Source organism: Tamandua tetradactyla, chromosome 4, assembly GCF_023851605.1.
Source record: "Tamandua tetradactyla isolate mTamTet1 chromosome 4, mTamTet1.pri, whole genome shotgun sequence".
Classification (NCBI taxonomy): Eukaryota; Metazoa; Chordata; class Mammalia; order Pilosa; family Myrmecophagidae; genus Tamandua; species Tamandua tetradactyla.
This window is the reverse complement of record NC_135330.1, coordinates 6,534,809-7,688,241: the sequence shown is the minus strand read 5'-3', so window position 1 is coordinate 7,688,241 and position 1,153,433 is coordinate 6,534,809. Positions and strand designations below refer to the sequence as shown.

Here is a 1,153,433-nt window from a genome sequence, read left to right as displayed (position 1 = left end):
GTTCTGCTAAATTCTGGGGTCTCTGGGTAAGAACACCTCCTGCAGTTCAGACCGAAATACAGCAGACTGAGGGAAAAAAGAAATACTGCAAACATCCGGGAGAGGCCCATTTGTACCTCTGTCAAAAAAGACAAGGTGTTGTCATTGTCCATGGATGCAGATGAGAAGGACAGAGCGAGCCCAGTGCAGCCATCCGTTTCGGTCACGTCTCTTGACTTACACATAGGAAATGGAGGTCCAAGACAAATGATTTGCCCCAAATCTCAGAGAGTAGTAGAAACTGGAGTGGAAGCCTGTCCCGCCAACCCTGAGAAAGGCCTTCTGTGCTGGCGTGGAAAGCTCAGGCCTCCCCCCGCCTCTCGCACTTTTCCTAGATTCATCCTCAAAGAACCGTCAGTTCTTGGTTTTGCAACATCAGAGAACAAGAAAAGGCCTCTCCTTGTCCTCCCCTACCTCCCAACACACACACACAGACCACATTATCAATCTCTCACTGAAGACAGAAATATGCATATCGTGACTGCTTAGATCAATTCATCATGAATTTTATATTCCACAGATGTTGATCACTTTCTAAGTGATTTGCCTTCAGCTTAAAGAATTTCGAGTTAACACTTGCAAATCTACAAGAACCCCCACTGGTTAGGAAACCTTAAATCAGATTATTACAAGGATGTAAATTTGTATCCCACATTGCGGTGGATTATGCTAACGGTGGTTAAGGTTATTATTGTTCTTTATTTCAGCCTGCACTGCAGAGAGCACATGACCAGTAGCCAAAATTAGTTAAATCTTTTTTTTGTAGCACAAATTTGAAACTTACACTTTATTTTTTTTCCAAAGGCAAGTCTCTCTCAAAATGCAAACCTGTTCCCTGGAAAACCAAAGGTGGTAAAGAGACATGCAACCTGTGAGTGATTTCCTCCACTTAAGTGAAACCTCATTCCAAATCCGTTCTGCCGTTTACTTTCAAACACCGGGGTATCACTTTAAAAGCAATCAAGTGTTTCTCAAGAAAGAATCAAGACCGCAGTGGCCGCCACACGCCAGTCACGAGGGAAATGTCAGGCCTTCCGTAGCACCTGCAGGCTCTGAGTCAGTTGTCCTTTCCCTGAACACGCTCTTCACCTCCCACCTCTCGGAATGAGAAGGTGGATACATAGCTCAGTCTGAACTTTAGAATTTAGGAATCCCCAAAAATTTATTCTTAGGATTCCCTAGAGAATTTTTCTAAGAATGGCAATGCAATGTTCACTTAAATAACAACTTTGGGAACAATTCCTAGGACCTATTTGGTTTGGGTTCAGATGAGAAAATGAACATCTGGCACTGTCAGAACATCAACAAGGGGAGTGGATGGCCTCCATTTTCTCTTTGGGAATATAGTGAGAGAAAACCATAGAGGACATCTGTTAATTTTCTTCATGGCATCCATTCTCCAGCCAACAGTACACCAATACTTTTCTGGTGAACTCACCCTTCCCTCATTTCTACTATGCATTTGGTTAGGAATAACCCCACTTCTAGACCCACGGTGAGCCCTGGTGGGCGTGGGCACGTGGCCCGAATCAACCAATGGGAACACATGAATCCCAGAGCTCAGCACTTGAGCAAGAGCTACCAGAAAGGACCCTCCTTCCTGGGAAGGTGTGGTGCAGGGACTTGGTCAGGAGCTGTTGCAGCCTTTTTGTCTCACAGAGGGGTGGGGGTGGGGTTACAGTGAGTCATGATGAATATGGATGAATCCAGAACCTCAGGCAGCAGAGGGGAGAGGAGAGAAATGGGGACCTTGTAACATCCTTGGAGCCACTGATCTTCTAATTACCTGAGTCAGAAACTTCGATTTATCATTGAAGCCATTTGGAGGGGAATTATCTGTTATGTCCAACAGAAACTGTCTCAGTGGTGGAGAACCAGCCCTCTCTATACATGTTGAGTTTCCCAAAGGAGGAAGCAAAAGGAGAATTCAAGAGAAATGCCCATTCAGTGGTTCTGACTTTTTAAAAGTTTAAAATACAAAAATAAGAAAATTGGGAATGTCAAAATTGACTCTAGAGTGTACTTGACAACCAACTTAGAAGAATGATGGAGAAAGAATCACAGAATGAGAGTCTATTAAATAAACCAGCTTGGTTTTTATGAAAAGAAGAGACTAAAGCAGGAAATGAGCTATCAGTCATGAGGGAATGACCACTAAAATAAAAGCAACTCAAGGTCCTGGTATTATTTGGAAGAAAAGTAAATGTTGATTAACTTAAGAATTTGAAACTTGAAATTACAGAGTGATCAATAATAGAATTGAAATAATGTCTATAGTTTCAAACTAATAAAGCTTTTTAAATGGGCAAAAAATATTTAATCAAAATAAGGTAAGTCATGATTAAAAAAACACATAAAATTTTAAACAAATTGAAAGGACAAAACAAAATGTTATAAATATTTGCATAATCATGATGAAAGTAAATGAACTAAATGTTCCGGGCAAAAAAAAAAAAAAAGAGAAGTATTGTCAGATCAAATGTTTTAAATTATCTAAATAAATCCTATTTATAAGAGACATGCCTAAAATGTGAGAATAAAGAAACAGTGAAATTAAAAACTTGTAAAGAATATACCAAGCATAGTCTGACCAAAAGAAAGGACTTGTTCCCAAATTTGTACCGAAGTAAATATCAGAGAAAAAAAGACTTTAATGTAAAAAGCACTGAGACCATCGAGAAAACAGAACAATTCTACATTTATATACATTCAATTATATGGCTTCAAAATATAGAAAGCAGAAATTTATGAAACATAGACAAATCCACAGTCATAGTAGGAAGTTGTAATACATTCTCTCAGTGAATTGTAGATCAAGACTCTAAAGGGTATGGAAAATTTGAATGACAGAATTAACAATCACAAAATCTATAATATGTACTTTTTTTCTACTACATGGAACATAGGTAAAAATTGGCCAATTAATAGCCATAAAGCAAGTCTCAACAAATTTTAAAGGAATGTTACCAAACATCATTCTCTCAGAAATCCTAAAAATCAGTCTAACAAACATACTTATAAATAATTCATGGATCAAAGAAAAAATCATAATGGAAAATTTTAAATTTATAAAAAAGAACCCTACATGCAGGGTTAATGAAAACCCCACATTTCAAAATGAGTTGAATGTAGCTAACACCACGCAGCTATTGATAGACATAAATGCTTATATTAAAAAAGAAGTAAGGCTGCAAATTAGTGAGCCAAACAGCCATTTTAAGAAAATAGAAAGAATAACAAAATAATCACACCAACACACACACACACACACACACACACACACACACACACACACACACACAATGGACAATTAGAAATAAGGGCAGAATTTAAATAGAAAATAAGCACTCACTCCTTTTTAAGCCAAAAATTCATCCTTTGAAAACACTAATAAAACTGATTACTCCCAGCAGGATTTAACAAATAGAGTGAGTGAGCACGTGCACAAGAGAGAAAACAGGAAACAATATTAGGAATTACAGTGCAAACAATGAAATGATAGGGAGAGGATAGTTGGAAATAAATGAAAAAGATAGATTCCTAGAAAGAGATTACTTAACCAAAACTGACTTGAGAAGAAATCAAAATCAGAATTTAAAAATATATGAAAACTTTTTAAAAAACTGAATAGTCATAAAATCATTTAAAACAAATAAATGAACCTGATAAGGACAGTATAGAAAAGGGAAAATATAGACCAATGTTCCTCTTGACTGTGAATGCAAAAAACCAAACAAACAAAAACCTTAACATACTATTATCAAACCAAATCTAAAAATAGATAGAAAAAGTACATCATAATTAAATAAGGTTTATCACAAAGAATACAAGGTTCGTTTAATTTAGAAAAACAAATGACAGCCGACATTATATGGCAAAGGTTACTGGATGGCATTCCAATTATTGTAATGTAAGATTCCATCTTGGTTTCCAGGCTACTGTGACGAATGCCACACAATGGGTGTGGCACTGAGCACCAGGACTTCATCGTCTCTCAGCTCCTGGGGCAGTGGAGTACTGGCAGGCTGGCACCCCTTGGGTTCCTTGGTTTTTCCATCACTTGGCGAAGTCCTCTCCTTCCCTTCTGGGTTCCAATGGCTTCCAACCTCCAGCTCCTACCCATGGCTTTCTCTCTCTATTTCAAAATTTCTTCTGCTTGTAAGGGATGCCAATAATCTGGTTAAGATCCACCCTCATTCAATCAGGCCATACCCAAAGTAAAGACATCTTCAGCAGGTTATTGAATAGCAGGTTTGCACCCACGGGAAGGTAGATGAAGACCAAAGCATGTCTAAATTAGGGGTACATGAGCCACCAAGACTCCGTGTTAGCAGGCTGGAGAGATTTCCCAGCTGGACTTGGAGGAAGGAAACAGCCATGCTGTGCTTGGGCATGGGGCCACACGGCAAGGGGCTGCAGGTAGCATCTGGGAGCTGAGGACAGCAGAAATGCAGGAAGGTGCCGAGGTCCTCAGTCACGGGGCTGCAAGGAAATGCATTCTGCCAACCACTTTTGAGCTTGGAAAGAGGTTCCTCTCTAGGAAGCCTCCAGATGAGAAGGTAGCCTGGCCAACACAAGGCTACCTTGTAAGGTGGCAGCACAGAGACCCAGCTAAGATGTGCCCAGGCTCCTGACCCACAGAAGTGTGCGAGATAATAGATAGGCATTGTTAAATACATATTTAAATTCGTGGTAATTTCTTAAGCAGTCATAGGAAATTAATTCAAAAGGGAACTCCCTTAACCTGATAAATGATATCTACAAAATTATATCTGCCAATGGCATGGCTTGTGTTCACACACTCAGTGGTGAAATCAAGACGCCTGCTGTTATCACCTCTCTGCTGGAGAGCCTAGCCAGGCAATACAGCTAGAAAAATAAAGGTGAAAGGATTAGAAAAGAAGAAATATTTGTCGTTATTTGCAGCTGATATGATTGTCTAATTGTCTACCCAAATGTACCTAAAGGTAAGTTATTAGAATTAACAGAAGAGTTAGCACAGTTGCTAGATATAAATTCAATATAGAAAAATGAGTTATATTTCTATATCCTACTAATAAGCTAGAAAATGATTTTATATTAAAAAAATATGATAGCATCCCAAAATATTAATACCTAGGAATAAACTTAAAAAGTTGTCTTGGAGCTTTACAGAGAAAATTGTGAAATGTTATAGAGGGACAGTAAAGAAAATTTAATAAATGGACAAACAACCATGTTCAGGATTGTAAAGATGTTTATTCTCTCTAAATTAATATACAAAGTTAATGCAATGCTAATCAAAACCCCAACAGGTTTTTGGGGTTTTTTTTGGTATGCTGTACAATGGGGTCATGTTTCTTTCTTTCTTTTTTTTTTTTTTCCATGTGAGTATCCTGTTATTGCAGCACCTTTTTTTGAATTTTTTTTTTTGTTTGCTTGTTTGGGGGGAAGTGCATGAACTGGGAATCAAACCCAGGTCTCCCACATGGCAGGTGAGAACTCTACCACTGAGCTACACTTGCACCCCCTCCAAGAGGGTTTTTTGTGGAACATGACAGGCTGCCTATAACATTTATACAAAAACATAAGAGGCCTTGACATTTTTGAAGAAGAAGAGAAAGGTAAAAGGACTCTCCTTCTTGCACATATCAAGACTGCTTATCTCACAAAGCTCTGGGTCTTTGTGCAGGGAGAGGTATAGAACAAATTAAACTATGGAACAAAATAGAGAGCTGACAGACATAAATTTCTAGAAGGCTGATTTATTATAGAGCTGACCTTGAAAATTAGCTGGAAAAAAATGGGCTATTCAATAAATGGTCTTGGAACAATGGTTATCTAAATTCATACGCAAAAGCTAATTGTGGCTGGATTAAAAAAAGCTAAATGTAAATGAAAATTGTGAGGCTTTCATGAGACAGTGGAAAAGATTTCTCAAACACGGCTCCAAAAGCTTAAGCTGTAGGAGGAGTAATTGACAAATAGGACTATATTAAGACTTAGTCCATTAAAAAAAATGAACAGGGAGAAGATAAGCTACAAATTGGGAGATGTTTGCAACACATATAATTTACAAAGTCAAGCAACCCAGTGAAAAAAAAAAAAAGAAAAAAGAAAGGAACAGGAATTTCACAGAAAAGGAATCACAGATGGTCCATAAACACATGAAAAGATGGTCAACTTCATCAGCAATCAAGAAAATGCAAAATAAAACACAAAATACCATTTTACCACTAGAGTGATTTAAAAAAATGAAAGTCAGGAAATCCCAGGCATTATGAGCATGTGGAACTCTCACCCGTTGCTAGTAAGAGAATACAATTGGTACAACCACTTTGGAAGATGACTTTGCATTATTTGTAAGGTTGTATATATGCATGCCCAATGACCCAGTAAGGTTTGTAAAAGCAAAAAAAAAAAGCAGAAAACCTAGAATCAACCCAAAATCAAGAGTAGAGTGGGTAAATAAAATTATGGATCGTTACCCAACAGAATACTATGCAGCAAGGAAAACGAAATTAATAAACTGTAGCTGTGCTCATCCGCATGCGTGGGACTCAGGCGCTGTGATGTTGAGGGAAGAAGCAAGCCAAGGTAAAATAGCTACTATGTTTCCAGTTATATGATGCTCAAAAACAGGCACATCAAAATAATATATTGCATAAGGACACACGCATTGTTGTGGCTCCCTCTAGGGGAGGGAGAGGGGTGTGGTTAGGAAGCGATACCGAGAGAATTCTAGACTCCTGGCGCTGTTCCAGGCCTCCAGCTGGGTGGAGACTACGCAGGGTCTACTATTCTTCTCTACACTGGACAAAGTAATATTTGTACACTCTTTGGTATGTATGCCACATTTTATAATTTTAAAAGTTTTTAATAAAGCAGCACCCCCAAAATGCAAGGTTCTCTCTCTGGTCCAGTGCAGCTGGTTAGCATAAAAAAAAAAAAAAAGAAACAATAGAAACATCAAAATAAGTAGGAGAAATATCCTGGTAGCCAGGAAAGCTGGATGAAGCCGAAGACACGGCATTGGAGAACTTCGATTCTGTCTCAGACTTTAGAAAATAGAGACACCCATAAAAGCATCCAAAAACCTTCAGTTAGGAGCAGAGCTTTCACCTCCAGAGAACTTCGAACTGAAAACTGAGGCAAAGGAACGAAGAAGAAAACACCTCACACGTTTCCATCAGGGGAAAGGAGCCTACTAATGTTTAATCAAGAACAACCAGCTGGAATAGATGCAAATGTTCCAAGAAATGATCATGATGACGAGTATGCAACTATGTGACGATATTGTGAATTACTGATTATATATGTAGAATGGAACGATCAAAATAGGAATGTTTGTTTGGTATTTAAAAAAATAAAATTAAAAAATTAACAACAAAAAAGAACAACCAGATGCCCAAAACCTGTATTTAGAGTCAGCTAGAACTGGGGTTTTATCCCAACTGAGGTGTTTACTAGCCGAGTTGAGCTGCTCTGAAAAAGTCCCATGCACTCTGTGCTGCGGTCTCCCACCTATGATATGGGAATTCCCATATTACAATCAAAGGGTTGCTGTGGAGACTAAATGAGAGAACCTTTGTGAAATCATTTCCCACAGGCACGTGGTTAGCTGAGTCTTGTACCGCTTGTGTGGAGGTGCTGATTTCCAAACCTTTGTGCTTTCCGTGGAGGGAGCTGAATTACCCCACCATGGCTTCTTCTCATCTAGTGATCAAGCTTTCTCATCACTGCCGTGCCTTGAGTCACCCGATTCTATCAGCATAAAACAAAGAGGGCTGGAAATCCCACGGCAAGTCCCCAGGACTGTCTCCGAGGACACCCCCAGCACCTGCAGCGCGGTCATTACAAAGAGATTTTACAGCCTCAAAAGCACAATCTTGACAACCCTCGGAACCATCAAGAAGCCCTTAGAACTGACAGATATTTCCTCGCAATCTGATGTTGCAGAGATCTGCATTTCTTTAAAAAGATCATTCAGAAGGGAAGCCCAGAACACTCAGGAAAACCGGGGGCCCCTGGGGGACTCAGAGCCCCTCGGCCCCCGGCCTGTCCCCCTGCGGGCCTCTCGCCCTCATCCTGGGAGCTGCTCTGGTCCCTGGCGGGCCGCCCCGCCCGGCTGCTCAGGGCTCTGCTGAGGCTGTAGCTGGGGCTGCTCCGCGGCAGACCCCTGCCAGGTCCAGTGATTGGACTGCCCCAGCTGGGGCTCCCCATCCTGCACCGTGAAAATACTTTTTCTTCCTCCTTTTTCTCCTCAAATGAGGTAGGTTGGTGAAATAATAGCCATTTCACAGTGCATTCAATTTTCAACAATCTACTCTCTCCTCTCACCAAAAGCATTACGAGGCTTCTGGCTAAATCAATTATAAATTGTGATTCCCCTTTCCCTGGTTATGCTCGTTTTCCTTCAGCATGACAAAGTTCTTGGAATCAAACAGATGAGCTTTTAAACAAAGACCCTCTGGAGCTCAAATTATGTTCTCCCTATCAGAAAATCCTTCTGGGGCTCTCACTTGTCCGTAGCATAAAACGCGAATTCCTTCCTGTCACCTCTAACCCTGTCAGTGGGCCCCAACCCACCTGCCTGGCCTCCTCCTCTCTCCCTCGCTACCTGCTTCCCTCCTGTCCGCACCTCTCCCTGCCTCTCCAGGTACCCTGTCTGGTACACACACTCACACACACTCACACACACACACACACACACACAACTGGGTTTCACATACTTGCACTGCCTCTGTCTTTCCACATGCCCGCCCCCCCCCCGAAGCCTGGATTGCTCTTATACGTTTTTTGCTTAGAAAATGACCTCATCCTTCAAGCCTCACTTCTCTGAGGTTCTCCCCATTTTCCTCACTCTGATGAGAACAGCTACCATTTATGTAAAAGCCCATTGACTCACCTCCAGAGCTTTCTCAAAATGCATATTCCTGGGCCTCAGCCCAGACCTACTGCGTCAGGCTTCCCGAGGGTGGGAAGGAAGCAGCAGCTTCACGTGTTCCAAGGCTCAGGGAGCACCACAAAACTGCAGGGGCAGGGGCAGCCGCCGAGCACGTGGGCTCCGGAGCCAAACACGCTGAGTGGCAAACCCTGCCCTGCTGCTTAACTGGACGTCTGATCCTGGGCACATCACTCAGCTTTTCGGTGCGTCTATAAAATAGGAATGGCAGTGAGAAGAGTATATACCCCATCAGGGTGGTTGTGAGTTTTTAATGAATTCATCCTTGCAAAGTGCCTGGCACAGTTTAAGTGCTCAATAAATGTCATCTATGATTGTGTCTCCAGAGCACACACTTCAAATAATCTTCACAATACCCTGTTGTGTTTTCCAGTGAGGCATCTGAGACTCAGGAAGACTAAGTAAAGCAGGACGCGCCTCCCGGCCTGAGAATCTGCTCCTTCCTGCACACCTCACGGCCCTTTCCATTTGTGGTGGTGGAGCTCCTTGGGTGGATCCATTGGCATTGGGTGCCACGGTCCTTGTAGAAGGGGCGTGTGTTGGGGCATCTTTGAATCCCCAACACCTCGCATCTAATTGGCATCTAGTAGGCCCTCAATAAATGTGGGCCGAAATATGAGTTAATAAAGAAGAGAAGGAAGGAAGAGAGAGAGAGCAAGAGGGAGGTCAATAAAGCAACGTGATACAAGTGTCCTTCAACCATTCTTGAAACCTTGAGTACCATACGTCAACCTTTAGAGAAGTCATCACAGCATTATCTCCTTCACAGCCCATTTGGAGTCCTGTGGAGTGTGAAAGGAAATTATTATCCCCATTTTAAAGGTAAGATAATAGAAGCAAGCATGGTCGTAGCTAATGAATTCCCTAATTTCTCTTCTTTCTTTATTTTATATATTCTATTTCACCTGTGTTTCAATCTGGCAAACCACTTCTAAATAATCTATGAAAATAACTAGTATATAAATCAATTAACAGTTCGTTATTGATATTGTTTTCACCCAAATGACCTCCTTGAGAGTAGAGGTGAAAGACTGTGATTCCTATTTGCTGATGCTTCCTAATTAATAAAAAGGCAAACATTTGTAATGTATCCAGCAGACACCCATGGGGTCTGTCTTTGGGAAGGCTTGAAGAATATGTTTTTAAAGGAGGGGGTGGCCCAGGAGTATGGACCTTCCATTTCTGGCAACGTGGGACAGAAATCCTAGAATGAGCTGAGACTCAGTGTTCTAGTTTGCTAGCTGCTGGAATGCAACACACCAGAGACGGATTGGCTTTTAATAAAAGGGGATTTATTTTGTTGGTTCTTCAGAGGAAAGGCAGCTAACTTTCCACTGAGGTTCTTTCTTACGTGGAAGGCACAAGATGGTCTCTGCTGGTCTTCTCTCCAGGCCCCTGGGTTCCAACAACTTTCCCCGGGGTGACTTCTTTCTGCATCTCTAAAGGCCTGGGCTGAGCTGCTAGTGCTGAGATGAGGAATGCCAAGCTGCTTAGCTGTGCTACGTTGCGATCTCCCATTTAAGCACCAGCCAATTAAGTCAAACGTCACTCATTCCAGCAGACACGACTCCTAGCTGACTGCAGATGTAATTGGCAACAGATGAGGTTCACGTACTGTTGGCTTATGTCCACAGCAACAAGATTAGGTATGCTCACCTGGCCAAGTTGACAACTGAATCTAACTAACACACTCAGCATCAAGGGATTGAGAAAAACCCTAGAATGAGCTAAGATTCAGCATCAAGGAAAATTGAGAAAACCTTCTCCACCAAAGGGGGAAGAGTGAAATGAGACAAAGTGTCAATGGCTGAGAGATTCCAAACAGAGTCAAGAGGTTATCCCGGAGGTTATTCTTATGCATTAAGTAGGTATCACCTTGTTACTCAAGATGTAATGGAGAGGCTGTAGGAAACTGCCTGAAAATGTAGAGCTGTGTTCCAGTAGCCATGTTTCTTGAAGATGAATGTATAATGATACAGCTTTCACAATGTGACTGTGTGATTGTGAAAACCTTGTGTCTGATGCTTCTTTTATCTACCTTATCAACAGATGAGTAAAACATATGGAATAAAAATAAATAACAGGGGGAACAAATGTGAAAATAAATTTAGTTTGAAATGCTAGTGATCAATGAAAGGGAGGGGTTAGGGGTATGGTATGTATATTTTTTGTTTTTCTCTGTTTTCGTTTTATTTCTTTTTCTGTTGTCTTTTTATTTTTCTGAATTGATGCAAATGTTCTAAGAAATGAGCATGATGATGAATATGCAACTATGTAATGATATTGTGAATTACTGATTATATATGTAGAATGGAATGATCAAAATAGGAAAAAAAAAATAAAGGAGGGGGTGGCCCATGTGTCAAATGGAGGAGGCACGTGGATGAGCTTTGGGAACTTCACTCACCCAGGGCGGCCTGGAGGGTCACTGGCCAAGTTTGCAGCACCAGCAGCAACTGAGCTCAATGAAAAGAAGCATTCTCAGGCAGGCGAAAGCCACTGCAGCTCCCGCAGGCTGGGAGAGCAACAGTGACTCACCTCCACCTGGACCTGGAAACAGAGCCCCAGAGGCCTGCCCTGACCCCAGCCCAGCAAGGCGGCTATGCTGCTGCAGGGGACCGCCCTAGAGCTCAGGTGCCAGTGAAGGACCAGAAGCCAAGGCTGTCCTTCCTGGCAGAGGGGGAAAAGCTGTGGTTCCATCCTCTATGCGACCAAGAACCTTTGAAGTAGTTTCTTCCCAAGGATTCCCTACCTTGAATGAATTCTTCTACTAAACTGTTTTTATTCAGAAATCATTCATTTCTCCCCCTCCTGTTTTTCTTTTTAAAATAAGGACCAGATTCCCAGCCAGCCTGAGCTAAGCAGCATTAATCTGATGAATCCATACAGTTTCAGGCAAAAATAGAGACCCAGCTCCTACTTCCCTTTCAAGACTTAGCCCCTCTAGGAAGCAGCTCCCGGTTTCTTTCTTGCAGTAGTCTTCCTCTCCCAAATCCCTCCCCAAACACCTCATTGATCACGTGCCCCTCCCCTGTGCCCAGGAGTCCCCGTGCTTCTCTGTCACAGACCTTATCACACTGAACTGTAATTATCTGTCTTTACCACCGCTTCCATTTGCAAGGGTCTTGACAGTTGAAGCTGGGATCGCTTCTATTGTCTCTAGGCAAATGCCCAGCTCACATTAAAGTGTTCAAATGTTGCTTGAATTGTTTCATTAATACAATGTGGCATTTTTGGAATCCCAAGAGGCTTGCCCCAGGTATGAACTCGATTAGGCTTTTAAAATATGGAAAGTAGCCCCAGGATTCTTCATTGCTACCTTCATGGGCTTTTGAGGATCTGGGGACCACTGAAGGTGGCTGCATTGGGCAGAAATGCAATAGCAGGCTTTGCAAACTCCAGCTCTGATTCTGATGGGAAGACTCAGAAAATTTAGCGCAGTTTCATAATCCAGTCTGAGCGTGGAAGTCCCTCTCTCTCCTCGTCAGCCCCCCAGGCATGCGCAATGAGCTTAATTCATTTATGTTTATTGGAATTACTGTTCTATTAAGACATCTTTTTTTCCTATTTTCTATTTATCAAACTTTTTTTCTTGTTTCTTTTTTCCTTCTTACTTCCATTTCATTGGAAAGATGGATTTTTTCTTTTGTTGCCTTGAAAGTTATACATTCTATTTTTATTCTTAAGACCTATACTAATGCCTATTTCCCCTTGATTATGCTAATATAATGTCTGAAATTTATCAATATCCGCATCTTCCCTCCAAATAAGTATCATTAGGGGTTTGGGAAGAAGTTGGACTTTTTTCTTTTTACTCTTTGATCTTTGCTTATTTAGGCAATAAACTTTACTAAGTTATTTATTCACTATCACTTCCCAAAAATCTGATCACATCTTCCTGTTTTTATTTTTTCTTTTTGTCATTTACTTCTTCTAATAGTGCTTTCAAAGAAAATATGTGATTGGTGTAAACTTTCTGAAGTCAGGTGTGGTTAAGAATATTTTTATTTCACCCTTGAATCCATATGATATTTTTAGCTCAATATAGAATTTTAATTTCAAGGTTTTTTCCTTGAAATACTTTGAAAATATTACTATACTATCTTTTCACAAATAGTGTTTGATCTGATTCCCTTCCTTTGTGGTTATCAACTCTTTCCTTCTAGAAGTTGTTAAAATTTTCTCTGTCTTTGATATTCTTAAAATTCATTATAATGTTCCCAGATCTGTGGTTTTGTTTGTTTGTTTACCTATCTTGTAAGTCACCATTGATTTCATTCTGGAAAAGGCTCTGTAGTTATTTTTCCAAGATTTTCTCCCTTAATTTTTTTCTCTACTTCTAAGACTTCTGTTAGAAGGATAATACTTCTATCCTCCATGCTTCTTAACTTTTATATTTCCTTCTCTTTTTGTCTTCTTGTCGCTTCCAGGAGAGTTCCTAGACTGAGTTTCCAGCTTATACATTCTTTCTGTAGTTATATGCAGCTAGTCAACCTGTCTACTAAGTTCTTTATTTTAAGCATTATTTCTGTTTTGTCTGGTACAAGCTTTTCGGTTTACAGTTTTTCTTTTATAGCATTTTGTTCCTCACAAGTCTCTATTTTTCCCTGTGAGCTCACATTCCCTGGGAAGTGTAATGTGTATTGGGGGCGGGGTGGGGGGGGCTAAACCCAAGTGCTGACCTTGCCCCTGTGGGTGAGCTGGGGTGGCACAGGCGGGGACGGGGGGTGGGTGACACATCTTGAGGTCTGACCTCTAGCGTACAGTTTGGCTCCACACTCTCTGTTCCCCTTTTCCACCATGTGGGAACGACTCAGGGAAGCCTGCTGTCCCCCAGGCAGAAACATTTCTCTTTTCCAAATGCTTGGGTATAATCCCCTTTGAGGAAAGTTTGGAAGTTCCAATCAAATAAGTCCCGACAACCTATTTTCTCTGTAGAGACAGCTGACCCCGGCAGCAGGGATGGAAATGGGCAGCGTGGCTGGGATGCTGTCTAAGGGTAAAGGATCCCAGTCTTCCCACCTCGGCCCCTCCACGAATTACTAATAAGGGCTCTTTGGATGCATGTTATATAGCCCAGCATGAGCAAGCCTGTTCGTTTTGAACCAGCCAGGTGTGAACTGAATGCAAAGGAGAAACAGGAGCCAAGCAGAAGCCTGGCCAAAGGGAGTACACCATTTTGTTCGGCCTTACTGGAAGCTGCAGCTTTAGCAGAGGTCATCTCTCCTTTCTGTCCTCTTCCTCTGTGCCCCACTTGCTCTCCACAAATATTTAGAATAAAGTCCATCCGTGCCTCTGAAAGATCAGGTTTAATTTTTTTATATATAAAATTTGGGAGGGAGGGTATTAGAAGAAAGCGGTGCCCTAGTAATAAACATAGAACAGACTCTCAATACATCTTAGCCTGACACATCAAGGCTCAATGACTGCTGATTTGTTGTATAGAGAAAGCCCATCAACTTTGATTTCCTGATTTATTTCAATACACAAATGCATGAATTTTATAATTACTTACTTCGGCCATATTTTCACATCACTTTCCAGTTTCAAAGTTGGCGTTGGTGATTGAAATACCAATAACATCAATATTTAGCTTCCAAAGATATTTTAATTTTAAATGACTACTGCAAAGGAGTGCATCCCCTCGGACGCAAGTGTGTCCGTTTATTCCAGTTTGGCAATTTGCTTTGTTACTTTCATACCAGAGGATTTGCAAAGCTCAATTATTATTGCTAAGTCGTACAAAATTAAAAGCATTACACTGGCATTGGCATTGTTTCATAATTTTTTGGAGCTGTGTGGTTCCGGGAAACCTCAAAAGTACAGAGCCATTCCTTTTTTCTTATGGAACCATGCCGCAGCTAGAGCAATGATTTGGAGTCACACCAAACAAGGCTCAGATTCCAAACCTTCATTTACATTGGGCAGATTATTTATGCTTCCCCAACCTCAGTTTTCTAGTCTGCGAGCAGAGACATCAATACCTATGTCAAAGGGCTGCTGAGTATTAAATGTAATTGATTGAATCAGCGTTTCTTAAATGTGGACCCCAAACCAGTAGCATCGGCATTAAAATGCTAATTCCCAGGCCCCATCCCAAATTTACTGACTCAGAAGCTCTGGGAGTGAGGCCCAAAAAATCTGCTGTGACAAGCCCTCCGGGTGCTTCTGATGCCCACTGACGTTTGAGATGGCCTGGTTCAACGCACAGGGCATACGGCAAGGGCTCCGCATTTCCTTCTCCCTCCCTCCTCCTTCATTAATAACAACAATTCTTTGCATCTAACGATTGGTGTGGGAAAGGAGCTAGTATTGCAGCCAACTTGTTCAGTTTTGGTTAGCCCAACTCACTCTGCCGGGGCTGGGCGAGAGAGAGGGCCCCGTGGAGAGGGCAAGGGCTGCGGCTGCTGTGCGCGCCCAGGGCGCCAGGGGCGGCCGTGGGCAGGCTTCTTCCTCGGATCCTCCTGGGTTTTGAACCCCCGCCCTGCAGAACCGTGAGAGAATACCCGGCCGTCGCTTTAAGCAGCCACGTTTGTGATGATTGGTTACGGCAGCCCTGGGAAATGAATACCGACGTTCCCGAGGGCGGCCCTAAAGGCATCCCTGGAAGAGCCGGCCTTCCCCGAGCCCACTGCAGGGGGAGCAGGCAGGCAACTCTCATTTCATGGAGGGCTCCCCCAGCAGGAAGAGAACCTGAAGCGCTTTACTTATTTCCGTTAAAAATCAGGTGCTTTCAGATTTCCAAAAGAGCCCGGGCCCTGGTGGGCCTAGAGCCGTAACTCAATGCTGCCACCCTGTGGGCGGAAAGGAGCCACCGCCGCCCGGGCCCTCAAGCAGCGCGCCCTGAGCGGGTCTGAAGCGCCCGGCCATGAAGCTGGGTCCCGGCCACCTCCGGGGGGCAGACGCGCGGCCCCCGCCCGGGGCAGCTCCCTGCAGACCAGAGGAGAAGGGCCTGTAAGCAGGGAAGCACGGCCCAGTGCCGCGGCAGCCCCCAGGCGAGAGATGCCCGCTCCCCAGTGCCTGAAAAGGCAATTTAATTACACAGTCTGTTCCCTAAGGGCATCAGAGCATCTGCAGAATTAGTAATACATTTTCTCAGGTCAACAAATAAATGAATTTGTTCATGAGAAACTGGAAATTAAGTCGCTTGAAAAAAAAATGCTATTCATAAGACACAGTTTCTAATGATGGTCTCAGAAGGGAGAAAACGTGGAACAGATTCGTTTCTCTTGATACAACAACCGCTCTGCGAGAGCGCCCAGTGTGACAAGCCGTGCTCACTTATGCGCACGGTTTTAAATTCTGAGAGAATATTTCCTTTAAGCAAATACAATTAACTTAAATTCTACACATCCCTTAATTCAGCCTTCCAGAGAAGTAAAAAAATATTTACCCATCTACCCAAACAATATGCCAGCTCACCTGGGGCGCGTGGCGGGGTGCAGCCCCCCGGGAGAGATGGCGATAGAGATGGGAGAGTGGTTACATATAAGAGAAATAATCTAATAAGTAAACTGATAAGGATACGGGGAGCTGGGGTTCTCACTGGGAGTTATAAATATGGAAAGGGAGGAAGCAAGAATGGATCCTGTGGTTTTAGATTGGAATTTTATTTTAAAATAAATATAGAGGTGGATGAGAAATAACTTTATTTATATCTCTGTCTGTGACTTTATTTATGTCTCTGTCTGTGACTATATATGCATACATATATGTCCTAGCTCTGTCCACTGAGAAGGCCCGGGACCAGCGACACCCTAAGAGCAAGGAACCCACCTCACAGCTAGATGTTGGTTTTTAAAATATCATTCTTCAATAAAAGGAACCAAGGCTCCTTGAAAAATGGCTGAGCTATCAGAGCTGGGAGAAGGAACATACAAGATGAGCCTTGAATATCTTATTTCAAAAAATAAAGAATTGCTTAAAAGAATAAATAGGCATGTCAAGATGATATGATACATCCAGAGAAAGACACCTTGGCTCAAGAAAGGCTGATCTGGGAAGGCACGTGGCTGGCATCTGCTGGTCCTTGTTTCTGGTTCCGCTGCTTCCAGCTTCTGATGCCAGTGGTTCCCTCTCTAGGCGTCTCTGGGCCTTCACTTAGCTGCTCCAGGACAAAACTCTGAGTTTCAGCTCTTAGCTTAGCATCTGCCAGGACCAGAGATTTCTACTCCTTCAGGTTCTGGCTATTTCTGTGGGTCCTTCCTTAGTACCCGGGTTATTTCTGTGTCGCTCTCCAAACATCTACATCAGCTCTTAACTTTCTCCAAAATGTTTCCACTTTTAAAGGATTCGGTAAACTAATTAAGACCCACCCTGAATGGGCAGAGTTACATCTCCATCTAATCAAAAGGCCACACCTACCATGGGGCACACACATCTCCACAAAGAATCTAAATCAAAAGATTCTGCTATGCAATGTTGAATCAGGATTGAAAGAAATGGCTGTCCCCAGAGGTTGGATAAGGAATAAAACGTAGTTTCAAACGGCCCATTCCACTGTCTGGACCCAAGAAAAGATACGTTCCTTCTGTGTACAAAATACATTATCTCCATTACAATCTCATATAGCCTTAAACCATTTCAGTAACAATACAAATCAAAACCAGCACAAAATCTCATCACAGTCAGTTACAGGCATGGTCTGTCCTAAGGCAAAAAATTCTATTCTGGCTCTGGGCCTGTGAAACTAAGAACAGGTTATCTGCTGCCAACAGACAAAGGAGGGACAGTCGTAGGGTACATGTTTGCATTTCCATAGGGAGGAAATGGAAGGAACACAGAGGTCACCGGGCCCAAGCGGTTCCAAAAACCTGCAGGGCAAAGGCCATTGGATTTCAAAATCCGAGAGTCATTTATCCTTGGGCCTTTAGAAAGCCGCTGTCTCATCCTTTCCAAGGGCCTATGCAGCAGCCCTGTCCTCTCCTAAAGCTGGGGTGACTTGCAACACTGGGGTTCGCTGGCTGAAGAAGCAGTGAAAAGTCTCGCTTCTTCTTTAAAGGTCTCCAGCTGATTGGAATATCTCATTTGCGGGAGGCATGCGCTTAGTTGGGCCGAGATGCGATCAGCCACAGCTGCAGTCAACTGACTGATGATTTACTACACTTGCCTTCTAGTTTCTCACCCAGCTATGAAATCTCCTTGCAGTAACGGTCAGGCCAGTGCCTGCCAACCAGACAACTGGGCACCATCACCTGGCCAAGTTGCCACCAGAACCTAACCATCACAGCATTTTAAATTGTAAAGGTAAAAACGTCTGTGTCAAGGCATTGACCTCCAAATAAGATTGTGCACATAAATTGTTTTTGTGGAAAGTAATTAAGAATCTGTATTGAAATTTATTTTTGCTGCTGTTGTTTTAAATTATATGAATTGCTAGCTACACAATGCATTTCTACAATTACAAATAATGAATAAATGCATACTCCTATGTGGGGGGATATAGGATTATGTCTCTGCAACTGCTTTGCAGTAAAAAAAAAAAAACGTGCACAGCAAAAACAAACAAACAAACAAACAGCTCGACAGTACCCACAACAGTCAAGTCTAGAGCACTTAGGGTGTTGAAGTAATAATGAAGTAGTAGATTCGAACCCACTGAACCAAACAGGCAAGCTAAACAAATAGCGGTTAAATACACAAATAAAATAGAAAGTGTGGTGGAGAATACAGAGTCACATGGCTTAAAATGCCACCCCACATAAACTGCAAAGGGAAAAAGAATAACTTTATCCTGAAAAGGCCCAGCAGAGATCCCCTAAATCAGCTAATCAATGTGAACCCTATCCATAGTGGGAGAAATCAGAACCTTGTTTCACCTGATCAGATGGAATGGGAACGTCTCACTTCTGTGATGCTCCTGCCGAAGACAAATCACCTGGCTCTAATCATGAGGAAACATCAGACAGGCTCAAAGTGAAGGCCACCGTGCGGGGTAACCTGTAATCCTCAGAAGCATCAAGGCCAGGTGAGTCCAGGAGAGCCCAAGGAGCTTTCCAGACTGAAGGAGAGAAAAGAGAACAACTAAGTGAGTATGTGATTCTGAACCCAATTCTTTTGCCATGAAGATCATTATTGCAACAATCAGCAAAACTTGAACAGGAGTCTGAGGATTAGATGGCAGTGACACATCCGTGTTAATTTCCTGATTTTCATGGCTGTGCTGCGGAAACAAGGAAAATGTCCTTGTTTGTAGGAATTACGCACTAAGTATTCGGGGGTGATGGAACATCAGGTTGACAACTTACTCTCCAGTGGTTTGGCGTGGGGGCAAATTTCTTTGTACTATACTTGCAACTTTTCTATAAATTTGTGATTATTTTAATTAAAATTAAAATTAAACCTATTAAAAAGGGACAACAGTTCTGGAGTCACATTCCATGGGTTAGAATCCAGGGTCTTCCCCTTAGTAGTTATGTGATGTTTAACAAGTTACTTACCTCCTCTGTGCCTGAATTTTCATCTATCTCACAGGGTTGTGTGAGGATTAAATGAGAACAATAAATGTTATATGTTACTAGGATAACATAATTTATAATAGTAGGGATTATTTATCATCCAAACTGGGACTTTTTTTTTGTATTACATCAATTGTTTATTTGTTGTTATGGAAATTTTACTATTACAGACATTAACTACTGCTAAAGTGCATTAGTATGTAACATACATATTGTTTTTTTGTTTTTGAAATAGTTTTATTCACACACCACACACTCCATCCTAAGTGTGCAATCAATGGCTTCTGGTCTGATCACATAGTTATACATTCACCACCACAATCTATATGAGAACATTCCCATTTCTTAAAAAAAAAAATCCCATACCTCTCCCTTATATTCCTCTGTTATTGATGTATGTAGTTTTGGTGGAGTGCCTTTGTTATAATTCATGCAAGAATATTATAGTGTTACTGTTAACATTAGTTTGCATTAATCGTAGTTTTCCAGTATGCCACATGTGCTGGTTTGAAACCATGCACCCCAGGAAAGCCTTGTTCTAATCCCCATTCAGTAGGAGGAACCCTTTGTTTAGATTGTTTCAGCAAAGATATAATCCACTCAATTGGGGGTGTGGCCTCTTGTTTAAATGCAGATGTAATCCCGCCCATTTCATGTGGGTGTTGATGATGTTACTGGAGTCCTTTAAAAGAGGAAACTTTTTTCTTTTTTTTGCATGGGCAGGCATCAGGAATCGAACCCAGGTCTCTGGCATGGCAGTCGAGAACTCTGCCATTGAGCCACAGTGGCCTGCTCCAAAGAAGGAAATATTTTGGAGGAAGCTCAAACGCTGGGAGAACAGTTGCTTGAGAATGACAGAGACACACGTTTGGAGATGCTTGGAGACAGAGAGAGCAGACACCTAGACACAGGTGTTTGGAGATGCAGAGTCCAGCAGATGTCACCATTTGCCTGCCCATGAGATGTTTAGCAAGCCAGGCTCCAGAGCTGTGTCCCAGAGGAGCTAAGTGAACGCCCCCAGATGCTTAGAGAGGAAACCACTGGCATCAGAAGCTGGAAGCAACGGAACTGGGAACAAGGAACAGCACACACCAGCCACCTGACGACATCAGCCTTCTTGAGTCAAAGTATTATTTTCTGGATACCTTAATTTGGACATTTTTATGCCCTTAGCTGTTAACTTGTAAGGTAATAAATTCTCTTTTTAAAAGCCATTCCATTTCTGGTATATTGCATTCTGGCAGCATTTAGCAAATCCAAATACCACCCCATTATTAATATCTTGTAACAGTGACAGACATTTGTTCTAGTTCATGTAAAATCTTTCCTATATTTGTACAATTAACACTGTCACTGTCCACTCTAGGTTTCACTAAGTTAGACAGTTCCAGTTTTCATCCTCTAGCTCTCCTTCTGGTGACAGACATACCCCTTGCCTTCCTCTTTCACCTATACTCACACTCATCTTTGCTCATTATACTTACAATATTATGCTAGCAGCACACAATATTGTGCTATCCATTTCCAAACCTTTACAATCAACTTTATTAAGCCTTCTGTACTTCTTAAGCATCAATTGCCCAATCTCTACTCTCTTTCTATCTCCTGATAAACTATGCTCTCGAATTTGCTCATTATAATTGCTCATATTCATGAGACCATACAGTAACTGTCCCTGTTTTCTGGCTTATTTTGTGCAGTGTAACGTCCTCAAGGTCCATCCACGTTGCTGCATGCATCGTGACTTCATTCTGTCTTACAGTTGCATAATATTCCAGTGTATGTATATACCACGATTTGTTTATCCAGTCATCTATTGATGGACATTTGGGCTGTTTCCATCTATTGGCAATCATGAATAATGCCACTATAAACATCGGTAAGAAAATGTCTATTCACGTCACCGCTTTCAGATCTTCTGAGTGTATACCTAGTAACGGGATTGCAAGCTCATATGGCAATGCTATCCTTAGCATCCTGAGGAACCGCCAAACTGCCTTCCAGAGTGGCTGCACCAGTCTACATTCCTACAACCTGTACCTATTTCTCCAGGTCCTCTCCAGCACTTGTAGCTTTCTGGTTGTTGTTTTTTTTTTTTTCATAATGGCTATTCTAGAAGGTGTGAATGGTATCTCATTGCGGTTTTGATTTGCATTTCCCTAGTGGCTAGTGAAGTTGAGCACATTTTCATATGCTTTTAAGCCATTTATATATCCTCTTTGGAAAACTGTCCGTGTCTTGTCCCATTTTTAAATAGTGTATGTCTTTTTCTTGTTGAGTTATAGGATTTCTTTATATATTCTGGATATTAAACCCTTATCAGATATGTGGTTTCCAAATATTTTCTCCCATTGAGTAGGCTGTTTTTTACTTTTTTGCCAAAGTCTTTTGATGCACCAAAGTATTTGATTTTGAGGAAATCCCATTCATCTATTTCTTCTTTTGTTTCTTGCACTTTGGGTGTAAGGTCTAGGAAACTACCTCCAACCATAAGGTCTTTAAGATATTTCCCTATATTTTCTTCTGAGTTTCATGCTCTTAGTTCCAACGTTTAGGTCTTGATCATTTTGAGTTAATTTTTGTAAAAGGTGTGAGATAGGGGTCCTCTTTCATTCTTTCAGATATGGATATCCAGTTTTCCCAGCACCATTTGTTGAAGATGATATTCTGTCAAAGTGGGACGTTTTTGAGAATAAAACTGGCGCCAACTGCTCAATCCCCCAAAATATCAGCAAATGATGTGTTTCTCAGGCAAAGCTAAGTTTATTGTTTATTCCAGCAGAGGAGACCACTACCTTGGCAGTCCCAGTTGCTTTCAGGAGGAGATCATGGGCAGGATGTTTCTAAGGTTTGGGGGATCTGCTTAAGTTGGATCTGTTAATGCAGGAACTGGAGATGCTGATTGGGGTTAAGCAAAGTTATGGCATAATAATCAAGGACTGGTGGACATAGGGAGGGAAGAATTTGAGGGGTAACCAGCTGTTTAATAAACCAGTTGCGTGATCCGCTGCTCTGAAAAGGGAGCTGTTTGTCTGATGAGAGCTAGCAGAATAGTCTGTGTTCAGATACATAGGTTTTCTAGAAGTTCCTGAAACAACAATGCCATTTGAACTTCTTTCCCTGGGCATGTGTGTAACTGAGAAAGAAGGATTTAATGGATGATTTTCATGACTAAATCGTTATATAGATATTCCTATATGCTTTCTGGTATATTGGAATAGACAGAAGGAAATACCTGAAATCTCTAAATTGTAACCCAGCTGCCTTGATCTCTGATAATGATCGTACAACTCTTCTCTTCTGCCCCTATGATTATAAAAACCTTGTGACTAATCTTCATTTGTACCCAGTTATTCAGTTTTCAATTTTAGAGTCTTGTAATCACTAAAGACAGCATTTAATGTTTATTAATGAAGGTCTTGGTCAGCCCGGAACTAGCTCACCCCAAGTCCAAAGTTATTTTGATAACTGAGACAGGATCTAACCAAAATAGGCCCACCCGACATGCGCAGTAGCTCAGACTTTAACCTACAGGTCACCCATACCTCATGCCGCCATTTTCTTATATCTGTTCTCTAAGCATGTCATTAATCTAAGTACGCTCAATAATTAGATCACCTCCTGTTTTAGTCTGAAAGCTGCCAAAATGCAATATATCAGAAACAGAATGGCTTTTAAAAAGGGGAATTATTAAGTTGCAAGTTTACAGTTCTAAGGCCGTGAAAATGCCCAAATTAAGACCCCAAGAAAAGGTTACCTTCACTCCAGAAAGACTGATGAAGTACGGGGTTTCTCTCAATGGCTTCCCTGGGGCTCTGTTAGTTCTGGTTCCATCTTAAAGGGGTCCAGTAAACAACTCCACCTTGAATGGGTAGAGACACATGTGCATGGAACCCATTTAATCAACAGCTACCACCCACAATTAGGTGGGTCCCATCTCCATGGAAACAATCAGAAAGATCTGACCCAGCAATATTGAATGAGGATTAAAGGATTAATGAGGATTTTCTGGGGTTCACAATAGCTTCAAATCTGCACACCTCTAATCACATCAACCAGGGCCACTATGCTCATTATTTTAAACCCTGCTCATCTTTTTCATGAATAAAACTATCTGAATTACTGCAGTTCGGGGAGACAGATTTTGGGCCACTAGGCCATCTACTCTCCTACTACGTGCCTGGTCATAAGCTCTTTCTCTCTGAAACCATGGTGTCTCAGCAATTGGTTATTGAACATATCGGGCAAAAGAATCCACGGCCTTTGTCCAGTAATATGAGTTTCCTGGAATCCAAGACGTGTTGAGACAGTCTGTATTCTTAACCCTATTAAGAACAGCTAACTGAGCCTCCGCAGATCACGGAAGGCTTCCCAGAGGAAGCTAGAGCAAATTGAGTTTGAATAATTAACAGGCCTTTATCCAGTGACAAAGGGAAGGGGAAGGGGATGGTGTGTAGAGAAGTGCTACCAGCAGAAGCCAGGGCTTCCTGGAGAACTGTAGGCACCTCAGTCTGGGGAGAGGTTGAGTGGGACGAAGGGGGGGTGGTGGTGCAGAAGAGGCCCTTGTAGCAGAGAAATTGAGAATTTAAGGGATGATTTTAATTACTGAATCATTATATAAATATTCCTTTTTACTTTCTGGTATATTGGAGTAGACAGAGGGGAATACCTGAAGTCCCTCAACTGTAATTCAGCTGCCCTGCTATTTGAAATGATTGTAAAAGCCCTTATCTTGTGTCTTTGTGATTGTGAAAGCTGTTATTCCCTTTATCCGGCCATTTTCTTGTAGGGCAAAGGTCCGAGTGCTAATGAAGAATTTGAAGTTAACCATGAACTAGTTCCAGCCCTTACATCTGTAAATCGTATAGGCTGGACTCGACTATTGAGAAGTAACTGTCTCCCTGCCTTTTCTGCTTACTCCCTTAGTATTGAAATGATGTCTGCCTCCTCTCCTTCATCCAGTTGAAATGATAATTATAATCTGACTCCTTTTCTGCTTAGAACTTGCTACTTGAAACTATGAGTTCATCTCCCCTTTAACTCAGGGAGATGGATTTGGGGCCCACTAGGCCATCTGCTCTCCCGCTACGGCCCTAGTAATAAACTTTTTCTCTCTTTGAAACTGCAGTGTCTCAGGAATGGGTCATTAAGCACATGGGGCAAAGGAATCCACCTCCTTTGTCTGGTAACCTGAGATGCCTGCTATGGAGTTCGGGCTCTATTTCAAGTCCCAGGGTGTGATAGACAGGGATGCTGTGCCTGGATGAGCATATTAGAAAGTTAAACAGTTACTCTGTAGAAAGATGGATCGGAAAGGATCAACAGCTAAGAGGCTGTTTTATTAACTCAGGAGAGAAATAAGGAGAACTTGAAAACAACTAGAATCAATGAGAATGAAGAGAAGAGGCCAGAGGGAAAAGAAGAAAGCGGAACCAATACAACTTAGTGTTTTGACTGGAAGTAGGGGCCAAGAAGAGGGAGAAGGGAGTTTTATTAGAATTGCAATGGACATGCTTTATCCTTCCGGTTTGCTTTTTTTTAGTTTTCTGTTTGTAGGTTTGTTTTGATTGTCTTTCAATAAAGTTTTACAATTTTCTTCACAGAGGGTTTACATTTCTTTATTTCCATATACAACTAATATTGTTTCACTATTATAAATGGTAACATAAAGCCTAGATTCTTTTCCCCAAGCTGATCAGCTGAAAGGCAGCTATTAACAAAATGACCTGCTTTATCAGTGGGCCAAATGCCCAGCCATGTTGGGGCTCCAGCATTTAAAAAAAGAACTATCTCATCCAAGGTGGCAGCCAAGTGGCCAGAAAGCAAATTGAGTGGATTCCTTGGCTCCTTTCCTCAAAGACAGCAGCCACTGGCAGATGCAAAAGCTGTAATCAACTGCAGGGAAGCCCTGATTACAATCTCCAAAGAGCTGTGAGAAAAAATGCAAACTCCCAGGAAAAAGAGCAGACCTCTGAAGGATTTCTCTCTGGGAAGTAGAGTGCTATTTGTTGCAGTATTTGTAGCTTAGCAGTAGCAGGCAAAAAGAAAGGTCTTTGACCCCAAAGTGTTAAATGCATAAGGGAAACACATTACCCTTGGAAATCTAAATCTGCAAATTTTTACATCTCACTAAATGGGGTTTAAAAAAAATTATTTACAAGAAGCTGCTCTACTTAATTTGCCTAAAAGTGATTGAATCGTGCTACAAATGGCATTTTGGTAATTAGGTGTATACATTTTAAAGAATGAAGGAATTTTTTCAGAAACAGTCCTTTGTTGCTTCAAAAGTACTATCCTATCTATTATTTCATTTGGTCCTCATAACAACCCTGTGAAGTAAGCAAGAGGGATATTATTATCCTAGCTTTATAAATGAGGAAACTGAGGCTCGGGCAACTTGTCCGAGGAGGGTCACGGAGCTGACACTAGGAGAGCTGGGACTCACAGCCTGAGCTTAAGCCACGCAGTCCCATTAGCTTTGCCTGTCGTATAGAAACCTATCTTCCAGCTGTATGAGGTGTCTTGCCAGTTTGAAAATAGGGTACAAATATTTCCTGGGGTGGGGGACCAGAATACCCCATAGCATTCGCTGAGCAGGATCCCTGGGCTGACCTCCCCACAGCCATGAACGATGCCCAGTTGGGGTTGATTCTCCATAAGTTTATGGAGCTGTGAACAGGCCAAACTTCCATGCAGAGGATCCTTTATATCTGTCATGGAGTGACAGTTATATAAAGTATGTTTTAATTTTATTAGATGTGTCGTTAGACAAAATAGTAGGTTCTTCCCTGTCATAATTACATTACTTCCAGTAAAATATAGATTAAATGGTTCTTCCTGGAATAAAATACACTGGAGAATATTTGGTGCCAGAAACCCTAAATTAGCTTAACTCTTTTTCCAAAAATTCTGAAAAGTCTCTAAGAAGAGCTACGCTTTTAAACCCTTGGGACGTTAAAAGAAATTAAGTGCCAAGAACACAATAACAAGTGAATTTAATCTACAGCCTAAGTACAAGAGAGTGATGAGGGAACAATTTGAATGATGCAATGGAACCATTTGGATTAAGTCAATTCAATTTGAATCTTTATTAGGCAATGGTTTTCATTATTTCTCCTGGTTTTGGGTGTTATTTTTCTTCAGAAGTGTTTTTTATTTCACACATAAAAGGCTGTTTTGCTTACAGATCAGTCTTCTTTATTAATTTCGTACCCCTGTTAGTTTAAAAAATGGTTCTAAATGTGTGCTTAGGGTCTGCACTTCATCTGCTTTTTAAAAAAAATGTGAAGGGGATTCGTCTGATCAGTTGGTTGCCTGGTTCGTCATTAGAGGTGGCTTCTAGCTTTGAGGACAAAAGACTAGTTCTGGAAACTTAAATACATGTTCATTAAGAGACCTCAAGTTAAAGTAGAAAACACAATTGCCTCAACCTCTTAATGTTTCTCATAATTTTTTGTTGAATTTTAAGGTACTTTTTAGAAACTATTGTTTCAAGTAAAATATTTATCTGAAGTCCAGCTTCCTGTCCACTTTCCTTTCAGTTTTGTTTTGTTTCAAATGAAGTTCAGTACGACACTTGGATGCAAAATGACAGAAACTTGAGCAGCAAAAGGAAATTTGCTGACTCTCAGAATTGAGAAGGGACCCCTCTGGGTGGGTTCCAGCATGGATCAGTGACGTCCTCGGGGCCCTCTCTGCAATCTCCGTCTTTCCACTTTATTCATCCCTCCCGGACTCCTTTCTGCAGACAGCCCCTTTCCACATGTTGGCCAAGTTGGCCTCTGGAAAGCCGAAACCAAAGAGAAGAGTGGTGGAGGGCGCTAATCGGCCAGACCTTGCCATGTGCTCACCCCCAGAATGGGGGGGGGGGGTCAGTCCAGCCTCACTACTTGGAGTGGATATAAGAAGAGGGACTGAAGAGGCATAGGACGGACCAAAGCAGACATTCAACTCCATACTTCTAATACTTCTCTCGGGATGTTAGGAGTAGAGGCAAATTATTTTTCTTTATACATTTCAAGTATTCAATAAGACCATCTATTATTTTCATAAACAGAAAAAAAAGCAGTTAATGTATTTTACGTTTCAAAAAGTGTCACCAATCTATATATAAAAATTAATTGTTAAGAGAAATTAGGTGAAATAAAGGACAACATCCATAGTATGATCCCATCAAAGAGGGAATATACGCACAAATGTGCACATTTCTGAAGAATGCATATGAAATGGTTAACAAGGTCTACCTCTGGGAGAGTGGGCAGGAAGCTGTTAAATGACTACTATTTTTAAAAAATGAGAAATAAGTGTTGGAGCGGATATGGAGAAACAGGAACATTCTTTCATTGTCAATGGTAATATTAAATCGTGCAGCTGCTGGGGAAAACGGTTTGGCAGTTGTTCAGAAATTAAATATAGAATCACAGTATGGCCCAGCACTCCCAGTTCTAGGTATATACCCAAAAAAATTGAGCAGAGACTTGAACACAAATTTGCACACCAAAGTTCACAGCAGCATTATTTGCAATTGCCAAAAGATGGAAGCAACACAAATGTTCAACAGTTGAATGGATAAGCAAAATGTGGAATGTGTACAATAGAAGATTATATAGCTGTGAAAATGAATGATGTTCTGATACATGCTTTACAATATGGCTAAACCTCAAAGACATAGTGTTGTGTGAAATAAGCTAGACACAAAAGGACAAATCATATATTATCTTACTGATAGGAAATAATTCGAATAAACAAATTCATAGGGTCAGAAACTAGATAGAATACAGGTTACCAGGGACCAGGGAAGGGGTAGGGAAAAGGGAACTAAGGCTTAATTGGGACGGAATTTCTGTTTGGGATGATGGAAAAGTTTTGGCAATGAATGATGGTGATGGTAGCACAATATTTTGAATGTATTTATACTACTGAATTAAATACTACTGGTTAAAAGGGAAATTTTAGGTTTTATATATATATGTTAGTAATATAAACATTTTTAAAAGAAAGGAAGGAAGAGAGAGAGAGCAAGCAAGCAGAGCAGTAAAAGGGAGGAAGATGAAAATAAGGATGAATCCCACTTCTCTCTCCATTACAGGTGGACAATGACTGACAACTTCAATTCTCTCTCCATGTGGCCGTAGAAAGAACAAAACGTGGTCTTCTTATTGCAGTAGTTATAGTAAACCTATCAAAAGCTGATATGGGTAATTAGGCCACAGACTGATTTTTTCCTCCTCAAATTGAAAGCTTATGAGGAGGGTACCCAGAGAAGAAGGACATGTAAGTAAATAAGGAAAGCCTGAATTCACTGCCTGAAAGCAATGTCGGTGCTCTTTTGTTAACAGAGTTCTCCAGAGGGAGCAAAAAGAAAGCTGATACTCAGGAAAGTATTAGAAGAAAGAAGATTTTCCTGTAAACTGAAGTTTAAGTTTTGACTGTATCTCAAAATATCCAAATAAAAGAAAACTTAATTATGGAAAGCATAGAAATTTGTAAATAATCTTTTTAGGAAATAAATGGTTTTAAGGTGAGCAAATGAGTCATAAGAGAAAGTAAAAACTAGGTTTTGCAAGTACACTTTCTACACATTTCTAGACTGTTACAGGCAACTATAAAATGAGCAAATTAAAACATTCTTTTGAAATGAGAAAATGAAAGATAAAATTGATAAACGTAAGATTGGGGACAATATTTTTAAAGTAAGACACAAAAAGCATAAACTATAGAAGAAAAGGTTGATAAATTTTACCAGTTTAAAATTGGGTATTTTTAAACATCTAAAGACATCACACAGAAAGTGAAAAGAAAAGCAACAAACTAGAAAATACTTGCAATACACATTAGCTGACAAAATATTAGCATGCAGAATAGATAAAGAACTCCTAGAACTAATAAAAACTATATAAACAGCTCAATGGAATATGGAGAAAAGACACAAATAATCATTTCACAAAATAGGAAATATGGATAGAAAAATAAATAAAAAGATGCTCAATTTCATTAGTAATTAGAAAGAGAAATGAAAGTTAAATCACAGTAAGATACTACTTTATATTCACCAGAACAGGAGACTTGTATGACAGTGACACGTGTTGGGCAGGTTATGGAACAAATGGAACGTATGAGAGCAAGTATTAGTATAACTGCTTTGGAAAGTGTTATCTGCTAAGTGTGAAGAGGAGAGTACTTTATAACAGCATTTTGATTCCTAAGTATATACCCTAGAGAATTTCTTGCACACATGCACCAAAAGGACAACTTCTAGAGCAGCATTATTTTTAATAGCAAATGCAAATGTAGCATATTCACACAATTGAATACTATACAGCAGTAAAAAAGAATGAACTATAGTTTTATGACTCATCATGAATATTTGTATAAACATAATATGAAGGGAAACAAGCAAGTCATTAAAGAATATACACAGTGCTCATCCAATTTCATAAAATTCTGTAATATGCAAAACTAAACAATGCAACTAAACACGTAAACTAAGCAATTTATCTATGTATTACATAGATATGTGTAAAACAATAAAGAAAAACAGGGAATTTTTTTAAAGGATAGGAAAAATCATGACAGTGGTTATCTTAGAGAGGGAAATACAATCAGGAAAGAAGATACTGGAGGCTACATTTGATAAATTAGGTGAAAGTCACATAGTTCTTCATTTTATTATAATTATTCATATTTTCATATGAAATATTGAATTTTACGATAAGTTCTTTTAAAAGAACAGATGAGAAATGAGCACTTGGAAAAGGTTTGTGTTGACAAATCTCTTCTAGAGATTTGACCCTGAAAGGGACAGGAGAAATGGGAAAATACAAATTAGCAAATGTGATACAGGGTGTTTCAGTTTGCTAAAGCAGCTGAAATGCAATATACCAGAATTAGATCGACTTCTTCAAAGGGAGATTTATTAGGTTGGAAATTTATAGTTCTAAGGCCATAAATGTCCACAAAGGCATCAAAAAACGATGTCTTCAGTGAAGAAAGGCCGACTGCATCCAGGTTTCTCTGTCTCATGGGAAGGTACATGGTGACGTCTGCTGGCCCTTCTCTCCTGGGTTGGTTTCAGAATGGCTCTGTCAGCTCCTGTGGGTCCTTCTGGCTTCTCCTGGGGGCATTTCTTTCCCTGCGCTCTCTCCAAAATGTCTCTCCCTTAAAGGACTCCAGGAAGTGGATTAAGACCCATTTTGAATGGGTGAGGTCACATCTCCATGGAAACAGCCTAATCAAAACTTCCCACCCAACAACAGATCTGCTGCCACAGGACTAGATGAAAAGAACACAGCTTTTCTGAGGCCCAAAGCAGTTTCAGGCCAGCACACCTAAATACATAAATAGTCACTAAAGAAGCTAAAATGGTAGTCAAAGATGTACCCCAGCTGTTTCACAAGTAAATTCCACCAAACTTTCAAGGAACAAATAGTTCCATGTTATAAAATTACTGAAGAGCCTAGAAAAAAGATGGAAAATCCCCCAAGTTATAATGCTGCCCTAAATAACCATGAAACTAAAACAAGACAAGTTTACCTTGATAAAAATAAAACTTATTATAACCTCATTTATGAACATAATGAAAATATCCTAAATAAAAACATAGCAAATTCTATACAAAAGAATATAAATCCTGACCATATAGGGTTTACCCCAGAAATGTAAGTATGGTTCAACAATAAGAATTGCTTTAAAGTAATTCAATTTATGAACTAATCAAAGCAGCAAAAAAATATCATTTGATCAAATTCAACATCTATTTCTGATATTTTGAAAATTATTTTTTAATTTTAAAAATAATTTTTAAAATTCCTTAATAAGCTAGGAAAAGAAGGAAACGTCCTCATATCAGTAAAGTGTGCTACTAGAAACCTACTGCAACCATCATAATTAATGATCAAGCATTAGAAGTATTCCTGGTTAAATCAGGACATCCTCGTTTTGCTCCTAATTCACTGGCCACTACTTCTCAGTCTTTCTTGTCACAAACTCAAAACGTCCTGGAGTCTACATCTACCTCATCGTGTCCAAACGAAAAGCTGTGTTTTCATCATTCACGTCTCTGTTTATCTCATACCCTACATACAAACCATCAGCACATCATCTTGTCCACGGAAACATGCCTGGGCGAGACACTTGGACTACAACCCTGTCCTGTGGATTATTCCAGCTGCGTCCGTCCTCACTCAGCCTGCAGGCAGATAAGCCTCAGGCATGCAAGGACATCTAGTCAAGATCAGCAGCATCTTCAGCCAACCCCAAAGTGACTGCAGGCACAAGATCAAGCCCAGCCCAGATCAGCTGAACACCACGTGCTTGTAAGCTAAGTAGACGCTCACTGTTGCATGCCAACAGGTTTTCAGGTGATTTGTTAGACAGTATGCTGGTTTGAAACTGTTGTGTACCTCAGAAAAACCATGTTCTTTAACCCTCATTCAATATTGTTCAGAGGGTTCTATTTGATTAAGTTGTTTCCATGGAGATGTGACCCACCCAGTTGTAGGTGGGACCTTGTGATTAGGTGGTTTCCAAAGAAATGTGTCTCTACCCATTCAAGGTGAGTTGCTTACTGGAATCCTTTAAGAGAGAACCATTTTGGAAAAAGCTTCAGAGCCAATAGAGAGACCCAGACATTTGGAGATGCTGAAAGTAAATGCCCCTAGGGAAGCTGTTTGAAATCAGAAGCCAAAGGACCAGCAGATGCCAGCTGCATGCCTTCCCAGGTGACAGAGGTGTGCTGTAATCATTGGCCTTTCTTCAGTCAAGGTATCTTTCTCTGGATGCCTTAGTTTGAACATTATTACAGCCTTAGAACTGTAAACTTGCAGCTTAATAAATTCCTTTTATAAAAGCCAACCTATTTCTGGGATATTGCATTCTACCAGCTTTAACAAACCAAAATAAGCAGCAATACTGTGACAAAAATTAAGTGAAACAACTGAGTGGAAAATCAACAAAAATAAAGTAGGCTTGAAAAATACCATAAACCAAGCAGACCTAACATCTATAGAACACTCCATCCAACAACATCAAAATCCCTATCCTTCTCAAGCCCATATGGAACATTCTGCAGAAGAGACCATATGCTAGGCCAGAAAACAAACCTCAGTAAATGTGAAAGGAGTGAAATCATACCATATACATTCTCTGACCACAATGGATTTAAATTAGAAATTAACAACAGAAGAAAATTGGGGAAAGTTGTAATCAAGAAATCAGGATTTAAAGGGATGATTTTGATTACTGAAACATTATATAGATATTCCTTAACGCTTTCTGGTATATTGGAGTAGACAGAGGAACATTCCTGGAATTTCTAAGCTGTCATCCAGCTTCAGAGATCTCTGATAATGATTGCACAGCCCTTATCTTCTGCCCCAGTGATTGTAAAAACCTTGTGACTAACCATTACCCAGTTATCCAGTTTTTCAACCTTAGAGTCTTGTAATCGCTAAAGACAGCCCCTAATGTTTATTAATGAAGGGTCTTGGGTAAGCCCAAAACTAACCCAGCTCAAATCTAAAGTTATCTTGATGACCAAGACTGGTTCTAACCAGCGACTGACATGCTCAATAGCTTAGACTTTTTTTTTTTTAATTTTTATTAATAAAATAAATCAACATACAACATGAACATTCTTAACGTATGAACATTCCATACGTGGTGTGCAATCAGGGGCGCACAATATCATCACATAGTTGTATATTCATCACCATGATCATTTCTTGGAACATTTATATCACTCCAGAAAAAGAAATAAAAAGGAAAAACTCATACATACCATACCCCTTACCCCTCCCTCTCATTGGACCTCTAGTATTTTCCTCTACCCAATTTATTTTAATATTTGTTCCCCATTACTTATTTTTTAATCCATATTTTTTACTCATCTGTCCATACTGTAGATAAAAAGCAGGAGCTTAGACTGTAACCTACAAGTCCCCTATACCTCTCGCCATTGTCTTACACACATTCCACGACTAAGCATGAAATCAATCTGTGCATGCTCAATAATTTGAACACCGCTAATTACATTATCTGGAGTCACTGTGCTCATATATCATAAAACTGTCCATCTTTTTCTCTAATGAAACTATCAGAATTACAGGACTCAGGGAGTCAGATTTTGGGCCACTCGGCTGTCTGCTCTCCTACTATGCATCTAGTAACAAATTCTTTCTCTCTTTGAAACCCTATTGTCTCAGGAATTTGTCACTGAGTGCATGGAGCAAAAGAATCCAAGGCCTTTGTCTAGTAGCAAATTCACAAATAGGTGGAAATAAAACAACACATTCATAAACCACCAGTGGGTCAAAGAAGAAACCACAGAGGAAATAAAAATATTGAGACAAATGAAAACAGAACCACAACATCCCAAAACTTATGGGATGCAATAAAAGCAGTGCATAGAGGAAAATGTACAGTTGTAAACATATTTCCTGGAAAGAGCTCAAATAAATTACCTAAACTTTCACCTTAAGAAATTAGAAAAAAAAAAAAAGGAGCAAAAATAAACCCAAAGCAGAAGAAAGGAAACAATAAAGCCTAGAGCAGACATGAATGCTACAGGGAATAGAAAAAAGATTAAAGCAACGAAACCAAAAATCGGTTCTCTGAGCAGATTAAAAAAAAAAAATTGGCAAAACCAGCTTGACCAGAAAAAGAGAGAGAGAAACAGAGACAGAAAGAGAGAGAAAATAAAATTAGGGATGAGAAAGGGGACATTACCAACCTTACAGAAATTTAAAGGATTATAAGGGAATACTATGAACAACCGTGTGTCAGTAATTTAGATGACTTAGCTAAAATGAACAAAATTCTGGAAAGCCATAATTACTGAAACTGACTCAGGAAGAACTAGAAGAGGCTGTGCAACACGGCAGCTTAGTGAGATGTGGAATTTAGCTCAACCCCAGTGCAGCTAGTAAATAGCCAGGAAGTGAATGGAACAATTGTTGAGGGGCTCCGGTGACCGGACACACGTCCTACCCCAGTCTGAAGGGGTGGGACCACTGAGATCCCACACAGAGCTCCGATTAGATGGCACCGCCAGCATTCCCAGGCTTCAGCACTGCCCCAGGCAAGGGCGGAATTCAGGCTTGTCTGCGAGACAAAGTAACTAGTCAGATAAAAGGAGTTAATTCCCTAAAGGCTGTACCTCCTCCAAGAGAAAGGGGGGGCTCAGCTCAAGTGGTGACCCTCCTGCAGGGAATTCAGAACCCCAGAGGCTGGAAAATGGAAGCAGCCTATGCACACTTTTTTTTTTTTTAATTATTATTTTAAATTGAGAAACTTCACACACACACACACACACACAGTCCCTACATGGTATACAATCGATGCTAAACCCACCTTCAACCTCAGCCTCTGTCATAAGTACACACACCACTGGCAGGTAGAGGCTGCTAAGAATTAAAGGCATTACATCCATTTAAACTGGAGGGAAGCTGTGGGCTGACAAGTGCCACCTGCTGGGAAGGACAGAAAAAGCACAGAGTCTAGAGGTTTCACGGGAAAGTCTGACAGTCTGCTGGATCTCACCGTCAGGGAAAACTGATGCTGGTGAACCTCACCTCCTGAGACTTGGGCCAGTCCAGTCTGGGAAAATCTGACGGGGATCAGTCATATCTGAGGAGACCCTCTGATGGTTAGATTCTGGTGTCAATTTGGTCAAGTGATTATGTCCAGTTGTCTGGTCAGGCCAGGACAGGCCTCACCACTGCTGCAAGGACATCTGATGGCTGGTTGACAAACCAGAATGCTGGTGTATTAAACCATCAGTCAGTTGATTGAATCTGTGGCTGACCACATTGACGATCAACTAAGTTGTGTCCCCCACAACAGGGTAATCCATGTAGCTGAAGCCTTTTAAGGAAGAACAGTGGCTTCTTCACTGCTTCTTCAACCAGCGAGCCTCTCTCCTGTGGAGTTTGTCCAGACCCTTCATTGGAGCCGCCAGCTTCACAGCCTGCCCTGTGGATTTCGGACTCTTCCATTCTCATGGTTGCATGAGACCCCTCTATAGATCTCATATTTACAGCTCTCTCCTGTTGGTTCTGTTTCTCTAGAGAACTCTGACTAACACAGTTTGGTCCCAGGAGTGGTTCTTGAGAAACAGAATCTTAAAAATGGGTTGTAGGATGCATGGGTGGTTCAGTGGTAGAATGCTCACCTTCCATGCAGGAGACCCAGGTTCGATTCCCAGACCATGCACCAAAAATAAAATAAATTAAAAATGGGTTGGCCGGGCCATGGTGGCTCAGCAGGCAGAGTTCTCACCTGCCATGCCAGAGACCCGGTTCGATTGCCGGTGCCTGCCCATGCAAAAAAAAAAGGGCTGTTACAGTTGGTTTTCTACTCTCACTAGACTCAGAGACACTATGACTCTTTCCAATAATCCAGATGGCATTCACAGTCCATGTGGTGAGTTGGCAAAAGAGATACTCAAAATATCACCATTAGACTCTGCTAATTGTATGGTTACATGAGGCAAGGCTCTGGGTGAGAATGTTTTTGACACCTTTGTGGAATTAAGAGGTATAATGATGTTGGCTGGTTGTTGTTAGATACGCTGGATACAGCGATGAGGGAAAGGGATGATGAAGGCTTCAAATTTGCACTGTAGGTGCCATGCGAATGATGTAAAAGTTTCCACGTGTGCCCTGAAAGAAAACCTTATTTCCTGTGGTCGCAGACTTGAGATCTCTGAAAACCAGACACAGAGCCTCTCTTGCGAGTAGCAGATTACAATGTAAACTAAAATCTCAACCTTGCAGGGTGTCTGCTGTTAAGTAAGGGCTTTAACTGGAAGAGAATGGGATCCCGAAAAGTGGAATGGTGATATCAGTGGCTTGATAATGGCGGCGACGGGGAAGTGGGATCCCCGGAATCTGCTGAGTTCTGCTAGATGGACCTGTAACGGACTCCCCTGAGGAAAGAGCTTCCTGACCTCCAGCCTGCCTTGAGGAAACAGCTTCCCAGCCTCTAGTCTCCTCAGAGGAATCTGCCATCCAACCTCCACCTAATGAGATTAACTCTTCACTGTCTGCTAACCCTGTGTGCCAGTTTGAAATTATTAGGCACCCCAGAAAAGTCATGTCCTTTAATCCTCATTCAATATTGTTGGATGGGATTTTTTCTGATTGTTTCCTTGGAGATGTGACTCACCCAACAGTGAGTGGTAAGTTTTGATTAGAAGGTTTCCACCCATTAAAAACAGGACTGCTTACTGGAGCCCTTTAAGAGGGAACCATTTTGGAAAAACTTTAGAGTCAACAGAGCCCGCAGAGCCAGAGACCTTTGGAGCAGAAGGAAAATGTCCCCAGGGAAGCCTTACAAAGCGAGGAGAGAAAGTTAGCAGACATTGCTATGTGCCTTTCCAGCTGAGAGAAAAACCCAGAACATCATCGGCCTTCTTGAGCCAAGAGATCTTTTTCTGGATGCCTTGATTTGGACATTTTCATGGCCTTAGATCTATAAACTTACAACTTAATAAATTCCCCTTTTTAAAAGCCATTCTGTTTCTGGTATATAGCATTCCAGCAACTTTTACTACTGAAATACCCTGTAACCACCTCCCCTGGGGAAACAGCCCTCAGTCCTCTGTCTGGAGCAACTAATCCTGTTTCATCAGATAAAACTGCAATGAAGTTCCCTGAGGAAGTTGGCTTGAAATTCTTCTAATTCTTCTAATTCTTTTCATGACCCACCCCCACCACTTCTCTTTCTTCAAGACCTATAACTAGACTACAATCCCAACAGGCCCCAAAAGGCGAGGTTCAAAGTGTCACCCATGAGGAGGTACACTATACTCCAAAAGAGCTGCATGAGTTTTCCAATCTATATAGACAGAAATCAGGGGAATATGTGTAGGAATGGATATTAAGGGTGTGGGATAATGGTGGAAGGAATTTAAAGTTGGATCAAGCTGAATTTCCTGATATGGGCCCACTAAGCAGAGATTTTGCATTCAATGTTGTATCTCAAGGGGTTAGAAAAAGTATGAACAGTTTGTTTGGGTGGTTGGCTGAAACGTGGATCAAAAGGTGGCTGACATTACCTGAAGTCGAAATGCCTGAACTGCCCTGGGATAATGTAGATGAGGGGATCCAGAAGCTTAGAGAGATGGGAATGTTAGAGTGGATTTATCATGGAAGATCTGCTCACACACCCCAAGAATGTCCAGATGACACATCTTTAACCAGAACCTTGAAATATAAATTCCTGAGACTAGCTCCATAATCCCTGAAGAGCTAGTAGTTGCCCTTCCCTATAGATCAGATATCACTGTGGGAACTGCTGTCACATCGTGTTTATCCTTAAACACAACAGGGATGATCAGATCCTGAGTTGGCAGAAGCCACGTGGCAGCAGTTCATCACCACAGACAAGGTTACCGTGGCCACCACAATGGACAGCAGAACTCAAAGCTGCAGTCAAAACAATCGGACTCACAGAGACTTGTGGCATTGGCTAGTAGATCACTAGGTACCTAGAAGTAAAATAGATGCGCAGCCTACTAAATTGTTGTTTGAGTGGTATAAGTAGAAGAATTCTAGGTCAAGTGAACAGAAGTTTAACTTTAATGATAAAAACAGAGTCACAGCCCCTCATTCTACACTCTACCAGACTTGATGCAGTTTACAGACCCAGAGCCCTTCAAATGAGGGGAGGGACAGGTACATTTGTGGAAGGACCCTGTAACACTCCCCAAAATTTACACTGTTAACCTTCCTCCCAGCCTTCCCCAAGGAGACTACAACATTTTACTGGGTGACTGTGCATTGGGGAAAAGAGAAGGATCAGATACTTCATGGATTATTAGACACCAGCTCAGAAGTGACACTAATTTCAGGAGACCCAAAACGTCAATGTGTCCACCAGTCAGAGTAGGGGCTTATGAAGGTCAGGTGATCAATGCTAATAAACTAGATAATGTAGATGAAATGGACAACTTCTTAGAAAGGCATGACCAGCCAACATGGACTCGAGAAGAAACAGATGACCTCAACAAACCAATCACAAGTAAAGAGATTGAATCAGTCATCAAGAAGCTCCCCAAAAAGAGAAGTCCAGGACCAGATGGCTTCACATGTGAAATCTACCAGCATTCAAGAAAGAATTCATACCAATCCTGCTCAAACTCTTCAAAAAAAATTGAAGAGGAGGGAAAGCTCCCTAACTCATTCTATACTATAATAACTCATACTAAAGCAGGACAAAGGTACTTCAAGAACAGAAAATTACAGACCAATCTCTTTAATGAATATAGATGCAAAAATACTCAACAAAATACTTGCAAATCAAATCAAGCAGCACAATAAAAGTATTACATACCAAGACCAAGTGGGATTTATTCCAGGTATGCAAAACTGGTTCAACACAAGGAAATCAATTAATATAATACACCACATCAATAAATCAAAGTGGGAAAAACACATGATCATCTCCATTGATGCAGGAAAGACATTTGACAAAATTCAACATCCTTACACAACAGAGGATAGGAATAGAACATGATAAAGGAAATACATGAAAAATCCAGAGCTAACATCATCCTTAATGGGGAAATCTTGAAAACTATTCCTCTAAGATCGGGAACAGGACAAGGATGCCCACTGTCACTACTGTTATTCAACATTGTGCTGGAAGTTCTTGTCAGAGCAATTAGACAAGAAAAAGTAATAAAAGACATCCAACAGTGAGAAGGAAAATCCTCACTGTTTGCAGATGGCATGTTACTATATGTCAAAAATCCCCCAAAAATCTACAGCAGAGCTACTAGAGCTAATAAATGAGTACAACTAAGTGGCAGGGTACAAGATTAACACCCAAAAATCAACAGTATTTCTATACGCTAGTAATGAGCAATCTGAGGAGAAATTAAGAAAAAAATCCCATTTACAATAACAACCAAAAGAATCAAATATTTAGAAATAAATTTAACTAAGGGACACAAAAGAACTACACACAGAAAACTGTAAGAAATTGCTAAAAGAAATCATGGAAGACCTAAGTAAATGGAAGGGCACACTGTGTTAAGGATTGGAAGACTAAATATAGTTAAGATGCCACTTTTACCCAAAGTGATTTATAGATTCAAAGCAATACCAATTAAAATCCCAACAACTTACTTTGTAGAAATAGAAAAACGAATAACCAAATTTACTGTTGGTTATTGAGTAGCTAAAAGTATCTTGAGAAAGAAAAATGAAGTGGGAGGTCTCACACTACCTAGCTTTAAAGCATAATATGAAGGTACAGTGGTCAAAACAGCATGGTACTGGCATAAAGATAGATACACTGACCGATGGAATTGAACTGAGTGTTCAAAAGTAGACCCTCTCATCTATGGACAGTTGATCTTTGATAAGGCCGTCAAGCCAACCCACCTGGGACAGAGCAGCCTCTTCAATAAATGGTGTTCTGAGAATGGGATATCTATATGTAAAAGAACAAAGAGGATCCATATCTCACACCCTATACAAAAATTAACTCAAAATGGATTAAAAATCTAAACAATAGAGCTAAGACAATGAAACTTTTAGAAGAAAATGTAGGAAAAAAATCTTATAAGTTTTGTAATAGGAGAAGTTTCCTAGACCTTATACCCAAAGCATGAGCATTAAAAAAAGAAATGGATAAATGAGATCTCCTCAAAATTAAAAAGTTTTGTGTATAAAAGAACTTTGTCAAGAAAGTAAAACGGCAGCCTACCAATGGAAGATAATATTTAGAAACCACATATCAGATAAAGGTTTAGTATCCAGAACAACAAAAAGACAAATAACCAACTTAAAAATGGGCAAAAGACACAGACACTTCTCAGAATAAGAAATATAAACGGCTAAAAGGCACATAAAAGATGCTCAACTTCCCTGTCTATTAGGGAAACGCAAATCAAAACCACAATGAGGTATCATCTCACACCCACCAGAATGGCCGTTATGAAAGGAAAAAACAGAAAATGACAAGTGCTGGAGAGGATGGGGAGAAAGAGGAACACATATCCACTGTTTGTGAGAATGTAAAATGGCTATGGAAGACAGTTCGGTGGTTCCCTCAGGAAGTTAAACAGAGAATTGTCATGATCCAGCAATCCCATTGCTAAGTATATATTCAGAGGACCTGAGGGCAAGGACACAAATGGACACTTGCACACCAATGTTTATAGTGGCATTATTCAAGATTGCCAAGAGATGGAAATAGCCCAAATGTCCATCAATGGAAGAGTAGCTAAACAATCTGTGGTGTATACATACAATGGAATATTAGGCAGCTGTAAGACAGAATCAAGTTATGAAGCATGTAACAATATAAATGGTCCTTGAGGACATTATGCCAAGTGAAATTAGCCAGAAACTAAAAGACAAATACTGTATGGTCTCACTAATATGTACTAACATTAATGGGTGAACTTTAAGAGTTAAAGTTAAGAACACAGGTTATCAGGAGATAGAAAGAGAGTAGCGATTGGGCAATTGGTACTGAAGGAGTACAGAATGTACAGCCGGACTGACCGTAAAGATCCAGAATTGGATAGCACAATACTATCTGATGGTAGCACAATATTGTAAGTACACTGAGTGAAGCTGAGTGATAGAGGGAGAAGGGCTGGGGGCATGTATGACACCAGAAGGAAAGTTAGAGTATGAAGATTGAGACGGTATAATTTAGGAATGCCTAGAATGGACAATGATGGTGATTAAATGTACAAATATAAGAATGTTTTTGCATGAGGGAGAATAAATTAATGTCAACATTGCAAGTACTGAAAATGAGATGGTATACAGGAAAAAATGCAATCAATGCAAACTGGGGTCAATAGTTAACAGTAACATTTTCGTATGCTTCCATTGAATGTAACAAATGCAATGTGCCAGAACTACAATGTCCATTAGTAGAGGATATGGGGGAGGGGTATAGGGTCCTTCATGGAAGAAAATGAAATGTCCTCATATACACTGTGGTGGTGAATGCATGATTATGTCATTATACTGGGAACCATGGATTATTTACTTAGGATGGATTTATTTAGTGTGTGATTAATACTGTTTTAAAAATAAACAGAAAGATAGGGCGGTGCATGGTGGCTCAGTGGCAGAATTCTCGCCTGCCATGCTGAGACCCGGGTTCGATTCCTGAAGCCTGTCCATAACAAGAAAAACAATAATAATAATAATAAACAGAAAGATACACATGCTGGAGAAAATGTGGAGAGAGAGACGTACATAGTCACTGTAGGTAGGGAAGCTGAGTGGTACAGCGCCTCTGGAGGGCAGTGGGGTGGCTCCACGAGAGGCTCGGGGTGGGGTTGCCACCTGATCCTGCAACCCCGCAGCGAGGTATGTACTTGGAAATGCTGAGAGCAAGCACAGGAAGGGACATTTGCACATTGTGTTTCTGGTGTCAGTGTTCTCGGTTTGCAATGGATGGAGGTAGCCTAAGGGTACATCAACGGAGGAACGGAGGGGGAACTGTGGGGTATGCATACCACAGACTACTGAGCCACTGCAAGAAGGAATGAAGTTGTGAGGCATGTAACTAGGTGCATGAACCTTGAGGACAGTATGTGGAGTTAAATGTCTGAAACAGACAAATAGTTTCATGCCTCACTCATATTGACAAACTATAATACATGAACTCAGACAGTTGAGGGGGAGAGTATGGGTTATCAGATTGGCACCTACTGTAAAGGTTCCAAATTGTAAACTCTTACAGCAGTCACATTGATTCTAGAGTTGTAACTATTACTTCTAAATTCTGATATGCTGAGCGATTTGTGTATAACCTGGTCATTCTCTGGAACTTCAGGTATTCACGTGACACCTGAAACTCACAGGTAGAGCTCTCAGGCTGTGAAAGTCAGCATCACCCATAGAGCAACTGCTAAAACAGGTTGAACAAGAGAACTGGATAGGATGAAGGTAAATCAGAATACAGGGTAAAGGATGATATAGTCATATTTTGAAACTCCAACTTCTGTGTGAGACCAAAGGAAGAGATGTTAATTTGGTGCAAAATTTATATTTGTGGTACCACATTATCTAATTTAACAAGAACACATGGAATTTTGAATAGGGTAGGAAATCTTGTTGATTTGTACAGATTAATGTGATGCTGCAATATATCCCAGAGTAGTTTGAGCAGAGAATAAAAAGTATTTGCAAATTCCCCTTGGAGGACTGGGAGGAAGGAGGAAATATTCAACTTCCCCACCTGGAGAATTCCTGATATTTTCACGAGCATTGGGGACAATGAATTTAATAGGCCAGGCTGTCGATCTTGGGGTTCACCCCTATGAAACTTACTCCTACAAAGGAGAAGTTAAGCCTACTGATAATTATGCCTAAGAATCACCCCCAGAGAACCTCTTTTGTTGCTTAGATGTGGCCTCTCTTTCTAAGCCAACTTAGTAGGTGAACTCACTGCCCTTCCCACTATGTGGGACATGACTCCCAGGGATATAAATCTCCCTGGCAACGTGGGACATGACTCCCAGGGATGAGCTGGGATCCAGCATCACAGAGTTGAGAAAGCCTCCTTGACCAAAAGGGGGAAGAGAGAAATGGGACAAAATAAAGTTTCAGTGGCTGAGAGATTTCAAACAGAGTCAAGAGGTTATCCTGGAGGTTATTCTTATCCATTATATAGACATCCCTTTTTAGTTTGTGGTGTATTGGAGTGGGTAGAGGGAAGTAACTAAAACTGTAGAGCTGTGTTCCAGTAGCCTTGATTCTTGAAGACCATTATATAACTATACAGCTTTTACAATGTGACCATGTGATTTTGTAAACCTTGTGACTGATGCTCCCTTTATACAGGGTATGGACAGATGAGTAAAAACATAAAGACAAAAAAAAAAAATCAAAAATAGGAGGGGGGCGGTACAATGGTGGCTCAGCGGCAGAAACCTTGCCTGCCATACTAGAGACCCAGGTTTGATTCCTGGAACTTGCACAAGCCAAAAAAAAGAGAAAAGTATTTTTTAAAAAATAGAGGAATAATGGGTAAAAAAAAAAAATTGGATAGATTGAAATATTAGTGGTCAGTGAGAGGGAGGGATAAGTGTTATGAATTTTTTCTTTTTATTTATTTTTCTGGAGTGATACACATGTCCTAAAAATGATCATGATATTGAATACACAGCTGTATGATGATATTTTGAGCCACCGATTGTATAATTTGGATGGACTGTATTATACATGAAGATATCTCAATAAAAAAATATATTTTTAAAGTTAATGCCACTTCAAAAAAAGAGAGAAAGAAATAGAATACCTGAGTAGACCTATGAAATGTAAGGCGATTGGATTAGTAATCTGAAAACTTTGCACACACACCAAAAAAGCCCCAATGACTTCACAGGTGAAATCTACCAAACATTTATGTAAAGTTTAATATAATCCTTCAAGGAGAGAGGGAATGCTTTCCAATTCATTCTATGAGGCCAGTATTATTCTGAAACCAAAATCAGACAAAAATATCACAAAAAAATAAAACTTTAGATGACTGTTCCTTGTTAATATAAATGCAAAACTCCTCAACAAAATAATAGCAAACTGATTCCAGCAACAAATAAAAAGGATTATATGTCAATACCACATGAAATTTATCCCAGGAATGCAAAGTTGTTTAATATTTAAAATCAACTAATGTACCATACCATATCAGAGGAACAAAGAACAAAAAACACATGATCATCTCAATAGATGAAAAAAAGAAAGCATTCAGCAAAATCCTACTCTTTCATGATAGCACTCAACTTGGAATAGGAGGGAATCTCCTTGACCTCATAAGGGCATCTATGTAAAGCCTACAACTAACATCACCCTCAATGGGATACTGAATGCTTTCCTTCTAAAATCAGGAACAAGACAAGGATGTCTGCTCTCACCACTTCAATTTAATATTATACTGGAGGTTCCAGCCAGGGCAATTAGGCAAGAAAAAGAAATAAACGGCATTCAGTTTGGAATGGAATAAGTAAAATTATCTTTATCCACTGGTGAAATTATATTGTATATAGAAAATCCTAAGGAATCCATTAAAAACTTTTAGAATAATGAACAAGTTCAGCAAGCTTGCAGTTTATAAGATCAATATTCAAAAATTAACTGTATTTCTATACACTGGGAATGAACAATCCAAAAATGAAATGAAAAAAATTCCATTTACAGTATCATCGAAAGTAATAAAATACAAAGGAATAAATTTAACAAAAGAAGTGTAAGACTTGTACACTAAAAACCACAAAACATTGGTGAAATAAATTAAACAAGATCTAAAGATACATATTGTCCATGAATTAGAAGACTTAGTGTTAAAATGATAGGTCATCCCAAAATAATCTATAGATTTGATGCAGTTCCTAAATAAATCCCACCTAGGTTTGTTTGTAGAAAGTAATGAACTGATCCTAAAATTCATATGGAAATTCAGGAAACCCAAAATATCCAGAGCAATCTTGAAAAAAAAAAAACTGGGAGGCCCCATATTTCCTAATTTCAAAACTTACTACAAAGCTATAGTGATCAAGAGAGTGTGGTACCGGCATAAGGATAGATATTTAGCGCAATGGAATAAACTGAGAATCCAGAAGTAAAATTCCTACATTTATGGCCAATTAATTTTTGTCAAAGGTGCCAAACAATTCAATGAGAGTAAGAATAACCATTTCAATGAACAGTGCTGGGAAAGTAGAAATCCACATTAAACAGACTGAAGTTGGATCCCTACCTTACACCATACACAAAAACTAACCCCAAAATAGATCTGTGGTGGTTTGGAGTTATGTACTCCAGAAAAACATGTTTTCAATCTTAACCCATTCCTGCAGGTGTGAACTCATTGTAAACAGGACCTTTTGATGAGGTTACTTCAGTTAAGGTCGCCACAGAATTAGGTTGGGTCTTAATCCTACTGGAGGCCCTACTGAGAAGGTTCTACTGGAAGTCAGTAGGATCCAGAAGAGCGTGGAGAAGGCGCCACTCTGTGCATTGTCATGTGACAGAAAAGCTCAGAAACCCCAAGGATCATTGGCAGCCTGTACCCCAGAATACCACAGTCTTCAGGGAGAAAACATCGCCTTGCTGACACCTCAATTTTTTACTTCTAGCCTCAGAACCACAAACCAATAAATTTCCATTATTTAAGCCAACCCATTTTTTCATTGTTTTAATTGATATATACTATATATTCATAATACCATGTAATCATCCTAACCATCAATGGTTCACAATAAGCCCACCCAATTTATGGATTTGTTTTAGGAGATAAAACTATGAAACTCTAGAGAAAGCCCAGGCCAAAAGGCCTTTTGTTAGGCAATGATTTTTTAGAAATGACATGACATATACAAGCAATAAAATTAAAAACTGATAAATTAGACTTCATCAAAATCTAAAACTTTTGAGCTTCAAGAACACCAATAAGAAAGTGAAAAGACAACCTATAAATTGGGAGAAAATATTTGCAATCATGTATCTGATAAAGGACTTATATCCAGAATATCGAGGAATTCTTACAACTCAAAAAGACAAATAGCCCATTTTTTCAAATGGACAAAAGATTTGAATAGACATTTCTCCAAAGAAGACAATAGTCAATGAACACATAAAGAGTTGCTTGGCATCATTAGTCATTAGAGAAATGCGCAGCAGAACCACAACGAGATACCACTTTACACCCACCAGGACTGCTCTCATCAGAAAGATAGACAATAACAAGTATTGGTGAGGATGTGGAAAAATTGGATCACATGTACATTGCTGGTGGAAATGTAAAATGGTTCGGTCACTTTGTAAAACAGTTTGGCAGTTCCTCAAAATGTTCTCACAAGGAAGCTGGGTAATTCAAGCAGCTATTCTTTTTTTTAATTAATAAAACCAATCAACACACAATATGAACATTCTTTTTTTCATCATATAGTTGTATATTCATCGTCATGATCATTTCTTAGAACATTTGCATCAATTCAGAAAAAGAGATAAAAAGAAAACAGAAAAAAATTCATACATACCATACCCCTTATCCCTTCTTTTCATTGATCACTAGCATTTCAACCTACTAAATTTATTTTAACATTTGTTCCCCCTGTTATTTATTTTTAATCCATATGTTTTACTCATCTGTCCATAAGGTAGATAAAAGAAGCATCAGACACAAGATTTTCACAATCACACAGTCACATTGCGAAAGCTGTATCATTATACAATCATCTTCAAGAAACATGGCTACTGGAACACAGCTCTACATTTTCAGGCAGTTCCCTCCAGCCTCTCTGTTACATCTTCACTAACAAGGTGATATCTATTTAATGCCTAAGAATAACCTCCAGGATAACCTCTCAACTCTGTTTGGAATCTCTCAGCCATTGACACTTTATTTTGTCTCATTTCTCTCGTCCCCCTTTTAGTTGAGAAGGTTTTCTCAATCCCTTGAGGAATCCCTGAGTCTCAGCTCGTTCTGGGATTTCTGTCCCGTTACCAGGAAGGTCCACACCCCTGGGAGTCACGTCCTCAAGCAGCTATTCTCTACATGGGACCAGAACACGAGAATGTCAACAGGAAGGCACAGCCCCTTCTCTTCTCCTCAGCGCCCAATGGGGTACAAGTACATTTTTCTCAGTGGTTACTCTGATACCCATTTCGATGTAAGTCGGACTGTCACCATCTAGAAAGGAGGGGAGTGGAAGGATTGCTGCTTCTGTACGAAACCGCCAGGATTCACACAAATATAATCTGTCCTTCTCCCAACCCCTAGTTAACATAAATTAGTATTTGACATGTTTGACGTTCTCTGACCTGGTTCCCCACACTAGAGATTCCTGGTCTGTAACTTGAATTGTTTACTTCACGTGTTCTTAGGTACTAGAATTAAGCTTGTCTGTTTATCTCCCTCCACCCCCACATCCAGTCCTTCATCCTTTGAAGAAAAAGAAATAGATTGGATGGGCATGTAGCATAAAGAGCCTCAGTCTTGGGTATCTGTCTAACATCAGCTCTGTCAGGCAGCTGCAGGCTGGGACTCACACATCCCATGGGAGAGCTTATTGTTACATTAAAATCCATGTCCAAAGGAGACAGCAGGAACAGGCTGCCATCTGGAAAGATGATGACTTTATCTGTGCCATATTTGCTTTTCCATCCGTTTCTGTTTTTGTTTTTTTTACCCCCTCTTTGGGAGATCCGAGTTTTAACGGCATGTAGGATACGGCAGCCAAGGTTACCAACTGGTTTTTATTTTTTTCTGTGTCTACCCTCATAGTCCTTCTTGGAGATAGGTTTAGAAAGTCCTTATACTATTCTAGTTCATCCCCAAAGAACTGCATGTTTGCAAATGTTTAACGAATTCTTACATCTTTATGATATATTAAAAACTGGAGACCAAACTAATTCCAAAATGCCACATACAACTTTCAGCTTCCATAAGATTAAAATCTGATGATAACTTCTGAAGTTTATCGAGAGGGACTTGAATTCAGTTCTTACCTCTGTCAGGAGGGATATGGTTCCTTTCTTGCATACTGCTTACGTTCAAGGATCGGTTCCATCAAATAATCTCTGAATTCTTTTATTAGCAAAATTATCTTTGCCTCTGTTTTCAAATGGGAGTGGTATGAGCAAAACCCAATCTAACATCCTTTACATCATGCTTCACTTCTGGTTTGGTTTCTTAATGAGGAAAGAAAGAAGTGAGAAACTTATTTTGGTGGGGAGAGGGCATGGAGATGATTGCTCCTACATATCTTACTCATAAAGCCATTCTTGTGGGACAGCAAGACCCTGGGATGTTAAAACGACCTTCATGTGTGTTGCGGCAGCATTTCACCTATACAATTTCTAAATACTGTGCCTTGAAGGTCTTTTACTTAATACAGTTAAATCTTCTAACTCATTCGGCCTCTCCCGTTCATTCCTGGTTTTGACTGGTTTGGAGGGGCGTTCTCAAGTAACATAAGTTTATCTCTCCCCATCCCCAGCCTTACGAAACAGATTTGGTAGTCTAAGCACCTGAGATTTAGATGGAATCACAAACTGAGTGACGCTGCCGCACTTTAGCTTGATACCCTCAAGTCTTTTTTTCACCCTCTTTTTTTTAATTGATAAAATCAAACAACATACAAACACGAACATTCTTAAGATAAGAACATTCCATACTTGGTGTGCAATCAATGGTTCACAATATCTACACATAGTTGTATATTCATCTCTATGATCATTTCTCAGAACATTTGCATCAGTCCAGAAAAAGAAACAAAAAGAAAAACAAGAAACTTATACATACCATACCCCTTACCCCTCCCTCATATTGACCACTAGTACTTCCCTGTACACAGTTTATTTTAACATTTGTTCTCCCTATTATTTACTTATTTTTAATCCATATTTTTTGCTCATCTGTCCATACCGTAGATAAAAGGAGATTCAGAACAAGGTTTTCACAATCACGCAGTCACATTGCAAAAACTGTACCATTACACAATCATCTTCAAGAAACAAGGTTGCTGGGACACAGCTCTGCCCCTCAAGACTTTTTGAAAGTGTGTTTTGGAAGTGGAGGGTGAGCTCTGCATATTCCCTCCTCAGTGAGGCCCCAGCCTGCTCTAGCAAAGTGGATTCCAGCTGCTCAGGAAGAGACATTAACCTTTGAGATCAAACCAGGAGTTCAAATTTGTAGTTAAGTCTCTCTCCAACCCATAAGGTATTTGATTTTTCTGAAAAACTGTGGTTTCTGAATAATTCCATCTCTTCATCAACTCGGATTCACTCTGATCCCAAGCTTTTGAATGCTGAATATTAATATTTACCATTATGTTGTAAGCAAAGGGCTTTTTCTACAGCCTAGTCCATCTCATTTCTGGTGCTACCTGAGTTAGACAGGAGAATTGTATCTCATGGTGACTAGGAAACTAGACCACCGATCATAGAAGCAGATAGCTTCAACCCTGCTCTGCTTGGCCTAGATAAAAGAAATGACTTTGAAACTCTTACTGTTTTCCAATTTCCTTTCTTATATACTATATCTGTGTTAAACATAGAGTCACCATATTCTGGCTGGAAAGGATTATGCACCCTAGAAAAGCCCTGTTTTAATCCTGATCCAATCTTGTGGGAGCAACGGTTTCTTTTAATTCCTATTCAACAATGTAGATTGGAATCTTTTGATTAAATTGTCTCCATGGAGATGTGATGTGCCCAATTGAAGGTATTAACTATTTGATTAGATGGAGATGTGACTCCACCCACTCCAGGTGGGTCTTGATTAGTTTACTGGAATCCTAAAATGAGGAAACATTTTGGAGAGAGCCATGAGAGACACGGCAGAGACACTAGAACCATGAGAACGCACGCAGCCAGAGACTGTTGGAGATGAAGAAGGAAAACACCCCTGGGGGAGCGTCATGAAACAAGAAGCCTGGAGAGAAAGCCAGCAGACGTTGCCATGTTCACCATGTGCCTTTCCAGTTGAGAGAAACCCTGAACTTCACTGGCCTTTATTGAGTGAAGGTAACCTCTTGTTGGTGCCTTAATTTGGACATTTCTATATACTTGCTTTAATTAGGACATTTGCAGCCTTAGAATTGTAAACTTGCAACTTAATAAATTCCCCCTTTTAAAAGCCATTCCGTTGCTGGTATATCACATTCCAGCACTTAGCAAACTAGAACACCATGTGACCAACAATTCTACTCCTTGGAAAGTTATGATCATACAGAAACGTGTACACAGCAGCATTATTCATAACAGTCAAAAAGGGGAAACAGCCCCAAGGCCCACCAACTGAAGAATGGATAAATAAAATGTGCTATATCCATACACGGACATATTATTCAGTAATACAAAGGAGTTAAATATGAAATGCTGATATATAAACAACATGGATGAACCTCAAAAGCATTATGTTATGTCCAAGAAACCATCACAAAAGACCACATCTTGTATGACTTCATTTATATGAAATACCCAGAAAAGGCAAATCTACAGAGACAGAAAGTACATTAGTGGTTGCTTAGGGCTTGGGAAATGGGGAGTGACTGCCAATGAGCATGGGGTTTCTTTAGGGGATGAGGAAAATGTTCTGATATTAGATTGTGGTAAATATACTTAATATATACTAAATATATATATATATATATACTTAATATATACTAAATATACCTATATATGAATGTTGTAGTATATAAATTGTATCTTAATAAAGCCATTAAGAAAATATATACACTTTATTTCCCTTCTCCCAATTCATTTTTTTCCTGTTATACTCCCTGGCACTTTATGTTCATTTATTTTTTTCTCTCTGTCCTCACCCCACATCAAAATGTGACCTTTCACCAGGGAAGGGACTTTGCAAATTTGTTCACAGCTCTATCTTCAGCAGGTAAAACTATGCCTGACACGTGGTAGGAGCTCAATAAATTCTGCAGAAGGAAGAAAGGTAGGAAAGAAGGAAGGAAGAGAGGCAAAAATATCAGTATCGTAAACTGTAGACTATAGTTAATAGTATAGTCATGATAATACTGTTTCATTAATTGTAGCAAAAGTACCAGACTAATGCAAAGTGTTAGTAATAAGGAAAACTGTGTGTGAGGGGAAATACATGGGAAGGCTGTACTTTCAGCACACTTATTCTATAAACCTACAACTTCTCTATTAATAAAGAAGAGAATATCACATTAAATTGTACTGATGATCTCAGACAATGCCACAGAGAGAGCAGAGGTGGGGGAGGGAGAGATTAGAAGACAGAAAATGATCACTCCTTCTAGACAATATTGTCTAGAAAGAAAAACCAAGGAAATCAATTGAAAAGTGACTATGACTAATAAAAGAGTTGAATAAGTTAGCTGAGTAAGAGACCAATGTTCAAGAATCAATAAAAGCAACAGTACAACAGGAATGGTTTCTATTCAAAATGGCAATTTTATAAAATATAGCATTCATATTAGGCAAACTAACAAAAAATATGCATGAACTATATGAAGAAAATAATAAATACCACTAAAGGATATAAAAGAAGGTATGACTAAATAGAATGGTGCACCATAATAATAACTGCTAACATTTATTGAATCCTTTACCATGTGCTTATCTTGCTAAGTGCCTTATGAGGATATTTTAATTTTTTTGAGGGAGGTACTATCATCATCACCTCCAGTTTTATAGATTAGGAAATAGGCTTAGAGAGACTAATAAAGCTACTGAGATGAGTAAAAAAATAAGGATAAAAATAAATAAATAATGGGGGGATAAAGGGTAAAAAAGTGGGTAGATTGAAATAATAGTGGGCAATGAGAGCGAGAGGTAAAGGGTATGGCATGAATGAGTTTTTTCTGTTTATTTATTTTTCTGGAGTGATGCCAATGTTCTAAAAAATGATAGTGGTGACAAATACACAACTATGTGATGACATTGTGAGCCATCAATTATATACCATGTGTGGACTGTATGGGTGTGAGGATTTCTCAACACAAATACAAAAAAGAAAAGAAAACTCCTGAAGTTCCTGAATTCATCAGATGAGGGATTTGCACAAAGCTGTCTGATTTCACAGCCTGCATGTTTAACCGAGGCCCTGCGTTTCTAAATGGCAAGACACAAAACGGTAGATTCGTGGATCCCACCCCCAAGTTAATATGCAAAATCAATGCAAACCAATTAATATCACAGGAGTATTTGTTCTAGATTTGACGAGCTGATTCTAAAATTCATATTAAGGTGTACAGGTGGTTCAATGGTAGAATGCTCACCTGCCCTGCGGGAAACCTAGGGTTTGATTCCTGGTCCATGCATCCCCCCGCAAAAAAAAAAAAAATCTTTTTTTCTATTAATTAAAAACTCCGAGAGTACCAGGAACTTTACAAAAGACACTTGCAGGAGGGTCAGGGGAATTCAACTGACCAGATATTGAAAAATATTATAAATCTGTAGCAATTAAAACAGTGTGGATCGGCGCCAAGATGGCAACTTGGTACGGTGCGCGCGTCTTAGTTCCTCCTCCAGAACAACTACTAAATAACCAGAAACAGTACAGAACAGCTCCCGGAGCCACGACAGAGACCGGACACACAGCGCACCCCAGTCTGGACTGGCTGGACCGACTGCGAGACTCCACTGCGGTGAGACCCCCAAGCAGCGCGCGCTTCCCCGGGCCATGGCGGCTGGTGGCCGGCGCCCCTCCCTCCCTCCTTCCCGGGCCGGCTGAGAGTCTCAGAGAGGCAAGTTCCCCAAGCTGCGGCAGCCGGGACCCCTCCCTTGCGGGCAGCTTCCTGGAGGGAAAGGAAAGAGTCTCCAACAGTAGCAGGGACTGAGTCCAACCAAACACCAATAGTGGCATTAATAAACAAATTCTGACTACTAAAAATAGGCCCCCAGCTCAGGCGAAACTGATCAAGGTGGAAGTCGCCTATTGGGCTAACTGAAAAAGAGGAAAGGGGGCGAAATAGAGCCTTCTACAGCTGTTTCTACGGAGGCTTGGTGCCTCTGGACTCAGTGCCGGGATTACACAGGTTGCAACTGCCCCAAACGCAGAAACAGGCTGCTTTCAGGGCTCTCTACCACCTGAACCTTCCCCACGGGAGGGGTGAAACGCATCAGGTGGAATACCTCTCTCAAGGAATTCAGATCCCAGGACTTTGCAATTCGAAGCCATTAAAACCAGCCTACAACCTTTCCTCTGTCTCCACCACGCACACAGCAGGGAGAGCCTTCCAAAGTTAAAGGAGCCACAACATCTTTTGCTAGTGGGACCCACAGACAGACAAGCGCCATATACTGGGCAGGATAAGAAAAACAGAGCCCAGAGACTTCACAGGAAAGTCTTTCAACCTGCTGGGTCTCACACTCAGGGAAATCTGATTAAATATCCAGACGCCAGCAAAAAATAACAAATCACACCAGGAAAATTGAAGATATGGCCCAGTCAAAGGAGCAAACCAATAGTTCAAATGAGACACAGGAGCTGAGACAACTAATTCTGAATATACGAATAGAAATGGAAAACCTCTTCAAAGACCAAATCAATAAATTGAGGGAGGACATGAAGAAGGCAAGGGATGAACAAAAAGAAGAAATGGAAAGTCTGAAAAAACAAGTCACAGAACTTACGGGAATGAAAGATACAGTAGAAGAGATGAAAAAAACAATGGAAACCTACAATGGTGTATTTCAAGAGACAGAGGTTAGAATTAGTGAACTGGAGGATGGAACATCTGAAATCCAAAAAGAAACAGAAACTATAGGGAAAAGAATGGAAAATTTTGAGCAGGGGCTCAGGGAATTGAATCATAATATGAAGCGCACAAATATACGTGTTGTGGGTGTCCCAGAAGGAGAAGAGAAGGGAAAAGGAGGAGAAAAACTAATGGAGGAAATTATCACTGAAAATTTCCCAACTCTTATGAAAGACCTAAAATTACAGATCCAAGAAGTTCAGCGTACCCCAAAGAGAATAGATCCAAATAGGCGTTCTCCAAGACACTTACTAGTTAGAATGTCAGAGGTCAAAGAGAAAGAGAGGATCTTGAAAGCAGCAAGAGAAAAACAATCCATCACATACAAGGGAAACCCAATAAGACTATGTGTAGATTTCTCAGCAGAAACCATGGAGGCAAGAAGACAGTGGGATGATATATTTAAATTACTAAAAGAGAAAAACTGCCAACCAAGAATTCTATATCCAGCAAAATTGTCCTTCAAAAATGAGGGAGAAATTAAAACATTTTCAGACAAAAAGTCACTGAGAGAATTTGTGACCAAGAGACCAGCTCTGCAAGAAATACTAAAGGGAGCACTAGAGTCAGATACGAAAAGACAGAAGAGAGAGGTGTGGAGAAGAGTGTAGAAAGAAGGAAAATTAGATATGATATATATAATACAAAGGCAAAATGGTAGAGGAAAGTATTACCCAAACAGTAATAACACTAAATGTTAATGGACTGAATTCCCCAATCAAAAGACATAGACTGGCAGAATGGATTAAAAAACAGGATCCTTCTATATGCTGTCTACAGGAAACACATCTTAGACCCAAAGATAAACATAGGTTGAAAGTGAAAGGTTGGGAAAAGATATTTCATGCAAACAACAACCAGAAAAGAGCAGGAGTAGCTATACTAATATCCAACAAATTAGACTTCAAATGTAAAACAGTTAAAAGAGACAAAGAAGGATACTATCTACTAATAAAAGGAACAATTAAACAAGAAGATATAACAATCATAAATATTTACACACCGAATCAGAATGCCCCAAAATACGTGAGGAATACACTGCAAATACTGAAAAGGGAAATAGACACATCTACCATAATAGCTGGAGACTTCAATTCACCACTCTCATCAATGGACAGAACATCTAGACAGAGGATCAATAAAGAAACAGAGAAGTTGAATATTACAATAAATGAGCTAGACTTAACAGACATTTATAGGACATTACATCCCACAACAGCAGGATACACCTTTTTCTCAAGTGCTCATGGATCATTCTCAAAGATAGACCATATGCTGGGTCACAAAGCGAGTCTCAACAAATTTAAAAAGATTGAAATCATACACAACACTTTCTCGGATCATAAAGGAATGAAGTTGGAAATCAATAATAGGCAGAGCGCCAGAAAATTCACAAATACGTGGAGGCTCAACAACACACTCTTAAACAACCAGTGGGTCAAGGAAGAAATTACAAGAGAAATTAGTAAATATCTCAAGGCGAATGAAAATGAAAACACAACATATCAAAACCTATGGGATGCAGCAAAGGCAGTGCTAAGAGGGAAATTTATTGCCCTAAATGCCTATATCAGAAAAGAAGAAAGGGCAAAAATTCGGGAATTAACTGTCCACTTGGAAGAACTGGAGAGAGAACAGCAAACAAACCCCAAAGCAAGCAAAAGGAAAGAAATAACAAAGATTAGAGCAGAAATAAATGAAATTGAGAACATGAAAACAATAGAGAAAATCAATAAGACCAGAAGTTGGTTCTATGAGAAAATCAACAAGATTGATGGGCCCTTAGCAAGATTGACAAAAAGAAGAAGAGAGAGGATGAAAATAAATAAGATCAGAAATGGAAGAGGAGACATAACCACTGACCTCACAGAAATAAAGGAGGTAATAACAGGATACTATGAACAACTTTATGCTAATAAATACAATGTAGATGAAATGGACAGGTTCCTAGAAAGGCATGAACAACCAACTTTGACTCAAGAAGAAATAGACGACCTCAACAAACCAATCACAAGTAAAGAAATTGAATCAGTCATTCAAAAGCTTCCCAAAAAGAAAAGTCCAGGAGCAGACAGCTTCACATGTGAATTCTACCAAACGTTCCAGAAAGAATTAGTACCAACCCTGCTCAAACTCTTCAAAAAAATTGAAGTGGAGGGAAAGCTACCTAATTCACTCTATGAAGCCAACATCACCCTCATACCAAAACCAGGCAAAGATATTACAAAAAAAGAAAACTACAGACCAATCTCTCTAATGAATACAGATGCAAAAATCCTCAATAAAATTCTAGCAAATCTAATCCAGCAACACATTAAAAGAATTATACATCATGACCAAGTAGGATTCATCCCAGGTATGCAAGGATGGTTCAACATAAGAAAATCAATTAATGTAATACACCATATCAACAAATCAAAGCAGAAAAATCACATGATCATCTCCATTGATGCAGAGAAGGCATTTGACAAGATTCAACATCCTTTCCTGTTGAAAACACTTCAAAGGATAGGAATACAAGGGAACCTCCTTAAAATGATAGAGGGAATATATGAAAAACCCACAGCTAATATCATCCTCAATGGGGAAAAATCGAAAACTTTCCCCCTAAGATCAGGAACAAGACAAGGATGTCCACTATCACCACTGTTATTCAACATCGTGTTGGAGGTTCTAGTCAGAGCAATTAGACAAGAAAAAGAAATACAAGGCATCAAAATTGGAAAGGAAGAAGTAAAACTATCACTGTTTGCAGATGATTTGATACTATACGTTGAAAACCCTGAAAAATCCACAGCAAAACTACTAGAGCTAATAAATGAGTACAGCAAAGTAGCAGGTTACAAGATCAACATTCAAAAATCTGTAGTGTTTTTATACACTAGCAACGAACAAGCTGAGGGGGAAATCAAGAAATGAATTCCATTTACAATTGCAACTAAAAGAATAAAATACTTAGGAATAAATTTAACTAAAGAGACAAAAGACCTATACAAAGAAAACTACAAAAAACTGTTAAAAGAAATCACAGAAGACCTAAATAGATGGAAGGGCATACCGTGTTCATGGATTGGAAGACTAAATATAGTTAAGATGTCAATTCTACCTAAATTGATTTACAGATTCAACGTGATACCAATCAAAATCCCAACAACTTATTTTTTAGAACTAGAAAAACCAATAAGCAAATTTATCTGGAAGGGCAGGTAGCCCCGAATTGCTAAAAACATCTTGAGGAAAAAAAAACGAAGCTGGAGGTCTCACGCTGCCTGACTTTAAGGCATATTATGAAGCCACAGTGGTCAAAACAGCATGGTATTGGCATAAAGATAGATAAATCGACCAATGGAATCGAATAGAGTGCTCAGATATAGACCCTCTCATCTATGGACATTTGATCTTTGATAAGGCAGTCAAGCCAACTCACCTGGGACACAACAGTCTCTTCAATAAATGGTGCCTAGAGAACTGGCTATCCATTTGCAAAAGAATGAAAGATGACCCATATCTCACACCCTATACAAAAGTTAACTCAAAATGGATCAAAGATCTAAACATTAGGGCTAAGACCATAAAATAGTTAGAGGAAAACATAGGGAGATATCTTATAGAATCTTACAATTGGAGGCTGTTTTATGGACCTTAAACCTAAAGCAAGAGCACTGAAGAAAGAAATAAATAAATGGGAGCTCCTCAAAATTAAACACTTTTGTGCATCAAAGGACTTCGTCAAGAAAGTAGAAAGACAGCCTACACAATGGGAGACAATATTTGGAAACGACATGTCAGATAAAGGTCTAGTATCCAGAATTTATAAAGAGATTGTTCAACTCAACAACAAAAAGACAGCCAACACAATTACAAAATGGGAAAAAGACTTGAACAGACACCTACCAGAAGAGGAAATATCGATGGCCAAAAGGCACATGAAGAGATGCTCAATGTCCCTGGCCATTAGAGAAATGCAAATCAAAACCACAATGAGATATCATCTCACACCCACCAGAATGGCCATTATCAACAAAACAGAAAATGACAAGTGCTGGAGAGGATGTGGAGAAAGAGGCACACTGTTGATGGGAATGTCAAATGGTGCAACCACTGTGGAAGGCAGTTTGGCAGTTCCTCAAAAAGCTGAATATAGAATTGCCATACGACCCAGCAATACCATTGCTAGGTATCTATTCAGAGAACTTAAGGGCAAAGACACAAACGGACATTTGCACACCAATGTTTATAGCAGCATTATTTACAATTGCAAAGAGATGGAAACAGCCAAAATGTCCATCAACAGACGAGTGGCTAAACAAACTGTGGTATATACATACGATGGAATATTATGCAGCTTTAAGACAGAATAAACTTATGAAGCATGTAATAACATGGATGGACCTAGAGAACATTATGCTGAGTGAGACTAGCCAAAAACTAAAGGACAAATACTGTATGGTCCCACTGATGTGAACCGACATTAGAGAATAATCTTGGAATATGTCATTGGTAACAGAGACCATCAGGAGATAGAAATAGGGTAAGAGAATGGGTAATTGGAGCTGAAGGGATACAGACTGTGCAACAGGACTGGATACAAAAACTCAGAAATGGACAGCACAATAATACCTAATTGTAATGTAGTTATGTTAAAACACTGAATAAAGCTGCATCTGAAGTATAGTTTTTTTTGTTTTTTTTATTTTTTATTTTATTTTTTATTATTTTTATTTTTTTCTCTGTATTATCATTTTATTTCTTTTTCTGTTGTCTTTCTATTTCTTTTTCTGAATCGATGCAAATGTACTAAGAAATGATGAATATGCATCTATGTGACGATATTAAGAATTACTGATTGTATATGTAGAATGGAATGATTTCTAAATGTTGTGTTAGTTAATTTTTTTAATTAATAATTAAAAAAGAGATTTAGTTTTGCATTCTAAAGTGAACTCCCTTTAATCAATCTCCTATATTTTAATTCAGAAAATTCCCATATAAGTCAGGATAATATATCTTGAGATCCTTCCATCTCTTTGATTCTGGAACATTTTTCCAGTACATTTTTAAGTTATTCACTGTTAATATGTAGGAAAACTAATTTTTTTATATATTCATTCTGTATTCAGGCATTTTAATTCATAAGTTATAATGGTTTTGCAGTTGCCTCTCCGGAATTGTCTAGGTTGATGATTTGCAAGCGACAAGAGTTTTCTAAACCTTTGCAATATTTTTTTTTTATTAATTAAAAAAAGAATTAACAAAACAATTAGAAATCATTCCAATCTACATGTACAATCAGTAATTCTTAATAACATCACATAGTTGCATATTCATCATTTCTTAGTACATTTGCATCGATTTAGAAAAAGAAATAAAAAGACAACAGAATAAGAATTAAAACAATAATAGAAAGAAAAAAAACAAAAAAAACAAAAACAAAAAACCTATACCTCACATGCAGCTTCATTCAGTGTTTTAACATAATTGCATTACAATTGGGTAGTATTGTGCTGTCCATTTCTGAGTTTTTATATCCAGTCCCGTTGTACAGTCTGTATCCCTTCATCTCCAATTATCCCTTCTTTTTTTTTTTTTTAATTAACGGAAAAAAAGAAATTAACCCAACATTTAGAGATCATACCATTCTACACATGCAATCATTAATTCTTAACATCATCACATAGATGCATGATCATCATTTCTTAGTACATTTGCATTGGTTTAGAAGAACTAGCAACATAACCGAAAAAGATATAGAATGTTAATATAGAGAAAAAAATAAAAGTAATAATAGTAAAATCAAAACAAAACAACACAAAACAAAACAAAAACCTATAGCTCAGATGCAGCTTCATTCAGTGTTTTAACATGATTACTTTACAATTAGGTATTATTGTGCTGTCCATTTTTGAGTTTTTGTATCTAGTCCTGTTGCACAGTCTGTATCCCTTCAGCTTCAATTACCCATTGTCTTACCCTGTTTCTAACTCCTGCTGAACTCTGTTACCAATGACATATTTCAAGTTTATTCTCGAATGTCCGTTCACATCAGTGGGACCATACAGTATTTGTCCTTTAGTTTTTGGCTGGATTCACTCAGCATAATATTCTCTAGGTCCATCCATGTTATTACATGGTTCATAAGTTTATCTTGTCTTAAAGCTGCATAATATTCCATCGTATGTATATACCACAGTTTGTTTAGCCACTCTTCTGTTGATGGAGATTTTGGCTGTTTCCATCTCTTTGCAATTGTAAATAATGCTGCTATAAACATTGGTGTGCAAATGTCCGTTTGTGTCTTTGCCCTTAAGTCCTTTGAGTAGATACCTAGCAAAGGTATTGCTGGGTCGTATGGCAATTCTATATTCAGCTTTTTGAGGAACCGCCAAACTGCCTTCCACAGTGGTTGCACCCTTTGACATTCCCACCAACAGTGGATAAGTGTGCCTCTTTCTCCGCATCCTCTCCAGCACTTGTCATTTTCTGTTTTGTTGATAATGGCCATTCTGGTGGGTGTGAGATGATATCTCATTGTGGTTTTGATTTGCATTTCTCTAATGGCCAGGGACATTGAGCATCTCTTCATGTGCCTCTTGGCCATCCGTATTTCCTCTTCTGAGAGGTGTCTGTTCAAGTCTTTTTCCCATTTTGTAATTGGGTTGGTTGTCTTTTTGTTGTTGAGATGAACAATCTCTTTATAAATTCTGGATACTAGACCTTTATCTGATATATCATTTCCAAATATTGTCTCCCATTGTGAAGGCTGTCTTTCTACTTTCTTGATGAAGTTCTTTGATGCACAAAAGTGTTTAATTTTGAGGAGTTCCCATTTATTTATTTCCTTCTTCAGTGCTCTTGCTTTAGGTTTAAGGTCCATAAAACCGCCTCCAGTTGTAAGATCCATAAGATATCTCCCAACATTTTCCTCTAACTGTTTTATGGTCTTAGACCTAATGTTTAGATCTTTGATCCATTTTGAGTTAACTTTTGTATAGGGTGTGAGAGATGGGTCTTCTTTCATTCTTTTGCATATGGATATCCAGTTCTCTAGGCACCATTTATTGAAGAGACTGCTCTGTCCCAGGTGAGTTGGCTTGACTGCCTTATCAAAGATCAAATGTCCATAGATGAGAGGGTCTATATCTGAGCACTCTATTCGATTCCATTGGTCGATATATCTATCTTTATGCCAATACCATGCTGTTTTGACCACTGTGGCTTCATAATATGCCTTAAAGTCAGGCAGCGCGAGACCTCCAGCTTCGTTTTTTTTCCTCAAGATGTTTTTAGCAATTCGGGGCACCCTGCCCTTCCAGATAAATTTGCTTATTGGTTTTTCTATTTCTGAAAAATAAGTTGTTGGGATTTTGATTGGTATTGCATTGAATCTGTAAATCAATTTAGGTAGGATTGACATCTTAACTATATTTAGTCTTCCAATCCATGAACACGGTATGCCCTTCCATCTATTTAGGTCTTCTGTGATTTCTTTTAGCAGTTTTTTGTAGTTTTCTTTATATAGGTTTTTTGTCTCTTTAGTTAAATTTATTCCTAGGTATTTTATTCTTTTAGTTGCAATTGTAAATGGGATTCGTTTCTTGATTTCCCCCTCAGCTTGTTCATTACTAGTGTATAGAAATGCTACAGATTTTTGAATGTTGATCTTGTAACCTGCTACTTTGCTGTACTCATTTATTAGCTCTAGTAGTTTTGTTGTGGATTTTTCTGGGTTTTCGACGTATAGTATCATATCGTCTGCAAACAGTGATAGTTTTACTTCTTCCTTTCCAATTTTGATGCCTTGTATTTCTTTTTCTTGTCTAATTGCTCTGGCTAGAACCTCCAACACAATGTTGAATAATAGTGGTGATAGTGGACATCCTTGTCTTGTTCCTGATCTTAGGGGGAAAGTTTTCGATTTTTCCCCATTGAGGATGATATTAGCTGTGGGTTTTTCATATATTCCCTCTATCATTTTAAGGAAGTTCCCTTGTATTCCTATCTTTTGAAGTGTTTTCAACAGGAAAGGATGTTGAATCTTGTCAAATGCCTTCTCTGCATCAATGGAGATGATCATGTGATTTTTCTGCTTTGATTTGTTGATATGGTGTATTACATTAATTGATTTTCTTATGTTGAACCATCCTTGCATACCTGGGATGAATCCTACTTGGTCATGATGTATAATTCTTTTAATGTGCTGTTGGATACGATTTGCTAGAATTTTATTGAGGATTTTTGCATCTGTATTCATTAGAGAGATTGGTCTGTCGTTTTCTTTTTTTGTAATATCTTTGCCTGGTTTTGGTATGAGGGTGATGTTGGCTTCATAGAATGAATTAGGTAGTTTTCCCTCCACTTCGATTTTTTTGAAGAGTTTGAAGAGAATTGGTACTAATTCTTTCTGGAACGTTTGGTAGAATTCACATGTGAAGCCATCTGGTCCTGGACTTTTCTTTTTAGGAAGCTTTTGAATGACTAATTCAATTTCTTTACTTGTGATTGGTTTGTTGAGGTCATCTATGTCTTCTTGAGTCAAAGTTGGTTGTTCATGTCTTTCCAGGAACCCGTCCATTTCCTCTAAATTGTTGTATTTATTAGCGTAAAGTTGTTCATAGTATCCTGTTATTACCTCCTTTATTTCTGTGAGGTCAGTAGTTATGTCTCCTCTTCCATTTCTGATCTTATTTATTTGCATCCTCTCTCTTCTTCTTTTTGTCAATCTTGCTAAGGGTCCATCAATCTTATTGATTTTCTCATAGAACCAACTTCTGGCCTTATTGATTTTCTCTATTGTTTTCATGTTTTCAATTTCATTTATTTGTGCTCTAATCTTTGTTATTTCTTTCCTTTTGCTTGCTTTGGGGTTAGCTTGCTGTTCTTTCTCCAGTTCTTCCAAATGGATAGTTAATTCCTGAATTTTTGCCTTTTCTTCTTTTCTGATATAGGCATTTAGAGCAATAAATTTCCCTCTTAGCACTGCCTTTGCTGCGTCCCATAAGTTTTGATATGTTGTGTTTTCATTTTCATTCGCCTCGAGGTATTTGCTAATTTCTCTTGCAATTTCTTCTTTGACCCAGTCGTTGTTTAGGAGTGTGTTGTTGAGCCTCCACGTATTTGTGAATTTTCTGGCACTCTGCCTATTATTGATTTCCAACATCATTCCTTTATGGTCCGAGAAAGTGTTGTGTAAGATTTCAATCTTTTTAAATTTGTTGAGACTTGCTTTGTGACCCAGCATATGGTCTATCTTTGACAATGATCCATGAGCACTTGAGAAAAAGGTGTATCCTGCTGTTGTGGGATGTAATGTCCTATAAATGTCTATTAAGTCTAGTTCATTTATAGTAATATTCAGATTCTCTATTTCTTTGTTGATCCTCTGTCTAGATGTTCTGTCCCTTGATGAGAGTGGTGAGTTGAAGTCTCCAACTATTATGGTATATGAGTCTATTTCCCTTTTCAGTGTTTGCAGTATATTCCTCACGTATTTTGGGGCATTCTGATTCGGTGCGTAAATATTTATGATTGTTATGTCTTCTTGTTTAATTGTTCCTTTTATTAGTATATAGTGTCCTTCTTTGTCTCTTTTAACTGTTTTACATTTGAAGTCTAATTTGTTGGATATTAGTATAGCCACTCCTGCTCTTTTCTGGTTGTTATTTGCATGAAATATCTTTTCCCAACCTTTCACTTTCAACGTATGTTTATCTTTGGGTCTAAGATGTGTTTCCTGTAGACAGCATATCGAAGGATCCTGTTTTTTAATCCATTCTGCCAATCTATGTCTTTTGATTGGGGAATTCAGTCCATTGACATTTAGTGTTATTACTGTTTGGATAATATTTTCCTCTAACATTTTGCCTTTTGTATTATATATATCATATCTGATTTTCCTTCTTTCTACACTCTTTTCCATATCTCTCTCTTCTGTCTTTTTGTATCTGACTCTAGTGCTCCCTTTAGTATTTCTTGCAGAGCTGGTCTCTTGGTCACAAATTCTCTCAGTGACTTTTTGTCTGAGAATGTTTTAATTTCTCCCTCATTTTTGAAGGATAATTTTGCTGGATATAGGAGTCTTGGTTGGCAGTTTTTCTCTTTTAGTATTTTAAATATATCATCCCACTGTCTTCTAGCTCCCATGGTTTCTGCTGAGAAATCTACACAAAGTCTTATTGGGTTTCCCTTGTATGTAATGGATTGTTTTTCTCTTGCTGCTTTCAAGATCTTCTCTTTCTCTTTGACCTCTGACATTCTAACTAGTAAGTGTCTTGGAGAATGCCTATTTGGGTCTAATCTCTTTGGGGTGTGCTGCACTTCTTGGATCTGTAATTTTAGGTCTTTCATAAGAGTTGGGAAATTTTCAGTGATAATTTCTTCCATTAGTTTTTCTCCTCCTTTTCCCTTCTCTTCTCCTTCTGGGACACCCACAACACGTATATTTGTGCGGTTCATATTGTCCTTGAGTTCCCTGATACCCTGTTCAAATTTTTCCATTCTTTTCCCTATAGTTTCTGTTTCTTTTTGGAATTCAGATGTTCCATCCTCCAAATCACTAATTCTATCTTCTGTCTCTTTAAATCTATCATTGTAGCTATCCATTATTTTTTCTATGTTTGCTACTTTGTCCTTCACTTCCATAAGTTCTGCGATTTGTTTTTTCAGTTTTTCTATTTCTTCTTTATGTTCAGCCCATGTCCTCTTCATGTCCTCCCTCAATTTATCGATTTCATTTTTGAAGAGGTTTTCCATTTCTGTTCGTATATTCAGCATTAGTTGTCTCAGCTCTTGTGTCTCATTTGAGCTATTGGTTTGTTCCTTTGACTGAGCCATATTCTCAATCTTTTGAGCGTGGACAGTTATCTTCTGCTGCTGGCGTCTGGGCATTTATTCAGATTTCTCTTGGTGTTGGACCCAGCAAGGTTGTAATATTTTTCTGTGAAATCTCTGGGTTCTGTTTTTCTTATCCTGCCCAGTAGGTGGCGCTCGTGGCACCCGTTTGTCTGCGGGTCCCACCAGTAAAAGGTGCTGTGGGACCTTAAACTTTGGAAAACTCTCGCCGTCCTGGGGGTTCGCTAGCCGAAGCGGCTTGAGCCGGCCCGGGGTCCGAATGCAGGGAGGGTTGCTGGTCGCCGCAGCCAGGGAAAGAGCCCGTCCGAATTTCCTAGTCGGCCCTGGGCAACAAGCGTGGCGGGAGGGCGCCAGCGGCAGCGGCCCGCCCGAGAGAGTGCACGTTCCCCGGGAGTCACGGGTTTGGAAGGGGCCTCCCCCACCCGTCACCGTTCTCCGCGGCCTGGGGGTTTCCGATCCAATTCTCTCAGTTGGTCCGGGGGCTGCGCGTGGTGTGGGCGCCAGCCGTCTTTGTTTCAGGGGACCGCCTCTCCAATTCTCCCAGCCGGCCCGGGAAGGGGGAAGGGAGTAACTCCGGCCGCTTGCCACCCCACCCGGTAAGGCCCGCGCGCCTCGGCGATCTCACCCGAGCTGCTTCTCTCAGCCAGCCAGCCGTTCCAGGATGGGGTACGCTGTCTTTTTTATCTCTGTTGTGGCTTTGGGCGCTTTCTGTATCGTTTCTACTCCCCTAGTAGGTGTCCTGGAGAAGAAACTAAGATCCGCGCGTCTTACTAAGCCGCCATCTTCCAGGAAGTCCCTTTGCAATATTTTTAATTAATTTATTTTTCTTGTCTTATTGCATAGGACTACCTTCTGTATAGTGTTCATTAGCAGCAGTGTTAGCAGGCATCTTTTTCTTGCCGTTAACTTTAATGAATGCATCTGTTTCAGTAGGATGCTCTCTGTAGGTTTCTTGTTCCTATCTTACCAAGCCTCTTCAACTCCTCAATTACTAAGAGTTTTTCATCAGTATGGTTGTTGAATTCTATCAAATACACCTTTTTAGAAACCACTGAGATGATTTATTCATCTTCCTCTTTAAGTCCATAATGTGGTGAATTAAATTACTAATTATTTCTTATTTTAGCACACCCTCGCATTCCTAGTATGAGTCCCAGTTCTTCAACATGTATTACTCTTTTAAAACAACAACACTTGGTACATTCTAAGATGTGAAATAAGACTAGTATGACTGGAGTGCAGTGATAAAGGGGGATATTGTTAGAGGATGACATTAGAAAGGTAGGCAGAGGCAGACATTGTAGGCTCTGTTGAGAAATATTTGTCTTTATTCTAAGAGCAATATAAAGTCATTGATGGGATTTCCTCAAAGGGTTGGGAAGATGATTTGATCTGATTTAATTTTTAAATATAGCTCTGATAAATGTGTGAAAATGGATTGGGGAAAATGGTGGAAGTGAGACCAGTTAGGAGACTGTTGCAGTCCAACCTAGAGTGATGGCAGTGAAGACAGAGTGAGAAAACTCTGGATGTGTTTTGTTGATAGAATTGAGCAGACCAGCTGATGCAATGAATGTGAGAGAAAGAGAGAAATCAAGGATAACTTAGTGGAACTCACCTATAAAACCATCTAGGCCTAATGCCTTTGGCAGGGGAGGGAATCAATCTTATATTAAAACTTCTTGATTCTGTGATTTATATATGTCTATATATAAAGGAATTCATTATCTTTCTCCAAACTAAAGTAGAATAAATTTAGAGAAATTTATAATAAAGCATTCATTGAGCTCCTGGAAAACAAGAACAAAAACAGTGTGGTATTGGAATAAGTAGGACAAAAGTCAGTGGAACAGAATGGAGTTCATAAAGGGAACCATCTGCACAAGTACATTTAGTTTATGACAGTTATGTCATGATTGTGACAATTCTGATCAGTGAGGTAAGACAGGAAAGGATGACTCTAACAGACTGTGATGGGAACAACACAAGAAAAACAAAAGAAAACAGATTGACAGATTTGACCACATTATAATTTAAAACATTTAAAAAAAAAAATGACCCCACAGACAATGTTATACAAAAAGAGATAGGCTGTGGGAAAATATTTACGTGTGAGAAGGAACCTGATATGCACTGCAGAAGCCCCCAAAACTCAGCAATTGATGGCACCAGATACCTCAATAAGGGGTACAAAGATAGAAAGTCAGTTTAAGAAACAGCTAAATCCCACGGCAACTCATAAGGCACAGTTGTGTGGCTGCCCCTCTAAGACGACACAGATCTAGTCTCTGGAGAAAGGGTATATAGTCCAAGGGTAGGGATTACTGTTCTGAAAACAGAAGGATTAAGGGAAAGCTTATTTACTGAACATTAACATCCTCAGGCCTCTTCCCTGCTTAATTCCCAGAAAGCTATAAACTAGGCTTATTTGGCAGGAAACTGGATGATTTTTCATTGGAGAATCTGAACAGTTTAAGAGAAAAGGCCCAAAGATGCCAACATCAGGTATTCTCCAACAATGACCCTGCCAATCACCCCACAGCTGAAGTTCTCAATCTCAGCAGCACATTAGCTCACCAGGGACCAGTTTCTCTAACCAGGCCAATTAAAATACATTTCTCTGGGAGCAGGAGTCAGGCAGCTGTATTTCTTACCACTCTTTAATAGGAGCTATAAAAAAAGATACTATCTATAAAGATAGGATCTTTCCTGATGTTATTCATGTCTCCTCTCTTTTATTCTTGATCAGTCTTACCAGGGCTTTTTTCCGTTTTAACAGTCTTTCCAAAGAACCAACTTGTGCCTCTATTGAATCTCTCAATCATACACTTGTTCTGTTTCATTAGTGTTGGAAAGAAAGCCATACCTGAAAGAGAACAGATGCTCACCCTACTGTGGAGGAGAAAAGAATTTATTAATGACCTTGTAGGAACAGCTACACAACCAAAATGTGATCGCTGGTACCCCAAACAGGAGGCAGCAGTACTTATACCCTAACCCTAACATACAAATCCCTCTCCTGTTTCCTCATTGGCTGGGGTACTCCAGAGATTACAGCCTATCTAAGAGGCCCAACTTACAATTTTTTCCCATATAAGGAGATGTGCTGGTGCCCAAGCTTACATAGGCGGCCCCCCTCCCCTCGCCGCCCCCCGCCCCCCCCCAGCTTGGGAACCAGGCTGGGCTGGTTTTGCAGCCTTTGTTTAGTAAGTTTCATTTCCCCCCACTTCACACCGTTTTGTGTAAAAACTAAACTTAATTTTATTTTTACAATTAGTTATCGCTCCTATCTTTATTATACTCTTCCTCTTTGTGTTCATTTATTGTTCTTTTTCTAACTTCTTGAGATACTTGCAAGCAAATTTTCAGCCTTTTTTTCTATGTTATTTTTCTATGTATTCTATATTCTAATTGATAGGTTATAAATTTTAAGGTTACGTGTTTCCTCTAAACCCAGCTTTTACTGCCTCCTACAAGTTCATATATTTTTTATATTATTCAGCTCTAATTTCTTATTTCTATTGTGACTTCTTTAATCTATCAAGTATTTAGAAGTATAATGCTTAATTTCCAAGCATCTGGGGATATTCTTATCTTTTTTATCAATTTCTAGATTAATTCCATTCTAACTAGAGAATATACTGTTTAATTTCAGTCTTTTGAAGTTTGCTGAAAGTTGCTTTATGGCTTACTACATACTCAGTTTCGGTAAATGTTGCATGTGCTCACTTGAAAAGAATCTATATTCTGCAATTTTTGTGGCAGTGTTTTGTATGTAGCATTTAGAATTTGTTTGTTGCATTGTTCAAAGATTTTATATCCCTACTGAATTTTTGTCTTCATATTCTTCTTGTTAATAAGAGAGGTATGTTGAAATCTCCTACTATAATTGAGAATTTATCTATTTCTCCTTTTAGTCACGTATTTTTTCTTTTTCTTTTTCTCTCTCTCGCTTTATATTCTGATGCTTTGCTATTTGGTACATAGATTTTATATTATCATATCTTCTTAGTCAACTAACCCTATTATTATGAAATAGCCCTTTTTATTTGCTTCTTATCTCACAGTCTTCTTTTTTTTATTATTAATTAACGGAAAAAAAAGAAATTAACACAACATTTAGAAATCATACCATTCTACATATGCAATCAGTAATTCTTAACATCATCACATAGATGCATGATCATCGTTTCTTAGTACATTTGCATCGGTTTAGAGGAACTAGCAACACAACAGCAAAAGATACAGAATGTTAATATAGAGAAAAGAAATGTGTCTTTGCCCTTAAGTCCTTTGAGTAGATACCTAGCAATGGTATTACTGGGTCATATGGCAACTATAATAATAGTTAAAAAAACAAAACAAAACCCTATAGCTCAGATGCAGCTTCATTCAGTGTTTTAACATGATTACTTTACACTTAGGTATTATTGTGCTGTCCATTTTTGCATTTTTGTATCTAATCCTGTTGCACAGTCTGTATCCATTCAGGTCCAATTACCCATTATCTTACCCTGTTTCTAACTCCTGCTGGACTCTGTTACCAATGACATATTCCAAGTTTATTCTCGAATGTCCGTTCATATCAGTGGGACCATACAGTATTTATCCTTTAGTTTTTGGCTAGTCTCACTCAGCATAATGTTCTCTAGGTCCATCCATGTTATTACATGCTTCATAAGTTTATCTTGTCTTAAAGTTGCATAATATTCCATCGTATGTATATACCACAGTTTGTTTAGCCATTCTTCTGTTGATGGACATTTTGGCTGTTTCCATCTCTTTGCAATTGTAAATAACGCTGCTATAAACATTGGTGTGCAAATGTCCGTTTGTGTCTTTGCCCTTAAGTCCTCTGAGTAGATACCTAGCAATGGTATTACTGGGTCATATGGCAATTCTATATTCAGCTTTTTGAGGAACCGCCAAACTGCCTTCCACAGTGGTTGCACCATTTGACATTCCCACCAACAGTGGATAAGTGTGCCTCTTTCTCCGCATCCTCTCCAGCACTTGTCATTTTCTGTTTTGTTGATAATGGCCATTCTGGTGGGTGTGAGATGATATCTCATTGTAGTTTTGATTTGCATTTCTCTAATGGCCAGGGACATTGAGCATCTCTTCATGTGCCTCTTGGCCATTCGTATTTCCTCTTCTGGTAGGTGTCTGTTCAAGTCTTTTTCCCATTTTGTAATTGGGTTGGCTGTCTTTTTGTTGTTGAGTTGAACAATCTCTTTATAAATTCTGGATACTAGACCTTTATCTGATATGTCATTTCCAAATATTATCTCCCATTGTGTAGGCTGTCTTTCTACTTTCTTGATGAAGTTCTTGATGCACAAAAGTGTTTAATTTTGAGGAGCTCCCATTTATTTATTTCTTTCTTCAGTGCTCTTGCTTTAGGTTTAAGGTCCATAAAACAGCCTCCAATTTTAAGATTCATAAGATATCTCCCTACATTTTCCTCTAACTGTTTTATGGTCTTAGACCTAATGTTTAGATCTTTGATCCATTTTGAGTTAACTTTTGTATAAGGTGTGAGATACAGGTCTTCTTTCATCTTTTGCATATGGATATCCAGTTCTCTAGGCACCATTTATTGAAGAGACTGTTGTGTCCCAGGTGAGTTGGCTTGACTGCCTTATCAAAGATCAAATGTCCATAGATGAGAGGGTTTATTTCTGAGCACTCTATTTGATTCCATTGGTCGATTTATCTATCTTTATGCCAATACCATGCTGTTTTGACCACTGTGGCTTCATAATATGCCTTAAAGTCACGCAGCGCAAGACCTCCAGCTTCGTTTTTTTTCCTCAAGATGTTTTTAGCAATTCGGGGCAACCTGCCCTTCCAGATAAATTTGCTTATTGGTTTTTCTAGTTCTGAAAAATAAGTTGTTGGGATTTTGATTGGTATTGCATTGAATCTGTAGATCAGTTTAGGTAGGATTGACATCTTAATTATATTTAGTCTTCCAATCCATGAACACGGTATGCCCTTCCATCTATTTAGGTCTTCTGTGATTTCTTTTAGCAGTTTTTTGTAGTTTTCTTTATATAGGTTTTTTGTCTCTTTAGTTAAATTTATTCCTAGGTATTTTATTCTTTTAGTTGCGATTGTAAATGGGATTCGTTTCTTGATTTCCCCCTCAGCTTGTTCATTACTAGTGTATAGAAATGCTACAGATTTTTGAATGTTGATCTTGTAACCTGCTACTTTGCTGTACTCATTTATTAGCTCTAGTAGTTTTGTTGTGGATTTTTCCGGGTTTTTGATGTATAGTATCATATCGTCTGCAAACAGTGATAGTTTTACTTCTTCCTTTCCAATTTTGATGCCTTGTATTTCTTTTTCTTGTCTAATTGCTTTGGCTAGAACCTCCAACACAATGTTGAATAATAATGGTGATAGTGGACATCCTTGTCTTGTTCCTGATCTTAGGGGGAAAGTTTTCAATTTTTCCCCATTGAGGATGATATTAGCTGTGGGTTTTTCATATATTCCCTCTATCATTTTAAGGAGGTTCCCTTGTATTCCTATCCTTTGAAGTGTTTTCAACAGGAAAGGATGTTGAATCTTGTCAAATGCCTTCTCTGCATCAATTGAGATGATCATGTGATTTTTCTGCTTTGATTTGTTGATATGGTGTATTACATTAATTGATTTTCTTATGTTGAACCATCCTTGCATACCTGGGATGAATCCTACTTGGTCATGATGTATAATTCTTTTAATGTGTTGTTGGATACGATTTGCTAGAATTTTATTGAGGATTTTTGCATCTATATTCATTAGAGAGATTGGTCTGTCGTTTTCTTTTTTTGTAATATCTTTGCCTGATTTTGGTATGAGGGTGATGTTGGCTTCATAGAGTGAATTAGGTAGTTTTCCCTCCACTTCAATTTTTTTGAAGAGTTTGAGGAGAGTTGGTACTAATTCTTTCTGGAATGTTTGATAGAATTCACATGTGAAGCCGTCTGGTCCTGGACTTTTCTTTTTAGGGAGCTTTTGAATGACTAATTCAATCTCTTTACTTGTGATTGGTTTGTTGAGGTCATCTATTTCTTCTTGAGTCAAAGTTGGTTGTTCATGTCTTTCCAGGAACCCGTCCATTTCATCTAAGTTGTTGTATTTATTAGCGTAAAGTTGTTCATAGTAACCTGTTATTACCTCCTTTATTTCTGTGAGGTCAGTAGTTAAGTCTCCTCTTCCATTTCTGATCTTATTTATTTGCATCTTCTCTCTTCTTCTTTTTGTCAATCTTGCTAAGGGCCCATCAATCTTATTGATTTTCTCATAGAACCAACTTCTGGTCTTATTGATTTTCTCTATTGTTTTCATGTTTTCAATTTCATTTATTTCTGCTCTAATCTTTGTTATTTCTTTCCTTTTGCTTGCTTTGGGATTAGTGTGCTGTTCTTTCTCCAGTTCTTCCAAGTGGACAGTTAATTCCTGCATTTTTGCCTTTTCTTATTTTCTGATATAGGCATTTAGGGCAATAAATTTCCCTCTTAGCACTGCCTTTGCTGTGTCCCATAAGTTTTGATATGTTGTGTTTTCATTTTCATTCGCCTTGAGGTATTTACTAATTTCTCTTGCAATTTCTTCTTTGACCCACTGGTTGTTTAAGAGTGTGTTGTTGAGCCTCCACGTATTTGTGAATTTTCTGGCGCTCTGCCTATTATTGATTTCCAACTTCATTCCTTTATGATCCGAGAAAGTGTTGTGTATGATTTCAATCTTTTTAAATTTGTTAAGACTTGCTTTGTGACCCAGCATATGGTCTATCTTTGAGAATGATCCATGAGCACTTGAGAAAAAGGTGTATCCTGCTGTTGTGGGATTTAATGTCCTATAAATGTCTGTTAAGTCTAGCTCCTTTATAGTAATATTCAGATTCTCTATTTCTTTATTGATCCTCTGTCTAGATGTTCTGTCCATTGATGAGAGTGGTGAATTGAAGTCTCCAGCTATTATGGTAGATGTGTCTATTTCCCTTTTCAGTATTTGCAGTGTATTCCTCACGTATTTTGGGGCATTCTGGTTCGGTGCGTAAATATTTATGATTGTTATATCTTCTTGTTTAATTGTTCCTTTTATTAGTATATAGTGTCCTTCTTTGTCTCTTTTAACTGTTTTACATTTGAAGTCTAATTTGTTGGATATTAGTATAGCCACTCCTGCTCTTTTCTGGTTGTTATTTGCATGAAATATCTTTTCCCAACCTTTCACTTTCAACCTATGTTTATCTTTGGGTCTAAGATGTGTTTCCTGTAGACAGCATATAGAAGGATCCTGTTTTTTAATCCATTCTGCCAGTCTGTGTCTTTTGATTGGGGAATTCAGTCCATTAACATTTAGTGTTATTACTGTTTGGATAATATTTTCCTCTACCATTTTGCCTTTTGTATTATATATATCATATCTGACTTTCCTTCTTTCTACACTCTTCTCCATACCTCTCTGTTCTGTCTTTTCGTATCTGACTCTAGTGCTCCCTTTAGTATTTCTTGCAGAGCTGGTCTCTTGGTCACAAATTCTCTCAGTGACTTTTTGTCTGAGAATGTTTTAATTTCTCCCTCATTTTTGAAGGACAATTTTGCTGGATATAGAATTCTTGGTTGGCAGTTTTTCTCTTTTAGTAATTTAAATATATCATCCCACTGTCTTCTAGCTTCCGTGGTTTCTGTTGAGAAATCTACACATAGTCTTATTGGGTTTCCCTTGTATGTGATGGATTGTTTTTCTCTTGCTGCTTTCAAGATCCTCTCTTTCTCTTTGACCTCTGACATTCTAACTAGTAAGTGTCTTGGAGAATGCCTATTTGGGTCTAATCTCTTTGGGGTGTGCTGCAGTTCTTGGATCTGTAATTTTAGGTCTTTCATAAGAGTTGGGAAATTTTAAGTGATAATTTCTTCCATTAGTTTTTCTCCTCCTTTTCCCTTCTCTTCTCCTTCTGGGACACCCACAACACGTATATTTGTGCGGTTCATATTGTCCTTGAGTTCCCTGATACCCTGTTCAAATTTTTCCATTCTTTTCCTGATAGTTTCTGTTTCTTTTTGGAATTCAGATGTTCCATACTCCAAATCACTAATTCTATCTTCTGTCTCTTTAAATCTATCATTGTAGGTATCCGTTGTTTTTTCCATCTTTTCTACTTTATCCTTCACTTCCATAAGCTCTGTGATTTGTTTTTTCAGTTTTTCTATTTCTTCTTTTTGTTCAGCCCATGTCTTCTTCATGTCCTCCCTCAATTTATCAATTTCGTTTTTGAAGAGGTTTTCCATTTCTGTTCATCACAGTCTTCTTTATGTGACATTAGTATTGCTATATATGCTTTATTTTGTTTTATATTTGTTATAAATATAAGTGTTCATCCTTTTACTTTCCACCTGTGTCCTTATATTTAAAGTGTGTCTTTTATAATGAGCATTTAGTTGTGGTTTTTGTTTGTTTTTTCATCCAGTCTGACAATCTTCATCTTAATTCAACTATTTAGACCATTTATATTTAATGTCATTACTGAAATGTTTGGGTTTAAACTCTACTAACTTGTTTTCTATTTGACCAACCTATTCTGTTTCTCTTTCTTGCCTTTTTTTTTTTTCCTTTGGATTAAATTTATCATTCCATTTTCATCTCTATTAGGTTTATTATTCTTTCAATGATTACTGTACAGACCACAAATGTGTTCCCAATTTCTTTCTTTATATTTTTATTGTAAAAACTTAACATACAAACATACAAACATTCTTGACATACAAATTCTTCCATATATGGTGTGCAATCAGCGGCTCACAATATCTTCACATAGATGTGTATTAATCACCATGATAATTTTTTTGAACATTTGCATCACTCCAGAAAAAGAAAGGAAAAGAAAAGCAACTCATACATGCCATACCCCTTACCCCTCCCTCTTGTTGACCACTAGTATTTCAATCTACTCAATTTATTTTAACCTTTGCTCCCCCTATTATTTATTTATTTTTTATCCATATATTTTACCCATCTGTCCATACCCTGGATAAAAGGAGCATCAGACACAAGGTTTTCACAATCACACAGTCACACTGTAAAAGCTGTATCATTATACAATCATCTTCAAGAAACATGGCTACTGGAACACAGCTCTAAAGTTTCAGATACTTCCCTCTAGCCACTCCAATACACTATAAACTAAAAAGGGTTTATAGTGCATAAGAATAACCTCCAGGATAACCTCTGAACTCTGTTTGAAATCTCTCAGCCACTGAAACTTTATTTTGTCTTATTTCTCTCTTCCCCCTTTTGGTCAAGAAGGTTTTCTAATCCTTTGATGCTGGGACCTGGCTTATCCTGGTATTTCTGTCCCATGTTGCCAGGGAGGTTTACATCCCCGGGAGTCAAGGGCGGCAGTTCACTTGCTCTGTTGTCTTAGAAAGAGAGGGCACATCTGAGCAACAAAAGAAGTTCTCTGCAGGTGACTCTTAGGCCTAATTTTAAGTAGGCTTAGCTTCTTCTTTGCAGGAATAAGTTTCATAGGGGTGAACCCCAAGATTGAGATCTTGGCTTACTGATTTGGTTGTCCCTACTGCTTGCAAGAATATCAGAAATTCTGCAAATGGGGAAGTTGGATATTTCCCCCATTCCCCCAAGGGGACTTTGCAAATGCTTTTTTATTCACTGTCCAAATTACTCTGGGACTTATTGGGGCAATTAACCTGGGCAAACCAATAAAATCTCATGCCCTATTCAAGATTCCATATACTTATGGTGTTCAATTAAACTGACCATACAAGTTAAATTAGGAGATGTACTACCCAGAATATAAATTTGTACCAAATAAGCATTTCTCCCTTTAGTCTCACACAGAAGTTGAAGTTTTACATTTATCATTTTTGGACAATGCAAGGATCTTTGAACTTCATATCCGTTGGCCAAACCCCTCTTCCTTTTGTGCTATTATCATCATTTATATGTAAATTCTTTCTGTATTTTAAACCCCACAAGATATTAATGTTGGAATTTTACCGTTCTTATTGGTCTTCATTCCTTCCTGAATCACTGTCTTCCACCTGAAATTATTTTGCTTCACTTCAGCCCCACCAAAATCAGATCCTTTTGGCCTCACCTGTCCCCAAAATCTTTCGTTCCAGCTTTAGCCACCACTGTCAGGACCATCTCTGTGCAGATTCCAATCCATTTCATACAGGCACACAAAGACAGGCCTCACTCCATACCAAGACCTTGTGTGTCTTTCCTCTTTCCTGGAACTACCCTGTTGAGGTTGGGTCATCAGACACTAGGAGACACACATGCATTGGGGTAGGGGCAAAGGAACGTTAACCCTCAGAACCAAAGAAAGATAAGGGCCAGTAGAGAAACTCTTTCCTCTTCTTTCCCTGAGGCAGTTTGGTGAATAATTGACAATATCTTTAAAATATTCCTCTTGGCAACCTTTTCTGAAACCTACTTTACATGGCTTCTTGGAGGACAGTCCCATAAGATTGAGCTATCCTAGATGTACTTAGTGGCAGCTGGTTGACATACACATGCCAACATGTTCTTCCTTCCTTAGTAGATAAGCCAAACAAACATTGTCCATGCAGAATAAAATGACAATGCCTACTTTGTGGAGAAGGAAGGAAGGGAGGGGGAGGGAGGGAGGGAGGGATGGGAGGAAAGAAGGAAGGAAGGAAGTAAAGAAAGAAAAGAAAGTGGTTTAGCTATGTTAGTATCAGACAAAATAGGGTTTAAAACAAAGAGCATTACAGGAATAGAAAGGGATGACTAATGATAGAAGATTTACTTTACAAAAAGAAGATAACATGGTTCTGAACATATGAGCTTCTAATAAAATATGCTAAAATACATAAAGCATAAATTGATAAAAACTACAGGGAGAAATCTGACAGATCCACCACCATTGTAGATGATTTTTCAACATGTCTTTTTCTGTGACTGGTGATTCAAACAGATTAAAAAAAAAAATCAGCCACAGCTTCTCTAACTAAAAAAAAATCAGCAAAGACATAGGATCTTTGACCAACACAGTTAACAAACTTGCACTAAGACAGTAATAGATATAAATGGAAATTTTCATCAACAATGAGAGAATACAAATTCTTCTCAAACATATGGAACATTTACAAGACCAGATTATGACTCAGGCTATAAAGTAAATACCAAAAAACTTTTCAAAGAAAAACCATGTTCTCTTATCACAATATAATTATGTTACCAGCTAACTTTAAAATCTCCATATATTTGGAAACTAATGATCATTTCTTTTAAATTACTACAAGTGAAAGAGGAAATAATAAAAATTAAAATATATTTTAGAACTAATGAATAATTTCATTTTTATATGTAATAATGAAAACAGTATATATCAAAGCTGTGGAATATATAAAGCAGCACTTCAAGGGAAAGTTATTGCCTTAAATGCTTTTTTTTTTTTTTTCCATGGGCAGGCACTGGGAATCGAACCCAGGTCCTCGGGCATGGCAGGCAAGCACTCTTACCTGCTGAGCCACTGTGGCCCGCCCCTTAAATGCTTTTTATGGAAGAGAAAAAAGGACTGAAAACTAAGGACACAACTTAAGAAATAGAAAGTAAGCAATGTATAAACTCAAAGGAAGTGGAAGGAAGGAAATGAAAATAGAGCAGAAATAAAAACAGAAAATGAAATAGAAAGCAAAGATACAATAGATAGAATCAACAAGACCAAAATTTATTTCTTTGAAAAGACTATCAAAATAAAAAAACCTCTGCAATGACTTATATAAGAAAAAAAGAAAGCATAAATAAATATCAGTCAGTTTTCAGTGTAAAATGCTTTTGTAACTGATAAGATCCCAAATCTCAGTGACTTACAAGAATCCAGTTTTATTTATTGCTTACTGTATATGTTGACTGCAGGTCCACAGTGACTCTGCTGGGCTCCACTCCACATGTCTTCTTCATTCTGGGATCCCCATCAAGGACTTGCTTTCTCAAGGAAGAGACAAAATAGCAAAAGAGCTTTTGATCTCTTAAAGTTTTTGTTCATCTGTGATGCCATTTTGACCAATTCCATCGTCAATGGGTTGAGACATATCCTCCACTTCTCAAGAGACACTGCAACTCACATGGCAATAGTTTTGAATATCTAGTCCTCTTATAAGAAGGGGGGCAAACATTTAATAATATATGGTAATATAATCTATCATACAAAATATAAATGAAAACAAGGGGAATAACTATAAGTACAGCAGAGATTCAGAAGAAAATTGAATACTATATGAACTTTATGCTAACAAACAAAAACTTTGAGTGAATGGAAAAATTCCTAGAAACATATAACTTTGTAAACTGACTTAAGGATAAATTAAATGCCTGAAGTCCCCAAACTTTTTTTTAAAAAATCAAAGCCAAATTTTAAAATCTTCCCACAAAGAAAATATCTAGCCTAGACAATTTTCTAAGTGAATTCTACTGAAATGGAAAGGGAAGATCATTCCAATCTTATATAAATTATTCAGAGTGTGCTGGTTTAAATCTGTTGTACATCCCAGAGTAGCCTATGTTCTTTTAATCCAACCTGTGGGGCAGACCTATTGTAGGGTGGGAACTTTTGATTAGGTTGTTTCCATGGAAACAACCCATTCAAGGTGGGTCTTAATCCTCTTACTGGAGTCCTCTAAGAGAGCTCACAGAAAGATCGAGCTTAGACAGAAACCCCAGAAGATGCCAAGCAAGGACCCACAGAAACTGAAAGAGCCAGAAACTGGAGAGACCCAAGGGAAGCTAAGAGATGAAATGCAGAGTTTGCCCCAGAGAAGCTAAGAGAGGACCCATGGACATTTAGAGAGATAGGAATGCCCCAGAGATGCTAAGAGACAAAACATAGGACACAGAGAGAAAGCCACTGGAATCAGAACCTGAAAGAAAAGGAACTTGGAGCAAGGACCAGTAGATGTTAGACACGTGCATTCCCAGCTGACAGAGGTGTCCCAGATACCAGCTGCCTTTCTTCAGAGTCCAGGTGTCATCCTTTTGATGCCTTAATTGGGACATTTTCATAACCATAGAACTGTAAATCTGTACAGTTTATTACAGTTTAATAAATCCCCTTTGAAAAAGCCAACCCATTTCTGATATATTGCATTCCAGGCAGCTTTAGCAAACCAAAACACAGTCTACAAAAAAGAGGGAATCCCCCTTAAATAATTCTATGAGCCTTGAAAACCAAACAGATGAGGACAGAATGAAAAAGGAAATCACAGGCCCATGTTGTTCATAAATACAAATGCAAAATTCTTACAGAAAATATAAGCTGAGCGCCAGAACTACAACCAGGACTCAGAGGCCGCCATTAACCGCCAGATCAACCTGGAGGTCTACACCTCTTAAGTCTCCCTGTCGATGTCTTACTACTTTGACCGTGATGATGTGGCTTTGAAGGACTTTTCCAAATATTTTCTTCACCAATCTCATGAGGAAAGGGAACATGCTGAGAAACTTATGAAGCTGTAGAACCAATGAGGTGGCTGCTTCTTCCTTCAGGATATCAAGAAACCAGAACAAGACAACTGGGAGAGTGGGCTGAATGCAATGAAGTGTGCATTACATTTGGAAAAAAAGGGTGAATCAGTCACTACTGGAACTGCACAAACCGGCCACTGACAAAAATGACCCCCATTTGTGTGACTTCATTGAGACACATTACCTGAATGAGCAGGTGAAATCCATCAAAGAGTTGGGTGACTACGTAACCAACTTGCACAAGATGGGGGCCCCAGATTCTGGCTTGGCAGAGTATCTCTTTGACAAGCACACCCTGGGAAACAGTGATGATGAGAGTTAAGCCTTATGCTGTCTTCCCCAGAGTCACGGGGTGTCTTCTGTGGTCACCACAGCAGTGCATGCATGTTGGGTTTACCTTTGCCTTTTCTATAAGTTGTATCAACACCCACCAAGTTGTTTCATTTGTACCATTCCTTCAAATAAAGTAATTTGGTACCCCCCCAAAATATATATATAAGCTGAGTACAACAGCATATAAAATCTATAATACTTTATGATCATGTTTTTTATCCTAGAAATGTAAGGATAGTTTAATATTAGAAAAATCTATAAATATTATCATGATGGTAAATGAAAAGAGGAAAATTATATGATCATCCTAATAGAAGTAAAAAAGAAGTCTGATTGAATTCACTATCCATTTAAAATTTAAAAATTGATTGAACTAGAAATAAAGGTACCTTATTTAATCTGATAAAGAGGATTTACAGTCTACAAAAATATCATTCTATATTTAGCCACAAAAATTACAATAAATTTCCTTTTGAAAAATCAGGATCACATCAAGAATGTCCACATCTACTTGCACTGTACTGGAGGTCCTAGCCTATGTAATATTTCAAGAAAAATAAAAGGTATGAAGTACCGGATGGGAGAAAATAAAACTGGCATTTTCCTTCAGATAGTGATATTTTACATATAAAATACAAACAAATCAATAGACAAATTAGTAGAAAGAAAAGAGTTTTAGCGAGGTGGCTGGATATAACATTAATATACAAAAGTCAGATTCATTTCTATACCAGCAACGAATAATTTAAAAGTGAAAATTTTAAAGACATCATTTACAATAGCAACAAAAGCTACAAAGTACCTAGGAGTAAACCTAACAAGAGATGTGCAAGATTTGGGCACAGAAAATAATAAATCTTTACAGAATGGCATTAATGAAGACCTTTACAAAGAGAGCTTTCATTTGTTCATGGATTGGAAGGTTCAGAATCATAAAGATATCAATTCTTTCCAAATTGATCTATATATACAATGTAATGGCAATTAAAAATCCCAACAGGTTTTTTGTGTGTGTGTGTGCAACTTGAGAAGCATGTTCTAAAATGTGTACTGAAAAACAAAGGGCCAAGACCATGCAATACATTAATGTAGAAGAAAATTAAGAAGAGATTTTCCCTACTAAATACCAAGAATTTTTTACAAAGCTATGATAATTAGTGTGGTGTTAGCACCATGTACTTATATTGCCCGATGTAACAGAATAGACAGCCCAAAATTGACCCAAACATAAATGGAATGTTGATATATGACAAAGTTGGCATGGTGATTTGGTTGGGAAGAGAGGGCTAGTCAATAAATGAAGCTAGCGATAAGAAAGGTCATTTGTATTGGAAAAGTAAAATTGGACCCCTACCTCATTGCTGTACACAAAAATAAATTCCAGGAAAAAAATGTCAGAAGCAAAACTAAATATTTTCAGAAGAAAGAGTAGGAAATATTTATGAGCGTACAGGGAAAAAAGGAAAAATTTGGTATTTGTAAATTCAAACATCTTTTCAAAATAGTAAAAGGACAAGCTACAAACGGGAGAAGAAATTTGCAACACATATAACTGACAAATAATTAGTGTCTAGAATATATAAAGAATTCCAACAAATCACTAAGAAAAAGACAACTTATTAAAACCATAGGCAAAAAGATAGAAACTGACATTTCATGGAAAAGGAGCTATGGATGGTAAAATGTAAAATAAATTTACAAAAGAGATGCTTAACTTCAGGGATAAACCAATGTGCCAGTTTGAAAGGATTATGTACCCCAGAACAGCCATGTTTTAATCCTGATACATCTCGTGGAGGCAGCCATTTCTTTTCATCCCTATTCTGTACTGTAAATTGGAAATTCAATTAGGTTATCTCCAAGGAGATGTGACATACCAATTATAGGTATTAACCTTTGATTAGAGGGAAATGCGACTCCACCCATTCCAAGTGGGTCTTAATTAGTTTACTGAAATCCTTTAAGAGAGGATACATTTTGGAAAATGCGGCAGAGCCACTAGAACTGTGAGAACCACGAGAGCCCAGACAGACAAAGACCTTTGGGGGTGAAGGAAAATGCCCCACTGGGGGGCTTCATGAAACAAGACCCCTGGAAAGAAAGCTAGCAGACTTTCCCATGTTCGCCCTGTGCCTTTCCAGTTGAGAAACCCTTAACAGCATTGGTCTTCTTGAACCAAGGAATCTTTCCCTGATGCCTTAGATCGGTCATTTTTATAGCCTTGCTTTAATTTGGACATTTTCATGGACTTAGAACTGTAAACAAGCAACTTAACAAGTTCCCCTTTTTAAAAGCTGCTCTATTTCTGGTATATCGCATTCCAGCAGCTAGCAAACTAGAACAGCCATAAGGCCTTGAAGCCCCATTTCATTGGAAAAAAATCAGGAAGTATGAGGTGTTAGAGACAATGTGGGTGTTGGTAAGAATTTAAACTGCCACAATCACATTGGATAAAAAATTTGACATTATATAAAGCTGAACACTAGCATACTCAAGACCCATTAGTTTCATTCCTAGGTAAATATACCCAAGAGGAATTTTTGTACAAGGGCACCAGAAGGTAATGTTTGTAGTAGCATTTTTTTCATTGGGGATAGAAAAAAACTGGAAATTGTATATATATTCAATAGCTGGAGAACGGGTAAATAAATTGTGGTACACTCACATAATGGGTTACTATGTTGCAGTGAAAATGAATTAAATGCAACTTCCTTCAACTAGTAACATGTTCATGAAAATAAAACTCCCAAAACACTGGATGAAAGTTCAAAACCAAGCAAAAATCTAAAACAGAAATAAAAATGCATTTAGTAATTATGTAAGCGTGAAAAAATTAAAGAAATGTAATGATAAACGCAAATTCAGGACGTGGCGGTTACTTCTGAAGGGGAGGCCCCTTGCAAGTAGATGAATGTCATTTGTAACACTGTAGTTCTTCGGTACGTGGAGAGCTAAAGGAGGTGTTTACTCTAATACTAAAAACAATTAAATTTTAAAAGGCCACCCAAAGATCACTGATTATAGTATATTATTTAATTCTGTGTCCTTGAGGTTCATTTTTTAAAAAGAGGTCTGTGTCTACATCTCGTCTCAGGCCCAAACATGTTATTTATAACTGAAAAGGCCTTTAATCAAAGCCATCAGTCAAAGCACAGCATCCCCAAACCCCAGTACCTACTCCCCACCGTGCCCACAACAACGCCGCTCACGAATCGGTAAGAGCCACGAAAGCCAGAGCAACAAAAACGCAGCCCAGGAAGCCAACAAAAGAGGAAGAGTCACGTGGCGCCCCCACGCCCGGCGCGCCAGTGATGTCATCAACCCGCGACCGGGCCATTGATTCCTGACTGAAGGTGGAGAGGGCTACGTGGTGGGGGAGGGCGGGGGGAGGGCTCTGGCGGCAGTGGCAGCCTCTGGTGTCGGGGTGGGTCCCGAGGACTTGCAAGACCCGGTAAGACGCTTTCTGCTTGTCCGCCATCATCTTCCGCGGCCGGAACGCTGCCTCTCCGGCCCCGGGCTCTCATGGAAGGGGAAGCGCCGGGGCGCCCCGGCAGGGTAAAGGCGGCCGCCGACCCGGGCAGGGATGCGAGTGTTGGAGAACAGAGGCTGGGCTGGGCAGCCTCCCGAGGAAGCGGGCGCCCAGGGCCCGGGTGCTTGTATGCGTGTGTGTGCGCCCGTGAGTGTGTGTGTGCGCGCGTGTAGGCGGCAGAAGCTGCGCGCGGATGCTCCGACGCTCGTGCCAGCCGGAAGCCAGCAGCTGGGTACCAAAGGTCCCGTTTCCCTCCAACTCCCCGGCCTCAGAGAGTGACTGAGAGCGTGCGCCTGCGACTCGTCCTGGTACCCTCTTTAATATGCGCCTTCTCCCCCTCAGTGCTCGGAGGGCCGGGCCAGCGCCTCATCTCCGGGATAAAACCCGCCGCCCTGCCCTGGCCTGGTCCCCAGGGGAGGTGTGGGCGACCGCGGCAGAGCCCACTGCCCTGTCGCCCCGCCGCGCTCAGCGTCTGTCTAGCCCTGGTGTCGAAGGCCTAGTTGCGTCACCTCCCGTTCCTCTGTTTGGCGTGATTCTTGGGCCCTACTAGAGGCTAAGCCTGCCCCACGTGCTCTGTGTTGATGTTCGAGTTTGAAAAACTTGCCATGCAAAAAAGAATACCAGTCATTGAATTTAAAATGCTGTTGGAGAGAGTTTAGCATGCTTAGCTGAGGGAGCAGAGTATTAGGAGGGAGGAGACTAGCACATCGAGGCCAGCACAGTTGCTAGCGAGGGAGGCAGGACTGCTGGAGCAGAGAGCTGAGGAACATCAAATTGTGGGGAAAGCCTGAGGATGCCGTCCTTCTCTCCCAAGGGGACTTGTTTCGTTTTTGTTTAAGATCCTGAAATATCTTTTTGATTATTTTCATTTGCTTAAACAGTCGGGTGCTTGATCTATAGAACGCTGGAAAACAGAGTGGAAAGGGGGCATGGATTTTAGAGTCAAGCCTGCCACTTACCACTTATTCAATGTGTGACATTGAATGCGTTATTTAACCACTCCACTCCTCGGTCTTATCTCCAAAATGAGGGTAATTATATCTACCTTGCAGGGTTATTGTCAGAATTTGAAGTATCTAGCTATTATTAGTAAGGGCCTAGTACCCAGGTACCTTAATTTGCTGGCTTGTTGAAGGTTTGCCATTGGTATAACTGCTTGAGAAGCTATACTTTTTGCTCTTTGAGATGTTTTCCATTATGCCAGATATGGTAAATCAGACTTTGGGGTAAAAAAAACCTTACAGCCATAATTGCTCTACTGTAGACTTCCTAGAATTTTAGAACTGAAAAGAGGTTAAGGTGTCACTTTATTCTAATTATAGTTTATCTTTATTAAGGACTTGTGTGCCTGCTATTGTGCCAGGTACTTTATGTACACTGACTCCAGGAATTCAGTGCAATGACTACGTATTAAGCCCCATTTTACAGACATAGAAGGCAAGGCTTGCCCAAGGTCCTGACACTGGTTAATAGCAGAGCTGGAACTTGAACCCAGGCCTTCAGACCATGTGGTTGATCTTGTTGTTTTTTAGCCACTTGTGTCCTAGCAGTGTGAATCTGTTGGGGAGGAAGGGGATGTGCAGAGCTTAGAGCACCAGCATTTGGTACAAGAATAACATCTCAAATTGCCCAGTGATAACAATATCTTTTATTTTAAATTTTACCCAGCATTGTTCAGATGTGAACTGAGATTTGGTCTTTTCACCCAGAGTAAAAAGGAAAGGCTCATGGGCACATAGTATGTATTTGGTAAATACTTGTGGAAAGAAGGAAAAATCTTAAGGCATTATTATTTCTGCCAGAAGGAGGCCTGTGCTTTAAAAAGGCTTCCTTAAGTTAGCTATTTTTATGCTGTAACAGTGTACTATGAACATCTTTCTGTTTCATGGATTTGGAGAGTTGAGCTGTGTTTCAGACCAAGTCAGGTGTTCTTTGTGACCAACTGATGAGAGATTTCCTATATGTGAACAGAATCTGAACTTTGGGGCTTCTATAGTAATCTCTTAGAGTAATTTATTTTCCCATAACATCTGATACACTTGGACCATAATGGGTCCAGCTGCTTGAGTTTAAGTTTTCTGGAGCGTACCCGGTGATGGTTTGACATCAGGGATAAAAGAGTTCAAAATGTTAACTTTCTCTAAAAATTAAATATTTGGGAAAGATAATGTGAATGATGTACGTTAATATGGGAATAGTAACTGGTTTTAAACAAGTAATGATCTTGGGTTCTCTGTTTGGAGATGACTTAGGTCTATGTAGTGATCATTAGGGACCTGCATGTTTATGTAACCCTGCTGTGTGGACTGTGCCTTACACATACCCACTGAGTCACTCCACCCAGAGAGCTCTAGTTGCTGCTTCTCTAATCTCCCGAATGCTTTGAAGCCACCTGTCAGTCTTAATGGAAGAGTCACTCTGATAGCCATTCTCCCTTTCCGCATATTCCACCCCTCTTACCCCCTAACCCCCAACACACAGTGAAACTCTCCCCCCCCCCCAAAAAAAGGAGTATATTAATCAATTGCAAATGACAGAAACCCAATGTAAACTAATTTAAGCAACAAAAGATCTTTTATTTTTTTTACCTTTCAGCCTTTAAGAAGTCCAAAGGCATGCTTCAGGTATGGCTGGACCCTGGGGCTCAAATGATGTCATGGCTCTGCCTTTTTCTGCTTCTTTGTGTTTATTGGCTTCATTCTCTCTTGCTTTCTCTACATAAGGTGGAAAAGCTGAGTCCTGGCGGCTCCAAGCCTGCGACCATATAACCCTTTTCTAGCATTGTAAGTTAGTGACTGCGGACAGGGGATAGGGATAGTGATTGGACAGGCTTGTGTCACAGGCCCACTCCTAGAATGAAGAAATAAACTGCCCCTTCATAACTACTTGGGATGGGGATGTGCAGAGGCACTAGGCAAGCAAAAACAGCAAATTACTACTGCAGGTATCTCCATGTACTTGCAGAAGACTGCTCATATCCCACTTTTATGGGGCCCTTCCAGAACCTTCTGAGTGGAATGAATTCACCTGGTTTGTTTTCCCATGACACATTGTTATTCTGTTATAGCACCTTTCGTGTGCTTTCTAACCCTTCCACACCTTTGCATCTGCTTTTTTGGGCTGCCCTTCCCCGCTACTTCATCTGGCAGACTTATATATATACCCTTTTGGATTCAGTTTTTGCTTCTCCTCCTAGAAACTGCCCTAATGGGTTAGGCACCCCATCTCTCCATTCTCATAAACACCTGACCACCATTCTAGTGTAGATTTTCTCTTCCATAATTGTCTGTTTACTGGTTGGTTCTCCACTAGACAGAGAGCCCTTGAGAACAGAGATGGGTGTTCTTTTCTTTATATTCCCCACCTCCCACTCTTAGTTAGCTTTATTTTTCTTTATAGCATTTACAGTATACACTGACAGTGTATATTTATTTATTGCCTGTCTCTCCTCACTAGAGTGTCAACTTGATGGGAACGAGGACAGGATTTTTTACTTACAGCTTTATCTCTAGGGCCTAGAACAGTGCCTGGCACATAGTAGGTGCTTAATTAATGTTTATTAAATGAATGAATTAAAATCTGCCCACAGGGAGAAAATGCTGGCATCATGCTAATGAAGATTCCAATCTCCATGATCGATACGGTTCTCACTGTAAATGCCTGTAGACTCCAGCACTGCAGGTCCATCCCAGGAAGTCTCAACCTCTCTCCCCATGTGTCCCTAAACCCACAGAAGCTGAGGGTCAGGCCTCAAGGGATAGCTACCTGGGAAATGTCACCCTGTGAGATGTTTCACTCCCTCCAGCCTTCTCTGAACTTTGTATTTGAAGGCTTTTCCCCCTATAGTTTGAATCTTTTTCTGTAGGGTATTTATTTTTAAAACGTTTACTTAAACACTTACAATGTTGTCAGGCACTACTCTAAGCACTTTATAGATAACAATTCATTCTTTGACTGGAGTTTTGGGATCAAGAGTTGTGAACTTAAGAACTTTTTTTTTCTTTTAAGATTCCAAAAAACTCAGGAAAGGCTTTTAAAAAAAGCAACTTTTAAAAAATTATAAAACTAAGAAATTAGATTGTTTTTCACCCAGGTCCCCCTTCCAGAGGTGGAGTTACCAATAATAGCTTAGTGTGTTGTGTGTCTCTCCTTCTTGACCTCTTCTTAAGTTTTTACAATCATAGCTTTGTAGATATATTATGTCTTATTGTTTTGTTGCTGTTTTCTTGGTGTTCACCAAATGCAGCCATGCCGTACATACTGGTCTGCACTTTACCTTTTCCATGACCGCCCTACCCACCACTGCAGCCTGGGGCAAATCTGCCCGCGCCAGGACAAGGCCACCCTGCCCTGGGATGTGAGCACAGCTGTTCAGGGAACTGGCAGCCCAGAGTGCCTTCTCATTGTCCTTCACGAATCCGGCTGCTCAAGCTTCTTTCTGGAGCCCTGTCCAGGCAGGGCCCAACCCCACGTCCTCACATCCAGCAGAGCACATCTATCTTCTAGCAGTTATTTGTTGTGCCTTCCCTTCAGGGCATCCTTCCCATGCCTCCCCCAAGCCCCACAAAAAAAAGAGGGGAAAGTACCCCTCTCTTTCTTCTTTTAACTAACAAGTTTTGTTGCAAATAGAGCTTTTGAGGTAAGAGGACTCTTGTTTAACTCTGCACTTAACCTGGAAATATTTCCTGGCTCCATTTCCAGTCCAGGCAGTTACACTGTAATAGGCCTTAGACCCTTTTGTGCTTTAGAAATTTGCTTTCTAAAAAGTGAATACAAGTTTACCCTGCTGGCAGCAAGGCCTGAATGCTCGCTGTGATTCTGCCTCATCTACCCTTTCCTGAACTGGGTATCATAACGAAGGAAACATCTTAGCAAAATTGAAAAATGCTGTTTTTTTTAATTTACATTTTTATTATTGTTAAATTTGAATCCTTTTTCTATATGCTTTTATTTCCAGTAAAATTTTTTCATTTTTCTATAGACACTTTTTGTCCTTTTTTATTTCTTCTGCTTATAAGCTCAAAAATATTTTTTCCTCATTCTGTGTTCTACTTCTTTATGTTTCGCCTTTTCACATCAATAACAATCACATATGACTTTTAAAAGCTCTTATTCAGTCAATTTTATTTCAGATTCTGACAGCATATTTGGTGAAAATTTGTAATATTTTTAATAAAATCAGTTTTAATTAGATAAAAACCTGTTTTGTTTAAAAGCTGTTTATGTGAGTGCACTTATATATTTTTCCTTTTTTATAACTTTTCAAAATATCAAAGCTTGCTCCACACAACTAAGATTCGAATAGATGTATAATTATCATAATTGGAATGTTTCCATAGCATTTCCATAAATTACAGAATTAAACAATGTTTATCGGTGGCTGTCATCTGGTTTAAAGAGGTGCTCTGTTTTGCAAACAGCTTCTTGGTGTGTATCCAAAATATGAATTCAGCTTTTTCCAGTATCACTACCCCACTTTTTCCTTTCCATAAAACACTTTCCTTTCCATAAAACATTACAAAGTGTTTTATAATTATATACAGCTAATGGCACAGATATTAAGTGTACCATTCAGTGAGTTTTGACAGATAAATCTACCCATTTAATCACCACCCAAATCAAGAGCTAAAACCTCTCTTTCACTGCAGAAAGTTCCCTCATGCCCCTTTCTAGTCACTGCAACCCCTAGAGACCATTACTATTCTGGTACACTAGTTTTGTCTGTTGCTGAATTCCATATAAATTGGATTATATGGTATGTAGTCTTTTTTTTTTTTTTTTTTTTTTTAACATGGGCAGGCACCGGAAATCGAACCCGGGTCGTCTGGCATGGCATGGTATGTAGTCTTGTGTGTGGCTTCTTTCTTCTTCCAATGACATTCAACCATGTGTCAGTATTCCATTATTTGAATAAACAAGTTGTTTATTTATTCCTCAGTTGAACATTTGGGTTGTTTCAGTTTGGGGCTATTAAGAATAAAGCTGCTATGAAAATTCTTGTACAAGTCTTTTTTGTGGCCATTTGTGTTTACTTTTCTTGGCTAAATTCCCAGGAAGGTTATTGCAGAATTATAGGGAGGTTAGTTTGCTTAACCTTGAAAGAAACTACCAGTTTTCCAAAGTGGCTGTACCATTTTACATTTCTACCAATAGCATATAAGATGCTCCACATCATCACCAACATTGGGTATTGTGAGTCTTTTTATTTGAACCGTTATGATAACTGTGAAGTGGTTGTCTTATTGTGGTTTTATCACATATTTCAATTATTTATTTACATAGCTGTTTTTATTTCTAGGCTGTAAGCTTCCTAAAGGCAAGATTCATGCAATATATAGTTCTGTTTTTGTTCTTATTAACTTTTTTTCTTAATTTCAGGATGAAACTTGTAAGTTCTAGGAGACTATTAAAAAGTGAATAAAATCACTCATGACCCTATCTCTCAGGTATCATTGTTAACATTTTGGTATCTTTCTTGCCGATGCCATGTTCTGTTAGGCCACAGGTAGAGCAGTTCCAGGGTTGGTTAATTCAGCAGCTCAAGCAGTGTTTTCACAGCCCCAGCAGCCCTCTCCTTTGCCATCTGAGTGTTGGCCTCTCCTTGCATACTGGCTCCCTCACGGTCTCAAGCTGGCTGCTGCAGTTCTGGGCATCACATATAGATGGCACTGTCTAGAGACAGAGAAAAAGGGAAGTTTTTTTTTCTCTTACATCAGTTGTTCACAGCAAGGAACCCTTTTCACAGAAGGCCCCGACTGACTTCTTTTTTGTGTATTGTTGACTGGAAAAGCATCACATGTATAACTGGCAAGATGAATAGAGTTATCAAGACTGATTATATTAGATTAGTCGCAATCCTCCCTCTGGGTCTGGGAAAGGGAGTCTGGTGTTCTCAGAAAAAGACGGACAGAATCAGGGATCTCTCCGGAAGGAAGGCGAAGTTAAGTAGGTATAAGTGGCCAGCACTGTTTGCCATGCAGGCCAGTTGTTTTTCAAGTTGTACTTGTGCTGTTCTTTCCACTTATAAACATCTCCCATGGCATTTACTCTTCATACATATCACTTTTATATATCATATAACTTATCACTGTATCAGAATTTACACGATCATGTCCCCAATTTGGGATACTAAACTTTTTCAAGTTGTTTGCTGTTAAAAGCAATGCCATAGTGAACTCCAATTTTTGTGCTAGACTTCAAATTATTTTCCTCAAGGTGGATTATGTATTGTTAAGTAAATTTATTAATTATTAATAAATATATAATGTACTAGTTTTCTAAAGCTGCTGGAATGCAATATACCAGAAATGGAACTGATTTTATAAAGAGAATTTATTACATTACAAGTTTACAGTTCTAAAGGCCATGAAAATGTCCAAATTAAGGCACCAACAAGAGATTACTTTCAATCAAGAAAGCTGATGCCATCCAGAGCACCTCTGTCAGCTGGGAAGGCACGTGGCTGGCATCTTCTGGTCCTCGCTCCTGGCTCTGTTGCTTCCAGCTTCTCATGCTAATGGTTTCCTCTCTAAACCTTTGTTGGCCTTCACTTAGCTCCTCTGGGACACAACTCTGGGTTCTGGCTTGCTTAGCATCTCATGAGAAGGCTCATGGCATTGACTGCTTGGCTCTGCTCGTGTTTAGGCGTCTTTTCTCTCTGTCGGCACTCTAAGCATCTGCAGACATCCATGTCTCTGTCAGCTCTGAAGCAGCTGTTCTTCAAGTGCCTGTATTTCAGGTTTCTCAAAATGTTTCCCTTTAAAGGACTCTAGTAAACTAATCAAGACCCACTTTGAATGGGTAGAATCGCATCTCCATCTAATCAAAAGGCCACACCTGCATTTGGCCATGCCACATCTGCATGGAAGTAATGAATCCAAATGCCAAACACACAATTGGGAGTACCACATCTCTTTGGAAATAATCTAAAAAATCACCCTAAACAATAGGTCTGGCTCCAGAAGATTGGATCAGGATTAAAACACGTTTTTTCTGTGGTGCATAGTAGTTTCAAACTGGCACATATAATAATAGGGTTATATTGTTAATAATAATGATTGTTGCTTAGTAAGTGAGGTTATGGACATACTGAAGGCTTTTGACACACATTGCCCAATTACTTTTAAAAATGCATTCATCAGTTTAATCTTGCCACCAGGATAGGTGTTTGTTTTTCCTCCTTTCTTCATATTTCTTTTTCTCCTTCCTCTTCTTTTTGTTTTTTTCTTTCATTCAATCATTAATGTATATTCATCTGACAAATGTTTGTTAAGCGCCTTCTGTATCCAAAGCGCTGAGCTGTTCATGGGGGTACAAGATTAGTAATGCTCAGAAGAGGCAGAGTATAATTAATCAAATGATCACACAAATAAATGTAACTACAAATGGTGATAAGAATTATACAGAAACTTCCTAGGATTATGGTACTTTGAATTTCATATTCTCTACCCTCTAGCATAGGGACAGAAAGAGAAGACTTAGCCTTTTCAAGGCTGCAAGAGAACTATGTGGTCATTGGACAACCATGGTGGTGCCCTTGTGAATTGTATGGTGATGTTAGGCTGGGGCAGGAGTTGGGAATGGACTTGCAGACCTTATTATGGACCTTTATCCAAAGAGCAACGGGTGACACTGAAGGGTTTGAAGAAGGGTGTGGTGCTAACCCGATCACATTTGAGAACATTCTGAAGGGGACCAGGGTGATTAAATTGTGAGGGTGGCCGTGAAGCTTTTCAACCAGCACTGAGTAATCTTGTTCTGTCTAATTGCTAATTTTATGAATGGATATGTAAATCATATTGTCAGTAGTGTGGTTGAATATTTTCCCAAATATCTGACAGGCTTCTGTACCTTCTTTTCTGTAAATTGCCAGTTTATCTGCTGTGGTTTCAGTGGAGGCAGCATAATGTGATAGTTAAGAGTACTCACTCAAGCCAGTGCTCCTGGGTCTGAATCATTGGGCAACTTGTATGGCTTTGATCTGCCTCAGTTTCCTTTTCTGTAACATTGATACAATAATAGTGTACCTGTGCCAGTTTGAGAGGCTTTATGTACCTAGAATAGCCATGCCCTAGTCCTAATCCAAATTTGTGGAGGCAGCCATTTCTTTTAATCTCTACTCAGTACTGTAGGTTGGAAACTTGATTAAGTTATGTCCACATAGATGTGGCTCACCCAATTGTGGATATTAAGTTTTCGTTAGAGGGCGATGTGTTGTCACCCATTCCAGGTGGATCTTGATTAGTTTACTGGAATCCTTTAAAAGAGGAAGCATGGAGAGAGCAATCCATGAATGCCATCAGAACTACCAGAGCCCATGTGGTCAGAAACCTTTGGAGATGGAGAAGGAAATGCCCCTGGGGGAGCTTCATGAAAGAAGCTGGCGACAAAGCTGGCAGATACCGCCATGTTTGCCATGTGCCTTTCCAGTTGAGAGAGAAACCCTGAACTTCATCAGCCTTTCTTAAGTGAAGGTAACCGCTTGTTGGTGCCATAATTTGGACATTTTTATAGACTTGCTTTAATTGGGCCATAGGCTGTAAACTTGCAACTTAATAAATTCCCCCGTTTTTAAAAGCTGTTCCATTTCTGGTATATTACATTCCGGCAGCCAGCAAACTAAAACAGTACCCCTCTCATAGAATGGTTTTGAGGCTTAAAAGATAAGCCAGACAATGCTGTCTGGTATGAGCAGTGCACATCCGTGTGCTAGCTTATGCAAGCGTGTGAACTTTATACAGACACACACATTTATTTTAACTTTGTCCCACTTATGCACTGCGATTGTGAGTCCCCATTTGTGGTTTACTTTTTTATTGATTTATGGTTTTTAAAAAACATTCTACTATGAAAATTTTCAAGCATGATATCACTTTTTTGAAGTAAAAAATTTTTTCTCCGGTGAACATGCTTCAGTCTTTTGTGATGGCTTCCATTTCTGTGAAATAGCTCATCAGGTCATACATACTGATTTTGTTTTTTAGTTTAAAAAAAATTTTATTCATCCTCTAATCCATTTGAAATTTATTTAGGTTTATTAATATAAGACAAGCTCCAAAAAGTTTTGTTTTTTTCTACATAGTCTGCCAATTGGCCCAGTTCCATGCTTCTTCCCCTTTCTGCTGTTTTTGGCTCCTTATCGTGCATTGAATTCTTACACACACTGCAGTCTCTTTAGGGGAATGTGGTTCTGTTCTCTTAGTCTGTAGGTCAGTTCTTATACCAGTACTACCCCAATATAATTAGTGTAGCTGTCTTCTTTAAAAAAAAAAAAAATTTAGCTGTTCTTGCTCATTGTTCTTGCACTAGAAATTTAGAGTAATCATTGTGTCAGATACTCACTCCTTACTGCCCCCAACCTCATTAGAATTTGCAGTAAGCCTTTATTTAATTTGACGTTAGTTGACATTCATGAACTTTAGGCATCATATTTGGAAATTGGTATGTCCTTCTCTTTAAGACAGATATGCCTCAGGAGGGTTTTGTAATTTACTTCATGTAAGCTCTTCACATTTTTAAAGATTATTTTTATATGTCTCTGTTTTTTAAAATACTTTTTGTTGCTACTAAGTATTTTCCCCCTTTGTATAGGAAAGTTATTGTGTTTTGTATATTTCTCTTATATCCAGCCACATTCCTCAGCTGGTATTCATTTTGAGAGTTTTTCAGTTGATCTTCCTTAGACCAACTGGAGTTATGATCTTGTCATCTGCATATAATGTTTTTTTTCCTTTTTAATAGTTTTATTTCTTATTTAATAGCTTTGTACATAGCATATGCTAGAATTTCCAAAACAATGTTGAAAAATGTGTTTATTTGATTCCAAGACCATTGCACATAACGATAGGCTATTGATCTAATAATAGCTTTTTGGGGTGTACTATATTAAATATACATTTATACTAGAATTCACATTTCAATATCAGACATATTAGGATGTGGAAAATGATGCATCTCAGATTAAGGAAATAAGATAACAGTGATAATGTTGGCCCTCCGTATTCTATTTCTAACTTAAATGGAAATGCCTAACTGCCACTGTTAAATATTATATTGACTGCAATCTTTGTTTTATTAAATTAGTATCTTTTTCCTAAATTTTCTAGACAAGGAGATTATTTCAAGTAAGCAGCGTCTGTTTAGAAGAGGTATTATATTGGTTTAATTGGTTTGGAGGTGAAGGGTGACTAAAACGGTCAGTTTTCCATCCCATATGCACAACCCTACCTCTGCCCACAATTCCTGCCTTCCTTGGATTTCCTTTGTTAAAGAGAAAATATATGCTCTGGCACCAGAGACTGAGTGCTGAGTGAAAGTGTTACTGCCCAGCAGAGAACCCATGCAGCACGAGGGGTTAGACTCTGGAGGCCTAAGTCTCAGGAGAGGAAAATGAAGTGGATATTTAAAACCCTGCACACAGTCTCTGTCCCAAAATAGAGAATCGAATCTCTGGTACCACTGATGGACAGGTGTTACCTGGGTGAGCATTGTCTAAGCACCAAACAAGACACTTGCAGGTTTGTCCAATTTGTGGTCTCTTCCTATGAATGTGGGTCAGGATTCTACTTATTTCGATAGTCATTCTAGTGGAAGTCAAGTCCACAGCAAGGCCGCCATGTTGGGATTCATCACTTAGGTGTTTGACATTTTGTGTGCTCCAAATTGGGCACTACAGCCCTCTCCTGAGACTCCTGCTATTCACTGGAGAGAAGGGATGATGAGGGCAGTGGGCCAAGTCAAGAAGCCATGGGCCAGGATTGAGGTATATCAATGGAAAGCACAGTCTTTAGAGCAGTGGCCCCTGCCTTTTGTTTAGGGTATACATACCTGTCTGGGACTTTGAAAGCTATGGACTGTGGCTCAGGGGAAATGCATGTGTTCAGTTTTCCAATAAATATCTTTGAGCACCTCCTGTGTTCTGTGCGAGGTGCTGTGCCAGCATACACCAAGGGCAAAACAAGAGTATAGCCCCTGGCCTCCTGGAATTTATGGTAAGGGGAACAGATAAAACCCAAAGAACTGCACAAGTAAATATAAAATCACAAGTGTGAAAATGCTCCAGAGGAGAAGTAGATGGTGCTTGAAAGCATAGGACTTGGTGGAGGGGGGGGGAGGGGCAGCAGCATTGGAGGTTGCTTTCTGAGGAAGTATTAACTGACCAGAGATCTGAAGCATGAGTAATAAATAATTTAGGTGAAAAGGGAGAGGAACAGCAAGTAACCAGAGAGAGCCTGGCAATCTGGGGGAAGGAGAGGAAAGCCCAGGGAGACTCCCAGTGAATGGAGATGGGATGGGGGTGGGGAGCAGGAACGGTCTCTGAGCCATTAGGTTAAAGATTTTTCCCTTTATCTTAAGAGCATTGTGAAGCTTTCCAAGTATTTGTTTGTTTGGTTATAATATAAATACTGATGTGCATAAAAGAATTCTTGCAGCATATATTTAAGCCATTGAAACACAAAATGAAACAAATAATGAATGTAACACCCTGCCCAAACCAGAACCTTATCTGCATTGCTGAAGCCACCTTTGTCCCCTTGAAACCAGTGCCCTGCTGGCAGTGGTGCCAGCTGAGCCGCGATCCAGGTTCCAGGTTCAGTTAGTCAGTCTCGAAACTAAAAGAATTTAGAGATGAAAGTAGTAAAGTTTATTAAAGAGAAGGAGAGAGAGTACACGTTAGAGAGGTTAACGCCCAAGGGAGGGACACGCACTGAGTGAAGGGGGTTAGCTTGTTTATAGGAAAGTTTTGTTGGTAGCAGGTTTCCATAGTAACCTTTGAATACTAGGTGTCCTCTTTGTTCTAGGAGGAGATAACTAGCTGAATTCAGTTCGTGGTTTGCCCTCATATACCTAATATTTGTCTTTGGGCAAATGGTTAGCAATTTTTTATGACCCTATGCTTCCTGTCATTAAGAGTTTGCTTTGGGCCCAGGATTTTACAAACTTTTATGTTTTGGGGAGCTTTCAGTGGTTTGGGGAGGTGTAGGGTCTTTAGGAAATTTTTGTCCCAGAAAGTTGACAGCTCTGTTTAGAAACTAGGGGCTTGTGGTTGTCTGTTAACTCTTTCAGAGCTGAGTAGGAAAGTAGGGACTTACAGTTGTCCTATTTTTATCCTGCTTCTTCCCTCCTGGATCCCATTTCCCTGTCTCTCTTCCCTCCCCCAACTGCTAGTTTGTAATTTTCTTGCATTCCATGACATATCAGATTTTGGTTTCCAAAGAACACTCAGGCTGTGTTGAGAAGACTGGATAAGGAGGCACTGAGAAAACCTGCAGGGAAACCAGTTAGGAGGCTATCATACAGAAACAATCACACAGAACCAATCACATCAAAAGGTTGCTACATTTTGTTTTATTACCTTAGAAATCTATTTCCTTCACATAGGATTTATTTTCATCATTTAAAAAACATAAATTAATAGCACCTTCCTGTGGAACAAAAATAAAGTCAAATAAAGCAAAAAAGCTCTCATTCTACTTGGCTTAATATGAAGTCTCTACTGTCTGGTTTAACTAAGTGAAAGTTGTGGCTGTGCACAGGCATCTATCCCAGATGGTTTCTTCCGGTCTTTTCCCTTTGATAACTACCCACGTAGAAATCCCTAGCTCACAGAGAGCGGTCTGTGGCAGCCTTGAACTTGGAGCTCCCTGGTTTGCACTTCTGGTCAAGGATCGGACTGTGTCGAGGAGTGCTGGGTCTAGGAGAGATTCATGTTGCACTGTTTTCCGTTGTCCTGGATTTAGTGAGGTCACCTCTGGCAAATTCTATATCATGTTTATTATGTCAAGAAGTTTTTGACAAGAACTGTTTAGAGTATCCATAGGCTTCCCGGGAGGCTGGTCATAAAGAGTGGTTGGCTGCATTTTGGCTCAGGTTCCACTTTGTATTAGAGAAACAGAAGCTCATCTTCGAAACAGTTTACTCGAGAGTTTATGCATGACTTGGCTTGTTGTAAGGTGTTTTTTACTCTGTAACTGTGGAAGTCTTGATTTCAAGGCCCTGTAGTCATCATTTATGGATGTTGTTGAAAAAAATGTAAGGTCTTTTGTCAAGTTGTAGGAAGAGAAGGAAATTTCTATGAACTTTTTAATACTGCAGGAAATTCTTTAAAAGACAAGTGTTAGGAATGTCAAAGCCTTATTAATCCCTTTGGAAAGAAAACAGTAGTCATCTGGAAATGGCTGTCTCAATTCCCAGAAAATCAGTCCTCTAAAAGCCAGTTTTCACAGAAACCCTCATCTCACCTTGTCTGCCACCTCAGTCCCTACCTCAGTTTCCAGCTCTTCAGCAGCAAGGAGACAGGCAAAGTACATTTAAAAAAAATAATATTATGATGACAGAATAAAATCTGCTCAATTGAGACTATAGGGCTTAAAGAAAAAAGTAAATTCAGCATATTGTTTTATTAGAAAATTCAAGTTGGCCATTTGGTACGTGGGTTTTCTGCAAGTTGGCTATTGGGGAGATTGCCTTGCTTCCTCTGGAAACACTGCAGGACTTGGGGGCAGAGGCTGCCTTCAAGCCTGCCTAGTAACACAAGTCTGCCCTGATGGCCTCTGCTTCCTAGGAGCCATGGAGATGGAGATGTTGTTTTAGCAGGAAGCTGGGACCTAGCCCAGCCACTCACAGGCAGGGTCCTGGAGAAGAAGAGCCAAGAGTGGGTGGGAGGTACCCCCTTTTAACTCTGACTCAGCCAAATCGTAATATTAGCCAGTAGCTGAATCTTTCTGGGCTGGTTAGCACCAAACCAGAAGTTGGTCAGCTGCTAGGTACAAGACAGTCTAGCATAGAAGATGAATTTAAGAATGTCAGAATTTAATGCATAAAATCACAAGTTGTATAGATCACCTTGTAGGGTTGTTATGAGATTAAGTATATATTAACTGGTTAAATATACATGTAAAATATTTAGCACGGGTTTAGTAGCCACTATTAGTATTGTTTTGACATTATTACTATTTTCTTTTTATTATTTGACAATGCCTCCTAACACAATGATGGCACATAGAGATACTTAACAAATGTTTCATTTACTGAATAACTATTATTGGGTCCAGGTGCTTAGTCACATTTGGAGACTTCTGTTTTTTCAGCAGTTACCTGAGACATCCCCTACTTCAAACACCAGTTTTAAGGGTGTGTGAAAAGGGGGCAGACAGTGGAATCGCAGTTGTGCGCACATCAAGCCCTCCGTCCCCAGTCGCTAACTCCGTGGCATCGGGCTCTAAGAGCGGTGTTAGGCATGTGCAGGTTCCTTCCTCCATCTGCTTTTCATCATCGTGCCCCCTTTCGGGCACCCACGCTTTGGCATCCTGGCTGCCTGGCATTGGCTGTCTTGACCGTGGCTGGCTGCTCCTCTGGACGACAGCTGGACTCACCCGCACTCCCGCCTTGGCCTTGACCACCACCCTCCCCGACGCTGGCATAAAAGCCACTTGTTCTGAAATTATTTTGAGGCAAGAAGTTTTGAAGGATGGTTTTCACAGGCAATGATGGTTTCAGAAAATTTTAATATAGAAGTACCTAACTATTTGTTTAAAGAGTCTGAAGTTCTCATATATGCTGGACAAGAGTCACAATGGATTCATTGTTTCCAAGCTTTTTTGCCCGTGTACTACCGCTATCATCAGCCATATAGTAAAGATGGAGAAACCTTTATGTAGTCAGCCGTCAAGATTTATTAATGTACTGTGGCCAAGGCCATTTCATACTGCTGACTCATGTCTGATAATGGAGAACTGGAAGACAAGCCTCCAGCCCCTCCTGTGTGGATGAGCAGTACCATTTTTAGCACTAGAGGTAAAGACTCTTTGTCAACTAATCACAGTTTGAGATCTTTGCCCTCTGTTCCAGAGGGGAAAAAAAGGCCCAGGAATAAAATCATCTCTATATTCTCAAGCACAGAAAAACAGAGTAAAAAGAAAGAAAAGGAATGGCCGGAAATCTCCCCTCCATCTGATTTTGAGCACACCATGCACGTTGGCTTTGATGCTGTTATTGGAGAATTCATTGGCTCTGCCAGAACAGTGAGCTTGATTATTACAGACCTCCAGTATCACCAAACTAGAGCAAACGAAGAATAGTCAGGCTGTGCTGGATGTCTTAAAGTTCTATGATGCCAACACATTGAAGCAGAAGGAATCTCTCTCTGGAACACCAGCATTGAATGCAGAGAGTTAGAGACATCAACAGGAGTACAGGGGAAGAAGATGATGATGATGCAACTACGCAAAGATACTGTGATTACTGATTATATATGTAGAATGGAATGATCAAAGTAGGAATGTTTGCGTTTGCTAGGTGTTTTTTGGTATTTAAAAGAATAAAATTAAAAAAGAAAAGAAGATGATAATGAAGAGGCCACTCCCCTTGTTATTGCTGTGCGGCCGGGTCACACAAAATCAGTTCACACACGGTGTGTAATTGACCCTGTCTCAGCACCAGGTGGTGACTGGTGTTGATAGTGGTGCCAAGTCTTCAGACAAACAGAAAGAGAAGACCAAGATGACAGATGAAGAGATTATGGAGAAGTTAAAAACTATCGTCAGCATAGATAGGTGACCCCAAGAAAAAATATACAAGAATGAAAAAATTGGTCAAGGGGCTTGTGGTACAATTTTTACTGCTACTGATGTGACATTGGGACAGGAGGTTGCTATCAAACAGATAAATTTACAGGAACAGCCAAAGAAGGAATTGATTATTAATGAGATTTTAGTGATGAAAGAGTAAAGAATCCCGGCATAGTTAACTTCTTGGACAGTTACCTGATGGGAGATGGATTGTTTGTAGTAATGGAGTACCTTGCTGGCAGGTCATTTACTTATGTTGTAAATAACACCTGTATGGATGAAGCACAGATTGCTGCTATATGTTTCATTTTTGATTAGTTATGGTGATCGGTGGTTAAAAGGAGGTGAAAAAAAGTTAAGTTTTCTGCAAAGGTTAAAACAACAACAACAATTCTAATCATTAATATCAATAAAATGCACATCAACCAACAGAGCACGCAGCCAGGTGGCCATCTCACTACCCTGTCTAAAAAATGGCTATCAAAGCAAGTGGGGTTATAGGGAAGACCCTCAGAATTTAAAAAATTATATTGGTATGGCAGCAGCTGTTTCAATGGAATAAAAAACTCATTGATAAAGAATTGAAGAGGAACAACAACCCAAATAGGAGGTTAATAAATTTGTGGCTAACAACTCTGAATTGCTTATTGTGCATTTTCTAGGAGTTAGGACATGAAGATGAGTTTATTTATGTGGATAATGTAGTCTAGAACTTAAAAATAACTCAGTAGTTTTATGATTTTCTTTGATAATGTTACATATTGTTTAAGCAGCACATATTCACAGAGAGTACATTTCTGTTGCTGTTTTTTCATCGTATGAGCACACACTGAGGGAGTCTGCAGACATCTGCTTTACAGTAGACAGATGCTTCAATTGGATGCGGCCCCGTATGTTTAGTAAGGCCTGGTTATAGAAATTTTAAACTAAAAAAAGCTTGTAAATGTGCATTGCTACACAAAGTAAGTTTTAACAGATTTCAACACAAAACAAATTAATAATCTTGAAGCCAGTCTAGTGGTTACTTATATTTAAAATGCAAGATAGCGGGGATTAGAAACTAAAACCAACTCAGTAACTCTGATGATAACATGTCCTTCCCCATAATTGTGGAAGTCCAGCCCTTCTTGAAGGCACATAGAGAGTTGGAGCTTTGCAGTGTTTTGCGGAAGCCAGACCTCTGAGGATACTGAGTCAGAGAGGCCACAGTAAACTCCAGTTTGTGAACGTCTAATTTTAGGTGGAAACTTCTGATAATTGAGAAAGTTACTGGTAAGTAGCCCTTGCTTATATAGACCAGGAAGAATCGCTTTTGGGGTTTGTGTTTGGTATAACTTCATAGCCCATCAGAAGACACTCTCAAACCCCTGGGGAGGTGAGTCAATCTGTGTGGGAAGAGAACCCTTGCATTAGAAGAGGGCCACCTGTACTATCCATGAGTGCCTTTGTACACAGCGAAACATGCGAGGGTTCTTACCAGTGAATTAACAGTGGAAGATGAGGGGTGATTTGTATTTTCTTGGCTTTGCTTATTTATATTTTCTGAATTTTTCTGTAACACACCTTATTACTTTTGGTTAACTTCCTACACTTGTCAAGTCCCTGCAGTAGAGATTTACGTCACCACCTCACACTGTGGGATTAAAACAATTACTGAAAGGGATGAGATGAAATGTTTATGAATTAGACCATCTGTAGTTACTTGAGCTGCCAAGATTAAATGACAATAGTGGTTGTTCTTGTTTCAAGGCATAAACTGACCCTCTGTTTAGGAAAGAAATTACCCCATTTTGCTTCATCATCACATCCTGCATTTGATTAAAAAGGATCGAAGAAGCAGCAGTGCAGCTTGCCCTGCACAGTGGCTGTGATTAAAACTTTTCTGGAGCATTCCTGAAGCAGGATTAAAGGGTTTGGGATTGTTTAGCCTGAAGGCAAGAAAACAAAGGTAAAAAACATAACTCATTTTGTTTAAATGGAGGCTAGACCATGGGGAGATGGACTGGACTTGTATTTATGTGTTTATTCATGTAGTTAAAGAATTATTGGGAAGCAAACAAACATGTAGCCACCACCCAAGTCAAGAACGAGAACATGGCCAGCACCCCCAGCATGTTCCTTCCCAGTCAGAGCCTTCCTTTCTCCCTGGCAGTAACCACTCTCCTGTCTTTTATACTGTGCGTAATATAAATTTGGTCTTGCCTGGTTTTGGACTTTATTTAAGTGGAACATTGCATTTAAATTATGGGTACTTGTATGTACAATTATGAATACAAGTATGTGTATGATTTATTTCATTCGATATCATGTTTATATAATTACTGACCTTGTATGTGATTATAGTTCTTTCAGTTTTATTGCTATATAATATTTTATCTCGGAGGAATGTGCCGCCATTAGCAGTGGAATTGCAGAATTGTCAGGTGTATATAGTCACACCTTTCCTAGATAATGGCAGACTGGTTTCCGAGGTGGTCTCTGTAAAGGTACCGTTCTGCCAGTGGTGAGCAGAAGCTGCTCCTCCACACCCCTGCTCCCACCTGCTCTGGTCCCTTGGTTCTGTTGCCATTCTGGTGAGTGGGCATTGGTACCTCATTGTGGCTTTAATGTGCGTTTTCCTGAGGTAGTGAGGTGGCGTGCCTTTTCCTATGTTTATTGATATTTTTAATTTCCTATTGTGAAGTTCCTGTTCGGCTGTTTGCCCTTTTTTCCCTTATTGCATTGTCAGTAATTCATTCTGAAGGTCACTCTGCAGGGGGATATGAGGATGTATAAAATATGTTCCCGTCATTGATAAGGAGACTTTTCAGTGCTACAGGCAGGAAACAAGTATTACTTAACGTTGTATTGACTGTTGAGACATATAGCTTCCCCTCCAGACTACTGTGAGCCGGACGCTGGGCCTCTTAGTCACATCATAGTCTCAGTGCTTAAAATGGCGCTCGGCACCATTTAGGTGCTGTTCTAATTTGTGAGCTGACGCAATGCGATATACCAGAAATGGAATGGCTTTTAATAAGGGGAATTTATTAAGTTGCTAGTTTACAGTTCTAAAGCCTTGAAAATGTCCAAATTAAAGAAATGTCCAATCTAAAGCATCCAGAAAAAGATACCTTGGTTCAAGAAGGCTGATGACAGCCGGGGTTTCTCTCTCAACTGGAAAGGCACATGGACATCTGCTAGCTTTCTCTACAGGCTTCTTGTTTCATGACACTCCCCCATGAGCATTTTCCTTCTTCATCTCCAAAGGCCTCTGGCTGTATGGGCTCTAAAGCTTTTTTTCCATAATGTTTCCCTCTTAAAGGGCTCTAGTAATCAAAAGTTACCATCCACAGTTGGGTGCATCACATCTCCACGGAAACAATCAAAAAGACTCCAGCCAAGATGGATATACCAGTGGTCAATGAGAGGGAGGGGTAAGGGGTATGTATGTATGAGTTTTTTCCTTTTTCTTTTATTTCTTTTCTGGAGTGATGCAGATATTCTAAGAAATGATCATGATGGTGAATATACAACTATGTGATGATATTGTGAGCCATTGAGTAACACAATGTTTGTGTTTGTATGTTGGTTTGTCAATAAAAATATTAAAAAAAAAAAAAAAGACCCCACCCAGCAGTATTGAATGAAGATTAAAGGACATGGCTTTTCTGGTGTTCACAGCAGAGTCAAACCAGCATAGGGGTATAGGAAAGTTTTGCTAAATGAGGCAAAAATGGCTCCAATCATGGAATGTGTAGGTGCTCTGGTGGGGCTAAGTGCTGAGTAATGAAGAAACACAAAATAAGGAACCACTAATTGCACGTGCTCCCCCATTCCCCATTCTCACTGGAGTGAGGGAAGGCTTCCCTAGGAGGCAAAATGTGAAGCAGTTTTTGAAGAATGAATAGTAGTTCATTCTTCATGAGAGGGCAGTGGAGAGAGGGCTTTAGCTGAAGATGAGGCTGTGATGGTTGCCTTGTAAATCTCATAAGTGGGAATAAAACTGAGGTTTTGAAAGCCTAAATTAAACACAGAAAAAAATTTCTCACAGGTGACAAAGAAGGCTGTAGAGCACTGGCATTGATCTATAAAATCTTTTCCTAAATACTCTGAACAAAATAGTTTTATATAAGCCTGATGATTAAACTATATATATATATATATATACTTTTATCTCTAGATAGGAAAATTGAACTCATTGACACGGAATTTGAGGTAATTTAAACCCCAATTCTTTTTGCACATAATGGTGTAACTTGGGTGAGTGTAGGAGAGTGATGAAGAATGGGTTTTCCACAGCCAAACCTGGGTTTAGCAGCAGTGTGGCCTCAGTCAAGCCTCAGTTTCCACTTCTGTAGTCTGCCTCCTTGGGCTGTTGTGACTGTACAACAAAATAATGCATGGAAAGCACTTAAATTTGCTTGGATGGATGAAGGGGGTGGGGGCAGGGGATGGTTTTATGACATATACCCTGCATTGTGCACTCTTTCTATCACTATCTTGCTACTTTTTGCTGGCTGGCATCCGTTTAGGAATATTAATAGTCTACAGTGAGGACTTCTAGTCATTTGAAGAGAACTGACCCGCTCCCTCCCTTCTCCGCGTCCCACCCCTTTTTGCCCTAGAGACGGGTCCCCTCCTGGAAGCCGGGACGCGGCGGGGCGGGGCGTCTTGGTGTGGCTGCGTGCTGAGGGCTCGCCGCTCTGCCCCGGGTACTCCGAGGGACCGTGTGAGGGGACTGCTAAGCGTGGTACATTTATAGCTCTGTCCCCTTCCTCGGTTCTCACGAAGCCGAGGGATTAGATTTGAGATCGGCGCGAAGCTCTGCTAGAGTCGCCTAAACCCCTCCTCTTGGCCAAACTTTCCTAAGGGGAAGTCTTGCCGAGGAAACGAAAGTGAAACTGAGCGGGAGCCATTTTCAGCCCAGCTCGCGGCGCGGGGCCGGGCGGGGGCCGAGCGGGGCCGAGGAGGGGCTTCCCGCGGGCGCCCCCGTGTCGCCGAGCCGAGTGTGGCCGGGCGGGGCGCGGAGGCCGGCGGCGCCATGAACCCGCGGCAGGTAAAGGCGCCGGGCCGGGCGCTCGGTCCCGAGCCGGGGCTCGTCCCCCAGCCTCTCCGTGTGTCTGTCGTTTGTGTGCGTGTGTGTGTGTGTGTGTGTGTGTGTGTGTGTGTGTGTGTTTGTGTGTGTGCGCGCGCGCGGCTGTGTCGTTTCCTTGCCAAGTAAAACTGCTGTCCTAGGACTTGGTTCGGCGGCGCGGAGCCCGAGGAGGAGGAGGCCCAGCCCCGCAGGGCCGGTGCGCCCTGGGCCGCCTCCTTTACTCTCCAGGCCTCTCCCCGCCCTTCCCCTCCTGCGCGTGGAGCACGTTTAAAATAGCTCTCCCTAACCTGAGAAGGAGTTTAGGGTGGCTCTGTTCATCATCACTAAAAACCCGAACAACCCAGATATTCCAGGTGAAATATTTTCCACCAGATATTTAGGTGAAAAATGAACTGCGTTACGTCCACAAATAGCGACCTGATCGCTGTGAACGCGTAGTCAAGTGACACGTGTGGCAACCTGGGGACTCTCATACAGCTTCCGCTAAGCAAAAAGAACATATTCCAAAGGCCTCCTACTGCGGGATTCCATTTTCAGGACGCTGTGGTAGTAACAAGGCTGTCGAGACAGGAAACAGATCAGGGCTGCCAGGGGCTGCGTGTGACTGCAGTGTGGCGTGAGAAAACTTTTTGAGAAAATGGACATGTATGTCTTGATTGTGGTTCTGGTTATAAGGCTACGTATACTTATGAAAACTGATACAATTATACACTAAAAGGGTAAATTTTACCACATGTTAATTAAACCTCACTTTTTAAAAAACTATTTTTTTAAAAGACCTTCTTTAAAAGGAGTAGGGCCACCTGGCTAAACTAAAGGAAAATAATTTCTTCACTTGTACCAATATATTACCTTTTGGAGCCCATGTGGTAATGTGGGGCTCATCTCTTCACCCTAAGTATATGGACCAGATTAAAGTGAAGTTTTGCTGGCAATGAATGTTAAATGATTTGTTACACAGTTTGCATAGCACATAGACATGAAATGGGAGAGTGGAGAATTTGAGAGATTTAGGAATTGTCACCACTGTCTCTCCATTTTCTTGTTCTTACCCCCATTCACTGTGTATCCAATTGGCTTTTCTCAAGTGGTGGTTTGATTTAATTTGGTTTCGTTTGGCTTTTAGAGGTGCTTTGGGGGGAGGGATGCAAAAAGAAAAAAATTAATAATCCGCTTCTCTAAAATGGCTGTTAACAAACTTATATAGCCTTCCCCTCCTCCTTTTCTGTTTATTTTATACAAAGACATACACACATGTATATATTCATGGTTTTTTTCTTTCCCCTTTCTTTATTAAAAAAGGGATTAATAGCAAAATGTTACCTTGCCACATGCTTTTTTTGTTTGTTTGTTTAACATTATATATCATTCATAAGTTTCTTCCAGGTGAATGCAAATAGATCTGACACATTTAAAAATATATATATAAGTACTCTTCCATAACACAAATGTATCTTAATTGATTGAACTTCTCCTTTAGGTGGACAGTCAAGAAATTTCAGGTTTTGACCAACTAGTAGCAGTATAAATCTAGAAAGCATTTAATTAAAAACTGACTTGAGCTGCTTTGAAACAAATTTCTTTTTTCCAAGATCACTCAGAGAGCTAATTAGCAAATTCCTAAAATCCTGCTAGTTTAGCTCCAGGACCAGGGCACATACTCTCTGTGCATGCATATGCATCTGCCCCCAGCAGGGTGGGTCAGAACAGCCCGGCGCACAGCAGGAGGAGTGAAGAAAGATGTGATTGCTTGTGCAAGGTGACTTGTTGGTGCAAGCATTAATTCACCAGATGGCACTTCCAGAGCAGTTTTGTGCCAGGTGCTCTCTTAGCACCTTCTAGAAGGCAGAGGCTACTGAAGCGTAGTCCTTGGCCCCAGGGAGCTGATCTCCACGTGACTACAGTTCCCTGGCTATACTCTGTGTATTGGGAGTGGAGAGTTGAATGCAGTTTCTAGTACACCTGCTACAGTTGATCACCTTTCAGATACACTGCCATCTCTGTGTGCCATTATTTAAAAGAAATAATCCAATAGCTGTAGTAAAAGGTAAAGTAAGTTAAGTGTAACAGGTACTGAGAGGGAAGAGTTCAAGGAGAGGAAACTCCCATGGGCTGGGGGAGGTAAGAGCCAAAAGTCTCCTGAAGAATGTGGTGCTTAAAGAGATCTCAAAGGAAAGGGTCAGGGTTGTGGTAGGTGAATGTGGAGGGAAAAGCAGGGGTATTGGATTAGAATGTGGAGACATGGAAAGATTAGAGGCTCTTGCAGTAGCCCAAGCAAGAGGAAATAAGGAATTGAAACTGGAAAAAGATACATTTAAGAGACTATACAGAGGTGGTAGACCTGGCAGAATTTGGCAACTACCTGGTTAAATGTGGGAGACAAGGGAAAAAGTCAGGCAAGCAGCAAAGATGACTCAGGTTTGTAGCCTTACTAATTAGGAGAGTGATCCCATTATCAGTAGTAGGAATGACAGAAGGAGCTGGGTTTGAAGAGAATGGTTGCTTTAGTTCAGAATATGGTTTGAGGTGCTGGCAGATTGTCCAGGCAGATGGAAATTTAGATCTTGAGCTTGGGCATAATGTCATGCCTGGAGAAAGTATTGAATGCTCTTGCTTAAGAGAGCCAGTTTAGGTTGGGAGAGTGGATGAAACCACCCGAGGGGACAAAATGTAAATGAAGAAGAGTTCCCTAGACAAAATCTCGGGGACTGATTATATGTGAGGGACAGAGGCAGACAGAATGAGAGAGAAGGTTAAGAGGAGAGAACTTTGGTACTTTGTCCCCAAACCCTGGGGGAGAATTTTCAAAGAAGGCTCAATCCACAGCGAGCTAATGCACATTTGTTCAACTGAGTTGATCACCATACGGCAGTGAAGACCCACCTGAGGGTCAAGAAGAGGAAATTTTATAAACTCTGTTAGCATGAGTCAGGTTCTTCTCCAGCACCGTGTAGATGCGTTAGAGCAGGAAAGGGGGACAGTGGGCCCTGGGTGGGGAAAGGAACCAGTCGTGACATCATGTTGGGTAAGGAGGGGTATGGTGGCAGACGGGAAGAATCCGGAGTGGCTCTTCATCACCACAGTGGGATCACATACAGAGAAGCTTCCACAGAGTAGGAAGTAGAAGTGGTAGGAACATAGGAAGTTGCTATTGGAAAACAGCAGGGGACAGCCACCTATGACCCATGGGCCAAATTCAGCTTTTCACCTGTTTTTATGAATAGTTTTAGGTTAAATAAATTGTAAATAAAGATTTACATATTGTCTGTTTCTGCTTTGGCGCTACAATGGCAGAATTATCTTGCATTTTACAGAAAAAAAAAAAGTTGCCAACCCCTGGAAAAGTTTCAGGATTTGAGGTTTGTGTTTTGGCCTACGTTAGAGGAACAGTAGATTGAAAGAGCAACTGAGCAAGCCAAGCACATGACTGAAAGATGGAGATGAGAGTCATAGGGATAGAGGCTAAGGAACCCCCTAGCCAGGGTACCATGAGAGTGATTTGCAAGAATGTTAGAGCCCAATGATTGTGGCAGCAGGTATGGGAAAGTAGAAGGCTAAGGAATGATGCTGAAGTTTTTGAAGAAAGGGGACAGCTGTCTGCAGCTCCCTCTAGCCTTGAGGAGAACCAGAAGAGAGGGCCACAAGCTAAGCCGCAGGAAGAGGTGGGGGACTTTGCCGCACTGAGCCTGATTTAAGAAGGTGGGTGGCGATCTTGTCCATTCTCTAGTCCCCTAATCACTTGGAATTATCAGGTTATTGTTCTGCTTTTTGTTTTGTTTCACTTTTTTAAACAAGAGTAACATTTATTTGTTTCTTTTTCTCATTTTAAAAAAGTAATTTCTGACATGTAGAAAGGTTCATTCTCACCTCCCTAAAATTTTGTCCTTGGGAAAAGAATAAGAAGTTGCTGGAGAGGCTGTACTGATATATCAGAACCTGTGTGTTTACTGTACACTGTTTGGAGGAGTGACTTTCATATGGGTACCTGTTTTTTAATCCACTTCTTCCCTGCCTTGTCCTGCCTCCTGCTCCCCTCTCAGTTTCCTCTTTGGCTGCCTCCAGCTGGGTTAGAAACCCACCTCCCCCTTGCCTTCCAGCCCCTTGGGGATCAGGTGCAGCTCCTCTAGGTGGTCAGAAGAGACAGGCACACATAGGCTCACTACTGAAATCCTAATGCATTTTCTTTTCCATCTTGTTCTGCAGGGGTGTTCCCTCAATAAATACCCTGTCTATCTGATTCAAAAGTATGAGGACAGCAAACTTGCATACCAGCCACAGGTGCCACTATCTTATCCTGATGGTTTCCAGCTCCAGCAAATAGAATTCCTCAAAGGACGGCTCCCAGAAGTGCCCCTGATTGGAAAGCAGACAACATCCCTGCCACCATTCAACCCTAGACTCTGGCCAAGGTTTCTAGAACCACCTGCCAGAGGCAGGCATCCGGAAGTCTGGAGTGCACCCAAGGGCACGCCTCTCCGAAGTCAGAGGCCCCCAGTACAGTTCCAGCGTCCTTCACCACAAGGCAGAATTCTGCCATGGAGAGGTGTTGATAGGCTTTCCTCACATTTCCAGGAACTGAGTATCAGTCAGAATCTGGAGCAAAGGATCTTAGAGTTCTTGGAAGAGCTTGGAGAAGGGAAGGCTGTCACAGTATATGATCTGGCTAGGAAACTCGGGGCCCCAAAGAAGGAAGTCAATCGAATTTTATACTCTCTGTTAAAGAAAAGTAAGCTGCATCGGGAGGAAGGAACACCCCCTTTGTGGAGAATTGCATTCTCTGTCCAGGCGTGCAGCCAGCAAAGCAAAGTAGGGAGACCAGATCATCTATGTTTGGAGGAAGTTCCAAACTTAGACGCGAGTTTGAAAACTGAAGACAAAAAACCTGCATCTGCCTTGGAAGATCCTCCTGGTCCTTGCGACATGGCTGAGATCAAGGAGAAGATCTGTGACTACCTGTTTAATGTGTTTAATTCCTCTGCCCTGAATTTGGCTAAAAATATTGGTCTCTCCAAGGCCCGAGATGTAAATTCTGTGCTGATTGACTTGGAAAGACAGGGGGATGTCTACAGGCAAGGGGCAACCCCCCCCATATGGTATTTGACTGACAAGAAGAGAGAGAGGATGCAAATGAAGAAAAATCCAAACAATGTGCCTGAAACCATTCCAGCTCCCCAAAACATAGAGCTCCCCACCTGTAATTTACCGATGTCAGGTGCCTCAGACACTGTGACAGTCACAGAAAAAGCAGAGAATGGACAGGAAACTGTCATAAAGTTAGAAGTTAAAGAGACCACACCAGAACCAGTAAAATTGAAACCACCTGTTCATGACAATGGCCCCTCAAAAACAGGGTATGTTGACTTTGAAAATGGCCAGTGGGCCACAGATGACATCCCAGATGACTTGAATAGTATCCACGCAGCACCAGGTGAGTTTCGCGCCATCATGGAGATGCCCTCGTTCTACAGTCATGGCTTGCCACGGTGTTCACCCTACAAGAAACTGACAGCGTGCCAGCTGAAGAACCCCATCAGCGGGCTGTTAGAGTATGCTCAGTTCGCTAGTCAGACCTGTGAGTTCAACCTGATAGAGCAGAGTGGACCACCCCATGAACCTCGGTAAGAGACCACCCAGGAATTGTACCTAGGGTTGGGGTCAGACTCTTGCTCCTCACACAGTCTTAGCTGACTCATGAGCCCCTGTCTTTCCCCTCTTCCTTTCTGCCTTTTGGCTATATCACCCTTGATTGGCCCTTTCTCCAGATGTGGAGCAGAGAATGTAGACCTCAGACCAGCCAGAATCCTGGCTAAGCAAGAAGAAGGTTGATTCTTTTAGCTAAAATGAAGCATCTTTAGAAATTAGTAGTTTTCATGCATCAGTGTCATGCTGCTTTGAAAGGCCAGAGCTAATGAAGGCTTGCTTCTCTTCCCACCTCCTTCTGTGTGCCACCCTCCCCCCACCCATGCTAAGTTCCCAAGAGAGGTACAAGAACAGGTGGATTTAGGAGGGCTGCCTACAGAGGAGGAGCATGGATTGTACTGCCAAGCTGCAGCAGGTCCATAGTACCCCCCTAAGCTTAGCTCCGGTAGGGCACAAATGGTATAGAGTGTGCATGGCTGCCTCACTGTTGAAGGTGGTGGTTCTAATTTTACACACCTCCTCTGCACAGATGGGTGGGCTAGCACATGCTGCTGCTCCTGAGCTAGGAAATCAGAGATTACCTCACTCAGACAGCTGGCCAGGGCCTGCCCTGTGGGGTCCTGCCGGCCAGTAGACAGATTGAGGAAGACAAGTAGGCCCAGAAGGGAGGGGCAGAAGGGCCTAGCAGGGAGCTGAAGCCACTGACACTGAATGGCTGCAAGCAGCAACTGAAGAGAGAGCCAGCAAGGAAAGGAGAGAATTTCATCAAGTTTTTAATAAACTAGTTTTACTAACAAAGCTATGGTTGCTTTGTTTCCAAAAAGAAAAAGTTCACCTAGGTTTTAATAAACTAGGCTGGTTTCTCTATGTGAGGATTCCTAGCTGTGGCCCTTATTCCTTTTCTTGACTCTCTTGATACCAGGATGGCATTTGCAGGGTTTCTCTGTCCAAAAGCTGGCAGGGCTAGTACTGACTTGTTTCTGTTTAGGGTAGAGAGACTGGACAGATGATGTTCTCTTTCTTTTCCCTCCCCAGAAGTGGGGGAAAGCAGTGGGACTGGTGGCTGGCCTTTCCTTGGGCTCCAGCTGTAAGAAACATTGATGCCATGTTCAAATACTTCAAATGAGAAATTTGACCTATTTTTCAAAAGAAGATCCCAAAGTGATCAGAGCTGAACAAATCTGAAAGCTTGAGCAGAAGATCCATAGGCAAAGTCAAGGGGCCTAGAACAAGTGCTTTTTGGTTTTCTTAATAACAAGGGAAAATTCCTTTCATCTCAGGCTTGGGAAACTAGAGTTATAGTGTGTTTCAACACAAACCATAAGAGTGATGTATCTCTTTGGGGGACAAAGACAGGCCCCTAATAAGTGCCAGGTATGTGATCTCTGTGAGACTGGGCCAGGAGAAGCTTTTGCTTTCTTTTAGGAACCTTCCTTGATAGTGCCCAGTCTATCACATTTGCTTAAGGTAAAAGCCATTTGGTTGCTAATAAGACTGTAATGGTGATTTTAGGTCTTTTTTCTTTGTACAGACCTTCTTAATTCAAGAGATAGTGGGTTTCTCCCAATTTACTTGATATCACCTGTGGCTGTGTTTGCTCTAATGAGCTGTGGTTGCTTTGTTTCCAAAAAGAAAAAGCAGGTTGAGCGTCCAGAGGGATAGGAGCAGGAGCCTTGGACCACCGTTCTCCTCCACAAGTCAGAAGCCCTTTAGTTTAGCAGAGAAGTCCAAGCTGAAGATTTCTTGGGAGTAAGAGAGAAGGGATGGCATGGACTATTGTTCACACATCTAATCACTTTCCATCAAGATTTAAATTCCAGGTGGTCATCAGTGGCCGAGAGTTCCCCCCAGCTGAAGCTGGCAGCAAGAAAGTGGCCAAGCAGGACGCAGCTATGAAAGCGATGACGATTCTGCTTGAGGAAGCTAAAGCCAAGGACAGTGGAAGATCAGAAGAGTCATACTACTATTCCACAGAGAAGGAGTCAGAGAAGGTGAGCATTCTGCCTTTGAGAGGATGGATAGTGGTTCGCTTTCACTGTCAGAGAACTATCAGGATTTTAACTGACCCTCTTTGAAGCAGTCCTGGCTTAAACAGCCGATACCATTATTTGGGGTCAACGTCTTGCATGCCCCTCTGTTCCTCCTCACCAGCCTGCCCTTCCTCCGCTCAGACCTGTGCCCCACTCACTTACCTCCACTGGCTGGAATCACAGAACTTCCTAGTTGAAAGAGACCTTAAGACTGTCAAGTCCAGTCTCCTCTCTTGGCAGATAAGAAATAAGACCAGAAACTTTAAATTACTTACCTTTCCTGCAATGCCTCGAAAATACCCAGGAGCCCCTCTTCCTTTGGAAAACCAGTCCCTAATATTTAGTAAGCTGAAAGAAATTCTCCCTCTCTGGATCCCTTCTGCTATGATGGATTAGCTGTTGTTTTCTTAGTGTTTGTTTTTTTTTCTTGTCTCTCATTTTCTCCAGACTGCAGAGTCCCAGCCAACCACCCCTTCAGCAACGCCCTTTTTTTCAAGAAAGAACTCTGTCTCTACGTTGCTTGAATGTGTACACAAATTGGGAAGCTCCTGTGAATTCCGCCTCCTGTCCAGGGAAGGCCCTGCCCATGACCCCAAGTATGTCTCTTATAGCATGTTCCCTGATGCAGATGTCTCGAAAAAGAAACAGACACTTTCCTCACTGCCTCTTCGGAAATGGCAGATTATTTCACTGAGCAATTACACTTGTTTTTAATATGGGAAAAGAGGGCATGGTTGTTACTTCAAGGTTGAGAATTGAAATGACAAAGGAGAGACCAAGCAATAAAAAGTCCATGGCTTGGAGCTTACTGTTGTTGGGTCAAAAAGGTACAAGATCAAGGTATCTGCTCTGAGGCTATGCAGACTTGCACATTTAAGAGAAGAGTTCCTGAAGGGACATGAAGCTAGGTTGATGTTTAAATATTGAAGGGGTTAGCCAAACCACAAGAGAATGGGACAGGAGGTGGATGGGGGCCCTGGCTAGTCAAGGCAGATGTGACACAAAGGTCACATCTTTCAAGGAGATTACAAGCATTAAAGGATGACAAGCTGATAAACACTAGGTTAATCTCTTATCCAAACCATTAAAAAAACAAAACATTTTAAACTTTTCTGATTTAAAAATAAACTCTTTTAATCTTTTTATTGCCCTTCACTTCCTGTCAGGTTCCAATACTGTGTGGCAATGGGAGCCCATACTTTCCCCACTGCGAGTGCCCCCAGCAAGAAAGTAGCAAAGCAGATGGCTGCAGAGGAGGCCATGAAGGCCCTCCACGGGGAGGTGACCAACCCAACACCTTCGGATGACCAGGTGGGGCCATTTTCCTGGTCAAAAGAGACAGGTCATTTTTAGTAACCAAGTGATTTAGGATTGCCTGTGAGTCCCAACGCTTGTCCCCTCAGTGTTGTCTTAAACATTTATGGTTCCTCTTTGTTTGGCTAATTCTCCTTTAGCCTGGAGGTACAAACACAGAATTGTTGGATAACTTGGATCCTGTGGAGCCCAACAAGGTCAGGAGGATTGGCGAGCTCGTCAAGTACCTGAACACCAACCCAGTGGGCGGCCTCTTAGAGTACGCGCGCTCCCACGGCTTTGCCGCTGAATTCAAGTTGGTTGACCAGTCCGGACCTCCTCACGAGCCCAAGTGAGTGTCCCAGTCCTGGAGGTGGCCCGTAACCAGGGCGGGAAGGAAGGTGCATTCGCTGGGAATGATAGGAGGGGCAGGTGAGGGAAGGGTTAGCTCAGCCCCTTGACTCCTGTCCCTCTTCCAGTGTGTGTGATCCCTTAAACCTTTTTTAACTAATTTTAATTTTCATGTATATGGAAACTCATCCAAATTGATTGAAAAAGTATACAATGCAAATTCTCATTTCTACTTCCAGACTTCAAATTTCCCTTCCCAGATCCATGCACTATAATGAGTTTCTTGAGTCCTTCTAGAAGTTTCTATGCATATACTAGTATATTTTCCTCTTTTTGTTTTTTAAACAAATATAAGTGTATATCATATCTTCTATTTTATTCATTTACTCCTTAACATACCAGATTATCTTAGAGATGGTTACAAACCACCAAGAGCTATAAAAGACCTTTTCTAAAATGGACACCCATGTACCAATTTTAAGAAATAGAATGTTAAGTTTATTTGAAGCCCCCTGCTTCACATAATTTATTTACCCAACTTCCAGTGACATTTAGGATATCTCTGGTCTTGATATTAGAAAAACTCCTGCAATGAATTTCCTTGTACCATATGTCTTTGCTTACATGTGCAAAATTGTCTGTGGTATAATTTTCAGGAGCAGAATTTCTGGGTTACGTACATTTTAACAAATTTTTAATTTTCCTATATAGGTAATAGAAGAACAGTTCAAAAATTTAAAAAAATATGAGAAGCTCACTTTCAATCTCCTTTCACTTAGCTTTCCCTCCCTCCCTCCCCACCCCCCCCACAAACATGTATAACTTTAATTGTTTATTATATATCCCTCCAGAGTGTGTTTACATAAATATGAGCAAATGTATTTCCCCTTTTTTTACATAGAAGGTACACAATTGTTTTAGTTTGCAAGCTGCCAGAATGTGTTATACCAGAAATGGAATGGCTTTTAAAAGGGGAATTTATTGTTCTAAGAAATGATCATGGTGATGAATATACAACTATGTGATAATATTGTGAGTCACTGATTATATACCAGAATGGAATGTTCATATGTTAAGAATGTTCGTGTTTGTATGTTGTTATGTTTTGTCAATAAAAAAATATATATATAAAAAGGCAAGGTTATTAAGTTGCAAGTTTACAGTTCTAAGGCCGTGAAAATGTCCAAATTAAAGCAAGGCTATGAAAATGTCCAATCTAAGGCATCCAGGGAAAGATACCTTGGTTCAAGAAGGCCGATGACGTTCAGGGTTTCTCTCTCAGCTGGAAAGGTACATGGCAAGATCTGCTAACTTTCTCTTCAATGGCTTCCCTGGGGCTCTGTTGGTTCTGGTGGCTCTCAGCTTTTTCCAGAATGTTTCCCTCTTAAAGGGCTCAGTAAGCAACCCCACTTTGAATGGGGGCACATATATCTCCATGAAAATTATCTAATCAAAAATTACCACTCACATTTGGGTGGGTCACATCTCCATGGAAACAATCAGAAAGCTCCCACCCAGCAATATTGAGTGAGGATTAAAGAACTTGGCTTTTCTGGGCTGCACAACAGATTCAAACCAGCACAATAATATATGTGTTGATCTATAGCTGACTTTTTCAACTTAAACAGTATGGAGAGCTTTCTGTATCATTTTATTTTCTTTTTGTACAGCTGCAAGCATAGTGCTCCAGTGTATTTGGGTTTATCATGATTTATTTAACCAGCCCCCTGTTGATGAACACTTAGATTCTTTCCAGACTTTTGCTATTATAAGTAATGCTGTCATGAATAACATGTTATGTACATTTAAAACTGTGGTGGATATTGCCAAATTTTCCTGCAGTAGGATTGTACCAGTTTCTGCTTCCACCAACAGTATATAGAAATGGCACTTCTCCTATACCCTGGCCAATATGGTATCATCAAAATGTTTATCTCTGCCATTCTAAAATGTGAAGGATGGTATCTCAGTGCAGGGCAAAGGTGATACGTCATTAAGATGCTTATTATTTTCCATATTAATAAATTAAAGAGGGCGGGCCATGGTGGCTCAGCAGGCAGGAATGCTTGCCTGCCATGCCAGAGGACCCAGGTTCGATTCCCGGTGCCTGCCCATGGAAAAAAAAAAATAGATTAAAGAAAAACTACATGGCTTTCTCCAGAAATTCCAAAAAGATATTTAGTAAAATTCAACATCCATTCAGATTAAAAGAACAAGCTGTTAATAAAAAAGAACTTTTTCAGAATGGCCATTATCAACAAAACAGAAAATGACAAGTGCTGGAGAGGATGCGGTGAAAGAGGCACACTTATCCACTGTTGGTGGGAATGTCAAATGGTGCAACCACTGTGGAAGGCAGTTTGGCGGTTCCTCAAAAAGCTGAATATAGAATTGCCATATGACCCAGCAATACCATTGCTGGGAATCTACTCAAAGGAATTAAGGGCAAAAACTCAAACGGACATTTGCACACCAGTGTTTATAGCAGCGTTATTTACAATTGCAAAGAGATGGAAACAGCAAAAATGTCCATCAACAGACGAGTGGCTAAACAAACTGTGGTATATACATACGATGGAATATTATGCAGCTTTAAGACAGAATAAACTTATGAAGCATGTAATAACATGGATGGACCTAGAGAACATTATGCTGAGTGAGTCTAGCTAAAAACTAAAAGACAAATACTGTATGGTCCCAATGATGTGAATCGACACTCGAGAATAAACTTGGAATATGTCATTGGTAACAGAGTTCAGCAGGAGTTAGAAACAGGGTAAGATAATGGGTAATTGGAGCTGATGGGATACAGACTGTGCAATAGGACTAGATACAAAAACTCAAAAATGGACAGCACAATAATACCTAATTGTAAAGTAATCATGTTAAAACACTGAATGAAGCTGCATCCGAGCTATAGGTTTTTGTTTTGTTTTGTTTTGTTCTTACTATTATTACTTTTATTTTTTTTCCCTATATTAACATTCTATATCTTTTTCGGTTATATTGCTAGTTCTTCTAAACCGATGCAAATGTACTAAGAAACGATGATCATGCATCTATGTGATGATGTTAAGAATTACTGATTGCATATGTAGAATGGTATGATTTCTTAAAAAAAAAAAAAAAAAATGGACAGCACAATACTACCTAATTGTAATGTAATTATGTTAAAACACTGAATGAAGCTGCATCTGAGCTATAGTTGTTTTTTTTTCTTATATATTTTTGTATTTTTTATTTTTATTTTTATTTTTTCTCTATATTATCATTTTATTTCTTTTTCTGTTGTCTTGCTATTTCTTTTTCTAAATCGGTGCATATGTACTAAGAAATGATGATCATACATCTATGTGATGATATTAAGAACTACTGATTGCATATGTAGAATGGAATGATTTTTAAATGTTGTGTTAGTTAATTTTTTTTAATTAATAAAAAAAAAAAAAAAAAAAGAACTTTTTGCATACCTCCTTAGCATGAAAATGATACATGCCTGAGGCTTAATGATGAGGGCCAAGAGGAAGATGAGGATGCCAGTGTCAGCTTTGCTTGATATTATTCTGGAATTACTAGCTGATGCAGTCAGCCAAGAGAAAGAAATAAGTATAAAAGTTTATAGTATTTGCAGATGATATGATTGTGTACCTGACATATTCATGAGAAAATTGAAGAAATGTTAGAGACGAAAACAAATTTAGGAAAGTTGTCGGGGGGGATGTTTGCAAAATATAGAAGAATCAGGAGCTTTTCTGTATATAACAGTAAACAATTAAATATTGTTAATTAAAGAAAATAACCTATTTATAACAACAGCTAAGAAGATAAAGTACTTAGGCACAGCCCCAATAGAAAGCATGTGGGGTTTATATCAACTAAAATACTACCAAAGGATATAAAGGAAGACTTGATTAAATGGGGAAAAAATATTCTCTTGTTAGATGTAAAAATGTGTTTTAAAGATAGCAGCTGTCCCTAGATCAATCTGTACATTTAATGTGATCCCAGTAAAAAATCAGTAGAATTTACTGTGCAAGTAGAAAGCGTGATTCTGAAGTTCCTATGAAAAATAAACATTCAGAAATAGTTAGGAAAATTCTGAAAAAATAATACAGAATAAGGCATATTGGCCCTAGTAGATGTTAAAGTGGTGTTGTACTGACATACAGATAGAAAGCTAGATGATACTGTATGCCCACCTCCCTCCCTACATCTAAATTCCAGCAGACCCAGAATTTAAATGTAAAGTGAACAAAATCATAAAATCACTAGATAAAAGTCAGGGTTTTTTTTAGAATCTTGGAGTGGCAAAAACCTTTCCTATCAAGACACAAAACAAAGCTATAAAGTGAAAAGATGGGAAATTTGACTCTAAAAAAATTTGTGGGGCAGTACAATGGTAGCTCAGTGGCAGAAGTCTCACCTGCCATGCTGGAGACCCGGGTTCGATTCCTGGAGACTGCCCTTGCAAAAAAATAATATAATTAATTAATTAATTTAAAATTTTGTGTGTAGTAAAATGACTACTTGAGGGGAAAATAAACCTCTGTAATACAGGACAATCCAAGGACTAACTTAATATGTAAGGGGTTCTTCTCAATTTTAACAGATAGGAACTGTGCTTTCACAGAAAAAAGCATAATGACTTGTTAACAAATGAAAAGGTGCTCAACATCACTTTGCAAATTAGATTTACATTTTGACACTGTTCTTGCAGCACTGGTGATATAATTACCATCTAGCATAGTTAAGGGTAAAGAACAATGCTTTTAGCCTACCAGTGCCCCATCCGGGGATTCACACATACACAGACACGTACAGAGTTCATGATATGGGTACAGAGATTGCCACTGCAGCACTGTTTATGAAAGCAAAAGAGTTAAATTGGTCTAAAACTCCATCATTTGCAGACTGGTTAAGTGTGGTACTCCATATAAGGAATACCATGTAGCCGTAAAAAAAAAAAAGGTAAATCTGTATGAAATGATCTCTCAGGTATACTGCTGAGCAAACAAAGCAAGGTGTAAAGTGGGGGAGAGATGTAAACATAGTTCGCTTGTATATGTACAACATATTTTCCCAGAGGATAAAAGAAATTGTTGACAGTATTTGCTTCTGGGGGAGTGGGGGGGTTACTTTTCGTTGTATATCGTTAATTATTTGAATATTTACTTGTGTGTATCAACCTTTTCCATTTAAAAAAATTCATTAGGGAAAAAAGCTTATAAACTGTGGTATCTTATTTTAAATTTGTCTATTTCCAATAATAAGTCATGTTAATCATCTTTTCATGTTTATATGTTATTTGTATTTCCTTTTCTGTGAATTTTCTGTTCTTGTCCTTACCTGTTTTTCTTTTGGGTTACTACTCTTTATTGATAGGTCAGAACTTTTAACATATTTTAAAAATTAGCCCTTTGACCAGTATGACCTAATTTAAAGCACTCAAGACTAGAGGAAACCAGAAAAGGTCTTCTCATCCCCTCCCTCATGGCAGATGCCTTTAGAATGTTCTGGGCCAGTGGGAATTGCCCATTCTATAAAGCCCTCTAGTTAAGAAGAGGCACACTCTCCCTCTAGCTGCTTTTATACTGGTTCATATCGATTGTATGTTTAGCCCATTTTTTTTCCTCTTCTGTAAAATCTTCTGTAAAGTCCCTTCTTGGACTAAGAATTTAAGGTCTTACTGTGAACTAGATTGAAGATATGGAAGGGTCTAAGACATGATTCCTGCCCTGAGTATACAGCAGACACATAATCATAGTACAGTGTTGCAGTGTGCCATAGTGGAGATAAATGGAGCACGGAGAATGCTGTGACCAGTGTCTTCTGGGAAGCCGAGGAAGGTCTCATAGAAGAGAGGAAATATACTAATTTAGTAGTTACCGTTCTTGTCCATCTAATACACTGGCAAATGTTATCTCCTTTTTTGTGTGAATTATGCTGGGTCCTCTTTTTTCTCCTCTCTCTACTCTTCTTGGGGAAATTAACTGAATTCATGACTTTTAATGTCATCTAATTGTTGGGAACCATCAAATTCCTATCTCTAGCCTGGAGTTTTCCACCTTGTAGGCTGTGTTAATGCTTTTACCATAAAAGCAATAGGAAGGCACTGGAGGGTTTTAAATAAGGGAGTGTCACTTGTCTGTCCTCCTCTACTCTTGCCCCCTTCCCTGCAGTCCTCAATTTTTTTAATTAAATCCTCTATCTTATCTGAGAGAACCATTTCAGACTTTTGCCACTTTCTTTTCAAATTTCCACCAAACCCCCTCTTCATCACTCTAAACTGGTGACCTTATTTTACACTTAATTGAGAAAGTAGTAATAATCATATGAGAAATACCTTCTCTTATTACCAAATCCACATTCCTCCCTGCATGTGTACCAGTAAGTTTGAGGGAAACATCCTTCCTCTCACCCCTGTGCCCTCAGTCCCAACCTCTGTTCTACTCTAAGATTTTACTTCTGGAGCTCTCACCCCTCTCCTTTGGCATCTGTGGCTGCTCTTTGTTAGTTGGTTCCCATGGGCCTCTGAACATACCCAGACCCGTCTTTTAAAAACCATCCCTTGACTCACATCTCCCTCTAGGTATTACCTCATTTCTCCCCTCTCCAAAGGCTTGTTTCACTTTCTGAACTCTTCCTGTTGGGCTTTTGTTCCCAGCATTTCACTAAAAAGGCTCTTGCCAAGGTTAGTCATAACCTCCTTTTGGCATATTTCTATCTTCATCTTACTCTACCTTTCAGTATCACTTGACACAGTTGAACAGTCACTCATTCTTAACACTTTTCTTCCCTTGGCTTCTGCAATCCCATATTCTTCTGATTTTCCTCAGCCTTGCTCCTCAGTCTCCTTTGTCAGCAGAAGGAGTTTCTCCTCCAGACCTCTAAATGTTGACAGGTATCCTCTAGCCACACACTCTTCCTTAATAACCTCATCCAGTCCCATGACTTTAAATATCTGCAGTCTACATGTATCTTCCAAATGTCCATTTCCAGCCCTCTGCAAAGCCCCAGATTCCTATAGCCAACTGTCAACTCAACATCTTTACTTGATTGTTTAATAGGCATCTTAAATCTAACATGCTCAAAATAGAACTCTTACATTTATCTTTCCAAATTAGCTCCTCCCAGCCTTCTCCATCCCAGGAGGAGCACCATCTACCTAATTGCTCCAGCCAGACCTAGCAGTCACTATGACTCCTCCCTTCCCCCTTCCTTACTTCCAGCTTTTCTGCTATTCCTTTAGAATCTGTATAACAAATTCAACCACTTCTACCATCTCTACTACCAAAACCACAGTTTTCTAACTGGTTGTCTCATGTCGGCACTTGCCCTCCTGTGTTCAGTCCATTCTCCAAACAGCAGCTACAGTTACTGTTTTAAAACCTAAATTAGGTATTACTTTGCTTTGTTACAGACCTTCCAATAGGTTACCATTGTGATTAGAATGAAATTCAAACTCCTTCCTGTGAACTACAAGATCTATCCAGCTTAGCCCCTACCCTCTTTCCAACCTCCTTTCATATCGCTCTCCCTCTCATTCACTGAACTCCAGTCCACTGGCCTGCGTGAAGCTGGTAGCATGGGCAAAGGAGTGAAGGCGTTCAGCTGCTCAGGATAACTAAGGAATAGTGAGAAGCATGGTGCAGTTGCCCATAAAGAGGCATCATTTCTTCTACTGCCAGAGCTGATGAATCTTGATACTGAAGTTCTCTTATACGCACTTGGATTGTCCAAAGCTGGATTCCCCAACCCACAGCTTAGTATCTGATTGAAAGCTAGGATTCTTGAAACCTTATCTGCTAGATTTCCAAGCTGTTTTTCTCCGTGCTCTTCTCTGTGTTGTGGAAATCTCTAGCCAGGAAGGGAGGGGTCCAAGCCAGTGGCACTGCCCATGTCTCTGCTCCACGTGTGCACTTTCCGTCAGCTGAGACACATACCCAAGGAGGCACTCGCCTGCCCCCGTGTCCTTCACAAAGTTCCCAGGAATTGAAACACATCATCTTATTAAAGCTTGGTTCTTTGGTCTAAGGCAGACCTTGACATTGTGACCTCTCCAAGTTAAGTCCTCTTGAGATAATTAGGAAGTGAATGAGGAAGTGGAACCAGCTACTTAAAAAATCAGACAGAGCACTGTCACTCCAAAAGGGAAGAAAAGTAGTTCCTTCTCATTTCTGCTTCAGTTATGACGAAAATCCACATTTTTTTGTTAGTATTTCCTTCAGCCCTCTAATACTTGTTACTATTCCTTTGTAATAAAGGCAGGCCTAGAGATTTTGCAGGCAATCTTACCTAATTAGAATTTAATAGCATGATTTTATCATACTCTCTTTTACAGTTATCTTCAATTTATTACAGATAATACTGATCATCCATTTACAGTAATGATAGAAAGTTTCCTTTTTAAATGTGTTTATATTTAAAAAGAGTCAATTCAAAGAAAAATAGTAAGCAAATACTACTACAAGTGACATCTGGACCTAGCAAAACTCATGTTGTGATGCACAAATAACCAGAGTCTGGGAAATGCCTCATCAGTAACAGAACTGTTGAGAGGGGATGGATCCTTATCTCTGCAAGGCTGCCCATGAGCCCTTTCCTGAAAGCTGTCCAGTTCTGCTGCTTGTCTTTATCCCCTGTTTCTCATCCCAAAGGTTTGTTTATCAAGCCAAAGTTGGTGGCCGCTGGTTCCCAGCCGTCTGTGCACACAGCAAGAAGCAAGGCAAGCAGGAAGCAGCAGATGCAGCTCTCCGGGTCTTGATTGGGGAGAACGAGAAGGCAGAGCGCATGGGTTTTACAGAGGTAACCCCAGTGACAGGGGCCACTCTCAGAAGAACTATGCTCCTCCTCTCAAGGTCCCCAGAAGCACAGCCAAAGACAGTTAAGACGTCTACTTTCGGTGCTATCTTTTTTTGGGTTCCTGCTAACTCCTCTCTGGGTGGAGTTGGTGCTTAACTTGATATTGTGAATTATTCCTAGGCTTTAATATTGGCCTTAGCAGAGCAAATAACTAGAACATTAGTGTGAGAGGGGAAAAGATAACTCACAAGTCAAGTAAAGTTTTTCCCTCTACCCACCCTGAAATAAGGTGGGTACAGACTTGACTCACGGCCCTGACATGACCTCCTGTTCCTGCAGCTTCCTCTCACTGGCAGCACCTTCCACGACCAGATCGCCATGCTGAGCCACCGGTGCTTCAATGCTCTCACTAACAGCTTTCAGCCCTCCTTGCTGGGCCGCAAGATCCTGGCTGCCATCATCATGAAGAAAGACCCTGAAGACCTGGGCGTTGTGGTCAGCCTGGGGACAGGTATGTGAGGCTCTGAAACATGTTCCCACAGCCGTCCTGGTACCTAGAAGCAGGTGCTTCTCATTCCCTCCTGGAGTCTTGTGTGAGCGAGTCTAAGATGGGGAGAATCTTATCATTCACTTTAGCTAGTTAATTAAAAGTAGGGAATTTGGAAGAGAATATAAGAGTCAAGGATCTGAGAAATTGAACCTTCGCCTTCAGTATTTAAGTACAAACAGCCCTTGCCCTATTTGTCATCATTTTTGTTTGGAAATGTTACATTTTCTTCAAACCCCTTTCCAGGGAATCGCTGTGTTAAAGGAGATTCTCTGAGCCTAAAGGGAGAAACTGTCAATGACTGCCACGCAGAAATCATTTCCCGGAGAGGCTTCATCAGGTGAGGGGGCACCTGAGTGATCCTCCGTGCTGGCCACCCAGCTTAGCCCCCCCACCCCCGCTTGCCAGGGCCCTGCAGCTCAGACACGTGCCTGAGACCTCCTCAGAGCACACACGTCCTCCACCCACCAGTGTCAGCCTTTGCTTTTAACTTGTCCATTTGAACTTGTCTTATGGAATCAATCCCCTCTGTGATCCAGTCTGCACATGCCCTACTCAGCCTGTTTAAGTGCTCTCCCCTTTTCTGCAAACCTTACTTCATACCCTTTTTTAAAAAACATAGAATGACCCCTGGGTCTTCAGGGCCTTCTTGGAGATGAGGAGGCAGGTCTCCATCTCCATTTGAGGACCTATGAACAGCCCAACTGCCCCACCAGCTTTCTCTTCCAGCTCACCTTTTCTTTAACTTATGAAATAAGAAACTCGAGGTGAAGCAATAGCCTCCTTAGTCCTTGAATCAGTGTGTCCTGCCCTGGAATCCCTGTGGCCACCATAGTGAGGAGCCTGTGGCAGAAGTGAAACTGACTTGAAAGGCTGGCTTTTCTCTACAAAAAGCTGAGGTCTTCCATAGACAATTTTCTACCATGGTAGAAAATTTCTCTTTCGACCTAAGGAACTGTGAAAGCTCTGCACCATTCATCCTTACTTGGGGCTCAGATGGCAGTCACAATATAGAAGAAACTACTACTCCCCGAATGGAACCTGTCTTAACTGAGCTTTGTCTTTGTAGGTTTCTCTACAGCGAATTAATGAAGTACAACCCTCAGACTGCAAAGGATAGTATATTTGAGCCTGCTAAGGGAGGAGAAAAGCTCCAAATAAAAAAGACTGTGTCATTCCACCTCTACATCAGGTCTGTGCAGTCTCCCAGGGTTGGGTATGTGAATGTGCTCCTGCCCGGTGAATCAGGCTGTATCTGCTGGGCCACACTCGGCTCTGTTTTTGAGTACCTGCAGTAGAATGACTTTGACACACGCTTCTGCCCTCCTCTAGTACCCCCAGGTGGTTTTCAGAGAAAGTCCCTTCTGTCTCATCTTACTGTTTTGGAGCCCTAGGAAATTGGCAGAAAGTGTCTGCCCAGGTGAGTTTTAACAGTGCCCCTGTTGTGCAGCACGGCCCCGTGCGGAGATGGTGCCCTCTTTGACAAGTCCTGTAGCGACCGTGCCATGGAGAGCACAGATCCCCGCCACTATCCTGTCTTTGAGAATCCCAAACAAGGCAAGCTCCGCACCAAGGTGGAGAACGGTGAGTGACACACGTCTCCCCTCCTTCCCACAAAAATGCTCTGCGAGACCCCTGGCTGATCAGAGGGACAAGGGTACACCTGCCAGTTTTCTGCCATTAGTTGCTGGAGTGTGGGGAGGTCTGCAGGCAGATTAGGGTCCGTCTTGAATTTGTTAGTTTGAGAGACCTGGGAGATGTCCCGATCATATAGGATGTAGAGATACCCATCTGGAGCTCCGTGGAGAGAGCCTGGCTGGAAGTAAAGCCTGGCCAGTCAGTCCTCCTCTGAATCCTCCCAGAGATTTACAGCCGTGGGAATGGAGGGGATCACCTGCAGGAGGATGGAGGAAATGAAAGTCATGCAGAACCCAGCCCTGAGAAGCTGGAAGATAAGGACACTAAGGTCCTAGTTTCCTGTCTGTCTGTCTGTCTGCTAATTTTCCAGCTTGTCCACTAGCTCCTTCTCCTCACAGTCTACTACGACCTCCTGACTGTCCCCTCATGTTCACTTGTTCCCTTCAGACGATTCTTCAAGTCATCAGAGTGATTCTCAAACATAAACCAGACCATGTCACTCCCCTGCTCAAAACCTAGTGGCAGAGACAACAGACCCCGCAATTTATTCTTGGGTTTTTTACCCAAGAGAAAAAAAACATCTGTCCACACAAAAACTTACACACAGATGTTCAGAGTAGCATTATTTATAATAGCCAAAAAGTGGAAGCAACCCAAATGTCCCTCAACTGATGAATGGAAAAGTCCCAACATGGTACATCCATGCAATGGAATATTGTTCAGCTGTTTAAAAAAACAGAGAAAGAAGAACTGATATATGTCACAACAGGGGTGAACATCATGGAAATGTTATGCTAAATGCAAGAAACCAGTCACAAAAGACCATAAACTGTATTCCATTTATACGAAATGTCTAAAATCGGCATATTATCCACAGAGATAGAAAGTAGATTAATGGTTGCCTGAGACTGGGCTGGAGGGAAAATGGGAAATGAGTTATGGAGGTGATAAAATGTTCTAAAATCTATTGTAATGGTGGTAGCACAACTCTGTGAATATAGTAAAAACTACTGAATTGTATGGTAGGTGAATCATATCTCAAGAAAGTTGTGAAAAACAAAACAATAAGCCCTGTGAGTGGCTTCTCCCTGCACTTCACATAAAAGTAAAGCCCGCCGCCATCTCCCAGCTGCTAGCCTCGTCCCGGCCCCTCTCCCTGTCATTCACATCTGTTCCAGTCACCCTGGGCCTTTGTCAGGTCTTGGGATAACCAGACCGCTTGCTGCCTCAGGGCCTTTGCTTAAACACTCTTATTCCAGCTGCTCCTTCTCCTTCATGCCTCAGCATCCCTGACTGCTCTCTTCCAGGAGGCTCCCCTGCTCTCCTCCCTCACATCTCCCTCAGAGCCTTCAGAGCACTATTGCAGTCTAGAATTCTGATGCACATATTGGTGCTTACCTGTTCCGTGTCCGTTCTGTTCCCTTTCTACCCCCTTACTCCCATGGTCAGCCCATGAGGACAAGGATCTTACTTGTTTTGGCCCCCATTGTCTCCCAGCACCAGGCGTGGTAGATGCTCTAAAATACATAAAGAGTGAAGGAGCGTGTAGCCTCCGGCCCACGTCTTGGGAGTGTAAACAACCCTCCAAGGAGCGGGTTGGTTCGGCAGCCCCGTGGGTCTGACCCAGGTCTCTAACACAGGGGAAGGCACCATCCCGGTGGAGTCCAGTGACATTGTGCCCACGTGGGACGGAATTCGGCTCGGTGAGAGACTCCGAACCATGTCCTGTAGTGACAAAATCCTCCGCTGGAATGTGCTTGGCCTGCAAGGGGCACTGTTGACCCACTTCCTGCAGCCTGTGTATCTCAAATCTGTCACACTGGGTAAGGGACCTGCCTTGGGAACTGGAACCAGTCTGTCCTTTTAGTGCCCAGATCCCAGCAAAATGTATGCTTTGTTGCCAGGCCTTAACACTCTGTGCTTGAACTGGTAGTGAGTAATTGATTCTGAGGGTCCAATCTGCTGCAGTAGGATGATCTGTTTAGGCACAAGCCTAAGTAAAGGCTGGCCTGGCAAGACTTTGCAAGATGAGTTAAAGAAACACAGCAGTTTTTAAGATTGCAGTGTCTTAGTTCTTTAACTCCACAGTCTTTGACCCTACCTGGAACCTAATATATGTGCGTAAATATTTGATGATCTCATCTATATCCTGGGAAGCCATAATCAGAAGGTGCTTCTAACCAGGGAGCTGTTTCTCTGTCCTGACAACTCTATTTTGTACCTTCAAACTCCCTATACACCTCTGATTCTTAATAGTACTTGGTGCAAATACAGGTACATACTTTTTTTTTGTACCCAGGTTACCTTTTCAGCCAAGGGCATCTGACCCGTGCTATTTGCTGTCGTGTGACAAGAGATGGGAGTGCATTTGAGGATGGACTACGACATCCCTTCATTGTAAACCACCCCAAGGTGCTATAACCCCATTCATTTTTCCCTTGACCTTTTTCTCCTCTTCAAGCAGTCCAGTAAGCAGAGCAGAAATGCATACTGTGGTCAAGGGGAGCCTTAGCTGGTGTCCCAAGAACGTATCCTTTCCTCCTTGTAGATGCCAAGAATCCAGAATTAACTTGAGTAGAGACGGGGTTAGTATGGCCAGATTCCACTTAGTCTTAACCATACTGGATCCTAAATAAGAGGGAGAGCTTGTGACTCTGCATTCCCTTTGGAGTCTTGTTCCTGAAAGGTTTTCATCTTTCTGCCCCTGCCCCTGGGACTCCTAGGTTGGCCGAGTCAGTGTATATGATTCCAAAAGGCAATCCGGGAAGACAAAGGAGACAAGCGTCAACTGGTGCTTGGCTGACGGTTACGACCTGGAGATCCTGGATGGCACCAGAGGCACAGTGGACGGGTAAGGGCTGGGAGGGCGCCGTGGAAGCACAGCCTTCCTGCCTGCCCCGACCCCAGGGCTGTGTCACACGTTTGCAGTCTCTGGAACTTAAGAGCTCCCTAGCCTGCCCAGGTGAATAATGATCACTTTTATTTCCCCAGGCCCCAAAATGAATTGTCACGAGTCTCCAAAAAGAACATTTTTCTTCTATTTAAGAAGCTCTGCTCCTTCCATTACCGCAAGGACCTACTTAGACTCTCCTATGGTGAGGCCAAGAAAGCTGCCCATGACTACGAGACAGCCAAGAACTACTTCAAAAAGAGCCTGAAGGACATGGGCTATGGGAATTGGATAAGCAAACCCCAGGAGGAAAAGAACTTTTTTTCCTGTTCAGTGTAGACTGGCCCAGTGACTGACTGATCAGCTGGATTCGCAGGTGAAAGAGACAGGCTGAAGCATTCCTCATCACGCTGGTCAAAACTGTTTTATCTTTTCCCTCCTTTTTTAAAAAATGGAACCAGGCTTGCTGATCCTGAGAATTTTGGGTTCCCATTTATCTTGCTTTCCTTGGGATTGCTAGGCTGGGCCTGGCCAGGCCCCTTCTGTTTTCCCAGGTTAAGAGGCGGAGACCTAAGGGAAAGAAAAAGTATTTTTTCCACTCAGTGCATAAAGTCACTGGGCACCTGCAACCCATTTCTTCTTAAATTTTGTTTTGTTCTATTTTTTTTCCGTTTCCTTTAATTGTATGTCTGCTGCCCTGCCTTCTTGTGGTCTTGACTAGGTTCCAGTCAGCTCTGTGCGAATCATGTGGGGCTGGCAGTTTCATGTGTGGATTGTACAGGCTTCTTCTACAGCCTCCTCCCTTCTCAAACTCCCTCTGTGATCATTAAGTTTTTCTTCCCCCCCCCCAAGAGGGAAAAGAAGTAAATTTAAAGTATTTGGTGAAACATCTATAAGGGCAGGAGTTTAAAACTGCAGTCATTTAATTTCTGGTGCCAATGGAGGTGTGTGATCACAGTCTGCTTGGCAATCTTTGGATCTTGCACTTTAGCCATCTTGGGAGGGGCCAAGAGATAGGGAAATCTGCTGCTCGGGAAGTATGTCCCTTCCTTAGGCAGCAGGAACTCTAGAACTAGCCAGCTGGGCTAAAGGAGTGGCCCCAACCAATAGCCGAAGTGTTCCCTTGAAGAGAGGACACCAGCCACTTCGCAGGTAGTGCATTGCCAGGCTCCCAGCTGGGCCTCCTCCTAAAGCATTCCTAGGAGTTTCCTTACCAGTGGGGGAGTGGGGCCTCAGCCAGCTTGGAGGAAGAAACCCAGACAGATCCTAGAGGGCAAATTATCTCTGCTCAGATAATCAGGTCTTGACAAGATTAGGGGGAAAAAATCATGTTGGGTCAGATCACTGTTCCACCTGGCATATTTCCCGTAACAGTGACATCAAGGGAAGTTGACTTAAGGTTTGGAAATGAGGAATTTTTAAAAGATACCACAGATGTTGATTCTCAGCTGCTACAGATAACCTGTATTAGCACAGATTTAAAATTCAGACAGGTTTTTACTTTCTTCAAGTGCTTTTATTTTGCAAGATGGAGCTGGAGTTGGTTCGTGGGCAGAGCACAGACCTGAGGGTCCTTTCCCCTGCCTGTGAGGGTTGACAGACAACAGGACGGTGGTTGGTGGTGAGAGGGCAGGTGATCTGTACCTTCTGGGAGGGAAACCCTTTGTCTGCATCTGAGTCTTATGGTCTGAGCCCCTGGCCTCTCTGGGGTCTGGCTCTTGGGAACTACTGAAGCTCTGCTGCCCCCAGGACCCTGCTGTGCCTCTTTGCTTCTTCTGTGAACATGCAGAGCCATTTGCCCTCAGATGATTTTCCATCCCACCCTCCACCCCCTCCATAGACTGCTCACTAGTTCAACCCCCTGCCTGCCCTTGTCTTCAACAGTCGATATGTCTCCATGCACACTTTTATTCTTTGTAGCTATTGTATCCTCTGTATTTGTGACCAAAATAAGAAAACCCAAGTTTTTAAACTATACTAAGGCTGTCTTTGCAGAACACCAAACTGCCCCAGGGAGGGTAGGGAAGCAGTGCTTATCTTCTGGGGTGAAAAGGGGCTGCCTCTTGGTTGTCTGCATCTGTTGAGAACATATTTCAGCCTTGCTCCCCACCCCTGTCTGGGGCAGAGACCTCGTGGTTCCCAACCCCCAGAAGGAAGCGTATCCCCCTCGGTTCTGCAGCCTCGAGGGTCATCAACTCCTGCGTGAGGACGTCAGATTCCTCTGGTCTGTCTCTCGTACTGCAGTCTCCTGCAGAGCTCTGCCTCGTCCTGAACTGGGAGCACAGCGACTCTCAGTTCAGAGTCCTGCCCACCCCCACAGTCTTACCCAGCGAACTTCTACTGTCCTTCCTGCTGAGGGAGGAGAGCAAGGCATCCCTTGCTCCATGTGTCCACTGGAAATGGCCTGTTGGGCCCTGAACCACTGCATCCCCCACACATAGCCACGCAGGACAAGAAGGCAGAGCTCCCTCCCAGAGTATCTTCTTCACTTTCTTTGGTCAAATCTTTGTTTTTGATAAGCAGGATATTCACCCCTTTTTTAAAAATGATTTTTGTAGTTGATTTGTCTGAACTGGGCTATAGTGTATTCTTTTAATAATCATGTGTAAAAATGGTTGCTGTTTGAAGCTATTTCCTTTGCTCACATTTAAGGGACTTTGTTGATTTTAGGGGTCTTGGTAGTGACTCCGAGAGCAGCGTGGGGAAGAGCCAAGTGTAGACCTGGGTACCACAGTGACTGCTTCATTTTTATAATTCTGCTTTTGTGTGTCCCGCAATGTCACTAACAATATACATTCCTCATAAATAAAGAAGAATTTGAATTAAAGTCTTGGTCTCTAGGGGGAGTGGTGGAAATGGGGACAAAGGAACCCATGTGACGGGAGTTCCAAGCCCAGCACCAGCAGCACCCACTTGAGCCTGGGGAGAGGGTCAGTGCTCTGCCTGCCCGAAGGAGCCATTTCTAGGGGCCTCCCTGGGCAGCTGAGCTCGTGTCCGAGGCGGCGTGGGCCACACCAGGCAGCCCTGCATCGCTTCTCCAGCCCCATGAGAGCCCACCATTAGCTGTCTTGTCCCCAGGGACTTAATAGGCAAGATTTCAAGATGCCAGACTAGGAAAACATCCTCTGAGATCACACAATATTACACAGATCTCGAGGGGTGCTTTTCCACCCCACCCCCTTCTAAAATTCTGCCAACAGTGCTGTGCATATTTGGAATTAAGTTGCCACCCAGACCAGGACTGATTTGCCTACAGTCTTGAGACAGGTCATTGGCTTTGTACATAGATGGCATCAGAATGTTCCTCCATCCTACATTTCTCTCAAGGAGAATGCATCACTTTCCACATTGTAATTTCCTCCAGGAGTCCCACAAGAGTCATCCTCGACCTTTTAAATATGATATGCCAGAGGACACAATACCCAATGGTGAGGCTGCCCTCCTCATCTGGGATGCTTTCATCACACAGATGGAGCTGAGGCAGCGGGACTGGTGACATGTTTGGGCGCCCGTCAAGTAAGGATCAGAACTGGAACACAGTGCTGGGTGAACTGAATTTGTATTTTTTAAAGACAGTGAAGGATAATGTATGAGCCTGCTGTGAGGTCCCAGGAATCGCAAGCACCTCTGTCCTCTGTTCTTAGGCAGCTCCTTGTTCTGCCGGGAAGGGACTGTAGTACTCAGGTCTTTTAGAAAGAGGCCAGTTCTTTTATACGTGAGGCAAATGTCCAGACTTCTTCTCTGAAGGGGAAGAGGACTGTCCTTCCCTCCAGCCCATCTCCAGAGTGGACTCAGAAACAAGACTGCCTGCGCGAGCATGAGGAGCGCTTTCTTCAGCTTATCGTTTCAGATACACTTCACCATTTCATCCAAGGGGAGCACAATCTATAACCATTTTCCAGGATTTGGACCCAGATCAAACCAGTGACATGGTGGCATGGCCTCTGGGTGGACTACAGCCTTGACTTGCCAGAGGACAGGGGCCGCGAGAGAAGACCCAGCCACCCCTGCGTCCAGGAGGCTGGTCCTGGCCTCTGCTAGTCCCCTGCCCAGTCCCCAGCAGTCCTTCTTCATAAAGGGTCCTTTTGCCCCGGGCATTACAGGGCTTTGTCCACTACAGGCCTAGCCATCTGGCCTATTCTTTCCCATCTATGAGTATATTTGTAAGACAACAGATAATAATTCAAAAGCAGGCTGCTGAATCACTCATTTTCTTTAGAATGTTCTTAACCTCTCCAGCGCTTTCTCTTTGCCCCACGTTTGTCAACCCTGGTCAGGGAGGGTTCCCATCCCCAACCCAAACACAACAGTGACAAGACATCTTTGGAAATAATCTTTTGTCCAAGATTCTTGAGCTCCTAATATCTGTCCTGGGATGGGCCAAACCAGTACCAATACTCCAGGAGTACAGACAAGGGAGGCCTAGGGCAGTGTGGGAGAAATGGTGTCCCAACGACCCTGGGCCTACAGTCCCTTAGGAATTGGCCTTGGACTTGCTGGGTGAATAGTAAAAGGTGGTCATCTATTCTCCGTCTGGCCAGCACCAACCGGGCAGTGAAGGATACTATGATAACCTGCCCAACTGTCTAGACACGGGGCAAACAAAGCGAGTCCACTCTGGCTTTGGGAGTAAATTCAAGGAAGACCGCAAATCCCCTCACTTTCCTCCCAAGGAGTGTACTTCCCTTCCCCAAGGCAAGAGAAGGATTCTGGGGTCAGCCTCGGGTTCCAGGCCCAGCACTACTCACCTAGCGAAAACGAGGTGGACTCCCTCTCTAGATGCTTTTTGAGTGGGATAGAGTGCATTAAAGGTGCAGGCATGGAGCAGACACTTACTTAGCAAACAGGAGCTAAAACACTGTTTGGGAGGGGGTACAAAACATGGGTCGGTGCCCTCAAATCCAGGGAGCATTCCCTATCTCCTTAGAAGGACACGCTCTTATCCTCCCTCTGCAGAAAATTTCTGGGGGCTGCCCGTGTCTTGTTGGCATTTACATGTTCACTAACTTGGCACTATCTGCTCCAGTACCAGATCTCACTCTGCCAGGACACTGCCTCCCTTCCACTGCAATGTCACCTATGAGAAGCAGACAGCCACTTGGCACCAGCCCATGCACACGTGCATCTTTTCAGACAAAACTGGCTATTGGGTTACCTGTGGTCTTGCCATCCTCCCTGCCCACCTTGCCTGGCTTTCAATCCTGTTTCTCTCTCTTCAGACCGGTAGCCTCAGAACCTTGCCCAACACTGAGCTGGGTACTGACTGCTCTCCAGAGGCAGCCCCACCACAAAGGGGCCAAGGAGCTTCCCTGACAGCCCCCAGGGAAGGACATGAGACCCAAGAGGGAGAAAAGCTACTTCCCTAAAGCTTTCAAGTGCCCTTGAGGTTCAAGCTCTGTACTGACATGTGGTCATGCCTTGCCCACGGTAAGGGAACCCTCCTTCAACCACCCCTGTCCTCCCTTCCTCCCCTATTGTGATGGTCCCTAAAGGGCTGCACCCAGATGGAGGGAACGGCATTGCCCCAGGGACCCCTGGATACCTGTGCAGTGGACACTGCCCAGTCAACCGCTCTATGTTCACAACCCCTCTTCCTAGCTGCGATCCTTAGCTGGCTCTATGACCCTAGCCAGTTCCTTATACAAGACAGACAATGAACAATCCTTGTGTCAAAGGGGCCATGGAAAGGAGTTGGAGTAGCTGCTTTCTAACATGCCCTCTGGCACTGTTTGGTGACTCACTTGGGCCACAACCACTTGCAGGAACCCTAACAGCAAGTACAGCCCCAGCAGCAGTGGCCAGGGCCTCCCAGCAGCCCAGGCCCTGGAGAGGAGCCTGGGAGGGCCAGGAAAGAGGACCTCAGGCCGGCCTGCCCAGCCCCAGAGTGTTGCTGTTCCAGGCTCTACGAGTTTGTGGTGGGATCGGGCATAATACAGGCAACGCTCAACTCCTTGCGCTACAGGAAGGGGGGTTCCGTGGCGCAGAGACACACACTCCCCTGGAAGAGTTTTCCGGGAGCCCGTTCTGGCAGGTGGGGAAACGTCCATCTCCCGCAGCCAGCGGCTCAAGGTCCCAGTGATGTTCTCCCACAGCCTGGGGTCCCTAAGTGCACACCTGTCTCAGGGCAGCGTGAGGGGGCCCCCAGATGGGGAGTTGGGGCAGGGGCAAGGCAGGGGCAGGGGCTCAACCAAGAGGTGGAATGAAACTTTGCTGAGAATGCTCCGGAGAGAGGCCACCTTTTGGAACCGCCTGAGCACTCCTGTGATGTCTCTCTCCAGCTGCTCCCCCAGCTCCCAGCCCTGTTTGAAGGGACTTACTTTGCTCAAGGAGGAGCTGGGGAGATGGGTGGGTCTGAGAGTGAGGCTGGCATGACAGGTGACCCCATCGCCACCAGCTCTGATTGCCTCTCAGGCTCAACATCCAGGAAACATGCATTCCATGGCAGGTTCAGCACTCAGCTTGTTTTCAAATATCACTGTGTCCTCGCAGCAACCCCACGGGGAGGCACCACTACCCCTTGTTTGATAGCCAGAGGCTGAGGGCCAGCAAAGCAAAGGGACTCAGTAAGCGGCAGAGTAGAACAAGACGCAGACTCAGTGGTTCCTGGCCTCTGCTCCTTGCCTACGAGTCTCCTTCCGCCATCGGCAGCGCCCCCCGCCTCCCCGGGGCCCGGATGACAGGAGTCCCAGCTGGCTCCAGAGAAGAGAACGGCCCGTGTCAGGCCAGGCCCCTCGGGCGCACTTGCCAAGTGACCCTCTGTGACCTGCCATCTGCTCCCTGGCGCGGAGCACAGGCTGGGACCACAGGCTGGGACCACAAACCAGAGCCAGTCAAGGTAGTGGGGGGGGCATGTCCGGAGGTCCCTTAAGAGGTCTGTTTCCTGGAGTAACAGGCTGGGGGCCTCAAGGTGACCCCAGGAGCAGCATCAGGGTGCAGCCTCCAGGATGAGGCGCTGAAGCCTGTGCTTTCGGGGGCGTGGCTCGCAGCTGCCCACTTGTCCCCCTGAAGTTCTACATCAAACCTGCTCAGGCTTGAGGGGGAGGAGTCAGGTAAGGGGACCACTGCAGGAAGGATGGAAGCAGAACCAAGGGTGAAAGCAGGAGCAATGCTGACATGAGAGCCGCGCCCCACAGCGGCCATCTCCGGCCTGACCCAGCTCTGGGGCAGGCAAAACGCTGGGTGTGCTTAAAGCTAAACTGCTTAGTTTACTTCCTTCAAACAGCCAGTGAATGCAAAGTGGAGGGAAAAACAGGGTGCGTGCAGATAGCTTTCAGGTAGGTCCAGGAGAAAGGGTCAGAGACCCAGCCCTGCTTGTCCCCACTCTGGGCCTGTGTCCTCATCTGTGACATGGCTTGTACGGGAAGCCGTGACTGCAGCAGGTTCCTCCAGCCCCCAAAGCTGGTGAACTTGCCGTTCCCACACAGCTCAGGGGTGCACTCAGGCTCCAAGCAAATCATCAAAAGCCCCAGCATTTGGAGACCGTATCCTCCACCCCCCCGAGATCGCGGGAGGAGGGGAGGAGAGGGAAATCTGGGAGCTGCTGAGAACTCTCCACCAGCTCAAGGGGAGCTGGAGTTTGCCTCCTGACCTCTCAGAAGCAAGGGGCTTTGGGACTGAGACTCTTCCCTGAGAGTCTGTGCTCAGCTCTAGGGTCAGTCCTCTGGGCAGGAGCCTCTGCCCACCGAGAGGTGCACCTGACCCCGCTGCCGCCCACTCACGTAGGAACAGATTCCGGGTCACCTCTCCTCTTGCTCTTCCTCCTGCGCGACATGAGGCCAGGCCAGCCCAGCACAGTCAGAGCCCCGGTCTCACCCCAGGCCAACGCTGCCTCCTCCCTTACTCCCTTTCTCCCATGACTCAGAGGCAGCAGATGATTTTGCCCCCTTCTTGGCCCTTTCCCCATCACACTCTCCTCAGGGTGGAAGGCTCTGACCTCTCTGTTGGCCACTTCTCAGCCTGCATCCTCCACCATCATCGCTCTTGCCTGGGTTGGTAAAAAAAAGAGAGAGAAGAAGGGCGGCCAAGACGTGCCGCAGCTGGTCTGGCCTCCAGGTGGAGCCGGCAGTGTGTGTGGGGGGGGTGCAGGGGGGGGGCTCCAGGTGAAGCAAAAGGATGGATGTGTGGGAGCACTGCCCCATCTCCTGGTGGCTCCCTAAGACTCCCCCCCACCCAGTGTACAACAGAGGGTAAGGGGTGAAGGAGCACGGAGCCGGGAGGGGCCTCACTTGGAGCTGGGAGCCGGGTGGTCGGGCTGGAGGAAGGTGGCAGTGGCGTAGTTCTGGAAGAGGGGCTGCAGGAACATGCCGACGGTGCCAAAGACACAGACGAAGACAAAGATCCAGAGGAACAGGCGGTCAATCACCATGGCAACATACTTCCAGTCCTCACTCACCTGGATGGAAGAGATGGAGGAAGCCCAGGTATCAGTCATGTGATACAGGACAGGAGTGGACTGGGTAGAAGCAAGTTCCACCACACGCACACCCCACTCCTCTCCCTCAGCGACCCCAGAGTGACCTGTCTAAAGCACGGTTCTGATTGTGCCCGCATAAAAGCCTTCAATGGCTCGACAACGTTCAGGGCCTATGTAAATTCCCACGTTGGGACTCAAGACTCACACATGACAAATACAAGCCGATCTCCTATTCTCTCCCTCCCTATAACTCAGACTTACCAAACCCCAATGTGTCCTCTCAAGTCTGCACCTTTGGGTTTTCTTTGTGTCTAGAATTCCTGTCTTCTTTTTCACTATCTGGTGAACTCTTATGCATCCTTCAAAACCCAAATCAAGTGTTGTTCCCTCAATACAGCTTCCCTGCCCCTACCCACCCACCAGTCAGAATGTATCCCTGGTTTCAGAATGTCTCCTCTGGTTTCCCTAAGCACTCTGTACACATCTCCATCACATTTTTACTGCACTATAGTGTCATTTCAATTTGTGTGTCTGTCTCCACACTAAGCTACGACCTCTGAAATACAGGGCCCTTGTCGAATTCATCTTCGTAATCAGGCATCTGAAATAGCGTGTCCAGCAAAAAGGTGTCAAATGAGTGAATGAAAAGCTGTCCCTACAGGCCTCACACTTTATATGACTGTACGGAAAGCCCCATCCAATAGCTCCACCCTGGGCATGGGGGCCCCAGAGGGCAAGGCCTGCACCCCAGCTGTAACACATGAGACGGAAAGATGACACCCTCTATGAGGCTGAGAGCTAGCCACAGGGCTGCATGACGGGCTGGCCTGTCCTCAGAAGCCCCCCACTCCCTGGATCTGGGTCCTTGAACACATGGTAGCCTGGGACCTGGTCAGTTTGGGAGATGAGGAAGAGCTAATTGTCTGCTTCATTTAATAAGAAGCTGAATAATCACTCACGTCTCAGTTTTGCCTACTATGTACCTGGCACCATGCCACACACTGAGAACACAGCTGAGAGCAGAACAAACACATCTGGAGGTTTACAGTCGACTGAGGGAGATGGATACAAAAATAAGGATGAAATAATTACACACTGGTAGGTACTTACAAAGAAACAAAGGGCTGAGACTGGGAAATGGAGGGGAATATATCATTTAGAGTGTGATCTGGGAAGGCCTCTTTGAGAAAGTGATATTTAAGCAAAGATCTGATGAGTGAGAAGGAGCCAGCTATGTCAGGAATAAATGGAAGAAGGAAAAAGATCAGACAAACCCAAATTGAGAGACATTCAATCAGCCTGTACCAAGGGTACTTCAAAAAAGTTTAGTCATAAAAGAAAAGCTGAAAAACTATTCCAGATTAAAGGAAACTCAAGAGACATTACAACCAAATGCATTTTTTTTTTTTTTTTTTTTTAAGAGGGAGGAAGGGAAGGAAAGACAGAGAAAGAAGGAAGGATGGAAGGAAGGAAGTGAGGAAGAAAGGGAAACATTTTTAAACATTTTCTTGTTTTATTATATTTTGTTTGTTTGTTTGTTTTTTACATGGGCTGGGGCCGGGAATCGAACCGGGGTCCTCCGGCACGGCAGGCAAGCACTCTTGCCCGCTGAGCCACTGCGGCCCGCCCCCAAATGCATTTTGAGATCTTGGAAGGAGTGGAATGTTATGAAGGACAGTACTGAGAAAATGGGGAAAATGTGAGTACAGACCATGTATTAGATAAATGTCATGTATTAATGCTAACCTTCCTGAAATAATCACAGAAACAATATTATGCAAGAGGATATTCCTGTTCTTAGGAGATATATGCTAAAGTATTTTTGGATAAACGGTCATAATGTCTGCAACTTACTCTCAAACGACAGCACAAACAAAATTAGGAATAATAATTGTTAAAAAAGTAATAAAAGGACAGTCCCAGGAAAAGGACCCATATGTGCAAAGGCCCTGTGGCAAGAAAGAGCATGGCATGCTAAGGATAGTCAAACAGATAAGTCAGTGACCCGTGCAAGGGGGTGATGGGACAAGGTGAGGTCATCAAGAATGATGATGCCAAGTTTTTAGTCTAGGCTCCTGGATGGACAGTGATGCCAGTTACTAAAAGATGGGCCAACTGGGGGAGGAGCAAGTCGGTGGTGGGGATGCAGCGCGAGCGCTCTATTTGGACATGTGAGGCCGAGACGCCGTGAAGCATGCAAGTAGGTCACTGCATCCTCAGCGCCTCGCTCAGTAAATGCACAGTGAGTGGACCGCTGCAGGGGAGGCGGAGCAGCGACTCGTCTGAGCCCCTGCATTCTCGCACCCCCTACCTGACCTCAGCCGGCTCTGGGGTTCCCGCCCCCATCTCCTCCAGCCTCCTGCCCACCTCTTGCTCTTTCAGGATCATAATCGGCTGGCTGGCCCAAGTCCCTCCTTATCTCCTGTCCTCCCGGGGGCCAGAAGCGCGGGGTTCTGAGATCCCCCGCCCTTCCTTGTTCCCCAATTGGAAGGTCAGGGTCTCGGTGGAAACCTGCCCGGTCACCACGGCAACAGCCTCGCCTCGCCCGGAACCAGCTAGGTACCCGGAGACTGACGTGGGGCGGAGCCCACCGCAGACCCGAAATGGGAGGCCGTCACCCCGGGACACCCCTCCGGCCTCCCCGCCCAAGGCTCGGGCAGTGCCCGCCCAGGGAGCCGCTGCAGAAACAGCCGGGTTTGCACAACGCCGGGGGTGGGGTGGGGGTCCAAGGAGCTCTCCTCCGCCCGCCCCACTTTCATAAATATTTCATGAGGCCGCCCCCAGGACCCAGAAAAGCAGAAAAGGAATACTGATTTGGTTCTGTCTTCTAGGCGGAGAGCGGGCTCGCGGGACCTCTTAGACACGCCCCCCGGCCCCGCCCCCTTTACTGCCCTCAGCTGTGCTCCAGGCGCGGCCCACAAGGAACCTGTTTCGTTTTGTGCTAAGAGCCACGGACTAAGAATCCAAAGATTCGGGAGTGCAGCAGGCGGGGGGCGGGTCTCGCGGCTACCACCACAGGCCAACTGCATCCCCCAGGGCTTCCTCCCGGGCCCGGCCGCCCTCCCGACACGAAGCGAGCCCCAGGAGGCGTTTCGCCCCAGATCCGAGTCCTCGGGAAGCCGCAAGGTCGTCCCGCTGCCTCCCGCTTCAGGCGGGGCCGTCTCCGGGCAGCCAGCCGGGGCTCCTAAGGCCCGGAATCAGCAGCAGGCCTGACTCGCACCCCCGGACCCCGCGACCCCACCAGCCCTGCGTGCGTAGGGCCCGGGGCTGCCTTCCAGGGGCGGGGCGGGGCCCCGGCAGACCCCGCCCCCTGCAGGCCCCGCCCCCTGCGGGCCCCGCCCGCCGCACTCACGCTCAGGTCGTCGTCCTCGCCGCGCATGTGGTCCGCGATGAAGCGCACGCCGTCCACCGCTTCCTGGAGGCCGCAGGCGCACGGAGCCCCGGCGCGGCGCGGGCCGGCCCCCAGCGCTGGCGCCGCCCCGAAGGCCCCGGCCACGCCCTGGACGGACGCGCGGTTGACGAAGCACGTGCAGGAGTCGGCCCCGGGAGGCTCGCGGAGGCCCCGGGCGCCCTCCCGCTCCCGCTCCCGCTGGCGCCTGCGTAGACGGAGGCGCTGGCGCGCACAGCGGTGCCGCGGCTGCTGCATGAAGAGCAGCGCCGGCAGCTTCTCCAGGAAGACGACCTTGACCCAGGGCGCCATGGTGTGCGTGGTGGGCGAGCGGTGGTGCACGTTGAGCACGCACACGCTGGTGACGATGGAGAAGGTGACGAGCACCATGGTGAACATGAGGTACTTGCCGACGAGCGGCACATCCAGGGAGGTGGGCGGCACGATCTTGGAGATGAGCAGCAGGAAGACGGTGAGCGCCAGCAGCACGGAGATGCACAGCGTCATCTTCTCACCGCAGTCGGACGGCAGGTAGAAGACCAGGATGGCCAGTGAGGTGATGAGCACGCAGGGGATGATGAGGTTGATGGTGTAGAAGAGCGGCTTGCGGCGGATGATGAAGTCGTAGGTGATGTCCACGTAGGTGGAGTCGTCGGGGTTCTCGTTGCGTCGGCCCGGCAGAGCCACGATGTCCCACTCGCCGCTGGGTGTGAAGTCGTCCAGGCTGGCTGCTTCGCTCTTGAGCACCAGGTCGATCTCGGTGCGGTCGTAGGTCCACGACCGGAACTTCATGGTGCAGTTCTGCTGGTCAAACGGGAAGTGCTTCACCTCGATCTTGCAAGCGCTCTTGTAGATGGCCGGTGGCAGCCAGAAAATGCTGCCGTCGTAGGAGACCACGGCGTTGGAGTAGAAGGACACCTCGTACATGCCATCGGCACTGCCACGAGGCGGGCACAGTCAGCCAGGGCCCCGGCTTGAGCGTCCCTCCATGCCCACCCACCAACCTAGCCCTGAGTGGAAGGAAAGAAATGCCAGAGGTGGATAGGGGAGAACCCAGACCTGAGGGAGTCAGTGCTCATCCAGGAGCATAGAAAGGTGGAACAGGAATTGAACAAGAGGGAGGGGAGCAGGTCGGTGGGGAGCAGGTCGGTGGGCAGCAGAGGTGTCCTGGCCAGGGGGGTGGGTGGAGGGAGGGGAGGTGTCAGCATCCTGAATGCTGGTTACTCTTCTTGAGGCTAGAGAGGTTGGGCAAGCTGGGGAGGCTGGGGGGAGGAGCCCTAAGCAATGGAGGGGAGGGGCAGGTGGGAGGAAATGGAGAGAGGTGGGTTTGGTTTTTTGGGTTTTTTAAATCTTGGAAGTAAGAGCGATTATTGTAGGAGAAGGGCTGGAACTTGGAGGAGAAACTGGGGTCTCAAGGTTCTTTGACCCTGCCCAGGCTTCCAGGAAACCCTATTCTTGAATCAGTTTAGCCAATGAAGGCTGTCAATCTTTCTGCCGCACTCTAGCTCCAATACTGGGGGTCCTAACTGCCTGCGAGGGGCCCGGCCACGGCCCACGTCACCTTGGTTGTCCACACAGTACCTCACCGGGCTGGGTGTCTAGGCCCATCTGGGTAGTGACTATTCGTGTTTTTACCAAAAAAAAGTTCCTTCTCTTTTCCACCAAGAGCTAATTTCTCTTCCTCCCTCAAGGCCTCTTTTCTCTCGGAACCCTCCCAGGGTCTTCACCCATTTCCCCCTTGCCTGTGAGTCACCTACTTGTTGTACAGGACCACATCCGGGAGCCAGATGTGCTTGGAAGGGAGCCGAACTTTCTTCATGTTGTCGAACTCCTCGGGCTTCCAGGTGAGGCGGTAGTCCTCCCACTCCTGGGGAAGGGGGAGCGGGGGAGCCCTCACCTCTGCCCTGCGAGAGGCTGGAGCTCAAGGATAGGAACAGGATCAAGGAGGGTCTCAAAAGCTAGCTCCTCCCCACAGCGACTCCTCTGCCCAGCACGTGTGGCTTGCAAGATACTTTCGCATTTAATTTGCCCATAGACGCCAAGGCATTAATTAGAATCTACATTTTACAAATAAGAAAATGAGTCTTGGAGAGTTTAGCACGTTCAGAGTCGTAGAACTGGCAAGTGGCAGGGCTAAGATTCAAAGTCAGTTATTCAGGACTCCAAAATCTCTACTTTTCTGCCTCTCCTTAGGTCCTTAGGAGAGTGAAAGAGGGAAAAGCACATGCAAAAAAAAAAAAAAAAAGGAGGGAAGACAAGGGCGGGGCTGTGGGTGGGAGGACACCGACCTGGGTCAGCCAGACGTTGGTGGTCATGACCTGTTCCCGCTCGTGCTGCAAGGAACAGAAGTTGTTGAGAAGGTCCTGCTGGCCTGCAGGCCCCTCCCGGCACCCATACACCACCCCCCCCCAAGGCCTCCCCAAGCCTTGGTGCCTCCAGGGGAATCTGCCCAAACATGCAGGCATTCCGGCTGAGCTGACTTCAGTAGCCGGGCAGAGTTTGGGACCCCCACTCACCACACTGATGAGCTGGGCTAGGGACACCATGAGCTGTACTGTCACCAGCTCAGAGCCATTGGTGGCTGGGCGGATGAGCTTGTTGTAGCGGGAAGGGTCCAGGAGGTGCTCCACCAGCCGCTCCTCTGTGTCCGTACTAGAGACTCCTGGGCAGGGATGGGGCAGGAAGTAAATCAGTATGCAAGGAGGTAACTTCACAATCCAGGCCCAACTAGGAAACTAGCTTCCCACTGCTTCATCCCAAAGGATGCTGCGAAATACATAGGTTACCCATGGAGCCCCCAGACCAAGACCCTGGTAAAGAAGACCCTCTGAGATCATTCACCAGGGAGCCCAGACAGAGTCCCACACAGATGCCTCCAGACTAAGAAGCCACTCTGCAAGGATTGGTGGAGACCTGCTTGTCCCCCAAGAGAAGATTTCTCCTTTTGTGGCTTTCCCCAACCAATACCCATGACTCAGTAAGTGTTTTGTAGGGTAGAAAAAGGGGGAAACCGTTATTTGTACCACACCGCACACCCTTACTCCTCAGCACCCATCTGTGTGTGCAGGGAACACTGCCTCCACGTGTGACCGGGGCTTTGACCATCTCTGCCCACCTCCCACACCCTACCAATTGGAATAGAATATTTGGGTTCAGTGTCAAAGACACTGGGTCCTGAGCTCAGTGTCAGGACCTTTAGCTAGTCCCAAATCCCAGTGCCCATGAGCTAGCACAGGGGTGTGGAAACCCACTCAGTCATGCATTCCCTTTGTACCTGCCCTTCTGTGCATCCTCTTCTGCAACTCTGCACCCTCTCACACACCCACCCACTCTGGCCCTCAGACCGTCCATGTCTCCTGCCCCACCTTACAGGAGAGTAAAGAAGTCAGTTCTTTGCCCTTTCCGTCTTGCCCCTGTGGCTGACCAGACTTGGGAGTGGAATGTGGGGCGCATGAAAGGATGGGGAAACGGGACTGCTGAGTCAGGTAGATTTCTTGAGATAATGTTTCACAAGAAACCAAATGGCATCTCAGCTGCCGTCAAGAGTCTGCCCTCCTGCCACTCCAGAAAGCCTGGGAGTTACCGTTCTCCTTCCTTCTGTGCCCACAGCCTTCCCCCTCCGCACAACCACTGTCCCGTTCGCAGCACTTCCTTGCATCACTTACTCCTTCGGATATCTCCTCCAAGTTCAGTCTCCCTCCAGTCCCCAGGGTCCCTCCCCTTCACCTTCCCTTTCACCTGGCCAGGGTGAAACAGAGCACGGCGAACCTTGGGCCAGTGGCCGAGATAGGGGAGCCTGGCCGGTGCCGTCCTTACCCGGGCACAGCCGGAGGAGGCCAAAGCTGAAGAGCAGCGCCATGGGGCCGAAGCTCCAGGCCATGCCACGGGCATAGCTCGCGGCCTCGCCAAGACCGGCTCGAGCGCGCCGCGGGCTGGAGGGCCGAGGGCGGGCCGCTGTCCGTGGTGCTGACGCCGGCCCCGCGCGCTCGGCGCCCGCAAGAGCTGCGCCCGGAAGGTGCTCGCGGCTTCCAGGGCGGGTCCGCCTCCGCCACGACGGTTCCGGGGGCTCGAGAAGCGGGCAGGACGGAGGAAGCAGCTTCTCGCTTACCCCGGTCCGAGCTGGCGGGGGGCTTTCCGGCTCCTGTGCCAGAGCCTACGATTGGGACAGGGAGTGGGAGGAGTCTCCGCCCCGGAGACGGAAGTGCCCGAGACCAGAGAGAAGGGGAGGGGGGCGTCTCTGGGTGGGATGTCTGGAGGGGTCCTGCCGGTTTAGGGAGTGCATGCTGGAGAAGGGCGAATGCACGGGACAGGAGGAGTTCTGGGGTCCCGGAGTTGAGACGGGACCTGGAGGCGTATGGAAAGCAGGCCAGGCTGGAAACGACAGCGGCTCGAGGGCCAGCATGAGGGGGCGGGAGTCGGGAGGGGCTTCTGGGGTTCCCTTGCTCCTTTTTTCTCTCTTCAAATTCAAATAATTCTGCTCCCCAGGATGACTAAGGATACAGCAAGGAAAATGAACAAGGTGCCCTTGGAGAAAGAGATAGGGGACGTGCGTTTACTATTTTAAGAAAGCAAACAGCTTTGGGGACAGGGAAGCTTTTCCTCACCTGTCCCCTTCTCTCTCTGCCTGCATAAACTCCCTTAAAGGACAGGCTTCCTGCCCCCCCTCCTCCAGGGGCCTAAGGGCTGGATTTGCCTGAATAGAAGGTAGTGGTGAAGACCTTAAAGAATGAGAGGATGTGACCCTTACCAACTAGCCTTTCCAACCCTCCTCCCTTCCACTCCTATCCTTGGTTCCTTCATGCCTAGGGGATCAGGGAGTCATTTCACAGAGGCCTGCCTGAGAATGAAGCTCACACAGAGAGGAGCACAACTGAGAAGTGGTGACGCTTGGATCTTGAAAGCCCCAAACTTTTAGCTACTGAGTCAATAAAGCACACACGCACCCATTTTTTTTTTCTTAAGCACGTAGGATTTGTTTGTTTGTTTTTGGTCACTTTCAACCAAAAGCTTCCTAACTAAATCACCTTTGTCTAGCAGGGCGCTACCTTGTTCCATCCCTATCTCTTCAATGCCATCTGGAACACTCTACCCCCAGCTCTACACTCCAGCTACTGGCAATGTTTTTAAGTTCCTTGAACTTCTTATCTCCCCAACTCTACAAACTTCAGGCCTTTTAAACATTTAGTTCCCTTTGGCAATTTTATCACCTCATTTACCCCAACCACCTTCTACTTAACATAGCATTTGGCACCAGTCATTTCCTCAAAGGAGCTATATTTGACTCAGCACTGTTTCCAGTGTATTCCCTCATCATACCGTATGTCTTATGTCTTTCTCCCTGCTAGAACCATCAGTCCATGAGGGCAGGGATCAGGTCTGTTTGGTCACTATCGCCAGCACTGAGCAAGGTCTCTGGCTCATAGTAGCCCTCAGTATGTGCATGTCCAGTGAATAAATGAGTCCATCTGAGACAGCTCAGGCAGCTGTCCATCCTGCTAGGCCACACCCAGCACAGCGCCTGGCATATCATAGGATCTCAACAGATAAGGAAAAGGGCCAGTTAAGAATGGCATCTTTTAATGTGCAGGAGGAAATGCCTCTCTAAAATCTCAGCTAAAAGCAATTTATTTAACATGCACACGGTTCCTGGAGTTGAGAGGAAGAAGGGAGACAACTTCCAGAAAAGGACTGGAAAAGAAGTAAGAGGACTACAAGCCCCATAATGCACACGGTAAACATGAAATAATCCTTTTTTTTTTTTTGAGAATTAAATAATTGTTTCTTTAAGGAATAAAAGAAAGGGGTGGAGAATAAAAGCCTTAAAAAAAGGGAAGGAATGTGTGTATTCACTTCACCTGGAGAAAAGGTGAAGGGTAGGAAAAAGACCCACCTTCAACGACTCACATCAACATTTGTTGGCTATCTGTTTGCCAGGAGCTGTATAAGTGTTAAGGACGCGGTGACCGGAAACACCCAGTCCCAGCCAATAAGGAGACCACAGCGAAGACAGCCTCCAAAAACTTATCACACAATGTGGTGGCCAACGTAGTAGAAATATAAACAAGGTACTACGGGAGCTCAGAGCAGAGAGAAGTTAATAGTTACTGAGGGGATAAAAATTCAGCCTGGAAAGATGAGAAACCAATAAAGGCAAGGGTGACTTAAAGGCATTGCAAAATCCTAAAGGGACAAATAGTGTTGCATGTGGATTGTGCTTAGTACTTTCTTCTTTCAGTGGAAGCAGGGTGATTGAAGAAGGCTCTGGAAGTCTTGGGTTATGAAAATCTCTTTCTGGAATGGTTGCTTGTCTCTGGGATGAGGAGTGGGCTGGGGTCATGTGCTTGTTTAAAGACCTAGGCTGCTCCCAGCATGCTCCCTCCAGGCCAGGCCAGCCAGCATGTTCCACAGCCTGTACCTGAAGTTTAATTCTCCAGTTCCGGTCTGTCCAGATGTGAGTCTCTGAACACACCCACTCCCAGTGGCTGAGGAGACCCGCGACCTCCTCCTCATCCCTCCCCTACCCCTACACTCCTGCCGCTCCTGCCTTGCGTCCAGGGAGAAGGGAAGCCCCGGAATCAGGGCCGGTCCCGAACCAGGCAGGGTGATGTATAAGGAAGGATCGGCCCTGAGTCAAATAGTATCTGGGCAAAGTTTTGGTGGGACCCTCCTGTAGCCTCTGGTGGTAAGGAACATTTTCTCTTGAAAAGTATTGAAATCAATGTTATTTTCCTCGATTTAAGATGTTTTACATTTAATACATGTTGTTGAAGACTGATTGGAAAGCACAAATTAGTAAAACAAAGTAAATACAAAAAGGATTCACAGACCCACCTCCTAGAAAAAAACATTTAGCTCTTAAATATACATATATAATTTCCAAATTAATCTTTCTATATGTACTTAGATAGAACATACATACAGAAAAGTATATAAATTATAAGTATACAGCTAGATAAATTTTCACATGAACAAATTAACATAACCACCACCAACATAAAAAAAATAGAACATTATGAAGATTCTAATATCCTTTTCCGATCATTATTCCCTGCTTTGCAAAAGTAGCTACTGGGGTGTAAGGGCAGTTCAGTGGTGGAATTCTCACCTGCCATGCAGGAGACCCGGGTTTGATTCCCAGTCCATGCACTTCCCAAACAAGCCAAACAAACAGCAAAAAACAAAAATTCAACAAGTAGTACTGCGACAACAGGGTATTCATGGAAAAATAATGAAAGATGACCCCGCCATGCAGTATACAAAAAGAAAGAAAAAAAAGTAGCTACTATGATGCTTTCTAACATCATAGCTTGACTTTGCTTGCTTTAAACTTTAAAGAGATGCAAACGTAATTTTTGGGGTCTTTTTTTCAGCATTATGTTAGTGAGAATCATGGATGTGGTAGTCCATTTATTTTTGTTGCTGTATACTAGTATATGAATATACCACTGCTTATCCATTCCGCTGTCGATGCGTGCCTGTTTTGCTTCCTATTTTGAACTGTTAAAAATAAAACTGCTCCAAGCATTCTTATTCATGTTTTTGATGCACAAATATATGCATTCCTATTGGGTGTATACCTAAATCACATACATTTTTATTTTTATATAAGGAGCACACTATAAAATAGCTATATAACTTTCCCATATCATTTAATGTCTGTCAAGCATCTCTTCATACTAATAAGTATCTTTGATAACTATTTTTAATAGCTGTAAAACATTCCATTAAAGGTATCTTTGCATATATTTTCAATAATTTCCAAGTGAAATTGCTGGGTCAACGGTTTTTAAGTGTTTTGATTATTTTATTATGTTTTGGTAAGTTGACATCCAGAAGGGGCCCAGGCTATAGCAGTGAAGGGCAAACCTCCGCATTTCTTGCCTGTTCTGAGCCCCTTGCTCGGCTCCTTCCCCTCTTCTCAATCATTCATCCTTTGTCTTAGGTCTTTATTCCAACCTCTTTCTGCTTCAGGGGCCAGTTCTTTCAGAATGGCCCCCTATCTCCACCCAAGCAAGTCCGCTTCATCTTCCAGGTTCTTTTCTGAGAGTTAATCTTGGCTAATGTCACCACTCATGGCCCTCACCCTTCCTGGTCCCTATTGTGTTTGCCACTTTGCACAGCACTTGCTCAAGTTTGACTCTAATTCATTCACTGTGCATGGGCTCCTTGAGGGCAGGAATAATAAACAGCAGAAAAATGATTAAATGAAAAGCAGCTGTCACGCACGGAGTCCCTCCTCTGCCGGGGAGAGTGTCCTGTGGCCTGTTCCCACAGGGCCTGTATCTGATTTCTCTCTGCCTTCCCTGTGTCCAGGACAGATCCCAGTACAGATCCGGCAAAGAGTGAGCCCCCAGGACATGTTTGTTGAGTCACCGGCAGGGCCTGTGCCTCTGAGCAAGTCAAGGGGAAGCCTGCCCACCCCTACCCGCACGGGCCCACCTGCTCATTGGTAACACCCAACTTTTGGGGGAGAAAAAAAATCACTACAATCTACTTTCCACAGAGCAGCCAGAGTGAGCTTTTTTCTTTTTTTTGGATTTTTTAAAAAATATTTTCATTATGAACAATGAACCGACATACCAACATCCTTGACATGCATTCTTGTTATCTGAACATTCTTTTTTTTTTGCTTTTTTAAAAAACATTTTTTTATTGTGAGATACAACATACGTACAAAAAAGCAGTATGTTTTTAAAATATATTTTAACAAGTAGTTATAGAGCAGATTTTGAAGTTTGGTGTGGGTTATAGTTCCACAATTTCAGGTTTTTCCTTCTACCTGTTCCAAGACACTGGAGACTAAAAAGAAATGCCAATATACTGATTCAGTGGTGATATTCATTTGTTAAATCCTAACTTCTTTGTTATAACTCCTCCTTCTCCTAGTCTCTAGGGATGTTTGGGCTATGCTTATCTCAACTTTTCATGCCGAAAAGGAGTGTCCACAGTATGGGATGAGGGACAGACCTGGTTGATTTTCTTAGACAGATTGGCACCTCTGGGTTTCAGGACTTACTTGGCCTACAAACCATCTGAAAGTTTTAGGTTTCTGAAAAGTAAACTTAGTGCATGAAACTTCTGTTGAATCTCAGAGCCCTGGGTGGTTTTTTTTGTTTTTTTTTTCTTTCATTTTTTTAAAAATTTATTTTATTTATTAAACATACCTATATACAAACATACATTTTTACCATATGATCATTCCATTCTACATATATCATCAGTAATTCACAGTATCATCACATGGTTGTATATTCATCATCATGATCATTTCTTAGAATATTTGCATCAATTCAGAAAAAGAAACAAAAAGAAAAGAGAAAAAATTCATACATACCATACCCCTTACCCCTCCCTTTCATTGATCACTAGCATTTCAACCTACTAAATTTATTTTAATATTTGTTCCTCCCATTATTGTTCCTATTATTTATTGTTTTTAATCCACATGTTTTACTTATCTGTCCATAAGGTAGATAAAAGAAGCATCAGACACAAGGTTTTCACAATCACACAGTCACATTGCGAAAGCTATATCATTATACAATCATCTTCAAGAAACGTGGCTACTGCCACACAGTGCTACATTTTCAGGCAGTTCCCTCCAGCCTCTCCATTACATCTTAACTAAAAAGGTGATATCTATTTAATGCGTAAGAATAACCTCCAGGATAACCTCTCGGCTCTGTTTGGAATCTCTCAGCCATTGACACTTTATTTTGTCTCATTTCTCTTTTCACCCTTTCAGTCGAGAAGGTTTTGTCAATCCCTTGATGTTGAGTCCCAGCTCATTCTAGGATTTCTGTCCCCTGTTGCCAGGAAGGCCCACACCCCTGGAAGTCATGTCCCACGTAGAGAGGGGGAGGGTGGTGGGTTTGCTTGTCCTGTTGGCTGAGAGAGAGGCCACATCTGAGCAGCAAAAGAGTTTCTCTTGGGGGTGACTCTTAGGCCTATCTTAGGATAACTAACCCTGTCCTTTGCAGGGTCACCTTTCATATGAACAACCCCCAAGGTTGGGGGCTCAGCCTATCGTTTTGGTTGTCCCCACTGCCTGTGAGAATATCAAGAATTCTCCACTTGGGGGAGTTGAAGTTTCCCCCTTTCTCACCATTCCCCTAGGGGACTTTGCAAATACTTTTTTGTTCACTGTTCAAATCACAGAGTGAGCTTTTAATAATTTAAATCATATCACGCCACTCCCTGCTTAAAATCCCCCCATGGTATCTATGCCGGTTTGAAAGGATTTATGTACCCTAAAAAAGCCATGTTTTAATCCTAATCAATCTTGTGGAAGCAACTGTTTCTTTTAAACCTTACTCAGTATTGTATGTTGGAAACTTGATAGATTATCTCCACGGAAATGTGACTCACCCAATCGTGGGTATAAACTTTTGAGAAGAGGGAGAAGTGATTCTATCCATTCTAGGTGGTTCTTGATTACTTTACTGGAATCCTTTAAAAGAGGAAGCATTTTGGGAAAGGCTGGAGATTCTGAGAGAGATAGAGCCTGCACAGCCAGAGACTTTTGGAGAAGAAAGAAAACACCCCCAGGGGAGCTTCATGAAACAGGAAACTCAAAAAAGAAAGCTATGTTCGCTATGTGCCTTTCCAGGTGAGAAAAATCCTGAACTTCATCGGCCTTCTTGAACCAAGATACCTTTCCCTGGATGCCTTAGATCGGACATCTCTATAGCCTTGCTTTAGTTGGGACACTTTCTGGCCTTAAAACTGTGGATTTGCGACTTAATAAATTCCCCCTTTTAAAAGCCATTCTGTTTCTGGTATATTGCATTCCAGCAGCTTAGCAAACTAGAACACTGTTCCACTGCACTTTGAATAAAACCCAGACAACTTACTGTGGCCTCCATAACCCAGCCTCTGTTTTCTTCACTGACCTTGTCTCCTACTCCTTTTTCTTCTTCTCTCAGTAAACTCAAGTCATTCTGATTCTCTAGCTGTTTTTTCACATGGGCAGGCACCGGCCATCAAACCTGGGTCTCTGGCATGGCAGGCGAGAACTCTGCCTGCTGAGCCACCATGGCCTGCCCTCTCAAGCTGTTTTTAAATAACATTTATCGAGCTCTTGCTATGTGTACCATTCTAGGTACATTACACGTGTTACCTCGCTTAATTCTCCCAACATCGCTATGTGGTAGGTACTATACGATCTCCATTTTACAGATGCAGGAACTGAGGCACAGACAGGCTAAGTACCTTGCCCAAGGTCAACCATTAGTAATAGGCAAAGCCAGGCTTTAAAGCTCATGCTCTTAACGGGTATACCATTAGCTTCCTACTTCTAGAACATACCGCCCTTGTTCTTAGTCAGTCTTTGAGGTTGCTGCTCCCTCTGCCTGAAGTGCTCTTTTCAGTCCCTCCCAGTCTGCCTTTTCTTCTTCTTCAGGTCTCAGCTCAAACACTACCTCCCTAGGGAAACCTTCCCTGACTACTGAACTGAAAGTAACCTCCATTCCGTCTCCATCACATGGCCAGACTTGAATTCCCTGCATCTGCTGATCGGATATTAAACTAAATAACCAGTCTGATATTCTTCTGGCTACTTATTGGTCTGACTCCTTCCACTAAAATGGAAGTGCTACAAGAGCACTCTCTGTCTTGTCTACTGCTGAATAAGTAGACCAGTTTCTGGCACATAGCAAAGCCCCATGAATGTTTACTAAATGGTGAATACTTCCTGATTTGTAGTAGTAACAGTAATCACTGCATAGCTGTAGTAGTCAGCATTTGCTGAACAATGTTGTGTGCCCGCTACTGTATTGTTCACCTTACAAATATCATTTCATCCAAACTGGCACAATGACCACCAAGCAAGGCAGGGTTTTATACTGAGTTTAAAGATAAGCAAACCGGTTTGCGGAAATTAAACAACTTGCCTAAGGACCCAACTAGCAAAGCAGAATTGTTCAACTCCAAAACCTGTTTTGCCTAACTCTCCAGCCCATGCTTTTTCCACTCAGCCATGCTATCCCATTCAGAGACTAACTCAAAGTGCAGCAGACTTTCCAATCAATACCCACAGCCCTGCCTTCTCTGTGGAACTCAGAACCCACAGCCCAATGGATGTCTCCAGAATGTCCCCCATCACTAGCTCCTCCACGACACCCCACCTTTCCCACAAAATTCACCTCTCCTTTGAGAAGTCTCAATCTCTGTTACTGCTACAATGACTCCTTGCCCAGACTTTCAGACTCAAAACTCAAGAGATCTTTTGAGCTTCACTGATCTTAAAGTAAAAACCAAACTCCCAAACATGACTTTGAATACCTGTGAAAATCCAGCTCCTGCCTACTTTACCTGCACCATTCTCCCTCCCTCCCTCTGGACACAGGCCTTCTTTCTATTCCTCTGAATTGCCACGGTCCTACCCCAAACCTTCGCACATGCTGTCCCTCGTGCCTGGGAGAGTGTCCGGCCTATCTTTCTCCTTAAGGTAGTTCTATTCATCCTTCAAAACTGAGTATATCACTTGTTCAGGGATGCCTTCCAAGATCCCTGTCTTGTTCTCCCCTGACCCATTTACCATGACTGCAGTTAAGTGAGCGGATGTATAACAATTCTGGAAATGGCTTTCTTCCAGACTAGACGCATGAAAAAGGTGGGAACTGGGTCTGTCTCATAAATGGGCATTCCTGGGGCCTCTCACACAGTAGGGGCTCAGTAAATATCTGTTCATTTCCTCCCACATCTAGTCAATCAATTAACTTTGTAGACTTTACCTTTATTACATTTGTTTTCCCTACTAGAATGCAAGCTCCATGAGGACATGGATTTTTGTTTTATTATTTGCAGCTTCCCTATTATCCAAGTGTTCATTCCAGGAATATACCCATCATTTCTTTTGTTTGTAAGATCCCTGCCCTCCTTATCTCAGCAGCACAGCAGGTAAGACTCCACCCTAGACTTCCTGCTGCCAGAAAACCCACCCTGCCAGAGAGCTGAGATGCCGAACAAAGCAGCAGAGAGGAAGAGAAAGACTTCATTGCAGTGACCATGGCTTTGGGTTTCCTAACGATGGGATTTGGAGAGTCTGTGTAACATTGTGGGCCTGTCTCATCATGTCATTTTCTAATTAAAACACTTTCTAAAATACAGATTTCAGAATCTTCCGCCTGGCTGTGTTTTGTGGGTTTCCTTGGTTAGAGCTTGAGTCAAGTGATATGTGAAAACCTCCAGAAGGAAAGCAGGGGCGAGGGGTGGTGGTGGGGGGCATGGACTTTGGAGACCGGAGAGGGTTTGGTTCTCAAGAACTGTGCTTATTAGCTGTACAGCTTTGAGCAGTAACTCCTTTCCTCCACTTGTATAGGGGGCAGAAATGCTTACCTTGTTATGTTGTTGGGAGGTTAGAAATATGTAAGATACCCTGACTCAGGAAGTGCTTAATAAGTGGGAAATTTTACCACAGCCTTTTAAACAGTTACCAGCATGGACAAGCAGACACACAGATGACATGAAGCTAACTGTTCAGGCTCCTCAAATGATCAACGGCCGCAGGAGGACTTGGCCACCTATCAACGGTCTTTAAATACCCAACGCCCACCTGCCTAGAAAAGGCCTCTAAGAACGCCATTGAATAAATGAACACCCAGCACCGAAAACCCACCGTGCAGTCAGCTTGCCATAAAGACCGACTCGTGGCAGTACGTGGAGAGAGGAAGGTGGCGACGTGGCCGCTGGCTCAAGCGCTTGAGTTGGCCCTGCAGAATTCACCAAGCCCTACCACAAGTAACACCTGTCCTTGGAGAGGGAAGCCAGCCCCGGTTTTTTGAGGCACATCACCTTTTCCTTTGTGCTACCGCCATCTAGCGAGGGCTCCGCGGCAATGCCGCCTACCCCGGCACCTGCCTGGCCCACCGCGACAAGGTACTCGCCGTTTAGGCAAGGGAAGGGGAACGAGCTCCCCTCCTCCTGTCTTACTGCCGAGCTTGTGGTTTCGACTTGGGTGACACCCCTATAACTCCGTAGAAGCAGCCCATGCCGTCCCTCCACCAATCCCGTGGGGTCTGAAAAACGCGAAGGGTCGGCTATCGACTAGTCCTCCTTATATAATTGACCAGTGAGCTACTGCGGCGCCTCACGGTCTCCCTGCACCGAATCCTTACGAGTAGACAAAGCAGGCTTTATCCTCATCGGAGCCACTGCACCGAAGAGGAAACGGAGGTTCAGAGGGAAAGCGGCTAGCCCAAGGTCGCACGGCGAACTAGCAGCAGGGCCGGAGGAGAACCCCTCGTTCCTTCCCCGACCACAGGCCCCTCAAGCAGTGTGGAGACGCAGCAGGCCCACCCCCCTCGGGGTGCGTGCGGAGGCTCGGGTCCCTCCGGGCCTTCCACCCAGAACTAGGGTGGGCGACGCAGGACAAAGGTGGTGCAGCGACGACTGCAGTTCTCCTTTCTTCTCAGCCGACCGAGTGCCCCGCACGCTCGCGGAAAGGAGGGAGGGGGAAGAGGGGCCCAGAGCAGGAAACAGGATCCCGCGCGGGTAGCCCTTGGGAACACGCGGGGTCGGGTCACGTGACAGGGGAGCGCCGGCGAAGGGCCGTGGCGCGCATGCCCGCACGACGTACGTAAACACGCACGGAAGCACGGAAAAGAGGCGAGCCTGAAGCCCCGGGTCACATGTAGAGGGTTACAGGCGAGAACAAGGGGGCGGGAAAGACTGAGAGATCACGTGAAAGAGGCCTTAGTAGCGCCGTCACGTGACAGGGGTCGGAGGCGGGGCGCCGAGGGGGGAGGAGGAGGAGGAGGGGCGCGCGGCTTCCGGCGGCTGGAGGGGGGGCCGGCGAGCGGAGGGGGGCGGGCGGCCCTGTCCCGGAGGTGGCGGCGGCGCCATCTTGGCGAAGGGGGGATCAGGAAGTGCGGACCGCGGCGGCGGCGGCGGATCCCGGAGCGGAGGCCGGAGGCGCCCGGCCCGCCGGCCCCGGAGCGGAGCGGAGCGGAGGATGCAGCAGCCGCAGCCGCAGGGGCAGCAGCAGCCGGGGCCGGGGCAGCAGCTGGGGGGCCAGGGGGCGGCACCGGGGTCCGGGGGCGGCCCAGGTGGGGGCCCGGGGCCGGGGCCCTGCCTGAGACGGGAGCTGAAGCTGCTGGAGTCCATCTTCCACCGTGGCCACGAGCGCTTCCGCATTGCCAGCGCCTGCCTGGACGAGCTGAGCTGCGAGTTCCTGCTGGCTGGGGCCGGAGGGGCCGGGGCGGGAGCCGCGCCCGGACCGCATCTACCCCCGCGAGGGTCGGTGCCTGGTGATCCCGTCCGCATCCACTGCAACATCACGGTGAGGACCCCCCCTCTCATTTGCTCCTCTGGGGCCCCTTGTCAGGGACTTAGGATCACCCCATACAGTTTTTAATGTTTAAGGACCTGTGAGGCCGAAGCCCCTCTCAGGGCTCCCTTCCTTCTGTCTAGGTCACACTTGTTTCTGCCGCTTGGGGTTCTACGGTGCACCCAGAATCTCTCCGTTGACCCATGGTAGCGAGAGACACTCCGACATATGGCTACTTGATCACCCCTTTCCACGAATCCACCCACTTCCCAGGGTTCATGATTTTGGCTCCTTTTGGCTACTTCTCCACTACTTTGCTTAGCCACCAAGGAATGCCCTTTCTCCCCACTCTCATCTCAGGGATCCAGGTTTCTGCACTGACCCAGCTGGAAGGACCTGGCCTGGAACTCTACGTTTCAGTGATGCCCTCCTCCCCCTTTCAATAGTTCCTTTGACTTAGTATGTTGCCACCTGTGGGATCCCTGCCCAGGCATCCCTCATACAGCCCTTTGGTCTCTGAATCTTACCAAGTGATAGTTTGTAGTTTGAGTTTGCTCCCCTTATTTCCCTCCTCTAGATTCCTTTTTTTCTGGTGTAACCTCTATCTCTCCGCCTCCTGTCCCTGCTGGTATTGGATCTGCCACTCCCCTCCCTGTTCCCTGTGGACATCTTCAATTGCCCTGGGTTGTTGCTTTTCCTGATAAATAATGGTGATGTGCCAGGGTTACTCCATTTCCTTTGAGCATTAACAGTTCCATTTCTCCCCAGCGAGCATTATTCATCCAGAGTATGTTAGACTAGACACCTTACATTTTTCTAGCCTAATCTATCCCCAAACACTGTATGAGAGGGTTGCGTCTCATAATCTGAGAATATTTGGTACTGCACGTTGTAGCTTTTACATTGGTGGTGTTACCTGCTGGGGGGGTGGTCTCCCTGCTGGAAGCTGTAGCTGGGGAGCCAGGGGACAGTACTTTATCCAAGCAGGCAAACTGCTAATGGAAATAGTCTGGGGAAAGACAGACTTGTGAATTCTGTGGTACTTGTGGGTTCGAATTCAAGTTACATGGTTGTTTTCTTTCCTTTTCCTCAGTCAAATCTGGACATGCCAGGTCAAGGTTTGGTGAGGCAAGCCTCAGCTTGGGTTGGATGATGCCCCACCAAAATTCCTGTGTCCCATTTCTTCTCTCCTAGTTCCCCTTCTCTCCCCACCCCCCAGTAAAAAATTAGATTGAGGGAAGAGGAGCGACTTAGGCAAAGACTTGAGCATCTCTGATAATTTTTTCCTCCAGCACTGAGGATTAGAGCCATGGCAGGGCTAAGATTCCCCAATATAAGTAAGTGGTTTCCTTGGCATGTGTGGAAACTCCCAGAATTAAAGGCTTCCAATTCCTTAAGGCAGTAGGGTTGTCCCCGTCTAACTGCCCTTCCAGTTGCCAGAGGCCATCCTCTCTTTGTCCCTGGCAGGCAGTTACTTAAGGGATCCTTAGTTGGACTCCTGTGACCCCTACAGAGGAGACTTTGGCTTGAACCAGCCCTCTTGGTTTGGACGGTGAGGGGAGTCTGGTCGGGCTGCATTTGGCACTGTGGCTCAGGAATTCTGGGAATGCCAGCAGCGTAGGCTCCTTTCTCCCCGTCTACCATGTGGAGCCCTCCAGCCCACGCTTGGACTGAGAGGGTGGCAGGTTCCCAAGGGAGAGGTGGGGGGAATTGGTGGAGGGGGGTGGTGGTGGTGAGAGTCCTCCTTGCACCTTCTCACTCTTAGAGTATCCTTACAATCCAGTTCTCATCCATCCCCAGCTGGAATTAAGTGAGCTGTAGTCTTTGTGCTTTTATTACATCAGTCTGATTGTGATGTGCGATACCTTTCTCAGCTTGTGGAGTTTGTAGAGCAGAAGGGAAGGAGGATTCTATCCTTAAGTTTGGAGCTTGTGTGGGCAATACAGTGGACCAGGAGTCCTGTCTCACTGTTAAAGTGTTGGCTGTGCTGCCTTCCCTGGTTTTTACTCACGGAGAGAAAGAAGAGGTTCTAGATTTCTTGGAAAGGGTTCTCGTGGGGACTGTTGTTGGGAAGCCACTTGTTAGATATTGACCTGCTGAACTGGATTTTTATGTGTGTGGTGGGAGGGGGGGTAGGGATGCAAAGGCACTAGAAGTCTAGGGAGGGAGGGAGGGAGGCCAGGCAAAATCTGGCTTTTCCCAGAGTCTCCCATTTTGACTGCTCTTCCTGCTCCTCTCCCCTCAGGAGTCATACCCTGCTGTGCCCCCCATCTGGTCGGTGGAATCTGATGACCCTAACTTGGCTGCTGTCTTGGAGAGGCTGGTGGACATAAAGAAAGGGAATACTCTGGTGAGGGGACCAGGGTATTGGGTGGGTGGGCATTTATTCCTATGAGGCCCATGGCATGAAGACATCCTGCGAAACGGAGATATATCTGGGAAGTGGATAGTGCAATTGGCTGGTCCTTTGGGGGCGGACTCCTTGGAGAAGTTGCTTACGGAAGCCAGAAGGCGATCCCTGCACCAGCCCCAGGATTAGTCCTCCAGTAGACTCATTCCCACAGCCACATGGTCTATAGGTTTGGAGAACTAGGACTAGGTTGGCATCTGAGCTCATAGCTAAGTCATGCACCTGTCCAGACTGGGGTGGGGAAGGAGTATTTGATATCATTGCGGCCCCTACCCCCAGCTATTGCAGCATCTGAAGAGGATCATCTCCGACCTGTGTAAACTCTATAACCTCCCTCAGCATCCAGATGTGGAGATGCTGGATCAGCCCTTGCCAGCAGAGCAGGTGAGCAGCTGAGTCTTGGAGTTTTGTTATACAGAGTTGCCACATAGATGGCAGTCAGTAAATTCCTGTTAATTGAGATGACTCTGTAGTGGTTCCTCCCCACCCCCACCCATTCCGAGCACATACACAAATACTTATTCTCATCACCTTTCTTCTCTAGGTAGCAGTCTAGCTCAATGGGGCACAAGTAGTTTCATCTCTCTGGCTAAAACTCAACCTCTTGGGCAGAATGCCTCTTTTCAAGAATGGGGAGAGTGTCTTAGCAGTAGCAGTTGGTGGCCAACGGGAGGGGGGGAACCCAAGCCCCTTCTTTAGAACAGAGGGTGCAATATAGGTCTGGAGAAGACTGAATAAAGGAGAGGTTCTTGGGAAAATTAAACTGGGATTTGTGAGGTGGTTGATAGAAACGGTCATTTCCCTTTTTTATTCCTTGGCATGTGGTTGGAGGGCAGTGATGGGCTGGAGTGAGGTCCTTCCCTGGCCTGGGGCTTCCACTCTGACCTGACTGCTAGGGAAGCCGGCAGCATTGTGGGCAGGCACACAGCTTCTAGACCTGGGGCCTGGGGGGCAGGCCAGAAGCTGCTTCGAGTCTCTGGAGCACTGATCTCCATCTCTCCCCTCCCCCCACAGTGCACGCAGGAAGATGTGTCTTCAGAAGATGAAGATGAGGAGATGCCAGAGGTAGGCCTGCCACCTGAGGCGGCAGTAACGTTGGCATTGGCCGGGAGCTCTCCCAGTCAGCAGCACTGATCACCCAGTATACACAGAGCTCTAGACTAGAACTGGGGAGAGAAAAATACCAAAGGTATAAAGACAAATTTACCGATCTGAAAGAACAGTCATGGTGGTAGAGGGGAGAGGGTATCCATATCCCACCTCTAAGGACGGTTAAATACAAAGTATCAGCAAATGCAAATCTGTTCAAACCAAATTATTAATTTCAGGCAGCTTTGGAGTCAGGCACACCTGAGTTTGCATCCTAGATCTCCTAGATAGGTTAATGGGGGAATTGTAGCTAAGCTCACTAAGCTGTGGTTTATCTATAAAATGGAATTATAGTATCTATGCATGTGGTTGTCTTGAAGATGAAATGGGGCATGACATATAAAATGCTTTATCTGGTACATAAGTGCTAATTAATTTACCTGATACATTTTCTAAAAACATAAATGTTTTTGCTGAATTTAACATAATGCTAAAGAATCTGAGCATCAGAGCCAGGCAGAACTTGATTCAAGTCTCAACTCTGCTAAGAGCTGTGTGGATCTCTGCTTCCATGTCTATAAAATGGGGATGGTGATAATGGAGTTTGTAAGAACTTAATGATCTAGTCTGGGTAGCACCTAGTACAGTACCTGACACATGCTAAACATTCAGTAGACGTCGCTGCTAACATAATACGTGGGAGATTGTATTGTCACATCCTGCCAGAGTGAGATTACATTGGGTTAATGTCCCAGGTTCTGCAACTTTGTTGGGGTCTTAAGTCCGACCCAAAAGTGGGTGATACATGAAACTCCCTCCTCTTAGGGCAGTGGACAACTCCTTTCCTCCAGCATCTAACTGTGAGGGGCTGAACCCTAGACATGGGCTTTTCCTCTCCTGTTCCCACCCCCACGGGTACAGTGAGCTGCGGACTCGTGTCAGAGCAGGGTGCTAGAGGACCATCCCTCAGTGCTTGGCCTCTACCATTTCCCTTTCCAACCTCCTTTCTAATAACCATCTTGGCAGTGCATGTCCCTACAAACCTGACTCAGACTCTGTACTTACAAGGAGGGGGAAAGGTGTATGAGCCTGTTTTCTCTTTGACCTGGACCCTGAACACCTCTGGGTACAACAGTTAGCTGGTGAAACATGAGTTTCAAGTTACAGTGTCAAACCAGAGTTACTCTGCCAGGAATTGGAGAAGGGTTTCTGCTGCCAGTGAAGAGTTTTAGGGACACTTGGCGCAGGGTCAGTCTAAGGAACAAGAGGACTAATCCTTGCCTACTTGCTTGGGGTTCTTTTTACTGTAGCTCTTCTGCTTGAGAACTGCATTAAGAAAAGAAATTTGCCTATCCTTTTAGATTACGGAGGGAGTAGTCCCGGGAATAGTTCCAGAAATGGAAAAGGTGTGCTCATCAGGCTGCCAGATGAGACTAAGGTGATGGCCCCTCTCACAACCTGTGTTTGTTTTCTTTCTTCTGTTCTGTACCTCTCCCAGGACACGGAAGACCTAGATCACTATGAAATGAAAGAAGAAGAACCAGCTGAGGGCAAGAAGTCGGAAGATGATGGCATTGGAAAAGAAAACTTGGCCATACTAGAGAAAATTAAAAAGAACCAGAGGCAAGATTACTTAAATGTACGTGCCTTGCAAGGAGAGGCTGGGTGAAGGGGTTGGTAGATGCTGGGTGGGAGGTAGTAAGCCATTGTCTAAGCAGAATGGAGAGCAGACTCCTTTTTTGGGGTGGGTTGTGGGTGTGCTTAATCCCTCCCTAATGCCTGGGCAAGCTGCCAGGCTGCCCCTCAGGTGTTGTATGTGTGTCCCCAGGCTGCATGACCGTGGCGTGTTTCTGTGGTCCCTTTCTTGTAGGGTGCGGTGTCTGGCTCGGTGCAGGCCACTGACCGGCTGATGAAGGAGCTCAGGGATATATACCGATCACAGAGTTTCAAAGGTGGTGAGTTCACCTTGGAGAGGGACCTGAACAGAATTTTCTCACAAAGAAGGATATAATGGTGACTAGGGGTCCCAGTCCATGCTCTGAGATAAGTGGATGCTTATGAAGATTTCAGGCTAAGAGCAGAACTCCTCAGGCCAGTGGCTTGGATAGGTGGTGTCCCCATCTGGAGTGAACCTGGAGCCTTTGATCTTTCTCTCTCGGCCTGGGAGAGGAATCTGTGTCAGGGACCACTCACCACCGGGACCACTCCAGTAACACTTCTCTCCTTCCCTCCTTCCAGGAAACTATGCAGTCGAACTCGTGAATGACAGTCTGTATGATTGGAATGTCAAACTCCTCAAGTGAGTGGGGTCTCTGGGATTGAAAAGGAAGTTGAGGAGTGGTGTGAGTGGCGCTGCTATGGTGGGAGTCTCCAGGGCGGTCCCTTTCAGCTTGTTGGTTTCAGGGTCTCAGGAGTGGGCGTGGGCAGTTTGTCCATCTGTTACTACCCCGGGGCAGTGGGGGCCACCGTGAGGCTCCCAGGCTGGGACTGGGAATCAGCCCACTCATTGCTCCGTAGAGTTGACCAGGACAGCGCTTTGCACAATGATCTCCAGATCCTCAAAGAGAAAGAAGGAGCTGACTTCATCCTACTTAACTTTTCCTTTAAAGTACGTGTTTCCTTTCCAGTCCCTCCCTCTTCGGCCTAGCCTTACCTCTCTGCCTTCTAGTCCTTGGGAGGACATTGCCCTCCCCTCCCTGACTGTTGTCTCTGTCTCTCTCTCAGGATAACTTTCCCTTTGACCCACCATTTGTCAGGGTTGTGTCTCCAGTCCTCTCCGGAGGGTGAGTGGTTGGGAAAGGGAAAGGGCACCTCCAGTTGCAGAGGGTGAGAAAGGGACTTGGAGCTTTGTCAGGTACAGATGACTAACCCTTCTTCTGCAGGTATGTTCTGGGTGGAGGCGCCATCTGCATGGAACTTCTCACCAAACAGGTGAGCTTGTCTCACTCTGGGCCGGGCTGGCCTGGGTGGAGCTAGGCTGGGCTTTACCACACCCTTTCAGGTGGGGTGGTGGGTATAATGTAGGCTTTTCATTCTCCCAGGCAACACCTGTACCTACTGATCTGGGTGAAAAGGTGATGGCTGAACTGAGAGTCCTGTGCAAGGGTCCTTCTCTAGATGTAGTTGCTTGCTAGGAGAACAAGCTAAAGGTTTCTCTTGAAACTCTCTGACTTGTTTGCCTTGTCCCTCCCTATACCCAGGGCTGGAGCAGTGCCTACTCAATAGAGTCTGTGATCATGCAGATCAGTGCCACACTGGTGAAGGGAAAAGCACGAGTGCAGTTTGGAGCCAACAAAGTGAGGAGCTTGTACCTGGGGCCGGTGGAGCTGCCTGGAGCCACATAGAATCTGGGCTACTAGCAGGCCAAGGCTACCTTCTTTGAGGGCTGTTGAATAAGGCCCTGGGCAGATGGTCAGGGATGCCCACACTGGGGACAGAGGCAGAGCCGTGGCCTGAAGGGCAGCCTAAAATTTGGGAGGGTGCAGATCTGGAAAGGGAAGGCTGTGGGATTGCGCCCCAGAGAGACCTCCCAGGTGGTACGTATTGAGCGTGTCGGAGCACAGTGTTGGGAGCTGGGACTCCTGGGCGGAAGGTGAGGGGCGTGAAGGTCACCGCTGGCCATGGCTTGATTTGGTGGCTTCCTTTCCCCAGTCTCAATACAGTCTGACAAGAGCACAGCAGTCCTACAAGTCCTTGGTGCAGATCCACGAAAAAAACGGTGAGGCTGGAGCCAGGACTCGGGGGATTCGGACACTTGCCAGGCCAGAGTTTTTTTTCACTTAAAGCCATATAGCAAGAACCTCTGTTTTTGGTTTCTGAGCCTTACCACCCATTATCAAATCATACCACTTGCCCCCATTCTCTAAAGAAGGGCTGGGGGTGGCTAACATCTGCAGCCTCTTCCAGAAAAGCACCAGTGACCATATTACATGTGGGCTTGGTGCTGCCTCTACTCCCTGCCACCCTCTGAAAATGCCCGCCTGACTCCTCAGTCACCTCAGGTTGGGCTCCTCATTCTTTCTCCCCTCATGACCGCCAGGTGGGCGTTAGCTTCCCATACAACACACCATCTCTCCTCGCACCGAGCAGCCCTTTAAGCTAGGATCTCTTGCCACAGGAGGCATCTTTGGTGATGTAAGGATCAGGGTGGGCTTCAGCCCCCACCTCACGGACCGTGTTTTGTTCTGTTGTTTGCAGGCTGGTACACACCCCCAAAGGAAGATGGCTAACCCCGGAGTGTCTTCCCGTTCCTCCTTCCCCAGGCACCACTGGACCAATTACCTTTGAATGCTGTATTTGGATCTCACGCTGCCTCTGTGGTTCCCTCCCTCATTTTTCCTGGACGTGATAGCTCTGCCTATTGCAGGACAATGATGGCTATTCTAAACGCTAAGGAAAAAACAAACAAACACAGAACTGTTTCAAGTACTCAAGACTGACTTACAGACCAACCAACCACCTTGCTGGAACCCTTGCTAGCAGGCATTCTTATAAAAGAAACTTTCGAGCCTCCTTATATTGCTGGAAACTCAGCTGTGCTCCAGACTAGAGCCTCCTTACCTATGCTATGGATTTTTAATTTATTTTCTCTTATTTCATGTACACTGCTTTTTTTGGTTACAGTGTATGATGGATGTGTATGGAAAAAAAATGTATCTTTGGGAAAACAATTACAGTTTGTTAATTTGAAGATGTTGGTCTTGACTCATCTTTATTTTTATTCCCACATTCTACCCCACCCCCATTCCCTGAGCTACTTGGGAGGTGGGGGAGGGTTGCCAAGTCCACTGTGGCTTTGGTAGAGATGTCAGAGGCTGCACTTTGCTGCTAAAGCAAGAGAACACGAGCTGAAGCACACGCCTCCTTCACTCCTTGGTTTAGTTTTCTCCTGAAGGCCTCTGGACCAACCAGCACGTGTCCCCCTTGGAACATAGAGCCTGACCTGTTAAAGTACCGTGCAGTAGGCTGAGACACCGAGCTTAATTCTTAGATCTACTTTTCTCTTCTGGCCACTGAGATGTTTTCAAAAATGAGACTTGGAAAGCTATTTCCTAGAATTGCTTTGGAATGAACTGACTGGGACAGGGCACAGTGTCGTACATTGGTTTTACCTGGTTCTCAGCAACGTGCTGTGCAGCTGCAACTCTGATACTTGCTGGTTCCCCTCCCTCCGGAAGCTGGCTTCTAACTAGCCCTGAATGGTGACTGCTGGTAACTCCTTTGCCCGCCTTGCCCCTTCCTGCTTCATTTGCCCTTGTAAAAGAGAATGCAGGCAGAGCTGGCAAGTAAGTTATTTTTGGCTTGGAGAATTGTGGATTCTTTCTAGCGACTCCCATAAGGTGGGTCCTAGTGAGAAGAGCTTACAGGGGAAGTTGTTCTGTACACCTGTGTCTTTACCGCAGACTCTGGGAGCTGCGGGGAGGGGAGAGTGGGGAGTCTGTGTGCTGAGATGGACGAGTTGGTGCTGTGTTGTACGTACCTGCTGTTGTAAAAGAACAGGCATGACTTCTCCATATAGCAGGTGCTGTCTGCTTCTCTGTCCATAAGCTCGTTGGCTGAGGTAGCCTCTCAGGACAGTCCATGTCTAGAGACTGAGTAATGAATGGAAGGACAGAGGCCAAGGATGGTCAAGTGAATGTCCTGGTCTGAAAAAATCAGCACTTGGGACCACTGCCTGGAAGCCAGTAGGATGCAGGAGGAACTCTGTCATGCTTTGCGACAATTGTAACACTGGTCATTTTCCCCCTTTTGAGGGACGGGAGCCTCTTGCTGCCTGAGAGTTGACCAGTCCCACTCAATGCTGCTCTGACCCCACCCATGCCCACTGATTAGGGGTGCTAATAATGCCAAGGCTGGGACAAAGAGGGGACTTGGGGGAGAGGATTCATCCCAGGGAGGTGAGATCTGGTTTTCAAGGCCTCTCTGAACTTATCACCAGCCCTGGCTGGAATGTAGACTGTGTTTTAGTAATGTGTACTGTGAGCCGTCTGCTGTATAATGTATTTTGTAATGTATTTTTCTCATCTACCAAAGGATGAACAAATAAAGTTATTTAAATAGTTTGGCTCTAATAAAATTATTTAAAGAAATCACTGGGTTTATTTCCACTTGACATAAAGGGAAATGCTAGCTCCTTTGAGTTGTCTAACACCAATTCAAGAGAACCCTCTATTTTTCTTATTAAACCTAAGTATTACTCCCTTATATGACCTTACATTTAGGGTTCTAGTAAAGTTGCAAAACAAAAAATGAATCAAGGCCATATTCTGAGCTGATTTTCTTGTCTCCACTAAGAGGGCGAGGAGAAACGGAATAAATTCAGGTGTCAGCCCACACCTCAGGGCTGCATGGCCCAGAGCCCAGCGACAGGAGCAGTGTGAGACCCGAGCCCACAGCAGCTTCTCAACCTCGCTGCAGCAGTTCTTAGAGAGCAGGAGTGCAGGGGGTGTCCAGAAGAAGTACCAATCACCCCAAACTCATGGAACATGACAACATTTACTTGCCAAGGTGATGGCTCCCTGGCTGAACGCTCTCTTCCTGATCCTACATCGAGTGGCCTGAAGACCAGGCAGTGAGCCCCGCCATCAGATCTCAGGGCAGCTCATACCATGCCCGGACTACAAAGGGGACGCGCAGAAAAGAAGGCACAGGCTGCCTCAGGCTTTCAACCTAATGGAAGCTTCCCGTGCTTGGTTCAAACACTGGTGTTGAGCTGGGGATGTGAAGACACATGGCGAACCGAGACCTCACTGTCCTTTCTGAGAGGTGAGCTGGGGACTGAGGCCCAAGGGAATCCCATCAGTCCTGGGCACCAGTCTGGCCGTTTTTATCCCAGAAGTCTCAAGAGCAGAGAGGGTACGAGAGGACACGGTGGGGAGAATTTGGACATTTTGAATTTGTATCAGGTTGTCCATCATATCCTGAGAGGGAAAATATGAACTTGGAGGCAGTGACGCCTGCAGGTCCCTGGGCTCTCCGGGGGGGCGGGTTTCACAGTGGTCACTGCCCAGGCAGGGTGAGCTCGCCTTTTCCTGGCGTGCCCTTAGACAGGGCGGACTAAGGCCGTTGGGGGTTGGGTGGACTAGCTGGGGGCAATCCTTCCCACCAAGACTTTCTCTTCCAGTTGCACATCCTGGAGTTTGAAGAATTTAAATAACAGGGCCGCAATTGGCAGGTTCCCTCTCCTGCCTGCCTCCAAGAGAAAGTCTTGGCGGGAAGGACTGCGCCCGGCCAGTCTACCCAACCCCCAACGGCCTCAGTCCGCCCTGTCTAAGGGCACGCCAGGAAAAGGCGAGCTCACCCCGCCTGGGCAGTAACCACTGCAAGAACCCCCGGAGAGCCCAGGGACCTGCAGGGCCACTGCCTCCAAGTTCACATTTTCCCTCTCAGGATGCAATGGATAACCTGATACAAACTCAAAATGTCTAGAAAACAAAACAACACAACAAGGCCACGGTGGGCCCTGGATGGGCAGGAGGAAGGAGCAAGGGAAGGAAGTGAGAGGCCAGGGCGGCAAGAGGTGCTCTGGCTGCCGGATCAGTGGGTGGGTGCCCGTGACCCCGCACGTGCTGACACCCCGCTGCGGGGCAAAATGAGAGGCAGGTGGTGAGAAGGGGGGGTGGGGGACAAGGTGAGAGCATGAAAAACAAAGTGGCATTGCAACTGTTGTCAAATAATTAAAGAGATCTGGGATCTCCTATTCTCTCATGGGAAATTCTGCTGGGGACAGAAAACCGTGTTCACTCAACTCTGCTCTGCTAGTGCCGGCTGGAGGGATAGCACTGGAGAAGCAGAGAGGTTTTCACCATGGTGAGCAAACATACGGGCTCAAACAAGGGAAGGCAGGGAACTGGTTAAAATGCCGCCTTTTTTCCAGGAAGGGTTCCTTGTTCAGTTTGGACCACCCTGCCGCTGCCCCCAGATGCTCGGACGGTGTGAAACTGGCTCAGATCAAGAGGCAGAGCTGGCTCAGTCAGTAGCTGTGCTGCTACCTTGTGACGAAACCTGAGGACGTCCCCGTCGCCTCTCTGAGCCCTCCTCTCCCTGTCCACAGAGGAGGGAGAGGACGCACCTGCGTGGCTTTCCTCTCGAGCGGTCGCAAGGGCCCGGGAGAGGTGAGCACGCTCCCGATGTGAGCTGAGTGCGGGGTGACACTTCTGCCCCCCTCACAGGCGGGGGCTCCCCTTTTCTGAGCCTGCCCCCAACCCCAGGCCAGGTGGCTCAGCCTGCCCGAGGCACGCAGCCCTTGGCTGGACAGGAGGGCCACCCTTCACTGCGATGGCTGCTGGGGACCTCTGGGTGGCGCTCCCTGACCACTGGGGAAAAAGGGTCCGCTGGTCTCCCGGGAGCCAAGTCCAAGCACTTGCAGGGGGGGCACTTTTCTACTTGACTTCCCATGTGGATGTGCGTGTTTCCGTCTCGTTGGCTTCACTTCCATCTCTCCTCCTGGTGCCCTAGAGCACCCTTTCATCTTTTCACATGTCACCTAGCCCAAGTCTTCCCAGCCGGGGCCACAGGGAGCCTTCCAGGTCACAGCCAAGGGGGCTGAGGCCACATGTAAAGTAGCAGCACATCAGGAGACGCCCTGAGCCCTGGGCGCTAACCTCCATCGCTGTTTTTCAAATTTTTCTTCTCTAGAAAAATCCTTTTCTGATAAAATCTTATACAAAACGCAATGTACACAAAACAGATGGCAGGGGAGCAGGACGGGAGGCCTGCCCCTCCCCACCCCATCCAGATCATTCCACTTTGGAGGGCACCCAAGGTCCTCTCGGGTCCTGGGCTCAGAGAGAGGAAGCTTTGCCAGGGGCAGATGCTGCAAACAGGGGTCAGAGCGAAAGAGGAGAGGCTGAAGGGAACGCCGAGGGCCTTGGCTCCCACCGTGCCATCCCTGCGGAAGTCCCAGAGGCAGGGATTCGCCCGTCTCCCGAATCCAGCAAGGAGGGCACAGGTGCCTCACCTTTCCCCAGCGCGAAGGGCCGAGTCAGGGGTGGGATGGCCCAAAAGGGGCCGTTGCCCAGGCTGCCCAGGGACTGCATGGGGACAGTGGCTGTGCTGGTGTGAAAGGATTATGTGCCCCAGAAAAGCCAGGTTTTAATCCTGATCTACTTGCGGACACGGCCGTTTCTTTTCATCCCCATTTAGGACCACAGTTTGGAAACTTGATTAGATTAGCTTAACCGCCCATTCCAGGTGGTCTTGATTAGTCTACTGGAATTCTTTAAAAGAGGAGGCCATTTGGAGAGAAAGAGAGAGAGCATGTGCCATGAGAACCACGAGAGCCCACACAGCCAGAGACCTTTGGAGATGAAGAAGGAAAACACCCCTGGGGGAGCTTCATGAAACAAGAAGCCTGGAGAGAAAGCCGGCAGATGTCACCATGTTCGCCATGTGCCTTTCCAGCTGAAAGAGAAACCCTGACCTTCATCGGCCTCTCTTGAGTGAAGGTAACCTCTTGCTGGTGCCTTAATTTGGACATTTTAATAGATTGCCTTAATTGGGATATTTTCATGGCCTTAGAACTATAAACTTGCAACCTAATAAATCCCCCTTTTTAAAAGCCATCTGTCTCTGGTATATCGCATTCTGGCAGCTAGCCAACTAGAACAGTGGCCACCAGCCAAAATTGATGAACCTTTCCACAGCTCAGCTGCCCATGTGGTTGGGCACCCAGCACCTGGCCGCAGTAGGGAGAAGGGAGGAAGAGGAGGTGTCTGCCCACCACCTCTCCATCCAGGAGGGCTGGAAGGCTGAAGCTCAGGAAGAAGCAGGAGTTCCTCTGCTTTCCCCCTTCCTTGGCCGGGAGACGAGTGGCAGAGGTGATCTTGAGACAGGAAGCGGCAGGAAAGAAACCAGGCGGCCAGTGGGAAAGGTGAGGAAAGGCAGGGGCGGCTCTGCTCGCGGGTCTCCCCCGTGCCGCCCCCGCCCGGCTCACACCTTCCCAGGCCCTCCGCGGTCGCCCAAGTGGCTCCGGACAGGGGCTGGTCTCCTGGACCCTGGCTAGGGTGCGCCCAGCAGCTGCGCGTGCGGGGGCAGGTCCTGCAGATGTGCCGGGAGCCCCACTGCATGTGCCGCCTGTCTGCCCCCCTGGGAACCAAAGCTGCAAAAGGCGGCTGAGGCCACGGCCGTCCTGGAGCGCCACCCTGACGGGCTGCCATCTCAGGGAAGGCTCCTGGCGAGGGCCAGGGGGGCGCCAGCGCATCCTCGCGGGGTGCACGGGGTCGAAGAACAGGGTCTGCGGGACCTCCCGCCCTCAGCAGCCCCACTCCCCGCGGCCGCGGGGGACACTGGGCAGCCAGCTCAGGGCCTGGAAGCACCGTCTCAGCAGCAGCTCAGAAAGGAGCCTCTGGGAACAGCAGGGAGACGAGCAGGGGCCCTGCGAGCACACCCAGCCCCGCCCTGCCCCGCCGGAGGCTCATGCCCACCCCCTCGAGGAGGGGGGACAAGACACGCAACCGAGGACCTTAAGGGAGCATGAGGAGGGGAGGAGGGGGCGCGGGGGTTGGAGCAACAGAGGGAAACCAAGGTCCACCAGGAAACTCGGAGAGGCCTGGGCAAAAAGCCCTCCCTGGGTTGCCTGTGAGCAGCTAAACTGATGGGTGAGCCACTAAATGGTACAAATGTGGACAGTCTAAACCCACAGTAAGTTTCTAATTTCAAAGTAACTCCCCCCCTGTATTAAGCACGTTGGGAATTTCGTTCCTGCCACTCTCCGCTGACTTGATTACCTGCCTAAGGAACACGTGGTTACTAGGCAAACCTGCTGCCTTAAAAGCAAAGCAAAAACCACTTGTCCTACAACAGTTCAAGGCAGGCAGACTGTTCGGGCACCCCTGGCAGTAAGAAAGATGTCCACTGTTCAAACGAAGTGGATGGCGCGGTGAGCACGATACGTCACAGCCCCCAGGCTCGGGAAGAGTCAGGCGCCACTGGACATAGGTAGAAACAGATTTCGTAAGTCATAGCCAGGTCACTGAGCGGGGTCTGATGCAAGAGTTTCTGAAACTTGCACAGGCGCTCCCCCCACCCCCACCCCAATCCCACCCCTGCCCCATCCCCTGGGGGCCTGAGCCATGTTTGTGCACAATTTGCCCCGGCGATCTTTCTGTACTTTGCTGAGCTCATTTCCACGGGCACCGCGGAGAAGGCTGGCGTCCACCTCTCCGTCCGACAGGAATCAACAGAAGCCGCAAGAATGAGCTGTGTCTAAGCTAAAAAGCAGAAAATTAAGTCCGAGAGGCACCAGAGCTACCCCTCGAGGGTCCGCTCTCCTCTCCCTGAAACCCTGGCCCTGTCTTTAGCGGTAGGGAGAAATGGGCCAAGAGGTTACATCCTTCCAGGGCCAACCTCGGTGTGTGTGTGTGTGTGGGGGCGCTGCAGGATCATATTCTCTAGTCAAGAAACCATGGTAGAGGAATAACAAGAAATGCCTTCTACCGTAAGTGGTCCACGCGGGAGAAAGTGAGAAGGGCGGCTGGGGGGAGTGGTAAACCTGAGTGGGGCTGGGAGAAGCAGATTAGGAGCTGCGAAGATGTGCTTGGCAGCACGTGGCAGCTCAAGATCTCACCGGGGTTTTGGCAAATCCTTCACCAGAAACCTTTTCCAAAGCCTAGGGAGAAGGAAAGAAGGTATCGCTCAGGCAGGGCAGTAATTTTTTTTATAGATTTGTATGTTGAGTCATTCTAAGTAGATTTTGAGGCAGGCCACAGAGCATCAGCAGCCCTGCTCGGACACAGACTCTAGCTAACGTCTGAGACACCCACCCTGGGAGCCTGAGCCAACCCACAGAAAAGGGGTTCCGGGACAGGGAGGGCAGGAACAGGTGCCCAGGGTGGGCTGCCACAGCACAGGCAGAGGGCGGTCAGAGCCTGGCACTTCTCTGCTGGCACTTCTTGGAGGGAGGAAGAGGAGAAGGGGTAGAGATGGTTACACAAGAGGCAGGACTGGGTAGAAAGAACACATGGGCTTTGGAGACAAAGGTTTGGGTTCCTCACCCTTCACCATAACCTCTTGGCCCCCTCCACCCACACTGGTTTCCTTCTCCCCCTCCACTGCTTTCACCTGGGAAATCCCCAGCCCTCATTAAACCCATGTACTTGCCCAGCCCGCCTGCCTCTCTGCATCCCAGCCCCTGATGCTGCAGGAGAACACATGCAAGGCCACTGCTCAAACGGTCACGCAGCACTGTGATCACACCGCATTCCCCTTGTCTTTCCTACTTGCCAAACCAACTGTGCCCCACCGTTTCCTCCCCCCAGGCCAACTGCACCCCCAACCCAACCCCACTGGGGAACCTGCCTCCTCCTCCTCCTCCTGGGGAACTGGGAGCCAGCAGACGCAACACCCCTCATCTTCTTACCACCCCAAGTACCAAAGCACCCCTCCCCAGCCCTCTCTGCCATGCCTGGCTACTACGGCTGAAGCCCCGGTCCCAGCCCATCCGGCCCTCTCACAGGCACCTCTCCTGCAGCCCTGCCCCCTCCCCTCCACCGCTATCTCCCTCCAGGGTGGACCTTTCCCAACAGCAAACAACCATGTTGGTTCTGCATGTTTGAAGAAGCCCTGACCTGACCCCACATCCCCCGCGGGCTACGACCCCTTCTCTGCTCCCTGCGTTCACCTGATGTCCAGAGTCCCCTTTCCATCCGACCTTCCTCCAATCAGCCCCTCGCAGGGTCAGCACTGACCTTCACACTGCCAAGTCCAAGCGCCACGTTTCTGTTCTGATTTTCCACCCAGGTGACCCATTCCCTCCTTCCAGAAACACTTCTTCTCTCGGCCCCCGACATCCCAGCCTTTGGGTTTTCCCTCTCCTTCACTGGCTGGTTCTTCTCAGCTCAACCACTAAGTACTGGCACACCGCAGGGAAGGGAAGAGGCCCTCAAACTCAGCCTGTCCACCACAGGCCCTCCCTGTCCAGGACACACTCTGAGACCTGTCCTGCAGCTGCCTGCTGAAGTGTGCTTTGAGAATTATTGCTTTTCTTCTTTCTTTCCTTTGTGCATGTGTGTGTGTGTATATGTTGTATTTTACAACTAAAAAATGGTTAAGAAAAAAACGACATAACTAGTGGTCAATGAGAGGGAGGGGTAAGGGGTATGGCATGTATGAGTTTTTTCTTTTTCTTTTTTATTTCCTTTTTGAACATTTCATGCAAATGTTCTAAGAAATGATCATGGTGATAAATATACAACTATGGGATGATATTGCGAACCACCAATTGTATACCAAATACGGAATGTTCATAAGTTAAGAATGTGTTTGTAGGTCGTTTTGTCAATAAAAATATTTTAAAAAACTATAGGCAGTTATAGTAACATTAGATAAAACAAATTTCAGAAATCAAAAAATTGAAAATATTTAGTAACATAGTCCACTACTATAGCAAAGTTGATATTTGTAGGAACTTTTTATTTGATATTTTGAGAATGCACACAGTTTTAATAATCAAATGGTATTTAAGATACTGTTTAATATTTAGAATTTTAGTAACTCTGATATATGTATTTATAGATTTTTTTCCTTCCTTGCTTTAATTTTTTTTTCTTCTTTTCTTTGCATGGGCAGGTACCAGGAATCTAACCCGGGTCTCCGGCATGGCAGGCAAGAATTCTGCCTGCTGAGCTACCAAGGCCCACCTTTAATTTTAAATTGGTTTATGAAACATATTGTACAAACAGGCTTTACGATGCTTACTTAGATTTTTTTAAATATGCCTATGGATAAGCTAACTGAGATATCCATTTTAGGTGGTTAAGATTTCCATATGTTAATTGTAAAAATATTTGTATCTTCATATTTTCCTGAAATAAGGAAAAGATTTAGTAATATAGCTCATTACTATAGCAATGCAGATATTTGTAAGAACTTTCTACTTGATATTTTGAGAACATTTACAGTTTTGACAGCTGATTAAATGGTATCTAAGTCAGTGTTTAAAACATAGAATTTAAGAACTTTGCTATCTGAATATGTAGATTTTTTCCTTGTTGCCTTAATTTTAAATTGGTTTATGAAACTTGTGCAAACATAGGCTTTATGATGATTATATGGATACTTTATTTAAATATGCCTTTGGTTAAGCTAACTAAGATAGCCATTGTTGGTGGTTCTAAGTGTATTGTTTGTTTTCTTTTTTGTTGTTTTTTTCAATGTTATTTTTTATTGATAAAATCAAAGAACACACAGACATGAACATTCTTAGCATATGAACATTCCATACTTGGTGTGCAATCAGTGGCTCTCAGTATCATCACACAGCTGTATATTTATCATCATAATCATTTCTCAGAACATTTACATCACTCCAAAAAAGAAATAGAAAGATAAAAGAAGAAATACATACCGTACCCCTTACCCCTCCCTCTCATTGACCACTAGTATTTCCCTCTACCCAATTTAACGTATTCCCCTATTATTTATTTTTAATTCATATTTTTTACTCATCTATCCATACTGTAGATAAAAGGAGCATTAGAACAAGGTTTTCATACTTACACATTCACATTGCGAAAGCTCTATCATTATACAGTCATCTTAAAGAAACAAGGCTACTGGAACACAGCTCTACAGTTTCAGGCACTTCCCTCCAGCCTCTCTAATACACCTTAAACTAAAAAGGAGATATCCATATAATGTGTAAGAGTAACCTCCAGGAAAACCTCTCAACTCTATTTGAAATTTCTCAGCCATGGACACTTTGACTCGTTATTTCTTCCCCCTTTCAGTCAAGAAGGTTTTCTCAATCCCTTGATGCTGAGTCCCTGCTCATTCTAGGATTTCTGTCCCATGTAGCCAGGAAGGTTTATACCCCTGGGAGTCATGTCCCACGTAGAGGGGGACCCGGGTGGTGAGTTTGCTTGTTGTGTTGGCTGGAGAGAGAGGCCACATCTGAGAAACAAAAGAGGCTCTCCTGGGGGTGACTCTTAGGCCTACTTTTAAGTAGGCTTAGCCTATCCTTTGTGGGGATAAAAACAAAACAAAACACCAGCCCCTCCCTAAGATGCTCTTCGCCCCAGCTGCTCTTCCCTATCTTAGTAAACCATTTCTTCACGTACCTGGTGGTTCAAGCCAAGCTCACCTCTCTCCCTAACTCCAACTTACCAATAAATCAAAGCATCTCTGCCTTCAAAATACACCCCAACTCAACTACTCTTCTCCATGTCTACCACCCAAACACCAGCCATCGCCTTCTCTTACCAGGAATATACCAACAGCCTCCCTCCCAGCAGGGCTTCCTGCTGCCATGCTTACCCCTACAATCCAACCCCCACCCAGCACACATGATCTTTCATAGACAAAAATCAAATTAGAAGAGGCTCCAATCAAGATGGCGGAGTGACTTCTGTTGCGCAGATGTGGCCTCTCTCTCTCAGCTGACCCGGCAAACTCACCGCCCTCCCCCCTCTATGTGGGACATGACTCCCAGGGGTGTAAACCTTCTTGGCAATGTGGGACAGAAATCCTGGGATGAGCTGGGACTCGACATCAAGGGACTGAGAAAACCTTCTCGACTGAAAGGGGGAAGAAAGAAATGACAAAATAAAATGTCAGTGGCTGAGAGATTTCAGAGTCGAGAGGTTACCCTGGAGGTTATTCTTATGCATTATACAGATATCCCCTTTTTGGTTTATGGTGTGTTGCAGTGGCTGGAGGGAGGTACTTGAGACTGTAGAGCTGTGTTCCAGTAGCCATGTTTCTTGATGATGATTGTATAATGATATAGCTTTCACAATGTGACTGTGTGATTGTGAAAGCCTTGTGTCTGATGCTTCTTTTATCTACAGTATGGAGAGATGAGTAAAAAATATGGATAAGAAATAAACAAATAATAGGGGAAGAAAGGTTAAAATAAATTGAGTAGATTTTAATAACAGGTCAATGAGAGGGAGGAGTAAGGAGTATGGCATGTGTGAGTTTTTTCTTTTTTATTTCTTTTGCTAGAGTGATGCAAAATGTTCAAAAAAAAATGATCATGGTAATGAATACACAACCATGTGATGCTACTGTGAGCCACTGACTGTACACCGTGTATGGAATGTTTGTATGTCAAGAATGTTTGTTTGTATGTTTGTTTGCTGTGTACAATAAAAAAAAATGGTGGAGTGAGGCACTTCAGGGCTCTGTTTCCCCACAGAGGCTTTGAATAACCAGCAAAAAGTGGCAGAAACATCCTTCTCAAAGCCCCAGAAAAGATTCCAAGACTGTAGTAGCAAGGTGAGCACTGAACCAAGAAAAGGCTACTAAAAAGCTCTAGGATCTCAGGTGCCTTGGCTGGCCCCTCCCCTCAAGCCTCCCCAGCTAAGTGCAGAATGTGCCCAGGCTCTCGGGGTGGGTCCCTGGTCCCCATTCCAGACGGAGCCAGCGTAACCCTCGTCACATACTGGGTGCATGTCTGGTTCAGCCTGCCTGGTGGCGGGTGGCCTGAGGACCTGCCTCCGGAACCTGCCCTGCCTGGAAGGCAGCTCCCCAAGCTCTCCTACAGAACACTGTGCGAGGGCAGCCAAGTCATGCTGCCTGCAGCCAGGGACTGCTGGCTGTGGGACACAGAGTGTCATGGCCTGGACTGTGAGGAGACTGCTTCCCAGGGAGGAGGCAACTGTCGTATCTGTGGGTACGCATGCCCAGTAAGGTTCAGGGTAGCCCCTATGCTTTGCCTTTGAGCTATTCTCTAAACTCATCATATGGATAAACACTGAAGAAGAGCACTTCTCCACTCCTCCCCATTTAAAAAAAATTTTTTTAGCTCCTGGCACTCAAGGAAAGCTCTGTTATAACACTGGGTGGATACAAAGTTAAGGAATAAACAATTCAGAGTCTAAATTCCAGCAGTAACACAATAAAATATAAAAATGTCCTGGTTTCAACAAAAGATTATAAAACATACAAAGAAACAGGAAGCTATGATTCAAGCAAAGGAGAAGATTAGCGCATTAAAAACCAGGGACACACCAAAGACTTAAAAGTGCTCCTAAATAGACTTAAACAGCTAAAGGAAAACATGGACAAAGAACTAAAGGAAATAAGGAAAACAACAGATGAACACAAAGAAAATAGCAATGGAAATTATGAAAAAGAACTAAACAGAGCTGAATACCAGAGTAACAGAAATTAAAAATTCCCTAAAAGGCTCAACAGCAGATTGGAGCTGGTGGTGAACTTGAAGACAACTGGAATCATCTGATCTGAGGAACAGAAGGAAGAAAGCATGAAAGAAAGTGAACAGAACCTGTGGTAACTGTGAGACTCCCCACTGAGTGCACCGATATACACATTATGTGGGTCCCAGAAAGAGGAGGAAGAAAGAATGGAGCAGAGAGAATACTCAGAGAAATATTGGCTAGGCTAACAGCTTCCCAAATTCAAAGAAAGACAATAACATACGCATCCAAGATGCTCAACAAACTCCAAATAAAATAAACCCAAATAGATCCACGCTACGGCATATTATAATCAAACTGTAAAAGAGAGAATTCTGAAAGCCACAAGAGAGAAGCACATGTCACATGCAAGCAAGCTTTCTCAATAAGACTAAGTGCCAAGTTTTCATTGGAAAGCATGGAGGCAAGAAGGTAGTGACATATTTAAAGAGCTTAAAGCAAAAAACTGCTAAGCAAGAATTCTATATCTGGCAACATTGCCATTCAAAATTAAGGGAGAAACTCTGCAAGGAAAGTCATTACCCTCCCCCCTATGTGGGACCCGACCTCCAGGGGTGAAAGTCTCTGACAACATGGGGTGTGACCCCAGGATGAGTCTGACCCTGGCACCATGGGGTAGACAAGGCCTTCTTGACCCCAAGTGGGGAGAGCTGTGTAATAAGGCATCAGTGCTGAGAGAGATCAAACAGAGTCGAGAGGCTAGTCTGGAGTCTACTCTTACTCAAGCTTCAGTTAGTACTGATTGCCATGGTTTGCTGAACCCCAATCAACGTCACTCCTGTTGACTCTTAAAAACACTTGGGGCTCTGAGATTCTATAAAAGTTTTATGCACTAGGTCAAAATAAATCCTGAAACTCAGAGGGATGAGCTTCTGCAAGATTATCAGTTAATTTCACCCCCCTATCCTTTAGTGTGGACACCCCTTCTCAACATGAAAAAGTCAGAACGGGCATTGCTCCAAGATCCCTATAGACTGGGAGAAGGATCAAAGAAGGAGGAGGTATAACAGAGAAAATGGGATTTAGCAAACGAGCACAGCTGCTGAATCACTTAACGGGCCTTCTAGCCTCCAGTGTTTGGGAGCAGTTAGAAGGAAAAATCTGACATGACAAACTCTAGGATCTCTTCTGCAACTACTTGTTGAAGAGTGCTTTGAAAATTATTACTGTTTTCTTTCTTTGCTTTGTATATATGTTATATTTTACATTAAAAAAAAGCTTGACAAATAAGGGATGGCTCCTCCGGCCAGACTGGGCATGTCCCCTCCTGCAGGGGCCCCAGGAGGCCCTGCTCCACAGCCCGGCGCCCTGTCGCCTGCATGGACACAGGGCCTTCAGGCAGAAATGCCTCATCCTCCTGACACATGTGGGATGTTTCAGGAGTCAGTGACCTTCGCCCTGGAGGAATGGGTCCTGTGGAATTCTTCCCACACGAATCTCTACAGAGATGTGATGCTGTAATCTTCAGGAATTTCCTCAGTAGAGGATGGGACTCAACTTAAAGCCAATGGATCAGTTGCTCAAGGGAATATTATTGGGAAAAACATGTCCAAGGAACAGATAATAGCAAAGTTCACAAGAAAAGATTCCTAGGTATGCATTTTAGGGAAAAAATGGAAAGATCATAACTATAAAAATCAGCACAAAGGAAGGGGGAAAGGCACGGCGGGGCTGCGGGGGAGGGATCACCTGGCCAGGTGCAGGAATAGCTGGCCATGGGGCAACATGTTGTGGTCTAGACTGGCCGGCGCTGGGAGTCAGCTGATCCCCCAGGCGCTGGGGCGGCTTCCCAGGCCAGGAGCAGACCCCCTGTCCAGCACGTCCACCTCAAGTTGCTTCAGCCAGGAGGTGTGGGGCTGAGGGAGGGGGAGCCTGGTGGAGGGGGGAGCCTGAGGAAGGGGGAACTGCACAGTCGCCCCTTGCTGGGGTGAAGGAGTAAGTGCAGACAAACTTAACTCCCTATCTTCCTACATCTGTATTTTCATTTTTTTCTTAATATTATTATTTTCTTTCCCCCCTTTTTAAAATATACTCTTTCCATACATTTTTATTAGGAGGATAATTGTTCTTTTCATATTTTTTATTTTTAAAGATATTTTATATTTCTAGTCTCCATTTTCTATTTTTTTTTCACATATTAGTTTTTATTATTCCTTTTCATTTATTTTTATGGTTACTATTATTCTTTTTCTCTTAAATCTTTTCTCCCTTTGTGGGCACCCGCTTGACTTCACTCCCAGCATATTGTGGGGTGTCTCCTTTAGATTCTGGGGCCTACTACTGTTGAAGTATATTTTGTTGTTCTTGTTTTTGTGTTTCATATTTTTATTACATTACCATTTTATTTTATTATCTTTTGTTGTTGATGTTCTTTTTTGTGTGCATGGGCTGGGAGTCAAGCCTGGGTCTCTCGTGTGGTGGGCAGCCATTCTGCACTGGAGGACCCAGGCACCCCAGCCCAGCTTCTAAAAGACCCTTAAGTTGAACTGTATCCCCTCCATAGAACCAGACCTTGATTTGGTGGAGAACAACCAGCAAAGTGCAAAAGAAAACATTCATCAAAACCAAGTAAATACAAACTTTAGAAGAGTGAAGGAAACCAACTTGCAAAATAATTATACCAAGACAATTAAATGCCCCAAACACAACAGAAAATCACACAGCACATGAAGATCCAAGCAGAAATGGCCCAACCAAATGACCAAACCAGTATTCCAGAGGGGACACAGAATATGCAACAATTACTCAAGAATATTAATAAAGAAATAAAGACTATCAGGTAATAAAGGTATAATAAAGGTATACCAGGTATAATCCTGGTATAATAAATAAAGATTTATACCAGGAATGCAAGGGGAAGACACTAGAAGAATTCGGGAGGTTAAATAGAAAAATGGCAGCTCTCACAGAAATGAAAGATACAGTAGACCAAATTAAAAATATAGAGGAGACACATGATAGCAGATTCAAGGAGGCAGAATGAATAAGTGAGTGAGATGATAGAACAACTGAATTAGAGTGCACAAAAGAACAAATAGCAAGAAAGATGGAAAAAATACAACTAGATCTTAGGGAAATGATGGACAAGTGGCACCAAATATAAGAATCACTGGTGTCCCAGAAGGAGAAGGGAAGAGTAAAAGGTTGGGAAAGTTAGTTGGAGATATAATCAGAGAAAACTTTCCAATCCTTATAAAAGACATGAGTATGAACAGGCCCAGCAAACTCCACATAGAATAAATCTGAACAGGCCTACTCAAAGACACATACTAACAGACTGTCAGGTGTGAAGAGAAAGAGAAAAGACCAATCTCCCTAATGAACATATATGTGAAAATTCTTAACAAAATACTAGCAAATCATACCCAGTGTCACACTGAAAGAATTATTCATCATGACCAAGTGGGATTTATACCAGGAATGCAAGGGTGGTTCAACATAAGAAAATCGATCAACATAATACAGCACATTAACAAGTCTAAAGGGAAAAAAATCACATGATCATCTCGATTAATGCTGAAAAAGCCTTTGACAAAATCCAGCATCCTTTCCTGGCAAAACACTTCAAAAGTTAGGAATCAAAGAAAATTTTCTCAATAACATAAAGAGCACATATGAAAAACCCATCATCAGCATCAAACTTAATGGTGAGAAATTGAAAGCATTCCCCTTGAGATCTGGAACAAGACAAGAATGCCCATTGTCACCACTATTATTCAACATTGTATTAGAAGTACAGGAGAAAGGCGTAGAACACATCCAAATAGGAAAGGAAGAAGTAAAATGTTCATTATTTGCAGACAACATGATCCTATACTTAGATACTATACTTAAACCCTGGGAAATCTACTGCAAAACCACTTGAGCTGATAAACAAATTTAGCAAAGTGGCAGGATAAAAGATTAATGTACAAAAATCAGTAATGTTTCTATACACAAACAATGACCTATCTGAGGTGACAACTAAGGAAAAAATTCCATACAGAATAGTGACCAGAAAAATCAGGTATCTAGGAATAAGCCTAAGCAGGGATGTCAAGGATTTATACACAGAAAATTACCAAAAAAAAAAAAAAAAATGCTAAAATAAATTTAAAATGACCTAAAAGGTTGGAAAAATATTCCATGCTCATGGATAAGAAGGCTGAAAATCGTTAAGATGTCAATTCTATACCAGTGATCATTGAAAGGGAGGGGTAAGAGGTATGGTATGTATGAATTTTTTTTGTTTGTTTTCTTTTTATTTCTTTTTCTAAATTGATGCAAATGTTCTAAGAAATGATCATGATGATGAATATACAACTATGTAATGATATTGTGTGTTACTGACTATATATGTAGAATGGAATGATGTTATGGTAAGAATGTTTGTGTCTGTATGTTGGTATGTTTAATAAATAAAATAATAAAAGATAATAATAAAAATTTAAAAAGATGTCAATTCTACCCAAACTGATCTACAGAGTCAATGCAATACCAACAAAAATCCCAACAACCTATTTTGAAGACTCGAAAAAGCTGATTATGAAATTTATATGGAAGGGAAAGAGACTCCAAATAGCTAAAGATAACCTAAAAAAGAAGAGCAAAGTAGAAGGACTATCAATTCCTGACTCTAAAGCTTACTATGAAGCTACAGTGGTCAAAACAGCATGGTACTGGCACAAAAACAGAAGGACTGACCAGTGGAATAGAATAAAGAGTTCAGAGATTGACCACCAAATTTATGGACATTTGATCTTCAACATGGCTCCCAAATCCACTGAATTGGAACAGAACAGTCTTTTCAATAAATGGGCAGGAGAACTGGATTTCAACAGCCAAAAGAATGAAAGAGGACTCCTACCCTTATACTCTATACAAAAATTAATTCAAAATGGATTAAAGACCTAAATGTAGGAGCCAGTACCATAAACCTTGGTTTATGTAGGGAAACATCTTCAACATCTAGTAACAGGAGGTATCTTCTTAAAACTTAACACCTAAAGCACAAGCTGCAAAAGAAAAAATAGACAAATGGGAACTCTTTAAGATCAAGAGCTTCTGTGCCTCAAAGAGCTTTGTAAAAAAGTGAAGAGGCAGCCAACTCAATGGGAGAAAATAATTGGAAACCACATATCAGATAAAGGTTTGATATCCTGTGTATATAAAGAAATTGTATAGCTCAAAAACAAAAGAACAAATAACCCAATTATAAAACGGGCAGAGGAAATGAATAGGCACTTTTCTGAAGAGCAAATACAGATGGCTAAGAAGCACAGGAGGAGCTGCTCATCTTTACTGGCTATGAGGGAAATGAAAATTAAGATGACAATGAGATATCACTTCACACCTATAAGAATAGCTGCTATTAAACAAACAAGAAACTATGCATGTTGGAAAGAATGTGGAGAAATTACAACACTTATTCACTTTTGATGGGAATATAAAATGGTTCAGCTACTGTGGAAGTCAGTTTGGTGATTCCTCCAAAAAACTAAATATTGAGTTGCCCTATGACCTGGCAATACCAATTCTCCATATATACCCAGAAGAGCTGAGGGCAGGGACATGAACAGACATTTGCACACTGATGTTCACTATTCACAACTGCCAAGAGACGGAAACAATCCAGGTGCCCATCAACAGAAGAGTGGATACACGAAGTGTGGTGTATACACACAATGGAATATTATGCAGTATTTAGACAAAATGGTGTCCCCAAAATATGACAATGTGGTCGAGCCTTGGGGACATAATGCTGAGTGAAATAAGTCAGACACAAAAGGACAGATACTGTATGATTCTGTTATTATGACTCTGCTAAAGCCTCTGGTGTTTTGGAGCAGCTAGAGGGAAAAACCTGTTCTGAGGGAATGGTAGCCCTTGATAAACTCTAGGACCTGTTCTGTAGCTGCTTGTTGAAGTGTGCTTGGAAAATCATTGCTTTTTTTCTTTCTTTTCTTTGTATATATATATTTACAACAAAAAAATGGTAAAAGAAAAAAAAAGAAGCACTATAGGCAGATATAGTAATATCAGATAAAATTAATTCCTTAAATCAAAAATTTGAAAATGTTTAGTAACACAGCTCACTACTACAGCAAAGTTGATATTTGTAATAACTTTTTACTAGATATTTCGAGAACGCAGTTTTGATAATTAAATGGTATTTAATATATTTAATATTTAGAATCTAAGAAACTCTGATATCTGTATCTATTGATTTTTTCCTTCCTTGCTTTAACTTTAAATTGGTTTATGAAACATACTGTACAAACAGGCTTTACATTGATTACTTAGATATTTTATTTAGATATGCCTATGGATAAGCTAACTAAGATATCCATTTTAGGTGGTTAAGATTTTCATACATTAATTGAAAAAATATTTGCATCTCCATCTTCACCTGAAATCAGGAAAGTGTTTAGTAACATAGGTAATTATTATAGCAATGTAGATACATGTAATAACTTTCTACTTGATATTTTGAGAATATTCACAGTTTTAACAGCTGATTAAATGGTATTTAATTTAGTGTGTAATATTTAGAATTTAAGAACTTTGCTATCTGAATTTGTAGATTTTTTTTCCCTTGCTGCCTTAATTTTAAATTGGTTTCTGACACTTACCAGGCAAACAGATGTTTTCCAATGATTATATGGATACTTTATTTAAATATGTCTATGGTTAAGCTAACCGTGATATCCATTTTTGGTGGGTTTAGGTGTATTTTTGTTTTCTTAAATAAAAATATTTACAAAAAACAAAACAAGGGGAGACATCTGAGCAGAAATTATATGGTGCAGAGACAACTTGAAAGCAATAAAAGGAATCAATGCAAAGAAACCTCAAGTCAGATTCCAAACCCTAACCTGTACACGAAAACTCCTACAACACATCCATGTTAATGCAGTGAGTGTGGAAAAGTCTTCATGCATCATGCATTTCTTAAACAACACCTCAGGTCTCATCCTAGACACCAGCCACACAAATACCAGGAATGTGGGCAGGCCTGCAGATCTCCCTTCTACTGAGAACTCTTGTAAGAACTCAATGTAAAGAAATCCTATGTCTATAAATGTTGTGGAAAAATCTTTACTCATTTCTATTGGTTCACTCGACATATAACGCCTCTCACTGCATATAAAACCTACAAATGCAAGAGTGTACTTATCCTTCATCCTTAGGAAGACACATGAGAGCACACACTGGAGAGAAACTATGAATGTAAACAATGTGCTAAAGCCTTTATTTGTCCCACTTCCTTTTGAAAACATGAAAGGATTCACACTGGAGAGAAACCATATGAATGCAAACAATGTGGGAAAGCTTTCAGTTACTCCCATCCCTCTCAATGACATGAAACAACCCACACTGGAGGAAACCATATGCATGTAAATGTTGTGGGGAATTATTCAATTAGCTTGAATCCTTTCAAAGATATGGAGAGTACACCCTGGAGAGAAACCCCATAAATGTAAAAAATGTGGGAAAACCTTCAGTTGTCCCAGTTCATTATAAAGACATGAAAGACAGAATTTACACTGGCGAGAAATCCTACAAATGCAAGTATTGTGGGAAAACCTTTAGTTGGCCTGAATCTTTTCAAGGACATGTGAGATACACCTTACGAATGTAAACAGTGTGGTAAAGCTTTCAGTTGCCCCACTTCCATTCAAAGACATGTAAGGACTCACACTGGAGAGAAACCCTATGAATGCAACCAATGTGGGAAAACCTTCACGTGGCCTTCATCTTTACAAAAGCATATGAGGATTCACATTTGACAAAAACTCTGTAAATATTAAAATATAAAAGGAAAGTCTTTAATTCTTATTCTTATAAGAATAAGAGGTGACAAATATTTTTTAAATGATCTTTTACCAATACCACAAATGTTTTAATGAGTAGAGTTTTTTTTTATACAACTTATGTAATCAAACAATTTAATCTGTTGGAGCCCTTGGTAATTTAAAGTGTATTTTTAATATGCAAAGTATATTTAACTTTTCTTTTTTTTGCATGGCCAGGGACCAGGAATCGAACCTGGGTCTTGGGCATGGCAGGCAAGAACTCTGCCTGCTGAGCCACCATGGCCTGCCTAGTTTTTAAAATCACTTTTAATTGCCTTATAAATAAGGGGCCATTGGAAAATTACATTTGGTACTTATTGAGATTTTCTTATTGGCCTTGTGTGGAAGGTACTAGATATCATTTATGAATTATATATATTCTATCCTTTCTTACTGAGAAAAACTGCATTTGTTTCCCTTTCTCTCTGTCTGTCTCTCTCTCTCCTTTTTTTTTTTTTTGCTAGAAGAGCCTTATTCTACTTTCCATGCTATAAGTAAACAGCCTGAAATTGTAAGTATGAAAAATTTATCACAGTCACAAGTGAACTGTTCTTTTCATCTTTTTCCCTTTTGCCTTTGTCCTTGCTTCTGGCTGGGATTCAATATATTAGTAAGACTTGTGATACGACAATAAAATCTAGAGTTAGATATGGAAAAAAAAAAGGGGAGAGACTAAGACATTCACAGATAAACAAAAGCTGAAGGAGTTCATCTCTAGACCAGCTCTACAAGAAATGCTAAAGAGAATTCTGCAGGTTGAAAGAAAAGGACAATAGACAAGAGATTGAAGTTGCATGAAAAAATAAAGATCTCTGCTCTGAGTAATGACATGGGTAAATATAAATGCCAGTGCTATTGTAGCTTTGGCTCTAACTCCACTTTTTACTTCCTACAGGCTTTAAAAGGCAAATGTATAAAATGTAATGAGAAATCAGTGGTTTTGGACTCCTAATATATAAACACATAATTTGTAATTCTCTTCATCACACCACTTTAATTCTCTGTCTGGTACTTATCTGGTGTTTTCTTATTTATTTACTTGCTTGTTGGTTTCCTGTTTGTCTCTTCCCATGGAAAAGTAAGAATCCTGAGAACCAGAATGACCATTATCTCCATAATGGAGGTAATCGTAGGGTCTAGGACAATGCCTGGTATATACTAGGCTCTCAGTAAATAAATGCTGAATGACTGAATGAAGAAATGACCTGGGGCAAACTCTTAACTCTTTAAGCCTGGGCTTCCTCTTCAATAATGTGACTCACGTCTCTCCTGATATGAGGATTTAATTGGGTTGATAATGTCTACTCAGGACATGGCTTGCAGCAGGTGCTTAATAAATGGCAGAGCAATTAAAAACGGGTTCTGAAGTCAAAGTGTCTGGGTTCCCATCCTGGCCCCAGAACTCATTGGCTGCTTAACTGTAGGCAAGTTACCTGGCGGCCTTCTTTGCTCTGTAGGATGGAAAGTAACCATCTACCTGCTGTAATTGAATGAGTTAGTACAACCAGGCAATTAGAACAGAGCTTGCCCAGGTGAACCCTCCTTGTCAATCGACGAGGACCCAAATAAAATTGCTCGGCTAAACCACACCCCTCCTGTTCATGTACAACAAAGCAAATACAGTACTACAAACTGTCTTCCTGTAGCCAAGCCTGTAAGGTGGCTTTTTATTTAGAATCTCCAAAGACAGTTCTAAATACAAACCCCGAGAACCAATTATCAGCAACAGCTTCAAACTAAAAATAATTATTAATAGAGAAACACTTTAAACCTGTTTTGGTCTTATTTTTATTCCCTAATGATTTAACGGATAAATATAACAAGCCCGCCTTGACAGTTTGGGAAATTAAATTTCAGAGGAAAATCTACATAATTACTGTTCAACTGTCACAGCAGAAACGTCACCCAAAAACAAGCCCCAAATTTCAGGATGTAGTGAACTGGAGGCTACGGAGACCAGGGCAGCGGCTCAACAGATGCCAATCTGGCCAGTTTTAATTATGTCCTACTGTTGCTCAAAAATAAAACAGTAACCCCTTATCCAGATTAATCAACAGCTGTTAAATGATCCTTTTACTGTGTTCTGGCCTTTTCTACCAGCTGGCCAAATATTCCAAAGGTGTGCTTTCCTCAGAATTAGGCTGGTGAGGCTCAACCGTGGGAGAAAAGAAACAGGGACAGGAAAGGAGGTGGCCAGAGAGCGGGGCCAGTCCTCTCTGCATTCCTGGGAGACGGGCTCCCACCTGCACAGCGCAGGGCTGTGGGCCTCCGAGCAGCTCTGCAGCTGTGGCCCCCGCACGGCCGCACCCTCCCCACATCACCCAGCTGCCTCCGCTGGTCTCCCTTAAGGCTCCTGATCTCCACTCAGGATCACCTCAAGGGCACATCCTGGTGGAAATTTAGCGTTTACAGCTTTAGCCCTCACCTGCTTCTCTCTCATAATTTAATCACCCAAGCAGCACATCCTGGATTTCTGTGCACCAGACACAGAGCTGTATGACAAAGACGAAAGCCTCAGACCTGCTTTCGGTTCTCGGGGAACCAACAATTAATCACGTGTATGACCCGGACACTGCCGGCACAAAGCTTCCCTTCTCGTGGAGGCCAAGAAAATAAATAAATGTGCAAAGAGGTATAATATCAGGTGGCAATAAACACAATAAAGAAACACAAGGCAAGAAGTGGGGATGCCGAGGGAACGCGAAGCAGGAAAAGCCTTGCTGAGGAGGGGATAGCTGAACAGTGACCCAAATGAAGCTGGAAAGCAGACACCACAGACAAAAGGAAGAGGCGTTGCAGGCTGAGGAGCAGCAGGTGTGGAGACCCGAAGGGGAAAATGTGCTTGGCGTGTCTGGGGACCAGCCCTGGAGCTGGGGTGACAAGGGTCTGTGACCCTAAGAACTCAGCCTGACACACTGTCATCTGTACCACGGTGGGGTCCACCTCAGCCAGGCCTTCCTACTTCCACCCTGCCCCCCCAGAGGCTATCCAAGAGGACCCCTGTAAAATTTAAGTGAAAGTGAATGTCTAAACAATTGTGGTATAACCCTACAATAAAAATAGAGATGCTATAAAATGTGGTAATGCATGCAGTGGAATATTAGTCAGCCATGGAAAGGAACTCTGTTCTGATTCCTAATATAAACACCGAACCTTAAAGATCTCAGGTTGAGTGAAATAAGTCATACACAAAAGAGCAGGTACTGGAATGATCTCACTAATATAAGATACCCAGAATACGCAAATACGTAAAGACAGAAAGCAGACTGCAGGTCACCAGAGGCTGTGGGGTTGGGTGGGGAAGGAGCTGGGGGCTGATGCTTACTGGGTGCAGGGTCTGTTTGGAACGATGAAAAAGTTTTGGTAATAGACGGTGGTGATGGTGGCACAACATTGTGAATGCATGGCACGTATGAAAGTGGTTGAAAAGGGAAATTTTTGTGTGGTATATATGTTATTACAAGAGAGAAAAATACAACGAGTTGCTAACAGTGCAGACATGTGGATCAATCTATTGAGTGAAAGAAACCAGACACAAACGAGCACACGCTGCATGATTCTATTTACATAAACCTCTAGAAAAGACCAATTTCATCTAAAGTGATAAAAACAGATGATGGCCTGGAAAGAGGTACCTGAAATCCTCTTGGAGTGACTGAAATGTCCCATATCTGGACTGTGACAGTTGTTACATGGCTGCCTGTATTTATCAAAATTTATCACATTTTATACTTAAGATGGGTACATTTTATGTAAATTACACTTCATTAAATATGCTTAACGCGTCAATAGATTTTTTAAGTAGTAAACTGGTTAAATCTAGTTGTCACCTCCTATTCAAACCTTCCAGCGTTTTCGTTACTTCCTGGCTATGTAAACACTGTTCACTGCTGAATCAAGTTATGTACTATAAGTATTTTTATTCTTATACAACCTTTTCTCCAGTAATTAACTGCTTCTTTCTATTTAATTTATTTTTTTATTCTTCGAAGAGGTTCTCCCCTCTTCCTTTTAGTGAAAAAGACGGGCCTCTTGGAAATGAAAGAGTACCACATAATAGCACCTTCACCTGTGCAATCCAGAAATTTTATTTCCTCCAAATGAACAGGGAACAAGAGCCCAGTATTGCACAATTAGATACTACATTGAGGAAATAATAAATAATTGAGAAATGACGATCTTTGGTGTTTTAGTTTCCTAGGCTGCTCAGGCAAATATCATGAAATGGGTTGGCTTAAACAATGGGAATTTATTAGCTTATGATTCTGAGGATAAAAACAAGTCCAAATCAAGGCAACATTTTCTTCTGGAAGCCGGGCATTCTGTGGCTGGCTGCCAGCAATCCTTGGCTCCTCTGCCACAGGGCAGTGTCTCCAGTTCCCTCCCTTTTCTTCTGGGTTCCACTGATGTCCTGCCTCTTACTTCTTGTGGCTTTCTCTCCCTGTCTGAATTTCATGCCACCAGATATGACATCTGAGTTTCTCTAAACTGAGAAACCCTATAATGATGATCTCTTATATCTATGTAGCATGTGATGCTTTTTATAGTGTTTTCACAGCTCTGAGTTAGGAGAAGACATCAGCAGAACACACAGAGGAACAAAGGCTCAGAATTTATGCCCTGCCCTAATCTCCTAGCCAGTGAATGACAGGGCTGGACCTAGAATCTGGGTTCCAGTGAGCCAGTCGGTCTCAGGGCTTTCCAAAGCAGGACAACCCGGCTGTAAGCAACAGAAGGCCCTTCAGCTGGGGCTGTCGCCTGAGGTCAATGTGCAATGGCAGGTCTCCTTAAAGGCCTCAAGGAAAGATGGCATTACTTCATGCACGGTGACGTGCCTCCCCAGTCCTTACACAGGCAGGTGGAGCCGTCCCCACCAACCCACAGGGCACAGTGTGCTCAAACCACAGCAGATTCGTAAGGCCATCTGAGCCAGGCCGCGCCGTGCCTCCTGCAGCCAACTCCGACTGCGCGGATCTCTTCCAAGCAGACCCCGGCGTAGGGCGGTGGCCCCGGAGCTTGCCCAGGCGCCGCGGGTCCAGCCCCGGCTGGCAGAGCAACTGTCCTGGGCCACGGACGGTGGTCAGGTCCCCGCGGCCGATGGAGAGGACCTCGGTGCCCAGTGCCCGCGCCGAGTCCTCGGGCGCCAGGCCCCTCACACCCCGCCCCGCAGGGTGAGCGCGCACCGCCCGAGTCGCGCGGGGCCCCCGTGCCTGGCTCCCCGCGCTCCCGCAGCCCCACAGTTCTGCACAGGGCGCCCGGCCCCGTTGCACTCGTTGCACTGCTGGCTGCGTCGTCACACCAGTTGTCTTGACTGCTCCTTTTCTCCCACTCCATTTACTCGAATTTCCTTGAGTCTTTTGGCTGAACTTTCCCTTTCCCTCCAACGGCTCTTTAAAACACTTCTCCACAGAATTTTCCACTTTCCTCTCTGCAGATGTCACGCCCGGAGTTAGACACCACCCTCTGAGTCCCAGGCCAGTTGCTCTCTGGTGGGCAGCACTCGGGGTATTCTAGGACTTTACTGTGTCATCATCTCAGAAGTCTCTAAACCCTCTCCTGGGTTTGCAACCCCTGCTCCCAAGATTCACTTTTTTTGGTTTATTGCCTCATTTTGTTGGCACACATCTCCCTGTAACTTTCTAAAAGTGGCACATGGGGCATAAATTTTTTGAGAGCCTTCATTTTCTGATGTCTTTATTCAACCCTCATTCCTAGCTGTGACACTGGACAGTATTTTCCTTTAAAATTCAACGACGTCACTTGATTCCGCCTTCAAAGTGGACTCTCTCAGAAGCATAGCCCCAATATTTTAAAAAATTTCTATTGTGTTCCCTGGTGTAGGAATATCACTATAAGATCCCTCAGACATCAAAAGAATCACAAGGGAATGATATGAACAACTCTGCATATATAAATACAAGCGTAAATGTCAAAATAGCTTTACCAAATCCTCAAATACAAACTATCACAGCACCAATTCCTTAACTACACAAAACAACCACGTACTCTCCCAATATGAAAAAGACAATTTGAATAGCCCCATAACTATTTTTTAAAAACTGAATCCATAATTAAAAACCTCCCTCCAAATGACTCACCAGGTGCAGAAGGTTTCACTGTAGATTTCTACCAAATATTTAAGAATAATCAACACCAATTAGTTACAATCTCTTCCAGTAGATAGAAGAGGAGGGAACAGTTCCCACTATTTTAGGAATCCGGTATTGCCCTGATATCAAAAGCTGACAAAGACAAAAAGGAAAAGGAAAAGGAAAGACCAAAAGATCAAAGGAAGAGATGTTTATTTGGTACAAAATTTATATTTTCTGTAACACAGTATCTAATTTAACTTAGATATGGTCAGTTTATTTGAACACCATAATTACTTGGAACCTTGAATAGGGAGTGAGATCTTATAGGTTTTTACAGGTTACTGTGATGCTCTGATACACCTGAGACTAATCTGGGCAGAAAATTAAAAAAATATTTGCAAAGTCCCGTTGAAGGACTGGGGGAAAAAGTGGAAATATTAAACTACCTCACTCGGGGAAGACCTGGATATTCTCATAAGCATTGGGGACTGCTAAACTGATGGGCTAGGCCCACAATCTTTGGGGCTTGCCCTTATGAAATTTATTCCTGCAAAGGAGAAGCTTAGACTACTTATACATATGCCTAACAGTCACCCCCAGATAGACTCTTTTGTTGCTCACATGTGGCTTCTCTCTCTCTAAGCCAGCTCAGCAGATGAACTCACTGCCCTCCCCCCCTATGTGGAACATGACTCTCAGGGGTGTAAATCTCCCTGGCATCGTGGGACATGATTCCTGGAGATGAGCCTAGCCCTGGCATCATGGGATTGGGAAAGAATTCTTGACCAAAAGGGGGAAAAGAAATAAAGTTTTAATGGCTGAGAGATTTCAAATAGAGTTGAGAGGTCATTCTGGAGGTTATTCTCATGCAGTATATAGATACCCCTTTTCAGTTTTTGTTGTGTTGGAGTAACTAGTAGGAAATACCCGAAACCACTGAACTGTAATCCAGTGGCCCTGATGCTTGAAGATAACTGAATAACTACAGAGCTTTTATGGTGTGTCCATGTGGCTGTGAAAACCTTGTGACTGACACTCTCTTTATCCAGTGTTTGGACAGATGAGTAAGAAAAAAATAAACAAACAATAAGGGGGGATGGAGGAGATGGGACGTTTTGGGTGTTCTATTTTACTTTTATTTTTATTCTTTTATTTTTGAGTAATGAAAATGTTCAAAAACAATGGTGATGAATGCACAACTATATGATGAGACTGTGAACCACTGACTGTACACTTTGGATGACTATATGGTATGTGAACATACCTCAATAAAATTGCATTTAAAAACCTAAATTTACTAAAAATGAATACGTGGACATAGAAATTAAAAATAACAGTACCATTTACAATTGCTGAAATCAAATTGAATACTTAGGTATAAATCTAACAAAACATGTATAAGACTTATATGCTGAAAGCAATATAACCCTAATGAAAGAAATCTAAGAATATCTAAATAAACGGAGAGACATGCTGCATTGATGGATTGGGAGACTTAATATATATAATAATGATGTCAATTCTCCCCAGACTGATATACTGGTTTTGCATAATTCCTATGAAAATCCCAGCATAATTTTTGTAGGTATGGACAGCAATATTCTAAAATTTACATGGAAAGGCAAAAGAACTAGAAAAGCCAAACAATTCTGAAGATGAAAAATGAAGTGGAAGGAATCAGTCTACCCAGTTTCAAAACTTATTGAAACTACAGTAATCAAGGCTCTGTGGTATTGGTGCCCGGCTAAACACACAGATCAATGAAACACAAAAGAAAACCTAGAAATAGATTCCAACTGTTTTTTGACAAAGGTGCAGCTGTAATTCAATGGAGGAAAGATAGACTTTTCAACAAATGGTTCTGGAGTAACTGAAGCAAAAAGGGAAAACGCCCTCGCATCTCTTTATCAGTCTTAAAAAAGGTCTCACACTTTATATAAAAATTAACTCAAAACAGATCACGAACTTCAATGTAAAGCTATAAAGCTTTTAGAAAAAAAAATACGAGAACTCTTTGAGATTTACGGCTAAAGCAAAGAGTTCATAGATTTAACACCAAAAGCATAATCCATAAATGGAAAAACTGATAGAATGAACTTCATCAAAATTAAAAATTTTTGATCTGCAAAAGATCCTGGTTAAGAGGATTCAAGGAAGAGCTCCAGTGTAAGAGGTAAGAACTCAACAAAGGACCAGTATTTAGATTATATAAAGAACTCTCAAAACTCAACGACAAAAAAACCAGTCCAATTAGAAAACGGGCATGAGAAATGAGAGGTTTTTACCCAAAAGGATCCTTGATAGCAAAGAAGCACTCGAAAAGTTGTTCAACATCATCAGCATCAAAGAAATGCAAATTCAAAGCGCGGCGGGGCGTTCCGGGAAGATGGGGGTGGGGTGGGGGGGTGGTGAGCCCCGCTCCACGGAACAAGAGCGCGGACCCCAAACCGCCCGGCTACTGCTCCGGCCGGTGAGTGGTGGAGGAGGGTCGTCGTCAATTCCCAAGGAGGTTCTGGATGAAAGAGGTGGGGGCGTGGGGACGGGCAGATGCCTGGGGGAGGGACGGTCACTCGGCTTCAGCCTGCCCCAGCATAGCTGCGGAGCCCTCCCCAGGTGGCCACGCAGCGGGCAGCGGCCGTGGGGAGCCCAGAGGCACGCCCAGCTGCCCGCCGTGCCACCTGTGCCTGCCCGACGCTGGATCGGTCGCCTCGCCAGGCGCCAGAACAGCCGGGAGTCCGGGCGGGCAGTGTGGACAGCTGATTTCGCCGGGCGCCGGGCGCTGTGACCAGCTGCCCCGTCCTGCGCGAGGAGCAGCCCCCCGGCCACCTATGCCCGTCTCACCCAGCCGGCCCCGCGGCCAGGGACAGGCGGGCGCGAGGGGAGGTGACGGCTCGCGGGCGCCCGCTGCTGGGAAGAAGTGGTGAGTATAGTCCGGAAAATTCCCGAGCTGCCTAGTTTCCTTTGTTCATTTATTTATTTTTATTTTCTTTCACTTTTGTGGGCACGGGTCTGAGTTCATTCCCAAAATATCTTGGGGGGGGGGTGTCTCCTAGCTTCTGGGCCTACTATTGCTGAGGTTTGGTTCTGTGGTTTTTTTCTTTTAAGTGCAAGGGCCAGGAATCAAGTCGGGTCTCCCACCACGGTGGTTGGTAGGCATTCTACCACTGAACTACCCGGGCACACACCAGCTTAGCTTTTAAGACACTCAAGCACATGAGACCCAGGCCTTGGTTTGGTGGGGAATTGCTGACAAATCAAGTGCAAACGGGGACCATCAAAACAAACTCAAGAAAACACGAAACTTTAGATGAATGAAGGAAATGAATTTGCAAAATGACTTTATTATGATAATCAAATGCCCCAAACACAACAGAAAATCACAAAGCATGCAAACAGCCAGGCAGAAATGGCCCAGCCAAATGACAAATCAAAACACCAGAGGGAACAGCAATATGGAACGAGTCAAGGATATTTATAAAGAAATAAAGGATATCAAGAAGACATTAGAAGAGTGTAAAGAATAATTCAAGAGATTAAATGGAAAAACAGAAGATCTCACAGAGATGAAAGATACTACAGAGCAAATTAGAAATATACTAGAGACACATGATGGCAGATTCAAAGAAGCAGAAAGAAGGAATAACTGAGCTAGAAGGCAGAATACCTGAACTAGAGTACACAAAAGAACAAATACCAAGAAAGATGGAAAAAATGGAACTGAATCTCAGGGAAATGATGGACAACAGAAGGCACATAAAAAATAAGAATCATTGGTGTCTCAAAAGGAGAAGAGTAGAGTGAAGGGCTGGGAAGTTTGGTTGAAGATATAATAGGAGAAAACTTCCTAAGCCTTGTAAAAAAACAAAAGTATGCAAATCAAAGAGGACCAACGAACCCCAAATAGAATAAATCCAAATAGGCCTACTTGAAGACACATATTAATCAGACTGTCAACTGTTGAAGAGAAGCATAAAGTCCTGAAAGCAGCATGAGAAAAGCAATCTACTACATACAAGGGAAACCATATAAGACAGAGTTAAGACTATCAACAGGCACCACGGAAGCAAGAAGACAGTGGAATGATATATTTAAGATCCTGAGCAAGAAAAGTTTCCAGCCAAGAATCCTTTATCCAGCCAAGTTGTCCTTCTAAATTGAGGGAGATATTAAAATCTTCAAAGACAAACAAAGACTGACAGAACTAGCCAACAAGACACCTGCCTTATAGGAAATACTAAAGGGAGACCTGTCAGCTGAAAAAAAAAAAGACAGGACAAGGAGAGTAAGGATAATTCAAAGGATAAAAAGTGAGAGAGGGAAAATGATATATAGATCCGGCAAATAAAAACTAAAGAAGATGGTAGATTCAAGAACTGCTTTTACAGTAATAACTTTCAATGTTAACACACTAAACTCACCAATTAAAAGATGCAGATTGGCAGAACGGATTAAAAAATATAATTTGTCTATATGCTGTTTACAAGAGACATATCTTGGACCAAAGGACACAAATAGATTGAAAGTGAAAGGATGGAAAAATATTTTCTATGCAAGCTGTAAGCAAAAGAAATTAAGAGTAGGTATACTAGTATTAGATAAAATAGACTTTAAATAAGACATGAGACAAAGAAGGGCTACATATTAATAAAAGAGACAATTCATCAACACGAAATAACAATCATAAATATTTATGATCCCAATCAAGGAGCTCCAAAGTACATGAGGAAAACATTGGCAAAACTGAAGGGAGCTATAGCCATTTCAACAATAATGGTGGGAGACTTCCATACACCGCTCTCCTCTATAGACAGAACCAGACAGAGGATCAACAAGGAGATAGAGAACTTAAACCACGTGATAAAAGAATTAGACCTAAGAGACATATGTAGATCATTACACTCCAAAATACCAGGTTATACATTCTTCTCTAGTGCTCATGGAACATTCTACAGGATAGATCATACTCTGGGACACAAAACAGGTCTTTATAAATGTAATAAGATTGAAATTATCTGAAGCACTTTCTCTGACCACAACAGAATGAAACTAGAAATTGATAATCACCAAAAAAAAAAAGAAAAAGAAAAGCAAACAAACTCAGAGCCCCAGAGCTTTCACAAATATATGGAGATTAAATAGCATACTCTTAAATAATCAGTGGGTCAAAGAAAAATTGCTGGAGAAACTGGTGAATATCTGAAAACAAATGATAATGAGAATACAACATATCAGAATTTACGGGATGTGGCAAAGGCAGTGCGGAAAGATGAATTTATTGCCCTAAATGCTGATATTAAAAAACAAGAATGGGACAGTGCGACAGTGGCTCAGTGGCAGAGTTCTCACCTGCTATGCCAGAGACCCGGTTTGATTCCTGGTGCCTGTCCATGCAAAAAAACAAACAAACAAAAATAAGAATGAGCAAAAATCAAGGACTTAACAGCTCAGCCGGAGAAATTAGAGAAAGGACAGCATAGAAGCCCAAAGCAAACAGAAAAATAATAATAAAGATTAAAGCAGAAATAAGCGAATTGGAAAACAACAACAGAAAGAATCAGCAAAACCAAAAGTTGGCCCTTTGACAAAATTCAATAAAATTGGTGGACTCCTAGCCAGGTTGACAAAGAAAAAAAGAGAGAGGATGCTGTGTCAGTTTGAATCTGTGGTGGACCCCAGAAAAGCCATGTCCTTTAATCCTCATACAATACTGCTGGTTGGGAGCTTTTTTATTGTTTCCATGGACACATGACCCACCCAATTCTGGGTGGTAACTTCTGATTAGATGATTTCCGTGGAGATGTGTCTCCACTCATTCAAGGTGGGGTTGCTTACGGGAGCCCTTTTGAAAAGGGAACCATTTTGGAAAAAGCTTGAGAGCCCACATAGCCAGAGACCTCTGGAGATGAAGAAGGAAAATGCCCCCCCCACCCCTCAAGAGCTTAATGAAACAAGAATTCTGGAGAGAAAGCTAGCAGATATCGCCATGTTTGCCATGTGTTTTTCCAGTTGGGAGAAAAATCCTAAACATCATCGGCCTTCATGAACCAGTGTATCTTTCCCTGGATGTCTTAGATTGGACATTTCTATAGCCTTGCTTTAATTTGGACATTTTCACGGCTTTAGAACATGTAAACTTACAACTAAATAAATTCCCCTTTTAAAAAGCTGTTCTGTTTCTGGTATATCACATTCCAGCAGCTTGCAAATTAGAACAGATGCAAATAAAATCAGAAACAAGAGAAAAGTCGTTACCATGGATCCTGAAGAAATTTTCAAAATCAAAACAGAACACTATGAAGAACTATATGCCAACAAACTAGACAACTCAGATTAAATTAACAAATTCCAAAAAGCACACAAGCTACCAACACTGACTCAGGAAGAAACAGAAAACCAATTATAAGTAAAGAGATTTAATTGGTCATCAAAAATCTTCCTACAGTACCAATCAAAATTCCAACAACCTACTTAGAAGATTTCGAAAAGCTAACTACCAAATTCATCTGAAAGGGAAAGAGACCCCAAATAGCTAAAAGCATTCTTAAAAAGAACAAAGTGGGATGATTAACACTCCCTGATTTTAAAACCTATTACAAAACCACAATGGTCAAAAGAGCATGGTACTGGCACAAAGACAGAAGCATTGACCAATGGAATTGAATTGAGAGTGCAGAAATAGACCACTGAATCTATGTCAACTGATTTTTGACAAGACGCCCAAATCTGCTGAACTGGAACAAAATAGTCTTTTCAATAATTGGGCATGGAAGAACTCTATATCGATATCCAAGAAAATGAAAGAGGACCCCTATCTTAAACCCTATGCAAAAATTAACTCAAAGTGTATCAAACACCAAAATATAAGAACTAGCACCATAAAGCTTCTCGAAGAAAATGTAGGAAAACATCTTCAAAACCTAGTAATAGGAAGTAGCTTCCTAAATGCTACACCCAAAGCAAAAGCAACAACAACAAATATAGATAAATGAGAACTCCTTAAAATCAAATGCTTCTGTACCTCAAAAGACTTTCTCAAAAAGATGAAGAGGCAGCCAACTCAATGGGAGAAAATATTTGGAAATCATATATCAGACAAAGGTTTGATTTCCTGTGTATACAAAGAAATCATACAACTTAACAACAAAAGAACAAACAATCCAATTATAAGATGGGCTAAAGATATGAATAGGCATTTTTCTGAAGAGCAAATACAGATGGCTCAAAAGCACATGAAGAAATGCTCATTTTCACTGGCTATAAGGGAAATACAGATCAAGACTACAATGAGATACCACCTCACACCTATAAGAAAGGGTGCTATTAAACAAACAGGAAACTATAAATGTTGGAGAGGCTGTGGAGAAACTGGGACACTTATGCATTGTTGGTGGGAATGTATACAGGTGTAGCCACTATGGAACACTGTTTGGTGGTTCCTTAGGAAACTAAATATCAAGTTGCCCAATGACCCAGCAATAGCACTACTTGGTACATACCCAGAAGAGCTGAAAGCAATGACACAAACAGACATTTGCACACCGATATTCATAGCAGCATTATTCACAATTGCCAGAAGATGGAAACCAACCAGATGCCCATCAACAGACAAGTGGATCAACAAAATATGGTATAGACATAGGATGGACTATTATGCAGCAGTAGGACAAAATGACGTCCTGAAGCACATGACAAGATGGATGAGCCTTGAGGACGTAATGCCGAGTAAAATTAGCCAGACATAAAAGGACAGATACTGTATGATTCCACTTTTATGACCAGCATAAAGGTATAATCAGAGGCGTATAATACTGAATACAGGGAACTTAGAGATACATAGAAGCTAGAGATGGGTGAATCATTAGCTAATGAGGTTGAACTCCAATATAAGGGAATAGATAGGAGTGAAGGTGATTCTCTAGTGGGTCTAGAAGTAATATTACCATATTGAAGATAAACAAGATTGAAAGGGGTTGTATAGACCTACGTGTCCCACTGACTCACACTAGAAATATGAATGAGTTCTTGTAAGAATTACTTCAAAGATAAGATTTTTGTATAAAGAGTGTTTAAGTCCAAAGTACAGGGGGGAAACTGCTATTGCATAAGCCATGTTCAAAAGGAAACCATCAGCACTACCGCAGCAACAGCAGAGGTAAATAATGAGGTGAAGGACAAGAGTTAAGAGGAGGTTTAGATTTCCTATTTGGCAATAACAGCAGAGGTAAATAATGGGGTGAGGGGGAAGAGTTAAGAGGAGGTTTAGATTTCCTATTTGGCGAGGGTATGTTTAGTGGTTTTTTTATCTCTTGGGAACAATGAAATTATCTAAAATTGAGAATGTAGATGGACTGTAGACTTTGGGCCCTCTGCATGGTGCCCAATGAATGCAGGTGGCTGAAGGACGCACTGATGGAGAAGTAGATTGGCGAACGCTGGTGTATACTTATGAACGAAGGTTGTGCTGCTACAAAAAGGAACAAAGTCGTGAGGCATGCAACGATGTGAATGAACATGTGGGACATTTGGTGAGACAAAATAAGCCAGAAACAAAAGAACAACAATGATCACCTTTAGAAAATGCTTATAAGAAAACAGAGGCCTAGATTGTAAGCTTTTAGAGCAATCCTGAGTGGTGATGATTATTTCCGGATTTTGAGAGGTTGTTTTATACATATAAACTGATATTTAGAGACAAGAATGAAGCCAAACAGGTTGGAGTTAAAGTAATTCAGAACACAGGGGTAAGGAAGACAGTGTCTATGTTTTAGAACCACACATACTCTTCGAGACCAATGGAAGAAAGGTTTATTTCATCTGGAACTGAAATTCTCTGTAGTGTATAATCTAATTGAAACTATCTGTGTAGCTCATTTGAACAACTGAAACACAGGAAGCACAGAATAAGAAAGAGGTCCTTTAATCCTGTATAGATTATTGTAACGCCTGGAAACATCCTAGAGTATATTAAGAAGATAATCAAAAAATATTGGCAAAGTCCCCTGAGGGAGGGGAGAAAGAATATGGAACTATTAAACCTTACCATCAGGGAACCCCCTTATCCTGCGTCAAACTTTAGGGACACCCAAGTCAGTAGGCCATGCCTTCAATCACGAGGCTTACTCTTGTAAAGCTTATGTAGGTAGCAGAGAAACTTAAACTACCTATAGGCATGCCTAAGAGTTACTTCTGGAGGACCTCTGTTGTTGCTCAGATGTGGCCTCAGTCTCTCTTATCCCAACTCTGCAAATGAAATCATTGCCCCCTCTCCTCCCCGCTATGTGGGACATGACATCCAGGGGCAAAAGTCTCCCTGGCAGCATGGGAGAGGACTCCCAGGGATGAATCCAGACCTGGCACCGTGGGATCAACAATCACATCCAGACCAAATGGAAAAGAAATGTAATTAATAAAGTATCCGTGGCAGAGAGAGTTCAAATAGACTCGGGAGGCTACTCTGGAGGCGGCTCTTACGCAAGCTCCAGCTAGGCCTTGCTACCTATCATAACCTGCCAACCCTCAACCAGGACCACCTAAGGCAGTTTATAAAATTCCACAAGGGTTCCAGGACTAGAATAACTTGCCAGAAACCTACAACCTCCAGATAGGTCCCTGGTACAGATAAGTCCTGAAACCTAGCCCAGCCTCTCCAGAACATCAGATAGTTCCGTCTCCCTACCCCATATTAGTGACAGCCCTTCCGATATAAAAAATTTAGAATTGCCATGCCCAAACAACCCCAAAGAGAGGTATGGAAAGATCAAAGGGGATGGTGGAGTTATACATAGAAGATAGGACTTAACAAATGAATATGAATGCTGAATCATTAAACTGATATCTCTTTTAGTCTCCAGGATTTTAGAGCAGCTAGAAGTAAAAACCTAAAATTGTGAAATTGTAACCTATGCCAAAGTCTGAAATATGTTCTACAACTAATTGTGATGCTGTGCTTTGAAATTCATAGCTTTTTTTTTGTATATATGTTATTGTTCACAAAAAAGAAGGAAAAAAGTTGATTGTGATGATAAAAAGTATTTAAGCCCTCTAGCTTCCTATATCCTGGAGCAGCTGGAAGGAGAAATCTGGGAGGATCATATGGTAACCATGTCAAACTCTGGGATCTGTCCTGTAACCACTTGTTGAAGAATGCTCTGAAAACTATTGCTTTTTTATTTCTTTGCTTTGTATATATGCTATACTATACAATTTAAAAAGTTAAAGGCAACATGGGACAGAAATCCTAGAATGAGCTGGAACTCAGCATCAAGGGATTGAGAAAACCTTCTTGACCAAAAGGGGGAAGAGTGAAATGAGACAAAATAAAGTGTCAATGGCTGAGAGATTCCAAACAGAGTTGAGAGGTTATCCTGGAGGTTATTCTTACATATTAAATAGATATCACCTTGTTAGTCGAGATGTAATGGAGAGGCTGGAGGGAACTGCCTGAAAATGTGGAGCTGTGTTCCGGTGGCCATGTTTCTTGAAGACAGTTGTATGATGATATGGCTGTCGCAGTGTGACTGTGATTGTGACAGCCTTGTGTCTGATGTTCCTTTTATCTACCTTATCAACGGACAAGTAAAACATATGGATTAAAAATAAATTAATAATAGGGGGAACAAATGTTAAAATAAATTTAGTAGATTGAAATGTTGGCGATAGGCGAAGGGGAGGGGTAAGGAGTATGGTATGTATGAATTTTTTTCTGTTCTCTTTTTATTGCTTTTTCTGAATTGATGCAGATGTTCTAAGAAATGATCATGATGATGAATATACAACTATGTGATGATAGTGTGACTTATTGATTATATAACAAGAATGGAATGATCATATGATAAGAATGCTTGTGTTTGTACATGGTTATGTATCATAAATAAAAAAATTAATTAATTAAAAAAAGAAAGGGAGGGGTAAAGGGTATGGTATGTATGAATTTTTTTCTGTTGTCTTTTTATTTCTTTTTCTGAATTGATGCCAATGTTCTAAGAAATGATCACGATGATGAATATGCAACTATGTGTGATATTGTGAATTACTGACTATATATGTAGAATGGAATGATCATATGTTAAGAATGTTTGTGTTTCTTTGTTGTGATTTTTTTTAATTTATAAATTAATAAAAAAAAATTTTTCTACAAACTCAGAGTTAAGAGATCTGAAGCTATGAACGTCAGCATTACCCCAGACAGCAACTGTTTAAAAAGTTGAAAAGTGATCAGACTTCAACTAGAGATACAATGAAGCTGATCTGGATAGGACCAAGATATTTTAGAATACAGGGTAAATGATAATATGGTCCATATTTCAAAACTTCAACTTGTATGTGAGACTAAAGGAAGAGATGTTTATTTGGTGTAAAATTTATATTTTTGGTAGCACACTATCTAATTTAACTTGTATGATCAGTTTATTCAAACATCACAATTACATGGAAACTTGAATAGGGCAAAGAGATCTTGTTGGTTTGTACAGGTTAGTGTGATACACCAATACATCCCACAGCAATATGGGCAGAGAATAAAAAAAGTATTTTCAAAGTCATCTTGGGGGACTGGGGAGAAAGGAGGAAATACTAAACTTCCCCATCTGGGGAATTCCTGACATTCTCACAAGCAGTGGGGACAACCAATTCAATAGGCTGAGCCCCTGATCTTGGGCTCACCCAGGTGAAACTTCTTCCTGCAAAGAAGCAGCTAAGCCTACTGCTAATTATGCCTAAGAGTCACCCCCAGAGAACCTCTTTTGTTGTTCAGATGTGGCCTCTCTCTCTAAGCCAATTCAGCAGGTGAACTTACTGTCTTCTCCATTATGTGGGACATGACTCCCAGGAGTATAAATCTCCCTGGCAACATGGGACATGACTCCTGGAGATGAGCTGGAATCTGGTATCGTGAGATCGAGAAAGCTTTCTTGACCAAAAAGGGGAAGAAAGAAATGAGACAAAAATAAAATTTTAGTGACTGAGAGATTTCAAACAGAGCTAAGAGGTTATCCTGGAGTTTACACTTACGCATTACATAGATATCCCTGTTTAGTTTATGGTGTATTGAGTGGATAGAAAGAAGTAACTGAAACTATTGAGCTGTGTTCCAGTAGTCTTGATTCTTGAAGGTGACTGTATAATCATATAGACTTTAAAATGCGATTGTGTGATTGTAAAAATCTTGTGGCTGATGCTTCCTTTATCCAGGGTGTGCTGGTTTGAAAGGATTATGTGCCTAGAAAAGCCATTTTTTAATCCTGATCCATTTTGTGGAGGCAGTCGTTTCTTTTAATCCCTATTCAGTACTTTAGTTTGGGAACTTGATTAGGTTATCTCCACGGGAGATGTGATTCACCCAATTGTGTGTATTATTAACCTTTGATTAGAGGGAGATGCCACTCTACCCATTCCAGGTGGGTCATGATTTGTTTACTGGAATCCTTTAAAAGAGGAAGAGTTTTATTTTGGAAAAAGTTTTCAGAGCCACAAAGCCGCAGAGCCCGGACAGCCAGAGACCTTTGGAGATGAAGAAGGAAAACACCCTCAGGGGAGCTTCATGAAACAAGCCTGGAGAGAAAGCTAGCAGATGTCACTATGTTTGCCATGTGCCTTTCCAGTTGAGAGAGAAACCCTGAACTTCACTGGCCTTTTTGAGTGAAGGTAACCTCTTGTTAGTGCCTTATTTTGGACATTTTTATACATTTGCTTTAATTGGGACATTTTCACAGCCCTAGAACGTAAACTTGCAACTTAATAAATTTACCCTTTTAAAAGCCATTCTGTTTCTGGTATATCATATTTCAATAGCTTGCAAACTAGGACAGATTCTGGTACCGGAGAAGTGGGACGCTGCTCTGATTTGCAAATACCAAACATGTTGGAGTGGCTTCTTAAATGGATAAGGGGAAGATTCTGGAAAAGTTGTGAGGAGCTTGACAGAGAAGGCCTAGAATATTTTGAGGGGACTGTTGGTAGAAATGTGGACTCTAAAGATACCTCTGATGAGGCTCTAGACAGAAATGAGGTGTGGGTTATGAAAAGTGGAAGGAAGGTGATCCTTGTTTTAAAATGGCAAATAATCTGGTAAAATTAGTGGCTTTGATTGGAGGGCAGATTTTTAAAGCCATGAACATGGATATTTAGCAGAAGAGATCTCCAAATGAAATGTGGAAAACACAGCCTGGTTTCTGCTCGCAGCTTAGAGCGAAATGTAAAGGGAAAGAGATAAGCTGAGAACTGAACTCTTGGGTACAAAGAAACCAGAAATTCATGTTCTGGAAAATTCTGGGCTTAGAGGAAGGGAGATCCCAGAGATAGTGCCCCACACAAGGATTTAGTCAAATGTGGAACCATCAGCCATTTCAGAGAAAGCCAGGATTGGAAATGGAGTTATCCAGGAAGGATTGATGGAAATTCCTTCTGCCTGAGAGGCATGAGCTGAGCCTACTGCATAGAAAACCAACGAGAGTGTTGCAGGATCTGTATAAACAGAACCACTGCCAGCCTGGCCTGAGAGGGACACAAAAGGGATGCACTGGAGGAAAAATAACTTCAGAGGCAGAAGTATGGAAGCTAAAGTCTGAAGTCCAGAAACCACGGCCCAATGAAGCATCAGTGGCTGAGAGATTCACTCAAACAGAGTCAAGAGGTTATCCTGGAGGTTATTCTTATGCATTATATAGATATCCCTTTTTTAGTTTAAGGAGTATTAGAGTGGTTAAAGGGAAGTACCTGAAAATGCAGAGCTGTGTTCCAGTAGCCATTTTCTTGAAGATAATTGTATAATGATATAGCTTTCACAATGTGACTGTGTGATTGTGAAAACCTTGTGTCTAAATCTCCTTTTTTCCATGGTATGGACAGATGAGTAAAAAATATGGATAAAAAATAAATAACAGGGCTTAAAATAAACTGAGTAGATTGAAATACCAGTGGTCAATGAGAGGGAGGGATAAGGGGTTAACATGTATGAGTTTTTTCTTTTGCTGGAGTGATGCAAATGTTCAAAACAATGATCATGGTGATGATGAGGGGTTGAGCATGTGCCCTAGAGAGAGGGACACAAAAGGGACACATTGGAGGAAAATTAACTTCAGAGGCAGAAGTATGGAAGCTAAAGTCTCAAGTCAAGAAACCATGGGCCAATAACATGTAAGAGAGTCTGGGTGCAGCCCCAGTGCTTGGAGAGGGTGGAGCCGAGCAAAAGGTGGTCTTCGCAATGTCCCCCAAGGTTGCGTTCAGAGAGAGGTGGGCTGTTGCGTAGGCCCTTGGAAAGGGTGGAACTGCCACTTTCTAAAGCCCTGAAGATAAATTACTCTCAGACTTTGAAATCTAATGGAATTTTCCCTGCAGGTTTTCGAAAGTGCTTGGGCCCAGTGACCCTTGTGTTCCTTCCAATTTCTCCCTATGGAAATAGAGGTATTTATCCTATGACTGTTCCTCCTTTGTATGTTGGCAGCAAATAACTTGTTCTGAGTTTTACAGGTCCAGGGTCAGAGGAGAATTTTGCCTTAGAACAGACCATACCTGTAAGTGACTTTGATGAAGTTTTGTACTATTGCTGACTTTGTATTGCATTTAGTATTGTTACTGAAATCATTTAAGGCTTTCTGATATTGTAATGGAATGACTGCATTTTGTATATGGGAAAAACATGTCTTTTTTAGGGTCCAGAGGATGGAATGTGCCTGCTTGAAAGGATTGTGTACCCGAGAAAAGCCATCTTTTAATCCTGATGCATCTTGCAGAGACAGTCATTTCTTTTAATCCCTATTCAGCACTGTAGGTTGGAAACTTGATTAAATTATCTCCATGGAAATGTGACTTGCCCAATTGTGGGTATTAACCTTTGATTAGAGGGAAATGTAACTCTACCCATTCCAGGTGGGTCTTGATTAGTTTACTAGAATCCTTTATAAGAGGAAGCATGTTTTTAGAAAAAGTTTTCAGAGCCAGGAAAGCTGCAGAGCCCACGTGGCCAGAGACCTTTGGCAATGAAGCAGGAAAATGCCCCCGGGAGAGCTTCATGAAACAAGAAGCTTGGAGAGAACTCTAGGAGACGTTGACATGTTTACCATGTGCCTTTCTAGTTGAGAGAGAAACCCTGAACGGCCTTCTTGAACCAAAGTATATTTCCCTGGATGACTTAGATTGGACATTTCTTATCTTTGCTTTAATTTGGACATTTTCACGGCTTTAGAACTATAAACTTGCAACTTAATAAATTTCCCCTTTTAAAAGCTGTTCTGTTTCTGGTATATCATATTCCAGTGGCCAGCAAACTAGAACACAGGGTATGGACAGATGAGTAAAAAGATAAGGACAAAAATAAATAAATAAATAAATGATGGGGGTAAAGGATAAAAGAAATTGGGTAAATTGGAGCACTAGCGTTAATGAGAGGGAAGGGTAAAGGGTATGGGATGTATGGTTTTTTTTTTTTCTGGAGTGATGCAGATGTTCTACAAATGATCATGGTGATGAATACACAACTATGTGGTAAGATTGTGGGCTACTGATTGTATACTTTGGATGAACTGTAGGTGCAAAAGATAGGTCAATAAAGTGTGTGTGTGTATATATATATATATATATATATATATATATATATATATATATATATATATATATATAATATTCCTACAAAGAATACCCCAGGACCAGACAGCTTCACCAAGGAATTTTATCAAACATTTCAAAAAAGAACTAACACCAATCCTGCTCAAACTCTTCCAAAAAAATGTGAGGAAAAGGAATGCTACCTAACTCATCTTATGAAGCTAACATCACTCTAAAAACAAAACCAGTAAAGATGCTACAAGAAAGGAAATGACATACAAATCTCCCTAATGAACAAATTAGGAAAATTCTCAACAAAATATTAGCAAATTGAATCCAACACATATTAAAAGAACTATACATCACGACCACCAAGGTTTAGACCTACAAAATTAATGGATGTAATTCAGCACGTTAACAAATTGAAAGGGAAAAAATCATATGATGATATTGATTGATGCTGATAAAGCATTTAACAAAATTCAGCCTCATTTACTGGTAAAAACACTTCGAAAGGTAGAATCGAAGGTAACTTCCTCAATATCACAAAGGGCATTTACGAAAAACCCATAGCCAGCATGATACTTACTGGTGAGATTGAAAGCGTTCCCCCTAAGATCAGGAACGAGACAAGGATGCCCACTGGCACCACTACTGTGAAACACTGAACTTGAAGTCCAAACTAGAGTGATCAGGCAGGAGAGAGAAATAAAAGGCATCCAAATAGGAAAGGAGGAAGGAAAACATTCATTATTTGCAGACAACATGACCCTATTCTTGGAAAACCCTGAGAAATCTACAACAAAGCTACCTGAGCTAATGAAATTCAGCAAAGTGGTAGGTTGCAAGATTAATGTACAAAAATCAGTAATGTTCCATGCATTAAGGTAATTTTCCAAAACCAACAACCTCCAAATGTGTCCCTGGACCAGGTAAGTCCTGAAATGCAGAAGGGCCAGCCTCTCCAGAACAATAACTAGTTCCATCCCCCTATCCCATATTATCAACAGCCCCTTCCAACATGATGAAGTTAGAATGGGCATAGACCAAATACCCCTAAAGATGAGAGAAAGATCACGGGTGTTGGTGGAGTTATACAGAGAAGGTTGGGTTTAATAAATGAGTATGATGGCTGAAAGTACTGATAGTACTTTTAGCCTCTAGTATTTTAGAGCAAGTAGAAATAAAGACCTAAAATTGTGGAACTGTAACCCATATCAAACTGTGAAATCTGTTCTACAACTAATTGTTGTGATGTACTTTGACATTTCTTGCATTTATGTATAAATGTTATTTAAAGAGAAGGAGGAGTATAACAGAGAAGATAGGATTTAAAAAATGAGTATGACTGCTGAATCATTATATTGATATTTCTGTTGGTCTCCAGTGTCTTGGAGCAGAAAGCAAAAAAAACAAAAAATAGTGGAACTGTAATTCATATCAAACTTTAAAATCTGTTTTATAACTACTTGTTAAAATGTACTTAGAAATGTATTGCTTTTTTGTATATGTGTTATATTTTACAATGAAAAAATCAATAATGTTTCTATACACAGGTAATGACCTAACTGAAGAGATAATTAAGGACAAAATTCCATTCAAACTAGCAACGAAAAGAATAAAATATCTAGGAATAAGCTTAACCAGGGATGTCAAGGACCTGTACATAGAAAACTAAGCAACACTGCTAAAAGGAATCAAAGAAAACCTAAAAAGGTGGAAAGACATTCAGTGCTCATGGATAGGAAGGTTGAATGTCGTTAAGATGTCAGTTCTACCCAAAATGATCTTCATTCAATGCATTACTGATCAAAATTCCATCAACCTACTTTGAAGACTTGGAAAGGGTAGTTATCAAATTTATCTGGAAGGGAAAGAGACCTCAAATAGCTCTAGATGTCCTATAAAAGAAGAGCAAAGTGGGAGGACTGACACTTCCTGACTTTAAAGCTTTTTATGAAGCCACAGGGGTCAAAAGAGCATGGTACTGATACAGACAGAAACACTGACCAACAGCATCAAATTGAGAGTGCAAAGACAGACCACCAAATCTATGATCAATTGATCTTCTACAAGGTCCCCAAATCCACTGAACTGTGTCAGAAATACTCTTTTCAATAAATAGGCATGGGAGAGCTGGATATCAATAGCCAAAAGAATGAAAAAGGATCCCTAACTTATACCCTATACAAAAATTAATTCAAAATGGATTAAAGACCTAAATGTAAGAACCAGTACCATAAAACTACTAGAAGAAAATATAGGGAAGTGTCTTCAAGATGTAGGAATAGCTGGGAGCTTCTTAAACTTTACACCCAAAGCACAAGCAATGGAAGAAAAAATTGATAAATGGGAACTCCTTAAAATCAAAAGCTTCTGTGCCTGAAAGGACTTTGTCAAAAAGGTGAAGAGGCAGCCAACTCAGTGGGAGAAACTATTTGGAAACCACATATCGGAAAAGGTTTGAAACACAATTATTAAATGGGCAAAGGATATGAATACACACTTTTGTGAAGAGCAAATACAGGTGACTAAAGAGTACATAAAGAGAAGCTCATCTTCATTAGCTACAAAGGAAATACAAATCAAGACGACAACAAGATATCACCTCACAGCTATAAAAATAGCTGCTATTAAAAAAACAGGAAACTATAAATGTTGGGAAACATGTAGAGAAACTGGAACCCACTCACTGCCATTGTTATGTCCAGACTTGGGACTGGACTGGGCAATGAGGATGACGTTCCAGGGACTCTGGGGAGCAGAAGTGAGTTGACTTGATCGCTACATAACATATGTCTATGGTTTGGGTTTTCTTTAACACCACTCTCCACAAAACTTATTGCCTTGAAAATAAGAGAGAGTCGATATGAGTAGAACTGTTTTTACCCCAAGTCAGAAAACAGAGCAGAGACATAACCAAAAATAAATCCAGGTCTCCGGACTTCTAAAACAGGGTCATACTAACAAAGGAGGCCAGCTGCCGAACCAAAGGGTTAAATACAGAATGGGGGTTTCCCAAGTGTCCCTTTGCCAAGTCACAGTGGGTGTGGATTTGGGAGGTGGTGGCCTGGCCAGCAACATCATGCTTCAGCAAAATGGACAGAGAAGAAAGGAAGTACTTTCCAAAGAAAACAAAGGGAGAACAATCATCACACACTGCAGCCATTCTGGATTTTGTGGATGTGGAGAGGGTTGAAGTTCATTAGAAGGCAGAGAATTTCCTCCTACAATGACAGAGTTTAAAAGAGAGAGAGACCCAGAGACAACTTATAAGCAGTTCTCAAAGTTTTAGATCCCCAGCCGGCTAACTGTAATCAAATTAACACATTATTAATGAGAATCTATTACGGGCTATATGTGTTAGGATGTGTGCTAAGTGCTACAAATATAGAGATGTATGAGAAAGATTCAAGTCCTGCTAATGAGGCTCAGTCAAGGGGGGCGGATACAGATAGGATAATCAAGTAATCAGGCCAGTTCATCATGGTGTGGTAAATTCCATGACCAAGAAGAATAGCTGGTCATGGGAGCATACGGTATGGGATCTAACCAAGATTTGGAGGAAACAGAGGTAGTCAAGGTGGGCTTCCAGGAGCAAGTGGCTTTTAATCTACTCGATATCTAGGCCTTTCCTCCTGTCACTGTTTCCGGGGATAGGGCTGCTTTAACCAAACCCACTACGGAAGGCTCCCTCTGCCTGTGCTGACTCCTTCTGACCCCTGACTCTCATCAGCCTCCCACCCAGCTGCTCAACTCCACCAGACTTTCTCTGTAGGGCCCCCTCCGCACTGTTTCTCAATCGAGTTATACATAATGCATTTTTATTTTCCTAAGCCAACAAAATGACTTCAGATTGGGAAAAGCTGTTTTTCAAAGAGGACGATAAAAATGTACATTTTTCCAAAATAGAAACTTCCTAGGGAAAATGAGCTTTCATCATGGTCGTGAAATTTACCACTTGTAGCCATTCTGGATTTTGTGGATGTGGAGAGGGCTCAAGTCCTTTAGAAGGTAAATCACTGCCCAGGGATATGTCACCTTCTCCCTTCCCCGGACTTTTCTCCCCATCCACTCTCGACTCTTTCCTTCTCCTCATCTTCCTGCAGGCTGGCCCTGTCCCCAGTGGACCCTGCTCTGCTCTCTCCACATACGCACACCCTCCCCTGCTTAAGGATAACTTCTGTGTGACCGTGATGCCCTTTTAGGCTACACCCTATTTTCCTCTTTTCTGCCAAACTTGTAGAAAGAACAGTCTCCACCTAATGCCTCCATTTCCTCTCCTCCCACTCCCTCATAAATGGCTGCAGTTTGGCTTCTGTCCCTGCTTTACTGAAAATGCTTTCTTGAAGGTCACAGACGTGGTCCCTGCTGCCCCAAAGGATGGCTTTTCTTCAGGCCTCAGCTCTTTCCTTACTACCTGCATCTCTCTCTAGTTTCTGCTTCCTAGCTTTCCCATGAGTATCACGGATGTAAACTTTCACAACCGTGATGAAAGCTCATTTTTCCTAGGAAATTTCTATTTTGGAAAAAATGTACATTTATATTGTCCTCTTTTAAAAACAGCTTTTCCCAATCTAAAATCACTTTGTTGGCCCGGGAAAATAAAAATGCATTATGTATAACTCATGTTTCTCAGTCTTCATGTTTATATTACATTTAAATTCAAATTTTCTAATTTGCTTTACTTCTAAATATTTAATGTTTATTACACACAAAACTACAAGATGCTGAGCGACAAGTAATTTGTGAGAACAAGCAATATGTGCTTGGCATTTTCAATTTATGAAGCCCTTTCATATACCTCATTCCATCTGATCTTTGTAACTAAAGTTCAGTGCACATTATTATTTGTTTTCATTGTACAGGGGAATGAAATAAGGATCAGAAGTTAAGTGACCTCTCTAAGAGGTGAGGATTTTAACCCAGGCTTCTAACTTCAAATCTTATATGTTTTTCTCTATTTCATACAAAACCATAGTTTTCTTCTCAGGCATTACCATTATTGTAGTAAAATAGGTAACTTTTTGAATCTTTTTGTATCTTCTGTAGCAGGACTCAGCAAACTATGGCCTTGGGCCAAATCGGTCTATCACCTGTTTTCCTGTTTTTAGAAATAAATTAGAAATAAGTGTGTAAATAATTGGAAGATAGCCGTGCACATCTGTCTGCAAACTGACTGTGGCTGAGTTGCGTGTCTGCAGTGAGACCACAGGGCCCGCAGAGCCCAAAATATTTACTCCCTGACCTTTGACTGAAAGTTTGCTGTCCCTTGTTCTACAGCATTGGGTCTCAGCTCTGGCCACAAAAGACATTCATTTGGGGAACGACTTTGTTTTTTTTCTTTCTTTTTTAACTACCAACGCAATGCTCGGACCACTCAGGACGGACAAAATCAGAATCTCCGGGGCTGGGACTAAAGCAGCAATACTTTTAGAAGCTCCCCAGATGATCTTCATACAGAGCCAAGGTCAAAATTACTGTTCCACTAATATTAAAATTAAAATATACATATATATATTGGGTAGATGGAAATACTAGTGGTCAATGAGAGGGAGGGGAAGGGGGTATGGTATCTATGAGCCTTTCTTTTTTCTTTTTATTTATTTCTGTGGAGTGATGCAAACGTTCTAAAAAATGATCATGGTGATGAATATACAGCTATCTAATGATACTGTAAGCCACTGATTGTACACCGTGTATGGAATGTTTGTATGTTAAGAATGTATATGCTTGTATGTGGTTGTTAACAATAAAAATTTTAAAAATAATAATAAATAAAAATAAAAAATCACTGTTCCATAGTATCAAACAGATCAGGATGCACTAGTTTTCAGAAAATACGCTTGAGGGGGAGAGAAGAGAAAGACACACACCCCTCCCACCACACACACACGCGCACACGCGCACACACAGACACCACTGCCAACGTCTTGTCCTCCGTGGAACCCACTCCTGCCCACGCTGTCAGGGAGGCCGGCCCATCAGATGCCACCACTGCCAACGGTCATTAGGAACTTCTAAACCTGAAGGCATGTTCTAGGTTGTGACTTTTTTCCTGCCCTTTCATGGATTAATTGGTTGATTTAAAATACTTTTGAATGACTCTCAATTTCCCAGAGGTTTGGTACATTAAGCTAAAATTGCCTTGTGCCCCCTAGGAATAATGACTACTTAGGATTTTTTTTGTTACAAAAGCATAACTGCTCACTGTAGAAATAATAAAAAATGTGGATAAGCAAAAAGACATACCACCCATGGACCTACTCCAAAACACAGCGCCCACATCTGCTGTACATCTCACGGAGTCGGGCTGTCCCTCAGGCTTGGTAACCCATTGGCCTTGATGATATATCCCTTCCGGGCAGTCGTCACCCACAGGGTTTGAGGGACCCACAGCCTGCTGGTACCACGTTTCTGGAGCACTGCCTTTGTGCCGGACAGGAGGGAGGCCGCCGCAGTCACAGCTGGGCTGCACACCGACACCGCGGGGTGGCAGCAACTCAGCAGGTGGACAACACTAAGTGTGGTGAGGAGGTGAGGATTCTCAGGCCACGGGTGGGAGCACAGTCCGTGCCCTCTCTTAGGACAGCACTCTGGCAACTTCTGGTCAAGCCGAAGCCTTGTGCACTGGGTGGCCCGATGGCCGCACACCGAGGCATGGGCCCTGGGACGTGGCGACGCCCGACCCACGCACATGCTGCTCACCAAGCTCGCTAGCAGAAGGAAAAGCTTGGACATAACAGTGAGCCGTGTGAAAATGATGATGTTTTAGATCAAAAAACAACAACGACAACGTTTGGATACTGGTAATTTCCAATGTAAGTATCTGAGGTCCATTGGCACGTAAACGTACTGGAAGATTTATATACAGGAATATCATACAACAGCCGAAAAGAATAAACGAGAGCTGTATGTGCCAATGCAGACACATTTTTTAAACATGTGGGCTGTCTAAAGCAAGCCACGAATACACATGGAGAAGAGAGAACGTCACCTGTTCCCTGCGTCCTGGGACACACCCTATGCCCTGTCATTCTCAGTGACCGTGCCAACCTCCAAATGGCAGCTCCAAGCCTGCACCCTCTGACCAGCATCTCCCATCTTTCCTGCTCAGGTCTCTCCAACACCGCTCTCAGGTACTGCACTCCTCCAGACAGCACCACTTCCCACCATCCTGCAAACAACCCGAGTCTGCATCTTTCCTACCATCTAACCTGCCCCACCCCCGCCCCACAACGTCCTTCACCCAGCTTTGATGCCAGGGTTCGGAGTATTCACACAGCATCTCCCACCCGCCTGTGGCTTGACCTTGCCCCTGCCTCTCCTCCTCAGGCCTCCCTCCCCACAACTCCCCAGAAGCATGCCAAGCTTTAGGTGCTATAATCCTGAATGCTGCCCACCCTGAGTGCGTCTCGTTTTGAGAAAAGAGCACACAGCCAGATGTTTTCCCCAAAACCTGCACACACACAAGCCTCTGGCGTTCAGCTGCCTTTGTTTCCCAGCCCTGCATAATTTAAAGAACAGTTGCCAGAGGTGTGTCATATTTGAGCGGACTTTTTGCCTCCTCACAGTCATGAGATAGCTGCAGCTATCTGTAAGTTCCCCTAATAAATGCTTAAGGACTGATCACCCCAGTTTTCAGTGTCCCTTTCTTTGGAATCTCAACAGGCACCGTGATGGGGCAGTTTGGCACAGGTTTTCCCCTATTTGTTCTTCTGGGGAGAGGCCAGCTGCTGGCTCAGTGGAACACAGCAGATGCAATGCTGCAAGCACTTCCTTGTGAACTGTCCTGGGGGCCACTACATATTCCTTATCAACCCGAACCCCTCACTCTCCCAGGCCAAACTACGGCACGTCTACATCTCTACTCAAACCTACAGCCTCTCTCTACTGAGCTGATAACCTGCTGGCCCTTATTTCACTGAGAAAAGAGAAGCCATCAAAAGGGAACTTTCCCATCATCTACCACATCTGTCACCCTCCCTGCATCTGTGCGATCCTTCTACCTCAAAGACCTGGCTGTCACCAGATTCCCCTCGCTCACCTCCCCAAAGTCCTTGCTGCTAAATTATCTCCTCCCTCTCCTGCATCCACTTCCCTGTACACTGGCTAAGCATATAGATGAGGCTGTAACAACCTTTCCCTTAATATTTCAATACATTTGCCCTCTGATTCATATCCCCCTCCTGCTCCCACCCTGTTTTTCTACTCTTCTTTATTACCAAAAATCTTCAAAAAAGTTGTCTATATTCATGATCTTCATTTCCTCTCATTCATTCATTCAGCTAATATTTATTAATTGCCTACTCTGCTAGAAAACATTTTAGGTGCAGTGAACGGAACAGGAAAAAACCACGCCCCTGGTGGGGCATATTTTCTCTGTGGAAGACAGATGATCAATAAGATGAATAAGTAACATGCATGGTAAGTTCAAGAATGGTAAGAGTCAAGGAGACATATAAATCAGGAAAGGAGACAGGACGAGTAAGTGAGGGTGGCAGGGAGGGCTCTGAGGAAGGGGAGGGAGTGACCCAGGCTGACACCTGGGGAACAGCACGTTAAGCAGAGGGCACAGCAAGCCCTAAGGCCCTGCAGTGGGTTGAATGGTGGCCCTAGAAAGCTATGCCCACATCTTTATACCCAGAACCTATGAATGTGAACTTATTTGGGAAAAAGAGTCTCTGCAGAGGTCATTAAAAGGCAAAAGATTTATACGCTCTGAAGAGAAACCAGAGTATTGTAGATGTAGTTAAATTAAGGATCTTGAGATGAGATCATCCTGGATTATCTCGGTGGGCTCGAAACCCAACGACGAGCTTCCTTATAAGAGACACACAGAGCTCCAATGTCTTGAAGCAGCTAAAAAAAAAAGAAAAATCGTGGAACTATAACCCATACCAAGCTTAAAAATCTGTTTTATAACTACATGTGACTACGTAGTTGGAAATTTATTGCTTTTTTGTATAGATGTTATATTTCACAATAAAAAATAAATTAAAAAAAGAAAAGGAGTGAGAGGCAGCACTGAGGACTGCAGCCAGGCTCCTGGTGCAGGGTGCAGCCTACTGGTGCCAGGGAGGGAGACAGGGAGGGGGAGAAGCCATGTGAACACGGAGGAAGAGACTGGGGTTCCACAGCCGCAAGCCAAGGAATGCCAGGAGCCACCAGAAACTGGGAGAGGCAAGGAACAATCCTCCCTGAGAGTTTTTGGAGAGAGCACAATCCTGCTGGCACAGTGACTTAAGACACCTGGCCTCCAAACTGTGAGAGAATGAATGTCTGTGGTTTTAAACCACCAAGATTGTGGTAATTATTAAGGCAGCCCTAGGGAAAAAAAGCAGACCCTGTGGCAGGGTGGAGGACCAGTAAGGAAACCAGTGGGTCTGAGGTCCAGTGGTGACAGAGTGGGCCTAGGGGACATGGTGGGGACACAGGGGACCAGCTCCTGTGGGGCCCACAGGAACTCTGGCTCTCCCTAAGTGATAAGGGAAGCCCTCAGAGGATTCTGAGTAGAGGGGTGCCAAGATCTATTCAATAATTTATGGAATTAATCTGGCTGCTGTGTTAGGATTAGACTGAAAGGGATGGAAAGATAGAGAAACAGAAAAGTCCAAGAATCACTCCTTCCACCAAAACTACTACTGAACTGGCAGGAACTGCCTAATTAACTAGTTTGCAACTCTGGAATCTAGTGGGACATTGTGCGGCAACCAGGGAAGAGCTGGAGGAAGCGACTGGTCAATTACGGCAAATACGGAAGAATTTCACCCTGCTGCTGGGCCATTAACCATGACCACCACACCCAACTGCGTGGCAGGGAGCAGTGAGGCTGCACCCCAGGCTGCCGGCGCAGCATGCTGGTGCCGGGGGGCGGGGGGGGGCTATGAGGACCTAGTCCCCCCAAATCTGGAGGAGGGGGGAGTGTAGCCTGATCGCCAATCCCTGCTTTTGATCAGCTACTTCAGATCACTGGGGACCGGCTCTGAGGGTGGCCATTGTTCCAACACTCCTCTGGGGAAAGCAGCACAGGAGACTTGAAGAGGCAGAACCTTTTTTATTCTTTCTGTTTTCTCTTTCCAATCCCCATGTGGGAGCAAAATACTTAAGAGAAGTCACAAATTGATGGCTCCAGCCCTCAACAACAAAAATCTAGTAACCCCAGAGGAGGGAGAGAACTAGGTTCCCAGAGTAAGAAAAACAGAATACTCAGAATGCCTAGTTCTCAACAAAAAATTACAAAACATAGAAAGAAACAAGAAAGTATGGACTACTCAGAGAGGAAAAAAAAAAGAACTTTCCAGAAACCAGAGTCTTCTCTGAGAAAGCTCATACATTGGAACTACTAGTTAAAGACTCTAAATCAACCATCTTTAATATGTTCAATGAGCTCAAAGAATCCATATACAAAAAACTAAAAGAAAATTGGGGAGTCTGTACCAACAGGGTGGCTGCTGTTCACTCCCCTGCTGAAGAGGCGCTGAGAGAAGCGCAGTTGGCAGCCGGGCTGCGCAGGGGCAGCAGGAGGGTCTGGGCTGGTGCTGGGGGCAAAGAGTGCTGTGGGCCACTCGGGCCGCCTGCTCTGCCCGCAGGCACCGCTCAGATGCCACCGTCCCCACCACCCCGTGCGTCCGGCGCAGGCCAGAGGCCAACGGCGTGCACAAAAACAAGTGATGGGAAGGAATGGAAGGAGCTCGGGCACCACCTGCAGAGAAGACCGGGAGCCGACCCTGCGTGTGGGTGCGTGTGGCAGTGGCGGAAGCCGCGGCAACTCCCCTGGAGCCCGGGCAGGATAGTGCAGGGCCATGGCCGAGGCGGCTCCTGCTCCAGTACCAGCTGCCCACAGGCAGATGGACACCTGGACTCGCGGCCCCACAGCTGGACTTGGAGACCCAGCGGTCATCACTTCTGTCACTCCCCAATGTTCCTCAAAATGAAACCCTGCACCAGACCCCAGCTGGACTCTCCCGAGAAACTCTGCTCCCATTCAGTGTTCTTCCCCCAAAAGAAATTCCTCCTTTGTCTCCCATCATTTCCCTTCATTCCTGTATCCCGCCACTTCTGAGCAAGAGACTCACCTCCACTGCCCCTGGCTTCCCAAGAAGAAACCCAGTTTCTGCCCCCAGCTGCTGCTGAACAAGAAGTCTCACTTCTCTTGCACCCCACCCACCAGCAAGAAGCCCCACTCCAGTCCCCTGAAGTTCCTGAGAAAGACCCTTTGGCCCTCTTTCTCACAGTTCATAAGCCTGACATGGACACCCTGCTCCAGAGCCCAGTGTCCCCAAAGGACAGCCCCTTCCAGATCTCTTCTGCAGCCCAGAAGGAAACATCACTCCCAACAGCAGAGATGACCCGCTTGGCCATGCGGGCTGCCATCCGGGTGGTGGAGAGGAAACCGGAGGCCCAGGCCAGGAGGTGACTGACCCTGGAGGGCAGGACCAGGACAAATGAAAAACAGATCGCTGACTGTGAGAAGACAGCTGTGGAGTTTGCGAGCCATCTGGATAGTAAATGGGTTGTGCTGGGGACCCTGCTGTAGGAGGACAGGCTGCTCCAGAGGCAGCTGGACAACATGGAGAGCCTATTGAAAACAGGAATTTCTGGATCTTGCAGCTGATCCTGGGTAGCAATGGAGAAGTGCCCAAGAGTCCCATAACCTTCGAGATGTTGCCGTCCATTTCTCAGAGCAGGAGTGCGCAACACCTGTCCAAGTGGCAGAAGGAGCTCTCCAAGAACTATGACTCTGGTTTCCATGGACTATGCAATTTCAAAACTAGACCTTAAGTTGCAGATGGAGCGAGGAGAGGCAACTATACAGGAACAGGAAGACTCTGTAAAGGGTGAAACACCCACAGAGCCCAATGCTGCCAGCATAAGCTTCTACCAAGCCCTGGCAGATGACTGAAGGATTATTCTCTAGAGAGGGTGAAAAAGACTGTTCATGGACATGGGACACCATGAGGGTGGAGTACCATACTGAAAACAGGGAAGTAAGAAAAACAACATATTGAATGCTGAGATCACCAGTCTTCTTCCCCAATCTGACTCCCAAAATGTTGGCAGCCAGGACTAATTAAACCTTTGAGGCAGGATATTGTAGAGACTTATCTGAGACCCTTGGGACCTGCCCGAGAGTTTTCCCAGTGAAATCATCCTACTTGGAGATCTCTAGTTAGTAAGTCCCACCCAAATGTACATGACTTTCAATTGTCTTGTTTGTTTGTTTTATGTTGTGTTTTTGTTTTGCATGCTGTATGGCTGGGGTCACATTTCATTGTTTTTCGACATGAGTATTCTGTTATTGCAGCACCATTTGTTGAATTTTCGTCTGGTTGCTTCTGTTTGTTTGTTTTTTGTATTGGGGAAGTGCATGGGCCGGGAATTGAACCCAGGTCTCCCGTATGGCAGGCGAGAATTCTACCACTGAACTACCCTTGCACCCAACAACTGTCTTTTGAGTGTTCCACTTTTAAGTTAATATGGTCAACCAAGAGCCACAAGGCATTTGGGGAAAGCCTCTACAAAGATCAAAACAAACGAATTCAGAGGAAATAGATCGTACAGAGAGGGGGAAAAAACATAAGTATAAGTACATACATACATACCTATATACATACATATATATATATGTATATATACACACACACACACATATAATCCCTAGAGTGGTGAAAGAAGTGAGTGCTTCCATGGCATGAAAGTAAAATGTCTTTTTTTTTAAAAAGAATGTAAAGGAACTCTTGAAAATTAAAAATAAGTAGTAGTATTGGAAGATAAAGTTGAGTATATTTCCCAGAAATTAAAGAAAAAAGAGAAAGAATAAGAAAAATAAAGAATGGAAGTCCAATATCCAGATTATGGGAGTATCAGAGAAAAAGAAGAGCAAAAACAGAGGAGAGGGAATTTTCAACAAAATAATTGAAAAAAAAAATTCCCAGCACTGAAAGTCATGGTTCTCCAGATTGAAAGACCCTACCAACTGCCCAAAACAGGTGAAAATAGACACCCGCCCTAGGCACCTCAGCAAGAAATTTCAAAACATCTAAGGAAAAAGAAGATGATTCTCCAAGCTTCCAGAGAAAGGGGAAAAAAGCTTCCAACAAAGGAACAAGAATCCACATGGCTTCGTACTTTTAAACAACACTGGAAACTAGAAGAGGGAGAATACTGCCTTTAAAAGTCTGAGCGAAAACATTCTCCAAACTAGAACTCGACATCTAGCCAAACTATTTTAATTAAATATGATAGCAAAATAGAAACATTTTGAGATATTGACGGTCTCCCATGCACTGCTTCTCAAGTCAGAGGAGATGCTTTACCAAAAGAGAAAATAAAGAGAGAGATGGAGGGAATCCCTGGAGGATAGTGAAGCGGTATCCCTAAAAGACAGCTGTGTACAAAAGCAACCAGTTAGATCACAGCATCAGAAGTTTTCTGAAAAGTTTGAAGAAGATGAAATTGGTAGCACAGTCAATATATTTGAATGTTTTGAGAGGAGTGTTATACAACGGGTGAAGGGGGAGGTTAGGGTTGAATTAACGGTAATTAATAGTGAGCTAAGCAAAAGAGAAACCTACTGGCTCCAAGGAAAGCAGAAAGGTTTATTGGCCTGGAAAATTATTTATGTATACTACATGGTTCAATTATAAGTAACATTCATATAATCTAATATTGTAAATACCCGATATTGATACAATCAAAATCACAATGAAACTATACTGAAGGACAAGGGATTTAGAAAAAATGGGTTAAGATTAGTGGAGGAGATAAGCTATTTAACGCTTACCATTGAAAAATCAAGGAGCAGCAACCTAAGTATGTTACTGAAAGTTCTGAATGGGGGTTTGGGGTAAAGGAGAATCTTAACAGGTCTTAAAGAACTATGAAGTCGTCACGGTTATGTGCACGTATAACTTTTTTTTTTTTTTTTTTTTTTTTTAAGAGAGAGGGAGGAAGGGAAGGAAAGACAGAGAAGGAAGGAAGGATGGAAGGAAGGAAGGGAAACATCTTTAAACATTTTCTTGTTTTATTATATTTTGTTTGTTTGTTTGTTTTTTACATGGGCTGGGGCCGGGAATCGAACCGGGGTCCTCCGGCACGGCAGGCAAGCACTCTTGCCCGCTGAGCCACCGCGGCCCGCCCCTTTTTTTTTTTTTTTGTATGCTGAATGGCAGCGTCACATTTCATTCTTTCTCCATGTGAGCACCCCGTTATGTGGCACCATTTGTTGAATTTCGTTTGTTTGTTTTTGCTGGTTTCTTCGTTTTGTTCGTTTGGGAAGTGCATGGGCCAGGAATCGAACCCGGGTCTCCAACGTGGCAGGTGAGAATTCTACCACTGAAATGCCGTCGCACCCTCTGCATGTATAACGTCTTAAAAAAGATTAAAAATTACCTTTACCAAACTTTTTAAAAAGTGTACCTGTGAGAAGGTTGCAAAGTTAGTATCAGCCATCATTTCTTTGCTTTGAGCTAGTAAAGTTAATGCCACTGCACTGTTTTTTACTTTCCAATAAAACTCTTAATGTTTCATTTAAGGAAAAAAAAAAAAGGAAGTTGGGAAATTGTGTAAACAAAGTCAAGGAAACAAAAATTTTGGAGCGGCAAAAGGCTGGGGGACTGGTCTTGAGGGGAGCCACTGCTTCAGTGCTTCCCAATAATTGAAACGAGAATCTTATTAAATGGGTTCAACATCAGATTTTTACAGGAAGAAGAAAGAATCAGTGAACTCGAAAATAAAGACAACAGAAATTGCTGAATTTCTGTGAGAAGCAGAAAAAATAATAACGAAGAACAATGAACAGAGCCTACGGGCCCTGCGGACACGGCCGAGAACACATCCCATGCCCCAGACGTCTCAGAGGGCACGAGAGGGAGGAAGGGGCAGGGGAGATAAAGGCCAAAAGCTTCACAAGTTTGAAGAAGGTGTGAACATACACATCCACGAATCTCAACGAACTCCAAGCAGGGCAGACAGAGACCTAACCTAAAACACTTCCTAGCAAAATTCTCAAAACCCAAGATTCTCCAAGCAGCACGGGAGCTGCGACTTGTCACACCTAAGTAAGTTAGTCCCAACGAAGACTGCGGCAGGTTTCCCACCCGCAACCACGGCGGCCAGCTCGGTGGCGCGGCCTATTCGACGTCCTTAGAAGCAAAAACGACCAAGCAGGAATTTACATCCGGCAGTTTTCTTTCGAAAATGAAAGAGACAATAAGACGGGGACAGATAAGAGCTGAGAGAGTTCATTATCAGAAGGGGTGGTCTAGCAGAAATCTAAAAGGAGTCCCTGGGGCTGAAGTAAAAGGACATTAGAGGGAGAGTGGATCCGGAAATGACGCCCGCCGTCACTGCAACCCCGAGCTGCGCGATGAGACGCTCAACACCTGCCCAAGACACCCATCGCCCGGGCCCCCAGTGCCCCCACCCCAAGCGCCTCCGCCCCGCCCTTAGCGCCCCAGTCCCCAGCGCCGCTCTGCCCCGCCCTCAGCGCCTCCGCCCCGCCCCCAGAGCCTCCGCCCCGCCCCCAGAGCCTCCGCCCACGCACTCACAGCACCAAAGCCCCACCCTGCCCTTAGCCCCACCCTGCCCTTAGCACCACCCCAGAGTAGCCCCGCCCTTAGCTACTCCGCCCCCAGCACCGCCCCACCCTCAACCTCTCCGCCCCCAAAGCAACCCCCCCTTAGCACCTCCGTCCCCAGCACCTCCCTGCCCCACCCTCAGCCCCTCCGCCCCCAAAGCAGCCCCCTTAGCGCCTCCGCCCCCAGCGCCTCCGCCCCACCCAGGCGCTCACAACACTAAAGCCCCGCCCTACCCTTAGCACCACCCCAGACCGGCCCCACCCTTACCTACTCCGCCCCCAGCACTGCCCTGCCCTCAGCTCCTCCGCCCCCAAAGCAGCCCCCTTAGTGCCTCCGCCCCCAGCGCCTCCGCTTCCCAGCGCCTGCACCCCCAGCGCCTGCACCCCCAGCGCCTCCGCCCCCAGAACCGACTCGCTCCGCCTTTATCGCCTCCGCCCCCAGAGCCACCCTGACCCGCCCTTAATGCCTCCTCCCCCAGAGCCACCCTGACCCGCCCTTAGCGCCTCCTCCCCCAGAGCCACCCTGACCCGCCCTTAGCGCCTCCTCCCCCAGCGCCTCCGCCCTTAATGCCTCCGCCCCCAGAGCCACCCTGACCCGCCCTTAGCGCCTCCTCCCCCAGAGCCACCCTGACCCGCCCTTAGCACCTCCTCCCCCAGCGCCTCCGCCCTTAATGCCTCCGCCCCCAGAGCCACCCTGACCCGCCCTTAGCGCCTCCTCCCCCAGCGCCTCCGCCCCCAGAGCCACCCTGACCCGCCCTTAGCGCCTCCTCCCCCAGCGCCTCCGCCCCCAGAGCCACCCTGACCCGCCCTTAGCGCCTCCTCCCCCAGCGCCTCCGCCCCCAGAGCCACCCTGACCCGCCCTTAGCGCCTCCGCCCCCAGCGCCTCCGCCCCCAGAGCCACCCTGACCCGCCCTTAGCGCCTCCGCCCCCAGCGCCTCCGCCCCCAGAGCCACCCTGACCCGCCCTTAGCGCCTCCTCCCCCAGCGCCTCCGCCCCCAGAGCCACCCTGACCCGCCCTTAGCGCCTCCTCCCCCAGCGCCTCCGCCCCCAGAGCCACCCTGACCTGCCCTTAATGCCTCGGCTCCCAGCACCGCCCTACCCTCAGCACCGCCCCACCCCGCCCCCAGCACCGCCCTGCCTCAGTCCCGCCCCGCCCCCAGTGCGCTCCGCCCCCAGAGCCACCCTGGCCCCACCCTACCCTCGGCACCGCCTCCCCCAGTCCCGCCCCCCGAGCGCAGCTCTACAAGCAGCACCACAGGCAGCGGCGTCCCGGGCAGCCTCACGTCGGCGGTGCAGGCCCGCGGGGACAAGAAGGTCACCGCCACGTAGGTGTTGGGAACCGTAAAATGGTTCAGTGTAAGAAACAGATATGGTTTCCCCACAGGAATGACACCACAGAGGACGCGTTTCCACACTGGACCGCCATGCGGAAGACCCAGAACCACTACCGCCTGCCGGAGACGCGACAAGGCGGCGGCGGAGGCACCAGCGGGCGTCTCGGGCCCGGGGCGCTCCGGCGCCAGCCAGTGAATCCGCCGCAGGCCGGAGCCACCACACAGCCACCCACGTCGCAGGGGCCTCCACGCAGCTACCAGCGAGACGGCCGGAACCGCGAGAGTGGGGAAGCGCGCGGCATCAGAGGGTGCTCCCGACCCCAGGCGGCGGCTCCCACCTTCCTGCAGGCGGAGACCCTGCGGGCGGCGACCACGGTGTCCCAGCGCCCCTGTGCAAGTGACGGAGCTGCTGACAGCCGGAGAACAAGGTAGGCCAGCGAGGCGGGACATGTGTCGGGTTAAAGATCACGATTCCGCGGGGGACCTCCCCGCCAAGGACAGCCTAGAGAGGGCAATGAGGATGACGGGGAAAATCAGGGAGATGAGCCCTGTAGCGACCTCCGCGTCGGGACTGCCGTTATCCATGCAGAATGCGCAGAAAACCCTAAACCACAAGTTGGCAAAGAGATAAAAGCAGCCGGTCCACCAGCTGAGAATTCGTTCTCTCCGGAGGCTGAGCAGGCGGGGCTCAGGCAATGCCGGCTGCACCACTCTGCCAGCGTCCGGTTTAGCTACTCAACAAAACGAAGTGAATATGAAATTCCAGCAATACGAAATGAACGAAGCTCTGTAGCCGAAGACCTTAAGTGCTTGCTTTTTGCCCATTGACCAGATAATTAGAACTAAATCCATTATCTATGCAGCACAGGTTTTCTTATTAGCTTTACCTAAAGACGTCTGTTTTTGGTAGTGACAAGTATGTTTTTTTTTTTAAAGCCTGGTTTTTCTTTTGTTGCTAAGATGTGGCCCCTCTCTCTAAGCCGACTCAGCAGGTGAAGTCACTGCCCTCCCCACCCCACCCCACCCCCGCCTCGTGGAACGTGGGCTGTAAATCTCCCTGGCAATGTGGAACAGAAATGCTGGGATAAATCGGCATCATGGGATTGAGAAAATCTTGACCAAAAGGAGGAAGAGAAAAGAGACAAAATAAAGGCTCAGTGGTTGAGAGATGTCAGGGTCAAGAGGTTTTCCTGGAGGTTATTCTTATGCTAATATATAAGAATTATATCTATATAATTATAGATATCCCTTTTTAGCTCATCTTTGGGGAGCCCTCAGAGAAGCACTTAGCACCCTTCTTGAGCCCTCCCAAAGCACTTTGGAGTCAGTCTTCATGGATCTCTGGCTCTGTTTTGGCAGGGAACAGACTGACTTGGGAAAGTTCTCTCCAGAGTGCCCCACCTTCCAGAATTTTGACCTCCAAACAAAAACAGCTTGAGAGTCTAAGAAACCATAGTCTGAGAGAGGGAGGTCTGTCTCCTGGGAAACAAAGAGAATAACCAAACTCCTGTAAACAGGGGAACCCTGAAACATCTAACCAGCAAAGCCAAGGACAAGACAGAGGTCCAGAAAAATAGAGAAAACCCTGCACACTGCATTTACCTTGGGCAGACCTGATAGGAGGGCTGAAGCTCAAGGAAATCCCTGTCTTGTGACCAGCTGGTTACAAATCCAAGACACAGACATTCCAGGGAATAAATCTAGGAATTAACATTTTAAAATATTAAAATATTCAGTGTGCAACAAAGGAGTACAAGATGGGCAAAGAAATAGGAAATGATGATCCACCCAAGGAAGAAGACACAGATCCAGAAAAAACAACGAAGACGACAAGAATGTGGACATGCCAAAAAAAAAAGGTCTTTACAAAATGATCTTAAAAATTCTCATGGGGAGTTGAAGAACAATACAGAGGAAAAAATTAGGTGATACCAGGAAAACAATGAGTTGACAATATGAGAATCTTATGAAAGAGAAATTTTTAAAAAGGAACTAAACAGAACTACCGAAGTTGAAGACCTTAATAACTGAAATAAAAAATGCCCCGGGGGATTTCAGGAACAAATTGGAGCTGGCCAAAGAAATAGCCAGTGAATTTAAAGACGAAACACTTGAAACAAGTTGGGCTGAAGAACAGGAAAAAAAAAAAAAGAATTACGAAAAGCAAAATCTTCTACAATACCTCCAGATTACCATCAGGCATACCAACATACATTTTAAGGGAGTTCCAGAAGAAGAAGAAAGGGGCAGAGGGCATGTCCAAAGAAATAATAACAGAGAACTTCTCAAATGTAGCAAAAGACGTGAATATGCATATCCAATAAGCCCAACAAACACTGAACAGGGTAAACATGAAGAGAAATACACTCCATCACATACTGATCACACTATTGAATAGAAAGGACAGGAGAGTGTGCTGGTTTGAAGCTGTTTTGTACTCCAGAAAAGGCCATGTTCTTTTAGTCCATCCTTGGGGTACAGACCTACTGTGGGCAGGACCTTTGGTTCAACTGAAATGTGACCCAGTCCATTCAATGTGGGTCTTAATCCCTTGACTGAGGCCCTTAATGAGGATAAAGGAAAGAAACACTCAGAGACCCCAGGCAGGGATGTTAACAGAGGTCTGAGAGACAAAGAAACAAGTCGAGTGAAGGAGATAATTCCCTAAGAGGTGCTCTTTCCCAAGCAACAGGGCCCAGTTCAAATGGCGGCCCTCACAGACCCTGGGGTGGGAATCAGAAACAGCTTAAGCCTGACTTCTACCTCAGCCTCTGTTTCAACCATGACTGTGCAAGGACAGGGCCTGCTGAGAATTAAAGGCACTGCATCACTTGACGTTGGTGGAAGCTGGGGGCTGACAAGCACTACCTTCTGAGCAGGATAGGAAAAGCACAGAGTTTAGAGGCTTCACAGAAAGACTGACAACCTACTGGGTCTCATCCTCAGGGAAACCTGATACTAATTACATCTGCCTCCTGAAACCTGGACCTGTCTGGTCTGGAAAAATATGATTGGGGTCGATTATATTTAGGGAGATCTGCCTCAAAAAGAAGAAAAAAAAGGTTCCATTTAGGCAGGGCAAGAACCAGAAAAAAAAGAGCTGAAAAACTCTGATCAGTTAAAGGGAAGCTATGCTAAAGTTCTAGAATAAGTTTAACTAAGAAGAACAGAGAACAAAGCCAATCAACAAGAAAACACTAGGCAAAAGAGTGAAAACGATCTCCAGAATAAACCAACCGAGGAAATCAGATGTGTAGACATCAGCAAAAAATTACAAGCCATACTAGGAAAAACGAAGATATGGCCCAGTCAGAGCAACAACAAACACTTCAAACAAGAGTTGAAACAACTGCAGATGTTCAAACAAACTTGCTAAATCAAATCAAGACTTGAGGAAAGATATATAGCAAAAAAGATAAAGGACATAAAGAAGACATTGGGCAACCACGAAGAAGTACTTCAAAGTTTGAAAAAACAATTGGCAGAAATTATGAGAATGAAAGGCACCACAGAAGAGATGAAAACACAATGGAACTTACAACAGCAGATCTGAAGAGGCAGAAGGAAGGATTAGTGAACTAGAGTACAGGACATTACACCCAAAAGAACAGAAAGGGACAAGAATGGGAAAATATGAGCAGGATCTCAGGGAACTGAATTATAACAAGAAGCACTCAAATACATGTTTTATGGGTGTCCCACAAAGAAAAGGGAAGGGAAAATGGAGCAGAAAGAATAATGGGGGAAATAATAATGCAAATTTCCCATCTCATAGGAAATACATGAAATTACAGATTCAAGAAGCACAGCGTACTCCAAACAGAATAGATCCAAACAGAACTACCGTAAGACACTTAGTAATCAGAGTGTCAAATGTCAAAGACAAAGAGAAAATTCTGAAAACACAAGAGAAAAATGACCTACCACATATGTATTCACTACATAATAAGACCATTTGTGGTTTTTTCAGTAGAAAGTTTGGAGGTGCGCAGGTAGTGGTATAATATTTTTAAGATAGTAAAAGAGAAAAACTGCCAACCAAGAATTCTATATTGGGCAATACTGTCCTTCAAAAATGAGGGAGAAACAAATAAGCAAGCAAAACAAACAGAAATCAAACAAACAAGGGTAGTTCAGTGGTAGAATTCTCATCTGCCATGCGGGAGACCCAGGTTCAATTTCCGGTCCATGCACTTCCCGCAAAACAAACAAAAACAAAAAATTCAACAAATGGTGCTGCAATAGTGGGATACTCACATGGAAAAATCATGAAACGTGACCCCCACCATATAGCATACAAAACAACAACAACAAAAAATGAGAGAGATAGAGCAACTTGAAATAAAAACCTAAAATTGTGGAATTGTAACCCATACCAAACTCTGAAATCTGTTCTACAACTAATTGTTGTGATGTATTTTGAAATTTATTGCTTTTATGTATCTATGTTATTTAAAGAGGAGGAGTTATAACAAAGAAGATAGGATTTAACAAACGAGTATGACTGCCGAATCATTATACTGATATTTCTGTTGGTTTCCAGTGTGTTGGAGCAGCTAGAAGAAAAAAACGAAAAAGCATGAAACTATAACCCATACTAAACTTTAAAATGTGTTCTATAACTTTCAATTCCCGGTGCCTGCCATGCAAAAAAAAAAAAAAAGAAAGAAAAAGAAAAAAAATGTGTTCTATAATTACTTGTTTAAATGTACTTGGAAATTTATTGCTTTTTTGTATTTATGTTGTATTTCACGACAAAAAAAACGTTAAAAAATCCAATAGGAATGTACAACATAAACAGTAAATCCTGATGGAAATTATGGACTATAGTTACTAATACAATTATAATAATATTCTTTCATCGATTATAACAAAGACCCATACTATGCAAACTATTAACAATTAGGGGATATATGGGAACCCTGTGTTTTCTTCATGATTTTTCCGTTAATGCATAACTTCTCTAATAAAAACTTTTATAATTCCCCAAGAAACGAGGGAGACTTCTAAATATTTTCACACAAAATGACACTGAGGGAGTCTGTGAACAAGAGACCTGTACTATAAGAAATAATAAAAGGAACACTACAATGAGATAGAAAAAAAAAACAGAAGAGAAAGGTTTGGAGAAGAAAGTAGAAACTATGAGTAAGGTATAGTATAAGTCATGACGCATGCCATAACATGGATGAACCTTGAGGATCAAGCAGTGAAATTAGCCAGACACAAAAGGACAAGTACCGTATGGTCTCACTAATAAGAACATTTATGAGTGAACTTTAGAATTAAAGTTAAGAACACAGGTTATCAGGAGGTAGAAAGAGGGTGGAGGTTGGGCATCTCATACTGAAGGAATGCAGAATGTTCAACAGGACTGATTGTAAAGATCCAGAAATACTATCTGATGGTAACATAATACTTTAAATACTTTGAGCAAGGCTGAGTACAGTCAAAAGAGGAAGGCTAGGGGCATGTATGACACCAGAAGGAAAGATAAAGACTGGGACTGTAGAACTTAGTGAAACCTGGAGTGGGGGGTGATGGTGATGAAATGTACAAACATAAGAATGTTTTTTCATGAGGGAGAACAAATGAATGTCAACAATGCAGTGTTGAAATCCAATGCAAACTAAGGTCTATGATTAACAGTAATATCGTAATATGTTTCCATTAAACAACAAAGGCAAATACCAACTCTAAATGTCAATAAGAGGGGGTCATATGGAAGGTGTACGGGATTCTTGCAGTTGTTTCTCCTTTTATTTTATTTTGCTTTTCTTTCTTCTTTCTCTGCAGAAGAAGGGAAGTATCCTCATATAAACTGTGGTGGTGAATGCATAACTTATGTGGTTATCCCGGGAACCATTGTTTACTTAGGATGGATTCTATGGTATTTGAATAAAACTGTTTAAAAAAATAAACAGAAAGATACAAGTGCTGTAGGAAATGTGGAGGGAGAGACGTACCTGTTCACTGTTGGTAGGGAAGCAGGACGGGGAGCCCCTCTGGAGGGAAGTGTGGTGGTTCCAGAGGAGGCTAAGTACAGGGTTGCCATATGATCCTGCAACCCCATTATTCAGTGTACATTTGGAAGAACTGAAAGCAGCAACATGAATGGGACATTTGCACACTGGTATTTATAGTGGCAGTATTCACAATTTGCAATGGATAGAGGTTTACCTAAGGGAACACCGACTGACCAAAGGAAGGGCGAACTGGGGTGTATATATACAATGGAATATTGAGTGGCTGCAAGAAGGAAGGAAGTTGTGGAGCATGCAACTAGTTGAATGAACCTTCAAGACAGTATGTGGAGCAGAATAAGCCAGAACTGTAAAGACAGATATTATAATGCCTCGCTAATATAGACCAACTATAATGTGCAAACTCTGAGAATTGAATTTGAGAGCATAAGTTATCAGGGAAAGGCTTATTGTAAAGGATCCTAGATTATAAGCTCTTACAGCAATCATATGTATTCTTGAGTTGTAACAATTCTGAGATGCTGAGCTCTTTATGTATAAACCTGGTCGTCCCCTAGAATTTTGGGTATCTGTGTGACACCTGAGACTCAGAACTAGACTTCTGCAGCTATGAAAGTTAGTATTACCCCATTCAGAAACTGTTTGTAAAAAGCTGAAAAACAGATCAGATTTCAAGGACAGTTAGTTAGGGCTAAGGTAAATCAGACTAAAGGGTAAAGGATGATACTGACTTTTAAAACTTCAACTTCTGTGTGAGTCCAAAGGAAGAGATGTGTATTTGGTGCAAAATTTATATTCTCTGTAGTACACTGTCTAATTTAACTTATGTGGTCAGTTTATTCAAATGTCATAATTACAGGGAACCTTGAATAGGGAGTGAGATCTTGTTGGTTTCTACAGGTTAGTGTGATGCCCTGATACATTCCAGAATAATCTGAGCAGAAAATAAAGTATTTCAAAATCCCCTTAGGGACTGGGGAAAAAGGTAGACATCTTAAACTTCCCCACCTGGGGAAGACCTGATATTTTTGCAAGCATTGGGGACTACAGATTTGATAGCCTAAGCCCTCAATCTTGGGGCTTGTGCTTGCCCTTATGAAACTTTTTCCAGCAAAGGAGAAGGTAAGACTACTTATAATCGTGCCTAAGAGTCACCTCCAGAGAACCTCTTCTGTTTCTCAGATGTGGCTTCTCTCTCAGCAACTGCCAACTTGGCAGGTGAACTCACTGCCCTCCCCCCTACACGGACATGACTCCCAGGGGTGTAAATCTCCCTGGCAATGTGGGATATGACTCTTGGGGATAAGCCTGGTCCTGACATCTTGGGACTGAGCAAGACTTCTTGACCAAGGGGAGAAGAGAAATGAGACAAAATTCCAGTGGCTGAGAGATTTCAAGCAGAATCGAGAGGTTATCCTGGAGTTATTCTTATGCAATATATGGATATCCTTTTTTAGTTTTTAGTGTATTAAAATAGTTCAAGTAAAAAAATAAAATAGTTCAAAGGAAATATGTGAAACTGTTGAACTGTAATCCAATAGCCTTGATTTTTGAAGATGATTGTATAACCATACAGCTTTCATGGTATGACCCTGTGATTGTGAAAACCTTATGATTGATATTTCCTTTATCCAGTGTATAGACAGATGAGTAAGAAAATAAAGACAAAAAATAAATAAATAATAGGGGGTGGGGATGTTTTGGGTGTTTTTTTCTTTTTACTTTTTTTTTATGGAGTAATGAAAATATTCAAAATTTGATTGTGGTGATGGAAGAACAACTATAGCATGATTCTATGAATCATTCATTGTACACTTTGGATGATTACATGGCATGTAAATATATCTCAATAAAACTGCTGAAAAAGAGCATACTGTGAACAACTGTATGCCAATAAATTAGAACACCTAGATGAAATGGACAAATTCTTAGAAACACACAAATTATGTACATTGACTCAAGAAGAAATAGAAAACCAATTGCTGTCAGAGAGTGAATCAGAAAAACTTCCCCACAGAAGAAAAGTACAGGAGCAGATGGCTTCACAAGGGAATTCTACCAGACATTCCAAGAAGACAACCCAATTCTGCTCAAACTCTTCCAAAAAAAAACTGAGGAGGGAACGCTCCATAATTCTTTCCATGAGGCCAACATAACCCTCAACCAAAGCTGGATAAAGATACCACAGAAAAACTCCTCAACACAGTGAAGGACAGATATGAAAATGTTATCCTAAATACTTAGAACACAAACAGTAGAAGGAAATCTCCTCAATATGATAAAGGACATATATGAAAAGCACATAGCTAACATCACACTCAATGGTAAAAGGCTGAAAGTTTTCCCTCTAAGATCAGGAACAAGACAGGATACCCACTGTCACCACTGTTATTCAACATTATACTGGAATATACACATATTCATATATCTCTTATGAATATAGCTGCAAAAATCCTCAACATAATAGAATAATTATAAACCATGATTAAGTGGGATTTATCTCTGGTATGCAAGGTAAATCAATTAATGTATTATACCACATAAACAGAGTGAAGAAAAAAAACACATGATCATCTCAACTGAGGCAGAAAAGGAATGTAACAAAATCCTGCACCCCTTTGGTAAAAACACTTAGAACACTAGCAATAGAAGGAAACTTCCTCAATATGATAAAGGACATATTTGAAAAGCCCGCAGCTAACATCCTACTTAATGGTGAAAGAATGAAAACTTTCCCTCTAAGATCAGGAACAAGACAAGGATGTCCACTGTCGCCACTGTTATTCAACACTGTACTGAAAGTTCTAGACAGACAAGTTGGGTAAGAAAAAGAAATAAAAAGGCATCCAAATGCGGCGAAATGTGGCAAAAGCAAAGTGGCATGGTACAAGATCAACACCCCAAAATCAGTAGTGTTCATACACAAGCAATGAACAAGCAGAAGAAGAAATCAAGGGAAAAAAAACAAAAACAAAAACATTCCATTCACAATAACAACTAAAAGAATCAAGTATCTAGAAATAAATCTAACCAAGGATATAAAGGCCTTGTACATAGAAAACTACAAAACACTGTTAAAAGAAATCAAAGAAGACCTAAGTAAATGGAAGGACAATCCATATTCATAGACTGGAGGACTAAATATTAACATGTCAACACTACCCAAAACAATGTATACATTCAGTGCAATCTCCCCCCAAAATTCCAACCACCTTCTTTGAAAAAATGGCAAAGTCATTTCTATGGAAGGGTAAGGGGCCCAAAATAGCTAAGGCCATCTTGAAAAAGAAGAATTAAGGTGGAGAATTAACTTAATTATTAAGCCACAATAATCAAAACAGCATAGTACTGGCACAAGAACAGACATATAGATCGATGGAATTAAATTGAGAGCTTAGAAATGAACCTGCAAATTTATGGCCAACTGATTTTTAACAAAGGGGGAAAGACCACTCAATTGGGGAAGAATCGTCTCTTCACAAATGGTTCTGGGAAAACTGGATTTCCATTTGCAAAAAGAAGGAGGAATACCCCTACCTCACCATATACAAAAATCAACTCTACTACATAGAAAGCCAACAAGAGTGCCGAGGGACCTGTATAAACAGAACCACTGCCAGCCTCAACTGGGAGGCTCAGAAAATGGAAAAACGTGAAGGTAAAATGTCTTCAGAGGCAGAAGCATGGAGGCTGGGGTCTGAAGTCAAGAAGCCTTAGATCAGGAGAGCAGACCCACCCAAGCACGTAGAGAGAGTAAGTTTGCCCCCAAAGCAGAGGATGGACCTTCCACCTTATTGCAGTGGAAGAGCTGTGATGCCTTAGGCACTGGAGAGGGTGTGGCACATTCCTTGGGGATTGGGGAGAGCCTGGCTGCAACCACAGGGAGGGGTTGAATGTGTGCCCCAGAGATGACAGAGAGCCCAGGTGCAGTCCTGACGCTTGGAGAGGGTGGAGAGGAGAAAAAAGTCGTCTCCCCAATGTCTCCCAAGGTTGTATTCAGAGAGGCAGGCCACCGTGTAGGCCCTTGGAAAGGGTGGGACTGCCGCTTTCTAAAGCCCTGAAGATAAATGAGTCTCAGACTATGAAATCCAATGGAGCTTGCCCTGCAGGTTTTCGAAACTGCTTGGGTCCGATGACCCTTGTGTTCCTTTCAATTTCTCCCTATGGAAATTGGAATATGTATCCCATGACTGTCCCTCCTTTGTATGTTGAAAGCAAATAACTTGTTCTGAGTTTTACAGGTCCAGAGCCAGAGAAGAGTTTTGCCTTAGGACAGACCATGCCTATAACTGACTTTAATGAGACTTCGGGACTGGTTTTAACCTTGTATTGTATTTGTATTGATACTGAAATTGTTTAAGGCTTTTCTGATATTGCGAGGGAATGAATGTATTTTGTATATGGGGAAAATGTCTTTTTTAGGGCCCAAAGGGTGGAATGCACTAGCTTGAAAGGATTATGTTCCTTAAAAAAGCCATGTTTTAGTCCTGAGCCATCTTGTAAAGGCTGCCATTTCTTTTAATCCCTATTCAGCACTGTAGGCTGTAAACTTGATTAGATTATGTCCACAGAGATGTGACATGCCTAATTGTGGGCATTAACTTTTGATTAGAGGGAGACGTGATTCTACCCATTCCAGGTGGGTCTGGATTAGTTTACTGGAATCCTTTTAAAAAGCAAGCATTTTTGTGGAGAGACACAGAGAGATAGAGTGAAAAGATCTATGAGAGCACAGAGCCCACACAGCCAGAGACCTTTGGAGATGAAGAAGGAAAAAACTGCCCCTAAGGGAGCTTCATGAAACAAGAAGCCTGAAGAGAAAGCTAGCAGACGTCGCTATGTGCCTTTCCAGTTGAGAGAGAAACCCTGAACATCATCGGCCTCCTTGAACCAAGGTATCTTTACCTGGATGCCTTAGATTGGATCTTTCTATAGCCTTGCTTTAACTGGGACACTTCTGCCGCCTAAGAACTGTAAACTTGTAACTTATTAAATTCCCCTTTTTAAAAGCCGTTCCATTTCTGGCACATTGCATTCCAGCAGCTAGCAAACTAGAACATGCCCTATCTGAAATACTAAAGGGACTCCTTCATGCTAAAATGAAAGGACACTAGACAGCAATTCCAATCCATGTGAACAAAGAAACAGCACCAGTAAAAGTAGCAACATGAAGTTAGAGGTTAAAACATGAGAATGTATAACACAGTGAATTTTGTGGTGGACAATGTCTGTGAATCTTGGGTAGACAGTGCCTGTGATTAACTGTACAAATATTTTAAAAAGTTCTTTCATGAACTAGAGCAAATGTACAACACTATTACAAATAATGATAATAGAAAGGTACATGGGAAAAAATGTACCACTGCAAACTATGGACTATAGTTAAAAGTAACATTTTAATACTCTTTCATCAACAGTAACAAATACACCACATCAATTACATGGGTCAATAACAGGAGGGAAGGGATTTGGAAGGTTTAGGCTTTCTTTTTATTTCTTTTATGGAGTAATGAAAATGTTTTAAAATTGATCATGAGGATGTATATGCACAACTACGTGCTGTTGTGTGCCTGTGACTGTATACTTCAAATGGGTTGTATGGGGTATGAATATATCTCAATAAAATTACATTTAAAAAAGTAACTACATAGGTAAATTTAAAAGACAGTATACATTTACTTTGTTTCTAACTCTTTTTTCTCCTGATTTAAAAAACAACAATAATCATAAAGCTATGTTGATGAGCACACAATGTTCACAGATGCAACCTGTAACAATGACAGCACAAAGGAGGGAAAGGAAATACAGCGATGTTGGTGCAACGTTTTCGTATTGGTGCAAAGTTTTTGTACGCTATTGAAATTAAGTTAGTACTAATCCAAAGAAGATTGTCATTAAGAAGTTAACTGCAACCTCCTGGGCAATCACTAAGAGAGGTCACAGAGCTACTCAGTGCCTTGTCTCCCCCAGACAACAGCAGAACCCCCCTGAGAACCTCCCTTCCCACTTTACTGTCAAGTCACAAGGTCGGAGGAGGGGACCAGCCTCAACAGTCTCTTCCATCGGGTGTCTGGAATCCCCCAGCCCATCCCTGTGATTAAATATGCTATTGGGTCAAAATTAATTACTTCCTTCTCCGTGCTCCAGTATCATTCTGTTTCTTTGCCAGATTAAAAACATAATAGGTCCATTTTTTATGTTGATGTATTCACATGTCTGTCAGTTATATGGTTTGGTACAAGGCAAAGAACGTGAGATTTGGGGCCAACCGGACCTGGACTCAACTCTTGACTGACTACTCACTAGGAACCTGGGTGACAAATTTTACCTCTCAGAGCTTCAGCTGCCTCCAAGGACCTCACCCACTACCCAGATTTAGTAAAAAATTTGATGAAACCATACAAGTGAAGCATCTAGTCTATTTTCTGGCCCATACCTAATAATTATAATACGGTAAGTGGTATAAAAAGAGTTGAATAGCGTACAACTTGGACAGAGAAGATTGAGTTTATCTAGTTATGGAAGTGATATGGAGACCAGAAGATTTTTTAAAAACATCTGGCATGAAGCAAGGGCTCTACAAAGGTTCATTTCTGCCAAGATTGAGCTCCTCAAGTAAAAGGATTAATGTTATTTATCTTTAAGCATACCGAACCTCTGGTACATTATTTTGCATGTAGTAGATGCTCAAAAAATAAAAATGTAAGGGGATGCTTCAATTCAATAGATTACGCTACCATTTTCCTTTCATCTGTACTTCAAATGTATTTACTACAAAATTTAAGGATTTATGTTGTTCTATAATTATTTCAGGTCTGTTTGGTCTAGCTTCCCCAAACAGACAGCAAGATTCCTAAAGTCAAAAAATACTGTCGTTGGGCGGGCCGCGGTGGCTCAGCGGGCAAGAGTGCTTGCCTGCTATGCCGGAGGACCCCGGTTCGATTCCCGGCCCCAGCCCATGTAAAACAACAAACAAACAAAATATAATAAAAACAAGATGTTTCCCTTTCTTCCTCCCTTCCTTCCTTCCATCCTTCCTTCCTTCTCTGTCTTTCCTTCCCTTCCTCCCTCTCTCTTTAAAAAAAAAAAAAAAAAAAAAAAAAAAAATACTGTCGTTCACATTCCACTTTCTAAGTACACAGCCAACTGACTGAACTGGTTCATTCCAAAGTCAAATGGGTACAGTATGTGGCCAAGACCCAACAGCTCCCTCTTATCAAAGAACCAGTACTTGAGTCCTTCCTAAAAAGAGGACACCTCACTGCATTACCTCACTCCTCAGCAATAAGCAGGGTAAGCCCTCATCCCCAGGGTACAGGACTTTCAGTGCTAGAACTAGCAAAGCTCAGGGCAAACCAGGATGAGATCTTCTCTCAAGTTATCAACTTGTGACTGCTTGAACATTCAAAACTCTGTAAAGTTAAGTTGCCGGAAGGTTACTTAGCTTATGGGAAAGATCAAAGAAGATAAAAAGCAGCTGTAAAGAAACAGTAAAGAATATCTCAGCGATATCCAGTGGAAGATTGCCAACGTACACCTCTATCTCTCTTTTTTTGAATCCCAAGAAGAAAAACACAATTAAAAATGCAAGTGTTTAAGACTAAACAATTCAGAAGAGTTAGAGCATGTGATAAGCAACTCACATTTTCCTCAATGTTAAAGCATTTGCACGCATCTACAAGCATTCCTCCCCTGATGAACACTGAATGCGTATTCTGTTCTCAATCATTCGGCAAATACCTATCAATGTCAGCTTGTGATTTCAGAGGGGATCTCATGGGAAGTGCAGCCACAGATGTCACTGCCTTCAAAGAGCTCACTCTTCTAGGAGGGTGGAGAAGCATCAGCACACCAAGAATCCTATGCTGCTAATGAGGTCTGGATGGAATGATTTAGGACACAGGGGGACCCTTGATAGACCTGTCATTAAGCGGAGGGAGAGGAAGAGGAGGGGTGGGACAGGAGAAAGGCTTCAGGGAATCCAGGCAGTGGGAAGAACACATGCAAAGGGTGGAGCTACAAAAAAAGTTTGGCGCCTGGAAAGCTGCACGTAGTCAGGAGTAGCTAAGGCGCGTGTTGCACATGGGTGTGGGGAGAGGCCGGAAGGGCAGGGAGGGCCAAGGTCTGAAATCACTAAATATCATACTATGGAGTTTATTCCACAGGCTCTGAGAAGCGAGTGAAGGATTTTAACCAGGGGAGTATTAGAAAGATCACGTTGGAGAGAGCATGGAGGGTAAAACAGAAGGAAGTAAGAATTAAAAAGAAGCATGGATTTAGGAGCAGCAAATGCAACAGTGTCTGCTGGTGGCAGGGGCAGGGGGACACACCCTCCATGTCGGAAGAAATGTGGTGGCTGAAGGGGAGAGAACAGGCATCAAGGCAGATCCCAAGTTTTAGGCTTGACGGCAACTGGATGGGTTGAGCATCATTAACTGGATGGGGGGCCAGTAACCAATCAACTCCCGCAGGCTAATTCACCCAGAGATTTCTGCTCCTCCGATACTCCACTCTTCCTCATCAGTTTAGCAGACTGTGGGAAGTCACTGTTGCCCCAGGACCTGTCAGACACAGATCGGAGCGTCACACCTCCCTAGCCCAGTCTCTGACAGAAGGAAATACAGACTGGGCCTGAGCAGAGGGGCCCTAAAACCGCCATGTCCCTTTCCAGCTGAGGGTCTCTCTTCCTCCTCCCAGATTCAGGTTCCCAGCCAGGAAGCCCCCACTGGACCTTTTACATTCATACCAGTTAAAATACACTCAGGGTTAGAACTGACAGACAACACACGCTGGGGGCGACTCCCAAACTCCAGGTGTGGTAAGGCAGGAGCAGGAGAAAGAGGCGGCTGGGGGCAGGGGCGGGGGGGGGGGCTCCTTTATCAAGCGAAAGGAAGCAACTTGCATGCTGCAATTTCTTTCTAGTGGAAGCTCCTGAGAAGTCAACCAGCCACAGTTAGAGAAGATTACCATGACAATTCACTACCACAGACAGAACTACTAAATAATTACTGTGGTAGGAGAATAATGCATCACCACCATCCCCCCAAAAAGAAAAAGCTCCATATCCTAATCCCCAAAACCTGTGAATAAGTTAGGTTACCTGTAAATAAGAGGGAATTAAGGTGGCAAATGAAATTAAGGTTGCTAATCAGCTGACCTTAAAATACAGACACTATCCTGGATCATCCATATAGGTCCAACACAGTCACAACGGTCCTTAAAAGGGGAAGACAGAGGAAGAGAGAGGGTCAGAAAAGATATGAGGACAGCAGCAAGATGGAAGTGATACAATAAGAAAAGGACTCAACCGCACTGTTGCTAGCTTTGAAGATAAAAGGAGGACGCTCTCAGCCAAGGAATGTAGGCAGCCTCTAGGACTGGAAAAGGCAAAGAAACAGCTTCTCCCATGGCACCTACGGAAATGAGTTCAGTCCTGCTGACACCTTTTGGCCCAAGGAGGCCTGTGTTGGATTTCTGACCTACTGAACTGTGAGATAATACATTTGTGTTATTTAAGTCACTAAATTTGTGATAACTTGTGACAGCAGCGAATAGAAAACTAATACAGGTCCCATAACCAGCTTTAAAACCACACTCACCTCTGCAGTGGCCAGTCTGTGGACACAGTAGGGCTTTTGGAATTAAATGCAGCTCTGAATCCAGCCCAGAGATGCTGGGCAAATTTTATCTGCAAATCAGAATGCCTACGTTACTGATTACTAGGGTGAAGATACTGCTCTGAAAGCACAGCCACACATTAAGAGCTCGTTAAATGGGTGCCACCGTGTTTATTTGTGTGATTTTCACGGGCGCATTCCTACAATCCTGGGAACCATGATCTTCCCATTTTACAGAGGGTAAACCAAAGCTCAGGGACATCAGATGATTTGCCTGTGATTACAAAGATTCTGAAGTAACTCAGGCTTGTGACACCAAAGCCTTGGTTCTTTTCCTACAGATAAGAAGCCTATCAAAATCATTTTAAAGGGATTTTTTTTTCTTTGCTTTAGGAGAAACATAAATAAAAGTGTTAAAATTTGAAATAAAACAGTAACTTTCTTCTAAAGTGTCCCTAGCCGTGGGAGAAAGTGGCAGCTTTAGCCGCAACTAAATCTAAACAGAACTAAAAGTGGTGAAGATGGTTAAAAGACAGGTATGGATGATGAAAAAGAGGTATATGGGCAGCATCAGGGACATGGGGGTGTTAGTGCCAGTTTCTACTAAAACCCCTGGAAACAGCCACAGGCTTCTGGAGAAAGGGTAGGCACCCAAAACTCCCAAGCAAAGGCCCAACAGAAGTCATTTGAAAATGCCTCGAAAGCCTGCTGCCTGCCAGGTGCTCTGCCAGGCAGCTAAAACACATGGTCTCATTTAAACCTCATCTCAGGTGGTGCAAACAGGCTCCGTGGTAGAATTCTTGCCTGCCATGCAGGAGACCTGGGTTCGATTCCTGACCCATGCACCTCCCCCCAAAATAAGTAAATAAACAAACCTCATTTAAACCTCAACACAGTGCTAAGAGGTAAGCATTACTGCCCCATTTTACGGTTAGGCTCAGAAGTGACGACCTGGCACCCTGTATCTGTGTACTCATAAGTGGAGGAGCCTGATTGATTTTTTTTCTTTGTCTATATTTTTTTTTTTTTTTTTTTTTTTTAAAGAGGGAGGAAGGGAAGGAAAGACAGAGAGAAGGAAGGAAGGAAGGAAGAAAGGGACACATCTTCTTGTTTTTTATTGTATTTTGTTTGTTTGTTTGTTTTTTACATGGGCTGGGGCCGGGAATCGAACCGAGGTCCTCCGGCATGGCAGGCAAGCACTTTGCCCGCTGAGCCACCGCGGCCCGCCCCTTTGTCTATATTTTTAACAAGAAAAACTTTTTTTTTAAAATGCCATGAAAGCACCATTGTTCAATTTAGCAAAAAAATTAGAAATGCTCACCCTCAATGCTAATGAGTTTATGATGAAACTGGAATGCTCAGTCCCAATAAGCAATCTGGCAATATGTACCCAGTCATAAAAATGTTTGACAAAGTAATCCCGTTCCTGGGATTTTATCCTAAGGGAATGTTGAATTCAAGATTTTTGTTTTCCAATTTATTTTAACCTTTGTTCCCCCATTGTTTATTTTTATCCATATTTTTTACTCATCTATCCATACTGTAGATAAAAAGAGCATCAAATACACGGTTTTCACAATCACACAGTCACACTGCGAAAGCTATATCTTTATACATTCACCTTCAAGAAACAAGGCTACTGGAACACAGCTCTACAGTTTCAAGGTACTTCCCTCCATCCACTCCAGTACGCCATAAACTAAAAAGGGATATCTATAGGGCGGGCCATGGTGGCTCCGTGGCAGAATTCTTGCCTGCCATGCCAAAGACCCAGGTTTGATTCCTGGTGCCTGCCCATGCAAAAAAAAATGGATATCTATATAATGCGTAAGAATAACCTTCAGGATAACCTCTAGACTTTGTTGAAACCTCTCAGCCACTGACACTGTATTTTGTCTTATTTCTCTCTTCCCCTTTTGGTCAAAAAGGTTTTCTCAACCCCTGGATGCCGAGTCCCAGCTCATCCCAGGATTTTCGTCCCACATTGCCTGAGAGTCATGTCCCACATACGGGGAGAGGGCAATGAGTTCACCTGCCATGTCGGAAGCCTGATTTTTTAATACAGACCATATGATTCCAAAGTTGTGGTTTCCACACTATTGCGTGGTCTCTTATTTGTGTTTTCTTTAAAAAAAAGATGTCAAGAATATATAAAGGAACACTTACAATGCAAAATAAGAAAGCAAATAAACCAATTTAAAAAATGATCAATGGATCTGAAGAGACATTTATCCAAACACATAAAATGGCCAAAATGCATATGAAAAGATGCTCAACATATTACCTATTAGGGAAAAGCAAATCAAAACCATGAGACTCCATTGCACACCCACTAGAGTGGCTATAATATAAAAAGATGGACAATAATGAGCGTTAGCAGGATGTGAAGGAACTGGAGCCCTTGTACGCTGCGATATAAAACAGTGCATCTGATCTGGAAAAGTCTGGCAGTTTCTCAAACATTAAATATAAGGGTTCCGGCATTTTTTTCTATATCAGGTAAACTTTGGCAAATTTCTGAAAGAGTTCTTACAAAGCTGGACCTGAAAGAAGACATTAAAATGCTGTTGGAAAAAAATAATGCTGTTGGAGGTGCTGGCAAACAGTGAAAACGAAACAGCAGGAAGGAATGATCAGCTATTTCACCAGGACCTTTTTTGTTGGAAACGCCAAATTTGAAGTTGGCTTATCAGAAAGTCGTAAAGAAATCCTTGATCAGGATGGTGTGTGCAAGTTGAGAACAAAGAAGATACTAAGGAAGGCTTGTCACCACGCTAGAAAAGAAGTGATCCTGAGCCAGAAAAACCAGAGATTTCTCAAAATAGTACATGAACTCATGGAAGAAGTGAAGAGCGGAGAAGAAATTGTTTCAAATACACTGTACTCGCTGAAATAAACACTGCTTTTATCAGATCAACTGGACATAGATGACTTTTTTTTAGTGACTCATGATTTGTGCTTTATTGATGCATTTAGTTTTTCTTTCACATACTGAAACATTTTGAATATACGTTAAAGCTTTTGACCTGGGCAATGCTGTCATTTGTCACTAGCACTTACGAAACCTGAGAGATGTCTTTTTCAGGGAAAAAAAACCCTGACAGATGTAGATCCAAATAATCCAATGAAACGACATTATTGATATATAATAAATTATATTAAAATGTTTGGGTACAAAATCATTCTTCCATCCTGTGAATAAAACCTACTTTTCAAAACATTTTTTTAAATAAGTATTAAAGGTGGTGTTGCCATATGACTCAGCAATTCCATTCCAGGATACTATTCAAGAGAAATGGAAAGACATATCCCCCCAAAAAGGTCTGTATACAAAAGTTCATAGCAGCATTATTCTTCACAGCCCAAATATGAAGACAATGCAAATGTCCATCAACTGATGAACAGATAAATAAATGTTATATATCCATACAATGGACTATTACTCAGCAATAAAAAAAGGAATGAAGTACTGATACAGGCTACACCATGGATGAATCTCAAAAATATGATGCTAAGGGAAAGAGCCAGACACAAAAGACCACATACCTATGATTCCACTTGTATGAAAGGTCCAGAATAGCCCTATCTGTAGACAGACAGTAACAAGTGGTGGCACAGAGCTGGAGGGAGGAGAGGATATTGATAAATGACTGCTCATGGTTACAGGTTTCTTTTTGGGGTAGCCTACAGATCGTGGTGATGGTTACACAGTTCTGTAAATATACTAAAAACCACTGAACTGAACACTTAAAACAAGTGATTTCATGGCACATAAATTATATTTCAATAAAGCTTTTTTTTTTTAAAAGAATGGCTGCTGTGAGTTCGCATTTCTTCCTCACAAACTGCTGTCCACACCAAGCTAGGTGGCTGGGTTGTTCCACTCCCGGGGCTTGTGTTTAAGTGTTTGTAACGTGTGGCGTGAGACTCTTGTACCAGGTTTAGTTTTTTAAATTTTTAAAAACGCTTCGAAAGGGAGAGGAGTTGGCAGAGTGTCTTTTACTGCATCTCCCATGTGCACAGATTCTGGCGTCTGCTGCCATCAAACCCACCAAAACTTCGGCAAGACGCACCTGGCCCAGGAAAGGAACGAGCTCAGCGCCCCTCCACCGCGGCGTGGAAATGGAGGGAAAATGTGTGTGCGTTGGTGTGTGTGTGTGTGCGTGTGTGCGCAATCTCTACAGCTGCCTTCACGGACCCTGCCCCCGCCACCCCTCGCCCAGCAGCCTGGGGCCTGAACCCACAAAACATACCTCGCCGGGACTACGTGCGCCTCTCCCGCAGCCTTCGCGCCTTCTCCCCTCCGCCCTGCGTCTCCTGGGGGGACCCGCAGGATACGCGGAGCAGCGCGGCTCCTCCGCAGCCAATCCCCGTCCGTCCGCGACGCCCCGGCGGGAAGAGCGGGATCCCTGCGGCGCCGGAGCGGTGCTCCCGGGACCCAGGCACTGAACGCGTGCGGGAGCGGGCGAGCGCTCCTCTGCGCCCCGGGCTCAGTCGGCGCCCCCAGCAACCGCCACCCCACCCCACCCCCAAAAAAGTTTGCAGAATGAGTAGAGAGTGAGCGACCCAGGCCCGCCCGCTGCTTCAGGGGCGGGGGGCGGGGGGGCCGCCTTGATGGGACTGGAGGGCTGCACGTGGCGCCGTGCGCGCGGGGGCTGGGAGCGCGCGGCCGAGGCGGGCCCTGCAGACGGGGAGTCAGGGCAGGATGGGGGGCCCTGTGCTTGCGGGGCGCGGCCAGGCAGCACGTGCCGATGTTGCCGCCGTCTCCCGAACACGCGCTCCCGGCCCCGCCCCTCCCCGAGGTGGGGGTTAGCGGCCGGCTGTCCCCAGGCGCTGTCCCCCGCCGCCCCCGGATCTGGGCGGGAGGTGGCGGGGCTGGGAGGCGCCAGCCCCTGAGGGGAGGGGCGCACCGAGGGGATAGGAGGCCCCGTCCGTCCACCGTCCGTCGCAGTGCGAGGGACGCTTCTGCCGCCTCCGCTCCGTCCCCTCTTGTCCCTGGCAGCGTGGGAAGGGCTGTCGGGGGTCTTCCGCGGACCGGGCCACTCCCGCCTCAGGAGGAAAGAGCTGGGGGCAGCCCCCGGCGCCCGCCGCCTCCGGAGAGCCGTGGAGCCCCGGGCCGTGCCGGCGCTGAAGACGAGCCCGGGCGGGGCCCCTGCGCGTCGAGCCTGTCGCCGTCCGTGTCCGGAGCGGCGGTGCGCGCCAGCCCGCTCGGCGCCCCGGGACCCCCCGCCCCGGGCCGGAGAGGCCCCACCCTGCCGGGCGTGGGCGACTGCCGGCCGGGGCCGCGCGGAGCTGCCCTCGCGGGGCCTGGCCGCGGCCTCCAGCGCCCCAGCCCCGGGGAATGCAGTGGCCCCCGGCCCCTGGCGCCTCTGCGTGTCTGGGCTGGGCCTCCTCGCGCGCCTGCTCCGCGGCCACGACGCTCCTGAGCCGCGCGCCCCTCATGGCGGCCAAGTGGTTCAAGGAGTTCCCCCTGAACCTGAAGACCGGCGGCAGCGGCAAACTGCGCAAGAACTCGGAGGCGGGCGGCGCCGGGCCCACCCCAGGCAAGGGCCGCAAGAACTCGGCGGCAGAGCTGGGGAGCGGCAGGGCGGGCGGCGGCGGCGCCCCCAAGGACAGCCGGCTGTCCCGGGAGAGCCTGCAGGGGCTGATCCAGGCCGCCGCGGGCAAGGGTCGCAAGAACTCCCGGGCCACCGAGGAGGAGTCGCACCGGGGCGCAGCCAAGAGCTCAGGCTGCAGCACGTACATCAACAGGCTCATCAAGGTGGACACTCAGGAGAAGAACGGGAAGGGCAGCTATCCCAGCAGCAGCAGTAGCAGCAGCAGCAGCAGCAGCTCTTCCTCCGCGTCCTCTTCTCCTTCCTCCTTGGGCCCCGAAGCGGACAAGGGCAGGATTGCTAAGCAGCAAGATACGGTAAGAACACAGCCCCCCTTGGACGTCCTGTCCCCTAGGCAAAGCTAGCGGGAGGGGAGCATGGCGGAGCTGCTCAACCACAGGCTTCTTTATGTCTAAGAGAAAGTGAGGATATTAAGGTCCTTTCCCCCTCTAACATTCGATGACTCCTAAGTGCCCAGTTAAAATCAGTAGATTATTTTTTTAACCTTGAAAAGAAAATCCCATTCTAGGGATGGGGAACTTTGCAAAATGACCTTTCCATTTACTTTTGTTACAGTTGTAAGATTGTAAATTTTACATTGTAAATTCAATGTGCCTGCTTTGTTAAAGTTGATCCCCTTATCGATGTGGTTTAATTTTGACATCCAGGAAAGTTGCAGAGCTAGGTTCGTGTATAACTTTTCTCCTTCTTGAGCATCTGGAAGGGGAGACTCCAAAGTGTAAGTATGGATTTCAAAGCTTCACGGAATTGGTTGGCCACCCCCGTGAGATCTCCATCATTCTTTTCAGTTCCACCTAGTAGAGAGCTTCTCAGAGCTCCAGGGACACCCCCAGAGTACAGCCCTTTCATTCATCCCGCAAACATTTGTTGAACAGCAGCCATTTAGGATAAGGGACAGAGGGTTCCAAGGGCTGTAGGGAATATAGAATATGACAAGGAAATGCCCTTAAGGAAATTACAGATCAGGAAAGAAGGTGTTTCCTGGTTCTTACCCACTGGAGGTTTTCTGGGTGCTGTCCAATGTGGGGAAGTCAAGAAAAGGAGTGTGAACACGTGAAGGGACTCACTCCACTCTTACAGGGAAGAATTGGTGTTTTAATCTGCTCTCCTGTGTGGAAGGAGAGAGAAGAGCTCAAACTGGGCTTTCAGACTCTGGTGCAGGCAATCACCTCCTGTCACAGTAACTCCAATTTTCTTCTGCCCAGACTTAAAACACACACTGCCTGCTTAGATCAGGTCCCAAGTCCATAGCACACACCATGTGTGTCTGCACTGGGCAGTGCTCTCCCTGCGCCAGGCACTGAGGGGAGAGCTGCGGAAAGATGGACAGTGACCCAGCTCAGATTTTGCTTGGTGGTCTACGTGGCTGCCTGACCAGATGGTAAGCTTGAAGCTGGGCTTTACGTTTGTCACCAGACTTTGCAAACACACTGCACACAGTGGGTGGTCAAGGAGATCAGACTGGGTGACTGAGTGCAGTCGGGTCCTCTGCGTTGGCTGGCTGTTTTTTTTCATGGCTGTATCTTCAGGCTGTCTCAGCTTCTGTAGGCCAGCTCCTCCAGGCTGTTCCCTCCCCCTCGCTTCTCCCTCGCCCAGCTGAATTCTTCGGGCGAACTCTTTGGAGAATGTCATCGGAGATTGTGGAGCAGGGCTCAGAGCTTCCTTCCTGATGAGGATTCTCAGACCTCCCATATCAACACTCAGCTGCGGATGAGCAGGATGGTTGCACACATACCAGCCCTCCAGAACCTTTCTGTTTGGGGAAAGAATAGGTGCTTTCTGACAGGAGCGTGGCTTCAGGCTCTGTCCATCTGAACTGGAGCCTGTGCGCATCGGTCTGCCCATGAATTATTCAATCTAGGCTACTACAGTACCGTGTAGTACATTTCTCGTTTATGAAGCCTGTTTCTCTAGAGCTGCTATGAATTCCTGGAGGACGAGAAGCAGGTCCTGGGTTTATTTTGACTCCCTTGTGGTGCCTAGGCTCTGCTCGGTGTTTACTGGGTGATTGACTCGCCATGGCTGCATCGCTCAGCTCGTTAGAGTTGGAAAGACCAGAGTCATGGAGTAGGTGGCAGGCCAGGGCTCTAGAGCCATAGACACACACCCCTCATGCCCCAACCCTGCCACCCTTTAACCCAGCAAGTGCTTTATAGCTTGGAGAGGGAAAGGGAGATTGAAAGAATCACGGGGACATGTAAAAGAGTTTAGGTGAATTGTTGTAAATCAAATACACTACCAAAAAAGAAAAACTCAGAGTTTGTCCAGCTGGATGAATAACATGTTCCAGAGCAAAAGCCATCCAGAATTGGTTGGAGATTTTGACCTCTCTTCAGATCTGCAGGAGACTTCAGTAGCCATTTTGATATGATTGGCATTTTAGTGTGTGATAACCTCAGCAACTCCCCTCTCTTGTTCTTCTACAGGTCATCATTTTAGAAGACTATGCTGACCCCTATGATGCCAAACGGACAAAAGGGCAAAGGGATGCAGAGAGAGTGGGAGAGAACGATGGTTATATGGAACCCTATGATGCCCAGCAAATGATAACAGGTTAGTAACGAGGCGCTGCTTAATAGGGATTGAAATCTTATATATGGAGCCTAGTAAAATAATAACTTCCATCTGGTTATCGGATGAAGTGATTCAACCAGATTCTGCTGACCGGAAGAAACACAAATTAGACCCCAAAATAACTTCAAAATATCTCATAAACTTTTTTTTTTTTACAATTTTTGTATTTCTTTTTTAAATTTTAAATTTTGCAGGTTTTTCTAATTTTAGGCAAGGTGACACTTGTGAGTTTGCAAATCTGCTCAGAATGTGATACTCAGATTTGAGATTATTTATAATCTTGGTCACTTGCAGAAGCTTTGACAACTGTAATGGAAGTCATAAATCTGTGCCAAGAACAAGTACAAACTTAAAGGATTTTTAACTGTTAAGAGATGCAGACATGACATGATCTGCTGTATTGTACAAACAGTACGATGTTGGAGCAAAAGAATTAATTGCTAAGGAATGATTACTAATCCCTGATGTGAACCAAACCATTTAAGGTAAACCACCTACTGCCAAAGCCGATTAATCTTATAAATTTTCAAGGCAGAACGATTTCAGCTTGTGAGCCGTCACAAGTAATTGCCTTGTCGTTTCGGTGTCACACTTTTCTCTTATATTTGTATCTTTTAAGTTTGTGTCAGCGATATTTAACTAAAAACATAAACTAGTTATTTAGGTTTATTTGTGAATATTAAATTATTTATTCATAAGTTTTCCTTGGACATTCTCTGATCCGTTATGAAAAATGTAGTTTCTGAATGCTGCCTCAGGAGGAGCCTTGCTTCAGTGTCATGGGTTTCATGCTGAGGGAAGAAATAATCGGTCACACATTATAAACTTTGTCCCTTCTGTTAGGAAACATTTGAGAAGCTGTCAGGCTCGGTCCCCACATGCACAGTCTCAGAACTGTTGAGCGGAGGAGTGACTGTGGCACCCTGCGAGGGTCAACACAGGCTTCAGGACACAAATGCACTGCAACAGGAAAGCAGGGTGCTTCCTGCTTCTCTGCTCACAGAGATAAGACCTTGCATTTGGGGAGGGTGTCCCCTGGCCAGGCTGCTACCCTGAGGGTCACAGGACCACGACCCCTAATGAAATCTGTGAATGAAAGGAAATGAAAATGAACATTGTCAGAATTTTTTAAATATTGGAGATTTGAAGAGAATAGGGAAAAGTATTTAATTTCATGTAAAATTGAGGAAAAATATTCCTTTAAAAATACTTAATACTTAATTTTGATCTACCTTGCTTTGTCCTTTGGTTTTCAGTCCTCTTTTTCCTCTGTAACTGGATTAAGTGATTTGTCTGCACTTTACCTGCTGTTTGTGGAGCCACACTGTTAACGTGGAAAGTGCTGTGCTGTTTTATAAATGAAAATATCTTCTAGGTGTGCAGGGGTAGTTCCATGGTAGAATTCTTGCCTGCCATACAGGAGACGGGGTTCAATTGCCAGCCTGTGCACTTCTCAAAAACAAACAACAACAAAAATAAAATTCAGCAAATGGTGCTGCAATAATGGGATACTCACATGGAAAATGAATGAAATGTGAACCCAGCCATTCAGCATACAAAAAAAAAAAGAAGAATATATCTTTTTTTTTTTTTTTTTGCATGTATTCTCTGTAAGAGCTCTGTAAACTGGGGGGGCTGTAATACCATCTCACCTGTTATGGGTGTTGGGGAAAACAGGACAAGATCGAAGAGACTCTGATCTGTCTCTGCTCAGAAGTATTTTAAGAACAGAGCAGAAGTGAGAGCCCTGATCTTTCCCTCTAGACTGAGTGGTCTGTCCCCTATGCCAAGTGCCTCAGGACAGATATCTGAGATGTGTGACAAAGCATTTTAGACTCATACACATATGTAAGGCATCCTTCCACTCAGACTCACAAAGAGAGTTGTATTCAAAAGTCAAAATTGTCCAACATGAAACAGATGTCGTAAGAATAGCTAGCATTTAACATTTGAGTTTATTAAAGTTCCAGGCTCTGTTTCAAGCTGTTTACATGAATAAATTCATTTAAGGATAAACGATTAATGTATTCAAATTGGTGAGTAAAATTCAGATTTGTCAAAAATGTATATTGCTAACTTTTTATGTTAGTCTAAGTATACTTTGTTTTTCACTTTTATAAAACATTGTATTAGCGGATTTTAAAGTTGTTTCACTTGAAGTATCATGTCACAAAGCCCCTTCTCAATGTAGAAAGCATGCCTCAACTTAGCCACCCATACATTACACAGCTGGGCAGAATAACAGGAAGTGAGTTTATCGGATGTTGGAAATAAAAGATTTGCTGCCGGGTTTTTTTTTTTTAACCTTTTACTTTTTTTGTTCAGTTCGTTCCTTGTATACTTGGTTGTCAAGTACAAGTGCAGAAATTTTCCATATTTATTGGAAAACCTAAGGGATTTTTTGATTTTGCAGTTCTGTACAAGATAGGAACAGTCCCGATGAGTATGATTTAATTGTGGAGCACCTAATCTCTTTAATGACTTTTTATAGCTGTGAAGTGGGGATAACACACCTGATTTTAACACTATCTTGGTGTAGAGAATACTGTTCAGGATGTTATTTTATATTCCTACCAGGGAGGTATTTATTCACCCAACAGATACATCCGAGGCATTTATTTACCCTGTGCTAGGCTTGTGCGAGGCTGCAGGGAGTAAGCCTGACGTGGCCCCTGCCCTTAGAGACCCCACAGTCTAAGGAGGAAAACAGTCTAATGCCAGCAAAGAAGAGAATAAGTCACTGCAGAGTGTGCTAGAGACTCAGGAGGGACAGATCTGCATCAGGGTTAGGGAAAAGAGGAAGAAAAAGAAGCTGAGAGGAGTTCATGAGTTTCCTGTGGCCACATAAATGTGGGGTAGGAACCCCAAGTCCCTGGGTCTCCCCAAAACCTTTATGAATAAATTCTCACTTAGATTTAACCAAAGGAGTTTTTCATAAAAAGATGTACTATGAATATAAGGCAGTTTAGTGCAAACCTCTTTATTGTCTCTTTGCTAAATTAGCAGGAACATTTTAGCTGGAAGAATTAGCAGAAATATTCTACATAATTTAGCACTGTAAGTTTTAACCACCAAATTAAAACTTTAGTACGTTGGAATGGTCTTTAGATGTTCCCTTAGACACTCATTGGGCAGTAAGAGAATTCCTTCCGCAGCTGGGACCATACAGGCTACATCATGCAGCCGAGTGCTTGTTGGGTGCCAAACTTTCCTACTTTAACAGCAGCCCAGTGCGGTCGGTGGGTTTTGGAAGTCTCTGTCTTACTTTGAAGAAACCAAGGCTCATAGAGATTGAATAACTTGTCCAAGTTCCATAGTTGAAAAATGGAAGGTACCAGGTCACCCAGGAACTTTGATTTTAGCTAACAGCAAGTGTTTTGGAAGGCTGTTTAAAATTTTTATTTTTGCCTCCAAAAGTTTTGTGGGCTTGTTAAAATAGTCAGCTCTAAAGGAGAACATCCTTGTGTCGGTCTCCCTTTTTAAAAGTATCTATTATTGGAGAAAAAAAAAACAAATAGAAGATTTTTTCAACCTGTCTCTACTCCCCACATTATACTTAAAATTTCAGGGTTTCTGAATTATATCAGCTTTTGATCAGCTATTTAGATTTATTCAATATAAGAAAAAATTAACATAATTTTAAATTGAAAGCCTGAGCATTAGTAAAAGCTGTAAGAAAGTGTTGCCCAGCCCTGTTTCTGATTCTAAGAGGGAAATAGTCCACAGGTGTGTGTGGTTCTAAGTTTAATGTTTTAGGAACATTATGAAACGTGTTAGGGAGAAAGGTGCCTTCTTTAGAAATTTTAATTGTTTCACCTGAAACCTTCCTTTTGGGCATCAGGTATGGTTTGGTAAAGTAAGCAGGGGCTCTGCAGTGAGGAGTAAATGGCGCCCCCAGTGACCCCTGCCTGGCCGTGGCCTGTTGGTTCAAGTGGGGCCGGTGCTCTGTGGGGTCCGAGGCCTGGCGGGGACACTGGGTATAACCCGCCAAGGACACACCCCCCCAATAGTGCAGCCATCCTGTAGACACTCCAGAGAGAGAACTGCATTTTTCAAAGAAAGTTCTGGACAACTGTAAGAGCACTCTTCATCGCTAACTACAGTTGATTTCATAAAACAAAGTCTTCCTGTTCTGCTGTGGTTTTAAACAGGTACAGCATGGCCACATACAGCTGGAATTGGGAATTGAGAAGGGGAAACCTTGGGCCGGCATTAGGTCTCACTCCAGCCACTTGCAGGTTCTCACTGATGGGGTCAGTGGTCAGCTCCAGCCCTGGCTGCACATGGGTGTTTATCTGCAGCCCGCTGACTGCATTCTGTTGTCTGCTGTGGTAAATGGCCTCTATCGGCAGCCAGGGTGTAGCTTCCTCTTGCCATTTCCTCCTTCTCAGGCTTGTTTCCTCTCAGAGCCAGCCCTGCACGTCAGGATCTATTCTCCCTGCAGGAAGGTCGGCTCGCAAGCCCGCCATTGTTTCTGTTTCTATGGCGCCTCAGGTTGGGGGCCGCCAGGTGTTGGAATGGACGGGGATGTTACTCCACTTGAAGGGGTGGGGGGCCCTGTCCTCAAACCCGTTTTCCCCCCTAATGGAACATTGTTCCGTTAAAAAGATGACCCTGCTTCGCACATCTTCTCCCAACCGCTGGACTGGCTAAGGAAGGAACATTCTCAGTTTTATGCTTTCCAGTGTTTTTTTCAGAGCTGTAAGTGTCCACTAACTGTCTACAAGGGAGGAAATGCCAGGACCTCATCTCAAAAGTAAAAACTCAAACACATGTAGAACTCAAGCTGCTAATCACTGTAAACTATTATATAACACAAATGTATTGAAATTTTCTCGTGAGCAGGACTTCTGTCATAAGGCTGGAATAAGCTCTTTTCCTTTTAGTGCAGCTGGGATGAAACTGAGGTGGGGATCTTGGGGGAAAGTTCTCTCGCCTGTGCCAGAAAGTCTAAGCTGATTGTTTTGATCAGAAACCTAAAAATTCTAAATCCATCCTTTGATCTCCTTTGTGTTTTCTGTTTCTTTTTTCGTAGTTCTATAGAAAAAAATTTTTTTAAAAATATCAACCTTATCTTAATTCACCAAGAGCAGAATGTGGTTTTGTTTTTTTGCTTTCCAGATTGAAAGTCTGGAGGCTTGGACCAGAGTTGCCGCTCTGCCAGTTCCTTGCATGACTTGAGACGCTGCCCCCAGCCTCCACAGACCTTTCCAGACCTGGGGGGGAGGGGGCGAGTGGGGTGATTCTTCTGGCACTCACATTTTGACTTGAAGATGTAGGAAGTACCCTTCCCCTTGGGATGGGGGTAGCAAAGGCAAGATCAGCTCTGGAGAGCAGGAGGAACTGAGATGGAGCCTCTGGGAACCCAGGAGGCATGTGAATGGTTCTCAGACTTACGTGCTCATTAGAACCTGGGACCAGACCAGTTAAGACCAAGCTCTGCTGGTGGGACCCAGGGTCAGTCGTTTGTAAGGCTCCCCAGCTGAGGTTGTGAACCCCTGTGATTTATGGGATTAAGAGTCAGCTATAGACAGGAGCCCCCTTCCAGGAGAACTTGCCCTCACCCTGTAAATGAATTTTTGCCCTTTTGAATTGTGTCCTGATTTTAATAACCTTTTCCTTGAATTTTTCATGTGCCATGCCTTCCGTGTTCTGGAAGTCTTTCTGAGTTAATGATTTTTCTCCATAGAGTGTCATCATGTCCATTTTTAAGTTACCCATAGAAAGTCTTTCCTGACCTCCTCTCACTGTTCTTTGCTGTTGCTTCCTCTACCCTTCACTCTTAACTGAAGAAGTCCCAGGTTCTGCCACTCATCTTTCCTTTCAATCTATCCACCTTTTCTCTGGTGATTGCTTTCATTCTCATGGTATTAACAACTATCTATTTTTTATTTTTTTGTACAATTCTTTGATTTGTTATCTCTGACCAGCTCTCTGCTGAGCTCCAGATCTGCTTTGTCACCTGCCTGGAGAAGTTCTAGAGCTCCTTTCCCTCCTTTATCCTCCCAGCCAGCCAGCCAGCCAGCCGACCAACGAACCATTCTCTAGCACAGTTATGTGCCCTGCGAGACATGGTGGTTCCCGCCCTTGCAAAGTCTCCACAAATAGAGATAAATCCAGTGCCCTGCAAGAAGTACAAGGTGTGAGAAGGTTGGCAGTGCAGCGTCCCCCAGGGGGCAGAGAGATAATCATCTCTGGAGCAGTGGGGAAGATTGGGGGGAAAGGCTTCTCCAGAAGGAGGAGATGCTGGATTAGATTTTACAGGATTGAAAGGTCACCCGGACACTGGTGAGAATAAGATAGTGGGCAGGGAACTTCAGGAATTCTGTTTGGTTAGAGCAACAAGTTGATTTATAGGGGACAGGGTCAGGGTTGTGAAGAAACTGGAGAGGGAGGCAGTGATCTGGTTATGGAAGGTCTCCCATTCCATACTAAGCAGTCTGCACTTTGTTAGTTGATGAAGTGTTAAGTAATGAAATAGGTTGTTTGTGGTTAGAAACGCCTTCCTTGGCCATAACCAGGTGGGAGACAGATTCAAGGCCACCTCATGGACATTTAGGAGAACTAAAACATGATGCTTCTGTAGCCCCCTTCATGGTAGATAGCACCAGCTCTGGTTGTCCAGACTGAGTCATCTTTGACTCTACCTGCCAAGGTTCCCAGGCCCCAAGCTGCTCAATCCTTAGACACTGCCAGTTCTTTCCCATTGTAACTGGCTGGCTGACTGGCTGGCTGTGGTTATTTAGTTGATTTGCATCAGATTTTTCATCCATTTCAATGCCTTAGCTCAAACCATACCTTTCTGGCAAATTCCATCCTGTGCATTGTGGTTGGAGTTATCTTACAGTGAAACACAAAGATAACTGTTATCCCATTGAAAAATGTATAATCATTCTCCATTGCACATAGAATAATCTGAACTTTTGGTCCTTGCTTTTAAAACTTCTACATTTCAGAGCCCCCGCATGTCTACTTTCCCGATTGTTTCTCCCACTGCTGCTCCCCTCTCCTCTCCTGGCCTCCTGGCCTCTAAACCTATCTCTCAGCTCATCCTTATGGGAACAAGCCCTTTACAGTTCCCTCCCCCATATCTTTGCTCATACAGTTTCCTCCACTGGAAGTGACCTTCTCTATCAAAGTCAGCTCATCATCCATTTCCCAGCTACCTGGAGTCAATCCAAATGTAGTAGTTAAGAGTATGGCTGCTGCAGCACAGCCTCCCACTTTTGAATCCAGAGTTTACCACGTATTATTAAACCTGGTTTAGGGCAATTTCCTTCAGCCCTTGTGCATCTCTCTTTGGTAATCCTGGGAAAATAATAGCACCCAGCTTGTACTGTGATTGAGAAAGTTGCAATGCACTCAGAACAGTGTTTAACACATAACAAGCCATCGGTTAGTGTTGGTTGTTGAGTGATTATTTCATTGTTGTTTTCCCCACAGCGCCTCTTTCCCTTTGGTTTAGTAACCTGGCAGGTTATTTGTGAATGTGTCTGGCTTCTCCACTGTGTTGAAACTAACTAGGAGTCAGCTAATCTGTCCGGTGCACATAAATATCTTCCTTCAGCGAATGTGGCTGAATGCTATAGTAAACAGTCAGCTGAGTTTTATTAAAATACTCTGAGCTTTACGCCCCAACAATGCACAGACTCTGGAGGTGAATTCAACTGAGAGCAGGCCAGGGCCAGGAGCCGAGGGCCGGGGCTAGGAGCCCCAGCCCATCACCTCCCCAGAGCACCCCTGCCTGTGCGGCTGGGTGGCATTGCCCTGTGCAGACAGTGGGAGGGAGGGAAATCAGCCATGAAGGAGCCATCTCCGGGTCCTTTGCCACCTCCAGCTAGCCAGTCCCTTGGAAGTGAGGCCGTAAGTCGGTTTATTCCCCGGGCTCTCCTAGCACGTTTTCTTTCGAAGTCTTGCGTTCAAGCATGTTGGGCTCATTTCACCCGCCTGGATTTTTTCAGAAATCCGAAGACGAGGGTCCAAAGACCCCCTAGTGAAGGCTCTTCAGCTGCTCGAGGGCCCCTGCGAGCCTGGGGACGCCGGCCTGAAGTTGGAGGCATCGGCCAAGAGACGGGGCTCCAAGGATCTCCTGGGGAAGGCGCCGCAGCTGTACGACACGCCCTACGAGCCAGCCGAGGGCGGGAAGGCGCGGCCCCCCGACGGCAGGCTCCCGGAGAACGACGAGCGCCCCGCGGCCGAGTACGAGCAGCCGTGGGAGTGGAAGAAGGAGCAGATCGTGCGGGCGCTGTCAGGTGAGGCCCCGCGCTGCCCCCCACCGCCCTGCCGCCCTGGCTGCCTTCCCTCCGGTCCTCCCTGCAAGCATCTTTTCTTTTGCAAGGAATTCTGACATAGAGAAAGAAGAATTTGGCCGTGGTTGGAAGGCTAGGACTGAACTTGAGCTTTTAATAGTGCATTCCTTTTTATTTTTTTACTTTTAACTTTTTATTGTGGTAATATATCTACAACTCACAATTTCCCATTTTAACCACTTTTAAGTGTACAGTTCAGTGGTATTAATTACATTCACCAATATCCCCAATTTGTCATCACCTCAGTAAGGAGCTGTGCACCCATGAAGCCACAGCTTCTTCCCCTTTCCTTTGTTTTTTCTCCGGCAAGGCACCTCTGTTTTTCCCTGCTCTTTGCGGTGTGCTGCCCTTTCGGAAATGGCTTAAATGACTGCCAGAAACACTTACCCGCACATAGTACATTTATTTCCCCACCCCAGAAGCTATCAGATTGGGAGCAGCTTTTTCTAACTCTTCCTTGATGCTCCCCGTCAAGTCCGTTAGAACCCTGTTTATGAGACGGCACTACTGGGTAAACTGGACTACCAGGAGAGGTGGTGGGAAAGCTGGGCGAAGCTGGTTTATTAATTTTGTCCCAAATCCTCCTAAAGGACTCAATTCTTCAAGGACGAATTTTTCAGATAATTCAAGAGAAAGTTGATAAGTAGGTGGTGGTTTGTTATAAAAGGTAATTCCCTCTCCTGCTTCTCCCAGGACCTTGTTTTTCTCCTTGCCTGACCACATAACTTCTTTTAACTTTGATAAATATGTTTAAGGGCATCATTTCCCTTTAACAGTAAAATCAGGTTTGCAATTGAAAGTGTAGCCAATGTGAAGGGTTCATAAAGAAGGCAGTGTATTTGATAGCAAACATTTTACTCAGTTTTAGTCTCATTTTCAGCAAATCTCTCTGGCCTCCTGCTGTTTTCCTGCTACAGTGCTAAGTGCTTCTCATTTTATCTCTTTATCTTCTCTCCGGCCTAGATGGCTAACTTAGTTTCCTGGCTGCTAAAACAAATCCCATACAATGGGTTGGCTTAACAGCAGGACTTTATTGGCTCACCATTTTGAGGCTGGAAGACTTACTTCCTCCCGGATTGGCATCTTCTGGCTGACTGGCAGTCTTCAGGGTTGCTTGGCTCTCCTTTACCTGGCAGTGCCCACAGGGCAGTATCTCCTTTCTCTTCCGGCTTCGGTGGACTTGGCACCCTCTGCTCCCGTGACTTCTCCTTCCTCGCCCAATTTCCTTTGCTAATGTGGCCTCAGCCATGTCTGACCAAGGCCCACTCTCCGTTTGGGCACACCTTAGCATAACATCTAGGAGGCCCTGACACCCACAGGAGGCAGGATTAGAAGGAACCTGGACAGGTTTTTTGTCGGGGACATAATTCAGTCCCCAGTAATGACGTAGCATATTTTATGGCATTATCCAATAGTTGCTCTTCCTGAGTCAATTTTTCTTCCTGTTCTATCATTTCATAGCAAAAACTATTCATTTCATTTCATAGGATATTTATTTCCTGTGACTATGTTTATTCATTCATTCTAAGAATATTAAAACTAGGAATTTTTGAAGAGGACTTGTGGAAATATATTCGTTTGCTCTCATATTCTAAAACTGTTTTATAATGGCAGCCGTCTTCCAGAAGCAGTGGCTTTATGTGGGCTGGTGGCCATGGGCTCACATGTCAGAGGCAGCAGGGAGCTCAGCCGGCCGGCCCTGCAGTGTGATGCGGTTCGCCGTAGGGGGGAAACGCCTCTTCTTTTCCTGAGCCGAGGAAGGGGCAGAGGTTTTGTCTTTGGAGTCTGTGTCAGCCCCTTCAGTGCCCTCGGAGGTTAAATGGAGCCTTCCTTCCAGTCCAGTTTGAAGGGTCTGAGCGACCTGCCGTCAGGGAGGAGGCAGCGAGGCAGCACCACCGCCAGAAGAGCTGGACCCAGAGGATCCTGAAGCCAACCCTGTCCGACCACGGTGATGGGGAGCGCGTGGACCCGGCGCTGCCCCTGGAGAAGCAGCCGTGAGTGTCCTCCGCAGGCGCTGTCATCGGCCGGGGCTGGGAGCCGACTGGTGGCCGAGTGTCGGCTGGGGGCGGGCGCACCCTGTCCATTTCGCACCATTATTTTGTTCACGAAGCCTCTCCTTCCCTGGGCGGGGCTCGCGTTCAGAGCCCAGTGCATTTGTGCAGGATGGAAAGCACATTGCATCAAGCAAACTTTATTCTAAGTTCCGTTCTCCTCTACAGAGTGAAAAAAACCTTTAGTGACACTAGCCCTGTTAACTCACTCTTGTATGTCTGATCAGCTTTGCGCCCCAGGATGGCCCAAATCTCCGTTTTAGTCTGCCCTGAATGAGGGGAGGGATCTAGTTCAGAGTGTCAGGCATCCACCAGGAGCTCCTTTCACGAGGCCTGTCTGGATGTGTGCTTTGTCGCTGATGGCAGTCCCCTCTCCCCACCTTCCAGTTGGTATCACGGTGCCATCACCCGTGCCGAGGCTGAGAGTCGGCTGCAAACCTGCAAAGAAGCTGGTTACCTGGTTCGAAATAGCGAGTCAGGAAACAGTAGGTACTCCATTGCACTGAAGTAAGTATTGACGCCCCATCGGTTTTCCTGACCCCAAGAAGGGAGCGCCCTGTGGCAGCCTTAGTTATTCTGAGGGCATGACCAGTCAGAACAGACATTGTTTGAAGGTGGTTCGCAAAGGTGTATATTGCAAGCAAATAAGATGCATTTGCTTGGCCAACAGAATGAGAAAGGCTCTGAGTAGATGCAAAATTGCTGTTGGGTCAGCGCCTCCATGTCTCCTATGATGATGAAGGTCCTGTTTCACCTGTGTGTTCGCCGATTTCTCCCTTTCCTTACTGAGCTACAGTAGCCCCTCAGTAGAGAATTCATGATAAAAAGAATCACTGATAATAGGATAGTTCATTCGTTCTTCTGTTATTCCAAAGTGTCTTGGCCCTCAATAAACCAGATGCCTTGATTGTCAAAATGACAAGGGCAGTTTTGAAACCAGTTTCTCCTGGTGAAGAAGGAAGCACTGGGGCGGTGCATCGGTGGCTCAGTGGCAGAATTCTCACCTGCCAGGCTGGAGACCTGGGTTTGATTCCTGGAGCCTGCCCATCCCACCCCCACCCAAAAAAAAGAAGGAGGCACTGGCTTGCCTGTTGGCCCCCATGTCTGCTCATATACAGAAAATGCACATTGCTGGAGGCCTGGTGGAGTTTGGAGCGTGGAAATCCTCTCTGCTCTGCGAGTTCAGTGGTGCCGTATTGAGGATCATTGTCAAGAGCCCTAAGGCGTTTCCTTCCTGAGGAAGCTGAGCCCCTGCAGCTGAAACAATCAGGCTGGAGGGGAAAGAGGCGGGGGGAGCAGTAAGGTCCAGAGAGCGAGCTGGGCCGGCAGATACACAGTCCCAGGAGTAACTTTGCTGTGTTTCTGAAACTGGGGCTTGTGAATTAGAACTTGCAGCCTTCAGGGCCGGCTGTCATCATATTCAACCAGGAATGGTCTTTCCAGATGTGGGAAGGAAACAGTTCTTATTTATGTGTTTGTTGTTTTAATTCACGTGCTCCTTTTTGGTGGAAAGGAGGAGGAGACCCTACACACATCCTTTCAGTCGTGGTGGGGAGGGTGAGATTAAACCCCACCTTCACGCCGGGTGCTTGGGCAATTATGGAGCTAGCAGGGACTTGGCTTTTTTGTTTGTTCATTTTCTTTTTGGTCCAGTGCCTGATGCCATGTGGGTATTAAGATGACACATGTTTAGCCAAGGGCTGAAAAAGCCTCTGGGAGCTCCTGCTGGAGTGTTAGATGGTGAATGCATTTCTGTTTGTATTGGACAGTTCCAGGAAGAAAGGAGAAACTCTCCACCGACTGTGAATGTGGCTGGGATTGTTTCCAGTGGGGAGGGACCCCCTGCTCCCCCATTCATGTCTCCTCTTTGGTTTGGTTTTGTTCCAGGACCAGTCAAGGATGTGTCCACATCATAGTGGCCCAGACCAAGGACAACAAATACACGCTGAACCAGACGAGCGCCGTGTTTGACAGTATCCCCGAAGTGGTACACTATTACTCCAATGAAAAGTTGCCTTTCAAGGGGGCAGAACACATGGCCTTACTCTACCCCGTGCAGAACAAGCTGCACTAAGGTTCAGCCACCACCAGCCCCAGGCACGGGATGAATGGGGCATCTCAGGCCTAAGAGGGTAGCAGCACCCAGCCAGCGTCACCGCGGACAAGGCTGGACATCTCCTTAACAATTAGTAGGAAGTGGGAGTCTTCATTTAAAAGTCAGTCTTTGGCCCCGAACCCGTTCCATGACCCTTGCCTCCTGAACTGTCCTTTCTCCTTGCTAAGTAGTTCTATAAACAGCCATCATTATTTACCTTTTGCTCCACCCAAGAATAGGGTGTCCTGAACAGGGGGTGACCCCAGGAAAGGGAAGTCAGGGGTTCAGGAAGGATTACAGATCTTTCTTACCCTGGCTTTGTCGTGGCTGTGGGATCTCCAGAAATGTGCTAGTTTGTTACCTGGAATACCTGGTCTCTGAACAAGCAAGCATAAAAATCACTTTGGTGTGCAGTCTTACTTACTTGCATAAGACAGTAAAAAATGATGGCACAACCAGAAGAGCGTATCGTACCAGACACCTTCTTGGGGAAATGGAGGGATAGAGGAAAATGTTATCAGTGGGGGTCCTGGAGGAAGCTGTTTCTACCCTTAAGTGCCCTAGTTCAGCTCTGGAGTCCTTGAAAAGTCACAATTTTAGGGTCTGGCAAAAGGATTATTTGATTGATCAGCCTTCTAAGAAAGTTTGCATTTTTTCTATGTCTGTGAACTTTTTCCTTATTTTTCAGCAAATCAGTGATATAAGCATAAATATAAAGGAATATGCCCCCAATTTTTAAATTACAGATATAATTAAGCATCAACAGCACTGTTATAATTTGAATTTTAAATGCACAACAAAAATTTCATTTCCAATTTTTTAAAATCTGAAAATTTGCAAAGCTCATCAACTTTTATTGAATAATTTTACAGAACTTCTGATCTCTTTTGTTTTGTCTCTGTACATTTTAGTTGTTCTGGGGTTATTTTTCATTTTTGTCCCTAAAAGTAGATTTGCTCTGTATTTTTAGCAAGTTAAATTGCTCAAAATTTAGCAGTCTGGGATCTGATTGTATGAAGTGCAAAATTCTGTTGTTCCACGCAGAGCAGACTGGTTCACGTTGGTACAGAAATATCTTAAAAGATGAGGTTTTCTGTACTACTGCTTAAGATATTCAATTAATATTCATAGTTATTGTTACCTTTATGATATATCATGAACTTATACTGCCAGTTTACTTACTGTGAAGAAAAAAAAATACAAGGAAATGGTATACTGTGAGAATACTATGATTGAGTGGCTTTATCATTGAAACTGAGCAGATGTTTCTGGAAGGGGTTCAAGATGCAAATGTGCTGACTGCCATCAATGAAAAGTTAACTTTTGTAGCTTCTTTTAAACTCATGAAAAAAGTTGATTTGGTTAGTTATTAGGGAAGCATATCTTTCTAATTACTAGTTATCATTTTACTATTATGGGTTAGAGGTTATTAAATTTTTGCTTTTTATTCAGTTAAAATCTTAGCCAAAAGATTGCATGATCTTTGATTTTTTTAATCTGAGAGGAATTTTTTCTCACTTGGAGCGCAGTGATTTTGTTAATAAAAAGTGGCATGGTTTTGTCTTTTAAGCACTGACAGACTGTCTGAAATGTGGGTTGGTTTTTGTGTACTGTATCTCTAGAACGAGATATTTCTCTGAATTTGCAGCATTCATAGTTTCAGTTCCGTTCAACAAGTATTTATTATCTTCATATACAAATAATTCATTGTGTTAAACTTATTTTTAGTTCAACATTCTGTAAACGAAACCTTATTTTTTACTTATTCTGCAGAGGAAATCCAACAGTTATCCTAATTTTAATGAATGCTAAAAGCTTTATAAAGTTTTTCTTGGTGCACTAACAGATTTTTGGCCCATACCCAGCAATTCTGATGAATGTATAATGAAATAACATTTTGAAAGCAGAGCTGATACATTCAGTATTTATTGAGCTTCTATCATGTGCCCAGTATTGTACCTCCTTTTAACTGCTTTTCTGTTACAATCAGGCTGTTTTCTTTACACAGTTAAAAGTGGAGGAGCTGTGGCGTTTATGCCACAGTCTGGTTGCTTTATAATTGTACAAGCACTGATAAGAAGAAATACAGTAAATTAGTGGAATGGGGGTTAGGTTGCCATTTTCTTCTTAAGTTGTGAAGCTGACAAAAGCCAGGGTATTCGCAGCTGGGGTTGGCGCAAAGGACCGTGTGTTCTAGACACAATTAGGTCCATCCGGGCCCCGAATGGCTTCCTTGTCCAGCCTCCTGGACTGAAGAAGCCCTGTGCCCAGTTTCCTCTCAGCTCTGAAGGCTTTGCCTTTTTATCATTTTTACCCTGATACAGATATTTTCCCTGTAGTCTTAATGCTTTTGAGCTCATTCCCTCTCCCAGGATATTTCCTGGTTCTTTCTGGAGAAATCAAATTCTTCTAGAGAATTTCATCTTCACTTGCCTTGAATTTAAGCACCGGTAGGGCTTGCGGTGTTTGCATTCTCTCGCCTTTAGCACACCCCGTTTTTAAACATCCTCAGCTCCTGGCTTCTGGGTGAGTTTGTTTAGTTGGTTAGTTTCAGGTATGAAAGAACAGAGGGTAAAGGACATGTCTATTTGCTTTATTCCGTAGCTGCTTCTCTCAGGATGGATTTCCACCGGTGGGGTTGTGTGCATTTAAAGTAGGAATAGAATCATGAAGAAATGTTAATATGTGTAAATAACAAAAAGGTAAATGTGGATATGCCTGCTCTCTTATGGGACAGGAATGTCCTTTTAAGTTATCCAGAAGACTTTCTGAAGAAGCATTTAAACAAAGAACCTTTATTCTTTGCTCTTTAAAGTCTTGTACTTGAAATTGTGGTTGGTTTGTTGGCCTCTGCCTGAGGAGGGGGCGGGCAGGTGGCCTGGAGGACAGCCAGGTGCTTTTGAGGCAGGTGGGGAAACAGTCCTAATTTGTAGATTGGCTTATTCATTACTCTGTTATTGGCCATTATTGTTGGGTGCATCTCAATATTTTAATTCAGAAGAGCAGCTGTGCATGTGAGATACTAGTTGCTTTTTAAAGAGGGCAACCTTTCTGTTCTCTGCAGATGCCCCCTTTCACTCAAAGGTGAATGCCTCGCTTTTTTTCAGTTGAGAGGGAAAAACAGGGATGTCTAGATTTCATCTCTCCTCTCTGTACAAGGGCCCTTGGAACAGTTAGCAGAATCTCATTGATACCTTTCTCATAGATCTCTCATTCATTAGTTGAGTCTTATTTTCTATAACCAGGACCACTTTGGCTCTGTTAGCTCTTTCGAATCACTCTCCTTTTTTCATTGTCTCCACTGGTTGTGTCTCACCGACTTTGACTTAGAGAACTTGGCCAGCAGTGGACGTTCTCTTCAATTTTTCTCTCTTAATTTCTGACCTTGTGTGAAGAAGAGATGGGGTCTTACTGCCATCTAGTGGAAGGAGAGCAAACTGCAGCAGGAAGACCAGCTGCGGTCTTAAGGAGTCAGTGCCTGAGCCACGTGTCTAGAGAGATGTTAACCCTTTCGGGGTTTTCTAAAGGATTTCTGATACCATCCATAATGGGGGGGAAAATGATGACACAGTGGTTTCCATCTTGAAATTTGTCCTTTCCTTCGAAAAGGGTGATTTACACACCTAGTACAGCAGTCATCGCGAGGCCCCTGGAGAATCTTAAACTGCATTTTCATGACTGTGCCAGCATCAGTAATTGAGACAGGCATCACGTTTTGTCACGTGCTTAACCATGTAACTGTTTTGTCAGGGAGCTTAACATTTAAATAATCGTTTTGAAATAATCAGAGTTTTAACTTTTAAAAATTTTTGAAGATTTTGATTTAATTTTGAAAATTAAAAAAATTTTGAAGATTGTATGTAATATAAGTGCCTAGCTGTAGTGCTTTAGTTATTTATGTTATATCAGAAACATGTTATAACATTTCTGGATGCGCTGCAGTACCCTGCAGTACCAGACATCGGCTGCATGCTCTGAAGATGGTTTACTCTGAAATGTAACTTCAAATAAACCTTATTCCAAGAAAATTAATGTTTTTGCTTAATGATGTTTAAGAATCACTGCCCTTCATAGATATACTTGCTGTGGTTACAGTTGTAGCAGAGAGGGTCAAGAGCATCATTTGTGATTATTGTTAATGAAATGTATAAATAAACCATGATTGAATGTCACCAGCAGTCCTGATCTTTATTTTCTCTCAGCTCACCATTAGAGCTCTTCTATGGCATTTTCCTTTCCAAATAGTAATAGAAGTTTTGCTCTGTTTCATTGGCCCAATCTCCTGAGTTAACTAACAGTTACTGCATTTGTTCTCACCCCTAAATAGGTATGAGAGTTGTAACTTTGTTTTTGTTTTTATTATTGTTTGTTATTAATGCAGATGTCCCATCCCATCTATGATGGGGGTTAATACAGTAAGTCTCCTGTGGAGCTTGGACAGCTGCATATATTTTAAAACCACCCACATTATTCTGGTACACGGCCATGGTTGAGAGCCAGTGTTAGAGGCTACTGTGTAGAAAGAAGCCAGTACATTTGAGATTTGGGGAGAAGGGTGTGGTGTGGATCCCTTTGGCACCCACTTTTTACTTTTCATTGGGCGTTTATATAGATGGCCGCGAGGGGGTACAAGGGCCTCGAGCGCTTCCCCATCTGTGGTTTGCAGGAGAGGAAGTTCCGGTTGAGAAATGCGCACCCACAGGGGCACTGAGGGCGATGGTTTTCAGCGTGCAGATTGAACGCAGACCGAGCCCGGGGTTTGGGTGTTGACTGCTGAATCCGACCTGTGAAAGGCGAAGACCTGAGTCACGAGAATGAGCTCTCGCAGGGCACTGGTGCTGCTAAACAGGCTTTCCGTAAGCTGCTAGCTCGTTTTAACGCACCCTGGCTCCCGTGGGTGAGGACAGTGGTGCTTGGAACCATCTGGGATGAGTCACAGAGTAACGAAGTGGCAGAGCCCGGGGTGCAGCCCAGGGCTGCTTCTGGGGTCGGTTCTACTCGTTTTACCCACACTTTCCCTTTGAGAGGGAGTCCCTTTGAGGCCTGGAGACGTCTTCACGATTAAAGAACATCATTGGTCACGCTTGCGGAAGTAGGGGGTAGACACTAACCAATTATTCCTAGCAAGCAAATAGAAAACAATGCTTAAAAAAAAAAAAGAAGAAAGCTAATCTATTCTCTTACAATGAAGACACATCTGGCGGGCTGGATGGTCAGCAGGGACCCCGCCGATGAGTCACATGGACTGAGGACAGAGATTTAGGCGTTGGGTTCAAATGCATCCGTCACACCCACGAACCTGTGCTGGGCCTGGCAGGCCACGTCCTTGGCCTACAGGTACGGTTTTCCCTGCGCAGGACAGGCTTTGTGTACGGAACTGGGCATTCCCATGAGCTGCCGAGACCGTATAAATGCTGTCAATCAAAATACAATTATACCACACGTTGTGCAGATTCACTCTTAGGTATATGGGTGATTTCCAAGGTCCACAAGTAGCACCAGAGTTACTTCCCCTACATTGTGAATCCTAATTTAAAATGCTTCCTACAGATGACATTCTTTTAAAGATTCAGATTGCCTACTGCTTTGTGCATAAATAAAGAGGAAGACTCATTTGGTTTGAGAGGAAGAGCCATCCTCCTTACAGAGCACTTGGGATGATTATTACCTGATGTGCCGGCGAAAGCCCAGCGTCAGCGGTATGTTGTTGACAAACAAGAATCATGATTCACTTTAAAGAATAGGTAAGAAAGGTGGGTGTTTACATTCACGTCGGATTACTTCTAACAGTGCATTTTCAAGTGAAACATCCCCTTTACAATCCTTGCACTTTTCAAAATGGAAAATGTCGAACTTTTTAGCAGACTAATGCAATGCACCACACTGCATCCATCACCCACGTTCAGCAAGTCTTCTATCATAGCCAATTTCATTTTATCCATGGCTCCACAGGTTTGCAGTTTTTAATGAACAATTTTTTTAAGAAGGCACAAAGTGGTTGAACTACGCCAAGATAGAGGGTGGGCTGGGTTGTATAATGTCCTCCCCTCCCCCCCAATAAAAGTCATGTGATCTGGGAGTGTGACCTTATTTTGGGAATAGGAGCTTTGCAGATCTCACCCAGTGAAGGCAAGTTCACACAGGAGTACTGGGGGCCCTAAGTCTAACCTAGCTGGTGTTCCTGTAAGAGGGAGATGTGGGCGCGCAGGCACCCAAGTCTTGTGACGACAGAGAGGCAGAGACTGCAGTGATGCCTCCATAAGCCAAGGGATACCAAGGCCTGCCCATGACTGTCAGAAGCCAAAAAGAGGCAAGCAAGGGTCCCCCCGGAGAGCCTTCCAGGAGCGCTTGGCCCTGCCTGCACTTGGTTTCAGACGTCTAGCCTCCAGAACTGAGAGAGAATAAATGCCTAGTGTTTTAAGCCACCCAGTCTGTGGTCATTTGTCACGGCAGCCCCAGGAGACTAATACAGAGGGATTAAATTTTTTTTCATGAAAAGTTTTTTTTAATTATAAAATACACATATTCACAAAAAAATTTAAACTATGCAAAAAAGAAAAAAAAAACAGGTAATCGAGTCTTCAGTGACTTCCTAGTGCTCTTAGACTACTGCAGGATTGCTGAATATCATGTACGTGCAAGGCAGAGCTCCCTCCCCTCACCCCCCCGCCCCCGCCCCCCATTCCAGCCCTCGGCCACCTGTCCCTCCCCCGCTCAGCTGCCAGGAGAAACAGAAGTCACTCTCCACCTGGAACTCTCCCCTTCCAACTTTATTCTTTGCTTTTCTATCTCCATCCCTTCTTTCCCTGACTCCTGAGACCTGATGAGTCGTTTGCTCCCGGAGTCCCTGAATTTCCCTCCCCACTCGACAGCATCTGACAGCGCGGCTTGCTGGGTGGCTGCCAGCTCTGGAGGAAGGGTTGGGGTCCTCTCCCCGTCCTGCGGCCAGCACAGTGGCGCAGTAAACATTCCTGGAATGGAGCTCACTGCCCAGAACCACCACGTGGGGGCCGGTGACCATCCATCCCTTCTCAGGGAGTGGGTGTGATGAGGTGCCCATGCCTTACATAAAGCACCATTTGAGGATTTTGAGGAAGTTCATTGAAGTTTACACCAAGGGAGCAGCAGAGAAAACCAAATGATGTGGGCACAGTCCGAGGAGGTGTGGGTAGATGCCGAAGGAGGGAAGTGGTTTGATTTGGCCCCTGATCAAAGATCATTAAAGTTCAAGGAGCGGGTTGATGCCCTTTGTGACCCATCCTCTTTGCAGCTTTTAGATGAACAGCTCAGGGATCTGGTGGCCCCAGGGCTGCCCTTAGGGCCTTTGGGACACACCTTTGGGGGGCTCCCCGTGGGCTCGGCCTCCAGCCTCAGCCCCGCTCACACTGACAGACATGAGAAACCAAATGGGAAACCCAGGTCCACATTCTGTAAAGGGTGAGTGGGCCAGGCCCCTGGTCGGCACAGGGTAGACAGCGGCCCAGAAAGACAGTCACCAGCAGCTCAGGAGAGCTGAGCCACCCGGGAAGGCCAAGGCTACCGCGTTTGGAGTCTAGTTCAGTCTTTTCACCAGCTCAGGCGTCTTAGACCGCCATCTTCACCTGATGACCCTCAGTGGCCTCACCTTTAAACAGCTGAAAATACTTACCTTGCAACAGCGTCATCATTAGATTAAGAATACCTCGTTTAGGGAGTGAGGTGTGATTGGTTTGTCCAGGTTAGCGTGATGCCCTGATACATCCCAGAGTAATCTGGGCAGAGAATTAAAAAGTATTTGCAAAGTCCCCTTGGGGGACTGGCGAAAAAGGAGGAAATATTAAACTCCCCATCTGGGGAATTCCTGATTTTCTCGTAAGCAGTGGGGACAAACAATTTGATAGGTCAAGCCCTCGATCTTGGGGTCACGCCTATGAAACCTATGCCTGCAAAGGAGAAGCTAAAGACTTCTTTTAATTAAGCCTAAGAGTCACCCCCAGAGAACCTCATTTGCTGCTCAGATGTAGCTTCTCTCTAAGCCAACTCGGCAGGGGAACTCACTGCCCTCCCCCTGCGTGGGACATGACGCCGTGTTGAGCCAGGACCCAGCTCAAGGGACTGAGAAAGCCTCCTTGACCAAAAGGGGGAAGAGAGAAATGAGACAAAATAAAGTATTAGTGGCTGAGAAATTTCAAACAGAGTCGAGAGGATATCCTGGAGGTTATTCTTAAGCATTAAACAGATATCCCTTTTTAGTTGATGGTGTATTGGAGTAGCTAGGGGTAAGTATCTGAAACTGCTGAACTGTGTTCCAGTAGCCTTGATTCTTGAAGGTGATTGGATAACTATGGAGTGTTTACAGTGTGACTGTGTGATTGTGAAACCCTTGTGGCTGATGCTCCCTTTATCCAGGGTATGGACAGATGAGAAAAAAGGACAAAAAATCAATAACAGGGGGAGGGGGGAATGGATAAGGGGTAAAAAAAAGATGGGTGGACTGCAACACTAGTGGTCAACGAAAGGAGGAGATAAGGAGCATGGGATGTATAGTTTTTTTCCTTTTTATTTCTTTTCTGGAGTGATGTAAATGTTCTAAAAATGATCACGGTGATGAATACACAACTATGCGATGATACTGGATTGTACACTTTGGGTGGACTGCATGTGCATGTAGATACCTCAATAAAAATATTTTTTTAAAAAAAGAACACCTTGTGTGTGAAGCACACGGTGGAGGGTCAGGGCAGCAGTCATTCTTATTAGCTACTCTTTAGTTCATCTCTACCCAAAAAGGGACCGTGGACTTCTAGGTAACCAGCACGGTCAGCAGTGCACCTCTCTACTGCCCACAGATTTTATTTCCTAATTAGCACGGCACCTCCTCCCCTGTGGCGCACCGCTGTAGACTCTCCCCTCCACCCCAGGTCCAGCATGGGGATCCTCAGGCCTGGAGGCACGGCAGGATAACCTGCGGGGACCTCCCCCCATGCAGACCCCCAGCGACTGCATCCACAGGGCGTGGAGCTGCAGCCTGGGCTTCTTCTGACGCACAGTCCCAGCCAGCTGTGCACCAAGCACATGAGTACGAGGCAGCCACAGCCCCCGCCTCACCACCCGAAGGGCTCATTGCCACCCCACCCCCCAGAACCTCCTGGGCTCAGCTTTCTGGGCTCCACGTCAGAACTGCTGAGCTGGAATCCCTGCGGACAGTGAAGTACGGAAGGGGCGTTTTAACAAGTAGACTGTGCTGGTTCTGATGTCCCACGATGTCCATTTGGGCTCTGCAGGGTGCATGAGCTGCACGCGAGTGGGTGCCGAGTAGGACGCTGTCTCCCCCCTACCCCTTACACTGGGTACAGACCCCAGGACGTCCCACTAACACTGTTCATCATTGCAAAACCCTTACTGCATAGCATACGAACTTAAAATTCAAGAGAAAATATATTATCTTCCTAATAAATATTTTTAAAAATAATAATAAAGTATCAAAATGCAGCTTCCCATTTTGTAGCAAGCTATTTTCTTGGTGGACAGTGGGCAGCTTTATTTAAGCAATTTGAAGTTATCTTGGAAGAAGGCATACCCTTAATTGAATACTATCTACACCTGTAGCATGAGCGTTTTGTGATTCTGCTGAGAAAGTGAAATCCGTTCATGCTTGGGATGGCCACCTCAAACCGCCTGGGTATGAAAGAGGACAGGGCAAGGTGCTTTTGTTGTTGTTTTGCTTTGAAGTATCACACATCAGAAGACGAGGGCTTCCGTAAAGAAACCCAGGGTGGTTGGGGTCTGAAGGGTCTGCTGTGCTTGCTCAGGGCGGTTGTAAGCGACAGCCCCGGGTGGGCCCCCGGCCCCTTCCCACGGTGCACCTCTGTCCCTGCTGGATGCCACGGCTGCTTCCTGCGTCGCTGTCTGCAAGACAGGGGGTACCCCCAGAGAAGGGGATGCGGAGTCCTGGAGAGAGAGCCCCCCCCCCCCCCCAGGCTGCAGCCCTGCCCGGGTCAGAGCAGGTGTGTCTCCCTCTTTAGACTTTGGTCTGAGTTTCACAGTTTCCAGGTTTCCCTGCAAATTTCTCCTCCCCGGCCCTGAGCTGGGGACACACCAGCTATTCCCCACAACGCCGCCACATAATGGCTTTTCCTGGTGGGAAGAGAGAGGACGGCCTGGGTCCTAGGTGGTCCCCTTTTCAGAGGAGGGCTGGTGCAGCCTCTGGCCACCCAGGGGGTGGGGTTACCTTTGTGAGACCATTAACACCCCTGTCCACCCCCTCCTGAGGAATAACGGCCCTTGCTTTTCCTTCCCCGGGTGCCCATCGCCTGCTGTAAAATGTGCAGAAATTTCAGGATTCACTGTGGGACATGCTTTCATAATTAAAGCCTTTTGAGAAATTGCTACACATTTGTTGAACTTATCTGACCTTTTCCTGCATTAAAGGGAGGCCCCACCCCCAAATCATAATTCCCCAGTCCAGAACTTCCCCTCCTCCTTCGCTGTTCTCCCTTTATTAACTATGCAAGTGTTTCCTTTAAATGACCCGGGTACCCAAAGCAAAATGACATCTCAAGCACACTTGTAGAAATTATTTATTTCAAACATTTACAATTTTCACTTTAAATGCAAAATAGCTGTTAAAAAGAAAAAAAAAAACATTGAAAAACATCATACTGACCCTTTGCCCCATATACAGACATCAGCCTTTGGTATTTGCTTTCAGGAATTCGGTAAAAAAAAAAAAAAAAAAAAAAGTAAAACCATTATTTCTCTAAAAAACAACAAACAAAACAACCAAGGTAGAGTTGAGGTATTCTATTTAACAGATGTGCGATTTCCATTCAAATCAAGTCTCTGTGGTAATTAGAAGCCTTGCTACCGCTGTTGGCTGTTGGAATCCTTCCCTCCTGAAGTCTTAGCTTGAGCACACGTCTATAAAACTGACGGTGCTCCTTAATAATCACGAAGGTTGCCACGGAGACTCCCTGGAGCGGGCGTCTGGCCACCCCGAGGGCGTGCCGCGGGAAGGGCCTCTGGGGGGCTCGGGGGCACCCGGGCCGAGCCTGTCCCTTGCAGCCCAGCCCGGCCGCTGACCGCTGCCTGGGAAAGGGGGCCGGCTGGGGCCCCCGCGCCACAAAGGACCCCGGCCGTCCCTGCCCCTGCCCCTGCAAATCGTAAAACATTCCTGTCAGCTCCACCTCTGGGGCTGGGGGTCGGGATCCCGCTGCAGGGTCAGCCTCCAGGCCTGCACCCACGTGCCCCGGCGACAGGCTCCTGAACATTCTTCCGAAAACCCACAAACCAAGTCCGCTCCCTGCTGCCCGCTGGGCTCGGCTCACCCCCAGGGGCTTCCGACCCTCCCCGCAGCCTGAGCGCAGAGTCTGGGCGCGTCTCCTCCCGCGGGGCAGCTGGCGGCGGCAGGGGCTCGAGCGTGGGTGCAGGGCCTGGCAAAGGAACCGCAAGGCCAAGGCGAAGAGCACTCAGAGTCACCACGACGGCAGACACAGCCACGCAAACCCCCCAACCCCCGATAATATATTATATAAGACATTCATTAATGCTACAAGAATTAATGATCACTTTCAACCCTCAAACAGCATATTTTCCATGCTGGAAAAATTGCCATGTTTAATATAAATTGTCTCGGCCCCAACATTTCCCACCTGGCCGGGCAGCTTAGTCTGCAGATGCTGGGGGAGTGACATCACCGCAGAGGGTGGGAGGCTGTGGCCGGGTTGCAGGGACACAGGTGAGAGTGTCCCGTGGAGGACACATGTGCTCATTAGCCGCAAACTCCAAGACAGACGTCGAGTGGGTTGCTAGCGGCAGCCAGCAAGCAAGTCCTTCCACCCTGAGAAGGCAAATGCTTTTCCTTCATTTACATTAGCTTATAAAAAATAAAGGGAAAAACCCTTTTCAATATACATTTTTTCACTTAGAAAAGAAGCAGTTCTGTTACAATAATATCGAAAGCAATAACAACCTGGAGATCAAAGCTGCCTCACTCCTGCCTTAGTCAGCTATCTGGATTTCACATCTCCAGCTGGCACAGCTGTGCCCCCTGGCTTTGGCTGTATCAGGTGTGGGCTCAGAACCGCCCTTTCACATGCAAATTCTCATTTTTGATATTTCCCTTTAGCAGCATTTCTGCTGTTCTGAGGTCCCAGAAACTTAATAGGAGCAAAAAGAAATAATAATAACCCCCTGCCTGGCTTTTATAAAATTTAAATTTAGCTGCCTAAAGGAGCAACAGGGTCTAAAATTTATACACAAGGCTGGCAACAAAAAAATCACTACTTCCCCAAGATAGTAACAGTTTGGATCTGGCGGATGGTCAATAAAACATCCCTTTGCCACCCGCCTGGTGGTAGTTTTTCGAAAAGGGTAAGACTACTAGAAAAATGCTTTGACCTGGCAAATTTGGGGCCCACGGTCACGAGTCTGGTGAAATCTCAGAGCCCGGAGAGAAAAGGGAGCCGAACTGGTGTCAAGGATGTCACAGCTAGACATTTCGTCTGTGCTTCAGTATTAGGGAAATGAATCAAATTCAGGGAACTATATAAAAACAGGAAGGTGCCCAAAGGAAGGGATTTTTTGACGAACCTTTGGTAACAGGGCTGGTGGCCTTCAGGGGGTGGGGACTTCCTACTGAACCTTCTTAGTAACCGTGGGACGTTTGCATCCAACCTCGCTCCGGGGAGCTGGCAGCAGTGCCTACCTAACCACCTGCGGAGTAGTTAGCAAGCTGCTTTCCCCTACGATTAGAGAAGAGGCAGACTGATTTTTTTTTTCTTTTACTTTTTAAAAGACAAGCAAAATACGGAATAAACCCAGAATCTCTTCTCTAGCAGGGAAAAATATTCTGTCTCCTCCTCCTTTTTGGTTTGACTCAGTTTTAAGCTAAACAAAGTTATTGTGCTTTTCACCGAGTTATTTACAAACTGACTGACACAGCTAATACTGGATCTTCTGCCCACTTGAGATAAAATAGTTGTTTTTAAAAAAAGTTAAAATACATTCTTTCCGGGTTCTTCTTCCTTTTTGCAGCCCTATTTTCAGTCTTTCTTAACTACTCAGGTCCAGTTTAAAACAAAATCAACAAAGCAGTCTTCATCTCACCTGTGACACATGCTGCTCCTTGTGCCAGCTCACCATGGACGGGGAGAGAGGGGGCATAGGGATTGATTTTTGGAGACTGCCATGCCCCTCAGCGCCCTACCACAGGGGAGTGTGGAGACGCTTCCCCCACTCACCTCCCCCACTACTTCGTCTAAAGTACTGGGAGCCACAGAGGGAAATCAAGCCAGAGCAGCTGCCTCTGGATTCAGCACGTGCCTAGGCTGATCCTTCACATTGAGCAAGAAACAAACTAATCATCGCTGCGTTTAAACCATCAGGCCCTGAGAGACGATTCCCTTCCCTCTCGGCTGGGGGAAGAAAGGCAGGCACACAGAGAGCTTGCCCCAACCTTGGAGATTTCAAAGCCCATCTCCGGCGTGGAAACGCTGCATCGTGCAGGCACTTGGGTTTCCAGAGTCTGAGCTGGAAGGTGAAAACCGTGGAGGAGACCAGAAGACACAGGCTGGCAGGGCCAGATGTCCGTGCCTCCTGCCTTGGGGAGGAGGCTGGCACGGGGGTGTGTTGGGGGGCAGCCAGCAGCTTCTCCATCCCAAACCCCTCGTGTCCAAGCCCGGCCCTGCCCACTTGAGTGTCCGGCAGCGTCGTGGCACCCCTCTCTTCAGAGTGGCCCCGAATTCACTCTGCCCCTTTGAGGCAGGGCGTTGCGGGAAGGCTGGATCGCAAGTCACCTGCTCCTTCGAGCAGGCCCAACAAACGCGTTTTCCCCCAGTGCAGAGCCTGGCGGGAGGCCCTTCGGAGGAGAAGGGCGGTTGGGAGCCCCCGCCCCGAGGCGAGCGGGAATGGCAGTGAGAAACAGCTTCTGATAAGGAGGCGTGGGCTCGTCTCCCACGCGCTCGGCACGCTGGCCACCCCACGCGCGGGGCCGCGCGCCCAGCTACCTGGGGAGGAAGTAGTCTCTATTGCTGACGTCGTAAGGGCTCCGCGGGGCCCTGGCCTCGGGCTGGCTGTGGCCCGAGGTGTGGTCAGACCCAAGGCTGCAGGGGGACACCGGCGGCGAGATGAGGGGAACGAGCCCCGGGGTGGGCTTGGGCCTCTCAGGGACCAGCTGCCCCAAGGCGTAGGGCTGCGGCTGCACACGGGTCTTGCCTTCTTTCAGCGCACTCAGCTTCCACCTCTTCTTGAACCTTCACACAGACACACAAAAACAAACCACACGGAGGGTGAGCGCTCCCTGCGATGGACCTGGCAGCTTCATCTGCGGCGCCAAACGCCCACAGCTGGGCTGCGACGGTGACCTGGCGCTCCCAGGGCTCAGCGCCGAGGACTGAGAACCATTCATCCCGCCAGGGATTTTTTTTTTTTTTCCCACCAGGGATTTTGGTGGGTTTAAAAATCATTCCAAGAGAAAAAGTGTGCATTGTTGGTCCAATTTACAGGTGGGGAAACCGAGGCACACCTGGCCACACATGTCCCTTTACAGAGCTGAAAACTTCATTTGTCCTGTTCAAGAGGCTGTCCGTTAGGCATCCAGCATTAGCCCCAAATGCAAGAGGAAGAGAAAAAGAGAGGAGATATATATATATATTCTTTTAGAAGTAAAAGAAAAAGGGCCTCAGTCAAATGAATGCTGGCAGCAGGCAGACAATGCCCGGCCGCCGCTCAGTGGCAGTGGGGAAAGGACAGCAGTGGGGAAGGGACAGCAGCGGGGAAAGGACAGCAGTGCTCCCTCCACAGCCCCTCCTCTCCCAGCGCACCATCCTCCCCTCCTCCCCACGCCCCGGGCCGGCCCCGGCACGCCGGTGCGTCCTCACAGCCTACCGCGGGCACCGTTTGGGCACGAGTGACTCATCTGACAGGAAAGCATGTTAAACAGGAAGGCGATAGGCATCTCTCTGATCGCAGCACTCAGCCCCGGGCCCCACGCCAGGGCTCAGGAACTGAGTAAAGTCACTTGACAGCCCACAGAGAGATGAGATGGAGACAGATCTTCAAAGGTACAGTCAGGTCTCCTCCCTGAGGGGCAGTCCAGGGCCCCGAGCCTCGCCTCTCCCCTCCAGTCTCCCATTCTCTGCTTGACTTATATGGCCCATGAACCCAAAGGTGGGAGCACAGTGGACTCCCTCAAGTCTACCTAATGGCAGCAACTCCAGGAAGGGCTGTGGGGGAGGAAGGGAAACCAATGTCAAAAACAAGGTTTGGGGATTTTCCTTGGGTTTCTTTTTATATCAACGGGCTATTCCTGTCCTTGTTATCATAAAGAATTGATAGTTGGCTCCTCCCGATCTGCCACTGGCTCTTAGCCTGTCATCCAAATGGAATAAACAGTCCGCAGAATGTTACTTAGGGTTTCGCTATGAGGACACTACACGGGAAGAGCCCAGCGGGGGTACTTACTGGAGCCGTGCTGGGTCTTTAGGTGAAATTCTCCTCCCCTTGAGGGGAATGAGGACAAAGTTGTTACACCCTATGGATTTCAAAATACTTAAGATTCCCTGACCCAGGAACTCCACTTCTGTGAATATACTTGAAGTAAAAAACATGGCTATGGAAGAGCTTTATGCATAAAGATGTTCCCCACAATGTTGTTTAGAAAGCAACGATTACAAAGAATTGGTATTAATATAGCATGAAAAATGCTTATTTTTAAGGTTAAATTTAAAAGGCAGGATTCAGACTTATAAAACAGAATAACCACAGCTTTGTAAAAACACACAAGAAACTATGCAGAGGCCAAAGACACAGAAGAAATTCATCAAAAAATTAAGGGTCCTCAATCTAGGTATTGGCTGCATGGGTGTATTCATTTTGTGAAAATTCATGGAGCTGTGCACTTATGATAGGTGTACTTTTCTACATGTTTGTTATACATCAATAACATTTGTATTTCAAAAATTAACAGTGCCCATCTTTGAATACTGTATAGCTATTTCCTTCTATATTTGTCAGTAATTTGTCAGTAATTTTCTATATTTGTCAGTAATTAGCAAATTCCCTGTAATAATCACATATCACTTATGATTTTTTTTTTAATTTCTATTGACTTCTTTTAACCCATACAGAAATGCAATCTCTAACTTCAGTTTTTCAAAGTAACTGGATAGGTAACCAAGAAAGGCAAACATTCCTTCTTTTTAAATATTTTGAGGCAAGAAGATAACTCTCTCTGAAAATTTCACCATTAAGTCCTAAAGGACCCTTTGAAACCAGCCAGCCTGGGGGTGTCCACACTTGACACTGGGCCTGGGCGACAGAGATGTGCAGTTTGGGAGAAAGAAGAAATAGCTGAGCTGTCAGAATTCATTTGCACCTCATCCTCCACCTTTTATCTATCTTACATATTTGGGATTTATAAAGTTTTGTTTTTAAAAAAAAGATCCTGCAGCTAAAATAATTTTTTTTTAACATGCACTTATTTTTGAAAAAATAAGAGGTAGAAACTAAGGCCTAGCAAGGGGAAGTGGTCCCCTGCCCCAAGGCCACAGAGGGCTCTCAAAGCACCTGGCCACTTCTGTAACCCTGTGATTTACAACATTGGAATGAGACCATTACATTCAATACAAAATTATCTTAAAATCATAGGCAAATGTATAAGAAGCCCTCACCTATGAGCCTAAGTCCATTCTAGATAAATATGCAGACAAGCAGTTCTCTGCTATGAGAGCCCTATTTTCCCATGACTAGCAGCACAAAATAAGAGACTTGGCGGACAAAAGGGAGAAGGGTGGGGAGAAGTGGCCCCTGTGACTTACATTCCACTTGGAAAGATAGCAAATCTTTCTCAATGGCATATTTAAATTTTTTTTAATTATCATTGATATTGTTGGGAAAATATCTAGGAAAGCACTACACTTTGCTTCAGATGCAAAATAAATGTATCAAAAGCAAAAAATATGGCGCCACAGGCTGGCAAGATGCAGGTCACCCGTTGGTGCCACTGCGCCCGTCATAAACGCAACTGAGCCAACAGTCCGCACAGTTCTGCCCTCCCAGCACTCCCAGCCCCGACAGTGTATCTTAGTTTATACTGTTGTCTGGAAATGAGGGACTTCAGGAATGGATGGGATTTTTCATCACTTGAAATAACTGGCCTCTTTCCAAATAGATTTGCCTAATAATACCTGATACAGAAGAAAATGGAAATTCACCAGACTAGGAGAAAAACTACTGATACATTCTCGGTGTCTCCAGGGGCTCTGGTTGTTTAGCAACCAGCCAGCAGCAGATTAGCCAAGGAGGTCTGTGGTGGGCCCCACAGCCAGCTCCAATTAAAGCTTCTCCATCGTGGTTAACAGTGCACCAAAATGGTAGCCTGTTAAGTGAGGGCCAATGGTGGCCTTAGAGCGCCAACTGAATAAGGGGACCTGGGCCCGCCTCTGAGCCAACAGTCTCAGGACATGTGTTCTAGTCCTGACTCTGCTTAACGAGCTTTGTGTCCTTGGGCAAGTCATTTTTACCTCTGGGGGCTGTTTCTTCACTTATGAAATTAAAAGACTTTAACTAGATGAACCCTAAGGTCTTGCCCAAAGAATATGAGCTTTGGGTTTGAATCTTGCCTCGACCATTACTAGCTGCGATCATGCCGCCTCTTTCAGCTTTCGTTTCCTCATTTGTAAAATGGAAATCATGATATCTACTCTGATATCTACCCTATAGGGCCCGTGGTAGGTTATGAGCAGGTCTTGTTAATGCCCTAATGATGCGGAAATAGAAATAGAACACAGAAGTGCGTGCCCGTGGTGAGGCAAGGAATCCTTAGAAGGCCATGGGTCGATCTTTGAAAGCAAATGTGGCTCCTCTCTGACCCAAAGGCATAAAAGGCAGTGAATCCTCAGCTCCTCCAGAGAGCGACCTGCACGCATTAAGATCCTTATCTCCTGCAACTCTCTGGACAGCTTATTCACTATTTCATTAAAAAATCAAACTGAGAACAGCCCTGAATCCAGTTTGGGTCATCATCTTGTCACCCCGCCAGCCCAGACTGCCCTTGGCAGTGGCGCTAGCTCAGGGTCGGTGGGACGACAGTGAGCTCGAGTGTGGAAGGCTCACTGTCAGGGCTTCCCCTCCGCCCAGACACCCTGCAAGACCAGCTCCCACAAACACCAGCTACAGTCTCTTGAAAATTCCACACAAGGTAAGAAAAAGGACAGACGGGGTGCAGTTCTCTCCTACTTGCTACGACCACCGCAATCCTTCCTCAAAGGGCCTCACCTGACCTGTTTCAGGGCTTCAGCAGACGCAGAATTGCAAGTGCCAGCAGTAAAATAATGAAGACCGGTAACTTTTCCTTATTAACCATTCACTGGTGGGCACTGTCAATTGGTTTTTCAGGAAACTTAGGAATGAATGACAAACCCAGCAACAAAATGGAGAAAGGGAGATTGGGAAGAAATGCACTGCGAGAGTGCGAGGGCCGCCTCCGCCTGCTTCCTCACTGTGGGAGGACAGCACTAGGACCCAGAATTTAAAAATGACCCCTTATGTCTGTCTGTCCTGAGACATGGAAGATTCTCAAGGGGGTCTGGCCAGGCGCCTCGGATTTACCTGCGCGCACCCCTCCGCCCTGGCGCGTCCCCCTCTGCGCGTGAGGCCCGTTGAGGAAAGGTCGCCTACCACAGCCCCGGACCCAAGGCTTCTCCAGGTCTCACATGCGCGGCCCTCAGGTTCTCCTGATTCTCCTCTTCCCTCGCTGGCCTCTCCCCTCCCACACGACTTCCCGGTGCTGGAATCCCACAGGACCCCTGGCCGGTCTCTTCCCCGCACCCACGTCTACCCCCCAGGGCCCCCGTTACATCGACACACTGACGAGCACCTGAATCACCCGGCAAACGTGTCTACTCGGGGCACCCACAGGAGGCTCAGACTCAGTGAGCACCAACGTGGAACCTCATCTCTCACCCCGCTCCACAAGACGTGTTTTCCCTCCAGCGCTTCCAGCCCGAGTGGGTGACACCACCCTCTGCCGTGGCCGGAGCCAGCACCCGAGGGCCGTGCTTGACTCTTCTCTCCCTCATCCCCCCATCTAACCCGTCATCAAATCTAAAGATAGGGTGAACCCATCCATGGTTCTCCAACTCATCCCAACTCAGGTTATCATTCTCTCTCGCCTGGACGCTGCGCCACCAGGGACCATTTTACTGCCACCCACTCTCCAAACTGCATACACAGTGACCTTTAAAGCTGCAAACCTGATCAAGTTCTTCCTAGAACCCCCCAGCAGATGCCCACAATCCTCAAAAATAGGTCTAAAATCCTTCCACTTCTCTTTAAGGTTTTTCATGACCTGGCTCCAGCCCAGTCTCTCTACTTCTCTCTCTGCCCCATGTGCTCATGCCACACACGCACACACACACAGACTCTAAACTGTACGACATACTGGACTTCCCTTCTGGAACCCTCTTTGTCCCCCTCTTCATCAGACCCATTCCTATACTCCCTGCTGCCCGGTCAGCGGTCCTTGGCGTGGGCTCTCGTTTCCGTAGCTCTCACACACCCCCCCATGACCTCTCAGTGTGTCTTCCTTGGTAGGCCCTGATGGGGCTGCGTCTGTCCTGCCCACCCCAGTCTCCTGAAGCCCCTAAAGCAGGGCTTAGCATGTTACAGGTGCTGTGGATTTGTGGTGTGTGTTGTGTGTTTTTGCTGAAAGAGTAGATGGAAGAACAGAAGCTGTGTATATATCTGATGACTGAAAAAGCAAAAAATAAAGCCAGGTCGGAAACATGAGACTCCCACAGAGCCATTCCCCAGGAGCCGTCTCACCTCAAGATGACACCGATGCAGAGGAGTGATCCGAAGGCCAGGCTTCCTCCAGCCACCAGGAACGTGGGCAGCGATGCTGGAGAAGAATCTTGCACTATAGTTTAAAAAAAAAAAAAAGAGGAGAAGAAGGAAGAGGAGGGGGAAAAAAAGAAAAACCTTTAGCTGGTGCTTTCATATGTCTCAAAGGAACCTCGCTCCCAGAGAGGGAAGCAGCTCTGCTAACCAACAGGCCACTCAATAAATTGCCAATTTTCTGGCCAAAGCCAACCCTAGAAGAACCACTCCCAGCAAAGTCCAACGGATTCTGCCAATGACAAGACGCACACACCAAGCTCAGAGCTTCCGAGGCCTTGTGGCCAGCCACAGACTCCCACTCACTTTCTAAACAGCTTTTCTGGTGGTGTTCAGGCTGCCCCACAAGCCACGGGGTGGGTGTAAGATGCAGGAGGCTTTGGGGACTTCAGTGACGGCAGCTCCATTGAGGACAACGTAAAGGAGGCACACTAGCTTTAAATTAGATCCCCAAGGATTTGGAAGTGGTTTGCTTCATTAGGATGTCATCTATGGCTGACTCCCTGCTTGGTACTCCAGCTCCAGCCATGTGAACTTCATTCTGGCCTCCAATACGCCATGTTCTCTTTCCTCCAGGGTTCTCCTTGTACATTCCTTCTACTTGGAATGCTCTGCCCATCCCTTGCTACACTGCTGTTCAGTCCCTACTGGGCTTTCGGGTCTCAGGTGAAGTGACGTCACTTCCTCTGAGATGATCCTCCCCCCAGAAGCTGAGTAGTCACCTCTCCTGGCTGAACTCCCTGAAAGAGGGAGCCACGTTTTTTGTTTTTGTTTTTGTTTTTTTTCATTCTTGTACTCCCAGCTGCTGCCACAGCACCTAGCACAAAGCAGGCTCTCCAAAATATTTTGTCAAATGAATGAAAGAACAAACTAGCTTCACAAGCAGCCATGTACCCACACAGAAAGGGCTTCCCTATTGCTGCCAAAGAGAGCCCCTAAAGTGGCCCATCATTCTCTTGTTCTGCTGGGAAGGCAGACAATAGCAGTTGTATGGACTCAGCGTTTAGGTTCTTCTCCTCCAAATGATATCCACTGAGATGAAGACGCTGCTGCCAGGCTTTGTGATGAGCCCAGATGGATGACCTGGCATCCGCTGCAAGGACAGTTCCATGCCCCACCTCTCTGGGCAGAGTCAGCCATGTAATGGAAGCAGTATGTTCAGCCAGCCCATGTACTCACATTTCATCATTTTAAAAAAATATTTGTTCCTTCCTGGTATTTGTTATTTAAACAAATATTGGGTGCTTATCCTGTGCCAGGCTTTGTGCTAAACCTCAGAGATACAGAGAAAGCATGACAGAGAAAGTGCCTGTCCTCCTGGAACTTATATTCTAATCAAGAGAGACAGAGAAGCAAACAAATAAATACTTAAGATGATATCCCATAGGGGCAACTGTAATGATGCAAATTGAACACAGGAAGGAAGAGAGTGATGTGATGGTGGGGAGGCTCTGTCAGCTGGGAGGTCCCTGTGAAGAGGGCACGTGAGCACTGACCCAGATGGCATGAAGGAACTGGACAAGCGGAAGTCGGGGTAACAGGGTCCAGGTGGAGCAAGCAGCAAGTGCAAAGGTCCTGAGGTAGAAGAGCAAAGAAGGCTGTGTGGCTGGAGCAGAGTGAGGAGGAGATGAGGTCAAAAGATTGGGGGGCCTAATCCCATTGACTCGGGACTTTGTTAGGACTTCAGCTTTTATTCTAAAGGAGAGGGAGTTAAGCAAGGAAGAGCCTGGATTTGTGCTTTTTGTTTTATTTTGCATGGGCAGGCACTGGGAATTGAACCCGGGTCTCTGACATGGCAGGCGAGAACTCTGCCTGCTAAGCCACCGTGGCCTGCCCTGGATTTGTATTTTACGAGTCACTCTGGCTGCTGGTTGGAAAACAGTCCATTGGAGAGTAAAACTGGAGACCAACAGCCCAGCTGGTGGCTCCTGGAGAAGTCCTGCAGGACAAGAGACAGCAGTGGCTCAATCAGAGTGTGGGTGGCTTCCAGACATGCTCAGAGAACAACTGACAGGGTCTGCTGAGGGACTGGAATGGGGAGAGGGGCAGGAGAGGAATCTTGTCTGATCCTGGGCCTGAGCAACCCAGAGAACTTGGGCTCAGTTACTAAGATGGGAAAGATGCAGAAGCACACACTTAGGTTGGAGAGGTGAGAAGGCATCAAGTGCTCTGCTTTAGACATGTCAAGTTTGAGATTTCCACCAGGCATACAAGTGGGTGATGACAACTAGGCAGTTGGATGCATGCGTCTGACTCTCAGGGGAAGGGTGAGGAATGGAGATATAAGTTTGGGCATCATTAGCCCACAGATGGTCTTTAAGACGTGGGCCTGGATGAGACTGGTAGTGAGGATGCGTGGAGAAGACTCGAGGGTCCCAGGAGCCTTTGAATGGCCTGAGCTCCTGCCACCCTACCCACATCATTCAAAATCTATTTCAGATGGCACCTCCTCCTTGAACCTTGTGTGATTCCCAGTTGGATATGTTCCCTCCAATCTCTCAATTCCAACTTCACTTTATCGAGGCCTCCCTCTTGGCCCATCTCACACTCCACTCTTTATTACAGTTGCTAGTTTACTCCTTGGCAGAGTGGACTAGGGACTCCTCGAAAGGACGGATGTGTTTAATGCCTTCCGAGTCTCCAGCTGTGCAGAGTTTAACCCCAGGTGTGTTCAGCAGGTGCACGGCATTACAGGAGGGCTTTGCACTGGGATGGCACAGCACGGCCAGGTGGCATCAGGCACAGGTCATAATCTGCCCAGGTAAAAGCCTGTGAGCCTGAGGACTTCTGCAGAAAGCCCAAGAGCCATCAGATGGAGCTGCTCAGTAACTGAACCTTGGAGGTCTGCATTGATGAATCCCACGCATACGATAACACAAACGGAGGGCCTGTGATTCAAACGTTGGTTTTCCTTCTTGCGGGTATAGGAGATTCTGAGTACAAATCACAAGCCTCGAAATCAAGATTGCCCCCAACAAATATTCAGTTTCAGACTGTGATAGTTTATAGCACATTCGTTTTTATTTTGAGCCAATTGTGAAATATTTCACTGATCTGTCCCCTCACTATGGCTTGGTTAACAATATCAAACTCGAACACATAGAGTAATAAAAGAATGTTTCTGCCTTTTTGTTACGTCAGACTGGCTCTCTGCCAACATTTCTAAATAAGAAAGGACTTGCTGCAGAGACAAATCTTTTATACCTTCAGATCGTAAGAATGTGCAAAAATCCCCAGTCCTTACCTGGGAGGCTCGTTGCATTTGCAGAATCTCTTGAGAGAATATGACCATCCTCTTCATCAGTAGTAGGTGCCTAAAAGAGACATTCTCGCTGTGAGCCCAATTCTGCAGATTCTGCCATCACTCAGGACCCAGCCCAGACGCCTCCTCAAAGCTCAGCCTGACCCACCCAAGAACTTCCTTCCTCTGCCCATGAGCCTCCCCACATCTGGCCTTTGTCACCCTCAACTTTCTATTATTTGTGTTATGTGTATATCCACCTTGCCACTCAAGCTGGGGATTTCTTTCCACCTTCCTTCCCACTAAGAGCTTAAGACCCAGCACCCTCCACAGAGGAGACACAGAGGCAGCAACTGTCCTCAGACATCGGCTGCCCAGGTGACGGCATCACCACTTACTGGGCAAAGCAGGGACTGGAATCCTGGCTCCATCTCCTACTAGGGATGTGACCTTGGACAAACTTCTTAACCCATCTGAGCCTCGGATTTCCTCCCTCCTAAAATGGGGGTTCTAGTTCCTCCCAGGCTGACTAACTTAAGGACTAAATGAGAAAACACACAAGCAAGGCATAGGGGGGCTGCCGGGCAGCGGTTCGGTCAGGGTCACTCCTGCTACCTGCTGTGATGGCATCTCCTGGGCCCTGGAGGCGTGGCCTTCACTCTGGAGCTGCTCCCGGTGGGAGGGACAGTCCTGCCTCGAACACAGACGAGGCTGAGGAGCTCTGGGCTCCTTCCCCATGCTGCCCAGCTCCAGGACTGGCGGAGCCTCTTAACTCAGCACTCGGGGAGTTAAGGACCACGGGAGGAGATGTAGGAGGGGGGAAGCTGGATTATTCCAGATGTTTGTTAAGTTGCTTCAGAAGCAACCCCCTCTCCGGCAGATGATGACACAGGAGTCCATGGGGAAGAGGGCTCGGATGAACCGAACCCACGTCCGAGCTAAGCCCTAGTGACGTCCCAAACACTCAGTGACCAAACAGCACCACTAGAAGCAGAGCATCCCGCCCACCAGGCCAACGCCGCTGCCCGCTTTGGCGCGGCCACAGCAGCCCTGGGACATGAGAACTGTTATCACCAATTTGGCAGAGGCTTGACAAGGGCAGGAAACTTGTTCCCAGCTCCGTTTCTAGTCACTGGCAGAGCCGAGATCTGAGCATCTGCCCAGGCTCCTAAGCGCGCTGCTGCCTGGCGCTTCGACGCTCACCTGGGCGGAGGCGGGCACCGGCGGCTCAGCCCTCGGGCTCTCGGGCTCTGCGTGGAGAAGAAAGGCTCGTTACTGATGACCCACCTGCACCACAGGCTCCAGAAGCAGAGTCAAGCTCATTACAAAGTCATTTAGAACAGCACAGTGCTGGAAATAACCAAACAGCCAACCATAAGAGACCAACTACATAAATTATGATAGTCATGTCATACTACAGCCTTGAAAAATATTTCAGAAAAATGTTGATGACATGACAGTGTTAAATGAAAAGTTCAAGACAAGAGAAAGTCCATATACTTTGGGCCTAGGTTTCTTTAAAAAATTTTGTCCTGTTTATTGTATATTGCATTGTCATAATATATACTCACATCAGGAAGGAAAAAATGGCAGGAAATGCACCACCAGATAGAACTGTTAAAATGAACATTGTAATTTCCTTCTATGCACCTTTTTGCAATAAAAAACATTAATGTAAATTAAAAATTCTCATCCACCTGGGTGGATTTAGGACCAGCTTGCAGAGGGGTGTGGGCCAGAGACTCCCACGAGGCCGCTCCCCCTCGTGGGAACAGCTTTTCTGCAGAAACCCCCACGGCACGAGAAGGCCAAGTATCAAAGTGAGAATGCTGACCAGAGGCCAGCGCTCAGCGGCAAACCCGGACCCGAGGGAGGGAACTGAACCATGACAGGCAGTGGGTGGAATGTGGGAGGTTTCAAAATATTTGTTTTCAGTTCATCATTTTGCCATCAAGAAGTTTAAAATACCACAGAAAGGGTTTACGCAAAAACAACGAACGCCCCTCAGTCGGGAGTAGATAAGGAAAGACTAGCAAGAGGGTGGAAGAGAGGGTGGATTTGCTGCTGCTCAGGTGAAAATCTCCAGGTGGAGTGTGCCATCCTCAGGATGGGAGGTCATGCACTAGAATTTCCAGATGGAGCGTGTCATCCGCAGAATGGAGAAGATCATGTACTGATAGCACCAGGGGAGGCTCAAGAGCATGTCCTACCCCCTCATCATATAGAGATGAAACAGAAGCCCAGAGAGGGCAAGCAACTTGTCCAAAGTCACACAGCATGCCTGACAAAGCCCACGACTGAACCGTAGAATCCACGGGAGGGATCCAGTTTCTCCCAGTTTCCACCCAGTCCCCCCTGACAAGAGAACTGGACTCGGGGGATGGCTGCAGGATGCACCGAGAACCTGGGGGGTGCTAGCCTGAAAGCTAAAACCAGCACTGAAGAATTTAAAATATGGCTGACCTCAAACCCAGCTCATGCTCAGCATCGCCTGGGAGCCTCTCGGGCCCCGCCCTAGACCTGCAGCCTCAGAAACCCGGGGATGGAGCCCAACCAGCAAGATGTTTAAAAGGCCCCCCAAAGCCAGACAGACACCTCAGGAAGAAAGTGAAACTGTGACTCACGCCCTCCCCCACCCCCTCAGGATGCAGCGTGGTCTCCAGAAGGACCTTTGATCTCTGGTACCTCAGATTTCTGGGGGTGAAGTGGGAATTTTATTTTGGTATTATCTTTAATAACCCAGAAATGTTACCAAAAACAGATGAGATTTTTCTCATGCAAGATAAAATTAAGTCTTAAATAACAAGATTCTTTTAAAAGTTCCCTGACAGTTTAAAAAAAAGAAAATTGGGGTGGGCCAAGATGGCTCAGCAGAGTTTTCGCCTGCCGTGCTGTAAACCTGGGCTCGATTCCCGGTGCCTGCCCATGCCAAAAAAAAAGTTCCCTGACTCAGACCATTTCATCCCCTGTGAGATGGCAGATAGAGTGACTTTTGTATCATTGTTATTAATAATTGTTTCCATTTTACAGATAAGGACACTGGGGCTCAGGGCGAAGCAATTTATAGTAACACTACTGAAAGCATACTCATAAAATATTACTAATATTACTAGCCCCGACCTTTGTGGAAGCTTTGCACCCGTGCCAGTGGCTTCCTTTCCTGTACGATCGGATCATTTCACTCCCAGCATCTTGAGAGGCAGGTAGAATTATCCCTGTTTACAAAGACTGTAGAGGCGAGAAATGCTATGGAACTAATGGGCGCCCACGACGGAGGCAATATAAGCAAATATACGGGAATGAGGAAGTATACACAATTCTTCATTATTTCCTGTTTAGGCAAAAGCTCTTTCCCCTCCAGTGCCATCTCCTAACGTCCCAATCCAGCTGGCACGTTGGTGAAAAAGGAAGGAACTAACATCCGCTGAGCCCCATGTACTGAGAACACTCAGCAGCGGTGCCAGTGGCAGCAAACAAAACAACGATGGCAACAATTCCCAACATTTATTGAGCGCTTACTGTATGCCAGGCACCACTCTAACCTCTTCACATGAATTAACTCAATCCTCTCATCGCTCTGAGATAGGTCCCATTAGTAACCCCACTTTACAAATGGGGAAACTGAGGCACAGGGAAGTTAAGTAACTTGCCTGAAATTTCTCTAAGAAGTGGCAAAACAGAGATTTAAAATAATTGTCTGGCTCCAAGAATGAACTTTTCTTTCTCTTAATAAAGCCAGGCATAGAGTGATTTGAACAGTGAGTAGAGAAGTATTTGCAAAGTCCCCTTGGGGAAATGGTAAGAAAGGAGGAAAATTCAACTTCCCCAAGTGGAGAATTCTTGATATTCTCACAAGAAGTGGGAACAAGCAATAGGCTAAGCCCCCAATCTTGGGGTTTGTTCATATGAAACTTAACCCCACAAAGGATAGGTCAAGCCTTAAAATTAGGCCTAAGAGTCACCCCCAAGAGAACCTCTTTTGTTGCTCAGATGTGGCCTCTCTCTCCAGCCAACACAACAAGCAAACTCACCACCCTCCCCCTGTCTACGTGGGACATGACCCCCAGGGGTGTGGAACTTCCTGGCAATGTGGGACAGAAATCCTAGAATGAGCTGAGACCCAGCATCAAGAGATTGAGAAAACCTTCTCAACCAAAAGGGGGAAGAACTAAATGAGACAAAATAAAGTGTCAGTGGCTCAGAGATTCCAAACAGAGTGGAGAGGTTATCCTGGAGATTATTCTTACGCATTAAATAGATATCACCTTGTTAGTCAAGATATAATGGAGAGGCTGGAGGGAACTGCCTGAAAATGTAGAGCTGTGTTCCAGTAGCCATGTTTCTTGATGATGATTGTATAATGATATAACTTTCACAATGTGACTGTGTGATTGTGAAAACCTTGTATCTGACGCTCCTTTTATCTACCATGTCAATAGACAAGTAGAACATATGGAATAAAAATAAATAATAGGGGGAGCAAAGGTTAAAATAAATTTACTTTGAAATGCTAGTGATAAATGAAAGCGAGGGCTAAGGAGTATGGTATGTATAATCTTTTTTTTCTGTTATCATTTTATTTCTTTTTCTTTTGTCTTTTTATTTCTTTTTCTGAATTGATGCAAATGTTCTAAGAAATGATGATTATGCAACTATGTTATGATATTGAGAATTACTGATTATATATGTAGAATGGAATGATCATATCTTAAGAATGTTTGTGTTTCTTTATTGTCATATTTTTTAAAAAATTTAATTAATTAAAAAAAAAAAAAGCCTGGCACCTTACTGGGCTACTTGCTAAAAAACTATAGTGAGTAAAATTTCAATTATGGGGAAAAAGTCACTTGGAAAAAAAGACAAGAAGAAACATTAAGAGTGGATGTCCTTGGGTGTTCTCCCTGTGTTAACATTTTGAAGTTTTCTAAGACTATAGATGCACTTTTATACTTATTAAGAAAAACTGAATGAATAAATACAATACAATATATGAGAATAATAGAAGACCATACATGAGTTCTTCATTTTGTTTTTTAAAGAAACCATTACTGTTAGTTTCCTTGCTGGGGTTTCTGGAATAAAGAAACCCAGTATAAAGGACAGCAGAGACCACTGCAGTGTGCGACCCTCGTCTGGCCAGCAAACATTTTCTAGACTTTGCTCATTTTTAAGGCAGGATAACAGCTCTCTCCTGGACAGACCAACTGAGATCACATGTAGGAAAGGACGTGGCCTGGCTTAAAAACTCACCAGGCTCTCAAAACGAAGAACAGAGAACAAAATATTTTTTCTAACGAAATAGTTTTAAATTGCTTATTACGGCCAGTTGAGATGTGAGCTGTAGGGGTGGTGGGGAAGAGAAGTAGAACACAGAGAGGGAAAATGGCAGCAGCCTGAAAATAAAAAGGAGAAAAAGAAGGCTAGAAGGTTGCAGAGAGGCCAGAGAACAAGGAGAGGAGAGAGCCAGACAGCCACAGGCAGAACATACCCAGGGAGAGAGGTCTGCAGGCTCGGCAGCCAGCGGCTTCTGCCACTCTGAGCAGATGCTCTCGACTTCACGCCTTCTCCCACAGCCTTTCCACCGCCACCCAGAGAGCTACTCACCGCTCCTCCATTCATGCAGAAAAAAAAGCAAAGCAAAACAAAAAAACCTCACTGAGGAGCTCACAGTTTTCTTGGGGAGAAAAAGGAATCACCTCCAGCTGGTCCCAAACACCAACCCAGGACGGCTCCTAAAGAAATCCTACTGGTCTGAGGCCAAAAGAGAAAATGCAGACCAGCAGCCTGGGCACCTATGCGGTATTAGGTCCTTCATCTGAGATTACGCCCTGCCTCACTTTGGAGGGTCAAAATATCCTTTCTTTTATGAAATAGTGGCAGCGGAAAATGGCAATCATTTTATTTTTCCCTTGCTTTTTTAAAATTTTATGCCTTCGCAAAAAAAGAGAAGCTGGAACACCTTGTCCGGTCCCCAAAATTCTTTTTGAAATTTTACAGACCTGCGAACCCCCAAGTCCAGGAACCTCTGCTCTCAGCACACGGGGTTGTGGGAGGAGGTGATGCTGAGGTGAACGCTACGGGAAGGCTCAGTTTGCCAGATGAAGACGAGACAGGGGGACAGAGGGACACACCATGCAAAGGTGCTGGGCCCGGTTTGGTCCAGCTGGAGGGGAGAAGGCAGGTGAGGGAGGACCAGGCATGAGGGTGAGGTTGGCCGGGGCGGCCTGGGAGGTCCCCCTCTCTGCACCGAGCTCAGGAGTGTGGACACCATCCTGAAAGCGATGGGGAACTGGGGACTGGCTGGATGAAAGTGGAGAAGGACAGACCCAGGCCTGGACTTAGGAAGATGCCCGCAGCGGTGGTGTGGAGACGCATGGCTGCACATGCACCAAAGACGGGAGCTCAGCTGGGAGGGGGTACTGAGAGAATTCCACTGAGATGTGATAAGACACTGGACCAAGGGAGACGGACAACTGGCCTGAGGTTCAGGTCCCTGGCTCAGGCAGCAGGTGGGTGGAGGTGCCCTTCACCAGGATGGGGAACGCAGGTAGGTATGCAAGGATGACAGCGAGCTTAGCGAGGACCATGCCAAGTGGGCAGTGTGGGCAGGAGGGCCAGCAGATGCTGGGCGTGGCAGAGGCATGGAGCCAGGATTCACGAGATAGGCTTAGCCAGGAGATGTAGGGAGACAGTGCTAAAGGCTGACATTTGTTATATCCTTAACCATGTGCAGGACAAGATCACTTCAGGCAGAGGAGAGAGTGGGAAAACGTGCAGAGGCTGGGAGGCAGGGCACCACATTAACGAGTGCACAGAGAAAGACATCTTCAGAAACCTGCCAAGTCTAGGTTCCCACTTAGGGGATGCTGAGGAGAGGAACAAATTGGACTCCCCCAGAACAGGGTGGCCACGAGCCTTGAGCTGCAGAGATGCAGGCCAGGGAGATGAGCCTGCCAGCACCACCCCAGGCACTGAGCTCCAGGCTGCCTTAAACTCTTTGAAATGACAACGTCTAGCCCCTCCTCCAACCAGTGTGAATTCTGAGAACGGTCCCCTCTTCTCTACACATCACATGGGGTTCTATTTCTTTTCTTGATGAAGGTGAGCAAGGTATGAGAGGGAGTGAAAGGATCTGTAAGGAGCAACGCATGACACTCTTATCCCCAAAAGGCTTCCCCAGACACTGTGCTCCACTCTCACTTTGAATCAGATCTCTCGGGGACTCCCTGGCAGGCTGTCAATGCCACCAATTTGGGCTGCTGCACGGGGTAGTAAGCGCTCCGTTGCTGGGAGCATTCAAGCAGTGGCCAGGTGACCAGCCCTCTGGGCTGTGCTCAGGCAGATTCACGCATTGGGTCTAAGCCTTCTAAATCCCAATCATTTACAGCACGAAGTCAACAGATAATGTCTCAATTTGTTTTATCAGGAAAAAATGAAAAAGCCTGTTATTTAGAGTTAGGGAGGGCCTCAATAGAAGAACTAGAGACAGAAAGAGGTAAACTGCTTCCTCTAGAAAGCAGGACTGGAAATGGGAAGGAATGGGACAAGGGACCGCTGCTTATTAATCATAAGCCTGTCTTCTTTGTTTCTTTGTCACAGGCATGTACTACTTTGACAAACATGTTTAAAGTTTAAAAAAATGCTCCCTTGGGTTTAAAAAAAACATTAATTACGCAGTTCCTAAATATGACATTTTTTTTTTTTTTTGCTATCATGGAGAATGTCCCTGAAAAAATAAGAAAGTATGCTACAAAGTCCTCACTGGCTTTCTCCGGGTGGTAAGAATACTGGTGATAATTATTAGTGTCTTTGTATTTTTCTGAAGTGTTTCCTTTCTATAACAAATATGCTCATCTCAATGATCCCCAAAGGCTGTAATTATTACAGCAGAAACAGTGTAGAGTAAATACAGCTGCAGGTTCTCTGCCGTTCTTCCCCTCGAATCACAGAGTTCACTTCCCCAGCCCCGGCGTTCAGGCTGCCTGGGGAAGAGGAGAAGCCGTGGGGGACCACGGGCCCAGCCACCAGCCTGCACCAACCACTGGGCGTTGCGGGAACTCTCCTGGGACCATCCAGGCCCGGCCAGGGGTGCAGTGGTGGGTCAGGCTAGACCAGCAGAAGGACTGGCTAGCTCGTTCATTTTTAGAAGCTTGAGCCTATACATGGTTGATGCTTCAAACCCTCGTTTGGGGGTGACTTGTTACAAGCACACAGAAACAGATACCTTATACAGTAACAAAGCTGGAACATGCCTTCTTCCCTCCACCCCCACCACAGTACCTGTCCAGGGAGTGCCCAGGACCTCCTGGCTCCACTCGCTCCACAAGCCGTGCCCAAACTCTTCCTGGGCCCGAAGCTGCACCACGTGCCTCCTGCCACTCCAGGCGTCGTGGATGATGCAGTGATGCTGCAGCTCCCTGACCTGAAGGCGGGGGCACAGTGACCACAGGCAGGTGAGCCCAGCGGTGCTGCAGCTCCCTGACCTGAAGGCGGGGGCACAGTGACCTGGGCAGGTGAGCAGCTCCCCAGGGAGCTGCCCGAAAGCTGCACCCTCTCTCACAAGGTCAGCAGGTGGCCAGGCTGGGCAGAGAGTCCCATAACTCACACCTCCCCGGAGGCCCAGCACCCACACAGGCCCAAGCTGTCGGTCATCGTCCACAGTTGCTGTGGGGTCCTGTTACCGCACTCCCTCCAATCAATACCCCCTTTTCCAGTCTCTCCGCTGGTCATTCCCTCATGTCACCCTTCCTCAAACAGGCCTGTGAGGACAGCAGCGTTATTGTTCCGCTTTCACAAACGAGGTGGTGATGGGCTCAGTAAGGCTGAGACTCCTCGGGGGCCAGGCAGGCAGCAAGCTTCAAAGCGGGACCCCAAACCCAGCCTTCCTTTCTAGCTCCCTTTCTACTCAGCAGCCCCGAGGATCTTAGGGCAGCTTCCCGCCCACAAGTACAGGATGAACTTACCATCCACGTTGTGAATGTCTTTGACCTTTCGGCCCGGTACCGGATCTCAAACCGCAGCCTGTAGAAATGTGAGTTCCAGGAGGGGGGGTCTTGCCAGGTCACCCTGAGCCAGCGGGGGTTCCTCACCACGGGGGTGACTGAGAGGTTGACGGGCGGGTCGGGCTGCACTGTGGGAGGGAAGCAGGACTCCTGTGCAGCAGCAGCAGCAGCAGCCATGGTGTAGAGGCGAGACCCAGGAAGACCCCGCAACCACCTAGGAGGAATCCCACCTCGGGCCCCAGACCCTTCCCGTACACAACTTGGCAGGGCCCCCTCCTGCCATACCAGGCCTCCTGGAGGGTGGAGCCCAAAAGGCACCAGCTCACCAACCCCTGCCACCCGTCCCCTCCCGTCCCCTCTACGACGTCTATAAGGAGGGTTAAATGAAAAGAGTAGAAAACAGCTGGTGGGTGGGGAGGCTGCAAAAGCTGACGCACGGATTTCATAACTCTCGAACGTCTGGGCTCTGCTGGCCTTGCTGCCAGCGCTGTTGGCGACACACAAAGACACCACGTAGAACGAGCTGTCTCCCTCTGGAACGGCCAGCTGGCAGGAGAACTTCTGGGGCTCCTGCAGATACTGGCACGGCTCCTGGAAGTCTTCTACCAGGACGTTCTGACTGTTGGACACAAAACCAGGACAGAGCTCCTCTATCAGTTTCGGCATTTATTCAAGAGGGGAGAGAAGGTCAGGCCCAAAGGTCAGAGGTTCAGACTGTAAAGTCTAAACAGCGGCGCTAGGATCCCACCCCTAAACTCCATAGCTCAAGACTTGGAGTCAATTACTCAACTTCTCTGGGTCTCCATTTTCTCATTTGAAATGAGAATGTTAACATTATATTAATACTAATATGGAATAGTACTGAATATTACTGAGCTGGTGGGCTCTGCCAAGCACTCTGGCATCAGCTTTTTGGTGCATTCCTCCTCAGTACCGGACCTGTGCCCTTGGCACTGGGGGGGGGGTGCAGAAATGACTTAAGGAGGCCCCCCTCTGGCCTCAAGGCACTAACCAAAAAGACCCACCCTCAGACGAGACCCAGGGGAAGATGGCATTGCAGAGCAGAAAAGTACTACAGGGGTGGGCCAGGGAGGCCAGGGCACTTCCGGCAGCAGGCCTGGGAAAGGATGCTGGTCACTGGGCACTTATGAGGCGACCACCTGGCCGGATGCCCGAGGCTTCACCCTCTCATGACATCATGACACACTGGGCACGCGAGGCCTCGGCGGTCACTTGTATGGCCCCCGGGACCATGAGTCACCCACCTCCAACAAGCCGGGGCCTGGTCAGCATCCAGCGCACGGCTGATCTCTCTCCTCTGGGGAGCCAGCAACCCTCCCGGCTGAGTTAGAGCCGCCCTGGCCTTCCCCACCGCCCAGGCTTCCATCCCACTTGCTGGCCCGCTGAGCTGGTTGAGGGCAGGGGCCCAGTCCTGCTCAGTTGGTGCCCCTCTGGCAGCCCCAGTGCAGTGCCTAGTCCATAGCAAAAGCCGACCTCACCAAATGCTTGTTGAATGACTAAGCAAGCGTAATCAGGTGAGAACGTGAATGTGGGCACACCAAGGAAAAAGGCAGAACACCCAAAAATCTCTCTCCAGGGGACTGGGTGGGGACCCCCGAGGCGCTCACAGCTGCCACCCTCTCTCCTCCTGAATTCAAGGGCTGCTCTTCAGCGCAGAAGCTTGGCAGGCAGGGAGGAGGAGGCTGGGAACGCCTGAGGCTGGGGCAGGGGGAAGGTGTGGGCTGGAACACACTGTTCTCTCCCACTCCCACACTCAACACGCAGTGTACCTGAGCTGAGGTGTTTCCTGACTAAGCTCTCTGGAAGTGGGTCAGGGCAGCTGCCGGCTGGGGAACATGGTATCTATGCCGGAATGACTTTCTGGCCCAAACAGTTTACATCTGAACCCAGCATTGGGCGGTAAGGATTTGGGGACTTTCCTACCTGGGGTGTGAGCTAACCATCCTAATGGCAGCTGTCTAATTTGCAGATGAACAAATTATATTTCTAGAATAGGGGCCAGAACATAAATATTACTGTCAGAACCAGCCACAGTGGAAGCCAAACTTCTCTATTAAAGTTACTACCCTGATTTTTTATTTTTTAAATACCAATGATTGACAGCTCAAACTCAATTACAAAAATCTGAGCCAAAAGGACCTTGGGGCTCTGGGATGGTGGAAACAGGCAAACCTGCAGAGAAGGTGTATCTGTTTTCACACCCTACTTTAGGCACAGGGACCTCCAGACAGGCGTGGCTTCCTGCCCTGGCCTCCAGCTCCTTCTCCCCACCGCAGCACCACTTCCTCTCACTTGCCTTTATAATGTAAAGAGACCAATAAACTCTGGCTTCCAAGACCCTGATAAGACTTTACCCTCTTCCCCTCCCAGGAACATTTGCATCTTCAAAGCAACATCCAAAACCTTTGGGCTCCAAATGAAATCCAGATATTCCCAACAAAGCTACTTATCAGCTAGATAACTTCAGAGATGTTAATTGATCGCTTAATTAGACCTCATTTTCTTTTAAACGAGAAAATAACATCCACTTCCCAGGGCTGTTAAAATGAGTTAACAGGGCAAAGTTCTTAGAACACTTCCCTGCACAAGGTGGGAACTCAAATCTAAGCCTCAATCCCCTCTCATGCCAAAGGAATTACTTTCTCATGATAAAATCAGCCGGCACCACCTGGCTTCCTCCTGGTCCCCGCCCCCGCCCCCACCACTCGGTCAGGATGGAGGGGACAGGAGCACAAGACCAGGCCCAAGATACTCACAACTTCCTCACCAACAGCAGTGCCGTGGTCCTCGAGGAGGGGGTGTTCCGAGGACCCCACTCACAGTGCACCTTGCTGAGGGGGCTCTTGCGGAAGCAGGAGAGCTGGGGCTCCTCGGGAGGGACTGAAACGGGGGGCCCGGCAGTGTGAGGAGGCGGCAGGCCCTCCCCGAGCCCCCCTTTGGAGCCCCAGGGCCCCCCACCCCCACCCCGGATCCCGCGGCCCCCCAGGGTGGGCCCTTCAGGCCGGGCCGACCCGGGGGCCTGTCTAAAGGGCAACAGGACAGCTGGGAAGAGGAGGCTTGGAGAGGCACAGACCTGACCGTGGGGCCCGGATCAGTGCCTACCCCTCTTCAGTTTCCTTTTCTATCAAGTTTAGTGATAATAATTATAATAATCCTCTTTCCCTCACAGGGTCCTGGAGGGGGGCTGGGAAATGACCAAGTGAGAAAGGGTGCCCAGCTCTCCAAAGCCTTGAGGGAGGACGTGATAAGGGGAGCTCGGTTTCAGCCCCACGTGGGTACATGTGAGTATCCACATGCTGGCCTCCTCCCTGCAACCGCGCTGAGGTCACAACACTGATGGATGGTACTGCCGGGTGGTACTGACAGGACGGTACTGCCGGGATGGTACTGATGGGGTAGTACTGACGGATGGTACTGCCGGGTGGTACTGCCGGGTGGTACTGCCGGGATGGTACTGACAGGATGGTACTGCCAGGATGGTACTGCCGGGATGGTACTGATGGGGTAGTACTGACAGATGGTACTGCCGGGATGGTACTGACGGGTGGTACTGACAGGATGGTACTGCCAGGATGGTACTGCCGGGATGGTACTGCTGGGTGGTACTGACAGGATGGTACTGATGGATGGTACTGCCGGGATGGTACTGCTGGGTGGTACTGACAGGATGGTACTGATGGATGGTACTGCCGGGATGGTACTGCTGGGTGGTACTGACAGGGTGGTACTGATGGATGGTACTGCCGGGATGGTACTGCCGGGATGGTACTGCTGGGATGGTACTGACGGGTGGTACTGACGGATGGTACTGCCAGGTGGTACTGCCGGGTGGTACTGACAGGATGGTACTGCCAGGATGGTACTGCCAGGATGGTACTGCCGGGATGGTACTGACGGGATGGTACTGACGGGTGGTACTGCTGGGATGGTACTGACGGGATGGTACTGATGGGTGGTACTGACAGGATGGTACTGATGGATGGTACTGACGGGATGGTACTGATGGGTGGTACTGACGGGATGGTACTGATGGGGTAGTACTGACAGGATGGTACTGATGGGTGGTACTGACGGGATGGTACTGCCGGGTGGTACTGCCGGGATGGTACTGACAGGTACTGACAGGATGGTACTGACGGGTGGTACTGACCGGTGGAACTGATGGGTGGTACTAAGGAGGGTGCGGTAAGGCCGGGGGAGCTAAGCTGTTGGGGAGGGCAGATGACGCCAACTCCAGGCCGCAGGCCACCCCCCAGCCTAGGGGACACCGACCTAGCCCCGCAGCAATGCCCGAGCACGCTCCCCCGGGGCTGGCAGCCGGCCCTTCCGGGGCGCCTGGGCCAAGGGAGCCCCGAGACCCGGCAGAGAAGTGGGCGGGAACAGGCCCGGGCCGAGGCCGCACTCACCGTCCACCAGCAGGCGCACGCGGCCCGCGGGGCGGCCGGCCCGGAAGCAGGAGTAGTCGCCCGAGTCGCCGGGCTGCACGGACCTCAGCAGCAGCCTCCCCCCCAGGCCAGCCCTTCGGCCGGGGGCCGAGCCGGCGCCGCCGCTCCGCAGCACCCAGTGCACGGTGCCATTGTCCCCCACGTCCGCGTCCGGGCAGCTCAGGGTCACGCTGGCCCCCGGCAGGCTGGTCAGCACGTCGCTCGCCAACTCTGCAGAAAGGGAGAAGGCGCTTATTAGCCCCGGCCACCTGAAGCAGGGCTTCCTTTCTGATTTGGGGAAGCCACGAGAGGCTCAATGGTTCACAAATCCATCCGCTTGTCCAGGGCACCCCCACCCCACCCCACCCCACCCCAACCCCCACCCCCATCCCCCGAGTGCGAGCCCACCGCCCCCACTCCCTCAGCAGAAACCCTCCAAGGGCCTTAAGTCTGAGCTCCAGGGGTGGCCACGAGGCCTCCCACCGCCTGCCTCCGGCTCACCTTTGCAGACCGTCTCTCTCCACAGGTACTCTTCTCACACTCACTGCCCCCACCCCCACCCCCTGCAACCCCAACCCTAATTCCTCCTATTTCAGGTCTCAACCTAAACATCTCTTTCCAGGAAGCCTTCCCGGTCCCCTGGGCTAGTTTCAGCCCTGTTCGGTGCAACTTGCCCCATCCTGCTGCATCATTCCCCATTCCTCATTCCCCATCTGTCCTTCCCCTCAAGGCTCTGGGAGCCCCAAAACAGGCACCTTGTAAAGGGCCCACAAAATGTGGATGAATGGTGAATGAATGAGTGAATTCCGGATACCCAGGTGGGACTCAAAGCGTGTGCACAGGACGTCCCAGAACCACAGGGTCTTCACTGTGGAGTGGTCCGTTTCATAGACAGGAACTGAGACACGCATGTGGCGACTTGCCCAACACCACCACACTGGCTGCCAAGTTAGGGCGCACGCCAGGCCCTCCTGCTCAGCACTCCCTCCTGTGCCCTAGACCCAGCAAATCTCTCAGAGCCATGTTCTTTCATTCTAGCGACCAAAGTGGAAGGCACAAAAGAATAAATGCTCCCCCTATCCCCTGAAAAACTTGTGTTTTTCAAGGAAAAGGAGAGTCAAGGTTAAAGAAAGAAAGTCTGTAACTGAAACCATTGCCCTCCCCCTACATGGGACCTGACGTCCAGGGGTGAAAGCCTCCCTGGTGATGTGGGAGATGACCGCCACTCACCACGGGATGGACAACACCTTCCCAACCATAAAGGAGAAAAGAAAGTTAGGAAAATAAGGTATCGGTGGCTGAGAGAGTTCAAATACAGTTGAGGGACTACTCTGGAGGCTGCTCTTATGCAAGCTTCAGCTACATACTGCTATTTATCTAGGTTTGCCAAACCACAACCAAACCCATTCCTGTCAACCTTAAAGAACGCCCAGGGCTCTATTTCAGATTCTACAAAAGCTTCATGCACTAAGATTACTTTCCAGAAATCTACAACCTCCAGATGGTTCCTAGGCCAGATGAGTCCTGAAACCCAGAAGGCCCAGCCTCTCCAAGAACATCAACTAGTTCCATCCCCCTATCCCAAGTCAGTGACAGCCCTTTCCAGCATGAAAAGGGAAGAGTGGGCATAGACCAAATACCCAAAGGTTGGGAGAAGGACCAGAGGAGAAGGTGGACCTATACAGAGAAGGTAGATTGAACATACGAGTATGAGTGCTGAATCGTTATATTGATATTTCTTGTAGTCTCCAATATCTTGCAGCAGCAAGAAGGAAAACCCTAAAGTTGTGGTAATGTAACCCATACCAAACTCTGAAGTCTGTTCCATAACCAGTTTTACAATGTACTTTGAAATATATTGCTTTTCTGTATATATGTTATATTTCACAATAAAAAAGATTTAAAAAGCAAGTAAGTCCCTGCCCCCCTTTTTTTTAAGTGAAGGAAGACATAAATTAGTCCAACCACCTTGGACTAATTTATTAACCAGCTAATTAAATGAGTAAACACAGCTGTGGGAACTGAGGCCAAGGCACACAGCCAGTTTTTATTTGAAGAACTCTTGGCCCTTTGAACAAAATGTAGAAACCATTTACTATCAAGCAGCAGCATTAAATTTAGCCGAGGATTTGGGAAAGGTCCAGCAGCTGCCTGAGACCTGACCTCATCCTCCCAGGCTTGCCCCTGGGATGCGAGGACAAGCATAGGTGTGTCTCTCTGACCTGCAGAGCTTTCTTCCTTGGGAGGAGGTGTTTCGATCACAGGCTGGCAGGCTGTCCCTCCTCCCGCCCCGTCTGAGGTGGCTCTCAGAGGGGACGGACTAAGGACTGTGATTCACAGACAGCTGACACTCCCAAAGCCAGGGGGAGAGAGGAGACTGTCCAGGCTGGCCCTGGCCACCATGCAGGGAACCCAGCATAGGCACATCAGAAGGGAGAGACCATTTCTGCCTGACCACACAAGCACCCTTCAGCTTCCTTCTCACTTTACCACTCGCTGCTAGAGTCCTCCCCCCTGGCACCCTGTGCCCTGGAGCTGGCAGATAAGGGGCAGACGCCAGCCTCGGGTAGCAGCTGGTCATCTAAACCATTGTCTCTTCACCACCAGAGCCTTGGACTTTGGGCGACAAAAACTGGTCGAATCTCACTCTTGGGTGGGTTAAGTTGGTACAGCCTCCTTAGACCCCTCTGGCCTTGCTCCTCCACCTCATTCCCCACTGCAGCCAAGGAAGTTTCCCTCTCTGAGCAAGCATTTGAGGAGACTCTGGGAGCCAGGCACTGGCCATGCTCGGGGTGGGGAGGACATAATTAGGAGGGCACCACCCCCAAGGAGAGAAGAATTAAGACATTCTCTGCTGCAGAGCTGGGCCAGAGAACATCAGCAAAATCCAAGGCCTTTTTAATTGAAAGAGGGTAGTAAGGGAAGGGCTTCCATGCCCAGAGGGCTTAAGAGTCATAGAAAGTCCTAATTACAGCACGCCTTTCATACCTAATATTTGAAGATAAATTTCAAACATTTATTACATAATGTGTAACACATGCAAGTTAATGCATGTAATACGTAAAAGTTATGGGGCCTAATAAAACACCTGGAAACTTCCCACTAACTTAAAAACTAACACAGTCATTGTCTTCCTCTGCGCTTCCACATTCTCTCACCTCCCCACCAACACAATGTTCTTTTTCCCTCTTTTTTACAGAGACATGCACTTTTTATTTTAAAGCCAAGAGAAATTAGTTTATGCTCTGCATTCTGCTACTTGGAGAAGACTATTCCTTGCCTAACTGCCTTGACCAGAACTTCCAGTACAATGTTGAAGGAGTGTTTTCGCTCTTGATCTTGGGGAAAAGCTCTCACTCTTCTACCATTAATCATGTTAGTTGTGGGTTTTTCACAGCTGCCCTTTATCGAATTGAGGAGATCCCCTTCTGTTCCCAATTACTTGAGTATATTTACATTAAAAGAGCATATGATGTATTTATTACATTGCTTGATTTTCAGATGTTAAAACATCCTTGCAAGGCTAAATTTCATCTGGTCACGGTGTATATTGCTTTTTATATGTTGCTGGATTCAGTTTACTAACATTCGGTTGAGGATTTTTGCATCTTATTCATGAGGCATATTGGCCGGTAGTTTTCTCGTGATGTGTGTCTGGTTTTGATATCAGGGCAACACTAGCCTTATTGAACAAGTCAGGAAGAGTACAATGTTACATTTTGTGTTTATCATTCTCTGACTTTTAAAAATAAGTTTACCACCTATGCATCCCTAATTTTTTCTTAACTTTGCTTGATTTTTGAGTTTTCTAAAATAGTTTGTGTCTAGTCTTCTGTAGCATACATTTTTTATTCATTGTGTTTTTATGATTAATTTGCGTGTAGCTATAGTTCATTCATTTTCACTGCTGTATAAGATTTCATTGTGCAACTACACTGTTGAGGGAGATTTGGGTTTTCAAGTGTTTTACCATACCACAGAGTGTGGCTATCACCTTTCCTGTGTGTGACGCTTCGTGCACTTGCCCGAGAATTTCCCTGAGAGTGAAATTGCTGGCCTTCGTGCATGTGCTTTTCCTTCATAACTGAACACACAGTACAATGTGTGTAAGTCAAATGAGCACCTGACGGAGGCGAAAAGCTTACCACATGCAGTCTACATAATGATTTTCACCCGTGCCTAAATAAGGTTACGTCTAGAAGACCCATTTACACTTCTAATCGCTACATTAATTTTCTCCTTTCCATTTTCCACTGACAAAGCAACTCTAAGGGAACCTGTTGAACCTAACATGCTTGTCAAGTTCATGCACACATCAGCACCACTGTGGGAACAAAGAGGGAGACGCTGTCAAAACAGGGCTGGCTGCTGGTGGGGGCGGTGAGCAGTGCTGGCTGCCCCTTTCCACCAGCCAGTGAGCACAAGTCAGCATTCACAGGGCGCTTTAGGAAGGCCAGGAGGTCGCAGACCCAAGTGCAGGTTGCATGAAACGACAAGGTAGGCACGGAGAACAACCTTTCACCAGCGTACTTCACGTGTCATTGTCCTCATCTAGATACAGGTCCCACCCCAAGCATGACTATGAAACTATGAGCTCCTCCTGGCATTTATCAGAGGACTCAGCAGGTACTTGATAAATGTTTAACACAGGGCACCTAAGAGCTGTTCCCAGGGCCTGGGCCTCCACACTGAAAACTCCCAGGAGCACGTTCATAGTGGTCTAAGTGGTGCCCCCTAGAGTTGTGCAGTGGGCAGTCTCCAGGCAAGAGATCAGAGGAGCCAGCTTGCCCCAACGAGGGTGTGCCAAGGAAGGAAAATACGAGTCCTGGAGCAAGAGGGACTTTTCTACTTCTGCCTTTGCCAGTTCCAGGAAATATGCTTCTCCGTCACTTCCCTCACCCCCCGCTGAGACGGACGCTCTCGCCGTGCTCAGTGACCAGCCCGAACAATAGCTGGGGCTGTTCTGTTCCTGTGACCCCCAACGACGAAGGCCTGAGTTTGGGGCAGCTCAGAGAAGTACCAAATAAAAAGACTGTTTTTTTTTTTTCTTCTCCTCCACAAAAGCAGAGCTGCGAGGAGCAACATAATGGCCACTTCCACGGCCAAGGAACTTGAGTAATGGTTTTCTGACTCTCTGAAATTGAGTCACTGATTTTTTTTTGTTTTCAGTGAGGAAAAATTACTTATAAACCATCCATTATTAAGTACTGTGTGTCACAAGCCCTTCTTCATAATACATATCTTCTAGAACCTGTGAACAACGCTGTGTTAACTATACATTTAAAAATCAGTATATGGGAGGGTGGGCCACGGTGGCTCAGTGGCAGAGTTCTCACCTGCCATGCCAGAGACCCAGGTTCAATTCTTGGTGCCTGCCCATGTGAAAAAAAATAATAACTATATGGGAAATGAGGACAAAGGTGGCGGTTTAATGAGGTGTGGGATTTAGTTCATCCTCCAGAGCAGCTAGTAAATGGCCAGGAACAGTACAGAACAGGTGCTGGGGCCACATCAGTGACTGGACACAGTGTACCCCAGTCTGGACCAGCTGGACCGGCTGCAAGCCCCCCCAGAACTGTGAGTCCCCCAAGCTGCAGCGGCCGGTGCCCCTTCCCCACAGGCTGCTGCCCAGAGGGGACAGGAAAGAGACTTTACCATCAGCAGGGGCTGAGCAACCAAACTCCAATTGTGGAATTAATTAACAAATTCTGACTATGGAAAAATAGGCCCCAACTCAGGTGAACGTATCAACTCAGAGCAACATACCAACTTAAGCTCTTGATTGGCAAACCCGAGGAATGGGGGTCCTGCTCTGAAAAGGATTTTTCTCTTTCATTTTGATGGCTGTGTTTCTAACGCCAGGACTGCTCTTTGGATACAGCTACAGGGCTTCTTGAGCTCCACTGCCCCAGGCATAGGCAGAATTAAGCTTGTCTGAGTGTTTGTCTGGAGTCTGTGCCTTTCCCTCCCTCAAGGAATTAAGACCCCAGGGTCTGGAAAAGTGAAGCGATTAAAGCCAGCCTACAACCTCTCCTCTGTCTCCACCACGCCCCCAGCAGGGAGAGTCTGCTGAAGTTAAAGGTACCACATCACCTGATGCTGGTGGAACCTGCAGGCAGAAAAGCACCACATACTGGGCAGGACAGGAAAACACAGCCCAGAGACTTCACAGGAAGTATTTCAACCTGTTGGGTCTCAACCTCAGGTAAAACTGACGTAGGTGACTTGTAACTCCTGAGAGGAGACTAATTTGGTCTGGGAAAATATGGTTGGGGTCTATACTACCTAAGCAGACCTTCCTAAGGTGGGGGAGTGGGCGTGGGAAAGGCACCATATAGGTAGGGCAAGAAACAAGAAACTAAGAATGGAAAAATTCTGCTCTGATAAACAAAACTAAGCTAGAGGTCCAGAATAAGCTGAACTGAATGCCAAAGAACAGATAGACAACAAAGTTACCCAGCAAGAAAATCCTGGGTAAAAAAAAGTGAAAGCAATCTCCAGAATAAACTAATTAAGGTAATTAAATGCCTAGACACCAGCAAAAAACAACAAATCACACTAGGAAAATTGAAGATATGGCCCAGTCAAAGGAACAAGTCAACAATTCCAATGAGATACAGGAGCTGAAATAATTAATTCAGAATATACGAACAGACATGGAAAACCTCATCAAAAACCAAATCAATGAATTGAGGGAGGATATAAAGAAGGCAAGGAATGAACAAAAGAAGAAATGGAAAGTCTGAAAAAACAAATCACAGAACTTCTGGGAATGAAAGGCATGGTAGAAGAGATGAAAAAAACAATGGAAACCTACAATGGTAGAGTTCGAGAAGCAGAAGATAGGATTAGTGAACTGGAGGATGGGACATCTGAACTCTGACAAGCAAAAGAAAATATAGGGAAAAGAATGGAAAAATATGAGCAGCAACCCAAGGAACTGAATGACAACATGAAGCACACAAATATACGTGTTGTGGGTGCCCCAAAAGGAGAGGAGAAAGGAAAAGGAGGAGAAAAACTAATGGAGGAAATTATCACTGAAAATTTCCCAACTCTTATGAAAGACTTAAAATTACAGATCCAGGAAGTGCAGCATACCCCACACAGAACTGATCCAAATAGACATACTCCAAGACATTTACTAATCAGAATGTCAGATGTCAAAGAGAAAATGAGAATCTTGAAAGCAGCAAGAGAAAAGCAATCCATCACATACAAGGGAAGCCCCTAAGACCATGCATAGATTTCTCAGCAGAAACCACGGAGGCAAGAAGACAGTGGGATGATATATTTAAATTACTAAAAGAGAAAAACTGCTAACCAAGAATTCTATATCCAGCAAAACTGTCCTTCAAAAATGAGGGAGAAATTAAAACATTTTCAGACAAAAAAAATCACAGAGAATTTGTGAACAAGAGACCAGCTCTGCAAGAAATACTAAAGAGAGCACTAGAGACAAATATGAAAAGACAGGAGAAACGGGTATGGAAAAGAGTGTAGAAATGAAGATTATCCGTAAAGGTAAAAAGAAGGAAAATTAGATATGACATATAAGATCTAAAAGGCAAAATGAAAGTACTGCCCTTACAGTAGTAACACTAAATGTTAATGGATTAAATTCCCTAATCAAAAGATATAGACTGGCAGAATGGATTAAAAAACAGGACCATCTATATGCTGTCTACAGGAAACACATCTTAGACCCAAGGATAAACATAGGTTGAAAGTGAAAGGCTGGGAAAAGATATTTCATGCAAATAACAATTAAAAAAGAACAGGAGTAGGTATACTAATATCCAACAAATTAGACTTCAAATGTAAAACAGTTAAAAGAGACAAAGAAAGACACTATGTAATAATAAAAGGAACAATTCAACAAGAAGACATAACAATCATAAATATTTATGAACCAAGCCAGAATGCTCCAAAATACATGAAGCAAACACTGAAAACAGATATAGACACATCTACCATAATAGTTGGAGACTTCAATTCCCCACTTTCATCAATAGACAGAACATCTAGGCAGAGGATCAATAAAGAAACACAGAATTTGAATAATACAATAAATGAGCTAGACTTAACAGACATTTATAGCATATTACACCCCACAACAGCAGGATATACCTTTTTCTCAAGTGCTCATGGATAATTCTCAAGGACAGACCATATTCTGGGTCACAAAGCAAGTCTCAATAAATTTTGAAAGATTTAAATCATGCAAAACACTTTCTCAGATCATAAAGGAATGAAGTTAGAAATCACTAATAGGCAGAGTGTCAGAAAATTCACAAATATTTTGAGGCTCAACAACACATTCTTAAACAACCAGTGGGTCAAGGAAGAAATTACAAGAGAAATCAGTAAATATCTTGAGGCAAATAAAAATGAAAACATGACATATCAAAATTTATGGGATGCAGCAAAGGCAGTGCTAAGTAGGAAATTTATTGCCCTAAATGCCTATATCAAAAAAAGAAGAAAGAGCGAAAATTGAGGAATTAACTGTCCACTTGGAGGAACTAGAGAAAGAACAGCAAACTAACCCCAAAACAAGCAAATGGAAAGAAATAATGAAGATTAGAACAGAAATAAATGAAATTGAGAACATGAAAACAATCGAGAAAATCAACAAAACCAGAAATTGGTCCTAAGAGAAAATCAATAAGATTGATGGGCCCTTAGCAAAGTTGACAAAAAGAAGGAGAGAGAGGATGCAAATAAATAAAATCAGAAATGGAAGAGGAGACATAACCACTGACTCCACAGAAATAAAGGAAGTAATGACAGGGTACTATGAACAACTTTATGCTAATAAACTCGACAATGTAAATGAAATGGACAACTTCCTAGAAAAGCATAAACAACCAACATTGACTTGAGAAGAAACAGACGACCTCAACAAACCAATCACAAGTAAAGAAATTGAATCAGTCATTAAGAAGCTCCCCAAAAAGAAAAATCCAGGACCAGATGGCTTCACATCTGAATTCTACCAAACATTCAAGAAAGAATGAGTACCAATCCTGCTCAAACTCTTAAAAAAAATTGAAGAGGAGGGAGAGCTACCTAAATCATTCTATGAAGCCAACATCACCCTCATACCAAAGCCAGACAAAGATACTACAAGAAAGGAAAATTACAGACTAATCTCTCTAATGAATACAGATGCAGAAATCATCAACAAAATTCTTGCAAATCAAATCCAGCAGCATATTAAAAGAAGTATACATCATGACTAAGTAGGATTCATCCCAGGTTTGCAAGGATGGTTCAACATAAGAAAATCAATTAATGTAATACACCATATCAACAAATCAAAGCAGAAAAACCATATGATCATCTCCATTGATGCAGAAAAGGCATTTGCTAAAATTCAACATCCTTTCCTGTTGAAAACACTTCAAAGGATAGGAATAGAAGGGAACTTCCTCAACATGATAAAGGGAATATATGAAAAACCCACAGCTAACATCATCCTCAATGGGGAAAGACTGAAAACTTTCCCCCTAAGATCAGGAACAAGACAAGGATGTTCACAATTACCATTATTATTCAACATTGTTTTGGAAATTCTAGCCATAGCAATTAGACAAGAAAAAGAAATAACAGGCATTAAAATTGGAAAAGAAGTAAAACTCTGTTTGCAGATGATATGATACATTATGTCAAAAAACCTCGAAAAATCCACAGCAAAACTACTAGAGCTAATAAATGAGTATAGTAAAGTGGCAGGTTACAAGATCAACACTCAAAAATCTGTAGTGTTTCTATACACTAGTAGTAAACAATCTGAGGGAGAATTCATGAAAAAAAATTCCATTTACAACTCCAACCAAAAGAATAAAATATTTAGGAATAAATTTAATTAAAGAGACAAAAGACCTATACAGAGAAAACTATAAGAAATTGTTAAAAGAAATCATAGAAGACCTAAATAAATGGGAGGGCATACCATGTTCATGGATTGGAAGACTAAATAGAGTTAAGATATCAATTCTACCTAAATTGATTTACAGCTTCAATGCAATACCAATTAAAATCCCAAAAACTTACTTTTAAGAAATAAAAAACCAATAGCCAAATTTATCTGGAAGTGCAGAGTACCCCCAAATAGCTAAAAGTATCCTAAGAAAGAAAAATGAAGTTGGAGGTCTCACGCTACCTGACTTTAAGGTGTATTGCGAGGTTACAGTGGTCAAAACAGCATAGTACTGGCATAAAGATAGATATACTGACCAATGGACTCGAATAGAGTGTTCAGATGCAGACCCTCTCATCTATGGACAATTGATCTTTGATAAGGTAGATAAGCCAACTCACCTGGGACAGAACAGTCTCTTGAATAAATGGTGCCTAGAGAACTGGATATCCACATGCAAAAGAATGAAAGAGGATCCATATCTCACACCCTATACAAAAATTAACTCAAAATAGATCAACAACCTAAATATTAGATCTAAGACCATAAAACTTTTAGAAGAAAATGTAGGGAAATATCTTATAAATCTTTTAATAGGAGGCGGTTTCCTAGACCTTACACCCAAAGCACAAGCTTTGAATAAAAAAAGAAAGAAATGGGAACTCCTCAAAATAAACATTTATGCATCAAATAACTTTATCAAGAAAGTAAAAAGACAGCCTGCACAATGTGAGACAATATTTGGAAATGATATATCAGATAAAGGTCTAGTATCCAGAATATATAAAGAGATTGTTCAACTCAACAACAAAAGACAGCCAATCCAGTTACAAAATGGGCAAAAGACTTGAACAGACACTTCTCAGAAAAGGAAATACAAATGGCCAAAAGGCACATGAAAAGATGCTCAACTTCCCTGGCTATTAGGGAAATGCAAATCAAAACCACAATGAGATATCATCTCACACCCACCAGAATGGCCATTATCAATAAAACAGAAAACATCCTCAAGAGGATGCGGAGAAAGAGGTACACTTACCACTGTTGGTCAGAATGTCAAATGGCACAACTGCTATGGAAGGCAGTTTGGTGGTTCCTCAGGAAGCTAAGTATAGAGTTGCCATATGATCCGGCAATACCATTGTTAGGTATCTACTCAGAGAACATGAGGGCAAAGACACAAACAGACATTTACACACCAATGTTTATAGCAGCATACTTACAATTGCCAAGAGATGGAAACAGCCCAAATGTCCATCAACAGACGAGTGCCTAAACAAGCTGTAGTATATACATATGATGGACTATTATGCTGCTGTAAGACAGAATAAAGTTATGAAGTATGTAACAACATGGATGGACCTTAAGGACATTATGCTGCGTGAGATTAGCCAGAAACAAAAGGACAAATACTGTATGATCTCACTGATATGAAATAACATTAATGAATGAACTTGGATAATTTCAGTTAAGAACAGAGGTCATCAGGAGATAGAAATTAGGGTAGATATTGGGTAACTGGAACTGAAGGGATACAGGTTGTTCAATGGGACTGATTGTAAAAATTCAGAAATGGATAGCACAATACTACCTAACTGCAATACGATAATGTTAGAACACTGAATGAAGCTGAATGTGAGAATGATAGAGGGAGGAGGGCTAGGGGCACAAATGAAATTAGAAGGAAAGATAAGCAATAAAGACTGAGATGGTATAATCTAGAAATGCCTAGAGTATACAGTGATAGTGACTAAATATACAAATTTAAAAATGTTTTGCATAAGGAGGAACAAAGGAATGTCAATACTGAAGGATGTTGAAAATAGATGGTAATTAATATTTAAAAATTTTAACATGCGTGAGACTAAACAAAAAATATTTTTGGTACAAAATTTATATTTTATATTTTGACTAGTGCATTTCCTAATATAACTTATGTGGACAGCTTAATTGAACACCATTAGTACATGGAACCTTGAGTTGGGCATGAGATTTTGTAGGTTTGTCCAGACTGATGCCTTGATAAATCCCAAAAGGATTTGAACAGTGAATAAAAATGTATTTGCAAAATCCCCTTGGGGAGAATGGTGAGAAAGGGGGAAAATTCAACCTTCCCAAGTGGAGAATTCTTGATATTCTCAGAAGCAGTGGAGACAACCAAAGCAATAGGCTGAGCCCCCAATCTTGGGGTTTGTTCATATGAAACTTAACCCAACAAAGGATGGGCTAAGCCTACTTAAAATTAGGCCAAAGAGTCACCCCCAAGAGAACCTCTTTTGTTGCTCAGATGTGGGCTCTCTCTCTCAGCCAACACGACAAGCAAACTCACCACCCTTCCCCTGTCTATGTGGGACATGACTCCCAGGGGGGTGGACCTTCCTGGCCAGGTGGGACAGAAATCCTAGAATGAACTGGGACTCACTGATATTCTCACAAACAGTGGGATAACCAAAAAAATAGGCTGAGCCCCCAATCTTTGTTTTTAATGCCTTTTTAAAAAAATTTTAGGGTGGGCCACGGTGGCTCAGCAGGTAGGAATGCTTGCCTGTAATGCCAGAGGACCCGGGTTCGATTCCCGGTGCCTGCCCATGTGTAAAAAAAAAAAAAAAATTAATTTTTATTAATAAAACCAATTAACATACAATATGAACACATAGTTGTATATTCATCATCATGATCATTTCTTAGAACATTGGCATCAATTCAGAAAAAGAAATAAAAAGAAAACAGAAAAAAAATTCACACATACTATACCCCTTACCCCTCCCTTTCATTGATCACTAGCATTTCAATCTACTAAATTTATTTTAACATTTGTTCCCCCTATTATTTATTCATTTTTAATCCATATGTTTTACTCATCTGTCCATAAGGTAGACAAAAGAAGCGTCAGACACAAGGTTTTCACAATCACACAGCACATTGCAAAAGCTATATTATTATACAATCATCTTCAAAAACCATGTCTACTGGAACACAGCTCTACATTTTCAGGCACTTCCCTCCAGCCTCTCTGTGCAAAGGAAGAAGTGATGTTTACAGAAGGAACCCCTGGTACCTCTGCATCCCTCTACAGAAATAAGACTAGATGTGATTTCTTTCTCTTCCTTTCATCTTTCTGTAGTTTTAAAATTTTCTGTAAGCTGCATGCATTAATTTTCTAATAAAAAAATACATACATATATTTAAAACAAAGAAGCCAGATAGACTGGCTCTGTTGAGTTAGCACACCTGGGGGTGGGGGTGGGGGGCACAGAGTACAATGTGCCCTGGGGAAGAGGGGTGGGGCGAGGGGCGGAGTTTTCAGAGAGCTCCTGCCGGGCCAGAGAGCACGTCCTTTACTCTAGCAAATCCCTGACCCCTCACTTGCGCTGCATTCGATAGCCTTAGCACACCCTTCCCCTGCCGGGCTGGTCCCCTGGTGGACACAGGTCACCACTGCTTTGATTCCTCCCCATCTGTCTCTGTTTGTGCCTTGGAGTCTGCCGGGTCCTCCCAAAATCAGTCCTACTGAAAAGCAGGGTCAGGAGGAGGAAACCTAGCGGGAAACAGATGGCATCCACCTGAGCACCCTTTCTGCTCCTAGGAGATGTGCCCTAGCGATTCTCACCTCCCACTGAGCCTGCCTCGCACAGGCCCTGGAAGATGGAGGCCGGGGTGGGGGGTGGGGGCAGGGGGAGGCCAGCGCTGCCCTGTCTGACATTAAGCAAAGATACCCAGTCCAGCATCTGCCCTAAATGTGCAACGATCAGTCATTTGGGGCCAGGATGGCAAGCCTGTGACTGTCTCCTGCTTAAGAATTTGAGAATTTTCTGTGTACCCACTATGTGTGTGGCTGGAGTCCCTAATCCAGAAGGCAGAGAACTGGTGATTGTTGGACACCTACTGGGCACAGCACTCCTCCAGACCTTTGGTCTTTCACGCTCACAAACCCTGTGGAGAACTTAAACCACCTGTAACACAGGTCACCTGAAGATAAATGTCCCTGATACACTGATGGACCCAAGGGAAGGGATCCAGGAGAAGGGAGATTTGAGTTTGGAGTTGAAAAATGAGAGGGAGTTTGACAAGTGGAGCTTCAGGGAACAGCATTCCATAAGGATGGAACAGTATGTACAAAAGCAAGGAGGAGTGAGAGTCTCAGGAGGGCAGGTATCTGGATGTCTGCAGCACTGAAGGGGGGAGGTGGGGCTGTGAGAGAATATAGAGGGCCGTGATAACCCTCCCAAGGGGATGAGACTGGACTCTTCGGGAGAGGGAGGCCGTGCCGAGGGGCCATGCAGACCTAATGTCAATCAGCCTCACCTCCAACCCCAGCAACCTCCAGATAGGAGTTGACACTGCTTCCTGCTCCTGCTTATCTTCCAGTCACCTTGAGAATGAACCTGCTGCCCCCCAGGGTCCTAGTGTATCACAAAGCATCACAGAGCCAGGAGAGGAGGGGGGCACCCAAGGACTGTGACCCTTCCAAGTTCTCATGAAGGCCAGGGTTAGCAGCAGGGAGGGAGCATTCTCCTAAGGCCCCTAAGAAGAAATGGGATTCTGCAGAGAGGAGGAAAGCACCTCACCCGGGACTGAGATCAGAAGAGGGCAGCAATATCCCCTCGTGAAAATAAATGCCCCCAAAAGCTTCTCCTTGACCTGAATGCACCTGGCACCTGGTCTTGGTTTAGTCACTGCCTATTAATTGGATGGGGCGGATGCAAATGTAGTCTTGCCCAGATTTGCTATTTGATATAAAGTATGTCTCTGAGAGCAGGAGCATCTTGCCACAGAGGAAACTGCTTGCGTTGAGTCAGGAGACCTGAGTTCGATTTCTGCTCTGGCCAAGGACTTGCAGGAAGCCTGGGGCACGCCACTGCGCCTGGCAGGGCCCCTCGCCCTCCCTGTGAAGTGGGGGCAGACTGTGAGAGGGCCCTGCCTCCACGCCTCCTGAGGGCTGGCATCCGGTCACCCCAGACCATGAGCTCTCAGAGGGCAGAAGCATATCTGTTGATCTCAGACATACCCCAAGCTGAAATATAATTAATCTCTGGATTTATTCTTCTAATAATTAATGACTTTTGGAGAGGGATGACGGTCAGATCACCCCAGCACCCACAGGGAAATGCTCTAGGGAAGGGAAATTCCCACAACCTTGCTGGTCTCCCTACGCCCCAAGGGAAAGAGAGTTGAGGTCCTAGTAAACTCTGGCAAATGATATAGGAGTTCCCTGCCTCTGAGGCCCGTGTCTTCCCGGCTCCCTGGGGCACTGGGCCCCTCCCCCACCCCGGCCCAGGCACCCCTCTAGCTGAGGACACAGCTCTCAGAAGCAGGTCCCTGGTCCAGACTTCAGCTGGATCAGAAATCCAAACAACTTTGTTGTTTTTCCTCCCTTTTTTCCTCTTTAAGTAAACTTACAAATGTCAATAACCAGAGAAAAACACTCATGCAGAGATCTATTTCCCAACTCTCTTGCAGCTTGCTGTTGCTCTTGCCAGCAAAAACAAGCTCAGCTTCCTGGCCCTGTTTATGTAAGTGATGAACCAGTTGCCCAGCACAGCCGCAGCCACAGGCTTAGTTCCTACCTGCTAATCCCACTGTCCCTGTTTCTGGGCAGGGATGGGGGTCCCTGGCTGGGCCTGCCACCTGGCAGTACAGCCCTGCCTCCTGCCATGCCCAGCCTCTCGGGTTACAGAGGCACAGGATTCCAGGGGGGGTCATTGGAACCAAAGGTCCACTCACAGCCATAAGGCCTCGATCTGGAACGAGCTGGGACTCAAGGAGAGAAGCCTCCGGGAGAATGTGGGCACGGGTGTCTAGACGGAAATGAATGTAGACTTTGCTTCCATGGGACCTAGAACAGATTTCTCACATTCTCTGCCCCCTCTCCCTGCATTCTCCATCTAAGGACTGACGCTGACTCCCCTACTTCCAGTGTAAAAATTATCATAATAATCATTTCCACTCATGGAGCATTTAGCATACACCAGGTGCTTTACCTCAAGAACTCTCTACTTCTTAGAGCAACCGTGTTAGGGAGGTAGTCACGTCCCTATTTCACCGTTGAGGCAACAGAAGTTCAGAGAAGTTAAGGAACTTGCTCAAATTCACACAGTTAGTGAGGGATGGAGTCTGGATAGGTTCCAGGTGAGACTGGCCAAAACCCCTTTCTCCAGGGAGCCAGGGGTCCCTCTGTGCCCTACTCCCTCTCTCTACCTCCCCTTTCTCTGGGAGCCCACCAGCCTCTCTCTCCCCCCTTCTTCCCTGTTCTTCTCATACCTTTCTACCCTTCATAGAAGTGTGGGGAAGGGAGCCCTGAAGTTTTAGGTGTACATGTCAAGGCAGTGAGCCACGTGTAGTCAGTGCTTTATGGGCCTCTTCTGAGGTGTCAGGTGCCAACCCCCCTTGTTCTTCCTCCCTCCACCCTACAACAGCAGCATTTACATGATGAGTTATAGCTTAAAAGTGCCTCTGGAACACTGGACTCCTGGTTGACCAAGATGGCAGTGTAAGATGCTCCAGAGTGCCATTCCCCCACAGAATCTTCGAACAATTAGCCCAAACTGGCAGAGCCATCTCAGTCAAAACACGTGAACAGTTAAAAGGCTGCAGTGACTGGGCAAATGCCAAAACAAGAGAACATGGCTTTAACAATAGTAACAGAAGTTCATGATGTCCCTGTAGCCCTCCCTCTCCCTAGCCCAGTGTGGCACCATCTTGAACCCACTGAGGGTCCCTGGCTGTATTCTGGAGAGAGCAAAGGAACCCTGTAAGACTAAACAAGGAAGCTCCACTCTGGCTCAACCTCCAAGGATTTGCCCTGCAGGCAGAACCAGCTTGCTGACTCTAAAGCAGTATAAGAAACAATTAAGTCAAAGCCACTTGGGGCAAAGGATTACCAGCTTTAAGACATACAACAGAGCATCAGAAGGAGGAGGGGGAGTATACTGCATAGGGAATAGAAGGGACTTTGGGATACCTGTAAACAGGGAATTTCTAAGGCCACAAACGAACCTAAGATAATATCCACGTGCAGAAAAGAGAGGACCCTGCACTCCATTTTTGCCTCGGGTCTATTTTCTTGATAGGAGAGCTAAACTCTGGAGAAGACTATTAGCCAGAACACAGCCAATTGCAAAGACTACAAATGCGTTACATTGGTTTGTGTTTTTGTTACATCCTGGCCCTCTAAGGAAATCTCTGTCATATTACTAGCTGGATACAAAGTTAGGAACAGGCAACTAAGGAATTAAATCCCACAGTTAATACACTCAAAATATATGATGTGCAACAAAACATTACAAGACGAAGAAACAAGAAATGATGGCCCATCCAAAGGAACAAGATAAGAATTCAGAAGCCATCAACAAAGAACACCAGATCTTAGACATACCAGGTAGAAATGGCCTCAAGGACATAAAGGAAAACAGTGAGAAAGAACTAAAGAATATCAGGAATATGATGCATAAACAAAATGAAAATCTCAATAAAGAGATGGGATTTTTTTTCATAGGAAACAAACAGAAATACTGGAATTGAAGACTACAATAATTAAAATGAAAAAATTCCCTAGAGGGTTTCAACAGCAGATTGGAACTCGCTGAAGAAAGAAACAGTGAACTCGAAGACAGAAAACTGAAATGATTAAGACTGAGGAACTGAATATTAAATAAAGAACAAAATCTAAGACACCTGTGGGACACCATCAAATGTACCAATATATGTATTATGGGAGTCCCATAAGGAAAAGATAGAGAGAAGGAGGCAGAAGGAATAGTCAAAGAAATAATGGCAGAAAACTTCCAAAATTAATAGAAGTCATGAATGTACACATACAAGAAGCCCAATGAACCCAAAGAAGAAAAACCTGAAGAGAACTATGCCCAGGCACAAGATAGGAAAATTGTCGAATGCTGAGAGCAAGTGAGAGTTCTGAAAGCTGCAAAAGAAAAGCAATGTGTTTCATATGCAGGAGCCCCAGTAGGGTGAAATGCTGTTTTCTCATCAGAAACCATGGAGGCAACAAGGCAATGAGACAAAATATGTAAACTGCTGGCTGAAAATGCTTGCAACTAAGAATTGAATATTCAACAAGACTTAGCCCTTCAAAAATGAGGGAGACGGCGGGCCACAGCGGCTCAGGGCTACAGTGGCTCAGAGGCAGAGCTCTCGCCTGCCATGACAGAGACCCAGGTTTGATTCCCTGTGCCTGCCCATGCAAAAAAAAAAAAGGGGGGGGGGGAGAAATTAAGACAGTCCCAGAAAAAAATTTGTGGGAATTCAACACCACTCAACTTTCCTTATAAGCAATGCCAAAGGGAGTTCTTCAGACTGAAATGAAGAATAAAAGATGTTAGCAAAGGTAATCATACAGGTAATTACAAATACTAGTACTATTCTATGTATTTTGTCGTATGTAATTCCATTTTTCACTTCCTATCTGTTCTAAATTGCAAATGCATAAAAAGTCATGATAAATCTGTGGTCTGAGGTGTGCAATATAGGAATAGTGTTTGTGTGGGGGTTTTTTGCTTGTTTGCTTTTGTTTATGTGCTTTTTGAAGTTAAACTGTTATCAAACCAAATGTGATTGTTATAGACTCAAGATGTTAAATTGAAGTCCCATGAAAACCACAAAGAAAATTTCTGAAAAAATAAAAACAGAAGAAAATGAGAAGGACCATTTGTGTGTGTGTGATTGTCCACTACAAAAAAATCAAATGAATACGAAAGCAGGCTAAATAGTAAAAACTCATATAAACTTCAGTTGAAGGAGGTTATACGAATAAATGAGCTGGAAGGAATTATTAGTTATCATTTCCATCTCTTTATGAGAACTTGCCTCTCACAGATTCACATCCTCTACATCTAATCCAGATAAAAAACATTCAACAACAGAAACAGAATGAACTTGCTGTAGGTTCAGACTAAACGGAAAGTAAACCATAACGTGGAAAGGGACGGTCAGAGAGAGGCCTGTTGCCATCCCTTTGACCCAAAAATAAACCCTGTGCTTAGGAATAAAAGATGAGCCTAACAATAAAGGAATGAAGTGCTTTTACATGCGGCAGCACGGATGGACCCTGAAGATTTCATGGTGGGTGAAATAAACCAGACACAAGAGGACAAATATTATATGATCTGACTGCTATATAATAGTTAGAATAAGAAAATGAGTAGAATCAGACAGTAGAATATAGCATACCAGGGGCCGCGGTGGGTGAAGGGAATGAGTTAAAGCTTAATTGGTACAGAGCTTCTCTTGGAGGTGACGGAGATGTTTTGGTAACGGATGGTGATGGGAGGCCAACCTCGTAAACATGATTAAAACCACTAAAACTCCCATAAGGTCCACATATGGAAACTCTGCATTTTCTGCATGATTTTTCTGTAAATCTACATCTTCTCTAATAAAAAAACAATTATTTTTACGTGCCTCCACCTCTGACTCCCAATGTCACACTGTCACCAGGTCATCTCATCACCTGGGCCTGCTCGGCCCTCCCCGAAGTCTCGAGAGGATCCATGCTTCGTGCCCACCCAGCACCCCACTGTCGGGCTGCCATGTGGGAAGAGTCAACACTGCAAGATGACAGCAGGGCACGTCTCCAGCCTCTACGCTGTGGTCCCTGCAGCCTTCTCTAGGTCAGCTCCAAACCCCACCCCAAGCCCTGCCCCCGCCTCTCCCACGAATGTATTTGTACTCCTTGTACCTGCTTGTATTTGTCTTGTGTTTGGCGGAGTCAGCATTTACCTTGGCTTGGCCTTCTGTCCCATCCACACCATGGCTAGACACTGCTTGGAGGGGGCCCGGGCAGCTCCTTTGGACCCACAGAGAGGAAACGCTGCAGGCAGACGCAGAGGCCTGCAGGTGGGACCCACACCTCAAGGGAAAAGGGCTTAGTCCTCCCCCGCTCGCACCAGAGATAATCACCTGGTCAGGATCCAAGAAGGTCTGGCATGGGTCACCTCTCAGCGATCATAAACCAATTCGAGGGAAAGCTATCTAATGAGGGCAAACAATCCAATCACCCCAGCCCCACCTGCTCCCAAGAAGGCTGAGAAATAAAGACATGAAGGAGGGCCCAGCAGGGCGGTAAAGCACTGGCACTCAGACCGCCGTGCACAAGGACTTCGGTCCGGGGTGGGGGGGGGGTGCTGCGAGGAGGGGCGCAGCTGGGATCCCGGAGTGGGTGCTGAGATAAAGGTCGCTATTTGGGGGCTAGAATGGCCCTTCGGATGATTCGGGCCAACCTGCTGATTTCTGGAGACGAGGCAGCGCTGTGGGCAGCGTGCAGTGGAGGACCGAGCCCCGTGGGTAGGACTCTTCGGCCAGGCCCACCCCACGCTGCGGCCCCCGCCCCCAGGCGCACCACTCCACGGGGACCTCTCAACACAGCCTTGTTTCAGCCAGGAGCGGGGTCCCCGGCCAGGTTCTTTCATGCATTTGTGGAAGTGGGGGAGGGCAGTGGCAGCCTCCCCCACTTCCACACACACACACACCCCACTCCTGGGTGGCTGGAGTCACCCCTTAGGCAGGAAGAAGCACAACCAAAGATTTAACCCCTCGCATGCTGGAGGTGCGGCAGGGAGTGCCTGGAAGGGGCCACGGGCGAGGCTGCAGGCTGGTTGCATTCTATTCTGCATCTGCCTGGGCTTACCTAAACGCACTCAGTTTGTGAGTACGTGTGAAGCTGTTTCATTTATTCTGTGCGCTACATCGGTGAGGGTGTGATCTGCCACGTCACACTTTTATAAAGTTCCCCAAGTCCCCGTAACCCTGAACTCGCCTCACTGCCCACAGGCTGTGAAACATCAAGCGTGTCCTTGCCCACTGCCACGTGTGTGCACACAAGCACACGTGCACATGCGCTGACACACACCCAGACTGGTCCAGCTCACGCCATGTCTCTGCGTGGGAAGCAGCTGGTGAAGGAAGAGGAGCAGGCACGTCTGTGTTTGGTAAAATTGTGAAATGGGGCCATCGGCTCCCCTGCCACCCCATCCCCTTTGTGAGGACGTCCCATCAGGGCTACCATGTCCTGAGACAGGAAACCTCGGCATTAGCCATACGTCAGTGTTCCCTAACTTCATCTCTAAATCTTATTTCATCCCAATAAAAATACCAAATGGAGGGTTTTTTTTAAGAACTAGGCAAGCTGATTCTAAAGTTCACATGAAAAAGTAAACAAACAGACTAGCCAGGAAAATTCCAAAAACACAAAGAAATGAGAGGGAAATTAGTTAGCCCTTTAAACACTTTAAAACATAGTATAAAGCTAGAATAATTAAAACAATGCAGTACAAGCACATGAATAGATAGTTTCTATAGAAACCATCTCTATGGAAAAGGCTAGAACATCCAGAAATAATAATAACCAAAAATAGATTAGCCTAAAAGTCTCCCTGAGCACGGGAGCTGTTCCAACTATGCTAAATGGACTCATGAGATCTGCCCAACAGTCTGTTTTACAGAAAAGGAGGCTGAGGCTGCATCACTCATTAAGGCCGGGTCTAGACTGAAACTAGACAGTTGTGCCTCGGAATTCATGCTCTTAATGATGTGTTCTGCTAAGAAGCAGAGTCAACCCAGGTACATGCAGAAATTTGCTAGATTTAAAAGCGGATTTTAAAATCAGTGGGGGGAAAATGGGTTATTCATTAAACCGTAAAGGGTTATCAGGGTACAAATGGGAAAAAAAATGAGGGGGCCATACCTCATACCTCACTCCATGATAAATTCCAAATGGATCCAATATTTAAATGCGAAAACAAACTCTTTAAAGTAAAGAAAAAATCAGAAAAAAAAATCAAAGGAGCAACTTGTTGAATACCGACATGAGGAAAACCTTATTAAGTATCACACAAAACCTACAAGCCACAAGAGACTTATAATGCAACACATTTGTCAAAAGACAAATGACAAACTGGAGAATATTCACAACTGGTATCATAGACAAAAGGCTAAATTCCTTAATATGTTAAAAGCTCCTATAAATAATATGAAAAAGACCAGCTCCCCAGTAGAAAATGAGCTGCGGATATGCACAGGCGGGTCCCAGAAATGGGTTCTATAAATGCTTCTTAAACCCTATAACTTCACTCAGACAAGACCCACTGCATAATTCCATGGAGACCATTTTCGATGTAGATATAAGTTAAATAGCACCCATCTGGGCATGGGTGTGGGGACACAGTGGCAATATAAATTGGAGGAACTTCTATGGAGGGCAATTTAGCATGGCCTTCGACCCAAGGATTCTGCTTCGAGGAATTAACCCCGCAGATGCATTTACGTGTGTGCAACATGAGGGAAAGTTTGCTGCTGCAGCACTGTCTGTAACAGCAAGACTGGAGAAAATGCAATGTCCACCCAATGGGACAGGATAAATAAATGGAAGAAATACACAAAAAAGAAGAAAAAGTTCTTTAGCTAATGTAAATAAACGAATTCTTTCCTATCCCATTTGGTGCACTGGTTAAGCGCTCAAGCCCAGATTCAGACACACCCAAGTTCCAACCCTATGACCTTGCATTAGTTTCTCCACCTCTCTGGGCCTCAGTTTCCTATCCATGAAATGGAAAAAAATGATAGTACCTACTTTCAAACGTTATGCAGATTACATTAGATAATCAATGCAAAAACCTAAGCACTGTTCTCAGAATGTACTTAATCTCAAAATATGCAAGCGACTGTTAATTATTATTCCCCTGCATTAAGTGCCTTTTCCCCTTTTTCTGTGTGAAAGTCTTCAACTATGAACTTCCCCTTCCCCCTATCAGAATAGGCTTTTAGAAGCAATACAGATAAGGAGTGCCTACTTTTTGTTATCTCCACTATTGAGTGACTACTGTTTGTTATCACACCCGGTGAATACCTACTTTAATTTGTTACCACACCTACTGAGTGCCTGCTTTTGTTCCTTACAAACTCAAGAAGTACAGGCATTTCTCCTTTTATTGCGCTTCAAAAAGATAGTGTTTGTTTGTTTAACTAACTGAAGGTATGTGGCAACCCTCCCTCTAGAAAGGTGCTGTTTTTCCAACAGCATGCGCTCGCTTTGTGTCTGTATCACATTTTGATAATCTCACAATATTTTAAAAGTTTTCATAATTATTATATCTGTTCTGGTTATCTGTGATCGGTGAGCTTTGATGTCACTATTTTAATTATTTGGGGGTACTTCGAACCTGCCCATATAAGTTGGGGAACTTCACTGATAAATGTGTTTTGGCTGCTCTACTTCCCCATCTCTCTCCCTCTCCTCAGGCCTCCCTATTCCCTGAGTTGCAATATTGAAATTAGGCCAATTAATAAACCTACAATGGCCCTGAAGTTTTAAGTGAAAGGAGAGTAGCAAGTCTGTCACTTTCAACCAAACGCTAGAAATGATTAAACTTGTTGAGGAAGGCATGTGAAAAGCCAAGAGAAGCTGAAAGCTAGGTCTCTTGCACCAAATACTTCACCAAGTTGTGAATGCAAAGGACAAGTTCTGGAAGGAAATTAAAAGTGCTACTCCGGAGAACCCATGAATGACAAGAAAGCAAAAGAGCTTATTGCTGATATGGAGAAAGTTAGCTGTCTAAATAGATGAAAGCAGCCACAGCATTCTCTTAAACCAAAACATAATCCGGAGCAAGGCTCTAACTGTCTTCCATTCTGTGAAGACAGAGAGGTGAGGAAGCAGCAGAAGAAAGGTTGTAGGCTAGGAGAGGTTGGTTCATGAGGTTTAAGAAAAGAAGCCATAGCATAAAATCCATAGCATATCTCCATAGCATAAAAATGCAAGGCCAAACAGCAAGTGCCGATGGAGAAGCTTCAGCAAGTTATCCAGAAGCTCTAAGATAATTGACAACAACATCAGATTTGCAAAGTAGACAAAACAGCCTTCTATTGGGAGAAGATGCCATCCAGGTCTTTCCTAGATAGAGGAGAATTCAATGCCTGGCTTCATCGCTTCAAAGGACAGGTTGACTCTCTTGTTAGGGCTGAATGCAGCTGGCGATTTTACGTTGAAGCCAGGGCTCATTTACTATCCTGAAAGTTCTAAGGCCCTTAGGAATTATACAAAATCAATTCTGCCTGTGTTCTATCATCAATGGACCACAAAGCTTGGATGGCAGCACATCTGTTTATAACCCAGTTTACTGAATATTTTAAGCCCACTGTTAGAACCTACTATTCAGAAAAGAAAATGGAAAATGTTACTGCTCATTGACAATGCTCCCGGTCGCCCAAGAGCTCTGAGGAAGAGGTACGAGATTAACATGGTTTCCATGTCTGCTTGGACAATACCCGTGCTGCGGCCCATGGACCAAGGAGTAACTTCAACTTTCAAGTCTTACTATTTAAGAAATACATTTTGTGAGATTATAGTTGGCACAGCTAGTGATTTCTCTGATGGGCAAAGTAAAGTGAAAACTTTCTTTCCCACTCATAGCCCAAAGTAAACAATGTTTTCATTTATATCTTTTGTTTGAGTCAAAAGTTAGTAAGTTTGAAAGGCATGTCATGTGTCTCTTTTTTATCACCCTGAATGTGTGTCTCTTCCAAGTATCAAACATTGCTCCCAATCCTACGGATATGAAATTTCATATGAAAACAGAGAAAAGAAAACCATCTGGAAAGGATTCACCATTCTAGATGCCATAGAGAACGTTCATGATTCATGCGAAGAGGACAAAATATCAACAGTAACAGGAGTGTGGGAGAAGTTGATTCCAGCCCTCACAAATGGCCTTGAGGGGTTCAAGACTTCAGTGGAGGAAGTAAATGCAGATGTGGTTCAACAATGTTGAACTAGAACTACAAGCGGAGCCTGAAGACGTGCCTCAAGTGCTGCCATCTCATGATAAAACTTTAATGGATAAAGAGTTGCTTCTTATGAGGGCAAAAAGACAGTGGCTTCTCGAGATGGAATCCACTCCTGGTGACCGCTGTTGAAATGACAGCAAACGATTTGGGATATTACATAAACTCAGCTGAGAAAGCAAAACGCTGGGTTTGAGAGGATGACTCCAATTTTGAAAGAAGTTCTACGAAGGGTAAAACGCTACCAAACAGCATCGCATGCTCTTCGTGAAAAAAAGTCAATCAATGCGGCAAACGTCACTGCTGTCTTATTTTAAGAAATCACCACAGCCACCTCAGCCTTCAGCAGCCACCACCCGGGTCAGTCGGCGGCCGTCAGCACTGAGACCAGCAAGAAGATTACAGCTCCCCGAAGGCTCGGGTGATGGCTAGCTTTTTTTAGCAATAGAGTATTCTTTAATTACATCGTTTTGATTTTTTTAGACATAATGCTATTGCACACCTAACAGACTACAGTATAATGCAAACATGACTTTTATAGACACTGGGAAACCAACATATTCCGATGACCGGCTTTACTGCGGTGGTCAGGAAGCAAATCCACAATATCTCCCAGTGTTACTCTCCCAGGCTTGAAATCAGCAAGTGATTTGCCCGTAGGTGGCCCAGCTGGGGAAGTGGGCGGCCAGGAGGCAGGCCTGGGTTGCTGGACCCCAGAGCTGTTTTCTCTCTGCTACACCAGCTGCTTCTCTTAGAGACTGAGAGAGCTCATTTGTAGTGACACGTGGCTGCAAAACATCCCCGATGGAAGGTGGTGTGTGCGGATGTGGACGGGGGTGACAGCGCAATGGCTTAAACATACAGGTGGCGTCTACTATTCTTTGGTACTTAAAAGAAGGCACCAGGCACATCCTGGGACAAAAGAGGGGTTGTCTTTATCACTCAAATACGTATGGTGTTGACGAGCTCTAATGAGAAAAACCGTAAAGAGAGAAGATGACCTTGACCTCCCCATCTCCGGAGCTCTCAGAAGGGTGGGGGTTGTTGAAGCCAAGGTCGGTCACTTCCCTGCTGTGTGATCTTGAGGGAGTTATCTAACCTTTCTGAGCCTGTTTCCTCTCGCCTACTCAGTGATGTTGCTTCAGCAATTCTCGCCTCTGTCAACATCTGTTTTTTGCTCTCTACCAGATCATGCAAACATCTTAATATTTTATTCATTTTTTTTAATCCCTTTTCTTGATCCCTCTTCTCCAGCCTACAGACAACTAATTTCTTTAAAAGAGTTGCCCAGGCTTGCAGTTTCCAATTTCTCTCCTCCCTTTCTTCTGAATCGTTTCCCAGCAGCCTTTGGCCACCACCACTTTACCAAAACTACTGAGGTCAGGGTCACCAGTTGCCTGCCTGTTGTTCAGTCTCAATCTCCCTCCTGCCTGGTCTCTTAGCAGTATTGAACACCGTAGATTGCTCCTCACTCCGATACCCTGTCCTCACTTGCTTTCAGGTGACCAGCTCTCCTGGTTTTCCTCCGACTTCACTGGAACCATTCTCTGTCTCCCTGGCTGGTCCGCCCGCCTCTGCCTGGTTGCATAAGGTTGGCGCAGCCCAGGACTCAGCCCCGGGGCCTCTTCTCCTCTCCACACTTTCCCCTCAGTGAGCTCAACCACTCTCAAGGCATGAAATACCATCTGCCTGCGGACAACTGCCAGATTCACATCCCAAGCTCAGTCTTCATTCCCAAACTCCAGGTTCCTGTATCCAACTCCTTCCCAACACCTTCTCTTGGATGGCTAATAGACATCGTAATCTCAACGTGCCCCAAACTGACCTTCTGATCTTCCCCTAAAACAAAGCGTGCCAGCCCAGCAGCCGCCCCACCCATGCACGGGTCTAACGCTCCCCTTACACCAGCCTGCTGTGAACAGGAGGTGAGAAGGCAGCCGCCAAGCACCCAGCATGGTTCCTGGCACCCAGCTGGCACTCAGTAAATGGGAATAATTCTCGTTGCCATCATGCGGAGAGGGAAGACCAAGGAAAGGAAGTTGGGAGGTGGAGCGGGAGCTGATGCAGAGGCAGGGCACCTGCGGATACTGCTAAAGGGAGAGCCACAAGGGCAGAGCTGACCAGGGCTGGGTACGAGTGGAGGGCGCTACTGAGGTTCGGCTAAAAGGCAGGCTGAGCTCAGGGCCATGGAAGAAAAGCCCGGGACCCTGCCAGAGACTTCTGACCTCTTCAGATCTCAAGCTGAGAGGAGAAGGTTCGGCACAGAGATTAAGTACCCAAAGGCACTCCACGCCCCACCCCAGGGCTTCACCCAGACAGAAGGTCTGAGACAGAAGCCTCTCTGCCATCCTCTTCTTGCTACTCCTGCCCCCATGAGTGACCCTTTTCCTAACTCGCTGGCAGTTAATGGCACAACATTTAGTGCTTCCCGTTCAGCTGGGGTCTACTAGCTGAGACCTTGTCTCTCCAGTGACACCCCAAGATTTTCCAGGGCAGGGGACACCCATATGTCCCCACAGAACCCATTGCACCAAAATGTCAGTCCTCATAATAAAGAGACAAGAATCTTCCTGCCTAAGATGGGAGTATACGGAATGCTCAAATATTTTAAAATTTCTTGCAGGCTTTCATTCAAATATCATCTTCTCAGTGTGATCTTCCCTGCCCCCCCCCCACTAAAATATCAGTTCAAGCCCCTGCCCCCACCACACACACGCACTTCCTATCTCCCTGGCCAGCTTTGTTTTTTCTCCTCATCACTATCATAAAATATATTTAACTTATATTCTATTTATTGTCTGTCTCCCCCACTGGAATGAAACCCAAGTCAGGGACTTTTGTCTGTTTTGTTCACTGCTGAAATTCGAGCTCTGGCACACAGCGAGCACTAAAAATGTTGTTTTGAATGAATGATTAGCTATACTTATTTAGGTACTTACTCTTTGCAGGGCACTTTTTCTAGCCTCTCGGTAGTCTAGAGCTCCCTGACCCGGTTCACCTAATCTCTGTAACCACCACTGCCCAGCAGAGCAGTCTGTGGCAATGGAAATGGTCTACAGTCACGCTGGCCGCGTGTGGCTATTTACACTCACAGTAAGCAAAGCTAAATCAAATTTAAAATTCAGTTCCTTTGTGGCACTAGCTACATTTCAAGGGGCTACTGCAGTAGCCAAGGCAGCGCTAGACCTTTCAGGTTGACCCAGGAAAGCAGATTCGGTACCCGGGAAAGCTGGCCTTGCACTCAGCAACCTGCAGGCTGGGGTGGGGGGTGGGGGGAGAAAGGGGAAGGGGTGCCCAGCTGCAGCAGGAAGGGCCCAGGCGACTCTGTGTAATCCTTACAAACACCCTGTGAGGTGAGGGTTCTCTCAGCTGGGGTAAACAGTCGGAGCCTGAGGGTTCTCTCAGCTGGGGTAAACAGTTGGAGCTGCGCTGTCTCGCTGCCTGTGAATCTTGATCTCAATCCACCCCCCTGCCCAAGACGCTGTCCTTGGGTGGTACCAGCGGGTCAGAGACACTTGGTTCTCCGAGGGGTTTACACTTGACTGTTTTCTGACTCCTTTTAGGGTGGAGTCTGGTTTGATGACTCCACACAGGCCTCCCCGGACTTTGCAGTGAATATTTGCTACAACGAATAAACAAGGGGCAGAGCCAAAGGCAGGGAGGCATTTCTGGCAACAGTTCCATAGGGGAAGGCTTTCAGTTCCTCAATCGCGCCACTTAGCCAGTCACCCTGAAACTTGACAGTGCCTAAGAATCACAAGGGGCAGCTTGTTAAAAAGAATTTTTACCGGACCTCCCTCCCAGATAGCCCCAGTCTGTAAATCCGGGGAAGAATCAGATTTCTCGACCCAACCCTTTCCCCGTCCCGCAACACATACACCCCAACTCAGATGCAATTAGACCCAGAACCATCCATTTGAGAAATATTGATTTGGGGTGAGGTCAGGAATGCTCGTAGGCATTGGGGGGGGGGGGGGCAGGAAGAAGTTGCCCTAAAGGGAAACTCAGAAGTTGAGACAGGACTTTGAGAGCCTTAGAGGTGTGCGTGCTTGTTTTGTGTATTTCCGTGCATTGCAGAAGAGGGAGGGAACTTGAGTCACCCAAGACCAGGCCTTCCACATCCTGCACCTCGAGTGCGCCAGCTGGAAGGAGCCTGAGTCCCTGACAAGTCCAGGCCCCAAGACAGCAAGCACCCCCAAGGAGTCCTGGCAACTCCTGGACATGCAGGTAGCTGCGATCCCAAGAAAATCCGCCTCCCTGGCAGTGCCCCATCGAGCCTGCAGATTTCCACTCTAAGCCAATTCTACCCTCTGCTACCCGCTCAGCCCCTCACTTCCCTAAAGCGAGACATCTCATCGTCATTTGCTCCATGCTTCCTGTACAATGCACTTATTTTTACTCTCAAGTTTGTGGGCTGAGTCTGTGGGTGTGGGAGGGGAACTGGGTCTTTTCTACTTCCCTGCATTTTCCTTCTGAGCTGGGAGGGCTTTCACTTCCTCCCCCAAACTCTCAGTTCTGCCTCTCACCGGTTGTCCCAGGCCATGAGACCACCTTACCCCGTGGCTCCCGAACACAAGGGAAACAGAACTAACTGCAACCGGCTGCCCTCACAACCACTTAGGAGCAGAAAGAAACCGCAGCTACAGCAGTTACCTCCCTGGGGCAGGTGCCCTGGGCTGTGGGATGATTAGCAACAGAGGCCTTGCATCTCTGTGATTCCCTGGGTGCTAAGCCCAGGCCTCCACTTTCCCTCTCTCAGCCTCTCAGCTTCTCCTGCACCAGTGCTTAGCCAAATAAGGGTGACTTGCTCTTGCCCCCAAATACTCCCCTACCCCCATGGTCTGCCGGCTAAGCTAGTTCCAAATTTGGGAGTCTTGGGGATCTACTGCACCACAGCACAGAGCCACAGAAAGGGCAAGCCTCCACCACCTGGGCCTGACAACCTCTCATCACAACCACTCTGAACCTCAGTCTCCTCTTTTGAACAAAGTTATAATTAGATCAGACAGAGGACTGTGTAAAACACCAAGCCCTCATTCAACTGTGGCTGTTTCTGGTAGGGGTAATAAATGTGTGCTGAAAAAAGGAACCCCTTTATTTTCCTTTAGTAAGCCCTATGACAACAACTATCCACAAAGCAGAGAGCTGCAGGGACGCCGCGCTCTTGCTCCAGAACCCAGTGGGGAGAGATCAAGCTGAGGGTGTTCGCCCAGCAGCGCAGTGTGATCTAGCAATGACAGCCGGAGCCACGGAGCTGCCTGCTGGCCCCTTCTTTTTCCACTGTCTCATCAAAGAAGCCTTCCGGCCCTAAAATAAACCTCTGGCAAAGCAGTTGCCCGGCTCATCTAGACAAGAGAGTAGACACGCGGCTGGGCACGCAGCCAGAGCCCATCGCAGGGCCTGGCTGCCAGGCGCAGATTATAATTAATATAAGCAACAAGTGCTCACTGGCCTCCCCCTCTCCCCTCCTTCCCTTGTCTGGAAGGGGGAGGCCAGCGCGTGCCAGCCCCACGCGGTCCCAATCCCTGGCCGGTTACGGCGCTCAGCTCGAATTCCCAGGGCCGGGGCACGCGGCTTGCCAGGGCCGGTGCCCGCTGAAGGGAGTGCGCACCGCGGGGACAGTCCGTGACTCAGCGCCCATGATGTCAGTCCTTTACAATCAGGGCTCTGTCATCTACACAGACGCCCAGAGGCCGGGGGGAGTCTGCAGAGTGGCCCCAGAAACTGAGGGGCAAGACAGACGCTGGGAGAAGAGACGCCCCAAGCGGGACCACCGCCCCTCCAGAGAGCGCTCTCCGGGCCTCTCCCCTCGGCGGGAGACGCTGAGAGGTTCGCGGGGGCCTGGCGAAGGAAAGGCAGGAGTCTTTAGGATCATCTCTTCAGTCAGGATTCCGAGAACACGCCGAGTCCTGTCCGGCCATAGGGCAGTCCCGGGGGAGCGCGCGGGGCCGAAGGTGCAGGACGCAGCAGGGGGCGCGCGAGCCCGGCAGCTGCCTCCGCCCCGAGCCCGCATCGGGTGCCGCGGGGGCCTCCGCCAGCCACCGGGACAGGCAGCGGGGCCGCGCCTCTCCTCCCCGCACCCGCCCCCCCACGCACGCACACTTCTGCGGTGGCCAAGGCGGGACCCCCCGCCCGCCCGCTGCCCCCGGCGCGCTCGAAGGTCTTACCCGGCGCGGGGCAGTCCCCGGGGGCCAGTGCCGCCCCCCGAGCCGCAAGCAGGGCGAAGAGCAGCGCGCAGCCGGCGGCCAGCATGCTTCCTCCGCGGCTAGCGCCCCATGGTCCCCGGGAGAGGAGGGCGGGCGGCCCGGGGCCGGGCGGGGCGGGGCGACGGGCGGGCTCTGGCCCCGAGGGCAGCCCCTACCTCCGGGGGCCCGCGCTCCGCAGCGCACCCCCAGTCCCCGGGCTCGGCGCCGCGCTCGGCTCGCCTCCCTCCGGCCAGGTTCGATGTCACGACGGCTTCCCACGTGCACGGGACTCGGCGCAGCGGACCGCCCCGGCAAGGCAGGAAAACATTTGAGCAGCTCGCGCAGGAGCGTCTCTGGGCCGCCCCAGGGTGCGGTTGCGAAAGCGCGAGCGGGTGGTGCAACAGCCCCGCACACCCGCCGGCCGCAGGGGGCGGCTTCCTGCCGCGGCGCAGCACCTGAGCGGGGGGAGGGCAGCAGCCCCGGGCCCCGCGGGGACCAGCGCCCCTCCTCCCGGTTCTGTTATTGAAGGAGAGGGGGACTTGGACGCCGCTAGCTCTGTTTTGATTTTTGGTTTCGTGAACAAGATTACAGCTGTGAAAGGCTCACCTGGAGGACCCTCGAGGAGGCCAGGTGCCACCTGCAGTTGCAGTGAAGCAGTGGTTGGCAGCCCCGGCTCTCCCCTCGGATCACCTGGGGAGTCCTAAGACCCGCCGAGGTCTGGACCCACCGCCCCCCCTTTCCCCCCAGGATTCAGATTTAATCTCTCATTGCCATAATGGTGCATTCTCTCCCTGTGCCTGGCTGTCCCCCGCAGGCTGGCACAGAGGCAAGGAAACTGAGCTTTGGAATCAGGCAGACAGACCGGGGATGACGTCCAGACCTGCCACCTCCTGCCTCCCGGACTACTGTTCAGAATTTCTAAGCCTCAGTTTCCTCATTTGTCAAAGTGCCTGAAGAAAGCCTATGCTGGGCAGTTTGTTTGCTTTTTGTTTTTGTTTGTTTGAAGATTCTGGGAAAGGGCGGCTAAACATCTGACCCAGGGCCGCCCCACAGGTGCTCAATGGGTGTCAAAAACTGCATGCCCACCCTCCTGCCTTGGCAGACAGAAACTGGCATGTGGCCCTCGGGAGCAACCTCAAGGGCCTCTTGAAGGGACCTCTAAGGCTCCGCATGGGGCCCAAAGCCCCATAATGGTCTCAGAGCCGAGTTCGGAGGGAAAGAAAAATGCTGAAATAAGGTTTAGACTGAGAAGCCTCTGGACCAGCAACCAGAAAGGTGCAGTTCCACTTTGGACTTTGGGCTGATCCGAATCAGGGTCCCTGGGCAGCGATAATGGAATGGACTGGCAGGAGAACCCAAGTGGGTGGGACCAGGCATGGAGGGACAAAGCGTCAGACCCTGTGTACCTGGGACTGTTTGTGGGACCTCTCATCAGCAGTGTCAGTGAGAACCGGGCACCAACCCACCCTGCGATGGGGCTGGTTAGGTGGGCATCCCCCAGCCATGCCACAGACAGGAAAAGAAAGCCACGGGGCATGGGGGATCTTCACGGGCCTCTAGCCCGCTCTCCTGCTATTTAAAGTGGGGTTGCAGCAGAGCTGGGGGTGGTTCCCGCTGTGGTTGCCCCCTTCGCCTCCGTTTGTGGCAGATGCAGACTTGAAAATAATCAAAGAGGACTACCACCTGCCAGCCTGAAACCGGAAGGCTGTGGGACTCTCAGCGCAGACCCGGGAGCTCAGGTGAGAGATGTTGAACCCCTAGACCAGGCATCTCAGACCTCACCTGACTTCTGCACCAATGTGGGTCTCTTCCTCTCTTATCCACTGGTGGGAAGCCTGTGCTCTGGAGTCAAACTCCCAACTCTGCCACTTGCTGACTGTGTGGCTTGGAGCAAATTGCTTAACCTCTCTGAGCCTCTGACTCCTGATTTGTAGGACAATATACACCTTATTGGTGTTGGGGTTCAAGTGAAAAACTCTGGCCTATCCTTATTTTCCCAGTCTCATTTTCTTCATCTCCCTGCCTTGAATATAACTGTTTCTACCATATTATTTGTGGCTTCTCATGTTCCTGTCATCGATCAAGCTGTTCTCTCTACCAGGAATTCCCTTCCCTGGTCCTACACCTTTCTCACCCTTAAGCCTCAGCTCAGGTCATCATCCAAAAGGTTGAGTTAGGTGCCCCATCTTTGTGCACCTCCCACCTCCATACTGACTTCTTTCAATCACCCCATCTCCCCTGCCATGCTGTTAAAGCTCATCTCTGCATCCCCTCTGCTCAGCAGAGCCTGGCATATAGCGAGACCCTTTTACTAGGAGATGTGCTGTCCCTCGGTGTATTCTCTGAGTAATCTCTCTGTGCTCCTTAACCAGATCTGAACGCGCCCCTAAGTGGAAGTTCAAAATTCTGGTCCAACATTCCAGACTTCGTTATAAAAAAAAAACACCGATAAGGAGAAAAAGAAAACACCTGTGCCATCCTACCTGGCCTGCCCCTGCCCTAACCTAGCTCCTGATGCCAGCACTCGTGGGGTCGCCAGCTCTTCCTGCCTGGCGTCTGGTCCCCAGGCAGGGGAGAAAACGGGCTGGTGACAGATTCGGCAGAGCTCCAGGGTGAAAAGCAGGCTGGGGGTGGGGGTATCTGGCCACAGAAAACAGAAAGGAGAACCAGGCAGGGCTGAAGCAGCCTGGGGCGCAGTGACCTCAGGAGCACTGCCTGCGGTTCTGCAGCAGAAAGGATAGCAAGGACTTCAGCTATCTGAGCAAGGGCACCTCTCTCCGGTTAACCGTGCTGCTTCCCAAGCGCATTCTCATTTCGCCCAGGAACCTCTTAACCATGCAGGGAGTCACAGAGTGCAGACACCCAGACCTCCCCGGCAACGTGGGACAGAACTCCCGGGATGAGCCGGGACCCAGTGTCAAGGGAATGAGAAAAACTTCTCAACTGAAAGAGGAAAGAGAAATGAAAATAGTGTCGGTGGCTGAGAAATTTCAAACAGAGCCGAGAGATTATCCTGGAGGTTATTCTTATGCATTATATAGATATCCCTTTTTAGTTTGTGGTGTAATGGAGAGGCTGGAGGGAAGCACCTGAAACTGTTGAGCTGTGTTCCAGTAGCCTTGATTCTTCAAGGTGATTGTATAATGATATAGCTTTTACAATATGACTGTGTGATTGTGAAAACCTTGTGTCTGATGCTCCTTTTATCTAGGGTATGGACAGATGAGTAAAACAAATGGATTAAAAAACAATAGGGGGAACAAGGGTTAAAATAAATTGGGTAGATAGAAATACTAGTGGTCAGTGAGAGGGAGGAGAAAGGGGTATAGTGTGTATGAGGTTTTTTTGTTTTTTGGGGTGCATGGTCCAGGAATCAAACCTGAGTCTCCCACATGGAAGGTGGGAATTCTACCATCCATGCACCCCTCTTTTTTCTTTTTCTGGAGTGAAGCAAATGTTCTAAAGAATGTTTATGGTGATGAATATGCAACTGTGTGATGATATTGTGAGCCACTGATTGTACACCATGTATAGAATGTTAATATTTGTATGTTAAGTTTTTACAATAGAAATATTAAAACAAAACAAAACAAAAAAGAATGCTTTGATTCCCTCCCTGCTCCAGGTTTAGGCTGATTTTGTTGGAGCCATTCTCCACTGCACGGGTTTAAAATAATACCCTTTGTCCTCAGTTTGCCTCACAAGCTTGTCTTTCAGGGCAGCGAGGATGCTGAGAGGTGCAGTGAGGGTGGGGGTTGGACTGACTTGCAAAGCCCTCTCTGGGCCTCTGGTTTATCCCTGACCCTCTGATCTGCTCCTTGTTAATCAATAATTACAGGAAGGTACTTGTGATTCCCTGAAATCTTCCCTCCTCCTTTCGCATCAGCCTGGAGGTTGATAGTGTGTGGGACAGGCAGAGGTAGACTGTTTGGGGGCCCCTCTGATCAGCAGAGCTCAGTGTCCTGGGCGAGTGGCGCCCCCCAGAGTCAGACGTCAGACCCCGGCTTCAGCTGGCGCCTTCAGCCTGCCTGGGGAGACTCCGCTTTCACAGGGCCAGCCCAGCACCCGCAGCTCTGGTACAACAACAACCAGGCTCACCCCAGCTGCATCACAGCTCAATACATTTTTCTGTTCCGTTTTAAATCACATCACCTTGCTGGGTTTGCCCCAGGGAATAGACGTTTAGCACCATTCTCAGAAAGGGCTTCTAAAACTTTTCCCCCTGCTGATAATATTTGTAAAAGGTTATGATTTTGTAACTGTTTAAAGGTATCACAATTATTAGATTAAACTAACTAGGAGCTTGAAAATACAGATATACAAAATACATGCACTATGGGGTAGGTGAGAAGGGGAGATGACTCATGTTATTGGAGGATATAATATGAGATTCCTTTAGACAGTGGACTTTTTTTGGTGAGATATATAATACAATTCTACATATACGAACTCTGGAGCCAGCCCGCCTGGGTTCAAATATCAGCTCTGTCATTTACTAGCTGTGTGTCGTTGGACAAGTTGCTCAACCTCTCTCTGCCTCAATGTCTTCATCTGTAAAATAGGGAAAATAAATGTACTCTCATGGGATTTTTATGAGTATTAAATTAGTTAATGTATGCAAAATCTTTGTAACGTCTGACACATGGTAAGCCTTATAGGAGTGTTTATTAAATAAATGTAAATTAACAGACTTTTCCCAAGCACATCTTTTCTAGACAGAGGAATCCACGTGAATATGTTTTTACATTATAGCTCATTACATCTGGGACTTTCCTTTCTTCTTGAGACTCCATATTATCAACCACAAAATGATGAGGTTGAATAGAACCTGGTTATTAGATGCTCTCTAAAGCCCCTTCTAGCTCCATGGAATTAACGGTGTCCTGGGTTAGAGAACAATTTGCTAGCAGATTTAACACTGCCAGCCAGATTTGCTCCTATAGTCAAATGTAATCTCTTGTCCAAGCTGGGTGGGGCCTCTTCTGTTTCTACCTCTGTCTGCCATGTCACCTTTCCTGGAAAATATTCTAAATTTGGATTCCGCAAGCACGCATGAACTGTATGTCCTTGTGCTTCCCAGCAGAGGCTGCCCCACGCTCCGGATTTTCGCAGAATGAAGGTTGTGTAATAATTACCCTTCGCGCTGCTGATGAGCTGCTGCGTTTGCATCCACTAGCTGACTCTGTGGCAATCATTCCTATATGCACGGCTATATGTGCGCACACGCACGTGAGTAAGCAGATTCGTGAGCCAGACTGCTTGAGTTCAAATCCAACTCTGTCATTGACCAGCCGGGACCTTGCACAATTTCTGTTCTCTCTCCATAAGTAGGAACAGTAAGAGTTGTTACTGCAGATCGTTGCTGTGAAGATTAAATTGAGAAAACAATGTAAGACTTAGCATTTAAGCAATCTAAAGTCCTAGAACCCAGTAAGTGCTCTGTAAATATCAGCCTGGTGATGATGGCTTTCTGCGTGTGCAATAACCTCACCTGTTTGATGAAGTAGAGGAAGAAAGTAGATGTAACTTTGGAATCTATTTTTTCCTGTTAACTGAAATTTCCCTCCAAGGATCGGACTTATTTATATTAACCATTTTCCTGAGTCACTTCCTAATCATGTCATCTACTTTCACTTTTCTGGCCCATAAAATGGATCATGCCAAACGTAATTTTATTAAATTTGAGGCAACATAACTAGAACTAAAAAGTCATATAATAACAAATGCTGGCAAGGATGTAGAAAAATCAGGACCCTCTACCCTGCTGGTGGGAATGTAAAATGCTGCTGCCACTTTGGAAAACAGTCTGGCAGTTTCTGAAATGATTAAGCACAGATTTACCAATTCTAATAACGAAGAAAACAGAAAGCATATGCATACAAAACCTTCTACGCAGTTGGTTATAGTAGCAGCATTATTCATAACAGCCCAAAGATGGAAACAATCCAAATGTCCGTCATTAGACAAATGGAGAAGCAAAATGTGCCGTATTCACACAGTGGAATATTATTCAATCATAAAAAGGCATGAAGTGTTGCTGCACGCTGCAACCTGACTGGGCCTTGGAAGCACTGCGCTATGTGAAAGAAGTCAGTTATAAAACCCACGTATTAAATGATTCCATTCATTTGAAAGTCCAATAAGGAAATCTAAAGAGACAGAAAGTAGATTGATGATTGTTCAGCACTGCGGGAGTGAAAGGGAGCTGGAGGACGGGGTGGTATGTAGGTATGGGGGTTCTTTTTTCTTGCTTTTTTAAAAGGTATTTTTATTGCGCTATCTTCATGCTCGATACAGTCCATCCAAAGTATACAGTCAGTGGCTCACAATATCATCGCATAGTTGTGTACTCATCACCATGATCGTGTTTAGAACATTTGCAGAACTCCAGAAAAAGAAACATTAAGAAAAAAGGAAAACCCCTTCCATTCCGCACCCCCGCCATGGGGTTTCTTTTGGAGGTCATCAAAACTGATTGTGATGATGGTTGCATATAATCTGTAAATGTACTAAAAAACATTGAATTGCATGCTTTACATGGATGCAGTGTATGCCATGTGACTTATATCATATTAAAGCTGTTTCAAAAATAAATATAAATAAATTGTAAAAGCTTTGGGTCAGGCAGGCTTGGATTCAAAACACTGTATTAATTTTTTAAATCTTTCCCAGTCTCTTCCTCCTGATGTAAAGCAGGCCCCACTGTAGGACCAAAATCAGAGGGTAAATATGAGGATTAAATGAAATAACGTGCATGAATTCCTTAACTCAGTGCCAGGCACAGGGTATTAACTTAATGTATTGCTTAGACATGTTATTACATTTCTAACAAATATTTGTTGGCTGCCATCCAGGCGCAAACTTTGGACTTGCTGCCACAACAGATCCAAAGGCACAGACCGTGTTCCTCTCGTCGGAAGCTAACACTCCCCGGTGCCCGCCCTTCCTGCCTGCGCTAGAACCTCAGGCGTCTCCTCGCCTGTGTCTTCACCCTGTTTCTCTGCATGGGATCCTTCCCAGGCTCCGATCTCTCCCATCCTGGCAGAGAAACGGCTTTCTCTGCGCCCCACCGTCCGTTCCGGTGACTTCCCCGGCTCTTCTCTGCTTCCAGCCAGACTTCTGACTGCAGTAACTGAATGGGGGGGGGACCCAGTAGATCTCGGTTTCCTCACCTCCTATCTCCTTTCCGTTCCACTCACCCTCCCCTGACACTGACTTTTCTAAAGGTGCCCCCATTCTTTCTACACCCGCTGACTGGAGGCCTCCCCAGCAGCACTGTCCTAGGTAAGGGGACAGCAGTGACCACGCCCAAGCCCAGCCCTGCTAGAGCTGACATCTGAGTGAGACAATTAACATCTACAGAGCAGCAGAAAAAAATGTAATCTCAGATGGTGACAAGAGCTATGAAGAAGTAACTGTGGAGCCACCTAATTCAATTAGACATCTTTTATTACCTCCAATAATTAAAATGTTGTTTAATATTCCTTTTTAATGTTTCTAAAGCTGCTTAATCCTGATTTTCTTTTTTTTTTAAATATCAGCACTTAATATATATATAAGTATAAAAATGTACTGTCATCCGGATTAAGAAATATAAAAGCACATACTAGATTCACTGTATTTATTAACCCTTAGCAGCCTTGGGCAAGGTACACACTTCCTTCCTCCTTAATTGACTCTCTCCCTTGCTGTGACCCTAGACTCTTCTCCCTCCTACCTGATGGCTTTTCTCAGTCTCTTTCACACACAGCCTTTTCTTCCTCAAGCTGAGTTACTCCTTAGGATATCTTCTCCTCCTCTCAAACATTCCACCCACTTCCACTGACTCGCACATGTTTACCTGTAATTCAACTCTTTCTTCTGCCCTCTAGACCAGCAAATACAACCTCCTACCTGACGTCTCCAATTTGACGTCTCAAACTCAATGTGGCCAAGATACCTTTCGCTGACTGTTGGACCCTGCTCCTCTGCTCTTCACCTCAGGGACTTAACCCCTCTCCGTTTGCCTATGTCAGAGACCTCAAAATCATCCTTGACTCCCCTTCTCCTTCTCCGACGTTGTCCAGTCCATTGCCACATCACTTCTAGCTCCAGAACAGCCTCCAAGCCAACCACCTGTCTCCGCATTCACGGCCGCACCGGCCCAGGCCATCATGTCTCTCTCTTGGGCTTCTAGAATAGCTTCCTAATCGGTCTCCCCACATCAATTTCCCTCTCAGTCTACTCTTCACCCTTCAGCCTGAGTGCTGTTTTAAAAATAAAAATCATCATCACTTCTCTGCTGAACCCCTTCAGAACCACAGGAAATGCAAAAAAAAACGTTACGTGGCATAGAGTAGACCATAAATAATCGCTGCATATTTTAACAAATGAATAGTCATGACTTTACTCAAAAGGTCTTGATTCTAATAAAAGTGGAAAAGAAGAGACCAATTGGAAATCACTGCACTTCAAGCAGTCATATCACAATTTCCACCAAACAGTTAAGTCTAATTGTCATAATTCAGGGTTTGAGCAAGACGGCGGAAGGCACCCTACCTATTTCCCACTGAGGGAATGTAATAGATGAATTACGTACAAAGGTGTTGGGAGGGCTGGAAAAGCCAAAATGGAAGATCAGTAACTGCAGGAAGGTGCTATGGCTTCTAGGCCAGAGGGACAAACAGGAAAACGGTGCCAGTCAAATCCCATGATGATTGCACCAGTGAAGTTATGGGGCCACCACTGTCGCCATGGTTACCGTTGGACCCCCTGCGGAGCCTCCACTGCAGGGGCTGAGGAGCCCAAAGCCACCTGCCCCTGTGGCTGCCTCCTCCAGGGCCAGAGGCTGGGACCGCTGTGCCGCTGGGGCTGCTGCGTGGTCTCCTGTCGCTGCCACTGCTGTGACTGTGCTGTCCAAGCAAGGGGCCTGGGAGACCTCACTCACCTGCTGTGGCTGTCACCACCAGAGGCTCTGCCAGAAGCCCAAAGGAGAGAAAACATGGCTTCTTCCTTCCTCCTGCCCTCCAGCCTCCCGCCAGTGACTCCCACTGGCAGCACCTAAGGAGAAGGCGGCTGGCAGGAGTCAGGAAAAAGTAACTCACAGGCTTTCAGCCCAAGGAAAGACCGAACCGAGCAAGGAAGGGCAAGAACGGAGGGGAGAGAAAACAAACAAAAGCAAAAAAGAAAAAAGATCTTCGTGAGAGGTTTGAGAAATTGGAAATTGATGTTCAGTTTTAGGGCAGCTTAGAGGATTGATACTGAGCAGGCCTTAAGGTGCTATTCCAACAGATAGGGATGAGAGGGTTGGGGGAGTGAGTGAGAAGGAGAATATTCCAAGCAGAAGCAACAGCATGAGAAGAGACATAAAGACAGGAAAATTCTGTCTGTATTTGAGAAATGTTGCGTCACTTTAGTATACCGCTTTACAGTTCATGGTTTCCAGCACCTTACTGAGTCATCAGATAAGAAGCAAGAGAAAAACAGAGACCCAAAGGGACAATAAACTTGCCAAAGGACCCACTCAGCAGAACTAAGCTGTCAGCTCCCACCCCGGAACTGTGGCCTCTAGACTTAAGTACAGTCTACTCAAGACACTTCACAGTCTGGCCCTGAGATGCCTTTTCTTTCTCTTGCCCATAAACTCTCTCCGTATGTACTATTTCAGCCCAGGAAGGCTGGAGATTTCCAGACAGATCCCAAGAACCAGAAACCCACCTGGGCTTAGGTAGACGTCGACCCAGTCAACCTGAAAAGGCCAAATCCTAAACTGCCAGTGGGGAAAGCTGAGAACCAAGCCAATTCATTCCACAGAATACTCAGAAGATTTATGAATTGGCAGCTCCAGGGACCTTGGAACTGAAGGTAAGTGTGTATCCACGTGTGTGCATGTGTGCGCACGCGTACAGGTAGGTGAAAACAAGGATTGTTGAAGCTGTTTGAGGACTGGTTACAAGTTAAACCACTCCCCCCCACCCCCATCGTACTGTGTGCCTCGCCCCTTGCCCACTCCCATAGATAAATGCAGCTTTATTCTCTGGACAGGGTAAAACAGAGGGCCTTGAATTGGGGACACAGGGCCCATTTGAGAACACAGATTTGTCCCTCAAATAGGATGAAGTGATGTCTGTATGGTGAATGCTAAACGCTGAGACCCCCCAGCTCTCTCCCTCCATTCAATAACCAGAACACACACAGCCAGAGGCTTACCCTCCCAACAGGAGAGCGGAAGATTCTTCTCTCTGGGGAATCCACCAGCCTAAAAGGAAAAGCCTAAAGAGCCAGGCATTTGGGGTTTCCCCCCACAGCCCCGTCCAGAGGCCCCCCATGTGCACAGCTTCCAATCAGCTGCTTTGCTCCCATGACAGGTGTTTTCTCTTTGCCCCCCCACATCCCCTCTCCGCCCCGCACTCGCACTGGAAAGCTCACAGGAGTGGGTGGCCTGGGCAGGGTCTCACGCCCTCTGACTTCCTGCTGGTTACATCACGGTGGAACCAGGAAAGTGACAGGAGGGAGAGAAGAGTTTGAGTTCAGAGTCCCTACTCCCCTGCTTCGCCTCAGGCTGCCTGCGTCTCTCAGCAGAAGGTCACAGCTCTTTTCACCCCTGGGACCTGACTGAGATGGTTCCCCTCTGGTAACACGATAAGACAACTGAGGAAAGCCTCAAACACGGAAGACAGAAGCCCAATTTTTTTCTAAAAAAAATATTGCCTTCATTAAAAAAAAGTGGCATGCTTAAAAAAAGAAAGAAAAAGGGGTATAAAACAAGCTCTTTAAAATTAAAAGCAAGAATCTGGACATTTAAAACTGAATAGAAGACTTAAATATAAAGTTAAAGAAATGTCCCAGAGGATAGAGAAGGAAAAAAAAAAAAGAAATTGAATAAAAAAGGAAAAGATAAGACAATTAGAGGGCACTCCAAGAAGATGTCCAACATTTGAATAATAAAAGAGAGGAAATATTTCAAATAATTCAAGAACGTTAGTCAGAACTAAAGAACTTGAATTTGCAGGCTGAAAAAGCCCACGAGTGCCCAGCAGAAAGGATAAAACTAGAGACACACCAAGGAAACACTGAAGACAAAGAAAGATTTTACAGACTTTAGAGAAAGGGGAGATCATCACAAAGGGCCAGTGTGCCAGATGTTAATTTATTGCATCTCAGCTCCAAGTTCACCCTTCAATGCCTTCTCTAAAATAATGGAGGAATTCTTTTAAGCATTTCTCCTTTACAGAGAGCACAAGGTTAAGCCTTCTCCGTAGAAAGCACTGGAGGGACATTGCAGGAGGAAGTGGCATCTCCTGAAATTTCCAGCAGCTGTGTGGCAGCTCAGAGCTGTGGATGGACAGACATCCTGTGGTGCTCTGCCCCAGACACCCTATACTGCTCTGCCTTTGCTGCAACCTTCATGGCATGGACACTCAGCACCCCAGGCTTCTGGTGCCCCCACGTCCCCTGCACCCCACTCCTCTGCAGAGCCTTGCCTCCTGTAGCATCCTTCCATGCTCTAGCCCTCTGACGTGGGCACTGAGTGCTTCAGGCCTCCTGCCAGTCCCTGTGCACCCTGGAGGGTTGCTTCCTGCTTGTCCAGCAACTGCAGACCAATTTTGTGCTGCAAACCAATGAACTTTTCTGCCATCCAGTGTGCTCCAATTGCACCTTCTCCAATGAGGTCTGAACCCCAGCTTTGGGGTAGTGGACCCCTTCCTAAAATGTATTCTATTTTAGGTACTCTCCCTCACCCTAGGGTACCATATAGAGTTTTCTTACATCTTATACTCATCTTTTTAAGTCAGTCTAATAATCATTCATAGTAAATGTGCCCCTCTTTAAATCCCTGTTTGGTTTCTGTCTCCTGATTGAAACCAGACTGAGGTAACCAGGAATCAGAATGACTTAGTCTCAACAGCAACACTATAAGCAAAAATAAAATGGAACAATGTTTTCAAAAGTGTGATGGGAAGGTATTTCCAGACTATTCAAAATATGAATCAAATATGAGGGTAGAATAAGGATATTTGAAGTAAAGCCCTTGAGCATTTGCTGTTTTCCACAGGAATACGGTCAGTAACAGAAGAGCCCTGGGAGACCAGTAGGAAGAGAAAGGACCAGGAGAGCTCCTGAGGCCCCTGGGCAGGGGGCATGGCAGCCCCAGTCAGGAAAGCAGGCCCACACCCTCCCTGGGCGCAGAGAAGCCTTGGGTCTGTGGTTACAGGCAACCCAGCGTGGGACAATCGATCATTTCCTCATTGCTTTCAGAACCCGTCTCTCTCCTCCAGACACACTTAGCTGTAGTTTCTGAACTGCCAGGCTCCTGGGGACTTTCCAGCACCATCCTTTCTCCTCGCCACTTCCTCACCCTCTGCCCTCAGAGTTCCCAGTCGAGATGCCCACTTCCCCCTCCGGGTACCTCATCCCATCCTCCTCCACCCCCACAGGCTATGGAGGAGAGGGGAAGGGAGAGGAGGGGGAGGACTCGAGATTAATTCAATTCAATGACTTGAGAATTGAGTACATTGGAAATTGACCCTATATTTGTCTTTGGACCATCGGAAAGGACAGTATAGGAAGAAGGAAGTTGGCGTGGAGATGCTCTCCTCCTCTTAAAACCCATCCGAGGCTCCCACTTGTTCCCAGGATAAAGCTAAAATACTCTGGCAGGGAAGAGGGTTCTCCAGAAATTACCTTTGCTTCTCTCCCCACCTGCGTCTTGCCACTTTCTTGTCACTCTCCACCATGCACAGCATTCTTCAAGACAACAAGGCCTTTAGATTTGGGCACGTGGAGCTTTGGCCAGGGGCCCCTGTCTTGAAAGGGCACTGCATTTCTCACGCATGCAAACACACAGACACGTTTGTACACACACACGTTTGTACACACACACGTTTATAAAATACGCATGGGCTTCTCTGTCGCTTGGGTTCAGATGCATAGGGGTGTACAGAGCAGCCCTGTACCCTAAACATCCACCCAGAGAAGTGTGGTTATTGTATTGGCACACACCCCCCTCTCTGCACTGGAGCAGCCTGGCAGTGGGGGGCGGGCGGAGTGTGCAGGGGACCGCCCCTCCCCGAGCTCCAGGGAGGAACTCAGATTCATCTAAGCCATTATGGGTCATTCTACCTTCTCCCCCAGTCCCCTAAAAAAGCCACACACATACGCACACACAGGACAGAGCACCTCCTAGTCAGCATGCTTTGCTCAGGGAAGGTTGCATGGTGAAATCTGGGACAGATGTGATCACTGGCACCAAATACAACCCCTCTTTCTTTCTCTGGATGGTGCTGAGGGCAGATGTAAGGTCCAGGGAAGGACGCTGCCATTTTGCTGTAAGAGAACTAGCCCTGGGACCTGGCCACCTGGCACCACCGTCACCCAAAGGATGACTGGACACAACTAAAGCCTACTCATGCTTTCGTGTGTATAATGCACAAAAACTGGCAAAACCAATGCATGACATTGAAGGTCAGCTTAGAAGTCACCTTTGGGGAGGAGGGAGGGAGTGTCTGAGACAGGGCACGGGGGCAGCTCATAACACGCTGATGCAGGTTTTCTTGGTCAGGTGGTGGTTATACTCATTAGGATTATTTCCAGATTTGGTGTTTTTGCGCTGTTACAAATGCAGTTTTCTTTTCTTTTTTATACTCTGTAATTGAAGTATAGACATCAATGCACTAAGCTTAAGCGTACAGTTCAATTAATGCTTACACAGGCGTTCAGCCCTGAAAGCTCCACCCAGACCAAGATACAGAAATCTCTGCTGTTCTAAAATGTGCACTCCCACTCCCCGCGACAGTAACCACTGTGCTGGATAGGAGCACTGATTAGCCAGTTTTGCCTTTTCTTGATTTTCGTGTAAATGAAGTCGTCCAGAGAGCACCCCTCGGTGGCTTGTTGCCCATGTTGTGAGATTCATCCTTGCTGTGTGTTTCTGAAATTAATTCTTTTTAATGACGTGTAGTATCTCATCACCTGAAGGCCCGATTTGTTCATCCATTCCCCCCTTAATAGACACTTGCATTGTTTTGATTTTTTGGCTGTTGTGCGTAAAAGTACAGTCACAGTTCTTGCTTATGTCTTTTGGTAGACATCTGCACAGATTTCTAGGTCAGAGAATAGACGTACGCTGAGCTTTAGTCGTTAGCTAACTGGCAGATGCTGCATCTCCAAAGCACAAGAGCCAATTTACAACCTCACCAGCACCACATGAGGGATTCAGCTGCTGCACACCCTTGCTAACACGGGATGTGAATTTTGCCAGTCTGCTTAGTTACAGCTGTTGTAGTGAGTATACGGCATCTTCTAAAACATAATAATGAAATGTGTTAATTTACATTTCCCTATTGAAACACCTTTTATATGTTTATTGGCCCTCTGTATAACCTCTTCTTCTTTGAAATACCCACTGAAGTCTTATGCCAATTTTTTTTAAACAATATTTTCACTGACAAATCTTCATGCACATACATTCCATACACGGCGTACAAACAGGGCTTACAATATCATCACATAGTTGTATCACCATTATCATTTTTTAGAACATTTGCATCACTCCAGAAAAACAAATAAAAGAGAAAAACTCACACATATCATACCCCTTACCCCTTCCTCTCATTGACCACTAGTATTTCCATCTACCCCAGTCATTTTACAATTTGTTCCCTCTATTATTTATTTATTTAGTTTTTATCCATATATTTTATTCATCTGTCCATACTGTGGATAAAAGGAGCATATGACACAGGGTTTTCACAATCACACTGTCACATTTGTGACATTTGTGACAGTGTTATATCTTTATAGAATTATCTTCAAGAATCAAGGCTACTGGAACACAGCTCAACAGTTTCAGGTACTTCCCTCCAGCTTGTGCCAATTTTTAAAATGGATTATTTATATTTTTCTTATTTGTGGAAGTTCTTTATACATTTTGATGGGCACTGCTTGTTGGATATGGGTGCTGTAAACATCTTCTGTCAATTTGGGGTGACATTTCCACTTTCTTAATGGTGTCTTCTAATGAAGAGAATTTCTAAATTTTAATACAATTTAGCTTATCAATATTTTAATTTTATTGTTAATACTTTTTGTCCTGTATAAGAAGGTTTTCTCTACATCAAGGTCATAATGTCGTCTTTATTTGCTTCTAGAAATTTTATTGTTTTACCTTTTACATTTTGGTCAATGATTAATTTAACTAAATTCTTTCACAGATAGTGTGAAGTTGGGGTCAATATTTATTTTTTCCATATTTTTCTAATTGCTTCAGGACAATTCATTAAAAAGAATGTTTAATTATTGAGAGTATACGGGAATACAACCCATTTTTAAAATTGAACTTGTATCCATCAATTTTCTAATTCATTTATTAATGTTAATGGTTTATTTATAAATCCTTTTGGATTTTTTATACTTCTTATTGTCAGCAATGATGATGGCTTTATTTTTTCTTTCAAATATTTGCAATTTTATTTATTTTTCTTGCCTTATTGCATTAGCAAGAGCTTCCAGAACAATATTGACTAAAAGTTAGAATTGTGGATAACCCTGTCTCATTATCAATCTCAGGAGGAAAGCTTTCAATATTTCACTATTAAGTAATGATGTTGGAAGTCAATTTTTAAAATATACTTTCTATCAGAGTTTCTACTCCTTGTTTGCTAAGAGTTTTTACATAGTATAGAATTTTATCAAACAATTCTTCTGTGTCCTAATGAGATAGCTGTGTTCTTCCCACTTATTCTGTTATTGTGGTGAATTACACTCTGTTCTAGTTTGCTAGCTGCCGGAATGCAACACACTAGAGACAGATTGGCTTTTAATAAAAGGGGATTTATTTTGTTGGTTTTTCAGAGGAAAGGCAGCTAACTTTCCACTGAGGTTTTTTCTTACGTGGTCTCTGCTGGTCTTCTCTCCAGGCCCCTGGGTTCCAACAACTTTCCCCGGGGTGATTTCTTTCTCCATCTCCAAAGGCCTGGGCTGAGCTGCGAGTGCCGAGATGAGGAATGCCGAGCTGCTTAGGCTGTGCTACGTTGCGTTCTCCCATTTAAGCACAAGCCAATTAAGTCAAACATCACTCATTGCAGCAGACACGCCTCCTAGCCGACTGCAGATGTAATTAGCAACAGATGAGATTCACCTACCATTGGCTCATGTCCACAGCAACAGAACTAGGTGCCTTCACCTGGCCAAGTTGACAACTGAATCTAACTACCACACACACCAATAAATTTTCAGCTCATACATGTCTTGCATTCCTGCATAAATCCAAATTTATTGTGATGTAACAAGCTTTTTAAAATCAATTTGATAATATTTTGTTTAGAATCTTTGTGCTTATGTTCATAACAGAGATTAGCCTGCAATTCTTTCCTTGCTAATATTCCTGCCAATTTTTGTTATCAAGGTTATGCTGTTCTTACAAAATGAATTGGAAGATGTTCCCTCTTTTTTCTATTTTCTGGAAGAGTCTTAAGACTGCTATTATTTCTTCCTTAAATGTTTAGAGGAATTCACCAGCGAAGCCATATGGGTCCAGTTTTCCATGTTGGAAGGTTTTAAATTTAAGATAGAAGGCATACAAACTGGAAAGGAAAAACAATAAAAACACTGCTGAAAGAAAATAAAGGAGACCTACATAAATGGAAAGATGGACTCTTCTTATGGATTAGAAGACTAAATGTTGTTGATGTCAATACTACCCAAAGTAATGTTCACATTCAATGCAATCTCAATCAAATTTCCAACAGTCTTCATCACAGAAATGAAAAGCCAATTATCAAATTCATACTGAAGGGCAAGGAGCCCTAAATAGCCAAAATAATCTTGAAAAAGAACAAACACTTCCCAATTTCAAAACTTATTATAAAGATTCAAAGTCATCAAAGTAATGTGGTAATGGCACAAGGACAGACATATAAACCAATGGAACAAAATTGAGAATTCAGCAATAAACCCTCATATCTATGGCCAACTGATTTTTGACAGGGGTGCCAAGTCCACTCAATGGGGAAAGAATAGGCTCTTCAACGAGTCATGCTGAGAAAACTGGATTGAAAGTGACCCCTATCCCATACCATATGCAAACATGAACTCAAAATTGGCCGAAGACCTCAATATAAGAGCTGATACTATAAAAATTCTGGAAGAAAACATGGGGGAATAGCTTCAGGACCTTATATTAGGCAATAATTTTCTTAGACTTTACACCAAAAGCACAAGCAACAAAAGAAAAAAATAAATTGGATCCCATCAAAATTAAAAACTTTTGTGCATCAAAAGATATTATCATGAAAATGAGAAGACAACCTATAGAATGGGAGAAAATCTTTGGAAATCATACATCTGATAAAGGTTTTGTTTTAGTTCCTGTTTTTGTTTTTCAGTGGCTGGATTTCAGGCACCTTTGTTTATGGCCGGACATTTTTGGTGGAAATGCTGCCTTGGAAATCATCCTACCCGATTATTTACAGAAGCTACACCTAACTAAATCCAGACTCGCCTCGCAACAGGAATATGTGAGATCATTTCCGTTTGCCATATAGCAGGCTTGAGAGATCCTGCCCCCAGATGCAGGCCTTGCCCAGTATGGATGGTAAACACGGCACAGCGACACCACTGGTCTGCTCAAAGTCGTTTCTGCAGCTGGGAAATAACAGCCATTAACCCAATTTATTACTGAAGGATTTTTGAGTGACAAGAATTTTTACCCCAGGCTTCTATGAGCAATAATAAAGTTGTAACTCTTAAAGAGTTTAGCTAAGAAATTGTTAAATAAAACAGTAATTCTGAAGACCTAATTCCCATGAACTAAGGAAACAAAAAACCTAAACATAGAAAACTGCAAGAAATTGCTAAATGAAATCATGGAAGACCTAAATAAATGGAAGGGCATACCATGCTCATGGATTGGAAGACTAAAGTTAAGATGTCAGTTCTACCTAAATTGATTTACAGATTCAATGCAATACCAATTAAAATCCCAACAACTTACTTTGAAGAAATAGAAAAACCAATAACCAAATTTGTCTGGAAGGGGAGGGAGCCCCAAACAGCTAAAAATATCTTGAAAAAGAAAAATGAAGTGGGACGACTCACACTACCTGACTTTAAGCACATTGCAAAGCTACAGTGATCAAGACAGCATGGCACTGGCATAAGATAGATACACTGACCAATGGAATCAAATCAAGGATCCAGAAATACACCCTCTCATCTATGGACAATTAATATTTTTTTAATATTTTTTATTGAGAAATCTTCACACAGATACCGTCCATCAATAGTATACAACCAATAGCTCACAATACCATCACATAGTTGTGTATTCATCATCATGATCACTTTTAGAACATTTGCAGCACTCCAGAAAAATGAATAAAAAAAAAAAAGAAAAAATTCATACACCCCATACCCTTTATCCCTCTCTCTCTCACTGACTACTGTATTTCAATCTACCCAATTTTTTTACCCCTTACCCCCCCATTTATCTATTCATTTCTCCTCTTTTTTTTTTTTTTTTTTTACTCATCTGCCTATGCCCAGGATAAAAGGAGCATGAGATGCAAGGTTTTCACAATCACATGGTCCCATGGACATTGATCTTTGATAAAGTGGCCAACGCACCTGGACAGAGCAGCCTCTTCAATAAATGGTGTTTGGAGAACTGGATATCTATATGAAAAGAATGAAAGAGGATCCATATCTCACATCCTATACAAAAATTTACTCAAAATGGATCAAAGACCAAAACATTAGACTTAAGACCATAAAACTCTTAGAAGAAAATGTGTTCTAGTAGCCATGTTTCTTAAAGATGTATAATGATAAAGCTTTCACAATGTGATTGTGTGATTGTGAAAACCTTGTGTCTGATGCTCCTTTTATCTACCTCATCAACAGATGAGTAAAGCATATAGAATAAAAATAAATAATAAGGGGAACAAATGTTAAAATAAATTTAGTAGATTGAAATGCTGGTGATCAATGAAAGGGAGGGGTAAGGGGTATGGTATGTATGAATTTTTTTCTGTTGTCTTTTTTTTTCTTTTTCTGAATTGATGCAAATGTTCTAAGAAATGATCATGATGATGAATACACAACTATGTGATGATATTGTGAATTACTGATTATGTATGTAGAATGCAATGATTATATGTTAAGAATGTTTGGTTGTTATATTTTTTAAAAAATCTAAAAATTAATTAAAAAATTAAATTAAAAAAATAATGATGGGGACATGTGCTGGTTTGAAATGCAATCATACTAGCCTGTAGAAGCCAACAGGATCTCACACCCTATTCAAGATTCCACGCAATTATGGTGTTTGAATAAACTGACCATACAAGTTAAATTAGATAATGTGCTACTAAAATGACAAATTTTGCACCAAATAAACATCTCTTCCTTTGGTCTCACACAGAAGTTGACGTTTTAAAATATGGCCCATACCATCCTTCACCCTGTATTCTGATTTACCTTAGTCCTATCCAGATCAGCTTCATTTATTTCTCTACTTAAAGTCACATCAATTTTTCGGTTCTTTTAACGGTTGCTCTATGGGCTGACACGGCATTTTTGAGTGATAAGAATTTTTACTTCGGGCTTTTGTGATCAACAATAAAGCTGTTACTCTGAAAGAATTTAGCTAAGAAATTGTTAAATGAAATAGTAATTCTTAAGACCTCATCCTACTATAACAAATTCACATGTCATTTTTCAACCAAATGACTGGCACAGACCTATCGTGATCTCTTTCTCTTTTCTGTTTCTTTTTCCAATCAGTAGCTCAAAGAAAATATGGAGTAATTGAATTTTAAAATCCTGCCAGATTTTTTTGTGGCAACCAGCGCAGATGAACATTGTAGGGTTCTATTGAATTAGAATCTCATGCAAAACTCTGATAATCCATTCCATTGGGCATTTCCGTTATTTTCCGTATTTATCAAATCGAACACACTGAAGTGGCAGCAGTTACTTTTCATCAACTTTAGCATCTGATCTTAGGGACTTAAAACAGAAATAGGTCTGCAGTTTGATTCTGAGTTTTGGTAACAAGCTAGTGCCAAATATTTTTGAATAACCAACTATTAAACCTTTTTGGTCAGTTGAGAAATACTGCCAACCTACTATATGGTGTTAGTTTGATAGTTTGTGCTGAATATTAAAAACCCTAAGCTCCTCAAATGTCTAACTTCACAAGCTCTAATCATAATCAAGGGATTTACGATCTGCCTAAATTACACTGCGATTTTCATCAAACAGAAAATACTACAGAAGGAATAATAGGAAAAAGTGACTTCAAAAAATACACTAAAATACTTGACGATGTTATGTTGGAACTGTCAGCATTCCAGTGTTTAATATTTAATAGCACGATCGACCAAGGTCCACATTGTAAAGTTATCACGTTCAAGAAAATGGGGGAAAAAATCACTCTGAAAACTAGCAATACAGTATATGAAAAGCATGCACACGTTATAATATAAAATCTGTGTTTTATATTATATTTATTTATATTTATAAAATAAAACCCAGTAGCTGCAAAAAGCCACTTGGTCTTCTCCTGGCTTCTAGACATGGTGTTCCAGATTTCATTATAAATTAGCCATCTTCAACTCTTTTGGGTAGCAGGAATCTTGTTTTCGCCTTCCAGTTCTTCCGTGAGAGCCAGGAGTTTGCAATGGTTTTCTCCAGATCGTCAATGCAGCTACTCACATTATCAGTTCTTCCAATGCTTTGGTCAGACATAATCTGAAATTTCCCTCGCATCTGTTGGAGGAGTCTGCGGCACCGAGAGCCTGCAAGGTCTCAGGCCAGTGTCGGCCAGCTCCCCGGTTCCAGCTGGCTGTGAAATCTTGGCCATCGCCTACCTGCTAATGGTTTAATATAAAAAATATGTGCAAAACTCTCACAACTCAATAACAAGAAGGCAAATGACCCAATTTAAAAATGGGCTAAGGATTTAAATAGACATTTTTCCAAAGAAGTAATAGCTAAGGATAGCTATTACTAAAAAAAAAAAAAAATCTGAAAATAGCAAGTGCTTACAAGGATGGGAAGGACTAGGAATCCTTGTACATTGTTGAGGGGAAGGTAAAATAGTGCAGCTGCTGTGGAGAACAATTTGGTGGTTAAACATAAAACCATGATATGATCCAGCAACCCCACTTCTAGGTGTGTACCAAAGAGAACTGAATTCAGGGTTTCCAACAGATATTTGTACACCAAGGCTCATCGCCCAAAGATAAAAGCACCCACCTGTCCATCAGCAGATGAATGAACATACAAAATGTGGTAGATATGCTCAGTTGAATATTATTCAGCTGTAAAAAGGAACCAAGTTCTGATACATGCAATAACATGGATGAACGTGGAAGGCATCGTGATGAGAGAAATAAGCCAGATTCAAAAAAACAGTGATTGTGTGATCTCACTTATATGAAATAACTAGAATATGCAAATTCATAGGGCCAGAAAACAGAATGGTGCTTACCAGGGCGTGGGGGAGGGGAGGATGGGGAGTTATTGCTTTAATGAGTATGAATTTCTGCTTGAGATGATGAAAATGTTCTGGAAATAGAAAGTGGTGAAGGTCATCCAACATTGTTAAAATATTTAATATCGCAAAATCTTATACTTAAAATGGTTAAAGTGTTTTTTATGTCACACATGTTTTAGCACAATAAAAAAATTAATTAGTTTTTAAAACTCTATTGGTCTGTCTTCTACTTTAAAAGATTTTTTTACCATGCAAAATTTTGTATCATCATGCATTGGTCATTTGGAAAATCCTGGTTCCCTGAGTTATGAAGAGCACTGACATATTTCATCATACGGTATTGGGCTGGCTCGCAAGGATGCATGTACCCTAGAAAAGCCATGTTTTAATCCTAATCCCATTTTGTAAAGGCAGCCATTTCTTCTAATCCAAGTTCAATACTGTATGTATGAACCTGTAATCAGATCATCTCCCTGGAGATGTGACTCAATCAAGAGTGGTTGTTAAACTGGATTAGGGGAGACATGTCTCCACCCACTTGGGTGGGTCCTGATTAGTTTACTGGAATCCTATAAAAGAAGAAACATTTTGGAGAAAGCGAGAGATTCAGAGACAGAACAACGACATAGCCACGAGAAGCAGAGAGTCCACCAGCCAGTGACCTTTGGAAATGAAGAAGGAAAACGCCTCCCAGGGAGCTTCATGAAGGGAAGCCAGGAGAGAAAGGTAGCAGATGATACCGTGTTGGCCTCATACCTTTCCAGATGAGAGAGAAGCCCTGACCCTGTTCGCCGTGTGCCTTGTCACTTGAGAGAGAAACCTTGAACTTCATCGGCCTTCTTGAACCAAGGTATCTCTCCTTGGATGTCGTAGATTGGATATTTCTATAAACTTGTTATAATTGGGACATTTCCATAGTCTATAAGCTGTTAACTTGCAACTCATTAAACTCCCCTTTTTAAAAGCTGTTCTGTTTCTGGTATATTGCATTCCGGCAGCTAGCAAACTAGAACAGATATTTTTAAAGATCACATTTGTTAATATTACCACCATTCTCCTAAGAAAAGTCTTTTAAGTATTAGGAAGCTGTCTAAGTTCACAAGTCTTCTAAAATTCTAATTTTCACTTTGAAAGTATGAATGACCATCATTGTAAACTGTAATATTTGTTCCCTACAACTTGGCCCAACAGGCTCAGTCTCGTGGAGTTAATTTCTATTCTGATGTTTGGAGGTTGGAAGGCTGATATCAGGAGGTCACCTGCTTTCGGACTGAAATGATGCTAGAATTCCTGAGTACAGGTCCCTTGCTTCATACTTTCTTTTGAGCGTCTAAGGCTGTCTTTCTTGGATGTTATTTCCAGAAGAGCCCATCGTTGGCCAGTAGTTTATGGCGAAGGCCTGAGGCCTGGGTGAGAGGACAGCAGAAACTATCAACTGATGACATTCAGGATGGCTTAACTGATGGATTACAGTGTCTGACAATATCAGAACGTCTTTTTATAAAGACATGTCTTCATTCCCATCATTCAGTTAGCTGAATACAATTATTTACATTCTCGTTCTTCTGTCTCCTTCTAGATCAATGCTACTCAAAACACAATCTCCGGCTTGCTGCTGGTTGATCAGCAAACTGCTTGCTCCTGGTCCACATGAGATAAGTACAGAAATTCAAAGCATGCATTTAGAAACATTTATAGCAATTTGACTTTGCTCTGACACCCAACCTCCTGATATTTTCCATTTTGTAATTCATTTTCATTGTATTTTATAAAAGTATTGGTCCACTATGGATTGGAAACGTAAAAAGCTGGTCACTCACCAGAAGCACTGCTCTAGACCCTGGCATTTCCCACCCAAACAGCCCAGAGTCCACTTCTAGGGCCTGCGTAGACCTCTGCCTTCAGCGCAGCAGCCGGCACTGCCACTGTGCCCACACCTGGGCTGGACAGGCGGCCAGGACAGCTCTTTGCAGCGGTGTGGATAGAGCTCGGACTTGTGACCTAATGTGTCCATACCTGAGCATGCAAGGCTCCTGGAGGTAGGACAGGGGCAGGGGGTGGAGGGAGTAGGGATGGGAAGAGAAGGGGGACGGGCTGGGGAGCCAAGGACTGGCTGTCCCAAGCCACCAAGTTCTAGAGCTGAGCTCTGAGAAGTCTGCAAATTTTAAATTCAAACCTGGCGTTTCAGGTTGCTATGAAGATACAGCTGTGGAGGTAGGAGGCTAGAACACACTATATTTGACACTCAGCCTGCTCGCCTAACTCCTCAGTACTTAGAGTGTGGTAGGTGGGCCTCCATCTGCCACGTGCCCTGGGCCCCATCAGTGTTAGGGGACAGCCTGTCCCTGCGTGGACAGCTGAGAGACCACTAAACTGCATGCAGTTTGCTTTTTCATTGGATTTTCAGAGAGGACCCTGGGCCAAAAATACTGAGGCCCATAACTGGAGATGTTGCAGAAAATCTGATGGGGCAAATTGGCCCTCTCCGCTACAGCAGTTCCATAGCTGGTCAAAGGCTGCCTCCTACCTCTCCTTGGTGTCAGGGCACCCGGGCAGCAGCCACCGTTTGGGGCTGCTGAGAGCTCCCACATTCTTCCCGCATCCCTGCCACCCCCACAGAACGTGCTTCACGCGTTTCCAGGAGGCCCCCCTCCCCCACCCCCGTGGGGAGCCGCTGCCCAGGCGCAGGGCCTCCTCCCCCACCGCCCCCATTGCCCCTTGCCCCGCCTCCTCCTCGGTGCGGCCGCGGGGGGCCGGCGGGGCGGGGCGGGAGCGGCTCTCCTCGGGACCGCGGCGCTCAGCTAACCCCGGCCTGGCTGCGCAGCAGCCCCGCGCCCGGCTGCGTCCGCCTCTTCCTGACCTGAGGCGTCGCGTGACCGGGAAGGGGGCACATCGGCCTCGCAGCTGCGGGTGGCAGGGCTGCTAGCTGGCCGGAGAACCAACCAGGCACGGGCTGGTTGTCCCTTCCCACTGTCCGCAGCCCCCCTTCACTTCCCGCAGGCGCTGAGGAAGCTTCCAGGCCTCGCCCCAGTACTTGGTTCCCCGCAAGTCCGCGCTGGGCACTGGGGACAGAGAGGGAGGCCCTTCCCATGGCCACTCTGGCCCCAAAGTGCTGCTTCTGGGCGGGAGAGATTTCTGCGTAATCACAGCCCCCGGGACGCTGGTGTTCCTGGCTGAGAAACCTTCCCAAGGAGAGACAGCCTGTCTGTCCCAAACCACTCATTTCTTGAGGACACCCCATCACGTCTGTTTTCTTAGACCCTAGGCCTGGGAAATGTCTGGGAAAACCTCCCTTTCTCAGCCAGTAAGGTGAAGGCTGCGCCCTCCTCAGCTCCTTTTGCAGCTGCCTTGGCTAGGCAGCGTCCCAGCCACTCACTGAGAACTGGAAAGCTTCCAGACAATGCTGGGAGGGTTGGATGGGAGGTCGCCGTCTCTTACTGGGGTCAGGACACAGTCCTTCATATTAGGACACTGGGGCCACAGAGGACCATCTGCTGAAGCCCAGGACAAGCGACTTTTCTTTTACTGGCTCTCGTCAGCGCCACCCCCCCCCCACCCACCCACTCCCACCACCCTGGCCTGCAGACGTGGCTCTTTAAGCCCAGACTCTCCCACCCAATGGCACAGCCTTCCAGACTTTGTTCTGAGAAGAGATAAGAGGGAGGATTCAGCTCCTCCCTTCAGCTCCGGACCCCACGGCTATCCCAGGGAATCTCTTTAATGATAGCTTCATAATAGATCAGAGGGGCCCGGGTCTTTATCAGGGATTCCCCACCCCCACCCCTTGTGCTCTGAGATGCTACTGCTGCCTGTTTGTCTGACCTCTGGTCTCTCCCCATTTCGCCCCGCAGGGCCGAGACTTTTCTTTCTGCTGGCCCGGAGGAAGGTGTTTTTGTAGTGCCTTTCTGGCAGAAAGCATTTCTTTGTGTTTTGAATCCCAATGTGATTAGCTCCTCTCTGGGGACAGAAATATGATTGTTGTGACCCACCTAGGCCACAGTCACTGAGAAACAGTGGCTCAGGACACTGCAGTTTAATCACTTCATGCGTGACACCGAGGAGAACGCAAACCACGATGTAGCGTGTGGTGGCAGCAAACCAGATGTCGTGGGATTTCCTCCAGAACTTGTGTCTGACTCTGATGACTGGGGAGATGATGGGCCATCCACTGAAATAAAGGAGCAGCAGGGGTTGGGGAAACACATCCAGTTTGGGGCATGTTGAATTGGAGGTGCTGGTGGGACACCCACATGGAGAGGCCCAGTGGGTAGTGACTACAAAGGTCTGGAGTGCAGGGACAGAGGAAAGAAGTCCAATCTGGAGGCCAACAGTGATGACTCTCCCAGATACAACTTAAGCCGCACGGGATTGGATGGAGCCATTCAAGGACCGTGAACAGAACCAGAGGAGCTCAGGGGCAAGGACAGAGCTCTGGGGAAGGACCGCAGAGAGCTCCAGGAAAGGAGACAGAAAGAACAGCTAAAAAGACTGGTGAAATCGAGGGAAGGTATCAAAAAGCCAACAGAGGGCAGAGTTTCAAGAAGGAACTGGCCAACAAAGTCAAATGACTAAGAGATGAAAGTGAAATAGTACCTGGAAATGTCCACTGGATGTGGCCACGCAAAGGTCAAAGGTGTCTTGAGTGAAAGCATTTCAGGGGTGTGTGAAGGAGACGCCAGGCTGATGAGGAGATGGAGACTGATCTTAAAGTAGTTTAGAGGGATGAGGGGTGGGGTGAGTGGAAACAAACAAAAAAATCTGAGCCCGCTTATTTGGTGAAGGGAAGAGTCAATGGAAAGGGCGGGAGGGAAGGTAGAGAGGCTAATGGATGGCAGATGCTGGGAGGTCCTGAGGTGGGAGGAGTCAGGGAGCAGGCAGAGGGCACTGCCTAACTAGGCAGGGGTGGGAAGGCTGTGTCTGTGCAGTGAAGTAAGTAGGTGCTAGGGAAAGTTGAAGTCATTTTCCTCTGAGTTGTGGGAGGCAGAACCATCTGCTGAGAGTGGGGTGGGAGGTAGTGGAAAGGAGTTGAGGAAAAAGGTGGAAGTTAGGGATAGTTCAGTGATGGGAATGAGAATGCAAGTCACACTCAGCATTGTCCCGCTGTGCTGACAGGCCTACGGAAATGAGAAGCATGGACTGCAGCTGCCCTACTCTCCGTGGTTATGCGGCTTCCTCCTTCAACACTCAGCATCGGGGATGGTGAGTTGGTCCACCACTGGTGTACTGTTGGGCAGAGCAATTGACAGACCCTAGGCTCCAAGCTAGATTAGGAAACAAGGAAGGGCTCAGACTGAGTAGCCAAGAGAAAAGGGAAGGTCCTAGTGTGTCAGGAATACAGACAAAATTCAGGAGAACCAAAGATGTGGAGGGTCAAATAATAATAGATTGTGATGTTTCAGAGGTGGAGCTACTCCAAATGGCAGTGGAGTGCCCTTGCAAGTTTGTGCCATTGCAGTGGAGGGGACTGCCCTTATGAGGTCAAGAGAAGAACCAAGCTAAGAGACTTCTCATCCAGTCAGAGAATGCACCAAGGGTGATGGTGGGATAAGGGATAGGAAGACAATAAGGTCTTCAGTGGGTACAAGGGAGGGATTAGGAGATCAAGGGGTGCCTGCAATAAGGAGGGAAAGGAAATGGAGAAGCTGCCTGGCAAGAAGACTCAAAGAAAGTATGTTTTGACAAAGAGGGAAGAAAATTTGTCTGGAAGCATGAGTAAAAATAATGCACAAGTCCCTGCCTTGGACTGTTTCTCGAGAGGGAAATTGACCTTGCTTAACCCTCAGAGCTTGGCACTTACTTGGAACTCAGTATGCACTGAGAAGAAGGGAAGGAAGAGGATGAACTGTCACCACAAGACAGAAAGGACTGGTTGGGTTGGGGGATACCAGCCTCCAGGTGCGAGGGAAGTGAGCAGCTGTGAGCAAGAATCGGGCTTCCTCATCCCTGGCCTCTAGCTCTCCCGGAACACGTTCCTCACCCCACGCCTCCCTTCCTGGTGAGAAAGTCTCACCTCTGCTAACCTTAAATCCCTGCAGTCTTGGCCTGTAACACAGGCTCCTCAGTACTCGTGTCTGTGAAGCCAGGAACACGTGAGGCTACGTGGCTGGTGCCAATGGAAAAAGTATTGGGGGGGCTAAAAAATATTTACCAGGGACTTTCCCTAAATGGACCACCTCTCTAGCCTGTGTTAAAAATGAAGTCACCGGGCGGGCCACAGTGGCTCAGCAAGCAAGAATGCTTGCCTGCCATGACGGAGGACCTGGGTTTGGTTCCCAGTGCCTGCCCATATAAAAAATAAAAAATAAAGTAATTAAAATTAAAAAAAAAAAAAAAGAAGTCACCTTGTGTTTGGAGAAGCAAATGGTCTGAGGCCCTAGACACCTAGCCATTAGCTAAACACAAAATCCCCCATCTATGGCCGGACTCAAACCACCCACAGGGCTACCTTCCAGGTGAAGCTTAGCCTCTGGGAGATGTGCTGACAGAGGGTATACCACACCCCACCAGCCGCATGACATTTTCTCCACCTTGGCCCAGACCTACCATTTCGATTCCTTTTAAGAGAGTTTCTGTCTATATTTACTTATACTACCGGACTGGCTAAACATCAGAAAACAGACAAATTACACACTTATCAGAAATCGGTATTTTTATAAAAAGGTATTTTTTTCTCTTTATATTCATAAAATGATATAATTTTGCAAGTATAGAAATGTGTCATAAATTATATAGAATGTTCCTTAATTACAGCTCAATGCAACTTGGTACTTTCCTCCCTCCCTAAAAAATGAGAGAGAACCAAAAAATAATATATATATAACTGTATATATATATATTTATATAATATAGACAAACCAAATATGAAAAAAAATCATTTCCTCTTTGGTATAAAAATCAGACTCTCACCTTGAGAGACACACAAACAGACATGATGTTGGGTTTGTAAACTGTGTGGGCAAAAGGGATTTCCCTGTCAAGATTCCATCCCATTCTTGCTCCCCCACCCCCATCTCCCACACCCACCTCTAGTTCCTTCAGGTCAAACACCTAACGCCCCACAGCCCACTCCTGCTCCCACCACTCCTGATGTGCCCTTCACCATTAAAGAAGAGGAACAAACTCGGGAAATGCCGAAGTGGGAAACCACTTCACAGGTGGGTGTGGAGGGAAAGGACAGGCCGTGATGAGGCTGCAACAGGGTCCAGTACAGACTGAGCCAGGCGGGCCTCTTCCTCCACCACCACCCTGACCATGGACTCTTCCTCCTCCCCAGGGAAAGGAGAAAGGCCCAAGCATCCCCTTCCAGTCCTACCACAGGGCACTCAGGGTGGGAGAGTCCTAAGGAGGCAGAAGGGAACTCAGAGGGAGTCTATTAATGAACTTGGGGCTAAATTTAGAATTAGAGTAAACTTCATTTTTTTTTCTCCAGGACTAAATTTCTTACTCAGCCTCAGCTGGCTGAGACCACTTTCCCAGGCTCCAGCCCAATACCAGCAGGACTGAGAGAATCCAGGAACTGGCATGTGTGCGCTGGGGGAGGGGGCACTTTGCTCCCATGGTGAGGAAGGAGACAGGCGTGGCTGCCAGGCCCCTCCCACCAGGCAGCCCCCCACCTCCTAGCGTGGGCCAGTCCCTCCTCCCCAGGAGGCGGAAGACACAGCCACAGTGAAAGCCACGGAGTGGCTCCTCCACTTGCCAAATAAAATAGACAAAACCAAAATGGACACAAGGACAGATTGAGGAGAGACACACACGGTGAGAGGGGCTCAGAGGCCCCAGCAGGTCTCTGGCTTCCCGGCATGATACATTCTTGTGTAATTTCAGGAACAAGGGCTCCTGGTGCCCCGTGGGGAAGTGGGAGTAAAAAAATATGGAGATTAAGGAGTCCCCCTGTGGGCTCCCGGCAGGGCAGGGGCAGACCCAGTCTCTCACAGCTTTTCTGCTGTTCTGGGTTCCGCGCCTGGTCCTGCACGGACGCTGGTCCCTGACTCTGGCTTGCACGCCCACTCGGCTGGGGGAGGGCCCTCGGCTGCGGAGCCCAGCCCTCCCGGAGAGTCTACCGCTGGGGAAGAGACAGGGCGGCTAGGAGGGCGGCCTCCGGCCAGGGGGAAGGAGGCCAGCAGTGCCGCGAGGCTGCGAGCGACCCGCCGACCCCGGGGCTCGGACCGCACAGAGCGCCCCGACCCGTCCGGCGTCACCCCTTGAGGGGCTTGTCCGCCCCGCCCCCGCCCCCGCCCCCGCCCCCGGGGCTGCTGGCGCTGTCGCTCTTCTTCCGGCGCAGGCTCTCGATCCAGCTGGAGCTGGAGCGCGTGGTGAAGCCGGAGAGCGCAAGGGAGCTGAGCCGCATGTTTTTGCCGGACATGATGAGCTCCCCGAAGCCCTCCTGGTGGGAGAAGGCGTAGCCCGAGCGCCGCGAACCCGTGCGGCCCACACGCCGCATGCAGCGGTGCTGAGCCTTCTGCTTCTTCCTCACCAGCTGGGTGTAGCGGACCTGGCGGGGGACAGCGGCGGGGAAGAGACCCATCAGCGGGGGTGGGGTGGGGGGGCGGCCAGCACCAGGGGCCTGGGCCGAGGACAGCAGGTGGCTGCCGGGACGCTCAACTGCCGCCTGGCCCAGAAACTGCAGCGGCGCGAGTGTGAGCCCGAGGGCCTGCCCGGCTCCCCTCCACCCCGAAGCGGGCGCCCGGCTTCTTACCGTGTCGGAGAGATCCGGCTTCAGGCTCAACTTGAGGAACCGGAAGGCGACCACAGGCATGATGCAGACGACCGTGGTGAGCGCGATGGTCAGCCACACCGTGGGCTGGGCCAGAGTGTTCGGGGCATTCCCTGGCAGCGGGGAGGAGCCAGCGGCCTTGGCATCACGCAGCGCACCCAAGGGCAGCCCCCTGGCTTTCCTGTTCCTCCTTCCGCAATCCCACACCTAAGCCAGCTCTCCTCCCTGCACCCCGCACCCAACGTACATCACACATTTGACTCCAGCTCCAAACTCGGCCCCAAACTCCAGACCTGTTTCTCCAATTGCCTTGTCTGACATTTCTGTTGCATAATCTAACAGGCATCTCAAATTTCACACGGTGGCAACTGCAACATTGTTTCCTCCACCCCAAATCTGTTCCATGTCTCCCCCCAGCTCAGGAAATGCCACCACCCACTCTGGTGCTCTGACTAAAAACCTTGGAGTCAACCTTGATTCTTCTCTTTCTTTTGGACCCCATATCCAATCTGTCAGCAAATCCTGTTGGCTCCATCTTCAAATCTCTCTTTCCAACTATTCCAAGCGACCATCATTCTCACCTGAATTACTGCGATAGCCTCCCACCTGGTTTCCCCATTTCAACCCTTGCCCCATAGACATCCTTCACAAAGCAGTAAGAGTCATCTTTTTGAAACCACCTATCACTGTGTGAAACTTCGCTGCTCAAAACCTAATGACTTCCTATCACACTGAGATCAAAATTCAAAGTTCTTTCTCTGACGTGTAAGGGTCTAAAGGACCTGGGCCAGTTCTCATCCTTCCTCCCCACTGACACCTCCCCCCACCCCACCCCCCGGTGCTCTCCCTCCTCCCGCTCCTCCCCGCCTGCAGGTGACCCCCTCGCCAACTCCCGCCTTGGGGCTTCGTGCTGCTGTTGTCTCTTCCTGGAGAACAACAGGCTTGCTCGTTCCCTGAATTCAGACTTCTCTTTGAGAATGTCCCTTCCTCAGGAGGTGTTCCCTGACCACTCCTGCCACTCTCTACCTTGCTTACTGATTTCTCATAGGACTTATGACTTCCAGACATTACATCCGTTTACTTGTAAATTATCTGCCGCTCCGCTGAAATATATATTCTGGGAGAGCAAAGGCTGGGCCTGTTTTGTTAACTGCTCCATCCCCAGCATCTAGAATGACTGAGTGACCCAGATGGTACAGGATGAACGAGTGACAGATCTAAAGCAAACCCAGGTCCTTTACCTCACACCTCCCAACTGCCCTCTCCCGCCCGCCAGCACAGCCCCCGGACACCAGTTCTGAACAGCCCAGACTTGATCATGACACCAACTTCCTCTCTGCCCATCAAGGCCAGATTCATCTTTCTAAAGCCATCCTTTGATGTCCCAACCCCCTCTCCTAACACAACAAACGAACACAACTGGACTACTACTGACCGTCTCATAAAGAGTGACCTCGCTGACCATGAAGCCTGCCACCTTGTGACCTCTCTGGGGCCCTGACCTCCCGTGGCCTGTTCTCTGCTTTTGTGGACAGAGTTCTCTGAGAGCAGGGCCTGGGTCAGCAACACCTCAGTATCCCCGCGGCCCTTTGCAGAACACATGGTACCCGAACAGTGTGGAATAAATGCTTGTGACACCCAAACCGTTACCCTCTTAGTCCCAGGGCAGCTGTGACTCCTCAGATTGCTTCAAGAAGCCCCAGGGACTCACCCACAAACCGGAACTGGTTTGGAAACATGTCGAAGAGCCCATTGCTATGCATGGCAAAGAGGATGGCAAAGTACACGGCTAAGCTACCCCAGATGAAAAAATGGTTGATGGCTGTCCAGTAGCCTGTATCCAGCCCAATCTGCAAAAAGCAGAGGTTATCACAGGCAGCAGGAGCACTCCCCAAAATAAAACCCCAGCCCCCTCCCTGACGCAGGACTGTGGTGCCCAGGGGACCCATCAAGGCCAGATGATTTGGGCCATGAGGCCTGATGGAACCACAGCAGCCCAGGGTAACCCCAGGGACAAGGCGGCTTACTCCCCCTAGGGCTGGGGGCAGTTCCTGGACTACCTCATACCTGCATGCTGACGACAATGACCAGGGAAGTGGCCACGGTGACAGCAAAGGACTGGTAGTCAGCCAGCTGGGTGCCGTCATCCCGGGTGGCCTCAGCAAACACCCCGTAGGGGATGAAGAACATGAGCACGGAGGTGTAGATGCCCTGCGCGATGCAGATGAAGAACTCTCGCTTGTTGAAGAGGAGGTTGAGCTGGCCTGGCTCATACAGCTTAGGGTGCTCCATGCTGCGCTGCTCTGGGACATCCTGCGTGAGGAAGGCCAGGTGGCGGGGGAGGTCTCCAAAGGTGACTTTATTCCTGCCTCCTCCTTCCCAAATCCAACCTCAAGCCAGCTGCCCCACTCGGTCATTATTCGCCACACCGGGGAGCTATGGGTCAGCTACAATGGAGAGGGGTGGCCAGCCACAACCCCCCCCAGCTGAAAGGACTGCCTCCCTAGTGACCACAGGCCTGCGCGTAAGTGGCACACACCCAACGCGACAGTGTGACTCCTTCACAGCAGGGCCCCTCTCCTCGCTCCACTTGATCATCAAACTTCCCCATACCTGATCAAAGACCCCCATGGCCAGGACTGGTAGGGAGGTGTACACGATGTTATAAAGGGTGATGAAATACTGGTCATAGACGGTCTAGAAAGAGAATAGGACGCAAGGGAGGCGTGAACACATGGCCTTCCTTCACAGGAGGTCAGGCAGAGGAAGGCGGCTGGGATGGCATGCATGGAGCCCTAAGGCTCCCTCTCCACTCCTCCAACAAGCATTTTTTTTCAGTGCAGGCACTAGACAGTACACTAGGCCCTGGACTTCAGCGATGAGCAGGACAGATCCAACCTCCACCCTTAAGGAACTCACGTCCCAGCGCCCTGGGAGCTCCCTACCTGAGCCGAGAAGCCGCAGAAGAAGCCAAACCAGAAGTGGACCATGGTGAAAGCAAAGTTCTTGTAGAAGAAATAGCAGAGGAACTTGCACATGCGCAGGTAGGACCAGCGCCCATGCACCAGCAGGAGGCGCTGCAGGAACTTGAACTGGGAGAAGGAGTAATCAGAGGCCAGGACAGCCTGGATCCCTTCCTGCCCGCTGATGCCCACACCGATGTGGGCCGCTGCAGAGACAAGAGGTAAGTGGGTGAAATGGCCACGCACTTCAGAGTCCCACCACAGAACCACACCCCTCCCAGTGGTTCTCCCCAGCCTGGAGACTTCCCTGGAAGCCCCTGCCGGCCTGCACAGACAGCACTCACTTTTGATCATGCTGACGTCATTGGCTCCATCCCCAATGGCAAGCGTCACAGCCTTCTTGTACTTTTTAACCAATTCCACCACCTGTGCCTTCTGCAAGGGGGTCACCCGGCAGCAGATGACAGCTTTGCAGGCGCACGCTGTCTCCAGAAACTCCAGTTCCATGTCCGCCTCCAGCGCGTGGGCCTGTGACACGGAGCAGTGAGAGAGCCACAGTCACCCAAGGAGGTCCAGAAGCCCATGCCTCCATCCCCAGGAGGACTGTGCCGCCTCTGAAGTCAAGGCACATGAGAACAAGGTAAGATGGGAATACCAGATAGAGAGAAGGGCTCCCTGGAGAGATACTGCCCCAGGCTAAGGATGGCGACCCTTACCAGGCTGTGGCCATTGATGACTAAGGCGTACTCCCCAGCCACAGCCTCCAGGACAGACGCGAGCTTGGAAGAAAGTTTCTCCTGGTAGGTGAAGCCGTTGCCCACGGCGCGCGATGAGTCCATCATCTTCTCCCGGGCTTTCCTGTGGAAAGGGAAAGGGCAGTGGTCTTCCAGGGCAGGAGCAGAGGCTTCTGAGGAGAGTGGATTCAACCCGGGCACCCCAGCCCAACACAGGAACGGAAACCCATGTGCGGCGCAGGGCAGATGCCCGCTTGGGCCTCTGCTCACCTCAGCTCCTCCCTCACTTCCAGGACGGTGAGGCCCGTGACTACGAACACCTCCGTCATGTCATCCGTCAGCATCTTGCAGGAATAGCCAATGTTCACAGCCGTCTCTACCAAGAGAGAACACAGGAGCTGCAAACAGATATCTGTAATGGTTTGAAGCTGTATGCACCCCAGGAAAACATGCTCCTAACCTAATCCATTTCTACAGGTGTGAACCCACTGTGAACAGGATCTTTTGAGGAGGTCACTTCAGTTAAGGTGCAGCAGTGTGGGTCTTAGGCCTTTTACTGGAGTCCTTTATAAGTAGAACAAAATTCAGACAGAGAGAAAAAGCCACAGGAAGCAAGAAACTGAACACGAACGGAATCCAGAAGAGAAGGGAGAGGCCAGGAGATGACACCGTGCCTTGCCAAGTGACAAGCTAAGGGCAAGGATCACCAGCAGCCAGCTCCAGAAAGCCAGTCTCTGGGAAGAAAGCATCACCTTGATGATGCCTTGATTTCCCAAGTGTGAGCAAATAAATTCCCATTATGTAACCAGACCCATTTCATGTGTTTGCATGAGCTGCCCAGAGCACTGCAACAACACCCAAGGTCAGCTCACTTTTGCCTGACGCCCAGGCGCCATGCAAGGGCCCAGCAGGGCTACGACCCAAAGGCTGCTCCCTCCACCCAGGGCTCTCACCTTGTTTGTCTCCTGTTAGCACCCAAATCTTGATGTTGGCCAGTGTCAGGAGGGCAATGGTCTCTGGAACCCCTTGCTGAAGCTTGTCCTCAATGGCCGTTGCGCCCAGCAGCTGAGAACACCACAAGAGTCCCTGGTACAAGAGCTGGCAGGCATGAGCCCTCCTTGTCCACCCTTAGCCCATCCTGCGGCCCATACCATCATGTCTCTCTCAACCTCCTCATAGATGCTGGCCAGCCTGTCCTCCCGGCTGTCCTGTGCCAAGGTGGCTTGGAGCCGCCTCTCAGCCCACTCCTCGTAGTACTCTTCATCCAGATCTTTGTAGGCCAGCACCAGGGTCCTGAGCCCTTCCCCTGCATACTCCTGGAGGCAGGAGTCAAGAGTCAAGGGAGTCTCACCCTCACCCCACACCAGCATCCTTGTGGAGAATAAGAGAATCACAAGGTCCCTCGTCCCCTCACACCTACATTCAGGTGGTCAGTGGTGGTGGTGAGCAGCTCTTGGTTGGAGTGGAGGAGTCTGTCAAGCAGGATGGTGTCAGCCCCTTTGCAGTAGAGTCGGATCTTACCCTCTGGATTCCGTACTATGAATGGGGCAGGGAGAGAGTTCCAGAAAAATTCAGGCAGGTGAAGCCCCTCCACCTAAATGCACCCACATCCAGGCCCAGACACTGCCCCCAGCACCCCCAGAGCTGCCATTCCAGCTCACCTATGACCGACATCCGCTTACGGATGTTGTTGAAGTCCAGGATGGCCAGCAGCTGATAGGTGATGGCTGTTCCCAACTCGTGGACAGTGATTGTTTTCGGGGTACGAGAGCGGAATACAAAACCAAAATTTCTGGCTGCGGTGACCAGGGCCCCCTCATCTGGGGACTGGGCTTTGTAGAACAGCTCTCCTAGGTGGGGGGGAAGGTGTCAGCAGCCACCCTCTGAGCCACGTGCCCCACCCAGGAGGCCCCAACCCCGCAGACCGCAGCCCAAGCTCGGGCACGAGTCAGGTTGGGGGGCGAGGCCGAGTCGGCTCCCCTGCCCACCTTCACTCTTTTCTTCGGACATGACAGTGTGACACAGCGAAAGGAGGCGGAAGAACTCGTGCGTGTGGGGGTCCCCCATCTTGACAGACTCTAACAGGCTGAGGTCCCAAAATAAGAACTTCTTGTCGGCCAGAGGGTTGAAGGAGAAGTCGATGGGTTCTGGCCTCTGGCACGAAAGACAGCTCTCAGGAAAGGGTGGATGGTCAGGCTTGATCCCAGGGAAGAGGATGAGCCCACCCGACTGTCCCTGCCCTTCCAACTCGCAGTAGGAGAGCCCAAGGTCCTGTCCACTATACACCTCAAAATTTCCACTTCTGCTACCAATTCTTCCTCAAAACACCCACGTCTCCAAATGGCTTCCATTCCCGACCAGACAGTGCATCCCTCCTAAGTGTACCCACTGTTCCTGTCCATGCACCTCAGGTTCAACTGGACCTAGAGGAATTCTGGAGGCTGGATCTTACCTCTCCCAGCTCGGCCTTGTGTCCCAGGACATCGAAGACGTCACCTGCACACAGCCAGGAAGGGAGAAGTAGTGTCAGAGCTGCAGCCTCTGGGGCAGAAGGCCGAGGCCGAGGTTCCACCTGGAACCCTAAACGCCACTCGACAAGCAGACGTCGCACAGGTTCACACCATGACTCAGGCAAGAGGAGGCCACCAGCACCCTGGATCCTCAGAACCCCTGGACCCAGGCCGTGGAAGAGCCACAGCGCCTGCCGCTCACCTCCCCAGCCCCGGCCTCCCCGCCAGCTCTGCTCCGGGACTGCTCCAAGGCCGCCTCTGGGGTCGTGCGCCATCGGGGCTGGGCGCCAGATACAGCCCCACACAGACCCTGAGGCCCAGCTAAGTACAGAGGCAGTTACAATGGAGCGCCACACTCTGCACGGACCTCCCCTACCGTCTACACCGAGCCACCCCAGCAGCTCAGCCACGAGGCCACGGCTGCAGGGCCACACCAGGGTCACATTCCAGAGACTCACAAGGGCCCCGAGCAGCAACACGGACAGAGTCTAGCGCTCCACCAGGGCAGCCAAGGTCCAATCTGGCCAGGACACCTGGAGGCCAGTGTCTCAGACTTCACTTCAGACAGCCAAGGAGTTCCCCTACTGCCTAGAGCTGAGACCAGGGTGAGCACATTGGCAGGGGACACGGGAAGGGCTCTCGGAATCTGCTACCTGACATGGGCTACAGAATGGACCCCTTCCTGGTCCCTTAAACCCAGGTAGGAAAGAGATAAAACCCAACTATCAAGACAACGGTGGGGGCCTGAGTTGCACTCTCCCTCCAGGCAGGATGCACCCCCTGGTCCCCAGGGGCACGGCCCTACCGTAGCTGCGGCCGCTGATGGAGCACTTGCTGAAGACCATGATGTTCTGGGTGAGGGTGCCCGTCTTGTCGGAGAAGATGTACTCCACCTGGCCCAGCTCCTCGTTCAGCGTGGTGGTGCGCGCCTCTGCCGGCGTCCGCTTCTTCATGCAGAACATCTTCTTGTCCCAGTTGATGAAGTAGCTGTGGCCCAGGCGGATGATCTCCACACTGCGCAGGGGACAGGAGAGAAGGCTTGGTGCAGGAAGTGGGGAACTACCCCACCCGCAGGGCCTCTGCCGCCGGCCCTATGCCTAGGGGAGAAATGAGAACGGATCAGACCCCTGGGCACGGGAACCTGGGTGGGAAAATGCAAGGAGAGCCTGAAGATGGAGCCAGCCAAGGAATTCCCCGACCCCAAGCCTCCCGGTGCTCTCCAGACAAAAAGGTACAAAGGGCGTGGGGAGGCAGGACAGACAGCACGAATAGAGGAGGAAAAGAGACTATAGATATGACATTTGACCAGTTCTTACCTCAGGGCTAATAATACAGAAACCATGCAGAGAAAAATAAAAGAAAGTGCAAGAGGGAAGGGAGAGAAAAAAAAAGAGAGAGAAATAATGAGGGTGCAGCACATGCCATGGCAACAGATGCTGCCTCAAAGAGCAGCCGCACCAGGAAAAAAAAAACCAGGAAGGCAGCTGTGAAGCCCACTCCTTGGCTGCCCAGCACAGGCAGGGGCACTCGCCTTCCACCCTGGCCTCCAAGCTCCACAACCCCATTCTGTGGCTTTAGGAAGAATAGGAGACAAACTTGAGATGTTGACTCCAGACGGATAGGGGCCTCAGGAATCTGAGGAGTAATACCAACTTACAGTGGCACCGTGCTTTGAACACGTCAAGACCTGTTTACATCTTCTTTGGCTAGTCACCTTTGGGAAAGGGCCCTCTGTTCAGGCTCCGTACAGCCCAACGATGGGGCCACATCACGAATCCTGCTTCTGACCTGACTGAGGCTCATATCAGGATCCGGTTACCAGGCAAAACCTGAGACAGCTGGAACCGTCTTCACAACCTTTCCCCCACTCAGCTTATCAGTGCCCCACCTCCCCCCAGTCCCACACGCACACTTGAACCTGATGAGCTTTTCTGGGCAGCTATCAAGGGTTTTAAGCAAATTCAGATACAAAACATGGACAGCAAAACCCAGAAATGGAGAAAGACTTAGGATGTAAGCAAGAAGACATTTAAATAGCAACAGAGTTGCAATGGTAACGTTGGGCAGTTTTTTACAAACTCACCCAATGTTTGTAAAGTAAATTTAATTTTAAAAATGTGTTCTCCAGTTTAATGACTTCTTTTATATCAGGACAACCCTAGGAAGACGGTGGATTAGGTCATATGGTTCCCATTTCACATGAGCAAACTGAGGCCCTGAGGGATTCTGGGTTTGCCTGTGGTCACATGGCTAATTAGCAGGCAGGACTGAATAAACCTCAGCCCTTCTAACTCTCCTAACGCTCTATAAAAAAGTCCAGACTGCAAACGGCTCAGCACAGAGACGCTCTCTCTCATCTTCTACTCACTGTCAACAGCACTAGGGCTCGGGGGCTGCTGGGGCGAGTTAAGCCTGTGTTAACAAAAGATGGCAGACAGGAAGACTCCTAAGCATCTCCATAATCATTTCCTTAAACATGTTTCAGGCTTCCTTATCTCAAGTTTGAAACACTAAGGAAGAATATTTCTTTCTTCCAACTGTTCTTCCTTTCTCTTCTTGCAGTCCCCAGCCCCTTGCCCTTTATTCTCTCTAGCCCAGTCCCTATCAACATCCTCTTTCCCTCAAATATCCGAGATGTCTCTTTGTGCCTCTTCATCCTGTAAACCGTCGTTGGCCATACTTCCTAAAGCATTCTATACATGATTTTAAACCTTTAACAGTTCACTAACTATGCAGTTTACAGGCTGTCCCTCTTGACATGTAACACTCTGTATAAAGTGTTTTCTACTGCACTTGCTCCTATTTTGTTTTATCATCTGTTGAGATTTTTCTTCTTCTACTAGACTTAAACTCCTAGAGAAGGAGACCCTTTCTGCACATGCCATGGTCTGTGCTTCTTTGCACACAGCAGATACGTAACAGATGTGTGCTAAACAAATCTACCTGGGTTGTGCTCTAATATAATCCAAAGTGCCAGGAAATTGTGGTAAAAGATTGCTTTGCACAAAAGATAAGCAGATAATATAAAACGTTCATAGTACAGGAAGAAGAGAGCTTCAAGTTCCTTCTTGAGGACTTCATCCTCACGGAAAAGAGAACATTTGTCAAGGGGCCGCCTGAGCTCCCCGGAGAGGCCCCGCGGCAGAGGACGCACACACCTGACGTAGAGCGAGATGGGCACAACGGTGTTGAGGATGATGATGTAGGACCAGAAGGAGAGAAAGCCAGAGAAAAAGGCACTGTCCACGGCCTCATCCCAGGGCAGGTAGGCCTGGAAGCGCGTCCCGACCTCGTGCTCCCAAATGGCGTTGCCGATGGCCAGGATGACGCCCATGCAGACCAGGAACCCGAAAATCTGAGGAGGGAAGGGAACCAGGCGGCTGCTAAAGGCCTCCGAACCAAGTGAATCCCTGAAAAACGCACAGATATCGAAGCCCCCGCAAAGCACAGGTCGCTTCAAACGGGTGGTGTGCTCAAAGGGACAGAACCCAGAACTGGTGACAGCTTCTCGTCTGCCACTGACAAAGTGCCCTTCTCTCACAACCTTTTCCTCATCTGTACGATGGGGAAACTGAAACAGCTGAGTGGCTCCCAAGCTCATATCCTGGAACCCTTAGCAGTCCTCAAAGGTGGGTGAGCTACTTTGAACATGCCAAAAAAGGCTGACTGCAGCTCACCCATTCACCTGACCTAGGCCTCCACCCACCAACAACAACGCCAAGTTTCTGTAATTCAGTACCTCGTGCAAATTGCTGAATTTTTTTTTTTAAAACCAGGGAAAGAAATTGTGTCTTCAAAAATGCAGATTTCTGACAGCCAAGAAATCTCACAGAGCTTAGAGTCCATGAGGAAGGATCATAAGAAAATTTTGGTGATTTAAAGCACAAAATAGGGCCCACTGTCTGACCTCACACCTCCATTTCCAAAGCTGCCTAGGCTACAGTCACTTTGAAACAAAACAGGAACCATTAAGGCGCCCAAGGACCATCAGGGGCAAGCCCAGTGTTTGTGTGACTGAGTCAACCATTCTCCCATAGGCTGGGTTTCTGCAAACCTTTTAAAGCCAGGGCGGAAGCTATCTCACCACAGAAGCTGGCTCCAGCCTCTGTGAGCTGGCATGTGGGGGGCAGGTAGCAGGCAGTGGGGGCCCAGGACAGGGAGCAGAGCCCAACAAGGAGCTCAGATTTCTAGCCAAACAAGAGAAGGATTCAGGAATTGCCAAAAATTAAATCAGAAACTCTCCTTTGGGATCTTTCACTCTTAGAAGTTGGGGGGAAAGACCCCACTACCCAGCTTCCAAATGTAAATGTTTCTCTCAATTCCCTCTCCATCCCCATGAAGGTCTCCTTGTCCCTGGCACAAGCAAACAGAAGGTCACACGCTGCACCGAGTCCCCATCTAGAATCCAGAAGAGGAAAGATTTGTTTTAGCTTTCTTCAAGATGTGGATTCATGCAAGCTCCTAAGGTTTTTTAAACAACATCTTCCAAGTCTAAAAGGGGCCTGAAATAAACAGCCTTTGATGGGCTGACCCACCAGTGGCTTGTAAGCCAAACCCTGAAGTCTGACCAGGGAGGAGGGATGGGCCAAAAAGGACGACCAAGGAGAATCCAAAAGGCAGGGTCAGGAGCCGAGAAGGAAAGCCCTACCCAGAGCACCAGTGTATTCATCAGGCGATCGATGCTCGTTCTCTTAAACTTTGTCCTGCCGCTGTTCTGCATCAGCTTAGTGTCAGGCCCTGGAAAAGGACAGCCAAATAACAAAGGCATCTCTGGGCTTCTGCCCAGTCACCAGACTGCAGGGCATCAGGGTGGAATGGAGACACTGTCTAAACAAGAAGCTGTATTCAGAGCTGGAGGTTTTGGTTTTATTTACACTTCTTAAAATTATAATTATAGTATTAACTAGAGTCAATATTCAAGTTCCCTGCTTGTGTTGCATAGTCCTATGGCTTAAGAAAATTTTATTCTAGTAACATATATTAACCTAAAAGTCCCCTTTTAAGTGCGTTCAAATATATCCTTCAGTGTGTTACTCACATTCACAGTGTCCTGCTGTGATTACCACCATCCCAGTTTTGTAACCTTACATATTCTACCAGCCCAACCCAGCCTCCTCCCACACTCCTGAGGGAGGGCTGAGTCATCAAGTCTTACCCTCCTTGCTTTGGTCCCTAGGAGACTCACCAGCAAAGATGACCAGCCCAAAGCACCACTCGGTGTTTCGCAGCACACAACCCCTCAACAGCATGTTCTGGTTGCTCAGGGGGAACTTGTTCTCCTTCCAGTAGAGGGTTCCGCTGAATTTGTCCAACTTGTTGTTGGGCGGTTCACAGATCACTTCACCTGAATGGGAGACAAGGCACCACAACTCAAGGTCCTGTCCAGAGCTTGATCATGAGACAAAACCAAGATAAAGAGCATCTGAGGGAGAGGGTAAGAATGTCAACAGCAGCAACTTTCCAAAAAGGAATGAGGCAGCAACTAATAATACAAGTAGACATATCCTCAGACCCAATCACCCTACCTTTGGGACCCCATTCTACAGAAATAATAGCATAGGCCAATAGGAATACATAAATAATGTTAAAACTAAAGCATTACTTGAACAGCATAAGACTAGAAACAACTAAATGGTCAGGGAATAGTTGAATAAATTATGGTACATTAATTTTATGGAATATTATACAACCATTAAAAAGAACAAAGTAAGTTTCTTTATATATTGATAGGATAAGACACTTACGATATACTTGGTAGATATAAAATGCAGGTTGCATAGTTTTTAGTACAGTATGCTCCCATTTATTTATGCTTACATGTTTATATAAACATAGAGAGAAGTTCACATACTGAACAGCGGTTAATGTGGTTACCTAAGGAGGGGAGAATTGGAGAGCAGAGGGGCTACTGATTTTTTCTTATATGCTTTGTAGACTTTGTCTTGTACAGTGAGCATATATCATCATTCTGAATTAATAAACAAAAAGAAAAAACTGAATTTCTCTCAAAACACAGCAAGCGAGGAGCTATCGGCCACGACACTCCCTGTGGCCGCCCCGTGTTCACCTGGCACCCCTTGCCCAGCCCTCATAAAAACATCCAGGGAGCTGCATAATCATGCTAACAAGAAGTCAAAAGGAAAAGGTGCAATTTAAACCTCCAAATCCAACCCCTCTCTACCTGCAAGCTGCTTCTCCAAGGATCACTCACCATCAAACTTGGCAAGTTTACTGATGTCCCCCAGCTCCGAGGTGACTGGAATCGCCTGCCGTACCTTCATGTTGGTCTCCCTGGAAGGACAACTCCGAGTTCTGGCCCCTCCCCTTCCCCTAAATGCCTCCATGAGGGGGGGCGGAGGGGCCCCTCCCCTTCCTCTAAATGCCGCCGTGGGGGGGGGGGGGGGCAGGGCACACCTGAACACCTGGCTGCACTGTTTCGTCCCGGTAGGCACTGGGCAGATAATACTTCTACACACCCAAAACATCTTTTACTCTTCAATTTTCCATGAGGTAAAGCACCCTCTTTCAAAAACAATGACTTTACCCCTAAGGAGGCAGAAGGAGGGGGATGCAACTGAGCAGGCCACTTACCCATCAAGTTCTGCTGTCTCTATATAACACAGCCCATGGGGCTCACTACTGGAGAGGAGGAGGAGATCCGCCTGCAGAGATAAACCCAGTGAGACGCCCAAACACCCAATCCTCCACCCGAGGAACTCTTTGATGGCCCTCTGAAGGCTGAGGGAGCACCTGTCCCTTACCGCCACAAACTGATTATTTTCTAGTTTGATGATATCACCAACACAGACGTTCATCCACTGCTCCTGCTGGAGGCTGAAGCAATGAGAAGACAGAGAGGCTGTCAGCAGCCAGAGGTGTTCCCAGGGGAACCCCTTCCTTGCCGGTGCCCTCCATTTCCAACGGGAACTCACATTCCATTGATCAGCACCTGAGACTGGCGGTTATTCACCTGGTTATCACTCTTGTGGCGGAACTGAAGAGCAAAGTGAGAAAGCTGAGACACCCTCTCCGGCCCCAAGGGGTTAAGAGGAACAGCGCAGCTCACTCACAGACGCCCTTTCTGCAGGCCACACGGCCTCCGCCCAGCCCCGCCAAGATACTACGGATCTAGGGGGACCCGGCAAGGGATGTCAAAGTCGCCAAGAAACTGTTGCTGGATGGAGGCAGAGGCAAGGTGGGGGGACGGGGAAGCGGGACAAGGGAAAGGACTCACGTAGTCGTCGGTGGCGTCTTTGACGGCTGTGACGCTAAGAACAAGGACCAAAGGCACAATGGTAGTGAACCAGGACAGGGACGAGATCTGGGGGATCAACTGAAAAAGGAGAAGCATGCTTCTGAGGCCCCAGCTTATGCCTTCTTTTCCCCCTAGACCTTCCTCTTCCTTGACTTTATTCACCTTTGTGACTCGCAGAGGGCCTACCACAGGTCACTCACCTGCAGGATGAGAAGGAACAGGAAGTAGGTGTTGGCAACTTCCTGAAACTGCTCAAAGAGGTTGACAGGCAGGAAGGTGAGAATATTGTACTTGGAGGTCTTGATGCAGTTACTCTACGGCAGTGAAGGAAAGATCATTGAGGCAACCTCAAATCCCAACCGAGAACTACAATGAGGCTGCCTCCTTCATCCTTACACTTCCCCAAACTTCTGGTCCCCAAAACAGCAGCCACAGGTGAGGGGCGGGGGAGAGAAGGGAGCCTCACAGGGTCAATGCATCCTGCTTCACTGGCAGGTGACAGCATGAAAAATTCAGCACAGTAGCAGATGGCTGGTGGCAGAGGACGCTACCTTCCCCTCCCCCAAGCACCCTTCCATCAGCCCTCACTCCCAACCTAGGATGTTCCTGCACCTTGCCCCTCTCAGACCCAGGGAGAGGTAACAACTGGTCTCCAGACTCACTTACCGCGTACTGGAATTTCTCATTGTATTCTCGGTCATTGGCCCGCGCCCTCCTTTCTTCTTCTGCAACAGAGCGATGCTGCAGTCAGATGAGGCAAAGGGGCCTGAACTAACACCTTGTGGGGCCCACACCACTTTGTGGGGGTTCCACTGAGGGCCCCTGCTTCTTCCCACGGTATACAGTTTTAAAGAATTTGCTCCACACCTGAAGCATCACTAAATTTTCCCTCTAGTCCACCTCTCAGCACCAGCCTAACCACACAGCTCTGCAGATGTTACATTCACAGGACACAATCTGCTCTCCTTTCCTCAACAAAAGCCATCCAACTCTTCCACTGCAGATACTCAATTCCTCTCCCCAACCCTTCTGGAAGAGTCTTAGCCATTAACAAACTTGGGAACCCCCAGACCTTTTTGCTGCTACTATTAATACATCCTTTGTCATATTCAAGGAGTAGGGTTTAAAGACACAAAGCTTCCTTCCCTCCCTGGGGACCACTGCAAATCTAGCCATAGTACAGTTTTCCCCCTAATTTGGAGAGGGGGCTGGCTGGAAGGAGGACTGCCCTGTGATCTGGAGGGGCTCTGCAGCAGCCTCCCAGCCCCACGTGCAATCCCCCTTACAGGAGCCTCTGCCTGTCACATGTCACCAGCGCTACTCCTGACTGGCCTGTAATGACATCACCTTATTTCAAAGCTCATCTTCAAGTCGGAGGGGGGTGGTCAGGGATATGGGTCATGCAGAGGGAGACAGAGATGGAGGAACAGGATGTAAGAGAAACAGTTGCTATCTAACTGTAACCTTTCTTGCCCCAGCTGCATGCATTTCCCCTAAACGACACATCTGTCACCGTTTCAAGTTACGGTTTCAAGCTACCCGTCCTGAACCTCGGCAGGTCCTGGACTGCAGGTATCAAGTGCGCACTCCAGAGCCAGGGGCTGCTCTGTAAAGGGTTCCCCAGTCCGTGTCCCCGGGGTCACCAGACCTCCGGCTGGAGAAGGGAGCCGTGTCTTGGTTAGGCAGCAAGGAGCCAAAAGCCCAACCCCCAGGACCCCTGCAGCGCACACTGCAGTAACAAAGCCCACGCGGTCCGCGCCCTCTGGGGGAGCCTCCTTCCCTGAGTGGCCACTTCACTGCCAGAAAATTCCCCTTGGGCCGAGGCCCCGGCGTAGTCACCACAGACCATGCAAAGGAAGAAGGTGGGAGCTGGACCCTCCGGGGCCAGGATCTCCGCGTCGGGAAAGGAGAGGCTCAGGGAAGGCTGGGGGAGGCTGAGCAGAAGCGAACGTGGGGATGAGGGGAGAACGACGGACGTGGGAGAGCTGCCGGGTGCTGCTTCCCGTTACCTGTCCCCCAAGAGGGCTTCTTTCGGCTCCAGGAGGGGGGCGCCCCGGCCCGGACCCACTTCTCGGGCATCTCCTTGGGGACCGTCATGATCCCAGTTTGAGCGAGGGAGGGCGAGTGGCTGGCTGGCTGGCTTTGGCCTCAGCGGCGCCGACGGGGCGGCCCCCCGGGGAGGCACAGGAGCTGCGGCCGCTCAGAGGGGAGCCCCGGCCTTCGGGCGCGCGCCCCACCCGCAGCCCGGGCCATCTCGCGGCCACCCGCACCTGGAGCCCCGGCGCGCCCGGCTGCACCGCCCACCCGCCGCGGCCGCCCGCCGACGCCAGCGCGCGCTGAGTGGCCCGGGACGCGGCGCGCACACCCGGCCCCACCCCCGCCCGCTCCCGGGACTGCAGGGGCCGCCGCCTGCCAGCGCGCCCGCCGCGTAGGCGACAGCCAGCGCGAGCCCCGCCTCCCCCGGCCCGGCCAATGCCGGCGAGGGGACTGCCCGCGTTGTCCCGGACAACCGCTTTCCTCCCCGCCCGCAGGAGAACGGGAAGGTCTGGGCGGGATGAAAAAATGCGGGGGGAAAGGGGAGGAGAGAGGATGAAAACGTGGCTGACCGGAGCTAGGAGCTGCAGGTGCCCCAACAGAAGGGTCCCTGCGTTTGGGGGTTAGGGGGCTGGTACTCAGCACCCTCCGGCGAGAACCCGGCTCAAGAATCAAGAGGAAGGATCCCGTTTTCTAGGCTGTCCCCAGGATGGGTAGGGGTTGCAGTCTGCCCCTTTCTCAGACCCATCCCAGAAGCCCTTCCCTTTGCTCCCCCAGCCATAACGACACCCGCCCCATGGTCCCAGGGGTCACACACCCCGCCCAGTGGGTTTACCTGGGGAGCGCTTTTTTGCACACAGTGCCATCTCACCCAGCGAGGTCCCAGCAATCCCATGGGAGACCCTGCAGGAAGGTGACATCCATGAGGTGATGAAGCTGAAGCTGAGAATCGTTCTTCCTTCCCTTCCTAGGACCCTCCTGAGGCTTCTCTTCTGCGGCTCTAACCTTGCCCCTCCCCCAGTCCTCTCCCAACTAACCCCACACCAGCCAACACCTCTCCTTTTCCTCTCCTTTCACTGCCCAGATGGGTCCCGGGAAGAAGAGACTTCCTGACTTCCCCAACACCTCTCACCATCCCCTCACCTTGGATAACAGAGGGAGACTGATGGTGTATAGAGCCAAGGCCTACAGGAAAAGGGACCGGGAAGAGCCCACATATTGACAGGAGGGGCACAGCTCTCAAGGTACCCATGCCAGAGACAATGGATGCCCCCATGTGTCCTGGTGACAATGACTGGTGTCTGTGTTTACTAGAAAGCAGAATTTCCCCAAGGGGTGGGGTTGAGGGAACAGGAGACAGGAAACACCTGGCAGATCAGCAGGAAAACAGGGTGGGCAGGTCCTACCCTTTTCGAAGTCATTATAATCCACCAGCTGCCCTCCCACCCCCAGCAGAGGGACTTCCATTTTCACCTCCTCCAGGGGAGCTCACATTAGAGGCCTGGCCCTCACTTCCTGCACACACAGTCCCCAAACCACTTCCTCTCAGGCGGGGCCGGCAGAGGGGTCTTCTCAACCCTGGGGGGTAGTTGCCTCCTCCCTCTCTCCCACCCCATGCCTAGCCCAATCGGTAAGCTACCCAGTATGGGCTCAGGGAGCCTCAGTTAGGCAGGTCTCTGCTTCCTTCCACTCCCCAAGTCCTTTCTTCTTCCTAAAACGGTAAACAGCATGGCCTACAAGACTGGGTCACGGGGTCTCCTTCATCCCTCTTCTCCATCCTGGCCCAAAGGAAACCAGCTGCTGGATCCTAGGTCCTCTGGTCACCTTCTTTTTCTTTGTCTGGGTGGAATGCCTTTCTCCTCCTCTGCCTGCTCCTCAGCTCTCCTCCCTCCAGCCTACTAGGCAAACCCGGCCAGCCTGTCAGCCCTAAGAGATACTAATTGCCGTCTGCCCAACCTGTATAATGACAGTCTCTGGCCACAGCCCAGTCACCCCCACGGTGTTCTCCCTTCACTAGATGAGACTCCCTCTCTAAACCCCAGACCAGGCAATGCTAGAAGCTTTTCCTCCCTGACCGTCCCCAGCTATGGCAGCCAAGGATGCCTGGCTGGGGAAGAAAAGCCTTGTCCACATTTAGGGATGCCAAACCCTCCTCCAGGCCCCCAGCCAGGGTGTCCACCCAGCCTAACCTATGAGTCATGGGAGGGTGGAGTGAGGAGCAAGAGGTTAAAGGAGAGGATGCAGGGGTGGGTATCACAAACTCTGAGGCCAGCCCCACCCTCAGGGAGGAGAGCTATGAAGAAACTACCAGCTGTGAGATTTGGGTTTGAGTCCTATGAAAGAGTTAATGCAGGAACCCGATGTATGCCTTGAGGAATCTGGACATGGACCAGCAGAGTTGTTTTACCTCAAAACCCCCGACCTTATCCCCTTTAGGGGGCTGTAACAGTAAAGGAAGGGAGAGACCTGAGAACAGGGACCCCCTCTCACTTCTCCTTTCCAGTCTCACGTGGCCTGGGTTTTCTGAACAGCCAGGCCCATCAGCCACGTCGCCCTGCCCCTCATCCTGCCCCAGCCCCCTCTGCAGCCACATTCGGGATAAAAATAGCCAGTCCTGGGAAGGAGGCAAGGCTCCATGGAAGAAGACGGCTCCTCCTCCAGTCTGGCCCCTGCCGCTTCCAGCCTAGACCCCCGAAGCCTGACCCCTTGTTTTCAGAGGAACCTGGCAGGGATATTTGTGCGCAAGCCAGGAAAACAGGAGGAAATGGAAATAGGGCGGCCAACACCACCTCCAAAACCATCCATCACCAAGGACAGAACCCAGAACTCACTCCACAGCTCTGAGCTCCCGGCCTGGGGGGCGGGGCGCAGCGTTAAGCCCCTTCTCCTCGGCACCCCTGCATCCCTCCAGCTCCCCGTCCTCCCGTCCTGCGGACCGGTCCCCCATCCTCAGGCACCCCGACATCCCGTTCCCTGCAATCACCCAGCTCCCCTCCTCCGTCTCACCGGAGCTCCCGACTCCCCGGGCCCTGCCCTCCCCCGTACACACCCCCGGCCCCGGGCCGCTCCGGCCCCCCAGCCCCGAGCCGCCTGCCCCTGCCCTCCCGCCCGCTCCGGCCCGGCCCGGCTCACCTCAGCGCTCAGCGCCCGGCGCCCGGCCCGGCGGCCCGGTCCTGCCCATGCCGGGGGCTGGGGCGGGGGGCGCTCGGCTCGGCTCCCCGCGGGCTCCCGCCCCCCCCAGCTGCGGCCCCGCTCCCCCCGGGCCTGGGCCGGCTACTTTGAGGCAGTTTCGGCCGCGGCGGGGCGGAAGTGACGGAGGCGGCGGTGCAGGGCGGGGGGCGGGCGGGGGGCGAGTGGGAGCGCGAAGGCGGCGGCGCCATCTTGGTGCCGGGCAGAGGGGGGGGGTCTCGACCCTTCCGAGGCGCAATCAGCGCCGCAGGGCCCCGGGTCGCCCGTCCCACGGTCCCCCCCATCCATCCCGCCACAAAATGTACGACTGGGGAGGCTGGGTGGCTCTGAGGTTTCTCTTTATTTGGAAGGGAGCAGGGGAGCTCTGCCTTCTCTGCCGAGAGCAGCTCCTGCGGGCGGGCGCGGGGAGGCGGGCGGCGGGGAGCCAGGGGCGCTTTCCTCGGCGCGCGTTCCCCGCTCGGCCCCCCGCTGTTCTCTCCGCGTGCCCCACGCGCCCGTCCCGCCCTCGGTGCCTTCGCCTGCCTTTCTGTCCCCAGTGGCACAGCGCTCCAATGTCTAGGTATTGCTTGTGTCTCAGTTTCTCCGGAGCAGGCGGTGCTGCGCTGCCCACCCCCCCAACCCCGGCACCCACCCCCTCGGCAGAGCCCCGGCCCCTGCCCCCAACTGCTATACCCGGGGCCTGAATCTCAGGGGTGCGGGTGGCGCTGGCATTAGAAGGGCTGGCAGCGGGGACAGAGCTTTGGAGGAAGTTATGCCCCCCCCCAACTGGATGGTCGGTGCCCCCGACTCTTAAGATTCCCGCCCCCCCTCAAGCCAGCATCCAGGGTGCGCACCCTCTCGCGGCGGCTTTCGGGAACTGCGTCCCTGGGGTCCCTCAGAGTCAGAAACCTGCTGAGGCTCTCAGCCGCCGCGGGTTTCCTCTGTCCAGGCATTCTTCCCAGTTTAGGAGGAAGAGATGCCTAAACGGGTGAAGGGAGGAATTCGGACACCGGCCCAGGGCCTGGCATACTAATAGAGAGAAAGAGAACGTCTGTCTTGCCAGCAGGCCTGGGTCCTCCGCAGTGTCCTGGAGGGAGGTGACAATCAGAGCTTACACTCGGGCGTCTGAGCTGAGGCAGGAGTTTTCGAATCTGAGGGTTTGCATAGGACCAACTCCAGATCCTGAGCTGGCGCCAAGTTCTCCGGGTGGTGCAGAGCTACCATCAGCTGGTATACGGCTGTGCCGAGCATGGCACCTACAAGGGGGGCTACCACTGGCACCCACCACCAGCCATTGCCAGCACTGCAAGAGAAGGACAAAAGGGAGACATCAGGGGTGACTGGCCGAGTCTTTCCCGCCAATGCCTGGACGAGAGAGCTCCATAAAGTAGTTCCAAAGGTGATGGTCACTGAAAAGGCGTGTTTTGGCATCAAAGCATAGCACTTACGGGGAACCCCAGCAAAGCTCGATCCAGTGACACGCCTTAGGTAATATCTGAATAGACCCACTTTGCTGATGCTGTCACTAATGCCCAAAGAGGTAATGTAATATGCTCGCGGACATAACCTCTAAATACTATTGTTTCAGGGGAGGCAAGGGACAACCTGGGACTTGGAGGAAGGACACTGTTCTAAGAGGCCAAGAGACCTACTTCATAGAAGGGGGCTGGGGCCCAGGAACAGAGCCCTTAGAAAGAGGAAGTAAGTAGAGGGACGGCGCCAGGGGAGCAGTTTCCCACCTGAAGACTTCAGGGCCCCAGCCAGCTACGTAGGTGAAAAGCCGGGGACCCAGGTCCCTGGCAGGGTTGATAGGGAACCCACAGTTGGCACCCATGGAGAGCCCGATGACCAGGATGAGCAGTCCCACGGCCACGGGCTCCAGGCCTGCAGGCACGCCTTTGTTTTGTGTGTCCAGGATGGCCAGGATTCCCACGATGAGCATCCCGGTGCCCAGAACCTTCACATTGACAAAGGCGAAACGACCCCCGTCAGCTGCCAGGGCTCCATCTGCTCTCTCCCGCTCCTGCATTCCAGGCCACCTCCACCCCCAAGTTATAAGGCTTTGTCCAACACAGGCCACTTGGAGGGGGTGGAGGTGGGGAAGGAGATCAACAAGGCAGAACGAACCCCACTTTCCCACCGACAGCCTGGACTGTAATAGGCTGGGGATCCCACAGGACAGGGGCAAACATTAGGGCGCCCCACATTTCCCCACTCACACTTACCTGATCCAGGAAGCCATTGTTCAGGGACAGATAGGGGGCGGGGTAGGTTGCAAAGATGGAAGCTGTCTCCTTGGGACCAGACACGGTCAGGTTCCCACCGGTATAGTCCTGTATAGCATCTGGGGGGCAGCGGACACCCAGGGTTTCCACCTTTGCTCACCCCACACTGTTCTGAGGCAGCCCCAACCCTGCTCCCTGTGTTACCATAGTAGAGGGCGTAGGTGGTGCCTGAGGCACAGAAAGCAGACAACAGCTGCACCAGGATGTAAACGGGGAGCTTGGCCCAGGGGAGGCGTCCCAGGAGACACATGGCCAGGGAGAAAGCTGGATTCAGGTGGGCCCCTTCGAGCATGAAGGGAAGAAAACCAGTGTCCATGCCGTGCTCTGCCGGGCACGGGCCCCCCGCAACGTCACTCATTCCCCCTGACCCTCAAGCAGATAGGATCACTCACACCTCATGGATTGGGAAGGTGAGGCTCAAAGAGGTTAGGGGATGTGCGACAGTCACACGGTGAAGCCAAGGTGTGGCCACAAACCACTACAGCGCACACTGTATCTCAAGGTTCCAGCCAGGCGCACCGACGCAGTGTCTGAGGACACGCAGGCAAGGTCCGAGCAGACATGGCTTTGCGTGGGGGACGCGAGGAGACAGCGGTCACCCTCCAGGCCCTGCCAGGCTCTGTCTAGGTGAGCCAGGGATTAGTGTGAGGACGGGAGATGGAGAGATATAGAAAGGGCAGAGGCTGGAGGGACCAAAGGTATATCTCAATCCAGGGCATTGAACAAGTCCGAGGAGATAATGTCCGTGAGTCACCACAGGAGCTGCCTTTTCACCACCCCCAGTGCATGCACACTCACGCGCCCGGCCCGGCTCCTCCGAAGACAGGTCCCTCTCCTCACCTGAGACGTTACCACCCACGTAGATGGCCACCGTCACGGCCAGAGAGCCGGCCAGAAACATGGTGAAGAAGTTGCCTTTGGTTCCTCCACTGGTGACAGCCTGGGCCACAGCCCCCTGGGTGAGGAGCTGGTGGGGAGGGGAGGTAAGGAACAGGAGCTCAGGAGAACAGGGGAGAGAGGTGGGAAGGCCAGAAGAGAGACCAAGAGAGATTAATGGACACGAAGGACTAGTAAGGAAGCAAGAAAAGCAGATCGAAGGAAGGGGAAGTAGAAGGGGGAAGAGGAAAGAGAAGGTGGGAAGGTAAGAGATGGGAATGGAGAGGAATAAAAAACTGGGGATAGACAAGGAAAGGAGAGTGATTAGGAGAGACAAGAGGGGGGGAAAGAAGAGAAGTGATGGAGAGTTGGAGGGAAGCCGAATACCAGGAGGAAGAGACAAGGAAGGACACCAGGAGGGGGAAAACTTTGGGCCGCCTCCCTTCTTTCCTTCCCCCAGTTTCCCTGCCTACCATGAGCACGAAGACTCCCAGGAACTCGGCCAGGCACTGTCGGGCCAGGAGACTGCGAATCCGCAGCCGGTCCCTGACTGCAGCCGTGGACAGGCTGCGCACCGTGGGGGGACACCCCGTCCCTTCCCTGCCCACCATTCCTTCTGTCTGCAGAGGCCCTACCAGCACAGCTGCAACTGCCTGCCAGGGGCAGAAAGATAAGAAGGGGACTTTAAAACCAATTCGCTCAGCTTCTGAACAACAGTTAATATCTGTACACGTGTGTGAGCTGGAGAAGACAGATAAAGGGAGAATGCCCGTGGGCAGGTTCTGTGGAATTGCCCCCGGCTATTTCTTCTGTCCTCTCTCCTCATTCTTCAGCGCCTCGGCTGACAGATTAGAGGAGGTGTCCTATTTTGCACACATTTGTCCTCTTGGACCCGCGGGAGTCCCCAGGGTCACGCAGCCAGTAAGTGGCTGAATCTGAATTCAAGCCCGGGTCTTCTGACTCCCTGCTTGCACCCACGAGTGTCTCTCAGGGAACAGGAAGCCTTGAGAGGACGCAGGCATCCTGAGACTGAGTGAGGACCACAGACGCAGGAAAGGAACCCCACCGTTGGTACTTCCCCCAACCAGCGTCTCACAGAAACCAGTCTTTGTGTTTCCCGCCATGGACGGAGACCGGGACTTTTGAAGGCGCGCCCCCCTTCTCTGGATGCGCGCCACTCGTACTCTGTGGTTTTGTTTCCTGTTCAGAGACTTACAGTTTGCAGGCTGGGAAAAGATCCAGATGAAGGTATCACTAAGGCTTCTACCTGAAGACCGGCCGTCTTTGGTCTCTCCCTCCCCTCCCAGGTCTCTGCTTTCAGCCTCTTGCTCCCAGCGCTTTCTGTCTGAATTTCATTCTTTATCAAGGACTAGTAAGAGGATTGAGACTCATCCAGCATGAGGTAGACCACAGCTTAATTTAAGTAACCTCCTCAAAAGACCCTATTTACAAGGGGACCATCCCCACAAGAATGGTTTAGGTTTAAGGACAGGTATTTCCTTAAACCTGAGATGCTTGCAGCCTAACGCACCATGCGGCAGTCTCTGGGCTCCCAAAAGACACGCTCTTTCTTATATGCAAATACCTGCCTTCCATTGTAATATCCCAAAAGCTCTAAATCATTTCAGTAACAATACTGAGTACAAAGTCTTACCAAAATCAATAATAGGTGTGGTCTGTCTTAGGGCACAATCCCCTCCTTCTGTGGACCTGTGAAACTCAGACAAGTTATCTGCTTCCAATAGACAGAGGAAGGGCTGGCATAGTGTAACTAGCGCCCTTTGGCAATGGTGCCCGCTGAGCCCTGCCCCAGGTTCACCGCTAAAGGAGTTTAGACAAGCGAGAAGGCCAGTGGGACAAAGCAGTAAAGTTTATTAAAGAGACGGAGAGGGAGAAAGCACACTTGACAGAGATTGATGTGGATGTGCCCAAGGGCACAGGCACTGCTTGGAGTGGATTAGCATGTTTTATAGGAAATTTAGGACAGCCAGTGTCTTCTTTATTCTAGGAGGAGATGGCTGGCAGAATTCGTGGTTTGTTGTCACATCGAAAAATCTGTCTTTGGGCGGATTTTTTTTTTTTTTTTTTTTGCATGGGCAGGCACCAGGAATCAAACCCGGTCTCTGGCATGGCAGGTGAGAACTCTGCCACCGAGCCACCTTCCCATCACCCCTTTAGGTGGACGTTTAACAATCTTATGACACTACGCTTCCTATCATTAAGTAAGAATTTATTTTGGGCCCAGGATTTTACAAGCTTTTATGGTTTGGGGAGGTTTCAATGTTTGGGGAGGTTTGGGGGCTTTAAGGAAATTTTTGTCCCAGAAGTTTGCAGCTGAAGTTTGCAGTTTGCAGTAGCTCCTTTGGAGTTAGATAAGAAACAGGTTATCTGTTAACTCTTTCAGAGCTGAATAGGAAACCAGGGACTCACAGTTGTCCTATTTTATCCTGCCATAATTCCACCCTCCAAAGAGAGTTAAATCCCCTCAAACCTAAAGGAGTTTGAGGGATGAATTTTTGATGGTTTTATAGGGTTGAGAGAGTACATGTAGGAATATGCATAACCGCTGACAATGCTTGAAGGGTTGGAGGATATTGGAAAATGCAAAACATTATTATGTTATAATCTGCCCTATCCCACCACTTTTTTTTACATGGACAGGCACCAAGAATCGAATCCAGGTCTTGGGCATGGCAGGGGAGAACTCTGCCTGCTTAACCACTGTGGCCCGCCCTCTCATCCTATCGCTTTTGCCACTTTTTCCCTGAATATGGGAACAGGAGGTTATAGGTTTGCAGCTTGCTATGTTGAGAAATGAGAATACAGTAGCGTTTGGGGGAAGGCCAGTGTGCTCCGGCACACTTAGAACCTGCTCCTCTGCAACCGAGAAATCAGGATTTAAGGGATGATTTTGATTAGTGAATCGCAATTAAAAATTCCTTTTTTTTTGCTTTCTGGAATGTTAGAGTAGATAGGGAAATACCTGAGATTCTCTGAATTGTAGTCTGGCTGCCTAGATATCTGAAATGAGTGTAAAAGCCCTTATCTGTGCCTCTGTGACTGTAAGAGCCGGTCGTTCTCTTGTAGCGCAAAGGGCCCAGTGCTAATGAAGTCGGCCATTAACTACTTCTCCCTTTTAGTTTGCACCTTTAGTACTGAAGGGAAAGCTCTGCCTCCCCTTCTTTCAGTTTAAGTTAACTTAATCCGAAATGACCTCATCTCCCCTGGCTAAAATCCTTAAAAGCTTTGAACCCCCTAAACTCGGGGAGACAGATTTTGGGCTGTTAGGCTCTCTGCTCTCCCGCTACAAGTGTAGTACTAAACTCTTTCTCTCTTTGAAATCCTGGTGTCTCAGGAATTGGTTATTGAGCGCGTCGGGCACAAAAATCCAGCCTTTGTCCAATGAACCCAGCCGTTCATTTATTTTGTCATGTAATAATGTCTCAGCCACACTTTAATGTGGACAACTAACTTATGTATTGGAATGCAATTGAATTAGAATTTTGGTGCCCAATAATTACCTTTAGTAATTACCTTTAGTAATTATTCAGATTGAGCTGTTACAAACAGATGGGCAGGTCCTATTTAGATGTACTTTGACAATGGAGATAATACATACAACAGAGAGGGAATAATTATAGAGTATTTGGCTTAGGTAGTTGCCACTTTGGGGGACATAGATGATTGACAATTATTTAATTGTTCTAATTAACTAAAGACACTGGAAGATTATTCCATGGGAGGCTAGAGTTACTAGAAGCCAAATACATTCTTGGTCGTGAAATGCCTTTATAGTTGCAACTTAATTAAGAAAAGTAGATAAACTTAGATGAAATAGGAAATAAGCTTGGGGGTTTAAACATAAATGTTTAGTGGGTTCCCAAATAGGAAGGATTTGTGTCTGTGATTAAAATTATTGTAGAGTTTTTTCCATTGGTTTTAGTAAATATGTAAATACTTTAGTTAGCGTAGATGTTTAGTTTTTTTTTTTAACTATTAGGTTATGTTAGTTAACAGGTAGAACATAATTTATAACTTGCCTTGCTTCTTTTAAAGTCTCTTTTTGCTGAAGATGAATTTTGATTTGTAGTTTACTATAAATTTATAGAAGTATTAGACTGAAACAATGCAATTGACAAGGAAATTTGATTATAACACTGAACATTTTTTAATGCAAATTATATTAAATCAATTTATTTTAGTACTAAATTTTTATAAGGTGAAAAAATAAATTTTTTGCAGCTGTTTGGAATAAGAAGTTTTTTTAGGGTTTGACCTTGAGAAAGAAAAAGGTTAAAAAGTTGTCAGGTTTGATACAATTTTTGGTTTTTTATTTAATTAAAGTTAAGGAAAAGACGTAGCTTTTTAAAAATAAATTTTGTTTCTGAACAGCTAAGGGTATGCTAATGTTAACAGACACAAGAAGTTATTTTGACAAACTATAGACTTTAAACTTTTCACACTACTTAAGGACAAATTTTTTACTAACAGTGTAATAATAATCCAAGAAAACTTTATTTTAACAGAAAACTAAGTTTTACTTTTGCATTAGTATATTATAGAATCATCAAACTTAACCTTGACCATCATTTTTCTTTTTGCAAATCTCCTAGAACTTTCCATATCCATTCAGGCTTTGTCCTACATTTTTCTCATTTTGTAATGACCATTCATTTTAGTTTAAGACACAACTATACTCTTTTTCTTTTTGATTAAAAAACACATTCTTAGAAAAAACAAACAGGTTCTTTATATCCTTCATACTTAAGCTATCAAAACAGTTTTGGAAACTGTCTCCAAGCAAACGTTTTACAACATTCAATTACCATTAAAATAAAACTTGTTAGAATATTCTTAATGCATTTTGAGACAGTAACAATTTTGCTGTTTGACACTTTGTTGCTGACCTTTTCTGCTTACCCTTCTTTTGTTTGGTCTGGGTTTACATCTCAGAGTGTGGCACTGAGAGTGTGGCTTGGATTCTTTAGGGGACAACCAGTATTCTCCTGAGGTGAGAACAAGCTGAAGGTCAAGAACTCTTGCAAGACAATTTGAGCCTTAGAAGGTACAACTTGGTACCCTTGTTTGGCTAGGAAATTAAGTCCTTGTAGGACTGCATATTAATAAGTTATCTGCATACTGAAGAAGGGAGCTGGACTTTAAATGCAGGAGGGCTAGGCTAGGTCCCGTGCTAGTGCATTCCCAAGAAGGTGAGGATGTTCTTGAGTCTTTGGGGTAGGACTGTCCAGGTGATAGGGTGGGACTGCACCCCCAGGCCCTTGTCACTTTAAGGCAAATAAAAACTGAGAACCTGGGTGTAAAGGTATGCAGAAGAGCATCTTTTAAATCAAGAACTGAAAACCGCAGGGTGGAACTGGGGGTTTTATTGGGGAGGATGGAAGGGTTGGGTATGATAGGGTGGGGAGGGAATAACATAATGGCCTTAGGGTCTAGGACTGGCTGGTAAGGTCTGTTCGGCTTTTTAACGGGCAGATGGGGGTATTGGGAGGGGACTTGCAGGGGGTGAGAAGTTTTGCTTGTAGGAATTTTTGAATGAGAGGTTGAATATCTTGAATGTTCTTTTTCTTCAGGGGATACTTGTTTTTTTTGCGGGGGTGATGGAAAGGTAGGTCCCTTTTGTAGTGGATTACAACAGCAGGGAAGTGAATAGCTTTTCCTAGACTTTAGGGCCCACTTGACTTTTTAACCCTGAGGCAAGGGACTCTAGAGTGCTTGGACCCAGTTAACCCCATACTTCATGCTACAATGTTTATAACTCAGCTTGTAGGTTCCTGCGTTGGCAGATCGGCTATTATTTGGATTTGGGCACCTAATGCCTTTAGTGTATCCCTTCTCAGAAGTGGGCTGGGACTCTGACATTATTAAAAACAGATGACTTGAAAGATTTGGCAGGGGAGAGATAGGGTGAAGGCTTGAGCTTGTGACTTCCCACCTTCTCCCGCTATGGGACAGGTTTTAGAGAAGATAGGGCCAGAGTGAGAGGTTAGGACAGAATATGTGGCTCCTGTATTAATTTTAAAATTAACGGTTTTACCCACCATGTCTAGAGACACCCGGGGCTCTATGATTTCAATATTTTTTGGTGAGATCTGGAAGCCATTGGCCTAGGCCCCTGGGGGGCTTAATGCGCTCGCTCCAGCCCAGTGTCCTGCCTTGCTGCCTCATGGACAGAGCCCTGGAGACCTCTCCATACTCGGGGCACCTCTGGCCTTTGGGGGCCTCCCGCCTCCTGTGCCCCGACCCTCCACATGGGTCGCAGGTTCCCGGTGGCCCTGAGATAACTGCTCACTGTTCGTAGCTAAAGCTTCGAGCCACGCCTTGTTCTGGCCTCTCCTGGCTTTCTCCTCCCCTGCAATGGTCATTAAAGACAGAAAAGGCATGTTCATAAGGTTATTTATAGGTTTTGGGGGTTCCGAGGACATTTATTTATTTATTTATTAAACATAACCACATACAAACACCAACATTCTTACCATATGATCATTCTATTCTTGATATATAATCAATAACTCACAATATCATCATATAGTTGCATATTCATCATCATGATCATTTCTTAGAACATTTGCATCAATTCAAAAAAGAAATAAAACAGAAAAAAAATGCATGCATGCCATACCCCTTACCCCTCCCTTTCATTGATCACTAGCATTTTAGTCTACTAAATTTATTTTAGCATTTATTCCTGAGGACATTTTTTGCAGTTTTTTTCCATATGTCAGAGGCTGGCTGGCCTATAAAATAGGTTTTTAACATGATTTATCCTCCCTCAGAATTTCGATCTACATTAATATATATTTTTTATAGCCTCCATTAGTTTTCCTTGAAACAAAGCAAGATTTTCCTTGTCTTCTTGAGTTATGCTTTGTAGCATGCTATAATTTACAGGCTTGATAATATATATTTTTCTGTAACTTCTATTAAAACAAGTAATCATATGGTCCCTTGCATCAAGATCTTGAGTTCCACTGTATTTGCTGCCTATCCCCCGAGCAGCTTGTCTGCATGGCCCTGGGCATCCACCCATGTTCTTATAACTTGGATGTCTCCCCAGGCGGATTCATAGGTGAGGATTAGGTTTTTAAATTCCTCCAGAAACTTGGAGGGGTCTTCAGAAAATGTTCCCAATGGCTTCTTACCCTGTGCTAAGGTGGCCATGTGGATTTTTGTAGTTCCCACATTCCCGCTGGCTACTTCCCAAAGAGGGTACATTCCATTTCCTTTTGAGTTTCTCTTTTTCTTTTTTCCAGGGGGTGACAAGGGCCCCACAGAGAGGGTGTCTGGCTGGGCTCGGATAAGGAGGGGGCGTTGGGCTTGGGAGCTCCTCCTTTAAAGGGTTCAGGGGAGCTCAGGGTCTGGATTTGGGGGAGGATCATTCCTGAGTCTTTTTTGTGATTTTAAACTTTGGGGGGTTAGCCCACAGAGGGTCATTTAAAATATTTGCCTCCTTCTCGAGACAGAAAAGATTCAACTCTTAATTTCCCCTTAAGATAACACACTTTACAACCTCCTCTATGGCCTTGTCCTGATATACAGCGATAAAAAGCTGAACATATTTTAGACCATTTCCCTTTTTTTTTTGGCATGGGCAGGTACCGGGAATTGAACCCGGGTCTCTAGCATGGCAGGTGAGAAGTCTGCCTGCTAAGCCACGGTGGCCTGCCCTCCCTTCTTTTTTTACAAAAAAAAAAATCTAATTGGTGAGTGGCATTAAAGTTAAGAGTGTCATTTTGCAGCCATTCTTCTCCACCTCTCAATTTGTACTGAGATCAAACAACATTACAAAAGAATTAACTTTTTCTTTTTCAGTTTGGTGGTCAGCAGATTATTCACATTTTTTATGTTGCAGTCCCAGGGGCTATTAAGTGGGATGCTGGGCCACTGCCCATTATTCTGAAAGGAGAGAGAGAGAGCTAGAGGGATGCTCATTCACTGAGCATCTCACTCGGCAGCTGAATTAGTAGCCTCAAGATACCTTCTTGCCCCAGGGCATCCCCTTAGGGAAGAAAACTTTAGACTTAGGAGATGGGGCTGTTTGGTTTTACCCCTTGACTCTTCAGCCAGACCCAGGGCTGGTCAGTTAAATTTCTCACCCTACTGGCTTTGGGTCAGTCTCAGAGGGTGGCTGAGACACCCTACCCTGGTGGCTCTGAGACAAATTTTTACTCCTTTCTAAACTCTGGGGGCAGGAAGTCTTTTGGTAAGCTTCGTGCATGACCCAATTTAAAAGCATACACACATACACACACACGAACAGATCTTGAAAGGGTGGAGTTCCCTTCTGGCTAAGGTCTGCCGGTCCCCTTTGGGAGGAGAAGGTTGATGTCACAAAGGGTGCCTAAGGGGTGTTCATGGGAATGATACAGAAGCCATATGCAAAGGAAGAGGTGAGCAGGGATATCTTAGAGAATTTCTTCTGGGGAAAGGGAAGGGAAAAGAGGGCGGCATGGCCAGGGGTGAATATCTCTCCAAGGGCTAGAAGGATGGTCCCCCAGGAAATCCACAGCTTTTGCACCACAGGAAGTCTCCTTGAGAAAGCCTTACTGCAAACTTAACACTGAACTGCATGAAGGATAAAGAACAGTGGAGGAGGAGAAGGAATAAATACTCGGACCTAGCAGTTGGCAGGAAAGGGAGGAGAGAGAGGCAGAGAGAAGAGAATGTGCCTGAAATAAGGAAGGAAAGGGAGGGGCCTAGGCGAGGCATTCATTTGAGCAGCTTACTCTGATGGGAGAAGTCAGAGGTTAATGAAAGAGGCAAGAATAAGGAGTACAATGGCCATTGTATTAGTCAGGGTGCTCTAAAGAAACAGAATCAACAGGAGAGATCTGTAAGTATGAGATTTGTGGAGGTGCCTCACACAACCGTGGGAATGGAAGTGTCCAAAATGCACAGGGCAGGCTGTGAAGCTGCCGGCTGTGATGCAGGGTCTGGGTGGGATCCGCAGGAGAGGCTCACTGGCTGAAGAAGCAGTGAGGGTCTCTTACTCCTTAAACGGTCTTCACCTGATTGGATTGTGTTGTGGGAGCTGTGCTTTACTCGATCTCAGATGTAATCAGCCACGGATGCAATCAGCTGATGGATGATTTAATCAACCAGCCACTAAACATCCTTGCCGCAGTGGCCAGTGCTGGCCGGACCAGACCGCTGGGTGTCATCACCTGACCGAGTTGTCACCAGAACCTGACCAGCACAGTAGGGAATGTAAAAAAAAAATAAGCTGCTTTCTGCTCACCTAGGTGCTCAGCTAATATTCATCACTGTTGGTTTTTGTTTTACATACCTGGCTTTTACTTTATTAATGTATACGTAAGGCATTTAAAACTTTCACTTCCGTAGAGTGTACTGCATGTCATTAAACCAGGTCATCTGAGACAATCTGCTGCTTAGTTCTTCAAAGGAAAAGTATAATGTCACCCCTAGTTCCCCTGTTTCCTACTTCTTCTGGTTGTTTCTTCCATAATTCTAAATAAATACACTCTTACCGTTATTTCTTGAGTTACTGACTTGAGCTAGTGCCAGCCTTTTCACTTTGAAAAATAAGGCCTTTAATTTATATTTAAAACCCGGTTTTCATTTTGTTTTTATTGGTTAAGAAAATAAAACAATGCTCAAAAATTACAAAGGTATCTAAAGATTTTCCTGTTTCTCAATACTATGAACCTGAAGGACATAGATTTGGGATATATCCTTCCCTGTCTTATATAAACATAGACATAAACATGAATTGTTTGTGGGATTTAAAAAAATGGAATTGTTCTATATACATGATTTTTCCCTCTATTACATATACAACTACCCGTATTTGGGTATTATGTTGCACTGTATGGATATACCGTAATATATTCAACTGTTCCGCTGTTGTCATTCAGATTCCTTTTTTCTTTGCCCCTATATACATTGCTGTTTAAGTATTGCACATCATACTTCTCTAATGTACGATGAGTGACCAAAAAAGTATATGCATTTGAAGCTATGACAAGTACTGCTGCCATGACTTCCCAATATCATCCAGCAGTATAGAAAGCTCCTTTTCCCTGCACCCTTGCCAACTCTAGAGCTCATCAATCTCTTCAATTTCTGTGAATCTGACTGGCAAAAAATGCCCTTCTTATTGTTTGCCATTGTAATTTATGCTTCTGTTGGCTAGTTGAAGAAATTTTTGTTGATTAACTAAAAAAACAAAACAAAACAAAAAACAATGTCAAACATTGCCATATCCTAGGGAAAACGGAAGAGCCCAATGCCACCTTCAAAGACTTAAAGAATACCTCCACAGGTAGGAGGACCCTGTGATATCACCATTCTGGTTCCTACAAAAACAGGATGGATCATGCCAAATAGTGGTAGTCATAACGTTAAACAAATAGGAATCCTATTGCCACGCCATCCGCTTATGGTAAATTTGTAGAGCAGTTTGACGCAGCCTCTGGCTGGCATGCATGTATTCAGGTGAATGTGTTATTTTCCATCCCAGTCAGATCAGAACGGAGGATCCGAGGCAGTTTGCATCCACATGGGAAGGATAACCATATTTTTGTTCTGGGCTTGCTCCAGGACGATATTAACTCTCTGCTTTCTGTCATAGTATAACCTGAAGGGACCCTCACTAGTCTATCTCTACCAGGGTCCAGTAGCACTCCAAGAGCTGCTTTTTAACTAGTGTGTAGTTCTCTGCTGCAGATGGCATGATTCTTTTTTAAAACCGTTTTTTGGGTGTATTTTATATACAATAAAAAGCACCCACTTTTAAGTGTATAGTTAATGAATTTTGACATATGTGTACATCCATGTAACCACCCACCTCCATTTAAGGTGTAGAGCATTTTTGTCACCCCCAAAAGTTCCCTTATGTCTCTTTTTTTTTTACGTTTTTTATTGAGAAAAATAACATATTTACAGAAAAGCAATAAATTTCCGGGTATACTTTAAACAAGTAGTTATAGTACAGATTTTAAAATTTGGTATAGTTTACAGTTCCACGACTTTTCATTTTTTTCTTCTAGCTGCTCCAAGACACTGGAGACCAAAAGAAATATCAATACATTGATGCAACAGTCATATTCATTTGTTAAATCCCATCTTCTCTACTATACTCCTCCTTCTCTTTTTTTCTTTTTTGTGAAAATAATATATATACAAAAAAGCAATACATTTCAAATTACATTGCAACAAGTAGTTATAGAACACATTTCAGAGTTTGGTATGGGTTATAATTGCACAGCTTTAGACTTTTATTTCTGGCTTATCTAAAGTATGGAGATTGAAAGAGATAATCAATATAGTGATTCAGCACTCATACTCATTTGTTAAACCCGACCTTCTCTGTATAATCCACCATCATCTTTGATCTTTCTCTCCCTGTTTAGGGGTATTTGGGCTATGCCCATTCTAACTTTTTCATGTTGGAAGAGGCTGTTGATAATATGGGATAGGGGGATGGAACTAGTTGATGTTCTGGAGAGGCTGGCCCCTCTGCATATCAGGACTTATCTGGTCTGGGGACCCATCTGGAGGTTTTAGGTTTCTGGAAAGTTACCCTAGTGCATGGGACCTTTGTAGGGTCTTATATAGTGTCCTAGGTATTCTTTAGGATGGGCAGGAATGGTTTTGATTGGGGTTTGAAAGAATATGACTTTTTTGTTGGGGTGGTGGTGGTGATTGTATGGCCTGGGAATTGAGCCCAGGTCTCCTGCATGGAAGGCGCACAGTCTACCACTGAACCCCCCAGGCACCCTCATTATGCCTCTTCTTAATCAGTCCTTCCCTCTCTTTACCACTGGCAACCACTGTCCTGATTTTAATTTCTCTAGATTAGGTTATCCTGTTCTCAAACTTCATATACATGAAATCATAGAGTATGTACTCCTTCATATGTAGCTTCTTTTCTAAAACACTGTTTTTGAGGATTTATCCATGTTGTTGTATATATTGGTGACTTTTTTCTTTTGCTGCTGAGTAGTATTTCTATCATAATTTGTTTATCCAGTCTCCTCTTTAAAAAAATGATTTTATTGATAAAACAACAAACGCAAACATTCTTAACGACCGACATTCCATATGGTGTATAATCAATGGCTCACAATATCATCATATAGTTGTATATTCATGCAGACTGCATGATTCTGAAGAACATTAAATTCTATATTCTGAAGTTCACTATATATATAGCATCACACTAATCAGACCAGTTCAGCAAGAAGTATCAAGTATGTTGGAGGCCTTGGAAAGATACATATATTCAGAAAGTGGGAAAATAAACCTACAAAGATTCAGGGAATTGCACATGAGGGAAGTTCCTAGAGGTCCAGTGGGCTGGGTCATGCTGGATTATCTTCTCTCAAGTAAAGAACAAATTACTGAATCTCACATCTGCTGCCACTGAGAATGAAATACAATACCAACCCTCTTAGGATTTTGAAGACAATATATTTCACACTTGGAAATACAACTCTCACCAATTTAACAGTTAACAATGCTGTCACTTTGCCAGCAGACAATGAAGGCTGCCAACTTTGAGGGGGGCCAAAAACAGAAAAGGCCTCTGCAATCATATGACCCAGGAGGCCCATGGGACAAGGTATCTGTGGCAGGAAAGGATACCATGTGGAGTTTAGCAAACTTTAATAAGAGCATTGTAATGTAGACCCTTTGGGCTATAGAGCAAAATCATGCCATCGGCAGCAGAGAGCTACACACTATTTGAAAAGCAGCTCTTGGAATGCTGCTGGACCCTGGTAGAGACAGAATATTAGAGGGCATCTAGTGACCAAGTAGCCAGAACTTCCCATTATAAGCTAGGCTCTGTTAGAGCTTCCATTTTATAAGCAACCAGACGTAAGATGAAAGTGGTATCTTTGAGTTTAGGCATAAGCAGGGTCAGAGGGCACAAGCAATTCAAAGCAAATGGCCTAGACTCTCCTGTTATTCACTGCTGTTGAGAGGACATCTCTCCCTCACGCCTAGGGCCATAGAGGGGATCCCTTACAATCAGCTGGCAGAGGAGGAAAAAACCCGAGTTTGGTTCGCAGATTGGTTGGCATGGTAGTGGGGTGGGTGAAAGCCAAAACTGGACTGCCGCTGCATTGCAGTCCTACTCGGGAGTGGTCCTGAAAGACCGTGGAGAGAGGAAATCTTCCCCGTAGATTTGTACAGTCCACCTGGCCATCGACTTGTATGGGAAGAGAAGTGCTCCAAGCTAAGAATACACATAGTCACAAGGGTGGTGGCAAATCATGGCCTGCATGATTGGTGATCAGGGGCCTGAAAAGAGAAAGACTGAAATATCAGGGACAAGAAGTTCTGAAGATGAACCATGAGGAAGGGCCTATAGGAGTGTCTTGAATTATAAATACCCACCACATGTTAATACCCACCAGAAAGCATCCATCACAGAAGAAGCACTGAAGACCCAAGTAGACAGAATGACACAGCTGTCAGTCATTAGCCATCCCAATACTGAACAATGGATGTGACGAATGGAGTAATTGGTGGTGAGGATGGGGGCTATACACAGGTTCATTAACATGAACACCTACTCACCAAGGTTGAACCAGCTACTGCTGCTGCTAAATACCCAGCCTGCCATTAACAAGGACCAGCGCTAAACCCTTGGTATGCTGCTATCCCTTGAGGAGAATAAGCAGTCACTTTGTGGCAAATTGACAACACTAGACCTCATCACCCCTGACTGGGATGGACACATATTCCAAGTATAGGTTTGCCTTTCCTGCCCACAAGAATCTCAGCCCAAACCACTCCCTATGAAAACTGCAAAAACTGACACTAACTGCAAATGACTGCAGTAACTCAATTCTGATTCAAAGTATCCAGAGTCAAGCCAGACCCTACAGGATAAGGGCATTCGTTGATAAGATTATTCTTGAGTCACCTGTCTCAAGTTTGGCGCCTTACGTCCTGTCCACACTTCTGACCAACTGACTACAAATGAGGGAGCTCCCACCATGCCTCAGATTCAGTAATCCTCTAGAAGAGCGACATTCATGATTACAGCTTTGTTATAGTAAAACAGTACGAATACGTAGAAGTCAAAAGAAGCAACACATTGGGCGAGGTCTAGATGGGTCAATTTAAGCTTCTGCAACTCCTCCACCTGTAGTGAGAACAGTCACCCACACAACACATCAATGTCATTATCAATCATGGAAGCTCATTTGAGCTTCAAATGTCCAGAATTTATATGGGGTCTCATTACAGATGCATGATTGGTGGAATCAATGACCACATAGTTGAAGTCAAATCTCTAGGCCCCCTCCCCTTCCAAAGTTTAGGAGGTCCAGGATGACAAGACATGACTCAAAACCTCAATCCCCTAATCACACAGTTGGTCCGTTTGCTGTGCCAAACCCTTACCCTAAGACTAAAGGTGTTGGACAGCCTTAGCCGGTTCTCTCGTCAGCAGGTAAACTGTAAGGTGAGCCCCTGGGGCCACCTTGAATAACAGAAATCACTTCTGTCATGGAAAATTCTAAAAATCCAGAGGTTATGTCTCAGGGACAGGAGACAAAGACCAGCCAGACTCTTGATTTTAATACACTCTCCGAGGATTTACAGAAAATTTGATCCATCAACAAGGTATTTGCATTACATTACTTTGGACTAAGGGTTCAAACACTGCTAGCATATAATTGTGAGAACATAAAATGGTAGTCGTTTAAGGAGAAAGTTGGTGGAGGGAGGCATTGGTCCTCCTAGGATTGAGAGCCACTGAACTTTACTAAAACCCTCTGGTCTCAGAGTTCTCTCATTCTCTCCTGCCTTTGGAAGGAGAAGTGAGTTATCTGTTGAATTTGGGTGAAGAAATTAGTATATTCAGCTCAGTCCTTTCTAAGTTCTCTTTTCAGGCCTGAGATCTACCTTTTCATAGAGTATGCCGGGTTAAATCTGTTGTTTACCCCAGAAAAGCCACGTTCTTTAATCCTCATTCAATAATGCTGGGTGGGAGCTTTTTTCCTTTTTTTTTTTTGGCATGGGCAGGCTCCGAGAATCGAACCCTGGTCTCTGGCACAGCGGGTGAGAATTCTACCACTGATCTGGGTGGGAGCTTTTTCATGGTTTCCATGGAAATGTGACCCACCAATAATTGTGGGTGATGACTTCTGATTAGATGGTTTCCATGGAGATGCGTCTCCACCCACTCAAGGTGGGGTTTCGTACTGGAGCCCTTTAAGAAGAATCCATTCTGGAAAAAGCTTTAGAGCCACCAGAACCAGCAGAACCAACAGAACAGGAAGAGCCCCGGGGAAGCCATTGAAGAGAAAGCTAGCCGATCTCGCTCTGGATCTTTTCAGCTGAGAAAGAAACCCTGAACGTCATCAGCCTTCTTGAACCAAGTTATCTTCCTGGGTGCCTTAAATTGGACATTTGGCCTTCCTTTAATTTGGATATTAAATTTGATTTGGATATTAAAATTAAATTGTATATTTAATTTGGCCTTCCTTTAATTTGGATATTTTCATAGCCTCAGAACTGTAAATTTGCAACTTAATAAAGTACCCTTTTTAAGGGCTGTTCTGTTTCTGGTATATCACATTCTGGCAGCTTTCAAACTAAAATATGAGGTAAGGATAATTCTCGGTGAAGTGTTAGAAAGCCCATTATTGCCACAGAGGTAAAGCTACAACCTCCAATCTAGCGTTCATCAATAATAAATCTAAATTTTTTTGTATGTTGTATGGCAGGGTCATATTTCATCATTTTTCCACGTGAGTATCCCATTATTGCAGCACAATTTGTTGAATTTTTGTTTGTTTATACTATGTTTTGCTTGTTTGTTTGTTTTTGGGGAAGTGCACGGACTGGAAATCAAACCCAGGTCTTCCACTTGGCAGGCAAGAATTCTACCACTGAACTCCTTGCAACCCCAATAATAAATCTAATTTTGATCTCTAATTCTCTAACTCCTGTGCATTTCGCTAACTTGGCTTTGAACTCAAGAGAATAAAGGTGTGTTCTTTATTGGCCTCCCTCAAACCCTAACAAAGTTCAATACAGAAAATTTGGAGAACATTTAAAAAAATATCTTGTGAAGATATCATCTAGATGTCACCACTTAAAATTTTTATACGCAAGCATACAGATACACAGACAGATACATACATATTGTATTTGTCAGGATTCTCTAGAGAAACAGAACCAGTAGAGACTATCTGTAAATATGCTATATTAAAGGGTCTCGTGTAACCATAGGGCAGGCTGTGAAGCTGGCAACGCTGACAAAGGGTCTTGAAGAATGCCACAGAAGAAGCACGCTGACTGAAGAAAAGGAAAATTCCTTCTTCTCCCTTAAAAACCTTCAACTGATTGGATAAAGCCAAACTCATTGGAGTATCTCATTTGCAAGAGACACTCCCTTAGCTGATCATAGATATAATCAGCCACAAATGAAATCAACTGACTGATGATTTAATAAACCAGCCTTCTGGTTTATCAACCAGCCATGAAATCTCCTTGCAATAATGGTTAGGCCAGTGCCTGCTTGACCAGACACCTGGGCACCGTCTCCTGCCCAAGCTGACACCAGAAACTAACCATCACAGTCTACCCCTTAGGAACTTGGCAGCTATACACATCACCATAAACCACGTTTAATTTCTAAATAGAACTCAATAGCAGACATATGTTTTGCCTCACAATACTCAACTCTCCTTTGTACAACCAGAATCACACAAATTTCTCCAGAATATGGTGCAAGTCCTTAGGTATTATTCACTCTTCAACTTGATCTCAATAGTTGGGGCCAAGATGGCAGCTTAGTGAGGTGTGGGATTTAGTTTGTTCTCCAGAGCAGTTAGTAAATAGCCAGGAGCAGTCCAGAACAACTGCTGTGGCCATGTCATTGACCAGACACAGAGTGGACAGCAGTCTAGAAAAGCTGGACCAGCTGCGAGCCCCCCCAGAACCACGGGTTCCCTAAGCACAGCAGGCCAGCACCCCTCCCCCATAGGCTGCTTCCCAGAGGGGAAAGGAAAGGGACTTTACTAGCAGCAGGGGCTGAGTGCAACCAAGCTCCAATTGTGTAATTAAATAACAAATTCTGACTACTAAAAATAGGCCCCTAGCTCAGCTGAACTTCCAGTAAAAGCTAAAGTTGCTGGGTTTTGCTGACACAGAGAGAGCAGGGCTAATGGAAAAAAAAACAAAACAGTTTTTCTGGATCAGACAGCACAAAATACTTGAAAGGGTCTGTGCCCTGAAGGAAAGGAGGGAGCACATAGGACCTAGAGATACAGAAAGCAATGCACCAACTTAAGCTCTTGATTGGCAAACCAGAGGAATGGGGGTCCTGCTCTGAAAAGGACTTTTTTTCTCTTTTTTGTGGCTGTGTTTCTACAGCTTGATTGCTCTTCGGATACAGCTGCAGGGCTTCTCAGGTTCCAACTGCCCCAGGCATGGGCAGAATTAAGCTTGTCTGAGAGATTGTCTGGAGGCTCTGCCTTCTGCAGGAGAGGGGTGGGGCCCAGTTCAGGTGGGATCCCTCCCTCAAGGAATTCTGGAAAACTGAAGCCATTAGAGGCAGCCTACAACCTCTCTTCTGTCTCAACCACAACCCCAGCAGGGAGAGTCTGCTGCAGTTAAAGTTACCACATCACCTTATACTGGTAGGAACTGCAGGTAGACAAGCACCAAATACCAGGCAGGATAGGAAAAATGGAGAGCCCAGAGGCTTAAGTCTTTCAACCTGCTGGATCTCATCCTCAGGGAAAACTGATGCAGGTGACTCTTTCCTCCTGAGAGGAGACCAGTCTGGTCTGGGAAAATCTGGCTGGGGTCTATAAAACCTAAGAAGACCCTCCTAAGGGGGAAAAAAGGTACCATAAAGGCATGGCAAGAAACAAGAAAACAAGAACTGAAAACCTCTGATCTGTTAAACAAAACCTAGGCTAGAGATCTAGAATAAGCTGAACTGAATGTCAAAGAACAGATAGACAACAAAGTCATCCAGCAAGAAAATCCTAGGTAAAAAAAGTGAAAACAATCTCCAGAATAAACTAATTAAAGAAATTAAATACCTGGATGTCAGCAAAAAATAATGAATCACACTAGGAAAGTTGAAGGTATGGCCCAGTCAAAGGAACAAATCAACAAGTCAAATGAGTTACAGGAGTTGAAACAATTAATTCAGAATGTTTGGACAGTCATGGAAAACTGCATCAAAAATCAAATCAGTGAATTGAGGAAGGATATAAAGAAGGCAAGGAATGAACAAAAAGAAGAAAGCAAAAGTCTGAAGAAACAAATCACAGAACTTATGGGAAAGAAAGGCACAGTAGAAGAGATGAAAAAAAAAAACCAATGGAAACCTAAAATGTTAGACTTCAAGAGGCAGAAGATAGGATTAGTGAACGGGAGGACAGGACATCTGAAATCTGACAAACAAAAGAAAATATAGGTAAAAGAATGGAAAAATATGAGCAGGAACTCAAGGAATTGAATGACAATATGAAGAGCACAAATAAATGTGTTGTGAGTGTCCCAGAAGGAGAAGAAAAGGAAAAGGAGGAGAAAAACTAATGGAGGAAATTATCACTGAAAAATTTCCCAACTCTTATAAAAGACTTAAAATTACAGATCCAAGAAGTGCAGTGTACCCCAAACAGAATAGATCCAAATAGACATACTCTAAAATGCTTACTGATCAGAATGTCAGATGTCAAAGAGAAAGAGAGAATCTTGAAAGCAGCAAGAGAAAAGCAATCCATCACATACAAGGGAAGCCCAATAAGACTATGTGTAGATTTCTCAGCAGAAACCATGGAGGCAAGAACACAGTGGGATGATATATTTAAGTTACTAAAAGAGAAAAGCTGCCAACCAAGAATTCTATATCCAGCAAAATTGTCCTTCAAAAATGAGGGAGAAATTAAAACATTTTCAGACAAAAAATCACTGGCAGAATTTGTGACCAAGAAATACTAAAGGGAGCACTAGAGACAGGAAAAGACTGGAGAGAGAGGTGTGGAGAAGAGTGTAGAAAGGAAGACTATAAGTAAAGATAAAAAGAGAAAAATTAGATATGACATATAAAATACAAAAGGCAAAATGGTAGAAGAAAGTACTGCCCTTACAGTAATAACTCGAAATGTTAATGGATTAAACTCCCCAATCAAAAGACATAGACTGGTAGAATGGATTAAATAAACAGGACCCATCTATATGCTGTCTATAGGAGGCACATCTTAGAACCAAGGAGAAACATAGGTTGAAAGTGAAAGGTTGAGAAAAGATATTTCATGCAAATAACAATCAGAAAAGAGCAGGAGTAGCTATACTAATATCCAACAAATTAGACTTCAAATGTAAAACAAAAGAGACAAAGAAGGACACTATGTATTAATAAAAGGAACAATTCAACAAGACATAACAGTCATAAATATTTATGCACCAAGCCAGAGTGCTCCAAAATACATGAAGTAAACACTGAAAACATGGAAAAGAGAAATAGTCACATCTACCATAATAGTTGGAGACTTCAATTCGCCACTCTCATCAATGGACAGAACATCTAGACAGAGCATCAATAAAGAAAAGGGAATTTGAAGAATACAATAAACGAACTAGACTTAGTTCGTTTTATAGAACATTACACCCCACAACAATAGGATACACCTTTTTCTTAAGTGCTCATGAATCATTCTCAAGGATAGACCATATTCTGGGTCACAAAGAAAGTCCAAATAAATTTTTAAAGATTGAAATCATACAAAACACTCTCTCAGATCATAAAGGAATGAAGTTGGAAATCAATGATAAGCAGAGGGCCAGAAAATTTACAAATATATGGAGGCTCAACAACACACTCTTAAACAACCAGTGGGTCAAGGAAGAAATTATAAGAGAAATCAATAAATATTTTGAGGCAAATGAAAATGAAAACATCACATATCGAAATTTATGGGATGCAGCAAAGGCAGTGTTAAGAGGGAAATTTATTGCCCTAAATGCCTATATCAAAAAAGAAGAGCAAAACTGGAGGAATTAACTGTCCACTTTGAAGACATAGAGAAAGAACAACAAACTAACCCCAAAGCAAGCAAAAGAAAAGAAATAATGAAGATTAGAGCAGAAATAAATGAAATTGAGAACATGAAAACAATCAAGAAAATCAACAAAACCAGAAGTTGGTTCTTTGAGAAAGTCAGTAAGATTGATGGACTCTTAGCAAGGTTGACAAAAAGAAAAAGAGAGAGGATGCAAATAAATAAAATCAGAAATGGAAGAGGAGACATAAACACTGAGCCCACAGAAATAAAGGGGATAATGAGAGGATACTATGAACAACTTTATACTAATCAACTAGACAATGTAGACGAAATGGACAACTTCCTAGAAATGCATGAACAACCAACATTGACACAAGAAGAAATAGACGACCTCAGCAAACCAATCACGAGTAAAGAAATTGAATCAGTCATTAAGAAGCTCCCCAAAACAGAAAAGTCCAGGATCAGATGGCTTCACATGTGAATTTTCCCAAACATTCAAGAAAGAATTAGTACCAATCCTACTCAAATTCTTCAAAAAACTGAAGAGAAGAGAAGGCTACAGTAGTAGTCAGATTCAAGTGAATTGAATAGAGTGTTCAGATATAGACCTTCTCATCTACAAACAATTGATCTTTGAGAAGGCAGTCAAGCCAACTCACCTGGGACAGAACAGTCTCTTGAATAAATGGTGCCTAGAGAACTGGATATCCACATGCAAAAGAATGAAAGAGGATCCATATACCATACCTATACAAAAATTAACTCAAAATGGATCAAAGACCTAAACATTAGATCTAAGACCATAAAACTGTTAGAAGAAAATGTAGGGAAATATCTTAAAAATCTTTTTTTTTTTTTTACCTTCAATTCTTGGTTTTTAATCTAAAACACAAGACTTAACTTCTAGGGTTAAACTTCACAGGCTTTACCTTTCATTTTTCTTTAAAAATAAAATTCCCAACCCTCAAGTTAACTAAAGATTTATCTGGGCTCGTAGATTCAGTCTGCTCTTGGTAACTGAGTACTCTGTAGCTTCTTCCATTTTAGACCCCTACACTGAGTTAATGTCTCTGTTTTCTTTGTCTTTTCCATGTTGTTTTTTATGCTGGAAAAATGGAACCCCTGATGAGCCTGACGAACAATCCACACTGGTATCTATATTTGGCTCTTGACTTAGAGGTTCTTCGGCACTGTGCACCACAGCTGCTTTTTCTTCTTCCATGTCCTGACTGGTTTCTTCTTTGTTGTCTGCTGAACAATTTAGCATCATTAACAGCTCAGGCTGTTTCCTTTTTAACTGAGCAAGGAACTGTTCACATGGGTCAGTTCTTACCAGTGTTGATAGGTATAAATAATTCTTCCTCTGTGGTGTCGTACCTGTTGGGATATCCAGTTTCAGATCCTGTTGCAGAAAGCAATTAAGCTTAGTCAAACTAACTTTTATGGTTTCATTGAGTTCTAGATTTTGTGCCATCAATTTTTCTTCATCAATAGTTATCCGATCAAGAAAAGTGTTACGCTGGTTCTCATTAGCTGCTTTTTGTCCACTTAATTTTTCACTAATTTCTGAACCTGAAGTCTCACAACCTTGACTTACAACATCCAATAAGTTCTGAATTTCCTCTTGCCTTTTATTTAAGGAAGATACACACTGCTCAGAAAAACATAGTGCGCTTGTGTTCAGAGCCTCACATCTTTGTTCAGTCTTTTGAGATATTATCTCAAGGTCGTTATTGAGGTTATTACAGTATTTCATAGACTCTTCAACCAATATTGGACCTTCTTGGTTAAAATTCCTGAATTCCTGCAACAAGCTATCAGAATAAGCACAAAATTTTGTGCCATGAAAAGCTGTTTTGTTGATTGTATCCTTAGATTTCTGCTCTGTATTTTCTTGGACACTACTGATGGTTTCTGGATATTTTCACACTTTTCCTCTAAAGCACAAAATTTCTCTGCCCAGAGATTGATTAACTGGCAAAGTTCAGTTTGAGGTCATGAGAATGTCCAAATCAAGTCACAATCACGGTGATGCATTCTTCCCAAAGACAATCGCTGGCTCTTCTGCTATGTGGCAAGGCACTCTGTGGTGTCACTGGTCTCTCCTTTCTCTTCTGGGTCTTGTTGATTTTACTTCTTGCTTCCCTTGCTTTCTTTTCAATATCTTATAAATCTTATAATAGGATGTGGTATTCTCAATCTTACACCCAAAGTACAAGCATTGAAGAAAGAAATACATAAATGGGAACTTCTCAAAATTAAACATTTTTATGCATCAAAAAACTTTGTCAAGAAAGCAAAAAGACAGCCTACAAAATGGAAGACAATATTTGGAAATGATACATTAGGTAAAGTTCTAGTATCCAGAACATATAAAGAGATTGTTCAGCACAACAGCAAAAAGACAGGACAACCCACTTGCAAAATGGGCAAAAGGCTTGTACAGACACCTCTCAGAAAAGAAAATACGTATGGCCAAATGGCACATAAAAAGTTGCTCAATTTTCCTGGCTATTAGGGAAATACAAATCAAAACCACAATGAGATATCATCTCATACCCACCAGAATAGCCATTATCAATAAAACAGAAAATGACATGTGCTGGAGAGGATATGGCGACAGAGACTTGTAGACTAGCAGAGCTTAAGGAGCTTAAGGTTTCAGGGAAAGGAAGCAAAAGTTTTCCTAGTGGATAACTAGAGGTGATAGTGAGGGGTGACACTCCTAGTTTCACACCTTGATTCCTGAACTCATGAATCCTGGCCATTAGAGAAACAGTACCATAGGGTGGATGCTGATTCAGTGCATACATAGCCTCTTGGAGAACATTGCCCCAGCTCTGCAAGGCATTGCCACTGGCTTGGAACCATAATTGGGTATTCAAAAGCCATTCCACCATCTCTCAACCCAACTGCCTCTAGATGATGGGGGACATGGTAAGACCAGAGAATCCAATGAGCGTGTGCACATTCCAGCATTTTATTTGCTGTGAAGTGGGTTCCTTGATCAGAAGCAATGTTTTGCGGAATACCATGATGGTGAATAAGGCATTCCATAAGTCCTAGGATGGTAGTTTTGGTCGAGGAATTGTGTGCAGGGTAGGCAAACCCATATCGAGAGTATGTGTCTATTCTAGTTTGAACAAATCACTGTCCCTTCTGTGATGGAAGTGGTCCAACGTAATTAACCTGCCACCGTGTAGCTGAATGGTCACCTCGGGGAATGGTGACATTTCAGGGGCTGAGTGTGGGTCTCTGCTGCTGGCAGAATGGGCACTCAGCAGTGGCTGTAGCCAAGTCAGCCTTGGTGAGTGGAAGTCCATGTAGCTGAGCCCATGCATAACCTCCATGCCTACTACCATGCCCACTTTGTTCATGAGCCCATTGGGCAGTGGCAGGTATGTGGCTAGGAAAAGAGGATGACTTTAACCCCAGAATAGGTTCTCTTATCCACTTGATTATTAAAACTCTGCTGAAGTCACCCTCTGGTGTGCATTCACATGGGACACAAATATCTTCATGTTTTTAGCCCACTCAGGAAGATCTATCCACATACTTCTTCCCAAGACCTCTTTGTCACCAATTTTCCAATCATGCTCCTTCCAAGTCCTTGACCATCCAGCCAAACCATTAGCAACAGCCCAGGAGTGGGCCCAAATGCACCTCTGGACAGGTCTCCTTCCAAGCAAAATGAACAACCAGGTGCACTGCTTGAAGTTATGCCCACTGGGAGGATTTACCCTCACCACTGTCCTTCAATGACACCCCAGAAAGAGATTGTAGTGATGCCACTGTCCACTTTTGGGTGGTCCCTGCATATTGTAGAGAACCATCTGTAAACCAGGCCTGAGTTTTCTCTTCCTCAGTCAACTGACTGTAAGGAACTCCTCAAGAGGCCATAGCTCTGGGAAAGAGAAGGCAATGTGGCAGGAGTGGGGACCATGTGCATTTGGGCCACTTCCTCATGTAATTTACTTGTGTCTTCAGGTCCTGCTCGAACTCTATTTCTTATATACCATTTCTACTTTATGATGGAATGCTGCTGTGCACACCCAGTTTTATGGCTTGGTAGGTCAGACAACATCGAGCTCATGATAGACAACTCAGGTCTCATGGTAACTTCGTGGCCCAAGGTTAAGCATTCAGTCTCTTCTAAGGCCCAGTACCAGGCCAAGAGCTGTTTCTCAAAAGGAAAGTAGTTATCTGCTGCAGATGGTAAGGCTTTGCTCCAAAATCCAAAGAGCCTATGTTGTGATTCTCCTATGGATGCCTGTCAAAGTCTCCAGACAGCATCTCTATTTGCCACTGATACTTCAAGGACCATCGAGATATGCTGGATCATATGGCCCATGTGACAGAACAGCTTGCACAGCAGCCTGGACCTGTCACAGAGTCTCATCTTGTTCTGGTACCCATACAAAACTAGCAGCTTTTCTGGTCACTTAGTAAAGGGCTGGAGTGATATGTTGTCTCCAAAATCCAAAGTAGACAACTAGGCATTGTGCTTCTTTATTGGTTGTAGGAGGGGCCAGATGCAACGGCTCATCCCTCACCTTAGAAGGTGTGGTAGTTAGATTCAGTTGTCAACTTGGCCAGGTGAAGGCACCTAGTTCTGTTGCTGTGGACATGAGCCAATGGTATGTGAACCTCATCTATTGCTAATTACATCTGCAGTTGGCTAGGAGGCGTGCCTGCTGCAATGAATGATGTTTGAGTTACTTGGCTGGTGCTTAAATGAGAGACTCAGCATAGCACAGCCCAAGCAGCTCAGCATACTGCATGTCAGCACTCGAAGCTCAGCCCCGGCCTTTGGAGATGCAGAAAGAAGTCACCCTGAGGAAAGCTGTTGGAACCCAGAGGCCTGGAGAGAAGGCCAGCAGAGTCCATATTGTGCCTTTCCACAAAAGAAAGAACCTCAGTTGAAAGTTAGCTGCCTTCCTCTAAAGAACTGTATTAGTTAGGGCTCTCTAGAGAAACAGAATCAACAGGGAACACTCGCAAATATAAAATTTATAAAAGTGTCTCACATGACTGAGGGAACGCAGAGTCCAAAATCCGCAGAGAAGGCTGTGAAGCTGATGATTCCAATGGAGGGTCTGGATGAACTCCACAGGAGAGGCTCACCAGCCAAAACAGGAAGAGCCTGTCTCTTCTGAATCCTCCTTATAAGGCTTTCAGTGATTAGATTAAGCATTGTTCATAGCAGAAGACACACCCCTTTGGCTGATTACAAATGGAATCAGCTGTGGATGCAGCTGACATGATCATGATTTAATTTTGTGAAATGTCATCATCGTAACAGACAAGCCAGCACTTGCCCAACCACCACTTGACCAAGTTGACACATGAACCTGACCATGACAAGAACTAACAAAATAAATTCCCTTTTATTAAAAGCCAATCCATCTTTGGTGTGTTGCATTCCGGCAGCTAGCAAACTAGAACAGAAGGGATATCTTAACATGCCCCATACCACTGGACACCTTGAAATTTCACTGAGGTACAAGGACTCTGTATTTTTGTTGGATTTATCTCCCATTCCCTGACACACAAATGTCTTACCAATAAGTCTAGATTAGTTGCTGCTTCTTGCTCAATGGGTCCAATCAACATGATATCATCAATATAATGGACCAGTGTGATGTCTAGTGAGAGGGAGAAATTACCAAGTTCCCTACAGACAACATTGTGGCATAGGGCTGGAGAGTTGCTATACCCCTGAGATGGGAGAGTGAAGATATACTGCTGGCCTTACCAGCTGAATGCAAACTGTTTCTGGTGGTCCTTACTGACAGCTATTGAGAAAAAAGCATTCGCCAAATCAATAGCTGCATACTAGGTACCAGATGATGTGTTGATTTGCTCAAGCAATTATACTACATCTGGAACAGTGGCTGCAACTGGGGTCACCACCTGGTTAATTTTATGATAATCCACTGTCATCCTCCAAGACCTATCTGTTTTCTGCACAGGTCATATAGGAGGGGATGTGGTGGGAATCACCATCCCTGCATCTTTAAAATCCTTAAGAGTGGCACTAATTCCTCTAGGAATCCAATATTGCTTCTGATTTGCTATTTTGCTTGGTTTCTACCAAGCAGTTCATTGGCTTCTACTTGGCCTTTCCTACAATAATAGCCCTCACTCCATGAGTCACAGAACCAACATGGGGATTCTGCTGAGTATGTCCATTCCAGTTATGCACTCTGAATCAGAGAAATAACTACAGAATGGTCTAAGAACACACTGGACCCACTGTGAGATGGACCTGAGCTAAAACTCCATCGATCACCTGACCTCCATAGGTCCTACTCTGACTGGTGGACCAGAGTGATGTTTTGGGTCCCCTGGAATTAATGTCACTTCTGAGCTAGTGTCTAGTAATCCCCCAAATATTAATCATTTCCTTTTGCCCAGTGAACAGTTAGCATGGTAAAATGCTGTAGGATTCCTTGGGGGAAGGCTGGGAGGGAAATTAACAGTGTAAATTTTGGGCAGTGTTAAAGAGGCTTTCCCCAAGGGTACCTGGCCTTCCCCTCTTTCAAGAGGCTCTGGGTCCATAAACTGTCTCCAGTCTGAGCATTGATCAAGGGGATTTGACTCTCTGTTTTGTAATTCAAGTTAAACTTCTGTTCACTTGACCTAGAACTCTTCTGCTTATATAGTTTAAACAAGAATTTAGTTGACTGCCCATCTTTTTTACTTCTAGGTACCCAGAGATCTACTAGCCAACACCACAGGTTTTTACGAGTCACATTGTTTTTACTGCAGGTTTGAGTCTGCTGTCCATTATGGTGGCCAGGCCCACCTTGTCAATGGTGATTAACTGTTGCCACTTGGCTTCTACCAATTCAGGATTTGATCATCCCCATTGTGTTAAGGATTCCAGCTCAGTGACAGCAGTTCCAACAGTAATATCTGATCTACAGAGACGGGTGTCTGCAGAGCTCCTCAGGGTTGATGGACCTAGTCCCATGAATTTATTCCCCAAAGTCCTGGTGAGAGGTGTGTCCTCTGGATATTCCTGGGGCATGTGAGCAGGTCTTCCATGATGAATCCACTCTAACATTTCCATCTCTCGAAGCCTCTGGATCCTCCCCCCCCCCATCTACATTATCCCAGGGCAGTTCTGGCATTTTGACCTCAGGTAATGTCAGCCACCTTTTGATCTCTGTTTCAGCCAACCACCCAATCAAACTGTTAATGCCCTTTCTAACCCTTTGAGCTACAATGTTGAATGCAGGATCTCTGCTTAGTAGGCCTAATCAATAAATTCAGCTTGATCCAACTTTATATTCCTTCCACCATTACCCCACACCCTTAATATCCATTCCCATGCATATTTCCCTGATTTCTGTCTATATAAATTGGAAAATTCATGCAGTTCTTTTGGAGTAAGGCATACCATCCCATGGGTCACACTTTGTACCCCACCTGTAGGGGCTTATTCTAGCTGTAGGTCTTAAAGAAAAGAGGGGTGAAGAAAATGGGGGTGGGCCATGAAAATAAATAGAAACATCTTTCAAGTTAATTACCTCAGGGTATGCCACTGCAGTTCCATCTGGTGAAACAGGATTAGTCACGCCAGACAGAGGAGTGAGGGCTGTTTTCCCAGGGGAGGTGAATACAGCTTTGTCAGTCACTGAAGGGTTGATCTCGTTAGGTGGAGGTTAAATGGCAGACTCCTCTGTGTGGACTGAAGGCCAGGAAGCTCCTTCCTCCAGGTAGGCTGGAGGTGGGGTGGCTGTTTCTGCAAGACAGACCATCACAGGTCTATCTAGCAAAGACAGTAGAATCCAGGATTTCCATGTCCCCACTGCCATCATTATCAAGCCATGTTTCCCCATCCCAAGTCTCAGGATCCCATTCTTTTCCAATCAAAGCCCTCGCTTTAGCAGCTGGCCCCCCTGCAATGTTGAGACTTTAGTTTATGTTGTAAATCTGCTACTCCCACAATGAGGTTCTGTGTCTGGGTTTTAGAGATCTCAAGTCTGCAACCACAGGAAATAAGATTTTCTTTCAGGGTGTAACTGAGAAATCAAGATTTAAGGGATGATTTTTTTTTAACTTTTTTTTATAAATTAACAAACAAAACATTTAAATATCATTCCATTCTACACATGCAATCAGTAATTCTTAATATCATCACATAGTTGCATATTCATCATTTCTTAATACATTTGCATCGATTTAGAAAAAGAAATAAAAAGGCAACAGAAAAAGAAATAAAATGATAATAGAGAAAAAAAAACTGTAAGTACCATACCCCTTACCTCTCGCTTTCATTTACTGCTATTGCAAACCGAATTTATTTTAACATTTGTTCCCCCTATTATTTATTTTTATTCCATATGTTCTACTCTTCTGTTGATATAGTAGCCAAAAGGAGCATCGGACATAAGGTTTTCACATTCACAGAGTCTCATTGTGAAAGCTGTATCATTGTTCAATCATCATCAAGAAACATGGGTACTGGAACACAGCACTACATTTTCAGGCAGTTCCCTCCAGCCTCTCCACTACATCTAGAACAAGGTGATATCTACTTAATGCGTAAGAATAACCTCCAAGATAACCTCTCGACTCTGTTTGGAATCTCTCAGCCATTGACACTTTGTCTCATTTTACTCTTCCCCCTTTTGGTCTAGAAGGTTCTCTCAATCCCTTGATGTTAATTCTCAGCTCATTCTAGGGTTTTTCTCAGTCCTTTATTTCTGAGTCTCAGCTCATTCCAGGATCTTTGTCCCACATTGCCAGGAAGGTCCACACCCCTGGGAGTAATGTCCCACGCAGAGAGGGGGAGGGTGGTGAGACTGCTCATCATATTGGCTGGAGAGAGAGGCCACATCTGAGCAACAAAAGAGGCTCTCTTGGGGATGACTCTTAGGCCTAAATTTTAAGTAGACTTGACCTATCCTTTGTGGGGTTAAGTTTCATGTGAACAAACCCCAAGACTGGGGGCTCAGCCTATACCTTTGGTTGTCCACACTGCTTGTGAGAATATCAAGAATTCAACTTGGGGAAGGTGAATTTCTCCCCACTCTCACCATTCCTAAGGGATGGTTTTGATGACTGAATCATTATATAGATATTCCTTTTTGCTTTCTGGTATATTGGAGTAGACAGAGGGAAATTCCTGAAATCTCTAAACTGTAACCCAGCTGCCCTGATCTCTGATAATGATTGTATAGCCCTTATCTTCTGCTCCTGTGATTGTAAAAACCTTGTGCCTAATCTTCATTTGTATCAAGTTATCCAGTGTTTCAACTTTAGAGTCTTGTAATCACAAAAGACAGCCCTTATGTTTATTCTGAAAGATCTTGGGTCAGCCCAGAGCTAACCCACCCCAAGCGCAGTCTTGATAACCAAAACACGTGCAGCAGCTTTGACTTTAACCTACAAGTCACCTATACCTCATTCTACCATTTTCTTACCTGTGTAACCAAGAAATCGGGATTTGAGGGATGATTTTGATTAATGAATCATTATATAAAAATTCCTTTTTGCTTTCTGGAATGTTGGAGTAAACAGGGAAATACCTGAGATCTCTGAATTGTAGTCCGGCTGCCTAGATATCTGAAATGAGTGTAAAAAGCCCTTATCTGTGCCTCTGTGACTGTAAGAGCCGGTTGTTCTCTTGTAGCGCAAAGGACCCAGTGCTAATGAAGCCAGCCGTGTTTACACCTTTAGTACTGAACTCCACCTCTCCTCCTTTCGATTTATGTTCTCCTATTGAAATAATAATACTAACACTTGTCTCCTTTTTTTCTGCTTTGAACTTACTTTCTGAAATGACCTACTCTCCCTTGCTAAAATTCTTAAAAACCTTGAACCCCCTAAACTCAGGGAGACAGATATTGGGCTGTTAGGCTGTCTGCTCTCCTGCTACATGGGCAGTAATAAACTCTTTCTCTCTTTGAAAGCCCTGTGTGTCAGGAATTGGTTATTGAGCGTGTTGGGCAGAAGAATCCTCAGTCTTTGTCCAGTAACAATTTGATAGCCACGAAGGGATGATTACCGGAATCTCTGGGGCCCCAGCTGAGCAGGTGAGCCAGGTCACTGAGCCTATTGCGGCCGTGGACTGAATTTGGTCTAAAGGCTTGGCCACCGGGTTTCTCTGTTCTGCCGGCACCCCAGTGACTTTTGGCACCTTAAGAAAGCTTCAGCAGGAGAAACCATTTATAGGTTTTGCTAACTGGGTGAGTGGTTCATCAGGGTAAAAGTGGATTGGGGAGTGAATAAGGCAGTTCGAGTTCCCTTGACCTAGGCTAGGGTCAGGCTTCCAGGACACTCCCCTTTGCTCTGAGCCCCACAACTTCCATGTTTGGGGGTCCATTCTGTACAGGGTCTGAAGCCCTGACCTAATCCAACAATTAATTGGTGTTTAACAAAATTAAGTAGCCCTGTTTAAGCGTTAGCTGGTGTGTTACCTAGGTATTGGTTAATTTTTAAATTGGTGTGTTAAGTGTTTAGGTCTGTTTAATTGTTAATTGATGCATTCGGTGTGTGTTCTGTACAGGGTTAGAGGTCCTGGCCTAAATGTGTCTGTTGACTATACTCCTAAAAAATGAGTAATCCGACAATTAATTGGTATTTAACGAAGTTCTGTAAGCCTGTTCAAGTGCTAGCCAGTGTGTTACCTGGTTATGGCAGAAGTTAATGTCTGTTTTAAGCATTAAATGGCTGTTTGTTAGCTGGTGTATTCAGTCTAGTTATTAATTAATGTGTTCCTGCATTTGTACTGGTCAAGTGTTCGTAACTGGTTACTAATTGGAGAAGTTCTTTTAAAAAGGGAAGCTTTGAGCTCTATTGAAAAGACTTTGGTTATGAGTCTATAAAAAACTATTTATTTCTGTAACATAATCTGGCCCCATTATGATTTAAAATAAAAATACCACCATTAGAGTTAAAGTTAAACATATTGCTGTTAGAGTCGCTCTGCAAAAAGGCAAAAATGTGATGAGACGATATATTCAATCCTTTGTTTGTCCCTCTCAAAAGGATTTCGGTTTTTTGTGAGTAATTTTCTACTTGAGTCTGTATGCATTTTCAATGTATATGCTCATACCTCCAAATGGTAATAGCAAATTAATAAGAAAATTCTTAAAGAGCTCTATTTGAACTGCTTAGAAATAATTAGATGCCTAATATAAATATATAAATTGATCCTTCTGAAGTAAAAAGAGGGAAAAACTCTCTGAAAGTGCAAGATTCAAAATCTTCGTTTTGTAATTAAGGTAAACAAAGGGGGACATTAGAAAGAAACTGTCCCTAAAATTTCCTTAGGCAGCAGAAAACTGCCAAAGGAATGCCTCTGGAAAAAGCAAAGGCCTTTTCCAATGCTCCTGGTCACAGCTTTTAGTAAAATAAATCTAATCATTGGAAATAGTTAAAAGAAAAGCATAGGAACTCTCAAAATTCCATGGCTCTCACCTAAAACTTTCAAACCCAGCAAGCCTGATAACCTTTCTAACTGCACCTTATCCCTGCCTTAAGGCCCAACCATCTAAAGCAGTTGTGGGGGAGGGCTAGGCACAGAAAGATATGGTGAGGTGCAATTTAAAATTCTTTTTTTACTGTGCCCAGAGATTAGAAGCTGTTAGATAAAAATGCTATAAAAGAGGCTACATTTGCTAATATTACCTTTGCAGTGGTAATAATCAGATCATTATTAATATATAAATAGTCTTGGGATAGGAGTAATTGAATAAAATCTAATTATCAAATTTTAGTAAAGAAAATGAAAGATCTTTAAGAAAAGGAAAAGTTTTCCTGGATTTAGATTTGGGACAAATTAAACAATTGCAGTGTATTTTTTAGAACCTGATAGTCAATGTACTTTTAAAATTGTTTGCATTTTAAGATAGTATGAGAACAGGTATTTTTCAATCGCTGATAAAATAAATTTTATGATGAATTTTGAATTGAACAAATACAATTTATTCTGCTTGGGTGTGTTCTCCCTAAATCTATATAGGTTTACTGTTAAATTAAGCTAGTATTGTAAATACATTCTTGAAATTCCTCTTAAAATGGCCTAATAGATAGGTTAGGTTACATGAACTGAGTAATATACCTGGTAATTTAAATAGCACTTACATAAAGTATAACAAATTAAAATATGCTAATACTTCAAACATTTTAGTTAAAAAAATCAGTTCAATTTAATAAGAAATATAAATGGATTTTTTATAACTTTGATTACCTGAATTTCAAAGAATCTGGCATTTGGTTACTTGGCCATTTGTTAGTTACCTCAGTATGTAAAAGAATCTGAATCTGTAATGGTTTTGTTAATGCCAGAATATTTCTATTAGTAAATGCTGTCATAAATAGAGAAAACCTAATTTTTAGCTCAAAACAGTTTATGTTCTAGCTAGAATATACTTGTACCAGGGCATAGTATACAACAGTCATAATGAAGGAATAATAATGCTGGAAGAATTCAAAAAGCAGAGAGATGAAGAATGACCTAAAAAGTCCTCATAGAGATGACACATGTGAGACTTTTAAATAAGAAAGTAGCATTTAAACAAACAAAACTCTGAACTAGTTTTTAGAAGCCCTAGCTTAATTTTGTGAGATAACACATTCCTGGCATTATTTAGCAGTTGGGAATATTGCTGAGAAAAATTTGAGTTTTTTTCTGGATATAAATCCCTTAAATATCAATAAGCTGATTATATTTCAAACTTGGGGCTTTCCTGACCTCTGAAGGTAGTGCTGAATTGGACTGAGAGATTTTAGGTATATTATAAAATAATCATTCGTGTGTTCTGAGTATCAAGTCTATAGATACCTGGCTGTGTTCCCAACCCAAGCATAAATTTCTTCCTTCCATTATTTTGTAGTATCTCTGCTTCTTTCCTTTCATAAATACTGCTGTTAGAAGGAAGTATGGAGGTTCAAAAGCTGTGTATCATATATATGTATTTTTGTTAAAGGAAGATTTTGTGTTAAGCTGAGTATTCATACAAAACTAAAGTTTAGTTTTCTCCCTGTTAAAATAAAGTGAACATCAGAATAATTTCCTTGTTAATGTTTATGTTGGCATTGTCCTTTATTTCCTAAGACAAGTCTTCTCACTATAAAGGGAGAAACTGTTAAAAATAATTTTTCTTTCACCATATATAAATAAGGTGCTAAAACAGTTTAACCTATTGCATAGGAAGTTAAAAGGGATTTTCTATCCTGTTTCTGGTCAAATTTGTATAGGTAAAATATTACTCATATATTTCAAGATTGTATAAATTCCAGAACTTTGGTATTATTCTCACTGCCCACATTATATCCTGATGGTGGTAATCTGTGTGATGCTAAGGAATGGTATGGTGCTTAACCACTTTTTTTTAACTATTTACTTTTTTAACTAAGAAGGATATTTACATTTATTGAGATAACACAGACGTGTTACAAGGATGCATTAAATAAATAATGGTCCTAAAGAGCTGGGTGCTCCCAGGTGCAGGGCGTGTGACTGCTGGGACGAGGGAAGTCCTCTGCTCAATCAGCCACACACACAGCTGCCCTGTGGAAGAAGACATGCTGACGTTCAGACTGAGTGTATCTAGGCTGTGCCCAGCTTTAAGAGAAGGGTCGAACAAATATATAGGTTATATTTCATCTGTTGAATAACATAACTCTGGCAAAAATGTGTAAACATGTAACAGTACAAAACCTCTGCCATGATTTCTTTCTTTTTATTTTAATATTTTTATTGTAAAAACTTAACATACAAACATCCATTCTTGACCTGAAAACATTCCATACATGGTGTACAATCAATGGCTCACCATATCATCACACAGTTGTATATTCATCACCATGATCATTTTTCGAACATTTGCATCACTCCAGCAAAAGAAATAAAAAGAAAGAACTCATACATGCCATACCCCTCATCCTTCCCTCTCATTGACCACTAGTGCTTTCATCTACCCAATTTATTTTATCCTTTGTCACCCCTATTTATTTATCGGTTTATTTTTGTCCATATTTTTCATTCATCTGTCCATATCCTGGATACGAGGAGCATCAGATACAAGGTTCTCACAATCACACAGTCACGTTGTAAACATTATATCTTTATACAATTATCTTCAAGAATCTAGGCTACTAGAATGCAGCTCAAAAGTTTCAGGTACTTCCCTCTAGCCACTCCAATGCACCATAAACTAGAAAGGGATATCTATATAGTGCATAAGAATAACTTCCAGGATAACCTCTCGATCCTGTTTGAAATCTCTCGGGCACTGATACTTTATTTTGTTTCATTTCTCTCCTGCCTCTTTTGGTCAAAAAGGTTTCCTCGATCCCTTGAAGCTGAGTCCCAGCTCATTCTAAGATTTCTGTTTTACATCCCTGGGAGTCAGGTCCCAAGTAGAGAGGGGGAGGGCAGTGAGTTTGCTTGTTGTGGTGGCTGAGGGAGAGAGAGGCCACATCTGAACAACAAAAGAGGTTCTCTGGGAGTGACTCTTAGGCCTCATTTTAAGTAGGCTTAGCCTATCCTTTGCAGAAATAAGTTTCATAGGGGAAAACCCTAAGAGAGAGGGCTCAGTCTATTGATTTGGCTGTCCTCATTGCTTGTCAGAATATCAGGAATTCTCCAAATAGGGAAGTTGAATTTTCCCCCTTCTCCCCATTACCCAAGGAGACTTTGAAAATGCTTATTTTCTCTCTCCAGCCAACACAACAAGCAAACTCACCACCCTTCCTTGTCTACGTGGGACATGACTCCCAGGGGTGTGGACCTTCTTGGCAATGTGGGACAGAAATCCTAGAATTGAGCTGAGACTCAGTATCAAGGAACTGAGAAAACCTTCTTGACCAAAAGGGGGAAGAGTGAAATGAGACAAAATAAAGTGTCAATGGCTGAGAGATTCCAGAGTCAAGAGGTTATCCTGAAGGTTATTCTTACACATTAAATAGATATCACCTTGTTATTCAAGATGTAGTGGAGAGGCTGGAGGGAACTGCCTGAAAATGTAGAGCTGTGTTCCAGTAGCCATGTTTCTTGAAGATGACTGTATAATGATATAGCTTTCACAATGTGACTGTGTGATTGTGAAAACCTTGTGTCTGATGCTCCTTTTATCTACCTTATAAACAGATGAGTAAAATGTATGGAATAAAGATGAATAATAGGGGGAACAAATGTTAAAATAAATTTAGGGTGAAATGCTGGTGATCGGTGAGGGGGAGGGGTGGGGGGATGGTATGTATGAATTTTTTTCTGTTTTTTTTATTTCTTTTACTGAACAGATGCAAATGTTCTAAGAAATGATCATGATGATGAATATGCAACTATGTGATGATATTGTGAATTACTGATTATATATGTAGAACAGAATGATCAAAAGTTAAAAAAAAAAAGTAATACTTTTGACTGCTAGAAGAGCTATCCTCAGGCTGTTGTCTTATCCCAGTTGTCCTAAAGGATGCACGTCAATAGAAAGAAAAGCAAAAGCACAGTTTATCAGGAACACCAGTGAGTAAAACAACATATTTTAAACAGTACAAATTAGGTACCATTTCACTGTAAAAATAAATAAATAAATAAAATAAAACCAAAATAAATAAATAAAAATATTTCTTTATTCACTGTTCAAATCACTGTGGGATTTACTGAGGCATCACACTAACCGGGATAAACCTACAAAATCTCATGCCCTATTCAAGGTTCCATGTACTTATGGTGTTCAATTACACTGTCCATATACATTAAATTATGAAATGCAGTAGTCAAAATATAAATTTTGTACCAAATAAACAGTTCCTGCTTTAGTCTCACACAGAAGTTGAAGTTTTAATATACGAATGACCATCTATTTTCAACACCTTGCAATATTGACATTCCTTTGTTCTTCCTCATGCAAAAACATTTTTAAATTTGTACACTTAGTCACTATCATTGTGCACTCTAGGCATTCCTAGATTATACCATCTCAGTCTTTATCCTCTAACTTTCCTTCTGATTTTATTTGTGCCTCCTCCCTCTATCATTCTCACATTCAGCTTTATTCACAGAACAACTGTCTAATTTTTTTTTTACATCTGAAAGAAGCTTAAGTGTTAACTGTTGTCATTAAATTCTGAGGTCCTTTACTCTCTGTATAAAGCCCAGTAGTTCTCGGGAACTTAAATGTCTTTGTGAAACCTGAAACTCAGATTTGGTTCTCCAGCTCTAAAAGTAAGCATGGGTCCACCCAGCAATGCTTTTAAGAAAACAAAAAGATACTCTAATTAAAGATGTGATGACACTGATCTGGTTAAAATTAAGGTAAATCAATATACAAGGTAATAAAATATATTGTCTGTGTTTTAAAGCTTTAACTTTTGTGTGAGATAAAAGAAAAATGTTTATTTTGTCCCAAATTTGCACTATCTAATTTAATCTGTCTCATCAGTTAAACAATGTAATTTAGCTTTATTTGATATGGAACCTGGAATAAAGAACAAAATCTTAATGTTATATACAAGTTAATGCTATGCAATGATTTGGGGGCAGAAAATGAAAATGTTTCCAAAGTCCCTTGGGGGACTAGAAATGTAGAAATACATTTCCCAGCTTGGGGAATTCCCGGCACTTTTCTTAAGCAGGAGAGGCTCCCAATTTAGTAAGCCAAGACCTCAATTTTGAGGCCTGCTTTTATTAAATTTATTTCTGTAGTAGTAAACTGAACCTACTTAGGATTTAGTACCTAAGAGTCATCTACAAAAAATCTCTGCTATTGGTTAAATGTGGTCTCTCTCTAAGCCAAACTCTGAGCTTCCCCCAAATGTGGGATATAATTTCCAGGGGTGAAAGCCTGACACTGGCAGTATGAAACATAACTAGCCCTGGCATCATGGGACAGTGTCCCTGGCATTGTGGGACATGACTGGCACTGTGACATAAATTCCAAGGATGAGGCTGGCCTTGACATCATGGATGAACTGACCAAAAGGGGGAAAATAAAGTTTCAATTGCTAAGAGATTTCAAATTGAGTTGAAAGTCATTCTGGAGGCTACTTTTAAGCAAGTTTAAGCCAGATATTGCAAACTGCCACAACATGGCAACCCCCAACCAACAGTGTCCCTGAAAACCCTGAAAGATATCCTGTGCTCTATAAAATTTTACTTATTAAGTCTGTGTTCTAGTTTGCTGGCTGCCAGAATGCAACACACCAGAGATGGATTGGCTTTTAATAACAGGGGGTTTATTTTGTTGGTTCTTCAGAGGAAAGGCAACTAACTTTCCACTGAGGTTCTTTCTTACGTGGGAAGGCACAGGATGGTCTCTGCTGGTCTTCTCTCCAGACCTCTGGGTTCCAACAACTTTCCCCAGGGTGACTTCTTTCTGCATCTCCAAAGGCCTGGGCTGAGCTGCGAGTGCCGAGACGAGGTATGCCAAGCTGCTTAGGCTCTGCTATGTTGAGGTCTCTCATTTAAGCATCAGCCAATTAAGTCAAATGTCCTTCATTGCAGCAGGCACTCCTAGCCGACTGCAGATGTAATTAGCAACAGATGAGGTTCACATACCATTGGCTCATATCCACAGCAACAGAACTAGGTACGTTCACCTGGCCAAGTACGTTCACCTGAATCTAACTACGACAGTCTGTTTTTCAGAAACTTAGTCTCCAAGTTGTTCCAATGCCAGAGAAGCTCTGAAATAACCAGAGATACTGGACTGTCCAAGAATAACAACTGGTTTCATCAGTTCATCCTTTTGCCCCTTAAATCTTATTAACAACTCACTCCTGTGAAACTGATGGGCGTAAAGCCATGGGTACACCATAATAAGATAAAAACAGCACCCTCTAACCAGTTTTTTTCTCCTAGACTCTTTCACAGGAGCAATGTTGGAAAACAGACAGCGGAGAATCCTGAAGGAGGGGAAACTAACCAATTTCCAGGAGGCAGATATCGTTGTAAATCCCTAGAAGATTTAAAGTTTATCTTCAGAGGAAAAGAATATATCCAATTCAATCTAGGAAGTTTTGCTGCCCATACTCTTAGGGTCAATGCCTCTTTGTCAGCAAGAAGTAGTCAGAATGGTCTTCGTCCTGCCATCTTCCAAGATCGGAGAATGGTCAAAAGATAGGGAGGAATTGTAACCAAGAAATTGGGATTTGAGGGATGATTTTGATTAATGAATCATTATATAAAAATTCTTTTTTGCTTTCTGGAATGTTGGAGTAAACAGGGAAATGCCTGAGACCTCTGAATTGTAGTCCAGCTGCCTAGATATCTGAAATGAGTGTAAAAGTTCTTAATCCTGTGCCTTTGTGATTGCAAGAGCTGGTCATTGTCTTGTAAAGCAAAGGTCCTAATGCTAATGAAATTGGCCATTGACTACTTCTCCCTTTTGGTTTACACTTTAGTGTTGAAGTGATAGCTCTGCCTCTCCTCCTTTCAACTTATGTTCTCCTATTGAAATGATAAGTGATAGCTCTGCCTCCTCTCCTGTCAATTTATGTTCTATTGAAATGATAATAATAGCACTTGTCTCCTTTTCTTCTGCTTTGACCTTACTATCTGAAATGACCTCATCTCCCCTTGCTAAAATCCTAAAAATCCTCCTACATGTGTAGTAATAAACTGTTTCTCTCTTTGAAACCCCAGTGCCTCAGGAATTGGTTATTGAGCAGGTTGGACAAAAGAATACAGAGTCTTTGTACGGTAACACCTGCGATTAAGCATATAATCAGTCTATGCATGCTTAATAATTTGATCACCTCTAATTACATCATCTGGGCCACTGTGCTCATTATCCTAAACCCTGCCCATCTTTTCTCTAATAAAACTATCACAATTACTACAGTTCAGGGAGACAGATTTTGGGACATCTGCATTCCTACTAGGCACCTAGTAGTAAACTCTCTCTTTGGAATCCTGTTGTCTCAGGAATTGGTCATCAGGAATGTCAGGCAAAAGAATATGGCCTTTGTCCAGTAACAAGGGGACACATGGAAATTTTTACTTCATATGGCACTTAAGTTGCAAGTTTGAAGTCTTCAGTTCATCCCTGCCCATAATAACTATTTCCAGCATATCTAACATCCCATCAATATCATTATACCTCTTAACTCCAAAAAACTCCGTTAATGTATCAAAAACACTCTTACCCAAAGCCTTGCCTGCTATAAACATGCAATTAGCAGAATCAAATGGTGATATTTTGCACATATGAATCTATGTGTACAGATTTGTTTTTTTAACAAAAATTCTATCAGTCGTGTCATACATATTATTTTAGAGCCTTTTTAGCTGAATATATTGAGTATATTTTCCTACATCATAATACATTTCTTTTTTTTTTTTAGGAGAAATTTTTTTTTCCATTTATTTATTGTAGTAGTTAGATTCAGTTGTCAACTTGGCCAGGTGAGCGTACCTAGTTTTGTTGCTATGGACATCGGCCAATGGTACGTGAACCTCATCTGTTGCTGATTTACATCTGCAGTCGGCTAGGAGGTGTGCCTGCTTCAATGAAGGACGTTTGACTTAATTGGCTGATGCTTAAATGAGAGACCTCAACGTAGCAGAGCCTAAGCAGCTTGGCATACCTCATCTCGGCACTCGTAGCTCAGCCCAGGCCTTTGGAGATGCAGAAAGAAGTCACCCCGGGGAAAGTTGTTGGAACCCAGAGGTCTGGAGAGAAGACCAGCAGAGACCATCCTGTGCCTTCCCACGTAAGAAAGAACCTCAGTGGAAAGTTAGTTGCCTTTCCTCTGAAGAACTAACAAAATAAATCCCCTTTTATTAAAAGCCAATCTGTCTCTGGTGTGTTGCATTCCGGCAGCTAGCAAACTAGAACATTTATTAAACATAACAACATACAAACACCAATATTCTTACCATATGATCATTCCATTCTTTTTTTTTTTTATTAATTAAAAAAAGAATTAACAAAACAATTAGAAATCATTCCAATCTACATGTACAATCAGTAATTCTTAATAACATCACATAGTTGCATATTCATCATTTCTTAGTACATTTGCATCGATTTAGAAAAAGAAATAAAAAGACAACAGAATAAGAATTAAAACAATAATAGAAAGAAAAAAAAACAAAAAAAACAAAAACAAAAAACCTATACCTCACATGCAGCTTCATTCAGTGTTTTAACATAATTGCATTACAATTGGGTAGTATTGTGCTGTCCATTTCTGAGTTTTTATATCCAGTCCCGTTGTACAGTCTGTATCCCTTCATCTCCAATTATCCCTTCTCTTTTTTTTTTTTTTTTAATTAACGGAAAAAAAGAAATTAACCCAACATTTAGAGATTATACCATTCTACACATGCAATCATTAATTCTTAACATCATCACATAGATGCATGATCATCATTTCTTAGTACATTTGCATTGGTTTAGAAGAACTAGCAACATAACCGAAAAAGATATAGAATGTTAATATAGAGAAAAAAATAAAAGTAATAATAGTAAAATCAAAACAAAACAACACAAAACAAAACAAAAACCTATAGCTCAGATGCAGCTTCATTCAGTGTTTTAACATGATTACTTTACAATTAGGTATTATCGTGCTGTCCATTTTTGAGTTTTTGTATCTAGACCTGTTGCACAGTCTGTATCCCTTCAGCTTCAATTACCCATTGTCTTACCCTGTTTCTAACTCCTGCTGAACTCTGTTACCAATGACATATTTCAAGTTTATTCTCGAATGTCCGTTCACATCAGTGGGACCATACAGTATTTGTCCTTTAGTTTTTGGCTGGATTCACTCAGCATAATATTCTCTAGGTCCATCCATGTTATTACATGGTTCATAAGTTTATCTTGTCTTAAAGCTGCATAATATTCCATCGTATGTATATACCACAGTTTGTTTAGCCACTCTTCTGTTGATGGAGATTTTGGCTGTTTCCATCTCTTTGCAATTGTAAATAATGCTGCTATAAACATTGGTGTGCAAATGTCCGTTTGTGTCTTTGCCCTTAAGTCCTTTGAGTAGATACCTAGCAATGGTATTGCTGGGTCATATGGCAATTCTATATTCAGCTTTTTGAGGATGATCATTCCATTCTTGATATATAATTAATAACTCACAATATCATGATATATTTCTAATATAACTTTAATGTAAAATTTTGAATTTTGCACTTTCACAATTCAAAATTTAAAAGGCATAAATGTGTTATGTTGATAATTCTCTCAGCTCTAGTCCTCAGCCACCCAGCTCCTAACCCTATAGGCAACCAGAATTATTAGTTTATTATGTAGCCTTTCAGAGGTAATTTATATACATAAAAGTAATATTTTATATTTTATACATATGATATTATATTACAAACATTGTATTAGTCAGGGTTCCCTAGAGAAACAGAACCAACTGGGGATATCTGTAAATATGATATTTATAATGGTGTTTTATGCAACTGTGGGAATGGAAGAGTCCAAAATCCATAGGGCTGGCTGTGAAGCTGGTGGCTCTAATGAAAGGTCTGGACAAACTCCAGAGGAGAGGCTCACTGGCCGAAGAAGCAGTGAAAAAGTCTATCTTCTTTTTTAAAAGTCTTCAGCTGATTGGATTATCTCATTGGTGGGAGACATGCCTTAGTTGAGTGCATATGTAATTTGCCACAGGTGCAATTAATTGACTGATGATTTAATACACCAATCTCCCAGTTCATCAAGCAGCCATGAAATATCCTTGCAGCAACATTCAGGCCTGTGCTTGCCTGATCAGACCACTGAGCATAATCACTTAGCCAAGTTGACACCAGAATCGAACCATCTCAGTCTGCCCCTATCGACTTGGCAGCTATAGACATCACATTGAAACACACTTAATTTTCAAATAAAACTCAGTAACAGACATGTTTCTCCTAACGATACTTAATTGTCCTGTGTACAACTGGTGCAAGTCCTTAGGTAACATTCACTCTTTTTTTCTTGGCATGTGCAGACTCCGGGAATTGAACCCAGGTCTCCCACATGGCACTATGAGAGCTACCTTTGCACTAACATTCACTCTTATACCTCATATTCTATGACTAAAATACTATAATATGAACAATATAACTTATGGCACATGATAAGAGGAAAACAAGAAATTTGCTTATGTACAAATGCAAACATATTCATAGCAAAACAGGAAGGAAATATACCATCACAGTCCTCATTTCTGTAACTGGTCACGTGATCATAGTATAAATTTATCACTATCTACTACTACCCATCCCATATTCCCTTTATTCTCAGCAAACACTTCAGCTGGCCGTGGTTCTTTGCAGGTGGGGTGACCCAGCCCGTTCCTGAAGTTTCTAGGCCATTGGTAGTCCTGCCTGGATTGGGTTATTGCAGTTTTCCATTAAATTTCATCACAGGGCATAGTAGTACTAAGAGTTGCCTTAGGGGATCGCCTGTATTTCAGGAATACTCTGCTTTATCTCCATTGCGCAGCTGCAGTCCTGTTTCCCCTTGATAGTCAGGAGCCAGTACAGTAATCCCCTTTCATACCTGTTGATTCAGTGGCATGAGAAGCCCAAAGTGACCAGGTGGCAGTCTTAGCTTCCAGTTCAATGGAATCACTGTTTTGTTTCCTAGTAGGAGCATTCCTCCCTTTGGAACAAAGACCTACACCAGCAGAGCTTAAAAGTTTCAGAGACAGGAAGCAAAAGTTTTCCTAATGGATCATTAGGGGTGATAGTGAGTGATGCCACGCCTATTTCCACCCCTTGATTCCTGGACCCAGGAATCCTGGCTATGGGAAAAACAGCACCATAGAGTGGATGCTGATTCAGAGCTTACACAGCCTCCTGGAGAACATTGCCTCAGTCTTGGAAGGTATTGCCACCTAGTTGGCAGTGTAACTGGGTCTTCAAAAGAACATTCCACCATTCTTTCAACCAAGCTACCTCTGGATGATGGGCAACATGGTAAGACCAGAGAATTCCATGAGAATGTGTCCATTCCTGCACTTTATTTGCTGTGAAGCTGGCTCCTTGATCAGAAGCAATGCTTTGTGGAATGGCACATGGCATTCCATGGCAGTGGATAAGGCATTCTGTAAGTTTTAGTGGAAGCATTGTGTGCAAGGAAGGCAAACCCATTTCCAGAGTACATTTCTATTCCAATTAGAACAAATCACTGACCTTCCTATGATGGAAGGAGTCCAATACTATCAACCTGTCACCAAGTAGCAGGGTAATCACCTCGGGGAATGGTGCCCTATCAGGGACTGAGTGTGGGTCTCTACATTGGCAGATTGGGCTCTCAGCAGTGACCACAGCCAGGTCAGCCTTGGTGTGTTAAAGCCCATGTGGCTGAGCCCATGCATAACCTCCATCTCTACCACTATGCCCACTTTGTTCTTGAGCCCATTGGGCAATGACAGGAGTGCTGAGGAAAGAGGTTGACTTGTACCCACAGGATGGGTCATCTTGTCTACTTGATTATTAAAACGTTCCTCTGCTGAAGCCACCCTCTGGTGAGCATTTCACAAGACGCGAATATATTCATGTTCTTGTCCATTTAGAAAGGTCTATCCATATACCTCTTTCCCAGACCTGTTTGTCATCAATTTTCCAATCATGCTCCTTCCAAGGGCCTGACCAGACAGCCAAACCATTAGCAACAACCCATGAGTCAGTATACAAACACACCTCTGGTGAGGTCTCCTTCCAAGCAAAATGAACAACCAGGTGCACTGCTCAAAGTTCTGCCCACTGGGAGGATTTCCCCTCACCACTGTCTTTAAGGACACCCCAGAATGGGATTGTAATGCTGCAGCTGTCCAATTCCAGGTGGTCCCTGCATATCATGCAGAGCCATTTGTAAACCAGGTCTGTATTTTCTTTGTCAGAAAATTGGCTGTAAGAAATTCCCCAAGAGGTCATAGCTCTGGTCTGGGAAAGAGAAGGTAATGTGGCAGGACCACGTACATTTGGGCCACTTCCTCATGTGACTTACTTGTGCCTTCAGGACCTGCTCTATGCCATTTCCATTTTACGATGGAGTGTTGCTGTGCGTGCCCCACTTTGTAGCTTGGTGAGTCAGACAACATCTAGCCCATGATAGGCAACTCAGGTCTCACGGTAGTGGCATGGCTCATGGTTAAGCATTCAGTCTCTACTAAGGGCCAGTAGCAGGCTAAAAGCTATTTCTCCAAAGGAGATGAGTTATCCATAGTGGATGGTAAGGCTTTACTCTAAAATCCTAAGAGTCTGCACTGTGATTCCCCTATAAGGGCCTGCCAAAGGCTCCATGGAGCATCCCTATTTGCCACTGACTCTTCCAGCACCACTGGGTCTGCTGGACCATACGATCTTGTGGCAGAGCAGCTTGTACAGCAGCCTGGACATGTAGCAGAGCCTCTTCTTGTTCTGGACCCCACTCAAAACTACCAGCTTTGATGGTCACTCAGTAAATGGGCTGGTGTAGCCATCTAAATGAGGAATATGTTGTTTCCAAAATCCAAAGGGGCCAACTAAGAGTTGTACCTCTTTTTTGGTCATAGGTGAACACAGGTGCAACATCTTATGCTTTACCTTAGAAGGGATATCTCAACATGCTCCACACCACTGGACACCTAGAAATTTCAATGAGGTGGAAGGCCCCTGTATTTCTGATGGATTTATCTCCTATCCCCTGACACACAAATGCCTTACCAATAAGTCTAGAGTAGTTGCTACTTCTTGTTCACTAGGTCCAATTAGCATGATATCATCAATATAATGGACCAGTGTGATGTCTTGTGGGAGGGAGAAATGACCAAGTTCCCTGCAGGCAAGATTGTGGCATAGGGCTGGAGAGTTGCTTTACCCCTGAGGCAGGAGAGTGAAGGTATACTGTTGGCCTTGCCAGCTGAATGCAAACTGTTTCTAGTGGTCCTTACTGACAGCTATTGAGAAAAAAGCATTTGCCAGATCAATAGCTACATACCAGGTACCAGATGATGTGCTGATTTGCTCAAGCAATGATCCCACATCCGGAACAACAGCTACAACTGGAGTCATCACCTGGTTAAGTTTATGACAATCCACTTTCATACTCCTAGATCTATCTGTTTTCTGCACAAGTCAAACAAGAGACTTGAATGGGGTTGTGGTAGGAATCACCACTCCTGCACCCTTAAAGTCCTTAAGAGTGGTGCTAATATCTGCAATTCTTCTAGGAATCCAATATTGCTTCTGATTTACTATTTTGCTTGGTAGAGGCAGTTCTTGTGGCTTCTATTTGGCCTTTCCTACAATAATAGCCCTCACTCCATGAGTCACAAGAACCAATGTGAGGATTCTGCCAGTTGCTGAGTATGTTGATTCTAATTATGCATTCTGGAACTGGGGAAATGATCACAGAATGTATCTGGGGACCCATCAGACCAACTGTGAGATGGACTTCAGCTAAAAACTCCATTGATCACCTGACCTCCATAAGCCTCTTCTCTGACTGGTGGACCACAGTGACATTTTAGGTCTCCTGGTTTCACTCTGAGCCAGTGTCTAATAATCCCTGAAATATCTGATCCTTTTCCCCAGTGCATAGCTGCCCTGGCAAAAGGCTGTAGGTTTCCTTGGGGAGGGCTGGGAGGAAGATTAACAGTGTAAATTTTGGGCAGCATGGTACTTAGGTTCAGGTGTCAACTTGGCCAGGTGAAGGTGCCTAGTTCTATTGCTGTGGACATGAGCAGGTGGCATGTGAAGCTCATCTGTCACTGATTACATCTGCAGTCGGCTAGGAGGTGTGCCTGCTGCAATGAATGATGTTTGATTTAATTGGCTGGTGCTTAAATGAGAGAGCTTAATGTAGCACAGCCCAAGCAGCTCAGCATACCTCATCTCAGCACTCGCAGCTCAGCCCAGGCCTTTGGAGATGCAGAAAGGAATCACCCTGGGGAAAATTGTTGGAACTCAGAAGCCTGAAGAGAAGGCCAGCAGAGATTGCCCTGTGCCTTCCCGTGTAAGAAAGAACTTGAGTTGAAAGTTAGCTGTCTTTCCTCTGAAGGAGTATACATTTTTAACTAAATAAATCCCCTTTCATTAAAAGCCAATCCATCTCTGGTGTACTGCATTCTGGCAGCTTTGGCAGACTAAAACAGGCAGTGAAACAGGGTCCTTCCCCAAGGGTACCCAGCCCTCCCCTCTTTCAAGGGGATCTGGGTCTGTAAACTGTCTCAAGTCTAGGAATTGAATAAGGGGCTGTGACTCTTTGTTTTGTAATTCACATTAGACTTCTGTTCACTTAACTTAGAACTCTTCTGCTTGTACAGCTTAAACAAGAATTTAATAGACTGCCCATCTATTTCACTTCTAGGTAACCTGAAATCTACTAGCCAACACCACAAGTCTTTACGAGTCACATTGTTTTGACCCCTGCTTTGAGTCTGCTGTCTATTATGGCGGCCATGCCACTTTGTCAATGGTGATTAAGTGCTGCCAGATGGTTTCTGCCCACTTGGGAACTGATGATCCCCCTTGTGTTTAAGGGTTCGAGCTCAGTGACAGCAGTTTCCACAGTAATGTCTGACCTACAGAGAAGGGTGACTACAGAGCTCTTCAGGGATGATGGAGCCAGTCTCATGAATTTATTCCCCAAGTTTCTGGTGAAAGATGTGCCCTCTGCACATTCCTGGGGTGTGTGAGCAGGTCTCCAATGATAAATCCACTGCAACATTCCAATCTCTCTAAGCCTCTGGATCCCCTCATCTACATTATACCAGGGCAGTTCTGGCATTTCAACCTCAGGAAATGTCGGCCATCTTTTGATCCATGTTTCAACCAACCATTCAAACAAACTGTTAATGCCCTTTCTAATCCCTTGAGCTACAATATTAAATGCAGAATCTCTGCTTAGTGAGAAATTGTTTCCTCAAGGCAAGCTGGAGGTTGGGAAGCTGTTTCCTCAGGGCAGTCCATTATAGGCCTATCTAGCAAAGGTATCATTGGCCCATTTGACCATTGCCATCATTATCAAGCCATATATCCCCAACCCAAGTCTCAGGGTCCCATTCTTTTCCCGTCAAAGCCCTTACTTTAACAGCAGACCCCTGCAATGTTGAGATTTTTCAATGTGCCTGTTTTCACCACAGTGTTCACAATATTTTACATATCCAAGTTTCACCTATGCTATTTTTCTTCTCTTCTTTCTTTCTTTTTTTTTGTCTGAGAAGGACTGAGTTGCAAATCATTCTCTTCAGTCACGATACACTATTAATATCAGTCTATACCAAGGCCCCTCTTGTTTTATTTAAAATTTTTTTTCCTTTATCCTGATGTACATTTCCATTCTCACCTTCTCATTTTCATATTTGCCCCTCTGATTTTTTGAAATATGTCCTTTAAAATATATATTGTTGTCCTTTTGTGCTCTGAAATATATTGCTTTTTTGTATATATGTTATTTTTCACAAAAGAAAAAAAAGTCAATTATGATGATAAGCAAATATTTATTCCTTCTAACCTCCTATATTCTGGAACAGTCAAAAGGAAAAATCTAAGATGATGGAATGGTAGACCATGACAAACTCTGAGATCTATCCTGTAGCTCCTTGTTGAAGAGAGCTTTGAAAACTATTGCTTCTTTCATTCTTTGTTTTGTATATATGCTATATAATACAATGAAAAAAAGTTTTTAAAAACCCCATATTTTTGTCCTTTTGGCTCTCTGAGTAGCTGCATGTAAGCTGCATATAAGAACAATCACCTTACCTGGGACAGAGCAGTCTCTTCAATAAATGGTGCCTAGAGAACTGGATATCCATACGCAAAAGAATGAAAAAAGACCCATCTCTCACACCCTATACAAAAGTTAACTCAAAATGGATCAAAGATCTAAACATTAGGTCTAAGACCATAAAACAGATAGAGGAAAATGTTGGGAGATATCTTATGGATCTTACAACTGGAGGTGGTTTTATGGACCTTAAACCTAAAGCAAGAACACTGAAGAAGGAAATAAATAAATGGGAGCTCCTCAAAATTAAACACTTTTGTGCATCAGAGAACTTCATCAAGAAAGTAGAAAGACAGCCTACACAATGGGAGACAATATTTGGAAACGACATATCAGATAAAGGTCTAGTATCCAGAATTTATAAAGAGATTATTCAACTCAACAACAAAAAGACAGCCAACCCAATTACAAAATGGGAAAAAGACTTAAACAGACACCTACCAGAAGAAGAAATACGGATGGCCAAGAGGCACATGAAGAGATGCTCAATGTCCCTGGCCATTAGAGAAATGCAAATCAAAACCACAATGAGATATCATCTCACACCCACCAGAATGGCCATTATCAACAAAACAGAAAATGACAAGTGCTGGAGAGGATGCGGAGAAAGAGGCACACTTATCCACTGTTGGTGGGAATGTCAAAGGGTGCAACCACTGTGGAAGGCAGTTTGGCGGTTCCTCAAAAAGCTGAATATAGAATTGCCATACGACCCAGCAATACCATTGCTAGGTATCTACTCAAAGGACTTAAGGGCAAAGACACAAACGGACATTTGCACACCAATGTTTATAGCAGCGTTATTTACAATTGCAAAGAGATGGAAACAGCCAAAATCTCCATCAACAGAAGAGTGGCTAAACAAACTGTGGTATATACATACGATGGAATATTATGCAGCTTTAAGACAAGATAAACTTATGAACCATGTAATAACATGGATGGACCTAGAGAATATTATGCTGAGTGAATCCAGCCAAAAACTAAAGGACAAATACTGTATGGTCCCACTGATGTGAACGGACATTCGAGAATAAACTTGAAATATGTCATTGGTAACAGAGTTCAGCAGGAGTTAGAAACAGGGTAAGACAATGGGTAATTGAAGCTGAAGGGATACAGACTGTGCAACAGGACTAGATACAAAAACTCAAAAATGGACAGCACAATAATACCTAATTGTAAAGTAATCATGTTAAAATACTGAATGAAGCTGCATCTGAGCTATAGGGTTTTTTTTGTTTTTGTTTGCTTGTTGGTTTGTTTGTTGTTGTTGTTTTTACTATTACTACTACTTTTATTTCTTTTCTTTATATTAACATTTTATATCTTTTTCTGTTGTGTTGCTAGTTCCTCTAAACCGATGCAAATGTACTAAGAAACAATGATCATGCATCTATGTGATGATGTTAAGAATTACTGAGTGCATATGTAGAATGGTATGATTTCTAAATGTTGTGTTAATTTCTTTTTTTTTTTCCGTTAATAAAAAATAAAAATTAAAATTAAAAAAAAAAAAAAAAAAAAAGAACAATCACCTTATAAAAGGTGACAAAAAAGGAGCCAAGAACAAAAGTGGTTGATCCATTTTCTAAGAAAGAATGGTATGATGTGAAAGCACCAACAATGGTCAATATAAGAAATATTGGGAAAACACTAGTTACAAGAACTCAAGGAACCGAAATTGCATCTGATGGCCTTAAGGGTCTTTTTTTTTTTTTTTTTTTTGGTATGCTGTATAATGGGAGTCACATTTCATCCTTTTTCCATGTGACTATTCCTTTATTGCAGTACCATTTGTTGAAATTTTTTTAAGGGTCTGTTTTTGAAGTAAGCCTTGTTGCTCTGCAGAATGATGAAGTTGCATTTAGAAAATTCAAGCTAATTAGTGAGGATATGCAGGGCAAAAACTGCCTAACCAACTTCCATGGCATGGATCTTATCTGTAACAAAATGTGTTCCATGGTGAAAAAATAGCAGACTATGATTGAAGCTCATGTTGATGCAAAACTACCGATAGTCATTTACTTTGTCTCTACTGTGATTGTTTTATGAAAAAATGCAAAGATCAGATTCAGAAGAATCTGCTCTTATGCTTAGCAACAACAGGTCCTTCAAATCCAGAAGAAGGACACTTTGTGTTCATAAAAGGAACAGTTCAATAAGAAGACATAACAATCATAAATATATATGCACTGAACCAGAGTGCCCCCAAATACCTGAGGCAAACATTGACAACCCTGAAGGGAGAAATAGACACCTCTACCATAATAGTTGGAGACTTCAGTTCACCACTCTCATCAATGGACGGAACATCTAGACAGAGGACCAATAAAGAATCAGAGAGGGCGGGCCACGGTGGCTCAGCAGGCAAGAATGCTTGCCTGCCATGCCAGAGGACCCGGGTTCGATTCCCAGTGCCTGCCCATGTGAAAAAAAAAAAAAAGAAGAAGAATCAGAGAATTTGAATAATACATTAAATGAACTAGACGTAAGAGATATTTACAGAACATTACACCCCACAACAGCAGGATGCACATTTTTCTCAAACGCTCATGGATCATTCTCAAGGATAGACCATATGCTGGATTAGTAAGCAAATCTCAATAAATTTAAAAAGATTGAAATCATACAAAACACTTTCTTGGATCATAATGGAATAAAGTTGGAAATCAATAACAGGCAGAGGGCCAGAAAATTCACAAGTATATGGAGTCTCAACAACACACTCTTAAACAACCAGTGGTCAAGGAAGAGATTACAAGAGAAATCAGTAAATATCTCAACACAAATGAAAATGAAAACACAACATATCAAAATTTATGGGATGCATCAAAGGCAGTGCTAAGGGGGAAATTTATTGCCTTAAATATGTATATTTAAAAAGAAGAAAGGGCAGAAAAAAATTAACTGTTCACTTGGAAGAACAAGAGCAAGAACAGCAAACTAACCCCAAAGCAAACAAAAGGAAAGAAATAACAAAGATTAGAGCAGAAATAAGTGAAATTGAGAACATGAAAATCAACAAAACCAGAAGTTGGTTCTTTGAGAAAATCAATAAAAGCAATGGACCCCTAGCTAGGTTTAAAGCAAACAAATAACTACAATAAAACACATACACATGCACAAAACAGAAGATGCAAATAAATAAAATCAGAAATTGAATGGGAGACATAACCACTGACCCCGCAGAAATAAAGGAGGTAATGAGAGGATACTATGAATGACCATATACTAATAAACTTGATAATGTAAATGAAATGGACAACTACCTATAAAGTCATGAACAACCAACATTGACTTGAGAAGAAATGGACGACCTCCATAAACTGATCACAAGTAAAGAGATTGAATCTGTCAAGAAGCTCCCAAAAATGAAAAACTCAGGACCAGATGAATCTGAATTCTACCAAGTATTTAAGTAAGAATTAGTACCAATCCTGCTCAACCTCTTCAAAAACTGAAGATGAGGGAAAGCTACCTAAGTCATTCTATGAAGCCAACATCACCCTCATACCAAAGCCAGACAAAGATACTACAAGAAAGGAAAATTACAGACCAATGTCTCTAATGAATACAGATGCAACAGTCCTCCACAAAATACTTGCAAATCAAATCCAGCAGCACATTAAAAGAATTATACATGATGACCAAGTAGGATTTATTCCAGGTATGCAAGGATATTTCAACCTAAGATAATCAATTAATGTAATACTCCATATCAACAAATCAAAGCAGAAAAACCACAGAATCATCTCAATTGATGAAGAAAAGGCATTGGACAAAATTCAACATCCTTTTTTGATTAAAACATTTCAAAGGATACAAAGAGAATATATGAAAAACCCACAGCTAATAGCAACCTCAATGGGGAAAGACTGAAAGTTTTCCTCTAAGATGAGGAACAAGACAAGAATGCTCACTGTCACCATTGTTATTTAACATTGTTCTGGTAGTTCTAGCCAGAGCAATTAGACAAGAAAAATAAATAAAAGGCATCAAAATTGGAAAGGAAGAAATAAAACTCTCATTGTTTGCAGATGATATGATATTATATGTCAAAAATCCCGAAAATCTACAGCAAAGCTACTAGAGTAAATAAATGAGTACAGATAAGTGGCAGGGTACAAGATCAATACTCAAAAATCAGTAATGTTTCTATACACTAGTAATGGGCAATCTAAGGAGGAAATAAAGAAAAAAATTCCATTTACAATAACAACCAAAAGAATAAAATATTCAGGAATAAATTTAACTAAGGATACAAAAGATCTATACACAGAAAACTACAAAAATTGCTAAAGAAGTTTTATTTAGGGAAGACCTAAATACATGGTAGGGTATACCGTGTTCATGGATTGGAAGACTAAATACAGTTAAGATGTCAATTCTACCCAAGTTGATTTATAAATTCAATGCAATACCAATTAAAATCCCCAAAATTTACTTTGCATAAATAGAAAAACCAATAATCAAATTCATTTGGAAGGGAAGGGTGCCCTGAACAACTAAATATATCTTGAGAAAAAAATATGAAATAGGAGGTCTCACACTACCAGACTTTAAAGCATATTACAAAGCTACAGTGTCAAAACAGCACAGTACTGGCATAAAGATAGATACACTGATCGATGGAATCGAATAGAATGTTCAGATATTGACTGTGTCATCTATGGTGAATTGATCTTTGATAAGGCAGTCAAGCCAAACCTCCTGGGACAGAGTAGCCTCTTCAATAAATGGTTGTTGGAGAACTGGATATCCATATGCAAAAGAATGAAAGAGGATCCATATCTCACATTGTATACAAAAATTAACTCAAAGTGGATCAAAAGCCTAAACATTAGAGCTAAGACCATAAAACTTTCAGAAGAAAATGTAGTGCCCTATTCAATAATGTAAGTTGCAATCTTTTGATCACATTGGAGATGTGACTAACCCAATTGTGGGTATTAACATTTCATTAGAGGGAGATGTGACTCCACCCACTCAAAATCGGTCTTGGTTAGTTTACTAGAATCCTTTAAAAAAGGAAGGATTTTGGAGAGTCCCTTTTGAGAACCGTGAGACAGCCATGAGAACCATGAGGGGCCACACAGCCAGAGACCTTTGGAGATGAAAATGTCCCTGGGGGAGCTTCATGAAACAAGAAGCCTGGAGAGAAAGGTAGCAGACATTGCCATGCTCACCATGTGCCCTTCCAGTTGAGAGAGAACCTCTGAACTTCATTGGTCTTTCTTGAGTGAAGGTAACCTCTTGTTAGTGCCTTAACTTGGACATTTTTATAGACTTGCTTTTATTGGGACATTTTCATAGCCTTAAAACTGTAAACCAGCAACTTAATAAATTCCCACTTAAAAAAATTTATTTATTTATTTATTAAAAAAAATTTAACAACAAAAACATTAACATATGATCATTTCATTCTACATATATAATCAGTAAATTCCCACTTTTAAAAGCCATTCTATTTCTGGTGGATTGCATTCTGGCAGCTAGCAAACTAGAGCACAATGGGACTGTGTGATTACGAAAACCTTGTGCCTGGTATTCCTTTTATCCAGGGTATGGACAGATGAGTGAAAAATACATATGGATAAAAAAATAAATAATGGAGGGGGCAGTACCATGGTGGTTCAGTGACAGAGTTCTTGCCTGCCATGCCAGAGACTTGGATTTGATTCCTGGAGACAGCCCATGCCAGAAAGAATTAATTAAATAAATAATAGTGGGGAACAAAGGGTAAAATAAATTGGGTAGATGGAGATACAAGTGGTGAATGAGAGGGAGGGGTAAGGGGCATGTTATGTATGAGTGTTTTCTTTTTTCTTTTTATTTCTTTTTCTGAAGTAATGCAAATGTTCTAAAAAATTATCATAGTACTGAATACACAACTATGTGATGACATTGTGAGCCACTGATTGTACACCATGTCTGGAATGTATGCGTGTCAAGATTAGTCAATAAAATATATATTTTTTAAAATGCCTTGGCACCATTTTTTTAAATAAATGGACCGTAAATGTGTGGGTTTGCTTCTAGACTCTCTATTTGTCCATTGATCTATGTATCTGTCCTTCTGCCAACACCCCAAAATTTTGATTACTGTAGGTTTATAGTAAGTTTTGAAATCAGGTAGTGTAGATCTTCCAACTTTCCTGTTTTTTCAACAAAATTGTTTAGGCTATTTTAGGCCCATTGCATTTCCGTATAAATTTAGGATCAATTTGTTAGTTTCTGCAAAAAGCTTTCCGGGATTTTGATGGATGTTGCATTGTATTTATAGATCAATTTGTGGAGACTTGCTACATTACCAATATTTAGTGTTCCAATCTCCAAACACGGTATATATATTCCTTTATTTAGATCTCTAATTCTCTTAGCGGTTTTGGTAGATTTCAGTGTTCAGCTCTTGCACTTTTGTCAACATTATTCTTAAGCATTTTATTGTTTTTATACTATTATGAATGAAATTGTTTCTTTAATTTCCTTTTCAGTTTGCTTATTGCTAGTATATAGAAATATACATTTTTTGGCATATCGATCTTGTATTCTGAAACTTTGTTATACTCACTTATTAGTTCTAGTATATATTTTGAAGATTCCCTAAGATTTTCTATATACAAGGTATAAAGACAGTTTTACTTCTTTTCCATTCTGTCACTCTTTCATTTCATTTTCTTTCCTATTGTCCAAGCTGCAACTTCCAGCACAACATTGAATAGAAGTGATACAATCATACATCATTGCCCTGTTCCCAATCGTAGTGGGAAAATTTCACTCTTTCACTATTAAATATGATATTAGCTGTAGGTGATCATAGATGCCTTTTATCAGTTTGAGGATTATGGCTTATTGAATTTTTATCATGAATAAGTATTGGATTTTGTCAAAAACCTTTTTGCATTTATTAATATTGCATATCATGGCAATCGGACCTGAGAGCTGAGAGGATGATGCTCAAGCTTGGCTAAAGTTTTTACAGGGGATTAGTAAAGGAGGTATTGCGAGGTACTAATTATTGTGATACAATGTAAATACTAAACAAGATGATGAGTACTTAAGCCTATTTATATGGCCTTTGATTTATTAAAGTTATTTTGTATGTCTAGCTTTTGTCATAGGATAAATGTGAGGATTAAATGAGATAGAGTAAGTGACAACCTAGTCCTGTCTGGGTATCTAGTAAATAATATCCCCTTTTCTTCCTCCCCATGCTAAAACAAATGAAGTCAGTTGTTGAACTTTGGAACTACTTTATAAATGAAAAGAAATTAGTTTTCCTATTGGCATACAGTCAGCATGATTCTGAATTGCTTTTAAGAGTACCTTTTCTTTTGGAAAATAAACACTTTATACTGTTAAAAAAATATTGCATATTATATCAATTACTGTTTGGATGTTAAGCCAATCTTACATTTCTGGCATAAAACCAACTTGCTCATGGTAATAATTCTTTCTGTATGGAAAGAATTCCATAATAATTCCATGGTAATAATTCTTTCTGGATTAGCGATCCAGTTCACTAATATTTTGTTGAGGATTTTTGTAGTTTTCCCATGATGTTGTTCTCTGGAGTTAGTATCAGAAAATCAGTTTGTATCTATTTCCTTTTCCTCTATTTTCTGAAATACGTTATGTAGGATTGGGATTATCTTTTCCTTAATGTTTGGTGTAATTCACCAATGAATTATCTGGGCCTGGTTTTTCTTTGTGAGAAGATGTAAAATTTCAATTCTTTTTCTTTTTAAAATTGATACAGGTGTAGTTAGATCTTCTATATTTTCTTAAATTAGTTTTTTTTATAGACACAAAGGTGCATTTATTCATGTTCAAGGCATCTAAATCTAACAAGTACAGTACCCATGTCCAGAGAAGGGATGAATTATATCTTAAAACAACAACAAAAACAGTGGAACATTCAGCCCTTGAATCGCAAGTTTATTTATTTATTTATTTATTTAAAAATTTAACAAATGAACAAAAACATTCTTAACATATGATCATTCCGTTCTACAGACATAATCAGTAATTCACAATATCATCACATAGTTGCATATTCACCATCATGATCATTTCTTAGAACATTTGCATCATTGAATTGCAAGTTTTAGTTGAGAATTTGTGTGCTGGCAAGCCAGTTTCCTTTCTGAGAAGCACACTTCATGCTTCATTCCCTTCCTCCACCATCTCTCTCTCTCAGTTAAGACTTGGACAGTGTTAGAATGGTGCAGCAATCTCTCCTCCGGAGGGGTGCTCCGGCGAGGTGCTCTCCCTGAGCTGTCACTCACCCCTGGGCTCAGGCTGAGCAAGGCCAGTCTCTGCACTGCTCAGCTCTGCTGTCTGCCTCCGAAGCTCCTCCGCCATCTGCAGCAGGGCTGACTGCTCCAGTTCTAGAGCAATGCGGACCTGCTCAAGTTTGCTTTGGCTGGTCGGAAGCTTCCTAGCTGTGGCTTCAAGGCTTTGGGTTCTACCATTTGCCACCTACAATTGTCAAGGTTCTGTTTGCATAGACTGTTGCTGGCTCTCTCTAATTTATCCATTCTTTGTTTGTCACTGAGAGGAGAGGAATCAATAAGTTCTTCTTTGAAGTAGGTGGTACTCAACTTCATAAACTTGTAACTGTTTGGAGATGTCCATTTCAAACACTTGATTGATCGTATTCTCCATTTGCACCAAGCCCAGGTTATGGCTTCTGGTTTTCATGCTGCAGAATCAAGGGCTTATGGCTTCCCAATAGACCTAAAGCCACTTTAAATATGACCTCTGATCCTTGCAGAAAGATCTTATCAAAGACTCTGGCTACAAATCCCAGTGGAAACTGTGAGGCAAATGCTGTAGGAAACCAAGGGTGGCATAGAGGCTGGGGCCAATCTTGTGTTATTCTAGTTGATTGTAGGGATCACGGTGGTAATGGTGAAGAAGCCTCGAGAGCTGGAACATCTGATCTGTAATACAATCATATCTGGCCGGTACTATTTCTGCAATCCCATGTCAAATATCATAAACTTGAGCACTTTAAATGCCTCTTTCTCACTCATATGAAGCAGGAAAATGCCTGCCACAAAGCTGAGACCTTGACAATGTCCTACTTCCTGGTCTAGAATTGAGTAGGCCTTCAAAATATTGTAAGGTGACAGCTGCCCTGCTCCAAGCTGGGCAGAGAAGTACGGATGTGTTACAAAGGTTTGCCCAAGGTCAATGAGAATTGCATGCTGCTGGGAAGTTAGCTGTTTCAAGTGTTCTTTGTATGGTGTGTCATTTGGCTGCTGTTCCCTGGGAAACTGAGGCCTGAGTTGGTATTGCTCAGTGAGGAATTACCGGCTTTACCCTGGTGATGACGCGGCACACGCTGCCCAACAGCAGAATGCATTTCTTCCATGTCAAATTTAATTTTTTATCCTCCTGGAGTGCTGAGCATCTTTTCCCACACCATAGGAGTAATTTCTTAATAATCAAGTTTCAGGTGCTTGCTCAGCAAATCATTTTCAGAGGCTTGTAGCTTCTTGTTTTCTTTCTCCATTCTGAGGAACAGCATCTGTTGCAGAATAGCTTTTGGCCATAGTTCTCGAAGCTTGCAAGATGTCCTTTTCTCCTCTTCTAGTACAGGGCCAAAGGATCCATCTTCACAAACTGGTTCTAAAGGAGATGGTAGGGGAAGCACTCCCCGCTCTGAGTAATCTTCATATCTGCTTGCAGAATCACAGATTGTTTGGGGTTGCTACTTGGAGAAAGACCTGCTGTCCCCACGAATGCTTCTGTGTCTTCACAGGGGTTCCACTCGCATCCCCTGGATTGTTTGCTTTGGACTAAAAGTCCTTTCGCTCTCAACAGAGTCGAGAGGTTATCTTGGAGGTATAATGCATATTCTTATGTATTATATAGATAGCCCCTTTCTAGTTTAAGAAGCTAGAGGGAAGTGCCTGAAACTGTAGAGCTGTGTTCCAGTAGCCGTGTTTCTTTAAGATGAATGTATAATGATATGGCTTTCACAATGTGATGGTGTGTTTGTGAAAACCTTGTGTCTGATGCTCCTTTTATCTATGGTATGGATAGATGAGTAAAAAATATGGATTAAAAATAAATAAATAATAGGGAGAACAAATGTTGAAACAAATCGATTGGATTGAAATACTAGTGATCAACAAAAGGGAGCGGTAAGGAGTATAGAAAAAAATAGAGGAAACAAAGGTTAAAATATACTGGGTAGATGGAAATACTAGTGGTCAATGAGAGGGAGGGTTAAGGGGTATGGTATGTATGAGTTTTTTCTTTTTTCTTTTTATTTCTTTTTCTGGAGTGATGCAAATGTTTTTAAAAATGATCGTGGTGATGAATAAACTACTATGCGATGATATTGTGAGTCACTGATTGTACACTATATGTGGACTATTTGTATGTTAAGAATGTTCGTGTTTGTATGTTGCTTTGGTTTGTCAGTTAAAAAAAAGGGTGGGGATTTATTAAGTTGCCAGTTTACAATTCTAAGGCCATGAAAATGTCCAAATTAAGGCAAGGCTATAAAAATGTCCAAATTAATGCATCCAAGGAAAGATACCTTGGCTCAAGAAAGCCAATGATGTTTGAGGTTTCCCTCTCAGCTGAAAAGGCACGTGGCATGACCGCTAGATTTTTCACCAGGCTTCTTCAGTAGCTTCCCGGGGAGTGTTTTCTTTATGCAACTTCAAAGGTCTCAAGAGTGTGGGGTCTTGGCTCTAAAGCTTTTTCCAGAACGATTTCCTCTAAAAGCTAGTTCAGGGTGGTGCGATGATGGCTCAGTGGCAGAATTCTCATCTGCCATGCTGGAGTCCCGGGTTCAATTCCCGAAGCCTCCCCATGCAATTTTGGTTATTTGCATGTTCCCTTCTTTTTTCTTGGTCAGTCTAGCTAAAGACTTAGCTAGTCTGTTGATCTTTTCAAAGAACCAACTTTTGGTTTCACTGATTTCCATTGATTTTCTCTTTCATTGGTCTTCAATTATTTCAATTAAATAATAATTTTTAAAAAGGTGGTGTCTTAGCCCTCCATGACAAATGCCACACAATGGGTTGGCTTAAACAACAAGGTTTCAAAGGCCAGAAGTCCAAATCAAAGCACTGGCGAGAAGGTTTGCTTCGTCTTGTCCCAGGGTCAACGTTCTGGCTCGTGGTCGGTCCGTGGGTTCCTTTGCTTTTCTGTTATGCTGCCATGTCCTCTCCTTTCTCTTCTGACTTCCGGTGACTTCCAGGTTCCGGCTGCTCCCTGTCCCTTTACAATGGGTGCCCATCCACAGGAAGGTGGATCAAGGCCAAGAACGTGTTTTAAAACAATCGCATTTAAAAGTGTTATATGGGCACAAAGACAGCCTAATAGAAAGACCTGGCACAGGGACATGTGCACAGATACAATATAGAGTGTCCAAGTGGGACACTACAGATGGGAGAAAATGAAACGGGTCCTGCGATTCATGCCATATAAAAAGATAAACTCCAGGGTGATTTAAAAACCTAAATGTAAAACACAAACTATAAACATGTAGAGGATAACCTAAGTGAGTATCTTTTTAACCTTGGGTTAAGGAGGATTTCTGAAAAACAAAAAGAACACAAAGGAGAAAAATTTGGCTACAATAAATAATTTCTGTTTGCAAAGATATAATAGAGTGAAAGGACAAAATTTTATTACTATAATCTCCTCTCTTTTTTTTAGAAAAATCACTTTATTGTCATTGTAGTGAGGTTCCCAGATGAAATGGAGCTAAATATATTGTAAAACCTGACATCTTTAACCACAGTACTCAGAACCTTTTTTCTCTAGACATTTGGGGAAATTTTAAATAAACAAAATACATTTTTGTTGTATTATGTGCATAAAAATGTATCATGTATAACTTTATTTGTTCAGAATTATGTTTTGTAAATTACATTTTAAAAATTTAAATTCAGAACATAAATTACAAAATCACTATTATTATTTTAGTTGTAGAACAGATTCCAGAGCTTTGTATGGGTTACAATTCCACAATTTTAGGTTTTTCCTTCTAACTCCTCCAAGACACTGTAAACTAAAATCAATATGATTCAGCAGTCATACTCATTGTTAAATCCTAGCTTCTCGTTATAACTCCACCTTCTTTGATCTTTCTTCCAAACTTTATGGACATTTGGGCTATGCTCATTCTAACTGTGCATAATATGGGATAGGGGATGGAACTAGTTGACAATGGAGAGGTTGGCCCTTCTGGGTTTCAGGGCTTATCTGGCCTAGGAACCCACCTGCAGGTTACAGATTTCTAGAAAGTAATCATAATGCATGGAACCTTTGTAGAATCTCAGATAAGGCTCTAGGTGTTCTTTAGGGTTGGCAGGAATGATTTTGGTTGGGGTTTGGCAAAATATGATAAATAGTAATATCTAGCTGAAGCTTGTGTAACAGTAGCCTCCAGAGTAGCATCTTGACTCTAATTGAACTCCCTTAGCTACTGATACCTTGTTACAATTATTTCCCCCTTTTGGTCAGGAAGGCATTGTCAATCCCACAGTGCCAGAGCCGGGCTCATCCCTGGGTGTCATATGGTAGTGGGGAGGGTAATGATTTCACTTGTAGAGCTGGGTTTAGAGAGAGAAAGACCGCATCTGAGCAACAAAAGAGGTCCTCTGAAAGTAACTCTTAGGCAAGAATTATGGAAATAAGCTTCACAAGAGCAAGCCTCAAGATCAAGGGCTTGGCCTATTGACTTGGGAGTCTCTAATGTTTGAGACAGTATCAGGGGTTTCCCTGGTGGTAAAGCTTAATTTTTCTCCCATCCCTCAAGTCAAGTATTGACATGGCCAATACTTTAAAATTATCTGCTCAACATTCTCTGGGATATACCCAGGCATTACATTAAGTTATACAGAGTTACAAACCCTCATTCCCATTCTGGGCTTGATGTGTTTGGGTTGTTTAAATAGTCTGTCCAAACAAGTTGAGTTAGATATTTGCTACAGAAAATTTAGGTTTTGGACAAAATAAGCCTCTCTTTCTCTGGCCTCATAGAGTAAGTGAAGTACTAAATTACAGACAATGCCTCTTTACCCCTGTATTCTGATTTACCTTAGTCTTGAGATGATTGGCTTCATTTATACCTCTAATTGAAGCCTGATCTCTTTCAGTTTCTTTAACAGTTGTTGCATGTGGCAATGTTGACCTTCCGAACTACAGAACTCCAACTCTGAGTCTTTGGTGTCACACAGGTACCCAAAATTCCAGGGAAATAACAGGTTATACATATGTAGCATAGCCTCTCAAAGTCTAGAAATAACAATTACTTCTCTGGACTAAATGTGACTGTTATAAGGGCTTACAACCTAGGCCCCAATTTTCTTATAAGTATTTTCTAAATGAGACCATATGGTATTGGCTCTTTTGTTCTGGTTTATTTTGTATCACACATGTCCCACAGGTTCATTCACAATGTTGCATGCCTCATGATTTTATTCCTTTCTGTATCAGCACAGATTTGATAATATGTATACACCATAGTTGATCATTCAACTTCTCATTCAGTGTATCCTTCAGCCACCTCCATCCATTGGGCATCATGGATAATGTCCAAAGTCAACAGTCCCTATCTCACATTATCCTCACTTAGTGGTATAATCATCAACACTCAATTTTAGACAATTTTCATTGCTTCCAAGAGAAAAATAATGGATAAACACACCCTCACCAAATAGAAAATCCAGACCTTAACTCTTTACCTTCCCCCCATTAATTATTGCTTGTACTGTTGTGGTATTGTTGATGTCTTCCTGTTAAATATAATCCATAGTTTGCAATAGTAGTTTTCCCCCTATACCACAACATTATGAACTCTTTGTACAAGATTCCTACCTTTGAAGTAGTTTATGCAAGAGCTTATTTACATTTGTTGTGTTAATTTGTGGGATACATGGCTCTGCACTACTCCTTTCAATCATGTTCATTTTCAGTAAAGCAATATTACTTACAGATGCACTAATGAACTGCATTCACTTCTATCCATTCCCATACATTTAAATTCAATGTCATTGACTGACTGTTCACTCATCTCTAGCTCCCATGCATCTCTAGGTCCCCTGTGTTCTGTATAATAAGCCTCTGAGTTTACCTTTACCAAGGTCGCAAAAGTGAAATCATACAGTATATGTCCTTTTGTGTCGGATTTATTTCACTCAGCATGATGTCCTCAAGGTTCATCCACATTGTCATATGTTTTGGAACATCACTTTGTCTTACTGCTGCATAATATTCCGTAATATATATATACCACATTTTCTTTATCCACTCTTCTGTTGATGGGCACTTGAATTGTTTCCATTTTTTGGCAACTGTGAATAGTGCTGCTATGAACATTGGTGTGCAAATATGTGTTCGTGTCATGCCTTCAGCTCTTCTTGGTATATACCAAGTAGTGTTATTGCCAGGTCATAGGGCAACTCAATATTTAGTTTTCTGAGGACTTGCCAAACTGTCTTCCACAGTGGCTGCACCATTATACATTCCTACCAACAGCGAATAAGTGTTCCTATTTCTCCACATTCTCTCCAACATTTGTAGTTTCCTGTTTCTTTAATAGCAGCCATTCTTATATAATTGTCATCTTAATTTGCATTTTCCTTATAACTAATGAAAATGGCCATTTCTTAATGTGTTTTTTAGCCATCCGTATTTGCTCTTCAGAAAAATATCTATTCATATCTTCAAATCATTTTATAATTGGTTTGTTTGTTCTTTTGTTGCTGAGTTGTCTGATTTCTTTATGTATACAGGATAGCAAATATTTATCCAATATGTAATCTTCAAATATTTTCTCTCATTGAGTGGGCTGCCTCATCACCTTTTTGACAATGTCTTTTGAGGTGCAAAATCATTTTATTTTGAGGAGTTCCCATTTACCTATTTTTTCTTTCATTGCTTGTGCTTTGTGTGTAAAGTTTACAAAGCTACCTCCTATTACAAGTCTTAAAGATGTTTCCCTATATTTTCTTCTAGGAGTTTAATCATACTGTTTCTTATGTTTAGGTCTTAGATTCACTTTGAGTTAATTTTTGTATAAGGTGTAAGGTAAGGGTCCTCTTTCATTCTTTTACCTTTTGATATCCAGTTATGCCATGCCCTTGTATTGAAAAGACTATTTAGTCCCAGTTCACTGGATTTGGAAACCTTGTCACAGGTCAGTTGACCACAGGTTTGGAGGTCTATTTCCCTGATTTTGATTTGATTCCACTGGTCAATACTTCTATCTTTGTGTCAGTGCCATGCTGTTTCGACCACTGTGGCTTTATAATAAGCTTTAAAATCAGGAACTTTAATCCTCCCAGTTTGTTCTTTTTTGGGGGGATATTTTTAGCTTTCAAGTTCTCTTTCCCTTCCAAATGAATTTGATAACTGGATTTTCAAAGTCTTCAAAGCATGTTGTTGCAATCTTGATTGATATTGTATTGAATCTTTAGATCAATCTGGGTAGAATTGACATCTTAACTACATTTAGTCTTCCTATCCATGAGCAGGGAATGTCTTTCCACCTATTTATATCTTCTTTGATTTCTTTTACCAATGTTATGTAGTTTTCTGCATACAGGTCTTTTACATTTCTAGTTAAGTTTATTCCTAGATACTTGATTCTTTTAGTTGATATTTTGAATGGAATTTTTTCCTTAATTATCTCCGCAGTTAGGTCATTGCTAGGGTATAGAAATATTAATCTTGTGCCAGTTTGAAACTATTATGTAACCCCCCAAAATCCATGTTTTAATCCTGATCCAATCTTGGGGGCAGCCATTTCTTTTAATCTGATTCAATACTGTAGGGTTGAAACTTTTTATTAGATTATTTCCACAGAGACGTGACACATCCAGCTGCGGGTGTGGTCTTTGGGGTGATGGAGACGTGACTCCACCCATTCAAGGTGGGTCTTGGTTAGTATACTAGAGCCCTTTAAAAAGGGAAGCATTCTGGAGACACCTCAGGTGCAGATGCTTGGAGAACAATTGCTTCAGAGCTGATAGAGACACAGATGTTTGGAGATTCCTGGAGTGCCGAAGACAGAGCAGATGCTTAGCCACAGGCAGAGCCCTGCAGACATTGCCATGTGCCTTCTCATGAGATGTTCAGCAAACCAGAGCCCAGGAGTTGTGTCCTAGAGGAGCTAAGTGAAGGCCCACAAACACTTAGAGAGGAAACCACTGGTATCAGAAGCTGGAAGTGATGTAACTGGGAACAAGGACCAGCAAATGCCAGCCATGTGTCTTCTCAGCTGACAGAGTTGTTCCAGATGGCATCAGTCTGACTTGAGTAAAGGTAACCTCTGGTTGGTGTCTTAGTTTGGACACTTTCATGGCCTTAGAACTGTAAACATGCAAATTAAAAAATTTTCTTTATAGAAGCCTTTCCATTTCTGATACATTGCATTCTAGCAGCTCAGTAATCTACTACAGATTTTGGTACCAGTAATGTGGGGTGCTGCTGTGGTTTGCCAAACTACAAAATACCAAACATGTTGAAACAGCTTTTTTTAAATGAATAAGGGGAAGACTCTGGAAGAGTTGTGAAGATCTTGATAGAGAAGGCCTAGAATGCTTTGAAGAGACTGCTGGTAGAAATGTGGACTCTAAGGATGCTTCTGACAAGGATTTAGACAGAAATGGTGAACGTGTTGTTGCAAACTAGAAGGAAGACATTCTCTGTGGATGGAGGCAGAATTTGAGAGTGATGAACTTGGATATGTAACATAAGAATTTTCCAAACTAAATGTGAAAAATGCAGTCTGGCTGTTTTTTTGCAGTTTATAGTAAAATGTAACAGGAAAGAGATAAGTTGAGAACTGACTCGGTATAAAGAAAAGAACAGTTGGACTTCCAGAAAGTGAGCTCTCAGTGAATAGGGCCCCAACCAAACATGGAACCAGTTAGCCATTTCAGGAAAAGCCAAGATTGGAAATGAAGTTATCCAGAAAAGATTTGTGAAAATTCTTATTGTCTGATTTTATGGTCCTTGCATACTATGTAGAAAACTGACAAGAGTGTTGTGGGAGCAATATAAACAGAACTACTACTAGTCTGGACTGAAAGGAAGAGAAAAGGAACAAATTAAAGGAAAAATTACTTCCGGGGCAGAACCATGGAAGCTAAAGTCTGGAATCAAGAAATCTCAAGCCAGGAGATCAGACCCACCCATACACACGGAGATGGTGAGGTTGCCCCAGAAGCAGAGGGCAGGTCTTACACATCATTACTCAGAAAGAGTTATGACACCCCAGGCCTCAGAGACAGCAAAACGCATAAACCAGGGATTGGGGGGAGCCTGGCTGCCACCTGATTGTTCTGGAGGGGTTAAGCATATGTCCTGCAGATAGCAGAGATCACAGCTGCTGCCCCGATGTTTGGAGAAGATGGAGGTGAAGAAAAGGAGTCTCCCAACAAGTCCCAGCTTGAAGTCCTCAGTTCAGCATTTGGAGAGTGCAAGCTGCTCTGTGGGCCCTTGGAAAGGGTGGGACTGCCACTTTCTAAAGCCTCAAGGATAAAATGACCCTCAGACTTTGAAATCCAATGTTGTTTACCCTGTAGGTTTTCAGAACTGTTTGGGTCTGGTGACCCCTGTTTACCTTTCTATTTCTCCCTATGGTAATGGAAACATGTATTCTATGACTGCCCCCCTTTGTATATTAGCAACAGATAACTTGTTCTGAGTTTCACAGGTCCAGAGTCAGAGAAGAATTCTTTGCCTTAGAACAGACCTGCCTGTAACTGACTTTGGTGAGATTTTGTGCTCTTTTTGAATTTGATTGGTGGTTTTTGTTATTAAAATGGTTTAAGGCTTTTGTGATATTGTGATGGAGTGAATATATTTTGTATATGAAAAGAAAATGTTTTTTTGGGAGTCCTGAGGGTGGAATATGCCAATTTGAAACCATTATGTACCCCAGAAAAGCCTTGTTTTAACCCTGATCCAATCTTGTGGGGCAGCCATCTCTTTTAATCCTAATTCAACACTGTAGGCAGAATTTTAAAATTAGATTATCTCCACAGAGATGGGGCATGCCCAATTGTAGTTGTGACCTCTTGAGTGACGGAGATGTGACTCCATTCAGTCAAGCTGGGGCTTGATTAGTATACTAGAGTCTTTTAAAAGGAGGAACATTATGGAGAAAGCTCAGATGCAGACACTTGGAGAACAGTTGCTTTAGAGCTGACAGAGACAGATGTTTGGAGATATTTGGAGCACAGACAGAGAGAGCAGATGCCTAGACACAGGCAGAGCCCAGAAGACATTGCCACATGCTTTCTCATGAGATGCTAAGCAAGCCAGAACCCAGAGTTGCATCCCAGAGGAGCTAAGTGAAGGCCCACAGACACTAAGAGAGGAAACCACTGTTATCAGGAGCTGGAAGCAACAGAACTGTGAACAAGGACCAGCATATGCCAGTCATGTGCTTTCAAAACTGACAAAGGTGTTCCAGATGGCATCAGCCTTTCTTGAGTGAAGGTAACCACTTGTTGGTGCCTTAGTTTGGACAGTTTTATGGCCTTGAATACCCTTTATAAAAGCTGTTCCATTTCTGATATATTGCATTTCATCAACTTAACAAACTAAGACCTCACTATATTGCTGACTTTATTAACTCAAGAAGCATTAACATAGATTTCTCAGGATTTTCCAAGTATAGTATCATGTGATCTGCAAATAATGAAAGTTTTAGTTCCTCCTTTCTGATTTGGCTGCCTTTTATCTTTCTTTAAAAAGGGTATTCTTATCTCATTCCTGATCTTAGGGGGAAGGCTTTCAGTCTCTCTTATTGAGTATGATGTTGGCTATGGCTTTTTCATGCATGCCCTTTATCGTATTGGGGAAATTACCTTTGATTCCTACCTTTTGAAGTGTTTTTATCAGAAAAGGATGTTGAATTTTGTCAAATGCTTTTATGGCATCAATGAAGATGGTCATGTGACTTTTCCCTTTCAATTCGTTAATGTGTTGTATTATATTGATTGATTTTCTTGTGTTGAGCCACCCTTGCATTTTGGTATAAACCCCACTCAGTGGTGATGTATAATTCTTTTAATGTGATGTTGAATTCAATTTACTAGTATTTAGTTGAGAATTTTTGCATCTATATTCATTAGGAATATTGGCCTGTAGTTTTCCTTCCTTATAGCATCTTTAATTTTGGTATTAGAGTGATCTTAGCCTCATAAAATGTAGTTGTTATAGTTTGCTCACTGCCAGAATGTGATATACCAGAATTGGAATGGCTTTTAAAAAGGGGAATTTAATAAGTTTCAAGTTTACAGTTCTAAGGCCACTTAAAGAAAGTCTATAGAAATGTCCAGTCTAAGGCATCCAGGGAGAGATACCTTGGTTCAAGAAGGCCGATGAAGTTCAGGGTTTCTCTCTTGGCTGGAAGGGCACATGGTGACATCTGCTAGCTTTCTCTTCCAGCTTATTGTTTCATGAAGCCCCCCAGGGACATTTTCCTTCTTCACCTCTAAAGATCTCTGCGCAGGTTCTCCTCACGACTCTCGTCATTCTGTCATCATTCTCTGCTCTCTCAGAATCTCCCGCCATTCTCTTTAATAGGATTCCAGTAAACTAATCAAGTCCCATGTAGAATGGGTGGGGACACATCTCCATCTAATCAAGTTTAATACTCACAATTGATTGAATCCCATCTCCATAGAGATAACCCAATCAAACTCACAACCTATAGTATTGAATAGGGATTAGAAGAAATGACTGCCTTTATGAAATGGGATTAGGATTAAAATATGGTTTTTCTAGGGTATATAAATCCTTTCAAACCAGCACAGTAGTGTTCCTTTTTCCTCGTTTTTGTTTTTTTTGTTTTTTTGGAAGAGTTTGACAGGATTGGTGTTAGTTCTTTTTGGAATGTTTGATAAAATTCCCCTGTGAAGCTATCTGTTAGGCTTTTCTTTGTAAGAAGATTTTTTTTTCTTTTTATTATTTTCATTTTGCACTATAAAGAAAGGACAGACCACTAACATACCACTTTTCTTCACATTCACATGTGTTTTAGGAAATTATTTCCATTTTCCCTGGAAAAATAGCCTACAAACAAAAAAGAAGTAGTACCACATTCCAAAATCTTCAAACCTATAAGTCAGTAGCTTGAAGACAACCCCCATGGCATTGAAGAAAAAGAGGATCACAAGAGACAAAACACAACCACATGTAAAAACAGCAAGTGAGAATAGCTGTTTTCAATGCCACTGACCCAGGCTACACAGCAGGTACCCCTTCTCTCCTGACAGGCACTGCCACCGCCTCCAAGGGGCAATTTTTGGTGTGTTCTGGAGTACTGTTCTCAAATGACAAGAGTTGTAAGGAGAAAGGTTCAAGTATGAATAAGAATCATGCCAAAGTTCAAAGTCAAGGAAGAATCCACAGTGAAAAAGAAACCCAGAAGAGTCTTGCTACTTCAGCCAACTGCCTCCATCAGACCCAAGAGGGAATCTCAAAAACACTTTAGGGTTCAAACCAACATATGTATCATGTCCCTAAACCTGACTAGATGGTGATCAGCTTATTCCCTGAAGCAAGAGAGGCAGACACTGAGACTGCCAAAGTTCAATAACTAAGGTGGAAATTGTGCTTCCTTCAAAATGAGTTGGCTTTGTAATGGCCTTTTTCCTGACCCGGCAACTGCATTCTCCCATGTTGTTGCAGGTATTTATTGCCTTGTGCTTGAAATGAAAAGGCGAACTCTGAGCAGTCCTGAGAGGGCAGGGGGAGGGGAGGGGGTGGTCTGGAAGTACAGTAGTCAGCACACACTGTGCTTTCATAATGGCTTTGCCTTCCTTCAGTCCCGAGCACCTGTCCCCGAGGTCAGTCTGAAGTTCATTTGCAAGCCTGGTGACCACTCACTATTCCACTGGTGCAGTGTGATTGAGTGAGTGAAGTCTTCAGTTTGCACAGGTATGAAATGTCCATGAGTATAAAAAAAAAAAATCACAGTAGCTCTTGGGGCTGGGCTTATTTCCCCATCCTGCCTTTTCAGCAGGATGTGGCTGTGGTCACAGGGCTCCTGTTGAGTTCTGAGACTGCTGAGTGGGTAGGTACAGGCACCAGCACTGAGGTAGGGAATGTGCAGAAGGAACCCTGTACATCAGGGCTCAGTGTCTGCAATGGTCTAGAAATGAAGAGCCTGCTGCCTCCTCTTGGCAGGAGGGAGCCTGGGGGTTGGGCGTGGAGGGCAGGATCTCAGATTCACACTGCCGGAGTTGGCCCATGAAGCCAAAGTTGGGTGAGATCACACTCCTCCTCTGCTTGATATACTCGAAGGCCTCCTTCAGGTGGAACTGGTTGGTCTTCATGAGGTAAGGCATGCAGATGGTGGGCGAGTGCGAGCTCCCAGCCTCACAGTGGACCAAGACCTTGCCTCCCTTTTCTCTGACACAGTCAACAATGTCTACTGCTTCTTGAAAGTGGAAGCTGATGTCGGCCGTGTGGCTGTCTTCCACGGGGATCCACTAGTAGTGTAGGTGGGCTGGGCAGGCCTCGGAGGCCTGCTGCGAGACATTCAGCAGGGGCGTGATGTGCAGATGGGTGAGGAACTCGCACTTGGATGCGTGGTGGGCACTTCCAAGGTAGAGGAAGGGAGGGATTTCCACTGGGCAGGCCTGGAGCGGATGGTTAGCACTGGTTTCCCACACTGGCTGATGAGGGCTCTCTCAGTTTCAGTCTTCTCTTGGGAAATAGCTTTTACGTCCACACAACACTCAGGATATTCTGAGTAGAAGGTCTCATGTCCTCCTTTGAGGAAGCTGATTTGTGGACGGGCTGGCAGGCAGGCCAGGAGCGAGGTAAGCAGGACGCCTGCTGTGCCCTCCTAGCCCAGGTGCGGCTGCCTTGGTCCAGGACGACCACGGCCCACACACCGCGCTCTGCAGCAACCCCGTGCACCGCGTCTGTAGGAAGATATTTGATGACTGATTGAGTGTCTTTACTTGTGATTGCTTTATTGAGATCTTCTATTTCTTTCAGCATCAGTATAGCTTGTTTGTGTGTTTCTAGGACTTTGTCCATTTCATCTAAATTGCCTACTTTGTTGGCATATAGTTGTTCATCGTATACTCTTATACTTTTTTTTTTTTTAATTTCTTCAGGGTCCATGGTGATGAGCCCCCTCTCATTTCTGATTTTTATTTACATCTTCTCTCTTTTTTTATCTTTGTCAGCCCACCTAAGGGCCCATCGATTTTATTTAATTTTCTCAAAGAATCAACTTTTGGCCTTATCGATTCTATTTTTCTTTTATTCTTTGATTCATTTGATTCTTCTTTAATCTTTGTTATTCCTCTTCTACTAGCTTTGGGGTTAGTTTGCTGTTCTTTCTCTAGTTCCTCCGGGTACTTAGTTTCTCCGGGTACTCGTTGATTTCTGCTCTCTCTTCTTTTTTAATATAGGGCAATAAGTTTTCCTCTCAGCACTGACTTTGCCACTTCCCATGAGTTCTGATATGTCATATTCTCATTTTCATTCATCTCCAGATAGTTACCAATTTCTCTAGCAATTTCTTTTTTGACTCACTTATTTAGTGGGTCAAATATCTCCATTTATTTGTGAAAGTTCTGGTTCTTTGGTGGTTATTGATTTCCAGCTTCATTCCATTGTGATCAGAGAAACTGCTTTGAATAATTTCAATCTAATTAAATTTATGAAGACTTGTTTTGTGCCCAGCATATGATCTATCCTAGAGAATGTTCCATGAACACTAGAGAAGAATGTATAACTTGGTGTTTTGGGGAGTAGCGATCTATATATATCTGTTAGCTCGAGGATATTTATGGAATTGTTAAAGTTCTCTATTTCCTTGTGGATCCTCTGCCTATAGACGAGAGTGGTGTGTTGAAGTCTCCCACTATTATTGTTGAACATCTATTGCTCCCTTCAGTTTTGCCAATGTCTGTCTCATGTACTTTGGAGCTCCTTGATTGGGTGCATAAACATTTATGATTGTTATTTCTTATTGGTGAATTATCCCTTTTATTAATATGTAGTGTCCTTCTTTGTCTTTTATGAGTTCTTTGCATTTAAAGTCCATTTTGTCTAATTTTAGTGTAGGTAATTCCTGCTTTCTTTTGGTTGCAGCTTGCATAGAGCATCTTTTTCCATCCTTTCATTTTCAGTATATTTGTATCCTTGGGTCTATGATAAGTCTCTTGTAAGCAGATATAGATGGATCATAATTCTTTTTTTATTTTTTTAATTGTATAGTATAGCATATATACAAAGCAAAGAAATTAAAAAGCAATTTTTAATTGCTTTAAAAGCAAGTTTTAAAAGTACTCTTCAATAAGTAGTTATAGGACAAATCCCAGAGATTGTCATGGGTTACCATATGATCCTCTCAAATTTTTCCTTCTAACTGTCCAGAATATAGGAGGCTAGAGGGTTTAATTAATTTTTTATCATCACAATCGACTTATTTTCCTCCCTTTTTTGTGAAAAATAGCATATATACAAAAAAAGCTATAAATTTCAAAGCACAGCACCACAATTAGTTGTAGGACATATTTCAGAGTTTGACATGGGTTACAATTTCACATTTTTAAGTTTTTACTTCTAGCTAGTCTAAAATACTGGAGACTAAAGAGATATCAACTTAATGATTCACATTCATATCATTTGTTAAATGCTATCTTCTCTGTTTAACTCCACCATCATCTTTGAACATAATTCTTTTTTTTAAAATATTTTTATTGACAAATCTTCACACATACACAGTCTATACATGGTGTACAATCAATGGCTTACAATATCATCACATAGTTTATTCATCACTATGATCATTTTTAGAATATTTGCGTCGCTCCAGAAAGAGAAATAAAAAGAAAACACTCATACATTCCATACCCCTTACCCCTCCCTCTCATTGATCACTAGTATTTCAATCTACCCATTTTTGTCAAGGATTTTTTTTTTCCGCATGGGCAGGCATCAGGAATGGAACCCGGGTCTCTGGCATGGCAGGCGAGAATTCTACCACTGAGCTACAGTCACACTGCCCTCAATCTATCCAAATTTTTTACCCTTGCAATTTATTTATTTTTTATCCATATTTTTAAAATCATCTATCCGTACCCTGGACAAAATGAACATCAGACACAAGGTTTTCATAATCACACAGTCACATTGTATAAGTGATATCATTATACAATCATCTTCAAGAATCAAGGCTACTGGAACACAGCTCAGCAGTTTCAGGTACTTCCCTCCACCTATTCCAATACACCATAAACTAAAAAGGGATATCTATATAGTGCATAAGAACAACTTCCAGGATAACATCTCGACTCTGTCTGAAATCTCTCAGCCACTGAAACTTTATTGTGTCTCATTTCTTTCTTTACCCTTTTGTTCAAGTAGGCTTTCTCAATCCCTTGGTGCCAGGTCCTGGCTCATTCCAGGAGTTCTGTCCCCCTGTTGCCAGGGAGGTTTACACCCCTGGGAATCATGTCCCACATAGAGGGGAAAGCAGTGAGTTCACCTTTCAAGTTGGTTTAGAGAGAGAGGTCGCATCTGAGCAACAAAAGAGGTTCTCTGGGGGGTGAGCCTTAGGCATAATTATAAGTAGGATTAGCCTGTCCTTTGCAGGAATAAATTTCAAAGGGGTGAACCCAAGATTGAGGGCTCAGCCTATGTGGATCATAATCATTAATCCATTCTGCCAATCTGTATCTTTTTAAAAAATATTTTTATTTATATGTCTTAACATATAAATATACAAATATTCTTAACATACAAACATACCATATATGGTGTACAATCAGTGGCTCACAATATTATCACATAGTTGTTTATTCATCATCATGATCATTTTTAGAACATTTGCATCACTCCAGAAAAAGAAATAAAAAGAAAAACCTCATACATCCCATATCCTTTACCCCCTTCTCATTGACCACTAGTATTTCAATCTACCCAATTTTTAATACCCATTATCCCACCTATAATTTATTTATTTTTTATCCATATTTTTTACTCATCTTTCCACACCCTAGATAAAAGAAGCATTAGACACAAGATTTTCACAATCACACAGTTACATTGTAAAAGCTATGTCATTATTCGATCATCTTCAAGAAATAAGGCTACTAGAAGACAGCTCCACAGTTTTACGTACTTCCCTCCACCTACTCCAACACACCATAAACTAAAAAGGGGATATCCATATAATGCATGAGGATAATCTCTAGGATAACCTCTCAAATGTGTTTGAAATCTCTCAGCCACTGAAACTTTATTTTGTCTCATTTCTCTCTCCCCTGTTTTGGTCAAGGTTCTCTCAATTCTTTGATGCTGAATCCTGGCTCATCTTGGGATTTCTGTCCCATGTTGCCAGGGAGATTTTCATCCCTGGGAGTCATGTCCCACGTAGGAGTGGGGGAGGGCAGTGAGTTCACTTGCTACATGGGCTTAGAGAGAGAGACCACATCTGAGCAACAAAAGAGGTTCTCTAGAGGTGATTAGACATAATTTTAAGTAGGCTTAGTCTGTTTCCTTTTCAGGAATAAGTTTCCTAGGGGCAACCCGCAAGGTCAAGGGCTCAGCCTATTGATGTGTTTGTCTCCACTGCCTGTGAGGATATCAGAAATTCTCCAAATGGGGAAGTTGAATATTTCCTTCTTTCTCCAGTGCCCTAAGGAGACTTTGCAAATACTTCTTTATTCACTGCTCAAATTACTCTGGAATATCTCAGGGCATCACACTAACCTGGACAAACCAACAAAGTCTCATGCCCTATTCAAGATTCCATGTACTTGGCAGTTCCTTAGGAAACTAAATATTGAGTTGCCCTATGGCCCAGCAATAGCACTACTTGGCATATACCCAGAAGAGCTGAAAGCAAGGACACAAACAGACGTTTGTACACCGATGTTCATAGCAGCATTATTCACAATTGCCAAAAGATGGAAACAAACCAAATGCCCATCAACAGATGAGTGGATCAACAAAATACGGTTTATATATATGATGGAATATTATGCAGCAGTAAGATGAAATGATGTCCTGAAGCACATGACAAGATGGACTAACCTTGAGGACATAATGCTAAGTGAAATTAGCCATACACAAAAGGATAGAAACTGTATGATTCCACTTTTATGACCACAATAGAGGTATAGTCAGAGGCTTATAATACAGAATATAAGGGACTTAGAGATACACAGAAGCTAGAGATGGGTGAATCATTAGCTAATGAGGTTGAATTCCAGTGTAAGGGAATAGATAGGAGCGAAGATGATTCTCTAGTGGGCCTAGAAGTAATATTTCCATATTGAAGATGAAAAAGATTGAAAGGGGTTATATAGACTTACATGTCCCACTGATTCACACTAGAAATATGAATTAGTTCTTGAAAGAATTACTTCAAAGATATGATTTTTGTATAAAGAGAGGATTGTATGGTAGCCCCTGACAAACTCTGGGATCTGTCCTGTAACCACTTGTTGAAGAGTGCTTTGAAAACTATTGCATTTTTATTTCTTTGCTTTGTATATATGTTATACATACAATTAAAAAAGTTAAAAAAAAAAAAAAGGTTCATGTACTTATGGTGTTCAACTAAACTGACCATACAAGTGAAATTAGGAAATGCACTACTCAGAGCATAAATTTTGTATGAAATAAACATCTCTCCCTTGGTCTCTGTGCTGGTTTGAAAGGATGCATGGACCTAGAAAAGTCATGTTTTAATCAAAACCCCATTTGTAAAGGCAGAATAATCCCTATTCAGTACTGTATGTAATTAGATCATCTCCCTGGAGATGTGATTTAATCAAGAATGGTTGTTAAACTGGATTAGGTGATGACATGTCTCCACCTATTTGGGTGGGTCTTGGACCAAGTTTCTGAAGTCCTATAAAAAAGGAAACATTTTGGAGAATGAGCAAGATTCAGAGAGAGCAGAGAATGACATAGCCACGAGAAGCAGAGTCCACCAGCCAGCGACATTTAGAGATGAAGAAGGAAAACACCTCCTGGGGAGCTTCATGAAACTGGAAGCCAGGAGAGAAAGCTAGCAGATGACACCATGTTCGCCATGTGCCCCTCCAGCTGAGAGAAGCCCTGACTGTGTTCGCCATGTGCCTTCTCACTTGAGAGAGAAACCCTGACTTCATCGGCCTTCTTGAACTAAGGTATCTTTCCCTGGAAAGATGCCTTTGATTGGACATTTCTATAGACTTGTTTTAATTGGGACATTTTCTCGGCCTTAGAACTGTAAACTAGCAACTTACTAAATTCTCCTTTTTAAAAGCCATTCTGCTTCTGATATATTGCATTCTGGCAGCTAGCAAACTAGAACAGTCTCACACAGAAGTTGAAGTTTTAAAATATGGACGATATCAACCTTTACCCTGTATTCTGATTTACCTTAGTCCTATCCAGATCAGCTTCATCCATATCTCTACTCGAAGTTAGATCCCTTTTTCAATTTTTTAAATAGTTCCTGTATGGGGTAGTGCTGACTTTCACAGTTTCAGGGCTCTAACTCTGAGTCTCATGTGTCACATAAATACCTGAAGTTTCTGGGAATGATCAGCTTATAAACAAATAGCTCAGCAATCTATCTTTTAATTAGTGAGTTTAATCTATTGACATTCAATGTTATTACTGTAAAGGCATTTCTTGTATCTACCAACTTATCATTTGGATTTTATTTGTCAGATCTATATATGTTTTTCCTTCTTTCTCTTTTTATCCTTTAAGTTAACCCTACTGGTACTCTTCAGTTCTGTGCTCTCCTCCAGATCCCCCTCTCCTGTTTTTCTTTTTTTTCAGCTGACAGAATTCCCTTTATAATTTCTTGTAGGGCCAGTCTCTTGTTGGCAAATTCTCAGAAATTTTCCATCTTTTTTGCCATTTGTTCTTTTGTGCATTCTAAATCAGTTGTCCTGTCCTCTAGTTTGCTTATTCTTTCTTCAAACCTCTTCAAGTCTGATGTTGTTTGCTGCTAGTATATTTTTAAAACAAAATCATTTATTTAATGGAAATTTGCCTATTTTCACATATCTTCTTAAAATTTTATTTTAATGCACTTTTTTGTTTGTTTTTTTGCATGGGCAGGCTCTGGGAATTGAACCTGGGTCTCTGGCATGGCAGGCAAGAACTCTGCTACTGAGCCACCATTGCCCACCCTTAATGCACTTTTATTGATGCATATCATTATAGTCACATACCATGTAATCATTCAAAGTGTGCAAGCAGTGGTTCATAGTGTCATCATATAGCTGTGCATTCATCATCGCAATCGATTTTGTGTGTGTGTGTGTGAAAAATAAGATATACAATAAAGCAATAGATTTCAGAGCACACCACAACAGTTAGGTTTACAACAGATTTCAGAGTTTGTTAAGGATTACAAATCCAAAATTTTAGATTTTACTATTAGCTGCTCCAAGACACTGAAGACTAAAAGAAATATCAATATAATAATTCAATAATCATACTCATTTGTTAAACCCTACCCTCTCTGTATAACTCCACCATCTCCTTTGATCTTTCTCCCACTCTTTAGGGGTGTTTGGACTATGCCCATTCTAACTTTTTCACATTGAAATGGACTGTCAATAATATGGGATGGGGGGTTGGAACTAGCTGATGTTCTGGAGAGGCTGGCCCTCTGCATTTCAGGACTTATGAGTTCTAGGAACCTCTCAGGAGGTTGTAGGTCTCTGGAAAGTAATCACAGTTCAAGGAACCTTTGTAGACCCTCAGATAGAGCCCTAGGTGTTTGTTAGGGTTGGCGGGAGTGGTTTTGGTTGGGGTTTGGAAAACTATGATGGATAGCAGTGTCAAGCTGAAGCTTGTATAACAGTAGTTCCCAGAGTAGCTTCTGGACTCTATTTGAACTTTCTAAGCCTCTGATACCGTATTTGTTACACTTCTTTTCTGCTTTTTGGTCAGGATGGCATTGTTGATACCACAGTGCCAGAGCCAGGCTCACCCCAGGGAGTCATATCCTATATTGCCAGGGAGACTCCTTCTAGTATGTTTTTTATTTGGTCTCCAGTGTCTTTCATCTCTTTGATATCTGCTATTTTTCTATTTATTTTTTCAAATTCTTCTTTATGCACTTCTAGTGTCTTTCTAATTCTCCTTTATGTCATTATCCAACCCATTGAATTTATTTAGTAGAGTTGTATGAACATTATTCATTAATGGTTCCAAAATTGGTGTCTCCTCTGGTGTTTCAATTTGGTCATTAGGCTGGGCTATATCTGTCTGAATCTTCATATGCTTTTTGATTTTCTGTTGCCTTGGAGGCATTTAATTAACTTCATAGGGTTACTTTGGAAGTTACTTTCCTTCAATAGTCTAAGTTTTGTGTTTGTGGGACTGGAGTGGAGCAGGATGCAGGGCATGGGTGGGGTACCACGAGGCAGGGGTGCTATGCTGGTGACTGGAGGTGTGGGGTGCAGAGCATGGGGTTGGTGGTGGGGCTTTGTGGGGGCCATGGGGGCACAATACAGGCCCCAAAGCACAGGGACAGGGCACAGTGTATGGGACACGGAGGCAGGGCACAGTGTATGGGACACGGGGACAGGGCACAGTGTATGGGGCACAGGGACAGGGCACAGTGTACGGGACACGGGGACAGGGCACAGTGTATGGGGCACAGGGACAGGGCACAGTGTATGGGACATGGGGACAGGGCACAGTGTATGGGACACAGAGGCAGGGCACAGTGTATGGGGCACAGGGACAGGGCACAGTGTATGGGACACGGGGAAAGGGTACAGTGTATGGGGCACAGGGACAGGGCACAGTGTATGGGGCACAGGAACAGGGAACAGTGTATGGGACACGGAGGCAAGGCACAGTGTGTGGGACACGGGGACAGGGCACAGTGTATGGGACACGGGGACAGGGCACAGTGTATGGGACACGGAGGCAGGGCACTGTGTATGGGACACAGGGACAGGGCACAGTGTATGGGACACGGGGACAGGGCACAGTGTATGGGACACGTGGACAGGGCACAGTGTATGGGACACGGAGGCAGGGCACAGTGTATGGGACACAGGCACAGGGCACAGTGTATGGAACACAGGGACAGGGCGCAGTGTATGGGGCACAGGGGCAGGGAACAGTGTATGGGACACGGAGGCAGGGCACCGTGTATGGGACACGGGGACAGGGCACAGTATATGGGGCACAGGGACAGGGCACAGTGTATGGGGCACAGGGACAGGGCACAGTGTATGGGACACGGGGACAGGGCACAGTATATGGGGCACAGGGACAGGGAACAGTGTATGGGACACGGAGTCAGGGCACAGTGTGTGGGACACGGGGACAGGGCACAGTGTATGGGACACGGGGACAGGGCACAGTGTATGGGGCATAGGGACAGGGCACAGTGTATGAGACACAGAGGCAGGGCACAGTGTATGTGTCATGGTTAGGGACAGGTGTCAACTTGGCCAAGTTGTGGTACCTGTTCATATGATTGGGCAAGCGCTGGCCTGTCTGTTGCAATGAGGACATTTCATAGGATTAGGTCATGATCACGTCAGCTACATCCACAGCTGATTCCATTTGTAATCAGCCAAAGGGGAGTGTCTCCTGCAATTAGTGATGCTAAATCTAATCATGGGAAGCCTTTTAAGGAGGACTCAGAGGAGACAGGTTCCATTCCTGCTTTGGCTGGTGAGCCTCTCCTGTGGAGTTCGTCCAGGCCATCCATTGGAGTCATCGGCTTCGCAGCCTGCCCTGTGGATTTTGGACTCTGCGTTCCTACGGTCACGTGAGACACTTTCATAAATTTTATATTTGCAAGTGTTCCCTGTTGGTTCTGTTTCTCTAGAGAACCCTAACTAATATAGTATGGGACACAGGGACAGGGCACAGTGTATGGGACACGGGGACAGGGCAGAGTGTATGGAACACAGATACAGGGCACAGTGTATGGGACACAGGGACAAGGCATAGTGCATGGGGCACAGGGACAGGGCACAGTGTATGGGACACAGGGACAGGGCACAGTGTATGGGACACAGAGACAGGGCATAGTGTATGGGAGACAGGGACAGGGCACAGTGTATGGGACATGGGGACAGGGCACAGTGTATGGGACACAGGGACAGGGCACAGTGGGAGGCAGAATGGGTGGGCTATGCGAGTGTGCGGGGCGTGGGGTGTGCTGGTTGGACAGTATTATGTACCCTAGAAAAGTCTTGTTTTAAACTTGATCTAATCTTGTGGGAGCAGCCATTTCTTTTTTCTTTTCTTTTCACAGCATCGAACCCAGGTCTCCGGCATGGCAGGTGAGAGCTCGGCCACTGATCCACCGAGGTCCGCTCCAGCCATTTCTTTTAATCCTGACTCAGAAATTTAGGTTAGAAACTTTTGATTAGGCTATCTCCATGGAGGTGTGATGCATCTAATTGTTGGTGTAAACTTTTTTTTTTAACTCTTTTTTATTGTATAGTATAACATATATACAAAGCAAAGAAATAAAAAAGGAATTAAATTTTCAAAGCACTCTTCAAGAAGTGGTTACAGGACAGATCCCAGAGTTTGTCATGGGCTACCATATGATCCTCTTATATTTTCCCTTCTAGCTGCTCCAGAATATAGGAGGCTAGAGAGCTTAAATACTTTTTTTTTTTATCATCACAAGTGATTTTCCTTCTTTTTTTTTTTGAAAAATAACACATATTCAGAAAAGCTTTAAATTTCAAAGCACAGCACCACAATTAGTTGTAGAACATATTTCAGACTTTGACATGGGTTACAATTTCACAATTTTAGGTTTTTACTTCTAGCTGCTCTAAAATACTGGAGATTAAAAGAGATCAATTTAATGATGCAGCATGCATATTCATTTGTTAAGTCCTATCTTCTATGTATAACTCCAAACCATCAACTTTTATTTTTCCATACTTCTCTTTAGAGTGGTATGGGCTATGGTAATTCTAATTTTTTTTTATATTGGAGGGGTCTGCCACTAATATGGGGTAGGGCAATGGAACTATCAGACGTTCTGGAGAGGCTGGGCTAGCTTTCAGGACTTATCTGGACCAGGGACCCATCTGGAGGTTGTAGGTTTCTGGAAAGTTACTCCCGTGCCTGCAACCCTTGTGGAATCTTATGTATTGCCCTAGGTGTTCTTTAGGATTGGCTGGAATTGTCCTGGTGGGGGGTTGGCAGGTTATGATAGGTAGCAAGGTCTACCTAACCTGAAGTTTGCATAAGAGCAACCTCCAGAGTAGCCTCTTGACTCTATTTGAACTCTATCTGCTATTGATACTTTATTAATTACACTTCTTTTCCCCCTTTTGGTCAGGATGTAATTGTTGATCCCATGGTGCCAGGTCTGGAGTCATCCCTGGGATTCCTCTCCCACATTTCCAGGGAGACTTTCACCCTTAGATGTCATGTCCCATGCAGGGGGGAGGGCAATGATTTCACTTGTGGAGTTGGGCTTAGAGAGACTGAGGCCACATCTGAGCAACAACAGAGGTCCTCCAGAAGTAACTCTTCTTCCATGTAACACCACGATTACATCTTCATGTGCTTTTGAGCCATCTGTATTTGATCTTCAGAAAAATGCCTATTCATATCTTTAGCCCATTTTATAATCGGGTTGTTTGTTCTTCTGTTGTTGGGTTGTATGATTTCTTTGTATATACATGAAATCAAACTTTTGTCTGATATGTGATTTCCAAATATTTTTTCCCATTGAGTTGGCTACCTCTTTACCTTTTTGACAGTCTTTTGAGGTGCAGAAGCATTTGATTTTGAGGAGTTCCCATTTATCTATTTTCTCTTTTGTTGCTTGTACTTTGGGTGTAAAATTTAGTAACCTACCTCCTATTGCTACGTCTTGAAGATGTTTCCCTACATTTTCTTTTAGAAGCTTTATGGTGCTAGTTCTTATATTTAGATATTTGATACACTTTGAGTTAATTTTTGTGTAGGGTGTAAGATAGGGGTCCTCTTTCATTTTCTTGGCTATTGACATCCAGTTCTTCCATGCCCAAATATTGAAAAGACTATTTTGTCCCAGCTCAGAGGATTTGGAGGCCTTGTCAAAAATCAGTTGACCATAGATCTGGTGGTCTATTTCTATATTCTTGATTCAATTCCATTGGGCAATGCTTCTGTCTTTGTGCCAGTACCATGCTGTTTTGTCCGCTGTGGCTTTATAATAGGTTTTTAGTCAGGGAGTGTTCATCCTCCCACTTCGTTCTCCTTTTTTAGGATGTTTTTTTTTTAGCTATTTGGGGTCTCTTTCCCTTCCAGATGAATTTGGTAGTTAGCTTTTCCAAATCTTCAAAGTAGACTGTTGGCATTTTGATTGGTACTGTGTTGAATGTGTAGATCAGTTTTGGGAGAATTGACATCTTAACTATATTTAGCCTTCCTATCCATGAGCAGGGAATGTCTTTCCACCTATTTAGATCTCCTTTGATTTCTTTCAGCAATGTTATGTAGTTTTCTGTGCACAAGTCCTTTACATCTCTAGTTAAGTTCATCCCTAAGTATTTGATTCTTTTAGTTGTTATTTTTTTTCCCTTAGGGGGGTCTACTTAGGTATTATAGACCCCAGCCAGATTTTCCCAGACCAAACTGGTCTCCTCTCAGGAGGAAAGAGTCACCTGCACCAGTTTTCCCTGAGGATGAGACCCAGCAGGTTGAAAGGCTTTCCTGTGAAGTCTCCGGACTCTGCATTTTTCCTACCCTGCCCCGTATGTGGTGCTTAACTGCCTGCAGGTCCCACCAGCATGAGGTGATGCGGTGCCTTTAACTTCAGCAGACTCTCCCTGCTGGAGCCATGGTTGAGACAGAGGAGAACTTGTAGTCGGGTTTAATCTCTTCATTTTTCCAGACCCTGGTGCCTGAACTCCTTGAGGGAGGGATTCCACCTCAGCTGGGCCCCACCCCTCTCCTGGGGAAGGCACAGGCTCCAGACAGGCTCTCAAACAAGCTGAATTCTGCCTATGCCTGGGGCAGTTGCAGCCTGAGAAGCCCTGCAGCTGTATCCAAAGAGCTGTCCTGGCTCAGAAACACAGCCACAAAAAAGAAAAGAAAAAAAAATCCTTTTCAGAGCAGGGCCCCCTTTCCTCGGGTTTGCCAAGCAAGAGCTTAAGTTGGTATGTTGCTTTGTGTATCTTCAGGTCCTATGTGCCCTCTCCTTTACTTCAGGGCCCAGACCCTTTCAAGTATTTTGTGCTGTCCGATCCAAAAAACCTTTCCTGTTTTTTTGTTTTTTTCTTTTTCCACCAGCCCTGCCCCCTCTGTGCTGGGGCAAAACCCAGCGACCTCCGCTTTTACTTGAGGTTCAGCTGAGCTGGGGGCCTATTTTTAGTAGTCAATTTGTGAATTAATTCCACAATTGGCGCTTGGTTGCTCAGCCCCTGCTCCTGGTAAAGTCCCTTTCCTTTCCCCTCTGGGAAGCAGCCTGTGGGGGAGGGGTGCTGGCCGCTGGGGCTTGGGGGACTCACGGTTCTGGGGGGCTCGCAGCTGGTCCAGACTCAGGTACACTGTGTGTCTGGTCACTGACGTGGCCCCAGCAGTTGTTCTGTCCTGTTCCTGGCTATTTACTAGCTGCTCTGGGGGACGAACTAAATCCCACGCCTTGCGAAGCCACCATCTTGGCCCTCTCTTGGTTTGCTTTTCTTTTAGTTGCTATTTTGAATGGAATTTTTCCCTTAACTGACTCCTCAGCTAGGTCATTCCTTGTGTACAGAAATGTTACTGATTCAGCGTGAACTTTTGATTAGATGGAGATGTGACATTGCAGGTGGGTGTTGATTAGTTAACTGGAATCCTTCAAAAAGAGGAAACATTTTGGAGAGAGCCAGAAATGACAGAGCCAACAGAAACTTCGGAGCAGAGCTGACACAGATACCGACACTTGGAGAACAGAGACACGAGTGTTAGCAGATGCTTGTAGCCCAGCAGACACTGCCATGAGATGTTAAGCAAGACAGAACCTAGAGAGCCGAGGGAAACCAAGAGAAGAAGCTGCAGCTCTCGAGAAGAAAGTGAGGAGCCCCCACAGGACAGAGGCTGAAAACAGAGAGCCCAGGAGCAGGGGACCAGCAGAGGCAGCCACGCACCTTCTCAGCCGATGAAGCTCTTCCAGATCTGTCGGCATTTCTTGAGTGAATATAACCTCTTTTTGGTACCTTAATCTGGACATTTTCATAGGCTTAGAACTGTAAACTTGTGACATCAATCCCCTTTTCAGAAACTGTTTCATTTTGGGTATACTGCATTACGGTTGGTGTGAGGGGCAGGGAAGGCATAGCGTGGGTGCCTGGGGGCACGTGCGCGTGTGGAGGTCGGGTCCCAAGTATCAGGGCATGAGGTTCAGGCTGTGGAAGTCGGGGTGCAGGGGAGAGGGGTGGGGTGCATGTGTGTGCTCGCACGGCAGAGTGGGGTAGACCAGGGATGTGGATGTGGGGCGCAGGTGTGCGGGTCTAACAATTATTAGTATTATTGTTTTAGTTTCAGTGCTCCTCTTTTAAAAAGAATTTATTTTACACCTATATACCACACAGCATGGCATTTTTAAACACTGACACAGAACTCCCTGATAAAATAAAGCAAAAAAAAGTTTACTTATTAGAAACAAGATACACTATCGCTTTAGTCTTCAAACATTACTGCACTTTAACTTTCATAATTTGACTCTATATATTCCTTGAAGCAATCTGCAGACAACTACTGTGAACAAGGAACAGTTTTATGTAGACATGACTGTCCTAAATTGTTTATTAGGTATGACTTTTATAAACATGTCTTATATCAGCGGTAACGAGGGAGCTGGAAAGCATTGCACCTTCTCCAGGCTGCATGGTGAGAACCACCAATAGTGCAGTGGAACTTGTGGCCCTTTCCAAGTCCACGGCCCCTGCGGCCTGCAGACGTCGGCCCATGCATCTCCCTGCGCTTATGGACTGGCTTGGTGATCCCCTGAGTGTCAGGACTTCTGATAGCTTCATGGAATGGATCAAGGAGGATAACCTCAAAGAATCTGTCTGTAGAATCACCAACCCAGTCGGAACCCAGGACTCTCAGCGCCCTGCAGTGGCGTCCAGTTTGCTCCTCAGCAACAGACTGAAGGCTTCTAGCAAACTTTAGCTAGTTAACACCAGGATGGACAGGCTTGCCATAGCTGGCGCCCTTAGGAACCAAGCATTTGCAGCCACCACAGTGCACTCAGTAGATGGCATAACCTTGCTTGGTCCTCTATCCCAGTCTGTGTGCTTTACTGGGCTGGGTGGGACGGGGTACCCTGTGGAGCAGAGAGTTGGCGGTACTGCCTGCAGCACCCTCAGAAGAAAGCACATCACATCGGACTGCTTCTTCCTCTGTAGCTCCTGTATGTACTTATAAGCACCCATCTTGGCTGACACTTTGAAGGAAAATTGATGGCTGCTGCCAGACTGAAAAGCCAATTATTTTTAATTATAACAAACACACAAGCTGCAGAACTCCAAGAACAAAATATTTCTCTATTTGGTCATCCTGAGTCCTTCAGCTTGCTGGGGTTACTCTTTAACATACCGCCCCACCCCACTACCCACCCATAAAAATGTATCAAGCTACTGTCACACACAATTTAAAAGTCTGTACCCCCCTTCATGTTTTGTATATTCCTTGGAAAGGACTTGCGTTCTCAAGATGGATTTTCATATTCTCCAGTTCATAATGTCTTCTCTATTTTGCTCATGGTTCTTCTTTGGACCTGATGTTCCCATCTTTTCATTTATTCTCCTTATTCTTCACTCCTCTCTCCTTCCCCCAGAGTGCCACCAAAACTTCAAATTCTTCTCACTTCTCTTTTTAAAAAATTTTATTTACAAACTCTATTTTCACCAAACATACACTCTTTTCCCCATTCCCTCATCCCCTGCTAACCTCTAATTTCCTTTGTGCCTCTGCAAATTTGCTATTTTTAGACATCTCTTGTGACATCATATAATATTTGCCCTTATGTGTCATGTTTATTTCACTGCGCATGTTTTCAAGGTCCTTCCACGTTGCAGCATTTCTCAGAACTTCATTCTGTCCTACGGCAGAATAATAGTACAACGCAGTGTACATGTAACATTTTGTTTACTCATTGATGGACTAAAAACTTTTTAAAGGAGAAAAATATCTATTACTGTTTGTGCTCATTATATTTTTCTCTAACACACAATAAGGAGGTTGCAAGTCAAGATAATTTGGGAAGTCCTAGGTGTGCTAGAAAGTAAGACAACCTCCACAAAACAAAGCCAAGGATCTAGCACAAATAAAGGTTTTATTGGTCAGTCTGGGTGAGAAGTATACTGACATAACCCCAATTCACTGTTCCACAACCCCCAGCCCTCTGTATGGCAGGAGAAGCTCAGCCCATTATTGGTGAGCAACAGGTGGGATGTAGTAAGGAAAGAAGGCCTCTGAGGGTTACAAGGCTACCGGAACCGGAACCAACGTCCAAGGAATAAATCCAAGATGGAAGAAGCATCATCTAGGGCTGGAGGTCCTGGCAATTCTGGAAGAATACATACACACAGATAGGCTAAGTGAGCGAGTCCGTGCAGGGGCAACGGAGAGGAACACCATTAAAGGGCAGGAGAACAAGGGTTTCCCTTACCCGGGGAATTAAGAGATGAACCTCTTGATTCATGCACTTCACTTACCATATCTAGGACTGCCGTCTCCTTCTTGATGGGTTACTGTGGTCTTGGACCGGCCCTCACTGTCTACCACAGTCCGGCGCTCCTCCACTGTCTACAAGGAGTCCCCCAACACCCCTCATGTCACTAAAAGTGAGTTCAGTAGTTTCTTTACACAAATTCCTGTCTCCAGAGCATCCTCTGGACACAGTTTCCCTCTACCCCTCTCTCCCAACTCACCCCGTCTGGCTTAGTGATCTTGGTCACAGAGAAGCTCTTGAAGTATGATTTTGGCTGGGGTTGCAGAACTGGGCCAAGGCCCTCCTGGGAAACCTGCGAATCAAGATCTGAAAAAACAGAGATGAAGAAACAGGGGAAAAGAGTCCGAGGGAAAGAAGAGTAGAAGTACAGCAATAAGTTCAGAAGGGACAACAGAGAGAACTCTGAGACAACAAGAGAGGGCTGGTCAATGCCTCCTCCCTCCAGACTCACCATTGTCCTCTTTGGCTCTAGGATGTGGGGTCACAGGCCACATATTATCAAACTGTGGAAGAAGTCACAGTAGGTGAAAAGACACCTTTCTACCTAAAATTTGAAGGATCATGGCCCTAAACTACTCCAAAGTTCTAAAACCATCTTTCCCAGGAGAAAGAATTCCATTCAGGCTAGCTCGATTTACCCACCCCCCCTCCTTCCTAGCTTTCTTTTATGTAACCCTCTACCAAGAAGCTTTCCTGAACTGACACTTTCTGATCCTCCTCCCACAATCTTGCCTTATCCAGTAATTACCTGGACTGATTATTTAAAAAAAATTTTTTTTAAGAGACAGAACTTCCATTCCCTGCCCCCCCTCCACGAAAAAAAATTCTTATAAGAAATTCAATATACAAAACAGATAAGCACACTCAGTGGAGAGCCCAGAATTCCAACCCAAATCTATCAGTTTCCAACAAAGATTCCAGTCTTTGCACTCTACTTAAAGTCTTTCACAGGCTCTCACTTCAAGTCTAGATGTGGTACTCACCCTATGAAAAGGTCTCTGGAATCCCCAGTCTGGTGTTGATTTGGGGGATTCAGTTCCTGCGCCACTCTCCAAGACCCCCCCTAAAATCCTGGACTGGTGACTATCTGGATACTTAAGCATTGAGTCCCGAAGCGTCTCTCCCCCCTGCCATCTCTCACCATGGGTCTCTGACTCAGGACCTGGAAGTTCTGCAGAAAGGTGACAGATCAATGCTGGGCAGGTGAAAGGACGTGGGCTCTTTAAACTTCCTGAAGTTATCTTCTCACACTTCTCATCCCCCAGCTACTCCCTGAACGTTTCTTACATTGCCCACCAACCCACTAGAACCCATGAGTTCTCCCTTAGGAGTATTCACACACCAGGAGAGCGGGAAGGCAAGGTCCAGGCCCCCATTTCGCTGAAGATGCTATTGAAATCCCGTATTAGGTCATTAAAGCCGAAGTTATCATGGAAACGTATTCCTCCTCCTGGGCTGAAGCCAAAGCCAAATTCCTCAGGGGGATGGGGAACCCCAAACCTGGAGCTTCCATGGCTCCAAGTGTCTCCTCCTTCTTCCTCTTCCTCATCATCCTCATCTTCATCTCGGGTCATCCCGCCAAAAAAGGGATCTCTGTGGCTGGGGGTGGAGGTAGATTGGCCAGCAAGATTTTAGTATCATCAAGTGTTTAGCCTTTAATCAACTCATGGGTGGCAAAGTAGGGCAAGAAGGATCTGGTAGGTTGGGGAGAGGGCTGGCTGTCAAACCAAAACATGACAGCTGACAGTTTTTGTTTTTTAGTTTTTATCAAAGTCAGTCCTCAATCTCGCGGCTCTCCCCAAGCCCTCACTGCCTTTTCTCCAGTGTTCCCCAGACCCTCCCCTCTCTCCCAAGGTCCTGCTCACTGGCTCCTTGTCTTTACTTCTAGACCTCCACTGTCTTCCCCGCTCGGACCCCTGTTGCATCACCCCAGGTTGGAAAAAGAAGTGCTGTTTCTTCTCCTCTTAACGACCGCCTTGATTACTGTCGTGGGGTGAGTGCTGTATGCTGCGACTTTCGTCCTCTCAGCAGGAATGGGAAGAGGGTTTTTCCAAAAGGTTGGGTGTTAGGAGTCAAGCTCGCCTCAGAAGAATCCCCTTATCCGACCCGACCCACTCTCACCTCCGAGGTCCAGAAAATCCGAAAATGCCCCGGAACAGGTCAAAGACACTCATTCCCGCTTAAGAATACAAGCCTTGAACACCCGCCGGCAGCTCATTACACCGGGATCCAGCCGCACTACGCTACCGGAAAGCGAGTCAGACCAGGCTGCCAGAAAGCAAACCTGTGGCCCGGGCATGTTGTCGTAAAAGGGCGATAAAGGACGTAAAACGACGTGGACGAGAAGGCGGGGCGGACAGCCGATCCTCCTCAATCTCAAAAGGCTTTCCCTTGATCATCTTTCACAGACAAGTTTGAAGGTAGTGGACATATTTTCCCCCCAATTATCCAATTCCGGAATTATCCTATTTCGAATTTTTATTTTCCAATTATCATCTCCCTTCTAAGCTGTATCTTCTTTCCGCTTACCAGCCCAGTCCAAAAAGATGCTTCGAGAGTTTGATTGGATTTTATTTGGATAAAGCCGCCAGAGGGCAGCGCAAACGCCCAAATTGAACCTATGTGCGCATGTCCCTCACCCCTGGCTCACCACATCCAGAAGCCACCTCAGTCCTTCAACCTATTTTTTTACTGACCTGGGTTGTCTAATATAGTGGGTAGATAAAAGGTTTTATCAAGCCCCTTCTCGCATCGAATTACCCACAATTAAATAGATAAAAGGCATAAGGATACATAGATTTATAATTTCTCAATTCCACCAACCACCAGGGAATGTTATAAAATATTAATTTTCTGAAATAGGCTCCGAAGCCAGCAGAATACAGGATTCGTAAAAGAACACTGGAAGGAAAGGTAGTGAAGGAGTAAAGAAAGAATTTGAGGTTTTAAGTATTCTCTTTTTCATATCATAGACTACTTTCAGAGCCTGTCTTCATCCCTCACTCCAACCTCCACCCCCTGCCTTGTTCTGGGTTCCTTTTCAGGGGACTGGGTATAGCTATGCAACACCAAAGCACTCAAGAAGGAAGAATTACTATGTTCTTCCCTTAACGGTAATGGACCCAAAGCTTAAGTTCTGAAAGCCAACAGTACATGTTACCCTCACTTCTTTCAGTTTGCTTGGACCCCTGCATATTTTGACCCCACAAAGTCATTCCTTTGAAACAGTCTCAGCTCCTCCTTACGTCTTTCCCTCATCACCCAATCTCCTCTATTCCTCTCCCTCACTGCTTGAAATCTGTTGTAGATGTATCAGTTTCTGGAGGGAATGAAAAGTTGTGGTGCTTCTTTCCAGGCACCAGGCTGTAAGACTCTTAAGGATTAAAGGAAGGGAACCCCGCAAGGGCAAGACACTAGCACATTAAGGTCAGAGAAGGGCGAAGATTTCATTTTATTCCACTGCCTTTGAGGGCCTGCTAGAGAAGGCCGAGTTGGTACAGTAACACTTATTCACCAAGCTGGTCATCGACGAGACTGAGGATATCCTAGACGGAGCAAGAATGGGCAGAGGCTGAAGGTAGAGGTTTTCTTTTTATATATACAAGACACATTAATCCATTAAATTTGAGGACACAGTACAAAAAAAAAAACAAAAAAAAAAAAAACAAAAAAAAACACTTCAACGAATTCATCTGACAATGCTGTTCATATTCATGACGCCGTTTTTTTTTTGTTGTTGTTGTTTTGTTTTCCTAATAATAAAGGAGGAGACTTAGGGCTGTTGGGCTGATATATATTTGGGGGTCCCACCTCCCCATCTCACCCACACACCACCAGGGTGAACAGGAGGAGGAGAAGGAAGGGCAGGGCCCACAGCAGAGTTTCATAATCTTGAATGCATGGGGTAGTGGGGAAGAGGAGGAAGAGGAAAGGAAGGAGAAAAAAAAAAAAAAGGAAAAAATACAAATCCTATAATACATACAACAGGGTGGGGATGGTATGGGAATGGGACAGACATGAAGCTGAGGCATGGGGAGCTCCGCTGGGGGTGGGGGGCAGCAGAATCCCCCAACATTCCTTTTTCTCTTTGATGCTGTTTCCATAGTTGCCAGGCTGAGAAGCCCTCTCAGAAGATGGGGCCAGGAGAAGAGGGTCAGGGCCTCAGTTGGCCCCCCAGCTGTAGCTGTTGTAGGCAGACTTGTTGGTCTGGGGCTTCTGCGGGATGGAGCTGGTCTGGCTACGTTGCCCGCTGCCCGTCTGCAGGGGAATGGGAGGATCATGGGGAGGAAAAAGGTGTCTAGTTAGTGGGACAAGTCTGTGAGATCTTCACATGGAGATGTGGAAGTTGTCTTACGCTCCCATTCCCCTTGCTTAGAGGCTACTCTGAAGCCCAACCATGGAAAGTTCTGATCCTCCGAGTGGTTAGATCCCCTCTCTGACCAGCACAAAGGCACTTTCAGCCTTTAAATAGTGAAAAGATGAAAAGAGGGCAAGATACCTTTGGAAATGAGATGGTGAATCAGTTCTACTTATTTTCAATACCACCTCCCTCATCCCATCAGCCGCCCCTGCTCTGGGAAAAGGCTACTCTTTTCTACAGAGAATTACAGCCTCTCGGAGATGAATGATCACTAGTTGATTTCATTTACACTGATCTCCTCCATGAATGCCTCTATTTGGAAAGCTGTCTATGGAGGCAAGAAAGCCCCTAATCTAGCTCCTCAATCACCTACAATGGAGGAGAGGTCTTTTACACCATCCCACAGCTCCCCATCCCTACCATAAGTCACATCTGTGAGCCCTTCCCTTTTCAGGCAAGGTAGGAAAGAGAGTCTGAAGTCTCAGGGCTCTAGATGCTGACCCAAGAATCCTTTCCATTCCAGTAATCAAGTGTATACCAGAACTGGATCAGGGTGTAGAAGAAAAAGAGGGTGCTGAGGGAGGAAAGGAAAGAGGAAGGGGAGGCCAGAGAGCTCAGCAAGGTGTTTGTGTTTGTGTATCCCGATTTGTGACCGCGCAATCTCTTTTCTCTTCAAGTTCCCTGAGGTTGCAAAGATGAAATGGGGACTGAAAGGGAGTGGGTTCAAGCATATTATCATTCAGTTTCATTACCTGCTCCTCCTGCTGGCGCTGGCAACAGAGAATCATCTGCAAATATGGTAGCTGAGGCAGAACCAGGATATATGGAAAATAAAGGGACAAACTTTGACAATAGAACTCTACCATTAGAAGGGAAAGCTATAATGTTGGGGCAAGGGGGAAGGCTGGGAGAGGTAGGAGGGGAGGTGTGACCCAGGTCTGATGGGATGAGGACAATTGTGCCATGGGAGGAGGTAGAGAAAGGCACCAATGGAACTGAACAAAAAAGGTTTCAATCTGGCCCCTTCTCTGACATCTCCTTTGCCGGCCGCTTGTGTTATGTGCGCTTGAGTCTGTATGTGCTGTGTGCCCATGGCTGGCGCTGGGGAGGGACTGGGTGAAGGTGGTGGTGAGGAAGGGTAAGAGAAGGAAAGGGGAGGCAGTTTTAAGGGATAGGAAGGAAAAGGAAGGGAAAGGAGTAAGGGGGAAGGGTTATTACCTGGCCATCCTGCTGCAGGTGATGGTGAAGGATCTGGGAGTGTGGCTGCTGATGGGGGGTCAGAATGTGCATAAAGGGGGCAGGTGGGTAGGCAGCAGCTGTGGCCGGGTTGATGGGCCCCCCACTTCCTAGGGCTGAAGGCAAGTTGAAGGAGGCAGCAGGAGTACCGGAATGAAAACCTTGTTTCTCAAAGGACTGCTATCCAGGAGAATGGAGGAGAGAGAGTAAAAGGGATCAGCAAATTTATGCTTGGAATCTCTAAGCCCAAGCTCCCCAACCCCAAGAAAGCAGCATTCATGTTATACAAGGAACAATGCATCTGAAATCAAAGTCCCAGCTCTGCCCTTAATAGCAGCATGATTCCTGGGCAAATTACTCAATTTCGCAAAACATAAAATGAGGATGCTATTGGTCTACTAAAGTTTTGGTTGTAAGGTTCAAATGAGGATGGAAGTAAAAACATTTCTCAAAATCTAATGCTCTATATGAACATAATGAAATGTACTGACTGCTTTTAACAACTCCACCTCTGCAGTTGGGTAAAATTAGAATTCCTGTTAATATTTCAAAATGAGTACAAACTGAGGTGTTTTAAGTATTGAGGGTCTTGGCCATGAAGCTCTCCCCTAAACCCCTATTACTTTATATCAATCTTTTAATATTTATGATGATGGGGAATAAAAAGCAATACAAATAAGACCACCTGTGGATAACTCTAATGCCTCGTTCTTTAATTACTGAGTTGTCTTCTTCCCCACTCTTTAGTTTTATTATTTACTCACAAAGAATGGGATGAAATAGTTTCCTTTCATTCCATACTCATTCTCTCAGAAAGTTATGAGAAGGGTTGGGAGAATAGGAAAGTAAAGGAAAGGGCAAGAACAGTTGCAGACCCTCGCCGTTCAGCATACAAAAAAAAATTAAAAATTAAAAACTTTAATTAAATCTAAATATAATTTAAATATAAAAATATTAAAAACCTATTTACAATTTCATCCCAACCAAAAGGGGGAAAAGAAGTGTAACTAATAAAGTATCAGTGGCAGAGAGCAGCTACTCTGGAGGTTGCTCTTACGCAAGCTTCAGTTAGACACTGCTACCTATCATAACCTGCCAACCCCCAACCAGGACCATTCCAGCCAATCCTAAAGAACACCTAGGGCAATATATAAGATTCCACAAGGGTTCCATGCAGTAGAACAACTTTCTAGAAACCTACAACCTCCAGATGGGTCCCAGGACCTGAAACTTAGAGGGCCCAGTCTCTCCAGAGCACCAGATAGTTCCATCTCCCTACCCCATGTCAGTGACAGCCCCTTCCAACATGAAAAAGTTAGAATGGCCACAGCCCAAACAACCCTTAAGAGAGGAATGGAAAGATCAAAGGTGATGGTAGAGTTATACAGAGAAGACAAGATCAAAGGTGATGGTAGAGTTATACAGAGAAGATAGGATTAACAAATAAATATGAATGCTACATCATTAAAATGATATCTTTTTATCATTAAAAAGATATCTTAGAGCAACTAGAAGTAAAAACCTAAAATTGTGGAATCGTAACTCATGTCAAACTCTGAAATATGTTCTACAACTAATTGTAGTGCTGTACTTTGAAATTTATTGTTTTTTTGTATATATGTTATTTTTCTCAAAAAAAGAAGTCAATTGTGATGATAAAAAAAAATTTAAGCCTTCCAGCCTCCTATATTCTAGAGCAGTTAGAAGAAAGTTGTGAGAGGCTCGTATGGTAGCCCATGACAAACTCTGGGACCTGTCCTGTAACTACTTGTTGAAGAGTGTTTTGAAAACTATTGCTTTTCTCTTTCTTTGCTTTCTATATATGTTAAAGTATACAATAAAAAAGTAAAAAAAAAACAGTTGCAGAATAAATCACATGACAATTTGCCACACTTCACCTTCCTATAACATCTCTCTCTTTTTTCCTCAGGGGGCTAAATTTAAACTCCTTAGAAAAACAGGTCTAGAGGAGACCAGCCATCTTCTAGTAGATGGGTTTCCTGACACTTTTCCTCGGGTTGTTCTTATTCACTGTGTTTCTATCACTGCAACTCCTCCTCCTCCATGTCCTCTCTTTTTTCCACTTCTGTCCAGAGCCAGGCACCTACCTGGGTTTTGGAGTACACAGAACCCGAGATGTCTGGCACGCCCGTGTTACTGGAGGTGACTGATACACCTGGGGGAGGAGGAAACAGACAGGAGGATTAGCTCAGCTAGCTGCCTGGCCCCTATCCCTAGGTGGAGGTGATGTCTGCAGCCTTTCTAGCTATATCACTGCAAGGGAATTTTGGTCTGTTTTTCCAGCTTCAGGTCACTCCTGAGGGATAAGAGCTCATGACACAACGGCTCCCTAAAGGGTTCTTTTGCCTTTCCCAGATATGTGTATGTGTGAGTGTGGTGTTTTCTGTTTGTTTTTTGGGGGTGGAGAAGTAGGTATGGCCAAACCTCATTAGCATATACAATTTTCAAAACATTTCTGTACCAAAGTCTGATAGGAATGTAATAATAAACTGTTAACATCTATTTCAAATAATCTGCCCAAACTCCACTCAGTCTTGCTCCTGAAAGCTTGAGTGGGGTGATTCTCTCTATTCATGAAGAAAGTCTTTTGGGTTCAAAATCCATGTTCCCACAGAATAGGAAAATACTAGAGGAGCAGTCCAAGTTAACCCCCAAGAGTAGTTTCATTCTTAGTGCCTCAGTTTACTCAAGTCCAGTTTCTTGGAAGTGCTAGATTATATATAAGATTTAAAGTGTTGACACAAAGATGAATTTCCACTGAAGCCTAAAAGCACAGGGTTTGGGGTGGTGAAAGGGCAGGTGAAACACAAAATCCAAATGTCATTTTAATAATTTCGGCTTCTCCATGAAATAAAATCTTTAACCAAAACCTCACATTTCCTGTTGAAAAAACTTCCTACTACCATTACAACTTTAAGGTAATTCGAGTAGTACAACTTATTTTAATTTGTACTCCTCAAACTGAAATAAACATTACCATAGTCTCACACTTGGGTATAGGACAAAGGAAGGGGCCAAGAAAATAGGAAAAGCCGTTAAGATAGTCCAGTATCTTCATAGAGAAATTTTATGCAAATGTTTAAGGAAAAGTTAAATAATTAGGGGTTGAAAGCATGAATTCAATAAAAAAAAAAATAAACTAGTTGCCATGAAATAAGAAAATGAAATTCAGAAAAACTTGGCATTTCAGTCTATGCCCTTGGATCCTCCCCTCAGAGGTACACACCTTCGTTCTTCTCTATTAGCACTCTGATGAGTACTGTACTGGAGTGACTAAATCGCAAATGAGAAGTCCTCCATTCACCCACAGTTAAACAGCAATCCTTCTTCAAACTCTAGATATTTATTCAAGGCTGGAACCCACATGTCTCCACTGCCTAGAAAAAGGGCAGCTTTCAAAACTTTAAGCCCACCTTGGGCAACCACTCTAAAATTTTCCCAGCAGAAGTGGCATCTTAACCTGGAAATACTTCCCACATCATAAATCCAGATGGGTTCCAAGGAGGAGCAAACACCAACCAGGAAGAACAGCTAGAACCACATAAACCAAGCATGAGAAAATACTTCCTCACTTTTTGTACTCAAAAGGCTCTGAAGTAGGGCAAATACAGGAACCTTTTAAGCAAGGGAAAATTAGGCTATTTTTCCCCCTTTCCTTTCCAACCCCCAGGTGCCCATCTGGGAAATCACTGGGTAAGAAGCCTAACTTAAAAATCCAGATTGCAGTTACAGAAAAAAAGCTAATGACATTTACGTGGAAGGGTTAAGAACGAAGGTGGAATAGATAGGATATAAATAGAATTATTTTAAAGGCAAACCAAAAGAGAGAATAATTTATCTTCACTGTAGACTCCAGCAGCCTGCTAATACTTCTGGGTGATCAAGTGAGGGTTTGTTGCCCACACAGGATGGGAGAAATGGCTAAATGGATTCCCAAACTGGGTAGTAGGAGAGAAATTGGGTCAAATATGTTCCTATGTGGTATAACTCTTTCCAGAGGTTAGGGTAGCTAAAAAACAGCTTCTAATCCAGAGGCCCTAACTTGGACATGGGGTTGAAAAGACTGGAAATGAAGGGAGAGAGAATATTCTGTGTAGTAGCCATAAAAGTATCAGTGTAATCATTAGATACCCTAAGAAAATAATGAGTATTTGTTCCCCTATCCCTCACTACAGTTATTAGATCTTCAGGCTACAGAGCTCTCTTGCTTCCCTTCCAACGTCAACATTCCCTTACTATACCGGACTCTCAAAACAGTGACGATCACACCAACACAATGTGGATGGTAGGGAGAGTAAGCAATCAATCTCTGAGCACAGCAGCCCCTGGGGAGGTTGGTCACACTCCACAGGACAAAATGTCTACAGAGGGCTGAGAACAAATAATAAGAAAGCTGAACACCTGGGCTTTTAATTAACCATGGGCATTGGTCTCACTGTCCAACTCAACTCTAAACAAAGGACCAATAATGCACAAGTGGGACTGAGGAGATGTCTAACCAAACTTCTCCCATACATCCTCTGCAAAACGATCAATAATCCACAATCCCCACAACCCTTGAAAAGCCATCAAGGACTAAGAACAATGCTCCAGGCTAGCACAGTTTCCACAAAGCCCGAGTCATCAGCTCTCAATCAGCCACTTGACCTTTGGGAACCATATGTGGGAATTAAGCCCTGAAAATACTTCCTTAACAACAGCTTTTGATACCATACTCTTTTGCCTTTCACCATGACGTGACACTCTAAACTTTTTGTCCTTTTCCCTCTGCTTATGTCAGAGGCAAGGGGAAGAACTAAATGGAAAAGTGAAGAGAAATAAGCATAGGGAATCATGGATGTCTACAAATAATTTTCTTCAACCATTCAACCGGCTGGAAACTGAGGTTGTCCCCCACCCCCACCCCCACTTTAGTAAAATCACCACATACTGAAAAGTTAACCAGTTCTTTGGCTACACTGGAGTTTAATTGGAAAACCACCCTCCACCCTTTATTCATAAAAACATTGGCTCCTGTTGTCCAGAAAGACATGCACGGAAAGAACGCCAGAGTTAGCTAAAGAAATACCACAGTTTATTGAAGACTACAAATATTTTTGTTACAAGTTGAAACTACATGCCTTCCAGAAATCAAAAGCAACAGCAGGTGTGTGCATTGATGCTTCGGAGGTGCTGCACCACTTGAATTCGAAATGGGTAAGACAGGGTCAGACACATGGGGGAGAGGGAAATGGGGAAGGGGCAAGTTCAAAAGCCCAGAAGGTATCCACCAACTCATTTCCCCAAGCCACGCAGGCCATGGCCTCAGCTCAGCAGGCTCTCCTCAGTGTTCTGGTTTCTGAAACAAGACTTCAGTGCAAATCTATACACACACACAAACATAGCCCCCAGCCATGGGCCAAATTAGCTCTCAGCCGTCCAGAAATGCTTGTAAGGGGGTGGATATTTTCTTCCTAAAAGGAATCAAATACATAAAAATAAATGAATTTAGAGGTTGATGAGGAAGAGAATGACAAGAGCCCTCTGTGGGGTTGGGAACTGGGGGTTTCTCAAAGGGCTGCAATAGGAGGTTTCTGAATTTTAAAGGTGGTAAAAAAACTAAGTTTGTCCAGAATCAAAGTATGCCAGTCTTTTATATTGTCAATTTTATTCTTGAACCTGGCCCAGCTAAGACTTAAATCTACTACTCTTAAAATGGGACCACTCCAAGTTAAAAAGCTTATAATCCTCCCCACCAAGGATTAGGGCAGACTTTGAATGACAGGGGTGGTAATAGGTATAAAATCCCAGACGGGCATTTTAGGATTTCTTTAGGTTTAATCTTGGCCCACACTAAGTCATACAGTATAGCTTAAATCTCCACCTATCAGTTCCTAAGGTATCTATTGCCTTCTGTGTTCAGCTCAGACAGCTTCCCAATTACTGAAAACCTTGGACAATTTACCCACCTGGAGAACACACAAGGGGGACAACCACAGATGCTGCTCCATCCAAATCACCAAGTAACTGTATATGAGCTGAGAGCTTTGAAGGGTGATCCTAAATCCCCCCACCCTACCCTATATCCAACCACAAGTCACTGAAAAAAGTAAACGAAATTTTTTTATTCAAAGAACTTTCTCACGTCTAATCCTCCAAAAGCGGAGGATAGGTATCAAGTATAGGAGCAAAGCATAGGCAAATAATCTTTTATTTCAGTATCCTTTCAGGAATCCTACACTTCCCTCCCTGTTATGAGATGAGATATGCAAATAGGTTTTGCAAATGGATGAGCCATACAAATGAAGCAACCACTAAAAAGATAACTCTCCCAGCCCAATCAATTCTCACTATATTGAACAGTCGTGTCTACTCCATATCTTGGGTCCTCTCTAGCTAAGGAATAAAAAGGCAACCACACAAGAAAAGCACTAGTACAAAGGTATAAGCCAAACCTATCATAGCAAGCCACCTAAGTATACATTTAAACTTTCTTTTCAGTGACTAATATCCCTTTTGTATTACCAGTGCCATGCCTACATTAACATCTCAGCAAAATCTTGGGGCCCCTTGACCTGCTTCCCACACAAAGTTTAGATCAGCTATTCTATTCTAATAGCCAAGACAAGCCCCTGGACATTCCCCATAAAGACTAGTGGACACATGTCTTATCTACCCAGTTCCTCGGCTGGTGCTGCTCAGACACCCAAATCAGTCAAGCATTAGTCATCATACATGGAATAGCATATCCACACCAACCTAGTCTTCTCAAACACCAAGTTTTCCTCCCTGAAACTCGTCCACTAACACCCCACAGACACCACTGACAACCACTGCCAAGGTGAGCTTACCAGTGTTGTATCCATGAGACCCATATCCACTCGGCTGTTGGAAAGGGGTGGCCGATGCATTCACACTGACATTCACACCATGCTGCTTGGAAGAGGTAGGAGCCACCTGAAGAGCAAAGTCCAGAATTGCAGTCAACTGGCATCATGTACTATCTGCCCTACCTGTCCTAATCTAGGAAATGGACATTCAGATGGTTTCCTATTCTGACGTAGGCTGGCTAAAGCCTTATTTACTGAAATGAATTCCTTACTGAAAATTCTAGAATTTATCAGTGAAGTTAAAAAAAAAATGGTAGTTTGGAGGAAGGGAAAGGGACAGTGGTAGGAGGGAATGAATGACAGCCTGAGGGAAGCAAAGTTATACGGTACCAATCCACTAAAATTTTAGAAAATGTCTGACAAAATATTTGGTTTTAAATTGTTACTGTTGAGCAGTTCTTTCCAACAAGTTAGATACTGTGACTAAGTGTACAGGGCTACAAAGACCTCCACACTTCAGAATAATGAAACCAGATTGCCAGCAGAGAGAAAATCTGTACTTTTCCCTCTATGATCAGTGAATACAATTCAGTTCCTAAGCAAGGATTTCCCTATCACTCAAAATTAAATATAAGAATTTACATTTTTTAAAATTGAGAGGTCTGTTAACATTCATTTTTTATCACTCCATATAGGAAAAAGACTATTTCCCACAACTTAATTTTTACCTGATATGAAAATACCTATTTTGCCTGAAAATAAGCAACCAAGTTCCATAATAAGCATTTGTATCTTGACCCACAACCCATTCAATTTATCCTCAGTCAAAGAAAATGTTAAAAATAAAAAAACAAAAAAAGTTATATGGTATCACATTCCTCATTTGGCTAATTCCAAGAACAAGTTGCCTCCATCCTAATCCCACCAACCCCAACCCCACTCCCTCTCCTAGTCCCCAGAAACTGGCCAGAGGTGGAAATCATACCTTCTCACCAGTACCAAAGAATCATCTAGCTTTGAAAGCAGCCAGGATAATATCAGGGCTAGGATTCTCCACCACAAAACCAGGAGAGACCAAGATCAGGTACTCACAGGGAACACAGCAGGCCCATACTGGAAGGTGCTAGGGAGGCCCGGGACCCCTGTGTAGTATGGCAGGCTGGTGTAACTGTAGCCAGGAGGCAGCGCCGGGTTCAGGAATGTCTGCTGCGTGGTGTGGTGAGTCTGCGTCTGATTCTGTTGGGGTTGGGCCAAGGTTGTGGCCGGGGCTGGGGAGGAGGCATCCCCACGGCCAAACTTTGTGAGGTCACCTGTGATAGGAGAGGCTAAATGTACCTGCTACTTTTATCCTCCACACCAACACAGAATTACCTCTTCTGTTTTCATGTTTCCAGGAGATCTTATTCAAAGATAGTTAAAATTTAATTTTAGAATTACACTTCTTTGCTGCTACATTAAGCATTGCTCAGCACACAATCAGCACAGTGCTAATCAAGGATTAATTCTGAATAAACATGTAATCTTATAGCAGAGACAGGTTCCCAGAGAAAGCTCCAAAACAGTTCTCTTTCATTTTCCTCCACACTTTCTGTAGTCATCCCCTACCCAGTGCTGGGAATGCCTGTGATGAACCTGGGAAATTATAAGCCAATATAATACTAGGCCTGCCAAGCCACAGCACAGGTCATCTCATCTCCTGAATTTCTATGAATGAAAAAAAAGGGGAGGGGCATCTAAACCTCTCCCTTCCCAAATGAGACAACTGATATGAAAGCATTTTATAAACTCTAAAGCACAAGATAAATCTTAATAATTACCATTACAAGGGAAATAACTAGAGATGTCAAAATATAACTAAGAAAAGATATGAAAGACAATGACAGGTCAGAAAAAAACTGATAGGTCAATGAGGATAATGGTGGGTCAGGCAGAAAAAAAGAAAACTGAAGATGCAGCAGGCAGCAAGGCAATGAGACTGCCACTGCCAGTAGAATACAGGGGCAGCAATAAAATGGGAAGGCCAAGACGACCACTGTACTGCTCAGCCAAAGGAATGGCAGAGAAAACCAAGTCCAGATGTTATCTGAGAACCACAGGCAAACAACTGAAAATGGGATGAAAAGGAAAAAGCTGTAGCCACATGTCCAACTTTTGCAGGATTCTCAATCTACCAACCCTGATTCATCACATCCATTCTATACTTCTGCTAAAGATCTTAAGGTGAAGACTGGCCTCTTTCTTCTACTAGTTAAGTTTCTGCCACCAATCCCAACACCACCTCCCTTTGTTCAGTGACACCCAGTCCTACCAGAATAAGGGTTGCTGGCCAGGCTACCATCCCTCCCAGTCAGCGGAGTAGTAGGTGTGGGGAATGGGATGCTGTAGTAATCCTAGAAGAGAAAAATATCAGATTCAATGCTACTCATTTCCCATCACAATTACACAGGGTGAGAAGCAGGACAATGTTGGAATACTGCAATTTATCCAGCCACTGATTAAGCTGGCTAGAGCTGGCACAAACTCCAAATTACTATTGCATACACTGTCCCCCTTGCCTGGCTACAAGTATAGCCAGGCAAGGTCTACTTGTATGCTCAATGGAAAACATACCAAAGCCCATTAGGATCAATAATATCCTCAACTCTCTAGGATAGCATCCCCAGTAATCTATATCAAGCTTACTCTACTGAGATAATAAATCTTTCCTTCTGGAATTCAAAGTTCTTGAGACATAGAGAAATCACCCTTAGAGTTTCAGAGTACTCTATTGGACTACAGATTAAGTTAAATTTTGTTTACATTAAAGATTCCACAACTATGATACTTTTAAAAGTTACTTTCCATTAGAACCACTCTCCCAAACCCCTATTCTAAGTCAAAGTATGTGTATGGAGGGATGAATTGGGAGAGTCAAGTCTGTGATTTTTCATCAACTGACATTTGAGTTAATCTCCGATGCTAATTTCTAGATCTCTTATCTTCCAAAGCTCTATTTCATGTACTCACCAAAGGAAATCTTGTCTGAAGCATCTGCAAGTCATCATAACCATATACCTGTGGCTGAAAGATACAGATATGTAACATTAATGGGGACTGGCCATGATAGCCAAGTCAAGGACCTTATGACGCAAGATAAATCAGTAGATCGTTCATACTTCATTCTTAGGAATAACAGAATGTAAATTATTTCCTTCAGTTTTCTTTAAGAGGGAAGAGTGAATTACAAAGAGATAAAATAATTCATGAAAAATCTTGAGACTTTTTCTTAAGATACCAACTCTCGATTCACTGGGTGACCCCTGGGAAGGAGTAGCACAGATAGTATATACAGAAGGCCCACTTCATTCTCTATTCTATTGGTCTCTCTTACAGACTTCAAAATTTGGCTTAAGATTTATCTCCTCAAGAAAGGATTTACATTTTACTCTTGCTTTCTCCAACATTATGGGTATTATGGTAATTTGTTGTTGTTAATATATATGAAAGTGTTATTTGGGTACTTCATCTGTATGATGCTCACCTAGACTCTCTCTGTTAGGGCAAGAACGGGTATCTTTTTAAAACTTAAAAAATTTGTATTTTAATAGCCACTGAACATATGAAGCTAACAGGAAATACACAAGGGCAGAAAAGCTACTATTGTAAACCACCTAATCTCAGACCAGTGCTTGACTAAAGAAGGAAACTCTGTTCTGACCAGGCCAGAGCCAACAAAGACTCCCAGAGTTAGAGAACCAATACAACTTGAGAAAATAATTCTGAGACACTGAAAGGAATTCTAGGCAAATACTTTGGCCCTTGGTTTCTAAAGCACAGAATGTGTATTTCACATAGAGCAGATACACAGTAGAAGGTGCAGCCTCAGTTTAGCTCTTACTCTCTAAAATGTGCTATTTTCCCCAAAACCACAAATCTGTTTGTTCAGGGATTTGAAAATATCTGTACTCCAATGCTCATAGCAGCATTAGTCACAACAGCCAAAAGGTGGAAGTTACCCAAGCATCCCTCAACAAATGAATGGATATACAAAATGTGGTAGCCATACAATGGATTATTCAGTCATAAAAAGGAATGAAATTCTGATATGTTCTACAACATAGAGGAAGCCATTATGTCAAGTGAAATAAGCCAAACATAAAACGACAAATATATGAGTATACTCAGAAGAAAAACCTAAAATATGCAAATTCAAAGTGACAGAAAAGTAGATTACAGGTTACAGGGGTGGGATATATAGTAGGGAATGGAGAGTTATTATTTAATGGAAACAAATTTACTATTTCAGGTGATGAAAACGTTTCAGTAATGGATGGTAGTGATGGAAGCACAGTATTATGAATCACTGAACTGTACACATGAAAGGGTCAATATGGGAAATTCTGTGTCGTGTATGTTGCCACAATATACATATGTTTTCAAAGTTGAAAACAAAAGTCTGATTGCTTATTTGTGGCAGCCACTCATTTATTCTGTTATTTTATTTATACTCGTCCAACTGAATCCAGAGCTATAAATAGATTAGCCACAATCCTCATCTTTTGGAGAAGACCCTTCATCCTACTTACCGGGTAGGCATGTAACAGCCCTGGAGCCATAATATACGGATTAGGCAACAATGGCGGGACCCCAGGAGGGAGGTTGGGAGGAGCTTTTCCTAAAAGGGAAATGATACTGTTATCTTGTCATGCAATTACTTCTCTTCTTCACCCCAGAAGAACACCATCCACCTTCTAGGCAGGGCTACCTGAAGTCGTAGCAACTGAGCTTCGAGTCGAGGCTGTGACGGTGGAGTTGCTGCCTAGGCTAAGTCCCAGGCTACTGCCACTATTGAGACTGGAGGAGACATTGACCACTGGGGGAGGTGCAGAGACTGTGCTAGATGAGGTGGAGAAAGTGCTGGAGGAAGAATGGAGATTCGCCTCACTCTCCACGCTTGTGTGCTTCAAAAAGTGGATGGAAAAGGGAAAAAGGGAACAGTGATTACCACCACAGGTCTGGAATGATAAACTCCTTTGGTTGGTTAATTTATCATTATGGCAACTTCCCAAATAAAAAGGCTAAGTCAAAGATACTGGGATACCCTCTGCCAAAGTAGTTAGAAGGCATTATTAAGTATTCTCCAGCTACACATTCCTCAAGATTCTAGCAAGGATAACAACAGATCCACACTTCACATTATAATCCTGTTCTGAAGGGAAGCTGAGGGGATAAAGGACAAACAAGCTCTCTGAGAATAAAACAGCCAGTAAGGAGACTGACTAACAGTTGAGATATGAACAATACAGCTTAGCCCTTCTCTCTGAAACTTTTCTTTACTAGCTCAGCCAAAAAGATCAGTTCATAGGCTAGGAAAAAGTATAAATTCTAATGATTTTAAACCTGAAATAGCATATATGAAGAAAAAGAGGCTCCGAAGAAAAGAAAGTCTTAGCCCTTCTATCAACTTCTCCCAGCTCAGCTCCTCACAAACCTGACAGATTCGTTCAAAATGGGTATTCTTTAAGTTATTACCTTACTTTATAACTTCAGTGTAATGTTACAAATAGTTATTAATAGCAGTGAAATTACTTTTTTGACCAAAAACTCTCATGTGGTCTCTATTTTCATAAGGATGTTTAAACATTGATTATTTTCAGGACTCATGTTTAATGTACCCCAGACCAAGGAATGAGGAAAGGCTATACCAGTTAGAAAAGTATGTTCTTTAAGAATTTATCACAGCATACAAAAGCCCACCCATCTTAAGTGAAAAAGTCAGATAAAAAATCAAAAAAGTCACTTTCAGGGGTTTAGGAATAGCCCAGAACTCTACATATTTCTGGATTTTTCTGCCCCTCTTGGCATCCCAACATCCTTTTACACCTTTTCCAAGAATCCTCTCTTCAGAGAATCTTAGAGTTGGATAGTTATTAAGTGTAAGTAAATAACACTTTTTTTTACAGCATCACTCTTACCAAAAGAGTAGATGTTGAAGTGCGCCCAGAAGATGTTGACGATGAAAGGGTATTCTGCTGAGTAGATAACGTGCTGTAAAGAAAGAATTTAACATTAGCCATAGTGCTATATCTATCTCACCTACAGCTTCAGTGAAAAACAAGGAAAAAAGGCAGAATATAGGACCAAGAAGGCTTGAGATCATATGGTAAACATATGGCCAGTTAGGTGTAGTGAGCAGTAAAAGCCAAGAGGGGATATTGAAACAGGAAATCAAGTCTCCCCTGCCTTCACTTTCCACACCTTTCAGATCATCTACTTACCACAAAAGCAGGGCTAATGTGGTCTCTGTCAGGAAAAGGGAGTAAGATAGAACCAGAGAGCTCTGTTATTGTTACTCACCAACCCCAACCCCAACCCTCACTCCAAATCACCTGCTGTGTGGTGTGGTGGTAGTATTTGGAATCTCCTCACTATGGCTCAAGCCACCCAAGGAGGATGAGTGCTGATTGGTTGTCGTCAGTAAAGAAGCTGCAGATACTGTTTCATTGAGAGGGGGGATGCTAGAAGTGGAAGGTGAGTCAGATTTCACTGCAGAGCCCGTAGCACCTGGAAATGAAGAAAAATATTCAACTCATCAAAGCAAAGGAGCACCTATAAGACAAGTGAAAAGGTGGCTACACTCCCAGGTCGTACCCCAAAGAAGAATGAGTTATTTATTAATGGACCCAGTGTGTTTAAGAAAATTCCAAACATTGCACAGCACTGCTCTCATTTGTTAAATGAAGGGAATCAATGGAATGATCACTGAGTCAAGAGAATCTGAAATTATGGTGTAAGCATTAAGGCAGAACCAAGTTAAGACTGAAACCAGATGTTCTCATCTTTGAGCCAAAGTTCTTTTCACTACAATCTAAGAAATGAACAAATACAGAAGGGGGAGGAAAGGGCCTGAGAATACTCACCTTCAACAGATTGTGTGGTCTGTAACGGCGTGGCCTGCACAGAACCGAAGCCATTCTAATACAAGAAACAGAAGAGGAAGAAACAGACAAATTCAAGTGAATTGTTCAGGTTAGTAATGACTTGGCTTAATTTCAGTCAAGAAACCTTTCAGAAGGGGGAAAATTCAACTTCCCCAAGTGGAGAGTTCTTGATATTCTCACAGACAGTGGAGATAGCCGGGGCAATAGGCTGAGGCCCCAATCTTGGGGTGTGTTCATATGAAACTTGACCCCACAAAAGATAGGCTAAGCCTACTTAAAATTAGGCCTATGACCTCTCTTTCCAGCCAACACAACAAGCAAACTCACCACCCTCCCTGTCTACATGGGACATGACTCCCAGGGGTGTGGACCTTCCTGGCAACATGGGACAGAAATCCTGAAATGAGCTGAGACTTAGCATCAGGGGATTGAGAAAACCTTCTCGACCAAAAGGGGGAAGAGTGAAATGAGACAAAATAAGTGTCAATGGCTGAGAGATTCCACACAGAGTCGAGAGGTTATCCTGGAGGTTATTCTTACACATTAAATAGATATCTCCTTGTTAGTCAAGATGTAGTGGAGAGGCTGGAGGGAACTGCCTGAAAATGTGGAGCTGTGTTTCAGTACCATGTTTCTTGAAGATGATTGTATAACCATATAGCTTTCACAATGTGACTATGTGACTGTGAAAACCTTGTGTCTAATGCTCCTTTTATCTACCTTATCAACAGACGAGTAAAACATATGGAATAAAGATGAATAATGGGGGAACAAATGTTAAAATAAATTTAGATTGAAATGTTAGTGATCGTTGAGGGGGAGGGGTGGGGGGTATAGTACGTATGAATTTTTCTGTTTTCTTTTTATTTCTTTTTCTGAATAGATGTAAATATTCCAAGAAATGATCATGATGATGAATATGCAACTATGTGTAGCTATTGTGAATTACTGATTATATATGTAGAATGGAATGATCAAAAATTACGAATGTTTGCGTTTGGTAGTTTTTGTTTTTTTTTTCCCCCACATGGGCAGGAACCGGGAATTGAACCTGAGCCCTCTGGCATCGCAGGCAAGCATTCCTGCCTGCTGAGCCACCGTGGCCCTCCCGTTTTTTGGTATTTTAAAAAACATTTAAAAATTAAACAAAAAAAAAATGAGTCACCCTCAAGAGAACCTCTTCTGTTGCTCAGATGTGGCCTATCTCTCTCAGCCAGCACAACAAGCAAACTCACCGCCCTCCCCCTCTCTACATGGGACATGACTCCCAGGGGTGTGGACCTTCCTGGCAACATGGGACAGAAATCCTAGAATGAGCTGGGACTCAGAACCAGGGGATTGAGAAAACCTTCTCAATGAAAAGCAGGAAGAAAGAAATGAGACAAAATAAAGTGTCAACGACTGAGAAATTTCTAACAGAGTTAAGAGGTTACCCTGGAGGTTATCTTTATGCATTAAATAGATAACACCTTTTTAGTTAAGGCATAACAGAGAGGCTGGAGGGAAGTGCCTGAAAGTGTACAGCTATGTTCCAGCAGCCATGTTTCTTGAAGATGATTGTATAATGATATAGCTTTCGCAATGTGACTATGTGATTGTGAAAACCCTGTGTCTGATGCTTCTTTTATCTACCTTATGGACAGATGAGTAAAGCATATGGATTAAAAATAAATAAATAAAAGGGGGGAAAAATGTTAAAAAACAAACAAACCTTTCAGAGAGAAATTCCACAAGTTAACCAAAGGGTAAACACATGGCAATCTACCCAAAGGAACAGAAATAATTTAAAAATTTAAAAACAAAAACAACAAAAAAAAGACCAACATTGTATAACCCAAGGTCAGTGAAGGCATCAGCCCCAAACTGCTAAACACGCAGTAAGGCCCAAAGACCAAACCCAGTGATCCTTGGGGAAGGCTGTGGGAGTAAGACAGTTCAGCCAAACCACCTATTCTGCTGGCTGCATCTGGCAATCACTCCACATGTCCTTTGGCATATGCTGTCCCCCTCACCAAGCCAAGACACAGCAAGGTGAGGTCTACTGATATGCACCCAGAAGTCTAGCAATTAGATCTTCCAAGAAGACAGGAGAGGTACGTGAGACTGATCCTACCAGAAAAAATGAATCTTAACTGTGTAGAGAACGGTTTTCTGACCCTGAGTCTCCAAGCTTGCTGAAAATAACTTTTATTTCACCAATCACAGAAATGTACTTTTAGCAGTTTCTCCTGAGGTTTCTTAGCAGCATTTGCCAAGAAGTAAAATACTTATACCTAAGGGTCTTCGCCCACTATTCTCCAAACCAATGCCCAGGGGCTCATTAAGCCACTACCTTTGCCTGAGTCAGGTCCTTTTGGGGTGACGAAGAGATGGAACTGGGGTACCGCCGAGTCTGTGTGGATCTCTGTTCATACAGTGGACCCTGAGCACTATTTTGGGAGGTATAGGTTGTTGACTGAATTGGGCCACTCTGATAACCGGACTCCTGACTCTGGTTAGATGAAATTGTGGATGAAGATTCACTGTGGAGAACAAAGAGAAGAAACATCTCAGAGAAACAAAATAAAGCAAACCTACTGATACTCAGGAAACTGTATTGTTCCATTAGAGGAAGTTGATTACAGTCAGAAAGAATTTCTCCAGCAACAAATAAAAGAAACTGCTACGATTTTTTCCTGACAATAGTAGGAATGTCCACATGCTATAGAACCGGGGGTCTGAATTAAGAATGGAGTTTAAGAATCCCTTCAACCCTTAAAGGAAGAGAAAAGCCTTTTGCTCCCCCACATTCTGAAATTGTAAGAAAAAAAGGCCAAAGGTCAGCTGAAAGACTACTCCAGGTCCTTTCTACACATAACATGAAAACTTCTGCTCAATTTTAAGGAATTCTGAACTCCAGGCTCAACAAAGAACCCTACTGGACTTAAAATTACTGGTGGGCCTCTCCTGAGGAGAGCCTTGGTGGCAATTACAATTCAATAGGTCTAGAACAGGAAACAGACACCTGTATTTTAAATTCTAAGGCTTGAAAATTGACACAAAACTAACCATCATACATCATTTAACATGTCCCCCTGTGCACTGTATTTTTCATAGGCTGGTTGAGTCTGAGGCTTGATCAGAACCTAGTTAGGTTTTGTCATTTTTTGGCAAGTCTGTCTCATATGTTATCAGCGTCTCATTATATATATGCACTTTCATTGGCAGGGACTGTCTTTTTTTGTGATGTTAGCAGCTTTTAATGTTCAATGGCTCTATCATTTAATTAATTAGGGATTATATTATGACAACTTTTTAATTCTACCATCTTTTATGTATTAGTTGGAATAATTATATTATGAGAATAATTATATTCATATAATTATTATGAGAAATTTTCCCTTATCTACTAACTGGTTACCCAGTGGTACAATCCATACAATAATAAGTGTTTCATTCTTTATTTCTATTTACCAGATTTCAAAATACTGAATTGACACCTCTATTGGTGGCTAAAATATGCTTTTAAAGTTATGCATGAAAATATTGTTCTTACTGATCTTCAAATTGTCCCATTATTGGCTGGTGGGAGCTTTGCAAGTCAGCTCTGGGTCCTCAAGACCCTAGCTGTCTCTAAGAGCTTCTTGCTGTGTGGTATGAAAAGACGTTCATCTTGTACATTTACTTCTCAAGATCTGTGCAGCATCTGTTTTTTGCTTTTAAAAGTGGAGTTATAACTTACATATAGCAGAGTGTACATATTTTAAATATTACAAAAAATGTGATACATTTTGACAAATGCATACACGTATGTGATCCACATCCCTACCAAGATACAGAACATTTTTAGAAAGTTGCCTATCAACCCCCCTCTCCACTCCCCATAAGCAACCACTGTTCTGATTTCTATCACCACAGATTAGTTTTTCTTGTTCTAGAACTTCATATAAATTGATATATATAGGGTACATTCTTTTGTATCTGGCTTCTTTCACTGAAAAAAAAACGTATGTTATTCTTCCATGATGTTGCATGTACTGGTACAGTATTTCTTTTATGGCTGAGTAATACTCCATTTTAAGAACATACTACAGTTTAGTTATCTACTCTCCTGTGAATGGAAACCTAGGCTATTTCCAGGCTGGGGAATATAACCAATATGCTATGGCATTCTTTCACACACACTCACACACACACAAATAATAATAAAATTCTAAGGCTTGAGAAAAATAGCCTAATCCCCTGAAATTCCTCCAGGACTTTGTTGCTTGTGATGGCCTTCCTTCATAGCTATCATATGAGGTAAGTAAAGTTCTACCAGTAAGGTTTCTTTTTACTGGTGTAAATATACTATTGCTACACTTCCTTCCCCAGAAATCAAAGTTACACTCTTCTCAGGCGTAAGTCCCACACAAAATGGCTGAAAGAAACACAACAGCATTTTTATCTATGGAACATACCAAGGTACTCTCTGTTAGAGGTGCTCTATACATCTTACATTCTAGACGTACCTAAGAGATATATTTCTGTTTAGAGTAACAGAGTATCCTAATAATATATTAAAGTACTCAATAAAATACTACAATTGGCTACTTTTCCCTCACCCAGTCAGAGGCTTGACCTCACCAGGGTTCTAGGAATCAAAAAGAGACTTAGAAAAAGTGACAAAAAACAAAGAAAATAGGTCTTACAGCTGTAGTTTCCATTACCTGGCTGTGCTGGTATACAGGCTACTTGGAGCCTGGCTTGAAGAGGCGCTCGTGGTGGGGGTGGACTCATAATCAGAAAGGACAGGCTCTGACCCAAACTGCAATGCCCCAAACTGCAGATTTAGCCCTGAGATATCTGCTGAGCCAGGCATCTCCACAGCCAAAGCAGGAATCTGTAAAGAGAAAGGTGAAGGAGTGAAAATAACAGTTTAACTTTACTTTAGGTTAACAAAATAATTTCCCTTCAAATTTCCAACCTTACCCTCACAAATTCGCAATTCCCCAAATCCCACACCCTTTGCCTTAACACAATATCTATCTAAAACTCAAGTACCTTTGAAGTCAAGGAAGCTTTTTTCTTCTGCTGTTTCAGTTTTTGCTGAGCCGGCTGAGGGCTGGAGGACTGGTTGTCTGAAGATCCAGGAGACATCTGTGGAGCCGAGGTGGATTTGCTTGGCAGAGGAGAAGAGGGGGGTGGAGGGGCAGCTGTGGGTGTCGCCACTGCAGGTGGCTTCTCCTGAAGGAATACCTCCATCATGGTGGAAGATGGGGTAAAAGCTTGGCGTTTTGTAAAGGGGCTGTGTGCCGCTGAATCATTTGGGTTCTTCAAATCTGCAAGAGGAAACCAAGTACGTGTGAGGGCAGAAGTACAGATGAAACGCTATCTATCCTGCTCTATAACCATCAAGAATCAGGTCCCCTTATAGGACTTAATCTCATTTCTATAGGTAACAATTTGGGGTTCTATTTATTCCTAAGTACAGCCTAATCAAGTTGACATTACTATGCCTGGGTAAGAGAGCAGTCTAGCAACTGCCCATGTTAAAATACACAAGGTCTTAAAGATAGCCAAGCCCAAGAATCCGTCCAAAGGCAATGCAAGCATACCTCTGTTTTAGTGTGCTTTGCAGATACTGCAATTTTTTACAAATTGAAAATTTATGGCAGCCCTGCATCAAGCAAGTCTATCAGCACCATTTTTCCAGCAGCGTGTGCTCACTTGGTCTCTGTGTCACATTTTAATTAAGGCACATACATTGATTTTTTAAGAAAGAATGCTATTGCACACTTATAGTATGTATAACACAATTTTCATGGGACCAGCTTTATTGAGGTGGTCTGGAACCAAGCGCCCAGTATCTGTGAGTTAAGCCTGGACGTTAATTTAAAAAACTGAGGATAAAACTAGGGAGAATTTGTAGAAATCCCCAAGTAAACAGAAGAGTGCAGCTATGTGTATGGCTAAATTTGATGAAAGTGAAATACAGCTTCAAATTTTTATTATTCCTCAACTTTTTGGAATTAACTTCTCTGGGAAGGGAAAATCCACAGAATAGGGAACTAGCCATTGGCTGCCCTTCTCCACTCTTCAGGACAAATTCTCTACTCCCTACCCTTGGCAGCCTGAGAACAGTAATGCTTAAAGAATTCAAGCTACTTTCCATTCTTCTCACCATACTGCACCAGCGATGGGGACTGTGTGGTCGAACCCATGTCCCAAGAGGAGGCGGTGGTGCTTCCAGATTGAGAATGCTGAGCTGCCAACTGAGCCAGGGCCTGAGCAGTCTTGAATTGCTCCAAGAACTGGGAACCTGTGGTGCTGCCGCCTTTAGCTTCACCAACATCACCAAATCCTTTCCCTAACATGCTCACCTGTAGATCAACACAGAGATTAGAGAAATCTACAGCCAGCAGCCTTGTGCAGTTACTCAGAAAAAACAGGTAAGAGTCAGTATAGATCAGAGAAGTGAAGAATGTTACCAGATTGAGAACATAGCATGGTCCATTAGAACACAATCTTTGGAGTCACACTGTCTAGATTCAAATCCTGGCTGTGTAATGGTGGAAACATTAGTTTTAATCCCTCTGTGCCTAAGTTTCCTCATCTGAAAATAGGAATAAAAGGAGTACAGCTCAGGCGGTACAACGGTGGCTCAGTAGCAGAATTCTCACCTGATTCCTGGAGACTGCCAATGCAAAAAAAAAGTAGTACAGCTCATAAAGTTGTAGGACTAAATAAATAATGCATGTAAAGCACTTAATATGTGCCTGGCAAATAGTAAGCACCTGAAAACATGAGAGCCATTAAAACCTGTAACATCATCATCTCTCCCCCCCCCGTCCCTCCTCAGGGATAAAGTTCTAATGATTGGAGGACTCTGTTATCTTTAAAATTTTTAAACCAAATAATACTTGATTATTTAATTCACATGAAGATGATAAAATCTTTTTAGGGCTAAGGTCCTTTCCTTTTCACTAAACAACTCAAAAGGGACCAAAACAACTAACTGGAACCTCATTCTACTGTTGCTAATAGTTCTAGCATAGAGGTAAAGAGAAGTTAAAGAGCTATCCCAACTTCTGTACTAGACGGTCAAACATGTCAGCATGATTTGACTGTTTTTTCTGTGTATATACAAATTCTATAGGGTAACCACTGACTGATTACACCAAGCAAAATTTATTCAATGTTTTTTGAAGATTTTCCCTATTCACCAGTACCAAGTAAAGCTATCAGCCTAGTCTAGGTGATGAGCCACTTGGCCTTGACGATTCTAAAGAACCTCAAAGGAAGGATATTTAATCTAGTCTTCCTTGGGTGTACTTGGTTAACCATATCACCATCATTATGAGCACTATCATCAAGCAGTGCTTTCTTATATAAAATCAGCTCGGTCCAACTCAAGGTAAGAAATTTTTCTCCACTTGAGCGTCCATCCCAGGATTAAACAAACAACTTTGGATGAAAGTAAGAGATTGTGGCAGAGAGATGATCTCACATAGCTAATAATGATCAAATATTCTGGAAGGGCAAAGCATTATATTAAGGACATTTTATAACGTATTATATTAAAACATTACACTAGGGTGCACAGGTGGTTCAGTAGTAGAATGCTCGCCTTTCATGAGGGAGACCTGGGTTCAATTCTCGGACCATGCACCCAAAAAACAAACAAACAAACAAAGCCCATAATGGAAAACATTACATAAAGACAGAGAACATAATCTAATGTTCATGTATTATATGTGAAAGTAAACAGGGGATATCCTACATTATTTAGATTACATTTTAAGGGAAATTAATCATCTAATGTTTGTTCTCACTGGAAAACATTAAATGGCATACTGATAAATACAGGTATGAACTAGTATTTAGTTCAACATATCACACTGCATACATTAAATAAATGTTAAGGTAAAGTAGAAATATATATGGAGAATAATTTTGATATCAAAATTGGAATTTGGTTGTAAATCCTCATAATTCCAGACATTAAGAAGGCAATTAAAAGAGACACAGAGCACTCAACTATATTTTCTAGTCATATGTCTTGGGATTTGATAGTTTCTCCCTGATCTTCATTACATCTTCTTATAAACTATCTCCCATTTTCTTCTTTTTCTTATTAATCCCCATATTTCCCACCCTTTCCCTTCTCCCCAGCTTTTTCTCATCTGTCACCAATCACATGTAGCAGAACACAACCACCAAATTATATTGTTATATTATCACACAAGTTGCCTTAAGACAACAGTTAAAAATTGATAGAACTGTGGATAAGAGGTTAGCTCAGCAGTTTTCTAGTTAAAATAGTCAATATAATCCTACTACTGGAAAAATAAAATTACATGTATATGCATGGTCTCTTACCTCTTATACTACAGTATCCCTCCACCAAAAAATAAACAGACAGACAGGAAAGGAAAAGCAAAGAGAAAAAAAGAAAAAGCAGTACTTCTTAGGATTTACTGACTATAAGAAAATTGGTCCTCGCATTATTTGTTTAGCTTAAATGATTCCTTTGCTGTAATCAATGGATTTTTAAAAATGTTCTAATCAACAAGTCATATCATTAGCACTCTTATTAATAAATAATAACACTATTGTCACATTTATATAGCCTGGTATCCATGATCTTATTTATATATCTTTCTAAAGCCTGTAAGACAGGCAGAACAAGCATTTTCATCCCATTTAGAGACAGAAAAAGAGCTGTGTTAAGTAACAGATTTGGAGAAACTAAGGTGTTTGGAAGTCTAATCCAGAAATGTCAGTTCAAATAAATACAAATGGCAATTTCTGCCCCATCATGAAATGAAGAATTGTAATAATCCCAACCCCCCAAAGTTCAATTAGGATTTCAAAAATAAAATTTGTTGACGCCACTGATTTTTCTCTCTGTAAGAATAACACCAATCAGTGGTCCCAATGAATATTCAATTAAAATGATGTTAAATTATTTGACTAAGAAGATTCAGTCTCCCCAAAGCTAAGTCTTCCCCTAGAGATAACCCCTACTACTCAAATCAATACCTCTATACCCAAGGAAGAGTATGTTTCTCCTCTGCCCCAAATCTTCAACTGTCCTTGGAAGGAATGCAATTCAGTGTGTATAAGTGTGTTGGGGGGAAAGGAAAGGTTTGATTAGGATAAACCAAGTTTCCTACTTACCATACTGTGATGAGAAAACGTGTTCCCTGAAGCAGGCTGTGATATGGCACTCTGCTTCGAGTTACTGAACACCAGAGGCTGGGCAAGAGAAGGAGCCTGAGATGGATCCAGGTTAGATGAATCATTCTCAATCGAAGATGGTGTCTTTCCCAACAGAACAGCAAGGTCAATTCTGGTAGGGAAGGGAAGGGATCTTGATGAGTAGACTGAACATTCTGCCATTCCTCAACTATGGTCAGATCAAAATGAAGTCACTTACTGATGCTTCTAAGCTAACTCTAGAAACACAAAGTCTTAAAATGCTTAATTTACTGCCCCCCGCCCCACCCCGTCTCACCAAAAGATGCATGAGTCATTATATTACCTATTTAAGTTTCACTGTTGCCAACAATAATGGTTATTTAAATTTTTATTTTATCAAATGTCAGCTTTAATATGGCAGTTTGACAATTAGGTCAAAACTCAGAAATTTTTACCCACACCTTTAACACTGAATAACCATCTTTACTAACATCTAATATATAAAACTGAATACCAGAATGCTGGAATCTTCAAGTGGCTTTAAAACGAGGGTTTGGGTTCTGTTTTATTCTTTAACTTTTAAAAAATTTCTAAAGTTATTTCTAGTAATGGCACCCCTAACATCCTATTTCTATCACACTTCCCTTTCAGTCCTTCTGAAAGCAACCGTATGTGTACCTCTAGAAACAATCAAAGGGGCTCCTCTTGGGGAATAAAAATAGCCTCTGAGGAGTGTCTCCCACCACTGACCCCAATACCTAGGTTCAAGTTTTTTTAAGTTCATTAGCTGGATCCTGATGATCCCAGGAAAAAAATGATCACTACATTTGGTGGGCTCAGCAGACAAAGGTTATTAATATAAATGAAGAGAAGAAGCTATTGAACAGTTCTGCAGAATAAAGAAATAAATGAATATTTCCACTTTCGGGTCCTCCTTACTTGAACTTACTAGTAGACAAATTATATTGTACTACACTTTAATTAAAGCCAGTGAGGCTGACAGGTTAATTTAAATAAATAAAAGGCTATTTTGCAGGAAAGCAACTCAAATTTTAATCTATGGACTTCACTCAGTAGATTAAACAGTACCAACTCTTATAAATCTATCACAACTTCAGGTGATTTAATTACTGTAACTACCAACACCAGGGGTGTTTGAAAAGGCTCAGTGACATTCTTCCTTACAACTTTATATCAGTTGGCCCTTCTGTGATAAGATACTGCATATTACCAAACTTACCTCTGACCAGCGGTGATTGTCACATTCTCCGCAGGCAGAGGCACTGAAGACACATTAGAGGCAGTGAAGATCTTGGTCTCAGAAAGCTAGAAGACAGAAATTAATCACTCCTAGTTTATCAGGAAGGCTAAAATCAGAAATCTGGCACAGGTAAAATAAATTTGACATCAAGAAAAAGAGAAACCCTTAAGAAGAGAAAACTACCCTGAGGAATCCTGAATGGACTGATCCCCTTCTATATGTACAATGATTTTACCCAAAGAGGAGTTAGAACCTAGAACCCTAATAAAATAGGGAAGCCATGTCACATGCATACTGAACATACAGGAGGGTCAATCTCTATGCTAGAGAGAATGAAAAAAAAAAAAAAGAGTGAAAAACCCCTTTGTATAGTTTCATATTAAAGTTCCCAGCCTCCCTGCCTAACCCTCCCTCTCTCTCCCATCAATCCAACCCCCCCACACACATAAAGAAAGGAAGACAGACCAAGACAAAATTGAGAGAGAAATTAAAAGAACTTAATGTTTGGCTTTTGAGCAGTAAGAACTTAAGTGCTGGTAAGTTAAGGTTATTTCAGGGATAACTAGATGCAATTTTTCCTTAATATGGACTTCAACTACCTACTGTAGTTTCTCTACAGTAAGATGCAAGAATTAGATAAGCAATGGTAAGGAATAAGTCTTGAAGTTGATAAGAGTTTTATTTTTTGATTAAAATCCTCTTCTCTACAAATAGGGAAACCACCTTCCCAAATAGACCATTCTCTGAAAGCGGCTTACGCAGACAAGCCAAAAACAGGGAGTAACTATTCATAAGAGTCTTATTCAACTGAAACAGAAAATAATAATTCACTGACACTGATGCATCTGAAATTTTAGAAACCCAGGTATGTGCAACCAAAACCGTTTTGACATGAAATTTCCTCTTACCACAAAAGCTTTCTTGCCTGAATATATATATATATGAGCATAGGAAAGCAGGATAAAAAAGTTAAAATGCAATGAAAGTGAGGAGTAAGGGGTATGGTATGTATAATCTTTTTCTTTGTTTTCGTTTTATTTCTTTTTCTGTTATCTTTTTATTTTTTTTCTGAATTGATGCACATGTTCTAAGAAATGATGAATATGCAACTAAGTATGATATCGTGAATTACTGATTATATATGTAGAACGAAATAATCTCATGTTAATGTTTTAGTTCGTTCGTTAAATTTTTAATTAATAAATTTTTTTAAAAAGTTAAAACGAGAGTTTATTTGTACATGATTAAGTGAAAACCATAATATACACAAAAACCTGACTGTAACCAGGAATTGGCAAAGGCATTTTATCCAGATACTCCTCCAGTGAATTCAGAGCTTGTTTATGTGCCACCTATCTATATAGTTTCAAAGTTGAGTCAAGCTGTCCGATGGCCAAGGGTATACACACTAATGTCATTTACAATTACAAAGTTTGACTTCAAGTAAATAAAAGGATTCCAGAACAAACCAAATTTGAAGGTTGAGGATTCAGTACTATAATTCTCACTTTGTATCCACCTTCAAGCCAAACATCAAATATTTAAGTGCTAACCAAATAATGGAATACTCCAGGTTGAGTCATTCTCTATATTTGTATCACCACCACTCGTTACTCAATGTACTACCTGCCTAACTCCATTTCTGGTGCCCTACCCAATCACCATTTCTTCCTGAGATAAAACTAACAATCAGGTATTGGACTTACACAAGTGCACTTGCCCTTTCCACAGTGTAGTTCCACAGAGTCCTGTTCATGCCCAGTCTCCTTCACATAACATATGTGAAATGTTCTGGCTCAGAACACTATTTTGGATGTAAAAGTTTTGGGTCAGAATCTTACGGGTGAATTGTGAGAGGCAGAATCACACCCATTTACTATCCCTAAACACCACTTAGGGATAGAAGACACTAGTGAGGAATCACCTGGGAATACCTACATCTTCGTTCCAATCTTCAGTTCCCCACTCCTCTGTTGCAGTCCTCCATGCACCTGGGAATAAAGGAAGAATAGTGAAATATGTGATATGCCATTACAAAGCATGTACAGAAAATATCAATGTATTAATATTTCTGGCAGCCAAAAGTGTGACCAGAATTTAGTAATGAGAAGTGATTCTTGAGTTTCAGAGGGAGGAAAAGACTCCTTAGAAAAGGATACCTCAAAGCATCGGGATTTTATTAAGATTATGATTTCACAGACACCTTCAGTTTTTGTTATATAGCTGCAACAGCAACAAAACAAACAAAAACAAAAAAACCCACATACCAATGCTCTAGGCAATCTCCTTAAGGCCCTCAAGCCCTCTGACATAGCAGTCAGTTCAATGAAATTGAAGCAGCCAATTTAAACCAGAACATGCAAACTAGGCCTATTTATCTGATATAAGATAAAACTGCAGGCAGTCTGAAGAGATGACAACAGAAAAAGAGCAACACAGATGAATGCTACAAGATGGTTAGTGTAAGGGCAGTAAAGAAGGAAAAGCTTGAAATTCAAACCAAGAGCCCTGAGAACTATCTCCTACTTGAACTGAATAAAAAAATACAAATTCATCAACAGCCAAGCTTATAAATCCTACTGGTTTACCTAGATATTTAACTGTAAGGAAAAGTCCCTATATGGATCTGTTTTCTCTGGAAGACACTGGATAAGAGTGAAAAATCGAATTTGAATGATATCTCCATCCTAATTCTAATCCTAAAGAACAGAACATGAACTCTGTCCTGCCAAAGTCACAGCAGAGACAACAGAGGTGTACTTCCTCCTCATGTTGGTAATACCAAAGATGGGAGAAAGTCTCTACAGGAGAGGTTTGTAAGCAATTAAACCACCATTCATATCTATCCCTCTATTTTCACTTCGTGTACATATCAGAAAGGGAAAATGGCCTTTCTTTTTCTTTTTTTTTACATGGGCAGGCACTGGGAATTGAACCCAGATCCTCAGGCATGGCAGGCAACCACTCTTGCCTGCTGAGCCACCGTGGCCCGCCCAAAATGGCCTTTCTTAAGGAATTTTGCATGGAAGTTTCTAATGGACCCAGGATTCTTCCATTTAACCAAAGGAATCATAGTAAGAAACAGGAACCCGTCTACAGAAAGGGTAAGAATACTACTTTTCTTTTCTAGAACAACAATATATATTGAATAACTATTGAAGTCCTCTCTCCAAATGGAGAAAGTTTCTTTAAAAATGACAGAACAGGGCGGGCCGCGGTGGCTCAGCGGGCAAGAGTGCTTGCCTGCCGTGCCGGAGGACCCCGGTTCGATTCCCGGCCCCAGCCCATGTAAACAAACAAACAAACAAACAAACAAAATATAATAAAACAAGAAAATGTTTAAAAATGTTTCCCTTTCTTCCTCCCTTCCTTCCTTCCATCCTTCCTTCCTTCTCTGTCTTTCCTTCCTTAAAAAAAAAAAAAAAAAAAAAAAAAAAAAAAAAAAAATGACAGAACAGCAGTCTAGCACTCAAGATATTTCATTGTCGCTGAAGGGAATATTGTAATACCTACAAAACCCATGTGAATTTCTTCTTAACATTTAATAATGAGAAAGCTTTTTCCTAAAAGAAAATATGTTCATTGTAGTGACTTCTCAAGATCATATTAGAATTACACCTGGGAAACTCCAAATCACTTAACAATAACAATGTTTTCAAAACCCACTAAAATCTAGACAAGTGAAAAATCACAGCCTTTTCTCGCTCTGGTGGTAGCACTCTTCCTCCCAACTGACATCCATCCACATCCTTACTAAATGGAATCCAAAATCCAGGCTCCTAGAGTTGAAAGTGACCTGAAAAGCCATAAGCTACGCTCTCAATGCAAATTTTCTTTTTTTAATACTCTGGCTCAGCTGGCAGAGTTCTCACCTGCCATGCCGGACACCCGGGTTCAATTCCTGGTGCCTGTCCATGTAAAAAAGAATGCAGGTGTGTATTTGGTACTTCCCTATTTAGGACATATGAACATGGCTGAGGAAGAGGCAAGGATAGGGCTATGCTGAGGAAGCATTAAAGAACAGTAAGAATGGATAGGCTCTGAACAACAGCAGATTAGGGTTTCCAGTCCATCAGCAGAAAGCACAATCAATGTAAATCTTAATGATTAAATGAACACATTTTAAAAAGGAAAAATGGACATAGAAAATGAGAGAAAAAGGGCAGAGAAAAAAGCAGAAAGACAGAAAAATGACATATCCACAGATATTTTAGTTCATAAAAATCTATAAAAATATCCGGGGCAGTTAGGCGCCTGGATGTATCATACCAGGAGCAGTCTCAAATTTTCGGGGATAATTTGACCCCTCAACCCCAATGAAATCAAGTCCTGAAACAAAAAGAAAAGAAAAGAAAAAACAACCAGTGAAATTTTGCTTGTGAATGAAAATACTTGCCCCCAATACACAACTCCCACTGTACCTGTGGATATTTTAAAGGTAGATTTGAATTTCTTATTAAATTAAAAAGGAAATTTGAAGTTTGCTATTTTATAAAGACACATAAATAGACCATGCATGAATGTATGTTCAAATCATGAAATTAACAATGATGGGAATGCATGAAGCTATACCCAACAAAATGACAGCATTATATACAATTTCATTCAGCCACAAATCACAGATTTCTGATTCCAGTCTTCCACATCTGTTCCATTCTCTTTTCAGTAGAAATAAACGCACACTTGGCCCTTCCCTGTTTTTCCAACCAGACCTTGTTGAAGAAAGCTAAAATTTGTAATCTAGGACTGGAACTGTATGCATGATTTTCTATCACCCAACTGAAAACATATTCCTTAACTTCTATCATCTTTTCTACCGAAGATACAACAAGAACTTTTGTTATTCAGCTGCTACCATACCACTGCCCCTACAAAGTCATCAACAGATGATTGATCAGTTCTAAGGCCTCCAAATTCTAGTAAGTTAAAACAGAAACAGGATATTTCAGCCAAATGGTGAAGGGTATTCCACAAGATACCTAACTTATCAATAACTCAACTTCAGCCTCCACCCACGGAAAATATCCAAAATGAGTTTATGAGACATCAGCTTGGTAAACAAAAAGTAGGCATCATTCAGGCCTTGAAGTATAACATCTTGTGAGCTGTGGCTGAAAAGTAGTTTGTCCCAAAGACCCTCCCCTAGAGGAGAAGCTCACTAATCTCTGAACAGGGTCAAAGCAAATTTAAATGGATGAAGAACTAGAGGGCCCAATCAAGGCCCTATTAACTCACTCCCCCCTGAACAAGAGAAAAAAAAGCCTCAGGCTTTCCATGGCTGGCTCATCTAGAAGGAGGTGGGTGATCTCACAAAAAGAAAGCATTCTATAGCCCAAAAGTTGCTTTTATTTAAAGCACCACACATATCCTTAACCCGTAAGCTGATCTTAGTGTTTCACACAAACCCAATACATCCTTGAACGTTTATACCATATCCAGATGGAGGCACCAAAGTCAGATAACAGAAAAGCAATCTGGTTCAAATCCCATGTTCCACCACACTCAGAAGGCGCGAACCAACAAGGAAAGTTAGAAAGACTAGAAATTAAATTCTTGTTCCGATAAGATTTTCTAAAAATGAAGGTAGAAAACGATATATCTTGATACCAGAAAAATTGATACCGGCCTTTGATTATGGGCCCAGCTCATCTCCAAAAATAGTGGCTTAATATCCTAGATATCTTTTCAAAACCAAAGCTACCCTTTAACAGGAACACTACAAAATACTCTTGGAGCTAAAGGCAGTCACATGGCATAACAGAAAGAGCACAGGCTTTTAAAATTGAATATAATTTCTAATTCAAATACTAGCAAATTTTGAAAGCTGTCAGTCAGCCTGTAAAATGTCAGTCAACGTGTAAAATGATGATAAATAATATCTACTTCATAAAAAAGTGAAAAGGATCAAGCGAAATAACATGTATAATGCTATTTCAACTTCCATCTCTCTTCACTCTATCCCTGCCAAAAATTAATTATTCTCCCACCTTTTCACCTTCACTATAACCTCAAAATCATTTCCTTAGCTTCCCAGAGACAAGAAATCAATAGTAAATGTTCACTCACTTGTCCCATCATCTGGTTCAAAGTGGCCAGTGTTGTTCCACGTATTGCCACTACTACTGCCATAGTTATCATCAGTATTGGTTGGCTCTGCATAATCAGCTGGGTTAAAAGTTCTGGAGGGAAAAAATAAAGCTTAAAAGGATCTCTGATTCTAAGCAACACCACCAAATATTAATTCAAAGAGGAAGGCAAAAAAAAAAAGAGGAAGGCAACCTTGACTATCTACTACCCTTTGCAGATTAATCACAGCCCCAGCCTATAAAAGTAACTGCCATCTACTTTTCCTTTATTTATCAGCCTAGCCTACCTATTTGCATATTTATAAATATTTGTAAATCTCCCATGGAAATTTTTAGAAAATAGAAGATGTTTATGTGTGTGTGTATATATATGCACATACATTCAAATGAAGCTATCAAGATGGAGACTGATTTAGGTGGTGAAAACTTATCCCTAAGAAATGAGCCCCACGTCCATGTACTCTTCAGACCAAATAGTCTAGAAATTCTTCTGATTGCATTTCTTTTTTGTATGCTGTGCATGGTGGGAGTCACATTTCGTTTTGTTTCACTGAATATTCTGTTATCGCAGTACCATTTGTTAAATTTTTTTTGAGTGCATGGGCCAGGAATCGAACTCAGATCTCCCGCACAGTAGGTGAGAATTCTAAAACTGAATTACCCGTGTACCCTCTTCTAATGGCATTTTGGTAAAAGCTGCCTATTGTCTTCAGGATACCAGGATAATAACCACTTGAAAATAATGGCAATTCTTGGGGGGTATGGGGGGGGGAGGAGAAAAAAGACTCTGATTAATGAAACGTACCCCATTCCTTGAGCAGAAAACCTTCCTCCCCTCCTACCAGAGCCACCTAAAGAAAAAGAGAGAAACATTTTAGAGGTTGATATAAAACCACCTTGCCAGCAGAGGCAGCTCTAAATTGTTAAGTGGTTGAGATCATCAGATGGTCTTTCCCTCAATTCCATGTAGCATATTAATATTATAACACAGCAGTATAATCATCACTATATCACATCCTTGCTCCGCAACTACTAGGTCCTCAAAGTAAATACAGTAACATGAGCAATAAAGACTAGAGAAAATAACATTTATCTTTCTTTCCACTCTCTACTCAACAATCCCTAGAATTTGTATGACACTTCAACAGTTAAGGAAACCAGATTCCATTTGAATTTGTTTTTAACTAAGGGACACCCCTAAAGAACTAATAAAAGTACCCTGTCCCCGATATCCATCTCCCTCACAAACTGATCACCTCTGCCTCGGCCACGGCCCCTTCTTCCTCTTTCTGTGCCTCTTCCAGAAGGCCCTCCACTCTTGGTGCCATCTAATCCATTTTCTTGTCCCCGAACTAGGGAAAAAAACAAAACACAAAGGCCAGATCAGAGTCAACAGATTATATAAATATATAAATGGTATGCATATTTGGTATTAAAGGGACAATAATAAAGGAGAGAAAATAAGCTGGAAGGATGGAACATGAGGATTTCTTGGGAAATGGTGATGAACCACAACAGAGAACTGTTAAGCAACTCTACAAATAACTACAAGATAATGTCATGCCAAACTGGTGGCTGTTAGTAAAGGCTACATGCAGGAGATGCCAAGGTTCTGTAACAGAGAATGGCAAGAAAGCAAAAGGGTGAGATAATGGTTCCTGGGTCCTGCTTGGCAAGGCCCTGACACATCCCAGGAGTCTAGACATTACTGACCCACAGCTGGTTTTGATAAAGCCCCATGCATACACTCTCGTCCACGGCTGGCACCTCTCCCCCGTCTTGGTGGACCACCACGTCGCCGACTATAGTCTCTGTCCCGGTCTCGATTTTCTTTGCCTTCCTCATTGGGTTCCGTCTGACCACCATCCTTCTGTCCTGAGACTCCCTTCTTCTTCCCGACCATCTCCCAGGAATGCTAAAAGAGGGGAAAACGTTTATGCCTAATTAACATGGATTGCTATCAGGACACTAAAGAAGAAAACCACAACCACTAATTATTTTCCCAGGATCCATGTTTAAGACACTGCTACTAGTTTACTCATCTGTTTAAGTGGGGAACACAGAATTTTTAAACAAATTCTCTATATATCACTGCCAAAATTTAAGTTCTTTTTTGTAGGGGAGGCGCTTGGAGCTAATGGACTACAGGGATCATTTCAAAAGGATCAATAAGACCTGTATTCAGTTCAGTTACTTGGAATAGGAGTCAAAGAACAGTTACTGGTCTATCTTTCAAGTACGTTTTCTGAGCTTAAAACAAACAAAAAACCAAATTCTCTTCAGATCCAATGACTCAAAATTGTTATAGCCAATCATGTTAAATAAAGCAAAAGTGAAAATTGAGTTTCTAAAAATTGATTTTGCTCTCAGAACAAGCAGCATTCTGTTCAAAGGCACATTCTCGGATCAAGCAAGTAATCCAGAATTCAGAAGGAAAAGAACAACTATGTCAACCTATCTACATATGTACACACAGCAATGTTCTTTATTTAAAAAAAGACCAGCATCAAAAAGGATGTTATTTAAAGCCAATGTACAGAATGGCTAGAACATATCTGAAAACCATATATCTGATAAGGGTTTAATACAGAGATTATATAAAGAATTCTTACAACTCTATAACAAAAAGACAAACTACCCAATTAAAAAATGGGCTAAAGGTTTCAACAGACATTTCTCCAAAGATCTACAAATGGCCAATAAACACATGAAAAAATGCCTAACATCATTAGCTATTAGTGAAATGTGTATGAAAACCACGATGGGATACCAGTTCATACTTAGTGGGATGGCAGTGACTAAAAAAATGGGAAATAATACGTGTTGACAAGGATGAGGTACAACAGGCACTCTCATGCATTGCTTGAGAATATAAATCTGCAATTCTACTCTTAGGTATATATATCCCAAAGAACTGAAAGAAGGAATTCAAACAGGTACTTGTCTCCAACGTTCATTGCAGCAGTACTCACAACAGTCAAAAGGTAGAAACCACCCAAGCGTCGTCCACCAACAATGAATGGATAAACAAAATGTAGTATTATATTCATAACAATGGAATACTATTCAGCCATAAAAAGTGAGCAGAAGTCTTAAGTTAAACCACGGATTATAGTTAATAGTATAATTGCAAAAATATGTTTTCAAGGGTGCATGGATGGTTCAGTGGTAAAACGCTCACCTTTCATGCAGGAGCCCCAGGTTTGATTCCAGGATTATGCACCCTCCCCCCACCCCCCAAAAAAGCTTTCATTAATTGCAACAAATATACCACACTAATACAAAGTGTTAATAATAGGTGTAATGGGAATCCTGTAGGTTATGCATTATTCTGTAAACTCATAACTTCTCTGATGATTCTTTAAATTATAATTTAATTAATTAAATCATTCAGACGCATGGATGAAGTACCAAAAAAAAAAAAGGACCATTCTGAATCATGATACAACATGGATGGACCTTGAAAATACGTGCCAAGTGAAATAAGCAAGACACAAAAGGACAAATATTTTATAATTCAGCTCATTATTTATGAAATGCCAGGAGTATATAAATTCATAGAGGCAGAAAGTAGAGAAGTTACCAGGTGCTGGGAGAGGTAAAATGGGGAGTTACTGCTTAATGGGTACTTTCTGTTTTGGGTGATGAGAAGGTTTTAGAAATGGAAGGTGGTGATGGTAGCGCAACACTGTAAAAGTAATTAATGCCCCTAAATGGTTAAAAATGGTTTAGATGTCGAGCTTTCTGTTGTATATATGTTGCCACAACTAAAAAAAAAGGAAGATCAAATGGCAATCAGGAAGGCATAGACCTGGCCTTGAGATACACTGATTATATAAATATGAAGTCTTCCATTCAGGTTTTACCTGCCATGCTCTCCCTATTCTTCCTGAACTGATAAAATCCAATTCAATACCCCCCAAAGAAAAACAATCTGCTGTATGCCATACTGCAGGAGGGAAAACTTGTGTCATGGAAAATAAACACCTGTACAAAACATTCGCTCATTCCTGAGGAAAATAAGCTTTCTGAAACTCATAATGGAAAACCATACATCAAAAGCAAACAAAAAACATACATCACTTAACTGTCACAAACAAAAGTTCCAGAAAAAATACCAAGACTACAGGATTATCCTAGTCCAACTCAACAACTGAGTTGAGCTGGACTAGGATAGTACTCAGTAACATCTAATATCTGATAAACTTTCAAGAATATGGACTGGATATTAGATAATATATTATTAATAATTGTATTGTGGTCATGTTAAAGGATGTCCTCTTTAAGAGAAGCATGCTGAAAAAAAAGTCAGGGAATAAAGTAGTATAATGTCTAATATTTACTTTCAAATAGTTCAGTCCCCAAAGAGAACTACATATAAATAGATATGAGAGAGCAGCAAATATGCAAAATTTGTAATACACTGTATTATTCTTTCAACTTTTTAAAAATAGTTTTAATACTGTCCAAAATAAAGTTAGAAAATATAAACTTAAGCACCTCATGCAGATCCTCATATATAAATATGGCAAAGTTCACAATATATTAAGCGAAAAAAAGTATATTAAAAAACATATGATTGGGCGGGCCACAGTGGCTCAGCAGGCAAGAACGCTTGCCTGCCATGCTAGAGGACCCGGGTTCGATTCCCGGTGCCTGCCCATGTAAAAAATAAATAAATAAATAAAAAATGACTCCCAGGGGTGTGAAGCTCCCTGGCAATGTGGGACAGAACTCCCAGGATGAGCTGGAACCCAGCATCATTGAGAAAGCCTTCTTAACAAAAAAGGGGAAGGAAAGAAATGAGACTATATAAAGTTTCAGTGGCTGAGAGATTTCAAACAGAATCAAGATTAGCCTGGAGGTTATTCTTATGCATAATATATATATCCTTCTTTAGTTTATGGTGCAGCTGGAGAGAAATACCTGAAACTGTTGAGCTGTGTTCCAGCAGCCTTAATTCTTGAAGATGATTGTATGATATAGCTTTTAGAATGTGACCATGTGATTGTGAAAACTTTGTGTCCGATGCTCCTTTTAACCAGACTATGGACAGATGAATAAAAAAAGAATAAAAAATAAATAATAGGGGGATAAAATAAATTAGGTAGATGGAAATACTAGTGGTCAATGAGAGGGAGGGGTAAGGTGTATGAGGTTTTTTTCTTTTCTCTTTTTATTTCTTTTTCTGGAGTGATGCAACTGTTCTAAAAATGATCATGGTGATGAACACACAACTATGTGATGATACTGTGAGCCACTGATTGTATCCTACGTATGGACTGTATGTACGTAAAGATTTCTCAATATTTAAAAACAAAAACACTACATCTAATAAGATCTCATTCTTAAAAAAAAAAAAGACAGATGTGCATTACACTTAAAAAAAGGGTTAGAAAGCTATCTACTAAAATGTTAGTGTTTTCTCTAGGTAGTGAAATAATGAATTTTATTTATTATTTTCAGTTATTAATTTTTACTATTTAAAATTATGGTTTAATTTATTAAAAAGTAAATTTAAAATTATTTATATTCTCAATATCCTACAAATAGTTTACTAAAATAATGATTTAAAAAGAAAATAAAGTAACCACCTAAACTCAGCAGTCCCTTCGCTGCCTGCTCCCCCACTCTCACTCCACATTAAATCTAATGAGTCATTTTATACTCAAACTAGTTCCAATTAAAAAGTTACAATAATATTATAGTAAATATGCATCAGGAACACTGGAAACTAGACTCAGTTTTTTTTTCTACCATAGTTTTTACTTTTTTAATTTTTATTAATAAAACCAATCAACATACAATATAAACATTCTTTTTTCAACACAGTTGTATATTCATCATGATCATTTCTTAGAACATTTGCATCAATTCAGAAAAATAAAAAGAAAACAAAAAAAAATTCATACATACCATACCCCTTATCCCTCCCTTTCATTGATCACACTAGCATTTCAATCTACTAAATTTCTTTTAACATTTGTTAACCCTATTATCTATTTATTTTTAATCCATATGTTTCACTCATCTATTCATAAGGTAGATAAAAGAAGCATCAGATACAAGGTTTTCACAATCACACAGTCACATTGCAAAAGCTGTATTAGACTCAGCTTTTAAGGCCCTTGGTCACTAACCAGAGTTTATGCTAGTCTATCTCAAAACCTGCTGACCTTTAGGAATCTGTCATTTTTCTCCTTTCACTGGCACCAGATGGGTTCTACAGAAAATGAACTGTGGTGCTCCTCCCAAAGGCACTGCTAGTTTCCTGCTATCACCTCACCCACCCAAACACATCCCTGGTAGCTGTCTTTGCTTCCCATTGGTTTCACTAGTAGCTGGTTCATTTGTGGGGCAAGCCTACACTCTCCAGCTTGCTTTCTTTTATGATACTGTGGGAGGTCAGACTTGCAGCACTAAACAGAAGATGCTAGAAGGTAAAACAAAATGCAATTTACATGAAAAAGCATTCAGACTTTTTTTTTAAAGCACAAGTAGGCCCACCCCTTCTCCACCCAAAACCTTGAGACAATTATTCTAGAGAAATACATTAAATGAACCAAAGGCACTTGCTTGATCATCCAGGTAGTGAATTTACAAATAAGACCAATAACATATAAAACTTTAATCTAGGACCACACTTTTGAAGACAGATCCATACATTCAAACTCAATGGTTAATAGTTTTCCACTATTATTTTCCATTGCCTTAAGGTAACTGACAAACCTCCAGCATTTAGCCACAAGGGAAGTGATTCTGCAACACGAGTAAAATTAGTATCTCTAAGGATATACCAGGCTATCTATTCCAAGACCCCCAATGTAAGACTGAGTAAATCAAAATGACTTCAAAATGATGTTCATTAAAAAAATGAAAGGGTCTCTCCTAAGTGCTGCAGGAACATCCAAAGGTTAGTAGTACCCTATTCTGAAGGGGCTTACAATTTGGCACATAGATAAACAAAGAAAAATCAAAAAGGTTACAATTCTCATTAAGTGGGAAGGAGAGGAAGAACTGAAAGCAACTTCTCTAAACTCCAGAGCAAGAGGACCTCCAAGATATCCCCTATCATCTCCAGGGATGGTCATGTGGCTATAAAGCTATTTACCTATGATAGCTAAACATAAATAAGTCCACACAATGAAACAGTAGTGTGAGATGTTAAGCTGACACTGATGGGAATGTCCTGAGTTCAGAATGGAGTGCAATGTGTAACTTTGTTCAGTAGCAATTTCTGCTTTGTTCAGAACAGAAATCTTCCATGATTAATAACCAAGGCTACGAAATAGCATTTCTAATTCAGACTAACCCAGCCTAGAAAACATTCACCCAGGACAATTAGATGAGAATGACTTAATCTGTTCTCTCCTACTACTGAAAAACCCATGAAGGGGATGTATGGTTTAAAACAAAATAAATAAAATATCTCCCAAGAAAGTTCCCTGCTTTGTTTGGTGAATAATGTACTCTTTTATTAAGTTCAGTTACCCCACTTGCTATTTTTAGATTATTAATCCCCCAAATGGGAAACCACTTTCTAAAACCCTGTATCAGCATCCTACCGTGTCTGGGTTTCCTTCCAGCAGTACATTGATGGCTCTGTTGACATCGCCATTGCAATCATGTAAAGCAATCACACACTCATCCTGGTTCTTGCCGGTGATATCAATCAACTAAAAGAGTAAGATCAGCAACCATTATGAGCAAGCTTACATCCCCCACAAAAGTAAACTAAAGAGGAAAGAGGGAAGAAGACACAAGCTGAGTTTGATAGAGCTAGAATTAATAAGCAAGATTTACAGAATTTTGGTATTCTAGTTCCCAAAGCAAAATTTTAACACCTGTGGTTTGGGGCTAGGGGTCAAAAGTATTTACAAAGCCATCAAACAAATAAAGCATCAAATAAAGAATCAAACCCTAAATCAAGGCACCAGCATATAAATTTCCAAATTTCCTAGATTCTACAACCACTCAAAGTTTCTATAAAATGGCATCAGCAAACTCATTCAATAAGCAAGAGGTTAAAATTAAGATCAAACCTCTCTGAACAAGGTATCTGTCTGAAGAGGTAACAGCAAATCAGATAATGAAAACACTTATTTATTGGCTTCATCTATCATATTTCAGGTCATAATTCCTGGTAGTCATATATGCTATTTAATTCTGATATCTTTCTCTACAATTGGCAGCTAATTAGTGTTATACTCACTTGTTTTACCTTCTCCTCAAAGTCAGCATCATTATGGTCCGAAATCATCTGCGCAAGTCGAATTTGTTCTGCAGTGGCCTAAGAATTGAAAACAGATCAAGAAAACATGAGTAAGAGGCAACAGTTTTAAAGAGGGACCTATGTAGTCAATCCCACCCCATTTCCCAGTTTCCTTCTTGTTATAATCAAGTAATTAAAATACTAATAACAATTAAGACTGTTAAATCAGCAAAATGACAATAAAACAAAGAGTGAAGCTGCTACTATACTTCATTCTTCAAACTCTAAGAAAGCAAGGATCTTTTTTTACCTATGTTCATAAAGATTACAGCACCACTTTGAAATATTTGCCTCTTAATTAACATTAATGCCTTTGCAAAGCCATGGATGTAAACTGTATTCCTGTTTCTACATTACCAATATCACCCTCTTATTCCTAGAACTGAGAATACCATAAGGTTTAGTCTGAGGATGCAATCAACATATCTTCTGAGTTATCTGTATAGGATACTAGGAGCTTTACTGTACCAAATGAGATTAAGTGCTAAAATTCACTTGATAACATTGGTGAAAGAAAAAGGGGAACATTCTAGTCATATAGTCAGTTTATCCGACCATAACCAAATAGAAGTAAGTTTTTCACATAAAGGACCAACCAATACCAAAATGAGTAAGGAAAATAGATTGTATCGCAATCAAACTTCCAAATAAGACAAACCCATAAATCCCAATACCTAGGAAGTTAATTTACTTATGGTGTCTCACTTGTTAATTGTGAAGGAACATAGTGAAGGTGCCACCTCCTCGTGGGAAAGGAAAAATCAGATAAACCCTCAATGAGATCAGAGAAGAAAATAAAAGACAAGTTAGGGAAAGGAAAAGCCATTAATAAAATCTGGAAAGGAAGAGGTGGCAAGACAGAAGTTGTCCTAAGAGATGTAAGAGAGAAAGTCCAGGAAATACAGAATATATTGGAAAAGTAGTTCAGATGAAAGAAGGGAAATGCTGTCCTACAGATACAAAGCACAGGACCCATCTGTCTAAGCTTTGTGATGCAGCATTAAGAAAACAAGTAAGCCTGTAGTACCACAACATGCCATTAATAGTTATCAGGATCTATGGTAAAAAAAAAAAGAGACAAGGACTAGAAAACAAGAATAAAGAACCGAAATGAGCAACCCAAAGCCCAGATTGATGCTGTATTGAATGGAAAGAAGTAGCAACCAGCAAGGCTACCCATGGATCCGTATCCCTTGGGTTCTTTACCTGTGGCCGCTGCTTGTGCTGTGTCTGGTTTTGGTTTTGAGGTTGTTCCCAGTTTCCCCGGGCTCGGTTAGTGCCCACCGATGTCATCATTTACAGTATATACAAATAACAGTATTTACAAGGTAGAATACTGAAAAGATTAAAAAAAAAGTTTAGACTTTAAATGAGGACAAAAGAAGTTTCCAACCTCAGCAGCTTTATCACCAAATACTTTCAGTTTTTCAAAGGAACAACAAACCAAGAAGATTCATCTGTTCTTGACATACATATTTAGCCTGAAAAATTCCTTAAGGAACTATGGCTGCTATCTCATTTTGTATAGCAAAAAATGCATAGAATATGTGTGTGCACTGTAGTTTGATAAGTCATGATTTCATAATTTAAAGTTAATGGCACGGTTTGGTTACTCAGCCCTTATAACCAACTTTTGTGAAGTTTTGCTACCTTGCTAGTAAGCAAAACAATGCTAACAATCAAAAGTCTTCTATACGGCCCAGAAAGTATCTGAAGTTCATTTGACAGAAGGAAATGTAATCAGTGAAGCCTGGAAACAAAGCCATTCAGGAAAGGGATTACTCCATACCCCAAAGAAATAACAAAACAAAACAAAAAAATTAAAATGCTGTACTCAATCTCCCAAAGAAAAACAGCCTTACCTACCTCATAACCATTTCACATAAATTGCATGTGACCTCCACTTGGCTTGGGAAAGAATAAGCTCTAGTCTGCTTCTCTTTCTCCCTTAAGTTTCTATCCTTTAGTATGGGCTTTTGTTTTTTTCACCACAGCCTTGAACAGGGTATGTATTAGCCCGAGTGATTTTGCCCAAAATCTCAGTTTCCTGGACAATAATTTCAACATACTACTTTTACAGTTGCTTCTGATAGTCTCCTAATCCACAGTTTCAAGAAACCAGAATTGCCATTACCTTCCACCACTCACCTTAATATACAGAGACTCCCAAATCTGTCCCAAACCAAAAGTACCTAGTACAATGTTATTATTTGGAAGAAAGGGCTTCTGGGAAGTCATTTTAAGCTTGAGACATTACTGCTGGCAAGATGATTTAGTTGAATCTTTAAAGAGAGACAGAACACACAAGGCCTTCCCAAAACCAGAACATAGTTTTTGTTATAACACATCTAACAAGCAAGGATTCTACCGAATTCAAGTTCTCTTCATTCATACTTTGTTTTATAATGCAATTTCAGCTGCTGCTTTTAGTAAACAATGAAAACATTCACCATATGACCGAGGGTTCAAAATAAGGTTACTTTGCATTGCTTAATTTCCTTCCAATGAGGACAAGTTTATACTCTTCAGCTCTCCATAAAATGTTTTTGTCAGTAAAACTTTATACAAAGTAATTCTCCACTGTCCAAAAAACATTGCTGGATTTGAAGGAAAGATAAGGAGGACTTCTAAAGAAATATGTAAGGTTCAGCTATTAGAGAAGTGAATTTCACCTGTTTCTTGGATATCACAAAGAAAGCTGACTTCTCTGTGTATCAATTCTTCACCAAGTTGGATCAATTGGTTGCACAGGTCTTTGGGTTTTTTTGACAGTCACTAAGAATTAAGAGTTCTCTAGTCTCTATCACTAGAAAAGATTTTTAAGATAGCTTCAGGGCTAATTTTTAACCATTACCTCTTCCCCTACACACACGTATGCATAAAAGCCTGTAAATATTTCAACCTAATACAGGAAATTTTGCTACACAGTAGTCTATTTTCCCAGGCTGGCATTATGATCAAGTTTCAACATTTAATTTACTTAAGGAAAAAAAAAAAAGGATCCAAACAAACAACAAGAAAAAAAATCAAGACTACAAGAAAGCTGTTATATTTCAAATTGGCTCTATGATGAAGTGTCTGAGAGTAAGCCCTTTCCCACCCACACTTGTAACATACAAATATTGACTATTTACTCCATAAGTGACTCCAATTTGTGAGGATGTTATACTGCAGAAATATAAATTACCTGACTAGACATGTAGATACAAATTCTATACCCAATTAGATGTAAATACACTAACTAGTCATCTTGAAAGGCACAGGAAAAAAAATCTTCCTGATCACTCTTGCTATCAACTTCCATTTCTCTTACACAAGTGCTCTGAAATGTGTAGCTAAGAAAATTTTACCACCTACGCAGTAACAGGGAGCAACAGGTCAAAAGTTATCTGGGACTACTACTTGTGGGGAACAGAATTGGTAGCCTTTTAGTAGCAAGCAAATACCCAGTTATTACAGTAGAGACAGGGAATCTTAATCTTGTTGAGCACTTTTTCTGAGAGAATCAATATATTTAAGGGAAGTAGATGAGAAGTATTGAAGACCAAGGGTATAGTGTAGGAACAAATACAGGTTTCAACAGGAGTACCCTTAATCATTTTTTTGAAACCAGCTACTTAAAAAAATAGCCAGAGAAAATTTACTGAAAAAAATAAATAACAAGTATTTATTGAGTATCTACTATGTGTCCAGCACTTCAGGAAATACAAAAACAATAAATCTCAGTTGCTGCTCTCAGGGAGCTTACAATCTAATTTGAGAAACAATTCAGAAACTCTGAAGCTGGACTGTTGTAGGTAAGGCTTGCTATAGCTAACAGAGTAATTAATTTGCTTAGATGCTTTGTTGAAAATGACCCCTGCATTCCCTTCCCCACCAATCTGAATCTAGTAAGAGAAGGTAATTCCCAGTTAGGACACACTTAGCCAAGGAGGCTTTAAAAATCAAAAGCAAAACAGTACATTTTTTAGGACTTTCATCGCCAGTTTACATACTAACAATATTTCCCCCCTTCACAACTGAAGTAATCATTAATTAGGACAGTCTTATCTTTAAGGACAATGGTGTGGGATCTCAAAGCACTTTTATAAACCGTTACACAGCCAAATCGTTTTATCTAGTAATGCTGGTTGTCATACACCCTCACCACCTGCCAGCAAGTCACATCAGATTTCCACAAAGCAGGATATGGGGGTGGGTGAGGAGAGGAGACAAAAAAGAGGATTTCTGCATCTAATCATCAGGGAGTGTCAAAGGCAAAAAGGATAACAAACAACAAAAATGCCTGTTTCTGCGGTGGTTTTCCCCCCACAATATCCTACACCAGAGGTGGCTACATTTCAAGAACGGTGAAAAAGAAACAGTCTCCTGTTTGTAACATCAGTTTGCAAAGCAATTTAGGTACTGTCCACACGGTTAAAAGTCTGAATAAATTTGAAATTTCTGTCCCATTATGATATCCCAAATACCCCAGGCTTTAGTGACGTCTCTTAGGCTGAATACACCCTATGGGAGACTCCATGTCCAGCTTCCCAAATAACATCATAATTGTTTGGAGTACCCAAAACTATAGAACGGACAACAGGAAGCTAAAGACAGCAGCAAAAATATATTCCAAAACCTGGGACGGTGAGAAAGGAAGGGTAGTAAGAGGAGCTGACAAAGGAGGCTGAAAACGGAGAGGGGACGCAAGCCCACGCGTGGAGGATGGGCGGTTCACCCCCCCTCAACGCACAACAGGAACCCACGGGGCCAATCGCCTCCCTACCTCCCACCCGGAACAAATTAATCCTCCGCACGACAAACTGAGGGCTACATGGGGGACTCTGGGGCAGCTCCACCCCATCGCCCTCCCTTCCCCCCGCCGCCCCCAAACCAGGCCGAATCCGGATCAGAGGAGGCCCGCAGAGGGCTGAACCCGGAGGAGGCCCCTCATCGTCTCCACAGGCACTGCCCAGGATAAAGAGAGAGCCCTACCTCAGCTAGGGCCCAGGCCTCGCTCGCTCGCGCTCTTTCTCGTTCTTCCCCCTCAGGCTCTAGCCGCATGGCCCCCCCTCCGGCTGCTCCAAGCCCCGCCCCGGCCACGCTCCCAAATCGAGGCCCCGGCTCTGGCGCGGCCCGCTAGGCCGCAAACCCAACCATAAACAAAACCTTCGGCGGCCGACTCGAGGGGGGGCGCCAGGGCTCTCAGGACCAAGAAAGGGGGGTGTATAGCGGGGTGGGGGACACAGTGCGGGAGGGCCTACCTAGGGAGGGGGATTCGGAGGGGGTAGGGGAGAAGAGGAGAGGGTAAAAGGGGGATTGCGGATTTAAAGGGGCCGCGGACAATACCCGGCCCCGCCGCGCTGCCGCTGCCGCCGCCGCCGCCGCCAACGCCGCTGCACTCCCAACTTTACCTCAGTCTCCTCCACACTGACACCCCGGGCCGCGCCGCCCCTATCACGTGATATAAGATTCCCTCCACCCCACCCCCTCCCTCCTTTTCCTTCTCGCGCTCGCTCTCGCGCCTCCCTCCTCCCACTTACCTTCTTGCGTCCCCCAGCACGTGACGCGAAAAGGGACGCGCACGAAGGAGTGCGCGCGCAGCCTCGCCACAAGATACTGCATCCGGCTCCGCGCGTCCACCCCGCCTCCATGACGTGACGCACGATGGCCTCCGCTTCCTCTTGCTGGCGTAGTTCCGCATCTGTGTACTAGCTGTGGTTGGGTGGCACAGCCCGCCTGAGTCACGTGCCGGGGGGAGCGGGAAGACGTCTTTCCCTCGTCCCCAGACGTACACCCCCTCAGCCGCCATGTTTTCAGGCTGGGTTTGACTAGGTCTTCCCCCATAAGGAAATGGCCGGTGAGCCCAGGAGAACCAAGGCGCCGTTGCCTCGACGGAGCTCGGGCTAACGAAGCAGGGAAGCGGGGTAAACTACAGCTGCTCTGTGCGGGGTGGGAAGGCCATGGCGTCCGGCAGTAACTGGCTGTCCGGGGTGAATGTCGTGTTGGTGATGGCCTACGGGAGCCTGGTGAGGAGAGCCCCACCCCATTCTTGCTGTCGCGTCTCACCCAGTAGACACCTTCCTCTTGAGCTGTTCCTGTCCTTACTTTCCACCAAGTTCCTAGGGGAACTTGGAAGCTTACGTCACCGACACGTACCGCTCCCCTGTCCCCAATTCCCCCCCACCCCCGCCCCTGGCCTAAAGAATTGTCCGCTAAACCTTAGAGAAACAGACTCCACGCTTTCCTGCCGCAGAAGCACCCCTTTATTTGACAACCTTTCATTTCCCCAGATTTTAATCCAAAGCATCCCTGAGAGACCAAATCTGGGGAGTTAGAATGAAGGCATGCTTTTTATGTTTAATACTGTCTTTTAAGAATACCTTACTTCTCTCATATCTTTTTGGACAGGTGTTTGTACTGCTATTTATTTTTGTGAAGAGGCAAATTATGCGGTTTGCAATGAAATCTCGAAGGGGACCTCATGTCCCTGTGGGACACAATGCCCCCAAGGTAGGTAATTAAGGCACGAGAAAGGCTTGGCTTTCCAGATCTTTCATGGGCAAGAATGAAGTTCCTCTGCCTTTGGAATTTACTTAATCCCCTTGTTTCCATGTTCAGATACTGTTGTGCTCAACCTTAGTAGATTGAGCAGTAACTGTCAATTTGAAACCTGGCTTCCTTGCTTACCACTGTGGCATGACGTGTAGCTTACCCACAAACTTTAGTTTTTGCAGAATGAGTGCTTCTATTAAAGATTCTGGAGAGATGTTTTTCAGTTTATCGTAAACCACACAGTGTGTATAGTTTGGTTTGGTTTGGTTTGATTTTAGCATGAGGTGAGTATGGTTAGAATTAACCCTGAATCAATGAGAAGAGCAGCCTTTGCAGAACTGTTGATTGATTAGGGATCCATAAGTCACCTAGTTCCACCATTTATGTTACAAACTGAAATCCAACAATAGGAAGCACCTTACCCAAGGACATACAGTGAGTGAACATTCAAGTGGCCTCTTTATCTATACCCTCTCCTTAGGTGAACTCTTTATCTATACCCTCTCCTTAGGTGATTGCATACTTTTTCTTGGCTTTGAATCTGTAGATGAAATTTGTATCTGTAGTCCAGACCACTTTCCTGAGTTCCGTGGTTATATATCCAACTGCTCACCTCACATTTCCCCTTAGATGTCTCCTGGGCCTCTCAAACCTAAGGTTCTAAATCAGAACTCAATACCCCCCCATCACTCCCATCCTGTTTCTTTAGTCTTCTGCTTCTTAGTAAAAGGCACCCGTTGCCTTTACCAGCCTTCTTTTGTATAGCTCTCCGCCTAATCACTGCAATCTGCCTGCACTGGTCAGATTTCCCACCTTTGCACATGTTATTGCTGTGGCCTGGAATGAACTTCCCTGATCTTCACTTGGCTAGATGATTAATTCTTTAGGTCTTCAGTTAAGTGTTACTTCCTCAAAAGAGGGATTCTTAAAACCTAATTTCAAGTAGGTCTCTCCCTTTATTTTCTCATAGTAGTTAACTACAATATGTCTTTTATGTTTAATTATCTGTGTATTTAATGCCTCTTTTCCACTAAGCTTTAAATTTCAATAACGCGAATACCTTTGTTTTGTTCATCATCGTAAAGCCAGGGCCTACACATAGTAGGGATTCGATAATTTGTTGTCTAGAGACTAGCAGACTAGTAGGAAAGCTGACACCGCTAGTACATAATTCTCCCAACTCCAAGACTAGTGTTCTTTTATTAAGTTGCTATTATCCTCACTCTCACCCTTATTCTTTGCTAACATATCACCTGGAAAGACAAAAGGAAGATGTTGTGTCCAGAAATTTCTGCACTGTTCTTCCACAATCCCACTGTTCTTCAAATACAAGTTGCCTCATAACTGGGACATAGAGTTGGTTTCCAGTACATCATAACCCAGTCAAAACTTTGGCTAGTAAGATTGCATGCATGTTACCTCATCTCAGCACTCGCATCTCAGCCCAGGCCTTTGGAGATACAGAAAGAAATCACCCCAGGGAAAGTTGCTGGAACCCACAGGCCTACAGAGAAAGCCAGCAGAGATCACCCTGTGCCTTCCCGCATAAGAAAGAACCTCAGTGGAAAGTTAGCTGCCTTTGCTCTGAAGAACTAATGAAATAAATCCCCTCTTATTAAAAGCCAAAAAAAAAAAAAACAGATTGCATGCATGTATAATCCATAACCAAGCAACTCCACTCCTACCACAAAGAAATTAGATTTTGCTCATGTATTTTAGGAGATGTGTACAAGAATATATTCAGCTGTGTTGCTCATAATATATTTATTTAAACAGTTCATCCTATGCCCACACTAGAGTTGATAAGTAGTGATACATGTTCATGTTCCAGAACACTGCACAGGAGTGAAAATAAACTGAAGGTAAACATATGAACACAAATCGATCTCCAAAGTATTTTTGACTGGAAAAAAGTCACAAATATGAATGAATCTCAGAAACATGCTGAGTGGAAAAAAGAAAGCCAGTCACAAAGAAATATGTATTATATGACACATTTATATGAAATTCTAGAACAGACAAAACTATAATAGAAAGCACGTAAGTTTGTCTGGGGCTAGGAGGGGAAGATTGGCTGCAGAGGGATATGAGGGAACATTTTGGAGTGATGGAAACGTTGCATACCATGACTGGGTGCTGGTTGAATGGGTGTATTCATTTGTCAGAACTCACCGTCTATTACAGTTAAAGTGTGTGTATTTTGTTGTATGTAAATTCAACCTCAATAAAATTTAAAAATTTTGAAAACCGGGTCGTGGAGGAATTCACTTGTTTTTAAAGTTCTAAACCAAGCAAAAGTAAACATCCTATTTAGGGCAACATGGTAGAACAGTGACAAAAAGTAAGGTGACCATTAAATTTAGGTTAGGGGTAGGTATGCAATAAGGAATAGCACACAGGGCTGTTGATAATTAACATTTCATAAGCTATATAGGGGATTCAGATCATTCATCTTAATGACGTTATTAAAATATACAAATATATGTATTTTGTTCATAATAAAGTATCAACTGAAGTTTTTAAAAAAATCATCTACTTCCTGGAGTTCTGACAACCTTAGTTGAGAAAGTTGGATATAAAGCTGATAACAATGGTGGGTTCCAGGTAAATAAGGGGTGACACCCTTAGTCCCTTTTTTAATGTTATACCATGTATATGAATTACCTGTTTTGAAAATTAAATATGCTTGAATTTTTTTTAAAAGTGGCCTGTAGAAGTCCTGTGATCCACCAGGTGAGAAAGTTCCCAGAGTATTATAGACTATTCACAGGTCTCCTTGTAGATTTAGAGTAGATTATGACTTTTAGTTGCTGTTCATTTTTTTTTCCCAACTCAGGAAGTTCTTTATAAATAGATCTAACCAAGATTCTAAATACAATTGAAAGAGATGATGTTGGTGCTGTAAAACTTAAAGGGTTCTGGTAGACAGAAAAACCTCAGAGATGAGTGGCTTGAAGAGTTTCTTAGGGCAACCAATCCCATTCTTTCCTGAATTCTTCTTTCTTTATTTTTTTGCTTGAATTCTTGCACCTTATTTGGCAATTCCATTAGCTACATTAGCATTTCTCTGCTTCTCTTCTCTCAGTTTTTCCTTGCTCTGCTCCATTTCCAGATTGATATAAAGCAGAATTCAGGGTAAATGATTATGTATTATTTTCTCCTCTTGAACAGGACCTGAAAGAAGAGATTGATATTCGACTGTCCAGGGTTCAGGATATCAAGTACGAACCCCAGCTCCTTTCAGATGATGATACCAGACTGCTACAGCTGGAAACCAAGGAAAATCAAAGTATGTGGAAGCTCTTTCCCTTGGAGGATACCTCAGTAAGAAATCCCATGGGTTCAGAATTCCTCTGCTCTCAGTTGTCGGTAGAGCTGCTAGGAAAACCAGCATCTTTGGTTCCTCGTTTACTGAGTCTGTGTCTGATTAGGGGAGGTGTTTATTAATTTGCTGGAGTTTGGGGAATCTTGAGTGTCATGTCTAAGACCAGTCTCTCTCAACAGATCGCTACAACTACCTGTATAGGATGAAAGCTCTGGATGCCATCCGTGCCTCTGGTAAGGGCCGCCCAACAAGGTTCATTCCAGGATCCTTGAAGCTCACCAGGGGAAGAAAGTGATGAACCCACTCTATGTATGTTAGGATTTGTCCTTTCTATTCATCCCTGACCAGTAAGAATTTTCACAAGTTTAGAGAGTACTGGGTTACTCTTGTCAAATGAGGTAGTGAAATTATTTCTTCAAAGACCGTGGATGTTTTGTTTTTGAAGATTCTCCTTGAGATCTTTAGTTTCATGAGCTGTACGGTAGTAATTTATTTTCCTACAAAAGACAGGTAGCATCTACTTTATTACAAAGCCTTGATAGGTGGTTCTTGAATTTTTTTCTGTCCTATGACCACTTGTCATATATGCCATTCAGATGCAGCTTTGGTCGTCTTAATTATATTAGAGTAAGTTTAGGAAATTAACTAAAAGGACTAAAGAAAGGGAAAAGTGATGAAGGGGGTATCTTTCTGCTAATTATCTTCTCAGAGATCCCATTTCATGCTGAAGGCCGACATGCTCATTCACTAATGGGCAGGAATTTCCGTTCCTACCTGCTAGATCTTCGAAACACTAGTACTCCTTTCAAGGGTGTGCGCAAGGCTCTAATTGATACACTGTTGGATGGCTATGAGACAGCCCGCTATGGGACAGGGGTAAGTTGAATGGAGTTTTCCTTCAAGGCACTAAGGAGATGCCCCACCCTGAGAAGTCCTCACACTTCCTTCCTTTTTTCTTAGGTCTTTGGCCAGAGTGAGTACCTGTGCTATCAGGAAGCCCTGACTGAGCTGGCCACTGCGTGAGTTTGGAGGGTAGTCATGTCAAGGGGGGCTGGCAGGGACTCTGAAAAATTGTTTAGTCTATTGTTTCTAAGATGAGATTTTAGTTACTAATTTATAAGATAGTACAGAGACCATTTACGCCTATACTGTTAGAGGATACAGGTATGCTGGACTGTTCCAAAAGTGAGATGACCTTCATAAAACAGTGTGACCAAAAAGCCATGATATCCTAAGAGTTGTTAAATCTTCGATTATTAGAACTGCCTCTTGCTCACATTGAAAAGCAAAAGAATGCTCTTCTATAAGCTAACAAGAGAAGCATTTCCTACTTTTGTGTGCCTCTTTTTCTTCTTTTTTGGTCCAGCCTGGTAAAATGTCAAAATTGGTGTAGCCTGACAAAGGAAATAATGTTTTTCAGCAGACAGGAATTATTCCTGTTCCAAGGACCCATTGCCCTCCTTTTGTGTCTTGGTCCAGTAAAAGTAAAAATTAAGAATCACTCTAATTTTTATTACCATGTACAGCATTAGTGTTCCTGTATATAATAATGATTTTTGTTTGGGAATGTTTTAAATATGTATTAAACATAGCTTCATTATGTCGTCTATGCAAATGGTTAAATAAAGTACTTGGCAAAAAGGGGAAGCCAATCTAGAATTAAGTATTACTAGTGTAAAAAGATTATCTCAGTTCTTTTCTAAATATTCTTTCTTCAGATACAAGGAAGTATGTGTCCTGTCATCACTCTATCCCTAGAAATGAACTACCTTATTCCTAAAGATAGAAAGTCCCGATACAAACTATTTAGAGCGTTTATTAAAATAAACATGTGGACAGCATGGAAAAGGGCATTTGGTCTAGAAATGAGGCAGTAACCCTGTTCAAAATTCAGTCTCTTTGATTTCAAGTTTCTAGAAAAGTTCTTTGTGTATGGTAAAAAGAATAAAGGTTTTGGAATCTGATGAACTTAGGCTTGAATACTAGCTCTTTGTGACTTCAAACAAGTTAACTTTTTGGACACTCATTTTCCTATCATACAGAAGGAGGATATCGGGTTTAAATTAGATGTTAGTAAAGGACCAACTATAATGTCCTAACATGGTAACTACCCAATAGTTGCTGATAATTCTTTGTTAGAACTGTGTTTTCAAGGGACTCTCTTTGGATTGGGTGTATATTCACTGCAGAAAAACATTAGGTAAATTGGTCAATTAAAAATAAGCATAGTGAGATGAAGAAGTTGAGTTTAATGTTGAGCCAGAGACAGGGACCCAGTGAAAACTTGGTTCATCTATTATTTTGAAGATGAGATTTTAGTAATTGGTTTATAAGATAGTACAGAGACCATTTATGGTTATAGACCAGGATGAGCCCTGAATTGTATTCTTCCTCTATTCCTCATTCTGTTCATGACCTGCCCTCTCTATTCTTCAGGGTCAAAGCACGAAGTGGGAGCTCTCAGCGTCATCACCAGTCAGCAGCCAAAGACCTTACTCAGTCTCTTGACGTTTCCCCAACAACCATCCAGGTGACATACCTCCCCTCCAATCAGAAGAGTAAACGTGCCAAACACTTTCTGGAATTGAAGAGCTTTAAGGACAACTATAACACGTTGGAGAGTACTCTGTAATGGAGCTGAAGGACTCTGACTATAGATTGAGCCAGGCAGACTGCAGTGTGCATGCCAGGCAGCTCTCTGGCATTCTGACTCAGCAGGCCCAGACTGTATCAGCTGAAGCACCCACTGTGTCTGGAACTCTTAGGACGCATGCCTGGGGGGTTATTCCCCAGAAGCTGTCTAATGGACTGAGCATCAACAAAGACTTTATTTTCCCACAGTAGCACTTTTTCTGGAGTTGAATTTGAATATTCTTAATGTTTATGACCACCGGCCCTTAAAAAAAAATTCTCACCTGGATTTAATCATAGTTAGTTCACTTGCCCAGTTCTAGGCCTGTTCCGGGCTATTTAATCCCGAAGGTTAGAGGTGGGGTGAGAGGTTTAAGTTACTTCAGTATTTACCATTTTATCTGCATTTGAATGATGATTATTTGGGTTTTGGGCAGTCAGAGTTGATTGATGGAAAAGGCAGACAGGAACTAACAGAGAGGTCAGGTGCTGCGGTAGGTGGCGTGTGGAACAATTTACCTTGGTTTTACCTGGATGTGTTGAAACATTAACACGCCTTTCCTGATGTGCAAGGATCTGCCCTTCTGCTTCCATTTCATACTCTGTTATCAATAAATTGCATAAAAGGGGACTTTTCTGACAACTGGCATCATCCCATCCCCACTCATTTATTTGGATGCTATGGGACAGTGTGAAGGAGTGATGTTCCCTAATGAATCAGTGCACTGGTTGTTGAACTTATTATTAATTAGTTATTTAATAAAATGAACTAAAAATAAAAAAGCATGATTCATTCCTTTGTAGTTGTCTTTTAATAAGATAGACATGATAATCTTTGAACGTGTTTAATATTGCAGGCAGGAGGTTTTGCCTCAAGAGAATGGGTGGGACTCTCAAGAGAATTTCAGGTACCCTGAATCTAGGACTATACAGATATGCCTTGGGACCCCAACATAAGAAATCCTGAATTTGGGATTGTGGCCCTTGCTGATTGAGTTGCTTGTATCACTAATAGAAGGCTGAAGAACAAGGATTCCTTTCAGATCTCTGAGGCAACAGGCCAGGTGACCAATCAATTCTTAGGCCTTGGGTCATTATTGAAGCCTGAATGTTGCTATGACTACTGAAACCTTGGTGACTGAACTAAACAGAAGGGAGAGTCTGCCCAGTCTCTTAAGATCTTAAGCAAGTCTGTAGACATGTCTGCAGAAAAGATGATATTAGTAGAAGAGGTATGCAGAGTTGGAAGGAGGGCCTGGGTTGGAAGTTCCCCTCGATAAATAAGGTTTCCAGATCAATTCACTAGAAGTGATCCATTTCCTGGGAAAAGCATTTGATAAAATGGAAGGATAGTTAGTAATAGGAGTGGGAGAGACTGGCTTGCACATAGTAGGTATTCAAATATTTGTTCCATCCCAACCCCTGCATGCTTTCTTTTAGCTATTCTGAAAAGAGTAGGGATGTCATGTACTGTTCTCCCCAAGGAAATGACCACTCCATCAGAAAGAGAAAGGGCTATGTGTCTCTCACTACAGTAAGGTGCTGAGATTGAGCTGGATATCAAGGCAGATCAACAGCACTCCCTTTTCTTGCAGAGTTTTCAAAGGGCCCTGGAACTGAAGAAGATGGTCGACAGGTAACCTCTACCCTATCTTCTAATCTTGTCCTTCAGGACTGACCTTTTCACTGTCCTGTGTCTCTGATCTTGTCCTTCAGGACTGACCTTTTCACTGTCCTGTGTCTCTGATCTTGTCCTTCAGGATTGACCTTTTCACTTTCCCGTGTCTCTGAGCCATGTCTCTCTCTTCCATCTTGTTAAGAACTCATCAAGAAGGAGAATGTGTGGAGTGGGCAAGAGGCAGCCCCTGTTACCAAAATAAGCCGAGATCAGCCTCCTAGTTAGTGCCCATTAGGTTAGGCTGTGAACACATATAGTATGGTTTTTATTACTCCTTACTTCCCAATTTCTGAAGGAAAATTCGAGCAAGTTTTTGTAGTGTCGTTTTTTGTTTTTTGTTTTTTCCTTACTTCTTAAGGAAAATTCAAGTATTTGTTGCCTGGTATTCTACTAATCGTGGTAGGTATGGAGTAAGTATTTGTTAAATGAATGAATGAGAAGACTGTCAAAAGACTGAGCTGCATACCTGTTTTACTTGACAAGCTTTTTAAAAAACATTGATGCCCAAGCTTACCTCTTTGTATTCTGATTTAAATGGTCTGGAACAGGACAGGGGAAGCCTTATTTTTTAAGGTTTCACAAACTATACTGAGAGCTAGCAAGGATGTGAGGAAACAAGAACGTGTATACTTTTAGTGGGAGTCTAAAAGATTGAAGAACTGTTTTAGAAAGGCAGTTGACAGGTGGGCCATGGTGGTTCAGCAGGCAAGAATGCTTACCTGCCATGCCAGAGGACCTGGGTTTGATTCCCAGTGCCCACCCATGTAAAAAAAAAAAAGGCAGTTGTCAAAACAAAATTAAAAATACACACTTTCTTTGAATTGGCAACTCCACTTCTGGGAATTTCTTTATCTAACATGTATGCTTCCCAAAACACTAGAAGATACACCCACGAGTGTTCATGATAGCATTATTTATTAAAGTAAAAAAGCTAGTTGGATTATGATATAGAAATACCATGCAGTCTTTAAACAGAATCAAGATATGAAAAGTCCACATTGTTAAGCAACATTGTTAATGTAAATTCATGATTTTATGTTGAAAAAAATAAAAAGATACACTTGCTAGTATGGGATAGAAAAATTCCTGGAAGAATACACAAGAAACTGGATAACTTTACAGAGAAGGACTGGAGCAGAGAGGTAAAATTTTACTTCTCATTTTATATATTTCTGTATAGATTTAATTTTTAGTCATATGTAAAAATAGTTTTGATTTTTAAAAATACCAGTGGAATATCTGAGCAGTGGATGTGTGTGTGTGTGCTGAATATGTATGTATACAAAATATGTTTTGTATTAAAAAAACTTCATTTCTTATTTTTTCAAAACCATAATAGACTACTCTAGTGCCTAGCCAGGGTTAAGAATCACTGATAGCAGGAAGCCTTTGAGTCAGAGAGATGGGATTTGAGACCTAAGTCTCCCATTAAGTGACCTTGGACAATTCACAACTTTGTTTCCTTGTCTGCATAATGCAAAAATTAATATTTACATATGCAATCAGTGATTCTTAATATCATCACATAGATGTATGATCATCATTTCTTAGCACATTTTCATCAATTTAGAAAAAGAAATAACAAGACAACAGAAAAAGAAAATGATAATATAGAGAAAAAATAAAAATACAAAATACAAAAAATATATAAAAAAAAACAAAAACAAACAAAAAAGATCTGCTGTTGATGAGATGTGATCAGTGCATTAATGTGATTTAGAGTAAAAATTTTTCCTTATCTCATTTAAAAGAGTGAGTGGCATTTATGCATTCATGAGAGATGGTGCAATACTCAAAGCCATCTAATATCAAAGCCTTTCTCTTTGATTACATTTCTGTAATATAAGGAATTTTCAGGAAAGAACTCAAATTCTTTTTATGTGATAGGATTTTCAAAAGAAATTTTATACTTGCATGCCCCTATTTACTATCTGTAAATCATCAATCAGCTAAGCATGTGTATATGAGTCTCAAGGCAGGGAATATAGTGACAACAACTTCAATGTATTGTGTTAATCAATATTCTTAAAGACCACATGTTACAATAAGTTTCTCCTCATTTTCTCTTGGAATCTTCTATTTTAATCTGTATAGATTTTCTGGCAATATGGGGCAGGTTGCTTTTAGTAAAAGTCTTTTGAGTCTTTTGATAATAATCTTAGATAGTTTAGAATGAGAGAGTAAGAATTATGAACACTCATTAATTCCCAGTTTGCTCATTCAAAATCTCTAATTGTTCCTTTGGGATCTTTTAATAATCATCCTTGTTTAATCAGTCTTCCACTTTAAAGAAGTACATATTTAATATGTTTACTTCGGTAGGGCTTTTCAAGTCTGAAGTTAAACAGATTGATTTTATTAATCCAATGTATTGAATTCCATAATTTCTTTTGTAGGAAAGTAAAGTATAAAAAGTAGTAATTTAAATTAAAAAAATTAATATTTACATGATATGGTTTCTGTGATGATTAAATGACATAATATACTTCTATATATTACATTCTAAATCAGTTCTAATTACTCTTTCAAGGAGTTTGCTATCTTCTAATACTGGCACCAAGATTCTAGATGAGAAAGACTCACTGATGGGGTTTCTTTACTCTTAACTCAAACCTATTCAACCCCCACCTCTATACTTTGGGCAGGTGGCAAGATTCACATACTCACTGTCTGTGGCAGATGACTCTGAGCCAGAGGAGAAACCCATATGCCACTCTAAGGATGCAGAACACCATGATACAGGAGTTGGCACTGGCCAACAAGCAACTACTGATGGTGAGTTCTAGCAAGGACGGCCTGAAATCTCATCCATTACTGCCCTGTGCCTTTACCCATCAGGATTTCCAAGCTCTTAGTCTCTGCCCTCATGCCCACTTTGTCTCTGAGGTATTCACCTTTACACCAGAGCAGCAACTCTTTTGATGGCTGTATCTTTTTTCTTTCCAGTGCATGGGCTGGGAATTAAACCCAGTTCTCCCACATGGCTGGCAAGCATTCTATCACTGAACCACCCACACACCTTGCAGCAGCAAGTCTTATAATTCCAAATGCCAAAATTTTCTCTAAGTGATTCTTTGCATCTGGCTGCGGGCGGTACATTTTAAATTCCCAAAGTACATTGTAGTCCATACTCCTCCCCTCTTTGTGATACTCAAAACTGCATCCTTGGGCCCAGCACCTGCCTCTTAGTTCTCTCTCCTTGGGGTTCCCAACTGCTGTTACATCACATCTTTGTATCACTGGTGCCTTGCAGAGTTCCTGGTTCATGGTATGATCTCAGCAAAGGTTTGCTGAACGTAGAGCCTCACCCGTGACGAAAAGATTGGTTAGGCCTCCCCTCCACTTGTTCAGCCTCTGTTTCTGCCTAGCTTCATGCCACAGCTAAGTCCAGTTCTAAGGGAACACAAGTGATGGGAAAGCAACCAGAGAGACAGAGAGAGAGTGGAAATGGTGGTAAACACAGGGCAAACACAACTCTATTTTGCCCTTCCTACCAGGTCCGCCAGGCTGCCCTGCACCAGCTGTTGGAAAAAGAGCATCAGCAGTACCAACAGGAGCTAAATCAGATGGGCAAAGCTTTTTATGTGGAGAGACTCTGACTAATGGAGGGAGAGACACTGTCCCTCCATTCTCGCTATGCCTGCTAACGTAGCCTTTTTGAGCCTCTGCAGCCTTGAACTTCCTTCCCAAACATAGTTGGACCTACCTATCTGCCCAGGACTTGTAGCAGTACTCCCACTCTCATATCTTCACTCACATCTACTCCTGCAGCTATTTGAAAAACACTATAAAACAATAGTTAGAAATAAGAGTGACGCCTTGTGGTTGGAGAGGAATGTGCAAGTGTTGACATAAGAGGGGGTGGGGCCATAGTGGAGGAACTGTGGGCTGGGAGATGAGGTGCAGAGATGGACAGCCTGAGAACAGAAAGTCCTGATTTGGTTTAACAAATAAAACTAGCTCTTAAAGGTTCAAACTTAGACAATTTGACTCATTTTTTCAACCCTAAATCTCATTTTGTTTCAAAAGTACTTGTTTCACAGCCACAATAATCCTAAATCATTAGAGCTTCCTGGATTTTGCTCACCACCTTTCAGATCTCACTTTCACTGATCTTTTCTGTATACTTGGAAAAAAAACCCTGAATGTGGCTGTTAATTAATCTATAAGCACAGTGGTGCTTGAGTGTCAGGAGGCCTGAATTTTAGTTTTTGAGCCAGCCTCAAAAACTGGCTGTGAGATCTTGGACAAGTCTCTTCTCTCTGGGCCCTGAATTCCCACCTCTGCAAAATGAGAAGCTTCCAAATTCAAATGCCTCCTGGGGTCAGGCAGGTAACAGCAAGTGTAAGGAAACCAGGAATACGTATTCTTTACACCATGGAAAATCTAAAGAACATGTTGACTCTAAAGGCACTCAAAATTCTGAAAAGCACAGATCAATCATATGTATCCACATGCCACAGAGAACTTTACTTATAAGGGTCCACTTTATATGCAAATGACAGCCCAACCAGAGACCCCATTTCACAGCCATAACAGCTGCTGGAAGTACCATACCTCTCTGATGTAACCACCACTAAACATTACTCTTCTCTGTTCTCTCACCTTGCCATTGGCATCCTCACTGCTCATTCATTCTTCCCACACTGATCCTTTCCTGCCCTCAGCCCATTGTGACTGTCTCCACTACAAATTCCTCCCCCAACCCACCTACCACTAAGCCTGTCTCCATCCTTCAGTATCCTGCTGAATCACCGATTTTCCTCTGTAGCTGTCAGAGCCTCTCCTTCTCCCTTTCCACACTCCACTGATTCAGGAGTAAGAAGACATGGCAGGACATATAAAGGACAGCATAGGCTTTGGAGCCAGGTGTTGATTCATATCCTGGCTTCACCTCTTTATTGTTGTGTATGTTATTTAACTTCTCTGCCCGTCAATTTTCTCTTCTGAAATTGGAGACATCGTGCCATCTCACAGGATCATTATGTGGATTAAATGAGATAATGTATATAGACAGAGTACACAGTAGATACCTACTGTGTACAGTAGGTATCTTCCCCTTCCCATTCAGATTTCCCTGTGACCCTTCATAGTTTCCTTGTTGACCCTCCAGCCAGCACACTCATCCAGATCAAATGTCACTCTCCATCCCATTCTTCTTCCTCTCTCTGTGCTACATACCCATTCACCCCCTAGTCCCTGTCACCACGGTTTCCCAAGCCCCCTTATCTTCAGTCAGTAACTACTCATGGATGCTTACACCCAACAAGACATGGGGCTCACAGGCTGGTGGGGGCAAGCAGACATTGAACAAGTCACAACAAATAGGAGGTGAGTTTCAGGAGACAAAGCCACACACAGCCTGAATTTAACCCACAAATCTGTATGAGTCTCCCATCCTTTCTGCCCGTTCCCCTGCCCTCTATTTTTCAGCAGGCCTATATTGCCTTCACCTCCTCTCTTATCCTCCTATGTATCTGTATCCCAGGCTGTTCTTTGCTTTTCATATAAGTAGTGTAGCTTGGTCAGAAAAACAGATTTTAACATTGAACATATCTGGGTTTGAATCCTAGCTCTGTCACTGGCTGTGTGGTCTTAACTTTTTGGGTCACAGTTGCTTATATGTAAAATGGAGATTATTTCTACCTCATTGGGTTGCAATGGAGACTATATAAAGCAGTTAGCGGGGAGGTGGCACATAATGTCAAATAATGGTAACCCATGATGATGTCTTCCTGCCCTATAATAATGTTCTGTTATTTCCTTTTCATTACCTGGCTGCTCCTACCTAAACCACATTCCTCAGGAACCTCTTTTATTCCTCTGTTCCTCTTTCCTTTGTTCATCTGGACATGCAGAATACCCCACCCCATCTGCCTTGATCCCTGACCTTGGCCTCTCTCCCCAGGGCTTGTCAATGCCAGGCTAGCTCCAGTATTGGCAGGCTGCCCCTCCCAGAGAGCCCCTCTCCTCTGATTCTATTGCTCTACTCTGTCTGCTCTCATCAAATCAACGAAGTAGTTCACCTTCTCATGCCCAGCCAGCCCTTCTTCCATCTGAAACTAGTGCCTTCACCCAGCTTCTCTGGCTCAAAAGGGTTCAGTCTTGTTTGACATGGCTGCAGAAGAGGACCTTGCAGGAGAGCTAGACAACTTTCAAGTCCATCTGATGTGTCTGCCTTGTATGCCGTCCAGTCAAAGTCTCCTTCCTCTAAGAGAGTTGCTCCCCCCCACCTCCGTATTCCCAGGCTGTCCCTCCAGTCCCCCATTTCCCTGAACACTAAAGTCCTTTCATTTCCTTTCCCAGCCTGCCTCCCTTTAACCTCTGGTTATCCAATGTGGTCAAAGTTCTCCGAGAAGGGAATTAGAAATTGGGGGGTGGGTTAGGGAAAGGGAGGGCAAGAAAGCAAAAATTACATGCACCCCCATTGGGAGCCATGAAGGAACAAGGATATAAGAGAACATCACAGGAAAAAAAAAAAAAAAGGGAGAACACCACAGGACAACATCCATGATTAACGGTACAAATATTAAAAAGTACTTTCATGAACTAAAGCAGATAATAATAGAGGGGTATATGGAAAAAAATGTACCTATTACGAACTATGGACTACAGTTAATAGCAATTTTTAATATTTTTTCATAAACAGTAACAAATGTACCACACTAACACTATGGGTCAATAATCTGTGAGGATAAGGAGTATGGGAGGTTTAAGGTTTTCTTTTTTCTTTTTATTTCTTTACTGGGTAACGAAAATGTTCTGAATTTGATCATGGGGCTGTACACACAACCATGTGATGATGCTGTGAATCAGTGATTGTGTACTTCTGATGGGTTCTGTGCTGTATGAATGTATCGCAATAAAATTGCATTAAAAAAAAAAGAGAGAGAGAGAATACCACAAGTGCCTAGCTGGGTGCTGTTAGTCTTCCCCTGGAGGGCAAGAGCCACACAACAGAAATTGACTGGGGCTTGGGGCAGGGTATTGATCCAGTTGAAGGGCAGGGGAGAGCTGGTGTGGGGAAGGAGGGGCAATGGGTATCTGCACTAATGGGAACAAGGACACATGGAACAGGCCCTGAGGCTGCAGCACAGCCTCCTCCCCCATCCCCACACTTCTACCCCAGACCCCCACCCCACCCCCACATACTGGTATAACCCGTGATCCTTTCTGCCACAGTGTAGAGAAGCATCTGCCTGCCACATGACATTCAACAGATCTGATTCTCTTCGGAAGGAAAATCCCCCAGAAGGAAACCAGGCCAGATCCCTGTGAGGGAACACCCTTGGAGAAAGCAGCCCCGGCACTGGTGTTCTTGTGGCAAAAAGTCCTGAAGAAGAGAAGAGGAGGAGGGTCCCAAGGACTTCAGGCTGCTCCCTGGTAGAGGGGGTTTCTTTCCCTTGGTCTCTTAGTCTTAGTTTTGATCCTGCCAGGCAGTGGAAACCCTAAGTTTTCTCCTCTGAGCTTAGGTTGGAGGCTGCCAAACTTGGAGAGATGCTTGTGAGACTAGTTACTCCTCTGTTTTGGACATCCAAGGGTGGTTTTAAGGAAGATGCCTGGAGGACATGGGGAGAAGGTGAGAAGGGACAAAATGTTGGAAAAAAGAAATCAAGCAATTGGGAATTTCTCTGGCTATTTCACTTAAGAGCAGGAGGATGCCAGAATGGACCTCAGCAGCCTTGTGGGGGTGATCTGGAAAGGTTAGGATTTCTATTGAAAAGATATAGCAGGGTATCAAGCCCCTCTGGGATGGAAAGCCTCGGGACACTTGGATTAGAGAGGAGGAGAGCAAGTCGCAGGCTGAGGAGAAGCTGCTGACACTGCTGATCCTCAGAGTCCTGCAGCCGTGACATGAGGGGGAGAAGCTCTGTGGAGCTTTTGAGGAGGATAGGTGCCCGGATGTGGAGCCCTGCCAGGTATCCTCCCTGGTATTAGGGCAACGTGATCCAGTAAAGGCCAGAGCAGTGGAAGGAGAGGAGCAAATGCAGGGATGGCATGAAGAGCTGATGAGCAAAAGCCAGCCATCTAGCTATGATCGATGCCTAGTTCACCTGCACTGCCTGTTCTTTGCAATAGGGAGGAAGGCAGATGACCACCAAAGCTTTCCTGCCCGCTTCTGTCTGATATGTTTGATATTGGGTTGTTTAATTAGAAACCAACTAAATGTCAAACATTCTTACAGCAGTTGGCGATTCAGCATTATACTTTATCCTACCTCAACCTCTGGGCTCTGTGATTCTTAGCTTTTTTAGTGAACCTCTTCTTTCCAGGACCCCTTCTGGATGACCGATTGCTAAAACCCATGATGATTTCAATCTTAAACAGAAGTGTTGATGTGGGAGTGGGATGACAAAGGTGATATAGCTCTTTTCCTTATCTCCTCCTGCCCTTGTATTTTTTTCCTCCTTATTCAACCCCCACCAGCCTGTCTCCCACCTTATCATTTGCTACTCCCTGGGACTCTTTTGTTCCCTACTTCCTTGGGCTTCTATGCTTTCCTTCAAGAAACATCTGATGATCAATTTATCTACTTTTAGTGACTGAAGCCCTCAGAAGTGGATTCCAGCTCTGCCATCTTCCCTGGAGGTCATCTCCGTTTCCCCATTGCTGGGGCTTAGCATTAACACTCTCAATCTAGCTTTGATATAATGACTAATTAGAGACATTTATATTCTCCCCTGATAGCTCTGGTCACCTTGAGCAGTGTCCACCTCTCCCCTGGCGTATTCTCAGGTTGGATGGCGCCAGTGTACTGGGATCAACTGCCACCTGTTAGCAAAAAGGTTCCAAGTGGAAGAATGAACATGCCCTGGAACTGAGCCAGGGAGCACAGAGCTGCTACTGCTGCTGATTGTGATATGAGTGGTGGGGGGTGGGGTGTACGAAGGGCAGAGGGTGAGGGGAAAGAAGAGTAGAGACCAGTAAAACCTTGGTCTGTATGGGCACAAAAGTTCTATTTAAAAGACACTATGAGAAGAAGAGGGTATTATCTTGTCGCGCCCACTCTGACCCTCCCCTGCTTCTCTCCCCACCCTACTTCAAGCTCTGGGATGGCCTTCCAGATTCCAACCTACCCTCTTACTCCATTCCTGTGGTTCTTCGGTGGGGGGTGGGTGGAGGGTGGAGGAAGATGTCCACGCCCCCCACCCCGCCATTTAGGGATTCCCAAAATAACACAGCAATTCGATCTGGGGATCTGGGGGATTTGTCAAGGATCATGAATGACCTCCCCTCTTCATTGTTGCCAAAGCTCCCTGACTACCAGAAATCAAATGATAAAAAAAAAAAACAGTGCAGTCTGATCAGTATCCAGCTCAGTCCGGGTGAGAGTAAGGGAGAAGCTGAGGGGCAATTAGGACTCTGGGTGAAAACTCAATGCCATTCTATAATTTCCAAAGTCCCCTTCTCTGATATCAATGCTATCTCTTCCCCTGGCCCTCTCCCTGCTCTTTTAAAACAACCATAGTGCTTCCCAGAATGAGTGGAAAGTTTCAGGGTTCAGGGAGAGCCTCCTCCCCCACTTTCCATTTTCTAAAATCAGCCTCAGCTGTTCCCAAATTTTTCTTTGCTGGTGATGTCAGTCTATCAAAGTGTCTCACCCTGTGTTCCCCCAGGAAAACAAAGATGGGATGGAGGGAGCTGGAAAGACCATGTTAGGAACAAGAGGTGGAGCTGAGAGCAGATATAAAGGCTCAAGTCTAGGCAACTCCTAGGTACTCAGGCAGCAGCCCCTCCTTTCTTGACCTAGTCTCCAATTCTCCAGGTGAGCCCACCAATAACCACCGCTCATGATGGAGGCCATCAAGAAAAAGATGCAGATGCTGAAGCTGGACAAGGAGAATGCTCTGGATCGGGCAGAGCAAGCTGAAGCCGAGCAGAAACAGGCAGAGGAAAGAAGTAAACAGGTAGGCACTGGCACTGGTCTCACTTACATGCTGGTCAACAAAATAGTGAGACGGGAGAGTTATCATGGGAAAGGAAGAGACCACTGTTGTCACCTTCTTCTTTGGGTAGGAGGGACTTTTTTCTCCAATCTCATTTGAAGGCCAGAGGACATCTGCCTCAAACTACCTGTGTGATGTTGGGAAAATCAGTGGCCCGTGCTAAGGATTTAAGTGGAATGGACCATCTTTTGGAAGAATCCCTGACTTTTAGAGGAAAAGGTGGGAGCCTGGCGTGCAGCATCTCTTTTTCCTTAAATGGAGTCACAGACATTTATACTCTTAGATAATATTTGCCATCCCAGGGTCTTAGATGAAAACCCAGCATGGCTTGGTCATCTTAGGGTCAGAGATTACAAAGACATAGGCCAAGTCATAGCATAACTCTTGGGGCAGGGGCTAAAAATGATGAGAGAGAAATTGTGTCTCTCTGGATAGTAAAATGGTGGCTGAACTCAAGAGTCTATTAGCGTTCAAGAGCCAAGAGTCCAAGGCTGCACTATTATGTATGTGTGTTTTTGTGTGTCTCTCTGGACTCCTGCAGCTGGAGGATGAGCTAGCAGCCATGCAGAAGAAGCTGAAAGGAACAGAGGATGAGCTGGACAAATATTCTGAGGCTTTGAAGGATGCCCAAGAGAAGCTGGAGCTGGCAGAGAAGAAGGCAGCTGATGTGAGTATTAGATGGGGGATGGTGTAATCTCTATATAAAGATGTTCACATTAATGTATGACTAAATTCCACACAGACTTCAACATATACATACTTGTATGTCCACAGAAGACAGAAATATATACTCGCTCATATCTTTGCATATAATAACATGCTAGAACACCCTCATAATGGTATATATATTTATTTTTTTAAGACATATAGAAATCTCATATTTTTTTTTATCTACCCTCATGCCTCCTGGAATTTAATTCTCTTTCCCAGGAACTAGACAAAGGGAAGGGACTCCAAGTCCAGGCTGCTGATACTCTTACCTCCTCCCCCATGCTACATTCTTAGCTTTTGTGTCCAAAACTTGGCACATAGATATGTGTATTAATAGGGAATCTCTCATCTCCCAGCTTCCCCCAAAACAGCTCAGATTTCACAATGGGCTTAAGAGGACACACTGACCCTGGCCCTGTATGGATTTATTTATCTTGGCCAATCTGGACATCTGTCCTCATGCCAGGAGATGCCATAAGGCAGCAGGGAGGTTCATATAGTGTTAGACTATAATAGAAGCTAAGAAGTAATCTTAGGGTATAAGGGTATCACCACCAGACTTTACTCTATGAACCTGAGTAAATCACTCAGCTTCTCAAGGGCTGAATTTTCCCATTTGAAAATGAAATAAATCCTCTTTTCCACTTCATATTATCCTCCATTCACCTAGCTTCCTTCATCTTCAACCTTGAAGTTTACCACAAAAATAAATGAGAGACTAGATAGGAAAGATTCCTGGGAGAAATGTACTTTAGGAATCTTAACAGTGACAGAAGAATATCGTAGTATTGATGGAAACAGTCAATTCTGAGGGAACTGAGTTAACAATTCTCAGAGAACTGAATTAACAGGAAAATAGGAGCATGTGTTACTTGAAAATCATATTTGGATTTGGGAACTAGCTAGAGGGACAGAGTGGGCATTCACAAATAAGTTCAGATCCTTACATTCAGCCATTTTGCTATTAGGTTTCAGATCTTCTCTTTCGATTTCCACTACTTTCAGTGCCTCTAGAAGTGGTAACAGTTGAATATATGATGCCACATAGAAAGTGGATAATATATATTATATATACCCATAGTTTCCAAATGTTTGGAGCTTTGCAAACCACTAATTATCCTTTCTTTAAAAACTGGAAGAAAAAAAAAAAAAACCCAGGGCTTTGGGCGAGTGCTTGATGATCTGCTAGAGTTGCCCGATCTTAGTTTCCAGATAGACTCCCTGGATCCAGTAAGCTGTCATGGGGATAGAAGCTCTCAAAAACTGCCACAATATTAGGTTAATAACATTTTTGTGAGATGTTGGGTATTAACTGTCTGAGAAAGTCCTTATGCTGAAACAGCTAGCATGTGTGCTTGAGATTTTTCCAGGAGTGATGAAAATAATAAAACCAAACAAGTCTAACCTGAGATCTTGGGAGAGGGAGAGGGAAAAAGAGGCTCTAGACAATATAGTCATATTATCAGAAAGATAAAGAAATTTCCTGGGGATGAATATTAACTGTTTCTCACACATACCACTCATACACACACACAACCACGTCACCCCAACCTAGATATGGTCAACTCAGTATATTCATTTGAAAGACGCCTCCTCACAATTATACAGGAATCTAACAAAAACCAATGACACATGTAGAGTGTGGGGACAAAACCTCTCTCCCCTGTGTTAATTTTCCCAACAGGCCAAGAAGTATTCTTAGAGATACGTGAGAGAACAAGAAATAGGACAGGAAGGTTGTGGGTATGAAGCCAAAGTCTGTTCGGGTGGGTTGAAAATGGAAGCAGGAAGAAAAGCCTTCTTTTCTCAAAGCGGGGGTTAGCACAGTTCTGCCTATGGGCTAAATAAGGAAGGGGCAATGGATTTAAAATGGAGAGCAAGAGTTAGAGTCATAATATACGCAGCATAATATATGCATCTTTGGGGGAACGATGCTCTGTCCAGTATAAAGGAAGTTAAAAGCTCAGCTTTTGCCCTTGAGATTAATAAGTAAATAGAGCATATTACCTTGTTGTAAATGTAAGGTGAAGGGAAGGAGGAGGAGGGAGTCAGTAACTGCATGTTTACTTGGGGAGTTCTGGTTATCTGGGAAGCCTTTCTGGAAATGGTAGGATTTGTTAGTATTGGTTGAACAAAGAAAGGGGAAAAAACATGGCAAGGTCAATCTACATTCCATTTTTCCCCCCTAGTTTGCTTACAGTCCTTTTAAAACAAGATGTAATCCGAAGCTTTTTAGGTAGAAACAGGAAAGAGGAGAAAAAGGTTAGGACGTTAAGTCAATGCTCCCTTTTTAAGGGACAGGAGGTGGGGAGGGATGGGGAGAGGAGGGACAGGGAGGGACATATACACCTGTTAACATAATTGTTGTATTGTTGGTCACCAGGAAAACAATAGCACTGGGCCCCTTGCTGTCAGTGCACCTGCTTCCATGGATCAAGAGGAGATTATCTGTTCAAATGTAGCGGCTTCAGGAATGCTGGTGGTGCTCTCAACACCCCTTTGCTTTATCTAGGATGAGGTCTGCTTTTTCTTTGCTAGGGAACAGGGAGGCGCAATAGTGCCCCCTGCTGATCAGAACCCAGATGGCAAAGTCTCACTTCTGCTTCCGTAGTTCTACCAATCAGACTTTCCCAGAATGAGCTGGAAAAATTCTTAGGCCATCAGAATCACGTTTACTGAGTTTCATAACACCGGTCTTCTTCCCAGTTCCTAGAGGAAAAAAATCAAAGCGTAAGATTACACTATTCAGTAAATTACTTAATTTCTGAGTTGTTTCCTCTGAATAGCCTCAGTGCTCAGTAGTCCCCCAAAAGAAAGGAAGACAGAGCCCCTAGGGGGAAAGGGCATTGAAGCCAGCATCTGGTTTGCTACTATCCCTTTCAGGGGTTAGAATTCTGAATTCTAAGCCCTGTTGTTCACACCGTAATTCTCTAAAGAAAGATAGAGCTGTTCTAGAGGAGCGATATATCATTTTTAGGTACTGGGAAGGTGGAAGAAATAGAAAGAAATAAGAGGGAAGATAATAAAATTCTCAAGTCTCTTTACTATTGTGTTTCCAGAAGTCCTGCATAACAGTGCTTGCAGGGGCAGTCTCTAAGTCATAAATAGGCCTCAAAAGTAAAGGGAAAAAGATCAAGTATCCTAAATGGAACATTTATAACTTAGGTGAAATAAAATGAGAACTTTGCCAACGTCCCCATCTCTTCCACCCAGATAGTTTCCTAAATTGACTTTCAGGAGACGGGAAAAAACCTATTTGGGCAGACTGGAAAGGAGGCTGCAGAGTGGAGCTCTTTTGAGGATAAGGCCCAGGAAGTCCCTTCGACTTTTCTCAGAAACGGTTTTGGAGCCTGATGTGGGGTGGGCAGGAGTGACTCGTAGTATGTCTACATTGTGGAGAGGACACAGGAGCTCTAGAGGGTAAGTGGTGGCGGGTAAACCTTGGAAGTGAGGGGTTCACCGCTGAGAGTAACGGCAGCACGATACTTGTCAATGGGCCAATCGCTGTGGGGAGCCTGCTTAGCCAGAGAGGCTAGGCCGAGACGCACTTTCCAGTTACCATGGTAGCACGCCCTCTTCCCGGCCCCGCCCCCCTTTACTGGCCCAAGGGGAAAGGCTGGGAGCGGTAGCCTGGGGCGACTGGGAAGCCCCGCCCTCGCACGCCGCCGTAGGTCTCCCTCCAGTGGCCTGCCTTCCCGCCTGCCTGGCGGTTGGGGGGGGGCGCGGCAGCAGTGGCGTCACATCCGGGCGGGTGGGTGAGTTCCGGTATTTCAGGGCGGAGCAGGCGGAAGTAAGAGTGAGAAGCGGCTGCAAAGCCGAGCGGAGGAGGCAGGAAGCCGAGAGCGAGCAGTAGTTGGGTGGGCACCATGGCCGGGATCACCACCATCGAGGCGGTGAAGCGCAAGATCCAGGTTCTACAGCAGCAGGCCGATGATGCTGAGGAGAGAGCCGAGCGCCTCCAGCGGGAAGTGGAGGGAGAAAGGCGGGCCCGGGAACAGGTACCGAGAGGGCGAAGCGCACGAGGGAGGGGCAGGCACTGGAGCGGCTAGAACCCCGAACTGAGCCCCTTTCTCGGTGGAGCATGATTCTCAGGGGACCATCAGTCTCTGCGATGAAGTTGAAGCCCGGGGATTGGGTGGGGTGCAGCTGTAGTAGGGTAGCAAGCAGGCTAGGAGGGAGCTCGATGTTTGGGCGAGCAGACTTCACCAATGAAAGGATTGCGCCTCGTGGGGCCTGGGGAGTGGTTCTCTTTTCTCCCAGCTCATTCATTCTGTCGCTTTAGAGCCGGGCGCGGCCGGGGGAGGGGCTCAGCAGCTTCCCCCTCCCCCACTTCCCTGTTGAGGGGGAGGGAGCTTGCTCTTGTTTGAGGTTTCCGGCCCAGTGGATAGGAATGGGTGGATGCTTCTCTGGTCTTGGGAGGGGCAGGGCTGAACCTACTGTTGAAGGTTGGGGGTCGGAGGGTGGGAACCACCGGAAAGCCCCTGGTTTGGCCTGGCAACTTTTCCGCTCCTACTGCTCAGGAAATGAGGCAGCAGTAGGCTGAGAGGAAGCGCGATGCCCTCCCTGGAGGTTGAGGCCACAGCACCGCCTCGCATCCTCCGGCCTGGGGCCCTTTCCTCTTACGGAGAGCCCTTGCAGCTGCTACACCCACTCTCCCCTTCGGTGTGAAGCGGGAGGGGAGGGGATAGTACTTTACTCCCTACAGTAGACCAAATGTAGGAGCCAACCTAACTTGTCTGGCCCTGCCGGTGATGACCTCGAAGACAGGAACTTCTGCCAGATTCAGGCCTCTATTGCTGAAGAGTGGTCAGTGCAAGCTGAACCGGTTAAGAACATTTCCTCCATGCAGAGCTGATAAGCGAGTGTAAGTGGCAGAGAATCAGATGGAGTGCCAATCTCTGCTAAATTTCTGGTTGACCCTAGGCAATGTGATGTGGAGATAATCTCTAGGGGACTTCAGTGATGTTTCCCTTTTACTTTCCCAGTCATCCAGCACAGTGTTGTTGTTTTTTCAAAGGTCAATAAATATCTGTCCAACTGAAAGTTGGAACTTAAAATGTTGGTGGAAGGAACGGGTGATTTTTGAGATTATTTGAAACCGCTTTCTGTTGAGAGTGGTTGACTAGTTTTGGTTAACTATGATATTTTCCAGGGTCTAGGATGCTGTCTGGTGGGTGGAGCTGACCTTCTGAGCTCTCTCCTCAGCATCAGAGGCTTTGGTTTCGGTGGACCATGGGGCTGGAGAGGAAATTAACTGTTGCTAAAATTTGAAGACCCAATGAACTCCTGGTTTATTGGTGTTCTTTGTTATTCTTTCCCTTAGTAAATTTTTTTCTTTTTGGCCACAGTTCTGGGGAGTGGCTCAGAACTGATGTTTTGAGATTTTTTGGGGGGGGGGGGGTCTGAAAAGTGGAAAATGGGGGGAAAGCCGCTTACCCAGGACCCAGGTTAATGTTTCAGATGGTTAGAATACTGACGTTTTTAATAACTGCATGGGGATGCTGGGAGCTTGTCTTCTTTGTTTACCTTTTGTATGTTGAGTTTTCCTTTACTCAATATGCCAGAAATTTATTATCAACTGAAGTGAAATGTGCTGGCAGGGTGACTCTTTGTGACTAGTGACACTTTCTCATCTCCTTTGTTCTGGAGACCAGGATAACCTTAAATGGGAAGACAGGGGATAGCTAAAGGGATATGGGTGCTTAGAAGTAGTTTTAGAGTGGGGTGGTGGTGGGAAATACTGTTATGCCCCTCCCACCCCCAGATTTGGTCATTTTCTTTCTAGGAAAATTTGGCTCTTATTTATCTTACCTGGGTGACTCTGAGGTAAGCAGTGGAGCCAGAAGTTGAGGTGTTTGTTTCTTAACTTCTCCCTTACTCAGAACCTGTCAAATTTGCTTTTTGAGCCGAACTCTAATGAGGAAGTCCTCAGAATGGGGAAGTAGGATGATAGTTAAATATTGATGAAAACAAGTATCTTTTGCTCCCCAGCTTGAGGGGTCCTAATCTTTTAATTTTCTACTTTAGTAAATTTTGATCCCCTCCTGAGGAGACACTAGGAAGGGTCTGAGGTGCTTGGGCTGCCTGTTATTTATCTGTGGCACCCTGGAATGTCCTGGAATGTGATTTTTGTAGGCTCCTCCCTCCTCGGGAGCCAGAAGCTCAGCACACTCCCTGGTGATATCTATCTCGAACTGTTAGTAGAATTGCCACTTATTTTCCTGGTTGCTTTGTGTGAACATCCAAACCACTGTTTTTGGGAAGCTGGAGTCCAAGGCTGAGACACTACAGTCGTTTTAGGATCCATCTTTCTCTTCTGCTTTTGGCCTGCATGTTGCCCTTTTATAATGTAGCATGCATCTTGTCACATCCACTTTTTTTTTTGTCGCGTCCACTTTTGATTTTGAATTTCCTCTGTACTTCTTGTAAAATGTAAAGGGAAGGTAATGCAGTATTTAAATGCAGTCATTTCCTTATCTGGAGATTTTATTGAGATATATTCAAAAGTATACCATCAGTGTCTTATGGTATCACTGCTTAATTGTGCAGTCATCATCACACTCAATTTTAAATCATTTTCTTGTCTGTTTTTAATACCCCTTTCCTAATTTCTTCCCCTGGTAGTTTTCTCTCTTTTCTGTTCTAAAAAAATTTAGGAGCATTATTGAAAGAGTGAGTGGGCTCTAAACAGCAGGTTTGATTCTGGCCTTAATCCCAAATTCCTAGTCTCTGGAGGGGGGTTAGAATGTCTGTGTGATTCTCCTATTTATGGGATCTGGTGAACTAAGCAACAGCCTTTATCACCTTTCTTTGGTTTGGATTTGCTTTCCTGTTGACCTGCTCCCTCCCCTGCCATGCAAGAGCACACACTCATAGGGGAATGGCAAATAGCCCTTTGCTCAGAGTGCCTCAGTATAGACTCCACCTTTGTTGACTCTGGGACAGATAGTTCTATTCCCTTCCTTCCACTTGCCACCCCCCCCCCCCCCTTGCTGAAATTTAAATTCCCCAAGGACACAGTATCTCCCTGGGTAGATACATTTGTGAACACTGTGAACTGGAGCAGTCCTTTACCTACAGGGCTCACTCCTAACTTTTCTATTAGTCTTTTCTTTTGATTTTCATCTATGGCCTTTGTAAAAAAAGAAAAGAAACCCCACCGTGACAGAATGCCAGATTTAGGCTAATCTCCTTCTGTCCTTGGCCCTGATCTGCCTCAGAGCATCAGTGCCCTGTCAGTTTCTCATGTTGAGCGTGACTGGGGAATTTCTTGGGGGTGGAGGATGGGTAGCATGTAAGCCAAACTCATTTTGCAGATGAAACTATTGTCAGCCATCTTCTAATGCTACCGAATCATGGTGCACCCCCACCCTCTGTGGGATCCTTGCTTTCTGGGCAGTGGAGAATCCTATTTATTCCAAAGGGAAGGACCACAGAGTGTATCCTCTAAGCTGGGCAAAAGTGGGTGGCCTGGATGATCAAAACCACATCTGGCCATGCTAAACCTAGGAGAATTAGAAAAGCTCAAAAGTTAATGTTTCCTCCGGCTATGGGTGGTCTCTGGTCTCGTCTGGAAAAGTTAGCCCCATTCATTCTCTTGGTGCAAGCTCATTGACCCTGAAAAGGACCTGCAGTGTGCACAGGCTCTGGCCTGAAGGAAAAGGCAGGTGTCTTCCCTTTTTCCCTTAAACTGAGTATCAGATTTTGATTCTGCAGGCTTTTGTATCTTTGTAAAGAGAACTGACCTGTGAGAGGAGAAAAAAAAAGAGAACAGCGACTGGCTGCACCCCACCCCCAGGCAGCGCCTCTGAAGCTTTTGCTGGGTCTCCGCATCTCGGATTCTTGTTTTGGTCTGTACTAGTTCATGTGTGCCTGCTCTTGTGAGGGCACCAAGATGTATTTTCTCCTCCTCCCTTTTTAGCCTCGCGAAGAATGCTATTGTCAATGCCGATTTGTAAGAGAAACTGCCTGAGCCAGCTTGTTGTCATGGAAACTATACCCCACCCCCATAGCCTGTTATCTTCTACTTCAGTTTGGGTAACTACTGGCAGAGCTGCATGGGGACTTGCTTTTCATGAGCTTCCTCCAAATCTCATTCCACTCTTTGTTTTTTTAGTTCTAGGCCCCTGAACGGGAAGAAATAATTTTACTGGCAGTAATTCATAGTTCTTGCTTGGTAGCTTGACTCGTTCTCATAATCTTAAGTGATTAGCCTTGCTTGGTTTTTGAGGTGAAATTTGTTTTGTCCCAGGGGACATCTGTTTTCCTGGGAGAGATAGGACCAAAGAATACTTGTCTTTGTAGTGTTTTGAGTAGGATAGTTAAGAGAAATCTTGGTTTCTTATTAATGTCAGTTTATTTGGATTTTCCTGTAGCCCCTACCCCCAATCCCTTGAACCTCCCTTGTTTATATGCAAACATTTTTTGTGCCAAATAACCTGATTCTTTGCTGGAGTCTTGGGGCTATCTCCCTCCCCATAGGAGCTGGTGGCCCAGATTATTTCTATAGCTGCTCCCACCTCTGACTGCCAGAAGGAAATCAGGGTAATGGAATTCGGATACAGTCTGGGCTGTAGAAGAGAGATCATGTTTACCAGGCACTTGGATAAGCATCTGAACTGAGTAGTGTGCAGGGTAGATTAAATTCTTTTATGGCTGTAGCAGTCAGTGTATCCGCCACCAGTAAAGGTATGGTAAAAGAAAAAGGCATGTTAGAAGAGAGGCTTTTCTACCATTAGAATTCATCTGTATGTTGTCTGCCTCTGTCTTTCGGTTTCTTATTCCAGTGCCCTGGAGGAGATTTGGGATTACTTGGACTCTAGCCTATGCCTTATTGCAGGGTAGAGACCAAGGAGACACTAGTCATAAGCTTTACTGAAGAGGGAAGCTGGGCAGATGGCTAGAGGAATAAAAAGGAGACAAGTAGTTTGGAGTAGAGAGATGGGCATGGAGGAAACATTCTCTTCTGCCCACGCTTTTTTTTTTTGGTAATGTGATCAGAGCAAATAATTTTAGCCAGAAGTTCCTTTTCAACTTTTTAACAAGGGGGTGGTTTGGGAGCAGGTTGAAGGGATGGATGGGGGAATAGGTAACCCAAGGTTCCAGTCTTTGCTTTCCATACTAGAAGACTCAGTGCCTTGCCTAGCTCTCCTGGTGAATTAGGGTAAGGTGATCAGAGAGTTAACAATTTGAATTAAGCAGCAAATTAATACATACTCCAAGGTCTCTCTTCAAGAATGCTTGCTTGTTTTTCTAATTTATGAGACACTTATAAGAGAGTTGCTAAAGGGTGAGACACACATCTAAGCTAGAACTCAGCCAGAAAAAAACCTTCACTGGTTACCTTTTCTGACCCCAGTGTGTTCAGGATTTTGAACTGTGTCCAGAAAGGGGGTGGTATTAACGGTCACAGGGCTTGGCAAGGAACTGAGTTTTAAAAACCCTCTTCCTGTGGAACATATGGGAGTTGGTTGATGGGAAAGGGAGGAAATACATATAATCATATCTGCTAGATCTTATATGAATTTGAGCTAAAACAAGGTCTACCCTCCTAGACTCCAGCCTCTTCTTGCTAATCATCCCTGGTCTTAATTCTTCCTTTCACCAAGCCTTCTGCTTCCCCTTTCTATTCTTTCATTGCAACACAGGCTGAGGCTGAAGTGGCCTCCTTGAACCGACGGATCCAGCTGGTTGAAGAGGAGCTGGACCGTGCTCAGGAGCGCCTGGCCACTGCCCTGCAAAAGCTGGAGGAAGCAGAGAAAGCTGCTGATGAGAGCGAGAGGTGTGTGAAAGGACCTTGATGAAGTGTGGGTTTCAAAAGAAGTGCAGAATGTCTCTGAAAGATTTCTTTGTAGATCTATTTTTAAAAATAGTAACTTCTATCTTAAAGGATCTTCTTTCCTTCTGTTCTGCATATTCTCTCCCCTTGAAGACAGATGGGAAGGGTTATCTGGACCCCATCACCCTTTTGTAATTGGTTTTTGTAGAAATTGACCTAATGGTCTGTAAATGGGGTCACCAGTCCACTTAGTGCATCTTAAACATCCATTTGTGAGATTAGTCCCATAGCTCAGTGGTTCTCAAAATGAGCTTCCAGATCTCGGCATCATATAGAAATGTAGATTCTGTCTGTCCCCATCTACTGAATCAGAGACTGGAGAGGGTGGAGTACAGCAATCTGTGTCTCAGTAAGCACTTTCAACATTGGTTGTACTTTTAAAATCCACACCCCCACTCCCCAGGGTGGAAGGAGGGGCAGAGGAGTAAAAATATCTGGCTGCTCTTATCCTACCTATTTCAATTAAATTAGAATCAGTTGAGAGAGGGACCTGGGCATTGATGTTTTTAAAGTTACTCCAGTAAACCCTTGAACCAAATCACAACTCATCTTTGTGGAAATGGGCAATTGGCTCCTTGCCAAATGAGTTAAAACAGAACAAAGGTGTGACTATTTGCATGGGATTAAACCAGGAAGGCTTTTCAGAATGAAAAGTGCCCTCTTGGGGTACATTAATACAGTGCAGCTGTGAAAATGAATAAAACAGATATGAGTTTACTATTACAGAGTAGCGTTCAAGTTTTAGAAAAACAAGTTGCAGAACAGTGTCATGATATATGATTTCTTTGGGGTGTGGAGAAGAAGGGTTGGGGGATACCACAAATATCCATCCATATAAAACATTTCTGGAAGAATTATGAAGTAAAGTTATTTCTAATGGTAGGACTAGAAGTGGGAAGGGAGATTGACTTTTTTACTTTATGCCCTTAAATTATACATTAATATTTAATTTTTATGAAGCATGTATTATTTTAATAAGAAAAGGCATTTTAAACAAAACAAACCGAGGTGATCGAGTGGTGCTGTGGGGTTTCCTTTGACAAGCAGAGGAGGAATATACTTTAAATGGTACAATTCTGGGTTGTTTGGAATGGAGCTGCTGACATACTCCTCAGGATGTCATTGCCGCATTTGTCCTTATTGTTTCTGGCAGAGGTATGAAGGTTATTGAAAACCGGGCTTTAAAAGATGAAGAAAAGATGGAACTCCAGGAAATCCAACTCAAAGAAGCTAAGCACATCGCAGAGGAGGCAGATCGGAAGTATGAGGAGGTAAGGCACCTTCTGTTTGCCCCTTTCTCTTCAGTAGCATCAAGCTTCTGCTAAGAACCATCCATAAGAGGAAACTGGCTCATTCCTTGCCTCATTGAGCTGCAGCTTGGTCTTTTCCTATAGGTGGCTCGTAAGTTGGTGATTATTGAAGGGGATTTGGAGCGCACTGAGGAACGAGCTGAGCTGGCAGAGTCGTGAGTATCTTGCTTCCCCAATCTTATCACACCATTCTGTCCCTTTCCCTTTGGCTTGGGCACTAATGTGAATAAACCAGTATTCCTTCAAACTTGTTAAACAAGGCCTAGAGGTTAGGCATCCTCTGTAGTGCTTCTTAGGTCCTAAGAATGGCTTTGGACTTTCCTACTCTATTGACTTGACTAGACAGATGAGAAATGAGGCTTCCTTATTTTTTATAGGGAAGATTTCCAAATTGAGGGAAAATAAAGATAATAGGTGGCAAAAAGTTAACTGGAAGACCTTAATGGGGCCTTCCTCCTGGGGTCTGTTGCTCCTTGAGTTATTGAAATAGTTACACTGACTTAAGTCTGGTCTCTGTACCACTCTGCCACTCTGCTAGTGATCTGTAGGGCAGGGGCAGATGTTAATTAATTGCTCCCCTTTTGGCACTTTCTGGGCCTTGTGTAACAAAGTCAGTGCTGGTGCACATGTATTTGTGCTTCTTTTGCATTCCCCTCTCCCAGACATGACATATCATGGCCATGGTGGTGTTTTCTTCCCATTTTTTGAGTTTTTACATTTCCCCCCCTTCGTTTTGCTGCTTGTTTTCTTGCTGTGTTCCTTTTTGACCTTTCTCCCTCCCCACTACCTGGCTTGTGCCATCCCCATGACTATCACTAACAGCCGTTGCCGAGAGATGGATGAGCAGATCAGACTGATGGACCAGAACCTGAAGTGTCTGAGTGCTGCTGAAGAAAAGGTACTAACCATTAAGCCCACAGAGAGGTTACATGTATGGTGTGGTTTTGTTTTACTTTGTTTTGCAGCTGCCTCCCCTCCACTGGTTGGTTTGTTGAGTGCTTTCTCATCTCTCCATGGAATGCTCCATTCTTTTTCACTCACTTGGCATCTGTCATTTTCTCTTTCCTTATCTGCTTCACTGCCTCTCCACAGGGTCTCTCCTTCCGTTGGGTGAATTGGGGGACTGTTTGGGTTAGGCATCTGTTCCCACCTCCACCCCAGGTAGCAGTTTTGACTCACTCTGGTTGTGATTTCTCTCAAATCTTTCATTTTTAGTATCAAACATTCTGAGTCCTAGCCCAGGAGGGTCCAGTTCCTAACATACTCTGTGGTAGAGGGAGGAGGGGTAATGCTTGTTCTGATTACCTGGGAATTTCTCTTTCCCCATATGCCTTTCAACTCTCTTTACATATAGGTTCAATTCACATCTGTGTGTCTCTCTCCCTTTTTTATTCTCTTCCTCTTCCCCTTTCCTCTCCTGCGGTATTTAAAACATTCTCAGTAAGTGTTCTGAGCTGGAGGAGGAGCTGAAGAATGTCACCAACAACCTCAAGTCTCTTGAGGCTCAGGCGGAGAAGGTAGGGGCTAGTTTGTGAAAGTAACAGGCCCTGGGGCCTGGGCCCAGCCCTGCCCTTGGTGAAGGTCTGAGATACCGTTTCTTATATTATCCAGTGAGAAGTAACTTTCTTCCTACCCGCCTACCCTCTGTCCAGATTCTAGATTTAGGCTAATTCTTATGCCCTTTAATTGCTTTAGTTATAATAATGTCATGATCGCAGGTGCCTGGGGTTCTCCTCGGGCTAATTGGTACTGCGGTGCTGAAAGGCAGCAAGTCGTGGGCCCTACTGGGCTTTCCATCAGACCGAGGCGGATGCCAGGTAGAATCAGGTCTGAGACTGACCTGCTGAGCAATCAAGGCAGATAACTTTTCTTTACCATCACATGGAACTGTTTCAGTGATGTGGCCCTGGGGTGTCACTATTCCTGCTCATTAAATAAGAAGAAGCAAAAATATCTCCCTGGGTTGATCTGAATGAGATCACAGCTGAGGTCCATTTTTAAAAAAATAAACGTTCTGGAGGATTCTGATTGGAGGATATCATGGTTCTAAGGACATAGATTTGTGGATTTTAAGGACCTATTGTCCAGAAACAGTCCTTGCTCTTTGTCATGGACCATTCAGTACATTAAGTCCAAGGGAATATTTGATATAATAGTCAGTGTGGTAGAGGGAGAAGGGTATTGTCTGTGTGAGTAATTTCTACTCTGAAATTTGTATTCTTCTCTTACAGTACTCTCAAAAAGAAGACAAATATGAAGAAGAGATAAAGATTCTTACTGATAAACTCAAGGAGGTAAGAACTAAGGGGATTATGGGGAAGGACCTAAAAGGAATAATTCCTATAACGAATTAATGTAGATTTAGACTGGCGGCCTTTGGTTCTGAAAGGTCTAGGAGGTGGAAGAAGTAGAGATCCTTCTCTTATTTGTCTTGTCCATCTTTGGTTCTGACCAGTTTCTTATCTTCTCCCAGGCAGAGACCCGTGCTGAGTTTGCTGAGAGATCGGTAGCCAAGCTGGAAAAGACAATTGATGATTTGGAAGGTATGAAGCCTTGGAGAAGGATTAAAATAAAGAAATACAAAGGAAAACCTTGCTCACTGACCATTAACCTCTTCCTGGACACCAAAGACAGTTGATAGTCACTTGGCATGTGGCGTGTTCCCTGTCCTTTGCCATAGCTAGTGAAGTGGGTCAAACTTTAGAATTGGATTTTTTTATTTAATATTTCCTTTATTGAGAATTTACTTAATATTCTGGAATGTTCCACCTTCCCTCTCAGGGAACTGGTAATTGCTGCATTTGCCTCCAATTTAGTTTTCTTAAACTTTTAGTCTATGTGTTGAATTGGAAGCCATGCTTTCAGAGGGCGACAAGGACACGTGTCACCCCATGACACTTTAGGCAATCCGTTTACCACTCAAGCTGTGGAAATCTCCCCAAGAGATGAAGCTGTGGAATGACTGCATCTCAGCTGATCAGTACCTGGGGCTTTCTAATTATTTCCTGTCCCCAAAATTTGATAACTGCATCCACCCTCACAAGGGAAAATGTACTTTGCTTTCAGAGCTCTGAGACTTTCTCTTTTGGTACCCGGTAGCAGGATAGTTTGGGAGGGCAATCTGTTGAACAAAGGGACCAAGAATAGTGAAGAAATAAGAGTGTTGATGTGTATGTACTTCCCCCCTTTCTGTCTTTGTTAAATTACACTTCATCACTGCAAGGAATTGGGTTGAGTGGGAGTGGCATCCTCTTTAGTGCCTTTGGTAATAGGAATTTCTAGTCATGACTGTTCCCAGTTTCTCAGCCCTTTCTGCAGTTGATTAGAAATATCAAGAAATCCACTTGAGGGCAGGCCATAGTGGCTTAGCAGGCAGAGTTCTCACCTGCCATGCCAGAGACCTGGGTTTGATTCCCGGTGCCAGCCCATGTGAAAAGAAAGAAGTCCAGTTGATCCTGGAGGACAGTGGATTTGACAAGGCATTAATCAGTCATAGCTACCAATATAGACATTCTCCTACAGACCCAAGATCACATTTCGTTTTCCTGATTTCTAATGACTCCCTCTCTCCATCTGCTTCTGCTGCGTTTCATTCTGTCCCCTCATTCCTCCCTGTGCCTGCCCAGATGAGCTCTATGCCCAGAAACTGAAGTACAAGGCCATTAGCGAGGAGTTGGACCACGCCCTCAATGACATGACCTCTATGTAACTATCTGGCAGCAGAGCCGGGCTGGGTTCTTGGCTTGTGTGTGGGGCGGGGAGAGGGGATGCAGGCTGTGCATAGCGTGCTTTGTTTTTTCCTCTGGAAATTAGAATCTCTACCATTATCTTCAGAACATTGGTGCTGGTTACTTGTTTGGCAAAAGCTGGGGACACATTTAATTTTGGGTCAGTGGTAGAACCCTGATCTACATGAGGTGTGTACTTTTTATTCATAATCCCTTCCTTATAATTTTTCTATTTCTCAAATTTAATCTTCTCAGACAGGCCACTGCTGAAGATAGAATCCTGTTATACAATGAAGGAAATAGGGTCCAGAGAGCCAGTGACTTGGCCCTAACATATCATAAAAAATTCAGATTTCCTCAGGGTATCTGATTTGTGTCCTGATGTTAAAGTTCAGGATTAAAGCATCCAAGACAGGACATACCAAATTCATCTAGAATCTAAGTCTTAGAAGCAAGCCGGGTAGTAAGCAGCACCAAGAGAGATGTTGGGGCCTTGATCTGTTTGCTGTGGATCCCTGATCCTTGATGCTAATCTGCCTCCTTGTATCTTTCCCACTAACCCTGATAAGAAGCCACATGTCTCAGGCTGTAGTATCTGGCTCTTTTTCATCATTCCTGCTGCCACTTCTTCCTTTTTCTCCTCTTCCTTCCTCCCCAAAATGTTAATTGATATTGGTCCTTCTCACCTAGAGTTTCCTTACTTTTTCATACAGATAAATATCACCGTTTCTGCTCTGTTCTGGATCTGCCCCCTTTCCTCGGGGGACCCAACGCCCCACTCTCGCTCTGGATTCCATTTGGGTCATCCTGCCTGGTCCCCAAGGCACTAGGATGGGTTGGGGGCTGGCACAAAGTAATTTATGTATTCTTCACTCCCACCCTACCCCCCCCCCCTCAAATTAAAATCTTAAGCTGCTGGAAGCCTTATGTCACCCTGCATTTATGTCATTGACAAAGCTGCTGCTGTCCCCAAGAAGGAGCCTTGGGGGTGTGATGTGGGGAGAAGCTATTGTAGGCTCCCCTCCTCTGACTTATGTAATCAAAGCCACTTTTGTGTGTGTCTGGTTTTTTCCTTGACATTTGAACTTGGTTGATCTGAGTCTAGCAGTGGTTGATAAGTAGAGGTTCCTTAGAATAGGAGTTCTAGTCTTGTTTCTCAAGCCGAACAAGATCATCTGAGTCAGTTACTTCCAGGTTCTCATCTTGCCTGGAATATTTCTGTCCTCTGTTCAGGTCCTTCTTTGAAATAGTAAGCTTGAGAGACCTTAGACATGCCGCCCGATACTTGTTCTTTACCCTGGATACTGGTTCCAATGGTGCATCCATACAACACCCAGTAGAGTGAAATATATTCCCCTTAAATTAAGTAATTATATCATCCCACATCACAGAAAAACACCTAATGGATAGATGTTTTAACAGTTTTAGTTTTTTATTTAAATCATTCTTACATATTGGGACCTGCTACTGTTTGTCTGCTAGCACATGCTAGTGGGCTATAAAACAATTAATAAATGAATGTTCTTGGAAAAACTAAAGCAAACATGCTTATTTCAAAGTATGTGCACATGGGGATTTATTGCATACATAAACCTAAATTTCTGCTAGTAAAATTGTTCCTGGTTCAAATTGTAGAATTAAATATCAACATTTCTGAAGTCTCTTTTTCAGTTTACACAGCAGAGATGATCAATCTGGAGAGTGTAGTTGTCACTTATACTTTTCTAAGTACTTAAATGTTCATTTGGTATTTTAATTTTCCACAAAATACGTATTTAGAAGTTTTGCTTTTACAGGGATTCAGCCAGGTAGAGAAATTTCCCTGAATCTAAAATTTTAGGTCTTGAATCAAAGTCAGATTTCTTTCAATCCATTGTTTTTTCCTACCACATAACCTTTGAGATTAAAGTACAGATCCATTTATTTAGTCAGCACTTGTGGTATCTAGTAGGCATGGCTGTTACGGCATAGAGAATAATCAAAGGTGGAAGCACCATTCCTAGTTTCAGGTTGTTTAGAATATAGAGAACATATATAAAGCTAAAGAATTTGTGTGATCAGAACCAAAAATAATAAATTCTTTTGGGAGCTCAAAGTGGGGAAGTGATTGATTCTACTGGGGATGATAAGGAAAGATTCATGGAGGAGGCACATTAAATACTTAATGAACATGTTAAAAGTTGCCTCTTCATTTTCATTGAGTTCCGAAAGATGGAATTTTGACAAGAGTTTGGTTGAGGGAAAATGGCTTTGAGGCCTTCTGACCAATTTGAAGAGAATAAAGGCATAGAGATGGAGGGAAGGGGGAAAGGTAGATTTAGGGAGACTAGAGGATAGAGATAGGTACTGAAATCAGGCTGTAGAGTTTTAATTTTTGGTATGTGGTACATAACACCATTGGAGATCTCAAATAGGGTTATATTATGGTCTGAATAGTATAGAAGAAAAGTTAATTTGGCAGCTGAGTTAAGAATGTATTAGAATGGGGGCAACTTAGCAAAATAACCAATTAAGAGTCCCAAATTTCAGTCATTTGCATGCCATTTTCAATGGCTTTTGCCATAGTCATATATTGACTATGTTGTTTATTTCTTCAGATCTCTTTTTTTTAATTTATTTTATTTATTTTTGCCCTATGAAACTATATCTTGAAATAAAAGATTTGACATGCTGGTATTTTTTTCTGATGCACATTGAAATAAATGTAGCTAATAAAAATGTTGAAGGATAGCAGTAGTAGAGCAATGGCGCTGAAGATGGGCATTTTGAAGGGCTTGGCCACTAAATGTGAGGAGGAGAAGTCAAGGATGGTTAGTTTTCAGCCTAGGAAAATAGTGGCATTATAGATGTAGGGAGATTTGGTGAGACAGGACAAGGTAGAGAATAGTTTAAGTCTGAAAAACTGGTAGGTAGCCAGATAAAACAAAATACTGGGGTTTGAGAAGATGAGATTAATGTAAGAGAGATTTGAGAATCCATAAAGATAGCAGACAGTTTAGTTCTCTGGAAATAAATGAGAATCCTAAGGGACAGTTCACTGCACATGTAGAAAGAACTAAAGAATGAAGATAATCTTCGTAGAGAAAGAAGCAAAATACAACTGGTTGGAGGGATAGAAAGATAATAAATTGTTTTGATATTTTAAAAAGTTTATGGCTGGATGATATCCAGGTGTTCTTAGATACAGGAGGTAGGTTGAAAAGGAAGACAAATGAAGATAGGACATTGGTAACTTTAGTAATATGAGGGTACATTTTTAGCATTAAGGTCGAGGGGATAGTCCTATTTCAAGGGGTGAAAGAATGAGTGGGTGAAAAGAAAATAAAGGCAATAAATACAGCCTTCTATGGTATTACTGTGCAGTAGAATTTCAGCAGTGATGGAAATGTTCAGCTGTGCTGTCCACCTGCTAGCCACATGTAACTGAGCTGCTGAGTATCTGAAACATGGCTGAGGTGCTACATTTTAAATTAAAGAATCACATTTGGCTAGTGGCTACATAATTTTTTTTTAAGTTTTATTAATAAAACTAATCAACATACAACACTGATGTTCTTAACATGTGAACATTCCATGTTTGCTGTGCAGTCAATGGCTCACAGTATCATCACACTAGTTGTATATTCATTACCATGATCATTTCTCAGAACATTTACATCAGTCCAGAAAAAGAAATAAAAAGAAAAAAACTCATACATACCATACCCCTTATCCGTTCCTCTCATTGACCACTAGTATTTCCCTCTACCCAATTTATTTTAATATTTGTTCCCCTTATTATTTATTTTTAGTCCATATTTCTACTCATCTGTCCATACCATAGATAAAAGGAGCATCAGAACGAGGTTTTCACAATCGTACAGCCACCTTTTGAAAACTGTATCATACACTCATCTTAAAGAAACATGGCTACCAGAACACAGCTCTACAGTTTCAGGCACTTCCCTCTAGCCTCTCTAATACACCTTAAACTAAAAAGGGGTAATCTATGTAATGTGTAAGAATAACCTCCAGGATAACCTCTTGACTCTTGGGAAATCTCTCAGCCACTGACACTTTATTTTGTCTCATTTCTTTCTTCCCCCTTTCAGTCGAGAAGGTTTTCTCAGTCCCTTGATGCTGAGTCCCAGCTCATTCTAGGATTTCTGTCCCACGTCACCAGGGAGGTTTACACTCCTCAAAGTCATGTCCCGTGTAGAGCAGGGGAGGGCAGTGAGTTTGCTTGCCATGTTGGCTGAGAGATAGGTAGTGGCTATATTACTGAACAGCACAGTTCTAGATGTTTTAGTATGTGGAAGGAGTTGGCTTTGGGATGGAGAGTTTTGGAAAGAGGATGGAGAGAGATTGGGAGAAAGGTGTTTCTTTTAATGTCCTATATCCTTGAGCTTGGACATGCTGTGGGGATAGGGTCAATTATTGTTGGTGATTGCAGAGCAAAGCATTTCACCTCTTTAATGTTTCTCCTTTTAAATTTCTAAGAGAACCACAGGCTGATGTGTTCAATTCCATTCTCCCCTTCCTTGTTATTGTTGGAATGAGGAGTAAGCATGGCTGGACACACTGTATTATCTAATAGGTGGAACTGACCTGTATTATGTTGGGCAGCTTTGTCTTAGACCCACCCAATTCTTTCTTTTCAGGTGGTATTTGTTGAATACTCCGGCCTTAAAATTAGGGGGGAAAGTGTATTAAAAAAATAAATTAAAAAAAAAAGCAAAATCTGTTTTTCTTACCGCATTCCTTGAACTCTAAGGTTTTAAAGCTGAACCCTTAAACCAAGCACCACTACCCCCTTCCCGTAATAGAATGAATTCACCTGAGTTCAAGGTGAGAGCCAGAGCCTTTTGGAATTTAGTGAGGCAATAAAATGGGTCCCACTCTTAGTCTCCTTATTTCTTCCTTAAATGGAACAAAACCCTCATTGACTGGGAAGCTGTTTTGAGGGTAAGATCCTGATACACCCTCTTCCCCAAGACAGAATGGAAGTCTTACACTAATTATGCATTCTGGATACTACAGAAGAGCAAGGCTGTATATGGGATCTATATGTAATATAATGCCACAGAGTTTAAGAAATGAGAGTTCAGTACCAAATTTGAATGCCTACTATTTGTCAGGGATGTAGCAGTGATTAAGATTAAGACTCATAGAACTTAAAGACTGTATAGTGTTTCTCAGTGAAGGACTTTTGGCAGTTAGAGTGGGGTGATTCTTGGTTGTACAGAACTGTCCTGCTTGTTGTTGTCCTCTCCCCAGTAAATGCCTATCGCGTCCTCTAGTCATCTGACAATCAAAATCTGCCTCTAGGCATTTCCAAATGTGGGAGGGGCAATATTACTGGTTTAATGGAAAGTACAAATTTTTAAAATCATCCTAATTGTGCTCCTTAATTCAACTGTTATTTTTGGCTATTCCTAAGCTCTTTATAGAAATATGCTTTCTGTTTTGATAAGGAACATAAAGCTGCATGTGTTATTGGAACCATCCTGGCCCCTTTTTTCAAGTAGAAAATCCATATAAAGCCATTGGCTTGAGCACGTAACTACATTTATCAGGAATGCTTTTGGCTATAAGTAACAGTTTAATAGTAGCTTAAATACAAGATCTCTTTTTCTCACGTGACCGTCTGTGGGGTCGTGAGCAACTATGCCATGATATAGCTGGGGTTTCTATTTGAAAAGACCAGCTTTTCTCTTAAGGTTGAAATATGATTGCTGAAGTGCCAGTCATGCTCAAGATTAAAAAGAAGCAAAAGCTTTCTCAGAAGCCCCCAGCAATGATATATAAGCCCCCTTACATATATATCATTGGCTAGAACTGGATCACAAGTTCACTCTTGCTGCAAGAAAGTCTGGGAAAGCAGCAAACAAGATAACCTTGATTTGGCTTAGATTAATAATTTGCCCTCCCTGGGGCCAGACATATTGTTAACCCCAACAGGTTCTTTTTAGCAAAGGAGGGAGAATTGACTATTGTTTGGTTAGTCCTCTGCTAAAAGCAATTGATGACACAACACCTACTCTAAGAAGCATTAGAAAGTCTAGAGCGTTAGACTTTGGGCATAGGGATATTTATCCTAGTCAACCTTTCATAATATTGAATGTTTACTTGTTCACTTCAGTTCCTTTTAAGCCCTGATTATTATAAATGCATTTCTTCTAAACCAACTATTCCTTCTGTTGCCCTGTTTCACTTTGTCAGTTTCTCAACCCATGGAATAAATACTTTGAAAGGAGGTGTTTTTTCTCCCTCAAAAGTTTGTCCTATATACTTGTCAGTCTGGGTTTTTTTCCCTCCAGTGGTCTGGACATCTTTCCTCCAACTGACTGACTCTTAGTGCCCTCTGTCTGAATTCTCTTTGCATCCATTCTGCCTTACAGTTGTATGTTATATACACCAACTAGTTGGAAGACTCAAAATGTACTTCTAGTACTCCACTAACCTTCCCTTTTTCTCTCTCCTCCTCTTTTTCCTCTCCTTCTCTTGTTTTCCCTCCTTTCTGTTGCTACTGCAGAGCGTCTCTACAGCCAACTTGAGCGAAACCGCCTGCTTTCTAATGAGCTGAAGCTAACGCTGCATGATCTGTGTGACTGATGGGCAGGGCTCACTGATGCCATTAAACTGAGCTTACTGCTCTCACCACTGACCTGGACCCCAGCAAAAAGCTGATTGTCATTTTTAAAGTTGTTTTTGCCCTAAGCAAATCACACCACTGAATTGCTTTTTAGAACAGGACACTTAGAATATAACCTAAGCTTTTTATAAGTTAATTTTCTCACAGCGTTGTTGTGAACTGTTAACTTGTGCATTTCTATCTCTTTTCAAAGGATTTGGGGTGATGAAGGGAGGGGCCTGAGAGATTATCCTGATAAAACTTGGGAGAGTTTTCTGTCTTCCACCCTTATTTGCTGCTTTTTCACTTGTGTACTGACTGTAGGATCTGTTCGCTGCCTGAATGTTTTCTAACAATAAAAGGACCGACTTGACAAGAAGTTGTAACTATTCATCTGCAGGCCCAAGGATGGGCCCTTCTGACTGGGTAGAAAAAAAAGGGAAGGGAAAGAAAAGGGTGTGGAATATGAATATGGGGCTCTGTTGCCATCATCTTTACTGAGTTGAAGATTTGGGTGTTTTCCTGTGTCAGAGTGGTCAGAGTGGTTTGCTTGCTGGACAGGTTAGATTTTCCTTGATATTCAGCTGGTAGTTTTCTCCCTGACATTTTCCTTCTAGCTTCCTTTTCCTGGTTTATATTCAGCTGCAAGCAACTCTGTCAAAGGCTAGTTCTGGACAATAGCTTTGCAAAAGTCTTAATTAAGGTTTTGCTTGCAAGTATGTATTTGGGTAGTATGCTTGGTTTTTTCTGTTTAGAGATTGACTTAGCTGTGGGAATTCTTTGATTTTCCCATCAATCTCTCTCTCTACTTTTGGGGGAAAGCCTGTAGCACGTGAAGGTTGTCAAGTTGAGATTCTGATGTCTCTACTGGCATAAATACACCTGCCTTTGTTCTTGATCAGCAACCCACTGATCCATTTCCAATAAGTCCTGTGAGCAAAGCCTGCACTGAAGAGTGGATAGCTAAAATTTAAGGCCTGCTCTGTCACTTACTGAAAGCTGAAAGCCATGGTTGGGTGTAGAAAGCGGGGGAGGAAATGACTGATAAGGTTCCAATCTTCCTCCCCAGGAAGTAAGCAACACCTGCAGCTTCAGTAGGCAAGCCCGAGACTCTGAAAAACCGAGTGATGCAATAGCTCGGCACTGTGGCTGAGAAGGCAGCTATTTTATTAGTTTACAGTCTCCCTGCAACAGGAGCAATTCTCAGAGTGGGCACACCTTGACCTTTACTTCTAGCTTTTGTAACTTCTCTCCTTTACCCCCATTAGATAAACTGAAATGCACCAAAGAGGAGCACCTCTGTACACAAAGAATGCTGGACCAGACTCTGCTTGACCTGAATGAGATGTAGAGCACCCCAGTACCACCCTGCCGCTGCTCCTCCCTTTGATCCCGACTCCGCCTGAGGCCAGCCTGCCCGAAGCTGACCTTTAAACTGAGGGCTGATCTTTAACTGGAAGGCTGCTTTCTCCTCTCGCCGTAACCCCCACACCCATCCACCCACCTACCCCTGGCCCCGTGTCTTTTTCACCAAACTGTCTCTGCCTCTCCCAGAGATTGCAGCTGGGCTAGGGGCTGAGCACCTTTGGGAACAACATTTAAGGGAATGTGAGCACAATGCAAGTGTCTTTAAAAGCATGTTGTGATGTATACATATTGTAATTACCCCCCTTTTTGTTGTGGTAGCAACCATTTGTAAGACATTCCAAATAATTCCATAGCTCTGAAGTAGTAATCTAATCCCTTTCTCATTTTTGGAAGGTAACTTTTCAGCTTCATACACATTGCTCTCTCCAAAGAAGAGGGAAAGAGGTATGGGCCTGCCTCACTGAGAACTAAACATAGCCCAGGGAAAGACTCATTGAGGGAAACCTCATTGCTCTATACAAAGCACCAGCCAAACCAGAAAGGTGATTCTAGGAGTTAGCCTGAAAAAAAAAAGTACTGTTGAGGTTTTTAGCTTTAAGGTATCTTAGGGCAAATTTATTATTTTTATTTTTATTTTTATTTTTCTTATCAGAAGTGACCAAATTATTATGGTAAGACCTCAGAGACCAAATCTTTGTCTGGTCCTTTCTCTACCCCCTTCCCAACTGCTACAGTATGAATCATGTGCCCCTTATGTTGGGGTGACCAGTGATGTACTCTCCTGCCTCCTTTTTTATAAAGGAAAGTAAAGAAAATTATGTTTTTGCCATTGATTTAGCCATACGAAACATCTCATCACCCTTTTCTGGGTCCGAAACTGCTGTGTCTAGAAGTGCCATCTCATGCTTTGTATCAGCCAGTGCTGGAGAAATCTTGAATAGCTTATATACAAAACTCTTTACAATTTTTATATTATTTTGAAACTTTGCTTCTTTAGAGTTGGGGAGCACTGACCACTCCATCTCTACAGTCTGGGCTGGCAATATGCTGATCTTTTACAATTCTTTTCCCCACCCAATTCCCCTTTTTGGTGAGGTTTCTGTGAGGTCTGCTAGGTGTGCATCCTGCAGCTTATTGGCTTAAAATGTACCCTCCTTTGGTGTGGTCTCTTGGGGGCAGATTGGGAGAAAGAGAAACCAATAATGCAACTGTTTTGATACTGAAAATTGAAAAAATTTCTTTTTGAAATAAAGAACCAGTCCCTCTAATCCTCAGACCTGTTTGACTTTTATTCACCAAATCTGATATGCTTTCTCCACAGGAGTTAAGAGGTTTGGGTTAAAAACCAGGTCTTTGGTGGTGGTGGCAGCAGGAGGTGATGGAGTGTACACTCTTTGGAAACAGACCAAAACTGGGTTCAAACTCAATTCTGAAGTTCCTAGTTGTATGTACTGATATAAATCATTTAGGTTCATCATCTGTAAACTGAATATAATACGTATCAGGATGATTGTGAAGGTTAGAAATAATATTTATGTGCCAGGTCTTTTATAGGTTATTTAATTTAACACATTTCCAGTTTGAACTGTACACTTACTTGAGAGTCCATATTAACCTTTATAAAATCTGGATTTATTAGGTTCTATACTCATTATGTGACTGAGCATATACTCCTGTAAATGTGTTGGTTTAATAAACTGTCCTGAGAGAGGCTTTGCACTAATAATGTTTCATATTTGGAGAAAACAAGTTAACAAGAAGGGCCCTCAGAGCCTATGCTTAGAGACTTAACACTGAGTGAACAGCTTTCAGAGCTGCCCTTGAGATGCCAGTGCCTGGCATTTCCTGCTCCCTCGCCTCGAGGCTGGACATGAATCTTACTTCCTAGGAAAGTTAAGATTTTTTTGGTACTAGTGAAATTGTTTATAGTCAAGACTGGAAAATTTTCCATTTATAGGCATGTACCAATGCTGACTGGAAATTTATTGTAAAAAAATGTTTCTAAAAATCATGGAGTCAAGCAAGGTAATCAAGAGAAAGAAATTAACTGGGAAAAAATTAGACTTTTCTGCTTGTTCTTAACATAAAAAGATCTGCCACTACTCAGAAAGTCCTGTAAGCAGGTAGCTGGTGTGTCCCTGTCTTGCAGTTCCTACATGTCACCTCGGTGATTTCAGCGACCTTCCTTGGGAAAGAAGAGGGAAGATGTTTAGGGCCGACAAAGATGAAAGTAACAAGAGCGTCCTGAGAGAACACGCACATCTTCAGCTCTTGGATGAAGACTGGCTTCCACGCTAGCCCTGTGCTGATGTCATGGTGACAGTTGGGTTCCCCGTGGACCCCTAGAGGCTCCCTCCCGTTCGCTCGTGGAAGCTCGTGGAGGAAGAAGCCCCGCAGCCGTGCGCCGGCCGCCGCTCGGGCGCGGATTGGCTCCTGCCGGGGGCTGGGGACCGCCGCTCGGGCGCGGATTGGCTCCTGCCGGGGCGGGGCTGGGGCCGCGCTGGGACTCTGGCGGGCACCTGCGGTTCGCGGTCGCCATGACTGGCGCTGGCGCACCAAGGCCCCGGGGCTCGAAGCTGTTTGTGTGCTTGCCTCTCTATCACTTCCTGTTGCTTCTGCTTTTGCTTGGAGCTGTGGCCAACAAACTGAACGTGCCACAGGTGTTGCTGCCCTTCGGCCGGGAGCCAGGCCGGGTGCCCTTCCTGCTGGAGGCGCAGCGGGGCTGCTACACTTGGTGAGGGCGGAGGAGGCCGGAGGGTCTGCGCCCCACATCGCCCAGTCACAGTGTGCGGAAGGCATCACCCTGTGTCAGACCCCACAGAAATGCCGCGTCGTCTCCCGGCCTGGAGGAACCTATCCTGGGTTGGGGGGTGCGGTTACTGGGGGCAGAGTGGCCACACACCCTGGACGTGCCAGGGCCTACTCGTTGTGTGGGCCCTCAGACTGCGTGGGTCGTCCATAGGCGAGAAATTCTCCAGACGTGGGGCTGACCTTATTCTTCTTACGTGGCCGCTGGGAGGGTTGGTCACCGCGAGCAGGGCCCACGGAGGCCCCTTGGTAGCTGCGGGTGTTCGCGACCAGGAGTTCCCGAGACGTGAGGGAGCTCTCTGGAAGTAGGGGGGCTTGCGGTATGAGGGGCCCCACAAAGTAACGCGAGCTGTTCAATGTGAGAGGATCCCAAAATAAGATAGCAAACTATTGAGTACTTAACTAAGCACTTTACATGAATTAACTCATGAAGTATGGTTACAAACATTTTACAGACTAGTAGAGAGACCAGGAGGTATAAGCTTCTTGGAATAGGAGAAAAGCCATCTTAGCTGGCGATGCCATCCGCCTGGGAAACGCTTCCCCCTTGCGATGAGGGTGGTGAGGGGTGAATGTATTGAAGCGTGAGGACAAGGGGCACTCAATCCTGAGATGAAGACTTCCGGACTGCGGACGGAAAGCTGTGACTTTCTAGCACCCAGTGATAGGTTACGTAGTTACCCAAGTATGAGGAAAACTAAATGAAGTGGGCTGCGAACTGTGAGAGAGTTCACTCGAAGTGGAAATTTCCCCTTTACCTTCTCCTAGAAGCAGTGATGTTTTTTCAGAGCGCGGAAAGCTCCCCTCCCATTTAATCAAGTATTAAGGATTCAGGAATAGCCCAGTGTGTGTACTTTGAGTGGGTGGAATCTTTCTAACATACGAAGCTGTTTCCTCCGTCCATCAGAACATGTTTTTTTGTTTTTGTTTTATGTTTTTTATTGGATTCATCTCATAATTTAGGCAACTTTTCCATCTTAAATGTCAGGAGCCTAATTTTTAGGATTGGAGAAAACTCATTCCTCAGAGGCTGAAAAAGCCCAGTGCTTTTACTGAAAACTCACTATTAGTCCTGTTCACATAGTGGGGGAAGAATTTAATCTTATTTTACATATTAAGGGAGGAATGTAACACTTCTGTGATGTTATACAAGGGACTATTGGGAAAAGGTTCTGATCAGTTCTGCCCACTTCAATTTTTACATTCCTAAACAATGTTCTTATTTTATTTAAAAGACTGTCATTTAAATACACCTGGTAGTATATAACACAGAAGAAGTATAGGAATCTGTATTCTGCCAAGAGTTAACTTGAATCCATCTTCTTATTTCATACTCTTAAGTATTTTGTTCTGGCAGGCATTCCACGCATCATGATGTGGTTGCTGTTGAGCCTTTATATAATAATGGCACCTTGTGTTCGCAAAGAGCTGTACTTATTGCTGAATCTACCCAACCGATACGCCTCAGCAGTATCATTCTTGCTCGGGAGATAGGTATGTTGAGAGAAAACGTTTTATGTAAGACGTCGTCTGGGTAGAATGATCTGGTTATCTTTTGTAGATGGTATCAGTTTTAAACAATAGGGGATTCCTACAATACAAGCCCCAAATTGTAGCATCCTATTCTGTAACTATATATATATGTGTATATATATATTATATATATATATATATATAGTGTGTGTGTGTGTGTGTGTGTGTGTGTGAGAGAGTCAAAGCTTAACAGGTTTATCTGGGGTGAGAGAGCAGGGAGAAGATAGGTGGGAGAGTGAAAGAAAGAAAGCAGGTGGGAGCCTGAAAATGACTCCCGCTTGGGGAGCTAAGGAAAAAGGAAAAAGAAAATGGTTCCCTGCAATTATACTTTTTATATATCCAGACCTGTCATAGTGTCTGAGACAAAGTGGAAACTAGTTGTTAGAATCAATGAAGGAAGAAAGGGATCAATCATATGAAATTAGCTTATGTGTTAATTTCTTATATTTGTTCTGAGGGAGACAAAAGGCAGTATAACAACCAGTACTTCTCAAAATGTGGTCTGTGAACTGGTATCATTGGCATTGCAGTGTAACCTGGCATTTTCTTAGATAAGTGAATTCTCAGGCCCCATCTCAGATTTGCTGTATAGAAATTCTGGTGGACCCCAGGGATCTGTGTCTTAACAAGATCTTTAGGTAATTCTTTTACATGCTAAAGTTTTAGAAGCTCTACCCTAGTCAACTTTAGTCCAGAGCAGCTGAAAATATACTATGTATCTAAATCAAGACAAGGTTCTTTGTTTCCCATGTATTTCATTGCCATGCAGATTGACCAGAAATATCTATAAAATATTAAATATTTTGAAAAATGGTAGCCCTTTAACATTATTAAAAAGAAGGTCAAGATATTTGGCATACTGTATTTTATATAATTGAAGATAACATCGTAAATATTTTAAGGCACATCATTATTTTATACGCTTCTAAGAAAAACATTGCTAAACTATGCTCTTTTTCCAGTTGGAATTTTTACTTTATTCCTACTGAAAGAACTCATAGACTTCATTAGATGGCTATTTTTTTCATGTATCCTTCTTGTGTCTAATTAAAAGGAAAATATAAATAAAATAAATTGGTTGGTTACAATACCCTAAAACTACCTTACATTTCTGACTCAATCACCTTTTGACTGGGAAATGTCAATGTCTACGTTTTTTCCCCATAGCATCTTCCCTGGGCCGTCAAGAGTGTTAGTGTTACCATAAATACATGGAACCTTGCATAGGGCATAAGATTTTGTATGTTTGTCCAGAGTGATGCCCCAGTAAATCCCAGAGTGATTTGAACAGTGAGTAAAAAACCGTTTGCAAAGTCCCCTTAGGTGAATGGTGAGAAAGGGGGAAAATTCAACTTTCCCAAGTGGAGAAATCTTGATATTCTCACAAGCAGTGGGGACAACCAAAGCAATAGGCTGAGCCCCCAATCTTGGGATTTGTCCCTATGAAACTTAACCCCACAAAGGATAGGTCAAGCCTTAAAATTAGGCCTAAGAGTCACCCCCAAGAAAACCTTTTGTTGCTCAGATGTGGCCTCTGTCTCCAGCCAACACAACATGCAAACTCACCACCCCCCCCCTGTCTACATGGGACATGACTCCCAGGGGTGTGGGCCTTCCTGGCAACGTGGGACAGAAATCCTAGAATGAGCTGAGACTCAGCATTGAGGGATTGAGAAAACCTTCTCAACCAAAAGGGGGGAGAGAGAAATGAGACAAAGTGTCAATGGCTAAGAGAGAGATTCCAAACAGAGTCAAGAGGTTATCCTGGAGGTTATTCTTATGCATTAAGTAGATATCACCTTGTTAGTCAAGATGTAATGGAGAGGCTGGAGGGAACTGCCTGAAAGTGTAGAGCTGTGTTCCAGTAGCCATGTTTCTTGAAGATGATTGTATAATGACATAGCTTTCACAATGTGACTGTGATTGTGAAAATCTTGTGTCTGATGCTCCTTTTATCTACCTTATCAACAGACGAGTAAAACATATGAAATAAAAACAAATAATAGGGGGAACAAATGTTAAAATAAATTTAGTAAATTGAAAAGCTAGTTAGTGACCAGTGAAAGGGAGGGGTAAGGGTATGGATGTATGAATTTTTTTCTGTTGTCTTTTTATTTCTTTCTCTGAATTGATGCAAATGTTCTAAGAAATGATCATGATGATGAATATGCAATTATGTGATCATATTGTGAATTACTGATTATATATGTAGAACGGAATGATCATATGTGAAGAATGTTTTTGTTTGTTGTTATATTTTTAAAAAAATTAATAAAAAAAGTGTTAGTGATGCAGCATTTCTTAAAAGAATCCATTTTTAAGAAGTGTTCTAGTTTGCTAGCTGCTGGAATGCAACACACCAGAGACGGATTGGCTTTTAATAAAAGGGGATTTATTTTGTTAGCTCTTCAGAGGAAAGGCAACTAACTTTCCACTGAGATTCTTTCTTATGTGGGAAGGCACAGGATGGTCTCTACCGGCCTTCTCTCCAGGCTCCTGGGTTCCAACAACTTTCCCCGGGGTGACTGCTTTCTGCATCTCCAAAGGCCTGGGCGAGCTGCGAGAGCTGAGATGAGGAATGCCCAGCTGCTTAGGCTGTGCTACATTGCAGTCTCTCATTTAAGCACCAGCCAATTAAGTCAAACAGCAGGCACACCTCCTAGCCGACTGCAGATGTAAATCAGCAACAGATGAGGTTCACGTACCATTGGCTCATGTCCGCAGCAACAAAACTAGGTACGCTCACCTGGCCAAGTTGACAACTGAATGTAACCACCACAAGAAGACACCTAAAAAATATAGATGTTGGATTCTTATGTTGGCTTTGCAATTATAGAGCGCTTATCTGTTTTTTTAGGTCACCACCTAAAAAAGGTGGTGACATCTAGGTCACCACCTTTTCCACCACTTCCCTTAACCATTTGGTTCCTAGGGGATAAAAGAATACTCCATTTTTGTCCATCAGATTTCCCTTCCAATAACTACTACCCATTCAATAAGTTTTAATGCTGGCCCTTTAAATGTTATACATGTGTTATCAATAATTGTCTCTTGACAGCTGCTTGGCTGACAGTGATTGTAAGATGTCATCAATTCTAGGCTATATCCCAATTTCAGAATTGTTAAAATGTCAAAAAATGAGTGTCTTAAAATCAATAAAATATGATGTATCTGTCATCTTGCAGGCCAGTTATAATGGCTAGAAGAGGATACTAAGGTCATAAAAGAAGCATTGATTTGGTCACATATGCTTTTTATCTTCAGTAGTGACATTAATTACCCTTAACTCCCTGAATTCATCCTGATATCAAAATCATTCACACAAGTTCTAGGGAATTTTTCAAATCTGACTTTCAGCTTAATTTCACCAGACTTGTGGCAAATATTAAAAAATTAAGTATCTTTAAATCAAGTTTTCCAGTTTTGCTATTAATACAATTGGGCACATACATGATGGAGACTCCCAATGATAAATGCCAGTCTTTTTTAAAAATTTATTTATTAATTAAAAAATAAGAAACAAAATAAAACATAATCAGTAATTCACAATATCATCACCTAGTTGCATATTCATCATTTCTTAGAACATTTGCATTAATTCAGAAAAAGAAACAAAAAGACAATAGAAACAAATGAAACGAACACAGGAAAGAAAAAAAAAAGATTATACCTATCAATCCCTTATCCCTTGCCTTCATTGATCACTAGCATTTCAAACTAAATTTATTTTAACATTTCTTCCCCCTATTATGTATTTTTATTCCATATGTTCTACTCATCTGTTGACAAGGTAGATAAAAGGAGCATCAGACACAAGGTTTTCACAATCACACAGTCACATTCTGACAGCTGTATCATTATTTAATCATCCTCAAGAAACATGGCTACTGGAACACAGCCCTACATTTTCAGGCAGTTCCCTCCAGCCTCTCCATTACATCTTGAATAACAAGATGATACCTACTTAATGCATAAGAATAACCTCCAGGATAAACTCTCGACTCTGGAATCTCACAGCCATTGACACTTTGTCTCATTTCCCTCTTCCCTCTTTTGGTCAAGAAGGTTTTCTCAATCCCTTGATGCTAAATCTCACCTCATTCTAGGTTTTTTCTCAATCCCTTCATGCTGAGTCTCCGCTCATTCCAAGATCTCTGTGCCACGTTGCCAGAAAGATCCACACCCCTGGCAGTCATGTCCCACGTAGAGATGGGTAGGGTGGTGAGACTGCTCATTGTGTTGGCTGGAGAGAGGGGCCATATCTGAGCAACAAAAGAGGCTCTCTTGGGGGTGACTCTTAGGCCTAATTTTAAGTAGGCTTGACCTATCCTTTGTGGGGTTAAGTTCCATATGAACAAACCCCAAGACTGGGGGCTCTGCCTATAGCTTTGGTTGTCCACACTGTGAGAATATCAAGAATTCAACTTGGGGAAGTTGAATTTCTCTCTGTTCTCACCACTCCCCGAAGGGGGCTTTGCAGATACTTTTCCACTCACTGATCGAATCACTCTGGGATTCATCGGGGCATCACTCTGGACAAACCAACAGAATCTCATGTCCTACTTGAGATTCCAAGTATTTATGGCGTTCAATCAAACTATCTACATAAGTTATATTAGGAAATGCACTAGTCAAAATATTAATTTTCTACCAAATATCAATCAGGCCATACAGTATTTGTCCTTTAGTTTTTGGCTAGTCTCACTCAGCATAATGTTCTCGAGGTCCATCCATGTTGTTCCAACTTCATAAGTTTATTCTGTCTTAAAGCTGCATAATATTCCATCGTATGTATATACCACAGTTTGTTTAGCCACTCGTCTGTTGATGGACATTTTGGCTGTTTCCATCTCCTTGCAATTGTAAATAATGTTGCTATAAACATTGGTGTGCAAATGTCCGTTTGTGTCTTTGCCCTTATGTCCTCTGAGTAGATACCTAGCAATGGTATCTTGAACTTCTTGATGAAGTTCTTTTTTTTTTTTTTTTATTAATTAAAAAAAGAATTAACAAAACAATTAGAAATCATTCCAATCTACATGTACAATCAGTAATTCTTAATAACATCACATAGTTGCATATTCATCATTTCTTAGTACATTTGCATCAATTTAGAAAAAGAAATAAAAAGACAACAGAATAAGAATTAAAACAACAATGGTATTGCTAGGTCATATGGCAATTCTATATTCAGTTTTTTGAGGAACCGCCAAACTGCCTTCCACAGTGGTTGCACCATTTGACATTCCCACCAACAGTGAATAAGTGTGCCTCTTTCTCCACATCCTCTCCAGCACTTGTTGTTTTCTGTTTTGTTGATAATGGCCATTCTGGTGGGTGTGAGATGATATCTCATTGTGGTTTTGATTGCATTTCGCTAATGGCCAGGGACGTTGAGCATCTCTTCATGTGCCTTTTGGCCATTTGTATTTCCTCTTCTGAGAAGTGTCTGTTCAAGTCTTTTTCCCATTTTGTGATTGGATTGGCTGTCTTTTTGTTGTTGAGTTGAACAATCTCTTTATAAATTCTGGATACTAGATCTTTATCTGATATGTCGTTTCCAAATATTGTCTCCCATTGTGTAGGCTGTCTTTTTACTTTCTTGATGAAGTTCTTTTTTTTTTTTTTTTATTAATTAAAAAAAGAATTAACAAAACAATTAGAAATCATTCCAATCTACATGTACAATCAGTAATTCTTAATAACATCACATAGTTGCATATTCATCATTTCTTAGTACATTTGCATCAATTTAGAAAAAGAAATAAAAAGACAACAGAATAAGAATTAAAACAATAATAGAAAGAAAAAAAACCAAAAAAAACAAAAACAAAAAACCTATACCTCACATGCAGCTTCATTCAGTGTTTTAACATAATTGCATTACAATTGGGTAGTATTGTGCTGTCCATTTCTGAGTTTTTATATCCAGTCCCATTGTACAGTCTGTATCCCTTCATCTCCAATTATCCCTTCTCTTTTTTTTTTTTTTTAATTAACGGAAAAAAAGAAATTAACCCAACATTTAGAGATCATACCATTCTACACATGCAATCATTAATTCTTAACATCATCACATAGATGCATGATCATCATTTCTTAGTACATTTGCATTGGTTTAGAAGAACTAGCAACATAACCGAAAAAGATATAGAATGTTAATATAGAGAAAAAAAATAAAAGTAATAATAGTAAAATCAAAACAAAACAAAACAAAACAAAACAAAAACCTATAGCTCAGATGCAGCTTCATTCAGTGTTTTAACATGATTACTTTACAATTAGGTATTATTGTGCTGTCCATTTTTGAGTTTTTGTATCTAGTCCTGTTGCACAGTCTGTATCCCTTCAGCTTCAATTACCCATTGTCTTACCCTGTTTCTAACTCCTGCTGAACTCTGTTACCAATGACATATTTCAAGTTTATTCTCGAATGTCCGTTCACATCAGTGGGACCATACAGTATTTGTCCTTTAGTTTTTGGCTGGATTCACTCAGCATAATATTCTCTAGGTCCATCCATGTTATTACATGGTTCATAAGTTTATCTTGTCTTAAAGCTGCATAATATTCCATTGTATGTATATACCACAGTTTGTTTAGCCACTCTTCTGTTGATGGAGATTTTGGCTGTTTCCATCTCTTTGCAATTGTAAATAATGCTGCTATAAACATTGGTGTGCAAATGTCCGTTTGTGTCTTTGCCCTTAAGTCCTTTGAGTAGATACCCAGCAATGGTATTGCTGGGTCGTATGGCAATTCTATATTCAGCTTTTTGAGGAACCGCCAAACTGCCTTCCACAGTGGTTGCACCCTTTGACATTCCCACCAACAGTGGATAAGTGTGCCTCTTTCTCCACATCCTCTCCAGCACTTGTCATTTTCTGTTTTGTTGATAATGGCCATTCTGGTGGGTGTGAGATGATATCTCATTGTGGTTTTGATTTGCATTTCTCTAATGGCCAGGGACATTGAGCATCTCTTCATGTGCCTCTTGGCCATCCGTATTTCCTCTTCTGAGAGGTGTCTGTTCAAGTCTTTTTCCCATTTTGTAATTGGGTTGGCTGTCTTTTTGTTGTTGAGATGTTGATGAAGTTCTTTAATGCACAAAAGTGTTTAATTTTGAGGAGCTCCCATTTATTTATTTATTTCTTCAGTGCTCTTGCTTTAGGTGTAAGGTCCATAAAACCACCTCCAATTATAAGATTTATAAGATATCCCCCTACATTTTCCTCTAACTGTTTTATAGTCTTTGACCTGATGTTTAGATCTTTGATCCATTTTGAGTTAACTTTTGTATAGGGTGTGAGATACGGGTCCTCTTTCATTCTTTTGCATATGGATATCCAGTTCTCTAGGCACCATTTATTGAAGAGACTGTTCTGTCCCAGGTGAGTTGGCTTGACTGCCTTATCAAAGATCAAATGTCCATAGATGAGAGGGTCTATATCTGAACGCTGTATTTGATTCCGTTGGTCAATATATCTATCTTTATGCCAGTACCATGCTGTTTTGACCACTGTGGCTTCATAATATGCCTTAAAGTCAGGCAGCGTGAGACCTCCAGCTTTTTTTTTTCCTCAAGATACTTTTAGCAATTCGGGGCACCCTGCCTTTCCAGATAAATTTGCTTATTGGCTTTTCTATTTCTGAAAGTAAGTTGTTGGGATTTTGATTGGTATTGTGTTGAATCTGTAAATCAGTTTAGGTAGAATTGACATCTTAACTATATTTAGTCTTCCAATCCATGAACATGGTATGCCCTTCCATCTATTTAGGTCTTCTGTGATTTGTTTTAACAGTTTCTTGTAGTTTTCTTTGTATAGGTCTTTTGTCTCTTTAGTTAAATTTATTCCTAAGTATTTTATTCTTTTAGTTGCAATTGTAAATGGAATTCATTTCTTGATTTCCCCCTCAGATTGTTCATTACTAGTGTATAGAAACACTACAGATTTTTGAATGTTGATCTTGTAACCTGCCACTTTGCTGTACTCATTTATTAGCTCTAGTAGTTTTGCTGTGGATTTTTCAGAGTTTTCCACATATACTATCATATCATCTGCAAACAGTGATAGTTTTACTTCTTCCTTTCCAATTTTGATGCCTTGTATTTCTTTTTCTTGTCTTATTGCTCTGGCTAGAACTTCCAACACAATGTTGAATAACAGTGGTGATAGTGGACATCCTTGTCTTGTTCCTGATCTTAGGGGGAAAGTTTTCAGTTTTTCCCCATTGAGGACGATATTAGCTGTGGTTTTTTCATATATTCCCTTTATCATTTTAAGGAAATTCCCTTGTATTCCTATCCTTTGAAGTGTTTTCAACAGGAAAGGGTGTTAAATTTTGTCAAATGCCTTCTCTGCATCAATTGAGATGATCATGTGATTTTTCTGCTTTGATTTGTTGATATGGTGTATTACATTAATTGATTTTCTTATGTTGAACCATCCTTGCATACCTGGATGAATCCTACTTGGTCATGATGTATAATTCTTTTAATGTGTTGCTGGATTCGATTTGCTAGAATTTTGTTGAGGATTTTTGCATCTATATTCATTAGAGAGATTGGTCTGTAGTTTTCTTTTTTAGTAATATCTTTGCCTGGTTTTGGTATGAGCGTGATGTTGGCTTCATAGAATGAATTAGGTAGCTTTCCCTCCACTTCAATTTTTTTGAAGAGTTTGAGCAGGATTGGTACTAATTCTTTCTGGAACGTTTGGTAGAATTCACATGTGAAGCCGTCTGGTCCTGGACTTTTCTTTTTGGGAAGCTTTTAAATGACTGATTCAATTTCTTTACTTGTGATTGGTTTGTTGAGGTCATCTATTTCTTCTTGAGTCAAAGTTAGTTGTTCATGCCTTGCTAGGAAGTTGTCCATTTCATCTACATTGTATTTATTTGCATAAAGTTGTTCATAGTATCCTGTTATTACCTCCTTTATTTCTGTGGGGTCAGTCAGTGGTTATGTCTCCTCTTCCATTTCTGATCTTATTTATTTGCATCCTCTCTCTTCTTTTTGTCAGTCTTGCTAAGGGTCCATCAATCTTATTGATTTTCTCATAGAACCAACTTCTGGTTTTAGTGATTTTCTCAATTGTTTTCATGTTCTCGATTTCATTTATTTCTGTCTAATCTTTGTTATTTCTTTCCTTTTGCTTGCTTTGGGGTTAGTTTGCTGTTCTTTCTCCAGTTCTTCCAAGTGGACAGTTAATTCCTGTATTTTTGCCCTTTCTTCCTTTTTGATATAGGCATTTAGGGCAATAAATTTCCCTCTTAGCACTGCCTTTGCTGCATCCCATAAGTTTTGATATGTTGTGTTTTCATTTTCATTTGCCTCGAGGTATTTACTGATTTCTCTTGTAATTTCTTCCTTGACCCACTGGTTGTTTAAGAGTGTGTTGTTGAGCCTCCACATATTTGTGAATTTTCTGGCGCTTTGCCTATTATTGATTTCCAACTTCATTCCCTCATTATTTGAGAAAGTGTTTTGTATGATTTCAATCTTTTTAAAATTTGTTGAGACTTGCTTTGTGACCCAGCATATGGTGTATCCTTGAGAACGATCCATGAGCACTTGAGAAAAAGGTGTATCCTGCTGTTGTGGGGTGTAATGCCCTATAAATGTCTGTTAAGTCTAGCTCATTTATTGTAATATTCAAATTCTCTGTTTCTTTATTGATCCTCTGCCTAGATGTTCTGTCCATTGATGAGAGTGGGGAATTGATGTCTCCAACTATTATGGTAGATGTGTCTATTTCCCTTTTCAGTGTTTCCAGTGTTTGCCTTATGTATTTTGGGGCATTCTGGTTTGGTGCATAAATATTTATGATTGTTATGTCTTCATGTTGAATTGTTTCTTTTATTAGTACATAGTATCCTTCTTTGTCTCTTTTAACTGTTTTACATTTGAAGTCTAATTTGTTGGATATTAGTATAGCTACTCCTGCTCTTTTCTGGTTGTTATTTGCATGAAATATCTTTTCCCAACCTTTCACTTTCAACCTATACTTATCTTTGGGTTTAAGATGTGTTTCCTGTAGACAGCATATAGAAGGATCCTGTTTTTCAATCCATTCTGCCAGTCTATGTGTTTTGATTGGGGAGTTCAATCCATTAACATTTAGTGTTATTACTGTATGGGTAGTACTTTCCTCTACCATTTTGCCTTTTGTATTTTGTAAGTCATATCTAATTTCCTTCTTTCTAAACTCTTCTCCACACCTCTCTCTTCTGTCTTTTTGTATCTGTCTCTAGTGCTCCCTTTAGTATTTCTTGCAGAGCTGGTCTCTTGGTCACAAATTCTCTCAGTGATTTTTTTGTCTGAAAGTGTTTTAATTTCTCCCTCATTTTTGAAGGACAATTTTATTGGGTATAGAATTCTTGGTTGGCAGTTTTTCTCTTTTAGTAATTTAAATATATCATCCCACTGTCTTCTAGCTTCCATGATTTCTGCTGAGAAATCTACACATAGTCTTATTGGGTTTCCCTTGTATGTGATGGATTGCTTTTCTCTTGCTGCTTTCAAGATCCTCTCTTTCTCTTTGACCTCTGACATTCTGACTAGTAAGTATTTGGAGAACGTCTATTTGGATCTATTCTGTTTGGGGTATGCTGCACTTCTTGGATCTGTAATTTTAGGTCTTTCATAAGAGTTGGGAAATTTTCAGTGGTAATTTCTTCCATTAGTTTTTCTCCTCCTTTTCCCTTCTCTTCTCCTTCCGGGACCCGCACAACACGTATATTTGTGTGCTTCATATTATCATTCAATTCCCTGAGTCCCTGCTCATATTTTTCCATTTTTTTCCCTATAGTTTCTGTATCTTGTCAGATTTCAGATGTTCCATCCTCCAGTTCACTAATCCTAACCTCTGTCTCTTGAAATCTACCAGTGTAGGTTTCCATTGATTTTTCATCTCTTCTACTGTATGTTTCATCCCCATAAGTTCTGTGATTTGTTTTTTCAGACTTTCCATTTCTTCTTTTTGTTCGTTCCTTGCCTTCTTTATATCCTCCCTCAATTCATTGATTTGGTTTTTGATGAAGTTTTCCATGTCTGTTCGTATATTCTGAATTAGATTAGTTGTTTCAGTTCTTCTATCGCATTTGAACTATTGGTTTGTTCCTTTGACTGGATCATATCTTCAATTTTCCTGGTGTGATTTGTTATTTTTTTGCTGGCGTCTTGACATTTAATTACCTTAATTAGTTTATTCTGGAGATTGCTTTCACTTCTCTTACCTAGGGTTTTCTTGCTAGATGAATTTGTTGTCTATCTGTTCTTTGACCTTCAGTTCAGCTTTTTCTGGACCTCTAGCTTAGGTTTTGTTTAACAGAGGATATTTTTTCAGTTCTTGTTTTCTTGTTTCTTGCCCTGCTTGTATGGTGCCTTTTCCCTCCCCACACTTAGGAGGGTCTACGTAAGTATTATAGACTCCAGCCGGGTTTTCCCAGACTAAACTGGCCTTCTATCAGGGGCAAGGAGTCACCTGCTTCAGTTTTCCCTGAGGGTGAGACTCAGCATGTTAAAAGACTTTCCTGTGAAGTCTGTGGGCTCTGTTTTTCTTATCCTGCCCAGCATGTGGCGCGTCTGCCTGCGGGTTGCACCAGCAAAAGATGTTGCAGCACTTTTAACTTTGGAAGACTCCCTGCTGGAGGCGTGGTGGAGATGGAGGAGAGATTGTAGGCTGTTTTTAATGGCTTCAAATTGCCAAGCTCTGGGGTCTGAATTCCTTGAGGGAGGGATTCCACCTGAGTTGGGCTTCACCCCTCTCTTGGTGAAGGCACAGGTGGGAGACAGCCCTGAAAGCAGCCCGTTTCTGCATATGCCTGGGACAGTTGCAGCCTGAGAAGTTCCGCTGCTGAATCCAGAGGCTGCCAAGTCTCCATAGAGACACAGCCACTAAAGCCTCCGTTTCCTCCCCTTTCCTCTTTTTCCGTGAGCCCAATGAGTGACCTCTGCCTTGACCAGGTTTAGAGTCTCTTTCCTTTCCCTCTGGGAAGCCGCCTGTGGGGGAGGGGTGCCAGGTACCAGCCGCCGCGGCTTGGGGAACTCACGGTTTTGGGGGGGCTTGCAGCTGGTCCAGCTGGTCCCTACTGGGGTACACTGTGTGTCCGGTCACTGACGTGGCTCCGGGAGCTGTTCTGTACTGTTTCTGGTTTTTTAGTAGTTGTTCTGGAGGACTAACTAAAATGCGCAGATTGCTAAGCCACCATCTTGACAAATGCCAGTCTTGGTGTCCTACTAGGTATATTACCATTTGAGTGGAAACAGACATTCTGAAGAGAGGAAGGCCTAAGAAAAATTATTCATTCATTAATTTGATATGTAAGTATTAAGTGCGTACAAACTGTAAGGCACCCATAAAGATGAAAACATTTAAGCACTTGATTGGTGTTTAGGTGCTTAGAAATTTGTTTATGCTTTTAGTGATAGTGTAGTAAAGAAAATTAGTGGCTAAGACAGAGATGATGATAGAAATAAGAGCCTTGAATTGGGCATGTCCCATTTGGTAAGGGTGATAGATTTCCTTTACATTTTTTGTTTTGTTTTGACTAGATATTTGTTTTGGTTTGTTACTGCTGCCAGAATGCAATATACTAGAAGTGGGGCAGCTCTTATAAAGGGAATTTATTAAGTTTCAAGTTTACAGTTTAAGGCCATAAAGATATCCAAACTAAGGCATCCAGAGAAAGATACCTTGACTCAAGAAAGGCTGATGTCTGTGACAGGCTGGTGTCTGCTGGTCCTTGTTCCCGTTACTGTTGCTTCCAGCTTCTGATGCCAGTGGTTTCCTCTCTAAGCATCTGTGGACTTTCACTTAGCTCCTTTGGGACACAACCCTGGGTCCTGGCTTGCTTAGCATCTCATGGGAAGGCACATGGAGAGATCTGCTAGGCTCTGCATCTCCAAATGTCTGTTTCTAGGCGTCTACTCTCTCTGTTGGCTCTGAAATCTCTCCAAAATGATTCCCCTTTCAAAGAATTCCAATAAACTTTTGTCGAAGAGTGTTTACCTGTATAATCTGAATAACATTCTCCCTGTTTTTAAAATTGTATAAGCCAGATGCATGACTAGGGATAGAGTTGATATCTACTAGTAATTTGGGGTGTTGCGGCGTAGTTACTTTGCTTTTTGTTTTTTGTGGATGAAGCTAAAATTAATGTGTAGATATAGCAGCTTATGGGGCAGCAATGTAGACAACTCTGTAATATGTGCTAAATTTGGTAGGAAGGAGTTTTGTTAAAAGATATCAGTACCAAACAATTTTTATTTCATTCTCATTTCATTATGAACTGTTTTAATTAGAATTTCTGAATTTCATTATGGCTGGAACTCTGGTCTAATACAGTGATTCCCACACTTTTTAATATCATAATCCAGAAAACAAAAGCAAACAAACAAAAAATAGGAATAAAGAGAGAGAAAACTTGATTGGTAGGACCGTCATATTGTTGTTACCTTTTTACTTTCCTAAATAAGTAAAATTTTAAAACTTTACTAACATTAGCAATTCATGAAAGAAAAATATTTTAGTAAAAATGTAGGACATATAGTTAAGTGTGATGCCTGATATATGCCAGTGTAATATGAGCAGTGAATAAAGAAGTATTTGCAAAATCCCCTTGGGGGACTGGGGAGAAAGGAGGAAATACTCATCTTCCCCATTTGGAGAATTCCTGATATTCTTGCACGCAGTGGGGACAACCAAATCAATAGGCTGAGCCTTTGATCTTTGGGTTTGCCCCTATGAAACTTACTCCTGCAAAGGAGAAGCTAAGCCTACTTATAATTATGCCTAAGAGTTACCCACAGAGAGCCTCTTTTGTTACTCAGATGTGGTCTCTCTCGCTAAGCCAACTTGGCCGGTGAACTCACTGCCCTCCCCATTACTTGTGACATGACTCCCAGGAGTGTAAATCTCCCTGGCAACATGGGAGCAGAACTCCCAGGATGAACCATGACCCAGCATTATGGGATTGAGAAAGCCTTCTGGACCAAAAGGGGGAAGAGAGGAATGAGACAAAATAAAGTCTCAGTAGCTGAGAGATTTCAGAGTCAAGAGGTTATCCTGGAGGTTATTCTTATACATTTTATAGATATCCCTTTTAAGTTTATGGTATACTGGAGTGGCTGGAGGGAAGTACCTGAAACTGTTGAACTGTGTCCCAGTAGCTTGATTCTTGTAGATGATTATATAAGGATATAACTTTTACAATGTTACTGTGATTGTGAAAACCTTGTGTCTGATGCTTCTTTTATTCAGGGTATGGACAGATGAGTAAAAAAATATGGATAATAAATAAATAAATAATACAGGGGATAAGGGGTAAAATAAATTGGGTAGATGCAAATACTAGTAGTTAGTAAGAAGGAAGAGTAATTTTAACATTTTGTCACATTGGATATATTTTATTTTATTCCTCACTATGCTATTATTTTTCTCATTTTTCCTTGGTTGAATGAAAACATCATCACAGATGAGTGTTTGGCAACTAATGGTCTAGTACCTCATATTGTTAGAAACAGAGGATCTTCTATTTTTTCACTATGTTGTTTTCTTTCACTGGTAAAAGCAGCTGTTACAAACATTCATTTCTTATAATCTTTAGAATAAGCTTCTGAGTATTTGGGATGTTTAATAGATTCATGACCAATTGAATAAAGTTCTTTGTTTTTGGGTTCATTGCAGTGACTGACCATGAACTACGCTGTGATGTTAAGGTTGATGTGATAGACAGTATTGAAATTATATCTCGAACCCGGGAACTGTATGTAGATGACTCACCCCTGGAACTGATGGTGAGGGCATTGGATGCTGAAGGTAAAGAACTTTAGAGGACTTGACAACATTACCTAAAATAAAGTAACACTCCCTTTCTGTTGAGCCTGTGAAACAAGAATTTGAGACATAGAAGTAGATTGGAAATAATATTTATTATTAACTCCTCATGTAGATGAGGAATTAATAATTTTGACATAATTCAATATATTAACCACATACTTTCATAACATTTTTCCTGCTGTTAATCATTGGTAACCAAATTCTGCCTCTGAGCTTCGCTAGTAGTCCCTAGATCAACAGTTCAGAATATTCAGAATTTACTGTTAACTCTATTTTGATCATTCCCTTTTCTGTAGGCCAGGAGAGTTAAATGTAAATCTGTGAAAAAGTTTTAAAGTTTTAAATTAATATTTCTTGAGATAAATTTTATATTACTTTTAATATACTGTACTAATGTTACAGTATGGCACTAAATACTTAAATTTATTGCCTCTTTCTTTGCAAACTAGTGAGGAGGAACTTTTTAATCTGAAAAAATGAACGTATTAGAAATACTCAGAAGTCCAGTGTATATTAAAAATTTCTTTTGAAGTTATCATTATATGGTTGACTTATGTCAACAGCCTAAGCATACCTATAAGGTGGCCTTCATATAGAAAGGAATAGAAAGAATATGGCATAATTTTTATTAATCAGCAGTTAATCAATTTGAGTCCTTTTTACTTTCAGAAAGCTTGTGTAAGATAGCATTTATATTCTTTGTGTAGGAGTCTCCCTGGAGTATATGTTTTAATTCATCAATGATTATGCTTTTAGTTTTTAATGAAAGAGACCTAATAATAATTATTTTTTTAGGTAGGTTTCTTTTTCTTGTTAAAGACAACTGAATATTGAGTATGTAATTCTGTCTTATTGCTTTTGGCTTGCTGTACAGGAAATACATTTAGTAGTTTGGCAGGGATGACATTTGAGTGGAGCATTGCCCAGGATAACGAGTCAGCAAGAGAAGAACTATCGAGGAATATTAGGTAACCTTAAGATCAAATAAAAACTGTCTGACTTTGAGGGAGACATCTGCTATTGGATACTACCGAGGATAGCATCTGTTTGTTTGAGCTTTGGTAATTCTGCTCTCTGGACTTTTTTGGAATGGATAAATTCACCAGGAGATATGTCTGTGATAGAATGACATATGGTATTGATGTAGGTACCTGTATGATGGCTTAACTTGAGCCACTATAGAGGAGTTCATGAGGTTAGTACTGTACAGTTATTTGAGTCATATGTATCTTCTGGCAGTTTGTTGCTCATGCAGCATGCTACACTACCTGAAACAGAATGAATGGTATAATAAACGAAATGTCATCTTTAGTGCCAAGAAATAGCTCTCAGGAAATCTAAGTTTTAGTCCCTCAACAGTTTTAGCCAGAGGCATATTAAATACTTTCCTTACTGCCTGTGGAAAACAGAAATAAATATATTTTTTTACATTCTATAAACATTGAAGAGACCATGTTTAAAGTCTCTTTAGGGCGTTTTTGAAGAAGACTGATTGTTTGATTCTGTTAGAGGCAAATATTATTTTATCTCTTTAGGATTCTGAAATATTCTGAAGCAGAATATTCTCCCCCAGTGTATATAGCTGAGATGGAAAAAGAAGAAAGACAAGGAGATATGATTTTGGTGTCTGGAATTAGAACTGGTGCTGCTGTTGTAAAAGTTCGAATTTATGAACAATTCTATAAGGTAAAAATCCTGTGCTATAAATTTTCATCTAATAGTCATACCTATGGGAAATATAGTTTCTTATGTATATCTATAGTAGAAGCCCTCTAACCTGATATGCTTTGGACCGATAATTGGTCATTTAATTGAAAAAGTCATTTGAAATGGTTAAGTATAAAAAATACCTGCCTTCAGGTATTTTATTTATTCTTATTTTTATTTTTATTTATTCAGGTATTCATTTTATTACCTGATTAGAATTCCAAATACAACTGGCATTTTTTGTTAAAACACTTAACTGCATTTTATTCACCAATCCTTTTTATGTAAGTCCAAGGCCTTTCTTTGACAAGTTCACTGATTAGAAATGTACATATTCTTTATTGAATAAACGACAGTTTCTAGTTTCACTTTCTTTTATAATTAGGTGACACCTTTGACATGTGTGAAGCAATCTGAGTATAAAATTCTATTTTTTAAGGATTTTTACCCCAATCATTTGCATTTCTTACCTACACCTAATTTGGTAGCACATCTTAGCAGCTTGCCTTTAATTTCTTTCCAAAGCATTTAAATTTTTGTAGAAACTACTCTTTTTCTTTTCACATCTACAGTTTATTGTTTGAATGTAATTATTATTACAAGTACAACTGCCATAAATAGGCTTCTGAAAAACAAATGTCTTTTTTTTGGTTATTTATTTATTTATTTTTAAATATAACAACAAACAAAAACATTCTTCACATATGATCATTCCGTTCTACATATATAATCAGTAACTCACAATATCATCACATAATTGCACATTCATCATCATGATCATTTCTTAGAACATTTGCATCAATTCAGAAAAAGAAATAAAAAGACAAGAGAAAAAAATTCATACATACCCTACCCCTTACCCCTCCCTTTCATTGATCACTAGCATTTCAATCTACTAAATTTATTTTAACATTTGCTCCCCCTATTATTTATTTATTTCTATTATTTATTTTTATTCCATATGTTTTACTCATCTGTTGATAAGGTAGATAAAAGGAGCATCAGACACAAGGTTTTCACAATCAAAGTCACATTGTGAAAGCTATGTCATTATACAATCATCTTCAAGAAACATGGCTACTGGAACACAGCTCTACACTTTCAGGGAGTTCCCAGCCTCTCCATTACCTCTTGACTAATAAGGTGATATCTATTTAATGTGTAAGAATAACCTCCAGGATAACCTCTTGACTCTGTTTGGAATTTCTCTCTTAGCCATTGACACTTTTTTTTGTCTCATTTCACTCTTCCCCCTTTTGGTCGAGAAGGTTTTCTCAATCCCTTGATGCTAAGTCTCAGCTCATTCTAGGATTTCTGTCCCACATTGCCAGAAAGGTCCACACCCCTGGGAGTCATGTCCCACGTAGACAGGGGAAGTGTGGTGAGTTTGCTTGTTGTGTTGGCTGGAGACAGAGGCCACATCTGAGCAACAAAAGAGGTTTTCTTGGGGGTGACTGTTAGACCTAATTTTAAGTAGCCTTGACCTGTCCTTTGTAGGGTTAAGTTTCATATGAACAAACCCCAAGATTGGGGGCTCAGCCTATTGCTTTGTTGTCCCCACTGCTTGTGAGAATATCAAGAATTTTCCACTTAGGGAAGCTGAATTTTCCCCTTTTCTCACCATTCCCCCAAGGGAACTTTGCAAATACTTTTTTATTCACTGTTCAAATCACTCTGGGATTTATTGGGGCATCACTCTGGACAAACATACAAAATCTTATGCCCTACTTATGATTCCATGTACTTATGGTGTTCAGTTAAGCTGTCCACATAAGTTATATTAGGAACTGCACTAGTCAAAATATAAATTTTGTGCCAAATAAACATTTTTTGCTTCAGTCTCACACATAATTTAAATTTTAAAATATTTATTACCGTCTATTTTCAACACCCTGCAGTAAAGACATTCCTTTGAAAAACAAATGTCTTTTGGTAAGCATTTAATTTAGGTGGTAGAAACAGAAGTGTGTGGATATCTTAGAGCAGTCTACTAATCTCATGTTGAATGAGGCTTCACAAGAATCAATATGTTCAGCAGGAAATGGAGAATAACTTAACCTGGCAAGTCAGTTCACTGAAGGTAGTTAAAGACAATTTCATACAGTCAAGCTTAACCTCCTCTTGTTTCACTATGTTTGCCTTTGTATTTGCCTACCTCTTCTTCAGAAAAAGACTTCATTTTTTTTTTTATGGTTGTGATTTTCCCTCATTTCTTTTTTTTTTAACATATATATTTTTATTATAAACAGGAAACAAACAAACATTCTTTTTTATTTTTTTATTTTTTAAATTTATTTATTAATTAAAAAACTAACAAATGAAATAAAAATTAACATAATCAGTAATTCATAATATCATCACTTAGTTGCATATTCATCATTTCTTAGAACATTTGCATCCATTTAGAAAAAGAAATAAAAAGACAATAGAAAAAGAAATAAGATGAAAATAGAAAAAAAAAAGATTATACTTACCATATCCCTTACCCCTCTCTTTCACTGATCACTAGCATTTCAAACTAAATTTATTTTTATTTATTTTTTTTAAATACATGGGCAGGCACCAGGAATCAAACCCAGGTCCTCCAGCATCCCAGGCAAGCATTCTTGCCTGCTGAGCCACCGTGGCCCGCCCAAACTAAATTTATTTTAACATTTGTTTCCCCTTATTATTTATTTTTATTCCATATATTCTACTCATCTGTTGACAAGGTAGATAAAAGGAGCATCAGACATAAGGTTTTCACAATCACACAGTCACATTGTGAAAGCTATATCATTATTCAATCATCAAGAAACATGGCTACTGGAACACAGCTCTACATTTTCAGGCAGTTCCCTCCAGCCTCTCCCTTACATCTTGAATAACATGGTGATATCTACTCAATGCATAAGAATAACCTCCAGGATAACCGCTCAACTCTGTTTGGAATCTCTCAGCCATTGACACTTTGTCTCATTTCACTCTTCCCGCTTTTGGTCGGGAAGGTTTTCTCAATCCCTTGATGCTCAGTTTCAGCTCATTCTAGGGTTTTTCTTAATCCCTTAATGCTGAGTCTCAGCTCAGTCTAGGATTTCTGTCCCACGTTGCCAGGAAGGTCCACACCCCTGGGAGTCATGTCCCACGTAGACAGGGGGAGGGTGGTGAGATTGCTTGTTGTGTTGTTAGGAGAGAGAGGCCACATCTGAGCAACAAAAGAGGCTCTCTTGGGGGTGACTCTTAGGCCTAAATTTTAAGTAGACTTGACCTATCCTTTGTGGGGTTAAGTTTCATATGAACAAACCCCAAGACTGGGGGCTCAGCCTATAACTTTGTCTGTCCACACTGCTTGTGAGAATATCAAGAATTCAACTTGGGGAAGTTGAATTTCTCCCTGTTCTCACCATTCCCCGAAGGGGGCTTTACAAATACTTTCCCGCTAACTGATCGAATCACTCTGGGATTCATCAGGGCGTCACTTTGGGCAAACCAACAAAATCTCATGTCCTACCTGACATTCCAAGTACTTATGGTGTTCAATCAAACTATCTACATAAGTTATATTAGAAAATGCACTAGTCAAAATATAAACTTTGTACCAAATAAACATTTTTTGCTTTAGTCTCACACATAAGGTGACATTTTAAAATATTAATTACCATCTATTTTCAGCACCCTGCAGTAATGACATTCCTTTGTTCTTCCTCATGCAAAAACATTTTTAAAATTTGTATATTTACTCTCTATTATTATACACCCTAGGCATTCCTAGATTATACCATCTCAGACTTTAACATCTATCTTTCTTTCTGATTTCATTTATGCCCCCAGCCCTCCTCCCTCTATCATTCTCACATGCAGCTTCATTCAGTGTTTTAACACAATTGTATTACAGTTAGGTAGTATTGTGCTGTCCATTTCTGAGTTTTTGTATTCAGTCCTGTTGCACAGTCTGTATCCCTTCAGCTCCATTTACCCAGTATCTTACCCCATTTCTATCTCCTGATGGTCTCTGTGACGAACAAAATATTCCAAGTTTATTCACTAATGTCAGTTCATATCAATGAGGCCATACAGTATTTGTCCTTTAGTTTTTGGCTAGTCTCACTCAGCATAATGTTCTCAAGGTCCATCCATGTTGTTACATACTTCATAAGTTTATTCTGCCTTAAAGCTGCATAATGTTCCATTGTATGTATATACCACAGTTTGTTTAGCCACTCGTCTGTTGATGGACATTTTGTTTCCATCTCTTTGCAATTGTAAATAATGCTGCCATAAACATTGGTGTGCAAATGTCCGTTTGTGTCTTTGCCCTTATGTCCTTTGAGTAGATACCTAGCAATGGTATGGCTGGGTCATATGGCAATTCTATATTCAGCTTACAAACATTCTTGACATACATACATCTTGACATGGTTATAATTAGTGGCTCACAATATTATCACATAGTTGTGTATTCATCACCATGATCATTTTTTGAACATTTGTATCTCTCCAGCAAAAGAAAGAAAAAAGAAAAAACTCATACATGCCATATCTCTTTCCCCTCCCTTTCATTGGCCATGAGTATTTCAGTCTACTCAATTTATATTAACCTTTGCTCCCCCTATTGTTTGTTTATTTCTTATCCATATTTTTTTCTCATCTGTCCATACCATAGATAAAAGGAGCAGCAGACATAAGGTTTTCACAAGGCTTCATTTTTTAATTCTTTATGACATAGAAAATTAATAAGTAACTTAGAAAGTTAATATAGCATTAAGATTCATGACTGCTTTTCTTTTTTATTATTTTTATTTATTTATTTTTCTTTTTTTGATTTTGTTGTTAGTTTTTATTTTTTATTCATTTATTTTGTTTTTTGTTTTTTTCATGCCTACTTTTCAAGGCTAACAAAGCATTTTTAAAATATTTATAAAATATTTAAAATAAACTTAAAAGAAGTAAGCTTTTGACAAGGAAGATAGACTTGAGGATTCTGCCTATGGAAACTTTGTTTTTTTTTTCCCATCCTCTTTTAGAAAGTGGCAGCAGCATTGATACGTCTGCTTGTTTTGGAGAATATATTTCTAATACCATCTTATGATATCTATCTCTTAGTTGGAGCATTTATTAAATACCAAGTTGCAAAAATGGTTCAGGGAAGAATGACAGGTACAGCAATTTTTCTTTACCTAAACCTCACATTTCCCCAATCCTTTCTCCTGGCAACAAGAAGAGATGCAATTATGTATTATATATGCAAATAATACTTATTTGTGCTTTTAGGTTTTGTGATAAAGTATTCCTTAATTTCTGTACTTGAGCTAATTCTGGACAGTGTCCATAGGCATATAAATTCTCTGTTAAAACCAAAACCAAAAATTTAACAGATTTTGTGGGGCAAGTGAAGACACTGCTTATCAAAAGGGACTTTAATGATCATGTAAAGAGCTCTGCAATAGTTGTTTCTTGAGAAGTTCAGTCCATTAACTGGAAGATTAATACTCTATCAATTAAAAATAAATTCTAATCACTTTACAAAGTGTGCATTGGGTCTATTTGCATTAATCCTTTCTTTACTTGTGACAGTCCTTCCTACTATAGTTAGTTCACCAGTTTTTAAAGAATATAAACCTATACCAGCATTAAACTCAGATAGTAGTCCCCAAAAATGACTTGGAAAGTATAGAAACTCATCATCGTGGGAAAGAAATTAGAACTAGTCATGCTCTTCTTTTAGGCTTGCTTCCTGATTTTCCTCTTAAAATCCAACCATTCACTATTGGAATGGCTCCTGTCTTTACATTTATGTGTCTTTCATGTCTTACAGAGGTGAAATTTCCACTGGAACATTATACATTGGAATTGCAACACCATAAAATTGCATGTAATGGGTCTCTTACTGAGAAAGTGGCTTTACTGGATGAGAAAACAGCCACAGTGACTGCAGTCCAACTGGGCCAAACTAATCTTGTTTTTGTTCATAAAAGTATCCTTTCATTAAAGTTTTAGCTGCCAATCTATGCTTCCCTGAGCATGTTAGACATGATCCTTGGTAAAATAATTTATTGAGTGATTACATTAATACTACACTCATTTTTCCACGTTTTTTTTTTTTAAACAAAGAAGTATAAATTATTATGGTCAGAATTTCTAACAATAGGGAGGTAGAACAAAGGAGAATATTTGGAACTTGGGATTTGTTAACTTTGTAGCTTAATTGCAACCTTAATCAAATTATAATTGAGAGGGGACAACAAAATTAATAGGCCAAGCCTTCAATCTTGGGGTTTGCCCCTATGGAACTTAACCCTGCAAAAGATAGGCTAAGCCTACTTAAAATTGGGCCTAAAAGTCACGCCCAGAGGCTTTTGTTGCTCAGATGTGGCCTCTCACTCTCTCAGCTAACATGACAAGCGAACTCACTGCCCTCCCCACTCTACATAGAACATGGCTCGCAGGGGTGTAAACCTCCCTGGCAACATAGGACAGAAATCCTAGGATGAGCTGGGACTTGGCATAAAGGGATTGAGAAAACCTTCTCTACCAAAAGGGGGAAGAGAGAAATGAGACAAAATAAAGTGTCAGTGGCTGAGAAATTTCAAACAGAGTTGAGAGGTTATCCTGGAGGCTTTTCTTATGCATTATGTGGATATCTTCTTTTAGTTTATGGTGTATTAGAGTGGCTAGAAGGAAATACCTGAAAAGGTAGAGCTGTGTTCCAGTAGCCATGTTTCTTGAAGATGATTGTATAATGATATAGCTTTTGGAATGTAATTGTGATTGTGAAAACCTTGTGTCTGATGGTCCTTTTATCTGTGGTATGGATGGTTGAGTAAAAAAAATAAACAAGTAATAGGGGGAACAAAGGTTAAAATAAATTGAGTAGATTGAAATACTAGTGGTCAATGAGAGGGAGGGGTAAAGGGTATGGCATGTATGAGTTTTCTTTTTTTCTTTTTTCTTTCATTCACCAGAGAGATGCAAATGTTCATCGTCGTGATGAATACACAACTATGTGATGATATTGTGAGCCATTGATTATAACGATGTCAAGAATGTTTGTATGTTGTTTACAATAACAATATATATTTTTTAATTGTAATTGAGAAACTATGTGAAAAAAATGGAGTTTGGAGGAACTTGTGTGAATTTTATTTAATTTGTTCTTTACTGTTTTCACATGAATAATTGAGAAAAGATGGTATTGTATTGAATAGATTCTCAATATTTGTTAAATTGAATTGAATGTAATTTTCTTAAAGCACTAAATCTGTAAGGATTGAACAAAGAGAGAGATACATAGAGCTCCATTAGTTAAGGAAAATAAAACAGAATGAAGATTTAAATTCTTAGAAAATTGAAACAGGATTTGGACTCTGTTTCTCTCTTTTTTTTAATTTGGAAATGTTTCCCATTTTTGAATATTTGAATCTGAAAGAAATTAACTCAATTCACCAAGTATCTGTTATATTCCTACTATATGCTCAACATTGGTCTAAGTGGTGAGGATATAGTTTCTTTTACCCAGAGTAGTCAGGGAAGTCTGATAAAACGATATTGGATCAATGAGCCAATGCAGGTATCTGGGTGAAAGAGCTCCAGGAAGAAGAAATAGCAATTGCGAAAGTTCTGAGGTTGGAAAATATATGGCATGTTTAAGAAACAGCAAGGAAGACACTGAGGCTGAATTGCAGTGAATAAAGGGAATATGGTAGGAGAGACCATATCGTGAGGGAGTAGATCATGTAAGGGCCTGGTAGGCCTACTCTGAGCAAGAATCCATCAGACTTAAAAGGCCTTTCTTCTGGAATAGTTTTAGTTAACTGTTTATGTCATTTGTTTAAAACATATTAAGGAAGATCAGTTGATCCAAAGTTGTTTGTTCTTTAGTCATTTTAATGCCTAAGGCATTTGCCAACAAAAACAATAGTTACTCCAAAATGAAGTAATTGTTATTCAATAGTTATTGAGCCCCAATTGTGTTAAGCACTTCCCTGAATTCTCCAGGCAGATTTAGATAATCTTTTTTTTTTTTTAATATTCTCAGTTCATATTGTTATTTCTTCCAAAATAACAAATGTTAAAATGCATTATATTTGTCTATTTGTGTGTCTTTCTTCAGGACATGGATGATGTATCCATAAAGGTTTGCAACAGAAATAGAACCAATAAGTATATATATATGAAATTGATTTATTTTAAACACCTGGCTCATGCATTTGTGGGGAGGTTGGCAAGTCTGAAATTTGTAGGGCAAGCCCACAGGCTGGAAATTCAGGAGTTGATATTGTAGGCTTGAGGCAGAATTTCTTCTCTGGGGAACTTAGTTTTTGCTCTTAATGCCTTCATCTGATTGGATGAGTCCTACCCTCATTTTGAGAATTATCTCCTTAAAGTCAGTTAAGTTAATCACACTTACAAAATACTTTCATTGCAACATCTAAACTATGTTTGACCAAATACCTGGGCCCATAGCCTAGCCAAGTTGATACATAAAATTAACCATCACAGATGGTAACTATCCATAATTTGTCCCAGCACTGTAGGACTGTTCATGGAGATAGGGAATGTAAGAGAAGGGGCAGATTTAAGGGAAAAGATAATGGGTTTAATTTTTCACATGTTAACCTCAAGTACCTGTGGGACAGACAACCAAACAGGTTTTATTTATGCATCTGGAGGAGAAAGATTCACTATGAAGATAGATATTTGACAGTTTCTAGTTTAGAGGTAGATAGTAGTTGAAGCTGCTGCTGTAGGCAAAATCACCACCGGGACATTATACATTGGAATTACAAGACCATAGCGTTGCATGTAATGGGTCTGTTTCTGAGAAAGTGGCTTTACTGAATGAGGAAACAGCCACAGTGACTGCTGTCCATCTGGATCAAAAAAACACATATAAGTTTTTACTTTCCAAAATTTACTAAAAGAATTTTTGTTGTTGTTGGTAGGTTTGCTATTTTTTTCTTTGGTAGCGTACCTGTCTCTTTTCACCCAACTCTAGCTTATATGATTTCCTTAAGCAAAAATTAAGATGTTCATATGCGATCGGTGTCTGGACTCCCAAATTGCACCATATATGTGGTAGAGCCTGGATTTTTAGGTATTTTTAGATAATGGTTTTCAGAAACCTAAATAGTTTAAACTATTTCACTAAAATTAGTGCATTAAAAACTAGAGTGATTCTTAACATTCATTTTGAGATTTGGCTAATTCAGAGTCTACTTACTTTGAATGTTTTCTCACATTGTTGATTCTGGCTGACTACTATCTGTAAGAGTGAAGGTCTTGAAACAAATTGTGAAAAATTATGGCGACCCTTGTAATACAATGTTTGGGTTAGGAAAAGAGACTATGAAGAAAAAGAAAAGAATTCTAATATCCTTAGGTCATATGAAACAGTTCTGACTGAAAGAATCCTTGGTTGACATTGTGATTTACCTTTTGTATAGAAATAGAAGTGAAAACGTGTCATTATATCTGTGATAAACTAAACTAAGAATTATAATTACTATACAGTTTTTTTTATTAGAGAAGTTGTAAATTGACAGAAAAGTCATGCGTAAAATACAGAGTTCCCACATACCACCCTATTATTAACATCTTGTATTAGTGTGGTAGATTTGTTACAGTTGATGAAAGAACATGTTCATAATTGTGCTATTAGCTATAATTAATATGGTGTACAGTCCTATGGATTTAAAAAAATTATTCTAGTAATATACACAACCTAAAATTTCCCCTTTTAAGTGTATTCAAATTGTATAATTCAATGCTTTTAATTACAGTCACAGTGTTGAACTATCACCACCATCCATTACCAGAACTTTTCCATCATCCCAAGTAGAAACTCTGTATAATTTAAGCATTAACTTCCCATCACCTACCCCCATCCCAGCCCCTGTTAACTTATTTTCTAGTTTCTGGCTCCCTGAATTTCCTTATCCTAATTATTTCATATCAGTGAGACGTTATAATATTTGGCCTTTTGTGTCTGCCTCATTTCACTTAACATGATGTTTTCAAGGTTCCTCCATGTTGTCACATGTATCAGAACCTCATCCCTTTTTGCAACTGAATAGTATTTCTTTGTGGGTATGTACCACATTTTGTTGATCAATTCATTGGTGATGGAACACTTGGGTTGTTTCCATGTTGTGCATTTATGAACAAGGTTTCTATGAACATCATTGTGCAAATATCTATTCAAGTCCCTGCTTTAATTTCTTCTAATTCCTGGAAGTGGGATTGCCAGGTGGTATGATAATTCTATATTTAAATTTCTGAGTAACAGCCAAACTCTTCTACAGCAGCTGCACCATTTTATATCCCCACCAGCAATAAATGAGTGTTCCTATTTCTCCACATCCTCTCCAACACTTGTAATGTTCTTTTTTTATATAGTAGCTATTCTAATGAGTGTGAAATAGTCTCATTATGTTTTCTTTGATTTCTTATAGTAATGTTTGTCGTTTTCTGTGTTCAAGTCCTTTCATCCTTGGTTAGATTTATTCTTAGATATTTGATCCTTTTAATTGCTATTGTAAATAGATTTTTTTCTTGATTTCTTCTTCATGTTGTTCATTACTAGTGTATATAAATACTACTGGCTTTGGGTATTGTTCTCGTACCCTGCCACTGTGCTGAATTCATTTATTAGCTGTAGTAGTTTTGTTGTGGATTTTTCAGGATTTTTCTGTATGGAATCATGTCATCTGTAAACATGGATAATTTTACTTCTTCCTGTCTAATTTGGATTCCCTTTATTTCTTTTCCTTGTCTAATTTCTCTGGCTAGAGCTTCCAGTACAATGTTGAATAACATGGTGACAGTGGGCATCCTTGTCTTGTTCCTGATGTTAGGGGGAAAGCTTTCAGTCTTTCACCATTAAGTAGGATGTTAGCTGTGGTTTTTTTTTTTCCATATATACCCTTTATCATACTGAGGAAGTTTCATTCTATTCCTGATTTTCTAAGTGTTTTATCAGGAAGGGGTGCTGTATTTTGTCTTATGCCTTTTCTGTATCAATTTGATGACCAATTCAATATCTTGTGATAGGTTTATTGAGGTCTATTTCTTGAGTCACTGTAAGTAGTTTGTATGTTTCTAGGAATTTGTCCATTTTATCTAGGTTATCTAATTTGTTAGCATACAGTTGTTCATAGTATTCTCTTATAATACTTTTGATTTCTGTGGGGTCAGTAGTAATGTCCCCCTTTTCATTTCTGAGTTTATTGGTTTGTGTCCTCTCTCTGTTTTTCTGTTATCTAGCTAAAGATTTGTCAATTTTATTTCTCTTTTCAAATAACTTTTTGTTTTGTTAATGCTATTGTTTTTAATTTATCTTCACTCTAATTTTGTCATTTCTTTCCTTCTGTTTACTTTGGGCTTAGTTTGCTCTTCTTTTTTTAGATCCTCCAATTTTGAGATCTTTTTTCATTTTAATGTAAGCATTTAAAGCTATAAATTTCTCTTTCAGCACTACCTTTGCTGCATCCCTAAATTTTGGTATGTTGTGTTTTCATTTTCATTCATCTCAAGATACTTCCAAATTTCCCTCGTGATTTCTTCTTTGACTCATTGGTTGTTTAAGAATAGATTGTTTAATTCCCACATATTTGTTAATTTTCCATTTCTCCTTCTGTTATTGATTTCTAGCTTTATTCCATTATAGACAGAGAAGATACATTATATGATTCTAGTATTTTAAAATTTATTGTGACTTGTTTTGTGACCTACCATAATCTATCCTGGAGAATGATCCCTGTGCACTTGAGCAAAATAAATACTTTGTGTTGTTGCGAGAAGGGTTTCTATATAGGTCTAGTTGATTTAGAGTATCATTCAACTCTTCTATTTCCTTATTGCTATTTTGTCTAGATGTTCTATCCATTGTTAAAAGTGGTGTTTTCAAATGTGCTATTACTATTATTGTAGAGCTGTCTATTTCTCCCTTCAAACATGTCCATATTTGCTTCATATATTTTGGGGATCTAGCATTAGGTGCATATATATATATATTTTTCAAATTTTTGATTTTAGGAATTTATTTGATCTAATATACTATACCTGCCTATAATTTTTTTAACCATTTATTAGTTATAAAATATAACATATATATACAAAGAAAGGAAAGAAAAAAAGCAATAATTTTCAAAGTACACTTCAGCCAGCAGCTACAGAACAGTTCCCAGAGTTTGTCATGGGCTACCGTGTCCTCAACTCAGATTTTCCTTCTCGCTGCTCCAAAAAACTGGCAGCTTTATCAGAGTCATAATTATGGAATCTCTGACTTATTTCACTCATCATTAAATCCTCAAGGTTCATCCATGTTGTCATATGTTTTGGGACACCATTTTGTCTAAATGCTGCATAATATTCCATCGTATGTATATACCACATTTTGTTTATCCACTCATCTGTTGATGGGCACCTGAATTGTTTCCATCTCTTGGAAATTGTAAATAATGCCGCTACGAACATATTGTGTAAATGTCTATTTGTGTCATTGTCCTCAACTCTTCTGGGTATATACCGAGTATTGGTATTGCTAGGTCATAGGGTAACTCAATATTTAGTTTTCTGAGGAATTGCCAAACTGATTTCCACAGCGGCTGAACCATTTTTCATTCCCACCAACAGTGAATAAGTTTTCCAATTTCTCTGCATCCTCTCCAACATTTATAGTTTCTTGTTTAGGTGCATATATATTTATAATTCTTATGTATTCTTATTGAATTAACCTTTTTATCAATGTATAATGACCTTCTTTGTCTCTTTTACCAGTTTTTTACTTAAAATCCATTTTATCTGATATTAGTATAGCTACCCCAACTCTCTTTTAGTTACTTTTCATATTTTCTCCATCCTTTCACTTTCTCCCTACTTACGTCTTTGTTTTTCCTTTAAATTTTTTATTGTGATCACAAATATACAACATAAACTTTCCCAGCTTTAACCACGTTCAAGTGTACAGTTCGGCGGTATTAATTACATTCCCAGTGTTGTGCTGCTGTTACCACCGTCCATTCCCAAGTCTCTTCCATTGCCCCAAACAGAAACCATGTGCTCATTAAGCATTGACTTCCCGTTCTCTGTCCCCTACCCCGGTAACCTGTAATCTACTTTCTGTCTGTATGAATTGGTAAATGCTAGTTATTTCATGTAGGTGCTATATTATTATTATTATTTTTACATTAGAGAAGTTGTAAGTTTATCAGAAAGTATAAAGTTTCCATATTCCCGCCCCCAATCCCTTAACACCCAGAGTTTTCTCTATTAGTAATACTGCATTATTGCGGTTCTTTTGTTATAATTTATAAAATATTATTATAATTATACTATTAACTGTAGTCTGTAGTTTACATTAGTTTGCTATACAGTTTGATGGTTTTTAAAAAAATTTATTCTGGTAGTATATGTATAACCTAAAATATCCCGTTTTAACCACTCTGAAATACATAATCTAGTGGTGTTAATTACATTTACAACTACTTATGTCTTTAAATTTAAGGTGAATCTCTCATAAACAGCATTTAGTTGGACCATGCTTTTTTAGCCATTCTGCCAATATCTGCCTTTTGTCTGGCCAGCTTAATCCCTTTACGTTTACAGTAACTACTGTTATTGCTGTACTTCTGCCATTTTGCTATTTAGTCTCTGTAAGTTTTATATACCTTTTTTGACCCTCAATTCTTCTGCTAATACCTACTTTCATATGCATTTGATTTTTTTTGTATTATGCAATATTCTCATTTCTTTCTGGATATGTTTTTCATATATTTTCTTTATGGTTATCATGGGCGTTCTAGTTTGCTAGCTGCTGGAATGAAATATACCAGAATCAGAATGGCTTTTTAAAAGGGGGGATTTAATGAATTGCTAGTTTACAGTTCTAAGGCTGAGAAAATGTCCAATTAAAACAAGTCTATAGAAATGTGCAGTCAAAGGCATCCAGGGAAAGACACCTTGGTTCAAGAAGGCCAATGAAGTTCAGGGTTTCTCTCTCAAGTGGAAGGGCACATGGCGAACACAGTCAGGGCTTCTCTCTCATCTGGAAGGACATGTGGCAAACATGGTGTCATCTGCTAGCTTTCTCTCCTGGCTTCCTATTTCATGAAGCTCCCCAGAAGGCATTTTCCTTCTTCATCTCCAAAGGTCGCTAGCTCATGGACTCTGCTTCTCCTGGCTGTGTAGTTCTGCTCTGCTCTCTCTGAGTCTCTCATTCTCCAAACTGTTTCCTCTTTTATAGGACTCCAGAAACTTATCAAGAACCACCTAAATGAGTGGAGACATGTTGTCACCTAATCCAGTTTAACAACCACTCTTGACTAAATCTCATCATCCAGGGAAATGATCTGATTACAGTTTCAAACATACAGTATTGAATAGGGATTATTCTGCCTTTATGAAATGGGATTTTGATTAAAACATGGCTTTTCTAGGGGGCATACATCCTTTTAAACCAGCACAATGGGATTAAAGTTTAACATCCTAAATATAACAATCATATTTGATTTGATACCAATTTAACTTCAATGGCATACACATATTCTGTATTACTATATAATTTGAGAGGGTAACTAAAAGAATTTCATCTGGAAACCATCTCTGTATATACATGAATTTTTCTCTAAATAGCTTATTAAGTTTTTGTTTTTTAATTTATTATAAAAAACATTAGCCTCTAATAATATTTTTCTTTCTTGATTTTTGTACAGGCTTCACCATCCAACCTGGAGATCGATGGAGTCTAGAGGTGGGACAGGTGTATGTCATTACAGTGGAAGTCTTTGATAAAAGCAGCACAAAGGTCTATATTTCAGATGTGAGTCTCTCTTTTGTATTATTCTAGCCACTTGTACAGATAACTCCTGGAGTGAGTTATCTTTGTGTTAGAAAGCCTTCCTTCTTTTCTTCCAGATTTTGTTTTTTGACATATAAATTACTCCTTTTTTATTATTATGAAATAGTTTTGTCCTTGAGGATTCTAACCCAAAAGTAAAGAATATAATTCAGCCAGAATTATGGGAAGGGTTTGGTGAGAGCACCAATTATAACCCTTTGGAGGGGAGACCATTCTCACCCTGCAATAGTTTTTTTTTTTAAAGAGGGAATTTAATAAGTTGCAAGTTTACAGTTTTAAGCCCACAAATATGTCTCAATTAAAACAAGGCTATAAAAATGTCCAATCTAAGGCATCAGGGAAGATACCTTGGTTCAAGAAGGCTGATGAAGTTCAGGGTGTCTCTCTCAACTGAAAAGGCACATGGCAACATGGTGACACCTGCTAGCTTTCTCTCCAAGTCTCTTACTTCATGAAGCTCTCCTTGGGGCATATTCCTTCTTCATCTCCAAAAGTCTCTGGTTGCATGGGCTCTGGCTTTCATCATTCTAAAAAGGGACTCTTTCCAAAATGCTTTCTCTTTTAAAGGATTCCAGTAAATAATCAAAACCCATGTGGAATGGGTGGAGTCACATCTCCCTATATTCAAAAGTTAATACCCACATTGGACGAATCACATCTCCATGGAGATAATCTAATCAAAAGATTCCAGCCTACATTATTGAATAGGGATTAAAGTAATATTGCTCCCACAAGATTGGATCAGGATTAAAACATGGCATTTCTAGGATACATAAATCTTTTCCAGCCAGCACAGTTACAAATTTACAGTTTCCAGGCAATGACAATATTCAAATTAAGGCTTCAAGAGTAAGATACCTTCCCTGAGGAAAGGCTGCTGGCATGCAGGATTCCATCACAGGAAAAATGATATGCCGACATCTGCTGATCCTCTCCTGGCTATGTTTCAGTCACTGTCTCCAAATGACTTTGGGCATTTCTCTCTAAACTCTCTGAGTCTTTACTCTTTTATCCTCTCACAAAGGACCCCAGTAAAGGATTAAGATTCATCTTGAATTGAGTGGGTCACATCTCCATGGAAACAATCTAAGCAAAATTTACTACCCACAGTGATGGATTAAAAGAATGCAAGCTATTTGGGGTGCATAACAGATTCAAATCAGCACAATTCTTTATAGTATCCCTCTTAGAGTGTTTTTTATTACAATGGGGTTGGTAGTAAAGTCCCTTTTTTTTTTTCATTTATGCTCTTCATTATTTGTATCCTTTCTTTTTTTCTTTGTTAGTCTAGCTAAAGGATTGTCAGTTTTATTGTCTTTGCAAAGAACAAAATGGTTTTTTTCTTTGCTTTAAACAATGATATATTATTTATCTCCACTGTCTGGATTGATTGGGTGGTCCTTCTATGACACATGGTATTGGCAAGCTGCTTTCAGATGTGGCTGGGCTAGGCTAGAAAGAGCTAGTTGGCTTGCCCCACTAGTCTGGCATTTTGGTGCTGGCTGCAGGCTGGGGTGCCTGGGTTTTCCTCCATGTGGTGTCTCATCTTTCAGGGCCTTTCCGTATGGTCTTTCTTTCCAGAAGAATAACATGGTCTTTCTTACACTATGTTTGTGAGGTTTAAAGAGAGCACAAATGAAAACTGCCAGGTGTTTATATAAAGGCTTCTTTTATAGAAGTATTTTATGGTACCTGGCACAGAGTAGCCTCATCAATAAATAGTGTTTGGAATACTGGATATCCATTTGCAAAAGAATGAAAGAGGATCCGTATCTTACATGACATGCCTTGCTGTCTGTCAGAGAAACACCGGATGCCAGGAGCCTTTCTTCAGTGAAGATATCTTCCCTTTGATGCCTTAATTTGGACATTTTCATGGCCTAGAACAAGGCTACGGGTTGCCATTGCCATCTTGCGTCACTCGCAGATGCATCGTATGCCCCCCTACGACAGTTTGAAGTGGTGAGAGTTGTGGTGCACACATCAGATGTGAAGTGATGTACATACTCTCTAGGTTCTGTTTTCTTCCCCTAAGAAGTGTCAATTTGGAATGGCACAAATTACACTAAAATTTATGTCAACTTTGACTCTACTCCTGGTTGCTTGCCATTAATTTATCTTTCTAAACCTAGTTCCATTTTTGTACCTTTGCAAATTACAATTTCCATGAGGGAGAGCAAAGATTTATTTATCCTCTGAATGTATAGCCACACTTTTTTTTCCATTTACTTTGGAATTAAGATGACTTGGCAATTCAGATTTGTGTTGCTGTTGCACTGATTTCAGAATCTCAAGATTGTGCATCAGTTTCCAAAGGAGTACTTTGAAGAGCAGCTAACCACTGTTAATGGATCTTACTATGTAGTAAAAGCCCTGAAAGATGGTGTTGCAGTAGTAAATGTATCCCTGACTTCCATCGTTTACCAGGTAAGAATTAAAAGGATGCTCTTTCATCATGTTGAGTGAAATAGACACAAAGGACCAATATTTATGATCTCACTAAATGAAATAATTAGAATCAGAAAATTTGTAGATTCAGATCTAGAATATAGGTTACCAGGAGCCAGAGTGGAGGTTGGGAGTTAATAGTTAAATTGTACATAGTTTTTATTTGGAGTGATGGAAAAATTTTGGTAATGGATGGTGGTGATGATAGCATAACATTGTGAATATAATTAATAGCAGTGAAAGGGGAAATTTTGGGTTGTATATATGTTACTAGAATAAAATTTTTAAAAATCCGTAAGACTATACAACACAAGCAGGGAATCCTAAAGTAATTTGTGGGCTATAATTAATAGCGCAATTATGAAATTGTTCTTTTATCAATTGTAATAAATCTACCACACTAACACACTTGGATACCAATGGAGTCTAGAGTTAATAGAGTGTTATTAAGGCACTTTGTATTTTATGCATAATTTTCTGCAAACCTACATCTTCTCTTAAAAAAAAAAGAACACTCTTTGTATCTTAAAAACACTGAAAGGCTTGGCTGGCTTGTTGCCATGCAAGCAGAAATATGGCACACACCACCTTTAGGTTTCACAACATTTTTTAAAAAGTTAAAAAAACAAGACACTCAATAGATTTAACCTCTCCAGATTCTATTCCAAATGTTGTAGATACATTTAATATAGTCGTGGTCATTGTATGTATATCATTTGAGGTTCCTTTAAAAAATTACTTAATATGCACATTTCTGCAGATCATTAAGTCTACATGGAATACCTTTTATTCTAAATATCCAAAGGGTTAGTATGTCAATTTATTTAGCCATGCCCCCGTATTGAACTTTTACATTGTTTCCAGTGTTTTACTATTGTAAATTGCAAAACTGAGTATCTTTGCACAATTTTTTTTTTATTACTTTTATCTTATTTCCCTGCTGCAAAATGCCAGAAATGGAGGTACTGGTAAAGAGATAAAGAATGAATCCTTTTTTTTTTTTTATTGTGAAAAATAACATATATACAAAACAATAAATTTCAAAGCACATCAGAACAATTAGTTATAGAACAGATTTCAGAGTTTGGTATAGTTCCACAATTTTAGGTTTTTCCTTCTGGCTGCTGCAAGATACTGGAGACTAAAAAAAGTATCAGTATAATGATTCAGCAATTGTTAAATCCATTTGTTAAACCCTATCTTCTCTGTATAACTCCACCATCATGTTTGATTTTTCTCCCACACTTAGGAGTATTTGGGCTATGCCCATTCTAACTGTTTCACATTGAAAGGGGCTGTCAATAATATAGGGTAGGGAGATGGAATTAGCTGATGTTCTAGAGTGGCTGGTCCCTCAGCATTTCAGAACTTATATGGTCTGAGGACCCATCTGGAGGTTGTAGGTTTCTAGAAAATTACCCTAGTGCATGGAACCTTTTTTTTTTTTTTTTGTCATTCCGTTCTACACATATAATCACACAGTAATTCACAATATCATCACATAGTTGCATATTCATCATCATGATAATTTCTTGGAACATTAGCATCTATACAGAAAAAGAAAACAGAAAAAAAATTCATACATACCATATCCCTTACCCCTCACCCTCACTGATCACCAGCATTTCACTCTAAATTTATTTTAACATTTGTTCCCCCTATTATTCATCTTTATTCCATATGTTTTACTCGTCTGTTGATAAGGTAGATAAAAGGAGCATCAGACACAAGGTTTTCACAATCATACAGTCACATTGTGAAAGCTATATCTTTATGCAATCATCTTCAAGAAACATGGCTACTGGAATACAGCTCCACGTTTTCAGGCAGTTCCCTCCATCCTCTCCACTACATCTTGACTACCAAGGTGATATCTATTTAATGTGTAAGAATAACCTCCAGGATAACCTCTCGACTCTGTTTGGAACCTCTCAGCCACTGACCCTTTTTTTTTTGTCTCATTTCACTTTTCCCCCTTTTGGTCGAGAAGTTTTTCTCTCCCTGATGCTGAGTCTCAGCTCATTCTAGGGGTTTTCTCAATCCCTTGATGCTGAGTCTCAGTTTATTCCAGGATTTCTGTCCCACATTGCCAGGAAGTTCCACACCCCTGGGAGTCATGTTCCATGTAGAAAGGGGGAGGGTGGTGAGTTTGCTTGTTGTATTGGCTGGAGAGAGAGGCCACATCTGAGTAACAAAAGAGGTTCTCTTGCGGGTGACTCTTAGGCCTAATTTTAAGTAGGCTTGACCTATGCTTTGTGGGGTTAAGTTTCATATGAACAACTCCCAAGATTGGGGCCTCAGCCTATAGCTTTGATTGTCCGCACTGCTTGTGAAAATATCAAGAATTCAACTTGGAAAAGTTGAATTTTCCCCCTTTCTCACCATTCCCCGAAGGGGACTTTGCAAATACTTTTTATTCACTATTCATATCACTCTGGGATTTATTGGGGCATCACTCTGGACAAACCAACAAAATCTCATGTCCTACTCAAGGAAGCCTTATATAGTCTTATATAATGTTCTAGGTGTTCTCTAGGATTGGCAGGAATTTTTTTGGTTGGGGTTTGGCAAGTTATGATAGCTAGCAATGTCTAACTGAAGTGTGCATAAAAGCAACCTCCAGAGTAGCCTCTTGACTCTATTTGAACTCTCTCAGCCACTGATACTTTATTTGTTATACTTCTTTTATTCCTGTTAGGATGGAATTGTTGATCCCATGGTGCCAGGTCTAGGCTCATCCCTGAGAGTCATCTCCCATGCCCCCAGGGAGAATTTCACCCCTGGGTGTCATGTCCCACATAGGAGGGCAGACAATAGTTTCACTTGCAGAGTTGGCTTAGAGAGAGGCCACATCTGAGCAACAAAAGAGGTCCTCTGGAAGTATCTACGCATACCTATATGTAGGCTAAGCTTCCCTGCTACCTACATATGCTTCACAAGGACAAGTCTCAAGATCAAGTGCTTGGCCTATCGATTTGGGTGTCCCTAGTGTTTGACACAGTAGCAAAGGTTTCCCTGGTGTAAAGTTTAATAGTTCCATAATTTTTCTCCCATCCCTCAAGGGACTTTGCCAATACTTTTTGATTATCTGCTTAATATACTCTGGGATGTATCCAGGCATTACATTAAGCTATACAGAATTAAAGGCCCCCATTCTTTTTTTTTTACATGGACAGGCACCGGGAATCAAACCCAGGTCCTCAGGCATGGCAGGCAAGCACTCTTACCTGCTGAGCCACCGTGGCCCAAGGAATTTGGATTATTTAATTTATGTATCCAGACAGGTTGAGTTAGATTATGCGCTACAGATAATTTAGGTTCTGGACAAAATAAACCTTTAAATGAATCATTTTCTAATGCTGCCAAAATATAAAAGTATTCTGATTTTTAAAAGCCTGCCAAACCTGTTTTTCACCAGTGAATTTTTCAACAAGTTTTTAAAGATAGATTCCTAAATACCACCTTTGACTGCCTTCTCCCTCATGTTCTGCATTCAATACTTTTTTTAAAATGTTAAACTTTAAAAATTTTTAAAAATACTTTCAAACCTTAAATGACAATGACAAAAGTGATATATACCTCATACAGAGAACTCAAACATACCACTATATCTCGGATAACCAGAACCGCCAATTTTAACATTTTACTGCATTTGCTGTACACTCTATCTTTCTAACCATCCATCTGTCTGTCTGTCCACCTATCTATGTGTTTGTCCATCAGTCCATTTTCTGAATACTTGAGTGTAGGTTATGTACATTATGCTCCTTGAACACTCTAGGAACTGCCCTCCACACACAGGACAAATTCTGGGATGGCAAGGCTCTCAGGCCACACCAGACAGATTGGACCAAATATGCATGTTTCCCGTACGTGCACAAGGGTTACTCTGCGCTCTCTAGAGTCAAAACCAGGGATCTGCACACTGGGAACATGGGCTGGCTTCACTCCCAGCAGGTGAAGGATGGGTGAGGAGCCATCTAGGGCTACAGGAGATCTGTTTTGTTTTGTTTTTAACTCTTTTATTGTATAATATAGCATATATACAAAGCAAAGAAATAAAAAAGCAATAGTTTTCAAAGCACTCTTCAACAAGTAGGTACAGGACAGATCCCAGCATGTGTCATACAATTCTCTCAGATTTTCTTTCTAACTTCTCCAGAAATAGGTGGCTAGAAGGAATAAATATTTTTTTATCATCACAATAGACATTTTTTTCATTTTTGTGAAAAATAATATATATGCAAAAAAAGCAATAAATTTCAAAGCACAGCACCACAGTTGGTTGTACCATATTTTTCAGAATCCAGCCTCTCCAGAACTTCAGATCGTTTCCATCTCTCTACCCCATATTAGTGGAAATTGGAATGCTAGATTGAATTTATCATGTAAGGCTGCTCACTGATTCCTTTACTCTGCCCCCTGGGGAAGTCTGTTAGTTAATTGGTGGCAGGTTAATTACATTGGACCACTTCCATCATGGAAGGGGCAACGCTTTATTTTCAGTGGAATAGTCAGTTACCCTGGATATGGGTTTGTCTTCCTTGTCTGCTGTGCTTCTACTAAAACTACCATTGGTGAACTCACTGGTAGCCTTATTCACTATCATGGTAATAGTAGCATCACTCTGACTATGGAACTCATTTTATAGTAGATGAAATACATTCATAACTGCAGACTCATGTTATTCAGCTGGCCTGATAGAACAATGGAATAGCCTTTTGAGGACTCAGTTACCATGACAGCTGAGTGGCAACACCTGGTGGGGCTGTGGCTATGTCCTCTGTGATGATACATGCTATAAATCTAATATACAGCACATTTTCTCCTGTAGCCAGGATTTTTGTATCTGGAATCTTTAGTGATCTGCCTTTATGAGGCCTCTACCTTTTGCCCATGTAATATGAAGCCTGGCAAGAACTTGAGCTGGCCCTGTTCCTGTGTGAGCTCTGGAAATTGTTTGGCCTATTGCTTTCTGGTGGTTCTTTCTCCAGGTGCCTAGAATCCTATCCCACATATGCACTGCCATAGAACACCTCTAACTCTATTCCTTATCTTCTGGAAACTTCTGGGCTCTGCAAACCTGAAAACTGCCTTAAGGTAATAAGCTAGGGCAGTTTTAGGGCTCACATAGGTTTATTTCCCTTCTTTTGAGGATTCACAGTTGTGCACTGTTGTTTAATGTCTGAAAATATTTTTTAAAAATATTTTTTGTTCCAATTTCTAGTTATTTTATTTTTATTGCAAAAGGGCACCTCTTTCAGAGGTGGAAGCATAAATCTGTATTTATCATTAAGCTAACTACAAAAACATTTAAAACCATCCTTTCCTCCTAAAATTGCACTGTTTTCATTTTTCCATGTTTCCTTACGGTCATAGGACAGTAAGGATATACAAGGGCAGTGATAAAATACTTCTGCTGGGTAAAATCTTTTTGTGGTCTAAGTTCTAAACCGTTGTACAATTACTGCTGGGTCATTCTCATTCTCTCTCTCTCTCTCTCTATCAAGCTATCTATCTGCTTCAGTTAACATATTCTTAGTATTTATTTGATAAACATATGCTATATAAACGCTAATTTGGAGAGCTTGAAAATGGTTCAAATGGGAAATTTTATTTTGTATATATGTTACCACAGTAATAATACATATATATACACATATATGAAAGGACTAATTTCTCTTAAATCACATTGTTTGTCTTCTTTCTCATTTCTAATTTTTATATTTGCTGAATATGTTTTACACTTTGCATTTTCCTTTAACTACTACTTTGACTCTGTTTCTTTTTAATGTATTCTTTTAAAATACAGTTTTATTGATATACATACATATACTATACAGTCTATCCAAACTACACAATCAGTGGCTCACATGTGGTATTATCATATAGTTGTGTATTCATCATCATAATCATATGGCAACCCCACCTGTAGCCTCCTATGACATCACCACACTGCCCTCCTGAGGGGCTGTACCACTCTGCTTCCCTGCCAACTATGAATAGATATCTCTCTCTCTCTCGCCATATTTCTCCAGCACTTGTATCTCCCTGTTCATTTTATTTTGTTTTGTTTTTTTGCATAGGCAGGCACTGGGAATTAAACCCAGGTCTCTGGCATGGCGGGCGAGAACTCTGCCTGTTGAGCCACCATGGCCTACTGTGCTGGTTTGAAAGTATGCATGTCCCCTAGAAAAGCCATGTTTTAATCTAAATCCCATTTCGTAAAGGCAGAATAATCCCTATTCAATACTGTATGTTTGAAACTGTAATCAGATCATCTCCCTGGAGATGTGATTTAATCAAGAGTGGTTTTTAACTGGATCGGGTGACGACATGATCTCCACCCACTTGGGTGGATCTTGATAAGTTTCTGGAGTCCTATTAAAAAGGAAACATTTGGAGAATGAAAGAGATTCAGAGAGCAGAGCAGAACAACATAACCATAAGAAGCAGAGTCCACCAGCCAGCGACCTTTGGAGATGAAGAAGGAAAATGTCTCCCGGGGAGTTTCATGCAACAGGAAGCCAGGAGAAGAAACTAGCAGATGATGCTGCGTTCGCCATGTGCCCTTCCAGATGAGAGAGGAACCCTGACCGTGTTCACCATGTGCCTTTCCAGATGAGAGAGAAACTCTGACTGTGTTTGCCATGTGCCTTCTCACTTGAGAAAGAAACCCTGAACTTCATCAGCCTTCTTGAACTAAGGTATCTTTCCCTGGATACCTTAGATTGGACATTTCTATACACTTGTTTTAATTGGGACATTTTCTTGGTCTTGGAACTGTAAACTAGCATCTGATTAAATTCCCCTTTTTAAAAGCCATTCTGTTTCTGGTATGTTGCATTCCGGCAGCTAGCAAACTAGAACACCTACCCTCTGTTCATTTTTAAACACTTTTATTCACACATCATACAATCCATCCTAAGTAAAAAAATCAGTGGTTCCTGGTATAATCACATAGCCAAGCCTTCACCTCTATGATCTATATGAGAACATTTGCTGGGAGGTTTTGGATGACTGATTTGATATCTTCCCTAGTGACTGGTTTTTGAGGTCTTTTATTTTTTTATGAGTCAGTGTAGGTTGTTCTTGTGCTTCTAGGAAATTGTTTGGGTTTGCCTAAAGATGATGAAATGCAATGTACCAGAAATGGGTCAGACTTCACAATGGTGATTTATTAACTTACAAGTTTACAGTTCTGAAGCTGTGAAAAATATCCAAATGAAGCCAACAACAGAACAATACCTGGACTCTGAAGATCATCACTGGCAAGCTTGGGCTCCTCTGTAAGGTAGCAAAGTACATGGGGACATCTGCTAGTCCTTCTCTCCCAGATTCCATTGCTTCCAGCTTCTGGCTTCAGTGGCTTTCTCTCTGAGTCTGCATATTTCACTCTTTTAGCCTCTATCTCTCTTAGCTTTTGCAAGTTTTTTCCCGTGTGCTTCTCTTGGGCTTTTTCCTGTGTTTTATCCTCTTATAAATGACTCCAGTAAGAGGATTAAATAACCTAATCAAAAGGTCCCACCTACAATAGGTCTACACCACAGGAATAGATTAGCTGATGTTTTCTGAACATGATCTTTTCTGGGGTACATTCAGCTTTACACAGAAATTTCATTTCATCTAATTGTGTAATTTCTTGATATACAATTGTTCATACTATTTGTATACCAATTATATTGGCATACAGTTGTTCATATTATTACTTCTGTGGGTTCAGTGGTAAGGACCCCCCTCTCGTTGCTGATTTTATTTGCATCTTCACTCTTTTTATCTTTGTCAGTCTAGCTAAGATTTGTCAATTTTATTGAACCTCTCAAGGAACCAAATTTTGGTTTCATTGATTCTCTATTGCTTTTATTCTCATTTTCAATTATTTCTGCTCTAATCTTTATTATTTCTTTTCTTTTGCTTGCTTTGGGATCAGTTTGTGGTTCTTTCTCTAGTTTCTCCAGGTGTTCAGTTAGGTTTTTTATTTTAACTTTTTCTTCCATTTTAATGTAGGTGTTTAAAGCTATAAATTTCTCTCTCAGAACTGCCTTCACTGCACCCCATAAGTTTTGATATGTTGTTTTCTCATTTTCATTCATCTCAAGATATTTGCTGATTTCTCTTGCAGTTTCTCTTTTTACCAATTGATTATTTGAGAGCATGTTGTTTAACCTCCATGATTTATGAATTTTTCAGTTCTCCAGCTATCATTGATTTCCAGCATCATTCCATTATGATCAGAGAGTTTAATTTATTGTTTAATTAATTTAACAGTTAATATTTACTGTTTAATTTATAAACAGTAAATATTGTTTAATTTCAATATTTTTACCCTTACTAAGATCTATTTTTGCCCCAACATGTGGTCTATCCTGGAGAGTGTTCCATGAGCAGTTGAAAAGAATGTATAGTCTGCTGTTTGAGAGTGTAATCTGTTAGGTCTAGTTTATTTATCATATTATTTAGGTACTCTGTTTCTTTATTGATCCTCTGTTAGAAGTTCTGTCTATTGAAGAGAGTGGTGTGTTGAGGTCTCCCAGCATTATTGTAGAGACATCTTATCACTGCCTTCAGTTTTAACAGTGTTTGTCTTATGTAGTTTGGGGCACTTTGATTAGGTGCATATGTATTTGTGATTGTTATTTCTTGGTGAATTACCCTTTTAATTTTTATTTATTTTTTATTTTTATTTTTCCATTTTATTAATATATAATGTCCTTTTTTTGCCTCCTATAACATTTGCAATTAAAGTGTATTTTGTCTGATATTAGTATAGCTAGGCCTGCTTGGCTACTGCTTGCATGTAATATCTTTTTCCAGCCTTCCACTTTCAACCTTTTTGTATCTTTGGGTCGGTCTAGAATGAGTCTGTTGTAAGCAGCATATAAAGGGATCATATTTTTTTTTATCCATTCTTGCCATTTAGTGTCTTTTGATTGGGGAATTTAATCCATTAACATTTAATGTCATTGCTATAATGACAGTACTTAGTTCAGCCATTTTATCCTTAGGTTTTTATTTGTTATATCTGTTTCTCTCTCTCTTTTTATCCTTTGAGCTACCCTTAATGATTATCTTCATTTCTGTACTCTCCTCCAAGCCTCTCCTGTCTCATCTTTTCAGCCAGCAGAATTCCCTTTAGTATTTCTTATAGGGCTGGTCTCTTATTAACAAGCTCTCAGCTTCTGTTTATCTGAGAATATTTTAACTCCCCCTCATTTTTTTTTTTTTTTTTTTTTTTTTAAAGGGAGGAAGGGAAGGAAAGACAGAGAGAAGGAAGGAAGGATGGAAGGAAGGAAGGGAGGAAGAAAGGGAAACATCTTTAAACATTTTCTTGTTTTTATTATATTTTGTTTGTTTGTTTGTTTTTTACATGGGCTGGGGCCGGGAATCGAACCGGGGTCCTCCGGCATGGCAGGCAAGCACTCTTGCCCGCTGAGCCACCGCGGCCCGCCCCCCCTCATTTTTTTTAATGTCTGAAATTTTTTATTTGGGTACTAGGTACACAGATATATTCAATTTGTGAAAACTGGCTGAGTTATACACTTAGAATATGTGCATTCTTTTGTGTTTAAAGTATGATAACCTCAATAACAATAAAAATTGGTGGTGGAGCCAGGATTAGAACTCTAGAAACCATTTCTATAAAGAAAGAGAAGGAGAATTTCTGGTCATTTGGGGGTGGGAAGCCCTAAGGGACAGTGCAGTTCGCTGACACCAAGGTCAGCAGAGTGGTTCTAGACCCGAAGGTACAAGAGGAGGGTGCTGTGCCCAAAACTGCAAAGGAGAGAGGCATGTGGAGAGCCACTTTGAAAGGAGCTGTGACCTTCAGGTGAGGGACACAGCTTCCAGGAGACTCAAGGGAGGGGACTGATTTACTTCTTTCCCTTTCATCTCCTGCTGCTGACTCCTGTCAGCTAACTGGATGCCAGAGGGTGAGGGGGTCCATTGATGCAGCCCACACGTGTCAGTCTCCCAGGAAGGCAGGAAGGGGAAGAATGGATTTGAAACGGCAAAGAGAAGCTCCCTGGCACTGGGCTCTGTCTGTCTGTGGGCAGGACTGAGCTCCTGGCTCTGCCATTTCTGAGCTGTCTCTTGAACAACTGAGTTCTCATCTCTGAGCTTTAGTGTTCCCCTCGTGTAAAAGAGGTAAAGGTTCAAGATTCAGAACTACTGAATTTGTGGTGACAGAATCATAAGTTCTCATATGTTAACTGCAGAGCATGTAATAAGCACTCAATAAACCTTAGCCTTGATCATCACAGTTATTATTATTGACAAAAATAATACACAAGCCATAGCAACCAAGTCAAAGATAAAGGTACCCCCCCCTCATTTTTAAAGGACAGCTTTGCTGATAAGGAATTTTTGTCTGGCAATTTTTCTCTTTTAGTATCTTAATTATATCATGCCACTGCCTTCTCATGAGATGAGAAATCAGCAGTTAGATTTGGCTTCCCTCATATGTGGTGAATCACCTTTTTCTTGCTGCTTTCAGAATTCTCTCTCTCTCTTTGGCATTTGATAGTCTGATTAGTATGTATCTTGAAGTGGGTGTATTCAGATTTATTCAGTTTGGAGTATGTTGGGCTTTTTGGATTTGCAGATCTGTGTCTTTTATAAGGGTTGGGAAATTTTCAGCCATTATTTCCTTGAGTATTCTTCCTGGCCCTTTTCCCTTCTCTTCTCCTTCTGGGACACCTATGATATGTATCTTTGTGTGCTTCATGTTTTCAATCATTTTCTTGAGACCCTGCTCAAATTTTTCCATTCTTTTCTTCATCTGTTCTTTTGTCTTTTTAAATTTAGATGCTCTGTCTTCTAGCTTGCTTATCATTTCTTCTTCAAATCTGCTGTTTTGAAAAAATTCTCTAGTGAATTTTTTATTTCATGTATGGTGTCTTTCATTTCCATAAGATTTGTTATTTTTCTTTGTGTGCTTTCAAATTCTTCTTTATGCTCACCCACTGCCTTCTTAATATCCTTTATCTCTTTAGTCATTTGAATTGATTTAAATCATTTGTTTGAACATCTTTGATTAGTTGTTCCAAATTCTGTATCTCTTCCAACTTTTTAATTTGTTTATTTGACTGTGTCGTATCTTTGTACATTTTTGTATGTGGTTTTTTTTTAGGGTTTATCTTTTTTATTGTAAAAAATAACATATATACAAAAAAGCAATAAATTTCAAAGCACACCACAACAGTTTATTACAGAACAGATTTCAGAGTTTGTTATGGGTTTCAGTTCCACAATTTTAGGTTTTTCCTTCCAGCTTCTCCAAGATGGTAGAGATTAAAGGAAATATCAATTAATACAAAGGTTTCACGCACTAGCTAGGATAACTCTCCAAAACCTACAACCTCCAGATGGGTCCCTGGACCAGATAAGTCCTGACATGCAGAGGGACCAGCCATTCCAGAAAATCAACTAGTTCCATTGCCCTACTGCATATTATTGACAGCCTCTTCCAACATGAAAAAGTCATAATGTGTATAGCCCAAATACCCCTAAAGAATGGAGAAAGATCAAAGGTGATGGTGAAGTTATATAGGGAAATTTGGGTTTAACAAATGAGTATCAATGCTGATCATTATACCGATATTTCTTTTAGCCCCCAGAACCTTAGAGCACCTAGAAATAAAAACCTAAAATTATGGAATTGTAACCCATACCAAACTCTGAAATCTGTTCTACAACTAATTGTTGTGATGTACTTTGAAATTTATTGCTTTTAGCTTTTATGTATATGTATTATTTAAAGAGAAGGGAGAGTATAACAGGGAAGATAGGGTTTAGCAAATGAGTATGACTGCTGAATCATTATATTGATATTTCTGTTGGTTTCCAGTGCCTTGGAGCAGCTAGAAGAAAAAATGAAAAATTGTGGAACTGTAATCCATACCAAACTTTAAAATCTGTTCTATAACTACTTGTAAAAATGTATTTGGAAATTTATTGCTTTTTGTATATATGTTATATTTCACAATAAAAAATGTAAAAAAAAAGAACTATCAATGGAGTACTTGACAGTCATACTCATTTGTTAAATCCTATCTTCTCTGTTATAACTTCACCTTCTCCTTTTATCTATCTCACATTCTTTAGGGGTATTGGACTATACCCATTCTAACTTTTTCTTGTTGGAAAGGACTGTTGATAATATGGGATAAAAGGATGGAACTAGTTGATGTTTTGGAGAGGCTGGTTCCTGCAGGACTTATCTGGCCATCTGGAGGTTGTAGATTTCTGGAAAGTAATCATAGTGCATGGAACATTTGTAGAATCTCAGATCTTTGTCTGAGAACACCCTAACTGTTTAAGGTTAGCAGAAATGGTTTTGATTGGGGTTTGGCAAACCATGATTAATAGCAATATCTAGCTGAAACTTGTGGAAGAATAGCCTCCAGAGTAGTTTCTCAACTCTGTTTGAACTCTCTCAGCCACTGCTACAGTTTTTGTTACAATTCTTTCCCCCCTTTTGCTCAGAAAGACATTGTCAATCCCATGGTGCCAGGGCCAGACTCATCCTGGGAGACATATCCCATGTTGCCAGGGAGACTTTCACCCTGGATGTCATGACCCACAAAGGTGGAGGGTAATGATTTTACTTGTAGAGTTAGGCTTAGAGAGAGAGACCACATCTGAGCAACAAAAGAGGTCCTCTGGAAATAACTGTTAGGCATAACTATAGGTAGGCTTAGCTTTTCCACTACATATATAAGCTTCACAAGAGCAAACCTCAAGATCAAGGGCTTGGTCTATTGACTTGGGAGTCCCTAATGTTTAAGACAGTATCAGGTGTTTCCTCAGTGATAAAGTTGAACAGTTCCATATTTTTTCTCCTAGCCTTCAAGGGACTTTGCCAGTACTTTTCTTTTTTTAATTAAAAAAATTTTTTTAAAACATAACAATATAACACACGAACATTCTTACCATATGATCATTCTGTTCTTGGTATGTTATAATAACCCATAATATCATGTGGTTTTATATTCATCACTATAATCATTTCTTAGAACATTTGCATCAATTCAGAAAAAGAAATAAAAAGAAAAAAGAAAAAAATTCATACAAACCATACCCCTTACCCCTCACTCTCTTTGACTGCTAGTATTTTCATCTACCCAATATATTTTAGCCTTTGTTTCCCCTATTGTTTTCTATACCCCTTACCACTCTCTTTCATTGATCACTAGAATTTCAATCTACTAAATTTATTTTAACATTTGTTCCCCCTATTATTTATTTATTTTTAATCCATATGTTTTACTCATCTGTCCATACCATAGATAAAAGGAGCACCAGACACAAAGTTTTCACTATCACACAGTCATATTGCGAAAGCTGTATCATTATACAATCATCTTCAAGAAACCTTTGCCAGTACTTTTTAAATATCTGTTCAACATACACTGGGTTATATCTGGCATTGCATTAAGCTATTCAAAATTACAAGCCCTCATTCCCATTCTGGGCTCCATGTGTTTGGGTTTTTTAAATGAACTATCCAGACAGATTGAGTTGGGTTATATGCTACAGAAAATTTAGGTTTTGGATGAAATAAACCTCTCTTCCTTTGGTCTCATAGAATAGGTGAAGTTCTAAAACACAGACAATATCCTCCTTACCATTGAATTCTGATTTATTTTAGTCCTGACCTGATCAACTTCATTTAAAAAAAGATATTTTTATTGACATATCACGCACATACAGTCCCTACATAGTGCACAATTAATGGCTCACAATATCAACACATAGTTGTAATGATCACCATGGTCATGCGTTGTGATTTTTGGCTGATATCTGATTGTCTGATTATTTTGATGGTTTTATTGTGAAAGCCAACTTCTCTCATCTAGGATTTTGTTGTTGACTGGATTTGTATTAAGGCTCTTCTTTGACAGTGGTTTTTCAGTATTTCCCAGCCAAAACAGGGGCGGGTACCCAGGCAGGGAGCACGGACCCAGATCCAAAGGGACCTGGGAGAGTGTCTCCCTCCCTTTTTTTTCCTCTTCTGTCATCAGGATGCACTTTACAGGCTACCCAACAGATGGCAATCTTCGGCCACCTATTCCCCTCAGTCCAACAATGACAGGCTATTATGCATCTTTGTCAGTTCTACACCTCTGGTGTGGTAAAAATAGAGGCACCCAGCTGTGTCTGACTGGGACAGGCTGAAACTGTGGGGATCCAGGTTCTAACTTTGCCGGCTAATATCTGGCTCAGTGTTGGGCCGTGTCCTCCTTTGTATTTGGGGCAGAGGAGTCCCTTGGCTGTCGCAGTCTGCAGCCACCCTCCAGGCAAGGATTTGGCCACCTGCCGCTGCTTTCCTTGAAGGTGGGTGATGTGTGCCAGTAGCCATGGATGGAATTACTCACAGTCTCTGACCAGGTTTTCTCAGGCTCTTTGTCCCTTTATGTTGTATTGAAGTCTCCTGGTCTCCGAATCCCCCAAATAGTTGACTCTGACAGTTTCTGCCTGGCTACTCACTGCTTTTGGGAGAGAAATAGGTTCTGCCCCCCACCCTAATCCTCCATTTTGGAAGTTCGTCCGAGGGGCCCTTTTGTATACAGTGCTCTTCGGTGACTTGTGTTCTGCTCTGGGTCTCTGTGGACTTGGGTGCCTGTGTCTGGTTATGGTTGGTGCTGTAACTCACTGCTGTGATGGCTTCAAATTCTATGCACTTGGTGGGAGGTGGATGGGAACCAGGCCACTACCTCCAAGAACTCCCCAAGCTGCATGGGTCCAAATAAGGAGGAGGTACGAGGACCAGCTAGTCTGGGATGGAAGTTTCCTACCTGTCATTTTTCTCTTTCTTCAATTCAGCATTTGTGGAGCCTTTCTCCAGTTTTTACCATTCTCCAGAGTTCTAAGCAAGCGAGATTTGTCCTTTTGTTTGCTGAATCTCTGAGGAAGTTTTTCAGTTCTTAACTTCTTTTATTACCAGTTCCTACTTACAAAATTATTTTTTACTGTAATTTTAAATAATTTCATCGCAATAATAAAGGCATTTTCCATTCCCATTTTGTTCTTTAGAGGCAATAACTGTTTTCTACCAATACTTTGGGATTCAACAATTTTAACATGTTTCAACTTCCTACTGTAATAGGAGAATACTTATCTAATTTTCATTAATTCCCTCTCTCACAATCCCTCATCCTCTGAGTAACTAATAAATATTTCCATGTTTAAGCCTTGGTATTGGTTATCTTTGTAACTTTAAGAATTATATTAACTTTGTTTCTTGATCTATCTTTTATGGACAATTATCTTTTGATCCTGCCCTTTGTTTTGTTTGTTTGTTTGTGTTTTGTTTTTATTACATGGGCAGTCACTGGGAAGCTAACCCGGGTCTCCAGCATGGCAGGCGAGAGCTCTGCTGTTGAGCCACCATTGCCTGCGCTGATCCTGCCCTTTGTAATATGAGAATATCTGTGCCTCTTTCTATCCCTTCAGTTCTCTACCCTTTTCCCCTCTCTCAGCTTATCATCTTTATTTTTGCTTTTCAGTGTCATAGTTAATAATATTTGCATGGTAGTCTATAAATATTATTAAATCTTTCCATGTCTAACTATAGATTAAATCTAAAAGTTGGAAATCAAGGATAAGTTTTATATTACTATGACTAAATAAAAATTGGTCAGGGTAGAACCAAGTGGTACTATAATTGCCTTTATGGTCTTGAATAATGTTTTTTTTTTATAATGAAATTTTGAAAAATTTCAAATTTTTATATTTTTCTTTTCACTATTTATCACATTCTTAATTATTTCCAAACTTCCTAAAATATGTATACTCTTATCAAGTACTCTCTTTCCTGGAGAGCTAAAAACTTGGGCTCTGTTTTAGTCTTAACTGAAATTTCTCTAGGTCATTTTTCCAACTGGGATTTCATTGCTTCTCTGGGTTGGAGCTATTTGGATTCCATACCTGCTGTCTTCGTTTACCCTTCTTCCAGATCATATCTGCAAGTAATTTCCTAAGAAAGGGAGTGTGAGGAGTGAATTTTATGGATTACCATTTGAATGATAGAGTGAAGTTTATTTTCCCTCAGAACTTTGAAGACTTTATTGACTTCCAGGGCTGCTTTTGATTCTTTTGTTTGTTTATTTTCCTCCTCAATCTGAAAGGTTTTAAACCCTTCCCTTTATCTTTGGTTATAAAATTTCATGATTATTTCTCATTACGTATGTTTATTCAGTATTGTGCTGGACATTCAGTGAGTGCTTTCAATCTTGATTCACCCATTTTATTGTTTATAACAGTGATTCATTCTTTTTTGTTTTGTGAGTGCTTTATTGAGATATAGCTCACATACTATACAGTTCACCTATTTAATGTGTACAGTTCAGTGGTTTCTCATACATAAAGTTGTGCAGAAATCACCATAATTGATTTTAGAATCTTTTCATCTGCCAAAAAGAAACCTTGTACCTTTTAGCTGTCATTCCCCACCCCCTCTCCTCCCCACCCCCACACCAAATCCTTGGCAAACACTAATATACTTTCTGTCTTTATAGATTTGCCTATTCTGGACATTTCATATAAACGGAATCATGTACTATGTGGTTTTTGTTACTGACTTCTTTCACTCTACATAAGGTTTTCAAGATTCATCTATGCTGTAGTATATATCAGTACTTCATTCTTTTTATTGCCAAATAATGTTATGTTATATGGATAAACTGCATTCTGTTCATCTGTTCATCAGTTGGTGGACATTAAAGATGTTTCCACTTTTTGGCTATTATATATAATGCTGTATAAACACTCACATACATGTTTTGTATGGATATGTATTTTCATGTCTTTTAAAAAATTTTTTATTAATTAAAAAAATTACAAGAAACACAAACATTCTTGATATATGCTCATTCCATTCTACATATATAATCAATAATTCACAATATCATCCATAGTTGCATATTCATCATCATGATCATTTCTCAGAACATTTGCATCAATTCAGAAAAAGAAATAAAAAGACAACAGAGAAATGAAATGAAAACAGAAAAAAAAATTTTTACATACCATACCCTTACCCCTCCCTTTCATTGGTCAGTAGCATTTCAAACTAAATTTAATTTAACATTAGTTCCCCCTATTATTTATTTCTATTACATATGTTCTACTCATCTGTTGACAAGGTAGATAAAAGGAGCATCAAACATAAGGTTTTCATAATCACACTATCACACTGTGAAAGCTACACCGTTATACATCATCAAGAAACATGGCTACTGGAACACAGCTCTACATTTTCAGGCAGTTCCCTCCAGCCTCTCCATTTCATCTTGATATTTTGGTATCATATTAAGTAGGGTGATATCTACTTAATGCTTAAGAATAACCTCCAGGATAACCTCTCGACTCTGTTTGGAATCTCTCAGCCATTGACACTCTGTCTCATTTCACTCTTCCCCCTGTTGGTCGAGAAGGTTTTCTCAATCCCCTGATGCTGGGTCACAGCTCATTCTAGAGTTTTTCTCAATCCCTTGATGCTGAGTCTCAGCTCTTTCTGGGATTTATGTCCCACGTTGCCAGGAAGGTCCATACCCCTGGGAGTCATGTCCCACGTAGACAGGGGGAGGGTGGTGAGTTTGCTTGCTGTATTGGCTGGAGAGAGAGGCCACATCTGAGCAACAAAAGAGGCTCTGTTGGGGGTGACTCTTAGGCCTGATTTTAAGTAGGCTTGACCTATCCCCTGTGGGGTTAAGTTTCATATGAACAAACCCCAAGACTAGGGGCTCAGCCTATAGCTTTGGTTGTCCACACTGCTTGTGAGACTATCAAGAATTCAATTTGGGATTTTCTGTTTTGTTGATAATGGCCATTCTGGTGGGTGTGAGATGATATCTCATTGTGGTTTTGATTTGCATTTCTCTAATGGCCAGGGACATTGAGCATATCTTCATGTGCCTTTTGGCCATTTGTATTTCCTCTTCTGAGAAGTGTCTGTTCAAGTCTTTTTCCCATTTTGTAATTGGATTGGCTGTCTTTTTGTTGTTGAGTTGGACAATCTCTTTATAAATTCTGGATACTAGACCTTTATCTGATATGCCATTTCCAAATATTGTCTCCCATTGTGTAGGCTGTCTTTCTACTTTCTTGATGAAGTTCTTTGATGCACAAAAGTGTTTAATTTTGAGGAGCTCCCGTTTATTTATTTATTTCTTCAGTGCTCTTGCTTTAGGTGTAAGGTCCAAAAAACCGCCTCCAATTACAAGATTTATAAGATATCTCCCTACATTTTCCTTTAACTGTTTTATGGTCTTAGACCTAATGTTCAGATCTTTGATCCATTTTGAGTTAACTTTTGTATAGTGTGTGAGATACGGGTCCTCTTTCATTCTTTTGCATATGGATATCCAGTTCTCTAGGCACCATTTATTGAAGAGACTGTTCTGTCCCAAATGAGTTGGCTTGACTGCCTTATCAAAGATCAATTGTCCACAGATGAGAGGGTCTATATCTGAACACTCTATTCGATTCCATTGGTCAATATATCTATCTTTATGCCAATACCATGCTGTTTTGACCACTGTGGCTTCATAACATGCCTTAAAGTCAGGCAGCGTGAGACCTCCAGCTTCGGTTTTTTTCCTCAGGATACTTTTAGCCCTTTGGGGACTTTGCAAATACTTTCCCATGAACTGATGAAATCACTCTGGGATTCATCGGGGCATCGCTCTGGACAAACCAACAAAATCTCATATCCTATCCAAGGTTCCATGTACTTATGTTGTTCAACCAACTATCTACATAAGTTATATTAGGAGATGCACTAGTCAAAATATAAATTTTGTACCAAATAAACATTTTTTGCTTTAGTCTCACACATAAGTTGAAATTTTAAAATATGAATTACCATCTATTTTCAACGCCCTGTAGTAATGACATTCCTTTGTTCATCCTCATGCAAAAACATTTTTAAATTTGTACATTTAGTCACTATTGTTATACACTCTAGGCATTCCTAGATTATACCATCTCAATCTTTATCGTCTATCTTTCTTTCTGATTTCATTTATGTCCCCAGCCCTCCTCCCTCTATCATTCTCACATTCAGCTTCATTCAGTGTTTTAACATAATTGTATTACAGTTAGGTAGTATTGTGCTGTCCATTTCTGAATTTTTATATTCAGTCCTGTTGCACAATCTGTATCCCTTCAGCTCCAGTTACCCAATATCTTACCCTATTTCTATCTCCTGATGGTCTTTGTTACCAACAAAATATTCGAAGTTTATTCACTAATGTCAGTTCATATCAGTGAGACCATACAGTATTTGTCCTTTTGTTTCTGGCTAATCTCACTCAGCATAATGTCCTTAAGGTCCATCCATGTTGTTACATACTTCATAAATTTAGTCTGTCTTACAGCTGCATAGTATTCCATCATATGTATATGCCACAGTTTGTTCAGTCATTGTCTCTTGATGGACATTTTGGCTGTTTCCATCTGTTGGTAATTGTAAATAATGCTGCTATAAACATTGGTGTGCAAATGTCCATTTGTGTCCTTGCTCTCATGTCCTTTGAGTACAGACAGCATATAGATGGGTCCTGTTTTTTAATCCATTTTGCCAGTCTATGTCTTTTGATTGGGGAGTTTAATCCATTAACAATAAGTGTTATTACTGCACGGGTAGTACTTTCTTCTACTATTTTGCCTTCTGGATTTTGTATGTCATATCTAATTTTCCTTCTTTTTACCTTTATTCATAGTTTTCCTTTCTACACTCTTCTCCACATCTCTCTTCTGTCTTTTTGTTTCTGTCTCTAGCACTCCCTTTAGTATTTATTGCAGAGATGATCTCTTGGTCACAAATCCTCTCAGTGATTTTTTGTCTGAAAATGTTTTAATTTCCCCTCATTTTTGAAGGACAATTTTGCTAGATATAGAATTCTTGGTTGGCAGTTTTTCTCTTTTAGTAATTTAAATGTATCATTCCACTGTCTTCTTGCCTCCATGGTTTCTGCTGAGAGATCTACACATAATCTTATTGGGCCTCCCTTGTATGTGATGGATTGCTTTTCTCTTGCTGCTTTCAAGATTCGCTCTTTCTCTTTGACCTCTGACATTCTGATCAGTAAATGTCTTGGAGTATGTCTATTTGGAGCTATTCTCTTTGGGGTATGCTGGACTTCTTGGATCTGTAATTTTAAGTCTTTCATAAGAGTTGGGAAATTTTCAGTGATAATTTCCTCCATTAGTTTTTCTCCTCCTTTTCCCCTCTCTTCTCCTTCTGGGACACCCACAACATGTATATTCATGCGCTTCATATTGTCTTTCAGTTCCCTGAGTCCCTGCTCATATTTTTCCTTATATTTTCTTTTTCTTGCCAGATTTCAGATGTTCCATTCTCCAGTTCACTAATCCTATGTTCTGTCTCTTGAAACCTACCATTGTAGGTTTCATTGTTCTTTCATCTCTTCTACCATGCCTTTCCATTTCCATAAATTCTGTGATTTGTTTTTTCAGACTTTCAGTTTCTTCTTTTTGTTCATTCCTTGCCTTCTTTATATCCTCCCTCAATTCATTGATTTGGTTTTTGATGAGGTTTTCCATGTCTGTTCGTATATTCTGAATTAAATGTTTCAGCTCCTGTATCTCATTTGAATTGTTCATTTGTTCCTTTGACTGGACCATATCTACAGTTTTCCTAGTGTGATTTGTTATTTTTTGCTGGTGGCTAGGCATTTAATTACCTTAATTAGTTTATTCTGGAGATTGCTTTCACTTCTTTTATCTAGGGTTTTCTTGCTGGATGAATTTGTTGTCTATTTGTTCTTTGAGATTCAGTTGAGCTTTATCTGGACCTTTAGCTCAGGTTTTGTTTAACAGAGAATTTTTCAGTTCTTCTTTTCCTGTTTCTTGCCCTGCTTGTATGGTGCCTTTTCCCCACCACACTTAGGAGGGTCTACTTAGGTATTATAGACCCCAGCCGGATTTTCCCAGACCAAACTGGCCTCCTGTCAGGGGGAAAGAGTCCTCTGTGTCAGTTTTCCCTGAGGGTGAGACCCAGCAGTTTGAAAAACTTTCCTGTGAAGTCTCTGGACTCTGTTTTTCTTATCCTGCCCCGTATGTGGTGCTTGTCTGCCTGAAGATCCCACCAGTGTAAGATGATGCGGTACCTTTAACTTTGGTGGACTCTCCCTGCTGGGGGCATGGTGGAGACAAAGGAGAGGTTGTAGGCTGGTTTTAATGGCTTCAAAGTACCAAGCCCTGGTGTCTGAATTCCTTGAGGGATTCCACCTGAGTTGGGCTTCACACACACACACGCACACGCGCGCGCGCGCGCGCGCACACACACACACACACACACACACACACACACACACACACACACACACACACACACACACACACACACACACACACACACACACACACACACACACACACACACACACACACACACACCCGGAGAAGGCACAGGCTTCATACAAGCCATGAAAGGAGCTTGTTTCTGCCTATGCCTGGGGCAGTTGCAGGCTGAGGAGACCTGCCGCTGTATCCAAAGGCAGTCAAGCCTTTGTAGAAACACAGCCACAAAAAACCTCTGTTTCCTTCTTTTTTTCTCCCTTTTTCCGTCAGCCCTGCCTCCTTGGTGCTAGGGCAAAAATGAGCAACCTCTGCTTTGACCAGGTTCACCTGAGCTGGGGGCCTATTTTTAGTAGTCAGAATTTGTTAATTAATTCCACAGTTGGGGTTTGGTTGGGCCCAGCCCCTGCTGCTGGTAAAGTCTCTTTCCTTTTCCCTCTGGGAAGCAGCCTGTGGGGGATGGGCACCGGCCGCAGCAGCTTGGGGAACTCACGGTTCTGGGGGGTCTCGCAGCCAGTCCAGCTGGTCCAGCCTGGGGTATGCTGTGTGTCTGGTCACTGACGTGGCCCCAAAGAGCTGTTCTGAACTGTTTCTGGTTATTTAGTAGTTGTTCTGGAGGACGAACTAAAATGTGCACATTGTTAAGCCACCATCTTGGCCTGTATTTTTACGTCTCTTGGGTATATACACTGGAGTGGATTTGCTACATCATATGGTAACTCTGTGTTGAACCTTTTGAGGAGGTTCATTTTTTACTGCAGAATAGCATTCCATTATATGAGTATCCCACAATTTATTGATTCATTCTCCATTGATATATATTTGGGTTGTTTCTGTTTCATAGTTATTATGAATAAAGCTGCTATGAGCATTCTTGTACATATCTTTTAGTAGATATATTAACTCTCATAGCTCTTGAATATATATCTAGGAGTGGAATTCCTAGATCAAAGGGTAGATATTCCAATTATCTGTTGCTACACTAACAAAGCACCCCAAAACAATGGCTAAAACATAGTAAGTCACTTATTTTCTTCATGAATCTAGGGTTGACTGGTAAATATTTTATTTTGCCTTTAAAGAGAAAATGCCAGTGTAGCTGATCCCAATTTATCTGTATTGATTTTCCCCCAAACACTACTTTTATTTTTAAGTATTAGGGGAAAGTAAAATCTTAGCCTCTTCAGTCTATCTCTTTTCTTCTGAGTAGCTTGTAAGTCTCTCTTTGCCTTTACAGTTAATGAACTTAACTTATTGGTGTACTGGGTATTTCTTTCTGAAGCTGATTTCTTTCCCTATCTTGATAAAACTTTCCTTTATTTCAGGAAATTTTTATTTAACTATTTTCTATGATTGTATCTGATGTCTATTTTAAGTTTAGCAAAATCCCTTACATTACTGCTTGGACCATAGTAGCTGTGGCTTTTAGTAAATAGGAATATTTATTTCTTTTACAGAGAAACTGGTTGAGTAATTTATTAGCATGCTAAATCTGCTAATGTTTTAAATATGAGAGTGTGCCATAAGAACAGTTATTTTAAATTTATTTTGCTTCTTTTGTTTTGCTCGGATAGAATAAAGGTATGCGGCCTATGCAGTTTCCAATCAAACACCAGCAAGAAGTGAAAATCTATTTTCCCATCAAGCTTACACCCAACTTTCTGGCATTTCCTCATCAGCCTAAGGGAATGTTATATCGTTATAAAGTACAGGTATGGTGTCCCATAATATGAGAATTCACAAAGAAATAATAAACCAGTTTTGTGATAGCTTAATTTATTGAAATTTGATTAATGTTAAATTTTATTTCCCCCAAATCCTAATAGGATAGCTCAAGAGCAAATCATGTTCTTGAATCCTATTATTTGTAACATGATTTTTTCTGTCTTTCTTCCATATATCTTTTTTTGTTTGTTTGTTTGTTTTTGCATGGGCAGGCACTGGGAATCAAACCCAGGTCTCTGGCATGGCAGGTAAGAGCTCTGCCTGCTGAGCCACCCTGACCTGCCCTCTTCCATATATCTTTTTCTTATGAGCTTTATAATGTTTTAAGTTCCTTTTTGCCCCTTATTTTCTTCTTTTTGACATTTTGTGACATTGCCATTACTTAACCTCGCTTTAGTATTCCCCTTGTCCATTTGGTTACTTTAGTAGAACTTCACAATTTGTTAGTGTATTCAGAAATAATCATTACATAGTTTTATTATTTCCTATATTTCTCCAGCCAAATTTTGCATTTTAACTTAAATTCCAATTTACTTTCTACAATAATTAAATCTAAAGTTGTATTTTTTCCACAGGTAGAAGGTGGTAGTGGCAACTTCACCTGGACCTCTTCTAATGAAACAGTGGCCCTGGTAACCACGAAAGGAGTGGTGACTGCAGGTCAGGTCAGGGGCAACAGCACTGTTTTGGCTAGAGATGTACAAAATCCCTTCCGATATGGAGAAATTAAGGTAAATCACTCTCCAAAGAACTTTTTTTCCTTATCCCTGAGGTACTACTATCTACTTTCTTTAAATTTGTTTATTGCATAATATAGCATATATACAAAGCAAAGGAATAAAAAAACAATAGCTTTCAAAGCACTCTTCAACAAGTAGTTACAGGACAGATCCCATCATTTGTCATGGACTACCATACAATCCTATCAGATTTTTCCTTCTAGCCGCTCCAAAATATAGGAAGCTAGAAGGAATGCATATTTTCTTATCATCACAATGGACGTTTTTTCCCCCTTTTTTTGTGAAAAATAACATATATACAATAAAGCAATAAATTTCAAAGCACAGCACCACAATTAGTTATAGAACACATTTCAGAGTTTGACATGGGTTGCACTTCCACAATTTTAGATTTTTACTTCTAGTTGCTTTAAAATACTGGAGACTAAAAGAGATATCAATTTAATGATTCAGCAATCATATTCATTTGTTAAATCCCATCTTCTCTGTAAAAATCCACCATCACCTTTGATATTGTCTATCCCTCTCTTTAGGGATGTTTGGGCTATGGCCATTCTTGCTTTTTAATGTTGGAAGCATCTGTCAATAATATGGGTTAGGGAGATGGAACTAGCTGATGTTCTGGAGAGGCTGGGCCCTCTAGGTTTCTGGACTTATCTGGTTTAGGGAATCATCTGAAAGTTGTAGGTTTCTGGGAAGTTACTCTAGTGCATAGAACCCTTGTGGAAACTTATATATTGCCTTAGGTGTTCTTTAGAATTGGCTGGAATGGTCCAGGTTGGGGTTTGGCAGGTTATGATAGGTAGCAATGTCTAACTGAACTTTGCGTAAGAACAACCTCCAGAGTAGCCTCTTGACTCTATTTGAACTCTCTCTTTCACTGATACTTTATTAGTTACACTTCTTTTCCCCCTTTTGGTCAAGATGAAATTGTTGATCCCATGGTACCAGGGACAGACTCATCCCTGGGAGTCATCTCCCATGCCTCCAGGGATACGTTCATCCCTGGATGACATGTCCAATGTAGTGGGGAGGGCAGTGATTTCACTTGCAGATTGGGCTTAGAGAGAGCGAGGCCACATCTGAGCAACAAAAGGGGTCCTCCAGAAGTAACTCTTAGGCATACCTATAGGTAGTCTAAGCTTCTCTGCTACCTACAGAAGCTTCACAAGAGTAAGCCTCAAGATCAAGGGCATGTCCTATTAATTTGGGTGTCCCTAAAGTTTGACACAGGAACAGGGGATTCCCAGATGGTAAAATTTATTAGTTCCATATTTTTCTCCCATCCCTCAAGGGACTTTGTCAATACTTTTTAATTATCTGCTGAATATTCTCTAGGATCTATCAAGGTATTACATTAAGCTATACAGGATTAAAGAACCTCTTTCATATTCTGGGCTCACTGTGTTTCAGTTTTTCAAATGAGCTGTTGATAGGTTGAGTTAGATTATGTGCTACAGAAAATTTCAGTTCCAGACCAAATAAACTTTTCTTCCTTTGGTCTCAAAGAGTATACGCCATTGTTCACCAATTTACTTCTCAGTCAGTGCATCCTTCAGCCACATGCATTCATCAGGCATCATGTATAGTGCCCGAAGTGCACAGTCCATCAACATTCTCAATTTTAGATAATTTTATTGTTCCCAAGAGAAAGAAAATCAATAAACACACCCTCACCAAATAGGAAATCTAAACTTCCTCTTAACTCTTGTCCTTCCTCCCATTATTTACCTCTGCTGTTGCTGTGGTAGTGCTGATGTTTTATTTTTAAATATAGTCCATAGCACTCAATAGCTATGTTCCCCCGTACCCTGGACTTAAACACTCTTTGTACACAAATCATACCTTTGAAGTAGTTCTTGCAAGAACTAATTTATATTTCTATACAACCCCTTTCAATCTTGTTCATCTTCAATATGGTAGTATTATTTATAGACCTACTAGAGAACCACCTTCACTTCTATTCCCTTACATTGGAGTTGAACCTCATTAGCTAACTGTTCACCCATCTCTAGCTTTTGTATATCTCTAAGACCCCTATATTCTCTATTATAAGCCCCTGATTTTACCTTTACCATGGTCATAAAAGTGGAATCATACAGTATCTATCCTTTTGTGTTTGGCTTATTTCACTCAGCATTATGTTCTCAAGGCTCATCCATCTTGTCAGGTGCTTCAGAATGTCATTTTGTCTTACTGCTGCATAATATTTCATTGTATGTATGTACCACATTTTGTTAATCTATTAGTTTGTTGATGGACATTTGGTTTGTTTCCATCTTTTGTCAATTGTGAATAATGCTGCTATGAACATCGGTGTACAAATGTCTGTTTGTGTCATTGCTTTCAGCTCTTCTGGGTATATACCAAGTAGTGCTATTGCTGGATCATAGGGCAACTCGATATTTAGTTTCCTTAGGAACTACCAAACAGTCTTCCAGAGTGGCTGCACCATTATACATTCCTACCAGCAGTGCATAAGTGTCCTAGTTTCTCCACATCCTCTCCAACATTTATAGTTTCCTGTTTGTTAATTAGCAGCCTTCTTATAGGTATGAGATGGTATCTCACTGTAGTCTTGATCTGCATTTCCTTTATAGCCAATGAAAATGAGCATCTCTTCATGTGCCTTTGAACCATTTGTATTTGTTCTTCAGAAAAATGCCTATCCATATCTTTAGCCCATTTTATAATTGGATTGTTTGTTCTTTTATTGTTGAGTTGTATGATTTTTTTGTATATCCAGGAAATCAAACCTTTGTCTGATATGTGATTTCCAAATATTTTCTCCCACTGAGTTTGCTGCCTCTTCAGACCAAAAGTCCTTTTGATATGTAGAAGCATTTGATTTTAAGTGGTTCCCATTTATCTATTTTTTCTTTCATTGCTTATGCTTTGGGTATAAAGTTGAGGAAGCTACCTCCTATTTCTAGGTCTTAAAGATGTTTCCCTTTATTTTCCTCTAGAAGCTTTATGGTGCTAGTTCTTATATTTAGGTGTTTTATCCACTTTGAGTTAAATTTTGTATAGGGTGTATGGTAGTTAGGTTCAGATGTCAACTTGGCCAGGTGAAGGTGCCTATTTCTGTTGCTGTGGCCATGAGCTAATGGCATGTGAAGCACATTTGTCATTGATTACATCTGCAGTCGGCTAGAGGGCATGCCTGCTGCAATGAATGGTGTTTGATTTAATTGGCTGGATGCTTAAATGAGAGAGCTCAAGGTAGCACAGCCTAAGCAACTCAGCACACCTCATCTCAGCACTCACAGCTCAGCCCAGGCCTTCGGAGATGCAGAAAGGAATCACCCCAGGGAAAGTTGGTGGAACCCAGAGTCCTGGAGAGAAGGCCAGCACAGATCACCCTGTGCCTTCCCATGTAAGACAGAACTTCCGTTGAAAGTTAGCTGCCTTTCCTCTGAAGAACTACACGTTTTTAATGAAATAAATACCCTTGTATTAAAAACCAATCCATCTCTGGTGTGTTGCATTTGCAGCTAGCAAATAGAACAGGGTGTAAGGTAGGGGTCCTCTTTCATTCTTTTGGCTATTGATATCCAGTTCTTCCATGCCCATTTATTGAAAAGACTATTTGTCCCAGTTCAGAGGATTTGGGAGCCTTGTCAAAAATCAGTTGACCATAGATTTGATGGTCTATTTCTGCACTCTTGATTCCATCCCATTGGTCAGTGCTTCTATCTTTGTACTGGTACCATGCTCTTTTGACCACTGTGGCTTTATAGTAGGTTTTAAAGTCAGGGCGTGTTAATCCAACCGCTTCATTCTTCTCTTTTTAGGATGCTTTTAGCTATTCAGGGTCTGTTTCCCTTCTAGATGAATTTAGTAACTAACTTTTCCATGTCTTCAAACTAACTTTTCCATGTCTTCAAAGTAGGTTGTTGTTGATTGGTACTGGGTTGAATCTGTACATCAATTTGGGTAGAATTGATATCTTAACTATATTAAGTCTTCCTATCCATGAGCAGGGAATGTCTTTCCACCTATTTAGACCTCCTTTGATTTCTTTTAGCAGTGTTATGTAGTGTTCTGTGTACAAGTCCTTTATGTCCCTAATTAAGTTCATTCTTAAATACTTGATTCTTTTAGTTGCTATTTTGAATGGAGTTTTTTCCTTAACTGACTCCTCAGTTAGGTCATTGCTTGTGTATAGAAACATAACTGATTTTTGCACATTAATTTTTATATCCTGTCACCTTGCTGATTGTTTATTACTTCAAGTAACTTTACTTTAGATTTCTCAGGATCTTTGAAGTATAATATCATGTCATACACAAATAAAGAAAGTTTTACTTCTTCCTTTCCAATTTGAATGTCTTTTATTTCTTTGTCCTGCCTGATTGCTCCAGCTAGACCTTCTAGCATAATGTTCAATAATAGTGGTGACAGTAGGCATCCTTGTCTCATTTCTGATCTTAGGGAGAAAGCTTTCAGTCTCTCTCCATTGAGTATGATGCTGGCTATCGGTTCTTCATATATTCCCTTTATCATATAGATGTAGTTACCTTTGAGTCCTATCTTTTGAAGTCTTCTTATAAAAAAAAGGATGTTGAATTTTGTCGAATGCTTTTTCAGCATCAATCGAAATAATCATGTGATTTTTCCCTTTCAATTTGTTAATGTACTGTATTACATTAATTGATTTTCTTGTGTTGAACCATCCGTGCATTCCTGGTATAAACCCCACTTGGTCATGGTGTATAATTCTTTTAATGTATTGTTGGATTTGATTTGCTAATATTTTGTTGAAAATTTCTGCATCTGTTTATTAGGGAGATTGGCCTGTAGTTTTCCTTCCTTATAACATCTTTACCCAGTTTTGGTATTAAAATGTTATTAGCTTCACAAAATGAGTTAGATAGAGGTCGTTTTTCCTCAGTTTTTTGGAAAAGTTTGAGCAGGACTGGTGTTAGTTTTTTTTGGAATGTTTGATAAAATTCCCGTGTGAAGCCATCTGGCCCTGGGCTTTTCTTTATAGGAAGATTTTTGATGGTCTCTACATATGATTGGTTTGTTGAGATCTTCTATTTCTTCCTGAGTCAGCATAGCTTGTTTATGTGTTTCCAGGAAATTACCCATTTCATCTGAGTTGCCTAGCTTGTTGGCATATAATTGTCCATAGTATCCTCTTATGATTTCTTTTATTTCTTCAGGGTCTGTGGTACTGCACCTGTTCTTCATTTCTGATTTTGTTTATTTGCACATCCTCTCTTTTCTTCCTTTGTCAGTCTTGCTAGTGACCCATCAATTTTATTGATTTTCTCAAAGAACCAACTTTTGGTTTTATTGATTCTTTCTATTGTTCTCCCATTCATTTAATGCTGCATTAATCTTTGTTATTTCTCTTCTTCTATTTGCTTTGGGGTCAGTTTGCTGTTCTTTCTCAAGTTCCTCCAAGTAAGCAGCTAAGTCGTCGATTTTTGTTCTTTCTTGCTTTTCAATATAGGAATTTAGGGCAATAAATTTCCTTCTCAGCACAGACTTTGCCACATCCCATAAATTCTGATATGTTGTGTTCTCATTTTCATTCATCTTTTGCCAATGTCTGTCTTATGTACTTTGGAGCTTCTTGATTGGGAGCATAAGCATTTATGATTGTTATAACTTCTTGGTGAATTGTCCCTTTAATTAATATACAGTGTCCTTCTTTGTCTCTTATGATGTCTTTACATTTAAAGTCTATTTTGTCTGATATTAGTATAGCTGCTACTGCTTTCTTTTGGTTACAACTTGCATGGAAAATCTTTTTCCATCCTTTCATTTTTGCTCTATTTGTATCCTTGTGTCTAAGATGAGTCTCTTGTAAGCAGGATTATATTTCTTAATCCATTCTACCAATCTTTTAACAGGTAAGTTTAGTCCATTAACATTCAGAGTTATTACTGAAAAGGCGTTTCTTGAATCTACCATCTTATCTTTTTTTATTCTATTTATCAGATCTATATATTCTTTTCCCTCTTTCTCTTTTTATCCTTTACATTACCCTTACTGGTACTCTTCAATTCTATGCCCTCCTCCAGCCCTCCCTCTCCTGTCTTTTTTTCTTTTTCAATTGGCAGAACTCCCGTTAGTATTTCTTGTAGGGCCTGTCTCTTGTTCACAAATTCTTTCAGGAATTGTTTGTCTGTGAAATTTTTTTTTTTACAGGGGCAGGCACCGGGAATCGAACCTGGGTCCTCTGGCCTGGCAGGCAAGCATTCTTGCCTGCTGAGCCACCATGGCCCGCCGTGTCTGTGAAAATTTTAATCTCTCCCTTGGTTTTGAAGCACAATTTGTTGGGTACAGAGTTCTGGGCTGGAAGTCTTTCTCTTTCAGGATCTTAAATGTACCATGTCACTGCCTTCTCGCCTCTATGATGCTAGTTGTGTAGTCTGAACTTAGTCTTTTGTGATTCCCTTGTATGTAGTAGATTGATTTTCTCTTGCTGCTTTGAGAATTTTCTGCTTCTCTTCAACATTAGACAGATTTGATTAGTATGTGTATTGGGGAGGGCCTGTTTGGATTTATTCTGTTTTGAGTTCATTGGACTTCTTTGATGTGTATATTTATGTCCTTTGTAAGAGTTGGGACGTTTCCTCCATTATATCCTCAACTACAATTCCTAGCCCTTTGGTCTTCTCTTCTCCTTCTGGGACCCCACTGATTCTTATATTTGTATACTTTGTTTTGTCTATCATTTCTCTGAGATCCAATTCAAATTTTTCCATCTTTTTTGCCATTTGCTATTTTGAGTGTTCAAAATCAGTTATCCTGTCCTCTAGTTCACTTATTATTTCTTCTGTCTCTTCAAATCTGGGGTTGTGTGCCTCTAGTGTTTTTTATTTGGTCAAGAGGGTCTTTAATCTCTGTGATATCTGCTATTTTTTAATTTACTCTTTCAAATTCTCCTTTATGCTCTTCTTCTTGATCTCCTTTATGTCATTAGCCATCCTACTTATTTTATTAAATAGATTTATATGAACATCTTTGATTAGTTGTTCCAAGTGTCTCCTCTAGTGTTTTGATTTGGTCATCAGGTTGGACTGTATCTGTCTGCATTGTGATGTGCTTAGTGATCTTCTCTTGTTTTCATTGCGTATAAATATCTTGATCAATTTACGTTAGGAGTTGATTTCTTTCAGTAGTCTAAAGCGTTCTGTATGCAGGGTGGATGTGTGGCAGGATACAGGGTATGGGGCAGGGCACAACAGTGCGATAATGCATTGCAGTGCAGGTATAGGTGCAAGTTGGGGATATTATGGTGGTGCTTGTGAATGTGAGCACCCCGCGACCAGGGAGGACTTAGCTGTGCGGGTGCACAGACCTGGGGGGCATTACCCTGGTGTGTGCTGGTCTAGGGCACAGGGCCCTTTGTGCATGTGTACAGAGCTATGGAAGTTGGCTGGTATTATGCCCGCATGGGCTGGGTGCAGATATGACCGAGCTGTGTAGGTCAGAGCTTTCTCAGAGCTCGAAAGTGTGACTGAGGGCCTTGTGCATGTGTGGGTATATAAGTGCTATAAACTGATGTTCACAGAGCTGAAGGGCATGACTGGGGGCCCTGCGCAAGCGTGGGTCTAGGAGTGCCATAAACTGATGCACAGAATTCAGGGGTGGGGGGTGCGGCATGAGGCTATGGGTTGGGGGCAGGTGTAGCTTGGGTATGGAGGTATGTGCCCGCAGCTTTTATGTGCTGACAACAGTCTGCAGGGAGCAAGGGGGAGGTAGTGCTTAGGAAGGGTGCAGGAGAGGTAGGTGGGACTGCACTTGGGCTGAGGGTGAGGGGTAGGGGGTGGGTACCTGCACTTGCAGTTGATTGGGCAGGGGCACTTGGATTGCGGGGGGTGGAGGCGGATGACCCGGTTCAATTGTTTGTGGTGTGGGGTGAGTCGCGGGTCATAGCTCCAGTTTTCTGCTTCTCAGTTCCTCAGCTATTGCAACCAGTGATGCCCAATGTGGTGCAGAAGACTCTCCCAGGTCAGTTGCACTCTTTAATTGCCATCTTAGTTGCCCTCCCTTTTCTTTCTAATTTTTCCTTGAAGCAGGGCTGAGCTCGATCTACCCTATTCTGCCATCTTCCTGGAACTACTACTATCTAAATTTGAGTACAGTTCCACATTTAAAAATATTTTCAGGGAGGGCTGGCAGCCAACGGCTCCTTTACCAGCTGCCACCATCGCCCTCCATACCCCACAATCGAGATAATGGTGGGTTGGAACAGCACCTTTGCTACTTGTGTATGCGGGGTCTTTTTCATCAGGTATGTTTATTGTTCAGCTACAAGAGACAGAGTGATCCAAATTTCAAGAACATGCTGTGAGAACCAAGAAAAAAGCTTGTCAAGGAGAGAGCTGGGCTTTCTAAGTTACCTGACCTTAAAGATGCTGAAGCTGTTCAGAAATTTTTCCTTGTTGAAGAGTCAGTAGGCCAAGGTGAATATGAGAAGGGTCTGGACCATTTGACAAATGCAGTTGCTGTGTGTGACAGCCACAACAGTTATTCCAAATGTTACAGCAAATTCTTCACCACCAGTTTTCCAGATGCTTCTGAGCTCCGAACAATTAGTCAAACCATCATAAGTGCTGAGGGCTTGGCTGAAGATGATGTGAAATGAAAAATAAATGTCTGCATAATAAAATCTCAATTTAAAATATTTAAAGAATTCTTAACTTGGAAGATGGACAGCTCTGGCGGAATAAGAACAAATTTGTATGACATGGACTGTGTACCACACTGAAAATCTATGGAAGTTAATTTTTATTTTGTGTAGCTCTATTTGTTTTGTTTCTTTTTTCCCAGTGAAAAGTATATTTTGATGAGCATTTTATAAACACGCTGAGTTATTGAAATATCATGGATTTTGTTTCTCCCTAAAGTGTGCAATTAAAATGTACATACGTGTAAGAATACTTACGTTAAAAATAGCTAGTGCTCGGTTTTGAAAGATAAGGGAGGAAAAGGTATTGAAGAATGCACATTTTTAAGGCTACTACATTTTACTATACATCAGAAAACTGGAAGAAAACTTATGTTTATCAAAACTGAGCATTAAAATCTTTTTTTTTTTTTTTTTAACATGGGCAGGCACCGGGAATCAAACCTGGGTCCTCTGGCATCGCAGGCAAGCATTCCTGCCTGCTGAGCCACCATGGCCCACCCTGCATTAAAATCTTTGAGATGAGTTTTTTCATTTAACGTCTTAAACAAATATGTTTGTGTGATGAGATTGGGCAGTTTAGTGAGGTGTGGGATTTAGTTTATCCTCCAGAGCAGCTAGTAAATAGCCAAGAACAGTACAGAACAACTGCTGGGGCCACATCAACCAGCTGGACTGGCTGCAAGCCCCCCCCCCCCCAGAACCATGAGTTCCCCAAACCATGGCAGCTGGCACCCCTTCCCCATAGGCTGCTTCCCAGAGGGGAAAGGAAAGGGACATTACCAGCAGCAGGGGCTGAGCGCAGCCAAGTTCCAAATGTGAAATTAATTAACAAATTTTAACTACTAAAAGTAGGTCCCCAGCTCTGCTGAACCTCAAGTCAAATTGGAGGTTGCTGGTTTTTGCCCCAGCACTGAGAGGGCAGGGCAGATGGAAAAAGAAAAAGGAAAAAAAGAAACAGGTTTTTTTGATCACATAGCACATAATACTTGAAATGGGCTGGGCCCTAAAGGAAAGGAGGGGGCACATAGGACCTGAAGGTACACAAACCAATATACCATCTTAAGCTCTTGATTGGCAAACCCTAGAAATGGGGGTCCTGCTCTGAAAGGATTTTTCTTTCTTTTTTGTTGTTTCTACAGCTTGACTACTCTTTGGATACAGCTGCAGGGCTTCAACTGCCCCAGGCATGGGCAGAATTAAGCTTGTTTGAGAACTTGTCTGAAGACTGTGCCTTCCATGGGAGAGGGGTGGGGCCCAGCTCAGATGAATTCCCTCCCTGAAGGAATTCAGACCCCAGGGTCTGGAAAAGGAAAGCGATTAAAGCCAGCCTACAACTGCTCCTCTGTCTCCACCACACCCCCAACAGGGAGAGTCTGCTGAAGTTAAAGGTACCATATCACCTTATGCTGGTGGGACCCACAGGCAGACAAGCATCACATACTGGGCAGGATAGGAAAAGTGCAGAGTCCAGGGGCTTCATAGGAAAGTCTTTCAACCTGCTGGGTCTCACCCTCAAGGAAAACTGATGCAGGTGACTCTTTCCTCCTGAGAGGAGGCCAGTTTGGTCTGTAATACCTAAGTAGATCCTTCTAAGGGGGGATAAAAAGGCACCATACTGGCAGGGCAAGAAGCAAGAAAACAAGAATTGAAAAATTCTGATCTGTTAAACAAAACCTAAGCTAGAGGTCTAGAATAAGCTGAACTGAATGTCAAAGAACAGATAGACAACAAAGCAAGAAAATCCTAGGTAAAAAAAAAAGTGAAAACAATTCCCAGAATAAACTAATTAAGGTAATCAAATGTCTAAACGTCAGCAAAAAATAATGAATCATACTAGGAAAATTGAAGATATGGCCCAGTCAAAGGAACAAACCAACAATTCAAATGAGATAGAGGACTTGAAACAATTAATTCAGAATGTTCGAACAGACATGGAAAACCTCATCAAAAATCAAATCAGTGAATTGAGGGAGGATATAAAGAAGGCAAGAAATGAACGAAAAGAAGAAATTGAAAGTCTGAAAAAACAAATCACACAACTTATGGGAATGAAAGGCACAGTAGAAGAAATGAAAAAAACAATGGAAACCTACAGTGGTAGATTTCAAGAGGCAGAAGATAGGATTAGTGAACTGGAGGATGGGACATCTGAAATCCTACGAGCAAAAGAAAATATAGGAAAAAGAATGGAAAAATATGAGCAGGGACTCAGAGAATTGAATGACAACATGAAGCGCATGAATATACATGTTGTGGGTGTCCCAGAAGGAGAAGAGAAGGAAAAAAGGAGGAGAAAAACTAATAGAGGAAATTAGCACTGAAAATTTCCCAAATCTCATGAAAGACTTGAAATGACAGATCTGAGAAGTGCAGTGTACCCCAAACAGAATAGATCCAAATAGACGTACTCCAAGACACTTACTAATCAGAATGTCAGATGTCAAAAAGAAAGATAGAATCTTGAAAGCAGCAAGAGAAAAGCAATCCATCACATGCAAGGGAAGCCCAATAAGACTATGCATAGATTTCTCAGCAGAAAACATGGAGGTGAGAGGACAGTGGGATAATATATTTAAGTTACTAAATGAGAAAAACTGCCAACCAAGAATTCTATATCCAGCAAAATTGTCCTTCAAAAATGAGGGAGAAATTAAAACATTTTCAGACAAAAAAATCACTGAGAGAATTTGTGACCAAGAGTCCAGCTCTGCAAGAAATACTAAAGGGAGAACTAGAGACAGATAGGAAAAGACAGGAGAGAGAGGTGTGGAGAAGAGTGTAGAAATGAAGACTATCAGTAAAAGTAAAAAGAAGAAAAATTAGATATGACATATAAAATCCAAAATGGTAGAAGAAAGTACTGCCCATACAGTAATAACACTAAATGTTAATGGATTAAACTCCCTGTTCTAGTTTGCTAGCTGCTGGAATGCAACACACCAGAGACAGATTGGCTTTTTTAATAAAAGAGGATTTATTTAGTTAACATGTAGTTCTTCAGAGGAAAGGCAGCTAACTTTCAACTGAAGTTTTTTCTTACGTGGAAGGCACAGGGTGATCTCTGCCAGACTTCTCTCCAGGACTCTGGGTTCCAACATCTTTCCCTGGGATGATTTCTTTCTGCATCTCCAAAGGCCTGAGCTGAGCTGCGAGTGCTGAGATGAGGTATGCTGAACTGCTTGGGCTGTGCTACATTGAGCTCTCTCATTTAAGCACCAGTCAATTAAATCAAACATCATTCATTGCAGCAGGCATGCCTCCTAGCCGACTGCAGATGTAATGAGCAGCAGATGATGTTCACATACCATTGGCTCACGTCCTCAGCAACCAAACTAGGTACTTTCGCCTAGCCAAGTTGACACCTGAACCTAACTACCACACTCCCCAATCAAAAGACATAGACTGGCAGAGTGGATTAAAAAACAGGACCCCTCTATATGCTGTCTACAGGAAACGCATCTTAGACCCAAGGATAAACATAGGTTGAAAGTGAAAGGTTGGGAAAAGATATCTCATGCAAATAACAATCAGAAAAGATCAGGAGTAGCTATACTAATATCCAACAAGTTAGACTTCAAATATAGAACAGTTAAAAGAGACACAGAAGAACACTATGTATTAATAAAAGGAACAATTCAACAAGAAGACATAACAATCATAAATATTTATGCACCGAGCCAGAATGTTCTAAAATACATGAGGCAAACACCTCTATTATATCATCTCAGTCTTCATCGTTTATCTTTCCTTTCGATTTCATTTGTGCTCCCAGGCCTCCTCCCTCTGTTTCTGGCTTTTTGCTTATCATGAATAATGCCGCTGTGAACACTGGTGTACAAGGTTTAGTGTGGATGTATGTTTCATTTCTCTTGGGTATACATCTGGTAGGAGTGGGCTTGCTGGGCCATAAAGTAACTGTTTAACACTTTGTAGAACTGCCAAACTGTTTTTCACAGTAGCTGCACCACTTTTTTAAATTGATAAATCTTAACATACAAACATTCCATACTTATCACATAGTTGTATATTCATAACCGTGATCATTTTTTAGAGCATTTGAATCACTCCAGAAAAACAAATAAAAAGAAAAAATTCATGCTTACCATACCCCTTACCCCTCCCTCTCAGTGACCACTAGTTTTTCTATCTACCCAATTTATTTTAACCTTTGTCCCCCATATTATTTGTTCATTCTCCATCCATGCTTATTACTCATCTGCCCATATCCTAGATAAAAGGAAGATCAGACACAAGGTTTTCACAAAAATACTGTCACATTGTAAAAGTCATATGGTTATACAATTGTCTTCAGGAATCAAAGCTACTGGAACACACCTCAACAGTATCAGGTATTCCTTCTAGCCACTCTAATACACCATAATCCGAAAAGGAATATCTATATAATGAGTAAGAATAACCTCCAGGATAACCTCTCGACAGTCATTGCACCATTTTACACTCCCACCAGCACTAAGATTCCAGTTTCTCACCAATACTTATTATTAACCATCTTTCTGATTCTAGCCATCTGCTAGGTTTCCCATTTTGGTTTTTACTTGCATTTTCCTGATGACTAATGATGTTAAGCATCTTTTCATGCACTTATTGGCCATTTATATATCTTGTTTGAAGAAATGTCTATTAAATCCTTTACCCATTATAAAATTGGGTTATTTGTCTTTTTATTATTGAGTAGATAATGAGTTTTTATTATTGAGTTATATAATTTTGGCACCAATACCTTATCAGATATATGACTTGGAAATATTTTCTCTCATTCTGTGGGTTGTCACTTCACGTTCTTGAGGCTATTATTTTCAGCACAAAACTTTTGAATTTTGATGTAGTCCTACTCATTTTTCCTTTTGTCATTTGTGCTTTTGGTATCTTGTCTAAGAACCCATCGTATTACTCAAGGTCACAGAGATTCACTCCTGTGTTATCTTCTGCACTCTCTACAGTTTTAACTATCACATTTGGGTCTTTGATCCATTTTGAGTTAATTTTTGTAAGGAAGGTGTCCAACTTTGCATGCAGATATACATTTGTCCCAGCCAAAAAATATGTATATATATATTTGTGAAATGTGCTGCTGTGCTGTAGTAACACCTTCACTCAATCTCTTGTATCAGTTTTGAAATACTTTGTTTAAAGCAGTGGGCTTAGTGAAATGTTTTATTTAAAATGTTGGGCTTAATCTGTTCTGGGTATTTAGCTCCCTGTATTTTAGATACGTGAAGTTGCAAATAGTACTAGCTGTGTGAGCTTCACCCATTCATGTCTACTCACTTTCCTCATTTATAAAATAAAGGAAATGATCCACTGATCTCTGAGGCATCCTTTCAGCGAGTTTATATAGTTCTGTTCAGAATCTTCAAATCTACCTTCTCCTGAGGAGTGCCATTGTTCGACCCTCAGGCCTTACATTGTTTTATACTCTGAAAGCTGCATTCTTACTTGTAACTATTGTGTTGATTTTCACTGAAATCATATGGTTCCATCATAATCCTGTAAATTAAATTTAAAGTGTATTCTTTAAAATAATTGGGATGATTTCCTTGTGGAGAATATTTGTTCCCCTTTGCTTTTATCTTCAGTGTGCTTTAATCCTACTTCAACTTCATTCATTTTTCTTACTGAACACTGAGAGTAAGGTTTAAAACTTGTAGCTGAAGACTTGAAAAGAATGGGCCTAGTGGGACCTTTTGTTCTCAAATATTGGCATGTTATCTGCAATCATAGATTCAATTTTAGAAGGGACAATAAGGATCCTTGGTATTATGTGGCATCTGCTGAACTGAGCAGCATTTTTCATTGTACCAATTGGCCTTATGTGGAGAAATCTCAAAGATTTTTTCTATGTACTTGGCTTTTATTTTTGGTTTACCTACAAACTTTTCTTATCTTAACCTAGGGTTTTTCTTTTGTTGTTTGGTAGTGATTGCGATGTAGTAGAATGAGTTTGAAATATAGATCTAGCTTCTGCCTCTTGTTAGACACATTACCTTGGGCATGTCATGTCATGCCACATCACATCTAGTATTCTTACCTCTAAATTAGAATATCGGACTAAGTGGCTCAAACGTTTAAGGACTCTTCCTCCAGTTACCTTCTAGATTTCTGAAAATTCTTCAACAGTGTACTTTAAAAAAAATTATCTTTAATTTTTTTAATTTAAAAAATTTTTAATTTATTGTACATAACCACATACAAAAAAACCATTCTTATCATGATCATTCCGTTCTTTTTATATAATCAGTAACTCACACTATCATCACATTGTTGTATATTCATCATGATCATTTCTTAGAATATCTGCATCAATTCAGAAAAAACAATAAAGAGAAAACAGAAAAAAATTCATACATACCATACCCCTTACCCCTCCCCTTCACTGATCACCAGCATTTCAATCTACTAAATTTATTTTAACATTTGTTCCCCCTATTGTTTATTTATTTTTAATCCATATGTTTTACTTGTCCGTCAATAAGGTAGATAAAAGGAGCATCAGACACAAGGCTCTTACAACCACACAGTCACACTGTGACAGCCATATCATCATACAATTATCTTCAAGAAACATGGCCACCGGAGCACAGCTCCACATTTTCAGACAGTTCCCTCCAACCTCTCCATTATGCCTTAACTAAACAGGTGATATCTATTTAATGCATAAGAATAACCTCTCTACTCTGGAATCTTTCAGCCATTGACACTTTATTTTATCTCATTTCTCTCTTCCCCCTTTTGGTCGAGAAGTTTTTCTCAATACGTTGATGCTGAGTTCCAGCTCATTCTAGGATTTCTGTCTCATGTTGCCAGGAAGTTCCACACCCCTGGGAGTCATGTCCCACATAGAGAGGGGGAGGGTAGTGAGTTTGCTTGCTCTGTTGGCCAAGAGAGAGAGACTGCAACTGAGCAACAGAAGAGGTTCTCTTGGGGGTGACTCTTAGGCCTAATTTTAAGTAGGCTTAGCCTGTCCTTTGAGGGATTAAGTTTCATATGAACAAACCCCAAGATTGGAGGCTCGGCCTATTGCTTTGGCTGTCCCCACTGACTGTGAGAATATCAAGAATTCTCCACTTAGGGAAGTTGAATTTTCCCCCTTTCTCACCATTTCCCCTAGAGGACTCTGCAAATACTTCCCTATTCACTGTTCAAATCGGTCTGGGATTTATCTGGGCATCATTCTGGACAAACCTACAAAATCTCATGCCCTATGCAAGGTTCCAAGTACTATGGTGTTTGATTAAGCTGTCCACATAAGTTATATTAGAAAATGTCAAATATAAATTTTGTACCAAATAAACATTTTTTGCTTGTCTAACACATATGTTAAAGTTTTAAAATATTAATTGCCATCTATTTTCAACACGCTGCATTATTGACATTCCTTTATTCTTCCTCATGCAGAAACGTTTTTAAATTTGCACATTTAGTCACTATCATTATACACTCTAGGCATTCCTAGATTATACCATCTCAGTTTTATTTTCTAACTTTCCTTCTGATTTCATTTGTGCCCCCAGGCCTCCTTCCTCTATCATTCTCACATTCAGCTTCATTCAGTGTTCTAACATCATAGTAATACAGTTAGGTAGTATTGTGCTATCCATTTCTGCTTTTTTTATGATTAGTCCTGTTGCATAATCTGTATCCCTTCAACTCCAATTACCCAATATCTTACCCTATTTCTATCTCCTTATAGTCTCTGTTACCAATGAAATTCCCCAAGTTCATTTGCTAATGTCAGTTTGTATCAGTGAGACCATATAGTATTTGTTCTTTTGTTTCTGGCTAATCTCACTCAGCATAATGTCCTTAAGGTCCATTCATGTTGTTACATGCTTCATGACTTTATTCTGTCATACAGCTGCATAATATTCCATCGTATGTATATACCACAGCTTGCTTAGCCACTCTTCTGTTGATGGACAATTTAGCTGTTTCCATCTCTTTGCAATTGTAAATAATGCTGCTATAAACATTGGCGTGCAAATGTCTGTTTGTGTTCTTGCCCTCATGTCCTCTGAGTAGACACCTAGCAATGGTATTGCTGCATCATATGGCAATTCTATACTTAGCTTCCTGAGGAACCGCCAAAGTGCCTTCCACAGCAGTTGTATCATTTAACATTCCCACCAACAGTGGATAAGTGTGCCTCTTTCTCCACATCCTCTCCAGCACTTGTCATTTTCTGTTTCGTTGATAATGGCCATTCTGGTGGGTATGAGATGACATCTCATTGTGGTTTTGATTTGCATTTCCCTAATAGCCAGGAAAGTTGAGCATCTTTTTATGTGCCTTTTGGCTATTTGTATCTCCTCTTCTGAGAAGGGTCTGTTCAAGTCTTTTGCCCATTTTGTAATTAGGTTGTCTGTCTTTTTGTTGTTGAGTTGAATAATCTCTTTATATATTCTGGATACTATACTAGACCTCTATCTGATATATTGTTTCCATATATTGTCTGCCATTGTGTAGGCTGTCTTTTTACTTTCTTGACGAAAATCTTTGATGCACTAAAGTGTTTAATTTTGAGGAGTTCCCATTTATTTATTTATTTATTTATTTATTTATTTCTTCAATGCTCATGCTATGGTATAAGGTCTAGGGAACTGCCTCCTATTATAAGATATATAAGATATTTCCCTACATTTTCTTCTAACAGTTTTATGGTCTTAGATCTAATGTTTAGGTCTTTGATCCATTTTGAATTAATTTTTTATAGGGTGTGATACAGACCCTCAGTTCTTTAGCTTTTATGTTGTTCTCATCTTTAAAACTGGGATAATGATAGTATGTACCCAAGGGGTTGTTGTTAGGAATAAATGAGATACTATTTATCCCAGTGCTTGGCATATATTCAACACTCAGTAAATCTTAGCTAAATTTGTCATTATTATTTTACACATGATCTTTAAATGACCTTTATAATAACTTTATTTCTAATTTCATATATTTTTAACTTTTTATTTTTATTTTTATTTTCACTCTTTTGCACATGGATATCCAGTTCTCTAGGCACCATTTATTGAAGAGACTGTTCTGTCCCAGGTGAGTTGGCTTGACTGCGGTATCAAAGATCGATTGTCCTTAGATGAGAGGGTCTGTATCTGAACACACTATTTGATTCCATTGGTCAGTATATCTATCTTTATGCCAGTACCATGCTGTTAAACAGTGTACTTTTGCACTGTATTTTAGCTTGCTGGCTGAAGAAGCAGTGAAAGGGTCTCTCTTCTTCCTTAAAAGCCTTCAACTGATTGGATTATCTAATTGGTGGGGGACAGCCTTAGAAACGTAATCAGCCACAGATGCAATCAACTGACTGATGACTTAATGCGGTAGCCAGTTTATCAACTACCCAGAAATATCCTTGCAGCAATGTTAGGCCAGTGCTTGTCAAACCAGACAACTGGGCATAATCATTTGGTCAAGTTGACACCAGAACCTAACCATCCACAGGTTCTGTAATTTTTATTTAAAGTGAAAGCATTTAAAACATAGGCTTACTTGACAGTAGCATTGTTATTCTATTAATAGAGAACTAGAACTTACATTTACATTTAACTTATGTAAAGTATGTAAAACCTAGTATGGTGTTCCTTCTATGCAGTCAGTAAATATTTGGTTCTTCTAATTCCTCAATAAGTTTGATATTTTTACCACCTTGCTGCCTGTCACCTGTAACCTCATTGAATCAACCTATGACCAGATTATTAATGAAATGTTATTGCAGAAGAGATTTTGAGAAAATTGGCATATCATGCGTGCAGCTATCATACAAAATTTCTTTCTTGTAACAAAAAAAGGACAGTTTTTATTATTTCTTGTGCCGCAACTGTTTAAGTGACTATTAATGGGCTTGGAGAAAAAAAACTTCAGTCAAACTTGGCTATTTAATAATGCTCAAATTCAATCTGAACATACACTTTCCTTAAATATTCTTGGATCTGGGTTGAATCCTACTTCACTTAATGGCCAGTTCTTTAGCTTTTATGTTGTTCTCATCTTTAAAACTGGGATAATGATAGTATGTACCCAAGGGGTTGTTGTTAGGAATAAATGAGATACTATTTATCCCAGTGCTTGGCATATATTCAACACTCAGTAAATCTTAGCTAAATTTGTCATTATTATTTTACACATGATCTTTAAATGACCTTTATAATAACTTTATTTCTAATTTCATATATTTTTAACTTTTTATTTTGAAATACTTAAAAAAATTACAGTTACAAAAATAATATGAACAACAACAACATATCTACCCTCCCCACAGATACCCAGATCTACTAGTTCAATCCACCATTTTGGCACATTTGTCATATAATTCTATATATTTGTCTGTCAGTTCATTTTCTGAACACTTGAGTGTAGGATATTGATATCATGGTCCTTGAACATTTAATACTGCTATGTATATTTCCTAAGAACAAGGATGTTCACTTATGTGACCACCTTAAGTACAGTTAGCAAGTTCAAGAAATTGAACATTGATATAATCCTTATAATCTATATTCCATTTTTTCATATGACCCAATAATATCACTTTGAGCCTTTTCTCCTCCCTTGCTGCGTGGATCATTTGGATTTATCCTGTTTGGAGTTCATCAGGCCTCTTGGATGTGTATATTCATGTCTTTCATTGAATTTGGAAAGTTTTCAGCCATTATTTCTTTGAATATTTTCTCTGACCCTTTCTCTCTTTCTTCTCCTTCTGGGACTCCCATCTTGTATATGTTTGGATGCTTGATGGTGCCCCACAGTTTCCTCAGGCTCTTTCCAATTTCCTCATTCTTTTTCCCTTCTGCTCCTCAGACTGAAGGATTTCAATTGTCTTTTCTTCAAGTTCTCTGATTCTTTCTTCTGCCAGCTTCAATCTGTTGTTAAGCCCCTCTAGGGAATTTAAAATTTCTGTTTCTGTGGTCTTCAGCTCTGTTTGGTACCTCTTCATAATCTATTTATTGGCATTTTCTTTGTGTTTATTTGTTGTTTTCCTGAATTCCTTTAGTTCTTTGTCCATGTTTTCCTTTAGCTCTTTGAACAATATTTAGGACCACTTGTTGTTGAAACCTGGGCATTTTGATATTTAATGTCTTATCACTGAAATTTAGACTCTAAGACATATATTCCTTATGCTTGTATCCAGCTATTGTTATGAAAAAGCTCTCCTTGAATTCCAGGACCTAACTGAGGAGAAGAAAACACCATTTTCAGTCTTTTGCTGAGTGGCCTGTGCAAGTGCTCTCCTTCAGGGCTGATCCATATAATGAGTTTGAAGAATAGTTTCAGACCAAAGCTTAGGGGCCTCCCTGATGCTTTGTGTGCATGTGTTTTGTCTTCAGCATGTGTGGGACCTTAGGAATTTCCCTGTTTATGTGGTTATGAATGTGTCTTCTTCTCTAGGAAACAGTTTCTTCAGGTCCCAGGCACCGTACTGTATATTCTACAACCAAGAATCCCTTGTTTCAGGCAGCATGACTTAATTGTTCTCCCATAGTGTTCTGTAGGAGAACTCTGAGCGGCCTTCTACATGCAGGGCAAGTTTTGGTCTGGCAAGTTCCTCAGGCCACCACCAGACAGACTAGGTCGTACATACATGTACCCAGTATGTGTGCAAGGGTTACTTTGCTCCCTCCAGATTGGGACCAAGGATCCACACCCTGGGAGTGTGGGCTCTGTTTTGAGACAGTGAGGGGTGGGGTAAGGTCCAGCCAGGGCTATAGAGATCCTACCACTCTTAAGTAGACTTTTTATTGATTTGGCACTCCTCCATTACCGCAGTTCTTTAATTGTTTTCTGGAGCTGTGAGAAAGATGTTTCTACCAGTTCCTGCTGGTTGTTCAAAACTTCTGTGGGGGACAGAGCCCTGAAATATCTCACTCCACCTCTAATCTTAGAGTTTTATTTGTCATCTTCTTTCTAAAAGATTGAAATGCTTTTTTTTACTACGTTATTTAATCATTTTCCTATTTTTCTCCCACTTCTAACGCATCTTGATATGTGTTACTCTTTGCTGCAGCACTTGGTATTTGCCATCATCTAGTGGACACTTACTGAGTGCCTTCTAAGTACTTAACCATATGCTAGGTATTATAAGAGATGCAAAGTATCATAACACACCATCCCTACCTCAAAGAATCTGAAGTCCATTTAAGAAGGTATATCCATATGAAAAGCTAAATAACACTTTAAGGAAATGCAATGTTAGGCATTTTAAAGCAGTATATAATTGAGAGCTAGTTCAATTGTACAGAAAAAGTACTATTAGTTATAAAAGAGAATTGTTGTGAATGGGAATAGTTAGAAATTATTATGAAATAGGTGAAGAACTTGAATAAGACTTTATGGTTTAAAGATAAACTAAGTCATTTGGGTCAAATCCTGCTTGCTCGCTTTATTTGTAAATAAAGTTTTATGGGAACACTACTACCCTATTTGTTCGTGTATGGTCTATGGCTGCTTTTACACCACCACATCAGAATTAAGTATTGAGATAGAGACTGTGTGGCCCACAAAGCCTAAAATATTTGCTATCTGGCCCTTTTCAGAGAACTCTGTGGACCCTTTGCTGTAGACAATGGGGAACCATCACAAGTCTTTAAGTATGTCAGTTATGTGGTGAGGCTTGTGTTTAGATAGATGTCTAATTATTTTTATAATCAGACAATGGCTATAAAAAACAGCTTTTTTTTTAAGATACAAAAACTGGTATGGTATAGGTTAGAATGGATTGAGGGGAGAAAGTGAAGACAAAGACTTCAGTTAAGCCTGAACTACGGACATGGTATTAAAAATACAAGGGGACAAATTGGGAGTTGTTTTAGAGGTAGTCTTAATCAGATTTCACTCCCAGTGGAATAAAAAAAAGTAGAAGATTTATAGACACAGGTATGATCTGTAGTGTGTTTTTTGGATACATTTTTAGTGTGACGTTTAGTGTGTCAAGTGGAAGTTTGCAATTTGAAATAGAGATTTGACATTCAACTGAAAGGTTAGGGTTGGAGTTAAAAATTTGAGTTATCAGTATAAGATTAGTCATTGAAACTTTGGGACTGGATAAGGTTTCCCAGGAGGAGCATATTGTGTCAGAAAAGAAGATGGACCCTGTGTAATATGAGTGTCATGTTAAGAGACATAGACAGAAGAAGAGTTTGTTAATTTGTTAAAGCTGCTGGAATGCAATATACCAGATAGAGAATGTCTTTTTAAAAAGGAATTCATTACATTACAAATTTACAGTTCTAAGGCAGTGAAAATGTCCAAATTAAGGCACCAACAAGAGGTTACCCTTATTCAAGAAATGCTGATGCTGTTCAGATAACCTGTCAGCTGGGAAGGCACATGGCTGGCATCTGCTGATCCGTTGCTCCTGTGCTCCGTTGCTTTTAGCCTCTGTTTCCTGTGGTTCCCTCTCTAAGCACCTGTGGGCCTTCAGTCAGCTGCTCTGGGACACAATTCTGGGTTCTGGCTTGCTTAGCATTTCAAGGGAAGGTACATGGCAACATCTGCTGGCTCAGCCTGTATCTAGATGTCAACTCTCTCTCTCTCAGTGTTCCAGGCATCTTCAAACATCCGTGTTTGTGTCAGCTCTGAAGCAACTGTTCTCCAAGTGTCTCTTTCATTTCTCTAAAATGTTTTTCCCTTCAAAGATCTCCAGTAAACTAATCAAGACCCACCCTGAATGGGCAGAGTCATATCTCCATCTAGTCAAAAGGCCATACCTACAATTGGGCATGACACATCTCCATGAACATACCTAATCAAAAGTTTCCACCCTACAATATTGAATCAGGATTAAAGGGCATGATTTTCTAGGGTATACAGCACTTTCAAACCAGCACATTCCACCCTCTGGACCCCGCAAAGACATCTTCTTTCCATATATGAAATATATTCATTCTACCACAAGTCACAAAGTCTTAAATCAATTCAGTAACAATACAAATGCAATACAGAGTCAGAAACAGTACAAAATCTCATCAAAGTCAGATACAGGCATTGTCTGTCCTAAAGCAAAAAATTCTACTCTGGCTATTGACCTGTTAAACTCAGAACAAATTATCTGCTGTCGATATGCAAAGGAGGGACAGTCAAAGAATGCATATTCCCATTTCCATAGGGTTATAGTGAAAGGAAAATGGGTCAAAGGTCCCAAACAGTTCCTAAAACCTGCAGAGCAAACGCCATTGGATTTTTTTTTTAATTAAAAAAAATTTTTTTAAATACCAAAAAGCACCAAACAAACGCAAACACTCGTAACTTTTGATCATTCCGTTCTACATATACAATTAGTAATTTACAATATCATCACATAGTTGCATATTCATCATCATGATCATTTCTTGGAACATTTGCATATATTCAGAAAAAGAAATAAAAAAAAAACCAGAAAAAAATTCATACATACCATTACCCCCCACCCCTCACCCTCACCAATCACCAGCATTTCACTCTAAATTTATTTTAACATTTGTTCCCCTATTATTCATCTTTATTCCATATGTTTTACTCATCTGTGGATACGGTAGATAAAAGGAGCATCAGACACAAGGTTTTCACAATCACACAGTCACATTGTGAAAGCTGTATTATTATACAATCATCTTCAAGAAACACGGCTACTGGAACACAGCTACTGGCAGTTTTCAGGCAGTTCCCTCCAGCCTCTCCACTACATCTTGACTACCAAGGTGATATCTATTTAATGTGTAAGAATAACCTCCAGGATAACCTCTCGACTGTTTGGAATCTCTCAGCCATTGACACTTTTGTCTCATTTCTCTCTTCCCCCTTTTGGTCAAGAAGGTTTTCTCAATCCATTGATGCTGAGCCTCAGTTCATTCTAGGGGTTTTCTCAGTCCTTTGACGCTGAGTCTCAGCTCATTCTAGGATTTTTGTCCCACATTGCCAGGAAGTTCCACACCCCTGGGAGTCATGTCCCACGTACACAAGGGAAGGGTGGTGAGTTTGCTTGTTGTGTTGGCTGGAGAGAGAGGCCACATCTGAGCACAAAAGAGGTTCTCTTGGGGGTGACTCTTAGGCCTAATTTTAAGTAGGCTTGACCTATCCCCTGTGGGGTTAAGTTTCATATGAACAAACCCCAAGATTGGGGACTCAGCCTATAGCTTTGATTGTCCGCACTGCTTGTGAGAATATCAAGAATTCTACTTGGGGAAGTTGAATTTTCCCCCGTTCTCATCATTCCCAGAAGGGGACTTTGCAAATACTTTTTTTATTCATTGTTCAAATCACTCTGGGATTTATCGGGGCATCACTCTGGACAAACCAACAAAATCTTATGTCCTACTCAAGGTTCCATGTACTTATGATGTTCAGTTAAACTGTCTGTATAAGTTATATTAGGGAATGTGCTAGTCAAAATACAAATTTTGTACCAAATAAACATTTTTTGCTTTAGTCTACACATAAGGCAAAATTTAAAAATATTAATTACCATCTATTTTCAGCACCCTGCAGTAATGACCACCATTGGATTTTAAAGTCTGAGAGTCATTTATCCTTGTGGCTTTAGAAAGCAGAAGTCCCTCCCTTTCCAAGGGCCTACACAGCAGTCTTGCTTTCTCTCCAAATGCTGGGATGAGTTGCAACACCGGGGTGCATTGGGGGAACCACCTTTCTCTTGGCCTCACTCTCTCCAAACATCAGGGTAACACTGGGATCTCTGCCATCTCTGGGACACATGCTTATCTCTCCAGAACAATGGGATGGCAGCCAGACTCCCCCCAATCCCTGGTTTATGCACTGCACTCTCTCCAAGGCCTGGGGTGACACAGCCATTCCTGAGCAATGAAGCAGAAGGTCTGCTCACTGCTTCTGGGGCAAACTCACCCTGTCCACATGTATGGATGGGTCCATTCTCCTGGCCTGACATTTCCTAGCTCTAGACCTTAGCTTCCCTGGGTCTGCCTCTGAAGTCATTTTTCCTTCAACTTGTCCCTGTTCTGTCCCTTTTAGTCCAGACTTGTATGTGTCCATTCATACAGATCTCACAAAAAATTTGTTGAGTTTCCATGTAGTACAAAGCCATCAGAGAATAGGACTTTCCACAAATCCTTTCTGGGTAAGTTCATCTCCCATCTTGGCCTTTCCTGTAATGGCTGACTGCTTCCATGTTTGGATAAATCCTCACGTGGGGCCCTGTTGACTGGGGTCTTACTTTCTGGAATCCCAGAATTTTCCAGATCATCAATTTCTGGTTTCTTTGTACTCAAGAGTTCATTTCTCAACTTATCTCTTTCCTGTTGCATTTTACTATAAATGGCAAGGAACAGCCAGCCTGCATTTTCTACATTTAGTTTGGAAATTTCTTCTGCTAAATATCCAAATTCATCACTCTCAAATTCTAACTTCCACCCACAAAGAATACCTTCCTTCCAGTCTGCAACAACATGTTCACTATTTCTGTCTAAAGCCTCATTGACGGTATCTTTAGAGTTTGCATTTTTACCATTAGTCTTTGCAAAACATTCTAGGCCTTCTCTATCGAGATCCCCACAGTTCTTCCAAAATCTTTCTCTTATCCATTAGAAAGATGTTCTAACATGTTTGGTATTTGCAAACCTCAGCATCCCACTTCTCTGATACAAAAATCTGTTTTGGTTTGTTAAAGCTACTGGAATGCAATATACCAGAAATGGAACGGCTTTTAAAAAGAAAATTTATCATGTTACAAGCTTACAGTTCTAAAGCCACAAAAATGTCCAAATTAAGGCACCAACAAGAGGTTACTGTTTTAGTTGCAAGCTGCCAGAATGCAATATACCAGAAATGGAGTGGTTTTTAAAAAGGGGAATTTATTAAGTTGCAAATTTAAAATTCTAAGGCTGTAAAAATGTCCAAATTGAGGCAAGGCTATGAAAATGTTCAAATTAAGGCACTAATAAGAGACTACCTTCACTCAAGAAAGGCCAATGAAGTTCGGGGTTTCTCTCTCAGCTGGAAGGACACATGGTGAAGTATACTAGTCTCCCACCTTCTTGTTTCATGAAGCTCCCCCCAGGGCATTTTCCTTCATCATCTCCAAAGGTCTCTGGCTGCGTGGGCTCTAAAGCTTTTTCCAAAATGGTTCCCTCTTAAAGGGCTCCAGTGAGCAGCCCCACCTTGAATGGGTAGAGACACATCTCCATGGAAACCATCTAATCAAAAGTTACTACCCACAATTGGGTGGGTCACATCTCCATGGAAACAATCAAAAAGCTCCCACACAGTGATATTAAATGAGAATTAAAGAACCTGGCTTTTCTGGAGTACACAACAGATTCAAACTGGCACAGTTACCTTCACTCAAGAAATGCTGATGCCATCTGGAACACCTCTGTCAGCTGGCAAGGGACTGGCATCTGCTGGTCCCTTGCTCCTGGGCTTTTTTGCTTTTAGCTTCTGTTTCCTGTGGTTTCCTCTCTAAGCATCTGTGGGCCTTTACTTACCTCCTTCACGACACAACTCTGGGTTCTGGCTTGCTTAGCGTCTCAAAGGAGGGAAAATGGCAACATCTGCTGGGCTCTGCCTGTGTCTAGGCATCTGCTCTCTCTCTCAGCACTTCAAACATCTCCAACATCAGTGTCTGTCAGCTCTGTAGCAGCTGTTCTCCAAGTGTCTCTGTCATTTCTCCAAAATGTTTCCCCTTTTAATGGAGTCTAGTAAACTAATCAAGACCACCCTGAGTAGGAGGAGTCACATCATCTAATCAAAAGGCCACACCCACAATCGGGCACACCACATCTCCATGGGGATAATCTAATCAAAAGCTTCCACCCTACAATACTCAATCAGGATTAAAGTACTTGGCTTTTCTGTGGTTACACAATACTTGCAAACTGGCACAAAGAGGAACCAGCAGAAGAAATACAGAAAGTCACAGAAAAAACAAAGTAAAAGAAACCAAGAAAGAAGGAGTGCTCGAAGTCAAAGGTCATCAAACTTTTTCTATGAAGGGCCAGATGGTAAATGTGTTAGGCTTTGCAGGACACATATGGTCTCTTTCTCGTATTCTTCTTTGTTGTTGTTGATTTTACAGCTATTAAAAAAATGTAAAAGCAATTCTTGGCTTGCAGCAGCCATACAAAAACATGCTGTATGCCCACCATAGTTTGTCAGACCCCAGCTGTACGGTGTTAGATGTTTTAGAGAGATCAATTGATTGTGAATGAACAGTGCAATCCTTACTCTTGTGAAGCTTATGTAGGTAGTGGAGAAGCTTAGCCTACCTATAGATATGCCTAAGAGTTAACTTCTGGAGGACCTCTTTTGTTGCTAAGATGTGACCTCACTCTCTCTAAGCCCAACTCTGTAAGTGAAATCATTGCCTTCCCCAGTATGTGGGACATGACATCCAGGGGTGAAAGTCTCCCTGGCAGCGTGGAAGATGATTCCCAGGGATGAATCCAGCCCTGGCACCCTGGGACCAACAATTCCATCCTGACCAAAGCAGGAAAAGAAGTGTAACTAATATAGTATCAGAGGCTGAGAGAGTTCAAACAGAGTCTGGAGGTTACTCTTACTGAAGCTTCAGTTAAACCATAACTTGCCAAACCCCAACAAAAACCATTCCAGCCAATCCTAAAGAATACCTATGGCAATATATAAGATTCTACAAAGGTTCCATGCACTAGGGTAACTTTCCAGAAACCTACAACCTCCAGATGGATCTCTGGACCAGATAAATCCTGAAACCTAGAGGGCCCAGCTTCTCCAGAACATCAGCTAGTTCCATCTCCCTACCCTGTATTATTGATAGACCCTTCCAACATGAAAAAGAATGTCCATAGCCCAAATACCCCTAAAGAGTGGGATAGAAAGATCAAAGGTGATGGTGGGGTTATACAGAGAAGATGCAGTTTAACAGACAAATATGATTGCTGAACCATTAAATTTATATTTCTTTTAGTCACCAGTATCTTAGAGCAGCTGAAATAAAAACCTAAAATTGTGGAATTGTAACCCATATCAAACTTTGAAATCTGTTCTACAACAAATTGTTGTGCAGTGCTTTGAAATTTATTGCTTTTTTGTATAAATGGTAAAAAAATGCTGATTGTGATGATAAAAAAAATATTTATTCCTTCTAGGCTTCTATATTCTGGAGCAGCTAGAAGGAAAGATCTATGAGGATCGTACGGTAGCCCATGACAAACGCTGGGATCTGTCCTGGAACCACTTGTTTAAGAGTGCTTTGAAAACTTATTGCTTTTTTTTCATTCTTTGCATTGTATATATGTTATATTATACAATTTTAAAAAAGTTAAAAAAGGAGTGCCATTCATGTTCAGCACCAGCACAGTGCCTTATATATGCTATAAGCTTTTAAATATTTAGGGAATCATATTTTTATTTCTAAGATTTTTCCTAATGTAACTTTACTGAAAGATGAATTACTTTTTTCCCCTTCAGATATATGTCCTGCAACTGAACAAAATGGACCTGTTACCATTTCATGCCGATGTGGAGATTGGCCAGATTATAGAAATCCCCATTGCAATGTATCATGTAAATAAGGAGACCAAAGAGGCTATCGCATTCACAGACTGCTCTCATTTATCCTTGGGTCTGAACATGGATAAGCAAGGAGTATTTACATTTCTTAAGGAAGGTAAGAAAAGTAGACTTAATTTTTATCCTTCCTTTGTCTTTTGTATTAAGGGCCAGCCATCAATTCAGGAGCTACAATAATAGCCTAAATTTCCATATTGCTTTCCTTTACAATACTTTTATTTATTCTGTCAACTGCCTTGTAGTTGGTGTTATTCTTCTTGTTTGCAGATGAAGAAATAAAGGCAAAAAAACTGAATAACCTGTCCAGGATTTCATTGTAGCCAGATAATGTCAGTTGCCAACCTCATTTCTTTTCCTCTTTCTTTCTTTAATATATATGCCATTCTTCCTTCTAAGAGGAATGCACTACCATTTAGTATGTATATGTGATAAATTTATTTTAAAACGAAAAGTCTCTTAATAAATTTCTAATAAAAAGGAAAGTCTGAATAAGCTATACATAAAAGTCAACATTGTTTCCTGTCATCGAACTTCATATTTGACCCTGATTCTCATTGTTTTTTTCATCAATAATATCAATAGTGCCATCTGATTACTATTTAGCATCTGCTGTTTTCCAGGCACTGTTCTGAATACTTTTCATATATTGACTTGTACTTGTTTGTTAAGCACTACCTTCTCTGTATTAACTCCACTATCACCTTTTGACCTTTCTCCCATTCTTTAGGGGTTTTCTTGTGTTTTTTTGGCCTAGGCATAAATGCTGGTCTTGGTTTCCTCTCTCTTGGCAGCAAGGGTTCCAGTTTCCCACCAGCAGCTACCAGAACATTTTGTCTGGTTTTCTTTGTTTTTGTTTATCTTCTTTATTTACTTATTTATTTATTTATGGTGTGGCTGTTTTTGTGTGTTTCTTGGTCAGGTGGATGCTTGAGGGACCAGTACCAAAACTAACTGTTGTTTCAGATCTCTCAACAACAGCACCTTCTGACCTCATAGCAGCATCTACCAGGACATAAATACACACACATCTTTTTTGGATTGTTTTTATTTCTTTCTCTTCTTTTGTGTTTTTTGACTGGGCACATCTCAGGCACCAGCATGGACACTGGCCTGGGTTTCAGCCTCAGTAGCAGCAGCTTCCAGCTTCCCACCAACCTCTTCTTCCTCCTGCTCCTCCTCCTCCTTGTCCTCCTCTTCTTCTTCCATGTTTTGCTTGTATTTTCTTTCTCTCTCTCTTGATTTCTTTCATTCGTCACCCTTTTTATTTCTTTTTCTTCTTGGTCTGGTAAACTGAGGAAAGGGAGAACAGGATTTCTAAAATGATCAGAATATAATACACAAATATCCAGTTCTCTCCAGAAAATTACAAACCATGTAAGGACATGGGAAAAGTATGGCCCAGTCACAATTTAAAAATAACTCAACTGAAACTATCCCAGAGGAAGCCAGGTTCCTGGAATTACTAATCAAAGATCTTCAATCAACTCTCTTAACTAAGGTCAATAAACTAAAGGAAAACATGAACAAAGAACTAAAGGATATTAGGAAAACAATACATGAACAAAATGAGAACTTCAGTTATAAGATACAAATTATAAAGAGAAACCAAATAGAAATTCTGGAGCTGAAAAGTAGAATAATTGAAATGAAGAAATTCAATAGAGGGGTTCAAAAGCAGACTGAAGCAAGCAGAAGAAATAATGAATCAACTTGAAGATAAGACAATTGAAATTATCCAGTCTGAGGAACAGAAAGAAAAAATAATAATTAAAAAAATGAACAGAGCCAAGGAATCTGTGGGAAACTATCAAGTGTATCAGTATCTGCAGCATAAGAATCCCTGAAGGATAAAAGAACAAAAAGGGGAGAAAATATTTTTGAAGGAAAAATGGACAAAAATTTTCCAAATCCAATGAAAGATACAAATCTAAGAAACTCAGTAAACTCCAGGCAGGATCAACATAAAGAGAAGTACACTGGGAGACATTATAGTTAAACTGTCAAAACCTAAGGCAAAGAGAAACATGAAAACAGTAAGAGAGATGCAATCGTTCACTTACAAGAGATCCTTAATATGATTAACATTGTATTTCTCATTAAAAATCCTGGGGGCCAGAAGACAGAGAAATAACATAAAGTGCTGACAGAAAAAAATTTCTACCGAGACTAACATATCTGGCAAAACTGTCCTTCAAAATGAAGGAGAAATTAAGACATTTCCAGATAAACAAAAGATGTGGTAATGAACCACTGAACTTGCCTTAAAGAAACTCTGAAAGAAGCTTTTCATGTTGAAAGAAGAGATACATCTAGATAGTAACTCGTTTCTGTATGGAGAAATAAAGACCTCTGTATATGTAACAGCAAATACAAGTATTACTGCTTTTTTCATTTGCAATGCTGTCTTTTACTTCCTTTTTTTTTTTTTAACTTTTTTTATTGTATGGTATAACATATATACAAAGCAAAGAAATGAAAAAACAATGGTTTTCAAAGCAGTCTTCAAAAAGTGGTTACAGGATAGATCCCAGAGTTTGTCATGGGCTACCACACAATCCTCTCAGATTTTTCTTTCTAGCTGCTCCAGAATATAGGAGGCTAGAGGGCTTAAATACATTTTTATCATCACAATTGACATTTTTTCCTTCTTTTTTTGTGTGTGAACAATAACATATATATAAAAAAGCTATAAATTTGAAAGCATAGCACCACAGTTAGTTGTAGAACCTATTTCAGACTTTGACATGGGTCACAATTTTAGGTTTTTACTTCTAGCTGCTCTAAAATACTGGAGACTATGAGAGATATCAGTTTAATGATTCAGCATTCATATTCATTTGTTAGGTCCTATCTTCAATGTATAATTCCACCATCACCTTTGATCTTTCCATACCTCTCTTTGGAGTTGTTTGGGCTATGGCAATTCTAAATTTTTGATACTGGAAGAGTCTGTCAGTAATACGGGGTAGAGAGATGGAACTATTTGATATTCTGGAGAGGGTGGGCTAGGTTTCAGGACTTATCTGGACCAGGGACCCCTCTGGAGATTGTTGGTTTCTGGAAAGTTACTCTAGTGCCTGAAACCCTTGTGGAATCTTTTTTTTTTTTTTTTTTTTAAGGGGAATTTAATAAGTTGCTAGATTACAGTTCTAAGGCCGAGAAAATGTCCCAATTAAAACAAGTCTATAGAAGTGTCCAATCTAAGGCATCCAGGAACAGACACTTTGGTTCAAGAAGGCTGATGAAGTTCAAGATTTCTCTCTTAAGTGGAAAGGCACATGGCGAACATGGTCAGAGTTGCTCTCTCATCTGGAAAGGCACATGGCAAACACAAACAGGGTTTCTCTCTCGGCTGGAAAGGCATGTGGCAAACATGGTATCATCTGCCAGTTTTTCTCTCCAGACTTCTTGTTTCATGAAGCTCCCAGGGAGGCACTTTCCTTCTTCATCTCCAAGGGTCGCTGGCTTACCAACTCTGCATACTGTAGCTATGTCGTTCTGCTCTCTCAGAATCTCTAACGTTCTCCAACATGTCTTCTCTTTTATAGCATTCCAGTAAACTAATCAAGACCCACCCATATGGGTAGAGACATGTCTCCACCTAATCCAGTTTAACAGCCAATCTTTTTTTTTTTTTTAAATGTCCAACAACATGTAATTAATTAATAAAATTCTCGTACATTGATACAGTAAAATATCATAAAGCTATTAATTATGCTTTTAGTATATAGGGTACTACTGATGACATAAAATTAAGCAAAATAGACATTCCAAGCTATACCTACTACAGTTCAATTTTATGAAAATATTATATAAAGAAAAAATACTAGAATTTAAGTAGAAATCACATTAATATGTTAACCATGCTAATCTCTGGGCAATGGATTATAAATTTCTATACTTTTTCTTTTTCTTTTTTTTTTTATTTTTTTTAATTTTTTTATTTTATTTTTTTTCCCCCTAATTTTTTTTTAAATTTTTTTATTAATCAAAAAAAAGAAAAGAAATTAACACAACATTTAGAAATCATTCCATTCTACAAATGCACTCAGTAATTCTTAGTATCATCACATAGATGTATGATCATCATTTCTTAGTACATTTGCATCGATTTAGGAAAAGAACTAGCAAAACAGCAGAAAAAGATATAGAATGTTAATATAGAGATGAAAATTAAAATAATAATAATAATAAATATATATATATATATATATATATATATAAAGGAAAAAGAAAAAATAAAAACAAAAGATACAAACAAACAAACAAACAAAAAACTATAGTTCAGGTGCAGCTTCATTCAGTGTTTTAACATAGTTACATTACAATTAGGTATTATTGTGCTGTCCATTTTTGAGTTTTTGTATCTAGTCCTGTTGCACAGTCTGTATCCCTTCAGCTCCAATTACCCATTATCTTACCCTGTTTCTAACTCCTGCTGGTCTCTGTTACCAATGATATATTCCAAGCTGATTCTCGAATGTCGGTTCACATCAGTGGGACCTTACAGTATTTGTCCTTTAGTTTTTGGCTAGACTCACTCAGCATAATGTTCTCTAGGTCCATCCATGTTATTACATGCTTCATAAGTTTAGTCTGTCTTAAAGCTGCATAATATTCCATCGTAGGTATACGCCACAGTTTGTTTAGCCACTCGTCTGTTGACGGACATTTTGGCTGTTTCCATCTCTTTGCAATTGTAAATAATGCTGCTATAAACACTGGTGTGCAAATGTCCGTCTGTGTCTTTGCCCTTAAGTTCTTTGAGTAGATACCTAGCAGTGGTATTGCTGGGTCGTAATCCATTCTGCCATTCTATGTCTTTTGATTGGGAAATTCAGTCCATTAACTTTTAGTATTCTTACTGTTTGGATAATATTTTCCTCTACCATTTTGGCTTTTGTATTATATATATCATATCTGATTTTCCTTCTTTCTACACTTTACTCCATACCTCTCTCTTCTGTCTTTTCGTATCTGACTCTAGTGCTCCCTTTAGTATTTCTTGCAGAGCTGGTCTCTTGGTCACAAATTCTCTCAGTGACTTTTTGTCTATAAATGTTTTAATTTCTCCTTCATTTTTGAAGGACAATTTTGCTGGATATAGGAGTCTTGGTTGGAAGTTTTTCTCTTTTAGTAATTTAAATATATCATCCCACTGTCTTCTAGCTTCCATGATTTCTGTTGAGAAATCTACACATAGTCTTATTGGGTTTCCCTTGTATGTGACAGATTGTTTTTCTCTTGCTGCTTTCAAGATCCTCTCTTTCTCTTTGACCTCTGACATTCTAACTAGTAAGTGTCTTGGAGAACGCCTATTTGGGTCTATTCTCTTTGGGGTGCGCTGCACTTCTTGGATCTGCAAATTTAGGTCTTTCATAAGAGTTGGGAAATTTTCAGTGATAATTTCTTCCATTAGTTTTTCTCCTCCTTTTCCCTTCTCTTCTCCTTCTGGGACACCCACAACACGTATATTTGTGCGCTTCATATTGTCATTCAGTTCCCTGATCCCCTGCTCAAGTTTTTCCATTCTTTTCCCTATAGTTTCTGTTTCTTTTTGGAATTCAGATGTTCCATCCTCCAGTTCACTAATTGTAGCTTCTGTCTCTTTAGATCTACCATTGTAGGTATCCATTGTTTTTTCCATTTTTTCTTCTTTGTCCTTCACTCCCATAAGTTCTGTGATTTGTTTTTTCAGATTTTCTATTTCTTCTTTTTGTTCAGCCCATGTCTTCTTCATGTCCTCCCTCAATTTATTGATTTGGTTTTTGAAGAGTTTTTCCATTTCTGTTTGTATATTCAGCATTAGTTGTCTCAGCTCCTGTATCTCATTTGAACTATTGGTTTGTTCCTTTGACTGGGCCATATCTTCAATTTTCCGAGCGTCATCCATTATTTTCTGCTGGTGTCTGGGCATTTGATCAGATTTCCCTGGGTGTGGGACCCGGCTGGTTGAAAGCTTTTTCTGTGAAATCTCTGGGCTCTGTTTTTCTTTTCCTGCCCAGGAGGTGGCGCTCGTGGCGCTCGTCTGTCTGCACGGCAGTTGGCCCGGGAAACCGCGTGTGGAGGCGGGGGTCGCTGGCCGCTGCGGCTTGGGAGAGTGCCGGTCCTAATTGCCCAGCTGGCCCGAAACGCCAAGCGTGACGGGAGGGCCCCGCTATCCAACGTTCCCAGTCAGACCGGGGAGCCACGTGCGTGGAGGGGACCCCAGTCGCCAGCCGCCCCGGCCGGGAAAACGCGCGCCCCTCGGGTATCTCACCGCAGCAGATTCTCCCTGCCCGTTCAGCTGTTCCAGAATGGGGTACGCTGTCTTTTTGGTCTCTGTCGTGACTCCGGGAGCTGTTTCGTATTGTTTCTGTTTCTTTAGTTGCTTTTCTGGAGGAGGAACTAAGACCCGCGCGTCTTACTAAGCTGCCATCTTCTCCGGAAGTCCCCTTGTGGAATCTTATATATTGCCCTAGGTGTTTTTTAGGATTGATTGGAATGGTCCTGGCTGGAGTTGGTAGGTTATGATAGGTAGCAAGGTCTACCTGAAGCTTGAGTAAGAGCAACCACTAGAGTAGCCTCTCAACTCTATTTGAATGCTCTCTGCCACTGATACTTTATTAATTACACATCCTTTCCCCCTTTTGGTCAGGATATAATTGTTGATCCCATGGTGCCAGGTCTGGATTCATCCCTGGGAGTCATCTTCCAAATTACCAGGGAGACTTTCACCCCTGGATGTCATGTCCCATGTAGTGGGGAGGGCAATGATTTCACTTGCACAGTTGGGCTTAGAGAAACTGAGGCCACATCTGAGCAACAACAGAGGTCCTCCAGAAGTAACTCTTAAGGATGCCTATAGGTAATCTAAGCTTCTCTGCTATCTACATAAGCTTCACAAGAGTAAGCCTCATGAGCGAGGGCATGGCCTATTGATTTGGGTGTCCCTAAAGTTTGACACATTATCAGGAGATTCCCTGATGGTAAGATTTAATAGTTCCATATTCTTTCTCCCCTCCCTCAGGGGACTTTGCCAGTACTTTTTGATTATTGGCTTAATGTACTCTAGGATGTATCCAGGCATTACAATAACCTGTATAGGATTAGAGGACTTCTTTCTTATTCCGTGCTTCCTGTGTTTCAGTTGTTCAAATGTGCTATACAGATAGTTGAATTAGATTATGCACTACAGAAAATTTCAGGTCCAGATCAAATAAACCTTTCTTCCAGTGGTCTCAAAGAGTATGTGTGGTTCTAGAATATAGACACTATCTTCCTTACCCCTATGTTCTGAATTACTTTAACCCCAACCTGTTCAGCTTCATTCTTATCTCTAAATGTAGGTTATATATATAAAACAGCTTCTCAAACTCCAGAAATAACAATCACCACTCCATACTTAATGTGTCAGCTCTAAAAGCTTATAATCTAGACTCTATTTTCTTATTAGCATTTTCTAAAAGTGACCATACCATTGTTGTTTTTTTTGTTCCTGGCTTATTTAGTCTCACCAAATATCCCACATGTTCACTCACATCGTTGCATGCCTCACGACATTGTTCCTTTTTGTAGCAGCACAACCTTCGTTCATAAGTATACACCATCGTTCACCAATCTATTTCTCTGTCAGTGCATCCTTCAGCCACCTGCATTCATCGGACATCATATAGAAGGCCCAAAGTCCACAATCCATCAATATTCTCAATTTTATATAATTTCATTGTTCCCAAGAGACAGAAAATCAGTAAACACACCTTCGCCAAAAAGGAAATCTAAACCTCCTCTTAACTCTTGTCCCTTGTCCCATTATTTACCTCTTAGCTGTTAGTGTAGTAATGCTGATGGTTTCCTTTTGAACATAGCTCATAGCATGCAATAGCAGTTTTCCCCTTGTACCCTGGACTTAGACATTCTTTATACAAGAATCATTTCTTTGAAGTAATTCTTACAAGAACTAATTCATATTTCTAGTGTGAATCAGTGGGACACGTAGGTCTATACAACCCCTTTCAATCTTGTTCATCTTCAATATGGTAATATTACTTCTAGACCCACTAGAGAACCACCTTCACTACTATCTATTCCCATGCATTGGAGTTCAACGTCTTTAGCTAACGGTTCACCCATCTCTAGCTTCTATGTATCTCTAAATCCCCTATATTTTGTATTATAAGCCTCTGATTTTTACCTGTACCATGGTCACAAAAGTGGAATCATACAGTATCTGTCCTTTTGTGTATGGCTGATTTTGCTCAGCAGTATGTCCTCGAGGCTCATCCATCTTGTCAGGGGCTTCAGGACGTCATTTTGTCTTACTGCTGCATAATATTCCATAGTATGTTTATACAACATTGTGTTGATCCACTCGTCTGTTGATGGGCATTTGGTTTATTTCCATCTTTTGGCAATTGTGAATAATGCTGCTATGAACATAATTATTTTAATGTGCTGCTGGATTTGACTTGCCAATATATTTTATTGAGAATTTTAGCATCTATGTTCATTAGGGAGATTGGCCTGTATTTTTCCTTTCTTATAGCATCTTTACCTGGTTTTGGTATTAAAATGATATTAGCTTCATAAAATGAGCTAGATAGAGTTCCTTTTTCTTCAATTTTTTGGAAAAGTTTGAGCAGGATTGGTGTTTGTTTTTTCTGGAATGTTTGATAAAATTCCTCTGTGAAGCCATCTGGCCCTGGGCTTTTCTTTGTAGGAAGATTTTTTGATGACTGATTGAATCTCTTTACTTGTGATTGGTTTGCTGAGATGTTCTCTTTCTTCTTGAGTCAGTGTAGCTTATTTGTATGTCTCCAGGAATTTTTCCATTTCATTTAAGTTGTCTAGTTTGTTTGCATATAGTTGTTCATAGTATCCTCTTATGATTTCTTTTATTTCTTCAGAGTCTATCGTAATGCACCCCTTCTCATTTCTGATTTTGTTTATTTGCGTCTCTCTTTTTTTCTTTCTCAGGCTTCCTAGTGGCTCATTAATTTTATTGATTTTCTCAAAGAACCAACTTTTGCTTTTATTGGTATTTTCTATTGTTCTTTTGTTCTTCCATTCATTTATGTCTACTTTAATCTTTGTTGTTTCTCTTCTCCTGTTTGCTCTGGGGTTAGTTTGCTGTTCTTTCTCAAGGTACTCCAGGTTTGCTGTTAGTTCTCAATTTTTGTTCTTTCTTGTTTTTTAATATATGCATTTAGGGCAATAAATTTCCCTCTCATCCCAACCTTTGCCACATCCCATAAATTCTGATATGTTGTATTCTCATTTTCGTTCATCTCCAGATAGCTACTGACTTCTCTAGCAATTTCTTCTTTGACCTACTGGTTGTTTAAGAGTGGGTTATATAATCTCCATATATTGGTGAATGTTCTCGTTCTTTGGTGGTTATTGAGATCCAGCTTCATCCCATTGTGATCAGAGAAAGTGCTTTGAATAATTTCAATATTTTTAAATTTATAAAGACCTGTTTTGTGCCGCAGCATTTGCTCTATGCTGGAGAATGCTCCATGAGCACAAGAGAAGAATGTATAAACTTGTGCTTTTGGGTGCAATGACCTATATATGTCTGTTAGGTCTAATTCATTTATCAAGTTATTTAACTTCTCTGTTTCCTTCTTGATCTTCTGTCTGGTTGTTCTATCTATAGAGGTGAGTGGTGTATTGAAGTCTCCTACTATCATTGTTGGAACATCTATCGCTCCTGTCAGTTTTGCCAACATCTGTCTCATGTACTTTGGAGCTGCTTGATTGGGAGCATAAACACTTATGATTATTATATCATCTTGGTGAATTGACCCTTTAATTAGTATATAGTGTCCTTCTTTGTCTCTTATGATGTCTTTACAGTTAAAGTTTATTTTGTCCGATATTAGTGTATCTACTCCTGCTTTCTTTTGGTTACAATTGCATGGAAAATCTTTTTTCCATCCTTTCACTTTCAATCTATTTGCATCCTTGTGTCTAAGATGAGTCTCTTGTAAGCAGCATATAGCTGGATTATGTTTCTTAATCCTTTCTGCCAATCTGTATCTTTTAACAAATTTAATCCATTAACATTCAAAGTTATTACTGAAAAGGTGTTTCTTGATTCCACCATCTTATCTTTTTATTTTATTTGTCAGGTCTATATATTCTTTTTCCTCTTTCTCTTTGTGTTCTTTAAATTACCCTTAGTGGTACTCTTCAATTCTGTGCCCTCCTCCACACCTCCCTCTCCTGTCTTTTTTTTTCAACCGCCAGAACTCCTTTTAGTATTTCCTGTAGGGTGTGCCTCCTGTTGACAAATTCCTTCAGGACTTCTTTGTCTGTGAAAACTTTAATCTCTCCCTCAATTTTGAAGGACAGTTTGGCTGGATACAGAATTCTGGGCTTGAAATCTTTCTCTTTCAGGATCTGCAGTATATCATACTACTGCCTTCTCGCCTTCAGGATGCTAGTTGAGTAGTCTGAAGTTAGTCTTATTTGATTTCCCTTGTATGTAGTAGATTGTTTTTCTCTTGCCACTTTCAGGATTTTCTGCTTCTCTTCAACATTTGACAGACTGATTAGTATGTGCCTTGGGGAAGGCCTATTCGGATTTATTCTGTTTGGAGTTCTTTGGGCTTCTTTGACTTGTATATTTATGTCCTTTAGGAGGGTTCGGAAGTTTTCTCCTATTATATCCTTAACTACTCTTCCTAGTCCTTTACTCCTCTCTTCTCCTTCTGGGACACCAGTGATTCTTATATTTCTGTGCTTTGTTTTGTCTATCAGTTCCCTGAGTTCCCATTCAATTTTTTCCATCTTTTTGCCATGTGCTGTCTTGAATCTTTGAAGTCAATTATGCTGTCCTCTGTATCACTTATTCTTTCTTCTGTCTCTTCAAGTCTGGTGTTGTGTGCCTGTAGTATGTTTTTTATTTGTTCAACAGAGTCTTTAATCTCACTGATTTCTGCTATTTTTCTATTTATTTTTTCAAATTCCTCTTTGGCTCTTCTGCTGTCTTCTTGATCTCCCTTATGTCTTTGCTATCCTACTTATTTTATTAACTAGAGTTGTATGAACACCTTTGATTAGTAGTTCCAATGTTTGTGTCTCCTCTGGTGTTTTAATTTAGTCATTAGGCAGGGCTATATCTGTCTGTATTGTGATATGCTTAGTGATCTTCTGCTGTCTTTGTCGCATTTTCTTTGGGAGTTGATTTCTTTCAGTAGTCTAAGGCCTTGTGTTTGTGGGATTGTTGTGCTGCAGGGAGCAGCGCACGGGGTGGAGCGCTCAGTACAGTGATTTGTTTCAGGACAGGTATGGGTGCAGGTTGAGGATGTTAAGCTGATGGTTGTGAATGTGTGTACCTAGTGGCCAGGGAGGATATAGCTGTGTGGGTGCACCAGTCTGGGGAGCATAACACTGGTGTGCACTTTTCTAAGGCATGGGGCCCTTTATGTGTATGTGTAGAGTTGTGGCAGCAAGTCGCCATTACACCTTCATGGATTGGGGGCAGATATGACCCAGCTGCACCAGTCTGCACTTTCTCAGAGCCAGAAAGTGAGGCTGAAGGTTGTGTGCATGCACAGTTCTAGGACTGGTATAAAGTGTGGTTCCCAGAGATGAATGATGTGATTGGGGGCCCGTGCACATGCGTGGGACTGGGAGTGCCAGAAATGGATGTGCTGAGCTCAGGCAGGGCAGGGTGAGGCTGTGCAACACTATGGGCAGGGGTTAGGGTAGCCTAGGTATGAAGATTAGTGCCCACAACCTTTATGCACTGGCAGCAGCCTGCAGGGAACTGGGAGGGGAGGTAGTGCTCAGGAAGGGTGCAGGAGGCATGGGTTGGGCTGCACTTGGGGTGGGGGTTGGGCAGGTATGTACACTGGGGGCTGGAGGGATGTGGGCACCTGAAGCATGGGAAATGGGAGCAGGTGAGGGGATTCAGTTGCATGGGGTGTGAGGTGAGTCACAGGTCACGGGGCTGTGCTGTTGAGGGTAGCACTTCCAAGAAACACTGCCTGGCTTCCTAGTCCCGCATTCCCATCCATGCACTCTTGCAGGCTCCATGGCTCCATGCCTCCGCACCAGGCTCGAGCTTTCTGCCTCTTAGTTCCTCAGCCTCTGCAACCAGGCCTGCTGCATGTGGTGTAGAAGGCTCTCCCAGGTCGGTGGCACTTCTGAATCACCACCTCTCAGTCACCCTCCTGTGCCTTCTCTAACTTTTCCATGGACCTGGCTAATTTTGAGCTACTCTGGTCGGCCATCTTCCTGGAAGTCCCATCTTTTACTTCTTAAATGACTTAATATCCAAACGTAGAAAAAAATCATAAACCTTTGTTTCTGAACACAAAATATATAGAAATATAATTTTGGACAAGAACAGTATAAAGAAGAGAGTCAGAGAGATATAGGAATAGAGTGTGTGTAGGCTATTAAAGTTACATTGTTATCAATACAAACTAAACTGTAATAGATTTAGGATGTTAAATGTAATCCCATGATAACAACATAGAAAATATCTTTTAAAATCTACACGAAAGGGGATGGGCCACAGTAGTTCTGTAGGCAGAGTTCTCGTCTGCCATGCCAGAGACCCAGGTTCAATTCCCGGTGCCTGCCCAGGCAAAAGAAAAATAAAACTACACAAAAGGAAATGAGAGGAGTTGCAAAATGGCTCGTTACAAAAGATCACCTAAACAAAAAGAACAGAAGTAAAGGAGGAAGGGAGGGGCCAAAAAAGCAGAAAACATACAAAAAATGATTGGCAAAATGGTAGAAGTTAATCTTGCCTTATCAGTAATTACTTTTAAATATAAATGGATTAAACTGTCCAGTCAAGAGGCAGAAATTGGTACAATAAACTATATGCTGTTTATGAGAGACTTATCTTCAACCCAAAGATACAAATAAGTTGAAACTGAAAGGACAGAAAAAATATTTCATGCAAATAGTATGCTAAAGAGAACTCTCAGACAAAATAGGCCTAAAGACAAAAATTGTCACAGAAGACAAAGAAGGACATATATATTGATAAAATGGTCAGTTCAACAATTATAAATATATGTATGTAAAAATAAGGCCCCATATTTATGAAACAAACATTGACATATTTGCAGGGAGGAATATATGGTTCTACAGTAATACTTGGAGGTTTTAATACATCACTTTCAATAATGAACAGAACATCTAGACAGAAGACCAACAAGGAAATAAAGGACTTTGACAACAACATAAACCAATTAGCTCTAAAAGACATATATAGAACTCTTCACTCAACAAGAGCAGCATACGCATTTTTTTCCAAGTGCACATGGATCACTTTCCAGGGTACACCATATGTTAGGGCTTAAGACAAATCCCAGTACATCTTAAAATATTGAAATCATACAAAGTAACTTCTCTGACCATAATGAATGAAGGTAGAAGTCAGTAACAGAAGGAAAACTGGGGAAATTACAGATATGTAGAAATTAGGCAGCACACCCTTAAACAACCAGTGGTTTAAAGAAGAAATCACAAAGCAAATTAGAAAGTATTTAAGATGAACGAAAACACAGCGTACCAAAACTTAATGTGATGCAGCAAAGTAAGTTCTCAGAAATTCATAGCTACAGATGCCTAAATTACCAAAAAAAGATCTTGAATAACCTAAATTCATATTTTGAGGATCTAGAAAAGGAAAAGAAAAGCAAGCCCAACATTAGCAGAAGGAAGGAAATAATTTAGATTAGAGCAGAGATCAGTGAAATAGATAACAGAAAAACTGTTGAGAGACTCAACAAAATTGTTTTAGTTTCCTAGTCTGCTCCAGCAAATACCATGAAATGGGTCAGGTTAAACAACAGGAATTTATTCACTCATGATTTGGGCCTAGGAAAAAGTCCAAATCAAAACATCATCAACGTGATGCTTTATTCCTGAAGACTAGGTATTCTGGGACTGGCTGCCAGAGATTCTTGGTCTTTAGTGTGTCACATGGCAAGACACATGGCAGTGTCTCCTGGTCTCTCCCTTCTCTTATGGCTTCCATTGATATTCAGCTTCTTGCTTCCTGTGGCTTTTTCTCCCTGTGTCTGAATTTCATTTACTTTTAAGGACTCCAATAATAGGATTAAGACCCATTTTGATGGAGGTGGGCCACACCTTAACTGAAGTAACCTCATCAAAAGGTCCTACTTTCACTGTGTTCACACTCACAGGAATGGATTAAGTTTAATAACATGTTTTTTCTGGGGTACATACAACTTTAAACCACCCCAGAAATATAACTTTGTTTCTTTGAAAAAAACCAGTAATATTCAAAATCTTAGCAAGACTCTCAAAGAAAAAAAACAATGCAAATAACTAAGAGCAGAAATAAAAATGGTAACATCTCTGCTGACTTGCAGAAATAAAAAGGATTTTAAGAAAGTACTATGAAGAATTGCATACCAACAAATTAGATTATCTATATGAAATGGGAAAATTCCTAGAAACACATAAATTGCTTAAACTGACTGGAGAAGAAATAGAGAAGTTCCACAGACCCTTAACAAGTTTAGAAATTGAATCACATGTAAAAAAAAAAAAAAAAGAAGGAGAAAAACGGGTGGGCCACGGTGACTCAGCAGGCAAGAATGCTTGCCTGCCATGCCAGAGGACCCGAGTTCGATTCCCGGTGTCTGCCCATGTGAAAAAAAAGGAAATTTAATCAATAATCAAAACTTTTTCACCAAAGAAAGTCAAAGACCCAGATACATCACTGATAAATTCTATCAAATATTTAAAGAAGATCTAACACATACCCTTCTCAAACTCTTCTAAAGAATTCGAGAAGAGGAAATACTTCCTAATTCATTCTATGAGGCCACCATTACCCAGACACCAAAGCCTAAGAAAGACATAATAAGAAAAGAAAATTACAGGCTAAATTTCCATTATGAATATGGATGTACAAATCCTTGACAAAATACTAGCGAACCAAATCCAACAGCATGCTGAAAATATTATATACATCATGACCAAGTAGGATTTATCCCAGGAAGGCAAGAACAATTCAACATATGAAAATCAATCAATGTAGTACACCACACAAATGGAGTGATGGGGAAAAAAATCACATGATTATCTCAACAGATGCAGAAAAGGTATTGGAAAAAATTCAGTGCTCTTTCTTTTTTTAAAAAAATAATTTTATTGCTAAAACAGCATACAAACACAAACATTCTTTTTTTTTTAATTATCACTGACACACACTTACTGCAAGAGGCTTTTTATTATTATTATTATTTTTTACATGGGCAGGCACCAGGAATCGAACCCGGGTCCTCTGGCATGTCAGGCAAGCATTCTTGCCTGCTGAGCCAACATGGCCTGCCCCACAAACATTCTTAATATACAAACATTTCATACATGGTGTATAGTCAATGTCAGCACTCTTTCTTGAAAAGAATGCTCCTGAAATTAGGAACAGAAGGGGATTTTCTCATCATGATAAAGACCATTTATGGAAAACCCACAGCTTTCACTGGTGAAAGATTGAAAACTTTCAGCCTAAGATCAGGAACAAGACAAGGATGCCTGCTTTCTCCACTGCTATTCAATATTGTACAGAAGTTCTAGCCAGAACAATTGGGCAAGAAAAAGAAATAAAGGGAATTCAAATTGGAAGAGAAGAAATAGAATTATCTCTATTTGCAAAAACACCTTAGCCTATATTCCATAAGAAAACTACTAGCACTGATAAACATAATGGCAGGGTATAAGATCATCATGAAAAATCAATTGTATTTCTATACATTAGCAAAGAACAATCCAAAGAGGAAATGAAGAAAACAATTCCTTTTACAATAGAATCTAAAATAATAAAATACCTAGGAATAAATTTAACTAAGGATGTGAAAGACTTATCCATTGAAAACCATAGAACATTGCTGAAGGAAATTAAAGAAGACCTAAATAAATGCCAAGATATTCCTTGTTCACAGATTGGCAGACTTAACATTGTTAAGATGTTATTATTGCTGAAAGTAATCTATAGATTCTATGTAATCCTTATCAAAATTCCAGCAACCTCTTTTTTTTTTTTTTTTTTGCAGAGATGGAAAATCTTTCCCCAAATCCATATATAACTGCAAGGAACTCAGCATAGCCAAAGTAATTTTGGGAAATAAAAATAGTTGAAGGATTCACACTTCCTGATTTCAATATGTTTTACAAAGCTCTGGTAATCAAAATGGTATAAGACTGACGTGAGGATAGATAAATACAGCAATGGAACAGAATTGAAAGTCTGCAAATAGACCCACACACCTATTACTAATTGACTTTCAACAAGGGTGCCAAGTACATACAATGGTGAAAGAATACTCTCTTCAACAGATGGTGCTGGAAAACTGAATATCCATATGTAAAAGAGTGAATTTGGATCCATACCTTATGCCACATGCAAATATTAACTCCAAATGGATCAATTACCTAAATAGGAGAGCTAAAACCATAAAACTCTTAGAAGATAACATCGGGCCAAATCTTCATGACCTGGGTTTCAGCAATTGATTTCAGCAATGTCCTAAATATGACACCATATGAAATAATGGATAAATTTGACTCCATCAAAACTAAAAAATTTTTACATCAAAGGATATTATCAAGAAGTTTAAAAGACTACCTGCAGAATGGGAGAGAATTGTTGCAAACTGTATATCTGATAAGGACTTAATATCCAACTTATACAACAACAAAAAGACAGCCCATATTAAAAAATGGGCAAAGGACTTGATAGACATTTTTTCCAAAGAGGATATACAAATGGCCAATAAGCACATGAAGAGATGCTCAACATCATTAGCCATTAGAGAAATGCAAATAAAAACCATAATGAAGGGGTGCAAGGGTATTTCAGTGGTAGAATTCTCACCTGCCATACAGGAGACCTGAGTTCAATTCCCTGTCCATGCACTTCCCAAAAAACAAACAAACAAAAATGCAACAAATGGTGCTACAATAATGGGATAGTAACATGGAAACATAATGAAATGTGACCCCACCATACAGCATACAAAATGAAACAAAACAAAACCACAATGAGATACTATTGCACACCTATTATTTAAAAAATGGAAAATAGCAAGTGTTGCAGAGGCTACAGAGAAATTGGAACTCTAAAACTTTGTTAGGGGGAAAGTAAGATGATACAGCCACTGTGGAAAACAGTATGGCAATTCCCCAAAAAGTTAAATATAAGGATGGAAAAAAGATATATGCAAACTGCAAGCAAAAGAAAACAGGAGTAGCTGTACTAATAACAGACAAAATAGACTTCAAATGTAAACTAGAACAACAAAAGACGTTGTTCTAGTTTGCTAGCTGCCGGAATGCAATATACCAGAAACAGAATGGCTTTTAAAAAGGGGAATTTAATAATTTAATAATTTAATAAGTTGCTAGTTTACAGTCACGCTGCCTGACTTTGCCCTTAAGTCCTCTGAGTAGATACCTAGCAATGGTATTGCTGGGTCATATGGCAATTCTATATTCATCTTTTTGAGGAACCGCCAAACTGCCTTCCACAGCGGTTGCACCATTTGACATTCCCACCAACAGTGAATAAGTGTGCCTCTTTCTCCACATCCTCTCCAGCACTTGTCATTTTCTGTTTTGTTGATAATGGCCATTCTGGTGGGTGTGAGATGATATCTCATATGGTTTTGATTTGCATTTCTCTAATGGCCAGGGACATTGAGCATCTTTTCATGTGCCTTTTGGCCATTTGTGTTTCCTCTTCTGAGAAGTGTCTGTTCGAGTCTTTTTCCCATTTTGTGATTGGATTGGCTGTCTTTTTGTTGTTGAGTTGAACAATCTCTTTATAAATTCTGGATACTAGACCTTTATCTGATATGTCGTTTCCAAATATTGTCTCCCATTGTGTAGGCTGTGTTTTTACTTTCTTGATAAAGTTCTTTTATGCACGAAAGTGTTTAATTTTGAGGCGCTCCCATTTATTTATTTATTTCTTCAGTGCTCTTGCTTTAGGTATAAGGTCCATAAAACTGCCTCCAATTATAAGAGTCATAAGATATCTCCCTACATTTTCCTCTAACTGTTTTATGGTCTTAGACCTAATGTTTAGATCTTTGATCCATTTTGAGTTAACTTTTTTTTTAAATTTTTTTATTAATCAAAAAAAAGAAAAGAAATTAACACAACATTTAGAAATCCTTCCATTCTACACATGCACTCAGTAATTCTTAGTATCATCACATAGGTGTATGATCATCATTTCTTAGTACATTTGCATCGATTGGAAAAGAACTAGCAAAACAGCAGAAAAAGATATAGAATGTTAATATAAAGAAGAGAATTAAGATAATACTAATAAATATATATATATATATATATATATATATAAAAGAAAAAGAAAAAAAACAAAAGATACAAACAAACAAACAAAAAATGATATTTCAGGTGCAGCTTCATTCAGTGTTCCAACATAGTTACATTACAATTAGGTATTATTGTGCTGTCCATTTTTGAGTTTTTGTATCTAGTCCTGTTGCACAGTCTGTATCCCTTCAGCTCCAATTACCCATTATCTTACCCTGTTTCTAACTCCTGCTGGTCTCTGTTACCAATGATATATTCCAAGCTGATTCTCGAATGTCGGTTCACATCAGTGGGACCATACAGTATTTGTCCTTTAGTTTTTGGCTAGACTCACTCAGCATAATGTTCTCTAGGTCTATACATGTTATTACATGCTTCATAAGTTTAGTCTGTCTTAAAGCTGCATAATATTCCATCATAGGTATACGCCACAGTTTGTTTAGCCACTCGTCTGTTGATGGACATTTTGGCTGTTTCCATCTCTTTGCAATTGTAAATAATGCTGCTATAAACACTGGTGTGCAAATGTCCATCTGTGTCTTTGCCCTTAAGTCCTTTGAGTAGATACCTAGCAGTGGTATTGCTGGGTCGTAATCCATTCTGCCATTCTATGTCTTTTGATTGGGAAATTCAGTCCATTAACTTTTAGTGTTATTACTGTTTGGATAATATTTTCCTCTACCATTTTGGCTTTTGTATTATATATATCATATCTGATTTTCCTTCTTTCTACACTTTACTCCATACCTCTCTCTTCTGTCTTTTCGTATCTGACTCTAGTGCTCCTTTTAGTATTTCTTGCAGAGCTGGTCTCTTGGTCAAAAATTCTCTCAGTGACTTTTTGTCTATAAATGTTTTAATTTCTCCTTCATTTTTGAAGGACAATTTTGCTGGATATAGAAGTCTTGGTTGGAAGTTTTTCTCTTTTAGTAATTTAAATATATCATCCCACTGTCTTCTAGCTTCCATGATTTCTGCTGAGAAATCTACACATAGTCTTATTGGGTTTCCCTTGTATGTGACAGATTGTTTTTCTCTTGCTGCTTTCAAGATGCTCTCTTTCTCTTTGACCTCTGACATTCTAACTAGTAAGTGTCTTGGAGAATGCCTATTTGGGTCTATTCTCTTTGGGGTGCGCTGTACTTCTTGGATCTGTAAATTTAGGTCTTTCATAAAAGTTGGGAAATTTTCAGTGATAATTTCTTCCATTAGTTTTTCTCCTCCTTTTCCCTTCTCTTCTCCTTCTGGGACACCCACAACACGTATATTTGTGCGCTTCATATTATCATTCAGTTCCCTGACCCCCTGCTCAAGTTTTTCCATTCTTTTCCCTATAGTTTCTGTTTCTTTTTGGAATTCAGATGTTCCATCCTCCAGTTCACTAATTGTAGCTTCTGTCTCTTTAAATCTACCATTGTAGGTATCCATTGTTTTTTCCATTTTTTCTTCTTTGTCCTTCACTCCCATAAGTTCTGTGATTTGTTTTTTCAGATTTTCTATTTCTTCTTTTTGTTCAGCCCATGTCTTCTTCATGTCCTCCCTCAATTTATTGATTTGGTTTTTGAAGAGTTTATCCATTTCTGTTCGTATATTCAGCATTAGTTGTCTCAGGTCCTGTATCTCATTTGAAGTATTGGTTTGTTCCTTTGACTGGGCCATTTCTTCAATTTTCCGAGCGTCATCCATTATTTTCTACTGGTGTCTGGGCATTTGATCAGATTTCCCTGGGTGTGGGACCCGGCTGGTTGAAAGGTTTTTCTGTGAAATCTCTGGGCTCTGTTTTACTTTTCCTGCCCAGTAGGTGGCGCTTGTTTGTCTGCGGCGCCCACCAGTAAAAGATGCTGTGGCTCCTTTAACTTGCCAATCCGAATCTCGCAGTCGGCCCGGGAAACCGTGCGTGGAGGGTGTTCACCGGCCGCCGTGGCTTGGGGGAGTGCCGGTCCAAATTGCCCAGCTGGCCCGAGACGCCAAGTGTGGCGGGAGGGCCCCACTATCCAACATTCCCAGTCAGACTGGGGAGCCACATGCGTGGAGGGGACCCCAGTCACCAGCCGCCCCGGCCGGGAAAACGCATGCCCCTCGGGTATCTCACCGCAGAGGATTCTCCCTGCCCGTTCAGCCATTCCAGAATGGGGTACGCTGTCTTTTTGGTCTCTGTCGTGGCTCCGGGAGCTGTTTCGTATTGTTTCTGTTTCTTTGTTGCTTTTCTGGAGGAGGAACTAAGACCCGCGCGTCTTACTAAGCCGCCATCTTCTCCGGAAGTCTAAATTCCCCTTTTTAAAAACCATTCCGTTTCTGGTATATTGCATTCCAGCAGCTAGCAAACTAGAACAGACCTGTATGTGTGTCCATTAGGGCATCCCTCGCCCTGGCACTCTGGAGTCCTAGGCCTGGGCGTGCTCCTCCTTGCTCTGCCTTGCAGACACAGCAAGAGTGGGAACAATTCCTCTGTCCGCCTCCTTGAGTTAACTTTTGTATAGTGTGTGAGATACGGGTCCTCTTTCATTCTTTTGCATATAGATATCCAGTTCTCTAGGCACCATTTATTGAAGAGACTGTTCTGTCCCAAATGAGTTGGCTTGACTGCCTTATCAAAGATCAAATGTTCATAGATGAGAGGGTCTATATCTGAACACTCTATTCGATTCCATTGGTCAATATATCTATCTTTATGCCAAAACAGCAGTACCATGCTGTTTTGACCACTGTGGCTTCATAATATGCCTTAAAGTCAGGCAGCGTGAGACCTCCAGCTTCGTTTTTTTGCCTCAAGATACTTTTAGCAATTCTGGGCACCTGCCCTTCCAGATAAATTTGCTTATTGGTTTTTCTATTTCCGAAAAATAAGTTGTTGGGATTTTGATTGGTATTGCATTGAATCTGTAAATCAATTTAGGTAGGATTGACATCTTAACTATATTTAGTCTTCCAATCCATGAACACAGTATGCCCTTCCATCTATTTAGGTCTTCTGTGATTTCTTTTAACAGTTTTTTGTAGTTTTCTTTGTATAGGTTTTTTGTCTCTTTAGTTAAATTTATTCCTAGATATTTTATTCTTTTAGTTGCAATTGTAAATGGAATTCGTTTCTTGATTTCCCCCTCAGATTGTTCATTGCTAGTGTATAGAAATGCTACAGATTTTTGAATGTTGATCTTGTAGCCTGCTACTTTGCTGTACTCATTTATTAACTCTAGTAGTTTTGCTGTGGATTTTTCCAGGTTTTCGAAGTATAGTATCATATCATCTGCAAACAGTGATAGTTTTACTCTTCCTTTCCAATTTTGATGCCTTGTATTTCTTTTCCTTGTCTAATAGCTCTGGCTAGAACTTCCAACACAATGTTGAATAACAGTGGTGATAGTGGACATCCTTGTCTTGTTCCTGATCTTAGGGGGAAAGTTTTCAATTTTTCCCCATTGAGGATGATATTAGCTGTGGGTTTTTCATATATTCCCTTTATCATTTTAAGAAAGTTCCCTTGTATTCCTATCCTTTGAAGTGTTTTCAACAGGAAAGGATGTTGAATCTTGTCAAATGCCTTTTCTGTATCAATTGAGATGATCATGTGATTTTTCTGCTTTGATTTGTTGATATGGTGTATTACATTAATTGATTTTCTTATGTTGAACCATCCTTGCATTCCTGGGATGAATCCTACTTGGTCATGATGTATAATTCTTTTAATGTGTTGCTGCATTCAATTTGCTAGAATTTTGTTGAGGATTTTTGCATCTATACTCATTAGAGAGATTGGTCTGTAGTTTTCTTTTTTTGTAATGTCTTTGCCTGGTTTTGGTATGAGGGTGATGTTGGCTTCATAGAATGAATTAGGTAGCTTTCCCTCCACTTCAATTTTTTTGAAGAGTTTGATCAGAGTTGGTACTAATTCTTTCTGGAACGTTTGGTAGAATTCACATGTGAAGCCATCTGGTCCTGGACTTTTCTTTTTGGGAAGCTTTTAAATGACTGATTCAATTTCTTTACTTGTGATTGGTTTGTTGAGGTCATCTATTTCTTCTTGAGTCAAAGTTGGTTGTTCATGCCTTTCCAGGAACCCATCCATTTCATCTAAATTGTTGTATTTATTAGCATAAAGTTGTTCATAGTATCCTGTTATTACCTCGTTTTATTCTGTGAGGTCAGTGGTTATGTCTCCTCTTCCATTTCTGATCTTATTTATTTGCGTCCTCTCTCTTCTTCTTTTTGTCAATCTTGCTAAGGGCCCATCAATCTTATTGATTTTCTCATAGAACCAACTTCTGGTCTTATTGATTTTCTCTATTGTTTTCATGTTCTCAATTTCATTTATTTCTCCTCTAATCTTTGTTATTTCTTTCCTTTTGCTGCTTTGGGGTTAGTTTGCTGTTCTTTCTCCAGTTCTTCCAAGTGGACAATTAATTCCTGAATTTTTGCCTTTTCTTCTTTTCTGATATAGGCATTTAGGGCAATAAATTTCCCTCTTAGCACTGCCTTTGCTGCATCCCATAGGTTTTGATATGTTGTGTTTTCGCTTTCATTCGCCTCGAGATATTTACTAATTTCTCTTGCAATTTCCTCCCCGACCCACCCACTGCCCAAGAGTATGCCGTTGAGCCTCCACGTATTTGTGAATTTCCTGACACACCGCCCATTACTGATTTCCAACTTCATTCCTTTATGATCTGAGAAAGTGTTGTGTATGATTTCAATCTTTTTAAATTTGTTAAGACTTGCTTTGTGATCCAGCACATGGTCCATCCCTGAGAACGATCCACGAGCACCCGAGAAAAAGGTGTATCCTGCTGTTGTGGGGTGCAATGTCCCATAAATATCTGTTAAGTCTGGCTTATTTATTGTAATATTCAAATTCTCTATTTCCTTACCGATCCTCAGCCTAGATGTTTTGTCCACTGATGAGAGTGGCTAATTGAAGTCTCCAACTATTATGGTAGATGTGTCTATTTCCCCCTTCAGTGATTGCAGTGTACTCCTCATGCACCTTGGGGCACTCCGGCTCTGCGCATAAACATTTATGATTGTCATGTCTTCCCGTCCAACCGCTCCCCCCATCAGTAGACAGTATCCTTCTTTGTCTCCTTCAACTGTTCTACACCTGAAGTCTAACCTGTTGGATACCAGTATAGCTACTCCCGCTCTCCCCTGGTTGTCATCCGCATGAAACATCCCCTCCCAACCCTTCACTCTCAACCTATGTTCATCCCTGGGTCTGAGATGTGTTTCCTGTAGACAGCATACAGAAGGATCCTGTCCTTCAATGCAGTCCGCCAGTCCATGTCCCCTGACTGGGGAACTCAGTCCATTAACATTTAGTGCCATCACTGTTTGGATAATACTTTCCTCTACCACCTTGCCCCTTGTATTATATATATCATATCTGATTTTCCCTCTTTCTACACTCTTCTCCATACCCTTCTCCTCTGCCCCTCGTATCCGACCCCAGTGCTCCCTTTAGTACCTCCTGCAGAGCTTGTCTCCCGGTCACAAACTCTCCCAGTGACCCTTTGTCTGAAAACGCTTTGATCGCCCCCTCATCCCTGAAGGGCAATTTCGCTGGATATAGAAGTCTTGGCTGGCAGTTCTTCCCTTTTAGTAATTTGAATATATCATCCCACTGTCTTCTAGCCTCCATGGCCTCTGCCGAGAAATCTACACATAGTCTTATTGGGTTTCCCCTGTATGTGATGGATTGTTTTTCCCTTGCTGCTTTCAAGATCCTCTCTTTCTCTTTGACCTCTGGCATTCTGACTATTAAGTGTCTTGGAGAACGCCTACCTGGGTCCATTCTCTTTGGGGTGCGCTGTACTTCTTGGATCTGTAATTCTAGGTCCCTCATAAGAGTTGGGAAATTTTCAGTGATAATTTCTTCCATTAGTTTTTCTCCTCCTTTTCCCTTCTCTTCTCCTTCTGGGACACCCACAACACGTATATTTGTGCGCTTCATATTATCATTCAATTCCCTGATCCCCTGCTCAAATTTTTCCATTCTTTTCCCTATAGTTTCTGTTTCTTTTTGGAATTCAGATGTTCCATCCTCCAGTTCACTAATTCTAGCCTATGTCTCTTTAAATCTACCATTGTAGGTTTCCATTGTTTTTTCCATCTTTTCTACTTTGTCCTTCAATCCCATAAGTTCTGTGATTTGTTTTTCAGACTTTCCATTTCTTCTTTTTGTTCAGCCCATGCCTTCTTCATGTCCTCCCTCAATTTATTGATTTGGTTTTTGAAGAGGTTTTCCATTTCTGTTCGTATATTCAGCATTAGTTGTCTCAGCTCCTGTATCTCATTTGAACTATTGGTTTGTTCCTTTGACTGGGCCATATCTTCAATTTTCCTGGTGTGATCCATTATTTTTTGCTGGCGTCTGGGCATTTAATCAGATTTCCCTGAGTGTGGGACGCAGCAGGTTGGAAGACTTTCCTGTGAAGTCTCTGGGCTCTGTTTTTCTTATCCTGGCCAGTATGTGGTGCTCGTCTGTCTGCGGGTCCCACCAGCAAAAGATGCTGTGGCTCCTTTAACTTTCGCCAGCCAATGTGGCTTGGGAGAGTGCCGATCCAAATCTCCCAGCCAGCCCGGGAAGCTGCGCGTGGGGGCGGCACCAGCCGCCGCAGCTTGGGGGGGTGCCGATCCAAATCTCCCAGCCGGCCCGGGAAGCCGCGCGTGGGGGGGAGCACCGGCCGCCGCGGCTTGGGGGGGGGGGTGCCAATCCAAAGTTCCCATCCGGCCCGGGAAGCCACGTGTGTGGAATGGGCTCCGGTCGCTGGCCTCTGCGGCTTGGGGGACCTCCGATCCAAATCTCCCAGCTGGCCCGGGAAGCCGTGCATGGGGGGCGTGCCGGCCACCGCGGCTTGGGGGGTGCCGATCCAAAGCTCCCAGCCAGCCTGGGAAGCCGTGCATGGTGGGGGGGGCGCCGGCTGCCGCAGCTTGAGGGACCACCGATCCAAATCTCCCAGCTGACCCAGGAAGGAGGGAGGGAGGGGCTCCAGCCGCCAGCCACCATGTCCTGGGGAAGCGCGCGCCTCTCGGGGACCTCACTGCAGTGGATTCTCTTAGCCGGTTCAGCCGTTCCAGAATGGGGTATACTGTGTTTCTGTTCTCTGTCGTGGCTCCGGGAGCTGTTCTGTACTGTTTCTATTTCTTTAGTAGCTGTTCTGGAGGAGGAACTAAGACCCCCGCGTCTTACTAAGCCGCCATCTTCTCCGGAAGTTCTCATATATATTTTTTAATTTAAAAAATGTATAAAAAAAATTTTAATCGTAAGAGCATATTATGAATGACTATATGCCAACAAAGTAGAAAACTTAGATGAAATGGACAAATTCCTAGAAACAAACGAACAAGCTACACTGACTTGAGAAGAAATATAAAAGCTCAAAAATCCAATTACGCATAAAGAGGTTCAATCAGTCATCAAAAATTTTCCCCCAAAGAAAAGCCAGGGCCAGACAGCTTCACAGGAGGAGTTTATCAAGCATTCCGGAAAGCACTAACACCAGTCCTGCTTAAAATCTTCCAAAAAATTGAGGAAAAAGAAATGTTACCAAACTCATTTTATGAAGCTAAAATCACTGTAATGCCAAAATTGGATAAAGACGCTTCAAGAAAGGAATACTACAGACCAATCTCCCTAATGAACGTAGATGCAAAAATTCTTACCAAAACACTAGCAAATTGAATCCAATGCCCCATTAAAAGAATCATACATCATGATTGTTCTAGTTTGCTAGCTGCCAGAATGCAATATACCAGAAACAGAATGACTTTTAAAAAGGGGAATTCAGTAAGTTTCAAGTTTATAGTTTTTTAGACTGTGGAAATGTCCAAATTAAAGCAAGTCTATAGAAGTGTCCGATCTAAGGTATCCAAGGAAAGATACCTTGATTCAAGAAGGCCGATGAGGTCAGGGTTTCTCTCTCAGCTGTGAAGGCACGTGGTGAAAGTGACAATATCTGCTAGCCTTCTCTCCAGGCCTCTTGCTTCATGAAGCTCCCTGGGAGGCGTTTTCCTTCCTCATCTCCAAAGGTCGCTGGCTGGTGGACCCTGTGTGGTTCTTGGGCCCTCCCTTAGTTCTGTCGTGGTTCTGCAGCTCTCTCCTAATTCTCAAAAGGGAACAGTCTCCAAAATGTCTCCTCTTTTATAGGATTCCAGTAAGCTAATCAAGAGCCATGTAGAATGGGTGGAGACACATCTCCATCTAATCAAGTTTAATACCCACAATTGATTGAGCCACATCTCTATGGAGATAACCTAATCAAGCTTCCAATCTATAGTACTAAATACAGATTAGAAGAAACCGTTGCTCCCACAAGATTGATTAGGATTAAAACATGGTGTTTCTAGGATACATAAATCCTTTCAAACCGGCAAGTGTTTTCCAAGTGGAATTCATACCAGGAACGCAAGGGTGGTTCAACATAAGAAAATCAATCAATGTACTATAGCATATTATCAAGTCAAAAGGGAAAAATCACATGATTGTATTGATTGATGCTAAAGAAGCATTTGACAAAATCCAGCATCCTTTCCTGATAAAAACACTTCAAAAGGTAGGAATTGAAGGAAGCTCTCTCAATATAATAAAGAGCATATATGAAAAACCTAAAGCCAGCTTCATTCTTAATGGTGAGAAACTGAAAGCATTCCGCCTAAGATCATGAATGAGATGAGGATGTTTATTGTCACCACCATTATTTAACATTGTATTAGAAGTCTTAGCTGGAGTGATTAGACAAGAGAAAGAAATAAAAGGCATCCAAACTGGAAAGCAAGAATTAAAATTTTCGTTATTTGCAGATTACGTGATCCTATGCTTAGAAAATCTTGAGAAATCTACAGCAAAGCTACTTGAGCTAATAAACACATTCAGCAAAGTGATGGGATATAAGATTAAAGTACAAAAATCTGTAATGTTCCTATACACAAGCAATGACCTATCTGAGGTCACAATTAAGGAAAAAATTCCATGTAATTCAAAATAGTGACCAGAAGAACCAGGTATCTAGGAATAAGCCTAATCAGGGATTTGAAGGACTTATTTATGGAAATTACAAGAAGTTGCTAAAAGAAATTTAAAAATGACCAAAATAGATGGAAAGATACTCCATGCTCATGGATAGGAAGGTTGAATGTCATTAAGATATCAATTCTACCCAAACTGATCCACAGATTCAATGCGATACCAATCAAAATCCCAACAACCTACTCTGAAGACTTGGGAAAGCTGGTTATCAAATTTATATGGAAGGGAAAGAGACCCCAAGTAGCAAAAGATATCCTAAAGAAAAAAAAAGAGTACAGTGGTAGGACTATAACTTCATTGTTTTAAAGCTTATTATAAAGCCATGATGGTCAAAATATTATGGTACTGGCACAAAGACAGAAGGATCAATGAATGAAATAGAATCAAGGCTGCAGAAATAGACCACCAACTTTATGGACATTTGATGTTCAATAAGTCTCGCATATCCACTGAACTGGGACAGAATAGTCTTTTCAATAAATGGTATGGGAGAATTGGATATCAAAAGCCAAAAGAATGAAAGAGGACCCCTACCTTACACCCTAAACAAAAATTAATTCAAAATAGATTAAAGACCTGAATATAACATCTAGTACCATAAAACTTCTAGAAGAAAATGCAGGGAAGCATCTTCAAGATCTTGTAATAGGAAGTATCTTCTTAAACTTTACACCTAAAGCAGAAGCAATGAAAGAAAAATAGACAAATGGGAACTCCTTAACATGAAGAGCTTCTGTACCTCAAAGGACTTTCTTAAAAAGGTGAAGAGGCAGCCAACTCAATGGGAGAAAATATTTGGAAACCACATATTGGATAAAGGCTTGATATTCTGTGTCCATAAAGAAAGTATACAACTCAAAAACAAAAGAACACACAACAGAATTATAAAATGGGCAGAGGGTATGAACAGACACTTTACTGAAGAGCAAATACAAATGGCTAAAAACCACATGAAGGGATGTTCATTTTCATTGGCTGTAAGAAAAATGCAAATTAAGATGGCAATGAGATCTCACCTTATAGCTATAAGAATGGCTGCTATTAAACAAACAACTACAAATGTTGAAGAGAATGTGGAGAAATAGAGCACTTATTTACTATTGGTGGGAATGCAAAATGGTGCAGCCATTGTGGAAGACAATTTGGTGATTCCTCAGAAAACTAAATATTGAGTTGCCCTATGATCCAGCAATACCACTACTCAGTATATTCTCTGACTAGCTGAGGGCAGTGACACGGGCAGACATTTGCACACCAATGTTCATAGTGGCACTATTTACAATTGCCAAGAGATGGAAACAATTCAAGTGCCCATCAATAGAAAAGTGGATAAGCAAAATGTGTTATACACATATGATGGAACATTATGCAGCAGTAAGATGAAATGATGTCCCGAAGCATATGACAACATGGGTGACCCTTGAAGATATAATGCTGAGTGAAATAAGTCAGGCACAAAATGACAGATACTGTATGATTTTGTTATTATGACTCTGGTAATCTCAGAGGTTACGCTGTAGCATATAGCAGACCTTGAAATACACAAAAGCTAGAGATGGAGGAAAGGCTCCCCCAAAAGGTCGAATCTAATTGCAAGGGAATAGATAGAAATAATGATAACTAATTAGTTTATAACTAATATTGCCATACTGAAGGTGAATATGACTGAAAGGGATATATAGAGCCGTGTATCCCAATGACTAAATTTATAATTATGAATAAGTTCTCACATGAACTATTTCAATGGTTCAGTAGTGGACAAGGAGTCAATGGTAGAGGGATATAGGGAGAAACCTAAAAATGTATGCTATGGTCAGTAGTTAACAGGAGGACATCAACAGTACCATAACAGTTACCAGGGGCAACTAACTGGGGTGGGGAGAGACAAGTGATGAGGGATAGTTTTGATTTGATAGCTGATGACATTATGTTTCCGGTTCTTTATCATTATGGACCAATGAAAATTGTCTAAAACTGAGAGTGCTGCTGATTGTACAACCAAATGAAGATACTATGAGACATGGTTTGTTTACTTTGGACATTATCCATGATAATAGATGGAGGGAGCCAAAGGATACAGTACCGAGAAGTACAATGGTGAACACTGATACATTTATGTGATGGAATTTTTTTTAATTAATTAATTTTTTATTTATGATACATAACCACGTACAAACATGAACATTCTTATCATATGATCATTCTGTTCTTGTTATATAGTTAGTAACTCACACTATCGTCGCATAGTTGTATTCATCATCATGATCATTTCTTAGAACATCTGCATCAGTTCAGAAAAAGCGATAAAGAGAAAACAGAAAAAAATTCATATATACCGTAGCCCTTACCCCTCCCCTTCACTGATCACCAGCATTTCAGTCTACTAAATTTATTTTAATATTTGTTCCCCCTATTATTTATTTATTTTTAATCCATATGTTTTACTTGTCCGTTGATAAGGTAGACAAAAGGAGCATCAGACACAAGGCTCTCACAACCATGCAGTCACACTGTGACAGCCGTATCGTCATACAATTATCTTCAAGAAACATGGCCACCGGAGCACAGCTCCACATTTTCAGACAGTTCCCTCCAACCTCTCCATTATGCCTTAACTAAACAGGTGATATCTATTTAATGCGTAAGAATAACCTCCAGGATAACCTCTCAACTCTGTTTGGAATCTCTCAGCCATTGACAGTTTATTTTGTCTCATTTCTCTCTTCCCTATTTTGGTCGAGAAGATTTTCTCAATCCCTTGATGCTGAGTTTTCTGTCCCATGTTGCCAGGAAGGTCCACACCCCTGGGAGTCATGTCCCACATAGAGAGGGGGAGGGTAGTGAGTTTGCTTGCTGTGTTGGCCAAGAGAGAGAGAGGCCACATCTGAGCAACAGAAGAGGTTGTCTTGGGGGTAACTCTTAGGCCTAATTTTAAGTAGGCTTAGCCTATCCTTTGAAGGATTAAGTTTCATATGAACGAACGCCAAGATTGGAGCCTCAGCTATTGATTTGGCTGTCCACACTGCCTGTGAGAATATCAAGAGTTCTCCACTTGGGGAAGTTGAATTTTCCCCCTTTCTCACCATTCCCCCTAGGGGACTCTGCAAATGCTTCCCTATTCACTGTTCAAATCGGTCTGGGATTTATCTGGGCATCATTCTGGACAAACCTACAAAATCTCATGCCCTATGCAAGTTTCCAAGTACAATGGTGTTCGATTAAGCTGTTCACATAAGTTATATTAGGAAATATATAAATATAAATTTTGTACCAAATAAACATTTTTTGCTGTTCTCACACATACGTTAAAGTTTTAAAATACTAATTGCCATCTATTTTCAACACCCTGCATTTTTGACATTCCTTTGTTGTTCCTCATCAGAAACATTTTTTAATTTGCACATTTAGTCCCTATCATTATACACTCTAGGCATTCCTAGATTATACCATTATGTGATGGAATTTGATTTGTGGTTACAAAAGGAGGGGCATTCGGGGGCACATAATGAATTGAATAAGCCTTGGGGACAATGTGCTGTCCAGAACAGGCCAGAAACAAAAGAGAAACTATACTAGGGTCTTGCTTAGAAAATACTTATTAAAAAAAAAAATGGTGTGCGAGGGTAGTTCAGTGGTAGAATTCTCGCCTGCTATGTGGGAGACCAGGATTTGATTCCCAGCCCATGCATTTCCCCCCAAAATAAACAAAAAAATTCAACAAATGATGCTGCACTAATGGGATACTCATGTAGAAAAAGAATGAAATGTGACTGCTGTACAGCACATAAACACACACACAAAAAGATGATGATATTGTGAGCCATTGATTGTAAACCATGCATGGAAGCTTTATATGCTAAGATTTATCAATAAAAAGAGAGAGAGAAAGAACCTGGATTGTGGGCCCTTATAGCAACCACATTTGGTCAGAAGTTGTAGATGTATTTCTGGGTTCTGAGACACTGAGCTGTATGTGTATCAGCTGATACTTCCTTGGAACTTTGAGTAGCTCTGTGACACCTGGGTCCCAGAAATGGAGTTCTATAAATCTGAAGGTTAGCATAGCTATAGATAATAACAGTTGAAGTAACCATAAAAGAGATCAGACCTCAATTAGTTTAAAATAAAGCCAATCTTGCTGGGTCTAAGGTAAATTAGAATACAGTGTAAAAGATGATAGTATATGTACTCTAGACCTTCAGCTGCTATATGAGATCAAATGCAGAGAGATTTATTATGTCTAGAATTTAAATTTTCTGTAACACATAATCTGAATCAGTCTGTCTGAATAACTCATTTAGCCCAGACTCCTGGAGTCCAGAACAGGAACAAGGCCTTGTAATTCTCTGTGACTGGTGTAGTGCCAGGATACATCTTAGACTATGGTGGGCTGATAATTAAAAATTATTGGTAGAGTCCCTTGAGGGTCTAAGGGGAAACAAATAAATATTTACATAAAATATATACTAATTAAAAATATGAATATATATATATATATATATATATATATATATATATATGGAACTATTAAACTCTCCCATCTGGGAAACCCTGGGTACCCTCCCAACCATTGGGTTCTCCCTAGAAAATGGGCCAAGCTCCGGATTTTGAGGCTTGCTCTTACAAAACTTATTTCCGTAGGGAAGAAACTAAGACTACTCATAACAAGGCATAAGAGTTGCTTCTAGGAAGCCTCTTTGTTGCTCAGATGTGGCCTCCCTCTCTCTAAGCCCAACTTTGCAAGGAAAATCATTACACTCCCCCCTACATGGTACAAGCATGCAGGGGTGAAAATCTCCCTGTCAACATGAGATGTGACTCCCAGGGATGAGTCTAGCCCTGTCACTGTGGAATCAACAATACCTTCCAGACCAAAAGGTGAGAACTGTAATAAAATAAAGCATCAGTGGCCAAGAGAGAGCAAATGGAGTTGAGAGGTTGCTCTTATGCAAGCTTCACTTAGATAGTGTTAATTGTCATAGTTTGCTAAACTCCAATCAATGTCACTCCTGTTAACTCTTTTTTTTTAATTGATAAAACTTAACACACAAACGTTCTTAGCATACAAACAAATTCCATACATGGTGTCCTGTTGACTCTTAAGAACACCTAGGGCTTGAACTGAGACTCTGTAAAGGTTTCATGCATAGGTTTGCCTTCCTGGAACATATTATTCCCAGAGGGTTCCTAGGTCAGATGTATCTTGATACCCAGAGGGACCAGCCTCTCCAGGTTTATCAATTAATTACACCCCCCTGTCCTTTAGAGTGGACACTCCTTCTCAACACAAGAAAGTCAGAACTAGCATTCTCAAAAGATCCCTGTGGAATGCGAGAAGAATTAAAGGAGAAGGAGGAGGTATAACAGAGAAAATGGGATTTAACAAATGAGTGTGGCTGCTGAATCACTATATTGATATTGATATTCCTTCTAGCCTCCAGTGTTTTGGAGCAGCTAGAAGGAAAAATCTTAGATGATGGTTGCCCATGGGAAATTCTGGGATCTGTTCTGAAACTACTTGTTGAAGTATACTTTGAAAATTATTGCTTTTTTCTTTCTTTGCTTTGCATATATGTTATATGATACTAAGTTAAATATAGAATTACCATTTGACCTGGCAAATCCACTCTTAAGTGTGTACTCAATGAACGTGAAAACATGGCCTCAAACAGATACTTGTACACCAGTGTTCATAGCAGCATTATTCACAACAGCCAAAAGATGAAAACAACTCAAGAGCCCATCAAAAAATAAATGGATACACAAAGTGTTATACATATACACAATGAAATATTATTTGCCCATTAGAAAGAATAATGTTTGGAGACAAGGTGGATGAACCTTGAAAACATTATGCTTAGTGAAATAAAGAGGGCACTTAAGGACAAATAAATTGTGTGATGTCACTTATATGAAATATATAGAATTAGCAATTCCCCAGACATAGAATAGATTCGTGTTATAGGAGGATGGAGAGAGGGGGTAGGAGAAGTTTTTGCTTGCTGGGTATACAGTATAAATAAAAATAATTTTTAAAATAAAAGTTTAGTGGTTAGTATGTGAAATCAAAATGGTGTTCTCTTGTTTGTTTTTTGAGATTGTATTTTTTTAATGTGTTCAAATTCTTATGTTTCTGTGACTGATTTCTTTGAGAACTGACTGTTATTTAAATCATGCTTTTTGTTTTGCAGGTACTCAAAAGCCTGGACCAGTGCACTGTTCTAGTACATATATAGCAGCCAACTCTCTAGGTCATACTCTGGTGACTGTGAGTGTGACAGAATATGAGAAGTACTTAGAGAGCAGTGCCACATTTGCTGCTTATGAACCCCTAAAGGTGAGACATTTCATGTTAAGGAACTGGCATTTTTTTTCATGAATCCCACTGTGTTCACTTGAGGTGCTTCCTAGTTATCTGGGATCTCTGCTAAGGATCAGCAATCATTGTGTTCGTTTTACTAACCGTTCTTTTGTTCTTTTGTGCTTAAAGCTGTAACCCTCTTATCAAACCTGAGTCTTAAGAAGTTTACTCTCTCATGCTTCTGCCACAGGAATATCTGTAAGTTTTATCAGCAAGTTTTGTTACAGATAGTACACTTTTTTCCATCATTGTTAACTTTTTTCGTTTAGGAGCCTCCTTATCCCAAGAGGCACTTTTAATCAGGACTTGTCAGTGTCTATCAGCAAGAACATGTAGACATCAATTTTAGCTTCCAAGGGAATCTAAATATGTAGAAAGCATACCAGGATCTATTTAAAATTTTATTTTCAACTGCCACCTGTCATAATGCCCCCATCATAATGGGACCAATCCTTAGGGCCAAAATAATGGTGGTTGTGCTTAAAAATACAGGAGTATACAAGGTAAAAGACAATTGACTTCTCTCCCTAGAATAGAAAGTTATCTTTCAGAGATTCTTTAAAGGGCGTATGTTAATGTTCTACATCTGGATCTGATGGTGGGCACGGAGATATATACATATGTAAAAATTCCAATAGTACCTTAAGAGAAGCTTACTTTATGTACTTTACTGTGTATGCTTTATATCTGTTATTAATTTTTTAAAAGATAGCATGCTCATTAAAATTTGCATTTAAAATTGTTCTCATTACACGTTGTACAGCTTTATATCAAGCAAGTTTTGTGCATTACAAGCATATTTCATTGCTTCTCTTATTGAACGAATCTTCCTACTTGCCTAATGAAATGAAAGTATTTGCTGTGGCGCTTTGTCAAGTTTCATTAGGTTCTCCAGATGGGTCCCTGGTCCAGATAAATCCTGAAACCTAGCCCAGCCTCTCCAGAACATCAGATAGTTACATCTTCCTACCCCATATTAGTGATAGACTCTTCCAATATCAAAAATTTAGAATTGCCACAGCCCAAACAACCCCAATGAGAGGTATGGAAAGATCAAAGGTGATGGTGGAATTATACATAGAAGATAGGGCTTAACAAATGAATATGAATGCTGAATCATTAAATTGATATCTCTTTTAGTCTCCAGTATTTTAGAGCAGCTAGAAATAAAAACCTAAAATTGTGACCCATGTCAAAGTCTGAAATATGTTCTACAACTAATTGTGGTGCTGTGCTTTGAAATTTATAGCTTTTTTGTATATATGTTATTGTTCACAAAAAAAAGAAGGAAAAAAAAGTAGATTGTGATGATAAAAAAGTATTTAAGCCCTCTAGCCTCCTATATTCTGAAGCAGCTAGAAGGAAAAATCTGAGAGGATTGTATGGTAGCCCATGACAAACTCTGAAATCTATCCTATAACCACTTTTTGAAGAGTGCTTTGAAAACTATTGCTTTTTTATTTCTTTGCTTTGTATATATGATCTATTATACAATAAAAAAGTTTTTTAAAAGTTCATTAGGTTTTTTCCTTCTTTTATCAATATCTTTAACCTTATTTCTTATTTATTGATGTCCCCAAAATCAGATCTCCCCTGAATGAAAACCATCCTTAAAGGAATGGGAATTAAATTATGACTTTTATTTTCTATCTAGTCTTTAGTCATGCATCTTTCCATATGAGAACTCTTAGCAATTAACTCTTTATCTACTGAAAAAACATATGTGTAGTGCCTTGTTCAGCACTGTTGTTTCAGTACATGGTACAGCTCTCAATTTATCCTTTTACAGATCAGTTCTAGTCTATTGTTCTGATTAGTTTGGACTAAGTTTCTAGGAAAAACGGAGTAATTCTGTTTTGCTTTCTCAGAGAAGTCCTCCCTGAACCTCCCAGTTACATTTATTTCTTCTGTTAGAGGTTTGCATTGATTGACTCTGCACTTTGCCTTCTGAATACTTATCATACTCCTTATCTATTCCAAATCTGACTTTCCCCAACTGTGAGTTCCACATTTGTGAGACAAGACCTCATTTGACTTTCTATTACTGTATTCCCAGTAGGCCATCAGTGAATACTTGTTGAATTGAATATACTTTATCTAAGAGAATACTGTCATTAGAAATAGGAACATTTAATTTTAATACTATTCAATAATTAGTGCAATGGACTAGCTCAGGAAAGAAACACTGAAGCATGGTTTGCTTATATATTTTTAAATGATTGTTTCAACTTTCTACTTCATTTTATTACTGTGCTACTGTTGTACATTGGATGTCACAAAAATAGCCTATACACTTTGAGAATACTTCATTCTTCTAAAAACAGTTTTCTCATCTGTAAATGTAATGCATCATCTCCATTTATTGGAGTGAATACCTGCTTGTTTCCCTCTTAGGTGAGAATTCTTCAAGAAATACGATAAAGAGTGTAGATGTGTTTTTTTTTAGGACAGAATTTTTCAATACTTTACTAAAATATACATTTAAAATGCTTGTGCAGTATGGGCAACGGTGGTTCAGTGGCAGAATTCTCACGTGCCATGCTGCAGACCCGGGTTTGATTCCCAGAGCCTGCCTGTGCCAAAAAAAAAATGCTTGTGCAGTTATTTATACAATACCTTTTATGCGCACAACATTGTACTAAATCGTATTAAAAATTAGGTATAAGATACTATGTCTTCTCTCAAGAAGTTTACATAAGTAACAAAAAATATTAGGCTTAAGAAAATCAAATAGTGTAATACACCATATCAACAAATCAAAGCAGAAAAACCACATGATCATCTCGATTGATGCAGAAAAGGCATTTGACAAAATTCAACATCCTTTCCTGTTGAAAACACTTCAAAATATAGAAATAGAAGGGAACTTCCTCAAAATGATAAAGGGAATATATGAAATGAAAAAAAAAATCTAGCATCATCCTCAATGGGGAAAAACTGAAAACTTTCCCCCTAAGATCAGGAACAAGATAAGGATGTCCACTATCACATTGTTATTCAACATTGTGTTGGAAGTTCTAGCCAGAGCATTTAGATAACAGAAAAGAAATACAAGGCATCAAAATTGGAAAGAAAGAAGTAAAACTCTCACTATTTGCAGATGATATAATGCTGTATTTCGAAAACCCTGAAAATCCACAGCAAAACTACTAGAGCTAATAAATGAGTACAGCAAAATGGCAGGTTACAAGATCAACACTTAAAAATCTGTAGTGTTTATATACACTAGTAATGAACAATATAAGGGGGAAATCAAGAAAAAAATTCCATTTACAATTGCAACCAAAAGAATAAAATATTTAGGAATAAATTTAAAGAGACAAAAGACCTATTCAGAAGAAAACTACAAGAAATTGTTAAAAGAAATCACAGAAGCCCTAAATAAATGGAAGGGCATACCGTGTTCATGGATTGGAAGACTAAATATAGTTAAGATGTCAATTTTCCTAAACTGATTTATAAATTCAAGGCAATACCAATTAAAATCCCAAAAACTTCCTTTTCAGAAATAGAAAAACCAATAACCAAATTTGTCTGGAAGGGCAGGGTGCCCCGAATAGCTAAAAGTATCCTGAGAAAAAAAATGAAGTCGGAGATCTCATGCTACCTGACTTTAAGGCATATTATGAAGGCATATGTAGAGTGGTCAAAACAGCATGGTGCTGGCATAAATATAGATACACTGACCAATGGAATAGCATAGACTGTTCAGATATAGACCCTCTCATCTATGGACAATTGATCTTTGATAAGGCAGTCAAGCCAACTCACCTGGGACAGATCAGTCTCTTCAATAAGTGGTGCCTAGAGAACTGGATATCCATATGCAAAAGAATGAAAGAAGATCCATATCTCACACCCTATACAAAAATTAACTCAAAATGGATCAAAGAGCTAAACATTAGATCTAAGACCATAAAATTGTTAGAAGAAAATGTAGAGATATATCTTATAAATCTTATTGTAGGAGGCAGTTTCCTAGACCCTACACCCAAAGCACGAGCACTAAAGAAAGAAAGAAAGAAATGGGAGCTCCTCAGAATTAAACACTTTTGTGCATCAAAGAACTTCATCAAGAAAGTAAAAAGACAGCCTACACAGTGGGAGACAATATTTGGAAACGATATATCAGATGAAGGTCTAGTATCCGGAATATATAAAGAGATTGATAAACTCAACAACAAAAAGGCAGACAACCCAATTGCAAAAAGGGCAAAATACTTGAGCAGACACTTCTCAGAAGAGGAAATACAAATGGCCAAAAGGCACGTGAAAAGATTCTCAACTTCCCTTGCAATTAGGGAAATGCAAATCAAAACTACAATGAGATATCATCTGACACCCACCAGAATGGCCATTATCAATAAAACAGAAAACAACAAGTGCTGAAGAGGATGTGGAGAAAGAGGCACACTTATCCGGCAGTACCATTGTTAGATATCTACTTGGAGGACATGAGAACAAGGACACAAGTGGACATTTACACACCAATGTTTATAGCAGCATTATTTACAATTGCAAAGAGATGGAAACAGCCAAAATGTCTGTCATTAGATGAGTGGCTAAACAAACTGTGGTATATACATACAATGGAATATTATGCAGCCGTATGACAGAGTAAAGCTATGAAGTATGTAACAACATGGATAGACCTTAAGGACATTATACTGAGTGAGATTAGCCAGAAACAAAAGGACAAATACTGTATGGTCTCACTAATATGAACTGACATTAGTAAATAAACCTGGAGAATTTCATTGGTAACATAGACCATCAGGAGTTAGAAATAGGGTAAGATATTGGGTAATTGGAGCTGAAGGGAAAACTCAGAAATGGATAGCACATTACTACCTAACTATAATACAATTATTTTAAAACACTGAATGAAACTGAATGTGAGAATGATGAAGGGAGGAGGGCTGGGGGCACAAATGAAATCAGAAAGAAAGATAGACAATAAAGACTGAGATGGTACAATCTAGGAATGCCTAGAGCATATAATGATAGTGAGTAAATGTACAAATTTAAGAAATGTTTTTGCTTGCGGAAGAACAAAGGAATGTCATTACTGCAGGGTCTTGAAAATCGATAGTAATTAATATTTTAAAATTTTAACTTATGTGTGAAACTAAAGCAAAAGTATTTATTTGGTACAAAATTTATATTTTGACTAGTGCATTTCCTAATATAACTTATGTAGACAGCTTAACTGAACATCATAAGTACTTGGAACCTTGAGTATGGCATGAGATTTTGTTGGTTTGTCCAGAGCGATGCCCCAGTAAATCCCATAGTAATTTGAACAGTGAATAAAAAAGCATTTGCAAAGTCCCCTTCGGGGAATGGTGAGAAAGGGGGAAAATTCAGCTTCCCCAAATTGAATTCTTGATATTCTCACAAGCAGTGCAGACAACAAAAGCTATAGGCTGAGCCCCCAATCTTGGGGTTTGTTCATATGAAACTTAACCCCACAAAGCATAGGTCAAGCCTACTTAAAATTAGGCCTAAGAGTCACCCCCAAGAGAACCTCTTTTGTTGCTCAGATGTGGCCTCTCTCTCCAGCCAACACAACAAGCAAACAAACTGCCCTTCCCCTGTCTACGTGGGACATGACTCCCGGGGGTGTGGACCTTCCTGGCAATGTGTGACAGAAATCCTGGAATGAGCTGAGACTCAGCATCAAGGGATTGAGAAAACCTTCTCGACCAAAAGGGGGAAGAGCGAAATGAGACAAAGTGTCAATGGCTGAGAGATTCCAAACAGAGCTGAGAGGTTATCCTGGAGGTTATTCTTATACATTAAATAGATATCACCTTGTTAGTCAAGTTGTAATGGAGAAGCTGGAGGGAACTGCCTGAAAATGTAGCACTGTGTTCCAGTAGCCATGTTTCTGGAAGATGATTGTATAATGATATAGCTTTCACAATGTGACTGTGTGATTGTGAAAATCTTGTGTCTGATGTTCCTTTTATTTACCTTATCAACAGATGAGTAAAACATATGGAATAAAAACAAATAATAGGGGGAACAAATGTTAAAATAAATTTAGATTGAAATCTAGTGATCAGTGAAAGGGATGGGTAAGGGGTAAGGTATGTATGAATTTTTTTCTGTGGTCTTTTTATTTCTTTTTCTGAATTGATGCAAATGTTCTTAGAAATGATCATGATGATGAATATGCAACTATGTGATGATATTGTGATTACTGATTATATATGTAGAACAGAATGATCATAAGTTAAGGATGCGTTTGTTTTTAGATGCAACAAAAGTTGAGCATGAAATAAAAAAAATTAGTCGGCTTATTCATATGAAGATTTGAAACACTTAATAGCACTAAGAGATGGAAAAGTACAAATGAATGGTAGAGATAATACTTTAACAGCTTAGAGGATTGAGAAAGTGGTTGCTGTTTGAAATGACTGGACACAAATTAATGGATAAAGTAACACATGAGTTAGGCTTGAATGACAGAATCTGAATTAGTGCAGAGGTTTAGAAGCATTCCATGCAAGAGGCATGGCATATATGTCTCTGTCATTGGGGAATTAAGTTCTACTGTCATTTTCAGCATATTTAAATAAACATTATTTCACTTTAGAAAACTAATCATTCAGGGATTAATTTCTTTAAATATTATCAGGCTATAAACCCTGTGGAAGTGGCATTGGTGACATGGCAGTCTGTAAAGGAAATGGTATTTGAAGGAGGCCCTCGTCCATGGATCTTAGAGCCCTCCCGATTCTTTTTGGAGCTGAGCATGGAGAAAACAGAGAAGATTAGAATAACACAAGTCCGACTGCCTGCTAAGAGAAAACAGAACCAGTACATCTACCGAGTCCTGTGCCTGGATTTAGGGGAACAAGTAGGAAAATTATCTTTTTCTATAATATTCCATATATTTTGTATTTGCAGCCATTCCTTTCCAGATACCATTGGATTTAGTTTATGGACTAGATAGGAAAATTCTAATTACATTAACAGACCTTCTTTTTAAGCTTAGTAGTCTTTAAATGTACCCAAAGGTTTCAGTTCGCTCATTTGTGAATTCTAATAGTTCACTAACTAAACAGTTCCAGATCTTTTTGTAGTAATGAGCTACAAAAAATGAGAGGATATGTCATTATAATTAATTTACATGTTTTCTTAGATTAGAGGATATTTTGTTCCCCACCTCCAAAGAATTTAAGAAAGGGAAATTTTTGTGTCGTTTATGGTTAGCAGTTTTAAAGAACCAGTTTGATCTGGGCTAATGGTATTAAGTATGTTGCCTTTTATCAGTTAAATTAGATTTTATCATCTCTGGAGGTAGTGATGGATTTGCATAGTTCCCATCCACAAATGTACTCTCCCTCTCTAAAAACCAGTATAAACAGTTTGCAGCTTGACTAGGGCTGAGATTCTAATCCATGACTGTGAAAAACAACATAATTAACCAGTCCACATGGAATCAATGTAAGATTCAGATGTAATAAGAACTGTGGTATAATCAAATGAGCAAATATTCTTCTTTTTAATATCTATAGTGATCTTGACTACATATATGACTAGCTATTTGTAATTTTAGGATTTATTACCTCCTTTTGAAGCTCTCTAACTTCTCAGTGTTTCTCATGTTTTGTTACTCATTTGTACTTGCACCAGAGATGAGTTGAAAAGCAAATCAGTTTTTGTACTTTTTTACCAACTGCTGACAAAAGATTTGGTATAGGAGAAGACTGAAGTAATTGGCCAAAGTTAGATATTTGTATGTTCCCGTGGTTTTCAAATTTCCACGATATGGTTAATTCCCCTTGAGATTTAAGGGTAACTTAAGAACTATAATGTCTTTGAGTGATTTGCTGATTATAATATCTGAAGGGATACTCTATACTAGAATTTGAATAATTCTAACACTCTAAGGTTGATATGGCTGATATCCACAATTGTCTCTTACTCTGGTATTTCCTCAAAGGTTCTGACATTCCGAATTGGAAATCACCCAGGTGTGCTGAACCCTAGTCCAGCTGTAGGGGTCGTGCAGGTACACTTCATATGTGCCCACCCAGCCAGCATGTCAGTAACGCCAGTGTACAGTGTGCCAGCTGGTGCTCAGCCATGTCCTCTGCCACAGCACAACAAACAACTGGTAGGAACAGAGTGTGTTTCCAACTAACTTAGCACTTTTTTCTTCCACTTTTTAGAGATAAATGGTCTGAAATGTAGCCTTTGTCTTATTAAAATTAAGGGAAGGGAAAAGTTTTGTTACTGTTCTCTGATAGTGTCTGAGAAGAGCTGATTAAACGAGGTTGGATTAGAATTGGCTACACTAAGTGACATGCCTTTGCTTACTGTGCTTAGATACATAGTTTGTGATTACAGTAATAGTCAACTGAGATCCCTCTATATAAATTCCAAATCATTTTGATAATATCCTTCCCAATCAAATATTTTCTTGGTATTACCAATAAGTAAGAAAATTCATCTCTATTCAAACTCCCTGTGAAGGATAGTGTATTAGTTTGCTAATGCTATTGGAATACAATATACCTGAAATGGAATGGCTTTTTTTAATGCTTTTTTTATTGTGAAATATAACATATACAAAAAAGCAATAAATTTCCAAGTACATTTTAACAAGTAGTTATAGAATAGATTTTAAAGTTTGGTTTGGGTTACAGTTCCATGATTTTTGCTTTTTCTTCTAGCTGCTCCAAGACACTGAAGACCAAAAGAAATACCAATATAATGGTTTAGCAGTCATACTCATTTGTTAAATCCTATCTTCTCTGTTATGCTCCTCCTTTTCATTAAATATCATATATATATAAAAGCAATAAATTTCAAAGTACATTGCAACAATTAGTTGTAGAACAGATTTCAGAGTTTGGTATGAGTTACAATTCCACAATTTTAGATTTTTATTTCTAGATTCTCTATGGTACTGGAGGCTAAAAGAAATATCAGTACAATGATTCAGCACTCATACTAGAAATAGAACAGCCTTTAAAAAGGGAATTTAGTAAGTTACAAATTTGCAGTTCTAGTGCCCAGAAAATGTCCAAAGTAAGTTACCAACAAGAGTTCACCTTCACTCAAGAAAGGCTGATGCTGTCCTGAACACCTCTGTCAGCTGGGAAGGCACGTGGCTGGCATCTGCTGGTCCCTTTCTCCTGATCTCCATTTCTTTCAGCGTCTGTTTTCTGTGGGGTTTCCTCATTTGGTGTCTGTGAGCATTCATTTAGCTGCTCTGGGTTTCATCTCTTAGCTTAGCATCTGTCATGGCTGGAGATTTCTTCTCTTCAGCTTCTGGCTATTTCTGTGAGTCCTTACTTTGTTTCTGAGCCTCAATCTTCAAATTTCTACATCAGCTCTGAAACAGTTCTCCAAGTGTCTGCATCTAGGTCAGCTCTGAAGTTTCTCCAAAATGTTTCCTTTCTTAAAGGTCCGAATGGGCGGGGTCATATCATCATCCAGCCACAATGCCACACCCACAATTGGCCATGCCACATCTCCATGGAGATTTATCTAATCAAAAGTTTCTGCTGTACAGTATTGAATCAGGATTAAAAGAAATGGCTGCCCCTACAAAATTGAATTGGGATTAAAACATGGCTTCTCTGATGTACATAATACTTTCAACTGGTGCAGATAGTGATAAGCAATAACAAAGCTAGTAGTTGGGCATTAGGGAATAAGAAGTAAATGAGTTGTCTAACCTACTAGAAGTTAGGGCTTTATGCAATAAATGGGGGAATAGAAGTCATTACTTAGACTGTGCAGAACAGAACATAAATTAATTATTTACAATTTATAGATGAGCAAACTGGTTCCTAGAGGTTGAGATTTTCCTAAAATCCTACAGTTAGAAAATAGCAGAGTTTGTTTGACTCCAGAGCCCATGTTCCTAACTTTTATGCAATGCTGCTTTTTTTTTGTAAAAAACAAAAATACAAAAAAAAAATACAACAGTATAAGATGCTGTAATTTGGGAACTCGTTTATTGTTTTTAAAACTAAATTCCACATTAAATATTTTATTTTGAAGTTTATGAATGATTCACTTTTTAAAAATGCACTCAGAGTGGAGCAAAATATAAGATATAGCTGTCATTTCCTTCAATGTCTTCTTTTCAATTAAAATTTATAGAAGAGTTACAAGAAAAGAACAATTTTTTCCCTGAATGATTTGAGAGGAAATAACAGACATGATTCTCCATCATCCTATCCCTATATATAGCATACACTTGTCCTTTTTTAAAATTGAGATATAATTCACACACCATAAAATCCACCCTTCTAAAGTGTATAAGTAGGTGGTATTTAGTATATGCACAAAGTTGTGCAATCATCACTTTCTAATTCCAGAACATTTTTATTTCCCCCCAAAAAAGCCATCCCATTAGCAGTCACTCATTCTTCCCTATCCCCTGACCCGGCAACACTATAACTTCTGTCTCTACAGATTTTCCTACTCTGGGAATTTCGTATAAATGGAACCACACAATTCATAGCTCTTTGTGTATGGCTTATTTCATTTATATTTTCAAGGTTCATCCTTGTTGTAGCATATGTCAGTACTTCATTCATTTTTACAGCCAAATAGTATCCCATTGTATGTATCTCCCATGTTTTATTTATCCATTCACCAGGTGATAGACATCTGAATTTTTTTTACTTTTTAGCTGATGAATAATGCAATCATGAACATTTGTGTACAAGTTTTTATATGAACATATGTTTTAAATTATCTTGGGTATGCTTGTAGGAGTGAAGTTATTGGGTCGTATGGTAATTCTATGTTCAGTCTTGATGAACTCCCAGACTATTTTCCAAAGAAGTTAAATTATTTTGTATTACCACTAGCAATGTATGAGTGTTCCAGTTCCTCCACAACCCTTCTAACACTTGTTATTATTTGTCTTTTTTTTTATAGCCATCTTACTTGATGTGAAGTGGTAGCTCCTTGTGTTTTGACTTGCGTTTCCCAATAACTAATGATGTTGAACATCGTTTCATATGCTTGTTGGCCATTTGTATCTCTTCTTTGGGGAAATGTCCATTCAGATCCTTTGCCCATTCTTTAATTGGGTCATTTGTCTTTTTATTATCTTTATTTGTCTTCTTATTGGATTCTATATCCATTCTCTTATCAGATACATGATTTGTAAATATTTTCCCATTCAGTAGGTTCTCTCTTCACTTTTTTCATGGTGTCCTTTAAAGCACAAAAGTTTCTACTTTTGATACTGCCCAATATGTTCACTTTTTGTTGTTTGTTGCTGCTTTTGGTATCACATGAAAGAAACTATTGCCTAATCCGTGGTCATGGAAGATCTTTACCCATTTTCTCCTGACAGTTTTTTGGAATTATCTCTTACATATAGGTCTCTGATACATTTTGCATGTGGATATCCTGTGTCCACTTCATCCTTTTGAATGTGAATATCCTGTGTCCCAGAATCATTTGTTGAAAAGAATATTCTCTTCCACTGAATGGTCTTGGCATGCCTGTCAAAATCAATTGATTGTAGATGTGTGTGTTTATGATCCAGATTCTCAATTCTATCCCATTGATCCATGTCTGTCCTTATACCAGTATCACACTGTCTTAATTACTGTAGCTTTGCACTAAGTTTAGAAATTGGAAAGTGTGAATCCTCCAAGTTTGTTCTTCTGTTCAAGATCATTTTGGCTATTCTGAAGTCTCTTATATTTCCATATGAGTTTCCAAATCAGTGTTTCAGTTTCTGCAAATGCGCCAGCGGGGATTTTGATAGGGATTATATTGAATCTGTAGATAAATCTGGGGAATATTTTCATCTGAACAATATTAAGTCTTCCAATTCATGAACAGGAGATATTATTTTTCAGGCTATCATAAGTGGAATTGTTTCTTTAATTTTATTTTCAGATAATTTATTCTAGTATGTAGAAATACAGCTGAATTTGTACATTGATCTGAATGTACTGAATGTTGCTGAGGTTATTAGTTCTAATTGTTTCTTCATGGATACTTTAGGGTGTCTTACATATAAAATTATGTTACCTATAATTTAATTTTACTTATTTCTTTTTCTTCCTTCCTTACTTCTTCCTTCCTATGAGCAGTTGTCTTTGTCTTATTCCAGACCTTAGGGGGAAATTTTTAATCTTTCAACATTAAGTATGATGTTTGCTGGGGGTTTTTAATAGGCACACTGTATCAGTTTGGGGAAGTTCCCTTACAGTCTAGTTTATAGGATTTTTATCATGAAATGTTGGATTTTGTCAGATGCTTTTTCTGTGTGTAGTGAGATAATTGTGTACTTTTTAATTTAATCTATTAATATGATGTATTACATTGATTTTTTTGTTTTGAACCAGCCCTGCATTTCTGGTATATATACCATTTGGTCATGGTGTATAATCCTTTTTATGTGATGATGGATCCTGCTTGCCAGTATTTTATTGAGTATTTGTATATCTTTGTTCATATGAGACACTGGTCCATAGTTTTGTTTTCTTATAGTCTTTACCTGGTTTGTTATCAGGAGATGACTGGTCCCATAGAATAAGTTGGGGAGTGTTCCCTCTGCTTCTATTTTTGGGAAGAGTTTGTAGATTATTGTTATTAATTCTTTTTTAAATATTTGATAGAATTAACCAGTGAAGCTATCTGGTCCTGGGCTTTTCTATGGGGTAAATTTTTAAAAATTAGTAATTCAATATATTTGTTATAGGTCTATTCAGATTTTTTTTTCTTCTTGAGTCAGTTTTGGTAGTTTATATCATTCTAGAAATTTGTCCATTTCATCTAGGTTATCTACAGTAGTTTTTTCATGTTTTCTATATATAATAATTTTATTTATAATAATTTTTATTTCTGTTTATCAGTACTAATGTCTCTTCTTTCATTCCTGACTTTAGTAATTTGAGTCTTCCTTTTTTCTAAGTCAATCTACATAAAAACTTTCAATTTTGTTGATCTTTTCAAAGATCTAACTTTTGTTTTCATTATTTTTATTGTCTTTCTATTCTCTATATCATTTATTTTTCTCTTATATTATTATTTCCTTCCATTTGCTTGATTTTGGTTTAGTTTGCTCATTTTTTCTAGTTTTTTAAGGTGGAAGATTAAGTTATTGATTTGAGATGTTCCTTCTTTTTAATATGTGTTTACAGTTATAAAGTTTCCTCTAAGCACTTCTTTCACTGCATCCCTTAAGTTTTGGTATGTGGTATTTTGTTTCATTCATCCGAAAATATTTTCTAATTTCCCTTATGGTTTCTTCCCTGACCCATTGGTTATTTAGGAATATAGTGTCTATTTTCCACATACTTGTTAGTATACCAAATTTCCTTGTTATTGATTTCTAATATAATTTCATGTGGTCAGAGAACATACTTAATATGAGTTCATTCCTTTTAAGTTTACTCAGATTTGTTTTATGGTCTAACATGTGGCCTATATTTTAGAATGCTCCATATGCCCTTGAGAATATATTCTACTGTTGCTAAGTAGATTTTCTATTTATGGCTGTTAAATCTAGTTGGTTTATAGTGTTGTTCAAGACTTCTATATCTTTGTTCATTTTCCATCTAGTTGTTGCATTATTGAATGTGGGTATTGAATTGAATTGTCAGTTTCTCCCTTCAGAACTATCAGTTTTTGTTTCCTATATTTTGGGGCTCTGTTAGGTGCACAGAAGTTCACTACTGTTATATACTCTTGATAGATTGATCCTTTTATCGTTATAAATTGTCCTTTGTCTCTTGTAAGAATGTTTTTCTTCAAGTCTATTTTGTCTGATATTATTGTAGCCACACCTGCCATCTTTTGGTTACTGTTTTCATGGAATGTCTATTTTCACCCTTGTACTTTCAACCTGTTTGTGCCTTTGAATTTAAACTTTGCTTCTCATAGACAGAATAGTTAGATTATGTTTTTTATGCATTTTGCTAATCTCTGCATTTTTATTAGAATATTTAATCCATTTACATTTAATATAATTACCATAAAATATTATTTACATCTTCCATTTGGCCAATTGGCTTTTTAAAATATAATTACCATAAAGTAGGATTTACATCTTCCATTTTGCTAATTGGCTTTTTTGATCCTCTATTCCTCCATTTCTGCCTTCTTGTATTTTAAATAGTCATTTTCTAGTGTACTATTTTAATTCCCTCGTCCTTTCTTTTACTAGATAATTATGAATTATTTCCTTAATGGCTGGCCTGAGAGTTACAATTAACATCTTAACTTTTAACAATGGATTTGGATTAATGCCAGCTTAATTTCAATAGTATATAAAACCTTTGCTCCTGGTAAGCTCCATTTCCTCTCTTTTTTCATTATTGTTATACAAATTGTCTCTATAGATCTATACATTTTTATACATTGTGGGATATTATGCCAATATACCAATACAATACACTACCCATACAGATTTATGATTATTGCTTTATGAAGTTGTCTCTTTTTTTAACTTTTCTATTGTATAGTAAAAGATATATACAAAGCAAAGAAATAAGAATGCAATAGTTTTCAAAGCACTCTTCAAAAAGCAGTTACAGGATGGATCCCAGAGTTTGTCATGGGTTACCATATGATCCTCTCAGATTTTTCCTTCTTGCTGCAACAGAATATAGGTGGCTAGAAAGCTGAAGTACTTTTTTATCAAAGCACAGCACCACAGTTAGTTGTAGAACAACAGTTTCATAATTTTAGGTTTTTACTTCTAGCTGCTCTAAAATACTGGAGACTAAAAGATATCAATTTAATGATTCAGCATTCATATTCATTTATTAAGTCCTATCTTCTATGTATAATTCCACCATCACCTTCGATCTTTCCATACCTCTCTTTGGGGTGGTCTGGGCTATGGCAGAAATTCTAAATTTTTGATATTAGAAGGGTCTGTCACTAATATGGGGTAGGGAGTTGGAACTTTCTGATGTTCTGGAGAGGCTGGGCTAGGTTTCAGGACTTATCTGGACCAGGGACCCCTCTGGAGGTTGTTGGTTTCTGAGAAGTTACTCTAGTGCCTGGAACCCTTGTAGAATCTTATATATGGCCCTAGATGTTCTTTAGGATTGATTGGAATGGTCCTGGTTGGGAGTTGGCTGGTTATGATAGGTAGCAAGGTCTATCTGAAGCTTGAGTAAGAGCAACCACTAGAGTAGCCTCTCAACTCTATTTGAACTCTCTCTGCCACTGATACTTTATTAATTGCACATCCTTTCCCCCTTTTGGTCAGGATATAATTGTTGATCCCATGGTGCCAGGTCTGGATTCATCCCTGGGAGTCATCTTCCACATCACCAGGGAGACTTTCACCCCTGGATGTCATGTACCATGTAGTGGGGAAGGCAATGATTTCACTTGCACAGTGGGCTTAGAGAAACTGAGGCCACATCTAAGCAACAAGAGAGTTCCCCCAGAAGTAACTCTTAAGGATGCCTATAGGTAATCTAAGCTTCTCCACTACCTACATAAGCTTCACAAGAGTAAGCCTCATGAGCGAGGGCATGGCCTATTGATTTGGGTGTCCCTAAAGTTTGACACATTATCAGGAGATTCCCTGATGGTAAGATTTAATGGTTCCATATTCTTTCTCTCCTCCCATGGGGACTTTGCCAATACTTTTTGATTATCTGCTTAATATACTGTAGGATGTGTCCAGGCATTACAATAACCTGTACAGGATTAGAGGACTTCTTTCTTATTCCGTGCTTCCTGTGTTTCAGTTGTTCAAATGAGCTATACAGATAGGTTGAATTAGATTATGCACTACAGAAAATTTCAGTTCCAGATCAAATAAACCTTTCTTTCATTGGTCTCAAAGAGTACATGTGGTTCTAAAATATAGACACTATCTTCCTTACCCCTATGTTCTGAATTACTTTAACCCCAACCTGTTCAGCTTCATTCTTATCTCTAAATATCAAGTTATATATATAGAACAGCTTCTCAAAATCCAGAAATAAATGCTTGCTTCCGCAGCACATGTACTAAAATTGGAATGATACAGAGAAGATTAGCATGGCCCCTACACAAGGATGACATGCAAATTTGCGAAGCGTTCCATATTTAAAAAAAAAAAATTCAGGAATCACAATCACCACTCTGGACTTAATGTTTCAGCTCTAAAAGCTTACAGTCTAGGCCCCTGTTTCCTTATAAGCATTTTCTAAAGGTGACCATACCATTGTTGTCTTTTTGTTCCTGGCTTATTTAGTCTCACCAAATATCCCACATGTTCACTCACATCGTTGCATGCCTCTTGACATTGTTCCTTTTGTAGCAGCACAACCTTCATTCATAGTATATACCATCGTTCGCCAATCTACTTCTCCATCAGTACATCCATCAGCCACCTGCATTCATCAGACATCATGTAGAAGGCCCAAAGTCCACAATCCATCAATATTCTCAATTTTAGATAATTTTATTGTTCCCAAGAGATAGAAAACCAATAAACACACCCTCGCCAAATAGGAAATCTAAACCTCCTCTTAATTCTCATCCCTTGACCCATTATTTACCTCTGCTGTTACTGTGGTAGTGCTGACGGTTTTCTTTTGAACATAGCTCATAGCATGCAATAGCAGTTTTCCCCCATACCCTGGACTTAAACACTCTTGTTCTAGTTTGCTAGCTGCTGGAATGCAACACACCAGAGACGGATTGGCTTTTAATAAAAGGGGATTTATTTTGCTAGTTCTTCAGAGGAAAGGTAGCTAACTTTCCACTGAGGTTCTTTCTTACGTGGAAGGCACAGGGTGATCTCTGCTGGTCTTCTCTCCAGGCCCCTGGGTTCCAACAACTTTCCCCGGGGTGACTTCTTTCTGCATCTCCAAAGGCCTGGGCTGAGCTGCAAGTGCTGAGATGAGGAATGCCGAGCTGCTTAGGCTGTGTTACATTGTGCTCTCTCATTTAAGCACCAGACAATTAAGTCAAACATCACTCATTGCAGCAGACACGCCTCCTAGCTGACTGCAGATGTAATTAGCAACAGATGAGGTTCACGTACCATTGGCTTATGTCCACAGCAACAAGCAGGTATGCTCACCTGGCCAAGTTGACAACTGAATCTAACTAACACAACTCTTTTTACAAGAATCATGTCTTTGAAGTAATTCTTACAAGAACTAATTCATATTTCTAGTGTGAATCAGTGGGACACGTAGGTCTATACAACCCCTTTCTATCTTGTTCATCTTCAATATGGTAATATTACTTCTAGATGCACGAGAATCATCTTGACTCCTATCTATTTCGTACATTGGAGTTCAACCTGTTTAACTGATGGTTCACCCATCTTTAGCTTCTATGTATCTCCAAGTCCCTTATATTCTGTATTATAAGTGTCTGATTTTACCTTTACCATGGTCATAAAAATGGAATCATACATATCTGTCCCTTTGCGTCTGGCTAATTTTGCTCAGCATTATGTCCTCAAGGCTCATCCATCTTGTCATTTGCTTCAGAATGTCATTTTGTCTTACTGCTGCATAATATTCCATCGTATGTATATACAGCATTTTGTTTATCCACTCAGCTGTTGATGGGCATTTGGCTTGTTTCCATCTTTTGGCGATTGTGACTAATGCTGCTATGAACATCAGTGTGCAAATTTCTGTGTCATTGCTTTCAGCTCTTCTGGGTATATACCAGGTAGTGCTATTGCTGGGTCATAGGGCAACTCGATATTTAGTTTCCCAAGGAATCGCCAAACAGTCTTCCATAGTGGCTGCACCATTATGCATTCCCACTAGCTGTGCATAAGTGTCCCAGTTTCTCCACATCCTCTCCAACATTTATAGTTTCCTGTTTGTTGAATATCACCCATTCTTATAGGTGTGAGGTGGTATCTTATTGTAGTCTTGATCTGTATTTCCATTATAGCCAATGAAAATGAGCATCTCTTCATGTGCTTTTGAGCCATCTATATTTGATCTTCAGAAAAATGCCTATTCATATCTTTAGCCCATTTTATAATTGGGTTGTTTGTTCTTTTGTTGTTGAGTTGTATGATTTACTTGTATATACAGGAGACCAAACCTTTTTCCAATATGTGATTTCCAAATATTTTCTCCAGTTGAATTGGCTGCCTCTTCACTTTTTTGACAAAGTCTTTTAGGTGCAGAAGCATTTGATTTTGAGGAGTTCCCATTCATCTATTTTTCTTTTGTTGCTTGTGTTTTGGGTGTAAAGTTTAGGAAGCTACCTCCTGTTATAGATCTTGAAGATGTTTCTCTACATTTTCTTCAAGAAGCTTTATGGTGCTAGTTCTTATATTTAGATGTTTGATCCACTTTGAGTTAATTTTTGAGTAGGTTGTAAGATAGGGGGTCTTCTTTCATTCTCTTCGCTATTGATATCCAATTCTTCCATGCCCAATTATTGAAAAGACTATTTTGTTGCAGTTCAGAGAATTTGGGGGCCTTGTCAAAAATGAGTTGGCCATAGATTTGGTGGTCTATTTCTGTACTCTCAATTTGGTTCCATTAGTCAATGCTTCTGTCTTTGTGCCAGTACCATTCTGTTTTGACCACTGTGGCTTTATAATAGGTTTTAAAGTCAGGGAGTGTTAATCCTCCCACTTTGTTTTTCTTTTTCAGGATGCTTTCAACTATTTGGGGTCTCTTTCCCTTCCGGATGAATTTGGTAGTTAGCTTTTCCAACTCTTCAAAGTAGATTGTTGGCATTTTGATTGGTACTGTGTTGAATCTGTAGATCAATTTGGGGGGAATTGACATCTTAACTATATTTAGCCTTCCTATCCATAGCAGGGAATGTCTTTCCACGATTTTGGTCTCCTTTGATTTCTTTTAGCAGTGTTATGTAGTTTTCTGTGTACAAGCCTTCTGCGTCCCAAATTAAGTTCATTCCTAAGTATTTGATTCTTTTAATTGCTATTTTGAATGAAGTTTTTCCTTAGCTGATGCCTAAGGTAGGTCATTGCTTGTGTATAGAAATATTACTGATTTTTACACATTAATTTTATATCCCACCACCTTGATGAATTTGTTTATTAACTCAAGTAACTTTGCTGTAGATTTCTCAGAATCTTCCAAGTGTAGTATCATATTATCTGCAAATAATGAATTTTACTTCTTCCTTTCCAATTTGGATGCCTTTTATTTCTTTGTCCTGCTTGATTGTTGTAGCTAGAACTTCTAGCACAGTGTTCAATAATAGTGGTAACAGTGGGCATCCTTGTCTTGTACCTGATCTTAGGGGGAAGGTCTTCAGTCTCTCTCATTGAGTACGATGCTGGCTATCAGTTTTTCATATATTCCCTTTATCATATTGTGGTAGTTACCCTTGATTCCTATATTTTGGGGTGTTTTTCTCAGAAAAGGATGCTAAATTTTGTCGAATGCTTTTTCAGCATCAGTCGAGATGATCATGTGATTTTTCCCTTTTGATTTGTTAATGTACTGTATTACATTAATTGATTTTCTGGTGTTGAACCATCCTTGCATTCCTGGTATAAACCCCACTTGGTCATGGTATATAATTCTTTTAGTGTGCTGTTGGATTCAATTAGCTAATATTTTATTGAGAATTTTTCATCTGTGTTCATTAGGGAGATTGGCCTGTAGTTTTCCTTTCTTATAGCATCTTTACCCGATTTTGGTATTAAAATGATATTAGCTTCATAAAATGAGTTAGGTAGAGTTCATTTTTCTTCAGTTTTTTGGAAAATTTTGGGCAGGACTGGTGTTAGTTCTTTTTGGAATGTTTGATAAAATTCTCCTGTGAAGCCATCTGACCCTGGGCTTTTCTTTGTAGGAAGATTTTTTGATGACTGATTGAATCTCTTTTCTTGTGATTGGTTTGCTGAGATCCTCTCTCTCTTCCTGAGTCAGTGTAGCTTGTTTGTGTGGCTCTGGGATTTGTCCATTTCATCTAAGTTGTCTAGTTTGTTGGTGTATAGTTGTTTTTTATGATGTCTTTTATTTCTTCAGGGTCTGTGACAACGCACACCTTCTCATTTCTGATTTTGTTTATTTGCATCTCTCTCTCTTTTTTTCTTTGTCAGTCTTGCTAGTGGCCCATCAACTTTATTGATTTTCTCAAAGAACCAACGTTTGGTTTTATTGATTCTTTCTATTGTTCTTCTGTTCTCCCATTTATTTATGTCTACTTTAACCCTTGTTATTTCAACAATTTTCTTTGACATAAGTTTGCTGTTCTTTCTCAAGTTCCTCCAGGTTTGCTGTTAAGTCCTTCATTTTCTTGTTTTTTAATATAGGCATTTAGGGCAATAGATTCCCCTCACGGCACAACCTTTGCCACATCCCATAAGTTCTTATATGTTACATTCTCATTTTCATTCATCTCCAGATAGCTACTGATTTGTCTTAGCAATTTTTCTTTGACCTACTGGTTGTTTAAGAGTGTTATTTAATCTCCATCTATTTGTGAATGTTCTCGTTCTTTCGTAGTTATTAAGATCCAGCTTCATCCCATTGTGATCAGAGAAAGTGCTTTGAATAATTTCAGTATTTTAAATTTATAAAGACCTGTTTTGTGCCACAGCATATGATCTATCCTGGAGAATGCTCCGTGAGCATGAGAGAAGAATGTATAACCTTGTGTTTTGGGGTGAAATGACTGACATATGTGTTAGGTCTAATCCATTTATCAAGTTATTTAACTTCTCTGTTCCTTCTTGATCTTCTGTCTGGTTGTTCTATCTATAGAGGAGAGTGATATATTGAAGTCTCCTACTATTATTGTTGAAACATCTATCACTCCCGTCAGTTTTGCCAACATCTGTCTCATGTACTTTGGAGCTCCTTGATTGGGAACATAGCATAAACATTTATGATTATTAAATCTTCTTGGTGAATTGACCCTTTAATTAGTATATAGTGTCCTTCTTTGTCTCTTATGATGTCTTCACAGTTAAAGTCTTCTTTGTCTGATATTAGTGTAACTACTCCTGCTTTCTTTTGGTTACAACTTGCATGGAAAATCTTTTTCCATCCTTTCACTCTATTTGTATCCTTGTGTCTAAAATGAGTCTCTTGTAAGCAGCATATAGCTGGATTATGTTTCTTAATCCCTTCTGCCAATCTGTATCTTTTAACAAATTTAATCCATTAACATTCAAAGTTATTACTGAAAAGGTGTTTCTTGATTCCACCATATTATCTTTTTATTTTACTTGTCAGATCTATATATTCTTTTCCCTCTTTCTCTTTGTATTCTTTAAATTACCGTTAGTGGTACTCTTCAATTCTGTGCCCTCCTCCACACCTCCCTCTCCTGTCTTTTTTTTCAGCTGGCAGAACTCCTTTTAGTATTTCCTATAGAGCCTGTCTCTTGTTGATAAATTCTTTCAGGACTTCTTTGTCTGTGAAAACTTTAATCTCTCCTTAAATTTTGAAGGACTATTTGGCCGGATACAGAATTCTGGGCTGGAAGTCTTTCTCTTTCAGGATCTTCAATATATCATACTACTGCCTTCTCGCCTCCCAGGTGCTAGTTGAGTAGTCTGAAGTTAGTCTTATTTGATTTCCCTTGTATGTAGTAGATTGTTTTTCTCTTGCAACTTTCAGGATTTTCTGCTTCTCTTCAACATTTGACAGACTGATTAGTATGTGCCTTGGGGAAGGCCTATTTGGATTTATTCTGTTTGGAGTTCTTTGGGCTTCTTTGACTTGTATATTTATGTCCTTTAGGAGGGTTCGGAAGTTTTCCCCCATTATATCCTCAACTTCTCTTCCTAGTCCTTTACTCCTCTCTTCTCCTTCTTGGACACCAGTGATTCTTATATTTCTGTGCTTTGTTTTGTCTATCAAGTCCCTGAGTTCCCATTCAATTTTTTCCATCTTTTTGCCATTTGCTGTTTTGAGTCTTTGAAGTCAATTATGCTGTCCTCTGTATCACTTATTCTTTCTTCTGTCTCTTCAAGTCTAGTGTTGTGTGCCTGTAGTATGTTTTTTATTTGTTCAACAGATTCTTTAATCTCTGTGATTTCGGCTATTTTTCTGTTTATTTTTTCAAATTCCTCTTTGTGATCTTCTGCTGTCTTCTTGATCTCCTTTATGTCATTTGCTGTCCCACTTACTTTATTAAGTAGAGTTGTAGGAACATCTCTGATTAATAGTTCTGATGTCTGTGTCCTCTGGTGTTTTAATTTGGTCATTAGGCAGGGCTATATCTGTCTGTATTGTGGTATGCTTAGTGATCTTCTGCTGTCTTCATCACATGTAATATCTTGATTGATTTTCTTTGGGAGTTGATTTCTTTCAGTAGTCTTAAGGCCTTGTGTTTGCGGGATTGTTGTGCTGCAGGGAGCAGCTCACGGGGTGGAGCACTCAATGCAGTGATTTGTTTCATGGCAGGTATGAGCACAGGTTGGGGATGTTAGGCTGATGCCTGTGAATGTGGGTACCCAGTAGCCAGGGAGGATGTAGCTGTGCTGTTCACCCATCTGGGAGACGTAACCCTGGTGTGCGCTGGTCTAAGGCAGAGGCCCTTTGTGCACATACATAGAGCTGTGGCAGCAGGTCGGCATTATACTTTCATAGATTGGGGGCACATGTGACCCAGCTGCTTTCTCAGAGCTGGGAAGTAAGGCTGAGGGCTGTGTGCATGCACGGTTCTAGGACTGCTGTAAAGTGTGGTTCCCAGAGATGAATGATGTGACTAGAGGCCTGTGTACATGTGTGGGCCTAGGAGTGCCAGAAATGGATGCACTGAGCTCAGGGAGAGCAGGGTGGGGCTGTGAGACACTATGGGTGGGGGTGGCGGGGGTAGCCTAGGTCTGGAGGTTAGTACCTGCAACCTTTCTGCACTGGCAACAACCTGCAGGGGACAGGGAGGAAGAGGTGGTTTCTGGGAGGGGTGCAGGAGGGGTGGGTTGGTCTACACTTGAGGTAGGGGTGTGGGGCAGGTACATGCACTGGGTCTGGTGGAGTGGGGTGCCTGAAGCGTGGGGAATGGGAGCAGTATATGGGGTGTGGGGTGAGTCACTGGTCACGGAGCTGAGCTGGTGAGGGTAGCGCACCCAGGGAACACTGCCTGGCTTACTTCCTAGAGCTGCATTCCCATCCAAGCACTTCCATGGGCTCCGCGCCTCTGAGCCAGGCTCCAGCTTTCTGCCTCTCAGTTCTTTGGCCTCTGCAACCAGGGCTGCTGCATGTGGTGCAGAAGGCTCTCCCCAGTCAGCCGCACTCCTGAATTGCCGCCTCATTCTTCCTCCTATCCCTTCTCTAACTTTTCCATGGAGCAGGGCTAATCTTGAGCTACTCTAATTGACCATCTTCCCGGCAATCTTATGCAGTTGTCTTTTGAATCATTTAGGAGAAAAACAATGCAGAAACAAAAATACATTACATTTATACTGCTTTTATATTTACCTATGTAATTGCCATCACCACTGTTCTTTATATATTCGTGTGGATTCAAGTTACTCTCTAGTGACCTTTCATTTATCCTGAAGGACTCCCATTGTGGAGTGTTTTGATGCATAAAATCTTTTAGTTTTGATGTACTCCATTGCAGTTTTTGTTATTGTTATTTCCTCTGCTTTTGGTGTCATACTGAATAAACCATTGCCAAATCCAAAGTTATATAGATTTTCCCCTTATTTTTTTAATTTTAAAATTAAAATATATATATATAACAGACAAACGCAAACATTCTTAACTTATGATCATTCCATTCTACATATATATCAGTAATTCACAATATCCTCACATAGTTGCATATTCATCATGATCATGTCCTAGAATATTTGTATCAATTCAGAAAAAGAAATAAACAGCAACAGAAAAAAATTCATACACATCATACCCTTTATACCCCTCCCTTTCATTGATCACTAGCATTTCAATCTGCTAAATTTAACATTTGTTCCCCCTATTATTTATTTATTTTTAATCCATATGTTTTACTCATCTGTCCATAAGGTAGATAAAAGGAGCATCAGATACAAGGTTTTCACAATCACACAGTCTCACTGCGAAAGCTATATCATTATATAATCACCTTCAAGAAACATGGCCACTGGAACACAGCTCTACATTTTCAGCATTTCCCTCCAGCCTCTCCATTGTACCCTAACTAAAAAGGTGATATCTATATAGTGCATAAGAATAACCTCTAGGATAACCTCTTGACTCTGTTTGAAATCTCTCAGCCATTGACACTTTCTTGTGTCTTATTTCTCTCTTCCTCCTTTTGGTCGAGCAGATTTTCTCAATCCCTTGATGCTGAGTCCCAGCTCATTCTAGGATTTCTGTCCCATGTTGCCAGGAAGATTTACACCCCTGGGAGTCAAGTCCCATGTAGAGAGGAGGAGGGCAGTGAGTTTGCTTGTTGTGTTGGCTGAGAGAGAGAGGCCACATCTGAGCAACAAAAGAGGTTCTCTTGGGGGTGACTGTTAGGCCTAATTTTAAGTAGGTTTGACCTATCCTTTGTGGGGTTAAGTTTCATATGGACAAACACCAAGATTGAGGGCTCGACCTATTGCTTTGGTTGTCCCCACTGCTTGTGAGAATATCAGGAATTATAGAACATATTTTAAAGTTTGGTATGCGTTACAGTTCCATGATTTTTCATTTTTTCTTCTAGCTGTTCCAAAACACTGGAGATCAAAAGAAATTTATGATTCAGCAGTCATACTCATTTGTTAGTTCCTCTCTTCTGTTATACTCCTCTTTCTCTCTTTTTTTTGCATAAAATAGCATATATACAAAAAATCAATAAATTTCAAAGTATATTATAACAATTAATTGTAGAACGGATTTCAGATATTGGTATGAGTTACAATTCCACAATTTTAGGGCTTTATTTCTAGCTGCTTTAAGGTACTGTAGCCCAAAAATAAATAAATATCAATATAATGATTCAGCACTCATACTCATCTGTTAAACCCTACCTTCTCTGTATAATTCCACCATTGCCTTTGATCCATCTCCCACTCCATAGGGATATCTGGGCCATGCCCATTACAACTCTTTGATGTTGGAAGGGGCTGCCAACAACATGGGTTAGGGGGATGAAACTAGTTGGTGTTCTAGCCCTGTGCATTTCAGGACCCATCTGGAGGTTGTAAGTATCTGGAAAGTTATCCTAGTGTATGGAACCTTTGTAGAATCTTATATAGTGCCCTGGATTTTCTTTAGGATTTTCAGGAATGGTTATGATTGGGGTTTGGCAATTTATAAGTAACAATGTCTAACTGAAGCTTGCATGAAAGTGACTTCCAGAGTAGCCTCTCAACTATTTGAACCCTCTCAGCCACTGATACCTCATTTGTTACACTTCTTTTCCCCCTTTTGGTCAGGATGTCATTGTTGATCCCACAGTACCAGGGCCAGGCTCATCCCTGGGAATCATCTCCCATGCTGCCAGGGAGACGTTCATCCCTGGACATCATGTCCCACATAAGGAGGAGGGCAGTAGTTTCACTTGCAGATTTGGGTTTAGAGAAAGAGAGGCCACATCTAAGCAATAGAAGAGGTCCTCCGGAGGTGACTCTTAGGCATACCTATAGGTAGGCTAAGTTTTTTCTCTGCCTACATAAGCTTCACAAGTTGCAAGCTTCAAAATCTAGGGCTCTTGGCCTATTGATTTGGGTGTTCCTAATGTCTGACACAGTATCCAGGGTTTCCCTGGTGGTAAAGTTTAATAGTTCCATTTTTTTCCTTTCTTCCCTCAAGGGACTTTGCCAATACTTTTTGAATATCTGCTCAGTATACTCTGGTATGTATCCAGGCGTTACATTAAACTACACAGGATTAAAGGCTCTCATTCTTATTCTGGGCCCCCTGTGTTTGAATTGTTTAAATGATCTATCCAGACAGGTTGAGTTAGATTATGTGCTAGAGAAAATTTAGATTTTGAACAAAATAGAACTTTCTTCCTTTGGTCTCAAAGAGTAGGTGAAGTTCTAAAATACAGAAAATGTCTTCCTTACCCCTGTATTCTGAATTATCTTAATCCTAACCTGATTGGTTTCATTCTTATCTCTAAATACAAACATATTTATTTTAAAAAGCCCCTCAAAATCCAGAAATAACAATTACCACTCTGGACTAAATGTGACTGGTATAAGAGCTTACAATCTAGGCCCCAGTTTTCTTGTAAGTATTTTCTAAATGAGATTATATAATATTTGCTCTTTTGTTTCTGGCTTATTTTGCCTCACCAAATGTCCCATAGGTTCATTCACATCTTTGCTTACCTCACAACTTCATTCCTGTTTTGCAGAAGCACAATGTTCGATCATATGTATACACCATTGTTCACCAGTCTGCTTCACAGTCAGTTCATCTTTCAACCATCTCAATCTACTGGGACATCTGTATAACATCCAAAGTTAGCAGTCCATCAATATTCTCAATTTTAGATAATTTCATTGTTCCATAGAACAATATTATTATTATAGCCAATAAACACACCGTCACCAAATAGAAAATCCAAACCTCCACCTAATTCTTCCCTCAGCCCATTATGTACCCCTGGTATTGCTGTAGTACTGTTGATGTTTCCCTGTTAAACATAGCCTATAGCGTGGAATATCGTTTTCCCCCATGCCCCAAAATTATACACTTTTTGGTCAAGATCATACCTTTGCAGTAGTTCACGAAAGAATTTTTTTACATTTGCAGTGTTTATTGGTGGGACATGTGAGTCTATGCAACCCCTTTAAATCATGCTCACCTTTGATATGGTAATATTAATTATAGACCCACTAGTGAACTGCTTTCACTTCTGTCTTTTCCTTTACAATTAAGTTCAATCTCATTAGCTAACGGTTCACCCATCTCAAGCTTCTGTGTATCTCTACCTATATTCTGTACTATAAGCTTCTGATTTTACCCTTACCATGGTCAGAAAAGTGGAATCATACAGTATCTATCCTTTTGTGTCTGGCTTATTTTACTCAGCATTGTCCTCAAGGCTCATCCATCTTGTCATGTGATTCAGGACATCATTTCATCCTACTGCTGCATAATATTCCATTGTATGTATATACCACATTTTGTTAATCCGCTCATCTGTTGATTGGCAAGTTTTGTCATCTTAAATCGTTGTCCAGTCATGAACATGGAATGTCTTTCCCTTTATTTATGTCTTCTTTAATTTCTTTCAGCAATTTGTATTTTTTTGTTTTCAGTGTAGAATTTGTAAACCTTCTTGAGTAAGTATATAAGTATTTTATTCTTATTTATGCTATTGTAAATGGAATTATTTTCTTAATTTCCTTTTCAAATTCTTCATTGCTAGTATATAAAAATACTACTGATTTTTAAATGTTGATTTTGTATCCCCAAACTTTGCTGAATTTGTTTATGAGCTGTGGATTCTTTAGGGTTTTCAACATATAAAATCCACATCATCTACTAATTGAGATAATTTTACTTCTTATTTTCTGATTTGAATGCCTTTTTTCTTATTCTTGCCTAAATGCCCTGGCCATAACTTTCAGCACAATATGGACTAGAAGTGGTGAAAGCAATCATCTTTCAATGTACAAACTACATTGATTGATATTCATATATTTAAATACCCTTGCATTCTTAAAATAAATCCTACTTGGTCATGGTGTATAATCCTTTATATATGCTGCGGGTTTTGTTTAAGCACACAGCCTTATGCATGTACATGGCCTTCTAGACACCCAGGAATATATAGAAGCTTTTCAAAGCTCCCTATGGATATCTGATTTCTCAACTTTTCTATTGTAAGTATTTTGGTCAGCTAGCTTATTCTTTGCTCCAACTGTTATCACTGTTTCAGGCAGCTGCAGTGTTGAACAATTGCCATGAATAGTTTTCAACAAATTCCCTAGGGGGAAAGACTGTTTACACTGAGTAAGATCTAAGTCAGGTCAAATAAAGACACTTTAAGTGGGATTTTCTAGGGAATTGCCTTATGAGTCAAATAATAACAATTCTCTAGAAATAAGGCATTGTAAAAGCTCTAATTCTGTTCTGACCCCTCCAGTAGCTGCTAGGCTGCCAGTCTTCATCATGATTGTGGGCCACAGGATTTTCAAGCCTCCTGGGTAGCTGAGGAGAGTGAGATGGGAATGGGGTTAATACAACCACAACAAGATTCAGCCATTTTTCCTGCCATATGCCCCCTCACTTATTACAAGCCTTTGGTTAATTTCCAGAATTCTCAAAGAAAAATTTTTTATAGTTGCCCTTTATAGCAAAAGGATCCATCCATGATGCAATTAAATGTTATATCTTTTTATTCTCCTTCAATCTGGAACAATTCCTTAGTTTTTTCTTGATTTTCGTGACCTTGACAGTTTTGAAGATCACAGAGCAACTATTTGGTAGAATGTCCTTCAAATTGAATTTGTTTTGTGTTCCCCCATGATTGTTCATTTTGGGGGATTTTCACAGAAGTAGTCATGTATATAGTGCATCATTATGCATTTTTGCCTAGAATATCATACTAATGATACTGTATTACTCTTACTGTGTGCTATCAGATATTACATGATTTTGATATGTCTGTTTTCTGGTGAATGTTAGCCTTAAATAATTAAGTTTTTGTTTCTTAGGTTACTTTGCTGTTGTGCTGGTTTGAAAGGAAGTATGCCCCCTAGAAAAGCCATGTTTTAATCAAAATATCATTTTGTAAAGGTAGAATAATTCCTATTCAATACTGTATGTTTGAAACTATAATCAGATCATCTCCCTGGATGATGTGATTTAGTCAAGAGTGGTTGTTAAGCTGGATTAGGTGATGACATGTCTCCACCCATTTGGGTGGGTCTTGATTGGTTTATTGGAGTCCTATAAAAGAGGAAACGTTTTGGAGAATAAGAGATTTGAAGAGAACAGAGAATGCTGAGCACCACGAAGCAGAGAGTCCATGAGCCAGCAACCTTTGGAGATGAAGAAGGAAAACGCCTCCCAGGGAGCTTCATGAAACTGGAAGCCAGAAGAGAAAGCTAGCAGATGATGCCATGTTCACCGTGTGCCCTTCCAGCTGAGAGAGAAGTCCTGACTGTGTTCGCCATATGCCTTCTCACTTGAGAGAGAAACCCTGAACTTCATCGGCCTTCTTGAACCAAGGTATCTTTCCCTGGATGGATACCTTTGCTTGGACATTTCTATTGACTTGTTCTAACTGGGACATTTTCTCGGCCTTAGAACTGTAAACTAGTAACTCATTAAATTCCCCCTTTTAAAAGCCGTTCCATCTCTGGTATATTGCATTCCAGCAGCTAGAAAACTAGTCCAACTGTAAAGTTAATCTTTATCCCTTCGTAAATTAAAATTATTTTGTGGGAGATATTTTTAAATATTTTTGAGAAATATCCACACATGTATAGTTCAACCATATTATACTATCAATCGATGGCTCACAATATCATCACATAGCTGTTTATTCTTCACCATGATCATTTTTAGAACATTTGCATCACTCCAGAAAAAGAAATTAAAAAGAAAAAAAGAACTCATATGTCCCATACCCCTTACCCCTCCCTTTCAGTGACCATTGGTATTTCCATCTACCCAATTTTTACCTTTTATCTCCCTCTATTATTTATTTATTTATTATCTTTATATATATATATTTTTACTCATCTGTCCATACCCTGGATAAAAGGAGTACCAGACACGAGGTTTTCACAATCACAAAGTCACATTGTAAAAGCTATATATATATATAAGTCTTCTTCAAGAATCAAGGCTACTGGAACACAGTTCAGCAGTTTCAGGTACCTCCCTCTAGCCACTTCAATGCACCATAGAATAAAAAGGGGGATCTATATAATGCATAAGAATAACCTCCAGGATAACCTTTCAGGCTCTGAAATCTCTCAGCCACTGAGACTTTATTTTGTGTCTTTTCTTTCTTCCACCTTTTGGTCAAGAAGGCCTTCCCATTCCCATGATGCCAGGTCCCAGCTCATCCCCAGGTCCCACGTTGCCAGGGAGATTTATACCCCTGAGAGTCACGTCCCATTCAGCGGGGAGGGCAGTGAGTTCACCTGCCAAATTGGCTTAGAGAGAGAGAAGCATGGGAGGTATTTTGCAACAATTAATACCCTGTTTCTCATCAAACCTTTGTCCACTAGTTTTGGGCAAGGTTTTGTTTATGTTGTTATCGATTTAATTACAGTGATAATGGTTGCCATGTGGTGATTTTGTAATTCTGTCATATGTAATCTATATTCATTCTACTATAAGACAATATTTCTTATTCAAATCACTGTGGACTTATGAATTCATATTTTATTCAGTGGGTTATAATCAAGGTTTTAAAATACTTGTAGGTATACACACATATTCATATATACATACTTTTCATACACATACCTAAATGCACATGTACATGAAAAACCATGATTTCACACTGATACCTCAAATTCCACAGGGTTCATTTTAGATTTTTTCCCTTTCCATATTTGTAACTCCCTTCTCTGACAATGCAAAACCTGACTCTCATTATCCTCAACATTTTTACTTATTTCATAATATCCTCCATAGTTAGTCAATATTCCCACTACCATCCCCATGTGGACACCTTCCTTACCCCCTCAAACTATTACCCTGGGCTGCGCTAATGCCACCTATTCCACCACATTGTCTCCTCCCTCTCAATTTTCAGTACCCTGCAGTAATGGCATTACTATGTTCTTCCTCATGCAAAAACAATTTTTAAATTTGTACATTTAGTCACTATCATTATACACTCATTATACACTCTAGGCATTCCTAGATTATACCATCTCAGTCTTTATCATCTATCTTTCTTTCTGATTTCATTTATGCCCCCAGCCTTCCTCCCTCCATCATTCTCACATTCAGCTTCATTCAGTGTTTTAACTTAATTGTATTACAGTTAGGTAGTATTGTGCTATCTGTTTCTGAGTTTTTGCCATCAGTCCTGTTGTGCAGTCTGTATCCCTTCAGCTCCAATTACCCAATATCTTACCCTATTTCTATCTCCTGATGGTCTCTGTTACCAATGAAATTCTCCAAGTTTATTCAGTAATGTCAGTTCATATCAGCGAGACCATACAGTGTTTGTCCTTTTGTTTGTGGCTAATCTCACTCAGCATAATGTCCTTAAGGTCCATCCATGTTGTTACATACTTCATAGCTTTATTCTGTCATACGGCTGCATAATATTCCATCATATGTATATCCCACAGTTGTTTAGCCACTCATCTGTTGATGGACATTTGGGCTGTTTCCATCTCTTTACAATTGTAAATAATGCTGCTATAAATATTGGTGTGCAAATATTTGCTTGTGTCCTTGTTCTCATGTCCTCTGAGTAGATACCTAACAATGGTATTGCGGGTCATATGGCAATTCTGTATTTAGCCTCCTGGGGAACTGCCAAACAGCCTTCCACAGCAGTTGTACCATTTGACATTCCCACCAACAGTGGATAAGTGTGCCTCTTTTTCCACATCCTCTCCAGCACTTGTCATGTTGGAGACAAAACAGAAAACTGTTTTTTTGGTCTCATTTCACTCTTCCCCATTTCCAAAATGGTTCCTTCTTAAAGGACTCCTGGAAGCAACTTCGCTTTGAATAGGTGGGGACATATCTCCATGGAAACTACCTAATCAAAAGGTTACCATCCACAGTTGGGTGAATCATCTACATGGAAACAATAAAAAAAGATCCCACCCAGCAACACTGAATGAGAATTGAATAACATGACTTTCGGGGGGCACACATAATTTCAAACCAGCACAGCCCCTTTACAAAAATTAATTCAAAATGAATTACAGACCTAAATGTAAGATCCAATACCATAAAACTTCTAGAAGAAAATGCAAGGAAACATCTTCAAGATCTAGTAATAGGATATAGCTTCTAAAACTTTATACCTAAAGCACAAGCAGCAAAAGAAAAAGTAGATAAATGGGAAATCCTTAAACATCAAGAGCTTTTGTACCTCAAAGGACTTTGTTAAAAAGGTGAAAAGGGACTTCCAGAGAAGATGGCAGCTTAGTAAGACGCGCGGATCTTAGTTCTCCTCCAGAACAGCAACTAAAGAAACAGAAACAATATGAAACAGCTCCCGGAGCCACGACAGAGACCAAAAAGACAGCATACCCCATTCTGGAACAGCTGAACGGGCAGGGAGAATCCGCTGCGGTGAGATACCCGAGGGGCGCGCTCTTTCCCGGGCTGGGGCGGCTGGCGATCGGGTCCCTTCCACACACATGGCTTCCCGGTCTGACTGGGAACGTTGGATAGCGGGGCCCTCCTGCCACGCTTGGTGTCTCGGGCCAGCTGGGCAATTTGGACCGGCACTCCCCCAAGCCGCGGTGGCCTGCGACCCCCCCTCCACGCGCGGTTTCCCGGGCCGACTGCGAGATTCTGGATTGGCAAGTTAAAGGAGCCACAGCATCTTTTACTGGTGGGACCGGCAGACAGACAAGCTCCACGAGCGCCACCTACTGAGCAGGAAAAGAAAAACAGAGCCCAGAGATTACACAGAAAAACCTTTCAACCAGCCAGGTCCCACACCCAGGGAAATCTGATCAAATGCCCAGACACCAGCAGAAAATAACGGATCACGCTCGGAAAATTGAAGATATGGCCCAGTCAAAGGAACAAACCAATAGTTCAAATGAGATACAGGAGCTGAGACAACTAATGCTGAATATACAAACAGAAATGGAAAACCTCTTCAAAAACCAAATCAATAAATTGAGGGAGGACATGAAGAAGACATGGGCTGAACAAAAAGAAGAAATAGAAAATCTGAAAAAACAAATCACAGAACTTATGGGAGTGAAGGACAAAGCAGAAAAGATGGAAAAAACAACGGATACCTACAATGGTAGATTTAAAGAGACAAAAGCTACAATTAGTGAACTGGAGGATGGAACATCTGAATTCCAAAAAGAACCAGAAACTCTAGGGAAAAGAATGGAAAAACTTGAGCAGGGGATCAGGGAACTGAATGACAATATGAAGCGCACAAATATACGTGTTGTGGGTGTCCCAGAAGGAGAAGAGAAGGGAAAAGGAGGAGAAAAACTAGTGGAAGAAATTATCACTGAAAATTTCTCAACTCTTATGAAAGACCTAAAATTACAGATCCAAGAAGTGCAGCGCACCCCAAAGAGAATGGACCCAAATAGGCGTTCTCCAAGACACTTACTAGTTAGAATGTCAGAGGTCAAAGAGAAAGAGAGCATCTTGAAAGCAGCAAGAGAAAAACAATCTGTCACATACAAGGGAAACCCAATAAGACTATGTGTAGATTTCTCAGCAGAAACCATGGAAGCTAGAAGACAGTGGGATGATATATTTAAATTACTAAAAGAGAAAAACTGCCAACCAAGACTTCTATATCCAGCAAAATTGTCCTTCAAAAATGAAGGAGAAATTAAAACATTTATAGACAAAAAGTCACTGAGAGAATTTGTGACCAAGAGACCAGCTCTGCAAGAAATACTAAAGGGAGCACTAGAGTCAGATACGAAAAGACAGAAGAGAGAGGTATGGAGTAAAGTGTAGAAAGAAGGAAAATCAGATATGATATATATAATACAAAAGCCAAAATGGTAGAGGAAAATATTATCCAAACAGTAATAACACTAAAAAGTAATGGACTGAATTCCCCAATCAAAAGACATAGACTGGCAGAATGGATTATGACCCAGCAATACCACTGTTAGGTATCTACTCAAAGGACTTAAGGGCAAAGACACAGACAGACATTTGCACACCAGTGTTTATAGCAGCATTATCTACAATTGCAAAGAGATGGAAACAGCCAAAATGTCCATCAACAGACGAGTGGCTAAACAAACTGTGGCGTATACCTACGATGGAATATTATGCAGCTTTAAGACAGACTAAACTTATGAAGCATGTAGTAACATGGATGGACCTAGAGAACATTATGTTGAGTGAGTCTAGCCAAAAACTAAAGGGCAAATACTGTATGGTCCCACTGATGTGAACCGACATTCGAGAATCAGCTTGGAATATATCATTGGTAACAGAGACCAGCAGGAGTTAGAAACAGGGTAAGATAATGGGTAATTGGAGCTGAAGGGATACAGACTGTGCAACAGGACTAGATACAAAAACTCAAAAATGGACAGCACAATAATACCTAATTGTAATGTAACTATGTTAAAACACTGAATGAAGCTGCACCTGAACTATAGTTTTTTGCTTGTTTGTTTGTTTGTATCTTTTGTTTTTATTTTTTCTTTTTCCTTTTTATATATATATATATTTATTATTATTATTATTTTAATTTTCATCTCTATATTAACATTCTATATCTTTTCCTGCTGTTTTGCTAGTTCTTTTCCTAAATCGATGCAAATGTACTAAGAAATGATGATCATACACCTATGTGATGATACTAAGAATTACTGAGTGCATATGTGGAATGGAATGATTTCTAAATGTTGTGTTAATTTCTTTTCTTTTTTTAATTAATAAAAAAAAAGTTAAAAAAAAAAGAAAAAAGAATTATCTCGGAGAAGTCTAGACCCTGAGCAGGTGCTGACACCATGAACGTTCTTGACTCAGCTACGGGAAAGAACTCAAGGGCTGGTCAGTATGTACAGCCAAAGAAACCAAAGACTAGCGGGTGTGTACAGCTCAAAACTTTAATGCATAGCGAAGATACGCACTGGAAGATGAGCGTGGGCAGTCTCCAAAGGAGAAGAAGCAGTCTGAGATCAGAATCCTTGCATTATAGAGACTTGGAGGGCCCCTCCCCTTCTGGCTATGCTAATAAAGGATTGATGAACTGCAAAAAAAAAAAAAAAAAAGGTGAAGAGGCAGCCAACTCATTGGAAAAAAATATTTGGAAACCACATATCAGATAAAGGCTTGATATTCTGGGTCCACATAAAGAAAGAATAGAGCTCAACAACAAAAGAATAACTCAGTTATAAAATGGGCAGAGGACATGAATAAATGCTTTTCTGAAGAGCAAATTCAAGTGGCTAAAAAGCATATGAAGAGATGCTCATTTTCATTAGCTATAAGGGAAATGCAAATCAAAACAACGAGATATCACCTCACAGCTATAAGAACGGCTGCTGTTAAACAAACAAAACTACAAATGTTGGCGAGGATGTGGAAAAATTGGACACTTATTCACTGTTGGTGGAAATGTATAATGTTGCAGCCTCTGTGGAAGACAGTTTGGTGATTCCTCAGAAAACTATATATTGAGTTGCCCTATGACCTGGTCATACCGCTACTTGGTATATACCCAGAAGAGCTGAGGGCGGTGACAAGAACAGACAGTTGCACACTGACGTTCATAGCAGCACTATTCACAATTGCCGAGAGATGGAAACAATTCAAGTGCCCATCAACAGATGAGTAGATCGAATGCAGTATATACATATGATGAAATATCATGCAGCAGTAAGACAAAATGATGTCCTGAAATGTATGACAATGTGGATGAACCTTGACATAATGCTGAGTGAAAAAAGTCAGCACAAAAGAACAGATACTGTATGATTTCACTGTTATGACTCTAGTAAAGGTAATCTCAGAGGTTAAACTTTAGAATATAGCAGACCTAGAGGTACACAAAAGCTAGAGACAGAGGGAAGGCTACCCAAGAGGTTGAATTTAAATGCAAGGGAGCAGAAGTGATAGTAACTCATTAGCAGGTTTATAAGTAACATTACCATATTGAAGATGAATATGATTGAAAGGGGATGTATAGTGCTATGTATCCCACTGACTAAATTTACAATTATAAATAAGTGCTTGTATGAGCTATTTCAGTGATTCAATACTGGACAAAGAATCAATAGTAGGGGGATATAGGGGGAAAACCAAAAATGCATGCTATGACCAATAGTTAACAGGAAGACATCAACAGTACCACAGCACTACCAAGGGCAACTAACTGGCATGGGGAGGGACAAGTGATAAGAGGTATTTTTGATTCGATAGTTGGTGACATTGTGTTTGCCAGTTCTTTGTCATTATGGACCAATAAAAATTGTCTAAAATTGAGAGTGCTAATTGTACAACTGATATACTATAAAACATGGTTTGTTTATTTTGGACATTACCCATGATGCCCAATATATAGGAGAGCCGAAGGATACAAGGACTGAGAAACACAACAGTGATACATATATATGATAGAATTTGATGTGGCTACAAAAAGGAGGACCTCAAGGGGCACACAACAAACTGAATAAACCTTGGGGACAATATGTTGTACAAAATAAGCCAAAAACAAAAGAGCAAATATGCTAAGGTCTATCTCAGAATACACTTATAAGAAAATGGGAGCCTAGATTGTGGCCCCATATAGCAGCCACATTTGGTCTGAAGTTGTAGATGTATTTCTGGATTCTGAGACACTAAGCTATATGTGTACCACCTGGTATATCCCTGGAACTTTGAGTAGCTCTGTGACATCTAGGACCTAGAAATGGAGTGCTGCAGTCCTGAAGGTTAGCATAGCTATATATAATAACAGTTAAAGTATCTGAAAAAGAGATCAGGCCTCAGAGTTTAAAACAAAGCTTTTTAAAATTCAATTAGAGTTTAAAACAAAACATTCAGCTACTGTTTGAGATCAAAGTCAGAGAGGTTTATATGTCTAGTATCTAAATTTTCTGTAACACATAATCTAAATCAGCCTATCTGGATCGCTCATTTAAACAACCCAAACTCCTGGAGTTCAGAACAGGAATGAGGCCTTATAATTTTCTATGGCTTTTATAGTACCAGGATAAATCTCAGACTATGGTGAGCTGATAATTTTAAAGTATTGGTAAAGTCCCTTGAGGATCCAAAGGGAAAAAAATAGAACTGTTGAACTCTCCCATCTTGGAAACCTCGGGTACCCTCTCAACCACTTGGGACTCCCAGGAAAATAGGCCAACCCCTTGATTTTGAGCTTTGCCAGTATAAAAGTTATTTCTGTAGGGGAGAAGCTAAGAATATCCATAACAAGGCGTTAGAGTAGCTTCCTGGAAGCCTTTTTGTTGCTCAGATGTGGCCTCCCTCTCTCTAATCACAGCTCTGTAAGGTGAATCATTGCCCTCCCCCTTACTTGGTGCAAGCTATTCAGGGGTGAAAGTCTCCCTGACAACATTGGGCGTGACTCCCAGGGATGAGTCTAGCCCTGGCACCATGGGTTTGACAACGCCTTCCTGACCAAAAGTGGCAAAAGAAGTGTAATAAACTAAGGCGTCAGTGGCCAAGAGAGATCAAATGGAGCCAAGAGACTATTCTGGAGTTTTCTCTTAAATCAAGCTTCAATTAGATAGTGCTAATTACCAGTTTGCTAAACCCCAGTCAACATCACTTCTGTTGACTCATAAGAACACCTACAGCTCAAATGGAGACTCTAGAAAAGGTTTCATGCACTAGGTTTGCCTTCCTGGAACATATATTTCCTGAAAGTTTCCTTGCTCATATCAATTCCGAAACTCAGAAGGACCACCCTCTCCAGGATTATAAATTAATTACATTCCCCTGCCTTTACTGTGGGCACCCCTTCTCAACATGAAAAAGCCAGAACAGGCATTGCCCAAAAATCCATATAGGTTGGGATAAGGATCATAGGAAAAGGAAGACGTATCACAGAGAAAATTTAACAAACGATTTTATCTGCTGAATGAATATATTGATTTTCTTTCTAAACCTCCAGTGTTTTGGAGCAGCTGGAAGGGTAAATCTGAGATGATGGAATGGTAGCCCATGATAACCTCTGGGATCTATTCTGTAACTGCTTCTTGAAGTGTGCTTTGAAAATTATTGCTTTTTTCTTTCTTTGTATGTATGTAATATTTAAGACTAAAGAAACCTTTTATAAAAGATGAAAGATCATTTAAAAAAGAAATCTGTTCTTTTCAAAAAGAAATCTTGAACTTACTAGGTATGCTAGTTTGAATATATTATGTACCCCAAAACAGCCATGTTTTAATCCTGATTCAATCTCGTGGGGGCAGCTGTTTCTTTTAATCTTTCTTCAACACTGTAGATTGGAAACTTTTGATTGGATTATCTTCACAGGGATGTGGCGTGCCCAGTTGTGGGTGTGACTTTTGATTAGATGGAGATGTGACTCCACCCATTCCAGGTGGGTCTTGATTAGTTTTCTGGAATAGTTTAAAAGAGGAAACATTTTGGAGAGAGCTAAAAATGACAGAAGCCTCAGAGCCCAGAGCTGACACAGATGCCCAAATGTTTGGAGATGCTTGGAGCCCAGCAGATGTGCCATGATATGTTCAGCAAGCCAGAACCAGGGAAGAGCCAAGGGAAGCCAAGAAATGAAAGCAGTCCTGAAGAAACCAAGTGAGGAACACCCACAGGAACAGATGCTAGAAGCAACTGAGCCCAGGAGCAAGGAACCAGCAGATGACAGACATGTGACTACCCAGCTTACAGAGGTGTTCCTGACTCATCAGCCTTCCTTAAATTAAGGTATCTTTCCCTGGATGCCTTACTTTGGACAATTTTATAGACTTAGAACTGTAAACTTGTGACTTATTAAATTCCCCTTTTTAAAATCATTCCAGTTCTGGTATATCGCATTCCGTTAGCTTCCAAACTAACGCCCTAGGTTTTTTGCTGATGGTGAATTGGGTTGTAATTATGAAACTATTTCATTGTATTGTAGGACAGAACAAATTGTTAAACATTTGAAACAAATTGCTAAACAAATGGTTAAACAGAAACCAGAGACTTTACTCTGAAGATGGAAGGTACAAATATGAACCAGGGAAGGTAAAGAACCTTCTGATACTGAATTTGAAGGGGAGATGTCAATATCAACCTTTAGTTTTCTGTTGCTGTACAATTTAGTGCCATATAACAAGCATTCTCTGGGTCAGAAATTCAGAAAGGGAATAGTGGAAATACTTGTCTCTGTTCTACCAAGTCTTGATCCTCAGTTGAGAATATTCAAATAATGGGAGCTGGAAACATCAGCAGTGTTACTAACTAACAAGACGAGGGTTGCATGATTCAAAAACTGGGTTCATTAAGATTGTCACCCTAAACATCATACCATGCCTCACCATATGGTGTAGGTTTCTTACAGCATGACAGCTGGGTTCCAGTGTGGAACATGTGTTCCGATAGAAGGAGGTAGAAGTTGCATTGCCTTGGATGTTTTATAATGTCTCCTCCACTAAGGTCTGTTGGTCAGAGCAGTCACAAGCTCACTCAGTTTCAAGGGGAGGGGTACTCTTGATGGGAGGAGTAACGGAGAATTTGTGACCATGTTTTAAAATTGCTATGCAAGGGCGGGCCGCAGTGGCTCCCTGGCAGAGTTCTCACTTGCCATGCTGGAAACCGGGGTTTGATTCCCAGTGCCTACCCATGTAAAAAAACAAAGTAAAACAAAAACTGCTATGCAAGCCCTCATTCTGTTTATTTACAAATACATGTCCTAGTACTATCCACTAAAAGGGCCTAGATGCAATGATACCCCAGTAACAATGAGCATCTTGTTTTGTAACTACTATTCCAAATTTAAATAGGAAAAAGGAACTAGAACACCTTGGGAAAATAATTAATTCCAGTTTGGGTAGGGAAAATATTAGATAAGCTGAAACAACTTGTTGTAGTCATGTAAGACTAATGAAATCTTGTTAAAAGAAGTGACTTGGAGGAGCTCTCACTGTCAAAATTTTGGACAATTTAAACTAAAAAAAAAAAAGTAATGATAGAAATATCAATTTAAAAATAAAATCCATGGCTGGTGGTGAGGATAGCACAACATTGTGAATGTGATTATTCCCACTGAATCATAGGCTCGGAAATGGTAGAGATGGGAAAGTTCATGTTGTATATATGTTTCCACAATTTAAAAGAGAGAGAGACTAAAAAATAATAATAACTAAATGCAATGCAATACATGCTCTTGATCTAATCTAATTTTATTGGATCTAATCTAATCTTATTGGATCTAATAATAGAAGAGGAAAATGCCACAAGGGGCATTATTGGAACATATGAAAAAAATGGAATGTAGATTGTAAGCTTTAGATCAATGATAAATTTCCTGAACTTCATAACTGTACTTAAGGGGGTTATATAAATGAATATCTTTGTTCTAAGGAAAAGTATATGAAAGTATTAAGTGTTCGAGGAGCATATTGTATACAACCTGTTCTCATGTCTAGAAAATAGATTATGTGTGTGTGCAGAGAGAAAGGTGGAGCAAGGGGGTGCTGGGGAGGGAGAAAGAACAAAAGGGATGAAAAGAAATTGGGAATCTAGATGAAGGGTATACAGGTATTCATTGCCCTCTTCTTTCAACAGATCTGTAGTTTTTAAATTTTTTCAGTAAAAAATTGGGGGGTAAGAGATTTCAAACAGAGTTGAAAGGTTATCCTGGAGGGTTATTCTTATTCTTTATATAGATATCCTTTTTAGGTTTATGGTTTATTAGTGTGGCTGGAGGGAAGTACCTGAAACTGTTGAGCTGTGTTCCAGTAGCCTTGATTCTTGAAGATGATTGTATAAAGATATAACCTTTACAATGTGACTGTGTGATTGAGAAAACCTTGTGTCTGATGCTCCTTTTATCCAGGGTATGGACAGATGAGTTAAAAAATATGGATTAAAAATAAATAATAGGGAGGATAAGGGGTAAAATAAATTGGGTAGATGGAAATACTAATGGTCAATGAGAGACAGGAATAACGAGTATGGTATGTATGAGGTTCTTCTTTTTTCTTTTTATTTCTTTTTCTGAAATGATGCAAATGTTCTATTTTGTTGTTGTTGTTGCTTTTACATGGGAAGGCACCGGGAGTCGAACCCCAGTCCCCAGAATAGCAGGTGAGAATTCTGCCACTGAGCCACTGTCGCACCACCCAGCAAATGTTTTAAAAAGTGATCATGGTGATGGATATATAACTGTGTGATGATATTGTGAGCCACTGATTGTACACCATATATGGAATGTTTACATGTTAAGAATGTTTGTGTTTGTCTGTTGTTTATCAATAAAAATGTTTTTTAAAAAATTGGGGGATGGCACATTCCCTAGTTTCAGGGATATCTTACCTTTTTTTTAGACTTTTTTTTTTTTAATTTTCTTTCTTTCTTTTTTGAATGTAGATTCCTGTATCAAGTTTGAGGGACACGGTCCTGGAACTGTCAGTCTTTGATCAACACAGGAGAAAGTTTGATAATTTCAGTTCACTAATGCTAGAATGGAAATCATCCAATGAAACACTAGTCCATTTTGAAGATTATAAATCAGTGGTGATGGTAGCAAAGGATGATGGCAGTGGACAAACCCGGCTACATGGTATTATGAAAATTTTCAGAATCCATTCATATACTTGCTAAGTGGCTTTGCACTAAGTATTTCCTTATGGGAAAGGGTCTTTTATTAAATTTGGCAAGTATTCAGTCATTATTCCTTCAAATATTCTCTTTTCCCCATTCTCTCTCTCTTCTCCTGGGACTTTCGTAATGTGTATATTGGTATACTTGATGGTGTCCCACAATTCTCTGAGGCTCTGTTTACTTATCTTTATTCTTCTTTTTTTAGCATGGGCAGGCACTGGGACTTGAACCTGGTTCTCTGGCATGGCAAGCGAGAACTGTAGTCGCACACAGAAGTTGAAGTTTTAAAATATGAATGACCTTCTATTTTCAACACCCTGCAATATTGACATTCCTTTGTTCTTACAGTGTAAAAACATTTTTTACTTTGTACACTTTAGGCATTCCTAGGTTATACCACCTCAGTCTTCTTGGTTTTTTTTTTCCTTCTGGTTTCTATATGCCCCCAGCCCTTCTCCCTCTATCATTCTCACATTCTGCTTCATTCAGTTTCTTACAGTATTGTGCTACAATCAGGTAGTATTGTGCTATACATTTCTGAATATTTACAATCAGTCCTGTTGCACAGTCTTATCCCTTCAACTCCAATTACCCAATCTCTACTCTGTTTCTACCTCCTGATAACCTGTGTTCTTATCTGAAATTCTCCAACTTCATTCATTAATGTTGGTTCATATCAGTAACATCATACAGTATTTGTCCTTCTGTTTCTGGTTAATTTCACCCAGCATAACGTTATCCATTTCCATCCATGTTGTTACATGCTTCATGACTTTATTCTGTGTTATAGCTGCATAATATCCCATTGTTTGTATATACCATAGCTTGTTTAGCCACGCATCTGTTGATGGACATTTGGACTCTTTCATCTCTTGGCAATTGTAAATAATGCTGCTGTAAACATTGGTGTACAAATGTCTGTTCGTACTCTTGCCCTCATGTCCTCTGAATAGACACCTAGCAATGGTATTGCTGGATCGTATGATAATTCTATACTTAGCTTCCTGAGGAAGCACCAAACTGCCTTCCACAGCATTTGTACCATTTGACATTCCCACCAACAGTGGATAAGTGTGCCTCTTTCTCCACATCCTCTCCAGCACTTGTCATTTTCTGTTGTATTGATAATGGCCATTCTAGTGGGTGTCAGGTGATATCTCATTGTGGTTTTGATTTGCATTTCCCTAATAGCCAGGGGAATTGAGCATATTTTCATGTGCCTTTTGGCCATTTGTATTTCTTCTTCTGAAAAGTGTCTTGTGCTGGTTTGAAAGGATGTATGTACCCTAGAAAAGCCATGTTTTAATCCTAATCCCATTTTGTAAAGGCAGCCATTTCTTCTAATCCCTATTCATTATTGTATGTTTGAAACTGTAATTAGATCATCTCCCTGGAGATGTGATTTAATCAAGAGTGATTGTTAAACTGGATTAGGTAGAGGCATGTCTCCAACCCATTGGGTGGGTCTTGTTTAGTTTCTGAAGTCCTATAAAAGAGGAAATATTTTGGAGAATGAAAGAGATTCAGAGAGTACAGAGCAGACATAACCATGAGAAGCAGAGTTCACCAGCCAGCCACCTTTGGAGATGAAGAAGGATCATGCCTCCCAGGGAGCTTCATGAAATGGAGAAAAATCTAGTCGATGACATCATGGTTGCTGTGTGCCCTTCCAGATGAGAGAGGAATCCAGACCACATTCACCATGTGCCTTTTCAGATGAGAGAGAAACTCTGTGTTCGCCATGTGCCCTTCCACTTGAGAAAGAAACCATGAACTTCAGTGTCCTTCTTGAACCAAGGTATCTTTTCCTGGATGCCTATAGAACTGGACAGTTCTATAGACTTGCTTTAATTGGGGCATTTTCTAGGCCTTAGAACTGTAAACTACCAACTTATTAAAGTCATCTTTTTAAAAGCCATTCTGTTTCTGGTATATTGCATTCCAGCAGCTAGCAAACTAGAAAATGTCTGTTCATGTCTTTTGCCCATTTTTAAATTTGATTGTTTGCCTTTTTGTTGTTGAGTTGAACAATCTCTTTATATATTCTGGATACTAGACCCTTACCTTATATGTGGTTTCCAAATACTGTCTCCCATTAGATAAACTGCCTCTTTACTTTCTTGTCAAAGTTCTTTGATGCACAAAAGTGTTTAATTTTTTTTCATGGGCAGGCATCGGGAATCGAACCCGGGTCTCTGGCATAGCAGGCAAGAACTCTGCCTGCTGAGCCATTGTGGCCCACCCAAAAGTGTTTAATTTTGAGGAGTTCCCATTTATCTATTTCTTTCTTCAGTGCTCATGCTTTGGGTGTAAGATCTAGGAAACTGCCTCCTATTACAAGTTTTATAAGATAGTTCCCTACATTTTCTTCTAAAAGCTTAATGGTCTTATCTCTAATGTTTAGGTCTTTGATCCATTTTGAGTTCATTTTTGTATAAGGTGTGAGATATGGATCCTCTTTCATTCTTTTGCATATAGATATCCAGTTCTCCCAGCACCATTTATTGAAAAGAGTGTTCTGTCCCAGGTGAGTTGGCTTGACTGCCTTATCAAAGATCAATTGTCCATAGGTGAGAGGGTCTACACCTGAATACTCTATTCTATTCCATTGGTCAGTATATCTATCTTGATGGCAGTACCATGCTGTTTTGACCACTGTAGCTTCATAATATGCCTTAAAGTCAAGTAGTGTGAGACCTCTGACTTCATTTTTCTTTCTCAAGCTATTTATAGCCATTTGGGGCACCCTACCCTTCCAAAGAAACTTGATTATTGGTTTTTCTATTTCTGCAAAGTAAGTTTTGGGGATCTTAATTGGTATTGCATTGAATCTATAAATCAATTTAAGTAGAATTGGCATCTTAACTATATTTAGTCTTCCAATCCATGAACATGGCATGCCCTTCCATTTCTTTAGGTCTTCTGTGAGATTTCTTTTAGCAATTTCTTATAGTTTTCTTTATATAGGTCTTTTATATCCTTAGTTAAATTTATTCCTAAATGTTTTATTCTTTTGGTTGTAATTAAGAGAATTTTTTTCTTGCTGATTTCCTCCTCAGATTGCTCATTAGTAGTGTATAGAAACCGTACAGATTTTTTATAACATTGCTGTACTCATTTATTAGCTCTAACAGTTTTGCTGTGGATTTTTCAGGGTTTTCAACATATAGTATCGTATCATCTACAAACAATGAGAGTTTTACTCCTTCCTTTCCAATTTTGGTGCCTTGTATTTCCTTTTCTTGTCTAATTTCTCTGGCTAGAACTTCTTACACAATGTTGAATAACAATGGTGACAGTGGACATCCTTGTCTTGTTCCTGATCTTAGGGGGAAGGCTTTCAGTCTTTCCCCATTGAGGATGATGTTAGCTCTGAATTTTTCATATATTCCCTTTATCATGTTGAAGAAGTTCCCTTCTATTCCTATCCTTTGAGGTGTTTTCAACAAGAAAGGATGTTGAATTTTGTCAAATGCCTTTTCTGTATCAATCGAGATAATCATGTGGTTTATCTGCTTTGATTTGTTGATATGATGTATTACATTAATTGATTTTCCTATGTTGAAACATCCTTGCATACCTGGCATGAATCCTACTTGGTCATGGTGTATAATTCTTTTTTTTGTTTTGTTTTGTTTTTTGTTTTTTTTCGTTACACACAGAAGTTTTATTATCTGATTGGTTACCAAACTGTACAATTAGATTTGAATGCTTTTCAAAAGGATTTCTATATATACCATATTTACTAAGATACTCTTCAGTAGGATCATCTTCTTGTAAAAAGACTGATTTCAAGTTGAAATCTCATTCACTGGTGGGAATTCTCCTGTAGGCGCCCGTTGTGTGTCGCTCTAATCTGTTTTCATAGCCATACGAGTCTTCCAATTTGACAGTCCGGGTGCCAGCTTTTTTGAATTCAGAGAATACTCCTCTGGGCTTCAGTTTCCCATCCTGGACTAGGGCCTTCTAAAATTTCCTTTATCACCATCCATGGTTCTTCCAATATGGGAATCACACTTGGTCTGTAAACCGTAAGTCCCAGAGAAACCATGTTCCAGTAGTTCTGTAGCGTCACAGTCTTGTACAATTCCTTCTGCATGGGACGCATTAGCTCCCAGTCCTCCTTGGAGATGTCCACGGCCACATCTTTGAAGGACATGGATTCTTTGGTTGCCAAGTCATTCCGCCACCCTGTCTGGAAGGTGGTGGCTTTGTCTTCCTCTTCCTTCTCGTGAGAAAGGGCAGAGTTCTGAGAAGACTCTTCCTCTTCTAGAATCTGCGTCAAATCCTCCACAAGAGTCACCGCTTCCTCGCTGTTCTCTGGGTACTGGGATTTCACCCACATCCTAACCTCCCCAGGCAGGATGGTCAGGAACTGCTCCAGCACCAGTAGGTCCAGGATCTGTTCCTTTGAGTGGATCTCAGGTCTCAGCCACTTAAGGCAGAGCTCTCGGAGCTGACTTAGTGTCTTTCGAGGACCAGACAACTCTGGGTACGGAAAGTTCCTAAAATTCTGTCGACAGGTCTCAGTGTCACGCAAGAATCTTGAAGCAAGCCCTTGTTTCTCAATACTGTAGGGTCCACCCTGAGCCTTGTCTGGCTTCCACATGAGAAAGATTTGGGAGCGCAAAGAACTGGTCATCCTCTTGCTTGGGGCTAACATTGTGACCGGCAGGAGAGTCAATCTGGTAATATTCTTTATCTCTCCAGTGGTGACCCAACTGCTTGAAGTCTCATGCTAGAGCCACAAGGACATTATATCAAGGGCTACTGCTACTGGCATCAAGGAGGAGTTAGCAGCCTTAGTTACAAATTCTGTGTCAGAACTTGCACGGATGGTGAAGAGATCCTGTCGCTGGACCCGGCGGCCGCGCAGCCCGAGCGGCCCGAGGGGCCACGGGCCAACAATGGCGGCGGGGCGGCGGGCGTCTGCGCGGCGGGCTCGGTGCCCCTTGCACAGGGGCCCCGCGTCCCGCCGCTTCCTGTGCCCCGAGAGCCGCGCGCCCCGGCCAGGAGCAATACATCCCAGCCCGGTCCTGCGGAGCCCGGCCCAGAACCTATAATTCTTTTAATGTGCTGCTGGATTCGATTTGCAAGAATTTTCTTGAAGATTTTTGCATCTGTATTCATTAGAGACATTGGTCTGTAATTTTCTTTTCTTGTAGTATCTTTGTCTGGCTTTGGTATGAGGGCAATGTTGGCTTCATAGAATGAGTTAGGTAGCCTTCCCTCCTCTTCAATTTTTTTGAAGAGTTTGAACAGAATTGGTACTAATTCTTTCTTGAATGTTTGGTAGAATTCACATGTGAAGCCATCTGGTCCTGGACTTTTCTTTTTTGGGAGCTTCTTAATGACTAAATCAATTTCTTTACTTGTGATTGGTTTGCTGAGGTCATTTATTTCTTCTCAAGTCAATGTTGTTTGTTTTTGCCTTTCTAGGAAGTTGTCCATTTCATCTATATTGTCTAGTTTATTAGCATAAAGTTGTTCATAGTATCCTCTCACCACCTCTCTTATTTCTGTGGGTTCAGTGGTTATGTCTTCTCTTCCATTTCTGATTTTATTTATTTGCATCTGTTGCTTCCTGTTGAAACGGAGCTTGAAGGATATTAAGGAATGATGAGAAAGAAAGAAAGGAAGGAAGAAAAAGAAAGAAAGAAAGAGAGAAAGAAAGACACAGATGGGCTCAGGGGGTCTGAAGCTTGAGTTTACTTCAGACAGACTTCAGAAAATTTTATTCTTAACCAGATTCTGGTTATATACCACAGGATGACAATAGGCATGCATGCATTTCCTGAAGGAACAAAGTTCTTATCTTTCAGTGTTTTTCCTTCATACTTAAAATAACCATTTGGGGTAAACAAACATTCTCTTCCTCCTAGACTGTCTTACATAAATCAAATAACATAAAGCAGCTTACTGCCGCCACCACCCTAATGCCATCTACTCCCAAGTAGTTCCGCAGGTCTTATGTTAATCCTATCCCCTATATGCATCCTCTCTCTTTTTGTCAATCTCACTAACAGTCCGTCTTTTCTCATAGAACCAACTTCTGGTTTTCTTGATTTTTCTCGATTGTTTTTTTGTTCTCAATTTCGTTTGTTTCTGCTCTAATCTTCATTATTTCTTTCCTTTTGCTTGGTTTGGGGTTAGTTTGCTGTTCTTTCTCTAGTTCTTCAAAGTGAACAGTTAATTTCTCCATTCTTGTTCTTTCTTCTTTTTGATATAGGCATTTAGGGCAATAAATTTCCCTCAGCACTGCCTTTGCTGCATGCCATAAATTTTGATATGTTGTGTCTTTATTTTCATTTGCCTTGAGATATTTACTGATTTCTCTTATAATTTCTTCCTTGACCCACTGGTTGTTTAAGAATGTGTTGTTGAGCCTCCATATATTTGTGAAATTTCTGGCACTCTGCCTATTATTGATTTTCAACATCATTCCTTTATGTTCTAAGAAAGTGTTCTGTATGATTTCAATCTTTTAAAATTTTTTGAGACTTGCTTTGTGACCCAGCATATGGTCTATCCTTGAGAATGATCCATGAGCTCTTGAGAAAAAGGTGTATTCTGCTGTTGTGGGGTGTAATGTTCTATAAATGTCCATTAAGCCTAGCTCATTTATTGTATTATTCAAAATCTGTTTTTTTATTGATTCACTTTTAGATGCTCTGTCCATTAGAGAGTGGGGAATTGAAGTCTCCAACTATGATGGTAGATGTGTCTATTTCTCTTTTCAGTGTTTGCCTCATGTATTTTGGAGCACTCTGGCTCAGTGCATAAATATTTATGATTGTTATGTCTTCTCATTGAATTTTTCCTTTTATTAATACATAGTGTCCTTCTTTGCCTCTTTTAATTGTTTTACATTTGAAGTCAAATTTATTGAATATTAGTATAGCTACTCCTGCTCTTTTCTGATTGTTATTTGCATGAAATATCTTTTCCCAACCTTTCACTTTCAACCTATGTTTATCTTTGGGTCTAAAATGCATTTCCTGGATGGGCCACGGTGGCTCAACAGGCAAGAATGCTTGCCTGCCATGCCAGAGGACCCAGGTTCGATTCCTGGTGCCTGCCCATGTTAAAAAAAAAATGCATTTCCTGTAGACAGCATATAGATTGGTCCTGTTTTTTAATCCATTCTGCCAGTCTATGTCTTTTGATTGGGGAATTTAATCCATTAACATTTAGTATTATTACTGTATGGGCAGTACTTTCTTCTACCATTTTGCCTTTTGGATTTTATATGTCACATCTAGTTTTTCTTCTTTTTACCTTTACTAATAGTCTTCATATCTACACTCTTCTCCACACTTCTCTCTCTTGTCTTTTCCTATCTTTCTATAGTGCTCCCTTTAGTATTTCTTGCAGAGCCAGTCTCTTGGTCATAAATTCTCTCAGTGATTTTTTTGTCCGAAAATGTTTTAATTTCCCCCTCATTCTTGGAGGACAGTTTTGCTGGATATAGAATTCTTGGTTGGCAGTTTTTCTCTTCTAGCATCTTAAATATATCATCCAACTGTCTTCTCACCTCCATGGTTTCTGCTGAGAACTCTATGCATAGTCTTATTGGGCTTCCCTTGTATGTGATGGATTGCTTTTCTCTTGCTGCTTTCAAGATTCTCTCTTTCTCTTTGACATCTGACATTCTGATTAGTAAGTGTCTTAGAGTATGTTTATTTGGATCTATTCTGTTTGGGGTATGTTGCACTTTTGGATCTGTAATTTTATGTCTTTCATAAGAGTTGGAAAATTTTTAGTGATAATTTCCTCCATTAGTTTTTCTCCTCATTTTTCCTTCTCTTCTCCTTCTGGGATACCTACAACATGTGTATTCATGTGTTTTATGTTGGCATTCAATTCCCTGAGTCCTGCCCATATTTTTCCATTCTTTTCCCTATATTTTCTTTAGTGTGTCAGATTTCAGATGTCCCATCCTCCAGTTCACTAATCCTTTCTTCTGCTTCTTCAGATCTAATGTTGTAGGTTTCCATTGGATTTTTTTTCATCTCTTCTGCTGTGTCTTTCATTCCCATAAGTTCTGTGATTTGTTTTTTTTCAGACTTTCGATTTCTTCTTTTTGCTCACCCATTGCCTTCTTTATATCCTACCTCAACTCACTGATGTGACTTTTGATGAGATTTTCCATGTCTGTTCGAACATCCTCAATTAGTTATTTCAATTTCTGAATCTCATTTGAATTGTTAGTTTGTTCCTTTTCTTGCAGCATGGCTTTGTTCTCTATCTGTTCTTTGACATTCAGTTCAGCTTATTCTAGACCTCTAGCTTAGGTTTTGTTTAATGGATCGGAATTTTTCAGTTCTTGTTTTTCTGATTCTTGCCCTGCCTATATAGAGCCTTTTTTTTACCCTTAGGAGGGCCTACTTAGCTATTAAAGACCCCAGTCATATTTTCCCAGACAAGCCTGGCCTCCTGTCAGGAGGAAAGAGTCACCTGCATCAGTTTTCCCTGAGGGTGAGACCCAGAAGGTTGACAGACTTTCCTATGAAGCCTCTAGACTCTATGTTTTTACTATACTGTCCAGTATGTGGTACTTGTCTGCCTGCAGTTTCCCACCAGCATAAAATGATGCTTTGCCTTTAACTTCAGACTCTCCTTGCTGAAGGTGAGGTTGAGACAGAGGAGAGGTTGTAGGCTGGCTTTAATTGTTTCAGTTTTCCAGTCTGTCTGAATTCCTTGAAGGAGGGATTCCAACTGAGCTGGGCCCCACCCCTCTCCTGGGGAAGGCACAGCCTTCAGGGAATTAACTCCTTTCACCTGACCAGATTCTTTGTCTCTCAGACAAGCTTAATTTCACCCATGCCTGGGCAGTCAGATACTGAGAAGCCTTGCAGTTCTATCTAATGAGCTGTTAAGTAGTAGAAACAAAGGGAAAAAGTCCTTTTCAGAGCAGGACCCCATGCCTCCAGTTTGTTAATCAAGAGCTTAAGTTGGTTTGTTGCTCTATGTATCTCCAGGTTCTATGTGTTCCTCTCTCCCTTTTTTTAGGGTCCAGCCCTTTTCAAGTATTTTGTGCTGCTCAATCCAAAAACCCTCTGTTGTTGTTCCCCCCCCCATCAGCCCTGCCCCTTTCCGTGAGTCAAAAACTCCTAGTTTCCTTTAGCTCTTATTTGAGGTTTATCTGAGCTGGGGGCCTATTTTCAGTTGTGAGAATTTGTTAATTAATTCCACAATTGGAGCTTGGTTGAGCTAAACCCTTGCTGCTAGTAAAGTCTGTTTCCTTTCCCCTCTGGAAACCAGCCTGTGGGGGAGGGGCACTGGTCTCTGCAGCTTGGGGGACTTACAGGTCTGTGCAGGATCACAGCTGGTCCCACTTGTCCAAACTGGTGTATGCTGTGTGGCTGTTCTGGAGGACAAACTAAATTCCACACCTCACTAAGCTGCCATCTTGGCTTGAATTCTCACTGATTCTTTCTTCAGTCAGCTCCAATCTTCAGTTGAACCCCTCTAGGGATTTTTTTTATTTCCATTATTGTGGTCTTTGGTGCTACTATTTCTGCTTGGTTTCTTTTTCTCCCCTATCTCTTTTTTGACATTCTCCTTTTGTTCATGTATTCTTTTCCTGATTACCTTTATTTCTCTGTGCATATTTTCCTTTTGCTCTTAAGTCTTTGTCTAGTTTGTCCAAAGTTTGGTCTTCTTCATTGATGATTTCTCATGTTTTATCTTGCTCCTTTGAGTGGTCCATTACTTCCTGTTTCTTTGTATTGCTTTTAATCTTTTGCTATACACTGTGCATTTTCATATAATAATTATTAGCCTTGGAATTTAGTCTCTCATGTATCTGTTCCTTAATTTTGTATCCAGCTAGTGATATAACAGTGGTTTCCATGAATGCCAAAGAAACAACAAAAACAAAAACACTGCTTTTCACAGTCTCTGTATATTGGCTCTGTGTTGGCTGATGCTCTTTTTCAGAGTTTAGCTCCCCTTACATTGAATCTGAAGACCAGCCCAAAGTGAAAGTGTATAGTTCTCTCTAGCCTTTACTGAGCATGTGTCTTGTTCTGGGCATGTCTTAGGAATTCCCTTATTTACATGCTTTCAAGTACCCCCTCTTCTCCCAATTAAATAGTCAGCTCCTGATCTTGGGCACTCTATTGATGTCATAAATTATGTAAACCTTTGCGCCAGGTGGCTGCCATTTGATTGTTTCTTACACTGAATTATCTGCACACAAGCTGCTTTTGCATGCTGGCCAAGTTGTAGATGGCAGGCCAGAACTGGGACCATGGAACTGTACTGAAGTACAAGCATACTCCACACTCCCTGGGGATGGGGTGGAGGAAGGGCCAGCAATGGTACCATGAGGTTTTCCTACCATTTTTAAGCTCACCTTTTTCTCCCTTCAGTGCTTGCCTAATTACTGCAACCATTTAAATGTTTTCCAGAGCTCTGAGAATGATGGTTCTACCAAATTTTGCTAGTTTAGAGATTCTCTGGGAGAACAGAATAGTGGAGGGATTCACTCTGTCATCTTGGTGATGTCACTCATCATCAAGACCGAATCTCATTGCGTCTTTGTTACACTCCATTTCACTCTCTATGCTGCTTTCCAGAATGATCTTCCTAAATTAAAAATCTGAGTATCTCTCAAATTCCTTGTTTAGCTATTTTTACTGAGATCTCATGACATGTCAGGTACTGCACAATGTACTTTAGATACATGTTTTCATGTAATTCTCATAACAGCAATGAGAGATTGTCATTATTATCCCCATCTTGTGAATTTACTTTTTCATCAAATATTTATTGAGTTATTACTTTGTTCCAAGAACAGTTAGGCTTTGTGATTACAACAGTGAATAGATGAAGCAGCAAGCTCTCTGACACTAAAGTTCATACCCTTAACTACTGGCGATACTATAACCGTATTGTCTTCTAGGACGTCTGTGACTTTCAGGATAAAGTTAATAGATTGTATCTTGGCATACCAGGCCCTGCCTAGTTCTTTGACTTTACCTTTTTTCGCTCCCCACACATATCCTACATTTTTTTCTCACAATCAACAACTTTAGATCCTCAACCATGACAAGCCTTTTCATAATGACTTCCTTTGCAAATGTTGTGTGTTCCCTCTTCATAGAAAATTCTTCTCTTGTATCTTCACTGGGCTGAAACATTCCTCTGGACATCCAGGAATTTTTGATCCTTCCATGTCCCAACATATGGTAAATACTTCTTCTTTGTGATCTTATAGTATTCTGTTCATATGGGATAGCACTTATCACATTGTACTGTAGTGGATGGTTTGTCTCTCAGTCATCTCTCACCGAGCTGTAGGTTCCTTAGTTAAGGACTATGTTTCCTTCACCTTTATATCCTTTACTTGGCTTATTACCTAGCATAGAGTAGGCTCTCAATAAATCTTTTTTTGAATGAATGAATGTAATATCATGAGAAAATGCTTTACAGATTTAAGCATGATCATTATGTGTTGAAAATAAAATGATTGCCCTTTTATGGATTGAAACAGTCAAATGGCAGGCATCTGGGACAAAGGTTTACATGCTTTGTGACATCCATAGAGTGCCCAGGACCAGTGGCAGATTCATGTTTGTTAGTTAAAATAAAAAGAAAATGGATGAGTAAAGCAGGTAAGATTATAGAAGGAGTTTTTACTTGCTTCAATAAGGAATAGTTAGCCATTTAAAATTTTTGAGTTAGGACCAAAAGGACATTTACATATACAGAACAGTTTAGACGAATGAAAGTCCCCAAAGAACTATTCCTTTATTTCCCACCCTCACTTGTAAATCAAACAAAATTTTCTCCATATACCAGATGTTAGTCTGTTTTTGGATTCACAGTCCATCAGCACCATAAAGAATTTTTAATTTTGCCTGGTGTGGTTATTCATTTAATAAAGGAATGGAGAGGTGAAGTGGTTGCTCAGGAATATAATAGCAGAGCCAACACAACTACCCAGTTTTCTCTTTCTTCTGTTTTCCTCATTCAGTGTTTTACTCCCCTGCATACCACACCATTTGAAAAAAAATAGGGTAGAATTTGATTTTCTGGAGACATGTTTGTATTCTAACATGTTATTGTTTCTGACAAGGTGTTTTTCTGTGTGTTTCTAGGTCATCAGATCCTTAAAGTACATCAGATAAAAGGGACTGTACTCATTGGAGTCAATTTTGTGGGCTATTCAGAGAAGAAGAGTCCAAAGGTCAGTGAAGGTTGTTGTTTAATCAGGAGTAAGAAATATAGATTAGATACTGAAATTTAAGATTCTGTCTCTAAAAGTTGTTTTACAATTGATGTAAATCTGAGAACCATGTACCTCTGAGGTTCTGCTATTTTGGGGACCTGAGAAAGTATTGGGATCGTTTCTCACTGGGCTGAGGAATTAGAAGGTTATACTCACCTTTGTGTTTCTTGTTAAATTTCTAGGAACTTTCCAACTTGCCCAGATCTGCAGCTGTGGAGCTGCTCCTGGTGGATGATGTAACTGTACTTCCAGAGAATGCCACCATCTACAACCACCCTAATGTGAAGGTAGAGCTGTTTGGGTCTAGTTAAATGGAATCATGTTGGAGGGAGGTATAAAAATTTTAAAAACTCACTTATATGTTGAAAATACTATTATACCTATGTAATGCATATGTAATAATTGGCTGAAATATTCTTGAGACTTATATTTTAACAATCATATTTGTCTTTAGTTCATTGACTTTAATCTTTTACTCCCATACTCTTTCTTTAGGTAGATAGATGTTCTTCACTTTGAATTATTTATAGATAAAAGGAACAATATATTGTCTGATTTTCTCATAGGAAATATTTAGCCTTGTGGAAGGATCTGGCTATTTTTTAGTCAACAGCAGTGAGCAGGATATTGCTACCATCACTTATATGGAAGCAGAAAGTTCTGTTCAGGTGAGTTCCAGAGATATTCCCTAATTGATGGTCTCAGGGAAAATATTCTTAGGAGAATGATTAGAAAAAAATTTCACGTATCTGAAACTTTAACAAAAGTAACATTTGTCTCTCTCTTTTTTAACCTTTTACTTTGAAATAATTTCAAATTTACAGGACAATTGCAAAAATAATACAAACCCTTGCCACCCCCCAGATATCAAGATCCACCATTTTAATATTTTGCCACCTTTGCTCTCTACCATACATATATGTATCTCCCTATCTGTTTTCTGAACATTTGAGAGGAGATTGCACATCATATTCCTTCAACACATACTACTTTCATGTACATTTTCCATGAACATGCATGTAATCACTTTAAAGGTAGTTATCAATTTCAAGAAATTTAATGTTGATATAAAGCTTACATTCTGTATTCCAATTTTTTCTTAAGTCCCCAAAATGTCCTTTTGCGTTTTTCTTCTCCATTTTTAGCTCCCATATAATATCATGAATTACATCAATTATCATTATCTCTTTAGTTTAATTTTTTTTAATTGTGGAAACATATTTACAACACGAATCTTCCCATCCCAACCCCGCTCAAGAATACCAGGCCGTGGGATTAAATCACATTGGTGATGTTGCAATACCCTCACCACTTTTCATTCCCATCTTCACTCCAAACAGAAACTCTACACTTATTTTGCATTAACTCCCCGCAGCCCTTGCCCCCAACCTCTAGTAACCTATGCTCTACTTTTTGTCTCCATGAATTTGTATAGTCACTGACATTTTCTTTGTGCTTAACACAGGGCTTGGATTTAACATCCTAAAATCTTAGACACTCTGTTTTGCTTTGATACCAACTTAACATAGCATACATAAATAATCTTCCTGTAACCTTCAGTACCCCATGTTTATGGAGTTCTTTTAACAAGTTATGTATTTATATATTATAAATCCAAAACCACTGGTTGATCATTTCGTTTTATGCATTTGCCTCTTAGATACTGTAGGGAATAAAAAGTAGAGTTACAAACCAAAAATATAACAGTACTGGTATTTTTATTTACCCCTATCATTACCTTCCCAGTAGATCTTTATTTCTTCATGTAGCGTCAGCCAATTGTCTAGTGCCCTTTCCTATCAACATGGAGAATCCTGGTTCTTTAGGATTTCTTGTAGGACAATCTAGTTGTGATGAAGTCTTTCAACTTTTGTTTATCTGGGAATATCTTCATTCCTTCCTCATTTTTGAAAAACAGGTTTGCCATACTTAGAATTCACAGTTGGAAGTTCTTTGCTTTCCATTGACAAATTGGTGCTTGATATTATTGAAGCTAGTTTGTATGTGAAACATTGCTTATCTTTTTCAGCTTTCATAATTTTCTCCTTATCTTTGTCATTAGACAGTTTGATAATAACCTGGTGTGGTGTGGATCTATTTGGATTCATACTGTTTGCAGTTCATTGAGTGTCTTAGATGTGTATATTTGTGTCCTTCATTAAATTTGGGAAGTTTTCAGCCATTGTTTTTTTGAATATTCTTTCTGCCTTTTTCTCTCTTTCTCCTGCTGGGACTCCCACAATGTGTGTGTTGGTATGCTTGATCATATTCCAAAGGTTCCTCAGTCTCTGTTCACTTTTCTTCATTTTTTTACTCTTTCTCCTGCTCTGGATGGTTTCACTTGTCTTCTCTTCAAGTTCACTGATTCTTTCTTCTGCCAGCTCCAATTTGCTATTAAACTCCTGTAGGGAATTTTTAATTTCTGTTCAGTTCTGTTTGGTTCCTTTTCATAATTTCTGTCTCTATATTGATATTCTCTTTGTGTTCATCAATAATTTTCCTGATTTCCTGTAGTTCTTTGTCCATGTTTTCCTTTAAGTTTTTCAGCATATTTAAGACCATTTTTTAAAAAAAAATTGTCTAGAATGACATTGATAGTTTCTAATGTTTTAATTTTCTCCTTTGACTGGGCCATTCTTCTTCCTTCTTTGTATGCTTTGTCGTCTTTTTTTTGAAACCTGGACATTTTGATATTTTAGTGTGTTATCATCACTGGAATTTAGACTCTGAAGTATCTGTTCCTTAGACTTGTATCTAGCTAGTATTATGGCAGAGCTTTCCTTGACTGCAAGGAGCTAGAAAAAAAGAAGGAGAAGGAGAAAAGAAAAAAAATGCTTTTCTCAGTCTGCAGATGACCTGTACAAGTACTCTCCTTCAGAGCTTGTCCATACAATGATTTTGGAGAATAGCTTCAAGTCAAAAAGTAGAGATTTCCTACATCCTTTCTATGCATGGCTCTTGTTTGGGGCATGTGGGGAATTCCCCCATTTACACAGATGCAGATGTTCTCTCTTTTCTGGGAAGCAGTTTCCTCATGGTCCCTGGCATTACACTTTATGTCCTACAGCCAGCAATCCCTTGTCCCTCCCCCACCATTCTGTAGGAGAGCTCCAGAGCTTTTCTACATGTCAGGTCAGTTCTGGGCAGCAAATCCCTCAGGTCATTACCGGACAGATTGGGCTAGAGATACATGCTCCCAGTTTGTGCACAAGGGTCACTTTGCTCCCCCTGAAACTGTGACCAGGGCACTGCACTGAGAGCACAGGCTGACTCTACACTGACTGGAGCCTGCCAGGGCATCATGAGATCCTACCACTTTTTTTTTTCAGTGTTTAACTTATTTTTGAAGTAAGGAAACTGTATTTATACTGTACATTCATACTTTTAAATGTATTACAGCTCTGTAGAAAACTATTCCAGTAAAAGAGCAATAAGTGATCTGGATTCAGTCTACAAAATATTAAGTCAAATTTAAATAGTCTTATCAGGACTGTCATCTAATTTCAGTCTGTCTGCCTCCTGCATCTGCAGAGGGAAACTCTGAAGGAAAATAGGAATGAAGAGTGAGTGATCCTATGCTCCGAAACCCCCACGTTCACATATACCGTACCCTGCCCCCATGTTCTACACGTGCACCGCACCCTTCCCCCCATGTTCACATGCACCGCACCCTGCCCCCATGTTCTACACGTGCACTGCACCCTGCCCCCATGTTCTACATGTGCACCGCACCCTGCCCCCATGTTCACATGCACCTCACCCTGCCCCCCATGTTCTACACATGCACTGCACCCTGCCCCCATGTTCTACACGTGCACCGCACCCTGCCCCCATGTTCTACACGTGCCACCACACCCTGCCCCCATGTTCACATGTACCGCACCCTGCCCCTCATGTTCTGCATGTGCACCACACCCTGCCCGCACATCCATACCCGTACAGCCCTCCTAATGCACCTCCTGCCATACCCAGCCTCCATGTCCTCCATCCTGCGCCCTGCCCCTACACTCCCATGGCCTCCACACTGCCCCCCCACAGCCCCATGCTTCGCACCCCATGTTCCCGGGCACCAGTGTAGCACCCCCACACTGTGCCTAGCCCTGCACCACAATCCACCACTACACTGCTGTGCCCTGCCTCATGCCCTGCATCCTGCCCCATGCCCATCCTACAAGTGCAAAACTTTAAACTACTGAAGGAAATCAACTTCCAAAGTAAACCTGAAGATAATTACATGTCTCGATGGCAACAGAAAATCACAAAGTGTATGAAAATGCAGAAAGATATAGCCCACCCTTATGACCAAATTAAAACACCAGAATTGACACAGACTTTGGAACAACTAATCAAAGATGTTCATATAACTCTACTAAATAAATTCAACAGGTTGCCTAATGGCATAAAGAAGCTCGAAAAGACACTAGGAGAGCATAAAGAAGAATTTGAAAGAATAAATAGAAAAATAGCAGGTATCACAGAGATTAAAGATGTTGTAGACCAAATAAAAAATATACTAGAGGTGGAAAAATTTGAATTGGATCTCATGGAAATGATGGACAAAACAAACTGCACAAATATAAGAATGAACATTGACAACATCACCTCCTGAAAACCCTGGAGTTAAGGATGCAAGTTTTACTGTCAGTTTCTCCTTTTCAGGGCACCATCCAGTTTTAGTGGTCTAAGGTGAACTTTGAAAATAGAAGCTCTTCTTTTTGTGTCTGGTGGTCTAATAAAGATTTGCCAATCAAAGGGCCCCGGGCTTAGCAACACAGGATTCAGGATATCTAGTCTATTGGTGCATGCCAGAATGACCACATTTGTTTTGTAGTCAACAACAACAAAAATATTGTGGTCTATTTCCACAAGCGGTTGATGAGTGTATTTTCCTGTTCATTCTGCCATCCAAAGTTGCTTCTTGCTCTTTTCCTTCCCACTGCATCTGTTTCATCAGTAAAGAAAGCAAGGGGTATTCTTCCAAGCAAGGGCAAATAAAGTCTCAGACTCTGGCTGGACCCACACCAAAAAACATCTCTAAAAACTCAGATCCACTGACTGTGCTGAGAGGGACATTAGCTTTAATGCTGTAGCTTTAGCAAGCAATGTTTTCCCAGTAGCTTGAGAACCAGTGAGAAGGCATCCTTTGGGATTCTTGCAGCTAGGTCTTGATACTGCTTTAGGTGTTTCAAGAAATTCACAAATGCCATTATCTCTAATTTGGCCTCCTCACAGCCAGCCACATCTTTGAACTTCATGTCTAGCTCACCCTTTAGGAACTTGGCAGTGGTTTCACCAACACAAGAGTCCGCCCATTCCCTGCCCTGTTAAGACAATGCCAGTAGGCCCTCTTCTTACAGTATATGGCAGGAAAAAGCAATTATGAGGACTGTAGGCAACATTCTCAGTATAAACAAGCCATCACTCTGAGCAGTGTAGATAACAGGTACCTGATTCTTCCCCTCTGTGCCAAATTCTTGTTGCAGAGTTTCTAGATTCCACTCACAGGTATCCACATTGCCAACACTTAACCAGATGCATTGTCCACTGAATGTATTTTTCCTAGAGTGAAAGTTACTCAAATAAAATGCTTGTTGACAACTTCCAGTCTAGCTACTACTCCTTTGGAAAGGTAGTTATTGACAGAGTCCTTCCAGATAATTTCTCTCGCAGAGCTCTTGAACCGTAAGTAAAACATGACACCACTTCGAGTGGTCCAAAGAAAGTACATCCTGAACTCCTTGTGGTCCCATGGAAAGTCATCCATCTGGAACCAGGATTACCGGTGAGAATCATCTTTCCTGCCACCTCATTTTCTACCACCACCAATTCCTCCTCCAGAAGAAAGCAGTACATTAGCTTGCTTTGATTTTTTTTTTCTCTCATGGTTCTTTAGCTTTGCTATCCCTTCCATTTTTTTTCCACTAGGAAAGCAATGTTCAAATCCTTTCAGAGGTTGAGAACGGAGTCTTTGATAAGGAGCAATTACATTTCTAGAAAGGGAAATTCTGCTAGTTGTTGCCTGAGTTGTAGCATACTGATAAAGCAGGTGGAGGCAGGCCTGCCTGCTTGCACCCTCATCAATGTCAGGCAGAAGTAGAGGCTGCTTGGCTGTGGGGGTGGGGAAGGCAGTGGCAGGCAGCAGTGTGGAAACCCACATCCCAGGCGGCCAGGAGATGATGCAAAACCAGGAGCACTGAACTCCGAGATCCTACCACTTATTTTTTTAAAAACATTTTTAAAATATGGATTAAAAATAAATAAATAGACTCAGCGGAGCAGTGGAGGCCAGACAACACGGCCCGGGGTCCAGATCCGCGAGCAGCGCTGGATAACGGCCGTGGCGGCGTCTGGATGGCGACGGTGCCCGCCGGCTGACTTCCTCCCCTTCGTTCGCTCTGCTGCTGGAGGCCTTCATTCCTGTCCCCATCCCATCTGGGGACAAGGGGACATCCAGAGGCCACAGACCAGGTTGACTGCTGACATCCCATCCGTGTCCTCGATCACTTGATCTCTCCAGACTTGAGAGCCCAGTGAACAGCTAAACAGGAAACAGACTTGAAGGAGCAGGATACACCTTTTTCTCAAGTGCTCATGGATCATTCTCAAGGATAGACCATATGCTGGGTCACAGAGCAAGTCTCAATAAATTTAAAAAGATTGAAATCATAAAAACACTTTCTCAGATCATAAAGGAATGAAGCTGGAAATCCATAATAGACAGAGTGCCAGAAAATTCACAAATATATGGAGGCTCAAACAACACACTCTTAAACAACCAGTGGGTCAAGGAAGAAATTACAAGAGAAATCAGTAAATATCTCGAGGAATATGAAAATGAAAACACAACATATCAAAACTTATGGAACACAGCAGAGGCAGTGCTAAGAGGGAAATTTATTGCCCTAAATGCCTTTATCAGAAAAGAAGAAAAGGCAAAAATGCAGGAATTAACTGTCCACTTGGAAGAACTGGAGAAAGAACAGCAAACTAATCCCAAAGCAAGCAAAAGGAAAGAAATAACAAAGATTTGAGCAGAAATAAATGAAATTGAGAACATGAAAACAATTGAGAAAATCAGTAAAACCAGAAGCTGGTTCTATGAGAAAATCAATAAGATTAATGGACCCTTAGCAAGATTGACAAAAAGAAGAAGAGAGAGGATGCAAATAAATAAGATCAGAAATGGAAGAGGAGACATAACCACTGATCCCACAGAAACAAAGAAAGTAATGACAGGATACTATGAACAACTTTATGCTAATAAATTCAACAATATAGATGAAATGGACAACTTCCTAGAAAGGCATGAACAATCAGAAGAAATAAACAACTACAGAAAACCAATCACAAGTAAAGAAATTGAATCAGTCATTAAGAAGCTCCCCAAAAAGAAAAGTCCAGGACCAGATGGCTTCACATGTGAATTCTACCAAACATTTCAGAAAGAATTAGTACTAATCCTGCTCAAACTTCAAATAAATTGAAGAGGAGGGAAAGCTACCTAATTCATTTTATGAAACCAACATTGTTAGGGCACAACAGAAATCCAATACATTTGAAAATATTGAAAGCATAAAAAGTAACTTTTCTGACCAAAACGGAATGAAGGTAGAAATCAATAACAGAAAAAAATGGGAAAATTTATAAATTTGTGTAAATTAAAAGTACATCTTAACCAAGAGTTTAAAACTTAAATTACAAGGGGAATTAGAAAATGCGTAGAGACAAATGAACACAATGATACAACATATGAAAATGTATGGTATACAGAAGAAGTGCTCAGGGGAAAATTTAAGCTATGAATGTCTATGGTAACAAAAAGATGGAAGGTATCAAATTAATTACCCAATTTTACTTCTTGAGGAACTACAAAAAAGAACAAAGTAAACCCAAAATTAGTAGTTGAAAGAAAATAATTAAGATTAGGGCACAGATAAATGAGAGACCAGAAAAACAATAGAGAGAATACAAAAGTTGGTTCTCTTAAAAATTCAATGAAAGGGACAAACTTTAGTTAGATTGATACATAGAAAAGAAGCAAATAACTAAAATCAGAAAGGAAAATGAGGAAACCACCCCTGACCTTAAAACAATAAAAAGGATAATAAGAGAAAGTTAAGTACAATTTCATGCCAACAAACTAGATCATCTACAAGAAATCAAAGAGCTGCAAGAAATACATTATTATGCAAACTGACTCAAGAAAAAACAGAAAACATCCACAAACAAAACTATAGAGAATGAGTCAAAAATAAAAATTATGCATCAAAGAAAAGCCTAGGATTACATGAGTTCACTTGTAAATTCTACAAAACCTTTAAAGAATTAATACCAATCATTTTTAAACTCTACCAAAGAAGTCCAGAGAAGGGAACATTTCCTAATTCGTTCTATGAGGCCAGCATCACTATGATACGAAATCCTGGTAAAGTTATCAAAAGAAGAGAAAATTACAGACCAAGTTCTCTTACGAATAAGAGAATCCCTAACGAAATAATAGCAAACCAAACCCGATGGCATGTTAAAAACATATTATATGACACGAACAGTTGGGATTCATCCCAAGAATGCAAGGATGATATAACATGCAAAAATTAATATAATACATTATGTATATAAAATGAAGGAAAAAACCGCATAATCTGAATGAATGCAGAAAAATTAGACAAATCTAGCACCCTTTTCTGATTTAAAAAATCATAAAAGTAGTAGTAGAAGAGGATGTTCTCAACATGATAAAGTCCATTTATGAAAAGCCCACAGTTTACAGAAGGAAACAGTGAAAAACTTAAAGATTTCCCCGAAGATCAGGAATGAGACAAGGATGCCTGCTTTCACTACTGCTATTTTCAATATTGTACTAGAAGTTCTCGCCAGGGCAACTGGGCAAGGAAACGAAATAAAATACATCCAAATTGGAAAGGAGGAAACAAAACTGCCTCTAATAACAGGCAACATGATCCAAAGAAATCCACAAGAAAACTACTAGAACTAATAAACAAATCCAGCAAAATAGTACAGTACAATACCAATGCAAAGAAAGAACTCAGTTGTGTTTCTGCACATTAGCAATTACAATCCAAAGGGGAAATTAAGTAAACAATTCCATTTACAATAGCATCTAAAAGAATAAAGTATCTAGGAATAAATTTAACTAAGAGCATAAAAGAATTGTATACTGAAAACTATAAAACACTGCTGAAATAAATTAAAGATGACCTAAATAAATTTTAAAATATATCTCATCTTTATGAATTGGAAGAGATAACTTTTTAAAACTTTTTTTATTGTATAGTATAACATGCATACAAAGCAAAGAAATAAAAAAGGAATAGTTTTCAAAGCACTCTTCAAAGAGTGTTACAGGATAGATTCCAGAGTTTGTTATGAGCTGATTGGCAAGTTATGATAGGTAGCAAGGTTTACCTGAAGAGCAACCTCCAGAGTAGCCTCTCGACTCTATTTAACTCTCTCTGCTACTCATACTTTATCAATTACACTTCTTTTCCCTCATTTGGTCAGGATGCAATTGTTGATCCCACAGTGCCAAGTCTGGATTCATCCCTGGGAGTCCTCTCCCACGTCGCCACCACGTCGCCACCACGTCGCCAGGGAGACTTTCACCCCTGGATGTCTGGTCACACGTAGTGGGGAGGGAAATGATTTTACTTGCAGAGTTGGGCTTAGAGAGACTGAGGCCACATCTGAGCAACAACAGAGGTCCTCCAGAAGTAACTCTTAGGCATGCCTATAGGTAGTCTAAGCTTCTATGCTGCCTACATAAGCTTCACAAGAGTAAGCTTCACGATCAAGGGCATGGCCTATTGATTTGGGTATCCCTAAAGTTGGACACAGTATCAGTTTAATAGTTCCATAGTCTTTCTCCCCACCCTCAGGGAATTTGCCAATATTTTTTGATTATCTGGTTAATATACTCTAGGATGTTTCCAGGCATTACAATAATCTATACAGGATTAAAGGATCTCTTTCTCATTCTGTGCTCCCTGTGTTTCACTTGTTCAAATGAGCTAAACAGATGGGTTGAATTAAATTATGAACTACAGAAAACTTCAGTTCCAGATCAAATAAACCTTTCTTCCATTGGTCTCAAAAAAATAAAATTAAATAAATAAATAAATAAATAATAGGGGGAACAAGTGTTAAACTGAGTAGATTGAAATACTAGTGATCAATGAAAGGGAGTGGTAAGTGAAAGGTTTAGGAGGCGAAAGGGTGAGAAAGAAGGAAGGTAGACCAGGAAATTTAAAGCGGGCAGGTTTATTTCTACGCTCCAGGGCAGAACTCACCGAATCCAAGATGGAGGGAGGCGAGTCTGCGCCTGGGTGATGGCGTGGGCAGTTTTTAAGCAAGCGGGTCAGGTGACTTCCGGAAGGGGCGGTTCGGGAGTCATGTTGGGAGGGGTGACACAGCCTCCGGAGCTCCAGTTGCAGTGCCCTTCCCTGTTCCCCCGACCTAACAGTAAGGGGTATAGAAAAAGAAATAGGGGGAGCAAAGGTTAAAATACGTTGAGTAGATGGAAATACTAGTGGTCAATGAGAAGGTAAGGGATATGGTATGTATGAGGTTTTTTATCTTTTTATTTATTTTTCTGGAGTGATGCAAATGTTCTCAAAAATGATCATGGTGGTGAATATACTACCATGTGATGATACTGTGATCCACTGATTGTACACCATGTTTGGAATGTTTGTATGTTAGGAATGTTCATTTGTATGTTGTTTTGACTTGTCAATTAAAAAATCAATAAATAAAATTAAAAAAAATTTTATTGTGAAATAACATATACAAAAAAATACATTTCAAATTATATTGTAACTAGTAGTTATAAAACAGATTTCAGAGTTTGTTATGGGTTATAGTTCCACAATTTCAGGTTTTTCCTTCTAGCTTCTCCAAGGGTAGGTTATATATTTTTTTTAACTTTTTTGTTGTAAAATGTAACATACCTAGAAAGCAAAGAAAGAAAAAAAAATTATTTACAAAGCACACTTCAACAAACAGTTACAGAACAGATCCCAGAGTTTGTCATGGGCTACCATTCCACCATCTTATATTTTTCCTTTTAGCTGCTCCAAAACACTGGAGGCTAGAAGGAATATTAATATAGTGATTCAGCAGTCATACTTGTTTTGTTAAATTCTGTTCTCTTGTTATGCTTCCTCCTTCTTCCTTGATCCTTCTCCCAACCTATAGGGATCTTTGGGCAATGCCTGTTCTGACTTTTTCATGTTGAGAAGGGGTGTCGACACTAAAGGATAGGGGGATGTAATCAATCAATAATCTTGGAGAGGCTGGTCCCTCTGGGTTTCAGGATTTATCTGACCTAGGAACCCTCTGAGAATTATAGGTTCCAGGAAGGCAAACCTAGTGGATGAAACCTTTATAGAGTCTCAGTTCAAGCCCTAGATGTTCTTAAGAGTCAACAGGAGTGATGTTGATTGGGGCCTAGCAAGCCATGGCAATTAGTACTTATCTAACTGAAACTTCTGTTAAGAGCAACCTCCAGAACAGCTTCTTGACTCCATTTGATTGCTCTTGGCCACTGATGCCTTATTTTATTACACTTCTTTCCCCCTTTTGGTCGAGAAAGCTTTGCCAATTCCATGGTGCCAGGGCCAGATTCATCCCCAGGAGTCACGCCCCATATTGTCAGAGAGATTTTCACCCCTGAATGGTTTCTATCATATAGGGGGCAGGGCAGTGATTTTCCTTGCAGAGTTGGGCTTAGAGAAAGAGAGGCCACGTCTGAGCAACAGAAAGGCTTCCTGGAAGCAACTCTTAGGCCTCGTTAAGGGTAATCTTAGATTCTTTCCTACAGAAATGAATTTTGTAAGGGCAAGCCTCAAAATACAGGTCTAGGCCTATTTTATTGGAAATCCCCAATGGTTGAAAGAGTGACCAGGATTCCCAGATGGAAAAGTTTAATAATTCATATATATTCCCCCCTTGGTACCCTCAAGGGACTCTACCAATATTTGTTATCAGCCCACCATAGTCTGAGATATATCCTGGTATTATTTTAAGCTATACAGAATTACAAGGCCTTCTTCCTGTTCAGAACTCCAGGAGTTTGAGTTGTTTAAATAAACTATCCAGAGAGGTTCATGTATATTATCTGTTACAGAAAATTTAGGTTCTAGACATAATAAACCTCTCTGCCTTTGATCTCATACAGCAGCTGAAGGTCTATAGTATATACACTAATGTCTTTTATCCTGCATTCTAATTTTTACCTTAGACCCAGCCAGATTGGCTTTGTTTTAAACTCTAATTGAGGCTTGATCTCTTTTTTTGGTTATTTTAACTGTTATTATGTGTAGCTATGCTTACTTTCAGGGTTGCAGCACTCCATTTCTGACTCTATGTGTCACAGTTACTCAAAGTTCCAGAGATTTACCAGCTTATACACATATAGTTCAGTATCTTAGAATCTAGAAATACATTTACAACTTTAGACTTAAGTGTGGCTGCTATATTGTTCTTTAGTTTTTGGCTTATTTTGCACAACACAGTGTACCCAAGGCTCATTCAGTTCTTTGCATGCCTCTCAACATCCTTCCTTTTTTGTAGCTGTATCATATTCCATCATATAAATGTATCATACTTTGCCATTCTGCTTCTCAGTCACTGTACCCATGGGCTCCCTCCATCCACCAGACGTCATGGATAGTGTCCAAAATAACAAACCGTGTCCTATAGTTTACTCACTTGGCTATACAATCAGCAGCACTCTCAATTTTAAACATTTTCATTGGTCTTTACCAGAGTCATAATAGCAGAATCATGCAGTATCTATCCTTCTATGTCTGACTTATTTCACTTAGCATTATGTCCTCAAGGTTCATCCACATTGTCATATGCTTCAGGACCTCATTTCATCTAACTGCTACATAATGTTCCATTGTATGTATATACATTTTGTTTATCCACTCATCTATTGATGGGCATTTGGGTTGTTTCCATCTTTTAGCAATTGTAAGTAGTGTCACTATAAACATCAGTGTGCAAATGTCTGTTTGTGTCACTGCTTTCAGCTCTTCTGGTACATACCAAGTATTTTTATTGCTGCATGTGCTGGTTTGAATTTGTCAAACCAGAAAAGCAATGTCCTTTAATCCTTATTCAGTATTGCTGGGTGGGAGTTTTTCAATTATCCATGGAGATGTGACCCACCCAATTGTGAGTGGTAACTTTTGATTAGATGATTTCTATGGAGGTGTTTCTCTACACATTCAAAGGGGGATTGCTTGCTGGAGCCCTTTAAGAGGGAACCATTTTGGAAAGAGCTACGGAGCCCACACAGCCATAGACCTTTGGAAATGAAGAAAGAAAATGCCTTCAGGGGAGCTTCATGAAACCAGAAGCTGGGAAAGAAAACTAGCAGATGCCACTATGTTCACCATGTGCCTTTCCAGTTAAGAGAGAAACCTTGAACATCATTGGCCTTCTTGAACCAAGGTAACTTTCCCTGGATGCCTTAGATTGGACATTTCTATATTCTTACTTTAGTTGGGACATTTTCGCAGCCTTAGAACTGTGGACTTGCAACTTAATAAATTCCCCCTTTTAAAAGTTGTTCTATTTCTGGTATATCGTATCCTGGCAGCTAACAAACTAGAACACCAGGTCATAGGGCAACTCAATATTTAGTTTTCTGAGGAATCACCAAACTGTCTTCCACAGCAGCTGCACCATTTTGCATTCCCACCAACAGTGAATGTGTCCAATTTCTCTACATCCTCTCTGACATTTGTAGTTTCCTGTTTGTTTAATAACAGCCATTTTATGGCTGTGAGGTGATATCTCACATACTGAGGTCATATTGATTTACATTTCTCTTATGACTAATGAAAATGGGCATCTCTTCATGTGCTTTTTAGCCATCTGTATTTGCTCTTCAGGAAAGTATCTATTCATATCCTCTACCTATTTTATAACTGAGTTATCTGTTCTTTTGTTGTTGAGCTGTATGCTTTCTTTGTGTATGCAGGATATCAAGCCTTTATTCTATATGTGGTTTCCAAACATTTTCTGTCACTGATTTGACCACCTCTTCACCATTTTGATAAAGTCCTTTGAGGTACAGAAGCTCTTGATGTTAAGGAGTTCCCATTTGTCTACTTTTTCTTTCACTGCTTGTGCTTTAAGTGTAAAATTTAAGAAGCTACCTCCTATTACTAGATCCTGAAGATGTTTCCTTGCATTTTATTCTAGATGTTTTAGGGTACTGGATCTTACATTTAGGTCTTTAATCCATTTTGAATTAATTTTTATATAGGATATAAGGTAAGGGTCCTCTTTCAGTCCTTAGGCTATTGATATCCAATTCTCCCATGCCCCTTATTGTAAAGACTTTTCTGTCCCAATTCAGGGCTTTATCGAAGATCAATTGTCTATAATTTGGCAGTCTATCTTTGCACTCTCAATTCGATTCCATTGGTTGATACTTATATCTTTGCGCTGGTATTATGCTATTTTGACCACTGTGTCTTTATAGTAAGCTTTAAAGTCAGGCGATGATAGTCCTCGCACTTCACACTTCCTTTTAAGAATGTCGTTAGCTTTTAACTTATGTGTGAGACTAAAGCAAAAAAAATGTTTATTTGGTACAAAATTTATATTTTGACTAGTGTATTTCATAATATAACTTATGTAGACAGCCTGTTGAACACCGTAAGTACATGGAACCTTGAGTAGGGCATGAGATTTTGTTGGTTTGTCCAGAGCAATGCCCTGATAAATCCCAGAGTAATTTAAACAGTGAATTAAAAAGTATTTGCAAAGCCCTCTTCGGGGAATGGTGAGAAAGGGGAAAAATTCAACTTCCCCAAGTTGAATTCTTGATATTCTCACAAGCAGTGTGGACAACCAAAGCTATAGGCGGAGCCCCCAATCTTGGGGTTTGTTCATATGAAACTTAACCCCACAAAGGATAAGCCAAGCCTACTTAAAATTAGGCCTAAGAGTCACCCACAAGAGAACCTCTTTTGTTACTCAGATGTTGCTTCTCTCTCTCAGCCAACACAACAAGCAAACTCACTGCCCTCCCCCTGTCTACGTGGGACATGACTCCCAGGGGTGTGGACCTTCCTGGCAATGTGGGACAGAAATCCTAGAATGAGCTGAGACTCAGCATCAAGGGATTAAGAAAAACCCTAGAATGAGCTGAGACTCAGCATCAAGGGATTGAGAAAACCTTCTTGACCAAAAGGGGGAAGAGTGAAATGAGACAAAATAAAGTGTCAATGGCTGAGAGATTCCAGAGTCGAGAGGTTATCCTGAAGATTATTCTTACACATGAAATAAATATCACCTTGTTATCCAAGATGTAATGGAGAGGCTGGAGGGAACTGCCTGAAAATGTAGAGCTGTGTTCCAGCAGCCATGTTTCTTAAAGATGATTGTATAATGATATAGCTTTCACAATGTGACTGTGTGATTGTGAAAACATTGTGTCTGATGTTCCTTTTATCTACCTTATCGACAGATGAGTAAAACATATGGAATAAAAATAATAGGGGGAACAAATGTTAAAATAAATTTAGATTGAAGTGCTAGTGATCAATGAAAGGGAGGGGTTAGGGGTATGGTATGTATGAATATTTTTCTGTTGTCTTTTTATTTCTTTTTCTGAATTGATGCAAATGTTCATGATGATGATTATGCAACTATGTGATGATATTGTGAATTACTGATTATATATGTAGAACAGAATGATCATATGTTAAGAATGTTTGTGTTTCTTGTCATATTTTTTTATTTAAAAATTAATTTTAAAAAATGATGTGAAAAAGAAAAAATAAGGAATGTCTTTAGCTATTTGGGGTCTCTTTCGTTTCCAAATAAATTTGATAGCTAGTTTTTCCAAGTCTTCAAGGTAGGTTGTTGGAATTTTTATTGGTTTTGCATCGAATGTGTCGCTCAATTTGCATAGAATTGACATCTTAAAGACATTCAACCTTCCTATCCATGAGCATGGAATGTCTTTCTATCTGTTTAGGTCATTTTTAATTTCTTTTAGCAGTGTTTTATAAATTTTCCGTGTACAAGTCCTTTAACCCCTGGTTAGACTTATTCCCAGGTACTTGATTCTTTTGATCGCTTTTTTGAATGGAATTTTTCCTTAATTGTCTCCTCAGATAGGTCATTACTTGTGTATAGAAGCATTACTGATTTTTGTAGATTAATCTTGTGTCTCGCCATTTTGCTGAATTTGTGTATTAGTTCAAGTCACTTTGTCATAGATCTCTCAGGGTTTTCTAAGTCTAGGATCATGTCGTCTGAAATAATGAAAGTTTTACTTTCTTTCCAATTTGGATGCCTTTTATTTCTTTCTCCTGTCTAATCACTTCAGCTAGGATTTCTAGTACAATATTGAATAATAGTAGTAACAATGAGCATCCTTGTCTCATTCCCAATCTTGAGTATAATGCAGACTGTGGGTTTCTCATATATGCTCTTTATGATATAGAGAAAGTTCCCTTCAATTCCTACCTTTTGAAGTGTTTTTTATCAGGAGAGGATGCTGAATTTTGTCAAATGCTTTTTCAACATCATTCGATATGATCATGTGATTTTTCCCTTTTGATTTGTTAATGTGCTGTATTATGTTGATTGATTTTCTTGTGTTGAACCACCCTTGCATTCTTGGTATAAACCCCACTTTGTCATGATGTATAATTCTTTTAATGTGTGGTTGAATTTGATTTGCTGGTAGTTTGTTGAGAATTTTTGCATCTATATTTATTAGTGAGAGTGGCTTGTAGTTTTTCATTCTTATAGTGCCTTTATCTGGCTTTTGGTATTGGAGTGATGGTAGCTTCATAAAATGAGTTACTCATTTTATGCATTCCTTTTTCTTCAATCTTTTGGAAAGTCTAAGTAGAATTGGTGTTAGTTCTTTTTGGAATGTTTGGTAAAATTCCCCTGTGAAGCCATCTGGTCCTGGGCTTTTCTTTCTAGGAAGATTATTGATGACTGATTGAGTCTCTTTACTTGTAATTGGTTTGAGGACATCTTTTATTTCTTCTCAAGTCAGTATAGGTAGTCCTTGTGTTCTAGAAATTTGTCCATTTCATCTAAGTTTTCTAGTTTGTTGGCATATAGGTGTTCTTTTTATTTCTTCAGGATCCGTGGTAATGACTCCCCTCTCATTTCTGAATTTGTTTATTTGTGGCCTATCCTTTTTTTGTTTGTTTGTTAGTCTAGCTAGGGGTCCATCAATTTTATTGATTTTCTCAAAGAATCAACATTTGATTTTGTTGATTCTTTCTATTGTATTTGTTCTCCAGTTTGTTTATTTCTAATTTAATCTTTGTTATTGCTCTCCTTTTATTTGCTTTGGGGTTAATTTGCTGTTCTTTCTCTAAATACTCCAGGTGAGCATTTAAGTCCTGGATTTTTGCTCTATATAGATGTTTTAGGGCAGTGAATTTCCCTGTCAGCAATGCCTTTGCCGCATCCCATAAATTCTGATATATTGTATTCTCATTATCACTTGTCTTCAGATATTTGCGAGTTTCTCTAATAATTTCTTCTTTGGCCCACTGGCTATTTAAAAATGTGTTGTTTAATCTCCATATATTTGTGAAAGCTCTGGTTCTTTGGTGATTATTAATTTCCAGCTTCATTCCATTGTGATGAAGAAAGTGCTTTGGGTAATTTCAATATTATAAAATTTATAAAGATTCTGTTTGTGTCCCAGCCTATGATCTATCCTGGAGTTCCATGTGCACTAGAGAAGAATGTATATACTGTTGTTTTGGGTGTAATGATCTATATATATCTATTAGGCCTAATTCATTTATCCCATCATTTAAGTTTGCTAGTTCCTTGTTGATCCTCTGTCTGGTTGTTCTATCTATAGAGGAGACTGGTGTGTTGAAGTCTCCCACTGTTATTGTTAAAATGTCTATAGCTTCTTTCAGTTTTGCCAATGTTTGCCTCGTGTACTTTGGAGCTCCTTGATTGGGAGCATATACATTTATGATTATTTCCTCTTGATGAATTGTCCCTTTTATTAATATGTAGTGTCCTTCTTTGTCTCTTATGATAACTTTACATTTAAAGTCTATTTTATCTGATACCCATATAGTTACTGCTTTCTTTTGGTTACAGCTTTCCATCCTTTCACTTTCTTTTTTTTTTTTTAAAGACAGAGAGAAGGAAGGAAGGATAGAAGGAAGGAAGGAAGGAAGAAAGGGAAACATTTTTAAACATTTTCTTGTTTTATTGTATTCTGTTTCTCCGTTTTTGTTACATGGGCTGGGGCCGGGAATCGAACCGAGGTCCTCCGGCATAGCAGGCAAGCACTTTGCCCGCTGAGCCACCGCGGCCCGCCCTCCATCCTTTCACTTTCAATCTAATTGTGTCCTTGGGTCTAAGATGCATCACTTTTTTTTTTTTTTTTTTTAATATGGGCAGGCACCAGGAATTGAACCCGGATCTCCGGCATGGCAGCTGAGAACTCGGCCACTGAGCCACTGTTACCTATCCAGTGCATCTCTTTTAAACAGCATATAGATGGTGTGTTAGTCTGCAAGCTGCCAGAATGTGATATACCAGAAATGAAAGAACTTTTAAAAAGGGAAATTTAATAAGCTACAAGTTTACAATTCTAAGTTTATAAAATTGTCCAAATTAAGGCACCAAAAGTTACCTTTACTGAAGAAAGGTCGATGGGTCAGGAACACCTTTGTCAACTGGGTAGTCACATGTCTGGCATCTGCGGGTTCCTTGCTCCTGGGCTCCATTGCTTTCAGTCTCTGTTCCTGTGGAGGCTCCTCACTTTGCCTCTCCAGAGCTGGCTTTCATGTCTTGGCTTCCCTTGTTTCTCTCAGGCTTCTTTAACATCTCATGGCAACATCTGCTGGGCTCCAAGCATCTCCAAATATCTGCATCTCTGCTTTCTCTCTCTGCTCTGAAGTTTCTTTCATTTCTGTCTCTCTCCAAAATGTTTCATCTTTTAAAGGATTCCAGTAAGTTAATCAAGACCCACTTGGAATGGATGGAGTCACCTATCCATCTAATCAAGGGTCACACCCATAATTGGGGGTGTTACATTTCTGTGGAGATAATATAATCAAAAGTGTCCAGCCTACAGTACTGAATTAGGATTGAAAGAAATGGCTGCTCCCACAAGATTGAGTCAGGATTGAAACATGGCTTTTCTGGGATGCATAATACTTTCAAACCAACACAGATGGATTATATTTTTAATCCATTCTGCCAATCTCTATCTTTAAATTGGTGAATTTAGTCCATTAACATTCAAAGTTATTACTGTAAAAGCAGCTCTTGAATCTACTATCTTATTCTTTAGTTTTTATTTGTCAGATCTACATATTATTTTCCTTCTCTCTCTTTTTATCCTTTAAATTGCCATTACTCATACTCTTCAATTCTGTGCCCTCCTCCAGAACTCCCTCTCCTGTCTTTTTTTTTTTTTTTTTTTTTTTCCGATGACAGGACTCCCTTTAGTATTTCTTGTAGGGCAGTCTCTTGTTAACTAGTCTCTTAGTCTTTGCTTATCTTTGAAGATTTTAATCTCTCCCTCAGTTTTGAAGGACATCTTGGCCGGATAAAGAATTCTTAGCTAAAAGCCTTTCTCATTCAGGATCTTAAATATATCATGCCACTGTCTTCTTGCTTCCTTGGTGCCTATTGAGTAGTCCGAACTCAGTCATATGTGTTTTCCCTTGTATGTTGTAGATCGCTTTTCTCATGCTGCTTTCAGGACTTTCTGGTTCTCTTCAACATTTGACAGTTTGATCAGTATGTGTCTTGAAGTAGATCTATTTAGATTTATTCTACTTGGAGTTTGTTGGGCCTATTTGATTTTCATATTTATGTCTTTTATAAGGTTTGGGAAATTTTCCCCAATTATATCTTCAGCTAACTTTCCCAGCCCTTTACTCTCTCTTCTCCTTCTGAGACACCAATGATTCTTATATTTGTGGGTCTCTTGTTGTCTATCTTTTCCCTAAGATCTAGGTCCATTTTTTCCATCTTTCTTGCCATTTGTTCTTTTGTGCACTCTAGTTCAATTGTTCTGTCTTCTAGCTCTCTTAATCTTCTTTCTGCTTCTTCAGATCTGTTATTGTGTGTCTCTAGTTCTAATTTGGTCTACTGTATCTTTCACCTCTGTGAGAGCTGCCATTTTGCTATTTAATATTTGGAATTATTCTTTATGCTCTTCTAGTGTCTTCCTGATATCCTTTATTTCTTTATAAATATCCTTGAGTTCCATATTCTATGTCCCCTCTGGAGTTTTGATTTGATCATTTGGCTGGGCAATTTCTGCTTGGATCTTCACATGCTTTGTGATTTTCTTTTGTGTTTGGGGCATTTGATTAACTTAATAAGATTGTTTTGCAAGTTGGTTTCCTTCACTCATCTAAAGTTTTGTATTTACTTGATCTTGCATTGAAGGTTTCCTTTTGCACTTGGTTTGTCAGTTAATCTCTGCCAGACCAATGCCTGAATCTCATGTAGGGATACAATTCAACTTGAAGGTGTACTAAAAGCTAGACCGTGGTGCAAGCCTACTTCAGTGGAGGAACAGCCATATACTATGCAGGAGACCGTGGCTCGATTTCCAGCCCATTCACCCCCCCCAAAAAAAGAAAAAAATTAAAGTATAATGAAAATATGAAAAAAAAACAGCAACAAAAAACCCACCTTAATAGTTGTAGACCCCAAAGTCAGAAGGACACACCCCAAGATATACTGGGAATGAACTCAGGTTGGTGCCCACCAAAGGGAGAGAAATTTTTTTAAATAATAATAATGTAAATCAATAAATGAAATTAAATAGGATAATATATAATTAATAAAAAATTATCAATTACTATATAAAAATATAAAGTATGATATAAATTTAAAAATAACAATAATACTGCCAATAAATACATCTAGATAGAAGGAAAATATTTTTTTAAAAGAGAAGGGAAAAAGAAAACAATAAGAAAGAAACCTAGGGAGATGAGGGTTGGCCTGCCTGCACTTACCCCTTCTCACCAACAGGTGGTGATCCTGAGGCACCTCCTCCCCTCAGGCTTCCCCATCCCCAGTTGCAGCAACCAGCCGTCACTTACCACTACTCACCAGCAGGTGGCACTCCTGAGGCAACTCCTCCCTCAGTCCCACCCCTCTAGGACTAGAGAGACTGCTGGAAGACAGCGTGCGTGGTGGGCGCTGCTACCGGGACAGGGGAGCTAACTAGTGTCCGGGGGATCAGCCAACCCGTAGCACCCACATTTCCACCACACGTTGTGCCCACTGGACAGCTACTTCCGGCACCCAGCTGGGCGATCGCTCCCAGCACCCAGGGGTGCAGCAATCGTGGTGGACCGCCTGGCCTGCTACGCAGGTGGTCAGGGAGGCCTCCCCAGCCAGAACTGGGTCAGGATGGAGCAGAGGAACGGTTAGTTCCCTCCGATCTGTGCATCTCCCAACGTGGCAGCCCACCCTGGTGGGGATCACGGCCAATCTGACCCACCCCGCTGGCTCCATCCCCATCTCCCTGCTTCTCTCCTCCTCAAAGTACCCTGGAGACTCTCAGGAGCTGTATGTGGAAGAAGAAAAAATAAAGTATCAGTCAGCCCAATGCTTTTCTTCCCCTGTTGGTGCTTGCAGAACAAATGAACTTGACTTTCTTTATGAAATCCTTTCCCTGTTTGTAATTAAGAAGCTGATATAAGGTTGGGATTAAGGTAATTCAGAACACAGGGGTAAGGAAGACATTGTCTGTATTTTAGAACCACATCTAGTATTTGAGACCAAAGGAAGAAAGGTTTATTTTGTCCGGAACCTAAATTTTCTGAGCACATAATCTAACTCAGTCTGTCTGGATAACTCATTTAAACAATCGAAACACAAGGAGCACAGAATAAGAATGAGGGCCTTTAATCCTGTATAGCTTAATATAATGCCTGGATACATCCCAGAGTATATTAAGCAGATAATCAAAAAGTATTGGCAAAATCCCTTGAGGGATGGGAGAAAAAATATGGGGCTATTAAACTTTACCATCAGGGAATCCCCTGAAACTGTGTCAAACCCAAATCAATAGGTCAAGCTCTTGATCTTGAGGCTTACTCTTGTGAAGTTTGTGTATGTAGCAGAGAAGCCTAGCCTATCTATAGGTATGCCTAAGAGTTACTTCTGGAGGACCTCTTTTGTTATTCAGCTGTAGCCTCACTCTCTCTAAGCTCAACTCTGCAAGTGAAATCATTGCCCTTCCCCTTATGTGGGACATGACATCCAGGGATGAAAGTCTCCCTGGTGGCATGGGAGATGACTCCCACACATGAATCTGGCCCTGGCACTGTGGGATCAACAATGCCATCCTGACCAAAAATGGGGGAAAAAGTGTAATAAATCAGTGGCTGAGAGAGTTCATATAGAGTTGAGAGGCTACTCTGGAGGTTGCTCTTAATCTAGCTTCAGTTAAACATTGCCATCTTTCATAACCTGCCAATCCCCAACCAAAACCATTCAAGCCAATTCTAAAGAACACCTAGGGCAATATATAAGATTCTGCAAAGGTTTCCATGTGCTAGGGTAACTTTCCAGAAATCTGCAACCTCCAGATGGTTCCCTGGACCAGATAAGCCCTGAAACCTAGAGGGGCCAGCCTCTCCAGAACATCAGCGAATTCTATCTCCCTACCTCATATTATTGACAGCCTCTTCCAACATGAAAAAGTTAGAGTGGCCATGGCCCAAATACCCCGAAAGGGTGGGAGAAATATTAAAGATGATGGTGGAGTTATACAGAGAAGGTAGGGTTTAACAAATGAGTAAGATTGTTGAATCATATTGATTTATTTTAGTCTCCAGTATTTTAGAGCAGCTAGAAGTTAAAACCTAAAATTGTGGAATTGTAACCCATACCAAACTCTGAAATCTATCCTACAACTAATCGTTGCATTGTGCTTTAGTATTTATTGCTTTATTGTATATATGACATTTTTTCTCAAAAAGAAAAAAGTTGATTTTGATTATTAAAAAAATGTAAATACCTTCTAGCTTCCAATGTTCTGGAGCAGCTAGAAAGAAAATCTGAGATAATGGTATGGTAGCGCATGACAAACTCTGGGATTTGTCCTGTAACTACTTGTTGAAGAGTGCTTTGAAAATTATTGCTTTTTTCTTTCTTTACTTTGAATGTATATTATACAATTTTTTTAAAAAGCTGCTATGTATCTCGAATTCTGTTGCAATTCAATCAATTTCAACTTCGCTCTTTTATTTGTTAATATTGTTAAGGGTACATATTTTGCCATGACCTGAAACATCACATATTAAGGGTACTTATAAAAATATACCTGAATTCTGTTTTTGTTTTTTTTTCTGTTGTCTTTTTCTTTTTCTGAATTGATACAAATGTTCTAAGAAATGATCATGATGATGAATATGCAACTATGTGATGATATTGTGAATTGCTGACTATATATGTAGAACGGAATGAGCATATATTAAGGATGTTTGTGTTTATTTCTCGTAATTTTTTTAATTAATAAAATATATATATATATATACATACCTGAAGCATGTCATAATATAACCTCTGAAAATTCACATCGCAAAAGAAGTATGGGGCGGTGCAACAGTGGCTCAGTGGCAGAATTCTTGCCTGCCATGCCAGAGACACAGGTTCAATTCCCAGAGCCTGCCCATGCCAAAAAAGAAAGGAGTATGATGCTGTTTTCCTCTTTGGGTGAAAATAGTTGCTGTGATTGTGCCTGGAGCATGTTTGCTTCTCTACCCAGCTATGATCTTCTTCCTTCTAGTTAGTTCCAGTACATCCTGGATTTCTCACTTTGGAGGTCTATGATCTGTGCTTGGCTTTCTTGGGTCCAGCAGTGGCCCACCTCAGGGTGTCAGATATACAAGAGTTGGAGCTCGATCTGATTGATAAGGTGAGAGGTGTTTGCTTTATCTCGTAAATGAAACAGGCCTCATTCTCACATCCCTAGCATCACTTAATACAGTGTTTCATTGCCCAGCTACTGTCTATGTATATCAGGACTTTTGGGGTGTTACTAGAATGACTGCCCTTAAAATCTAACATTCTAACATTAAACATGTTGGAGATGAAAAGAGTGTTAAAGAACAACTTAAAAATAGTACACATAGATTAGGCTTATCAGATTGGAAGCTGACCAGGAATGTTCAGCATGAACAAAAATGTCTCTCCTCTAAGAGGTAGGCTGTCCTTGGTGAATGAGTTACTTCTATTAAAATCTGCTATTATGCTGAGGGTGTTAGCCAAAAATGAAAGGACAAATACTGTATGGTCTCACTGATATGAACTAACATTAGTGAATAAACTTGGAATATTTCGTTGGTAACAGAGACCATCAGGAGATAGAAATAGGGTAAGATATTGGGTAATTGGAGCTGAAGGGATACAGATTGTGCAACAGGACTGAATATAAAAACTCAGAAATGGACAGCACAATAGTACCTAACTGAAATACAATTATGTTAAAACACTGAATGAAGTTGCATGTGAGAATGATAGAGGGAGGAGGGCTGGGGCATAAATGAAATCAGAAAGAAAGATAGACGATAAAGTTTGAGATGGTATAATCTAGGAATGCCTAGAGTGTATAATGATAGCAACTGTACAAATTTCAAAATGTTTTTGCATGAGGAAGAACAAAGGAATGTTATTACTGCAGGGTACTGAAAATAGATGGTAATTAATATTTTAAAATTTCAACTTATGTGTGAGACTAAAGCAAAAATGTTTATTTGGTACAAAATTTATATTTTGACTAGTTCATCTCCTAATATAATTTATGTAGATAGTTGGTTGAACAACATAAGTACATGGAACCTTGGGTAGAACATGAGATTTTGTTGGTTTGACCAGAGTGATGCCCTGATGAATCCCAGAGTGATTTGATCAGCGAATTAAAAAGTATTTGCAAAGTCCCCTTTGGGGAATGGTGAGAACGGGGGAAAATTCAACCTCCCCAAGTTGAATTATTGATATTCTCACAAGCAGAGTGGACAATCAAAGCTATAGGCTGAGCCCCCAGTCTTGGGGTTTGTTCATATGAAACTTAACCCCACAAAGGATAGGTCAAGCCTACTTAAAATTAGGCCTAAGAGTCACCCCCAAGAGAACCTCTTTTGTTGCTCAGATGTGGCCTCTCTCTCCAGCCAACATAACAAGCAAACTCACCACCTTCCCCCTGTCTACATGGGACATGACTCCCAGGGGTGTGGGACAGAAATCCCAGAATGAGCTGAGATTCAGCATCAGCGGATTGAGAAAAACCCTAGAAAGAGCTGAGACACAGCATCAAGGGATTGAAAAGGCCTTCTTGACCAAGGGGGGGAGGAGTGAATGAGACAAAGTGTCAATGGCTGAGAGATTCCCAACAGAGTTGAGAGGTTATCCTGGAGGTTATTCTTACGCATTAAGTAGATATCATCTTGTTATTCAAGATGTAGTGGGGAGGCTGGAGGAAACTGCCTGAAAATGTAGAGCTGTGTTCCAGTAGCCATGTTTCTTGATGATGATTGTATAATGATGTAGCTTTCATAATGTGACTGTGTGATTGTGAAAACCCTGTGTCTGATGCTCCTTTATCTACCTTGTGAACAGATGAGAGGAACATATGGAATAAAAATAAATAATAGGGGGAACAAATGTTAAAATAAATTTAGTTTGAAATGCTAGTGATCAATGAAAGGAAGGGGTAAGGGGTATGGTATGTAAATTTTTTTTTCTGGCTTCATTTTCTTTTTCTGTTGTCTTTTTATTTCTTTTTCTGAATTGATGCAAATGTTCTAAAAAATGATCATGATGATGACTATGCAACTATGTGATGATATTGTGAATTACTGATTATATATGTAGAACGGAATGAGCATATATTAGGAATGTTTGTGTTTCTTTCTTGTAATTTTTTTTAAACTAATAAAAAATCTACTTTTTTTACTTTTTTATTAATTAAAAAAAATTAAACAAAACATTAAGATATCATTCTACTTTTTTTTTAACTACTAGATTGAGATAGGTAAAACTGTGCTAGTGACTGTGAGGGTTCTTGGCTCTTCCAAACGCCCATTCCAAAATAAATATTTCAAAAACATGGAGCTCAAACTGCAGTTGGCTTCTGCCATTGTCACTCTGACGTGAGTACCATTTCAATAATCTTTGCTCCCTAGACTTAGTATCATGGGAATTTCCCTATGGTAGCTTGTCAGCTTTCCCTTAGGTTACTTCATATTTTCTCCTTTCCTGTTTTTTGTCACGGTAACTTTCAACCCATACTCTCTTCCCACATTCAGCCTTTTTGTTTTGGGGCTGAAATTGTGTATCTCATTTCCATATCTTGAAACTTCTCTTTGGATGATATCCTTTAGGTATGCTTCGGGGTAAAGGAACTCCAAAAAATTTGCTTACAAGCAGAAATATTGGTATTCCCCTCTTTGAAAAGGGAAATGCAGGAATTCCAAGACAATTTAATGTTGGCAATTTTACTGGACTATATTTTCATTACCTTTATTCCTTTGGAACCTTAGAATGAACTTTTGCTCCCAGGAGATTCCTGCCATTACCATGAAATTTACCTTGACTTTAAATTTATTTCTGGCAGCTCCCTCTAACCAGAGTTAAAATGAAAATAAAACTTTAAGAATTTTGGAAGATGTATAATTGGCTACTCTCAAATCCAGATTTTCTCACCTGTAAACACATGGGTCTTTGCAGGCTAATGGAGGAACAGGATGAATACTCTGAAAATTATATCCTTCGAGCTGTCACCATTGGGCAAACCACACTTGTGGCTATTGCCAGGGACAAAATGGGGAAAAAATTCACATCAGCTCCTCGTCAAATTGAAGTAAGGAAATTATCCAAAATTTGCACTTCATCTTTTTTTTTTTTTTGCACTTCATCTTAGTTAGCATTATTTATCTTTTTATATTTAATTTTCCCAAGTTTAAAACCATTTGATTGGGAAAAAAATGATTGTTGTCTAACTCTATAATATATAATTTTTTGGCTTTTGTTTCCATCTAAAAACAACACTTGCTTTTTATAGAAAATTTCAAAACTACAAAAAGGTATAAAGATGCAGAATGAAATTACCTATACTTTCATTACTGAGAGGCAACCATTAAGATTTGATGTATTTCCTCACTTTTTTTCATATGCTCATTTTGCTTATTTTAATGGGGATGAATCCTACTGCTTTTTTTCACCTTAATCTTATATCAGAAGTATTTTCTTCTGTCATTAAAAGCTAATTATTGCCCATGCATTGATAATTGTTGAAACTGGGTAATAGGTACCTGTGAGTTCATTAGACCATTCTTTCTACTTTTATATGTTTGAAAAAAGGAAAAAAGAAAGTTAATTGTAAACATAATTTTAGTGGCCCCTTTTATTCCATTGAGTGAATAGATAATAATTTATTTAAGCATTCCCACTTAAGTCATTTTCAGTGTTTTGCTATTATAAATGACATATTTACTTATAAATATAATCAAAATACATATCTTTGTGTATAACTTCTTTGTACATAATTAGAACTCTTCTGCAAGATCATTTGTTACAAAATTGACTCCAATTAGTCACTGTTGTCCTTTTGCTTTTCTCCTTCAAGGTGTTTCCTCCATTCAGACTTGTACCAGAGAAAATGACATTGATCCCAACCAACATGATGCAGGTGATCCTAAAGGCAGAGAAACAAGATTCATTCTATTCATCCCACCTATGCCCCTTCCAGCACACACACACACACACACACACACACACACACACACACACACACCTCCTTCTGTTCACCTCCTCTTGTCTACTTTCAGCCAAATAACACCGGATCTGACTAAGAAGAAAATTAGAATTTTTTACATGGTAAAAACTACATCTTGGAATCCCTTGGATAATTTATCACATTTCCATTTCCTCTGCATTTGATTTGATGTGTGGGAGGGATATACTGGTCGACAAGTTGAGGAATATGAAGAAACCAAGTTGCTTGAACAAACTCTTGAGGAAAAATATGTAACTTCTCTCCATGCTCCAAGCATTCACTATTTATGTTTAAATTCCAGGTAATGTCTGAAGGTGGCCCCCAGCCCCAATCTATCATTCACTTCTCCATTAGCAATCAGACTGTGGCTGTAATTAATAGGAGAGGGCAAGTTACAGGGAAGATGGTTGGCATAGCTGTGGCCCATGGCACTATCCAGACAGTAAACGAAGATACTGGCAAAGTCATTGTGTTTTCCCAGGTACTGGTTGTTTGCTCTGCTCTGCTTCTATCCTTTCTTCTGGGAACCATCTTGGATGTGGGTGGTGATGAGGAGGGTATGAGGAAGGTGTCAGCAGCCCCAGAAAAACCTTTTCGTTTCCCTCACCTGGCATTCTCTTAACCAGGCTTGGGAAGTGTGTAATCTTTAATGAAAAGCCCACAGAGTACTTGGCATTGTTGTAAGACATCATCTCTGACCTTAAGGAATTCTTTGAGAAACAAAAACGAGAACATATCTACGGTATAAGTTTTGTTGCGTGCCAAAAACAAGCAAGCTGGTTGTCCTGAGCATCTGTGTCGGCCCCGCGACACTGTCTCTCAGTCTAAGCTACTCTCCACCCTGTTGAGCAGGATGAAGTGCAGATTGAAGTTGTCCAGCTAAGGGCTGTTAGGATCCTCGCAGCTGCAACTCGACTCATCACAGCCACTGAGGTCAGTATGACGGCTCTTTTTTGGTTCACCGGTATGATAATGCCTGCTGGAAATACATAGCACAATACTGCTTTTTCTTTTCAGATGCCAGTTTATGTCATGGGAGTGACCAGTACCCAGACCCCTTTCTCCTTCAGCAGTGCCAGCCCTGGGCTCACATTCCACTGGTCCATGAGCAAGCGAGATGTACTGGATCTAGTGCCCAGGCATTCAGAGGTATAAATGTAACTGTTTATTATATAACCTTAGGAATCTTCAACTTTTTAAAAATAATTCATTTATTTTTAGTTGTGGTAAAATATGCATGACATAAAAAATCATTTTAAGTGGACAATTCTTTGATATTAAGTACACTGTCAATACTACTTTCAGCAGTATTTCCAGACTGTTTTCATCATTCTAAAACAAAACTCATACTCATTTAGCAATAACTCCCCATTCCGTGATCCTCACCCTTTGTAACTACTGTTCTGCTTCCTGTCTCTGTGAATTTGCTTATTTTTATTATTTCATATAAGAGAAATCATACAATATGTGTCCTTTTGTGTCTGACTTATTTTATTTTTTAACTTATTTATTAATTTAAAAATAAACAAAATAAAACAACATACATAATCAGTAATTCACAATATCATCACTTAGTTTCATATTCATCATTTCTTAGAACATTTGCATCGATTTAGAAAAAGAAATAAAAAGATAACAGAAAAAGAAATAAAACGATAACAGAGAAAAAAAGTTATACATACCACATCCCTTACCCTTCGCTGTCATTGATCACTAGCATTTAAACTAAATTTATTTTAGCACTTGTTCCCCCTATTATTTATTTTTATTCCATATATTCTCCGTTGTTGACAAGATAGATAAAAGGAGCATCAGACACAAGGTTTTCACAATCACACAGTCACATTCTGACAGCTGTATCATTATTTAATCATCCTCAAGAAACATGGCTACTGGAACACAGCCCTACATTTTCAGGCAGTTCCCTCCAGCCTCTCCATTACATCTTGAATAACAAGATGATATCTACTTGATGCATAAGAGTAACCTCCAGGATAACCTCTCAACTCTGTTTGGAATCTCTCAGCCATTGATACTTTGTCTCATTTCCCTCTTCCCCCTTTTGGTCGAGAAGGTTTTCTCAATCCCTTGATGCTAAGTCTCAGCTCATTCTAGGGTTTTTCTCAATCCCTTGATGCTGAGTCTCCGCTCATTCGAAGATCTCTGTCCCACGTTGCCAGGAAGGTCCACACCCCTGGGAATCATGTCCCACGTAGAGAGGGGTAGGGTGGTGAGACTGCTCGTTGTGTTGGCTGGAGAGTGGGGCCACATCTGAGCAACAGAAGAGGCTCTCTTGGGGGTGACTCTTAGGCTCAGATTTTAAGTAGACTTGACCTATCCTTTGTGGGGTTAAGTTTCATATGAACAAACCCCAAGACTGGGGGCTCAGCCTAAAGCTTTGGTTGTCCACACTGCTTGTGAGAAGATCAAGAATTCAACATGGGGAAGTTGAATTTCACCCCGTTCTCACCACTCCCTGAAGGGGGCTTTGCAGATACTTTTCCACTCACTGATCGAATCACTCTGGGATTCATCGGGGCATCACTCTGGACAAACCAGCAAAATCTCATGTCCTGCCTGAGATTCCAAGTACTTATGGCATTCAGTCAAACTATCTACATAAGTTATATTAGGAAATGCACTAGTCAAAATATAAATTTTGTAACAAACATTTTTTGCTTTAATCTCACACAGAAGGTGACATTTTAAAATATTAATTACCATCTATTTTCAGTACCCTGCAGTAATGACATTCCTTTGTTCTTCCTCATGCAAAAACATTTTAAAAATTGTACCTTGTACATATACACTCTAGGCATTCCTAGATTATACCATCTCAATCTTTAACATCTATCTTTCTTTCTGATTTCATTTATGTCCTCAGCCCTCCTCCCTCTATCATTCTCACATGCAGCTTCATTTAGTGTTTTAACATACTTTTATTACAGTTAGGTAGTATTGTGCTTCCATTTCTGAGTTTTTGTATTCAGTCCTGTTGCACAGTCTGTATCCCTTCAGCTCCAATTACCCAATATCTTACCCTATTTCTATCTCCTGATGGTGTGTCTGATTTATTTTAATCAACATGATATCTTCAAGGTTCATCCATGTTGTACCATATACTAGCGCATCGCTTATTTTTACAGCCAAATAACATTCGATTGTATGTATATACCACATTTTGTTTACTCATTCAGACAAAGACACTTGGGTTGCTTCCACCTTTTAGCTATTGTGCTGTGGTGAACACTGGGGTACAACTATCTAAGTTCCCACTTTCAGTTCTTTGGAGTCTATACCTAGGAGTGAAATTGCTGGATCACATGGTAATTCTATTTTTAACTTTCTGAGGAACCCCCAAACTGTTTTCCACGGCAGCCATTTTATATTCCCACCAACAGTGAACAAGGATTCCTATTTATTTCTTCACAGCTTAACACTTATTTTCAGTTTTTTAAAATAATAGTTACCCCAAATGGATGCGAAGTGTTATCTCATAGTTTTAATTTGCATCTCTTTAATAACTAGTGATACTAAGCATCTTTTCATACACTTACTGCCCATTTAAATATCTTCTTTGGAGAACTGTCTATTCAAATCTTTGGCCCATTTTTAAATTTCACTCTTTTTTTTATTGAACTGTAGGAGTTTTTTTTTTTTAACTTTTTTATTAATTAAAATAATTAACAAACAAAACATTTAGATATCATTCCATTCTACATATACAATCAGTAATTCTTAATATCATCACATAGTTGCATATTCATAATTTTTAGTACATATGCATCGATTTAGAAAAAGAAATAAAAAGACAAGAGAAAAAGAAATAAAATGATAATAGAGAAAAAAAAACTATAGATACCATACCCCTTACCCCTCGCTTTCATTTACCACTATTTCAAACTGAATTTATTTTAACATTTGTTCCCTCTATTATTTATTTTTATTCCATATGTTCTACTCTTCTGTTGATATGGTAGCTAAAGGGAGCATCAGACATAAGGTCTTCACATTCACAGAGTCTCATTGTGAAAGCTGTATCATTGTTCAATCATCATCAAGAAACATGGCTACTGAAACACAGCACTACGTTTTCAGGCAATTCCCTCCAGCCTCTCCACTACATCTTGAACATCAAGGTGATATCTACTTAATGTGTAAGAATAACCTCCAGGATAACCTCTCAACTCTGTTTGGAATCTCTCAGCCATTGACACTTTTTCTCATTTTACTCTTCCCCCTTTTGGTCGAGAAGTTTCTCTGAATCCCTTGATGTTAATTCTCAGCTCATTCTAGGGTTTTTCTCAGTCCTTTGATGCTGAGTCTCAGCTCATTCCAGGATCTCTGTCCCACGTTGCCAGGAAGGTCCACACCCCTGAGAGTCATGTCCCATGCATAGAGGGGGAGGGTGGTGAGACTGCTCGTTTTGTTGGCTGGAGAGAGGGCACATCTGAGCAACAAAAGAGGCTCTCTTGAGGATGACACCTAGGCCTAAATTTTAAGTAGACTTGACCTATCCTTTGTGGGGTTAAGTTTCATGTGAACAAACCCCAAGACTGGGGTCTCAGCCTATAGCTTTGGTTGTCCACACTGCTTGTGAGAATATCAAGAATTCAACATGGGGAAGTTGAATTTCTCCCCACTCTCACCATTCCCCGAAGGGGGCTTGCAAATACTTTTCCACTCACTGATCAAATCACTCTGGGATTCATCGGGGGATCACTCTGGACAAACCAACAAAATCTCATGTCCTACCTGAGATTCCAAGTACTTATGATGTTCAGTCAAACTATCTACATGAGTTATATTAGGAAATGCTCTAGTCAAAATCTAAATTTTGTACCAAATAAACATTTTTTGCTTTAGTCTCACACATAAGGTGACATTTTTAAGTATTAATTATCATCTATTTTCAGCACCCTGCAATAATGACATTCTTTTGTTCTTCCTCATGCCAAAACATTTTTAAAATTTGTACATTGTACATTTCACTATTGTTATACACTCTAGGCATTCCTAGATTATACCATCTCGATCTTTAACATCTATCTTTCTTTCTGATTTCATTTATGCCCCAGCCCTCCTCCCTCTATCATTCTCATAGGCAGCTTCATTCAGTGTTTTAACATAAGTACATTACAGTTAGGTGATATTGTGCTGTCCGTTTCTGAGTTTTTGTATCCAGTCCTGTTGCACAGTGTGTATCCCTTCAGCTCCAATTACCCACTATCTTACCCTATTTCTATCCCCTGATGGTCTCTGTTACCAACGACATACTCCAAGTTTATTCACTAATGTCAGTTCATATCAATGAGGCCATACAGTATTTGTCCTTTAGTTTTTGGCTAGTCTCACTCAGCATAATGTTCTCTAGGTCCATCCATGTTATTACATGCTTCATAAGTTTATTCTGTCTTAGAGCTGCATAATATTCCATCGTATGTATATACCACAGTTTGTTTATCCACTCGTCTGTTGATGGACATTTTGGCTGTTTCCATCTCCTTGCAATTGTAAATAATGCTGCTATAAACATTGGTGTGCAAATGTCCGTTTGTGTCTTTGCCCTTAAGTCCTCTGAGTAGATACCTAGCAATGGTATTGCTGGGTCATATGGCAATTCTATATTCAGCTTTTTGAGGAAACGCCAAACTGCCTTCCACAGCGGTTGCACCATTTGACATTCCCACCAACAGTGAATAAGTGTGCCTCTTTCTCCACATCCTCTCCAGCACTTGTCATTTTCTGTTTTGTTGATAATGGCCATTCTGGTGGGTGTGAGATGATATCTCATATGGTTTTGATTTGCATTTCTCTAATGGCCAGGGACATTGAGCATCTTTTCATGTGCCTTTTGGCCATTTGTGTTTCCTCTTCTGAGAAGTGTCTGTTCGAGTCTTTTTCCCATTTTGTGATTGGATTGGCTGTCTTTTTGTTGTTGAGTTGAACAATCTCTTTATAAATTCTGGATACTAGACCTTTATCTGATATGTCGTTTCCAAATATTGTCTCCCATTGTGTAGGCTGTCTTTTTACTTTCTTGATGAAGTTCTTTTATGCACAAAAGTGTTTAATTTTGAGGAGCTCCCATTTATTTATTTATTTCTTCAGTGCTCTTGCTTTAGGTATAAGGTCCATAAAACTGCCTCCAATTATAAGAGTCATAAGATATCTCCCTACATTTTCCTCTAACTGTTTTATGGTCTTAGACCTAATGTTTAGATCTTTGATCCATTTTGAGTTAACTTTTGTATAGGGTGTGAGATACGGGTCCTCTTTCATTCTTTTGCATATAGATATCCAGTTCTCTAGGCACCATTTATTGAAGAGACTGTTCTGTCCCAAATGAGTTGGCTTGACTGCCTTATCAAAGATCAAATGTTCATAGATGAGAGGGTCTATATCTGAACACTCTATTCGATTCCATTGGTCAATATATCTATCTTTATGCCAGTACCATGCTGTTTTGACCACTGTGGCTTCATAATATGCCTTAAAGTCAGGCAGCGTGAGACCTCCAGCTTCGTTTTTTTGCCTCAAGATACTTTTAGCAATTCTGGGCACCCTGCCCTTCCAGATAAATTTGCTTATTGGTTTTTCTATTTCTGAAAAGTAAGTTGTTGTGCTTTTGATTGGTATTGCGTTGAATCTGTAAATCAATTTAGGTAGAATTGACATCTTACCTATATTTAGTGTTCCAATCCATGAACACGGTATGCCCTTCCATCTATTTAGGTCTTCTGTGATTTGTTTTAACAGTTTCTTGTAGTTTTCTTTGTATAGGTCTTTTGTCTCTTTAATTAAATTTATTCCTAAGTATTTTATTCTTTTAGTTGCAATTGTAAATGGGATTCGTTTCTTGATTTCCCCCTCAGATTGTTCATTACTAGTGTATAGAAACACTACAGATTTTTGAATGTTGATCTTGTAACCTGCCACTTTGCTGTTCTTGTTTATTATCTCTAGTAGTTTTGCTGTGGATTTCTCAGGGTTTTCACATATAGTATCATGTCATCTGCAAACAGTGATAGTTTTACTTCTTCCTTTCCAATTTTGATGCCTTGTATTTCATTTTCTTGTCTAATTGCTCTGGCTAGAACTTCCAACACGATGTTGAATAACAGTGGTGATAGTGGACATTCTTGTCGTGTTCCTGATCTTAGGGGGAAAGTTTTCAGTTTTTCGCCATTGAGGACAATATTAGCTGTGGGTTTTTCATATATTCCCTTTATCATTTTAAGGAAATTCCCTTGTATTCCTATCCTTTGAAGTGTTTTCAACAGGAAAGGGTGTTGAATTTTGTCAAATGCCTTCTCTGCATCAATTGAGATGGACAGGTGATTTGTCTGCTTTGATTTGTTGATATGGTGTATTACATTAATTGATTTTCTTATGTTGAACCATCCTTGCATACCTGGATGAATCCTACTTGGTCATGGTGTATAATTCTTTTAATGTGCTGCTGGATTTGATTTGCTAGAATTTTGTTGAGGATTTTTGCATCTATATTCATCAGAGAGATTGGTCTGTAGTTTTCTTTTTTTTAATATCTTTGCCTGGTTTTGGTATGAGGGTGATATTGGCTTCATAGAATGAATTAGGTAGCTTTCCCTCCACTTCAATTTTTTTGAAGAGTTTGAGCAGGGTTGGTACTAATTCTTTCTGGAATGTTTGATAGAATTCACATGTGAAGCCATCTGGTCCTGGACTTTTCTTTTTGGGAAGCTTTTTAATGACTGATTGAATTTCTTTACTTGTGATTGGTTTGTTGAGGTCATCTATTTCTTCTTGAGTCAAAATTGGTTGCTCATGCCTTTCTAGGAACTTGTCCATTTCATCTAAATTGTTGTATTTATTAGCATAAAGTTGTTCATAGTCTCCTATTATTACCTCCTTTATTTCTGTGAGGTCAGTGGTTATGTCTCCTCTTCCATTTCTGATCTTATTTATTTGTGTCCTCTCTCTTCTTCTTTTTGTCAACCTTGCTAAAGGTCCATCAATCTTATTGATTTTCTCATAGAATCAACTTCTGATCTTATTGATTTTCTCTATTGTTTTCATGTTCTCAATTTCATTTATTTCTGCTCTAATCTTTGTTATTTCTTTCCTTTTGCTTGCTTTGGGATTAGTTCACTGTTCTTTCTCCAGTTCTTCCAAGTGGACAGTTAATTCCCAAATTTTTGCCCTTTCTTCTTTTTTGATATAGGCGTTTAAGGCAATAAATTTCCCTCTTAGCACTGCCTTTGCTGCATCCCATACGTTTTGATATGTTGTGTTTTCATTTTCATTCGCCTCAAGATATTTACTGATTCCTCTTGTAATTTCTTCCTTGACCCACTGGTTGTTTAAGAGTGTGTTGTTGAGTCTCCACATATTTGCGAATTTTCTGGCACTCTGCCTATTATTGATTCCCAACTTCATTCCTTTATGATCTGAGAAAGTGTTGTGTATGATTTCGATCTTTTTAAATTTGTCGAGACTTACTTTGTGACCCAGCATATGGTCTATCTTTGAGAATGATCCATGAGCACTTGAGAAAAAGGTGTATCCTGCTGTTGTGGGGTGTAATGTCCTATAAATGTCTGTTAAGTTTAGCTCATTTATTGTAATATTCAAATTCTCTGTTTCTTTATTGATCCTCTGTCTAGATGTTCTGTCCATTGATGAGAGTGGGGAATTGATGTCTCCAACTATTATGGTAGATGTGTCTATTTCCCTTTTCAGTATTTGCAGTGTTTGCCTCACATCTTTTGGGGCATTCTGGTTTGGTGCATAAATATTTATGATTGTTATGTCTTCTTGTTGAATTATTCCTTTTATTAGTAGATAGTATCCTTCTTTGTCTCTCTTTTTTTTTTTTCCACATGGGCAGGCACCAGGAATCGAACCCAGGTCCTCTGGCATGGCAGGCAAGCGTCCTTGCCTGCTGAGCCACCGTGGCCTGCCCTTTTTTGTCTCTTTTAACTGTTTTACATTTGAAGTCTAATTTGTTGGATATTAGTATAACTACTCCTGCTCTTTTCTGGTTGTTATTTGCATGAAATATCTTTTCCCAACCTTTCAATTTCAACCTATGTTTATCTTTGGGTCTAAGATGTGTTTCCTGTATACAGCATATAGAAGGATCCTGTTTTTTAATCCATTCTGCCAGTCTTTGTCTTGTGATTGGGGAGTTCGGTCCATTAACATTTTGTGTTATTACTGTTTGGCTAGTACTTTCCTCTACCATTTTGCCCCTTGTATTTTATATGTCATATCTAATTTTCCTTCTTTCTACACTCTTCTTCACACCTCTCTCTTCTGTCTTTTTGTATCTGTCTCTAGTGCTCCCTTTAGTATTTCTTGCAGAGCTTGTCTCTTGGTCACAAATTCTCTCAGTGACTTTTTGTCTGAAAATGTTTTAATTTCTCCCTCATTTTTGAAGGACAATTTTGCTGGGTATAGAATTCGTGGTTGGCAGTTTTTCTCTTTTAGTAATTTAAATATATCATCCCACTATCTTCTCGCCTCCATGGTTTCTGCTGAGAAATCTACACATAGTTTTATTGGGTTTCCCTTGTATGTGATGGATTGCTTTTCTCTTGCTGCTTTCAAGTTCCTCTCTTTTTCTTTGACCTCTGACATTCTGACTAGTAAGTATCTTGGAGAACGTCTATTTGGATCTGTTCTCTTTGGGGTGTGCTGCACTTCATGGATCTGTAATTTTAGGTCTTTCATAAGAGTTGGGAAATTTTCAGTGATAATTTCTTCCATTAGTTTTTCTCCTCCTTTTCCCATCTCTTCTCCTTCCAGGACACCCACAACACGTATATTTGTGCGCTTCATATTATCATTCAATTCCCTGAGTCCCTGCTCATATTTTTCCATTCTTTTCCCTATAATTTCTGTTTCTTTTTGGATTTCAGATGTTCTATCCTCCAGTTCACTAATCCTAACCTCTGTCTCTTGAAATCTACCATTGTAGGTTTCCATTGTTTTTTTCATCTCTTCTACTGTATCTTTCATTCCCATAAGTTCTGTGATTTGTTTTTTCAGACTTTTCATTTCTTCTTTTTTTCATTCCTTGCCTTTTTCATGTCCTCCCTCAATTCATTGATTTGATTTTTGATGAGGTTTTCCATTTCTGTTCGTATATTCTGAATTAGTTGTTTCAGCACTTGTATCGCATTTGAACTATTGGTTTGTTCCTTTGACTGGGCCATATCTTCAATTTTCCTGGTGTGATTTGTTATTTTTTGCTGGCATCTAGACATTTAATTACCTTAATTAGTTCATTCTGGAGATTGCTTTCACTTATCTTACCTTGGGTTTTCTTGCTAGATGAGTTTGTTGTCTATCTGTTTTGATCTTCAGTTCAGCTTTTTCTGGGCCTCTAGCTTAAGTTTTGTTTAACAGAGTGTAATTTTTCAGTTCTTGTTTTCTTGTTTCTTGTCTTGCTTGTAAGGTGCCTTTTCCCTCCCCACCCTTAGGAGGGTCTACATAGGTATTACAGACTCCAGCTGGTTTTTCCCGGACTAAACTGGCCTCCTATCAGGGGGAAGGAGTCACCTGTGTCAGTTTTCCCTGAGGGTGAGACCCAGCAGGTTGAAAGACTTCCTGTGAAGTCTCTGGGCTCTGTTTTTCTTATCCTGCCCAGTATGTGGCGCTTGTCTGTCCCACCAGCAAAAGATGTTGTGGCTCCTTTAACTTTGGAAGACTCTCCCTGCTGGGGGCATGGCGGAGACAGAGGACAGGTTGTAGGCTGGTTTTAATGGCTTCAAATTGCCAAGCCCTGGGGTCTGAATTCCTTGAGAGAGGGATTCCACCTAAGTTGGGCCTCACCCCTCCCCTGGGGAAGGCACATGTGGGAGATAGCCCTGAAAGCAGTCTGTTTCTGCCTATTCCTGGGGCAGTTGCAGCCCGAATAGTCCCACCACTGAATCCAGAGCCTCCATAGAAACAGCCACAAAAACTTCCATTTCGTCCCCCTTTCCTCTTTTTCAGTTAACCCAATAAGCGACCTCCTCCTTGACAAGTTTTACCTGAGCTGGGGGCCTATTTTTAGTAGTCAGACTTTGTTTATTAATGCCACAATTGGTGTTTGGTTGGACTCAGTCCCTGCTACTGTTAGAGTCTCTTTTCTTTCCTTCCGGGAAGCCGCTTGTGGGGGAGGGGTGCCGGGTGCCGGCCACCGCAGCTTGGGGAACTCACTGTTCTGGAGAATCACAGCCAGTCCAGCTGGTCCAGACTGGGGTACACTGTATGTCCGGTCACTATCGTGGCTCTGGGAGCTGTTCTGTACTGTTTCTGGTTATTTAGTAGTTGTTCTGGAGGACGAACTAAAACACGCACATTGCTAAGCTGCCATCTTGGCCCCCTCTGTAGGAGTTTTTTATATGCTCTGAATATTAAATCCTTATCACATATATGGTTTCCAAAAATTTTCCCACATTCTGTAGGTTATTTTTTCATTTTCTTGATAATGTCCTTTTTTTTTTTTTTTTTTTTTTTGCATGGTCAGGCACTGGGAATCAAACCCAGGTCTCCAACATGGCAGGCAAGAACTCGGCCACTGCGCCACCATTGCCTGCCCTTGATGATATCCTTTTGATGCACAAAAATTTGAAATTTTGATGAAATCCACTTTATCTATTATTGCTTTTGTTGCTCATGTTTTTGGGGTAAACTCTCGAAAAATTGATTGCCTGTTACAAGGTCCTGAAGATATTTCCCTGTGTTTTCTTGTAAAAGTTTTGTAGTAATAGCTCTTATATTTAGGTTTTTGATCCATTTTGAATTATTTTTTGTACATGGGAGAAACAGGGGTCCACATTCATATTTTCTAATATGGATTCTCAGTTGTCCCAACACCATTTGTTGAAGACTTGGTACCCTTGTTGAAGAGCCTGGCTGTAGATGTATGAATTTACCTCGAACTCACATCACAGTTCTATTCCATTATATCATTATAGTCTATCCTTATATCATTACCACAGTGTTTTAATTACTGTAGCTTTGTATTAAATTTTGAGATCAGGAATTTAAGTCCTCCAATTTTGTTCTTTTTTTAAGGTTGTTTTGTCTATTTGGGGCCCCTTGCAATTCCATATGAATATGATGATTAGCTTTTTCTCATTTAAAAAGGCTACTGGAATTTTGCTAAGGTTTATTTTAATTTGTAGGTTGCTTTAGGTGGTGTTGACGTCTTAAGAATATTAACAATTGCAACATATTTCCAATGAACACGGGATGCCTTTCCATTTATTTAGGTCTACTTTAATTTATTTTAGCAATGTTTTATAGTTTTCAGTATAGAATCCTTTTACCTTCTTGGTCAAATTTATTCCTAGATATTTTAATCTTTTAGATGCTATTGTAAATGGGATTGTTTTCTTGATTTCCTTTTTAGATTGTTCATTACTCCCAATGGAGTAATGAACATGTTTACCTTGTTCATTATGTTTACCTCTGTTTCTCACCATGTACAAAAAATAATTCAAAATGGATCAAAAACGTAAATATAATTTACCTTTTGCATGTTTACCTTTTATACTTCAATTTTGATGAATTCATTTATTAGTTCTAGTAGCTTTCTTGTGGTTTCTTTGGAATTTTCTACATATAGGATCATGTCGTCTGCAAATAGGGATAGTTTTTCTTCCTTCCGAGTTTTATTTCTTTCTCTTAACTGATGGCTCTGCCTAGAACTTCCAGTACAATGTTGAATAATAGTGAATAATAGTGCTGACAGTGGGCACCCTTTTTTGTTCCTGATCTTTAACATTGAGTATGATTTTTTTGTGTGGTTTTTCATAAATGCTCCTTATCAAGTTGTAAAACTTCTCCTCTATTCCTAGTTCTCTAGTGTTTTATCATGAAAGGATGTTGGATTTTGTCAAATGCCTTTTCTGTGTCGATTGATATGCTCATATATTTTTTCCTTCATTCTATTAATGTGGTATAATACATTGATTTTCCTATGTTGAGCCACCCTTGCATCCCTGGAATAAACCCCACTTGGTCATGGTGTATGATCCTTTTAATATGCTATTGTATTTGGTTTGCCAGTATTTTGTTGAGGAATTTACATCTATATTCACAAGGATTATTGGTCTGTAATTTTATCTAACTTTGGTATCAGGCTGATGCTGGCCTCATAGAATGAATTAGTAAGCAAGCCCTCCTTTTCTATTTTTTGGGTAGACTTTTGTCTTGCAAAGAATTGTTGTTAAATCTTCTTTAAATGTTTGGTAGCATTCAGAAGTGAAACCATCTGGTCCTGGACTATTCTTTGATGAGAGGTTTTTTATTGCTGATTCAATCTCTTTACCTGTTATAGGTCTGTAGAGATTTTCTACTTCTTCTTGGATCAATTAGGTAATTTTATTTTTCAAGAAATTTGTCCATTTCGTTCAGTATTTCTAACTTACTGCCATATAATTGTTCATAATATCCTCTTTTAATCCTTTTTATTTCTGTAAGGTAAATATTAATGTTCCCACTTTTGTTCCTAATTTTAGTTATATGTGTCTCCTCTCTCTCTCTTTCTTTGACTGGCTAATGGTTTGTCAGTTTTATTGGTCTTTAAAAAAAACACAATTTTTCGTTTTGTTGATTCTCTCTATTGCTTTTCTAGTCTCTATGTCATTTACCTCTAATCTTTACTTTTGCCTTCTTCCTACTAACTTTGGGCTGAGTTTGATCTTCTTCTTCTAGTTTCTTTAGGTGTGTGGTTAGCTTATTAACTTGTGATCTTTTTTCTTTTTTAATGCAGGCATATCAAACTATAAATTTCCCTTTGAGCACTGCCTTTACAGCATCCCATAAGTTTTGGTATATTGTGTTTTTGTTTTCACTTATCTCAACATATTTCTTTTTTTTATTTTTTATTAATTAAAAAAAATTACAAGAAACACAAACATTCCCAACACATACACTCAGCAAATCACAATATCATCACATAGTTGCATATTCATCATCATGATCATTTCCCAGAACATTAGCATCAATTCAGAAAAAGAAATAGAAAGACAAAAGAAAAATATAACAAACAGAAAAAAAATTTTACAGGTCATACCCCTTACTGATCCCTTTCATTGATCACTAGCATTTCAAACTAAATCTATTTTAACATTTGTTCCCCCTATTATTTATTTTTATTCCATATGTTCCTCTCATCTGTTGACAAGGTACATAAAAGGAGCATCAGACACAAGGTTTTCACAATCACACAGTCACATTGTGAAAGCTACATCATTATACAATCATCATCAAGAAACATGGCCACTGGAACACAGCTCTACATTTGCAGGCAGTTCCCTCCAGCCTCTCCCTTACATCTTGGATAACAAGGTGATATCTACTTAATGCATAAAGAATAACCTCCAGGATAACCTCTCGACTCTGTTTGGAATGTCTCAGCCGTTGACACTTTGTCTCATTTCAGTCTTCCCCTTTTTGGTCGAGAAGGTTTTCTCAATCCCTTGATGCTGGGTCTCAGCTCATTCTAGAGTTTTTCTCAATCCGTTGATGCTGAATCTCAGCTCATTCTGAGATTTCTTTCCCACGCTTCCAGGAAGATCCACACCCCTGGTAGTCATGTCCCATGTAAACAGGGGGAGGGTGGTGAGTCTGATTGCTGTGTTGGGTGGAGAGAGAGGCCACATCTGAGCAACAAAAGAGGTTATCTTGGGGGTGACTCTTAGGCTTAATTTTAAGTAGGCTTGACCTATCCCCTGTGGGGTTAAGTTTCATATGAACAAACCCCAAGACTGGGGGCTCAGCCTATAGCTTTGGTTGTCCACACTGCTTGTGAGAATATCAAGTATTCAACTTGGGGAAGTTGAGTTTTCCCCCGTTCTCACCATTCGCCGAAGGGGACTTTGCAAATGCTTTTGCACTCACTGACCAAATCACTCTGGGATTCATCAGGGCATCACCTGGACAAACCAACAAAATCTCATGTCCTATACAAAGTTCCATGTACTTAAGGTGTTCAATCAACTACCTACATAAGTTATATTAGGAGATGCACTAGTTAAAGTATAGATTTGTACCAAATAAACATTTTTTGCTTTAGTCTCACACATTAGTTGAAATTTTTAAATATCAAGTACCATCTATTTTCAGCACACTTCAGTAATGACCTTCTTTTGTTCTTCCTCATGCAAAAACATTTTTTTAATTTGTACATTTAGTCACTATCATTATACACTCTAGGCATTCCTAGATTACACCATCTCAATCTTTATCATCTATCTTTCTTTGTGATTTCATTTATGCCCCAGCCCTCTTCCCTCTATCATTCTCATATACAGCTTCATTCAGTGTTTTAACATAATTAAAGTTAGGTACTATTGTGCTGTCCATTTCTGAGTTTTTATATTCAGTCCTGTTGTACAATCTGTATCCCTTCAGCTCCAAATACCCAATATCTTACCCTATTTCTACCTCCTGATGGTCTCTGTTACCAAGGAAATATTCCAAGTTTATTCACTAATGTCAGTTCATATCAGTGAGATCATACAGTATTTGTCATTTTGTTTCTGGCTAATCACACTCAGAATAATGTTCTTAAGATCCATCCATGTTGTTACAACTTCATAACTTTATTCTGTCTTACAGCTGCATAATATTCCATCTTATATAAATGTCACAGTTGTCCAGCCAACTGTCTGTTGATGGACATTTTGGCTGTTTCCATCTCTTAGTAATTGTTAATAATGCTGCTATAAACATTGGTGTGTAAATGTCCATTTGTGTCCTTGGCCTCGTGTCCTTTGAGTAGAGACAGCATATGGATGGGTCCTGTTTTTTAATCCATTCTGCCAGACTACATCTTTTGATTGGGGAGTTTAATCCATTAACATTCTGTGTTATTACTGCATGGGTAGTACTTTCTTCTACTATTTTGCCTTCTGGATTTTATATGTCATATCTAATTTTCCTTCTTTTTACCTTTACTCATAGTCTTCCTTTCTACACTCTTCTCCACACCTCTGTCTTCTGTCTTCGTATCTGCCTCTAGTGTTCCCTTTAGTATTTCTTGCAGAGCTGGTCTCTTGGTCACAAATTCTCTCAGTGATTTTTAGTCTGAAAATGTTTTAATTTCTCCCTCATTTTTGAAGGACAATTTTGCTTGATATAGAATTCTTGGTTGGCATTTTTTCTCTTTTAGTAATCTAAATATATTATCCCACTGTCTTCTCACCTCCATGGTTTCTGCTGAGAGATCTGTGCAGTCTTATTGGGCATCCCTTGTATGTGATGGATTGCTTTTCTCTTGCTGCTTTCAAGATCCTCTCTTTCTCTTTGACTTCTGACATTCTGATTATTAAATATCTTAGAGTATGTCTATTTGGATCTATTCTCTTTGGGGTACGCTGCACTTCTTGGATCTGTAATTTTAAGTCTTTCATAAGAGTTGGGGAATTTCCAGTGATAATCTCCTCCATTAGTTTTTCTCCTCCTTTTCCCTTCTCTTCTCCTTCTGGGACACCCACAACACGTATATTCGTGCACTTCATATTGTCTTTCAATTCCCTGAGTCCCTACTCATATTTTTCCATTTTGTTTCCTATAGTTTCTGTTTCTTGTTGGATTTCAGATGTTCCGCCCTGCAGTTCAGAAGTCCTATGTTCTGTCTCTCGAAATCTACCATTGTAGGTTTCCATTGTTTTTTTCATCTCTTCTACTGTGTCTTTCATTCCCATAAGTTCTGTGATTTGTTTTTTCAGACTTTCAATTTCTTCATTTTGTTCTTTCCTTGCTTTCTTTATATCCTCCCTCAATTCATTGATTTGGTTTTTGATGAGGTTTTCCATGTCTGTTCGTACATTCTGAATTAATTGTTTCAGCTCCTGTATATCATTTGAATTGTTGGTTTGTTCCTTTGACTGGGCCATATCTTCAATTTTCCTAGTTTGATGTTATTTTTTGCTGGCATTTAGGCATTTAATTACCTTAATTAGTTTATTCTGGAGATTGCTTTCACTTCTTTTATCTAGGGTTTTCTTGCTGGATGAATTTGTTGTCTATCTGTTCTTTGACATTCAGTTCAGCTTTATTTGGACCTTTAGCTTAAGTTTTGTTTAACAGAGGAGAATTTTTCAGTTCTTGTTTTCTTGTTTCTTGCCCTGCTTGTGTGGTGCCTTTCCCCCACACACACACTTAAGAGGGTCTACTTAGATATTATAGACCCCAGCCAGATTTTCCCAGACCAAGCTGGCCTCCTATCAGGAGGAAAGAGTCACCTGAATCGGTTTTCCCTGAGGGTGAGACCCAGCAGGTTGAAAGACTTTCCTGTGAAGTCTCTGGACTCTGTTTTTCTTATCCTGTCCAGTATGTGGCGCTTGTCTGACTGCAGGTCCCACCAGCATAAGATGATGCGGTGCCTTTAACTTTGGCAGACTCTCCCTGCTGGGGGAATGGTGGAGGCAGAGGAGAGGTTGTAGGCTGGTTTTAATGGCTTCAAATTACCAGGCCCTGGTGTCTGAATTCCCTGATGGAGGGATTCCACCTGGGTGGGGCTTCACCCCTCCCCTGGGGAAGGCACAGGCTCCAGATAAGCCCCCAAAAGAGCTCACTTCTGCCTATGCTTGGGGCAGTTGCAGCCTGAAAAGTCCTGCCGCTGTATCCAGAGGCAGTCAAGACTTTGTAGGTACACAGCCACAAAAACCTCTGTTTCCTTCTTTTTTTTCCTCCCTTTTTCTGTCAGTCCTGCCCCCTTGGCACCAGGGCAAAAATGAGCAACCTCCGCTTTGTTCAGGTTCACCTAAGCTGGGGGCCCATTTTTAGTAGTCAGAATTTGTTAATTAATTCCACAGTTGGCGTTTGATTGTGCCCCGTCCCTGCTGTTGGTAAAGTCCTTTCCTTTCCCTTCTGGGAAGCGGCCTGTGGGGGTGGGGAGCTGGCCACCGCAGCTTTGGGAACTCATGGTTCTGGGGGGTGCTCGCAGCTGGTCCAGCTGGTCCAGACTGGGATATGCTGTGTGTCTGGTCACTGACGTGGCCCTAGGAGCTGTTCTGTACTGTTTCTGGTTATTTAGTAGTTGTTCTGGAGGACGAACTAAAATACGCACATTGTTAAGCCGCCATCTTGACCTGGAAGCCCTCAAGATATTTCTTAATTTCCAATGCGATTGCTTCTTTGACTCATTGGTTGTTTAATAACATGCTAATTTCCACATATTTGTAAATTTTCAGTTTTCATTCTGTTGTTGATTTCTAGCTTTATACCATGTGGCCCAAAAATATACCCTGTATGAATTCAATGTTTTCAAATTTGTTAAGATTTGATATGGTCTATCCTAAAAAATGTTCCATATAGTTTTGAGAAGAATGTGCATTCTGCTGTTGATGGGTGGAGTGTTTCATATGTGTTATAATCCAGCTCTTGGCAGGTTTGGGTCAGGGCAGCCCAAAGACCAAAGGACATGTCAGGCATAGAGTTAGACATGAATTTATTAGGACAGGAGAAGATCTTCCATCTTGGCAGCTGGCTGTGGTAAATGAAGGTTAATGTTTTGCAGAGGACCAGTAGTGTCAGAGGGTAGCTTATAAGACTTCAGGACAAAGAAATTTCATAGGGTGGGACAACAGAGTTTTCAGCAGAGGGATTTGGAGGTTTTTTATCAATAGTGATCAGGGGAGGGGAATTTCACTGCCTTGTTTACAATACCATTTGTATATGCTTTATCCCTTAGGAGGTCTGACAACCTTTAATATCTGTCCAGGTCATGTAGGCAGCTATGTGCAATGACCAGCTCTCAGTAGGGAGGGGAATCCCAGGCCCTGGATCCCCGCAATATATGTCCATTATGTCTAATTAAGTGACAGTATTGTTCAAGTCCTCTATTTCCTTATCAATCCTCTGCTTAGATGTTTTATCAGTTTTTGAAAGTAGTATACTGAATTATCCAACTATGACTGAAGAACTGTCTATTTCTCCTCAAGTGTATTTAGGGGCTCTACATGCATATAGTCATTATATCTTCTTGCTGGATTGAAACTTTTATCAATATAAAATATCCTTCCTTGTGTCTTTTTTTACTTAAACTTCTTTTTTTAATACATGGGCAGGCACCAGGAAACAAACTCGGATCTCTGGCATCGCAGGCAAGAATTCTGCCACTGAGCCACCATGGCCCACCCTCTTAAACTCTTTTTTTTCCTGACAGTAATAGCTACTCCAGCTGTCTTTTAATTATTGTTTGCATGGACTATCTTTTCCCACCTTTTTACTTTCCAACTCTTTGTGTCATTGTACCTAAAGTGAACCTCTTATAGACAGCATGTAGTTGGATCATGCTTTTTTTTATCCAATCTGCAATCTCTGCCTTTTTTTTTTTTTTTTTGCATGGGAGGCACTGGGAATTGAACCCAGGTCTCCAGCATAGTAGGTGCGAACTCTACCTACCATGTTGTGTATGACTTTTATTCCTCAATTACTCCATAGCTACCTTTTTTTATTTAGTTAGTTGCTTTTTTGTACTATTTTGATTCTCTTCTTTCCTTTTCTCTTTTTAGTTATTTTCTTAGGGGTTATTTAGTTATTTTCTTAGGGGTTACTTTTGTAGTTACAATTAACATCTGAAACTAAAAACAGCCTAGTTTGACTAGAACTAACCTAGTTTGGCAATATATATATATATACACACATACATACATACATCCCTCCCCCCCTTTATGTTGTTATTGTCTCAGATAACATCTTTATGCATTGTATGCCCATTAACCTAGTTTTTTTTTTTTTTGAGGGGGAGGATAGGTGTTCTTTATATTTTCATAAACCATCATACACAAAAATAAATAGTTTTCTTTCCTGCTTGCCATTTGCTTCACTTTGGGACTTTGTATGTCTCAAGGTCCTCTCAGGAGTTAATGCCAAACCCTGCCAAGCTCTTGGGATGTGGGCAGGTCCACTGCAAAAGCTGCTACACATGCCTCGAGCTACAAGGAGGGCACCAGAGGTTATGCTTCCACAGTGGGGCTGGTTGAGGTAATAAATGGGATTCTATAAGTGTTTTTATGTGGAACCAAGAGTGAGTGCAGTTGTCTAAATGAGTCCCAAAGTTACTAAACCATTTAGATCTACAGACAATCCTTTATGTCAGGATTGTTTAAAGCAAATTTCTCCCTATCTCAATGGTTGATCCAGAGGCAAGGACTTACTTTTAAATTACTCTTACTGAGAATTTTGTTTTTAAAAACCTTCCTTATTTACTCTAGCCTGATGCCACCATGAAAACTTTCTTTTTCTGAATTCCTAGAAAAATGTGACGTTTGTTGCTGCATTGTGTTGAACATGGTGTTCTAATTTGCTAGCTGCCGGAATGCACACACCAGAGACGGATTGGCTTTTAATAAAAGGGGATTTATTTTGTTAGTTCTTCAGAGGAAAGGTTCTTTCTTACATGAGAAGAACCTCATCTGAGGTTCTTTCTTACATGAGAAGGCTCAGGGTAATCTCTGCTGTCCTTCTCTCCAGGCCTCTGGGTTCCAACAACTTTCCCCAGGGTGATTCCTTTCTGCATTTCCAAAGGCCTGGGCTGAGCTTCCAGTGCTGAGATGAGGTATGCCAAGCTGCTTGAGCTGTGCTACATTGTGCTCTCTCATTTAAGCACCAGCCAATTAAGTCAAACGCCATTCATTGCAGCAGGCACACCTCCTAGCCGACTGCAGATATAATTAGCAAGAGATGAGGTTCATGTACCATTGGCTCATGTCCACAGCAACAAAACTAGGTGCCTTCCCCTGGCCAAGCTGACAACTGAATCTAACTACCACACATGGTATTGTTTCTTTTCTTTTTTTTTTTTGTATGATGTATGGTGGAAGTCACATTTCATTCTTTTTCCATGTGAGTATCCCATTATTGCAGCACCATTTATTGAATTTCTATTTGTTTAGTTTTTTTGTTTGTTTGGGAAGTACACGGACTGGGAATCGAACCTGGGACTCCCCTATGGCAGGCAAGAATTCTACCACTGAACTACCCTTGCACCCCCTTGTGTCTTTAATTATTGTTTTTGTTGTGGTGGTGGTTGTTGTTTTTAAATATTTTTATTGACAAATTTTCACATTCATACAGTCCATACATGGTATATAATCAGTGGTTCACAATATCATCACATAGCTGTATATTCATCAATATGATAATTTTTTAGGACAATTTGATTCGTTCCAGAAAAAGAAATAAAAAAGAAAAAGAAAAAAGTCTTACATCCCATAACCCTTACCCTTCCTCTCATTGACCACTAGTATTTCCATCTACCCATTAATTATTGTTTTTAATTGATACTTAACCTGATGGTATACTTTTTTTCTTTTTTTTAACATGGGCAGGCACTGGGAACTGAACCTGGGTCTCTGGCATGGCAGGCGAGAACTCTGCCTGCTGAGCCACGTGGCCCACCCTAATGATATTTATGAGTTCTTTTCATCTTTTTATCTATTAACTTTTCATCTATTTATGAGTTCTGTTAACTTGACTGTGAGCTCCTCAAGGGTCTTTAACTTTTTCCCTTCCTTCATAGAACTTTCTCAATTGCCCCAATTCTAAGTAACTTTTCTCTTTTGCTGTCTGCAATATAAATTCATCACTGAACTACCTATAAGGTCCTTTAAGATAGAGGCCATGTATTTTACTTCTTTGTAATGTTCCTTGACAAAACTAATGTCTAATTAACTTTGTAAAATAATTACTAGATCCTCTATGTTAAAAACTGGATACAATTGACTGCCTGAGGTAAAGTCCTCATAATCATCTTGTCAAGATTCATACAGCCTAGAGTCTGACCAGTATACTTGGAGAATATACCACATGAACAGAATGGTTCCCACCTCGCTAATATCCCTGGCATTCCCTAATCCCTAGTTCCAGTTTGCTAGTTGCCGGAATGCAACACACCAGAGACGGATTGGCTTTTGATAAAAGGGGATTTATTTTGTTAGTTCTTCAGAGGAAAGGCAGCTAACTTTTAACTGAGGTTCTTTCTTATGTGGGAAGGCACAGGGTGATCTCTGCTGGCCTTCTCTCAGGCCTCTGGTTTCCAACAACTTTCCCTGGGGTGATTTCTTTCCACATCTCCAAAGGCCTGGGCTGAGCTGCGAGTGCTGAGATGAAGTGTGCTGAGCTGCTTGGGCTGATGAAGTTCAGGGTTTCTCTCTCAAGTGGAAGGCACATGGCGAACACACTCACAGCTTCTCTCTCGGCTGGAAGGACACCTGGTGAGCACAGTGTCATCTGCTACTTTCTCTCCTGGCTTCCTGTTTCATGAAGCTCCCCAGGAGGCATTTTCCTTCTTCATCTCCAAAAGTCCCTGGCTTGTGGACTCTCTGCTTCGTGGTACTGCAGCGTTCTCTGCTTTCTCCAAATTTCCTTCATTCTCCAAAATGTTTCCTCTTTTATAGGACTCCAGAAACTTATCAAGACCACCCAAATGGGTGGAGACATGTCATCACCTAATCCATCTTAATAACCATTCTTCATTAAATCACATCTCCTGAGAGATGATCTGATTACAGTTTCAAACATGCAGTATTGAATAGGGATTATTCTGCCTTTATGAAATGGGATTTTGATTAGAACGTGGCTTTTCTAGGGGACATACATCATTTCAAACCAGCACACTTACTATCCTTCTACCTTTATCTTTCTTCTCCCATACCTTCCCTATGAAACACCCACTAAACTCCTTTATCCCTTAAAACTAAATTGTTTTTCCACCCTCCCTGAAAACTGTTTATTAACTAAAATCCATTCCCAGCATTTAGAGCTTTAAAAAAAAAAAAATCTAGCAATCCAGGTTCTCTTCTTCTTCTTTTTTTTTTTTTTAACTATTTTTATTGACAAATCTTCACATACATACATTCCATACCTGGTTTACAATCAGTGGCTCACAATATCATCACATAATTGTGTATTCATCACCATGAGTACTTTTTAGAACATTTGCATCACTCCAGAAAAATAAATTAAAAAGAAAAGAAAAACCTCATACATACCATACCCGTTATTCCTCCCTCTCATTAACCACTAGTATTTCCTTCTACCCAGTTTATTTTGCATGTAATCCCCCCATTATTTATTTTTTAATCATATGTTTTTACTCATCTGCCCATACCCTGGATAAAAGGAGCATCAGACACAAGGTTTTCAGAATCACACAGACACGTTGTAAAGTTATATACAATCATCTTCAAGAATCAAGGCTATGTTTCTTGAAGATGAATGTATAATGATATAGCTTTCACAATGTGACTGTGTGATTGTGAAAACCTTGTGTCTGATGCTCCTTTTATCTACTTTATCAACAGACGAGTAAAACATATGGAATAAAGATGAATAATAGGGGGAACAAATGTTAAAATAAATTTAGATTGAAATGCTGGTGATCGGTAGGGGGAGGGGTGGGGGTATGGTATGTATGAATTTTTTTCTGTTTTCTTTTTATTTCTTTCTCTGAATAGATTCAAATGTTCTAAGAAATGATCATGATGATGAATATGCAACTATGTGATGATATTGTGAATTACTGATTATACATGTAGAACGGGATGATCAAAAGTTAGAATGTTTGCATTTGTTTGGTGTTTTTGGTATTTAAAACAATTAAAAATTAATTTTAAAAATCATCAAAAAGAAAAAGAATCAAGGCTACTGGAACACAGCTCAACAGTTTCAGGTACATCCATCCAATAAACCATAAACTAAAAAGGGATATCTATATAATGCATAAGAAAAACCTCCAGGGTAACATTTCAACTCTGTTCTAAATTTCTCAGCCACTGAAACTTTATTTAGAGAGAGCCAGCCCTCTTATCTTAATTGAATCAAAAACAGCTGGTTTCATGCGCATCCTGCAGAAAAGCTGTTCCTTTTCAGATTTTGCCCATTACTAGAAATCAAAAATACTTATACATAACCTGAGAGGGTTGAGATGGCACCTTAGAGGCGCTATTTTTTCCTCCTTTAGAATTTTTGTGCTATCTTGTTTTGGTGCCACCACCACAGCCCTGACCACAATCATTCTAGCTGGGTCTTTAACAGGGTCAAACAGATGACCAGGATAGCCCAGAGACTGGTAAAACTTTACTTTATAGCTCAAAGTTTCTTTATTTTGACTTAAGCAGAGCTAGATTGTAGCAATTTACCTGAACTTTACCATTAGCTATTATGAACAGAAATATTCCGTCAGTTTTTTTTTTTTTGTAAAGACTCAGGGCATCTTGTTCAAATTCATTTCCTCATTCCTACTATAAATGCTCTATAAATCTCTTCAAATTCTTCAATTAGGATCACCCCTAATAAAACCTAGAAAGTAAAGGAGCTTTCTCGTTTCTTTAATGCTCCATAAAGCATCACTATTATATTATCACATGTGTATACTTTCATATGTATAATATATATTTACTTTTTTAAAAAAGTAAAGTGTTCCCCTTATTCTCTTTTGTTTGATGTAGGCACCCAGGTGTGTAGTTGAAAGAAATTTTAAAAGGCCACAAAAATTTCCCAAGAAAGATCACTAAGAAGAAAAATCCTCTCTTCCTCTCATCTCATGCAACTGGCTTTTAAGGAATGTCAGCTAAGAAAAAAGATTATCAACCACTGTGATGGGAAGACTGGACCTTTCTCTCTTTGGGTGGTAGCTGAACTTCTGTTGATGGTCTTAGTAGAAAATATAACTCTTCATTTGTTCTCAGCAAGTCTTTTCTTGGCTCTCCTTCAAACAATACCTTTATTCTCCATTAGATTATGAGGATTTTGAGCAGATTTTGAACAGCAAGTTCCTGGGTGGGTATATCAGTCACTTTAAATCATGTGTTGGCTATGCAGAGAGAGGGAAAGATGGGAGAATGGCAAGGAGGAGGGTGACAGACAGAGAGAAATATATCTTCATTACAGGCACTGGCGAAAAGCTAGCTTGTCAGAGTTGTTGTCAGTATGTCATGAAGGCCTAACTGCTAACACAGTGAGGGCACACGCTGGCACTGGCACCATGGCTACAGGGATGCCACTTCCATCCCCTTCACCTCAACTTCTTCCAGGTCCATTCTGCACCAGTAACCTGTACTGCACTCTCAGGGACACAGCATAGCCTGCTTTAGGAAAGAGGCCTACAACATCCTTGTGGAGCAGACTCTTTAGGTCTTGGCCTTTCACCTCCGTGGGTCCTCTGGTAAGATTGCTCTATTCTTCAGTGAACAAATAATCCACTCTTCCATTCATGTTTTACTGCTTTGCTTTTCTGGCTTCCCACTTGGGTCAGCTATTGCTCCGTAAGGTAAAGGTGAATCTGTCTCCCCACTGTATTTGCCTATGGCACAGCACTTTCAGTTTCTATTAACCTAGATTGTATTTTTCTACACATTAGGAGTTATACGGGAAGAGATGGGTCCCTGGACCAGATAAGCCCTGAAACCTAGAGAGGCCAGCCTTTCCAGAACATCAGCTAGTTCCATCTCCCTACCCCATATTACTGACAGCCTTTTCCAACATGAAAAATTTAGAAAGGCTATAGCCCAAATACCCCTTAAGAGTAGGATAGAAAGATCAGAGGTGATAATGGAGTTATACAGAGAAGGCGGGGTTTAACAAACAAATATGACTTCTGAATCATTAATTGATATTTCTTTTATTCTCCAGTATCTTAGAGCAGCTAGAAGTAAAAACCTAAAATTGTGGAATTGCAACCTATTCCAAATTCTGAAAACTGTTCTACAACTAATTGTTGTATGTGCTTTTAAATTTATCAATTTTTGTATATATGTTATCACAAAAAAGAAAAAAAGCCAATTGTTATGATAAAAAATATTTATTACTTCTAGCCATCTATATTCTGGAGTAGCTAGAAGAAAAATCTGAGAGGATGGTATGGTAGCCTATGAGAAACTCTCGGTCTGTCCTGTAGAACTGCTTGTTGAAGAGTGCTTTGAAAACTATTGCTTTTTTCGTTCTTTACTTTGTATATATGTTATAGTATACAATAAAAAAAGCTAAAAAAAAAAGTTATACAGGAGTGAAAAAGCAGTTACAAACCAAAAGTACAATAATGCAGGATTTTACATTTCCCTAAGTAGTTACCTTCACCAATGTCTTTTATTTCTTCTTATGGCCTTGAGTTACTGTGTAGTGTTCTTTTATTTTAGTCTGAAGGGACTCCCTGTAGCATTTAGCATTTTTTGGAGAGTAGGTCTTCTGGTAATGAACTCCCTCAGCTTTTATTTATCTGTAAATGTCTTAATTTCTCCCTCATTTTTTCTTTGTATCCTGTATGGCAGGGGTCACATTTCATTCTTTTTCAATGTGGCTATCCCATTATTGCAGCACCATTCATTGAATTTTTTTTTAGTCGGGGGTTGGGGAGAGTGGATGGCGCAGGAATCGAACCCGAGTCTCCCGCGTGGTGGGTGAGAATTCTACCACTGAACTATGTTTGCACCCTGTCGCCTTCATTTTTGAAAGGTAATTTTTGTCAGACATAAAATTTTTGGTTGACAGTTTTATTTCTCTAAAGACTAAATATGCTAGCCTACTATCTTCCAGCCTCCACAGTTTCTGATGAGAAGTCTTCTGTTAATCTCACCAGGATTCATTTGTATGTGACAAATTGTTTCTCTCTTACTGCTTTCGAAATTCTTTGTCTTTAGCTTTTGACAATTTCATTCTAATGTGTCTTGGTATAGATCTCTCATAGAGACTAACCTGATTGGAGTTCACTGAGCTTCCTGGATGTGTATATTCATGTCTTTCATCAGATTTGGGGAGTTTTCAGTCATTATTTCTTCAAATACTTTTTTGCCCCTTTTTTCTCTTGTCCTTTGAGTACTTCAGCCATGTGTATGTCAGTACTCTTGATGGTTTCCCACAAGTCCCTCAGGTTCTGTTTATTTTTCTTCTTTTTTTTTTTCTTTCTTCTGTGCACACTAGATAATTTCACTCATCTTGTCTTTAAGTTCTCTGATACTTTCTTCTGCCTGTTCAGATATGCTGCTAAATCCATCTATTTTCATGTATTTTGCACCTCCAAAATTTCTGTTTGGTTCTATTTAATAATTTCTTTCTTTATATTGTTCAGAATCTATTCTCCTAATTTCCTTTAGTTCTTCATATATGGATTATTTTAGCTCCTTGAACATATATAGGCCAGTTAATTTTAAGTCTTTGTCTAATAGTTCAATGTATGGGATTCTTCAGAGATGGTTCCTGACAGTCTTTTTTTTCCTATAAGTGGCCATACTTTCCTGTTTCTTCATGTGTTTGGTAATTTTTTGTTGAGAACTGGACATTCTGAGTATTATGTTGTTATTGATCTAGAAATATAGTTCTACGCCTTTGGGATTGGTAGTCTTTGTTGTTGTTGTTGAGGCTGTGTGGTTGTTGAGCCATCTATTTGTGCCCTTTCCCAAATATTTTTGCTCCCAAATGGGGAATGGAAAGGGAAAGTCCGGAGAGGTACTGCCTCTTTAATATTCCGCTGTTGCTTATCCTTGAAAGAGGCTGGAACAATGACTGCCTCAGAGCCCAGCTCCCCATCCCTACCGACAATCTGAAGTAACTGATCCAAAGCAGTGATGAGCAAGCAGACCTGTGGTACAGCCCCAGATTTTGGAAGACTAGGTCCTTATAGCCCACCATAGCAACAGCAAGTTGTACCAGTAGCCTGGGCTGTAGTCCCCACTGCTGTCTGCCATGTGGTTGGGGGATGGGGGATAGGGGATGGTAGCTGCTGCAAGGAAGTTGAAAATCCCCAATATTTAACACATTTTATCAGACTCTTCCTTCAGCTCTTCTCTGGATGCTGCACAGTGTTCCACTAAACTCCAGAGTTCCAAATAGTTGATTCGTATCTTGCCCATTAAATAGTTGTTTTGGTGGAGGAAATGATACTTGGAGCTTCCTACTCCACCATCTTTCCATAATCCTCTCACTTAGGGATCTTGACATTAAATTTATTTTAGTTCATCATAAGTTTTAAACTGATTCATTTTCTAAACTAAACAACATTAGACTTATCCTACTTATCTCCTTTTCCTTTTGTTCTGTAAATTCTAGAAACCTACAAATCATGAAGAGTCCAAATTTGAGTACTCAGAGAATACTGCATGATTTTTAATACACTTTGCTGGAAAGAGCTCTCAAAAAGCAATGTTTCCTTCAAATGATTGTATTTGTAAATAAATGACTATGTTATATGAGTAGCACATTATGATGATAATGTACATATGCATAGAGTTTAAATATATAATATAATCTTTTAACATAATTACATTTAATTATATTAATAATCATGTTTGCACTTAATGATGGGCAGTTATCATTAACAGTAAGAAAGATGGAGGCTACAGACAAACTTTATCTAGTTCATAGCATTTTACCTGACCATTAGTTTGATGGAACCTACCCAAGGTGATCTGGCAACAATGGAAGGCACCTAGGTCTGGGCTTTGTCTTAGGAATAAGGGACCTGGGGTTACGGTACCTAGCAGGTCACAGCTCAATGCCCAACAAAAAATAAATTAGAGACTTCCGGAGAAGATGGCGGCTTAGTAAGATGCACGGGTCTTAGTTCCTCCTCCAGAACAGCAACTAAAGAAACAGGAACAATACAAAACAGCTCCCAGAGCCACGACAGAGACCAAAAACACAGCATACCCCATTCTGGAACGGCTGAACGGGCAGGGAGAATCCACTGCAGTGAGATACCCGAGGGGCGCGCGTTTTCCCGGCCGGGGCGGCTGGTGACTGGGGTCCCCTCCACGCACGTGGCTCCCTGGTCTGACTGGGAACGTTGGATAGTGGGGCCCTCCTGCCACGCTTGGCGTCTCGGGCCAGCTGGGCAATTTGGACCGGCACTCCCCCAAGCCGCGGCGGCTGGCGACCCCCACTCCACGCACGGTTTCCCGGGCCGACTGCGAGATTCGGATTGGCAAGTTAAAGGAGCCACAGCATCTTTTACTGGTGGGACCCGCAGACAGACGAGCGCCACGAGCGCCACCTACTGGGCAGGATAAGAAGAACAGCCCAGAGATTTCACAGAAAAACCTTTCAACCAGCCAGGTCCCACACCCAGGGAAATCTGATCAAATGCCCAGACACCAGCAGAAAATAATGGATGACGCTCGGAAAATTGAAGATATGGCCCAGTCAAAGGAACAAACCAATAGTTCAAATGAGATACAGGAGCTGAGACAACTAATGCTGAATATACGAACAGAAATGGAAAAACTCTTCAAAAACCAAATCAATAAATTGAGGGAGGACATGAAGAAGACATGGGCTGAACAAAAAGAAGAAATAGAAAATCTGAAAAAACAAATCACAGAACTTATGGGAGTGAAGGACAAAGAAGAAAAAATGGAAAAAACAATGGATACCTACAATGGTAGATCTAAAGAGACAGAAGCTACAATTAGTGAACTGGAGGATGGAACATCTGAATTCCAAAAAGAACCAGAAACTATAGGGAAAAGAATGGAAAAACTTGAGCAGGGGATCAGGGAACTGAATGATAATATGAAGCGCACAAATATACGTGTTGTGGGTGTCCCAGAAGGAGAAGAGAAGGGAAAAGGAGGAGAAAAACTAATGGAAGAAATTATCACTGAAAATTTCCCAACTCTTATGAAAGACCTAAATTTACAGATCCAAGAAGTGCAGCGCACCCCAAAGAGAATAGACCCAAATAGGCGTTCTCCAAGACATTTACTAGTTAGAATGTCAGAGGTCAAAGAGAAAGAGAGGATCTTGAAAGCAGCAAGAGAAAAACAATCTGTCACATACAAGGGAAACCCAATAAGACTATGTGTAGATTTCTCAGCAGAAACCATGGAAGCTAGAAGACAGTGGGATGATATATTTAAATTACTAAAAGAGAAAAACTGCCAACCAAGACTTCTGTATCCAGCAAAATTGTCCTTCAAAAATGAAGGAGAAATTAAAACATTTATAGACAAAAAGTCACTGAGAAAACTTGTGACCAAGAGACCAGCTCTACAAGAAATACTAAAGGGAGCACTAGAATCAGATACGAAAAGACAGAAGAGAGAGGTATGGAGTAAAGTGTAGAAAGAAGGAAAATCAGATATGATATATATAATACAAAAGGCAAAATGGTAGAGGAAAATATTATCCAAACAGTAATAACACTAAAAGTTAATGGACTGAATTTCCTAATCAAAAGACATAGACTGGCAGAATGGATTACGACCCAGCAATACCACTGCTAGGTATCTACTCAAAGGACTTAAGGGCAAAGACACAGACAGACATTTGCACACCAGTGTTTATAGCAGCATTATCTACAATTGCAAAGAGATGGAAACAGCCAAAATGTCCATCAACAGACGAGTGGCTAAACAAACTGTGGCGTATACCTACGATGGAATATTATGCAGCTTTAAGACAGACTAAACTTATGAAGCATGTAATAACATGGATGGACCTAGAGAACATTATGCTGAGTGAGTCTAGCCAAAAACTAAGGGACAAATACTGTATGGTCCCGCTGATGTGAACCGACATTCGAGAATCAGCTTGGAATATATCATTGGTAACAGAGACCAGCAGGAGTTAGAAACAGGGTAAGATAATGGGTAATTGGAGCTGAAGGGATACAGACTGTGCAACAGGACTAGATACAAAAACTCAAAAATGGACAGCACAATAATACCTAAGTGTAATGTAACTATGTTGGAACACTGAATGAAGCTGCACCTGAAATATAGTTTTTTGTTTGTTTGTTTGTTTGTTTGTATCTTTTGTTTTTGTTTTTTTCTTTTTCCTTTATATATATATATATATTTTATTAGTATTATTATTTTAATTCTCTTCTCTATATTAACATTCTATATCTTTTTCTGCTGTTTTGCTAGTTCTTTTCCTAAATCGATGCAAATGTACTAAGAAATGATGATCATACATCTATGTGATGATACTAAGAATTACTGAGTGCATGTGTAGAATGGAATGATTTCTAAATGTTGTGTTAATTTCTTTTCTTTTTTTTGATTAATAAAAAAAATTTTTTTTAAATAAAAATAAAAATTTTAAAAATGAATTAGAGTTAGACCTTTAACAAGAACAGATGGGTCACAAAAACTAAAATGAGTATATTTCTGGAGTCAGATTAAAAATAAAAGAGGAGAAATCTGGAAAAAGCAAAGTTCTTTTTGAAATCTTTCTTTAAAATCCTGGATTTTGTATGTCATATCTAATTTTTCTTCATTTTACCTTTACTGATAGTCTTCATTTCTACACTCTTCTTCATACCTCTCTCTCCTGTCTTTTCCTATCTGTCTCTAGTGCTCCCTTTAGTATTTCTTGCAGAGCCGGTCTCTTGGTCACAAATTCTCTCAGTGATTTTTTGTCTGAAAATGTTTTAATTTCTCCCTCATTTTTGAAGGACAGTTTTGCTGGATATAGAATTCTTGGTTGGCAGTTTTTTTCTTTTAGTAACTTACATATATCACCCCACTGTCTTCTCGCTTCCATGGTTTCTGCTGAGAAATCTATGCATAGTCTCATTGGGCTCCCTTGTGTGTGATGTGTGATGGATGGCTTTTCTCTTGCTGTGATGGATGGCTTTTCTCTTGCTGCTTTTAGTTTCTCTCTTTCTCTTTGACATCTGACATTCTGATTAATAAGTGTCTTGGAGTCCATCCATTTGGAGAAATTCTGTTTGGGGTACACTGCACTTCTTGGATCTGTAATTTTAAGTCTTTCATAAGAGTTAGGAAATTCTCAGTGATAATCTCCTCCATTAGTTTTTCTCCTCCTTTTCCCCTCTCTTCTCCTTCTGGGACACCCACAATATGTGTATTTGTGCGCTTCATGTTGTCATTCAGTTCCCTGAGTCCCTGCTCATATTTTTCCATTCTTTTCCCTGTTTTCTTTTGTGTGTCAGATTTCAGTTGTCCCATCCTCCAGTTCACTAATCCTATCTTCTGCCTCTTGAAATCTAACATTGTAGGTTTCCACTGTTTTTTTCATCTCTTCTACTATGCCTTTCATTCCCATAACTTCTGTGATTTGGTTTTTCAGACTTTCGATTTCTTCTTTTTGTTTATTCTTTGCCTTCTTTATATCCTCCCTCAATTCATTGATTTGATTTTTGATGAGGTTTTCCATGTCTGTTTGAACATTCTGAATTAATTGTTTCAACTCATGTATCTCATTTGAATTGTTGGTTTGTTCCTTTGACTGGGCCGTATATTCATTTTTCCTAGTGTGAGTCATTATTTTTGCTGGTGTCTAGGCATTTAGTTTATTCTGGAGATGTTTTCATTTTTTTTACCTAGGATTTTCTTGCTGAGTGACTTTGTTGTCTATCTGTTCTTTAACATTCAGTTCAGCTTATTCTAGACCTCTAGCTTAGGTTTTCACAGATCAGAATTTTTCAGTTCTTGTTTTCTTGTTTCTTGCCCTGCCTGAATGATGCCTTTTTTTCCCCTTAGGAGGGTCTACTTTGGTATTATAGACCCAAGCCAGATTTTCCCAGACCAGACTGGCCTTTTCTCGGGAGAAAAGAGTCACATGCATCAGTTTTCCCTGAGGGTGAGACCCAGCAGGTTGAAAGACTTTCCTTTGAAGCCTCTAGACTCTGTATTTTCCCTATCCTGCCCAGTATGTGGTGCTTTTCTGCCTGTGGGTCCCACCAGCATAAGGTGATGTAGTACCTTTCACTTCAGCAGACTCTCCCTGCTAGGGGCATGGTTGAGACAGAGGAGAGGTTGTAGGCTGGCTTTAATTGCTTCAGTTTTCCAGACCCTGGGGTATGAATTCCTTGAGGGAGGGATTCCACCTGAGCTGGGCCCCACCCTTCTCCTGGGGAAGACACAGCCTCCAGACAAGCTCTCAGACAAGCTTAATTCGCCCTTGCCTGGGGCAGTTGGAACCTGAGAAGCATTCCAATTGTATCCAAAGAGCAGTCAAGCCATAGAAACACAGCACCCCCAAAAAAAGAAAAAAAAATCCTTTTTAGAGCAGGACTACTGTTCGTCAGGTTTGCTAATCAAGTTGGTATGTTGCTCGGTGTATCTCCAGGTCCTATGTGCCCCCTCAGGGCCCAGACCCTTTCAAGTATTTTGTGCTGTCCTATCCAAAAAAACTTCTGTTGTTGTTGTTTTTTCTTTTTCCATGAGCCTTGCCCCCTCTGCATGGGGGCAAAACCCAGCAACTTCAGGTTTTACTAGAGGTTCAGCTGAGCTGCAGGTCTATTTTTAGTTGTCAGAATTTGTTAATTCCACAATTGGAGCTTGGATGAGCTCAGCCCCTGCTGCTGATAAAGTCCCTTTCCTTTCCCCTCTGGGAACCAGCTTTTTGGGGAGGGGCGCCAGCCTCTGTTGCTTGGGGGACTCAAAAAGTTCTGGGTGGGGGAGAATGCAGAAAGAGGAGCATCCGGCAGTTCGCGAGGGAGCCGCGATAGACTGAAGATGGGGACGGTGGTCATAGCTCTGTTTCAGGAAATCCAATTTTTACATTGAGGAATGTTTACATTTCTTGAACTCCCTTGAAACTTCAGAAGATTTGATTCAATGAAGAGGGCATGTCATTCCAGTCTTTATCCTTCCTTCCAAAGAGAGCCTGATTTTATTGATAAAAACAAACATGAGAGACTTCCGGAGAAGATGGCGGCTTAGAAGGCACGCAGGTCTTAGTTCCTCCTCCAGAACAGCAATTAAAGAAACAGAAACTATACAAAACAGCTCCCAGAGCCATGACAGAGGCCAAAAAGACAGCGTACCCCATTCTGGAATGACTGAACGGGCAGGGAGAATCCGCTGCGGTGAGATCACTGAGGGGCGCGCGCATCCCTGGGCCGGGGCGGCTGGCGAACAGGGTCCCTTCTACACACGTGGCTTCCCGGTCCAACTGGGAACGTTGGATAGCGGGGCCCTCCCGCCACACTTGGAGTCTCGGGCCGGCTGGGCAATTTGGACCAGCACGCCTCCAAGCCGCGGTGGCCGGCGCCGCCCCCTCCATGCGTGGTTTCCCAGGCCGACTGCGAGATTCGGATTGGCATTCCCCAAGCCGCTTCGGCTGGCGACCCGGCCCCACAGCGAGAGTTTTCCAAAGTTAAAGGAGCCACAGCACCTTTTACTGGTGGGACCCGCAGACAGACAAGCGCCACGAGCGCCACCTACGGGGCAGGATAAGAAAAACAGAGCCCAGAGATTACACAGAAAAATCTTTCAACCAGCTGGGTCCCACACCCAGGGAAATCTGATTAAATGCCCAGACACCAGCAGAAAATAACGGATCATGCTCAGAAAATTGAAGATATGGCCCAGTCAAAGGAACAAACCAATAGTTCAAATGAGATACAGGAGCTGAGACAACTAATGCTGAATATATGAACAGAAATGGAAAAACTCTTCAAAAACCAAATCAATAAATTGAGGGAGGACATGAAGAAGACATGGGCTGAACAAAAAGAAGAAATAGAAAATCTGAAAAAACAAATCTCAGAACTTATGGGAGTGAAGGACAAAGCAGAAAAGATGGAAAAAACAACGGATACCTACAATGGTAGATTTAAAGAGACAAAAGCTACAATTAGTGAACTGGAGGATGGAACATCTGAATTCCAAAAAGAAACAGAAACTATAGGGAAAAGAATGGAAAAACTTGAGCAGGGGATCAGGGAACTGAATGATAATATGAAGCGCACAAATATACGTGTTGTGGGTGTCCCAGAAGAAGAGAAGGGAAAAGGAGGAGAAAAACTAATGGAAGAAATTATCACTGAAAATTTCCCAACTCTTATGAAAAAACTAAAATTACATATCCAAGAAGTGCAGCACACCCCAAAGAGATTAGACCCAAATAGGCGTTCTCCAAGACACTTACTAGTTAGAATGTCAGAGGTCAAAGAGAAAGAGAGGATCTTGAAAGCAGCAAGAGAAAAACAATCTGTCACATACAAGGGAAACCCAATAAGACTATGTGTAGATTTCTCAGCAGAAACCATGGAAGCTAGAAGACAGTGGGATGATATATTTAAATTACTAAAGGAGAAAAACTGCCAACCAAGACTTCTATATCCAGCAAAATTGTCCTTCAAAAATGAGGGAGAAATTAAAACATTCTCAGACAAAAAGTCACTGAGAGAATTTGTGACCAAGAGACCAGCTCTGCAAGAAATACTAAAGGGAGCACTAGAGTCAGATACGAAAAGACAGAAGAGAGAGGTATGGAGAAGAGTGTAGAAAGAAGGAAAGTCAGATATGATATATATAATACAAAAGGCAAAATGGTAGAGGAAAATATTATCCAAACAGTAATAACACTAAATGTTAATGGACTGAATTTCCCAATCAAAAGACATAGACTGGCAGAATGGATTAAATAACAGGATCCTTCTATATGCTGTCTACAGGAAACACATCTTAGACCCAAAGATAAACATAGGTTGAAAGTGAAAGGTTGGGAAAAGATATTTCATGCAAATAACAACCAGAAAAGAGCAGGAGTGGCTATACTAATATCCAACAAATTAGACTTCAAATGTAAAACAGTTAAAAGAGACAAAGAAGGACACTATATGCTAATAAAAGGAACCATTAAACAAGAAGACATAACAATCATAAATATTTACGTGCTGAACCAGAATGCCCCAAAATACGTGAGGGATACAAGCAAACACTGAAAAGGGAAATAGACACATATACCATAATAGTTGGAGACTTCAATTCCCCACTCTCATCAATGGACAGAACATCTAGACAGAGGATCAATAAAGAAACAGAGAATTTGAATATTACTATAAATGAGCTAGACTTAACAGACATTTATAGGTCATTACATCCCACAACAGCAGGATACACCTTTTCTCAAGTGCTCATGGATCATTCTCAAAGATAGACCATATGCTGCGTCACAAAGCAAGTCTTAACAAATTTAAAAAGATTGAAATCATACACAACACTTTCTCGGATCATAAAGGAATGAAGTTGGAAATCAATAATAGGTGGAGTGCCAGAAAATTCACAAATACGTGGAGGCTCAACAACACACTCTTAAACAACGAGTGGGTCAGAGAAGAAATTGCAAGAGAAATTAGTAAATATCTCGAGGCGAATGAAAATGAAAACACAACATATCAAAACTTATGGGATGCAGCAAAGGGAGTGCTAAGAGGGAAATTTATTGCCCTAAATGCCTATATCAGAAAAGAAGAAAAGGCAAAAATGCAGGAATTAACTGTCCACTTGGAAGAACTGGAGAAAGAACAGCAAACTAACCCCAAAGCAAGCAAAAGGAAAGAAATAACAAAGATTAGAGCAGAAATAAATGAAATTGAAAACATGAAAACAATAGAGAAAATCAATAAGACCAGAAGTTGGTTCTATGAGAAAATCAGTAAGATTGATGGGCCCTTATCAAGATTGACAAAAAGAAGAAGAGAGAGGATGCAAATAAATAAGATCAGAAATGGAAGAGGAGACATAACCACTGACCTCACAGAAATAGCAGAGGTAATAACAGGATACTATGAACAACTTTACGCTAATAAATACAACAATTTAGATGAAATGGATGGGTTCCTGGAAAGACATGAACAACCAACTTTGACTCAAGAAGAAATAGATGACCTCAACAAACCAATCACAAGTAAAGAAATTGAATTAGTCGTTCAAAAGCTTCCTAAAAAGAAAAGTCCAGGACCAGACGGCTTCACATGTGAATTCTATCAAACATTCCAGAAAGAATTAGTACCAACTCTCCTCAAACTCTTCAAAAAAATCGAAGTGGAGGGAAAACTACCTAATTCATTCTATGAAGCCAACATCACCCTCATACCAAAACCAGGCAAAGATATTACAAAAAAAAGAAAACTACAGACCAATCTCTCTAATGAATATAGATGCAAAAACCCTCAATAAAATTCTAGCAAATCGTATCCAACAACACATTAAAAGAATTATACATCATGACCAAGTAGGATTCATCCCAGGTATGCAAGGATGGTTCAACATAAGAAAATCAATTAATGTAATACACCACATCAACAAATCAAAGCAGAAAAATCACATGATCATCTCAATTGATGCAGAGAAGGCATTTGACAAGATTCAACATCCTTTCCTGTTGAAAACACTTCAAAAGATAGGAATACAAGGGAACTTCCTTAAAATGATAGAGGGAATATATGAAAAACCCACAGCTAATATCATCCTCAATGGGGAAAAATTGAAAACTTTCCCCCTAAGATCAGGAAAAAGACAAGGATGTCCACTATCACCACTATTATTCAACATCGTGTTGGAGGTTCTAGCCAGAGCAATTAGACAAGAAAAAGAAATACAAGGCATCAAAACTGGAAAGGAAGAAGTAAAACTATCACTGTTTGCAGACGATACGATACTATACGTCGAAAACCCGGAAAAATCCACAACAAAACTACTAGAGCTAATAAATGAGTACAGCAAAGTAGCAGGTTACAAGCTCAACATTCAAAAATCTGTTGCATTTCTATACACTAGCAATGAACAAGCTGAGGGGGAAATCAAGAAAAGAATTCCATTTACAATTGCAACTAAAAGGATAAAATACCTAGGAATAAATTTAACTAAAGAGACAAAAAACCTATATAAAGAAAACTACAAAAAACTGTTAAAAGAAATCACAGAGGACCTAAATAGATGGAAGGGCATACCGTGTTCATGGACTGGAAGACTAAATATACTTAAGATGTCAATCCTACCTAAATTGATTTACAGATTCAATGCAATACCAATCAAAATCCCAACAACTTATTTTTCAGAAATAGAAAAACCAATAAGCAAATTTATCTGGAAGGGCAGGTTGCCCCGAATTGCTAAAAACATCTTGAGGGAAAAAAACGAAGCTGGAGGTCTCGCGCTGCCTGACTTTAAGGCATATTATGAAGCCACAGTGGTCAAAACAGCATGGTATTGGCATAAAGATAGATATATCGACCAATGGAATTGAATAGAGTGCTCAGATATAGACCCTCTCATCTATGGACATTTGATCTTTGATCAGGCAGTCAAGCCAACTCACCTGGGACAGAACAGTCTCTTCAATAAATGGTGCCTAGAGAACTGGATATCCATATGCAAAAGAATGAAAGAAGACCCATATCTCACACCCTATACAGAAGTTAACTCAAAATGGATCAAAGATCTAAACATTAGGTCTAAGACCATAAAACAGTTAGAGGAAAATGTTGGGAGATATCTTATGAAACTTACAATTAGAGGCGGTTTTATGGACCTTACACCTAAAGCAAGAGCACTGAAGAAGGAAATAAATAAATGGGAGCTCCTCAAAATTAAACACTTTTGTGCATCAAAGAACTTCATCAAGAAAGTAGAAAGACAGCCTACACAATGGGAAATAATATTTGGAAATGACATATCAGATAAAGGTCTAGTATCCAGAATTTATAAAGAGATTGTTCAACTCAACAACAAAAAGACAGCCAACCCAATTACAAAATGGGAAAAAGACTTGAACAGACACCTCTCAGAAGAGGAAATACAAATGGCCAAAAGGCACATGAAGAGATGCTCAATGTCCCTGGCCATTAGAGAAATGCAAATCAAAACCACAATGAGATATCATCTCACACCCACCAGAATGGCCATTATCAACAAAACAGAAAATGACAAGTGCTGGAGAGGATGCGGTGAAAGAGGCACACTTATCCACTGTTGGTGGGAATGTCAAATGTTGCAACCACTGTGGAAGGCAGTTTGGTGGTTCCTCAAAAAGCTGAATATAGAATTGCCATACGACCCAGCAATACCATTGCTGGAAATCTACTCAAAGGACTTAAGGGCAAAAACTCAAACGGACATTTGCACACCAATGTTTATAGCAGCGTTATTTACAATTGCAAAGAGATGGAAACAGCCAAAATGTCCATCAACAGAAGAATGGCTAAACAAACTGTGGTATATACATACGATGGAATATTATGCAGCTTTAAGACAGGATAAACTTATGAAGCATGTAATAACATGGATGGACCTAGAGAACATTATGCTGAGTGAGTCTAGTCAAAAACTAAAAGACAAATACTGTATGGTCCCAATGATGTGAATTGACATTCGAGAATAAACTTGGAATATGTCATTGGTAACAGAGTCCAGCAGGAGTTAGAAACAGGGTAAGATAATGGGTAATTGGAGCTGAAGGGTTACAGACTGTGCAACAGGACTAGATACAAAAACTCAAAAATGGACAGCACAATAATACCTAATTGTAAAGTAATCATGTTAAAACACTGAATGAAGCTGCATCCGAGCTATAGGTTTTTGTTTTGTTTTGTTTTGTTTTGTTTTTACTATTATTACTTTTATTTTTTTCTCTATATTAACATTCTATATCTTTTTCGGTTGTGTTGCTAGTTCTTATAAACCGATGCAAATGTACTAAGAAACGATGATCATGCATCTATGTGATGATGTTAAGAATTACTGATTCCATATGTAGAATGGTATGATTTCTAAATGTTGGGTTAATTTCTTTTTTTCCGTTAATTAATAAAAAAAAATTCGATTGCTAAAACATAAAAAAAAATTTTTTTAATTAAAATAAATAAATAAATAATAGGGGGAAGAAGTGTTAAAATAAATTTAGTTTGAAATGCTAGTGATCAATGAAGGCAAGGGGTAAGGGGTTGATAGGTATAATCTTTTTTTTTCTTTCCTGTGTTCGTTTCATTTCTTTTTCAAATGTTTTTTTTGTTTCTTTTTCTGAACTAATGCAAATGTTCTAAGAAATGATGAATATGCAACTAGGTGATGATATTGTGAATTGCTGATTATGTATGTTTTATTTTGTTTCTTATTTTTTTAATTAATAAATAAATAAATTTTTTTAAAAATTCAAAAATGATACAATACTACCTGATTGTAGCACAATAATGTTAAAACACTGAATGAAGCTGAATGTGAGAATGATAGAGGGAGGAGGCCTGGGGGCACAAATGAAATCAGAAGGAAAGATATGTGATAAAGATATGTGATAGTATAATCTAGGAATGCCTAAAGTGTGTAATGATGGTGACTAAATGTACAAATTTAAAATTGTTTTTGCATGAGGAAGAACAAAGGCATGTCAATACTGTAGGATGTTAAAAATAGATGGTAATTAATATTTTAAAACTTTAACTTATGTGTGAGACTAAAGCAAAAATGTTTATTTGGTAAAAAAAAAAAAAAAAAAAAATCCTGTATCTTGGGCAGATCATGGTAGCTCAGTGGCAGAGTTCTCGCCTGCCATGCCGGAGACCCAGATTCGATTCCTGGTGCTTGCCCATGTAAAAAAAAAAGAAAAAAAATCCTGGATCTTGGGCAACTCTGGTGGTTGGGTTTTCCTGCTTATCTCTCAGGGTCTGACCAGGACTTGGTTATATTTGGAATTGAGGAGAGATGGAACTGTACTTACTTTGGTACAGGTCTGCAAAGAGATTTGTTTTTTTGTTTTGTTTTGTTTGTATTGAACAGCAAACAGCATTGTATGAAAGGAGATGGCCTAGGCCTTAGTCTTTGTTCTAATTCTTCCTTCCTCCAATTTTCTTACCTAAAGCATCATTCCTTCCACTAGCAAAAGAAATGATTAAGAGCCATACAAAGGTTTTCTTTTCCTGCCTCAAACCCAGTATTCGGCAAACTGGGTATTGAAATGGGGCAACTGAAATATCTACATGCCCAAAAGATAGATTTCCTGTACTATAGAAATCCATTTCAAAAATCACTTCCCTCATTTCCATTCTTCTATCAGTGAATTGACTTAGAATCTTAGTTACTTAAACACTGCAAACAGAGGTTGAAACTTGAGAGGTGAATATGCTGTTGGAAATATAAAGATAACTATGAAAATAAGCTCTTATATGTATAACATAGTGAATTTTTTTCCTACAATAGTACTTTATTATTATTATTAATATTATTAGTAATATAGAAATGATACCATCTAGAGCATCTAAAGATTCACTTGGATTAAACAACTATAAACCATTCATTCTTCAGCATGAAACTTTTTTCCAGATACCTGATTGAGATCTGCACAAAGAAAAAGAAAGTTTTATATACAAAGAAAATAGAGGGAAATATGATTTTAGAACTTGTGACTATTTATGTGAGTGAAGAAAGCTAGAAGCATAGTCTGGCGGGCTCTGGCCAGCAAGAAAGCAAGGAAGAGAGGACACGAAATGAATGCCAAAGGGGTAGACAAGAGTCTACTTCAAAGTTTTGTCTTACTGTTGGTCCTACCTTCTCTATTACCAGAAACCAGTCAATTTCTAATTCTAATTCTCAGTATCCAGTCTAGACTGTAATGGTGAGTAGACAAGTGGGGAGATAATCAGCCAACATTAGCATAATCCCAAAATAAGACCTTGCCTTTCTTGTCTTCTTTCTTCTACTCCAGGATTAGACTGCCTCACTTCTCACCTATCTCAAGTTCTACTGTCTGAATCCATTTCAAAAATCACTTCCCTCATTTCCATTCTTCTATCAGTGAATTGACTTAGAATCTTAGTTACTTAAACACTGCAAACAGAGGTTGAAACTTGAGAGGTGAATATGCTGTTGGAAATATAAAGATAACTATGAAAATAAGCTCTTATATGTATAACAGTGAATTTTTTTCCTATAATAGTACTTTATTATTATTATTAATATTTAATTTATTTATTTTTATTCAACATATAAACACAAACATTCTTACCATACGATCATTCCATTCTTGTTATATAATCAATAACTCACAATATCATCACATAGTAGTATATTCATCATCATGATCATTTCTTAGAACATTTGCATCAATTCAGAAAAAGAAATAAAAAGAAAACAGAAAATAATTCATACATAATATACCTCTTACCCCTCCCTTTCATTGATAACTAGCATTTCAATCTACTAAATTTACTGTAACATTTGTTTCCCCTATTATTTATTTATTTTTAATCCATATGTTTTATTTCATCTGTCCATATCATAGATAAAAGGAGCATCAGACACAAGGTTTTCACAATCACACAGTCACATTGTGAAAGCTTTATCATTATAAAATCATCTTCAAGAAACATGACTACTGGAGCACAGCTCTATATTTTCAGGCAGTTCCTTCCAGCCTCTCCATTACACCTTAACTAAACAGATGATATCTATTTAATGCTTAAGCATAACCTCCAGGATAACCTCTCAACTCTGTTTGGGATCTCTCAGCCATTGACACTTTATTTTGTCTCATTTCACTCTTTCCCCTTTTGGTTGAGAAGGTTTTCTCAATCCCTTGATGCTGAGTCCCAGCTCATTCTAGGATTTCTGTCCCACATTGCCAGGAAGTCCACACCCTTGGGAGTCATGTCTCACACAGAGAGTGGGAGGGCATTGAGTTTGCTTGTCATTTTGGCTGAGAGAGAGAGAGGCCACATCTGAGCAACAAAAGAGGTTCTCTTGGGGTGACTCTTAGGTCTAATTTAAAGTGGGCTTAGCCTATCCTTTGTGGTGTTAAGTTTCAAATGAACAAACCCCAAGATTGAGGGCTCAGCCTATAGCTTTGCTTGTCCCCACTGCTTGTGAGAATATCAAGAATTCTCCATTTGGGGAAGTTGAGTTTTCCCCCTTTCTCACCATTCCCCCAAGGAAGCTTTTCAAATACTTTTTTATTCACAACACAGTGAATCTTATAAGCGACAATATCTGTGATTAAGTGTTCAAATATTAAAAAGTTATTTTAGGAACTACAACAAGTGTATGACACTATTGCAGGGGGTCAATGATAGATGAGTATGGGGAAAAAATGTACCTATTGCAAACTACAGACTCCAGTTAACTAATACTTTAATATTCTTTCATCAGTCATAGCATATATACCACATCAATGCTATGGGTCAGTAATAGAGGGAGATAAGGGATATGGGAGGATTTGGGTTTTCTTTTTTCTTTTTATTTCTCTTCTGGAGTCCTGAAAATGTCCTAAAATTGATCATAGGGATGTATGCACAACTATGTATGATACTGTGAGACATGACTGTAGACTTTGGAAGGTTTGTGTGGTCTGTGAATATATTTCAATAAAATTGCATTTGAAAAAATCTCTTATATTCTAGCTCTTCTAGCTAGGCATTTCCAATTTTCCTTATTGTTATAAAGAGGAAATAGCAGAATATTTACTCATGAATATTTCTTAATCCATCCTACATTGTCTAGGTTTCTCTGCAGCTCCCAGTAGAGAATAACTTTGCCATGGTTGTCCACACAAAAGCAGCCGGTCGGACCAGCATCAAAGTCAGTGTCCGTTGTATGAACAGTTCCTCTGGGCAGTTTGAAGGGAATTTGTTGGAACTCTCTGATGAAGTTCAGATCCTGGTAAGCTCCCAAACTTTATATTTTGGTCATTCCAAAAGAGCTTAATCTGGATAGAGAAATTGCTAGAGGGATCCCCAGACAGGCTTAAAGTTCCTAGTTCTTTGCCATAGAAGCTATAGAACAAACACTCCCCTCAACCCCCCACTCTAGGAAGACAAAATTATGAATTTCCTAATAGTTAGAGAGGGATTGATTTCTGAGCCATTCTGCCTAACATAGTTATTATGATAAAGTCCATTAGGTATATTCAAAGATACTGAATGAAATATAAACCTATTTCTGGTAAGGTATAAGAATATGAATGATTTGTCCAGTAATTCTCAGGTAAAAGCTAAATTCAGCTTTACCCATCATTTACCCCAATTATATTAGAATTCAGAAGAAAAGTTACCATTTTTATGGGGCAAATAACTTTCTCTACCTCTGAACTTGGGACCGATTGTTTTTCTTCTTCATTTTGGCTTTGGTTCTCTGATTCAGTATAGGGTAGAGGAAAGAAGACTTTATTAGGTGGAAGACCTGGATTGCTAGTATATTAATTATAGGTTCTTTGTTCCCAACTCTCAGTTCAGGTTATCAGAACTAAAGTTAGAAATTTTTAAATTGTTTTTTACCTAATATCTAAGTAATACAGAGAATGTGGTAAGTGTGAAGCTTGCTACATGCCCAGTCCCTGATGGTCAGAGGTGGGGCTAGTGCCAGGTTATATATTCTAGAATATGTAGATACATTTTAAGTGCCTGGTTCATTTTGAAAAGAAGTACTGTGGAAGATCTTAAGTGAATTAAAAGTTAGGCAGATTGTCGATTTGCTGTTGTCATAAAATACCTTTGGAATTATACCGAAGTCCATATGTGAGTAAAGATCATCTTCCTATTATAGGTGTTTGAAAAACTCCAACTTTTCTATTCAGAGTGTCAAACTGAGCAGATTCTGATGGCTATGAATTCTCAGCTCCAACTCCATACCAACAGGTAAGGAGATAAGAGAAGATGAAAGGTACAAATTCTAACTTTAAACACATTTATTAAAACACTGCACATGAAATGTTTAGAAATGGATAGTAGCTCAATATTGTTTTTATTTTACTCAATAAGTAAAATTAACAAAGCTGAGTGTGAGCATGGTTGAAAGAAGAAGGCTAGGGTTGTGTATGTCACCAGAAGTAAAGCTAGAGGATAAAACCTAGGAGCATGTAACTAAGCGAAACCTAGAGTGGACAATGACAGCAATTAATTGTGCAAATATAAACTCTTACATGAGCTACAGCATACATCAGTATTACAAGGTGATAACAATAGGGTGGCATATGAGAAAAAATACAATTAATTCAAACTAAGGTCTATAGTTAACTTATTGTAATTTTTTTATAATACTCTTTTATTAATTGTAGCAAAGGCACTATCCCAAAGCTAATAATAGAGGGATATAAAGGGCATGAAATTCTTTTTCTAGAAGAACTGAGAATGTTCTCACATTGATTGTGGTGATGAATGCACATCTATGTGATTATAACAAGAGTCACTGATTGTACACTCAGGATAGATTGTATAGTTTGAATAAAGCTATTTTTTTTAAAACTACATGGAAAGAACTACCCTAGATTTTTCTACCACCCCCCCTCAATTTTTTAATTGATATGAAATTCACATAACATACATTAACCATTTAAAGTGTTCAATTCTCTGGTCATTACGTTTTGTTGTGCAACTATCATCATTATCTAATTCCAAGACATTTTCATCATCCCCCAAAGAGACCCATACCCATTAGGCAGTCACTCCCTATTTCCTCCTCCCCCCAGCCTCTGGCAACCAATAATCTGCTTTATGTTTCAGTGGATTTAATTATTCTGGATATTTTAAATAAATGGAATCATACAATATTTGACCTTTTTTGTGTCTGGCTTCTTTCATTTAGCATATTTTCAAGGTTCATATATATTTGTAGCATGTACTCATTCCTTTTAATGACTAAATAATATTCCATAGTTTATCCATTCTTCACTGATATTTGGGTTGTTTCTATCTGTTGGCTATTGTGCATAGTGGTGCTGTGAACATTCATGTACAAGTATTTATTTGAATACCTGTTTTCAATTACTTTGCCTGAATTATTTTTTTTAACCTTTGAAATAGTTCATGCAAGAACTTATTTATATTTGTAGTGTTAATCAGTGGGACAGATAGGTCTATACAACCCCTCTCAATCCTGTTTACCTTCAGTTGGTAATATTACTTATAGACCCACACAGTGAGCTGCCTTCACTTCTATCTATTACCTTACATTTGCGTTCAACCTCATTGGCTAACTGTTCACCCATCCCTTCACTTCTCTGTATTTCTAAGTCCCTTATATTCTGTATTACAAGCCTCTGATTTTACCTTTATTATGGTCATAAAAGTGGAATCATACAGTATCTATCCTTTTGTGTCTGGCTTATTTCACTCAGCATTATGTTGAATACCTTTTTAAGGATAAATATCTATAGGGTTTTATTTTTAAAGAGATAAGCATAATCCACAGGCAGATTTTTACCTGAAGAACAAATAAGCATACAACCTGGCAAATGGCAAGCAGTTTCCTCAGAGTACAACTTATAACAGCAATCCTGATCTTTCCTCCTTTATCTGTGGTCAAACAGAGTCCCCAAGAGATGTCACTTGCTCCATTTGTTCCCTAGGGAAGGGGCTGCCTTTGTGAGTTCGCGTGTTCTCAAGTGTTTCCCTAACTCGTCTGTCATCGACGAGGATGGTGAAGGGCTTCTGAAAGCTGGTTCCATTGCAGGCACTGCTGTGTTGGAAGTCACTTCTATAGAACCTTTTGGAGTCAACCAAACAACCATAACTGGAGTTCAGGTGAGTTCAGGGCCTTAATAAAAAAATAAAAGGAATACCATTGTTTTAAGAAACAAATTTGTTTTTTTTAAGAACTAGAAACTTCTCTGTAAGATAAGAAGCCAACTACACAATCCAAAATGAAATAGGGAACTGAGGCAATTATCTAATGTATTAGCCAGCCTGTCCCTGTGGCATTCCTGTGAACCAAAGAAATAAATACAAAATTTCTCTGGGGGAAAAAAAAAAGGTGAGGCCAATCTTGACATAGTTATAAATCATACAATTAAAGTGGGCATTAGAGCCCCTATTAGAAAAGGGATTAGCCTTGGATTGGTATGACTCTTCTGAGCAGTTCTAGCAAAAGGATTGATGTGGGAAGAGTATAAAACTATTGCTGTCAAAATAGGCTTTGTTATTAGAATAAAACAATTTGAATTTGTAAGGGACCTCAGAAGTAAGTCAGTGCAATATCAAAAAATTTTTTTAGGCATTAGGCATCTACTATATACAAATTACTGTGTTGGTCCTTTTATGTCTATTATCTCTCTTAACAATCACAAAAGCCCTATGATGTAAGGCATTATTACCCCCGTTAAACTATTAGGAAGTCTGAGACCCAGAATAGTTAAATGAGGCTATAAAATTCAAACTATCTTTTGAGTTTCTCTTAATCATAGCTATCTTCTACAGTATGAAAACACAATCTATAATATTCTTGAAAAATGATCATTTATTCAACAACAAATGTTGAATACTCTGCACAAACTGTAGTCCTTTCCTCAAAAAGCTCTTAGCTTCTCTTCACATTCTCACAGCTTTAATAATTAAAAATCTATTTCCTGTACTGTCATTTTTTTCCTCTAATGTAAGTCATCTCAAATTAAGAGCTACTTCAAATGGAAAAAGAACATCACTCTTTTTTTATCTTTGATTATAAATCTCAGAATATGGTCTCAGCTCTTCTCCAATGCATCCTTCTCTGTACTAGGTTTTGTCTCCCACAGGTAGCACCAGTGACATACTTGCGAATGAGCAGCCAACCCAAGCTGTATACAACCCAAGGAAGGACCCTTTCAGCCTTTCCCTTGGGCATGTCTCTCACCCTCTCTGTTCAGTTTTATAGTAGCATCGGAGAGAAGTTCCACACACACAATACCCAGCTTTATCTGGCTCTCAACAGGTATAAAAGTCAAGGGAGTGGGGTAGATACTATGGAATAATTCTTATAGATCAGGCTGGTATTACATAGTAACCGCACTAAATTCCTGATATTCTGCACTTGGAATCTGATCTTCCCTTAAGTTAGAAAAAAAAAGACCAGACTCAGTTAAAGAATGGTTTAATAAAGAAAAATTCCAGGATGTTTTAAATCTGTCAAGTTCTAATTCACAGAAAGACCTGTAAGGAGGTAAATGGAGTATTATCATCGAAAAGCTTTACTGGGCCCTGTAGAAAGATAATAGATCTGATCTCTGGCCCTTGCTTAACCTCCATTATGGAATACCTTCTGAACCATTGAGCTGACAAATGTAAGATGCTGTGATAGGGTCTGCCCCCAGGACAATTTCCTGATTATTGTCACTTTTCAGATTTCTGCCTTTCATGTCTACTTTCAGAGATGACCTCCTCCTTATTGGACCAGGAAGCAGGAATTATACTTACATGGCCCAGGCTGTGAACAGAGGGGTGACACTTGTAGGGCTCTGGGACCGGAGACACCGAGGCATGGCAGATTATATTCCTGTTGTGGTAGAGCACGCCATTGAGCCAGACACCAAGCTTACCTTTGTTGGTGATGTCATCTGCTTCAGTACTCACCTCGTCAACCAGCATGGTCTGTGCACCTTCTTTCTCATCTAGAAAGCAATTCATCCCTTACAGGATTTTGGTTTTTCTAATTATTTTAAATCTGAGGATTTTTCTGAGGAAAATACTTTTGTGTTTTATTATTTACATGTACCTGACAGTTTTTAGTTTAATGCTTATTTCTCTCAATAGCCAGCCAGATAGAAGTCAGCCAGTAATATTTCTCAAGTACCTATTGAATGCACAGCCCTATGCTGTATTGTTTAGACAGTGCAGGGTACCATCCCTTCACCTCTGTTCCCAGCCTTTGAAGGAGAATATTTGCTAAACTGAAGAGCAAGAAGGATGAAATAAAATGAAGGAAAGGGGAATAAGGCTTTATTTCTAAGAACCAATGTGTATGTATACACTGTTTCATACAGACACATTTGAAGTTCTACTCCTAATAAATGATCACTGTAATGAAGTTTGACTTTGAGTTTCACCTTAATCTGTACTTTTTTTTCAGTATTAGAAGCTTGATTTATTTACTCTTTCTCTTCTCTGGAAAAGAAAGCTACAAAAGGGAACCAAAGGACAGCATTTTTATACATTTTATAGTTGTCATTTCATGAACGATTAGGCATGGGGATAAAGAAGATCATTTCTCTTTTATAGGGAGAAAATAGTTTATAAGATTTCAAGAAAACATTTTATATAATGAGGTAACTTACAAGGGTGAAAATTTACTATTTTCAGGTACCTGTCACAGATTAAAAAAACAAAAAGCAACATTTTGCTTTCCCCCAAGTATTTCTTTTTCAATCTACTTTCTGAGTTGCTTAAAATGGACTCTTGACTGGGGATGATTCTAGTCCTGGCATTGTGGGAACAACAATGCCCTCCTGACCAAAAGGGGGGAAAGAAGTATAACAAAATAAGTCATCAGCAGCCAAGAGAGATCAAATGGAGTCAAGAAGCTGTTCTGGAGGCTGCTCTTACACATGCCTCAGTTAGATAATGCTAATTGCCATGGTTTGCTAAATTAATCTGTACTCTTGATCAGCAAAGCTCTTCTATTCTATGATGTACTACTGAAAAAATAAAATAAAATTTTAAAAAATTAGTCCTCAGTTATGAAGATACAGTGTTAATTCTTTGGGTTTGTAGACAGTATATTCCAAAGGGGTGTACCCTTTAGTGCTTATTTCCAAATAATACATTCAAGTAAGACTGTCTGTCTTACTTGATGTGGTTTTAGCTTTGCAACCTCTTCTGGCACCTACAGGTATATTGTTTAGATGAAGTGATGTAATGAATTGATGTCATCGAAGTGATGCTTTCTTCCTGAAGACTGGAGTCCTGGGGATGGCAACCGGCAACACTTGTTCTTGGACTCCTCCAATGTTGGGCCTGACTTTTTTTTTTTTTTTAATATTTTTATTTTGAAAAAATTTTAACTTTAGAGGAAAGTTGTGAAAGTTATACAGAAACAATACACAAAACTGCAATGTACCCTTCACCTAGGATTTTGCCATATTTGTTATATCAGCTATCTAATATTTTTTCATTTATTAAAGCAGTTGTAGGTTTACAGAAAAATCATGAAGAAAGTACAGAGTTCCCATATATCCCCCTTCACACCTACAGTTCTCATTATTAACATTTTATACTAGTGTGATAGCTTTGTTACAATTGATGAACCAATGTTATTATACTTATACTATTAACTATAGTCCATAGGGTTTATTTATTCTTTGAGTTGTATAGTTCTATGATTTTTAGGAATTTTTATTCTGGAAGCATACAACCTAAAACCTCCCATTTTAATCACTTTAAATATATAATTCAGTAGTGTTGATTACATTGACAATATTATGCCATCACCACTACCATCTATTAAGTGAAGCAACAGATGGTACAAATGATTAAAAAAAAAAACAGAAAAAAAAAATAAGATAGAGAAACTTATAAGGGCAGGAATCTCCATTACTTTCATAAGGGGTATTAGGTATTCCAATACAAAGGTTTTGTGGCCAAGATTATATGCATTAGAAGAGGGAGTTATTAAAATGCGTTTTTTACCATCAGAGAGAAAATCCTTTGGGAAATGTTTGAGATTCCAGGGAGGAAGTTGTGATAGCATTTGCTAATCCACATTGTTTAGGTTCAACCTTAAGGAATTCTTGCTCTATTAGTTAAAAAGATGGGCCTGACTTTTAACATACATGTTGGCCTTAATACAAAGGGCGATATAGTTAGCTTAGGTCAAATACTCCACTCCTGTAAAAACTCACTTGCAAGTAATCACTGCCAACATGAAATCCAGGGCCAGCAAGCTAAAGCTGCTTTAAGTTTGGCAATCAGAGTTACAATCCCATTATTCTGAATCTCGCCAATAAAGCAAAGGCTTTTTAATTGACTTTTGCTAGGATTTTATCAGGATTGTTCCTCAATCTTTCATTCTAGAATTATGGGGGGCATCCCAAATCCACATCACTTTGGGTAAGAAAGCAACTGGTCCACATGCCAGTATCAGTCATCTAACCTAATCTTTGGCTTTCCTTCTGTCACCTTAAGGGTTAAGCCAAAGTATACAAACTCACTCTCCTGCCGATTGTCACTTTCTTGTAGGTTTCTGTTGGCATCAATCAGTAGGTCAAAGCAGATTTGTTCTTAACTGAATTTGAACAAAGCTTAACTAGAGCTATCCTTATATATAAAAAGAATAGGTACATTCTCTAACTCGTGGCTCCTGATATGATCCTGAAAGTCCGTAGGTCACCTGTATTTTGCTGGCATATATTTACTAATATATTTAGAGAGATGAGACATTCAGAAAACAAAGTTATCCTCAAAGCTTGGAGTTCCTTCTGGGAAGAGATATCTATGTTTGAATTATCTACTAATATGGAATCTGAATAAAGTTAGAGTGACCACCAATTTGTATCAAGGGTTGCAGTGAAGTGCTTTTCTTGTTTTCCTAGGTGAACCTGGGCTATGGTTGATTTCCACTGACAGTACTTTACAAGCAGACACTACCACTGGAGTAGGAGTGGCCAGGAGTCCAGGAATAGCAACAATCTTCCATGACATACCAGGAGTAGTGAAAACATACCGAGAGGTAAATCCAACCCTACCAGAGTTGAAGAGACTAGGGTAATTATTCTATCTATCAAGATATGCATATAGAAAGCATATACTTGTTTCAGTTTCCTTAGCTGTTGAAATACCATACAGTAGGTTGGCTTAAACAATGAGAATTTATTTGCTCACAGTTTTGAGGCTAAAAGTCTAAATCAAGATGTCATCAAAGTGATGCTTTCTTCCTGAAGACTGGAGTCCTGGAGATGGCAACCCGCAATCCTTGTTCTTGGACTCCTCTGTCACATGGCAGTGCACATACGGCCCCTCTTGCCCTATCTCTTCTCTTCTTCATTCCATTGAATTTCAGCTTCTGGCTGCTCCCTGTGGCTTTTTCTCCCCTTGTTTGAGTCTCATTCTCCTTATAAAGGACTCCAGTAATAGGATTAAAACCCATCCTCCAGTTACTCCTTAACTGGAGCAACCTCATCAAAAAGTCCTACTTATAATGGATTAAGTTGAAGAACATGTTTTTCTGGGATACATACAGCTCCAAACAAACCACACTAGGAAGGAAATACACTCAAATAACAGATATAAATCCAGTAAGCAAAATTTATTGGAACACAGAGCTAAATAGTGATAAGAATTCTTAACCATTTGAAGTAGGGTGGAAAGCAATTTATAAAGTAAAAGCAGAATTTTTAAAATACAATTGTTTTATATTTTTTAACATTACTTTTGCTATAATCTCTTTGACAGTTTAATAATTGATTAAGCGCAGCTTCCAGTTGCCATATGGAGTACAGCCATGAAATATAGTGAAAAGAAAATAGACCCTCATGAAATAGGATATTAGTCCCAGATTTGTCATTGATAGGTTCTCTACTCGATAATTTAGCAGTCAAATTGGACTGTTACTGTTCTCCAGCTAACAATATGTGTGTTTCCAAAAGCCTTAAATGCTCAGTTGCCTTCATCTCTACCTAATAAAATTTTACTGATCCTTCAAAGTCCAACACTTCTTTATTCTTCAAATATTTACCAAATATTTATTGGGAATCCACTGCATACCAGGTATTTTTCAAGCACTGGAAATATTTCAGTGATTAAAAGAAACAAAATCCCTGCTTTTGTGGAATTTCCTTTTTTGTGGAAAAGAAAGATATTAAACAATAAAATTAAATAAGTAGAGTGATATCATCAACATGGTAAAACATCCCCTGAGAAAACCTCCCCAGAAGTTCAGTGAATAAAAGGACAAATCTCACTTGCTTAGAACTCGGGAGGAAGGTAGAGACTGGAGAAGAAATCCACAAATGCTCAATCAAAGAAAGAGAAAAATATCAGAAAAGAAACTTCCGGCATTCCTGCTTTGGCTGGTGAGCCTCTCCTGTGGAGTTCATCCAGGCCATCCATTGGAGTCATCGGCTTCGCAGCCTGCCCTGTGGATTTTGGACTCTGCGTTCCTACGGTCACGGAGGATGCTTCCACACTCTGTGCACGCTTCCTTGGGAGTTGCAGCCGGTGAGGGAGGGCTGTCAATGATCCCTTCTGGTCCGGGACCTGGCTCCCAGGGACCCCTGTTATCAGGCTCCTTCTCGCAGAGGAAATCACCGTGGAAGGCACAACAGTAGACTTCTGACTTGCTTATTCTGTATTGTTGAGATGATTTTAAACTTTTCTCCTTTCATCTAGTAATGTGAATTACAATAATAGATTTTCTAATTCTAAGCCATCTTTGCTTATATAAAACCAGTTTGGTCATGATGTCATCTTTTAATAGATATCCAATCAGCTAATATTTCATAGGGTTTCTTTCCTATATGTTCACAAGACAAATTGGCCTCTAATATTCCTCTCTCATACCGCCCATCACTGATTTTATCAAGATTATCTCAGTCCCACAAAATGAGTTTGGGAGTGTTCCTTAACTTGCTATTCTCTAAAATGTTTTATGTGATTTGAATGAGATATTCCTTTACATGCTTACAAATAAAGCACTTGCCTTATTTATTTAAAAAAAAAAAAAAAAGAAAAAAAAGAAACTTCCACCCCAGACTTGCCAGTCCTCTTTTCTCCCCCTCACTCAGTCCCATACAGCTGGGGCAGTGCCAGAGGCAGTGGCTGAGATCCCTCCCACATCCCAACAGGGACACAGACTAAAAAAACTCTCACAGTAGTGAAATAGATCCCCAAGTTCACACAGATCCAGGGCAGGACCCTCCAGGGAGAAGTGCCTGAACGCAAAAGGGTCCAAAGGAGGAGCTTCTAAAATGGAGGGATAGGAAAGGAACAGCAAAACCTACTTCTTTCCTGAAAGCAGCAAGCAGTCAACTAACTGGGAACCCAGGGGTTAGGGGAGGACATTTCAATGTCCAAGTCAGTGCAGCATGAAGAGATTGAGAAAACGTGGGCAAACTGTAATTCCTGCCACAGTTCCTAGGGCCCATTCCCCACCCTTAAGGGAAACAGCAGCAGGTGGCCCAGACCATGCCTGTCGGACAGCTGCAGACTGGGACAGCTGCAGGAATCTTCTGCCCCATATACAGAGGGACACAAGGTCCAACAGTGAGAGAGATACTGGCCAATAAAGTGAGGTCCCCAAGTTTCAGCACGGCCTGGTCAGATGCCGATGGATGCCACTGTTTCAAGGGCTTCAGAGTTCAAATATGTCGCCAAAGCACGCATCTTCTGGGCAGGCCAGGAGATACAGGGGAAAAATGAAGGGACTTTTTGAGTCTTTCCAGACCCTGTCCCAAGCCCACTGAAGCTGGTCTACAGCCCCTGCACAGATACCCAGTCCTGTCAAAACAGGGATTAATACAACCCAAACAACAAAATCCTAGACGAGAGAAACAGATCCTCAAAACAGACACATCAAGATAATGAGATGACCAGATACCAGCAAAAAAATGATAAAACATACTGAAACACAGGAAGATATGGCCCAGTCAAAGGAACATACTAAAATGCATGAGTGGATCAGTGGTAGAATGCTCACCTTCCATGCAGGAGACCCAGGTTCGATTCCTGGACCATGCACACACACACACACACACACCCAAAAAAAAAACAAGGAAGCACAGACTTTGGAATTAAGCAAACATGTTTAAACAAATCTCCTGAACAAATTCAAGTAGCTGGCTATGAGATACAGAATACTAAGATACTATGTAAGCATAAAGAGTTTTAAAGAATACACAAAAAATAACAGACTTTACAGAACTGAAAGACACTGTAGATGAAATTTTAAACTATACTAGGGACACACAAAAGCATATTTGAAGAGGGAAAAGCAAGGATCACTGAGCTAGAAGATAGAGCATTTGAATTCAAACAGACAAAAGAACAGATGGAAAAGTTTGAAAAGCACCTCAGAGAAAGAATGTCTGATAACATGAAGCACACAAACATACAAATATTAGGTGTTCCAGAGGAAAAGAGTAGGAAAAGGACCAGGAAGAATATTTGAGGAAAAAATGGCTGACAGTTTCCCAACCCTTACAAAAGACATAGCCCAAAGTACTCCAAAGAAAATAAATCAGAATTAGACCCACTCCAAGACACACACTAATCAAACTGACAAATGCCACGGAAAAGGGGAAAATGCTGAAAATAGCAAGAGAAAAGTGATCCACCACATATAAGGGAAGCCAAACAAGACTAAAAGTTCATTTCTCATCAACACCATGGAGGTGAGAGACAGTAATATGATATATTTAAGATACAGAAAAGAGAAAAATTGCCAGGCCAGCCAAGAATTCTTTATCTGCAAAGCTGTCCTTCAAAAATGAGGACGAGTTTAAAATATTCATAGATAAACAGAATAAGAGCTCATTAACAAGAGACCAGCCCTACAAAAATACTAAAGGAAGTTCTGCCAGTTGAAAAGAAGAGACAGGAAAGAGAAGCTTGGAGATTATACAAATGAAGAATATCATTAGGGTAGCTAAAAGAATAAAAAGAGAGAAAAAATAGATCTGACAACTAAAAGCCAAAGGATAAAATGTTTGAAGTACTGCTTTCACAGTAATAACACTGACTGTTAAAGGATTAAACTCCCCCAATGAAAAGACACAGACTGGTAAAGTAGATGAAAAAATATGATCTTCATGCTGTTTACAAGAGACTCATTTTAGACCAAAGGTACAAATAGGTTGAAATTTCAACATACCACTCCCTTCAATACAAAGAACACCTAAATGGAAGATCAAAGAGGAAACATAATCTAAATAGTATGATAAAATGAATTAGACCTAACCTAAATATATAAACCACTGTACCCCCAAAATAGCAGAATATACATTCTTCTCAAGTTCTCATGGAACATTCTCCTGGACTGACCACATGCTGGGGCACAAAACAGGTCTTAATAAATTTTAAAAGACTGAAATCATACAAAGCACTTTCTCCAATCATATAGAATAAAACTGGAACTCAACCACTGGAGAACTATAAATTTCACAAATATATGGAGGTTAAACACATTCTTAAACAACCCAGGGTTAAAGAAGAAATTGCTAGAGAAATCAGTAAATATTTCAAGACGAATGAGAACAAGAACACAGCATATCAAAACTTATGGGATGCAGTGAAGGCATGCTGAGAGGGAACCTTATAGCCCTAAATGCCTATAATAAAAGGAAGAGCTAAGGGCGGGCCACAGTGGCTCAGTAGGTAGAGTTCTTGCCTGCCATCCTGGAGACCCGGATTTGATTCCTGTGCCTGCCCATGCAAAAAAAAAAAAAAAAAAAAGAAGAGCTAAAACCAAAGACCTAACTGAACACCTGGAGAAACTAAAGAAAAAAACAACAAACTAAACCCAAAGCAAGCAGAAGGAAAGAAATAACAAGGATTAGAACTGAAATAAATTTAATGAAGAACAAAAATATAATAGAATCAATAAAACCAAAAGTTGGTTCTTTGTGAACATAAATAAAATTGACAAACCCTTAGCTAGACTGACAAACACAAAGAAAATACAAATAATGAGAGCATCATTAGCACAAACCCTAAGGAAATAAAAAATGTCATAAGAGGATCCTATGAACAATGGTACACCAACAAACTAGGCAACTTGTATGAAATGAACACAATCTTTTACGAACAACCTATGCTGACTCAAGAAGAAATAGAAAGCCTCAACAAACCAATTACAAGTAAAGAGATGCAATCAGTCATGAAAAACCTCCCATAAAAGAAAAGCTCAAGACCAGATGACTGCACAGGTAAATTCTACCAAGCCTTCCAAGAAGAATTAATACCAATCCTGTTCATATGCTTCCAAAAAATCAAGAGGGAACACAACACAACTCATTCTATGAAGCTAACATCACCCTAATAACAAAGCCTGATAGATACTACAAGAAAACTTCAACCAGTCAATCTCTCCAATGAACATAGATGCAAAAATCCTCAGCAAAAGGACAGAGAACATCAAATCAAGATGGTGGCTTAGCAATGTGCACGTTTTAGTTCGTCCTCCAGAACAACTACTAAATAACCAGAAACAGTACAGAACAGCTCCTGGGGCCACATCACACAGCGTACCGGACACACAGCATACCCCGGTCTGGACCAGCTGGACCACCTGTGAGCCCACACAGAACCGAGAGTTCCCCAAGCCATGGCAGCCTGCGCCCCTCCCCCACGGCTGCTTCCCAGAGGGGAAAGGAAAGAGACTTTACCAGCAGCAGGGGCTGAGCCCAACCAAACCCCAATTGTGGAATTAATTAACAAATTCTGACTACTAAAAATAGGCCCCCAGCTCAGATGAACCTGGTCAAAGTAGAGGTTGCTCATTTTTGCCCCAGTGCCAAGGGGGCAGGGCTGACAGAAAAAGGAAAAAAAAAAGAAGGAAACAGGTTTTTGTGGCTGTGTTTCTACAAAGGCTTGACTGCCTTTGGATACAGTGGCAGGACTTCGCAGGCTGCAACTGCCCCAGGCATAGGCAGAAACAAACTCATTTGAGGGCTTGTCTGGAGCCTGTACCTTCCCCAGGGGAGGGGTGAAGCCCAACTCAGGTGAAATCCCTCCCTCAAGGAATTCAGACACCAGGGCTTGGTAATTTGAAGCCATTAAAATCAGCCTACAACCTCTCCTCTGTCTCCACCACGCCCCCAGCAGGGAGAGTCTGCCAAAGTTAAAGGTACCGCATCACCTTATGCTGGTGGGACCTGCAGGCAGACAAGCACCACATACTGGGCAGGATAAGAAAAACTTCACAGGAAAGTCTTTCAACCTGCTGGGTCTCACCCTAGGGAAAACCAAGCAGATGACTCTTTCCTCCCGACAGGAGGCTAGTTTGATCTGGGAAGATCCAGCTGGGGTCTATAATACCTAAGTAGACCCTCCTAAGGGTGGGGGGGAAAAGGCACCATACAAGCAGGGCAAGAAACAAGAAAACAAGAACTGAAAAATTCTCCTCTGTTAAACAAAACCTAAGCTAGAGGTCCAGAAAAAGCTGAACTGAATGTCAAAGAACAGATAGACAACAAATTCATCCAGCAAGAAAACCCTAGGTAAAACAAGTGAAAGCAATCTCCAGAAAAAACTAATTAAGGTAATTAAATGCCTAGACTCCAGCAAAAACTAACAAATCACACCAGGAAAATTGAAGATATGGCCCAGTCAAAGGAACAACCCAACAATTCAAATGAGATACAGAAGCTGAAACAATTAATTCAGAATATAAGAACAGACATGGAAAACCTCATCAAAAAACAAATCAATGACTTGAGGGAGGATATAAAGAAGGCAAGGAATGAACAAAAAGAAGAAATGGAAAGCCTGAAAAAACGAATCACAGAACTTATGGGAATGAAAGGAACAGTAGAAGAGATGAAAGAAACAATGGAAACCTACAATGGTAGATTTCAAGAGGCAGAACATAGGATTTGTGAACTGGAGGACGGAACATCTGAAATCCAACAAGAAAAAGAAAATATAGGGAAAAAATGGAAAAATATGAGCAGGGACTCAGGGAATTGAAGGACAATATGAAGCACATGAATATACATGTTGTGGGTGTCCCAGAAGGAGAAGAGAAGGGAAAAGGAGGAGAAAAACTAATGGAGGAGATTATCACTGAAAATTTCCCAACTCTTATGAAAGACTCAAAATTACAGATCCAAGAAGTACACCCTACCCCAAACAGAATAGATCCAAATAGACGTACTCCAAGACATTTACTAATCAGAATGTCGGAGGTCAAAGAGAAAGAGAGAATCTTGAAAGCGGCAAGAGAAAAGCAATCCATCACAAACAAGGGAAGCCCAATAAGACTATGCGCAGATCTCTCAGCAGAAACCATGGAGGCAAGAAGACAGTGGGATGATATATTTAAATTATTAAAAGAGAAGAACTGCCAACCAAAAATTCTATATCCAGCAAAATTGTCCTTCAAAAATGAGGGGGAAATTAAAACATTTTCAGACAAAAAAATCACTGAGAGAATTCGTGACCAAGAGACCAGCTCTGCAAGAAATACTAAGGGGAGCACTAGAGACAGATACAAAGGCAGAAGAGAGAGGTGTGGAGAAGAGTGTAGAAAGGAAGACCATGAGTAAAGGTAAAAAGAAGGAAAATTAGAAGGACATATAAAAGCCAAAACGCAAAATAGTAGAGGAGGGTATTGCCCGGGCAGTAATAACACTGATGTTGATGGATTACGCTTCCCAATTAGGGGACATGGACTGGCAGAATGGATTAGGGAACGGGACCCATCTATATGCTGTCTCTACTCAAAGGACATGAGGGCAAGGACACAAACGGACATTTGCACACCCATGCTTATAGCAGCATTATTTACAATTTCCAAGAGATGAAAACAGCCAAAATGTCCATCAACAGACGGGTGGCTAAACAAACTGTGGCATATACATACGATGGAATATTATGCAGTTGTAAAACAGAATAAAGTTATGAAGTATGTAACAACATGGATGGACCTTAAGGACATTATGCTGAGTGAGATTAGCCAGAAACAAAAGGACAAATACTGTATGGTCTCACTGATATGAACTGACATTAGTGAATAAACTTGGAGAATTTCATTGGTAACAGAGACCATCAGGAGATAGAAATAGGGCAAGATATTGGGTAATTGGAGCTGAAGGGACACAGATTGTGCAGCAGGACTGAATATAAAAACTCAGAAATGGACAGCACAATACTACCTAACTGTAATATAATTATGTTAAAACACTGAATGAAGCTGAATGTGAGAATGATAGAGGGAGGGGGACGGGGGCATAAATGAAATCAGAAAGATAGATGTTAAAGATTGAGATGGTATAATCTAGGATTGCCTAGAGTGTATAATGACAGTGACTAAATGCACAAATTTAAAAAATGTTTTTGAAAAAAAAATGTTTTTGCATGAGGAAGAACAAAGGAATGTCATTGTGCAGGGTGCTGAAAATAGATGGTAATTAATAGTTTAAAATTTCAACTTATGTGTGAGACTAAAGCAAAAAATGTTTATTTGGTACAAAATTTATATTTTGACTAGTGCATTTCCTAATATAACTTAGGTAGATAGCTTGGTTGAACAAAATAAGTACATGGAACCTTGGGTAGGACATGAGATTTTGTTGGTTTGTCCAGAGTGATGCCCCAATGAATCCCAGAGTGATTTGATCAGTGAGCGAAAAAGTATTTGCAAAGTCCCCTTTGGGGAATGGTCAGAACAGGGGAAAATTCAATCTCCCCAAGTTGAATTCTTGATATTCTCACAAGCAGTGTGGACAACCAAAGCTTTAGGCTGAGCCCCCAGTCTTGGGGTTTGTTCATATGAAACTTAACCCCACAAACGATAGGTCAAGCCTACTTAAAATTAGGCCTAAGGGTCACCCCCAAGAGAACCTCTTTTGTTGCTCAGATGTGGCCTCACTCCACCCCACACAAAAAGCAGACTCACCACCCTCCCCCTGTCTATGTGGGACATGACTCCCAGGAGTGTGGACCTTCCTGGCACGTGGGACAGAAATCCTAGAATGAGCTGAGACTCAGCTTTAAAGGATTGAGAAAAACCCTAGAATGAGCTGAGACCCAGCATCAAGGGATTGAGAAAATCCCCTCGAACAAAAGGGGGAAGAGTGAAATGAGAGTGTCAAGGGCTGAGAGACTCCTGAGTGGAGGGGTTACCCTGGTGGTTATTCTTATGCATTAAGTAGATATCACCTGGTTACTCAAGATGTAATGGAGAGGCTGGAGGGAACTGCCTGCAAGTGTAGAGCTGTGTTCCAGTAGCCATGTTTCTTGATGATGATTGTATAATAGTGTAGCTTTCAGTGTGAGTGTGATTATAACCTTGAGTTTTATGCTCCTTTTATCTACCTAGTCAACAGATGAGTAGAACATATGGAATAAAAATAAATAATAGGGGGAACAAATGTTAAAATAAGTTTAGATTGAAATGCTAGTGATCAATGAGAGGGAGGAGTAAGGGGTATGGTGTGTATGGTTTTTTTTTGTTTTCGTTTTTTCTGTTGTGTTTTTCTTTTTCTGAATTGATGCAAATGTTCTAAGAAATTATCATTATGATGAATATACAACTATGTGATATTGTAAATTACTGATTATATATGTAGAATGGAATGATCACATATTAAGAATGTTTCCTGTATTTTTTTTAAAAAATTTTTTTAAATTTTAAATAATAAAAAAAGTAAATAATTATATAGTATGTGTAAGTGCTGAGTAGCAGGATAGAAAGGTTAAAGTTAGGGCAGAGTTGTGCAGATGACAACTTAAAAGAGACTAGTCTTCATTGTGGTAACATTTAAGCAGACTTAAAGCAAGCAAGGAAATGAGCCATGTAGATATATGTTCTAAGGCAAATAAAAGTACACGATGTTTGAAGACTAATAAATAGATGCTACAGAGAGGTACAAAGATCACTTATATTCTAGTTTATGTACTTTGTAAAATCCCCATTTAATTCTTTATTAACAAGCAGACACTGGCACCCTGATATATATATACCAGGCATTGTGCTGGACTCTGGAAATACAGTTTAAAACTCCTGCCCTCATTGAGCTATTATGTAGTTAATTCAGGATTTAAATGTTTGAATGTTTAAAAAAAAGAAAAGACTGTGGTAGTAGAGTTGCCTTGACAGTAGAATGCATTTAAATTAAGATATATGAAGAAAAAAAAGGTCATCATCTCTTATGTGATCAATAAGTACTTGCTCTACATACAAACAAGATGTACAAAGATAATGTCAGTTTATGTTCTTTAGGAATTTGGAGTCTACAAGGAAGTATTTTTTTTAAAAGTTTTTATTGAGAAAGCTCCACACACACATACAGTCCAACTGTATTATACAATCAGTGGCTCACAATATCATATAGTTATGTATTCTTCACCATGACCATTTTTAGAACATTTGCATCACTCCAGAAAAAGAAAAAAGCCTCATACATCCTGTACCCCTTACCCCTCCTTCTCACTGACCAACAGTATTTCAATGTACCCAATTTTTACCTTTTATCTCCCCCAATTATTTATTTCTTATGCTTACTTTTTAAATTCATCTGTCCATACCCTGGATAAAAGGAGCATCGGACACAAGGTTTTACAATCAAAAAGTGACATTATGAAAGCTATGTAGTTATACAGTCTTCTTCAAGAATCAAGACTACTGGAATACAGTTCAACAATTTCAGGTACTTTCCTCTAGCTGCTCCAATACTCCATAAACTAAAAAAGGGATGTCTATATAATGCATAAGGATAACCTCTCGACTCTCAAGTCTCTCAGCCACCGAGACTTTATTTTGTCTCATTTCTCTCTTCCCTCTTTTCGATCAAGAAGGTTTTCTCATTCCTATGATGCCAGGATACAGCTCTTCTCCAGTAGTCAGGTCCCATGTTGCCAGGGAGATTTACCACCTGGGAGTCATGTCCCATGCAGGGGTGAGGGCAGTGAGATCACCAGTCATTGCTGACTCTCTTAGGCATAATTATAAGTAGGCTTAACTACTTCTTTGCAGGAATAAGCTTCATAGGGGCAAACCCCAAGATTAAGGGCTCAGCCTATTAAACTGGTCATCCCTATTGCTTGTGAGAATATCAGGAATTCCCCAGATGGGGAAATTGAATGTTTCCTTTCTCCTCAGTCCCTCAAGGGGATTTTGCAAATACTTTTTTATTCTCAGCTAACAGAAAGTTTTTAATAAGTAAAAAATACTTAAGACAGAATGTTACAAGTATATGAAACAAAGAACTTTGAAGTTTCAGAGAGGTTGAGTTTATATCCAGCTAGAGAAAACTTCCTAAAGAAAGATGTTTTTTTTTTTTCTTCAAAGGCATTTTAACAGGGAATCATACAAAGGCAAGATATGTAAGAAGGTTCTACATATTCTAGAGAAGGTGAACAGACTTTCTGGTTCTCAAGTGTGTAATTCCTAAAAAGGCAATCTGTACTTATATGAAGCAGATGGTTTTCGCTACATAACTTATGCAGGGTGCAGAGGGAAACAGATTCTCGAAGACCGTAGGTACACATTTTCCTTTGGTTTGCTGACAGGTGGTGGTCAATGCATCATCAAGATTAACTCTCAGTTATGACCTCAAGACTTACCTCACCAATACCCCCAATTCAACTGTGTTCAAGCTTTTCATCACCACTGGCAGAAATGGTGTCAATCTTAAAGGTCAGGAATTTCTTTATAGGTGTGGGTAATTGCTCCTATCTTCCCTCAATTCACTAATCCCTCTGGATTAGTAGAAATTTTTTTTTAATTTATTTTATTTTTTAAATACCAAAAAACACAAAGCAAATGCAAACATTCCTATTTTGATCATTCCGTTCTACATATATAATCAGTAATTCACAATAACATCACATAGGTGCATATTCATCATCATAATAATTTCTTGGAACATTTGCATCTATTCAGAAAAAAAAACAAAAAAGAAAAAAAAATGTGTACATACCATACCCCTCCCTTTCATTGATCACTAGCATTTCAAACTAAATTTAACATATGTTCCCCCTATTATTTATTTTTATTCTATATAGTAGAAATTTTTAACAAATAAATCAGAGGGCCATGAAACCTCAGAAATTACGAGTGGGCTGAGGTTTTAAAATAGGCTCAATTTAGTTACTATTGTCCTTCTAATCCTAACCCTGAGTGAGAACAGAAGCTGGCCTAGACCAGAGACTTCTAAACATGTATCAAAGTTACTAAAGGAAATTTTAAAATACAGATTCCTAGATTTCATCCAGACATTTAGCAAGCTGGGGTAGGGCCTGGGAACCAATTGTTTAAAAAGCTTCCCCAGATTTGAGAATTCTGGAATGTTTTTGCGTAACAAATTTACTTTGTGTGTTTTGTTTCTTTTTTGGTTCTATATTATACAATGATTTACTGTCAAAAGTGGGGGGGGTGGATAAAACTAAATTACAAGAGCCCTATAGGTTCCAGATGTTTCTATATATTCTATTGCACTTAACAATCTTATCATATAGTCATCATCCTCATTGTAAATATGAGAATACCAAGCTCAAGAGTAACTGCACAAGCTAATAGCCAATTAATGGCAGTAGTGGTAGACATGCCCCACTCCAAAGTCCATGTTCTTTCACCATTTTGGGGGGAAAGAACAAATTCTAGGTTTTTTTCTCTGACCAAAAGAATATTCAGAACCAAGCAGAGTCCACATCATTACAGTCCATAAAACTATCTAACTTTGCTACATGCCCTTTTGTTCAACTTTTAAGCAATTATTTTCATGTTATTAGATATCTAACGTTATTTATTATATACTTGATCTTAGCCAAAAGGCTGATAAATGATCTCATTTTATTATACATACAGAATATCCAATCTTAAAATTTTTCAGATTCTTCTACAGAGGAAAAGTACTAAGTTTCTTCATAGTATGTTTACGCATTGTTGCATAACTTATGGTTTTAAAGACAGTTTCCCCCCCAAATCTTCCTAAAACCACAACTTATTTTACTAAGAAACCTCATACAACAGTAGCTCTGATATTGTTGAATCTTTAAAAGATAAGGAAGGATGGTCACTGGACCACAGACAACTGGGAAAGAACTGAGACCAGTGAGAAAATGCAGGGGCAAAGAGGACACCCATTCCTATTCAATCCAGACTACTACTCGCTGCAGCTGACCCAGATATGGTGCTAGTCCATTTCTTAATGGTTATATGACTCCTATTAAGGCAATTCTTGTGGTGAAGTTCCAGGAAATCTTTGACTTAATCAGTAATGGAAAACGAGCCTTCCTGGACTTAAGAGCTACCTTCCCAATTACAGTGCTTTATTTTTAATAAATGTTTTATTAAATTTCCCTGTAATGTTTTATTCCCACCACCATTATGAAGAAAATAAACTAAACTAGCAGAGGCAAGGGACTTAAACTATCTATTCTTTTATCTTGATTGTAATAAGGGAGACAACAGAGCTGGGCAAATCAGGGAGAACCTAATCCTCTTAATGTTCTTTTTGTATCAAACTGCCTCCATGTAATTGTTTCTTTTTAAAATCCTTGTGACATATTAGGATCCTGTACCCCAAGGCAAGCCTTGGCCATTTCAACAATACTTCTTCCAGAGACTCTCATGTTGTGTCATGTACAGTTCAGTAATACCTTGCTAGACATTCCAGCAAGTAAAGTTTTTCACGTCCATTCAGATTTCAACACAGAGAAAGGTAGGTTCCACCAGTCGCTACTGGTTTCCCTTCAGTTTTCATATTTGTATAACTGTCACTTTCTTATTGAACTGCATTTATACCTTCCAGTTTAACCTGATATATAACTATATAACTATGGAATCTTTCTCAATCAACGTTTTTGTTCAACCCATCCAGCAAACTGTAAGACCCTGTGTTTTTCTGCGGCGTAGTTTGCCATACTGTTACAATTTATAATTTTCTTGTTAGTCCCACCATCTGAGGGTTTGGATTATGTCTCATTCATCTTTTATTCCCGTATATATTTCAATATTTGAATATTTATTGTTGAATGAAGGACACTCCAAGCATATGAGCATCATTAACAAAAGTGGAGAGTGGAACTATTTATCTAAAGTGAGGATTCTTGTCAAACATAAGGCATTTGTACTACGTCACAGCATAGCCTCTGAAGTTTGAATGGTACAGATAATGAGCAATCATTCAACACACTGGTGAGCACTAAATATATGCGTGATGTGAGGACAGGCACGAGACGCACAGAGAGGCCAAGACAAGCAAACACATGGACACCAGGGCAACAGGGAGAAAGGCATCACCTCCCTCAAGCCTGGGAACTGAAGTAAGGTTTTACAGAGGAAATGTCTTACAAGAATGACTAGGAGTGAGCTAGATATGAAGGGAGGACATTTCCTGGCAGAAATTCCTGGAGAGGTTTTTTGCAAGATTTGGGAAATGAATGGATCTATAGTTGAGGGAAAGGATGTCAAAAGACAGCTGAGGTTTGAACTGGGTGTCTTGAAAAACAATTCCACTGAGAACAACAGGGACATCAAGAGGTGGTGCTGGTTTGAGAGAGGTGATTAAACCATTCCTGATCTTACCAACTCCATTCTATATCCTCAGTACTTAATAGCCCTTTGTACTATATTATTTAATGCTGATATGTTGGTATATCAGGAATGGTATTCTTCAGCAACAAGTTCATTTGTGGGTTCCCTGGGATTTTTTTCCCCACCTTTAGTACTTCCCTACAGTAGCCAATAGTGAGCTGATTCAGAATATTCAAAAACTGAATTCACATCTTCTCTTTGGCTGAATTTGCGTGTCACCATTTTTCCTTTCAAACCTAATTCAGTTGGCTCACCTGTCTCTGAACCTTCCTGCTCAGTTTTTCTTCTTTTCTTCAGGAGTTTATGTCTGCCTTATCAAAGTTCGACCCCAGTCAGAGGAACTGCTCCTGGCCCTCAGCATGGCTGACACCTCAGTCTATGGGTGGGCCACACTTCTCAGTGAACGTAGCAAGAATGGAATGCAAAGAATCCTTATCCCTTTCATACCAGCCTTTTACATCAACCAGACAGAACTGGTTCTTAGCCACAAACAAGACACCCGGGAAATAAGAGTACTGGGAGTGGACAGAGTTCTTGAGAAGTTAGAGGTATGTTAAGATCCAAACCAAAACAGAACTGGACATCAGGGATTTCAGAAGGTTTTTCTTTCTCAGTCTAAGGCTAAAAGAAGTTACTGAGTGACAGGAGATAAATCACCATAGGCAATTTTTAAAGGGAAGGAAGGAAAAAGTCTGTTTCACCCTAACAGGAAGGTCCCAACAGAATCTGAAGTCTAGGTCATAAGCTTGTCAGTTTGGAAAACCAGTAATAGAGAACAATCTTCTCTCCTTTTGAAACTTTTTTGAAGCCTACTCTTTTCTTGCAACTCCTTTTTTCCCCTTGTCCTTTAACACATCTAAGAGGGTGACATGGTAAATGACTTCTTATAAGGTCAGACAGCTAGCTAAAATTAGAAATCCAGGTCTTATGACAAATTCTTTTACTGTTATTTAAAATTGGAAACACTGACACAAAACTGGTTTTTCCTCCTTCAAACAAATGTCATTTTATCTGTTCTCCTAGGTCTTCCCCAGCTCCCCGGTTCTAGTGGTCTCTGGCCATAGGCACGCTCCCCTCACACCTGGTCTGGCCATCTACCTGGTAAGAGTAGTCAATTTCACTTCCCTCCAGCTGATGGCATCACCTGTTTTCATCAACATTTCCTGTGTGCTCACCAGTCAAAGTGAGGCTGTGCTGGTCAGAGCTATGAAGGATAAGGCTGGTGCAGGTGAGCATCAGAGGCTTCTATTTTTAATCTAGAGGGTAAAGAAAATACAATTATTCACAATTCATTTCATTAGAAACGTTCGGCCACTTGACCAAGATTATTCACACTTGTTGGGGCAGGGATCTTAACTGATAAGAAAGCTCCCCGTTTGTATTTTGGGAAGGATTGGCATGAATTTGTTAGCTTTTGTAAAGGCCTATTTACCCTCTTTTCTTCAAGTCTCCAGGCCTTTTTTGCATCCGACAATCTTGCTGAAATCTTTATTCCAGGGAGTAGCCAGTTTAGAAATGATGCCAAGTTTGGGTGGGACGGGCATACCAAGGTTTGGAGAGCTGTTTTGAGAGCCAGATAACCGTCCTCCTCTATAATTATATCGTCACCTCCACCTGCCCTATTCTCACAACTCTGGGCAGCAGGTGTTTTTCTAAGAGTTGAGGAAATTGAGATGCTCAAGATTCCACCACTAGAAAAAGCTCAACTGCAGTATGCTGGCCTTGTATGCTCTATTAGAAGTGTTTAACCTAGAGTCCATGGATCCCCAAAGGTCAGCGGATTCGAGGGAGCCGTCAACTTGGATGGGAAAAAGAAATTGCATTTTTATTTTCATTTAACCTCTAATCGAAAGTTAGCATTTCCTTCAATTACACAGACATGAAGCCATGAAAAATGGCAGTGATTTTTCATGTTGTCAGATCTCATCACTTCAAAATCACAGTAGTAATCAGACCTGCTGCTAGATCTTAAGCAGTATACATACTATATCACAATTAGGCTTTTTAATATTTCAATATTGGTAACTTCAGCAGAAATCTAAGATTAGTTTTTATATTAACGACCTTGATTTAATTCATTCCCTTTGTATTTCTATATATTTTATGGTTTTAAAAATATTCTCAATATTATTCCATAGGCTTCACCAGTCTGCCAAAGTTGTCCATGGCACACACAAAAAAATGGTTAAAAACCCTTGCAGTTTTTGTTAACAAGGAGTCAGTATCAGTAGTAACACTGCACCCATGGTGTGTGCGGTGGTGGGGGAAACAGATGCAAACATCCAGAGCTGCAAGTTGGGGCCTGCAGTACTCATAATTCAGACTAGGACAGAGGTTTGAGAACTGACAATTTATATGGGAAGGCCTGGAAATTCAGCAATGTTGGCAGGGTGAGAGAGGTGTGCAAAAGATATGGAATGGAAAGAAGTATATTTCTAGACACTTATGAATAGTTTGAAATAATCAAATACAAATGCTTTTTGAAGTACGCTTCAAAACACAAATTTTATTGCAGTCAGGGTTAGATACAATCAGATAGCTCCCCAAGAAGTGACATCTTGCCTAAAAAAAGAACAAAGGGCATCTGAATTGGTCATTGTTATCTATATTTTTAAATAAAAACTGTATAAAAAATAGGACAAATGGGAAAAATGAGTGGATTTATGTGAGTTACTGCAACTATAGGATATATGGGAAATCAATGTTGAGGCCAAAGAAAGGTTAGAGGTACAAGAACTAGAAGTTGAATCAGTATAGGCTTTCATAAATTTAGTGAAGGGAATTGAGTTTAAATAAACAAGGTTAACAGGAATTTTAAGGTGGCAGATTTTATTACTTTGGCGAAAGGAAGAGGTGGAGGACCTAAAAACCTCTTCTCTGGTAAACAAAACAATTTCATTAAAAGGCTGAATTTTTAATACTTCTGCCACTCTTATGACCACACTTTTTTTAAAGGTAGCACCTGCCCTGGATGTCTAATTAACTGCTATCCTCTTTTGTCCTGACTAACCTATAGGTCAATGTGAACACTCAGGTGTCCTCCAGCAACTTACTGGTTCTTACCACATCCTCCTCTTTACCCTCTTTGCAGTGTTAGCATCAACAGCTTTCATCTTTCTGGGTAAGGAGACAGTATTCAGCACCATGGACTTTGGAAACTGCCTTCACTATTTCAAACTAAACGGGGATGAAAATAGTTTATTACATCTAATTTGTCAGAAGTAGTTGAAACTATTTTAGCCCACTGTACCCTTTATTACCCAGTGGATAAAAGATCCCACTCACCTGCCTTCTACCACAAAGCAATAAATTGGAAGTGGCAAACCAGTGGAAACCACTTCTTAAGGAAATGACTACTTTTGTTTAAATTCATAACTAGAGGTGTGAGCCACACAACACATCATCGCTATTGTCCAGATCTGCATTTTCCCTCATCTTTCAGCCAGAAGTTGAAAATAAATATCTCTAAAATAATTGGGCTAAATAAAAGAAAAATACGCTTTCCTAAATAGTTACAGCTTTAAAGTAACAGTTACTATTAGTTTATCTAAAGCATTACTATTCTTATAGCAATACTTATATTTAAAATTATTTAAATTCCAACTTATAATATACAAGCTACTAAGATACCATGTTTCACTCATGAGAACTAGAGCCCAAGTCTCATTTCCCATTATAGTTCTTGCTTCACAGATCACACTGTTACCCTTTAACGCATTCCTTCTCCTCCCTCCAATTGAATCATATAAACCATTTTTGTAATTTCTCCTTTTTCCAGCATACAATGCCTTCCTAAACAAGATACAGACAGTTCCAGTTGTTTATGTACCAACTCCAGGAACATCACAACCAGGTAAAGCAGCACTATCCTCATTTTTGAAAAGCTCCTATATACATGTTTTACTCACTTGAGCCTTCATCTCCCCCCTTTACTTTTAGGTTCTTATTCTCCTACACCCTCTAACCCTCCCTTCATGAGTCCACAACCCCCAGTGGCCCAGAGCCGACGACCATATTCGTTATGGAGTATAAGACACTAAACTGTGCTTGGACAGAATGGAGTTTTCTAAACCTAGAGCAGCAATTTCTACACTCATAAGCCCCCAAATAAGGCTGAAAACTGTAAATAAAGGGTTAAAAGTGGTGTCATAGATTGTTTGCGTTTTAACTGTTAGTCTTTAATTCTACGAAAATATAAAGTGAAAAAAATTCCATTAAAATGCTATTTCAGTTCCTTATCAAGCTCAGTGATAACCAGGTGAATAAAAATGTCCCCAACAGACTTTTTAAGTACTTAGCCACTTACTTGCCCCAAATGACTCTAGTATTCCATTCTTCTGATTGCCCCTGAATACTTGAGGCAGGAACTTCCTAGCAGTAAAACAAGACAATAAACAGGATGTATCCAAAATGTTTATTGTGATGGTGCCCCACTCATCTTGCTTCAGTGTGCTCTTAGTGCTGCTTCCTTCTGAAGGAGCATCCTGCAAGGGAAAGGTTAGAGATTAATTTCACCCTGTCCAACCCTTCCCTCACCCCCTCAAAACGAGCATACTTCTTATGATCAAATATCCATAAGGCTACATCTTTGTTTGCCTCAATTCCTACAGCTACTACCCATTCAAGGACGCTCAAAACAACTTGGGCACATATGAAGCCACTTTTAACACCCATTCACTCCAAGTTTAGAAAGCAGTATTTTGAGATAAGGATAATACAGGGAGTTTCTGGTAATACCTACTTTTTTTCAAGACTATCAAATCCAACCTTCTTTATGATACATTCTGAGCCTTTACATTATACACGGTTCTATGACTCAAATTCCAGCATCACATTATGCATTTTACCTTCTGTAAGCCTTGCTTTTCCTCCAGTAGGCTGGCAGAGAACAGTGGAACAGCCAACACACAAAACTACTGTCTGTGCATGGCTAAAGACCGTGGTGATTTTATAGCACCCTTAAAAAAAAAAAATCAAGAAGTTAAGTCTCACACCTTTCCTATCATAAACATGTTATTAAGATATACGTGTTATATTGTGAACTTGAAATTTACCACCCTATTCTACATTTCTGATTACCTGCTTCTAAGGAAGCACTAAAACCATTTCACAAACAATCTAGACTGCATGATCTTGCCTATGAATTTGTTGTTAACTAGGAGCCACCATCCTAGAGCTTAAAGAGAGAGGAGTAGAACCAACAATTATTCAATGGTGAAAAGAGAATCCTCCACTGGGAAGAGGGGTGCTAACTAATGTGTCAAAATATTCACTCCTTGCTGTATGATTAAAGCAGCTCAAAATACATCATCCCATTGACAGCTTGCTTATGGAATTTTCATGGGAAACCAACGTGGAATTTCAGCAGGCTCCTCCTAAAGTGCCAAGTTTCACCACTTTCTCATATATTTGAGTTTTAAAAGCACGAACAGTATTCTCTCCACCTTACAGACTAAGAAACTTAAGCTGCTAGGCTATTTCTAGGGAACGACACAACTCACGCACACTACTACTTTTCCCAAGCCCTGGGGTCCAGTGCTTCTCCTGCCTCTGCAAGCCACTCCTCACCTGGACATTTCACATCCATGAAGTAGGAGTTGGGGCTCTGCACCAGGCGCTTCTTCTTGTGTTTCCTCTTCTCCTCCTCTGGAGAGGGATGAAGGAGGTCTTTTGCGAGCTAAGAAGGGCAGAAATGCACAGATTTAGAAACCACTGGCGAAAACGGGACGATCCAAAACAGCTCCCAGCCGCCACACACCGGGGAGATCTCGCCCCTCGCCGCCCCTGGTGTCTGCGCAGCTGGGCCGCCATCTTATGTCCTGTACACTCCCGTCAATGCAGGTAGCCCACTGGCCATCTGCGGTCCCTGTGGTTAATGTCTTAGGAAGTGCAGAGGGTAACTGAGGACTTTCTACGATTCGAAATCAGCGTGAGGGGAGCGTGGGGACAGAAGAGCGACATCTCCGCCGAAAACTGGACCAAGGAACTCACAGGCATGTTCTCGTGGGGAGGTCGTCACCGCCGGAAAGGAGCGAAAGCGGAAATCCTGCTCCTTATATTGGGCATCCTGACGGAAGTGATGTAAAGCTCTAACACCGCCATCTTGTGAAGGTCTTTCAACTTCTGACGACGGTGGAGAGCGAAGGGGCTGCCATTTTAGGAAGGTCTCTAAATGATATTCGTGACACAGTTTTGTCGCCATATTGAGAGGGTCAGTTTGCTAGAATGAGGAAGTTAGCATTTGCTCTTCAGGGACAAACCGACACCTTTAAATTTTCGTATTACACCTTGAGACTAGTTGCCTAGTAAGGAGGAACTGCTGAGGAAAACACCAGCGAGAACTCTATATCCGGGACTTCATAAATTTCTTTACTATTTTTCAATAGATTTAATTTATCCATTTTTCTTTGTTTAGTTTAGTTTTATATTAGAGAAGTTGTACATTTACAGAAAAATCATGCATCAAATACAGAGTTCCCATATAAAAACAAGGAACGCTTTACCGAATTTGTGCCTCATCTTTGTGCAGGAGTCATGCTAATCTTCTTTGTATTGTTCCAATTTTAGTATATATGCTGCCTAAGCCAGCACAAATTTACCCATTTTTAACAACTCATAAATGTGAATATAAAAAAGAAAGTCCTCCTCGTGTCTCCTTCATCCCCAACTTACATCCAGGGTAAACCATGGTTAAAATTTATGATGTCTCCTTTCAATCCTTTCCCTCTGTTTAATAGTAATTACATCAAATACTCATATATGCTTACTTTGTTCTAACTGCTTTTCATATGTTTTTATACAGCAATTCTATGAAGCTGAAACTATTATTCACATTTTACACATTAGGAAACTCATGCCAAAAGAAGTTACATAATTTTTCCAGAGTTAACAGAATATGTATCTGTGCAGCTATGCACATCTTCACACGTATGCACACACACATACGTATAAAGATACGTACAGTGTGTAAAGATATGTACACATATACGTGTATTCTTTTCACCTGTGTGGCTGTATTTGTAGGTAAATTTCCAAAAGTGAAATTGTTGATCAAAGGGTATGTACACTGAGAGGAACTACTAAATTATCTTCCAAAAGGATTGTGCCAATTTACATTCCCACATCCTTCTCCCCACATGCTCACCAGCACTGCCTTTCTAAGACTTCTAATTTTGGCAACATTAACATCCTTGACAGAAAATGAGAAGAAAGGAACAATGAAGACAGAAGCATCATCTTTTCAATAATCGCCAAAAGTTTAGAATGTCCATTTGTCATACAGGAGGAAGGAAGAGTACCCAGGTGGCAGCTTATGGCCTGGTTAATTCCAAAGGAAATTGATGGGGCAAAGTGTGTGAGTTCCAGTGAGAGGTATACTGGTAAGGTTTAACAATGAGCTCTCTGCAGGGAAGCCTAAATTTGTGTTTTTTGCTGATTTCTGTGGCATAAATGTTCCCACCATGGCTGGTGGGACCAACGTGATGTCACTGAACACAGAAATTTGAAGCCATGTCTCTGTTTTTATGAACCATTAAGAGCTGGCTCCCGCACAGTACTTGTAGGCTGGAAGAACACCTAAGGAGGTGACATTTAAGCTGAAATGTGAAAGGCAAGGAGCCAACCATGCAAAGATCTATGAGCATTCCAAGCTGAGGGAAGAGCTTGTGAGTGCAAATCTCCAAAGCTGGAATAAGCCTGGCATATTTGAGTGGAGAGAAGGCAGTGTGGTCAAAGCTCAGGGAGCTAAGGGAAGAGTTCTTTCAGATGAGGTTCCAGTGAAAGCAGGTACACCTGCTACATCATAACGTAGTTTGGGGACATGAGCAAGAATAATACATCCCTGGGGATGGAAAGTCCAGATTCAGGCAAACTTAGATTTAAAAAAGAAAAAATTGATGGCTCTTTTCCAGAACAATAAATAAATGAGTAATTGAAGGACAGGTAAGATAGTTTGGTCAATGAGGAAAAGCAGGGAAGATTTAAGGTTTGTGATTGAGCTTGAAAACATAATGCACATAGAATTACCATAAACCTGGCAATTTCACTTCTAGGTACATATCAAAAAGAATTGAAAGCAGGGGCTCCAGCAGAGACTTGTACACAGATGTTCATAGTAGTGTTGTTCACAATAGTCAAAAGGTAGAAACAATTTGTGTCCATCAACAGATGAGTAAACAAAATGTGGTATGTATTTACAATGGAGTATTACTCAGTCTCTTAAAAGAATGAAATTCTGGTACATGCTACAATATGGATGCACCTTGCAAGCATTGTGTTGAATGAAATAAGTCAGATACATAAAGATAAATATTGTATGATCTCACTTAGAATATGCAAATTCTTAGACACAGAATGGATATAAAGGTTACCAGGGGAGGGGGAGGAGGAATGGGGAAGTGTTGCTTCATAGGTACAGGGTTTCTGTTTGGGGCCATGAAAAAGTTTTGGGGATGGAGGGTGGTGATGTTAACACAACGTGGTGAATATCATCAATACCGCTGAAATGTACACCTAAAAATGCCTACATTGGGAAATTTTATGTTACATATATGTTTATAACAAGTTTTTAGAAACAATGGACAAAGAGGGATTGAATAGTTACTTGAGAAGGAACACAAGGGAAGACAGAAGATGAAAAGATTAAGTGAAATGACAAGAGATGCCTTCTCACGACTACACACCGTCATTCATTAGACAAGGAGAACCCGCCTGACTCGCTGTTAGAAATGCAGATGTTTTGAATAGCTTTATCCAAAGGCAAAGATAAAGTCGTTTCTTTGCAGCCGTGCTCGCCATACTTCAGCGTCCTCGTTGCCATTCAGTGGGGTGTCGGGAGAGGAGTACAAGGCCATGTTAAAAGGTGCTCGTGAAGAACGAAACCAGACCTTCACTGGTCCGTCTCTGTCTTCCCGAGCTGGCCGATCGGAGAAGTCACACGCGGAGCCCCGAAGGAAGACGATTGTCGCAGGTCCCCGAACGTCCTGGGGCCGCGCGCGCCTGGAGCGGGCCAGTCCTCCCCGTGTCAGTTCACGGGATTCTCACCGGCTCCGGCAGGGGGCAGACGCACCCAGCGCGCAGCCCGCTCTGGCCTCCGCTCCCTCCGAGGGGAGCCGCGAACCCTGGAACGGAGAGCTCGGAGCGCCGCGTGGCAGCGCTGCCCTCGCTGCGCCCAGGACTCTTCTCTCTTCTTCGAGGAGCCTCTCCACAAATCAGCGCCCGGCTGTTGTCAACTGTCGGTGCCACCTCGGCCCTCGCTCTGGTTTCCCTTCAGTTAAGTCCTCCAAGATTCCTCTCCCTCTGGTGGTCTGGATGAAACGTCTGCCCCTTCGCCCCCGTCTCTGGACCCCAGACTGGGAGAGGGACGGAGAGAGGCGCCGCGGCCCCCAAAGGCTGCGGGAGACGGCGGGGTCCGGGCGGGCCTGGCGGGACGGGAAGGCCCGGGGAGCGGACCGCGGCGCGGCCCGCCTCGGCCCCGCTAGGGTGGGCGGTCCGGGGGTGGGGCCCGGGGAGGGCCGCCTCCCGGCTTTCCCGGAGCCTGGGCGGAGAGGGAGGAAAACTTCTTCCTGGCCTGGGCTCCGGGGCTGCGGCGCCTGCCCTCCAGTCCCGCCCGCCGGTGCCCGGCGCGTCCCCACCTCTCCCCCGGCTCCCCAGTGTCCGCCATGGCCAAAGCCTACGACCACCTCTTCAAGTTGCTGCTCATCGGGGACTCGGGGGTGGGCAAGACCTGTCTGATCATTCGCTTTGCAGAGGACAACTTCAACAACACGTACATCTCCACCATCGGTGAGCCCGCCGGACGTGTCCCAGACCCCACTCCCGGGGCCTCCTCCCCAGGCTCCCTGCTTACTAGGGGCGCTCGTTTTCAGCCCCCCTAGAATGAAGCTCCTAAACTCCTGTCCTTCAACCCCTGCCTAGACCCTTCCCCCCTACCGGGTCTCTGGGTTGGTACCCAAACCTCAAACCTCGCTGAGGCCTGCAGGTAACATCCAAGTGCTGCCAGCCCCTCATTTTCTGGGTACCAACTCCCTAGCCTCCCCAGACCCACCTGAACACCTTCCTATTTGCGTCCCGGGTCCTCTTCCCCCACCCCCACCCTAGAACTCTCTTGATTCACCCTCCACATTGCCTGTACCCACTCTCCCCCTGCCTGGCTCCGGACTCCAGCCCCCTTTCCGTCCCACTGAGCTTCACTCTCTCTGATGGCATCCACTTCGGCAGACTCTGGCCGCCAACCCAGTGGGGGGGTGGGGAGGGTGGAAGTGGGAGGCTGGGGGTGCAGGAGGGCGGCGGGGGCGGCAATTATGCCTGTTCAGGCAGTGTGGTGACGAGGATGAGCGTGAGGGCACTATTGGGGCACATGACGCAGCCTGGGGGGACCCAGTGGGCCTGGGGGAGGCGCCCAAGCTTCCACTAAAAAGAACATTGTCTCCCCTCCTCCCCCCTCATTCTTCTTCATCCCCTCCAGCCTGGGAAATAAGAAAGAATCTCAAGACAATACTGGTTAGAATGGGAAAGGGGAAAATGACCTCTTTCCCAATTCAGCCTCTGGAGGAATCCCGTTGAGTCTTATTTCCCAGCCTGTCCTCCTAGTGAACTCACATAGACTGGCACCAAGGGGCCTTTTCCCTCACAGTTTATCCTGTGGGGCCAGGAGGGTGGGTGGAGTACAGAGAGTAGATGGTTCTGAAAAAAAAAAAAAAACACAGAAGGGAAGAGGAATCTGAATGTAATAGTTGGGGGAGACAGAGTCTGAATTGAGAGGCTGCCAGCTGGGATAGCTGAGTGGACCAAAGGGTCTTAAGCAACCCTGCAGAAATTTCATCTTTTTCCCACCCCCAAGTTTCATAAAATTGAAGTAAAAGCAGTGTGCTTACAGTGCACACATAGCTCCCAGAAAATTCTCCTGGTTCCACACTTTGAACCAGATCACTCTCCAGGTGCCTCCCCTGCAGAATTTCTGAAGCTGCCCCTGCTCCGTTCCTGTCCCTCCCACCACCGTACAATTTTACACGTAAGCACATAGAAGTCTCACCTTCAGTGTACACCCTCCACCCCTAGGAATCGATTTCAAGATCCGCACTGTGGATATAGAGGGCAAGAAGATCAAACTGCAAGTGTGGTGAGTGAATCCCCTTGGACTCCTAACCAGACTTCCCCATTCACCTCCTACAATCCGTTTCCCTCTGTTTTGCTTCATTGCTGTCCCTTCCTTGGTCACCCCCTCTAGCAAATCTCCTAATCCATTTCCATCTCTCACCTTCATTCAGCTGTCCTTCCATCTCTCTGCTCTACCAACTATTTTCAATTTTTTTGTGACTTTTTTGCCTCCCTTTTTTCTAACTCTCTTGCTTCCCCCAGCTCCAGAGCATTCACCTAATGTGGCCATAAATGTCTGTTGAGCTAAAATGTGGAAACAGGCTCTGAGCAGTTAAATGGCAGATTTAAGGCATTGACTCCAAGGCCAATGTTCTCTGTAAATTATGGAGAGCCAAGAAAGCCCAGTACAGAGGTTTGACCTGAACTTCATAAAGAAAGCTGGAGACCCTGGTGGTGTTTAATGGTGAAAGGCTTAATGGAGGCATTATAATATGACAGATACAAGCAGACAAGGCTTCAGATCCGGTTCCTGTTACTTACCTGCTGTATGATCTGTACTAATTATTCAGCCTCTCCAAATCTGTTTCATTTGTGAAATGGGGACAATAAAACGCATCTTACAAAGTTAGACTAAGGAGTAAATAAAATGATACATACACACAATACCTGACACAAAGTAAGCACTCAGCGAACATCCAAGAGAGAGCTTGTTTCATGGGTCTCTACCATCTCTCAACCGCAGCCCAAAGGTCGTTCATCCCATCCTCCTTGCTCCCTGATTCTATTCCTCTCCGCTCCACCCTGTTGCAAAAGCTAAATTCTTTTGGGGAATTGTCTTCTTGGAAAGTTCTTCACTCTATCCTACCCCTCTGTTCCACCTCTTCAGGGACACAGCTGGCCAAGAGCGATTCAAGACAATAACTACTGCCTATTACCGTGGAGCCATGGTACAGAGTATGGGTCTGGGCAAGGGAGGAGGGCGTGGGGTGACAGAATGTAGGTTTATGAGTACAGAGGGACAGGGATTGGAGCAGGGAAAGAGAGCAGGGGGCACAGTGTGGGTTGCAGAAGGTTCCGCAGAGCTTGCTGTCTAGACCTGCAGATGGGACCTTCAAGATCATTAAGAGGGCAGTGGCAGGAGAGGCAGTGGGAAGCTTAAGCCAAGGAATATGGCCCAAGCCTCCGCGGTGACCTCCACCATCCTAGGGCATTATCCTAGTATATGACATCACGGATGAAAAATCCTTTGAAAATATTCAGAACTGGATGAAGAGCATCAAAGAGGTGAGAAGCCTCCAAAGGCGATGAGGGCTTTGGGAAGGGAACTGGGTGGGGCCTGGAGGGAGAAGGGTGCCATGAGGATGGCCCGGCTGTTACTTGTCTTGCCCTTTTGCCACCAGAATGCCTCAGCTGGGGTGGAGCGTCTCTTGCTGGGCAACAAATGTGACATGGAGGCCAAGAGGAAGGTGCAGAAGGAACAGGCTGATAAGGTGGGGGCCGAGCTGGGCGATGTTGTGGAACTGGGCTGGGAGGACCAGCATGAGGCTGGACTGCAGAGGAGTTGGCTGTTGCTCTTTATTCAACCACTCTCTCCTTCCCGCTTCAATACCCACTCCTGCCACCCTGCGATCCCCTCCCACCCCCTGCCCTGCCCACAGTTGGCTCGGGAGCATGGAATCCGATTTTTCGAGACAAGTGCCAAGTCCAGTATGAATGTGGATGAGGTGAGACCTCCCAAAAGAGAAGGAGTATTGGAAGATGGATTTTTAACTCCCCTCCAATCTGTTCTAAGCATTCCCTCTTTTCTCCGCTTTAGGCCTTCAGTTCCTTGGCCCGGGACATCCTGCTCAAGTCAGGAGGCCGGAGATCAGTGAGTTAATTCTGCTGGGTTAGATATAATACTGTGTGTGTGTGTATTTGTGTGTGTGATACAATACTGTGTGTGTGTGTGTGTGTGCATTCCAAGTAAAATCTAAGGAGGGGAGCAATGCTAAAACTTCCCATGAGGGTGGGTCCCCTGCAAAGAGTTCATGGCCTCATGTCCCACCCAGCCCTTCACACCCTACTCTCTTCTTCCCACTTCAACAACACTTCTTCCCTTCTCCCTCCAGGGAAACAGCAATAAGCACCCCAGCGCTGATCTGAAAACCTGTGACAAGAAGAGCACCAAGTGCTCCCTGGGCTGAGGACCCCTTCCGGCCCTCCCACCCTGAGGCTGGAGGCGTGACCTGAGGGAGGCAGGGCTGCGGGGCTGGGCAGGGGAACGAAGAGAAGCAGGTAGGGCCAGCAGGGCTGGATGGGTGGATGGCCGAGAGAATGAGGAGAAAATGGAGAAGGAACAAAGGAAGGAGAGAGAAGGTAAAAAAGAAAAGGCATAGGAGGTAGAGTAGAGAGGGAAGGAGCAGCAGAGAGGATGGAGGGTAAAGAATTGAAGACGTGAAAGCAGGTGAGAAGGAGCTAGGAAGAGAAGAGAGGAGGGAAGGAAGGACTGGTGGTCCCCGGCCCCAGAGATCCCTGGGTTTCCAGGGCAAATCTAAGTGTAAGTAAATTGGCTTAGTCTGTTACTCGATCGGGTTTCAGGGTCCTGTGAGAGATGCTCAGCACCGTCCCCTGAAGGTCTAGCCCTAGCCTGTCACTTTGCATGGTCTTTCTCAGAATTAAAGGCCACCACTGGCACAAATGTCTCTGGTTTGGATAACATCCATTATTGTCAGAGCTACTGTCCACTATATCTCCTTTTCCTGGCTCTCCAGGGTGGTTGGTCCACCTGAATCTGGGGTGGCAGGATCAGTCGCCCATCTCTCCCTCCCCCAGCTGTTTAACCCATGGGGACAGCAGCACGGAGCTAGGCAGGAAGGAACCCGAGATCTGGACCCGCCTCCTCTAGGGTACCCAGCCAGCCATTCTAGGTACCTCTAGGTACCCAGAGGAGCCTGTGGGCAGAGCTTTGACCTGAGCTCAGCAGAGTCCAAGAGAGGAGAAGGAATATTTTATGCATCTCCCTAGGCAAGTAACAGCCTTAGCCTCAGGGAAATAACAGGACCGGGACCAATTATTAACTGAGTTATTCCTGCAAGCTTCTTTTAACTCTGGCAGCAATCCCTTAGGAAACTACTAGGCATTATCATTTGCTTTTATAGAGGAGGAAAATGAGACCCAGCAAAAGTTCATATATTCATTAAATATCTGAGCATCAACTATGTGTCAAGCACAAAGTTAGGTTAACATAACCTTTGGGTGGTACTTAGAATCAGAGGGACAAGCAAATTTTCACACAGTTCCTAACTACTGAATGACAAATTTGGCATAACTATTGGCATGCAAAAGAACCCCCACCAAAAAACTTCAGCTTGACCCACAGACCTATTAAATATACATAGCCCCCTTTCCCTCCTGCATAATATGTTTTAAGCGGCAAAGCTATCTCATGGTTTTTTCCACGGCACGGGTGTTTCAGTGGTAGAACGCTCACCTTCTATGCGGGAGACCGGGTTAGATTCCAGGACCATGCACCCCTCCAAAAAAAAACTATCTCATGGACTTGGTCTTTTATTGGGATGTATGAAAAATGTCAGATTTGGTTTAAACAAAACACTGTTAGAGGTTTTACTCATGGATTATTCAAGGCATTTAAGAAAACTCCAGTCCTGCAGCGTGCAGATGGACAGCACAACCCCGAGGTCAGCAGCAGAGCGTTTCTTGTGCTGCTGTTTCTGTTGGGAAAAGACAACACTCAGGAAAAAAGTCTGATAGTGCTGCAAGAAGGACTTGCAAGATGATTTGAATAAATGTATTATTACATCTCCAATCCTCGGTTTGGTAATGAGAAAACTTACCTATTTGTAGCTTATGTTTGAGGCCTGTAGTCAACTGCCTGACTGGTTTAATTTGCTCAAGAGATGAATCACATTTGCATTTTGTGAGTCCCAGGAAGCAGATTAACTGATAACTTCATTATAGCTCAGAGCAGCTATTTTCAAATGCAGTTTCAGGGTAGACACCCTATTCAGTTGCTTGCCAAGGCAAGTGAGATCTTACCCTTGTGATGAGACAATGTAGGATTTGGTAAAGAGTAACAATGCTACCTTTCAGCCAAAATCTTTATCATACCCCAAAACTGTAGGGAAAGCCCACAACCTACTTTCCTTAACATACAGCTATTGACAGACACACACATAATAATGAACAAAGTGAAAAGTAAAATTGAAGTTCAGCTTTTGCCGGACTTATTTTTATTTTTTACTCTCTTCCAGTGGTCTTTTCACAGTCTGATAATTTCTGCTTTTGAGAAACCAGCTTTAAGTTTGATGGGAAAAATAAAATTATGGGACATACCACCAGATATACTGTTAATCCCCCAATAAAGTGACCTAGCCTTTAGGGCTGAAGGAGAGTGGAAGCAGTGACCTTCATGCTAGAAGAACTTCTTGGAGGAGGAAAACATGGGGCAGGGTTAACATGATGAGAAAAGTATGGCGACAAGCCCTTCGATCTTGAGAAGTGAGGTCCAAATTATTTTATCAGCCCCACATTTATAAGTTTAATTTTAAGTATCTCCTTTCCTTTCTACTAAGCATCTAAGAAAACCAAATTCACATGGTCCAGTGATGTGGGAGGCTGCAGACACACGTACATGTGAGACTAAGGGAAATTATGGCAGAATTAGAACAGTTACTAATAGATTACCAGACAGTAAAGCATGAACCTGGAAGTGTGGGGGGGGGGGTCAAGGTTTAACTTCAGGTGAGTGGAAAGCAGACATAAATCTCTGGCCTGGGAGAAAGCTGAAAAGTCTGGGCTCAAGCCTCAACTCTCCCACTCACTAGCCATGTGAGCTTGGACAAGTCACACTCAGAGCTTACTCATAAAAAGGGATCATAGCAATTCTGCTTCCTCAGGATTCTTGAAAGGACCAAATGAGTTAAATGTTGACTTCCGAGTATGATAGGAATGTGAGGCAACATTATCGGGAGAGTACAAAGACAAACTATTTTCATATGCATGTCATTTGCACCTCTCAGGAAACCCGAGAAAATATATTAGCATTGTCATTTTACACAGAACACTGTTAGCCAGAAACTGTCCTAAATCACATCGCTAATAAGCACCTGAATCGAGACTCAACACGTCCTGGGACCTCAAATCTCTTCCCGCGCACTAATGACTATTCCATTCCGCAGTGGCGAGGAAGAGCTGAGAGCGTTTGGGGCGGCGATCCAAAGGGCCGGGGCTGGAAGGGGGATACATCACGGTGGGAGGAGGGGGCTTCGCCTGCCGAGAGCGGAAAGGGGCTCCGGGCTTGGCAGGCTTCCTGCAGCCCGGGTATTCCCGCTCCGGACACAAAGCCCTTTCGCGTCTCTCCCTGGACATAAAACCCAGCTTCTCCCTGGACTTGGAGGACGGAAAGCGGAGGAATGGGAGAGTGTCAGAAAGACTGAAACTTCTCGGTGAATCCCTGGGCTTTGAGGAAGAATCCAGAGTCCTGGGAGAGCCTTTTTACGCCCTCCCGCTCGTCTAACCCACACTGGGTAGAGGGAGGAGACGATGCATAGCGCAGACGGCCTCGACCCGCGACACTTCCTCCTCGCGGCCGCCGGCTGCCAGGACCGTCGTGCAGCGGCGCCGAGCGCTGACTCCCGGCGGGCACCGTCTCCCGCCACCACCCCGACGGCCCACAAGCCCCGGCCGGCGACAGAGCGCGCGCGCCGCCCCGCCGGCCCCGCCCGGGAGCCGCACGCGCCGCGGGCCCCGCGCCCAGAATCCCTCGCGGGGCAAGATGGCCGCGCCGGAGCGAAAGGCCAGGTGAGGGCGCGCTAGGCCTCGCGGCCCCACGGCCCGCCTCAGAGACCCCGCGGGGCTAGGAAAGGAGAACTCAGCCCCTATCCAGCAAGTGCGTATTGCCTTCTCCCGCTGTGGCCATGGGGACGTCCCGATAGAGCCTTTGCTTTGCTGAGCCACCCCAGAGTTTGGCGGCCCTGACTTGGCACCGCCGGGAGAGCTTGAGCGTGAGCGCCGCCTCTGCGCGCCGACGGAGGCCCGAGGCCAGCCAGGCAGGTCCCGCTGCCCCAGCTGGTGCGACCCGGAGCGCTCCATGCCCGCGGGAGCATGGAGGCGTGGCCTCCCTCCGGGCCGCAGCCTCTGCTGGTTGTTCTGCGCTCTCGCCTGGGCGCTCTGGTAAGGAGGGGCCCAGAGGACCGGGTCGTCCCCGCCCGGGGGGGGGATGGAGGAGACGGTGACCCTGGGCCGCGGGGAGGGGGACTCCCTGTTTTCTGGCTTCTGACGTTTGCCCCTTTGCCTCCCCTTACCGCCTGCAGCCAAGCAGAGGCTCCCGTGCGGGAGGAGAAGCAGTCAGGTGGGTGATGGTCCGGCGACCCGACACCCCACGGTTCTTTTGGCTTTGTTTTTAATATCCTCCCGTTTTCCAAGCGTGTTGGTGGAAAAGGGTGGTACCACGAGGGATGAGGGCAGTCGCCGTGCCAGGAGGTTGGATGGGTAGAGCTTCTGGGAAGAATGTTCTCTAAATAGCCCCGGGACTGGTATGTCTCTCCTTTTAGTGAGCACCTCCAACTTGCCATGCTGGATGGTGGAAGAGTTTGTGGTGGCAGAAGAGTGTGCCCCGTGTTCTGATTTCCAGAGTGTAAGTATCTCTTTTCTCTCCTTTATTTCTCATATCCCAACCAGTCCCCAAGTCTTACCTGGTGTTACTTTTGCATTGTCTTTTCTTTGTTTTCTTCCACTCTCAGTTTATGTCCAAATCTGAACTTGTCTTCCCCCTGAAAACGTGCTCCTTTCTTTCCAAGTTAATGGCAGTATTCAGCTGATAATCATGTTATGTTCATTTTTAACCCAGCAGGTTCTAGAATCTGCCCCTACCTCTTCTTGACTATTGTCCCTGAAGTGTTCTTTCTAAAACACATTCCTAATTATGCAACTACACCTCCACCAACCCCATCAGAAGTCCTCAGTAGTTCTCTGTTGCTGATCACCTCTGTGCCATAGCACCCTGGCACCTGTCTCTTCTAAAGAAAGCAGCCTTTCTATTTCTCCTTAATAACACATCCTTTGGTCCTTCTCCCATGGCAGAAAACGACTCTGGAGTGTAGTTCCACAGGGTATGTGGAGAAAATCACATGCAGCTCATCTAAGAGGAATGAGTTCAAAAGGCAAGTGCTTTTCCTTTCCTTTGAAACCTCTGAGATCCCCTCCTCTGCTCATATGACTTGAAGCAGATGACCCAACCTCTTTCTCCTGGTCTGGAGATAGCAAGACATTGGGAAGAGGAGGGGATTTGGAAACACATTACTTGAACTCAGCACAGTGTTCCAGTCTTACTCTAGAGCACTTTGATATTGGTCGTATTTGCTCATCCAGAAAACTGATGAACATCTTGTTATTCAAGATGTAATGGAGAGGCTGGAGGGAACTGCCTGAAAATGTAGAGCTGTGTTCCAGTAGCCGTGTTTCTTGAGGATGATTGAATAATGATACAGCTGTCACAATGTGACTGTGTGATTGTGAAAACCTTGTGTCTGATGCTCCTTTTATCTACCTTGTCAACAAAGGAGTAGAACATATGGAATAAAAATAATTATGGGGGAACAAATGCTAAAATAAATTTAGTTTAAATGCTAGTGATCAATGACAGCGAGGGGTAAGGGGTATGGTATGTATAACTTTTTTTCTCTTATCATTTTATTTCTTTTTTTGTTATCTTTTTATTTCTTTTTCTAAATCGATGCAAATGTTCTAAGAAATGATGAATATGCAACTAAGTGATGATATTGTGAATTACTGATTATGTATGTTGTTTTATTTTGTTTCTTTATTTTTTTAATTAATAAATAAATTTTTAAAAAAAGAAAATTGATTAATACCAGCTCTGCCTGCCTCACCAGAGAATAAATTGAATGATAGAGCTGAGGGGGATTTATGCATTGTAAACTCATTAGAAGGCTGACTGGTTTCCTCTTTTCCTCTTGGATGTATCTTAGATAGGCTGAAGTGGGAGATAAGAGGGAGAGGCTGACTAGCCTTCTCTGGGAATAACTATTTCTTCCTGCCCTCAGCTGCCGCTCAGCACTGATGGAACAACACTTATTCTGGAAGTTCGAAGGGGCTGTCGTGGGTGTAGCCTTGGTCTTTGCTTGCCTTGTCATCGTTCGTCAGAGACTGCTGGACAGAAAGGCTCTGGAAAAGGTCCGGAAACAAATTGAATCCATATAGCTACATTCTACCCTTTTATCCTACATCTTTAAAGACATCATCTCTGATAGAGAAAGTGGAATGGACTGATTTGTGCCCCTGGCTCCTTGGCCTTATGGTAGTACCCTCTCCCCGGGCCCATCTTCCTCTTTCAAATCATTATCAGGCAGAATAAAAACAATAAAAGTTACCTTCTCTGTTACAACTTGGTTTGGGGAAGGAGGTCATGGGAGCAGAGACGGAAAGGGGTGGCAACTTTAGGCCCCAGTTTACCAAGTATCTATCATCCCTCTGTTTTACCACTTACTTCAGAATTGCCTGGATACAGTTTTAGCTAAAATGTTTATTTCTCAACAAAAACTTATTTCCCCTCACCCCTCTCCCAAAAAAAGAAATAACATCACAGATATTTAACAATAGTATTTGAGATGCCCCCTCACACAGGCAGACTGAGCCTCAAGATGAAGACAATGTAGGGTGTCATGAAGTGACTCAGACTCCTAAGGGCGAAGGCCACTGATCGAGAATCCTACAGGGAAGGCAGAGCAGTAGGGGAGCTCTGGAGTCCTTAATGTGATTGGGAAGTGTGCCAGGAAGGTGAAAGAAAGGTGAGTGGTCCCTGCACCAGCTCACATCTCATCTGCATGCAGCACAGTTCTGACATGCCCACTGGGGCCTGTCTTCTCTCCCATCTTCTCAAGCAATTTCCTTGTTGAACCATTTGTGACCACGGCCCCAGGTGGTCTCCCCAGTTGGGACTCTGCCACTGGGGTCTCCATATTTTCAGGCATGTCCTTATGGGCCAGGATATTTCTGGAAATCACTGTAGGGTAGAGGGGAAAGGGCAGTGGTAGTGTGCTCCCTTGGGTGGGAACCCTAGCCAGGACAAGACCTCCCTTCTGCCCACTGACTACCACAGAGAGTAGAGCCCTCACTTCTCACTTGGAGACCTCCCTGCCCTTGCCCCTCACCTCCATGAGGCTGGTAATCCTCAGGCCCATCTTCTGGTAGACCCTGAAAGGGGCTGAGGCTGGGCAGGATGATGAGAGCCAGGGAAAAAAGAAGGATCTGGGAGGAAGCAAGAGGACACTTGGGCTGTGGGGATAATAAAAGGAGCAAAAGGGCAGAGTGAATAGAGGTGGGTTGAGGTCATCAGGGATGGGAAGGTAAGTCTGGCTGGAGAGTGGGGGTATTGGGATACGAGTGTGGTGGCAAGTGGTGGGGTGGGAGAGATGGGCAGTGGATGGACTGATGGTACCAAAACACATGTGCTAGTCTGAGCGGCTTTGTTGGAGGTTTGAGCAATGAGAGTCTGCAGCTGGCGGAGCTGAGCTACCAGGGAGCTAGGAAAGGAGGAATGAACAGTCAGTATCTCTCAAGAACCAGGGCCCAAGAACAGTGCCCTTGTATACTGCCCCTTTCTCTCCCAACACACACAATCACACATGCTATGCTTTCACTCACATGTTGTGCCTCTCCAACTCCTGAACTTTTTTCTGTAGTTCCTGGTTCTGTGCAGAACAGGCAGCCACCCTGGAAAGCGTGGAAAATGAGCACTAGACTCGGCAAACATATGAGACCTTGATTTCCCTGCTTTGGTGAGGAAGGGGGCCCAGACATAACCCACAGGAAGCCAGAAATAGGAGCCCGAACGTACCTGTTCTCTAGCCCATCGATGTACTCTTTCTTCCGCCGTCGACTGTCCTGAGCTGATTGCTTGTTACGGATTTTCCTCCTGACCTTCTTGAGGACCCTCTCCTCTGCCTGGGGGGACCAGGAGATGCCATTCTGTCCCCAACTCTCCAACCCTCCCAGGATCCTGACTCCTGAGAGACCACAGTGGGGCTCCTGAGTTGGGATGCCCTTTGGGAAAGCACATTACCTTGGTGAGGGGCAGGTGCGATGGCAGAGAGACCCCTTCCTGCCCCAGTAGACGCTTCTCCTCATCTGTGAGGAACAGGGTTTGACACGGCAGCTGCTGGGGAGTGGATGGAGATGAGACGGAAATGGGGAGAAGGTCATCCCATTTTCAGAACCCAGGCTGCTCTCCCTGCCTGCCTTCAGAAATGTGTTTCTCATTTGTACTGGGGAATAACTCCAGCCTAGAGGTGAGGTGGGGGCAAAGGTCTTAATTCAGATCTGAAGGGCATGGCCAGTTCTGGATCTTTCTCACCACCTCAAGCCAAAGACATCTGAGACAGAGAAAGGAGAGAAGGGGGCAGTTTTGTCATAACCTTTGCCCACAGACCTAAGACTTTGGCAGTCTGAGCAAGTTAGGGGGTCCTGTTCTGATCTGTGTCTCCCAAACCTTAAGGTCATCTGAAGAGGACCTGGAGGAACTCACTATGGTAGGGTTTCTTAATCTCTTTACAGTAGGCAAATGATTCACTTTCAGCCATTAATCTCCATTTCGCAGACTGTCAAATCCCCTGCCAGCTATAGGGGGCTCCTCTAGGGTAGTGGCCCATTCTCCCCTCAGGTCTGAGAGTCACTTTTCAGGTTAAGTGTCTGTCCCTCTCAGACAGGGAGCTCCCCAAGGGCAGCCAGATTGAACTTCTCACAACAAGGCATGTAGAGAGGGTAGATGATTTGTGGCTAGGCTGAGACCATCAACTGAGTAACTTGCCTTTCAAATTTATATTCCTTTTTGAAAGATTTATGATTTGCTTTTTGACTTAGGTTTGTGTCCTGATAGTCTTTGGCTTTTAGCTAAACCATTTTTTCTATTTCCAACTTTTCCTGGTGTCCTTTCTTGCCCCTGTGGCTGTGTGGCTGAGATAGTAGAGGGGTGTTCCTCCCAATTCCCTCATATAATCTCTAAGAACGAGGCCTACAGGGTTTTATTTAACAAAACAAGACAACGAACTCCCCAGGTTTTCTGATGTACATCCAAGTTTAGAAGCATCAGACTTTTTAAGGTCCTTCAGTCTGAGATTCTAAGATGCCTGGCTTGGCTACTGGTCCCAGCTGTACCACCACAGGTTTTCAGGGGGCCTAGAGCCTGTTTCCTGCCTTTTGGACACAAGGAGTACTTTCCAGGGTAAAAGGAACATGACCTGACACAGCCCCCTGCCCACCCCCACTGCAGGAACCAGCCCAGCCAAGCTTGGGGAGTAAGTGAAGCAGTTGGTGCTGGTCATTCTGCTACACTGTAGCCCTGGACAGCCCAGCCTGTCAGGGCCATTGTGGAAACATTATTGCAGTTGCTTCTGCTCCTTCACCCTGTGCCCAGCAGCCAGTTGGATTCCCAGGTGGCCTGCCCCATTTGTGTCATGACCCAAGGCTGAGACAATAGGTCTGGCTGAGCACACAGGGCACACCAGGTCTGGGCCTTCTCTCTAGCTCTGTCCCCAGATACCCTCACCCCACTTTCTCTTTAACTGAGTCATCACCACCTTACCTCCATGTACTTCCATCTCCTTTGTCCTTTCCTGCTTCTAAAGTTGCCCATGTCTCCCAGGCCTTCAAGCTCAGTGCCACAAAAACTGTGGCAAAAGCAGAGTTTATCAGTTTTCCCCTCCCTTATTGTCCCTCTCTTGTGTGTATGTCAGGGAGCACTAGACGCAGCTAACCCTGAGACTCACCAGGGATGCAGGAGGCACTGGGGCTATGGTGCCAGCTCTGGGCAGAATGCGGGGATGAGCATCGAGGGGCAGCTCGCTGACCATGCAGGCTTCAGGTACCATAAATGGGGGATGCCAGTGACCTGAGGGAGACACGGGTGACTAGGGAGAGGAGAAGGAGGGTATAACCTGATGGCAGCAGGGCCTGGGTGGTGGCCCAGGGTTGGGGAAGCCCCCTTAATCCCAGGGCAAGGGCTAAAATTGAAGGGCCATCGTTCCCTTCCCCACAGAGATCACTGACCTAGCTGGATGGAGATGAGCCCTACAGCTGGCCCAGCTTCCCCCTGCATGTTCTCCAGGGCCCCTGTCTCATAAACAACCTCATAGAGGGCAGGGGAACTGGGGACCCTGGGGGCAGGGGGACTGTCTGAACGGCCAGGATCCTCGGAGATGCCACTGTCACTGCCAGGAGATGCTTCTGAGCAGTACACCTCATTAGGATCAATGAAAAGCTTCAGGAAATCTTCAGGCTCACTCTCTTGAAGGCCCTACAGTAGGAGAGAGCACATATGTGTACAAGGAAAAATTATGGAAGTTCTACCTGACATTAAGCCTCTATTTCTTATGCTTTAGTTTCAGTTTCTTCTCTCCTTAGGTATAGGGATAGTACAACTCAACCATCTATGGGAGTGGGGGCAGGGAGGATTTCTGTTTTCAGACCCTTCACCAAGTGGAGGCTGAAGCCTCTTGGGGCTACTTATAGAGCTGCATCCCAACCACACCCACATCCCCAGCCACCACACTCACACAGCCATGGTCCCCGCTGGACTCCCAGCCTTGCAGTCCCTGTTCTTGTAGCTTAGTCCCTGGGACCTCTGGAGGTGGACAGTGGAGTCCCAGCTCCAGGAAAGATCCTGTTGAGAAGATATCTTCTGGGGGTTCCAGCCACACGTCCAGCAGGTCCGGGGTTCCGAGGTCCATCCTTCTGTGGGAGGGATACGTGTATGTGGGGGGGAGGGGGACCGGGTGTCGCAGAAGGGAGATAATGTGTTCCCTACTCCACCCCCAGCTCCTGGGCTCCTCATGCTCCCTCCTCCCTTTATCCCCCTTCCTCACCTGCGCAGCCCCCCTCACCTGTTACCCGGAGAGCTCACCTTCGGTCTTATCTTTCTGGTTCAGATGAACGGGCCCTCCTGGGTATTACCTGTTACTAAGAGCCCTGCCAAGCCAGCCTAACCCACCGACCGCCCCAAACACTACACCTTTTCTTTCCTCCAGGATCTTGCATCCTGGACCTGCCCAGCCAAACCCCGCCCCGGCCTTCACCAGGAAAGCGGTTGCACTTAGCCAGGAGCCGCAGTAGAGGCGCTGTTATCTTGGAGCAAGGGATTAAAAGGCTGAGGTCCACAAACCTGATTTAAGGAAAACATAGGTAGCTACATCTTTCCTGCCTCCGATTCCCTAAGGATAGTCAATCTTCCACTTGAGGGTTCAATGGCTTTCAAGGAAGGGGAGACAGGACTGTGGCTGAAACATAGGACTCTCGACTGCCTCTTCTCCGGCCATCGCTTTTACAAGAGCTTTATTTTCAACTACGGCACGGGTGAAAATAGAGGAGGAATCAAGGGCCTCGCCTAAGATTTACGGGGACGTCCCCTCCCCCGCCGCGTGAAGCCTGTGCTCTGCGGAGGCCTTTTGGAAACCCAAGTGTTAGGATTTTGAAGGGCACGGCATCGAGCCAATGGAATTACCGTCTCGCGGAAGGCTCCGCCCCCGCTCGTCGGAATAGGCTGCCGGAGAGGGCCTGAGGCGGGAGGGCGGGAGTACGTCCCTGCTAGGCGGGGATTGGGTCCCGCTGGCCCAAGGGGTGCGGCGAGCCCAGAAAGTACGTCGTAGGAAGTTGGAGAAAAGTTCTGACAAGTTCTTACACCGCGCGACTCCGAAGCCCAGGTTACTGTCTAAGCGGGGAGTAAATAACCTGTTGACCCGAGTGAAGTGACCGGGCGTTGACTCGGCGGCGGGAAGTCGCTCAGTGACAGTGGGCTGAGCCCGTAATCATACATTATGCTGCCCTAACGGGCGCACTCCTGGTGTCTCTGTTAGCTAACGAAGAACGAGGGTCTGGAAAACTGCAGAAGGTTAAAATAATCATTTGGGTTTGATTGATTGCGTTTGATTTCCAACAACGTTAATAAGGTTCAGCATTTGTAAAGTTTGCAAAATGTTTTCATACTCATTGTTTCCTCATTTAAGCCACAATAACTCTGAGGCAGACAGGGCTGGTTATATTTTATCCGTTTTGTCCATGAGGAGACATGAGAGATCCATGACTTGAAAGTAGTAAAACTAAAACTCAAGTTTTTTTTTTAATTTTTAAACTTTTTAAAAGCATATGACAAGAAAGAAACTCAAACATTCTTAACATATGATCATTTCCTGCTGCATATATAATCAGTAATTCACAATATCATCACATAGTTGCATATTCATCATCATGGTCATTTCTTAGAACATTTGCATCAATTCAGAAAGATAAGTAAAAATAAAACAGAAAGAGATAAAATGAAAACAAAACAAATATATATATATACATACCATACCCCTTCCCCTTCCTTTCACTGATCACTAGCATTTCAAACTAAATTTATTTTAACATTTATTCCCCCTATTATTTATTTTTATTCCATATGTTCTACTCGTCTCTTGACCAGGTAGATAAAAGGAGCATCAGACACAAGGTTTTCACAATCACACAGTCACATAGTGAAAGCTATATCATTATACAGTCATCTTCAAGAAACATGGCTACTGAAACACAGCTCTACATTTTCAGGCAGTTCCCTCCAGCCTCTCGGTTACATCTTGAATAACAAGGTGATATCTACTTAGGAATAACCTCCAGGGTAACCCCTCAACCATTGACATTTTGTCTCATTTCACTCTCCACCCCCCACCTTGGTCGAGAAGGCCTTCTCAATCCCTTGATGCTGTGTCTCAGCTCATTCTAGGGTTTTTCTCAAACCCTTGATGCTGAGTCTCAGTTCATTCTGGGATTTCCATCCCACGTTGCCAGGAAGGTCCATACCCCTGGGAGTCATGTCCCACGTAGACAGGGGGAGGGCGCTGAGTTTGCTTGTTGTGTTGGCTGGAGAGAGAGGCCACATTTGAGTAACAAAAGAGGATCTCTTGGGGGTGACTCTTAAGCCTAATTTTAAGTAGGCTTGACCTATCCTTTGTGGGGTTAAGTTTCATATGAACAAACCCCAAGACTGGGGGCTCAGCCTATAGCTTTGGTTGTCCACACTGCTTGTGAGAATATCAAGAATTCAACTTGGGGAAGTTGAGTTTTCCCCCGTTCTCACCATTCCCCGAAGAGGACTTTGCAAATACTTTTTTATTCACTGATCAAACACTCTGGGATTTATTGGGGCATCACTCTGGACAAACCAACAAAATTTCATGTCCTATTCAAGATTCCATGTACTTACGGTGTTCAATTAAGCTATCTGCATAAGTTCTTAGGAACTTAGGAACTAGTTATTAGGAAATGAACTAGTCAAAATACAAATTTTGTACCAAATAAACATTTTTTGCTTTAATCTCACACATAAGTTGAAATTTTTAAATATTAATTACCATGTATTTTCAGCACCCTGCAGTAATGACATTCCTTCGTTTTTCCACATGCAAAAACATTTTTTAAATTTGTACATTTAGTCACTATCATTATATATGCTAGGCATTCCTAGATTATACCATTTCAATCTTTATTGTCTATCTTTCTTTGTGATTTCATTTATGCCCCCAGCCCTCCTCTATCTATCATTCTCACATTTAGCTTCATTCAGTGTTTTAACATAATTGTATTACAATTAGGTAGTATTGTGCTGTCCATTTCTGAGTTTTTACAATCAGTCCTGTTGCATAATCTGTATCCCTTCAGCTCCAATTACCCAATATCTTACCCTATTTCTATCTCCTAATGGTCTCTGTTACCAACAAAATATTCCAAGCTTATTCACTAATGTCAGTTCATATCAGTGAGACCATATAGTATTTGTCCTTTTGTTTCTGGCTAATCTCACTCAGCATAATGTCCTTAAGGTTCTTCCATGTTGTTACATACTTCATAACTTTATTTTGTCATACAGCTGCATAATATTTCATTGTATGTATATACCACAGTTTAGCCACTCGTCTGTTGATGGACATTATGGCTGTTTCCATCTCTTTGCAATTGTAAATAATGCTGCTATAAACCTTGGTGTGCAAATGTCCGTTTGTGTCCTTGCCCTCATGTCCTTTGAGTAGATACCTAGAAATGGTATTGCCGGGTCATATGGCAATTCTGTATTTTGCTTTTTGAGGAACCACCAAACTGCCTTCCACAGCGGTTGTACCATTTGACATTCCCACCAACAGTGCATAAGTGTGCCTCTTTCTCCACATCCTCTCCAGCACTTATCGTTTTCTGTTTTATTGATAATGGCCATTCTGGTGGGTGTGAGATGATATCTCATTGTGGTTTTGATTTGCATTTCTCTATGGCCAGGGAAGTTGAGCATCTCTTCATGTGCTTTTGGCCATTTGTATTTCCTCCTCTGAGAAATGTCTGTTCAAGTCTTTTGCCCATTTTGTAATTGGGTTGGCTATCTTTTTGTTGTTTTATTTTTATTTTATTTTTTTACATGGGCAGACACCGGGACTCGAACTCGGGTCCTCTGGCATGGCAGGCAAGCATTCTTTTTGTTGTTGAGTTGAGCAATCTCTTTATAAATTCTGGATACTAGACCTTTATCTGATAAGTTGTTTCCAAATATTGTCTCCCATTGTGTACGCTGTCTTTTTACTTTCTTGATGAAGTTCTTTGATGCACAAAAGTGTTTAATTTAAAGGAGTTTCCATTTATTTATTTATTTTTTCAGTGCTCTTGCTTTGGGTGTAAGGTCTATAAAACTGCCTCCAAGTATAAGATTTATAAGATATTTCTCTACATTTTCTTCTCACAGTTTTATGGTCTTAGACCTAATGTTTAGGTCTTTGATCCATTTTGAGTTAACTTTTGTATAGGGTGTGAGATACGGGTCCTCTTTCATTCTTTTGCATATGGATATCCAGTTCTCTAGGCACCATTTATTGAAGAGACTGTTCTGTCCCAGGTGAGTTGGTTTGACTGCCTTATCAAAGATCAATTATCCATAGATGAGAGAGGGTCTATATCTGAACACTCTATTCGATTTCATTGGCCAATATATCTATCTTTATGCCAGTACCATGCTGTTTTGATCACTGTGGCTTCATAATATGCCTTAAAGTCAGGTAGTGTGAAACCTCTGACTTCATTTTTTTCCCTCAGGATACTTTTAGCTATTCGGGGCACCCTGCCCTTCCAGATAAATTTGGTTATTGGTTTTTCTATTTCTGAAAAGTAAGTTCTTGGGATTTTAATTGGCATTGCATTGAATCTGTACATCAATTTAGGTAGAATTGACATCTTAACTATGTTTAGTCTTCCAATACATGAACACAGTATGCCCTTCCATCTATTTATGTCTTCCGTGATTTCTTTTAACAATTTCTTGTAGTTTTCTTTGTATAGGTCTTCTGTCTCTTTAGTTAAATATATTCCTAAATATTTTATTCTTTTGGCTGCAATTGTAAATGGAATTCATTTCTTGAGTTCCCCCTCAGATTGTTCATTACTAGTGTATACAAACACTACAGATTTTCAAGTGTTGATCTTGTATCCTGCCACTTTGCTATATTCATTTGTGCTGGTTTGAAAGGAAGTATGCCCCCTAAGAAAAGCCATGTTTTAATATAAGTCCCATTTCATAAAGGTAGAATAATCTCTATTCAATGCTGTATGTTTGAAACTGTAATGAGATCGTGTCCCTGGATGATGTGCTTTAGTCAAGAGTGGTTGTTAAACTGTATTAAAGGACGACATGTCTCCACCCATTTGGGTGGGTCTTGATTGTTTTATTGGAGTCCTACAAAAGAGGAAATATTTTGGAGAATGAGAGATTCAGAGAGAGCAACACTACAAAGCAGAGAATCCACAAGCCAGCGACCTTTGGAGATGAAGAAGGAAAACGCCTCTGGGGGAGCTTCATGAAACCAGAAGCCAGGAGAGGAAGCTAGCAGATGATGCCGTATTCGCCATGTGCCCTTCCAGCCAAGAGAGAAGCCCTGACTGTGTTCGCCATGTGCCGTCTCACTTGAGAGAGAAACCCTGAACATCATCGGCTTTCTTGAACCCAAGGTATCTTTCCCTGGATGCCTTTGATTGGACATTCCTATAGACTTGTTTTAATTGGACATTTTCTCAGCCTTAGAACTGTAAACTAGCAACTCATTAAATTCCCCTTGTTAAAAGCCATTCCGTTTCTGGTATATTGCATTCCAGCAGCTAGCAAACTAGAACATCATTTATTAGCTCTAGTAGTTTTGCTGTGGATTTTTCAGGGTTTTTGACATATAATATCATATCATCTGCAAATAGTGAGAGTTTTACTTCCTCCTTTCCAATTTTGATTCCTTGTATTTCTTTTTCTTGTCTAATTGCTCTGGCTAGAACTTCCAATACAATGTTGAATAAAAGTGGTGATAGTGGACATCCTTGTCTTGTTCCTGGTCTTAGGGGGAAAGTTTTCAGTTTTTCCCCATTGAGGATGATATTAGCTGTGGGTTTTTCATATATTCCTTTATCATTTTGAGGAAGTTCCCTTCTAGTCCTATCCTTTGAAATCTTTTCAACAGGAAAAGATGTTGAATTTTGTCAAATGCCTTTTCTGCATTAATCGAGATCATCATGTGGTTTTTCTGCTTTGATTTGTTGATATGGTGTATTACATTAATTGATTTTCTTATGTTGAACCATCCTTGCATACCTGGGATAAATCCTACCTGGTCATGATGTATAATTCTTTTAATATGTTGCTGGATTTGATTTGCTAGAATTTTGTTGAGGATTTTTGCACCTATGTTCATTAGAGAGATTGGTCTGTAGTTTTCTTTTTTTGTAATGTCTTTGTCTGGCTTTGGTATGAGGGTGATGTTGGCTTCGTAGAATGAGTTAGGTAGCTTTCCCTCTTCAATTTTTTTTAAGAGTTTGAGCAGGATTGGTACTAATTCTTTCTGGAATGTAAAACTCAAGTATTGTTTTGTTTGTTTGTTTGTTTGTTTCCTGTTTAGCAGCTGATGTTCAGGAATTTTCTTAAATAAAATAATGGAACTATTCTGCTATGGGTGTGATTTTCATCCACCTGCCTCCCAGTAGGATCCCAGATAAAGGGTAGCTGGGTAGTGATAAAAAAAATTCTGTGGATTCAGAATTTAAACTGGTATTAATTTGCCTTGTGAAGATTTGAGTGAAATGAGTGTAAAGATGGGAACAGGGTCTAAGATTTATTAACTTTTGTAGGTCAGGCAATTTCATGTTATAGTTACTTGTATAATCCTTACAGCAACTCAAAGCTGGCAGAGAGAAGTACCTTTCTCAAGATTAACTCTGTATGTAGGTGAACCATAATTTGGATACCTGAGCCCATGTTCTTTGTAGTACAAGCGCCTTGCTGGGGCTTCCTTAAATTTCCCAAATGTGTCTTTCCTGCACATCTTCTTGCACCCTGCTCAAGTAGTAAAAAGACAATGAGGGTTGCCTAGATTGATGCAAAGCTATAAGGAAAGCAGAGTTCTTGCTTAGGTCTTTCTTAGAGCAAGAAAGCCCATTGAATGTTTGGGTTTCAGAGAACATCCTTGCAGGCTGCATGTGTAGAGATGATTAAATAGAAAACACAGTCAACTTCCATTAATGTTAGAACTGGAAAGAACCTCTGCTATCAGCTGCTAGTCTGACTTTCCCTTTTCCCCTGATTTGACAAGCTTCACAGAGGGAAAATTACTTGCTTAAGATCATACACCAAATTGAGCTATAGCTGGGACTAGAAGCTAGGTACTCCCAGGCCATGATTATTGTACTAATTACAAATCATCTTGGAAACATAATTTACTGCAGATAAACTATAGTACATACAATATTTCCTTGAATAATCTGGAGTTGCCTCTAATAGGTTTTTTGTTTATTATTATTTTTTAATTAAAACCTTGGAACAGCCATGATTATTTTCAAATGATGGGGCATCAATATCTCATTTCACTTACCTTCTGATCTTAGAATCCTATGATTTATTTCTCCTGGATACCCCTCCCTCAAGAAATCCTTACTTTCCCCCTTACTTAAGGATGTTACTGGACTCCATTTCCAGGGTTGTATTAGAGGCATCACTCTATCTTTTTGGTAAGAACACATTCTCTGCCTTTGCAAAAAAGAATACTCTGAATCCCCTTATTTCTTTTCCTTTTTTGTACCCTCCCTCCTCTGAGGCTAAAGGTTCTAGAGGGAAAATACCTTGGTGCATTCAAGGGCCAAGAAAATACCTTGGTGCATTCAAGAAAACAGAAAGGCAGCCAGCACTGCTGGAGGGAAGGAAGTGGGAGAGTGCAGGATGAGGCCAGAGAGAACCTGGCCAGACGCTCTAGGGCATGGTAAGGATTGTTAAGTGGGTGGCCATGTGCTGAGAGATGCTTTTCACTTAGTGCGGTTTCAGCAACTCCTGGGCCACTTCTCTGCCCATGTAGAGAAGGCAGAAGGCTGCATAGGAGTCAGCTTGACAGTCAGGAAGGGATGCCTTTCAAGAAATGCTCTCATGGAAACAGCCAAAATGTCCATCAACAGATGAGTGGCTAAACAAACTGTGGTATATACATACGATGGAATATTATGCAGCTTTAAGACAGAATAAACTTATGAAGATGTAACAACATGGATGGACCTTGAGAACATTATGCTGAGTGAGACTAGCCAAAAACTAAAGGACAAATACTGTATGGTCTCACTGATATGAACTGACATTAGTGAATAAACTTGGAATATGCCATTGGTAACAGAGACCATCAGGAGATAGAAATAGGGTAAGATATTGGGTAACTGGAGCTGAAGGGATACAGACTGTGCAACAGGACTGGATACAAAAACTCAGAAATGGACAGCACAATACCACCTAACTGTAATATAATTATGTTAAAACACTGAATGAAGCTGCATGAGAGAATGATAGAGGGAGGAGGGCTGGGGACATAAATGAAATCAGAAAGAAAGATAGATGTTAAAGATTGAGATGGTATAATCAAGAAATGCCTAGAGTGTATAATAATAGTGAAATGTACAATGTACAAATTTTAAAAATGTTTTTGCATGAGGAAGAACAAAGGATTGTCATTATTGCAGGGTGCTGAAAATAGATGGTAACTAATACTTCAAAATGTCACATTATGTGTAAGACTAAAGCAAAAAATGTTTGTTACAAAATTTAGATTTTGACTAGAGCATTTCCTAATATAACTCATGTAGATAGTTTGATTGAATGTCATAAGTACTTGAAATCTCAGGTAACACAGGAGATTTTGTTGGTTTGTCCAGAGTGATCCCCCGATGAATCCCAGAATGATTTGATCAGTGACTGGAAAAGTATTTGCAAGCCCCCTTTGGGGAATGGTGAGAGTGGGGAGAAATTCAACTTCCCCAAGTTGAATTCTTGATATTCTCACAAGTGTGGACAACCAAAGCTATAGGCTGAGCCCCCAGTCTTGGGGTTTGTTCACATGAAACTTAACCCCACAAAAGATAGGTCAAATCTACTTAAAATTTAGGCCTAAGAGTCACCCCCAAGAGAGCCTCTTTTGTTGCTCAGATGTGGCCTCTCTCTCCAGCCAATATGATGAGCAGTCTCACCACCCTCCCCCTCTCTGCGTGGGACATGACTCCCAGGGGTGCGGACCTTCCTGGCAACGTGGAACAAAGATCCTGGAATGAGCTGACTCAGCAACAAAGGTCTGAGAAAAACCCTAGAATGAGCTGAGAATTAACATCAAGAGTCTGAGAGAACCTTCTAGACCAAAAGGGGGAAGAGTAAAATGAGACAAAGTGTCAATGGCTGAGAGATTCCAAACAGAGTGGAGAGATTATCCTGGAGGTTATTCTTACTCATTAAGTAGATATCACCTTGTTGTTCAAGATGTAGTGGAGAGGCTGGAGGGAATTGCCTGAAAATGTAGTGCTGTGTTCCAGTAGCCATGTTTCTTGATGAAGATTGAACAATGATATAGCTTTCACAATGAGACTCTGTGAATGTGTAAACCTTATGTCTGATGCTCCTTTTAGCTACTATATCAACAGAAGAGTAGAACATATGGAATAAAAATAGATAATAGGGGGAGCAAATGTTAAAATAAATTCAGTTTGAAATAGTGGCAAATGAAAGCGAGGGGTAAGGGGTATGGTATGTATAGTTTTTTTTTCCTCTATTATCATTTTATTTCTTTTTCTGTTGTCTTTTTATTTCTTTTTCTAAATCAATGCAAATGTACTAAAAAATGATGAATATGCAACTATGTGATGATATTAAGAATTACTGATTGTATATGTATAATGGAATGATTTCTAAATGTTTTGTTTGTTAATTTTTTTATTAATAAAAAAAAGAATAAAAAATCAGGCCTAAGAGTCACCCCCAAGAGAGCCTCTTTTGTTGCTCAGATGTGGCCTCTCTCTCCAGCCAACAAGACGAGCAGTCTCACCATCCTCCCCCTCTCTGCATGGGACATGACTCCCAGGGGTGTGGACCTTCCTGGCAACCTCGGACAGAGATCCTGGAATGAGCTGAGACTCAGCATCAAGGGATTGAGAAAAACCCTAGAATGAGCTGAGAATTAACATCAAAGGATTGAGAGAACCTTCTTGACCAAAAGGGGGAAGAGTGAAATGAGACTAAGTGTCAATGGCTGAGAGATGCCAACCAGAGTTGAGAGGTTATCCTGGAGGTTATTCTTACTTATTAAGTGGATATCACCTTGTTGTTCAAGATGTAGTGGAGAGGCTGGAGGGAACTGCCTGAAAATGTAGAGCTGTGTTCCAGTAGCCATGTTTCTTGATGATGATTGAACAATGATACAGCTTTCACAATGTGACTCCGTGATTGTGAAAATCTTGTGTCTGATGCTCCTTTTATCTACCATATCAAGAGAAGAGTAGAACATATGGAATAAAAATAAGTAATAGGGGGACAAATGTTAAAATAAATTTAGTTTGAAATGCTAGTGATAAATGAAAGCGAGAGGTAAGGGGTATGGTATGTATAATCTTTTTTTTCTCTGTTATTGTTGTATTTCTTTTTCTGTTGTCTTTTTATTTCTTTTTCTAAATCGATGCAAATGTTCTAAGAAATGATGAATATGCATCTATGTGATGATATTAAGAATTACTGATTATATATGTAGAATGGAATATCTTAATGTTTCATTTGTTGTTAATTTTTTTTAATTAATAAATTAAAAAAAAAAAAAAAAAGAAATGCTCTCCTTGCTTTTGACTCTTTCCAGTGCTGGCGAGGGAAGTCGGGCAAAGAGAGTTGGTCTGATTCAGGGGTACAAATTGTGGTAGAGGGGTAGAAACCACAATACTTTTTGAACCGAAAGGGGGAAAACTGTAATAAAATAAGGCATCAGTGGCCAAGAGAGAGCAAATGGAGTCAAGAGGGTATTCTGGAGGCATTTCTTATGCAAGCTTTAGTTAGATAGTGCTAATTGCCATGTTTGGTAAACCCCAATCAACATTGCCCCTGTTGACTCTAAGAACACCTAGGCCAATTTTTAAACCCAAACACCCCTAAAGAGAGGGATAGAAAGATCAAAGGTGATGGTGGAGTTATACAGATAAGACAGGATTCAACAAATGAATATGATTGCTGAATCATTAAATTGATATCTCTTTTATTCCCTCTTATCTTAGAGCAGCTAGAGGTAAAACCTAAAATTGTGGAATTGTAACCCATGCCAAACTCTGAAATCTGTTCTACAACTAATTGTGAGGCTGTGCTTTGAAGTTTATTGCTTTTTTGTATATATATTATTTTTCACAAAAAGTCAATTGTGATGATAAAAAAATATTTATGTCTTCTAGCCTCCTATATTCTGGAGTAGTAGAAGGAAAAATCTGAGAGGATGGTATGGTAGCCCATGATAAACTCTGGAATCTGTCCTGTAACTACTTGTTGAAGAACGCTTTGAAAACTATTGCTTTTTTCTTTCTTTACTTTGTATATATGTTATATTAGACAATAAAAAGTTAGAAAAAAAAAAAAACAACACCCAGAGCTTAAACTGAGACTCTAGAAAGGTTTTATGCACTAGGTTTGCTTCCTGTAACCTATAATTCCCAGGTGCCTAGGCCAGGTAAATCCTGAAACCCAGAGGGACCAGCCTTTCCAAGATAATCAATTGCACCTCTCCTCCTTTAGCGTGGACACCGCTTCTCAATATGAGAAAGTCAGAACGGGCATTGCCCAAAGATCCCGACAGATTAGAATAAGGATTAAAGAAGAAGGAGGAGGTATAACAGAAAATGGGATTTAACAAACAACTCTGACTGCTGAATCACTATATTATTATTCCTCTAGCCTCCAGTATTTTGGAGCAGCTATGAGGAAAAATCTGAGATGATGGAATGGTAGCCCAGGACAAACTCTGGGATCGGTTCTGTAACTACTTGTTGACGTGTACTTTGAAAATTACCGTTTTTCTTTCTTTGCTTTGTGTATATATGTGTATACACACACACATATATTACATTTTACAATAAAAAATGTTTAAACAAAAAAATAAAAGCAAGTCCTAGGAAGGGAATGCTTTCCCTTTGTGCCTCAAGGGACCTCGGTCTTGTAAGAGATGATAATGAGAGTGGTCAAAGGCGAGGCAGATATCCTGAGTAGGTGAGAGGCAGAAGACCTGGAAATGTGGTGGAGGTGTTAGGGCAAACGAAGAAGCACCAACCTTGCCCTCTAGGTCTCCACCTCCGACTTCCAAAAATTTCCCGAATGCCCAACTCCTTTGTTGACCGGTCAGCTCGGGACCAGCTGGCCCGCACCCCTGAGCCCCAGGCGCGCAGCCCCTAAGCCTTCTCCCTCACCCCTCCCTCGTTCTCCTTCACTTCCCGCTCGCACCCGCCTCCGCACGTCTCCTGCTGCGGGTTCTGATTGGTTCGAACTCACGTCACTCGCAGTCGAGCCCCGCCCTCCCGGCGCCGTCATTGGCAGCCGAGCGCGGGTACGCAGCGGCTGGGGGCGGGGGCAGAGCGTGGGGAGGGGGCGGGAATTCCCGACTTCAGGCCGGAACCCAGTGTGGGTATCATGTAGCGAGACCCGAGCGAGGTGAGTCTGGGCTCCGAGGAGCTGGCGCGGGGTTTGCCGCCCAGGCCGGCGCGGGCCTCGGAGCCGGAGTCCCGCCTGGCACATTGTCGGTCTGCCTCGCGGGACCCTGGCGGCCTCGGACCCCGCCGCCCGGAGCGCGGACTTCAGACCCCAGCCGCCCAGTGGCCCTCTTCTTCGGCCGTCTGCCCCCGCGCCCTCCTGTGGCATGAAGCGGCCGCTGTCTGCTTTCGGCGGAAAGGGGAGCGGGAGGGCGGCCAGCTTCCAGACTCGCCCTGCCCGCTTGCTATATCCGTCCTCTTCCCCTCACCCACCCTTTCCTGGGGTCGGGGCCTGGCCTCTGCTACACCTGCAGAGCCCCAGTTCTGAGTGCTGTTTGGAGGCGGTCTCTGGTTTTCTGGGAGCTTGAGGTGAAAGGGTGATAAGATGCCCACACGAGCCTTTTTGTGCCTCAGTTTACCCCTTGCCTGGTCCCCGAGTAAGTTACTCGGGGTGGATAAGCCTGAAGGGGAAAGAGGAATGTACTGGGCATTGGTGTGGATGAGTCACCCCGGGTTGGGAAAGGTCAGAGAGGGGCTGGGGTGAGGAGGAAGCTGTACTCTGCCCATTAGCCTTCCCCTTTTCTTGCCCCATGTTTCCTCGCGTGACCATTCCCCACCCACTTTAGTCTATCTTCCTAGGTCTGAAAGTCATTGGAGCTACCACAGCTGCCATGGGGCCCTGGGGAGAGCCAGAGCTCTTGGTATGGCGCCCTGAGGCGGTGGCCTCGGAGCCTCCAGTGCCCGTGGGACTGGAGGTGAAGTTGGGGGCCCTGGTGCTGCTGCTGGTGCTCACCCTTGTCTGCAGTCTGGTGCCCATCTGTGTGCTGGGCCGTCCTGGGGCTAATCAGGAAGGCTCGAGTAAGCATCTCCCTCACTGCCCTGGAAACTGGGAATCTTAGGGTATAGGGAGGGCTTTCTGGGGTTTGGGGAAGTGGCTTAAGGAGAGAAAGGCAAGAGTAGCTGTTGCTTGCATTGGGGTCGTTGGGGGCTGGAAGTTCACCTGCTTACTTCCTGGTATTCCACTCCTGTCCAGCCTCCCGCCAGAAAGCCCTGAGCCTCATAAGCTGCTTCGCAGGGGGGGTCTTCCTGGCCACCTGTCTCCTGGACCTGTTGCCTGACTACCTGACTGCCATAGATGAGGCCCTAGCAGCCCTGCATGTGACGGTGAGCACTGGCTGGGCAGCGTGTGACCCTGATGTGTGTGGCACTGTCCAACGCCACAATTCTGGGAGAGGTGGTCTGTGTGTATCCATTTACGGGTCCCTCCGTGACAAGGTAGAAAGCTCCTGGTGTGTGACCCTATGAATTATGATTTTTGATTATAGTGTATAAGACTTTCTATGGGCTTCCACCCCCCTACCCACTTCCAGCATGACCCCTGTACACCCTTTAAGACAGTGTGAAGAACCTCATAACCACGTGCATAAGGTTGGGTTTCTCTGTTCCAGCCTCCAGGAAATTAACAGTACTCCAAGAATTATTGTCACCCTCCCACCACTCTCCTGAAGGGCTGGGGGTGGGGACCCTGTGGGCCTGGGAAAGGTGGGAAGCAATCTCCGGGATCTGGTATCACTGACAAAAAGGCCCAAGGAGGTGGGATGTGGGGAAGGACTAACTTCAAGGCACAGGAGAGGCTCATTATGGGAAAAACTGAGATAGCTGGGTGGTGGTATGTGAAATCATTCTGCACTTGTAGCTCTCTTCCCCTAAGACTGAGGAAGTAACCCTGGATGTAACTCTCAGTGTGTCTGCCATTGAGTGACCCCGTGTGTAAGCCTGGGTATCTCTGTAACAGCATGTGGCTCTGTGTTTGTGGAGGGAGAACAAGTGTGTGACTCTGTGTTTGTGTGCCTGTATGTGACACTTTTTGTGTATGTCCATATCCATGGCTCTCAATTAGGAGCAGTTTTGTCCTCTAGACGACATTTGGCAAGGTCTGGAGGCTTTTTTGGTTGTCAAAATCTGGGGTAGGGGAGGAGGCTGTGCTGCCGGCATCTGGTGGGTAGAGGTCAGAGATGCTGCTCGATATTCTAGAATGCACAGGTCAGCCCCTCCACGACAAAACTTATCCAGCCCAAAATGTCAATAGTACTTAAATTCAGAAACCCTGGTTTACATATAACCCAGTGACATCATAATCTGTGTGGCTATGTATCACTTTGTGTCTGTCATCAAGTTACTATCTTTGTGTGACTGAGAGGCCTGTTTCTGTGTAGGACCTCCAGTTCATATAGCTGGGCTTCCTGCAGAAACCGCATCCTACTCCTCCTTTCCATTCTTGGCCTGTCTCCTGACCTCTTTGTTGTCCCCTCTGCTCACAGCTCCAGTTCCCCCTGCAGGAATTTATCCTGGCCATGGGCTTCTTCTTGGTCCTGGTGATGGAGCAGATCACGCTGGCTTACAAGGAGCAGTTGGGGCCACCACCCCGAGAGGAGACAAGGGCTTTGCTGGGAACAGCAAATGGTGGACTGCAGCACTGGCATGATGGGCCAGGAGTCCCACAGGCAAGCGGAGCCCCAACAGCACCTTCTGCCCTGCGTGCCTGTGTCCTAGTGTTTTCTCTGGCCCTGCACTCTGTGTTTGAAGGGCTGGCGGTGGGGCTGCAACGAGACCGGGCTCGGGCCATGGAGTTATGCCTGGCCCTGCTGCTCCACAAGGGTATCCTGGCTGTCAGCCTGTCCCTGCGCTTGCTGCAGAGCCACCTGAGAGCACAGGTGGTAGCTGGCTGTGGGATCCTCTTCTCATGCATGACACCCCTGGGCATTGGGCTGGGTGCAGCTCTTGCGGAGTCGGCTGGGCCACTGCACCAGCTGGCCCAGTCTGTGCTCGAGGGCATGGCGGCTGGCACCTTCCTCTATATCACCTTCCTGGAGATCCTACCCCAGGAGCTGGCCACTTCAGAGCAGAGGATTCTCAAGGTCATTCTGCTCCTAGCAGGCTTTGCCCTGCTCACTGGCCTGCTCTTCATCCAAGTCTAGAGGGCCCCAGACAGGGGCAGGGGAAATTGGGTACCAGGTGCCCCTGCCCTCCCTCCTTCCTCAAGTGTGTGGGGGAATAGGTAGGAATGGGAAACAGGCAATGAGGAGTTCTCCTGGAGCTACAGATGGAGCGTTTCGGATTGACTGACCAGTGAGAGGAAAGTGGGCAGATGAGAGCCTTGTCGCAGGCCTAAGAGACGAGATGATCACGACACTAGAGGCATGATCGAGGGATATTAAGATTAGGGATGACACTGACTGCTACAATCAGGGGTTGTACACTACACATAGGGGCAAGCTGATACTGGGGATGCTGAGGTTGGGCACCCGGCTGCTGCTGTGTAGAGATAGGAAGAGGGGATAGGCCAGGAGTCAGCAGTCCTGTTGGTTCTAGCCCGTGTCTGCCACTTGGAGTGACCCCTCCTACTTTTCTTAGCTCCTACTCTCATATCTTCCATTTTCCTTATCCTAGGGGCTGGTGCCAAAGAGTTTCTTCCTGCCAGTTTGGTACCTTCCCTGGCCTCTCCAGCCCTGCTCACTCCTCTGTTTTTAAAGTGCCAAATAAATCCCCTCTCTTTTACTCAAAGCACAGTGACGGCACTGAACCCTGCCCAGCACCTCAGGGGTTTGCTTGCTTTTGATTTTGGTCACAGATCCTGGGGTAGGGCAGAATGTTTGCTGGGCTGGGGTGAAGGGAGGGTTAGCAGGATTGCAGCCTCCCACTGTTCCAGTACCTTAGGGATATAGGACATGGACATGATGTCCATGCCCAGATGATAAACACTGAGCTGCCAAAACTTTTTTTTTTTTTTTTTTAATACTAGAGGACCCCAGGCCGGGAGGAGAGGCTCACCCAGGGTTATTTTTGGGAAGGGAGGGCTGTGGATAAGGGTCATATTCTCTAGAATCTATTTTACTAACTGACTTGTTTTGGGATATATTGCCTAAATAAAGGATGTTTCTATAAATCTGTACCGTATCTGATTCATTTGACTTGGCAAGGGGTTGGGCAGGTGTCCAGCCTGGGAGGGCCCGAGTCCCAGATGTTTACTGCTGTTTTAAGATCCCTGTTCTGTTTTCATTCAGGCTTCTCTTGTCCCCTTCCCTGAAGATGACCAAATTTTTCCCTCCTTCCCTCCCTGTCTCCACCCCTTTCCTTTCCTCTCTCCAGAATCCCTCTCCCCTTCCAGCTCGTAGGCGTGGGACGAATTGAGAACTACTTTTCCCAGCTTTCCCCGCGCAGGGAGTCGCCGAGGGGGAGGGGCAAGGCCCCCAGTTCCTGGAGTTAAAGTGGCTTCTGGGAAATGGTGTCCGTTTCCCGCCCGCGCTGCGTGGTGCAGGGCGTGGAGGCGCCACGTAAACAAACTACAGTTCCCGGCGGCGCCTGCGCGCGATAGGCAGGGCCTATGCTGGGGCTGGGCTCGCGGTGCAAGCTGAGGCGGCGGCGGCGGCGGCGGCTACGGCTGGAAGAGCCGGGCCGGAGCCGGCGGCGGAGGCCGTGGCGTGTACTAGGAGGGTGGCGGGGAGGGGCGGGAGAGGAAGATGGCGACGTCGGGGGCGAACGGGCCCGGCTCGGCCACGGCTTCCAATCCGCGCAAGTTTAGCGAGAAGATTGCGCTGCAGAAGCAGCGTCAGGCCGAGGAGACGGCGGCCTTCGAGGAGGTGATGATGGACATCGGCTCCACCCGGGTGAGGGGCCGCGCCGGGGAGCGGGAGCGAAGCGGAGCAGTTACGGAGCAGGGAGCGGAGAGGCGGGGCGGGGGCGGGAGCCCTCGCTGAGGAGGCGGAACGCGGTCGGGGCCGCGGGAGCCGCGATCCGGGAGGCGCGGGTCGAGGGCGGGGGGACAGGAAGACAGATTTTGCTGGGGGAGTTCGAAACACCGGAGAGGTTGGCAGTGTCGGGGTGACCGGGGGCGGAGGGCTTGGGGCGGGAGAAGACGGAGGGGGGCGATGGTCCCCTGAGGCCGCGCGGAGGTAGGAGGTGGGTGGCCCTTGTGCATCCTTGACTGAGTCTGTTCAAGGACTCTACTGAAGCATCCCCGAAGTTGGGCATGGGTGGGGGTGCATGCCCCTAGCCTGTCTTCTCTGAATTAGTGCTCTCCATACTTGTCCGTCCGCCCTCTTATGCCGCTCTTGGCACTTTGGTACCTCCGGGAAAGGGCCCCTTGAGTGGTTTGAACAAGTAGCGCTGGGTATAGTGCGGCAGGAAGTCCCCTCCTGCGTCCCGTCCCTTTGCTTCCTTTTTCAAATACTTCTTGTGGTTTCCTGACGTGAATGAAGATGAGGTCCATTGCTCACAGACTGGTGCTTGATGTTTTGCCCTGGCTGCCTTGGAGAGGTAGAGCTTTGAATCCTGAAATCTGTTAGCCAGTTATCTTTGGGTTTTGAGGAACCCTCTGATTTGCAGAGCTTCCTAGAGAGATGGCTGCTTTGTGAGTCAGTATGTGGGGTGCGCCATGGAGAGTGCTCTGTCTATAGGGAATATTCATTCTTAGGAAGTTCCAGAAAGAAGGCATCCTGGCAGAGCTCTTGTTGAAGCCCCTCTGGCCCTAGTTTCTTGCTTCCAAGGCTCCATGTTAGAGGGAGCAAGGGGTGGGAGTTTGCCCAGTTGGCACGCAGTCCTAATTTAGGCACACATTGTTCTCAAAACAGCACGTGAGGATATATATATATATATTTATATTTAATATTTACTGTAAAAACTTAACATAAACATTCTTGACATCCAAACATTCAGTACATGGTGTACAATCAGTGGCTCACAATATCATCACATAGTTTTGTATTCATTAGCAGGTGAGGATATTGTAGTGATCTCTCCTGGCAGCAAGCTAGAGAGAATTTAAGGGAAAATAATAGACCATAAATACCACATTTCCAGGATCTTTCTGCTAGTCTGGCTGTCTGTAATTGCAGCTGTCAAATGATCGTGACTCTGACTGATTGTATTTGTGTGTATGTCTTTCTTGACTCTGTTAGTACTTTTTTTGTGTTTTTTTCCCCTTTGAGTCTCTGGGGACTGTGTGCCCCAGTTTGTGGGGAGTAGAAGAAAGAGAGTGAGGTGCGGTGGGGAGGCAAATCTGGTATGTGTTAGGGTATGTGTATGTGCACGTGTGCATAACCCACTTTATCTACCCTGAGGATCATGATCTAACTTTTCACTGTTCCCCTTTAGGAGCTTTTGATCAGGATGGGCGCAGAAACAAGAGGGTGGGAGAGAGAGAGGCTGATCTCCCATTGACAGCGTGAGGCCATGCCCTCTGGACTGTGACTCCAGCAGAGGCCTGGTAGGGTCTTAGGGCTCATATGCGCCAACAGAGAAAGGGTGTGGGAAACTCAAAGCTGGGGCTTCTATCTTTGTGGTCCTAGGTCAAAGGGTCAAAAGGCCCCTTACATCTACTTTGCCCCTACTAGGTAACTTCTCTGTTGCACAGAAAAGTCTAGTGGGCACACATGGCCAGGATCTGAAAACTCAAGAGTCCAGGGTTAAAGATAAGAGACATGGGGCTTAGTCTGTTATCTTGCAAGCTGAGAGAGCTCATTTGAGACAGATATGTCCTTGGGGCCTATCCTGCCGAGAGGCTGGGGTTGCCACATATATTCATAGGAGTCTTGAAGTGGCTGGCATGGTACCTACTGAACTCATAGGGCTGACCACCTGGAGCAGAAAGTCAGTTTTGATGTTGGCCTGTGTACAACACTGTGACTCTGGAAGCACTTGGAACTTACCTTTCCTCAGCCATCCTCTTCCCATAGCCTTACTCTGAGTCTATTTGGTTGGTAGCATTGGGTGAGCCTCGGAAATGGTGGTCACTTCTCACAGAGGGACATGAGAAGTTCAGATGAATTAAAGCTGTGCTTGAGCAGCTGATTAAGGGTCTCACCACTGTGCTAGGCAAATCTCTCCAAAGTGGGGGTAAGGCCAGGGAGATGGCTCTGGCTGAGGTTGGCATTGGTGGTTTACTTCTCCCTCCCCCACCCCTGTGCTCCCGCTTTCCCTGGCAATTTAGGATGCAGCAGAAGAATACATGTGACAAACTCCGTGATTTGAGAGCATCTTTCCTTAGATATTCTAGCTGTGGAGGTGCAACTCTGTGCAGTCTTCCTAAGACTGGGCACGTGGCTGGATCTAGAAGCCGGTGCTCATCTACAGTGAGAAGAAAAGAGGCAGGCAGAAATGGCTCTGTGGCATCCACCTGTGGCTTTCCCCTTGCCTTCTAATTAGTCTTGGACACATCTGGAAGGGAAAACAGAAGTGCTTAATAGGCACCCCTCCCCATGAATTAGCCCATGTGACTAGCCTGGGGGCTCCTAGCAGCCCCTCGGGGACTCTGCTTAGATTGATGCCAGCTGGGACAGGCGTGTCTGGCAGGTGATGCCAAGCAGTAGTGATATCACTGATGAGGGTGGCCTGCAGAAGGGCTGGGGTCCAGCATTGGTGTGCTTTTTTCTGGTAGATCTTTTAAAAAGCAGCGGCAGCATATCCTGGTGACAAGAATGGCAAGGGTGGCCAGGGAGAACAATGTTCGGGACCCTCCGTGACATTCCCATTTGCCCCCCCCATGTCTCAGTTACAGGCCCAAAAACTGCGACTGGCCTACACAAGGAGTTCCCATTATGGTGGTTCTCTGCCCAACGTTAACCAGATTGGCTGTGGTCTGGCTGAGTTCCAGGTGAGTAGACACCAGCCGGGGAGCCATGGAGGGTCTTAGGCAGCTTCCTCACTGACTCACCTGTCCCTTTTGGCAGAGCCCTCTCCACTCACCTCTGGATTCATCCAGGAGCACTCGGCACCATGGGCTAGTGGAACGGGTGCAGCGAGATCCCCGCAGAATGGTGTCCCCACTCCGTCGCTACCCCCGCCACATATCCTTCACAGTGGGCTCCGAGGGTTCTGCAGGGTGGCGGGACAGGTTGCCTCAGGAGCTCAGGGTAGGAAGGGTTTTTAAACACTGAACAGTCCATCCTTGTGTAGGAGCTCTCCTACACCCAGCCTTCCCGAAGAGTGCCCATTCAGCCCGCGTGTCTGTGCTGGCTGCCGAGGCTGTGCACTCCGGCTCTGGCTGCCTTTGACTGCCCTCACTTCAGCTCACCTTCTGCTGCCACAGGCAGAGCTTCTTGATATGTCTCCTGCTATAAGGGGCGTGGTTCCCGCTCATCACATTTCTCCTGGCTTTCCTGTTCCCAACTTTCAAACTCAGAGATTTCCACAGAATTGTTTTCTCCAAGCCCTGTCAATATAGTCTATATTTTTCCAGTCCCATTAGGCTTGATTCCCTTCTCCTCTTCCATTTTTAAAATTTTATTGTTGCCCTTTGTAGAGGAGGTGAAAGGTGTCTATTTCTTGAAACAACTCAACGGCTGCCTCCATTATTCTTCTCTCATCTGGTGTCTGTCCCATACATCCCCTCCCTTCTCATCCCTTTCCCACTTTTTTCTTTAATTGGTGCTATTCACATTGACAGCTCTCCCTACAGTCCTGCCTACTTATCTCCTCCCCCGGAGTCCAGCTGGCGAAGGTAAGTGCCTAGGGCAGCCAGGATTTCCTACCCATTCTCTGACATGTTTGTGGAAAGAGCTTGGGTTGGGGCTGGGATTGCTGGACTAAGGTTTCAACATTGCCTCCTCCCATAATGGCAGAGCTGGGAGGGGTGGGGGCAGGTGGAGTAGGTGGGTCAGAGTCCAGTCTCAGTTGTGTTGACATGAGTGGCCAAGCCTCCCAGTTCAGCCAGGACAAGACCAATGGGAACTGTGGCCAGGCTGGGGAGTGTGGAAGAGGGAGGGAGCAGTGACCGAGAGGCAGATGAAATGGTTATCTCCTGCCAAAAGTGGATGCCACATATAGGGCTCTGGCACTCCTAGATTTCTGAACCCTTCCCCTCGTCCACCTCACCCCCAGTACCCATACCCAGAAAATTGCTGGGCTCAAAGATTCCCATTTAGTGTGTCCTGACTGAGAGAAGTTGAGAAGTTTCCAGATCACTGAAGTTGATTGGGGAGGGGGTTCATGAATCAAAGCCCTTTTTATACCTCCACCTAGGCTGCCCTACATTTTCCAGCCTGCATGCCTGCCCTTTTGTCTTTTGACTTTGTTTTTCCATCCCAGGACGATGCCCTGGGGCAATTTCCCTGCAGAGAAGGGGCAGCTGTTTCGACTGCCATCTGCACTTAACAGGTGATGGCCGTTGTCTTCTTTAGGCCACATCCCCTTCTTGTCTCTAGTTCCTGGGGCTAGTGTTTTTCCTACTGGGCAGGGCTTAGAGACCAGGAAGACCTGTCACTGGTGCCAGCTCCTCTCTGCTCCTCTCCACTCCCCCTGCAGGACAAGCTCTGACTCTGCCCTCCACACGAGTGTGATGAACCCCAGTCCCCAGGACACGTATCCCTGCCCCACACCTCCCAGTGTCCTGCCCAGCCGCCGTGGGGGTAAGTGTCTGGGTCCCAGGGTAAGGAATAGTCTTGGAGATTTTATTTGAAACAAGTAGGCAAGTAGACATTGCAGCCAACTCCACTGCTTCTCTTATAGGTTTTCTGGATGGCGAAATGGACTCCAAAGGTATGTGTTTCTCACCACTTGTGGGCACTGTATACCAAAAAGTTGGGGCCTAGTGTTAGGAGCTTTGTGCAGGGCCAGGGGACATGACTCCCTCTTGCCTACCTCTTCCTTCTGTCTTCCCTTCCTGGCTCTTCCAACCCTCCCATCACCAGTCTTTCTCTTTCAAGTCCCTGCTATTGAGGAGAACTTGGTAGATGACAAGCATTTGCTGAAGCCATGGGATGCTAAGAAGGTAGGCATGGGCCACTGGGTGGCACCCACTACCCTTCTCCTTCCCATGGGGTGGGCCTCCCGGGGTCTCCTCCTGCATAGTCCTCGTTCTTCACCTTCTTCCTTCTCTCCTCAGCTGTCCTCATCCTCCTCCCGACCTCGGTCCTGTGAAGTCCCTGGAATTAAGTAAGTACCTCTGTGCAGTGGGCTGAGGGGGAGGGAAGGGAGCCACAGGTAAATAGAGGAGCCTTTTCTCTGTTCTTCTCTGACCACTGCCCCCTAGTAACACCTTTCATTTTCTCTTCTTCCCCCAGCATCTTTCCATCCCCTGACCAGCCTGCCAATGTACCTGTCCTCCCACCTGCCATGAACACAGGGGGCTCCCTACCTGACCTCACCAACCTGCACTTTCCCCCACCGCTGCCCACCCCTTTGGACCCTGAGGAGACAGCCTACCCCAACCTGAGTGGGGGCAACAGTACCTCCAATCTGACCCATACCATGACCCACCTGGGCATCAGTGGGGGCCTGGGCCTGGGCCCCAGCTACGATGCACCAGGTGAGTGGCTGTCCTGGCTCTGTGCCCATGGGGTGTTGCCTGACTGGAGGGATGGGGGAGTGGAGAGTCGAGCACCTGGGATTCTACTGTGACTGCCCACACCAGCTATCACCCGTCTATCCCAGGAGGCTCTCACTACAATTTTCAACCAGTGAGAACTGGTAGGTGTGACTTTTCCTAGAAAGAAGATAGGGAGCAGCAGCCCCAGGTGGACAGTGTCAACTTCACTGTCAGGGATAGAGTAGGGAGGACTTTGTGTTGCCACTTCCATAGTCTGGTCACTGCTACCCATTCCATGCGGAAAGGGGCCCAGTGCCCATCAGTAATGTTGGCATCTCTGGTTTTTTGTCTGTGCCTGCAGGACTTCATTCACCTCTCAGCCACCCATCCCTGCAGTCCTCTCTAAGCAATCCCAACCTCCAGGCTTCCCTGAGCAGTCCTCAGCCCCAGCTCCAGGGCTCCCATAGTCACCCCTCGCTGCCCGCCTCCTCCTTGGCCCGCCACGCACTGCCCACCACCTCCCTGGGCCACCCCTCACTCAGTGCCCCAGCCCTCTCCTCCTCTTCCTCCTCCTCCACTTCATCCCCAGTGCTGGGCGCCCCCCCTTACCCAGCTTCTACCCCTGGGGCCTCCCCGCGCCATCGCCGTGTACCCCTCAGCCCCCTGAGTTTGCCCGCGGGCCCAGCCGACGTCAGAAGGTCCCAACAGCAGCTGCCCAAACAGTTTTCGCCAACAATGTCACCCACCTTGTCTTCCATCACTCAGGTATGCGTGGTTACCTTCCCTACATGTCTGTCTCCTTTCCTTTTTCACTTCTGCCAAATTCCTTTTCTCCCACCCTCCTTTCCTCAAATACCTCTTCTTCCGACTGCGAGTACTCCCTTATCTCATCCATCTCCTTCTGTTCTTCTGTCCTCTACCTGCCCCATCTTTTATCCATGTTATCTCTTCTTTGCTTAAGAGTACAAACCCCAGGGTTAAGCTTTTTGGTTTCAAATCCTGGCTCCACCTCTTATGAGCAGTCTCTTTGGACAAGATATTTAATTTCTGTGAGCCGCAGTATCCTCACCTATAAAACAAGCTTGGCATTGTGAGGATCAAATGAGATAATGTACCTTAATTAGCCTAGGCCAGGTACATGGTCAATAAATGATCACTTATCCTCTCCATTTTCTTCCTTCTCTTTTCCTTCTATGGCTCTTTTCTTTCTTTTTTCTCATACTGCATCCTTGTCCATCTCCTTTCCCGTTTCTCCGCCTTCTTTCATAGAATTGATAGAATCAGAGACTTCTGGATCAGGAAGGCCAGTCCTTTTACTTTACAGATGAAGAAACTGGGGCCCAGAGGGGACGTTACCTTCCCATGTTTACACAGCAGTTTAGGAGGAATGGGACATGAATACAAAACTCTTAACTTTAGAGGTTTTTCCCAGTGCTAAAATTCTTAGGTCTTCCCGTCCCTCTCCATCTTTCTCTTCTTTTTTGTTTTCTCTGCTCCCCTTTTTCTTTGACCCTAACGCCGTTCTTTTCCCTTCCTCTGCCCTACTTTCTCTTCCTTTTCCCTTGCTCTTCCCTGGAATGTGTGTTCTATGTTTCATCTCTACCCAGGTACCCTCTCCTGTAGGAAAGACTGAGGCCAGGCCAACATGGGCTCTCTGTTCTTTCTTGGAGCCTGGAGTGAGCCTAACTTCCCTCCTCCTTTCCTCTTTTTCCTCCTTCCTCTCTCCCTGCCTCCCTCCCTCTGTCTGCCCTCTTCAAAGCTTTAGAACAGCAGTTCCCAACTTCACTATTGTGTTATTGATCACTTGTGAGGTATGTCAGAAGTAGTTGATTATTAACAATAGAATGATAAAATTAAAAAATTGTTTACTTTTGAAATGGATTTTAAATGATCCTTGTGTTAATATCACTCAGTCACTTTCATTCTGATAGCATTTTTTCAGTAACTTCACCTACCCATGGGAATGTTGTCTTGCTTGAATTGAGAATGGTTGCAACCTAGGAGGGTGGGGGGTACTAAGTTCTTTCTTGGGGGCCACGGAGATGTAAGCTTCCCCTTTTTTCCTTGCTTTTCTTCAGGGCGTCCCCCTGGACACCAGTAAGCTGCCTACTGACCATCGGCTGCCCCCATACCCATATAACCCCCCCAGTCTGGTTCTGCCCACCCAGCCACCCACCCCAAAACCTCTGCAGCAGCCAGGGCTGCCCTCTCAGGCCTGCTCAGTGCAGCCTTCAGGTGGGCAGCCTCCAGGCAGGGATCCACACTATGGGACACTGTACCCACCCACCTCCATTGGGCATGGGCAGCAGTCCTACCACCGGCCAATGAGTGACTTCAGCCTGGGGAACGTGAGTGCCCAAACTCCTGGCTTAGAAGCAGGGAAAGAGCTGGGGTTGGTCAAGGGGGCTAAGCAATGTCTCTGGTATACTCTGAATTGGGAGATCAAGGCCTAGGGAAATTCCCCCAGATAACACAGCACCTCCAGCTTAGGTCTCCTCTCTTCCTGCATTGTCCCCACCTATCATATACCTGCTCCTCTCCACATAGTTACCTCTGTTCAGCTTGCTCTTTGATGACTGCTGCTTTGACCCATTCTCTTGGCCTGCACATACTCTGTCCTAGCAGGTACAGCACCCATGCGCATCTTGGGACCCTGTGCTTTCACTGTTGCTCTGTTTGCTGCCCCTTCCCCCTTTGCCTGCCTCTGTTGCTGGAGGGCATGGAGATAGCTTGACCAAGGGGATGTGTTAGCAGGGTGAGGCAGGGGCAGGCAGGAACACCCTGTTCTGAAGCCCACATCCTCAAGGTCTGTCTGTGTGTCCATAGCTGGAGCAGTTCAGCATGGAGAGCCCATCAACCAGCCTGGCACTGGATCCCCCTGGCTTTTCTGAAGGGCCTGGATTTTTAGGGGGTGAGGGGCCAGTAGCTGGTCCCCAGGACCCTCATGCCCTCAACCACCAGAACTTGACCCACTGTTCCCGCCATGGCTCAGGGCCTAACATCATCCTCACAGGTGAGGGGTTGTGGATGGTGATGGGAGTGGAAGGAGGGAGTGATACCTGCAGCTCCACCACCGGAGGTTGACGGATCTTGGAAGAGTTCACCCATTTGCTCTGTCTACACAGGAAACTCCTCTCCAGGCTTCTCTAAGGAAATTGCAGCAGCCCTGGCCGGAGTGCCTGGCTTTGAGGTGTCAACAGCTGGCTTAGAGCTGGGGCTGGGGCTGGAGGATGAGCTGCGCATGGAGCCCCTGGGCCTGGAAGGGCTAAACATGCTGAGTGACCCTTGTGCCCTATTGCCCGATCCTGCTGTGGAGGATTCATTTCGCAGTGACCGGCTACAGTGAGGGGACCTCATCAGCACCCTCTTCTTGCCCCCATCTCCCATCACCGTCCTTTTCCTCCCTTCCCCCTGGCCAGTAGAGATTCCACTCTCTGCCCCCAGATCCTCTTTCTAACATGAATGAGGGATCCCAAGAATGAAAGAAAGCAAGGGGTTTGTCCAGGTGGCCCCTGAATTCTGCACTAGGGGTAGGCCGGGGGATCTCAAGGGAGGGCCTAAAGCACTTGTAACTTTGAACCGTCTGTCTGGAGGTCAGAGCCTGTTGGAAAGCAGGGGGTAGAGGGGAGCCCCCAAGGCAGAGTTTGTCCGGATGCCTGGAGGTGGGCAGGGCCAGCCCCTCCTCACCATTCTTCCCCCTACAATGGAGGAGAGAGCCAGAGTGGATATTATTTTTTATTAAATATATTATATGTTAATAAAAAAATCATATCAAACCCCTAGTGTGTTGGGCTCCTGTTTGGGATAGGGTTGGGGATCTAGGGAATTCATGGGGCCCTAGCCCTTTCATCTGCTGTGCTTTTTTTCCATCTTAGCACCACTGTGCACGGTAGAAACCTCCCAGCCTCAGAATTTATGTGCAGTATTGGACATGGGGGCCCAGGCTGGATTTAAGCCTCCATCACAGCAGGAAATAACTTTGGGTGCCCTCCTGTTCATCCAGGGCCTTCCTGGGCATCAGGGGCCCTGTTTGGCCAGACAAGTTTCTGCTCTTCCTCAACCCTGGGGCCTGGCAGAGTTGGGTGAATGGGAGGTTGCTGGCTGGGCTCACAGGTCTCGTCTTTCCCATAGAATGACCCCATCTCTCCCCAGGGCAGCTGTTCTCAGTGCAAAGGCTCCTAAGGAGAGGGGATTTAACACCTACAAACTCCAGGTAGATCTCTGACTGGCTCCCTTGGCTTTTTGACCCTTTAAGTCAAGAGGACCTGAAAGTTAGACAAGTGGTACCTGGGCCCTAGATCTCAGAGAAGCCTTCACTCCTGCCCCTCACCATGTACGACTTCACTCTCTTCTCATTTGTGTTTTAATTCATTCGTTTAATTCATGTTTTAATTCAACAGATGCTTGAATGCCAGCCATGTTGTGAAGAGGTTTCCTCTTTTTGGGTTGGGTTGCTAGCCCTCTGACTACCTGTGCCTCTGCCCTCTTCCCTTTTCCCCATCCAGCATGGTGAGAAGGGTAGTGCCCCTCCTCAGTTCCCATCCCCACAGCTCTATTCTACACCCTTCAGTCTGGGCCTCTCCTCTTCCTCTTTCCGAAGCTCTTGTCATTTTCAGAAAAAGAGAACTGAGAGCTCCAGGCCCTGGTCGGAAGGGAGTGCAGCATGGCCCTAAACCTCGAAGTGGGAGTAGCTACCTGGGTCCCTGCAGTCTAGGCCCTCACCCACGCCAGCCTGAGGGCTCCGCACACCGCATGCGCGGACTGTCGGACCCAGGGCCGGGAGGGAGCGCGCCCGGGATCTCTGGAGCCGCCTGGGGTCAGTGTCCAGCGGCTTCGGCCGGGTGGTGGGAAGCTGCCTGGGTGCAGAGGGCCCTCCCAGCCGCCAGGGGTCGCGCTGCAGGAGGCCGGGAGCTAGGCCGGCGCTGCCAGGGTCACGGCCGCCGGCCGAGCGGGGGGTGGGGTGGGGGGTGAGGATGGGGGGGTAGCGGCGGCGCCCGCGGTCCTGGAGGGGGCGGGGGGGGAGCGGAGAAAGCGGGGCGCGCGGAGAGGCGCGGGGCCCCTAGTGCCGCGGGCGCCCAGAGGCTCGCGCTGTCCGAGGAGGCGGCGCGGCAGCACAGTCCCGGAGTGGTGCAGCGCGGCGGGGCGGCTGGGACCGCCGGGATCTCCCTCCACCGTGCCTGGCGCCCGGGCGCCCTCCGTCGCCTCGTCTTCCTTCACTCGCCGTCCGGGCGAGAGCGGCGCCCACGTCGGGTGCGCCATGTCCGGGGCCGGGTAGCCCCGCTGCCCGCCGGCCCGCCAGCGCGCCCTCCGAGCCCCCCGGCAGCGGGCCGGCCGGCCGGGGAGTCGCGGGGCAGGCAGGTAGGGACAGGGACCGGCGGGGCGCGGCGGGAGGGCAGGGAGGGCAGGCGGCGTCGGCCCCCGCGGGGACGTCCCCCAGCTGTTCTTCCCCGCGGCACATCTGGTTCCGGTTCCTCCCTTCTGGGGAAGTGAAAGCGGAGGGGAGGGCGCAGCCCCGAGTCAGCCGTACCCCCTGCCGCCTGCACCCCTCTCGCTCCCAAGGGTGTAGGAGTCGGAGCTCCCCTCCCGCTCGGGTCACGCGGCGGCCCGCGCTGCTGCCGTCGTCACGTCCTCGGCTCCTCTCTGCCCTCTTGCGCCTTCCTTACCTCCTCTCCCTCGGGGCGCCCTCTGCCCTCACCCGAACTTCCCGTCGCCCGGCATGTGGCTGTCGGGACCGGAGTGGCTCCCGAGCCCGTTGCCCTCCCCGGGGAGAGAGGGCTGCCTTCTGCAGAACTCTCCCCGCTCGGTGAGGGGAGGCCCGGGCGAGAAGGTCCTCCGCCTGGGGACCACCCACTGCCCCTTCAGCTAGGCCCACCTCAGGGCCCCTGCCTGTTGCCTTGGGCATAAGGCACCCATTCGCCTGCGGTGGGTGAGGGATAGGGCTTTGCCCCAGAGCTAAATCAGGAGGCTGACGCTCATTCCTAGCTTCACCTCCCAGACACGGAGGCTAAATTTAGCTGGGGTTGGGGTGTGGGACTGCCTGCCTGTGTGGCCAGGGGCCAGGTTCAGTACTGAGCCAGCCTGGTTCGTAGAAATCCCTTCTCCTTGTTCTCTGGGGGAGGGTGGGGGATTGAGTGGGACTGCACATGCTGGAGTGGCACTGAGCCGCCTCTGTCAGGCGCTGGTATGATGCTGTGCTGGCCCCTTCAGTCACCCCACCACCGCCACCCACACACACCCATAGGCTGACTTCCGCTGAGCTGCAGCTTCCCCTCCACTGTTTCAGGAAGTCACCTCCCTTCCCTTCTGAAGCACCCCCAGGCCTCCGGGCCCCTGCCGCTCACCTCCCACCAAGCTCTTTCCCAGCTTCTGCACCCTGGGGTTCCCCAGGACCCTCAGGGCTCTGAACTCCCTAGGGTTGGGCCATGGAGGCAGGTGAGAATACAGGTGCTGAGGGCAGCTTGTGGGCAGTTTTCTGTCCCGGGGCTCTGCAGAGGAGGGCACAGGCATGGCGTGATGGTCTCTCACTGCTGCTTTGGACATAAAAAATGGGGGATATCTAGGGAGCTTGGAGGTGGGAGGGCACTGGCTGTTTGGCCTGGTTGGTGGATTTAGGTTGGAAAAAACAAAGACACTTGAGTTTTTCTGAAAAGACCCTAAAGTTTGGGCTTTATGGGCCTTCCCAGAAGCCTGTGACGTCCTTATGAAAACCTAGGGGCAGGCTCCTTAAGAGCATTGGTTGGATCACGGGATTGTCGGGATGTCACAACTAGAGTAGAAGGGTCAGAAACTTCAAAAGCCCCTAAGGTGGGTATGATGTCATGGCCAGAACAAATGATGTCAATGCAGGCTTTCAGAGAAGAGATTGTGATTTAGGTGAGGTTACAGCTGTGTGATGGGAAGGGAGTGAAGAGGAACGGAGCCTTTAAAAGGGATACATGAGTGATATGATGTTGGCGCCCAAATTGGCTAAGTGGAATCTGGTTTCTTTGGGGAGGGGGCTGGTCTCTTTAAGGAGCTGTGGTGGGCTGGGACGGGTCTGGTGATGTCACAGGCGGGAGAGTTCAGGATTGGCTGACCACTTGTCCTGCCCTTCCTTGGGTAGTCTAGGAGGAAGAGGGGAGTAACAGGGACATCTTGGTTACCATGGTAATACCCTTCTTTGCTTCATCTCTCCCGCCCCCCACTGACCATTCCAGATGCACTGAGTGAGGGGGGGGCCATGGCGGAGGAGCGGCCCCCCCGGCTGGTGGATTACTTCGTAGTGGCCGGGCTTGCTGGGGATGGAGCACCCATCCCAGAGGAAACGTGGCTTCCTGAACCAAGCGGGCCCCTGCGCCCTCCGCGACCGGCTGAACCCATCACGGATGTGGCAGTCATTGCGAGGGCACTGGGCGAGGAGGTGCCCCAGGGCTACACATGCATCCTGGCCTCTGCTGGGGGCCACCCCTTGGAACTCAGTGCTGGACTCCTGGGTGGAACTCAGCCCGTCATCTGCTACCGCAGGGGCCGTGACAAGCCCCCCCTCGTTGAGCTGGGGTGTGTGCCCTTCCCCATTGTGACGGGGGAGGTCGGAAGGGGTCTTGGGTGGGATAGGGAAAGGCACCGGTGTGGGGTGGGGGGAGGGCAGTGGGAAAGAGAAGTGGGTGGGCTGGAGTTCAGGGAGGAGGGACTAAAATCGTCTATATTTAGTCTTCGCCCAGATCTGGGTCTGTGTACTGCTACTTGCTAGCAGTGTGATCTTGGGGGCAGGTTATTGAGCCCCTCTGGGCTTGTCTCCTCATCTGTCAGATGGAGATAGTACCTCCCCATTTGGTGGTTGAGAAGATAAGATGAGATCATCTATGTGAAGGACTTAACATAGCATCAATGCGTGGTAGCATTAATTACTCCCAGTATTTATTGAGCATGAGAGCCGTGGAGGGCATGCAGGGCTGTTACTGCCAAAGAAGTACAGCCAAGCACAGACGAGGGCACGTGGGGTTTGGAGGGTACAGTTCTGCAGAGAAGAGCTGGGCCTTGGTCGCAAGGGTTGTGGAGGCTGAGGGGCCAGGGTAGGGAGACAGCTCGGCCGGGGTGGGCAGGCGTGGGGTGTCTTTCTCCTCCGTCCTGGACTCTTGACACCTCTGTCTGCTCTCTGTGCCAAGGGTGTTGTATGAAGGGAAGGAACGGCCCAAGCCTGGCTTCCAAGTGCTAGACACGACGCCCTACAGCCATTCAGCCAACCTGGCCCCTCCAGGCCCTGGGCACCCCCGCACCTACCTCACGTATCGGCGGGCAGCCGAGGGGGCAGGGCTGCATGCCCTGGGCATCACTGACCTCTGCCTGGTCCTGCCCAGCAAGGGTGAGGGCACTCCTCACACCTACTGCCGCCTGCCCCGTAACCTCAACCCTGGCATGGTGAGTGGGGCTGGGGGCTGGGAGCTGCGGCCTGGACCACCTTCACACCAGGGTGGACACTGGGCCCACCGGGCAGCCTGGGACCAAGGCGCGCAACTGCAGGGACGGGCCCAGAGGGGGTGATTCTGGTCTTGGGGGAGAGGGATTTGTGGACGCTCTAGAGACTTGCCAAGTAGGGGTGGTGGAGGGAAGATGGACCCAGAAACCTTTGCTAGCTGTGCATCTGTTTGTCTCTTGCCACCCCGGGGCAGTGGGGCCCAGCAGTGTACCTGTGCTACAAGGTGGGCCTGGCCAAGGCCAACACGCTGGTGTATGAAGCAGGTGAGTGCCCCGTGTGCCCCCCACCCTGTGACTCTCTACGTCCCTCTGCCCATGGACCTTCTGGCTGGAGCCTTCAGTATGCCCAGCACCCACTTCCTTTTTGCCACTTGGCCCTTCCCTGCCCCCACCCCCACCCCCACCCGCGTTTCTCTCCCCGGAGGCTGACGGTCCCCCCTCCCTTTTGGGTGCCCCCACTCTGCCGGGGCTGCAGAGCTGCTGGGCCGCTACCCGGAGGAGGATAACGAGGCGTTCCCGCTGCCCGAGTCGGTGCCCGTCTTCTGCCTGCCCATGGGGGCCACCGTGGAGTGCTGGCCGGCCCACACCAAGTACCCCGTGCCCGTCTTCTCCACCTTCGTGCTCACGGGCGCAGCGGGCGACAAGGTGGGTGCCCGGCGCGCGGTGGGGGCGCAGGTGCGCGGGCCCGGCCTGACCGCCCCCCGCCCCGCAGGTGTACGGCGCCGCCCTGCAGTTCTACGAGGCGTTCCCGCGGGCCCGGCTGTCGGAGCGGCAGGCGCGTGCCCTGGGCCTGCTGAGCGCCGTGGAGCGGGGGCGCGCGCTGGGGGGCCGCGCCGTGCGCAGTCGCCGCGCCATCGCCGTGCTGTCGCGCTGGCCCGCCTTCCCTGCCTTCCGCGCTTTCCTTACCTTCCTATACCGCTACTCCGTCTCGGGCCCCCACCGGCTGCCCTTGGAAGCGTGAGTGCGGCTTCTCCCCGCCAGGGCTGGGAGCGGGGGACGCGGGGGCGGCGGGGAGGGGCGGCAGCGGGCCCCTGCGGAAAGGCTGCGAGTGCGCGGGGGCCCCAGGGCCAGCCCACGCTGGCTGAAGTCCAGGCGAGGGACCGCTCGGCCCAGAGGGGGCCCCTTTTCTCATTTGCACGAATTCTGTATGTGACAGAGGCTCTGGTGGCTGATACATGTCCAGAGGTGGGGTTCAGCGGGAATAAGGTTCTTGACAGAAGGCAAAGGGGACAAGAAAAAGTAGGGGAGGGCGGGCAGGTGTAGACCGGGGTCTGCCTCTGACCTGTTTCCCTCCCTTTCCCAGGCACATCTCCCACTTTATTCACAACGTCCCCTTCCCTTCCCCACAGAGACCCCGCATCCTTGTGCAGGTGAGAGCTGGGGACGGTGGTTGTGGGAGGCGGACAGCTGGCAGGGGCTAGGCCATTCTCCTGACCGGTGGCCCTTCTGCCCTTCCAGATGTCTCCCTATGACAACCTGCTCCTGTGTCAGCCCGTATCTTCACCCCTGCCCCTCAGGTACGTGCTCAGGTTTGGGAGGCTCTAATGACCAAGGACATGGTAGGTGCCAGGCAGGCAGCACAGCTGTCGAGGTCCGCACAGCTGGGCTCATGTGGTGGCAGGTCCCGTGCCTGGGGAAGGGGCCTCGCCAGGGTTTCCTGGTGACCGTTCCCCCACCTTGGCGTTGCCCGCAGTGGCGCCAGCTTCCTGCAGCTGCTGCAGAGCCTGGGCCCAGAGCTGGCCGTGACGCTGCTGCTGGCTGTGCTCACAGAGCACAAGCTGCTGGTCCACTCGCTGCGGCCCGACCTGCTCACCAGCGTCTGTGAGGCCCTCGTCTCGGTGAGCGCCACCCTGCCCAGCCCACCCTCCCCAGAGCTCCTGGTCTTCCAGACCACCTCCGCCCATCGCCTCCTCTTACTTTTCCTTTCTTGGGGAGAGTTTTCAGCCTTTCTCCCTGAGCACAGCTTACGGGGACGCACAGCTTCCACCAGGGGCTCTTCTTAGGAGGAAAAGCTTCTCCAGTACCTCAAATGGGCACCCCTCCACCCCCAGCAAATGTCTCCTCTCTCTCTTGCCCCCCACCCCCCCTCACTGGCCCTCCCTCCCTGGTGCTTCAGATGATCTTCCCGCTGCACTGGCAGTGCCCTTACATTCCGCTGTGCCCGCTGGTGCTGGCAGATGTGCTGAGCGCCCCCGTGCCCTTCATCGTGGGCATCCATTCCAGCTACTTTGATCTGCACGACCCGCCTGCTGACGTCATCTGCGTGGACCTCGACACCAACGCGCTTTTCCAGTAAGCCTGGCCTGGGGGCGGGGCACAGCGGGTGGCCGTGGGGGGCGCTGTCAGCTCACACAGCGGGAAATGGGGGAATGGGGGAGGCTGGCCCAGAGGAGGGAGTGATTCCCAGCCCTCCCCCCTTTCTTCCTAATGCCCGTCTCACAGAACTGAGGAAAAGAAGTTGCTCTCCCCCCGGACCCTGCCACGCAGACCCTACAAGGTTCTTCTGGGCACACTAACAAACCTGTACCAGCAGCTGGACCAGAGTGAGAAGCCTGGGGGGTGGGGGGCAGGAGAACGGACACTGCCCTTGACCTTAAACCTCCACCTGGGGAGCCCTGTGGGGAGCTGTGTTACCCGAGGAGGCTGGAGGAGTTGGGACTCCCCTTGGAGGAAGTGAGGGGAGTTCAAGTTCTAATTTAAGCAAGTAGGGGGCATGCCCTATTGCTGGAGCATGCTGGGGACGTCTGGCTGGCCCTGGGGAGTCTCAAAACTCAGAACTGAGGTGGTTTTTTCAGTTGAATTGGGGCAGGGTCTGTTAGAGGCTGGAGATGGGGGGAATGTTGCGGGGCGGGCAGGGCTGGAGTGGGCGCTGCAGGCCCAGCCCTGACCCTCGGGCTGCCCCGGCCCCCAGCCTACACCGGCCCAGAGGAGGAGGCATCCCTGGAGTTCCTGCTGACGGACTACGAGGCTGTGTGTGGCCGCCGGGCTCGGCTGGAGCGGGCAGTGCAGGGCGCCTTCCTACGCTTCATGGCCTGTCTGCTCAAGGGCTACCGCGACTTCCTGCGCCCGCTCACCCAGGCCCCCTCGGAAGGGGCTCGCGATGTTGACAACCTCTTTTTCCTTCAAGGTAAAGCGGGCTCATCTGTGCTTGGGGACAGGGTCACTGGGAGGCGTGGCCAGGAGCTGGGCTCCATGGGGAAGATGCAGGGCACCGCGAGCCGCCCAGAGGCTCGCTCCTTCCCTCAGCGCAGTCTTTTCTGGGCACCTGCTTTGAGCCAGACACTCCTGGGCTAGGAGGGTGAACTGGCCATGGCCCTGGTCTCTGGGAGCCCTGGGTTTGGGGTGAGCAGAGACAGTGATTCCTGTGGTCAGGAGCCCCACAGGTAAAGCTCTGTTCAGGGGCCCTGCCCTTGGAGAACCTCTAGTCTGAGGTGATGGGTGCTGTCGGGCAAAGGGAGGGCTCCCCTGGTGCTGGGGAGGCTGGGCTGGTCAGCTGGGTGAGTGGATGGACGTGCCACAGGGGCCAAAGCAGTGACAGTTTTGATGACCCCGTGTCCTGCCAGGACCCTTAGCAGGCAGGGACCCGAGAAAGGTTGAGGAAGGATGTGGCTGTGGTAGGGAGTCCCGACAACCTCCCTCTGCTGCCCCATTCCTGTCCTGCTCAGGCTTCCTCAAATCCCGGGAACGTTCCAGTCACAAGCTGTACTCTCAGCTGCTGCACACGCAGATGTTCTCGCAGTTCATTGAAGAATGTTCTTTTGGCTCTGCTCGGCATGCTGCCCTTGAATTCTTCGACTCCTGCGTTGACAAGGTATCAGTCATTGTCTTTTCTCTACATGCCCATTGTCTCTGTTGCCCGAGGGCCACCACGTAACACAGCTCCACTGCAGCTGTGATGGGATGGAAGACCTGGTTGTACAGGGCACCACCACAGGTGGCTGCCTGCATACCCATGCCATATTCCCATGCCTGACTGCATCCCCAGCTCTGTCTCCTTGTCCCTGGTGGTTTGGGCCCTCTTGCTCTCCTGGGAGACCCCCTGACCCGGCCTTATGCCCACTGTCTTGATGCTCACTCCCCTACCGTCCTGTCCCAGGTCCACCCAGAGCAGGAGAAGCCTGAGCCAACACCTTTGGTGGAGCTAGAGGAACTGTCAGGAAGTGAGCTCACTGTCTTTATCACACCTCCTGAGGAGCCTCCAGTGCTGGAAGGCAGTGAAGCCACTCTCCTGTACTGGTGAGAGCCTCTTCTCACCCCCTCCTGGGTGCCGAGGCCCCAGAGGTTGGCCTGGCCCATCTTGTTTGGCCCTATGTGACAGCCCCCGATGTTGCCCCCTTCTGCCCCTTCAGCTACGATGGGTTTCCGGAGCTACGGGCTGAGCTGTTCGAGTGTCCTCAAGAGCAGCGCGGGGCCCTGCCTGTGCCGGGCCCATCCCGTAGCGCCCCCAGCAGTCCTGCCCCTCGTCGTACCAAACAGGTAACCAGCAGGAAGGCACAGAGGGACCCAGCTCAGGCTGAGGGCCGCTGCCTCAGTTTCTTCATCTGTAGAATGAGGATGAATACCTATCCCGTATGGCTGTTGGAGACTTAAATGTGCCTGCTGCATAAGAAGCACTATATAAATGCTAGCTATTATTTCACTGTCCTCGTCATCACCATCATCCGGTCCTCTGAGCACTCTGGGAATCAAGGGGCTAACTGCCCCTTCTAGGACACCTGCCTATACTCAGGGCTTGACATCTCTGGGCTGCACAGCTGAAACCTGTGTGGTACAGCATCCCTCCTGCTTCCCGAGAGCAAAACCCTTCCTCCTCACACCACTTTATGGCCTGAGTCCACCTGTCCTGCCCTGGGGGGTGCACTCATCCTATCTGCCCCCTCTCCCACCTAGGAAATGAAGGTTGCACAGCTGATGGCACAGAAGTCAGCTGCCGTGCCTGAGCTGTGGGGCCGGTGCCTGCTGGGGCACTGCTACGGGCTGTGGTTCCTGTGTCTACCTGCCTATGTGCGATCAGCGCCCTCCCGGGTGCGGGCCCTGCACACGGCCTACCACGTGCTGCGCCAGATGGAGAACCGCAAGGTGGTGCTTCCTGATGAGGTAGGCGACCACAGGCCTGTCCCCATGCATGTGCCCGGTCCTCGGGAGGCTTTTACAGCCATGGGGGTACAAGAGGGGAACTTGGTGGAAAGCAGGCAGAGCTGTGAGGTTGAGGTAGATGGGGAATGGGGGAACAGGCCGTGAATGTGCATGTCCAAAGTCTAGCAGTGGAAACTGCATGGTGGCAAGGTCAGCAGGGAGAGTGGTGGCCCTGAGGCGGCCTCGAGTGTGCCAGGGGCCCATGAAGTCTGTGAGAACCAGGGAAGCTTGCTGAGCTTTGAGGATCTTGGTTGGAGGGGAGTGCCCGTTCTCCTGCCCCTCTCCTGGTCCAGGTGTGTTACCGTGTGCTGATGCAGCTCTGCTCACACTATGGGCAGCCAGTGCTGTCCGTGCGGGTCATGCTGGAGATGCGGCGGGCAGGCATCGTGCCCAACACCATCACCTACGGCTACTACAATAAGGTATCTAGCTGGGGGACAGCAGGTGGGATGGCAGTTTGCACCAAGCACATATGAGGAGGAGGCTGCGTGACACCTGCTGCTCTCCCCCTCCCTGGCGACTGGGCAATTCAAGTCAGTCCTGTAACCACTTGGCAGCCACTCATGTGGTGCCTTAGGGCCTGCAGAGGGTTTTCTACTATGCGGCTGCTTTGGTTCTCCCTCATAACAGCCCTGACGGGGAGATGGGGCAAGTATTGCTACCTTCTAATCATAGTTAATAGTGTTAGCCATTATGCTAGGCACTGTTCCAAATACATTACACATCTTAGATCTTTTTATCCTCACAACAGCCCCATGAGTTGAGATTATTGTCTCCGTCTTATAGATGAGATGAGGTTTCAGAGAGGCTGGTGCCCGCACACTGTGGGTAAGTTAGGGAGTTCAGCAGCATGTATCCTAAATTCAGGCTCGAAACCATGATCTAAACTGTCCCTTTGTTTTCCAGACAACAAAAGTAAGGACAAAAAAAATGAAATGGCTTCTTCAGAGCCATATTGTTTATAAGTAGCCACATGTGGATACAAATTTGCTCCACGGTTTTTGGATTCCTTTAGGCCCCCTCAGAGGCATCTGCTGCCAACCGCTTTTTTTTTTTTAATGGCGGGTTCCTTGTTCCTGGCTGAGCCATTGGCAGAACAGTCCTAGGTAGGGTGTCTGGAGGGGCAGGGGTCCCTGGGATGCCAAGGCAGATAGTGGGAGCAGGTCAGGCTGGGGCCAGGATGTGGAAGTAGACCCTCCTGATGGGCACTGTGCTTCGCAGGCTGTTTTGGAAAGCAAGTGGCCTTCTGGCACACCAGGTGGGCGCCTGCGGTGGGCCAAGCTCCGGAATGTTGTCCTGGGGGCTGCTCAGTTCCGCCAGCCCTTGAGAGAACAGCGGCAGCGGCGGCAGCAGCAGCAGGAGCAGGCAGCACATCCAGAGGCAGGCAGCTCCCGGACAGGTGGGTAGGCCCCAGTGAACTGAGCTTGAGGATGGAGTACCCAGGCTCAGAGAGAGAGGTATGAAGAGCTGGGGCTAGCCTAGTGCGTGACATTGGGCATTCTGGGGGTGGATAAATTACACTTGGCTGGTGACAGAAGGGATGAAGTTCTGCCTGGCTGGGCCCCAACAAACATCTAAGGAGTTTTGTTTTGGAATTGGGTTCCTACCTCCTGCCTCTCAACCCCTCCCCTGTCTTTTTAATTGTGAAATATAACATATATACAAAAAAGCAATAAATTTCCAAGTACATTTTAACAAATTATATCCGTTATAAAACATTTTAAAGTTTGGTGTGGGTTACAGTTCCATGATTTTTCATTCTTTCTTCTAGCTGCTCCTAGACACTGGAGACAAACAGAAATATCAATATAATGATTCAGCATCATACTCATGTGTCAAATCCTGTCTTCTGTGTTATACTCCACCTTCTCTTTAAATAACATATATACGTAAAAGAAATACATCTCAAAATACATCACAACAATTAGTGCAGAGCAGACTTCAGAGTTTGGTATGGGTTATAATTCCACAATTTTAGGTTTTTATTTCTAGCTGCTCCAAGGTACTGGAGGCTAAATGAAATATCAGTATAATGATTCAGCACTCATACTCATTTGTTAAACCCTACCTTCTCTGTATAGCTCCACCATCACCTTTGATCTTTCTATCCCTCTCTTTAGGAGTATTTGGACTATGCCCATTCTTACATTTTCATGATGGAAGGGGCTGTTGATAATACAGATAGGGGGATGCAACTAGATGTTCTGGAAGGGCTGGCCCCTCTGCATTTCAGGACTTGTCTGGTCTAGGGACCCATCTGGAGGTTGTAGGTTTTAGAGTTACCCTAGTGCATGGAACCTTTGTAGAATCTTATATAATGCCCTAGGTATTCTTTAGGATTGGCAGGAATGGTTTTGGTTGGGGTTTGGCACATTATGATAGGTAGCAATGTCTAACAGAAGCTTGCTTAGAGTGGCCTCTCGACTCTATTTGAACTCTCTTAGCTGCTGATACCTTATTTGTTACACTTCTTTTCTCCCTTTTTGTCAGGATAGAATTATTGATCACACGGTGCCAGGGCCAGACTCATCCCTGGGAGTCATCTCTCATGCCACCAGGGAGATTCATCCCTAGATATCATTTCCCACGTAGCAGGAAGGACAATGGTTTCACTTACAGAGTTGGGCTTAAAGAGAGAAAGACCACATCTGAGCAACAAAAGAGGTAGTCTGGAGGTGACTCTTAGGCATACCTATTCCCCTGTCTTTTACAGAGCCCCATCTGGAGCGCCCTTCCCCTACCCGCCCCCTTCAGCGCCAAACTACCTGGGCTGGGCGCAGCCTGCGGGACCCAGCCTCACCCATGGGGCGCTTGGTGAAGAGTGGCAGCCTAGGCAGTGCCCGAGGGACACAGCCCACTGTGGAGGCCGGCGTGGCCCACAGTGAGTGTCCTTGTATGACCCCACCCCACCCCTTGCCCCCCATCCTCCCATCCAGCTTTCCTAACCACTCACCATGAGAGAGAGCACTAGAGCCAGGTGGTAGGGTGCTCTCTGTGGTGGGCACTATGGACTGAGAGAATCTTGCCCAGAATGTCATCATGCAGGAGCTTGTGCTTCCAGGAATTGCTTCCTCAGGAAAGGGTCAGCTGGAGGAGGAGCCAGGCTCCATCTTTCCTGATTCTTTTCTACCCTGCAGTGATCGAGGCCTTGGGAGTGCTGGAACCCCAGGGATCACCTGTGCCCTGGCATGATGGAAGCCTCTCAGACCTGAGCCTGACAGGGGAGGAGCCAGCACCTGGAGGCAGTCCAGGAGGCTCAGGCTCAGCCTTGAGTGCCCAGTCCACTGAAACTCTGGAAGAACTAAGTGGGCGGGTATCCAAGGCTGGTGGGCGTCAGGATGAGGCAGGCACTCCCCGACGAGGGCTGGGTGCCTGCCTTCAACAGCTACTCACTCCTTCCCGCCGCTCCCCTGCCTCCCGAGCTACCCCCCCTGAGCTGCCTCCTGACCTGCCTCCCCCAGCCCGCCGCAGCCCCATGGATAGCCTTCTGCGCCCTCGGGAGCGCCCTGGATCAACTGCCTCTGAGGTAGCTAATGAGGGGAAAGTCCAGATGCCTTAGCACCAGGAAGTCTGGGGTGGGGGGTGCTGCCGATAGGAAGAGTGCCCAGAGAGGTCAGTGCTCTGGGGGGTTGAAGTAGGGATCCTGGGTGAAGTGGTACATGGGGTGGCTGACCATACTTTCTCATGCAATGGCAGAGCTCGGCCTCTCTGGGCAGCGAGTGGGACCTCTCAGAATCTTCTCTCAGTAGCCTGAGCCTTCGCCGTTCCTCAGAGCGACTCAGCGACACCCCTGGATCCTTCCAGCCACCTTCCCTGGAAGTGAGGATAACTCCTCTCAGTTCAGATGTGTGCAAACACACACACAAACCCTGTCAAAGGCAGAGGATAGGGAGGATGTGGAAGGAGCCTGGCCTAGGATTTGGAGGTGGGAGGGGCTGGGGAAGGAAACCCTGCTGGGGGCCCACTGCCTAGGGTCTTCTTTCCTGCAGATTCTGCTGTCCAGCTGCTCCCTATGCCGCGCCTGTGATTCGCTGGTGTATGATGAGGAGATCATGGCTGGCTGGGCACCTGACGACTCCAACCTCAACACAACTTGCCCCTTCTGCGCCTGCCCCTTTGTGCCCCTGCTCAGTGTCCAGACACTTGACTCCCGACCCAGGTGCCCAAGGCAGGCCCAGTGCTATGGGTGGGGCAGGGAGGGGGAGGTCCTAGGACTGACCCCGCCTATTCCCCTGCAGTGCCCCCAGCCCCAAGCTGGCTCCTGCGAGTGCCAGTGGCAGCAAAGATGCTCCTGTCCCTGGGGGCCCTGGCCCTGTGCTCAGTGACCGCAGATTCTGCCTTGCCCTGGATGAGCCTCAGCTCTGCAATGGTCACGTGGAGGTAAGGGTTGGGCAAAAGGAGCATGAAGAATGGGGAAGCAGCACCCTGTGGGGAAGCCCCAGGGGTACTGTGGAAAGATGGGCATTGAGAGCAAGGGGCATCCCAGAAGCTTGTCTGATAGCTCGGTGGGAGGCAAGCTTCTGGGAATGAGGTCCTGGTCTATACTTTCCACTGCCCTCTCCCGCTTGTGCCTGACAGGGTGCCTCCCGGCGGGTTGAAGGAGGAGCATGGGCATACCTGAGTCCCCTGGTGCTGCGTAAGGAGCTGGAGTCGCTAGTAGAGAATGAAGGCAGTGAGGTGCTGGCCTTGCCCGAGTTGCCTGCTGCGCATCCCATCATCTTCTGGAACCTTCTGTGGTATTTCCAGCGGCTGCGCCTGCCCAGTATTCTGCCAGGCCTGGTGCTGGCTTCCTGCGATGGGGCCCCACTCCCCCAGGTTAGTGCCCCTACTTGACCCCTGCTTCCCGAGTGCTTACCTCCTCACCCCAAGCTCTCCGTCCTCGTTGTCCTCTGTATCCATAGTGCTGAGCAAGGAGCATAGGTTTTGGAATCTGTTGTACGTGGTTTGAATCCTGGTCATTTTATGTCACCACTCTCAGCCTCAGTTTTCTCATCTGTAAAATGCTGTAAGTGCCCACCTCACAGCGCTGTTATGTAGAAACCTTGTACAGTCCTGGTACCTACAAAAGGTTTATTAATGTTTGTCTATTTATTCATTCCACAAATATTTACTGAGCACCTTTGAGGTTCCAGGAATAGTTTTTTGGAACTAGGATGTAGCAGTTTACAAAACAAAATCTTTCCTCTCAAAGAGCTTACATTCTAGTGGGGGATGATGTTTCCTTTCCCTCTTTTCTTTGGCTATGTCCTGTAATATCCTGTTTCTTTGAATATCACCTGTCTATTTCCTGTCCTTTGCTTCCCATTCCATGAGCCTAACTGTCTCCTCTATCTTGGCTCCTCCCCCCCGCTCCCGTTCTCCTCCCAGGCCCCATCTCCTTGGCTAACCCCTGATCCAGCCTCTGTGCAGGTACGGCTGCTGTGGGATGTCTTGACCCCGGACCCCAATAGCTGCCCGCCTCTTTATGCACTCTGGAGGGTCCACAGTGAGTCCGGTATTTGATTTAAAGTGGGAGGGGTGGGTCCCATGCCAGATCACATGGCTCAGTGATCCCAGACACCTTCCTTCCTTCCCTTCAGGCCAGATCCCCCAGCGGGTGGTGTGGCCAGGCCCAGTACCTGCATCTCTTAGCCTGGCATTGCTGGAATCCGTGCTGCGCCATGTAGGACTCCATGAGGTGCACAAGGCTGTGGGGCTCCTACTGGACACGCTAGGGCCCCCGCCCACTGGCCTGCATCTGCAGAGGTAACACATGTCTACTTGGGAGGGCTCTGACCTGTCCCAGGCTCCCCCTTTGTCTCACTCACACCTTCTGCCACCACTCCAGGAGTATCTACCGCGAGATCTTATTCCTGACAATGGCTGCTATGGGCAAGGACCGTGTGGACATAGGTGAGGCCACGGGTAGGGGCTGAGGAGTTTAGAGACCTGGGGCCAGGTGTGGGAGGCCAGGGTCCTAACGCACTGGTTTCCACCCTCTTCCCTAGTGGTCTTCGACAAGAAGTACAAGTCCGCCTTTAACAAGTTGGCCAGCAGTATGGGCAAGGAGGAGCTGCGGCAGCGGCGGGCACAGATGCCCACCCCTAAGGCCATCGACTGCCGCAAATGTTTCGGAGCACCTCTGGAATGCTAGACACCCTTAAGCTTCTCCCTCCATCCCGGGGTGGGGGGAGGTGAGGAAGAAAGAATTCTAGAGATAACTTGCTTCCCTGTTCCCTTCACAGAGGAATTGGGAACAGGCTGGAAAGCATGCCCAGCCATAGGCTGTGAGTTGGGGTAGCAGGAAGAGGGACCCACTGGTACCAAAAGTCGCACTTCCTCTATCTCCAACCTGTCCAATTTGCTCACACTGATGTTGGGGGAGGCTGGGGGCAGGGGGAGTTGGTACAGCTCTGTTCCTCTCCTGACCTATACCAGGGACCTCCTTCTTCTAGGGATCCAAAGATTGGCACTGCCCTGGTAATTTTAGAAGTTTTTGTTTTAAAAAACAACTGGAAAGATACAGAGCTACTGAGCCTTTACCCTGACAGGAGGGAGGGATGCCATTCCCCACCAGTGATGGCCCCCTTCCCTAGCATTGCTGAAGGAGCCTAAGGCTCCACATGCTTTCCTACCTTAGTGTTATTTTAACTTATTTATTCTGGAGCTGCAGCCCCCTTACTTATGAGGTTTTTATGGCGGGTGAGAAAGAGAAGGGAAATGAGGCAGTTATTTGTAGCTCCTTGCAAGTAAGGTGGTAGGAGCTAGAGGAGTCTGAAGCTCTCCTGAGGAAGAACTGCTGCCTTCTCCAGTCCCGATCCGTCTTGTCCACTCCACCTTGGGAATGCCTCACCCGCCCAGGGCCCTGACCTGTGCAATAAGGATTGTTCCTTGCAAAGTTTTGTTGGATGTAAATATAGTAAAAGCTGCTTCCGTCTTTTTCCTGCTGCCTCCAATTCACTGAATCTGGGATAATGGTGGGGAATGCTTTTCTTTTTCCTCGGGCTGCACATCCTCCTTTCCATCTCTACAGCCTTCAAGCACGCCCTCCTTTCCCTAACCAGGTCTGGTACTGGCTCCTGGGGGCACAGTGAGTTCTTGGCGCAGAAGAAGGGTGAATCTAGTGTAGGCTATGGTGGTGCCAGTCTGTGTGGCACTTCCGGCCCTACCACACAATCTCCCCCTTGTCCCTCATCTGTAGCCCATACAAAGGCTCCATTCTCCAGGGGCCCTGAGCTCATCTCTGCCTTCTTTTCTCTGCTCCAGCTTTCCACTCTGCCCCAACTTCTCCAGTACCTCTACAGGGATGATGACCCTGTCCTCAGCGGTTGGTACTGGCGGCCTTCATGCATCCCTGGAGCCCTGCAGACGTCTGCAGCCTCCTGAGTTGCTCTAGCTGGAGACAGTGCTCTTCTGAGCAGGCTCTCAGCCTGGGGACAGCAGAGGGAAGAGGCAAGGAGTAAGGGGCATCTGGGCATCAGAAAGACTGGCATCAATTTCCTAATACCTTCAGCCCACTTGGAGTTTTCCTTCCTCCCTTTCTTCCCTGTTTAATGAAATAAGCACAGGAAACAACTCCTAATAGAGCTGTAAAACCAATTACCAAAGGGAATCAGCCAGCAAAAGAAATGCCTTGGGGAAGGAAGGAAGGAGTGTCAATGGAAGAAATAACTTACACGATCCTTTAGTGCAAAATCCTGGGCTAAGTGGAGGATGAGAGAGATACTACTTCTGAATGCTGGGACCCTCAAGCCAGAGAACCTTTCCCCAACCTGTGTTGAGGATGGCAGGATGCTTTTCCAGTGTCATAAAGGAACTGCAAAGGAGAGAATGTCATCTGTCTTGCCAGGAACTAGGAGATGCCTTCTTCATGCCACCCAGGTTCTGATCAGATTCCACTCCCCAGAATCAATTTCTTCCAATCATCCCCGATAATATTTTTCAAGGAAGCACCTACCCTCCTAAAATCAAAAGTTTCTGTTGAATGCAGTATACCCAGCACTACAGAGAGAATTTTAGAGCTCAATCTCTAATAGAGCAAAAATCCTACCAGCCTAGAGTGTTCCTGGTCCACAATCACCCTACCTCCCAGCTTAGAGTTCTCATCTTTGGGCTTCCTTGTGGACCCTGCAATCAGATGAAAAGAGCTACAGAATTCTTTAACCATGAGACTATTTGGAAAATCCAATAGTTAAGTACTCACCATGGCATGTGACATCTTTGTCCTGTGGTCCAGGGAGTATGAGGGGAAGGATAGGTCTGATTTCTGTCCCTAGCCGTTAGTCAAATCTTGTCTCTGCCACTTACTAGTTATTTAACTGCTGTGCCTCAGTTTTTCCTCATTTGCAAATCTGAGGTTTAAAGATTAAATTCTATAATCCATGTGCCATGCTTAGCATACTCAATAAATGTCAGCTTCAAAAAGAAAGACAAACAGGTAGAGCCATCATAGGGCAAAGATCACGACACTGTAACAATGATTTCACTTGTCTGCCTTCACTTCAAATCAAAAGGCCCCATCCTCAGCCTCGAAGGTATCTTCCACTGGCATGTTTCTAATGTTTCCTCACACACCTTGAAGGATGGTCTTTAAGACAGTGCATAATTTATTGGACTAGTGATGGACAAAGTAGTAGGTTAAGCAAAGAAGAAAATACCCTCCACGAGGAAAGTGACTTTGTCTCATTCCTTGCTGTATCTTCAGCACACAGAAGAGTACGTGATAATGTAATAGGTTCTTTATAATGTATGTTCACTGACTGAGTCAGTGAAAACATTAAAATGATAGTGTTAGTACAGAAATAATTTCCAGTGCAGTGGAAGACGGGTGTCATATGTAGAATAACCACAGAAACGATTTGGAGCTAAGAGGTGAAATTGTTGGAAAAGCAAGGAAAAGTCTCTTAAAGGTTACTGTTTGTTTATTGAGTACTTACCATATTTTTGGCAGTGCCCTGAGCATTTTAAATGTTTTACTGTATGATCTTCACAAATACCCTATGAGCTACTGCTATCACTCCCATTTTACAGATGGGAAAAAGGCATAGAGAATAGAGGTTAAGTAAGTTGCCTAACTCCAGCAACCATGTTCTTTACCCCGACACTCTACTACTGTGGAAACAAGGTTTTTACCCATTTAAAATAAGAATTGGGGATATCCCTGTGTGCGTGTGTGTGTGTGTATGTGTGTGTTTTCAGGGTCTACCTATTTTTTTTTTAACTTTTTGATGTAACATGTATAAACACAAAAATCTCCCATTTAGCCACACATATATAAGTACAATACAGTGATATCAATTACATTCACCTTGTGCTACCATCACCATCATCCATTACCAAAACTTTCTCATCACCTCAAACAAATTCTGTACCCATTAAGCAGTAACTCCCATTTCCCTTTCTACCTATGTCTTTATGTGGCCACGTTCTCCATTACAATTTCATTTCCACTGCACCACATGACTTATAAATGATTTGAAAAACATGTTCTAGTACCTCTGGAACCAGATATTTCTGAGTTCAGACCACACTTTGGTCACTAACCAGCAGCTTGACCTTTGGCAAGTTAACCTCTTTGAGCTTCAGATTCTTTATCTACTTGGGTTTAAATTTCAGCTCTCCCACTTAACGTGTGTAACTTTGGGCAAGTCATTTGATCAGTGCCCCATTTCCCTAATCTGTAAAAGGGGATAACAGTTACCGAACTCACAAATTTAGTAGGAATAAAGGTAACAGTACCTAACTCACAAAATTATGCGGAATAAATAACATCCACGTAAAGTTGTTACAGTGCCCAAACGTTAGCTATAATTATCCCCTCAATACACTGACTTTGTGATACTTGGCCCCTATCCTCAAGGGACTCAGTAACAATACATTGCAGTAAGCGCCTGAAAAGATGTTAAGAGGGTTTGGACGGGCCTAACTGCTTTGGGAAAGTAGCGAAGTAGGCAAGCTCTAGCAAGAGTTGTTGAGCCTTGAGCTGATTAGGTGGAGTCGGATAGGGCGGGAGGCTGTTTCGCTCACTGCGAACCTAGTCAGACCTGGAACTCCTGAGAGGAGCCTGAGACAGTTCTGCACACCCTATTTCCTCACTAGCTGTTTTTATCTGCTGTTGTGGTTTAGTCACGACAGGACCCAGCTGAGGAACTATGAGGATCTGGAAGCACAGGCCTTTGGCAGATCAAGACAGGCCACGCCCCAACTGGACAGCCAGGCCCAAGCGCCTAAAGCTAGTTCTGTCGTGAAGTTCCTAGATTCTGTCGCGATGAAACAACACCCAACGCAGAGATCAGCGCCGGCCACCAGTCTCCATCTTTAGAATTGGAAGAATGAGAGCGGGCCAAAGGGGAATCCCGGTTTTGGGAGCCTGGGGTACGGCGGCTGCCTGGGGACCAAAACGTCTCTAAGGTAAAGTTGCAGCCTGAAGCGATTTTTTGACCCCCGACACTTAATGGGCTGTTGAAGACCCGGATGTGTCTGGGACTGGCCGAGGTACCCATTAACGCGCCCCCGCTAGACCATCCCCCTCCTCCGACTCGGATTGGGTCTTAAGCATGCCAATCATAAGCTCTCCAGCCACTCACCCTTCAAGGGTGGGGTATAGTTCTGGCATCCCGTCTCCAATTGGTATGGCCGAGAAGAAGAGGGCGGAGAGGCCGGCTGAGGTCACCCAATGGGCGTCGTGGCGTGTGGGGAAGGCGGAGCTGAGGCGCTTGGCAGCTGCCCAATCAGCGTCCTTGTTTGTGTGGTGCCGCCGCCGCCGGTGCAGCCGCCGCCGCCGCCGCTGCCCCCGTCTGTACCGCAGTGTCTGCTCCGCCCGCCTGCCCGGGTCCGGCCCGCCCCCCTCCCCCACCCCCGCCCCCGGTCCCGTCAGCGGAGTCCGGAGCGCACTGTTCTGTCGCCTCTTCCTTTTTCGACGCCTCCGCCGCCTCTTGAAGAGGAGAGCTAGCCGGGAGTTACACCGCCACCGCCAGGTGAGGAGCTTTGGCCTAGGCCAGCCTGGCCGCCCGCCCGCCCGGGGGCGGTGAGGAGCGAGGGAGGGAGGGAGCCTGGGAGGAGGCGGTGGTGGTGAAGGTGGGGGAAGGGAAAGGTGGAGGAGCGGGGGGAGGGGAAGTTCCCGCGAGCCGACGCCCGCCCGCGCGCCCCCGCCTTGCGTCCCCCTCCCCCCACCCCGGCACCGCGCGCCCCCGCCTCGCGCGCCCCCTTCACCTCATCCCCTCCCCCTTCCGCGCGCGCGCCCCGGTCTTTCCCTTCGGCCTCGCGCGCCCCAGCTCGTGTCCCTTCATTTCTTCTCCTTTTACTCTTTCTCCCCTCCCTCGCGCCCCGTTTCCCCCGCCATCCCCGCTTTCACTCACTGCCTCATGCCCGCCATGCTCCCCTCTTTTCCTCTCTTTTGCGTCCCCCCATTTTTTTTTAAACTCTCTCCACCCTCAGTGGTGTCCTCAGGGTGCGGGGGCCGCTCCCTCTTCTCAGTCTTCTGTTTGCCACGGATGGGACAGTGGGGGATCGTTAGGGGTGAAGGAAGCACGACATGATTATCTTTATTTAGGAAAAGGGATCAGGACCGCAGAACCTTATCCCTTTATTTCGTCGTCCACCGTTCCCTCGTCCTCTCGTAGGAGAATGGAATTGTCTCAGCCAATGTGGATACTTACCTCCTATCGCGACTAAACTACCTCTTTGCTCAGCTGGGTTTCTGAGATACAGTGCGTCTGTCTCCTAGTTCAGTGCCCGAGGATTAATAGAGCTAGAATTTACCCTTCCCTAGTTATACCAGGACTTAGACTACTTTCTGCCTTATTCTAAAGCCACTCCTTGAGTTCAGAGGTTTGGATGCCGTTTTTAGGCTCGCGTCAGCTTTCCCCTGTCCTAAAGGTGTGATAGCCTCTTTGGACTGTTCCTCAGCATCAACTTCCCACCAAACTCTAGATGTTAGCTCATAACGTTCGCACCAAAGTAGAGATGGAGGCATTGATGGTAGGTGGCAAGTGGACACTGACTGAACCATCAGCGTTTTCTTCTGCTGACATCTGGACAATCAGCCTCCTGAGAACCAGTTTTCTCATTTCGGATAAAGGATTATTTGGAGGGTTTTTGTGTGCCAGAGAGAGAGACAGGGAATGCCTAATTATCAGTAAAGGAAAAGAGCAGTGCTTTCAGGTCAGACTGCAACAGGAAGATTTGTGCTTGGAGTGGCTGGAGTAAATGTAGGTTTAACTGATGTGTGTTGGAGAAAAACTGATGCTTTTGTAGTTTTTAAAACACTTAATTTAAAAAATAACTTTTAAATAGATAATGCATGCATGTGTTACAAAGTTAAATGTAATCTTGCCTCCCACCTCCGTATTCCAGCCTGTCAGTGCAGATGACTTCTGGTTGTTTTCGGCAGCAGCACGATGTTTATATGTTGTTGAGGATTGATCTCTCTGGGAGCTGAGAGCTAACTTTATTGCACTTTCTTTGATATACTGACCTAAACTCTTGTCTGAAGTCTCACAACCACTTGTATTCATATTTTTGGTGCTGGAGTAGACAATATAGAGTATTGTGCTAGAATAGCATTTCTGGTACTTCGTTGGGAAGGAGACTACTTCTGGAGGTGCTAAGGGAGGTGCTGTGGAGGGCTCAGTATATTTTGAGGAAAGGCCCTCACCTGTTGAAAATAGTGCTTTTTTTGCGACTGATATCCAGGCCCTGGCTATTTTGGGATAGGCTGGGGTCAAGGATAACCTCTTCTTGGGCTTTTCAAGCTCATAAGTTGTATGAATTAGTTAACATGATTGCTGATCCGGTAGGGCTGTCTTAAGTTTTTAGGGGAATGTGTTTTTTAGTCTAGTTGCAGTAATAATCATCATGGTGAGTAACGAGGTAGATAAGTATTAATCAGCAAGAATCAGAAGGCTGACCCTGTAGGCTTAGTGACCCTGTTTGAGGCGAGGTGAGGCTTATGGACATCTGTCCTGCCTATTATTCCTTACATGAGAACACTTTCAGCGAAGTGAGAGTGATTTGTAGCTGACAGCAGCATCCATCTTTATGACGTTGTGGTTTGCCTCCCCTGACTGTGTGATGTCTGTTAACTTCCTGTTCGGAGCCGTTTGAAAAGGGCCAGAATAGAGGCTACATTTAGATACTTGTCTAGAAACAATGTTAACCAGGTTCCCTGATCAGCCCTTCAAATCTAAGCTCTGGCAGTAACTTCTGTCGTTGTGTTTAGCATAGGGCCACAGGGTGGGGAGGGAGGGAGGTAGGTGTGGGGAATTTGTTCTGAACCTTATAAAGTACATTCAGAAGCTTGTATGCTACTCTGCCTCCCCCCCTTTTTTCTTTCCTTTTTTTTTTTTGACAGATCTTAGACCACCTACATTATTTATTTGCCAGCAGAAAGACTGGGCTGGAATCTTTCGATTTATCCTGGCTTTAAGCAGGGAGTGTCCTATGATATGTATATAAATCCTAGAGGCTTCTTGTTTCAATTTACTCATTCTTCCTTCCTTCCTCCCCCCCCCCCCCCCCCACCAAGCTGGAGGTGCATGTATAGGGGAATAGCAGCTGTACTGTCCTGGTTTCTAGGCTCTGGAGCATATACTATGTTAGCCACCCCACTGGAAGTCATGCTGACAAGCAGTCCCTCTGTACTCAGCTCAGAAGGCTCATGTTGCTTGGCTCATTGAGAAAACCCAAACCAGCTTGGGTTGATTAAAACAATTGCTAGTGAAATAATAAGATTTGAGCCATAACTGGGACTGAGGGATTTTCTTTTCTAAACCATTTGCAGAAAAAACCCTGCGTTGTTACATACCAAGGCATTTTCTGAGGCAGTATGGAGGGAAAGAAAAAAAAAAAGACCCTCTCCCCCCTTCTCCCTCCGACCCCCCCCCCCCCAATTGACTGTAAATCTAGTCCCAGCTTAAGCTGTCCAACTCTTGCTTGGGGAACATCTAGCCTCTCAGACAATGTCAAAGTTGGAGTTCTCCTGCTTTAGATAAGCCTTGGAAAAGATACATCAGAAAGTTCAGTTTCTGTTGAAAGGGACTGGCTTTTTGAAATTGACCACTCTTCATGTTCCATATTTTACCTTCCTTGTGAGTATATGAAATATTCCTATGCAGTCTGCATTCATTCAGAGATTGGAATATTGGAACACAAGTTTCGAGAGTCTTAAAATCCTGGGTTAGTCCAAGCCTTGTCATTTATTAGCTATATGACTTTGGGTAAGACTCCTAACTCGTTTGACTTTCCTACCTGTCCTTAAAATGGCATGTAAGGCCTTACATAATCTGCCCTTCCTCACCCCTTTTCTTTTTGATCTCTTGTTATCCTCCCTCTTGCTCACTCTATTCCAGCCACACTCACTTGTTCCTTGAACACATCAGTCACACTCTTATCTAAGGGACCCTTGCACTGGCTATTCCCTCTAGTGGGAAAATAACTAGCGTTTTCCCTAAGATAGTACAAATGGCTAATTCTTTCACCTTCAGATCTTTGCTTAAATGAGCACTTTTCAATGAGGCCTTATCCTATCCCTTTTTGAAATTGCACCCCTCGTGCCTAATCCTCTGTCACTCATCTGTTTTCTTTTCTATAGCACTTGCTACTTTCTAACATGCTATAATGTTAGTAACCTCATGTTTATTTATAACAAAAGCATGAAATGTAATAGCATAATACGGAATCTTAAAATGGTATGTGAACTTTAAAGCATTTTACAAATTATAGTGATAAAATTATATCTTTCCTACTGAAATGGTAAATGCTACTTTATAATTGGGGGAAAATCTTCATGTGTATTCACATATATTATCACATGTCTTCTAAACTCCACACCCTTGTTTCCACTTGTCTGCTGTGTGCTAGGTATATCTACCTCTATCCCATTGGTGCCTCAACTTAACGTTTCCAGTATCATCTGTTCCCCTTTTAGTATTTGCTGTCTTGGTAAATGATACATTCATTGAGTCATCTAAGCCAGAAACTTGAACTTTATTGTCAGTCCCTTCTCCCTTGCCTATTACTTTCTAAATATTTCTGAATTTATGCTTTCTGTATCTCCTAATTTAGGCTCACAAAAACTCTTATTTGGAATATTACATTGATCATTTGCATTTCTCCTTGTTTTTAGTCTGTCTCCTGTAAACTGTGGTGTCTTCAAAATGTCCTAATATGGACATTTACTTCTGCTGTTCAAAATTATTCATTGGTTTCTAGCCATTAAAAGGTAGAATTCGTATTTGGGGGCTTCATGATTTTGGTCTTGGTCTTCTTTCTAGCTATAGTGCTTTGCATCAGCAGATACGATTCTTATAGTTCCCAGATCAGCTTCCAAGTCTCATCTTAGATGCTACTTCTTCTGGGAAAGCCTTCCCTGACTTCCTCAAAGGGGCTTATATACCCTGCCTTCTTTGATCTCACTATGCTTTGTGAATATTGCTTGTCTCTGCCAAGTGGTCTCTAAGCTTTCTGAAAGAAAAAGATGCCATGTCTTTTTACCATTGTATTTCCAGTGCCTGGCGTGGTACCTGACACTTAAAAGACATTTGGAAATACTTGTTGAATGAAAGAAGAAATTCTGTGGGGTGAGAAAGATGCTCCTTCTGTTGTTAGAAGAACAAAGCTGGTGTCCTGATTCTGCCACTTACCATCTTTGTGACCTTGATAAAGTCACTGAGTTAGAAATGAGGATTGATAGTTGCTTTATATATTTGACTAGGTTTCTGTGTGAATCGAATGAAATTTTGCATGTAAACTGAACAATTATTAATCCCTGTGTGCTGACACAAGCTGAGCTTTTCTCACAACTCTTGTTTTTCAAATTAAAAAAAAAAATTTGTGATAGCAAAAACAGGAAACTTCTTATTTTAACCATTTACAAGTATGCACTGTAGAGGTGTTAATTATATTCACAATGTTACGTTACCATCAGCACCATCCATTAGCAAGACTTTTTCATCTCCCCAAACAGAACTTCTGTACCCAGTAAGCATTAATTCCCTATTCCCCACCCCTTTTCTCAGTACTCTATAGTGTACTTTCTGTCTCTATGAATTTTTAGAATAATTTTGTAATTATTCTAGTTATTTTATGTAAATGAGAACATACAGTATTTGTCCTTTTGTGCTTGTCTTACTTCATTCAACATGATGTCTTTAAGGTTCATCCATGTTGTAGCATGTGCCAGAACTTTATTCCTTTTCACAGCTGAATAATATTCCATTGGGTGTTTTTGTATGTGTGTGTGTTGTTTATCTGTTCATTTGTTGATGGACATTTGGGTTGCTGCCTCCTTTTGATTGTTGTGAAAAATGTTTCTGTGAACATTGGTATGCAGATAACCTGTTTAGATCCCTGTTTTCAATGATTGTGGTTATATACATAGAAGTGAAATTGCTGAGTCATATGGTAATTCAAATATTTAACTTTCTGAGCAATCACCAAACTTTAATACAGTGGCTGCCCTATATTATATTTCCACCAACAATGCACAAAGGTTACTATTTCTCTTTTCCTCTCCAACTCTTATTTTCCAGTTTTTTAATAATAGCCATTCTCATGGATATGAAATGGTGTCTCTTTGTGGTTTTCATTTGCATTTTCCCAATGGCTAATGATTTTGAATATTTTTCCTGTGCTTATTGGTCATTTATGTTTCTTCTTTTGAGAAATGTCTGTTCAAGTCCTTGGCTCATTTTTAAATTATGTTGTCTTTTTGTTGTTGAGTTGTAGCATTTCTTTATTACTATGGTTATTAAACCCTTATTGGGTATGTGGTTTCCAAATATTTTCTCCTGTTCTGTAGGTAGTCTTTTTACGTTCATGACAATTTTTTGAGGCACAAAAGATTTAATTTTAATGAGGTCCTATTTATGTTTTTCTTTTTGTTACTTGTGCTTTTGGTATAAAGTCTAAGAAACCACTGCTGACACCGTGTCCCTGTGTTTCTTCTAGGATTTCCATAATTTAGGTTCTTATATTTAGGACTTTGATCCATTTTGAGTTAATTTCTGTATATGATATGAGGTGGGGTCCACCTTCATACTGTTGCATGTGGATGGCCAGTGTGTCCAGGACCATTGGTTGAAGAGACCGTTCTTTCCCCACTGAGTGAACTTGTTATCTGTGCTGGTTTGAATCTGTTCTGTACTCCAGAGAAGTCAGTTCTTTAATTCTCATTTAATATTGCTTGGTGGGATCTTTTTTTTTTTAAATACAGTTTCATTGAGATACACTTACACATCATTTAGACCATCTGAAGTATACAATCAATGGTGCACAGCATCACTGTGCATCCATCCTGTGCATGGATGGCTGTGAATCCATCCCTTTGATCAATTTTGAAACATTTTCACTACCCCAGAAAGGAAATAAAAATAAATAATAAAACCCAGATCCTCCCTACCCCGCCGCCCCCCCATTGACCGATAGTATTGGTGTGGTACATTTGTTAATGAAAGAATATTAAAATATTACTGTTAAACATAGTCCACAGTTTGCAATAGGTACATTTTCCCCTGTGTATCCATCTATTATTATTTTTTTAACATTTGTTCTCATATTGTTTATTTGTTTTTAATCCATATGCTTTACTTATCTGTTCATACTATAGATCAAAGGAGCATCAGACACAAGGTTTTCACAATCACACAGTCACCTTGTGAAAGCTGTATCATTATACATTCGTCTTCAAGAAACATGGCTACTGGAACAGCGCTGTACAGTTTCAGGCAGTTCCTTCTAGCCTCTCTAATATGCCTTAGACTAGGGCGGGCCACGGTTGTTCAGCAGGCAGAGTTCTCGAAGCCTGCCATGCGGGAGACCCAGGTTCGCTTCCCAGTGCCTGCCCATAAAAAAAAAAAACACAAAAAATAGAAAGCCATGGTCTTAATATGTTTTAGACTAAAACAGGGAATATCTGCATAATGCATAAGAATAATCTCCAGAATAACTTCTCGATTCTGTTTGAAATCTCTCAGTCACTGACTCTTTATTTTGTCTTGTTTCTCTCTTTCCCCTTTCAGTCCAGAAGGTTTTCTCAATCCCTTGGTACTGAGTCCCAGTTCATTCTAGGATTTCTGTCCCACATTGCGAGGGAGGTTTATACCCCTGGGAGTCATGTCCCATGTAGAGACAGGGAGGGCTGTGAGTTAGTTTTCTTGCTGTTTTGGCTGAGAGAGAGGCCATATATGAGCAACAAAAGAGGTTCTCTGGGGGTGATCTTAGGCATAATTTTAAGTAGGCTTAGCCTATCCTTTGCAGGGGTGAGTTTGATATGAACAAACCCCAAGATTGAGGACTTGGCCTATTGATTTGATTGTCCCCACTGCTTGCAGGGATATTAGGAATGCTCCAAATGGGGACGTTGAATTTTCCCCCTTTCTCACCATTCCTCTAAGGGGACTTTGCAAAAATTTTTTTATTCACTGTTCAAATAACTTTGGTGTTTATCGCAGCATCACACTGGACAAACCTACAAAATCTCATGCCCTATTCAAGGTTCCATGTACTTAAGGTGTTCAGTTAATCTGTCTATATAAGTTATGTTAGGAAATGCACTAATCAAAATACAAGTTTTGTTGGGTGGGATCTTTTTTATTGTTTCCATGGAGATGTGATGAATCACCCAGTTCTGGGTGGTAACTTTTGATAAGATGGTTTCCATGGAGATGTATCTCCACCCATTCAAGGGTTCCAATAAGCAGCCCCACCTTGAATGGGTGGAGACACATCTCCATGGAAACCATCTAATCAAAAGTTAATTAAGATGGAACCATTTTGGAAATGGTTAGTGCCCATAGAGCCCACACAGCCAGAGACCTTTGAAGATGTGGAAGGAAGGATCCCCTCCCCCCCATTTCTCATTATGAAATGAGAAGAGAAAGCTAGCAGACGTCACCATGTGCTTTTCCAGCCGATACAGGTGTTGTTCTGGACCCATCAGCGTTTCTTGAATTAAGTTATTTGTCCCTGGATGCCTTAGTTTAGGCATTTTCACAGCCTTAGAACTGTTAACATACAACTTAATAAATAAATTCTCCTCTTTAAAAGCCATTCCTTTTCTGCTACATTGCGTTCTGGAAGCTTTTGAACTAAAATAGCTCCCTTATCAAAAATCAGTTGGACGTTGATCTGTGGTTTATTTCTTAACTCAGTTCTGTTCCATTGGTTATATGTCTTTCTGTGTGTCAGTATTAAACTGTTTTAATTACTGTAGCTTTGTAATTAGTTTTGAAATCAGGAAAGGTGACTTCTCCAACTTTGTTTTACTTTTCAGTGTGATTTTGACTATTCCAGGTCCTTGCCTTTCCATATGAATTTGATGATTGGCTATTCCCGTTTCTATGAAGATGACTGTTGAAATTTGAATTGGGATTGTGTTGAATCTGTAAATTGCTTTGGGTAGTATTGAAAGCGTAACAATATTTAGTCTTCCAATCCATACACCAAATGTCTTTCCATTTATTTAGGTCTTTTTAAATTTCTTTCATTTATTTTGTAGTTTTCCATATACAGGTCATTGAAATGATCATGTATATATCATTTACATCTTTGGTTACATTTATTCTTAGATATTTGAATCTTTTAGATTTTTATTTCCATTTTGGATTGTTCATTGCTGGTGTATAGAAACATCACTGATTTTTGTGCGTTTACCTTGTACCCTGCCATATTACTGAACAGATTTGTTAGCGCTGGTAGTAGTGTTTTTGTAGATTATTTGGAATTTTCTCTATTTATGATCACATCGTTTGCTAATAGGGAAAGTCTTACCTTTTCCTTTCTAATTTGGGTGCCTTTTATTTCCTTTTCTTGCCTCAATGCTCTGAGTGCAACTTTCAATGCAGTATTGAATAGCAGTGGTGAAAGTGGGCAGCTTTGTCTTGTTCCTGATCTTAGGAGGAAAGCTTTCAGTCTTTCACTGTTGAGTATAATGTTAACTCTGGATTTTTCATATATTTTTAATAAGCTTTTTTATTGTATAGTACAGCATATATACAAAGCAAAGAAATAAAAAAGCAATAGTTTTCAAAGCACTCTTCCACAAGTGGTTACAGTTACAGAATAGATCCCAGAGTTTGTCATGGGCTACCATGCAATCCTCTCAAATTTTTTCCTCCTAGCATCTCCAGGATATAGGAGGCTAGCGGGCTTAAATACTTTTTTATCATCACAGTTGACTTTTTTGTGAACGATAGCATATATGCAAGAAAGCTATGAATTTTAAAGCATATATATGTTTTTTATAATGTTGAATGTTCTCTCTTTTCTCACTGAAGCCACAAGTCTTCTTTTGTAAAGTGTATTCAGTTTGTATGTTTTTATTGGTAGGTGTATTACTCCTGCATATCATATTAAATTTGGCAAATTTAAAGACTTTACCTATATTCCAGTGGATGAAAAAGGTTTTGAACCCCTGGGAAATTACATTTCTCAAGATTAACTCAGTCTTGACATCTAAATTTTTTTCAGAAATGTTTAAAATTTTGCATTTTTGCGATTTGGGAAATTAAAAAAAAAGTTTTAAGCATGTAAATTTTAACTTATTTATCGAGTATTTTCTTAGGGTAAGGCTTTACACTGTTTTAAATCTTCTGGTAACTGTAAGGGAGATATCCATTTTATAAATGAGAGAGTGAATTTCCAGAGAGTTTGTCATTTTGCTGGAGTCTCACAGATTAAAAAGTAGCTTAATCCAGAATTAGTTGAACAACTCCATCTGATTCCATAGCTTGTGAGCTTAACTAGTCTGCTAGTATTTCATAAAATTTTTTAATTTAATTTTTTATTTTGAAGAACACTCAAACTTACAGGACAGTTAAAAAACCATCCAGAAAACTCCAGCATACCCTTACCCTACCAGACACCCAGATCCACCAATTTTAATATTTTACCACATTGCCATATTATTCTCTGTTTATCTGTCTGATTACTTATCAGTTTTCTGAAGGCTTTGGTGTATCATGCTCCTTGAACGTTTAATACTGCTATGTGTATTTCCTAAGAACAAGGATATTCACTTAAATTACCGTCTTAGGTACAGTAATCAAGTTCAAGATATTGAATACTGATATAAAGCTTATAGTATATTTTCCATATGATCCAATAATGTCCTCCCTTGCTAGATCCCATCCGGGATCACGTGTTGCATTTAATTGTCATTGTCTCTCTCTTTTTTTAATTCTGAAAAAGACATATATACAAAAAAAACCAATAAATTTCAAAGCGTACCACCACAGTTAGTTGTAGAACAAATTTCATTGTTTGGTATAGGTTACAGTTACACAATTTTAGGTTTTTCCTTCTCGCTGCTGCAAGACACTGGAGACTAAAACAAGTATCAATATAATGATGACTCAGCAGTCATACTCATATGTTAAATCCTATCTCCTTTGTTAGAACTCCACCTTCTCTCTTGATCATTCTCCCAGTCTTTAGAGGTATTTGGGCTATGCCCATTTTAACTTTTTCATGTTGGAAAGGAATGTAGATAATATGAGATGGGAGATGGAACTAATTGATATTCTGGAGAAGCTCTGGGTTTCAGACTTATCTGGCCCAGGAATTCATCTGGAGGTTATAGGTTTCTGGAAAGTAATCGCAGTGCATGGAACCTTTGTAGAATCTCAAATAAAGCCCCAGCTGTTCTTTAGGGTAGGCAGGGATGGTTTGGGTTGGGGTTTGGCAAACCATGATAAGTAGCAATGTCTTGGTGAGGCTTGCCTAAGGGTATCCTCCAGAGTAGCCTCTCAACTCTATTTGAACTCTCTCAGCCACTGATATCTTTTTTGTTACATTTCTGTTCCCCCTTTTAGTCATGGAGGCATTGTCCATCCTATGGTGCCAGGACCAGGCTCATCCCTGGGAGTCATATCCCATGTTGCCAGGGAGACTTTCACCCTTGGATGTCATGTCCCACATGGGGAAAGGGGGAATAGGTAATGATTTCACTTGCAGAGTTGGGTTTAAGGAGAGAGAGAGGCCACATCTGGGCAACAAAAGAGGTCCTCTGAAAGTAACTTAGGCATATATGTAGGAAGACTGAGCTTCTCTGCTAAGTTAATAAGCTTCACAAGAGCAAGTCTCAAAATCAAGGGCCTATTGACTTGGGAGTCCTTAATATTTGGGACAGTATCAGGAGTTTCCCCGTTGCTAAAGTTTAGTAGATCCATATATATTTTTTCCCATCCTTAAAGGGACTTTGCCAGTAATCTTTAATTATCTGTTCTACATAGGCTGGGATGTATCAGGGCATTACATTAAGTTATACAGAATTACAAGCCTACCTTCTTATTCTGGGCTTCATGTATTTGGATTATTTAAATAATGTATCCAGACAATTTGAGTTTATGTGCTACAGAGAATTTAGGTTCTGGACAAAATAAACCTCTCTTCCTTTGGTCTCATAGAGTAGGTGAAGTTCTAAAATACAGACAATATCTTCCTTACCCCTGTATTCTGATTTATCTTTAGTCCCAACCAGAATCACTTTGTTCTTATCTCTAATTGAAGCCTAATCTCTTTTTCAGTTTTTTTTAAGTTGTTGTATGTGGCAGTGCTGACCTTCTGAACTGCAGAAGGTGCCATATAGGTACCCAAAATTCCAGAGAAATACCAGATTATATGTACATAGCGCAGGCTCTCAAAGTCTAGAAATATCAGTTACTGCTCCATACTAAATGTGATTGTTATAAGAGCTTACAGTTTGGACCTAAATATTCTTACAAGTATTTTCTGAATGAGACCATACAGTATTTGCTCTTTGTTTCTGGCTTATTTTGTATCAAATCATGTCCCACAGGTTCATTCACAGTGTTGCATGTCTTAGGACTTGGTTCCTTTCTGTAGCAGCACAATATTCGATCATAGGTATACACCACAGCTCGCCATTCTACTTCTCAGTCAACATATCCTTCAGCTACCTCCATCTGTCATTGTCTCTTTAGATGCTCTTTTCTTTTTTTTTTTTTTTAATTGTGGGAACATGTATACAATGTAAACTTTTCGAGCTCAACCAATCCCGAGCATGCCGTTCAATAAAATTAATCACTTTTACAATATTGCAGTACCCGCAGCACCTTCCATTGCTAAAACTTTCCCATCTCCTCAAACAGATACCCTGCATCTATTATGCATTAATTCTCCATTCCCCCTGCCCCTACCCCTGGCAGCCTGTACTCTAGTTTCTAACTCTTTCAACTTGCATATTCTCTGATATTTTCTTAGTAATTACCGTGGAGCTTAAATTTAACATCCTGTATCTGTAATAGTCTTATTTGCTTTGATACTAGCTGAACTTCAGTAGTATATGTAAACTGCTCCTGTACCCAAGTGCCCATCTTTATGTATTTCTTGTCACAAATTACATATTTATACATTGTCTTAAAACACTGATACAGCATTACATTTTGTGTGTTTGCCTTTTAGATCCTATAGAAAGTAAAAAGTTGATTTACAAACAAAAAATACAGTAGTACTGTGATTTATATTTACCCATCTCTTTACCCTCAGAAGAAAGATATTTATTTCTTCATGCTGTTTCGCTCTAATGTTTGTCCTTTCCTTTCAACTCATAGAACTCTCTCTTTAACATCTTTGGAAGGGCCTATCTAGTGGTGATGAAGTCCCTCAGCTTTTTTCTGGAAATGTATTAACCTCACCATCATTTTTACTTCTTTTGTTATTATTATTATTTTTATTTTATTTTATTTTTTTGCATGGGTAGGCACTGGGAAACGAACCCGAGTCTCTGGCATGGCAGGCGAGAACTCTGCTGAGCCTCCTTGGCCCACCCTCTCCATCATTTTTGAAAAATGTTTTGCTAAATATTGAATTGTTGGCTGACAATTTTTTTGCTTTTAGCACTTAAACTATGTCATTCAACTGCCTCTTGCCTTCATGGTTTCTGATGAGAAATCAGTGTTTTATCTTATTGAGGCTCACCTTATATGTGATGTTTTTTTCTCTCTTGTGACTTTCAGAGTTCTCTCTCTGCTATTTGACCATTTGCGTATAATATGCTGCGTCATGGAGGGCTCTGTTTGAACTTACCCTGTATGGAATCATGGAGCATCTTGGATGTATATATTCATGTTTGGTTGTTTGTTTTCATTAAATTTGGGTAGTTTCAGCCATTATTTCCTGGAATCTTCTCTCTGCCCCATTTCTCTCTTTTCCTCTTGGAACTCTCATAGCACATATAATTGGTAGTTTGATGGTGTCCCATGGGTTCCTTAGGCTCTGTTCACTTTTCTTCATTCTTTTCTTTTACCCCTCAGACTGGATGACTCCAGTTTTCTTATCTCAAGTTCAATGACTCCTTTCTTCTAGCTCCAATCTGCTGTTGTAACCCTCTAGGGAATTTTAAATTTCTGTTACTTTGTTTCAGCTCTATTTGGTTCCTTTTAATAATTTCCATCTTTCTGTTGATAGTTTGTTTTCATCTGTCACTTTCCTGATGTCCTTTAGTTCTTTAGCCATATTTTCTTTTAGCTCTTTGAGCATAGTTAGGACCATTTTTTAAAAAACTCTTTGGAAAATCCCAGGTCTTAGTCTCCTCATTGATAATATCTAATGCTTTAATCTTCTTTCCCTGAATCATCACTTCCTGTTTCTTTGTATGTTTTGTAACCTTTTGTTGAAAACTGGAATTTAGATCTGAGGCATCTGTTCCTTAAGCTTGTAGCTAGCTAATGTTATGGCAAAGCTTTCCTAGAATGTGAAGAGCTAATAAGCACAAAACGGTGGGGGGTAAGAAAGCACCTTTCTCAGTTTTTGCAAATTGACCTGTGTAGGTGATCTCTTTCAGAGTTTACTCATATAGTGAGTCTAGAGAATAGCTTCAGGGCAAAGCTCCCCATCTCCCTGATCTTTTTTGTGCATGCATGCAGTCTTGTTTGGGCATGTGCATTTTGCTGGAGGTCTTACTCCATTTGCATGGGTATGAATGTCCTGTCTTCTGTAGGAAGTTATAGTGTTCGCTCTGAGTGTTCCGTGAGCTGCTTTCTACACAGAGGCTAAGTACTGGGATGGTGAATCCCTCAGGCCATCAGCAGAAGTGTCTGTTGTGCCAAACATACATGCTCTCAGTATGCGCAGTGGGTTTATTCTGTTCCTTCTAGAACTGGGACTAGGGATTTGCAGTGGAAGCGCAGGTGCCATGTTGAGCTGGTTAGGATCAGGGAAGGGCTAGCCGGTTTCTGTAGGATCCTACTGCTTTAGGTAGACCTTTTCCTGATTCTATTGTTGCCATGTAACTGCAGTCCTTTAACTGTTTTCTGGAGTTTTGAGAAACTGCTTATTCAAATTTCTGTGGGAGGATGGAGCCCTGACTCCATCATTTTGATTGAGGCGGGGCCCCTATCCTCAGTTCAGATTTTGTACAATGTGTTAATACTGAACTGAAAGCTTTCAGAGAGTATGAGTGATGAAAAGAATCATTTTCAGCTCTATTTTTGCAGTGGGCAGGAACATTTTAGAAATAGCAAATGCATCTGAAAAATCTTGAAAATTAAAAGAAACGTGACCTCTCTGGCCTAAATAGTGATATAAAAATTTCTTTGATCTCTGATTTCTATCTTATATAGATACCACCTGTTAATGAACCATTTTGATTGCAGCATGACTCTCCACTGCCAAGACCTTGAAGTCTGTCTGTTATTAATATAAATTACTGGTTTTAGAGACAATAGAGTATAGATGTCACAGAATATAACCAATATTGGAATCTGAGCATTTTTAGTTTCTAAACTAAACCTTCTACTTGGCTGGCTGAATACCTGATATATTTACAGGAGGAAATAAAGACAATATAATAAAATTGTATTAAAAAAAGTGTAAAGTATCAGAAGTTACATATGACTTCTGTGCTGTCTTCTGGATTCAGTTGAGTTGAGGGTGTGAAAGACCTGAATAGGATTACTGTAACTGCATGGAGGTGTTAGAGGAGGTCTGTGAGGTTTTTACCACTTGTTTTATATCTTTATGAATTAACTCAAGAAACATTGTAAACTTGGCATTGTAATTCTGTTACCACCAGGGAGGGATGCCTTTACAAATCTTCCACAAGCTGCCTACACTCTGTTACTTTAGTTCTTTTGCTGGATATTCTGAAATGCTTTTTTATTCCATCTCTCTTTCTCTTTAATGTACCAAGGACTCTCAGTGTTGTGCATAAATTGACTCTGATACTGGATATAAGAAACTTGTCCTATTTGGTACTTGTCTTGTGGGCGTTTTTCACCTAGTTACTTGAAAGCTTTGCTCCTTTGGTTAAACTGGAATAAGTCACTTTTTGTCTTTCTTAACTTTTGTCCTTGGTCCAGTGAATATGCCACTCTTCTCACTGTGACTCTTCTACTTAAAGGCTCTGTGAAACAAAGTAGTTTGGAGAAATACAGGCCTACCTTCTCACCTTTAGGCCAGCCTTCCACTGTCCTATGTTCTTGCCAAATGATCATCTAACCTCTGTGTGACAATCACCAGTGACTACTAGTTGACAAACTCACTGTGAAGCCCTTGTCCATTTTTTTTGCAGGCAGTGTTTTATTAAATTCATGTGTCTGTACATGGAACATTGTTATTTCCTTTTAACTTTTTTATTGTATCATATAGCATATGTACAAAGCAGAGAAAGAAAAGAGCAATAATTTTCAGAGCACTCTTGAACAAGTAGTTACAGTACAGATCCCAGAGTTTGTCATGGGCTACCAAACCATCATCTCAGTTTTTTCCTTCTAGCTGCTCCAGAACATTAGAGGCTAGAAAGAATATATATATATTTTTTATCATCACTTTTTTTCTTTTTTGTGAAAAATGGCATATATACAAAAAAGCAATACATTTCAAAGTGCAGTACAACAATTAGTTGTAGAACAGATTTCAGGAGTTGGTATGGGTTACATTTGCACAATTTTATGTTTTTACTCCTAGCTGCTCTAAGATACTAGAGACTAAAATATATTTTTATAAGTATAAATGTTATAGCTGTTTTATGTAATTTGAAAAAAAATAGAAAAAACAAGATCACTGTAATAGCACTGTAATGATAAAAAAATGTACCTCTGGAGTCATAAAGTTCTAGGTTTGAATTCCTGCAACACCACTTACTAGTTGTAAGACCTTGGACAACTTCTGTGTACTTGGCAGATAGTAACTATTGAGGGAATGTTAGTCATTTTTTTAGAAGATAATGATAAACCTTCTAAATGTTTTGTTCTTCTTTTAGTACAGAAGTTGTAGGTTTACAAAAAAACGCATAAAATACAAGGTTCCATACTTCCCCCGCCCCCATTGTTAGCACTTTGCATTAGTAGGGTATCTTTTTTACAATTGATGAAAGAATTTCTGTTATTATAATTGTACTATTAACTATGTGGTTTCATTAGAGTTCACCGCTTGTACATTCCCATTGCCACATTTTGTGTGTGTGTGTGTGTCAGGTCAAAAATCTGCATCTGAATGAGATCCTGTTACAAAATGGCAGTTTGAGGACAACTGACTCCAGTTATAGAGAGTGTTTATTTCACCTAGCTCCTTGGATCACTGTATTTTTCTTTATGGTATTAGAAGTAAGGTGACATCAGACATCTTTGCTTTTGAATTATTACATTGTAGTTGGGGCACTTTATTTTTATTTATATAAAAAATACTTGGCTTCAATTAAAATTGGAATGTTTCAGTATTGAGAAGTTTCTCAACATCGTCTTACCTGTCTAGTTTTTTCTTAACATTTTTTATTGTGAAATATATATACAGAAAAGTGATAAATTTTAAAGTACAGTTAAATAGTTTATAGAGCAAATTTCAAAGTATGGTATTGGTTACAGTTCCACAATTTAAGGTATTTCCTTCTAGTTCTAATACACTAGAGACTTAGAAGAAATATCAATATAGTGATTTAGTAATTACAGTTATATGTTAAATCCTTTCTTCAGTGTTATTTCTCTTTCTTCTTATTTGATCCTTCTCCCAGTCTACAGGGATATTTGGGCAATGACCGTTATAACTTCTTCATGTTGAAAAGGGGTGTCGACACTATGGAGTGGGGGCGTTGCAGCTGGTTGATGTCCTTGGAGAGGCTGGTGCCTCTAGATTTTAGGGCTTATCAACCTGCCTAGTTTTTTTTTAAATAAAGCCTTATATATTTTTTTATTAAGTATAATATACAAACATGAACATGCTTACCATATATCATTCCATTCTTGATACATAATCAATAACTCACGATATTGTCACATAGTTGTATATTCATCACCATGATAGTTTCTTAGAACATTTGCATCAATTCACAATGAGAAATAAAAACATTCATACATAACATACCCCTTAGCCCTCCCTTTCATTGATCAGTAGCATTTCAATCTACTAAATTTATTTTAACATTTGTCCCCCTATTATTTATTTTTAATTCATTTGTTTTACTCATCTTTCTATAAAGTAGGTAAAAGGTGCATCATACACAGGGTTTTCACAGTCATACAGCCACAATGCGAAAGTTATATCATTATACTATCATTTTCAAGAAACAACTGGAACACAGCTGTACAATTTCAGGCAGTTCCCTCCAGCCTCTCTATTATACCTTAACTAAAAAGGTGATATCAATATAATGAGTAAGAATAACCTCCAGGATAACCTCTCGAGTCTGAAATCTCTCAGCAGTTGACACTTTATTTTGTCTCATTTTGCTCTTCTTCCTTTTGGTTGAGAAGATTTTCTCAATCCCTTGATGCTGAGTCCCAGCTCATTCTAGGATTTCTGTCCCACCTTATCTGGGAGGTTTATACCTCTGGGAGTTATGTCCCACATAGACAGGGGGAGGGCAGTGAGTTTGCTTGTTGTGTTGGCTGAGAGAGAGAGGCCACATCTGAGCAACAAAAGATGTTCTCTTGGGGTGACTCTTAGGTGTAATTTTAAGTGGGCTTAGCTGATCTTTAGTGGCGATAAGTTTCATATGAACAAACCCCAAGATTGATGGCTCGGCCTCTTGCTTTGGTTGTCCCCACTGCTTGTGAGAATATCCAAAATTCTCCACTTGGGGAAATTGAATTTTCCCTCTTTTTCGCCATTCCCCCAAGGGGACTTTGCAAATACTTTTTTCTTTTTAAATTAATTTTTTAATTAAAAAAATATAAAACGACAGACACAAACATTAACATGTGATCATTCCACTCTACATATATAATCAGTAATTCACAATATTATCATAATAGTTGCATATTCATCATCATGTTCATTTCTTAGAACATTTGCATCAATTCAGAAAAAGAAATAAAAAGATGACAGAAAAAAATTGATATATACCATCCCCCTCCCTTTCATTGATCACTAGCATTTCAATCTACTAAATTTATTTTAGCATTTGTTCCCTCTATTATTATTTTTATGCCATATGTTTTACTCGTCTCTGGATAAGGTAGATAAAAGGAGCATCACACACAAGGTTTTCATAATCACACAGACACATTGTGAAAGCTATATCATTATACAATCATCTTCAAGAAACATGACTACTGGAATACAGCTCTACATTTTCAGGCAGTTCCTGCCAGCCTCTCCATTACCTTTTTTTTTTAAAATAAAAAAAATTTTTTTTAAATACCAAAAAACACCAAACGCAAACATTCTTAACTTTTGATCATTCTGTTCTACATATATAATCACTAATTCACAATATCATCACATAGTTGCATATTCATCATCATGATCATTTCTTGGAACATTTGCATCTATTCAGAAAAAGAAAAAGAAAACAGAAAAAAATTCATACATACCCTACCCCTTACCCCTCCCTTTCATTGATCACTAGCATTTCAATCTAAATTTATTTTAACTTCTGTTCCCCCTATTATTCATTTTTATTCCACATGATTTACTTGTCTGTTGATAAGGTAGATAAAAGGAGCATCAGACACAAGGTTTTCACAATCACACAGTCACATTGAGAAAGCTTTGTCATTATACAATCGTCTTCAAGAAACATGGCTACTGTAACACAGCTCTACACTTTCAGGGAGTTCCCAGCCTCTCCATTACCTCTTGACTAATAAGGTGATATCTATTTAATGCGTAAGAATAACCTCCAGGATAACCTCTCTACTCTGTTTGAAATCTCTCAACCATTGACACTTTATTTTGTCTCATTTCACTCTTCTCCCTTTTGGTTGGGAAGGTTTTCTCAATCCCTTGATGCTGAGTCTCAGCTCATTCTAGGATTTCTGTCCCACGTTGCCAGGAAGGTCCACACCCCTGGAGTCATATCCCACGTAGAGAGGGGGGAGGGCAGTGAGTTTGCTTGTTGTGTTGGCTGGAGAGAGAGGGCACATCTGAGCAACAAAAGAGGTTCTCTTGGGGGTGATTCTTAGGCCTAATTTTAAGTAGGCTTGACCTATCCTTTGTGGGGTTAAGTTTCCTATGACAGATCCCAAGATTGGGGACTCAGCCTATGGCTTTGGTTGTCCCCACTGCTTGTGAGAATATCAAGATTCTCCACTTGGGGAAGTTGAATTTTCCCCCTTTCTCACAATTCCTGCAAGGGGATTTTGCAAATATTTATTATTCACTGTTCAAATCACTCTGAGATTTATTAGGGCATCACTCTGAACAAACCTACAGAATGTTATGCCTACTCAAGGTTCCATGTAGTTATGGTGTTCTATTAAGCTGTCTGCATATATTATATTAGGAACTGCACTGGTCAAAATATAAATTTTGTACCAAATAAACATTAAACATTTTTTATTTTAGTTTCACGCATGAGTTAAAATTTTTAAATATTAATTGCCATATATTTTCAACACCTTGCAGTAATGACATTACTTTGTTCTTCCTCATGCAAAAACATTTTTTAATTTGTATATTTAGTCACTATCATTATACACTCTAGGGAGTCCTAGATTATACCATCTTAGTCTTTATTGCTTATGTTTCCTTCTGATTTCATTTGTGCCCCCAGGCCTCCTCCATCATTCTCACATTCAGCTTCATTCAGTGTACTAACATTATTGTATTACAGTTGACCTTCCTAGTTTTAAACATTAGTTTCTTTTCTTTACTTCCAGAGTCTCTTTATACATACATAAGAACATAGGAACATGTTCTTTGTTTTTCTTCTTTTTACATAAAAAGTTAGCGTGCTTTTCCACATCTTGCTTTTTTTTTCATCTAACAATGTAACTTGGAGACTTTTTTCAAATCTGTACGTAGAGAATTTATTTTCTTGTTAAATGAAAATTTTAAGGGTGAAAATTTCTTCATGGATATCAGAACTTCATTGGAAAAGAATATTTAACTTTATGGTAAAGTGTGCATAATCATAAATTGTGTAACTTTCCTATTACCTACAAATCTGTTTAATGACTTACATTGCTCTTATTCTCCTTCAGTCTTCTTTGAGCAAATATAATTTGTTTACTATTAGGTTATTTGTCTTAATTTAGGAGTGCTGATTGCTTATTTCACAAAGTCTGTTCTGTAATTTCAACTGTTGTCCTAAACTCCAAATTATGTTAGAAAATCCAAGGTGTTCTAGGGCTTATTTTTGCAATTTCTGGCATGTATGCTTCAGATGCTTTCTTTATCTTAGACTGGTTCGGTCTAGGGAAATGACAGTTATTCAGTCTGAGAGAGAAAACTTGGGTCTCTTCTTTTGTCTCACCTGTCAGAGCTCTATTTTTTTTTTTTTGTAACTGCTTAAATTCATTGGTGGTAGAGAACTGAAATGACCTGACCATTCACATAGAATTTGTTGTATACCTACTATGTTAAAGATATATATATATAGGTGTTGTAGGAGAGATATAAAGATAAATGACACAACCTCATCTTTCAAGAGGATGTAGACCAGTAGTGGAGAGAAACATATATAGACATACATTTAGAAAGCTATTATAAAGATACAATGCATGTATAAATTAAGTAACCAGCGTATTAAGAACAAGTCCCTCGTAAATGGAAACTGTACCCTTATTTGACAGTTTTTACACTTTGAGTCTAAGTGGGAGACCCACTTGCCAAATCCTGAAAGTTCTACATTCAGAATCTCTATTCCATCTATTTACGTCTAATCCCAGTTTATATTGCTTTAGTTTTTGCCATTGTTAAGGGTACTTTCCCCTTACCCACTTAACATCTTGGATATCTTTCTGTATGGAAACTAGTATTTGTTGAGCTTTATGTGCTAGGCACTGTTTAAAGCACTTTACATTAATTAGCTTCTTTAATCCTCACAATACTTTAAAGGTAGGTACTATTATTATTTCTGTTTTACAAATGAAGTAGCTGAGGCCCATGAGGTTAAGTAATTAGCCTAAGGTCACATAATTAGTAAGTGCCAGAGCTGGGATACAGAATCAGGAAATCTGACTCTTAAGCTCAGACTTTTCAGCATTATGCTGTATGTTTTCTTACCTGGGTGTATGTGTGCATGTCCATATGTATAAATATGACGTGTCATTGTTTTACTGTATGAATATATTTCATTATTTGGATTTACCTCAATTTACTTAATCTGTCCATTTCTGAGGATCATTTAGGACATTTCCAGTTTATATGTATCTGTTATATGTTTGCTCTCATAACCAGTGGTCCAGTGAAACCTCTTACCTACATCTTTTTACTTTTTTAGTATACGTATAGTAAAACTCCTAGAAATGTAGTTGGGTCAAAGAGCATGCACATTTAAAGTTTTATGAGACATTAAGTTATCCTTCAAAAATATGTACCAATTTATGTTCACACCAATAGGTTATGAAAATTTTTTTGAAACAATTTAAATCTAAACTTGAGGGAAGTGTGATTGAACAGTGATGAGAACTGTTTTCAAGTGCCTGTGGGAACACTTATGTACCCCAAGCATTTCTTTTCTTTCTTTCTTTTTTTTTAAATTGTGAAATATAGCATATATACAAAAAAAGCAATAAATTTCTAAGAACATTTTAACAAGTAGTTATAGAACAGATTTTAAAGTTTGGTATGAGTTATAGTTCCACAACTTTTCATTTTTTCTTCTAGCTGCTCCAAGACACTGGAGACCATAAGAAATATCAATATAATGATTCAGCAGTGATACTCATTTGTTAAATCCTATTTTCTCTGTTATACTCCTCCTACTTTTTTGTGAAAATTAACATATATACAAAAACAATAAATTACAAAGTACATCACAACAATTAGTTGTAGAACAGATTTCAGAGCTTGGCATGGGTTACAATTCCACAATTTTACGTTTTTACCTCTAGTTGCTCTGAGGTACTGGAGACGAAAAGAAGTATCAATATAGTGATTCATCAGTCATATTCATTTGTTAAACCCTGCCTTCTTTGTATAACTCCACTATCACCTCTGATCTTTCTCCCACTCCTTAGGGATATTTGGGCTATGCCCGTTCCAACTTCTTCATGTTGGAAGGGTCTGCCAACAATATGGGTTAGGGAGATAGAACAAGCCGGTGTTCTGAAGAGACTTGCCCGTCTGCATTTCAGAACTTCTCTGGTCCAAGAACCCATCTGGAGGTTGCAGGTTTCTGGAAAGTTACCCTAGTGCATGGAACCTTTGCAGAATCCTGTGTAATCTGGTTTTGTCTGGTGTCTGGCAAGTCATGTTAGGTAGCAATGTGAGCGTGACCTCCAGAGTAGCCTGTCGACTCTATTTGAACTCTCAGTCACTGATACCTTATTTGTTACTACACTTCTTTTCCCCCTTTTTCCCCCTTTGGTCAGAATCGCATTGTTGCTTTCACAGTGCCAGGGCCAGGCTCATCCCTGGGAGTCATCTCCCGTGCCACCAGGGAGACTTTCACCCCTGGATGTCCTGTCCCACATAGTGGGGAGGTCAGTGGTTTCACTGGAAGAGTTGGGATTAGAGAGAGAGAGGCAACAGCTGAGCAACAAAAGAGGTCCTACGGAGGTGACTCTGTGGCGTAAGTGTAGGTAGTCTAAGCTTCTTTCCACACACAAGCCTTACAAGAGTAAGCTTCAAGATCAAGGACTTGGCCAATTGATTTGGGTGTCCCTAATGTTTGACACAGTGTCTGTGATTTCCCTGGTGGTAAAATTTAACAGTCCATATTTTTTGTCCCATCCTGATATTTTCTGTCTAAAACTTTGGATTTTGATTATTGGCCATGTGACTTGACTTGATTGTTAGAAAGAGGACTAGGCATTTAAAAATAAATTTTTTCTTCTTTCAAAGTGTCTCTTAAACCTCTCAATTGCCAGTATAAGTGTAAAAGTTTTAGTAAATTGTTATGTAAGGAGTATGTATGGTGCTCAGTTGACTGTTCACTGGTAAACTCCTTATTAGAGTTCTTGTTTAAGTCCCAGTAGGCAGGAACAGAGAGCCAAACATTACTGGATAAGCAAGGTCATACTGTTTTCAGGGAATGGAGCCTAGGGATTAAGGTGAAAAAGACCAGATTCCTTGTAAAACTTAGATTTTCTTTCTTATTAGTTTTCTTCCTGTAATGGTTCACTTATTTTTCTTCCTCTTGTCCCATTCCTGTGCTTTTAGGATGAAGATGATATGTTTTACTCAGTAGATTTAAATTTTGTTTAATCAGAATTTACACGGAGAAGGGTCAGAGTAGGAGGGTCACTTTGAGAGTACCACTCTCTCAACACAAATACATTTTTATTTCATCACATTCTCAGGGCCTACTGTTAGGACTAAAATGAAAAAAAAAACTTCGCTGTCATAAACATCCTTAAGGAGTGACAGGAAGTTTGACTAATTCAAAGTGTGAGTTAAGTTCAAAGTTATTTCTTTTGTGTTTAAAAGAGCATTGGGTAGTGGGTTGGTGGTGATAGCACAATATTGTGAATGTAATTGATGCCACTGACTTGTGTGCTTGAATGTGGTTAAGATGGGAAATTTTATGTTGTATATATGTTACCACAATAAAAAAAAGAGTTGGGGACTATTTTATTAATTTATTGTTGGTAATGGTGTTATTTTTGTTTGATTCCTTAATCAAGATCTCTGCCATTTTACTTTCAAGGAGTAGAGTTTGTCTTCTAGGCTTGTTAATATCAGTTGTTGAATTAAGGTATTTCCTTATGGTGATTCATCAAAAGATTTAGATCCACCTTTCATCTTTATCTTCCTTACTGCATGACACTCACTGATTTTTGTAAATGAAGAGGAGGATAAACTGGATGCTTCTTCGGTTGTCTTTTCATCACTAGTGACTAGTTTGTAGTATTAGCCTGAATGAAGGCAACTGTTAAGTGAGTTCTAATTTTAAAATGTTGAAAGTTTAAAGATTCTGTAATTTGGGATAAAATGTATTCCTGGAGTTTTCTTTTATTCCTTTTAATAACTATCTTTAAACAAGCCTTAGTGAAGGTGGGAGGAGAAGAATTCTCTTTCATTTGCTTAAGCTGTTATGTTGTTGTGGTATTGTTTTGGTATGTTTTTCCACATTCTTAATTTTAAGATTAAAATTAGGGCTAGGACCACTCTTTTTTTTATGTATTTATTATTTAAAAAAATTTAACAAATGAACTAAAACGTCAACATATATAATCAGTAATTCACAATATCATCACTTAGTTGCATATTCATCATTTCTTAGAACATTTGCTTCAATTCAGAAAAAGAAATAGAAGGACAACAGAAAAAGAAATAAAATGAAAACAGAAAAAAAAGATTATACATACCATACCCCTTACCCCTCGCTTTCATTAGCATTTCATACTAAATTTTTTTAGCATTTGTTCCCCCTATTATTTATTTTTATTCCATATGTTCTACTCTTCTGTTGACAAGGTAGATAAAAGGAACATCAGACACAAGGTTTTCACATTCACAGAGTCACATTGTGAAAGCTCTGTCATTGTTCAATCATCATCAAGAAACATGGCTACTGGAACACAGCTCTACATTTTCAGGCAGTTCCTTCCAGCCTCTCCACTGCATCTTGAACAACAACGTGATATCTACTTAATGCGTAAGAATAACCTCCAGGATAACCTCTTGACTCTGTTTGAAATCTCTCAGCCATTGACATGTATTCACTCTTCCCCCTTGTGGTGGAGAAGGTTCTCTCAATCCCTTGATGTTAATTCTTAGCTCATTCTAGGGTTTTTCTCAGTCCCTTGATGCTGAGTCTCAGCTCATTCCAGGATCTCTTTCCCACGTTGCCAGGAAGGTTCACACCCCTGGGAGTCGTGTCCCATGCAGAGAGGGGGAGGGTGGTGATACTGCTCGGCATGTTGGCGGGAGGGAGAGGCCACATCTGAGCAACAAAAGAGGCTGTCTTGGGGGTGACCCTTAGGCCTAAATTTTAAGTACGAATCCACTGCAGTTTATTTAGAATTTTCAATAGATGTAGGTGCTAGGTTCCTGTAGAAGAAATTTTCTTAGGCAGAATCTTCAGAGCAACATGATGTAGTTTTGATTATTTGTAGAAACATTGTAGCTTAACTCCGCCAGCAGTCATTTCCCTAAGCACTAGTCTTTCCGTTATGCTATATTGGGTAGTCTGAGAAACTTTAGCACCGAAAGTCAGGTTATCCTATTTGAGGTAGTGATCTCTTTTTCACATTCTCCCCAGCTTACATAAAATCATTCTGCTTTCTTCATGGGAGAAATGGAAAATATAAAATCAGATGATTTGTGTTCTTCATCTTTTCTTTGTTATAAAATTGTTAAGAGCTGTTGTTTTCATTTTCAAAGCTTTAGGCACAGTATTTGTGTGTGTGTGAGAGAGAGAGATATAACCTATACACAAAACAATAAATTTCAAAATTTAATTCAATATGTAGTTATAGAACAGAGTTCAAAGTTTGGAGTGGGTTACAGTTCCACAATTTCAGGTTTGTCCTTCCAGCTGCTCCAAGACACTGGAGACTGAAAAGAAATACCAGTATAATGATTCAGTAGTCATATGCATTTGTTAAATCCTAATGTCTCTTGTTATAATAACACCTCTTCCTCCTTTGATCTTTCTCCCAGACTTTAGGGACATTTGGGTTATGCCTGTTCTAACTTTTTTCAGGTTGTAGAAATGGGATGGGGGATGGAACTGGTTGATGTTCTTGAAAAGGCTGGCACCTCTGGGTTCAGGACTTACAGGCACATTATTATTTTTTTTGGCACAGTATTTTTTAATCATGGTTGTGTATTAACCAATTTTTTTCTTTTTTGAAAATAATGTTCAAAAAGGGATCTTAAATGGCCTTGGATATAAAAAGCAGTGAACATAAGTTATCTGTCTGATGGCATTTTTACCCAAGAAATGTATGGATGTGTAAGTAGAATATAGAATGATTTTCTAAACTCCTCTGTGATAAATGTTTCAATCAATATTGGCAATTGCTTTCTTGACTCTGAAAAACTTCCTGTCTACTCTTTATTATTATTATTATTTGCCTATCCACTCCTAAAGGTCCTCAAGCCTATGCTGTTATGGTCCCATCTACTTTCCTTTTGTTTTGTATTATCCTCTTTATCTGCCCTACTTGTTGGAGTGGAGAATCCAGTTCTTGTTTGAATGGTGTTTGTGCTTGAGGGTAGACTGTTGCTTTTGCTGTTAGGAGCCAATATCTGTTTCATGCCTGATCGCATGAACCTTTCTTGAATGCTATTTAGACGTTTCCTTTTTAAAGGGGTTTTTGAAAAACTTACTCAAAAAGTCAAAGGTAGTAAGATCTCAGTAAACAGGATACTTGGCTCTGACCTCAGATGTGATTATCAAGCTTTGCTTTACAGGTAAAAGGAATGTGTAACTGAAACTGTTTGGATAAAGGATAGGACCTGAATACTGCCAACTCTGTTGAATTCAAGGTTAAATCACTAGATTGTCAAAAAAATTGTAAGAAACTTCAGTAGCATAAATGCAAGGAAAAAACTATCAGTTTCTTACTTGTGAGTTTTTGGTTTCTAGTGTTTTGTTTTTGGTAAACTTTTTTCACTGAAGTATAATATATATATGAAAAAATTTCTATAATGTGACCATAGAGATACAGAACACCACCTGCATCCAGAATCCTTTTTCATGCTCTCTCCTAGTCATTCTCCTCTCTCACTTCCAAAGGTAGCCACTATCCTGATTTCACCCCTGAAGTATTTGTTTTGAGACTGTTAGTCTTAGTAGCCACAGAACTCTGATGGTGGTGCAGTTGTTGGTGTTCTTTATTTTAATACAGTGGTTCTCAATTGGGAGGATTTTTCCCTCCAGGGAACATTTGGTAGCGTATGGAGACATTTTTGATTGTCACGGTTGGAGTGGATCCTTAAAACTTTGGCAGATTGATTTCTTCTTTTTAACTTTATATTTTGAAATGCATTCAAACTTACAGAATGGTTACAAAAATAGTATAAACTCCATATAGACAACTCCAGCATACCCCTACTCCCCCCTCCAGATACCTGGATGCACTAAAATTTCTATATTTTACTACATTTGCTGATATCATTCTCTCTGATCAGTCCGTTTCCTGAACAGTCAAATGAATATAGGTTATATAGGTTGTATACATCATGCTATTTAAAAATTAAATACTGCCATATGTACATTTCCTAAGAAAAAGGATGTTCATTTGGTAATCACCTTAAGTATTGATATAAAGCTTACAGTATATGTTGCAATTATTTTCATATGACCCAATAATGTCCCTTTGAGCTTTTTTTCCTTCCTCACTAGATCCCATCCAGGATAATGTGTTGCATTTAATTGTCATTGTCTCTCTCTTTTAAATTGTGAGAAAGAACGTATATACAATAAAAAGCAATGAATTTCAAAGCACACCACAACAGTTATAGAACAGATTTCAGAGTTTGATGTGGGTTACACAATTTTAGGTTTTTTTTCTAGCTGCTTCAAGACACTGGAGACTAAAAAAAAAAATCAATATAATGATTCAGTGGTCATACTCACTACTATCTTCACTGTTTTAAGTCTGCTTTCTCCTTTGATCGTTCTCCCATTCTAACTTTTTCATATTGAAAAGGGATGTGGATAATATGGAATAGGGGGATAGAACTAATTGATGTTCTGGAGAGGCTGACCCCTCTGGGTTTCAGGACTCATCGGGCCCAGGACCCCATCTGGAGGTTGTAGGTTTCTGGAAAGTAATCATAGTGCATGGAACCTTTTGTGGAATCTCAAATAAAGCCCCACATTTTCTTTATGGTTGGCAGGAATTGTTTTGATTGGGGTTTGGCAAGCCATGGAAAATGGCAGTATCTACTTGAAACTTGGGTAAGAGTAGCCTCTCCACTGTATTTGAACTCGCTCAGCTACTGTTACCTTTTTTGTTACAATTCTTTCCCCCTTTTAGTTGTGAAGACATTGTCATCCCATGGTGTCAGGGTCAGGCTCATCCCTGGGAGTCATATCCCACACTATCAGGTAGACTTTGATCCCTGGATGTCATGTTCCACGTATAGGGGAGGATAATTATTTTCCTTGCAGAATTGTGCTTAGAGAGAGGCTACATCTGAGCAACAAAAGAGGTCCTCTGAAAATAACTCAGGCGTATCTATAGGTAGGCTTAGCTTTTCTGCTACATAAATAAGTTTTACAAGACCAAGCCTCAGGATCAAGGGCTTCTCCTATTGACTTGAGAGTCCCTCATATTTGAGACAGTATCAGGTTTCCACGGAGCTTAAATTTAACATCCTAACTCTAAACAACTCGTTTGCTTTGATGTCAACTTAAGTTCAATAGTATACACAAATTATGCTTCTATACCTCTCCATGCCCCCACCTTTATGTATTTTTTGTCACAAATGACATATTTAGAGATAGATTTTGGGCCAGTAGGCTGTCTGCTCTCCTACGTTGCACCTAGTAATAAACTCCTTCTCTCTTTGAAACCCCGGTGTCTCAGGAATTGGTTATTGAGCACGTCAGGCAAAAGAATCCACAGCCTTTTTCTGGAAACAATTTGGTGACCCTCCGGGATGAATACCTGAATCTCTGAAGCCCCAGCAGAGCAGATAAGCCAGGTAACTGAAGTTTTTGTGACTGCTGGACTGAATTTAGTCTAGAGGCTCTGGAACCAGGATTTCTCTGTTCTGCTGGCACTCCAGCGACTTTTGGTGCCTTAAGAAAGTTTCAAAGAGAGAAACGGTTTCCAGTTCCATGTTCGGACATATGACTGTGTGAGTGGGTCATCAGGATAAAGGTGGATCAGGGAGTAAATAGGAGGTTCAAGTTCCTTTGATCTAGGCCAGTGTCATGCTTCCAGAATGATCCCTTTTGCTCTGACCTCTACACCTTCTGATTTTGGGTACCATACTGTACAGGGTTTGAAGACCTGACCTAATCCAACAATTAACTGGTGTTCAATGAAATTAAGTAGCCCTGTTTAAATGTTAGCTGGTATGTTACCTAGGTATTGGTTAATTATTAAATTTTTAAAAAATTTGCATATTTATACATTATATGTGTCAAACTACTGATTTATCATTGCATTTTATGCATTTACCTTTTAGATCCTATAGGAAGTAAAAAGGTGAATTAGAAATCAAAACTACAGTAGTACTGGGATTTATATTTACCCCTTTCATCACCCTCATCAGAGATCTGTATTTCTTCATGCAGCTTTGTTCTGTTGTCTGCAGTTCTTTCCTTTTAGTCCACAGAACTCTTAGTGATGACTAAGTCCTTTGGCTTTTCTGGGTATTCCTTAATCTCTCCCTTGTTTTTTTTTTTTTTTTTTTTTAAAGTTTTATTAATAAAACCAATCAACATACACTATGAATATTCTTTTTTTCTCATCACAGTTTATATTCATCATGATCATTTCTTAGAACATTTACATCAATTCAGAAAAAGAAGTAAAAAGAAAACAGAAAAAAAAATTCATATATACCATACCCCTTACCTCTCCCTTTCATTGATCACTAGCATTTCAGTCTACTAAATTTATTTTAACATTTGTTTCCTGTATTATTTATTTTTAATCCATATGTTTTACTCATCTGTCATTAAGGTAAGCATCATACAGAAGGTTTTCACAATCACACAGTCACATTGCGAAAGCCATATCATTATACAATCATCTTAAGAAATATGGCTACTGGAACACAGCTCTACATTTTCAGGGAGTTCCCTCCAGCCTTTCTGTTATGCCTTAACTAGAAAGGTGATAACTAGATGATGCATAAGAATAACCTCCACAATAATCTCTCGACTGTTTAGAATCTCTCAGCCATTGACAATTTATTTTGTCTCATTTTGCTCTTCCCCCTTTTGGTTGAGAAGGTTTTCTCAATCCCCTGATGCTGAGTTTCAGCTCATTCTAGGATTTCTGTCCCACGTTGCTAGGAAGGTCCACACCCCTGGGAGTCATGTCCAACGTAGAGAGGGGAAGGGTGGTGAGTTTGTTTGTCGTGTTGACTCAGAGAGAGAGGCCACATCTGAGCAACAAAAGAGGCTCTCTTGGGGGTGATTCTTAGGCCTGAATTTTATGTGGACTTAGCCTATCCTTTGTGGGGTTAAGTTTCATATGAACAAACCCCAAGATTGGGGCCTCAGCCTGTTGATTTGGTTGTCCCCACTGCTTGTAATTCTCCACTTGGGGAAGTTGAATTTTTCCCCTTTTTCACCATTCCCCCAAGGGGACTTTGCAGATACTTTTTTATTCACTGTTCAGAACCTCTCCCTCATTTTTTAAATACAGGTTTGCCAGATGCAGAATTCTTGGTTGGCAGTTTTTTGCTTTCAGTACTTTAAATATGTCATCCCATCGCTTTCTTGCCTCTGAGGTTTCTGATGTGAAATTGGTATTTAATCTTAATTGAGGTTTCCTTGTACATGATACATTACTTCTCTCTTGCAGCTCTCAGAATTCTCTATCTTTGTCATTCAGCAATTTGAGTACAGTGGTGTGGGTCTGTTTTGGGTTTATCCTATTTGGAGTTTGTTGAGCTTCTTGGATGTGTATATTCATGTGTTTCACTAAATTGGGGGAGTTTTCAGCCATTATTTCTTTGAATATTCTCTGTGCCTCTTTCTCTTTTTCTTTTTCTCTTTCTCTCTCTGTCTCTCTTCTCTTTCTCCCTCTCCTCTTTCTCCCTCTCTCCCTTCCTCTGGGATTCCCACAATGCATATATTTGGATTCTTAATGGTATTCAACTGGTCTCTGAAGCTTTGTTCACTTTTCTTAATTCTTTTTTCCTTCTGCCCTTCAGACTGGATGATTTCAGTTGTCTTCTCTTTATGTCTCTTATTTCTGTCAGCTGCAATCTGCTGTTGAACCTCTCTAGGGAATTTTAAATTTCTGTAACTGAGGTCTGCAGCTCTGTTTGGTTCTTTTCCATATATCCATCTCTCTGTTGATGTTCTTTGAGTTCATCTGTCATTTTCCTGATTTCCTTTAGTTCTTTTTCCTTATTTTTCTTCAGTTTATTGGGCATATTTAGGACTTTAAAAAAAAGAATTTTGTTAGGGAACAATCATGCATAAAATATAGGGTTCCCATATACCACCCTGTTAGTAATACCTTGCATTGGTGTGGTACATTTGTTACAATCGATGAAAGCACATTTTTATAGTTGTACTATTAACTCTAGTGTATGGTTTAGCTTAGAGTTCACTGTGTGATGCAGTTCCATAGATTTTTTTTTTAATTTTTATTCTGTTACTATATATACAACTTAAAATTTCCCCTTTTAAGTACATTCTGATATATATTTCAGTGCTGTTAATTACATGCACAATGTTGTGCTACCATCAGGACCATTTTTAAAAAGTCTTTGGTGTGTCCCTGGTCTGGTCCTCCTCATCAGTGCTCGAATCTTCTCCATGCCTCGGTCATTGCTTCCTGTTTCTCTGTATGTTTTTAACCTTTTGTTGAAACCAGGACATTTTGATATTTTAACATGTTATCACTGGAATTTAGATTTTGAGCTGTCTTTTCCTTGAGCTTGTATCCAGCTTAGTTTTATGACAGAGCTTTCCTTGATTGTCAGGAGCTAACAAAAAATAAAAAAGAGTAAAAGAAAATGCCTTTCCTATTCTTTGCAGATTGACCTGTGCAAATGAGCTCTTTCAGGGCTTATCCATATAAGGAGTTTAGAGAATAGCTCCAGGGCAAAGCATAGAGACTGCTCTGATCCTTTTTTGTGCATTTTTCTCATTTTGGATGTGCGCCTGTGGCCCTAGGAATTCTCCCATTTACAAATCCTTACAATTTGGGCATTGCATTTTATGTCTTAAAGTCAGCAATCTCTTGCCTCAGGCAGCATGACTTGACTACTCTCCCAAAATATTCTGTGGTAGGACCCTATGAACTGCCCTTCTATACTTTGGGCAAGTTTTGAGATGGCAGGTCCCTCAGGCCAACATCAGTCCGATTGGGCCAGACAGACATGCTCTCAATATGTGAAGGAATGTTACTGTGCTCCCTCTAAAACTGGGACCAAGGATTTCCTCTGGGAGCATGGGCCAGCTCCACACCAAGTTAGTGAGGGGTAGCAGAAGGCCAGTCAGGGTCTCATAAGTTCTTTGCTACTTCAGTAGCTTTTTTCTTTTTTAAAAATATTTTTATTGATGAAACAACATAGAAACAGAAATATTCTTAACATACAAACATTCCGTACGTGGTGTACAATCAGTGGCTCACATTATGATCACATAGTTATATATTTATCACCATGATCATTTTTTAGAACATTTGCATCATTCCAGAAAAAGAAAAAAAACAAACTCACACATACCATACCCCTTACCTCTCCCTCTCATTGACCACTAATATTTCCATCTACCCAATTTATTTTAATCTTTGTTCCCCCCATTATTTGCTGTTTAGTTTTTTATCCATATTTTTTACTCATCTGTGTTCATGCCTTAGATAACGGGGGCATCAGACACAAAGTTTTCACAGTCACACACATAGTAAAAGCATTACATTATCCAGTCATCTTCAAGAAATAACACTACTGGAACATAACTGCAGTTTCAGGTACTTCCCTTTAGCCACTCAAATACACTATAAACTGAAAAGGGGTATCTATATAATGTGTAAGAAGAACCTCTAGGATAACCTCTTGACTCTGTTTGAAATCTCTGAGCCACTGACACTTTGTTTTTTCTCATTTCTCTCTTCCCTTTCTCGTTCAAGAGGTTTTCTTAATCCCTTGATGCTAGGTCCCAGCTCATCCCAGGATTTCTGTCCGACATTGCCAGGGAGATTTACACCCCTAAGAGTTATGTCAAACGTAGTAGGGAAGAAGCGCAGTGAGTTCACTTGCCATGTGGCTTGGAGAGAGAGTGCACATCTGAGCAACAAAAGAGGTTCTCTGGGGGTGACTCTCAGGCCTAATTTTAAGTAGGCTTAGCCCATCCTTTGCAGGAATAAGTTTCATAGGGGCAAAACCCACAATTGAGGGCTTGGTCTGTTGATTTGGTTGTCCCCACTGCTTGTGAGGGTATTAGAAGTTCTCCAGATGGGGAAGTTGAATCTTTCCCCCTTTCTCCCAATTTCCCTAAAGGGACTTTGCAAATATTTCTTTATTCACTATCAAATCATTCTGGGATTTATTGGGATATCACACTAACCTGGACAAACCAACAAAATCTCATTCCCTATTCAAGATTCTATGTGCTTATGGTGTTCAGTTAAACTGACCATACAAGTTAAAGTAGGAAATGCAGAACCCAAAATATTAATTCTGCACCAAATGAACATTTTTCCCTTTAGTCTCACACAGAAGTTGAAGTTTAAAGATATGGATGATATCATCCTTTACCCAGTCTTCTGATACACCGTAGACCTATCCAGATCAGTTTCATTCATTGTCCTGACCCGCAGGACAGTCAACGGGGTCCGCCACCTGCTGAGGGAAGAATGGCTATGGGACAGAGAGACGCAAGAAGGACAGCGAGACAGGATTCTGATCAAGCTGCAAATTTTATTAAGCAAGCTGGGTGTATATATACCGGCTTGGGGAGGGAGTAGGGTATGTGGGGCATTATGATAGGAGGGAGTTCGCGCCGGCGGGAAGGGCTGGTTAGATAATTGGTGGGGAGTTCGCGCTGGCGGGAAGGTCCCGGCGGGAACCTATTTCCGTGAAGAACCTTGTTGTACTATATAGATGCCATTGCATTAGCCGGGGTGGCCATGTTGGCTCAATCGCTATCTTAGGTTAGCCTCTGGTCCCCAACAATTCATATCTCTCCTTGATGTCTGATTACATTTTCAACTTTTAAACAGTTCCTGTATGGGGTACTGCTGACTTTCATAGCTTCAGAGCTCTGACTCTGAACCTCAGGTGTCACATAAATACCCAAAGTTTCTGGGAAAGACCATGTTATATACAAACAGCTCAGTATCTCAAAATTTAGAATTAACAAGTTATACCTCTTGAATATACGTGACTGCTGTGAGAGCTTACAATCTAGGACCCTTTACAGTATGCTCCAGACTGATTTCCTATGCTTAACTTTAGTTCACCAAATTTTTATATTATAGTTAGTCCATGTGATTGAGGCATAATAATATTTGTCTTTTTTGTTACTGACATTTCATTCAACATACAACTCTTAAGGTTCATTCATCTAGTTGCATGCCTCACAACTTCATTCCTTCTTGTGGCGGCTTAGTAGCTCATTGTATGTGTACACCAAAGCTCCCCCTACCATTCCTCAGTGGTGTACCCTAAGTAGCCTTTTTCTTGATTCATTCATTGCTTACCCTGTTACTGCGATCCTTTAACTGTTTTAGTAGCCTTGAAAAAGGTATTTTTGCTAATTCTTTCTCATTATTCAAAGTTTCTCTGGAGAGGCAGAGCCCTGAAGCATCTCAATCTTGAACTGTCAGTTGATTTTTTTGACAAGAGTGCCAAGTGTACTGTATGGGGAAAGCATAGTCTCTTTAACAAATGGTCCTGGAAACACTGAATATCCACATGAAAAAGTATGAAAGTGGACCCCTACCTCACATCGTATACAAAAACTAATTCAAAATAGATCAAAGCCCTAAATATAAGAATCAAAACTGTAGAAATCATAAGAAACAGGGAAATGAAGTCTTCAGGACCTAGTGTCAGGCAGTGGTTTCTTAAGACTTTACACCAAATGCACAAGTCATGAAAGAATAGATAAATAGAACTTCATCAAAATTAAATATTTTGTGGCTCAAAGGACTTCATCATGAAAATAAAAGGACAATCTGTAGAATGGGAGAAAATATCTGGAAACATATCCAATAAGGATTTAATAACCATAATAATAGAGAAATTCTACAACTCAACTACAAAAAGACAACACAATTAAAAAATGGGTCAAGGGCTTGAACAGACATTTTTCAAAAGAAAAAAATATGGCCAGTAAGCACATGAAAAATGTTAAAAATCATTAACCATTAGTTAAAAGCAAATGAAAACAATAGGAGACCACCTCACACCCTCTAGATTGGAAACTGTTAATAGATCAGAAAATAACAAGTATATATTGGAAAGGATATGGAGCACTAGGAACATTTATTCATTGTTGATGATAATATAAAATAGTGCTGCCTCTGTGTTAAACAGTTTTGTGGTTCTGCAGATAGTTAAATATTGAATTACCATATTATCCAGAAATCCCACGTCTAGATATATACCCAAAACATTTGGAAGTAGAGACTTGTACAGATCGTTGTACACCAATGTTCTTAGTGGTTTTGTTTTTTTTTTCTGCAGTAACCAAAAGGTAAAGGCAACCCAAGTGTCCATCAGCCAATGAATGGATAAACAAAATGTAGTACATACATACAATGAAATATTATTTAGTTGTAAAAAAGCAGTGAAGTTCTGCTGCATGTGACTATGTGGAGAAACCTTGAAGACATCTGTTGAGTGAAATAAGCCAGACATAAAAGAACAACTATTGCATGATCTCACATATATGAAATAATTAGAATATGCAAATTCATAGAGCCAGAAACTACAATAGTTTGGTAGGGGCAAGGGTGGGGTAAGAAATGGGGATTTAATGTTTAATTGATAACAGAGTTTCTGTTTGGTATGATGAAAAAGTTTTGATAACAGATGGTGTTGATGGTAGCATAATATTGTGAATGTAATTAACCTCATTGAAGGGTATATTTGAAAGTGACTAAAATGGAAAATTTTAGGTTGTATATATGTTACCAGAATAAAATATTTTTAAAAATGTAGAACTATGCAGTACAGTGAATCCAACTGTAAACTATGTACTATAGTTAATGGGTAAAATAGATAATGGTATAATTATAATAATGTTGTTTCATCATTTGGAACAAAAGTACCACACTGATGCAAAGTGTTAATAGTAGGAAAAATTGTATTTGTGTGATTGGGAGGGAGGGGTATATGGGATGAGTTTTTGTAAATCTACAACTTCTTTAATAATAATATAAAGGCGTTCAGTTGCTTCAGAAATCATAAACGAAACAAACAAAAAACTGAAGGTGACAGTGCTACTGGCATACATTGCATAGAGGCCGTGATGTTGCTACAGGAATGTCTGACCCAAAATGTTAATAGTAGTGAGATTGAGAACTGCTCTAATAGTTAGGGCCTACTGGAGTGATTATAAAAATAAGTGATATATATTAAATTGTTAAACCCATTCTGCTTTTGAAACTTTTGTGGGAAACCTTTATCAAAAATCTGTCTCTCTGAGAAATGAGACAAAGATTCATGGCTGAGAGATTTCAAACTGAGTCGAGAGATTATCCTGAAGGTTATTCTTATGAATTTATATAGATATCCCTTTTTAGTTTGGTGTATTGGGGATAGTCAGAGAAAGAACCTGAAGCTGTTGAGCTGTGTTCCTGTAGCCTTGATTCTTGAAGATGATTGTGTAATGATACAGCTTTTTTTAAAATTGATTTAAAAAAATTTTTTTTATTAATTAAAGAAATTACAAGAAAAACATTCCCAACACATAACTCAGCAATTCACAATATCATCACATAGTTGCATATTCATCATCATGATCATTTCCCAGAACATTAGCATCCATTCAGAAAAAGAAATAAAAAGACAACAGAAAAAAGAAAATTTTACAGGCCTTACCCCTTACTGATCCCTTTCATTGATCACTAGCATTTCAAACTGAATCTATTTTAACATTTGTTCCCCCTATTATTTATTTTTATTCCATATGTTCCTCTCATCTGTTGACAAGGTAGATAAAACGAGCATCAGACACAAGGTTTTCACAATCACACAGTCACATTGTGAAAGCTATATCATTATACAATCAAAATGATACAGCTTTTACAGTGTGACTGTGTGATTGTTAAAACCTGTGTCTGATGCTCCTTTTACCCAGGGTATGGACAGATGAGTAAAAAAACAAATATATGGATTAAAAAATAAATAAATAATAGGGGGTTGCTCCAGTCTGCCAAAGCTGCCAGAATGCAACACACCAGAGATGGATTGGCTTTTAATAAAAGGGGATTTATTTAGTTAAAAACGTATAGTTCTTCAGAGCAAAGGCAGCTTACTTTAATCTGAGGTTCTTTCTTACACAGGAAGGCATGGGGTAATCTGCTAGCCTTCTCTCCAGGCTTCTGGGTTCCAACAGCTTTGCCTGGGGTGATTCCTTTCTGCATCTCCAAAGGTCAGGGTTGAGCTGCGAATGCTGAGATGAGGTGTGCTGAGCTGCTTGGGCTGTGCTGCATTGAGATCTCTCTCTTAAGCGTCCCATGAATTAAATTAGACATCACTCATTGAGGAAGGCACTCCCCTTAGAGACTGCAGATGTAATCAGCCATAGATGAATTTCACAAGAAAGTGATTCACATCTACAGTGACAAAACTAGGCACCATCACCTGTCCAAGTTGACACCTGAACCTAACTGCCACAGGGGAATAATGGGTAAAATAAATTGGGTAGATTGAAGTACTTGTGGTCAATGAGAGGGGAAGGGGTAAGAGGTATGGGATATATGAGTTTTTTTTCTTTTTATTTCTTTTTCTGGAGTGATGCAAATGTTCTAAAAATGATCATGGTGTAAAATACACAACTGTATGATAATATTGTGAGCCACTGATTGTACACCAGGTATGGACTGTATACGTGAAGAGTTGTCAATAAAGATATTAAAAATAAGAAATAGAAATGTATCTCTCTAGCAGGGGATTCTAAGGGTATACTTCTTATGGTGACTGTTTACTGCCTAGTACAATGATGAGCCTTCTGCCCAGTATACCAAATCCTAGTAACAACAATCAGAATCTTAATCCAGATCTTTGTTCCTGAATTGAAGAAAAATGATAGTTTCCTAAAGGTCCTATGTGCTGTTAATGCTAATATGCAAATCTTAGTGAATAGAATTCTGAATACTCCCACATGAATATTTTTTTTCATTCGTTTAAGTAAAGGTTTCTTGGAAGTCCAGTGGTTAAAGTATAGAGCTAATCCTGGACCCATTTTGATGATCAGATTGCTATTTATAATATTGCTGGACAGGAGTAATGACTGTCCATTGTTCCCTTTGGGAGTATTTTGTCAGTCATTTCTGATTTTAAACTTCTGGTCTATTTACAAGTTAATTTTATGAGCAGATGTGTGTTAGTATAACCCTGAATAGTCAGATGAGTGATGTTGCTTTGGCATAAAAGACTGCTTTAACTTATTAGTTCATTTAATATTTGATCAGGTGGATCTTTTTTCCTAGATTTCTGATCTCTTGCCCTTAGGGTATCTGAATTTTACTAGTGTTCCATAAACTAATCTTACTACCTGTCTTCCTGTTGTGTTTGGCTTGTGGCTTAAACCCCTTTTGATAGGCTGGAGAACTTTGTCCCTTTCTGTCATTGCACATACATGTTTTTTAGTAATTATGTTAAGCTCAGTCATTTTTGTTTTTTAATTTTACTCATTTCTTTGATATGTAATATATGCACATGGTGTAGAAGTCATAAGTGAAAAGAGTTTACATTTAAAAAGGACGTCTGTCCTCTCTGGAGGCAGAACTATTATTTCTTAGTATCTTTCTGCAGAGTCTCGGCATTTATAAATTTTCACTGGCTTTACTTCTTTTTCCTTTTTTTTTCTTCCAACTTTTTATCCTGAAGAATTTAAGATTAAATGAACTAATAAGTTAAAGCAGTCTTTTATGCCAAAGCAACATCACTCATCTGACTATTCAGGGTTATACTAACACACATCTGCTCATAAAATTAACTTGCAAACAGACCAGAAGTTTAAAATCAGAAATGACTGACAAAATACTCCCAAAGGGAACAATGGACAGAACTCACCCGAATAGAGAGTTGAGAGTAATGGACCTCCATGTAGTCCTCAGCAAGCTTCAGAATTATGATTTTGCCTTCCTTTACAGTTAGTTCTTAACGTGAATATAAGAACGTTTGAAGAAATGTAAATTTAATAGCATGATTTTATTTAAAATTCAGCATTCACATATGTACTTCTTTCCTTTTAAATTGGCCTCCATTTTTTTCATTAGTTAATATGAGCAGGTTATTTTGTGGTCATCCTGAAATTCCAGTAACTGGTTGCCTCATGAGCCCATCTACCAACGTTGTCACAGAAGTCTGAGTAAATTCTGAACTTGCCCAGTCAGGACAGTGAACTAGATTCTGGAGTGGTTTTCCATCTCAGATCATCGGTAGATAATTGGATCTAGTTCTAACATAGTCTGTTTAGGATAGGGATCTAGGTTGGAAATTCCTAAAGAGAGGGCTGATTAAACAATTTATGAAAGTCTATTTCATAAAAGATTTATGTGTGGTTTTGATAATTTATTTTGTTCTCTTAGATTCCTTTTTTTTTCTCCTCTTGTTAGGAGACTCATATGAGTTGGACATTGAGTAGAAAATCAGTTTGTAGAGAGTAGCTCTTTGCATTGTTTGCGACTTCAGAGAATAATGGTAAGAGATAAGAGCAGCTTTCACAACTGAAGTGAAAGATAAGATGCTTAATGTAGAATAAAATATATCTCTTAAGTGCTCTTGTAGACTGGGAGTTCTACTCTTGGAAAGCTAGAAAGGTAGAGGCAGTGCTGGATTCTTCGTAACAGAAAAAAGCCAGCTCAAAAGGTAGAATTCAAGTGCTTAGAAAATCTTTGACGGACCATTAATATTAAATACCAAACATAAATAGTGAAACACTATTTTTCTCAGTTTCTTATGTGGCATTTAGTTGATGACAGGCATTAGCCTATTCAGATATTTGGTTGAGTTTTTACTGTGAAATAAGTATGCATATTTGTGACTTGCTTAAAAAGAACTTAGTGCCCCTACTAAGGTACAGGAAGGTTTAAATAGAAGTGTGTGAAAGAGAGTCAGGAATCAAGTATTAAAAAATGAGATGTTCACAGATCTGGTCACTGGGAGTTGGTAGCATGCTGCTGAGTAAGGATGAGAATAAATTAGGGACTCAGAATTATTCGAGCTGGTACCTTGTGGAGTCCTCTAGAGTAGCTTTGTCTTTTGAAAGAAAGAAGTTGTAACTGTACGGATGTTAATATGCTGATTTAATGCTCTAGATGATTTTCATGTTTCTTTTTCCTGGGGATAGCCGTGAAGTTCTGTAGTAGAGTTCCCCTGTACCCTTGGAACATTATAGGTTGATGCACACTAAACTTGTCAACTGTAAGGTTCTTGATAAATATGATTTGGAGGTGGTCTTGTCCCACTGTCTCGCACTGTTTTATAGGAATGTAAACCACCCTCATAGAAAAGACGGCTGTGGAAACATCTTGTGCTACATGAGAGATGAAATAATTAATGTAATTTGCTACCTTTCTATATGGTAATTAAGTTTAGAGTAATAATGTATGATGTCAATTTTTTTATGCTTATTTGCAGTGTTTGCATGAATAAATGTTTAGTTGGCCTTCACCCAATCTTATTTCTTTAAGCCCAGAGTGGGTGAACACATTAAGGACAATGTAAAATTTGGAGAAAAATAGTATTCCCTAAATTAAATAATCATTTCAGGACAGGGAATCTTGTTCTCATTTCCTTTTTTTTTTCACATGGGCAGGCACTGGGAATCGAACCCAGGTCTCCAGCATGGCAGGCAAGAACTCTGCCTGCCGAGCCACTGTGGCTCGCCCTCTCATTTCCTTTTGTACATATGTAAGATCCAGTCTGTATTCTACTTTGTATTTATTAACATTTTAACAAAGAATTTAATAAATACATCCTCCTAATTTATGGTGGAAATTTCCCTTATCAATCATTATTGATAAGTCTCTCAGTGTGCCATTTTGCTGAAGTCTCTCAGTGTGCCATTTTGCTGATGTCACTCCCTCTATTTTTATTTTAATTAAGTTTTTTTTAGTATTTGCATGTTTTGTGGCACTCAAAGATGCACCATCTTGTATTTTCCCTGCCCAGCTCTAGATTCAGCCTTTTCTTCAGTGAGTCCTGGTTCCTTTTAGTAAGGGAATGATTTTTAGAATCCAAGATCTGGGTGCTCATGTGCTCATTACTGGATAGAGCTAGGAAATATATGCATTTATGCTGACCCATGTATATACAATATCTATATTTATTTCCTCATCTATGTTATGCATTTATATTAAAATACACGAGTTCATATTGATATTTTGATTGTAGTCCTGCATTCAGGATTCATGGTACCTTGCCTCCCTTCTTATTTATACTTTTTTCTCTGACAGTGAAACTCTCATTGTCTACAATATATTTACTAATTTGTTCAGTACTAGTGTAGATGTAAAGTAGTTTCAATTTTAATATTTCTTGTGAAAGGAAGGATAACTTTTCTTGAAGTAAGCATATTTTGATGCACCTAAACCTTTGTTGAGGGGCATTTACCCATATCATTTGAATAACATTCTCCTTTGTTTTTAAAATTACATAAACCAGATCTGTGACTAAGGATAATTTACTCCTGATGTCTACTAGTAATTTGGGATGTTACTAGTAGTAGTTACTTTACTGTTTTTTACTTGTGGATGAAGCATTAAAACTAATATGTAGATAAAGCAGCATATGATTACTTGGTAGCTACTAAGTAGTTGAAGACTGATTTTTTTCCCCTTGTTATAGAAATTATTCCATTTAGCTAATAAGCACAAATCACTTGTTCCCAGAAATTAAACCGGTGCCTTAGTTTGGTTGTAATTCCTAACCAGATGTATCAGATATTGGGAAAGCAAAATGGTATTCTTTATAGTGTTGCTTGATTGCATGATGTACCATTTCTGAATATGTGGAGAGGAACTTCTGTCTCCTAAGAAGTGACCTCTCCTTTTGACTAGTTGGGCTTTTCTAAACATTTACTGAATAAAACAAACAAAACATAAATTATTGACCATATGAATGGGTTTTTTCTCTGATCTGATTATTTGTTGTTTTAATAGTCAACTAAATTTATTGTAATAGTAGTAATTTTGAAATATGAAGCATCCTAAGCTTATCCCAGGTCTCCAGCATGGCAGGCAAGAACTCTGCTTGCCGAGCCACTGTGGCCCGCCCTCTCATTTCCTTTTGTACATATGTAAGATCCAGTCTGTATTCTACTTTGTATTTATTAACATTTTAACAAAGAATTAATAATGAACTAGCCCCATTCAAAGCAGGCTTGGAGTGAATTAGCAAAAGACTAGCAGTTAGATAAACTTGAGTTTTTTTTTTTTGGAAACTAGTGAATAGCTTATGATTTCTAAATAAAATAAGTGTAGGATAAAGATTTAGCCATGTTTTAGTGTAAAACTGGCTTTTTTAAGAACATTTTTTTCAGCCTTAGTAGTGATTCTAGTTTTGATCCACATGCTCTCTCTGAACATGTTAAAGTTGGCACAAAAATTAGTAAGTTGCTTAAAAAATTTATGAAGAGCAAATATTGGTGACTGTATGGGTTTTGCCAGTTTTTATTTATTTTTCGCTGTATAATGTAATATATGTATGAAGCAAAGAAAGAAAAAAGCAGTTTTCAAAGCATTCTTCAAGAAGTAGTTACAGGACAGATCCCAGAGTTTGTCATGGGCTACCATATGATCTTCTCAGCTTTTTCCTTCTAGCTGCTCCAAAACATAGGAGGCTAGAAGGAATACGTATTTTTTAATCATCACAGTCGACTTTTTTCTTCTTTTTTGTGAAAAATAACATATATACAAAAAAGCAATACATTTCAAAGTACAGCCCAACAATTAGTTGTAGAACAGATTTCAGAGTTTCGCATGGGTTACAGTTGCACAATTTTAGATTTTTACTTCTAGCTGCTCTAATATACTGGAGACTAAAAGAGATGTTAATTTAATGATTCAGTAATCATATTCATTTGTTAAATCCTATCTTCTCTTTATAACTCCACTATCACCTTTGATCTTTCTATCCTTCTCTTTAGGGGTATTTGGACTATGGCCGTTCTAATTTTTTCGTGTTGGAAGGAGCTATCAATAATATGGGGTGTGGAGATGGAAATAGCTCATGTGCTGGAGAGGCTGGGTCCTCTAGGTTTCAGGACTTACCTGGTCCAGGGACCCATCTGGAGGTTGTATGTTTCTGGAAATTTACTCTAGTGCATGGAACCCTTGTGGAATCTTATATATTGCCTTAAGTGTTCTTTAGGTTTGCCTGGAATGGTCCTGGTTGTGGTTTGGCAAGTAATGATAGGTAGCAAAGTCTAACTGAAGTTTGCATGAGAGCAGCCTTGAAGGTAGCCTCTTGACTCTATTTGAACTCTCTCTGCCACTAATACTTTATTAGTTAAACTTCTTTTCCTCCTTTTGTTTAGGTTGATCCTGCAGTGCCAGGGCTAGATTCATCCCTGGAAGTCACCTCCTATGCTGCCAGGAGACTTTCACCCTCTCATGTCCCATGGGGGGGAATGGGGGAGCAATGATTTCACTTGCAGAGTTGGGCTTAGAGTGAGGCCACATCTGAGCAACAAAACAAGTCCTCCAGAAGTAACTCTTAGGCATACCTATAGGTAGGCTAGGCTTCTCCATTACCTACATAAACTTCACAAGAGTAAGCCTCAAGATCAAGAGCTAGACCTATTGATTGGGTTTGACACGGTTTCAGGGGATTCCCTGATGGTAAAGTTTAATAATTAAGTTCCATATTTTCCTCCTATCCCTGAAGGGACTTTGCCAACACTTTTTTTTTTCTCACTTTTTTGTTTTATTAATTTAAAAAAATTACAAGGAACACAAACATTCCCTACACATACACTCAGCAGTTCACAATATCATTACATAGTTGCATATTCATCATCGTGATCATTTCCCAGAACATTAGCATCAATTCAGAAAAAGAAATAAAAAGACAATAGAAAAATATAACAGAAAATAAATTTTACAGGCCATACTCCTTACTGATCCTTTTCATTGATCACTAGCATTTCAAACTAAATCTATTTTAACATATGTTCCCCCTATTATTTATTTTTATTCCATATGTTCCTCTCATCTGTTGACAAGGTAGATAAAAGGAGCATCAGACACAAGGTTTTCACAAACACACAGTTAATTGTGAAAGCTATATCATTACACAATCATCCTCAAGAAACATGGCTACTGGAACACAGCTCTACATTTTCAGGCAGTTCCCTCCAGCCTCTCCATTACATCTTTGTATAACAAGGTGATATCTACTTAATGCATAAGAATAACCTCCAGGATAACCTCTCAACTCTGTTTGGAATCTCTCAGCCATTGACACTTTGTCTCATTTCACTCTTCCCCCTTTTGGTCGAGAAGGTTTTCTCAGTCCCTTGATGCTGGGTCTCAGCTCATTCTAGAGTTTTTATCAATCCGTTGATGCTGAATCACAGCTCATTTTGGGATTTCTGCCCCACGCTGCCAGGAAGATCCACACCCCTAGTAGTCATGCCCCACGTAAACAGGGGGAGAGTGGTGAATCTGCTTGCTGTGTTAGCTGGAGAGAGAGGCAACATCTGAGTAACAAAAGAGGTTCTCTTGGGGGTGGCTCTTAGGCTTAATTTTAAGTAGGCTTGACCTATCCCCTGTGGGGTTAAGTTTCATGTGAACAAACCCCAAGACTGGGGGCTCAGCCTAAAGCTTTGGTTGTCCACACTGCTTGTGATAATATCAAGTATTCAACTTGGGGAAGTTGAGATTTCTCCGTCCTCACCATTCCCTGAAGAGAACTTTGCAAATACTCTTCCACTCACTGATCAAATCACTCTGGGATTCATCAGGGCATCACCTGGACAAACCAACAAAATCTCATGTCCTATACAAAGTTCCATGTACTTAAGGTGTTCAATCAACTATCTACATAAGTTATATTAGGAGATGCACTAGTCAAAGTATAGATTTGTACCAATTAAACATTTTTTGCTTTAGTCTCACACATTATTTGAAATTTTAAAATATTAAGTACCATCTATTTTCAGCACACTGCAGTAATGACATTCTTTTGTTCTTCCTCATGCAAAAACATTTTTAAATTTGTACATTTAGTCACTGTCATTATACACTCTAGGCATTCCTAGATTACACCATCTCAATCTTTATCGTCTATCTTTCTTTGTGATTTCATTTATGCCCCAGCCCTCCTCCCTCTTATCATTCTCATATGCAATTTCATTCAGTGTTTTAACATAATTGTATTACAGTTAGGTAATATTGTGCTGTCCATTTCTGAGTTTTCATATTCAGTCCTGTTGTACAATCTGTATCCCTTCAGCTCCAGTTACCCAGTATCTTACCCTGTTTCTATCTCCTGATGGTCTCTGTTACCAAGGAAATATTCCAAGTTTATTCACTATAATGTCAGTTCATATCAGTGAGACCATACAGTATTTGTCCTTTTGTTTCTGGCTAATCACACTCAGCATAATGTCCTTAAGGTCCATTCATGTTGTTACATACTTCATAACTTTATTCTGTTTTACAGCTGCATAATATTCCATCTTATGTAAATGTCACAGTTTGTTTAGTCGACTGTCTGTTGATGGACATTTTGGCTGTTTTCATCCCTTGGTAATTGTTAATAATGCTGCTATAAACATTGGTGTGTAAATGTCCATTTGTGTCCTTGACCTCGTGTCCTTTGAGTAGAGACAGCATATAGATGGGTCCTGTTTTTTAATCCATTCTGCCAGACTATATCTTTTGATTGGAGAGCTTAATCCATTAACATTCAGTGTTATTACTGCATGGGTAGTACTTTCTTCTACTATTTTGCCTTCTGAATTTTATATGTCATATCTAATTTTCCTTGTTTTTACCTTTACTCATAGTCTTCCTTTCTACATCCTTCTCCACACCTCTCTCTTCTGTCTTCGTATCTGTGTCTAGTGTTCCCTTTAGTGTCTCTTGCAGAGCTGGTCTCTTGGTCACAAATTCCCTCAGTGATTTCTTGTCTGAAAATGTTTTAATTTCTCCCTCATTTTTTTTTTCAATTTTTGAATATTTTAATTACTCCAAAAATACATATAAATATGAAAATAAAAATATAAATGAAAAAAAAACACCCAAAACATCCCATGTCCCTTATGCCCCTTATTATTATTATTAATTTTTGCATGGGCAGGCACCCGGAATCCAACCCAGGTCTCCAGCATGGCAGGCGAGGACTCTGCCTGCTACGCCACCATGGCCCGCCCTATCTTTTTATTTACCATCCTTATTTTTTCACTCATCTATCCATACCCTGTATAAAGGGAGTGTCAGCCAGAAGGTTTTCATAATCACATGGTCAGACTCTGAAAGCTATATAGTTCAACAATTGTCTTCAACAACGAAGGAGACTGGAATGCAGTTCAACAGTTTCAGGTATTTCCTTCTAGCTATTCTAATTCACTAGAAACTGTAAAGGGATATCTATATAAAGCCTAAGAATGACCTCTGACTCCATTTGAAATCTTTCAGCCACTGAAACTTCATTTTGATTTATTTCTTTTCCCCCGTTTGGTTAAGAAAGTTTTCTCAATCCCATGATGCCAGGTCCAGCCTCATCCCCAGGAGTCATGTCCCATGTTGCCAGGGAGATTTACACCCCTGGGAGTTTTTTTTTTATTTATTTGTATTTTTTTATTAACGGAAAGAAAAAAAAAAGAAATTAACACAACATTTAGAAATCATACCGTTCTACATATGCACTCAGTAATTCTTAACATCATCACATAGATGCATGATCATCGTTTCTTAGTACATTTGCATCGGTTTAGAGGAACTAGCAACACAACAGAAAAAGATATAAAATGTTAATATAGAAAAAAGAAATAAAAGTAGTAATAATAGTAAAAAAAAAAACAACAAACAAGCAAACAAAAACAAAAAAAACCCTATAGCTCAGATGCAGCTTCATTCAGTGTTTTAACATGATTACTTTACAATTAGGTATTATTGTGCTGTCCATTTTTGAGTTTTTGTTTCTAGTCCTGTTGCACAGTCTGTATCCCTTCAGCTTCAATTACCCTTTGTCTTACCCTGTTTCTAACTCCTGCTGGACTCTGTTACCAATGACATATTTCAAGTTTATTATCGAATGTCCGTTCACATCAGTGGGACCGTACAGTATTTGTCCTTTAGTGTTTGGCTGGACTCACTCAGCATAATATTCTCTAGGTCCATCCATGTTATTACATGCTTCATAAGTTTATCTTGTCTTAAAGCTGCATAATATTCCATCGTATGTATATACCACAGTTTGTTTAGCCATTCTTCTGTTGATGGACATTTTGGCTGTTTCCATCTCTTTGCAATTGTAAATAACGCTGCTATAAACATTGGTGTGCAAATGTCCGTTTGTGTCTTTGCCCTTAAGTCCTTTGAGTAGATACCTAGCAATGGTATTGCTGGGTCGTATGGCAATTCTATATTCAGCTTTTTGAGGAACCGCCAAACTGCCTTCCACAGTGGTTGCACCCTTTGACATTCCCACCAACAGTGGATAAGTGTGCCTCTTTCTCTGCATCCTCTCCAGCACTTGTCATTTTCTGTATTGTTGATAATGGCCATTCTGGTGGGTGTGAGATGATATCTCATTGTGGTTTTGATTTGCATTTCTCTAATGGCCAGGGACATTGAGCATCTCTTCATGTGCCTCTTGGCCATCCGTATTTCCTCTTCTGGTAGGTGTCTGTTCAAGTCTTTTTCCCATTTTGTAATTGGGTTGGCTGTCTTTTTGTTGTTGAGTTGAACAATCTCTTTATAAATTCTGGATACTAGACCTTTATCTGATATGTCATTTCCAAATATTATCTCCCATTGTGTAGGCTGTCTTTCTACTTTCTTGATGAAGTTCTTTGATGCACAAAAGTGTTTAATTTTGAGGAGCTCCCATTTATTTATTTCTTTCTTCAGTGCTCTTGCTTTAGGTTTAAGGTCCATAAAACCGCCTCCAGTTGTAGGATTCGTAAGATATCTCCCTACATTTTCTCTGTTTTATGGTCTTAGACCTAATGTTTAGATCTTTCATCCATTTTGAGTTAATTTTTGTATAAGGTGTGAGATACGGGTCTTCTTTCATTCTTTTACTTATGGATATCCAGTTCTCTAGGCACCATTTATTGAAGAGACTGTTCTGTCCCAGGTGAGTTGGCTTGACTGCCTTATCAAAGATCAAATGTCCATAGATGAGAGGGTCTATATCTGAGCACTCTATTCGATTCCATTGGTCGATATATCTATCTTTATGCCAATACCATGCTGTTTTGACTACTGTGGCTTCATAATATGCCTTAAAGTCCGGCATCGCTAGACCTCCAGCTTCGTTTTTTTCCCTCAAGATGTTTTTAGCAATTCGGGGCAACTTGCCCTTCCAGATAAATTTGCTTATTGGTTTTTCTAATTCTGAAAAATAAGTTGTTGGAATTTTGATTGGTATTGCATTGAATCTGTAGATGAGTTTAGGTAGGATTGACATCTTAATTATATTTAGTCTTCCAATGCATGAACACGGTATGCCCTTCCATCTATTTAGGTCTTCTGTGATTTCTTTTAGCAGTTTTTTGTAGTTTTCTTTATATAGGTTTTTTGTCTCTTTGGTTAAATTTATTCCTAGGTATTTTATTCTTTTAGTTGCGATTGTAAATGGGATTCCTTTCTTGATTTCCGCCTTAGCTTGTTCATTACTAGTGTATAGAAAAGCTACAGATTTTTGAATGTTGATCTTGTAGCCTGCTACTTTGCTGTACTCATTTATTAGCTCTAGTAATTTTGTTGTGGATTTTTCTGGGTTTTCTACATATAGTATCATATCGTCTGCAAACAGTGATAGTTTTACTTCTTCCTTTCCAATTTTGATGCCTTGTATTTCTTTTTCTTGTCTAATTGCTCTGGCTAGAACCTCCAACACAATGTTGAATAATAGTGGTGATAGTGGACATCCTTGTCTTGTTCCTGATCTTAGGGGGAAAGTTTTCAATTTTTCCCCATTGAGGATGATATTAGCTGTGGGTTTTTCATATATTCCCTCTATCATTTTAAGGAAGTTCCCTTGTATTCCTATCTTTTGAAGTGTTTTCAGCAGGAAAGGATGTTGAATCTTGTCAAATGCCTTCTCTGCATCAATTGAGATGATCATGTGATTTTTCTGCTTTGATTTGTTGATATGGTGTATTACATTAATTGATTTTCTTATGTTGAACCATCCTTGCATACCTGGGATGAATCCTACTTGGTCATGATGTATAATTCTTTTAATGTGTTGTTGGATACGATTTGCTAGAATTTTGTTGAGGATTTTTGCATCTGTATTCATTAGAGAGATTGGTCTGTAGTTTTCTTTTTTTGTAATATCTTTGCCTGGTTTTGGTATGAGGGTGATTTTGGCTTCATAGAATGAATTAGGTAGTTTTCCCTCTACTTCGATTATTTTGAAGAGTTTGAGGAGAGTTGGTACTAATTCTTTCTGGAATGTTTGATAGAATTCACATGTGAAGCCATCTGGTCCTGGACTTTTCTTTTTAGGGAGCTTTTGAATAACTAATTCAATCTCTTTACTTGTGATTGGTTTGTTGAGGTCATCTATTTCTTCTTGAGTCAAAGTTGGTTGTTCATGTCTTTCCAGGAACCTGTCCATGTCATCTAAATTGTTGTATTTATTAGCGTAAAGTTGTTCATAGTATCCTGTTATTACCTCCTTTATTTCTGTGAGGTCAGTAGTTATGTCTCCTCTTCCATTTCTGATCTCATTTATTTGCATCCTCTCTCTTCTTCTTTTTGTCAATCTTGCTAAGGGCCCATCAATCTTATTGGTTTTCTCATAGAACCAACTTCTGGTCTTATTGATTTTCTCTATTGTTTTCATGTTTTCAATTTCATTTATTTCTGCTCTAATCTTTGTTATTTCTTTCCTTTTGCTTGCTTTGGGATTAGTTTGCTGTTCTTTCTCCAGTTCTTCCAAATGGACAGTTAATTCCTGCATTTTTGCCTTTTCTTCTTTTCTGATAAAGGCATTTAGGGCAATAAATTTCCCTCTTAGCACTGCCTTTGCTGCGTCCCATAAGTTTTGATATGTTGTGTTTTTGTTTTCATTCGCCTCTAGGTATTTACTAATTTCTCTTGCAATTTCTTCTTTGACCTACTTGTTGTTTAAGAGTGTGTTGTTGAGCTTCCATGTATTTATGAATTTTCTGGCACTCCGCCTATTATTGATTTCCAACTTCATTCCTTTATGATCCGAGAAAGTGTTGTGTATGATTTCAATCTTTTTAAATTTGTTAAGACTTGCTTTGTGACCCAGCATATGGTCTGTCTTTGAGAATGATCCATGAGCACTTGAAAAAAAGGTGTATCCTGCTGTTGTGGGATGTAATGTCCTATAAATGTCTGTTAAGTCAAGCTCATTTATAGTAATATTCAGATTCTCTATTTCTTTATTGATGTTCTGTCCATTGATGAGAGTGGTGAATTCAAGTCTCCAACTATTATGGTATATGTGTCTATTTCCCTTTTCAGTGTTTGCAGTGTATTCCTCACGTATTTTGGGGCATTCTGGTTCGGTGCGTAAATATTTATGATTGTTATGTCCTCTTGCTTAATTGTTCCTTTTAATACTATATAGTGTCCTTCTTTGTCAGTTTTAACTGTTTTACATTTGAAGTCTAATTTGTTGGATATTAGTATAGCCACTCCTGCTCTTTTCTGGTTGTTATTTGCATGAAATATCTTTTCCCAACCTTTCACTTTCAACCTATATTTATCTTTGGGTCTAAGATGTGTTTCCTGTAGACCGCATATAGAAAGATCCTGTTTTTTAATCCATTCTGCCAGTCTGTGTCTTTTGATTGGGGAATTCAGTCCATTAACATTTAGAGTTATTACTGTTTGGATAATATTTTCCTCTACCATTTTGCCTTTTGTATTATATATATCATATCTGACTTTCCTTCTTTCTACACTCTTTTCCATGCCTCTTTCTTCTGTCTTTTTATATCTGACTCTAGTGCTCCCTTTAGTATTTCTTGCAGAGTTTGTCTCTTGGTCACAAATTCTCTCAGTGACTGTTTGTCTGAGAATGTTTTAATTTCTCCCTCATTTTTGAAGGACAATTTTGCTGGATATACGAGTCTTGGCTGGCAGTTTTTCTCTTTTAGTAACTTAAATGTATCATCCCACTGTCTTCTATCTTCCATGGTTTCTGCTGAGAAACCTACACATAGTCTTAGGGGTTTCCCTTGTATGTGATGGATTGCTTCTTTCTCGCTGCTTTCAAGATCCTCTCTTTCTCTTTGACCTCTTACATTCTAATTAGTAAGTGTCTTGGGGAACGCCTATTTGGGTCTAATCTCTTTGGGGTGCGCTGCACTTCTTGGATCTGTAATTTTAGGTCTTTCATAAGAGTTGGGAAATTTTCAGTGATAATTTCTTCCATTAGTTTTTCTCCTCCTTTTCCCTTCTCTTCTCCTTCTGGGACACCCACAACACGTATATTTGTACGGTTCACATTGTCCTTGAATTCCCTGATACCCTGTTCAAATTTTTCCATTCTTTTCCGAATAGTTTCTGTTTCTTTTTGGAATTCAGATGTTTCATCCTCCAAATCACTAATTCTATCTTCTGTCTCTTTAAATCTGTCATTGTAGGTATCCATTGTTTTTTCCATCTTTTCTACTTTATCCTTCACTTCCATAAGTTCTGTGATTTGTTTTTTCAGTTTTTCTATTTCTTCTTTATGTTCAGCCCATGTCTTCTTCATGTCCTCCCTCAATTTATCGATTTCGTTTTTGAAGAGGTTTTCTATTTCTGTTCGTATGTTCAGCATTAGTTGTTTCAGCTCCTGTATCTCATTTGAACTATTGGTTTGTTCGTTTGACTGGGCCATATGTTCAATTTTCTGAGAGTGATCCGTTATCTTCTGCTGGCATCTGGGCATTTAGTCAGATTTCCCTGGGTGTTGGACCCCACAGGTTGAAAGATTTTCTGTGCTATCTCTGGGTTCCGTTTTTCTTATCCTGCCCAGTAGGTGGCGCTCGTGGCACACGTTTGTCTACGGGTTCCACCAGTGAAAGTTGCTGTGGGTCCTTTAACTCTGGAAAATTCTCGCCGTAGGGGAGGTTCGGCAGCCACAGCGTCTTGGAAGAGTGCCAGCCGGCCTGGGGTTCCGAACGCGGGGAGGGTCGCCGGCTGCCGCAGCACGGGAGAGCGTCCGGCCGAATTAGCTAGTCGGCCCGGGGTGCCAGGGGTGGCGGGAGGGCGCCAGCTGTCGCAGCCTGGGACAGTGCACTGTTCCCAGCCGGACGGGGGAGTCACGTGTTTGGAAGGGACCCCCTGGTCACTGTTCTCCGCAGTCTGGGGATTTCCGACCCAACTCTCTCAGTTGGTCCGGGGGGCCTCGCGTGGTGGGGGCTCCACCCGCCGCGGCCTAAGGGGACTGCCTGTCCAATTCTGCCAGCTGGCCTGGGAAGGTGGAAGGGAGGGACTCCGGCCGCTTGCCTTCCCACCCAGGAAAGACCGTGCCCCTCGGTGATCTCATCGGAGCTGGTTTTCCCAGACAGTCAGCCGTTGCAGGATGGGGTACGCTGTCCCTTTGATCTCCCTCGTGGCTCTGGGAGCTGCTCTGTATTATCTCCACTCCCCCAGTAGCTGTTCTGGAGGAGGAAAGGTGAGGGTGGCAAGGCTGTCGAGGCCGGTGGCGGAGGAGCCGGTGAAGGTGGAAGAGGGGAGAGGAGGGCGGGTGGGTCCGCTGCTGCGGGGCGTGGGCGCCGCGCGGCGGGCCGGCGGACAAAAGAGGGGAGAGGAGGGCGGGCGGGTCCGCTGCTCTCTCCCTCATTTTTGAAGGACAATTTTGCTGGATATAGAATTCTTGGTTGGCAGTTTTTCTCTTTTAGTAATTTAAATATATTATCCCACTGTCTTCTCGCCTCCATGGTCTCTGCTGAGAGATCTGCGCATAGTCTTATTGGGCTTCCCTTGTATGTGATGGATTGCTTTTCTCTTGCTGCTTTCAAGATCCTTTCTTTCTCTTTGACCTGTGACATTCTGATTATTAAATGTCTTGGAGTATGTCTATGTGGATCTATTCTCTTTGGGGTACGCTGCACTTCTTGGATCTGTAATTTTAAGTCTTTCATAAGAGTTGGGAGATTTTCAGTGATAATTTCCTCCATTAGTTTTTCTCCTCCTTTTCCCTTCTCTTCTCCTTCTGGGACACCCACAACACGTATATTTGTGTGCTTGATATTGTCTTTCAATTCCCTGAGTCCCTGCTCATATTTTTCCTCTTTTTTTTCCTATAGTTTCTGTTTCTGGTCGGATTTAAGATGTTCCGTCCTCCAGTTCAGAAATCCTATGTTCTGCCTCTCGAAATCTACCATTGTAGGTTTTCATTGTTTTTTTTTCATCTCTTCTACTGTGTCTTTCTTTCCCATAAGTTCTGTGATTTGTTTTTTCATACTTTCAATTTCTTCTTTTTGTTCTTTCCTTGCCTTCTTTATATCCTCCCTCAATTCATTGATTTGGTTTTTGATGAGGTTTTCCATGTCTGTTCGTATATTCTGAATTAATTTTTTCAGCTCCTGTATGTCATTTGAATTGTTGGTTTTTTCCTTTGACTGGGCCATATGTTCAATTTTCCTAGTGTGAGTTGTTATTTTTTGCTGGCGTCTAGGCATTTAAGTACCTTAATTAGTTTATTCTGGAGATTGCTTTCACTTCTTTTATCTAGGGTTTTCTTGCTGGATGAATTTGTTGTCTATCTGTTCTTTGACGTTCTGTTCAGCTTTATCTGGACCTTTTAGCTTAAGTTTTGTTTAACTGAGAAGAATTTTTCAGTTCTTGTTTTTTTGTTTCTTGTACTGCTTGTGTGGTTCCTTTCCCCCCCACACACACACTTAGGAGGGTCTACTTAGATATTATAGACCCCAGCCAGATTTTCCCAGACCAAACTGGCGTCCTAGCTGGAGTAAAGAGTCACTTGCGTCGGTTTTCCCTGAGGGTGAGACCCAGCAGGTTGAAAGACTTTCCTGTGAAGTCTCTGGGCTCTGTTTTTCTTATCCTGCCCAGTATGTGGCACTTGTCTCACTGCAGGTCCCACCAGCATAAGGTGATGCGGTAGCTTTAACTTTGGCAGACTCTCCCTGCTGGGGGCGTGGTGGAGACAGAGGAGAGGTTGTAGGCTGGTTTTAATGGCTTCAAATTTCCAAGCCCTGGTGTCTGAATTACTTGATGGAGGGATTCCACCTGGGTGGGGCTTCACCCCTTCCCTGGGGAAGGCACACTCTTCCCCCAAAAGAGCTCACTTCTGCCTATGCCTGGGGCAGCTGCAGCCTGAAAAGTCCTGACGCTGTATCCAGAGGCAGTCAAGGCTTTGTAGATACACAGTCACAAAAACCTTTGTTTCCTTCTTTTTTTTTTTTTCCCCCCCTTTTTCTGTCAGTCCTGCCCCCTTGGGGCTGGGGCAAGAATGAGCAACCTCCACTTTGATCAGGTTCACCTAAGCTGGTGCCCTATTTTTAGTAGTCAGAATTTGTTAATTAATTCCACAATTGGCGTTTGATTGTGCCCAGTCCCTGCTGCTGATAAAGTCCTTTCCTTTCCCCTCTGGAAAGCGGCCTGTGGGGGAGGGGCGCTGGCCATCACAGCTTTAGGAACTCACAGTTCTAGGGGGTGCTCGCAGTGGGTCCAGCTGGTCCAGACTCGGGTACGCTGTGTGTCTGGTCACTGACGTGGCCCCAGGAGCTGTTCTGTACTGTTTCTGGTTATTTAGTAGTTGTTCTGGAGGACGAACTAAAATGCACACATTGTTAAGCCGCCATCTTGACCCGCTCGGACCTTGCCAATACTTTTTTTTTTTTTTTAATGTTGCATCACCAATATTCTTTTTTTTGCCAATACTTTTTGATTATCTTCTTAATATACTCTAAGATGTATCCAGGCATTACATTAAGCTATACAGGATTAAAGGCCCTCTTTCTTATTCTGGGCTCCCTGTGTTTCAGTTGTTCAAGTGAGCTCTACATATAGGTTGAGTTAAATTATGTGCTATAGTAAATTTAGGCTCCATACAAAATAAACCTTTTTTGCAAGAACTTTCTTCCTTTGGCCTCAAAATGTATGTGTGGTTCTAAAATATAGACAATGTCTTCCTTACCCCTGTGGTCTGAATTACTTTAATCCTGACCTGATCAGCTTTGTTCTTATCTCTAAATACCAGGTTTTATATATATATATATATATATATATAATATATATATATATATATATAAACAGCCTCTCAAAATCCAGAAATAATAATTACGACTCTGAACTAAATGTGCCTGCTATAAGAGCTTACAATCTAGGCCCCTGTTTTCGTGTAAGCACTTTCTAAAAGAGAATATACCATAATTGTTGTTTTGTTTGTTGCATATTTTGCCTTACCGAGTGTCCCACACATTCATTCACATTGTTGCGTGCCTCACAGATTCATTCCTTTTTGTAGCAGCACAATATTCGATCATATGTATACACCTCATTTGCCAATCTACTTCTCAGTCAGTGCATCCTTCAGCCACCTGCATTCATCAGGCATCATGTATAAATGCCCAGAGTCCACAGTCCATCAACACTCTAAATTTTAGATAATTTCATTTTCCCAAGAGAAAGATAACCAATAAACATACCCTCACCAAATAGGAAGTCTAAACCTCCTCTTAGACTCTTCTCCCTCATTAGCTGTTTACCGATCTCTAGCTTCTATGTATGTCTAAGTCCCCTATATTCTGTATTATAAGCCTCTGATTTTACTTTTACCATGTTCATAAAAGTGGAATCATATAGTGTCCATCCTTTTGTGTCTGGCTTATTTCACTCAGCATTATGTCTTCAGGGCTCATCCATCTTGTCATGTACTTCAGGATGTCATTTCCTCTTTCTGCTGCATGATATTCCATTTATACACATTTTGTTAATGCGCTTGTCTATTGGTGGGCATTTGGTTTGTTTCCATCTTTTGGTGATTGTGAATAATGCTGCTATGAACATTGGTGTGCAAATGTCTGTGTCATTGCTTTCAGCTCTTCTGGGTATATACCAAGTAGTGCTACTGGTGGATCACAGGGCAACTCAATATTTATTTTCCTAAGGAACTGCTGAAGTGTCTTCCATAGTGGCTGCACCATTATAGATTCTCACCAGCAGTGCATTAAGTGTCCCAACTTCTCCACATCCTCTCTTTAACACTTACAGTTTCTTGTTTGTTTAATAGCAGCCATTTTTATAGGTAACCAGTTGTTTCTGATAGTGCTGAGAATGCATCTTAAAAGTGTTTGGTTCTATGCAGTTCATATTTCTTTTGTAGAAGTACTTTAAATTTTTAGTTATAATTCTTTAGAACCCTATTTCTGTGTCCAAGTAGATAATTACCTCTTTTAAAAAAAATTTTTTTTGCTTTTTTATTGTATAATATGACACACATACAAAGCAAAAAAAGAAAAAAGCAATAATCTTCAAAGTACTCTTCAACAAGTAGTTACAGGACAGATCCCAGAGTTTGTCATGTGCTACCATACGACCCTCTCATATTTTTCTTTCCATACGTTAAAAATGTCATATCTCTCTGCCTTCTTTCCTCCTTGATTTCTGCTGAGAAACTGGCATTTAGTCTTACTAAGGATCCTTTATATGGGATGAACTGCTTTTCTCTTGCTGCCTTCAGCTTCCCTTATCTTTGGCCTTTGGCATTTGGTTTACATCTATTAGAATTTAGATAATTACCTCTTTTCTTTTCTTTCTTTCTTTTTTTTTTTAACATGGGCAGGCACCGGGAATTGAACCCGGGTCCTCTGGCATGGCAGGCAAGCGTCCTTGCCTGCTGAGCCACCGTGGCCCGCCTCTTTTTTCTTATGGTGGGTAAACCTTTGTGCTTTTACCCTCTCAGCCATCTAATTTATCTATCAGGTCTCTATTGTACACATCTGGGTTGTGTATACTTAGCCTTTCAAAGAAGACCTCGATGAAGTCTTCTCTGAGTAGAAATCATACATGCTTGTCAAAAAAAAAATTTTTTTTACTTCATTTATATGTAGCTAATGTTTTTTGTAATCCAAGGGTTAAAGTGGAGATTGACAGTGTAAGCATGCAATTATCTTGGTGAACTGGGCTCTTGAGTTTTGGTTAAGAAATGGTCAGCGCATTATAGTGTACTGGAAAGAGGTGTAAGCTTTGGAGCCAGCCTTTTCTGTTGTGAGCTGAATGAGTAACTTCAGTCAAGTTTCTTAATTCACTGAGTTAATGTCCATATCTATAAAATGGGAATAAGACCCTACCTTTCTGGTTTGTGGATTAAATAAAGCATTACATGCATGTTTAGTACATTAAATGTTCATTGAATGTTAGATCTTTTCTTTTCCTTAAATGATACTTGGGAAATTTAGTATCCTTCAGGGCATCACAACTTGAATAGCATTTACCAAGAAGTATTTTTAAATTTAGTTGTTTCTGCTCAGATAGTTAAGTACCTTTGATTTTTGGTAGTTGTGATGATTTTGATTTAGTTAGAATGAGTCTCTGGCTATAGTATAAGTCTCAACTTTCCAAGCACTAAGGAAAAATACCTGTTGGTTTGAAAATTTCTCTGGTACCTCTGGACTTTTAAGTCAATCCAATAGAACCATATATTTGAGTAAATATAAGGTGCTTCCTTAACCACTATAATGTTGAAATACTTGGAGAATTAACTAATGATTAGTGGTAATCACTCCTGACAGCTTAATTGTATCTAAAGTCCTTATATTATCTAAAGAGTGATAAACATTGACCAGTGTTTTAAATGCAGTCAAATGTATTCAGTGGATTTAAATGGGCTCTATCTGTGAATGATCGTTTAAGAATAATCTTCCCTACTCTGCTCAAAAACATGGAACTAGGGAGTTTCAGTTTAACATTCATAGGTGGTCTCCTACAATAATGTCATATGAGTAAGAGGAAAATAATCCATTTTCTTGCCTCATTTATAATAGACATCATGCTTTTCTTTATCTGCTAAAATGTTATCAGTACCTAGAACTGGAAAACTGTGATGGGCTCCTATTAAGTAAAGCAACTTACTGTGACTGAGATGATACAGCATCAACCACTTGAAGCTTGGCTTGATTATAGATGTAGGGTTTTTCTTTGTAGTTTGTTAATTGTTGAATGTCTTAAGCCATTGGTCAGTACTGTCAGATTTAGCTCAGTATCAGTTTTCTGAAAATTAAGTTAATATTCAATTGCTCAGGAAAACCTTTCTTTACAAACATTTTTGAGTAGGGTGTAGATTATTTTCCTATATTTTTATCTATGTTCTTTAGAATCAGGAAGCTTCAATAGCTGGGAAAAGCAAGGGATTTAAGATTTTGATGGAGGCAGCATTTTTAGAAGTTAATTATGATTTGAATTTCAGAGACTCAGGTATTTTCAATGCTATATATATATTTTTTCAAATAAACAAAATTTAATAAATAAATAAAAGTCCTTCCAGTTCTGGTGTATCACATTCCACAGCTTGTGAACTGCCAGTCTTTATGTTGTTGCATTGTAGAATTTCTTTATATATTCTGGGTATTAAATCCTTATCAGATTATACTTTCCAAACATTTTCTCCTATTGAATAGGCTGTCTTTTTACTTTCATCATAAAGTCCTTTGATGCATGAAAGTTTTTTATTTTAAAAGGTCCTATTTGTCAGTTTTTTTTGTTTTGTTGTTTGTACTTTGGGTGCAGAATCTAAGAAGACATTGCGTAACGCAAGGTCCTGAAGATGCTTCCCTATGTTCTAGGAGTTTTACAGTTCTGATTCTTAAATTTAGGTCTTTGATCCATTTTGAATTGATCTTTGTATATAGTGTGAGGTGGGACGTCCACCTTCATTCTTTTACATAAGAAGATCCAGTTTTCTCAGCCCCACTTGTTGAAGAGACAGTTGAGTTGAATAGACTTAACAACCTTGTCAAAAATTATTTGGCCATAAATGTGTGGGTATATTTTTGGACTTTTCATTGTTTTTGAACAGTTTGAACAGAATAGGTTTAATTCTTCTGGAAAGTTTTGGTAAAACTCATCTGTGAAGCCATCTGGTCCTGGGCTTTTCTTTGCTGGGAGATTTTTGATAACTGATTCAGCCTCTTTAGTAGCTTTTGGATTGTTGAATCAGTGTAGGTGGTCTGTAAATTTCTAGGAATTTGTCCATTTCCTCTTTCTAATTCGTTGGGTAAAGTTGTCATAGTATTCTCTTATATTCCTTTCTATTTGTGTGATTGGTAGTAACGTCCTCCCTTCCATTTCTGATTTTAGTTATTTACACCCTCTCTCTTTTTCTTTGTCAATCTAGCCAAAGATTTGTTGATTTTATTGATCTTTTCAGAGAACCAACTTTTGTTTGTGTTGATTCTACGTTTTTTTAATTTTTATTTAATTTATCTCCACTGTAATCTTAAGTTTTTTCCTTATACTTGCTTTGGGTTTAGTTTGATTCAGTGCTATATTGATATAAAATATCAGTTGAAAAGTGTGGAAATTCCCCCTCTGTTTGTTTTTCCTTGTGACTTCATGAAGAACTTAGTTCCTTAGATGGACGAAAAACTCAAAGTATTAAGGTCCACAACCCGTAGACCTCCAGAACACTTAGCATTGCCCTACTTCCTCTTTGGTTTGCTTGGATTTCTTCCCCAACCAAACCTTCTGACCCCTTATCAGTCATTTTGGGAAATGAAAACTCCTCACAAGATGATTGGGGACAGTTGCTCTAAAACAGGAAAAGGAAATTTCATCAGAGGACCAGGCTTAGAATTTGTGTCTAGAGTCCGGATCTTTATATAGCATGACTTAGGATGTGTATTGTAGATTATGCATGGTGGGTGGGAAGGGATTGGTAGGCAGAAACGAAAGCTGTGACACAGGAAAGTGGAATAAAATTGCAGTCTTGTTTTCTTGGCCTGAGTTGTGCATGTACTCTCATGGCTACTTTACAGTGAAATCTTGCTATGTTAGACATGGATTCAGCTGCCCTGAATAGTGTGAATTGGTAGGGCTAAATCAGATATTTACCTGTAGGATAGCTTTTAAGAAAATATCTTTAATGAGCACATCTATTGTCTTATTGTCTGTGTCTGTTTCCTAGCACTAGGGATAAAGAAAAGGAGCTTGGCTGACATTATGCCTTCCTTTTTATATAATTTGGGATGTGTTTTGGTACTGGTATTGTGATTTCCTGTTTTGGATGTTGGCTTTGGGAACTAAACAGTTAAAGCATCATGATTTGAGAGGAAACTGGCTCTCATGAATGAAGGCAAAGTTTGGCACTAGGCCAGAATAATGGAGGGATAGTTGAATGGAGGGAACTAACTGACTTTTATACCACAAACGACTTTAAAATTAAGACAGTTCCATGTCCTGAGGTTATAAGCCAGCTACAACTGGTTTTTCTCTCCCTTTCCTCCTGCCCCCGCTAGGCATCATGGGTAAAAGTAAGCATCTCCCTGTTTCTTTTGTTTAATATAGCAGTATGCCATGTGATTGGCAGGGCAGTGCCCGTTTGGAGACCGGGTTTGTGCAAGTCTCTCAAGGGGCTGGTGTGCATGGGGCTGTGCCCCTATGCTACAGAAAAGATTTCTCTTACTATAGAAAAGAGAAAGGGAACCTCCCCCCCACACACACAAAAGACTGAACCCACCTCTTTTTCCTTCTTTCTTCTTTTTTACCGTTTCCCCCTTTTCTTCTCCAATTTTCCGGGCAGCTAGAGGAGGGAGCAGGAAAATGTATACCTGTAAGTACTTTAAACTGTCTTGCGCACCCCCACCCCTTTTTCTTTTTCTAAAAGCAGAAACTCAAAATTGCTCTGAGTCAAGCCCTTTCATGCCTATGTGTAGAAGATGATATACTGAGGTTTCTGATGCAATTGAAGTAATAAACACTGCTTTTTAACATTTATTGCAGAATGATTATTTCTCATACAAATGTTCCTTTCTGTTTGGATCATCTTCCCCTTTGCTTCATCCATTTGCTGTAATAGTTAGGGTTTCTGTTTCCTAATATAATTTTACCTGAAGCTGTAAGAAAAATGTCATACCAAGATTTTCTTTTCCTTGCCTTTTTAAAAATTTCTTTTGTCTGTAGTAATGATGGTTCTAGCTCCCTCTTTCCCTCTTCACTCTCCCCTCCTTTTTCCGTGTCAGCTCCAACCCTGCTCGGTGGATGGAGTCAACCAGCTGAGTGAGTGCTGGCATTATGCCAGGGGCTGCAAAGCAATGAGAATGCGCGCGCTCGCGTGTGTAAGTGTATACAGAACACAAAGGGAAAGGCCTGCAGTCTAGGAAATCACAGGCTATTATATAAGGAAATCTGCGTCATCTCTGCTTGCTTGAGCTGATGGACAAGGAGAGGGAAGAGACTTAGAGCAAGAGAAATGCCCTTTTTAAACTCACCTCCACCCCCCCCATACTTAGTTCCTTTCCTTGCAGTCATAAAACAAAAAAATGAAACAAAACAAATTTAAAAAAAAAAGTATTTGCGAAGCATACTGTCTCTGTCCAAATGGTAGTGACTTTGTTCCTAGTGGAAGTAGTAGCTCTGGGGAGGATGAAGGAAGTAGGTTCTGAGTCTCTTCTTCCTGTTCCTATTGAAAAGTGTGTGTGCTTGAAAAAGGAGAAATGCCTTCTGGATTTAACAGCTGTAATATTAGGTACTTGGCATGGTGGGGGTGAGGGGGCTGGGGAGCAGTAAAGTATTTGTAATAATTCAGAATTGCCAAGGACACAGGAGTGGGTAGATAAGGACATACTCTTAAGGTTAAGCAAAAAGCCGGATAATAGAGTAAATAATAGCTATAGCTACTCCTTTGAGGAACCCCTCTTAGTTCCCCCTTCATTTTTCTTTATTTCATTTTAAAGTTGTTCTATTTAGTGTGATATTATAAAAATGCAATGTTCTTTTCCTGCTGTCCATTATAGAATTAGTCATGGAATGGGGAGAAAAGTTGGAATTGTGTTCTAAGTTTCCAGGCATAGTGGTGGTACAATTTTCGGTTTCAGTTGAAATGATTGTATCTTTTATTAATCATAAGGAGCTCAACGTTCATTTAGAAATTATAATTCTACTCAATTTACCATGATGCCTTTTTTCTTAATTTTTCCTTATGTGCTTTCTGAGCATGATATATGTTTGAAGCAGCTTTTATGTTGTATGGAAATGAGAAAGTTTATTTAAGAATAAAGAGAAAGTCATACTGTTACAATTGATTTTTAAAAAAAATACTTTTATTGAGATATCTTCATATACCATACGGTCCATCCAAAGTATACCATAAATGGCTCACAATGTCATCACATAGTTGTGTATTCACCATGATCATTTTTAGAACATTTGCATCACTCCAGAAAAAGAAATACAGAGAAAAAAGAAAACAAAAAAAGCATATCCTGTACCCCTTACCCCTCCCTCTCATTGACCACTAATATCAGTCTACCCAAAATTTTTTTTACACCTATCCCTGGACACCATTTATTTATTTGTCCTTATTTTTTACTCATCTGTCTTTATTTTTCACTCATCTGGATAAAGTGATCCTCAGCCACAAGATTTTCACAATCACAGTTACATTGTAAAAGCTATATAGTTACACATTCATCTTCCAAAAATCAAGGCTACCAAGTACAGTTAAACAGTTTCAGATATTTCCCTCTAACCATTCTAGTACACCATAAACTAGAAAGGGAATCTATATAATACATAAGATAACCTCCAGCATAACCTCTTGAATCTGAAATCTTTCAGCCACTGAATCTTTACTTTGTCTCATTTCTCTCTTACCCTTTTGGTCAAGAAGGTGTTCTCAATCCCATGATGCCAGGCCCTAGCTCATCCCTGGGAGTCATGTCCCATATAGGGGGAAGGCAGTGAGTTGTCCTGCCATGTTGGCTTAGGCCACATCTCAGCAACAGAAGAGTTTCTCTGGGGTGAATCTTAGGCATAGTTATAAGTAGGCTTAGCTTCTCTCCTTTGCAGGAATAAGTTTCATAGGAGTGAGCCCCAAGATTGAGTGCTTAGCCTATTAAATTGGTTGTCCCCAGTGCTTATGAGATTATGAGGAATTCCCCAGGTGGGGAAGTTTAACATTACCTCCTCTCTCCCCAGTCCCTACAGGTTGCTTTGCAAATACTTTTTTATTTTCTGCCCCAATTAACTCAGGGATATATTGGGGCATTGCACTGACCTGTACAGACCAACAAGGTCTCACTCCCTATTCAAGATTCCATGTAATTATGATGTTTGAATAAACAGACCATACAAATTAAATTAGATATGTTACAATTGACTTTTTTTATTTTTTGGCATGGGTAGGCTTCAGGAATTGAACCCGGGTCTCTAGCATGGCAGGTGAGAATTCTACCACTGAGCCACAGTTGCACAGCCATAGTTTTTTTTGTTGTATAATATGACATATATGCAAAGCAAAGAAAGAAAAAAGCAATAATTTTCAAAGCACACTTCAACAAGTAGTTACATAAAAGATCCCAGAATTTGTCGTGGGCTACCATTCCATTATCTCAAAATTTTTCTTCTAGCTGCTTCAAAACATTGGAGGCTAGAAGAAATTCTAATGTAGTGATTCAGCAGCTATACATGTTTGTTAAATCCTATTTTCTCTGTTACACCTCCTCCTTCTCCTTTAATCTTATCTTTATCCCAATCTGTGTTGAGAAGGGGTATCCACACTAAAGGATAAGGGGTGTAATTAATTTATAATCCTGGAGAGGCTGGTCCCTCAGTGTTTCAGGATTTATTTGACCTAGGAACCCTCCAGAAGTTATAAATAAGCTCCAGAAGGTAAACTTTGTACATGAAACCTTTATAGAGTCTCAATTTGAGCCCTGGATGTTCTTAAGAACACATATGTTAGGTGTTCTTAAGGATACAAGTAACAGGAGTGATGCTGATTGTGGTTTAGCAAACCATGGCAATTGGCACTATCTAACTGAAGCTTGTAAAGAGCAGCCTCCAGAGTAGCCTCTTGATTCCATCTGATCTCTCTTGGCCACTGATGCCTTATTTTATTGTATTTCTTTTACCCCTATTGGTCAGGAAGGTGTTGTTGATCCCACAGCGCCACGGCCAGACTTATCCCTGGGAATAACACCTCATGTTGTGAGGGAGATTTTCATCCTTGAGTGGCTTGTACCACGTAGGGGAGTGGGCAACGATTTTCCTTGCAGTTGGCATGAGAGAGAGGCCACATCTGAGCAATGAAGAGGCTTCCTGGAAGCAACTCTTAGGCCTTAGGATAGGTCTCAGCTTCTCCCTTACAGAAATAAGTTTCATAAGGGCAAGCCTCAAAATCCAGGGCCCAGCCTATTTTCCTGGGAGACCCCAATGGTTGAGAGGGTGGCAGAGGATTCCTAGATTGGGAGAGTTTAACTGCCATCTCAGGGAACTCTACCAATACCTTTTTTTTGCATTTTGTTTTGAAGTAATTTCAAAATATGGGACAGTTGCAGACAATACAGAACCCATTCAGATAACTCCAACGTACTCCCCTCCCCCCCCATACCCAGATCCAACAAATTAACGTTTTTGTCATACATGCTGTCTCATTCTATCAGCGTATCTTTTTCCGACAAATGAGAATAGGTTGTATGCATCCTGTATGCATCATGAGCCTTGAGTTTTTTTCCCTTTGGTTTGTGAGTTTTGGTGCAAATAATGTATGCTTGTTTCCTTTTGTTAGAAGAGCCTTTGAGGTTATCCATTCTTTAAGGATTACAAGGTGGAACCTACCAGAGTGGCTGTTGTATTCATTCTGCAGGCTGGCTAGTTATTTCCTAGCTCCATTCCAACTTTCTTTCCAAATAAATTGAGAGAATGTTTCCCAGTCAACTAAATGCTTTAAGACAGTATTGGAAGAGCAGTGGACCAGCCTAACTCATACTTGGAGGCTAGGTAAATACAGAATCACTTAGAGTTTTTGTGAAATTCTTTAGTCCTTAGAATTCATTATTACCTTTTGAGTTGAGTTGATACTATAGTTTTATAGTGCTGCTCGGAAATGCTTTCCTTGGGAACCAGCAATTTTACTGTGTGTAGTATTGACATGGTTTACATTCAGTGTTAAAGGGAGGAAAGGTGTAAGGCTGACTTCATTCCTTACCATTTTTTCTCATTTGAAAGTCTATTCATATGATGTTTGCTTACGACTGATAAATTTTAAAGAAGGTCTTTTTACCCCTCATTTTATACTTTTCTCTTAGTGCCTGAAAGCAGATTAGTAAGAATGAATTGTAGGTAGTCATGATTGGTGAGGTGTAAGCTAATACATTCTGTTAATGGGTAGATATTTTCCCCACCTCTTAACTCTCATGGGCCTAGTTACTGTTTAGGAGTGGCTGAAGAGTCGTGTGTACGTGTGTGTGTGTTTATTTATCTATTTATTTAATTTTTACTGACAAATTTTCACACACAAACATTCCATACATGGTGTACAATCAGCAACTCACAATATCGTCATATGGTTGTGTATTCATGACCATGATCATTTTTTAGAACATTGCATCATAAAGAGTCATTTTGAAGGATATTTGTAACCTGTCCTTTGACCACCTCTGTCAACCTCATTAAAAGAGTACCTCCTTTAAATGGTATCTCGCATTTTATATCTGTCAGAACTTCTGTGCTGATTTATCATAAGGTAACAGTGTGAGAAGACTGCTTACCTCCTGTTCATTTGCATTTTAGGCAGCACATCCTAACTTGTCACATATAACCTTTATGATCCTTGGTCCATATACTAACAGTTTATTACCTAGAGCAAGGTCACCCAGGCTCTTTCATTCAAGCATTTGAGCCAAAGTTTTATGTAGTAAACTCCTCAGTTACATAGAAAAAATCCTCTAAGAACACATTAGCACCAGTAGTCTGACTCTTCTTTATATTTGGAATGATGGTTTTACCAGTTAAATCAAAAAAGGCAAAAATGACAATACACTTAGATAGTATAGTATGATGGTTAAGAACATGAACTATGCAGTAAGACAACCTGCCTTTGAATCAGGTTCAATCATTTACCAGCTGTGAGACCTTAGAAAGTTACTTAGTTTATCTGTTTTTGTTTACTCCTCTTTAAAAGGAGGATGATTATTATACCTCCTTTAAGGGCTTAATTTGGATAATTCATTGTAAAGCACTTACGAGCACATTGCCTGGTGTTCTAGTTTGCTAGCTGCTGGAATGCAATATACCAGAAATGGAATGGCTTTTAAAAAGGGGGAATTTAATGAGTTGCTAGTTTACAGTTCTAAGGCTGAGAAAATGTCCCAATTAGAAATGTCCAATCAAAGGCATCCAGGGAAAGACACCTTGGTTCAAGAAGGCTGATGGAGTTCAGGGCTTCTCTCTCTCGGCTGGAAGGGCACACGGCATCATCTGCTAGCTTACTCTCCTGGCTTCTGGTTTCATGAAGCTCCCAGGGAGGCATTTTCCTTCTTCATCTCCAATGGACTCTCCGCTTCGTGGTGCTGCAGCATTCTCTGCTCTCTCTGAATCTCTCTGAATCGCCAAAATGTTTCCTCTTTTATAGGACTTCAGAAACTAATCAAGACCCACTCAGATGAGTGGAGACATGTCATCCCCTAATCCAGTTTAACAACCATTCTTAACTAAATCACATCAACCAGGGAGATGATCTCATTACAGTTTCAAATATACAGTATTGAATAGGGATTATTCTACCTTTAAGAAATGAGATTTATATTAAAACATGGCTTTTCTTAGGGGGCATACTTCCTTTCAAACCAGCACACCTGGGATTAATAAAAAGCTTAGTGAATATTATAGCAGTTATTATTAATATTCCTACTAATTGGGTTTGTTTATTGTTTTCATTGCTGTTGTTTTAGTTTCTTTTAGCCAGTTTGTTGTTAACCCTGGTTTTTCACTCTCTTGGTAGTTCTTTGATTTAAACCGGTTGAGTGATGTGTGTGTAGGAAGAGTCTAGGTTAGGAGTCACAAACTGCAGCCACTGCTTGTTCTTGTAAATAAAGTTTTATTGAAACACAGGCAAATCTAAAGCTTAAAATAATTACTGTTTGGTCTTTTACAAACAAAACTTGCAGAATTCAGGTATAAATCAAGAGTATTGTTTTCCTTTGTTCACGTGTTGAGTTTTGTGTAGTATCAAACAGAAAAATAACCACAATTTTCTGATAATTTGAAAAGGTTATTAAAATACTCCTCTTTTGTATTACTATAGACTCACATCATAAATGAATACACCTGGCACCATAGCTTGGTTTCTAAATGCCATCTTCTAGTTAAAGGAACTAGAGCTTCTTGGAGAAATGGGTGATTTCAAACCTGGGGCAGAGAAAAAACAAGATGAATCTTGAACATCTTGTGATACCTGAAAGTAAGAAAATACCAAAAATTTCAGTGGGAGCCAGCTTGAAGGAGCTTCCTGTGTCCAGATTTGTGACATGTTTAAAGAATAAAGTAAATAATTATAGTAATGGATTATAATCCATTGGAATAAAATAAATATCCACCAGTCCAAACAGCTATAGATAAATATTTGCTAAATAAATAACAGTGGAGAAGGGACACTTGTCTCTTTTTTTAACTTTTTATATTGAAATATTTTCAAACTTACCGGGTAGTTACAAAAATAATATAGACCCCATGCAGAGAACTCCAATGTATATCTACCTCCTCAGATACCCAGATCCACCAATTTAACATTTTGCCCATATGCCATCTCATTCTCACTGTCAAATATTTATCAGGCAATTTCTGAACACTTGAGTCTAGGCTGTGTACGTCATGCTTAATACTGCCATGTACATTTCCTAGGAACAAGGGCACTCACTTATGTATATATCTTAATTGCAGTTATCAAATTCAAGAAATTGAACATTGATGTAAAGCTTAAAATGTACATTCCAGTTTTTCATATGTCCCAGTAATGTCTGTTTGAGCCCTCTCTACTCCTTCTCATAGATCCCATCCAGGATCATGTGTTGCATTTAATTGTCATTGTCCCTTTACTTGCTTTTTTTTTTGGCGTCAAATCTTTTTTTACGTGGGCAGGCACCGGGACTCGAACCTGGGTCCTCTGGCTTGGCATTCTTACCTGCTGAGCCACCATGGCCCGCCCAAATCTTTTTTTTTTTAATAGATATTTTTATTGTGCACGACAAACAAACATACAAATATTCTTGACATACAAACATTCTGTACATGGTGTACAATCAGTGGCTCACAATATCATCACATAGTTTCATCACCATGATCACTTTTTTGAACATTTGCATCTCTCTAGCAAAAGAAAGAAAAAACTCATACATTCCATACCCCTTACTCCTCCCTCTTATTGACCACTAATATTTCAGTCTACTCAATTTATTTTAACCTTTGTTCCCCCTATTATTTATTTATCCATTTTTTTACTCATATGTCCACACCCTAGATAAAAGGAGCATCAAACACAAGGTTTTCACAATCGCTTTTTTTTGCATGCACAGGCTCCAGGAATCAAACCCGGGTCTCTGGCATGGCAGGTAAGAATTCTGCCACTGCCACCATTGCACTGCCCCTCCCCCCTTTTTTTTAACTATGGGAAAACATAAACTTGCCCATTTCAACCACTCTCAAGCTTGTCATTCAGGTGATGATGCCCAGTTGTCTGGTCAGGCAAGTACTGGCCTGACGGTTGCTGCAAGGATATTTTATGGCTGATTGATAAACAGGAAGGCTGATTTATAAATGATCAGTCAAAATCATCAGTCATTTGATTGCAGCTGTGACTGATTACCTCTGTGATCAACTAAGGACAAGTTTCCTGCAAACGAGGTAATCCAACCCGTTGAAGACTTCCAAGGAAGAAGAGAGACTTTTCACTGCTTTTTTTTTTATTATTAATTTAAAAAAGAATTAACAAAACAATTAGAAATCATTCCATTCTACATGTACAATCAGTAATTCTTAATAACATCACATAGTTGCATATTCATCATTGGAACCTCTCCTGTGGAGTTTATTGAGATCCTTCATCAGAGCTGCCAGCTTCACAGCCTGCCCTATGGATTTTGGACTCTTCATTCCCACAGTTGTGTGAGACGCCTTTATAAATCTCCATATTTACAGATATTTCCTGTTGGTTCTGTTTGTTTAAAGAACCCTGACTAATACAGTCTGATGCTGCTAGTAGGGGGATCATATTTTAGGGCATTTTGCTTGTCTACATGGTCAAATCTGGGTTGCTGAGAGTGGGAAGGGGATAAAATTTGGAAAGATTTGCCTACCTTATAAAATTCTCAGCCAGGAAGTGGCACACATCATTTCTTCTTTATTCCTTTGGTAAGAATTTAGCCTGCCTGTCAGCAAGGGGACTTGGGAAATGTGGTGTAACTATGAAGCCATGTGGTCAGTGCTTCCATTACTATGAAAGAATGGAAAAAGTAAGTCTGATAGGCAATTAGTAGTTTTCAGACCATGGAGCAACAGTATCATCAATATATTAGAAGAATGCATAATTAGTTAGGATTAATTAACTAGGAATATTCTTTATCAGATAAAGTACAGGAATTGATGTAGAATTGTAGCAAGGGAAGCTCTACAAGGGTGGTGTGTGCAAATATAGAAGTGAGACTGTCTTAGGAAACTTTGAGGCAGACTAATTTGGTTAAAAGGGCAGAGTAGAAAAGGCAATATATAATACTAGAAGCTATTGTAACACTTTGAAAGAAGACCTATGAGGTTTTTTTGTTTGTTTGTTTGTTTGGTTGTTTTTGCATGAGCAGGCACGGAGAATGGAACCTGGGTCTCTGGTATAGCAGGTGAAAACTCTGCCTGCTGAGTCACGCCCATCCAGGCTTCTGAAAGTTTTATATGATATATTAAAGCAGCAAGAAGAAGCCAGCTAGGAAGCGGTTCTTTCCTGCTTAAGACTCCTATTCTGTAGCTACATTTTTAGAATCTGTTGAGTTCCTCTGGCTCTTGAGATTCTTTTTTTATTGATGATGCTCTGCCTTGTTGTTTTCCCCCTCTAAATCATAGTCACGAAAACCAAATGGGGACTCTTGGTTTCCTGGTATTAATTAGTATGTGTCTGATCCATGGCGGTCCCTAATGTGACCCCAGGGGATGGTAAGTGGTATGCATATCCTCTCATTCCCTTAGTCCACACAGACCTGAATGAATAACGGAAAACCAAAATTTAGCTAACTACCTGGAAGAGGATAGAAATACTGGGTGGGGATTGAGGCTTATTGCTTAGAAATGGGAAGGAAATGTTTATACACAGAATAATCCCTACAAATCTCCATCTAGTAAGAGGACCAGGTAGTCCTAAAACAGCAAGAATGAATTGTTTCTGCTCTGGAAAATAGAATTCACTGTAGCATTTGCTCAGTTTTATGAGTCCACCAAAAAAGCATGCAGATAGAGGGTCCAATCATTTGATAAATATTTATTGAGTGGTTTTTAAGTGCCAAGAACATATCTAAGCACTGGGGATACAGCAATGAACAAAGTAGGCAAGTCCCTGACTCCATAGAGTTTAAAAATTAGCAGAGGACGGGGTGTAAATCTCCCTGGCAGTGTGGACAGAAATCCCGGGATGAGCAGAGACCTGGCATCAAGGGATTGAGAAAACTTTCTTGACCAAAAAGGGGAAGAGAGAAATGAGAAAAAATAAAGTGTCAGTGGTTGAGAGATTTCAGACAGAGCCAGGAGGTTATCCTGGAAGTTTTTCTTGCACATTGTATAGATAACTCTATTTTTAGTTTATGGTATCCTGGAGTGGCTAGAGGGAAGTACCTGAAACTTCAGAGCTGTGTTCCAGTAGCCTTGTTTCTTGAAGATGATTGTATATGATAATAGCTTTTACATTGTGGCTATGTGATTGTGAAAACCTTGTGTCTGGTGTTCTTTTTATCTAGGGTATGGCAGATGAGTAAAAAATAAGAATAAAAATAAAGAATAGGGGTACTAAGGTTAAAATAAATCAGGTAGATGGAAATTAGTTAATGAGAGGAAGGGGTAAGGGATATGGTATGTATGATTTTTTTTTCTTTTTTCTTATTTCTTTGGCTGGAGTGATGCAAATGTTCTAAAAAATAATCATGGTGATGAGTATAAAATTACATGATGATATTGTGAGCCTTTGATTGTACACCATGTGTTTGTATGTTAAGATTTATCAATAGAAATATTTTTTAAAAATTTAGGGGAAAGAAGCATAAAGTAAATGTATAACATTTCAGAAAAATATGAAGAAAAATAAATCAGGTGTTAGAGGAAAGATTTAATATGCCTTCGTTGCCATTGTATAAGATCAGTTTAAGAAGGATCTATGATATCCTGCTTATGAAGGACCTGACAAATTCTAATTCAGTATCCTATCTGTAATTTAGCAGCTTTATATTTTGAGAACTAAGTCTCAGCTCAGAAAGAGGTTGCTAAAAGTAAATTAACTTTCTTTGGACCCAAGCTTCTTTCTTTATCAGCTTGAAACTTTGTAAAAGCTCTAGTAGTGATGTTTGTAGTAATCTGCCAGTGTCTTCCATAGTCCTGACAGTTTTTTTTTTGTTTGTTTGTTTGTTTTTTAATATGGGCAGGCACCGGGAATCGAACCTGGGTCCTCCGTCATTGCAGGCAAGCATTCCTACCTGCTGAGCCACCGTGGCCTGCCCCCTGACAGTTTTTTTACTCTATTTTCTAGTTGATCGTCTGGCCAGATATATATTATAGTATAGTAAGCACTTCAGGTCTTATGTGTCCTGTATGTTTCAGTCCTGTGCAAAGATCAGGATGGTGTCTACTAGCACCATGTTATCTAAATTTCCTCATAAAAATGAGAAATAGTTAGTAGAACTAATATATTCACACTTGTTCTTCTCAACCCTTCTCCACACCACTTTCCACTCTGAATTATAGAGGTTGCTACCCCTGACTGTTTAGAATCAGCCTCTAAAGTGGCCCAATAAAATGGTACATTTGGAGATAATTTCTCTCTGTATAGCATCTAAAATGAAAATGTTCTGTAGCCATTTTGTTTTCCCTGTGAGGGTTTTAAGACCCCATTTTGAGGAATTTCTCAGTTTGTTTTGTATATATGTAAGTTCCTTGAGGGAAATGAAATGGAAAAATTGTATCCTTGGCAAGTACAGAGTTAATTGGCAGAAAATGAAGGTTGAGAGTAGTAAGAAGTAGGAAGCATTAGGTAGCTTGGAGGGAGCTCAACTATCTTGTTTGCATTAGGCATACTGAAGATGTGTAGAACAGGACCATTGTTCTGTGATCTTTGCCAGGACCTGAAAGGGCAAAATTATGGGAGAAAAATGGTCTTTCATGCAGTTCTACAGTTGCGAGTAGGGTGCATGGGCCCACTAATCTCCAAAGCACTGCTGAGATAGCGTTTATTTGGGTGATTATGTTTGCTCTTTAAAGTACCATGAATTGTCGTTAGGGAAACCTCATTAGGCTTACCGTTTGTATAATAAGTATCTAGCTAGGTTGCTACTATGTTAGCTATACTTATCTATATATAACATTCTCCCTTCTGTATTTTTTCGGTATGCAGAGCTATGAATATTCTTGAGGAATATTTTGGAAAAAGTTTTCTTGAAAACAGGACTTTTCTAAGGCTTGCAGATCACTGACACTCACCTGTCACGACCACTTCCCAGTACCTGTTTCCCCAAAGTGCAAAATGTAATTATCTTTACATTTTGTGAAACTCATTAGTCTGATGATGTGTATGGGTGGATATAGTAATACATATATATGTGCTGCTGTTTTCATGAGTTGTACCATTAGCAGACTTGATTAAAACAGTCTTTACCAATGTAATAGAATGTTACAGGTGGACACCATCAATAAAATAAAGTTGACCTGAGAGTTGAAACTCCACTTAGAGTCCTTAATGTGGAGAGGGGAATATCGTGACTTATGAAATTAGACCTAGACTTTAACAATGGGGTCATATTTATTGTGTGACTTTGGGAAGGCTTATTCAGTCTGAGTCTCAGGTTCTTCATTCATAGAATGATAATAATAATATGAACATCCTAGAAATGTTCTGAGAATTACATGAAACAGTGTTTATAAGATTGTTAGCCCACAGTTCTACTATTTAGCAGTCACTCCTCTCTCCTCTTTCTTCTAGCTCCTCCCTAGTTTACCCTAATTGTTCCTCCCTAGTTTACCCCAATTGTTCCTTCTCTATCCCTCTCTCTCTCTTTTACTTACAACTACGCACACATACCTCACACACACTCATTATCCCTTGAAAAATAGTTTATCTGAGAAGATGAAGCTTCCTGAGAATGAAATGTATCTAGGAGATCATTGTTTCCAGAGCAGTGTAAAAGATCACAACTGTTCAAAACTCTTCTCTTAGCACCCACTGTTAGTAGTGCCCTAGCATAAAGCATGAAAAATAATTTTTTTGTTTTTTTCTTTTAAACATTAAAAATATTCCTAAGGAAAGCCTACATTTGTTCCACTTTGCACAAAGACAAAGATAAGTGCTGGAGAAGGGTGGGAAATGTAGTTAATTCCTCTTCCTTAAATACGTACTCCTTAAATTGCTTACTTGCCTGGGAAAGTTTAGGGTAATCATTGTTAAACTATAGAGTGCCTAAAAACCTCCAAGATGTAGATTCCTTGACCTCTACCTAAAATATTCCAATTTATTACTTTGAAATGGGCCCAAAAAGCATTTAAACAAGCATCTGAAGTGATTCTGATGTTGGTGTTCTAAAATGTCACTTAGAAAACATTGATTTAAAGTAAAAGAAAAACAACAAAACTAAATTTAATTTGTGTTCCATCCTATGGGTCATATACCACAATCTACATAGCTCTCTATTAGCAGTACTTCTCCAAGCCTTCTGTAATGAAGGACCAGTTTGTTTGTTTTGTTTTTATGTGTGTGTTTTTAAATCTTGGGATCTTTAAAAAAAACTTTTTTTTAATGATAGCAGCTGTAAGTTTATAGAAAAAGCATGCAGAAAATACAGAGTTCCTATATACCTCCCCCAAATGCAAGTTTTCCCTGTTAACATTTTACATGAGTTTGGTTCCTTTGTTAAAATTAACAAAGCAATATTATTATAATTATATTACTAGCTATAGTCCATATTTTACAGTAGGGTTCGCTTTGTATTCCACGTTTGTTGTTTTTTAAATTCTGGTAACATATATATAAGCTAAAATTAATCATTTTAGCAACTTCAGTTATACAGTTCAGGTGTCAAATACATTACAGTTTTGTGCTACCATCATACCATCACTACTGTTGTTACCAAAACTTCTTTTGCCCCAAACAGAGACTCTGTGCCATTTAAGCATTTAAGCATTAATTCTCCATTCCCTAGTCCTGCCCTGCCCTTGATAACCTGTATTCTGATATCTGACTCTGAATTTACATATTCTAGTTATTTCATATAAGTGAGATCATAAGATATTTGTCCTTTTGTGTCTGGCTTAATTCACTCAACATGATGTCTTCAAGGTTCAACTGTTTTGTAGCATATATTCTTTTTTTGGACTGAACAATACTCCATTTTATTTATATATCACATTTTGTTTATCCATTCATCCATTGATGGATACTTGGGTTGCTTCCACCTTTTGGCAGTTGTAAAAGAGGCTGCTATGAGTATTGGTGTGCAAATATGTTCAAGCCCCTGCTTTCAATTATTTTGAAGTGCAGTTTGAAGGACCAGTTTTTATTTTTATTTTTTTCTTAATCTTTTGTGTACTGATATGTTTGTAAATAGAATGAAATGTATTATTAGAAAAAGGAAAGAAGGAGGTGTACAAAATGTAAGTCCAGTATTTTTGGTTAGATACAGAAAGCACAAAGCTACTGTGTCAGATTAACATAAAAGTTTCCAAATGCTTGCTTTGAATTTCTGTATTTGTCTTGTTATAGAATGGTAACATTTTACAAACCAGTACCAGCTTGAGGTAGGCAGCACTGCTCTTTAGAAAATGAAACTGATTCTTTGAGACCTACAGTCTAGAAGTCTGGTCTCTTCTTCTATAAAATTGAGATAGTTTCACTTCTTGACCTATCCTGTAGGGATGTTGTGAGGACCACATAAGATATAATGTATGTAAAAGTACGCTGAAACTGAAAGACTAGTGTGCTGGTTTGAAATGATGTGTGTACTCTAGAAAAGCCATGTTTTAATCCTAATCCCATTTTGTAAAGGCGGCCACTTCTTGTAATCCCTATTCAGCATTGCATGCCTGAAACTGTAATTAGACCATCTCCCTGGAGACGTGATTTAATCAAGAGTGTCAAGAGTGGTTGTTAAACTGGATTAAGTGGAGGTGTGTCTCCACCCATTTGAGTGAGTCTTGATTAGTTTCTGGGGTCCTATAAAAGAGGAAACATTTTGGAGAATGAAAGAGATTCGGAGAAAGCAGAGAATGCTGCAGCACCGCAAAGCAGAGAGTCCATGAACCAGCAACCTATGGAGATGAAGAAGGAAAACACCTCCCGGGGAGCTTCATGAAACCAGAAGCTGCGAGAGAAAGCTAGCAGATGATGCTTTGTTCACCGTGCGCCCTTCCATCTGAGAGAGAAGCCCTGATTGTGTTTACCATGTGCCTTCTCGCTTGAGAAAGAAAGAAACCCTGAACTTGATCAGCCTTCTTGAACCAAGGTATTTTTCCCTGGATGCCTTAGATTTGACATTTCAATAGACTTGCTTTAATTGGGACATTATCTCAGCCTTAGAACTGTAAACTAGCAACTTATTAAATTCCCCTTTTTAAAAGCCATTCTGTTTCTGGTATATTGCATTCTGGCAGCTGGCAAACTAGAACAACTAGTATAGTATAAGTTAAATATAGCTATAATCACATGCATTTATTGAACATACTATTGTGCAGGGATTCCTGTTAGCAACTAGAGATGTGCAAATATAAGGCAGGGAGATTGCTGTTCATTTATATGTTTACAACGTTAGATTGGCAATGTGCAGAGCTAATTAAATTCCAACTCTGTGAATATCTTTCTACAGCTATGTGGTCTTTCTCTGAACTCTAGCAATATATTTATATACTTTTTAAATATATCACTTTATGATATTTATGTTAACAGTTGGAAAACTGTCAAAGGTGAAAGGGGCAAGTTAATCATAAGGGGACAGCAGATATAGACTTGGTCTAGCCCAGGCAAATTGAGACCTATTATTAACCTACTCATAAAATAAATGTATTTGTGTATTCTTAAAGTAAGAGTTGGAGGACTTAATAGGTAAAGAGGATGGCAAGCACAAAAACTTGGAAGCACGAAAGCATAGGTTGGGTTGCAGTTTAATAGAAAAATTGATGTGCCCAGGCTGTAGGGGCAGGAACACAAAGAGACCTGTGTGCTATTGATACCTTTGATATTGAGGATGGGGTGAAAAGATAAAGTTTTTTATTTTTAAAAATGACTTTACTGACCATATGGAGGATGAATTGGGAGAAGAGGAAAGAGGCTTTGGATACTGAGGCCACAAGATCATTTAAAATATTTGTTATAAATTAGGAGATAAAGACTATAAAGATGATATTCTGAACCAGGGAATGGCAGCGGGAATGGAAAGACTCCAGAAATATTTAGAGTTTGGTAACTTGTAGGGAAAAAGGCTGACTTCCAGGACACCACACTCTTGGTTTTCTTGCTACCTCACAGACCACACTCCTCAGTCTTCTTTGCTGGGTATCTTCTTCAATTTTTGAATGTTCGATTACCCTAATGCTCAGTCGTTAGGTGTCTTCTCTTTGCACTCACTTCCTGAAAGGTCTTGTTTAGCCCTGTGATTTTAAATTCCATCTGTAGTTTATCACACCAGAATTTGTATCTTCAGCCCAAACTTTCCACCTGTAACTCCAAGCTTGTGTCTAATAGGCATCTCAGACTTAACATGAAATTAACTAAAAATTTTTATGTCATATTTACACTCCAAACATGTCATTACTCCCCATCTTAGTAAAGGGCATCATCATTAATCTCTGTAGAGATAAACACCCTTTCTCTCATATTTGACATCCGGTACATTACTGTTTTCTATTGGCTCTTCTTCCAAGGTATATCCTAACTGATATTTATTATGCAATGCCATACGTAATTTGGCCCCTCAGATTACTGCTTGTTCTTAATTTCTTAACATTCCTTCTCAGATATGGCACTGTCTTCACCTTTTTTTGCTGTGTTTTGCTCATAACTAAGCACTATCCTGACTCAGACATAGTTCTTGCTGTTCCTTCTACCTCGAATGTTATTTCTTCAGAGAGAACTTTCCTGACCATGTTTGTAAGAATAGTCTCTTCCCCCACTCTATCACTATTGCCTTTTCAAATGTAATTTTTTTCATGATACTCGTTATTCCTTGACATATATATTATTTGTCTGCTTTCCCACTAGAACTGTTAAGTCCATATCTATACTTTGTTCAATATTGTATCCTCAGTGCCTGAAATAGTGCCGATAAATAGTAGGCACTCTATAAATACCATATTTCAAGGAATCTAAGATGCCATCAATTTTAAGATGCACTAGTATTTTATGAACCAGTAAGAAAGAAAAAATGCTGCTGACCATTAATGCCATTAAGATATACCCTGATTTCTCAGAGGTTAAGATGGGGGACAAAATACCTATTAGAATCTATAAAAAAAAAAAATCACTTGTCTCACATGACTCAAGGGTTGCTAACTTCATCAAAGGAAAGATGGTGTCTTTATTATAAATATGGAATTCAAGAGGAGGAATGAGATTGATAGAAGAAGGAAGGATACATCCTGATATCCCTACAACTCACTTGGCAGAAGCAAGAAGAGCCAAAAAAGGAAGGGGGAAAGTACCACAAGTATCTAATCTGAGACCTAGCATCTATTTTTGAAATTATCCATATTTCAATATTCATATTACTAGATCCTGTCTCTATTTGAGGATAAACCACCTCCAGATTTCTCAGATTACTATATTGTTCTTGAATTACTTGTATTCTGGACAATATTTCATGCTTCAGAACTGATGGATTTCAAGAGAGTCTTCACTTGACCTCTTCAGTGAGATGGAAGCTTGCATTTCTTGTGTTATTGGGTTGTCTAATTCAGAATTGTAGAAAACATTACATGGGAGTGAACAGGTCTTTGATCTGGCTGATTGATGTCTCCCAGTGGCAGAAAACACACCAGGAAATGCTGCTTCTTCAAGCATAAGAATGGTGATGATTTTAGCATTTCCTATTTAAAACTGTCATAAAGACTTACATACAAGCACTATCCCATTCTGAACCATATAGACTTCTGTAGTCTGATTTTTCCTGTCTCTTTCTTCCTTTTTACTCCTCTGCTTTCTGACTCGACTGGATAAATATAATGAATATGGTGACTTATCTTTATGTATTTTATCAACATGAAAATTTTATTAAGTGCCACTAGTTTATTTAGTGCTTGTAGTAGGAGTTTTTTTCCTTTGGAGGGATACTGTAACAAAGGCAAGCCAGAACTACTTTTTTTTTTGTTATATTTATAAAGAATTATAAAACATGCTGTTTATTCACTTTTAAACAGAATAAGACATAAGGAGTTTAGGTATTCTGTCTTATGAAATGATTTTTCTCGAAGGCAGTTAGCAGGATGGTGACACATAGCATGATCTCATTATTCGGGAAAGACCTTGTTCTCTGCATGTGGAGAGTAACTTAATCCTTACAAGTCTAACTGGTAATGATATCCATTGTATCAGGAAGGCCACATGCACTTCCCTTAATAATACTGTGCGATATAAGGTCACATGCTGTCCATATTCTTCTGCCACATTACTTTTCAGTTCTGATTGGCCAGGTAAAGACCTTCTTTTGAAAAAGGATCTGTTCTGCCTATTTTTTTAAATAAAGTAAGTTAAAACTTTTATTATGAAAACAATTAAATATATAGAAAGAATAAACAGCCATATAACTACCATGTTGAATCAGTGATTAATATTTTTTGCCATATTTGCTTCATTGATACATATTTTTTCTGGACCATTTCAAGATAGTTTTAGACTTTACTCTGAATACTTAAGATTGCTGTGGTAGATAGAATAATGCCCTCCTCCAAACAGATGAGCGCAATGATTTACTTGCAGAGTTGGGCTCAAAGAGAGTGAAGGGCCATCTGAGCAACAGAAGAGGTCCTCCAGAAGTAACTCTTAGGCATACCTATAGATAGGTTAAGCTTCTCCACTACATACATAAGCTTCTCAAGAGTAAGTCTCAAGATCAAGGGCTTAGCCTATTGGTTTGGGTGTCCCTAATGTTTAACACAGTTAGCGGGTTTCCCCGGTGGTAAAGTTTAATAGTTCCATATTTTTTTCTCCCATCCCTCAAGGGCCTGCTTAATATATTCTAGGATGTATCCAGGCGTTACATTAAACCATACAGAGTTAAAGGCCCTCATTCTTAGTCTGGGCTCCCTGAGTTTCCATTATTTAAATGAGCTATCCAGACAGGTTGAGTTAGATTATATGCTATAGAAAATTAGTTTCTGGGCAAAAGAAACCTTTCTTCCTTTGATCTCAAAGAGTCGGTGTGGTTCTAAATATAAACAGTGTATCTCTTACCCCTGTGTTCTTAATTACCTTAATCCAACCTGATCGGCTTTGTTTTTATCTATAAATGCCAGGTTATACATTTTATATATATATTTTTTTAATTGGGAAAAATAACATACATACAAAACAATAAATTTCCAAGCAACTGCAACAATTAGTAATAGAACAGATGTCATAATTTGGGATGAATTATAATTCTGCAATTTTAGGTTTTTCCTTCTAGCTGCTCAAGACACTGGAGACTAAAAGAAATATCAATATAATGAGTCAGCAGTCGTACTCAATTGTTAAATTTTATCTCCTGTGTTATGACTCCATCTTCTCCTTAGATCTTTCTCTCGATCGTTAGGGTATTTGGGCTATGCCCATTCTGACTTTTTCATGTTGGAAAGGGCCGCCTGAAGATTTGGTTTTAATGTCTATGAGGGGTCTGGAGACAAAGTCTTATAAACTCTGTATGAAGCAGAGTTGGATATCAGAATCTCCATATAAATCTTGGAATATTAAAGTCTCATACCCAGGATAAGTGGGGGGATCACAGAAAATTCCATCCTCTAGTTCAAGGAAACAAGGAATCTTTTCCATAAGACAGAAAAGAGGTAGGCTCTGCTGTGGCTAGGTGGAAATATCCTTTGAATAGTTAACTATGGGCCTATTCTCACGTGATTTTAAATTATCACCTGCTTGATCTGAGCCCCCAAACTGAGAAATTAAAAGATAATTCAAGACCCATTATATCCTTCGGATAATAGCCTAAAGCATATGAAAAACTGCTCTGGAGGAACAGGTCCACAATCCAAGCCACACAGGATTCCTTCAGATATATTCCCATTGACAAGGTCACAGTCCAAAATGAGAGAAAATAAAGGAAACACCATTTAATTCACCATGAGCAAGAGTAAACAGGTACAACAGATAACAGGACTCTGAAAACTAAAGATGATAGATCTATTGAATATCAACCATAAATATATTTAAACGTATTAAAAGTAAAGATGTAAAAATGTAGGAAAAGAAAAAATACTTTGGGGGAGGCAGATTTGAAAAAGGAACAAACTAGAACATCCCGAAGTGCAGAATATAGTCATTTTTTTTTTGCAGATTTTATTGAGATATATTCATCATATATTACATCTGAATTATACAGTCAGTACTTCCCAGTATCATCACTTAGTTATTCAGTCATCATCACACTCACTTTTAGACCATTTTTATTACTCCAGATAGAAAATTTCAGAAACAAAAAAGGTGAAAACCTTAAACACTCCCTATCCCTTAACTCCCTCTATTATAATTTTTTTAAACTTTTTTTATTAATTAAAAAAAATTAACAAACAAAACATTTAGAAATCATTCCATTCTACATATATAATCAGTAATTCTTAATATCATCACATAGTTGCATATTCATCATTTTAGTACATTTGCATCAATTTAGAAAAAGAAATAAAAAGACAACAGAAATAGAAATAAAATGATAATAGAGAAAAAAACTACGCGTGCCATACCCCTTACCCCTTGCTTTCATTTACCACTATTTCAAACTGAATTTATTTTAACATTTGTTCCCTCTATTATTTATTTTCCATATGTTCTACTCTTCTGTTGATATAGTAGCTAAAAGGAGCATCAGACATAAGGTTTTCACATTCACAGTCTCATTGTGAAAGCTATATCATTGTTCAGTCATCATCAAGAAACATGGCTACTGGAACACAGCACTACATTTTGAGGCAATTCCCTCCAGCCTCTCCACTACATCTTTTTTTGTTGTTGTTGTGGAATATTTCTTTTCTTTTTTTTTTTTTTAATTAAAAAAAATTAACAAACAAAATATTTAGAAATAATTCCATTCTACATATATAATCAGTAATTCCCAGTATCATCACATAGTTGCATATTCATCATTTCTCAGGACACCTGCGTCAATTTAGAAAAAGAAATAAAAAGACAACAAAAAAAGAAATAAAATGATAATAGAGAAAAAAAAACACTATACGTACCATGCCCCTTACCCCTCGCTTTCATTTACCACTATTTCAAACTGAATTTATTCCAACATTTGTTCCCCCTATTTATTTTTATTCCATATGTTCTACTCTTCTGTTGATACAGTAGCTAAAAGGAGCATCAGACATAAGGTTTTTCACATTCACAGAGTCTCATTGTGAAAGCTGTATCATTGTTCAGTCATCATATAGAAACATGGCTACTGGAACACAGCACTACATTCTGAGGCAATTCCCTCCAGCCTCTCCACTACATCTTGAACAACAAGGTGATATCTACTTAATGCGTAAGAATAACCTCCAGGATAACCTCTTGACTCTGTTTGGAATCTCAGCCATTGTCACTTTGCCTCATTTTACTCTTCCCCTTTTGGTCGAGAAGGTTCTCTCAGTCTCTTGATGTTAGTTCTCAGCTCATTCTAGGGTTTATCTCAGTCCTTTGATGCTGAGTCTCAGCTCATTCCAGGATCTCTTTCCCACGTTGCCAGGAAGGTCCACACCCCTAGGAGTCATGTCCCACGCAGAGAGGGGGAGGGTGGTGAGACTGCCCATCATATTGGCTGGAGAGAGAGGCCACATCTGAGCAACAAAAGAGGCTCTCTTGGGGGTGACTGTTAGGCCTGAATTTTAAGTAGACTTGACCTATCTTTTATGGGGTTAAGTTTCATGTGAACAAACCCCAAGACTGGGGGCTCAGCCTATAGCTTTTGTTGTCCACACTGCCTGTGAGAATATCAAGAATTCAGCTTGGGGAAGTTGAATTTCTCCCCACTCTAACCATTCCCCGAAGGGGGCTTGCAAATACTTTTCCACTCACTGATCAAATCATTCTGGGATTCATCGGGGGATCACTCTGGACAAACCAACAAAATCTCATGTGCTACCTGAGATTCCAAGTACTTATGACATTCAATCAAACTATCTACATGAGTTATATTAGAAAATGCTCTAGTCAAAATCTAAATTTTGTAACAAATAAACATTTTTTGCTTTAGTCTCACACATAATGTGACATTTTAAAGTATAGTTATCTATTTTCAGCACCTGCAATAATGACAATCCTTTGTTCTTCCTCATGCAAATTTTTAACATGTGTACATTGTACATTCCACTATTATTATACACGCTAGGGATTCCTAGATTATACCATCTCAATCTTTAACATCTGTCTTTCTTTCTGATTTCGTTTACGTGCCCAGCCCTCCTCCCTCTGTCATTCTAACATGCAGCTTCATTCAGTGTTTTAACATAATTATATTACAGTTAAGTAGTATTGTGCTGTCCATTTTTGTTTTTGTATCCAGTCCTGTTGCACAGTCTGTATCCCTTCAGCTCCAATTACCCACTATCTTACCCTATTTCTATCTCCTGATGTCTCTGTTACCAATGACATATTTCAAGTTTATTCACTAATGTTGGTTCATATCAGTGAGACTATACAGTATTTGTCCTTTAGTTTTTGGCTAGTCTCACTCAGCATAATGTTCTCTAGGTCCATCCATGTTGTTATATACTTCATAAGTTTATTCTGTCTTAGAGCTGCATAATATTCCATCGTATGTATATACCACAGTTTGTTTAGCCACTTGTCTGTTGATGGACATTTTGGCTGTTTCCTTCTCCTTGCAGTTGTAAATAACGCTGCTATAAACATTGGTGTGCAAATGTCTGTTTGTGTCTTTGCCCTTAAGTCCTCTGAGTAGATACCTAGCAATGGTATTGCTGGGTCATATGGCAATTCTATATTCAGCTTTTTGAGGAACCGCCAAACTGCCTTCCACAGCGGTTGCACCATTTGAAATTCCCACCAACAGTGAATAAGTATGCCTCTTTCTCCACATCCTCTCCAGCACTTGTCATTTTCTGTTCTGTTGAAAATGACCATTCTGGTGGGAGTGAGATGATATCTCATTGTCGTTTTGATTTGCATTTCTCTAAAGGCCAGGGACATTGAGCATCTCTGCATGCCTTTTGGCCATTTATATTTCCTCTTCTGAGAAGTGTCTGTTCAAATCTTTTTCCCATTTTGTAATTGGATTGGCTGTCTTTGTTGTTGAGTTGAACAATCTCTTTATAAATTCTGGGTACTAGACCTTTATCAGATATGTCGTTTCCAAATATTGTCTCCCATTATGTAGGCTGTCTTTCTACTTTCTTGATGAAGTTCTTTGATGCACAAAAGTGTTTAATTTTGAGGAGCTCCCATTTCTTTCTTTCTTTCTTCAGTGCTCTTGCTTTAGGTGTAAGGTCCATAAAACCGCCTCCAATTGTAAGATTCATAAGATACCTCCCTACATTTTCCTCTAACTGTTTTATGGTCTTAGTCCTAATGTTTAGATCTTTGATCCCTTTTGAGTTAACTTTTGTATAGGGTGTAAGATACGGGTCCTCTTTCATTCTTTTGCACATGGATATCCAGTTCTCTAGGCACCATTTATTGAAGAGACTGTTCTGTCCCAGGTGAGTTGACTGCTTTATCAAAGATCAAATGTCCACAGATGAGAGGGTCTATATCTGAGCACTCTATTCGATTCCATTCTTCAATATATCTATCTTTATGCCAGTACCATGCTGTTTTGACCACTGTGGCTTCATAATATGCCTTAAAGTCAGGCAGCGTGAGACCTCCAGCTTCGTTTTTTTTCCTTAAGATACATTTAGCAATTCGGGGCATCCTGCCCTTCCAGATAAATTTGCTTATTGGTTTTTCTATTTCTGAAAAGTAAGTTGTTGTGATTTTGATTGGTATTGCGTTGAATCTGTAAATCAATTTAGGTAGAATTGACATCTTAACTATATTTAGTGTTCCAATCCATGAACATGGTATGCCCTTCCATCTATTTAGGTCTTCTGTGATTTCTTTTAACAGTTTCTTGTAGTTTTCTTTGTATAGGTCTTTTGTCTCTTTAGTTAAATTTATTCCTAAGTATTTTATTCTTTTAGTTGCAATTGTAAATGGAATTCGTTTCTTGATTTCCCCCTCAGCTTGTTCATTGCTAGTATATAGAAACACTACAGATTTTTGAATGTTGATCTTGTAACTTGCCACTTTGCTGTACTCGTTTATTAGCTCTAGTAGTTTTGCTGTGGATTTTCCAGGGTTTTCAACGTATAGTATCATATCATTTGCAAACAGTGATAGTTTTACTTCTTCCTTTCCAGTTTTGATGCCTTGTATTTCTTTTTCTTGCCTAATTGCTCTGGCTAGAACTTCCAACACGATGTTGAATAACAGTGGTGATAGTGAATATCCTTGTCTTGTTCCTGATCTTAGGGGGAAAGTTTTCAATTTTTCCCCATTGAGGATGATATTAGCTGTGGGTTTTTCATATATTCCCTTTATCATTTTAAGGAAATCCCCTTGTATTTCCTATCCTTTGAAGTGTTTTCAACAGGAAAGGATGTTGAATTTTGTCAAATGCCTTCTCTGCATCAATTGAGACGATCAGGTGATTTGTCTGCTTTGATTTGTTGATATGGTGTATTACATTAATTGATTTTCTTATGTTGAACCATCCTTGCATACCTGGGATGAATCCTAGTTGGTCATGATGTATAATTCTTTTAATGTGCTGCTGGATTCGATTTGCTAGAATTTTGTTGAGGATTTTTGCATTTGTATTCATCAGAGAGATTGGTCTGTAGTTTTCTTTTTTTGTAATATCTTTGCCTGGTTTTGGTATGAGGGTGATGTTGGCTTCATAGAATGAACTAGGTAGCTTTCCCTCCACTTCAATTTTTTTGAAGAGTTTGAGCAGGGTTGGTACTAATTCTTTCTGCATGTTTGGTAGACTTCACATGTGAAGCCGTCTGGTCCTAGACTTTTCTTTTTGGGAAGCTTTTGAATGACTGATTCAATTTCTTTACTTGTGATTGGTTTGTTGAGGTCATCTATTTCTTCTTGAGTCAAAGTTGGTTGTTCATGCCTTTCTAGGAACTTGTCCATTTCGTCTACATTGTTGTATTTATTAGCATAAAGTTGTTCGTAGTCTCCTGTTATTACCTCCTTTTATTCTGTGAGGTCAGTGGTTATGTCTCCTCTTCCATTTCTGATCTTATTTATTTGTGTCTTCTCTCTCCTTCTTTTTGTCAGTCTTGCTAAGGGCCCATCAATCTTATTGATTTTCTCATAGAACCAACTTCTGGTCTTACTGATTTTCTCTATTGTTTTCATGTTCTCAATTTCATTTATTTCTGCTCTAATCTTTGTTATTTCTTTCCTTTTGCTTGCTTTGGGGTTAGTTTGCTGTTCTTTCTCCAGTTCTTCCAAGTGGACAGTTAATTCCCAAATTTTTGCCCTTTCTTCTTTTTTGATATAGGCATTTAGGGCAATAAATTTCCCTCTTAGCACTGCCTTTGCTGCATCCCATAAGTTTTGATATGTTGTGTTTTCATTTTCATTCGCCTCGAGATATTTACTGATTCCTCTTGTAATTTCTTCCTTGACCCACTAGTTGTTTAAGAGTGTGTTGTTGAGCCTCCACGTATTTGTGAATTTTCTGCACTCTATTATTGATTTCCAACTTCATTCCTTTATGATCTGAGAAAGTGTTGTGTATGATTTCAATCTTTTAAAATTTGTTGAGACTTGCTTTGTGACCCAGCATATGGTCTATCTTTGAGAATGATTCATGAGCACTTGAGAAAAAGGTGTATCCTACTGTTGTGGGGTATAATGTTGTATAAATGTCAGTTAAGTCTAGCTCATTTATGGTAATATTCAGATTCTCTGTTTCTTTATTGATCCTCTGTCTAGATGTTTTGTCCATTGATGAGAGTGGGGAATTGAAGTCTCCAACTATTATGGTAGATGTGTCTATTTCCCTTTTCAGTATTTGCAGTGTTTGCCTCACGTATTTTGGGGCATTCTGGTTCGGTGCATAAGTATTTATGATTGTTATGTCTTCTTGTTGAATTGTTCCTTTTGTTAGTAGATAGTATCCTTTGTCTCTTTTAACTGTTTTACATTTGAAGTCTAATTTGTTGGATATTAGTATAGCTACTCCTGCTCTTTTCTGGTTGTTATTTGCATGAAATCTCTTTTCCCAACCTTTCACTTTCAACCTATGTTTATCTTTGGGTCTAAGATATGTTTCCTGTAGACATCATATAGAACGATCCTGTTTTTTAATCCATTCTGCCAGTCTATGTCTTTTGATTGGGGAGTTCACTCCATTAACATTTAGTGTTATTACTGTTTGGCTAGTACTTTGCTCTACCATTTTGCCTTTTGTATTTTATATGTCATATCTAATTTTCCTTCTTTCTACACTCTTCACCACGCCTCTCTCTTCTGTCTTTTCGTATCTGTCTCTAGTGCTCCCTTTAGTATTTCTTGCAGAGCTGGTCTCTTGGTCACAAATTCTCTCAGTGACTTTTTGTCTGAAAATGTTTTAATTTCTCCCTCATTTTTGAAGGACAATTTTGCTGGATATAGAATTCTTGGTTGGCAGTTTTTCTCTTTTAGTAATTTAAATATATCATCCCACTATCTTCTTGCCTCCATGGTTTCTACTGAGAAATCTACACATAATCTTATTGGGTTTCCCTTGTATTTGATCGATTGCTTTTCTCTTGCTGCTTTCAAGATCCCCTCTTTCTCTTTGACCTCTGACGTTCTAACTAGTAAGTGTCTTGGACTCCCTCTATTATTGACCCCTTGCATTGATCTGGTATACCAGTTACTGTTGATGAAAGAATCTGTTTCTTTTTTTTGTATGCTGTATGGTAGGGGTCACATTTCATTCTTTTTCCACATGCTATCCTGTTACTGCAGCACCATTTGTTGAATTTCGGGGCTGGGGGAACAGGGAAAGTGCACGGGCCGGAAATCGAACCCAGGTTTTCCGTATGGCAGGCAAGAATTCTACCACTGAACTACCCTCGCACCCCCAATGGAAAATTTTACATATTACTGTTGACTATAGTCTAGCTTACAATATGTACCCCCCCATATACTGCTTTATCATAATTCTTTGTACAAGTGTCAGTACATTTAGACCAATTCATGCAAGTACTTACTTAAATTCGTAGTATTAATTGGTGACGTATGTAATGCTAAACGATGCCTTTCAACCAAATTCACCTACAGTGCAGCACTATTCCTAATCCCACTAACAAGCTACCTTCACTCACCTTTTTTCCCAACATTGTAAATTCAGCCTCGCTATACATTCTGAACATATTAGGTTACTACTCCCATTTCTCAAACTTCTGTTTCTAGATATCCTGTGTTCTACATTTTAAGACACTGGGTTTACATATTCTAGTTAGTTCACGTTAGTGAAATCATATTAATAGCCATTCTAGTAGATGTGAGATAATATTTCATTGTCGTTTCGATTTGCATTTCTCTAGTAGTTAATGAATATGAGTATCTTTTCATCTGCTTTGTAGCCATTTGTATTTCCTCTTTGGTGAAAGGTTTATTCATATGTTTTTCCCATTTTGTAATTGGGTCATTTGTCCTTTCATTGTTGAGTTGTAGGATTTCTTTATATATTCTGGATATCAAGCCCTTATCGGATATATGGTTACCAAATATTCTTTCCCTTTGATTTGATTTGACTACCTTTTCATCCTTTGACAAAGTCATTTGAAGGACAGAAGTGTTCAATCTTAAGGATTTCCCATTCATCTATTTTTTCTTTTGTTGCTTCTGCTTTGGATGTACGATCTAGGAAGCTGGTTCCTATCACTAAGTCTTGAAGATGTTTCCCTATATTTTCTTGTAGAAATTTTACATCCTGGCTGTTATATTAGGTCTTGATCAACTTTGATTTGATTTTTACGTAGGGTGTGAGGTAGTGGTTGTCTTTTATTCCTTTGGATATGGATATCCAGTTCTCCCAGCACCGTTTATTGAAGAGACTGTTCTCTCCCAGTTCATTGGATTTGAGAGCCTTGTCAGAAATTAGTTGACCATAAATCTGAGGATCTATTCATGAACTCTCAGTTTGATTCTATTGATCAGTATGTCTCTCTTTGTGACACTACCATGCTGTTTTGACCACTGTGGCTTTATAATAAGCTTTAAAGTCAAGAAGTATTAGGTCTCTCATTCATTCATTCATTCTTTTTCAGAATATTTTTTGGCTATTTGAGATCCCTTTCCCTTCCAAATAAAATTTATTTATTTTTAAGCATAACAGCATACAAACACAAACATTCTTACCATATGATCATTCCATTCTTGGTATATAATCAGTAACTCACAGTGTCATTAAATAGTTGTATATTCATCCCCGTGATAATTTTCTAGAACATTTGCATCAATTCAGGAAAAGAAACTAAAAAAAAAAGAAAAAAGCTCATACATACCTCACCCTTTACCCCTCACTAGCAGTCCTTTCCCATGGACTGCTAGTATTTCCATTTACCCAGTGTATTTGTTTCCCGTATTTTTTCTATACCTTACCACTCCCTTTCAGTCACTAGCATTTTAGTCTACTAAATTTATTTTAACATTTGTTTCCCCTGTTATTTATTTATTTTAAATCCATATGTTTTATTCATCTGTCCATTACTGTACATAAAAGGAGTATCAGACACAAGGTTTTCACAGTCACACAGACACATTGCAGAAGCTATATCATTATACGATCATCTTCAAGAAACATGGCTATCGAAACACAGCTCTACATTTTCTGGCACTTCCCTCCAGCCTCTCCAATATACCTTAACTAAAAAGGTGATATCTGTATAATGTGTAAGAATAATCTCCAGGATAACCTCTCAAGTCTGTTTGAAATCTCTTAGCCACTGACAGTTTAGTTTGTCTCATTTCACTCTTCCCCCTTGTGGTCGAGAAAGTTTTCTCAGTCCCTTGATGCTGAGTCCTAGCTCATTTTAGGATTTCTGTCCCACATTGCCAGGAAGGTTTACACCCCTGGGAGTCATGTCTCACATAGAGAGGGGGAGGGCAGTGAGTTTGCTTGTTGTGTTGGCTGAGAGAGAGAGGCCACATCTAAGCAACAAAAGAGGTTCTCTGGGGATGACTCTTAGGCCTAATTTTAAGTAGTCTTAGCCTATCCTTTTGCCCTTCCAAATAAATTTGATAACTAACTTTTCCAATTCTGCACAGTAGACTGTGGGATTTTGATTGGGATGGCTTTGAATCTGTAGATCCGTTTGGGTAGATTTGACGTCTTAATGAATTTCGCCTTCCTATCCATGAACATGGAATGCCTTTCCACCTATTTAGGTCTTTGATTTCTTTAAGCTGTGTTTTGTAGTTTTCTGAGTACAGGTCCTTTACATCCTTGACTAAGTATCTTCCTAGATACTTGATTCTTTTAGTTGCTTTGTGGATGGATTTTATTTTCTTAATTGCCTACCTGGTTCGCTCATTCCTTGTATATAGAAACACTCCTGATTTTGCACATTGATCTTGTATGCTGCCTCTTTGCTGAATTTATTAGCTCATGTAGTTTTGTTAAAGATTTTTCGGGATTTTCCAGATATAGGATCACGTCCTCTGCAAATAATGAGTTTTACTTCTTCCTTTCCAATTTGGATGCCTTTTATTTCTTTTTCTTACCTGATTGCTCTTGCTAGAACTTCTAGCACAGTGTTGAATAACAGTGGTAATAGTGGGCATCCTTGTCTTGTTCCTGATCTCAGAGGAAAGGCACTTTGAGTACAATGTTGGCTGTGGGTTTTTCAAATATGTACTTTATCATATTGAGGAGATTTCTTTCGATTCCTACCTTTTGAAGTGTTTTTATCAGAATTCTGGTCCTTTGGAGTACAGTGTGGTCATTCCATAGGAGGCTATAGGTAGATTTCCATATGATCGTGAAACCGTGTTGCTCAGGATACGCCTGGAGGAGCTGAGTATGGGACACGGATGGACATTTGCACGCTGGTGTCTCTGATGGCAGTGTTCATGATCCACAATAGATGAAGGTAGTCTAAAGGTATAAAGACTGAGGAATGAAAGGGAAAACTACAGTGTATACGTACAGTGGACTACTGAGCTGCACAAGAAGGAATGAAGTTGTGAGGCATGCAACCATGAGTGAATCTTAAGAGCTATATGTTAAATGAAATGTCAGTAACAAAAATACAAATATTATCATACCTCAATCATATGGACAAACTATAATATAAAAATTCAGTGAACTAAAATTGAGAGCATGGGAAATCAGTCTGGAGCATATTGTAAAGGGTCCTCGATTGTAAGCTCTCATAGCAGTCACATATATTCAGGAGGTATAACTGTTAATTCTAAATTCTGAGATACTGAGCTGTTTGTGTATAACATGGTTTTTCCCAGAAACTTTGGGTATTTATGCGACACCTGAGACTCAGAGTCAGAGCTCTGAAGCTATGAAGTCAGCATAGCTTCCATACAGGAACTGTTTAAAAAGTTGAAAAAGTGATCAAACATTGAGTAGAAATATGAATGAAGCTAATTTGGATAGGACTAAGATATTTCAGAAGACTGGATAAAGGATATTATCATCTGTATCTTAAAACTTCAACTTCTGTGTGAGACTAAAGGGAGAGATGTTTATGTGGTGCAAAATTTATATTTTGGGTTCTGCATTTCCGAATTTAACTTGTATTGTCAGTTTAATTGAACACCATAAGTACATGGAATCTTGAATAGGGCATGAGATTTTGTTGGTTTGTCCAGGTTAGTGTGATGCCCCAATAAATCCCAGAGTGATTTGGACAGTGAATAAAGAAGTATTTGCAAAGTTCCCTTGGGGGGACGGGAAAAAAGGTAGAAATATTCAACCTCTCCATTTGGAGAATTTCTGATATTCTTGCAAGCAGTGGGGACAACCAAATCAATAGAATGATCTTGGAGTTTGCCCTTATGAAACTTATTCCTGCAAAGCATGGGCTAAGCCTACTTAAAATTAGGCCTAAATGTCATCCCCAAAGAACCTCTCTTGTTGTTCAGATATGGCCTCTCCCTAAACTGACAAGGCAAGTGAACTCACTGCCGTCCCCCACTATGAGGAATATGACTCCCAGGGATGTAAATCTTTGTGGCAACATTGGACAAAAATTCCAGGATAAGCCAGGTCCCGGCATCAAGGGATTGAGAAAACCTTGACCAAAAGGGGGAAGAAAGAAATGAGACAAAGTAAAGTTTCAGTGGCTGAGAAATTTCAGACAGAGTCAAGAGGTTATCCTGGAGGTTATTCTTATGCAATAAATAGATATCCCTTTTTAGATAATGGTGTATTTGAGGGGCTAGAGGAAAGTACCTGAAACTGTAGAGCTGTGTTCCAGTAGCCTTGTTTCTAGAAGATAATTGTAATATGATACAGCTTTTACAATGCGACTGTGTAATTGTGAAAACCTTGTGTCTAATGCTCCCTTTATCTAGGGTATGGACAAATGAGTAAAAAATATGGATAAAAAAATCAACAAATAATAGGGGAGCAAAGGTTAAAATAAATGAAGTAAATGGAAATACTCAGAGGTAGGGATAAGGGATATGGTATGTATGAGTTTTTTTTCATTTTTCTTTTTTATTTCTTTTGCTGAAGTAATGCAAATGTTAAAAAAAAAAAAAGGTGATGAATACCCAACTATGTGATGATATTGTGAGCCATTGATTGTACACAATGTATGGAATGCTTATATGTCAAGAATATTTGTGTGTTAAGTTTTTACAATAAAATATTTAAATCAGAATAAAAAAGGATGCTAAATTTTGTCGAATGCCTTTTCAGCATCAATTGAGATGATCATGTGATTGCTTTCTCTTTCAATTCATTAATGCAATATATGAGAGTAATTGATTTTATTGTATTGAACCACCCTTGCATACCTGGAATAAACCCCAGTTGGTCATGGTATATAATTCTTTTAATGTGTTGTTGGATAGGATTTGCAAGTATTTTGCATCTGTATTCATTAGGGAGATTGGCCTGTAGTTTTCCTTTCTTTATTAGTTTTTGGTATTAGAGTGATAGTAGCGTCATAGAACAAGTTCAGTAGTGTTCTCTTTTCTTCAGTTTTTTGGGAAAGGAGATTGAGCAGAAATGGTGTTAATTCTTGGAATGGCTGATAAAATTTCCCTGTGAAGCCACCTGGCTCTGGACTTCTGTTTGTAGGGAGGTTTTTGTTGACTAATTAAATCTCTTTACTTGTAATTGGCTTGCTGAGATTTTCTGTTTCTTCTGAAGTCAGCATTGCTGGTTTGTGTGTTTCTAGGAATTTGTCCATTTCATCTCAGTGTCTAATTTCTTAGTGTATAGTTGTTCATAGTATAATCTTATGATCTTTTAAATTTCTTTGGGATCCAATGTAATGATCCCCCTCTTATTTATGATTGTATATATTTGTATTTTCTGTTTTTTATTTTTTCAGTCTAGCTAGGAGTTTGTCAATCTTGTTGATTTTTTCAATGAACCAGCTTTTCGTTTTATTGATTCTATTGTTTTTCTGTTCTCCAATTCTTTTATTTCTGCTTTAATGTTTGTTATTTCTTTTCTTCTACTTGTTTTAGAGTTAGTTTGCTGCTCTTTCTTAAGTTTCTTCAGTTAGGCTTTTGGTTTTTACTCTTTCTTCCATTTTAATGTAGGTATTAGAGCTGTAAATTTCCCTCTCAGCACCGCTTTTGCTGCATCCTGTAAGTTTTGATATGGTGTATTCTCATTTTCATTGGTTTCCAGATACTGATTTCTCTTGTAATTTCTTCCTTGATTCACTGATTGTGTAAGAGCGTGTTGTTAATCTCCATATGTTTGTGAAAGTTCCATTTGTTCTCTGGCTATTGATTTCCACCTTCATTCCATTGTGATTGGAGAACATGCTTTGAATAATTTCAGTCTTTTAAAAATTTTTAAAACCTGTTTTGTGCCTGGAGAATGATCCATGAGCACTTGAGAATTTATATCCTGCTGTTTTGGAATGCAGTAATCTGAATATTTCTATCAAGTCTGATTCATTTATCATATTATTTAGGTTCACTATTTCTTTGTTGATCCTCTGTCTAGTTACTCTGTTTATTGAAGATAGAGCTCTATCTGTTGACATCTCCCACTATTAATGTAGAAATGTTTTTTTTTTTTATTAATGTCGAGATGTTTATGTCTCCCTTCGGTTTTGCCAGTGTTGGCCTCATGTTCTTTAGAGCACCTTGATTGAGTGCATAAACATTAATAATTGTTATTTCTTCTTGGGAAATTACCCTTTTTATTAATATATAGTGTTCTTCTTTTGTCTCTTATAACAGCTTTGCATTTAAAGTTTTTTTTTTATCAGATACTAGTATAGCTGTTCCCATGTTTCTATTTGTTTGTTTTGGTTATTGCTTGTGTGGAGTACGATTTTCCATCCATTCACTTTCAACCTATTTGTATCTTTGGGTCTAAAGTGAGTCTCTTGTAAACAGCATAAAGATGGATCATATTTTTTTATCCATTCTGCCAGTCTGCATCTTTTTATTGGGGAGTTTAATCCATTAACATTCAATATTGTCATTATAAAAGTTGTTCTTATTTCATTTATTTTATCCCTAGGCTTTTATTTGTCGTATCTACAATTTTTCTCATTTTTTGTTCTTTTAGTTACCCTTACTGTTAATCATCGTTGCTATACTCTCCTTCAAGTCTTTCTTGACTGTGTTTTTTTTTTTTTCAGCCAACAATAATCTTTTAGTATTTCGTACAAGGCAGGTCTTATGTTAACAGATTCACTCAGCATTTATTTATCTATGAAAATTTTAAACTCTCCTTCACTTTTGAAGGACAACTTTGCTGGATAAATAATTCTTGACTGGCAATTTTTCTTTCACAGTCTTAAATATATTATACCATTGCTTTCTCACTTCCGTGGTATGGTGCCTGATGAGTAGTCCGCTTGTAGTCTTCTGTGGTTTCCTTTGTATGTGGTGAATTGCTTTTCTCTTGCTGCTCTCAGGACTCTCTCCTTCTCTTTAGTATTTAATAGTCTGATTAGTCTGTGTCTTGGAATGGGTCTTTTTGGATTTGTTGTTTTTGGAGTTCATTGGCTTTGATTTGCATATTTATGTCTTTTATAAGGTTTGGGAAGTTTTCTCCAGTTATCTCCTTAGATAATCTTCCTCTTCCTTACTCCTTTCTTCTGGGACACTTGATTCTCATATTTATATGCCTCATATTGTCCATCATTTCCCTGAGATCTAGTTCACATTTTTTCATCTTTTTCGCTATTTGTTTTTTTGTGCATTTGAATTTAGTTGCTCTGTCTTCTAGTTCACTTATTTTTTCTTTTGTCTCCTTAAATTTGCAGTTGTCTGTCTACTCTATCTTTAATTTCTGAAAAATCTGCCATTTTTCTGTTTATTCTTTCAAATTCTTCTTTATGCTGTTCTCATGTCTTCTTAATACCCTTTCTCTTTAGCCACCTCATTGAAGTTATTTAGATTTGTTTGAACATCTTTGATTAGTTTTTCCAAATTCTGTGTTTCCTCCAGCTTTTTAATGTGATCATTTGGCTTGTTCATGTCTTCTGGGTTTCTTCATATGTTTGTCATTTTTTGTAATTTCTTGGCATTTGATTATCTTGATAAGGTTGGCATTTGATTATCTTGATAAGGTTGGCATTTGATTATCTTGATAAGGTTATTTTGAAAGTTGATCTCCCTCACTCACCTAATATTTTGATTTTGTTTGGGTTTGCATTGAAGGTCTCATTTGGCACTTGTTTTGTCAGTAATTCCCAGCCAATCCAAGTCCAGGGCCTAACTCAGGGGATGCAGCCCTTTTCAGAAGCCTTTTGGAGGTTGGACAGAGAAGAGAAACTGCTTGCCAGTCTGCACTTTCCCTGTCTTCCTGGAAGATAGCACTCTTGGACCACCTCTTCCCCACAACCCCGTCTCTCCGCCATCTGTGACAGTCTACTGGGCAGGGTCCAGACCAGGTGAAAAGCTGCTGAATCCTGGGATGGGGGTGGACACTCTACACCACAGGAAAAACTCCAGCTTGTAGACAGTGGGTCTGTTGATTCCCAGACTCTTGTATGGAAATACTCTGGCTGTGGGACTAGGATGTTTGACTCTACCAGCCAGTAGACAGCCCAGGAGCAGTTTGCTTTTCACTGGCCAGAAAGACCGCCTCAGGGATGTGGTAATGGTACTTGGCCTTGTAGTGCTTCTGCCTGACACCCACCTCTTTGCTCACATACACAGTAAGTCCCCTGAGCCCCTGTAATTTAAAGGATTGAGGCAATGGGACCCAGAGTGTCTCTCTCACCAGCCGTTTGTCAAAACGGCTTTGCTCTACATCCCCCTCTCCTCCTGAAAAGGAAACTTCCCAGACTCCTCTAAGTCCAGGTGTCCACACGGACCTACCTCAGGGATTGGAGTAGGCACTGGGCACCACTGCAGGGCATCTGTATATGGATAAACTGAGTTTACTGGCTTCTGGATTCTGAATGGGAAGCAAGGGTGCGGGTCTGAGAGGATTGCCTCCCCCACCTCTGTGAAGCAGAGGTGTGCTGTCTTTTGTTTGCTTGATTTGGCCATTATATGGCAGCGAACATTAGGGATGGTTGCAATTCAATGCACTCACATACTTTCTCCATTTTTCCATCCAGGTCTTCCTTATTTAATGCCAAGGTCTTTGTGATCATCCAGACTTTAGAACTGCTGCTTTGATCATTTTCTGCCTCTTCTCTGGTTGTTTTATCTTAGAGGAGTAAGTTCTGCCTATCCTACTCCTCCATCTTCCGGATGTCCTATAGTCTTTTTCTCTTCAGTTGTTTGCCATTCAGATTAGTATGTGCTTGGAAGTAAGCCTGTTTGAATTTATTCTATTTGAGGTTCGTTGGCCCTCTTTGATTTGCATATTTATGTCTTGTATAAGGGTTGGGAAGTTTTCTCTGATTATCTCTTCAACTAACTTTTTCAGCCGTTTACCTCTTCTGTTTTCCTTCTGGGACACAAGTGATTCTTACATTTCTTCATCTTTTGTTGTCATCATTTCCCTGAGTTCTCGTTCCATTTTTTCCTTTTTTCTTGCCATTTGTTCTTTTCTGCACTCGAGTTCAGTTGTTCTGTCTTCTAGTTCGCTTTTCCTTTGTTCCGCCCCTTCAAATCTATTGTTGTGTATCTCTAGTATATTTTTAATTTGGTCTACAGTGTCTTTCTTCTTTGTGAAATCTGCTCTTTTTCTTTTTTCATTATTATTTTTTTATTTAAGAAACAAACAATACACTTAGAACCACCAAAAATGGATATCTTAGTTAGCTTAACCACAGACATATTTAAAGTATCCATTTAATCATTGAAAAGCCTGTGTTTGTACAGTAAGTTTCATAAACCAATTTAGAAGTAAGGCAACAAGGAAAAATATCTCCAAATTCAGATAGCAAAATTCTTAAATTCCAAGTACTAAATACTAACTTAGATAACATTTGCTCACCTGTTAAAACAGTGGAAGTTCTCAAAATATCAAGTATAAAGTTCTTACAAATATCTGCATTGCTATAGTAATGACCTATGTTACTAAATATTTTCCTCATTTCAGGAAAATAGGAAGATACAAATGTTTTTACAATCAACATATGAAAATCTTAACCACCTAAAATGAATATCTTAGTTGGCTTTTCCGTACGCGTATTTAAAAAATATATATCTAAGTAATCACTATAAAGCCTGTTTGTACAATATGTTTCATAAACCAATTTGAAATTAAAAGAAGGAAGGGGAAAAATTTATAGAGATCTCCGCATGTCTTAGATTCTAAATATTAAACACTATCTAAATACCATTTGATTAACTGTCAAAACAGTGTGCATTCTCAAAATATCAAGTAAAAAGTTATTACAAATATCAGCTTTTGCTATAGTGTTGAGCTCTGTTACTAAACGTTTTCAAATTTTTGATTTCAGCAATTTATTTTATCTAGTATTACTGTAAGTGCCTATAGTGGGTTTTTTTTTGTTTTTTGTTTTGTTTTTTTTACCATTTTGTTGTTGTTGTTGTAAAATGTAACATATATGTACAAAGAAAAGAAAGAAAATAGCAATAATTTTCAAAGCACTCTTCAACAAGCAGCTGCAGAACAGTTCCCAGAGTTTGTCATGGGCTACCATGCCTTGAGCTCAGATTTTTCCTTCTGGCTGCTCCAAAATACTGGCAGCTTTATCAGAGTCATAATAACAAAATCATGCTTTATCTGTCCTTTTGTGTCTGACTCATTTCACTTAGCGTTATGTCCTCAAGGTTCATCCACATTGTCATATGTTTTGGGACATCATTTTGTCTAAATACTGCATAATATTCCATCATAAGAATATGCCACATTTTGTTTATCCACTCATCTGTTGATGGGCATCTGGGTTGTTTCCATCTCTTGGCAGTTGTGAGTAGTGAACATCAGTGTGCAAATGTCTGTTCATGTCCCTGCCCTTAACTCTTCTGTATATATTCAGGGTCATAGAGCAAACTCAGTGCTTAGTTTTCTGAGGAATCGCCAAACTGACTTCCAGTGCAGTTGAACTATTTTATATTCCCACCAACAGTGAGTAAGTGTTCCAATATTTCTGCATCCTCTTCAACATTTGTAGTTTCATGTTTGTTTAATAGCAGCCATTCTTAAAGGTGTAAGGTGATAATCTCATTGTAGTCTTAACTTGCATTTCCTTTATAGCCAATGAAGATGAGCAGCTCTTCTTGTGCTTTTTAGTATTTGCTCTTCAGAGAAGTGCTTGTTCATTTCCTCTGCCCATTTTATAATTGGGTTGTTTGTTCTTTTATTGTTGAGCTGTATAATTTCTTTATGTACACAGGGTATCAAGCCTTTATCTGATATGTGGTTTTCAAATATTTTCTCCAATTGAGTTGGCTGCCTCTTCACTTTCTTACCAGACTCATTTGAGGCACAGAAGTTCTTATCTTAAAGAATTCCCATTTGTCTATTTTTTTTTTCGCAGCTTGTGCTTTAGGTATAAAGTTTAAGAAGCTACCTCCTATTACTAGTTCTTGAAGATGTTTCCCTACATTTTTTCCTAGAAGTTTTATGGTACTGGCTCTTAGATTTAGGTCTGTGATCCATTTAGAATTAATTTTTGTATAGGATATACAGTAGGGATCCTCTTTCATTCTTTGGGCTATTGAAATTCAGTTCTCCCATGTACATTTATTGGAAAGACTATTCTGTACCAATTCAGTGGATTTGGGAGCCTTAATGAAGATCAAATGTCCATAAATTGGCATTCAGTCTTTGCACTCTTGATTCTGTTCTACTCGTCAGTCTTTCTTTGTGCTAGTATCAAGGTGTTTTGAACACTGTGGTTTTATAGTAAGCTTTAAAGTCAGGAAATGAGGGACCTCCCAGTTCACTCTTCTTTTTTTAGGATATCTTTAATTACTCAAGGTCTCTTTCCCTTCCATATAAATTTGATAATCAGTTTTTCCAAGTCTCCAAAGTAGGTTTTAGGGATTTGATTTGTATTGCATTAAATCTGTAGATTGTTTTGGGTAGAATAGACATCTTGACAAATATTCAACTTTCCTATCCATGAGCATGGAATATCTTTCCATCTATATAGGTCATTTTAAAATTTCTTTTAGCAATTTTTTTGTAATTTTCAGTGTATGACTCTTTGACATCCCTGGTTAGGCTTATTTCTAGATATATCGCTATTCTGAATGAAATTTTTTCCTTAGTTGTCACCTCAGGTCATTGCTTGTGTATAGAAACATTACTGATTTTTGTGCATTAATTTTGTATCCTGCCACTTTGCTGAATTTGTTACTAGCTCAAGTAGTTTTGCTGTGGATTTCTCAGGGTTTTCTAAGTAGTGGATCATGTCATCTGCAAATAATGAACGTTTTACTTCTTCTTTTATTTAAATGCCTTTTATTTCTTTTTCTTGTCTAATTGCTCTAGCGAGTAGTAGAATACAATGTTGAATAATAGTTGTGACAGTGGACATCCTTGTCTCCACCCTGATCTCAAGGGTAATACTTTCAGTTTCTCACCATTAAAAATATGGTGCTGGCTATTGGTTCTTCATATATGCCCTTTATGATATTGAGAAAGTTTCCTTTGATACCTAACTTTTTTTTTTGAATGACTTTTCTAGCATACATTATATGATGATCTCCCAAGGAGTTTAACTCTACTATAAAGGCTTTTATTTCTTATTTCCTGTTTTAGTGGTTATTCCTACACTGTACTTTATTTAACACACCAAACCTAGCACTTAGTTTACAGTGATTATGGACCTTTTGTTTCTCTCCTTTGGAGTTCACTCATTTTTCATTTAAAGTATACGTTGCAAACTAAGGCACTTCCACAATTGATTAAAACAGAATTTCTCTCACATATCATTTATATGGTTTGAGTTTTTACTTTCACAAAGATTTCCCATCATATTATTAATAATAGTAGCTTTGCCTTCAGTGTTATTTCAGATTTTAATAGTTTTACACCTAAAACAGATATTTTTACTAGCTAATTATTTCATGCATGGTTATTCAGTAATTTTCTTCGTCCCTGCCCTACCCCTTCTCTTTCTTCCTTCCTCTCTCCCTCCCTCCTTTCTGTCCTTATTTCCTGTGTGCCAGTCTTCTTTCTTTCTTTCCTTATGCTGAATATGTGGACTTTGGCCAAATTTTGGGTTCTCATAAATAATACACAAGAGCTATAATACATATGTTGTTTTTAAATACCTTTTAGAAGAAGAATTTTTCTGGTTTATTTCACATGGCATAATGAATTAAATATTCATTGATTTTTAAAATATATTTGACATTTGCTCCCTTTTATTTCTGGGTAGCTTGCAATTGTATGAATATATCACAATGTATTCATCTATTCATCAGTTTATGGCTATTTTGCTTGTTTTGAGGTGAAAACGTTGTTACAGCAATTTATGTACAGACCTTTGTATGGATATATATTTTTATTTCTCTTTAGAAAATTATTTTCATTTTTTCTAGAAGTGGATTACTGAATGACTCAACATGTACCTTAAAAAATTCATATGAAACCGAAAAATAGTTTCACAAAGTGTCTGTAACACTTTGCATTTCTAGCAGCAGTTAATGACCTCTCCAATTGCTCCACATTTTCGTCAGCACTTTGTTTAGACCGTTTTTCTATGCTTTTATTTTCATTTTTCTCTTTTCTTCCTTTCTCTCTTTTTAAAAATTTTCTGTTATTTGCAAAATTTTGGTAATTGTAGTAGGTATGTACTAGTATCACATTGTGCTTTTAATTAGCACTTCCTTGAGCCTCTTTTCACTTGCCAAACTTATGGGACAAAGCTCACATCTTGAACACCCATTATCCAAACTTACCTAACTTACCTAACTTTTGAAGTTTTTTTTTTGTTTGTTTTGTTTTTTTCAGGAAAGGATGCTGGATTTTGTCGAATGCTTTTTCTACATCAGTCAATATGATCCAGTGATTTTTCTCTTTCAGTTTGTTAATTTACTATATTATATTGATTGATTTTCTTATGTTGAAACACCCTTGGATTCCTGGTATGAATCCCACTAGATTGTGGTGTATAATTCTTTTAATGTGGCATTGAATATGATTTGCTAGTATTTTGTTAAGAATGTTCACATCTGTGTTCATTAGGGAAATTGGTCTGTAGTTTTCTTGTATTGTCTTTATCCAATTTTGGTATTGGAGTAATGTTAGCTTCATAAAATGAGTTAGGTAGCATTCCTTTTTCTCTGATTTTTTGGGAAGAGTTTGAGTAAGATTAATGTTAGGTCTTCTTGAAATGTTTGATAAAATTCTCCTGTGGAACCATCTGGTCCTGGGTTTTTTTTGGGGGGGGGTGGGGAGCATTGATGACTAATTGGATCTCTTTACTTGTAATTGACTTGTGAATATCTTCTGTGTTTTCTCAAGCCAGTATAGGTAATTCATGTGTTTCTAGGAATTTGCCCATTTCATCTAAGTTGTCTAGTTTGTTGACATATAGTTGTTCATAATATTCTCTTACGCTTTTTAAAAATTTCTTCATGATCTGTGGTAGCAACCCTCATCTTATTTCTAATTTTGTTTGTGTCCTCTCTCTTTTCTTCTTTATTAGTCTAGCTAAAAGGGACCATCAATTTTATTAATTTTCTCAAAGAACCAACTTATATTTTGTTGTTTTCTTGTTCTCCAGTTTGTTTAGTTCTGTTCAAGTCTTTATTATTTCTCATTTATTTACTTTGGGGTTAGTTTGCCATTCTTTCTCTAAATTCTCCAGTTGAGCATTTAAATCCTCAAGTTTTGCTTGTTCTTGTTTTTTATTATAGGCATTTAGGGCAATAAATTTCCCTCTCAGCACTGCCTTGCCACATTCATAAGTTTTTGATATGTTGTGTTTTCAGCATTCATCTCCAGATATTTCCCAATTTCTCTAGCACATTCTTCCTTGACCCACTCATTATTTGAGTGTGTTGTTTAATCTCCATTTTTGTGAAAGCTTTGCTTCTTTGATGATTATTAATTTCCAACTTTATTCCTTGTGATCAGAGAAAGTGCTTTGGATAATTTCAGTCTTATTAAATTTATTTTGTAAGTTGGTTTCCTTCACTCTTCTAAAGTTTTGTATTTACTTAGTTTTTGCTGAATGCTTTCTTTGGCACTTTGTCAATTTCCTTCATTTGTCTGAAGTCTTATACTTACTTGGTTTTGCATGAAGGTCCCCTTTTGCACTCGGTGTGTCAGTTATTCTGCACCAAACCAAGTCCTGCATCTCACATAGGGGTTGCAATTCAACTTAGGCGTTTATTAAAAGCTAAGCAGAAAAGATGCACGGATAGTTCAGCGGCAGAACGCCTACTTGTCACACAGGAGACCTGGGTTCGATTCCCATCCCATGCACCAGAAGAAAAAAAAGATGGCAGCATGCATCTCAGCCAACCCCCTCGACCCCACTTCTACCTCTGTGCTTGCCTGAGAGCCCTCTATGCAGGCCTGTGTGGGTAAAGGGGAGTGGTACAGGGACTTCAAGAGCCTCCCTTGCTGGCCCACCATCAGGTCAGCTCTCTCTCACATCCCTCTACCCCTCCACCTTGGGGGAGACCCCCCCCATTCTCCACCAAAACCAGGCACCCAGAGTAGCCCACCTCAGGGATGGGGAGTAGTCACTTTGCACCAATCCAGCAGTCCCCATGCACAGGAAAAGCAAATATTCCTCCTTCTGGGCTCCCCATGGAAACTCCTGGCTGTGAGGCCTCAAGGGACAACCTCCTGCAGCTTCTGTGGGAGCTGGCTGGAGCAGAGGAGCACACCACTCCCTCAGGATCCCTGCCCTCCCCACCTTTGCTCACTGCCCACCTCTGGTGGGCTTGCGATTGAGGATACTCAGCCCTCACTCTCCTTCCCAGTTTCTCTGCTTCAACTAAATTCCCGATTGTTTATTTCATTTATTATTTTTTTTATTTTCACCCTATTCTTGTTGCTCCACAGAGCTTGTTGGGTGAAGTCAGCCTGCCCTACTCCACATCTTCCCAGAAGACCTCCTATAGTTTTTGTTCAGCAAATATTAATCTAGCACATATTATAAACAAGGTACTAAACAAAATATATAAAATCCCTGACCCAAGCAGCTTACATTTTAGTAGACAGGAAACAGACCAAAGATAATATGCCAGGTGTTAATAATTGCTATGAAGAAGAGTAAAGTCATTGTAAAGGGGTGACAGAGTGATGATGGAGAATGCTTTTTTTTTTTTTTTAATAGATACTTTAGGGAAGAGCTCTCTGAGATGATACTCGATGAGAAGGAATAAGGCATAAAGCCATGTGGGTGTTCAGGGAAAACAATTTCAAGTTGGATGATGGGAGATGGGAGCATGCATGGTGTGTTTAAGGAACAAGAAGGAGGTTAAATTGACTAGAAAGTGAGTTATGGGAAACTAGTAGAAGCTTTAAGGACAAAGAAGCCCAGTGAGGATGGTTTCTCTCTGCTCCTTAATATCTTGGTCTGCAGCAGGAAGGACACATAGGCTGGGGTGGGGGGTTGGGGTGTTATGACAGAAGTGGAGCTGGAATTATCTGAGGGCTCATTCACTCACTTGTCTGGTACCTGGGCTCAGGTGACTCAGGGTAGGACTGCCAACTCAAGTGCCTGTGAATGATCTCTCCTTTCCCTGAAGCTTTACTTTCTCATAGCATAGTGACCTTAAGGTAGCTGCACTTCTTAGAAAGCATTTCAGATCTCGAGATATAAATATTCTAGGGAATAAGGCAAAAGTGACATTGTTTTTTATGACCCAACATCAGAAGTTGCACAATATCATTTCTGGTTTACTCTACTGGTTGAAGCAGTCACATACCCGTCCAGATTCAAGGGCAGGAGGGGGACATAGACTTCACCTCTTGATGTGAGGAGTTTCTAAGAATTTGAGGACAGTGTTTTAAAACTGCCGCAGATGCCATTAAAGTATTTTAAACAAAGTGATACGATTGCAATTAAACTTTAGAAGGATCATCCTGTCCTGGTTTCTCTGTGGAACATAGACTGAAGAAGGGTAAGAGTTAGAAGGTAGGAGATGATGATAGCTTGAAATAACATGAAGTGGTGATAAAGAGGTATGTTTAAAATATATTGAAAAGTAAGGTTGACAGAATTTGAGATGGAATGCATTAGGGGTGTGAGAGAGGAGGGATCAAGAACGATTCTAAAGTGTGGCTTGAGCAGTTGGGTAAATGGTGGTGTTTCCTGAGTGAGAAATTACTAGAGGAAAAGAAAATTTTCAATCTGGGGAATTCAGGAATTCAGTTTGGAATGATAACTTTATAAAATGTCTGTTAAACATCTAAATGGAGGTGTCACCTGGGGTTGATTATATAGAGAGAGCAAGCTTTAGAGGAGATATGAAGGCTGAAATTGTAAGTTTGGGAATCATCAGCATGTAGATGATATTTAAAGCCATGGAAATATCTGAGATTATGAAAGGAGTGAGTGCAAATAAAGACACAAGATTGAACCCCAGGGTACTTGCTAAAGATTAAGAAGATGAGTAGAAACTAGCAAAGAAGACTGAGAATGAATGGTCACAAATATAGAATAAAAATCCAGATGTTTGAAATCGTGAAAACCAAGTGAAGAAAGCATTTCAGAAAGGAAGGAAGTGATTAAATACTCCTGAAAGATCAAGTAATATAAGGATTGATTAAAAAAAAATTATTGAGTTTGATAACATAAAAGTTATTAGTGACCTGGTATCTTTATATTGGTGGGTCCAAAATCTTCACTGAATGGTTTCAAGAGAAAATGAGAGGAGGGAGAGTAGGCAATGAGTATAGATAACACTTTTTGGAGAATTTTGCTGTTGAAGGGTACAGGCAAAATGAAGCAATATTTAAATAGAATACATCATGGGAGGTTTTCCCAAGATGATAACATATTACCCCAAGTTGGTATAATAATGGGATAAATCTCAACACTGGCTGCATAGTGAAACCAACGGGTATTTTCAAAAGGTACAAGTGTCTGACCATATTGCAGACCGTTTAAATCAGAATCATTGGGGTGCGGTCCAGAGTGTGTGTATGTTATGTATGTGTGTCTGTTTATCTAAGTATCATCTTTTAAACAAATCTGTCTGTTCTATCATATTTTAAACAGTTCCTCGGATTCTAATGTGCATCCAAGGTTGATCTCGCTCTGCAGTATATTGGTAAAATTAAAAAGTCACTGGATAGGTTAAACAGCATACTCAGCATAGCTGAGAAGAGAATTAGGAACTATATGAGAAAATTGCACATAATGCAGCATAAAGATACAAAAATAGAAAGTACGTAAAATTTTTTGACACATGGAGACTGAAATGAGATGGTTCAAGATATATCTTGTAGGGTCAGGGATAGAATAGAGAAAATGGAGAGTAGCAGTCAAAGAGATAATAGTTGAGAATTTTCCAGGATTGCTAAATATATGACTCCTCAACTTCAGGAAAAAACTGAGTTCTAAAAGAATAAATAAAACTAGACTTCAGTGATACTATGGTTTTTGTAGAACATCAAAGGTAAAGAGCTCATGAAAGCAACCTGAAAGGAAAAACAGATTACCACAAAGAAATGAAAAATAAACTTAAAGCAAACTTCTCAACTGGACCAAGAAGCCAGGAAATCAGTTTCGTTTCTTTTTTCTTTTATTTTTTATTTTTTATTAATTAAAAAAAATTACAAGAAACACAAATATTCCCAACACATACACTCAGCAATTCACAGTATCATCACATAGTTGCATATTCATCATCATGATCACTTCCCAGAACATTAGCATCAATTCAGAAAAAGAAATAAAAACACAACAGAAAAAAAAAATTTACATGCCATACCCCTTACTGATCCCTTTCATTGATCACTAGCATTTCAAACTAAATTCATTTTAACATTTGTTCCCCCTATTATTTATTTTTATTACATATGTTCCTCTCATCTGTTGACAAGGTAGATAAAAGGAGCATCAGACACAAGGTTTTCACAATCACACAGTCACATTGTGAAAGCTATATCATTATACAATCATTATCAAGAAACATGGCTACTGGAACACAGCTCTACATTTTCAGACGGTTCCCTCCAGCCTCTCCATTACATCTTGGATAACAAGGTGATATCTACTTAATGCGTAAGAGTAACCTCCAGGATAGCCTCTTGACTCTGTTTGGAATCTCTAAGCCATTGACACTTTGTCTTGTTTCACTCTTCCCCTTTTGGTCGAGAAGGTTTTCTCAATCCCTTGATGCTGGGTCTCAGCTCATTCTAGAGTTTTTCTCAATCTCTTGATGCTGAATCTCAGCTCATTCTGGGATTTCTGCCCCACGATACCAGGAAGATCCACACCACTAGTAGTCATGTCCCATGTAGATAGGGGGAGGATGGTGAGTCTGCTTGCTGTGTTGGCTGGAGAGAGAGGCCACATCTGAGCAACAAAAGAGGTTCTGTTGGGGGTGGCTCTTAGGCTTAATTTTAAGTAGGCTTGACCTATCCCCTGTGGGGTTAAGTTTCATATGAACAAACCCCAAGACTGGGGGCTCAGCCTATAGCTTTGATTGTCCACACTGCTTGTGAGAATATCAAGTATTCAACTTGGGGAAGTTGAGTTTTCCCCTGTTCTCACCATTCCCCCAAGGGGACTTTGCAAATACTTTTCCACTCACTGACCAAATCACTCTGGGATTTATCAGGGCATCACCTGGACAACCAACAAAATCTCATGTCCTATACAAACTTCCATGTACTTAAGGTGTTCAGTCAGCTATCTACATAAGTTATATTAGGAGATGCACTAGTCAAAGTGTAGATTTGTGCCAAATAAATGTTTTTTGCTTTAGTCACACAACATTATTTGAAATTTTTAAATATTAATTACCATCTATTTTCAGCACACTGCAGTAATGACATTCTTTTGTTCTTCCTCATGCAAAAACATTTTTAAATTTGTACATTTAGTCACTGTCATTATACACTCTAGGCATTCCTAGATTACACCATCTCAATCTTTATCATCTATCTTTCTTTGTGATTTCATTTATGCCCCAGCCCTCCTCCCTATATCATTCTCATATGCAGTTTCATTCAGTGTTTTAACATAATTGTATTACAGTTAGGTAATATTGTACTGTCCATTTCTGAGTTTTCATATTCAGTCCTGTTGTACAATCTGTATCCCTTCAGCTCCAGTTACCCAGTATCTTACCCTGTTTCTATCTCCTGATGGTCTCTGTTACCAAGGAAATATTCCAAGTTTATTCACTATAATGTCAGTTCATATCAGTGAGACCATACGGTATTTGTCCTTTTGTTTCTGGCTAATCACACTCAGCATAATGTCCTTAAGGTCCATTCATGTTGTTACATACTTCATAACTTTATTCTGTCTTACAGCTGGGTAATATTCCATCTTATGTAAATGTCACAGTTTGTTTAGTCAACTGTCTGTTGATGAGTATTTTGGCTGTTTCCATCCCTTGGTAATTGTTAATAATGCTGCTATAAACATTGGTGTGTAAATGTCCATTTGTGTCCTTAGCCTCGTGTCCTTTGAGTAGAGACAGCATATAGATGGGTCCTGTTTTTTAATCCATTCTGCCAGACTGTATCTTTTGATTGGAGAGTTTAATCCATTAACATTCAGTGTTATTACTGCATGGGTAGTACTTTCTTCTACTATTTTGCCTTCTGAATTTTATATGTCATATCTAATTTTCCTTCTTTTTACCTTTACTCATAGTCTTCCTTTCTACACTCTTCTCCACACCTCTCTCTTCTGTCTTCATATCTGTGTCTAGTGTTCCCTTTAGTGTTTCTTGCAGAGCTGGTCTCATGGTCACAAATTCTCTCAGTGATTTTTTTGTCTGAAAATGTTTTAATTTCTCCCTCATTTTTGAAGGACGATTTTGCTGGATATAGGATTCTTGGTTGGCAGTTTTTCTCTTTTAATAATTTAAATATATTATCCCACTGTTTTCTCGCCTCCATGGTTTCCTCTGAGAGATCTGCGCATAGTGTTATTGGGCTTCCCTTGTATGTGATGGATTGCTTTTCTCTTGCTGCTTTCAAGATCCTCTCTTTCTCTTTGACCTCTGACATTCTGATTATTAAATGTCTTGGAGTATGTCTATTTGGATCTATTCTCTTTGGGGTACGCTGCACTTCTTACACTTAAAATCTGTAATTTTAAGTCTTTCGTAAGAGTTGGGAAATTTTCAGTGATAATTTCCTCCATTAGTTTTTCTCCTCCTTTTCCCTTCTCTTCTCCTTCTGGGACACCCACAACACGTATATTCGTGTGCTTCATATTGTCTTTCAATTCCCTGAGTCCCTGCTCATATTTTTCCATTTTTTTTCCCCATAGTTTCTGTTTCTTGTTGGATTTCAGATGTTCCGCCCTGCAGTTCAGAAATCCTATGTTCTGTCTCTCGAAATCTACCATTGTAGGTTTCCATTGTTTTTTTCATCTCTTCTACTGTGTCTGTCATTCCCATAAGTTCTGTGATTTGTTTTTTCATACTTTCAATTTCTTCTTTTTGTTCTTTCCTTGCCTTCTTTATATCCTCCCTCAATTTATTGATTTGGTTTTTGATGAGGTTTTCCATGTGTGTTTGGATATTCTGAATTAATTTTTTCAGCTCCTGTTTGTCATTTGAATTGTTGGTTTTTTCCTGTGACTGGGCCATATGTTCAGTTTTCCTAGTGTGAGTTGTTATTTTTTGCTGGCGTCTCGGCATTTAATTACCTTAATTAGATTATTCTGGAGATTGCTTTCACTTCTTTTATCTAGGGATTTCTTACTGGATGAATTTGTTGTCTATCTGTCTTTGACATTCTGTTCAGCTTTATCTGGAACTTTTAGCTTAAGTTATGTTTAACAGAGGAGAATTTTTCAGTTCTTGTTTTTTTGTTTCTTGTCCTGCTTGTGTGGTTCCTTCCCCCCCACACACGCACACACTTAGGAGGGTCTACTTAGATATTATAGACCCCAGCCATATTTTAACAGACCAAACTGGCCTCCTAGCAGGAAGAAAGAGTCACCTGCGTCAGTTTTCCCTGAGGGTGAGACCCAGCAGGTTGAAAGACTTTCCTGTGAAGTCTCTGGGCTCTCTTTTTCTTATCCTGCCCAGTATGTGGCGCTTGTCTGACCGCAGGTCCCACCAGCATAAGGTGATGCGGTAGCTTTTACTTTGGCAGGCTCTCCCTGCTGGGGGTGTGGTGGAGACAGAGGAAAGGTTGTAGGCTGGTTTTAATGGCTTCAAAATTCCAAGCCCTGGTGTCTGAATTCCCTGACAGAGGGATTCCACCTGGGTGGGGCTTCACCTCTCCCCTGGGGAAGGCACAGGCTCCAGATAAGCCCCCAAAAGAGCTCACTTCTGCCTATTCCTGGGGCAGCTGCAGCCTGAAAAGTCCTGCCGCTGTATCCAGAGGCAGTCAAGGCTTTGTAGATGCACAGCCACAACAACCTCTGTTTCCTTCTTTTTTTTTCCCCCTTTTTCTGTCAGTCCTGCCCCCTTGGCGCCGGGGCAAAAATGAGCAACCTCCACTTTGATCAGGTTCACCTAAGCTGGGGCCCTATTTTTAGTAGTCAGAATTTGTTAATTAATTCCACAATTGGCATTTGATTGTGCCCAGACCCTGCTGCTGGTAAAGTCCTTTCCTTTCCCCTCTGGGAAGCGGCCTGTGGGGAAGGGGCGCTCGCCGCCACAGCTTTGGGAACTCACAGTTCTGGGGGGTGCTCACAGCGGGTCCAGCTGGTTCAGACTGAGGTACGCTGTGTGTCTGGACACTGACGTGGCCCCAGGAGCTGTTCTGTACTGTTTCTGGCTATTTAGTAGTTGTTCTGGAGGACTAGCTAAAATGCACACATCGTTAAGCCGCCATCTTGACCAGGAAGTCCCAATCATAGTTTCTAAATGCAAAGAGACAATAAGTCAGCTAGAACTCTGTATTCATTCAGAAGTGAAGATGACATGCCAGCATTTTCAAATAAGTACTTGAGCATGTTTGCTATTTAGAAATTCTATTAAAAGAACTAATAAATAATATATATAAGGAAAAAAATTGTTTGAATAAAAAATGGTGGACAAAAATATTGGTAAATGTAGGTAAATCTAAATAAACATTAAATGTATATATTTAACACTAATGATAATGAATTAAAACAAGATAGGACTATAAATAAAATAGTTTATAATAAAAATCAATTCGCTAGTATATAAGACAAGAGAGAAAGGGAAGCATAGGAAAAAGCAAAGTGAATAGAATGAAGTTGGTACAAATAAATCTGAATATATTAGTAATCATAATAAATCTAAATGTTCATTCATGATTGTTCAGTAAACCCACAACTTCTTTAACTAAATTAATGTAAATAGACTAAACTAGCCAGTTATAAAGGCAGATTATCAGATTGGTTAGAAAAACAAAATTCAGGTTTATGCACTCTAAAACAAATGTACAGAGGTTGAAATTAAGAATGGAAAAAGATGTACCAGGCAAATACTTAGCAGAAAGAAGGTTGGTGTTACCATATTAATATCAGACAAAATAAGCATTAACACAAGAAATCATTATTAGGAAACCTTTAAGATAAATAATTGTAAGTCTCAGAATATATATAAATAAGCAGTTCCTGAAACAGTAAACCCAAATGGTAAATAAACATGAAAAGACACTCAAATTCCCTAGTAAGCAGGTATATGTAAATTAAAGCCGTGATGAGATGCCATCACATAATTGTTGGACTAGATTAAGAGTGAAGAAATAAATCCTTATGTTTGTGGTCCATTAATTAATAAATATAGTGATGATTATATATATATATATGTATATATATATGTATATGTATATGCATTAATTTTCCCATTTTAAAATATACAATTAAATTCGGTGGTATTAATTGCTTTCACAGTGTTATACTCCTTTCACCACCATCCATTACGAAAACTTTCTCATCACCCCCAACAGAAACTGTACCTGTGAAGCAATATCTCTTTAGCCATTCCTCCTGCTATTCCTTGTAACCTCTTATGTACTTCCTGACTTTATGAATTTGCTTATTTTAGATATTTTATATAGATGAAATTATACAATAGTTGTCCTTCTGTGCTCAGCTTATTTCATTCATCATATTGTTTTCGAGATTTATTCACATTGTAGCGTGTATCAGAACTTCATTTCTTTTTACGACTAAATAATATTCTGTTGTGGGTATATATATATATATGTTTATCTCTTCGTCTGTCGATGGACACTTAGGATCTTTCCATCTTTTGGCTATTCTGAATAATGTGATGACATTGATATTCAAGTATCTGTTTATTCCTGTTTTTATTTATTTTGGTTATATGCCTAGAAATGAAATTCGTCAGCTGGCTTTTGGCAAAGGTGCCAGGACAGTTCAGTGGGGAAAGAACAGTCTTTTCAACAAATGATGCTGGCCTAACTATATCCACAATGGAGTTGGGACCCTTACCTCACACACATTATATGTAAAAATTCCAAATAGCTCAAAGAGCTAAAATTATAAAACTTTTGGAAGAAACATTCCTGTTAATGTTCATAACTTTGGATTAGGTGCTGGTTTGTTAGATATAACACCAAAAGTGCAAGTAGCAGAAAAAAAACGACAAGTTGGACTTAATCAAAATCAAAAAGATTTTATACTACAAATGATACCATCAAGAAAGTGAAAAGACAGTTCAGAGAATGAGAGGTAGTGTTTGCAAATTATATGTCATGTATCTGATAAGAATCCTGCTCAAATATATAGAGAACTCTTAAAACTCTGCAATAAAAAGTCATCTTACTGAATTAAAAAAGGGGCCCAAGATCTAAATAGACATTTCTCTTAACAATATATACAAATGGTGAATAAGCACAGGAAAAGATGTTCAACATTGTTAGTCATCACATATCTTAAAACCACAATGAGAAACTATTTTACACCCAGTGTAGGACAGCTAGATAAAATAGCCACACTATAGTAAGTTTTGGGGAGCATGCGGAGAAGTTAGAATCCTCTTACAATGCCAGTAGGAATATAAAATGGTGTAGCCATTTGAAAAACAACTTGGCAATTCCTCACCAAGTTGAACAGAATTACTATATGACTCAGCAATTCCTGTGTAACCAGATTGGAGAACTGAAAACGTATGTCCATATAAGCACTTGTACATAAATGTTCATAGCAACATTGTTTATAATAGCCAGAAAATGGAAGTAATCCAAGTGTCCCTTAACTGATGATTGGATAAGCAAAGTGCTGCATAGCCATACAATGGAATATTATTTGTCCATAAAAGGAATGAAGTACCGATACATGGTACAATATGGATGAAATGTGAAAGAGTTATGCCAAGTGAAAGAAGCCAGACACAGAATGAGACATGTTGTATGATTCCATTCATATGAAAAGTCCAGAATAGGGAAATCTATGGAGGCAAAGAGTGATTGCTAGGACATTTATATTTTGGGTAGTGCATTCCTAATTTAACTTTAGTCAGTTTAGTTGAACACCATACGTACATGGAATCTTGAATAGGGCATGAGATTTTCTTGGTTTCTCCAGGTTAGTGTGATGCCCTGATAAATCCCAGAGTGATTTAGACAATGAATAAAGAAATATTTGCAAAGTCCCCTTGGGGGAATGGGGAGAAAGGAGGAAATATTCATCCTCTCCATTTGGAGAATTTCTGATATCCTCATAAGCAGTGGAACAACCATATCATACGCTGAGCCCTTGCTCTTGGGGTTTGCCCCTGTGAAACTTATTTCTGCGAAGCTTAGGCTAAGACTACTTATAATTATGCCTGAGAGTCAATCATAGGGAACCTCTTTTATTGCTCAGATGTGGCCACTCTTAAGCCGACCCAGCAAGTGAACTCACTGCCCTCCCCCCTACGTGGGACACGAACTATAAATCTCCCTGGCAACGTGGAACAGAAATCCTGGATGAGCCGGGACTTGGCATCAAGGGGTTGGGAAAACCTTCTTGACTAAATGGGGGAAGAGAGAAATGAGACAAAGTAAAATTTCAGTGGCTGAGAGATTTCAAGAGTCAAGAGGATATCCTTGAGGGTATTCTTATGCATTATATAGATATCCCTTTTTAGTTTATGGTGTATTGGAGTGGGTAGAGAGAAGTACCTGAAACTGTAGAGCTGTGTTCCAGTAGCCTTGTTTTTTGAAGATGATTGTATATTGATAAGGCTTTTACAGTATGACTGTGGGATTGTGAAAACCTTGTGTCTCATGCTTCTTCTATCATGGGTATGGACAGATGTGTAAAAAATATAGATAAAAATAAATAATCAGAACAAAAGTTAAAATAAATTGCATAGATGAAAATACTAGTGGTCAGTGAGTGGTTGGGGTAAGGGGTATGTTATGTTTGAATTTTTTCTTCTTTTTTTGTCTCGCTGGAGTTGATGCAAATGTTCTAAGAAATGATCATGAAGATGAATATACAACTATGTGATGATATTGTAAGCCATTGTTCATCAACTTTGATCAGTAAAAATATTTTTTTTTAAAAAAAAGCTGAATTGTAAAACAGTTGTGCTTAGTGAAAGAATCCAGGCCAACAACAACAACAAAAAAGAATGCCATAGGTTCCCATTTATAGAAATGCTAATGTATAATAACCGAAAGCGTATCAGTGGTTCCCTGGAGGTGGGAGAGGGGCCAAAAGGCATGAGAAGAAAGGATGAGAAAGGGGCACAAGGAAGTTTTTGGAGGTAACAGATGGGTTAATTTTTTTGACTGTGGTGATGTTTTCACAGGTATACACATCTATCAGAACTTCTCAAACTGTTTAAATATGTGCAGTTTTTTGTATGTAAATTATACATCAATAAACCTCTTTTAGAAAAAAGTGCTTGCTAAGAGGAGGGAAGTATAGGGAGTGATTGCAAATGGGAACAGCGTTTCTTTTTGGAGTGATGTAAATCTTCTGGAATTAGAGAGTGCTAACAGTTTCAAACATCATGAATATACTAAAAACTACTAACTTGTACTGGTTTAAAAAATACATTGAAAATAACATTTTTTCTGTGTTGGAAATTTTGCATCTGGTTTATTCTTGAATTATATTTCCACTCCACTTTACCACAGAATTTCTTCCCAATGTATATTTGTATCTTTGAAGGTCTAAGTATTTTTTTTTAATGTCCTGGACCCATCACAGTCTATATTTTAATTATTTCCTTCTGGATTAAGATATTAGTAAGTAGTAGTACACAGCTAATCAAAACAGCACAAACATATTACATAATTATACAATTAAACATTTAAATTGTGTTAGAAGTGCACCTTTTATTGAGATTCATGCCCCCCCTCCCCAGTTAATCTTTGGAGAGGTATTACTTATTGCTGGGAAAAGATGGATTCAAGAGATACTAACAGCAAATTTAAAAAAAAGAATTGTTTTGCCACTAATAAGCATAGGGCTCAGACTATGTATTAATGATTTTTGAAATGTGTATTATTTACAGTAGATCTTAAGTCTAGTAAAGTGTAAGAATGATTGAGCAAGTAGAGAAGTACTTGGTTAATACAATGAACAAGTGGTTGTATGCCCAGACAAAAAAATAAGTATGAGGTTTGTAAGTAGACAATAAGCTTTTTCTTTTTTTAAGTTTTATTAAATTGGTAAATCAGGCTCATGATACAAAAATCCAAAAGGTTCAAAGGCAACGAAATGGAAAATAGATCTCATCCCATCTCTGGATCCCAGTCAGCCCCATTGCTCTTCCACAAGATTTCATTTATAAAATTCCAGGGATATTCTGTACATCTGTATAGTCAGTAAGCTTATAACAACAGATAGCAAAAAGGTATTTTTCCAAGTCTGAATAAATTTTCAAAGTGATATGAAACACTAAGTCCGTAAGTTTATTTTCCTTGAAGATGTAGCATTAAGGTTTTAGCAGTAAATCTGGAACTTTCTTACCTTATTCTCCATGAAATCATGCAAAATCTGCATTTGAGACAGAGATACGGCTGAATGAGTGTAGCTATAGAGCTATTTCCTGTTACTGAGATTGGTGAAAATGTAGAGAGTGCCTGCTCTGTAACAGATTGCTATTTCCCAGTGTGCATTTTTATAGGTCTTTAATATTCTGATTCTTACTTAAAAAAAAAAAAAAAGCCTATGGCCTTACAATGGCCTGTAAGATCTAGTTCCATCCCTTTAGCTTAAGACTTTCCAGCTGTTACTATTCTGTCCCTCTACTTCCATCTCCCTCCTTGTTGACCTCCATCATATATATTTCAGTCAGTTCCTCCTATAAGACTTAACACTTGCCCTCTCTGGTTGCTTTTGCACCAGAAAACCACATTAAATCTTCATGCACATGTCACCTTCTCAGTAAAGCCTTGCCTCATCACCCTATTAAAATGTAACTCGTGTCCCAAAACTCCCTTTTCCCACCCTGTACTGGTTTGAAACTGTTATGTACCCCAGAAAAGCCATGTTGTTCTCATCCATTCTTGTGGGTGCAGACCCATTGTGGGTGGGACCTTCTGTTCAGATTGTTTTCGTGGAATTGTAACCCACCCAATTCCAGGTGGGTCTTTGTCCTTTACCTGGAGTCCTTGAAGATAGCTCACAGAGCTTAGAAAGAAAATGTCCTGGGAGAAGCTAAGAGAAAAATAAATGCCTAGAGATATTTTAGAGACAGCCATTGCTCTCTCCCCCAAAAGGGACAGCAGATGTCACCGTGTGCCTTTCTATGTGACAGAGGAACCCCAGATGCCAGTGGCCGTTCTTCAGTGAGGTATCTTGTTGATTCCTTAATTTGGACATTTCCTTAACCTTAAAATTGTAACTTAACAAATCCCCATTGTAAAAACCAACCCATTTCTGGTGTATTATATTTTGACAGCATTAGCAAACCGAAACCCCTCTTTTGCTATATTTTTCTCCAAGGCATTTAAAACCCTTTAAGATGCTATGTGGCTTTTTTCTTGTTGTTTATTGTTGGTATTCTTACTATGATGTTAGCTTCCATAAAGGATGGAATTCCAGTTGCTTTGTTCACTGCTGTATTCTTAGACTTTATAACAGTGTTTGTACATAGTAGCATCTCAATAAATATATATATATTTTTTATTAACGGAAAGAAAAAAAAATTAACACAACATTTAGAAATCATACCATTCTACATATGCACTCAGTAATTCTTAACATCATCACATAGATGCATGATCATCGTTTCTTAGTACATTTGCATCGGTTTAGAGGAAGTAGCAACACAACAGAAAAAGATATAAAATGTTAATATAGAGAAAAGAAATAAAAGTAGTAATAATAGTAAAAAAAACCAAAAAAACAAAACAAAAAAAACCCTATAGCTCAGATGCAGCTTCATGCAGTGTTTCAACATGATTACTTTACAATCAGGTATTATTGTGCTGTCCATTTTTGAGTTTTTGTATCTAGTCCTGTTGCACAATCTGTATCCCTTCAGCTTCAATTACCCATTGTCTTACCCTGTTTCTAACTCCTGCTGGACTCTGTTACCAATGACATATTTCAAGTTTATTCTCGAATGTCCGTTCACATCAGTGGGACCATACAGTATTTGTCCTTTAGTTTTTGGCTGGATTCACTCAGCGTAATATTCTCTAGGTCCATCCATGTTATTACATGCTTCATAAGTTTATCTTGTCTTAAAGCTGCATAATATTCCATCGTATGTATATACCATAGTTTGTTTAGCCATTCTTCTGTTGATGGACATTTTGGCTGTTTCCATCTCTTTGCAATTGTAAATAACGCTGCTATAAACATTGGTGTGCAAATGTCCGTTTGTGTCTTTGCCCTTAAGTCCTTTGAGTAGATACCTAGCAATGGTATTGCTGGGTCGTATGGCAATTCTATATTCAGCTTTTTGAGGAACCGCCAAACTGCCTTCCACAGTGATTGCACCATTTGACATTCCCACCAACAGTGGATAAGTGTGCCTCTTTCTCCGCATCCTCTCCAGCACTTGTCATTTTCTGTTTTGTTGATAATGGCCATTCTGGTGGGTGTGAGATGATATCTCATTGTGGTTTTGATTTGCATTTCTCTAATGGCCAGGGACATTGAGCATTTCTTCATGTGCCTCTTGGCCATCCGTATTTCTTCTTCTGGTAGGTGTCTGTTCAAGTCTTTTTCCCATTTTGTAATTGGGTTGGCTGTTTTTTTGTTGTTGAGTTGAACAATCTCTTTATAAATTCTGGATACTAGACCTTTATCTGATATGTCATTTCCAAATACTATCTCCCATTGTGTAGGCTGTCTTTCTACTTTCTTGATGAAGTTCTTTGATGCACAAAAGTGTTTAATTTTGAGGGGCTCCCATTTATTTATTTCTTTCTTCAGTGCTCTTGCTTTGGGTTTAAGGTCCATAAAACCGCCTCCAATTGTAAGATTCATAAGATATCTCCCTACATTTTCCTCTAACTGTTTTATGGTCTTAGACCTAATGTTTAGATCTTTGATCCATTTTGAGTTAACTTTTGTATAAGGTGTGAGATACAGGTCTTCTTTCATTCTTTTACATATGGATATCCAGTTCTCTAGGCACCATTTATTGAAGAGACTGTTCTGTCCCAGGTGAGTTGGCTTGACTGCCTTATCAAAGATCAAATGTCCATAGATGAGAGGGTCTATATCTGAGCACTCTGTTCGATTCCATTGGTCGATATATCTATCTTTATGCCAATACCATGCTGTCTTGACCACTGTGGCTTCATAATATGCCTTAAAGTCCGGCATCGCGAGACCTCCAGCTTCGTTTTTTTTCCTCAAGATGTTTTTAGCAATTTGGGGCAACCTGCCCTTCCAGATAAATTTGCTTATTGGTTTTTCTAATTCTGAAAAATAAGTTGTTGGGATTTTGATTGATATTGCATTGAATCTGTAGATGAGTTTAGGTAGGATTGACATCATAATTATATTTAGTCTTCCAATCCATGAACACGGTATGCCCTTCCATCTATTTAGGTCTTCTGTGATTTCTTTTAGCAGTTTTTTGTAGTTTTCTTTATATAGGTTTTTTTGTCTCTTTGGTTAAATTTATTCCTAGGTATTTTATTCTTTTAGTTGCGATTGTAAATGGGATTCGTTTCTTGATTTCCGCCTTAGCTTGTTCATTACTAGTGTATAGAAAAGCTACAGATTTTTGAATGTTGATCTTGTAGCCTGCTACTTTGCTGTACTCATTTATTAGCTCTAGTAATTTTGTTGCGGATTTTTCTGTGTTTTCTATGTATAGTATCATATCATTTGCAAACAGTGATAGTTTTACTTCTTCCTTTCCAATTTTGATGCCTTGTATTTCTTTTTCTTGTCTAATTGCCTTGGCTAGAACTTCCAACACAATGTTGAATAATAGTGGTGATAGTGGACATCCTTGTCTTGTTCCTGATCTTAGGGGGAAAGTTTTCAATTTTTCCCCATTGAGGATGGTATTAGCTGTGGGTTTTTCATATATTCCCTCTATCATTTTAAGGAAGTTCCCTTGTATTCCTATCTTTTGAAGTGTTTTCAATAGGAAAGGATGTTGAATCTTGTCAAATGCCTTCTCTGCATCAATTGAGATGATCATGTGATTTTTCTGCTTTGATTTGTTGATATGGTGTATTACATTAATTGATTTTCTTATGTTGAACCATCCTTGCATACCTGGGATGAATCCTAGTTGGTCATGATGTATAATTCTTTTAATGTGTTGTTGGATACGATTTGCTAGAATTTTATTGAGGATTTTTGCATCTATATTCATTAGAGAGATTGGTCTGTAGTTTTCTTTTTTTGTAATATCTTTGCCTGGTTTTGGTATGAGGGTGATGTTGGCTTCATAGAATGAATTAGGTAGTTTTCCCTCCACTTCGATTTTTTTGAAGAGTTTGAGGAGAGTTGGTACTAATTCTTTCTGGAATGTTTGATAGAATTCACATGTGAAGCCGTCTGGTCCTGTACTTTTCTTTTTAGGGAGCTTTTGAATGACTAATTCAATCTCTTTACTTGTGATTGGTTTGTTGAGGTCATCTATTTCTTCTTGAGTCAAAGTTGGTTGTTCATGTCTTTCCAGGAACCCGTCCATTTCATCTAAATTGTTGTATTTATTAGCGTAAAGTTGTTCATAGTATCCTGTTATTACCTCCTTTATTTTTGTGAGGTCAGTAGTTATGTCTCCTCTTCTATTTCTGACTTATTTATTTGCATCCTCTCTCTTCTTCTTTTTGTCAATCTTGCTAAGGGCCCATCAATCTTACTGATTTTCTCATAGAACCAACTTCTGGTCTTATTCATTTTCTCTATTGTTTTCATGTTTTCAATTTCATTTATTTCTGCTCTAATCTTTGTTATTTCTTTCCTTTTGCTTGCTTTGGGGTTAGTTTGCTGTTCTTTCTCCAGTTCTTCTAAGTGGACAGTTAATTCCTGCATTTTTGCCTTTTCTTCTTTTCTGATAAAGGCATTAGGGCAATAAATTTCCCTCTTAGCACTGCCTTTGCTGCGTCCCATAAGTTTTGATATGTTGTGTTTTCATTTTCATTCGCCTCTAGGTATTTACAAATTTCTCTTGCAATTTCTTCTTTGACGCACTTGTTGTTTAAGAGTGTGTTGTTGAGCCTCCATGTATTTGTGAATTTTCTGGCACTCTGCCTGTTATTGATTTCCAACTTCATTCCTTTATGATCCGAGAAAGTGTTGTGTATAATTTCAATCTTTTTAAATTTTTTAAGACTTGCTTCGTGACTCAGCATATGGTCTGTCTTTGAGAATGATCCATGAGCACTTGAAAAAAAGGTGTATCCTGCTGTTGTGGGATGTAATGTCCTATAAATGTCTCTTAAGTCTAGCTCATTTATAGTAATATTCAGATTCTCTATTTCTTTATTGATCCTCTGTCTAGATGTTCTGTCCATTGATGAGAGTGGTGAATTGAAGTCTCCAACTATTATGGTTTATGTGTCTATTTTCCTTTTCAGTGTTTGCAGTGTATTCCTCACGTATTTTGGGGCATTCTGGTTCGGTGCGTAAATATTTATGATTGTTATGTCTTCTTGTTTAATTGTTCCTTTTATTAGTATATAGTGTCCTTCTTTGTCTCTTTTAACTGTTTTACATTTGAAATCTAATTTGTTGGATATTAGTATAGCCACTCCTGCTCTTTTCTGGTTGTTATTTGCATGAAATATCTTTTCCCAACCTTTCACTTTCAACCTATGTTTATCTTTGGGTCTAAGATGTGTTTCCTGTAGACAGCATATAGAAGGATCCTGTTTTTTAATCCATTCTGCCAGTCTATGTCTTTTGATTGGGGAATTCAGTCCATTAACATTTAGAGTTATTACTGTTTGGATAATATTTTCCTCTACCATTTTGCCTTTTGTATTATATATATCATATCTGACTTTCCTTCTTTCTACACTCTTCTCCATGCCTCTCTCTTCTGTCTTTTTATATCTGACTCTAGTGCTCCCTTTAGTATTTCTTGCAGAGCTGGTCTCTTGGTCACAAATTCTCTTAGTGACTTTTTGTCTGAGAATGTTTTAATTTCTCCCTCATTTTTGAAGGACAGGTTTGCTGTATATAGGAGTCTTGGTTGGCAGTTTTTCTCTTTTAGTAACTTAAATATATCATCCCACTGTATTCTAGCTTCCATGGTTTCTGCTGAGAAATCTACACATAATCTTATTGGGTTTCCCTTGTATTCGATGGATTGCTTTTCTCTTGCTGCTTTCAAGATCCTCTCTTTCTCTTTGACCTCTGACATTCTAACTAGTAAGTGTCTTGGGGAACGCCTATTTGTGTCTAATCTCTTTGGGGTGCGCTGCACTTCTTGGATCTGTAATTTTAGGTCTTTCATAAGAGTTGGGAAATTTTCAGTGATAATTTCTTCCATTAGCTTTTCTCCTCCTTTTCCCTTCTCTTCTCCTTCTGGGACACCCACAACACGTATATTTGTGCGGTTCACATTGTCCTTGAATTTCCTGATACCCTGTTCAAATTTTTCCATTCTTTTCCGGATAGTTTCTGTTTCTTTTTGGAATTCAGATGTTGCATCCTCCAGATCACTAATTCTATCTTCTGTCTCTTTAAGTCTGTCATTGTAGGTATCCGTTGTTTTTTCCATCTTTTCTACTTTATCCTTCACTTCCATAAGCTCTGTGATTTGTTTTTTCAGTTTTTCTATTTCTTCTTTTTGATCAGCCCATGTCTTCTTAATGTCCTCCCTCAATTTATTGATTTCGTTTTTGAAGAGGTTTTCCATTTCTGTTCGTATATTCAGCATTAGTTGTTTCAACTCCTGTATCTCATTTGAACTATTGGTTTGTTCCTTTGACTGGGCCATATTTTCAATTTTCTGAGCGTGATCCATTATCTTCTGCTGGCGTCTGAGCATTTAGTCAGATTTCCCTGGGTGTTGGACCCCACAGGTTGAAAGATTTTTCTGTGAAATCTCTGGGTTCTGTTTTTCTTATCCTGACCAGTAGGTGGCGCTCGTGGCACACGTTTGTCTACAGGTTCCACCAGTGAAAGTTGCTGTGGGTCCTTTAACTTTGGAAAACTCTTGGCATAGGGGAGGTTCGGCAGCTGAAGCGTCTTGGAAGAGTGCCAGCCGGCCCGGGGGTCTGAACGCGGGGAGGGTCGCCGGCCTCCGCAGCACAGGAGAGCGCCCGACCGAATTTCCTAGTCAGCCCGGGGCACCAAGCGTGGCGGGAGGGCGCCAGCTGTCGCAGCCCGGGAGAGTGCACTGTTCCCAGCCGGACCGGGGAGTCACGTGTTTGGAAGGGCCCCCCCGGTCACTGTTTCCGCAGTCTGGGGATATCCGACCCAACTCTCTCAGTTGGTCCGGGGGGCCTCGCGTGGTGGGGGCGCCAGCCGCCTCAACCCACGGGGACCGCCTGCCCAATTCTGCCAGCTGGCCTGGGAAGGAGGAAGGGAGGGACTCCGGCCACTTGCCGTCCCGCCCGGGAAAGCCCGCGCCCCTCGGCGATCTCACCGGAGCTGGTTCTCCCAGACAGTCAGCCGTTCCAGGATGGAATACGCCGTCCCTTTGATCTCCGTCGTGGCTCCCAGAGCTGCTCTGTATTGTCTCCACTCCCCCAGTAGCTGTTCTGGATGAGGAAAGGTGAGGGTGGCAAGGTTGTCGAGGCCGGTGGCGGAGGAGCCGGTGAAGGTGGAAGAGGGCACGGTGGTGATTGGAGAGCCGCCGGAGCAGGAGGGGGAAGAGGGGAGTGGAGGGCGGGCGGGCTGGCTGCTGCGGGGCGTGGGCGTTGTGCCCCGGGCCGGCGGACAAAGAAGGGAGAGGAGGGCGGGCGGGCTGGCTGCTGCGGGGCGTGGGCGCCGCGTGCCGGTCTGGCGGACAAAGAGCTCAATAAATATTTTTTGAACAAGTGAGTGAATACATCCATAAGGCAGTGAGTTTGTCATTTGAATGGGATGATGCCCACTGCCTTCATCATTTTGTACCAAAGCTCTCTTTGCTTTGCTAGGCAGGATTCTCTCAAGAGTAATACATTCCTTGGTAAATAATAGGGAATGAAAGAGGTGATGTAATTAAATGAAGATTGCCATCACTCCTGGTGTTGTATTCCACATTATATCTGAATTCAGAATTTTCATCATAGTCAAATCTACTATTTTTAATGCCATGCTTAGCCCTAAACAGAAATGCATTTACAACGGGGAAGGAAACAAAGTTCCTCCATGGGTTTATGGTGCCTGATTAAAGAAGACCGACCTCATAGAGGCTCATATTTCAGATTGTCTTTTTGGCACTCTATATATCTTTATACTCTGGAGCAGTATACAGTAGTAGTATTTGGGACCGATTAGCGAGATACTTTTCTTTAGTAAAGTGGGAGAAAAAATCTTTTGTGAAAAAGGAGGCAAGAAAGAAGATCTGGTTTGACTCCTCCCAGACTCTTCCTTAGAAAAGATATCTCTTAGGAAAGAATACATATGAAAGTTGATGATCTGGAATTTGATTTCCTTAACATTCTTAGTGTGTATCTCCAAGAACACCCATGTCCCTGTTAAAAGTACTGTTAAAGACAATGCATCAGAATTGGAAAGGAAGAAGTAAAACTCTCACTCTTTGCAGATATGATACTATATGTTGAAAACCCTGAAAATCCACAGCACAACTACTAGAATTAATAAATGAGTGCAGAAAACTGGCACGTTACAAGATCAACAGTCAAATATCTGTAGTGTTTCTATACAGTAATAATGAACACTCTCAGGGGGAAATCAAGGAGAACATTCCATTTATAGTTGCAACCAAAAGAATAAAATATTTAGGAATAAATTTAGCTGAGGATACAAAAGACCTAAACAAAGAAAATGACAAGAAATTGTTAAAAGAAACCATAGAAGATCTAAATAAATGAAAGGGCATACTATGTTCATGAATTGGAAGACTAAATGTAGTTAAGATGTCAGTTCTACCTAAACTGAATTATAGATTCAATGCAATACAATTAAAATCCCCAAAACTTAACTTTTTAGGAGTAGAAAAACCAATAACCTAATATATCTGAAAGAGCAGGGTGCCCTGAATAGGTAAAAGTATCTTTAGAAAGGAAAGTGAAGTCAGAGGTCTCACACTACCTGACTTTTAAAAAAAGTATTTATTAATTTAAAAAATTAAGAACAAACGAAAACATTAAATATTAACATATAATTCTGTTCTACATATATATTCAGTAATTCTCAGTATCATCACATAGTTGCATATTCATCATTTCTTAGAACATTTGCATCAATTCAGAAAAAGAAATAAAAAGACAACAGAAAAAGAAAACAATAACAGAAAAAAAAGATTATACATACCGTATCCTTTACCCCTCACTCTCATTTATCACTAGCATTTCAAACTAAATTTATTTTAACATTTGTTCCCCCTATTATTTATTTTTATTCCATATGTTTTACTCGTTTCTTGACAAGGTAGATAAAAGGAGCATCAGAGACAAAGTTTTCACAGTCACACAGTCACATTGTGACAGCTCTATCACTCAGTCATCCTCGAGAAATATGGCTACTGGAACACAGCTCTTACATTTTCAGGTAGTTCCCTCCATCCTCCTATTACATCTTGAATAACAAGATGATCTCTACTTAATGCATAAGAATAACCTCCTGGACAACCTCTTGACTCTGGAATCTCTCAGCCGTTGACACTTTGTCTCATTTCACTCTTCCCCCTTTTGGTCGAGAAGGTTTTCTCAATCCCTTGATGCTGGGTCTCAGCTCAGTCTAGGATTTCTGTCCCACGTTGCCAGGAAGGTCCACACCCCTGGGAGTCATGTCCCACATAGACAGGGGGAGGATGGCGAGATTGCTTGTTGTGTTGGCTGGGGAGAGAGACCACATCTGAGCAACAAAAGAGGCTCTCTTGGGGGTGACTCTTAGGCCTAAATTTTAAGTAGACTTGACCTATTCTTTGTGGGGTTAAGTTTCATATGAACAAACCCCACAGTACCTGATTTATAAGGCATATTACGAAGCTACAGTAGTTAAAACAGCATAGTACTGACATAAAGGTAGATATACTGACCAATGGAATAGAATAGAGTGTTCAGTTATAGACCCTCTCACCTATGGACAATTGATCTTTGATAAGTCAGTCAAGCCAAGTCACTTGGGACACAGCAGTCTCTTCAATAAATGGTGCTTGGAGAACTGGATATTCACATGCAAAAGAATGAAAGAAGATCCGTATCTCATACCCTATGCAAAAATTAACTCAAAATGAATCAAAGACCTGAACAGTAGATTTAAGACCATAAAACTTTTAGAAGAAAATGTAGGGAAATATCTTATAAATCTTGAATTAGGAGGTGGTTTCCTAGATCTTACACCCAAAGCATGAGCATTGAAGAAAGAAATATATAAATGGGAACTCCTCCAAATTAAACACTTTTGTGCATCAAAGAACTTTGTCATGAAAGTAAAAAGACAACCTACACAATGGGAGACAGTATTTGGAAACAATATATCAGATAAGGGTCTAGTATCCAGAATATATAAAGAGATTGTTCAGCTCAACAACAAAAAGACAAATAACCCAATTGCAAAAAGGGCAAAATACTTGAGCAGACACTTCTCAGAAGAGGAAATGCAAATCAAAACCACAGTGAGATATCATCTCACAACCCACCAGAATTATCAACAAAACAGAAAATGAAAAGAAAAAAAAAAAACAGAAAATGACACCTGCTGGAGGGGATGTGGAGAAAGAGGCAGACTTATCCACTCTTGTTAGGAATGTAAAATGGTACAATGACTGTGGAAGGCAGTTTGGCGGTTCCTCAGGAAGCTACATATAGAATTGCCAAATGATCCAGAAATATCATTGCCGGGTATCTATTCAGAGGACATGAGGGCAAGAACACAAATGGACATTTGCACTCCAATGTTTATAGCAGCGTATTAATAATTGCCAAGAGATGGAAGCAGCCCAAATGTCCATCAACAGATGAGTGGCTAAACAAGCTGTGGTATATACATACGATGGAATATTATACAGCTGTAAGACAGAATAAAGTCATGAAGCATGGACCTTAAAGGACATTATGCTGACTGTGATTAGCCTGAAACAAAAGGACAAATATATATGGTCTCACTGATAAGAACTAAAATTAATGAATGAACTTGGAGAATTTCAGTTAAGAACAGAGGTCATCAAAAGATAGACATAGGGTATATTTTGGGTAGTTGGAGCCAAAGGGATACAGATACAGCAAGACTGATTGTAAAAATTCAGAAATGGATAGCAGAATACTACATAATTGTAGCACAATAATACTAGTACACTGAATGAAACTGAATGTGAGAATGTTAGAAGGAGGAGGGTTGGGATCAGAAACAGAAGAGAGAATAGACGATTGATTTGAATAGTGAATAAAGTATTTGCAAAGTCCCCTTGGGGGAACGGCAAGAAAGTGGGAAAATTCAACTTCCCCATTTGGAGAATTCCTGAAGTTCTCCTAAGCAGTGGGGACTACCAAATTAATAGGCTGAGCCCTCCTTCAGTCTTGGGGCTTGTTCATATGAAACTTAATCCCCGCAAAGGATAGACCAAGCCTACTTAAAATTAGGCCTGAGTCACCCCCAGAGAACCTCTTTTGTTGCTCAGATGTGGCCTCTCTCTCTCAGCCAACACGACAAGCAAACTCACCACCCTCCTCCTCTCTGCATGGGACATGACTCCCAGGGGTGTAAACCTTCTTGGCAATGTGGGACAGTAAATCTTAGAATGAGCTGGGACTCAGCATCAAGGGATTGAGAAAATCTTCTTGACCGAAAGGGGCAAGAGAGAAATGAGACAAAGTGTCAGTGGCTGAGAGGTTTCAAACAGAATTGAGAGGTTATCCTGGAGGCTATTCTTATGTATTTTATAGATAGTCCCTTTTTAGTTTAAGGTGTATTAAAGAGACTAGAGGGAAGTGGCTATACTGTAGAGCTGTTTTCTATTAGCCTTGTTTCTTGAATATAATTGTGTAACAATATAGCTTTTGCAGTGTGACTGTGTGATTGTGAAAACCTTGTGTCTGATGCTCCTTTTCTCTGTGGTATGGACAGATTAGTAAAAAATATGGATTAAAAATAAATAATAGGGGAAACAAATGTTAAAATAAATTGGGTAGAAGAAAATACTAGTGGTCAACAAGAAGGAGGGATAAGGGGTATGGTATGTATAAATTTTTTTCTTTTTTCTTTTTATGTCTTTTTCTGAAGTGATGCAGATGTTCTAAGAAATTATCATGGTGATGAATACACAACTATGTGATCGCTATTGTGAGCCACTGATTGTATACCATGTATGGAAAGTTTGTATGTTAAGAATGCTTGTGTTTGTATGTTGTTTATCAGTAAAAATATTTTTTTGAAAAAGTGCTATTAAGCTCTTGCATAGGCGACTAGGAAATACTTTAAGAAGATTTATGGCACCATTGGGTTTTAATTTATTTATTTAAAAAGTTTTATTAAGGTATAATTGAAATAAAGTATACATATTTACAGTATATAATTTGACAAGATTTTTTTTAACTTTTTATTTTGATATGCATTCAAACTTACAGGACAGTTACAAAAATAATTTAAACCCCGTACAGAGAATTCCTGTAACCCCCTACCTCCCATATACCCAGACCACCAATTTTAGTTGTTTTCTATACTTGCTGTACAAGTTTTGACATACGGATACATTTGTAAAACACCACCGTAATCAAGGTAATGAGCACAGCCATCACTCCCAAAAGTATTCTAGTGTCCCCTTGGTGTCCCTCTGTCTTGCTCTTGGCTCCATCCTCAACTATCCATCTGTTATTTGGCATTATAGAATATACTGACGTCTTTCACTCAGCATAATTATTTTGAGAGCCATCCATTTTGTTGCATGTGTCAATAATTCATTCCCTCTTTTTTTTTTTAAATTGCTGAGTGGTATTCCTGTATATGGATATAACACAATTTGTTTATCCATTCATTTGTTGGTGGACATTTGGATTGGTTCCACTTGGGAGCTGTTCCAGTTAAAACTGCTATGAACATTCATGTATAAGTCGTTGTATGGACATATATTTCTTGGATAATAACCTAGGAGTAGAATGAGAGGATCATATGGTAGTTGTAGGTTACTATCATTTTACTAAATATGAGCTGGGTTTCAGTTCTGCCATATCCTCACCATCACTTGGTTATAGTCAGCAGTTTTCTATTATTGCTGTAACAAATTACCACAAACTTAACAGTTTAAAAGAACACACATTTAGAGTCTGAAAGTTCTGAAACTCGGAAGTCTGAAGTGAATCTCACTGAACTATAATTGAGATATCAGCAGGACTGCATTCCGTTTGGGAGTCTCTAGGGGAAATTTGTTTTTTTGCCTTTCCCACCTTCTAGAGGCTGTCTACCTTTCTTGGCTTGTGACCTCCTACCATGTTCAAAGCCAACAATGACTGATCTCGTGTCACTATAACACTGTCACTTCTTTGGTTTACTGCATTTAAAGGACCCTGTGAATTGAGCCCACCTAGATAATTCCAGCATAATTTACTTATCTTTAGGTCAGGTGAATAGCAGCTTTGACTCCTTCAACAACCTTAACTTGTCCTTGCTGTGTAAACATAATGTAGTCATAGGTGCTAGAGATTTAAGATGTGGACATCATTGGAGGGGTATGGGGGGCATTATCCTGCCTAACACAGTTGGTCTTTTCAGGTTTTACCCATTTTGATAACAATATGTGGTAGTCAATCATTGTAGTTTTAATTTGTTCTCCTCTCTTAACTAGTGATATTGAACATCCTTTCATGTGCTAATTTGTCATCCGTGTATCTTTGATGAAGTATCCAAATATTTTGCGCATATTTTATTGATTTTTTTTTCCTTCGTATTTTTGAGTTTTGAGAGTTCTTTATATATTCTGGATACAAGTCATTTATCAAATACATACTTTGCCAAATTTCCCCAAGTGTTTGGTGTGTCTTCTCATTCTTTTGAGGACCAAAAGTTTTAATATTGATGACATTCATTTATCATTAAAGTCATTCTTTAATGGATTGTGCTTTATGTTATCTAAGAAATCTTTGCCTAATTGAAGAGCATAAAAATTTTCTCCTGTTTTTCTTCTAAAAGTTTTATAATTTTAGGTTTTACATTTAGGTAAATGTAATTAACTATAATTGACTTTGAGTTAATTTTTACATATGGTGCAAGGTTTGGATCCAAGTTTACTTTCTTGCATATGAATATCCAGTAGTTCCAGCATAAGTTTGTTGAAAAGCCTATCCTTTATCCACCGTGTTGCCTTTGTGTCTTTGTCTAAACCCAGTTTTCCATGTATGCTTGGGTTTATAGCTGGATTCTCTGTTTTGGTCTATTATTCTGTTTGACTATCTTTACATCAGTGCCTCACTGTTTGATTATTGTACCTTTATAACAATTTTTGGCATTAGATAGTGCTAGATCTGTATACTTGTTCTTCAGAGTGTTTTTTGTTTGTTTTTTGTTTGTTTTGGTATCTTAGCTCCTTTGCATTTCCCTACCAGTTGTACAATCAGCTTATAAATATCTATTAAAAAGCCTCATTTCCCTACCAGTTGTACAATCAGCTTATAAATATCTATTAAAAAGCCTCCTGAAGATTAAGATGGCAGAGAAGACCCTTCATAGCTCCAACCCCACACAGAAACTGTGAACAACTAGCGAGAACTGCATAGCTTTCTCTCAAAGCTATGGAAACAATTAAAGGATAACAGGCTAAGCACTGAATCAAAAGAAAATGGATACTTAGAAGCCATTGAATGTCATGGTTCTTTAGCTGACCCCTTCCCCCCTTTCCCCACTCTGCCAGAGCTTGGATCTGGCCCACACTCCCAGTATGGATACCTAATCTAGGTTCTGGAGGCAGCTTGTGTGTCTGGCCCAGTCTGTCTTGTGTTCCTAGAACTTGCCTTCCATGTACAAGGCAGCAAAAGAGCTTTCAGGCAGAATACTTTGGAAGAGCAGTCAAATCATGATGCCAGGGATAAGGGATTGCTGGCTATAGGATATGCAGTGTGGTATACAGAAACATGAGGAAACTATTTTCTAGGGAAGAGGGGCATTCCTCCATGCTTACATAGGCGCTCCTAAAGCCAAACATGAATGCCCAAGATGAGATGCATGTGCAGAAAGGACAGGGGAAGCTGTTACACTTTTGCCTAGAACTAGTCTCTAAACTCTGTGTATTAATAACCTCTGAAGGAGGCTCTTCTGACAGGTCAACCTGCAAAGAGTGGAAAAGGTTGTTTTTTCCTTTGTTTTTTTTTGGGGGGTAGCTTCTGGCATTAAAGGAAGGATCTAGCGTAACACTACCTGGATCGTAAACCTAAGGAATAGATACCTCAAGGACTCACTTCTAGAGATTAAAATATCATTAAAATGTAATCTTCAGCAGAAGATTACAAAGAAAAGGGAAGTGATAGCCCAGGTGAAGGAGAAGATGAAAGCATTAGAACCCAGCAATATGGAGGATCAGACCTGGGACACTCAAGATAAGGTCCTAAATATGCTCAGAGAGCTAAAGGAAACTATTAACAAAGAACTAAGTAAATCCGGAAAACAATTGATGAACACAAAGAGAATATTAATAGAGAGATGGAAATTATGAAAAGGAGCCAAACAAAGCTGAAGGCCACTGTAACAGAAATTTAAAATTCCCTAGAAGGGTTCAACAGCAGATTGGAACTGGCAGAAGAAAAAATCAGTGAACTTGAAGATAAGACAATTGAAATCCAGTATGAGGAGCAGAAAGATAAAGGAATAAAGAAAAATGAACAGAACCTGAGAAACCCGTGGGACACCTTCAGGCATAAAAATGTACACGTTGTGGGAATCTCAGAAATAGAAGAAAGAAAATAGCAGAGAGGATATTCAGAGAAACAATGGATGAAAATACCCCATGTTTAATTTAAAAACATGAATGTATACATCCAAGATGCTCAGCAAACTCCAAACAGGATAAACTCAAATAGATCCACACTGAGCCATGTTATAATCATACTGTTAGATGCCAATGATAAAGAGAGAATTCTGAAAGCCACAGGAGAGAAGCAATATGTCAAATACAAGGGTACCTCAATAAGATTAAATGCCATTTCTCATCAGAAACCATGGAGGCAAGAGAAGACATTTAAAACGTTGAAATTAAAAACTTGCCAACCAAGAATTTTATATCCAGCAAAACTGTTTTTCAAAAATGAGATAGAAGAGCAACCAGAGCCAGGAGAGCCACTAGAACCAACAGAGCCCACACAGTCAGAGACGTCTGGGGCTTCATGAAACAAGAAGCTGGGGGAGAAAACTAGCAGATGTCTCCACGTGCCCTCCCAGCTGAGAGAGAAGACCTGAACTTCACCAGCCTTTCTTGAATGAAGGTAACCTTGTTGGTGCCTTAGTTTGGACATTTTCACAGCCTTAGGACTTTAAACTTGTAACTTAATAAATTCCATTTTTTTTAAAGCAAATCAAAAGAGAGAGGGATTTAGAGAATCCCAGATAAACAAAAGCTGAGAGACTTTACCACCAGTAAGATCTGGCCCTACAAGAAATGCTAAAGGATGTTCTACAATTTGAAAAGAATAGATATAAGACAAATGATTGAAGCTTCATGAAAAATTAAAGATCTCTGATAAAGATAATGACGTAGGTAATATAAATACCAATATTATTGTATTTTTTATTTGTAACTCTACTTTTACTTCCTATATTATCCAGAAGGCAGTTGCACAAAATGTAATTCACACAAAATGTAATGACAAATCAGTGGTTTGGATTCAATGTATAAGCACATAATTTGTGATGGCTACATAAAGATGGGGGAATGGTTGGGTGTTTTAGTTTCTTAGGCTGCTTATAACAATACCATGAAATGGTTTGGCTTAAACAATAAGAATTTATTAGTTTACAGTTTGAGGCCGAGAAAATGTCCAAATCAAGCTATCATCAAGGTGATGCTATCTCCCCAAGGACTGGCTGTCAGTGATCCTTGGATCTTCTGCTACATGACAAGGCAATGGCAGCATCTACCGGTCTTTCCCTTCTCTTTCGAGTTTGTTGATTGCAGCTTTTTGCTTTTGTAGCTTTCTCTTCTCTCTCTTCATTCTGTTTGTAAAGGACCCCATAATAGGATTAAATCCCATCCTGAATGAGGTAGGTCACACCCTAACTGAAGTAGCCTTATCAAAAGGTATGGATCAAATTTAAGAACGTGTTTTTCTGGGGTACATGCACCTTTATACCGCCACAGAGAGATATAGGAACATAATGTGTGTGTGTGTACTATTGAAATTAAGTTGGTATCAAAGTAAACTACAATGTTATAGATTTAGGATGTTAAAGCCCTAATTATAATTACAAAAAAAAAATCAGTATATGCACATTTATAGAGATAGAATGTAGAGTTCAGGTTAATAAGGATGGGAGGGCACGGGCAGTGGGGAAATAATGCAAAATGAATATAAGGTTTTCTGCTTGGGGTGAAGGGAAAGTTCTACTAATGGGTGATGCTGAGTGCACTGCTACATTGTGAATGTGATTAGACCCACTGAATGGTTTGGGAGGAGTTGGTATGGAAAGATTCATGTTAGGTATATGTTTCCACAGTTTAAAAATGCAACTAAAGAGATAATGACAGTTATATGTAATACATGATATTGAATGAGATTTAAAAATGGAGGAGAAAAGACTCCAAAGGATATGATTAGGACATAAGAAACACTTGGAATATATTGTAAACTTTATATATATATATGTGTTCAGTTTCGTGGAGTTAATAGCTGTACTTAGAGTGATTACATTATAAAGTGAGTATCCTTGTTTGTAGAAAGTGTACATCATGGAATTATTATGAGTTCAAAGAATATGATGTGTGTGCAACCTGATCTCAAATGTTAAAGGGATGGATGGATGACTGGATGGGAAGGGAAGGAAGGCAAAAGTGGCAAAATGTTAAAATTGGTGAATCTGGGTGTTCTCTGCATGGAATTTGTTTATTTTTGTACCTTCTGTTAAGTTTTGAATTATTTCAAAATAAAAAGTTTTTAAAGTTAAATGGACCTGCTGGGATTTTTATTTGGATTATGTTGAATCTGTAGATCATTTTCAGAAGAATTGACATCTAAAGAATATAGAGTAGTCAAATCCATGAACAAGGTATAATTCTTTATTTAGGTCTTCAGTAATTTCTTTAAGCAAAATTTTGTAATTTTCAGTATATTTGTAGTTCATGTCTGTTGTTAAATTATTTATATTATTACGCTCTTGGAAGTATTATTGATCATTAAAATGTCAGTTTCCAATCTTGCTAGTGTATAGAAATACACTTCGTGTTCACATATCGTTCTTGTATCCTGAAATATTGCTATGCTCGCTTTAGCATTATTTCACTTTATTTGATAAATTCCCCCAGATTTTCTACGTAGATGATCAGGGTATATGTGAATAAGGAAGGTTTTACTTCCTTCCTAATCTTGAGTATATTTTATTCATTTTTCTTTCCTGTAGCACTGGCTAGAACTTCCACTACAGTGCTGAATAGAAATGTCTACAACTAATTGTTGCACTCTGCTTTGAAATTTGTTGCTTTATATATATATATATGTTATTTTTCACTAGAATAGTTGATTGTGATGATTAAAAAAAAATACAGGGCCAAAATGGAGGCTTAGCAATGTGCGCATTTTAGTTTGTCCTCCAGAACAACAACCAAATAACCAGAAACAGTACAGAACAACTCCTGGGGCCATGTCAGTGATCAGACACACAGCGTACCCCAGTCTGGGCCAGCTGGACCAGCTGCAAGCCCCCCCAGATCCGTGAGTTCCCCAAGCCGTGGCAAACAGCGCCCCTCCCTCACAGGCTGCTTTCCAAAGGGGAAAGGAAAGGGACTTTATCAGCAGCAGGGGCTGAACCCAACCAAACGCCAACTGTGGAATTAATTAACAAATTCTGACTACTAAAAATAGGCCCCCAGCTCAGGTGAACCTGGTCAAAGCAGAGATTGCTCATTTTTGCCCTGGCGCCAAGGGGGGAACACTGAAAGAAAAAGAAAAAAAAAAAACAGAAAGCAGAGGTTTTTGTGGCTGTGTTTCTATGAAGGCTTGACTGCCTTTGGGTACAGCAGTAGGATTTCTCAGGCTGCAACTGCCCCAGGCACAGGCAGAAACAAGCTTGTTTGAGGGCTTATCTGGAGCCTGTGCCTTCCCCAGGGGAGGGGTGAAGCCCAACTCAGGTGGAATCCCTCCCTCAAGGAATTCAGACACCAGAGCTTGGTAATTTGAAGCCATTAAAACCAGCCTACAACCTCTCCTCTGTCTCCACCACACCCCCAGTAGGGAGAGTCTCCCAGCAAAAAGTAACAAATCACACTAGGAAAATTGAAGATATGGCCCAGCCAAAGGAACAAACCACCAATTCAAATGAGATACGGGAGCTGAAACAATTCAGAATATACGAACGGACATGGAAAACCTTATCAAAAACCAAATCAATAAATTGAGGGAGGATATAAAGAAGGCAAGGAAAGGACAAAAAGAAGAAATCGAAAGTCTGAAAAAACAAATCACAGAACTTATGGGAAAGAAAGACACAGTAGAAGAGATGAAAAAAACAATGAAAACCTACAATGGTAGATTTCGAGAGGCAGAACATAGGATTTCTGAACTGGAGGACGGAACATCTGAAATCCGACCAGAAACAGAAACTATAGGAAAAAAAAAAGGAAAAATATGAGCAGGGACTCAGGGAATTGAAAGACAATATCAAGCACACAAATATACGTGTTGTGGGTGTCCCAGAAGGAGAAGAGAAGGGAAAAGGAGGAGAAAAACTAATGGAGGAAATTATCACTGAAAATCTCCCAACTCTTATGAAAGACTTAAAATTACAGATCTAAGAAGTGCAGCGTACCCCAAAGAGAATAGATCCACATAGACATACTCCAAGACATTTAATAATCAGAATGTCAGAGGTCAAAGAGAAAGAAAGGATCTTGAAAGCAGCAAGAGAAAAGCAATCCATCACATACAAGGGAAGCCCAATAAGACTATGCGCAGATCTCTCAGCAGAGACCATGGAGGCGAGAAGACAGTGGGATAATATATTTAAATTACTAAAAGAGAAAAACTGCCAACCAAGAATTCTATACCCAGCAAAATTGTCCTTCAAAAATGAGGGAGAAATTAAAACATTTTCAGACAAGAAATCACTGAGAGAATTTGTGACCAAGAGACCAGTTCTGCAAGAAATATTAAAGGAAGCACTAGAGACAGATACGAAAAGACAGAAGAGAGAGGTGTGAAGAGTGTAGAAAGGAAGACTGTGAGTAAAGGTAAAAAGAAGGAAAATTAGATATGACATATAAAATCTAAAAGGGAAAATGGTAGAAGAAAGTACTACCCGTACAGTAACAACTCAGAGGACCTGCGGGCAAGGACACAAACGGATATTTGCACACCAGTGTTTGTACCACCATTATTTACAATTATCAAGAGATGGAAACAGCCAAAATGTCCATCAACAGATGTGTGGCTAAACAAACTGTGGCATATACACGTGATGGAATATTATGCAGCTGTAAGATAGAATAAAGTTATAAAGTATGTAACAACATGGATGGACCTTAACGACATTATGCTAAGTGAGATTAGCCAAAAACAGAAGGACAAATACTGTATGGTCTCACTGATATGAACTGACATTAGTGAATAAACTTGGAATATTTCATTGAAAACAGAGACCATCAGGAGATAGAAGTAGGGTAAGAAATTGGGTAATTGGAGCTGAAGGAATACAGATTGTACAACAGGACTGAATATAAAAACTCAGAAATGGACAGCACAGTACTACCTAACTGTAGTACAATTATGTTAAAACATTGAATGAAGCTGAATGTGAGAATGATAGAGGAATGAGGGCTGGGGGCATAAATGAAATCAGAAGGAAAGATAGACGATAAAGATTGAGATGGTATAATCTAGGAATGCCTAGAGTGTATAATGATAGTGACTAAATGTAAAAATTTAAATAATGTTTTTGCATGAGGAAGAACAAAGGAATGTCTTTACTGCAGAGTGCTGAAAATAGATGGTAATTAATATTTTAAAATTTCAACTTATGTGTGAGACTAAAGCAAAAATGTTTATTTGGTACAAAATTTATATTTTGACTAGTGCATTTCCTAATATAACTTAGGTAGATAGCTTGGTTGAACAACATAAGTACATGGAACCATGAGATTTTGTTGGTTTGTCCAGAGTGATGCCCCGATGAATCCCAGAGTGATTTGATCAGTGAGTGGAAAAGTATTTGCAAAGTCCCCTTTGGGGAATGGTGAGAACAGGGGAAAATTCAACCTCCCCAAGTTGAATTCTTGATATTCTCACAAGCAGTGTGGACAACCAAAGCTATAGGCTGAGCCCCCAGTCTTGGGGTTTGTTCATATGAAACGTAACCCCACAAAGGATAGGTCAAGCCTACTGAAAATTAAGCCTAAGAGTCACCCCCAAGAGAACCTCTTTTGTTGCTTAGATGTGGCCTCTCTCTCCAGCCAACACAACAAGGAAACTCACCACCCTCCCCTTGTCTATGCGGGACATGGCTCCCAGGGGTGTGGACCTTCCTGGCAACGTGGGACAGAAATCCTAGAATGAGCTGAGACCCAGCATCAAGAGATTGAGAAAACCTTCTCGACCAAAAGGAGAAAGAGTGAAACAAGACAAAGTGTCAATGGCTTAGAGATTCCAAACAGAGTCAAGAGGCTATCCTGGAGGTTACTCTTACGCATTAAGTAGATATCACCTTGTTATCCAAGATGTAACGGAGAGGTTGGAGGGAACTGCCTTAAAATGTAGAGCTGTGTTCCAGTAGCCATTTGTTTCTTGAAGATGATTGTATAATGATGTAGCTTTCACAGTGTGACTGTGTGATTGTGAAAACCTTGTGTCTGATGCTCCTTTTATCTACCTTGTCAACAGATGAGTAGAATATATGTAATACAAATAAATAATAGGGGGAACAAATGTTAAAATAAATTTAGTTTGGAATGCTAGTGATCAATGAAAGGGAGGGGTAAGGGGTATGGTATGTATATATATTTTTTTCTGTTTTCGTTTTATTTTTTTATGTTTTTATTTCTTTTTCTGAATTGATGCAAGTGTTTTAAGAAATCATGATGATGACTATGCAACTATGTGATCATATTGTGAATTACTGATTATATATGTAGAACGGAATGATCATATGTTAAGAATGTGTCTCTTCTAAATTTTTTTTTTAATTAAAAATTTTTTTTTTTTAAATGCAAATTCCTTCTAGCCTCCAATGTTCTAGAGCAGCTAGAACGGAAAATCTGAGATCATGGTATGGTAGCCCATGACAAGCTCTGGGAGCTGTCCTGTAACTACTTGTTGTAAAGTGTTTTTGAAAACTATTGCTTTTTCTTTGTGTGTTTTGTACACAATTTAAATATTATACAATTTAAAAAGTTAAAGAATTATTGGCGGTAGGATCTAACCAACAAGGGTGATCTTAACAGTAAGTAACCTCTAGCATAATTCAGATTGTTGTGAATCTTACTTTCATGCATTAAGTAATTACATGGCTTTTTTTGGATACAACTTTTTCATTTTCAAAGAAGCCCCAGAAAATTCAGAATTAAAACGACAAAAGAGGGTGGGCCATAGTGGCTCAGCAGATAGAGTTCTCGCTGCCATGCTAGAGACCCGGGTTTGATTTCTGGCGCCTGCCCATGTGGGAAAAAAAAAAAAAAAAAAAGGAAGACAAAAGACAGTGTTCTGGAGCAGCTAGAAGGGAAAACTGTGTAATAGTGGAATGATAACCCATAACAAACTCTATAATCTGTTCTGTAACTGCCTGTTTAAAATCATTGCTTTTTCTTTGTATATATGTTTAACAATTAAAAAATGTTTGGAAAAAAAAAAAGAAATGGTGAGAGCAAACATCCTGTCTTCTTTTCTTAGGGGGAAAGCGATCAGTTAATAATGAAAACATTATTAAGTACGTATGATGTTAGCTGTAATTTTTTCACGGATGCGCTTTATCAGGTTGAGGACATTAGCGTCTATACTTAATTTACTGGGAGTTCAACTTTGTTCTGCTTTTTAAAATTTTTATATTTAGATTTTTGCTGTGGTAACGTATATACAATATAACATTTCCCATGTTAACCAATTTCAAGTATATCAGTGATATTAATTACATTTTCAATGTTGTACTACTGACAACCAAAATCCAGTACAAAAGTTTTCTATCCACTGAAACAGAAATTCTATACCCATTATGCAATAACTCCGTATTCCTCACCTCCACCCCCACCCTTGATACCCTGTAAATGCCTTTTATCTCTATGAATTATGTATTCTCTATAAAAGTGACATCTCGTATAAATGAGTTTATACAATATTTGTCCTTTTGCATCTGGTTTATTTCACTCAATAAGTCTTCAAGGTTCATATATGTTGTTGCATATATCATTCTTTTTTACAGTTGAGTAATATTCCATCGCATGTATACCCCACATTTTGTTTATCCATTCATCTGTTGACAGGCATTTTGGTTACTTCTGTCTTTTGGCAATTTTGAGTAATACTGCTCTGAACAATCTGTTTGAGTCCCTGCAGTTCTTTTGGATATATACCTAGAAGTGGGATTGCCAGGCCATATGGTAATTCTCTACTAAACTTTCTGAGAAACTGCAAACTATTTTCCACAACAGTTGCACCATTTTACATTCCCACCAACCACGAGCGAGTGTCCCTATTTTTTCATGTCCAACACTTATTTTCCATTTTTTTTTAATAGTAGCCATCCTAGTGGGTATGAAGTGATATCTCATTATGGTTTTGGATTGCATTTCCCTAATGACTAATGATATTATCTTTTCATGGTTTTTTTTGGCCATTTCTATATTTTCTTTAGAGACGTGTGTATCACATTTTTTGCCCATTTTTAATTGGGCTGTTTGTCTTTTTGTTGTTGTAGGATTCCTTTATATATTCTGGATACTAAACCCTTATCAAATATGTGGTTTCCAAATATTTCCTCATTGTGTAGGTTGTTTTTTCTACTTTCATGTTAAAATCCTTGGATGCACAGTATTTTTTATTTTGATGAGGTCCCATTCATCTGTTCTTGATTTTGTTGCTCCTGCTTTTGGTGTAAAGTCCATCACAGAGTCCTGAAGATGTTTTCCTGTTTGTTTTTTTTTTCCTGGGAGTTTTCTAATTTTGGTTCTTACATTCAGGTGTGTGATCCATTTTGTGTTAATTTTTGTATTGGTGTGAGGTAGAAATCGGCATTCATTATTTTGTATATGGATATCCAGAACCATTTGTTGAAGAAACTATTCTTTCCCCCATTGAGTGGACATCAGAAATTAATTGGCCATCAAAATGAGTTGATTTCTGAACTCTCAGTTCATATCCAGTTTTGAAATTGGGAAATGTGGGTTCTCCAACATTGTTCTCCTTTTTCAAGATGGTTTTGGTCATTTCTGCAATGAAAGGTATTGGAATTTTTATTGAGACTGATGAATCTCCCCCTCTATTCCTTAAGAAATTGACTTTCACTCCCTTACAAGAACTCTGATAGTCCTTTCCCCCAGGCTGCTTTGACTTAATTGTTTCTCATACTGCTTTAGCTGTTCCTTAAGCTGCTTCTGACTGCAGGGCAAGTTCTGGGAAGTTGAGCCAGAGTTCAGTCTTCTGATTCAGTTCCTAGTTTAGTCTTTCAGGCTGTCATCCTTCAGATCAGTGATATGCACATAGGGGTTACTATCTTCCCTCCCAGAACTGGGCGAGGGGCCACAATGGGAGTACAGGCTCTGTCAGGGAAGGAGTAGGCCAGGGGCCAGTAAGGGGTCCAGTAAGGACTCCATGAGCTTTTCATACTGTTTTTTACAGCTGTGTTTCCTTGTTTTGGTACATTCACAGTTTCTGCAACTGTTTTAACTGTTTTTCAGGGTTTTGAGGAGGATAGCTCTGCCAGTTTTTGCTAGTTGTTTAAAGATTCTGTGAAGAAATGGCATCCTGGAGTATCTTCTACCACCATCTTGATTGACCAGAAGTCTCAGCATTGTTTGTGTATTTGTTTTTTCATCATTGTTCTTTTTGTTTTTTGTTTTTATGGTGCATGGTCTGGAAATTGAACCCATGTCTCCTGCATGAAAGGCAGGCATTCTAACCACTGAACTACCGGTGCACCCTTCAGCATTGTTTGTAACATCAAAAAGTGGATACCTAAGTTTTGAACAAGAGGATAGATAGCTAAATTATATATTCCTGCTGTGAAAATCTATATAATAGTTAAAAGGATTACAGTTGGAATTCCAGATTCATCATCTAAAGCTTTGTAGCCAATTTTTCCCCCTGTAAAATAGGGATAATCAGTTTGTTGAGATGTAAGAAAGAACATATGATTAGTGCCTAATAGCATGCTTGGCTTTTGATAGTGCTAAAGAAATAGTAACTATTATTATTGGCAATCCAGAATAAACAAAGTGTTGGTGAGACATTAAAAGGCATTACCAGTATTCATTTTATAAAATTTTGCTTTGTGTTTTAGAGAGGAATTTTAGTGTGACAAATTGACTGTGATTTTTACAGCTATATTGAGGTATAACTTAAGTCTGTAGTTCAGTAATTTTTCAGTAAATTTGCAGAGTTATGCAGCTCTCACCACAATCCATTTTAGAAGATTTCCATCATACCAGAGTGGTCACTTTTGTGCTTGTTTATGTCATTGGAATTTGAGACAGACACACCTATGTGAGTGCATAAATATGGATTTATAAATCAGTAATGTTGGGAGTGGGCAAGGAAAAATTAGTCAGGGGTACTTAAACCATTTATTGGGAAAGGTTATTTATCTCAGATATTCAGATATCTTGGTTCTGGTTACTCCCAACTCCAGTGTATCAGTTTTCTTGCGTTATTGGAATATAATAAGGAGAAGTTAATTTGGACTGTTTTCTGCTGTTTGTATAACTATCAGTTCAAGAAGCCAAAATAACGATGGCATTCCAAACTCTATTCAGCTCTAGGTTATTGAGGTTTTTAAGATACTTTCTGCACTCATGAACATAGTTAATCTCAAAACTTAGAACACTGTACCAAATTAATTCACATTTATATAAAATCTGGCTGTGTAGTTTTCTGAAGTACTTTTTCCATCTAAGTGTATAATCACTTGAGTGGCACACTTTCCCTATCTTTTGCACATTCCCATGATATTCTGTTTTATTTTGGTATGTGGTATTGATCAGCTTAACCAACACATTGTTATTGTGGGGTTAAAGCTTATCTCCTGGTGTTCTGTCACATTCAGCAAGCCAGTAGCCAGAAGGGTCCATAGGAGCTGGGAGAGCATGAACTTGTAACTTAATAAATCCCCTTTATAAAAGATATTCCATTTCTGGTATCCTGCATTTGGCAGCACCAACAAACTAAAACAATATGCTATATTTCAGAATAAAAAATGTTTAAAAATGTAATCATACAATATGTTGTCTTTTGTGACTGACTTCACTTAGCATAATGTTTTCAAGGTTCATCCATGTTGTACCGTGTATCAATACTTCATCTTTATATATTGCCAAATAATATTCTATTGTATGGCTATATCAGTGATTCACATATACTTATCCATTAACTGATGGACATTTGGGTTGTTTCTACTTTTTGACTATCATGAATAATAATACTTCTATGAGCATCTATGTCTAAGTTTTTGTGTGGACATATGTTTTCAATTCTCTTGCATATATACCAAGAAGTGGAACTGCATGGTTACATGGTAACACTTTGAGGAAACTGCCAAGCTGTTTCCCAAAGAGGTTGTAATTATTTTATATTCCCACCACAGTGTATTAGGGTCCCAATTTCTCAACATCGTTTTAGTTCTCTTTTAACAGCTTTGATAAGGGACGTATTATAGTATATATAAATATTCTTTAGCTATAGGTCCTTCAAAGATTTGTTATTTGCTGCCTTTGAAATGGTTTACCTCTAAAAACCAGATGGAGTGACTGGAAAGCCATTTATTCCTTGTTTTGATACATTTCTTTTCCCCTTTGCCAGGAAGACTTTCACCCCTGGATGTCATGTCCCATTAGGGGAGAGAGGGTAATGATTTTCCTTGCAAAGTTGGGCTTAGAGACAGAGAGACCACATTTGAGCAACAAAAGAGGTTTTCTGAACGTAACTCTTAGGCATAACTATCATTAAGTTTAGCTTTTCCACTGCAGAAATAAGCTTCATATGAGCAAGCTGCAATATAAAAGGGCTTGGCGTATTGACTTGGGAGTCCCTAATGTCTGAGACAGTTTCAGGTATTTACCAGTTGGGAAAGTTTAATACTTGCATTTTTTTTCTCCAGTCCTTCAAGGGACTTTGCCAGTGCTTTTTAATTATCTGCCCACCATGCTCTGGAACATATCTGGGTTACAGAATCACAACCCCTTAATCCCATTTTGGACTCCATGTGTTTGGGTTGTTTAAATGAGCTATCCAGACAGTTTGAGTTAGATTATGTGCTACAGAAAATTAAGGTTTTGGACAAAATAAACCTCTCTTCTTTTGGTTGCACACAGTAGGTGAAGTTCTAAAACAGACAGCATTGTCCTTTAGGTTGTACTCTGATTTACCCTTAGTCCCAACGAGAGAGGCTTCATTCTTATCTGTATTTGAAGCCTGATCTCTTTTTCTGTTTCTTTTATAGTTGTTATTTGTGGCACTGCTGACTTCAGAGCTACAGAACTCCAGCTCTCAGTCATAGGTGTCACACAAGTACCCAAGTTCCAGGGAAATGCCAGGTTATATGTATATAGCACAGCATCTCAAAATCTATAAGTAACATTTATAGCTCTGGACTAAATGTGACTGCTGTAGGCCCCAGTTTTCTTATAAGTCTTTTCTAAATGAGACCACACAGTATTTGCTCGTTTGTTTCTGGCTTATTTTGTACCACATAATGTCCTCAAGGTTCATTCACCTTGCAGCATACCTCACAACTTCATTCCTTTCTGTAGCAGCACAGTATTCCCTCATATGTATATACCACAGTTCTCTTTTCAGTTTCTCAGACAGTGTCTCACATTATTTTCACTTAGTTATACAATCATCAGCACCCTCAATGTTAGACAATTTTCATTGCTCCAAGGAGAAAAATGACAGATAAACACACTCTAACCAAATAGAAAATCCAAACGTCCCCTTAACTTTTATCCTTTCCCCCAATCGTTTACCCCGGTATTGCTGTGGTACTGTTGATGTCTTCCTGTTAAATACAGAATGCAATAGTAGTTTTCTCTCTGTACCCCTCTATTATTGACAAGATTCATATTTTTGAAGTACTTCCTGGCAAGAACTTGTTTAATCCATGGAATACATGGCTCTATATAACCCCATTCAATATTACCTTGATAAAGCAATATTACTTATAAATCCACTAATGAACTACCTTCTATCCATTCCCTTACGTTTAAGTTGTATGATTACATTTTTAGAAGTCCATAATGGGCAAATCTGTGGAGTGGAAATAAATTGATGAGGAAAAAAGACAAAAAATATATATAATAAAGAATTTTTTTAAAAAATTTTAAAAAAATCGATTGGTTGCCTAGGGATAGGTTTGTGTTGTGATGGTGTACAACTCCATGACTATACTTAAAAATACAACAACATTGAATGATACACTTTAAGTAGGTGAATTGTATGGTATGTGAATTACATCTTAAATTATAATTCAGAAAGAGAGAATTAAGGAACATTACCCAAAAATTCAAGAGATTTGGATTCTGATTCTTTTGGTTTCCAAAAGGTCTGTTTCCTTTTGTTGAAAAATGTGTTTTTGGTTACTGTTTTCTTCATTATAACAAGAAAGAAATAAAAATAGCCCTTATTTTACTCTGCACACTGGAAAGGAAGATTCAAAAGTAATTAGCATCTGTGGTCTTCCCTATCCTATGAATTGTTAGGCCTGACTGATCTCATACCACAGGTATGAAAGTTGTGGCTCTAAGGTGTGGAAATTAAATTTTATTGAATACCTTCTAAGTATCCCCATTTTTTATTTCCCATTTTATTTGTTTTTTGTTTTTTTTATACTGAAAAACACCAAACAAACGCACACATTCTTACTTTGATCATTCCGTTCTACATATATAATCAGTAATTCACAATATCATCACATAGTTACATAGTCATCATCATGATCATTTCTTAAAACATTTGCATCAATTCGGAAAAAGAAATAAAACAAAACAGAAAAAAATTTATACATACCATACCCCTTACCCCTCCCTTTCATTGATCACTAGTATTTCAAACTAAATTTATTTTAACATTTGTTCCCCCTATTATTTATTTTTATTCCATATGTTCTATTTGTCTGTTGACAAGGTAGATAAAAGGAGCCTCAGACACAAGGTTTTCACAATCACACAGTCACATTGTGAAAGCTATATCATTATACAATCATCTTCAAGAAACGTGGCTACTGGAACACAGCTCTACATTTTCAGGCAGTTCGCTCCAGCCTCTCTCCACTACATCTTGACTAACAAGGTGATATCTACTTAATGGGTAACAATAACCTCCAGGATGACCTCTCAAATCTGTTTGGAATCTCTAAGCCATTGACACTTTGTCTCATTTCACTCTTCCCCCTTTTGATTGAGAAGGTTTTCTCAATCCCTTGATGCTGAGTCTCAGCTCATCTTAGGCTTTTTCTCAATCTCTTGATGCTGAGTTTCAGCTCATTCTAGAATTTCTGTCCCACGTTGCCAGAAAGGTCCACACCCCTGGGAGTCATGTCCCACATAGATTGAGGGAGGGTGGTGAGTTTGCTTTGTATTGGCTTGAGGGAGAGGCCACATCTGAGCAACAAAAGAGGTTCTCTTGGGGGTGAGACTCTTAGGCCTAATTTTAAGTAGGCTTGGCCTATCCTTTTTGGGGTTAAGTTTCAAATGAACAAACCCCAAGACTGGGGGCTCAGCCTTATAGCTTTGGTTGTCCACAGTGCTTGTGAGAACATCAAGAATTCACCTTGGGGAAGTTGAATTTTCCCCTGTTCTCACCATTCCCCGAAAGGGACTTTGCAAATACTTTTTTATTCACTGTTCAAATCATTCTGGGATTTATCGGGGCATCACTCTGGACAAACCCACAAAATCTCATGTCCTACTCAAGGTTCCATGTTACATATCCCCATTTTAACAGATGAAATTGAGATTTGGGGAAATAGAATAACTTATATTTTTGATTTTGTAAAAGTAAGTCCAGAAGAAAATAAAGTTAAAAATTTTTTTTTTAAGTTGCAGTTTGAATCTCTGTTTCTCTTACTCGTAAACTTTTCTTTCCTTTGTAGCTTGCTAATTCCCACCAGAACAGTGGCCCTGGATTTTAAAGTATTAGAGAAATTCTGCATTTAGATTTGTTAGTGAGAAGGAAAGATGGTGATTAGCTTGCCTTTAATAATTTTGCTGCATGGATAGAAAAAGTAACACCTCTTGTCAGACGAAGGACCTGAGTTCTTCATTAAGTAAAGCCAAGTGTCTTAAGGTATTAAATCTATATCTATATAAAATTGAGAACAATTAAAATGAGTCTCACCAATCCATGCTGAACCCAGACAACTGAGGCTTCCTGTCAGATATGCTTTGTTTAGTTCATCTTTCTCAGATTTTAGATAGGTCAATTGAAGATATGCCTGAATGACCTGAGGAGCTTCCCGTTCTCAGAAGAGTCTTTCCCAGGAGAAGAATTTGGTGTAAAAGCTAGAATAGATGTGTCTGACTTTGATCATTCACATACAGTCACTTTGAAACGTTTATTTTTTGAGAAATATAGTCTCCTAATGCATTATTATCCTGGTGAGTATAGTAGTGTTTTCTTTCAGAATTCTATCAGTGAAGGTCTCAATAACTAGAATGTATTTGAAGTTTGCTTTCACTGCTGCCATTGAGTGGAGAAATCTCCTTCAATATAGGATATTCTAGGAAGGTATTGTACAGAAGGTTAGCTTCGTAGTTAACTTTCTTATATGTTTCAGTGATTCTTCTTAATACTTTACTATCCCACTTGCCTTTTAGACTATTTAAAAGATTTTATTCTGATTTCATTTGTGTTCTTTCTATAGGATGGATAGAATGACAGAGGATGCGCTTCGCCTGAACTTGTTGAAACGAAGTTTGGACCCAGCAGATGAAAGAGATGATGTTCTGGCAAAGCGACTCAAAATGGAGGGACATGAGGCCATGGAACGTCTGAAGATGTTGGCACTGCTTAAAAGAAAGGATTTGGCAAACCTTGAGGTGTCGCATGAGTTATCCACCAAACAGGATGGCAGTGGTGTCAAGGGTTATGAAGAGAAACTCAATGGAAATCTCAGGCCTCATGGAGACAACAGGACTGCTGGAAGGCCAGGCAAAGAAAATATCAATGATGAACCTGTGGATATGAGTGCTAGAAGAAGGTATGACTCAATTCAGCTGTCCTCCCTGGGATAGGGTCTTCTCATAAATGCAACCTATGAAAATGGAATTCAGTTTTTTATACTGAAGTTTCTTGAACGAAGACTTACCTGTTCCATTTGGCTTGACCATGAATTCCTCATTTTCCAAAGGAAATGCCTCTAAATTTGCTTAGCATACAGAGAATCATAATTCCTATCCTTACATTATCATAGTAATTTCTGAACAAAAGGGATAGAGAATTGACATCCCAATTAGAAGTCCATTAAGATAATCTACACTGATTCTGTGGTCATCTTAAGACAGAAAAAAGAGTTTCAGATCATTCAAGTTTTAGGGTTTGTTTATTATGGATTCCCTGCCTTTGATACATCAAAAAGTCTGGGACCCAGCTTTTCTTGTGTCAACCGGGAAGTTATCCCTTCATTTGGTAATTCTCTATATTCTTGCTGCCTCTGTACCACTCCCCCAACCCTGATATATGCACACGTATTTGCATGCATGCACACTTTCTTTTTCTCTTTTATTCTTTCTCACAGCACACAACCCATAAATTCACACTTTCATGGGCCTTTTTTCTGGTGTATGTCAAGGTTGAGTGCTGAAGCTGTGGAGCACACACTAGGGAGAGGTATCTGGAACTGACCAAGGTAAAGCCTACCTGGGCAGTGAATCACAGTACAGAAAACAGTATTTTTAAGAACATTGTTAATTAATGGCTCAGAAACAGCTAATAGGCATGAGAATTACCCTGCAGTGTCCAGTTGCCCTCCAACTGACCTTGCTGACTTTATCTTAGAACTAATGTAAGGCAAGATCTTTAAGAGGCTGAACTGATGAAGGAGGAAGAGGAGAGGAAGAAATGACTAAACTATTATATGTGCTCCTTTTTCTACCTTTTGTCACTTACTTACTAGTCTTGTCCTAGCCTTTTTAAAAATTTATTTATTAATTTTAAAAAAATTACGAACAAAAACATTAACCTATTACTCCGTTCTACATAATCAGTAATTCTCAATATCATCACATAGTTGCACTAAGTCATCATTTTTTAGAACATTTGCATCAATTCAGAAAAAGAAATAAAAAGACAACCGAAAAAGAAAACAATAACAGAAAAAAATATATATACATACCATACCCCTTACCCCTCGCCTTCATTTATCACTAACATTTCAAATTAAATTTATTTTAACATTTGTTCTCCCTATTCCTTATTTTTATTCCATATGTTCTACTCGTCTGTTGACATGGTAGATAAAAGGAGCATCAGACACAAGGTTTTCACAATCACATAGTCACATTGTGAAAGCTATATCATTATTCAGTCATCATCAAGAAACGTGGCTACTAGAACACAGCTCTACATTTTCAGGCAGTTCCCTCCAGCCTCTCCATTACATTTTGAATAACAAGGTGAAATCTACTTAATGCGTAAGAGTAATTTCCAGGATAACCTCTTGACTCTGTTTGGAATCTCTCAGCCATTGACACTTTGTCTCATTTCACTTCTCCCCCTTTTGATTGAGAAGGTTTTCTCAATCCCTTGATGCTGAGCCTCAGCTCATTCTAGGATTTCTGTCCCACGTTGCCAGGAAGGTCCACACCCCTGGTAGTCATGTCCCACGTAGACAGGGGGAGGGTGGTGAGATTGCTTGTTGTGTTGGCTGGAGAGAGAGGCCACATCTGAGCAACAAAAAAGGCTCTCTGGGGTGTGACTCTTAGGCCTAAATTTTAAGTACACTTGATCTATCCTTTGCAGGGTTAGCTTTCATATGAACCATCCCCAAGACTGGGGGCTCAGCCTATAGCTTTGGTTGTCCACACTGCTTGTGAGAATATCAAGAATTCAACTTGGGGAGGTTGAATTTTCCCCTGTTCTCACCATTTCCGAAGGGGACTTTGCAAATACTTTTCCACTCACTGATCAAATCACTCTGGGATTCATCGGGGCATCACTCTGGACAAACCAACAAAATCTCATGTCCTACCCAATATTCCAGGTACTTATGGTGTTCAATCAAGCTATCAACATAAGTTACATTAGGAGATGCACTAGTCAAAATATAAATTTTGTACCAAATATTTTTTTGCTTTTGTCGCACAGATAAGTTAAAATTTTAAAATATTAATTACTATCTATTTTCAGCACTCTGCAGTAATGACATTCCTTTGTTCTTCCTCATGCAAAAAACATTATTTAAATTTTTACATTTAGTCACTATCATTATATACTCTAGGCATTCCTAGAGTATACCATCTCAATCTTTATCGTCTATCTTTCTTTCTGATTTCATTTATGCCCCCAGCCCTCCTCTATCATTCTCACGTGCAGCTTCATTCAGTGTTTTAACATACTTGTATTACAGTTAGGTAGTATTGTGCTGTCCATTTCTGAGTTTTTATATTCAGTCCTGTTGCACAATCTATATACCTTCAGCTCCAAATACCCAATATCTTACCCTGTTTCTGTCTCCTTATGGTCTCTGTTACCAACGAAATATTCCAAGTTTATTCACTAATGTCAGTTCATATCAGTGAGACCGTACAGTATTGTCCTTTTGTTTTTGGCTAATCTCACTCAGCATAATGTCCTCAAGGTCCATCCATGTTGTTACATACTTCATAACTTTATTCTGTCTTAAAGCTGCATTATCCTAGCCTTTTTAAACTATACCCAGTGAGGGAACATTATTGTTGGTAATTAGTAGTAAAAACCCTTAGGAAACTTCAAATAAATTCCCTTGTGGTCCTAGAAGAGGAAGCTATATATGTAGTGTCAGCATAATATGTAGCAGGTAGGTTAACCCTTAGTGCTTTTGGAAGAAAAGAAAGTAGGGGAATGAAATCATTTACCACCTGAGCAGCTCATTTGCCCTGTAATGGCCCTACCCTTCTGGAGCAAGTAACTGATCCTACTTAATTGGAGAGGAAGAAGAGAAGAAACATTAGGTTGAGCCCCCCACATCCCACATTGGAACTCTAAACATGTTTTTCATAGAAACATTATTACATTCATGTTTTGATTTGATCTCATTTAGTGCTGTTGGATCTAATGTGTGGAAAAGGCAAGACTACCCTGAAATCCCAGCCTTTGCTTTTTAAATTGTTTTTATTTATTTATTTTTTTGTTCTTTTGCTTTTAATTTTATTTTGGGGAGTAGACTTTTGAAGCACAATTCTGGAAACTGGAGACAGTTTTAATAGCATGCAGGAAAAGAGTATTGAACCTCCATTGTACCTGGAAAAATAGGCCTTGTTGGCTTCTGGCATTCTTCTTCCCTTTCATTACCAGATACTGACAGCTATTTCCAGTTAGTCTCAAACTATCTTATATTTTATCAGAATGAACAGGATTAGTAGATTGCTCAGCAAGGGGAAACATGATGTCTCTGATATGGACAAAAGAGGAGGATTTGAGGAGGAGTTCTTGACATGATAGCCTTTTCATAATTGTCTGAATCTTTTTTGCCATTTGTTGGGCAAGTTATATTTATGAAATAAGGCATCTGTGAAACCAATATCACTTATATTTTAGGACATTAGAAACAGACAAATAGCATTTTTCTTTCTGTTCCCTTGCTTTTTACCATCAGGATAGGAATTAGGAGCTTTAAAGCTTCTGAGACTCTCCCAGTGGAAAGGTGGTTTTTTTAATATTTCTCTAACAAGTGGGTTCATATTTAAGAATCCCAAATACTGTAAAACATATATATGATTGAGAAAAGAGCAAAATAATTTCTCTCCCTGGAAAATTTAACAGATGAGTTCAGAATCCCAAGTCAAGAATAAAATATAAAAATTAAGAAATGAGATGTGATTTGGGTTTTGCATTACCTAATCAGTTATTTCCATACCTGTGCTGTTGTACGTGGGTCTGAATAAAACATCCTTTAAGGTTGTTCTGAGATACAACTTCCTAGCAAGGAATTAATTCCAACATTTCCTTCCAGAAATGTCTCTGCCTGTTTTTTTTTATAATTTAAAAATTTTTTTTTAATATAACAACATATAAATACGATCATTCCATTCTTGGTGTATAAACAATAACTCACATTATCATCATATAGTTGTATATTCACCACCACGATAACGTTTCAGAACATTTGCATCAATGCAGAAAAAGAAAGAAAAAATGTATACATACCATACCCCTCCCTCTCCCTCTCACCAATCACCAGTATTTCAGTCTACTAAATTTATTTTAACATTTGTTCCCCCTATTATTTATTTTTAGTCCATATGTTTTACTCATCTGTCGATAAGATAGATAAAAGGAGTATCAGACAACAAGGTTTTCACAATCACACAGTCACATTGCAAAAGCTATATCTTTATACAATCATCTTCAAGAAATGTCTACGTTTTCAGGCAGTTCCTTCCAATCTATAGTTACACCTTAACTAAAAGGGTGATATCTATATAATGCGTAAGAATAACCTCCAGGATAACCTCTCGGCTCTGGAATCTCTCAGCCATCGACACTTTATTTTGTCTCATTTCGCTCTTCCCCCTTTTGGTTGATAAGGTTTTCTCAATCCCTTGATGCTGAGTCCCAGCTCATTCTAGGATTTATGTCCCAAGTTGCCTGGAAAGTCCACACCCTTGGAGCCTTGTCCCAAGTAGAGAAGGGGAGGGCAGTGAGTGTGCTTGTTGTGTTGGCTGAGAAAGAGAGGTCTCTCCCTGTCTTGATGCTGGGCATCCCTCAGTAGTAAGTGAAATTCATTTGAGAAAGAAAGAATTCCTTAGCCTAGATACAGTCTTCTGTGATCTATGTGTCTGGCCAGTACCAGAATGGAAAGAGCTTCTGACTAGAGATGTAAATATTGGGGAACCAAGTAAAGAAGGGGAAATCTTCCTGACTGCAAAAATCTTTAACCGTGTTAGTCTTAGGGGAAAAAGAAGGAATATAAAAATTATAAATAAAATAAGGCACCAAAAAAAAATTTAGACCTCACCGTTACTCCTAGAATTTAGGATTACAGAATGAAATGTTTTTTCTTCCTTTAGTGGCTTCTTTCTCTGTAATCCCACATTCTCAACTTGTTGTATCTTTGACTAGTGGCTGTCAGACAATCCAGACAAAATTAATGGTTCCCAAGATAGTCATTATCACCACTCTCACCCCCTGTTTATTTCCTCAACTAACATAAGTTGGTTTTAGTAACTCAGTTTACCATGTTGAAATTGGATACCTATCCCAACCACCCGTAGTACCATATTCAAATGACATCTATGACCCACTAGCAGCTGAGACAGGAAAGCTCTGAGAAATGATACAGAGCCTCTCAGGACTAAGGATTTATGAATGTTAAGGGTTTGATTTAAATGTTTAATAAAGACCTACGAACAGTTTGCACTAGACCTATATACTCCTTACCACATTGAAGATCTCAGGAAAAGTAGGGTCTGGAAGGATATTTTTGAGTTAAGAGATTAAGAGTTAGAAGATATGCTTATTCATTTGGAAGCCTAAGACAATAACAGTTTCTAGGATTCATGTTATCCAGGGCTTAAGCAGTGAATGCCATTTTTCGTTATTTTAGGAACAAATATGATACTTTTAAGGATAGCCCCAGAGAGGCCAAAAACAAGAGCTATCTAAGATAAATAGGATTGAGAGTGAGGGGAATCAAGGAGTTATATTCCAGAGTCATTTCTAGACAGTTTCCTTCAGAGAAAAGGTGCTAAATAGAACTCTGGCAAGTGAAGTTCTGGAGCTTCATTCCTTCAGAAGGCTGTAGACATTATACTTACTTAGCACTATATATTCCTGCAAACCATTGAAAATATTGCCTTCTTTCACCATAACTCTTGATAGAATCGACTGTCATTGGAATTGTCACATAACCTCCCTTCTTGTAAATGCTTAGGTAGCAAGGACCCTGTTATTATTCGTGCTTTGAACTGCATCATTAGCACCACCCTATCCTCTACACCTAGGATGGAAAACCAAACTCTCTGCTGCTTTTGCCCTTCTTCTCCTGCAGAGCTAGCCATTTCCTTCTTGAACCCCTATGTAATAGCAACCCAGTGGAGAGTGGGATGTAGAAGGACATTTCAAATTTGGATTAAAATCTTTATGATAAAAACACTCAGCTCTTATTCCTGTTTCTAGAGCCAGTCAGTCAGTGCCTTTGTGTTTTAACTCTGCATCCTCAGTAAGTTATTTAAATGAAGGAGATACTTTTGCTGAGGTTTGTTTTTTTTTATTTTTTTTGTTGAGAAACCCACACACATACAGTCCAACCTTATACAATCAGTGACTCTCAGTATTATCACATGATTGTGTATACTTCACCATGATCGTCTTTAGAACATTTGCATTACTCCAAAAAAAAAGAAAAAAAAAAAGAGCTCATATATCCCATACCCTTTACCCCTCCCTCTCATTGACCACCAGTATTTCCTTCTACCCAATTTTTGCCCTTTATCCCCCCATTATTTATTTATTTTTTTATCCTTATTTTTTCTTCACTCATCTGTCCATGCCTTGGATAAAAGGAACATCAGACACAAGGTTTTCACAATTACAGTCACATTGTAAAAGCTGTATAGTTATTCAGTCTTCTTCAAGAATCTAGTAGGAATACAGTACAGCGGTTTCGTCTGCTTCCCTATAGCCACTCTAGTACACCATAAACAAAAGAGGGATATCTATATAATGCATAAGAATAATCTCCATTTTGCTGAGGTTTTGCCGTCACTTACATTTCTGTTATCATCTTTATGCTACAATCTGAGCATCTCTTCCTTCCCCTGGCTGAATCAAGTCATACCTAAGTTCCCTTGAATTTCTTTATTCAATGTAGAAATGAAGTTTTCTTAACTTTTCTGTGAACCTTCACTGTTGGAAATGTGTTAATGTTTCCTTTTCTTGTCTAGTGAGCCAGACAGAGGAAGGCTGACTCCCTCCCCAGACATCATTGTTTTGTCTGACAATGAGGCTTCCAGTCCCCGTTCCAGTTCCCGAATGGAAGAAAGACTCAAAGCAGCCAACCTAGAGATGTTTAAGGTAAAAACAAACAACAAAAAAAACCTTCATTTCAACCGCTTCCTGTTTTCTTTTGTTCCCTAAAAAAGTCCCAGTTCTGTCTTATGATTTTAGATATAAGTAATTATCCACTGATGAAAATTGTTTATGGTGATTATCAACCTTTGGGCAGGATTATTTAGAGGGCTCTATTAGGATTAAATGGAGAACATAGTTCTTTATAATTCAAGTCATATAAATTCTTAACTGGAAGGATACCTTAAAGTTCTCTATTCTGGGTCTCAAAAAAGGGTCTAGAAGAAACAAGGCTTTAAAAAGATTTAAAAACTTTATTTCAAAAGAAAGTGTTTCCCTTTGGCCATTCTTTCATTTTGCCAGGAATCTGGTCAATTAGCATTTATATGTAGTCTCCCCATTCAAATTCTGCAAGCATTTTTGGAGTATCTACTGAATGCCAGGCACTGTGCCAGACCCCAGTAATACAAAGATAATAATCCTATCACCACTTCAGCTTTTTGATGGTTTCAGACCTAGGAAGTAGAGATCATCCTGCAGAAAAGGATTCTGGGTACCTGCTGCCATAGCTGACAGTCTCCATGTTTCCCTAGGGGAAAGGCATTGAGGAGCGACAGCAGCTAATCAAGCAGCTGAGAGATGAGCTGCGATTGGAAGAAGCCCGACTGGTGCTGTTAAAGAAACTGAGACAGAGTCAACTACAGAAAGAGAATGTGGTCCAGAAGGTAATGTGCCCTAGAAATAAGGGACATGAGAAAATGAAAGAAAGACTATTTTGAGGGTGGACTATCCCAGGTAGATTCGGAGAGATGCTTATTCTTTTCTGGTTATATAGTTTTTAGTCTCCAGGGGTACTGATATTTTTTATCTGAGGCCTTAATCAAGGAAACTTTGATTCTGTGTTTTCTCATTTTTCTTCCTGGTCAGCTGGAGGTTCACATTGACAAGTATTTTTTAAAGTCTTAGAAGTGGACCACATTTTACCTCTGATTATTAGGTGTTTTCCTCAGTCTCATTTTTTTGTTCCCTCTCCCTCTTCTAGACTCCCGTTGTACAGAATGCAGCATCTATTGTCCAACCATCTCCTGCCCATGTGGGACAGCAGGGCCTATCCAAACTTCCAACCCGGCCTGGGGTACAAGGAGTTGAACCTCAGAATTTGAGAACATTACAGGTATGTGATCCAGAGTGGGATCTTAGAGTCAGCCCTCTCTAATCTCTCTGTTTGGGGGCTTTTGTGAAGATTATGGAAGAGAAGAACCTGCCATGATAGAGGTATTATTACTACAGATAGTCCTGTTGGTCCCCTAAGGCATGATTCAGTCTGCAAAAAAAGGATGAATAACCTTTATCTTTCTACTACAGTTTTTTTCTTTTCTAGAAAGGTTTTCCACCTTAGCTCTTTTCCCTATCAAATTTAATAGCTTATACCAAAAAATCCAGGGTCCTAGCCACACTAATCAGGGTTCGTAGTGATGGTAGATTTATCCCATAGGTCATTATCAGAAATAACAAATTTTACTGTGTTCTTAGGTTTCTACTCAGCTATATATATGTTGGTAGTGTTTTCTCTTTGGTATATTGTGGAACGTTATATTGCCTGTGACTACTTCTTTTCCTCTTTTTCCCTTTCAGGGTCACAGTGTCATCCGTTCAGCGACCAACACCACTCTCCCGCACATGTTGATGTCTCAACGTGTTATTGCACCAAACCCAGCCCAGCTGCAGGGTCAGCGGGGCCCACCTAAACCTGGCCTTGTACGTACCACAACACCCAATATGAATCCTGCCATCAATTATCAGCCGGTAAGAAGAAGCTCTGTATGGAAGCAGAGAAATCCTTTGTCTGCTTTCCCTATTGTAAGGGACAGAGTTTTAAGGTTGGGGACATAGAGAAATTCTAGGACGACAAGAGTAATTTGGATAGAGCTTAGATTGAGTGCAGCAACGAAGTAAGCTTTGAGGAATTATACGAAAATAGCAGTAGAGGAGAGAGGTTATAGAGCAGAGCAGCAGTAAGTCTGCCTAGAAGAAGACAAAGGTAGAAGGATCTAGGGAATAAAAGATATATGGGAGTAAAACATAAAGTATACCTAAAGCCTTTATCTTTCTTAGCTGTTTTACCTCACAGCCACTAGTGAGTATGTTCTCTTTCAGTATGTGCCAAGGTTCTTTTTCAATAAATAGTTGGACACATTCTGTGTTCTTTTCCTGAGTTTTGGGGTTGCTAAGTAGTCCAGACTAGAATCAGACTGTGTCCTCTGCCAAGAAAGAAAGAATTGGTCCTTTTTCCCACGTATCATCACTGATACCTTTTCTCAATCTATTTCAGCAGTCAAGTTCTTCTGTCCCCTGTCAGCGCACAACATCCTCTGCCATCTATATGAACCTTGCCTCCCACATCCAGCCAGGGACCGTGAACAGAGTATCCTCACCACTTCCTAGCCCCAGCGCCATGACTGATGCTGCCAACTCACAGGCTGCAGCCAAATTGGCTCTTCGCAAGCAGCTGGAAAAGACACTCCTGGAGATTCCACCCCCTAAACCTCCTGCTCCTTTGCTTCACTTCCTTCCTAGCGCAGCCAATAGCGAGTTCATTTACATGGTAGGCTTGGAAGAAGTCGTACAGAGTGTCATTGACAGCCAAGGTAAGGCTGTTTTTCTATTCAGTCCCTTTAACTAGGGGGTTGTCAAATCTGGTGGACATGAGGCAGGATATTTCAGGGCAATGTGCAATATAAAATAACTTCTCATTATATTACCAAACCACCTGCTATCCCTTAGGCAGAGATTGTTTGGGAGCAACATATCGGAAATGGTTTTAGGGTATCTGCCTATCTTGGGCTTAATATTTTTATTGTGTATTATATATCTTTTTGTATTGTTGTATAGTTCTTTTGAACAGTGCCTAGTATGATACATGCATAATTTGATGAATAGAGTATTCATTTTTTTTTAAGTCAGTGTTTGTGTAACATTGATTCAGTCTCTCCCCCTTGAATATTTACAGCTGAGAAAATAGGCATACTCATAGATGTGGATAACTAAGTGAAGGGGGAAATAACCAAATTAAAGCTGTAAACATACATTGAACCAGATGATATGGTATTAACACCGTATAGCCTAGACTAATGGAAATGATTAAGTCTGAATTGCCAAACAGTGGATTTAGGAGAATACCTGACAGTATAGAAAAGCACCTAGAAGATTCAGTATTGGCTATAAACAGATTAAAAAGTGGATAATTTACTGATAACTCAAGTTAAAGTCCTTTGAATTGACACAGTATTTTCTTAGTATGATATAATAGAAAATCAGAAGACTGGATTGTAGTCCCAGCTTTGTCAATTAGAAGCTATGTTCCCAACGCTTAGTTTTCTTATAAATGGGGATGGTATTCTCTCAATTCCCCAAAGTGGTAGTGTTACAATCAAATAAAATGATAGTATTTTATTGATGGTAGAGTAGATTTCTTTCTAACAAAATTTACATTTTAGTGTAAAATTCATTGGCATTAATTAAAAAGTCACAATTTTGAACAACCATCACCACCATCTGTTCTAAAACTTCTTCCTCTCCCTCAACTGAAATTGTACCCATTAAGCAGTAACTCCCAATTCCCCCAGTCGCCTGACCCTGATAACCTCTAATCTATTTTCTATCTCTCTGAATTTGCCTATTCTAGATACTTCATGTACATGGAATGATACATTATTTGTCATTTTGCATCTGGCTTATTTCTGTCAACATGATGTTTCCAAGGTTCATCCATGTTGTAACATGTATCAGAACAGCATTCCTTATTACAGCTGAATAATATTTCATTGTATGTTTTTATCACCTTATGTTTATCCATTCATCTGTTGATGGATACTGGGTCGGTTCTACCTTTTGCTGTTAAGAATAATGCTGCTAAGAACATTGGTGTGCACGTATCTCTTTGAGCCCCTTTTCACTTCTTTGGTGAATTTACCTGGGAATGGAATTGCTTAGTCATGTGGTAATTCTGTATTTAACTTTCTGAGGAACCACTAAACTCTTTTCCACAGCACCTGTACCATTTTACATTCCCATCAGTAATGTGCAAGGGTTCTAATTCCTCCACATCTTTGCCGGCAATTTTTGTTCGTCTGTTTTGTTTTTAATAATAATAGCTATCCTAGGGAGTTGTAGAGTATTTTTTTTTATAGGTATTCTTTTTTTAATTCAGCAGAATAAGCTCCTGGAAAAAGATCCATTTGGTGAAGAAAAACAGAGGAAGAGGAGAGATGGAGAGGAAATGCAAAAGCACTGATTATTCTTTTTGTTGGGATCTAGGTAAAGGCTGTGCTTCACTTCTGCGGGTCGAACCCTTTGTATGTGCCCAGTGCCGCACAGATTTCACCCCCCACTGGAAGCAAGAAAAGAATGGTAAGATTTTGTGTGAGCAGTGTATGACCTCCAACCAGAAGAAAGCTCTAAAGGCTGAACACACCAACCGGCTGAAAAATGCTTTTGTTAAAGCCCTACAGCAGGAACAGGTAAGAATTTTGACTTCTAACCACCACTTGCCCAGGTTTGGTTTTCCCAAAGGGAAAAGTTGTCCATGTGATCCCCTTAGACCTCTAGATCTGCAGGCCTTGGTTCCCTTTTTTCTCCTTATAATTCTGTCTTCCCTGTTTCCATTTAACTCAGTATTTCTCAATAGGTAAGAACATAATTACATACAATGACTGGGCTTAGGAAGAAGGGACAGTACCTTGAAGAAGTTCATCTATACTTTTTTTTTTTTAATTTTTTTATTGTATAATTTAACATATATACAAAGCAATAAAAGAAAAGAGCAATAGTTTTCAAAGCACTCTTCAACATGTAGTTACAGGGCAGATCCCAGAGTTTGTCATGGCCTACCATACCATCCTCTCAGATTTTTCCTTCTAGCTACTCCAGAATATAGGAGGCTAGAAGGAATTTCACAATTAAGTTTTTTTTTCTTTTTTGTGAAAACTTACATATATGCCAAAAAATCAATAAATTTCAAAGAATGGAACAATTAGTTGTAGAACAGATTTCAGAATTTGCTATGGGTTACAGTTCCACAGCTTTAGGTTTTTACTTCTACCTGCTCTAAGATACTGGAGACTAGAAGAAATACCAATTTAATGATTCAGCAATCATATTTGTTTGTTAAACCTTACCTTCTCTGTATAACTCCACCATCACCTTTGGTCTTTCTCACTGTTTAGGGGTATTTGAGCTATACCCATTCTAACTTCATTTTGGAAGGGGCTGTCAATAATATGGGGTAGTGTCTATTCTTGACTTTGTTTTTTCCTCAAACAAGATGATTTGGGTGGGAGGAGTCTACATGTGTAATATAAATCTCTTTGAGTAAAGTAATTATCTGCTGTTCGTATTTGATGCAGTGACAAAGGAAAGGGTAGAGAATAAAGCAGCTGAATAAAGAATAATGGTGCCTGAATATATGAACATCTATAGTTTTTATAGAATGAAAATGCCTTGGAAAGGGGAAAATGTATTGGGAAGCGCACATCCCTTTCCTGTATCACATTTCCCACCCCACCACCCATTAGACCCCTTTGTTGTAGGTATCATCATGGACATTATAGAAAACGAGTAGGCAGGAGTCAAAAATAAAACTCCAGGGGGGCCAAGATGGCAGCTTAGTGAGGTGTGGGATTTAGTTCGTCCTCCAGAGCAGCTAGTAAATAGCCAGGAACAGTACAGAACAACTGCTGGGGCCACGTCAGTGACTGGACACACAGCGTACCCCAATCTGGACAAGCTGAACTGGCTCCAAGCCCATCAAGAACCGTGTGCTCCCCAAGCTATGGCGGCTGGCCCCTTCTCCCACAGGCTGCTTCCCAGAGGGAAAACAAAAGAGACTTTACCAGCAGCAGGGGCTGAGCAACCGAGCTCCACTTGTGGAATTAATTAACAAATTCTGACTACTGAAAATAAGCCCCAGCTGAGCTCAACCTAGAGTAAAAGCTGAGGTTTTGGCCTGGCGCAGAGGGGGCAGGGCTTGACGAAAAAAGAAAACAGGGAAAAAAAAGAAAACCAGGTTTGTTTTTTTGGATTGGATAGCATATGATACTTGAAGTAGTCTGGGCTCTGAAGAAAAGGAGAGGGCACATAGGACCTGGAGATACACAAGGCAACATACCAACTGTAAGCTCTTGATTGGCAAACCCGAGGAACGGGGTCCTACTCTGAAAAGGATTTTTCTTTTTCTTTTTTCTTTTTCTTTTTTGTGGCTGTGTTTCTATGGCTTGAACTACTCTTTAAATACACCTGCAGTGCTTCTCAGTCTCCACCTGCCCCAGGCATAGGCAGAATTGAGCTTGTTTGAGAGTTTGTCTGGAGCCTGTGCCTTCCCCAGAGAAGGGTGGGGCCCAGCTCAGGTGGAACCCCTCTCTTAAGGTATTCAGATCCCAGGGTCTGGAAAAGTGAAGCAATTAAAGCTAGCCTACAACATCTCCTCTGTCTTGACCGCACCCCCAGCAGGAAGAGTTTACTGAAGTTAAAGGTTCTGCATCACCTTATGCTGGTGAGACCCATAGGCAGAAAAGCGCCACATACTGGGCAGGATAGGAAAAACACACAGTTCAAGGGCTTCATAGAAAAGCCTTTCAACCTGCTGGGTCTCACCCTCACTGAAAACTGATGCAGGTGACTCTTTCCTTTGAGAGAAGACCTGTTTGGTCTATAATACCTAAGTAGACCCTCCTAAGGTGGTGGTGGGGGGAGGATACAGGCAGGGCAAGAAATAAGAACTGAAAAATTCTGCTCTGTTAAACAAAACCTAAGCTAGAGGTCTAGAATAAGCTGAACTGAATGTTAAAGAACAGATAGACAACAAAGTCATCTAGCAAGAAAATCCTAGGTAAAAAAAAGTGAAAACAATCTCCAGGATGAACTAATTAAGGTAATAAGTGCCTAGACTCCACCAAGAAATAATGAATCATACTAGGAACATTGAAGATTTGGCCCAGTCAAAGGAACAAACCAACATTTCATGAGATAAAGGAGTTCAAACAATTAATTCAGAATGTTCAAACACATGGAAAACCTCATCAAAAATCAAACTGATGAATTGAGGAAGCATATAAAGAAGGCAAGGAATGAACAAAAAAGAAGAAATCGAAAGTCTGAAAAAACAAATCACAGAATTTATGGGAATGAAAGGCACAGTAGACGAGATGAAAAAACAATGGAAACCTGCAATGTTAGATTTCAGGAGGCAGAAGATAGGATTAGTGAACTGGAAGACAGGACATCTGAACTCTGACATGCAAAAGAAAAGACAGGGAAAAGAATGGAAAGATAAGAACAGGGACTCTGGGAATTGAATGATAACATGAAGCATACAAATATATGTGTATTGTGGGTGTCCCAGAAGGAGAAGAGAAGGGGAAAGGAGGAAAAAAACTAATGGAGGAAATTATCACTAAAAATTTCCCAACTCTTATGAAAGACTTAAAATTACAGATCCAAGAAGTGTAGCATACCCCAGACAAAATAGATCCAAATAGACATACTCCAAAACTTTTAATCAGAATATCAGATGTCAAAGAGAAAGAGAATTTTGAAAGCAGCAAGAGAAAAGCAATCCATCACATACAAGGGAATCCCAATAAGATTATGCATAGAAAGCTCAGCAGAACCCATGGAGACGAGAAGGCAGTGGAATGATATATTTAAGTTACAAAAAAAGAAAAACTCCCAACCAGAACTTCTATATCCACCAGAATTGTCCTTCAGAAATGAGGGGGAAACTAAAACATTTTCAGGCAAAAAATCACTGAGATAATTTGTGACCAAGAGACTGCCTCTGCAAGGAATACTACAGGGAGCACTAGAGACAAATAGGAAAAGACAGGAGAGTGAGATGTGGAGAAGAGTGTAAAATGAAGACTGTCAGTAAAGGTAAAAAGAAGGAAAATTAGATATGATGTATAAAATAAAAAAGGCAAAATGGTAGCAAAAAGTACTGCCCGTACAGTAATAACACTAAATGTTAAGGGATTAAACTCCCCAATCAAAAGACATAGACTGGCAGAATGGATTAAAAAACAGGATCATCTATATGCTGTCTACAGGAAACATATCTTAGACCCAAGGATAGACGTCTGTTAAAAGTGAAAGGTTGGGAAAAGATATTTCATACAAGTAACAATCAGAAAAGAGCAGGAGTAGCTATATTAATATCCAACAAATTAGACTTCAAATGTGAAACAGTTAAAAGAGACAAAGAAGGAGCAATTAATAAAAGGAGCAGTTCAACAAGAAGATATAGCAATCATAAATATTTCTGCACCAAGCCAGAATGCTCCAAAATACATGAGGCAAATAATGAAAAGAGAAATAGACACATCTACCATAATAGTTGGAGACTTCAGTTCCCCACTCTCATTAATGGACAGAACATCTAGACAGAGGACCAATAAGGAAACAGAGAATTTGAATAATACAATAAATGAGCTAGACTTAACAGACATTTATAGCACATTACACCCCACAACAGCAAGATACACCTTTTTCTCAAGTGCTCATGGATCATTCTCATAGATAGATCTTATGCTGGGTCACAAAGCAAGTCTCAATAAATTTAAAAAGATTGAAATCATGCAAAATGCTTTCTCAGATCATAAAGAAATGAAGCTGGAAATCAATAATAGGCAGAGTGCCAGAAAATTCACAAATATGTGGGGGCTCAACAACACACGCTTAAACAACCAGTGGGTCCAGGAAGAAATTTCAAGAAAATCAGTGAATACCTTGAGGAAAATGAAAATGAAAGCATGACATATCAAAATTTATGGGATGCAGCAAAGGCAGTGCTAAGAGGGAAATTTATTGCCCTATTTACCTATATCCAAAAAGAAGAAAGAGCAAACGTCGATTAATTAACTGTCCACTTGGAAGAACTAGAGAAAGAACAGCAAACTAACCCCAAAGCAAGCAAAAGGAAAGAAATAATGAACATTAGAGCAGAAATAAATGAAATTAAGAACATGAAAACAGTCGAAAAAATCAATAAAACCATAAATTGGTTCTGTGAGAAAATCAATAAGATTGTGGACCCTTAACAAGGTTGACAAAAAGAAAGAGAGGATGCAAATAAATAAAATCAGAAATTGAAAAGGAGACTTAACCACTGACCCCACAGAAATAAAGGAAGTAATGAGAGAATACTATGAACAACTTTATGCTAATAAACTAAACAATGTAGATGAAATGGACAACTTCCTAGAAAGGCATGAACAACAGACATTGACTCAGGAAGAAATAGACAACCTCATCAAACAAATCACAAGTAAAGAAATTGAAATCGGTTATTAAGATGCTCCCCAAAAAGAAAAGTCCAGGACCAGATGACTTCACATGTGAATTCTACCAAACATTCAAGAAAGAATTAGTACCAATCCTGCTTAAACTCTTCAAAAAAAATTGAAGAGGAGGGAAAGCTACCTAACTCATTCTTTGAAGCCAACATCACCCTCATATCAAAGCCAGACAAAGATATTACAAGAAAAGAAAGCTACAGACCAATGTCTCTAATGAATATAGATGCAAAAATCCTCAACTAAATTCTAGCAAATCAAATCCAGCGGCACTTTCAAAGAATTATACACCATGACCAAGTAGGATTCATCCCAGGTATGCAAGGATGGTTCAACATAAGAAAATCAATTAATATAATACACCATATCAACAAATCAAAGCAGAAAAACCACATGATCATCCCAATTGATGTAGAAAAGACATTTGACAAAATTCAACGTCCTTGTTGAAAACACTTCAAAGGATAGGAATAGAAGGGAACTTCCTCAACATGATGAAGGGAATATAAAAAAAACCCGCAGCTAACATCATCCTCCATGGGGAAAAACTGAAAACTTTCCCCCTAAGATCAGGAACAAGACAAGGATGTCCACTATCACCATTGTTATTCAACATTGTGTTGGAATTTCTAGCCAGAGCAATTAGGCAAGAAAATGAATTCTTTTCTTGTAATATCAAAATTGGAAAGGAAGAAGTAAAACTCTGTTTGCAGTTGATATGATACTGTATGTTGAAAACCCCGACAAATCCACAGCAAAACTACTAGAGTTGATAAATGAGTACAGCAAAGTGGCAAGTTACAAGATTAATACTCAAAAATCTGTAGTGTTTCTATACACTAATAATGAACAATCTGAGGGGAAAATTAAAAAAATCCATTTACAGTTGCAATAAAATATTTAGGAATAAATTTAACCAAAAAGACAAAAGACCTGTAAAAAAGAAAACTACAAGAAATTGTTAGAAGAAATCACAGAAGACCTAAATAAATGGAAGGGCATACCGTGTTTATGGATTGGAAGACTAAGTGTAGTTAAGATGTCTACCTAAATTGATTAACAGATTCAATATAATACCAGTTAAAATCCCGAAAACTTACTTTTCAGAAATAAAAAAACCAATAACCAAGTTTATCTGGATACACAGGGTGCCCCTAATACCTTAAAAACATCCTGAGAAAGAAAAATGAAGTTGGAAGTCTCACGCTACCTGACTTTAAGGCGTATTACGAAGCTACAGTGTCCAAAATAGCATGGTACTGGCATAAAGATAGATATACTCACCAATGGAATTGAATATTGTGTCCAGATGTAGACCCTCTCATCTATGGACAGTTGATCTTTGATAAGGCAGCCAAGCCAACTCACTGGGACAGAACAGTCTCTTCAATAAATAGTGCCTAGAGAACAGGATATCCACATGCAAAAGAATGAAAAAATCTATATCTCACACCCTATTCAAAATGGATCAAAGACCTAAACGTTAGATCTAAGACCATAAAACTTTTAGAAGAAAATGTAGGGAAATATAATAGGAGGTGGTTTCCTAGACCTTAACACCCAAAGGATGAGTATTGAAGAAATAAATCAATGAGGACTCCTCAAAATTAAACACTTTTGTGCATTAAAGAGCTTCATCAAGAAAGTGAAAAGACAGCCTACACAATGGGAGACAATATTTGGAAATGATATATCAGTAAAGGTCTAGTATCCAGAATATATAAAGAGATTGTTCAACTCAACAACAAAAAGACAGACAACCCAGTTACAAAATGGACAAAAGATATGAACAGACACTTCGCAGAAGCGGAAATACAAATGGCCAAAAATTACATGAAAAGATGCTCAACTTCCCTGGCTGTTAGGGAAATGCAAATCAAAACCACAATGAAATATCATCTCACACCCACCAGAATGGCCATTATCAATAAAACAGAAAACAAGTGCTAGAGAGGATATGGAGAAAGAGGCACAGTTATCCACTCTTGGTGGGAATGTCAAATGGTACAACCACTGTGGAAGACAATTTGGCGGTTCCTCGGGAAGTTAAGTATAGAATTGCCATATGACCTGGCAGTACCATTGCTAGGTACCTACTCCGAGGACATGAGAGCAAGGATACAAACTGACATTTGCACACCAATGTTTATAGCAGCATTATTTATAATTGCGAAGAGATGGAAACAGCCAAAATGTCCATCAGCAAACGAGTGGCTAAACAAGCTGTGGTATATACATACGATGGAATATTATGCAGCTGTAAGACAAAATAAAGTTATGAAGTATGTAACAACATGGATGAACCTTGAGGACATTATGCTGAGTGAGATTAGCCAGAAACAAAAGGATAAATACTAGATGGTCTCACTGATATGAACTAACATTAGTGAATGAACTTGGAGAATTTCAGTTAAGAACAGAGACCATCAGGAGATAGAAATAGGGTAAGATATTGGGTAATTGGAGCTGAAGGGATATACATGGTACAACAGGACTGATTGTAAAATTTCAGAATGGATAGCACAATACTACCTAACTGTAATACAGTTATGTTAGAACACTGAATGAAGCTGAATGTGAGAATGATAGAGGAAGGAGGGCTGGGGGCACAAATGAAATCAGAATGAAAGATAGGCGATAAAGGCTGAGATGGTATAATCTCAGAATTCCCAGAGTGTATAATGATAGTGACTAAATGTACAAATTTAAAAATGTTTTTGCATGAGGAAGAACAAAGGAATGTCATTACTGCAGGGTGTTCAAAATATATGGTAATTAATATTTTAAAATTTTAACTTATGTGTGAGACTAAAGTAAAAAATGTTTATTTGGTACAAAATTTATATTTTGACTAATGCAGTTCCTAATATAACTTATATGGACAGCTTAATTGAACACTGTAAGTACATGGAAGCTTGAGTAGGACATAAGATTTTGTTAGTTTTTCCAGAGCAATGTCCCGATAAATCCCAGAGTGATTTGAACAGTGAATAAAAAAGCATTTGCGAAGTCCCCTTGGGGTAGTGGTGAGAAAGGGGGGAAATTGAGCTTCCCCAAGTGGAGAATTCTTGATATTCTCAGAAGCAGTGGGTACAACCAAAGCAGTAGGCTGAGCCCCCAGTCTTGGGGTTTGTTCATATGAAACTTAACCCCACAAAGGATAGGCTAAGCCTACTTGAAATTACGCCAAAGAGTCACCCCCAAGAGAACCTCTTTTGTTGCTCAGATGAGGCATCTTTCTCCAGCCAACACAACAAGCAAACTCAACACCCTCCCCCTGTCTACGTCGAACATGACTCCCAGGGGTGTGGACCTTCCTGACAACGTGGGACAGAAATCCTAGAATGAGCTGAGACTCAGCATCAAGAGATTGAGAAAACCTTCTCGACCAAAAGGGGGAAGAGTGAAATGAGACAAAATAAAGTGTAAATGGCTGAGAGATTCCAGAGTTGATAGGTTATCCTGGAGGTTATTCTTACACATTAAATACATATCACCTTGTTAGTCAAGATGTAATGGAGAGAGCCTGGAGGGAAATGCCTGAAAATGTAGAGCTGTGTTCCAGTAGCCATGTTGCTTGAAGATGATTGTATAATGAAATAGCTTTAACAATGTGACTGTGTGATTGTGAACCTTGTGTCTGATGCTCCTTTTATCTACCATATCCAGAGATGAGTAAAACATACAGCATAAAAATAATAATAGGGGGAACAAATGTTACAATAAATTTAGTAGATTGAAATGCTAGTGATCAATGAAAGGAAGGGGGTAAGGGATATGTTATGTGTGAATTTTTTTCGGTTTCCTTTTTCTGAATTGATGCAAATGTTCTAAGAAATGATCAGATGAATGTACAACTATGTGATGGTATTGTGAGTTATTGATTATATATCAAGAATGGAATGATCAAATGTGAGAATGTTTGTGTTTGTTTGTGGTTATGTTTAATAAGTAAATTTTAGAAAATATATGGAAAAAAAAGAATAAATTGTTTAAATCTGAGAGGATCATATGGTAACCCATGACAAACTCTGGGATCTGTCCTGTAACTAGTTGAAGAGTGCTTTCACAACTATTGCTTTTTTCTTTCTTTGCTTTTGTATATATGTTATAGTATAAAATTAAAAAGTTAAAAAATAAATAAATAAATAAAACTTCCGTAACTCATCATCCTTCGTTGCATGAATTGCTCATCCTCACCACCCAGGTCTCTCCAATCAACTTCTGAGAGCCAGCTTCCCTGGAAAGAGGCCTCCCTTAATCAGTGAAGTAGGTTGGCTACTTGTACCCGAAGCTCTCACTGCATCCACCCCACCGAACTCTTTTGCCTTTTCCATATCCCTCCAGCTAGGTGGCAATATTAGAAATAAAAAGACTTGTAGGTTTTCTGGTTATGAAATTACATGCTATCCTCCCCAACTTGACCTTATCATTCCCAACAGGAAATTGAACAGCGATTACAGCAGCAGGCAGCCCTCTCCCCCACAACAGCTCCATCTGTGTCCAGTGTCAGTAAACAAGAGACCATCATGAGACATCATACACTTCGACAGGTAAGGAACTTTCCTCCTGACCCTTATTTCTCTTCAGGGCTTGCGAACCATTTATTTGAAGTTACATTCTTTTCTATGGGAAATCACACTGCTTTTCTGCTTTTCTCCCATATCTTTGCCTCCCTGTTAACCTTCCATCACGGCAAAGTTATGATCCACCATCTCCTCATCATTGCAGGCTCCACAGCCCCAGAGCAGCCTCCAGCGTGGCATACCCACATCTGCCCGCTCCATGCTTTCCAACTTTGCACAGGCACCCCAGCTGTCTGTGCCAGGAGGCCTCCTTGGTATGCCAGGTAAGAAGTGTTTATCTAAGAACTTGTCTTGCAGTGCTTTAGCAGCCACTTTAAGTTAATTGTCATTTCCTTTGTTTTCTGCTCTTTCTTTAGGCCAAGTTTACACCATTCTTTAATTATTCAGCCAATGTTTGCTAATTGATATGTTATGCCAGGCATGTGCTAGGGACTGAGGTTTTAGTGGTGCAAATTATCCAGTTCCTACCGTTATAAATGTTCCCTCAGTGAGCAGGTGGTTATAGATCTCTTCACCAGGATAGCAGGGTCATCTGTCCTGATCCTGTTTGAATGATCCAGGGATGTTTCTCTGCAATCAGCAGCCCCCAAATCAGTGCACATTCATTGATTCCATCTCTTTGTCTTGGTTGTTTTCTTCTTATTACTGTATTATTTATCTCTCCTATACCATTACAGTCATACTCAGTGTTCCTGATAGGATTGAAATTTCAGGAATTTTTCTTTCCTAAAGCTTGGGAGCCAGTGGGGTAGGATGCTGCTGAAATAAAACTAGCCAGGTCTGGACAAGTTCAGGCAACTTCTCGTATTTTCCTTTCCATCTCTAACTCTGCAGCCCCAGGGTGGTATAGAAGGGAGTGATTTCCTTTGTTAATACCTACCTCCACTTTTGTCTCTTGGGTCTAGGTGTCAACATTGCATACTTGAACACCGGCATCGGAGGACACAAAGCCCCCAGTTTGGCAGACCGGCAGCGGGAATACCTTTTAGACATGATCCCTCCCCGGTCTATATCGCAGTCCATCAGTGGACAGAAATAACGCCTGTTCCACTTGTACTGCCCCACCCTTGAATCCTTTACCCCTTTCCTCTCCCATTACCCCCAACTTCCGTCGCATGCAGTGCCTGTACTGGTGCCTACCATACACTGAAAACAAAACAGAAAAACAGAAGACAAAAAATAGAAATCAACAAGAAAACACATGCACCTTGCCCCGCCACCTCCCCTTTATTTCACACTGCTGCGATCTGTTCTTCTGCTGCTCTGTCTTCTCTCTTCGGTTTTCTTTTCACAGTGAGGTGGATCTTCGTCTCTGATAGAGGTCAGAGTGAGGTCCTGGGGAGAATCTGTGCCCTCTGACATGTTTCTAAAGTTTGTTTTTATGCTATAATTGTCATTATCATTTTTAATGATGTTGTGTGTCCTCCCTTTGTTCAGTGGACGGTTAAACCTTTTCATGTTCCTTCAGTTTTTTTCTTTTTCTTCTTCTTTTTCTTTCTCTCTCTTTTTTTTTGTTTCATCACAAATGGCATTCAGTTAAAAAATAGGAGCATTGCAGTAGGGTCCCCAACTGCCAAAGTAGGACATGACTGGGACTCCTAGGAGCAGAAGTTTTTAACGCACTTAATCCAGGGTGGGGAAGGAGGTGGTGGCATCATAATGAGGAGGAATAGCACCCACCTGTGGGTGTTACTGGGCTGGAGAGTTTGGAAAGCAGTGTTTAGTGTTGAAGTTGGGCTCTACAACTGAGGTGGAAAGAGCCTGGAGAGAGAAGCTTTAAAATTCAACCACCCTGGAGTTTACTCATGGAGGAGGAGGAAGAGGTACGATAAGCATAATGTTGAGCCGGGGGAACTGAGAGCAAGTCCTGGCCTTCTGAATACTGGGGGAATGAAACTGGTCTTCTGGGCCCAGTGGGGACACAGAAGTCTATTCCAGGCCAATTATCCCAAATTAATTTCTTTTAAAAGTCTCCCTGCCACCACCTACTTTTTTTTTTTTTTTATCTTAATCTGTTCCTTCTAACCACAGCCCCATCTTTAGTATAGAGGAATGGCTAAAGCCATAAATTGTTCCCAGGCTGAGTTTGCTGAGTGTCCTAGAAGTTGGAATGGACATGACTAAAATGGCAAAAGGGTGAAATAGACTTGGAGGAAGGGGTTTCTCTCTCAACAGTTGGAATTTTCACATTAGCCTATCTCCTTCACCTTCTCAGTGCCAGGAGATGAGGGTGAAGGCATCAAGTCAAGTCATAGTCCTGCCCTGACTCTGCTCCACTTACTGTAGAACCAGCTACTCAGAGCCAAACAATTCATGTCAAAACCAACTTTGGACCTATGCTACAAAAGTTTTGTGGTTGGGTTTTTTGTGTCATTCTCCCACCCCCCACCCCCTATCCCACCCCCGAATTCTGTTGATTTTGCTTTTTGCTTTTGTTTTGATTTTTGTTTTTTCCTTCAGCGCTACTAAGGTAAAAAATGAATTGAATTGTGCAATGTTGCTGTTCTGGGGATTGGTAAAATTAGCATCCCATATGCCCACATTGTGGGGGAAGGACATAGGGGCCCAGGCTTATTTGAGATAAGGGAATCCTCGTAAGGTAAGGCTTTCTGCTTTCCTTATGATATATGCATATCCACCTCTCCAGCTCTAGAAGCTACCAGACTGTGCTGAAAAGATACTCCCAGCAGAGAGGTGTGAGGAAGAGTTTTAATACTTTGCCCTTGGAAGCCACCTGGGGAAGTTCCCCCATTTTTATTTTTAAAAATTAGTTTTTTTTAAAGTAAGAAGGCACTTTTAAAATTCACACACCCACAAACTGCACATCTTCCCCCATAAAGTTTGGGGTTGGGGTGGGAGAGGGAGCTAGAATCAGGCTTAGTTCCCCCCACTCTGGCCTCTGTTCCCAACACCCCAGTGCCACTGGGGTGATTATACTGGCCCTACGGGCCTTCCCAGCTTTTTTTCTTCCCTTCCCCCAAATTCATTGAGCACTTAATAAAGGAGCAGAGATGCAGCCTGTATCTGGGCTCCCCCAGTGGTGAAATGATCTGGAAGCTTAGATGCTAGTAACAGGTAGTGATGGGGTCATTTGAGTATTTTTCTGGGGAATGTGGTACCCCTTGACTGTAAGTTGTGGGGGAGGGAGGGGGGTTTAATGGAACCGGGTCTGGGATTATTTTAAAATCATATATATATATATATATATATATAAAGATATATTCTTACATCTTTTCTTTGCCCTCTGTGCTTTGAAAGCACTGGGTAAATCGTTTGGTTTTGCTTTTTTCTCTTCCACAAAATTGGAAGTTTTTTTTGTTTTTAATATTTTCCCTACCAGTCATCTAGCCTTGTGGCATGTCTGTCTAGCCTCTTCCCCCCCCCACGATGAAGTGCCATTTCTGTTATGTCTCCTTCTCCCCCAGCTCAGAGGTGTTCAGAGGTACGAGCTGCCCAAGTTTGTCAGTTGAGATTAAAAGTAAGGAACAGAGAATGTGCAATACCGTCTGGCTGGGGGCTTTCTTTGCCCTGAGCTGATTCCCTTCCCTGGGAGCCAGGCACCTTTAAATGGGCTTTGGAAGTAAGATGTGTAGAGATGGGAATGATGGGGAAGAAAAGTCTATAGTTGAGTGCCTGCTTAGGTGCTGAGGCAGTGGGGGAGAGGGTAGAATCTTCTATTTATCCTCTCATGGTCAGTTACATAGAAGCTGCTTGTGGACTAGTATAGTTCCATGACCCTTTTGCTCAATCACTGACGTTTGATTTCTTACCCTTTTTTCCTCCTCATTTCCATAACTTTCCCTGGGAATTAGTGATGGGGTGAGGGCTCCTTAATCATGGTAAAGTATTAGCCTTTCACCTCCTCCCTTTTCTCCATCTTCCTGGATTCTCTCCTTTTTCATCATTGATTGCCTTGTCCCTCCAAGTCTATTGCTTTTATCCATCCCCAGGCCTTGGGCCCTGTGGACAGACAACACTTCATGTCCTAAGGATAGGAGGAAAGGCCCTCTCTGTTCTGAGAGTTACCCTTTACCCTTGGAGCTCTGAATGAAGCTCAGGGTAAAATAGAGTGAGGATCTTACCAGTTCTACCTGGCTTTCTCCATCCCCGGAGGCACCAAAAGTAGTAGTTTATGGATAATGTCTTACTCCCTAGAAGCCTATAACAGGTAGATTAGCCGTAGGGCTTGAGTAAAGCTAGGGGACAGAGGTTTTTATTTGTCAGTTTTATTTTGCCCTTTGACCACAGCATCCAGACTCCCTCCATCCCTGGAATAAGTATTTTTTTTTCCATATTTTTGGATGTTATGTATGGTAGTTTTTTTTTTTTTTTTTTTAAAGACACAGAGATAAATGTTTTCCTGCTTTGGTTACCTTTCCTTTCCCCTTTAAAAGGAATTAGCTATAGAACTGCTTTGTAAAGATGCTTCTTGATATTTTTACTTTTGTTCCTTCTTCCCAACCACTCCCTTTTCTCCCCACTCCTCCAGAAGGCATAACCCTTCTCTCCAGACCCCCTATCCCCACCCCAGTCCTAGGCTCCCTTCCCTTCCAACAAGACCTTCATTAGCTTATGATATTTGCTGCCGAGATGTTATAACAAGGACTCATTCATGTATATAAGCTATTTCTTGATCCATTTAAAAGGAATTGTACATTGTGTAGAAAAAAAAAAAACCTGAAAAAGAGAAAAAAAAAAAAAGCCCTAGCCATGGATATTGTGAAACTGTGTTATGTCATTTTGTAATGTGCCCGTTTGTGTATGATCCGTGCAAAAGGGTTTCTGGGGAAGGGGAGGGGATAAGGAGGCAGGGCTGTGGAGGGTGGGTAGGGGAGTGGGCAGGGCCCAGCACACTGAGACTGGCAGCTGCTCCAACCCCATCCCTCCTTAGAGATGCCACCTCCCCCAGCACCCTCCCCTAATTTGTGCCTTGCCTCCCCACCCTGGAGTAGTCCCTCCAGGTCACCAGCACTGCCTTGGCAGAGCCCACTCCCTACCCTAACCTGCCCACCCTCCCTACCCCCCAGCATTAGGTTGATACTGTGGGGAAGTGCTGGGGGGTGGGAGGTAGCCGAGGAATGGGGCAGTTCCTGGGGGCATTGAAACCAAGTATTATGAATTGTAATTGTATTTGCACTGTTTTTTTTTTTTTGTCTGATTGCATCAGCATATATACAATATACCTATATAACAAAATTCAGTGTCAAACTTTCTTATGCAAGGGATTTCCCCCATCTCACTCACTCCCCCCAAAAAGAAAGAATCTAGTCTAATGGGCCTTTGAGGGTGGCTTGTCATGGGAACTGCAGAAAGAAAGAATTTTAATTAATCATCCTAAAGAGGCCTCACCTAGTGAGAGCCATATCCATCTGCACAAAGTTTTAGACTGTGTGAATTAAGATGAGGCTGGGCTGTTGTGAGAGGACTCTTGAACAAGGACTATAGAGAGAAAACTACCAACACAAAGGGAGTTAGAGAGAATGGCACAGTCTGGAGACCTGGAGTCTAGTCCCAGGCTTTCTCACTAACTTGCTATGAGACTTGGCAAAGTTAATCTTTCGATTAACTTATCTGTGGAGTGAGGGGTTGATCATCTGGCCCCCATGTTCAAAATTCTATTTTATGCTTCCTTCCCCACCTACCAAACAACCACAAAAAACCCTTGAGGTAAGGAAAGTTTGGGCTGAAAAACCAGGGAGGAAACCAAAGTTACCAGTGTTGAGGTTATTATATGTGTAACAATGTTCTTGGAGAGCTGTCAGTCCCTTACTTTTCTCCCTTGATTTAGTGAAAGCAGCAAAGATATCTAGACATCACAGCTGGACCAGTGACATCTTTGGCATAGTGACATCTTATGCCTCCATACATCCATGGGCAGGGGCCAGGCCAAAGCTCCCCCTCCTGACCAACCACAAAGCCTTGAGGGTAACCAGTGAATGCCCTAGTATGGTAGTCTTGTACTCTGTTTGTGAGCTACAGGGTTCACAAATTTCCCCAGTCTTGTTGGTGAGGAAGTAGGAGAGCTCAGATATAGTCCACATCTTGTCTCCTTCCCTCAGATCTCATCTGAACACCCTAAAGGCTGCTGTTTCAAAACAGTCTGTCTCCTTCAAGGGCCCAATTTCCCTACAGCCTGGACTGAATATTCCCACTCTCCTTAGGTTCTAGGCTGGCAAAGCTTGGCGAGGATGATGAGTGGGATCCTGATGAAAGTGGAAAGATAGGTTGGGGGGTGGGGGTTGGGAGCAGGGAGGTGGGATGGGGAATGGCCTCCCCTGAATGGTGTGGGCGGGAGGGGAACAAGACCCTTTTGCACAACTCTTAAGTTTCCTTTTTACCCCCCCCCAATTCATTCTAATTTTCTGCATTGTGTTTGGAAAATAAAATGAAAAAACAAAAAAAAAAACTAAGACCAATAGAAACTGGTTTTCAAAAAGGCAAATACACTCCCATCTGTTTCAGATGCTGCTGAGCATTTCAGCAGTGAAGATTCAAATAAGCTAATTTTTGGAGAAAGGATTAAAAGAAAAAAAAAACTTTGTAATATTTATCACTTGCAAGCTATGTTTAATAAAGAAAGGAATGGTTTCTAAACTTTCCTGTGGCTTGTGCTTTAGTCATGATGGGGTGGGAATGGCATTCTGGTGGGAGAATTTTAGGGATACTTAGAGGAAGAGCTATGGTTCAAACACCCCATAGTCTGGCCATTGGGTACTCTAGTTCATACCTTCTCTTCGACTGTGATGATTATTAAAAGCCATTATCTACTTCTGTGTTATTTTTTTCTCCACCTCTGGTTGAAGCTAGTGTTTTGGAGGCCACTGAGCTTACTTTAGTTACCTCATGTCTTAAGGTCTGAAGGTATCTGGGGAAGGAGTTACATTTAACCCAGATGGATGCATCTTCATTCTGCCCAAGAAAGAGATGTCCCTTCTCTGCTGTCCCTGGCCCTTCCTATCACTGCTCTAGTCTCTAGTAACTAAATTATTTGTAACATTCTGGTTTCTGCAGGTGGGGGCTTTATAGCAATATGGACTCACACAGCTCTTTTCTTAGCAAATTGCAAAATATAGTTCCTTGGTAGTCAGACTGCAATATCCCTTGAAAGACCTGGAAATACTGTCTCCACCTCGTTACCCTCACTCCCCCAAGTTTTCCTTTAAACCCAGAACATTAACCAGATCCTAATTTATTTTTTCAATTTTTAAAAATTTCCAACAAAGCATTTTAGACTAAGCCCACCTAAAGGAGGGGATGTTAGTTTCTCAAGGAATTGATATTTGGGGCTGTTCTTAGCCCCTGCCACTTTTAGTTAAAGATATTTTGCCCCTTACGCAGAGGGTTGTGGAGGGGGAGGGCCCAGTTTGCTGGAATCTTGTCATTGGTACTAGCATCACTAAAAGAGCACAGAGGAGGCAAGGTTTGGAGTCCCCTAAGCCCTGGGGACTTCCCTCCCACAAGGTCCTCCCCCTTTTTGGCACAATATGACAGTCTTTCAGGGAGAGGGTGGGGCTTTGGCTTTAGGGTATGGTAACAGCTGGAGAACTATGGGGTCCTCAGTGCCATAGACATGCAGAGGCCCTCTTTGGACACCTTGAATTGAGAGGGATTGTGGGTACGTGGGCACAGTGATCTGCAGCTTTTGTGCTTTCTCTACAAGGGATTTGAGGCCACCAAAATCCCTTCTCAAACTAATATCTGCTTTCAAAAATATAAATCAAATGGGGCAGGGATTTACCCTTAAGAGAAGCCAATTTTTTAATCTGGGGCAGGGGAGATAGGTATTTGGTTGTCAGAGAAGCAGCTCATGTATTTCAATGTTCAGGACTCTGATGGTGTTGGGACAAGAAACTCAGCTCCCCCGTTGCCCACCTGCCTATTCAGACAACAAGGAATGCAGGTGGCCTGTCCCTGGTCAGACCTCATCTACAGCATGAGGAGACAAACATTTCAGACTGAAGAGAGTCTGCTTGTGAGATAAGAGGTGATCACAGAGCAGAGATCACAGACTCGTAAAGCTATATATCTTCGGGTAGGTACAGCATATTTGGACCAAGAGGTGAATATGCTGGATGGGTAACACCCAACTGAGCTTGGTTTAGTTGGAGGTTATTTGGTATAGTGGGGGAAGGACATAGATCTCCCTATTTCTTTGAGTTGAAGGAGGAATAGAGGAACCACACCCTCTTCTCTCCCAATTTGGCTGGACTTGTCCCAGAGAGGGACTGAGCCACCTTCGCTTCTCTACTGGCTACAGGAACAGAGAGGTAGATTCTTTGAATGGTCTGGAGTTGGTGGCATCTGGGAGGGAGCGAACTTCTGGAGGGCCCTAGGCTATTAGCTGTTCCACAATCACTCGAGGGGGAAGGAGGTGCTTAAGTCTCTGCTTCAAGGTATTCAAGCCCACCAGCTTCCCCTAATAACACCCCTTAACGTGTACCCCTCTCACCTGGGTGATGAGTTCAGTCTTCTCCTGCATTGCTCTACCCTGAGCCTGGCCGTGTGGGCCCCCAGCTCTCTGAAGCAGCCTGAGACACTGCCCAGCGCTCTCGGGACTCCTGTCTGCAGTGGGGACTGCTCAGATAGGAAAGGTCAGCACCATGGCCTGTCTGGAGCCCCCTAGCTTGGCATCTGTCTCAGCCCTTCAGCCCGTTCCCAACTCCCCAGGGAGAGAGAGGGTGGGCTTCTTTCTCATGCTACTGGATGGCAGGAGAGCTGACTGTGCTTCCTGTGGCCCCAACAGGCCTCCCCCCACTCCTGGTACCATACAGCTCTGAGAAGAACTGTCTTTCCCTCTACCTTAATCTTCTAATTTGTAAAACAAAAATGGAGGATTTGGATTATTGATGGATAAGGGCTCTTTCCTGCTGCCTTAGGTCCCATGTCAGCAGTGATGCATTCTCTCCCCCAGCAGTTTTCTGCATTAGCCACCCTGGCTGTTACCTATATCTCCAGCCCAGGGACCTGCAGAGGAGGCAAACAATGAGGGTAGCCAGTCCCACGTGGACGCCCACCACAATCCCAGGCAGTGAGCTGCTCTCATCCTGGCTGCAAGAGAACCCAGCCTTGGATTCTGTGGACACAGTGTCATCTGTCAGACAACCAGGTATGGCAAAGCCCAGCCCATCCTATCCCCCTGAATGCTAGAAGGTCTAATATCAGGTAGCCATGGATCCTATTGAAGGGGCCTGATTTGCTTCCAGGCCTACTACCTCCTCCTGGACTCCACTCACCAGAGGTGGCCAAGAGCACATCTCGCAGAGAGACGGAGCGGGTACTGCTGTTACCATCTCCGTTGTCATTGAATGCCCAGAGCTTGATCTCATAGAGGGCAACTGGCTCTGCCAGGAGCAGGGGAACATGAGGGGAATGGGTCACTCGGGGGTAGGAAGCTCTGTTTGAGGTGGCACAAGAAGGTTTAGGGCTTCACCTAGGTCTATGTAGAGGAAGGAGCCAAAACTGCTAGCCAAGAGTTGGGGCCCCTCAAAATGGGCAGCTGGCGGTGAAAGAGTTTGAAGCTTTGGATGGGCTCCAGCTGGGGTGACAACTCCCAGGAGGCCTGTATGGAGGTAGCATTGAGCACTTTGGTGGAGAAGCCCAGGGCGGCAGGGGCTATAGAGGAAAATAAATGAACTGGTTGGCAGCCCCTGTTCACCTGAGGCCAGCAGCTCTATAGGGCTAGAGAGGCTGTCACTCACTGCTACCCATGGTGGAGATGTGGATGTGGGCAGAGTCCTGGCTGGTGCCTTCTGCTGAGTAGGCTCGCAAGTGGATGGAGTAGGTGGCAGGCTCCAGATTCAAGAAGACATGTTCAAAGGTACCTTTGCTCACTGCCACTTGGAGCTCTGGGCCGGCTGGCTCTGGAAAGGAAAGTAATTAGACATTGCCACATCCTTCTCCCTCACAAGCCACATCACACACACACACAAACACAAAGTGGGGACAAAGCCCCTCTTCATGCCTGGCTGGGCTAGGCCTCCAAGGAGAGCAGAAAAGAGACCTGCAGAAGTTGGAGCTAGGATGAGAAAGTATGAGGATGAGAAAGGGACTCCAGCTCAAGAGGACCATATGCAGAGGCAACCAGTCCAGAGAGCCACAGAACAGAGGCCTGAGAAGAATTCAGAGACGCATGGGATCACCAGTGAGGCTGGGACCCAGAGACTAAAAGGGACTTACCCAGGGACACCACCAGTCAAGGCAGGGACAGTGTAGAGCCAGGGACTCCTGGCCTCTGGCCCAAGCTCTGACTCAATGCTCTGTCCATCCACTCACCCACACCCACCTCCCACTGTCCAGAGATGGAGCACATAGCCGATGATGTCCCCATTGGAGGGGGTGGCTGCCAGGACACTCAAATGGCAGAAGTGGAGAGGTCCTTGGTCTGCAGGCCCCTGGGGGCAGAGGGTGGCTCTGGGCTCCCCGTCACAGCTAGGTGGGCACTGGCCTGATTGGAGCCAGCACTGTTCTCTGCCACACATTGGTAGATGGCCTCATCCTCAGCCGAGACCGGGGCCAGCATCAGTGTGCTGGGGAAAAACAAAGAGAGCCACTGAGACCCCTTCTTGCCCAGAAGCCCACAACCCCAGCCCTTTAGGAGGAAACTGCCTACTCAGAGACCAACACGTTTGCCCATGGGCAGAACATACCTCTTCTGTGTGGGCACTGCCTTTAGGGGAGCAGGCCCAGCAGAGTCTCATGTAGATAAGTAGAAGGTAACTTGCTGGGGTTTGAGTGTGAACGGTGAGCTCCAGAGTAGATTTAGGTAAAAAGTTTTTATTTGGGGTACACAGGTGGTTCAGTGGTAGAATGCTCGCCTGCCAAGCAGCAGACCTGGGTTCGATTCCTGGCCCCTGCACAACCCCCCACCCCACCCAAAAAAAGAGTTACTTTACATGTAGGTGGGGGTTGGGTGGAGTTCTCTGCCACTAACAGTCCTGGAAGGGTTATTCAAAGGGTACCTGTTTTTGTGAGTCAGCTGTATGTTATCCCCAGGACTCGGTCATTTCACATTCTTCAGCCAGACCAGTCATGGCACAGGGACTCCCTGGGCCACACAGGTGAAGACAGCACTGCTGCCTGGGGGTGTGGACAAAGACTGTGGCCACTGGACAAACTCGGGGGGAGCTAGGTGGTGGGAAACAGTGGAATGAAAGATGCCATGAAGCTGGGCCTCTTGCCTCTTCAGCCAGCACCTCCTCCCTCCTCCCTTCCCTCCAGGGAGACGGGGCTGCCCCAGAATCCCTACCCTCCAGGCCAGCGAGGGCAGCGATTCTCAGCCAGCGCCAACAGAGGAGGCCATCTTTGCTCCCAGCAAGAGGAAGGGGACCCCTATGCTTCCTGGGTCTCCCGGGCACCACTGGTACCCAATCTGGAGATGATATCAGGGATTTCCCCGGCCCATCCAGCCTTTCAGAGCTCACCCTGTACAAGCAGGTGCCCTGAACCGTGTGCCACACACGGGTACCCGGGCAATTAGCGGGGCACGCGTAGATGCCAGAGTATCAGACCAACACGTCGGAGATCATGAGTTTCTTGGTGCCCAGGACTCAGATGCCCCCCACACCAATGGAGTAGCTGCCTGTGGGAAGGCGCGGGGGGTCAAGACTGGGAAAGGCGAAGGGGCAGGGGGCCTCTGAGGAGCGGGTTGGGGCCAGGCAGCTGCGCACCCAGGCGACTCCAGGACATAAGTGGCCGTGGGTGTCCAGTGGCGATGCACTCAAGCACCACAGTCCGGTGCACAGTGAGCATCAGGTTCCAAGGCCCGGACAGGGTCTACAGTTCCTGCAGCAGCCAAGGGGGGCCTGCTGCGTGTGGGAAACAGGAACCACCCCTGAGAAACACAATACACATGCTAGCCCCCGGTGCCATTGTAACTTTGAGCTGCTTTCCGCAGCTGCTATTTTATCCCTGTTTTATAGGGAGAGAAAATGGCACGCCCAAGGCCTCGTGGCAGTTAAGCATCAGGTCTGAGGTCTGGCTGGCTAAGCTGGCCCCAAGGTAAACTGGCTGCCAGGAGAAAGGAAAAAGTGTAAGCATGTACCCCATGGGTGGCCTGCAGCCACATCAGAGCATGAATTGGCTCCAAATGGCCAGGGTGCAGTGGGGTGGGGGGCCTAGCTCCCTCCCCCGAGCCACCCACAGAAGTGGGCAGGAGCCCTCTCCCCCCAGGCTGCTTTTCTAAGACATACTGCTATTTTAGGTCTAAATCACATCTTCATTCGGTGCCATCACCCCTCCCCACCTGATTTCACTATTTTGTTCAACAAATCATTTGGCGACCACCATGGGGGAAACACTGTTCTCACACTTGAAACATTGTTGTGAAGCATACCTGCAGAAAATAGACCATCATTTCCTTTACCTAGTAGCCTCTGTCTTTGTTTTTGCCACCTTGTATTTTATGAGACTGTAATTATTTTGAACGCTTTCATCACAAATATCCTTCATTAAGAAGTTTCCCAGACAAAATGTTGTTTCTCCAAAATAAAGTTTCTGAAGGCTGGTATAAAATCTTACACATCTTTAAATATCCCTGAAAGTTTAGAAGAGTCTTATTTCATTTGCTCATTCATTCATCCATTCAATGACTATCTATTGAGGGCCAAAGGAGGCCCAGGCCCTCCTGGGTTTTCCTCTTACAAGTTTCGGAGCAGGCTGTGGGCTGGGCAGACCGCGCTGGCTGTGGCGGAGGAGGCTGGGTGCTGCCTGGCCTACCCGTGCACAAGCCCGGCATGCTTTGTCTCCAGTCCCCTTCATTACAGCCCTGCAAACTAAATCTCTTAATTTTTCTTCCCATCTACAGATGAGAAAAGCAAGTGTCAGAGAGGTTAGGGAGCTTGTCCAAGGTCACAGGGACGGGCAGGGCTGGCTCAGACCTGGATCCTGGTGGCACTGCGCCCTGGCCAGGCCTGCCCCCTCCCACCACACTGAGCCCCCTGGAAGGCCGCCATATGTGGCGCATGCGCGCTTTGGAGTGCACGGTGTGGGGCCGTGGGTGCAGCCTCTGTACCTAGAGGAGAGTCTACACTGTTCCCAGCTCCTTTCCCCACATTCATGGGCCAGCTGCGAACTCCTGGACCCTCGGTGACTGGTCAGCCCTCTGTCCCTCAGCGGGCACCCACTCCTCCTCCTGGCCGTTCTGTCCCCTGCCTCTGCGCGGCCCTGGGCAGCCCCCCGCCAGACCCAGCGTTTGGTCGGGACCATCGAGCGCCGGGAGGCCTGGCCCGCTGCTCCGCCCTGCGGCCCCGCGTGGGGGAGGGGAGCGGGGAGTCCCGGCTGCGGCCCCCTAGCCCTCCACGGCTCCCAGCCAGGAGCCCCTGATTCCCGTTTGCTTTGGGTTTCTACGACAGTTCCGCATGAGAAGCACATCTCTCCTCTTCCCCTTTCAGTCATATTATATTCTTTGGTGAAATTTTGTCAGAGACGTCTTGAAAGTCGGTGCCAAGCCAAGGGGGTGGTTTTCCCTAGTTCACTTTTATACTTATACCCTGGAGCCCCCTAGTGGATGACACGGGCGTGGCTTGGCTGTGCCGGGAAGACGCCTGAGACCCGGGACTTAGGCGGAAGATCAGTCAAATCTCAACTCTCCCACCTGGCTTGGCCAGGGTGGTTTCATCTCCGTTATAAAGCAATTTTCATCTTCACGCTGAGAAGGACACGTGCAAATGTGTACCCACACTCACACATACATGCAGGCACACACACACAGGCACTCACAGGTGCACAACCCTGCATGCACATGTACACACTTGCACACGTGCGTGCACACACACGTGTGCACAGAGATTCGTATCCACTCCCATCCGAGACAGGCTGAGTAAGCCCCCACTCTAAGCCCACCACCACCCTGCCCTTCGCATCAGGATCTAGGCCAAGCTCCTTCTCAGGATGGGCCTCCCCTAGCCCCAGAGCATCAGCTCCTCGTTTCCCGGGATTCTACCAATTCTGTGGTCCAGCCGCGCAGAACTGCCGGCAGCTGCACCGCCCTCACTCTGGGGCCTTTGCACACACGGCGGCTCTCTGCCTGGAGCCCCCGCGCCCCACCTCCCTGGCCTGGGCCTGCCTCTCCCCAGGCACCCTTCATCCAGCAGCTCGGTGCAGCTCACTCCAGGAAGACCCTGCCGTCCCCTGCCTTGGCCGGGCACCGGCAGGCGGCCCAACGGTCCCCACATTCGCCTCTGTGCGGCCGCTCCCGCTCGGCACGGTCCAGCCCCTTCCCTCCCCTCGCCGGGGCCGGGCCGGCTGATCCCTGCTGACCGCGCGTCGCAGCCGGGGGCCGGGCTGGGGCCGGTTCCTGCCACGTTGCATGCCACGCAGCGGTAGGTGCCCGAGTCAGGCCGGCTGACACCGGTGATGTGGAGGATGCCGCCGGGCAGCAGGGTCACCCTGGGGATGCGGAGGTCAGGGGTCACAGCTGGTGCCCAGGCCCCAGCCCACCACATGGCACCCGCCCCCCTCCCCTGCTGGCACTCGCCGGTGGCTGGCAGGACTCAGCCCCGTTTCCTTGTGCCCCCAGGAAATGGAAGGCGCCGGCACGCCCCGGACCAGGCCCCGGAAGCAGGCGACCCCAGCCCGCTCCACCGTGACCCACTCGGGGTGTTGGTAGAAGTGGGACAACCCTGAGGGTGGGGTGGGGGCGCCTGAGCACCTGCAGACCCAGCCCTGGAATTTGGCCCCAGCAACCAGGCCCTTCCCTGGGCCCTGTCGCCCCCTGGAGCAGCGGCGCTCACTCACCCGCCCGCGGGTCCCGGGGTCGGCACAATGCCAGGGGCAGGGCACAGTGGCGCCGGGGACAGTGGTGCTGCCCCTCCCTCCCCCATCTGCCCGCAGGCCCACGGGCTCAGCTTCCCGGGTCTCCAGGCTGTCCCCTCCCCGTCCCCACTCTCGGCAGCCAGGACCTGCTCCCAGGATGGCAGGAACGCGCTTACACTCATGCACACTCATTCGCACACACACACATGCACATGCACTAGAAAAGCACAACCTCATCTGCTCCCCCTGCCTTCTAGACACAGACGGACAGATTCCAGCCCAGACACACACACAGGTAGGTGCCCCTACAGACTCAGAGTCGTGACACATAGTACAGGGTGACAGACGCACACCAAAGCCACGGCTCAGACACACCTGAGCAGGGCTGTCCCACCACGCGCACGTGTAAGGATGCGAGGTGGAGCCGCAGGTCCTGAGTGGATAGGCCGGCAGGTGCCCAGACGGCCACGGGCTAGGGCCAGGGTGTGCCACCCCACAGCGCCCCGGCCCAGGGCTCAGGCCATCCTGCTGCCCTCAGGGACACGGGGCAGGGGGCACCCCTTGGTCCCGCCTCTTGGCTCCTCTGCCCGCCCAGGTGCGTCCTGACCCCTTGCCCCCTGCACCCCCAGCTCCGGGGTGGTACCCAGCCGTCCCCCCACTGCCCTCTCTCCACGTGGGTCTTTCCTACCCCCACAGCGCCTACCCCCATTCGCCCCATCTCTGCTGTCCTCCGGGGTTTCTCTGCCTCTCCTCCCGCCGTCATCCACCCCTTGGCCCCTCTTCTTCCCAGCGTACCCCCATGTCTTCCCCCCCTTCTCTGCCACCTATCACCTCTCTTGCCTGGGTTTCCTCCCATTCCTTGCTCCTCCCCTTGTGCCCAGTTGGCCCCTGCCTGCCTCAGGCGCCCCCATCCCTGTCCCCTTACCCCAGTCCTGCAGCAGCGGCAGCTGCCCCATGTCCCTGCCAGGCCCCCTCAGCCCAGGCCATCCCCACACGGTCCTGTTCTTCTGCCTTCAGCCTTAGGGGTCCCCAGGTGTGCACGTCCCCACCCCCCACACTCAGGGGCAGACTGTGAGGTCCCCCGCCTTTGCCTTGGAAAGCCCCGGATCTGGGGTCCCAGGCCTGGGGTCGAGGTTGCAGGCCGCTGTCCCTCGCTCCATCCTCCCTGGAGCTGGGTCTCCCTCTGCTTCCAGCCCCAGCCCCCTCTCCGGCCCCTCCCCACCGTCCCCTCCTCCCAGGGCCAGGGCCAGACACAAGACAATTGGGGTGGGGGAAAGGGGAGGGGACGGGTGCCAATGGGCATGGGACAAAGTTGGGGGGTCAGACCCACCCACTCCCCAGCCTGTGGAGGCTCCTCCCAGATGCTCAGAACCACCCCTCGCTCCCTCCCAAACTTTGACCGGGTGGGAGTAAAGTTCTAGGAGGAGTTGGGGTATCTGCTCCCCCAACCCCATCTCTGGGGCTTCAGTTCCTGGACAGGGATGCCTTGAAGTCTGAGTTGGGGTCCCAGGGAGCAGGACAGAGCCCCCACCCCCAGCAGAATCACTGTCCTAGGTGCTGAGCAGGCCCTGGGGTGGGGGTGGCACCCTCCATTAGTTCGGTTCCGGCACAGCAGCCCCCTCACCATTCATGGCATCACTTTCTAAAGCTGTGCTCTCTGTTCTGATTGGGACAAGGGCTTGGGCTGCGGTGGGGACCCAGTCATCCGGGCCCAGCCTTCGCCCCCATCCTTTTTAGGAGAAAATAGGTGCCACCAGGCTCACCACCTACAGTAAGCAGGTAGGGGGATAGGAGAGGGGGGAGGGGGAGCACGCCACCCTTTGCCAAAGGGGCCTGGGGCTCGGAAAGGGCATGACTTGGAGACCTGCTATTCCTGCAGGACCCCCTGCCCTAAAGTACAGGGTCCCTGTTTAAAAAAAAAACCCAACCACAATATCGTTTTGGGTAGGATGAGAGGGGCCCCTGGGGAGGGGTGGGGGTTGCCTGGGAACAGGGATAGGGTGCAAAAGCAGAAGTAGGGATGCCTGGTTGGGGCAGCCGTGGGCGCACAAAGCACCCAGGCCTCCGCCCAGACCCTCCAGCCGCGGCCCCTGGCTGAGTCTCCCCTGAAGCCCCTTCCCCTCACGCTTTTCTCTCACTGCCTGTCACTGGAGTGGTCCCTGCTCAACGAAGGCTGAGCCCCCACCTCTGCCACGTGAGCCCCTCCTCAGCCGGGGCCCCGACCTGGGCGCCCCCTCTCTGCTCACCCACTTCGCTCACAGGCCCCAGAGTCAGCCCACAGCCCCCCATTCCCCCAGCCTCCCCCCAGCCCAACAGACCTCGGTCCATGTCCCAGGCCCAAGGTGCCCCCAAAAAGGACGTGAGAACACTAGGTGAGGGGACAACTTGCAGACCTGTCCCGTTCTGTCCATCCTGAAGCCTTGGGCGGGGTTCCCACCCCTTCCCAGAGCAGCCCCCTGAGTCAGGGCAGCCTGGTCCAAATCACCTGCTAGCTGTGTGTCCCAGCTCAGCAACTTGACCTCTCTGAGCCTGCTACCTCCCACGTAAAATGGCTGGAGCGGGTGGTGGAGGTGGATATGTTTCCCCCGGACACCTGGGGCCTGCACAAGGAAGGGCTCGGCATGAGCAGAGCCTGCGGGGTATACCTCGGTGCTGCCGTGCCTTCTGTGGTAGTTAGATTCAGGTGTCAACTTAGCCAGGTGAAGGTACCTAGCTCTGTTGCTGTGAACATGAGCCAATGGCATGTGAAGTTCATCTGTCACTGATCACATCTGCAGTCGGCTAGGAGGCGTGCCTGCTGCAATGAATGATGTTTGACTTAATTGGCTGGTGCTTAAATGGGAGACTCAAGGTAGCACAGCCCAAGCAGCTCAGCATACCTCATCTCAGCACTTGCAGCTCAGCCCAGGCCTTTGGAGATGCAGAAAGGAATCACCCCAGGGAAAGTTGTTGGAACCCAGAGGCCTGGAGAGAAGACCAGCAGAGATCACCCTGTGCCTTCCCACGTAAGAAAGAACCTCAGTTGAAAGTTAGCTGTCTTTCCTCTGAAGAACTATACATTAACTAAATAAATCCCCGTTTATTGGAAGTCAATCCATCTTTGGTTTGTTGCGTTCTGGCAGCTAGCAAACTAGAACACCTTCCCTTCCCCGCCTGTTTTCTTGAGGCCACTCGCTCTCCAGCACCCTGCAGAGAAGGCACCCCACCACCTGCTTGCCTCTTCACCCCTGAATTCACACTCCAGTGTGGCCCGCAGGACAGGAACGACTGATGCAGAGGCCCTGAGATGGGGTCTCGGGCCCCTTGCTCTGAGAGGCCACTGGGGGCCAGGGGGCACCTTGCACGCGCAGGGCCAGTGCCTCGTTTTCTGAAAGGACAGCTGTAGAGAGCTTTTATTGAGATTTAATGAATACACCATAACACTCACCTGTTTAAGGTGTCCAATTCGACGATTTTTAGTACGTTCACAGAGGTGTGCATCCATCACCATGATCTAATTTTGGATTAGATTAACCCAGAAAACTTTGTACCCATTGGCAGACACCCCTGCGCCACCAGCTGTCGGCACTGGGGAATCGCTAATTTACTTTCTAACTCTGCCTCGTCTAGACAAATGGAATCATACAATATGTGATCTTTTGTGACCGGCTTCTTTCACTTAGCCTAGTGTTGTCAAGGCTCATCCATGGATGTGGTAGAATAGCCATACTCCACTATATGGTTAGAGCACATTCTGCTTATCCTTTCATCCGGGAATGGACATTTGGGTTGTTTCCACTTTGGGGCTCTTGCAAATAATGCAGCTATGAGCATTTGCGTACAAGTTTTTGGGTGGATGTATGTTTTCGATTCTCTTTGGTAAATACCTAGGTTTTTTTAATTGCTGGGTTATAGGGTAACTCTATGTTTGGCATTTTGAGGAACTGCCAGACTGTTTTCCAAAGTGGCTGCACCATTTTACATTCCATGCACTTATTTTTATAACTTTCAAGATCGGAGTTTTACTGCTCCCAATCCCTTCTGAGAATTTTTTAAGAACCTTCCCCACACCCTCCCCGACCCCAGCCAGATGATATACCCATGTCCCCATGGGCACTGCTCGCTGAACCCAGGCCAGGCCCGAGAATAGAGACCAAATCACCTGGAGGCTCAGGCTTCAGGAGATGCTGGGAAGATGGGCTTGCCCAGAGCTGTTCCCTCGCCCTCTCCCTCCCTGATGACAGGTAACTGGTCAACCCTGAATGGTCCTGGGCCAGGTCTGGAGTTTCCACAGCTGCTCCAACTTTTCTACAACAACTTCCCCAGAAGGACATCCCAGCACACTGGGACCTCATTTCCTTCTATCTCCACGTCTCCTCTCAACCTGCAATCAAGAAAGCAGGATTTAAGGGATGATTTTGATGACTGAATCATGAAATAGATATTCCTTTATGCTTTCTGGTATATTGGAGTAGACAGAAGGAAATGCCCGAAATCTCTAAATTGTAACCCAGCCGCCTTAATCTCTGCTAATGATTGTAGAGCCTTTATCTTCTGCCCCAGAGATAGTAAAAACCTCGTGACTAAGCTTTGTTTGTACCCGTGATCCAGTTTTTCAACTTTGGAGACTTGTAATCACTAAAGACGGCCCCTTATGTTTGCTAAGGAAGGTCTTGGGTCTGCGCAGGACTAACCCACCCCACGTCCAAAGTTATCTTGATGACCAAGACTGTGTCTAACCAAAGTGGGCCCCCGATATGTGCCGTAGTTTAGAGCTTAACCCGCAAGTCACCTAGACCCTCTTCCTTTCTCACGAAGATTCTGTGACTAAGTGTGTGATCAGTCTGCGCACGCTCAATAATTAAATCACCTCTGATTACATCACCTGGGGCCACTGCTCATTGTCCTAAACCCTGCCCATCTTTTCCCTAATAAAACTATCACAACTACTGCAGTTCCGGGAGACAGATCTTGGGTCACTAGACAATCTGCTCTCCTACTACGTGCCTAGTCATAGACTCTTTCTCTCTTTGAAACCGTGGTGTCTCAGCAATTGGTTATTTAGCATGCGGGCAAAAGAATCTGCAGCCTTTGTCCACTAACAAACCTGCATCTCTGTCTCTCCCCGTCTTTCTCTGTCTCTCTCCATCTGTCTCCCCATCTGTGACAGCAGAGAAAGGGACCCCAGAGGTGTCCATGTCCTAGTTCCCGGGACCTGGGACTGTGTTGGGCGCAAGGCAAGTTCGGGTTGCTAATTAGCTGACCTTAAAATAAGGAGCTCATCCAAGTGGGCCCAATTTAATCACGAGGGTCCTTAAAAGTGGAAGAGGGAGGCAGAAAAGGAGTGAAAGGGAGACGTGGCTGTGGGGGAAGACTCCGTGAGGCAGGGGAGACTCCTCAGCCTTTGAAAAGAGGGTGGAGAGAGGTAAAGGAGGATTCTCGAAACCGGAAAGGGCCCCTCCAGCCTCCAGAAGGGAGGGCAGCCTTGCTAACCCCTGATTTTGGCCCTTAAAATCCATGTTGGATTTGTGACCTCCGGACCTGTAAGATAACACATTTGTGTAGGGGACTCACCCACCATCCCTGCCAGCTGCGTCTCAGCCGCTGTCACCACATGGCACTGTACTGTGTTCTGCTCCGTTTTTGTTGTGTCTCCTGCACTGGAGTGTAAGGCCCAAGAAGTGACAGGCCCAAAGATACTCTGTAAACAGGCTAGTGCGGTGGATCTGTGGGGCGTGGGGAGGGGCCACCCCCGGTGCCGGGGGTCTGGGGCAGTGGGGTGCAGGCGGCCCCTCAGACAGGACGGCGTCTGCATAGAGTCCAGGCCTCAGCCTCGGACCCGTGAGGGAAGTGAGCAACAGCTGCACCGAGGCTGTCCTGAGAAGGGGCGTGTGGTGGCAATTACGTCCACGTCCCCGCTGGGCCCGGGGATGGGCCCGGCTGCTTGGCCGAGCCAGCTCCAGCCTGGCTGTCACTGTGGGAACACTTTGGGGACTTGAATCATCAGTGAAGTGATTGCATCTGTGGCTGATTGCATCGGGCGTCCACTGAGGAGCTTGCCCTCAACGTGGAGAGAAGTCTCACCAAGCAGCCGAGGGCCTTCAAAGGAGAGGTGATGATTTCAGCAGTCAGAAGACAGAATTTCCGTTTCCATTTCAGCCACATGTCCTGGGGAATTCATGGAAAACCTTCACTGCAGTTTCCAGCTTGCAGCCTGACCTGTGCAATTCAGACTTGCCTATCCACACAGTGGCATCAACCAATTCCTATTTTAAAAAAGCCATAATATTTACTATATATATATCTATATCCTGGCGGTTCTGTTTGCCTGGAGAACCCTGACTAATGCAACAGGCTGCAGCCCAGGTCGGGGGCGATACCTCTGACGCTTTGAGAAGGAGAAACCAATAATTTTTTAGCCTTTTATTATGAAATTTTTAACAACCACAAAAGTAGAGAGACTAGTACGGTGAACCCACCTGTACCCATTTCATGATTCAACAATTACCAAGAGTTTTGCTATGTTGGCTTCATCTCATCCTTTCCCCCTTTTTTCTTTGCTAAAATATTTTCAAATAAATTGTGGACATCATGTCATTTCACCATTCATACTTCATGCAAATCTTTTAAAAATACATTTCCGTTTCACACGACAATACTATTATCCTGTCTAACACAATTGACAATTAACTCCTAAATAGCATCTAATACGTAGTCCATATAAATTTTCCGATTGTCTAAAAAATGTCTTTTCATGTTTTTTTTCTTTAAGCAGGAACAGAGTGCGCACATGACATTTTGTTGTCATGTCTCCTGGGGCTCTGATCAGCTGCAGTGCCCACTGCCCTCCTTATGTGTCGCTGACCTGTTGAAGAGACCTGGGAAAGCTTCCAGTAGGATCTCTCTTATTCTGGAGCTGTGTGGCTGGTTTCTCTGGTGTTATTGAATATGTTCCTCTGTAAATGGATATTGGCTCTAGAGGATTATTAGATTTCAGTTCAACTTTTTGGCAAGAAAACATGCTAGGTGTTGCAGGGTGGTGGATATTGCATCTCTTCAGGACGTACACGTTTAGTGATTCTAAGATTTACTAGAGGCTTCAGGAGGTGACACCCTGATCCCTCCTTTGTAAAATTCTCATCAACCTTACATCTAATAATTTTGTCCACTGATGATCATTGCCTGACTCAATTACTTACTTAGGGGTTGCAAAATGGCGATTTTCCAATTCTCTCATTCCTTTCTCGTTTTTCAACTGGAATTCAATTTTTTCCCTCATCAATGAGGACTACTTGGTAACCCTGAAATACAATTCACACAGGAAAGGAGGGACAAATGTTTAGCTATTTTCTTTAAATGCCAATTTTCAGAATAAGGAGCTGATTCTATTAGGATCCAATATGTTTGTCTTCCCCTCTCCCTCTCCCTTTAATGTCATTCTGAACTGCTATGTTGTTTGTTTGTTTGTTTGGCATGGGCAGGCTCTGGGAATCGAACCCGGGTCTCCAGCATTGCAGGCGAGAACTCTGCCACTGTGGGCACTGCAGCTGATCAGGTCTCCAGGAGACATAACAACCAAATGTCATGTGTGCACTTTGTTCCTGCATAAAGAAAAAAAGCATGAAAAGACATTTTTGAGACAATCAGGGAAAATTTATACGGACTACGTATTAGATGCTATTAAGGAGTTAATTGTCAATTGTGTTAGGATATAGTACTGTAGTGTGAAACAGAACTGTATTTTTTAAAGATTTGCATGAAGTATGAATGGTGAAATGACATGATGTCCACAATTTATTTGAAAATATTTTAGTAAAGAAAGAAGGGGGAAAGGATGAAATGAAGCCAACATAGCAAAACTCTTGGTAATTTGTTGGCTACTATGGTTTTTATATTTCAAGTACATTCATTAATCTTTTTGACATTCAAATTGTCTTATCGTGGGTAAGTGGATGCTCTCTGTCCTTTTCATGTTATCCCATTCTTTGGTATTTTTGATTTCTGACACATGACGCCCCAAGGCTGTTCTGAGTATTTTCTGCCCCAGACCTTGAATCAACCATTCCAGCAAGGAGATGGATGTCAGGAGACCTCGTTGGTTTTGGATTGTCATGGTTTCTTGGTGTTTCTCCATGACATTTACAGGGTTTTTACTTAATTTATTTTACATATATCTTTTTTCTCTTTCTCTGGCAATATTAACTCCCAATATGTGCATTAATCTACAATATACCTGTGCTGGTTTGAAAGGATGTATGGACCCTAGAAAAGCCATGTTTTAATAAAAATTCCATTTGGTAATGGCAGAATAACTCCTATTCGATACTGTATGTTTGAATCTGTAATTAGATAATCTCCCTGGAGATGTGATTTAATCAAGAGTGGTTGTTAAACTGGAAAGGTGATGACATGTCTCCACACATTTGGGTGGGTCTTGAGAAGTTTCTGGAGTCCTATAAAAGAGGAAACATTTTGGACAATGAGAGAGATTCAGAGAGAGCAGAGCAGAACGACATAGCCATGAGAAGCAGAGTTCACCAGCCAGCGACCTTTGGAGATGAAGGAAAACACCTCCCAGGGAGCTTCAGGAAACAGGAAGCCAGGAGAGAAAGCTGGCAGATGACACTGTGCCCGCTATGTGCCCTTCCAGATGAGAGAGAAACTGTGACTGTGTTCGCCATGTGTGTTCTCACTTGAGAGAGAAACCCTGAACTTCATCAGCCTTCCTGAACCAAGGTATCTTTCTCTGGATGCCTTAGATTGAACATTTCTATAGACTTGTAATTGGGACATTTTCTCGGCCTTAGAATTGTAAACTAGCAACTTATTAAATTCCCCTTTTTAAAAGCCATTCTGTTTCTGGTATACTGCATTCTGGCAGCTAGCAAACTAGAACAATACCATAAAGTAGTTTTGATACTAACACCAGGTATAATACACCACCAAGAAAATGACAAATCAGCCCACAGGATGGCAGAAAGCATGTGCAGGTCATCCATTTGATAAGGAACTTATACCCAGGATAAATAACTCAACAATAAAAAGACAACCCTACTTTTTTTTTAAAAAGAGGACATTTATTCTATTAAGAAAAGGCTTGAATATTAGGTAATATCTTTATAAAACATATCACATCAGTAGGCCAAAAAAAAACAGCAATACACAATAATCTCAATAGATGCCAAAATAGCATTTGATGAGTTTCAACATCCATTCCTGGTTTGAAAAAAAATGCAAAGTCTCGGTAAACTATAAATGATAAATCCCAAACATCATAGAAACGTAAAAGAAAATGATATCTATTATTGCCATTATTTAAAATTGGAAGGAAAATCTGTGCACTAACAAAATGAAGTGAATGAGGAAATACACAGGATAAACTGTCCTCCCAGAAAAGTAAAAAATTAACAACTGAAACATTAGAACTAAACAAAGTTTAATACATATAAAATATACAACATAAATAGAGCAGCTATCCATATTTTTCTATAATGCAAACCAATAGTAAAATGGAAAATACGACTTTCATAATATGAATGCAATAAAAATTGTTTTCTTAAACTTAAAATCATAGGACATTAATTGAAGGAGAAAACTAAACCTTTTTTTTTTTTAAGTTTTACTCATCTGTTCATAAGGTAGATAAAAGAAGTATCAGATACGAGGTTTTCACAATTACAGTCACATTGCAAAAGCTGTATCATTATACAATCATCTTCAAGAAACATGGCTGCTGGAACACAGCTCTACATTTTCAGGCAGTTCCCTCCAGCCTGTCCATTACATCTTGGATAACAAGGTGATATCTGTTAAATGTGTAAGAATAACCTCCAGGATAACTTCTCGACTCTGTTCGGAATTTCTCAGCCATTGACAGTTTATTTTGTCTCATTTCACTCTTCCCCCTTTTGTCGAGAAGGTTTTCTCAATTCCTTGATGCTGAGTCCCAGCTCATTCTAGGATTTCTGTCCCACGTTGCCAGGAAGGTCCACACCCCCAGGAGTCATGTCCCACCTAGAGACGGGGAGGGCAGTGAGTTTGCTTGTTGTGTTGGCTGGAGAGAGAGGCCACATCTGAGTAACAAAAGAGGTTCTCTTGGCGGTGACTCTTAGGCCTAATTTTAAGTAGGCTTAGCCTGTCCTTTGCAGGGTTAAGTTTCATATGAACAAACCCCTATTGTAAAATGAGCAAAAGCTTTGAATAAACATTTCTCCAGAGAAGATATACATATAGTCAATAACCACACGAAGAGATGAAAAGATGCTCAACATCATTAGTCATAAGGGAAATACAAATCATTACTATCATGAAATGCCACTTCACATCCACTAGGAAGAATAAAATAAAAAAGAAGTTAATACGTGTTGGTGAGGATATGAACAGATTGAAAACATTCATTGCTGGTGGAGCGTAAATGGCACAGCTATTTTGGAAAACCCAGTGTTACCATATGACCCAACAATTGCCCTCTTAAGTATATACCAAAGTGAATTGAAAAAAAATCTCTACACAAAAGCTTGTACACAAGTGTTCATAGCAGTGCTATTTACAATAGTCTAAAAGTGGAAACAAACCAAATTCCATCAACAGATGAATGAATAAACAAATCATGGTATATACATGCAATGGAATACTATTTGGTCATAAAAGAAGTCCTCAGAGAGGATGGTATGGTAGCCCGTGACAAATTCTGGGATCTGTCCTGTAGCTCCTGGTTGAAGAGTGCTTTGAAAACTATTGCATTTTTCTTTCTTTGCTTTGTACATATATTATATTATACAATAAGAAAAGGAAGAGAAAAAACAAGGAATGAAGCCCTGATACATGCCACAACTTGGAAGAGCTTTGGAAACATTACACTAAGAGAAAGAAGCCAGCCACAAAGCCACATAATCTATGGCTCCATTTATATGGCATTTCCAGAATGGGCAAATCGTAAACACAGAAAGGAGGTTAGAGGTTGCCAGGAGCTGCGATCAGGAGGAAAAGGGAAGTGATTGCTCATGGGCACGGGTTTACTTTCCGGGGTGATGAAATGGTTCTAAACTAGTTAGCGGCTCAGGTTGCGCAACTTTGGGAATGCACTAAAACCACTGAATTGTGCACTTGAAAATAACAAATGTCCTGGTATGTGAATTATATCTCAATTAAAACAAACAAACCAGGTTCTCTCCGCCCCACTCGCAGTTTGCAAAAAGGAGACCTGAAGTACACTGACATCAACGCGTCCCCTCCCGCGCACGCACACACACGCACACGCGTGCACACACAATCCGTCTTCTTTTCCCGCCGCGCCGCCCGGTGCCCCAGCGCGCAGCTTCCGCGAGTGGGAGGCGGAGGGCAGCCGCCCCGCCCCCTCCCCGCAAGCCCCGCCCCCGCGCCCCCCTCGCGCTGGCGCCACGAGGGCGGGTGGACGCGCGGCCGCCGGGCCGGGGGTGGGGGTGGGGGTGGGGGTGGGGCCCTGAGGCGGGCTGGGCTCGGGCCGCGCCTCCCGCCCTTCGCGGGCTTTCTGCCCCCGCGGTCTCGGGGCGCCCTGGGCCCGGGACTTGGAGCTCACGCGAGCCCGTGGGGAGTGGTCGCCGGTCGGACCGTCCGCCCCGGGCGTCTTGGCGGCGGCGGGCGTCCCCCCCCCACCAGGGCTTGCAGAGCCGCGGCCGGGAGGCGGAGAAGGGACCAAGGCGCCCAGGTCGCGGGGCGGGCGGGCAGGGTGGGCGCCCTTTTGCAGGCAGGCACCACGCAGGCAGAGTTTCATGCCTCGCGGGCGGTAAGTGCCTTATTATAGCTTCTCCGCTCCGCCGCTGCAGCCAGGAAGCAGCCGTAGGCGGTCTGTAAAGGAATCGGTTTGTGACCCCATAAACTTTATATATGGGCAGTGAAATTTGTATTGCATATGATTTTTATATGTTAGTAAATATTCTTCTTTTGAATTTCTTCAGTATCTAAAAATGTAAAAAGTACAGGGCTATACAAAAACAAAGAAGGCAGATAGTGTGTGTGTCTGTCTGTGTGTGTGTGTGTGTGTGTGTGTGTCTGTGTGTGTATGGGGTGCCCTTCCGCCTTTGCTGGTTTTCAAGGGTGCGCAGCCTGAAGGTACCCAGAGGGCCTCTACGGACCCAAAACTGAGGGCCTGGCCATGGTGGGCACCCTGAGTGGGACTGCCCGAAGCCCCGCTGCCTCCCCACTGCAGCACCCGCAGGGTCCTGTGAGAGGGAACCACCACCTGATTTATAAACCTATTTCATCCTTACAAATTGTTTCATAATTCCATTTTACTTTATTTTTTAAAACTTTTTAAATTGTATAATATAACATATGTACAAAGCAAAGAAAGAAAAAAGCAATACTTTCAGAGCATTCTTCAACACGCAGTTACAGGACAGATCCCAAAGTTTGTCATGGGCTACCATACGATCCTCTCAGATTTTTCCTTCTAGCTGCTCCCATCTTACTCTATTTATTTATTTACTTGAACTTTTTATTTTTTTTTATTTACTTGAACTTTTTATTTTGAAATGCTTTCAAACTTACAGGACAGTTAGAAAACCCAAACAGAGAACTTGCAATATCCACCCACCCAGAGAGTCAGATACACTAACTACCAACTCTTAACACCTTACCACATGGCCTTATCCTTTTCCTTCCCTGCCACCCTTCTCCCCTGCTGTCTCTTTTCCTGTTTCTTCCCCCCCTCCTCTTGCTTTATCTATCTGTATCTCATCAATCATTATCATCCACCCAGCTAACCTTCCATCTAATTCCATTTTATTTCCTTTGACTTACTGTAAGAAATCCTGTTTCCAAAAGTTTTTTCATAGTGAAATTTCATGAAATTTCCCATTTTAACCATTTCTCATATGAACAATTTGTGATAATCATCTCATTCACGTTACCGTGTGACCGTCGCCACCACCCATTACCAAAACTTTTTCATCACCTCAAACAGAAACTCGGTACCCATTAAGCAGTAATGCCAGTTTCCTTCCCCAGCCTCATACCCCAGCACCCGGCAATATTTTATGTATTTTCTGTCTCTTATGTATTTGCTTACGCTAGGTATTTCATATGTGAAGTCATACAATATTTGTCCTTTTGTGTCTGATTTATTTCACTCAACATGATGTCTTCTAGGTCCATCCACGTTGTAGCATGAATCAACCTTGTTATATAAACCACATTTCCTTATTCCTTTCATCTGTTGACAGCCACTTGGGTTGCTTCCACCTCTTGGCTGTCATGAACAACGCTGCTATAAACATGGGTGTATAAATATCTGTTCGAGTCCCCGCTTTCCATTCTTTTGGATATATACCTAGACTTGGGATTGCTGGGTCATATGGAACTTTCTGAGGAAATGCCACACTGTCTTTCACCGCGGCTGCACCATCTTACGTTCCTGCCAGCAACGTATGAGAGTTCCTGTTTCTCAGAATACTCTTAGACACTTATTTCCCATTTTTTAAATAATTGCCATCCTAATGGGTGTGCAGTGGTATTTCTTTGTGGTTTTGATTTGCATTTCCCTAATGGCTGGCTTTGTTCAACATCTCTTCAAATGCTTACTGGCCATTTGTATATCTTCAGTGGAGAAATGTCTATTCAGATCTTCAGCCCCATTTTTTGAAACATTTATTTTGTAGTGGAACGTAACACAGATGCAAAAAAAAGCAGTAACTTTCAAAGTACACTGTAACATGTAGTTATAGAATAGATTTCAAAGTTTGGTAGGGGTTACAGTTTCACAATTTTAGGTTTTCGTTTCTAGTTGCTCCAAGACACTGGAGACTAAAAGAAAAATCAATATAATGATTCAGCAGTCGTACTCATTTGTTAAATCCTATCTCCTCTATTATAACTCCTCCTTCTGCTTTGATCCTTCTCCCAATCTTTAGGGATAGATATTTGGGCTATGCCCATTCTAACATTTTCGTGGTGGAAAGGGGTGTCTGCAATATGGGGTAGGGAGATGGAACTTGTTGATGTTCTGGAGAGGCTGGCCCCTCTGGGTTTCAGGACTTACTGGCCCAGGAACCAGTCTGGAGGTTGCAGGTTTCTGGAAAGTAATCTGAGTGCATAGAACGTCTGCAGAATCTCAGCTAGAGCCCTAGATGTTCTTTAACAGGAATGTGTTGGTTGGGGTTTCGCAGACCATTAGCAATTAGCAATATCTAGCTGAAGTTTGCACAAGAGTAGCCTCCAGAGAGCCTCTCGACTCTATTTGAACCGTCTTAACCACTGATACCTTATTTTGTTATATTTCTTTTACCTTTTTTGATCAGGAAGGCATTATCGATCCCACGGTGCTAGGGCCAGGCTCATTCCTGGGAATCAGCACTCACGTTGTCAGGGGGACTTTCACCCCTGGATGTCATGTCCCATGTAGGGGGGAGGGTAAATGGTTTTCCTTGCAGAGTTGGGCTTAGAGAGAGGCCGTATCTGAGCAACAAAAGAGATTTTCTGGCAGTAACTCTTAGGCATAATTATTGTTAGGCTGAGCTTCTCCACTACAGAAATGTTTCATAAGAGCAAACCTCAAGATCAAGGACTTGGTCTGTTAATTTGGGAGTCCCTAATGTTTGAGAGAGTGCCAGGAGTTTCTTAGGTGGGAAGGTTCAATAATTCCGTATTTTTTCTCAGTCCCCCAAGGGACTTTGCCAATACTTTAAAATTATCTGCCCAGTATACCCTGGGAATATGTGGGTATTACATTAAGCTATACGGATTTAGAAGCCCTCATTCCCATTCTGGGCTCCGTGTGTTTGGGTCGTTTGAATCAGCTTTCAGGCAGGTTGATGTAGATTGTGTGCTACTGAAGATTTAGGTTTTGGACAAAATAAACCTCTCTGCCTTTGGTCTCATACAGTAGGTAAAACTCTATGGTGTACTAGATCATCCTTTGTCCTGGGCCCATTTGTTTTTCCTACATGGGCAGGCAGCGGGTATCGACCCCGGATCTCTGGCATGGCAGGCGAGACTTCTGCCACTGAGCCACCGTCACACCACCCCGTTGGCCCATTTTTAAATTGGGTTGTATTATTGTTGGGTTGTAGTCCTTTATATATTCTGGATATTAAGCCCCTTATTAGATTATATGGATTTCCAAATATTTTCTCCCATGCTATAGGTTGTCTTTTCATCTTTTCACTTTCTTGAAAAGAAACGTCCTACAATGTGCAAATGTTTTCAACTTTGCTGAAGCCCCGTCTTTTTTCTTTTGTTGCTTGTGCTCTTGTTGCCAGATCTAAGGCTCCACTGTGTAATACAAAGCCTTAAAGTCCTTTCCCTATGTTCTCCCCTAAGAGTTTCATGGTTTTAGCTCTCATAAATAGGTGGTTCCATTTTGAGTTAACTTTGTGCATGGTGTGAGGTGAAAACCTACTTCTGAATTAACAGTCTTCCATCTTGCAGCTTTCAATTTCTGTCACTGGCTTTAGCTTCTGTGACAAAGCTGGTTCCAAGAGCTGAGCTGAGCCACAGCTGCCCACAGGACTGACCGAATGCCAGCTGCGGGCGCTTCCCCTGTCCCCTTGCCTCAGCACCTGCTTTCCCCCCCACTCACGTGCAGATATCCCTCAGAGCAGGGCGCATGCAGGTGCCACGCCGCGTCCCGGGCTCAGAGTGAGTTGCGGGGACAGGCCTTAGACTGAGGACTATTCAGTAGAAACAGAATGCGGGCCACTTATATAATTCCAATTTTTCTAGGCGCCACATTGGAAAAGTAAAAAGAAACTAGTGAAAATGAATCTATTTAATCCAGTCCACACATACAAAATAGTATTTCAGCAAGTAAGCAACAGAGAACAATTAGTGATGAGCTATTTTCATTCTTCTTTGCGAACTAGGAGTTGGAAGCTTGGTGTGTGTGACGCATACATCTCATTTCAGAGTAGCCCATTCCAAGCCCTCAGCCACACGGGGCCCATGATATCGGACAGTGGAGCTTTAGATTAAATGAAACAGACTTGGAGGGGGTGTGGGGGCAGCTGCAGGTGCTGCCCCTGGCCTCCAGGCAACCCCAGTGCACTCTCTCTGGGCCAGGTTAGAGGCAGAGCAGAATGCACTCGATTCCTAAGGCGCTGCTGGGTGCATGACGACGCGGCCCCCACCTGCATTCGGTGTGAGCCTGACCCAGCCTGGCGGCCACATTTCCTGAGAGTGGGGCGAGTCTTAAGTTCTGGAACAGGAGGGATGGGGTAAGGACCCAACGTGGATGGCACTTCCCCTACTTCCCCCTTGGGGAGGGGGGGTTGGGGGGGGCATGAAATCCTCAGGGAAGGCAGGGAGCAAGGGCTCAAAATAGAAGGGGACTTTTGTTTCTGGGAGGGAGAAAGAGGTTTCATCATTTCAAGCTTCTGGATGATTAACTGTTCTGACTCCTCCTTCAGGGGCCAAGGAGAGATTTTTTCCTTTTGGCCCCCACCGTGCCCCCTGCTCCCCCACCCCCACGTGCTCTCAGCCCCCCACCTCAGCTGCTGCTTCTGGGGCTGCATGACATTGATTAAGGACTTCTGAGTTGGGGGCTGAGCGGCCACCCCGGGGGGCCTGGCTGCCTTATCAGAAGGGTGGCGGTGGGCGGGTGGGGGAGCGCCGAGCACCCTTTCCCCCAGACTTAAACACGGGTGCTGGCTGGTTGGTTCACTTCCCCAGGCCCTGCCACTCCTGAATCTGTGGAGACACTTGGCTGGGCACAGCGGGCAGCCCCTCTTCGGGCTTCTGGGCACATCTGCCACTTGAGCCAACCCCGGGGTCCTCCGAGAAGTTCCAACCCAGCTCCCAGATACTGCAGCGGTGGCCCTGCACTCACAGAGTGACACTGGAAGGGGACACAGGAGCAGGGACAGACATCAGTCATCAGGGGCCCTCTGAGGACAAGGGGCAGGCGGGGACAGCCGAGAGGGAAGACACCAACACCCAGACGTTGAACTCGGGCCCCTATAAAGTCAGGGCAGGGTGTGGGACCTGCTGCTCCACGCTGGGGGAGAACTCCTGGGGGAAGGCGGCCAGCATTAGAGAAGACAGATCTCGCACACCAGGCAGGCCAAGCCAGGCGGGCTTCAGCGCCATTTATTACAAAATAATGCTAACACGGGAAAGCGCCCTGCCAGCCCCGTTCACCTGCAAGGCCCCCCAGTCCCCGTAGTCCCTCCCCTCAGGCCCCCGGGTCGGGGGGGGGGGGGCTGTCTCAGAGGCGGAGGTCCCCAGCCAGGAGGGCACGGTACCGGGCAGCGGTGAGGGGCAGGTAGGCACCCCCAGCCTGGTCCAGGACATACAGGGGGTCAGGCAGGGAGCTCGGGTCAAAGCCCTCCTTTGCCATCCGAACCTTCTGTTGTTTAAAGGTCTCTGTGGTGGCCAAAGACTCCTGGGGACGGGGAGATGGGGGGTGGAACACAAAGAGTGTTGAAGGAAGAGTTCTGCCCAGCTGGGTGTGAAGGTGAGTTGTCTGAATTTTGGGGAGGGGCAGGTCTGGGGAGAGAGGGACCAGGTCAGGGTTTAGCGGGGGAGGTGATGGGGAAGAGAAAGAGCCAGACTTGGAGATGGAGGGTTGGGGAAAGTAGGGGCCGGAGGCTGTGTCCAGGTAGGGCCAGTCCTTTCTCTTCCCAGAGTGCACCGTGTGGGGGTCCTTTTGTGCAGCTGGGGAGCCCCGGGGGTTGGGGGCAAGAGTGGCTTGTTACCTGGAGCCTCAGGAAGCGGGGCCGGGCGTAGGGCGGCAAGTTCTCAGACACGTGGGCATAGAGGTGCAGGAGGTTCAGGGGCTGGGGGGGCCGCAGGACCAGGGCAGCCATTCCAGCCCTGCCTTCGTGCCCTGGGGGTGCCGGGGGCCAGATGAGCCACTTTGGGGGTGGCTGACCACCACGAAGCCCCCCTGCTCCCTGTGCCCGAGCACCGTCCATTTCGGGGGTGCCTGCCCACCTCCCACACCCGGGCACCTGGCACCGTGACCCCGTACACGTTGACCTCCTGGAGGAAGTCCAGCGCCTCCAAGACCTCAGCCACCTCGGTTGTGGCCACGTTCTCCCCCTTCCACCTGCCAGAGAGCAGAGAGCCGGGGTGGTAGCCAGGGCCCAGGGCCTCAGGCGCTTGCTGGGAGAAAGGGCAGGGGTAAGGTGGGCGGTCCGAGGGCCAGACCAGGAAGGGGAGGAGGGGGTGGGAGGGCTGAGAATGACAGGGTCGGGGAAGAGTTGGCTGGGGAGCTGAGTTTAGGGTTTAGGGCGCGGACTCAGACGGCAGGGACATACTCAGGAAGTTATGTGCGGATACCTGAAGGTGTCTCCTGTGCGGTCCTGGAAACGGAGGAAGCCTTGGGCATCGCAGACCAGCAGGTCCCCCGTGTTGAAGAAAACGTCCCCGGGCCGGAAGACGTCCTTCAGCAGCTTTCCCCGGGCCAGCTCCGGGCCCCCAGCGTAGCCCAGGAATGGGGACTGCTGGGTCACCGGGGCCACCAGCAGCCCTGGCTCGCCTGGGGGGTCGCTGGGATCAGGGGGGCCGCCCTCCTCGCCTCGAGCCTCCCCCGCGCCCAACTCCCCGCCCCCCGCACCAACCAGGCGATGTCTCCGCACAGCGGCCCCGGGCGTCCCGAACCGGCTCCCCGGTGGTGACGTCGCAGCGAATCAAGGCGAAGGGGAAGACGCGCTGGGGGAAGGAAGGCCACCGGGTCCGCCACGCGCCCGCCGCCCGCCGCTCCCCCGGCCCCCCGGGCTCCTCCCTGCCCCGCACCTTGTACAGCCGGGAGGCGCGCCCCACCGCGCCCCGCTGGCCCGTGTAGTTGAAAGTGGCCACGTTTCCCTCGGTCAGTCCGTACGTCTCCAGCACCTGCAGGGGCCCGAAGCGCCGCACGAAGCGCTCCCAGGTGTCGGGGCGCAGCCCGCTGCCCACCGCCAGCCGGACCTTATGGCCGCGTTCGGCCTCGTTCTGAGATGGGGGGGCCAGGGGCGGGAGCTGCAGCACAGGACGCCAGCTCCCCTCCCGGAACGCCCCCTCCCGTGCCCCCCTCCAGGCTTGCCCCTCCCGACGCCCTCCCCCCCCCCCCCGGCGTGCCCCCTCCGGGGCTCCCACGTCAGATGCCCTCCACCACCTCGGGCTCCTTCTCCTGCTGGGCCATGCTCCTCCTGCGCCCTCTCCCTCCTGGGTCCCTGCCGCTCCCAGGTGGGCTCTGTCCCGGCCTCCCGTCTACGCCCTGCTACCCGCGACCCGCGACCCCCCTCCGGCTCGGGCCGACCCAGGGGCCCACCTACGCACCGGGGGCTGGTTGACCAGGTAGCGGCACAGCTCCCCGATGTACTGGAACACGGTCACCCCGTGCTGCTGGCAGTCCTCCCAGAACTGACCCGCTGAGAACTTGGACTTCAGCACCACAGTGGCCCCTGCCGGGAGGAGGGAGAGAGGGGAGCCACAGAGGTGCCGTTGAGGGCTGGGGGGGGGGGCGACCCCCTCTTTCCCCCACTGGCCTGCCGCTGCCCGAGAGGGCCGCAGGAAGGCAGCACACTTTCAGCAGGCCCAGGAGGCCGCTGCCTTCCCGGCCCTGGGCCTCATGCCCTCTCCCTACCCCTCATGCCCTCTCCCTACCTCTAGCCCCACAGTTCAGGCCCTGCATGAGCCCCTACCCTGGTCCCAACCCTCTCCCCTGTTTCCTCTTCCTGCACTGACGCAGCCCTCCCCTCCCCTCGGCCTGGGGCCTGGAGTCTTGTGAGCTGTATGCTCTCCTCCTGCCTAGTCTGTAGGTGTGTGCCCCGTGGGACCAGGAGCTCCTGGAGAGCAGCTCCTCCCTCCTCGGATTCTCTCCCCTTCAGGGCAGTGTCCCTTAGGAGGTGTCCCCAGGTAGGCACATGGTAGGTGCTTGATAAAACCCTGCTGAAATACCCACGTGCTGGAGGACTGAATGGGGGCAGGGTGGGAACACTGACCGATGCCCAGACAGCCCACGATGCCTAACAAGGAGCCGGACATGTGGTAGAGCGGGAGGGCCAGGTAGATGACATCCTCCTGGCGGGCACCACACAGCTGGTAGAACCCCTGGCACTGCAGGAGCTTCAGGTGACTGATGCAAGCAGCCTTGGGGAGGCCTGTGGGCAGTGGAAGGAAGGGTCTCAGCTCCAAGCGCTGCCCCACTCCTTGCGGCTTGCTAGGTTTCCCACGGTGGCAGGAGCTGAGAAGGGGGAAGACCAGACTCCTGGAAACATGAATAGCTTGAGGGAGGCGGAGGAGGGAAGGAGAGAGAGGGCGGACGTGGTTGCTGGAACCAGCTCCCCCTCTGCGGATTCTGGAAGGGTGGCCCGGGAGTTGAGGCCACAGATCCTGTGGCCCGATCCCTGCTTCCTTTGTCTTAGCTTCTGGGAGGCAAGCATGGAAGTGTCCAGTCCTCACCCGTGGTGCCAGAGGTGAAGATGTACAGGCACGTGTCCATGACGTTCTGGGGGGCGGACAGGTACCCAGGCACTGGCGCATCCAGTTCGGCCGAGGCCTCAGCCAGCAGATCGCCAAGCCCAGCAGGATGGGTCCCGGGGCCTGCAGCCCACAGGCGGAGCCCCATGGCTCTCAGGGCCGGCAGGTCAGGCGCCAGGGACTCCAGGAACTCTGCATGGGGCGGGGGACAGGGTGCGGGCGCACAGGGGGAAGCACAGCTCCGCGGCTCTGCCGCTATCCGCAAGTCTCCCCAACCCCTCAGCCTACTTCCCGGCAGTGCTTCTGGGTGACCCATCACGAGTCTGGGACCTGGAGCCCGACTCCTTGGGAATCCTCGCGAGGAACCGAAGACTTTCCGAACCCCAGGGACGAGACCACCCGCTTCTCTGAAGCCCGACACGCCCCTTTCCGTGGCTGGCCCGCCCGGGTCAGCCGCGGCCACCGCTTACCTGGCGCCAACACCAGCGCGCGCGCGCCGCAGCTGCCGAGGCAGTGCCGCAGGGGTCCCCGGCGCAGTGCGGTGGGCACAAAGGCGGGACGCAGGCCGGCCTTGGCCAGTCCGAACCAGAGCCACAGGAACTCCGGGCTGGCGGGGAGGAGCAGCGCCACGGTCGCCCCGGGTTCCAGAGGGAGTTCGGCCCCGCCGGCTCTGGCCGCCCCGTCCCCTTCAGGGCCCGCGAGCGCCGCGCCGCTTCCGGCCGCCGCGTGTCCCGCTCCCTGCGCGGCGCGGTCGCCTTCCCTGGCGCTCCCCGCGCCGCCGCCCCCGGGCCCCGGGTGCCAGCCTCGGGCGCGCAGGAAGGCGCGCGCTGCCCGGTTGCTTTCGCGCTCTGCCTCGGCGTAGCTGAAGCGCCGCGCGCCGTGGACGAGGAAGGTGTGCGCGGGCCGCTCCCGGGCCAGCTGGGCGAGGCGCCAGGCCAGGCTGCAGCCCCCCTCGGGACCTTTCGGGTCGGCGGCGGCCGCGGCCAGGGCGCGCGCTCTAAGGGCCCGTTTGCAGCGCACGGCGCGCACCGTGAAGGCCAAGTCCGCCGCGAGCCAGCGCAGCTGTGGCCAGAGGTTCACTTTGAGCAGGAGCAGCGGCAGCAGCAGAAGCAGGGGCAGCAAGAGGAGGGCGACCATGGTGCCCTCGTCCTCGACTCGGCATCGTCCGGTCCCACCCGCTCTTAGACACCACTGATACCCCGTCCTGAAGAACTGGGGCCGCTCGTTCTCGCTCTTAGACCTCTCCTTCCCGGGAGCGCGCGTGCGCTGGCAAACGCCCCTTCCCACCCGGGCCTCCACCACTCCCCACGGGCGGAGAGCAAAGGCCCGGGAGGAGTGAGGGTTGGGGGTGGCCCCGGACTCCCGCCCTCCTCACGGCCGACGCTCCGCCCTAGGCGCGCTCCTTCCCGCACCGCACCCTCCCGGGTCTTGGGGGGGTGCTCAAGCCTTCCCCCAATCCCAGGGTCCTATCCCCGCATTTTCGGCCCTTCCCCCTCTTTGCACGGGTTTTAGCATCTGGCTGGATTTTGGAGTCCGGTGTGGCACCCAGCGCGTTTGGATTACAATCTTTCCTCCCCTCATGTTAACCGTTGTTCACCCGTGCTAGGAAGGCTATCAATGCTCTCTCCCAACACACTGAAGAACTCGCCCCTAGCCTGTAGGGCACTGCTGCAAGTCTCGGCAGGGCAGCCAGACCCATGCTCTCCCCACTGACGACAGCAGCAGCAACCCCAGGGGATGGGTGGGGGCCTGAGAGTTAAGTAGGGGAAAGGTGGAGGCTAACACCGCCTGATTTCTGGAGGGGCATTGGCAGAGGCCCCTCCTTTTGGGCAAGGGTACAATAATTGAAGCCAGCCAGCCAAAGCTTTCCATCCTGGTTTTAATTGGGACAGAGGAAACTGGGGAGGGAGGAAGGAAGGAAGGAATAAGAGGAGGGCTGTGGTGGTTTAGGTTTTCAAAGGAAGGAGTAGCAGCTTTCGAGGGAGGAAAGAACCTGGATTCTGTAAGAGGCAAACAAAGTTGAAGGCTGAACAGGAGCTGTCTGCAATCAGCCCAAATTTCACTTCTCCTCCTCTCCCCTCAGCCCGCAGCCGGAGAACAAAAGCATAGCCAAGGAGCTCTTTTTCCTCGTATACGTGAATCACCAAGTGGTCCGACTGTTGAAGGAAGAGAGACTCGTCTTCCTGGTATCGGAACTCACTTTCCACCAGGCAAGGCACACTTCTGTCCTTTGAAACCAAGTTCTGAGCTCCCCCTTCCTCCAGCAAGCAGCTGGTTCTAACTTTCCAGTACATGGTAAGCATACAGACTTAATAATTTAGAGGAGGTGCGGTGAGTATTAGCTTTTGGAAGCCTGTAATCTCCTGGGGAGAAATGGGTATGGGCAGATCTCAGCCTATAGGGAGAATATACCAGCATCAATTTCTGCATGGACAGGTCAGTGCCTGGCCCATACTGCCAGTGGGAGCAGAAGGACTGGGGGAGCAGAGTCAAGTCCTTCCTGACCTAGAAAAGGAAGGGATGGAGGGCAGAAGAGGGAAGTTGTGAGGCCATAGGTAAAGGTGCCAATTATGCTGGGACCGCCCTGTACATGCACAGGGTAAGTAGGGCAGGAACTGTGGCACAAGAGTTTCTGGCTTGTTTTATTGTCATTTAAAAACAACTTTTAAAACACTAATATATTCAGCAAGAAAGAAAAGTGAAAAACAAAAAAACAGCCAAGGAAATGGGAGCATTTAACAGTTCTGTGGTATTTGCCTCCAGGACTCCCCGTGTACCTGGCCCAGCTTGAGGTGTCAACCTCAGGCCAATGTAAACCTCCAGGGCGCACCGCGTGGCACTGGCTTCCACATCCCTCTCAGGTTCCTTCCTGAACACTTGAGGCATTTGCCGCATGTTAAGAAACAGGCAGATTAATACCTATTTCATATTGGTTTATGGAGAGTGACTATGAAACGTTCAGAGCAGGTCAAGACCTGAAGGAGGGAGGCGGGAAGCGGCACCCTCATGCGAGGACTCTCATCCTAGCTTTTCTGGGCGGCTGCCCTTGGTCATTTCTCTTCTCTGTTGAAACAGTTCTCTGAGGACTTCCACAATAGTCACAGTTTGGGTGAACCCATATATCGGGTGGGATAGGCAGTGTGATCCTGCTGGAGGCCCAGAAAGAGGGGGAGGGAGGGGGTGGCTGCAAGGCAACTTCTCAGGCTAGCCTAGAGGCGGATGCTCATCTTTCCCGTGGGTGACTCTGGGATGAGAGGGGAGGGCGTTCCCCCTACCATCTCCCAGGACCTGTGAACCTTTAATTGACCAAGAAGGGGAGGGCAGTCCAGCTGGGGGTGGGATGGGGAACACAGGGTTAGTCACTGTCAGAACCTACTGCAGAAGACCCTTTCCGTTTCCGCTTGGTGGGCTTCGGTTTCGTGTCTTCTTCCTCCTGGGAGAGAGTGGAAGAGGGGAGTGGGCTGCTGGCCTAGGCAGCAGCTGACCCCATCTCTACCTGTGACCCACTGTGCCTTTTCCTCCCGTGCACTGGCTGAGGAGCTCACCGAAGCACTGCTGGAGCCCGACTCTTCCTCAGTGTTGGGGGGCTGAGCGGCATTCTTTCGACTTCGGGGGCTGGACAGAGCTGCTTTCCGCCGGCTCTTGGGTGGCTTTGTAGAAGAGTCCTCATATTCCTCAGCTAGGGAAAAGAGATCGCTGAACCTGATGGAAAGGAGAAAGAACTCTCAGAGCGGGGGGCATCTGGTCCTTTGGTCTAGCCTTGTACCCTTTTCTCTGCCCTTAAGCCTGGTCTCAATATCTCTTCAACCCCAGTATCTTGTTGGCCATCAAGTTTCTGCGTCCCCAGCAGCCCACTCCCCTAGGCCAAAAGTTCAAGGAGCCTCACTTCATCTTGTGGGCTTCATCACAGCTTGCCTGGACGTGCTGCAGAGCCTGGAGAATCGGGGTCTGACTGAAAACTAGAGGGAGAAGGAAGGGGACAGTTAAGACAGGAAGAACAATTAGATGTCTCAGAGTTTATTAAATAGCACCCAAAGGCTGTTTTCCCCCCTGTGGGTGGATTCTGGTCCCTGGGTACCCTGCCCCGGTTCCTAGCCCAGCTCCAGGGTTGGTCTGAGCCAGGGCAGGGCCATTACCCTGGGCCAGGGGAGGGTGGAAAGCATACAGTTTTGCTTGGTGTTGGTCAGGTTGAGGCGCAGGTTGTCCAAGTGCTCCAGGATCTGCTCCAGAGTCAGCTGGGCCAGCTTGCTGCTGGAGCTTCTCAGGCTGTGTGGTGAGAGCCAGAGTCGGAGCTTGAGGTGAGGGTTCCAGGAGTGTGAAACTACCCCACCCCCACCCTAGAGTCTCTCCATAGGCATCCCATACAGGCCCTGTACCTACACCCAGGGCCTGAGTCCCAGGGACACTAAAAGCAGGGGAGAAGGGGCCACAGTGGTCCTGCATGCCATGTAGCCTCAGACCACTAGATGTCACCCACAGGCCAGGGTTGGCCAGACTGGGCAAACTGTCATGCTGCAGACAACAGTGAGTGCAGACGCCCTGGTGACAGCCTGGAGACAGGAGGGCAGGCTGTGCTAGGAAGCCCGAGGGCCCTCAATGAGGACCATGTCACACCTCTGCCTCTTGCGAGGGAGGCTGTTGTTCTTGATGAGCAGAGACTTGATGTGCTCAGCCAGCAGCTCGTCATGCTTCATGCACCAGTGCCGCAGGATGCTGGTGGTGAACTGGTCATCAGGATGGCAGGGCCGGCTCAGCACCATCTTCACCATCTCCTCACTGGGCCTGGGGACATGAGAGGGGTGCTGGGCGCCCTGGTTGCACAGCTGGCCTCCAGAATCACTGGATATCTCTCACTTACTTCTCAAAGCCCAGCCTCCCTACCCTGCCCTACCCAAATGTCTCTACAGCTTCCTACTCTCACATCCCTATCCCCCTTCTCCGTGAGCTGAGGAATGCCTGGTTCCATCGTTTGGGGAAGCCAGGAGATGAGAAGTGAGATTCTTCAGTTTCTGTGGTAGCAAGTGTGCGTGTGTGCACGTGCATTGGTAAGAGGCCCACCAGGCCTTCTTCTCTCCCCAAAACAGTCAGAAAACGGGCCAGGGAGGCAAAAGGACAAGCATGGCCCCTGAGCCTGTCCAGGAACAGCCCACTGTCCAGCTTGAGGAAGGGGAGAGGGCTGTGTAGCCACAGTCCCACATGGTCCCTACAGTCCCACTTCCTCCAAGACACTCTGTACCATTTCATGTCTCAGGCAGGAAGAAAGGTAGAAGGAAGAAAAGAAGGTAGGAGAGAAAAAGCACACAGCTGTTACCCCATTTATCTGGGTTATGCTGCAGAAGCGTCTGACGAAAGAAGAGCTTTCTGCCCTCTGTCCCTCTAGGCCCCGCCCCTGGGAGGGAACACAGGGGCTCCAGCTGGCCCTGCTCTAAGCAAGTCAAGGGAGTGTACAGTGAGTGATCCCTCTGCTCTGACTCCTCCTTCTCCTCTGGGATTCACCACGTGGTGGCCTGCAGGAGCACGGGGGAGAGGAGCAGGAATCACCAGTGATTAGAACTGCTGTGGCAGCAGGAAACAGGGATGTCCGGTCCCCACCTCTGAGGGCAGCTCCTGGTAGGCAGGGGGGTAAAGTCAAGAGGAAGCCCAGATCCCAGGGGAGCTGCTTATTTGTAAATCACTTGGGGGAAGGGCAGAATAAGCAGATGTCAAGGACAGGGGAAAAACATGGCAAAAGGAGTGGGACAGAAACCTTCACAACACAGCAACTCTTAGTATTTGTTGGATGGAGGGCTGGAGAGCCCCTAGGGGTGGCACTCACTTCTCTCTTCGGAGCTGAAGCAGTAGGCAGGAAAGGGCCTCTGGGTGTTCTGCAGGGGAAGGGTAGAGGTTGTTCAGGGGAGTGACCAATTCCAGAAAGAAATCTGGGCACTTCCTCAAGCCCCAAACAACAGCCACCGGAAGGAGGAAGGACAGTCTTTTATGAGAAGCCAGAAAGAACCCCCAAGCCACGACTAACACCCCAGGGCCACCTGAGTCAGTCCAGTGTGTGGCTCACAGTGGGCCTGCAGGACTCATCTAATCAGCAAAAAACGACTAACAAAGAACTTGCCCTTCACATCTGGTTGGGAAGAGGAGCAGTGGCTCTGGGCTCATCCTAGGAGCCTGGAGGCCGCAGTCTGACCCCAGCCCCCCTAGACCTCTTCTCTCCCCCATGCACCCCTCCCATAACCCCGCTCACCCTTGTATTTGAGGTGCTGTAGGATGGGGATTATGGTCTCCAGGGGGATGTTGTGGGCCAGGAAGAGCTGCCAGGCACAGTACTGCTCAAAGGTTTCCCAGTCCAAGCTCTGGACTGGAAAGGACAGAGAAGAAACATTTATCTATTTGACTGACCATTTCTCTCACCCCCCCCACCCCCCAGGCCTATTCTTCTGGTTACCAGCACCCCAAGCAGGGCTGGACAGGGCTGGGTCAATGACCCTAAAAACTATGCCTCTTTTGCTTTTCCACACAAAGCTTACTTCACACTGCTTCCTGCATTCCTATCAGCCCTGAGGTTGTAGGGGCAGGGTATGTCTTTCCTTTTTGTTTTATAAAGCAAAAAACAGAGCTCCAGAGAGAAAGTGCCCAAGCCCATAGCATATTCTATCCCCTTAACTTCTCAGCCCCAGATCCAGCTTTTCTGATACTGGAAAATACACATGACTGGCACCGCTTGCCCCATTCCCCCAGGGCACCTAGAAGGCTTCGGCACTTACTGAGTATGTTGAGGACTGAGTCTTTTCGAAACATGACCAGGTTTCCCATCATCACATGGCAGACCAGCTCCTGGAGCTGAGGAGGAGGCAGAAGAAGGCAGAACCTGTCAGCTCTAAAAAGGCCTGAAGGCTAGGACAGTGGGAAGGGAGATGCAGAAGGGCTCATGCGTGCGGTGAAAAAACAGGAAGTGAAAAGCCTGGTTTCAAGCGACAGGGAGGAAATGGCACAGGATGAATGCTGGGATCTCCGAAGGATGAAGGGGAATGGTGAGGGAGCAGGAGAGCTGAGTGGTAACCACAGGGACATTTTGGGCAAAAGCAGAAATGGGAAATGACCTCCTACCCTCAGAGGGCAGAGGGAGAAGGGGCAGATTCTGTATCCAGCCTTAGTCTGACCCATTCTGCCCTCTACTGAGAAGGGCCACAGGCAGCTGGGACCTGGGAAGAGGTGTGTGTAGGAGAGGGGAAGGAAGACAGCACTCTTGCGTGCTAAGCGTCCTCTTTCATGGACGGGAAAACTGGGTGGAGAAGAATCATGATGGGACCCCAGTTTAGGCCCCGAAACTGACTGAAACAAAGCAAGTGCCTCCTGGGGGACCTACGCATGGTGGACGGATCACGCGGAAATGGTCCAACCGTTTTCATTCCCAGATGAGAATGAGAATGAGGCTAAGAAACAATTTCTTCAGCTTTCATAGAAATAGGAGTCGCCAGAGGATACGGAGAACGAGGGAGGGAGGACATTCCAGACAGGATTAGCCTGACCCCAGCCTGAGTCCTTGGGGCTCCATTCTTCGTTCCCCAGCCCCCCCAGCACCACCCCCCTGCCCCCACACAACTGTAACCAGGAGGCAGAGAGCCTGCAGGGCACCGACTCCCTGGCTACAGGTCTGGAGAGAAAGAAGAGGCCCCGTTTTTCCAGTCCTGACTCCCATGCCTCTCTGTGGAAGTCAGAGCTCTGTGCTGACCTGTGCAGAGTCGATAACAGCCACGATCATGTTCAGCAGCTCCCCACTCCTCAAGGTCTCATCTGGAAACTGGATAGAAAATGAGATGGAAATTAGGATGGGGGTCCCGGGAGGGCCCCTTGGCTTTCACTTAATAACCTATTCTCCTCTGTCACATGCTCAGACACAGGGTCCTATATAAATCCCTAAACAAGCACCCAACAGCTATGAAGCTGAGATTCTTACCCTTGAAGACCCCAGGTTTTGTTATTTGCATGTACACCCCAAGAGGGGAGTGTGAGTGTGTGTGTGTATATAAGGAAAGGAAAGCTATTTAGAGATAAAGGTAGAGCTGAAAGGGACTGGATACAATGGCTGTGTGTGCGACCGGTGATAGAATAAGCACCTGTGTCCCTGGCAGCAAAAAAATCCAATCTATGCTGACCCTTGGATGAGGAAGAGAACGGTGTAGAAAGCGTGTGTGTGTGCGCGTGTGACTGTGTGGGGTTTGCGGGATAGGAAGGACCCCTTCTGAAGGGGCCAGTTCACCAAGGGGAGGACTGCTGTCTCTTTGGTATCTAGATCCCTCTTCCGTCCAGTTCTTAACTGAAATCACAGTGCCTCTTGTCATGCCCACACCCCATGCCCTGATTTCCTTGTTCCTGGGAACTGTCACCAAGAGGAGGAAGAGCCGATACCTCCCCTCCCACGTCCCAGTTCCTAGAGAAGTCTGCGAGTGAATCAGGGGAAATGAAAGTTGCGCCTCCACTACGGACGCCCAGGTCTTTGGGAATCACTGGATAATCTGGGGGCGGACCATCACAGGGCAGAAGGGTGCTGAGGTCTGAGATACGTGAAGATGGATCTGGTTTGGGAGAGCTGATCCAGAGAGTGGGGCCAAAGCCAAGAAGTCGAGTATACAAGCTTAGACCCCAAGTCACACACAGGCTGATTCTAAATAGGGAGCCAGACAAGTCAAAGGACAGGAATTTGGGGAGCACAGATCAGAAGTTCTTCAGCCTTAATTAAGGGATGAGGAGGTCATGAGGTGTCTTCACCTCAGTGGGGGTGGTGGGGACAGTCAGGGTTGTGTGCAAAGCTCGAGTACAATGAGAGAGAGGAATCTCCTGGGAGCCCCGCCTCATACTGCTGCCCCCGTCGTCACCAGCACCGTCACGGAGGGAGGCACTGACCTCCGTATAGATGGAGGGTGTGAGGTGACACAGCAGCCGAACGTCATCCTCCTGGCAGGCCTTCATGTCCATCATCAGGCAGGTGTGCAGATTGGCTAGCTGGGTGGCCTGGGCAAACGACTCGTACAGGTTCATCTTCCCTGCGGCAGCTTTGCTGCAAGACCATGTGGGTCTAGGTCAGCACCTGGCTCCAGGACCCAGCATCCATGGCGAAAGACCCCCTTGGCAGGCCTTTGTGCTCTTGCCCCACAATCCCGCTGTCTGCCCCACATGCCCTGGGCTAATATCTCCCACAACTTACGGGAATCAGGAGGCACTCTTCCTTCTCCCTATCTATCCCTGATACTCCCCACAGGGCTCTGACCACAATCAATGAAATTACTGACTGATGAGGGTCAAAAACAGGAGAGGGAGGACCCAGATCAGGCTAAAGAAAGCTGTTTTCTCTCCCCCCACATTCCCCTGCTTTCTGGGCTCTAAGCAAATAAAGGTACGAACACATGGAGACCCCTACCTCGTACCACATACAAAACTTAATTCAAAATGGGTATCAGACCTACATGTAAGAACTAAAACTATAAAGCTTTTTGAAAAAAATATACGAGTAAATGTTTATGACCTTAGAATAGGCAATGGTTTTTTAGATATGACACCAAAAGGATAAGTGACAAAAGAAAAAAGATAAACTGGACTTAATCACAGTTAAAAACTTGTGCTTCAAAGGACATCATCAATAAAGTGAAATGACAAACCACAGAATGAGAGAAAATGCTTGCAAATCTGAAAAAATGTATCTAGAACACATAAAGAACTCCTAAACTCAACAACAAAAAGACAAATAACTCAATATGCAAGCTCATGGAGTCAGATAATGGAGGACAGGTTACCATGGCGGGGGCCAGGGGCAATGGGGTATTAATGCATAAATGGGTACAGACTTCCGTTTGGGGTGATGAGAAAGTTCTGGTAATGATGGTGGTGAGTGAGGGTAGCACAACATGATAAAGGTGATTAATTCCACTGAATGTACGCTTGGGAAAGGCCGGCATAGGAAATTTTATACTGTCAATATGTTTCCACAGGTTAAAAGAAAAAGAGAGAGAGCAACTAATGAGACAAGGACAATTAAGTGCAGTACATGACTTCAGACTGGCTCTAATAACAGAGGAGAAAGAGCCTCAAAAGGACACCACAGAGGCACATGAAAAAAATGACAATATAAACTGATAAACTGTAAGCTTTATATCAATGTTAAGTTCTTGAACTACACTTAAGATAACTGAATATCCTTGTTCTCAAGAAATGTTCATGGAAGGTATCGTATGTTCAAGAAACATGATGTACATAATCTACTCTCAAAAGTTTAGAAAACAGACTGATAGATGGACACAGAGAATGAAATGGCAAATGTGGTGAAATGATATAATCGGTGGATCTGAGTATCAGAGGGTAGGAGTAGTTGGGAGTTCTCTGTATGGGTTTTGTTATTTTTGCGATTGTCCTTTAAGTTTGAAATAATTTCAAAATAAAAATTAAAAGATAAATAACCAATGAAAACACAAGAAGGGATCTGAATAGATGTTTCTCCAGAGAAATGACACAAATGGCCAACAATATTAGTCACTGGGGAAATGTAAATCAAAACCTTAATGAGATACCACCAGTAGAAGAGTTATCATCAAAAGGCAGATAATAACAAGTGTTGGGGAGCAAGAAGAGATACTGGAACCCTCATATATTGCTGGTGGGAATGAAATATGATTACAGCTGCTTTGGGAAACAGTTTGGCAGTTCCTTTTACAGTTAAACATAGAGTTACACAACCCAACAATTTCATTCCTAGGAATACATATACCCAAGAAAATGGAAAGCATAATGCCCACCCAAAAACTTGTATGTGAGTATTCACAGCAGCATTACTCACAATAGCCCCCAAATAGAAACAATCCAAATGTCCATTAACAGATGAATAAACACAATGTGGCACATCCATAGTATGGAATATTATACAACCATAAAATGAATAAAATACCGATCCATGCTACAAATGTGGATGAACCTTGAAAACACTATGCTCAGTGAGAGAAGCCAGTCACAAAAGATCACACATTCTAAGAGTCTATTTACATGCAATGTCCAGAATAGGTAAGCCTGTACAGACAGAAAGTAGATTAGTAGCTGCCTACGGCTGAAGCATGGACAATGGGTATGGGTTTTCTTTTTGGGTTGATGAAAATGTTCTAAAATAGACGATGGTGACACTTACAGAGCTTTGCAAATATACTAAAAACCAATGAATGGTAGATTTAAAAGGGTAAATTTTATGGCATACGAATTTCCTCTCAATACAGCTGTCATTAAAAAAAAAGAACACATGGAAGGCCTTGGTGATGACAGCCAAGGTTGGGGAGTCAGGATACGGACACCTTTTCTTAAGCACGGGGACCACACCCACCTGGCCCTGAGGTAGTACAGCAGGTGGTAGCCAATCTTGGGCTGCTTCTGGTACAGCTCAGAGAGAAGGTCCAGAAGCAGGGAGAAGCTACTGTTGTCTTCCTGCATCTGGCAGAGGTTCCTGGAATTGGCAGAGGGGAAGAAAGGAGTAGAGCTTTTCCCATAGGAGACTCTTCCATGGAGCTCCTGGGGTAACGTGGGCCGTTTGTGCCCAATGCCTGCTTCCTCCTTTGGAAAGGGAGTGTCCCATACATGTGCTCTTAGGAAGGACGGCTGGCAGAGCAGTATCTTCTACAGCTGGCTACCTACCTAAATATCAGGTAGAGAGGCTTCCCCACAGACTCCTCCAGGGACCTAAGAGAAGAGGGTTATATACATGAGTGCACGCAAGAAGAGGAAGGACTAGCTGCAGGCAGACTTCATGGAAGACAAGCTCAAGGCTGGATGCCAGCCTGTTCCTTTCTTAAACAAAACCAAATTTCTATCTGCCCCAGAGACTCAGTAAGAGAAGAAATAGACTGCCAACATGGAACCACAATTGGAGCATCAACATCACTGCAGGTGAGTCTCTTGCCCTTTAGGGAGAGTCCAGGCCAGGGTCCAATACCGCCTGGAGTAGCAAAGGCTTCGGCAACTGGGCCTGGCAATAGGGCTGGAAGCAGTAGGAGGGGACTCTTGCTTATTGACCCAACTACACATGGTGTCCAGCAGTTAAGAATAAATCCTTGTTTAGATGAATCATTACATGTGACAATAAAACACCAAGTGAACAGATTATTGTTCTTAAGTCCACAGAAGAGATTCATCCAACTGGTCAAGGCAAGGGATGGTATCAACTGGCTCCTCCACAACTGTCTCCTTGATAGGGTGGAAGTGAAAGTCTCTTCTTTCCTGAACGGAGTGATTTAGGAGTCAGTGTGCCAAACACTAGCAACAAAGTTCCCCAGAACAATCCCTCCCTAACTCACAGGCCCTCAGTGTGCACTTGTCTACTCAGTGCTATGTGAGTGCATGAAGCTTTTTCCTGAATAGGTACATGGTCTAGTCTTAGAAGCAAACAGGGGCTTGATTCCAAGGTGCCTCTTGGAGTCAAGCAGCAAGAGCACACTTCTGGCTCCCTAAGGCCCAGAAGTGAGAAATGGGCCTTACTCTTCAGTGACCTCCTCAGGTAGCACCTCCCCTCGGAAGTGGGCCTTGAAGAGCTCTTGTAGGCAGGAAGCGAGGACAGACAACTGCTCCGAGTCAAAGTCTTCCTGGGTAGTGAGACAACGGAGGGGGCATCACCCTTAAACCTAAGCATTACTGCCCCCACTACCCCAGGGCCTCTGAATTCATCTGCTCCCACCGCTGGGATCAGCAAGCTCCCCAACCCAATAGAGGCGAATGATCTGAGGGAGTCAGCTACCCTGGGAGACATCTGCAGGGAGGGCCCTAAGCTGGGCAGGCTGGGCTGCTTCCTCCCTAAGAGACTGGGTTCCTCCTCACCTCCAGGACCTGGTCCACGATTTCCTGCATGACCTCACACTGGGCCTCCGTATCACTGCGGCACAGAAGTGAGAGGAAATCCCAGGGACATAAGTGATAGCAGAGGGCAGGACACACACGCAGAACAGTGTGCACAAGCACACTTACACGCACAGAGACAAAACAAAGACGCTCTGTGTGAAATCCAGGCTTGGGCAGGGGAGGCTTTCTGGGCAGAAACTATGCCTCGATTCTCAGAGATTTTGCTTCTCAGAATGTATGGAGTGAGAACCCAAGGTGTTAGGAAAGGAGGCCCTCTAAATTGTCCCAACCTGAACTTCAGAAGAGATCTCTCATGAAGCTTCCACTACCTCTCCTTACCTTCCCCTCAACCCCCATCATACGGCCACACTGACTAGTACACCATGCAGAGAGCTTGGTGCTGGATCTCCCAGGGTTCAGAGCAGGGTCTGTACCCACCTTCCCTTCTGGAGCTGGAGCACTTTGTCTCTTAGAGATTCATCCAACTGGTCAAGGTAAGGGGTGATATCAACTGGCTCCTCCACAACTGTCTCCTTGATAGGGTGGAAGCGAAACTCTCTCTTCTTTCCTGAAGGGAGTGATTTAGGAGTCAAAGCGCCAAACACTAGCAACAAAGCTCCCCGGAACAATCCCTCCCTAACTCACAGGCCCTCAGCGTGCACTTGTTTTTACTGAGTGCTACGTGAGTGCCTGAAGCATGTTCCTGAATAGGTACATGGTCTAGTCTTAGAAGGAAACTGGGGCAGGAGCTACTTTCTCTTTCCCCCTCCTGCCTTCAGGGCTAAGTGCAGAGCTCTGCACCCTGGAGCCTCAGCTGGTAGCCCTGTTAACAAAACTTTAACTCATAGAGGCTAAGGTGATAGAGAGACTGCTCCTATGACCTGGCCCTCTTGGGGTTTACACAAATCTGAACTACCCTTTGGTTGCAACCCTCACCTTTGCTGTTGAGATCCTCTTCATCATCACTGAAGGCTGCCTCTGCATTATCATAGCAACTCTCATCCTTGTCTGACATATGGTTGTCCATTTCCATGGAAACTGGCTCCTCAATTTTGACTTGGGAGTAAAGAGAGACAAAACACTTCAAGCCTCCTGTGTCCTGTAACACTCGCCATGCTTCTGGGTATGGGAAATTGGAGGTCAAGGGGAAGAAAAAGAGTTCACAACCTAAATGGAATACAGCTAACCTTGAAAGGACAACCTCTTGTCCTAACAACCCTCTAGGATTTGCAGGGAGGGATTCTGCCAAGGATAAGAATGACACAGGACATGACACCTCCAGGCTCAGCTCAGGATTAGGGAGTAGAGAAAAACTGGGCTCTTTAATTTAAAACCAAGTTGGGTAGTTCTGCTTGGCTTTAGCCCTTACCTCATAACAAAAAGTATGCTGTGGTGCAGTGCGGGGAGAGGAGGGAGGGAGGAAGAGGTGGCAGCTTGTTTAGACTTGGGAGTAAGATTGGGCCTAGGGCTAGGAAGAGAGAAGAAATGAGCAAAGTCACAAGTGCGATAAACACATATTCCATGGAAGCCTCCTACTAACGGAAAAGAGGTTATTAAGAGAAAAAAAATTAAGACTAAGAGAAGCAGAAGAGCAAAGAAGATTAAATGGAAAGGAGGATGAAGGAAGATGACACAAAGATGAATAAAAAGAGAAACTGGGGAAGGAAAAACTGCAACAGACAGTGTCAGAGAGGAAGACAGCAGCATAGGAATGGCATCCTAGGCAGGGCTCCAGACTGAGAGCTCTGGTGTCTCCGCCCCTCGTTTGCAGCTTAGGATGGAATGGGAATGTGTTGTACCTTCCACAGGTGGGGAGGGGGAACTGCAGAACTCAGGAAACTTTTCTCTCAGCATTGCCCGCAGCTCCTTATCCAATTTAGGGTTGTCAAATAGGGGAGCCAAATGCCTAATGGGAAACAAGAATGAAAAGTGAGCATCAGAGCTCCTCATTCCTAATTCAACATGGAGTTAAAGAGATAGGTAGAGACCCCACCAGTATAACTGGGCCATCCTCCAGATCCCTTCCTGGAACGGTTCAACAGGGGAAAGGGAAAGCATTTGAAGCTCTCTGTATATATGATGACAAGAGAAAAATACCTCTAAGTCAAGGAGGACATATGGCTAGCAGTCTGAAGGGGAACCAGTACTTTTTTTTTTTTTTTTTTTTTTTTTTTTTAAAGGAAAGACAGAGAGAAGGAAGGAAGGATAGAAGGAAGGAAGAGAGGAAGAAAGGGAAACATCTTTTAAACATTTTCTTGTTTTATTGTTATTTTGTTTCTCGGAACCAGTACTTTTTACACCTCTCAAGGGGAAAAGTCAGCAGTGACGTGGCAATATCGGGGTGTGCCTGACTTACAGGTGGCTGGACCATACTGAAAACTGGGAACCTCTACCCCGTCCCCGGCCCCCAACAAGTTTCTTACGCCAGAACCCGTTTCTCCACAATGTGGTTGAGGGAGGAAAAGACACCTTGCCGCACATGGCCCTCCAATGGAGGATAGAAATTGGGAATGATCTGGAAGGGAAGGAGGGGAGGAAAGGATGAGCGCAGGATCCATCAGAGTATTCTGCTGAACTAACTCTAAAACGTTGCTTCAGCTTTGATTCAGGGAATGCAGGGGAATGTAGCTACAGATAGGACTCAGGTGTTCCTGACCGTTCCAGACGACTAAACTGGGAAACTCCTACTGGAAGTGGCAGCTCCTTAAGGGGACTAGACTCTACCTCGAGCCATCATTTCTGAGGGTAAGGACCCCCATGGAAAGACCCAACGGAGGACAACAGGAATAAAGAAAGAAAGCATTCCTTAATGTGGGGGTTAGGACCTATCGCTACTTCTGCTCCCCCAGTTGAGGGGAACTGGGAAGAACCATTCGTTTGCTGGAAGGTAAGGGTAGATGGTAGATACACTTAACTCTGTTCACCCAGGAATGGGGAGAAAAGAGGGCTACGACACTTACACGGCACATGAAGTCCAGGAGAGTGGCAGTGATGGCTGGGTGAGGCTTCATGGAGTGATGCATAACCAGGATGGCTGGCTCTGAAGAGTATGGAATTAAAGCCCCCCACCCCCCCAACAAACAGTCTGTACCCATTTCACAAAACGGGATCTCAACAGACCTGAATGGCTCGGGGGAGAGCTGTATCCAGCCCCTTCTTCCCACTGAGCAGACAACCCACAACCCAGTAATCTTAAGCCCTCATCTCCCTTCCTGTCTACAGCATTCAGTGTGGAGGAAGGACACAGCAGACGAAAAGCAGGACGGGGTACAGTATTTTCCTGTGCCCAGACCCTCCCCACCTGAAGCTACTGTGAGGCCTGGGGGAGGACGTGGAGTGAATGCTGAGCCTCATCAAAGCAACTGTTCTTCTAGGTCAAGGGAGAACTGATGAGGAACAACTGAACCACTCCAAGATAAGTGGCCTCCACTCCATGCTGCACTGAGATTTATGACATGTCTTATCACCAAGACAAGGAAATGGAGGCTTGGGGGATGGGGAAGTGGCACCTCCTGGCCTTGGTGACTTACCTATGTTCATAATGCTATCCTTGTCTGGACTAAAGAACAGCCAGTCATAAAACAAAGCCAGCTTGGCATTAGAGGCAGCAACATTTGACTGGAAAAGAGAGGGGAAAAACAGAAGGCTAGTTTCATCAATCAGCTCCCTTTCCTACAGAGCAGATTCCAGGGCCCATTTGACTGTTCCTCTATGGAACTGGTTTTTAACTGAAACAGGATGGAAGCCCCCACAACCTACCTCCCTGAAAGCAAGAGCACCCAAGTCTGTGCTATATATGTATTTGAATACTCTCTGGTCTCACCAACCCAGAAAATAGGGGATTAACTGGGGCTTTTCATACACCTAGCAGAACACACACTCCTGATCTCCACAAGGAACATCTGGCTTTCCCTAAATTGATGGAACACTCAGATTAGCCCTTCAACGGCCCTTGCTGGGCTCCCTGGGCACATTCCATAAGAAGAGGCCCACGAGGAACATCCTGTTGTCATATCTGAGTTAGCACATTCCAAGGGCTCAGTCAGATGGAGGAGGGGAACATTTCAGAAGAGGTTGGGGATAGCTGGATGGCAGGGTCCTGATAGCTTTCCACTCAGCGCACAGGGAAAGCCTGGGAAGGAAATGGTGCCAATGTGGATTCACTGTGTTTGTAAAAGGGAAGTATCCAGAGCCAGTGCCTAGAGGCATGGGGGTGAGGGTCTAAAGGATTCAAACCCTGAATTATAGAAGGAACAATTCAGAGGAAAAGCCACATGTGATATCTGTTTCAGAAGGAAAACTTTAGGTATTTTAGGAGGAGAAAAACAGGGATGCTTCAGAAATCCAGGCTTGAGTGTTGGCAGTAAGGGCAGAGGTAAACCTTTGAACTCCCAACCCACTTGTGAGCTAATGAGCATCAGTAAATTTCTACAACACAAAGGGAGGTGGTGCAAAAATATTAAGATGTTCAGGAGAAACAGAGAAAAAAAAAAAAAAAGGGTCCTAAGGAGTCAGATGGCCCTGGAAAGCCAGAAGGAAGCACAGGAATATTGAGATTGTGAGGAAGAGGCACCTGCACCCCCCAGCATCCTCCACTTCACGGGCTTGTCCCTCACCGTGCAGGTTGTCAGAAGCCAACCAATGATGGCCCATCGCGGCAAGATATCTGAACTGAGCACTTCATTAGAAGGATGAACAACCCCACAAATGTAGCGAATGAGGTCACAGCGCAGAGACTGACTGTCTGGGGTTGACAGGTACTGGCGCTGAAACCAATCCTGGTATCGCTTTTGCTGGCCAAATCGCACCTAGGAGAAGGGAAAGTTGAAGAGAGAAACTTGGGAAGGAGGGTGGGACACTCTGGGCAGAGGAAAAGCACCACTCAACTCCAGGCTTGTTCTAAATCTTAAATCCTTCCCACAATTTATTCATTAACACATTCTGTCTCTCAAGTCTCCCCTCCTTCGGGAAGACTTCCTAGGCGGATTTTTAAAAATGCTCAAAGTCTTCCCAGCTTGCCTACCAGATGTTACATTTATCCCCAACTGCAACCATAGTCAATTTTTGGCTCCTTATTCCTGTACTGGTCACTGGTTCTCCAGTCATAAGCATAATCGTTTCCTACTTTCTTGAGCCACCAGAGACTAGCAAAAGAGCTAAGCATATTCACCACTCGGCACTGATGGAAAGCTTTCTGATGCTGAACAACCTAACAGACCATTATCCAGGGCACACAGACTCCAGGCCTTGTAACAAGTCCTTCCCCCAAAGAGACTCTAAATGGTTACAAACAGCAATACTAAAGAAGGGGGAAGAATCTGTTTTTCCTCTTCTTCTGTTCCCTGTCAGAAGAAATTAACTAAAACAGAGGAGAAAGGTTAAAAAAGAAAAGAAAAGAAAAAGAAACAAGATACATCTAGACCAACACTATCTGACAGAACTTTCTGCAATGACTGCAGCTACTGAGAAACTTAAATGTAGGCACTATGACTGAGGTACTGAATTTCAAATTTTATCTAATTTTAACTAATTTAAATTGCAAAATGTAGCTTGTGGCTACTGAATGGGACAGTACAGATCCAGACAGCAGTTACTGAACGATTGAGAAACACCAAGTTGGCTAGAGTGGTAGTGCCCTACTATGAAGCTGGCTGCAGTGGCGTTAACTGGGAAATCTGTTAAAAATGCAGATTCCTCAATCAGATTCTCTGAGAAAGTGGGATCCTGGGGCCTGCATTTTAAAATTCTCCTCAAGTAACTCTGCTATAATTCAGCCGTGCTTGGAAACAAAAAGGCCAGAGATATTGTGTTATTTTCTCCCTGAGGGCTCATGGTTTACTCAGAGGAGCCACGAGTTCCCCAAAATCAACACCCTCACTCTACCCCCTTTTCCTTTTTATAGCATATTTTACATTTGCAAATTACTTTGCTTGCATTGGTCTGATGTCTATCTGGGACAGACGGAAAGTGTCACAAAAGCAGCAGCTGGATCTCTCCTACTCAACATTGTACCCCCAGTTCTTAGCACTGTGCTGAAAAGATAAAAGGTGTTGGATAAGTAGACAGAGAATGAACAAAGGAAAGGGGCCAGCAGTCAGGGAGATGAGGGTGCCCACTTGGCCAGCACACCACTGTTCAGTATCCAATGGTAACAGATCTGTGAACTGAAGGAAAGGCCAGCTAGGACCTGCAACTTTTCTGCCTACTGCAAAAGGTCAGCTTACCCGGGAAGTCATGAATAGGAGCTTAGTCTCCATATCTGGGGTTAGACGACATGCGAGGAATTTTCTGGACGTTCTTGACTGAAGAAGCTGCAAGATACCTGAACCAAATGTGGAAGGGAAGAGAAAAGAGAGAAGGCTGAGGGCCAGAGGGAATGGAAGGCGGGTGGGAAGCCTGGCCCAGGTACTGATGGCCAGTGGTCTTGCTCATGGGGAAATTCTAAAACAAGAGCAAAGAAGGTCAAGCATAGGTACAAGCAGGGGGTTGGGGGGGGGGGGTTACTAAGAAGCATCTATGTGTTCTGCCCCTCCAACTACCATCCCCAGAATCCAGCTATATTAATTCACTTCTGCTGGCCCCCTACTCACATTATTCCAGATGGCAACATGTGGGAAAGTTAGGGGGAAAATATGGGAAATCCGGGCTTTCTTCCTTCTCCTCATGGATTAAATGAGTGAAAATATGTGTGCCTAGCACACAAGCAGACATTCAAAATAACTCAATACATGTTCAGCATAAGGGGTGCTTTGGATTGTACCAGAACTTTCTTCTCTTTTTTCCTGATTTGCCAGTGCCCAAACTATTGCTTTGAGTTTATGTGTGTGTATGCGTATACACGTGTGCTGAAGGTAAGGCGGGGAGCAAATCTGTATGGTTACTGTTCAGACAGTAAGTAGGACCCTACAAAGGGAGAAAGGATATGAAAAGGACCCTGTCACAGGGAGGCATACAGAGACTCTTTCCCTCCCCGCCCAGAGGATTTTGGCCAAGTTGGATCTGTCGAATTACAGGCAAGACAGATCCCAGGGAGGGGCCTTCTCTTACAGGACTAATTCCAGCCCCTCTGCTGACTCAATCTCACGAGGTGACCTCTGACTCCCCTACTGGACTCAGTGAAACTGGAAATCGGCCATCAGCTCACCTCCTGAGCCAAAGAGCTGTAGGGAAGAGGAGGACCACAGTTCTCCGTCTCACTTCTTTCTCAGGAGTAATGACAGCAGGAGTCTGCCAAGTAGGGGCTGTCTAGGAACCACATGAATTGTTCTGCACCTCAGCTATTCCCACATCCAGTTGCACTTGGCAGAGCCTGCCCTGTCGAAGCTTCCTATATCTGACTGCCAAGACGCCAGGGACTCTCCTACCCACTAACCTTTGCCCTTTTGATTCAAGCCAGACATACACACTGACCTCCCACCTCTCAAGGCCAGGATGCCTAGTCCCTTACTTACCAGTGAACTGGGGACTCAAGGCCTGGGGGTTATGGATAATGTCTTTCCAAAGCAGTTCAAATTCTGGTATCCTAGCAACATTCTGAAGTAGTCTTACGAGGTCCCGGCCAATCATTAAACATTCCATGAACTTGATGGGGAGGAGGGTGGGGGTGGGCAGGAAAGAGAATAAAAACATGTATTGTTTACCTGCTGAAGGCAGGGCAAGGGAACAACATGTTCTAGGGAGGGAAGGAAAGAGGGTCGAAGGGACTAAATGATTTCTTCTGGAACCTGGGGATTGGCTTCTAGCTGTTCAGCGGAAGAAAGCTGGAAGCTGGGGACTGACAGCCATGATGAGAATTTACTGGGAACTGCTGAAGCCTGCTTATTAATCTATTCTTCTCTCTACCCAGAACTGTTTTAACCCAGGTCAAGGGAGACTAATCCAAAAGGATGGGACTGGCAAGTTGACAACCTACCCCAAAACTCTAGGACAGTGCTAACAGAATGTGCTGGAATAATGGAAAGGCACATGTGGCTAATGAGTATCTGAAATGTGGCTTAGGCAACTAATGAGCTCAAATTTTTTATTTTATTGAGCTTTAATCAAAATAGCCATCTAAGGACAGCATAGCTCCAGGATATCTTCCTTTTCAGAGATCTGGATAGTGGACTATTCACAATCCCAACTGAGTGGGGGCAGTTACCCAGGAGGGGAGGTGAGAGGGATGATGTGACAGTGGGTACACAAGGATAGCTTGTGTCTGTGGAGCACGGCAGTGTCAATAAAGCTTATCAGGGCAATCGCCAGGACACAAGGGTCACAGACAACATTTCTAGGGACTGGGACTACTCCCCAAGGACCTACCCTTTCCACCCTCATCTGTCTAAGAATGAATGGGGGTAGGGAGGCCAAGAAACGAAACCATCTCCATCTCTCCAACACGATGACTCAGGCCCAGGTCACCACACATATCCTACAGAGGTATCCCATCCTGGGTCTCACCTCCCCACATCGTTTCTGTCCAGGTCCCTCACCCGTTCTCGAAGCAGTGAGATGCAGAAATCCACCTCCTTTTGCCGTAGGGCCTGGAGCTGGGCGGTCCCATGATGGTCAACGATGAGGCGGAGGTACGTGTACACAGCCATGGCAATGAGGATGCTGCTCTTGAGCACCCACTCCCTAGGGGAGACTGGCATCTGAGCCCTACTGGACCTACTAACCCTCTCCAATCACTGCCCCTCTGCCCCTGTGACACGGTCCCAGTACCTCAGAGATGTCTGATGATTTAGATACTGGGAGTAGGTTTTATGGATCCTTGATGATTCACTCCTATCACCTAGCTTAAAAAGTATGGACAATTCCCTAACTCTCTTTACCAGATACCCAAAAAGGGTATGTGTGGGATGAAAGTGGTCTCTTCTTACCACATAGTTACTTGACTTCCAATAAAAGAATTTTGTTTGTTGACTTATTCTTTCAAATATTTACTGAGTGCCAGTCATGTGTCAAGCATTGTGTGAAGTATTAGAGAGAAGGTCCAGCTTCTACCCAGCTCAGATGATGGGAAAAAAGGTTTTGTTAAGTGACTCTAAGTCAGCAATTTTCAGTGTGGTCTGAGGACCCACCAGAGAGTCCCAAGACCTATTCAGGACCCTGGAGTTCTCAGAACACACTGTGCCAGCTCTTCTATTATGCATGTCACCAGCAACCCATCATGCCACAAGCCTTTTCCTGGACCCCTCTCTAGCCACTGACCCCACCCCCAGACAGTGAGTCACCTGCCCTAAATCATAAACTAAATATAACATGATTTTGGATGGCAAAGCCCACTGTCCCAAGGGTATTAGAATTTCCCTGGGGAAAAGGGTAATGAAGAATTACTTGTTCCCTGCTGCTTCAATAGTGGAGAGAAAGACAGAGTAGGGAGATTGTGACAACCCTTCAATGTTGTCTCTGTGCCAAAACTGGGGAGTTGTCTCCCCCACGCAGGTAGTTTGTAAAAGCTTTAGCACCACTGCTGAAAGGCAGAGAACTGGAAGAAGAGAGGGAATTTAATTAATCCAGCAAGGCAATATCCTGAATCCAGAAAAGTCCTCGAGCCACCTAATTAAAACATTTTGGCCTGTTTTCACTGAACGAAAGCACAAGCCAAGGACACCGGGGAGCCCCCTCCTCCTAAACACACATACCCGCTTAACTTTCAACTCCACAGCCCTAGAAACACTTGGAAGGGCTTGAAAGGAAGGGTATGGAAGAAGAACAGTTTTAAACTTCTAGGTACCAAAAGACAAGAGTTTTTTTGGAAGGTGGGAAAAAAGATTGCAGCGCTGACTGGCAATTATTTGATGTACACTAAGACTGAGCAGTAATTGCCCCAATTTGGGAAATTCAGCTTCGAGGTATGGAAACAGGGAGATGCTTGGCACCAGGAATAAAAGGAGGAAAATCACTTTTTTAGGAAAACTGCCAGAGGAGATAATTAATTTATTTGGGTCCTGTTATGTGGTAATGAAGAGTAGATGAGGTTAAAGGAACAGAACCCAAGAGAAGCTGAGACCTGGAAGGAAATCGCCAGGACCTTGTGTGCTGGTGTGAAGCTACCAACAATGAAAGACATGCCTCCAGCCCCAGAGGCAGCTGCATATCCATGCCTGGAGCACTAGGTGGCACTGCACAGCAGACCTGGCACAGCACTCAAGCTTGGGCAAAGCAAAGAACACAGCCATCTCTTTCACAAGGGTCTGAAAAACGAGAAGAGATCCATTCTTCTTTCAAGCATAGGAAATTTGGATATTACTCTCAATCATTTGACTACTCTGGTGTCCTCACTCAAAAACAGACTCTGAAATCAAGCAACAGGAAGTCTTAGGTCACAGGACCAAGCGGAAGACCTGACACCCAAGCAAGTTCAGATGCGGAGCAGACCTTATAAAATTTCCAGGTCCTTAATTCTGAAGGGGAGGGGGAAGAATCAGTCAGAAAGCTCAATATGCCCTCCTCATACTCTCTACCACCGAAGCCTCCAAATCCTATGTGTAAACTCGAGCAGCGCATGTTGGTCTCTGTTCTTCTTTCCACCTGGCACTTCCCCCCAGTCAGAGCACAGGTTGGACTGAAAAGCTTAGAAGGGAGAAAGGGTACCTGCCAGGCCTGGGTGTTTGGCTGGTCGCACTCTGCTGAGCTCATTCATTCTCTCCTCCCCACCCTAACCCCCACAGATAAACATTCCAAGGAGTCTGGATCAAAAATAAACCCTTATCAGATGAAGCCAGTTTTTTCTGGGCTCTGAAATATTTTAGCAAAGACTTTCTTTCCCACTCCCTCAGTTCTAGGGCCACACCATGGTACTGATGCCTTCATGCCTCCCCCTCTCTAATTTAACGTGTTTTGGGGCCGCTGCCAAGTTTTTACACAATCCTTTCACCCCCATTTTCCACATTCACACCCCCAAGGCCATATTTGGCTCTTATCCTATCATTCATGGTGGACTTTACCTCTGTTCTGTCAGGATATCGAGAACACTCTCTGCCAACCAGATATTTTTTGCTGTAACATCCCCACCTGATTTCAAAACAGGAAAAATAAGAGAATCAGAATGGCTCTGATCAGTGACTCAGCTAATCAAATTCATTTCTTCATTCGTCTTGTTGATCCATCCCTATTTTCCCATCACTGCTGTCCAGCGTATTGGAATAAACTGCCTTTGGTTCTGTCAGTCTTTAAAGCTTCTCCCTTTACCCCCAGAGAAAAGGGAAGGTTCTGGACTTTTCCAGAGACCAGAGCTGCTAGTCTCCCATAGACTGGGAGTTGGAGTTGGAGCACTTTGACCCTTGAAAGGGAACGTCTGGGAAGGAGACACAAGAAGCCCAAGGTTGGAAAGAAGGGATGCTAGCTCAGATCAGGCCTGAGAGGTGCAGGTGGCTGGCAACAGCAGCAACACAGCACCTGGATGTCCTGAATTTTGTGTTCAAGCTCATAGCAGGCCAAGGGCCTCTTGTTTCCAAGTACAATATAGTCTTCGGTGCTTGCTATGAACTTCCTGAGGGCAGAATTAACATGCAGCAAAGCCAGACCAAAATCTTAGGGTGAGAAGTGGGGACTGGGAGTACCAAGCAGGGAAGAAAAGTGCCAGGAAAGAGGCCAAAAATAACCAGCACAATGATCCTCTGCCTTGCCCCAGGTCCCAGTTTAAAAATCCAATATTCATATTATCACATATCACCCCAACTGAGGTTCATATGCATCAAAACAGGAGCATCAATGCTACACAAATCCTACAGAGACAGCAAAGCACCAAGGGGCAAATGGCAGAATAAAGAGGCAGAGTCCGTTTTAAACAAACACATGCATTCTGAGAGTCGAAGAGGTCGTCTGGGCAGGCCTCTTGGATCTTCAGTGGCTCAGAGAGACGTCACTGATGCCAAAACAGTAACAGAACTTAAATGTCAGGGTCTGTTCTGAGATACAGTTTTGTCCCTCAGACTGGCCCCAATCAGATGACATAATTATTAAGGAGCAAATATTCAGAACATGGGGGTGGAGTCAGGGAAGATGTTGGATTTCTGAGAGCACACTGAACATGGGAACAGATAAACTGCCCTTACTTTTCTTCCTCTTCCTGATATGCCTCAAAACCTCAGAGTGAGGACTAGCTAAAACAGGCCAAATATTTTACGTCAAGACATTGATTTGACAGAAGGGAAAATGAGGTGAGACTTATTGCTTCAAAAGGACCCCTGTGGTTTTTCAATTATTTATTTCTGCAACATCCACGGCCACAAGACGTCTGTATCAGAACAGCATCAAAGTGACCCAGGAATTGAGACTCTCAGGCACTTAGTCATTCTCTATTGCCTGAATTTAGACTCAGAGCTTATTTTATTTCTTCTTCACAATCCTATTATCAAACTCACCTGCAATCTGCTTCATGAATGTCATGCAAACACCATCGGCTCCCAGAACCCCACTCTTCACTAATTCCCGTACCAACCACACCAACTAAAGGAGAAAGGAAAAGACACATGAACAGCAGAGGCTGTGAATTTGAGAAAGGGGCTAATTCAGTCACATCATAATTTACGTGCACAATGGTAGGGATGTGTTACCCCAATTTCACCTTCCTTTCCCCTTAAGAGAAAGGCTCTATCCTCTGTCATATCTTTGAGCTGGATTCTCTTTCTGGCCTTACCTGAGTTCGGCAGGTATCCTGCAACTTCAGGTACTTTTCCATAAGGATCTGGTTGATTTTATTCAGGACAATATTCATGCCATCACGACTCACCAGAGCCAAGTCTCGATAACACTGTGAGAAGTAAGGATTGTGAGCAGCCAGCAAGTTGGGGATAAGGCTCCCAACCTGATCCACAACGGACTCCCTGACCCCCAGCCTCTGACAGTTTAACAATGCCAGTGGGACAGAGTGGTAATATAAAATTTCTATTCTGTTTAGGCCTAAGAGTCACCCCCAAGAGAGCCTCTTTTGTTGCTCAGATGTGGCCTCTCTCTCGAGCCAATATGATGAGCAGTCTCACCACCCTCCCCCTCTCTGCGTGGGACATGACTCCCAGGGGTGTGGACCTTCCTGGCAACGTGGGACAGAAATCCTAGAATGGACTGAGACTCAGCATCAAGGGATTGAGAAAAACCCTAGAAAGAGCTGAGAATTAACATCAAGAGACTGAGAGAACCTTCTTGACCCAAACGGCGAAGAGTAAAATGAGACAAAGTGTCAATGGCTGAGAGATTCCAAACAGAGTGGAGAGGTTATCCTGGAGGTTATTCTTATGCATTAAGTAGGTATCACCTTGTTGTTCTAGATGTAGTGGAGAGGCTGGAGGGAACTGCCTGAAAATGTAGAGCTGTGTTCCAGTAGCCATGTTTCTTGATGAAGACTGAACAATGATATAGCTTTCACAATGAGACTCTGTGAATGTGAAAACCTTATGTCTGATGCTCCTTTTAGCTACTATATCAACAGAAGAGTAGAACATATGGAATAAAAATAAATAATAGGGGGAACAAATGTTAAAATAAATTCAGTTTGAAATAGTGGTAAATGAAAGCGAGGAGTAAGGGGTACGGTACGCATAGTTTTTTTTTTTCTCTATTATCATTTTATTTCTTTTTCTGTTGTCTTTTTATTTCTTTTTCTAAATCGATGCAAATGTACTAAGAAATGATGAATATGCAATTATGTGATGATATTAAGAATTACTGATTATATATGTAGAATGGAATGATTTCTAAATGTTTTGTTTGTTAATTTTTTTTAATTAATAAAAAAAAAGTTAAAAAAAATTTCTATTCTGGATGCTTTCCTTCCACAGGGCCCCTTCATCCCAAACCTACCCCTTGTCTGTCACAGAGAGTTGGAAAAGGGACTGAACTACCCTCTTTAATAAGGCAGGAAAGCCTGCTGGGCAAGGCTTCTAGTCTTATCCCTGTTCCCCTACCTCCCTCCTTAGGAAGTCTCACACTGTTTGATGCCACAAGCTGAGCAAAACCAGGTGGAGGCCATCTGCTTTTTCTCTGCCAGTAAAAGGTCACTGCCAAATGGGTTCAGTTGAACAGGTTGGAAAGGATCCCAAAGAGTCTTTTAGACCAATATTGCCCCAGTCAGATGCAATCAGGGCTGGAAGTGCTAAGGTAAGAGTATCCAGGAACCAGGGCCCCAGACAGAATGAGCACCTCCTTAAACCAAGCTTCTTCAACTAAATATCTTTCTTTTCTCTGGGCTGCTCTTTGCTTCAGCCAAACATTGAAAAAGGAGGGGTCCTCCAGGCTGGGGGAAGTGAAGAAGGGCATGCTAATTTCTTTTGTGAATGTTACTGCTTCCCTTCTTCCTCAGGTGTTTTTCACCCTGCCTCTCTAGTGAGACCTGACCACTGGAGGGACACCTGAGGGGCCCTCAGTAGCTACCTCTTTAGCCTGCTGAGTTCTACCCTATCCGGGTCCCATCAGAAAGGGTACAAATTAGGTTAGTAGCACCTCCGAACCCCTGCAGGCTAGTAGAAAGGGTGGCATCAACAACAACAACAATAATAATAACAGCTAAAATACTTGGCATTGTCCTTTTTATTAGATATAGTACTGCATTAACCCACACAGCAACCCTCTGAAATAGGTACTATTTATCATTAGCCCCGTTTTTACCGATGACAAACAGGCATAGAGAAGACAAAGTAACTTGCCCCAGGCCACCAAGGAGATAAGAAGAACCAGGCTTCAAATCCAGACAGTATCTAGACTCCAAGCTCTTACCCACCTCTTATACCAATCTTAGAAATAATTAAAAGGAGAAAAGGCTGCTAGGGGTAGAGGTAAGATTGTGATTCCATAGCTTTGAGGCTACTACACTTCTAAACCTTTTCATCACAAGCACAGAAAAAGAAGAGGCCCTCCAGGCCAGCTGCTCCCTGATGCTGGTGTGATTAGGAACTCCCGGGAGCTTGGCTATTATCACTTTCTCCTGTGTCTATTGTCCTTACATCAAACTAAATGATTGACCACAATATCAACATGGAAATACCCCATACACAATAAATAAAGTTTTCATACCCACAGGAGAATTTTTTTTTCTGATTTCATCTGGGGTGAGGGCTGGGAGATCAGAAATATAAACAAGGGGTGGAAACAACCCAAATGTTCCTCAAGGGATGAATGGATAAACAAAATGTTTTACATCTACACAATAGAATATTATTCAGCCACTAAAAGGGATGTAGTTTTGACACATGCTACAACTAATGGATGAACCTTAAAAACCATGCTACATGGGTGCACGGGTAGTTTAGCGGTTACAATGCCCAGCTTTCACGTGTGAGATCTAAGATCCAAGTTCGATTCCCGGACCATGCACCCAAAAGAAAAAAAAAAAAAAAACCCTGCTGCATGAAAGAAGTCAGACACAAAAGATCACATACTGTGTGATTCCATTTATAGGAAACATTCAGAATAAGTAAATCCATAGAGACAGAAAGCAGACCAATGGTTGCCAGGGGCTGGGAGGAGGGGGAATAAGAAAGGACTGCTTAATGGGGTTGCCTTTAGGGGTGACGAAAATGTCTTGGAACTAGACAGTGGTGATGGCTGCACAGCTTTGTGAACGTTATTACAGGTCACTGAACTGTACACTATAAAACGGTTAATGGCTCATTTTATGTTAGGCAAATCTTACCTCAATTAAAAAAAATAACAGAAACAAGAAAACACGGAAAAGATAAGAGGGCACAGTGACCCATTGTCAAAGTGCTGATCAGCCAATGTTGATAGTTCAGCTTCGGCCTCCCCCAGAGGTAAGCCAGAGAGTAGGGAGAGATGAGGAAGGACGCAGAAGCAGGAGGAAAGTCGGTGTCAGGCTAAAGATAGGGATGCTAATAACTAGAGAGGAGCCCTGTCTGTTCAAAACCAGAAATCTCAGGAATGCAGAACAGACCCTGGACGGGGAGGGAGATCAAGTCTCTGAAGAGACACAGAGTCAGTGGAAGAGAACAGAGTCTGTCTGCCTAATTCAATGCTCCATCCGGGATCTTTATCAACCATAACTACTAGTAACACGTGGCAGCCAAGTACCAGGAGTGTCATATGCCTGATGCTGCCAGTTGCCTCATTGATCTCTGTGCGAGTTTGCTGACTGGCTTGGAAGAGAAACAGATGGGGGAAAAACTCAGTAGGGATGGAGAAGAGAAGAGTCTCAAAAAGAAAGGAAAGGTGGATAGGGTGGGGCTAAGAGAGCACATCTATCTTCCTGGCCATGCTGAGATAAAATGTTGCAGCCTAGCCCCTAACTTTCCTTCTGGAGCTGCCTGTTGAAAGAACTGCCCAGACCAAGAACTGCTAGGACCTGGGTCTTTGAGGCTTTATGAAAAGAGACCTTGGTGTTGATTTTAGAGCTCTTTCTAAAACTACCATCTAACTGCTAGACCCTACACAGAAGCTTAGGCTTCCAGCTCAGCTTCCCCCTCACAAAAGCACCCTAGCCAGGCCTCCCAGTTGTTCAGTTCAGACATCAAGTCGGAATCAAATAAACTCAAAGAATATAAACATTCATAAGAACTGCCAAGAAGACAGATGCAAGCCAGGAAGGCAAAAAATGAAACAAAATCCACCCCATGCACATTCCACTCTCTACCAATATGTGACCTGCATTCTTAACTGAGTTATCTTGTTCACCTGTTCAATCTTCCCCCTAGTTTCATCCACTAAAAAATCCCAGAGAGCTAGTGCTAGCTCCTTGAACACTGCCTGCAAGCAGTGAGCCAATCCTCAGCCCATGCTTTCCCAGAGCAGGGAAATGGGTTCAACACTCAGTTTCCACTATCACCTTCTCCACCATCCCCACCTCACAACCTGTGGAGATTCAGGAATAACTCAATCTCAAATCCATCCTAAGGTTTCTAATGCAGAGTCAGAATTAACCCCAAATAAACCTTGAGAAAAAAAGTCTTCTTGCTTTAAGTTGAAACCTAACACAATGCCACCAGTATCAGTTCTCATCATAACTCCCACCTATAACTCCGGTAGGACAGAAGTGTATCACAAGATAATTGCACTTTATAACAAGAATGCTCAAAGACTTAGGGAGATATAGTACTGATCCTTTCACCAGCCTCTGATCTGGCTCCAGATCTCTAAATGAATCACCACCTGACAGTTCCTTACTCCCCTAAAAATATGTCCTCCTAATTCCCTGCCTCTACCCCCTTTGTCAGAAGAGGCCTGGTCTGCAGCTTGGTCTAGGAGGTTCACAGTAGAAGTTTCCAAGTAAAAGTTTCATTCCCAAATTTTTCCATGTGAGCATGGATGCTGGCACAGCTCTTAACTAGCTAGCTATGAGATCCCAGGCAAGATGTTCCATTTCCCTAGAGGACCTGGGCCCCCCTCATGGGGCTGGGCAGGGGGAAAAACAAGAGGAGATGTTCTAGTCTCTTGATATGTCTGAATGGCCAAAATCATGGCGTAAGAAGCATTTAAAACCCAGAGCCCTAAGGTTTCTCACTGCCAGACCAGGGAAAAAGCTAGAAAAATCACATAAACCCTGCCCTTCACTGAAGTTTACTAATTTACCCTGACTGATTTAGATCCTATCTGTGTGTGTGTGTGTGTGTGTGTGTGTGTGTGTGTGTGTGTGTGTGTGTGTGGGTGTGTGTGTGTGTGTGTGTGTGTATGGGGTGGGGGGTGGGGGAACAACAACTACAAAATCTTCCCTTCCCAGCAAGCAAGACTAATTTGCACTGAGGTGACTAATGAGATTCTAATCGCATTATAAAAATTCACACAAGAGAAACTTAAACCTTAATCCCAACCCCTCTACTCCCATGTTTGCCAGCTATTTATTTATAATAGAGGGGCTGAAATAGAATAAAACAAAATGATAGAAAAGAAAAAAATAAATAAAGGGCTGGGCTGGTTCATATCACTGTTTAACACCAAACTGGAGACATTCATTTGTCTTTGGGAATCCTTATGATACATTCAGTATGCAAATAAACTGGTAACTCATCCAAGTCCCAGCCTAAAATGGCCTGGCTCTCCTGGGAAACCAAGAACTATGAATACTTGGTGCGCTACTGCCCTCCTTCACCTTAGACCCTACTCCAGCTGGCACCAGGGGAATACAAATACATCAGTTCCCATGCCCATAAATCCTTCCCCTGAGACTGATTTAAGTAGCTCTGCCAGAGGACCATGGGCATCCTGTTTTGTCCCTGGGGATGATTTTCCTTTGGTTCTTCTTAATTTCTCTGACTTCCAATTATCTCATAGGTAAACTAGGAATGTTTGGGGGGAGAGGATAAAGCCATCAACTTCATATGGTTTCTTGAGAGGATTAAATGAAATCTTGCCTGGAGAGAGCCTAATGCACTGCTGGGCACAAAGCATATGTTCATTCTATGTGAGTTTCTCTCCACACCCCTCTTGTTCAGAGAAGAGCCAACGAGAATATTAAATTCCCCACTCTGAGCCCTTCTCAGTTAGTGTCACACAGTTAATGTCAGATAACAGACATACTTCTAACATACTTCTAATTAAATCCCAACTCTTTTAACCTTGCTTCATGAAGCTAAACTTTAAAATTCTTTAAATGTTTTTCCACTCTCATGACTGCCTTTTCATGCCTTTTTAGATTCTAGCCTTATAATCTAAAGACAGACAAAGCATTTCAATTAGAGAATGACCAATTCACTGAGAGTAAAAAGAAGCTCTGGTCAGAAGAACCAGGGTCTAATATTATTCTAGTTAAACTGTAAGTTCTACCACAGATCTCATCTGAGAAGGGTTTATAGGCCCAGAACAAGCAATCTTACCTTCTGGGCTTGGGCAGGTTCAGTGAGGACCAGCGTGAAGAGACCCAGGCAGATTTCCTCATGCTGGGGAGGGCCTTTGCACACCTGCGATATGAGGAAGGAAAAAACTAGTTGTTACTCATGGGGAGAAAGTTCTTAGATAAAGTTTGTTCCAGGAATTGGGACTCCTGAGTAACCTGCAAAAAGGAGTCATCAATTCTTAAATCTAATAATTTCTTTCTCCTAAAAGTGATGGGGCATCTGTGTCAGGAACAAGGTAGAGGGAAGGGATGGACCCTTGTTGTTTTCTCCAAGGATTACTACAGGCCAGGAACAGAAAGTAAAGAGAATGTCTAAGACGAGGGAAAAAAAATTTCCACCACCTTTATCAAACCTTAACAGCTTTCAGTAGAGAGGGAGCTGCAAAGTCAGTCATGGAGTAACAGTTGCACCTGACTCACAAGCGGGAGACCAAGGCCCTGATCCTAGATCTGTCAGAGACCCAACCATGACCTTGGGCAAATCACTGTACCTCTGAAATTCATAAAGCGAAGACATAAATAAGCATAATAGACTAATAGTATACATAATGTTTACTGACCATTCATTATGCGCCAGGGACTATTCCAAGTCCTTTACATGTACTATCTCAAATCCTTCCAATCATGCAGGTTGATTATGAAATGTAAAAGATCAAATATGTGAGATTGCTTTGCAAAGAAATCACTATAGAACTGTAAGTTATTTTTTCACCGAGACTGTTATTTAAAGATGCTTAAGCTTCCAAGAGATGGACTCCCACAGATGGAAGAGAGAAAAGTTGTGAAAGATGGTTCGGGAAGGCAGGACATGAACTAATTCCCCTAATTCCTAGCCACTTGTTCTTTCCTTCTTTTTTGTTTCAGGGCTCTCAAAGAAGCAGAGACGGACGTGAGGAGAGTACTATACTTACGTAGGCATTGAGGGCATCATTGGCCTCTCTCTCTGAAACACCAGCAGTCATGGATGTAACAATGCTCATACACCTTTCCAGTCTCTGTTTGAAGGGGTAAGAAAAAATTTAAGAGTATGTCATACCACCACCTATGGAGCACTTTTTGCTTTCCCAAAAAATAAAAAAATTAAAAATTCAAACATGAGACAGATGAGCATGCTAAAGTCATCATGGGGCTATAATCAGGAAAAATTCATAATGTGGAAACCAGACAGGCAACCTGGTATCTTTCATACATAAATTGCAAGGGAAAAAAAGGGAGCAGGGAAACACCTATATTAAGAGATTTAAGATATTAACCCACTGAATAAAATAAGAATCCATGAACGCATACTGATACATAGATAATACATACATAATAAATAAAAGGGAAAGCTCTTTCTTGGAGTAGAATGCAAACTAATATATATATATATAGAAGGAATGATGGGAGTGATAATTGACTCAGGCAAACATCGTCAATGGATACTAAAATCAGTAGGTGAAAATTTCACAGGAAAGAAGATATTTACATAGGATTAAGGTATCTCTCTATAAAATACTTACTAATTACAAAGGAAAAATAATAACTGCAGAAAAACCTGGAAAGCACCATCTTACTCAAGTCATCAAAGTTAGTATCATCATAATGGTGCTGTGGCCATGTTTTAAAAAAACAAGTTTTCTCTCACAGACAAACATACAAAGTTTTACAGATGAAATGATATGTCTTGACTTTGCTTCAGAAGAATCCAGAGCAGTCTGGGGAGAGAAAACAAGATTGCCATGTCCAGGAGAGCACTGAAGCAGAGTGATAGCTATGTGGGGTTATACTATTCTCTCTACCTTTTTAAGTTTGAAACTTCCCCCCAAAAGTTAAAAACACAATACGATGGAAAATTATCCAGCTGTAAAAAGGAATGAAGTTCTGATACATGCTACGTTAAGGATGAACCTTGAAAATCTTATGCCAGACATGAAAGGACAAATATTATAACTCCACTTACACAAAATATCTAGATAGGTAAATTCATGGAGACAGAAAGTAGATTAGTGGTTATCGAGGGAAGGGGGAGGGGAGAATGGGGAGTTATTACTTGATGGGTAAAAGCTTCTGTTTGGGATGACGAAGAAGTCTTGGAAATAGTAGTACTAGCTGAACAACACTGTAAATGTAATTAATGCCAATGAATTGTATATGTAAAAATGGTTAAAATGGCAAAGTGTATGTTATATAGATTTTATCACCAACAAAAAAGTTTAAAATACTTTCTAAAAAACAAAGTGTGAGGAAACACAAAGGTGGGGACAGCAGCATCAATATCTATTCAAGGGCCACTCCAGCACCAAACGCCAATCCTAACATGGCATGTGCTCAGCACTATAAGATCTTGCTCACTCATCCCTGTTCCAAAAGCATTTAATACTGAATGTTAATAATGCATCAACAAAATGTTTCTCATATTAAGCCTGTGAGCCTCCCCATTATCACTACCTGAACAACTTCCTGAGTCCTTCAAAACCTCATCTTGAGGATTAACCCCAAAACTACTCAAGGAAAGGCACTTCCCTATTCCGAGTAATGAAGATGCTGAGACAAAAGCAGGCAGGACTAGGGTGAAAATTTATCAGGTTCACTTCCACCTGATCCTAGGGGTCATCGCAAAACATCCTGTCAAGAACTGGTCCTACTGCAGCATCATGTAGGACTAATGGCAATGGGAAAGAGATCTAGGAATGAATGACAATCACGCTTCTCCTGTGACATCATCCTGAGGTTGCCTATGTCCATTCCTGTCTAAGATCTCTAAGTGGTGCAGGGCAGAACTGAGGGTTAAAGCAAGGAGTTTCTGTAGCTACAAAGCTTCAAACTGGATTAAGCCCAAAGCCACTTCAAACCACTGGGTTCGAAAGCATTACAATTTCACCACCCCACATCGTTCTGACTATATTCCCAAATTAGGTCAGATCAGCATGCTCAATCTTAATAAAAAGCACCTCGTACTTGTGAAGGGGAGCTGTGAGATCACATGAAAGCTGAGCTGTGAGTCTCCTAATCCTCCTCTCCCACAAACTCTGAAAGCCATTACCTCGTCCAGCTCCTTTATAAGGGGAGGAAAGGAAAAACCTCAGGCTGGAGTTTCTCTCTTTTGAAATCTTATCCCTCTCCACCCAAGATATTTATCAACAACTGGAACATCAATGACTCCAGCTGCCAGGTCCAGACTAGGGAAGCTCTCGGGAGACCCCTTTACCCAGCCTAGGTTAACAAGCAGTTTCAGAGTGGAGAGAGCTAGGGAGCAGGGAGCAGTACAGAATTCTAAAATTCTAGATATTGCTTCCTACTCAAAGGAAGAAACCTCTGCTGAAACAGAGGAACTAGAGGAGAACAAGAAAAGCTAAACAGCAACTGGCTAATGAACAACTGGACTGACAGGAAGCAGAGCATAGAGAAACCCCACTATCCACTTGTTAGCGTTAGGCCAAACTTGAGAGTTACTCAGTCTCTCTAAACGTTGGTTTTCTAGCTTGAAAAACAAGAGATAATACTTATATCACAAGGGTACTCTGAGGATTAAACATGTAAAAGCTCCTAGGATAGCCTCAGTTGAATCAGAATCTATTCAATTTGTGGAGAACCTCGGCAATCACACAACTAAATCGATGAGGACTACCTCCCTACCCTCTGAAAATATGGGCCAGCATGTTCTTAAAGATTCCTGAAAACTAAATCATACTATAGGATATGGGTAAACCCTTGACTGAACTGAAAAGCTTCCTCCCCTACTTAACCTCCTCAAATGTTTGCTTTTTAGCCTTTTAGGAGGGAAGAGGAAAAGGAAGGGGAGAGGGAAGAAGAGCTGACTGACGGATCTGTACAAGACCATCTTGCAGAGGTGGATGCACGGCCCTATGGCTGCCGAGTTTCTGGCTGGGATCTAATGCACACAGACTCTGGACTGAGCAGGGTTTCGCTAGGCCCCTCCTGGTATTCCAGGCTCTGGTTAGAGGCCTGAGTCAATTACATGGGTCACTGCCCAGTCAAGGAGAGAAGTGGCCTCCTGGAGCAGGAAGGCCCAGTGCAGGATGTAGAAAGCGGGAAAGTCAAGAATTTGGACAGGCAGATGAAAGCAATGAGGAAAGACATGTGAGTGCCAGTCCCTCCCAGGCCACAGAAGTACAGAAGATGCTGCTTTTCCTGAACTACACCAAGTACTTTTCCAAACTATGATGGGAGAATTGATTACAAATCATTCAGGGTGACAGAAGGACCAACCCCCCTCAAACAGGCTCAGAGAAAGCCAGATTCCTGCACTAAAGTAGAAGTACCCCCAGTTTTCAGGGGCCCTCAGTAAAAATCAAATCATAAACGCAGTTTACAAGAATTGCTGGTAGGAATGGCTATGTTTAGAGTAAACCCTCCACAGCAGCACCTCAGAGAGGTGAGTAAATATTTACCATCTCTAGGAGCTCCAGAACTAATTTTTCTAGTACTAAGGCTACCTGACCATGGTTTCCATGACAGCAGCAGTCAATGGAATGGAGGTAGTGGGGGGTGAGGGAGGCCTTCCAGTTTGCCAGGATATACCTGAAGCTGGGGACTGAAGTTAGAGCGTTCCTCTAACCTCTCAGGTCCCTTCTTGGGCTCCTTCAGCCAAGTGAACATCCTGTCTAGTAAAGAGGGTACAGTAAATATTGCTCCTTATGGGAAGTCAGTGGCCTTCACGGGCTGAATTCTACTGTCTTCCGAACAGGAAGATATGATCCAATCTAAAAAAATCCCCAAGGACCCACATTAGTAAGGAGTTGTCAAGTACAGCAAAGTTCCAAGTACTCTACAACCAAGAGTCACCTGTATGTGAAATGAGGAATTAAGGGGAAATTAGATATGACTCAAAGTCAACCCCAGGTATTCATCACCAATAAGAGTATGCATTATTCCTTGAGGAAAACTTGGAAGGGTCATACCTTTCACCAAATACAACCCTGAGACCTGTCCAGAGCTTAAAAGGAAGTTCTGACCTTAGGCAATGGATGGATCCTGCCTTCACCCTGCTTTCAAAGTGGACCACCAGTCCCTTCTCAGAAGAAATAACCAGGAATCGTGAAGGCTCATGAGACCTGAAGCTACATATTCTGAACTCCTTCATTCTCCAGCACTATTTTTATCATATTCCCTCCCCAAATCGGAAAAGGGTGGGTAAGAAGAATTCTTTCTTCAAAGAGAAGAACAGGGCCAAGGAGGAGAAAGGACATAACACATGCTCCCTAGGGTAAAAAAGTTACAGTCCCTGCCTGGATGTTCCTCACCAGGCCTCCAAAGGGCCTTTTCCGTTCATATCCAGCTCCAATATCCTAACCTTTTTTTTTTCAAACCTTCCTTGTGAGTGCGTTAATTCAATCTTTAGAGGATGAGCTCTGGAAGGCAGACCTTGGGTCTCTCCCATCCTGTTTTCCTATCAAACTCTGCACTCAGTTGGCATATATGTTCAGAAAGCTACCTGTGTGCTCCTGGGCAACAGGCAGGCCCATGATGAGAAATAGCCAAGCCAGGACAAGCAGAGGGCAACAGAGTAACAACAGGTTTTGAACTTCTGTGTGCAGGGATCTCTAGTGAGACCCAGAGGAAGAGGCCAATAATTCTTGCCCTTAGAGACATTCTGGTCCAATGAGGATAACACATCCACACATATGAGGCAAAGTGGTGTGGCAAGGCTTGCTGGAAAATTCAAATGCAAAGGACAAAGGGCAAAGAAGAAGAGCGCTTGGGAAGTGCTGGGAAAAATCTACACCATGAAGGAAATCAGAAAAAGGAAAAAAAACTTCCCTGTCCCTCCTCCCTGGAAACAGCTGAAAGTTCACTCTCAGACAACCCAAAAAAACAAGATAATAAATGTTTCCTCTCATTTGTGATCTCCCTCCTGCCATATCGCTTCACTTACCAGCAAACACGTTACTAGCTCAGAAGAGAATGTAACCCTAACCCTGTGGTACAAATTAGAGCTGAGGCAGGATGATTCCTCTAGGAATCAAGGTGGAGAAAAAGTAGCTTTTCACCCAACCCTTGGGGTCTTTACCACCCTACCAAATTGATCAAAGGCAGTCAACTTTCTACAATTCTAGAGCTCCAGTACTAAAACACAGGGCTCATAAATACTTTGACAATGAGAGTGGCTGTTTCTTAAAAGTGGATAATTCAAATTGCCAGGCAATCCTAAAGTCATTTTTCATTTGTTTTGGGAATACACTAGTTTTAGAAGCATCGTTTATGTTTCTAATTAGATCTACCTTAGCTGATAAAAATATCAAAAAACCAAATTTGTCTAAATGCACACAGTATCATAGAGGGGAGCAAGGAGTAAGATGGGATGCCATCTGTGAGTAGACATTCTCTATCTCTTGATTCACAATCCTCCCCAAAGCTCATATTTTGCACGTTTGTATCTGATCTAACATTTTTCAAATCTAAAATACGAATTTCACCCATCTGCCTGCTCATTCTCTTAATATCTGAGAAACACAATGACAAAGTTAGAAGTAGGGCACTGGCCAGTGAAGAGCCAAAGCCTCTGCTAATTTGCACAGTCTATCCCCGGATAACCAAGAGATGAAGGTATTAGGCTTTACAAATAGTTCAGCAATCATGTCTTAATCAGGTTCCCAGATTCCTAAGCATGTCTCCTCATGTAGAAGTGGAAAGAGTTTGTGGCCAGCGATGTGGGAAAGAAGAATAAGCAGGAGAAGGGCCAGGAAGAGTCAATTATCCATTCATTGGGAACCTTCCCTCTCTTCCACTTTCTCAGTACCTGTGCGTTCCTGTGTATGTGCTATCTGCTTCTGAAGTTGAGTGCCCTATGCCTCTTCCACCCTCGCACCTGGGGCTGTGGTAAATGTTATTTAACTAAACACTACTTATTTTCCCCTAAGTTTCCACTCATTCTAAATGCCCAGTTGGTATGGCTGGCAATTGGCTTTGTCTGCATGCAATCAATGATACCATCTTACAGGAGGATCAAGGTCTGCTGCAAGCTCCCACCAGCTCTTCCACCCCCATCCCCAGTCTCCCACCCTGACTCACATACACTACTTCTCAACTCATTACATGACCTAAGTCTGAGGCAGGGCTGACGTTAAGAATAGCCAGGGCTTGTGCATAAAAAGGAATGTCAAAAATAAATTTGGTAAATCTGGATGCCAACACCCCCCACCCATTTTAATCCTGGTGGCTACTGTTACTATGACAACCTGTCCAGAAAGTTGGCCCACACTTCTTCCTTCAGGAGCAGGAAGTCTGGGGCAGTGTTTGTGTTGCCTTAGAAAAAATCTGAAGGTCTCCTCCCCCTCCCCATCGCACCCCATATCCGCTCCAGTATCCCTCCTTAACCCAATTTCTTAACTCCCTTCCCCACCCCCCACACCTACCTCCTCTAACTCATCCTTGGCATCCAAACTGGTTGAAAGTAGCAGCCTCCCCCCTCCTGGGGCTCCTGCTCCCGCTCCTCCTCCTCCACCTCCCGCTGCTCCCGAAGCAGCTGCTGCTGCTGCTGCCCCCTTTCCCTTCTGTAACTCCATGGCTGCAGCCCGGAGACGGGAAAAGGTCAGGGAGTGGATGGGTGGGAAGGAAGACCTAGAAATAGGGAGCTCTGGGTTGCCAGGGACAGGGGATAGAGGGACAGACGGGGCAGAAGGGACGGGCCCCTGCCCACTCCTCCCCACCCTCCTCTCCGAAAGGCCGCTCCTGCGGAGACGACGAAGGCGGATGGCCCTCTGGGTTCTGCCTCTGGACTGGCAGTGCTGAAGGAAAGCCGTTAGCTCTTGATCTTAAGTATGGTGGAGTAAGGGTCTGTGTCCCTGTGGCAGGGATAGGGAAGGCTTCCGCCCCTAAAGTGAAAGGGGAGCCCTTTCTGGCTTCTGACCCTGAGAGGGAAAGCCCTAAGTTTCTGCTTCAAGGGGTGGAGGAAAAGAGGCGTCCTGCCCCTGAAGTAGGGGGTAGGAAACCTTCCTGGCTGCTGCCCCAAGGGCTGAGGAGCGAGGCTCCTTTAGATCCGGCCCCTGAGGGTGGACGGGGGGCAGTAAGCGCTATAGGAGGACACGGAGGACCAGCTTCTCCCTACACCACACAGAGGCGGCCATGGTGGAAGGGCGGAGAGTGAGAAGGCTGAAGACGACGGCGGAGGAGGAATCGTCGAGGCTGGCGCCGGAAGTGAGCCGTCACTACTCCAGGCCTCCGCCACTCCAGGCCTCCGCCAATAGCAGCTTCCGCGGTGGCTCTGCACCTCAAAGGAGACGGCAGAGCGCGGCGCACGGGCCTTTTCGCTGTCTGCCAATCGGGTCGAGGAGAAGAGGCCCCGATCGGAAGGACAACCAGGTCGTCCAATCGCACCCCTCCTTTTCTCTTGGGGGGCGGGACAGGACCCCTGCTCCCGGAGGTGGGGCGAGGCGATCAGGAAGGAGAGGGGCTGCGCCTGCGTGCGCTGGTGCACATGCGCATTGTCTGCCTCCAGCCTTCTTCTTTCTGGGGCTTGGGTGCGTGGACGTGCCACGGGCCTTTGCCACAGGGACAGTGTTCCCTGGGTGGCTTTGGGAGACTTGAAGCCGGGCCACCTTCGAAGGAAGGGAGCGAAGCCCCCCAGCCTTAAGCAGCCCCAGACAAGAGTCGTCAGATGGTGTCGAGCCGGCTCGCGGGGCTGAGATTGCATCGCGCTCGCGAGTGCGCAAAGACGCTGCGAAGAAGCGCGTGGCCCTGTCTGTGCAGCCCGAATCGTTAGACTCGTGCCGGCGTTAGCACCATGCGTAACACATAGTAGGCCCCTAAGCTTTGCTAAATGACAGAACCTTCTTTGTCTCTGAGTATCTGGGACCGATTCATGTCACTGAAGTCACTTTCCTCTGGTCCATATTACAATGAAGAATCTTTTTTAATCTGTGATAAAACTCAGTGTATCCTGGATTGCATATAAATCCATTTCTACTATCTGTGCGTTTCAATAGTATTTTCCATTTTTCAGGAGCATTTTAGGAGTCTTACGCAACTCTAAAGATAAATTCAAAATAAATAAAGATAACTAATTCAGCTATTGTAGATTTAGTGCTTGAAACAAATAACCCTGGTTGTTGTAACTTGTATAAAATGGGGACAATGGCAACCTTGTAGATTCGAAAGGATTATGTGAACTAATGCGTGTAAAATCACTTTTTAAGCTGTAAAACTACCAACTAGTATTTTGCTAATATTGTAACTGATCTACAGAGGACCCTGTTTTTGTTTTTTACCCTTGTGATGGCTTATCATTTAAACTTTGTTTATTGAAATGCTATGGGTACGTCTTTAAGTTGACTCACTGATTCATTTCTTTATTATATGAATTGGCTTTAAAACTTTTGGTAAAATAAGAGGTGAACTGGCTGGTCTCTAAATCTCTTTCCAGCCCTAAAAGTCTGAATTTCTGTTGAGTAAGTTTTGGATTCCTTCTAGAAGGGAAACTGCGTTATCCCCTGAGAAATAAAACCTTTAATCATTACAATACCCCTACTATGTGTTAGTGAGAACATGATGATGATAGGTGAAAAAAGGAACACAAGGTGTAGAGCACTATGTATGTAATATGCCTCCATTTGTATGGGATTTTGTAAGTGAGAGCTGGGGAAATATTTAAATATATTTGTAAATATGCCATTTCTAAAAGCACATGCAAAACCCCCTAACATTCGTTTTTCTCTGAGAAGAACTGTGTGACTGGAAGATAGGGATAGGAGAGAAATATACCTTTTACTCTGTATGTTTTGACAGCTTTTGAATTAAGAATCGTGTGAATGTAATGCCTACTCTGAAAACAGCAACAACAACAACAACGATGAATTTATGTTGTTGTTTTTTTTAGGGGGCAATAATTGGGCCAGAAATCACACCCAGGTCTCCAGCAGTGAAGGCAAGAATTCTACCACTGAACCACCTGTGCACCCTCTGAATTTGTGTTTTTTAACAAATTATTTTAATAGCCAAACATACTTTCCTACTCTCCAATAACTTACACTTTGATTGGGAAATAACTATAGTTCTTCTTATATGCATATTAATGAAATGACAGATTACATTTACCTGCCATGTAATGTCCACTTTACTACATGGCAGGCACCATTCCAAATGCTTTACATATTTTAACTCACTTAGCCCTGTAGTTAAGTACTGGTATCTCCTCCACTTAACAAATGATGAAACTGAGGCACACAGAAGTTGAGTAATTTGTCCAGGTCATATGGCTTAGGACATGTCAGAACCAGGATTCAAACCCAAGGGGGTTAGCCGTAAGCATGTGCACTTTATCCCTGTATCACACTGCTTTCTTGTTAATGCGAAGTAGGAAATGGAGTGGTGATCTGGAAATTTTTAATTTTTTATAATTCCGGGTTTTTTTCTAATTTCCTAGAGTGGGCATATTTTATTTTTTAAATAACAAATAATACAGCAAGCTCAAGAATGAAAGAAAAGAGTTGCACTTTAATTATTTTTGTTCCAAAACTCCAAAATGCTGACAACACCTGCCTCTAACTTAAAGCACCTAGTCCTGTCAGCTAACACGTGAAATCTTAAATAATCTAATAATTATAAATGTAAGTGGGTATTTGGAAATGATTGATTCATTAATTCATTATGGGAAAGGCTTCTGGAAACACTGTACTGTCCAACTTTATCAGTCAGTCAGCATTTGCCCTCAGTGCTCAAGTGCAAAAGCTTGTTGTTTTTAATACTCACTCCTTTTTTTCTTAGATTCAGTCAGTCATTAAAGGACTTTTGATTTTTTTTTCTTAGAAACATATCTGGAATTTGTTCCTCTCTCTCTGGCCTGTGTATGTATGTATTTCCTTAGGGAATGGACTCTTTCTTTCCATTCTCTCCTCCCAGTCCATGCATTATCCTGCCACTTCTTTAATCTTCCTAAACTGTGCTCTCAGACACCTTTTAAATTCTCCAAAATACTCCATAATTTTATGTGATTTCACACCTACCTAATCTCCTGTGACTTTTTTACTTCTATCGTTAAAATTATGTAATACGAACTTGTTATAACAATCAAACACTACAGAGATGTGTCATTAAAGTAGAAAGGAGCTTTCTCTTCTCTCCTTCCCCATGGTGTCTCACCTCCTAAGTAATCACAGTCACTAATTTGTTGTATATCGCGTTCTACCTTTGCAAACATACAAACACATACCCACATATGTAGCATTTTTTGCTTGGATGGTTGTTTTAACAAAGAAAATGAGGTGTTTTTTTTTTTTTTACATAATCTGCCTCTTGCTCTTTTAAATTAATTTTTTTTTTCCAAATGAAATCATGGAGATCTGCTTCATTCTACTTGATAGCCTATAATAATCTTCCTCCTTGGGAGAACTTCAGCTCTGCCAGATCCTGTCCTCACCTACTTGATAAGCACAACAAAGGACCTCTAGTTGTCAAAATTGGCCTTGCCTAAAAAGCAATTGGGGTTATAAATAGCAAGGTTTTCTGGGAGTGGGCTACAGTTATCATTAATAAGAATCGTAATAAAAAGGCCCTAGAATCAAGAAAAACAATAAAAAGAATGCTGCAGGAAGTTCCTCTATCTAGAAAAGAACAACCCAACACCAAATGGTCCTTGGTGTGATTCAGATTGTGGCAATAGAGGAATCAGTATGATGAATTGAAGAAGAGGATTAAAGTAAAGACTAGAAAGGCATACTTAAATCTGTAAGCAACAGAAATCTGAAGCTGCCAGCTAATTGCCTGGATTGCCTGGTTGCGTTGAAAATGTTCAGGAGGAATAAAAGAATGAACTAAATATAAGAAGATATTTAATAGTGATAAATGTGTTTACACAATTAGGCCTTTCTGTAGACAGATTTTAAAATAACTTGGAATAAATATGAGGTCTTGCAATTAATTATTTTATTTTGGTTATTTTTTGCAATTAGTTTTTTTAAATCAAATATATATATATTGTGCTGGTTTGAAAGGATGTATATCCCCTAGAAAAGCCATGTTTTAATCAAAATCCCATTTCATAAAGGCAGAATAATCCCTATTCAATATTGTATGTTTGAAACTGTAATTAGATCATCCCCCTGGAGATGTGATTTAATCAAGAGTGGTTGTTAAACTGGATTAGGTGATGACATGTCTCCACCCATTTGGGTGGGTCTTAATTAGTTTCTGAAGTTCTATAAAAGAGGAAACATTTTGGAGGATGAGAGATTCAGAGAGCAGAGCAGAACAACACAGCCACGAGAAGCAGAGTCCACCAGCCAGCGACCTTTGGAGATGAAGAAGGGAAATGTCTCCTGGGGAGCTATGAAACAGGAAGCCAGGAGAAGCAGCTAGCAGATGACACCGTGTTCACCATGTGCCCTTCCAGAGAAGAGAGGAACCCAGAACTTCATTGGCCTTCTTGAACCATCTTGGTATCTTTCCCTGGATGCCTTAGATTGAATATTTCTGTAGATTTGTTTTAATTGGGCATTTTCTCGGCCTTGGAACTGTAAACTAGCATCTGGTTAAATTCCCCTTTTTAAAAGCCATTCTGTTTCTGGTATACTGCATTCGGCAGCTAGAAAACTAGAACATATATATATGTTACATATATACAAAGAGGTAAAATTAATGCTCATTGTCCAAGTATCACTAAAGATCAGAAGAAGGATCAAAGGAGATGGGGAAGTTGTATCACAGAAGATAGGATTAGAAATGAGTGTATGACTCACTGAATCATTATATTGACACTTCTTTTTGGTCCCCAGTGTCTTAGAGCAGCTAGATGGAAACATGGTGAAATGGTAACCCAAACCGTACTTTGAAATTTGCTCTAAAACTGCTTGTTAAAATGTACTTTTAAATTCATCTTATATCAAATACATATATATATTTCATAATAAAAATGTAAAAAAAAATTAATGAAGTAGGTGTGTGTGCTGGTTTGAGGTTATTATGTATCCCAGAAAAGTCATGTTATTTTAACCCTAATCCAATCTTGTGGGGGCAGACCAGCTGTTGGGTGGGAACTTTAGATTAGATTATTTCCATGGAGATGTGGGCCGTACTTAGTTTACTGGAATCCTTAAAAGAGACGGTACAGAGATGTCGAGAGCAGAGAGATGAAATCTAACACAGACGTTTGGAGATGATAAGCTAAGAGATGAAACTCAGAGTTTGCCCCCGAGAAGCTACATGAGGACCCACAGATGATTAGAGAGAAAGCCTCAGAATCTGAAGCTCAGGGTGATGGAAACAGAAGCAAGGACATGCAGCCTCTGGCCATGTGCATTCCCAGCTGGAAAAGAACAGCCTAATGGCAGTGGGGTTGAAATTTGAACAGAAGTATCCAAAATGCCGGCAGCCTTTCTTCAGAGGAAAGGTTCTTTTTCTGGTTGCCTTAGTTTGGACATTTTTATGGCCTTAGAACTATAAAGTTGTAACAATAAATCCCCTTTGTAAAAGCCAATCTATTTCTGGCATATTGCATTCTGGCAGCATTAGCAAACCGAAACGGGGTGGGACAGTGATGTCACCAAGATGGAAAAGTGAGATGCTCCAGAGCTCCAGCTCCCCACAGAAGTTTTAAACAACAAGTGAAAACTGCCAGAACCATTTTGTTGGAGCTTTGGAAAACAGTTAAAGGCTAACAAAAACTGGGCAAGTGCTGAGCCAAGAAAAAGGCAAATTAAAAATGGTAAGGAAAGGGTGTGAGTCTTCCTGGCAATGTGGGACATGACTCCCAGGGATGAGCCTGGCCCTGGAGCGTGGGATTGACAACGCCTTCCTGACCAAAAAGGGGAAAATAAATATAACAAAATAAGGTAACAGTGGCTAAGAGAGTTCAAATAGAAGCGAGAGGCTATTCTGGAGGCTACTCTTATGCAAGTTTCTGCTAGATATACTAATTGTCAGGTTTGCCAAGCCCCAACCAACTTCATTCCTGTTAACCCTAAAGAACACCCGGGGATCTATTTGAGATCTTACAAAAGTTTCATGCACTAAATTTACTTTTCAGAAACCTAAAACCTTTAGATAGCTCCTAGGCCAATAAGTCCTGAAACCCAGAGGTGCTAGTCTCTCCAAGAGCATCAACCAGTTCCATTCCCCTATCCCATATTGTTGACACCCCTTTTCAACATGAAAAAAGTTAGAATGGGCATAACCCAAATAACCCTAAAGATTGAGAGGAGGATTAAAGCAGAAAGAGGAATTATAACAGAGAAGATAGGATTTAACAAATGTTGTAAGAAAACAATCAAATCACAGTTACCTAGAGCAAAGGATTACTAGCTTTAAGATACACGATACAGCACTCAGAAATGGAAAAAAGACTATTTTCTAGGGGAAAAGAGACATTGAGACCTGCGTAAATGGGGACATTCCTGGGGCCATGCATGTATGCCCAGCATTACAGGCATGCTCAGAAAAGACTGGAAAGACCCCATACTCTCACCTCGGGCTGCTCTTTAGACTCATTCTTTTTTCTTTTCTTTTCTTTTCTTTTTTGGCTTTTAATAAGGGGAATTTAATAAGTTGCTCGTTTACAGTTCTAAGGCTGAGAAAATGTCCCAATTCAAACAAGTCTGTAGACATGTCTAATCCAAGGCATCTAGGGAAAGATACCTTGGTTCAAGAAGGCCACTGAAGTTCAGGGTTTCTCTCTCAAGCGGAAGGGCACATGGCGAACACAGCCAGAGTTTCTCTCTCATCTGGAAGGGCACATGGTGAACACGGTCAGGGTTCCTCTCTCATCTGGAAGGGCACATGGTGAACACGGCATCGTCTGCTAGCTTCTTCTCCTGGCTTCCTGTTTCATGAAGCTCCCCAGGAGGCATTTTCCTTCTTCATCTCCAAAGGTCGCTGGATTGTGGACTCTGCTTCTCATGGCTGTGTTGTTCTGCTCTGCTCTCTGAATCTCTCATTCTCCAAAATGTTTCCTCTTTTATAGGACTCCAGTAAATCAATCAAGACCCACCCAGATGGTTGAAGACATGTTTAGACTCATTCTTAGTCACCAAGTTCTGAAGGTGAGCACTCACAAAAGCCAATCTGTGAATTGGGAAAAATCTTCCTCCCTCCCTTCCTTCTCTTATTAGCTCTTGGCATACAAGGAAATCTAAGAGACAGCACTAACTAGATATAAACTTGAGGAACAGACACCTCAGTGATTAAATTTCAGAGAACATATTAATACATTAAAATGTCTGGCAGCAAAACAAAAGATTACAGGGCATGCTAAGGAACCAGAAATGATGGCCCTTGCAAAGGAACAAAATAAAATGTTAGAAACCAGTAACGAGGTGCATGGGTAATGGAGACCTTTGAATTTGATTTCTAATTATTCATAGATGTTCTTAGTCTACCTCAAAGCTCTATGTGTTTCCAAATTATTTCTATAGATTATTTTCAGAAGAAAGCTTTCTTTCTATGGTAAGGGTTTGCCCTTTGGATTATGTTTAGCTTAGAAATAATTGTTAATTTTACAACTGACTATGTACTTCATGATGAAACATCTTATCCTAGATATACACAAGCAAGTAAAAACCCAATTCAGGCCAGTGGTGTTAATTATTTTCTAAAATTTTGTTTGTTTTTATTTGTAAGTGGCTGTGTCAGTTTGTAACTGTTGTATACCCCAGAAAAGCCATGTTTCTTTTAATCCTGATTCAATATTGTGGGGTGGAAATTTTGGATATTTCCATGGAGATGTGACGCTCCCAGGTGTGAGTGGGACCTTTTGATTGTATTCTTTCCATGGAGATGTGACACACCAATTGTGAATGTGGTCTTTTGATTAGATGGAGATGTGACTCTGCCCATTTAAGGTGGGTCTTGATTCGTTTACTGGAGTCCTTTAAAAGAGGAAACATTTTGGAGAAAGCTCAGAAGCGACACAGACAGAGACATCCGGAGATGCTTGGAGTGCCAAAGGAGATGCTCGCGGCGTTGGCAGAGAGAGCAAGACACCTAGATGTGCACTTAGGAGAGGCGCAGCCCAGCAGACGTTGCCATGTACCTTCCCACGAGATGCTAAGCAGCCAGAAGCCAGAAGGTGCCGCAGGGACTGGGAGAGCTGTCTGAAAACAGAAGCCAGAAGAAGATGGAAGTGCCAGCCACGTGGTCTCCCATGTGACAGACATCTGTCTTTCTTTGGAGTCAAGGTATCTCTCTCTGGATGCTTTAGATTGGACATTTTTGTGGCCTTAGAACTGTAAACTTGTAATGTAATATATCCCTTTATAAAAGCCATTCCATTTCTGGTGTATTGCATTCCAGCAGCATTTAGCAAACCAGTACAAAAGGCCAGGTTCATACAGGCAGACTTCATAGTCTGTCTTTAGAGAATACCTAGAGAGTGTTCTGTTTGCTTTCAGAAAGGATAGCCAGGTCTGACTCTGGAACTCCTGGATGCTCTTCTGTGGTCCTTGGCCTGATGAGATCTATCTTTTATCACTAAAAGAGTATTATTCTTATGTCATAGTGAGTATAATTGTTAAAATGTTTTGGCATATTAAATGTCTGAAAGACTTTTTATTTTCAGAATCTATTTTTTTTCTCTTATGAGAATATTATAAATAATGCATTCATGTTAATACTCTTTCTTAAAACAAAGCAGTATATGTAACTGTAAATTAAACCAGTCTACAAACCGATGTAGGGATGTGTAAATTCTTTTGTAGGTACTGTAAGCTTTGTAGGAGTTTTTTAATCAACAGATTATTTTGTGAATATACTTATATAGTTTTGTTAAAAATTTTTTTAAGATGTCTTGTTTAATTCAATGGGTGTCTATGTTAGAGTGTTAGCCTTGAAGATGCCTAACTTAATATTTGTATAAAACTCTGCTATTTACAAAAGGGGGGGGAGGAAATAATGAGGAAAATCAGGTTTTGGGCACACCAAATAATTTTTTGAAATTATTTTATATGCTTAAAGACCTAAAGGAAAATGCAGATAATTTGTATGCTATTGAAGTTAAACTGGAATCAAATTAAATGATATTATTATACACTTAGGATGTTAAATTTAAGCCCCATGGTAACCACAGAGAAAATTTCAGAATAATAATCACAGAAGTAAATGAGCAGAGAATTTAAAGGGTTTACTACAAAAGATCAACTAAGAACAAAAATAAGCAATAATGGAAGAATTGAAAGGAAAAAGTATAAGACTTAAAAAATCAAACGGAAAAATGAGGAGCATCACTACGGACATTACAGAAATAAAAGGATTATAAGAGGATACTGAAAATAATTGTACAGCAACTATGTGGCTGTCAACCTACACACTAAGTTCTGCCAAAGTCTCATGGGCACTTAAGACCAATAAATGAAGCAGCGAAATAGCGAACAGTAATAGCGAATAGCGAAATGTTACTAGCGAAATAGTAACAGTTTATTAGGGAACTTACAATTCAGGAGCTGGTGCTGGGCAGCTGCGGGATGTTTGGACTCCATGCCACCCCGGGGGCTACAGGGGGTTAAATGGGAAACCCGCTCTGCCATCCTTTTTTGTTTTGTTTTGTTTTGGTACCAGATTACTCTATTTGAAGGAATGGTACGACTGAAAGAATTTCGTGGGTGTTGATACAACTTATAGAAAGGTAAAGGTAAACCCAACACGTGCCCTGCCGTGGTGACCATGGAAATGACCCTGTGGCTCTGGGGAAGAAGACATAAGGCTTAGCTCTCATCAGCACTGCTTCCCATGGTGCGCTTGTCAAAGCGAGTCTCTGCAGAGCCAGAGTCCAGGGCCCCCATCTTGCGCGAGTTGGTTCCGTAGACACCTAATTCTTTGCTGGACTTGACTTGCTCATTCAGGTGATGTGTGTCAATGAAGTTGCACAAGTGGGGGTTGTTTTTGTGTGTGGCCAGTTTGTGCAGTTCCAGTAGTGATGGATTCACCCTTTTCTCCAAGTGGCACGCACACTCCGTTGCACTCAGCCCGCTCTCCCAGTCGTCTTGTTCAGGTTTCTTGTAAGGCTGAAGGAAGGTTCGGCTGCCTTCTTGGTTCTGCAGCTTCCCAAGGTTCTCAGCACGTCCCCTCTCCTCATGAGACTGGTAAAGAGAATGTGCAGCAATGCTCTTCAAAGCCACATCATTACCGTCAAAGTAATAAGATGTGGACAGGTAAGAGGCGTGGAGCTACGGGGTGACGCGCTATGGATATCCAGACATCCTGGGAAGTTTTTTGAGTCCTTTTATTGTTGAAACTTGATTCACTCTGTGGCTAGGACCTCCGAGACCCGGCTGTGTCCTGGGAGGAGGACAGGGTCCTGGTGGGGGACGGCCGAGGTGGGAGGTGGGTGGCGCGGGGCAGCTCAGAGTGGCCCGTCATCGCGCTGGGCTCTGCCCACGTCCTGGGGAAGGGGGAAGCCGCGGCGCGCGTCTAGAAGACGTCTGGCCGGCCTCACAGTCTCCACACCCTCTTCTGCGAAGCTCCCTGAGCCGTATTGGCGGGCCCATCTGGAGACAGAATCTGCAACAACAGTAGAAAATACATATGCTAATACCTCTGCCTGCCAATGTCAAGAGGAAAATTAGCAAAGCTGAGCCCCAAGCTCTGCTCTGCCAGGCAAAAAGGCCACACTGTCCAAGCAGCATCTGCGGGGGCGACACTGCCCACACACCCAGCATTGCCCGTTTCAGGAATTCCTTTTCTTCTGCTGTAGAGATTAGAAATATTAATGTAAAGACAAAATACAAGATATTTAGCAGGAACAAACATGGGGAGACCATGCCTGTCTGGTAATACACAAGTTACAGGCCCATCTCCTGGTAAGATAGTTCTCAGCATTGGTTTCTTGCCCCCACTCCCGCCTCCCCAGAGGCAAACCAAACTCTAGTCCCCGAGGGTTGCCGGCATCGGGTAGGACATCATCCTGTGGATGATGCCAAAATAGGAGTGCCATTTCTGCCCCAGCTTCTGTAGAGCAGGCTGTCTGTAAACTAGAGCAAAGGGGACCTTCTACATGCAAAATAGGAGTCAGAGTTATTGCTAATTCTTACGCTGTCACCAAGGACTAAGAATAGCTTTCCACTTGGATGGCGTTTTCCAGCGTTAAGTGCCACCAAATTTGGTGGGTGCCTTTGGATATGACTTGTGGCAATCCCAACACGAGTCCCTTATTGCTGTTGGAGTGAACATCGCGGTCCTGTGACCTTCACATGCAGAGGCTGGTCCGGTCGTCAGGGCATTATTTATTACCCTAACTGCGTCCTTGTAAGCGAGGTGGCCACCTGTGCAATGAGTGATTAAGAGAAAACTGCTGCTACTATTGTTTCAAAATACAGTTTTTCCTTTCTATCAGGCCAGGGGCCTGGGGTTGTACAGCAGATGAAAACACTGCAGGCAATTTCTCTTTCTTGCACCCGGTCCTCAACTTGGTGACCTGTAAAGTGGGTGCCTTGGTCACTGGTAACCTGTAACATGGGTGCCTTGTCACTGGTGACCTGTAAAGTGGGTGCCTTGGTAGCTGTCAACGCGCTATGGATACCCAGACCTACAGGGAAGTTTCTTGAGTCCTTTTATTGTTGAAACTTGATTCACTCGCTGACATCCAAAAGCCTGCAGAACACCTGAAGCAGCATCTACACAGGTTAGTGGATACGTTTGTCCATCTGACGGAGGAAGGAATCCTATATTATCTATTTGTCGGCATGACATGGCCTGCATTCCCCATAGTATCTGCCCCACATTATAGGGAAGAGAGCACCACTGTGGAGTACATGCTGGGCAGGACTCACAGGTCATAAGCACATGGCTGTAGTTTGTATACTATGTTGCATAAGTACCATTCAGTCTTAGGACCCTTGTATTCTGAGTTCTGGGGTAGCCAGTCTAATTGGTTATGGTTTTCGTCAACCCATCCAGTTTTAGCTACCAAGTTGGCTTCCACATTTCCCAGAGGCCTGCATGAAGTGTGAGCTGGAACATGCCAGATTGTCATTTTGGCCTTGGGGTTTTGTGCCCTAACCCATATATCTTCCCACAGGGCTTTGCCCCATATGTCCTTACCAGCCATGGTCCATTTCTCCTGTTGCTTCTGTCCTAAGCAGAGAATCAGACCATGACACACAGCCCAACCCAGGTAAGGAACTTTACAGACTGTCCAGGAGCTGGAGCTGGGCTTGGTGGATGTTCCATCCTCAGCTCCTTAAAAGACACTGTAATGTCAGGGCTGTCATTTCTAGAGATGTAATACTACCCTGAGTAAGAAAACATTATCAGTATATGAAATAAGAGCAGCATCTGGCAGCTTTTTCCATCTCACTAGATCAGCCGCCACCTTTCTGGGACAGATGGTGGGGCTTTGCAGGTGCCCTTGCGGCAAAACCTAGTGTGCTGGTTTGAAGGGCTGCGTGTCCCCTAGAAAAGCCATGTTTTAACCTAAATCCCATTTCGTAAAGGCAGAATAATCCCTACTCAAGACTGTATGTTTGAATCTGTAATTAGATCATCTCCCTGGAGATGTGATTTAATCAAGAGTGGTTGTTAAACTGGATTAACTGGAGGCATGTCTCCACCCATTTGGGTGGGTCTTGATTAGTTTCTGAAGTCCTATAAAAGAGGAAACATTTTGGAGAATGCAGGAGATTCGGAGAGAGCAGAGAATGCTGCAGCACCATGAAGCAGAGTCTACCAGCCAGCGACCTTTGGAGATGAAGAAAGAAAATGCCTCCCAGGGAGCTTCATGAAACTGGAAGCCAGAGGAAGAAGCTAGCAGATGATGCTGTGTCCACCATGTGTCCTTCCAGATGAGAGAGAAACCCTGAACTTCATCGGCCTTCTTGAACCAAGGTATCTTCCCTGGATGCCTTAGATTGGACATTTCTATAGACTTGTAATTGGTACATTTTCTCGGCCTTAGAACTGTAAACTAGTAACTAATTAAATTCCTCTTTCTAAAAGCCATTCCATTCCTGGTGTGTTGCATTCCAGCAGCTAGCAAACTAGGACACCCAGGAAGTCTACTACCATCCTCCCTGCAGAAATGCAAGTTGATCTGAGCTATCTTCAGCTGGTGGGATACTGAAAAAGGCACTAGTTCCATAACGAAACTCTCCTAACTGAGCCAGTAAGTTATCAAGAAGCATTGCAATATTAGGCTCTCTAACTACTATCAGTTTTTTTCACAAGCCATACAGGACTAATAAATGGGCTCTGCTTTGGGAGTGATAATTAGTGGTACAGATTTAGACTCGGACAGAGGCTGATATCTTTTTTCCTTAGCTGCTTTTGCCAAGTCCTACTAGTATACAGCATTAGGTTGTTTTCCTATTTTTTTCTTCTGGGGTGCCTGCAGCAATTAAGCCAGCCCATAATTGTTTACAGTTTATATGTACAGTCCTCCTCTACTACCTGCCTTGCAAAGCCTCTTTGGTTACTTTCCTTACCCCTTTCGAACAGATTCCTTCTGTCTCACCCAAGTCTGCCATTACCTGTACCAATTGGTGAATGGCCTGGCCAACTAATGGGTTAGATATCTACCTACTACGGTCCCATACCAGGCTGGAGATGTGGTTTGGAGGATTTTATCTTTCATATCAGCCATGAACAGCTCATAATCAAGTCCATGAAAACGTCATCATATGCTGTATGCTTCATTCCTAGTTCTCTATATTTTGTATTATTCCATAGATGACCATCTGCCATTGTGGATGGCATATCCACCTCATTAGGCCAGGCCGATACAGCTAAAATACATCATACTAATAAATTTTGGATACTGTCTGGCCTTTACCAGTTGAAAATAGCTATGCTAGCCATTTTGCCATTTCCACTCCTGAAAGCATAATTCCGTCTCCCCTTATATCCTGTAATCTTAATGACCAAGAGGCTATGCTCTTTCGGACTTTTCATTTAAACTTCTCTATTAATTCTACTAATTCTGGATATGTGGGGGCAGTGGGGGGGCAGCTCCCTCATTACTGCCTGCTTCTGAGCAGGGATCTCTTCCCGAAGGTCATCGGGATCTCTGGTTGCTTTCATGTTTGTACTGGCCTTGCTTGTTTTGGCTTGTTTTCAATTTCAATTTCCTACCCCACCCCCACCCCATTCTCCCTCTTCTACACGCTCCCAGGGATCCTAGCCTTCTCCGCGGATAACCATTTGGACCTGCCCTGGTGGAATCCTGCTTCCGTGCATGGCCACGCTGTGGCTGCAATTGTTTGTTTTCCTTGTGGTTTCCATTTGAACCCCTAGATTTCCTTTCAGGACAAATAACACTTGAGGTGGCATTTTCAGGGCATCCCTGTACGCATGCATTGGGCTGAACTGTTCTATAAAACAGGCTACCTCCCTACATACTGGAAGTTGGCCATCCTGGGATTTCCCCTGCAGATCCCTGTTTCCTTCGGCTTATTTTGCTTTTGGTCTTCTGGCTGGCTCACCAACTGGCTGCAAACTTATAGGATAGATTCTGCCAAGTTCAAGGGGCATTTGAGACTGAGAAATGAAGTAGTCCACTCCATATAGCAAAATAGTCACAATTTATTAGAGAACTAACAGACCGGGAAGTTAGTCCTGGGCAGCTGAAGGGCCTTCAAAGTACCACTCCATGCCACCACGGGGCGTACGGGGCGTTGTACAGGTGAGACCAAGGAAGGAACAGAACCAAGTAGGGATTTCTAAGTTTGTAAACGTGTTTCTTTGAAGTTACGGAAATGTAGCATAACTGGTTTTAGTACAGATGGCTATAGTGCTTAGAAATGTGCGCATGTGCTTTAAGAAGCACCTACAGAGAGAGTTATTTTTTTTTTTTTGCCTTAATTAGGAATCTATGGCTTCTCTGGTTTATGGCCTCAAAGCAACAAATTAGATAACTTACATGAAATGAAAAAATTCCTAGAAATACACAAATTACCAATACTGACCCACGAAATAAACAGAAGTTCCCAACAGACCAATA

General features: G+C 42.1%; 24 protein-coding genes, 3 long non-coding RNA genes, 4 other non-coding genes and 10 pseudogenes across 106 annotated transcripts; 18 read left to right on the top strand and 23 right to left on the bottom strand.

Annotated features, from left to right (window-relative positions):
- The first annotated feature begins 47,038 nt into the window (after window positions 1-47,038).
- Window positions 47,039-79,433, top strand: LOC143680139 (ferritin heavy chain pseudogene; annotated as a pseudogene).
- A 3,282-nt stretch (window positions 79,434-82,715) lies between these two features.
- Window positions 82,716-130,552, top strand: ADAR (adenosine deaminase RNA specific). 3 transcript variants are annotated; one of them, XM_077156309.1, is made up of 15 exons: window positions 82,716-82,811; window positions 108,738-110,152; window positions 111,982-112,165; window positions 112,652-112,800; window positions 113,371-113,515; window positions 113,659-113,849; window positions 122,506-122,731; window positions 122,990-123,161; window positions 123,444-123,537; window positions 124,267-124,389; window positions 124,648-124,781; window positions 126,476-126,658; window positions 127,135-127,247; window positions 127,559-127,686; window positions 127,827-130,552. In XM_077156309.1, the coding sequence occupies exons 2-15, from the start codon at window positions 109,455-109,457 to the stop codon at window positions 128,062-128,064; spliced, it is 2,778 nt and encodes a 925-aa protein (XP_077012424.1). In that variant the 5' UTR covers window positions 82,716-82,811; window positions 108,738-109,454; the 3' UTR covers window positions 128,065-130,552. The 3 variants fall into 3 exon arrangements, with proteins under 3 accessions (XP_077012424.1, XP_077012423.1, XP_077012422.1); XM_077156308.1 differs by lacking the exon at window positions 82,716-82,811 and adding an exon at window positions 104,388-104,495; XM_077156307.1 differs by lacking the exon at window positions 82,716-82,811 and adding an exon at window positions 104,406-104,495 and having other exon boundaries at window positions 122,506-122,653.
- Window positions 130,553-131,240: 688 nt separating this feature from the next.
- CHRNB2 (cholinergic receptor nicotinic beta 2 subunit) lies at window positions 131,241-143,406 on the bottom strand. The gene is made up of 6 exons (XM_077156306.1): window positions 143,343-143,406; window positions 142,043-142,188; window positions 141,815-141,859; window positions 141,284-141,393; window positions 139,491-140,463; window positions 131,241-136,117 (listed from the first exon to the last, which is right to left on the bottom strand). The coding sequence occupies exons 1-6, from the start codon at window positions 143,404-143,406 to the stop codon at window positions 135,947-135,949; spliced, it is 1,509 nt and encodes a 502-aa protein (XP_077012421.1). The 3' UTR covers window positions 131,241-135,946.
- Window positions 143,407-154,388: 10,982 nt separating this feature from the next.
- Window positions 154,389-162,983, top strand: UBE2Q1 (ubiquitin conjugating enzyme E2 Q1). Its single transcript, XM_077156305.1, has 13 exons — window positions 154,389-154,806; window positions 157,040-157,144; window positions 157,484-157,588; window positions 158,219-158,269; window positions 159,792-159,932; window positions 160,164-160,248; window positions 160,532-160,592; window positions 160,811-160,901; window positions 161,018-161,076; window positions 161,176-161,224; window positions 161,494-161,589; window positions 161,945-162,011; window positions 162,491-162,983. The coding sequence occupies exons 1-13, from the start codon at window positions 154,480-154,482 to the stop codon at window positions 162,520-162,522; spliced, it is 1,269 nt and encodes a 422-aa protein (XP_077012420.1). The 5' UTR covers window positions 154,389-154,479; the 3' UTR covers window positions 162,523-162,983.
- A 52,619-nt stretch (window positions 162,984-215,602) lies between these two features.
- Window positions 215,603-222,823, top strand: LOC143680138 (Y-box-binding protein 1-like; annotated as a pseudogene).
- A 19,927-nt stretch (window positions 222,824-242,750) lies between these two features.
- On the top strand, window positions 242,751-262,250 carry SHE (Src homology 2 domain containing E). Its single transcript, XM_077156304.1, has 6 exons — window positions 242,751-243,345; window positions 245,476-245,602; window positions 253,585-253,875; window positions 255,770-255,926; window positions 256,371-256,490; window positions 257,871-262,250. Exons 1-6 carry the CDS (start codon window positions 242,776-242,778, stop codon window positions 258,055-258,057), a joined length of 1,452 nt encoding a protein of 483 aa, XP_077012419.1. The 5' UTR covers window positions 242,751-242,775; the 3' UTR covers window positions 258,058-262,250.
- Window positions 262,251-268,619: 6,369 nt separating this feature from the next.
- On the bottom strand, window positions 268,620-325,638 carry IL6R (interleukin 6 receptor). Of its 2 annotated transcripts, XM_077156303.1 has the most exons (10): window positions 325,527-325,638; window positions 294,624-294,872; window positions 292,974-293,097; window positions 290,634-290,815; window positions 290,158-290,324; window positions 289,475-289,616; window positions 282,398-282,444; window positions 281,198-281,267; window positions 277,882-277,975; window positions 268,620-272,309 (listed from the first exon to the last, which is right to left on the bottom strand). In XM_077156303.1, exons 1-10 carry the CDS (start codon window positions 325,609-325,611, stop codon window positions 272,060-272,062), a joined length of 1,410 nt encoding a protein of 469 aa, XP_077012418.1. In that variant the 5' UTR covers window positions 325,612-325,638; the 3' UTR covers window positions 268,620-272,059. The 2 variants fall into 2 exon arrangements, with proteins under 2 accessions (XP_077012418.1, XP_077012417.1); XM_077156302.1 differs by having other exon boundaries at window positions 290,158-290,815.
- Window positions 325,639-326,005: 367 nt separating this feature from the next.
- Window positions 326,006-333,191, top strand: LOC143679888 (uncharacterized). The gene is made up of 3 exons (XR_013173980.1): window positions 326,006-327,283; window positions 330,628-330,773; window positions 332,399-333,191. It is a non-coding gene; the product is annotated as an uncharacterized LOC143679888 (long non-coding RNA).
- Window positions 333,192-355,216: 22,025 nt separating this feature from the next.
- ATP8B2 (ATPase phospholipid transporting 8B2) lies at window positions 355,217-374,431 on the bottom strand. 6 transcript variants are annotated; one of them, XM_077156298.1, is made up of 28 exons: window positions 374,364-374,431; window positions 372,067-372,134; window positions 369,864-369,922; window positions 369,398-369,511; window positions 369,177-369,275; window positions 368,875-368,936; window positions 368,704-368,776; window positions 368,534-368,604; window positions 368,154-368,233; window positions 367,128-367,286; window positions 366,591-366,679; window positions 365,101-365,297; window positions 362,748-362,956; window positions 361,885-361,928; window positions 361,421-361,586; window positions 361,094-361,282; window positions 360,853-360,968; window positions 360,584-360,748; window positions 360,386-360,497; window positions 359,703-359,808; window positions 359,415-359,556; window positions 359,043-359,226; window positions 358,681-358,904; window positions 358,349-358,432; window positions 357,803-358,048; window positions 357,447-357,585; window positions 355,718-355,848; window positions 355,217-355,513 (listed from the first exon to the last, which is right to left on the bottom strand). In XM_077156298.1, the coding sequence occupies exons 2-28, from the start codon at window positions 372,095-372,097 to the stop codon at window positions 355,217-355,219; spliced, it is 3,588 nt and encodes a 1,195-aa protein (XP_077012413.1). In that variant the 5' UTR covers window positions 372,098-372,134; window positions 374,364-374,431. The 6 variants fall into 6 exon arrangements, with proteins under 6 accessions (XP_077012413.1, XP_077012411.1, XP_077012414.1 ...); XM_077156296.1 differs by lacking the exon at window positions 374,364-374,431 and adding an exon at window positions 372,375-373,698; XM_077156299.1 differs by lacking the exon at window positions 374,364-374,431 and adding an exon at window positions 372,871-373,698.
- A 903-nt stretch (window positions 374,432-375,334) lies between these two features.
- Window positions 375,335-378,684, bottom strand: AQP10 (aquaporin 10). Its single transcript, XM_077156759.1, has 7 exons — window positions 378,535-378,684; window positions 378,034-378,213; window positions 377,525-377,651; window positions 376,829-376,966; window positions 376,625-376,743; window positions 376,139-376,356; window positions 375,335-375,702 (listed from the first exon to the last, which is right to left on the bottom strand). The coding sequence occupies exons 1-7, from the start codon at window positions 378,682-378,684 to the stop codon at window positions 375,504-375,506; spliced, it is 1,131 nt and encodes a 376-aa protein (XP_077012874.1). The 3' UTR covers window positions 375,335-375,503.
- Window positions 378,685-433,559: 54,875 nt separating this feature from the next.
- LOC143680135 (TBC1 domain family member 1-like) lies at window positions 433,560-437,569 on the bottom strand (annotated as a pseudogene).
- An 8,719-nt stretch (window positions 437,570-446,288) lies between these two features.
- On the bottom strand, window positions 446,289-454,756 carry LOC143680134 (dual specificity protein phosphatase 5 pseudogene; annotated as a pseudogene).
- A 6,304-nt stretch (window positions 454,757-461,060) lies between these two features.
- Window positions 461,061-461,659, bottom strand: LOC143678741 (large ribosomal subunit protein eL15 pseudogene; annotated as a pseudogene).
- Window positions 461,660-462,542: 883 nt separating this feature from the next.
- On the bottom strand, window positions 462,543-465,246 carry HAX1 (HCLS1 associated protein X-1). Its single transcript, XM_077156293.1, has 7 exons — window positions 465,082-465,246; window positions 464,303-464,559; window positions 463,944-464,131; window positions 463,412-463,463; window positions 463,160-463,266; window positions 462,944-463,034; window positions 462,543-462,795 (listed from the first exon to the last, which is right to left on the bottom strand). Exons 1-7 carry the CDS (start codon window positions 465,132-465,134, stop codon window positions 462,716-462,718), a joined length of 828 nt encoding a protein of 275 aa, XP_077012408.1. The 5' UTR covers window positions 465,135-465,246; the 3' UTR covers window positions 462,543-462,715.
- Window positions 465,247-465,931: 685 nt separating this feature from the next.
- UBAP2L (ubiquitin associated protein 2 like) lies at window positions 465,932-512,738 on the bottom strand. Of its 25 annotated transcripts, none has more exons than XM_077156286.1 (28): window positions 512,484-512,593; window positions 508,294-508,423; window positions 507,028-507,105; window positions 506,381-506,491; window positions 500,562-500,730; window positions 500,072-500,167; window positions 499,621-499,666; window positions 498,796-498,908; window positions 494,668-494,720; window positions 492,709-492,794; window positions 491,448-491,619; window positions 488,449-488,647; window positions 487,329-487,606; window positions 486,995-487,167; window positions 484,639-484,828; window positions 482,286-482,340; window positions 481,755-481,929; window positions 481,341-481,413; window positions 480,131-480,326; window positions 479,952-480,040; window positions 478,393-478,446; window positions 477,695-477,776; window positions 476,479-476,696; window positions 475,408-475,513; window positions 470,665-470,732; window positions 468,539-468,733; window positions 468,073-468,123; window positions 466,317-466,505 (listed from the first exon to the last, which is right to left on the bottom strand). In XM_077156286.1, the coding sequence occupies exons 2-28, from the start codon at window positions 508,381-508,383 to the stop codon at window positions 466,467-466,469; spliced, it is 3,255 nt and encodes a 1,084-aa protein (XP_077012401.1). In that variant the 5' UTR covers window positions 508,384-508,423; window positions 512,484-512,593; the 3' UTR covers window positions 466,317-466,466. The 25 variants fall into 25 exon arrangements, with proteins under 25 accessions (XP_077012395.1, XP_077012399.1, XP_077012403.1 ...); XM_077156285.1 differs by having other exon boundaries at window positions 466,320-466,505; window positions 468,539-468,736; XM_077156273.1 differs by lacking the exons at window positions 466,317-466,505; window positions 512,484-512,593 and adding exons at window positions 466,675-467,217; window positions 512,613-512,718 and having other exon boundaries at window positions 468,539-468,736; window positions 500,529-500,730.
- On the bottom strand, window positions 477,847-477,982 carry LOC143681958 (small nucleolar RNA SNORA58). The gene has a single exon (XR_013174992.1). It is a non-coding gene; the product is annotated as a small nucleolar RNA SNORA58 (small nucleolar RNA).
- LOC143681959 (small nucleolar RNA SNORA58) lies at window positions 484,222-484,358 on the bottom strand. The gene has a single exon (XR_013174993.1). It is a non-coding gene; the product is annotated as a small nucleolar RNA SNORA58 (small nucleolar RNA).
- On the top strand, window positions 512,688-520,364 carry LTAP1 (lipid transport auxiliary protein 1). Of its 2 annotated transcripts, none has more exons than XM_077156295.1 (7): window positions 512,688-512,996; window positions 513,481-513,582; window positions 516,796-516,913; window positions 517,129-517,182; window positions 517,659-517,825; window positions 517,910-517,968; window positions 519,386-520,364. In XM_077156295.1, exons 2-7 carry the CDS (start codon window positions 513,520-513,522, stop codon window positions 519,579-519,581), a joined length of 657 nt encoding a protein of 218 aa, XP_077012410.1. In that variant the 5' UTR covers window positions 512,688-512,996; window positions 513,481-513,519; the 3' UTR covers window positions 519,582-520,364. The 2 variants fall into 2 exon arrangements, with proteins under 2 accessions (XP_077012410.1, XP_077012409.1); XM_077156294.1 differs by having other exon boundaries at window positions 512,688-513,098.
- A 323-nt stretch (window positions 520,365-520,687) lies between these two features.
- On the top strand, window positions 520,688-525,234 carry CFAP141 (cilia and flagella associated protein 141). Its single transcript, XM_077155692.1, has 4 exons — window positions 520,688-520,812; window positions 521,176-521,216; window positions 523,904-524,033; window positions 524,756-525,234. The coding sequence occupies exons 1-4, from the start codon at window positions 520,780-520,782 to the stop codon at window positions 524,855-524,857; spliced, it is 306 nt and encodes a 101-aa protein (XP_077011807.1). The 5' UTR covers window positions 520,688-520,779; the 3' UTR covers window positions 524,858-525,234.
- Window positions 525,235-530,966: 5,732 nt separating this feature from the next.
- Window positions 530,967-557,086, top strand: TPM3 (tropomyosin 3). Of its 18 annotated transcripts, none has more exons than XM_077156250.1 (10): window positions 530,967-531,166; window positions 531,747-531,872; window positions 541,564-541,697; window positions 542,908-543,025; window positions 543,149-543,219; window positions 543,887-543,962; window positions 545,296-545,358; window positions 545,538-545,607; window positions 546,691-546,769; window positions 554,674-556,499. In XM_077156250.1, exons 1-10 carry the CDS (start codon window positions 531,050-531,052, stop codon window positions 554,675-554,677), a joined length of 858 nt encoding a protein of 285 aa, XP_077012365.1. In that variant the 5' UTR covers window positions 530,967-531,049; the 3' UTR covers window positions 554,678-556,499. The 18 variants fall into 18 exon arrangements, with proteins under 18 accessions (XP_077012365.1, XP_077012367.1, XP_077012371.1 ...); XM_077156252.1 differs by lacking the exon at window positions 554,674-556,499 and adding an exon at window positions 547,506-553,297; XM_077156256.1 differs by lacking the exons at window positions 543,887-543,962; window positions 546,691-546,769; window positions 554,674-556,499 and adding exons at window positions 544,506-544,581; window positions 553,307-554,662.
- Window positions 532,040-535,630, bottom strand: LOC143679880 (uncharacterized). The gene is made up of 2 exons (XR_013173979.1): window positions 535,357-535,630; window positions 532,040-534,625 (listed from the first exon to the last, which is right to left on the bottom strand). It is a non-coding gene; the product is annotated as an uncharacterized LOC143679880 (long non-coding RNA).
- Window positions 557,087-557,272: 186 nt separating the features above from the next.
- On the top strand, window positions 557,273-829,692 carry NUP210L (nucleoporin 210 like). Of its 6 annotated transcripts, XM_077156242.1 has the most exons (40): window positions 557,273-557,507; window positions 558,939-559,075; window positions 573,805-573,936; window positions 574,832-574,925; window positions 575,493-575,643; window positions 580,668-580,800; window positions 581,459-581,617; window positions 584,669-584,737; window positions 590,355-590,461; window positions 592,787-592,927; window positions 615,847-615,984; window positions 616,573-616,728; window positions 644,810-645,008; window positions 678,443-678,588; window positions 685,256-685,477; window positions 686,567-686,740; window positions 719,637-719,829; window positions 731,978-732,066; window positions 732,291-732,395; window positions 732,675-732,776; window positions 755,924-756,052; window positions 758,158-758,285; window positions 758,863-758,995; window positions 759,761-759,823; window positions 760,212-760,391; window positions 760,763-760,843; window positions 760,928-761,059; window positions 803,086-803,244; window positions 804,127-804,218; window positions 805,928-806,102; window positions 807,089-807,264; window positions 807,701-807,918; window positions 810,857-810,993; window positions 822,492-822,618; window positions 824,495-824,644; window positions 825,817-826,067; window positions 826,543-826,747; window positions 828,536-828,640; window positions 829,298-829,372; window positions 829,459-829,692. In XM_077156242.1, exons 1-40 carry the CDS (start codon window positions 557,311-557,313, stop codon window positions 829,557-829,559), a joined length of 5,661 nt encoding a protein of 1,886 aa, XP_077012357.1. In that variant the 5' UTR covers window positions 557,273-557,310; the 3' UTR covers window positions 829,560-829,692. The 6 variants fall into 6 exon arrangements, with proteins under 6 accessions (XP_077012357.1, XP_077012358.1, XP_077012359.1 ...); XM_077156245.1 differs by lacking the exon at window positions 558,939-559,075 and having other exon boundaries at window positions 557,395-557,507; XM_077156243.1 differs by lacking the exons at window positions 615,847-615,984; window positions 616,573-616,728.
- Window positions 624,696-625,826, top strand: LOC143679875 (mitochondrial import receptor subunit TOM20 homolog pseudogene; annotated as a pseudogene).
- LOC143681803 (U6 spliceosomal RNA) lies at window positions 694,567-694,669 on the top strand. The gene has a single exon (XR_013174861.1). It is a non-coding gene; the product is annotated as a U6 spliceosomal RNA (small nuclear RNA).
- On the bottom strand, window positions 723,471-724,757 carry LOC143678826 (zinc finger protein 287-like). Its single transcript, XM_077155739.1, is given in 2 exon segments — window positions 723,471-723,801; window positions 723,803-724,757. Coding segments are annotated over 2 exon segments (1,062 nt in total). The 5' UTR covers window positions 724,534-724,757.
- LOC143678825 (mitochondrial inner membrane m-AAA protease component AFG3L2 pseudogene) lies at window positions 736,622-738,265 on the bottom strand (annotated as a pseudogene).
- Window positions 784,818-785,119, bottom strand: LOC143679876 (synaptojanin-2-binding protein pseudogene; annotated as a pseudogene).
- A 227-nt stretch (window positions 829,693-829,919) lies between the features above and the next one.
- On the bottom strand, window positions 829,920-831,562 carry RPS27 (ribosomal protein S27). Its single transcript, XM_077156249.1, has 4 exons — window positions 831,511-831,562; window positions 831,088-831,196; window positions 830,367-830,477; window positions 829,920-830,003 (listed from the first exon to the last, which is right to left on the bottom strand). The coding sequence occupies exons 1-4, from the start codon at window positions 831,514-831,516 to the stop codon at window positions 829,975-829,977; spliced, it is 255 nt and encodes an 84-aa protein (XP_077012364.1). The 5' UTR covers window positions 831,517-831,562; the 3' UTR covers window positions 829,920-829,974.
- Window positions 831,563-832,002: 440 nt separating this feature from the next.
- LOC143681870 (U6 spliceosomal RNA) lies at window positions 832,003-832,110 on the bottom strand. The gene has a single exon (XR_013174922.1). It is a non-coding gene; the product is annotated as a U6 spliceosomal RNA (small nuclear RNA).
- Window positions 832,111-835,043: 2,933 nt separating this feature from the next.
- On the top strand, window positions 835,044-839,300 carry RAB13 (RAB13, member RAS oncogene family). The gene is made up of 8 exons (XM_077156241.1): window positions 835,044-835,302; window positions 836,578-836,638; window positions 837,503-837,563; window positions 837,823-837,900; window positions 838,017-838,106; window positions 838,275-838,340; window positions 838,433-838,486; window positions 838,728-839,300. Exons 1-8 carry the CDS (start codon window positions 835,179-835,181, stop codon window positions 838,800-838,802), a joined length of 609 nt encoding a protein of 202 aa, XP_077012356.1. The 5' UTR covers window positions 835,044-835,178; the 3' UTR covers window positions 838,803-839,300.
- A 3,069-nt stretch (window positions 839,301-842,369) lies between these two features.
- On the top strand, window positions 842,370-845,008 carry JTB (jumping translocation breakpoint). The gene is made up of 5 exons (XM_077156240.1): window positions 842,370-842,790; window positions 842,931-842,968; window positions 843,171-843,253; window positions 843,700-843,779; window positions 844,683-845,008. Exons 1-5 carry the CDS (start codon window positions 842,708-842,710, stop codon window positions 844,837-844,839), a joined length of 441 nt encoding a protein of 146 aa, XP_077012355.1. The 5' UTR covers window positions 842,370-842,707; the 3' UTR covers window positions 844,840-845,008.
- Window positions 845,009-845,141: 133 nt separating this feature from the next.
- CREB3L4 (cAMP responsive element binding protein 3 like 4) lies at window positions 845,142-850,086 on the bottom strand. 7 transcript variants are annotated; one of them, XM_077156237.1, is made up of 10 exons: window positions 849,794-850,086; window positions 849,189-849,366; window positions 848,683-848,929; window positions 848,403-848,524; window positions 846,701-846,796; window positions 846,476-846,582; window positions 846,283-846,351; window positions 846,077-846,161; window positions 845,790-845,886; window positions 845,142-845,641 (listed from the first exon to the last, which is right to left on the bottom strand). In XM_077156237.1, the coding sequence occupies exons 2-10, from the start codon at window positions 849,360-849,362 to the stop codon at window positions 845,448-845,450; spliced, it is 1,191 nt and encodes a 396-aa protein (XP_077012352.1). In that variant the 5' UTR covers window positions 849,363-849,366; window positions 849,794-850,086; the 3' UTR covers window positions 845,142-845,447. The 7 variants fall into 7 exon arrangements, with proteins under 7 accessions (XP_077012352.1, XP_077012353.1, XP_077012351.1 ...); XM_077156238.1 differs by having other exon boundaries at window positions 849,189-849,363; XM_077156236.1 differs by lacking the exon at window positions 849,794-850,086 and adding an exon at window positions 849,516-849,679 and having other exon boundaries at window positions 849,189-849,363.
- Window positions 850,087-861,575: 11,489 nt separating this feature from the next.
- On the top strand, window positions 861,576-865,639 carry SLC39A1 (solute carrier family 39 member 1). Of its 2 annotated transcripts, none has more exons than XM_077156231.1 (4): window positions 861,576-861,649; window positions 862,327-862,545; window positions 862,721-862,851; window positions 864,009-865,639. In XM_077156231.1, the coding sequence occupies exons 2-4, from the start codon at window positions 862,359-862,361 to the stop codon at window positions 864,663-864,665; spliced, it is 975 nt and encodes a 324-aa protein (XP_077012346.1). In that variant the 5' UTR covers window positions 861,576-861,649; window positions 862,327-862,358; the 3' UTR covers window positions 864,666-865,639. The 2 variants fall into 2 exon arrangements, with proteins under 2 accessions (XP_077012346.1, XP_077012347.1); XM_077156232.1 differs by having other exon boundaries at window positions 861,579-861,649; window positions 862,314-862,545.
- Window positions 865,640-866,105: 466 nt separating this feature from the next.
- Window positions 866,106-875,764, top strand: CRTC2 (CREB regulated transcription coactivator 2). 2 transcript variants are annotated; one of them, XM_077156230.1, is made up of 14 exons: window positions 866,106-866,354; window positions 869,237-869,338; window positions 869,415-869,533; window positions 870,125-870,184; window positions 870,772-870,840; window positions 870,988-871,091; window positions 871,192-871,221; window positions 871,389-871,453; window positions 871,568-871,617; window positions 871,746-871,990; window positions 872,352-872,755; window positions 874,069-874,338; window positions 874,817-875,003; window positions 875,116-875,764. In XM_077156230.1, the coding sequence occupies exons 1-14, from the start codon at window positions 866,208-866,210 to the stop codon at window positions 875,334-875,336; spliced, it is 2,073 nt and encodes a 690-aa protein (XP_077012345.1). In that variant the 5' UTR covers window positions 866,106-866,207; the 3' UTR covers window positions 875,337-875,764. The 2 variants fall into 2 exon arrangements, with proteins under 2 accessions (XP_077012345.1, XP_077012344.1); XM_077156229.1 differs by having other exon boundaries at window positions 871,374-871,453.
- Window positions 875,765-877,674: 1,910 nt separating this feature from the next.
- DENND4B (DENN domain containing 4B) lies at window positions 877,675-892,501 on the top strand. Of its 2 annotated transcripts, none has more exons than XM_077156228.1 (28): window positions 877,675-878,422; window positions 879,187-879,526; window positions 880,135-880,387; window positions 880,639-880,708; window positions 880,920-881,089; window positions 881,157-881,401; window positions 881,748-881,814; window positions 881,903-881,961; window positions 882,138-882,282; window positions 882,561-882,736; window positions 882,887-882,987; window positions 883,356-883,571; window positions 884,110-884,255; window positions 884,541-884,680; window positions 884,794-884,920; window positions 885,335-885,541; window positions 885,874-886,002; window positions 886,802-886,979; window positions 888,294-888,461; window positions 888,718-889,106; window positions 889,277-889,399; window positions 889,570-889,739; window positions 889,819-889,960; window positions 890,159-890,395; window positions 890,990-891,065; window positions 891,160-891,325; window positions 891,408-891,472; window positions 891,568-892,501. In XM_077156228.1, the coding sequence occupies exons 1-28, from the start codon at window positions 878,413-878,415 to the stop codon at window positions 891,711-891,713; spliced, it is 4,461 nt and encodes a 1,486-aa protein (XP_077012343.1). In that variant the 5' UTR covers window positions 877,675-878,412; the 3' UTR covers window positions 891,714-892,501. The 2 variants fall into 2 exon arrangements, with proteins under 2 accessions (XP_077012343.1, XP_077012342.1); XM_077156227.1 differs by having other exon boundaries at window positions 890,948-891,065.
- On the bottom strand, window positions 886,507-896,334 carry LOC143679866 (uncharacterized). Of its 5 annotated transcripts, none has more exons than XR_013173976.1 (9): window positions 893,763-896,334; window positions 893,236-893,686; window positions 892,856-892,989; window positions 891,199-891,317; window positions 890,436-890,583; window positions 890,198-890,233; window positions 888,534-889,393; window positions 888,035-888,206; window positions 886,508-887,364 (listed from the first exon to the last, which is right to left on the bottom strand). It is a non-coding gene; the product is annotated as an uncharacterized LOC143679866 (long non-coding RNA). The 5 variants fall into 5 exon arrangements; XR_013173978.1 differs by having other exon boundaries at window positions 893,236-893,375; window positions 896,146-896,323; XR_013173975.1 differs by having other exon boundaries at window positions 886,507-887,364; window positions 890,436-890,639; window positions 893,236-896,333.
- A 79-nt stretch (window positions 896,335-896,413) lies between these two features.
- GATAD2B (GATA zinc finger domain containing 2B) lies at window positions 896,414-1,072,305 on the top strand. 5 transcript variants are annotated; one of them, XR_013173973.1, is made up of 13 exons: window positions 896,414-896,535; window positions 925,387-925,504; window positions 1,042,582-1,042,917; window positions 1,049,801-1,049,930; window positions 1,050,518-1,050,649; window positions 1,050,967-1,051,098; window positions 1,051,560-1,051,730; window positions 1,052,257-1,052,572; window positions 1,054,242-1,054,444; window positions 1,063,714-1,063,824; window positions 1,064,003-1,064,120; window positions 1,064,763-1,065,680; window positions 1,071,683-1,072,305. XR_013173973.1 is itself a non-coding variant. In XM_077156223.1 (12 exons), the coding sequence occupies exons 3-12, from the start codon at window positions 1,042,583-1,042,585 to the stop codon at window positions 1,064,894-1,064,896; spliced, it is 1,782 nt and encodes a 593-aa protein (XP_077012338.1). In that variant the 5' UTR covers window positions 896,414-896,535; window positions 925,387-925,504; window position 1,042,582; the 3' UTR covers window positions 1,064,897-1,070,263. The 5 variants fall into 5 exon arrangements, 4 of the variants coding, with proteins under 4 accessions (XP_077012338.1, XP_077012340.1, XP_077012339.1 ...); XM_077156223.1 differs by lacking the exon at window positions 1,071,683-1,072,305 and having other exon boundaries at window positions 1,064,763-1,070,263; XM_077156225.1 differs by lacking the exons at window positions 925,387-925,504; window positions 1,071,683-1,072,305 and having other exon boundaries at window positions 1,064,763-1,070,263.
- A 475-nt stretch (window positions 1,072,306-1,072,780) lies between these two features.
- Window positions 1,072,781-1,076,807, bottom strand: LOC143680133 (immunoglobulin superfamily DCC subclass member 3-like; annotated as a pseudogene).
- Window positions 1,076,808-1,095,594: 18,787 nt separating this feature from the next.
- On the bottom strand, window positions 1,095,595-1,100,203 carry SLC27A3 (solute carrier family 27 member 3). Its single transcript, XM_077155691.1, has 10 exons — window positions 1,099,434-1,100,203; window positions 1,098,946-1,099,155; window positions 1,098,486-1,098,644; window positions 1,097,821-1,097,945; window positions 1,097,299-1,097,493; window positions 1,097,124-1,097,214; window positions 1,096,843-1,097,041; window positions 1,096,512-1,096,609; window positions 1,096,257-1,096,387; window positions 1,095,595-1,095,943 (listed from the first exon to the last, which is right to left on the bottom strand). Exons 1-10 carry the CDS (start codon window positions 1,100,098-1,100,100, stop codon window positions 1,095,767-1,095,769), a joined length of 2,052 nt encoding a protein of 683 aa, XP_077011806.1. The 5' UTR covers window positions 1,100,101-1,100,203; the 3' UTR covers window positions 1,095,595-1,095,766.
- Window positions 1,100,204-1,100,822: 619 nt separating this feature from the next.
- Window positions 1,100,823-1,138,833, bottom strand: INTS3 (integrator complex subunit 3). 4 transcript variants are annotated; one of them, XM_077156219.1, is made up of 31 exons: window positions 1,137,937-1,138,833; window positions 1,131,493-1,131,576; window positions 1,130,562-1,130,645; window positions 1,124,444-1,124,557; window positions 1,124,169-1,124,253; window positions 1,122,750-1,122,816; window positions 1,120,290-1,120,434; window positions 1,119,270-1,119,399; window positions 1,118,043-1,118,140; window positions 1,116,435-1,116,626; window positions 1,115,349-1,115,436; window positions 1,114,779-1,114,858; window positions 1,114,242-1,114,333; window positions 1,113,618-1,113,724; window positions 1,112,755-1,112,874; window positions 1,112,257-1,112,386; window positions 1,111,798-1,111,939; window positions 1,111,462-1,111,565; window positions 1,110,622-1,110,666; window positions 1,110,314-1,110,433; window positions 1,107,859-1,108,012; window positions 1,106,687-1,106,755; window positions 1,105,719-1,105,794; window positions 1,105,199-1,105,312; window positions 1,104,779-1,104,827; window positions 1,103,578-1,103,745; window positions 1,103,129-1,103,229; window positions 1,102,850-1,102,922; window positions 1,102,509-1,102,665; window positions 1,102,340-1,102,396; window positions 1,100,823-1,101,119 (listed from the first exon to the last, which is right to left on the bottom strand). In XM_077156219.1, the coding sequence occupies exons 1-31, from the start codon at window positions 1,138,084-1,138,086 to the stop codon at window positions 1,100,910-1,100,912; spliced, it is 3,405 nt and encodes a 1,134-aa protein (XP_077012334.1). In that variant the 5' UTR covers window positions 1,138,087-1,138,833; the 3' UTR covers window positions 1,100,823-1,100,909. The 4 variants fall into 4 exon arrangements, with proteins under 4 accessions (XP_077012334.1, XP_077012335.1, XP_077012336.1 ...); XM_077156220.1 differs by having other exon boundaries at window positions 1,111,798-1,111,852; window positions 1,137,937-1,138,831; XM_077156221.1 differs by having other exon boundaries at window positions 1,101,007-1,102,112; window positions 1,137,937-1,138,832.
- Window positions 1,138,834-1,148,205: 9,372 nt separating this feature from the next.
- LOC143680132 (ferritin heavy chain pseudogene) lies at window positions 1,148,206-1,148,860 on the bottom strand (annotated as a pseudogene).
- Window positions 1,148,861-1,153,433: the final 4,573 nt, after the last annotated feature.

Bases quoted from the DNA above. Each gene is read 5' to 3' on its own strand.
- GATAD2B (XM_077156225.1), top strand. From the start codon at position 1,042,583: ATGGATAGAATGACAGAGGATGCGCTTCGCCTGAACTTGTTGAAACGA. The intron at 1,049,931-1,050,517 runs GTAAAAACAAAC...ATGTTTCCCTAG, and splicing joins CCAACCTAGAGATGTTTAAG to GGGAAAGGCATTGAGGAGCG. The intron at 1,063,825-1,064,002 runs GTAAGGAACTTT...TCATCATTGCAG, and splicing joins GACATCATACACTTCGACAG to GCTCCACAGCCCCAGAGCAG.
- CFAP141 (XM_077155692.1), top strand. From the start codon at position 520,780: ATGTCTGCAGAAAAGATGATATTAGTAGAAGAG. The intron at 520,813-521,175 runs GTATGCAGAGTT...CTTTTCTTGCAG, and splicing joins AGATGATATTAGTAGAAGAG to AGTTTTCAAAGGGCCCTGGA. The intron at 524,034-524,755 runs GTGAGTTCTAGC...CCTTCCTACCAG, and splicing joins CCAACAAGCAACTACTGATG to GTCCGCCAGGCTGCCCTGCA.
- JTB (XM_077156240.1), top strand. From the start codon at position 842,708: ATGCCCGCGGGAGCATGGAGGCGTGGCCTCCCTCCGGGCCGCAGCCTC. The intron at 842,791-842,930 runs GTAAGGAGGGGC...TACCGCCTGCAG, and splicing joins GCTCTCGCCTGGGCGCTCTG to CCAAGCAGAGGCTCCCGTGC. The intron at 843,780-844,682 runs GCAAGTGCTTTT...TCCTGCCCTCAG, and splicing joins AAGAGGAATGAGTTCAAAAG to CTGCCGCTCAGCACTGATGG.
- CHRNB2 (XM_077156306.1), bottom strand. From the start codon at position 143,406: ATGGCCTGGAGCTTCGGCCCCATGGCGCTGCTCTTCAGCTTTGGCCTC. The intron at 140,464-141,283 runs GTAGGTGACTCA...GCCTCGTGGCAG, and splicing joins GATGTGGTCCTGTACAACAA to TGCCGATGGCATGTACGAGG. The intron at 136,118-139,490 runs GTGAGTGCGGCG...TCTTCCATCCAG, and splicing joins GCGAGGACGACGACCTGAGC to GTGAGTGAGGACTGGAAGTA.
- CREB3L4 (XM_077156237.1), bottom strand. From the start codon at position 849,362: ATGGACCTCGGAACCCCGGACCTGCTGGACGTGTGGCTGGAACCCCCA. The intron at 848,525-848,682 runs GTCAGTGATCTC...TGTCTCCCTCAG, and splicing joins GCTCATCTCCATCCAGCTAG to GTCACTGGCATCCCCCATTT. The intron at 846,352-846,475 runs GTACGTTCGGGC...CACGCTTTCCAG, and splicing joins ATCGATGGGCTAGAGAACAG to GGTGGCTGCCTGTTCTGCAC.
- HAX1 (XM_077156293.1), bottom strand. From the start codon at position 465,134: ATGAGTGTCTTTGACCTGTTCCGGGGCATTTTCGGATTTTCTGGACCT. The intron at 464,560-465,081 runs GTGAGAGTGGGT...CTCCACCCCCAG, and splicing joins GGATTTTCTGGACCTCGGAG to CCACAGAGATCCCTTTTTTG. The intron at 463,267-463,411 runs GTGAGTCTGGAG...CTGTTTTTTCAG, and splicing joins TAGAGCCAAAGAGGACAATG to ATCTTGATTCGCAGGTTTCC.
- UBE2Q1 (XM_077156305.1), top strand. From the start codon at position 154,480: ATGCAGCAGCCGCAGCCGCAGGGGCAGCAGCAGCCGGGGCCGGGGCAG. The intron at 160,902-161,017 runs GTACGTGTTTCC...TCTCTCTCTCAG, and splicing joins TACTTAACTTTTCCTTTAAA to GATAACTTTCCCTTTGACCC. The intron at 161,077-161,175 runs GTGAGTGGTTGG...CTTCTTCTGCAG, and splicing joins TCTCCAGTCCTCTCCGGAGG to GTATGTTCTGGGTGGAGGCG.
- SLC27A3 (XM_077155691.1), bottom strand. From the start codon at position 1,100,100: ATGGTCGCCCTCCTCTTGCTGCCCCTGCTTCTGCTGCTGCCGCTGCTC. The intron at 1,098,645-1,098,945 runs GTGAGGACTGGA...CACTGCCCACAG, and splicing joins CTTCACCTCTGGCACCACGG to GCCTCCCCAAGGCTGCTTGC. The intron at 1,097,042-1,097,123 runs GTTGGTGCGGGG...GCGACCCCCCAG, and splicing joins CTGTGCGGAGACATCGCCTG to GCGAGCCAGGGCTGCTGGTG.
- NUP210L (XM_077156242.1), top strand. From the start codon at position 557,311: ATGACTGGCGCTGGCGCACCAAGGCCCCGGGGCTCGAAGCTGTTTGTG. The intron at 719,830-731,977 runs GTATTATGAAAA...GTGTGTTTCTAG, and splicing joins TGGACAAACCCGGCTACATG to GTCATCAGATCCTTAAAGTA. The intron at 732,067-732,290 runs GTCAGTGAAGGT...TTAAATTTCTAG, and splicing joins CAGAGAAGAAGAGTCCAAAG to GAACTTTCCAACTTGCCCAG.
- IL6R (XM_077156302.1), bottom strand. From the start codon at position 325,611: ATGCTGGCCGCCGGCTGCGCGCTGCTCTTCGCCCTGCTTGCGGCTCGG. The intron at 289,617-290,157 runs GTAAGTTCATCC...CCCCGCCTTCAG, and splicing joins AGACATTCACAACGTGGATG to GTCAGGGAGCTGCAGCATCA. The intron at 282,445-289,474 runs GTACTGTGGTGG...TTCTCCACGCAG, and splicing joins CCTGGGCACTCCCTGGACAG to AGCCCGAGAGCCCGAGGGCT.
- RPS27 (XM_077156249.1), bottom strand. The intron at 830,478-831,087 runs GTGAGGAGTGGC...TTTTTTTTTAAG, and splicing joins CATGGATGTGAAATGTCCAG to GGTGCTATAAAATCACCACG. The intron at 830,004-830,366 runs GTAAAATGCATA...TTTCCCTTGCAG, and splicing joins AAAAGCAAGGCTTACAGAAG to GATGCTCCTTCAGAAGGAAG.
- AQP10 (XM_077156759.1), bottom strand. From the start codon at position 378,684: ATGGCGGGAAACACAAAGACTGGTTTCTGTGAGACGCTGGTTGGGGGA. The intron at 378,214-378,534 runs GTGCAAGCAGGG...TGCCCCTGGCAG, and splicing joins TCCCTGAGAGACACTCGTGG to GCAGTTGCAGCTGTGCTGGT. The intron at 375,703-376,138 runs GTGGGAAACTGC...CTTCTCTTGCAG, and splicing joins TGGGGCCCTGAAGTCTTCAG to TGCTGGCAATGGCTGGTGGT.
- UBAP2L (XM_077156268.1), bottom strand. From the start codon at position 512,723: ATGGAGGCGGGGTGGACGCGCGGAGCCGGATGCAGTATCTTGTGGCGA. The intron at 492,795-494,667 runs GTAGGTATTCCC...TCTGTCTTCTAG, and splicing joins CTGAAGATTGGAACGAAGAT to CTTTCTGAGACCAAGATCTT. The intron at 468,124-468,538 runs GTAATAACCCTT...GTTCTGCCTCAG, and splicing joins ACCTGCAGCAGGATGGCCAG to CTACCATATTTGCAGATGAT.
- SLC39A1 (XM_077156231.1), top strand. From the start codon at position 862,359: ATGGGGCCCTGGGGAGAGCCAGAGCTCTTGGTATGGCGCCCTGAGGCG. The intron at 862,546-862,720 runs GTAAGCATCTCC...ACTCCTGTCCAG, and splicing joins GGCTAATCAGGAAGGCTCGA to CCTCCCGCCAGAAAGCCCTG. The intron at 862,852-864,008 runs GTGAGCACTGGC...CTCTGCTCACAG, and splicing joins TAGCAGCCCTGCATGTGACG to CTCCAGTTCCCCCTGCAGGA.
- INTS3 (XM_077156219.1), bottom strand. From the start codon at position 1,138,086: ATGGAGTTACAGAAGGGAAAGGGGGCAGCAGCAGCAGCAGCTGCTTCG. The intron at 1,118,141-1,119,269 runs GTAAGTAAGGGA...CATTTGGTTCAG, and splicing joins CTTGAGTCCCCAGTTCACTG to GTATCTTGCAGCTTCTTCAG. The intron at 1,103,746-1,104,778 runs GTGAGTGCCACC...TCATGTCCCCAG, and splicing joins CTTCAGCTCCGAAGAGAGAA to GCCCAGTGAGGAGATGGTGA.
- SHE (XM_077156304.1), top strand. From the start codon at position 242,776: ATGCAGTGGCCCCCGGCCCCTGGCGCCTCTGCGTGTCTGGGCTGGGCC. The intron at 245,603-253,584 runs GTTAGTAACGAG...GGATTTTTTCAG, and splicing joins TGCCCAGCAAATGATAACAG to AAATCCGAAGACGAGGGTCC. The intron at 256,491-257,870 runs GTAAGTATTGAC...GTTTTGTTCCAG, and splicing joins AGGTACTCCATTGCACTGAA to GACCAGTCAAGGATGTGTCC.
- DENND4B (XM_077156227.1), top strand. The intron at 881,090-881,156 runs GTGGGTGCCCGG...CCCGCCCCGCAG, and splicing joins CGGGCGCAGCGGGCGACAAG to GTGTACGGCGCCGCCCTGCA. The intron at 881,402-881,747 runs GTGAGTGCGGCT...TCCCTTTCCCAG, and splicing joins CACCGGCTGCCCTTGGAAGC to GCACATCTCCCACTTTATTC.
- TPM3 (XM_077156250.1), top strand. From the start codon at position 531,050: ATGATGGAGGCCATCAAGAAAAAGATGCAGATGCTGAAGCTGGACAAG. The intron at 543,026-543,148 runs GTAAGGCACCTT...CTTTTCCTATAG, and splicing joins CAGATCGGAAGTATGAGGAG to GTGGCTCGTAAGTTGGTGAT. The intron at 545,359-545,537 runs GTAAGAACTAAG...ATCTTCTCCCAG, and splicing joins TTACTGATAAACTCAAGGAG to GCAGAGACCCGTGCTGAGTT.
- LTAP1 (XM_077156294.1), top strand. From the start codon at position 513,033: ATGGCGTCCGGCAGTAACTGGCTGTCCGGGGTGAATGTCGTGTTGGTG. The intron at 513,583-516,795 runs GTAGGTAATTAA...CCTCTTGAACAG, and splicing joins TGGGACACAATGCCCCCAAG to GACCTGAAAGAAGAGATTGA. The intron at 517,969-519,385 runs GTGAGTTTGGAG...TCTATTCTTCAG, and splicing joins CTGACTGAGCTGGCCACTGC to GGTCAAAGCACGAAGTGGGA.
- ADAR (XM_077156308.1), top strand. The intron at 127,248-127,558 runs GTGCTATAACCC...TGGGACTCCTAG, and splicing joins TCATTGTAAACCACCCCAAG to GTTGGCCGAGTCAGTGTATA. The intron at 127,687-127,826 runs GTAAGGGCTGGG...TTATTTCCCCAG, and splicing joins ACCAGAGGCACAGTGGACGG to GCCCCAAAATGAATTGTCAC.
- CRTC2 (XM_077156229.1), top strand. From the start codon at position 866,208: ATGGCGACGTCGGGGGCGAACGGGCCCGGCTCGGCCACGGCTTCCAAT. The intron at 869,534-870,124 runs ATCCTTCACAGT...TGCTATTCACAT, and splicing joins CGTCGCTACCCCCGCCACAT to TGACAGCTCTCCCTACAGTC. The intron at 871,222-871,373 runs GTATGTGTTTCT...TCCCATCACCAG, and splicing joins TGGCGAAATGGACTCCAAAG to TCTTTCTCTTTCAAGTCCCT.
- ATP8B2 (XM_077156296.1), bottom strand. From the start codon at position 372,448: ATGTGGGCTCTTCCCGGTCCCTTTTCCTGTAGGCCTTGGCTCTATACA. The intron at 365,298-366,590 runs GTAGGGCTTTCC...TTCCCTCCTCAG, and splicing joins TGAATACACTGGTGCTCTGG to ATTTTCGGGTTCCTGGTCTG. The intron at 361,929-362,747 runs GTAGGGCCGTGC...GGCTGTGTGCAG, and splicing joins CATCAGCGGCCGCAGCTACG to GTGACGTCTTCGATGTCCTG.
- RAB13 (XM_077156241.1), top strand. From the start codon at position 835,179: ATGGCCAAAGCCTACGACCACCTCTTCAAGTTGCTGCTCATCGGGGAC. The intron at 836,639-837,502 runs GTGAGTGAATCC...CCACCTCTTCAG, and splicing joins AAGATCAAACTGCAAGTGTG to GGACACAGCTGGCCAAGAGC. The intron at 837,901-838,016 runs GTGAGAAGCCTC...TTTTGCCACCAG, and splicing joins GGATGAAGAGCATCAAAGAG to AATGCCTCAGCTGGGGTGGA.